We start from the raw sequence: 1120064 nt of genomic DNA on the forward strand, positions 1-1120064 counted from the left end.
AGTAGTATTCCATTGTGTATATATACCACATCTTCCAAATCCAATCATCTGTCGATGGACATTTGGGTTGTTTCCATGTCCTGGCTATTGTGAATAGTGCTGCAATGAACATGCGGGTGCATGTGTCTCTTTTAAGTAGAGTTTTGTCTGGATAGATGCCCAAGAGTGGGATTGCAGGGTCATATGGAAGTTCTATGTATAGATTTCTAAGGTATCTCCAAACTGTTCTCCATAGTGGCTGTACCAGTTTACATTCCCACCAACAGGGCAGGAGGGTTCCCTTTTCTCCACAGCCCCTCCAGCACTTGTTATTTGTGGATTTATTAATGATGGCCATTCTGACTGGTGTGAGGTGGTGTCTCATGGTAGTTTTGATGTGCATTTCTCTTATAATCAGCGATGTTGAGCATTTTTTCATGTTTGTTGGCCATCTGTATATCTTCTTTGGAGAAATGTCTATTCAGGTCTTTTGCCCATTTTTCCATTGATTGATTGGTTTTTTTGCTGTTGCGTTGTATAAGTTGTTTATATTTTCTAGAGATTAAGCCCTTGTCGGTTGCATCATTTGAAACTATTTTCTCCCATTCTGTAAGTTGTCTTTTTGTTTTCTTTTGGGTTTCCTTTGCTGTGCAAAAGCTTTTCAGTTTGATGAGGTCCCATGGGTTTATTTTTGCTCTAGTTTCTATTGCTTTGGGAGACTGACCTGAGAAAATATTCATGATGTTGATGTCAGAGAGTGTTTTGCCTATATTTTCTTCTAGGTGTTTGATGGTGTCCTGTTGTATATTTAAGTCTTTCAGCCATTTTGAGTTTATTTTTGTGCATGGTGTGTGGGTGTGTTCTAGTTTCATTGCTTTGCATGCAGCTGTCCAGGTTTCCCAGCAATGCTTGCTGAATAGACTTTCTTTGTCCCATTTTATGTTCTTGCCTCCCTTATCAAAGATTAATTGACCATAGGTGTCAGGGTTTATTTCCGGATTCTCTATTCTGTTCCATTGGTCTGTCTGTCTGTTTTGGTACCAGTACCACACTGTTTTGATGACTGTGGCTTTGTAGTATTTCTTGAAGTCTGGGAGAGCTATGCCTCCTGCTTGGTTTTTGTTTCTCAGGATTGCTTTGGCGATTCTGGGTCTTTTGTTGTTCCACATAAATGTTTGGATTGTTTGTTCTAGTTCTGTGAAAAATGTCATGGGTAATTTGATAGGGATTGCATTGAATCTGTAAATTGCTTTGGGTAGTATGGCCATTTTTACAATATTGATTTTCCCAATCCAGGAACATGGAATATCTTTCCATTTCTTTACATCTTCTTTGATTTCTTTGATTAAAGTTTTATAGTTCTCGGCATATAGGTCCTTTACCTCCTTGGTCAGGTGTATTCCGAGGTATTTGATTTTGTGAGGTACAATTTTAAAAGGTATCGTATTTTTGTATTCTTTTTCTAATGTTTCATTGCTGGTATACAGAAATGCAACTGACTTCTGAATGTTAATCTTATATCCTGCTACTTTGCTGAATTTCTTCATCAGTTCAAGTAGTTTTGGGGTTGAGTCCTTAGGGTTTTCTCATATATCTTTTCTCATTAATATTTATGTTATTGTTGGAAAAATTTCCAAAAGTGGAACTGCTGGATTGTATGGTAGTTCTGTCTAACCTGTGGGAACACAGGTCTTCTTTTTTTTTTTAGGTTTTTATTTTTTCTATTATAGTTGATTTACATTGTTCTGTCAATTTTATATACACACACACACACATTCTTTTTCTCGCATTATCCTCCATCATGTAGGAACACAGGTCTTAAGCACTCTGTCTGGAGTCTGTCAGCTCCCTCATCATGCTTGCAGATGCCTGGATAAGGTATTCCATGCACAGTGGAGAATTACAAGCAAATACCTAGATGCTCTTTAGGTTTGGACTCTGTCAGAAGAGTGATTATACTGGTATCTGTAAATATATCCTGCTACATCAACCTATCCATTGGCACCTGCTGAGGCTGTTTTATCTGGAATCATCCATCTGAGTACTTTGTACTTTTGTGCATCTGCATTTGTCTTGGAACCAAGTGTATAGAAGTCCTTTGATGACAGATTCCACAGTTCTCTGAGGAGTCTGAGGAGGGGCTCTGGGCCTGCTGCAAATGCAAGCTGTCCCCATCTCTGGTCTCTGGCTCTGTCACAAGAAGCAGATTGTTGACTCTCTCCCAGCTGCTTCTTGCCACTTGCAATTTGTGCTTTCTGCCGAAATCACTCTGTTCTGTACAAGCTAGTCACCTCACTGTGGTGAGGAGGTTGTGTGTCTCTTGAATATTTTATTTACCATCTGGCTGGCAATGAAGCACAGAACATACGTATGGGCCAGTAGTGCCCCAGACCATCATATACCAGTCCTGAAAAGGTCACTTGCTTCTCTTCATGCCTGGCTGGCACCAGCCATTCCTCACACAGGTCCTGTGCTATTCCTTTGAGGCTTTGGGAGGGAGCTCAAGGAGCTATGCTATGAAGCTGCTCAAGGAGCTTTCTGTTTTTTTACCCAGGTATGAGGGGAGCCTCCAGGCATTTTCTAAGAAGAAGGACAGTTTACCATCCCAGCTCTTCTTCCTGTGTTTTGGAAAGTGGGGATTTAGTAGCTCTTTTCTTGCTCAGGGGATAGCATCCAATTAGGGTTTGAAAGTGCCTCTGTTTTAGCAGCCCTCTTTGAAGATGCACATACTTTTAAAAGATCTCTCACGTTGGGTCTTTTTTTTTTTTCTTTCTTTCTTTCTTTTTATTGAGGCCTTAATCAGCCAATTATTCCTTCACTGAAGATAGATGTTCCTTAACAGATACCCAGGAGGTATGTGGAATACCAAAAGAGTACTGGACATGGAGTTAGAAACCCTCTACCATTTTTAATCATTAATGTTTGCCTTAGATATAGTTTCTTCACCTGGAAAATGGGTATGATAATAACCGACTTCATGGGATGGTGTTGTAAAGACCAAGATATGTATGAACAGTGCTCTGTGGATTGAACGGTACCAGTATACCCTACCCGCCTTGGAGGTCTAGGTGGTCAAACTAGACACATCACTCTTCAGCACAGTTTTACTTGATTACTTATATAAATTGTATAGAAAATGGATACTTTCCCCTTTAATTAATAAAACATTATAAATGTATGTTTAGTCCTTGGGCTGCGAAAGAGTTAGGTTCATCAACATAGACTATAAAATATGTATAATTATGGACTGGAAATGAAATGCCATGATTTATTATCTAAATAAAAATGTTAAGTACTATTAAAACTAACATTTGTTGAATGCTTTACCACAGACTCAATGCCAAGCTTTACAGATACTATTTTTCATTTAATCTTCACAACAACCCTATGAGGTAGATATTACATTTTAAAGATGAGGATATTGAAATCCAGAAACTTGAACAACTTGCCCAGATTCAGAGAACTGGTAAATGGCAGATCTAGAATTCAAACCCAAGTCTGCCTATGTGTAACCACCATGCTCTATTGCTTTTCTAAACATAATATCTCCTACTAACATCGTTTTAAAGAACAGGAAGCCAAACCCTTGACTGCATCTCCATTAGCAGACAACATAATATTATTTATATAAAATACGCAAAACTAAGCAATGGCTCTGAATGAGCAAAAGAAAGAGGTGGTGGTTGATAACATTCCTATTCTCACTACATGGTGAAAGTGCTCATGTATCTTGATGATTCCTTTTATTTATTTTTAAATAGGAAATGCCTACAACTAATATATATAGCTCAAGAATTGTGTGTGTGTGTGCGTGTGTGTGTGCGCGTGCGTGCTTGTTTTTATATTTGTTCTATGGGGTGAAAATTTTCCTCTTATGGTATTGTTCTCTTCCCTGTGGCCATAAACCGTAAAGGTTGGCCATTCCCCTGATGATGAGGAGTCATCATCATAAATGTCAAAGGCTGAGTTGTGTTTGGTGTGCTGTGCTCAAAGCCTACCAGTATGTAAGGCTGGGCTGAAATGTAATTACTAGTCCTCTTTACAGACTAGGAAACAGGCTTAGAGTGCCCACAAAACTAGCTCAGATCACTAATCATGTGAACAACCAGTGTGAAACAGATTTTAGCACAACAAAAGGAATCGTTTTTTAAATTAAAAATAATAATTCAAATTTGAGAAGTATAACTTTAAGAGGTATTCATTATAAAAGTTCAGATATTATGAGTGAACCTGGTAGGAAGTTCAGCCCTTGACTACTACCCTTAATTGTGGTTCTTTTTACCAAAGAGAGCCTATGGCTAACAGTTTCATGTGTATCATACCTCAGGTTTTATTGTCTATGTGAGCCATCTGAGGATTTTCTGAAAATGCAGATTCTTGTTCAGTAGATGTGGGATGGGTCTGATACTCTGCATTTCTAAAAAGCATCCAACTGGTGCATGGACCACAATTTGAGTACAAAGCATGTACATTTTAAATTTCATCATTACTGCCAAACTACATTCCAAAGTGATTGTACCAGTGATACTTTCACCAGCAGGATCTATGTGTACTTATTTTCCTTACATTCCCTCTAATACCTAAAGAGCACTGCCTTAAACTTGTCAGTTTGATAGGCGAGATTTGTTATCTGTATTTTAACAATGTCTTTCCTTATTTTTAATAAGTTTAAGCATCCTTTCACATGTGTGTTGGATATTTTTACTTTCTCTTTAGTTAATTCCTTGTTCATATTCTTGCCCTATTTTTTCCATTGGGATATTTTAGTCTATTTTGTTCATTTATATGAATTCTTTATATATCCTGGATATCAATCTGGTCTACTAACTATCTTGAAAATATTTCCCTCTAGATCTAAAGAACAAACTCCCAGCCAGCAGAGCTGCCCAGTAAATGAATGGAAGTGGAACTGTTCAGAAGTTGCATATTCACTTATTTGGGAGGAATTTGGTATGTCTATCAACTATTTGTCCCATTCTCTTTCATGTTAATATAGTATATCAGTTAATAGCTTATCAGAGTCCATTTCAGGTTATTTGTTTATTTTTTGGCCTCTTCCATTAAACAGTGATCTTGAGGGCAAGGATGCAGGTCTGTAGGTCATGTCTATGTTACCAGGAGCCAGCACTGGGTCTAGAATAGTCCAGGCACTCAGAAATATTTAGTGGATGAGTAAGAAGACAAATGGTTAGATGGCTCTAGTTGCAGGATTCCAGTCAGGGTCTACTCTGTGATTGAGCTAGGAGTTGCCTTGGGTCCTTCCAGAGGGGGAAGGAGGAGCCAAGAACCAGTTTCCTAGAACCTTTTGCTCCTAGTTAGAGGAAAATTCCCTCTGGGTGGCTTGTCTTTCTTTTTGCTGACCTTTCAAATAACAATAGCTAATGCTTATAAAGTGTCTTCAATGTGCTTTATATATAGGAATTCATCTAATGCTCACAATATCCCTCTGAGGTAGGTAATGATATTGTTATTATTATCCCCATTTAATAGATGAGAAACTGAGACACAAAAAGGTTACATAATTTGTCCAAGATCATTTTGAGTTATTTGCCTAAGATCATACTAGTAAATGTCAGACCTGGAATGTGACTCTAGCTCTCTAGATCTTTAGTTGGTGCTCAAGAGACAGCCTGTGAAAAATACTAGGCCTGAAACAATGCAAATACGGAACAAACATTCCTCACTTTGTTTACCACCTCCTACCCAGAATTATGCCTTTTCTGCCAATAATACATCTCAGTCCTGTGACTTGGGAGAATCCAATCTTGGACCTACAGCTCCTCCACAGCCTTTGTCTCTGAAACTTGCATCCCTCCCTGGTAATCCCTGTTCTTCTAGGGACCTGGAAAACCCATTTTCCATGCAGCCAGCCCAGGGATTGAGACTTTCCATTATCAAGGCTCATTTTTTTTCTTCCTGTAGGCCCCAAATCCCACTTGGCACCTCTGGCCCCAAGGCTTTGCATGGTGCTGCCATCTGGTGGGTACAGACGACCACTGACACCACTCTCTGATGACTGACTCTTGCCATTGGCCAAGATGGGTCCCCAGTTTCTCTTTAGCCCTCAGGCCAGGGTACCCACTCAGAATATAATCATCTGATAGTTAAATTCCGTTAATGATTGGCTTTTCCAACTCTGGTATTAAATATATTCTGAATGTCGACTTTAGTATTGGTGGAATGACAGAGTAGCTATACTTGTGGGTAAGAAGTCCAACTTAGTCCTCCCTCAAATCATATCAAGAGGGCAGCTGATAACCCAGTATAAGATATGGGTAAAATCAAAAGGTTGTAGTGGAAAGGCCCTATCAAGGATCTCTAGCCCTTTTGTAGTTTCTTCAAGGGACTCACTTTCCTCTTGAAGCAGGAGTAGGAGACCCTAGGTTCAAATTCTAGGCATAAGTTTAAAGAAATATATACTATACTAGAGTCTCTGGTAGGCCTGCTCACATCCATTATCTGATTAACTTCAAAGTGATTCCATAATGATTTTTAGCAGCTTTCCAGCCTTAGAAAATGGGCCCATATAGGGACTGTGAGACCTAAGTTATATCTGCATGTTTGCAGTAAACTGGGCAGGGCCCAGGTGAGCTAACTGGTCATTTAGACAAAAACCTCAGGGGCTCATTAATTACTTATGGGATTGAATGTCATTGATAGAGGGTCAAAGAAATGAATCTCTACCCAGGCATTGTTTATTAAAATAAGGACACAAAGTTACCTCCTGTTTTTTATAGAAGGGCTTCCGTAGAGGCTAACACATTTCTGTACTTGTGACTTTAAAATATTTCTGGGGAGTTCCCGTCGTGGCGCAGTGGTTAAGGAATCCGACTGGGAACCATGAGGTTGCGGGTTCGGTCCCTGCCCTTGCTCAGTGGGTTAACGATCCGGTGTTGCCGTGAGCTGTGGTGAAGGTTGCAGACACGGCTCGGATCCCGCATTGCTGTGGCTCTGGGGTAGGCCGGTGGCTGCAGTTCCGATTGGACCCCTAGCCTGGGAACCTCCATATGCCGTGGGAGCGGCCCAAGAAATAGCAAAAAGACAAAAAAAAAATATATATATATATATATATTTCTGGGTTAAGTCTTTGTGCTCCCTTCCAATTCACTTATTTAAAACCAAGGAATTAAGGGTCTAGAGTGGGAATTAGAGGGTCCTGGGGGGAACAGTCCTTGAAACCACCTGTTCATTTTGAACATCTTGTCAACCTATGCAGATCATGCCCTACTAATGGTGGAGACAGACATTATGAATAGAAAGCCAATGTGCTGGAGCTCATCTAGGCAAGACAAGCACATTGCCGCCTACAGTCTTAGTTCCTGTTAACTTCCATTAGGGGAGAGAACATATATAGGTTGGTAGAGAATCCAGGTATTGCTAAACAGAAAATGGAGTTTGTGGAACTCCAGAATTCATCCTGTCCTGGAAGGAAACTTCACAGGATCCTGAGTACCTACTATGCATCCTGCACTAACGAAAACCCTTTCTGGTACATTTCCTGATTTAATTCTTCACAGCCAATTCATTGGCAAGTATTGTTTACATTTGGCATAAGGGGAAATTGAGCCCCAATGCTGTTTCAAAACTCTTCCAAGCTCATGTAACTAATAAGTGGTGGATCTGGGATTAGGGTCGTGGAGTTTGGCTGCACCTCTAGTGAATATTCTTTGAACTGGACAACTTGACCCTGAGACCTTTCAGAGAAAAGAGACTGTGCCTCATTTTTCTTTTGTTGCATTCATCCACTTCACAATTACAAATACAGGACAGGATCCGCTGGACCAAAATATAAGGTCACACAATCTACTTTGTTTTCTCCTTGAACCTTATTTTTAAACTTAGGTGAAAAATGAGTATTGCTCCTCTCTGTTTAGCCCTGTGGTGGAAGATCCTGGAAAGAGCTGAACTTCCAGGCCTCCTCCTGGGAGAGAGTGTGGAACAGAAAGAATAGTTAGACCTTTGCCATTAGTTGTAATCAAACTCATGGCTTGTAAATTATGCAGTCAGAAGAAAGTCCAGACCCTCCATTTGTGATCTGATTATACTTCCAGAGAAGAAGGGAGAGACAAGTTTCAGTCCTGGATGAAAGATCCCTATTGGTGTCTGTATTCAGAGAATTTGAGCGGAGTTATTGTAAGCAAAGCACCATTTAAAGAGCCCCTGGCTGATGGCCATAAGGTGGCCCTTCATTGGTTATGTGTTCTCTTTTGCGAGGCCAGTTCTTTGAATCCAGAAGACATCACTTGAGGGAACCACCTTGAGTACCAGGGCCACAGCTGGTTGGGGTGCTGGCACATAAACTGACACTCTTAAGAACAGAAAAATGCACCCCACAGATGGAGAAGAGGATGGAAATCTGTGTTTTAAAAAGTCTTCCTTTGAAAGAATTTGACTCAGGTTCTGAGAAGAAGTGAGTGTTCAGCAGAAAGCGATAATATAAATAAGTATTTGCTCTAATAACAAATTAGTGTCAGTCACTGGAGTCCAGCTATGCCCCTCTGCTGTCAGGCACAGCTGCCTCCCCCATGACATCAATCACAGACAGCATGTAAGAATTTACAGTTCACAGAGAGCTTAATCCCACCAGGGATATTTCTGTGCAGGATCCCCTTATGCACTGGGATGAGCCTGGTCCCACATAAATGGCAACTGCAAGACACCGTTTGTCCTGAGAGCTAGACTTAAAAAAATCTAGCTAGGGGCAAAAATCTTCCAGGGGGTGGTGGTGGTGGTGGCCCAGAATCCCTTAGGAGATTCCTAAGAGGGTTGGCTCCTTTGACGGTTGCTGGGTCTGGAAACATCCAGGAAGACAGCTGACAGGGTGGAGGTCGAAGTGAGGCTAAGGAAGTAGTGGACGCCTGCGAGGCCCGACAAAGGGCAAGACAGGACAGGCAATCTGGCTCACGCTTCCCTGGCCTCTCTGCATCCCGGCAACCAGAAAAAGGATTGAGGAGCGGCTGGTGGAACCAACGCGGGAAGCCCGGTAGCGGAGTCGGGTGAAGGGAGCTGAGCCGAGCGGAGCCAAGCGACCTCCAGAAGACTGGAGGTTCTGCGCAAGAGCAAGAGGTGGAAACCCACCCCCACCCCAGAGGTGGAATCTGCCGACCTAGGGCTGGGACTGGTGGCGTGCGATCTCCGGGAGCCTCAGGTCTGGGGCTGCCAGCGCGCGCAAGGGTGGAGGCTTAGGAGCGTCCCTGGAGGGCGGGAGCCAGGGGCGGCCAGCAGGTGGGGCCCGGGGACCGGACTCCGCCCCCCGCGCCCTCCCCGTTGGTCCTCGACCGCCCAGCCCCGGCCCCTCTCCCGAACCGGAGCGCGATTGGTGGCGGCGCCTGTCGCTCGGCAGGGGCCGAGCCGCTGAGCTCCGCTGCTTTCCCCGCGGTAGCTGCTGCCACCGCCGTCCTTCTAGCAGCGCGGGCTGGTCGGACCGCCGAGGCAGTCCGCGCCCGGCTATGGGAAGCAGAGCGGCCACGGACATAGGCTGTGGCAAAGTTTCCCAGACGCGCGTATCAGGGCGCGCGGCTGCCGACTACCCGTGACCGCTGCTAGAAAGGCTCGGAGATTTTCAATTTGGAAGAAAAAAAAAAAAAGAACCCACCTCATTCCTTTGTCAAGCTCTGTCTCCCGGTGGCCAGCGGCGAGAGCTCCAAACTTGGGCACGGCGGCTCCACCGCCAGAGGTCCGGGCTTTGGAGAACGTCAGGCTTTGGAGACTCAGGTGCTGGGGCGCCCTGTGGCCCCGGACGTGCTAGGGGGTGTGAGCGCGGGGGAGCCCGGGGTGCGCGGAGAGGAGGAGTCCCCGGGAGCTCTATATGGAGGAGGGAGCCCAGAATGGTGTGCACCAGGAAGACCAAAACTTTGGTGTCCACTTGCGTGATCCTGAGCGGCATGACCAACATCATATGTCTGCTCTACGTGGGCTGGGTCACCAACTACATCGCCAGCGTGTATGTGCGGGGGCAGGAGCCGGCGCCCGATAAGAAGCTGGAGGAAGACAAAGGGGACACCCTGAAGATTATTGAACGCCTGGATCACCTGGAGAATGTCATCAAGCAGCATATCCAAGGTACGGGCGCCCCGGGAAACTTGGGCAGCCCAAGGGGCTAGGGAGTGCCCAGCAACGCACGGGGTGCGCTGGGGCTGGTGATCATCTATGGAGCGACTGCTGGCCTCTGAGGCCGCAGACGCCTGGGGGGCTACGTGTACTCTCTTGCCTGAGTGTGGGACCCTCAGTGACTGCGGCCGTGTGCGCTTCTCCAGGGCACACGTGTGTGCGCGGGGCTCCACGCGCGGGTGTGTGCAGCTCATTGGCGGTGTGGGGGCGCGCTGCGCACGTGTCCCAGTGTGCGTGTGACTGTCGGCTCGTTGCTCGAGGGCTCTTGGGATCACACACAGGTCCAGCTCGAGTGTGAGTACTTGTGAATGTTGGTGTGTATACAAGGGAGTGCCTGGGCAATTCAGCTCAGGCGCTGTAGGGCCCACAATGAGATGCCCCAGCGACCCTAACTGTTGGCATTTAGAAGGCACAGGCTGCGAGATGAGCTGGGCTAGGAAGACAGCACAGCCCCAGTCCCAGCCCCTCTATGAGCAGCACATAGGTGGTTGGAAGTGCTGCCTTGAACCTGAGCCGTGGTCTTCACCTCCACCATAGACCGTGGGTCCAAGACCTTCTTCAGAAGCAGGTGCTGGCAGCAGAAAGAAGCTTGGGAGCCTGGAGCTCTGTCCACTGAGGTGGCGCTTCTGCCCAGTACCAGGAAAACTGTCTGGGCTGTGGGTGAAAGCCAGTCCCCCTGGTAGCTCCACTCCCAGACCTGTGGGGAGTATGTCTGGTGCCTAAGACTGAGTTGGCTGATTGCTCCAGACCATGGCTGGAGCCAAGGGGAAAATGGGGTACAGAGGGCTCTCCTCAGAGACAGAGAGCTCTGGGCATTGCTGGCACTGGTGCTGGGTGTGCACAAACAAGTCCATCTCTCACATTCACATTTCTCTCTCTCTTTTTTTGCCACTGCTCTCACTGTTTTCTACCAGGCGTGTGAGCTTCTTAAGTGCAGGGCAGGGTCAGCTGAGCCTAGTTCACTTGTAAACCTGGCAGGCCCACCAGGCTCTGGTTCCAGCACCGGGCAGAACTTGGCATGTATCTAGTTGAATATTTCTTGCCCAGGAGCACTCTCTTTTGTTTACTTGTGGGTGTCGGGATCCAACCCTTGCAACTACTGTCCTTGCCAGGGTGGGGACAGCTGCTCTCTCCATATTTGCTGTGTTTCTCCAAGTGTGCAGAATAGTTCCTTCCAGGGGGAGGTTTGGGTCAGTGCCCGAGAGGTGTACATATTCATGGTGCTTCCTGACTGACTGATGACTTCAAGTTCATGGTTCTGACACTTCCCCAGAAGAGGGGACCATTTATCCACAGCTTCTCTTTCATACCTGCCACTGCCTCTCAAACCTGCCACTGGGCTTGCTTGGAAAACCAGTTTATCTACTGGTGCCTGTTACTATGTTTCTTAACTTGTCCTTTTCCATCCATAGGTCTGGACTGGCAATTATTCAGCAGTAGAAGTACAATGTGTGCTCCAGGGTGATTCAGAATATTCCCAGGGATACACAGGCCATACCTTACTTTGACGTTTCCAATTAGCTTTCAGGTTTTAAGAGATTTTCATTCACAAATCGTGTGAGTGTGTGTGTGTTTATGTTCCTGGAAAATAATTCTCTTGTGCTTTCTAGTCTGGTTGGGGAGGAGATGAGCAGGGTACTACTTTGGAAAGCAGTGAGGAGACATTATTAACCCGTGAGCTCATCCCAGGGTCCGCCTCTATCATGTTGAATGTAGACCATGTCACATGATTTATAAGGCTCTGCATGAAAATGAAGGCAATGTGGAAGTGGAAAGGGCCCTTTCTGCTTTTGCTCCCTGGAAACCTTATAGCTGTGCCTTGTTTGGAACTTTCAAATATATACCTGAAAAAAATTGAGAGAGGTGGGGAAAAAAAGAGGGAGCAATACCCTTAAGACATGTGTTGGTTCAGCTCTCTTGTGTATATGCAATGACTATATTACGAGTTTTGTGGGTATTCAGGAACGACCAGACTCTCAGGATGGAAAGATGGAAGCCATAATCCCCAGCAGGATGGGGAAGGGTAAATAACTTGGGAAAGACTAGACCTGAGGCAGGGGGAGGGCAAAGGGTACTTGGCTTGTTGTGCCATGTTGCTGTAGCCATGACCAGTGACAGCTCCTGCAGTGGTGCTAGAGCCATCCTGGAGCTAGTCTTTAGGGGCATTTAAAATAAAGTTAGAGGCGTTCCTGTTGTGGTGCAGCAGAAATGAATCTGACTGGGAACCATGAGGTTGTGGGTTCGATCCCTGGCCTCGCTCAGTGGGTTGGGGATCCAGCATTGACATGAGCTGTGGTGTAGGTCACAGATGCAGCTCGGATCTGGCCTTGCTGTGGTTGTGGTGTAGGCCGGCAAGCTATGGCTCCGATTAGACCCCCTAGCCTGGGAACCTCCATGTCCTAAGGGTGCAGCCCTAAAAAAGACAATAAATACATAAATAAATATATTTAGAGATTTACCTAATTTTGATAAGGGGCCTGCAATGTTTGGGACTGGCCAAGTGCAGCTCTCTGAAGGCAGAGGGTGAGAAAGAAAAAGATCAGAATCTCATCCTTGATGATATGGGCTGTTTATGTGCAGTCTACTGCCAACTTTCCTCTAGTTAGTAATGCCTTTTGAGCAATCCACTTTACTCCACTGAGCTGAAGGAGAATAAAAGATAGTAATAATAGTATCTAAAGATTGTATAGCACCTGCTACATGCCAGGCACTATTCATAGTGCTTTGTGTATATCGACTTATTTAATCTTCATCCCCAGTGAGGTCCAGTGAGGTTGGTCATACTAGCTCCATTTTACAGATGAAGAGGTTGTATGATTTGTCTAAGGTCACACCATTTGTAGGTGTGTAGGTGGTATTGCAGGAATTTAAATCTACCAAATGTGGCTTTATAATCTGTGGGTTTTTTTTTTTTGGCTTTTTTAGGGCCACACCCTTGGCATATGGAAGTTCCCTGGCTAGGGGTCTAATCAGAGCTACAGCTGCCAGGCTATACCAGAGGCACAGCAATGCCAGATCCGAGCTGCGTCTGCTACCTATACTGCAGCTCATGGCAACGCTGGATCCTTAACCCACTGTGCAGGGTCAGGGATTGAAACTGCATCCTCATGGATGCTAGTCAGGTTCATTAACCACTGAGCCATGGAGGGAACTCCCAGAATCTGTGTTCTTAACCACATACTATATTGTCCTTTAAGAGGGCCAGTGGGCCACTGGGGCAGCAGTTCTCTCCCAGCATCATTTGATGGTGGCAGTGGATGTCCGAATGAGAGACTCCAGAGGATGCCCAAGGGATGATGGATTCATGGTCTTTCCACTTGGAGACTCTTCCATAGTTAAACTCAAGAAGTTCCAGGATTTGTTTTGTCTCATGCTGAGAGACAGAGGTTACATTTAGTTAAGAAGTGTTTGTGGAACACCCAGGACAGTTCCTGTACATTCTTCAGAGAGTACGTGTTGGATGGTCAAGTGGATGAATGAATGAATACACAGTGTGGATGCCCAGAGTGCTGGTTAGTCATTAATAAAAGCATTTTCATTTTCAAGCAAATATGTTTCGCTTTGGAACCTTGCACAGGCTCCTCTTTGCTTTGGAAGGAAAGTTGTCCCAGAAGCTGCAAATGTCACAAAATGTTCTGCTGGATGTTCCATAGGACTTGCAATTAGAAGAGGCTTTGGAGCATCACCCTAGAGCTACGTTGTAGTCATGACTGAAAAGTTTATTTTCCTCTTGGGGGTTGCAGTGATATTTCATTTTAATTTGTTTTCTGATTGAATGATTTAATTAGATGCTGTTTGGGAATCTCTTGGGAATGTAAATTGCAGTTTTGATCATTTTTTTTTAACCAGATAAATGGTAAACGAGAGGGTGGATAATTCCAGATTTTAAAAATAGCATCCCTATGGATTGGAAACACAAAATAAATGGTAGTACAGGTTTGGTCTTAGGAGGAGAAAGACTGGAGGATTAAATAGAGAGTGCTGACAGGGGAGGCTGAAGTGTGTGAGCGCTTGGGAAATGGAAATGTAGATGTACTTCTTACTGTGAAAGCCAATAGAAACCAAAACAGCTTCTCTTTTCCTTGATTGCTATCTTTTTAATTTGTGAAAGAATGTGCCAGTATTAAAGAAAATATTTAAGTGTATAAAATTGCCTGTAATTCATTCTAATGTCACACAGCTATTTTACATCTGGGGCATTGCCTTCTAGCTTTGTCCATCTCACCCCATATTTAAAAATGAAGGCATCGTTGTAGTTTACGTGCAATTTTATATTCTGCTTTCCTCAGTTTGCTTTTTGTTAGAAGCATTTTTTTTTCATGCTTTCTACATAGGTTATTGCTTTATTCCTTGGTTATTGAAGACCTAATATGCTCCAGGTATCACCCTGGGGAGGTATCTTTGAATACAGTAGTGAATCAAGACACTCCTGGTCCAAGTCCTAGTGAACTTGTTTTTATTTTTTAGGGCCACAACCGCAGCATACAAAAGTTCCCAGACTAGGGGTTGAATTGGAGCTGCAGCTGCTACATGGGATCTGAGCCATGTTTGCAACCTACACTGAAGCTCACAGCAACACCAGATCCTTAACCCACTGAGAGAGAGCAGGGATCGAACCTGTGTCCTCATGGATCCTAGTCAGGTTCATTACCACTGAACCATGACAGGAACTCCCTAGTGAACTTGTTTTTAAATCTCTCTTATTCAATACAGTTGGGATTTAAGTTAGTTTATTGAAAACATTGGTTAAAGAAGAGAATAAAACAAAATATTACACATATGCATTAAATATTTTACTTTAATATTTATCAAAAGGTACATTTATTTGTCAGCTTTTTGATGTAGGTCCAAGGCTTTGTCTTTAGGCAGGGTCTGCTAATTGCCTTTCTGATCATCTTCCTTGCATGAACCACTCCCATAAGGTGCTGTTTATAAAGTCTGATTTCTAGTTCTGTTTTCTTTAACATTCATTGAGAACTCGAAGATGTTTATGAAGCGGTGTAGTAGCCTAAATTTTTGTGACTTTTTTTCTGGTCAGTGATTTTGTTCATGTATAAATTGACTGCTAATTATGTGGCTACCTTCATAAAATCTTTCCAAAGCTTTAAATTAATTTTCTTAGAAACAGAAACTCTTTTCCCTAGTGGCCTAGTGTTTAAGGATCCAGTGTTGTCACTGCTATGGCGAGGGTTTGATCCCTGGCCTGGGAACTTCTATATGCTGTGAGTACAGCCTAAGTAAATAAATAAATAAAATAAAAGAAAGGAAATGAGAGCTCTCATCTTTTTAGCAGTCATATGCCATTGGTGTATATAACATGTAATTAAATTATGCTGTTACAATGACAAATATCAAGAGTCTAAACACATTTGGAAACAAACACAATGGACTGTTGGTAGGCGTATAACTCAGTTGTTAGCATAAGATATGAATGGAGAGGGAGAAGCTGACACAGAGGGACAAAGGCATCCTAGGCTTTTTTTTTTTTTTTTTTCCTCACAGAATGAAAATGTGCATAATCTGGAGAGGTGATTAAGTGGAAGATTTTATTTTATTTATTTATTTTTTGTCTTTTTAGGGCTGCACCCCAGCATATGGAGTTTCCCAGTCTGGGGGTCGAATCAGAGTTGTAGCTGCTGGCCTATGCCACAGCCACAGTAATGTGAGATCTGAGCCTTGTCTGTGGCCTATACCACAACTCATGGCAATGCCGGATCCTTAACCCACTGAACGAGGCCAGGGATAAAACCTGTGTCTTCTTGGATGCTAGTTAGATTTGTTTCTGCCAAGCCACAACATGAACTCCGTAGAGGATTTTAAAAGAGAACTTTCCCTGTATTTTTCGTGACTGCATAATATTCCACCACCAATATACTATTATTCCTTTTTTTTTTTTTTTTCCGGCCGCTGTGTGCAGTGGCTTAATGTGGGATCTCAGTTCCCAGACCAGGGCCTGAACCTGGGCCACAGCAATAAAAGCACCAAATCCTAACCACTAGACCACCAGAGAACTCCCAATATACCGTTATTAATTTAACCACTTGCCTATAACTGAACATTTGTCTTTCTGTTATAATTAATGCAGAAATAAATATCTTCACCTCATCTTCTTTTGAATAATTTTAACAATGTATTTCCAGAAGCGGGGTTACTACTCATTCAAAGAATATGAGCATTTTTGTGAAAGTTTGTTTTTCAGAAAGAAAGTCTTTCTACACAGCCACCAACAATTGTTTTGTGCCTGTTTCACAAAACCTGACTAGCATTGGGTGTTATCCTTCTTCAACTCTTTTTGGGGAAATGTAACTACTGTCAAATATTCTAGTCTCTGCTTTGTACTCCTTTGATTATGTAGAACTTTGTATCTTCCTCCCAGCTTTATGTTTGTTTTAACCTCGTTTTGGTGTCCTTTACCCATTTTTCTCTTGGGATATCAGTTTTTGCAGTTTGTATATTTTAGATATGGGTCTTATTTCCATATAGCATTAATTAACTAATTACACATTATGCCTGTGTCCATATTCTATATGATAATTTTGCTTTACACAGATGCCTTAAAGGGACAGTGATTTTCCAACTTCGTCCCCAGCAGCCCAGGCTTCTGGAAGTTTTGATCTGGGACTTGGGCAATAAAAGGGTCAAGTGAGGTCTCCTGGACCCCTCCTGTATCTACTCTCTCCAACTCTGCAACCAATATGCCTCCTTTTTCATCTATCTTATATTTGGTATTATGTAAAACATTTTATTTTTAAAAGGGCTCTGCTTCCTTTTACAAAAACGTTTAAAATGGCTGTTTTGGGAGAAAAGGAAACAGACTGGTTAGGTTTTTGTGAGGGATGATGGTAGCATAAAGAATTCAAGAGAGTAAACAAATCTAAAAGGGAATTGAATTCCCAGGTGGTATTCTTGTAACATCTATTTACCCTTCTGAATACCATGATTAATAATGTATTACATTATGTGACTAATTTCTAAATCCATTGTCTTACTTCATTGAGTCACGATCATCCCAACAATGTGAGAGATGGATTATTAACTGCTTTTTGTTTTCTAAAAGTTTATTAGGCATATTATGTGCATATTAATGTATATCAGGTCAATAACAGTAGGCTGCTCACCACGATTGCAAATCATATATGATTCTAAAAATCAGAAAATAATCCTAGGCCTGGAAGTTGGGAGTTGTTTCTTTTTTTGTCCCCTATAGCTTTTGGTTGTCACTAAGAACTCACTGGCTCACTGGTATCCTTCTCATCTGATCCCTGACTTGGCAGGATTGTAAAGAAGACATGACGTTTGCTAAATGCCAGAGATTATTTGAGGAAAGGGTATCATTTAAACAGTAAAGCTGTTTGTCCTTTGGAATGAACTGTGGCACGTGAAATTATATTAGTAACAGTGAATGATATTTTGAGAGAGTTCAATAGCAGGATTTAGAGGTTGAGCCCAATTATCTTTATTAATAGCCCAGGACCACATCATCACGGAGTAAAAAACCCTTGCCAAAGGATACAACTTTTTTTCCCATGGCCAAAGAATTTTCATTTTTATCCAGAAGTGTGTAGGCTGTAAAATAAATGAATTCCACATTCTTTCCCACTCACTTGACATAAATTGTTATTTGCCCTTGATAAGTAGGTTGATGTAGAATCTCAAGGAGAATTCAGAATGAAATGTTGGAGAGCCACAGTCTGTTTTCTGGTTTGGGAGGGCCTTGAAGGTCAGTTACTTGGGTTTGGCTGGTCTGTGTTTTTCCAAAGGTGTTTATGGGATTCAGAGACACACACAAGATTACCGAAACATCTTAATTACCATCCTGTAGGATTTCCAGCTTCGCTGAACTTGGAAAGCTACATGGGTTATTGCCTTGATTTGGGGTTTGGGGGGGCTCTATAGGATCGTTGCCCTTTTTGTTGCTTGGGTTCTATTCTGGAGATGAGGACAGACACGCTGATCTGTGGCGAAGCATATAGGAAGGCAGTCCAGTTGGAGGTGATAACACACGGAAGTCCTTGGGGGAAACACAAAGCTGAACATGAGTGATATACATTCATCAGTGTAGCCAGAAGGCACCAAGATGGGATTTTGGGAGAAAGAGGATAAAGCATGAAACTGGAGTGGCAGAAGTCCATAAATGTGAGACAGGCACTGTGGTAGAGAACAAGGGGCGGAGGGGATTAGGTCTGCTGGTTGATGATCCAGAGTCTATGAATGCTGGGTTGTGCTTTTTATGCTGGCCCTAAAAGTCTCCCTAGGGCTGAAACAGCTTGAATTCTGCAGAGATTTGATCATTCCATTATGCCTACAGTTGTCATCTTATCCAATCTCATTTTGCCTTTGGGGTCAGAGTCAGCTCCATTGCACAGTGCAATGCTTGAGCACAGGAGTTCTCCATGTTCCCCCCCGCCCCCCTGCAACCCCGCCATTGCCTCTCCCCACATGCCTTCACATGCAGGGCACATACTCCAGGGCGGGCCAGGATAATGCATGTAACAACATGTTACATTCATTCTCTATCTCTTTTTCTCCCTACTCAAGAAAACATATTAGTATGCAAGAGAATGTGATAACCTTGAAACTCCTTCAACTGATAGTTAGACTCATTCGTATGCTTTGGGACTTAAAATTATTGTTAATAACAAACTACCACATAAATGTCCCAACATACAATATGTTGTGACAGTGACTCAGAACAGTTGATGTTCTGGAATCTTCTGTGTGGGTCTAGGTACTTTTTATGGACCCAGCTGAATGTAGCCAACTGGAGCTTTCAGCAAGAGGATTCCTGATTATATGAACACTAATGCGTCGGTAGTTTTTTTTCTGGCTACATGATTATGGATTAAAATATGATGCTAAGACAGATCATCCCAGTCAGTGGGAATGCATTTCTGAGATGTAGTTCTCTTTCACTGCCCAACATTCAATTTCAGTTGAAGGTTTGCTTTTAGGAAATGAGGCTGCCATTAATGATGCCAATGGACAGCCTTAAGTGTCCAGCCCCAATGAGACAGTGAAAGGTTTCCTGTATGATGGCATCAATAAATTGGTACTGAAGCAGGCAGACGTACTTTGTTGAGCTATGTTTGTTTTCATTGTTCTTCATGAGCTCACAAAAGTAAAGTGTTTGAGGAGGGATTCAGAAACGTGGCATCAGCACCCATCTCCCAGGACAGATAAGAACAATGGAAAAATGACGCCCAAAGAGGAAACTTAGGCCAACTCATTGGTGTGAATGGGTTCATTCCACCCATATTCAGAGTTGAAGACTCAGAGTGGAGCACTTGATTGAGATGGTTGGGTGCTGCATCTCAAGCTCTGGTGCTTTGGCTTTAGCAGTCTGACTTGCTCATTCATCTCTGCCCCCTGGGGACTTAGAGTTAAAGGCCACTGAGATCCCAGGGAAGAGAGAAGGCAATTCAGGGACCTGGGCAGGACAGGGTTTGACATGTGAGCTAATTGACATGCTAGTGACATCCGAGGGCTTAGGCACACAGTACCAAAACTGCTTGAGTCAATGAATATAGGAGTAAGAAAGCTAAGGAGACATTTGAAGCTATAAAAATGCCAAATGAGAATCGTAGCCAAACCCTTGATTTATTTTAAGAGCAACAGGCATGTAAAGAATTGAAGCTGTTTTGTATCAGAAAGAACAGAGGAAGAGAACTAGTCTTGTGTGTCAGGGACTGGGCTAGGTGCTGTCCATGCATGATTGCCTTTTATCTTTACCACACAGTGAGGGAGAAATTTAGAGGTGAGAACACTGAGACACAGCAACGTGGAGTGTTTGCCCAAGGTCACGGAGCCGATAGATGGTGGAGCCAAGAAGGGAAACTTTCTTTAGCATCTGTGCTCTCTCTAGAAGAGAAAAGATGACGATCTCACAGAGAGAGGACTAGGAGATCATTTCATCCAGGATTGTGTTCAGGTGTGAGCTCAGAGGCCTCAGGTCAAGTGGGAGACCGGTAGAAGAGGGAGTCAGAAAGGTGGCTTGGTCTATCCTTGTGTAAGAGAAACTTTGAGGTTGGGGCGCAGAGGGAGAAGGCCTTGCTTGAAAGGGGGAGTAAGGTGCCCGTGGAGGTGGGAGCTAGCCCTTTCTCTTGGATCACTGTGGGCTGCCTGGGAACTTGGCCTTGTAGGAAAAGCAGAGCATGCATTAGCTGCAGCCTAGAGCCCATTCAGATTTTCCTATGTGACTTTTGAGCACTGACAATGTGCCAGGCCCAGTGCTGAGTGCTCTTCTGTGCATTGGCAGTCATGTGGCTTCTGGGGTGACCAGTTTATCTCGTTTGCTTAAGACTTTCCCTCTTTTAAAACTGTCGATAAATTCTCTTTAATGATAACTCCTAGTAGCATCATGGCAAAAACAGCCCTTCTTGATTGCATCACATCTGTATCTTTTGCTCTCTGCTCTTGAGCATTGACTTTGTCCCAGAAATGTAAAGAGGACAGTGAGGGTCTCAGCGGCCCCTGCCTGTTTTCCCTATCCACATGGGCTGCCTTCTCTCTCCTTTTTCATTCGTTCTGCCTTGGTACTGTCTGGTTTTTTTTGGCTGTCTGGGCCTCTCAGGATTTGGAAAGGAAAAGACAATTGCTGTAAAGGAAAGCTCTAATAAAGTGGTTGGGGCACAAAACAGCAGCAGCTGTTTATTTGCCCAAAACAGTAGGAGTTTGTATTAATAACGCTATGAGTTATATGCTGCAAAGTTAAAAGTAAGCAAAAATCTTATTTGAGGCCCACAAATGTGGCTTTATTCCTTTATTGAACTAATCTCTCTTCCTGTTTATGTTGGTGACATTTTCTATAATCCATGTGGAAGATCCTTTTTGATCTTCTGTTTCAGATTTATTTAGCTTTGCCTGCCTAGGGTTCCGGAGCAGAGGGGTTTTTTGGTTTCTCTTTATTGCAGTTATGATGCTTGGTGTTTATGTGATTCCTGCCTCAAAGGGTTTTGATGAGTAGATCAGGCTTTGTCTAATTAATCATCATCATATTTCTCTGATGGGAGAAAAGGAGCCACAGAGGAATGGGAGGGGGTGTGGGTGAGGCTTTAAACCTGCCTCTAAGTTCACGGGGTTTGGAGAAGAGAGATTTTAATGTTGTGGTTTCTTCTGTTTATAAATCGTAGTTTAATGATAAACTGATCCTCTGATTTGCTTCATTTTCTGAAAGAGTATAAGGGGGGGATATAACATGGAAGGAATTATGCCATAGACCCTCCAAGTCTAAAAATTTATTAGAACCTGAGGATTTATATTAGAAGGAAATCCAGTGGAAAATGATAAAAGAGAGTTTTATCAGTGACTCCAAAATTAGACAAAAGAACCAGTGAGGAAGGGTTGTAGAAATAGGTCTGAATTTGTCTGGAGAACAAATCAGAAGGAGAAGAGAATGAATATTTGTTGAGCACCTATCATGTGATAGATGCTTTACATGTGTCACCTTATTTTAACTTTGTAGGCAATCCCATGGGATGGTGTCACCCCATTTTACAGATGTGGAAATCAAGCCTCAGTGACTGTAGTTAACTTGTCCAAGCTGATGCAGTTAGTAAGTTACCTCTCTTACGCCCCTTAGTAAGGGTCTAGGGACCTTCTTGTTTTCTGCTTCAGTGATGCGGGATCACCCCTTTCTCTTAGCAGAAAGGTTGCAGATGAGACTGGAAGAAGGATTCATAAGAGTAGCCAGGTCCTGGGGTGGGTTACCTAGTGACTGTGTTTTCAGGGTCCCTCCATGGAGATTCAGGAGGTTGCCTGGGCCAGGAGCTGATGGAGATGGACAGCTCTGGAAGTGTGAGAGAGGGTCCAGGCCTGTCTCTCCAACAGTCCTTTTCTTTGAAAAACAGCATCAGGCTGGGAAGGCAACATAAGAACCAGCTGAGGATCTTTTGCAGGCTAACTCATGACGTTTCATGAGGGTTAACACTGAATTCTGGAAGAATGCGCCATCAGAACAGATTTCGTGGAGGAACTGGGACTTAATGACACATCTTTGAAGAATGAGGAGGATTTAGAGGAGTGGACTAGAGAGGATTAGAAGAGAGCAAGTTCAGGTATTAAGTCAAACCAACAGTTACGCTGCAGAGGAAAACCCGAGTCTCACTGGGCGTGGTGAAAAGTTTGTGCAGGAAGACGGGGCTTTCAATCAGAGCTGCTGTTTAGAGACTGACTGACCTTGGGCAAGTCTCTTCACTTCCCCATGCCTCAGTTTCCCAAACCTGAGGACGACTGCTTCTTAAACCCTATAGGCTTGTTGTGCTGATTAAATGAGCTGAAATTAAATTAAATGAGGAGCTGTTTAAATGAGATACAGAACAGTGCCCCACCCTGTGTATCGCATGGGGACGGGGAAGGCATTCTTTCTTTCAATCTTCTTGCTCTCCCTCTTTCCTTTCTCCCTGTCTTTCCCTCTGGAAATAGAAAATACAGGCATAGAACATGTAGTCAGGAATATATTTTCTGGTTATAACACATAGATTATCAGCCTTGAACCCTGGTTCAGTGCAATTAGACATGATGTGTGTGTTAGAACTTCTTCAGTTAAGTCCAGCCCAAGATGGTCAGAAGTGAGGTTAGAAGGAAGCCCAACCTAATGCTGGTGACAGCTTTTCAGCTGAGACATCTGGAGTGTCTCAGTGTGATTTGATCATTGCTCTGAAATTCTAAGCCTGCTGGCTTGGGGACCTGCCTCCATTTGCAGAGCAGTTTTTGTTTTGTAAAACCCACTTGGCCTTGCAGTGGGTGGCAACCATGTCAGGAATGCACTGTTTGTAGAAACCTTGGCTGTGGGAGAGTTATGCAAGGTGTCCAGTTACCTGGTTAGAGAGGCTCACTTTCCCGCATCCCTGGTGGAGGGAGAGCCTCCTGGAGGAGAAACGTGTTTTCCTCCATCTCAACCCATCTCCCGGTGGAATTGGAGCCCTCTCAGTCTGTCTTCCTGTGGGGGTGAATTTGATTTAACACAAAGCAACGTGACTTATAATTTCAGTTGCAGGCAGGAAGGTGTGACTTAAGACAATTGTCAGGAAGATTCAATTTAATCTTTTCTTTCTTTCCCTTCTAAAAAAATGTGCATTTTGTTGCATGATATAATTTTAATATACATTTTTTACAACTCAGATATAGATGTAGTTTCATATTAGGAAGTTGCACTCTACATTTTTATTTAAAACTACTTATCTATTTACAGTGCTCTTTGAAAAAGATTCCTTACTAGCTATAGCAGAAAACTGAGGGATGATTTTCCTTTTTTACCAGAGAATTGTACTAAATCATTATGAAACTTGCTGGGCAATAAACCCTTTCTTGATGAGTGGGGGTTGTTTTGGTTACTTGTTGAGTAGGGAGATACTTACTTTAACAAAACAATAAAATAATTATTTTATTTACCAAAAACTATACCAGTGTGATTTTGAATGTGTTTTAACAAAAGCCGGTTGTTTTTAGCAAAATAAGCATAAGGTTTTTTGTTCGTTTGTTTGTTTAATGGCCACATCCACAGCATATGGAGGTTCCCAGACCAGGGATGGAACTTGTGCTTCTGCAGCAAACTGAGCTGCTGCAGTTGGATTCTTAACCCATTGCACCAAAACATAAGTATTTCTGAGTTTATAGTTACTTTAGAAGTACAGTACAGAGAGTATGCATTGATTTTTGTAAATCAAAAATTAAATGTCCGATTTCACCCCGGTCGGTATTAGAAATTAACAGTATTGTGTGGGGCAGCTCAATGCAGTCCTTCTCTCTTTCCTCATCTAATAGCAAAAAAGGTGAGCTTCCCAGTGTTGGCAGTTCTCAAGTCGTATGTCAGTTGCAAAGGCTCTCGTCTGAAGGATCTTTGCTTAGAATCAGAGTGTGCTAGAACCAGGAGGAGTAAGAACATTCTCACCTTCAAACTGTTTGCTGGGTATCCAAGGCCCAGGGCAACTTGGCGACAGCCCTGAGAGCCCTTCCCTGGGCACCGGAGATTCTGGGATGGGGGTCTAGGTATCCTGAATCAGGTATAGAAAGTCATCCAGTTACTCCCCTCAACCTGGGAAGGAACTTATGCAGTGAGAAGTAATCCTTAATTTTATACTCTCATATGAAGCCAGGTGCTTAGGAACAAATTATGGGTAGGTTTCTTTAGATGGGGGTGAGGCTGGAGGGACCCTGCTCCATCCCCTCCCCAGTTGTCTGGGTCCTTGGGGCCAGCACCTGCCTCCGGGGATCATCTTCAGGATTGGGGACATAGCACTGTTGAGGAGGACCTGACTGCATGTCCAACAGCACGTGGTAGCTCCTGGAGGTGCAGTCTCTGTAATGTCAGCAGACTTCTCAGCTTTTCAAACCCAAGTGGTGGCACAGATGGAGGAAGGGCAGAGATTTTATGTCAAGGAAAGGAAAAGAGAAAAAATGACATCTATCAGCCACTGGCTAGATATTTGGTACTGTTTAATCCACTTCATGTTATTTTATCCTTTAAATGAGCTTGTGGGGTCCTTATCACCATTTTATAGATGAGAAAGTTGTACTGTACTATTGATCTGCTTGCTTTTCTTTTTGTATCTCTTTAGGGATGCACCTGTGGCATATGGAAGTTCCCAGGCTGGGGATTGAATCAGAGCTCTCGCCACAGGCTTATGCCACAGCCACAGCAACACCAGATCTGAGCCACGACTGCGACCTACATCACAGCTCACAGCAATGACAGATCCTTAACCCACTGAGCGAGGCCTGGAATCAAACCCATAGCCTCATGGATACTAGTCAGATTCATTTCCCCTGAAGCTGTGATGGGAACTCCTGCTTTTCCATTATACTCTGAGTTCCTTGAGAGTGGAAACAGGGTCCTATTTTTTCCATTTTTGAATATTTCACACAGTGGCAGACATGTCATTGGGACTAAGCAGGAATTTGTTGAGTGACTAAGTGAATAAGCAGGCCTATCTAAATCTACTTTATAAGAGGATTCCCATCTAGGTCTCTAGCTTCAGAATTGCTTGGAAGGAAAGCCAGGGGCCCAAAGAGCTGGTTCTCATCTCTCTAGGTTTGGGGGTGCATCTCTGAGGCTCTTTCATGCTGTGTCCTTCTGGATCAGGGACAGGAGAGCACACACTCCTGGGGTCTGTCGCATGGCCCCTCATAGCTTATGTTGCTGTTTCAAGGTTTAATCAAAGGGAAGCCATGGCTCAGTGGGGTGTATACAAGTGTGTGTGTAAAATGTGCTTTCCTGCACTGAGATCCCACAGGAATTAGCTGGTGAGAAAAGCCTGGAGCCTTCAGAGGACCCTTGATGCCTTTATTTTAATAAAGCTGTCACTTGTGGTCACTTTCAAACGAAAGCAATCTTGTGGGTAAAGAAGGGGAAAATAAACCTGCACCACAAGCAGAGAATAATGCCAGAAAAGATGTAGCTGAACAGGGTGTCTGTGCTTCATGAGGAGGGACAGAGTTGATGTCATTTAAATGGATACCTGGTGAGTCAATTGGAAGCAGAAAGCATAGCTTAATTTCCAAGAAGGATAAGAACTCCTGTGGGCCCCAGAGCTAAGGGAAAGTTGGCCTTTAGCTTCTTGGCTGAAGTGGCAACAACTCAGCCTCCTGTCCATGCTGAGGCCTATGAAGCCTCAGAATGGATCCCACCATCTTGGGGTGTTTCTGGGGTAACAGTGATGAGTTGAGACTTGCTCTTTCACACTCAGGAAAGAGGTGGTAGGAACTATGTGCAGAGAGGAGGAAGGGCTCTCAGAGGGCAACTCAGGAGTGGGGGAGGGTTTGTCTTTCCTGCTCTGTCAGAATTTCTTGGGCATCACGTGCAGGGGATGGCACAAGAGCAGGGCTGGAAATTGGGCAGCTGGACCTCCTGGCTCCTTGGTGGTCACCTGTGGAATCAGCCACCCATGGGTGTAGGTCTTCACAGTGGCCCAGTACAACTTCTCCCACCCTCTCCAGTTGGCACACCCAGGATGTGGGCAGAGGAAGAAGGTTCTCCTCAGACCTCTGCCCACTGGGACAGAGCAGCCCATTGGCAGGAGCCCTGGATTACTACAATTTTCTTTTCCTATTATTCCCTGATATTTTCAATTTGAAGAGTCATTTAAGCAGTAGGGTGGAAGAGGGCATAGTAGACATAGGGGAAAAATTGAAAATGTCATTTAAAAATGTCTCTTCCATTCTTTTTTTCTACCTTAGCAGGCAGATGGCTGCCTCACCTTTTGCCCGTGGCCACAAGCAATAGCCCGATGGGTGAACCAAGGACAGTGGTGATTTTATTTTTCTTTTCTTTTCAAACAGATTGTGTAGCCCTTGGGGTGAGGGGGACCAGTGGAATGAAGCTCTGGGCTGGGAAACTAATTATGCCTCCTGCATGGCTGAGCTAGTTAATACCAAACTGTCATTGAGGCTGATTCTTCCCTGTGGCAGAAAAGCTTCCCAAATTCTTTATCTCTTTCTCTTTGCTCTGAGAGTGGGGGCCTTTTGGGTTTTGCCAGTTTGAGAAAACAGGAGCAAAATCCAAGAAGCGTCTCCAAGCTCTGAAATGTCAGTCTGGGTTCTGGTTCCAAAAGGGGCCTCCTAATATGCAGCAGCCCTGCCTCCTCCAGCTCAGACGAGGAGCTGAGTTTTGAAGTCAGACAGATTCAGCTCAGATCCTAGTATGACCACTCATTGCTGTGATGATGCCAGTGACTGTTCTGAGTGTCAAGGCCTTGAAACAGACTGCTTGTCCACTCTGTCCCCCCTGTCTACCTAGAAGCATGGGCTCAACAATTGTAAGTCTGCCTGAATTGTAGGCCTGCCTCACTTTGCTGGTCCTGAAACAGACCCAGCCAGGTTCATGACACGGTCACTAGCAGAGACCATATGTGATGAAGGATAATCAGAAATACATTAATGCTTTTCAGTGGGTTTTAACTTATTAATCAAACCCACACACATCATTGGTTATACATATATAAGACAATAAACTGGGCTATATGTTATAATAGCTCTGACTCCAGTACTTTTTGTCCCCCTTTCCCCTGATTTGGAGATCCATGCGGTCCCTAGCTAGCCAGATGTCTCATATAGCAGTGGATCCAAGTCATTCCATGGGTCTTTTTAAGGATGGAAAAGGGGGTTTTAAATAATAAGTGGAATTATTTAAACGCATAGCCTTTGTGGCAACATGAAGATCATGAATATTCAGTTTGTTCACAATCACAAGCAATTAGGCAGATGCATCTTTCCAGGGAGGGTGTGTTACCCTGATGGCAGAAGGGTTTGGGGATGTCTGTCATTTCAAAACCAGATCTCCCTGGTGATTTTCAGAAAATTGAGGAATGAAGTCTCAGAGACAATCCTATTTCTCCTTCCCCTCCTTTGCCAGGCCACATTCCTTTTTTTAAAAAATGGCTGCAGCCGTGGCATATGGAAATTCTGAAGCTAGGGGTTAAATCAAAGCTGCAGCTGCTGGCCTATGCCACAGCCACAGCAACGCCAGATCCGAGCTGCATCTGCAACCTACACCATAGTTCATGGCAATGCCAGGTCTTTTAACCCACTGAGTGAGGCCAAGGATTGAACCTGCATCCTCATGGATACTAATTGGGTTCTTAACCTGCTGTGCCACAACGGAAACTCTCATATTCCTTTTCCTATATCCATATTCTTAGGCTTCAGCTGAGAAATTCACAAGTCCTTGGAGACAAAAAAACTCTCTATATCTGCATACTGAGGTGGTGACTGATTCAAAGGTGAAATGAAGCAGCCTCTTTCCAGCTGAAGGATTGAAGGATGGGTGTTGTGTGACAGGACTTAGTCTTGGCTGTTGGGTGTTATTTGTTTAGAACCCAGTTCTCTTCATGTTGAATTCCCATTAGAATTAATTGGTTGTCTTTGGAGAAGTACCAAACACAAATTGAGATTGTTTATGGGAAGACACAACTCAGCGCTGTTCCCTTTCAAAGGAGACTTTGTATCAGCCAGGAATCCTGTCTAACTTTTCAGGAGAACCACAGTTTCAGCAACTGTGTATTCATGGGTTATCTGGGACAACTGAATTTCAAATAATCTGATATATTTGTCTGGAGAGACCATCTAAATGAATTATAAATTCTACTATTTCCAGAGTTTACCCATCCATAACTCTTCCTCTACCTGGAAGCAGTACAAAGCCCTTGCCAGGCCACATGCCCCTTATTTTTAATTTAGAAAATATGGTCACAATGAAGTAAACAGAAGACTGGTAAATGGAGCCAGCTGTTCCCTAAATGATGTTTTTAAACCATAAATCCATGGGGTTAGGAGAAGTACTTAAGGAATACCAGTGTGAGGATCTCTGTGGAGCCTCTCTCCAATGAAACAGACATAACTGGGGAAAATAATTTAAAAAATCCCAACCTTTTAAAGTCTATGGAAGTTTTTCTAAGGTCATATATCAAATGGAGAAACACTTATTCAAGAAAATCTACTAAATCTCAGTAAGAAGAGCAAGAACCTGTGGTATTTGAGCCATGACCTTCTCCCTCCTTGAACACCAGCTCACTGAGACAGAATCTCTTCTCTGGGCAAATATGGATAGAAGATGGGGCTCCCTCTATCCCAGCTTCTATTCTAAGGCTTCAGTTTCTCCCCAGGAGATTCAGGCCATTGTGTTTATTATCTCTCTAGCTTTCTGTTGCAGAAGGTTTATTCTATGCAAGCATGGCCAAGAGGTCTGGGACTTTCTGCCATCCAGTCCCCATTTGTAGGGGAAAAGTTCTACCCTTGGCCAAGAATACTGGGTCCTAATCATCCACACCCAAGCCCACACATAAGGTGAAGTTGCCATGACAGGAGAGGCTATCCAGAAAGACCAGTGGCTGCCATGCCCACCCAGTACTCTGCTTATAGAGCAAGGATATCACTGAGAGAAGCGGGCTGCCATTCCCACTCTTAGCTCCAGAGTAGTGGTGCAGAGATCCTGCCCAGCGGGAGAGGTGAGCTGTAAGAACATAGAGTTCTGTATCTCTCCACTTTATTTAGAACAAAGTATGAGGAATTTTAAGCCTAAAAGCAGTTGGTGAGCATTTAAGAGGATGGTAGTAGGTCTGTAATAGCAACAAGATAGATAGCAGGCCAGCTTGGTCAGCTAGGCATTTAACATAGAGAACCAGAAAAAGAGACATATGAGAACTCTCTTGGGGTCAGAGCAAGCCTCAAAGACAGGCCTCAAAGATAGCTTTAGCAAAGAGGCCTGAATTTAAGTGGATCAGACTGTGGAGCAATTTATGTCTCAAGGTACTGTTGAAAAGAGCAATCAGGTAGCAATTAGTGGAGGCTAATAGCTGATTGTGATAACAATAGGGAAGTCCATCTAGAAGCTTAATAGATAAGTGAAAGATATGATAAAAAAAGTCCTGCTGAAACCATTGTCATCCCAGGAGGTTAAATAGGGGGAATGCAAAGGGACAAAGCTGTACCCTCCAAGGAATTATATCAGAGACCACACACTGTGTGGAGTGGTGGTGGTGGGGTGGTGGTGGATATCAATGAACTAGTCCATTCATGTCACTAAACAAATAAACAAGCAAACAAATAAATAAAAACAAGTCCTGGAGAGATTCAGGGGCAGTGATCAATATCCAGAGTGACTGAAATATATTATCTAAAGTGTCTGGTTTTCAACAAAAATTTAAAAGACATCAAAGACAGAAGAACATGTAACCCATAAAGAGGAAAAAAGCGGACAACAGAATTATCTTTGAGGGGAACTGGATGTTGGATTTACTAGACACAAACTTCAAAGTAGCTATTATAAATTTGTGCAAAGAACTGAAGAAAATTTTGCTGAAAGAATTAAGGGAAAGTATGATGAAAATGTCTTATCAATAGGGAATATTGATAAAGAGAAGAATCGTTTAAAAAGAGGAAGGTGAAAACTCTGGACTTGAAAAATATAAAAAGTGAAATGAAAAGTTCACTAGAGGTATTTAAAATTACATTTAAGTTGATAAAAGAAAGTGTCAGCAAACTTGAAGACAGATCAATAGAGATTATGAAATCCTAAGGAGAAGAAAAGAATGAAGAAAAATGAGCAGAGCTTTAGAGAAATGTGGAGCACCAATTAAGTGCACCAATGACATATTTAATGACAATGAAAAAAATCTTAAAAGCAGCAGTAGAACAGAACCAAACTCCTCATCACCTATAAGAGAACCCCAATAAGATTAATAGTTGATTTCTCTTCAGAAACAATGGTGGCTAAGAGTATTTTTTTGCTAAATATATTTAGCAAAACTATCCTTCAAAAACTAAGGCAAAATAGTAAAGACATTCCCAGATTAACAAAACAGAAGTTGTTGCCATCAGATCCACCTTTTAAGAAATACTAAAGGATCTTCTTCAGGCTGAATACAAGAGATACCAGCCAGTAATCTGAATTCACATACAAAAAAAACCAAAAAGTAACACTTAGTGTAATTATATAGACAATTATAAAATACAGTATAATTCCATATTTCTTCTTTTTTCACTTAACTAATTTAAAAAGGAATTACATAAACAATATACATTGTATAATTGTATTGCTAGGCCTATAAAATATAGAAATGTGATATATTTGATAATAATAGCACAGAAGAGACACACCAATGGAAAGGAAGGCTTAGAGCTATATAGGAGTAAAGTTTCTATATCTCACCAGAATTAGATTAATGGACTGGGTAGAGTAATATGTATAATGTAAGCTCCAGATCAGCCACTAAGAAAATAGCTCAAGAAGTTTAGTTAAAAATTATTTAAGGGAATTCAAATTTTGTATAAGAAAATCTTCACTTAATGAATGAAAAATCAGTAGAAGAAGAATAGAGGAACATGGTTCCTCCACAGAACCATGGTAGAAGCTTTGGGGGAGGGAGCCCCCAGTATGACTGGAGCTCTGTTTTGGCCCTGGGGTGGACACAGTAGTGGGAAGGATGAATGGCTCAGGATTACCTAGAAAATTCATTAGATTTCCTTGCAGGAACAGCATGTCAATTTGTTTTTGTCTGCTGAACAATGTGTGGGAAACATCTTTGATTTTTTTTTCTGACTATGTATATAATTTCTTAGCATTTTACTTCTGAGAATTGATTAAAGCTTTTCTGTCTCTTTAGAGTCAGTAAATAGAAAATGTCTACTGGAGACCAATTGACAGTGTTTCTAGGTATTTGCTTGGAGAAATAGGAATCTCCTTAACTTATTGAAAAGTTTGTTCTGATGTATGCTGAACAGACATGAATAGCTAATGTTTATTGAGTATTTACTATGTGCCAGGTACCATGTCAAGGACTATCTATGAATTATATCACTTTATTTTCATAGCAACAGTCTGAGATAGCTACTTATATTATCCTCCTTTTCTGATAAAACTGAGACACACAAACTTTAAATAATGTGTCCAGAGTCACACTGTTAGCATGCTGTGAGAAAGGGATTGACTCCATGTGGTTTGACAACATATTCTGAACCCTGATGACTATGTTACATCAAAACCAGAACCCTTAAGTCCTGTAGCATCTAATCACATTTGGTTTGGCTTTCAGGATTATAAATGTGTTCTCAGGGCCTCAAACCTTGTAACTGGTATATTCTGTTCTCTTCAAAGTATATGGGGCCATCTATATGGCTAGGCTCATTGTCTTTCCATCTGACACCAAAAAAAAAAAAAAATGCATTTCCATCACTGTCTTGGCCTCTTCAGACCTCCACATTCACTCAGGAAGGATCATTTCCCTAAAGTCGCTTAAAAATGACATCTCTGCTCACTGGGGGGCTGCTTTCCTTGTGAAGAGAATGGCTGTGGTTGAAAATATAAGGGAGGAAGAGAAAATTCAGGTTGTCACTTGTTTATAAAATAGAAAGGGAGTGTTTGGAATAATTTTCAGTGTACCAATGAGGAATCTGCGGACATCAAGTGAGAAGGAACTCAATGAAGTCCATCCAGGTCAGTCAACCATGGGCCAGATACTGTGCTAGATGCTTTACATATGTCTTATAATAACCTTGTTGAGTGGATCGCGACATTCCTGTTTCACCAATGAGGAAATGGGTGTTTGAGAAGTAAGTTGGGCAGTGATATCTCTCTGCTATATATCAGGTGTGTTGGTGCAGCATAATAGTCAGAATCCTTCTGATTGGCTGGTGCCTATTTTATTTAGAGTAAGGAAAGTTAACTGCAGTACCAACTTCCGAACCACAGTGGCTTTAATCAATAAAAATGTATTCCTCACTTATCCAGTGCCCAATGTGAAAGTTCTTGGTGAGCTGGTAGTTTTCCTTCCACCCAAGGATATGGGCTCAGGTGTTACTGTCTTCTGTCGGACTGTCTGCTTGCAGCTGGCAGACATGGAAGGAGAGAATATATGGGGGATCTCAGGGGAAGTTTTCATGGACCTAAGTTAGAAATGCAGCACATAATTTCTGCCAAATTTCATTGGCAGGCACTCACTTGCTAGGCATTCTTAACAAGGGAAGCTGGGAAATGTAGTCTTACTGGTTGCCCAGGAGGAAAAGGAAATGGGTTTAGGGAACACATAGCAGACTCTGCCACATTACTTTACTGTCCTGGTTGTTATATATTTGAGTGTCACCCTAGATTAAGCCACAGAGGCAGCAAGTAACAGAGCTAGGAGAAGTATTCAGGTCTGGGGAACCTCAGATCCGAATTCTTTGCACGCTAATTCTCTTCCAATGGCTGGATCAAGTTCTGCAGCTCTGGGTGCAGTGGGTACTCCATGCGACCATGGTCTCTGCATTCCTGGGTCACATTAGTTCTGTGAAACATGTGGATGCCCTCCCTGTGCCCTACCATGGACTCTTTGAGCTGTGGATCTGAGAGTTGGTTGTTGGGAATCTTTGGGGGAAGCTGACTAAGGATCAAGGCTTTGAAAGTCCTGGCTTATGTGGTGCCCAGTGACTGTACTGGGAGTGATAGATGATGGACAAACCCTGTCACTCTCTCAGGCCGGGCTCCGCCTATCATTAGCATTCAGCAATGCTGTGAGTCTTATACAAATCAGCTGTTTAGGGCTTTTTTAAAAAACCTGCTGAATGCCTCTCTTGCTTGAAGCTCTTATAAGTGTGAGCAGTTTCCCACGCTTGTTGAACAGTAAAAGGGGAGCCATAGTATTGTGTTTTCCCTTTGGGGAGTATTTGGGTGTCGTTTTTTAGTAATGTGGCTAAATGTGAAGATGCTCTTGGAATGTGGGTATTTGCTATCCTTGGCAAAAGATATTGCTTGCTCTTTTTTAGAGCTCCTGATCTTTTTTATTCAGAGTGAGAAGTTTCATAAATATTCTTCTCTTCTGGAAAAGACACTAGATTTAACTACCTCTTGCCCCACTTCCTCACTGGTCGGTGGCAGGAGACTCAAGTTGCAAAGCAACTGTTCCTTCTCCCTCCAAGCCTCTTCCCCCTCAGAGGGGGACCCTCAGAAGAGGGACACATGGTTAATAAGCAAGGTCCAAACCCTTAATCCCTTAATTCAGGGCTTCAGAGTCTCTTCATTTCCTCCTGTCATTTGGGAAGGTGATTCTATGCATGAGGATTCCATCCATGCCGTTCTCCTCAAGATAAAGGGGACCATGCCAGGTTTGACTGCAGTCACTGTGCTCACTGGTATAACTGCTCCTGCTTCCTCAGGCTTGGGCATAAACATGCCTTGTAGGTAAAGAGTTCTAATGGGTATGGCTTGTTCAATGGTAATTATGTGGGTATTGGGAATTTCCCTAATTTCAGGTGTCTGGGAGTTAAAGATAAATAACATCTGTTCTCATCAAAAGGCAGAGTGGTGAAATACAAATCACAAGTCACTCTCAATAAATCCTGGAGCTGAGGTTTGAGTCTAGTGCCTGCTTACCTGTGTGGACAGGGTGCTTGTAGAATTCCCCTTTGGGTAGAGAAAACTATCTATCCAAAGTGTCCCCTAGCCCAGAAATGACTCATGATGCTCTACATGTTTTAAAGCATCCCTGAGTCTTCATCCACCAGATTTGGGGGAAGAAGATGGGCTAGATCAGGATACTAAACAATAAGGAAAGAGGGATATTGCCGAGCCTAGCACCTGTCTGATCTAGGGAGAGAATTCATAACCAGTAGGCAGACGTAAGAACTGACTCATTGGGCAGGAGTCCAGGCATAACATTACACCAGTCTTCCTCCCTTCCATCTATCCATCCATTCATTCATTGATTTAGTCAACAGACAATGCCAGATTCTATGCTAGGTGCCCACAGGGATGCAAAAGGGGAGATGCAGTCCCTGATTACAAGTCCGTATTCCATCCAGTATGGGGGTGAAGACATGGACAGAGGTAATCCATCCCCAAAGTAGAATGTGATAAGTACCAAAAGAAAGTACTGACAAGCATGTGTGATGGAAGGTCAGCAGAGGGTGGACTCACTTCCAGCCTAGCAGATGTGTGCATATGCTTGGGGAAGTTTTCATGGAGAAAGAGCTATCTGAACTGATCACTGAAAGATGGGTTGGATTTCAACTGCAAAAGGTTGGGGAAAGGGTTAGGAGCTTCAAGGCAGAAGGATGTGTGTATAAAGGTGTGAAAGCTAGAAAAGAAAATGTAGATTTGTGAAATGTTTGTACTGTAATTAATTAGTGGGGAGATACACCACTCAATGCATTAGAGGAAAGGCTAGGCTTTCTTTCTCCTTCTCTCCCTCTCACATTTCTTCATTTTTGGTTTATATGAATCTTTGAAGTCATGAAGAGGCCTTCTTGCTTCTTACGTCTTTAAAATGGGTGCTGGGGGCTAGAGTGAGGGTGACGCGCCATCTTTCCTTCACCAGCCATGGATTTTCCCTCTTTTGCTTTGAACGCCCCCTGGGGGAATCAAGGGGAAATTTTTGTTCCCATTAATTTTCCTTGTCTCAGATTACTTTGATGTTGATAACTGGTCTTACTCCATAGGAATGTCACTTTTGATACAGAATTCATGAGGACATTAGATTTTAAGCATCAGTCTCAGCTTTTCCCACTTTAGGATATTTTCCCTGCTTGACTCTGGGTGGTCCTGAAAAGCTGATTCTGGAGCTCCTATTCAAAGACTGGGCTGATCTATAAGCATGCCCTCCTAGATCTGGGCTTATATATGGCCTCTGCTCTTTCTTCTCTTATAGACAAGCTGGGAGTCCCATAGCCACCTCTGGAAGCTCTCATTGTTTTGGTGTGTAGCTTATTCTTCAGAGGCAAGCCTGCTTTGCTAACAGGGTCAGTCTATGACATAGTGATGGGCATCATGATGTTTCCAGCCAGTGTTCATTCCTCTGGAATGTTGTCCCCTTAAAATCTCAAGTTTCTTCCAAGTTTTCTCATCCTTGAGGGAGGAACCAAGGAAAGTTAATATTCAAAAATATGAAATGTGGAGTTCCCGTTGTGGCTCAGTGGTTAATGAATCTGACTAGGAACCATGAGGTTGCGGGTTCGATCCATGGCCTTGCTCAGTGGGTTAAGGATCCGGTGTTGCTGTGGGCTGTGGTGTAGGTCGCAGACGCAGCTCGGATCCTGAGTAGCTATGGCTCTGGCATAGGCTGGCAGCCACAGCTCTGATTGGACCCCTAGCCTGGGAACCTCCATATGCCTCGGGAGCGGCCCTAGAAAAGGCAAAAAGACAAAAAAAAAAAAATATATGAAATGTGATGTGGCACTGAGCAGTGTCCAGTCAGAACAGACCTTGGCCATAGTGCTAGAGCAGGGGGCTGGAGATCCCCTTCTGTGCCACGCAGTAATTATTTAGTTGTTGATTCTTGGGGGAAGTTGGAGTACTGGGGTAGGGGCCAGGATAGTGGGGGATGTGAGGACTGTGTCTCAAGTGCAGGAGACAGTGGCTTTTTACCAAATGATGAGAAGTTATTTCAGCATTTTAATAACCAGTATGGTGGGGCTAGTATGTACCAGTAAAATATTAACTCTGAAACAAATTATTAACCTCACCTATTTATAGCCCAAGCAAAAATGTCCCTGTTGGCATCTGCTTGTCAATAAGGAAGATCTCATCATTGGGATTTAGAGGAGTCTGGGCCTGGTCTTATGGATGCTGACACTGAGCAAGTAGGATTTCGTATTATCTAACAGTAGTTGAAATCTGTGTTTTCAGATGTTTTGATCATAGGACTGAGGACCCCAAAGAGCTTTTGTTGATGTAGGTTAGGTTACATCTATCAATATTTACCACATTAAGCAGTTTAAGTGAAGAAAATTTCAACATAGTTATTTATTAACTTATTTACCAATGACAATAATAAGTCCAATTAAATGTCAACATAAGTAACTTTTTTTTTTTGGCTATGCCCATGGCATGTGGAAGTTACTGGGCCAGGGATCAAACCCATAGCAGTGACCTGAGCTGCTGCAGGGACAACACCAGATACTTAACCACTGTGCCACAGGAGAACTCCATAATTAACACTTTTTTTTAAATGAAAAAGAACTGTAGTTTCCAAAACAAAGATACTTTTGGGGAAGCATGCCATTGTTTTATATTTTCACAGATCTCTTTAATATCTAGCTAGATAGAAGAAAGCTGGATTCTCATATCTGCTTTTGCATTCAGTCTGTTGTAAGATATTTTTTGGTTGATGATATGAAAAACATTCTTTTCACATGGATCTATAGAAGGAAAAGGGAGGTGTTTATTCATAACATTTTCAGATAATTGTAGATATTCTTCTTTGATGCTACACCAAAGCTGGACAAGTGGTAGGTTTTTAGAGGCTAGTTGCAGCAAGGAATCTGAAACCATATTAATAAACCTTTCGTACTCTGTTAATTAAAATCCACTGGTCTGTCTTGAACTTTTATGCTTGTATCTTTTACCCAAGCATGATTTTGTAAAACTTTGCACTGTTTGTTTGGAAAAAAAAAGGTGAAGTGTGTTATGCAGATCTTCCAAAGGGTTGAAATATTTTATTATGCAGGAACAAAAATTACTTCTATCGATATTACCATTGATATCATCAGAAGCTTTTAAGTATTGGGAAGCTGTCAAGATGAAGTGGATGAAGGTTTTCCAAAATTTTTTTTTTTTTTTTTGCTTAAGAGCTTAAATTTTGTCATTGGAAACAATACCATCAGTTATTTTCCATGAATTGACACTAGCTCACTTCTTTTATTTTTGAGAAGAATGCCAGATTCCCAGTTTTGAATAATTGTGGTCTATGAATTGTTCTTTCAAGTAAAAACAGTGTTCCATGAAAAACAAATGTGGCTAGTTTAGCTCGCAACTCAATTATACAAACACTTTTTCTGGAGACAGCCTTCATATTTCAGTCTTCAGTAGAAGTGCTTTATGTGTCTGTGCTTATGAATATTTCTGGATAATAGGAGTAATTTTCACTATGGCTTATTGGTTTTGATTGTTTGTACTCCATGCTTTCTGGGAGTGTCAAAGAGCAAACGGCTCTCTGGATGTTTTACTGAAGGCTTTCTCTTCTGTCCTTATATGTTTAGAAATGCTCCTTTGAGCTCTGCCCACCTCCTTCACTGGGGAGAATGTGGCCAGTTGGAATGTCCTGGAAGATAGGAACTGGTCTCTCTCATGGCATTTGCCATCAGCTTTCCATCCGTTGATGATCTGATGTCTCTCAGCTTCCTATTTACTTTGATTTTCTTTTTTAAGACTGTACAATGCAAGCTGTCTTGTGCTTGTGGGTTTTTTTTTTTTTCTTTCCTGGACATAACTTTCAGGCCTTTCCTGGCACAGCACTGTGTCTATCCTTGAACTTCCTGTCCCCAACTGTTGGCAGGACAATTTGCTTCAATTTTATTGCCTCTGGCCACTTGTCCTGCCTTTTGGAACCAAGTCCCTGGAATTCAGGGCTTACTTCTTCTCCTACTTTGCCTCTTTGTTTCTCTCTGTATGTCCTCTTTTCTTCTCTCTGCCTGGCCACATTCTTCAAAGCTTAAAGTGTCTCTAGCCAGCCAGCTCATGATGCCATTTGTTTCTGAATTCTTGTGCCCTTACAAGAACGTGGCTTATCTTCATTTCATTGACTGTGACCTTTTGCTTTCATTTGTGGAGAGTTGTTGACTTGCCCCAGACCAAAATTCACTTACTTGGGTCTTATATCCGTGTTGAGATCATATTCTCCTTGCAGATAGGACTGTGCCTTGGACAATGTCTCCCTTCTGGTCCAGCTAATGCCTGGCACATTGTGAGGACTCAACTACCACTAGCTGGTAGGGTGTAAATTGCCAATTTGTGTTTTGCTTTACTAAAGGAGTTGAGCAGAATATTTCAGCATTTTTCTCTGGCCATGTATGTGGTCAGGGCATTGGAAGTGTCTTGATATGTGCCCTTCTGAAGATCTGCATTTGAATGAGTGACATCTCATAAGACCTCTAGTCTTTTGATATTCTACCTTTGGGGAATGGGATGTAAATGTGTCCTTTGCTGGTGCCAGGTGAATAGGAATTTAGTAGCTACAACCTTTTTCATTTATTGATTAAACCCAGCTTTCATATACTGTTCAGCCAAAAGCAGAGCCAACAACCTTCTTACCTTCTTAATTTTATTCTCACCTATGGATTTTGATAACATGCATTTATTCATTTATTTAAAACATGCCAATTGAGCACCTACGATGTACCAGACACTGTGTGAGTTTCTCTGGAGGATATAGAGGATGATGAGTTGGTCACCGTCTGTTAGGAGATACGAGATATGCACACAGAATAAGCATCCAGGAGGACTAGGTGCCAGGAGAGAGAACCCAAGAAATGGTCCTGGGAAGAATGGAGGAATAGGGACAGAATTTGCTTTATCTTCCTTACCCAGAAGGCTGGTATCTCAAGCCTGGATCTGTGATACTTTGGAAAAATCCCCTAATAGTGACGGAATACAATTTCTTAGTAAAAAGCTGGAAAGTACCATGTGTTTGCTGGCCCTCATAGCTTCCCCTCTAGAGCATTTTTTGTTTGTTTGTTTTTTTCCAAAGTGTGTGTTAGCAGGACTTAAAGAGAGGCCAGTGCCTTTAGGTTTGGGATATAGACTAACACAGGGGATAGGATAGCTCAGGGGCATCTTGGATCCCACCCCCGACCACTACCCTACTCAGGCCTCTACCTCTAGTGGCAACATCCTCATGGAGGGTGTGGCACTGATGTGCTGTGTGACTTGGGTAAGAAGAGTGGCTGAGGAGAGGTCTTCTCACCATGAAGCAGCCAGGGTGGTCTTTTATTTATTTATTTATTTATTTATTTATTTATTTATTTATTTATTTCAGGGTGGTCTTTTAAAAGCGCAATCAGTTCATGACACTTTTCTGAAAGCCCTGTAATGGTTATTCATTAGATGAAGAATAAAATCCACTTCTTTTAATGGGGCCTGCAAGGCAGTATTAGTGAGTTTCTGCTAGGTTTTGCTGTAGTAACTCCAAGTACTTTCAACTCCCAAGGTGTATTTTTTCATTCACATTGAATGTCAGCCCTGCTTCATGGGACTTCTTCATTCCAGTATCCTGGCTAAGGGAGCAGCAGTGGCTGATCATAATGACTCTTAAAGCTTCGCCTCCAAGTGGTGTATGTCACTTTTGCTCATGTTCCACTGACCCAAGCAAGTGAGATAGCCACTCACTGTGGGGCTGGATGCATAGTTCCCCCACTGTCAATCACAGGGCAATGGGTGGGCATGTATAACCCTTTTACAGGAGGACAGCAAATAACTGGAAATGATAGCATAACCCACAAAGGCCATCTGGCCTTGCCTACCTCCCTGCTTTCCCCTCCCACCACTCTCTTGAGCCTCTCATTCTGCTCTGGCCCCACTGGCCTCGTGCTGTTTGTTCCTGCCTCAGGGACTTTGTTCCCAGAATGCCCCATTCCTTACACGGCCGCTCATCACTTTATTGGACCCTTTGCTCAAATATCACCTCTTCAGAGAGGCTTGCTTCTCTTTCCCATTGCCTTTGCTTTGTTTTCCTTTGTGCACCCACCCTCTCCTGAGATGATGTATCTGTACGTTTGTTGTCTTTCTCCTCCCGGAGACTATAACTGCCCTGATGGCAGGAACTTGGTCCTCTTCTCAGCATCTCACATACCGGATGCCTGACCCTTGGTAGGCTTTCAGTAAATGCTTGTTGGATGAATGGTGCTCACCTGTAGAATAATCAGTCCCAAAGCAGAGAGGCTTCCAGCATATGGAGGGTGGGAATAAGCACAAGCCTCTGACCAGCCTGGATGCTTCTGTCCTGCTGAGCATGAAGCAGACACATGCATTCTATATAGGCTCTCATATGGAGACATCCCCCTTCACCTGCAAGTCTAGCCAGGGTGGGCAGCTAGGGCCAGACATTACAGTGTACCCAGTAAGAAGCCGCTGTTGAGTTAATAAGGATCTGCACCCTTCTGCAGCCCTGCTTTGGGTGCTCCAGTAGCTTACCCAGGCTTGCAACAGGGTTAGGAGTGTGTACAGGGGGAGGGGACAGTTGGGTGGCTGGGAGGTCAGCTGGGGTCTTGACTACGTTAGGCCATCCTTCCATCCTGCTCTGCTTGGATTCATGTTCAGATTCAAAGTAGCAAGAAGGTCAGCAGTTATTACAGGTAGGCAAGAAAGCAGAGAATCCTGGCAGGCTTCCCCGGAAGGCTAGAATTACACACAACCAGCACCTGGCTCTGTTTAGAGCCCATTTGTAGCCGGGTGAAAAAATGAATTTGTCACATCAGTTGGAGCCAGTGGGACTTAGCGCTTCTCTGAATCCAGGAAACAGCTAAGAAGCGAGAACCACCTGGGTCCTGCTTTTGCCCTGGCCTCCCCCTTTGCCCTGTGCCACATCCACTCAGCACCAGTATGGACTATGCCACCTGTCTCCTACCCATCAGCTCTGCCCTACCTCTCAGGGCACTTCTATTGTGTCTTTGAACAATTTAGGAAAGATGACTCTTTTCCAGTTGCCATAGCTGGGGCTTAGCATGCCTCCTCTTGGGACATCAGCAGATAGACAAAACTACACAACACATAAATTTTTCTTGTCAAAGACACTGTCTCCCTCTCTCCAAAGGCCATAGGGAGCTACAAACCAGCCTTCAGGGTGGCACTGTGGAGGAGGACATAATTCTTGATGTCCTTTTACTAAGATGCCCTTGTGCTGGATGAGGGTCAAGGTCTCAGGAGCCCCAGTATAGTTGCCCTAGCTGGGCTAGGGTGGAAATAAGATTCTGTGGCTTAGATATGCTTATCAGCATCTCCCTGTGTCTTCAATCGCTGCTGAGCCCAGGAGTGAGTTAGGTCCACATTAGACTAGGGGGAGAAACACCCCTAATATAGGGTGATGGTAGGGTGGAGGCAGGGCAAATAGTCACTGGACATGCTCGTGTGGTTATCTGTGCTGTCTTGACAAGTATCTGTTTGGATTGGTTTGGTGTTTTGCTTGGGCAGTGCCCATCCTATTACAGTTAACAAATATTTCAAATATTACTCCTGTGTGGAAATCTCATTAATCTGTTACCTCCAGTGGTTGGACTGCCTGAGCATAGAACTGTAGGCATTTGAATTTGAAAAATGGGTAAGAGTTCAGTAGCAGGGAGTTCTTGTTGTGGCGCAGCGGAAATGAATCCAACTAGAAACCATGAGGTTGTGGGTTCTATCCCTGGCTTCACACAGTGGGTTAAGAATCTGGCATTGCTGTGAGCTGTGGTGTAGGTTGCAGACATGGCTCGGATCTGGAGTTGCTGTGGCTGTGGCATAGGCCTGCAGCAACAGCTCTGGTTGGACCCCTAGCCTGGGAACCTCCATATGCCACAGGTACAGCCCTAAAAAGACAAAAAAGACAGGGAAAAAAAAAAAAAGTTCAGTAGCAGAATGGTGGAGGGCGGGATTCCAAGTTGAGGGAACAGCCCAGGCCAAGGCCCAGAGGCAGGAGACAGCTAGGAATATTTAGGGGTACATTCTTGGGAATCGTTTTATGAAAGTCTTTGGGAAGGAGAACCCAGAGTTAGGCCTCAGCGTGGAAAAGGAATAGGATGGCACCCTTCTCATCAGTCTTTAAGATCAGTAACAGATGAGGTTTGCTCTGGGCCTGCCAGGGTGCTTTCACACCTTGTAAGAGTTCTGCATCTTGGCAACAGACTGGAAAACCTGGGCCCAAATACAGAATGTGATGTGCTGGAGGTCACAAGGTGAGTTAGTGGTGAAGCCAGAGTTTATGGTGAATGTTGGATACAGGCCTCTGTTTCACAGAGATTATCTGTCTGTCTGTCTGTCTTTCTATCTATCTATATCTATCTATCTATCTATCTATCTATCTATCTATCTATCTATCTATCTATCTATCTATCTGTCTATCTATCTATCCTTCCATCCTTCCTTCCTTCTATACATCCATCCATCCTCTATCTCACTAATCCACTTAATCTCCTTTTTGCTTTCTTGTCCAAAGTTGACTATGCAGAACTTTCCATCTCCCAAACTCCCTCTGTTCTGCCCCTCCTCTCATTGCTATAGGAAGTCCACCACTCTCAGGTTTGGGGAGCATCTTTTGTTGAGTTCTTAGGCCCTATGAAGCCAAGTACAGGTACAGTTACTGAGTCACAACTCAGCTGTGGTCTGGGTATAGACCCAGCATGTTCAAGCTGTGTCCTGAGAGCCTCCCTCCCCTGGGACTCTTTTCTAACTGAAACCAGGCTAAAATATGGAAATCAGCTCTTGAGCTTTTAGGACTTATCACATTGACTTATAAAATTGTCTATTGGCATGACCTCAGAGCATACAGGAATAGGTGTAATAGTTTATTGATAAAGGGACAGATTATCAATTAATCTTAATCATCCTTCTTTCAGCGTCCCTCCCCACATTGGAGTTCTGGGTATCAGCTCCAAGATGCTCATCTAGTCTTCCTGGTCTCCGATTATGCCCATTGGGGGGTGCCTTGGTGGTGATCCAGGGGCTTGGGCTGGAGGGGTAAAGGTAGGGATAGAGACCCTTCCAATCCTACCCCCATTTCCACCAGAGCAGCTCTGCTCTATCTGTATATATATATTGGGGTTCACATGGGAGTTTATTTAGCTACACATCACATGACTAATAAAACAAGTTTGGAAATCACTGTTTAGAGTGAGCAAGCCATATGGCCCAGCCAAATAGCCTGCTGTCTTTCACCTCTAAGCCTTGCTCAAGCCTGAAGAGCTGATGGCAGCTGGGCCTCACTTTGGCATTCACTAGAGCCAGCTATGTGCTGCCCAGGGTAGCCCCTTGCCATAGTCATGGGGCAGGTTGCTTCTCTGTCACCACTCCTTGGCCCAGCAAATGCCCAGACTCACGTTTTCCTCTCTGAGATCCTGTCTGTCCATAGCCCATTCCCAGCTGGCCTTGTGTGTCTGCTGGGGATGCTCTTGGCCAGGAAACTCAAGCTGGGTGTAGCTCCGGAGGTGGCCTGTCCTATTCTCAGCTGTCCAGCAGCGCTGCCCTCACCTCCTTCCTTCCTGAGGCTTGGTGCAAAGGGAGGCCACACCATCCCTTTTGGATCCCCATGGAGTCAGCTGATTCACCCCTGAAGATCTTTGCTGTTGATGTAACCCTTCCCGTTTCTCAGAAGGCACAAATCACCCAAGGCTGATTTGGGGAAGCAGCTGGTAGAGAAAGCTGGGTTGGGATTGTGCTTTCCTTGCTTCCTCTCATCACTGCCTTTGCCTGTGCAGTAAGCATCCCCAAGGGAGGTGGCAGCCAGCAAGGAGCCTGCAGTGCTCATTTGTCCTGCACACAGAGGCCCAGGCTTGCCTGCCACATGTGACCCTGCCTCCCCTCGCCTCTTGACTCTGGGAGGTGAAGTCTCTTCTTGAGATGCCTTGTTGCTTTTCCCCAAAAGCCAAGCAATCAATCCACCCTGGCGAAGGAATGGATAAAAGGGAAACCTCTTCTTAATTGGCTCAAGGCCATTGCACACACGTTACCAGGTACACTCAAGCTGCAATTAACTTTTTAATTAAAGTTCTTTCTACCTACAGGAAAGCTGAACATTGGGCCAACTGTTCTGTCCCTGGAAGAGGGTGTTGTGGGGAGCAGTTACAAGGAGAAAGCAAGGAGAGTGTTGGCTTACTGAGTGTACTGTTGTTCATTGTTATCCTTTTTGATTATTCCTTATGAGTGTCCAGTCAATGACCTGCAGGAGGGTCTGCCGGTTACAAAGCCGTGGGTTTTCTTGGCTCACCCAGTCCTGGTCCCTGATTCCATGGCCCAGGGATGTCACCAGCCTCCACAGGATTTCGGCACATTCCAGGACACATCTTGGAGTCTCCTCCATGTCCAGCTGTGGCCTGTGCACCTGTAGTCTCTGCTTCGCCTCAAGTCAGTGCCGGCCAGAAAATCCTTCCCGCAAGCAACCTCACACACGGTGTTCACAGCACCTTTGCTTTATGGAAGATTGAAAGGTCATGAGGAAGGTCACATCTTGAGGTCAAGGCCTTTTCGCTCCTTTCCCACATTGCTATAGTCTTTTCTCTCATTATTCAGGGTAGTTTCTCACTTCTTGAAAGCTTTGGCTGTGCCAACACCAGCCAGCCCTAGCTTCTTGCTTCTATTTAAGTACCTCCCAAACCAAGAATCTTTCTGATAAAGAGGGCCAGCCAAGTGCCCACTACCTCCCCCTTCCACTAAGATGAAAGTTTTTATCTTTCCTAGGGAGTGTCCCTGAATCATCCAGGGTTGCTGGCTTCTGGGCTTGGAGCTCAGGATTCTGGGGGCTTTACTGAGGCTCCCTGGATTGGAGTGGAGAAAGTGGACAGAGACCCCTAGCCAGTGACACTGTCTCTAATGAAACAGAAGCGGGAAAGGGCAGAGTCTTTGGTGGGGTGGGGGACAGTGTGGATGGCTTCTTTTTCGGTCATTCAGTGATCACTCAATTCCCAAATAAGCTAGGCAGTTTTCAGAGAGTGGGTAGGAAATGTTCAGAGGGTGCCTGCCCAGAGCAGGGCTGGATGAACAGGGCTGTTCCATCTGGGGCCCAGCTCCATTCCATGGCCTGGGGTCATGCATACTTCGGTAATCCCACAGTGGTTTTCTCTAGCCATGTTCTGAGTCCAGTAGGTGCTGGTGGGTGTGAACTTGAAAGGTGATGCTAATAATCAGAATAATGGCTACCATTACTGAGCCCTTGGTATGCCCAGCCCCTTGCTGAGTGCAGCATGTACATTTTTTCATTTAATCTTCATCACCAACTTGTAAGTATAACCATCCCCATTTTACATATGAAGAAACTGAGTTCAGGCTACATAGCTGGTCAGTGCTGCTGCTAAGTGGTCTCATATCAGGACCTGACAGTCGGAAAGGTAGCAAAGATGGCTTGACCATTGCTGAAGTCTGAGTTTTGGTTTCTCTCTACAGAAGGCACACCCGTGTCATCTAGCAGTGGTGGTCCAGGGCCAGGGGCTTTCCCTCGAGGAGTGGTGAAGGCCTTCCCCGAGCTAACACCCCGCCTTTTTCCATGTGATAACTGGGGCTCAGGTCACTGCCAAAGGAGAGAGATTTGCTCGGTGCAAAAGCAATTTAAAAAAAAAAAAAAGATTATTTGGGCTTCAGTTTACCAAGCACATTCTCATTCTCATAATGTGGGCCCCACACCCAGAGCCCTGACCTCATTAGTACCATGTGCTGACCCAGCTAAGGGAAGAGACCTGGACCCTAGCTTGAGCTTCATGGTTGTGGGGCACAGGGTTGAATCCTAGCTCCACCTCCTTCCATCTGTGTGATCCTAGGTGAAATATTCCTCTCTTTCAGAGCCCCAATTGCTTGATCTGTAGAAAATGGGATAATAATCTCTCCTGATATGGTCATTGTTAAATGAAGTTCATACCTGTAGATGCTTGGTGTGACAGAGCATGTGTATAGAACATGTCCATAAAAGTTAATACCTCCTCCTACCTCTGCTGTCCTCTTCTCTAACTATATGTGATTAAAGCAACATCTTATAGTTCATCTCTCTGGGGAAATTAGTTGGAATGCATGTTGCTCTATCATTTAGATTTTTCTCCTAGTTAATCCAAACGCAGGCCATGAAGCCAGGTTGAGGCTCTGCTTGGAACCACAGCCTGGTGAGCAGGGATGGGGGACCTGACCAAAGACCAGTGCGCTGCAACCTGGTCACATGCAGTCACAGCAGGAAGATCATGCTGGCTAGGGAAGGGCAGCACATACTCTCACCTGCCCAGGCTCTCACACATGCCAAGTGACCCGGCCTTCCAGAAACAAAGAGAAATAGATAGCCAGGTGAAACAGAGGAGCCTGAAACTCTGGCTTTGTCTCTTTCTGGGAGACACTGAGTTAGTTGCTGCACTGCTCTGAACCACAGTGTCCTTTTCTGTGAAATGGGGGTCAGGTCAACCCTCCCGGTGTTCTTCTCAATAAGTAGGGATATTGTCTTCAAATATTTAAGGCACATATGACATTTCCTTCTGAAAGGACTGACCATACTAATAGTTTTCTCTAGAATGGTTGATGACTTCACATGGACCCTAACTTCGCTGAGTAGCTCAGCTTCCCTTTCTCCCTTCTTCTCTTCTCTCCCCCCCCCCAATTTCATCTGTTTTTGGTGGGATACACCGAGGTGGGTGCTGGGGAGGACATGAAGAACCCATGACCTCATCTGGAAGATAACACAGGGCCCCAATTCCAAGGCATGAGAACTACATTCAATTTTTGCCCGAGAGGAACTTTGAAGTCATCTTATCAAATGAAGCTGAGGCTCTGGAAGGAGAAGGGACGGAGCCCAGGGTCTGCCTGCTTCATCGAGCTTTTTCGCCTCCCCCTGTTTAGGCTGCAGAGGTGAGAGGGAAGGTCTTACCTCAGAGGCTCAGGAAAAGCTTTAGTGCAGCAAGCCCTTGAACTTGGCCTTGAAGGTTGTTTAGAATTTTGGAAGGCAAAGGTGTGGGGTAGGGAGGAGGGCATGGCAGGAGGAAAGAACAGATAGAGTAGAGGTGTGACAGCCTAAAGGCAGAGGCTGATCCAGGGCAGGCAAGTGACTCTGGAGTGGGGGAAAGGTGCCTTAACCTCCACCTCACCCACCACCTGCACCTGAGGAGATGGAGTGACCTTTTAGTGGCTCACAGAGGCAGCAGATCGGCTTCTACCTTCCAATGTCCTGCCAGGAATTAATAGTATTCGTGATAATGAGCTTGGACCCTAGACATCAGGCTGGCTTAAATAAACCTCTGTTAAATGGTGGATTTATGATGCATTTTGTGTAATAGTAGCAGTAACTTGACTGGGCACATGCTAGATGGATGAACCCAAATACTTAAAGAAACCTAGTCCAAGAATGCTGGTGAAAAACATCCAAAGATAAATCATGGCTATTAATTTGCATGCTTTGGGTCTGCCAGGCTGGAGCAAAGAAATCTTTAGCCTCCCGGGAGTGTTGAGTGGCGAGCCTTTATGAACACTCAGAGTAATTTATACCAATGCTTCTGCTTGTCCTTGCTTCCCTGACATGACTCCTTTGCTGGGAGAGAGGGTGAATTAGCTCCAGTTGTTTCATGTGGCTCTCCTGGTCAGCATGTGGAAGGAATTCCCCTTTGACACCGGCCCTGCCTGCACCCAGAGTGTCTTTGGCTTCCTTTTAGCCATCTTGCAAAGTGGTCCGTGCTGTTTTATGAACTTTTCATGACATGAAACAGACTTTGGGAATTCCCATTGTGGCTCAGTCGAAACAAATCTGACTAGCATCCAAGAGGAAGAAGGTTTGATCCCTGGCCTTGTTCAGTGGCTTATGGATCCGGCATTGCTGTGAGCTGTGGTGTAGGTCACAGACTCGACTTGGATCTGGCATTGCTGTGACTGTGGCGTAGGCTGGCAGCTGTAGCTCGGATTCAGTCCCTAGCCTGGGAACCTCCATGTGCTGCAGGTGCAGTCCTAAAAAGATGAAAAAAGAAAAAAAAAAGAAAGAAAGAAACAGACTTCGATCCCCATGGCATCCTAGTGGCCATGATGCTGTGGGTTCCTTTAAGTGGGTGAAAGGCAGAGCCCAAAGCCAGGTCTGATGCCTCCTCTTGGAGGTTATGATATTTCCACCATGTAGTCAGAATTTGGGTATGGTTAGGAATTGAGGGAGGATCTTGTGTTTTGATAGTTTTAACGTGATGCGTGATTTTTCGAAAGTCCAGGACTGTCTCTCCTGGTCAGGCCTTTAAGTTATGACCAAAGGGAAGGCTCATCCCCTGTGTACCTAGACTGTAGACTCTCTACTCTCTCAGTACAAGGGAGCAGATTTAACCACTTTCTGGTTCTAGAGGGCCAGGGGTTCATTTGCAGCGCCAGGAGTTCACATTTGTCTTCTGCAAAATAGGGACCCAGTTTTTACAGTTTTGTTTGTGGTTTTTTTTGTTTTTGTTTTTCGTTTTTTTTGTTTGTTTGTTTTTTTACACACCCTGCACGTGTCCTACAGGGAGGCCATTTCCCCTGCTGATGCATGGGCAACCATTACCTCCCTGTCACTTGTGCTGGTGGAGCTTGTCATGTGATCAGTGAAATCCTTCTCCCCTGGGCAGTGGGGAGCCATACCCACAATAACTGATTTGCTTGGCTTCTCATCTGCTGTTGAAAGACCCTTTGCTGCCACATGGAGAGCTCAGGCTTGAGGGCCTGCATTTGAATTCCTATTGTACCTGGGACTAGCAGGGAGATTGGGGCGTCGGCCTAATTTCCCTGAGCCATTTTAATTCTTTCTAAAATGAGAATCTTGATAGAATGCACCAACCCTTCACGTTGCCATGAGCACCAGATGAAACATATAGAAAGCTCCAGAAGAGCACCTCAAACATGATGGGGTCAGCACACCAGCCCCTAGAGTGTGAAGATTTGAGGTCAGCCTCAGAAAGTCACTGTCCACACGCATGCCTGGGCATCCTCCAGATGTGTTTATTGGGACTGTGACAAGGATTCAAGATAGGAAATAGGACCTCTTCTTCAGCACACAGAGCCCTTGTTGGAGAGAAAATCTGTCTGTCCCCACAACATCCAATGCTTTCCCCTTGTAGGCTGAGGATTTTTCACAGCTGCTGCTTAGTCCCAGCAGCTTTTAGCTGACTCAGCACGTCTTCCAGTGCAGCCTTTGTTGCTGGGGTCAGGGTTGAATAGCACTACCACTTCTTTCCCTTTTCCTTCACTGACCTTCAGGTTCTGCATCTGTGAAATGGGTTACTAAAACCCAGTCTGGCATGATGGTGGTGAAACTTTAATCATATCCTCTGTAAGCAAGCTCTCTGTGCTAATTAGTGCTCAGTTAATTATGACCTTTCATCTTGGCCTGTTAATTGAGGTGGGCGCACCCCTTAGCATAAGGTTGAAACTCCTTCTAACAGTCTTGTCAGCCTTCCCACATGCCCCAGGATGTTCTGCGCCACCCCCCACCCTCTCAGACCACAGGATCTATAGGGTCTAAAGTTTCCGGGACAGGGTTGTGAGGTATGAGCCTTATCAAAACCGGCCACTGTGATGGTGGTCAAGTGCCCTGTGGGGGGTGCTGTGGCATAGGAAGAGCAGGGCTTTGGAGCTAGGCCCATCCGAATCGGACCTAGTGTCCACTGGTTGCTGGTGTAAGGACACCTTAACTAGCATTTCTGAGACCCAGGTTTTCTCACCTGTAGAACAGGCTCAGAAAAAGCCCTGCTTCACTGGGGTCCTGTGGAGGTTAAGAAAATGACAGCTTGAAAGGGTTTTGCATAGAATTGGTGCTCAGTAAATGGTAGCATCCTTTCATCCTTGTCAAATGTACAAGTATAAAGTGCTGTTGTTTTAAGAAGTCTTCTCAATATTTTTGGCTTCTGGTCTTGGCAATTCAAGATAGCAGCCTCTGCCCAGCTGGAGTCGTTACTGCCATTGTGTTTTCCTTCTTTCCTGTCAGCAGAAACTGGTGCCTGCTTCCACACCCCTGACAGCTGGCAGGGAGGAGAGGATCACCTGTTCTCCTGCAGAAGGGCACTGGCCTGCCATGTTTAATGTTCACGGCTCCTCCTGTTGGGTCCCTCACAGCATGATGTTGTCAGTGACGAACAGGGCAGGAAAGCTGGATCCAGTACCACTGCCTCACACGCGCCCAGCACATACCAGGTTTCATGGGTAGGACTGGAGAGAGGAGCCTGGGCCTTGTACACACGCCCAAGCGCACATCCCAAGCATGGTGACTTTGGGCAAGTTGCCTAAGCTCTCTGTGCCTCAGTTGACTCATCTTTAAAACAGAGGTGACAGAGATGAGAGTAACTCCCTCATGTAATTTTTTTTTTTTTTTATGAAATCCGAGTTTTACAGGCAAAGTGTTTCATCTGGTGCCTGGCATATGGTCAATAGTTAATCAATGTTAGCTGTTTTGTTACTTGACTCATATCATCTCCCTTGATCTCTATGAACTGCCCAAGAGGCAAGCAGGATGTGTATTGTGTATTCTTTCTCTAGATAAGGAAACTGAGGCTGAATGTTTCATGGTCAAGGTCCCCCAGGAAGGAGTGGCAGAGCCTGCATACCTGCAAGGCAAGACTGACAACACTGTCTAATCCACTACCTGATTGTGTCCAGACACTATTCCATAGGCCTGCCTACGTGGGAAAATACAGATTCCTGGGCCCAGCCCCAGGTCTACTGAATCAGAATCTTTCTCTCTCTGTTTTTTTTTTTTTTTTTTTTTTTTTTTTTTTTGCTTTTTAGAGCCGCACTGGTGGCATACGGAGCTTCCCAGGCTAGGGGTCTAATTTGAACAACAGCTGCTGGCCTACACCACAGCCACAGCAATGCCAGATCCAAGCCACGTCTGTGACCTACACCACAGCTCACAGCAATGCCGGATTCCCAACCCACTGAGTGAGGCCAGGGATCGAACCCACAACCTCATGGTTCCTAGTCAGATTCATTTCCACTGCACCATGACAGGAACTCCTGAATCAGAATCTCCAGAGGCAGAACCTGGAAATCGGTATTTGTGAAGGGCCTCTTAAAGAATTCTGATGCCCCGTGTTGGGGTCATCATCTGCATCTCCAGGCACTCAGCTCACTGTGTCATTCCAGGGCAGGGGGACAGGGCAGAAGCTCCAGAAGTTACCAACAACTTCACAGCCAGCAGCCCAGGCAGACAATACCGTCCACACGTTAAGTAGGAGCTCACTGAGATGTGGGTGGAGGAAATGGTTGCTTTAACGCACACCAAATTTTTTCCAGGTCATTGGATTTCTTTCTAGATTAAATAACCTCATTACATATTATGGGCTCTGTGGAGAAAATCTCTTTGCCCTTAATCGAAACATTCTTTGTCAAGATAGTATGTTTGGCCTGGACACAGCTAATTGACAGGAGGTTGCCAAAGCCAACATGGTCCCTTGCAAAGGGCCCTGGGAGCACAGTTGTTCCAAAAATTGCAGAGCACCCTGCCCTCTATAGCCCATTCTCCCTACACAGGGAGAGCTGCCTCTCCCAGAGGGACATACCATTCACCGCCTGATTCCTCTGACTCTGATCTGACCTAGTCATCGAGAGTACTGGAGCCTTGGGGGGCTCCTGGAAACACAGGGGCCCAGACTTGCAGAGCAGTACTAATTTTGAAGAGCTACGTTTATCATCATGTAACTTCATTTCCCAAGATGGTAAGAAAACACATCATGGCTCATTGGTTTCCTTCTTCCATCAGAGTTGGGAATTGATTCTCCAAAGACATGCCCTTGGGGACCTTTCCTCTGGTGTCCTGGAGTTTCCGTATTGGTGGTGGCTCAGCATGTGGGCCAGGGATCAATCTACCTGGGTTTGGGTCCAGACCCTGATACTCACAAGCCCTGTGTTCTTGGGCCAGCAATTCTAGTTGTTTTAAGCCTTGATTTTCTCATCTGTAAAACAGAAATAAGAAGACTTACCTCATTTGGTTGCCATGAGGGTTCAGTGAGGCGACTCAGGAGAGGCTGAGTCACAGGAAAAGCACTGAGTACATTTTTTTTGGTCTTACTTTTTAGGGCCATACCCATGGCATATGGAGGTTCCCAGGCTAGGGGTCTAATTGGAGCTGCAGCTGCTGGCCTACACCGCAGCCACAGCAACACAGGATCCAAGCTGCTGTGTCTGTGACCTGCACCACAGCTCACAGCAACACTAGATCCTTTACCCTCTAAGCGAGGCCAGGGATCGAACCTGCATCTTCTTGGATACTAGTTGGGTTCATTAACCACTGAGCCACGACGGGAACGCCACGACGGGAACTCCAAACTGAGTAAATGTTAACTGTCACAATGACCTCATGTCTTCAGTTCAGTGTGAGTTGAATATGGTTAAAGGGAAGATGTGGGGGACAGTTTGGAGACTAACTCTCTACAGGCAAGTACATGATGCATTATTCAATTTATTCAGTGACAATTTATCACGCCTCAGATGCATGAGGCACAGGGCTGGCCCCTGGGCTGTGCTGGAAAACTAGATGATCCCTTGCTCACTGCAGTCAGGAGTCTGATGTTAACGGCAGGTCAGCATAGATTGCAAGAAGTACCAGCAAGGTGGAAAATGGGAGATGGCAAGAGGAGCAAGGTGTTGGTGGGGAGATCCTCCTCAAGCCTGGCTGGCTGGGGAAGGCTTTGAGACTATTCATCTGAGACCTGAAGGAAAAGAAGTTTCTGGTGAAGTTGAAGCATAAGGAAACAAAGCTTTCTGAGCGGAGGGCAGAGTCCCCAAGGAGGAACAGTGCTTGGTGTGTTGGACAAAACTAGAGAGCGAGGGGAAGGAGGCCAGGTAGGGCTGGAGGTGTGGCAGGGACAGCTTGTGCAAGGCCGGCTGGGCTGAGCTGCCAGGAGAGGCAGTGGCAGGCCAGCCAAGGTGCCTGAGAAGGGAGGAGAGCTGCAGGTGGAAGGTGGTGGTAAAGGGCTGCTCTGACTGCCTTGTGGAGAGTAGGGGGCCGGGGCAAGAACACAGCAGGGAGGCTGAAGAAATGGTTCCTGGTAGACTCAGTGTAACACACCAAATCTCACCCCATGCGTTCAGCCCAGTGCTGAATTCTTTGGGGGCAAATCCTGATCCATGCGATGGGGTGCTCTCTTCCAGTCACAGTCCTGGCCGCACCCGTACTTTGACTCCCAGCCTGCCTGAGCTCTCTCACCACTCCTCTGCTCACAGAGGAATTGAGGCCCTTTCTATGTGTTTTTCCAGCCAGGAAAAGTCCAAGCTGCATTTCCCATCAAGCACCCCCTTACTTCCTGAGTGGCCTGCTCTGCTCATGTCCCTCTTATGTAAATCTCTCTGAAGCAGAGTTGCTCTCTTTCCTGAGCATTTCCTGTCTTCTGCTTCAGTTTTTCCTCTGGCTGCTCCAGCAACTTCATGTCCTGTTTTCTGTTTCCCACTCCTCATCTTTGCCCTGCTTGCCTGCTTATAAGCAACTTGAATGTTGGTCACAGTCACCCCTGATTCTGTCGTGTTATCTGGTCCACTTCTTGTCCCATTATCGGTGCTAGGTGGAAAAATGGATTCTCGTCACATGGGGTATTGTTCAGTCATTTCAAGAGGCACAGTTTGGCTGGGCACATAGGAAGTGGCCCTTGGTGTAAAGAAAGCCTGACTGTTAAGGCTCCCCTGGGTATAGAGGGGGTCCACCTATGGGCGCTTTGGGGGAACCAGGAGACTCTCCATCCCTTGGGAGACCCCATGGCCTATGAGCTCCCAGAGAGGAGAATTTCTTTAAGAAATTCAGAGAGAATGTGAGAAAGACAGAACAAGGGAAGGGAACACATATGGAATGAGTATCAGAATTTTGATCAACAAATCTCCGTACAAAGTTCCACACACTGAGATAGTTTCCAGGACATGTTGGCCGTATAATGTGATCTGAAAGTGTGACTCTCACTCCGAAGGACCCTTTTCCGGTTGAGATGTTGGTGTTGGGACAGGTGGTGGTCTTACCCAGACCCTTAAACAGAAGATAAACTTTGAGTAAAAATCTGAAGCTATGAGCTCACTTCCACAGTGTCATCTTGAACTGATATTTTTCTTTTTCCTTTAGCCTTCCAAAGTCCAATTGCCTTACACAACTTAGAGGTAGCCGTTTTATAACTCTTGGTTGAGCTGTTTTGAATCTACTTCTTTATATTCTTGCTTGTCAGTCAGTCATCACTGGCTACCCTCTGGGTGTTAATAAATCCTTGACTGCAATGACAAGGAAGCAGGGAGCTGCAGAATGCACAAGAAGTTGGGCGTCAGAGAGGCTCACAGTGTGTCAGAGCTGGAAAGGTGCTAGAGATCACCTGGCCAGTGGTTTTGAATGCATTTAATCATAGAATTCCTGGCCAAACAGAATCTTACTTAGAAACCCAATATGGGAGTTCCTGTCATGGCTTAGCAGTTAGTGAACCCAACTAGCATCCATGAGGATGTGGGTTTGATCCCTGGCCTCGCTCAGTGGGTTAAGGATCCGGTGTTGCCATGACTTGGATCTGGCGTTGCTGTGGCTGTGGTATAGGCCAGCAGCTACAGCTCTGATTGGACCCCTAGCCTGGGAACCTCCATATGCTGCAGGTGTGGCTCTAAAAAGACAAAAAGACAGAAAAAAAAAAGAGTCCAATATGTTCAAAAAATAAATCAGAGCTGATCTGGCTAAAACAGGGAGTGAGGGCCTATCGGCCATAGGCTTCTTACCTCAGCTGTTTGCTGAACATCTTCGGAATCCAGAGCTGGATTTGGAAACCACTGTCAATTCAAACAAGGGAGTGACTTTCCCAAGTCACTGAGGCCCTTAGAGACCCATGGCTTGAGGGGGTAGCATGGCCCAGTGACTTCCCCTGGACTGAGACCCAACACTCTGGACTCCTAGCTCAGTGCTGTCTCCTATACATCAAGCTCCCTGTCTCTAACAGTGAGTGTCCATTGGCCCTCAATGTGGAGTGTCTCCAGGAGAAGAAAGGGGGAATATTCACTCTGAGATCCCCAGTGGTGTTGCTGAACCCTTAGGCCTGCTTTTCCTTCCCCCCTCAGTGGAATCATTGGCAGGAATGAATTATGAGCTAAGGCTGCTGCAGGGAAGACTCACTCCCTCAGATAAAAATGAATGGAAAGTGGGTCTCAGTGAAGATGGAACCAGGCCCGAGCTTTATTAGGTGGTGAATAGGAGCCATAGGATAAGGATGTGTACGGCCAGCAGACTCCCCACATCCTACTTGCTGCTCCTGCATTTATGAGTCAGTTGTTGCTAAGTTTGGCTGCATAACAAACAGTCCCCAATCTCAGCAGCTTACAGAGCTTTTCCTGTGTTGCATGTGGGTTGTACATTGACCATAGTTCTGCTCCAATGCATTTCTCATTCTGTGACATGCATTTATTGTGGCTACGAGGGAGCAAGAGGCTCTTTAGTCACATTTACATAGTTACATTTAAAACTTCTGCTCAGACTGGTCATACCTCACATCTTCTCACATTGCATTGGCCAGAACGAGTCATGTGGCAGAGTAGGGCTGGGCCTTTGTAAGTCACAAGGCAAGAGGAGGGAGGATGTAGAATTCTCTTACAGACAAGGGTGAAGATAGTAATTGTAAATGAGTGTGGCCTACCACAAGGGGTGGTTGTGGAGGTGGTGGTGGAAGATGAGTAGGTTGCTTATCCCTGTAGGACATAATATTTGGAGCTAATAAGACCCTTTAAGATCTCTGGATCCCAGCTCCTGAACTCAAATAAGAAGTGTAAGCCAAGTCTCTCAGAGCCCCGGTTCCCAAGTGATGTCATTTATCATTTGGGGTGGGGGTGGGGGACTTCTGTTTTCCTTTTCCTTTCCCAGAAGAGGATGTGGGCCTGAACTGGCTTGCATAGGAAACGATGGGTGTCCTCTCTTGGGGATGGCCAGTTTTGGTACCTGGGAGTGGCCCAGAGAGCTCCACTGACTGGCATTGCTCCAAGGCCATGCTTGGCAGGAGAGTGGGAGGATGGGAGGGCTGAGTGGTTATTCTCACTACTCTCCCCTCACCTCCTTCCAGGAATTGTGTGTTTTGTTCTTTATGGTATTGCTTTGACAGACGGAAAATCAAACCTGAAGCTCTTTGAGATACTGGGCCTCCAAACAACAATTTCCCAATGGAAATCAATGAATTCCTACTTTAATGGAGGTGATAGTATTTTTCATGGTATTGATCACTAATAAGTTAAGAATTAGGAAGTCACTCTGCAGTGGGATCATTTGGAGACTCAGATTTGGGTTACCTGGGAAAATGCTGCTGCCAGCCTTTTTAATGGTGCCAGCAGCTCCTGGCTCAGCAGAAAGCATAACACCAAGCAACTTGAGGGGTCTGGGTGGCCTTTGATCAGACAGAGGACGCTAAAGACTTCCTTCCTGCAGCAGCTGCTCCTGAGTCTGCTGTCTGCAAAAAAATCCTACGGCCGGGAGCACTCATGGCTCTCAGAGCTGCTGCTTCTTTCGCAGCCTCTGAGGCCCAGTGTCAAAAGCAAACTGGTCTCCAGGCTGTTGGGTGAGGAAAACAAGAATGCAGACAAAAAAGGGCCTGAGAAGGAGCCAGGAACCTGTACTTATTTTTGCGTTCAAATGACCTTCTCTCATACTGCAGAACTAATCAAGAAAACTAAAATGTATGATCCAAAGTGTGTCACATCCACTCTGCAGCAGGACAAGCCTGTGCTAGGTCAGGACCTCAGAGAGCTCTGAAGGATGGGGGAATCCACAGTGGTCTGTTCATGAGGACCTTTGGTTCCTCTGAAGCTGCTCCAGTTTCTAGTTTTCCTGCAATCATTTTGTTTTGAAGAATGTCAAAACTATAAAGAAGTTGCAAGATGAGTACGAGGAACATCCATATACCCTTCACCATTCCTAATGTTTTGCCACGTTTGCCTTATCTCTCTTTCTGCATATACTTATTATCTCCCTGATCCACAGGAGAATTAGTTATAAGCTTTATGCCCTCTAAATACGTCAGTGCATAACCTCCTAAGAATGAAGACATTCCCCCGCAGAACCACAATATACTTACCACCCTCAGGAAAATGAACGTCAATACAGTACCATTGTGTACAATCCCTATTGACAGGTCCCTGCTGGGCACGAGGATGTTCTTTATAGCAGGGGTCAGCTATAGGGGCCAGTCCTGCCCGCTGCCTGTTTTCCTAAGTGAAGGTTTTCTTGGAACACAGACACACTCAGTCATTTACATATTATTTATGGCTGCTTTTGTGCTACAGCTGCAGAATTGAGTAGTTGCGACAGAGACTTTATGCCCCACCAAGCCTGAACTATTTTACAATCTGACCCTTTGAGAAAAAGGGTGGTAACCATGTATTATTAGCATTTGTGTCATCCATGATCCAATGAGCCTCATACTTTGCATATATTTTTTAATTTAAAAAAAGACGTATAAATGATTCATAACTTATGACCATTCTTTACATGTCATGACAACAGACTCCCTGTTGGAATGTAAGCAGACATGGAGTATGTTAACTTGAAACCGTTTTAAACGTGACTGTGCAATTTGGCTCGGACTCTTGCTCTTCTCAGCCACCATGAAACAGGCGCATTTTAGAATGAGGAAGTAAATGGGGCAGAACCATGGCCTGACACCCTAAGACTTCATGAGCTGCTTCCTGCATCATCATTTCCCATCATGTCTCCGTATAAGCCTCTAACTCCATGGGACTGCTTTATGTAGTAACATGAAGCATTCATGCCCCATATTATCTTTGTTCCTCTAGTTTCCTCTGCCTGGGATGTCTCTCCACACTTTGACTTTGAAAATTTAGTGCAAGTGCCACCTCTTGGAAGACTCCCAAGCTTTTCTCATTTCCCATTCCTAAAATCCCTGATCCACCCACCATCTGGTCGTCTAAACTCCAGAGACCCACTGGATTCTCCATGATCAAGCACTTACCACACTAGTGCATTGATTCACTTTCTATTGTTTTACCTGCTTGTTTGTGGAGGCCTTGAGAACAGAGACTATGGCTTATTCATCTATGTCTCTTGGGTAACTAATATAAAGACCTAACATGCTCAATAACCGCTGATTGAATGAATGAAAAGATCTTTCCATGGCTTAAGGGTTTCTGTCTTATTCCCAGGGCCACTTTGGGGGATTTCTGGGCCTTTCTTCCTCCTGCTCTTCCCCTCCCAGAGCCTGTGATTGGGGTCTTACCCTCATGGTTGTGGTTACAGATTTCCAAGTGGCCTTAGATCATTCCAAAGCAGGGACTGAAATGGCAAGAGATGGAAAGAGATCAGGGCAGACCACTGAGGCCACAGCCTCTGTAGCCAGGAGTTGCATTTCAGCCCTTTACCACCTCTGGCCGAGACTGTGGCAGTCACTGGTGATGGCTTAGAGTTGGGGTTCCCAGTCACTGCTGTGAGTGATAGAATGAACAGAGGGAGCTCTGAGTGTACTGAGCACCGTCTCACTTGATTCTCATAGACTGCTGTGCAAAGGGCATTGTCCTCATGTTCTAGGTAAGGAAACTGAAGCCCAGAGAAGCTAATGACATGGTTAGGAATTGTCAGAGCTGGGACAGACTGCTGTGTGATTCCAACCTCCCCCTCCTCATTCCCTGCCCTTTACTATGATTTCCCTTAGGAGGGGTGGCATGCTTCTGGGACCCCAAGTTTAAACTCTGAAGGAATTTATTGTCTTAGGCATTGTTGGAATTTGGAGCTGTAGTCTAGATCAAGTCGTCCAGTAGAACTTTCCATGATGATGAAATGTTTTCAATATGCTGTGTTCAAAGCAGTGTCCAGTAGCCACCTGCCGCTTTTGAAGACTTGAAATGTGGCTAGTGCAGCTTATTTAATTTTAATCAGCATATTTAAATTGTAATAGCCACATGTGGCTAGTGGCTGCCATATTAGATGGTAGAGAGTAGACAAGTGTTGGCCGAGTACATTGTGTGTAAATGTGCTGTGTGGGTTGGCTGGCAGTAGACTTCTCCTTGGGTTAGCATGCGTTTCATAGAAAAATTGGCATTAAATTTCAAACAACCCGATTAGGGACCAATTTGTTCTGGAATGGGGACTGCCTGCCCTGCCACCACTCTGATGAGCTGGGGCAGTTTTCAGGTTTGCATTTGAGACCAGTGAATCTTCCAACCCTGAAACAAGGCAGAGGATGTGCATGGGGCTGTGAGGAAGACAAAAAGGGAGCTGTGGAAGAGAGGACCCAAGGGACCAGAGTGGTGGAGCTGTTGTATATTTACTCTAGTTCCACTCCTCCTAGTGCTTGCCTGCTATCCTTCTGGGGGTTTGGAAATGTAAGACTGGATTTGGGTTCCCAGCAGGAGTTCACAGCAGAGTGTAGACTCCCAAGAGTATGCCTGTCCTGTTAGGACCTAGAATGGGACCCCAGCAGAGAGGTGTGCTACCTCTTAAGCTGGGCTGTTCAACTGGAGGCTACCTCGTGGTTATACACCTGGGCTTTGGGGCCACACACCGTGGTGTTAAAGCTTAACAAGCTCTGTGACCTGGAGCAAATCATTTCACCTCTTTGTGTCCAAGTTTCTCCAACTGTAATATGGAGTTGATGCTGGTACCTAACTGAGGGGGCTGTTGTAAGGGTTAAACAGGCGGACCCACCTTTAGCCTGTTCTTTGCTTAAAGTCAGCATCCAGCAGATTTTTGCCGGTTTTAGGGTGTTTGTTCAGCCACGATGTTTCCAGCGTCAGATCAGCATAGCCTTTTATGTTCTGCCCTCTACTCTTTCTTTCTTTTTTGTCTGCACTGGCAGTTTTTTGCTTTCAGAACTCAAAATACTTTTGGGAGCTTTGCAAGAATTTGCTCCCAAATCCTGGGAAAGGATGTCTGTTTTCTCATCTCGTCTCCCTGTCTCTGGATATTTATAGTTCTGGATAGAAAAGAGTTGCTTTGATTTCTCAGAATAGTTTCCACAAAAGTGTGGTGCTGGGGAGGCTGGGCTATAGGGAGATCAAGGGTTGGAACTGGCCTCAGAGCCTGCATTTGAATCTCACTTGCTAGCTGCATGACCCTTGCCCCCAACCACAAGCTATGTAAATTGTCTGAGCCTCAGTTTCCTCATGTGTGAATTGGGGATGGCGTGATAGTCAAATGAGATAATACACATGGTTGTGCTCAGCCCACTGCCCACACATACAAGGCACTGCGTTGGTTGAACTTGAGCCCTTAAATCCTTTGTCTGCTTAAATGTTCAAGCTCATAAATAGGAAGTTACTTGGGAGCTCTTCATGGTGGGGCTCTCAGCTGGAAGCTATCCAGTTATGCAATGAAAGGCAGCAGAGCTGTCTTCTCAGCTCTTGGCTGTTCCTCTACCATGGGGCCATATTTAGACTTTTTTTTTTTTGTCCTTTGTGTTTTTAGGGCTGCACCTGCCGCATGTGGAGGTTCCCAGGCTAGGGGTCCAATCAGAGCTATAGCTGCCTAGCCACAGCCACAGCAACGCCTGATCTGAGCCAAGTCTGCAAACTACACCACAGCTCACAGAAACACTGGATCCTTAACCCATCAAATGAGGCCAGGGATTGAACCTGCAACCTCATGGTTCCTAGTCAGATTTGTTTCTGCTGTGCCATGACGGGAACTCCCACATTTAGACTCTTGAAACCAAGCTTCTAGAAAGAATAGACTGCAGGCTGAGCTGAATTCACACTGTGGGGGCAGAGTCAGGAAGAGCCAAGTCCCCAGAACCCAAAGGTACAAGCCCACAGATACATGCTGACTCGAGGATGACAGATTTGGACATTCTTCTGTGAACCAAGGGGCTTCAGAAAGTACCCCTGCTGGGTGAGGTTGGGGTCCAGGATACAGCTGCTGGGCTGGGCAGGGGTTCTCATTTGCAGGGGGGAGACTGAACAGGAAACATCGGGAAAAGATGGCAAATTGTAGAAGGCAGGGAGAGCATAGCCTGCAGAGGAAACAGGGCAGTTCCTGCACCTCCATCTGTGACCCTGAGGACCTCAAGGGATTGATTAAAGCCTCAGGCAGAGGGTGTAGAGGGAGGGTCTGGGCCCCAGGCTAAGCAGATCCAAGTCCCAAGTGTGTTTGGTTGCTTTCCTTCATGTGACACAGGTTAAATAGCCAGCCCCAAGGTGGCCCATCATTAAAATTTTGATGAACTTTTGTGATTGATTCTTTTTTGATGAACTTATGTGATTGATTCTTTTTCCCCATGGATTTACATAATAAAAAACACATCATTTACTTATCTACCAACTTATTTTGCCATTTGCAGAAGCCCATGTGAAGCCTTACATGGTGCTTTGAAATCGAGCTGTGTGCCCTAGGGTTGATGGGGGATGGAGGCCAGCTTGGCAGTGATGGTGGTGGTGGTGGGAGTTTCCAGAATAACTCCTGAGGTCCCAATTCTGCCTTCTCTTTATTAAAGAGAAGAGGTTGAGAGTGGGGCATTGAGATGGCCTGTCCAGAACCCTGGCCACTGTGTGACTGTGGCAGGTCCCTTCACCCCTTGTGAGCCATGGCTTCCTTATCAGGACATGGAAATAATAACACTTGCCCTCTCTCAAGAGCTGTGGTGAGGTGAAATGTGGCAGTGAGTAGTGGCCATTGCTATTAGCCATCCCTCTTCCTTGTTCTGACGTCCCCCTTCTATATAGATGGCTCATCTTGCAGACCCTGCCTGGCAACCTCTCACCCCCTCAGTGCTTGGGAGCTCAAGATCCCTGGAGGTAGCACCTTGTTTCCCTAGAGAAACCATACCCATCATCTCTAGAAGGCTTTGGGGAAGATCTCTGGGCTCAGCTCTGCACTAAAATTTATCACACTCCCACTGCAACTCCCACTGCCAGGCTGGACCAGAAAGCATTCCTTCAGAAAACTATGTACTTGTAGAATCCGCTGTTGCCATGAGCTGTGGTGTAAGTCGCAGATGCAGCTCGGATCTGGCTTTGTTGTGGCTGTGGCGTAAGCTGGCAGCTGTACTTCCGATTAGACCCCTAGCCTGGGAACTTCCATATGCCATGGGGGTGGCCCTAAAAAGCAAAAAAAGAAAAAGAAAAGAAAACCGTGTACTTTTGAAATGAATTAAGGAAGGAAACAATCTTTACTGGTCGTCTGGCTTTTGCTAGATTCTGCCAGGGGTTTCACATCTGCTTTTTCACTTAATCTTTACCTCCGTCTTGAGGAGTAGATTTTGCTATAGCCATTTTGCCAACCAGGGACCTTTGTGTCAGGAAGCTTGTGTAACTTACCCCAGGTCAGCTTACTTATAAAAGGCAGTACAGGGCTTTGAATGGAGAACTGGACGCTTCCTCTGTCTATAGAACTTTGTTTGCAGGAGAACTGTTGCTTTTTGGTCCTAGATACAGAGTTGCAGGGTAGGGTTGTGGGTGGAGTGAAAAAGGGCTGCCCCGCAGAGAAGGTGGCTGTGCTCACAAGGAGTCCAGATCCCCCTTCTTTTTCCTTCTCTTCCCTCCTCACCTCCCAGAAAAAGGCACCCAGCAGTTTCAAGGCTACTGTTTCTTCATGGATTTTTAATAAAGATGATGAACGAACGAAGAATTGATAAGAAAAGGCAAATGGTCTTTGGAATATATATTGTTCTAATAAAATATATTTTTCACTGCAGGTCTTGAGTGACTTTTTTGTTCAAATGCCACAGCGGAAAGAAAGGTTAAATAAAATGAGTTTTCCATGGAAGAAGTGTCAACCAAGGAGCCTCTGAAAGACCAGGCCCTCAGGTAGCTGAGCTGTAAACTCTGTCAGCTCCCTGGTGTCAGAGTTATAGCATGTTAATCCAATAAAGGATACCCCAAGGAAGGCCTGGCAGGAATTTCAGTAGCTCTGCTTCCTGGAGACCTGATTGGGTCTGGTCGGCCAAGACGGTGGTTCCACATCAGCACTTGCCTGGGGGGTCAGCTGCTTGGCTGAGGTCAATGCCCCATGTGGTGAGCTGGCCTCCATCTCCTAAACCACCACACCTGACATGGATCCTGGAGCCTGAGGTTAGGAGCTGGGCCCTGGGGCAGAGCCCTCTCCAGCTGAACTCTTTGGCTCTAAAGGAGTTTTCTCCCATGGGAGGGACTCAGAGGGCTTGCCCTGATCTGAAGTCCCCAGGGATTCCTGCTTGTATCAGACCTTAAAGATGTTGCCATCACTTGGTGGGTTGCCTTCCAGATACAAAGTTATTTTTCTTTCTGAATCTACCTCCAGCAAGTCTCTCTGTTGTGATTTGAAAAGATCTTGTCACAGCTGTTCTGTTTCATTCCATTGTTCCATTGCATCCCATTCTCTCCCTCCCATCCCTCCCAACCCGACCTGTCCCATCCCATCCCATCCCATCCCAACCCAACCCATCCCATCCCAACCCGTCCCATCCCAACCCATCCCGTCCCACCCCGTCCCACCCCACCCCACCCCACCCCATCCCATTCCATCCCATCCTGTCCCTCTCCATGCTTTAAACAGTTATGAATTGTACTCAGTTCTATGTTCTGTTCAAAGTCTGGGAGTGCAGAGATGATCAAGACTAAGCCTCTGCCTTTATGAAGCTCTCCCTCTAACAAGGGAAATAAGTGGACATTTCTACGTGGTACAGATGATAAAGGGAGGGACAGATGGCCCCGTTTCCCCTGGACAAAGTCACCTCACCCATAAATATCCCAGGAACAGAGGCAGGGAAAAGAATGTGAGGGAGGGAGTAGTCAGGGAAGGCTCCTTGAAGGTGATTATTGGGTTGAATTTTCAAAGGGTGAATAGGATTTTAATAAGCAAACAGCAGATCTATAAACTAACACTTAAATAGAATTTGCTAGGTGCTGAGCTACGTTCCTAGCATTTTATATATTTTAATTCATTTATTCCTTGTAATAGCCTATGAGGGAGGTGCTCTTATTGCCTCCATTTTCCAAATGAGGAAGCAGAGGCACAAAATGATAGTTTAGTAAGTGCTGGAGCAGGGGTTCAAACTCAGGCAGGTTGTGGCTTTAATCACTATGCTTCATGGCCACTCTGCCAAGTCAGGGAGGACATTCCAAACACGGAAGTGAGAACTGGCCTTGTTCTTGATCTTGGGGACTATAAGTGGGGCTTCCAGGGACCCTTCCTCCTACAGTGTAGATACTGTTATTTTTTTCTCCACGGAGTCAATCTCCTCAAGGCAAACTGTCCATGTTCTTGGCCACGGAGGAGCGGCAGGAACCGTTGTCACCTTTCCTCCACCTCCGCTTGCTTTCCTGCCAGGGAAGCTGGGTAAATTCAGCAGCTTCTCAGCTGCTGGGGCTCCAGGCCAGGAAACTCTGAGCCTTTCATCTCCAACATTTGCAGAGAAAGTGGGGAATGCTGCACAGCTCTGGCTCCAGATGTCATGCACGGCCGTTCTTGCAGTTCCTTGCCTCACGCCTGGGGTACTCCCAGCCCCACCCACAGGGACAAGTGCTGCCTCTACCCAGTGCCCAGCCTCCCTGAAGCACACAGCTGGGACATTTGTAAGCACTCAACAGTTGGACTTAGACATTCTTTCCTCCCTTGTTTTCCTAAACAAAATCCAGTGTCCCATACATCTGTTAAAGGTACAGTCTTTTCTGTATTTTAGCATGCCATCAATTGAAAGACAGATCATTGATTTTTTTTTTTTTTTTTTTGCCATGCCATGGCATATGGAGATTCCCAGGCTAGGGGTTGAATCAAAGCTAGGGATTGAATTGGCGCTGTAGCTGCTGCCCTGCACCACAGCCTCAGCAACGCCAGATCCAAGCTGCATCTGTGACCTATACCACAGCTTATGGCAACACTGGATCCTTAACCCACTGAGCGAGGCCAGGGATCGAACTTGCGTCCTCATGTATCCTAGTCAGATTCGTTTCCCACTGAGCTATGAGGGGAACTCCAGATCATTGATTTAATAATGGCTTTTTTTCAGAGGAAAAAGAAGCACTATCGCATTAAAGTACACATTTATGGGAGGATTCGTCACCTTTTCAGAAACATTGAAATGAAAAGAAGAAATGGACACCTTAGAATCCAGGGAATGTGATGTTTTCTAAACATTTTGCAGTCAAGTGAAGGTACCTGCATTTAGGATGTCCGACAAGGGGGCAGGGCTGGCACTGGCTAGCACTGGCCAGGGCAGGGTAGTGGAGGTCAGCATCCATCCAGCCCTGCCTCTGCTGCCTACATCTTCAATCATCCAGGCCTACTTTGGGGACATTTCAAGTAGCTCAAAAACACTCACAGCTGAATTCATTCTTTAATTGAGTTTGGCAAATAGTCAGCTCCCACTTCAAGATGGGAACTGTTGAACTCAGTGCACGCGCCGGGAGCAGTGATGCTGATCACCAGGAACCTTGGCACATTTTCCTGGAAGTTGGCTGGTAACTGGAGCTGACCATGTGGCGTGAGATCAACTTGCCCTGGGAGTCAAGGGACTGGGGCTCTTAATCCTGGCAACTTCGGATACATTGCTTTGCCTCCCTGGGTCCAAGATTCCCTTCTGTATAGTGAGGATGCAAAATAATAATAATAGCAGCTAACAATTACTAAGTACTTACACTGTGCCATGCACAGTCTAATCCTCACACAAGTTACTAGCACATTTAATCCTCACAACAAGCCTACGAGATAGATAACTCTTATTATCTCCATGTTTCAGATGAGTAAATGGAGGCACAGGGCAGCTAAGTAGTGGTCCCAAGGTCACGTGGCTAGTTAAGTGGCAAGTAAAAGTTGAATCTAAGCTCTTTGGTACAAGGGTCCATGCTGTGAGCAATGAAGGTACTAGATTAGATCAACAGTTATTGCATTTCAAAAAGCAAACAGGGAGTTCCCATTGTGGCTCAGTGGAAATGAATCTCACTAGCACCCATGAGGTCACAGGTTCAATCCCTGGCCTTGCACAGTGGCTTAAGGATCTGGTGTTGCTGTGAGCTGTGATGTAGGTTTCAGATGCGGTTCAGATCTGCAGTGGGCTACAGCTACAGGTGTGATTTGACCCCTAGCCTGGGAACTTCCATATGGCGTGGGTATGGCCCTAAAGACAAAAAATATATAAAAAATAAGAAGTGAACATAACTTTAAAAAAATGGTGTCTAGCATAGAGCCCAAAAATATAACAGATAAATAATAGTCTTTCTGGTTAGACAACAGTGAGGGTCTCTTGTTTGCAGGGACCTAGGGACACTTCTGTGGCATCCTGAGTTCCTTGAAACAATGTGAAAACAGCTAGACTGGACAATCTCCAAGGGCCATCCAGTGGTAGTGTCCTGAGATTATCAGGGTCAGGCACAAGGTCAGGCACAGGGTCATGCACTAGGGCCTCTGCAATACCTGTTGGCCTCCTGGGGAGGTTGATAGTATGGCAAGTCTTCTAATATTCTTGCAATACTTGTTCAACATTTATGTGTTGGGACCAGGGAGAAATGGATTTCTAATAATAACATCTGTATACCCTTTTCTTTGTTCTTTAGGCTGTAGCATGCACTGAACATAACATCGAAGCTTATTTAGGACTATAGTTTACTGCACATTTTTCTGTCACTCGTAAATGAATAGTGTTAGTTACTAATATTCGCTAAATATAACAGTAGCTTACACTGACACATCATAGTGTTTGCTCCCTGCACACAGGCTTTACTCCTTTAGGAATGTTGGTTGACTATTCTGCCAAGTTCAAAGCTACTGGCTGCTGCCTTCATGCGAGTTGGTATGGTTTGCATATACATGGTCTAGCTAGCACATGCAAATTGCAAAAATAACCCCAGTAGGAAGGTGGAGCTAGTGAAAAGTCTTATTTTTGTATGAATTTCTTTTCCTCAAGGGCACTGTCTTGCACAGAAGTCTTAGACTAAATTTTTGCCAACTTCATCTCTTCCATAATTGCCCATGGAAGCCTCAGTTAACTGGTGCTGTATTGCTGATAACAGGCTATACTCCAGTGACATTTTTTGCAATCCCTGTAGGTGGCATTTTGGGCAACTGTCAGGGCTGCCCTGTATGAGGCATAAGGTATGCAGTGCACAATTCTATGGGCAGATGACAGTATGAATGGCATCCCCTACAGCTTTACCATCTCATGTACCCTGCTTGGCCCTGACAGTTGACTTCTTTTTAAAAAAATTTTTTTAGGAGTTCCTGTCGTGGCACAGTGGTTAACGAATCTGACTATTACCATGAGGTTGCTGTTTCGATCCCTGACCTCGCTCAGTGGGTTAAGGGTCCAGAGTTGCCGTGAGCTGTGGTGTAGGTCGCAGACGCGGCTCGGATCCCACCGCACCTGTGGCATATGGAGATTCCCAGGCTAGGGGTCGAATCGGAGCTATAGCCACCACCCTATGGCCACAGCCGCAGCAACGCAGGATCTGAGCCATGTCTGCGACCTACATCACAGCTCACGGCAACTCTGGACCCTTAACCCACTGAGCGAGGTCAGGGGATGAACCTGTGTCCTCTTGGATCCTAGTCAGGTTCCTTAACCACTGAGCCATGATGGGAATTTTTTTTTTCTTTTTTGGCGATTGATTTCTTAATCACGCAATGGAGTTTCACCTTTGCTCCTTCCATTTTACCCCAAATGCATGAGCACGGGAATCCTGACTTCATCTCTGCCTCCATCTTACTATGTGTCCTTGGGCAAATAATGCCATTCCCTTTTCTGGGTCCCAGTTTCCTTCCTTAAACCCTAAAGTCTTTACATAAGGTGACCTTTTAGGTCCTATTAACTCCATATGATTGACTTGCTTTATCTTTTTTTAGGGCCACACCTGTGGCATATGGAGGTTCCCAGGCTAGGGGTTCAATAGGATCTACAGCTGCCGGCCTACACCACAGCTATAGCAACGCCAGATCCGAGCCACATCTGCAACCTACACCACAGCTCATGGCAATGCTGGATCCTTAACCCACTGAGCGAGGCCAGGGATTGAACCTGTAACCTCATGATTCCTAGTCAGATTTGTTTCCACTGCACCACAACAAGAACTCTTGATTTGCTTTATCTTTGAACTTAGCACTGATGGTCTGCTGATTTTCTGGTGTCAGCTTTTATCTGATCTAGGTTATAGGCTTTAAGGAAATGAGAGAAAGCAAACCAGATTAATATCCAGGTGATCCTGCTTTACATTCTCCCAGATCTCAGCCTTTTCTGTTATGTGATGAATTCTTTGAAGAGGACATCATCTCTTTGAGAAAGAGTCCCCTTGGCCTAGGAGCGGTGCCTCCCTAACCAGGCTGTTCCGTCTGATCATAGGCTCTATTCCGTCAGTCTGAGGAGGCTCTAGCCAAGGAAGCCTTGCAGGAAGCCTTCACTATTGCCTTGCTGCTCTAGTGATTCTGTTAAGGAACGAGTTAAGTCTGACAGGAGATGCCCTTGGTGGCTATATTAGTTTCTTAGGGTGGTTGTAGCAGAGTATCAGAGTGGTGATTTAACTGAATAGAAATGTTTTTCTCTTATAGTTATGGAGGCTAGAAGTCCAAAATCAAGGTGTTCTGTAAGGCCATACTCTCTTTGAAAGTTCTAGGGAAGAATCCTTCCATCCTTCTTCCCAGCTTCGGGTGCTTGTCAGCAATCCTTGGTATTCCTTGGCTTGTAGATGCATCACTGCAATCTCTGCCTCCATCTTCACAGGACCTTCTTCCCCGTGTGTCTCTGCATCTCTTTTCTCTTCTTATAAAGACATTGGTCATTGAATTAAGGCCCACCCTGGTTTAGTATGACTTTGTCTTAACTAATTATATTTCTGAAGACCCTATTTCCAAATAAGGTCACATAGATGGACATTAATTGAGTGGGGGAGGAGGGGGCACTGTTCAACTGTATAGCAGGCTGTCTGGGCTCCTAGTGCTCAAATCAGCCCTGGTATCATTCTCCTAGAGTCTCTCCTGGGTGCCACCGCAGGTCTGTACTCTAGAATTAGCTTCCTTTCTCTCTTTAGAAACTGGAGCTATAGGATGCTTGATACTAATCTCTTGACTTCTCTCCTGCTCTATAGAAGTCATTAAAGACCATTAAAATGGGTCTGGTCGTTCAATGGCAAGTTCCCTTAGTGCCCCAAATTCATCCCAGGCAGGAAAGGTGCCTCGTTTAGGTAGCCAACTGCTGTCTTGCATCTTCTTGGCCCACCTTGGCTTTCTGTTTATCAACAGATAGTTATCGAGGGCTTTCTGTTTGCTGGGAATGTATTAGCCCTGTAGATAATGTGTGAACTGGAGTAACAATCAACTTGTTTCTGTGGAGGTCACAGACTCTAAAGAAGTAGACATATAGATACGTAATGAAGCAGTGATAAGCTGTGTGAAAGCAAAGAGTCCTAGGTGGGAGGAAGATGGTGTTTTAGATAGGGAAAGGAGGGATTCTTTCCCTTCCCTGTGATGGTCAATACTTAGCAGAAGATTGGAGTCTGGACCGTGGGATTCACAAGCCAGCGGCTCCAGCTCCAGGCTCGGCTGTAGGGCAGCTAAACCTATACCTCCTGACAGCCGGCTAGAGCCTCCACTCTTGTCCCAGATGCCACCAGCATTAACTGGTCCTGAGGCAGGACCTATTCTGAACATGACTCTGACCATGAGAATTATCCTAGATGAGGCTACCCGGTGCTTTTAAACCTTTTAAAGCATAGGAGGGCAGCATGGTGAGGAGGAAAGAGGTTGGCTTTGGGCAACAAGTTAACGTGGCTGTGTGACCTTTTACAAGTAATTTAACTTCCCTGAGCTTCCGTCTCCCCTCTAGAAAGTGGGGATACTGCCCCCACCATATAGCGCCATGGTGATGATTCGGTGAAGTAAAACTGTGTCATATAACTCATGTTTACAAAATACTAGCTCAAATTCCATGCACTTGTAAATAAAGACCCCATGAGACAGGCATAGCCTATTGACCAGAGAAGCTTCTGAAATCTTTCAATGGCACAGAAGGGGTGCTAAACAAAAGTTTGTGGACAGATGGGGCAAGGGAGGCAAAGGGCTGCTTGTTTGTGGAGTGTCCAGGGGAACTATGAGTCCTCTCCTCCCTCTGGCCTCCAAAGTATCGTGTCCCCTGCTCCTCCTCTTCCTTATAGAACTATAGGGATTCTGGGAGTCTGGAGAAGGTCTGCTTGAATGGGTTTGGTGGTGCAGAAGCTGCCCCTGAATATCTTTGCCATGCGTGGGACTCAATCTGTTGGAAATTACAGGGTGCAGAGAATGACTTCGCAGAGAATAATTGGATTTCCCCTAAACAAACAGGGCAGTTTTAAGTGAGAAACCAGGGCCCGGTTGAGTTTTGTCACAGGGGATGCTCTTGAGACCTGTGTTCCCACATGTTGACACATGCCCACTCCTGGGGCGTTGCTGTCATGGTCTGATTCTTCTGAGCACTGGAGCATGGATTAAGCTGGGGTTGCTGAAGATAAGAACCCTGTTCTTAGCAAATATTTACACCATGTCAGAAAATGCTCACAAGTTAGATCTGATAAAAGAGGCCCCTACAGCCTGCTAGCTGCCAGAAAGGGTAGGGTCCCTGGCATTGTCACTGGTGTGGAGAGCAGTGGTAGGCAGGGGATTGGACATGATGTATATAGACAGTCGGTGGGCTCTGCCCTTGCTCTTTGCCCTTCCCTGGGCATCCAGGGCCCCCCTTGGGGTCCTTAGCAGGACCCATCATTAGGAATCTTAGTTCAAATCCTACTGGCCTCTTAGCATCTTTGAGTCTCAGTTTCCGTATCTGTAAAATAGCAATAATGATATAAATGTCATGGGCTTTTGGTAGGATTTAATGGGACTGTGATTTCAAAGTGCTAACTATTGCCTTTGGAATGGATTAGCAATAAGATCCTGCTGTGTAGCGCTGGGAACTATGTCTGGCCACTTATGATGGAGCATGATAATGTGAGAAAATAGAATGTGTACTTGTATTTTTAACTGGGTCACCATGCTGTACAGTAGCAAAAAAATTGTATTGGGGCAGAGAGATGAGCCTGGGCTGAGAGCGACAGTATCAGTACCACCAGAGGGGTGGTGCCCAGGAGGCTCCATCCCCTGGCCCTTCACAGGTGGACTCATTCGCGGTTATGAATTGCTAAGTAGGGGCCAACAGTACAGAGGGAGAGAGGTAATCAATGTATAATTACTAAAGGCTCAGGCAGGACAGAGCCAGGAAGCTTCTGTGTCATGTGCTGCAAATTCAGTGCTCCCTTAGGGCTGTGCCCTTGCATTTTCTAGGAGTTAAGTGGATTTCTGGGCCACCTTGCAAACCTGCAATCCGGGGTGTGGCAGGCAACCTCGGCACCCAGCAGTGAGCGACTGACTGCAGCTCAGCACAAAGTGAAACTGAGAAGGAGGACTGCTTAATAGGGCTTAGGAGGGGGCAGCTAGGGATGGTGTGGGGGTGCTTGGTTCCCCTCAGTCCTTTCCATGTTTCTCCCTTCTGCTTAGGGCCTTCCATGGGTCTCTCTCAATTCTCCTTACAGTGAGTTTCAAAGGCATTTCCCATCCCTGAGCTTTCCTTCCTGTCCCCTCTGTGGATTTCCTCTGGCCTATGGGACTCTGGGAGAGTATGGTGGCAGCTCTGGCTCCATCCATGCCCTGGGGCTGTGGAGGTAGACTTTAGAGGGGCAGCCCTGCTGGCTGGAGACTGTCTTGATTCCAGTGGAGGTTGGCTTTGAGTGCTGATCAGGAAGGTGAATATACACAGATGGGGCCATGATGAGATTCAGGCAGCAGGAAAGTCTGCTCAGGGCCTCAGTGCCAGCCCTGGCTGGGGCATAGGAGGAGGACCCCAATATGGGGACGGGAAGAAGTGTGATAACGGGGAACCAGTCAGAACCTTAGGGTAGCAGCTGTCAAATTTAAGAATCTCTCAGAATCCCATGGAGGGCTTGTTAAAATGCAGATGTCTGCTCCCCAGTGCCTAGACTTTGTGATTCAGTAGGTGTGGAATGGGTGGGGCCACAGAATTTGCATATCTAGCAGGATCCCAGGGGATGCAGGGGTTAACAGCTTGAGAACCACTGGTCTAGACCAAAGTAGAAGTAGAAGTAGGTAAAGCATAGAGCTGTGACTGGGGGGTAAACCCAGGTACCTAGAGCTGTCCAGGGCTTTGGATTGGTAATGATGCCTGCTTCAGGGACCCTTTGGATGGGAAACTGTGGCTCCTGGAAAACCACTGATCTCAGTCTGGAGTGGCTCAGGAATGTGGGTGCAGCATCAGAGACTGGGCATGGGGGACAGAGGCGTGGAGATGAGGTGAGGCTGGTGCTTGGTTATTTAATTAAGAAGGCTTTTATCTTCCCTGAGAAAAGCCTGCAGCATCCTGTGGAAGCTAGAGTGTTGGGCCAGCCTCTGGCCAAAGACAGGTTCTTTAAGGCAGGGTGAGGGGTCTCTGGGAATTACTCTGTGCTTAGCAAGGTCTCATCTCCCTCCTGGTCTGTCCACAATAAGCCTCTCCCTATTCAGCCCCTACTGGGAGCCAGGCTTCAGGCTGGGCCTAAAATGCTTCCTCACATTTCATCCCAACTTTGAGGCTCTTTGAAGTTATGTAACTTGCCCCAGGCCTCACAGCCTCTAGGAAGCTAGCTGGGATTTGAACAACATGCATATGCTGTTTTTACGGATTCAGAAGTCATTTACTCATACCTGCTCTCCACCAGGCCCTGAACGGGGCCCAAGGATGCCGGGGTGGATGAACAGCCTGCCCTCTAGAAGCCTCTGGCCTCTCGGAGGTGATGGAAACATGAATATATGTGAATACAACATGGTGACTACTACTTTGAGAGTTTGTTTGGAGGTTCTAGCAGGAGAGTGCAGGTACTTGTATACCCTCGACCAAAGAACAGTCCTCCTCTATTGGGGGTGGTCGTCCTTTTCCACCGAGCACGCACTCTCGGGAGGGGCACACATGGGGCAGTGAGGGAGGAAGGGGACACCCGCTTAGCCAGCCAGATCTGCCGTATCAACCCTGGCGATCAATGGGGTAACAGATGTCACAGCCAAATCGCCCTCATATCCAGTGACTGAACCCAGAGTTATGGGGACCAGTGAGGGGAAGACTAACCTTCTTAGGGTCCTAGGCTCCTTGCCACAGTCTGGCCTGGCAGGCGAGTGAGGCAAGTGCCTACAACTCTCCCGTGACGCAGCTCACTGCCCGGAACCCCTCGGTCAGAGGATAAAGGCCTGGCTTCCTGCTTTCTGGGAGAAGAAAGGAGCCTACCAATGGCCCTGACTGCTTTCTCTTTTCCCTTCTTTTGGTGAGTGCATGTGTAATATGTCACTTCCCTTTAAAAATGTTCTTAATCCAGTCCAGGAAATGAGCAGTCATCTCATCTGGGCTGCTCTCCTGGTAATGATATGCACCAACTTTTCCAAAGCCTCAGCCTGCTCTTTTCTTCCCGGGAGTGGGGTGGGTGGGGGGATGAACTGTAGTGGTACAAGGCCACTGCACCCTTTTTCTAAGGAGGCCAAAGAGATCTAAGTCTTAGAAATTTCCAGGCTTGAGGAATCTTTGTGTGGCCAGACCTCAGTGATGATTGATCTCTGGCCCTGGTGAATCCAGCGGTGGAAGGCAAGGTGCATCGCCAAGGCAGTAATCCTGAAGCCATCTTGTCCCCTTTCCCCAGATTGGGCTGAAGGTACACTTGGTTCTCTGACAGACTCTGTTGCATAAGAAAAAAAAAAATCATCTTTGGCCCACATATAAATATACGGCAACTTTATTTAGTTTACTTTTCCTCAGAGAGAAATATATAGTGTTGAGCTGACCCATTTAAAAAAGTTTATTACTCTTTATATAAATAAAAATAATTTGTTGCAAAGCATTTGAAAAAGATTTTTGGTATCTTTCCTTTTAGGCTTAAAAAAAAATCCTGTATGGAGTTTTGTTTTTATGTCTGTAGCTGGATCACGCACTAAAATGTGACTGCTTCAGAGAAATGTTCCCTTATCCACCAGGAAAGGTTAAATTCAACCAACTTAGATCCTCACTATATACTATTCATTCTCTCCACGGCACTTATCACAATTAATAATAATGCTTTCTATCTTTAGCCAACTATTTGCTTATTTGTCTGACTTCTGCAGACCTTCAGTCTTCAAGATGGCAGCCACTAGCCACATGTGGCTATTTAAATTTAAGCAAAATTAGGGAGTTCTCGCCATGGCTCAGTGGTTAGCAAATCCGACTAGGAACCATGAGGTTGTGGGTTCGATCCCTGGCCTTGCTCAGTGAGTTAAGGATCCAGCGTTGCCGTGAGCTGTGGTGTAGGTTACAGACAAGGCTCGGATCCCATGTTGCTGTGGCTCTGGCGTAGGCTGGCAGCTACAGCTCTGATTTGACCCCTAGCCTGGGAACCTCCATATGCTGCAGGAATGGCCCAAGAAATGGCAAGAGGACAAAAAAAAAATAATAATTAAAAAAATAAATTTAAGTAAAATTAAGAATTTGTGTTCCCATTGTGGCTCAGCGGCACAAACCTGACTAGTATCTGTGAGGATGAGGTTTGATCCCTGCCCTTGCTCAGTGGGTTAAGGAGTTGGCATTGCCGTGAGCTATGGTGTAGGTCACAGACACAGCTCAGATATGGCATTGCTGTGGCTGAGGCATAAGCCTGCAGCTGAAGCTCTGATTCAACCCCTAGCCTAGAAACATCCATATGCCTCTGGTGTGGCCCTAAAAAGCAAAAACAAACAAAAAGAATTTGTGAATCACTGTGTTGTATACCTGTTACAGAATATTGAACATCCATCATATCTCAGTAAAAAAGTTAAAAAGGTCAAAGAAAGGAAGAAAAAATTCAGCTGCTTAGTTGCACTAGCTGCATTTTGAGTGCTCAAAAGCCCCATGTGGCTGGTGGCTATTGTCTTGCACAGTGTAGACATAGAGCATTTCTATCATAGCAAGTTCTTCTGGACAGCTTTGCTCTAGTCCATTCATTCCCACACAGTACATGGGACTGTCATGGTCCTTCTCTCTCGTGTCATGAAGTATCTTGTGCACCTGGAATCTGAGGATCTAGTGAAACTTGAGAAATGCTTTATTTCTAAATTATAGATGAATAGAGTGGTGTAGGGCAGGTGGCAGGGAGAGAAAAGTGAGGAGAGGGAAGGAGCAGGAGAGGACTTTCAGAAGAGCCGTGTAGGCGTGAGACAAGGGAGGGGCTTGGGGATTGCTCAGCTCTGGGCCCCACATAGCATGAGGGTTAGTCAAGGTCCCCCAAAGGCAGGTGCCAAAAATCAACAAGGCCCATTGGAAAGCCATAAGAATGGGATTGCCTTGAGTTCCCCTGTGTCTTCCTCTGAGAGGTGCCCAGCACTTTATTCAGGAGGCTGGAGCCCAAGGAGGTTTATACACTGCACTCTGTGTCCCACCTGGACCGATACCATCTGTGTCTACTCCCCTGAGGGGCTGAGAGCTCAGCACTCCCTGCTTCTAGGTCTTTCCTATGGGATGCTTCAGTTTGTAACTCTATGGCCAGCCGATTCCTTGCTCTCTGGGGCTGCCACCAGAGTCCCACCATGGAGGCCAAGGCTGCCTTTTCAGTGGCCTCTGCCCTTGCATCATATGATCCTTCCTTTTCCTGGCTGACTCCTGTGGCCAGATTAGACCTGACTGGCAGCTGGGCTTTTGGAGAAGGTAAAATCAGCCAGGACAGGCCCTTGGCTCTGTTGCCCCATCATGCTTCAGGGTAGACTGAAGGAGGTGAGTCTGTAAGGGTATGCTTGTGTGATCTAGGCTCTCCTATAGGCTGAGGGCAATGAAGGGGCAATGCTTAGAGTCCCAGCCCAACCTCTAGATTTATACTAAGAATAGTCCCAAGAAGCTAGTCACTTGGAAATCACCACCTGAAATAAACAATACCTGCACAACATAGATAAGAAACTGGGAATAACAGGAGTTATGAACCAGAAAAGCTGGCTCGTGGATATCAAATTAAAAGTTCAGGACAGATAGAAGAGTGTAAAAGAAACTTCAAGGGCCAAGGGAGACCTTGCTATTGCCAAGTTCTTGGAACACAGATTTCATTTAGATTGAAGTAGCCCCTTAGAGTAGCCCAAGCTTGTGGGACAGAGTGGTCCCACTTGTGGTGTTTGGTACTGATGCAGAGGAAAATGCCTAGAAAAGCAAACCAAGCCTTTTTTTTTTTTTTTTTTTTTTTTTGTCTTTCTAGGGCCGCACCCGTGGCACATGGAGGTTCCCAGGCTAGAGGTTGAATCAGAGCTGTAGTTGCCGGCCTACACCATAGCCACAGCAATGCAGGATCCAAGCCGAATCTGCAACCTACACTACAGCTCACGGCAACACCAGATCCTTAACCCACTGAGTGAGGCCAGGGATTAAACCCGAATCCTCATGGATGCTAGTTGGGTTCATTAACCCCTGAGCCACAGCAGGAACTCCCAAACCAAAGCTTTTTAAAGTTACTTGCCATATAAATTAGAACTAGGTTTAGCAGTGAGTTGACAGAAAAATCAATATAAGAGTGGATTAGGCCAGATAGAAGTGAGTTTCTCTCTTACATTCAAAAAGTCTGGAGTTAAGCAGTCTGGGAAGGTCTGGCTATACCAGCATCAGGGGCCTGGGCTCTTTTTAGCTTGCTGCTGTCATCCTCAAGATGAGCTTCCAATTTGTAATCCAAAATGGCTGCTCTAGCTCCAGCCATCATTTGTGCATTCCAGTCAGCAGGAAAAGGGAAGGAGGAGAAGTGCCCATCCTTTTCCTTTAAGGACAAATCCTGTGGCCATCATTAGTAAGTCTAAAAATAACAAATGCTGAAGAGCATGTGGAGAAAAGGGTATGGGAATGTAAATTGGTACAACCACTGTGGAAAACAGTATGGTGGTACCTCAGAAACTAAACATAGAACTGCCATATGATCTAGTGATTCCATTCTTGGGCACATATCCAGACAAAACTTTTGTTGAAAAAGATACATGCACCCCTATGTTCATTGCAGCACTATTCACAATAGTCAAGACATGGAAACAACCTAAATGTCCATCAACAGATGAATGGATTAAGAAGATGTGGTATATATACACAATGGAATACTACTTAGCCATACAAAAGAAAAATTCCATTTGCAGCAACACAGATGGAACTAGAGACTCTCATACTAAGTAAAGTAAGTCAGAAAGAGAAAGACACATGCCTTATCACTTATATCTGGAATTGAATATATGGCACGAATGAACCTATCTACAGAAAATCAATAAACTCATGGAAATGGAGAACAGACTTGCAGTTGCCAAAGGGTATGGGGAGGGAGTGGGATGGACTTAGAGTTTGGGATTAGTAGATGCAAACTATTGCATTTGGAGTGGATAAGCAATGAGATCCTGCTGTATAGCACAGGGAACTATATCTAGTTACTTGTGATGGAACATGATGCAGGATCATGTGAGAAGACTGTGTGTGTGTGTGTGTGTGTATATATATATATATATGACTGGGTCACTTTGCTGTGCAGCAGAAGTTGACAGAACATTGTACATCGACTGTAATAAAAAAATTCTTAAAAAGAGAAACAAAAAACAAAAGCAAAAACAAAACAAAACAAAAAGACAATTCCTGGAAGTTATAAGTACCATTTCCTCCTATATCCTTTTGTTAAGAATACAGTTTCATGGCCATAACAAGCTTTAAGGAAAGCTGGGAAATATGGCCTTTCTTCTGGGTGGTCCTGTGCCTGGACATAATTTGGGTGTTCTAACTAATGGTTTCTGCCACAGCAGCTACTATGAAGTGCATTCGTATAGCTGAGGGTATAGATGAAACAAATATCATTGTCTACCAGAAAAACATCTCTTTGATCAGCAAAAAAGGTTTTGTATTTGTATTGAATATTCTGCTCTTATCAGAGACATCTTATTGAATTTACAGGTAGTGCCTTGAATAGGAGATTTAGCATGCAAAAGTAGAGTTTGTTGGGCTGGGAAAAGAGATAAGCTGTGTACGTATTTACTCTTGTGTGCCTGACATGTATTGCAATTCAAAACCTGTTTGGATGTGTGGAGCTGTTATTGATGGAAGGGAGTGAGGATTTTGGCCACATGACCAGGAGGCCATCAGAGGCCCTGCTCCTGGCAAACAGAGAGGTCCCTAGCCCAAGTGCCCCAGAATATGTCAGAGGGAGCTGAGGCTGCAGAGAGGTTCCTGTGAGCAGAGTGGTAGGGACCAGAGGGCTAGCCGGGACTAGAATTTTTGTGTTGGGTGGAGCAGCTTTGTCTTAATTCTCAATGTCTTACCAAATGGGTGTTGGAGAGGGGCTTCCTTGCACTTGGGGTGCCATGGTCTGCCCTCACTCCTGGACCCCTGCCTCTGCAGTCCCATGAGGGTGTGTCAGGCAGTGCACAGTGACTCAGGGTAAGAACAAGGTTAATTGAAAATGTCAGCTTGTCTTCCTGCTTACAGCTGAGCCATTCAGACCCTTGGAGATGCAGATCGTAGCCTGTGCTGACTTTATTTGGGTAACTACCGACCAATGAGGTACTCACAATGTCACATGGTGATTTATAATGAGGGCAAATCCAGAGCATCTGGAGTGTGAGAACTGGAAACGGTCTTCCCTGACATTTTAGCACCATGGAACTGGGCTGTTCTGGAGTTCTCAAGCCCTTCCTATCCAAGGAGTGTGGAACTCAGAATCAAAAGGAGAGGCCTGGAGTCCTGGCTTCGCCATTTCATTGCTGAGTGATTGGGGTACTCCAGGCAGAGGGAAGAACATACACAGATGCCTATAAGTGTGAGCAAACTGGTGTATTCCAGAAATGGCAGGCAGAGTACATGGGCCAGGGTGAGAGGATGGAAAGGTTCTGAAGAGGGCCTTGAACACCATACCAAGGAATTTGGACTTTATCTGGAAGGCAATAGGGACCCTCCACTGAATGGACTGTAGGCTGGGGAGGAGAGACTCAATGCGTGTGCTGCTCACCCTCGGGGCTGTGTGGAAGATGGGCTAGAGGGGAGTGTATGGATGCAGGGAGACCTGTGAGGACCCTAAGAATCATGATAGCAGGAGCTAGAGGACTGGCTTGGACACATGGGCCCTTGAGTTATGTGAGTAAGCATTGTCTTAACTCTCTTTGACTTTCCAGTTGGGTATTGGAGAGGAGCTTCCCTCCAGCCTGGGAGGTCAGAGGTTGCCTTCCCTTTTTTCTTTTCTTCCTTCCTGCCTTCCTTCCTTTCTGTCTTTTTCTTTTGGAACAGGAAACATGCCTGGGAACTTTCAGAGGCCTGAGCCATGAGCACTGCCAGAGGCTGAGTGAAAGCCCTGGGCCTTTAGGTCGAGCAGTCCTTGCTGGAGAAAGCCACCCCAGGCAGCCTGTCCCCCGGGCCTCATTATCTGCAGCTGGCTTGGAGTGCTCTTTGTATCACTTACTGTCTGGGGCCTTGCCTGAGCCCAAAATTGCACAAAGTAGGCCAGGAATTCCTCTGTGGCTGCCCTCTACCTTCACTCCAGCCTTGGAGAAAGATTCGTCTCACCCAAACTAGGAGAGGCTGGAGCACCTGGGTCCTGTCCATTGGAAAGCAAAGGGGCTTATACTTAGGAGCTGATTCCATCCACAATGGCTACCCTTTATTGTGCACTGTATATTGAGGACCAAGCTAACTACTTTCTGTATGTTTTCTCATTTAATCCTCACAACTGCTCTACAATGTAGGTATTGTTATTTTCATCTTTCATATTCATCCGTTTATTTATTTATTTTTGTCTTCTTAGGGCTACACCTGCAGCATATGGAGGTTCCCAGGCAAGGGGTCCAGTTGGAGCTGTAGCCTCCGGCCTACGCCAGAGCGACAGCAATGCAGGGTCCAAGCTGTGTCTGTGACCTACACCAAGGTTCACGGCAATGCCAGATCTTTAACCCACTGAGCGAGGCCAGGGATGGAACCCTTGTCATCATGGATGCTAGTCGGGTTCATTAACTGCTGAGCCATGATGGGAACTCCATATTCATCAGTTTAAAAGTAGAGTCTGGAGTTCCTGTCGTGGCACAGTGGTTAACAAATCTGACTAGGAACCATGAGGTTGCAAGTTTGATCCCTGGCCTTGCCCAGTGGGTTGACGATCCGACGTTGCCATGGGCTGTGGTGTAGGTTGCAGACGTGGCTCTGATCCCACATTGCTGTGGCTCTGGCATAGGCCGGTGGCTGCAGCTCTGATTCAACCCCTAGCCTGGGAACCTCCATATGCTGTGAGAGCGGCCCAAGAAATGGCAAAAAGACCAAAGAAAATTTAAAAAATAAAATAAAATAAATAAAAATTAAAAAAATAAAAGTAGAGGCCAAGCAACCTTTGTGTTTGAAAATGTCCGATCAGGGTGCTTGTATTCCAGAGAGGCATCAGATGAAAATGACAATAGCTGGTAAAAGACTTCTCATCCATCCATAATCTACTCACCCACCTCTATGATCTAAAATTTCACTCAGTGCTTGTTCTATGCCAGTTCCTCCAGAAGTTTATAAGATGGAGGGATTAAAAACCTGGGAAGAAGTCAGTAATATTCAGGATATCTACTGCAGTGGATACCACGGGCTATTCTGGGAGATGGTGTGTTTATGTGGCTAGAGATCATAGTGTTTGAAGAGGTTGGGCAGGAGATACTGCCAGGTAAGTTGGCTTGTCCTGGGTTGTGAAGGACCTTGAAGCTCAAGTCAAGATTCTGGGTTTATCTAGTGGACAAAGGGGGTCATGTTACATCATAAAGCATCACAGTAGCAGGATTTGACTTGTACTGAACAACTATAGTGATTGTAGGTTCTGAGATAATGAATGCTGGGCGATCCTCATGGGGGGTACATGCAAGAGATGATGCTGCAGGGCCAAGGGCAGTAGGGGTATGTATGGTTCTGTAAAAACCAAATCAAACCAAACCAAAACAGAGCTGGGCAGTAGCTAAAGTAGAAAGAGCAGATTTTATTCAAGACTGTTGCAATAGGGGAAAAGAGACCTCTCTATAGAACTGGGCAGAATTCCAAATACAGCAAGACAAATGGAAATTTATAGCCAGGGAGCAAGGTGGGGATCAGTGGATGGAAAAATCACCAGGGGTAAGGGGGGATTCTGGCCAAATTGATCTAACAGGATTCTTGCTGAAGCATCATCAGACACTGAGAATTGGGGCTGGGGGATCAGGCTAAAATGTAGCAGAGTTCTTGCTAAAATAGGATGATGCAGAGATGAATGCAGGAACCCGCAAGTCATGGTGTAGTTGGAAAGTGGATTCTGAGGAGCCTGAGTAAAGTCTGGACAAGGACTCTATCAGTTGGGACAGAGAGAAAAGGACAGACCTGGGAGAGAATGAAAAGGCAGAAGCAGCAGGGCTGTGTGCCTGAGGGTGTGAGAGATGGGGAGGCTGGATGGTCCTAGGGTCCTGCCCTGGTTGACAGGGCCTTGTGGAACTGGAGTTCAACAAGCAGATGGGAGTGGCCGGGCCTCCTCTCTATGCACCCCATCTTGCAAATACACTGTGGTCCAGGAGTAGCTAGGCAACAAGGTTTCTTTGGGCTTGTAAGTATCCTCAGGGATGTCAGGGTTCAGTGTGAGTCAAAGATGCCTTGGAAGGGGTCCACACTGGTGGTTTGAGACCTTCTCCTGGATGTCCCAGCTCTTGGAAGAGTTCACTCTGTGCTTTCCTGGGGTGCTTTCCTTGGAGGAGTTTGTTCTGTGTTTTCCTTTCCTTGCAGGTTAGTTGATGCTTGCTTTGTGCAGAGGGGCTTATCATGTAAATGCAAAAAGACCAAGTCTCCTGGGATCCAGGCTTTCCCTTGAGCACAGCAGCTCTGCAGGCAGCTTAAAGAGATGCATGCTTTCAAATGTCATTCCCCTCCCGGCAGCCCCTCCCCAGACTTCTGTCCTTTCCCCTGGCTTGGCCATCCCTTGAGTGGGGAACTGACCTTTATACCTGCACTTTAGCTGCTAAAACCTCTTTTGACTAGAAAACACTTTTCAACAGAGGTTGTTTAATCCTGTGGTGACGGCCTTTTGGGGTAGTGGAGGACCACCTGCCACAAGGTGACTTTCGCAAGGTATTCCCGAGGGGCTGGGATTTCAAGGTATGTGGCATGGATATAGCACGTGCCTGTGAATATCCAAACATGGCTGCACAAGCCACATGTTACGGTGACAAGTGTGCATGCTTATGGCTGTGCTTGTGCATGCAGGTTGGAATTTCCTAGTCCATGGGTTGGGCTCCAAAGTGGACAGGCAATTCAGGGTTCTGTGCCATGAACACTCCCAGAGACCATGGGACAAAGAGCTCCTCTCTTCCAAGTCTAACCCTCTAGCAGAATATCTGCATTTTTGTCCTTCTCCTTTGTTCATTGTTACTTTTTCATCTGATTGCTCCTTATTTTTATAAAAGAATTTTCAGAAGAAGTAGTCTTAGAGCATAAGCCATGCAGTGGGGTGGACCTGATTTTGAAGCTTGGCTCTGGAACCTGCTAGTCATGTGACGTTGAGCAAGTTGCTTTACCCTCTGAGCCTCATTTTTGTATCTGTAAAATGGAACAATAGTAACACTTTCCACCTCATGTGGTTGGGTAGTCATAAGGATTATGCAACAATGAAATGATTTGGTATACTGTGAATACACATACAATTCTTCAAGTAAAGTTTGGGAAAGGAGGATAGAATAGCAATTAAGTACACTGGCTCTGGAGTTCCCATCATGGCTCAGGGGTTAATGAACTCCACTAGCATCCATGAGGATGCTGGTTCGATCTCTGGCTTTGCTCAGTGGGTTAAGGATCCAGCTTTGCCATGCACTGTGGTGTAGGTCACACACTCAGCTTGGATCCTGCGTTGCTGTGGCTCTGGCGTAGGCTGGCAGTTACAGCTCTGATTGGACTCCTAGCCAGGGAACCACCACATGCCACCGGTCTAGGTGTGGCCCTAAAAAGACAAAACAAAACAAAAAAACCACTGGCTCTGAAATCAGAGCAGTGTCCCTATTCAACTTTGCCCCTTATGAGCTATGTGATGTAGTCTAAGTTAACCTCCCTGAACCCCAATTTCTTCATTGAACACGAACATAAGAATAGTCTTCTCCCATTGCACCAGACCAGTAGCACCAGACCAGTGCTTGGGAGTGTGGCCCAGAGTTACACAACACACCAGGTGGTTCTCATTGGCTGCATACCTAGGTGTGAGAACCATAACCCTAGCCTGTTTGCTCACACTGCCTCAGTGCTTTGCCCAGCTTCGGGCACATGCTGAGTGCTCACTAAGTTTTTGGTTGGATAAACACATGCTTTTATGATTTAATGCAGCCAGAGCTCTTAGTGTAGAGCAAGACCTCCGTAGACATCCAGATGTTTCATTATTAATAACAGGGAAGATATGTTTCTGGAAATAAGCAGCAGGACCCAGTACTCTTAGCTCTCAGAGCACAGTCACCCCCTCCTCATATGTACCAAAGGTTGGGTTTCCTCCATTTCCATTACCCTGTGCCTAGTTTCTCTGAGGCTGACAATTGAGAGCCAGAGGGGAGTGGGCCACTCTCATCCAGGGGGTCCTGGTTGGGCCTGTGGGCCATCTGCTTCTTGCCTTTGGAGGGGATACCAAAGCCCACAGACCTTCTGAGGTGATGAGGAAGGATCTTGCTCACTGTTCCAGGCTCCAAGGCATCCATCTTTGTTTGGTTTGCAGACAATCATGACAGAAGACTGGGCTGGCTTTTTTTTTTTTTTTTTTTTTTAAAGGGCTGCACCTGTGACATATGGAGGTTCCCAGGCTAGGGGTCCAATCGGAGCTGTAGCTTCCAGCCTACATCACAGCCACAGCAACACCAGATCCATGCTGCATCTGCGACCTACACCCCAGCTCATGGCAACACTGGATCCTTAACCCACTGAGTGAGACCAGGGCTTGAACCTGCATCCTCAGAGATGCTAGTCAGATTCGTTTCTGTTGAGCCACGACAGGAGCTCTGGGCTGGTTTTTTATTGTTCCAGATTTCTTGGTTTGGACCTGGAGAGAGGAAAAATGATTTGAAAAGCCTTTCCCTGTCTGAAGAATGAAGATGCCCAGAAGCCACCAGAGGCCAAAGCACCAGCATTGGGGGATGGGAGGAAGGAAATGGGAACAATGCTGTGCCCCCCTCAGCCCTCACCCTGCCACACATTCCAAGCCTGCGTCATTTCTAGGAACCACAGGATGCAGGAGCTGATGATCCAACCCAGGGCCCCTCACTTTATAGGTGAACAAACCTGGGCCCTTTGGAAAGATGGAATTTGTGCAGGTCAACGGGTAGCTGAGGTGGAGCTGAGCCTTGGACCCCTGTGTGCTTGAATGCTAAAGCCAGGCCCTTCCCCATGCCATGCTTCCTTTCCCCTTCTCCACACCCCTGACCCCTGGCCTGTAGCATCCCTTTCCCCCAGGGTGGAAAAGCCTCCAGAAACACTTATGAGTGACCACCCTGTGCAGAGGTAGTGCCAACAATGGGGACAGGGTAGCTGCTACGGTCTGAACGTTTGAGTCCCCCCAGATTCATATGTTGAAATCCTAACCCCCCAGATGATGGTATTAGTAAGTGGGCCTTTAGGAAGAGATTAGGTCGTGGGGTGGAGCCCTCAGGAATGGGACGAGTGCCTTTATGTAAGCAGCGCCAGAGAGCTCCCTAGCCCCTTCCACCTTGCATGGACACAGAGAAGACACAGGCTAGGAACCAGGATGAGGGCCCTCACCCAAACAGAACCATCTTGATCTTGGACTTCTTACCTCTGTAACTGTCAGAAATAACTTTCTGGGGAGTTCCTGTTGTGGCTCAGTGGAAAAAAAATCTGACTAGTATCTATGAGGATGCAGGTTTGATCCCTGGCCTCGCTCAGTGGGTTAAGGATCTGGTATTGCCGTGAGTCGTGACATGGCTAGGATCCTCTGTTGCTGTGGCTCTGGTGTGGGCTGGCAGCTGCAGTTCTGATTTGACCCCTAGCCTGGGAACCTCCCTATGCCACAGGTGCGGCCCTAAAATGACAAAAAGACAAAAAGACAAAAAGACAAAAAAAAAAAAAAAAAAAAGAAAGAAAGAAAAAAGAAATAACTTTCTCTTGTTTCTAAGCCACCCAGTCTGTGGTATTTTGATATAGCAGCTTGAACAGACCAGGCAGTAGCAGAGAAAGGACATCCCTACTCTGAAACTGAGGGTGTGGCCAACTCTTGATGTCAGGGTCCTCAAGATCCCCACTGAGCCACTTTCACCCTGCACCATGCCCCTGTCATTTCACCCAGCCAGGGGCGTGGCCATGGGACTTGGGGCTGAGGTGGCCCAGTTAGATTTCTGCTGTGGGCTGAAGCTGCCCTGGTGGACACCTATGCTACAGATGAAGCTCCGCTGGTGGACACCTTCCCCGGGTTCTGCCCTGAGGACCCACACTTGTCACAGGTCAGCAAGGCTGGAATTAACTCAGCAGTCCTGCAATGGAAGCTCTAGAAACAACCAAGACACAGCAGTTATTTGGGCAGAGCTCATTGTTCTCTAAATGGCAGAGGCAGAAACACCTGGGAAGCCCTGCCTCCCTAACAATAGTAACTAACATTGACTGAGCACTTGCTGTGCACCAGACCCTTCTTAAGTACTTTATGTAACAATTTTTTTTTTTTTTTTTTTTTTTTTTTTGCTTTTTAGTGCGGTGCCTGAGGCACATGGAGGTTCCCAGGCAAGGGGTCGAATTGGAGCTGCAGCTGGCTGGTCACAGCCACAGCCATAGCAACACTGGATCCGAGCTGCATCTGCAACCTACATCACAGCTCATGGCAACGCTGGATCCTTAACCCACTGAGCGAGGCCAGAGATCAAACCCGCATCCTCATGAATACTCATCAGATTCATTTCTGCCGCGCCATGACGAGAACTCTCTACTTTATGTAACATTTAATGCTCACCCAAGAACCTATGAGGAAGGTTCGATTACTTACCCCCCCACCCCCTTCATGTTACAAGTAGGAAAGTGGAATCTCAGAGAGGTGAAGAAAGTTGACCAATGTCACACAGCTAAAAAATTATAGAGGTAGGATTTGAACCCAAGCAGTTTAACTCTTCACCTCGTCACCTTTTCTTCTTCATAACCCAGGCCCCTTCTCTTTGAGCTTGGCCTAATTGCTTTTTGTAACTAGAGTTATTCTTCATGTGAAAAGTTACACTTGCCTGTGAAAAGCATGTGGTAAGTTCTCCATTCATGTATTTATTTATTTATCATTGAGAAACTGTGCTCTTTGAGAGGGCAGAGGTCCTTGCTCACACAGAGCTCATAGTCTGGAGAAGAGACAGGTATCTAAAGAAGCACAGAGACATCATGAAAGAAGGAGAGCTAAGGGGAGGAAGCACAGGTTGCTATGGTAGCGCAGAGGCCACCATGGCTTGTTCTATCTGTTACAGTAGGAAGGGTGAGGGACGGCTTTCAAAAGAGGGGGATTGGAGTTCCCCTCGTGGCTTGGATCCTCTGTTGCTGTGGCTGTGGTGAAGGCTGGCAGCTGCAGGGGAAACGAATCCGACTAGGAACCACGAGGTTGTGGGTTCGATCCCTGCCCTCGCTCAGTGGGTTAAGGATCTGGCATTGCCATGCGCTGTGGTGTAGGTCGCAGACATGGCATGGATCTGGCATGGCTGTGGCTGTGGCTCTGATTCCACCCCTAGCCGGGGAACCTCCATATGCCATGGGTGCAGCCCTAAAAAAAAGAGAAAAAGACAAAAAATTTTAAAAAAGGAAGGGAGTTGGCCTAGATGAAGTATTGTTCCTACAGTGGTGACATGGGAGTGGGGGCCAGCACAGGAAGAGCTGTCTCTGTCAGGCTAGTGATTTAAGACTTGATCCTGCAAGTCTTGGAGAGCCACAGAAGAACTGTTTAGACTGACGTGATGAGGTCTGAGATTCAGAAAGTCTGCTCTGGTGGAGGATGGTTTGGAGAAGGTAAAGCTGAAGGCAAGGCGCCTTCAGAATGCAGGTGATAAAGGCTATGGGTGGGAACTAGGGCAGTAGTGGAAGCAGTGGAGTTGGAGGAAGACTTGTGACCAGTGAGGTACTGGAGAGTCAGAGAGATGGAGGAGCTGGGGAATCATCTGAGTCTGAAGCATGCATGGAAATGCAGGCAATTATTCAGACGGTGGCAGGCTGCCCTATTTGGGGAGGAAGGTGAAAGAGGTGTAGGTGCAGAGCATGATGGTGAGAAACAGCAGCAGCCACAGTGTCATCCCATTAATCACAGCCAGTGGGGACCACTGTGGTCTCAGGGCTGGATGTGGGGCAAGAGAGGAAGCCTGTTGCTTGCCCTGCCTCATCAGGAGCAAGCGAGCATGCCTCACGGATCACATTTCTGGTTTCCAAAGTCACTGCTATTGTTGAACAAAGAATTGTAACATCGCCCAAACCTTTGAGCAAATCGGGTGCATTTTTTTTATGATTTTTATTTTTTCCATTATAGCTGGTTTACAGTGTTCTGTCAATTTTCTACTGTACAGCAAGATGACCCAGTTACACATACATGTACACATTCTTTTTTCTCTCATTATCTTGCTCCATCATGAGTGACCAGACATAGTTTCCAGTGCTACACAGCAGGACCTCATTGCTAATCCACTCCAAAGGCAATAGTCTGCATCTATTAACCCCAAGCACCCCATGCCTGATTATTAGAGAAATGCAAATCAAAACTACCATGAGATACCACCTCACACCAGTCAGAATGGCCATCATTAATAAGTCCACAAATAACAAATGCTGGAGGGGCTGTGGAGAAAAGGGAGCCCTCCTGCACTATTGGGAATGTAAACTGGTACAGCCACTATGGAGAACAGTATGGAGGTACCTTAGAAAGCCATACATAGAACTACCATATGACCCAGTAATCCCACTGTTGGGCGTATATCCAGACAAAACTTTTCTTGGTGCATTTTATAGGGGAGTATTTTCTAGCTCGTTTTCCTTCTCTGAGAGCTCAGAGTTGGAGTAGACAGCAGTGCCACTGGTGACCTTTCTGCCAGTTACGTATTTCTGTTTGGGCCCTCAAAGACCTGCTTTCTGACATATGTGTCTGCTGAGTTGATATATTTTCATGATCAGAGATGCTGCCAGATCTTTCAGTGCTTGTCGAGGGCCCCTTTTTGAACTGTAAATCTCATTAGAGGTGGCAGGAAAGTCATAAGGCATCACCCTGAAGTTGTAGAGCAGGCCAGGGGAAGCCCACAGAAGGCAGATCAGGGGTCAGTTTTCGGGGTCAGTTTTCGGTGTCAGGGGGTGTGATTGTGAGAGCCCCTCAGTGTAGTATTAGGACTGCTAAAGCAACTGCCGCGATCCTAAGCTTTTTGCTGAAACTTGAGTTAAAGGGGGAGCAGCAGGGACTCACATCAGCAAGCTACCACCTTCAGCTCTGGGAATACGTCAGGGCTTCTACAATGCATATGGACAAAACAAATCCAAACCACCCAGGAGCTCCAGGCACACTATTGTCCTAGCGCCAGGATGCAGGAGTAGCAAGTTTCCATAGCCGTGAGGCAGAGAAACAATTATCATGCCCCTTCCAGGGCCCTTTGCCAAGGTTACAAGGATACTGTCTAAGCCCTGGAGAAGATGGCAGAACTCTCTCTGTCTTTACAATGTTGACATGGAAGAGAAAAAGAGTTTATGGCATCACAAAAATCTGTTTAGGATAATTTTGTCTAGCTCCTTCAGGTTTCAGAGGAGGAAACAGAGACCCAAAGAAGTTAAGCCCCTTGTCTACGGTTGCCCAGCTTGGGAAGGGCTGGGCTGCAGTGCATGGCTTTCTGGCCCTCCGCCCAGTGCCCTTTTCCACCCTCCCTGGAGCTGGTACTAGGATTAGAGGTGTCCCTTGTCTGTGCCAGTGCTATGTCTTGAAGCCATATGTCACATTTGTATAAAATAAATTCTGGTCCACCATCAACTTCCTCGATAGTCTGAGACTCTGTCTTTTTTATTTCTGATTCATCTTTTGAAAGTACCTTCCAATACTTGGTGCTAAGTTTTCTTTTCTTTCTTTCTTTTTTTTTTTTTTTTTTGACTTTTGTCTTTTTAGGGACGCAGCTGAGGCATATGGAGGTCCCCAGGCTAGGGGTCAAATTGGAGCCACAGCTGCCAGCCTACGCCACAGCCACAGCAACACCAGATCGAGCCGCGTTTGCGACCTACACCACAGCTCACGGCAATGCCTGATCCTTAACCCACTAAATGAGGCCAGGGATCAAACCCACAACTTGATGGTTCCTAGTGGATTCGTTTCTGCTGTGCCACGACGGGAACTCCCAGTGCTAAGGTTTTGTTTTGTTTTGTTTTGCTTCCTAAGACCCAGACGACTTAAGTAGCTTCTCTTCCAACTTTGGGGCAGAGCCTTTAATGATCAGTAAATAAGCTTAAGTAGTTGAGATGGATCCATTAATTCATCAGTGGGGGAGCCAGGGGCTTAGAATCTTCTACAGGCTCCCCTTGGACAGCTTCCCTGTCTCTTCCCAGCAATCCAACCTCATGTCTCCTTGGGGTTTCCACCGTTGAAGGGGTGAGTGTGAGGCTCAGTCCCGTGTCCGCATCTGTCTTGCAAGAGGATTTTCCTGTATGAGGTTGTGAGCAGTAAGAATATGTCAGGACAGCTTTCTGGGGGTGGGGGGTGGCCAGCCCAAGAGACAGGTCCTTGCTCCCTCCTCAAGAGAGGCCTCTGGGCTTGACTCCAGCTCTGGGCTTACATGGAAAGTTCCAGAAAGAGGCCTTGATCTGAGCTTCTTTTTCTGGAGGGCTTGTCCCCAGGACAAATGTGAAGGGAGGAGAAGAGCCTGGCTCCACTGCTGATAGCCCCATTTCTGGGTAAGAGGAGCACAGAGGGTAGGAAGGGGGCTTCAGTCAGTCCTGAGCCCTTGAGAAGGAGCCTGAGTGGCCGATGTGAAGGCAGAACCACATACTCCAGATGGGTGTATCCTTAGCACTGGGCTCTGCACAGAGCTAGTGTGCAGTTCCCACTGTCGGATGACTGAATTCATTCATTCAGCGTGAATTGAGTGCCTGTTCCCTGCCAGGTACACTGCTAGCCCAGAAAAAGAGCAGAGAACAAGACAGTGAAGACCCTTGGGAAGCCCTTGGAAAGACTACATCTTAGGCTGAGTGAACGGGGAGGCCCTGGGCCCCCAGAGCTCTGATGGTGGGAGGACGGGGGGATGTGGGGTACCCCTGCAAACAAAGGATCCCCCAAAGTTTCTTGAAATTTTTGACCTGAGACCTGGTGTAGGCGATCTGGAAGCTCTGTACAGATGGAGACAATACCAAGAAATTAAAGACGGCAACAGCAGGAAGATGGAAGGGAGGCCTGCTCACCCACAATGTGTGGGCCGAGGGCCAGGTGCTTTCCATGCGGTGTCAACTTGAATCCTCCAGAGACCTGGTGAGATCCTCATCATTATCGCCATTTATAGATTTGAGAGGGTGAGCAGCCTCCCTGAGGCACACATCTCGGAAGTGAGGATTCCAGTTCCTCAGGTCAGCGGACACCTTTGCAGCCACAAAAGCTCAGAGGAGCTGTATGAGGTCCCCAGAGGAGCCCCACAAGCTCGGGGGCCCTGGGATTATTTTTAACAGCAATCAAGGGTATGCTTCAGCTGCTAACACCAAGAGGTAATGATACCTGGCCTCTCTCATCCTGCAGATGAAGGCCTAATGGAGCTGGTGTCAGCCCTGCGTGTTGCTTATGTCAGAATAGTAGGGATGGGCACCCCTGGGGGATCGGCTGAAATGGTTGTGCAGCCAGAGAGCAGCTTCCTCACCTGGTGGCCTTCCTAGCCCCAGCTGAATGTGACCCTAGAGATGCTGGCAGAAGGTGGCCTGCTTACAGCACTGACCTTGTGCTCAGAGTCAGACCGTCAAAGTGACAAACGGATTTGAATTCCACCTTCACTGCTTGCTTTTTGTGTAGCCCTGAGCTTGTCACCAAGGCTCTCCAAAGCTTAATTCCATCATCTGCAAAACATGGCTGACCACAACTATAGCACAAGGCTGTGCCAAGAAAGAGCTGAAATAAGATTGGGAAAACATTCAGCAGTGCCTGCTGTGTAGTAAATGTTCAATAATCAGTAGCTCTCATGATTGATGTTAATATATTATGTTAGTATCAGATTAAACTCTACCGTGGGGCTCAGGCTGGGCTGTAAGTCATGGTTCATTCTGGTGGCCGAGTCATATTTCCCAAGGATGCGTGAAGCACAGAGACTTACGGTGAATAGAGCCATCGGGTTTTATGGCAGAGGGTTCCAGGCTTTCCCTGTCATCAGAACCCCTGGAGGGTCATGTGACAGATTCAGGTTTGGGATTTTTCCCCCTCCCCTCCATCCCTCCCTCCCCAGAGATTTCCATTCATAGGTCTGGGGTAAGGATTTGAATCTGCATTTTTATTTTTAAATTTTATGGCCCCACCCCTGGCATATGCAAGGTCCCAGCCTAGGGATTGAATCCGAGCCACGGCTGGGTTCTACACCACAACTGCGACAACGCCAGATCCTTTAACCCACTGTGCCCAGCTGGGGATAGAACCTGCACCTCTGCAGTGAACCAGCTGCAGTCAGATTCTTAACCCACTGTGCCACAGCGGGAACTCCTTGAATCTTCATTTTAAAAAAATCCTGAAGTGGTTCTGTTGCAGGAAGTCCAAGGTCTAGGATTTGGGCAGCATTGCTTTAAAAGATGTTTCCTCCAGCCCCGCCAGCCTAGTGGCTGGCTCTTCTCCACGGCTGGGCTATTTCAGTCTAATCACTAGGAACTGTCGCCTCTAGTCAGGCTCCTCTTCCCTGGGCAGCCCTGGAGACACACACGGACAAATCCTTTTGCCTCAGCTTTCTGTCTAGACACCATGCAGACCTACAAAATCTTTTCTCCTTAAAGACCTGATCACCTGTCTCCAGGCGACCACATTCTAAACTCTTTCTTAAGAAACATAGTTAGACATAGTTAGTCTGACTTGGGAATCCATTTAAAAAGTATTATAAAGGTATAATGACATATCTGCCTTTGTCTATTGGATGTTCTCTAGCAAATGCAGACTAGAGTATCACAGTGGTTGAAAATACAGACTGTGGCACTGCACTGCTGGGGTTTGAATCACCGCTTTGTCCCTTATTGGCTGTGTGACCTTGGGCAAGTTATGCAACCTTTCTGTGCCTCAGGTTTCTTATTTTTGGATGAAGGCTAACAATAGCACCTGTCACCCAGAGTTGTTAGAAGGATTGGCTAAGTTAATATTGATAAAGCACTTAGAACAATGCCTGACCCTTAATGAGCCTTCATTGTAAAGAGTGACATGTAACTGCATGAGATGGCCTGGACAGATCCAGGGAGCAAAGGCATCACATACATTTGAGGAAAGTAAATAAAAAGCTTAGGTAATGGGAGTTCCCATTGTGGCTCAGCTGTAACCAACCTGAGCAGGATCCATGAGGATGCCAGTTAGATCCCTGACCTTTCTCAGTGGGCTAAGGATCCAGAGTTGCTGTGGCTGTGGTGTAGGCCAACAGATACAGCTCTGATTTGACCCCCTAGCCTGGGAACCTACCTTGGGTACAGCCCTAAAAAGACAAAAAACAAACAAACAAACAAAAAAGCTTAGGTAATGATGCTGAATGGCTTTTGGCTAAGCCCTGTTTCTTCCTGACACACAATTCTGTCCTGAAGAATGAACAAGCCACCATGGTGGTGAAAGAAGCCCTACCTATGAGCGCCATGTATGAAACAAAACATTGTTTTGCTAAACCCCATTAGCCAACTTTGTAAGGCCCTTTTCGGGGAATCACTCTTGCTATCATCTATCTACGTGGCATGCAGGGATCAGGGGACTTTTCCCTTTGTCTCAATTTTCATTTCCAAGGTCTGGAGTTGCTGAAGATCTTGGCTAGGATCCTGGACTAAAGAGCAGTAGATGAAGAACCTTCTGTAGGGAAGGGAGGAATTAGCAGAGGCCAGATGGCAGTGTCCAGTCAGGTCTTCAGTGATGATAAAAGACAAAGACAGGGAACTCCCCGACTCCCTCCCCTCAGTCTGCCACCTTAGGCCTGCCTTGCCTCGGGCCTTAGAGCAGAGAGACTTGGCTGGACACCCTGGCCTGGTATCTATTAGTGGTGTGATCTTGGGAAATTTCCTTAGCCATCTATCCTCCTCTGTAAAATAAAGGTGATCACAGTACATGTGTCACTTTATTGTTGGGTCAAGTTCAGCAAGGCAATATACATAAAGTACCTGGAACACAATAGATGAAAGCTTTTATTATTCTTATTGCTGAGTGGTCTTTTCCATGGGCCCAGTATAAGCCCAAGTCATGAGAATTTGGATCTTTTCCTATACAGACACCTTCAAAATTAGTCCAGAATGGCTGGAGAGGGAACAGAGATTGAAATACCAGCTTGCTTGAACCAACCCATGAGTAACTGTATATGTATTTGGACAGGAAAGGGTAGGGACTTGGAGCTCCTTGGATAGGGACCGCCCTCCTGGTGATTTCATGTGACTCCTCTGGGTGCTCCAGAAGCAGTTGCAGGAAGTGAGGAAATGGGCAGAAACACATGTCTGGGCTGAGCAGGCTGAGGGAGGCCCAGGGAAGAGAGCAGAGCCCGTGTGACAGATGATTGCCAGGGTAGAAATAGAGTGAAGACGGCCTGGCAGGAAACCCACTTACTGGGTAGGCTGGATGGGCCTGGATCACTGTGGTGGTGGAGAAGTTCTGAAACACATCTCGCAGCAGGCAGCACCTGCACTTCCAAGGAAGAAGTCACTACAGTTGGGCAGGCAGACCCAACAGGGCAGGCTGAGGGAGCTCCGAAGGCCCAGCCAATGGCAGCTGGGCCTAGCCGTCTGCTGGGGCAGGGCAGGGCTCTGCTCTTTGAGGAGTGGTGCCAGCTCACAGCCCAGCCCTGGAAACCGGAGTCCATGGGAACAAGGGGTCATCCCCAGGACATTGGAAATTGGCCCTGAGGGACAACAGAGGCGGCGCAGGAAAAACAAACAAACAAACAAAAAACAAACAAAAAAAACCAGCAACAAAAAACAGACTGCACCCAGAGCTTTTGCTGTGTGCTAAACATCACATTATTGCAAACAAATTTTTGCAACAACCCAATGAAGAAAGTATTGTTGTCACCATATTACCGATGAGTTAACTGAGGCTCATTTAAGTTCACTGACTTGCTCAGTGTTCCCGAGCTGCTCAGTGGAAGAACCAGGAATCCCCAGGTCAGCTTGCTCAGATCTCATGCCCTCCTTCAAGTTCTAGAGTGCCCAGCTCTCCAGCTGGTGGGGCCAGGGTCTGCCTCACCAACAGCTGTTCACACGTTCTTTTGTGTTATACAAAAAGCACCATAGTGTGGGCTGAGAGCCCCAGAGACACTCGCTGGGACTTGGGAAGGGACCTGAAACCAGCCAGGACCCCAACCAGGCACAGTGACTCCCTGCCCTGTCGTTTCCGCTGCATTGAGATGCTTTCATCCTGTGCTGAAGAAGATGTGGGCAGACTCATTATGTGGCGCTGCTGCATAAGGAACATCGACAGAATCAAACATCTAAAGGCCACCAGCCTATCTACCAGGACAGGTGGCAGAAGCAATTTGTCTGCAGTTGTATTTGTAAACACAGCGTGGAAAACACATCAAGGAGCCAGCAAGGATCACATAGGTTCTTTTTGTCTGCTAATTAAAACAAGGGAAGTGCCAGTGGCAAAGAAGATGGATTGGGGAAAAGACAGAAGTTTTCAGGTCATGCTGAATGACAGTAGGATGGCAGTCTCATGTCTTGGACAGGAGTAGGCCTGCACCCTAGTAGACATGTGGGTGGCTTTGGCTTGGCCACCACATTCTCACCTATCTTCCTGACTGGCTAAGCATCTTGAGGACCACAGTGTGTCATATTTACCTTTGCATCAGCGGCACCCAGCACAGAGTCTGGCATGGAGTAGGTATTTAGCAAATATTTGTGGAATGACTGAATGATTGAAAAACCATTGCTCAAGGTGAGGGTGAGCTAAATGGCCAGTCAGAGCTCCCCGCTCCTTTCATATTATCCCTGTCATGGGCTCAGTGCCTCCAGTTTTGACTAGCAGAGGGCCCTGAGAGATCCCATGGCCAACCTCTGCCTCCTTGAATGTTGGCCTCTCTTGGGAGACATCACCTTGGTGTTAGGGATTGCCACCGGAGTTTGTTAGGGCTGACTAGCTGTGGTCCAGGGCCTGAACCAATTACCTGTGGTCAAAAGCCTGGATGCCCCAGTTCAAGTCTGACATCATCACTTCCCAGCTGTGTGACCTCAGGCAAGCTGCTTGACCTCTCTAAGCCTCTCTAAGGCTAAAATAGGGGTCATAGCATTGGGAATGATAAGGATAACGTACAGTGCTGGCACCTAGTAAGGGCTCAATCATGTTAGGTCTTTGTTCTGTTATTCCCTGAGAGGCCTGGGAGCATGGTCTCTTCCTGCTCCCTCTGCCAGGTAGGTGGTAAGCAAGCCCTGGCTGTGTGCCCACTTTGCCTTTGTTTAGAAGCACAAAGGAGAGCAGGAGATAATGAGGCAGAGAGGAGAGGAGTCTATTAGAAATGGCACCAGGAGAAGCTTTCTGATACACAGATATGCGCCAGGGCAAACCCATGATTGGATAACATTTCCATGCTGTTTCCTTCATCCATAACTTAGTTATTTAAAGTGCAGGAAAAAAGCCAGAATGCACTGTTTGGTTTTTACAAATGAGGTTTATAAAAAGCTGTTGTGGAGAGCTAGCATCATGGAGATATTAGGGTGTCCACAGTGAGCCCTGACTCAGTGCCGTGGGGGCCGGCTCTGCTAATCTGGAGATGTTCCATGTGTCTGCCTCTGAGCCACTGTCACCTCACTCCCAGTGGCTCCTTGCGGAGCTCTACATGCTTCAACTTTGGGGAGAAGGAGCATAGTGACATCTGAATGGGATTGGAGGCCATTGGCAATATTGGATGTGGCAAAGATGGCAGGATTTGGAACCAGGGCAGATCTGGGTTTGAATCCCACTCCATCACTTGCTAGCTGTGTGACTGCTGGCAAGTAGGTCAGGCCTCAGTTTTTCCTCCATACACTGTAAATCACTAACACAGGGTTGCTGGGAGGATGAAGCTTGTTCCCTGGGGCAGCTCAGCATCAGCTCTTGCTAGTTTTGGCAAGATAGGCAGATATCTCTGAGGCTAGACAGCAGCAATATATTTAGGGGCCTAGAGATTAACTAGTGGCTGAGGAGTAGCAGAGGTAGGCAAGGGACCAAGGAGACATGCTGGTTGTCATGATGGAGCAGGTGTGCCCAGGCCCTGATTTGGTCCCTGAACAGACCAAACTTTGAACCATCTGACCTTCAAAGAATGAATCTAATTATTATTATCCTTGCTGTCTACTTAGTTAGCTGGCATTTCAGTTTCTCTCAGTGACACAGACTATCTGCAAACTACCTCCCATTGGGTTCCTGCCTTGGCCTTGCTGAGAGGGTAGGCTAAGGAATGTGTCAGCCCTTCAGTTCTGATGCTCTGAATCTCTACCGTGGGCCTGACCCTCAGAAAGCCTTTGTCTGGCCACACCCTGGCTTTGACCAAGGGCCAGCCTCGAAGCGGCTCTGGGGGCCACCTCCAGGGTTTTCTGTAGGACTGAAGCCAGAGACACCATCTGTGTGTTGTCAAAGATAACCTGAGCATAGGCCTTGAGCAGTTTTACTCTCGCCGTGACTGTGAGCATTCTCTGTGGAGCTGAGTGCGTCATTGGATTTACTTCTCAATTTCAGTTGAGTTTTACAAGCATTGATTGAGCACCTACTATGTAGCTGTCCTTGTACTCCCAGTATGGGGGACAACAAAACAGCATGGTGGCCTGGAAAGGGCCAGGACCCTGACTCACACAAGGTTGAACACCTCTACACTGCTCATTAGCTGGATGGCTTTGGAATTATTACCCCAAACCCCGAAGCCCTGGCTTGCCACTTGTAAAATGAGACTGATTATCTACATGGTCATTAGAATAGAGAAATGCTCCATAGCAGGTGTTTGATGAATGACAGTCATCTGGTTCTTATTCGTTCCTCTCTTCTCTTCCCTCCCCTTCTCCTTTCTACTTTCTCCCACTCCCTCCCTTATTCCCTTGACCTCAAAGACTCTACCATCGTGTTGTGGGGTCAGGCAGAGACCTAGACTAAGTGTTTCAAATGGCAGCAGGATGGGAGTAGTGGGATAGAGGGGACTCTGGGATAGAGACTATAAGCAGGACTTATTCTATCAGTTCACATGACGAGGCCTTAATGAAGAGGTAAGAATAGAATTAAAGGTCAAGCATGGTGAGGTGCCCAGAGACTGAGAATGGGAAGAAGGTCTGCCACACCTTGTGGTGATGGAACAAGGGAAGAAGTTACCAAGATAGGAAAGAGCCGAGTCTTGAATGTGATGCATCCTAGTGGGAGTGATAGTTGCAGAAGAACTTGACTACTGCCCTAAAGAACTGTAGGAGGGGAGTACCTGTTGTGGCTCAGTGGTAACCATCCCAACTAGTATCCATGAGGATGCGGGTTTGATCCCTGGCTTAGTGGGTTAAGGGTCCAGCATTGCCATGAGCTGTGGTGTAGGTAGCAGATGTGGCTTGGATTCCGCATTGCAGTGGCTTAGGCCAGCAGCTGTAGCTCCAACTGGACCCCTAGCCTTGGAACGTCCATGTGCCACAGGTGTGGCCCTAAAAGGAAAAAAAATAAGAACTGCAGAAGGGGAAAACGTCTCCCTGCCACTTTCTTCTTACCCTCTGATGCTATGCTAACACTTCCCATTGGCTGAGCCCTACCAAGGGAGGCTGGGTGATGCCATAGGCAGCAGCCTCCTTCCTGGGCATGGAACCTGGCAGGAAAAGGTGGAGAGTGGAATCTTGGGGAGGGTGCAAATGGAGAGTAAGCAGCAGGGGTATGCATACAGGGATATATGCTCATGTATAGGCAAGCATAGTCTGGCCAGAGCTGCTTCCTGCAAGCCATGAAGGATGTGGGAGTGTGGGGGCAGGGATGATTCCCAAGCCCCTCCCACACGTGATAATGCTGAGGTGGGGTCTGAGAGGCCTCTGAATGGGGCTTCCTGCAGGATTTTCTCAAAGCCCATACACTGTGGTACCTCAGTTGTTTATGAGAAACCATGATTGGCTCCCAAGCCTCCCTAGTCTTTGCTGAAGGCAAATGTGGATTTGCACATGTTTGAGTTCAATCTCTGTGTCGTGTTTTCTCTTTCTGTCCCAGTGCCTGTGTTCAGGAGATGTGAGAAGTACGGCAGTGGCTCCAGGCAAAGGCCACATCTAGCTGGAGTCCTCAGAGCATGCCTAGCTCAGAGTGGACAGGGTATCACGTGCCAACCCCAGAGAGTGGCTTGGCCCTGCCTTCAGTCTTCAAGGCCCCAAAGGCATCTTAATCTCCTCCCCACCTTGGCACCACATCCCTGGCTCTGCCCCCTCCAACACCACGAATCTCACCAGGGCTTTCTTGAGAATTGGGAGCTGGTGGTGCCAGGCTGAGCTTCTAGCCAGCACCTGGCAGACAGGAAGTCTGTGATGCTGGTTGACAAGAGTGTGGCCTTGGGTTGTTAACTCTGAGGGTCCCCACAGGGGATTTATTTCAGGTGGTGGGCAGCAGAGGATGGTGGTTGGGAGCTCCATCTCTCTTCTCTCTTTCTTTTTTTTTTTGTCTTTTTAGAGCCGCACCCACAGCATATGGAGGTTCCCAGGCTAGGGGTCCAATCGGAGCTGTAGCCACTGGCCTATACCACAGCCAACAGCAATGAGGGATCTGAGCCGTGTCTGCACCCTACACCACAGCTCATGGCAATGCCGGCTCTTCAACCCATTGAGCGAGGCCAGGGATCGAACCTGCGTCCTCATGGATACTAGTCAGATTCATTTCTGCTGAAGCACAATGGGAACTCCTGGAGCTCTGTCTCAAATCTCCACTCTGTGTGGCTGGGAAGAGCTCCACGTGTTGTCAGTGGTCTGCCTCTCCTTTTCCTCAGTAGATACCTGTAGCACACATGTTTTCATCAGGTTGGCTTCCAGAAGGGTTAACTGCAAAAAGCACCCTGGATAGCAAAGCTGATGGGTCTGTATGGCCCATTTGCACAATGAGTATGTCTGCCCAGAGTGCCGTTTGGATTTTTCAGTTAACATTTCCTTGGTATGATGAGAGAGCCCATGACTTGAAGTTGGCTCTTGGCAGCAGAGGCCCGGTCAGCAGCCTGCAAAGGAAGGGCATTTGTCCACTTGACTTAAAATTGCCTTAAGCTATTGGGCAGATGTTAAGATGGCAGGGAGCTAGTTCCCCACCCTTCCCATTTTAGGGCTGGAATTTCTCTCTCCAGGCTTCTCCTCTTTGGTTGACCTGGCCTTGCTGTGAGGGGCTTTGGAAGCCTGTGCATGTGAACAAGTCTGTGCCCAGGAGAGGGGGTGGAGAGCCTGGCAGACAACAAAGGCCTGGGCCCCAGGAAAAGCTGCTCACGTGGGATTTAGGGAGATCTGTAGTACCCAAGCCATCTCCCAGCTGCCATGCCTGAGAAGCCTGAAGTGCCAGGGACTGAACTCAGAGGAACCCCTGAAAGTGCAGGAATATTTCTGTAGAAAAATCCATACTGAGGGTGAGAATCAAAGAGAGCTACGTGAGCAGACACAGGCATACATCTGCAAACAGTATCTCTCACATACACCCTCTTTCACACACACACACACACACACACACACACACACACACTCTCACACTTACAGACATGTGCAGTTTGTGTTTGGTAAGAACAGGTAAACCTGTTAGAGGAGATTGCCAACCACATCTGTAGCACACAGCTAATCCCCTTCTGGATGAATTAGACTGATTCACTCAGCATAGAGTTGGGACAAAGCTGGCAACTCTGTGCCCTGGATACCCAGCCAGTTCTGGGATAGGAGGCATCACATCCTGGTGCCAGGGCCCCCAGGATCACAGAGATACCAAGAGCGAGAGCAGGGTTGAACTCTCTGTAGAGCTGCCAATTCCCTGAGGAATCCCTGGCTGGTGTGGCTCACTAGTGCCTGGATGGGTTGCATGTTTTACAAGGCCGATCGCACCTTTCCATGATCCCACGACTGGCAGATCATGTCCCCTCAAGGGCCAGCGCCTGTGGACTTTGGGACTGGACTGCACCTGCTGGAGTCTGCATGATATGGTCAGACTCATCCTCTCTCCACTCGTGGCTGTTCTTCTATTGCTAGAGGAAGCGCTTAGCTAGGGTGGCAGTGTAAGGGTGCTGAGAACACAGCTCTTCAGTAAGATGGAATCATATTTGCATCTGGGCCAGCTGTATGACTGGTTGAAGCCCTGAACCTTGTTTTTCTGTCTATAAAGTGAGGATATTTGAGCCCATCTCTTAGGCCCACTGTGAGGCTAAAATACACTAGCTATGAAAATCTACCAGCAGTGTGACTAGCATAAGTGCTCAATAAATGGGGAGCTCCCATCTCCTGTCTTTGTTTTATAATCTCCTGGCCAAGGGGTACCCTCCACCAGCATGAGAGAACTAGGCCCATTCAGACACAGGTGACTCTCCATGCAGCTTGTGCTGGCCCAGTCAGCTCTGATGGCAAGAGGACAGGGTCTAGCCTGCTCTTTCTGATATGGTATTATCAGTCAGGCTTTCCAGAGATACAGGAATCACAGGGTGTGTGTGTGTGTGTGTGTGTGTGTGTGTGTGTGTGTGTGTGTGTGTGTGTAATATAAAGGTTTATTTATTATAAGGAACTGGCTCACATGATTATGGAGGCTAAGAAATCCCTAAATGTAGTCAGCAAGCTGGAGAGCCGATGGTGTAGTTCTAGTTCGAAGGCCAGCAGGCTCACATCCCAGGAAGAGTCAGTGTTTCAGCTCCAGTCTGAAGACAGGATAAGACTAATGTCCTATTGCAAACCATCAGGCAGGAGGAGTTTCCTATGCTTTGTGGAAAGTCAACCCTTTGGTCTATTCTGGCCTTCAACTGATTAGATAAGACCCACCCACATAGGAAAGGACAATATGCTTTACTTAGTCTGCTAAATTATATTAATATTAATATTAATTGTATTAATATTAATCTCATCCAGAAATATCCTCACAGACACACCTAGAATAATGTTTGATCACATATCTGCCTATTCCATGGCTCAGTCAAGTTGACACAAAATTTACTATCACACTTAGTATCTATGGCCTCATGCATCAGTGGGTATCCTGGTGTGCCAGGGGGATGGGCACCAATCTTAGGACCTCCTGGAGTTTTTGGTCACCCTGTAATAGAGAGGATATTGTCATTTGCAGTAGAAGGAGAGCACAGCTTGGGTGGGCCCATCTGTTCAGCCACGGAGATCACAAAGTATCTTGACCAACAACCACACCTGCCCCATGGACCTCTCTTGGTGGCAGAAACCTCAAAGCTTTGCCCATCAGCTTGTCGAACATGACTCTCACTTATCTTCTTCTTCCCTACCTCCTGGGTTTAACAACAATCTTCGCCCCGTGGTCTGTACCAGAAATCTGGGTATTATATTCTAAACCTCATACTATTCTTCTGCTATCACTCAAGTCTGCCAGTTTCTTTCTCCTTAATATTTCCTTCTCAGGTCCATTATTTTTTTCTACCCCCTGTCATCACTCAGGCCCTACCTGGCATAGTCTTTTGCTGCTTTCCTGCATCTTCCTCCCCAGTGATTTTCTTGTCCTCAGTTTTGTCCCACAGAGCCTGTCATCCACATTCTTGCCAGAGGGAGCTCTCTAAAATAAGAGATCCAGCCACATCATTTCCTGATTAATCATCTTATCAGCTTCTCATTGCCTAATAGAGTTTGTAAGCTGATGCCCTAAGGGTTGAATTCAGCTCACACTAAAAAAAAAAAGAACTTGACTATCTTTATATACTGAAGAGTTTGTACCTTCTAGTTTGCTGCTGTCCTCACCACTCCTTATTGTCTTCCACCTGTCCACTTGACAAATACACTGTATGTTTTATTTTTATTTTTATTATTTATTTATTTATTATTTTAGGAAATTCAGTCTGTCAACTCTTTATTCGGCATAGGAGAAATGGCTGTATTAACCACTGACAAATACACTATGTTTTTTAAACAAGGAATGATATGGCATTTATTCCTTCCATGAATAACTAAACATATTCTAATTTCAGTAGCAGAAGGACAGTAAGAGAAAGAAAACTCATAAATGCTGGAAATGGACCAACAGTTGAATTTTAAAAAGAAACATCAAAGACTCTAGGTGTCCGCTTTTTTTTTTTTTTTGTCTTTTTAGGGCTGCACCCAAGAGATATGGAGGTTCCAAGGCTAGGGGTTGAACCGGAGCTACAGCTGCCAGCCTACACCACAGCTCATGCAACACTGGATCCTTAAGCCACTCAGCAAGGCCAGGGATTGAACTTGCATCCTCATGGATGCTAGTCAGATTCATTTCCACTGAGACATGACAGGAACTCCTAGGTGTCCATTTTAAGAGTCTGCAAGATTTATTCATACTATATCATACTTCATCACTGTCATATCAACAGTCTCCCACCCACAGAAATTTGGGAGTTCCCATTGTGACTCAGCATGAATACCTGACTAGTATTCATGAAGACGCAGGTTCAATCCCTGGCCTCGCTCAGTGGGTTAAAGATCCAATGTTACCACAAGCTGTGCTGTAGGTCGCAGACGTGGCTTGGATCCCGCATTGCTGAGGCTGTGGTGTAGGTCGGCAGCTGAAGCTCCAATTTGACCTCTAACCTGGGAACCTCCATGTGCTGCACCTGCGGCCCTTAAAAGAAAAAAAAAAAAAAAGCAGCAGAAGAAATGATCATTCTATGACCAGTCCCATGGATTGTGGGAAAATGTCACATAGGGAAGCCACCACATTATCAGCTCCCCTTCCTTCAACCATATTTAATTGCTTGCTCCTTCCTGATTATATCCTGCTTTTGTGGCTTTGTAATTGTTTGATCCCCTACCAGAAATGCTATTGTTGTTTTCATCTCTTCCAACAATCAGTTTCTTTTGTGAACACCTAGTGACCGTAATGCCAACATCAACAGTATTTCTGGCACCTTTTCCAAACCCTTCTCTGACTTGAGGCAGATGGGAATTTCTCCCATCTCTTCTGTCTACCAACTGAACACCTCCATGGATTTGTCCCAGAGACAGCACAGGTGCTATGTTCATACCAGGTCATCAGCTTTTCCCACGCCTGTGGCCCTTTCTGCTTACCCTACATCTATGAATGACTCCACCATCCATTTGGTGATTAAGTCTATTCCATCGCATTCTGTGCCCTCTCTCAGTCTTCCCTGCCTCATCACTCATCCAACCAAGTCTTACCAATGAACTCTGAAATCCTTTGTGAGCTTTTTTATTCTCATTACCACTGCTCCAGTTCGGTAACTGGTTTTGATCCAGTTGTCTTGTTATTCGCTATGTTCTCTGCTTCTCACTCATTCTCCACTCTACTGCTTCTAGGATGATATTTCTAAAACAGAGATGTGCCGCAAACTTTTGATCATTCTCATTGTTTTGAGTATGAGGTTGAAATCTGTTGGCATGACATTTGGGGGCATTTGAAATCAGCATCTTCGTTTGGCTCTTTTCCCCACCATTTCTCCTCCTCCTCAATTGCCTATACTCCAGCAACACCAGAATTTATTCTTATATATATAGATATTTTTCTTGTACCTCTGAATTTCCCTATTGTTTCCTTCGCAGGCATTCTATTCTTTGTCCTGTTTAACCTTCTCTGACAACACTGGCCTTAACTTTCAAGATCCAGTTCAAGTTTCACATTCCCTAGGAAGCCTTCTTGGAAGTCCCAGGCAGAATCTCTGTCTCCTTTCATAGGGCTCCCTAGGGATTACATTTATGCTTCCTTTGAAACATTTCCATTCCCTGTGCCAATTATGCCTTGAACCTGTTACAGGTAAGTGCCCTAAAGGCAGGAACTGGGTCCTATTTCTTTGAATACTCTCTTTGTTTAGTAGGCAATGGTGTGGAACTATTCTCAGTATACTTGTATCAGACAGTTTTGTTATAACGAACAGCCCCCCCCCCCAAATCAATGACTTAGAACAGGTAACATTTATTTCTTGCTCTTGTTAATGTTGGAGTCTGTGTGAGTTGATTGTGTTTGCTACAGGGCTCTGCTAGGTTCTTGCCATTCTGAGGTATATGCTGAAAGAACAAATCCATTTGGAACATGCCATTTTCCTGGAAGAGAAAAAAAAAATCAAGAGTCTTCCATGCAGTGTCTCCCAAAGCTTCTGCTAGGGCATAGATTATATCATATCTCATTGGTCAAAGCCAGTTACTGCTCAAGCCCAATGTCAGTGGAGAAGTATTCTCCCATAGGAAGGGACACCGCAGGGCAAAGGCCATGAATAATAATGTTAAAATAAGTGGACTCAAGTTCTGAAAAGAACCTTACAGAACTCTTTGTCCAGTTTCCTCCTATGTCAGACATTTGCCATTTTGGACCACCCAGCATCTGAACTTACTTCCTATATTTGGCGAATTCCCCACTTTTAAATCTTGGTGGGAACAGAGATGGATCAGAATAACCTCTGACAAGAGGAGTGATTTTCTGGCCTCCCTTGATCCCATGGCTTGGCTTTCATTGATCAGATGTGCCTACCCAGGCTTTGTGGCTGCCTAGCAATGGCTGGAGTGCTGGGAGCTTAAAGGTCTCAGGACCCCGAAGGCCGTAGTGTGGGCAGCAGTGCCCAGTGTCAGCAGTGTAGGCAGTGCTGAAGCAAGACTTGCTGTTATTACCAAGAGCTTGGTTTTCTAGCTTTCCTGGAAATTTCATGAGCTGCCCAATGTCCTTTTATTAATTCCTTTTCTGCTTGAATCAGCCAATGCTGTTGCTTTTGCTTATAGCCTGGCTCACCCATCAACTTTCCCAGAGAGCCAGAAGTAGTTAACAGTGTCAACTTTGAAACTAGATTTCTTGGCTTTTTTTCTTTTTTTTTTTTTTTTTTTTTTTGGTCTTTTGTCTTTTTAGGGCTGTACCCATGGCATATGGAAGTTCCCAGGCTAGGGGGTCTAATCGGAGATATAGTTGTCTGCTTACACCACAGCCACAGCAATGCTAGAGATCCAAGCCACATCTGAGACCTACACCACAGCTCACGGCAATGCTGTATCCTTAACCCACCGAGCAAGGGCAGGGATCAAACCCACAACCTCATGGTTCCTAGTCAGATTCGTTTCCACTGCGCCACGATGGGAACTTGGACTTCTTGGCTTTAAGGATCTCCAAATTCCTGCTTCCTCTGAACTTGGGGCAAGCTACTTAACTTCCATTAGCCTCAGTTTCCTTACCTGTGAAATGGGTAATAATAAGCCCTGCCTTCCAGACTTATTGTATTAAAAGAGATACATGGAGAGATTCCAGGGTTTATTATGATGATTGTTATTCACAAGAAGGTGAAATGACTTTCTCAAGTTCACAAAACGGGCTGGTGGGAAAACCGAGTCCTGTGGGCAGAGCTCCTGGCTTCGGTGGTCTTGCTTGTGGACCTTCACTCAGACGGAACTTGCCTCACAGACATAATGAAAGAGCTCCTGTAAGACAGTGCACATCAGTTACTACCCTCTTGGCAAGGCTTCTCTCTGAACTCTTGCTGGATGGCACTGAGCTCCATTTCTTACTTTAATCCTGTCTGCCTCGTCTAGGATGAGGGAAGTTTAGGATTTGATGGTTCTGTTGGGATTTCAGCATGAGTGTGGGGAGGCTGCAGGACCTAGATTTGTGGAGGATTTGAGTCTAACCCATGCTGTCTGTGTGGCAGATGGGTGTTCCAGGATTCCCAGACGTAAGGGGCAGATGGTGCCCTGCTGGCTGCCAGCCGGTATCCCTGTGTCCTTGTCACCCTGAGACTGTTGGAGACCTGGGTGCAGTGGGTTATTTTTGCTTTTATTTTTCAACATCCAGAAAAGAACACAGTCCCACTGGCTTGTATCAGGATCTTAGCATGCTCTGAGCTTTCCTGCCACCATCCCGAAGACCTTAGCATGTGGCATGGACCAACCAGGAGGTCTGCTGTTTGCTTTTTGAGGCTGGCAGTAATGGGATGGCTGGGGCTGGGCTGAGTTTCCGTGGGCCTGCCTCTTGTCTGTGCCATGAGCCGGGGCTGTGGGTCAAAAGCAACTGCAAAAAAATCAGCAGACTCATTCCCTCTTCCTTGTGACTGGAAGACCCTCCAGTCTGGTTCCATCCCTCACCTCATCTATATGTCTTAACTGGCCATTGGAAGTTGTGTTGAGAGAGTGGTAGGGATGCAGGTCAGCTATGAGGCTTCAGGGATGGGCTGCCCTCTCTTAAGGGTACAGCAGTGGGCATAGAGTTTGCAGGGAAGGGATGATGTGTGTCTGATTTGCAAATTATCCTCTGGAGTGGAGAGAGGAGCATCTCAGAAGGAGGATTCTTGTAAGACAAGAGACCTGGAACCTCTTCTCAGGTCAAGGGGGTGAGCAGTCATCTCTCCCAGGGGTGGCTGATGTGGTTCTAGGATTTCCCCTGCCTTGGAACCACATGTGTCCCTGCTCTTCGGTTCTTGCCTTTTCTTGGTTCTTGATGGTGGACTCATGGGCCAGTTGGTCTTGGGCCTTCTATAGCAAGGGTTATGGTGAAGAAGTCCCTGTCATGGCAACAGTACTGTAGGACCAGACGCAGCTGCCTGGGTGGGTTGAGCTGCCCTGGGACCCCATGGAGAAGTGTCTGGGCTTCCCCAACCAAGGGGGTGCTGGTTGGTCCTCCCAGAGGACTTGTCTGAGACACTCATCAGTTCTCTTCATTTAAGCTGCTATCAGAAGCCACCATAATTGTTGTGTAAATTATGTTATGTAAAGGCGGCTTTCAATAATTTTTTGGATTCTCTTTCCAGGAACCTTCTCTGACACCTTTTGATTGTGAATGAGGCCTGAACAGTTCAGGGGTAAAGTAGGAGCTTGCAAAAGTGGCTGCCTGTCTTGCATTTCTTCTGAGATGCAGGCAGAACTCCTCTTGGCCTCTCAGAGTAGCCCTTTTGCCTTCCTGGCGAGGCTGCAGAGTCCATAAGAACTAGAGGACAGGAGGTTCTCTAGTGGCACAGTGGGTTAAGTATCTGCTGTTACTGCAACTGTGGTGCAGGTCGCAGCTGTAGCTTGGGTTTGAACCCTGGCCTCGGAACCTCCATAATGTTGTGGGTGAGGCCAGAAAAACAAAACAAAACAAAACACAGCTGGAGAACAGGTTAGCCTGAAGGGATCAAGGGAGCCCTGGCAATAGACCAAAGAGCCAGGGAATGAGGAGCAAGTCCAAGCTAGTTTCTGGAGGGTGGAGTTGGACCTGCAAGTCATCAAAGCTCTGGACAGAGTTTCCTTCTGTTTCCATGTTTCTGGTAATTTCTGATGTTTGCTAGTTGTTACCCCTGTGAGTATCAAGACAGTTGTGATCTTTCAAGACCCTCAGAGAACTTCTGCTTGGGTGTGGGGTTGTTAGCCCATGTGTGCCCCATTATGGGGCACAGAGACACCTGGGAGGTGGTAGGCCTTGTGCTTGGGTAAAGGAATCTGGGCTTCCCCGAAGCCTCCGGAGTTGCATTCTGATTGATACAGGCAGGTGGCTAGGACACAAGGACATATGGACATATGGAGAGACTTCCTTAGTAGCTGAGGACAGGCAACTGGATTCTGACTTACAGCCTTTGATGGACATGGCAATGTGCTTCCCAGATTCCTTCCAGAAACAGAGGACTGGTTTTCCCACGTGCTGGGAGCACTGCCAGCAGAAAGCCCTGCTGTCTAGGGCGTGCTTCGGCTAAGAGGCTGCCTTGCTCCAGGCCGTGGTACCTCCTTGGGCTGTGCTACATGAAATGACTGCTGATGCAGGGCACCTTCCCCTCAACTCATGACAGCTTTGTGAGGTCACCCCATCTTTAAAATTCCCCTTAGGGAAAGCTTCTGTTGAGACTTTCGCACAGCTTGGCTCCATGCTCTGCCCAATCCTGCCTCTCCCCTCCCTTCCAGAAGTATGGGTCCTAGGAGCGTTCCCTCCTCAACCCCTGAATGCTCATCTCCATCTCAGAGGCCGCCTCTCAGGAACTCAACCCTCAACTTCTCCTTTCAAGCCAGAGGGGCCTGGGTCATCTCTGAGACAGTTCACTTTTGCTCAGTGCATAGCAGAGGTCTTTTCAGGGATGGCTTAAATGCCCAGTCTGGGAGGAGTGGGAAGCAGGCCCTTGGCCTGGGTGGCCATGTGTGTCTTTGGTTGACAGAGGTGGGAGGGATGTGCTCCCACTAGCTCAACAGCTAAGAGAACACCCTGAGGTGCCAGATTGCCTGAATCTGAATCTCGTTCTACCATTTGCTCCCTGTGTGATCTGAGGCAGGTTAATTAACTTCTCTGTGCTTCACTTTTTACATCAGTAAAATGGAGAAGATAATCGTTCTTCCCTCACAGCTTCTTATAGGGAGTCAATGGGAAGATCTTTGTAAAGCTTTTCAAACAATTAGTGTCTGCAGGGCATGTAGTAAGCAACTTTGGAGAGTTTGTTTAAGCATCTCTCAAGAAACCGGCCCAGGGGCCCTCTCCTGGAGGCCCACCTTCTTGGGGAGGAAGGACTGGTCAGTGGCTTTTCTAAGTCCTTGCTGCCCCTTGGCCTTGGATGCCACATTTGGTAGCTCCTGTTAGGTGCTTGTCCGACAGCCTTGCTCCAGGTTCTCTCCTAGGATATAAAAGCCCATCCCTAGCAGGCCCTAGGGACTGTCGCTGGCCCATGTACAAGGTGCAGGACCTGTCCTTACCCACAACCTCTCTTTGCCACCAGGAGAGAGAGCAGAGCGGAGTGGGTTCCCAGGCTGCTGATGGTCCCAGGGAGAGCCAGCTTTCAGATTTTCCTGACTGCAGTTTGATGGATGGTTACCACCCATTCTTCTTATGGTTTATCCTGGACATAGGGACCAGGCTGAGACATATAAAACTGGGAAAGTGCATGGAATTTATTGGTGATGATGAAACAAACTGTGAGAGAGCCTACAAGGAGGAGAATGCCCTGGGCTGCAGGAGGCTGACCTCTGTGGATTGCATCAAACAGGCTTCTGTGCCCCTGGCTCCCAGGTGGGCACAGCCAGTGGGTAGCACCAGCAGGAGTGCTAGCTCAAGACTAGGTCATTTCCTCTCCAAGTTTCCTCCCACAGGGAGTGCAGTGGCTGTGTTCTTACACCCTCCCCACTGCTGCAGCTCCTGCTTCTTTTTGTGAGGATTCCCTCCCCTAACCCCCTTCTGCCTAAGTCTGTAATAGCCTCCTTCTTGCTAGCCTAGGCTGCCTCTAGTCCTTGTTGATGTCTCTCAACCCTGCCCACCTTTGTAAATGGTTCCTTATTAAACTCTCTTGGAAAGACCAAAAATAAAAATAAAAGTAAAAACTACTGGCATTCCCATTGTGGCTCAGTGGTTAGTGAACCCCACTAGCATCCATGAGGATCCGGTTTTGATCCCTGGCCTTGCTCGATGGATTAAGGATCTGGCATTGCCATGAGCTGTGGTGTAGGCCACAGATGAGGCTTGGATCCTTCATTGCTATGGCTGTGGCATAGGCTGGAGGCTGCAGCTCTGATTGGACCCCTAGCCTGGGAACCTCCATATGCCGCAGGTGCAGCTCTAAAAAGACAAAAAGACCAAAAATAAAAATAAACTCTCTTGACTTCTTTCCTGCAAGGCCCTGACTGATGCACACCCTTCTGGCTGGCAAGCAGATGTGGGCTGGATTGCAGCCTCCCTCCCATCCCCAGGGGCACATGTGCAGGGCACAGTCTTACAATTGCATGTGGTAGTGCCTGGAGGCTCCAGGGAACTTCTTTATTCCTTGTGTGGAGTGTCCCCTTCATTGCCAGTAGCAGAAGATCTGGATTAGTTTTCATCAAAGAAGCTGGTAGGATCTTTTAGCTGCTTTGGCAGGCGGTGTCCTTGGGGAGGAAATGGGACAGAAGTCTTGCAGTGCTGGTGTAGCCAAAGCCGGGAGAGCAGGTGCCAGGATGTTCCAAGGATCATGGGGCCTGGGTCCTCTACCAGTTTTTCCTGGTCTGCATTTAGAGGAGCTGATGGGTCCACGGCTCCCTCTCTATCTCAAATGACTAATGTTCAGCTCCCAGACAATTGATCTACTGGTTATGCTTATTTCTCAACTAGAATCCTTTCCTAATGAAAAGCCACACAGATCACAGTGCCCCTGAATCAGTCTTATTGTCTATCCCTGGGTTTTTAAGAAGTTGCTTATCTGTGTCCTTAACTTTCTGAGAAGACCAAGAACTACTCTGCTTGTTTCAGCTTGGATGTCTGAATCTGGCTTATTTGGGGCTTTAGCCTCAGGATTTTTAAGTGGAAAACCAACCTTTGTAATCAAGACACCCAAATCATCTCCACTGGGAAGAATTCAGAGCAATGGAAAAGCCCTGGAAATCCCAGATCCAATTAATAATTCCATAAGACAGTTCATTAGAATGCACAAGTACTTAACTAAACAAAACCATAATCGAAGCTGTCAGAAGTGATCCACGGTTGTGTTAGAATTTTCTCATTCACACATCATTTCCTCTACAATTTAGTTAGATAACAAACACCACTTATCCCGTCACTGGCTTTTTCAGCCATGAAATGCAGTTGGTGTCTGTATTGGGCTAATGGCAGAGAACAGGCTTTTGGCTGATTGGTAAGAGGGGTCCCAGCTTGGAGATAGGTGGCTTCTTGGGTAACCAAGTCCAAAGAACCTGGTGTCCCCCATCTCTTGAGAAGTTTTCTGGAGCCTGGCTTTGTGTCTGGGAATGACATCCTTCTACTGGTACCTTTAGGACTCTGCTGCCTTGGGGATTGCTGGAAGGAGACATCCCTTCAGAGCAGAGCCCTTTAACCAGGCCAGAGTAGGCAGTGGGCATGGGGAACCTGCTTCTCTGAGGATGTTTAACATCCCACCATTAAAGCCTCACCTCTTTCGCTGCAGCTGGTAAGATTGGGAAAGTACAGGTCCTTTTCCTAGGAGGCTCATTTGGGGGTTATCTGTGTTCTCACCTTGGTTAGAATCATTTGTTAAGCCTTCTTCTGAACAGGTTTTGAAGCTCAGGAACTAGGGGCCGGAATCAGAGGGGACGAGAAGAGGGGACCCTGATGGCTCATCGGGGCAGGCCACTGGAACTGAGAGTTGTGGCAGGAACTCTGTTGCTACCAACCTCATCCAGCTAGCTAGTCTCTCACAAGGGGATAGAGAAGGGAGGGACTGCTGGTTTTTTTCTTTTTCTTTCTTTTTTTTTTTTTTGTTGTTGTTGTTGTTTTTGCTTTTTTAGAGCTGCCCCCACAGCATATGGAAGTTCCCAGGCTAGGGGTTGAAAGGGAGCTATAGCTGCCGGCCTACACGACAGCCGCAGTAACTCGGGATCTGAGTTGCGTCTGTGACCTACACCACTGCTCACTGTACTGCTGGCTATCCGACCCACTGAGCAAGGCCAGGGATTGAACCTGTATCCTCATGGATACTAGTTGGATTCATTTCCGCTGTGCCATAAGGGGAACTCCCAACGACTTTTTTGGAAATGTTGTTTAGGGCAGGCCAGACCAGGGATGCCAGGGCTATGTATGAGGGTTGCCTTGGCCTTTGGTTATCTGAGGGTAGCTAGGACACCACAAGTATTCATTTTAATTGACAAAAATAAATCTGCATGTTTGTACATTTGGCTTTATGTATTTGCAGAGACCCTCTCTTTTCCATCTTTATTTCTTCCAGGGTGGGAAAGAGCATTCTCAGCACAGCAATGAAAAGATGGTAGTGCTGAGCAGGGTTGAGAATCCCGTAAAGTCTGGGTGGGTGGAGACTCGTCTTGGATCCCACTTGGGCTGCCTGGCTTCCCCTGGTCCCCAGTGATCGCCATGCAGCCTGTTTCATGAGCTGACCTTGTCTGGACACACTGTAGCTGGGTCAGCTGATATCTGTCAAGGCCTTGGCTTCTCTCTTAGCTTGAGCCCACCCACATGCTGCAGGGGTAGAAGGATAGCCACTGTTTACTGAAGGCCTGCTATGTGTCAGGATTCTCTTTAAGTGAGGGTGTTCTAGGAAACTTCCCTTCCTGTTCTGATCCCTCCTCTGTGATGACAAGGGGTCACACAGGGAGAGGGTCTCCTTCCCTCGCAGTGGCCCACACATTAGCCCATCGTGAGTCCAGTCCTCAGGGTCTGAGCTGCCTACTTGCTGTTTGCCAATTTCCATCTGGGACCCATTCAAGCTTGATGCTTTCTTTTTAGAAGTCCCATCAGAATCAGTCAAATGGGACTCTGTAACTGCCTAGAATCACATTTTCAATCCTACTTACAAGAGAAGAACAACAACCTTGAAAGCTCTACGAAAAATAAATTATATTCCCTGCGAGTAGTCCCAGAAGAAATGCTATTGGAGACGTAAACTGTTTTTTCGTGACCTCTGTGAACGTCCCAGGAAAACTGACTTCCCATTCCTTAAAGCCCTTTTGTCCCTTGTCTTGAGCAAAACAGATTAGATTGTTTGAAAAGCAGGAGCTTGAGGCCTGGCGGAGAAGACAGAAGGCAGTGGTAACGCAGAGGGGCTGGTGACTTTATTTGGGGAAACTCAGCATCATCAGTTTCATCACCCAGGTCCTGTCTGAGCTGCGCCAGTCACCAGCCTCTCGTAGGATGTGGGAACACAAAAGAGGTAGATTCCGCAGCCAGTGGAGGGTTTCAGTAGCCACAGTCAGATTTTTTTACTCAAATGATTCCATCTGGAGTTGCAGAGACTAGAGCCAGGGACAGAAAGAGCAACAGATGGGTATTGACAGTGCCAGGCATGGTGCTGGTTCCTTGCCTTCAAGCCTCGCTTTTCATTGCTCCCAAACCTCAGAGGGAGGTGCTGATTCCCATGTTGCAGAAGAGAAAACTGAGGCTCAGAGTCAGGAAGTGCCTTCCCTCAGGTCACATAGGAAGGAAGTTCTGGAGTCTGGACCCGAACCTGGGTGCAGGTGTCTGTGATTCAACAGTATATGCTCTCCCCCCTGCCCGCCGCCCCCATCAAGCCCCCTTTTTCTTTTTGACTGTGTTGTTATAGCCTGGAGGGGAGAGGTGCCAATTGTTCTGGGGTCTGTCTGCTGGGAAATGTATGTGAAGTCCCAAATATACTTAAGATCCTTTGCTTTTTCTGGGATGTGTAGACACACATGCACACATATACCCACACATAGAAACTCACACACAGGGGCCAACTGATTGATGAGAGGAGTCCCCTTCCTTCTGGGACTTTGAGGGGCATCCTTTTTCTAGCCAGCACACCTGTGTCCTGGTTGCTTTGATAGATGGGTTAAGAGAGTAGCCAGGCGTGGATAATACCACTGGCTTCAGGCACATAATGAACCCAGACCCCAGGAGCTGCCAAGCCTCTGCAGCACCTTCTAGACACACAGTCCCTGCACAAACTGCCAATCGCGATGAAGATTCTGTCACTTAAATTATGTTGCATAAGGTCTGAATAGGGCTGAGGCATCCTGAGGAAATGGCTAATTTGCTGTCACTGTACCGGGCTCAGAAAGCAGCCATGTATGCTTGTGTGTATTTCTATGCATGTCTCCTCACACAGACCACCCCCAGCCCCATACCTCTCAGCCCAAATTGCTGGTCCCACTCAGAATGAGGGATTTCCACAGCACTGGGATGCTTCGCTCCATCTCTAAGTGAAACCCAGAGAGAATGCCTGTGAGTGACAAAGCACCATAAGCTACTCCCACAGAGACAACAGTCTGTCCTGCTGGCAGATCTGGGTCAGGCAGAGTCTGATGGCTGTGACAGGGGTCACCTATGTCTGGCCATGAAACAGCAAGTCCTCCATGCTATGTGTGAGGTCACTTGCCCCTTGGCTCTAAGGCTGTATTAACCCTTTACTCCTGCTTAGGAGATAGAGATCAGCCCTGACCACACAGGGGCAGGAGGTTTCATATGAAAAAATTGGCTTCTACTTTGGTGACTTTAAGAAGGAAGTTTGCTAAGGACCAAGGGTTGCTAGGTTACTGGGAAGATTTAAAAACAAGCATTCTTGGAGTTCCCATCATGGCACAGTGGAAAGAAATCCGATTAGGAACCATGAGGTTGCAGGTTCAATCCCTGGCTTTGCTCAGTGGGTTAAGGATCTGGTGTTGCCATGAGCTATGATGTAAATCACAGACGTAGCTTGGATCTGGCATTGCTGTGGCTGTGGCCTACCCTGGCAGCTGTAGCTCTGATTAGACCCCCAGCCTGGGAACTTCCATATGCTGTGGGTGTGGCCCTAAAAAGCAAAAAACAAAACAAAAACAAACAAACAAAAACAAGGATTCTTAACCTGGACTTCATGCATGGGTTTTAGAAAATATGTAAACATGCAAACATTATGGGAATAATTTTGTGTATATGTGTGTCTGTATAGGTATTTATATGAATACATATATATTTATATGTGTGAGTGTGCGTGTGCATGTGTGTGTGTGTGTGTGTGCATGCGTGTGCATTTTGGGGCAAGATCATCTAAATTGTCCAAGGGGCATATGACCCAGAAGATTAGAATGATCATTGCATCACATAGCTGGAGGGTCTCCCAGCAGGATCTCCTCAGGGTGGCATGAGGCTGCCCTGGGGATCACACATGTGGGGTCTGTGTTGTCTGCTGCAGGGGCCTGGCTCAGCTGTGCCTCAGTTGTTGCTATGAAGGACAGAGCAACCTCAGGATGGAGTTTTGTGCAGACCAGTTTGTAAGGTTGAAGGCCAGGGCCTGGTGGCAGGGGTAGTAAGCTTTAAGGAGCTTTCCTGTGTGAAGCTGGACATCTGGTCCCTTCAGCCTGAAGCAGATTCCTTGGCTGGGACTTTGGGATTTGGCCCCTGAACATGGTCCTTGGACGCTACTGTGCTACATTTTCAGCGGGAAACCTCATTGAGTCCAAGGGGAGGGTAGCTTGTTTTCAGAATGTCCAGGAGAGAAGGTCCTCAGATGTAGCCTGTCCCTCCTCTGCAACACCTGGCAGACCCCCATGTCACTGGCAGCGTTCATGTGGAAACTGATACCAGCTGCACACTCCCCCAAGAGGAAGGGGTGCCAGTCGTGTCTGCAGGAACTGCACTGGGCTGCCTGGCACTGTCCACACAGATGGGGTGACAGAAGGGTATGTAGAGGCTGCAAACAGACACTGGGTGGTCACCTGCAGCCTCATGGATGACTCTTCCTCTATAGGCAGAGCTCAGTGGGCACCGTACCAGACAGGACCCCCAGACTGTCTATCATCACAGAGGCCTGTCTTTGAAATGATGTTGCAGCACACCCAACCCAGAGATCTTCCATGGAGCCTCAGAGATGCCTCTTTTCTGAAAAAGATCACAGCCTAGAAGAAGAGACAGATGAACAGGTCCCACTAGCTGGTGTGAAAAGTGTACAAAAGCTGGAGAAGTCCCCATCGATAGGCACTTTGATCTCTGTGTTTCTTGCACTGAGCCCCGAGTCAGATTCAGAAAATGTGTCACTAAATGGACAGATTCCTTGCATGTAGTTAGTGTTCAAAGGGTCTTTCTGTGTTACCAGTGCCTGGTATAAGGCCCAGTGATTAGTTATACTCGCAGAAGTTTTTCAAAATACTAGAATAGAGGTAGGAACCTGGAGAGACTTCACTGAAAAGGAGACACAGAGCAGGGAGCTTTCATTATGACCCCACTTCATATTTAATGCTTGTTACTAGCCCATCCCAGAGCCCTTCCTCTGGGAGAACATTCTAAGACAAGAGATGTTAAGATACTTTGTGCTGGGCAAAATGCAAGCTGCCCTTAAAGTGCTGGGCAAAAGGCTAGCTGACCTTAAAGGTGATTTTTTTACCAGTGTGGGAATTTCCAAAGTCCCTCATCCCACATTGCTTTGTTTATTCCTGGTGCTTCAGGTATTTTAGTGTGTTCTCTGTGACTTGGTTGTAATGCTCCTTTGGGACAAGATCTGGATCTTCCCTCCTGTTGAATTTCCCATATGGCTGGCAAAGGGTAGGCACTTGACTGGTATTCACAGGGCCAGAGGGAGGGGTCTGGAGGGTTTGGATGCTGTAACCAAAACCTGAGTGGTGTGCTAGTAGCCCCTGCCCCCAGGATGCTTCCCAGAGGACACGACCACCTGGGCTGGGTCGTATATGAATATACCTTCTGAGTGGTTCTAGGTGGCCCCAAGCATAGCCAAAGAAGTGAGCTTGCCGTCCAATTGTCATCATGAACAGGATGTTCCATTTTTCACTGAAGATGGAGCCACCCTTCTGTTGTCCACAGGCCAATGAAGGTCTTGAATTCAAATATGCAAGCCTGGAGTTCTTGTCATGGCTCAGAGGTTAACGAACCCAACTAGCATACATGAGGATACAGGTTCGATTTCTGGCCTCGTGCAGTAGGTTAAGGATCCAGCGTTGCTGTGAGCTGTGGTGTGGGTTGAAGATGTGGCTTGTACCCCATATTGCCGTGGCTCTGGTGTAGGCCGGTGGCTATGGTGCCGATTGGACCCCTAGCCTGGGAACCTCCATGTGCTGTGGGTGCAGCCATAAAAAGACAAAAAAACAAACAAACAAACAAAAAATGCAAGCCTGAGGCTGAAAGTCCAAGGCCATTGCCTGCTCTTTGACATGGGTAGCCACGGAGGGCCCCTTCAGGGGAGATGTGTCTAGGGTGAGGGCCATAGCAGAACAGGGGAAAGTCATTCCATCTTCACAGGAGCAAAACAACTGCAACTGCCAGTTTTCTCTCAGTCATTCCGTAGCTACTTACTGAGCAGTTACTATGCATAGCACATTGTGCTGGGCCTGGGGCTAGGGAAGAAATAATGGGAATTCTGTTCTTAGAGTTTTCAGCCAGGGCTAGATTAAGATATATGGGGTCCTTAGAATTATAGCATTCCCTTCCCTTTTCCCCCATATGTAATTCAGAATAAAAATATATTAAATTATAAATATTTATGAGGAATACCAGCCAATTCTAATTTTTCTCATGATAGCTACTTAAATGCTTAAAATTTTTTTTAGGTATCAAATTTTCTCAAAAATATTTTGGTACTTGAATATCTTTGATGTTCTGAGCACACGCTCAGGATACTGTTCAGAAACCACAGCCCTGATTTCAGCCTTATGGGGAGAGAAGACACACACAGAACAATAACATATACCAAGGGCCTTCACTTCTCAGACTAACTCAGACAAGGGGGAGGTTACTTCTTCTGCAAGAATGCTTGTAGAAGAGCAAACATTGGACCTTGACCTTCAAGGCTAAGTAAGGTTTGTGAGTTCTCTAATGGAGATCAGAACATTCAAGACAAAGGAATCCAAATGAGTAAAGGGAGAGCTTGGGGGAGATGTAAGAAGAAAAGGAAAGCTCCACTTGGTGGGGATGTGTAAGGGAGTCCCGGGAGGGAGGCTGAATTGTGTGGCCAGATCCTCGAGGGCCTTGAGTACCAGGATAAGGAGTTTGGGTTGTATTGGGTAGTTCTGGGGAGCCACTGAAGATTTCTGAACCTCTGCTGTTGACCAGTTTTCACCTTCAAGATACTCAAAACCACCATTGCATTGCATTTAAAAGTATCTACAGTGATGAAGTGATGCCAGAGTAATTGAGTATTGGTAATTGCTTTCACTGTGCTTTGGTGTAATGCATTTTTTAAATGGAGTTCTATCCTGTAAGTGCATCTATAGGAAAAAAGTGCCAGAGGCTTCATTATCATTAACCAGTGCCAAATGGAATTTACAGAGATAGTGAGTGAATGAAGACCATGCCTTTGTCCTCCCATTACTGCTCAAATCTGTTAGGGAGAGATCACGGTAATTACAGTGATTAAAAAACAACAACAATTTGGGGAAGCAGATATCTGCATGGCCTCAAAGTAACACCCTACACATTACTTATTAATTACAAAGGAACAAAGTAATTTTACTGTGGAGAAATATGGCAGACAGCACCTTCATCAAGTGATCACACTTAGCGCTACCAATAATAGGACAAATGTGGCTTTTGATGGAGTGCAATGGGAAGGACACAACATCACTTACATAGTATTCTTGCCAGAAATTGACCCGAGTGTAATAAAAAGAAATTAATCAGACACATTCACATTGTGAGATAGCCCTCAAATCAAATAGCATAAACTCTAAAACGATCAATGTTTTCAAAGAAGGAAAAAAAAGAGTATCTGTGTGTGTGTGTGTGTGTGTGTGTGTGTGTGTGCGCGTGCGCGCGCGCACAGAGGGACTGTGTTATACTGAAAGGAGACTAAAAAGAGATGATGGACAAATGCAATATTTGTTCTCTGACTGGATCATAAATTAGAAAAATGAGCAAGAGCTATAAAGGACATCATTGAATAATAGAGAAAATTTGAATATAGAATGTATATTTGATAATAGTTTGTTCTATCAATGTTAAATGTTTTGGGTATGACCATGGTATTATATTAATGTACAAGAATGCCTGGTACTTAGGTGATAATTGATGCTGTATTTAGAGGTGGAGTAACAGAGAGAGAGAGAGAGAGAGAGCAAGAGAAGGAGAGAGCATGAATAATGTGATAAGATGTTAACAATTGATAAATCTAGGTGATGGATATACAGATATTCATTGTGATACTTTTTCAACTTTTCTATGAGTTTGGAAATTTTCAAATTAAAACCTTAAAGCAAAGCAACAGCAATTCTTTGTATAGCAATATAGGACAAGTTCTGTTCTTAAAACTGCAATCTCAAATTGGCATAAAGTTAATTTCATGTGTTGTAAAGCTACTCCAGACCAAATGTACATATTATTCTGCTTAATAAGAGATGTATGCTATAAGCTGACTGCAGAATGAATTTTCATAGTTGATCCTATTTTCTCACTGATTTTCACTGCAAAAAATGGAGAATAATTGAGATGAAAATGTTTGCGAAGAGAAAGGTTTGCATGAGCTGCTATCCTGTGGCATCCCGGGGTGTTCAAGAGTTTTAAGGCTTTGTAGACATTTCTTGATATTACATGCTTTGCTTCCCTTATGTTTTTTGACTTTACTCTTGTTAAGATACTGTGTTCTTTCATGCCTGGAGGAATTTAATCTACACCCCCCCTCACCCCAGGTTTACTTACATCCTTTGGGAGATGATTCCTGGCCAGTTATCCCCTCTCTTAGTGTCCAGTAGAGCTAGGCTACCATGCTACACTTTGCCAGTAGGTGTCGCTGAGCAATAACTTTAAAATTTTCTGTCCGTGGCTTCAAAATCTAGACAATGTATCAGTAATTTACCTTATCAATTCTATGAACTAAAATCCAATTAAGATATTTATACTAAGTAAAATAGGTCAGAAAAAGAAAGATAAATAACCATATGATACCACTTATATCTGGAATCTAATATATGGCACAAATGAACCTTTTGACAGAAAAAAAAAATCATGGACTTGGGAACAGACTTGTGGTTGCCAAGGGGGGTTGGGGAGCAGGATGGATTGGCAGCTTGGGGTTAATAGATGCAGACTATTGCCTTTGAAACAGATAAGCAATGAGATCCTGCTGTGTAGCACTGGAAACTATATCTAGTCACTTGTGATGGAGCATGATAATGTGAGAAAAAAGAATGTGTACATGTATGTGTAACTGGGTCACCATGCTGTACAGTAGAAAATTGACAGAACACTGTAAACCAGCCATAATGAAAAAAAAAAAAATATATATATATATATAAAGAAAAAAAAACAAAGAATACTTTTAGAGAAATTATAGTTAATTCACATTGCACCTGTAGTTAGCACCAGGGGATGAGTGTAGCTACTGTGTAGGACATGCAGTTCTTTTACCCACAGTATCTTGGAGCAGATAAAGTCCACCACATAGAGAAACTAGTAGAATCAGGAAGGTGTTTTTTTTTATGGTTGTGTGTTTCAGCAACAGAAGCATTATTGCTTACTATTACTGCTAAGTGCTGCTACTTTTGCTGCTATTTACTATCCACTGCATGTCAGATACTGTATTAGGTACTTATAGTACCTAAAATGTATAATCTTCAGAAAAATCTTTAGTTGAGTGTGGTTCTTTACCTTTTACAAGTATAGAAAGTGAAGCTCAAAGAGGCTTAGTAACTTGCCATTGTTAAACAAGCAAATGAAGAACTAAAATTTAAAACGTGGTTATAAAGCCTGGGCTCTTTTCAAACTTCAGTGACCCAATGTGTTTATCCTCCCGGGGAAACTGGCATTTATACTGTTGAGCTCTGAGTCGGATGGGAAGGGCTTTTTCTCCTGTTAAGGAAGTTTGGGCAGTCATAGAAGATAGAAGATGCATTTGGGCACAGTTCTTGAAGTGGTTATCTCCTTTATACTTGCAAGTAATAAACAGGGATGAGGGTCAGGATGTGTAAATTAGAAGCACTAAGGAAAGGGAGACTGAAGGCTTGAAACTTGCTTGGAAAAGGATTGGGACTCTAGGCCCTGAGCACCAGCTGAATTTGCACTCTTTGTATTCAGTGCTGTTCTCCCTTTTAAAAAGCTCTGGCCATTCTTAGCCATCCTCAGAGGATTCTGTCTGCATGTGACCTGAGACTGAGGAAGGAGATAGCTCTCCTGGGGATTAGAGAGGCTGTGGTAACCTCGAAAAGTTCCTCTTTGGTTCCTCTTACTTGAACCTCTTCATCATTTGGTTCAGGTTCATATACAATATTTCCAAATCTGTTCTTTTGTTCCACAAATATTCTTGCCCTCTGAAGCTCTCACTAGGCCACAAACACTGAATGCCTCCTTTGAACCCGAAGTTCCTCAAAGACACCTCTGCTATTCTTTCATCCATCCATTCCATCATGATCTCATTCTTACCCCTTTCCCAAAAGACACTACTCTAGAAGTATCTTTGTAGTCTTTGTTTCCTCCACACATGCATTACTAGCAGCTACTGCTGAAAGTGGGAATATTAGGACTGGAAGCAGGAGGATTGGTTGAAAGTCCATTCGAGAAGTAGTTAGACCCTCCACTCTCCTCTTTTACTTTATGGAGCCAGGTAAATAAATGCTGCCCACCCCACACCAACTTTGACAAGAGACTGAAAACTTTCTCTTTCAGGAGAGCAAAACACAGTTTTGGGCTGAGGGATATCTGGCAGAGTGGGATGCCATACTGGAAACAGCAGGAATAAGTAAAGGCCTCTCTGGCACTGGATATGGAGACGTTCCTAGAACAGGGACAGCCAGATTTTTACACTCAAGTCATGTGATAAGAAGAGTCTTCTTGGAGTTCCCCTCGTGGCTCAGTGGTTAACGAATCCGACTAGGAACAATGAGGTTGCGGGTTCGATCCCTTGCCTTACTCAGTGGGTTAAGTATCCCCTGTTGCCGTGAGCTGTGGTGTAGGTTGCAGACACGGCTTGGATCCCACGTTGCTGTGGCTCTGGCGTAGGCTGGTGGCTATAGCTCCAATTAGACCCCTAGCCTGGAAACCTCCATATGCTGCAGAAGCGGCCCAAGAAATGGCAAAAAGACAAAAAAAGAAGAGTCTTCTCTGGGGAACCTGATCAGCCTTTCAAAAGAAACCTAATATATTAATAATATATGTTTTCCAAAAAATGGCCCTCCCAGATTACTTTACTGTAAATAGAGTAAAAAGTCTCCCACCTGAGTTTCCAATTCATCTTTTAGTGCCCCACCCTTAAATAAGAGAAGATGAGTGTTCCCATTGTGGCTCAGCAGTAACGAACCTGACTAGTATCCATGAAGATGTGGGTTCAATCCCTGGCCTCACTCAATGGGTTAAGGATCCAGCATTGCTGCAAGCTGCAGTGTAGGTCACAGACATGACTTGGATCTGGTGTTGCTGTGGCTGTGGTTGTAGGCCAGCAGCTATAGCTCTGATTTGACCCCTAGCCTGGGAGCCTCTATGTACCACAGGTGTGGCCCTAAAAAAATAAATAAATAAGAGATTGATAGTTGAGGATCATCAGACACCAAAAAAGAATGGCAAGCAACAATATGTAAGGGGCATAAAATGAGAAAAAGCAAATGAGAAAAAGCAACCTAAAAGAAACAGACATTCCAGGGAAATGAAGTTTTAAAAATCATCAAACATCTTCAGAGAGATACAAGTAGAAATTTTATTCAAGAAGATGATGCTTTTTAAAAAGAAAGATTACAATCAGAACTCTTCGGAATTACCAACATGCTAGCAAAAATGAAATACTTAGCAGATATGGTAGAAGCTAAAATTAAAATTATCTTTTAGAAAGCAGAAAGAAGATAAAAGACAAAAAGATGGAAAGAAGGAGAGAAAACATCAGTCTTGGAGGTCCAACAGCCAAATAATAGATATTCCAGATAGAAAGATGGCCAAACAATACAGGAAAAATCATCAAAGAAATAACTCAAGAAAAATTTTCATAATTGAGACACATGTCAGAATTGAAAGGACCCACTGACTGCTTCTCATAAGCAGTGACAATAGACTCATACAAAGACATATAAAAGTGACTTTCAGAACACTATGGACAAAGTAAAGCCCCTGTGAGCTTTCATACAGGAGCCTTAGATTACTCAAAAACCATGTTGGAAACTAGAAAAAGATAGAGCAATGCCTTTAACATTCTGAAGGGAAATAGGTTCCAACCTGAAATTCTATACCCACCTAAACTATTAAGTGTGGCTATGGAATAAAGTCATTTTCAGGAGCTTGAGATAGATGGGGGTGGGGCGGGGAGACAGAGTATGTTTGTGAGAGTTAAACCTTTATCTTCTACTAGGTAAAGTCAATAGACAATGCTTAAACCTGAAAAAAAATTAGGAAGAAGTAATATGAGCATGTTATGTAGAATTAAGGAGTAAATACCAAGAGAAAAAGTCAAAATAATTGAAAGTAGTTGCCTCAGGAGATTGGGAAATGTTGGGAGCCAGGGCTAGGGATAGAGCAGGAAACTTTTTGAGAAGGTTTGTAAAAGTGTTGACCCCCTAATCTTTATGCATGTAAATCTTGTATAAATACAAGAAATTTAAAAGTAGGGGGTAGTTAGAAAGAAGTTGAAGCAGTGGAAGAGAAGTTGAGGAAGAAGAAAAGGAAAAGAGAAAAAATGAAAAGGAAAGTGCATTGGAGCTGGTGGTTGGGAAGTGACTCGGATTGGGATTTTTCTCTGAGACTCAGTTTCCTCATAAGATGGGGAATGTGTCTTTCATGGGTTTTTATGAGACTTGAATGTTCCTGTTATAAGTCTCTAGTATATGTTTATTTAAATAATTTCTTCTTTTATTTTGAATGAATGAGTGACTTTAAAAAGAGGAAATTCTCAATAACGGAATTTCTTCATTCATTCATTTACTCCTCATCTGTCAGATACTAGTGTCCATGTGATGGTCATGACTAACAAAGCCAAGGCAGCCAGCCCTGAGTCACAGGGCACTTTTGCCTCTGTTTGGCCGTGTTCCAGGGTTCCCACTGTGTGGGGAACAGCCTCTGCAAGGGAGAAGCTCTCTCATAGATGCCTTTTCCATGAGAAGCATCCTTGGGGGCTTTGTCCTGCACTTTTCCTTATCTGGGGCACCTAGGGTGGAAGATATAAAAGCAAAAGTGTGGTCTGGGAAAGACTGCAGGATCTTCCGACTGCCTGAGAGGGGACCAGCAGCCATTTTACGTGACCAGCTCTCCACTGTTCACTGTAGTTAGATGTCGCCAAGGACACCAAGGCACACCTGCCGGCATACCAGCCTGGCTGGCCTCAGGTTTCCTGAGCATTTTCTTGCCCACTGACTAGAAGCTTTGTTCCCTTAGTATCTGAAAGCAGTGTGGCCTTGAGAATTTCTTCTTATTCCTTCACTTTTCCAACACTGGTTCTTTCTCCTAGTTCATTATTAATTCATTTAAGACAAATGCCCCACCTTCTACCAGAAAAAAACCAGGAATCCATAGTGTTCATTGATGCATTCTCAGCCCTCCTCCAGGAAGTCTGAGGCTGGGACAGGTATACCCTTCAATGTAAGAGCTCTGGAGAGTCAGTTACTCCCAATGCCTGGCTGACTGATACATATCATTGCTTTTCTTGGTTTTCCTTGTAGCTATTTGGGGACATAGTCATTGGTCAGAGTTTAGACAGAAGGTTTGACAGCATGCCTGACCATTCCAGCATTCTGAAATCATCTCATGGCAGGAACGAGCCCACATGTGTATTGAGCCCATATTAGATACCTTGTGGTGGCTTTTCTTTTGCAAAAGAGACAAATGGCTTAGATTCAGGAGTCTGTAGCAAATCTGTGTGGGACTTTATAGTGTGTGTGTGTATGTTGCTTGTACATTTTTTATATTTGCTTGCTAGGAATGCTGTGTGCTGGAGCTCTGGGGACATAGATCATTTGAAATCAATAGATAAGCCCTAAACTTATATTTCAACTGGTAGCTTCTACTCTTTTGCTCAGCTAGGTCTTTCATCGCAGAGGCTCCAAAGGACTAAATTGGCCAGATGGCATTACAAGTTGCGACAGGGTAGCTGGAGGAGGCCTAAATAATCCATAGTTTTGTCCCCCAAAGCTGAGCGAGGCTTTAAACACTACCAATCTGTACTGATACGGGAGTCATAGTGGGAGGGTGATTCCCATTCAGGGTGTGCGAGGATGGTTAGCCAACTTCTCTGACTCTGATGTTCCATCAGTAAGGTCTGGACTAGGGTACTTACTGTGGAGAAAGGCCAGATCTGAAACAATGGGAAGGAAGTGGAGACAGAACTTGAAGATATTGGGTGAAGGAGAGAGAGCAGTACACTAGAGTCACAGAGGAGGAAGCAAGGGTTTCCAGCAGGGAATGAGCATGGTATTAAATCAGGACTTCCGAATTTGGTGAGGAAGAAGTTAATGGAAATTTTTGATAGAACAGTTTCAGCAGAATGTTTGTGACTGAAGCCAAAAACTGTGACATTCATGAGGGAGGAGGTGGTGAGGCAATGGAAGCCATAATGCGCAACCCAGGGTGATGCCACCTCCTATTATTTGTACTGTTGCCTAAGGCTCTCTGTGGGACAGAATTGTGAGCGTGTATCTGGGTGGATCGAGAAGGAGATCTGTGATTGATTACTAATGTATGATGTGAATCTGTGTTGCCATGCATGACACCTCGGTACCATCCTTACAGTGATTAGATGTTCAGGGAGCTGGTAACTCACCAACATTCCTCCAGCATGACCTGCCCTTCCTAGTCTTCCTGTTTGTACTTAGTTGATATTCATGATATCTCACAACCAGCCCATGACTAACTCCAATAGACACTGGCTATAAACAACCGGTGTGCCCCTTGGGGTGCTCACCATCAAAGAGCCCTACTCTTACTCCTGTTTGCTCCTAACCCATAGTGTCCTTTCCTTGTGCCGATCTAGTAGACATCACTCATTCTTCAAACCCTCTTCAGATGTCCTCTCTTCAGTGTAACATTTCCTATAAACTTTGCTCCTTTTTCTGTGTGCTTTGACATTTGGGGCATGTGTGGATTATAGCGCTTGTAAGACTTTAATATTGCATTTGTTTATGTGCCTTTATCTTCCTTTAGCCTGGGAGCTACTTGTGGGCAGCCAGAGGTGCCTGATTCATCCCTGAGACTTCAAATGTGAGCCAATTACCTGGTACATAATTGGTGCTCAATAAATTGTCCTCCTTACCTAGTGTAGTGTAGGCATTCATTAAATGTTTGATAACCTGATTTATTTAGGATCAGCTTTCTTTATTTTTAATAGGAAAATGTGAATATGTTTAAAGGCAACACAAAAAATACTTGGTAATTAGCAGAACTTCAATGAATTAAGATTGGGCCCAGGACTATCCAGTCCAAACGGGCTGAATGACCTAGAAAAGAGGCCTCCGTTCTGCCGTACTTTCTAAGACCCTGTCATCATACTGCCTGCCCCGCACCTGTTGGGTTTGACCCTCCTTTTGCTCAGTCATGTTGACTGTTGAGGGATCTGATATTATCATCCATTTACTTAACACGTACTTACTGAGCACCTACTATGTGCAGGCACATATGCCATAGCCCTCAGCTGCTCATTGGAAAGGGTAACTTTGTAAAGGTAGAACTTCATGATATAAAAGGAAACCTTTTTATCTGTCTTTATTTGCCTAACCTATGTGAAAATAGTCCAGGAAAGAAAAGAACCCAGGATAAATACTTTTTTAAAGATAATGTCAATATAATAATGAATTTGTGCTGCAGAATTCAGCACTGTGATTATGCTGGGGTGTCTGAGGTGCTGGTGATCCTGCTTTGAGTCGTGGTCATGTGGAGGCACTTAGCTTCTGAAGGTTCGTCTGTTACTCGTGTTGGGTACACTTTTCTGCATGTACATTACACAGCAGCCACAACAGGCAAGAAGATGATGCCTGGAAATAAAGCTGGAACCACTGTAGATGGTAGTGCAGTTTCCCTATAATCCTCCCCACCTGCAGGGAATACTGTTGCATTGTAATAATTTCCACTCAAAATTAGGGAAGCTAAATCACCTTGCTGTGTACCCAAAACTAACACAATATGGTCAAGTCAACTGTACTTCAGTTTTAAACTTTTCAAAAAAAAATAGGGAATTCTTTCTGTCAAAATCACCCAAAGCTGATCTCGCTTTGGATTGGGAGGGGGCCATGAGCTTTATTTGATTGATCGTTGAAGCTGCACAAGGCCTGGTCTGAGCAGGTTGACATCACGTCCTTGTGAGATGATGGGATAGGTGATGCCTGCAGCCAGTAGCATCACTGCAAGGCTTCAAGCAGAGGTTTAAGTGGAAATTGCAGTGGAGGTGGTAACCCAATTGGATTCACTTCAGTAATAATGACAGCAATAGCTATTCTTTATTAGGAAACTATAGTATGCCGTGTTCTTCACGTGTGTCCTTCCTAGGCTTCCTAGCAGTTCCATTTAGCCTGAAAGAAACTGAGGCTCAGAGAGGTGAACTAATTTATCCAAGGCCACTCAACTCATGAGTGGGACAAAGCTAGCAGTGGAAATAAGGCTTCTTGGAATTCCCGCTATGGCTCAGTGGTAGTGAACCCAACTAGGATCCATGAGGATGCGGGTTTGATCCCTGGCCTCGCTCAGTGGGTTAAGGATACGGCATTGCTATGGGATGTGGTGTGGGTCACAGATGCAGCTTGGATCCTGTGTTGCTGAGGTGGTGGTATAGGCTGGCAGCTGTAGCTCCAATTTGACCCCTAGGCTGGCAACTTCCATATGTCTCAGGAACAGCCATTAAAAAAAAAAAAAAAAAGTAAAAAAAGAAATAAGCCTTCTCTTACCCCAAAGCCTCACTCTCTTCCTCCTACGGCATGTTACCTCCAGAATCATCAATATCTGATCCCAGTCTTGGCATTCTACAGTTCTAGAATCTCTCTACTTCCTTAGAAGTGGCTGTTGGGAAGAACAGCCTGTTTTCTTCCACTTAAGGACTGAGCTAAGGCTTCCACTGTGTGTGGGCAGGAGCCCTCTTTTCCCATAAGGTGTTTGCCTGGCATGTGTATTGCAAACATTTTAGTGGGGACAAATATGGGCCAGTGGGGGCTCATGGGCTAGAGCAAAGCCTCAAGGGTGAGCAATGGTGCTTCCATCTCAAATGTTTTCCTTCTTGGGATACAAAGAATACTTCCTCTCTCTTTCAGAGTTAAAACTTGGAGCTGGTGAGAAATTCAGCTGTGAATTTCTCTGAGGATACACTGCGCCCCTCATGACTGGCAACTTATTACAAATGTCACAACTTATCTGCAGCTGGAAGGATAATTTAGCAAGCTCTGCGTCTGCCAAATGAGGATGTTTGCGTTTCATACCAAGCATCCTGTTCATGTGCTAACAGAAGCGATCAGAGGAGGAGGCCTCCATGAAACCAACCAATGATTAACCTCAAAAACAGACACATAAACAGAACCACAATGGGCGAATTATGCAGCGGGCCATTCATGCTGCTGACAGCATCCCACATCTGGTTTCTCTGCTCAGGCCTTTCCTGTAAATGACATTCCTTTCTTGTTCGCTTTCTGGCTCTCTCTCTACCTGTTTTCCTTTACACAGAAGCCAGCAGAGCATGTCAGAGCCCTCCTGTCTCTGCTCCCGAGCCATCCTTTCCCAGAGGGCTCAAGGATCCAGGCCTTGCAAAGGCTACTCATGCTCCTGCCTGCCTGTCCAGTGGGATGGCTTGGGGATACCCCAGGCAAACACAGGGGCCTTTTATCCCAGCCTTTGACTTGGCAGTTCACAGAAGGGAGGAGAGTCAGGTCCTGTTGGTTTAAGCTTGTTTGCAAGGAGCCTCAGAGCATGTAAATCCTACAAGCCTTAGGGAGACATCGTATTTATGCAGTTTGAGCCTGGCTTTACGAGGTGCTGAGCTGAGCTCAGAGGAGGGCAGTTTTATCCACAGACAGGCTGTACACTCAGAACTGTGGGTGTGTTCTTTCAGACTTCCTGCTTTGGGTCAGACAGGCATTTGGCAACACAGAAGGTTCCTCTTGGCTCCTTCCAGCTGAGAGCCTCCTACTTGGAGGATCTTACAGAAGATCTGGCAAGGTCTAGAGTGAATGGGGAAAGTAAGGCCACGGGCATGGGAGTAAGATCTTGGAATGAGAGCTCAGGACTTCCTGGGCTGCATTTGCTTCTACCCTCCCCAGACTGGAGAAGCAGTAAGTGGAAAAAAGGACAAGCATCTTAGCAACTTGGAGTCAAGCATCCAGAAACACAAAGCAAAAACCTCACTTGTCCCGCCCCCTCGGAACCTGGAAATTATGATGGCTAGTACTGCTAATAGGGACCAACATTGGCACCAGTCTTTCTGGTTCTCAAGGCACTTTCTCTGTGTTCTTTCTCATACTCAGGCAATGTATTAATCAGGCCTTATCGAATTTAGGAATGAGGAATAAGTGGCTTCACTTCGGGCCTTCTCCGTGGAAGACACATTATTATGTAACACAGGCAGACTGCATCTTAAAATAGTTTGTTCATGAAAGAGTTACATTTTTTAAAAATAAAATACAGTTTTTGAGAGACTCAATGAATCAAGAGAGAGTGAATAATAGAGTAATACTAGTTTTTAGTACTTTATCAAGTGGGTATTTTCACCATTTCAAAATGAGTCCAGTCAAATCCAAGGCTCTGTGGGATTTAAACACCTCCTTCTCTCTGTTATTTATTCATTCCCATTGATGTCTTGGTTAAATAGTTACAGAGCTGGAAAAATAATAATGCTGAATTTTTTCAAACATAGACTGTTAGTGCTGTGCACACCAGTGTATAAGACTGATGCTTGTGGAAAAATTGAGTAAATGAATTCTGCCTTCTGCCTTCTGCCTTCTGCCTTCTGAATATGGGGCTGTTGTCAAGTCTGGGAGAAATCAGATGGTCATTGGTCTCTGTGAGAGGGTATGTGAGAAGGGTCCTTCCCAGAGGTACTGCCCAGGCCCAGCCCCTTTCTGTGAGCTCTGCCTCCTTGGAGCAGCTTTGTAGTCCAGTTTCCAGGCTAAGGATGGTGTGGCACAGAGTCAAGGACAGTGCCAGTCAGCTAGCAAATCTGTCTTGTGCATCCCAGCTATGTGCCTGGCCGCCAATTAGGCACAGCTCCTGGGAGGAACAGAGAGGAAAGAACTACCAGATATGAGGGAAGCCAGATGATGTGCTCAGCACTCTCCCTTCTCCGTTTGAACAGAAATTGTATGAAAAGGAGCTTGCTGGTCCTTACTGATGAAACACACCATCCAGAAAGCAGGGTGGGGATGGGGTGGCATGAGGATGGGGTTAAGGACTAATAGTTGCCAAATGCTGCTCTATGCTGGGCTTTGGAAAGCTTCTCAGCCTTGGCATTGTTGACTCTTCGGACTGGATCATTCTTTGTCGGGGGGCTGTCCTGTTCACTGTGGAATGATTACCAGTGTTTAACCAACATCCCTGGCTTCTGGCTCCTACCCACTGATGCCAGTAGTATGCTTCCCTCCACCCTCGCCATGTGTGACAAACAATGATGTCTCCAGCCATTGCCACTGGTCTAGGTACTTTGCCTCTTTTAAGCCTCAACAGTGTAGCACATGTTACTATCATTATTTTGCCAGGAATGAAATGAAGCCCTGGAGAGGTTAAGACATGGGCTTAAAGCCACACAAAGGGTGAGTGATGATGCTAGGATTTGAAACCCATGTCTGTCCACCAGTGTCAGGGACTCTTGGGGGCCAGCCTCACATAAGCTCTTTGTCATGAATGCCATCTGTCCAGATTTCTACTTCTCTCGAAACCTACGCTGTGACTTTTCTTCTTGTAGACCAGGAATATCATTTGCTTTGGGACTCCTTTTTTTTTTTTTTTTTTTAAAGGGCCACACCTGTGGCATATGGATGTTTCCAGGCTAGGGGTCAAATCAGAGCTACAGTTGCCGGCCTATACCGCAGCCACAGCAACACAGGATCTGAGCCACATCTATGACCTACACCACAGCTTACAGCAACGCGGGATCCTTAACCCACTGAATGAGGCCAGGGATCGAACCTGTGTCCTCATGGATATTAATCAGATTTGTTTCTGCTGAGCCATGATGGGAACTCCCCCACCCCTTTTTCAAATCTGCATGTTTCTGTCTCTCTAGGTCCGAGTCTTAATCTGTTTGATAATTGGCGCCCTTAAATCCTTGGGTTTAGGGTTGCTGGGAGCTAACTGCTGCCATCACCGGGAGGCTGCGTCTATCCGAAGCTGCCATCAGGATTCCCTGGTACTTGTTTTGAGCAGCCTCTTCCCGTACACATTATCCACTCCCTGTGAATCTGTCACTCCAATAAGGGCTGAACTGTGGCAGTACTAAATCAAGACAGCAGAAACCTCGGGCTTTCTAAACCTCACAATCAGGGCCCTGGCTCAGAACAGAGCTTGGGTCACCAAGACATAAGGCCTGGTTGTGGGAACCACACAGACCACAGGTGAGCATAGGACAGGCCAGGGGATAGGTTGTGCTTCTTGGAGGGCAAGACCGGAGTTCCTGGAGGTCAGGGTTGGACTGGTGCAGAAACCCAGGTGGGCTAAGGGGAGGCAGATGGAGCACAGGCAACAGAGGGTAGAAGAAAAAGTCCACAGTCTATGGAGGGAGCCTCTGGAAGGGAGGCCAGATAGAGTGATCTGGGCATAGCCTTAGGAGGGACATGCTGATGGAGCTCAGGATGGGGCGCCAGAGACCACAGGTGAGGAGGTAGGGAACAGGCTGTAGCCGCAGCTGAGAGGGCAGTAGTGGAGGCTAGAGCTGATGAGCAAAGGTTTTGTTTCTAATTAGCTTGCAAAGCAGAGGGCAGGATAGTGGCATAAGCGAGGATTTGTTTATGCTGATGGACTTGACCCCCTGGTGGTTCATAGAGAAGCTGACTGCATTTGGTGGCATTATGGGCCAGAGGTAAGAATGCAGTGTAGGGACAGAGACCGGGCCTTGCAAGGTAACATAGTCATATAGTCATAAAGCTGGGCATCACCCGCCCTGAGGCGTGACCATGAGGACAAGAAGTCACATGAAAATCTCTGGCATAGAGCAGGATCTCCTGAAATGGTAACTGTCAGCAGTATCCTTTGACTCCGCCAAGAACACAACTTACTCTTTATTTTTGTGAAATGTGGACATGTGAAATTTTTGAAAGATAAGGAAAGTTGTTCAGAGGAATATAACGATCCACCAGAGGAAACATGCTGGCAAATGTCCATTTAATCTTCTTTGGCTATGGCTATACTTACTGCGATAACAACTCTACGCTACAATAGAATCTCTCTTAAACCCACCTCTACTTAACCAATCATAAATGTCCCCATATTTTCCATTCTCTTCTTTCTATAGAACCTGCTGACTGAGGGCCGTGGCATGCTGAGCACTCACAGCTCACAGGGTACCCCTGTCCCCATCATTGGGGTAAATGCTTATGAGGGGTTAGAGAGTCGTGTTCATGCCCACTCCTTCTCATGCTGCCTGAAGTTATTATAATAACATAATTCAATTAAATATTAAGTGGCCCAGTGAAATATGAGTGAAAAGAGAGTTATTTCTTAGGAAAACCAAGTGGTGTGCATTGAACAACTTGCTGAAAATCAATCAAAAGCAATGAAGGCTGTCACATTAGTTGTGAGCAAGGGCACTGGCAAAATTAGAAGAAATTTAGAGTTCCTGCCATGGTGCAGTGGGTTAAGAATCCAACTTCAGAGGCTCTGGTTGCTGCCAAGTTTCCGGTTTGATCCCTGGCCTGGCACAGTGGGTTAAAGGATCTGGCATTGCTGTGGTTATGGTGTAGGTTGCAGCTGTGGCTTGAATTCGGTCTCTGGCCCAGGAGCATCCATAGGCTGCAGATGTGACCATAAAATTTAAACAAAAATTAGACGAAATTGTACACAATCACTAATATCTGGAATCTAATATACAGCACAAATGAACCTTTCCACAGAAAAGAAAATTATGGACTTGGAGAATAGACTTGTGGTTGCCAAGGGGGAGGGAGAGGGAGTGGGGTGGACTAGGAGCTTGGGGTTAATAGCTGCAGACTATTGCCTTTGAAATGGATTAGCAATGGGATCCTGCTGTGTAGCACTGGGAACTGTGTCTGGTCACTTGTGATGGAGCATGATAATGCGAGAAAAAAGAATGTGTACATGCGTGTATAACTAGATCACCATGCTGTACAGTAGGAAAAAAATAATCTATTGGTGAAGTAAAAAAAAAATGTATATTACTAAGTGAAAGAAAAAAGAAGAAATTGTACATAATCCTAGAAGAATGCCAACTCAGATCATTTCACATGCGAGCTTAAGTTTTTTCTCTATTTTAAAGCCAAATCTGGAAATTACAGATGATGTCTAAAGGGTATGAATTGTTAAAAAGAGGAAGAAATGTTAGGTATAGAACTCCTGCTTAGAGACCCAGCTCAAGTAGTGGCCTTTGCTCTACATTAAAAGATTAGCAAGAAGTGCTTCAAGTTGAAATAGTGTTTCAGGTTTGTATAACACATTAACATAATTTTAGTGATCCTTGATTTATGCAACTTTTTTGATTAACTAACTTGGTTCTAACCATGTCAGATAAAGAGCTTTGAATACTGTGTTTTGGATACATAAAATGTGCCAAGCCCTCTGCTGAAATCTTAATGTATAATTATTTTATTACATTCCTATTACAACTCTTTGGGGTATTCTTTCATCCATCGAACATTTATTAATCAGCTACTTGTGCTGAATATTGTTCCAGGTGTTGAGGGTCTGGATGGACAAAGGCCAGGTCCCTCTTCTCATGGTGCTTTATTCTAGTGTGTTTATATATGTTGGGGGAGAGGAGACAGAATATCAGTAATAAACAAGATAATTTTAAGTAAAAATAAATTTTAGAAAGAAAGCAAAACACAAAGATGTGATAGAGTGCCTGGTGAGGGAGTGGTGAGAGTGCTGATGTTGGGTAGGTCTGGGAAGGCCTGTCTGTGACAGGCAACAAATGAGCTGAGACCTGGATGAAAAGAAGGGTCTGTCCTGCAGTCACAGCGAGTGCAAAGGTCCTGAGGTCGGATGAGCCTGGAAGAGGGAAGGCCAGTGTGCCTGGGGCACAGAGAGCAAGAGAAAGAACAGAAAGGGTAGGATTGAGTGCAGTAGGGCTCCTGTAGGCCAGGATGAATAATTGACATTATATTAAGTGAGAAGAGAAGCTATTGTTGAGTTTTAAGTGAGGGGTGATGTGACCTGAATTATGTTTTTAAAAAGTTCACTCTGGCTGCTGCAGCTGATGGATTGCAGCAGGTGGGGCATTGGCATAGAAGTGGTTACACTAGTTAGGAGGCACGTCAGAGATCCAGGGCAGCAGTGGTGAGGGGGTAGACCACTGCAGTGGGAAAAGCAGAAGCAGAGAGTTTAGAAAAAAAATCAGAAGAGTGTGGGATCAGCACAAGGAAATTCAGCGTCTCCCCCAGGCCATTCAGCAGGGTTTGCCCTTCCCGCCTGGTGCAGTTTTTCCTTCTTCTCACCCCCTTGTAATAACCCTCCATCTGCTCCTCTGCAGTGTCTATCCGAACTCACTAAGAGATAGTGAGCTGCCTTTTGTTTTTTTAGAAAAGCATAACTGATGAAGAGGAAATCTCTTCCTGCGTAAGGACCAACTCTTGTTCTATTTTCCTGGCAAGCCATATTATTGAAGTGGATAGCAATCTACTGCTGGATAAGTTTAGGTTTGTGGTTAAACCCAGAAGCTTCTTGTTGGGCTCATCTGAATCAGTCAAGTGCTGACTCTCCCTGTAATTGGCCCCAGTTTGCAGTACGGTGTCCTCCGGAATATTCCTGACGGGTGGGATGATCCCAGGTTTGGTTATGGGTGACTCACAGGGTAGGGGCTGCCATTTTCAAAGTAGAGGGTAACTTTCCAGGAATGAGATGAGGTCAGCAGGTCATCAAAATTCTATTACTATATTGCAAACCAGCTCTTTAAAATGATGTGGAAAAATGCTTTGCCAAGATCCTTTCTCCATATTTGCCCATTCATTCAACAAACTTAGATGAACTCCTGGCTCTTATTCCTTGCTGTTTATCCTTAGACAAGTTGCTGGACTTTTCTAATCCTCAGCTGTGAAACAGGGAGACCAATAGCATACACCTCTTAGGATTATGAAGCTGTAATGAAAGCATGGATGTGACATACTTTGCAAAGTATCTGGCACATAGTCAAGTTGGGGTCTTAGTGAAGGTGCAGGAGGGCTGGTTTGGGAAGAGCACATGCCTGTTTCTTGGTTACAGCCTGTTGTGATGTCACATTTTCTGTCCTGGCATGTTCTTAGCAGAGGGTTCCTATACTAAGGGACCTCTGGGAGCCTCTACTACACCTTATATAACCACAGTGGCCCTGTCTCAGGGAGTCACAGGGACTTTAAGGCTCGTTACTAGTAGGTCTTCACATTTTTCTATTTAGTCCCTGCCTTGATGTCTTTGTGCTTTAGCCCTTTGTACCTAGGTGTCACTACTTGGTCCCTGTTGTTTTCTATGTGTGTCTACTTTGATGGAGGCTGTTGCACCTGACTTTCTGTCATAATTATAGTTCATCTTAGAGTCTGCTTATATACCTTTGTTTCTAATGAACAAGTGAATACGGCTACTGGAGTGGAGCCCTTTCTTTTCCTCTGAAGGGCCAACAACTCTGCTTTTGCAGGTTCCTTGGTTCCGTGACTTGATGGTTCCTGGTGTGTGGCCTGTGGAACCCTAGTGCCACAAGTCATCCCTCTCCAAATGTTAAATTCACTTGAGGGGAGTTCGCATACCAAATCCCCTTTGGAGATGTGCAGTCATCATGAGCATGGTCAAGGCTCTGAGAAGAACTGCAGTAATAAAAACACATTTAATTTTGTTTAACCTGCCATTCCTTCCCACACTTTGGAAAACACCCTTCTTCTTATTATTTTGGTGAGGTGATTTTAGGAATTAAAGTTGGAAATCTAAGTCTCCAAACCCCAAATCCAAGCCATCAGCTCCGAAATTCAAATTGCTAACAAAATTGCTGATCTGATTTCTAATTCATGTCTCTTGGGACAGATCCAATTTTTTATTTAAGAAGTAATTTCAGAGTTTATTCTGAGTTTATTCTGAGACACGCATCCTCTACCTTCCTGGTTAAAACCAAGGTGCTCTTGAAGATTCATGCTGGGCTTCTACATTTGTTTGCTCAAACCACAGGGTGCATGATTGGCTTATAACTCCATGTTATTGCATTTTCCTGTGGGGGAATCGGGCATCTGGTTTGTGACACTCCCAGATGATCACGGTTGGGGTTGTAAGATTAAAATACTTCCCTTTCAATGAGAACATTAGTCTTAGACCAACTTTGGATAATGGTGTCATGGGCTGGAATCATCTCTCGGATGTGACCACTGTGGGACGGCCCTAAGATGAGGCTTTTGGGTATCGACAGAACCCAAGAGAAATGACCATCAAATCTACTCTGATCCTCTGCAGAGATGAAAACAAAAAAGCTCATGGCTGTGTAGAAATACATGTATGGCAGAAGCCAGAGGGAGGAAGGGAGACTTACTCTGCATCCAGCTCCCCTGCTCAGTGCTTCCATGTGGCTGAGTGTCGACCTGGTGGTGGTTAGTGCTGTGGTAGAGATAGTGAGTTCAGGCTGAGCTTTGTGGAGAACAAAGATAGTTCCAATCATCTCGGACATGATGGCCCTGGGCATAGCCCTTTGGAGTCAGTCTTCTTCCTCAGATAATGTGGCCAGAGACCAATTCAGACTGGAGGAAACAGACTGTCTTGTCACATGGTTCTAGACTGGAGGTGCTGGGGAAGGGGCCCTGATTCCTGGGTTCAAGTGTCTGGCTTGTTTATGCTGCCCCTTAACATAGGATGTTTTCTATTGGGAATTTTAATATCATTTTCTTTCTTTCTTTCTCTCTTTCTTTCTTTCTTTCTTTCTTTCTTTTTCTTTTTTTTTTCTTTTTTTTTCTTTTTTGGTCTTCTCAGGGTTGCACCCACAGCATCTCAGCATGCGGAAGTTCCCAGGCTAAGGGTCAAATCAAAACTATAGCTGCCGGTCTACACAATCATAGCTACGCCAGATCTAAGCTGTGTCTGCGACCTACATCACAGCTCACACCAATGCCAGATCCTTAACCCACTGAGCAAGGCCAGGGATTGAACCCAAGTCCTCACGGATATTAGTCAAGTTTGTTACTGCTGAGCCACAACAGAAAGTCCTGATTATCATTTTCTTATGTTCAGTTTCTACTCTGGGGATTTTATACCTTTCTCCTCCTCTTATTTCTAATGATGATGATGGTGATAGTGATAATACTTAATGTTGTGATATTGTGATTTGTAGGAAGAAATATATATTTGATCTTTGTCCCTGTTCCTGCCTCAGAGCTTCTAAAACCTTTGGAATTTCCTAAGTGATGGGAGCTGTCAAAATGTCTTTTGTTATGTTAATGAAGTGACTTTTGGATGGCAGCTGGTCACCTCTGGAACCAGCCTTGTGATTAGAGGTTAGAACTTTCAGTCTCACCCTGACCTCTGGGGAAGGGAGGTGGACTGGAGGTTGAGCTAAACACCAGTGGCCAATGAATTTAGTCAATTATGCCTAGGTAATTAAGCCTCCATAAAAATCTTCAAGGACAAGGTTTAGAAGAGCTCCCAGCATGGTGAACATGTGAGATGCAGGGAAAGTGGTGTGCTCACAGAGCATGGGAAGCTCCATGCCCTTTACCCATACCTTGCCCTAAGCATCTCTTCCATCTGGCTGTTCCTGAGTTATATCCTTCTATGATAAACCTGAAACCTACTAAGTAAAATGTTTCTCTGAATTCTGTGAACCACCCTAGCAAATAATCAGACCCAAGGAGAGGGTCATTGGAACCTCCAATCTGTAGCTGCTTAGTCTGAATACCAGGTAACAATGTGAGCTTGAAATTGGCATCTGAAGTAGGGCGGTGGGCAGGGCAATCTCATAGGGCTGAGCCCTTAAGCTGTAGGATTGATCTGGGGTGGCTGTGAGGTAGCTGTGGCCTGTGGCAGCTTGAAGCAGGATCTCATTTCTCCAACCAGGGAATGAACCTAGGCCATGGCAGTGCGAGCACTGAATCCTAACCACTAGATCATGAGGGCCAGTGAATAGGAGCAGGGCCCTTGTTCTTTGCCTTCTTTGGTGAAAGAATTCAGCCAAGAGATGGAAAGTGATGAAACAAGTTAAGTGTTTATTGAGGAAGAAATGTACATGTAGATAGACAGACACACCGGCAAGTTCAGAGAAGGAGTCACAAACTTTGGGGGTGGTTTAAGTCTTCCAGGTTCCCTCTTGGCCAACTATCTTGCTTTGTCTGGCTTAGAGTCCATATCTTTTAGCCAAGAGGGATTCTAGTACAAGGATCTCTGGGAAGTTGAAAAAACCTGACGCCCCCCTCCTTTCTCTAACCCCTGAGGAACCTTTCTGCACGTGTTTTGTTTGGGAGGTTTCTTTGACCTCAACAATGAGAAATATGTGGTCTCCTTATCTTTTACCCAAACCGGACTCAGCCCCTCCTTGTTCCTGTCTTTATCTTGATCTTGAAGTATTTGTCCATAGGGGACAGATTCTAGCAGCTCAGCCTGGAGCCTGTCTATCTCCTGCTTCAGGGTCTGATGCTATCTCTAGGTAGATAGTGTCAGAATTGAGCTGACTCCTAGGACAGCCCGCTGGTGTAGGAGAATGGCTTATCCTAAACATTTATTAAGGATTTCCTGTGTGCCAAGTACTGTGCCCAGCTGTTATATGCATGGCCTCATTAAATCCTCATAGCAGCCCTCTGAGCCATTTTTAACCCCATTTTATAGATGAGAAACAGAGGCACAAGGAGAGTAAGCAACTTGTCTCCCATGGGATCTGAACTTCAGCAGTCCAAACAGTCATGATCTGGTCTCTGGTCTGCTGCTACATGCTGGGGTGTGAAGAAAAGGGAGGATTGCAGAAGAAAAGGGAGAAAAAACCAATTCACCTTGAGGTTACCAATTGGGATACCCAGGGGTAGGTATTCTTTGTGTATTTTCTTTCAAAAACCTCTTGGGATGTAGATGTCATCATTTCCACTCTGTAACCAGCAACCACTTGATGAGTGCCGCTGTGCACTCAGGAGTGCACTGGAAACTCCCAACCTTATCATTCACTCACCTAACAATTGTTCAAGGTGGCTAATGTTATCCCCTTATAGATGAGACAGCTGAGACTGCCCGAGGTTAAGCATCTTGTCAAGTTTATGCAGCAAGGTTGAGCTGATTACAAAACCATGGATGTTAATGAATGAGGGGTTATTGGTTCTTGAGTGGTCTTAGCCTTAGATTTAGAGAAGCTGAATAAAAAGATTCACCCAGTTGAGGGAAAGCTGCCCTGTTGAGGCCCAAGAGATTGAAAGTGAAAGGTCTGGAAGCTCCCATTGTGTTGCAGCGAAAATGAATCTGACTAGGAACCATGAGGTTGTGGGTTCCATCCCTGGCCTCACTCAGTGGGTTAAGGATCCGGCATTGCCGTGACCTGTGGTGTAGGTCACAGACATGGCCGGGATCTTGAGTTGCTATGGCTGTGGTGTAGGCCGGCAGCTGTAGTTCCAACTGGACCCCTAGCCTGGGAACCTCCATGTGCCACAGGTGCGGCCCTAAAAAGACCAAAAAAAAAAAAAAAAAAGAAAGAAAGAAAGAAAGAAAGAAAGAAAGTGATGGGTCTGGGAGTTCCCATCGTGGTGCAGTGGTTAACAAATCCAACTAGGAACCATGAGGTTGCAGGTTCAATCCCTGGCCTTGCTCAGTGGGTTGACGATCCGGCGTTGCCGTGAGCTGTGGTGTAGGTTGCAGACACGGCTCGAATCCCGTGTTGCTGTGACTCTGGCATAGGCCGGTGGCTACAGCTCCGATTCAACCCCTAGCTTGGGAACCTCCATATGCCGAGGGAGTGGCCCAAGAAATGGAAAAAAGACAAAAAAAAAAAAAAAAAAGAAAGTGATGGGTCTGGGCTTCACCTTGGGAGCTTCAGAACACAAACTCATTACCAGCTTTGTGCTTCTGTCTGTTGGTGGCGTGGCCAGTCTTCCTTCTGTTGGCAGCATTCTTGGCTTCTAGGGTGCAGTTGCCCTTGGTTCTAAACAGGCAGCTACCAGGTTCAAGGCTATGGGTAGGAAACTGAGCTGGTGCCCTCTCATTTCTTTGTGCCACCTGCTAGATACTAAGCTGGGAGGACATCAGTCAGATACACTGGATAAAATGCCTGGTCCTTGTCTGACACCAGGATGCCTGGTGTTACTTAAACGCCACGCTATAATTTGGAGTGATTTTCACCTGCCCTAAAGGAACTTTTTTTTTTCATTAATGCATTAATTCTGGTTGCGCCAATAAAACTCATCACACATTATTCATTTGAGAATTTAAAAATCAAATTTTGAGTCAATGCTAAATGAATCACAGGTACTCCCTCCTTCTAGGAGAGATGAGCTTTTCATTACTGATTCCATCAATTTGAATAGCCTGTAGTGGGCAGGCTTTGTTCCTCAGGCTCAGAGTGGCTGCAGATGCCATGTGAGATTGCCCTGCTTGTGCAGGGGAGCAAATGCCTCAGAGGGTCCCCTTCCACGCTTACTTCTGTGATGGGTGTAGACTGGTGCATGCAATCTGCCACCCAAGCACTCTGCTGTCAGTCTTCCCAGGGCTCAGATTCCAGGGTGAAAGGGTAAAATCAAATTATGTTGAATGATTAAATGAATATGCATCAGAAAATGCCCAGCAAGTGCTTTGAAACATAGAGATTATTAGCGGACTCTGTGCATGGCCGTAGGAAAACCAAGTCCATCGGGAGGTTTTAGATCTGCTTTGGGAAACACAGAGAAACGGCTCAGCAGGAAGAGCCCCTGCAGCCTGTACTTTGCTCCTTTGAGCGAATCAATCGGCTTTTTAAAACCTAGGCTTTAATTGGTTCTACCCTGAGAGAGAGTTTTTGATACATCCCCCATCTGGCAGGACTAATTGTTCTTTGCATTTGGTGAATAGATTGGTGCTCTGAGCCCAAGAAGGAGGCCTGGAAGGTGTTCATGCCTATAAATGTCACTGTTCATGGCTGTTTGATGATAGTGAGCCTTTTCTGCCATCTGACTCCTGCAAATGATTCCTAGGATATGTCTTATATCAGAGCAGCTTCCACAGAGCTCCTGGGATGACAGAGAGGCAAGGCACTCTCATATGGTCAGGACCTCTGATGGAGAGCCACCTGGCATCGAAAGCCTGGCTTCTGACCTCCGTGTTGATAGTGGCCCCAGGTGGGCCAAGGTGACAAGTGAGGTGGAACAGAGATGACCACTTCTCTCTGGACACTTGCTGGGGCCCCAGATCTGGCCTCTGTGGGTGCTCCTTCTTGCCCCAGTGGATATCACACCTCTGTCCCCTTACCACCCAGAGCCCACTTTCAGGGACTGGGCTGTCAGATTTGAAGACTGTAGCTATGCCAGAGTGGTAGGGCTGCTGGGTTCCTTATCCAGTTTTGGATACACCAGACAGATCTTTCAACAGTCTACACTGAGCTATCTCAGTTTTCTTGGGGAGAACCAGCCCCAAGACCACATGGTTTGGAGAGACTATGAGATCAAAGGCATTCTGAAAGTTCTTGACTGCATCTTCTGGGGAAACCTTCTGGTCAGGGCTATCCCTGACACATAAGTCAGAGACAGTTCTACATAAGGCTTGTATTTTCTTCTAACTCCTGGTACCTGGAGGCCCCAGGACTGTGGCTAAAATGCTCCGTCCCTGAGCCTCCATCCATTTGTTAAATTTGTTTATGACAATGACTGTTTACTATGTATTATATCAGGCATTTATATACTTTTATAATATATGACCACAATAAATACATGTTACGTAGATGTCTTATTTAATTCCTAAATGCCATGTTGTGAGGCAGTATAAAATAGTGGTCAGGACCTCTGAGGCTAGAGCCACACTCTGTGTGTTCAGTTCCCATCTCTGCCCACCATTGGCTCTGTGACCTTGAGTAGGTTGCTTAATATGAACTTTCTGTGCCTTAGTTTTCTGTTTGTAAAATAGGTTAACAATAGTATCTACCTCAATGGGTTATCACAAGCAGTAAGAGCTAACACATATAACACTTGTTGAGCAGAGCCCGGCACTTGGTAAACACCTCTTGCTGTTGTTCCTGTCATCGTCCAATGAGAAATCTGAAGCACAGAGAAATTAAGAACATTCTCTAAATCATCTGTGTTTACATGGCAGAGCTGGCATGAGGACCAGGCCTAAATCACAAGCTCTACCATGCAGACCTGGATGGACGAGATCACATCTTCCCTTTAGGGAAAGGCCTGCATGGGGATTCCGTATCCACACAGCTGGCCAGGACAGCAGGGGAGACAAATAGACATTTTATTCTGCCTCACGAAGGATTCTTGTCCCACATCTCTGGCTTACAGTTATCCCAGTGAGGTTCAGATGAAATGAATAAATTTTGACTTTCATGTGAATCCCCTTCCAGCAACACATCTTTGAGACTTCATCCAAGTCAAAGGGTGGAACTTTAGGAGTCCCATCTCCTGCTTCTCCGTTTGCTCACAGTAGGCTCTTTCCAGCCAGGTGTGAATTTCTGCTCATTTCACTCTCATAGGATGCTCCCAAGTTTATTTTGCTGTGGGAATTAAATAAGATAAACCTATAAAACTTTTATCTCAGGGCCTTACACAGAGTAAGTGCTCAGTAAACTTTAGTTATTGCTATTATTATTACCAAGTCACTTTCCTTCCAAACTTGGAGCACACTTATACTTCCCTTTGCTGAGATAATACCCTGCAGCAGTTGGTTCTTTTTTTTTTTGCTTTTTAGGGCAGCACCTGAGGCACATGGAGGTTCCCAGGCTAGAAGTTGAATTGGAGCTGTAGCCACCAGCCTATGCCACAGCCACAGCAACGTGGTATCTGAGCCACGTCTGCAACCTACACCACAGCTCATAGCCATGCCAGATCCCCAATCCACTAAGCGAAGGCAGGGATCGAGCCCCCATCCTCGTGGATACTAGTCGGATTCATTTCTGCTGAGCCATGATGGGAACTCCTGCAGTGGGTTCTTATTTTGCTTCTTGATTTCTTGGCAGACCAAGCCCCTTCTTGACCTCCATTACATCCCCAGAAGAAGGACAGATGTGGATTGAGGGTAAGGGTATGTTTGCATCTTGGGCCCTATGAAGGAGCTTTCTTTATGAACAGCAAAGAGGTTAAAGCTCTTGCCTCTTAGAGTGGGCTATCTTTTGTTCTTATCCTTGGACTTCTCTCTGGGAGCATGACTTTTTTGGAATCTATTTGGTGAGCTGCACCCAGAGTTCTCTCCTACTTGGAGTGATCTTCTTGCCCTTAGAAGGACCTCAGTTGGGTCCAAGAGAAAGGAAGCCTTGATTCAATGAACCAGACTAGCTCTACTTTGCTGCTTAAGGCCAGAAGCTCACACAAGGATTTAGGACCAACACAAGCATTTCTGGCAGTTATGGGTTATCTGAGAGGACCCAGTGTAAATACAGGGGTCATTATAAGTGAAAGAGAGAGGCAGTAGAGTCAGAATGATTTAAAGTGAGAAGGACTCAACTACCCTTGCTGACTCTGAGGATGGAGGAAGAGGACCATAAGTCAAGGAGCATGGACAACTGAGAAAGATAAGAAAACAAATTCTCTCCAGAGCCTCCAAGAGGAATGCAGCCCTGCTGACACCTTGATGATAGACCAGTGAGACCCACTTCAGATTTTTTTTTAATCTCCAGAGCCATAAGATAATAACTTGTCATTATTTTCCATCACTAAGTTAGTGATAATTAGTTACAGCATCAATAAGAAACTAATACACCCTAGAAGTAGGTATAGTTATTATCTCTGTTTTACAGATGAGGGTCCAGAAGTTTCGAGAGGATAAATAACTTGTGCATTGTCGCAGATAAGGGGGCTTGGAGCTAAAACCCAGCAGTTTGATTGGAGCCTGGGCTCATACCCACCATGTTATCTGACTCTCTGACCCCAGCTGTCATATAGACCATAATTATTTTCATCATCATCTTCTTCGCGCACTTTTCCTCAGGAGTTTGCACTGGGGGCAGGAGGTGTTCACTGAAGTTGAGATTCAGCTCTCGGCTACCTCTGTCTCTTTCCATCAGAAACATGAATCTGGTGTGTGGTAGAAAGGAGAACGGAGGCCCAGCTTGCAGAGGTGCTGGGTGGACTGGCCAGCTCTGGTCTTACTTGTAAGTCTTGTGTATCTTTATGTCAGATGCCGTGTGATAGGGTTTCTGGGCGATGATCTGGGTTCATCCTGCCTTTATTAGCAATCAGTGTGTAGAGACCTACAAGCTCAGGTCTAGAGAAAAAAACAATGCAGGGGCTCAGCTGTGGGGAGAGGAAAATGATTTTGATTTGTAGCCAAATGATTGAAAGGATGAATGGATGAATGGATGAATGAGTATTTTCAATGGATTTAAACAATTACTCACCAGATATAATTTGTATTAGCACTTCTGAAGCTAAATAATATTGATGCAATATAAAACTACAATAATATGAAGAGAAGCTTTCATGGAAAAAGGAGGGGGAATGGTTAAAAAAAGAGAGATGGAGGCGTTCCCATTGTGGCTCAGTGGTTGACGAATCCAACTAGGAACTATGAGGTTGCGGGTTCGATCCCTGGCCTCGTTCAGTGGGTTAAGGATCTGGCATTGCTGTAAGCTGTGGTGTAGGTCGCAGATGCAGCTCGGATATGGCGTTTCTGTGGCTGTGGCGTAGGCCAGTGACTACAGCTCCGATTGGACCCCTAGCCTGGGAACATCCATATGCCGTGAGTGCAGCCCTGGAAAAGACAAAAAGACAAAAAGACAAAAAAAAAAAAAAGAGAGAGAGAGATGAAGATTAAAAGCCTTGATATTTACTCAACAAATGAGTGTAAGTGTGAATACAATCATAACCTTAAAGCAGCTTAAGGAAGCCAAAGAAAAGAAGGTTGAAGAAAAATGAAAGAACTAGGGAATGCATGAGCTGGGGTGGGCAGGTGGGGGTGAGGGAGAATAGGAGTGCTGTTGGCACACTCTCTCAAGCCATGCCATCCAGTTCAGTGGCCAGTAGCCACATGTGGTTACTGCCACCTGAAATGTAGCAGGTGCAAATTGAGATCTGCTCTAAGCACGAACTAGACAACCACCTCAAAGACTCCAAATGAAAACAATAATGTAAAATATCTCATTAATCCTTTTTTGTTGATTACATTTTGGAATGATATTTTAGATGTGTTGGTGTAAATAAGTTACTAAAATTAATTTCACCTTTTTCTCTTTACTATGTTTAATGTGGCTACTAGAAAATTTAAAATGATTCATGTGGCTTACATTCTATTTCTATCATACCGTGCTGGTCTAGAGGGCAGAAGTGGGATCAATGGTATAATATTAAGCGGGAGGCAGTTTGACCTCCTGGTAAGGAATGAACTTCTAACAGTTGGCCATGTCCAAAGAAGAGAGGCAGGAGCTCCTTGTTAGTAGCAGAAATAGAGGCCAAGGCACTCTTCTCAGGGCCTTTGTAGAGCAGGCCTGGGCCAGGTCACTCCTCAGAGCCCTTCTGATGGCTCAAAGGACAGTGAGTGTATATGAATGGATTCGTGTCTATTAACTACATCTTTTTCTCATTTTATCATTGTGTATTTTCCTGGTTCCTCACTGCCCTTGGGAAAACATAGTGGTATTCTTTCAGAAGTTGAGGGGGCAAGTGTCTTGATTCAAGGAACACACAGCTTCTCCATGCTCCTGAGGCCTTCAGGGCCTCTTTGATGCCAAGGTCAGGCCCTGAGTCACTCAGTGCACAGGCAGAAACTGTGCATCCGAGAAGGGTGTCCTGCCCCAGGACCACTGTCCAGTCACCAGTCACTGATGAACTCCTGCAGCAGAGTTTGGAGGCTGCATCCTCCCAGAGTCTGGCCTGCCCACTGTTCTGCAACTCAGGAGACCTGCAGGCTCCTGGCAACTCTTCCCCACCTCCCCAACATGCAGAAGAATGGCTGGAGTGAGAGCCCCCAGGAGCTGGCTCTGTGTTGTCTCTGCACAGCACAGGTGGCCTCTGACATTAGCTGAGCCAGTGATCAACATAAGCTACTCCTAGCAGTAAGGAGAAACCTTGTAGAGGAGAAGACATGTTTGTAGGCTTTAGAACAGAACTCATCTGCATGATATTCATTACAAATTGGAGAGGAATACCCAGTTTCCACATTCATCCCATTTCACGTCCTCAGAAGGGATATTCTTGGATTCCCTATGAACAGGCTGCTGCATTGCCTCTCTACCAGTCCAGACTAGCTTTGCTCTGGTATACCTACACCCTAAGCCACTGGGGCCAGCCCACCTAGACCAATACTACCTAGCCAGGCAGGACTGGGGACTCTCCTGTCCTCCCAGGGCAGGGAATCATGAGCGAGAATGGCTCCTATATTCCCCAGGAGCACAGCCTATGCAAGCACTTTACATACACTGCCTCATTTGATCCTTCCAACTACCTAATGGTGTTATCCCCATTTTAGAGATAAGGAAGGTAAGGCTCAAAAGAGTTGGAAGATCACAAAATTGGCAAGCTTCAGGGCAGGACTGTAAAGATAGATTTGTCTGACTTCAGAGCCCAAAATATTAGCTACCATAATCTACCATTTCAGGTACTTAGCAAACCCAAAGAAGGCAGAGCCTGTGGAATTGCCAAATAGAGGTAGAGGAAATAAGGAGAGAATGGGAAGAGGGGGAGAGAGTAGGGAAGAAAGTGTCCTGCTCATTCATTCATTCATTCATTCATTTGACATGTTTCCCCAAAAGGAGAGTGTTCCTGTTAAATCTTTCATAAACCAAAATGGTGGAAAAAGAAGAAGCAGTTACCTTAAGTCACATCTTGCCAATGGATGCACAAAATAAATTGAGATTAAAGTGCAGATGTTCACAGACACAGCTCAAAGCTTTGGTTTGAGGCTGAGATGCTGAGAGTAGTTCCTAAGGAAAGAGCCTGGCAGTGCCACTCTCTCTGCTTGGGGTGTGCCCTGCCTCTTATAGAGGCCGAGCATTGTTTCGCTTGCTGCAAAACAAACTCTGAACACTATTTTTGCTTTTCATCTTTTTTTTTTTTAATGTAAAAAGCAAAAATCCTCTTTGGATTTCTTTTGGTTAGCAAAAACAGGTACTAATGTAGTTCTTTCATAAAAATGAAGTGGCATAAAGCAAACTTTCAAAAAGCAGGGAAATACCTCTGTATGGTTTGATTTGGGGCCTTTTTTAGGTCAGACACTGAGAAAAGAAAGACCAGCCCCTTCCCTGGAGACTCTCAGGAAGTGACAGATGGTTGTGCAATCTGTGCCTGGTTCTGCAGGGGCATAGGCTAGAGAACAGTGAGTTCTTTCGTGGGAAGCAGGTGGGAACAGAGGAGGAGGCCTTGGACATAGACTTGAGATTGGATCAGGCATTTGGGGCAGAGGGAGCCATATAAACAGAGATCCAGAGGTTGGGGGGCACACAGGCTTATTGGAAGATGATGGCTGGTCATTCCTGGAGTGGGGTGGAGGCAAGCAGTAGGGAATAAGGGCACGGAGGCAGGGGAACAGGGAGGGGCCTCAGCTGTCATAGCAAGTCATGTGGTGGGGCATGGCAGGAATGGTCCTTCCTCCCCTCACTCATTTACTCAGCCCTTATCCAACTCCCTTTACATTCGTGTATCAGCCACTGTTAGCAGACCCAGGGGGTTGGGGGAGGGGGCCATCAGCTTAGACAAAAGTTTCCCAGGACTGCTCTTCCCTACTCTGATGTGCCTTGTTTTTGAGGGACCTGGGAGCAGAGCACAGTCCCTGAAACCAAAAGCCCTGTGGAACACAGAGAAAAGGCAGAGACTCCTGTTGGCTGTCAGGCGCATCTCCATGGAGGGAGTAGAGATTTATTGAGTGTGAAATGTCAGTATCGATGTAATAAAGATGGTACACTGTAAGTAATAAGCCCTTTCCAGGTGAGGAACCATTTTCAATAAGTTGTCAACCTGTCTGGTATTATGAATTATTAAAAAAAAAAAAAGATGTTAAAGTAACCCCACTTGGAGTTACTTAACTTTCACATCTCCTTCTCAGCTTGGTCCCTTCTTGACAGGAGCATCAGTGGCCTGTGGTACCTGGAATTTGCACTCGCTTCCATCTTCTAAAAATCTTGATATTCTTTTTGTTGTCTTTCCTGTGATGAGGATAGGCTTGACAGAAAAGGGATTTCTGACCTTCGGAGGATCTTGTGACAGGCAGAGAATTTTCAGGAAATGAATGCAGGAGAAAAAGAAAGCAAGAAGGGCAAGAGTGGTAGTACAAGGCCCCTTGGATGGTCACGGCATCTGAGAAATAGGGCCACGTGTCAGCTGGGCTCACTCTCCCTTCAAAGATCTACACATCCGTTTGGGTCATGCCACAGCCCTGGGAGTACAGAGTCTTCTTTGTAGATTCCTGCTCACTCCCAGGACTTACAGCTGCCCCTGCTTCCCAGGTTCCTGTCTTCCCATGGACCATCTCCACGCGGTGCCCCCTGCACTCAGAGTCGCTGAGTTCACAGAGAGAATTCACAGAGGGTTCAGGTGCACAGTAGGCCTTCCCGAAGATGATTTCTGAGGGCAGTTGCTTCCTTCCTTCCTTCTTTCCTTCCTTCCTTCCTTTCTTTCTTTTAGGGCCACACCTGTGGCATATGGAAATTCCAGACTAGGGGTTGAATTGGAGCTACGGCTGCTGACCTGCGCCACAGTCACAGCAACGCTGGATCTGAACCGCATCTGTGACCTACACCACAGCTCATGGCAATGCCGGACCTTAAGGCCAGGGATCGAACCACATCCTCATGGATACTAGTCAGATTCATCTCCACTGTGCCACAACAGGAACTCCCAGTGGTTGCTTTCAATGTCCCTAGAAGCCTGGGAGTTCTTAAAAGGGGGTTTCACTGCTCAACTCTCATCCCAGGGCCACTGGGATGGCCAGCATGGCACTCACTGTCCCCTTCTCTTTCTCAGAAGCAAACTCCCAGCTCTTCACCCTCCCTGTGAAGGCCGCTTCCTCCCCTCCTCTGATTTCCTGGGCCACAGCTGATGCTCTGGTCCCCTTCTACCCAACACCCATCCGGTTGGTTTCCAAAGACTTCTCTCCCTAGGAGGAATTCACTGGTTATCCCTATGTTATCTTATGACAGTCTCACCTCAAGACTGGCATCATGGTCACATTTTACTGATGAGGAAACAAGCTTGGACATGTTGAGTGACTTGCCCACAGTCCCCTGTAGAGTGGCACTCCCAAGGGCCCTGCATAGCTGCTCGGCTTCTCCTCAGCCCTCCTGGACCTGGTCCCAGTGCCTTTCTCTCCACTTTACTAGAGCTGCTGAGGGTCAATCCTTCTAGTCTCTGCCACTCTCGTTCTTGTAAGCCATCTGACTCCACGCACGCTCCATCTTGTGCCCGTTCTGTCATTCAAAGGCAGCAGAGAGACCCTGGGGTGCTTTATTAATGTTTCGCTTGGCTTTTTGTTTTGTTTTATTTTGTTTTAGGACTGCACCCATGGCACATGGAGGTTCCCAGGCTAGGGGTCTAATCTGAGGTGCCAGCCTACACCACAACCGCAACAACATGGGATCTGAGCCGCTTCTGCGACCTATACCACAGCTCACGGCAACACCAGATCCCTAACCCACTGAGCGAGGCCAGGGATCAAACCTGCAACCTCATGGTTCCTGGTTGGATTTTTTTCCACTGTGCCACGATGGGAACTCCCTCACTTGGCTATTTTTGAAGTGAAGCAAATTTCTCAGAATGAGCCTGGCTTCCCAGAGGTCAGAAGGAGGCTCTCGTGTGCTGCAGGAGCTCTGTAAGTTGTTCTTGGAGATGGCCAGGCTCAGGCAGTCATCCTGCCTTTATCCACACCCCAGCACTCACTTGCTCTGGGACTTGAGATAACCCTTTAAACCACTCTGAGCTTCTGATTTCTGTTTTATCAAATGCAGATGATCATAGTTATCTCACTGAGCCCTTGGGAAGATTAAATGAGAATGTGTGTGGAGAGGACCTGGCATAGAGGAGATGCAGTTTCTTTGTGGGGGGAGGAAGGGTTATACATTGGGTCCAACCTGTCCAGTAGTGGGTGCTCTGCTCTGGCCCTTCATTTCAGCCTACATCTGCCCCCACACAGTTCACAGCTGCTCTTTTACAGCCACATTAATCATCCCTCCAAAAACTCACAAAAAGGAGCCTAAATACCAACTTCCTCACAGATATTAAGCTCATTATTTATCAAAGAAACTTTGGAGTTCTCATCATGGCTCAGCAGTTAATGAACCCGACTAAGCATCCATGAGGATGCAGGTTTGATTCCTGGCCTTGCTCAGTGGGTTAAGGATTTGGCATTGCTGTGAGCTGTGGCATGGGTTGCAGAGGTGGTTTGGATCATCCCCATGTTGCTATGGCTGTGGTGTAGGCCAGCGGCTGTAGCTCTGATTCAACCCCTAGCCTGGGAACCTCCATGTGCCGAGGGTGTGGCCCTAAAACAAACAAACAAACAAACAAACAAAAAAGGGAAACTTTGATGCACCTCGAAGGTGCAGCCCTCATCAACTAGCCTTCCTGCAGCTCACTAGTGTCACTCAGGGCTGTCTTTGGTGCCTTTTGCCTTTCAGAGTCATGCCTTGATTGAGAGCAACAGTGTTTGTGTTTCAGAATGGTTTCATGGGGGTGACACTCTGGACTTTCTTGAGCCTTCTGCATGTTTTGGTTCCCAGGTCCTCTGTGTGACAGGCCAGGAGTGGGCTGGGGGCACATTCTCAGATCTACTGTGCCATAGGCCTCTCCAGAATGGATGGGCAATTAAACCCTCAGGAAAACATCCAATGGACATTCTGTTCTCTTCCACCAAATTTTTTTTTTTTTTTTTGTCTTTTTGCTATTTCTTGGGCTGATCCCGTGGCATATGGAGATTCCTAGGCTAGGGGTCCAATTGAAGCTGTAGCCACCGACCTACACCAGAGCCACAGCAACACGGGATCCGAGCCGCGTCTGCAACCTACACCACAGCTCACGGCAACGCTGGATCGTCAACCCACTGAGCAAGGGCAGGGACCAAACCCGCAACTTCATGGTTCCTAGTCGGATTTGTTAACCACTGCGCCACGACAGGAACTCCCAAAATGTTTTTTTTTTTTTTTTTGTCTTTTGTCTTTTTTTTTTGTTGTTGCTATTTCTTGGGCCGCTCCTGCGGCATATGGAGGTTCCCAGGCTAGGGGTTGAATCGGAGCTGTAGCCACCAGCCTACGCCAGAGCCACAGCAACGCTGGATCCGAGCCGCGTCTGCAACCTACACCACAGCTCACGGCAACGCCGGATCGTTAACCCACTGAGCAAGGGCAGGGACCGAACCCGCAACCTCATGGTTCCTAGTCGGATTCGTCAACCACTGCGCCACGACGGGAACTCCCCAAAATGTTTTAAGTGTCTTTGCTGGCAGTTGGTTACATAAAGGTGACCACACAGCTCTCAGTGTGATGGGGGAGACAGAGAAGTCTACAGAACCAGCCTTAGGACCAGGTAGTGGTCAGAGACACCCAGAGCCTCTTTCTGCCAGAGACAAGAGGCAGAGCATACAGCAAATTCATAATGTGCTTCATAGTCATGGGCGGCTCAGAAGGCGGGCTGGGAGATGGGAGAGACCACTAACAACTAATTCAGACCATTAGGTCAATGAAAGATGGAAAACAACAAGAAGTGGACAGAGAATATCCCAGACCATTGTCAGAGTGGTAAACTAAACCTGGAATGAGAATGAGATGAGCAAATTGAACAAATGAGTGACTGGGGGCAAGTTACAGCATATGATTGAGAGAACGAGCTCTGTTCTTGACTCATTTTGTGGCCACCATCCCTGGCTTTTTCTGGAAGGTTATGCTTCAGACTGGAGGTCATTAAATAAAAGGAAGTCAAAGCCCAAGATAGGGAAGCTGACAAAGGGCAGTGTTTCCTCACCTGGATCTGAAAACTCGAGAGGTCACCTTTGCTGTCTCCCATCTCTCTTCTCCAGTCTCCCAGTGTGTGTGTGTGTGTGTGTGTGTGTGTGTCGGGGGTTCCCTAGGGGGTTGCAGCTTTGGTACCCGTTCCTCACCCTCTCTCTTCCTCTTCCTCACACCTGGATCAGGGAGGTGATCATCCAGGTAGCTCGCCCATCCATGGTGCCACTGGAGTTTAGAAACAGTGGTGTGAAACACAGCTGTTTTAAATGAGTTCACCTTTCTGACCTGAGCTTCACCAGATGAGGCTTCACAGAAGGTACATTTGCAGCAGGAAACATTGATCCAGCTTCCAGGAGCTTTAAGATGTCTTGGGGAGTGGGACTGGGGCCAAAATTCAAAATAAATACATGTCCTGACTTTTTTCACATGGGGGCAGAAGGTCAGCTTTGCAATCTAGGAGTTAGTGACTTTAATGTTATCTCTCAGCAAACCACTAGAATGAGTCATTGTTTTAAAAATCATTTTTGGATATTCCATCATGGCTCAGTGGAAAACGAATCTGACTAGCATCCCTGAGGACAAAGGTTCAATCCCTGGCATTGCTCATTGGCATTGCCGTGAGCTGTGGTGTAGGTTACGGACAAGGCTTGGATCTGGCATTGCTGTGGCTGTGGCATAGGCTGGCAGCTGCACCTCCGATTTGACCTCTAGCCTGGGAACTTCCATATGTTGCCAGTACAGCCCTAAAAAGACAATGAATAAATAAATAAATAAATATAGAATTATTTTTGAATTTTATCAAAGTTAATCTTTGTATACTTAAAAACTTCCAATAGTACCTATGACACAATACAGTAGTCCTCTGCTTCACCAGCCTGAAAGGAGCTCCGTTTAGCCCTTTAGCTGCTCTTCACATTTGCCACCATATTTCTAAATAATATGCTTATACTACTATTTCCTGACTCACTAGTATTAGGCATTATATATTGACTTCCTGGTATAGTGATGAGGTTTGGGTTCTTTTTTAAATACGTTTCACTTCCCCCAAACACATACCTCCTCTCCCCCTGTCCTCACATCTTACGTAAACACAACGGACAGTGTTTACATTATATACTGTGAAGGTATCTCCTGCTATTAAGTACAACTTACATCACATAAACTTCTGTTTTTCCTGGCTGAATCAGTGTCCAGCTAGGAAAAGGAAAACCACTAAGCATTTTAACCGAAGCGAATGATTTAAGGAATTGGCTGCACAGGTAATGAAAGAGCTGGGAAGCCAAACAGGGAAAGTCGAGGCAACCAGAAATTAGCAACAGCAGGAAGCTGCTTCCATGTCTAAGGCTGGAGAGCCAAGGGTGTGGGCCGTCTTTCTGAAGCCCAGGATGAAGGGCCACCTGGCAGAAGGTGGAACCAACATGGGCTTTTCCAAGAAGAGTCAAAGCCATAGTGGAGGTGCCACCTTTGTGGAAGATGCCACATGCAGTAGAGAATGAGGGGGAGAAATACCCCTCCATCTCCTTCAGTGCCTCCTATTGGACAAATGCAGGTGGAAGCCAATTGAGAAGTGGAGCCAGCAGGAGTCAGCCCTCTCCCCTCTCTAACTCCCATGGTACAATGGGTCAGAGAAGAGCAAGGAGTAGATATGAGGGCAAACAAGCCAATACCAGACATGCTAATATTAATATTTGCCCTTTTTATAAAAATAATTGCATTAGTATTTAGCATTGATTTTTTTCTATGCTCTCTATCATATCTGTTTTACACCTTTGACATTACTTTCCAAATATTTGAATATCTCATCTAATCCATTAGTTTCATTTTGTTTCTTGGAATGCTTGATCCTTCTGCTCCAGTCTGGATGGTTTTCTTCGGGTCTGCCTCGGTGCAGCCATCTGAGGCTTCAGGGTACCTTCATCTGGGGGAGTCCCTCATCTTTGTTCCTGGGATGAATCCCCTGGCTTCCTCTTTCTTGGTTTACTCTTTTTTAATAGAAGCTTGTCTTCCGGTAGCTTCCCAAGAAAGCAGTCATGGGAAATAAATATTATGCCCTTGCATGTCTGAAAAGGTCTTTATTCTACACTCACATTTGATTGACAGGTTAGCTGGCTTTAAACCTCTAGATTGAAAACAACTTTTCCTTTGAATTTTGAAGGTGCTGATTTTTTTGACTTCTAACTGCCAGTGTTGCTTTGGACAAGATCTGGTGCCGTTCAGTATTTTTTTCTCCTTTATCTATGACCTGTTTTGTCCTCTTTGGAAGCCTTATGACCTTCTGCACATCTTCAAATTACCTTTGCAAATTGAGACAAACAACCCTAAATATAAATTTGTTTTGCTGAGAGCATAAAGCCACCTCCTCCACAGTGAGGAACATATCTAGACCCCATGGGATTGAAGCTTTCATCTTAGATAGAGCATGATGTCCCAAAAGGATCAGCTCCTAATCATAGGGCTTTCTGGCAGAATTAGCCATCAACCACAGCTGGTGAAAGGAAGCCTTCCCTTTCTGCTCTGACTTGGTGAATCTAGTACTCTGAATAAACAGGACCCCATGGGGTATAATTATAGAAGCATCTTTGGTTTTGATATCACCGCCCTTTCAAACATCCTCAATAGGAGTAAGTCTTCTACGGTAGGCGGGTGAAAATTCAGACGGGACCAGGACTTTTTTTAAATTAATGGGTTAGAATGTCATAGGATTAATTTAAACCAAAACATAGTCTTGATTCCTTCATGAAGAGGGTCCAATGGTATATAATCATCAAAACTTCAAACTTGGTTTGATGTCGATTCTTCTCCAAAGGCTCTGCAGTCCAAGGAGGGGCAGTGTGGTCCTACTTATCTCTTTTCTCACGCCTCCCTCCTTCCTTGCTAGCCGTGCCCTCCCACCATTCTAAAAAGGAGAACATCTATCAGTTTTGTAGATGGTTCCATTACAGCTGCTCCTGTTAAGCTTGGGATGGCAGGTAGATCATCCAACCTTCCCCCTGAGGGAGAACCCAACTCAGAAGTCCTCTTCACCAGTTCTCTCTTTAATCATTAACAACCCAGCCTACTTTGAAGTTTCATACTGATTTGTCTAGGAACTCAACTTGGGCTGCTGATAGCCATTGCATCTTGGTGCTTTAGTGAAAAGTTCCAGCTTTACATTCCTGTTACACAGGCATCTTCAAGACTCTTCCTCCCCCTTGTACCCCTGTCATGCCATCTGAAAGTTGCTATGAAATAGCTATCTCAAATATCTCAGCACCTCTGAGTAATGGTTCCTGAAAGAGACATTGGGGGCTGGAAATGTGATGCCTTCAGATAGAGTTTCCTGAAAAAGTGACATTCCAATTAGTGAACTGATAGCTCAGCCTTGTCACTGGTGCTGTCAATAGCAGAGCAGGAGTTCTGGGTGATGCTTTATGAGCGAATAAAGGAGGATGCCACAGCACCTCCAGAGTTGTAGGAAGCACATTTTACTTGCTTATTTATTGCAGTTAATTTTATAGGCTATGGGAGAAATTTCTCCCTTCTGAATGTGTCCAGTCAACTCTCTTCACTCAAGAGGAATCACATTCCCTGGCTCTGAGTGTTCCTGAATAACCACAGGAGAGAACACAGAAGGAGAAAATATATATCTCTGATGTGAACAGTTCCAGGCCCCAGTAAGTCAGCCACTGCAAGGGCAAGAGCCTGGGATCCTTGGGGACCTGGCTCTGAATGGTCTCTTCTCTATGCTGTTATTGGTGTCTGGGTAATGCCCAGTTCCACTGCTATTCAAGAGAACCTTAACACTATGCTGAAGTTATCAACTGGTTTGAGGGAAGACTAAACTAATTGTCCTGGCTGGTAGATATGAAGGGGAAATATCTTTTTTTTTTTTTGCTTTTTAGGGCCACACCCACAGCATATGGAGATTCTCAGGTTAGGGGTCCAGTCAGAGCTACAGCTTTCAGCCTACGCCACAGCCACAGCAATGCCAGATCCAAGCATAATCTGTGACCTACACCACAGCTCATGGCAATGCCAGATCCTTAACCCACTGAGGGAGACCAGGGATCAAACCTGCAGCCTCATGGTTCCTAGTCATATTCATTTCCACTGTGCCGATGGGAACTCTGAATTCTTAAACTAATACACTGCCTCCAGGGCACAAGAAGGGAAGGCTGAGCAGAGAAGACACTTCCAGATTTTCCATGTCCATATTTCCATCATCATGAGCCATCTCCCATTCAGGAATGAAAGTCTTGAGTTTAAAGAATGAGGTGGATCCTGAAAACTGGGGCCCTTCAACTCTGTTCCCAGATTCAGGGTCTGAGTGGTTTGGATTCCCATGGAGTCAAAATGTGTGTGTGCCAGATGAGTACGGACCATGACAGTCTGTCTAGAGACTTGTTTCACTTGAGGCTTCCTGTAGGAGGGCTGGGAGATTTGGACTGGCTCTTTTTTAGTTTTCTAATGTCACTCTGCCTAAGGCTGAGTGTCTTCTGAAAATATAAGAAATAAATGTTGGGCAGGTACAACAGTTGTCCACATGGCTCCTTTCGGGACTGGCTAGCAGTATTAAGTCTCATGCTGAGCATAAGCAAGAGGATCCAGCAGCTTCTGGCCAAGTTTTAAAGACTTTTTTTTAAAAGTATCCTTTTGTATTTTAACATTCATTACACTAAAAGGAACAAAACTCAATTTGGTGTCTCAGGAGCTGCAACTCTAAACCCTTAGGATGTCAGCAGCCATGCTCTCAGCTTTTTACCCTGCTGTTTTAATGAGGTTAATGATTGTTTTTCCACTGAGCACCTACCTCTAATTTTCATAAAAAAATGAAATAAGTGACTCACCTGGATATTTAGAAGGATATCACTGCAGAAAGTAAATGTTAACAGGCTCTAGAAATATAATTATCAGCTATTTGAGATGCAGTGAGTGTAATATGATAACAAGATGTATTATGCAGGTAGAAAGCACCCAGAGAAATGACACAAAGTAGTTATAAGAAGAATAAGGAGACCTTGTTTGGTTATTCTCTTTGTTGTGATAAAATCTGAGTGGGAGAAAGTTGAAATCTACATGTTGAAATTTTCATGGTAATATTTATTAATCTTTTTCTGTTCTTTGAGTGAATGCAATACCTTTTCCCTGAAAGGTACGTCATTTTACACACACACATACACACATGCACATACACACATACATACATATATATACATATATGTGTGCCTATATATATATATAATCTATGATGAATTTAAGTCCTCTGAAGCCTTGCCTCTGCTATAGCAACTGTTCCCACGGTGGTCAGGAGCCTCTCATTTTTTTGATTTTCAGTGTTTGTCGAATGAATGAACGATTGAATCCACCTTTACTTAACTTTAAAGTCTGGTGTTTCTGGGAGTTCCCCTTGTGGCTCAGCAGTTAACGAACACTTCTAGGATCCACGAGGATGCGGGTTTGATCCCTGGCCTCGCTCAGTGGGTTAAGGATCAGGCGTTGCCGTGAGCTGTGGTGTAGGTCACAGACGCAGCTCGGATCTGGCATTGCTGTGGTTGTGGTGTAAGCCGGCAGCTGTAGCTCTGATTCGACCCCTGGCCTGGGAACCTCCATATGCCGTGGGTGTGTTCCTAAGAAGCAAAAAAATAAAAATAAAAATAAATAAATAAAGTCTGGTGTTTCTACTTCCAAAAGGTAGCTTAAATCTGGTTACTTCTCTGCACCTTCGTCTACTAGCTTCATCCAAGGCGCTTCTAGATTGATCAATAGCTCCTAACTCCCATCCATTCTCTGATCAGAATGAACTTTTTAATATGTTCATCAGATCATGTTTCTCCTTTGGTTAAACCCTTCAGAGTTTACCCTCCAGTGTTTTCCCCTTGCTGTTAGAACGAGACCTACACTCTTTACCAAGGCTTACAGAGTCCTGTGTGATCTTTCCCCAGCTTCCAGTCTTTTTGGTCTTATTTTAGTTCCTTGGACTGCCTGAGCCTCAAGACACTCGTGCTTGCTGCCACCTTCGTCCCGTGGCTCCTTTTTTCTCATCCTTCCGTTAGCAGCTCAAATGTGTCTTCAGTATCACCTGTTCTGACCACTTTATCTAAAGGAGCACCTCTCTGCCATCTTTCTCTTTAATATGCCACTAAGTCTATTTCTTTCATAACAATTGTCACAATCTGCAACAGCCTGCTTTTATTTTACTTAATGTCTGTCTCCGTCAATAGAATATAGGCTCCATGAGGCAGACTCGCCTGGCAAGTTCACTGTCACAGTCATAGTACCTGGTACTTGACAGGTAATCGGTGTTCAATTAGCATAACAAAGTTAATGGCCTGGAAGTGAACTAGCTCTCTCTTTCCCTACACACAGGCACACGTCAGCTCTGCAAAAGGATAACCCTGATGCTGCTGTCCCTGGAGACTTCCTTTAGAGATGGTACCCAGGATGCTGCAGATGACACTCATATATTCCACTAGGCACCATCTATGCACGCTGCCGCCTTCAGGCCTGAAATCCTTAGGCTTCCTAAATGCTGAATATATAGCATTAATTGGATCATGCATCTCTGGTGAATAACTAAGACACCATACATTGAAATGCAGATTCTCCATTCAAAGGCAGATCTTTTATTTCAAACCTTGGAATAAGGCTGGGTTTGTATTTATAAAGTTAAGTTATATATGAGAGCATATTCTGGGCCCAGAGCACTTTTGTTCGATTGCTCAATAAATACATTTTCACTCATGCAAGCTCTTGCCTCAGAGTAGTTTGCACTGATAGTCAAATAAATGATAGTAGCCCTATTGAGTTCTATTTACTTTTATTCAATAATGTTCTGTATGGTTCCTGGGATTTTCAAGGCCTATGTGTCTCAGAGATGGGTTGAAAGTGCCTTGTTTGAATGGCATGGGTTAGGGGGTCCAGAGAACTAAAATGAGACCACTGTGAGTGGAAGCTGCCTACCTCCTTTTCTTGCTGGGTATCCCCAGGCAAGTTACTGAATTTCTCTGAGCCTCAATTTTCTCCCTTAGTATGGTTCCACAAAGATTCAACTGTCAATGTGCCAAGCCCTGTGCTGTGGACATTATAAATATCCTCTTAGGTGAGCTCAGAATCTCATGGCAGAGCTGGTGTGCTCAACAAAGTGAAAGGAAAGGGGATTTCAAGAGAGCCAGGGAATCAGAGCTCCGAAAACCTCGCCTGCTGCTCTTGTCACTGGTGTAGGTGAAGGGGACCCAGGAAAGGTTTTATTTGATGAGGGGCGGGGTGGGGTGGAACTGGGGCACATGGATGGTATCAGGAAAATGATCCAGAGAAAAAGCAGGGAATGAAGACACAGACGAGAGAGTGACAACTGATGTGCCAGGGCTTCTGAGTGTGGATGGGGACAAATCAAGAAGTTATTTGGAGGGACATCTAATTCCTAGGCAGAGGTTTTTCAGACAGAGACATGGAGGGGGAAAGCATCCCTGGGGGTGTGTCCTGGGGCCCCAGGAGACTGGGGACCAAGAACACGAGACAGACACACCACAGCAGCTGCAGGTCCTGGCGGTCCTTCCTGGTCTTCATGTGTAGGGTCAGGCACCTTGGGAAGATGCTGCTATAGCCAAGCCTGGGGCTCACAATGGTAGGAAGAAACTCTCTGGAGGAAAGAGAGAGTCCGAGAATCTGCTACGGGACCCAGCTAGTGGGGTCTTAAGCAGGCTTTCAGTCAGTGCTCTGTCTCTGCCAATATCTCCACGAGCCTTGGAGTAGAAAAGAGTCATATAGAAATCAAAAGATCAAAATTTTACCGTTGAAAAATCATCCTATCACTGTCTTCCACGCTATACCTGAGGAATTTCGGAGGCTACTGGGTAGTCACTTACCCAGCCAACTGCATGGAAAATTGTGCCTTCCTCACCCCCTGATGATAGGGAGAAAGTGAGATGTATGGAAAAGTGTAGGAGGCTTCTTCCCATTTCCCATCTGTGGGCTAAGGACAGAAACATGGCACACGGCAAAGTATAATTTCCTCTGGGCCTGCAGTAGGCACATGCTCAGCCAGTTGGAACTGGGTTCAACTCTGGGGACCAGGAGTTGACTTGAAGACTTGGCCCTGCGCCTAGAGATCCAAGGTCTGTAGTGTCTGGGTCACAGCAGGAGTGGGAGCTGTGGCCAAGTGTGGAATAAGGGCAGGCTCTGAGCCCTCCCAAGGCAGGGAAATACCTTGGGCACAGCTTCAAAATCCTCCCCATCCAGGTGTCCCTTTCAATTGACCAAGGTAACCTGAGTGACAAAAGCAGATTAAAGTATTTCTGGTGGTTGTGGTTGTAGTTGTTGCTTGATCCAAGCTGAGGCTTAAAAGGTGCAGAGTGCAAGGTCATCCAGCAGCTGGTATAGGACAGAGACCTATGCTTGGGAATTTGGCTTCTCAGCCTAGGTTTTTTTCCATATCCTGGGCTGCCACCACACCACATGGCAACAGTGACCCTGGTAATCCTATTATGAGCCAGCTGGGGGCTTACCAGTGTTTTCTGTGCAATGTTTCATGTATTCTTCCTGACTTTGAGGAGGTAGGTTTTCCTTTTATCCCCTTTCCACAGCCACACAAACCAGGCTGCCCAGAGAGATTCAGGCACTTGCTGGAGATCACACAGGTTAGGAGTTGTGGGGCTGGAGTCTAATCTTGTCTGTTAGATTCCTCACCCAAGGTCTTGACCACTTTGCTGTGCTCACACAGGAAGTGGATGCCAGCATCAGTTGAGTAGAGTGCGGGACCCGGGCTCTGAGGATGCTGGCGGGAAGGGCTGCCCTTTCTCTGGTGCTCTTGCTGCCTCGCCTGCCTCTGAGAGCCTCCCTGAACCCTTGGGGAAAAGCCTGGACTGCCAGTGAAGGGGAAGCTGCAGATGGGAACAGTGAGGCCCTTGTTGGGCCGCGCGGCATCAGAACCACTTATAAGGAGAAGCAGGTTTGCAGAGCTGCCTAGATGCCTTTCATCTGCTCCCTCTGTGAAGTCCCCAGGAACAGTCCAGGACTGTGGTTTGGGGCCTTCGTTAGCGCTACACCATCTGAGACATTCTCAAAGGCAAGAAAACAGACCAGCTCTTTTGTGTTTATACAACTCAGACTGCCTTTCCTGGCTCCTGGGATCCAAACATCATCTCCTCACAGCTGGCTTGTTCACAGGGATGTTGAGTGCTGGGTTCCGCTGGCCCTGTTTCCAGAGGCAGCAGCTGTGCCCAACATACTCTCCTTACCAGACCCTGGCTGCAGGGGCATGCCACCTGTCTGCATGACCCTCTCTCTCTACCGACTGTCCATCTCGCCAGCCAGCCAGCCAGCCTAACGTGGAAGGGTGGTACCCTGGCAGCACACCTGCTTACCTGTCCATCGCATAGCTGAGTGTGAGGTTGCTTAAGTCCGGAAAGCTCTCGGCTTCATCTCTGCAGTGGTTCCCAACCTTTCCCCATCACCAGCACCTGCGGAATTTGCCCCTCAGCAGTGGCTGCTCCCTAAGCCAGGCATTCTCCAGGTGGAGGGAGGCACTCTGATTTCTGGGAGTGCTGTTTGAAAAAGCCCCCAGTCCCAAGAATCCCGCCAACAGGTGACAGAGGGATGTAGGTGTTCAATAAAGGGCCTGGGAGATCCTCTGACCCTTAACCTGACCTCTTTTACACTCAGAGACCCTCCCTGCAGCTCAGTACATCAGAAACACAAGAGTTTGAGGAGTTCCCGTTGTGGCTCAGTGGTTAACGAATCCAACTAGGAACCCTGGGGTTGTGGGTTTGATCCCTGGCCTCGCTCAGTGGGTTAAGGATCCAGCATTGCCGTGAGCTGTGGTGTAGGTCCCAGACATGGCTTGGATCCTGTGTTGCTGTGGCTGTGGTGTAGGCTGGCAGCTACAGCTCTGATCCGACCCATAGCCTGGGAACCTCCATGTGCTGCTAGTGTGGCCCTAAAAAGACAAAAAGGCAAAAAGACCAAAAAAAAGAAAAAAAAAAAAAAGAAACACAAGAGTTTGTAGTGTAGAGAAAAGACTTGGAATCTTAATTTTTTTTTTTTTTCTCTTTTTAGGGCCACACTATGGAGGTTCCCAGGCTACGGGTCGGATCAGAGCTGTAGCTGCCAGCCTATACCACTACCACAGTCACAGCAACAGTGGATCCTTAACCCACTGAGCAAGGACAAGGATCGAACCCATGTCTTCATGGATGCTAGTCAAGTTCATTAACCACTGAGCCACAATGGGAACTCCAAGACTCGGAATCTTAAAATAAGACTTAGCCGTTTATGAGTGCTGCCTGGCTGGTGGGAGATTGAGCTCACTATCATGAGACCACCAAGGCTTGGAGCTGCTTTCTTTTCTATACCTGAGTATATCCAAGTGTCTTCTACAATTTTTCCTGTGGAGGAAGGACCTTTTGATGCTCAGGTAGGGAAATGAGACATCATGATGCTCTGATGCAGAAAATAGACTTGGCATCATCAAAAGGCTGTTTGAAAGAGGGTAATGATACCTTATTGCTATATCTGAGAGATGGCATGATATTTGTCCACTAAAACAGTTATGGTATATGAAAGGATTACAGTATTTGCTCAGGAGATAAAACACCAAGTTTGCTTTGTTATTTGAAATGTGTGATGGTTTGAATTGCCATGAAGTTCTGTTGATTAGGGAGGAGCTCATTTCTCAGGACTTGTTAATAACTACCCTGTCCCAGACATTCTGCTCCAGAATCTTGGACCATTTAAGAGTGAATCTGTACTTTCCCCAGACTTACCAAGCAAATTTTCTCATATACATTGAAGTTTGGAAACCATTCCCCAACCCACTGGTTCTAAATCTTGGCTGCACATTGCAGTCACCTGGAAAGATTAAAAATGAAACAAAACAGAACAAAAAAGATGCCTAGACACCCCCTCCCCCCTGCCCCTCAGAGATTTTAAATCTGTCCCTCCTGAATTGGACTGGGCATTTGTAGTTTTCTCATTGTTTTGTTCCCAGTTGGCGTTGATGTACAGCCAGGGTTGGGAACTCAGAGTAAGCCATGGCCTCAGGGACAGTGCCAGTCTGTGCTCTTTGGATGCATGTGTGTGTGTCGGTATGTCTCCTGGAATGACTCCAACCCGCAGAGATGTTTATGAGCTCACTCCGGGAACTGAGTGGTTCCTTTTGAATGCCTCCAGCTGGCCATCAGATGGGCACAGTGGCCTCTGCTGTGTTCAGAGGATCTTGCTAAAGAAGTGTCCCTATCGAATTGCCTCTCCTGACTCTGGGTCAGAAAAGCCTCTTTGAAGGAGCAGAGGGCCACAGTTGTAGCTGGAACGAGGCAGTCCTGAGAGGGTTCTGATTATTAAGTGGTGAATGACTTAGCCTGGGGCAGCAGCGCCTGATGTAGCGGGTACCACAGAGCCATGAGCCTGACACTTGGCATCAGCTTCTGCATGTCAGTGGAAGAGCCAGAAGAGCCCTCCTCCCTTCCCCACCTGCCCTCTTGCTATGGGCACATGCACACACAGGGATGCCTGTCTTCTCTCCATCAGGGGCCTCCTTTCTCCTGGACCCCAGGTTAGGAAGATGCTCTCCTCCACACACACATCTCCTGTTCAGAGCCAATCAATTCATTTTCCATCTTTTATTAGTCAAAGCCACGTGTAGCTGGTAAGCAGAGCTTCTGACTCCCAATAGATAAGATATCTTTCCACCCTGAGTCTTCTAGAAATCTAACTCAAAGCCAAGGAATGGGGTCCCTTCATGGATCTGTGCATGTCCTTACTGCTGAGCCTTTGGGGAACAGTTTGAAGACCTAAGAATACCCTGCCCCAGGTCTCACCTCCCAGATCAGATAAGATGGGGCACATTACAGGTAGTGTGGCCATAGACTGAATCTCACCTTCTGTCCTGTCTTCTCCTCACTTCTGCCACAACCTTTGCCCCTCTGTCGTCTTCAACAAGTTCCTGCATTTTTCTGATGGAATGAATGACTTGGCCTCTTTCTCTCTGCAAGGAAGTGACACTGATGAACTCACTAGCCTGTGGGGTTCAAACCATTTTCTTTAGCCAATGACCCTTTCTTGAAAGGGTTTCTTATGCAAAATCCTAATATGTAAATAGAGTAAATTAAAGCAGCTGTGGTAAAGAAGGTTCCAGGGACTTGAGACCTCTGCTTCCCCCAACACAGGGTCCACTTTTCCCAAGGGGGCTCCACCACAACTCTTGAACTGCACCCTTAGCTATTTTCAACGGGGAGCATCTTCTCGCCTAGCAGGGAGTCCATATAAGAGTATTGAGAAAATGGGGTTAGATGATATGGACACTTTAAAAAAGTATATTCCACAATGGCCATTTTTGAATTTATTCATAGTTGTGATAGTTATATTTATCTTCAGATTTCAGGAATATGAAAAGAGTGTAGGGATTTTTAACATTTATGAAAAAGAGACATTGATTTTAAAAGGTTGCAATCTATTGATCTAGATCATTGTTTTACAAAATGCTGGTTGTAACCCATTAGTAGGTCATGGAATCAATTTCCTAACCAGCATTCATACTTGACAGAATATTGTAGCATAAATAGAATATACCAGCGTTAGTCACACACAGTCAGACTAAGGACTGTTTTGTAAGTTGTGGTTTCTGTTATGGATGTTTGCATGTGTGTACTAGACATAAATGTAGTTGTTCCCGTGGGTTATAATCAAGAGGCTGAGAGCACTCCTCTGGATGGAAGGAAATCCTGTCCCTTCGGGCTCTGATTGTGCCTTATGTCTACACTTGGGAACTTTGTGACCTGCAGTGCTCGGCAGTGCGGTAGTGCACTGGTGAGAAATGTAGGGAGGTAAGGGCTCAGGAGACAGCACCTCCAGGTGGGCTAAGCCCTGCCCCTCGAGAGATCCCAGCACCCCGTACCCTGTCCATCAATTCCATCCCTCCTCCTGGGGGCCTGGCAGAAAGAGAGGAGGTTAACATGGAGCTGACCTTGCCCAAGTCCATGTCCAGGATGCTAACTGTAGTGTGTCTTGTACAAGGCAAGGTGTAGGAGATCTGAGGGTCTCCCCTTCATGACCCCCAACAACAGAGAGGCTTGTCACCTCCCATCTTCTTGGTGTCATGGAGGCCACTTTCAGGACCCTGCCTTTGCTGCACCTCCCAGCCTGACACTCTGGGTTGCTTCAGTTTGTATGATTGCAGAGATGCCATGGCAACTGGGTCATGAGCCTCTGGAGCAGAGGATAGCCTAGAGGATCAGCACCCATGCTATGAGGAATCCTTAGGGTCCCTTGCAGAGTGATAGCCCCATGGAAATACTCATGTCCTAGCCCTGAACTGCATGGTGTGACAGGCTGGCCTGGCAGGAAAAGTTACCACCTCCCATGCAGCCCCTCATCCAAGTGGATCCATCGTGATGCAGAGGCCCTCACACCGTGACACTGGGCTTCTCCACACCCATGTGGCTTCCCTGACTTCTCTTCTTCCCCTGACCTTAGCAGGAATGGAGTGAGGAGTGGGAAGCAGAGGCTGACCTTTCTTGGGCATCCCAAACATCTTACCCCAGGGAACCAACGGGCTCTGGGTCCTCTTGTCCTGATAGGGAGGGTAGGAGAGCCTTATGTTCTAAGTTATTCTGTGTACCTGGCTATGGTGGGGAAGATGAGAAAGTGATAAGCAGTCAACTCATAAGCTCCCACTGTTTGCTCCTAATTATATCCCAGCACCCAGCACAGTACTTGACCCATAACTATAGCAACCATCACCAGTGATTTTTATTATTTTTTGTGGTTACAACCTCAGCATACGTAAGCTCCCAGGCCAGGGATTGAATCTGAGCCACAGCTGTGACCAGTGCTACAGCTCTGGCAATGGTGGAACCTTTAACCCACTGCACCAGGTTGGCGATTGAACCCACACCTCTGTAGAGACCCTGAATCACTGCAGTCAGATTCTTAAGCCACTGCATCACAGTGTGAATTCCATCATCACCAATGGTTATATAGTACATAGACTGTGAGAAGCTCAGTTAGTAATTTATTCAATCCCTACAAGGAAGCACGTATAATGATTATCCCTACTTTTCCATATTAGGAAACTGAGGCACAGAGAGGTGACTTAGCCCAGGTCACACAGCTAGTGAGGGGTAAAGCCAAGTTCCGAACTCTGGCAGTGTGGCTCAGAGGTTCTGCACTTCACTGCCAGGCTGGGCTACCTCTGCATCACTGCACCTTGATGCATATTGGTTAAATAAGCGAATTAACTTTCATTCATAATTGCAAATGCATGGCGTTTAATTTTCGCCTCTCTGTGGGTACCCAGAAAAGGAAGGATAAGCCCATGTGTCCTTTTTAGTGTGCTAGGGCCCACCAAGGAGCTTCTTTTTAAGCCACCCATCCAGAGGAAAGGACATTAGAACTGGGTGTGTCTCTTTCCTGAAGAGGAGGACATACTCATGGACCCATATTAGGCTGTGCATCCCAGTGCCCTCTCTGGTCACCCACCAACCTTGAAGCATGGAATAGAGGTAGAACCCTGGAGTTCTATGGTCTCTGAGCAGAGCTCTCTGAGCCTGACAAACTCGGGCCTCCCAGGAAAGTTGGTTGGTTCCCTTAGGATCCTTTCTGGGCATAGGAACAGACATTATCACGCACTTTGAAAATCCATTTGTACCGCAAATGCTCGTGATTATGAAGGTCTCTGAAGAAAATTCCGACCCTGTGGATAATCCTGACCCACTGACCTGGCCTTGTCTAACCTTGTGCACAAGGTCTGATGGTGGATCAAAGCCCCTGGCTGACAGAGATAGATAAGCCTGGGACCCCGATTCACTGTGTCCCGCACATGGAGACTTTCTTTGTCCAAAGCCCTTGCTCATTTTGTCTGGCTGAACACTGGCCCACCTCCCTCCTCTGCCTCAGGTGCCCATGCAGCACGACTAGGTTGGTAAATTAAGAATTTGCCAGATGGAAAGGACTAATTTTTTTCCTCCTTTCGAAATCACAGGCATGACGGGATTTTTTTTTTTTTTTTTTGCACACCTTCCGCTGGACACATGCTGCATTCATAATACAGAGTGTTGAGACATCATAAAGATTTCCACATCTTTCATGTGATAAATATTTTTACCGTCATGCTCGAGAAATGGATTTTGTTTGAAATGGCCTATTTCCTTTGATGGCTTCTTTGACGTGGATTCAAAGCCTTTCCTGGTCCTACAGGGGCTTGGGGTTGGGAGGGCCCATTTGTTAACTTTTTTTGAAGGACAAATCCACTTTTCTTCACTGAAATCCAGCTGTGGCTGCCTAGGCTGGGGATTTACCACTGAGGACAGCCATGAAAAGATGTCCAGGGAGCCAACAGCTGCTGGGAAGGGTGGCATTCAGCCCCGGGGCCCCCACAGTCTAGGCATCTGGGAGCCCTTGAGCAGATGGAAACCCACCCAGGCCCTGGCTCCTATTGATCCTCCTCCACTGTAAACGGCACTTAAAGATTCAGATGTGGCTGTTGAACCAGAGTGGACCCCCATACTATTTCTTCGTGCAAGTTTTGTTTTTATAAGTGTTCTTCTCTCGTCTTTGAAATGACACATTTTTAATGGTCTTTCCTCCATGCAGTGAGCAGCCCCTTGGGACTAGAGGAATCTATTTTCAAGAGAAGCCTTTGTGGGCTGCTGTGCCTCTGTGTGTGTTTGTGTGTGTGTGTGTGTGTGTGTGTGTGTGAGTGTGTGTGTGCCCATGTGTGAGGATACAGCTGGTGATAACTAAGCAAAAACAGGAACTCTGCTCTCCTCTAGGAGCTGGGTTAATAGTCTCAGGTTGTGGTGATTACCTGCCTCTCTCTCCCCATCTGCAGAGCTCCTCTCACCTCCCTGCCAGCCTGACATACAGGTTACAGGTGCATCAGCTGATCTAGACTCGGACACCAGCCTTGGTGAGGGTATCTGAGGGATGTGTGCTGAGCCTGGACTGCTCAGGCTTGGGCTCTGAGGTTTGGCTGCCTGAGTAGTACCTGAAAGACTTGATGGTCAAGTAGGTTGTCTGTTCCCACTTTGCCAGAATCCTTGTGGGTAGCGGAGGATCCTCTAAGCAGGGAATGAGAGCATTCAGGGTCTTGGTTGACTTTCCTGGTCCAAGAATCTTCTGCTACCAAGCTGTGTGACCTCAGGCAAGCATTTAACCTCTCTGGACCTTAGTTTAGAGGTTTTGGGTTCGATCCCTGGCCTCGCTCAGTGGCTTAAGGATCTGGCGTTGCCGTGAGCTATGGTGTAGGTTGCAGACGTGGCTCAGATCTGGCATGGCTGTGGCTGTGGCATAGGCCAGCAGCTGTAGCTCTGATTCGACCCCTAGCATGGGAACCTCCATATGCCTTAGGTGTGGCTCTAAAAAGAAAAAGAAAAAAATGAACTAAAGGGAACATTGAAAATTTTACTTCTCAGTGGAAACCACCAGTTCCTGTGTGAGCCGGAATCTATGATCTGAACTACCTCAGAACTACATAGAGAACATGAAAGGGTCTTAGAGATCATCTCATCTTACCCCCTTAGGTTTATCCAGGAGAAAACCGAGGCCTAAAGAGGGGGCAGGGCTTGCCTGGTCACAGAGGAGTGAATGAGCCTCAGAGCCGGGGCTAGAAGGAGGCCTGTGACTCCAGTCATTTCTATAGCCTGGTTGTCAGAGTGAGGCCCCTCCATCAGCCTCTGGGAATTTGTTAGAAATGCACATTCTCAGGCCCCACCCCAGACTTGAGGCTGAATCAGAAACTCCAAGGGTGGTTACCAGCACGATCCATGGTTGAACAAGCCCCCTGGATAAGTCTGATGCTCACTAATGCTTGGGAACCATTGCAAGATAGCATGCGGCTGCTCCTTTAAGACCAGAGGAAAGGACATTGGAAACTGATAGGCTTCCCAGGAGAGAGAAGGGTAGAGTGATGTTACAGAGGAAAGGAACCGGCTCTTCCCAGCTCACCTCAGGCTGCACGTTTCGGAATGCAAGGGCTCTGTATCCTCTTCCAGCACCTAGTAGCTGCAGATATTGCAAGCATCTCAAGGTGGTCCAGGTTGCAGGCTGTCCTGCTGCAAAGGACCACATATCTTTCTCTATGTCAAGGCCCGCTATTCCTATCTGTGCATCTGGGCCAGGAGAAGCATGCCACTTTAACATCAACAGGGTCACCAGCTAGTTCATTCCAAGAAATTGATGTGTGGCAACACTGTGTTTTATGTGTGAATGGTGAGGTGTATATTTAGAAGTCTGGGTGCTCAGCTCCGGGCTGTCAGCTCTCAGGGAAAAAAAAAAAAAAATGATGGCATGTGCTTCAGAGTTCATTATATCTCCTAGGCAGAATTCTGGGTTTAAAGGGTTGTTTTAAAGTAGCACATAATGGCACCTATAAATCCTGGTTCCTAAGGTACATACATTTGTCACTCCCTAAAATGAGTTTTTCACATGTTCTTTGTGTGGTTGGCTTGGAGCATAAAAACTCGGACCTTTAATAGCAGCTTTCATTCTGCATAATTTCTAATCAAGTCCATTTCCATTTCCGTGAGTGCGTGTGCACACACACTCACTGAGCTCTGGCTGCCCCTACCTGCCTGGCTGTCTCAGCTGTGAGCTCAGCCACACCCAGGCCCAGAACCCACCCTGTGCAGGGTGGGGAGAGGACATGGCAGTTGCAGCCTGGCAAAGGGGCAGGTGTGGGATTTGTCTGGCTGCAAGAGGCCATCGCATAGGTATCTGGAATGAGCTGGCAGAGTCAGACGAATTCCTGTTATTGCCTTCCATTTCAGCCCAGAATAAAATGACTGTGCTTCTCCCTGGGCCCCTGACTTTTTTACCAGTTTCTTGCTAGGGTCTGCCACCCTTCCTGAATCCTAGCCTTCTCTGATCCTTGCTAGCCGCTCCCAGGGTTTGGGGCCTAGGGCCTGATTCCTCTATCTTGGCCTTGCCCAGGGTCCTGTTCTCAGTGACTTGAACATCCAGGATCATAAATGCTTCTGTTCTTCCCGACTGGGGCTGAATTAGGTGAACTCAGATTGTGTCCTTTGAAGCCAGTACCACGGGAGTCAGTGGGCTCTCATGGAACAAGGCAGAGAGGTTTCAGAGCTAGCATCCTGGAGGCAGAGGCTCTTGGCCAGCAGGCAGATCCTAGCTAACACTTTCGCCAGGCTTACAAGGTGCCAGGCGCTGTTCTGAGTGCTGGAGTCAGATTCACTCCTCCATGACTCACTACTACCCCACCAGGTAGTTATTGTTGTCCTAGTTACAAGTGAGGCCAGCACAGAGAGGTTATGACTTAGCCTTCGAGTAGCCAGAGCAGCCAGGAGCCACAGTCTGTGCTCCCACTGCCCCAGGGCCAGGCAGTCAGCCGCTCAGGGGTCAAATCTGACATACTGCCTGCTTTAGAAATTGTCTGCTTGGAACAAAGCCACACTTACTCATTTATATAGTATCTGTGGCTGCTTTCAAGATTCAGGGGCAGACTATGTGGATCTGCAAACCTAAAATATTTATTACTGGTCCTTTATAGAAAACGCTTGCCAACCCCTGGTTTAAAGGGAATACAGATTTTGTTTTATGCATGTGCCTGTGTGGTTTCTCAGATTCTCAGATGAGAACCACCCCCCCCCACCAAATAAAAACAAAAAACCAATAGAACTACAGCCTTAGGGAGTTTAGAAAGCCAGAGTTTGTGGTAACCAAATGCAGGCATCAATTCAAAGCACAGGAGTGGAAGCAGGGCCAGCGGTGAAGAGCCAGGTGGAGACTAGGATAGAGCTGGTGGGGAAGAGGCAGAGAAGTAGGAGGGCGATTGCCACAGTACCCACCTTGTACCATCTGGGCTCTCCTTCATTTTTCATTAGCTGGTGTGTGAGGGAGGCAGGGCCAAGGAGGCCTCAAGGTCAGGGATGAGGCCCCTCCACTGCTCACAGCCACCGGCTGCTCTCACATGCACCTGCTCCTTCAGAGAACCTGGCTGGCAGCCCTGCCCTGATTTCCTGGGTGTTTCCCCTCCTGCAGCCCCGGTACAGTGTCAGAGAGGAGAGAGCCGCTGTGCTGAGGGCTGGTGCAGAGTCAGCTCTCAAAAAATGTGCCCTGTCATTCCTTTGCCTCTTGGGGTTCCTGGGACCCCGAGAGCAGAGTATTAGAATTGCCTCTTTAGAAAATAGCAAACCACACAATGATTGAACTCTTACTGGGATAGGCAGAATAATGCCTCTCACCAAGGATGGGTACATTGTAATCTCTGGAACCTATGAATTTGTTATCTGACGTGTCAATGGGAAGTTAAGGTTGCAGATGGAATTAAGAGTGTTAATCAATTGACCTTAAAACAGAGTTCTGGGATTATCCTGTTGGGTCCACTGTAACCCATGGTCCTTAGAAGTGGCAGAGGGGATCGGGAAAAGGGTGAAGTGAGAAGGACTCACTATCGTTGGCACTGATTATAAAGTAAGAGGGTCATGGACCAAGCAAGAGGCCTCTAGAAACTGGAAAGGAGGATTCAAAAATTCTCCTCTAGAACATCCAGAAAGGGACACATCCCTGCCAATACTTTGATTTTTATCCCAGAAAGACCCTCTTGACTTCTAGAGCTATAAGATTGTCTGAAGTCACTAAATTTGTGGTCATGTGTTACAGCAGCAACAGAAAACTAATCTACTTACCGGTAGTCTGATGGTTTGCAAAGCACTTTACTGATGCCACCACCTCATTTCATCTTTGCAGGGAGTGAGAGAGGTATTAGCATCCCCATTAACCAGATGAGCCAGCTGAGGTTCAGGTTGAAGTGTTCTGAGAGGTTGACGAAGGTCACACAGCCAGTCAAGGGCAGAGTTGACTCCAGAGCCCCTGCAAAAGGCTGCCCTTCCCCGTGAGGCCTGGCCCTGCTTGGTAGGAAGCAGTCTGATGAAGCCACCCTCTTTCCCCACAGAGCTCTTCAGGTGCCAGAGGAAGCTCTCCTGATTTGCCTTTGCCATAATGAAATCATCATGCAGAGGATTTTAATGGCCTGGGACCTGAGGCTGTCAGAGTTCCTTTCTTTCCATTATCTCCAAACCCTTTCCCGCCAGATTCCACTTCTTTCTCCGAGGATTCCTAGAAGAGAAAGCATAATTGTGGGGGCTGCTGGCAAAAGACCTTTAGCTTGTGCCCTAATGCACCTCTAAAAGCAGAGAGGAGGGGAGACCTTCAATTCAACAGAATACTTCTCTTATCACTTCAAAGGGTGTTTTTAAAAACCTGAGGAGTCCCTGTTGTGGCACAGCAGAAACGAATCCAACTAGGAACCATGAGGTTGCAGGTTCGATCCCTGGCCTCGCTCACTGGGTTAAGGATCTGGTATTGCAATGAACTGTTGTGTAGGTTGCAGACGTGGCTTGGATCCCGCGTTGCTATGGCTGTGGTGTAGGCCGGCAGCTGTAGCTCCAATTAGACCCCTAGCCTGGGAACCTCCATATGCTTCAGGCATGGCCCTAAAAAGAAAAAAAAATCTAAAAATTTCCCCTTGGGATCTCAAATACAAATGGAAGTTTCATGTCTGGCTTTCTGGGGTATAAGCAAAGCATCATGATGATGTGCTCAAGTCCTCCTTTTTCTTCCCAGTGGAACTCAAATACTTAGGTCCATCTCACAGTGGGGAATTGGGGCCCTGTGATTCGGCGGTTGGCCCAGTATTGGAGGTGAGGACCCGTTGAGGCCTCCTGCCTCCCAGGCCTACCTGTTTCCCAGGCCTACCTGCTTCCCACAGGCTCTCAGTGCCTCATTCTGGCTGGGACAGGCCCAGGGGCCCCACTTTGGACCTGGGGCTGGGTATTGGAAGAGGAGGGAAGGGGACACACAGTCCGGGCTGTGGAGGTGGCATGGCAGGATGGCAAGTTGAAGACAACCGGGTCTAACTGCTGCTGTTCTGGGGTGAACCACCCTCCATGTGGCAGTGTGAGCCCACCTCATCAGCACTGCCCAGATGAACTGGTTTAGATGCTCTGCAGATGCTCCCTGGGTTTCTCAGGCAAGGCCCAGGCATCGGGCTCTTCAGTGAGAATAATGGTCCCTTATCATCAGCAGGAAGCCAGCAGGCAGGTGATACCAAATGCCAACAGCATACATTTCTGGATATTCAATGTATGTTTCTGGGTGTTCAATTAGCCCTTTTCTGTATAACCCCAAATAAAGCATACAGCAAGACACCTCAAGAATGGAAGAAAAGTCTCCTAAAAATCATTGACTCATACTTTTGAAATGGGTGAATTTTATGGCATGTAAATTACACCCCAGAAAGCTGTTTAAAAAAAAATAAAAGGAGTGAAAGGAAAGGAAACATCCTTTAAGAATTCTTATCTAGGATATTCAGTACCGCTGGTCCATTATTTAATGCTTAGCCTTCATCTTTTCAAAAGCTGACTTCACAGTGGCTCTCCCCGGCAGTCTAGCAGTCTGTTCCCATCTCACAATAAAGGAAATAGAGACTTGAAGGGCTGGGCTGCAGATCTTGTCCAGAGAGAATGAAGAGCAGACACAGGCGTGGGGAGACAGGGAGTCCCCAGGACACTCTGGGAGGAGAACCCCAAGACAGGACTGTGTGTGTCTGTACCCCAGATGCGCTTATCTTTTTTTTTAATCTTTTTAGGGCTGCACCCACAGCATGTGGAGGTTCCCAGGCTAGGGGTCCAATAGGAGCTAGAGCTGCTGGAACCACAGCCAGAGCCACAGCAACATCAGATCCGAGCCGTGTCTGCGACCTACTCCACAGCTCATGGCAACGTTGGATCCTTAACCCACTGAGCGAGGCCAGGGGTTGAACCTGTGTCCTCATGGACACTAGTCAGATTCGTTTCCGCTGAGCCACAACGGGAGCTCCCCAGATGAACTTTAAACAGAGGGCCCCAGAATGAAGGACAGGCAGTTCCCTGGAACACTGGCCTTCCTATCCTGCTTCCTCCCTACCTCCTTGTCCCTGGGCTGTGGATCTCATCACCAAACACCCAGAGCTTCAGCTTTGGGCATGGCCTGAGGGCAGAAACCAAAACAGCAATGGCTATAGGACTGGCTGCAGGGCAGAAGCAAGGCCCCCTCCCCACCCACCCTGAAAGCCTACTTAGCTCTGCCTCAAGGGGGGCATGCAGGTAACTGAGAAAAAACATGTGAAACAAGAAGGTTCCACTGCTTTCCTAAGAAAATATTCCTAAAGGTACCCATACAGAGGGACCAGAAGCAGAGCTGCCACTTCCAGTGAGCACGCAGTCCAGCTTGGGCAATGGATTAAGGGTCCTTAGCCATGAGAGCCACATCTCAGGTGGCTCTGTCTGTCCTCTTGGCAGGACTTAACAAGTCCTGCTGTCCAGCCCCAAATCACTTTGACTTCCAGCAGCATTCGTGCCATGTGACCGTTTCCATTGCTATTTTAGGATTCATTCTAAAATTCAAGGAGCAGAGCTGGGGTGTGGGGTTTTTGCTTAGAGAAAGGCCTGGGCTACAGTCTCTCCTACTAAGGTGATGGCAGGAACTGACAAAACATCTCAGCTTACAAAGATGGGGCTGTCCAGCAACTTGGTCCTAGAGAGGACAGGCAGTCAGAAATGGACAGGGCTCAGCAGCATCACAAAGTCTGTTTCACTCCAAACCCCATTTTCTTTTCTTTTCTTTTTTTTCTTTTATCTTTTTAGGGCCGCACCCATGGCATGTGGAAGTTCTCAGGCTAGGGGTCAAATCAGAGCTGCAGCTGCCCGCCTACACCACAGCCACAGCAACGCTGGATCTGAGCCATGTCTGTGACCAATGCCTCAGCTCATGGCAATGCCGGATCCTTAATCCACTGAACGAAGCCAGGGATTGAACCCGCATCCTCATGGATACTAGTTGGGTTCATTACCGCTGAGCCGCGAGGGGAACTCCTCAAAACCCATTCTCTTTCCACCCCATCATGGTCTTGGCGCTACCCAGACTCTGGAGCAAAAACAGCTGGACAAATCTTAATTTGGGCTGTTCATTGAAGCAGGCCCCCTCACGTAGGTATTCCTCCTTCTCTCAGCATCAGCAGTTTCAGAAGTCTCACAGGCCTCAGCTGGGTCTCCAGATGTGCTCCTTGTGCCTGGCTGGTGAGCCTGGGCTCAGTACTCAGCGCTGCAGCCTTGGGTACATTAATTGCTCAGAGCTTCGGAAGCTTCTTCCCTGCCCCACTTCCTTCCTGTCTCCATGAATTAGCATGGAGGCTGTCAGGATGTGTATCTGTAATTCTCTACTCTCATTAGTGCGCTGCATGTCAGGCACTGTGGGCATATCTCTGAGACCATATTGTGGCATTTCCTGGATGCCCTCTGTGATCACTGGCAGAACTTTTTGGAAAACAGGTCATACACAATGAGGCCTGGACACTCACATGGGGAACAAATGAGCTGAGTGAAAGGTCTCTAAAAACTGATAATTATTTTTCACAGGGGCTGCCTAGGAAGGGCTTGAGCAAGTTATAGTCAAATTATACTTAACCAGCAAGGCACAGGCACTAACCAGTTTGCATGAATATTCGTTATAGCATGGAGCAGGAACGCCCGAGCTTCTGAGACAGGCAAGGCTGCCTGTAGCTGCTGGCTAGTGGAAATTTCTGGATCATTCCAAGCAAAGGGCCAGAGCAGCTGGTGGGGTAAGAAGACTACCTGGAGGAGTTCCCATCATGGCTCAAAGGAAACCAATCTGACCAGCATCCATGAGGAGGCAGGTTTGATCCCTGGCCTTACTCAGTGGATTAAGGATCCAGCATTGCTGTGAGCTGTGGTGTAGGTTGCAGACTCAGCTTGGATACCATGTTGCTGTGGCTGTGGCATAGGCTTGTGGCTATAGCTCTGATTCAACCCCTAGCCTGGGAATCTCCATACACTTTGGGTGTGGCTTAAAAAAAAAAAAAAAAAAAAAAAAACGAACACCTGGAGGGACTCTGGGAAGCCACTGTTTACCTGTGTTGTGAAGGTATTTCAGTAGTTTAACAACTACTGTGAACCACTGCAAACCAACTGAGCAGCTTCTGAGGGCCTGAGGTTTCTCTCATCCTCAAGCCAGAGAGCATATCTCGCACACAACATGGAGTTGGAGCTATGGTCGGGAGCATAGTTTCAGCAGCAAGTTCTTTCACATCTTTGAGCTGCAGTTTCCTCTCATCTGTCATGGGAATGATAGAACCTACATCATAGGGCCTCCGCAATGGCCTGGCCTCACCACCTGGCAGGGCCAGTGCAATGGTATTGGGATACAGTGTACGAGAGGACCAGCTCAGGGGCAAAGGTTTTGCAATAAACACCCAAGATTAGCTTGCAGTCACCTTCTCATTGGACCTCAAATAATTTTTTTTTTTTTTTGGTCTTTTTAGGGCTGCACCTGCGGCATAGGAAGGTTCCCAGGCTCAGGGGCAAATCGGAGCTATAGCTGCCGGCCTGCACCACAGCTAAAGCAACACCAGATCCAAGCTGCATCTGCAAACTACACCCCAGCTCATGGCAATGCCAGATCCTTAACCCTCTGAGTGAGGCCAGGGATCGAACCTGTATCCTCATGGATACTAGTAAGATTCATTTCCACTGAGCCGTGATGGGAACCCCTCAAATAATTTTGGAGTGGCCTGTTTCCACTTTGTTCAGTACCTTTGGTGATGGTTAGCAGGTGGGACTTGGGCATATGTGCTTGTAGGTTCATAAACTATGGCCAATCCAGAGCCTTTCAGACTCATAGCCTGCATTGTGGTTCTTCCTTCCCCATCCACTGGCCATCCCAGACCTGCCGAGGCCCTGGCAGCTCTGGTGCTTATGCTCCAGTTCCTTCTCTGTAGAGCCATCTGTCCAGAGGCTGAGGGAGGCAGGTGGCCATGGGAGGTCCAGAGCAGAGAAGGGCAGCTGTACCTCCTCAAGCCCCCCTGGGCTCCCCACCTGCCCACACCACGTGGTTGTTCATGACCAGTCAGCGAAGGTGGAGGATTGCCTCCCTCCACGCCTGAGGTTATGAAGGTGCCACTTGGGCCCTGCTCGTGGCTGTCTAGTCAAATGACACTTCAGTGTTCCCTCTCAGTCTGCTTCTCCCTGGGACACAGACAAGCACCAGGGCTGGGTGAAGAATGGGCTTGAACCCTCCAAACACTCTGGCTGTCAGGCTGAGTTCCCTATACTCTGCTCATCTGTGCTGTGAATGAGATCTCCCTTAGGGAGCTCAGCCCCCGAATATACACCTGTCTCCAGTCACCCCCTCAGTTGGTCAAATGTGACTGAATAGATTTGAACCCCGGCGGTGGCCACAGCCTGAGCCTGCTCCTGGGTTGTGCCTCGTCCCTGGGTGAGAGACATTTGTGAGCTCCTCACCAGATGTGTTCAGACTCCCTTGGACCTCTGCAGAGGACCCAGCCCAGGCACTTCCCTGAGGCCTCTTAGCCCATCACCCCAACTATGTCAGACATGACCTTGTAGGTCTGCTTTCTTATTTGAGAGTGAGGGGAGTTGGGTCTAAGACTAGTTAAGGGGAGGCTAATCTCTGTAGACATGGTCTCTTTGTCTTTTGTCTTTTTTTAAGGGCTGCACCCATGGAATATGGACATTTCCAGGCTAGGGGGTCACATCGGAGCTACAGCTGCCAGCCTACATCACAGTCACAGCAACGTGGGATCCAAGCCACATCTGTGACCTGCACCACAGCTCATGGCAACACCAGATCCTTAACCCACTGACTGAAGCCAGGGATCAAACCAGCATCCTCATGGAAACTAGTAGGGTTCACTACTGCTGGACCACAAGGGGAGCTCCAACATGGACTCTTTATCTGGGGAATAGACAGCAGCAGCATCTTCCAGAGCCGGGACCTCAGGACAGGGGCATTCATCTTCCCCTATCTGAACTCAAGAGGTGTCAGTGGAAGAGTACTCTGGTGGGCTGTGGGGCTACATGGGTCCTTAGAGCTGACACCCAAGCTAACATTTATTCTGTGCCAGCTCCTTACGCGGACCATCTCACTGAACAAACACAAATGGTTTATGAACAAGACACTAGTATTATCCGTTCCACTTTCCAGATAAGGAACAGAGGTGCAAATAAGCTAGACTCAATTGGTAAATGGTAGAGCTAGGGTATGGATTCTGTCTGTATAGCTGGTGATCTTAAGGGACGAAAACAAATGAATTAGCAGAGGCAAGGACTCATCACCTAAGAGATGACAGATGTAAGGTCTGCTGGGGTTCAGCCCACTTTTTCTTAAACACATATTTTTCACTTTGAAAGCTGTATGGTCTCTGTCGCACCCACCCTGCCTTTGTAGCTCTAAAGCACCTGTATAGATCATCTGTAACCAAGTGGATGTGATGTGTTCCAATAAAGCTTTATTTATATTATAAATGGTGGGCTAGATTTGGCCCTCAGACCGCAGTTTGCCTCTCGTTGGACAGAGGAAAGAATGCGGGGTTTGGAGGAAGCCAGACCTTTCCTTCACTCCCCCTCAGATTAGTGGCCTCAGATTAGTCATTTAACCTCATCATCTTCAGCTTCCTCATGTCTAATAACTAACCCCTCTGGGGTGCTTCTTAACTGATTTCTTTTAAACTGATGTACTGAGCCCCTCTCAAGAGCCACATACTGTGATGGGAGCTTGAGATACAGCAAGAAACAGATGCTGTCCTGCCCTCATGGAGTCCACAGCCATGAGCACAACAAGATAACCTTGGGAAAGACATCAGCCAGCACCATGCTTGGCTCTGGCAGAAAGTCAACAAATATATCTCTTCCCACTGTCTCACCCATGACTCATCATTCAGGATCCACTGCTTTCTTTTTTGTCTTTTGTACCCATACTGAGGAAAGAGGCAGGAGCATGGGGTGGAACCCAGGACTTTAATATGTTGATAACCCATTTTTATACAATGCTGGCCTAATTGTGAATCATAATTTTTTCATTAACTGATCTCATTTTACTTGGTAATATCCATTTATGTATGTGAGAGCACTAAAACTCCATTTCCGTTAAATATTATATGATTCAGTTGGTTCACTGATTTAGACTTTTACTACGCCCTATTCCAAATGAATGAGTCATCCATCTTTTTAGAGATAACAAGGACCTTCAAGATCAGGCCAGCCCTATGTTTCTGTTCAAACATGCCCAGTGTGGGGGACAAAGGGAAACCAGCATTTGGGGATGGAGCTTTGAACAGCACCATGGTCCTAAAAGCTCTTGCTTTGGCATAGAAATGTACACATGGTATGCCTTTTACTCCTTAATATGCCCTAATATGTTTCAGACATCTGTTTCCTTCCATCTCTTTAAAGAAAATTGATACCAAGATGATAGGCCATGTTTGTCTTTGAAATTCACTTCTCTCCAGCCCTTTGCTCCCTAGAGGCAGTATTTCTTAGTGGTTAGGACCACTGCCTCAGGGGACAGACTTCCTGAGATTGAATCTCAGCTACTTCCTTCTGAGTGACTGGGACAAGTTTCTTATTCTCTCTGTGTCTTCTTGCTCTCATCACCTATAAAATGGGCTAATAGTTCTCACCTCCTAGGATAAGATGAATTGGTATGTGAAAAAAAGCTTACTGGAGTTCCTGTCCTGGCGCAGCAGAAACAAATCTGACTAGGAACCATGAGGTTGTGGGTTCGATCTCCGGTCTCACTCAGTGGGTTAAGGATCTGGTATTGCCATGAGCTGTAGAGAAGGTCACAGACACGGCTCGGATCTGGTGTTCCTGTGGCTGTGGTGTAGGCTGGCAGCTCCAATTTGACCCCTAGCCTGGAAACCTCCATATGCCATGAGTGTGGCCCTAAAAAGCAAATAAATAAATACATACATAAAAATATAAGTTAATAATAAAATAAATAAATTAAAAAAAAAATGAAAAAAGCTTACAGCAGACTCGTGGTAAGTGACAGTTATCCAAGGAGTTACATGGTGGGTCCCCAGGACATGCATGTTCACCCAGCACGCATGAGTCTGATGTGCACGAGTTTTATCTCTCTGACTGAGGTCTCTGGCAATGGTGTGCTTGCTCTTCTTTCAGTATCATCAGCTCTCTAATTTGCAGGGAACTCTAACAGCCCCTTCTGTCCATGACATCCTTTGCGTGCCTCCAATGATAGGGGCTTCCTCCCCCCAGAGCACCCCTTCCATGATGGGAGGGTACTGGTAGTGGTCCCCCTATTATTCCCAGGTCTCCTTCCCTCTCCCAAACTGGCTCTTTTGAGAGTCTCTCAGGAGGAAGTCATCATAAGAGCTGTGGTCCATAGCTCTGAGCTCCCCAACATTGTAGACCCTAGAACCTTAGCACCTTGTCTATCTCCAATCTGTACTTTTAAGTTACCTAGCTAAGGTGTGCTGTGCACCTGCTCACTCCATCCAGACAGCTGAAGGGACCCTACCTAACCCTCTTCTGCTTCCTTCTGGCCCCTGTCTCATCTCTTTTTTTTTTTTTTGATACTTTATTTTTTTTATTACTCAAATGAATTTATCACCTCTCTAGTTGTATAATGATCATGAAAATCTAATTTCACAGGATTTCCATCCCACAGCCCAAGCACATCCCCCCACCCCCCAAACTGTCTCTTCAGGAGACCATATGTTTTTCAATGTCTGTGAGTCAGCATCTGTTCTGCAAAGAAGTTGTCTGTCCTTTTTTCAGATTCCACACATCAGTGAAAGCATTTGATGTTGGTGTCTCATTGTATGGCTGACCTCACTTAGCATGATAATTTCTAGGTCCATCCATGTTGCTAAAAATGCAGACATTTTGTTCTTTTTAATGGCTGAGTAATATTCCATTGTGTATATGTACCACATCTTCTTGATCAACTCCTCTGTCGATGGACATTTACATTGTTTCCATGTCTTGGCTATTGTAAATTGTGCTGCAGTGAACATCGGAGTGCATGTGTCTTTGCGAGTCATGGTTTTCTCTGGATAGATGCCCAGGGGTGGGATTGCTGGATCAAATGGTAGTTCTATGTTTAGTTTTCTGAGGAATCTCCATACTGCTTTCCACAGTGGCTGCACCAATCTACAATCCCACCAACAGTGTACTAAGGTTCCTTTTTCTCCACACCCTCTCCAGCACTTATTGTTTGTAGACTTTTGGATGATCGCCATTCTGGCTGGTGTAAGGTGGTACCTCATAAGAGGTTTTGATTTTCATTTCTCTAATAGTGAGTGATGTTGAACGTCTTTTCATGTGTTTTTTGGCCATCTGTATGTCTTCTTTGGAGAACTGTCTGTTTAGATCTTCTTCCCATTTTTAGATGGGTTTGTTTGTTTTTTTGGTATGGAGCTGCAGAAGGTGTTTATAAATTTTGGAGATTAATCCCTTGTCAGTTGTCTCATCTCTTTTTATATCACGTTTACAAGCGTGGAAGATGCCATCCAGTGGGCTTGGCATCTCTGTCCCATATCTCTGATTTCTGACCTTACATGGTGAGCCTGACTACCTCTGCTGGGAATGAATTCCATAGACCTGACCCATTAGCCTGTATTCTGGCAAGACCTGTAAAAGAGGCATTAAAATGACCCAATAGGCTCTCCTCGCTATAGCTGTGCACTTACCATTCGCTGTGCACTTATTCTGAGACATACACTAGTCTGAGTGCTTTATATACATTATTGTACATTATCCTCACAGATCTTGAGGGTGGTGGATGGGTGTTATTATTCTCCCATTATGGGTGGGGAAAGTGTCAAGAGATTGTTGGCTTGTGATCATGTAACCAGTGAATGGTGGACCAGGGATTTATTTGAATCCATGTCCTTATGAATCCAAGCCTCTGCTCTTATAGGTAATAATGCCCCCTCCATTTCCTTAGAAAGTTTCAGAAAAACCATGAGCTCTTTTTGATCTGGCATGAGAACTGGCCCCACAAATTCTAACAAGGGTACAATAAGCAGTGCCCGGAGTGAGGGAGGTTTGCGGATAGTATGGCCATCCTCTGTGCCAATGAAGCTCCATCCGGATGGGCAGAGTCTGAAGCATCAGAAGACAGTGCGACAGGGGGTCCTTGCAGCCAGGTGAATGTTGTGCTGTGGGGCTGGGCAACTCACAGCAGGACCAGACAGTGGAGGGGGAGGTGGGCTGGCAAAAACTGGGCAGGGGAGCAGATCCTTAGCTCGGGGACCTGGGTGTGGGGCAGGCTTGGAACTGACAGGGAAAGAGGGTGTGATCTGGGGAAAAGAGGAGTGGAAGCCCCATTCAAGAGCTGGGACCGGGAGGTCCCGTCTTGGCTCAGCGGAAACAAATCTGACTAGTAACCATGGGGATGCAGGTTCAATCCCTGGCCTTGTGGTGCAGATCATGGACACGGCTCAGATCTGGCATTGCTGTGGCTGTGGTGTAGGCCGGCAGCTATAGTTCTGATTCAACCCCTAGCCTGGAAACTTCCATAAGCCTTGGGTGCAGCCCTAAAAAAAAAAAAAAAGAAAAAGAGCTGGGGCTAGCATCTCTAATGAGAAGGCAAACTGGGCGTTCTGACTTAAAGCTGTGGGGCATCAGGATCACCACCATCAGCTTCCCAGCAGACCTTGTGGGGTATATTTCTATATCCTTTGTGCTAGTGGTTGTCGGGTGGATGATTGGATGAATGAATAGATAAATGAGTGTGGGAAAGTGTGAAGACTTCAATCTGCCTTCCCCCACCCCCAAAGATGGGGCTGAGGTCTCTTGATCCAAGGCAGTGGAGAGGAAGAGCAAGGGGTTGTCATGGCATATGCAGGGGTACACTCTGACCCACTTCTCCTATCCCTTCTTTCTCCAGAGGCCCCTGCCAAACCTGAGGAGGCAGAGGCTGAGCCCTTCACAGACTCCTCTCTGTTTGCACACTGGGGCCAGGACCTCAGCCCCGAAGGCCGGCGAGTGGCCCTGAAGCAGTTCCAGTACTACGGCTACAACGCCTACCTCAGTGACCGCCTGCCTCTCGACCGGCCTCTGCCTGACCTCAGACCCAGTGGGTGAGCAGAGTCAGTGGCTGGGCTCTTGTTGACCTGCCTGGGGGGAGGTGGAGTCTCTATGGTGCTGGGAACAGAGGCAGGACTCGGTGTCTAAACTCCTGGGTCTCTTTCCAGCTTCAGCCAGGGTCTGCCCCCTCAGTCCACACTGGGAAAGTCTACTTCCCCTTTCTCCCCCAGCCTCAGTTTCTCCATCTTCTAAGCAGGGGGAGGGCTTTCTTCCATTAGAAATTTTGAGGATCGGAGTTCCATCATGGCTCAGTAGTTAATGAATCCAACTAGGAACCACGAGGTTACAGGTTCGATCTCTGGCCTTGCTCAGTGGGTTAAGAATCTGCGGTTGCTGTGAGCTGTGGTGTAGGTTGCAAACATGGCTTGGATCCCACATTGCTGTGGCTCTGGTGTAGACTGGCGACTACAGCTCCAATTCGACCCCTAGCCTGGGAACCTCCATGTTTCTCAGGTGCAGCCCTAGAAAAGACAAAAAAAAAAAAAAAAAAAAAAAAAGAAAGAAAGAAAGAAAGAAATTTTGAGGATGAATAACCTCATTTAATCCTTAAGGGCACAGGAATCATCTTGCATTCCTGTTAATAAGTCATCTTAACCCAATTAGTTGCTTTTTTTTATGAACAATTATTTTTTCACGTAAATTAGTTTTTTAAAGTACATCCGTCTTCTGAAGCTAACAAGTCATTACACCCGACGGAGAAGTCTGTCTTGACTTCGTTCTTTGTTGCAGAAGATGTTCCTTTAAGGTTCAGTTAGAATTTTTATTACTCCTAATTATTAAAAATGTGGGCACGTACCACAGCTGAGAAAATCTCATTAATTTTTGTGAGATTTCCCCCCCGCCACACACACACACACACACACACACACACTTTCTTTTCCCCTCTTCATTTTAAAATTTTTCTTAAAGCTGCAAACTGCAGTAAGCTTATATCTGGAGTTTTCAGGAAAGAGCTTGCCGCTAGGTTTAGAGGCTATGTTCTTTAGGAAGAAGAGTTCATTTCAGGTTCAGAGACATTTATTGAGCACCTGCTGTATGTTGTATAATTGGGTGTGGTTTTTCTTGGCCCAAGGGAACCTGGCTGGGCTCTGGGATGAAAGAGCAGCTGAGGATTTATAAGGGGAGCGAAGAGTAGATGTTCATTTAAAGAATATTTATAAGTACTTAGGCACCAGCATAGTCTAGGCACAGGGATAGAGAAGTGAACAAAGCAGACAGGAATCCTTGCCTTCCTGGACCTTGTGTTCTAGGTGGGCGAGGACAGATGATAAAGTGAAGAAGTTACCTATGTAGCAGGTTAGATAGTAGTAAGTACTGTGGAGAAATATAAGGTGGAAGAGGGAAATAAGAACAGCCTGGAAGAGGAGGAAAAGTCGAATTTTTAATGCGATGGTTAGAGGAGGCCTCCCTAAGAAGGTGAATTTTGAACCAAGACCTAGAGGAGATGAGGAAGTGAGCCATGTGGATATATCCAGGGCAAAAACTTCCTGAGTAGAGGGACTGGCATGTGCAAAGGTCCTGAGGTCAACATATGCCTGGCATGTTTGAAGAAGAGGAAGGAGGCCCATGTGGCTAGAATAGAGAAAGCAAGAAGGCAAGAGTTGGAGATGAGGTCAGAGGGGCAACAGGGAACAGATCAAGTTGGTATTGGGTGGCGGGGCAGCTCTCAAACTTGGCTGCACATTCAATTCCCCTGGGAACTTTAAAATAATCCTGATGCTAGACTACACCCTAGACCATTTAGGTAAGAGTTCCCAGAGGTGGCACTCAGTGTCCATGTTGTTTAAAGTTCTCAGGTGAGGGAGTTCCCGTTGTGGCGCAGTGGAAACAAATCTGACTAGGAACCATGTGGTTGTGGGTTCAATCCCTGGCCTTGTTCAGTGGGTTAAGGATCTGACGTTGCCATGAGCTGTGGTGTAGGTTGCAGACACGGCTCAGATCTGATGTGGCTGTGGCTGTGGCTGTGATGCCGGCAGCTCTAGCTCCTATTGGATCTCTAGCCTGGGAACCTCCGTATGCCGTGAGCATGGCCCTAAAAGGCAAAAAAAAAAAAAAAAAAAAAAAAAAAGTTCTCAGGTGAGCAGGTGAATCCACAGTTCAGCCCAGGTTAAGAATTGCAAAGAAGGGCTCTGTCCACTGCTGCAAGGTATGTGGCTTTTATCTTATGAGGGGCTACATGGGAAGAGCTTGAGCAGATTAGGTAGGTACCCTGACTGTCATTTTGAAAGCCCTTTCTGGTTGCTGTGTTAAGAGCAGATTGAAAGGGCCAGAGTGGAATCAGTGAGACCAGTTAGGAAGCTTATGCATGTCTCAATGAATGTAGTGGTAGCCTGGACCATGATGGCAGTGGGGCAGATGCTGAGATGAGGTTTGGATTCTGGGAAAATCCTGTAGGTGACTTTGACTAGGTCTAAGCCCTCTGGGAGTGTTACAGAGACGGTGCTTGGGGCTGGAGGAGAAGCAGGTTTGATGTGAGGAGAACCTAGAGGCTCTGGCAAAAGGGTCCTCAGAAAAATGGGGTCCCCAGCACCTTGCAGGGGCCTTGGCTATGACCGTGGCTAGCACAGGAGCTGTGGACTCAGGCACACCTCAGTGCATGTTTGTTCCATATTAAATGGGAAATAAGAAGGAAGCCAGGGAAAGGCTTACTTACTTGCTTACTGCAGTGTGGCTGTGATGCTGGTGTTCACATGGGCCTTCCCACGTGGACCACGCCAACCTGCAGGGAGGGCGGCAAGGAACTGGCATGACTGCCCATTCAGAGCTGAGGACATTGAGAAGAAGGGAGGGTAAGGGTTCTGTCTAAGGTCACATAGTTGGTGAAGTGGACAAGCTGAGATGCCAAATCTCTGCCTTTGACAGAAGCTCACAGCTGCGTTGGCTTTGACCATGCACGAGGCTTGCTGAGAGCTGGTGGAAACTTCTTTGAGGGGGTGCCCTGGATGCTAGTCCTTCCTGCTTCCAAGGGGGAGAAGAGGGGAGTTGTAGGGTGGAGGGGATGAGGCCCTGTGGCTTTTCTCAAAAGGTCTGGGCTTCCCAGCCAGCCCGCTCTGAAGGAAGTGCATTTTGGGAGGCAGCCCAGCCTGAACTTCCGGAGTTTGCTAAGATATGGACTCCAGGTGGGCAGAATTCTGTGGTTTCCTCCAGAACCACTGCAGAGAAGCAGTAATCATCATGGAAAGACCTTTCCTCTGCACAGAGCTTTACAGTTTATGGAGCTTCCACACTTCCCATGTGAGACAGAGTGACTGCTGTCAACCCCTTTCATAGCCAGAAAAACAGAATCTCTGATAAAAGAGCTAAGCCTTTTTACTCTCCAGGGGAGCTCCTGCAGTGGCTTTACGGTTGGTGGTTTCTCTTTGCACATGAATTTGGAAGATCCTGTCTTGTTCTACTTCAGCCAGACACACACCCGAGATCGGAGAGCTGTTGGGGGACCTCTCCAAACAAGCATGTGCTTGGATAAAACAATGCCTGTCTTTGTCTGTTAATTTCCATGAAAACATTCTTGCCTTGTAACAAGGTCATCGCTTGCTTATCCCGTTTAACTCATTTCAGAAACATCCTTTCAGTATCTTCACTGTCATCCTATTTTAAATTACACTGACAAACATTTATATAGCATGAGCTGGGTTTTCAGGGACATGTTTGGCACTTTATTAATATTAGGTCTTTGATGTTTCACAGTAACTTTCTGGAGTTAAGTACTCGTCTAGAAATGCACAGTTTTTCTTTACACCTTACTCACAACACTTCTGACATCAGATGTGGGGTTCCCCCCCACACACACACTAATCAAATTCTGTGACAGCAGCTGGATATCCCTACAATTCAATTTGGTTTAGATAATATCTACCTGGAGTTAGTGTCAGATCCTGTCCATTAAGGCCTCAGTCCTATAGGACTGGCCCCACTTCAGATGCCAGTCACAAGTCCCAGGTTGTCACCTGTTCTTTTCACTGATGGGCTACAGATCAGGGTTCGACCCCTCCTTGGGTTCAGTAATTTGCTAGAATGGCTCATAGAAGTCAGAGACATACTTTCTTACATTTGCTAGTTGATTATAAAGGACATGGGAAAAGAACCAAATGAACAGGCAGGTGAAAGAGACATAGAATAAGGCCTGGGAGGGTTCTGAGCCCAGGGGCTTCTGTGCCCGTGGACTTGGGGTGCATCGTCCTCCCACTATGAGGATGTGTTCACATCCCAGAAGCTCTTGGAACCCCATACTTCAGGGATTTTTATGGGGGCATCATCACATAGGCATAAATGGTTGTTCCCTCATTTTCCAGCCTCTCTCATCTCTCCAGAGGATGAGGGGGGGCGGGGTAGGGCTGAAAGTTCCGAATTGCTAATCTTGGCTTGATCTTTCCAGTAACCAGCCCTCATTCAGGAGCATATCAAGAATCTCCTCATTAGATCCAAAGATACTCCTAGAAATCCCAAGGGACTTGGGAGCTCTGGGCCAGACACTCCTTTCACTCAGGAAATTATAAGGGATTTAGGAGCTCTGGGTCAAGAACGAGGTCAAAAATTAAATATTATCAGGACCTGGGGGAAGAACCCATTATAGGTATTTCTTACTATTTCACAGTATTATTATTATTATTAGTCTCCACTTTACAATTGAGGGAACTGAGGCACAGAGAGATTATATAATGTGCCCAAGGTCACTGGTGGTAGAGCTGGGATTTGAACTCAGGCAGTCTGGCAATAGAATTTGTGCCTGGAGCCATCAGTGTATTTTATAGTATCCATTTGTATCCCTCTAATGGAGATGAGGACATGCTTCCACAGGTGCAGCATGGAGCTGATCAGTTTGTTTGGGTCCGGAAGTGGAAAAATTGTTCTAGTGAACCCCAAACCTGCTAAGTAGGTGGAGGGGAGCCTCAGCTATGGCTGATGTTGGGATCTGGGGCAAAGGGCTGGGGGTGAAGGGAGCATCTGGAAGGGAAGCCCCAGGCTAAGGACAGTCTCCAGAAGAATCACACCAGGGGCACATTGCTCAGCCCCCAACCTCTGTGCCTTGTCTCCTGTTACCTCCTATTTGTCCTTGGGGATTTCTGCCCCAGCAGGCATCCTTGGATTCTGCACTTTGCTTTTTGAGTTCTTGACTTTGCTTTTCCAAGTTCTAACCCTGATGTCATGCTTGTTGGCTTCATTCCTAGACCAGAAAGTGTGTGTCCTGAATTCTGCCCCACCCCCACTTCCATCATCTTGGCTGGGCCCTTATTTGGTCTCCTTTCTTGATCATCTGACCCACCTTGTTATCTGGCTGAGAGAGGACCCAGCTATGCTCAGTGTTTTATGCACAGGACAAGATGTAACCAGGAGAAAAAGTCCGTCCATCTGGTTACTAGGCTTCATGAGTTTATCCATCCAAGAAATATTTATTGAGCACCACATGTGTGCCAGGGACCCAGTAAGGTACCAGACAAAGAAATTTACACAAGGAGTTTATACTGTAGTGGGATTCAAAGTGGAAGGTGGTGGGAGAGCAAGGCAGGTAATTAGAAAACTTGCAGATGATCTTCTGCTTCCTTTTTTTTTTTTAAGACTGCACCCAGAATATGGAAGTTCCCAGGCTAGGGATCAAATTGGAGCTGCAGCTGCCAGGGTACACCACAGCCACAGCAATGCCAGATCTTTAACCCACTGAGTGAGGCCAGGGATCCAACCCAAAATCTCATGGTTCCTAGTTGGATTTGTTTCTGCTATGCCATGATGGGAACTCCAAGCTCCTGCCTCCTTGGAGATGAATCATTCTTTCAGGTTTCTACTAAGTCAAAGGTTGCTCTTGATGCCCACAGAAACCCTCTCCTCCTGGAGCCTCTACCCAAGGAGGTGGAACCTGGAGAGTGGCATCTGCAAGGAGCCTCCCTTTACCAATTTTGACTGCCCTCCCCTGGGAAAGGAAGGACATGGGAACTGTAAATGCCACACTTTTGTTAGCCTTATCTGCACTCTTTGATCCATGCAGAGAGAGGACATATTTCCTCCAGGATGCTTGGCTTTCAGGGAAGTCGAAGTGCCATTCATTATTCCTGCATTATCGTAATAAGAGCAGACAGAGCAGGCCCCTTGACTATCCAAGTGGGAAAACCCAAGGGAGACAGGACAGTGGTGGCCTCCTCTGGTGAGCCTCCTGGATCTCATCCTGCTGAGGGGTTTGCCTCCTTGCTTCCAGGGAGAAAAGCTGCACCTCGGCTTGTCTGGACATTGCTTCATCCCTCACAGCTTCTGATGCAAGCTCCAAACAGCCACTTGGCTTTCTTTATGTCTCTCCTCCTGCTTATCCATAGACTCCAAAATAACCTCCTAGAGGCAAAAAGAGAAAAAGGGGGAAACAAGCCTTTTTTTTTTTTTTTTTTTTTTTTTTTTAAAGCAGTTCTATTTACCTTTTTCTTTTTAGGCCACACCTGCGGCATATGGAAGTTCCCAGACTAGGGGTCGAATCGGAGCTGTAGCCACTGGCCTACACCACAGTCACAGCAACACCAGATCCGAGCCAAGTCTGCGACCCACACCGCAATTCACAGCAACGCCGGATCCTTAACTCACTGAACGAGGCCGGGGATCAAACCCACAACCTCATAGTTCCTAGTTGTATTCATTTCTGCTACACCACATGGGAACTCCAAGGGAAAACAAATCTTGATTGGGGTGTGGACTATATACATTTGTCAAAATGCATCAAGCTATATGCTTAAGAGCTGTGTGTTTTACCACATGTAAATTAAACACCAATTGTTTGAAAAAATTAAGCTATGAGAAGGAGATCAGGAAAGTCATTTGCCCATGGGATGGAGAGGAAGGATGGAGGTGACATGTTTTGGGAGGTCACTGAGAAGATGGGTTGTGATTGTGGGGAAGGAGGATCATGGGGGTGAAAGTAAGCTCACCAGCTCAGGACAGGAAGGTGAGGGTGTGCCCCCCCAGTGGCAGTCAGTGGGGTAGGTAGCATATGGGTAATCACTAGTTCCATAGCAGCAGGTGCCTTCTTCATTCTTTTCTGCAGGGAGTGGGCGTTATTTCCATACAGGGCCCAGGGAGAAATGAAGGGATGAGCACCTGATCTAGTGGGATTTTGGGTGTGGGTAGGAAAAGGGGGGAACTCTAGGTCTCCAGTTTTAGGGCTATCATGTTGCCGTGGCAACTCTATGACTTACCTCTAAGGTGGCTCAGGGCAGAGCCTCTGGCAGATGCTGCTTCCTGCTTCTTGCTGGTAGATCTTCAGAGGCTTCTGATCCATCAGTAATGACACTGCCTTTGTCTCTTGCATCCCCTGAAGTCCACATCCCTCCCAGGGGTGAGGGTAGACTGGCTCTTGGGTTGACTGGTGGGTTAGGGCTGGGGGCTGAGGCTGGTAAAGGGGATTAGACTATTTTCTGCAGCCCCAGGTGGGAGTAGCTGGGACAGATCAACACCCACACCCACCAAGGAGTCCTGGGTCCTGAGCTGGAAAGATGCTGTGTGAACATCCAAGTGGAAAGAAGTAGGACTGGATTATAGCGGAGAAAGAATGCAGCCTGGAACCAGGGCTCTGGGTCCCCCTAGGAGCAGATTAGGGTGGCTGAGTATGGCCACCAAAGTTGTATGTATGGATTGGGAGGCCATGGGTTCTTCATGGTACAGCCTTTAGACAGACATCTGAAACTTCTGAACTTTGGATGTCAACAGGGCTGGATTCATGAGTGTGTATGGCCTTCCAAGGGTGCCCATGCCCTAATCCCTGGAACCTGTGAATATAGTGTGTCACATGGCAAAGGAGGATTGTGGTTACTAAGGAATTAAGATGGCTAATCAGCTGAGCTTAAAAGAAGGCGATAACCCTGAGTTATCTGGATGGGCCCAATGTATTCACAGGTCACTTAAAAAGTGGAAGAGAGGAGTTCCCCTTGTGGCACAACAGAAACAAATCTAACTAGGAACCATGAGGTTACAGGTTCGACTCCTGGCCTCACTCAGTGAGTTAAGTACCCAGTGTTGCTGTGAGCTGTGGTGTAGGTCGCAGAAGCAGCTCAGATCTGGCATTGCTGTGGCTGTGTTGTAGGCTGGCAGCTATAGCTCCGATTACACCCCTAGCCTGGGAACCTCCATATGCCATGAGTGTGGCCCTAAAAAAAAAAAACCTTAAAAAAAAGTGGGAGAGAGAGCCAGAGAGATGGCAGTGTGAGAAGGACTCAACCAGCCATTGCTGGCTTTGAAGATGGAAAAGAGCCATGAACGTGGGCAGCCTTTAGATATTGCAAAAGGCAAGAACAGTATCTAACAGATTGTCACCTAGACCCTCCAAGAAGGAAAGCAGTTCTGCTGATACTTTGATTTTAGTCCAGTGAGACCTTTGTTAGACTTCTGACCTCCACAACTGTAAGATGACAAGTCTGTGTTATTTGAAGCCACCAAGTTTGTCGGATTTCTTACAGCAGCAGTATTAGAATCAGAACACTATCCTATGTCCCCCTTGGCACAGGATCCCGGGAAGTCTAGAAAGGCTCTGTGCTTGGCTTAATGCTTTGCTGTTGCTGTGTTAAAATTACTAATAATTTCTGAACCAGGGCCACTGTGTTTTCTTTTCGCACCGGGCCTCGCCACTAATATATCTAGTCCTGCGAGGGGGAAGGAGGAGGGCTCCAGGTGAGGAGCTGGGAGCACAATTGCTGGACCATTGGAGAGTTGCAACCTGGGTGCTAAGGTGCTAAGGATTTACCACTTGCTCACTTACGGTGTGCCAGGTGCTGTGCAAACTACTTATTGTCTATTTTATCATTTTATTCCATCCCGTGTTTCTCCAGGGTAGTTTCATTTGTTTGTTTGTTTGTTTTCATTTTGGGGGCATAATGGAGTTCCTGGGCCAAGAATCAGATCCGAGCTGCAGTTGCGAACTAAGCTGCATGGATTTTTTTTTTTTTTTTTTTGGTCTTTTTTAGGGCTGCACCCACGCTAGGGGTCCAATCGGAGCTGTAGTGGCCAGCCTATCCTACAGCCACAGCAATGCCAGATCTGAGCCATGTCTGCGACCTACCCCGCAGCTCACGGCAGCACCAGATCCTTAACCTGCTGAGCCCAGTGAACAAGGCCAGGGATCAAACCCACATCCTCATGGATGCTAGGTGGGTTTGTTAACTGCTGAGCCATGGCAGGAACTCCAGCTGCATGGATCTTTAACCCACTGTGCTGGGCCAGGGATCAGGGATCAAACCTGCATCCCAGCACTCCCAAGACACTGCCAATCCCATTGCACCACAGTGGGAGCTCCTGGGATAGTTATTATTATTTCCATTTTATATAGGAGAATACCTACTATTTACAAGGTTAAGAAACTTGTTCAAGTTTCTACAGGTGCTAAGTAGCAAAGCCAGTGTTTTTTCCTGGGTCTGTGTCTCTAGGACACTACGCAGCCCCCTTGTGCTGCCCTGCCCAGGGGAGCTTTTCTAATTTGGGATCTTGGCTCTATGGAGATGAACCAGCGGTGTTTGGAAGATAGGACTTCTGTGAGGGCAGCCTTAGGACAAAGGGGCAAAATTAACACCCTAAATAATGATTCTGCTCTTGCATCAACAACACTAACTACACAAACACAGGGGGAAATACTTCTTAACTGGAGCAATCTGGGAAAATTCTTCCAGTTCCTAGTTAAGTTAACACACTATGGGCCAATAATATCACATGGTTGTTCTTAAAAATAATGTAACCTTGAGCTCTATTAATACATTAAAATGAGAAGGTGGTAGTTTTGTTCTACTCTGCTGCTCAGACCACAACTGCAGAATTGGATTCTGTGAAATATAGAGAAAGTGGGACCTGTTTAAAGAAAAACAACTCAGGAGTAACATAACAAACAAATGAAGTTTCTGCTGGATTATGGAGTAATATTTAAAACCCAGTTCCCTGGGTTCCAAAGCCAGGTCTCTCACTTATAAGCTGGTTGACCTCCAGCACATTACCTAGCCTCTCTGTGCCTTGGTTTTCCTAGCTGTAAATTAGAGGCGGTAGTACAAAGATTGAAGTGTAATACATGTTACACATTGCCTTAGAACATTACCTGATGCATAGTAACTGCTGTGTAACTTTTTGCTACTTTTTATCTGGGTCTCTGATTTATAAAAGGGATGGCTTGGGGAGACAGGTTCTGGATTTTCCCATAAGGACCACTATATGGACAAAGAGCCACGCCTGCACTGGATGAGAGGAGGGCCAGCAGGCTTCATAGGATAGAGTGATTTTTTCCTAGTCCCAGAGTTCCACGTATCAGAGGCTGGAGGCAGACTCTGCTAAAGAGCAACGATGCCCTCTCCTCCTTTCTCTGACCTGTAGGGCCGGCCTTCCCCTAATCCATACCCTCAGCTCTCTCCTTGCCACACTCCTGGCCTGCTCTCCAGGAACCCACCACAAGGAGACGCTCGGTTTCTTGTGGAATTTGTCCACCAGAGCCAGCTGACTTCTGTTCCCTGGGTGGCTGGTCCCATTTTCCCTGGATTTCTAATAAGATGTTTTAGGAACAAATGGTCACCCTGCTTCCTGTTGGCTGTTTACTTTTTAAATGATTCCTTTCCCTCGTGTTTACTTATAATCGACATTTGACATAGCAGATCCGTTCTCTAAAGTGATAGTCACGTGAAAGGATGTTTGTAGAACTTCTGCCTCTGGATGAAAGCTGGCCATTTTGATGATCACATCCACTTAGAAGTTTACCTGTGTCAGATTCTGTCCTTAGATCAGGCTGGTCCATTTCCCTTGCCTTGCAGTCTCTTAAAACTCCCTGTTCTCCGATGTCCTTGGTCTCCTCCACATCTGAGTCACATGTGGCATCTTGCCCAGTCCCTGAAGCCCTTGACTCCACTAAGTATCCCTGTGACCCCTCTGGCTTATTGGGGATCTGGGCTTATTGTTGCCCGCAGGCAGGGAGTAAGAAGTCTATGATTCCCATTCCGTCAGGCCGTGATAGAATTCCCATCCCCAGAGCTTTCATAGGTCTTCATTCATTCTGCTATCCACTCTTCAAGCATTTATTCATTTGTTCATTCAGCCAGGTATCCAGAGCTTTCTGCATTGTGTGCTGGACACTGTGAGGTGTGAGAGGTACCTGGTGAGCAAAGCAGATGTGATCTTGACCTCATGCAGCTTATAGTCTAGTGGAGACACTAATATCTGTTAAATAATTACACACAAAAAAAACATGTTGCAATAACATATACATGGCATGAAAGACAAGCAGAGGGGACAATGAGAGGCTAACAGGGGATCCTATCCCAGCCCAGGAAGTTCAGTGTGTCTTTCTTTACTGGGCTACGTGCATGCTCTCAGGGAGAAAGGAACTGAACTTCGGCAACTGCGAAGGACTGGGATTCTTTATAGTTCAGGGTCTACACACAATCACATAGTCACACCATCAGAAGCCACACATCGAGGCTCTGGAGGAGGGAAGCATGGCTCAGGATATCCTGAATGGGCTTGAGTCTGCATCCTGTCTGCTCATTAGAGTGTTGTGTCTCTAATGGTGACTGACCACATCTAAGCTCACTCAGGGACAATGCTCTGCTTCCTCCCCCATCATTTCTGCTTCCTGCCTCCTTAGGATAGCTCATGTTCCATTTCCTCACCAGAAGGGCTTGATAGGGCAGCTGGTCCTTTTTCAATATTGTGAGATCTGGCTACAAGAGCTCCCAGGCTGGGCTGCCCTGTTTACTGACGACCAGCTCATCAATAGCTGCCTGAGGCTCAGGAAGCAGTCTTTGGTGCCATGAGCTGTGGATGGAATGGACTCCTTCATACAAGGAGTTTACACTGGGGTTGTTTATCTCAATGGGAGCAATGGAACTGGAAGACAGTTTTAGGCTTCTGGTGCCCAGTAGTGTTTTATTGTATCAATCCAGGTCATCCTCCTAGACACACTGTATCCACCCCATCTTTATCAGAGTTGGCCTGGAGTGAGCTCCATTTTGCGCCCCCCTTCCCCCCACCCCAAGCCAGATCTCTGGGTTCTCACAACACCAGTGTCTCCAGATGCATCTCTGGGTGGGTGTGGGAAGGAAGGTGCAGGCCTAGTTTAGCAGGGACTACACATACAGGCTTTGGAGGCAGATGAGCCCAGTGGAAGATAACTCACTGTCACTGCCCTATTTCCCTCATCTATAAAATGGGCATGAAACATTTACCACGTAGACCCGTAGGAAGGAATAAAGCTCAGAAGGGGAAAAAAAAAAGAATAAAACTATCCAGTCATCTCTCAGCATGGTTTATGGCAAGTTATAAGCTTTCAGCAAATGGAATTATTTTTTTTTGTCCTTTGTCTTTTGAGGGCTGCACCTACAGCATATGGAGGTTCCTGGGCTAGGGGTCGAATCAGAGCTACAGCTGCCGGCCTACACCACAGCCACAGCAACGCAGGATCCAAGCCACATCTGCAACCTATACCACAACTCACGGCAATGCTGGATGCTTAACCCACTGAGCGAGGCCAGGGATTGAACCTGAAACCTCATGGTTCCTAGTTGGATTTGTTTCTGCTGAGCCACGATGGGAACTCCAGTAAATGGAAATTATTACTATTATTATTTCCACATACGCCATACGAAGTCCCTGGGCAGTAGGGGTAGGAAGCCCCTGTGAGCTCCAGAGGTTGCAGAGATGTAAACACCAGCCACAGGGAGTAAAAGTCTTGGCCTCGCTCATGCCCCTTAAGAGCCTCGCGTTTTCCTTCCTCCTCCAGTCTCAAGTCCAGCAGACCGGAGGCTGGCAGGCAGGGAGCCTCTTTAATCTGGAAAGGTCTGAAAGAAGCCAGATGTGTACCCAGGTGGGACAAGAGGAGGATCAAGCAAGTCCCGTGGATGCAGGTAGGAGGGGAGAGGCCAAGCGAAGGGACACAGATGGCTGCGAAGAGATGAGAAGGCACTGCTGACTCCAGGGTTCAGGTTCCAGGCAGCTAACAGTTCACCTGAACCCTTGTGTGCTGACCACGGCTGAAGGGAAAATCTTCTCTAGGAGACAAGTAGGAGGAGTAAAGGGTTGGGGGCACTCAGGGGTGTGGGTACCTGGTGCAGCCATCCTCTCTCTGCTTGTCTACATCAGCCCCTCCTCCATTCCCAGAACCCAGGCATCGTTGGACCCAGTTCTCCATGCATGTCAGCAGACACACCCCAGCTCATATTCTACTCTGACCTTCACTCTGGAAGAGGCCAAGCAGCCTCCATGAGTCATCGCTCTGATGGGCTGAGAGTTCATAGATTTGCCAAGGTCACAGGGAGGGGAGCATCCGTGAGTCCAATATGGGGATGTCTGGCTGCTGCCCTCGATGGTACCCAGTGGCTGGGAGCCTGCATTGGCCTTCCCTCATCAGCCATCGCTTCCCTGCCTCCTGCAGGTAATAGCAGCACTAAAGCTCTTGATATAAACTTGCCTCATAAACAGCTCAAAACAGTCTCGGGGAGCTCTGCTGGGAGGCTCCCTGCATAGCTGCTCCTGTGCCTGTACCGGGAGAGATCGATGAGGTGGACTTTATCGTGACCATCAATCCCAGCTTATTAGACAGCCATAGCACTCCCCTCCCAGAAATGCCTTGTTTTTATCTCTAGTGGAAAATGGCTCAACTTTGAACAAGAATAAAAGTAAAAAAGGAACTTTTATGGCTTAATTTTACAGGAGAATGTGCCTCTTCTCGAAGTGAGTAAGGGACTGGTCTGGTACAGCCAGCCTTTCTCAAGGAGCATAAATAGAAGGGCCAGTTACATCTGGTGGCTCCTCCGACTCTCACGTCTCCCAGCCCTTCTTTGGAGAGGTGAGTGGAGAAAGGGGAGTCCAGAGGCAGACACCAGAGCAGGCAGGGATGGCAGACTCCAGGAGCAGAGGCTGGGCTGGCTGGACCCTGGAGGATACAGGTGCTGGGAGAGAGCATCTCAGCCTGTGAACATGGGAGGCAAGGTCCTTGGACAGGGGCCACTGCTGGATGGTGGGTGACGTGGCGAGACTCTGGAGCAGAAGTGCTGGGCTTGGGTCTGGAACAATCTACTTTGACGGCAGCTCTTGGACGTGTGTTATCTTAGAAGGCCTGGGGCTGGCTTACAACAGGCACGCTTCCAGCAGTGCTGACAGCAGGGGTGGCTGGCAAGGATGCAGACATCTTGCCTGAGATGCTGCTCTTCCTCCCTCTTTCTGCCTCTCCCCTTAGCTCTGTGAGTTCTGCTTCAGTGCTGAAATGAAGATAGGAACTGAGACTGTCAGAATGTGTGTGTTGGCACTTTGAAAGGGTGGTATCAGTTTATTCAACAGATGTCAGCTGAATACCTGCTATTGGCCAGGCAGTGTGGCAGGTGGAGGACATGTGATTATGAGCAAGATTTATCCCTACCATCAAGAAGCAGGGGTCAGAGTTCCCCTTGTGGTTCAGTGGTTAACGAACCCAACTAGCATCCATGAGGACGTGGGTTCAATCCCTGGCCTCGCTCAGTGGGTTAAGCATCCAGCGTTGCTGTGAGCTGTGGTGTACGTCACAGATGCAGCTTGGATCCTGCATTGCTGTGGCTGTGGTGTAGGCCAGCAGCTGTAGCTCTGATACGACCCCTAGCCTAGGAACCTCCATATGCCACGAGTGCAGCCCTAAAAAAAGACAAAAGACAAAAGAAAAAAAAAAGAAGAAGAAGAAGAGGGAGTCTAGTAAAGGGGTGACCAACTATCCTGGTTTGCTTGGGATGCTCAGGGTTGAAACTGGGAGAGTCCTGGACAGAATAGGATGAGTTAGTTGGTCACCCTGCCTAGTCACAACAGTGGTAAGGGAGTGTGTCTTGTGGCATTTGGTGGTGACCAGGTGCTGGCTGGGAGGGAGAAAAAGTTGGCAAACTAAGTCTTTAATGAGTCTGCCATTCATCATGTGTGAGACAGAAGATAACTGAACTGTATGAGGAGGACATCTAAGTGATCATTTCTTCTGCCTCCTCACTCTGTGACAAGGCATGGAGAGAAGGGAGGCAGCATGCCTAGGGTCACAGAGCAGGTCAGGACACAGCTGGGTCCCCACCTGGGTCACTTCATCCCCTACTTACTGTTCTCACCCTAAACACTATCCTACCCCATCTTTCTCTCTCTCTTTCTTCCTTTCTCTTCCTTTCTTTCTTGCTTTCTTGCTTGCTTTCTTGCTTTCTGTCTTCTTTCTTTCCTTCCTCCCTCCCTCCCTCTCTCTCTCTCTCTTTTTTATTTTTATTTTTTCTCAGTCTTTTTAAGCCCATGCCTCTGGCATATGGCAGTTCCCAGGCTAGGGGTCCAATTGGAGCTGCAGCTGCCAGCCTACACCACAGCCACAGCAACACCAGATCCGAGCCATGTCTGTGACCTACACCACAGCTCATGGAAATGCTAGATCCTTAACCCACTGAGCGAGGCCAGGGATTGAACCCAAATCCTCATGGATACTAGTCATGGGGTTCGTTACCGCTGAGCCACGAAGGGAACTCCTACCCCATCTTTCTTATCCTGTCCGCCCTTCTCCTGTCTGCTCACCCAGACCCACATTTAGGTTAGGTGCTGCGCAGTGTGGAGAAAAAGCACTTCAGTAACTGGGAAGGCCCTGAGCAGTTCCCAGGAGAGAAGGAGAGGAAAGGAGGATTTAAGGAGGTCAGGGCACTTGGCCTGGAAGGATCCCTTAATTACAGTGCAAAGAGACTGAGAGCTGCTGGAGACTGGAAGTGTGAGCAATTGGGGCCATAAATCCAGGAGAGGGAGGGCAGAAGAGAAGGACCTGCTGGTGAGAGAGGACCTGACTCTCCTTCAGAGGGAGGAGGTTTGTACGAAAAGGAGCGGACAGAGATCAGTGGCCCACGTGTAAAATTCAGGCCTTGTGCAGACATACTTCATCATCTTATCACATTTTGCTTTATTGCACTTTGCAGATACTGCAGTTTTCATAGATTGAAAGTTTGTGGCAACCCTGTGTTGTCAGATGATAGCATTCTTTTTTAAGCAATAAAGTTTTTTTTTGTTTGTTTGTTTGTTTGTCTTTTGTCTTTTTAGGGCTCCACCCTCAGCATGTGGAGGTCCCCAGGCTAGGGGTCAAATCGGAGTTGTAGCTGCCGACCTACACCACAGCCACAGCCATGCAGGATCCGAGCCACCTCTGTGACCTACACCAGAGCTCACCGCAATGCTGAATCCTTAACCCACTGAGTGAGGCCAGGAATCGAAGCCGCATTCCCATGGATACTGGTTGGGTTCCTTAACCGCTGAGCCACAATAGGAACTCCAAGAAAGTGTTTTTTAATGAAGGCATATACATTGTTTTTTTAGACATAATGCTACTGCACACTTAATACACTATGGTGCAGTAGAAATAGAACTTCAGATGTCCTGGGAAACCAAGATGTTTGTGTGATTTGCTTTATTGCAATATTTGCTTTATTGCAGTGGCCTAGAACAGACCTGCAATACCTCTAAGGTGTGCTTATATCAAATAAATAAACCTGTTAGTTTTGTTTAATTCTAAAAGCCTACTATGTGCCAGACCCCAGTTTAACTTTGGGAGCTAGCACAGTAGCAGAATAAAGTCCCTGCTCTCAGGGAGGGTCATTGTAGTAGAAGGAGACAGACAATAAACACACACAAATGGGATGCACTGTACTAGGCATTCTGTTATGTTCAAAAGGGTTGTCATATAACAACATTGTTTCAAAGAGTCTTTCATGTGAAAACAGTGATCAGCAGAGTTCAGCTTGTAAAACAGATATAACATTTCCACTCTTCTTCGAGAAAGACCATCAGGAGACAGCATCTAGACACAGCTGCTCAAGCCATCAGAACAGCCACAGCCATTACTGGGAGAAATTAAAGTTCTTCTTGAAAAGAGGAGATGGAGGGTTATGTTGAGAATTAAGAAAGGAAGAGGGGAGTTCCTGTCGTGGCTCAGCAGTTAACGAACCCGACTAGGATCCATGAGGACGGAGGTCCAATTTCTGGCATCACTCAGTGGGTTAAGGATCTGCAGTTGCCATGAGCTGTGGTGTAGGTCTCAGACACGGCTCTGATCTCACATTTGCTGTGGCTGTGGTGTAGGCCAGCGGCTACAGCTCCAATTGTACCCCTTGCCTGGGAAACTCCATAACACTGAGTGTGGCCCTAAACACACACACACACACACACACAAAGGGAAGAGAGGAGGGGAAGGCAGTTAACCCATAACTCAGAACATGTTTGGGAACACCTGAAGCTCCAGAGACTAAGGCTCTGAGAACTCAGAGGAAACCCTTGGAGAAGTGGGAACAGACATAGGATCACAGTCTTTATGGCAGATGGAGGTAGTGGGGGGACAGTGAACTTGTACTGACATGTTGACCTTATTAGGAGCTGTTCATTTCACTTGCATAAAAGAAAAATAAAGGTCATGGGCTAGTAGTCTGTCCGTAAAAAGTATTATTTTTAAACTTCTGTTAGTCAGTAGTTTGCATGTTAATACTTTTGTCAGTTTCAGTGCCTAAGGAAAGGCCAGCTACTGGTTTTGATAATGTAAATAAGCACTAGCCGGAAGAATTAATTGAGCAACCTTTTAATTGTTATTTACAACAACACATTTTTGGAAAGGGTTTGATGACCTGAAGGAGTCATTCCAGTCTTTCTCCTTCATTTAAGTCCCCCCACCCCCACCCCCACCCCATCCCCTGGTCCCACCGCATCCTCATCTCCTTCGTCTGCAGTTACATGAGCTGGCTTCCTCCATCACCTCCTCTCCAGGCACAGCACTGTTCCTTCAGCCCCATTAAGCCTATGCACAGCTCACCATGGTATGCCATGTGACTCTTTCTTTCTTTCCTTCCTTTCTTTCTTTCTTTCTTTCTTTCTTTCTTTCTTTCTTTCTTTCTTTCTTTCTTTCTTTCTTTCTTTCTTTCTTCTTTTTCTGTCTTTTTCTGTCTTTTCTGCAGCATATGGAAGTTCCCAAGCTAGGGTTCAAATCCGAGCTAGAGCTGCCAGCCTACACCACAGCCACAGCAACTCAGGATCTGAGCCGCATCTGCAACCTATACCACAGCTCACGGTAATGCCAGATCGGATCCTTAACCCACTGAGCAGGGCCAGGGATCAAACTTGTGTCCTCCTGAGTACTAGTCAGGTTCATTACCAGTGAACCACGATGGGAATGTCCTCATGTGAGTTTCTGATCAGACCTCTCCTCATCACAGAGCCCTTCCCTAACCATTCCTTCTAGAACAGCTGCCAGGGCCCCATGCGATTCTCTAACCCCCATTAGTTTTCATCTCAGCACTTTCATAAATTATATCATTTGTTTGCTTCCATGTTTGCCTGTTTTCGCCCATCAAAGCATAGGCTCCATGAACATAGGCACCAGGCACTTTTTCTACGTTACCCCCAGTGAGTACCTACCTCGTGGAAGACACTCAATCAATATTTATTCCCTTAAATATGAGAATAAATGGATTCTTTACCAATCTATTAACCTGATGGCTTTACTCAAATTCTAACTATGAAGCAGATTTGGGTAAAGACTTGAAGCTTTCCCTTCTCCCATCCATCTTCGGTGAGAGAAAAGGAGAGCTGGAAATAGAATGAGAGAAGTTTCTGTAAATTCCTAGTAACCATAGAGACAGTGATTTTAGTTTATTAATCTCCCGCTCTTAAGCAGGCTGGGGCCCCACTGTGATTTCTCCAAATTGCTCAGCGCTGGTTATCCTGCAGCCTTCCTCATTAAGGAAGAGCAGGCCCGTCCCTCTCCTGCAGCACTTTAATTACTGACAAGCAGAAGCCCTGTGCTATTATGCTCATTATTTCATGTTCTCACCTGGCTGCACCTCCCACTTTGGAGCAGTGCAACATGGTCATCAGCCCTGAAACCCTGGAGCCTCCAGTGGCTGGTGGTGGGAGCAGGTGGCCTCCACTCTGAACCCAGGACCTGGGATAGGGCCATAATCGCTGCTCTGTCCTTTCATTCACCTACCCTGAAGATGCGAGCTCACTGCCTGCTGAAGTACCATTTAGTTTCAGCCAGCCAGTGGCACCAACAATGATTTCTTGCCCATGAAGGCAATGCTTACAGATGAAGAAATTGACATACCCTTGAGAACCATGCATTTCTTATTGTCTGGCCTCTTGATCAGGTCTGATTTTAGGGCTGCTTGTTTCTCTTCCTATGAAGAATGGCGTGCAGATTTTTTTTTTCCTTTTTGCCATTTCTTGGGCTGCTCCTGTGGCATATGGAAGTTCCCAGGCTAGGGGTCTAATCGGAGCTATAGCCGCCAGCCTACGCCAGAGCCACAGCAACGCGGGATCCAAGCCACGTCTGCAACCTACACCACAGCTCACGGCAACGCTGGATTCCTAACCCACTGAGCAAGGCCAGGGATTGAAGCCGCAACCTCCTGGTTCCTAGTCAGATTCGTTAACCACAGAGCCATGACGGGAACTCCTGGCATGCAGACTTTTATAATTTTTGCTTCGTGTCCTTCGGGTAAGAGACCCCCAGGTGGCTTTAGGGTTTCAGTAGAGCTAGGGAGGAAATGGGACGTTAGAGGCAGTCTCCCATGACCACTTTTCCTTCCTCTTGCAGAAGAGGAAGAGTTGAGATTCTGTCTTGGCAGCTGACACGTGGTGGGGACCTAGCCTCTCTGAGCCTTAGTGTCTTCATCTATGAAATGAAATTGGAATTGTGCTTCTAATCCTCTATTTTGTTGACACTCTGACTCTTACTTCAACTTATTTCTGGAGGCTGGACCCCTGAGATGAATGTAGTGTGCCTTCTGGAGTGAGGCAGAGTGGATTCTGATAGTAGGAGTCTCTGGAAGGAGACATATTTCTCTTCCGAGTTAAATCATCTAAGATCTGGCATCACCTAGGAATTGGCTGCCATTTTGGAAAAACTCAAACTTTCCTCTGGATGCATTTTCCTTCCTATTGGATTTAGAAATATCCTTTCATTCTTCTAGTGAACACTCAGTGACTGTCTGCTGGGTTCCAGGCCCTGCACTAGGTGCTAAGGGTACAACTATTCAGCTGGAAGAGTCATTGACAGACTCAGACTCTGTAGTGGAGCAAACTGGTTTCAATGGTTATGGGTCTGTGGACTGTACATTTGGGGGTTATCTTAAGTATATCAAAGAAGAGACCCTGGGAAGAATCTGGACCCTGAGTCCTCCAACGAAGTCGGAGCCAAGACATAGGCATGCCTGCACGTGGGGTGATCCCGGCTGAGTCAGGGACAGATCTAAGAGCCCGGCTGTTCTTCTTTGTAGGTGTCGCAACCTCTCGTTCCCCGACAGCCTCCCAGAGGTGAGCATCGTGTTTATCTTCGTCAATGAAGCACTCTCCGTGCTGCTGCGCTCCATCCACTCAGCCATGAAACGCACGCCTCCACACCTGCTCAAGGAGATCATCCTGGTGGATGACAACAGCAGCAATGGTGAGTGTGCAGACATCTGAGCAAAGGGGTCAGCCTCTGTGCAGGGTTCTCATTTTCTTAAGGCTGGAATGTTGCATCCTCTGGAATGTTGCCTTAGAGAGGAGCGATTCATGGTGGCCACCTCTCTGGAAGTTTCACTCCACAGCTGCACCCTCTCGGCATTCCAGAGAAGCCCGGTTCCCAAGCTTTCCCTTACTGGCTATCAACTCCATCTCCTAGTATCCTAGTGCAATATGATAAGATAAATATCTGTGACCTCTACCCTCTCCATGTACACAGTGAGCACTTCCAGTGTTTCTTTTCTTTTCTTTCTTTTTTTTTTTTTTTTTTGTCTTTTTGCCTTTTCTAGGGCCACTCCCATGGCATATGGAAGTTCCCAGGCTAGGGGTCTAATCAGAGCTATTGTCATTGACCTACACCACAACTACAGCAACGCTGGATCTTTAACCCACTGAGCAAGGCCAGGGATCGAACCCGCAACCTCATGGTTCCTAGTCAGATTTGTTAACCACTGAGCCACGACAGGAACTCCAGTGTCTTTTTTCTATGAAGCATCCTTTCATGTTGCTGTGTATCTTGGCCTCTGCTGGAAGATTGTTCATTGGTGTTGTCTTTAGCGGTGTTGGCAATGATAGCAGAGGTGTTGATGGTGCCAGGAGTGATGGTGGTCATAGTGGTGTTGATGGTGGGAGTGGCAGAGGACATGTAATGCAGTGGCAGCGATAGAGGTGTTGAAAGTCTAGTCTCTTTTCTGGACCCCTCCGTTCCCCATTCCACCTGGCTTTAGCAAAGCCCCCGGTGGCCTTCAGTGCCCTCCACCCCCCGAAGCCCTCACATCACCATTTCCCCTTCTCAAGCCCCTACCAGCTACCTCTTTCTCTTGGTGCATATTCCATGGCTTCTGGATTCCTCCCACATGCCCATAAAATTCTCCAAACTTAGAGACCTTGCATTGAGACAGTTTAAGAACCAGTGCTCTGATAGGACCATTAATATGGATGTGCTATGGATAATGCATGCCTTTAAAAAATAGACTGCTGGGTCACAAGATCACAGAATCATTGGGTTTGTGTTATCTTTAGCATTTTCTCTGATGTCAGGTAGTAAATTTCCCAGTGAATCAGCTGCTGTAATGAGAAGTTCAGATGAACAATTTGTGTCGTTATCAATTAAAGCTAAAACATATCAGATAATTAAAACCTATTTAATCTCAATAAGCAAATTTTGTTTTTTATCCTATAGTAAGTGTAGAAGCAGTGTGATGAAGGGGATTTTAGAGCTTTCTGAAGGGCAGTGCTTGTGAATCACTTGGTTTTTGTTGTTCCATGGATATGAAAGAAGGAAAAGGCAACTAAGGATGGCAGCAAATCAGCAGCATAGTTTTAAAGGTGATGATCTCTTGTGAGGGGAGACAGGCAGGGGCCCAGCTCCCAAATCTTGAGCAGCTATCTACCATCGCCTTGCTTGGGGTCCAGAGTGGATGCTGGGAAATCATCCATTCCCAGTGGTTACCATTACAACAGCGTGACTAGCCTGCCTGTACACCGTACCTTGCTCCACCCAGAATGGCTGGTCCTCTTGCCTCTGACATTGGAAGAGCCTCTGACGTTCATTCCTAGAGCGAGGATGTCCCCCAGGTAAGAGGCATCCCCAGGCTCCATTCGGATGCACTTTCTCATATCACAAAAGAGAGAATGATTTATTTATATATATATTTTTTTCTACTGTACAGCATGGTGACCCAGTTACACATACATGTATACATTCTTTTTCTCACATTATCATGCTCCATCATAAATGACTAGACAAGAGTTCTAAATAAATGATAAAAAAAGAATGAAAATTTTTAGATGAAAAAATAAATATACATTCATCCAATAAAGTAGGCAGTATTTTTCTGAAAACAAACAAACAAACAAACAAAAAAACAAAAGAGAGAATGAGAACAAAGCACCAGGAAGAAGGACGTCTTGGAGCCCTTCATTTCTTCCCATGGTGAGAACTTTATCATGGCTTGAAGGATGAAAGATGCCGTTTTGTCTTTACTCCATGTTGGAAGAGGGGGGAAAGCTCATATTGAGTTTGAGAAAGTTAGATGGGGAAAGTGAGTAAGATATAGAGGATTTCATATTTGAATTTGAAGACTTTGGACTTTATTTTATAACAAGTGATAACTGTGAAAGTTTTGGGGAAGTGCAGTGATGTAGTCAGGGTTGGGCAATGGAGAGCTTTGGCTGTGGTTTGTATTACTGGTTGGGGGAAAGGGACATATTGAAGAAGGGAACTGGATGAGAAGGCAGTTGCAAGGGCCCTGGAGTAGTGGTGGGTGTGGAGGTAGATGGCAAGATAAGGGACTGAGAGATATTTTGAAGGACGCATCTATTGGATCTCTTGACTGACAGGCTGTGGGCAAGTGGGCCAAAGAGGGGGTGGTGAATGATCACTCAGTCTCAAGCCAGAGTGGCTAAGAGGGTGGTGATCATTCCCAGGATGGAGGGCAAGAGGAACAGTGGGGAAGTGGGAGCTTTCTAACCCAAGGCTCTGAGGAGTATTGAGGGGATGGCACAAGTTATCCTGCCTGTGGTGGTGTTTACACAGGCTACACATGACAGAATTGCACAGAGCTACATACACACACCCAAATGAGTGCATTATTACTGAGGAGACCTGGAAAAGCTTAGCGATTGTGACAATGTCAGGATCCTCATTTTGATATCGTACTGCAGTTGTGTAAGATGTTAACGTTGGGGGAGGCTGAGTAAAGGGTCCAAGGGACCTCCTGGTATGTGTTTGTGTACTTTTCCTGTGAATCTGTAATTATTTCAAAATATAAAGCTAAAAAAAAAAACAAAATTCTTTCCAGAAGATTCTAACTCAAGGTAGACTCTGGCCAACTCTGTTAAGAGCATTCTTGATGATTCTGTGGCACAGCTCTGATTGAGAACCTCTGGTTTGATGAAGAGGATGCAGCTTTGCTTTTGCACATGTTGAGTTTCAGTGCATGGTGCCAAGGGAAAGAACTCTGGGCTGAAGTCTGAAGTTATGCTTCCTAGAATCCTCTCCACTGTGAATGAGTGACCACGGAAATATCCCTCAACCTCTTGGAGTCTTCCTCTGTAAAGGGAGACGGTGATCCTCCCTCACTTGCCTCACCTGCCTGACACGGTCAAGTGTGTGACTGTGAGTTGAGCACTGCCCAGCCCCCACCTCCATTCCCAGGAAACTGTCTCACAGCTGGCCAACTGCATGCATAGCTGGAGCTCAGAGAAAAACATGGGGACATGCATCAGGAGTCTTATGTACAGAACAACTGATGCCATTGGCTGGGAGGAGAGGGTGGCAAAGAGAAGAAGGGAGAACAGAAAAGTAGAAGCTTGAGAGGATATTGGATATAAGAGGTTTAGGAGTTAGGAGAACGAGGGTTGGGAGACAGAGAGGAAATGGCCAGGAGAATCTGGAGGACAATATAGACTTCACAGACAATGAGAATTTCAGGTACGAGAGTCATCTTTTTTTTTTTTTTTTTTTTTTTTTTTGGTCTTTTTATCTTTTCTAGGGCCGAACCTGCAGCACGTGGAGGTTCCCAGGCTAGGGATTCAATCGGAGCTTTAGCCGCTGGCCAACACCAAGCCATAGCAACTCAGGATCCGAGCTGCATCTGTGGCCTGCACCATAGCTCACGGCAACACTGGATCCTTAACCCACTGAGCAAGGCCAGGGATCGAACCCGCAACCCCATGGTTCCTAGTTGGATTCACTAACCACTGAGCCACGATGGGAACTCCCAGAGTCATCTGTTTGAATGAAGCCTCTCAGTGGGGAGATTTCCATGTAAAGAGTTGGGAATATAGCCAGACAAAACCTTCCTTGAAAGACATACATGCACCCATATGTTCATTATAGCACTATTCCCAATAGCCAAGACATGGAAATAACCTAAATGTCCATTGACAGATGAATAGATTAAGAAAAAGTGGTATATATACACAATGAAATACTACTCAGCCATAAAAAAGAACAAAATAATGCCATTTGCAGCAACACAGATGGAACTAGAGACTCTCATACTAAATGAAGTAAGTCAGAAAGAGAAACACAAATACCATATGATATCAGTTATATCTGGACTCTTAATATATGACACAAATGAACCTTCCCACAGAAAAGAAATGCATGGACTTGGAGAACAGACTTGTGGTTGCCAAGGGGGAGCGGGAGGGAGTGGGATAGACTGGGAGCTTGGGGTTAATAGATGCAAACTATTGCATTTGGAGTGGATAAGATCCTGCTGTATAGCACAGGGAATTGTATCTAGTCACTTGTGATGGAATTTGATGGAGGATAATGTGAGAAAAAGAATGTATGTGTGTGTGTGAGTGTGTGACTGGGTCACTTTGCTGTACAGTAGAAAATTGACAGAACACTATAAAACAACTATGATGGAAAAAAATAAAAATCATAATAAAAAAGAGTTGGGGGTAGGGCGGCAGAAGCCAGATAAAGATGAAGAGCAGCTGGAAGGTAGAAGTTTCTTTCCGGAATTTTCACTGAAGGAGAATCAGGAGCTAAGGCAGGGGCTGGATCAGTGTTTTCCATCACTTAACCACCACCTGCCGCGAGAAATCCATTTATGCTGTGACCCAGGATGACATGCCTACTCACGCCCATACACAAGCACAGGCCATTGAAATACAACTTTTAAGAAACAATAGTTATTCTTATAATGTGCAAAGCTCTCTGATAGTTTCTATTATAGTCTGGTCTATATTATTCAGTTCTATTGTGTTCTATTGTATTGTATTGTATTGTGCTGTGTTGTGTTGTTTTGTATCTCTCTCTTTTTTGAAAGACAGGTTGTTCTCCAGACCCTGACTGCACATTCCAATCATTTAGAGAGCTTTTAAGAAATCCGGGTAGCCAGGCTTTAGCTCTGGTGATTTGATTGGTCTGGGGAGGTGGCGGGGGCATTTAATTAGTCTGGAGGGGGGCTCTTGGTCTGGGGAGGAGGCACTTGAATTCTTTGAGGCCAAGGTTAGGACAGACAGGGCCTCTGAGGAGGGAGGAGAGGATGGGACCCAGGGCACAAAGCCAGGGTTGCCTCTGGGAAGAAGGGACCTATCTTTCTTCCAACCAGAGGAGCAGATGAGCAAATAGGGAGGCGATGAGGGGTTGGCCCCTGTGTAGAATGGGCCGGGGAGGTAACCAGTAATGGGGCTGCCGGGAGACCGGCTGCCCTGAGCTCTCAAAGGGCCAGCATAGACATTAAGACGGTGGCTCTTGGAGGAAGTGATCCAGTTCTAGCCTTGGTCAAGGGCTGCAGAGCCCTTCAGGGTGACAGGGAAGGCAGCTCTGGCTGTAACCTGGACAGGCTTCCTCTGGGGCATCACTCAGCATCAGATGTTTATTTATTTCATGTCAGGCCAACTCAGCTCAGCTAACAAATGTTCACGGGGTGCCCAGCTCTGGCCAAGGGCATGGAGGGAGTGACAGATCAGATCCAGTTCCTGCCATCAGGGAGTCATGCAAATAAAAGCTAAATGGGATGAAACATAATAGGACTCAGTTTCTGGTTTCAGTTCTTCCACTTCCTGGCCGTGGGTTTTCTTTCATGCCCTGTGCCTGTCTGTCCCAGTGTCACTAAGGATACATGAGGTAATGGGAGTGAAAATGCTATACACTGCAAGGTCTGAAGAGTGAGTTAACACATGAATTGTAAGGAGTTCCCTTCATGGCTCAGTGGTTAATGAGCCTGACGAGGATCCATGAGGATGCAGGTTTGATCCTTGGCCTCTCTCAGTGGGTTAAGGATCCGGCATTGCCATGAGCTGTGATATAGGTCACAGATGCGGCTGGGATCTGGCATTGCTATGGCTGTGGTGTAGGCCAGTAGCTGGAGCTCTAATTCAACCCCTAGGCTGGGAACTTCCGTATGCTGCGGGTGCGGGCCCCCTCCAAAAAAAAAAAAAAAACCATGAGAGTCATAAAAACAATAACGACAACAATAGTAATAGCTGACATGCAGCCCCCAGGTACCTGCAGAGCCCTGGCATTTTCCTTTCTTAAAACAGTGAGCTGTGGTAGGAAGAGCAAGAGTTGGCATCAGGCCAGGTGTTCAGGTCCAGCTCTTTCTGGCTTCTTCCTAGCTATGTGTTCTTAACCTCTGTGAACCCAATTTTCCTTATCTATGAAATTGGGATGTATAATTCCTACCACTGGGATTGTTTGGAGGCCTGAATGAGATAACACATGATGGAAGGGATGCTGGGATTTAAAACTCTAAATGATGCCAGAGAACAGAACTTTCAGACTGTCTTCCGAGCTGTTGTCTCAGGTTCTATATATGCTGGCGCCTCGTGTTCCTGCCCCTTGCTATGAGCATCTTTGCTTTGGGGTTAGGCCCATGTTTCCACAAACACAGGAAGGGGTCAGTCAATCACTACTTTCTTCATCCAAGCCACTGAAGACCTCTAGCTCCAACTCAGACGCCAGGGACTGAAGCCTCTGCAGATGGTCGTGTATAGGAGCCTGCATCCCTGTCCTTTGCCTCCTTAGCAATTTCCTGTACAAGCCCCACTCTTTTGGAGGCTGGCTCCTGGTAGGATAGCGTCACTCTGCTAAAGTGGTCTCAAACTTTCAGTGTTTGAGCTTGACTAAAAAGACAGAGGGTTGGAGTTCCCTTCGTGGCTCAGTGGTTAATGAACTCCACTAGGATCCATGAGGATGAGGGTTCGACGCCTGGCCCTGCTCAGTGGGGTAAGGATCTGGCATTGCCATGAGCTGCAGTGTAGGTCGCAGACACAGCTTGAATCCTGTGTGGCTGTGGCTATGGCATAATCCATCAGCTGCAGCTCCAATTGGACCCCCGGCCTGGGAACCTCCATATGCCAAGGGTGCGGCCCTAAAAAGCAAAAACAAAACAAAACAAAACAAAACAGAGTGTCATACCAGGCACATTCTTGCCCCAGGATATTTGCACCTGTTTCCCCCACCTCCTGGAAGGCTTTTACCCTCTAATATCTACACTCCGTGTTCCTTTGTCTCCTTAGGCCTTTGTTCAAATGCTGCACATTTGTTAAAATGGCAGCCTTACCCCATCACCCCTCACACCCTCCTTGCTTCTTTTCCTCCATAGCACCTATTGCCGTCTCATATACTGTACTTACCTGGTTACTCTGCTTTATTTATTTGTACATTTTCCCTCCACCAGTATGTAAGAACCATGATGATAGGAACGTTTGTTTTATTCATCACTGTATCCCCAGCACCCAGAATAGTGCCTAGTTCTTGCTGGTGTTCCAAAAGTGTTGATTCAATGAAAGAATGCATGTTGATTCTGTAGGGCTTGGACAAAGCTTGGACTCTTCACTTTAATAAACTTCCCCAAGCATTCTGATGCAGTGGGACACTCTCTGGGGATCACTGTTCTAATTGTTGTCCCCCATTGCCCAGTATGCTGTAGCTGAGTAGCCTGAGACAACAGACACTTAAACCCTCCTTCCTGAGGCTAGCCTCGGCAGCAGGCACCACTGGGTGGAGTGTTTCTTCCTGGGATGGGGTCCTTGGGACCGCTCTGCTGCACCCCAGGGAGATGATATGAATGGTAGGTGGAGTGCAGAGCAGAAGAGGAGCTTCTCTTGCTGTCACCCCAGAGTGGCCTGAACTCAGCTCCTATGTGTGAGGACAGATGGCCATCCCTGCGCTTGCTCCCTTCTCTGTTACCCAGCCTCTGCCTGCATTCCTGACAGGGGCGACCTGTCCTGCCATTCTGAGGCTGTCTCTCTCCTCCCTGCCTCCTCTTCCTTGTTATCTGAAGGAAATGGTGGGAATACAACTTGGAGCCTCTTGGTTTTAATTACCATGCTGGAGTCCCCATTGTGGCACAGCAGAAATGAATCTGACTAGGAACCATGAGGATGGGGGTTCAATCCCTGGCCTCGCTCAGTGGGGTAAGGATCTGGCTGTGAGCTGCAGCATAGGTCACAGACACGGCTCGGATCTGACGTTGCTGTGGCTGTGGTGCAGGCTGGTGGCTGCAGCTGCAATTGAACCCCCAGACTGTGAACCTCCTTATGCAGTGGGTGCAGCCCTAAAAAGCAAAAAAAAAAAAAAAATTACCTTGTTTTTCCGTGAATCTCAGTGGGCCAAGTCCTTTAGCTGGGACTGAGTGACTCAAACTCAGGATTTGTGGCTGATAGAGCCTGTGATTCTTGGCATTTAATTATTTATTCACCCATTCATTCATTCATTCATTCATTCATTCTTTCAACTGATTTTTGACGGCCATGGACCTTGTGCCCAGCTAAACACTGATCTCCTAACTCCACACATAATTTCAACATACTCATGTGATTCAGCTATTCCAGTACCTGGCCCAGAGCAGGTGCTCAATAAACACAAATCCTTTCAGGCTCCCTCACCAGCTGTCCCAGAGTCACCCCATCCCACAAGCCAGCCAACCTCACTTCCGTCACTCTACTCAGCTTCTCTGTTTCCTTTCTTAACTCATGTCCTCTTTGATAAACTTGAAATAATCATGCACTCTTCTTTCATGCTACTTGAAATTTCAAAATGAATCTAAATTTGGCAACTAAAAGCACATCAAAAAAATGGTGATATCAAATATTCTCTTAAGACTTTCATTCCCTAGAGATTTGAATCAGCTCTTGGTTGGCAATTACTTGCCCAGTCTACAACCTACCTAATGCTTACCTTCTTCCATGGCCTTTTGATAAGAAAATGGCCGAGGACCAGCACCTCACACACTTGAAGCTGGAATCCAGCCTTTTCTCTCCTGGGCAATGGATGTCCTTTGCTGGTGGACCCTGCCTTCTTTTCCCCTGGCCATATTTTCCCAAAGCCTTCCACACCTGCTAGCAGGAGGAGTCTTGGAACTAGGCAGACCTTGGGAGACCAGCCAAACAGAGCTGTCCCTCCCCCACCACAGTGTTGGAGAGGCAGACAGACCACCATTCAAGCCCCCACTGGCTCTTGGGAGGGAACTGAGGACCTGCATCCAGCAGAGACTTGCCAGGACCCTGTAGCATGTGAGTTGGTGGAGCCAAGATGGGACCTCAGGCCTCCTGTCTCCTACCAGGGCTCTCCACTCCACCCCATGCAGTATCTCTCCTAGGTCCAGTGGCCAGTGTTCCTGTTGTCTGCACTGTATATGGACGTGGTAGCTTATGACCAGCAGCTTCAGGTTTGGTTATGGTGGCTCTGGGACATTGCCCTGCTTAGCTGTCTTCTGCTCCATGGCAATGGTAGGAACCATGACCAATGTCATTTTCTACAGCAAGGAAACAGGCACAGAAGAGTTAAAGAACCTGTCCAAAGTCACACAGAGGTGTGATTTGAACCTAGATTGTCCCATTCTAGAGCCCATATCCTTGACTCTTAAACAAGGTGACTTTCTGGTGCACATGGGTCTCTGGCTTCAAAAGACTTCCTTGAATTTTGTCCTCATCGTCTTTCCTTCACCCACCCTACAGAGAGAGATATTGGGCAGCAGGCCCAGTGAAGAAGGAGGCAAAGAAGGCACTTAAGAGAAAGGTGTAGCTGTCTTCTCAGCTGGAGCTGTGCCTGGGGCTCGGCAAGAAGGAGGGACACATTGTGCAGAGGCTTCTAGCCTCAGGATTGAGAGAAAATCATAGAGTTAATGGCCATGGTTTAGGTCACCTTTAAAAGGGAGTCAGCTTCCTATTTTCCTTTGAAATGGGGAGATGTTGCTATGCTCATGTGTGTACACACATGTGTGTGCAAGTGAACACGTGTGGATGAGTGGATGTGAACTTGAGTGTGTGTATATGCATGTAAGCATGTGTAAGCACTGTGAACGTGTATACACCATTCAGGCTGCTACAACAACATGCCATTGACTGGGTGGCTTAAACAATGGGGGTTTACTTCTCATGTTCAGGAGGCTGGGAAGTCCAAGCTCAAGGTGCTAGCAGATTTGGTGTCTGATGAGAGCCTTCTTCCTGCCTTGTAGACGGCTGCCTTCTCTCTGTGTCCTCACACAACCTTTCCCTGGTGTGTGGGTGTGGAGAGAAAGGGGCTCTGATGTCTCCCCCTCTTCTTACAAGGGCACTAATCCCATCATTGGGGCTCTACCCCATGACCTCATCTAAACCTAATGACCTCTTAAAGGTCCCACCTTCAAATACCCTCACATTGGGGGTCAGGACTTAAATATATGAATTCGAGGGTGCACACATTCAGTCCATAACCCTGGGCTTGTGTGTGCTCGTGTGAGCCCACAAAGGGGCTGTGCAAGTCCCCACGAGCTCTGTGGCTCAGCCCCTTCTACCACTACCTGGAACACCTTCACAATCCCCCTGAATGACAAGTAATTGCACAACTGTGAATCATTGTTATTTTTAATTGCTGGTAAGAAAATCATAGTGTAGTGACGAAGTAGAATCAGAGCTCCCAGCTTGCTTGCCACCAGCTGCTGGGTCCCCCTCCTCTCCCTGCAAAGCCCCCATCGTCCCTTGGCTCAGAGCCTGCCTAATCATTGTTTAATGTTTCAAAGATGCTGTCCTACACAAGAGATACTCATTCCAGGCTGTAAAAATACCAACAGCTTTGCATGCAGCTGGAATAATTACAAAAATTAAAAAAAAAAAAAAAGCAGAGGAAAAGAATGGTCTGACAGTATCGTGCTTTATGGAGCTTAAAGAATCCCGTATAGCTAATCTAATTACAACCAAGGCTTAGGCAGCTTAAAGGTGTTTATGCATCCAGGCATGTGGGCTGATGCTCAGCATGAGGCTTCTTGTCACCGCCTACCCTTGTGCCTTGGACCAGTGTGACTAGGGGGCCTAGGATGCAGCAACTTGAAGATGGAGGCCAGCAGTACTGAATTCTGCAGGAGTTCTGAAGCCTCTCACCTTTGCTCCTCACTGCCTGGGGCTACCTCTCCCTGACAAATTCATCATCCAGCCTGAGAGTTACTCTTGGCCATGGCCACAGATTCATGTCCTCAGGTGCTGTCCAGCAGCATTCTCCTGAAGACAATGGCTTCTAGGACTTGAGCTCCTGGATGCTCTGGGCGATGACTGCCTGTCCCTCCCCACCCACTTAAGCCATGACTCTAGGACTGAGCCAGCTTCAGCCAGTGACTGTGGGGATGGAAGGGAATCAGATAAATATCTATGACTGTTCCTTTGTGTCATCTTCTTCTTCTTCTTTTTTTGGGGGGGCTGCCCTTGAGGCATATGGATATTCCCAGGCTAGGGGTCCCAATCAGAGCTGTAGCCGCCAGGCTACACCACAGCCACAGCAACATCAGACCCAAGCCGTGTCTGCGACCTACACCACAGCTCACGGCAACACCAGATCCTTAACCCACTGAGCGAGGCCAGGGATCAAACCTGCATCCTCATGGATGCTAGTTGGGTTCGTTAACCTCTGAGACATGATGGGAACTTCTGTGTCAGCTTCTGAACAAATCCCATGTGGTTCTTCAGGTTACACTCTTCAGCAGGGCACCCAGATGAGAGGCAGGCGAAGAGTGAAACCTAGCCCAAGGCTGTGTTCCCCATTTGCCAAGCCATGCATCCTGGGGTGAGTCTGTCTCAGAAGTGCCTTTTTCTTACTGGGGGTCCCAGAGACAGTGCCTTTCTGTAACACATATCAAGGTGCCATGTGCCAGTAGCCTAGCCCTGACCTCTGCAGCGAACAGCCATCCCTTCCTTGCTAGTGGGTGGCCTGGCCTTAACAGAGCTGCTGCAACCTTGACCATGTTCCCTGTACCTGCTGCTCTCCAAACCCCAGCTTCCCACAACCTCCTCTGAGTTAGTCCTACACATGGCCTTCCACCTCTATTCTCCACCCAATCCACAGTTCCCTGCCAGGATGGAGCCTTGCTCTGACACTCCCCTCACTCCCCAAGCTGGGCCCTGGCTCTGTATGCAAGCCTGGTTCACCCTCTTCCTTGAGAGGCTGGACCCTGCCCTCTGTACCACTAGGCTGTGGTCCTATTCCTGTGCCTAGCTCTGGGGGACACTGCCACTTGGTGGGCCTGCCTCAGAGCTCAGTCAGTTTCTCCAGCTCTAGCCTGTCTGGTGCCAGCCTCCTTTCTGTCCTCACCAGCAACTCCGTTGAGGTCCTAACATGGCACATGGCCGAGCCTGCCTGAATCTGGCAATGGTATGGGTGGTTCATCACCCTTTTGAGTTCCTTTACCAGTAAAGGAAACTGACTTGGGGAATCAGGAAGTCCCTAAGATACTTCCCTGCCAACCAAGAACAGCCCTAGGAGGGCCAAGGGCCTACCTTCTCTGTAGCATGAGCACCCCGTAAGCAGTCTGCAGCAAGGGAGCTTTGGACCATTTTGCTTTACAGATTAGCCAAGGTGACTAGTATCTGGTTAACAAAGTTGGTAGGAACCAAATACGAAAAGGCCCTCTTCCCCTGGTCAACTGTGTGACCATCTGTCAGGAGGGAAGTTCCAGGAGCTGGGGTGTTGAGCAGAGTGTGGGCGGACCAGGAGCAGTGTCTCCTGCCCTCAGGTCAGGGGCCCTGCTGCCAGCAGCTGGGAGTCAAACTGCCCGTGGCAAAGGCCAGGGACACTCTGGCCCAGCCTGCAGTGCAGCCAGCAGGAGAGGTCTCCTTGTCCACTCTTGGCCCTCGGCCCATCTTGCTCAGTGGCTTGAAAAGACAGAGTAGTACTGAGGATGGAAACAGAGCTGAATGCCAAAACTGCTCTAAGCCGACATCCTCCCTCTGCTTCACTAATACTATAAAGTGCTTGAAGCCCAGTAAATCAAATATTCCCTTCTGATACCAAATCTTTGGCATATAGAATGCTTTCTTGTGGCACTGATTCCCTGAAAAGCTACCCTACACCATGCAGCGACCCAGGTGTCCTCCTGCAGCTCCAGGGCCTGGGTGCTCAGCAACAAGTGGTGTGTGTGAACAACAGTTGGCACCTGCTGTCACCCCAGCTGCTGCCCAGATCTGTCCTGCAAATTAGCCTTCAGGGATCTTGGAAGACCTGTACCCACTGGTTGGATGTTGGGGTAGGAGGTTGTGCTGGGGGTGGTGGAAGCCAGTTCCAAGGACTGGGACCTCAGGCTCCAACAGGTGTGGACCCACTTGTGTTGCACATCCATAGACATCTGCTCTCTCTGTGGTGGGGGAAGCCTTTTCTGCTCCTAAAGTCATACACAGGCGTTCATTCAACAAAGTACCAGCCGGGTTCTAAGCTCAGCATGGGCAGCAGTGGTGAACCAGACATGGTTCCTGCCTCAGGTGAGCTTTAGTCTGGGGATGATGGCAGACTATGGCCCTCCTTTGGCACAAATACAGAAATGAGACGCTTCACCTCTAGTTTTTTGTTTATTTGTTTTTGTTTTGCTTTTTAGGGCTGCACCTGCAGCATATGGAGGTTCCCAGGCTAGGGGTCTAATCAGAGCTATAATTGCCAGACTATATATCACAGCCACAGCAATGCCAGATCCTTAACCCACTGAGCAAGGCCAGGGATCAGACCTGCAATCATGGTTCTTAGATTCATTTCCGCTGCACCATAATGGGAACTCCTCTACTTGTTTTTGAAAGTTCACATCTCAGGAGCTCAAGATATAAGTAGAATTTCAGGAAGAGATGCTCTTGAACAGGAAGAAACTGGGGGGATGTCAGATCAGTGAGCAAGAAGGCTGTGGTGAACAACCACTAGTGGAAGGCTGGTTTTACTAGACAGCCCTTGGTTGCCTCTTGACCCCTCCTGAAGCTGGAGTGAGGGCTTGATTTTAGTCTAACCAAGGAGGGCATGGCCTAGGTACCAAGATATGCATCTCCATTGGTTTGCTCCTCCCTGACCCCTGTGCTGTGATTTCCAGTGGCCTCCCCTAGTTTATGTGGTTTTCCACTAAACGCCTGATCTAGGATTGGGGTGAGTGACCTGGTTCACTTTGTGGGTTCCTTCCCCACATAGATGAGCTTCCCTTATGAAGCTTTTCCCCCTGAAGCAGGCAGCCCTGAAATCTAGTCCAAGTTCTTCATTTTATGGGTGGGAAAACTGAGATCCAGAGAGGTTAAGTGAGTTTCCCAACATCCCACATCTGATTAATGGCAGAGCCAGAGGGCCGCCCTGCTCGAGTGCTTTGTTAACTGTAATCTCTCACTCATTCAACAAATGTTCATGGAGTATGAGCCATCACACTTAGCCCCAACGATCCAAGGACAGATGAGAAACAGTTTCTACTCCCAGAGAGCTCATGGCCTAGTGCAGCTGATAAACTGTAAACACACAGCCATTACACATAATGTAAAATGAGAAGTGTCATCAGCCACAGGCGAAGGGGAGAGAGAATGCTGGCGGAGCCCAGGGAGAGGTCTGTCATTCTGGGAGGGCTTCCTGGAAGAGCTGGCATTTGAGCTTGGCTTTGGGGATTGAATGAGATTTGAATACAGATATGAGAGTAGAGAAAAGACAGAAGCTGCCTCCCTGTTCGTGTCTTTCTAATTAGGCTTTAGAGAATGCACCCGCATGTTCATGGTTTGGGCATCTATTGTGTTCCAGACACTACACTAAGCAATTGTATACACTGTCTTTAATTTTTCCAGTGTCTCTCCCCATTTTATAGATGAGGAAACTGAGACTCAGCAGTAACTTAGCCCTGAATAGAGGCTTCTTCTTTGATTCCTTCTTCTTTCTTCTTCTCAAGGCCTCACCCAGTGCCTTATACCCCATCAGGACTCTGATGCTTCATAAGTGAATCTGATGATTGAATGAAAATGGAGACAGAGAGATGGGGTTTGCAGAACCTTAGGAAAGGCAGCACCCCCCTTCCTTGGACAATATGAAGCTAAGCACAGAGCTATTTAGGATTTCTGTCAGAAATAAATATCAGAATAAATATCTGCCTTGTGTGTATATACAACCCCATCCCAGGCTGGTAGATTCTTAGCCTAAGCAAATACTAGCAATACACCTTTCTAGGCATCTTTGATGTGTGAATTTGTTTAACCCTAAGAACAACCCTATGAGGGAGATATCATTATCATGCTCATTTCACAGATGAGAGCACTGAGGCTTGGGAAAGCTGTAGGTCACATAGCTGGGAAAGACCAAGCCAATGTTTGAACCCAAGCTGGGTCTGGCTGTAGAGCTTAAGCGTGGAACCTTGTCACCACATTCAGGGGTCCTACACTCAGTTATCTACCAGGGCTAGCTAGATAACATAACGTGAATAGTAGAGGTGAAGCAATGAGGAATGGTGAGGACTGTGGCAAATAAGAAAATGAGTTCAAGTTCAGCCCAGAGGGCAGCCAATGCCGGGTCCAGTCTGTTGCTAGACCTGTTGACCTTTCTCAAGTTGGAAAACACACTTGTTGTGTTTGGTGGGCTGAACAAGCCGCCTGGGAAGAAGCCAGATATGCTCATGGTCTGCCTGTCTGCAGCCTCTCTCCTATTGACCCCTAGTTTGAGAAAATAGAAGCTTCTCTTTCACATCCTTGGTGAAAACGTCTCCGTCCCACTCTCTCCCTCTCCTACTTGCTGGTTCCCATGTCTCAGAAAGCAGCGAGTCCAGACAGACAGAATTAGCCACATCTCTGTGCAGCTTCCCTTCAGGGTGGGAACAATTTGAGAAATTCATGATGCACAGGACACACGATTGAGTTCCACCAATTTAGGGAGTTCCTTTCTGGGCTGATGGATCCTGGCAGAAAAGCACACAGTCATACAATCAAGGCGTAGATTTCGTTCCCAGGTTGTAGACTTGGATGCTATTCTTATTGACACCCTTGCGTCTTGTGACCTTGGAAGCAACTTGCATCAGGCACCTGGGGCCAGTCCACTAGTGGGAGAGGGGAGTGACCAGCACCTGGAAAGCTGGCCAGGCTTCAGAGGAGGCAGCTAGTGTGACTGTCACTTGGAGGGTATGTCAGTCTGATCAGGCTTATCTCAGCAGGACTCTCTCAGGGCAGGGAGTCGGGGAGGGGACAGGGAAGAGAGGCAGGAGTTCAGACCTTCCCCTGGGCCAACTCAGAGTGTGGGTGGCTATGATTTGGATATGCCATGGCTCACCAGTGCCCACCAGCTTACCTAATTCTCTTCTAACTCCATTTCTTACACAACCTGTGACATGCAACCCTGAGGGAAGCCCTTGGAATGTGTGCCTCTATGGTTGAGGCTGTGGTGGTTGGCATCTGGGAGTGAATATCCACAGCATTTCAAAGCCAAATCAGACCTAGAAAAAAAGTCCTAGGCCTCGTGTTTCTCTCAGCTGGGCAAAGGAGTGTGAATTAGAACTTTACAAACTCAAATCTTTAAACCCGTCCTCACTGAATTTGATGGGTAACAGAAATGAATTAGAAATGGAATCATGGCTCAGCATTTCCATGGATTCTGAGCCAAATGGAAATTACAAAGAGTATCTCCAGCAGGGTTAATGGGGAAGGCAGGCTTCCTGCCTTGGCAGAGTGTTCCGACCCGGGTCTCCAGGGGGGATTGATTGAAGGATCCTTTGGATGAGATCAGGAGGTTCAGAGAGCGTTCTTTACCCAGACAATGGGAAGGAATTAACTTGTCACCAACTGATGCTCACAGATGCAACAGAAACTTCCAGCAACGCAGGACAAATTTAATGCCAGGCCGCCCAGGGGCGCCATTGCCTCCCACATCTTCCCTAAGGTGCTTAGATGCTAAAGAAAAGAATATTTTTCCCATGTTGGAAGAGATGCTAGCTAAGTCTCATGGACTGAGTCTGTCTGAAAATTTCATTTGGCTTAAACATGAAAACTAATGCAGAGAATCAAAGAAAACAAGATTGTTTGCTGAGGGTTCCTGACCAGGGCTGCTCAGGCATGAGGCTGAGGCATTGCCTGAGGTGATTGTATTTTCTCTGAAAAGAACACTCAAGGCTGTTGTTTAATCTTTCTGGAGTGAGTTCCCATGGTCTTAGGTGCCCATCTGTCCTATGTATCTATGTGCTCCACATCCTACATATGATACAACAGTCCAGCAGGTAAGGTTGCTGCTCCCTGAATTCTGTGTGGAAGGAAAAACCAGTCCCATCCTTCCACTTCCCAGTTACTGGGCTCCTACATTAGTACAGGTGCATCCATGGGAGGTGAGGGGGGTGGAGAAACAAAGAGGTGGGGGGATGGGTAGATGGATTGATGGCTGGCTGGCTAGGTGGATGGATGGATGGATGGATGGATGGATGGATGGATGGATGGATGAATTTAATCTTTTCCATTTTATGATGTAGATATTTTATGCCCATTTTGGAGACAAAGGCATTGAGGGTCAGAAGAGATAGTGAATCACCGAAGTTCACAGATGATGATGGCAGGACTGGGGCTTGAGCCCACATTTCTCTGCTCCATGTTCAGTGTGTCCCTGTTCTCTTTTCCTATGTTGCCCACTAAGCTTTTTTTTTTAACTGCCCGTCTTGTACCTAGAGACAGACTCACATGGGCTTGGATGAACTGCTTATACAAACAGGTGGCCAGAAGGAGATTCATTTTTAATTCAGCAAATATTATTGATCACTGTGTAGGCAGAGTTTCAAGATGGAGCCCCAAGACTCCCGGCCCCTACATTAGGTTGTTCTAGTTATTCAATCAAACACTCATCTGAGTTCTGCCATGAAGGGCTTTTGCTGATGTAATTAAGGTCCCTGATCAGTTGGGTGGGCCTGACCTAATTACATGAGCCCTTTAAAAACAGAGTTTTCTCTGGCTGGTTTCAGAAAGGGAAGTCACAGAGAGGCCCTTTGGAGGCCTTAAAGAGAGCAAGCATCCATGCTGTTGACTGACTGCCCATGGGGGCCACGTGGGAGGGAACTGCAGGCAGCTTCTTATTGCTGGGAGCAGCCCTGGCTGGCAGCTAGTGGGGGACCAGGGACCTCAGTCGCACAACTGCAAGGACGTGAATTGTGCCAACACCCAGGAAGACTAGAGGAGACTCCTGAGGCCCAGATGAGAGCTGCAGTGCTGGCCAACACCTTGGTTTCAAACAAGTGAAACCCTGAGCAGAGACTCCACCCACACCATACATGAACTTATAACACATAGAAACTGTGAGATAATATATTTGTGTTGTGTTCACCTGCTAAGTTTGTAGTATTTGGGTGTGCAGCAACAGAATACTGATATAGTCACCTACAGTACCTGGCTGCTGTGCTAACTACTGAGAACCTGAGACTGGCATGGTCTCTGCCCTCATGGGGATTATAGCCTGGTGTGGGAGACAGACAAGAAGCAAATCAAGAGATTACAGAGTGTGTAAAGGCCATACAATACGGAAACTGGATGGTATGAAATAAATCAGGTGTCGGGAGGGAGCCTGTTTCAGGTTAGATGATTAGACATGGCCCCTCTAAAGCTGAGCACAAAAGGAGGAGGAGGAGTTAACCTCATGAAGAGCCATGGAAAAGTCTTCTAGGCAGACAGAGCAGCACATGCAAAGACCTTGAGCTAGGAGAGAGCCCAATGTGTTTGTAGAGATCCAAGGAGGCAAATGTGGCTCAAAGGTGGCAAGGAAGCAGGAGGCTGGCTTGAGATGATGTTGAAGAATTAGGCAGGATCCTGGTCATATCGGACCTCAGGGCAAGAGGCCATGCTGGTGAGTTTTAAATGGGGGAGAGGGGCAATCTGACTGACTTTTTGGAAGCTCTCTCTGGCTAGTTTATAGTGAAGAGTTTGGATATAGGTATGAATGGAAGCAGGGAAATCACTTGGGAGGCTATTGCAATACCTTAAACCAGAAATAATGGTGAGTTGGACTACAGACTAGAGAGAGAGGAAAGGATGGATTTGAGATGTATTTGCATTTGCTGGTGATTGGATGGTAGAGAGTGAAGGAGAGGGAAGATCTGAAAATGAAGTTCAGGTTTCTGGCTTGGGCAATGGAATGAATAATGGTGCCATTTATTGAGGTGGGAGGGTCAGGGGAGGGGAGAAGAACAGGTGTGGGGAGAAAGACCAAGCATGAAGGTTTGAATGCTGGATGTGAGATGCCTCTAAGACGTGTGAGGGAAGATCTTAAGTAGTCATTTGGCTAGAGAGGCAATGCCAAGAAGGACTGGTGTCTAGACTCCAAGAGGAGGTCAGGACTAGGACACCTGGCTTGGTGGTAGAGCTGGCTCTATGCTCACTCCGTTGGAAAGTAGCAGAATGCCCCAGTCTATACAGCAAGACCTAGGGCCTGGACCACTGGAGCAGTCATCCTTTCTGTACCCCCAGTTCCCATGCCGAGCCATGGGTGCAGCCACACATCCAGAGTTGGGCATTTTAGGAAGGGGTGGCTCTGGTGTGAAGCTGACATTTCAGCAAGTTACTTCAGTTGTTATGAGCTAGTACTAAGGTGCATTAAGCACCAAATTATATAAACCTAAAACTGAAGGCTAATGTTCTTAAGGGGCCTGAGGGAGCCTGCGAAGAATGAGTGTGAATAAGGAATCGTCTGTAGGATGATCAAATCCCTGATTAAAATCACCTCCCAGGATCAATGGCCTCTAGAGAAAGTAGGGAACGCCTCTGAATCCTGATGAGGTGTTCATAACTCTAGAAGGATGTTTGGCCGGGCTGCTGCTTCCTTCTCCAGGGCTGCTCAGTGCAGCAGAAGCTGGTATAGAAAGAGGTCCCACAGGGATCTGACCACTGGGCTCAGGGACAAGGTGGCAACCTACAGAGGGCCTAAGCCATGCGTGGCAGGTCTAGCTCTGGATTCTCTGGCTTTGCCTTGAAGAGGCTCTTCCTTTAGGAGCAGAACTCAAGACACAGATTCAACAGCAAGCAGTTTATTTAGCAAATTCAAGATATTCCAGTAGGATGGAGTTAAGAGAAGGAAAGGAACAGCTAATAAGAGTATGTTATCAGGGTTCAGTGGTTAACGAATCCAACTAGGAACCAGGAGGTTGCGGGTTCGGTCCCTGCCCTTGCTAGTGGGTTAAGGATCCGGCGATGCTGTGAGCTGTGGTGTAGGTTGCAGATGTGGCTCAGATCCTGCGTTGCTGTGGCTCTGGTGTAGGCCAGTGGCTGCAGCTCTGATTCGACCCCTAGCCTGGGAACCTCCATATGCTGTGGGAGCGGCCCCAGAAATGGCAAAAAGACAAAAAAAAAAAAAAAAAGAGTATGTTATCAGCTCAAGCACCACTGTGGGCAGGTTGACCACATTATTAACTCCCTGGAAACTCTGGGAAAATATTTAAAACAAATGCCTAAAGAGTTTCTGTCATGGCTCAGCAGAAACTAATCTGACTAATGTCCACGAGGACACAGGTTTGATCCCTGGCCTCATTCAGTGGGTTAAGGATCCAGCATTGCCATAAGCTGTGGTGTAGGTCACAGACTTGGCTCGGATCTGGCATTGCTGTGGCTGTGGTGTAGGCCAGAGGCTACAGCTCTGATTCAGCCCCTAGCCTGGGAACCTCCATAAGCTGCAGGGGCAGCCCTAAAAAATAAAATATAGAATAGAATAGAATAGAATACAGTACAGTACAGTACAATACAATACATGCCTGAGTATTGATAAACCCTGAGAGGTGAGGAAGCTGGGGTATTTATCTGCCAGCTCCTTGTAGTTGTTGGTTCAAGGCTACTCTTGTGGGCTTTTCATTTCTAGCACGTCAGCCCTCCATGTGCTGGGCAGAGTCCATGTGTCTGTGACTTTGAGTAAAGCCCTGGAGTAAACATTCTTGTACTAAGTGAGAGGAGCTCTTGAAAAGGATGAATCTCCAAGGACATGGGTGGGGCATCCATAGCATCTGCCATAAGAACCACGTTTTTTTTTTTGGTTTTTTTTTTTTTTTTGTCTTTTTGCTATTTCTTGGGCTGCCCCTGCTGCATATGGAGGTTCCCAGGCTAGGGGTCGAATCAGAGCTATAGCCACCAGCCTACGCCAGAACCACAACAACGCGGGATCCGAGCCTCAACCTACACCACAGCTCATGTCAACGCCGGATCGTTAAACCACTGAGCAAGGGCAGGGACCGAACCCGCAACCTCATGGTTCCTAGTCGGATTCGTCAACCACTGCGCCATGACGGGAACTCCAGAACCACGTTTTTGATACTTTTTTTTTTTTTTTTTTTTTTTTTTTGTCTTTTTGCCTTTTCTAGATCTGCACCCACGACATGTGGAGGTTCCCAGGCTAGGGGTCTAATCGGAGCTGTAGCTGCTGGTCTACACCAGAGCCATAGCAACGCGGGCTCCGAGCCACGTCTTCGACCTACACCACAGCTCACGGCAACACCAGATCCTCAACCCACTGAATGAGGCCAGGGATCAAACCTGCAACTTCAAGGTTCCCAGTCAGATTCGTCAACCACTGCGCCACGACAGGAACTCCTTGATACCTTTTAAAACTGCATTTCTGGAGTTCCTGTTGTGGCTCATTAGTTAACGAACCCCATAAGCATCCATGAGGTTCAATCCCTGGCCTCACTCAGTGGGTTAAGGATCTGGCGTTGCTGGGAGCTATGGTGTAGGTCGCAGACGTGGCTTGGATCTCATGTTGCTGTGGCTGTGGTGTAGGCTGGTGGCTACAGTTCTGATTGGACCCCTAGCCTGGGAACCTCCATCTGCTGTTGGTGCGGCCCTAAAAAGACCAAAAAAAAAAAGACCATACATACATACATAAAAGAAACTGTATTCCTAAAATCCTATGATATTGACTATGTCGAACTCTTTATGACCAAGCTGAAGGGCATGCTGGGACCTCTATAGCAGGTTGAAGCCATCACTCAGGTCAAGCAAGACCAGCGTTAGAGCATCTCCTGCCCCATGACATTGACCCATAGACAGAGCCCACAGTGCCTTGCGATCTGGGCTCCATTTCATTTTGTGTCTCTGTCCAGCAGGTCCGTGTAATGGACAGAGCATCTGCAGAAAAATGTGACTAGGCGTTATATAGACTAACTCGGGCTGGAGAAGGGATCAGAGGTCCCCAGCACTTTTGAAGCACACTCCTAGGTGTGGGAGAACGAGGGCATGTGCCGTCTCTGGGAAAAACTTTGGCAAATTCTAGTAGGGCTCAGACCCTAGCCAAAAATGTCTAAGGTCAGTTCCCAGAGTGCAAATCAGAAAACTGAGAACCACACTTCTAAGGTCTGGCTATATACTTGGGGGAAGTGGGAAGGAAGATGCAGCTTGCCTGGCGCCAGGTATTGAGGGCACTTCCTTGGGACCCCAGATACCAGGATGAAGCTTTGGTTGGTGTTGTGGATGCCATTGGTACCCCACCTAGATCCTCTTTACCAGCCAGTCCTCCTGTCCTCCTATGAGTGTTGGCAGCCAGCAGCTCAAAGCTGCACCCTTCTCCCAGAAATTGCCCCCTCTATTGAGAGCTGCTTCACCCAGCAATGCCTAGGAGATTATGCCCATCCTCTGGGGATGGCCCACAACTAGTGCCTGATGGGTACCAATGTCTACAAACCCCTTTTGCCTCAAAAGGGAATAACTTTGAGGCTCCATCACTCTCCAGGGCTCCCTGAGAAAGCGGACGGAGTCCAGTCTGCAGCCGAACTCAGATATTGGCCCAGCTTCTTCCTCTGCCCTAACCTGCTCCCCTCACTCCCTTACAGGATTACTCAAGAGCTGAGCTCAGTTTAAGCACTTACTCAGAGATCCTCATATCAGGCTCTGCTTTGGGGGAACCTCATCCAAGACTTCCAGACATGTGAGATGTGGCAGTAATACCCGGCCAGAGGGGCACAAGTTCTGCTAGAGAAGGGGGAACAACCCTCCCAAGATCCAGTGCTAAACTAGATCCTTCTGACCAACCAGGATGGTTTTCATCCTCTAGATCAGCATCTCCATTCATCTATAGATTGAAGTAAGTTCCCCTTAATTAAGTGATCACTGAGCCCAGAACTGTGTTAGATTCCATGGGGACTAAAAAGAAACACAGAAACATGTCTTCTGTGAAATCCAACTAAGCAAGGGTTTATTTCTACAAGCCTCTGCCTTGTGGATATTTCACTTCTTAAATATTCAGATAACTCCCTGTGGGTAGATATCAGAAAAAAAAAAAGGGAGGAAACTTGAAGCTGGGGCAAGGAAAAGGGAGATAAGGCAAAAGACAGAGAGGATGAAGAGGTTTTGGCCACGTGCCTTTGGGAGAAATGATGGAAACTAAGGCAAAAAACAAAAAACAAAGCCCAGTCACACTCAAGCTCTTCGTGGGAGGAGCAGCCATCCAGAGGGCTCTGCCATTCCCAACCCACCCTGCAGGAATCTGTCTTGGAAGGTGCCACCTGTGTGACTCCTATGTATATGGAGGAGGGCTTGGAGCATGAAATAGCGTCTCAGTGTGGCCAGTAGCCTGGGTTAAAGAGGGATCACGAGTCTACTTCATCTAAAACATCAAGTGCCGCTGCATTTCTGTGACAGTGATACGGGAGGCAGGAGCCACCATCTCTGAGCCATAAAATGAGACAGATAGTGATCATTTAACTGAAACTCCAGGCACTGGGGAAAATGCCACTCAGGGTGCATATTCTCTGCAACAAAGCAAAACGAACTTTCATGCGTGTCATTGAAAACTGCAGGGGAGAGAAATCTGGGAAGTTTTAGCAAGCAAAGGTTGATAAGTGGAAATTGATTATACAGGGCCAGTGATTACTCATTTATGATATGTAAAAATTCCATTGATGTTCTCTTTATTTCATTTTGAGATCCTTATTTTATTTTATTTTATTCTATTTTAGGGCCACACCTGTGGCACATGGAGGTTGCCAGGCTAGGGGTCCAGTCGGAGCTTCAGCTGCCAGTCTACACCACAGTCATAGCAACACAGGATCTGAACTGCATCTGAGATCTACGCCACAGCCCACAGCAATGCTGGGTCCTTAACCCACTGAGCAAGGCCAGGTATTGAACCTGCATCCTCATGGTTGCTAGTCAGATTCGTTTCCACTGTCCCATGACGGGAACTCCCATTCGCAATCTTTATTATTTGAGTAAAATGAAGGTAAAAATATGGCTTAGGACTTCCAAAGGTTTATTTCTGAACTCACTCTTCCTCCACCATCCTGTTTTCCATATGGCTCTGCTGTCCCCTGACTGCAGGATCAGATCTACAGTCCCCTCACTGCAGAGTCCTGGCAGGAAGCAGGTGGCACTCTCAAATTGGAGAATTTGAGGAGAGTTTGATAATAGAGATTATTTACAAAGGTGTGAGCAGGGCATAAGAAAGCTACAAGGAACAGTACAAGACCTTGGGGCTGGAAATAGCAGTGGTCCCTCCCATCTCAGGCCCAGAGGGGACCCCCACAGGGAGATGCTAGGGGAATAACTCCCTTCCTTCTGATCTCCCCACAGGTCAGCCCCTGGGGTATTGAGAGGACCCAGAGAGGGTGGGGAGTGGATGGAGGATGTGAGGCCCCTTGCATATTGTACCAGTGCACTGTGCCTCAGGACATAACCCTTATAGTGTAGGTTGGCTTAAAGTTTAGCTTCTAACAGTTTGGATGGAGTTTAAGAGTTAGTTGTGTAATTGTTATGTATTAGTTTCTTTTTGCAGGAGGGATGAAGAAGACCTCAGACAAAAAGAAACCAGAAGCTGATCAAGAGCCAGCCCCCAGAGACTAGCAACACGGTGACCTGCTTAGACCAGTGCCTTGATTTTTCAGTTGAGGAACTGAGGCCCAGACAGGGGAAGTGCCTTGTTCAGGGTCACACAGCAATTTAGGAACAAATCTGGAGTCCAAGTCAGGGTTGAGTAAAACACAGGATGTGATAGGGTGACTGTCTTTAGAAAAGGGTGAAATGTGAAATTCCAGAGAGGTGGAGCTGGGGTGGGCATGCAAAGAGAGAGACCTGGGTCCCCCAGAGCACCTTGTCAACACATAAAGGCCAGGCCAAAGTGGACAAGGCCCTAGATTGTGGCCAGGTGATGCCCTGATCTTTTTCCAGGCCTTACCCTTTAGCCAGACCGGACTATGAGGAAACAGGGGCTGCTCTGGCCCTGTAGCCTGCTCAGCCTGCCCTTGGAGAAGGCAGGCATTACAGACTCCCCTTGGGAAACCTGGGATCCAAGAATCTGGGGACTGACTAGGCTTCTTTTCTAGGAGATGAGGCTGATAGACCTGAGCTAGGAGCCTAGGAGAAGGGCATCCTGGCTCTCACCATGAGCTGACAGCTGGGGGTGGGTGGGCAGGAGCCAGAGAACTGTCACCTTGTTGCTTGTGCCTCAGCAAGGCAGTGAGAACTAGTAGTAGCATCTGGTAGAAAATGCTGGTTTCACCTTCAGCCTGTGGCATCAGGGCTGTTTTTAATTAAAAATGTCTTCCCCCTACTGAAGTATCAGTGCTTCACCACCAGGTCCAAAATGGCAGACTTGGTGAATACAGTGCAGGTATGTTTGAGGTATGCCGTTTTGCCCATTTGAAGCCCGACTGTCTAGGTTTGCGTGTCTGCCTTGGGAACAGTTAGGAAGTGAGCTTTTTGTTTTTGTTTTTTGTTTTTGTTTTTTTGTTTGTTTGTTTGTTTGTTTTTTTAAATGGTCTTTTTAGGGCTGCACCTGCAGCATATGGAAATTCCCAGGCTAGGGGTCAAATTGAAGCTGAAGCTGCTGGCCTGCACCACAGCCACAGCAATGCTGGATCTGAGCTGTTTTTGTGACATACACCACAGCTCATGGCAATGCCGGACTGTTAACCCAATGAGCAAGGCTAAAGATTGAACTTGCGTTCTCTTGGATGCTAGTCACATTAGTTTCCGCTGAGCCACAACAGGAAATCCAGGAAGCCAGCTTATAACTGACCAAAATCAGGAGGTTCTTTCATAGAGCACTGCTCTGAGCTGTACCACTTTCTTGGTTCCATGCACTCAGCCTTTGTCCTCAAGGACCTCATGGTCAGTGGGTAAGGATGTGGACTCAAGAAGCCATGGAAAACAATTTTGGCCCATTAGGGACTACTAGCACCTTAGGTCAGTGCTAGAACACAGTAAAGCTAGACCTTCTCCCTTGTGCCTAAGATGGGGGCATGGGTGCCTCACCAGCCCCCTACACAGAGTGTGGGTGGTAGGCTCTTTTCATTCATTCAAGAAACATTTTGTTAACTTGGAGAGTAGGAATCACAATGGGTGACCCCAAAGAGATGATGACTCTCAGGAGAGTCTGACTCATTGTACCTATGTTTCCTCCCGTCTGGAGCACCTCCTTCCACAGTCTTCTCCACACAGGTCTTGAGTGTTCCACGATCTGTCTACTGAGGGAAACATTCTTCTAGGCCACTTGGCACACATACATACTTTTTAGTTATTTGTGTGGTTCTCTCTGTACTTTTTTTTGAATTTTTTATCATTTATTTATATATTTTTTTTTCTACTGTACAGCATGGTGACCCAGTTACACATACATGTATACATTCTTTTTTTTTACATTACGTGTTCCATCATAATTGACTAGACAAAGTTCCCAGTGCTACACAGCAGGATCCCATTGCTAATCCATCCCAAAGGCAACATTCTGCATCTATTTACCCCAAGCTCCCTGTCCCTCCCACTCTCTCCCCTTCCCCCTTGGCAACTGCAAGTCTATTCTCCAAGTCCATAATTTTCTTTGTGGAAAGGTTCATTTGTGCTGTATATTAGTAAGTCAGAAGGAGAAAGACAAATACCATATAATATCACTTACATCTGGAATCTGTATTTTTTCATATATTTTTTTCTGGCCAGCTAGATTGTAAACTCCTTGGGAAGAGGATCATATCTGAGACACAGTGTCTCCCATGGGATGTCCAGGACACACTTTCAAGTTGTGACTGGCAGAGGTGGGGCTTCCACTCAATGCACTGAATGGGAATAATTGGATGTGTTTACCAGGCTTTGTTCTCTCACTTCTCTGGAGCCAACTGTGGCTTCCAACTTTACATTCATGCTGCTCACATTCCTGGGTGATTTGGTCCCCTTTCCTTTAGCCTAGAGGACCTTTGTTTGGACATGTTCCTTCTTCTACTTTGCCCTCCTCTTAGGTTTATTAAGTTCAGTGGCCAAATAAAGCTCTGTGCTTCTCTTGTCCTGCAGTGTTCTCTGACCGTGTCTGAATAATATCGGTTCCTGGGAGTATCTCCTCTCCTGTCTCATAAATCATCTTGCAGCATTGGCTGGCTACATCATGCAGCTGACTGTGAGAAAGCTCCGCAGTGCTATTTCTGAGTAATAACAAATGGAGCTGAAGCCCGGTGGCCTTTGCTCTTTTTCTCTGGTTCTGCCAAGCAGAGATGTGGGTGCTGAAGGGATGCAGGTTTTGTCTTGGGGGTGGCCATTTTCTCAAGGAGAAGGCAGCTTCCCTAACTGCCTCTTCTTCGTAGGCATTGCCTTGTCTGTCTCTTCAAGGAACAATTTGCTGATCTGAGTGGAGGATGCTTTCAGCTACTCAGTTCCAGCCCTTTTCCTGGAAAGGCATGTGATTACAAAGAGGGTGGCTGCTGGCTGGATGACAGCCCTTAAAGCCAACCCCTTTAGTTCCCCAGGCAGCCCCATCACTACCATCCTCCAGCCCTTCTTCTCTGCACAGCCTTGGCCTGAGCAGCTTTCCTTAGTCCACTGCATGTGAGAATCTCAATCTGTTCTCAGCTCCCAGATTTGTAAATCTGTTGACTCCCATCCATGTGGCTCAGCACCTTGACATTGAGCTTACTTCCCTCCTTGACTCTGATGAGGAGTCCTTCTCCAGTGATGCTGCTGGAGGCTGTTCACCTTCTGGTCCAACTTTGCCCCGGGACCCTCACCTCTGCATAAATCTCCCATGGATAATACTCATCTTGGGTCTGTTCTCTTGGGAAGGATGTAAAGTTTTGCACCCATGGGGACAAGGCTCTGGGCTTTCCAAAAGGAAATGAGAGGAGCATCCATTGGGCAAAGAGATGACCCTGGACTATATGTGAGAACTTGCAGGTCCTTTCTCTTCTGCTGCCTTTTATCTTGGGCATCCCCCAGTAATTCTGATTTTCATATTAGTTTTGATGGTCGTCACTCTAGAATATGGCTTTGGCCATGTTCTGAACCCCAATTTTATGACATTTTAATCATATGGCTGTCTCAGGTTTCAATTTTGCATTTATTGGACTACTGTGGCAACTAGAACCACACTCTCCTTGCAACATGGCTGAAATAGCTTGTAGATATTGGACCATTTCTGTAAATGACTTTGGAAATAGAACTGGAGATACCAGTGTTTTATGATGTTTACCAGCTCTTAGTGTACTTAGTATAAAATGTTAGCCCTGTGGAGATGACGTACTTGAACCTTTACCTGTAATTTGGTAGTCATCCCTAGATGCCAATGTGGTAAATCTGAAAAGGTACAATAAATCTCTGGGCCAAGTCATTATGAGAGACTCTTATGTCATAGAGCTGAAGACGTCATGAGGATTATCCTCTTACTTACTGAAGGAGGGTTTTTTGTTTTGTTTTGTTTATTTGTTTGTTTGTTTGTTTGATTTTACAATAAACCCAGAAGCTGCTAATGCAGCCTGAATGCTTGGCCTATAGTAGGTACTCAGTAAATACTGGCTATTATCCAGTGACCTCATAGATATTTCTCTCATAGATGTGATTTTTATAAAAATGAAAACGTAAGTTCCACAATAAGAATTTATGTTCCATAAATTCGCAGTAAGAACTTTAAGTTCCATAAATCACAGTAAGACGGTCACAACGGGAAGATATACTATGGGGAAATATTTATCCACTTGTGACTCATTGGGACTTTCAGATCTCTCTAATAGAAATATTTTGGGGATGAGATACTAGGCTACTGGTGTGGCAGAACTGCTGATGCTTTGCTAATTGTAAAGCACTACACTGGAGGAGCTAAAAAATTGGGTTAGGATGAGTGCATCAGTCAAGCTGCCTGCACAGAGAAAGACAGAAATGCGAGCATCCAAGCCATAAGATGAAAGAGATACACCCTCATTTAGGTGAAAGTCATATTTCTTCTTTGCCAAATAGAGCTCTTATCTATGACCACTATATTTTTTTATTTTTATTTTTATTTTTTTTTGTCTTTTTGTCTCTTTTAGGGCCACACCTGCGGCATATGGAGGTTCCCAGGCTAGGGGTCTAATCGGAGCTGTAGGTGCCGGCCTACACCACAGCCACAGCAACGCCAGATCCAAGCCATGTCCTCAACCTACACCACAGCTCACGGCAACACTGGATCATTTTAACCCACTGAGCAAGGCCAGGGACCAAGCCTGCATCCTCATGGATGCTAGTCGGGTTTGTTAATTGCTGAGCCATGATGGGAACTCCATGCCCCCTTTATTAATCTTGAGTTTTTTTACTCTCAGGAAATGTTCACATTTTCCCCCTGCTCTGATAGCTCCTGGGCACTGAAAAGACATTTAACAGCTCCTAGATTGGGTAAAAGAGGCCCCCAGAGGGCTTCTCCCTGTGGTCTGCAGTCATTGCTCTCTCTAATTTTTCTAAGGGGAAAATATTATCCTTTCCTATTCTGTAGACCATGGAGAGTACATCCCGCCCCCCCCAACCAAGATCCCTCTTGTTTCCATGTGGTTCTCTCTACTCTAAATCCTAACATGTCATGCTGTGTGGTTGGAGGAGGAGGAAACCCCAAACCAAGGTGTCATGCACCCAAGCCCTCCCGACTCTGTTTACCCCCACCCAACCCCTGACACCAGGCAATGAGACTTACCCTCTTCACCTTATTCCTTCCAAAGTCGAGCCATTTCAAATTCACTTTGAACAGGATTTATCTAACGGTCTCTGCTGCGGTAATAACGGTAATCATAGCTTTGTCTTAAGAACAATTTAAATACAATTGGAATAAAACCAATGATTTTTTTTTAAATGATGCAGTGATTTCCTCCCCTGTCTCCTTCATAAACTTGGAAAAGTACAATAAAAGAAGGGAAGGGAAGAGGAGATTGTCCCCTATATCCATCCTACCCAACCACCCAAACCCCACATACCCTACATTACCCAGCACAGAATAGATGGGGAATACGAGTGATGAACAGTACCTGCAGCCAAGTCACCCGACTCAGGGCACAGACGCAATAAGTAATCACAACAGGCTTTTTCTTGTTCACACTTCTCTGAAGAAGGTGCCTGGACCACAGTGAGGTGCACAGGTGTGAGAATGGTGGGGGTAGAAAAGAGAAACACAGCATGGCATAGCAGTTCTATGGCTAAGAGTCTATTCCCCAGTCAGGCAGAACCCCTTCCATCCTCTGCCTTTAAGATGGAAGTAGCGTCCAAAACTGGCCTCAGGCTGGGAGTGGAGTCAGGGTCCGATGAGAGCTGGGTTAGGTGTGGCTGGGCATGTTCAAGGGGAGGCCAGGGTTATGGTAAAGTCACGGCTGGTGGAGTCACAGGGCCGGGGTCAAGGTCTGGGTGGAGTTGAGAGTAAGGGGGAAGGTTGGAGTTAGGGAAGTTTAATGTCAAGGTTAGGTTCTGATTCAAGCTGCGATAAGGCAGAGTCACACTTGAATGAGAATATGATCATGAGCACAGGATTTGAGAACTGGGTTATGTTTGGATGGAGCAGTGGTTCCATAGTGTTTTTAAGTCTCTAGCACTGAAGGTTCAGCATTCAGTGGATGCTGTCTGCACCTTGACTCCTTCTGGGCCCAGGCTCATAGCAACCTTGGAGCGTTTTATTTCTTTTTCCTGTCCTCCCTGCCTTCCCATATTTCACGGTCATTGCTTCCCCCCCCCCCCCCCAGGGAGGGCACAGGAATAAAATCAGCTGCATTAAATCCAGCTGATCTAGCCCCTTGCCTGGCCCATCTGCAGATAGATGGTGCAGATGGAGGTGCAGGCACTGAAGCCCAGGGTTCCCTGGAGAATCCAGTGATCAATGCCGTCCCTACTTCCTGGAGCAAAGATAATTGGCTCTGAGTTGTGCATGCCTGCACACCTCTTGACACTCACTCTTCTTCAGAAGAAAAACCCCATCTCTCAAGGAGCCCATGAAAAATGGGAGCACTCTCCTCCTGCTACCAGGCAAGTGGCGTGGCATCAGCTCATCATCTCCTGGCATCTCTGGGCACAGGTCCCTTGCAATAGTCAGGCTGCCTGGAAGGACTCAGTGTCACTTCCTGGATCCTACTCACAGCATACCACTCCCTGGGGACAGGAGATGGGAGTCAGGGATAGAGTCCCCTGCCTGTCTGATGGGCAGGAGGTACAGCTACTTATGGCAGGTGGGGTTCTCTCTCCACTGCCCTCAGCAATTGGACGAAAGGATGAAGAAGAGCAGCCTTGCATTGTTCAGCAGTGTGAGAGCATCATGTCCTCCAGACCACAGACTGTCAGCACTCTCTCCCATACCTGACCAGGGTGAGGATGCACTCAGCAGTCAGCAGAGTCCATGATACAGCTGAGAAGTGACCCAAGGCCCTTCTAAGGGTGGGACAAGGCTGCTGTATGCTGGGCACTAGCCCAGGTCAAAGCCTTTCTGACCTTGGCAGAGGGCAGGGGAGGAGGAGATATGGCCCTGGATTAAGGTCTCAAGTGGGGACTTCTTCCAGAGGGAGGAAAATGTGCTCTGACCTCTCAGAGACAAGGGGTGACTCATGAGGGTCACTGAAAGACCTAGTATGTTTGGCTTTCAGAAGGGAAGAGCCCGGATGTCCAAAGGAGATTCAAAAGCCAAAAGGAAAGGTTCATTTGTGCTGTATATTAGATTCCATATGTAAGTGATATCATATGGTATTTATTTTTCTCTTTCTGACTTCCTTCACTTAGTATGAGAGTCTCTAGTTCCATCCATGTTGCTGCAAATGGCATTATTTTGTTCTTTTTTGTGGCTGAGTAGTATTCCATTGTGTATATATACCACACCTTCTTAATTCAATCATCTGTCAATGGACATGTGGGTTTTTTCCATGTCTTGGCTATTGTGAATAGTGCTACAATGAACATGCGGGTGCATGTGTCTTTTTCAAGGAAAGTTATGTCCGGATATATGCCCAAGAGTGAACATGGAGAATAGATGTAAACTATTGACTTTGGATGGATAAGCAATGAGATCCTGCTGTGTAGCCCTGGGGACTAAGTCTAGTCACTTATGATGGAGCATGATAATGTGAGAAAAAAGAATGTATGCGTGTATGTGTGACTGGGTCACCTTGCTGTACAGTACAAAATTGACAGAACATTGTAAACCAGCTATATTGGAAAAAATAAAAATCATTATAAATATAGAAAAAGAAGAAAAAAAAATAAGAAAAGAAAACCAAAAGGACTGGCTCATAATAGAACTCGCCAGGGAAGAACTTGGGACCAATGGGTCTTCTTATTTGAGGAAGCATTTTCTCTCAGCAAGAGCCAATGAACGGAAGAATTAGCTCCTTTGTGAGCTACTGAGTTCCCCAGGACAGGAGATAATCAAGCAGAGCAGGAATTCATCAGAAATGTGGTGTGGGTAATTCCCACAGCAGTGAAGGATTGGATAAGCTGACCATTGAAGGCCCTTCCTGTGAGACCCTCTAAAGAAGATGTCTCAAATTCAAGGTCAAGTACTTGATGACAGGTACCCCTTGGCTTTCTGCATCCCTCTCCACTGCCCAGGACCTTGTTTCTAGCCCTGTGTCCTGTCATGTCCTTCCCACCATGTTTGAGATTTATCATCCCTTCTGCCCTAAGGAGAGTGCGATTTGTTACCACAGTTCTTTCCCAATTTCAAGGCTCGCTTTGTTCAAGGGGAATGCCTTGGAGCAGGGGAAAAAGAGGCATCCACTTCCCAGAACTGTGCTCACTCCAAAGAAAAACAAGCATCGCGCCATCCCTGTGGCCCATGGGGACACCCAAGTCTCCTTTTCAGGTGCCGATGGCACCACAAGAGGCCTTCATATCTTCCCATTTATTTCCCTCCCTCGGTCTCTGTTCCCACCTGCTGCTGCATGACAGGTGCATCATGATACTGCACTCCAGGCTGGGAAAAGGATGGAGACTTAGAGTCCCCTAGGACTTTGGGGGATGCTGGCATTATCTGTGAAGAGGGGGACTTAGGTCCTGGGATAAGGCCATGCGAAGTCCTTCTGGGCAAGCACCGTGGCTGATGTCCTGCATCTCACATGACTCCACGCCCCACTCAGAAGCCCCTGAGTGTCTCCTTGACAAAAGGAGCTCGTTATCATGCTTTCCATAGCTTTGAAGTTATGCTCTGCATGGCGGCAGCTGCTCAGAGGAAGCGGCCCGCCATCAAAGCCTGGTTCCATAAGATACAAGCACTTTATGATTCAAGACAAACTGTCATCGCAGATTAAAACATGTCTACGCCCCCGATGACAATAGTTATTTTTCCTGAGAATATTGAATGCATTGCTTACATTTCAGAGACAAGGGGGAAAGAAATCTAATTCCACTGAGCTGGATCACTTAAAGGCAATCTATGTTCTATAAACATGCTGAAGAGTAGCGTTCCCAAGGTGATATAAAATAAATCATGCTTGTATGATTCTTCTATTGCCTTACTATTTGCTTTCTAGCTTTCCAGTCTAATTCTTCCTTACATGCAGAATTCTGTGCCAGGCACCTGTGATGACTTTTGATTTATTCAATATGTAAACCTGTGTCATACCTTCTGGCTTTGGTCCATGCTATTACTCTAACTAGAAGGACAGTCTCAGCCCCACATTTTGCATCCTCGGTTATTGGACTCTGACCATCCCTTCTGCCCATGACTGTTTTCTTACGTCCTGTATCCAAGAACCGTCTTTTTTCCTGACCCAGCCTACCTTCCGCCATTAAAGAGTGGGGCGCTTACCCCCGCTTCTGGCCCTGGAGCCAATTCTGTTCTGAGTTCAGAGAAGTTTATAGCTCTTTAGATCAGTATCTCAGTGGTATACACTCACAACATGATTCCAATAGATGGAGACTGGCAAGAAATAGAACAAGAGCTGGATATGACCTATTCCAAGTCCCTTTCATGGTCACCCAGCCAATTTGAGTCAAGGCATGATTAGCCTGGTGACAGCATGGATTTTCCTAGTGACATCAAAGCCAGGAGTGAGAAGCATATTTAAGAATGGAAATGGGAGGTTCTCACTGTGAAGCAATGGGATCAGCAGCATCTCTACAGTGCCAAGATGCAGGTTCAATCCCTGGCCCAGCACAGTGGGTTAAAGGATCCAGCATTGCTGCAGTTGTGGTGTAGGTCAAAACCATGGCTTGAATATGATCCCTGGGCCAGGAACTCCATATTCCACAGGGCAGCTGAAAAGGAAAAGAAAAGAAAAGAAAAGAAAAGAAAAGAAAAGAAAAGAAAAGAAAAGAAAAGAAAAGAAAAGAAAAGAAAAAAAAAGAACGGAAATGGGATCCAGGCTGAAGTCTGGGGATTCTGCCCAGGTACCAAATACAGTGAATCCCTAGGCACTCATCATCATGGGTCTCATCTGGACTCTTTCTCCCATTGCATCTGAATGAAGCAAGCCCCTGAAATAAACTGGATGTGAAAATAGGAAGTGATTCCAACTTGTTTATTGGATGCTGGCCTTTGTAACTGAGTTCTTGCTTTTCCTGTGTGACCGGGTCCCTGACTCCTGGCCCAGGTAGAGGAGCCATGTTCTCTGCTAGAGAGTCTTCTAGTTGAGTTTTCAATTGTTGTTGGCTCTCAGCCTCCTGGGATGGGATTCAGGCCATACCTACCCAGTACCACCTGCAGACCTCAGCTGTGCCCCCCCTGACACTGACCAACAACTGGGACCCCAGCACTTCACCTGCTGCTGGACTCCCCTGAGGCTACTTAAGCCTGGTCCACTCTCCTCCTCGTCTCTGCTTCTGGGACCTTCCCACCCATTCAAGGCCAATGGGCATTTCTCACTTCATCTTCTGAACCTTCCTATATGAGCTGTCTCAGGACCAACCCATACATTTTGGTTCCCACTTCCTGTCTTAACGCATTTGAGTTGAGAATACAAGTACACAGCTTCTAATTTTAGGTATGTAAAATATCCCCTTATTATATTTAATCCATTCCCTCTTGTTAAAGGTGGTTTGTTGTTTTTGTTTTTTTGTTTTTTTTTGAGCTATAGCAATTCTCCCCACCATCTTATCAGTCATGATTTTTGATGTGTACACCTTTTCTATCTTTATCTAACCCATCAAGAAAAAAAGATATCTGGAATGGAGCTAAGGAGAGAGTGTTTTGCCTGCTGCTAGAAACCCCTTTCGTGTTGATGTTGAGCCATAAATCAATCCCTATAGACACAGTTATTCAATTAGTGACTATTTCGCATGACTGTATAAGCATCCAGTCCAGATGTTTCAAAATGGTGACTTTCTGGTAGATATTTTGTTTGCTTTCTGGTAGATATTTTGCACAGCGTTTCACTAATGTGAACTCATTTTAAAAATCAGGTTTTGGAGTTCCCGTCGTGGCTCAGTGGTTAGCGAATCTGACTAGGAACCATGAGGTTGCGGGTTTGATCCCTGGCCTCGTTCAGTGGGTTAAAGATCCGGCGTTGCTGTGAGCTGTGGTGTAGGTCACAGATGCGGCTCGGATCCAGCATTGCTGTGGCTCTGGTGTAGGCCGGCAGCTACAGCTCCAATTAGACCCCTAGCCTGGGAATCTCCATATGCTGTGGGAGCGGCCCAAGAAATGACAAAAAAAGACAAAAAGAAAAAAAAAATCAGGTTTCTTAGTCACTTATGATGGAGCATGATAATGTGAGAAAAAAGAATATACATGTATGTGTGACTGGGTCCCCTTGCTGTACAGCAGAGAATTGACAGAACAACTGTAAACCAGCTATAAGGGAAAAAAATCGAATTTCTCATCAAGATATCCAGATTTCTAACTTCTGTTTAATAATACTTAGTCAGCTAGAATTGGGCAGCAGATGCCTTTGGTGTCAAAGCATGCAGTGTCTGGTTTGCCACCTTCCCTGACTGTTTTACTCATTTATGTTTTGAGTTTACAACCTTTCTGAAGGGTAGAAAGAGAGACTTTGTATTTAAGTTATCATTGTATTAGTTTTCTGTTTCTAGGTGACAGATTATGCCAATCTAAGCAGGTTTAAACAATCAACATTTCTTATGACACACAATCTTTGAGGGTCAAGAACCCAGGAGTTTCTTAGCCAGGTAGTTCTGGATCATGAGGTTGGAATCAAGGTGTTGGCTGGGGCTGCAGTCATCCGCAGGCTTGCTTGCAGCCAGAGGGCCCGCATGGGTCTTTCCCCATGACCTGCCAGCCGGCTTCCCTCAGAGTGAGTGATACGAGAGACAATGACCATGCTGTGATGTTTCTTATTACTTAGTCTCAGAAGTGACACACTTCTACTTCTGCCATATTCTATTCATTAGGAGCCAGTCACTGAGTCCAGCCCACACTCAGAGAAAGGAATCAATTTCCATTTCTCTAAAAGAGAAACATCAGAGACCTTGTGGACATATTTTAATACCACCACAATCCTTAAATTGGGTAATGCATGTAAAATCTTTCGTGCTATATAGTTAATGCATAGTAAGTGCTCAATAAGTGTTACTAACCATCGTAATAATAGATAACACTGAGTGTTGAATGCCTGCCAGGCACTCTTCTAAAAGCTTTACATGCATTAACTCTTTAACCTCACAACAGCTCTGTAAGGTAGTTTTTCTTATTATTCCCATTTTACAACTTAGACCATACGTCCAGTTAGGTAGAACAAAGGTAGCCCAAGTTCACACCCTAATGAATGGGAAGACAGCATGGATCCAAAAATCTGTCCATGTAACACTGACTTTCAGAGTTTTGTATTATTACTGTCTATAGTTGTTATTGTTATTATGTATTATTATCAAAAGGTTTCCCTGAATTTCCCTGACCTGAGGCATTAATAAGCCTTAATGGGAAGAACTGTGTTCCGTTTATTGTTTTGTCCTGATAAACCTGTGCTGGGTCCTAGGAATCACCGTTTATTAAGTGGGTTCTCAAAACCTACCATTTATTGGCGTTCCCGTCATGGCTCAGTGGTTAACAGATCTGACTAGGAACCATGAGGTTGCGGGTTTGATCCCTGGCCTCGCTCAGTGGGTTAAGGGTCGGGCGTTGCTGTGAGCTGTGGTGTAGGTCGCAGATGAGGCTCGGATCCCACGTTGCTGTGGCTGTGGTGTAGGCCAGAGGCTACAGCTCTGATTAGACCTCTAGCCTGGGAACTTCCTTATGCCACAGGTACTGCCCTGGAAAAGACAAAAAGACCAAACAACAACAACAACAAAACAAACAAAAAAAACCCTACCATTTCTTAAGTGGGTTCCAATGTTGCTACTCACTCTTTGGATAAAGACAAACCTCTTAAGCTTGATGTACTGGGCCCCTTCTTCAGGATTTGCCCCATCCTTCCCTCTCTTTCCTTCTCACTCCTTCCCCTCTGCGCCCTCTGCCCTGGCTGCGGGGACTTAGCCAGTCTTAAGCACTTACTTCTCCCATTTTCAGGACATTTGCACGTGCTGATTGTATGTGCCCAGGAAATTTTTGTTCTTCTCTTAAAAAACAGACTTGTGGTTGCCAAGCGGGAGGCAGAGGAAGTGGGATGGACTGTGAGTCTGGGGTTAATAGATGCAAACTATTACCTTTGGGGTGGATAAGCAATGAAATCCTGCTGTAGAGCACAGGGAACTATAGTCACTCAGGATGGAGCATGATGGTGGATAATGTGAGAAAAAGAATGTATATCTGTATGTGCGACTGGGTCACTTTGCTGTACAGTAGAAAATTGACAGAACACTGTAAACCAGCCATAATAGGAAAAAAACTCATTTAAAAAAAACCCACAAAAAACTAATCTTACCTGTGCTATGTATTAAATCTAGTTGCCTACACTGTAACTAACCCTTTCCCTTTTCTTGGGTTGAAATCCTAAGTTTCATCTGGTTTTTCTGGTTTTCCAGCCCTTTCTTCTGTATGTTAGTTCAGTGCTAATACCACCAATGGATCTCAGTACCCTGAGGCATGGGCTTCTCAGCTGAGAGGCTGGAGTTCCCTGGGAACAGTCAGACACTCTCTTCACATCCATTTTTCGTTAACTCCCAGAAAAGACTGAACTCCCACATTCAAAACCTGATCTTGCCACTTACAAGCTGGCGATCTTGTCTCATGCCTCTGCACTTCAGTGTTCTCATCTTTAAAATAGGGAAGATAATTTCAAGTAAGCATCCCTATAAGCTTGTTGTGAGGAATGAATGAGTTCATTGTGGAAAATGCTTAGAAAGTGCTTACTGGCCCACAGTCAGTGTTTCCTATGGTGACCGCATATTCCTTCCTCCACTTTATCTTATTTTATTTTATTTGTCTTTTTAGGGATGCACCAGCAGCATATGGAAGTTCCCAGGCTAGGGGTTGAATGGGAGCTATAGCTGCCGGCCATGCAGGATCCGAGCCAAGTCTGCTACCTACACCGCAGTTCACGGCAATGCTGGATCCTTAACCCACTGAGCGAGGCCAGGGATCAAACCTGCGTCTTCTTGGTTGCTAGTCAGATTCATTTCCACTGAGCCACGATGGGAACTCCCCCTTCCTCCACTTTATCCTGCAGCCCAGTGAGCTCGGGCATAGCTGGCACAAGGTGGTAATGCCCAAGGTAGGGGTCCTTGTGAGGACCTTGGAGATTTACAGAGAGAAGCAGTGGGCATGACAGGAGCTCACTTTGGAGAATGATGTATATACAGACTTGAATCCATTCTCTGTTGTTTATTAAGCATGCATTCTTGGACACGTGCTTAACACCTCAGTTTTCTCATCTATAAAATGCAAATATCAATAGCTCCTTCAGGATTGTTTTGAAGATTAAATAATGCCTATAATGTGTGGAACCGTTTAGTGCAGGAACATAGCAGTTATTTAATAAATGTTAATTTCCTTCCTCTTGCCTTCAAATCAAGCATTATTCTCTCGGGCTCAGAGGCAAGCTGCAGAATGGAAGCTGAGCAGCCGTGTTTTTCTCTTTCTCATTTCTCATAGAATATGCCATTGGCCCTCATCACAGGCCCCTTCTTACTCATCTTCTTAACTCTGTCCTTCCAGAACCCAATCAATTGCAATGTCGAATCTCTTTTCCATAGTCTCTACACAATCTTTGAAAAATAAGAATCCCCTTAGGAGTTTCCCAGGGTCTGATTTTTCTGGGTTTCCTGTGTTCGTTCTGATTTGGACCACCTCTGGTTCTATAAGCAGAATTTTGGTTCTGAGGGTTTTCTTCCAAAGTGTACTCCATGAAATCACAGCTCTTTTTCCTGTCTACTTTTGGAAGGCTGTCCACTAAACCCCAGGCTTCAGGTATACCAAGTCTGCCTCTCCTTTACCAGGCATTGGGAGAAGATATGGACGTTTCCCACAAGTTCCCAACACTCCACCAATTCCTCATGGTTGATAGGAACTGGTAAGTCCAGAATAGCAAAGTTTTTTTTAAAAAATTCTTCCCTACCATTGTATCAAATACTATCTCAGCACTAAAAATTAGTATTGAGAACAGGCCCATGCCTATACAGAGCCAACATTTTAGTTGCAGACACAGATAACAACATCAAAATAACCAAATAAGGGTTAATATAATTTTTACATTTATTTTTATTTTTTGTCTCTTTAGGGCAGCATCTGCGGCATATGGAAATTCTCAGGCTTGGGGTCGAATCAGAGCTACAGCTGCCAGCCTACACCATGGCCACAGCAATGCAGGATCCGAGCTGTGTCTGCCACCTATACCGCAGCTCACAGCAACGCTGGATCCTTAACCCACTGAGCAAGGCCAAGGATTGAACCCTCATCCTCATGGATCCTAGTCAGGTTCGTTAACTGCTAAGCCATGAAGGGAACTCCTTAGTTTTATTTATTTTTTTTAATTTTATGACCATTGATTACAATTAAAAAAAATAAAAAATAAAAATGTTTATAAACAGTTGTACTTAAATAGAGTTTCATGTGATTTTATTATATTTAAAAAGGTTCTTCTGGATAAGGTCTGTAAGCTTCACAAAATTCCCAGGCCTCCACAGCAGGGAAAAAAGGTCAAGAATGCCCTGATCCAGCATATTCCAGACTGGCTGCTCCCCCATCTGGGTCCCATGTGGATTCTTAAATGGCGGTCCAAATCCTTCATGCCATGAACAGTTTCAAGGTGGCAGCCTGAATTGCCACAGTTGAAGTCTTCTCCCCAGTGGTCACTGTTCATTTCTTTGGCTCCGAAGGAAGAGCCATGACAGGGGCTTTCTGGGTGTCACTGCTCTCAGTGGAGGGACAAGTTAGTTTTGGAACCTCATCACCTAGTTCTGAAGCTTGCTCCCCTACCACCACCACACCTGTGGCATGTGGATGTCCCTTGGCCAGGGATCAAACTTGCTCCACAGCCGCAACCCAAGCCATAGCAGTGACAACACCAGATCCTTAATCTACTGCACCACCAGGGAACTACCATAATTTTTAGATAGTTAAAAACACCTACAGAAAAACAAGACAAGGTATGTCATAGAACATTTAGGGATAGAGGGGAGTCATTTGGAGGAGCGGGATGATGAAGTGGCCAGGGAATGCTTTCTGAGGTTGTAATGGTCAGAGTGAACCCAGGGATTTAGCCCTGCAAAGACCAGGAGGAGACCTTTGAGGCCGGAAGTACAATTGCAGAGACCCAGGATTGAGGAAGGAAAGGGTTTTAATCAAAACTCCTGGAGTTCCCATCATGGCTCAGTGGTTAACGAATCCGATTAGGAACCATGAGGTTGCAGGTTCGATCCCTAGCCTCACTCAGTGGGTAAAGGATCCAGTGCTGCCATGAGCTGTGGTGTAGGTCAGACGCGACTCAGATCCTGCATTGTTGTGGCTCTGGCGTAGGCCGGCAGCAACAGCTCCGAGTGACCTCCAGCCTGGGAACCTCCATATGCTGCAGGTTTGGCCCTAAAAAGACAAAAAAACAAAAACAAAGACAAAAAAAACCCCCACAAAACTCCTAAGTCCTAGAGGAACCATGCATGATTACTTGGGACTTCCTGATTCCCTTGAAATAGGCCATGTCCATGTGTTTGGGTGTGTGCATGCAGGTATGTGTGCATGCAGGTATGTGTGTGTGTGTGTGCATGTGCATATTTTTTTTCCAGGGGAAAATACCTGTAGATGTCATCAGACTCTTTGATCTCTAAGATGTACAAAGGGTAAATCACCATGGCATCGTTCCCTGCAGCCATAGGGGCAGAGAGCTGTTAGCTATTTGTCCAGCGTCCTGCTTTGAATGGAATGGAGGCCTTCCCTTTGGCATCTGGGCAGCCAAGGCCCTCCCTCCCAATCCTGCGATCTGGGCCAGAAGCAGCCTCCCTCTGGCTCCTTCTGGTCAAAGTGCCAATGGCAGATTAGAGAGCTAGAGCGCTTGCCTCTGCCCTCCCCTTTTGGCCTCATCCTTGGGTTAGGTGGTGCCAGGCTGGAATTAATCCCTCCAGCCGCAGCAGTACCGTTCCCCAGCTTAAAGTCACGTGTACATGTCTGCACCACCTGGGGGATTGTCCCTACCCCTGGCTTCCAGCTTCAAGTTGTCTTCACTCATGAACCAGGCTGTCCATATTGCTGAGCAGGCTCCTGAGAGAGAAGGCTTGATAGTCTCCTCCTCTGACTCATGGTCACCTCCCACTCATGCATCCTTTCTCCGCCATCCCTCCTGCTCTCTCCATAGTAACCGGTCCACGCATTTCTCCTCTGGCATCACTTAATCTCCAAGCAAACCCCCTCTCCCTCTCCTCATACAGTGTTGTCCTGCTTGATCCAGCTTTTGTGGATTCTCCAGAGTCAAGAAAGCCAAACGATGCTTGTGAACACATCACATCAGCAGACCAGCTGACGGCCTCCCAGTTCTTTGCTCTTTCAGAGTCAGTGGGCAAAAAGCAATAAAAGCACCACTCAGCTATCCCAGTTCCTCGGTGTCCTGCCCAGACTTTAGAGATGTGCCTCTGTGTGGGGTTGTCCAGTCCCAGGTGGGTTAACAACAGAGGGGAGGCTCAGCCATATCCTGAGAAAGGGCATGTCTCCCACCTGGGAATGCCTGCCTCAGTTAGCAGCATTGCTGTCCATGTACCCTCAAGCGCTCAGAAGTCTCCTTGTAGTTAGATCAAGTTCACTGCAGGGTGGGGTCAACATGCTTTGCCTACAGAAGGTCACGCTTTCCCCGGACATTTTCTCAGTGTTCCAGCTCTCACCTCTGGCAGGAGGACCCCAAATTCTCTGAGGTTCCTATAGTTTTCCCTCTTACCTTCCTCCTAGTCCTGGGTCCCAGTTGGCCCATCTCATGGCATCATGGTGAAGATGAAATGAAATCATGTCGATGAAGCACCTAGCACACAAGAGGTACTCAGACAGGCTAAGTTCTCTTCTACTCCTTCCTGTCCCTCTGCTTCCCCTGGGACCATCTCCTCCTCTTCTGATCAGTCACTTTGCCATGACCAGGCTCCCATCTGTGACTCTCTGCACCAGTAGCAGTGTACACAGTCCTAGGGACGCGGCACCCATCCATTCTCAGACTTCTGATGGGGCCTCTTGCAGGGCCTGGGTTGCCAGAGACTGAATCTTATCTGAGGGTGAGAGTTTGGCACTGTGTCCTTCATATTTTCACAGAATGAGTGAATGCATGATTTTTGGAAAGATGACTAAAAGCCCAGATTCTGAAGCTGGAGACGAGCGTGGGCTGTTGCTTTGGGGCTTATTCTGTGTGCTGAGTTCTCTGCAGAAGACTGGGTACCAGGCCAGATCCTGCTCACAGACCAGGCTAGCCCTGCAGCTGGATGGTCCTTGGGTTGTTTCCATGGCAAGAGCATCAGGCGTGGCTGCTTTAACTCCAGATATTCTGGAGGAGTGAGGAACCCAGCATGTGCCAGGCCAAGTTAGCATGTGGTCAGGAAGGGCTTCAGTGACCCTGACAGAGGTCAGACCCAGCTTCAAGCCATCTCATCCATGTTCTGCTGACTTAAACAAAGGTCCCTGGCCCTTGTTAAGAGACCCAGGATAGGCCCAAGTGAACCTTGGAGCTGGATAAGGAACCCATAGTAATGAATAACATAATGACATAATTATTGAGGGGGACAAAATCAAAAACTTCCCTTGCTTGGCTTTCTGGAAGAGAGCAATTCCTTTTGCTGCTACAGTGCATTTGTATATTAGCAAATAGAGAAAAGGTCCGTCCTGACATCTTGGCTCATTTCTCAGAGACTTAAGGTGAGAGGATTCCAAATAAAGCTTCTTTATGACTTCGTAATATTTTTTGACCCAGCCTTCAAGGCCCCTGGCAACCTCCCCACCACATGCATATCCAGCGACTTCTCCAATGAACCACACCCCCCTCCCTGGCCATCACCCACATTCGGCAAACCTGTCACTCACCTCCTCTCAAACGCGCATCCATGCCTCTTGCCTTTGCACGTGCTGTTTTCTCTTCCTTGGACACTTTTTCCTGTCCCTTTTATTTTCCTATAGCAATGCCCCCTCATTCATTCATTTGAGACAAACTCAAATGTCATCCAGTGACGCTGGTCCCATCCTGCATCATATTGTCACAGCACCATGTGACAACTTTTAGAACGTATTTCGGTGTACAAAAAAGGATGTGTTCAGTTATTTCCTCCCACTCCACTGTGAGCTTCTGGAGGGTGGAACTCTGATGTGCTCCACATGCCCAGCCCTGAGCACCCGGTCTGCCACATGCCCGAGCACTCAAGAAGCAACTACCAGTTGAACACATGAGTGTAAAGAAGTGATGGGAATGTGAAGTGAGGAAGAACGATGTGGTCCATATTTGGAGCCTGTCTATCAGGGAAGTAATATTTTGTGGGTTTTCTGAAGCAGTCCCGCTAGAGGAATATGATGATATATGTTCCTGAAATACAGCGGTCAGAAAAAAAAATCAATAATTCCAAAAGACCAGCAGAAATACACCTGCAGCTGCTAGCTGTGAAGGGTGCAGACTTTATAGAGGGCAGCTCCTTGGTAGGGGTTATTCACTGCCCTGTCCTGTAGTCTCTTGTCGGTGGCCAGGGCCACTGTGCTTACCCAAGTCCTACATTCTGATCGCCTCTCTAGGCCCTGCTCATAAGCTATCTGACTCTAGGAAAGAATCTTCATGTTGCTAAGCCTCAGGTTCCTTCTGTGAATAATGGCCATGGTACTATTTGACTTGCACAGGATGATGTGTGTGAAACAAACCAGTGAGCCCGGGTGCCCACCATTGTTAGCAACTGTGCAGAAACTTCAGAAAGTAGTTTCCAGACAAAGAGTGAATTTTTTTGTTTGTTTTTGGTTTTTTTGGTTGTTTGTTTTTGTTTGTTTGTTTGTTTGTTTTAGTGTGACCGCATTTGGGTAAAAATTGGGGTGTATGGATAGAATTTTTTTTAATTGTTATTTCCCCTGTACAATTTTTTTTTCTACTAGTGACCCAGAAGAGTGACTTTTTAACTCGTCTGTAGTTGTGAGGCTTAACAGAAGCCTCACTGGCTTTTTCTGGATATTTTCCAGAGGGATCCTCAAACCTTAGTCCAGAGACTTCTGTTCCAGGTGCTATCCAGCCAGCCAGCAAACCTCCCTAAACACCAAGATCTGCTGGACTGTCTAGGGACAGGGGAGACAAAGTCCCCATCTCTCCCTTCCAGGAGCTCACAGTCCAGTGGGACATTTGATAAATCAGTGCCATGAGGGAGACAGGGCTGAAGGGCAGAGGAGAATGGAGAAAATGAGCCCCAAAGTCTTCCTGGAGGAGTTTAAATCTTGGTCACTAAAAGCATTAATCTGAGATTTCCTTCCTTCCTTCATTCATTCTTGTAAATGTATTTGTTAAAACAAAACAAACGCAAATGGCATCCCTGCCATGGCCCGGGCTTGGTGGGTGCCCTGAGCCAGGACTGTAGCAGAGCAAGCAAGGCTATATCACATCTCTGGCCTTACCTCGTAGGTGTACACGGCTGAATTCCCACTGTCCTCATCTGCACTGCTTTACTGGGGCCAGGGGGCAGGGGACTTTCTCCAGAGCAACCTGCGTGTGCTGAGAATTAGCACACCCCAGGAGCAGCCCCCAACAGTGACTGTTGGCAACTGGCCTAGGAAGACCCTGGCTCTCTCTTCTTTGCCTCATTTTGCTCATTTGGAAAATGGGCTCAAGAGCATAAAAGATCCCTGCCTCATGGGGACTCTGTGAATGAGAACAGAGATAGCATAGACGTCTTTTATTTTTCATCTGCTTTAAATCACAAAATGAGACAGATGAGACATTGCGGAGGGACCAGCGCAGAGCCTGGGCTAATTCTCGTTAAGTGCACCCTCCTGCTGCTAGTCCTAAAGGTAGGAAATGTGTTAAAACGGCATGGACTCTGGGGCCAAACTGCCAAACTTGAAATGTGAGCTTCACCACTTGCTCGTTATAGGCGTAGCTCGCTTCCCAGATGTCGTGTTTTTTACACATTGAAGGTTTGTGGCAACCCTGCATCAAGGAAGTCAATTAGGGCCATTTTCTCCGAAGCATTGGCTCACTTTGTATCATATTTTGGTAATTCTTGCAATATTTCAAACCGTCCAGCAGCAAAAAGATTAAGACCTGCCAAAGGCTTGGGTGACAGGTAACCTACTTTAGCAATAATGTGTTTTTTTTCATTAAGGTATGCACACTTTTTTTAAAGATGTAATGCTATTGCACACTAAATAGACTACAATAGAGTGTAAATATCACTTTTATTTGGATTGGGAAACCCCCCAAAAAAAGCCCAAAATATGACTTCCTTTCAGAGTTCCCGCTGTGACTCAGCAGGTTAAAAACCTGGCATTGTATCCATGAGGATGTGGGTCTGATTCCTGGCCTTGCTCAGTGGGTTAAGGATCCAGTGTTGCAGCAAGCTACAGCATAGGTCACAGACGAGGCTCAGATCCAGTATTGCTGTGGCTGTGGCATAGGCTGGCAGCTACAGCTCCAATTTGACCCCAGCCCGGGAACTTCCTTCTGCTGCAAGTGCAGCTATTAAAACAAACAAACAAACAAACAAAGATATTTGCTTCGTTGCATTGGCCTGGAACCACACCCACAGTATTTTTGACATATGCATGTATTTGAACTTGGACAAGTTACTTAACTTCTTTATGCCTCAGTTTCTTCCTCTGTAAAATGAGTTACTAGTAATCCTTACCTAATAGAGTTCTTATGAGGAGTCAATGATTTAATAAAAAACAAAGTCCTGCACATACAAATTGCCCCAAAAGGGGCCATCAAGTAAATGGCTAACAGGTCAAGGTAGGAAGGGGTTGGGGATTGAATATGGAGTGGCCGGATGATGAGTGGCCCCAAGGAGGGGTAGCAGTGTCCTCTTGTCCACAGAAGTCCCAGGGCAATTTGCTATAGGCCTGGCTTTCCCAAATATTGCAGGAGTTCCAGCTACCAGCCTAGGCTCCTTCCATTGAAAGAAAGGAAGGGAGAGTTCCCTGGTGGTCTAGTGGTTAGGATCTGGCTCTTTCACCCCTGTGACCCAGGTTTAATCCCTGGTCTGGGAACTGGGATCCCACATCAAACTGCTGCTGCACACTGTAGCAAAAAAAAAAAAAAAAAAAAAAGAGAGAGAGAGAGAGCATGAGAGAGAGAGAGGAATAGAACAAAGGAATTCAGACTAATGAACAAATAATAATACCACTTATTAAGTACTTACAACATGCCAGGCATCATCTCACAGAACCCTCCAGCTACCAAAGAGGTAGGTAACATGATCATCATCTCAAAGATGAGGAAACTGAGGCTCAGAGAGGTTAAGACATGTGCCCTAAGTCACAAAGCTAATAAATGGCCACTGAAGATTAAATTGAGGTCTGTCTCTCCCCTGAGTCCCTCCTCTTTCTATAAAGAAATAAAAACTCAAAGGTTAAGACCAGAGCACCTAGGTTCTGCCTTGTCACCCATCGTTTCGTGGGATCTTTCCCTTTGAAAATAGATTGCCTGAAGGTGTTCTGGAGCCAAAGGAAGGACCATCAAACCTCCTGATCTGACAGGCACTGACAGACAGCAGGCTGGGTGTAAATATGTGTGCGAAACCTGCTGGGTCCCCTGAGTCATGAATCAGCCACACTGAGGCTGCCGGTCACACAGCCTGAGCAGCAGTGATTTGCACATGTACGGAGCTGACTTACAGCCCGGGGAAGCCTTCACTTTTCCCCCAGAAGATGCTCAGGGCTGCACCTTAGAGTCTGATGTCAGTCCTTACTGGTTGCCTAAGCACATCAGTGTTTCCAGGGCTCCTTGTCTCTCTTCCACAGAGAGAAAGTCCCCTCCCTTCCTTTAGCCTTTCTTTTGGTTGGAGAGCTGCAGGGGAAGGAAGCCTTCCTAAAGAACCTGAGCTTGAGCTGGGTCAGATGAGATAGGAAAAATGTTCCAAGGAAAGGGAGCGATTAGTGCAAAGGCCCTGTGGCACCCCTGAGTTTGGTGTGTTTAGGAACATTGCCTGAACACAGTCGGCAGAGGAGGCTAAGAAGCAAGGAGGAATCATGGACCTGTGACCCTGTATGCCAAGGAGCAGTGAAAAGGGATGGGGAGTGGGGATGGATGAGTGCAGGGGAGCTGTTAGTCTGGCATTTACAGAAGCTTAGACTTCTAGGATCTCAGGATCATGGGAGTTAGTATCTGAGCATCACAGGCTCTAGAGATCCAAGAATCTTGAGATTTTGGACACATAATCATAAAGTCTTAGGCTCTCCTTCATAAAATTTTGATCATCAATTTTCTGAGCTAGGCAGCACTCTTAAACTCTCCAAATTTTGCACAAAATAAATCAGTGCCAAAATTCTGGTTGGCCTCTGACTTTACCAATGACAACTGTCCTTCCCTAGTGCCAGCATGTAGGGGTAGGCAGGCCGGGGCCTGGCCTTCCTAGGATCAACTCTACCAGATGAGATACCAAGAAGGCTTGGTCTCAGCTTGGATTCAACCTGCTGTTAAATGTTCAAGTCCAGCATTTCCCCAGGCTTTCAATTCTTGGTCATATCCTCCCTAGAAGCTCACAGGGAGTGTATCTGTCTAGCCCTCCTGAGCTGGAGCAGCTGGACCGGAGCAATGTCCATTATGTTTGGGCCCATGAATCACACCCCTCATGGCCCTTTTAGTAAGTCCTGGGATTCCTGCTGAGACCATCAGGGTAGCAGGAGAATTTTATGCCCTTCGTGCAATTTCATGGCATTTGAGCTACTTTCCTACCTTTACTATGTAGGGGTTTCCTCCTCCCATAGCCCCAGGGAGCAGAAAGGCAACCTAGCCCCTTTCCAAGGTTATTTAGTCCATGAAGACAACTGAGGTCTAGGAGTCTATTTTTCTCATTTTCATTTTCTGAATTACTCGTGGTGAATGAATAGAGAGCCTGGCACTCTGGCCCTGGAGAAAGAAGAGCTGAATTCTCTTCCTGGCTGTGCTGATTTGGGCAAGTCTTGATGTGTCAGTAATAAAGAGGGTGTGAGCATTCAGAAGCCCCTGACTGGAGCTGAAGGGCACAGGAGCATGGACCTGTACCCAAACTGGCCCATGGGGAACACCCAAAGTGGTTCAGGCAAACTTTTGCCTCTGGCGCCATGTTGGATTTCCTGGGAGTGATTGCATTGTCAAGCCAAAAGTGAGTAATAAATACTGTGGGAAAACTTCACCCAGACTTAGGCCCTCTGCCCTCATTTCTTGATCTTGTTCACTCAGGGATTTGTATCCCAGAGAAATTAGTTTGTGGCTGTATATACCATTGGCCCTCCTGTCAAAAGGAAGCTGTGTTTGGTGGTTTCATTCCTTCACTGGGTTCCAAGGATACATAGTGGTAAAAAGCGACCTTATCTTCCTGGAATGAATCCGTGATCATAGAATGATATCGAAGCTTGGGACATGTGACTCCTTTGGCAGGCCGAGGGGCAGCGTGACAAAGAGCAAAGTCTTCAGAGTCAGGCAGATGTGAATTTGAATCCCTGCTCATCCCTTACTGTCCGTGTCATTCGGGGTATGTCATTTCAAGTCTGATCCTTGAGTTCTCTCCTCTGTCATTTGGATATAATTATATGTGGGATTAAGAGCATGGTTTGCATCCCATCCTACCCCTTCTAGCTCTGTGACCCTGAGTAAATCCCTCCACCTCTCTGTGCTCCGATTTCCTAATCTATGGAATGGGGATAATAATACTGCCCACCTTGAGTAGTGTTATGGTTATTAAGAGGATCAAATGAGTCATGTATAAAGCCAGTTTATTCATTTATTTATTTATTTTTGTCTTTTTCTAGAGCTGTACCCACGGCATATGGAGGTTCCAGGCTAGGGGTCAAATTGGAGCTGTAGCCACTGGCCTACACCACAGCCATAGCAATATGGGATCTGAGCTGAGTCTGCGACCTACACCACAGCTCATGGCAACGCCAGATCCTTAACCCACTGAGTGAGGCCAGGGACCGAACCCACAACCTCATGGTTCCTAGTCAGATGCGTTAACCACTAAGCCACGACAGGAACTCCTAAACCCAGTTTAGAATAATACTTGCCACATGGTCAGCATTGAGAAAATTTGCATTATCTATAAATGTCATTGTTTGTAGGGTGGTAGGGAGATTTCAAGATGGTGAGAATCTAGAATAAGGTACAGTACTTCATATGTGCTTAATATGTAATTACTGAATGAATGAATACAGAACAGGGTGAGTTGCCCATTAGACAGTAAGTGAAGGGACGCACCCACAGAATTGCTGCCTTGGATGTTAGAACCAGTGTGCCGGGGCTGACCTGGACCATTGCCAGCTGATCATGCCGTCCTTTCCTAGCTTTGCACATTGCTTCCCAACTTGAAGTCAGTGGCATCAAGTTAGTAGCTGGAAATCAGGTATGGTGGGAGCGTATTTACACTGTAGATATCGGCAAATGTTATAAATCACTTTTGTGTCTGTTGTTGTTCTTGACAGAGGAAGGGAGGGAGAGAGAGGGAGGGGGAGAGAGAGAAAGAGTTAAACATTGACTGGCACCCGGTATATATCCCTGACTGTCCAAAGGACCATTTTTGCATTATCTACCACAGTCATCTTTAGAAACGAGTTCTGACCATTTCCTTGCAGGATACAGGTTCTCCAGGGGAAGTAAGTCATTTAGGAGTAGATAAGAAGGCATTAGTAAATGTTGGGAGCCTGGCTTTGGCAATTCCACTAAGTGAGGTGTGTGTATTTCGTGTGGGTTTTGGTGGTCACTGGTGCCTAGCTATGACATGGAAGAGTAGACCCAGAAACAATGGCTGGGTCTATTAAGTGGTAATTCTGGAACTTGGATTAGCTGAATTAATGCTTGGAACTTCCCAGGAAGATTATGACACTCTGCCTGTACCCTATAGCCGTATTTTATATGCTATCGGTTTGGCTCCTAGGTGAAGTCTTTCTCCAAGTCCTGAATAAGGAGAACCATTTCAGGTCATTCCAGATCTACTTGAGTGGCAATTGACTTTGAAGAAGTGCCGCTTTTAGAGGAGCTGGACAGGAGTGCAGCTGTTAAATATATGGGACAGAAGAAGGAATGGTGCGGAAGGCATCTGTAAACTGCCCATGGTTTATTTGAAAGCTTGTCTGGAGTGATCTTAAGGAGAGAGGAATGCATCCAACAAGGCTGCCTCTAGGCTGGGGTCTTAGGTTGGTCTATTCTGGGGTTTCAGCTCTCCAAGTCCAGCTCACCATCACTCATCAGCAGGACCATCTGAGTCCACAGTCCCCCTCCAGGTTTTTCAGAAGCGGGTGAGATCAATTGGATGTGGGCTGGCATCTTTATTTTATTTTTTAGCTCCCCAGGTGAGTGGATAATCAGCTATGTTTGACAACCATTGCATCCTAATGAATAATCTCTCCTTTAAAGTGTGTTGACACATCATTTGTGTTTCAATGGCTCTGAATGGCTTTAGAGGAAAGCCCTGTTAATCTTCTGATCTGAGAAGACCAGCTACTAGTCACTCTTGGAGGAATAAACAGAAATGTGCTGTGCTTTTAATCTTTAAATTAACACCATTGGCTTCTAGCAATTATTAGCACTTCCCAGTGGGCGGTGTGCACACTCCCCTCCCAGCACCTGAATGGAGGGTGTGGCAACTCTAATCCAGGCTGGGCTTTGAGGCACAGCATTGGGCTAGAGGCCTGGATGGATGGCCTGAGCCTGTGGTGGTGGACAGAGGGGACAAAAGGCAGTGCCTTTTCCTGAGGGCAACTGGGGACCTGTGGGGGACAGTCCAGAATATCAGATCCAAAGACCACCACATAGAGAAACCAAGTGCCAAGTGAAGGGCCTGCAATGGAGGGCAACAAGATAGAGCCCATGGGTTTGGGAGAATGAAGAGAAAAATTATCTGGCCAGGTAGTGGAAGAGTCTTTTTCAGGTGGAGTCTGAGGCCTCTGTTGCAAGCTGGAACCACACATATTCCAGAAGAGGCACCTTTTACACCTGTTACAAAACCCATCTTAGTTCATTTCAGTTGTTACCAAGCTTGACTGTCCATCAGAATCTCACAGGAAGCTGGTATGAAATTCAGAGTCTCGGGAATTCCCGTCGTGGCGCAGTGGTTAACGAATCCGACTAGGAACCATGAGGTTGCGGGTTCCATCCCTGGCCTTGCTCAGTGGGTTAACGATCCGGCGTTGCCGTGAGCTGTGGTGTAGGTTGCAGACGTGGCTCGGATCCTGCGTTGCTGTGGCTCTGGCGTAGGCCAGGGGCTACAGCTCCGATTCGACCCCTAGCCTGGGAACCTCCATATGCCACGGAGGCGGCCCAAAGAAATAGCAAAAAGACCAAAAAAAAAAAGAAATTCAGAGTCTCTGGTCCCACCTCAGCCTGTAGGAACCTATATTTTAGCAAGCTAATTGTTATGCAAGCCTGCTTTTTTTTTTCTTTCACTTTTTAGGGCTACACTTGCAGCATATGGAGTTTCCCAGGCCAGGGGTCCAATCAGAGCTGTAGCCACCGACCTAGACCACAGCCACAGCAGTGCCAGATCCAAGCCACGTCTGTGACCTACACCACAGTTCACAGCAACGCCAGATCCCTAACCCACTGAGCGAGGCCAGGGATCGAACCCACAACCTCATGGTTCCTAGTCGTATTCATTTCTGCTGTGCCACACCAGGAACTCCTACAAGCCCTCTTTTTATCCTAGGGAGGCAATGTATAGTGTAGAGGTAAAAAGGAGGGACTCTAGGGACAGCCCAGGTGGATTTAAATCCTGACTCCACCACATCCTGCCTGGGTCACATTGTCCCTTAATTTCCTCATCTTCAAAATAGAATAATTACAATCGCCACAGTATAGGGTGGTGAAAGGCTTAAATGAGATAATAGATGCAAAGTGCTTTGAATAATGCATGCTACATCATTTTTATTATTATTTCCTTTATTAAATGTTAACCAGTTAATGCAGAGACATAGAGCTCGAGGCGACATAAGTGATCAGGCACACATACATGCACATCATACGTAGGGCAAGGGGTGAACACTCACATGCTTTCGAGGACCAGGCAAGATCAAAGCAGCTGGTTGGGGAGAAGGCATGACTGTCTTAGTTTGGATTCTTACAGAAGCAGATCCTGGGACAGGAGGTGAACTTAAGTCATATGTCTGGCAGCTGACCCCAGGAAACCGTGGTGAGGGAGTGGGGACATGAGACAGGATGGAGAGGAAAGCCGATACTGTGAACATCGCGACATGGTACCTCAGTGGCCTTGCAGGGCCCAGTTCTCCTGGGAACCACCTGAGGATCATGTACCATCCCCCTCAGCATTGATCCACCTGAGAAGTAAGGAAGCTGGGATATATTCACTTCCTAAGGCTGCTATGACCAAAACAAAGGACCTCCCACTGGGTGGCTTGACCAACAAAAATTGTCTCAGTTCTGAAGGTGAAGATCAAGGTGTTTGTAGGGCTGTGATGACCAAGCTCTTCCACGCCTCTCCCCTAGCTTCCATTGGTTTGCCAGCAACCTTTGGCATTCCTTGGTTTGGAGATGCCTCACTCCAAGCTATGCTTTGGTTGTCGTATGGCATGCTCCCTGTATGCCTCTGCCTTCATATGGCCAGTGGGAGGTCCTTTGTTTTGGATTAGGGGCCACCTCTAATCCAGTGGACCTCATCTTACCAATTACTTCTGCAATCACCCTATTTCCAAATAAGGTTACATTCTAAGGTGCTGGGAATTAGGGCTGCAACATATGAATTTGAGGGGGGCACTCAATTCAACTTTTATCATGGCATATCCATTCTCCAACTTCTCGCCTTAATTGACTGAGAACTACTGAGAGCAATTCCCTAGCACTCCCAGCTTGCCCTCAGGGCAAGCCGAACACATTCCTGTGGTCAGAGAAAGCCCTCAGGCAGTGAGGAGGAAACCAGCAGCCTGTGTGGGAAGCTGAGTGCCGAGGGGCTATGAGCAGAGCACCCATCGACAGGGGCATTAAACTATGTGCAGGCCTTTCTGAGCACAGGCCCTGTGCTACTGCTCACAGGGTACACGCATGGAGCTAGCTAGCCTATAGTGCTTGTTTCCCAGCCCTTTATTTTTTTATTTTTAATTTTTTTTTGTCCATTGATCCCACAGCCACAGCAACGTGGGATCTGAGCTGCGTCTGCGACCTACACCACAGCTCACAGCAACGCTGGATCCTTAATCCACTGAGTAAGGCCAGGGATCGAACCTGTGTCCTCGTGGATACTAGTCGGGTTTGTTAACCACTGAGCCAGGATGGAAACTCCTCTGAGCTCTCTAGAAAGGGGCACATCCTTCTCCGCTCCAGCCAGTTATCACCAAGCAAGAATGCCTTGCAGGCTAAAGAAATATGTCTCTGAGCAGCTGCAGTCCTAGGGCTGCCAATTTGCAAACTCTACAAAAGTTCATGCTCAGATTTCCATAATGGGGTCTCCATTAATCAGGAACTATGCAAGGTTTCTCAAAATTCTTCACTGTTGAGGAGTTCTCATCGTGGCTCAGTGGTTAACGAACCCGACTAGCATCCATGATGATGCAGCTTTGATCCCTTGCCTCGCTCAGTTGGGTTAAGCATCCAGCATTGCCATGAGCTATGGTGTAGGTCACAGATGCAGCTTTGATCCCATGTTGCTGTGGCTCTGATGCTAGGCCAGCGGCTCCAGCTGTGATCAGACCCCTAGCTTGGGACACTTCCTATGCCATGGGTGTGGCCCTAAAAAAGACAAAAAAAAATTTTTTTTTTCACTGATATTTTGCCCTGGATGATTCTTGACTGTGGAGGGCTGTCTTCTGCACTGTAGGATGTTTACCAGCACCCATGCTAGATAGCACCCTCCCTACTTTTGACTGTGACAATCAATGCCAAATATCCCCTCGAGGGCTGGGAATGTGACAAAATCATCCCCAGTTGGGAACCACTGGGATAGGAGAGTAACAGAATATAGGTCTTCTAGCATCTGACCTAAACCCATCAAATGCACCAGGTACGGCTTCTCAGGACCAGGAGGCCCAATCATTTAAGGCCTCAGTGTCTGAGATTCTTTTTCAGAAATCTATTCCTCTCTCCGCTTTTGCTCCCAGCTCTCTCACTCCCTCTGCCCCCTTTTTTCCTCCTCCTTCCCTTTCCCTTCCCCTCTCTCTCTCTCTTCCCCCACCTCTCTCCAGTCCCCTGCCTGTGTGGAATATATCGCATGCCTTTTAAATATCCTGTAGAATTAAAGTTCCATAGGGACTGCCTTGTTCACAGCTACAGCCAAAGCCACTAGATCAATGCCTGGTACATAGTGACTACTCAATATTTGTTGGATGAATGAATGAGTGGCCTCTCCCTTCACTCCTCCTCCCCTCAAACCTAGGGTTGATGTGGGAAATGATCATCTGAGCACTGAGGGAAGGATGAGGAGCTTGGACCAGCAAGCCTGGACAGGCTGTGTTTTACAAGGGTGCCTGTGCGGCTGCCTTCCTAAGAGGGAAGTCTCCATCCATCCATCGGTTGCCTATTTCCTGATCCTTTATCTTCCTTTATGCAAGAGATAAAGAATATCAATTAGGAACAGACTTGTGGTTGCCAAGGGGGAGGGGGAGGGAGTGGGATAGACAGAGAGTCTGGGGTTAATAGATGCAAACTATTGCATTGGGAATGGATAAGCCATGATGTCCCGCTGTATAGCACAGGGAACTCTATCTAGTCACTTATGATGGAACATGATAGAGGATAATGTGAGAAAAAGAATGTCTATATATGTGTGACTGGGTCACTTTGCTGTACAGTAGAAATTGACAGAACACTGAAAACCAATTATAATGGAAAAAATAAAAATCATTTTAAAAATTAAAAAAAATATCCAATAAGGTATTTAAATCAGATTAACAGCCATTGGTATCAGACTTCTGCTCAGCCGGCACCATATTGCTTTTAGGGCAACCCCATGGAGTGAATTGCTTTTTATGGGAGCAGTACAAGGGGTAGATATAGGGAGGGAAGAAAGGGCTCTGTTTGACCAGGCCAGTGAATTTTGCATTTTGACTTGGCATCTAAGTCTAAAAGGAGAGAGTCAACAAGCAGCTTGCACTTAGCTGGCTCCAAGGGGAGGCACCATCTAGGGAAGGTGGAGAGTGGCCTGTGACCTCCTAAGAGAAGAATGGTGTTTCATCAGCAAGGCTTCCAGGAGCGCTGATTTGCAGAGATCATTCAGATGTCAGCAGAGCAGGGATTTGTGGCCGGCAGGAGAGGGCTGGAGGAGCAACACAAGCAGGATGACACCTGGCCCCATGCAGGGTGCAAATTGTATTTCTCTGTCAACATTGGCTTGCTACAACTCTGCCATTGATTCTAAATCTGACAAAGTCACAGAGAGAGGTCTCCCGACCTCCACTTTTCCCAACACATGAAAACAAACATGAAATACAGCGTTCCCTTTCTTTCCACAATTATCTTCCTGCCCTGCTCTTACCAAAACACTTTATTAAAAGGTATTTATAGAGATTTCAAAAAATAATTCAGAGTAGCTACCCAAGGAGAAAAAAGATAAAAAATGATGCAACTATTCCTTGAAAAATCAAAGCTTTAGCAAGAGTAGAGAAGCAAAAACACTGATAGAACAATGTGATTAGCCCTTATATTGGCCTCTGAGCTTCCTGGTAGCCTTGGAAAAAAGGTAAATATGACAGGTTATGTGTTTGTGTTTATATATAAAGAAAACCACAAGTTCTTTATATGTTTTTCAACTAAATTCTGAGAGGTATTTATCATATATATTATATATAATATATAATAGGCAATATCTTAGACAACAGTTTTCTAGCAAAGGTAGAAGTGCTTTTGATATAGTTCTTTCTCACTATGACACTTAACAAAGATTGAAGGACAATATGAAAAACTAATTAAGGGACTTTGCAAAAACTGAGCCTTTGTTATCCAGGATATTTCAAGCCTTAAAAAAAAAAAATAGTAGCAGTTGTTTGGTTAGAGCTGAAGGAATCCTCTCTTCTGGTCAGTAGCTAGTATTTGGAATGCAGCTGGTTGAGAACAATTTTTTTTTCCCAGCTGGTCTGCTAGAAACCTTTATTTTAGTTCGCTCTCAGTAGAGCTCAGAGGTATAAAGGGGCAAGCAACTCCTACAAGAAGCAAAGCCTTTTCATCTCGTGCTGCCCTCCTTCTAAGCTGGCCCTTCTGTGTCTGATTTCATTTCCTGTGCATCAGGAGTTCACAATCTTATTTTAACCCCAGTATCATATCAGAACCATAGATCCTGTTTGTTAGCCTTTGTATATAGCAAACCACCCCAGAAGTTCATGACTTAAAACAGCCACCATTCACTGGCTCACAATTCTACAGTGGGGCAGCTCGTCTCTGCTCTACGATATCAGCTAGGATCATTTGTGCGTTTGCCATCTCCTGGTGGTTGAAGGATCCAAGATGGCCTCACTCACACATCTAGGGCCTCAGTGGGGTGGCCTAAACGGGGACTCCCTGGGCCATTCATCTTCTAGGAGGCGGGCTCCAGCTCCCTGACTTAGGGCAGCAAGAGAGTGAAAACAGAAGCTGCAAGGCTTCCAAAGGCCCAGGCCTGGGATTTTCACAGGGTTCCTCCTGCTGCATCCTGTCCTCCCAGGGTCAGCTGAGATTCAGTGTGTAAAGCAGCCACCCAGGATGTGAATTCAGAGAGGTGGGATTCCGAGGAGATCATTTGGTAGCCATTATCCACAGCCCTATCCTATCAACACCTCACTAAGGGTGGTTCCCACAGGCAGTGATTCTCACCTGGGGGATGAGGGAGACCAAGGAATAGGAATGTTCTCCCTGGGGACAGGAAGTATGGTACCACTTCTCACTCCAAGTTTTGTGTACTCATCACTTAACAGCCACCATCAAAACACAAAATATTAGGCTTGATGGGCTCTATTTAAAATTTGAGCAAGTATATGTGAGGAGTGGACCTTGGAAGTGATGAAACAGTAAGTATTTTAAGAGGTCTCCTGGCAACTCTTTTTTTTTTTCTTTTTTCTAGGGCCTCACCTGCAGCATATGAAAGTTCCTAGGCTACAAGTCCAATCAGAGCTGCAGCTGCAAGCTTACACCACAGCCATAGCAATGCAGGATTCCCTAACCCACCAAGTAAGGCCAGGGATTGAACCCACATCCTCATGGATACTAGTCAGGTTCTTAATTCTCTAAGCCACAATAGGAACTCCCTGGCAATTTTTTTTTTTTTTTCTTTTTCAGGGCCATACCCATGGCATATGGAGGTTCCCAGGTTAGGGGTCGGATTGGAGCTACGGCTGCCTGCCTACACCACAGCTGCAGCAACATGGGTTCTATGACCTATACCACAGTTCTTGGCAATGCCAGATCTCCGACCCACTGAGCGAGGGATTGAACCTGCATCCTCATGGATACTAGTTGGATTCGTTTCTGCTGCATCACAATGGGAACTCCCTGGCAACTATTCCCGAAGACCCTGTAAGCATGGGGCACACCACAGACTTCTGCCATTTGTGAGACAGTGGCATCTCCAAGCCTCCCCAGTCAGAAGTGCCAATCAGGAGTTCCTGTCGTGGCTCAGTGGTTAACGAATCCGACTAGGAACCATGAGGTTTCAGGTTCGATCCCTGGCCTTGCTCAGTGGGTTAAGGATCCGGCATTGCCCTGAGCTGTGGTGTGGGTCACAGATATGGCTCAGATCCCACATTGCTGTGGCTCTGGTGTAGGCCAGCGGCTATAGCTCTGATTAAACCCCTAGCCTGGGAACCTCCATATGCCTCAGGAGCAGCCCTAGAAAAGGCAAAAAGACAAAAAAAAAAAAAAAAAAAAAAAAAAAAGTGCCACTCAGAGAGCATGAGATCTTTTTCTTTTGGGCTAGAGTGAGATGTGCAGCATGTTAGTGGCAGTCCAAAAGTCAGCTGAATTTTCTCCAGGCTGAATGAGAATCCCTGACAGCACTCACTGACCCTAGCTCTAGACAAGGGTCACACTATTTTAAAGGATGGGTTGGATGACAAAAGCTCCACGTTCCCAAATTCCATAGAAGCTGGAAAGCTGGAAGGTCTAGATACCAAAGACGTTGGATAACATAATCAGAGGAAAAAAATATTTTTACTTTAGAGAAACAGTGTAAATCTTTGAAAAGAATGAATTAAAGGGGAGTAAATGTAAGATCCTGTTTCGGCTCAGAGCATGGGCATGCATGCACCCCCTCACAGGTACTTCCATGAAGAGATGAAATGAACGAGGCCTGACTTAGAAGCACTATGTGAAAAGAACCAGTGGATGTGTGGTTCCAGGAAACTCAAATCAGAAGTAGGCAAATTTAATGTGACCTTAGGCGATATTAATAGGAGCATAGGTTCTGGATTAAGGGAGGGGATTAGTTCCCTCTATTCTATATAGCCTGGTTTACTCCAGAAAAAAACAGGCCAGTTTCTACTTTCATAATTTAAAAGTATAAGACAAAAATTAAAGGGAATTTCAACATGATAAAGGACTTGAACTTACAGGATATGAGGAAATACAAGGAGTAACTGAAGACCCTTGACCTAGAGAAATCCTTAGCAACGACTTAAGGATAGTGTTCCACTCTAAGTCCCATGTAGACAAGGGACTTTATCTACTCTCTATGGCCCCCAAATGAGCCTTGGACCAAGGCATGAAAGGTTGAGGGACTGTGGCATTTGGAGGACAAAAGAAAAAAAAATCTGATAGTCGGAATAAATTGCATTGAGTCCCCTGTCACTACAGGGACTGAATGATCACTCATCGGGATACACAGAGGGAATTCAAACTTTAGATGGGTAATTGGTTCAAAATTAACTTTCAAATCCTATCTAACTTCAAGGTCTGGGGATTCCTAGAGACTTGCCCAAGGTCACAGAGCAAGTTGGTAGCTTTTCAGCACCAGAGTCTCCTGAAATCAATGTCTGTAGGAGGCCACATCAATTCTGGCAGTAGCCACCATGCCTCATTGCCTTCCTTGGGCATGATGCCACTGCACACATTTATATCTCCTATTTGGCCCCCATGGCCTTGTCGCCTGCAGACTTTGGACCTAGGGCAGGATAGACAGTAAGAGGTGGCAGTGGACCAGTGCCTGTGAAGATGGCTTTGTCAGCCAAAGATAGATTCCCTCAATGTCTAGGGAAGGTCAATTCCCCCGTTTCTTACAACTCCCAGTATGATGGGGACTGTGAAAAGCAGAGAAACACTAGGTACTTTTCACACATGTCAATCCCATTTCATCCTCATAACAACCATATTAGTTTCCTAGGGCTGCCAAGTTAAAGTACCACAGACTGGGTGACTTAATATAAATTTATTGTCTCACAGTTCTGGAGGCTAGAAATCCAAAAGGAAGGCGTAGGCAGGGCTGTGCTTCTGGTACCCTCAGATGTTCCTTGCCTGCTAGATGGCCATCTTCTCTTCGTGTCTCCTCACATTGTCTTCCTTCTGTGTGTATCTGTCTCTGTGTCCAGATTTCCCCCTTTGATAAGAGCACCAGTCATATTGGATCTGGACCTCATGACCTAGCCTAATTTGCTTAAATCTATAAAGATTCTGTTTTCAAATAAGGTCATACTCCGAGGTCCGGTGGATAGATGCCTTGGGGGGAGCAGGGGAATTCAATCCATAACATTTCATCCTCTGATCTCCCAAGATTTATGTCCTTCTCACATGCAAACTACATTCACCCTGTCTGAACATTACCACGGACATCGAGGACTGGGTTAGTAACAGGTCACCATGCTAATGCATGGAATGCAGAATTAAAGTGCATTGCTGCTGGCTCCAAATGCTACCTTCTCTCTGTACTGTGCTCCTGCTCCGGGCTGCACCTACCCTGCGCTAGCTGCCTCGTGCCCTTTTCTCATACCTAGTGGGCTGTCTGTCTGGCGAAGCCCCAGACTGGGCAACAAGGGGCATGCAACTCCTTCCATCCTCCGATAAGGAGCTCAGCCCAGGTGGATCTGTCCTGGGGCCTGGGTATGGCAAGCTGGGAAGATGCGTGGAGGGATGACTAGAAGTCAAGTCCCAGGAAGGTGCTGTGGTTGGAGGTGGGAGAATGCAGCCCACTCCGGCCATCATTTGGGGAAAGGGCAGGTGTCAAAGGCTGTTGCCTGAGCTGCCATGAAAAACACAGTGAACGTGGCTGCTGAGGCCCTGTGCTGCTGCTGCAGGCCCCATTCACAGTTATGAAGATGCAGATGCTTAGCCAGGCCCAGCAACAGCCAGTAAGAAACCAATGCCAGACCCTTACATAGGCACAGCTCCTGCATCCACTTCCTGGAAAGATGGAGGTCCAGGCGAGAAGTGGTCCTTGGGCTCTGTCTTTGCTGATGGAGCTTTCTTTGGGGATCAGGGACTGGCTGGTGGAGAGCACTGGGGAAGAAGAATATCCCTGAATCAATGAGAAGAATGTGGCTTTTGAGGTCATCAGCCCTGGCTTGAATAGGACTCCCACTCACAAGCTGCATAGTGTTGGACAAATTGATCAACCCTCTGAGCCACATTTTCCCAGGGGCTTATTGTGAAGATTAAATGCACCACGTGTGTGAGGCACATGACCCTCTTCATGTCGCTGGGCTCAGTAAACACTTGTTTTTGTCCCTGTTTTCTCCTTCAAAGATGAGCTATCCTGGCCATCCGGGGGAATGCCGAGGGAGACCCAGGGAGGGGACTGGTCCCTCCTGCCTCTCTTTGGGGGTCTGCTCACCCTGAAAGCATGAATTTTGTTTGTTTGTTTGTTTTGTTTTGTTTTTTATAGCCCCATCTGCAGCATATGGAGATTCCCAAGCTAGGAGAGTCGAATCAGAGCTAGCTACACCCACAGTCACAGCAATGCTAGATCTGAGCTGCATCTGTGACCCACGCCACAGCTCATGGCAACACCAGATCCTTAACCCACTGAGCGAGGCCAGGGATCGAACCTGCAACCTCATGATTCCTAGTCGGATTCATTTCCACTGTGCCACGACGGGAACTCCAACATGAATGTCTTGATGGCCCATGCCCTAGGTGTGCTAACAGTGCATTTTCTCCCTCACAGAGGAGCTGAAGGAGAAGCTGACAGAGTATGTGGACAAAGTGAATGGCCAGAAGCCAGGCTTCATCAAGGTTGTGCGCCACAGCAAGCAGGAAGGCCTAATCCGCTCCAGGGTCAGCGGCTGGAGGGCTGCCACTGCCCCCGTAGTGGCACTCTTTGATGCCCACGTAGAGTTCAATGTGGGCTGGTAAGTGCCCATCGGGAGCTGAGGAGGATGAGTCCCAGTATGGTGAAGATGGGTGCAAAGGCTGCTGGGATCTCAATCGGGATGGGGGAAAGGAGAGATCTGAGTGTATGAGGGACCAGGCCACAGGGCTGGCCCTTCAGGATGAACGAGGGCCAGGGTCAACAGGTCAACACACAGTGTCTCAAGGGTTGGTGACATAAAGTGTGACTCCAGCTGGCATGGTTCTCTAGGAGACATGATGGGGAAAGGGCTAAATGCTCAGGGCAAAGCAAGAGTGCTGGCATGAGGCCAAAACCCAACCCTACAGACAAGACCAAGACCAAGGGGGCAGGGGAGGGCTAAAATGGCTTGATGTTATCACAGGTTCCCTGAGCTATCCCAGATGCCAGGCAGGAAGTTGCATAGAATCTCAGATTCCTTCTGCTGGTGAAACTAGGTCTTAGAAAAGCTTTCTCTCTCTCTGGCCAGTGCTGCTTAGGTGCTTGGTGGGTCAAGGCTTCAGTGGCTGCAGCCAAGCAGGGACAGGGCACATGATGCTGACATCCCTGCAGGCCACAGGGCATGTGGTGGCCCACTGTGTGTGCCTTCACAGAGAGCTTGGCCTTAGGGGTCCAGGTGCTGGGGATAGCTGAGTGTACTGCCCTCCTACCTATCCTACCTGACGGCCCTGGGGTCTGCTGTACCCCCTAGTCTCCAGATGCCACCCTCTGCCTCCATAGAGTGGGGTAAGGTGGGGCCCTTAGCAGGAAGAGCAATGGGCCTGCACATAGCATGACTGCACTGGAGCCTACTTTTACATAACAGGCCCAAATTCAGTCTGTAATGCAGCCATTTCTTATAGTTGAAGTCCCTGCTTGCCATTTGTGACTATTTAAAAAGCATTTTCACTGGATTTATGGCCAGAAGAGAAGAGAGACACTTACTATTTCAAGCTGATTTGAATAAACAATTATGCAACAAATGCATTATTAATGAGAACCTTATCATTCCTGTCTGCAAACATTTTACTCACCTAGTGCCTACAGGGGCTCCTGGCTCTATGGAAGCCGGAACCCCCACCTCTCCTTGGGCAGTGGGAACAGGTGGGGGTCTGGAAGGACCTAAGCAGCATCGCATGGTGGGTGGAAGCAGGTTTGTTCTCACCTCCTAGTCTCTGCCCTCCTCATCTGCCTTTTCCTCCTGGTTGATACGCTGAATTTTAGCAAAATCAAAGCCCAAGTTGAAAGCTTCCCATGGAACCTTAGATGTGGTCCTTTCTTCTTTCTTAGGTCTTGATTTTTTTTTTTCTCATGGAAAAAGGAAAGCAAGGAGACACCAGGATCTAAGGCATGAAGAACGTGTCAGCTCAGTCAGGGACGTGCTGAAGGAGGGGTCAGGCTTCTTGCCAGCCCAAAAGCATGGGGGTGGGAGGCTGAATGGGGACTCCTTCCCGGGAGGCAGAGCAGCTCTCCTCTCCTCTTTCTGCGGGGGAAGGAGCTTCAGAAGGTACCAATCCCCCCTTCTCCCTCTCCTCTGCCCAGGGCCGAACCCGTGCTCACCCGCATTAAGGAGAACCGGAAACGGATCATCTCGCCGTCGTTTGACAATATCAAATATGACAACTTTGAGATAGAAGAGTACCCGCTGGCCGCCCAGGGCTTTGACTGGGAGCTGTGGTGCCGCTACCTAAACCCCCCCAAGGCCTGGTGGAAGCTGGAGAACTCCACAGCCCCGATCAGGTAAAACATCCTTACCTGAGAGTCTCTCTGCCTTGTCTTCCAGGCAAGGGCTCCCCTCCCAGCCCAACCCTTGTTCCCCAAACTCCAGCCCCATTGTGGGAGGGAGGGGTGGGGCAAGGGCTGCGGTGGCAAGAAATGACTAATGACCTTCAGTCACAGCTTACAGCCTCTGATGATCCCCCCACCCTCTTTTTTTTTTTTTTTTTTTTTGGTCTTTTAGGGCTGCACCTACAGCATATGGAGGTTCCCAGGCTAGGGGTCAAATCGGTGCTACAGCTGCCGGCCTATACCACAGGCACAAGCAACGCAAGATCTGAGCCACATCTGTGACCTACACTGCAGCTTTCAGCCACATTGGATCCTTAACCCTCTGAGCAAGGCCAGAGATCGAACCTGCATCCTCATGGATATTAGTTGGGTTCTTAATCCACTAAGTCACAACAGTGACTCCAGAAGATCCCTTTTAAAGGAGTTCTGGCTCTTAGAATCCATTCAAAGGCTCAAAGTTACTCATTTCACCACATCACTGTGGGATATCTGCCGAGTGCCAACTCCTGTGCTGGGTGCTGGGGATCCAGAGTGATTAAGAATCAGTTCCTACCCCCGCAAGACTAGAGTCTAGTGAAGACAGACAAAATGATTGGAATAAATTAATTGAAATGCAAAGTATTCCCTAGGCTGGTAAAAAAAAATGCATGGAAAATGGGGAGACCCCTTTTCAGAGTGGGTAGCATTTCTACTTGTTTTTAAGAGCAAGAAGAGGGTGACAGGGTTGGGGCAGGGACATCTCTATTCATAGGAGCAGAATGAGTTCCTGGACACAGAGGAGGTTTAGGGGGGCTGGGAGGAAGAAGGACAGTGAGGGGCAACCCGAGGCAGTGAGGCTGGAGGGGCAGAGGGACAAGACCAGACCTCACAGCACCTTGTGAGCCTGGCTGATGTTTGAGCTTATCCTGCTAGACTCAGACAAAAGTGGCTTCCAACTGCCTTTCACAGATCCCACACTCAGAGTTCCCGTCTCTGCTCAGGGGTTAACCAACGCAACTAGTATCCATGAGGATGCGGGTTTGATCCCTGGCCTTGCTCAGTGGATTAAGGATCCGTCATTGCCATGAGCTATGGTGTAGGTCACAGATGTGGCTCCCATCTGGCATTGCTGTGGCTGTGGTGTAGGCCAGCAGCTACAACTCCGATTGGACCCCTAGCCTGAGAACCTCCATACTCTGTGGGTACAGCCCTAAAAAGACAAAAAGCAAACAAACAAACAAAAAAACCCCAAACTCTTTCTGCCTTTGTGTGGCCTTCAGAGACACCCAAGCAACTCCTCTGTGCAGCCTCTCTTTTATGTCAAGACTCCTGAAACAGCCGTCCCTACCAGCCCTTACTTCTCCCTGGTTAATCACAGATCAGGTGCCTTCAGGCTCTCTGCAAAGTTCTGCCCATTAAACATACAGATGGCATCAGAAGGTGGCCTAGGGGACAGTTCCAGGAATGAAAGAGGAGATTAGAAACTGATGTTGCTTTGAATTACGTGAGGGAGAAAGATTATGAAAAACTTAATTGAAAGTGGGTGGTTATTATCCAAGATCACATTTCTCCTTGCCAGAAGAAAAAAAATGGCATTCATATTTAAAACAGGGTGAAAGAGAACTCTACCTAGCTTTCCTGTGATTATCTCTGTTACCTATCTATTAGTCCTCTGCCACACTTCTGTGTTGTTAAATAATATTTGCTGGGTGATCACTGTGTGCAAGGGCCTCTCACATGGTCTCATTTGTTCTTCGTCATAACCTGGTGACAACTTACTGTGTCATTTCTGTTTTACAAGATGAGGAAAGCAAGACTGACAAAAGGGCATGGCCCTGCCGAAAGCTCTAGCCAGTACAGCCAGGATCCCCAGCATAGGTCAGCTCGATCCCATGCCTGGTGGTCATCCTCCTAGGTACCCACTGTTGAGCTCAGAACTGCTGTGGCTGAGTTCTGCCCCCAGGCTGTGGAATGCTTTTGGAGGAAACTATGCCATCACACAATGAGTGTTCTTGCCGAAGACCACTCTGGTTAGCAGCTCTGTTCCCCTTATCTCTAAGTGTATCTGCCTGGTCTTTTTTTTTTTTTAGGGATGCACCAGCAGCATATGGAGGTTCCCAGGCTAGGGGTCAAATCAGAGCTCTAGCTGCCAGCCTACAGCACAGCCACAACAACTCGGGATCTGAGCCACATCTGTGACCTACACCACAGCTCACAGCAATGCCGGATCCTTAACCCACTGAGCAAGGCCAGGGATTGAACCAGTGTCCTCATGGATGCTAGTCAGATTCATTTCTGCTGAGCCACAATGGGAACTCCTATACCCACCTGGTCTTAATCAGTAAACCCACATTCTAGGTCCTTGACAGAGAATATCATCTCAATCTCAAATTTTCTATCACCTATTTTTTTTAGGACAACTAAATTTATAGTGGTATTTATTTTCTAATTGAAATTTTAATTCTTTTTTATTTTATTTTATTTATTTCCCTGATACATTTTTTCTACTGTACAGCAAGGTGACCCAGTCACACATACATATATACATTTTTTTCTCACATCATACTCCATCATAAGTGACTAGACATAGTTCCCAGTGCTACACAGCAAGATCTCATTGCTAATCCGTTCCAAAGGCAATAGTCCTGTGTGGCTCACAACCATCACCTAATTTTTATCAAAAACTTAACTGTGAGAAATGATATTAGTGGGAGATTTTGGAAGAACGTCCCTGGTTTTATCCATAGATGAAGACAGCCTCACAGAAAGCTGTGGCTTATACAAATGTATTTTGCCCACTTGACTCCTATTTCCTTCGAGCTAAACTTTTGTGCTTTGCCCATACGTGATGTAAACTATAAAAAGAGCCCAGAGATATCTTCTATAGCATTCTGAAGTGATGGCTTTAAGATTGTTGTTCACTATGTCCCAAAGTGACCTCTTTAAGAAGATTGACATGAGAAATTTCTTTCAAACCGAAAGTCTTGCTATTCCTGAGGAATTATGTATTGCCGCTTGGGAACTGTAAATCTTATTTCTAAGGCCAGATAAGTTCATTTTCGCCTTGGCCACCAAGAAGCTCAGGGTCAACTTTGTGGGTCCACTTTAAGAACCATGAAGGAGGACACATACATTCTAGCTAGCCCCTAATTTTTGGAGAAATTTTAGTCTTTTCCAACATTTATCTAATTTTTCAATATATTTGATATTTTCTTATAAGCTATTTCTAATCCCTTTGGAAATGAGGTAGGATATAAATCAACAACACTTTCAGGCTGATTGGGTCCACTGAATACCCTCATCGGTTAATAAGTAATAGACTGAGGGGGTCCATGTTCTTCCCAGAGTAACTGTTTTAGATTCTGTTCTTCCTCTGACTGGGTCTGGCAGTTTGGGAAAGGCCCCCTCCTCCATATCCTGAAATGCCCTGCCCTGCTCAGCATTTCAATAACATTGGGGAAAAGGCTGAGAGCCCACTCTACAGGGCCAACATTTTAGAGTCAACCATGCATTTAAAGAGAGGATGCTCTGGTCTTCTTCAATGTGCAAGTGCATCTTTCAGAGCAATCTTTTGAGTGCCAGTTCCATCCCAGAGGTTTTCATGTACCTTTTATCATTTAATTTAAACCCTTGTGCGGTTATAGTTGATTCTCTTTTGTAGATATGGAATCAGAGGCTCTGAGAGGCTAGGGAACTTCTTTCAGGAGTGCACAGCCAGAATGGAAATATTTCCTTTAGCGCTTACCTCTAAGGCCAGGTCGTACATCCCGCATCAGAGTAGGAACTCAGCCTAAAGGAGCCATGGATTGAGATGAACTGTTGGCCCCGGATGCCCGTGGTCTGTGGAACTGAGGCCACTCAGAATAAAAGGCTGTAATTTGAAAGAGGAGGGCAGGGGCCCCAGGGTACCCAGTCTCTGCCTGAGCCACCTCCGGCATCAGCATTCTCCACAGAAATGGCCTGCAGAATGGCTGTTTCTCCACCTTGATGAGTTTCCAGTTTTAAAGATGGGTCCATTTGCATGTGAGTGACAGTTTTCTCATAGTTGAGGATTCTTGATTTCTCCTTTTCTTTCTCTTCCCCTCCCATTCTTCAGCCACCAGCTGATAAGATGCTATGCAGGGACTAGAAATGGTAGCAGTGTGCAGTGGAACAATTCAAAGTCATTTGTGTAAGATGATGCTCTCAGCAGAGAAGCAGCCCACATGCGCTCGTGCTGATTCACCTAATGTGAATCTCTCCTCATCGTGTCCTGTGCCATCTCTGTGCACACAGCTGTGAGCCCCAAGCTCATACTCGCTAAGGAAAGGCCACCCAGCTCCTGGTCCCACGGGGCTGATGTGTTGCTCCAGCCTAAGACCCCTGCTGAATTCCAACCACACTGGCTACCCAGGCCCTGCCTGCTTGATAACTCTTTCTAGTGACCCACAGGCTCCTTAAGATCAGTTTTCCCAGAATGGAATCCCTCTCCCTTCTGAACCAGCTTCTTCTCTTTCCCCCCTGTTGATGGGTAGCCTTCATCCCACCGTCACCCAAGCAGAAAGCCAGCTGGCATCCAGATTCCTCCCTGCCTCTCACCTTCGAAATTCCTCTGTTTCAAAGTTCTGCTGATTTTACACCCAAATATGTCTTTAAATAATCCCTATCTCTGATCCTGGATCTCTGGTCCAGGTCGTCATCATTTCTCACCTGGATATAGCAACAAGCTTCCCAACTGGATTCCTTGATTTCCACCCAATCTCCTCCAATAAGTCACCCCACAGCTGCCTGAGTATTCTTTTTACAAACACAGATCTGCATATACCACTGTCTGTTTAAAATTCTTCATTGTCACTCCTGTACTTGCAGAAAAAAATCCAAATGATCGCCCATGCTATCCAAAGTCCCAGCTCATCTCTCTAAAGGGACCAAGGTGAAGGATGGAATAGTTGTTGCAGGAGATCAGGTAGAAACAGAGACTCCCTATGCAGGGAGCTGGAGACAAAGCAGCTAGAGAGACAGACATGCAGTCTAGGCCGGCAGACCAAACACTGCTTCTCTGGGCTAACACACACCCATGCACCACCAGGAATGACAGCTGGGGCCAGGTCAGGAGTTATCTGCCGCTGCCCTGCTGAATCAGTCCCTCTGGAGTAACTGGTGAGGGTGGACCCTGGAGGGTCACCTGGAGAGCTAGACCCACAGCAGTCTGGCAGCATAGGAAGGGAGAGGACCAGGTCCTGCTGGCAGGAAGGCAGCACTGCACTTACTGCTCTGCTGGCACCCCCGAAACAGCCCCTCTGCTAACTGCTGGCCTTCTCCCCATGCCCTGTAGGAGCCCCGCCCTCATTGGCTGCTTCATTGTGGACCGGCAGTACTTCCAGGAGATCGGCTTACTGGATGAAGGCATGGAGGTGTATGGAGGCGAGAATGTCGAGCTTGGGATCAGGGTGAGCAGGGCTTTTCACCAGGTGGGGCTTGGCTTAGGTCTGCAGAGGGTGAATGCGTCTTGGGCGTGGAGAAATGGGGCTCTGGGTTGAGGGTGGCGGACTGATTCTGAACGTCCAGTCTTGAACTTTGGTCCACGTGTGTGTGATCAGGACCGTGAGGATGGGCTAGAGACACAGGTTGGGACCTATAGCATTTTCAGGAAGAAAAAAACATCAGAAACTGCTTTGGTTGGCATGGGGATATGAGATGGCTCCCACATCAAGGTGACAGCATCTTAGTTAAAACCAAACACAGAATCTTCAGGGTGAGCAAAGAGGTGAACCAGCCAAGAGATGAAGGGGGTGCTGAACAGGCCCTCAGAGTCACTTCCTCACACTGTCACCTCCCTTTGGAGTTTCTCACTCTGACATTCTTCGTCTCCCACAGTGGCCTGCAGAACCTTCCTAAAGACTTTGTCAAGGGAGGACTCCAGAGAATTAAACTCTTGGGGCATAAACAGCAAAACACAGCCAGGTTCAGTCCACGTGGGTTTCAGACCTACCACGTGACCCATGCATGCCACGCACCACTTTCCAGGGTAGCCAGCATCCTGCCCCCAAGTACAGGCCTCATTGCAGCTATCAGCATCTGATGTGAATTCTGCACTAGGCACCATTTAAGTTCTCATCCTACAGGAACATTTCCGAGGCTCTGGCCCCCTTTCCCGGGCCCATGAAAAGAGAACTCTAAGATGAACCCCTCCCTCGTGGCTGAAGGAGGTCCCTTAGCAGTTGATAGAAATCTGATCATGGATACAATGGAGGACCTCATCTTATACAAGGAAGCCGGCCCCTCTGTCCAGTTATGGTCCTGTCCTCATAAAAACAGCAACATGCAAGCTGTGCTTGTCCCCTCTATGGGGATCTCCATGCACTACAGGCTCGCCAGCCCCTGAGAGGACCTCGTACCCACTGGTGTACGTGGCAATCACCCGAGATGTTCCTCCTCATGCCAGCCTTCCATGTGGACCACCTAGCATCTGCCTGATCCCCACTAGTGACCCAACTCTTGCCCTTTTGGCCTTAGTGTCTGTATCTGGCATCTCCTGTTGCTAATCTTCGGTTTCCTCTAAGGATTCCTCTTAACCCTCCCATCCACTGGGCAGTCAGCTGGCCCTGGACAGCCCTCACCCTACCCTGAGGGGATCCTGGGCATCTCCAATGAGCATCTTACAATACCTACAATGGCCTGGCAGGTAGTGTAGGCCTGATTTGTCACCCAGACTTAATACTAGGGCTTTGAGGTCTGGCAGCAGGAGCAGCTTGTCTGAAGCTGAGCTTAGAAAACACTTCCAGACACCTGTATTCACTGAAACCCAGGGAAATTGCTTTGGAGGCAGGCAAAATGCATAGGCTCATTGAGGAGCTAATATATTCATAGAGGACAGAGCCTGCATAATCACCCTCATTTCTCCACTCTCCCTATACCGGTCATTTATTCACCATTTGCATCCTCGCCATCTCATTTCCGCATGCTCCTGGATAAATCCTCGCCCCCAAACATAATATTTTTCACTAGAAGCTGCTGCTGGGAATTGGCTGAGCAGGCAGAGCCGCCTCTAAGTCACTTATGCTCTCTGGGTAAAAGGGTCCGGGAAAGAGAAAGGAATTAGATTTGTGAACTCTGCTTCCAACATGTAGGTGAGTCAATCATGGAGTGGTGGGAGATTTCTGGCTCTGCCTTGCTTGGATTATAAAGCTGTTCTGGAGTGAGGGCCTGGGTGAGGCTTTCCAATATTTGTTTAATATTTGTGTTTGGGTGTAAAATACAATAGAAAATGTTGCCTGGCTTTTTTTTTTTTTTTTCTATCTCTTCTCTCCCATTTGACAGAGGTGAAGTGTCATGGAGTTGAAGGAAAAATGGCTTTTACTTATTTATTTATTTATTTATTTTTATTTTATTATTATTATTATTATTATTATTATTATTATTATTTGTCTTTTTGCTATTTCTTGGGCCGCTTCCACGGCATATGGAGGTTCCCAGGGTAGGGGTCTAATCGGAGCTGTAGCCACCGGCCTAACGCCAGAGCCACAGCAACGCAGGATCCGAGCCGTGTCTGCAATCTACACCACAGCTCATGGCAACACCAGATCATTAACCCACTGAGCAAGGGCAGGGACCGAACCCTCAACCTCATGATTCCTAGTCAGATTCGTTAACCACTGCGCCATGACGGGAACTCCTATCTATTTATTTTTTGCTTTGCTTTTCTTTTCTTTTCTTTTCTTTTCTTTTTTTTTTTTTTAGGGCTGCACTCATGGCATGTGGAGGTTCCCAAGCTAGGGGTTGAATCCGAGTGACAGCTGCCAGCCTAGCCACAGCCACAGCAACACAGGATCTGAGCTGTGTCTGCAACCTACATCACAGCTCACAGCAATGCCAGATCCTTAACCCACTGAGCGAGGCCAGGGATCAAACCCACACCCTCATGGATACTAGCCGGATTCGTTTCCACTGTGCCACAAGCAGAACTCCCAGAAAAGTGGCTTTTAAAGCAGGGAACCAACAATCTGTTGGCTGACAGAGCTGAGGACAGAAGAAGGGGCTAGTTAATTTGGATTTTAAGTCCAGGTCCCTGCTTAAGGGATACAGAACCTTCAGCCATCTTCAAAGTATATTTTTATAGTTTGTGTCATTATTAGTGTTTTTCTTTCATGGGTATGAGTTAACATCTCAGTGCCTCACTTTCCCCATCTGGGATCTCCCTTCAATTACTCCACAGGATTTTATGTAAAAATAAGAGACACTGCTTTCCTCTCCTCATTTATTCAGAGGCAGCTCATTCAAAGTCCTTACCCATTTGGCACACAGAAATAGGGTTGTTTGCACAATTACTCAGTACCTGCTCTGGCACTTTGCTTATATCATCCGTCTACAAAACAGCCTAAAAAGTAGCTGTAATATTCTAATACCTTTTTTGTCAAACAGAAAATTGTGAAATTAAGAGCTTTCATCATATGCTCTCAAGGTCATATGACTTATAAGAGGTAGAGAAAAGATTCAACTCCAGGTCTTTATGATTCAAAAGCCTGAATCGGTATACTGCAGTAATCTAGAGATAAAAGTCCTCTGAGCATTCCCAAAAGAGAATTACAACGTGCATGCAGTCATTTTCTTCTACTGTGTTCACAGTCATGTCTACCGAGTTCCCATTTAAAGTCTTATTCTTATGTTGCACTCAGTTCTAATAAGCCTTCCCCCCACCCCAAAGTATAAGCCCACAACTCAGTGGGGAAAAGATGGAGACATCTATGAGCAAGAAGAATGAAAAGAATGATAAATAAAAGCTAACACTGAATAGGAGACAGAAAGATTACCAATGATGACTATAAAATACTAGAATAAAAAAGAAAGTATTTGAGTGCCAGCAAGGAATTATGAAGTAGTTAGTAACTGTTGCGGATTGAATTGAGTCCCTTTTAGAATATGTTGGAATTCTGATCCCCTGGACCTGTGACTATGATCTTATCTGGAAATAGAATCTTTATAGGTGTTGTCAGGTTAAGATGAGGTCATACTGGTAACAGTCATGCTATATTACAGGTGTCCTTATAAAGGAAGGAAAATTTGGACACAGACAGACACAGAGGGAAGATGACTATGTGAAGGTGGAGGCAGAGGTTGGAATTGTGATGCCACAAGCTGCAGGGCTCCCAGAGCTAGAAGAGCAAGGAAGGATCCTCACTTAGAGGCTTTGGGGAAATTGTGACCTGCCAATACCTGACTTCAGACTTCCAGCCTTCATAACTGTTATAACAACCCAAGACAATTAATACAGACACCAAAACCTAAATGAAAGTAGGGACCAGAGAAAGCCTGAGTCTGTTATATCTGAGGAACCTAGTGACTTGAAGCTTATGATGTCCCAGTTTCATACAGTAAACAGAGGACATGATACAAAGCCTAAGGACATGATACAACACTAAGACATGATAAAGGGGTTCCCACTGTGACCCAATGGGTTAATGATCTGCCTGTCTCTATGGAGGCGCCAGTTTGATTCCCAGCCCAGCACAGTGGGTTAAGTCTCTGGTGTTTCTGCAGCTGCAGCTGTGGCATAGGTCGCAGCTCCAGCTCGGATTCCATCCCTAGCCCAGGAACTTCCATATTCTATGATGGTGGCCGGGGGAAAAAAAAAAAAGTCTAATAAATAACCCTCACCCTTTATCTCCCTTAAAGCTGGGACTGCAAAGGCCAATCATCTGAATATTAAGATGAGCTAGAAATTCTCCCACCCACATCTTCACCATTAGAGTAATAATTGCCTGTCTCAATCTTGGGCTAGGAAGAAAGTAAAATTCTCCTCTGTGACTCCCTCCCTTGGATCTATAATTTAAAATCAAAGTACTTCGTGATCCAGAAAATCTGGAGAGGAAAATTTAACTTAATGTTTTTGGAAGTTTTGAGGCATCTGCCAAAAGTGTATTTAGGGAGTTACCATTGTGACGCAGGGGAAACTAATCTGACTAGTATCCATGAGGATGTGGGTTTGATCCCTGGCCTCACTCAGTGGGTCGGGGATCTATCATCACTGAGAGCTGTGGTGTAGGGTGCAGATGCAGCTCAGTTCCTGCGTTGCTGTGGCTGTGGCCTGTGACATAGGCCGGCAGCTGTAGCTCCGATTTGACCCCTAGCCTGGGAACTTCCATATGCTGTGGGTGTGGCCCTAAAAAGCAAAAAAAAAAAAAAAAAAAAAGTATATAAGTCCTCTCTGGGTAAAAACCCCATTAACCAGGCCACAAAACTTCTCAGCTAGAGTTCCAAGGAATGTGAGGTCGATGTTTTTAAAACATCACAAAACGGACAAGAGAAAAAGAAAGACTAGAGCAAATACTAGCAAAAGCATTGGATAGCCAAATTTGATCTACAAAATCTTCACATGTTGAATCTAACAGACATAGGATATAAGACAAGTTGTATACTACATTTAAATAAGTAAAAGAAGAAATTAAAAATATGAATAAGAAACAAGAAAAATTTAAACGCCAGTTATATTTCAAGCATGAGACATATAAGATGGAAATTAAAAGCTTAATGAATGGATTAAGCAGCTCGATGGATATTGTTAAAGGAAAAAAATGAGTAAACCAGAAAGTAGAGCCGAAGAAAGCATTCAAAATCAGCCTAGGAAGACAAAGAAAAAAAAAAAACATGAAAGAAAGAGGTTGAGAGACATGTGGAAATGAGAGGGAGGGTTTAATATCTTAAAACTCCAAACAGAGATGATAGAAAGAGAAAATTAGGTAAAAGCAACACTTGAAGAGATAATGACTAAAAATGTTCCCAAACTGGCAAATGACACCACTACTCAGATTCAGAAAATCAACCTATCCAAAGGCAAGCTAAATACAAAAATACTCACACTTAGACTTATCCCAGTGGAACTGCAGAACACCAAACACAAGGAGATCTTATAGCAGTCAGAGAGAAAAGATAGACTAGCTAAAACTTAATGATAATTAGAATAACATGGACTTTCCAATGGAAATAATGGAATCCAGAACACCATGAAATAATATCTTCAATATGCTGAGAGAAAATATCCACTTACATATGTATACTCAATTTAAAAAATCCTTTAAAAACTGGGGTAAAAGAAAGCCATTTTTCATTTTCCAAACTGAGTTTGCTACTAACAGACCCTCACTAAAATAAATTTTAGAGGATATACTTCGGGTATAAGGAAAAGGAGCCTAGAAGGACATCCAAGATAAAAGAATAATTAACTCATGTATGAATAAATATAAATATATGAATAAATCTAAAGAAATACTGATGGTAAATTACACTACAGTAATGCATTATGGGGTTATAAAAGCAAATTAAAACTACAGTGCATGATGACAATTGCAAATAAGTTGGGAGGTGTGATTGTAATTAAAGTATTCTAAAATACCTATGTTGTTAATGATGATAGAAAAGATACTAGCTGCCTTTCAATTCTGATGAAATAACCATATTAAATTTTCTGGGGAGCCATGAAAATCATAGATATAGCAAGTATAACTTCCTAAGTAGTAGAAGGGAAAAATGAAATATGAAAATGGCAAGAAAAAGAAACAACAGGTGATACTAAAAAAAAAATATAAAATGGTAGATGTACATCCAACCATATCAGTAAAATATAACAAATTTACATGGACCAGTTTAAAAGACAAACATTTTAAGACTAGATTTTTAAAATTACCTGTAGACTATTTATAAGCCTGAAATATAGTAATACAGAAAAGTTAAAATTTAAATGGATAGAAAAAGTCGTAACAGGTAAATGCCAATCAAAAGAAAGTTACTCTAGTTATGTTAATATTGGAAAAATGATTACAACATGCTTCAGGATGAATAAAGATATGTACAAGATGATAATACGTGCAGTTCATCAAGAATATATAACAATTATGTGTTTATGCACCTAATTGTATAACTTTAATTATATTATATAAGGTAAAAATGGGTAGAATTTCAAGGAGACACCAACAGCATCCTAATGTAGTGGGGGATTTTAATATACTTTTCCCAATAATTGATAGACCAATATAATTAACAGTTTGAATTGCATGGACATATATACATCACTACATCTAACAACTACAAAATTCAACAATTTCAACAAAACATCATATAAAACATGTTTTCTAACCACAATAGAATTAAATTATAGATTATTATCCATAACTAAAAATTATAGACAGAAGCCATATTTTTGGAAATTGTGAAACATAGCTAAATAACTCATAGGTCAAAAAGAAATTATAGAAGTTAATTATTTCAAATTATAGAAATTTGAAAATATTTTGAACTGAATGATAACAAATATACAATATATTGGGTCATGTTAAATCCAACCAAAATAGCACTTAAGAAAAATTATAGAGCAAATCTGTGGTATTGGAACCGTAAATAAAATGAAAAGACAAGCTACTGTCTATGAGAAAATATTTGCAAATGATGCTACTGACAAGGGATTAATTTCTAAAATATACAAACAGCCATAGAGCTTAATATAAAACAAACAAACGATCCAATTTAAAAATGAGCAGACAGGGAGATCCCGTTGCTGGCAGTGGGTAAAGAAGCCAGAAATTTAGTATCCACGAGGATTAGTTCAATCCCTGGCCCCCTTCAGTGGTTAAGGATCTGGCATTACCACAAGCTGCAGTGCAGGTCGCTGATGTGGCTCGGATCTGGAGTTGCTGTGGCTGTGGCGTAGGCCAGCAGCTCCAGTTCTGATTTGACCCCTTGCCCAGGAATGTCCATATGCTGAAGGTGTGGCTATTAAAAAAAAAAAATAGAGCAGAAGACCTAAACACATTTTTCCAAAGAGGACATACAGATGGCCAACAAGCACATGAAAAGATGCTCAATATTACTAGTCATTAGAGAAATGCAAATCAAAACTACAGTGAGGTATCACCTCACACCAGTCAAAATGAACATCATTTAAAAAGTCAAATAATAAATGCTAGAGACGGTGTGGGGATAAAGAAGCCCTACGTATTGTTGGTAGGACTATAAATTGAAGCAGCCACTATGGAAAACAGTATGGAAATTCCTTTACAAACTAAAAATAGAGTTATCATATGATCTGTAATCCCATTCCTGGCCATATATCCAGAGAAATCTTCAATTCAAAAAGATAGGTGCACCTCAGTGTGCATAGCAGCACTGTTTATGATAGCCAAGACTTGGAAACAACCTAAATGTCCATAGACAGATGCAGTGATAAAAAAGATGTGGTATGCATATATATTCCACTATATATATAGTGGAATGTTACTCAGCCATAAAAAGAATGAAATAATACCATTTGCAACAATGTGGATGGACCTAGAGAGTATCGTACTAAGTGAAGTCAAACTGAGAAAGACACATATCATTTAATAGCACTTACATGTGGAATCTAAAAATGATACGAATGAACTTATTTACAAAACAGAAGTAGACTAACAGACATAAAAAACAAACTTATGGTTACCAAAGGTAACAGGCAAACCAAAGGCAGCAGGCAGGGGTGGGGGAGTGAAGATAAATTAGGAGTTTGGGATTAATATGTTAAATAAAATAGATAATCAACAAGGACCTACTAAAGATCACAGGGAACTATACTCAATATCTTATAATAACCTATAATGAAAAAGAATGTTTAAGAGAATATATAGAGTTATAACTGAATCACTTTGCTGTGCACTTGAAACTAATACACCATTGTAAATTAACTATAATTCAATTTTTAAAAAACAGTATGTTATTAGCATAAATCAGACACATGGATCAATGGAGCAGAATAGAGATGCCAGAAATAACCCATGCATATATGGTCAATTAAGTTATAAGAAATGAGCCAAGAATATACAATAGGTAAAAGATCAGCTCTTCAATAAATAGTATTGGGGGAGTTCCCGTCGTGGCTCAGCAGTTAACGAACCCTACTTGCAACCATGAGGATGCAGATTCGATCCCTGGCTTCACTCAGTGGGTTAAGGATCTGGTGTTGCTATGAGCTGCGGTGTAGGTCACAGACACGGCTTGGATCCCGCGTTGCTGTGGCTCTGGCGTAGGCCGGCAGCTACATCTCCGATTCGACCCCTAGCCTGGGAACCTCCATGTGCCGCAGGTGCGCCCTAAAAAATAGATAAATAAATAAATAAAATGGTATTGGGAAAACTGGACAGCCATGTGCAAAATAATGAAACTGGACCATTATCTAACACCATACCCCGAAATTAACTCAAAGTGGGTTTAAGACCATAAAACTCCTAGAAGAAAACATAGGTGGTAAGTTCTTTGACATCTGTATTATCAAAGCTCTTTCCCTACAGTTTTCCAGATTAATGACACACAATCAAGGGCCATAGGCAAGCCAGATATTATTTTAATAGCGTTATAAGATTAAAAATGTTTATGTTGGAGTTCCCATCATGGCTCGGTGGTTAACGAATCTGACTAGGAACCACGAGGTTGCAGGTTTGATCCCTGGCCTTGCTCAGTGGGTTAGGGATCCGGCGTTGCCATGAGCTGTGGTGTAGGTTGCAGACACGGCTTGGATCCTGCGTTGCTGTGGCTCTGGTGTAGGCCGGAGGCTACAGCTTGGATTAGACCCCTAGCTTGGGAATCTCCATATGCCGCGGGAGCAGCTCCAGAAAAGGCAAAAAAAAAAAAAAAAAAAAAAAAAAAGAAAAAACAAAAAAAAAAACACATTTATGTCGGCCAAAAAGTTAGTTCATTCTTATGGTTTATTATCTCATTATTATAATAATTATTTTAACCATAAAGATAAGAAGAAATCAATTTAAGTACTTTGTAAACTCTAAAGTGCTCTCTCTATACTAAACAGGACCATATTATTATTATACATGTGTATGTATATATATGTGTGTGTGTGTATATATATTTATAAAATGGTAAAATGGGCAGGTCATATATACCTCCTTTCAGGTTCCACGGGCCCAAGTATTACCCTGATGTAGTCCTTCATATAGGAAAGGAATTTAGAACCTAGGTTCAAATGTCCCCTAAAACAAGTAGTATAAGATCTAAGATATTGTACTCCATATTCCAAATACTTTGTCAAAAAAAGGGATTCAAGAAAACCTCTTTAGGAGTTCCCATTTGTGGCTCAGCAGTAACGAATCCAACTAGTATCCACGAGGATGCAGGTTCAATCGCTGGCCTCACTCAGTAGATTAAGGATATGGCATTGCCTTGAGCTGTAGCATAGGTCGCAGATGCAGCTTGGATCCAGTGTTGCTATGGCTCTGGCTGTGGCCAGCAGCTGCAGCTCCAATTGGACCCCTAGCCTGGGAACTTCCATTTGTTGTGAGTATCGGCCTAAAAAGAAAAAAATAAATAAAACTCTTCATTATGTACAATTTCAAACATATCCAAAACATAGAAAGAATAGTATAATACCCTTGCATCTTCATCAGGTATTAACACTGCTAACTCATGGAAAGGTTGGCTTTAATCTTTATCCCTACCACATTCTTCCCAACTCCAATTATTTTGAAGCAAATCACAGACATTATATCATCAAAAAATAGTTCAATATGCATCTGAAATAGATAAGAACTTTTTTAAAAAGAAACATGATCACAGTACTATTTCAGTCCTAAAGCTATTGAAAAGAATTTCCTAATATCATCAAATATTCAATTAGTATTGAAATTTTCCTCAGTTCTCTCATAACATTTTTTATTTTGTTTTTGTTTGTTTGCGTGAATCAAGATCCCATTGATTAATATGGCTTGAAAGTCTCTATTAATCTACTGGATTTCTTTCCCCATTTCTTTTTCCTCCATGTAATTTGTTTTTAAAGAGATCAGCTTATTTGTCCTGTGGAGACTCCCACAGTCTAGATTTTCCTGATTGCGTTCCCCTGATGTCATCTAACATGTCCTTCTGTTCCCTATATTTCTTCTAAATTGCTAGTTAGACCTAGAGATGTAGGTTCAATTTTGTAGCAAGGATATTTCATAGGCAGTGTGTGTGCACTTTCATCACGAGGTACTTAATGTCTTGTTGTCTCCCCTTTTGTGATGCTAGCAGTCATTGCTGATTATTGCCTAGATCCGGAAATTCATTAGGGTTGCAAAATGGTGATATTTTAATTTTATTTTTCCTTCTTCGTTTATTAGCTGAAATAACTTTTATAAAGAGACATTTACAATCATCCATTCTTTGTTTGCCTGAAAGTACAACAAAGTTCATTAGGAAAAGTCAGAATAAATAATTCTGTAATAGCTCACAAAATAATAGTCAATTCTCTGCCATCTTCCAAAGGTAGCCGATTAGGGTTTTCAGTACTATTGTGAATTTACATATTTAAATATATTTGATGTTTCAATTTCTTTTATTTAATATTCCTATTGATATGCAAATTTTCCACCACTGGCCTTTGGGAGCTTTTTGACATCTGTTCCTCAGGAAGAGTCCTTTGGCTCTTTAATGACTTCCCTGCTGTCAGGGATGTTCCATCTATACATTTCCTGCTCCATACCTGTAATCAGCTTCTAAGGAGCTAAGCTTCGAGTGAGAAATGGTGTTTAAAACCACAATCTGGGCACTAGGGGTGCTCAGTGCCACTGAGTTGGTCCATGTTGCTAGGTCTTTTCAGTAGTTAGGGCTGGAAATTATTATTATTTTTGTTGTAGAGATAAAATACTCTGGGCATTCATGATGATCTCTATGAATCAAATTTAGCACTATAGTGTTTTTACCTTATCAGTCTCACACCTATATTTCCTTTCTCCCATGCCAAAAATTCTGGTTTTTAATGACACTAACATAATTACTTATTTCTTTTATTCCCTAGTGTTCACACAACTATCTCAGAACACTATCACCAAAGAAATGTTTACTATAAATACTTTTTTTTTGCATTTCTTTTGGCTTTTAGGTTATATTCCACCAGAGATGTACAGTCTAATTACTGCTATTTAAAGTCACCGAGGATAGTTCCTTCTCTGTGCAATTATCCTTCCCTCCAATAAGCAGGTTTATTTATTTTATTTTCCTTTACTTTTTAGAAATTCCATTTTCATATTTAATTTTTGCAATTATGTAAAAATTTACATAATCCAAAGTCAAATCTACAACGAAAGTATATTCGGAAAAATATACTTGCTATTAATGTCCTCTTTAACATATTTCGTCACTACCTCTAACATAAACATTTTGTTTGTTTTACTTTACACTTTAAAAAAATAAAAGGAAATATGTCTATATTCACGTCTCCTTTCTTAGATAAATGGTATTATACTATGTACACTTTCCACCACTTTATTTTTCCACTATGTAAATTTTTTCTGAAGATTACCATGGAATAGTTTATAGAGGTATTCCTCATTGCTTTTTTATAGCTGCATAGTACTCCAAAGGGTGCAGGTTCCATGGTTTATTCTACCAGTCTCTTTGAGAACTTAGTGCTATAACAAATCATTTTTTTCCTATTTTTCTAGATTTTTGTTTGAGTAGCTTCCCAAAAGTGGAATTGTGAGATCATAGGGCAAATACACGTATAATTTTGCTAGACATCATCAAATATCACTCCAAAGAGGTAGTATTTTTCCCACCAGGAATAACAAAGATGTGTGTTTCCTCACAGTAAACCAACAAAGTATGTTGTGGAATATTTGGGGTTTTGCCAATCTAACAAATGAGAAGTGGCTTTCGGAGTAGTTTTAATTTGCATTTCTCTTATTAAGAGCTAGGTTGAACAGCTTTTCACATGATTAAAGACATTTGCATTTCTTTTTTCCATGAGGTTTTCATGTCTTTGGCCCTTTTTCCTGTAGGAGTGTTAATCTTTACTCTATTTTTAGGATCTTTTTACACATCAGGGATGGTAATGCTTTGCCTATCATATACATTATAAATATTTTCTCCAGTACGTTTCTTGACTTTTGTTACTTGTCTTTTGATTTTCCTTAGGATTTTTTTTTTGACATGCAAAAGGTTTTTTTTTGTTTGTTTGTTTGTTTTTTTGCTTTTGCTTTTTAGGCATATGGAGGTTCCCAGGCTTAGGGTCCGAATTGGAGCTACAGCTGCCTGCGTATACCACAGCCACAGCAACCTACACCACAGATCCGAGCCGTGTCTGCAACCTACACCACAGCTCACGGCAATGCCAGATCCTTAACACATTGAGTGAGGCCAGGGATCAAACCTGCAACTTCATGGTTCCTAGTCAGATTCGTTTCTGCTGCACCACGATGGGAACTCCAAGTTGTGGGTTTGTTGTTTTTTTTTTTTTTTTTAACATAAGCAAGTGTGTTAGTCTTTTTCCTTCTTGCTTCCAGAGTTTAGTCAGAGTAAAATTTACCCACTATAAGGATAGAGAGAAATTCACCTATGGTTTCTTCTAAACTTGCAATGATTGTATTGTTTACATTTCAATCTCTCATTCAGAATTAATCCTTATGTGTGGTGTGAGGAATGGACCCAATGCCTTATTTTTCTCTATGGCCATCCAGTTATCCTAACACCTTCTAATTAAAATAATATCTTTTTCTCACTGATTTGCAGTACTGCCTTTATCATAAACTAAATTGCCGTACATATTTGGGTCTGTTTATTTTCTATTCTAGTTTCATTAACCTGTTGGTGTATTCATGTACTAATATCACACAGTTTCAATTATGTAGCCTTTATATTATGTTTGTGAGTTCAAACTTACAAGTGTTTGTAAGTTAAATTACATTTGTAAGTTAGATTCTGGCTTGCCAACTGTGTATCATGGAGATGTTGGATTGAAAGGAGGAGGAATTCCCATAGTGGCTCAGCAGTTAATGAATCTGACTAGCATCCATGAGGGCGCAGGTTCTATCCCTGGCCTTGCTCAGTGGGTTAAGGATCTGGTGTTGCCGTGAGCTGTGGTGTAGGTTGCAGATGTGACTCAGATCCTGCATTGCTGTGGCTGTGGTATAGGCTAGCAGCTGCTGCTCTGATTCGACCCCTGGCCTGGGAACCTACCTTGGGTATGGCCCTAAAAAGCTAAAAAAAAAAAAAGAAAGAAAGAAAGAAAGAAAGAAAGAAAGAAAGAAAGAAAGAATCTGTGAGAGACACAAACATCACCTTTCCCACTTCTTTCCTGGCTAGACTTTAAATACTTTATGTCAGGATTTTTTGTGACTTTTCATGATGCTTGGACTTAGTATGTACCCAATGAACAGGTTTCGAATTTGAAGGCCAGTCAAATATAAGAGAATCTATTCTACATATCTCAGAAGGTTAGAGCCATGAACAGTGGGGTGGAAGCTGCAATGGATATAGTTATCGATTCAATATAAAAGCAAATATTAGAATTATAAAAAAGGAAGGGAAGTCTAGTGAAATCTGAGCTCCTTCTAACAGGACATGAGCATGACCACTGCTAGAAAGATAGATGAGATTTATGACCATGATACTAATAGTTAATCATTACATAGCAGAAATTGTATGTGAGCTACTGTCCTAAGTGCTTTACATGTATTAACTCCCCTAATCCTTGTAACAAGCTTGTGATACAGACATTTTCATTATCCCCACTTCCAGCAGGATCCATCAAAGCACAGAACGGTGACCTAACTTGCCCCATGTCACATGCCTAGAAAATGATAAAACTGAGATTTGAACCCAGGAAGACTGGCTTCAGAAACCACTATGCCTTAAATGGATAGGCATGGTATAGTGACCTTCAGTAAGAAATAAGATAAGATTTCTCATGACCTCCTTGTGGGTTCATTTGTATTCACATTCATTCATCCACTCTTCAGACACCCATTTGCCAGCTACTGAGAAACTAGAGGTGAATGATGTAGACCCTGTCTTTGGCTCTAAGTCTAGCTAGAGAGACAACCACCTCCCCATCTTCTAAGTACTAGGCCAACAGATTATAGACAATGTCACAAGCTTAAACAGGATGTTTTGACCCCTTCCTCCACTGTGCCTTTAAGGACTTCTGTGTTCTTCATGTTCACAGTGGCAACAGTAGTAAGTACAAGACCCAGAGAACCTGCTGACACTATTTCTTGTGATAGTCCTAAAAGACATTTTTAAACAAAAAAAAGCAAATTATTATTTTTCCAAATTATGAGTAGTAGTAAAAAATCATCAACATGAACTGAAGCAACAACCAAAAAATGAAAGCAGTAAAAATTTTAAAAACTCAAACATTGAAGAAATGAATAGTGAGATAGTTTACTCTGCAAAATTTGATTCAGGAAAACTAAACTTGATTGAAATCATGGCCACAGAAGATCTCCATGATGGAGGCCATAATTATAAAATATAATGCATATTTTTAACATATTGATAGATAAATCATATCTCAGTTGTAAAAATCCACACAAAAAAGTATTAACCCCTGTGAATATAAGCCCAATAAAATGAAATCAGAAAATTAACATAAAGGGAGATACATTTTAATTACATTGCATAAAAATTGACCAAGAGAATTAAAATGCCTAATGATATTTACTCCAGAAAATAATTCCTGGATGAAAATTCATTGTGAATATAATTTGGATTAAACCACTAAGTAAGGCATAACCTAATACTCAGGATCAGAATGGCGAGGATGAAAGATGCTATGTGCATTACAGCAGCACCCAAGAGGGAGTGAGTGCTCTGCCCCTGGGAGCTAAGTGAGGCTTCACAGAGTGAGTGGCATTTAGGTTAGGACCAAGGAACGAAGGCATGTTATTCAGGTGGGAAGGGGAAGACAGGCATTCCAGAGAGTAGAGGTGACATGAGTGGAGTGGCAACTGAGAAAGAAATGACCATGGCTGAACTCTAAGTCTAGGTACTAGGGATCTGCAATGGAGTCTGAGGCTAAAGCAGAGGGTCAGTGACGGACAAGGTAGAGCCATCAGGTGGAGGGGAAGAGTGGTCATTGGCAACCCAGAGGCAGCCTTCAGTGAGCTCTTTTCTCATCCTGGCTTGTTCAATACTTTCTTTTTCTTTTAGGGCCACACTTGCGGCATATGTAGGGTCCCAGGCTAGGGGTTGAGTCGGAGCTGTAGCCACTGGCCTACACCACAGCCATAGCAATGTGGGATCCGAGCCATGTCTGCGACCTACACCACCGCTCACAGCAATGCCGGATCCTTAACCCACTGAGCAAGGCCAGGGATTGAACCCACATCCTCAAGGATGCTAGTCAGATTCATTTCTGCTGAGTCACAATGGGAACTCCTTGTCCAACATGTTCATCAGTGACTTATATAAAAGGAAAAAGTGAACTTGTGGGGATGACCTATTGCTGAGTGAGTCAATAGGTCCTTGGTTACCAACACTGGCCTTTGTAGTCTGGAATGTCTCAGATTTGGTTTAGTGACATCAACTCTCGGACAACAAAAGAAAAAAGCAGACATGTTTCACAGTTGGTAGCAGTATTAGGTCATGAGCCTGGAAGATGATGAAAATGATAATAATAATAATGAGAAGGAGGAGAAGAAGAGGAGGTACTCCCATTTATTGAATGCTATTGACCCACACCTTGCATATATTGTCTCAATTTCTATGCAAGTCCTATGAGGTTGTTATCCTTATTTTGTAAGTTACAAGCCAGGAGTAACAGGACAAAATGCCTCCCCAAATCACTCAAGAATAGAACCCAGAGTTCCCATCATGGCTCAGTGGAGACAAATCTGACTAGTATCCACCAGGATACAGGTTCCATCCCTGGCCTCGCTCATTGGGTTTAGGATCCAGCGTTGCTGTGAGCTGTGTCGTAGGTCGCAGATGTGGCTCAGATCTGGCATTGCTGTGGCTGTGGCTGTGTCTGTAGCCAGCAGCTACAGCTCCAATTCAACCCCTAGCCTGGGAACCCCCATATGCTTCGGGTGAGGCCCTAAAAAGACCGGAAAAAAAAAAAAAGAAGAAGAAGAATAGAACCAGCCGGAGTGGTGTCAAGGCTCATGCTTTATCACCAGGTCTTGATGCTAATCCACCTCTGCCTTTAGCTTTTAAAATTGTCCATGGCATAAAGTTTAATTTCAGAGGCTAAACTGGCCAGCATCTCTTTAGAAAATGAACACAGTACCATTTCAGTTCTTGAGGATTCAGCCCAAATCCCTCATCAGAGATGGAGCCTGGATCAGAAAGTACCACACAATATCTTCACTGGAGGTTGAAGGAGACTTCAGAACTGGAGGGGGTGACAGAGACAAGAGCTGAGCTGAAAGTCAGAGACCAGAGAGTCAGAAAGGCAGCTGACTGCAGAGCTGCCAAGTGAGAAGAACCAGTAACGGAAGTGAGAAACCTGGATTTAGGGAGCCAGAGGCACAAAAGAGTCGGATTTGTAACAACTTCCCAGGACAGGCATCTATGGAGATATTCGAGACTGTTACAAACTGTTTCTAGGGTTAAAGAGCTAGAGACTTGGCTAAAATTACCATTGTGAGAGGTCCAGGCAGATGCATGTGTGCTTGTCAAGCCTGCTATGTACTGAAGCTCCCAGGGGACCACACAATTCTCCCCAGAGACCTTGGGCTTAAAGGACTGAGTTAGCTCAGCTCTCTGCTGGCATCATGGCTGTTCTCACCCAGCCACGAGGACAATAATTAAAAACACTGGATACCACGGTTTCAGATAAATCAACTGGTCTCTGCCAGCCCCATGAGAGGGACTGGAAAAGGAAGAGAAGGGGTGCGGGCACCAGAATTCTCGCTCAGCTGAAAGGTCTCAGGTAGTCACCAGAGACCTGCTTATAGAAAGACTGCAAGCAGATTATCTGACCTTCCATCCCTGTAGTTAGAGAAAATTAAACACCTTAAACTGGATTTTAGTCTCTGGTTGCTTCTAAATGTCATGGCTGGTCCAAACCAATCTGAGAGCTTGGAATAACGCATCCTTCTGTGTGTGTGTGTGTAAGTGTATGTTGTGGGTATATGGAACCTGCCACTGTTTTGCTTTTTCACGAATTGGAATCTGCTATACCATTGTCCTTCAATTGCTGTCCTGGGGTAAATAAGGCCTACAGAAGGCAGATAGCTGTACAATGGAATAATTCATCTATGCTGTCTTCTGAGGGCAAGGATTTCAAGACACCAAACATAGGTTTCAAGTTTGTCGGCTTCTGTTCTTCCTAAGGGGATTTTCCCAGTGACTTGAAGCTTTAACTAAGGCATTGTCCACATGTTCCCTTGGCACTGTGTGAGATTACTGATCGTGGTTTGAGTGATCACTGGAGTTCAAGACTTCCTTTCCTGATCCTTACAAATGAGTTATTAAAGCCTGACAAAGACGGCCTTGAGATTTCCAGCCCAGATGATGAGAGATCTGGGGGTGCTGTTGACTAAGAAAGGGGTGTTTGGTATAGAGAGCTAGTTTGTGGGGGAACATGGGGCAAGTTTGATATTAGAATTAACAGTGGAAATAACCAGAAAGCCTGCGTCACTCATCCATCTATTTATTTACACAGTGAACATTTATTATGCTGCTTGTGTTATGCACTTGGCATTAGGGGAGAAATGTAATACCTGGATGTTGACTTCAGCAAGGAGCCAGAACTACCTAAGGTAGAGAAAAGACTTGGAGGTGAGACAGGGGATAAGGTGCCTTCTGCTTGACCTTTAAAGGTGAGAGGATGGAGGGGTCCAGTGAGGATGAAAGTGTCAACTGAAAAGAGGTTTTAGAATTGAGCACAGGCACAGAAAGTGGGGCAGGTGGTAGGATGGTGCCTATAGTTACAGAGAAGAAGCAACTAGGAAGATAAGAGCTGTGTTGGTGGAAATCACAGATGTCAGGAGGAGGCAGCCTTTCAGGGGTGCATTAGTCGTGCTAAGCTGACCACTAATGATAGGAGCTACCATTTGTTGTTTATTTGCTTTGTGCCTAGTGATTTTATTTATTTAATACTAGACATTGTGCTAAGCACTGGTGGGCATACGGTGATGAACAAGACAGTATATGTTTTTCCCGCACAGAACTTAACTTCTGTTGAGTTTTATGCTGTCCTCCTGAGAACCAGAGACTAGAATTATTATCCTCATTTTACAGATGAGAAGACTGAGGCTCAGAGAGGTTGAGTCACTGGCCTGTGTCCCACAGAGGAAAATTTTGGTAGAGCTTGGATTTCAACACAGTTCTGTCTGATGCTAAAACCTCTAAATTCCCACCCTGCACTGTGAGAATGTGAGTGGAGAAAGGGCATCCAGATTCAAATAGAAGAAGCCTTTGAGAGGACAGTTGGGGTCCAGGGCTGGCGGTAGAAGACAGATTTCAGGGAGTTCCCATCGTGGCTCGGCAGAAACGAATCTGACTAGCATCCATGAGGATACAGGTTCAATCCCTGGCCTCACTCAGTGGGTTAAGGATCCGGCATTGCCGTGAGCTATGGTGTAGGTCACAGACATGGCTTGGATCTGGCATTGCTGTGGCTCTGGTGTAGGCCGGCAGCTACGGCTCCAATTCAACCTCCAATCTGGGAACCCGCATATGCTGCAAGTTTGGCCCTAAAAAACCCCAAATAAATGAAAAAGAAGACAGATTTCAAAGGGTTAAGGAGGGATTGAAGAGGCAGGGAATTTAGAGATGTTAGTTGACTATGAATGGAGGGAGAGAGATTCCTTGAAAACTGGTGTCCTATGCCTGCTTATAGGCAGAGGCCAAGGACAAGGGCCCTGGGAAACATCAACCTTGAGAGATGTTTTCCTTCTAGGTTGTCAGCTATAGCCAGCCCTGCTCTTTTGGAATGTGTGCCACTGGGCATGGCCTCCTGGGACTGTGGAGCCTGAAATCCCCAGGACCCTTGAGTTCTGAGCAGCCTGTGGCCTCTGAGGCCTAAACCTCTGTGATTAGGGCTCTTCCCCATTTTCAGTCTCCTTATGAGAGAGAAGCTTGGCCCCAGGAGCATCCCAGAGCCCATTATTCAGCCATGCTGGGTGGCCAGAAGGCATCTGGAAACATTGAAAGAGGGCTTCTTTGCCATAGCACCTTATCTTCAGCGCACCAGCCACGGAGTGACTCTGCACTTACGAACGAGCCACAGAACAGACGCAGCTTAACTGTATGTTGTAAAAGTTTTACGGTTAGTAAAGATAAGTGCAAAAATTAATCCCTAAAGAACAAAGCAATTAAAAAAGTACATAATGAAGCAATTAGCTAGAAATGGTGGGGAGCAGAAGAGGGAGAGGGCCCAAGGTCAATGTCAATCTGGAAGGATCTTCACACTTATGTTTGTTTAATTGTGTTCAGTGAAGGAGCCATAGAAGCGTATGATTAATAAAATGTGCAGAAGAGGTAACAATTGATAAAGGATTTTAAGAGCCAAGCTGGAGGAAATTTTTACCTTCTTAAAAAGTTAGGACCAAGAGGGAAAGTATCTATAAAGACCATTATTGGGACCATTAATGAAATTTGATTATAGGCTGTGGGATTAGATAATAGTAATGCATCAATGTTTAATTTCCTGATTTGGGGAGAGAAGCAAAAGCAGAAGAAACCTGGGAGCCAGCAATGCACGTTAAGGCTCCAGAGAGTCAGTCTCTCTCCTTGTCTTTTTCTTCCTCTTTCATTCTGTATTTTGTTGTTCTTTAGTTGAGTCTGGCTGCTGTTGTACTGTGCCCTTGGAAGGTAGCTTCTCGGCCACCGTTACATCATGTTTGCGATTTTCCAGGAAGGGACCACCAGGCAAGGCCAGAATCAGTTCCTCAGATTGACAGATAGAAACTGATCAGGGACTTCCCCCCTCTCTCCTCCCCTCCCTCCTCTTTCTCCCCCCCACCCCCGCCTTCCTCCTTCTCTCCCTCCTCCTCTTTAGCATCAGCATCAGTATCACATCATTGCTATCTAAATGCTGTTATGATTTTGGAGGAAAAATCCTGACACTCACAAATCTGAAACTGCAGAAGACGAATTCAGAAACATCCACTCCCTTTTTTGCAAATGCTCTTCACTTTGTAAAGCAATGCAAGGGGCAGGATCCCAATGAGTTAAGATTCCCCAGGGCTTCCAAGAGATAGTTTATAGAAATTATCCCTACGCATATGTTTTTCCATCAAATGGGCTTAACTGCCTATAACACCAGTCCTGAAGATAAAGAGTTACCCCCTGGCAACACCTCCAGGACGCATTTACTCCCCTAGATCCTATCTCTCTCTGTGTCTAGGCTGTCTGTCTAGAGTTTCAGAAAGTCTAAGGGACTTTGTTTGGTGCAGGCCACACTCAGTACAGTGTGCCTGGCTTTATTCATTATGCCTGCTTCAAATGCTGCTGATCAGTGCGTGAGGGTCCTGATGATGTGTGGAACTGTAGTCCTATAAAGGAATCGTGGAGTAGGGGAGAGAAAATATTACTGATGTTGAGATTTTAAGACAGATGCTTGTCTTGGATTTCAATGTTTCTAAAATCAGCCTGTGCCTGATAAATTTGACATATGTAAATAAATGAAAAATATGTAAATATGTTATAATTTATTATCCAAACCAGAACATTTTTGAGAGTGAAAGAGAGTACCATTAATTGTTAACACTGGAACAATAGGTATAAACCAATGTTGTCATGGGCAAACCAGGACATAGGATCGCTCAACTTAATGCAGTTCATTAATTTGACATTATTTGTTATGTGCCTGCCATATGTGACATTGGGCATACAATGTTTACAAAGTAAATCCAGCGCCTTCCCTCTTGGAGCTCATGGTGTAATTGGACAGACAACTAATAAAAGGGAACAAAGAATAGACTCGTAGTTACAATTGCAGTAAGTACAGTATTCGTCAACTCTGGCTGCCATAACAAAATACCATAGACTGGATGACTTAAACAACAGAAATTTAGAGTCTCACAGTTCTAAAGGCTGGCAGTCTGAGATCAGGGCACCAGCGTGGTCTGCTTCTGGTGAGAGTTGTCTTCCTGGCCTGCAGACAGCCACGCTCCTGCCATACCCTCACATGGGAGAGAGCGCACCACTCTTCCTTCCTCTTCGTTAGGACACCATTTCTGTCTGATCAGGAGTCTGCCCTTACAACTTCATTTAACCTCCATCACATCCTGAAAGGCTCTCTCTGCAAGACAGCCACATGAGGATTTAAGGTTTAAACATATGAATCAGGGCTTGGCAGGGGCTAGTGGGAGACACAATGAAAAACATAGAATGTAGGTTCTAAAAAGTCAGGGTTTTTGTATGTTTTCTTCAGTGACAATATTTCTACCTCATAATAATACTGTACCCATCACATACTCAGTAAATAATGATTGGATTGAAATAAAACAGATAGGGGACATGATCTGATTTATAACTTTATTATAATTTTTTTTTAGGACTGCACACAGGGCATATGAAAGTTCCCAGGCTTGGGATTGAATTGGAGCTGCAGCCGCACCTACACCACAGCTCACAGCAATGCCAGATCCTTAACCCACTGAGGCCAGGGATTGAACCCAAGCCCTCAGGGATGCTAGTTGGGCTCATTAACCACTGAGCCACGACATAACTCCAGTAGAATATTGATAGGGTTAACCACAAAAAGATAATGGTGGCTTGGCCCAGAATGTTAGCTGTGCAGATTGAGAGACTTGATTGAATTTAAGCTATATTTAGGGGGTAGAACTGACTGCATTTGCTGATGCCTTAATGGATGTGAAGTGGGAGGAAGAGGACATAATTATGGATGAGTTACATGATTATTTATTTAGGTTTCAGGCCTGGGCTATGGTATATGAGGGGAAAACTAAGGGACAGCTGGGTAGGCAAAGAAGGAAATCAAGACCTTGGCTTTAGGAGTTCCCTGTTGGCTTGGCAGGTTAAGGATCAGGCATGTCACTGCTGTGGCTTGGGTCACAGCTCTTATGTGGGTTTGATCCCAAGCCTGGTAACCTCTGCACGCCATTGGCACAGCCAAAAAAAAAAAAGTACTCAATTTTGGACAAGGTAAGCTTGCAAAGCTTGAGAGATATGCAAGTGGAGGTGATGTGTAGACAGCTGGATCTATAAATCTCAAGCTCAGCCCAATGTAGTGGTTCCCCTGCCTTGAAAAGCTTTTATTATAGCAATGATGAATCTTAGCATCAATGAATCTTAGTGATAATAGTTATACTTCATTCTTAGGCTCTAAACTTGGGCAAGATGTTGAAATAAACCCTCTATGTGCATCCCTCATTTAATTCTAACAACTCTTTTTTGCAATGTGTAATTTTTGTCTCCGTTTCAAAGACAAGGAAACTGGATGTTAGAAAGTGAAATGAAGTCACCAATCCAGCAAATAGGAAATGTAGGGTTTGATACCAAGATGGCTTAACCTGTGTTCTGACCACAATGACCTTCTGTCTCCCAAGAAGCAGAGGTCTTGGAAATGTTTCCTACTCTGCTTCTAAATTATCACATTACCTTGAACCTCAGGTGGGAAATGGAAAGTGATCTGTTAGGTCCCTTGCTGTTCTGCTATACTGCAATGCTGATCTCTTTTGTAAATCTGATTTTTAATGTGAGTTTGATGTAGGTACCGATCAGAGTTGAATCGCAAGCTGACGATTCATTTTGATGTATATGAAAGGGGCAAAGTGAAGACCCAGCACACTAGCTTTCTTAATCTGAATTCCAATGGAATAAAAGGAAAACTCTTTAGAACCGATATTTCTGAGTGAGAAAATATTCAGCATCTCAAATTCATTTTTTATCATCTGAATGATAATCGCAAGCATCCCTCTGAGCTGAATGTGGGTGTGATGCTTAAGCCAGTCACACAGCTTCCTCTAATATCTGAGCCCAGGGTTCTGACAAACTTCCCCACCTGTGCTGTCCCCATGACACATGAGTCACCTGTCGCCTGGCCCCCACTGTGCTGGGAAGTGACAGAGTGTATTATACTTTCCTTCAGTGATTCTGATTGCCCTGCATTTCAGAAGGGACCCTCTTGAATTATCCTCCTGGCTTATCCTTAGGGCCAGTGTCACCCTTTGGGGGGACATCTGGGATGGACATTTGATTCAAGTTTGATTGGAACATGCTAACAAGCCATTCATCTGGGTGGAATTTGTTTCTGATTAGATTAAGCATCTGAGAGAGGAGAGAAACAGCCACTGATTAAAGACATAAAAAAGGAAACACTTTAAATGAGTAAGTGGTTCATCTTCATATAGCAAAGTATAAATTAAACATAGTCCAAGGGATCAGCTCTGAATAGCAGCTGGATAGAGCAAGCTTTTCTGAATATATCCACAAGGAGAAGGTGCTCACAGCAATTCAGAGGGGCTTAACTCTCCAGAGAGGGCTCTGAGCACCACCGAGTAGAGGATGGACCGAGTTATCTGATAAAAATGACTCTCAGACTAGGGGTGGGAAGGGTTTTATTTGGATTTCAGAAAATTGTTCCCTGGGTCCCTGTGACACTCAAGCTCATTATTATTCTTTGACAGCATCCGTGATGGTAATGAGGCCAGAGATCTTAGTTCAAAACAAAGATGCGATTAGAGTAGACAGCACACATCAGTAGTACCCTGATTTGGAACTTGGCCAATACTTCTGCCTCAGAGCTTGTGGCTTCTGTAGTTTTGGTTCTATAGAAATGCCTGAGCTGGAGGAAGAAGCTGGGCGGGCCACCCTGTCTTAGACTGTGTCACCTCACTAGGACCGGAGGTGTAGCTGCAGCTCCGCCTCCCCTGGCTCTCAGTAGGATGAACGGAGCTGCCACGGGGCTGCTGTCTGTGGCTGTCTGAGGAACCCTGTGCCGTGTATGGTCTCCAAGCCCTTGGCTTTTCCTTTTCCAGGCTCCTGGCTTCTCCCTTGTTTTTCTGACCACTGTTTTTTTGGTTCTGAACTTGAATCAGACCCTCCTCTACAGTCGGTTTTTCAGGGGTCCTAACACCCTGCCTGCCCCTGGAAGCTCCCTCCTTCCCCCTGGGGAGTAAATCTAGTCTTTGTGTCCTCAGACCCTAATGGGACCTGCTCTAACTGGACTCATCACCTGGACTTGAACAATCTCTCTCAGTGCCTGGAGACCTCTGCAGCAAAGTCTCACCCAATAGACTGAACTCCTGGTTATCCATGCTGCAGGCACCAAGCCTCTCTGGTCATGTTGCCTTTCTACCTGCTGGCAGCTTATATGAATCAGTCTGCAACAGCAGCATCTCCCAAATCCCAAAGGCTAAAACCAGGACAAGTTTATTTCTCGATCACTTCACAGTCCCCTAGAGTGTGCGAGGCTCTCCTGGGCAGCTCTTCTCCAAGAAGAGACAGAGTGACTCAGGCTGCTTTTCTTGTGGGCTCCGCATCATTGAACGTCAAGGTCATCTTGGCTAAACATCCAGCAGATTTGGAGGAGAAGAGGTGGAAGTGTTCCTGGACTTCCCACGCTGGATATGTAAGCACCTTGGCCAGAGGATGACAACTGTGATTTCCGCTCTTGTTTCATTGGCCTGAACTGCTGACATAGTCCCTCCCAACTGCCAGCGAGGCTGGAAATACAGAGGAGCAGCAGATATTAGTGAGCACTGGGAGACACCTTTCTCCCAGCTCTACTTTCCCAACCCCGAGGAGACCAGACCTGACTTCTTCCTTTCTTCCATTTTGTCCTGAGTCCCAGCTTAGCCTGTGTTGGAGAGTATCAATCAGGCCTCTTGGTTGATATAAGATTTGAGGTAACCGGAGTTCCTGTCATGACTCAGTGGTTAATGAACCTGACTAGTATCCATGAGGACACAGGTTCAATCCCTAGCCTCGCTCAATGGGTTAAGGATCTGCTGGTTGCTGTGAGCTGTGGTGTAGGTCGGCAGCTACAGCTCCGATTGGACCTGTAGCCTGGGAACCTCCATATGCCACAGGTTGGCCCTAAAAAGACAAAAGACAAAAAAAAAATTTTTTTTTGAGGTAACCATGAACTTGCTCGCCTTGGATGGAACCCTTAAAAAAGTCTTCTAATCTCAGTGACCACGTGTCTGCAAAGCGATCCTCCTAGAATTTCCCACAAGGAAATGAACTCTCATGGCCCCAGTCTTTATAGTCAGAGCATTAAGGTCCAAGGAAAACCTGGGTTCTCTGTATATGATGGGCTATTTTGCTGAGCCTGGCGCCATAGCTGCCCCTGGGTTTCCTGTAGGTAAACAGCTATTTCAGCAAATCTCAAGTCCCTGCAAAACAACCTTTTAACTTTTTCTTGATGAAAAGCTTCCAGACATTCCAGCCCAGCTGGTCTCTTCTTGGAATCCTGCCAGATGAATCCTCCTGCTGCCTTCTGATAGTTATGAAGAATTTCTTTCAAACAGGGAAGGCACTTCAAGTGCTTCTTAGGGCTGACCCCAAATCAGAGCTCTTCGGCGACACCTTCCAAGAAAAAGCATCATTTTTTTCCCCCAAAACAGCAGTTCTGTCCAGAAGACTCTTTGGCAGTGTTTTATTGCAAGAAGAGGGCTTGGGAAAATAGATCTCCTGGGAGTGTTTTTCTGTGGGGTCTGATGGAAGAACAAGCGTTGTCGGACTTTAAAAATGTTTTTTTTTTATGCTTGAAAATAATGAAATATCTGCCCTTGGAAACCCAGGAGAGCACCAAGGAAAGTACATGGGGGATGGTTCAGAACTAAGGCCTGACTCTGGATCCTTTGTTCATGCAATAAGCATTCATCAAGCATCTGTCGTGTGCCAGGCCCTGTTTAGGCTCTAGAGACTCCTTAAGGAGAGCAGGGTGGCCATGGACCTTCTCTTACAGGCTGGGGTTGTGAGCCTATAAGCAGGAAAAAAAGCCCCATCTCACTGGTACTTGGGGAATTGCAAATTAAAACTATAGTGAGAGTGAATTTCACATCCATGGGATTGGCAGAATTAAAAAGTTGGACAGTGCCAAATGTTGGCGAGATTGTGAAGGAATGTGAGGGCTCATCTGTGTTGATCGGAGTGGAACTTGGGATCTTCACTTTGGAAGAGTTTCACTCTCCCTGGGATTGTTGGATGTGTGTTACATATAACCTATGCCCCAGAAATTCCACTGTGGTGTAGATACACCAAGAGGTGCCCTCTCTTGGGTGCCAAGAGACATATATAAGAGCTTTCCAAGACCAGAAAAAAAAAATTCCAAAAAAATCTTAGAGTTCCCATAGTGGTGCATGGAAAACAAATCCGACTAGGAACCATGGGGTTATGGGTTCAATATCTTGCCTTGCTCAGTGGGTTAAGGATCTGGCGTTGTTGTTAGCTATGATGTAGGTCGCAGACGTGGCTGGGATCTGGCATTGCTGTGGCTCTGGCGTAGGTTGGTGGTTATACCTCCAATTCGACCCCTAGCCTGGGACCCTCCATATGCCTTGGGTGTGGCCCTAAAAGGCAAGAAAAAAAATTCCAAGAACGTTCCAAGGGAGTTCCCTTCATGGCTCAGACAGAGGAAATGAATCTGACTAGCATCCTTAAGGATGCAGGTTCGATCCCTAGCCTCACTCAGTGGGTTAAGGATCCGGCATTGCCGTTAACTGTGGTATAGATCGAAGACATGGCTTGGATCCTGTGTTGCTGTGGCTGTGGTGTAGGACGGCAACTACAGCTCCAATTTGACCCCTAGCCTGGGAACCTCCATATGCCATGGGTGCAGCCCTAAAAAGACACACACACACACACAAAACAAGTGGTGAGGGGAGTTCCAAGGAGCACTATTCTTAATCCTGGAATCAACCAGACTGTCAACCACCAGGAGAATGCATAAATAAAACATCTATATACTTATACAATGGAACACTGAGGCGATGAAAATAAATGAAGCAAGAAGCAAGTTGCTAAATGCAACCATTACGCTTCCATTTATATAGCATTCAAAACCAGGTAAAACTTAAGCATGTCGTTGAGGTTGATGGCAAGGAAATTATGAACAAGATTCAGGATAATGGGTTGCCTTTAGGGGTAAGAAGGAACACAGAGATTTCTAAGTCACTGCCACTTTGTTTCTGAAGCAGGCTGCAGGTAAACAGTTGTCCCTTGTGTTAGGTGTCTTTAAACTGTGCATATGCACTGTACACACACACACACACACACACACACACACTCAGCTGTCACAGGTGCCATGCAAGATGACGTAGCAATTCAGACCAGAGGCATTTAACCCAATTTAGGGCAGCCAGGAAAAGTAGGTAGAAATTAGCCAGGCAGATAAATGTATATGACTGGGGAAGAGGTTGACAGCTTCTTGCTTTTGTCTCAGCTATGCCCAGGTTTGATCTCTTTTTCCTTCTCATTCCCATGCAGGATCAGGACTAGTGTGAGATGAGGGAGGTGTCCAGGGTTAAAAGTGAAGGATGCCCTAAGAATGAGAGGCTCTCATTGGTGTCTCTGTTTGCTTGCATTTCTGACCCTACAAGCACTATGCAAACACGTTTTTGGTCTTCTGACAGCCATTCGCAGGTCTCAGCCTCCATCCTCCTCATCTTCCTCCCCCCAGCCTGCCTGGTTTGGCTTTTGACTCTTTTCTCAGCATTTCACAGCCAAGTGAGGTGAGACAGCTACACATACATAGATAATTAACAACATGAGCCAAGAAATAAGGACCACATGAGTGGTACAAATTATGTGTTTTAGGAGTTTGGAGGAACAGGGCCAGGCTGGCTTTGAATGGATGGAGAGCCGGAAGGAGGATTTCTGGGCTAAGAAAACAGTGGGAACATTCTGCCAAGAGAGGAGAGCTCATTAAAAGTCATAAGGAGATAAAAGCTTGGGCAGGATTTGGGATCTTATCCTGTGGACTATGGCTGTGAAATGCAAGACAAAAGTACCACCACTCCCAGTCCCTTACCTACATTGTGTATTACTAATAAGTGGTATGCTTTTTACTGAGCCCAGACAGAGCTGCAGAATCCTTCTTAACCCAGTGCTTCACAAGGACATCCACAAGTGAATGGATTGAACATGGCACGTCATCTGCTATTCCTACCAAAGACCACAGAGCAATCACCAGTCACGGAGTCGGAGAAATGATCACACTGCATCCTGATGTCTTGCCTCCAGTGTCCTCCTACTTTCCAATTCCCAATCCACAGCTCTACCAGTTATGTCTCAAATTCTGGATGTCATTTGAGGAACTGGCAAGAAAACTTAGAACCACAGAATGCAAAAAAGTAGGAGGGATCTAAGATGTCACTGAGCCTGACTCCTCCATTTGGCAGCTGGAAGAGACTAAGGCTTGGGAAGGAAACAGGTCTATTTATGTAAGTGGCAAACATAGGACAGAAACTCAGTCTTCTGCCCCTGACCTTGTACCAGAAGCTCCCAGTCCTCGGAAAGGAAAGGAACACAGTCCTTCCTAAGAACCTACTAGATGCCTGTCTTTGTTAGTGAAAGCTTTTCATACAGCATCTCTTTGCAACCTGCCAGTTGCCCCAGTGAAAAGGCAACTGACATCCAAGGACAGGTTCACATCAAAGGCTCACGTGTGACAGGTAGGATTCACACCCTCTCCGCCAATTCCTGAGACCTGCGTGCTCTCTTATAGTTCCCAGGTGGATGCACCAAGTTTTTTTCAGAAACCGTTGCAGAAACCTCATGGCTCAGTGGTTAACGAATCTGACTAGTATCCATGAGGATGCAGGTTTGATACCTGGCTCGCTGGGAAGGGCTGGTGGTGAGTGGGACTCACTCCTCTGGGTGACTGTTGTTTACAGTCTGCTACAGTTTCTCAATCACATCTGGGGGCAGCCCAGCAGCTCCTCTGTGGGCATCTGCAAGCATTAACGAGGTCTGGGGCTTTATCTCCAGTGAGTTCATGGTTCCATAAGACGAAACTGCCTGCAATTGCCCAGGCTCATTTGATAACTTCCCGGGTTTTACGATGGTAATTTAAACTCTGCAGCCAAAGTAACTCTCCTTCGTTGCAGCAGCGTGCACTTAAATGTCAGAGCTTTGCTGAAAAACCACTTGGGTTTGAAGGAAGTCGTTGCTTTCAGTAAAATCTGGCACATTTTATGTTTATGGCCTTTATTAGAGGATCCAGCTGAGCCAGTTAAAACCACTTCTCTAGATGGTTAGTGAAAGCACAGGACTCTGGGATTGTTGGAATCGCTCATTCAAATCACAGTTATTGAACATGTGCTAGGTGCCCAGTGCTTGTGTATACAACACACTTCTTGTCTTCCAGGAGCTTATACTTCAGCAGGGCAGTGGAGGTGGAAGGCAGACATTGAAAGAATAAATGTATAAATAGAAGTATTGTGAATCACTGTTATTAAGAAAAAGGGTGAGATGCTAAAATTATTCAGAGGGGATCTAACTAAGACTCAGTGAGTGAAAGAAGGTAGTATTTGAGCTGGATAACAAGTGGGGGAAAGTTGGAGTTCCCCTCATGACTCAGTGGTTAACGAATCTGACTAGTATCCATGAGGATGCAGGTTTGATCCCTGGCCTTGCTCAGTGTGTTAGGGATCTGGTGTTACTGTGAGCTGTGCAGACATGGCTCAGATCCTGTGTTGCTGTGGCTCTGGCATAGGCCGGCAGCTGCAGCTCCGATTGGACCCCTAGCCTGGGAACCTCCATATGCCATGGGGGGCGGCCCTAAAAAGCCTGGGAACCTCCATATTCCATGGGGGGCAGCCCTAAAAAGACCAAAAAAAAGTGGGGGAAAGTTATGCCAGAAAGATGGAATAGCAGGTGCAAAGGCACAGAGGAAAGAACCTGATGCAATCAAGAAACATGCTGCCCATTGCCCATCCAGAAGCCAAGAGGTCCAGTCTCACAAGGCTGTCATCCCGCCAGGTGTCATCAGTGTGTGTTTCCCTTGTTATAACAAGCCTGAGTCCGATACATCTTAGGGAGAAATTAAGTTCTTGGTAGTGGCTTCCTCTATCCTGCAATCTAATGTACCATCTTGGTTACTGACCTTTGGTCTTCATTTCTCAGCATCCCCTTGGTATTCAACCCCCTTGCCTCCCTCCTCTTGGCATAGAACTTGCAATGCCAAGCTATCATCCCAATCCCAACCTACCTCTTTGCCCTCCCTCCAGTGGCCCTGCTTCTCTGGCACAGTTCTTCCTGTCTGTAGCCTCCATCTCCTTTGGGTCTTACTACATCATGCCAGCTTGACCTCTGACCTCTGACCTCTGCTCCTTTTCACCTCCTCATCCCCTGCCCCTCCCAAGCCTCCATGGACTTTTCATGATGTCATCTTTCATGAAGTCCAAATACCAGTGGTTTTCTTTCCTGTCCTTTGTCTGCCACCCATGAGAGGGTCTCTGAGATTCTCTCTGGGTCAAGCCATTTGATGGTAGAGCTGCTCATCACGTGGGGATCGAAGAGCACAGGCTTTCTCTTGTTTATGTCAGTGTCTTGGGCAGGGTCCAGAAGTGGAGGGGTAAACACACCAAATATACATCTTCTGCTCCAGCATCCAGATGCTGCCAGAACCCCAAAGGCTGTGTCCAAGGCAGATGCCATCACCCTCTCCTTTTCACAGAAGTAAAGAGAGCCGAGACCACCTCTAGGTGAGCAGGTGCTCCCAGTCTCTGGGGAGGAGCCTCGTGCACCCCTCCTTGCTGGGCTGAGCACTCTGAGGGCAGCACGTCTCTTGTCTGTTGGGCTTCAGGCAGACCTGTAAGTCCTCTGCAATCATTTGTCCCCTGAAGGCAACTGTATAGGAGAAGCCAGATAGCAGCAATCATAATGGTTATTACAAAATTCATAATAATAAGTGCAGATTAAGGGCTTACAATATTCTGGGTACTATGACAGAGGCTTTCAGAGCCCATAACCCAGTGTGGCAACCACTGCCACGTGCATTTCATGGAGGTTAAGCTGCCACTCAGCCAGCACACGGTGGGACCAGAACTGACCCAGATGTCCTGTCCCCACCTTGACTGCTGGGCATGCAGAGCTCATGCTGAGGCAAACTCAGGGCTAAACACACATCTGTACTCCATCTCCCTCTTCTCCTGGGCAAAATCGAGTCTCAGGAAGAGAAATAGCCTGCCAATGGTGACATAGCAGTGTGTGCAGAGTTAAAAAAATTTGAATCCAATTCTCTTTGGCTCTAAAGCTGTGCTTTTAAAAACTGCATGCTACTCCCACCTGGCCCAGACACCCCACCTCTGCTGGAAACCCATGGTCTGCTCCACGCATCATCCAGCACAGGTCTCAAGGAAAATCAGGTGAAGACCTTGGAGAACATTTTGAAAGAGGGAAGATAATTAAACAAGCACGTACAAGAGTGTCATGAAGAGGAAAGACAGAGCAGGGACCACAGAGTGTGACAGGCTAGCCTTGTTGAAGGAGATACAGTGCAGTGACACTGAACTGACACCCCAAGGATGTCAGGTGTAGTAGGGAAGGAGGTGAGTTTGTCATTGCATGTGCAGAAGTCCAGAAATGAGAGGAAACCAGTATGCTGGAGGGAAGTGAAAGAATGTCAGCGTGGCTACAGCATGAATGTGTCAGGAAGCAAGTTCATGGCTGAAGGGGTGGGCAGGGGCCAGACCTTGGAGCCTCAGAGGCTGTGCTGGGGAGGGCGTGGAACAGATGGGTATGATCCAATGCATATCTTCAAAAGATCCCTCTGGAGTTCTCTTGTGGTACAGTGGGTTAAGCATCCAGTGTTTCACTGCAGCAGCTTGGGTCACTGCAGTGGCACAGGTTCAGTCCCTGACCTGGCAACTTACACATGCCTTGGGCGCCATGACCAAAAAAAAAAAAAATTCCCCAGCTGCTGGGTGGAGAAAAGACTGGAGGAGGGAGGCAGTTGTTTGGAGGCTGTTGCAGAGTCCAAATGGGACCTGGCAGTGGTCTAGACAAAGAAGGTGGCTGCAGGCTAGGGAAAGGGGAGTGGCTTCAAGAACTCAGCAGTGAAGACACATGCACTTGTATGTTCATTGCAGCACTATTCACAATAGCCAAGACATGGAAACAACCTAAATGTCCACTGACAGATGAATGGATTATACACAATGGAATACTACTCAGCCATAAAAAAGAACAAAATAATGCCATTTGCAGCAACATGGATGGAACTAGAGACTCTCATACTAAATGAAATAAGTCAAAAAGAGAAAGACAAATACCATATGATTTCACTTATATCTTGAATCTAATACATGGCACAAATGAACCTTTCCACAGTAAAGAAAATCATGGACTTGAAGAACAGGCTTATGGTTGCCAAGGGGAAGGGGGAGGGAGTGGGAATTTGGGGTTCATAGATGCAAACTATTGCCTTTGGAATGGATAAGCAATGAAATCCTGCTGTATAGCACTGGGTATATATCTAGTCACTTATGATAGATCACGATAATGTGAGAAAAAAGAATGTATATATGTATGTGTGACTGGGTCACCTTACTGTACAGTAGAAAATCAACAGAACACTGTAAACCAGCTATAATGGGAAAAAAATTAAAATCATTAAAAAAAAGAACTCAGCAGTGAGTTCACACCACTCCTTTCACTGTGCAGCTAAAGGCATGATGGGAGGTGCTACTACCACCCTCCAAATTAAAACCATAGCAGGTGTACCTACTCTAAGGTGACATGGTGACCAACTCTTTGAGAAACAGGCCTTGTAATACAAGAGCTTTATTACAAAGCGTGTTCTGTGCTCTATGGCTGAAATACATCAATTAATAGCTTCTGTTCAGGTTGCACAAAGAATTGTTACTCTCTTTACGTTATTAGTTACATATTCACAGAATTCATAGGCTTTCCTTGAAAATCTGGTCAAAGTGAATTAGAAATCAGCACAATTCTCAGAATGCACAGGTCATGGACATAAAGGTGTACAGCCTGGGGCTTTCCATGGCTCCCTCTCCCCATCCTCAGAACTGCCCCTGGGTTGGGAACTTCCTTCAAAGCCTGGTCACCCTGGGGGGAGCACTAGCTCCACCTTGAACTTGGGCAAGGTTCAGACACATCCTTTTGCCTTCTGTATCAGCTGTGTGGTCTTGAGCAAGAGACAGCCTTGGTCTCAGTTTCCTTGTTTCTCAATGGCGACAATCACAGGGTTATTCTGAAGATTCTGCTGTATATCATTTTGTTCAGTAATAGCTGAGGCTGATAAGGGCTTGCTATGTTCCAGACATCTCTCTAAGCACTTTAATCTTCTCAGCATCATGAATAGGTACTATTAGGATACCCTTTGGACATGAACAAACTGAGGCACATTGAGAGAGAGTGAGTCACCCAAGGTCACATAGCTAGTATGAAATAGAGCCAGGATTTGAATGCAAGTTATCTGATTCCAAACCCTTTACTCATAATTGCCATACTATGCAGCCTGCCCGCACAGACAATCCAGTGCCTGGCACATAGGGTGTGCTTAGTGGGAATGCTTGTTTCCTTTCTACTGGCCCCAAATAATATACTCAATGCAAGACAAGCTTAGAAATTAGTAAGTCAGTCCATTGCCTTCCAACTCTAACAGCCTATGGGGACAAACTGGTGTGACATAGCCTGGTGGAAAAGAAGGCATTCTCTTCCTAACACAGAGAAGAATTAAACTAATTCCGAAGCTGACTTTACCTTGGATGAAGACCTATGGTTGTTGATGGGTAGAAGTTATAAGTGCAAATATCACTCAACAAATTGTCTGGTGATACCTGACAAGTGACCACTGCTGTCCACCAAGAGGTCTTGATTACTTTCCCCTAGAAGCCTCATTCATCAGCTCTAAGTAGGTGTTTCAAATTCATACCATTTTATTACGTATCAATCATTTATTGATTGATTGTCTGATTGAGCATCAATGATTTATGTATTTAATTCAACAAGTACTTACAGGGTATATCTATAGGCATTGACCTTGTGTTAGTGGCTAGAGATGAGTGAGATGTGGGTTCTGCCCTCTAGGAACACAGAGTGAGGGGGGATGCTGACCTATCAGCAGATAAGTTGTGGTATCAAGAGCTTTGGGGCCGGAGTTCCCATCGTGGATCAGCAGAAACGAATCTGACTAGCATCCATGAAGACACATACTTGGCCTGGCTTAGTGGGTTAAGGATCCAGCATTGCCATGAGCTGTGGGTGTAGGTCACAGACTTGGCTCAGATCTGGCATTGCTGTGGCTGTGGTGTAGGCCAGCAGGTACAGCTCCGATTCGACCCTTAGCCTGGGAACCTCCATGTGCCACGGGTGTGGCCCTAAAAAGACCAAAAAAAAAAAAAAAAGAGCTTTGAGGGTCAGAGGAGGGAGCAGATGGCTCTGCCCCAAGAGTTGAACAAAGACCCCCACAGCAGTAGGGCCATGTAGCCAAGATCTTAAGAGATGGTATTTTTTTCAGCTGGAGAAGGAATAAGGAAAGCATTCTAAAATTTAAAAGAGAATGGACGTAGGCCAAAAGGCACAAAAAGATGTTTATGTTCTGGAACATAGAACGTTCAGAATTTTTGGAATGATTGTGCCAAGAGCTCTAAGACACTGTCTCTCAATGCTCAGGTTCAAGGTCATTTTTCTGTATTTTTCAAAATCAAATTGCATCCAGTGTAAACTCCTACTCACCAAGGTCAGGGAGAAGTTTAATATCATCCTCTTCTTTGTAGCTCCCTCTCCCTGGGCTTCTGTCAGAACTCAGGGCACAGGAAAGATGGAGCAGGAACAGGGTTCTAGCTCTGTCCCAGTGGAGGTCACTCATCCATGTCCAGGCCCACATGCTCCATTTTAAGGTGACATTGCTGCTGGGAGGCTCCAGTGGTCCCTCCATGTCAGGCATTGCTGCAGAGACCATTATCAAGGATTTTGTTAACTTTTCCCCCAGGAGCATGGAGAAGCCAGATTGTTGATAACAAAATGTATAGTCTCTTCCTTAGGGGAAAGGATGGTGGAAGGAATGGCAAGAAAAGGTGCATTAATTCTTTGCTGGTAAGTTCACAGCAACAGGAAACAAGACATCAATCAATGACTCAATAACCTTCTTGCTATAGGACTAGAAATCAAGTGCAGCTCGCTCCCTTTGCAGACAGGAGAGACAAGGTAGAGAGAGCTGGATTTGTCTGTGCTCATGGTCATGGTCATGGTCAGCCATGGTCTGGCTTCAAGGCTCCAGGTCAGGTCTGGGCAATGATGAGTGGCTCTGTGTCCTCCCCAGGTGTGGCAGTGTGGCGGGAGCGTGGAGGTCCTGCCCTGCTCTCGGATTGCCCACATCGAGCGAGCCCACAAGCCCTACACCGAGGACCTCACCGCCCACGTCCGAAGGAATGCTCTCAGAGTGGCTGAAGTCTGGATGGACGAATTTAAAAGCCATGTTTACATGGCATGGAACATACCCCAAGAGGTAGGAAGCCAACAGGGAGATAGGTTTCTTGGGGGTTGGTGGGAAAAAAGCAAACGAAACAAACATGAGACTAAACCCTTCTTCCCATGGGACAGCCAGGGTCTTGTTTGCCATGCGGGAGTGAGCTCTCGACCCCCAAGGATCCTGGATGGTGAAAGGGCTGACTACGGGGCTAAGGCATGTCCTACGATCCCTGATCAGCATGCTTGGAGGAGGATTTCTTCCCTCCAGCCCCCAGTGTCCTCATTCTAAATGAGAGAGTCGGCCCAGGCAACTCCAAGGTTTCTCCAGGCTTCTAAGTCCTCAGCTTCTCTGACAATACGTATTTCATGGTCCTGGATTACAAATATCCCAGTAATTATCAAAATTCACAAAATGCACCTTAACCTCCCTGGAGACTGGAGGCAAGCTTTCCCAGCAAACCTTTAACCAAACCAATAAGGAATGTCCATATGCCTTGGGGAGTTCTTCAGCCATGTGGATGGGGCTGGGCTACACTCCCACAGGGACCCTCAGGAGGAGAAGAACCTGTTCTAGACATTTTTTAGGCTGCTTTTAATTTTCACAGAACTTCTTCATTGCCTGTCACTGCCCTCTAGCCCTCCAGTCACCTTATGTTTAAGAAGTGCAAGAGAAAGCAAACTCTTTGATAGTTTTGTTCAGCCTTGTAGTGTGTCATCTGCAAATGACTTTGGACCGCTGGGTTGGGAGAACCCAACAGATGCCAGCCACAGGATCTGCACCTGCTTGCCAGCCAGTCTGCCTAGAGATCATTGCTTATGTTGCATTTTATGTGAAACAGAATTGTTAACTGCATGACCTCCTGCTTTCCTCCCAAGGCCATGGGTTCCCCTCGGGAGTCCTTTAGAAAGCCCCTGTTCACTCTTCCTAATAGGGAAATGATTGATCTTTGCTTAACGTTTCCCTATGAAGGCCTTGTTCCCTGATCTCTCCCATAGGCTACTGTTGCTCAGATTGAGAAAAGAGGCTGGTCTCTGGGTGGGAGCCTTTGGGAAACCCCCTACCACCACCACCACCACCAGGGGGAGGGGGCTTGGGTTGGGTTGCCAACTCTTACAACCAGTGAGATTTCAGCAGTTGGAAGGAAGAATGAGGAGCCCAGGAGTACCCGCGAGAGTGCAGGCAACCCTAATGAACCAGCCCTGAAGGCAGCCCTGATGGTGGGAGTGTTTCTAGGGAAACGGTGGTGTCTTTTAGACCCATCTGTGGCTGTGGGCGTAGAATCGCAGCATTCTCGGCAGGATGCTGAGCCCTGCTGTGGGTATCCTCTGATAGCAAAATGTTAGGCACACTTGGGAGCTCCCCAGGAGCTCACCAGTGCAGCAGTGTGGATCCCGGTGTTCTACAAAGGACTGGGGTCATATTCATACTCCTACCCCCCTATTCCCTGCATCCCAAAGCTACAAACCTTCTGGCCCTCCCACCATGGCAGTGGCCAAATGTTGAAACAGACATCAAATCCAAAGAAGAGTAGAGAACTGTGTAAGCAAAGATAATTGGAAAATGATGAAACTCAGTGTCCATTGGTGACTCCTAGAGGGATAGTTCAAACCACGTCAAGTGGGCGAGGGTTGGGGGGTAACCCGAGAAAGAAAGATGAGAGGTGGAAATGTCCAGAATAAAGCCTTAGGAGGACATGGGAGGTGTCTGTATGTCTCCTCTTGACCTCCTTGTTCATGACTATGTCCAGACTCCCTCGTCTCCCTCCCTTTCCAGGCTTCTGGAAAGAATCAACATTTTTCCATCTTCCATTCACTCCTCAAGTCACATCCCAGTACGGCCTCGAAGCTGATTTTGACAAAGTCGTCATGGGCCTCCTTAACTGCTGAACTTAATGGACATTTTGACGTCATTAACCTACAGTTAGTTCACCTTGTCCTTGAAACACTTCACTCTCTTGGCTGATGAGTCCACACCCCAGAACAGCCTCATCTCCCTGATGGCTCCTAACTCCTTATGGGAAAATCTTACTTCCCCCTGTGGATGCTTATGTGCTCCCCAGGGATCCGTCCTTGACCGCCTGCTCTCAGGATACGCATCCCCAGGCTAATCCCACCTACTCTTGAGTTTTGCACTGCCTGTATTTTGAGGACTTCCTAATTATTGTCTCAAGCCTTTAGCTTCAGACTTTCAGCTGCACTCTTCTCCAGGTGTTCCCATGGGTACTTCAGACTGAATCTGATGGAAACGGAGTATATCTTCCCCCCACCTGAAATCTGCTTCTGTCTATTATTCTCAGTATAAATGCACTACTACCATCTGCCCAGATCTACAAGCTTAAACCCGAGCATCTTCCTTTAATCCTCCCCTCTCTCCGACCCCATTCCCAGTCCATCACCGAGCCCACCGTTCCATTTCTCGGACCTCTCAGTTCAGGGCTCTTCTCAGCAACAACCTCTGGCTGGTTTTCCTGGCTCAACTGTTCCCCCCTCAAGTCTATCCTTCACACCACCCAAAGTCATCTTTAAAAAAAAAAAAAAAAAACTCTAGTAACCATGTCATTGTCGTGCTTGAAATCTTTAAATGACTCTCCATGTGCACAAGATCAGGCATAGATCCAGTATTGGACATGGATCTAAGCTTTCTCTATGCCCACTCTCCTGCCCCACCTCCTATCATCCCTGCAGATGGCAGGGACCGGGGGAACTGCCTGAGCTCCCTGTCCACACCATGCTTTCTTGCCTATACATGTTGACCCACGTGGTCCTCTCTGCTTGGAATTGCTCCCCAAACTCCTTCCCCAGCCTCCACTCTTACCATATCTCCTCCATTCTTTTAGACTCCACTCCAGTGACCTCTAGAAGCCAGCCCCCCTCTGGGGAGAATGCCCCTTTTGACCTGCATGTCTCTGTCATTGCATCAGCGCCCTGTAAGAGAATGTTCTGTTGTCTGAAAGTCTCTCATTAGACCAGTGGCTCTCAAATCTGGCTGAACTTTCAAATCATGTGGGCTCCACCCCAGAGACTGTGATTTAATTGGAAGGGGACAGGGGATCCTTTTTTTTTTTTTTTTTTTTTTTTTTTTTAGAAAGCCCTTTGGGGATTTTAATGTCTATCCAGGGCTTAAAACCACTGCACTAGACCATGGGTTCCCTGAGGATGGATTGTGTTATTTACATTTGTGTCACCATGCCTAGCACAAAATGCGTCACACGGTGGGGCTCAGTAAAACTGTGCTAATGTTTATTAACGAATAAGTCTGATGGCCAAGCGGCTTGTTTGTGATCCCTTTCTCCCTTGGGCAATAGCTCCTAAAAGAAGATATGCAGACCAATGTCATCAGAATCACTTAAGATCTGTTTAAATTACTGATTCTGGGTCTCATCCTCAAAGATTTTGATAAGGATAGATGTAGTGGTGCCAGAATCTGTACAAAGTACTCCAGGTGCTGGTTTGGGGAAGCCAGGCTTGGGTAACACGAGTTTAGCTAATCCTGCTCATCTTTCCAAACTCACCTCTAGCATCACCTACTCCAGGAAGCCTTCCCTGATTGCTCTCCTCCCTTCCCCATCATTCTGGCTGCCTCACACCATGAGATGGCCTAAGAGCCCTCTTCCTTTGTTCCTTAGTGCCCTCTGCTTCCCTCCATGCTTCACACTGTATGTGGAGAGTCTGTTTACTTTTCTGGATCTTCCAGACTCTCCTTTCAGGCAGACTGTGACTTCTTATGCATGATGCTTAGGACAGGGCCTGACACATCTAGGCATTCAATAAAGATGAGTTGAAGAAAGGAGTTCCCATCCTGGCTCTGCAGAAACGAATCTGACTAGTATCCATGAGGATGCAGGTTCAATCCCTGGCCTCACTCAGTCAGTTAAAGATCCAGCATTGTCATGAACTGTAGTGTAGGTTGCAGACGTGGCTCAGATCTGGTGTTGCTGTGGCTGTGGTATGTATAGGCCAGCAGCTACAGCTCTGATTGGACCCCGAGCCTGAGAACCTCCATATGCCACAGGTGCGGCCCTAAAAAAAAAAAAAGGAAGAAGAAGAAAGAAGAGGGAGGAAATGTGGATGTGTGGGTGCTACACCCCTCCATGCTTTTCCCAGGAATTTTTGCAGCTGCCCTTGATGTGGCAGCATCTCTGTACCTTCTGCTTAACCACAGGCCCCTCTCCAATTTACCTAACCTTTCCTCTATAGCATCCCAGCTACAAATGGAGATGCAAACCCTTCAGCCCTGCCTAGTGGCTGCTTGGAGAATTAAATAAGTTAATATGTGGAAAGACTTTGAGGAGTACTGGTGGATAGAAAGCACCAGAGCAGCATTAACTCTTGTCGATGTGGTTGCTGGCACCCTCTGCATTTCTGCCCCAGCTTTAAAACACCCGTGCTGGGCAGTCGTCCTCCCTTGCTGCCTTCTATGCCAAGTCCTTCCTGGCCCATGCACTGAGCAGAACCGGCTCTCTCACCCGCTCCCTTGTCACTCTCAGTCCCAAGCTTTTGGAGGGCTGGAGGAGCCTCCAGCTCCTGCATCCTCTACTTTAATTTAAAATCAGTTTGCTTATCAATAAACAGAAAGTCAATTTGCCGCAAAGCATCCATATTTTCTTATACTGGTTTCGGGAACCCCAAGCTGGCCCCTGCTTCTCTTGCCCAAAGACAGGCTGAGTGCCAAGGATGACTCAGCACCATTCTTAGGCCACAGTCCTTCTGTAAGTTTGGCTACAAGGAATTTTGCATGTGGCTGCACACACAAGCAGGAATATGGGACAGCTTTTTGTGTGGCTGAGTGTATCAGTGCTTTAGGGCTGCCAAAACAAATGACCACAAACTGGGTGGCTTAAAACAACAGAAATGTGTTCTTTCACAGTTCTGGAGGCCAGAAGCCCAAAATCAGGGTGCTACCAGAGCCATGCCCCCTCCAAGGGCTCTGGGGAAGGGTCCTTCCTTGCCTTTTCCAGCTTGTGGCTCTTGGTGTTCCTTGGCTTAGAGATATATCACTTCATTCTCTGTGTGTCCAAGCCTCCCCTTCCTTTCTCTTATAAAATGTAGGCTCATCCTAAATCCAGGATGATTTCATCTTGAGATCTCTAATTAATTATATCCACAAGACCCTATTTCCAAATCAGGTCACATTTGGAGTTTCTGGGTGGACATGATTTTCAGAGAGACATTATTCAACCTTCTATATTAAGTGTTTGGCAAAGGAGGAAGATGCATTTATTGCTTTTTAATAATAAGGATCAAGGTGACCTTCTTCGAGAAAGTTTGTTCTTTTCTCTATTTCTGTCCTCCATACTGTGAAAGAGTTTGATGCAATTTACAGTAAACACACAGTACAGATGTGCTGAACTATTAAAACAGAAAGGCAAAAGTCAATTTATAAACAGGAAGAGGAAAGGGATTTGATATCCAAGCATATAGGCTGAGCCAAACACTGGTTCTTGAGTCTCCTAGATGTGAAAGATGGACCCCTGATGGATTCTCCCACTTTTGATTAAATGATAAGTAGCTCTCGGAGTTCCCAATGTGGCACAGTGGAAACGCATCTGACTAGGAACCACGAGGTTGCAGGTTCCATCCCTGGCCTTGCTCAGTGGGTTAAGGATCTGGCATTGCCATGAGCTGTGGTGTAGGTCACAGATGAGGCTCAGATCTGGCGTTGCTATGGCACTGGTGTTGGCCAGCAGCTACAGCTCCGATTAGACCCCTAGCCTGGGAATCTCAATATGCCACAGGTGTGACCCTAAAAAGACAAAAAAAAAAAAAAAAAAAGATAAAGAAATAAATTAAATAAATAAAAATTTAAAAAAAAAAAAAGATTATAAGTAGAGAGACAAACTCTCCCTTGATCCTGACCTTAGAAAGGAAGTTTTCCCACGGGAACCTAGTTTTTTAGGAAAACACAGAGGCCTTCCTCAGACAAGTTCTTCTCATGACTTTCCGTAAAAGCAAAGATGCACTGTTAATTTGTCATCACATAAAGGCAGCTATAGCATGAAGAGGCAAGGCCTGAGTCCAGGCAAATAGCTTTGTGATACAAGGATCAAGTGCAGAGAAGTTTGAAGTGTGACTACTTAGGAATTCCCTCTGTGGCTCAATGGTAAACAAACCCAACTAGGATCCACGAGGATGCAGGTTCAATCCCTGGCCTCGCTCAATGGGTTAAGGATCCGGCGTTGCTGTGACCTGTGGTGTAGGTTGTAGACACGGCTTAGATCCTGAATTGCTGTGCCTGTGGCGTGGGCTGGTGGCTATAGCTCTAATTCAACCCCTAGCCTTGGACCCTCCATATGCCACAGGTGTGACCCTAAAAAAAAAAAAAAAAAAAGCAAAAAAAGTGTGAATATTTAACAGATGTGAGCAGGTTGCATTTATGGCCAACTGCTGTGCTCAGCTATTTCAGAAATATTTACTCAACTTGGTCTCATCCATATAGTTCAGGTGCAGTGCTAGACTGCGGCACAGAGATAAGCAGAACATGTTTCCTCGTCATAAGGGAGCAGGGATCCAGCAGAGAAAGACCAAGAAGCAGTACTGGGAGGGCTCTGGGCAGGAGCCGGGGAGCAAACCAATCACAGATGAGATCATCAGGCAGTACTCACTGAAACTGCACCCTGGGAGACTAGAACTTAAATCTTCAGGCTGTGGCAGATTCAAATTTTTACATTACCTGAACTCAGGTGGGCAAAAATAAATGTATTTCTTCTATACCTACATTTAGTTTTGCCTCAAGCCCCCATTGTCTGATATCAAAATTGTGTTCTGATCATTTCCAGGTACATGCCGCAACCATCTTTGTGATTTTTCTCAGACATTTCATTCTTTTTTTTTTTTTTTTTTTTGTCTTTTTGCCATTTCTTGGGCTGCTCCTGCGGCATATGGAGGTTCCCAGGCTAGGGGTCGAATTGGAGCTGTAGCCATTGGCCTACGCCAGAGCCACAGCAATGCAGGATCCGAGCCACATCTGCAACCTACACCACAGCCCATGGCAATGCCAGATCGTTAACCCACTGAGCAAGGACAGGGATCGAACCCACAACCTCATTGTTCCTAGTCGGATTCGTTAACCACTGTGCCATGACGGGAACTCCAGACATTTCAGATTTAAATGTCAAGTTCACTATTTTCCCAGCCCTAGTAGCTTGATCCCAGACCTGATGTGAGAACCACGTGGGGTTCACACTGCCAGCACATGGACCATGGTGTCAGGGGGAGAGAGCTGTTTCTCTGTCTTCCTCTGTCTCTGCTCTGGGCTGGTATCTCATGAGGTACCACTTGCCCCATCTGGTGCCTGGCTCCATAGTATCATCCTCTGAGATGTCACAGGTCTCCTCTGATCCCCAGCTAGAGGGACCCCTCTCCAACCTTTGTGTTGGCATGAGTGATTTCTCAGCTGATTCCATGCCTTTTCCAACAGCTGGGGCACAGGCCCATGGCTTCCCCTCTGCTCTGGGACAAGAAGAAACATGGGGGTTTCTCTCTCACTCTCATTCAAGGACACATCCTTGTCTCCATGACTACCCCTTGCCTGCTGCACCTTGATGGCTCAGAGGCCGCCTCTCTGGTACACTTGGGAAGTGAGGGACACAGTACCATCTAGGCCAAGCTCCTCAGGCTTAAAGAGAGAGGCTGCTTCTCCACAAGGACTTGGTCTTCAGAGGCAGAAGGCCAGGCTTCTGCAAATGCACTGTAAACTTTAAAGCACAAGCTCCAGACCCAGGCTGATTGGGTTCAACTCTCAGCCCTACCATTTATTAGCTATGGGACTTTGAGCAAGTCACCCAGGAGGCCCTCAGACCTCCCTTTGTTTCAACTTCTCTTCTGCGAAATGAGGATTATTGTGCTCCCTCATAGATTTAAATGGGACAATGTACATAAATTTAAATACATATACATATTCATATTTAAATATATATATATGTGTATCTGTCTCATACAGAACAGAGCCTGGAATGCTGTGTTGTATAAGCCTCTGCTGTGTGATCATTAGGAACAGTATTAGAATTCACATTAATCCACATTCCACTCTTTTCCCTTCCCTCTCCCCACACAGTTGAGAATCTCTCATCTCCTGTCTTGAGGTAGGAAAAAAACCTTACTTAGCCTCTATTCTTTATACTTCTTTCTCTTACAAAAAGAGCACAGCCTTTTTTTTTTTTTTTTTTTTTTTTTTTGCTTTTAGTTAATTTTTAAAGACTTGGCATCTTTATTTTCAAAAGCCTTTGATGACAGTCCCCAGCAATGCTGACCTCATGTTTCACAAACCAAATGGAGACAGTTATGGGGCCAAGGTACACATGGGGAAATGCATGAGTTAAGTTCCCAGATCTTCCCTTCACCAGACAGTCTCCAGAACCACAACTGGAGCAGTTTGGGGTAAAGCTGTGCCCTGGTGGTGGCGGCATCTCTGTGTTTGCTTCCCGTGCAGGACTCAGGAATCGACATCGGGGACATCACTGCAAGGAAGGCTCTGAGAAAACAGCTGCAGTGCAAGACCTTCCGGTGGTACCTGGTCAGCGTGTACCCAGAGATGAGGATGTACTCGGACATCATTGCCTATGGGGTGGTAAGGAGCCTGACCCTCAGGGTTTCAGCCAAATGCAGAGCAGGACCAGAGAAAGATGTGTAGAGTCAGGGAGGGAAAGAGCCTCTTGGCCTCCAGCGTGAGACCTAGTGTAGACTCGTGGACAAGAGGCTAGGATATGGTGCCTATGCTTTCTTAGCCCAAACCTTTCTATTCCCTTGAGAGAGACACTTCGTCTTTCCTTTAAGGTCCTAAGCAATTCAGCTCTGGCCCCAAGCTTGCATATCCTACTTAATAAAACAAAAACCTGCAGTTAGGTTAAGATTGTAAGGCAATACCCACTGTTCCCCAAGCATGGGTGCCTGAGGTCTAGCAACCAGCCCACATGCCTCCCCACCCAAGGGGCTATGCTTTCCATTCACACAGAGCCTTCTGGAAAGGAGTTCTGGGAAATATAACCTTCTTGAGTTTGCTGTATTTTGAGGGATGTTTTAGTACTGCTTGTTGACTATCAGGGAGCCATACCCCCAGCAGTGTCTGCCAACAGAGGCGTCAAGACAGAGGGGCAGAGCAGAGGGTTTGAATCCAGTTGACCTGGTTCCAATATTAACCCAGCTGCTTCCTGGGCAAGCATCTTAATATCTGTGGGCCTTAGTTTCTTCATATGTTAAGTGGGGTAAAATAATACTGTCTTCACGGGGTAGAAGAAAGTCTAAGATGTATAAATGCATTTTGTGTCTAAGGTTAAAACACTTTGAACATGATAAACTCTCCCATTCCTCTAATATTCCCAGAACCATATAACTCTTAAACTATTTTGTTTTATTATTATTAATTAATTTATTTATTTATTTTGCTTTTTAAGGTCACACCTGCAGCATATGAAAGTTCCCAGGCTAGGGGTCGAATCAGAGCTACAACTGCCGGCCTATACCACAGTCACAGCAATGCGGGATCTAAACTGTGTCTGCGACCTACACCACAGCTCACAGCAACTCCGGATCCTTAACCCCCTGAGCAAGGCCAGGGATCGAACCCGCATCCTCATGGATCTTAGTCGGGTTTGTTAACTGCTGAACCACGAAGGGAACTCCCTAAACTATCTTAAATACCTGATCGATTTTGGGTTTTCTCACCTGGTTTTTGCTAACTGAACACACAAAGATTTTCTATGTTAAGTTAAGCCCTCAAAACTACTCCCTGGGGCTACATAGCTTACCCCCACTCTGCCCCACCATGTTGTGCTGCAGATGGGGAAACAGGCAGTGACTTGCCCATGTTCACACAGGTAATCAACAGTGAACCTGAGTCTTAAAACATCAGCTTCTGATAGCACTCCAATTTCTCCCTTTGGAGAGTGTCCCCTCAGACCTTTTGGATACCCAGGGTTAAAACTTGAAGTGGGAACTAAGACCTCTTCCTTTGATGACCTGTGGTAAGAACCGAGTTCAAGGCCTGCCTTGGCAGGAATGTAATGAGCACAGCACAACCTGGGAAGGGGAGAATCTTGCTGAAAGGTTGGCCTCAGTGTTGTCTGTGGGCCTCCCAACTCTCACATCCTAGGGTTCTTTTTTTTTTAGGGCCGCACATGAGGCATATGAAGGTTCCAGGCTAGGAGTCCAATTGGAGCTACAGCTGCCAGCCTATGCCACAGCTACAGCAATGCCAGATTCAAGCCTCATCTACAACCTACACCACAGCTCACAGCTCACAGCAATGCTGGATCCTTAACCCACTGAGCGAGGCCAGGGATCAAACCCTAATCCTCGTGGATCCTAGTTGGGTTCATTAACCGCTGAACCATGACAGGAACTCTCCAAGGATTCTAAAAGAGATGGAGCCAAGATCCCAGGAGCTCTCCCTTTCCTAACCTCCTGCAGGGCCTCTGTTGTCCCAGGGCCAGCCTATGGGAGGGGCCATATCTCTCAAAAGAGAGTCCCCATGGCATGGCTGACATGTCTTGAGAGAACCACCCAGTAGCCTCTTAACTTCTCGGGCTGGCATAATTCAGATGTCAGAAAACTCCTCAGCTGGCATTGCACTGCTATTACCCAAGACTCCAGATCCTGCCATCACCATGGAAACACATTGCCCTGTGAGGTTCCTGTCAGTCCCATCTACCTCCCCAGAGCCATCCATGGACACAGAGGCTGCTGGTGCCTCCACACTGTGCCCATCGCAAGTTGTACTGGGTCCACTGTTGGACCCAATCCAAAAAGAATACTAATGGCTCCAGAGACACTATTGGCCCCAGATCTCTGGGAGCCAGGGCAAGCTTTTGGATTCCTGTTCTCACCAAACTATCAACTGTGGCTAAAAACTATTAGCCAAACTCAGCCAGAGAGGCAGGGAAAGCAGCACCAGTGGAGATGTATGCATACAGACATTGCAATTCTGGGTCTTGGCCCAAGGCATTCTAATCTTCCAAGCAAAAGCGTCTCATCCTCTGAACACATACAGCAGGTTTACCACATAGACCCCTCACCGCCACACCCAGAAACCTTTGGTTGGTCAGCTAGTAAGGCACCTATACAGGGTTGTGACCTAAATCTGACTGAGTCCAGAGCTGGGGCTGTTTTTCACTCTGTCATGCTTGAAAAGCTATCCACTTGCCATCCCAGAGTGCTGAGCTGTGTCAGCCATTCCTGGGGCTGGCAGAGGTCCCCTGTTCATCTGCAAGCCACTGTTCAAGGCCCAGCCAGCCCCCCTCCCTCCTGTCTCCTCCACAGGCTGGGGATCTAACATGAGCAGAGGCACGCTTGCTTGTCAAGAAGCATAATGAACTCTTAATGGGGGCAAAAGGGTGATAAGCAAAGCAGGATGCAGAGAGAGAGAGAGAGCAAGAGGATTTCTGAGGCTGAATCTTTCTTCCTGAGGATTATTTTTACTCTGAAATGAAATGACCAGATGTCTTCTTAGGGTTGGATTTCTTTTTTCTTTTTCCCTTCCAACTCGTGCCTAGACAGCATCGCTCATGGCAGATTATCCCCCCTCCCGACTTAGGCCACTTTCAAGGCCGTATAACCCAGCCAATTAACTTTGTCATAGGTCCCATGAAAGCCTTCTGCAGGCAGAAGGGCCTGTGGCCCTGCTGGGTGGGCATGGGAAGCCCCCTGAATCACTGAGCTCCAGATCAAGGGATGCCGTGGCTTTGGATAACCCCAGCTTTGGAGCTGACGGTAGAGATGGGGTAGCATCCAGAAACAGACACACCTGATTCTTAAAGTCAGCTTTGCTATGTTGTCCCTGTGTGACCTTGACATTTTGAAAAACCCTAAAGGTTATAGTTGCATTGCTTCATAGGGCTTCTTTTGTAGTCTCAGGATTGTCCCCATTAGCATGATGGAAAGAGTTTGACTCCGTGATGGAAAGAGACAGACTCCAGCTCCACCATTTGTCCAATTATGATGCCATTCCTCCATTGTTCATTTTCTTCATTCGTTCTTCCCACAGATTCTTTTTTTTTTTTTTTTTTTGGTCTTTTTAGGGCCGCACCCACAGCATATGGAGGTTCCCAGGCTAGGGGTCCAATCGGAGCTGTCCCCACAGGCCTACACCACAATCACAGCAACACCAGATCTGAGCCTCGTCTGTGACCTACACCACAGCTCATGGCAACGCCGCATCCTTAACCCACTGAGCGGGGCCAGGGATCAAACCCACATCCTCATGGATCCTAGTTGGGTTTGTTAACCACTGAGCCACGATGGGAACTCCATTTCCCACATATTCTTACTGCTTAATATGTGCAAGGGCTGGCCCATGTCAGAGGCAGTGAGAAAGCCTGAGACCTAATCTAGTGGCTAATAGAGGGGACAGGCAAGTGAAGAAGCAACAAGGATACAGTGTGTAAGGGCTGGAATCAGAAATGGAGGTGCAGAAGCCTCACACCCAGATATGGGTCAGGAAGGGCTTCCAGCGTGACAGAGAAGCTGTGAACCACAGGAAGAGGGGCATTTAGCCAGGCAAAGAGAAGGCCAAGGCAGAAACAGCATCCATGCTCGGAGAATGCCTTACAGACTGAGAGCTGAGGCAGAGCTTCTTACTGTACCACACTTCCTGAACCCTTAAAAGAGATAATATTACCAATCTGGCTGAGTAGTTTTGAGGATTAGGTGGGATAACGCACGGAAAGCACTTCACCTGGTACCCAGCACATAGATGCAGTCATAAAAACTAGTTTCCGTGAATGGTTTTCAGGAAGATTATAGAAGTAATAATAGCAGCTAACAATGATTACATGTTTGCTATTTGCCAGGCCCTGGGCTAAGCACTGGTACATATTGTTTCAGTTAATCCACAAGCCTATGAGGTTGGCACTGTTATCCCTACTTGAGAGAAAAGGAAACAGACAAGGAGTTATGTTATTTTGTCGAAGATCACACAGCCGGAGCCAGGATTCCACCGCAGCCTGTCTCTCCCACCTTCCTCAACAGACCATCTGCTCAGTGAGGGGCGGATGACACAAAGCCAAGAGAGGACTTTATTTTTTTTTTTAATTTGTTGAAAAGATTTTTATTTTTCCCATTATATCTGTTTTACAGTGTTCTGTCAAGTTTCTGCCATATAACACATTGACCCAGTCATGTGTGTGTGTGTGTGTGTGTGTGTGTGTGTGTGTGTGTGTGTGTATTCTTTTTCTCACATTATCCCAAGGAGGACTTTATCAAAAGGCACCACCCACCCCTCACTCAGAGTTTGGCTTTGGGAACTCAGGGGAGTGGCCAGTCTGACATCAGGGCTGTCTGAAACCTTCTCTTTGCAGCAGCAGCTCTCAGGGCTCACTGATGGATTAAGGTGCTTAGCTTCACATGTGACAGCCACCCCTCCATGGGCTGCAGGAGAAGTTCAGAACATGTTTGCACATGCGCCTCCCACATGGGCCAGCTAAGTAGTTGGCGTATAATAGAGGATTTGCTGCATTGATGCTGCTGGGGCCCAAACTAGGCAATAATGCATGTTCATATTTCCTAGGAGCCTCTAAATTCCAAGTTTGAGATTGAGCTGCTATCGCCCAGTAAAGGAAAGGGAGCTCAAGAGAAAAGAATCTGACTCTGTTCTTTTTTCAAAAAGAAATTTTTTTTTTCACCCCAGGCTAGGGGTCAAATCAGAGCTACAGCTGCCAGCCTACACCACAGCCACAGCAACGCAGGATCCAAGCTGTGTCTACAGCCCACACCACAGCTCATGGGCAATGCCAGATCTTTAATCCACTGAGCGAGGCCAGGGATCAAGCCCGAAACCTCATGGTTCCCAGTCGGATTCATTTCCACTGCCCCACAATGGGAACTCCTTTCTATCTTTCTTTTTCTTTCTTTCTTTTTTTTTTTTTTTTTTTTGTCATTTTGCTATTTCTTTGGGCCGCTCCTCGGCATATGGAGGTTCCCAGGCTAGGGGTCGAATTGGAGCTGTAGCCACTGGCCTACGCCAGAGCCACAGCAACACAGGATGCGAGCCGCGTCTGCAACCTGCACCACAGCTCATGGCAACGCCGGATCGTTAACCCACTGAACAAGGGCAGGGACCAAACCCGCAACCTCATGGTTCCAAGTCGGATTCGTTAACCACTGCACCATGACGGGAACTCCAAAATGAATTTTTGAAATATAGTTGATTTACAATGTTGTGTTTATTTCTGTATTTCTGCTATATAGCCAAGTGGCCCAGTTATACATACATACATATGTACATTCTTTTTCATGTTCTTTTTCATTATGGTTTATCGGAGGATATTGAATAAAGTTCCCTGTGCTTTACAGGAGGACCTTGTTGTTTATTCATCCTATGTACAATAGTTTGCCTCTGCTAACCCCAAACTCCAAATTTCTCCCTCCTCAACTCCTTCGCTCTTGGCAACCTCAAGTCTTTTCTCTATAACCGTGACTCTATTTCTGTTTCATAGGTATGTTCATTTGTTTAACTCTGCTCTTTGTGCCCTGTCAAGAACAGGGTGTGCATAGAGCACGCATGGGCCTCCTGGTTATCTGTTCCCTCTCACACCCCTTAATTGGGTTCATGGCACTCTTGCCACATCTGTCATGACTATGATAGCTTAGCTGCTGTCTGGCTGTCCCTGGATGGATGACTCACCTGTGGCCCATTGCCCTGGTCTCCCCTGGATTTCGGTCTCTAGCCTCGGGTTGTAAACAGGATGCTTTGATTGCTAAGAAGAGCCATGTAAGCTGGTTCAAGTTTAGGTGGGTAAAGATACCACAGACTCTCTTATGGGCCCAGGAACTGCAGGACAGCTAGACATGGGCCTTAGTGCTGAGAAGCCACTAAAACCACAGGAGAAGGATGATCTCTCTTGTGTCGAATTCTGTCTGCCTCCGGCTTTATCTCCTTCCTCACAGCTGAATTTCTTTGCTTGAACATGGCCTAACAGATCCTCCACACCCAATCTAAACGCCCTCACAATCCTAGTGGCCAGGACCCACTGAACACAGACTCTGGTCTCTCATTTGAACTCCTAGGATAGACAAAGAGAATGATAAGATCTCACATTCTGGAAAGAGAAGGATGGAGAAGAGAGAATGAAAAGAGAATTGTTAATTCATTCTAAACTATGTGTGGCGCCTGCCACGGTCTGCTTATCTGTGGTGGGTGAGCAGGAACATGTGGCCTATGAGCTGCCCTTTCCAAGGGGTGGGCTTCAGCCAGAGAATGGGCTTCAGCCAAAAGGGGACATTGATATCGGCTTTTCTACCTAGACTTGGGAATTCATTGGTTCATGGCAGCCAGACATTTGTGCTATTGTTTACCATGTGCTGGTAGCTGGAGGATAAAAGATACCTCTCCTTTGTCCTACTCCCATCTTGGCCTCCTTCTCTCTTATTCACCTGCTAGACCTCACACTATAGATAGCCTTTATCAGCTGGGCCTCTGCTGGGGCCTGGTCAGCCACTGCTGGGTCTGCAGGAGGCAAAGGAGCCCTGGTCCCAGAGGATGTCCCAGGCCTCAAAACAGCTGACATGTTGCCCATTTACCCCAACCCTCAAGAACTAAGACTTCAGGAGTTCCCATTGTGGCTCAGAAGCTTATGAACCCAGCAAGTATCCATGAGATTGTGGGTTTGATTGCTGGCCCTCGCTCAGTGGGTTAAGGATCCCGTGTTGCTATGGCTATGGTGTAGGCCGGAAGCTGCAGCTCCGATTCAGCTGCTAGCTTGGGAACATCCATATGCCACAGGTGTGGCCCTATAAAGCAAAAAAAAAAAAAAAAAGACTTCTATCCAGGAACTTCTGAAGGCCATTGCACCACCCCTGTGCAAAAGGAATAGATGAAAAATCTAGCACTATCTTGTGTGCATGCATGATTATCTTATATTTTTACCTAGACTGTCTCAGCTCCCCAAACCCAGCACCTGCATACTTCTCCTTCAAAGGAGGCTGGTCTTCTCTCAGCACCTTGATGCAAGGCAAAAGCTGGCACTTATTGGTTTCCATGGTATTCAAGGGACCTTGGGTTGATTATGGAAGTGGAGCCTATCTCAGGGGACTGCTTGCTTCTCCTGATTTAATGCATTTGTTTCTCTGTTTCTTTCTCTTTGGTGTGGCTGCCTTTCCCCTGATATTCAGCTGCAGAACTCTCTGAAGACGGATTTGTGTCTTGATCAGGGTCCAGACACGGAGAATGTTCCTATCGTGTACATCTGCCACGGGATGACACCCCAGGTGAGTGCTGGGAGTGTCTGGGGTGAGGAAAGAAAAGTCAAAAGTGGTCACTCTGGGCCCAGGGGCCTTGGGGATTTTTCACTAGGAAACATCCTCATGAGCAAAAGAGAGTCATACCTGCCTTGACAGGAAAGTGTCTGAAGGAACAGAATCCTCTGGGATGGGGAGCAAGGAAGATGATACATTTTTAAAGAGAAACCCCTTGCACCTTCCAGGAGACCATGGGTAAATTACAGGCTTCACTCTGGCAGCCATTCCTTTCCTTAGCAGGAGAGAATCTGAAGATTCCCCCAGGCTTATTGATGTCTCAGAGTCCCTTCAGAGTGCCACTTCGCAGCCTTCAGGCTCTGCCCTGTTTAGTAGACCATAGCTGGGACCAAAATGTATAGCTATGAGATCCTTTCTAGCTCCTCTAACCTTCTGGTGGAGAAGGAAAGGCAGCCACCAGGAAAAAGCTTATCCTCCCAAATTCTCCATTCATAGCCTAGGCTGCTATGAACCCAAGGAGGATGTTAAGACACTGGCAGGGGAAATGCTTTGTTCAACTAAGTACAATGGACCGTCATTGACCAAGAATGCCATAGACTGACCTGTTAACAACTTAACATTTTCAGAATTTACCTATCTTACAAGAATGCCATAGACTGACCTGTTAACAACTTAACATTTTCAGAATTTACCTATCTTACCTCTGGAAGTGTACAATGGTTTTTTTTAAAAAGACATTTTGGTATAGAATATATGTATGTTTGTGCAATTGCTGTGTTTAAAAGAGTTGTTACCTGCCTAAACACACAACTGAAGGATACCATGATGTGAGTGTCACCCAGTGTACTATGCTGAGACTTCCCAGTGATTGTCCACTGTGATCTCTTACCACCTTGGGCTTTTTGTGGTCCAAGCTGCTGTGCCATTACTGGCGGGTCAGTCACAGGTCAACAGATCACACTATCTCCAACTCATTCCCCAGTTACCATGGTGTGACATTTTTAATGGGTGACTATATTTATGTAAACCTTTAACTGATACACTAAATATACAAATTACATTGTGTCTGGATTAATAAATTTTCAGAGCAGACACACCCATGGAACTAGTGCCCAGGTCAAGAAAAACATTACTGCTTGATTTTGAAGTTGATGTAAACAGGATTATAGGGTATAGGCTTTCTCATGTTGGTATCTTTCTTTCCTAAGTACATACATGCTGTTACATGTCATTGTAACTTATTCCTTTTTTTTTTTACTGTTTCTTATCCCATCTTATGAGTATGCCATATTCCCTATGTATTCTGCTGTGATGAACAGTACGCTATTGCCAGGTTGGGAGTATTACAAATACTGCTATCAGCGTCTTTGTTCATGTCTTTTGGTGCACATATGTACTCATTTCTTTTAGATTTATACCTAGGAGCTGTTGAATTACTGAGTCATAGGGTTGACATGTGTTCATTTTTAGTAGACACTGTGTATATTAGTCTTCTAGGGCTGCCATAACAAAACGCCAAAGGTTGGGGTCGCTTTAACAACAGAAGTTTACTTTCTACAGTTCTGAGGCCGATTAAAGTCCAAGATCAAACTGAGGCTCTCTGGTTTCAGTGGGCCAGCTGAGTTGGTTTCTGCTGAGAGCTCTTTTTTAGCTCACCTTCTCGCTGTGTCCTCAGTGGCAGGGAGAGAGAGAATGAGCAAGCTCTTTGGTGTCTCTTCTTAAAAGGACACCAACCCTATTGAATCATGGCTCTTCCTTTATGACCTCCTTTAACCTTAGCTTGAAGGTTTGGGATGTTCTCAGCTTATCCACATTGCAAAACAAAGTGAGAAAGCTTGTTCTGGAGTGAACACCAAGAGTGTAACTGATCAGACATTGGATTAAGAGATCATAAGTGAGATGCAAAGACTTAACCAACTATCTCACAGCAGAAGGCATCAGTACAGATGCGATTCTACCAGCAGAGACGCTGTTAGTTTGAACTAAAGAGAGAGGGGGCAGAATGAAGGAAGGCTGTTGGACTTCTTAGATTCTGTAAGATGGGACCATAAAGCTACTCAGTTGTGAACGTGCACTATTCCTTAAGAAAAGGGGAGAATGATACTGAAGGTGATTTAGAGATCAGCAGGGCTGCCACTCCCACCACAGGCCCAGAGGTAAGGCTGTTCTCTCAAAGGGCAGGGGGCTGCCTCTCTGGTTTCAGTGGGCCAGGATGACCCTGCCCTGGGCCAGAGGGGTGGGGCCAAAACAGCCAGCAGCCTGGGCAGGGCTCCTCCAGAGAGTCAAAGGGGCCAGCAGCCTGGCAGAGCCACAAGGGTGATGCTGCTACCCCAGTGGCCCTGGAGAGCAGAGTGTTGAGACAACAGTGATAATTCTTGAGCCTTAAGGTCGAATAGAATTTGCCTTGCCAAGTTTGTGGCTTGCTTGGGACCCATCAACCCTTTCTTCCTTCCAATTTCTCCCTTTCGGAATGCAATCATCCTCCCTATGGCTGTCCCACCATCATATTTTGAAAGCACATAACTTGTCTGATTTCTTAGGCTCTTAGCTAGAGGGAAATTTGGCTTCAGGATGAGTCATAACCTTGAGTCTCATACATGTCCAATTTAAATACTATTTAGATGATATTTGGACTTTAGTCTTTAGAGTTGATGCTTGAATGAGTTAAGACTTTTCAGGGCTATTGGGAGGAAATGAATGCATTTTACATAAGAGAAGAAAATGAATTTGGGGGGCTAAGAGGAGAATGCTATAGACTGAAATTGTATCACCCCAAAATTCATGTGTTGGAGTACTAGTCCTGACTGTGTTTGGAGGAAGGAAGTAATTAGGTTAAATAAGGTTATAAAGTGGAGCCCTGGTTTGACAGTTTTAGTCCTTCTGAGAAGGGCCATCAGGGTACTCTCTGCTATGTGAGGACACAGCAATAAGGTAGTCATTTACAAGCCAGGAAGAGAGCTCTCTCCAGAAACTGAATGGGCCAGCACCTTGATCTTGGACTTCCAGACTCCAGAAGTGTGAAATAAACCTCTGTTGTTTAAGCTGCCCAGCCTGGGGCATTTTGTCATGGCAGCCAGGGCCATCTAACATACTGTCAAATAGTTTTCCAAATTCATTGTATTAATTTTACTCCCGCCAGCCATAGATTAGGGTTCTAGTCATTCCCCATCCTTGCCAGTATCTGGCATTATCTGTCTTTTTAACTTTCTAGACATTGTGGCGGTTGCATAGTGGTATCACATTGTGGTTTTACTTTGCATTTCTCTGATTATTAATGCAGTCGGGCACCTGAGTTTTCAATCCATGACATCCCCATGTTGTTTTTGAGTCTTGGCCAAGGTGACCAGATCACAGGTAGTTTGGTCTTGGTGTAAATTCCCTTTCTATTTTTTAATACTTATGGTTCAGGACATGCAGGAGAACTTGCTCTATGTGGAAATCTGCAGGATCAGTGCTTATCTAGACCATTGGACCATGTCAGGTGTTCTTCTATGGGATGGTGGGTGTCTGTTCAAGCAGAGGCTGCCAGTCTGCCAGCTGCAGATGATTCAATAAGGGACAGTCTGTGTTGTTATCAGCATGGATCCTGGAGCCATTTTGCCTCAGTCCAAATGTCAGCTTTGACACTTTCTAGCTGTGAGCCCTTGGGCAGGATTCTAAATCTGGGCCTACTTTTTTTAACTGTAAAATATGGATTAGTAATGGTATATACCATAAAGGTTGTTGCAAGGATTTAATATGTGTATTTAAAATAGTGCCTGTGGAGTTCCTGTCATGGATCAGTGGTAGCAAACCTGACTAGTATCCATGAGGACATGGGTTCGATCCCTGGACTCACTCAGTGGGTTAAGGATCTGGCCTTGCTGTGAGCATGGACTGCCTCAGATCTGGTGTTGCTGGGGCTGTGGTGCAAACTGGCAGCTGCAGCTCCTATTCAACCCCTAGCTTGGGAACCTCCATATGCCATGGGTGCAGCTCTAAAAAGACAGAAAAAAAAATGGTGCCTGGCATATAAGCAAGTGCTCAATAAATGATAGCTATTAATATTGCTGTGGTGATATTATTATTACTGCTCATTGAAACTTGCTCAGTTTAAATACCCTCAAGTTTCCATTTAAAACCCACACTGAACTGACTTTCCTTGACCTCATGTGCCATGGATTCAAAGCCTACTCATAGACTATTAGATCATTTTGCTATAGCATCAAAAATTCAGTGAGGTAGGAGAGAGGGCAGTGAAAGGGGCATCAGGAAGCCTGAGTCCCAAGTTTGGTTTTGCCACACATTTGCAATGTCACCTTAACATCTCTAGGCCTTTATTTTATTTTACTTATTTATTTATTATTTATTTATTTATTTTGCTTTTTTAGGGCCACACCCACAGCATATGGAAGTTCCCAGGCTAGGGGTCAAATTGGAGCTACGGCTGCCGGCTTACACCACAACCACAACAAGCCTAGACCCGAGCCACGTGTGCAACCACACCACAGCTCACAGCAATGCCAGATCCTTAACCCACTGAACAAGACCAGGGATTGAACCCGCAACCTCATGGTTCCTAGTCAGATTCGTTTCTGCTGCGCCATGACGGGAACTTGTATTTTGTTTTATTCTTTTATTGAGGTTGTACTTCTACAATAAAGTACGCACATCTTAATATATAGTTCAATGAACTTCCACATTTGTAGACAATGTACAGGTACCACACAGATCAAACCCATCATCCCAGTGGGCTTCCTCATTCCTCCTCTTGGTCAGAACCTCTACCCAAAGGTAAGGACAATTTTGACCTCCAGCACCACTGATTAGTTTTGCCTGGGTCTGTGTTCTTATCTGCAAATGAGGAAATTGGACTGGCAGTCTCCAGGCCCAGCTCTGCCAGCTCTGGCAATATGCTTACCTTGAATTCTTTTGTTCTGAAATTCAGTTGGCCTGGGAATCTGTGAGCTGGTGCTGCACTTGCCAGGAATATAGGGAGCTGCCTTCCCTTGATGTTTATAAATCAGCTTATTTTTCTGTTTTTTCTTCTTTTTTATCTTTTTAGTGCCGCACCCGCAGCATATGGAGGTTCCCAGGCTAGGAGTGGCACTGGAGCTGTAGCCGCCAGCCTATGCTATAGCCACAGCAGCATAGGATTTAAACCTCATCTGCGACCTACACCACAGCTCACAGCAATGCTGGATCCTTAACCTGCTGAGCGAGGCCAGGGATCAAACCTGTGTCCTCATGGTTCCTAGTCATATTTGTTTGAGCCATGGCAGAAACTCCTAAATCAGCTTCTTGATGTGGAGTGCCACAGGTCCTAAAGACTTGGGTCTCCCACCCAATTCCCCACAGAGCCCTCGTGTAACTGGGCTGTGTATGGAACACTGGGCCTAGCTGCCCTCTCCTACTAGGCCTGCAGCCGAGATGCAATGACATTAGTAGAGGGAGGGAGGCTTGAAACCAGCCTCAAATAAGAGACATTTCTCAGAACAGGGAGGTGTAGGGACTGTGCTTTGGCAGGAATTTGTTGAGTCTGGCCTTCCCGGTGAGCTGGCAGAGCTGAAGAGGACTGGGTCATCCTGTGGGCGGGCTGCGTATCCTTGGCAGGAGTTCATCCATCCACTCGGGATAGAAACAGGTACAGGGGATAAGCAATAGGTGAGGAGGCAGAACTTCTAGCTGGCAAGGCTTCCCAAAACCTCTACTAGCTCTTCAGAAGGTCATTAGGAATTCCTGTCATGGAGCAGCAGAAACGAATCTGACTAGTAACCATGAGGTTTCAGGTTTTATCCCTGGCCTCACTCAGTGGGTAAAGGATCCGGTGTTGCCACGAGCTGTAGTATAGGTCTCAGACACAGCTTGGATCTGGCGTTGCTGTGGCTCTGGCATAGGCTGGTGGCAACAGCTCCGCTTAGACCCCTAGCCTGGGAACCTCCATATGCCACGGGTGAGGCCCTAAAAAGACAAAAAGACAAAAAAAAAAAAAAAGTCATTAGCTCATGGAAGAGACAAGAATAGGAGGAGCCCAAGGATATCACCTTAGTACAAAGTAGGGGACACCTCAGAAGGAGACTGTGGACAGATACAGGCCTCAGGGGTAGTCTCAATCTCCCAGATTCGGTCCAAATTAGATGCTCAAGAAGCACTTCTAGGAATACTTTCCCCTCCTACTATCAGCTCTCAGCAAATATCTTATTATCATGGCCACAGAGGCCAGGGAGAGCCCAGGGAAGTTCACATGTGCAGAGACACTGCACAACCCCTGAGGAGGGATATGGTACTTCACATTATTTGGGAAACAAAGACCTGCATGAGGTGACAGTCTTTCTGGGCTCTGTTATGAAACCTCACATGCTCCTCTCTGAGCATCACACTTGCTAGGAAGCCTGAAAATAGGCAAGCGATGTGGTGTATCATGGTCAAGAACCAGACTAAGTGGGTACAAATCCCAGCCATACCACCTACTAATCTGGTTCCCTGGGTAGGTGTCATAACTTCCTTGTGCCTCGATTTCATTATCGATCAGTAGAGATTATAGTAGTATCTACCTTTTAGGGTTGTTTTAAAAATTAAATTAATGCACATGAAACATTTAGACAACAAACCTGGTACACCATCATTTCTTACTAAATATTGGCTAATTATTATCAGATTGGTAAAGAGACTCACGATCATGTCCTTAAGAATGGGAATTATTTAGCCTGGAAAAGAAGCGATTTAAGAGAGACAAGAAACTTCCAAAATTATAAGGACACAGATTTTTCTTTGAGTATAAAAGAAACTCTTCCCACTATCATTCAGGTAAAGGTGACCTCTCCATCATCAGAAGTTTCCAAGCCAAGTTCACTGGGCCCCAGGGGCATTATGAAGGCTTCCTATATCATGTAGATGCTTAAACTGAGAAGTTCCTAAGGACACTCCCACCCTGGAATTCTATGACTTTTTAATTCATTACCTTTTAAATTTTTCTTTAATGAATGAGAGTCTATTGTGTGTCAGATACTGTTCTTGGCCCTGGAAACAGTGATTAACCATATGGAGGTCACAGCCCTCGGCCAGTGCTGGAGTCAGACTTTTCCATACTATTTAATCCTCACATCTCCAACACAGCCAGGGCTTGAACTCCTTTCTCTCTTGGGAATGACCTGGGTGGCCACAGTTGAGCTGTATATACGAAGCTGAGCCAAGAACAGTGAAGGAGGAAGAGGAAAGGAGGTAGGACTGAGAGCTGGCCAAGTTCATCCTGCTGATGTGATATTGAAAGTCACTTCCCTTTGTCATTTCCTTCTTCCAAATTTCTGAGTTTTTCCATTTGGGGTCTGAAAACCAGAAAAAACCTGGATCAACCAGGTGATAAGCAATCCCCAAACCTCGCTGGTATTAGTGAAACAAGTGAATTTTGTCAGTTCACACCAAAAAAAGTAAATCACGACTCTTCAAGTGAACATGCGATAAAATATATTTATCTTATTAATAAGGGAACAGTAAAGCATTTGAGGAACTCAATATCTGAGTATTCTCTAAAGAAGAATGTTAGGATTGTAGATTAGATATAAAAGTAATTAATGTCCTACAGGGAAATAAAATCATAGCCTTTAGTGTGATTTTTTTCTACCCAGACAGAAATCTAGAAGTTAGTATTTAACTTCATGCTGTCTGGGTCCTAATCAGAAGGTAAATAGCAAAGTCAAACATAGGTATAATCTCTTGAAAAATTATATACTCTTGGGTGGGCTTGTTAGACGATGCCCCAGCATGATATTGAAAGAATAGATCACCTCCTCTCTTTTTTGCCTCATTTCCAGGTTTTAGGTATTTCTCTTACTCTCTTCACAAAGTGGCTAAAGGTGGAGTGACTCTCTGGGCTGTTAGTGACTGGGGAACCCTTGTGGATTCACAGTCTACCCACATGGCCTTCCCTCCCCAGTTATTTCCTAGGGCAGCTGTAACAAAGGAGCACAGCCTGGGTGGCTTAAAGAATGGAAATTTATCAGAGTTCCCATTGTGGCTCAGCAGAAACAAATCTGACTAGGAACCATGAGGTTGCAGGTTCGATCCCTGCCCTCGTTTAGTGGGTCGAGGACCTGGTGTTGCTATGAGCTGTAGTGTAGGTCGCAGATGTGGCTCAGATCCTACATTGCTGTAGGCCAGCGGCTACAGCTCCAATTCGACCCCTAGCTTGGGAACCTCCATATGCCTTGGGTGTGGCCCTAAAAAGAAAAAAAAAAAAAAAAAGAAATTTATCATCTCACAATTCTAAAGAATAGAAGTCCAAGACTGAGGTGTTGGCAGGGCTATGCTCCCTCTAAAGGCAGGGACCTATTCCAAGTCTTTCTCCTTAGCTTCTGGGAGTTCCTTGGCTTGTGGCAGCATAACTCCAGCATCACACAGTGTTCTCCCTGTGTGCTTATCTCTGACTAAATTTCCCCCTTTTATAAGAATGCCAATCCTATTGGGGTAGGGCCCACCCACTTCTGTATGACCTTATCCTAATTTAAATAATTATATCTGCAGTGACGCTATTTCCAAATAATGTCATATTCTGAAGCACTAGAGGTTAGGGCTTCAACATATGAAATTGCCTTTTTTTTTTTTTTTTTTTTTTTTTTTTTTTTTGGTACACAGTTCAATCCACAACACCCTCAAAGGAGAAGAATGACTGGAAATCTGACTTTTGTGGCCCAGATGGAAAGTGCATGACATCACTTTGTATCCCATTCAGGTCACCAGGGCTATCACGTGGCCCTGCCTTACTACAGAGGGTGTGGAAAGTTAGGGTTTTCGGTGTGCCCAGGAAGCCTGGTCTCTACCACACAGACTTAGGTATTTTTTAAACTGGTTCCTCCTCTGACAAATAAGAAAACAAGAAAATGGCCACTGAGGATGGGAACTGCTTGCCAGGGATCACATCACAAATTACGGGCCAAGGCAGGGCCAGAAGAATGCCTGTATTTTCACTTCCATTTTCTCCTCTAGGTTCATTCATTCATTCATCAACCTCATGCTGGGTTGTCTTTCAGGAAGTTCTCACATTTTAGAAAAATCTCATTTCCCCTGAAGAACAAATCTGGTGTAGTGATGGGAGTGGTTTTGTCAAGCAGCTTATCATGGAACCCAGTGGGGCCCCAAAACACCAGGGACCCAAAGGAAGCTTGGGCAAGGAAGAGAGCAGGGTCTGCATCTGTGTTTAAACCCTTTGAGAGATTCTGCTTAAATGTGGTTTAAGAAGTTCACTCTCACATTATCATGCTCCATCATACGTGACTAGACATAGTTCCCAGTGCTACACAGCAGGATCTCATTGCTAATCCATTCCAAAGGCAATAGTCTGCATCTATTAACCCCAACTTCCCAGTCCATCGCCCTCTCTCCCCCTCCCCCTTGGCAACCACAAGTCTGTTCTCCAAGTCCTTATGATGGAGCATGATAATGTGAGAAAAAAGAATGTATACATGTATGTGTAACTGTGTCACCATGCTATACAGTAGAAAAAAAAAAGTATTAGGGTAATTAAAAAAAAAAAAAAGTTCACTCTCATAGCCTTGTGATCCTCCCAGCCCTCAGCAAAAGCCCTGGGTAGGAGAAAGCATAGTGTAACTAATCGAATTAGTGAGGTGCAGCTGCTGGGAAGCATGCTAATTGGTTAATGAGTAAACGTAACCATTTTATTTAAATTAGCAGCAAATTTCCAGCAATCCTCAAAATAACTAAGAATATTAGCCCTAATTAGTGTAACAGCCTGGAAAATTTCTTCTGCTGGGAAATATACAACAATGGAGTCTCCCCACAGGCGATATTTATTCAATCAATCACTCATTCACTCACTCATTCATTCATCTGCTCATTCAACAAATATGCATTGAGTATTATGTTAGGCCAACAACTGTGAGAGACAAAGACAGCTTTGCCCAGGTCCCCGACCTGGGAAGCTGCAGTCTGGAGAGGGAGTCGGGTACTTAGATAATTACAGTTCATATGATACAACCTATGACCTCAGACCACTTTCTCATTAGGCTCTTAGATGGGAAACAAGACAAGAGAGGGTCTGGGAGCCTCTCCCATTCTTTCTGTCTGAATCTTCTGGATTGTAAAAGACAGGGGAAAGATGCTTTCTCTATGGGAAGGTAAATTCTTGACTGTAAAAGAAGGAAAATGAAAGGGACCTTAATTCCTCCTCGAGTTTTTGAAATACTGAAACTGCTATATTTATGCTTCAGGAAATGCTTTTTGATTCCAAGAACAGAGATTAGAATTAAGCCGAAAAAAAATCTTCTCCAGAATTGAATGCCGTATTAGATCAGGTAATATGTTTAAGAAAAGTATGGAATTGGAGTTCCCCTGCTGTGGTGCAGCAGGTTAAGGTTCTGGCATTGCTGCACCTGTGGCTTGGATTCGATCCCTGGCCCAGAAATTTCCATATGTCATGGGTGTGGCCATAAATCTAAAAAAAAGAAAAGTATTGGAATTCTCATTGTGTCTCAGTGGTTAACAAATCTGACTAGGAACCATGAGGTTGCAGGTTCAATCCCTGGCCTCACTCAGTGGGTTGAGGATCCAGCATTGCCGTGAGTTGTGGTGTGGGTCACAGATGAAGCTGAGATCCTGCTTTGCTGTGGCTGTGGTGTAGGGCAGTGGCTACAGCTCCTATTAGACCCCTAGCCTTGGAACCTCCATATGCCAACTGTGCAACCCCAGAAAAGTTAAATAAATAAATAAATAAATTTTTAAAAATAAAAAAGGAAACTATGGAATGTGTTGCCTCTGCTTTTTTGGAATTTTTCACTTGGCTATCCATATACATATCCACTCCTATGCCGGGGCAGGGGGGAGAGGGAGAAAAAGAGAGAAATGAATGAAAAAAAACTAACTTCTCTTTTTGCTAATCACTGTCTAGAAACTGCCATTCCCTCACACGGTCATAATAAAGCCATCGCCCCTCCCCTGCTTGGCAGTGCTCCCAAGGTCAACGCATGGGGCATTCTCGGCCTCTCTGGATTGCACTTGCACCCCCAGAGCTTTCAAGTAAAATCTCAGAGACAGTTGAAAAGTTTTACTCCTGGGCCAAGAATTTAAATCACCAGCTACTCCTCTGAGACTTTTGGCAGACTTCGTCCCTTCTCTATGATTTTATCTATAAATAATTAGGAATTCCAAGCATCACGTGGTTGTAAGGTTTTGAAAAACTTCTGTGAGCCCTTCCCATTGTGGCTCAGTGGAAAAGATTCCAACTAGTATCCATGAGGACGCAGGTTCGATCCCTGGCCTCGCTCAGTGGGTTAAGGACCTGGCGTTGCTGGGAGCTGTGGTGTAGGTGGTAGGTGTGGCTTGGATCCCACATTGCTGGTGGCTGTGGTATAGGCCAGCAGCTTCAGCTCTGATTCAACCCCTAGCCTGGGAACCTCCATATGCCACAGGTGTGGCTCTAAAAAGACAAAAGACAAGATAAAAGAAAATAAAATACCTCTTCCACATTTAACATTTTATTTTATAATACATTTTTAAGAGCTTCCAAATTTAATTGTATTTTTAAAAATTCAGTAAACTGTTGTTAACTCTTCCATTAAAGTAGAAATTGACTGTGGTAAAATACGTGACTATACACATAGTCCTTTGTCTGTGACCCAGGAGTCTGGTGCTTTCTAACTGCATCTATTAGGTTAGCTTGTCGGAATTCTCCTGTGGCGCAGCAGGTTAAGGATCCAGCATTGTCACTGTAGCAGTTTGGATGGCTGCTAAGGGGCAAGTTTGACCCCTGGCCCCGGACACTTCCACAGGCCATAGGCGCAGCCAAAAGATAAATAAATAAAAAATAAATAATAGTTATTCCGTTAGCTTGTTAGTAGGGTAAATTCTCAGATCCTTCACAATTCTTTTGTTTTAATTAATATTGCTGTGCAATATTATATAAGTTAAGGGTGTACAATACAGTGATTCCCAATTTTTAAAGGTTAGCCACCATTTACAGTTATTATCAAATATTACGTTCCCTGGGCTGTACAATATATCCTTGTAGCTTATTTTAAGCCTCATAGTTTTTACCGCTTAATCCCTACCATTATCTTGCCCCTCCTTTGTCCCTTTCCTTACTGGTAATCACTAGTCTGTTCTCTCTGAGTCAGCTTCTTTTTTGTTATATTCACTAATTTGTTGTATTTTTTAATCCATACATAAGTGGTATCATATAGTATTTGTCTTTCTCTGTCTGACTAATTTCAGGCAGCATCATACCCTCCATGTCCACCCATGTTGCTGCAAATGACAACATTTCATTATTTTTCATGGCTGAGTAGTATTCCATTGCAAATGTATGTATGTGTGTGTGTGTATGAATGGGTAAAGAAAATGTGATATATACATCTTCAAATATATACATATATCACATCTTTTTTATCCATTCATCTGTTGATGGACACTTAAGTTGCTTCCATATCTTGGCTATTGTAAATAGTGCTGCTATGAACATTGGGGTGCATGTATCTTTTTGAATTAGTATTTTTGGGGTTTTTTGGTTTGTTTTATGGGGGGGATAAATATCCAGGAGTGGAATTGCTGGGTCATATGGTGGGTCTCTTTGTTGGCCTGTAAGTTATAGCCTGCATGATTCCAGGGGCCACTGTTCCTGTGCCACACAGTGTGGTGTCTCTGGGCCAATGTAGCAGCTGGCCCTGTGACGCCCCACTCTCTGCACACCCTCTAGGCAGCCAGCCCTCAGCAACTCCCTGTGGGACTCTCACATTCATGTACAGGCTGGTTGTTTGAAGAGCAGCTTTTGCTCCTGGGGACCCAGGGAACTAACTGATGCCCTGTCGAGCTTGGGGTCAGGCAAGGCTGGGATCTAGACCCAGTTCTGCCCGTGCCAATGTGTGGTTGTGCCAAATGGCTCCATCTTTATAACACCAGTTATGTTATAACCTGTAGATCAAGGCTTCGCTAAAGTGTTCCAAGGGCTCTGATGGCCCATCAACACCTCACACATTGCCTAGAACCGGATGTCGGTGCGATTATGCCACACTTGAGAACAGCCCCTCCAGGGGTGCAGAAGGGGAAGACCAAGCCTGCTTTCTCTCCCAGCACTGCCTCCCTTAGATTCTGGCTCCTCCACAGGGCACTGCCCAGGTGACCATCATAGGGCTTCATCTGCATCATAGACACCCATGAGACCCATCATGGTTATCTGCCTGGAGCTGGGTCCACTCTGCTTTAGGAAAACCACCCATTGCCATTTCTCTTTCAGCGATTGCACAAGAGTCATGGCCCTGACGAATGCGCTCAGCCCAGGATACAGACACACAGGGAGGCAGCAAATGGATGTGTTTGGTGCATGGGTACATAGATGTCAGTGCCACAGTGGTGACTTCCTCTTTCCCCAAGCAAGAATGAACCCTGGCCTGCTCCCATATTTTCAGCATTAAAAAAAATTTTTTTGAAAAAAGAGCTGCAGGAGTTCCCTGGTAGTCTAGTGGTTAGGATTCAGCACTTTCACTGCCGTGGCCTTGGTTCAATCCTTGGTCTAGGATCTGAGATCCCACATTAAGGTGCTACACATGCGCTTCCCCCACCCCACCCCCCAAAAAAGTACTTGATTTGTTATTCATTCCACACAATACTTTTTTTAATGTTTTTTTGGTTTTCGGTTTGTCTTTTCAATACCACACCTGCAGCACATGGAAGTTCCCAAGCTAGGGGTCAAATTGGATCTGCAGCTGCTGGCCTACACCACAGCCACAGCAACGTGGGATCCAAGTCACGTCTGCGACCTACACCACAGCTCACAGCAATGCCAGATCCTTAACCCACTGAGTGACGCCGGGGATTGAACCCACGTGCTTATGGATACTAGTTGGGTTTGTTATGGCTGAGCCACAAAGGGAACTCCCACACAATACGTTCTTCAGTTCACGTCCAAACTCCACAAGTAGAGTTGTCAACAGTGAGTTTGCATGACTTTTTTATTAAGCTGGGAAGGAGCAGTCCTTAGCTGTACCACGTGGACCAGCAATGAAGAAAGTGGTTCCGGCTTCCTATCCAGAAGGAGGCTGAGCCTCCCCTCCTCCCCCCACCATTCTTAGAGAGCTTTGCCTCTCGGGCCTCTGGCCTTGGGGATGGGTCACTGAACCAGCATCCAAGGAGCTGAATTTGGAACTCTGCTTGGCTCTGTGTTCTCTGACAAGTCACTTCACCTCCCTGAGCCTCAGCTTCCTGGTCAGGAAAATGGGGATGTGTGCTGATATTTAAATCAAGGAACAAACTTATGTGTACCTGGTGTCAAGCACAGAACTAGTCTCAGTGATGTTGGCTTCTTGTTCTAATTAGGGCAGTCTCTCAATAGTTTTTTCAAGCTTGCTAGTCTGCCTCAAGGTCATGCTAATAACAGCTTACATTTCTTCTTCACTGTTCCTAATCATCTTTCTAAATACTTTGTGTGTATAATCCCTGTTGAAACCCTCAAGAGGGAGTTCCCGTCATGGCTCAGCGGTTAGCGAAACTGATTAGCATCCATGAGGATGCGGGTTCGATCCCTGGCCTTGCTCAGTGGGTTAAAGATCTGGCATTACCATGAGCTGTGGTGTAGGTCGCAGATGCGGCTCAGATCCTGAGCTGCTGTGGCTTTGGCGCAGGCTGGCAGCTACAGCTCCAATTCAACCCTTAGCACAATTCAAACCCTGTCCTCAGAACCTCCATATGCCGCAGGTGTGGCCCTAAAAAAAAAATAAAATTAAAATTAAAATAATTTTTAAAAATAATAAAACCCTCAAGAACCCTGGGAAGTTGGTACTGCTATTATCCCATTTGTACAGAGATGAAAAGTGGGCTCAAGGCAATTAGGTAACAGGCTCAGGTCCCATAATTACCAAGTGGTAGCACTGGCCTGAAGCCCAGTTTGCTTAACTGCGAGCCCATGCTCAGAGCTGTGAATCAGAACTGCCTCCCTAGTTTCATTTGATACGTGGCCTCTGCTCTCAGGAAGCTCTCTCTGCACAGAGACAGGACAAGAAGCCATTGCTCTGTGGGGTAATGAAGACTTGGCTCCTAAGAGATGTTCAGAGCACACTTGCTAGATGAATAAAGGCTGCGGTGAGAGTACAGGGAGGGAGTAGCTGATTTAGCCAACCACCAGGCATGCGCTTCTTTTTGGCATCTAAAGGAAAGCTGAGTCTCATTGGCAGTTTTCTCCCTGAAAGGGCCTAGGGAAGAATCCAGAGCCTGGGCTGAAAGAGATTTGAAAATACTAGGCAATCAATACTGCCCTTCTCATCCATCCTGTGCCAGGACACAGAACCCAGACAAGTCAGCTCTCTTGACCCATGAGGGCTCTCTGCACACGGCCTTGCCTGAGGAGTTCCCACTTTCCCCTGAGGAACAGGGACAAGCGGCTCCCTGTACATTTGGACCCTGCAGATGCTCCAACTATATTCTGCTGTTTCATATAAAGGACTTGAGCATCATGGATGTTGGTATCCATGGGGGTCCTGGAACCAATCCCCACAGAGAACAAGGGATAACTGTCTGTATAAATGTAATTATAGTCACAGCTGGCAGATAGATACGTGAATTGATGGACCTGTTAATAGTCTCTCTCTCCACCACTGGATCGTAAGCTCTTTGAGGTGCTTTGCTTTGTTCTCCAGTGTATCCCTGGTGCCTAGCACACTGCCTGGCACAGAATAGGGTTCACTGCACCTCTCTTTGCAAATGGATCTGTTCTTAAAGTTGGTGGACTATTTACTAGCCTTAACCCAGAAACCTGACCCTTCATCTGTAAAATGGAGTTAAATCATCCATCTCCTAGAGGTTTTGTGAGGGTTACATGGAGAAATACATAGGGTGCTCAGCACGATGTGTGGCACAAGAGAGTCCTCAATCAATATATCGTAATTGGGGGAATTTCCTTCATGGCTCAGTGGAAACGAATCTGACTAGCATCTCTAAGGACGCAGGTTTGATCCCTGCCTCGCCTTGCTCAGTGGGTTAAGGATCCGGGGTTGCTGTGAGTTGTGGCGTAGGTTGCAAATGCAGCTCGGATACTGAGTTGCTGTAGCTGTGGCTTAGGCCTGAGGCTACAGCTCCAATTTTTCTCCTAGCCTGGGAACCTCCATATGCCAATATACTATATATATATATAGTAATTGTATTAGTTTTATCAGTAGTATCAGTTATTATTAATCAAGATTATTATTAATCTGGCAGGGTCTGTACCTCTTCTTTCAGACCTAGTATCCTTTCATGGAGACCCAGGGATGGGAGCTTGAGAGATGTGCCCTTCCCTGTGAGATGGAAACCAGATCCTGGCCCTTTTTCTTGATGAGGACCAGCTGATATGGGCCCAGATTGCCCCGGAGTGGGTGCTCCTCCTGCCACCACGTCTTGTTTGGCCCACAGAGCTGGCCTGCCTTTCCATTTGACCCAACATCCAGGCAAGGGAGACTCAGACCCTAGGGTTCTCCTACTGGCAAGGCCAAACTCCCACTCCCCCTGCCCCTGGAATTCCTCTGTAATTCACTTCCCTACTCAAGCTGGTCTTGCCCAGCTGCATCTAGGAGAGCCCAAGATGAGCACAACAAGCCAATGACAGAATATAAGTTGCAAGCATTCTGTCTCAGGAGAGACTGCTCCTGACTAGCACAGGTAGAGTTCCCCACTTGTTCAAAGACACATCCTCTTTCTTTCATCCATTTGGAGCCAGAAGTGGGGAGGTTTTCCCATAGTCCGAATGAGTGCTCTGCTGCCCTTTGCACAAAGCGCCAGTCATCAAAAAGGGGCTTCTCCCTGCTGCTGTTTCTTAGTAGGATGTTGGTATTTTGCGACGGAGCAGTTCTTCATTGTGTGGCACTCTCCTGCGGAAACTAGGATGTTTAGCATCCCTGGACTCTGACCATCATCCATGTAGGATGTGGGACCACGGCATCCCCCATGCATGTCCAAAGGTCCCCCGGAGGACCACAGCTAAGACTGTGACAAAGGAGTATAAGAAATAGGCTTGTGGATTTGGGATTGGCTGGTGGCATTGATGTGCGGGGGCGGGGTGGGGGTGTCTGAATTGTGTTTATATCAGGAAAGCTTAAGGATATGCTTGTTTACTTCAAGAAAGTTCCTAAATAGACGTGGTCAGAATATACTATGGGCATAAATGGATTCTTATATTTGATTTCCCAACTAACTCCATTGTCACTACCCTGCCTTTGTCCCAGCTGCTTTTTCTGAAATCTATTCATTGTTGCACATTAGTCCTGCCAGCGTCACGTTTTAGCGGAGTCCTCGAGGTTAGCACTGTGTTAATACACTAGAAATTTCAGCAGAGCTGGGCCCTCTAAATCAATCACCAAAACAGCTTTATTTTTTGTTCTTGCTCGAAAATACATTATGAAATGCAGGAACACGTGTGGGAGTGGAGGTCGACTTGGGTGAAGGACACGCTTAAAAGGAAAATTTCATTACGTTTTTTTCTGCAGAAAAAAGGACCTGCTGGTCTTAATTCTTGTAGAACTGGGCTAGAGAACACATTTATGTCTCTGCAGTATCTTTAGCTCCCAGAATATCCTGGGCTGCTTGAAAGTCACTCAGTTATAATGTCTGGGGCATTATAGGTGTTTAACAAATATGTGTTAGATACAGGAATAACTAAATTCATAGAGAATTTAAGCCTTTTAAGCGATGATCATGATTGGACTGATCAGTATTCACCTTGTCAATCCCTCTGGAGGTTTCTGGAGTGACCGGTTTCACTCTGACACCTACCCCCTGGAAAATGAGGACAGATGATGCCATGGGAACATTTTATCCCCTGTGATATTGGTGGTAGTTGTGGAACATCTGGGAGGACATGGTAGCCAGAGAGCCTCCACCCAGGGAAGCGAATGAGGAGGAGGAGCCAGAAAGTGTAGACGCCTCTTCCCCAGAGTTTGCTGTGAAGGGTGGAGAGAAAGGGGCTGGCTATTAGAAGAGGGGTAGGGTTGAGAGAAGACAGTGTGTATTAAGATTTGCTTTTTTGGAGTTCTCATCGTGGCTCAATGGTTAACAAATGGTCTTCCAGCCCTGCTTTATCTGGGGACAAATCCAGATAGGACTATTTGGATTTCTTCTTCTTTTTGTTGTTGTTGTTTGTGTGTTTATTTATTTATTTACTTTCCACTGTACAGCATGGGGACCAAGTTACACATACATGTATACATATGTTTTCCTCCCATTGTGTTGCGATGTAAGTATCTAGACATAGTTCTCAATGCTACACAGCAGGATCTCATTGTAAATCCATTCCAAGAGCAATAGTTTGCATCTGTTAACCCCAACCTCCCGATCCCTCCCACTCCCTCGAGCCTCTTCCAGAGTTCCTGTCGTGGCTCAGTGGTTAACAAACCCAACTAGTATCCATGAGGATGCAGGTTCAATACCTTGTCCCACTCAGTGGGTTAAGGATCCAATGTTGCCGCGAGTTGTGGTGTAGGTCAAAGATGTGGCTCAGATCCTGCGTTGCTGTGGCTGTGGCATCAGCCGCAACTGTAGCTCCAATTGGACCCCTCGTCTGGGAACCTCCATATGCCAAGGGTGCGGCCCTAAAAAGACAGAAGACAAAAAAAGATTTGCTTTTTAAGAAGAGCAACAAGGGAGCATGTTTTGAGATGGATAGAAAGAAGTCAGTAGAGAATGAGGTCATAGATGGGGAGAGAATGACGCAACACCCTTGGGGTGGGGACAAGGCAAAGACAGGAGAGGATGGGGTCCAAGGCCAGTGGGGCGGGGCCTGAACTGTGGGAGAGGAGCTTCTGCTTCTGAGGGTCAAGGGCAGGATGAAGAGAGGTTCAAGAAGGACGAGTTTGTGGCTGGCTTGCAAGTAAAGCAGGAGGGATCTGGATGTATTCGTGAGCAGAGATGATTTAGGAACCCTGCTCAGGGGAAATGGCTCAGAGGCTGGGCAGACACCCAACGAAGGAATACCAGGTCGTGCTGTGAGGCCCCTTGAAGTTGAAAACCAGGAGCTTGTGATGGGTCTAACTTGCCCAGTTCCATGATTTTCCTTGGCATTATAGAAAACTCCACATCCAGGAAACAGATGTGGAGAAGGCAAATGAGGCTGCTAAGGTGGGGTTGGCAGCGTATGAAAGACAGAAGGAGGGTGAATTAACGACTTGAAGGTGCTGGCAAGGGGGTTATCACAGGATGGGTTTGAGTACAGCCTTTCCTGGGACCTGGAGAAGAAGGGGGGGAAAAGGTTATTATTCTGAAGGTCTCAGGTTGATGAGCAAGCAGTCAGAAAATAAGGGGCAGGTCATCAAGATTAAGATTTCAGAACTATAGCAGTTTGAGCACTGAGGGCTGGGGGTTGGGTGTGGGCAGCCCTCCCTGGAACTGAGGCCCTGCTGCAGTTTGGGTTCATTCATTGACTGAGACTCTGAGGTCTTGATGGTGGGATGTAGAGGAAGCCATGAGCCTGATGCCTGAGACCTTGATGGATGGATCCCCGGGAAGCATCTGCTGAGAAGCAGGTGGGCAGAGCATGGTGGTGTCTGACGTCTGAGGCTTAAGGAGGAGATTTTTTTTTTGCCTTTTTGTCCTTTTAGGGTCATACCCGTGGCATATGGAGGTTCCCAGGCTAGGGTCTAATTGGAGCTGTAGCTGCCGGTCTATGGCAGAGCCACAGTAACGCCAGATCCCAGTCACGTCTGCAACCTACACCATAGCTCACGGCATTGCCAGATCCTTAACCCACTGAGTGAGGGCAGGGATTGAACCTGCAACCTCATGGTTCCTAGTCGGATTCATTTTCACTGCACCTCGACAGGAACTCCAGGAGGAGATGTTTTTACACCAGGAAGGAGGAGCTGAGGGGAGAGGAGAGTGTCAGCTCCACCTGGGGGCCCTGATGAGAGAATCAGTAGGTTCAAAAGCCTGCAAGAGTGGCAGTATCTTCCAGGAAGAGCCATTTTAGTAGGGACGGTTAAGGGCTACATCTTGCAAGCCTGCAAGCGTTGTAGTTGCCCAGCCTTAAGACCAAAGAAAAAGCCCAGAGACAGTGACAGAGACATCAGTGGCCTATTGGACAGGGGCTCTTACACAAAAGGTCCTGGATCTTAACTCAGGGATTTTATTACCGTGTTCTTTCCTCCATCTTCCTGATCACTGAGATGGCTGGTGAATCTGTATCACCATTGGCTGTATGTTAAAAACTGTGTTACACACAGAGACACACACACACACAGAGTCCCTAGGAACAGTCTAAGCTCATCTTAATTGATTATTCAGTGAAGGCTAACAGCTCTGGTGTGCCAGCAAGGGACTAAGCCCCTCATTGCTTATGGGGGCCAGGTATGAGTTAGGCTTGGCACAGACTGTATCCTGGGGGCAAATATTGACAGTCTTATCCCGGAGAGAGAATCCTATTCTATCCAAACTATTAATCCACAAGGCGATATGGAGGGTGTTGTCCAAGGCACTGATCCAAAACTAAGCAGAGAGAAGCTTAGAGGACTTTTAGAGGAAGGGATATGGAACAGGTACCAAGGAGGCAGCTTGGGTGGATGGCTGAGCTGGAGGTCAATGTCCCCGCAATAGCTTAATAACAAGCTATTTAATCAACTAATACGTTTTAAGTATATGTATCCAAGCACCAGGTTGGATGATAGAGACACAATAGCGAGCAAGACAAGTACAGTCCCTGCCCTCTGGTAACTTGGAATCTGATGGGGAGAGACTGAGGTTACAAGAGCATTGATAACAGCTCGCACCAACTGGCACAAAGTCCATAGAATCCCCCGTCAACCGTATGCACTAGATGCCATTACTATCTGATGCTCTTACAGATGAGTAAATTGAAAGAATGAATGGCCGAGTTAGGTGATGAACGATGACAGTGCAGACGGGAATCCAGAGTCAGTTTTTCTTGACTCAACCTCCTTCCCCCCTAGATCAAGTCCTCTTGGTATATATTTTGCAAGCCCCTCTTACTTGTTTGTAAGAGCACACATCACATTTTGTGCTTCTGTGTGTGTGGTTGTTTGGTGAGGGAGCATAGCAAAAAAGGTGTGTCAGGCAGCTCAGGTTTTGTTATGCTCCAGTAACAGATGACCTCAAAATCCAAGTGGCTTACAATAACAAACATTTCTTGGTCATGCGACACGTCCAAGATTTACTGACCTTATCTTCCTTTTGCAGTGCTTGTCAAAAGCAGCCGACAGGAACGAAGGCGTGCTCTTCATCAGAAGCACAAGCTTGCTTGCCATGTTTCCTATCTACCAAGTCATTGCAGGCAATGGTTTTGCCAAATATTTCACTGCTGCATAAGAGAGGTCACCATCTTTCCAGCCTCTGTGGATGGTTCCTCAGCACCCAGTCTCTGGCCCCAAAGTCAATGTCTCATATTTTAGGGTTCACCAGCACCCCTCCTCTAGAATCGATTTCTTGTTCATTCAGCTTAGGCTGATGATCCCGAAATCTCAGGGGCTTGCAACAAGAAACACTTATTTCTTGCGCATGCTACATGGTCATCACAGTTCAGCTGCCACTTTGTATCACTTCACCTTTTCCTGGGGCCAAAGGAGCAGCCCCTCCCTGGGACACCACCAGTCCAATGGCAGAGAGCAAAAGGAGACTGGCAGGTCACCCGATTGCTCTTAAACCTTCTGACTGGAAATGACACACGTCTCTCCCGCTCACATTCCATTGGCTAAAGACACGTGGCCAAGTCTGACAGTAATGATGCAAGAACGTGTCAGGGCTCAATCTGGAGGGAAGCCCAGGAGCGGCCTCCCAGGACAGGGCAGTGAATCAATCTGTTAGAGGCATTAAAGAGCGTGCATTGCCTGTCACAGGTGGATGCAGAATTGGCAGATGGTTGTGTTTTAAAAAGAGGAATATGTCAGAGCGTGTTTTCCTCAGTGCGTGTGATGTGCTCCATCTTAGCTGTTTGTCAGTGAGTCGATTGAGCTGGTGGCAGACATGGCTATGAAGGGTTTTGAGCAGCCCCTTGCAAAATAGGGCCCTGCATTGGACCAGCAGGCAGATAGGAAATTATGAGCTTTTTTTTTTTTTTTTTTTTTTGTCTTTCATCTTTTTAGGGCTGCACCTATGGCATATGGAGATTCCCAGGCTACAGGTCAAATTGGAGCTGTAGCCGCCAGCCTACACCAGAGCCATGGCAACGTGGGATCCGGGCCACATCTCAACCTACACCACAGTTCATGGCAATGCCGGATCCTTAACCCACTGAGTAAGGCCAGAGATCAAACCCGCAACTTCCTAGTTCCTAGTCAGATGTGTTTCCACTGTGCCAGAAGGGGAACTCCAGATTATGAGTTTTCTTGAAGATGGAGAATGTATTAATGAATAAGAGACCTGTATCTGTACTTGGACAGCTGGATTTGATGGGAAGGAATTACAGTCATCATCAATAACAACTACAACAAATACGAGTAGCCTATGCAAAAAACCAATGGGGGCTCTTAGGGAAACCCAGGAGTGATTCATTTATAGACTCAAAGGGAGGGTTGGTGGAGGAGGAAAGACAGGAACTGGGCAGCTCTCAGCAGTACAAGGTCATGGATCTTCTCTAGAGAGTTGCCCTGAATGTGTCTTGGCTAAAGGCTGCCACCTCTGTGTGTCTCTGCATGTCATGTTTTGGATGCCTGGGACGAGGGGGGCTTCTCAGCCCCTTAACAGATCTATTCTTGCCAATGGGCAGAATACAGACTGTTGGGGGCCCAGCCCTGGCTAGAGCCATTCTCAGAGGAGAAGGGTCATTGTTAGACATCCCAGGCTCAGCCCTGTTTCCTCACAGCTGCCACCCCTAGCCCCTGGCTCTGCACCCTTTTGCCTTGTTCTGACAGCAGCACACACAGCAAGCCCTTCCTCTCCATGACAAGTCCGGCTCTGCAGCCGCTGGGCCTAACCCATCATGCCAGCCATTGATTTTTTTTTCCTTTTTTTTTCTTTTTTTTTTTTTTTTTGGCTTTTTAGGGTCACACCTACATATGGAGGCATGTGGAGGTTCCCAGGCTAGGGGTCAAATCGGAGCTGCAGCCGCCGGCCTAAGCCAGAACCACAGCAACACCAGATCTGAGCTGCGTCTGCAACCTATACCACAGCTCACAGCAATGCCGGATCCTTATCACTCTGAGCAAGGCCAGGGATCGAACCTGCAACCTCATGGTTCCTAGTCGGATTCATTTCTGCTGCGCCACGACAGGAACTCCCAGCCATTGCTATTGATGGGGCCTCCTCTGTGGTCTGTCCTTTGGCAGTGTGTTTCTGCCTGAGGTGGTTTTCATTTCCAGCCCCAGTATCAGGGCTCTGCTGGGAAGAGCCACCCAGGCAGCCACCTATGTCAGGTTTGGGTGCAGACAGAGAGCAGGAGGAATGAGGGAAGGATGGTGGGAGCAGCAGAACCTGGATCCAGGGCCAAGGCCAAGGCCCAGGCCAGGACACTGCTCCCTTGAGACAGACAGCAGAGGCTGAAGAAAATGAGGGGCTCAGCCAACAGCCCCAGTCCAGGGCACCTGTTCCTTATCTTATCCTGGCCCAACATCAATCTTATTTCCCCATAACTTGGCCTCCTCTGCAGCCCTCAACTCCTCCACTTACACCCACACGATGGTTAATATTCAGATACTCATCCCGCTCCCAGGGGCTATGTGATCCCCCAAGCTTACTAGCTTCTCACCCCCTAAAGAAAGCATACTGGCATGCAAATGAGTGAGATATTTCCATACCTTGTAAAAAAAAAAAAAAGTCAGATGTTCACAAACTTCAGTACTTTATTAAAACAAGTGACTTGCTGGAGTTCCCATCATGGCGCAGTGGTTAACGAATCCGACTAGGAACCATGAGGTTGCAGGTTTGATCCCTGGTCTTGCTCAGTGGGTTAAGGATCCGGCATTGCCCTGAGCTGTGGTGTGGGTCGCAGACGCGGCTCAGATCCCTCACTGCTGTGGCTCTGGCATAGGCTGGTGGCTACAGCTCCGATTAGACCCCTAGCCTGGGAATCTCCATATGCCTCGGGAGCAGCCCTAGAAAAGACAAAAAAAAAAAAAAAAGAGTGACTTGCTTATGAATGAATAAACCTTATACACACATGATATTCACTCTGTGCTTAAGGACTACTAGGCTATATGACTCAATGATCCTTTTGCGTCATCATCATTGGCATTCTGGAATGTCTCCTCTATGTTCTGTATTAGTCAAGACTCTTGGAGAGTTCCCATTGTGGCTCAGCGGAAACGAATCAGACTAATATCCATGACGATGCGTGTTCAATCTCTGGCCTCAATCAGTGGGTTAAAGATCTGGCGTTGCTGTGAGCTGTGGTGTAGGTGAGCTTGGATCCTGCACTGCCGTGGCTGTGGCCTAGGCCAGCAGCTGCAGCTCTGATTCTATCCCAAGCCTGGGAACTTCCATATGCCATGGGTTCGATCGTAAAAAGCAAAAAAAGAAAACAAAAAAAAAAACCTCTTGGTTGCAAGAGACAGAAACTCACCTCAAGCTAACTTAAATGCAAAAGAAATTTTATCATCTCATGTAACTGACAAGTCCAGGTCTGTTCTGGCTTCAGGCAGGGCTGGATCCAGGGGCTTGAATGACACTTTCTTTCTCATCACCAAACTCTCTTTCTCTCTCTCCCTGTACCCCGCCCCCCATCACCATTTGACTCTGGTTCCCTTTATATGTAAACTTTAGTCTCTTCTATAGTAAAGGGGGAAGGGGCTTCCCTGATTTACCTGAGGGAAAAATGGCAGTAGGTAACTCTGGGCTTAGAGCCTTCCAGCTTGACCCCCACAAACAGAAAATCCAGGGCTTTTATTGGCCCAGACTGGGTCACATGACTATCTTGGAACCAACCCTGGGCCAAGTCAATGCGATACTCTGATTGGCCAGTCTGTAGAACAGGCCTACTCATATGGCTGGGGTTAAGGCAAGATGCCATTCCAAGAAAGCAAATAAAACTCTCAGCGTCAAAAATCCTGCAGCCATCTTTTCTGGTTTATCTCTGGTTTCTCACTGCTTTCCACATAGGAGGGCCAGGGTGACTCTCTCCTGAGGCCACAGGGCTCAGAGGGACACAAGGCCCAGGAGATAGCAGCAGACACAGAAAGAGCAGACAGCTCAAGGTGGGGGATTAGGGTTGCTGATAGGGCTGGCTGGGGCTACAGCCCCACAGGCAGTGGTGGAAAGATGACACCTGTGCTACAGGCACAAGGCCTGGAATGAAACAGGAAAACACACAGACAGCTGGGAATCTAAGGAAGACTTTTTGGAGCCCAGCAAAAGTGCCCACAGCTGCTCCCCTTTGCCACCCAGTTCAGGGGCGCAGTGAGAGGCAGAAATCAGGCATAGCTTAGCCTTTTCTATTTAGTCTTGTGTTCAGAGACCATGCCTAGTCCAAAGCTCTACTTTTTTCCTGGCTGCCCTGCAGGGCCCCAGTTGAACTCTTCCAGACAGGCCTGCCAAGCAGCTTGAGTCTCCTCTCACCCCAGCTCACTTCCAGGACCCTTGAATGTTTTTGACTCTGAAGACTCTGAGATGTGCCAACAAGCAAGGCTCATTAATCTGAAGTCACATCTCCCTGCAGCCAGCAGGTTGCTGTCCAAACCCTGTAGCACCCAAGCTGCTAGTCCAGCCTCACCTCCCCACCCCCATAGACACTTTCTTTTCTTCCCTCTGTGTGTGTGTGTCTTTTGTCTTTTGGGAGCCACACCTGTGGCATGTGGAGGTTCCCAGGCTAGGGGTCCAATCAGAGCTGTGGCCGCTGGCTTATTACACAGCCACAGCAACACCAGATCTGAGCCGTGTCTGCAACCTACACCACAGGTCACTGCAACTCTGGATCCTTAACCCACTGAGCAAGGCCAGGGACCGAACCTGCAGCCTCATGATTCCTAGTCAGATTCGTTTCCGCTGCGCCGAGATGGAAACTCCCCCATAGGCACTTTCTTTCCTCAAGTGGCAATGCAGTGCCAAGCCTCTGATTTTGCTTATCTCATTCCCTCTGCCAGAGGGCCCCTGTCCTTTTCAGTCATCTGGGCAAACGGCTCTCCTCGGCTGTTCTCGAAATTCATCACTCACTGACCAGCCCGGGTAGAGTTTGTCACTCCAGCTCCGGCACCCCCACTTTGGCCTGCTCCTAGTCTGCACTCAGCCTGGCCAGGTGGCTGTCTCCCCTTCCTGCTGAGAGCTTCTCTTTCGAGGGAGGCCCTGCCTGGCTCCTTTCTGCTCCCTGGCGCCTAGCTGAGGCCCACACCCTAGGAGACATGAGGAAGTGTTGGCTGAATTAAACTGGATGGACCGCTGCCTGGGGGCTGAGTGCCAGTTCCAGACCCAGGGGTTTCAAGTGTTTAGCCTTGCCTGCTCCTCCCCACCCCCCCGCCCCACCCAGGGAAATGGGCACACCAAGGGGAGTCCTGAGCTAGGGACCTTGCTGTCCACGTGTGTGCCCCTTCACAGTTCCCCAAAGAGAATATTTATAATGGTTCCATTCCCTATATGTACCTGGTCCTGTGGTTAGTGACCTTAAGACCATTTTGAAAATGACTCCTGTGCATTGCTGATTTAGCATCAGTGCCCTGGGGCCCTCAGCCTGGTAACTAACCTCTGTGACAAGGGGTTAATGACTAGTAACCAAAGCCTTAAATCAGGCTGCCCTGCCTGCCGCGGCGCCAACAGTTCATTCTTGGTAAAGAGGCCAATGGCCATTTCTGGTGCACGTTGCAGATGTCACAGTCACCATTCAGAAATTAACATTTATGAAAATGTAGCCCTGTTCCTTCTCTTCCTGCCCCCCACTGTGCCTGCACACTGCCTGCTGTTTCCATGAGTCCTTCCCCATAGGCCTACTGGCCGGGCAGACTCAGGAGGGGTTCCCAGGGGTAAAGGGCTTTAGGAAGGGCAGCTGGACCAGCAGCAGCACCACCATGGGGTTTCTCCTCACCCTCTGGCCCTGCCTGCCTTGTTCCTGCCCTGTAGTCCCTGCCACCAGACTAGGGGCTATCAGGATTTTAATTCGCACAACTGCATTTTACAGGTCAAGAAACCAATACTCAGAGTGGCCCCAGCCAGGCAGTGAGATTGGCAGCGGGGAGTGGGGGGGGGCGTGCCAAGTAGAGACCCAGGTTCAGCTGACCGGGAAGCCCCCCGAGACTACATTTCTCCTGGACCAATGATGCTCGAACCCTCACATACATCAGACTTACCTGGAGTGCTTGTGGAAACCCAGATTCCTGAATCCTACTCTCAGAGTTTCTGATTCAGCAGGTTGGGGGTCAGACTTAAAGATGTGCATTTCCAACACTTTCCAGATGATGCTGAGACCACACTTTGAGACCTGTGGTCCAAGAGAGTCGTGCATGCTAACCTCTCAGCCACCCTCATCAGAGTCCTACAAACAGTGCCTTTCGGAGAGATCCGTCTTGCGCCCCACGATGAGAGGGTGGCTTGGAATTCAGGTGCTACTCCTATATTCCCTCTCTAGGCTGCCAGAGTCCCCTTAATTCACCTGGTTTTCCACCCTGGCTGCACACTGGAATCACCTGTGCCTCGATGTCACCCCTAAGCCTGTGATTTCTAGAATTTAAAGCTCCCTGGATGATTCTAATATGCTGCCAGGGTGGCAAGCACTGCCTGAGCTCAACTGCCTTTAGGACCGTGTCCTTTGAATCCTCTGCCCTCTCCCATTTCATTTGCTCCCAGATCTTTCTCCTCTCCCAGTGCACACTGCCTCCTCCAGGAAGCTCTCCAGCCTGCAGGTCGATTCTCCCTTCAGTGATCTTTGCCAGAGTACCCCCAACCCCCTGCCCTCATCCTGACACTTTGCAGTCACCCCTCGTAATTATGTGTGATTTTCAACCCCTAGACGGTGTCATTCCCCTGGTATGATCCCCATTCCCACAGAGAGCTGGGCTCTTAATTCCTGGGCTGCAACAATCCTCCATGGTCCAGATCCCCTCCAAGTACCCAAAGAAATGATCACAAAGACCTCACCTCATCCTGGGTCACTTTTCCCCATGGAAGTGCACTGAGAAGAGAGTTGTTTTTCTGTTCCAGAACCTCTTGTAAAGAGTACCCTCTATAGCACTCTCTCTTCCACCCACTCATTCTCCAGACTGAAGAAGGTTTTAGCCAAATCCCACCACTGCCACCCCATCTCCCCTCGAAAGAGTGTCTCTGTCTCTAAGATACCTCCTTTTTCAAGGGCACTTACTCAATAGGCTGGCAGTGTTGCCAAGGAAACATCCCTTAATGGAGGAAATAAAGCTGCTCAAAATCCACATGCCATTGTTTGGAAGAGAGCCGGCCCTTCTGTTGTACCTTGAAAATGTATTATTAAGTAGTCCAACCAACCCCATTTTGCTCGGCGGTCCTGATTTGCTGGGAGGCCCTCTTCCCTTCTCCCCCTGCCCATCCCCCAATAACCTTATCTCAGCCTCTGCTCAGCGTGGGGAGGGCGCCAGACTTTCCCAAGAGGCTAAGGTATGGTGATGTAGGTGTGGGGGTCTGGATAGAACAGAGGATAGAATGACTAGAAAATATGTAAACTGGGAGTTTCTGTCGTGGCTCAGCGGAAATGAATCTGACTGGCATCCATAAGGATGCAAGTTCCATCCCTGGCCTCGCTCAGTGGGTTAAGGATCCGGTGTTACCATGGGCTGTGGTGTAGGTGGCAGATGCGGCTTGGATCTGGCATGACTGTGGTGTAGACTAGAGGCTATAGTTCCGATGGGACCCCTAGCCTGGGAACCTCCATATGCTGCGGGTGTAGCCCTAAAAAGACAAACAAACAAAAATATGTAAACTGACCATATTAAAGAAGACAAGGGTCTGGGGATCCAGAGGAGGTTGGAGAGGAAGTTAAAGCTATTCATCCAAATGGTTGAGTTTAAGCTGATGAAAGTTTTTTTTCTTTAATGTACCTGTATTTTTATTTATTTTTTTAATTGTTATTACCCCAATACAATTTTTTTTCCTACTGTACAGCATGGTGACTCAGTTACACTTACATGTATACATTTTTTTTCTCACATCATCATGCTCCATCATAAGTGACTAGACATAGTTCCTAGGGCTACACAGCAGGATCTCATTGCTTATCCATTCCAAAGGCAATAGTTTGCATCTATTAGCTCCAAACTCCCAATGCATCCTACTCCCTCCCCCTCTCCCTTGGCAACCATAAGTCTATTCTCCAAGTCCATGATTTTCTTTTCTGTGGAAAGGTTCATTCGTGCCGTATATTAAATTCCAGATATAAGTGATAGCATATGGTATTTGTCTTTCTCTTTCTGACTTACTTCACTCAGGATGAGAGTATGTAGTTCCATCCATGTTGCTGCAAATGGCATGATTCTGTTCTTTTTTATGGCTGAGTAGTATTCCATTGTGTATATATGCCACATCTTCCTAATCCAATCATCTGTCGATGGACATTTGGGTTGTTTTCATGTCTTGACTATTGTGAATAGTGCTGCAATGAACGTGTGGGTGCATGTGTCTTTTTTAAGGAAAGTTTTGTCTGATGAAAGTTTACTAGGCATTAATGTCTTCCTCCTGAAGGAAGGTCTTAGGGTTCAGAGCCGTCATTTTCAAACTTGTTTGTAAATACTTAGTAACATTTTGTTCAAGGAAAATGCAAGGTGAAAGCCAAATAAAAGGAAGATCTGCCCTGGCTGGGCTGGGAGAGGGGCCCTAGAACCCCACCTACCAGGCCGTCCTCCCAGACCTGTCTCTTCTCAGGGCTCTCTTCTTGAACCCCTGGGACTCAGTATGAACAACCTGATGGAAACGACCAGCAGTTCCCTTGCTGGCTCTGAAGGACAACTGAGCTGAGGGTTTGGGGCAGCATGAGAGGTGGGTCTCCAGCTACAGCCCAGGCTGTGGGGAGAACCATCTGGGCTGCTGGGCCCAAGGAGTGGGACGAAGGCCCTGAACTGCCAAGCCTTCCCTGAGGCTCCCCCCTAGTCAGGGAGGAGAGACAGAAGCAACCTGCCCATGCACCTGGCAAGGTTTTTAAATCATCTTAGCCTTAGTTTCCTCATCGTTACAGCTGAAGATACCTGTTGTGCAAGTGTACCAAAAATTATGTTTGTCTTCTTCTCACCCTCCCCTTCCTGAGGTGTTCCCACCCCCAACAGCTGGTTCTGTCGGTGAGGTGATGTTTGATCCAGGGACAGCTAGAGCCTGTGAAGGCTGAACCACAGTTTCTAACAGAGGCAGGTCCCCCTCCAAGCCTGCCAAGTAGAGACAGGGTGCTAGGCCCACCTGGCAGGGGGACCACCTGGGTCTTGTGGGGTGGGGGCCCTTGCTTGTCCAGGAGATGAGGTCAGAGAGCAAGGGGAACCTCCAAGCTGGGGGTCTTTGCCCGGCTTTGGCCCTGTGGCCCTGAAGGCAGGAGTGTAACCCAAGGGTACCATGGGGTCTCTGGCTGGCTGTCCAGCTTGGCTATGAAGCAGTCCAGCCAACTCCATTTTGCTCCACGTTCCTGATTTGCTGGGAGGCCCTCTTCCCTTCAGCTATGGGTCCTTGCCCTGACCCCAGCTGTGAGACCTGAGATACTGATGTCTTGTCCTTTTACCTCGCAGGGGATTTTTCTCTTTCTTTCCCAAGCATCAGAATGAAACACCAGGATTTGGGGTTTGTAACCCTGCTGAGCTGCATGGGCTGAGCGGAGAGTGAGCTGAAGCAATTATTTGCTGCTGAGGAAGAGCTGAGGGGTCAGGGATATCATTTCTCTGCCCTGGGAGTTTGTAAAACATCCACAGATAGGATAATGGCTCGCCCTCCTCCTCTGATGTGAGTTACAGGAAAGATGTTGCTATCTTAGCATTTTGTACCATCTGTATCATAGGCCTTGTAGTCAAGGCTCCTGCAGCCCTTGGCTGCTCCCCTTAGTCCAGGCGCCCTCTCAGCTGGAAGAGATCACAGTGGAAGTTTCCAAGCCAGCTCCCCTGACTCCAGTTTGTCTGGCTCCTGGAGCTGGAGTGACCAGATGCTGGTAGGCGAGTGGGGTGAAAGGTGACAGGTGCAGTTCTGATGTAAACTGCTTCAATTTATTTTTTTATTTATTATGGTTATCATTATTTATTATTATTATTATTTGCTTTTTAGGGCCGCACCCAGAGCATATGGAAGTTCCCAGGTTAGGGGTCGAATCAGAGCTACGGCTGCCGGCCTCTACACAACAGCCACAGCAACACCAGATCCAAGCCGTGTCTGTGACCTACACCACAGCCCACAGCAACGCCAGATCTTTAACCCGCTGAGTGAGGCCGGGGATTGAACCCGCATCCTCATGGATCCTGGTCAGGTTTGTTAACCACTGAGCCATGAAGGGAACTCCAAACTGCTTCAGTTTAAATCTCAACTACTGTTGTCCCACTGTGCAACTTTGGACAAGTTCATTTCTCTGTGCCTCAGTTTCCTCATTCATAAGACGGGGATAATAGTAGCACCTGCCTCATAGAGTTGCTATTAAGATTCCCTGGGATAAAGCATGCACAACACTTCATGTCCAGCCCATAGTAAGAGCTAAAAATGTTTCAGCAGCATTATTAGCCATCTAAGGCAGGGATTCTCAATGGCGGTACTCTTGACACTCGGGGCTGGATAATTCTTTGCTGCGGGGGGCTCTCCTGTACGTTATAGGATGTTGAGTGGCACCTGTGACCTCTCCCCACTAGACGCCAGAAGCAGCCTTCCTCCCAACCCCATCACCCACCAAAAATGTCTCCAGTCATTTCCAAATAGCCTCTGTGTGAACAGCAACTCTAAGTCATTTAAACCTTGTTAAACCTACAGGTTCCCCATTGCTCAGAAGGCATATCTGGGCCTGCAGGCGCTAGAAGTGGGGTATCTTGTACAAAACTGTTTCCCTCTTTTGTGCTCAGGCCATTTATTGATTCAAGCCACCACTGGCTGGGCTTCTGAGGTGTCAAGTGACAAGAGAATCCTCTTTGCTGAATCTACCTGCTGAATCTACCAAGTTTGTGGTTACCCCACTTAAAAATCCACTTTGTTGTTTGCTTTTTAAATAACACATAACTGTCTGTCCTGATTATGCTTCTCCCAGACTCTGGAGCAGTAAACCGCTCTGATGACAGCTGCACCAGATAGTAAGTCTCTCAGAACATCTCCTCCAAGCACTTCAGGACAGCTAAATGGATCAAGCTGATTGTAGCTATTACCTGGGCGGCAGCTTGTGTCTGCAGAGCCCACCCTGGAGATGGGAGCCAGGCCCTGATGACAGCGATGAAGGAAGGGGTGCCAGTGGCTGGCTTTCCTGTCACCCCACTCAGGAGCCTGCCAGGTGAGGAATTTCTCCACTGCCCTGAGGAGAGAGCTTCATGCCTTCAACCCAAGGGCATGTCAGTAGCCGGGCACCTTTGCTCAGGTGGCAGACCGAGGACCCACCCTTTGGCATATTCAGGGAAGGCTTTCTGGAAGTGGTGAATTTTTATTTCTGTTTTGAAGAGGCAGGGTCAGTTCCCATATCAGCATGATCAGGATCATTATTTTCTGATTTGTTTCCCCATATAGTCACGTTTCCCCAGCTTGACTATTGGATCATCTAGGACAAGAAACCATGGCTTTGTCATGTGTATCTTTAGGACCCAACTTAGAGATCACTTGTTGTTGGCTGGATGGGTAGATGGAGGGATGGATGGAAGGAATATTTAATCTCCTAAATCCTATCAGTCAGCAAATTCTCCCTCAGTGCCCATAAACTGGAAGCCACAGCAGGTCATCAGCTTTTCTTGGTGGTGAACCAGAAACCCAGGCCCCACAATGGATGGTCTCAGGATTCTGATGAGAAGCCCACCTCTTCCTCAATTTAGGTGTTGAAGTGGCTCCCCTTGCCTCTGTGTTCTGGTCCCCTTTCCACGTTGAAGCTAGACAGTCTACATTTGGTCTCTGCTCAGAACTTTGGTCCCTATGACCCTTCCTCTTTCCTAAGGGAAGAATCAGCCACCTTAAGAGTCTTGATGTCCATTTCTGTGGATTCACCAAACCTGCTAACTTGTAAGGTTACCTTGGAGAGTAGGTCCCCGCTGTAATGAGTGTCTTCCCTCTGTCTCTCCACAGCCACTCTCCATCCTTTGCCTTCTACTCTACCAGGTAGACTTTACAGAATATTTCCATGGGCTCCCGTGTTCCCTGGCTTCCAGCTGGGTTCTGCCGATGGGTTGACCCAGCAGAAGAATGGAGTAGGGAAGGGAAGGGGATGTTGGGGTGTTTATTAACTACTGCTCCCTATCACCCCCAAATCTCTCCCTCCCTGAACCCTTCTTGTAAGTCAACACACTGTGTACAACTTCTCTCTTACAGGTTCTGGTACCTGCTCTCTCCTCTCATCCTTTAGGTGGTAATAGCTCCGTGTTACCAGCCCAGGGAACTATATTGTCCCTGTGGCTCCCTTACTCTATAGCTGCACCATTGAGACCCATGCCTTTATCACGCCCTCCTTGGCTGCCTTTCCCTTGAGTGTGCCATCTGTCTGCTATTGAGGCCTTGGCTGATAGACTGGCCTAAAGTTCTTGTTATGTCTGCAGGGTGACCCTGTCTGCTTCTCCACCCCTTCCCTCCCTGGACTTCTGAAGTTCAGAGAGAACACGCCCCCAAAGGACCACCTTTCCGGACCCTCATCGCCAGCACTGCCCTTCTCACCATGCTATCCACTTTATACCTTGCACCCATGTTTTATTTTTTTTTTGTTTTTTTAAATTACTCAATGAATTTTATTACATTTATAGTTGTACAACCATCATCACAACCCAATTTTATAGCATTGCCCTCCATACCCCTACCCCCCAAACTGCCTCCTTTGGAAACCATAAGTTTTTCAAAGTCTGTGAGTCAGTGTCTGTTCTGCAAAGAAGTTCATTGTGTCCTTTTTTTAGATTCCACATGTAAGTGATAGCATATGATGTTGGTGTCTCACTGTCCACACCCATGTTTTAAAAGCCCTTGTCAATCACCAATCACCCTCTTTTACTGAAACAAGAAATACTTCCTTGGAGTACCCTAGTGGCTCAGTGGGTTAAGGATCCAGTGTTGTCACCACTGTGGCACGGGTTCAGTCCATAGCCCAGGAACTTTCATATGCACAGGTATGGCCAAAAAAAAATTTCCTTTTACCATTTGAAATTAATCAAAAATATTTGCAGCAACATGGAAGGAACTAGAAACTCTCATACTAAGTGAAGTAAGTCAGAAAAAGACAAATACCATATGATATCAGTTATATCTAGGATCTAATACATGGCACAAATGAACCTTTCCACAGAAAAGAAACTCTGTGGACTTGGAGAACAGACGTGTGGTTGCCAAGGGGGAGGGGGAGGGAGTGGGATGGACTGGGAATCTGTGGTTAGTAGATGCAAACTATTGCCTTTGGAGTGAAAACGCAATGAGATCCTGCTGTATACCACTGGGCACTATATCTAGTCACTTTTGATGGAACATGATGGAGGATAATGTGAGAAAAAGAATGTATGTGTGTATGCGTGACTGGGTCACTTTGCTGTACAGTAGAAAGTTGACAGAACCCTGTAAACCAACTCTAATGGAAAAAGTAAAAATCATTATAAAAAGGATTATAAAAAACTCCCATCGTGGCTCAGTTGTTAACAAATCCGACTAGGAACCATCAGGATGTGGGTTCGATCCCTGGCCTTGCTCAGTGGGTTAAGGATCCGGCATTGTTGTAAGCTGTGGTGTAGGTCGCAGACGTGGCTCGAATCCAGTGTTGCTGTGGCTCTGGTGTAGGCCGGAAGCTACAGCTCCAATTCAACCCCTAGCCTGGGAACCTCCATATGCCATAGGTGCGGCCCTAGAAAAGACAAAAGAAGAAATCATTATAAAAAAAGAACTTAATCAAAAATATTTACCATTGAGAAGCTTTGAATAGATCAGCATAACAAGAGGGCCGACCCTGAATTCAAACCTAAAGCAGAGAAGAGAAATGTGATATCTTGATTCATCCATGCAGCCTAATCATAGATGGGATGTTAATTTCATTAGTAATACAGAGCAGAGCTCACAGACCCTGTGGCTGGCCACTCAGAGCCCTTGTTGGGAACCACTGCCTGAGGTTGGGGGAGACTGAAAACTTTGAAGGCCAAGGGTCATATGGCTTTCCTATAGGAGCAGAGCCAGGCCTGATCCCTGAAAATAAAGTGTTACTGGAACATAGTCATGCATTTGTGTATTGTCTATGGCTGTTTTTGCGCTACAACTGCGGAGTTGTTTCCAGACACTCTGACCCTTTGCGCAAAAGAAAAAAAGAAGAAAAGTGTTACAAAGCAGCCTGGATGTTCCCATGGTGGCTCAGTGGTTAACAAACCTGACAAGTATCCATGAGGACTCGGGTTCAATTCCTGGCCATGCTTAGTGGGTTGGGGATTTGGCGTTGCTACGAGCTGTGGTATAGGTCACAGACTCAGCTCGGATCCTGAGTTGCCGTGGCTGTGGTGTAGACCGGCAGCTGTAGCTCTGATTCGACCCCTAGCCTGGGAACCTCCATATGCCATGGGTACAGCCCTAAAATGACAAAAAAAAAAAAAAAAAAAAAAAAGGCAGTCCGACTGCTCTCCTTTGAAAGTCTTGCTTACCTGCTTACAAGGTCAGCCCTTGGCTGGCAACTGGGAACTGGGATTTCAGGACAGTTCCCACCATTCCCACAGATGGTAAGAGTGGCTCACTGTACCCACACTGATTGTACAAATAAAACGGTTTGTACTGAACACCTGCTCTCCTGGAAGTCTGGGATTTGGTTATGTGCTAGGCAGAGGATGCCTAGGTGACCACACCCACCAAAGGAGCCTGGGCGCTGAGTCTCTAAGAACTTCCCTGATCAAGACACCTCAATGCGTGATCTCAGCTCCTTCCTGGGGAATCCTGAGGATTCTCTGTGACCGCTGCGAGAGGACCTTGGAAGCCTGTACCTAGTTTCCGCCAGACTTTGCCCCACATGCCGTTTCCCTTTGCTGATTGGATTTGTGTCCCTTCACTGTAATAAATCATAGTGCTGAGTGCAACTATACCCCAAGTCTCCTAAGTCCTGGCGAAACATCGAACCACGGGGCTGTCTTAGGGAACCTCCCAGCACCCTGCAAAGCTCCCGGTAGGTGCCGCCTGGCCCTAAGTAAAAGCTGGCCCACTCCCACTCTGCCCAGTCTTAGTGCGGATGGAAATTACCTGTTACACATCTCCCTTCCCACAAGACTCTGAGCTCCCTAAGGCGCGGCCAGTGTCTTTCGCTCTTTAACTCTCAGCCAAGTACTACAGCTTGTACAAAATATGGAGGAAGTCAGCAAGCCTGCAAAATTATGGATTCAAGCAGTATTCTTAAACTGTTGGTGATGAAATCAATTTAAAAGGTTATGACCAATGTTTTTCAACGAAAGAATAGAATAGAAAATTGAGAGCACTGCCTATAGTAAGGCTAAGTTGGAGTTCTGGAAAATTTTCTTCCCCTTGTACGCATGGACCAGACACTATACGGAATCGTAATGTAAAGGGGTCTCTTCTTGTCCATTGCAGCAGGAAATTATTTGAAGGCCACTGGATCGTGGTCTCTTCACCCGCTGCCCCAGGGAGATGCCCCTCTTACCCTCCCCATCTCTCTGGTCATTAGCGTTTGACCTGGTTCTCCCCCCCACCCACCCCCAGAACGTGTACTACACGAGCAGTCAGCAGATCCACGTGGGCATCCTGAGCCCCACCGTCGACGACGATGACAACCGGTGCCTGGTAGACGTCAACAGCCGGCCGAGGCTCATCGAGTGCAGCTACGCCAAAGCCAAGAGGATGAAACTCCACTGGCAGTTCTCTCAGGTACCAGCCCAAGCCCGGAGGAGCAGCAGCCAGGGAACTGGGGAGAGAGGCCAGGGCCAAGGAGGGAGGGGGAGCGGGTCCCTGTGACCCTGGGGAAGCTGCGACTCCAGCCCCTCTATGCACCAGGGGTGTCCTCTGCTTTGGCTCATTGACTCCTGATACTGGCGCCGAGGGAGGTTATCATTATGGTTGTCATTGTTGTTGTTTGAGGGTCATTTTATTGAACTTTTAGATATAAGGAGGCCGGCCCAGAGGTGGGAGTCCCCTTCCCTGGGGACACAGTGAGAGGGGCAGGGCTGGGATTTAAACTCAGGGCTCTGACCTCAAATCTCACATTTCTTCTGCGCAAGCGCCTTCAAGGAGCAAAGCCCGGTTCCCTCAGGTACACACAGTGCTGAGGGGTCTCTGGTCTGTGATCCCCTCTGCCTTCCTCCTTAGTCTGTAGGGAATGAGTTTTCCTCAAAGAGCAGTGTCTGGGGCCATTTCGTGAAGGGCAGTCTGCACGCTGGTGACCCTAGAACCTTCCTTCATTGTCTCCATCCATTTTGAGGACAATATTTATCTTCCTGCTCTGCACTTCCTGATCTGCACATAAAATGATGCCCCAGGATCAAGATGCCAGCTGGAGGAGTTCCCATTGTGGCTCAGTGGTTAATGAATCCAACGAGGAACCATGAGGTTGCGGGTTCGATCCCTGACCTTGCTCAGTGGGTTAAGGATCCGGTGTTGCTGTGAGCTGTGGTGTAGGTTGCAGACATGGCTCTGATCCTACGTTGCTGTGGCTCTGGTGTAGGCCAGCAGCTACAGCTCCGATTCAACTCCTAGCCTAGGAACCTCCATATGCTGCAGGAGCAGCCCCAGAAAGGGCAAAAAGACAAAAAAAAAAAAAAAAAAAAAAAAAAGATGCCAGCTGGAGATGGCCCGCAGTGACCCAGCTTTGAAGAGAATCAGTGCTGTGGCCAGAGGCCTCTGGCCCTTAAGGAATCGCTGGGTTAGGAAGAGTTCCCACCCACAGATAGAGATGCCCACCTCCCAGGGAAAGGGCCCGCAATAGGCAGGGAGCGACTCATAGGGTTTTAGGGCATCAGAGCTGCTGGGGGCTGCACATGGGGGATGCTTCCAGAGCAGTCAAGAACAGAATGTCTATATTCACAGGACAGACAGGCAGAGACCCTGACTCAAGCCTCCTAGCAGGCGGCTTCCGCCCTCGAGGAGGCTGATGGGCACAGAAGAGTGTGCAGTTGGCCCGACCCTGATTCGAATCCTCACGTCCAGTTCCTCACCCTGCAGGTGAGGGGAAGTGCGGCTGCACCTATGGGAGACCCTCAGTCGGCTCCTAGATGGATGGAGAAGATCATCCCTGAGCAGCAAGTTCAACACAAGTCAGAGATTTAGGGGCCACTGGGAGAGCCGGAGTGAGAGCCCAGACTAGGTCTTTGAGAGCCCAGAAAAGCAGATGTTGGGGGCAGTACAGGGAGCCAGATGGCAGCCCATCGGAGGGTGGGCACAGGATGCTCCAATCTGAGCCCCAAGTCTGGGCTGGGCCTGTAGAAGGTGTGGGGTTCATGCAAGGGAATGGTGCCCAGGCACTGGTGACCCCTGCCCTGCCCCTTCCTGCCCCATGACCTTTGACATGTGTCGTAAACTGTAAAGGGCTGTCCAGTAAGGAAATAGCTAACAGTCATGCACTTCCTAGGCACCTGATATATACCAATTTATTTGTCATGACAACTGGGTGTGATTAGATGGAGACCATCAACCCAAGTTCATAGATGAGGAAGCTGAGGCACAAAGATGATAAATGACATGCCCAAGGGGCTCACTGTTATTATTATTATTCCTAAACTACTTCAAAATCTCTTTTCCTTTTTTTTTTTTAGGGCCGCACCCACAGCATATGGGGGTTCCCAGGCTCAGGGTCGAATCAGAGTTGTAGCTGCGGGCCTACACTGCAGCCACAGCAACTCAGGATCTGAGCCAAATCTTCAACTAACACCAAAGCTCATGGCAACGCCAGATCCTTAACCTGCTGCGCGAGGCCAGGGATGGAACCTACACCCTCATGGATGCTAGTCAGATTCATTTCCACTGAGCCACAGTGGGAACTCCCTTAAACTCTCTTTTTAACTTCTAATCACTTCTAATCTAATGTTGGAAGAGCCCCTAGAAGAAGATCAGAGTCCGGGCTGAGGTTTAGAATACAGGGCACATCTTCCTCCCACCTCCCTCTCTACTGTTGGGGCCCCAGATGCCCCAGCTGCATCCTGTTCTGACCCCACATTGTGCCTGGCAGAAGCCTTTGTCACTTTCTCCCGCCAAGCTTCTGGCTCAGAGTGACACAGCACAGGGCTGAATTTCCCCTCCCCCTCCTCTAAATTGAAAGGCAGAGAGTTCCCATCATGGCTCAGCAGCTTAACCCAACCAGTATCCACAAGGATGTGGGTTCGATCCCTGGCCTCTCTCAGGGGGTTTAGGATCTGGCATTGCCATGAGCTGTGGTGTAGGTCACAGATGCATCTCGGATCCTGCATTGCTATGGCTGTGGTATAGGCTGGCAGCTGCAGCTCCAGTTCTCCCCTAGCCTGGGAACTTCCATATGTTGTGGGTTCGGCCCTAAAAAGACAATCAATCAATCAGTCAATAATTGCAAGGCAGAAGGAGGCCTGGAGGTGTGTGGTCAGGGAGGAAGGCTGAGCATGGGCTTGATGGTGAAGTAGCAGTTGTCTCCCAGCTTGAGTTAAATGCAAACTAGGCTTGTGGGCCAGAGGCAACAGAGAGAAATGGATCCGTCAGCCTGTGGAGCTGAGTGAGGCTGGCTTGGCCAGGCAAGAGGAGCATCATACCCTCTGGAGGGTCTTGCGAGGGCTCATATCAGGCCTCTCTCTACTGCCTTCAGCCAGGCCTGCAATGCCCCTGAGCTCAGCTTCCTCCTGGGAACTAAATGACACCATGCAGGAAGATGGGGGTGGTGGGTTGGGGCAGGGCTGGTGGATTTGCAGAAAAAACAGTACATAACTTGGCCTTTGAAGAAAGCATAGGGGTTTGCTTTATAGAGGAGGAGTGAAGGGCCTTCCAAGGAGGGAAATAGCAAAAGCTGCAGGGCATCAAATCCAGGCTGCATGCAGGGAGCTGCAGATGGTCCAGTGTGGCAGATGTCTGAGCGCATGGGCATAGCAGGAGAGAAGCCTGGGGCGCAGCTGGGTCTGGTTCTGTTCCTATAGGAGGTGAGCTGTGTGATGGCGGGCTAATGTGTTGAGGACTGGGTTTTGGAAAGCCCCTGGTGGCCGGGTTTATAGAGCTGACTGGGGAAGAGAGATTCGAGAAGGGGGAGAGAGGCAGGAAGAAGAGTTACTGAGAGGCTGAGATCCTATTCTCTACCTTCCTCCTTCTCCCCATGACTCTGGGGTCTTCAGGACCCTGCCTGGCCACTAAGGTCCCGCCCCAACCCCGCTGCTGGAGGGTCTGAGGCTGCCCTGAGGAGCCTAGCCTTTGGTGGGATGAGCCAGGCAGGTGGACAGGTGGACAGGTGCATATGAGGTCTTGGAATGGACGAGCACACTGCTTCAGCTCACTGGGAGAAGGACGGAGAGAGGACCCAGGCTACCCTGCAATAGCGCCCAGAGATCATAGCTCAGCTGACACTTGCCACTCTGGGGATGTTGTGTCACCAGCTATGCGTGTTCTTGAACAGAAGTGAGCTCCCTGGCCCCTTCACAGGCCTTGCTCCTCCCAGGAGCTCCAGAATCACCAGGGGAACAGAGATCCTTCTGTCATGCGGTCTGAATTCAAACACAGGCTGCTTTGACATCCCAGCCCTACCTACAAGCCCATCCGACCCTTGTCTAGCCCTTGAAGAGAGAGAGCCTTCCCACACAGGCCTGGGTCCAGATGACACCGTGCCCTGGCTTGTCCTCATCTCATCTGCCCTTTCCTGACTGGTAGAGAAAAAGGGAAGAGTCCTCCAAAATCCAGCTCCTTCCTTCACTCATCTCAGTCTTGAACAGGCAGCCACACATGTTCTTGCTTGAAGGGACACAGGGACCAACAAAGCAGGCCACGTTGGTGTGTGCAGCCCTGAGGACCAGGCAGTTTCCAGCTACTTACACATAAATCTAATTAAAACTCCCAGAGCACTCTGGCAATCACCTCTTTGATCCTTCTACCAAGGGGAACTGTTTGGAAATAATATTTTAAATCTCTAATTGGCAAACCCAGAGCAGCCACTCTCACTTGATATTTTAAAATGAATGTATATGAAATTTTCGTGTCATGCAAAATGATCAATATTTATCAAGCACCCAGGAATCGGTCCCCAAGCCCTCACTGGTTAGGAGCTACTGTTGATGAGGCTAAAGGAACCTGGGAGCCTTCTAAATGACTAAAGTCATTGCTTGTGCTAATTTTCTTGCAATAAATTTTAATATCTGCGAGTTACATGGGGATCCTACGAACTCAAATGTTCTGGTGCAGAAGATGGGCTGCAAGAAGATTTTACTGGTGCATTTCAAATCTCCTTTTCACTTTCACATTTTGCATTATTTACTCTCCTGAGGGCTGCTTTTAAACTCCACAGACACTTAGACTGAATTAATTTCAAAATAATCTAGTGTGATTCTCCCAGGTTCTCCTACAAAGAAGATAGGCATTTGCATATCTTAGTGTTCCATCTTATAGCCTGATTTTCTCTTTAACAAATAAAATGCCTTTCTTCCAACCCCTGCAAGCTCTTCTGAATTTCCAATGCTTCAGGATGAATCAGGACAGCATCAGATACTGACACTGAGAAACCTCATTTGATGAAAACATCTCTCGGCAACGCTGATGTACAAGACTCTGATGAGCAATTTTCCAATGATGAACATTCTTTCCTTCAGTCATTCATCAAACATTTACTGAGCATGGGGGTTGGGCAAGAGGGATGCAGATATGAATGAGACACGGTTTCTGCCTTGGAGGAGCTCATGGGCATATAAACCCATAACAAAACTGGCTGATGAGAGCAGAAATGAGGGGGCACAGTGCTCTGGGGTCCTGGGGTGATGGGCTCTGTCCACACAATTCAGGAGGATTTCAGATTCAAGGCATGTTTCACCTGGATCTTGAAAGTTGTAGGTCAGTTCCCAGGGGTAGAAAGGGAGAGCCCCCCAGGTAGAGACTCAACATCTGCAAAGGTAAGGAAAAGCAGAACACGCTTGAGGAATAGAAATTCATTGTTGGTGTGGGTGGAATTTAGAATTTTCAATGGTGTGTAAGAGAGATCAGACATTAAGAGTCAGTTTGGGGCAGATAATGACCATTGAAAACCATGCTGAGAAGTTTGAACTTCACCTTAAGAGCAAAGGGAGGAACTAGGAGAGGTTCTCAAACAGTAGAATGCCACGATGGGGTTTGAATCCTCTGGCAGCACAGGGCAAGGTGGATTGGGAGACAAGGAAGGAAGTAGGGGGATGTTCCATCGTCCCCGAGAGAAAGGGGATGGGCCTGGTTGCCATGGAGTAAGGGCCAGGCAGCTGTTGGAAGGACTCTCAGAGACATTTCTGTAGTCTCTCGGAAGCAGTGAAGGCTGAAGTGGAGGTAGTTGTGAGGAGAGATTATGAATCTAGGCTCTGGGTTTGAGGAAGCCAGTGGGCATCCAGCTCTAGACAGCCAACATTTCCCACATCCACATCTGAGGAAACTTTATTAACATTAGAAGAGGTAGCTCTTCCTTCATGTTTTTTTTTTTCTTTTCTTTTTTGGGGGCCACAGTGTGGCATATGGAAGTTCCTAGGCTAGGGGGTTGAATCGGAGCTGCAGCTGCTGGCCTACGCCACAGCCACAGCCATGCCAGATCTGAGCCTCGTCTGTGACCTACACCACAGCTCACGGCAATGCTAGATCCTTAACCCACTGAGCAGGGCCAGGGATTGAACCCGTGTCCTCATGGATACTAGTTGGGTTAAGCTGCTGAGCCATGATGGGAACTCTCTCCATGATTTTTCTAAATTCTGACTCCTCCGGGATTAAAGAATTTCCTCAACTGACTACGTACAGGGATCATAAAGTCATATGCATTAAGTATACAACTTTAAATCTTTCCAGAGTAGCCCACATACTGAGATTTGGGGGATTCTGGGATTTGATGATGCAGTTTTAGTGAAAGGCATTTAGTCAGGGACCCCTGGACTGATGGAGGAAGAGGGAGAAAGCAGCTACCCGGTCACTACAGAGGAGAACTTTGTGGCAGGACACCTGTCAGGCAAACCCCTCTCAGAGATAATAAGACACTTCCCTCCCCACCAGCCACCCCCCATCACCATTACTTTGAATAGTTAAGCAAATGCCGGAGTCCTCTCTTCAAGATGCTACTGAAGGGATTCATGCCCTAGGAAGGTTGTTATGATGTGTACCCTTTAACTTCCTTGAAGTCTGTCTCTTTGAGTTCACGGTTGAAGCCAGAAAAACTTCAGATGTGCCTGATTTCAGAGTTCCCGTCGTGGCTCAGCAGAAACGAATCTGACTAGCATCCATCAGGACGCGGGTTCGATCCCTGGCCTTGCGTGGGTTAAGGATCTGGCGTTGCTGTGAGCTGTGGTGTTAAGTTGTAGCATCGGCTTGGATCCTGCATTGCTGTGGCTGTGGTGGAGGCCAGCAGCTGCAGCTCTGATTAGACCCCTAGCCTGGGAACTTCTATACGCCTCAGGGGTGGCCCTAAAAAAAGAAGAAAAAAAGTGCTTAATCTCTGCCCTCAAATATCTGAAGGGCTTCTCTAGGCAGAAGAGAGCAGTCTGAGGGAGGACCAGCTGGGGCAAGATTCGAGAACAATTTACAGAGCAGCTTTCTCACAATCAGAGATGTCTGGGCATGAGGGTGGCCATTCAAGGAAGAAGTGGCCTCAAAGAACCATGCAACAGGCCATCAAAGGTGCTATCACTCTAAGTGGAGTCAGACCAGATGGTTTTAAGGGCTCATCTACCCTGAAATTCTATAATTCTAAGCTCCTGAAGTTAGACAGGATGCCCTGAGAGCTTTTTCCACCTAGAAGCCCCATTAGGCCTGCCTCACTAGAAAGCACCATGAACTTGAAAATGAGCTGCACTCCTGGTATGAGGATCATCTTTATCCCACTTAATGGAATTGTTCACCTGTTATTTCTCTCCATGCCCCTCTCTCCCATCAACCAATAGACTGGAGGGCAGAGGTGTCTTATACTTTCAGTGTCTCTAGGACCTAATGGAAAGCCTGAAATAGAAGAGGCATCTCGGGTGCTATGGATCAAATGAAGGAGTCCTTTCTAAAAAACTGACAAATATTCACACAAATATCTTGTGTGACAAATCTCAAGCTAGGTGTCATGGCTAAGCGCCTCACTGTTCCGAGCTGGGTGAGATTTTAAAATTTATCTGTCAAACTTTTATGCAGGGCTTACTATGCACCGGGTGCTGCTACTGTGGGAAACCCAAAGATGGACAAACCCAGCCCTCAATGATTGTCCTTTTACGTGTGGGCTGAAAAACTGAATTGCACTAGAGTATTTCAAGGACCTTTGAACGTAACAGTCGATGGGCCCTGCTTAGTTGCAAAATCCCTATAAGAACACTTTTAAGTGTTAATCAGCCCATGTTGCAATACACAGACACACGTGAAATGGGGTACTCCTTCTTATTCTTCCTCTAATTTCAGATTTGGGGGAGGGAGGTGGAGATAATTTTTACTAAAAAGCATGCATACTATATGAAGGGAAGTGGCAATTTGTATGAATATTTGTTAAAACAGGAGGCTTTGCTGAAATTCAGGGTGTTCGTGCTGCCCCAGACTCTGGGCTGCACCATCACTCCCATTGGCCATTGGGTTCTGTGGTTGGCAAGGCCTGTTTTGGGAGTCCAAGGGCATACAGGGCAGCATCTTGATGGGGGGGGGGGTGTCGTCATCCTCCTGCCCCATGCTTGCCTATTTATTTATTTATTTATTTATTTATTTATTTATTTATTTTTGCTTTTTAGGGCTGCCCTTGTTGCATATGGAGGTTCCCAGGCTAGGGTTCCAATTGGAGCTGCAGCTGCCGGCCAAAGCCACAACCACAGCAATGCCAGACCCGAGCTGCATCTGCAACCTACACCCCAGCTCACGGCAACCCCAGATCCTTAACTCATTGAGCAAGGCAAGGGATCGAACCTGCAACCTCATGGTTCCTAGTCGGATTCATTTCCGCTGTGCTGCGATGGAAATTCTGCTTGCCTCATTCTTAGCGCAGCCTTTATGCCTTTTCCAAACGGGGAACATGGAGCATAACAGCAGAGATGACCATTAAGGCCAGGAGAGAGGAAGAGATTTTCCAAAGCAAAGAGATTTTCCTGGAGACTGCCAGGAAGAGAGCTGAGCACAGAGCCGAGCCCCCCTGGCCAGGGACCACTGGCTCTGATTTGTGAGGTCTAATTTGATAATTTGATGCAAGATGAGTAACCCATTCGAAAAAGAACTTATTTACAGAGCTCATTTCCCAGGGAGCACCACTGATTCTGCCAAAGAATTTCCCAGCACGCAAAGAGGAGGAGTCCTTGACTTTCTCCTGCTCCAATCCCCAGGCACTGTCAGGAAGTCCTGCTTCGACAACCTTTTGTACTGAAAAGAAAAGACTATAATCGGGTGTTTCATTATGGGTCTGGAATAAAGCAGCTTTTCATTTCCATGTCACATGAAGGGGCAAGTGTGGAACTGTCCAGTTTGAGGGACTGACAAAGCTTTGTTTAGGCTCTGAATATTTTCTTAGTTATTTTTAGTTTATGGCAGTCAGCGCTTTCTTCTTTCCCCCGTTCATCCCGCAGAGATCAGGAACAGGGGCTAGGTGTCACGGCTAAGCACCTCACTGTTCCGAGCTGGGTGAGATTTTAAAATGTATCTGTCAAACGTTTATCCGGGGCTTACTATGCCCCAGGTACTACTGCACCTGCTTGTAAATATCACTTAATCCTCATGACTTTTCCGGCAGATAGTTTAGCATCCCTGTTCTGCAGAGGAGGAAACTGAGGTACGGAGAGATTACATAACTTGTCCAAGTCAAATCTGGGGATTCTGCCGCTAGGGCCCCTGCTTCAAACCACCATGCCATGGAGCCTTTGCCTTGCTTCTAGAAAACCCACGGATCGCTGCACTGGGAGTCTGGGGCTGGGGTCTCCCTGCCAAGCCAGCTGTGGGTATGTGTGAACTGGCTGGATTCTTGCTTCCTCAGCAAACTCCCTCCTGCCATCCTGCTATCTCCATACCCACCTTCACCTTTCTGTTTGCACTTGACATTGCCATTACCCCATTTTCAGTCCAACAGACCTCATAGCAAATCCCAGACAGAATCTCACTCAGGCACAGGTGCATCTTCTTTGCAAAAGACACGCACCAAAGCTCTTTTGGAATAAACCGCACGTTGAATATGCATAATACAGAAAGACCACTTTCCTTTACAAAAAGACATAATCCCAAGCTTTCTTTAACTAGCGCTAACATCCCACCCATGCTTTGAAGTATTTGATTACTAATCATTAACTACTTAACCTGGAAACTCCTGAGCCCACTGTGCTTAAAGCCAAAGACCCACCGGGCCACTTGCCTGTGGAAAATTAATTAGAATGGAAAGTGGAACGGGAGCTCCAATAAGCAGAGTCTTTGGAATACAGGATTCAGACTGCATACAACCTCCTGGTAAACACCTTGATTGCAAACCTGAGGCCAGCCCGAGCTCAGCCCAGCCCAGCTGCTCCAGACGGGCTGCCTCTGGGTAGTAAGTGCAAGTGGCAAGCCAGGCCCCATCCTTTCCTGAGAGAGGATGATGGTCTGCTTTTGGTCCCCAAAGGGTGGTCCCTGAACCAGCTCCACTAGCAGCTGCAATACTGGAGAGCTTAAAAAGGTACATTTGAGGAGTTCCCTTCCTGGTGCAGCAGAAACGAATCAGACTATGAACCATGAGGTTGCATGTTCGATCCCTGCCCTCGCTCAGTGGGTTAAGGATCCAGCATTGTCGTGAGCCATGGTGGAAGTTGCAGGCATGGCTCGATCCCGCGTTGCTGTGGCTCCAGCGTAGGCTGGTGGCAACAGCTCCAATTGGACACCAAGCCTGGGAACCTCCATGTGTCGCGGGTACAGCGCTAAAAAGACAAAAGCCACATTTGGGGTCCCATCTCAGACCCTCTGGCTCAGAAGTTAGGTCCCAGTAATCTATGGTATCACATGCGCCCCAGGGACTGTGTAAGCCATTTACCCAGCCTGCCCCCCCCCAAGGAAGAACTGCACAGGTTAGCCTGGTCCCACCTTTGGCTGCGTAGACACGCACTTGAGGAAACAGATGAGGTGCGTGGCTGGGTGATCTGGGGTCAGTTCCTCAGTGCCCCTCAGCCCCAGGGACCACAGCTCCACATGCCCCACCAGACATATGGTCATCACTCCATGGTCCTTTTGTTTGTTTGTTTGTTTTTAGGGCTGCACTCAAGGCATATGGAGGTTCCCAGGCTAGGGATCCAATCAGAGCTGTAGTTGCCGGCCTACACCACAGCCACCGCTACAGCCACACTGGATCTGAGCTGTGTCTATCACCTAGACCATAGCTCATGGCAGCACTGGATCCTTAACCCACTGAGCGAGGCCAGGGATTGAACCCACAACCTCATGGTTCCTAGTCGGATTCGTTTCCGCCATGCCACGACGGGAACCGCCCCCCCCCCCACATACACACAGAGCTTTTACAAGAGAAACTTGCTTTCACTCACCCTGCCTCTCACACCCTTCCTAGTCTCTACTCCAGAGAGGCTCGGAAGGAGAAGGAGTTAGGCTGGGGGCTGGGAAGCCAGCTCTAGGAATTATTATTAGCCCTCTTAATCTATACATTCAGCTTTCCCTTTTTTTAAAAAAAATGCCGTTTCCATACTTAACTTGGTTTCCATTCCAATAAGCTCTCTGTGTGCCATGGCATCTCTCCTGCCAGGTTTAATTGCCCTTATTTAAATTCTTTAATTAAAAGTATTGTATGATTCCAGATCCTGTCATTGTAAGTATTACACAAATAATTTAGATGAATGGACTGGTAAACCATGTGCTGTGCCCTCCACCGAGGGTGGGGCTGGCCGGGGACTCTGCATCCAGCCCCAGCCCTCTTGTGTGAGGACCAGAGCCTGCTAACAGGTGGCCCTACTTCCTTCCTTCTTCCCATGCCCTAATGCCACCCAGCATTCAGAGTGACTCTGTGAGAAGGTCCGTCGACCCTGCCGTGGCTGGCTTTGTCACTAGATGAACAGCCATGGTCGGTTCACACAACTCACCTCTCCCTCCTCCCTTGGGACTCACCTCCTGCTCTTCCTCCACACCTACCATGCTGTTCCCTGCACACATCAGGCTTCTGTCTGTGTGGGATCTTCACTCTAGGGCACAAGACTCCTCCAGATACATCCTGGGCTGCTCCTCTCCTCCCTCACATCTTCGCCCAGCTCTTACCTTCTCAGTGAGGATCACCCCAACCACCCCCAGCTATTGCAGCCTGCCTCCTGCTCACGCTACCCTCAACCCTCCTCCCCAGCTGGTCTTAGTCCATCCCAGATGCTATAACAAGAATCCCAGAGACTGAGCAGCTTGAACAACAAATATTTATTTCCACCGTCCTGGAGACTGGGAAGTCCAGTCGAGGTGCCAGCAGATCTGGCATGAGCCCTCTTTATGGTTTTCATATGGCCACCTTCTCACATATCCCCACGTGGCAGTGAGAATGAGGTCATCTCTCCTGTGTGTCTTCTTATAAGGGCACTAATCCCATGATGAGGGCCCCACCCCCGTGACCTGATTTCCTCCCAGAAATCCCACCTCCCATCACACTGGGGATTAGGACTTCAACATAGGAAATTTAGGGGGATACATTCAGCCCACAGCACTGCTGTACCCTGTTGTGCACAGTCTTAGCACCTTCTAACATGCTGTAGAACTTACTGTTTGCTCCTCCTTCTAGAATATAGTCTCCACAAAGACAAAGATTGTCTCTTTAGTCGGTGATGTATCTCAATGGCCGGGAACTGATCTCAGCATGCGGGAGGCACTCATTAAATATTGGATGGGTGGATAGATGGGTGCACTCCTCTCTGCAGAGAGCTCTCAAAACAACTAGACTAAACTGGCTCCCCAGAGTCCCTAAAGCTCATCAGATGAGCTTCCTCCACCCCAGGCAGGGGGACACCAGCAGTTCTGTGTCTAATTCACTACCTTGAGACAGGCATGGGGTGGGCCTGGCCCCTCATCCTAGTGAGGAACAGTGAAGGGGGCAGACTCCTGGGCTCCCAGCCTGGCTTTACCACCCACTGACCAAGTGACGCGACCTCTCTGAGCCTGTCTCCAGTTCTACAAGGTGGGGGTAATTATCGCCACCTCTCAGGGTTTAGGTGAGGAACACGTGGATTTAGTGTGCAAAGACACTTGGATTTAGTGTGTAAAGCATCTGACTCAGTGCTAGGGACGTGGTGAATAAGCCTTAACTGTTACTATTTTACCTCAAGGGCTCAGCCTGTGGGTAGAGACATAGATCGGAGCACCACCAGACTGCTCCCCAGGGTGCTGAGCCAGCGGGAAAGGACCGAATAGGGAAAAGGAAGCCTTCTTTGCAAGTTTGGTGAATGAAATTTGCCCAGAGAGACAGTGAGAGCGCAGAATTTGCTCAGTGAGAGAGGCTGAGGTCCAAAAAGATGGGCTCCAGCACCAAAGGGTGGCCTGGCTCCTTTCTCCTTACCCTAGACACCACCCAAGACTCATACCAGGCCTCCAAGGTGGTCCCTACTCTGTTCTAGAAGATTCTCCTCTCAGATCTTCCAGGGAGGGCACGCTCCTTGGCCTTAGACGCCGTCCTCCCCAGAGGCCCTCGCTGAGATGGTGTCTCCTCCACAGCCCTGCTCGTGGCCTCAGCCCACATCTTCCACAGCCTCCCCAGAGGCCACACAGGCTGTTTCTGCCTCAGGGTCACCACACTTCCTGTCTCCAGGGGGCTGAGGGCACAATTGGGCCAGGGTAGGGCCTGGGAAAGGTCCTACTTGGGTCTCTGAAGGAAGACTTTACTTCTCAGAGACCTCTGCCCCCGCCTCCCTCTCTTGGCCTTGGCACAGCACCCTTGCAGAAGCTTAGAATGTGCCAGAGAGGCTGGTGGGAAAGGAGGGGCTGTGGCCTCCTCTGTTTTGGCCATGTTTCTCCACGCTTCCGTGGCCCGGGGTCCACAAAGTGGCCTCACTGTGGGCACAGCCTGGCCTGGCCTTGAGGATGAGCTGTGCCGTCAGAATCCAGGTCCGGCCCTGCCTCCTGCCTGTTGTGCACTTTTGCAGGAGCCCAAATCCTGACCCTGTGACTAGCCTCACATCTATTGGTTGTTTTATAGCTGATAAAGCCCATCAGTCCTTCTGCTCTTCCGCCAGTAAGCAGGACAGAAATGATCCTCTGACCCTAAAGACAATGGAAGCAGACGGGCAGAGCAGCTTGCCCCAGGCACACAGCCGACAACCAGAAAAGCATCCTGGTCCAGCCCTCTCCTCTTTCTGTCTTACCACCTGAATCACCAACAGACCTTGGCTGGTTTCATTCCCCCTGTCCGAGCTCTACTCCAGCAACACAGGGTGGCACATGCCCCCAGAGCTGCCAGGGACACTGGAGAGTCAGGGGAGGCTGGCCCTGGGCCCACAAAGGAAGCACCAGGGACACAGCCCAGGCTGGGTTTGGGTGGCAGAGTGCTCAGGTCATAGAAACCAGGGCTCTTCTTGCTTAGTGCAAGGATCACAAAGAAGGCCTCTGGGTTCAGACATCCAGGCTTATGAGGGACAGCATGGGGACCCAGGCTGACCCATGGCCTCTGAGAGGACGGCTTGAGGCTGGCCTCCACTGTCATCACATCAGGCGGATGTGGTCAGTTCTGAGTAACACAAAACACCCCGGGTTTCTTCAGAGGAGGGCGACCAGGATGGAAAAATGAAACCAGATTGTCCCGCAAGGAACTAGGAAGGTTCCAGCTGAAAAAGCAAGGAACCCGGGAGCCAGGAGCCTGATCTTTCCCTAGAGGAAGGGGAGAGGTGGACATGCAGGAGCCGATTCACACGTGGAAGCAGAGCCAGAGCTCTCTGTCCAGGACCCCTTGCAAGACAAGGATTTTAGTTCAGTGGAGAAGAATGCGCCAGAGATGGAGCAGCCCAGGAAAGAGCGTGCAGCTGGGGAGGGGGCTGCAAGCCTGGTCCTGGAGGGGTCACACAGAGCTGAATCACAGAGCCGGTCAGCTTGTAGCAAGAACCAGAGGCTCTGCCTTCCAAGTATCTTCCCATGTGGAGACTCCAGGGTCTTTTCTGAGCCCCTGTCCAGCAATCAGTCATTCCTCTGCCCCCTCAGGGACTGAGCCTATGGGCTTCTCTCTGGCTGCAGATGAGCTGCCGATTCGGCTTTCTCTTTGTCCTGCTATCCTTTGCTTTGGGGAGCAGCGGTGGGTCCTTGCTCTCCTTGGGAGCTGCTGGGGTGGGGGCACAGGGATAGGCACTGTTTTCTCCTTCAGATGCTTCTGAGGAGGTCTGTGGTCCAGCAGCCCTTTCCTACACACGGGAAATTGGGAATCTCACACCCCTCCCCAACACATGCATAAATACACTCCTAACCCAGGCTGCCACCCTGCCTCCTTCACCCAAAGGCCCTTCAGAGGGAGCTGGATTTTGTTCTACATTTTGTTGTTGTTGTTTGTTTGGTCTTTTTGTCTTTTCTAAGGCCACACCCGCCTGCAAATGTAGGTTCCCAGGTTAGGGGTCTAATCGGACCTGTAGCTGCTGGCCTACACCACAACCACAGCAATGCCAGATCCAAGCCACATCTGTGACCTACACCACAGCTCACAGCAACACCAGATCCTTAACCCACTGAGTGAGGCCAGGGATCAAACCCGCAACCTTGTGGTTCCTAGTCGGATTTGTTAACCACTGTGCCACGACGGGAACTCCCTGTTCTACATTTTTTAAAATTACCCAATGAATTTTATTACATTTACAGTTGTACAACGATCATCACAACCTAATTTTATAGCATTTCCATCCCAAACCCCCAGACCATCCACCCACCCCCCTACCTGTCTCCTTTGGAAACCATAATGTTTTCAAAGTCTGTGAGTCAGTATCTGTTCTGCAAAGAAGTTCATTGTGTCCCTTTTTAAGATTCCACATGTAAGCGGTAGCATTTGATGTTGGTGTCTCATTGTCTGACTTCACTTAGCGTGATAATTTCTAGGTCCATCCATGTTGCTGCAAATGCCATTATTTCATTCCTTTTAATGGCTGAGTAATATTCCATTGTGTATATGTACCACATCTTCTTGATCCACTCCTCTGTCGATGGACATTTAGGTTGTTTCCATGTCTTGGCTATTGCAAATAGTGCTGCAATGAACATTGGAGTACTTGTGTCTTTTCGAGTCATGGTTTTCTCTGAATAGATGCCCAGGAGTGGGATTGCTGGATCAAATGGTGATTCTGCTTTTAGTTTTCCAAGTTGTTCTACATTTTTGAAGTTAAAGAATAACACATATACAGATTTTTAAAAACACATACATACAAAAATAAATGTTCAACTCAATCATTTAAAACAAAGCCAACACCTATGTAACCACCACCCAGATCAGCAAGTAGCACCCTCCCTACCCCCCCAAAAGCCCCTCGCTTGCCTCCAGTCAATCATTTTCCCCCACTCTCCACCCCAAGGTAACCCCTCTATGGACTCTAAGACGGTGATCTTTTTTTTTTTGCCTGTTTGGAAAGTGTATATAGGTAGAACTGTGAGTGTGTTTTCTGTCTTGCTTGTCCTGCTAACATTATATTTGTGAGATTTATCCTTATTGAGTGGAGTTCTGGTTTGCTCTTTTTTTTTTTTCTTTTTTGGGGCCACACCCGCAGCATATGGAGGTTCTCAGGCTAGGGGTCGAATCAGAGCTGCAGCCGCCGGCCTACACCACAGCCACAGCAACTTGGGATCCAAGCCTGTCCGTGACCTAGGCCACAGCTCATAGCAAGGCCAGATCCCTGACCTACTGAGCGAGGCCAGGGATCAAACCTGTATCTTCATGGGTACTAGTCAGATTCTTTTCTGCTTCACCACAACGGGAACTCCCTGGTCTGCTCATTTTTAATGCTGAGCAGTATCCCATTGTGTGAATAACCACAAGTCTCAATGTTCTCTTGAGGTGTCAGTGGTCACCGTGGGGATGGTGTTGGCGGACTGGGGATGGCTTCCTTGCAGATGAGGTGCACGCCGCCCTCTCACTGGGCACTGTTTACTGGGATGGGCACTGGGGAGGCAGCTGGGGGCGGGCTGCAGAATCCTGCTTCCAGAGGTGGGAAGGGGGTCAGTTAGGAGGTGGAGGCAGTGGTCCAGGTGGCAGAAGACAGTGGCCTAAAGCAGGGCAAGTATGATGGAATGCAGATAAGGGGAGAGTCACAAGTCATGAGGAAGGCGGAACTGGCAGGCCTCAGTGCCTAATCAGATGCTGGGGAGAAGGCAGGAGTGTCAGTGGAAATTCCTGGTTGTTGTTGAGATGGGAAACACAGGAGGAGTCATTTCTGGCGGGAAGGCAAGTCTGACATATACTCAAGTATCATGAAGCTACAGGGCCCACTTATGAGGACCTGCCTGCTTGGGAGGCCAAAGCCCAGTTGAGCATATCTTTGGTATAACTTGGAGACATTCACACAGTCCAGGCTGATGCCCAGGTGCCAACCAGCAGCCCCAGAGTGTCTAGGGCCTGCAAGAATTTCACTAAAAGCACAAACTGGGGGATTCATTGCTACTCTGGGGCTGCTGTGGGAAACAGAATATCCCTTCTTTCAAGGGGCTTTGGTATAAACTGAGCATGCATAGTGATAGAACATTCTGGGTCATCAGTAGCATGGAGCGAAGCTATGTATATCCAGGGCTGAGGCAGCCCGGGGCCCAGAGCCTGGGAGTGGTTGGAGCACTGACGACACCAGAGGTCCGGCTGGAGGCATCGATCCTAAAAGAAAATGGTCCCGGGCCTCTGGTGATGCTCAAATTCAGCCAATCATGGGGTGAAGGACTAGGATTTTCACAACAGGGCCCAACCCATGGTAATGGGGAGCAGGACTCAGCTCCCAGAGTAGGAGATGCAGGAACCAGCCAGCATGCCACACCCCAGCCAGGGAGAAGGGACCTGGGTGGGGCATCTCCGTCCTCTGTCCAGCAAGGAAGAGGAAGAAAACAGAGGCACAAGCTCAGTCTTAGGGCAAAGACTAGCACCTCGAGATGCTGGTGGCTTCAGGTTTCGTGGGAACGCTGACCCCAGACCTCCCGCTGCCTCGAAGCCTCCCAGGCACCTGCACACACCAATCTGCCCCACCAGCCACTAAGCCTGAGGCTCCCCCAGGCCCTCTGACCCCACTCTTCCTCCTGGCTCCTAGGGAGGCCCCATCCAGAACCGCAAGTCTAAGCGCTGTCTGGAGCTGCAGGAGAACAGCGATGCAGAGTTTGGCTTCCAGCTGGTGCTGCAGAGATGCTCAGGCCAACACTGGAGCATCACCAACGTCCTGAGGAGCCTGGCATCCTGACCCCACCAGGAGCCACCCGCCCGCCCCCTTTGCTACTGTGTAGCACCTGCTGCAATGCTGTCTGCTGTCCGTGGGGAGGGGGGTTGTTTGGAGTCTGGGGAACCAGGTCAGTAGGCCCCCCAAAGAGCTTTTTATTTCCTATTCAATTTTCATGGAGTTTATAGAAAGATGCTGAACGGTGGGTGAGGGGATACTATCATAAACTATTTTGCAACTGTAAATAGGGGACATGTGGAAAATATTTATAACTGACAATAAATACTATTGATTAAGAAAGGGTTTTGGCAGTCCTTCAGAGCTCGGTGGAGGCTCAGGCCTGGCTCCTCTGAACTTGGAATTCTTGTAGCCCAAGATGTGTCCCTGTTTGCCCTCACTGCTCCATATCCCTGAGAAAGGAGGCTCTAAGCCCAGGCGGACAGAGAGAGCTTGTTGTGCAAGCTGCCCGCTTTCCCTGTGAGGCTCCAGGGTAGCGGGAAGGGCACCCCGGCCTCAGAGCCACCCCCAGAGAGGAGGTTCCCTCTGCCTTTCCTGCCGCAGGTGGCTTCTCCAGGGAACAGCCTTTGTCCTTCATCCCGAGAAGTCAGGATTGCTCATCGGTCACTGGGGTGTCACCTGCTGGGTTTCAGACCACACTGCCCCCGCAAAGCCACCACCTTCACCTCCCAAAGCTGCCCACGGCTCAGGCTACGAGCCTACAGCAAGTATCCACACAGTTGCTAAGACGTTGCTCCTTCCAGGCATCACTATACATTCGTTTCTTGGGATAACAAAGCGCCACGAGCTGGGGGCTCTAGACGACATCAGCTCACAGTTCTGGAGGCTGGGAGTCCGAAATCAGGGTGTCAGCTGGGTTGGTCCCTTCCAAGAGCTGGGGAGGAGAATTGGATCGGGTCCCTCCCCGAGCTGAAGCTGGGTTCCTTTCCTTGGCTCGTGGATGGCCATCTTCTCCCATGTCCTTCCTCCCTCCCTGTGGGCTGGTCCCCATCCCTGCCCCCATCCCTGCCCCCCGCCCTCCGAACCCAAGTCTCAGCTCTGCTCCTGAGATAAGCAGCTCACACCCTCTCCTCCTGCACAATGCTCCCCGCCATGGACCCCTGGACACAGTGACATCAGAGCCACATGGATGCCTGGACCTCTCCTCTGTACCGCAGGCCCAGTGGCTCGCTGCTGATGGGCCCTGGGCAGCAGGGTGACTGTCCCTTGGACAACGCTGATCTGATGTACAGAAAAGAGACCAATCGCTTCTCCTCCCAGGCTCGCCTGGTGACCAGCACCACCCTCCTCGGGTGGGCCAGCCAGAGCCGTCCTCACCTCTAACACCCCTGCATCTTGGACCCCCACCCCCTGTCTTGTCAGTATATCAGGGGCTGTGATGCCCTCTTAACAGCTCTGGAACCCCCTCCCTCGGCCTCTTCATTGCTCCAGATGACCTGCCTCCCCCTCACCCCTTCCCCACTCCACGCGGCAGTTCTCAAGGGGTCTTTCTCAAATGCAAATATGATCAGACTTTTTTTCCTGGCCTAAAGCCTCCAGCGGGTCTCCCCAAAGATGGTAAATACCTTGCTCAGGCACCAGCCTCAGGCATGCTTCCTCCTGCAGTGAGTCTGAGGCTGAGTGTCCAAAGCACCCAGGTCAGGGGCCTTTGATACAGGGCTGAGTCAGGGTGTGAGGAGGCCTGGCTTCCTGGCTGGACCGCTATAGCCCCAGTCCCCCCTCTCTCTCTCCGGATGTCCTAGAGGTGAGATATATTAGTTTGGTGTCCTACAGGCGGGTATATTCTTTGTTGGAACATCTATAACAGCATTATAAGACGTTATAAGACGTGGCTTAAACCAGAGAAGTGTGTTGTCACACAGTCCTGGAGCCCAGAAGTCCCAGATCAAGGCATTGGCAGGGTTGGTCCCCTGAGAGCTGTGTGAGGGAAAGACGAGCACTGGCCCCTCTTCTTGGCTGGTAAATACCATCCTCTCTGTCTCTTGACAATGTCTTCCAACAACGTGTGTGTCTCGTTTCCAAATTTCTTTTTTTTTTCTTTCTTTCTTTCTTTTTTTTTTTTTTTTTTTTTTTTTTTTTTTGTCTTTTCAGGGCCACACCCACAGCATATGGAAGTTCCTAGGCTAGGGATCGAATCGGAGCTGTAGCCGCTGGCTCACACCACAGCAACAGCAACGTCAGATCCGAGCCTCATCTGCAACCTATACTGCAGCTCACGGCAATGCCGGATCTCCAACCACTGAGTGAGGCCAGGGATGGAACCTGCGTCCTCATGGATCCAGGTCAGATTCCTTTCCACCGAGCCACGAATGGGAACTCCCCACATTTCTTCTTATTAGGACGCCAGTCACATTGGATTCAGACCCATCCTAATGACCTTGTCTTAGCCTCAGTGCCTCTGCAAAGACCCCATTGCCAAATAAGGTCACATCCTGAGGTACTAGGACTTCAACATATGAATTGGGGGAAGAGGCGCAATTCAACCCATAAAGGGGGAGCAGAGGAAGATGGTGAAAAGCAGACCCCAGGCCCCAGAAGGCTGTCTCCACTGATGCCCACTTTGCCCAGCAAGTCCTGCCTACGAGGCAGCTCCACTGTCCTGGCTTCCACAGGCAGAGGTGTGGCCACGGAGCAGATGACAGGGACTTGGTGCATCCAGACCTGGGATGTTCATCATGGCCCTCTGTGTTCACACCCTTTTAAGGAAAACTGTCCCAAACATGGCCTCAGCAGTGGCCCTGCTCATACCATGACCATGCACTCTTCCTCCACAACTGATTCAACCTGACTCCAGTGCAGGTGTCCAGAGGCTGGCCAATGACGGATGACTTGACCCAAAAAGGTGAGCCCGGCCCATCAGATTCTGCCTGCAGACTGGCACTGTGACACACACGGAGAATCAGCCGGTTGGGGAATTCCTGCTATGGCTCATCAGAAATGAATCTGACTAGCATCCGTGACGATGCAGGTTTGATCCCTGGCCTTACTCGGTGGGTTAAGGATCCAGTGTTGCCATGAGCTATGGTGTAGGTCGCAAACACAGCTCAGATCTGGCATTGCTGTGGCTGAGGCATAGGCCAGCGGCTACAGCTCCCATTCAACCCCTAGCCTGAGAACCTCCATATGTCGTGGGTGCAGCCCTAAAAAAAAAAAAAAGAATCAGTTGGTAAGAAGGCCAGGAGCCACGGCCACACATAGAGACAAGCCCTGGGGAGCTGCGCAAGCCAGTGTCTGTGCCTGCTGAAGTTGGAAGGAGGAAATCACAGTGAGCAGAGGAAAGGTGCTGATGAATGAGGCAGCAGGCCCACCATGACGGTGACCTAATGTGGCCATGACACAGGCTAGGATGACAGACAGCCCCCCCCACCCCAGACCCAACCCACACACCTGCTGCTGGATCTCTTCCCTGCTCTTTAGAACAAACAAGACTGACTGCGGCAGGATGTAAAGACTGTAGACACCAGAATCCACTCGTCCACAGACCCTCACAAGTGTGTGGACACACACACAATCTCTATAACTGCTGTGCACACAAGCAGCTGGCAGGCATGCTTCTGCATCCAATTTTTTTTTTTTTTTAGGGCCACACCCACAGCAGATGGAGGTTCCCAGCGTAGGGATCGAATTGGAGCTGTCGCTGCTGGCCTACACTACAACCACAGCAAAGCCAGATCTGAGCCGTGTCTGTGATCTACACTACAGCTCTCGGCAACACTGGATCCTTAACCCACTGAGCGAGGCCAGGGATCAAACCTGCGTCCTCAGGGATGCTAGTCAGATTCATTTCCGCTGAGCCACAACAAAAACTCCTTGAAATTCTTAACAGTTTCTGAGCCAGGGGCTCTGTATATTTACTCTGCACTGGGCCCAGCAAATTATTTATCAGACTGCTTGTGACACAGCTCTTTTGTAGAAAACACCCAGAATCTAGCCCATGGCACAGAACCTTCTCCCAGGAGGAGCTGCTCTTGGTGAGGGAAGCAACTGAGCCCAGTAGTCGATTCTGTCCCCCCTCCGGGTCCCTCCCCACACCCTCTCCCACCCTCCCCCTTCCTCGTCTAGGGGATGTTCCAGTTCCTGCTGTTGCCTCCCTCCAACAGCCCCTAAGAGGCACTGTGCTCCCTTTGTGCTCCATCTGAAGCTTGCACTCAAATCTCACCCTGGGTTCCTCTGTGAGGTGCGTGTCAGGATTTCCAAAAGGGACTGCACTACTAAAGGGAGACCCCAAGGCAATGAATCCCAAAGCAAAGAGAAGCATGGAAGTTACTTTCTGCAATGCTTTCTGCTCCCCTAAGGTGTCCGACTTGCACCTGGTCCATCTTCAGGTCATAGCCATGGACAGGCCCCTGGTATGACCTGACCCCTTCCTGCAATAGGGCAGGTAAAACCCTCAGTGTATGAGGCAGGACCTGGGCGGGAAACAGATGGTGCCCTCCAGTGGAGGGGGTGTGTAATTGAAGAGCATTTCAGGAGGGCGACAGCAGCTCTCCAACGGTGTGGTCAGCGTAAGGCCATCACCCAAAGGAGAAGCAGGACCAGAAGCTGTCCCCTCTCCCATAACTAATGGGACAAAGAGGGAGGGTGCTTCCCAACCTCCCTGACAGCTGCGACCCTGGAAGTGGGCTGCCCAACGGGCTTCTGCACCAAAGGGAGGAACCCCTAACAGCACAGAGGGAGCCTTTCCTAGCAGGGCTGAGGCGAGGGAAAAACACCTCCACTTCCTCCTGCTGCCGTCAAATAATCTAAGAAAGTCTCCCTTTGGCCCAACCCAAGCGGAGGTGGGTTGCCGAGGAGCCCCTGACTCACAGAGCAGGCTGGAGGAGAGCAGAGAGCGGGAATAACCAGCACGCCTCAGCCTCGCCCAGGCTCCCCGCCACCCGACTGCCTCCCCCACCCGGCTGCCTCCCCCACCCGGCTCACCCTCTCCCCCAGTTTCCAAACGCCCCCTGCGTAAAAACTGACCATACCACGTGCTTTCCAGTTAAGGATTCCTTTCATTGACGTGAAAGAGAAGGGAGTGCGGCTGGAATGGATGGGCCATGGGCTCCTATTGTACAGCACAGGGAAATGTGTGTGATTGGGTCACTTTGTTGTGCGACAAAACTTGATGAAACATGGTTAATCAACTATACTTTAATAATAATAAATTAAATTAAATTAAATTAAATTAAATTAAATTAAAAGAAGGGAGGACCCCTGGAGGACCTCGGCAGCCTTTCCTCCAATTTCTCTAGCCTCCTCAAGATTCAGGCCTCCTTGAATAGTCTTAGCCCCTCCTGACCCCCCTGTGGGGGACGGGAGTAGGTCTCCATCAATGCCCTAGAAGAGCCTAGATGGGCCTTTGACCTTGTCGTGCTGGACCCGCAAACAGATCTGGTCCATTGGAATGTGTGTGGTTGGCCATGGCCGCCTGGAGGGATGTGTGGGTTGAGGCTCCAGCTTCCAGGGGCAAGAGCAATGAAGCAGAGGGCAGGAGGGAGGGGAGGCCTGCACACAGGTCACACATGTGGCCTTTCCATCCTGTGCTTCCACCCCACGCCCCTGGGCTGCTCCAGAAGTCTCCCAACTTAGGCTCCCTGAGTCTCTCCGTGAGCCCCAGCCCCCCAGGTTAGTGCTCTGGAGCCCCTCATTGTCTATGGAGCGACTGCCAAGAGGCCACCTACTCACATTGCCATGCCCTGCCCCCTAGACCCAAACCCCTGGTCATTGCTGTCACCTGCCCAAACAGCCTGGACCCTCCAGCCTCACTGTGACTGTAGCCTTTGCTGTGAGCACCCTTTCCTCTGCCCTTCCCTGGGGGTCTGGCCACCTCCCCATCCTGCCAGGGAAGGGACTGAAATTCAGCATGTTTGCTCTACCTGCTGAGCTCACCTTGGCCATGCTCAGCTTCTAGGGGAAAAATCACAGGTCAGGCAGTCTAAAAATGATAATAATAACAATTAACATTTGATTACTTCCACAGCCAGGCATAAGTACTTTCCTTTTATTTTCTCACTTCATATTCATTACAACCCAATCAGGTAGCACTATTATCACCCCCATTTTACAGTTAAGAAAACTGAGGCACAGAGCCATCAAATCCTTCTGTACGAACAGATAACTAGTAAAAGAGATTGGATTTGGACCCAGGGAGGCTGACTGCAGAGCCTGGCCTCAGCTTCTCCTACACGATTCTGCTTCTCTGGGAGTCATGGGACCCCCGCAGGAACCTTACGTTCCAAGCTTCCACTGACTCCAGAGCGCCCAACCTGGACCAAAGGAATAAATACAACTAACACCTACAGCAACACCAAACCTGACCCACTGAACTAGTGTGTTGCTAAAGCACTTGAACTCGTGGTACCCTACAAAGTAGGTACCATTCCTAGCATCATTTTATAGATGAAGAAACCAAGGCACAGAGGTTCAACAGCTTGCCCAAGGTCACAGAGCTAGCAAGTGATAGCAGCCAGAATTTGAACACACACCCCCCCACCCCTGGCTGCCAGTCTGTGGCCAGAATCACTATGCCACATGCCTCCTGCTGCCTGGCTGCCTTTGTGCAATACAGAATCTCCCCCGGACAGGCCCAGGCCCCCAGGAGCCAGCCTCATGGGGCTGCACGTGCTGCCAGGGCTGTAAACACAGCCCGTTTCAATTCCCTTGTGAGCCTGACCTTCCAAACGTGACTATGGTGAGAGTGTGATTAATGAGCCAATTACTTCTGTGGAAGACATCGTGCAAAATAAATAGCCCATTTCCCTTCAATTTACTGTTTTAATAAATAAATAGAGCTCCATGCTCTGGTTTTGTTTATGGCCGCTCATACCTGAAAGTTTGTGATGAATCTTTGTGTTGTTCATTTCCAAAATTAATCAGATCTGCCAGATGACTTTGAAATATAGAACCACATTTGTCCTTCGATGTTAACAGCAAGACAGGTAGGTGCACCCTGGGGAAAGGTGGGCCTGGGGGACGAGGGAGCAGAGGGCAGGATGCTTGGATACCTGGCCATGGAGACCCAAGTGCCTGCGCATGAGAACTGCAGTCAGGGAGGCTCTGAATGTAGCTTCGTGATTCATGGTTCAAGGAAAACCACCGAGAGGGACAAGGACAGAGGTGGGGCAGAAATTTATTTCTTCTGCTTCGAACTTGGGTAGATTGGCCAGACTGGGGCTAATGAACAAAAACAGTGTGTCCCAACTCCACTGAATGGGCTGAACTCAAAAAGGCCTCCACCTCCTCTCCAGGGGTCACAGGTGATTGCAGGGTCAAGTTCTCTCCTAGGTGTCCCCTACGGGGCGCTCACCCTCTGAAAGTTTGTCTTCGGTGGGATGGTAAATCATAGGGGTTCAATGTGATCAGAAGTAAGAGAAATTCAACAATCAGAGGTTCATGATGTCCATTTACATTCCACACACTTTATTTGTCTTTTTAGGGTCACATCTGTGGCATATGGAAGTTCCCAGGCTAGGGGTCGTATCGGAGCTACAGCTACTGGCCTACACCACAGCCACAGCAACGTGGGATCCCAGCCACATCTGCGACCTACACCACAGCTTGCAGCAACACTGGATGCCTTCACCAGTGAGCGAGACCAGGGATCAAACCTGCATCCTCATGGATACTAGTCAGGTTCTTAACCTGCTGAGCCACAACGGGAACTCCATATAATCCACACACCTTGACACACATCTTATTAAGTCTCATAGTGGTCCCTGCAGTCAATACGAAGCACCCATTTTACAGAAGATGAAAGAAAGAGGTTTAGATGGGATCAATGACTTGCACAAGGTCTCAAAGCTATTAAGTGAAAGAGAAAGAGTTCAGATTCATATCTAGGGCTTCAGATTCATATCTAGGGCTTCAGATTCCAAGAGCAGTGTTTTTCATATAATTTTTTTGTTTTTCATATAGATAGGCTGAGTGTGCATGTGTGTGTGTGTGTATGTGTTTGTGTGTGCAAGTTGGTGTTTTTTGACATTGGTGTGACAGGGCCTGTTTCCATTCCTGTCTTTATATATTTATCCCTATCAAACAGTTCCTTGGAGAGTCTCTGCAGATCCCTTGAGAGCATCCATCTACCTGGGTATCCGCTTATAGGCTATGAGAACCATAAGCGCAGCATCATCGTTGGATTTGTCTTTGTATCCCTTGCTCCTGGCACAGTGCCCGGCATGCATGTGTGTATTCATTCAATACTGTGTATCAGTCATCTGCTGGGTGCTGGGGACACAACAGTGAATGAAAAGAGACGCAGTCACTACCCTCATAGAGCCTACAGGCTCGTGGAAAAGACAGCTAGTAATCACGTAATTCAACAAATAAGGTAAAATTGAACTGGAGTAAGTACAAAGAAGGAGACACCCAGAATTCTGATGCTATAGAAGGCAGATGAAACGAGGCAGGGAAATGAGAGATGGATGCTGAGGACGTGACAGTGGAGCTGATGCATATTGAGAAGCATTAACTGGAAGATAGAGGCACGTCCTTCCATCCTGGGGACCAGCACATGGAGAGGCAGGCGATGGGCCCAGTAAGACAGCTCGTGGGGGAGGGGCTGAAAGAGCCAAGGGGCAAAAGATGAAGATGGAGAAAGTGGTACCCTTCCAGGGGGGCCTTTGTAAGCTTTGTTGAAGATGGGCCTTTATCCTCAGAGTGAGGGAAGCCTCTGAAAACTTTTAAGCAGGCAGGTTAAAACCAATTGGAGGCAGGTGACATGACCAGAGCTAGGTCCAATTGGAAGCAGGCGACATGACCAAAGTTGTGTCCAGCTGGAAGAAGGCAAACCTTTCCCCAGGAAGATCAAGGAGGAGGTAGGGATGATGATGGCTTGGACCAGGGTCATGGTGGCAAAGAAGGAGCATAGAATAAATTCCAGGCACATGGAGCAGGTGAAGCCGACAGATCACAGCAGTGGCTGAAATACAAGGCAAGAGGAAAAGAAGAGTCGAGGCTAATGGAGATGCCATGCCCTGAGATGAAGAATGGTTCAAGAGGACCCGTTAGGATGCACGATCCTGGACTCAGTCTTAAACCTATTGAGCCCGATGGTCCATCCAGCTCTCCAGAATGAGCTGTCAGGAGAGTGACAATCTGAGAGTAGGATATATGGGTGTGGGGTGTGTACACAGCAGGAGATTCATAACGTGTCCTAAACCGATGTTCTCACCTTCTCTCTCACCTCCACCATTTCTTTTCATCAAGAGATAATGATGGTTCCTAGAAAACGTGGGAAAAGAGACATGACTCACCTTGAATAGAGGCTTTGGGATGAGAAGGCTCCACAAACGCGAGCCGTTACCAACGGTCAGGTGTGCAGTGTTACAGCTCACACAGGGTTCTAACTCATTTGAGCTTCACAATAACCTGGATTATTACTTCCATTTAAGGTTACATGGTTTGTCCTGAGAAATCATGTATTGGATCAAGTGGAAACTGCTTTCTTATTATCGTCTGCCTTCTGGAAGGACTGAAACAGCAAAAAGCTTCCCTTTATGAGACACTTGAATTCAACCCACTTTACACATATCCTTGAGCACAAATTTAAAAAGCAAGGAAAAGGCTACAAAGACACGTAAGAAATAGTCTCTGCCTTTGGGGATACCATAGTCCAGAAAACAGAGTCCCAGTTGATTTTAAGATCAAATAACAATGTGGGAGAATGATCTACAAGAGCCTTTTCAGGAGTTCCCGTCATGGCACAGTGAAAACCATGAGGTTGTGGGTTCAATCCCTGGCCTTGCTCAGTGGGTTAAGGATCCGGCATTGCTGTGAGCTGTGGTGTAGGTTGCAGTCACAGCTCCGATCCTGCGTTGCTGTGGCTGTGGTGTAAGCTGGCAGCTGTAGCTCCGATTAGACCCCTAGCCTGGGGACCTCCATATGCCACGGGTGCAGCCCTAAAATGATAAAAGACAAAAAAAAAAAAAAAGATCCTTTTCAATAATGTTTCTCAGATTATAGAAATAGTTAATGTCTGGAGTAAACGAATACCTAATATAGAGCTGAAAAAAGAAAAGTCTCCAAGATCCACCCAGAAGTAACCATATCGCTATTTTGTTGTTTAATTTCACCATGTGCTTGCGGTTGGACTTTTCAGTTATGTAGGGAAGTCAATAAATTGCCTGTTCTGTTTCAGCTGGTTTTAGTTGGAGCTTCTGTAACTGGCAATTAAAAGAATCATGACCGACAAGGTTATCTTGAGAAATGAATCAAATGAAAGGTGCAAAATGCTCAACACAGCACCTGGAATATAGTAAGTGCTCAATAAACATAGCTGCCATTATCCATATGGGTCAATCTATTGAATCGGTGGGGCCAGGCACGCAAATGACTGTTTACATGAAGTACTCAGGAGCTCTCCAGGAGAAGGTGAATCCTAAGGGAAGTGGAATCCAAGCACCTGAGGTTCAGTAAGAAAGCTGTCATCAGCATGACACAGGCCACCTCGGGGCAGCCTGCTGGTTGCCAAGAAGTGTCTCCTGGTTCAGCTCCACCGTAAGCCCAGGAGCACACTCTGTGGAGGGCTGGCTTCGATGGAGCAGGGGAGCTTCAAAGCAAAGCCGTGGAGGGCTGGCTGCGATGGAGCTGGGGAGCCTCAAAGCAAAGCCGGAAGCCTCTGATGGCACCTCGTGCTCCCTTGAGGCTGGCTGCCATTGCCACTCGGCACAGGAAGGAGGGAGCTGCTGTGACCTGGGAAGCGCACAGACACCTTTGTCACTGTGGGTCCCCTCGTGCTGAAAGTCAATCAGGGCTAGGGTGCTCTGAGGGAAGCAGAACCTGGAATAAATCAACAAGCCTCGTCTCTTTGAGAGATTGTTTCTAAGCATTCAACGCAAGCAGGCTACCGGGGTAAAAGAAAATACAGGTTCTGCCTCAGGGGTTAATCATCTAAAGAAAAAAAGTGTGCATGTGTATATGTGTGTGTATAAATGGAGTATGTGTGTATATGTATGTGTGTGTGTCGGGGTGTGTGTGTCTGTATGCTTCTACGTATATGTGTGTGTATTATGTGTGTGTGTTTATGTATGTATGTATGTGTTGTGTATATATTATGTGTGTATGTGTATATGTGTGTGCATGTGTGTGACTGTATTATGTGTGTATATATGTATGTATGTGTTTGTGTGTGCGTATGTGTGTATATATGTATTGTGTATGTCTGTATGTGTATTACGTGTGTATGTGTGAATCAATGTATGTGTGTATACGTGTGTGTGTATGTCTGTATTACATGTGTATGTATGAATCAATGTATGCATGTGTGTATACGTGTGTATGTGTGTATGTATGTGTGTCTGTTTTACTCATCAAAATACACCAATAACATCTGTGGTTTGCTCATGCGAAGCCAATGGATCTTCATAAAATTTTAACCATAACTTTGAGCTCATATGCCCCATCTGTTACCCTACTGAATTAACCAGTGTGTCTGTGACAGGCTGAGAATTGTCATTTCAGGAAGAACTAAACACATGGGATGAGACAGCCGTCATCCTTTTCTGGGACCCCGCCATGGCCTTGGCATCCCATTCACTTAGCAGGTGCAGCATATAGACCCCCACACCGATCCCCACCCCAAGACAAGGGAAAGGGGAAGCTGCAGCACTCTGCCCTGGGTTGACCATTCACAGCCCCCGAGACCACTTACTCCTGCTTCTGCAGACCGGCTGTGTGTGAGTGCCACGTCGTGGGGATGCCCAAGATGGTCCCTCTTAGAAACCAGGGGATGTAGAGCACCTATTGATTTCAACTTTGGGTTTTTACTCCAATTCCAAGAAAAGAGATCAAGTCCATTCAACATCCTATTACCCAGCCCCAGATACTGAGCTCTTTCTCTAGGAACCTGGCATCTTGGTCCAGTTCCAGAAACTCCAGACCCAGAAGGAATGTGCGTGTCAGCTGAGGAGGTGTCTGAGCTGCTCCCCCACACCCTCCCCTGCACCTAGAATAACCCCCATTACTACAGCCTGTCTGTGCATGTCTCCTTTAGGGACCTCACGAAGCCTGACCCAACCAGCTCCCCATCCCTGTAGATGTCTTGCCTCCTACCAACACCCAGGGTCCCTGGTAGATCCGCCTGGGTTTCATGGCATCCCAATGTCTCTGCCCTTTGCTGGTCCTTGTGAACAATGGCTTGGGGAAACGTGGAGGCAGCTGTCCTTGGTACCACACATGACCCTTAATATCTGGACCCTCCATCTGCCCCCTCAGCACACCAGCAGCCTCAGGCACCCACCTGCCTCCAAAGCAGAAGGCCACACATGAGATGACATCATCACCAGGTGTGGATAGGACCTGCCGAGTGCAAAGTCAGCTCTGCTTGGGGCAGACCCTGCCAGACCTGGGGTTTCATGTCTGTCACCGTGGCTGTGCTGACGTGCATCTTAACATCACAGCTCCTCTAATGAAGAGATGGCTGTTTAGCTGCAATACGCAAACCCAATCTGGGAATCCAAATGACATGGCTCCAGACTCATTGGCAGGAATTATGGCTCTTGAATCAGGCACAATCTGCAGAATAAGTGAAATTGTCGACCAAGAGAAATGTGTTTGAAAACAGGATGTGATCTACGATTTAAGCCTGTGGATTCTGCATCCACCTCAGATATATTCCACTTCCAGAGCAATTTATTCACTAACTAGCTCTCTTTTGAATGGACCATACATCTTTTTCATTACTGTGTCAGCCCTGCCTCCATTGGCAGCCATTCCCAGCTGCTGGGCCCACTGACTCCCCATCCACAGGCCTAAAGCTACCCAGGTCCTAGGCCATGATTCCCTCAGACTCGTCGGACTCGCTCTCTGTTCATCTTTTTTTTTTTTTTTTTTTTTTTTTTTTTTTTTGTCTTTTTAGGGTGGTACCAGCAGCATATGGAAGTTCCCAGGCTGGAGTTCCCATCCCGGCACAGTGGAAATGAATCCGACCAGGAACCATGAGGTTGTGGGTTCGATCCTGGGCCTCGCTCAGTGGGTTAAAGACATGGTGTTGCCATGAGCTGTGGTGTAGGTCGCAGATGCAGCTCGAATCCTGCGTTGCTGTGTCTCTGGCGTAGGCCGGCGGCTACAGCTCTGATTAGTCCTCTAGCCTGGGAACCTCCATATGCCAGGAATGTGGCCCTGAAAAGACAAAAAAGACAAAAAAAAAAAAAAAAAAAGGAAGTTCCCAGGCTAGGGGTAGAATCAGGGCTGCAGCTTCTGGCCTACACCACAGCCACAGCAACACAGGATCTGAGCCATGTCTGCAACCTACACCAAACCTCACAGCAATGCCAGATCCTTAACCCATTGAGCAAGGCCATGGATCAAACTCGAATCCTCACGGATACTAGTCAGGTTCATTACTACTGAGTCACAATGGGAACTCCAAGGGTTCTGGTTTTTTGGGTGGTTTTTTTTTTTTTTTTTTTTTTTTTGCTTTCCCCCCATCTTGGTCCCTGATGCAAACTCCAGCCCAGAAATTCTGAGCACTGAAGCTTTGGCTTACCTTGTTTACAACACTGCCTGCTACCTGCCAGTTCCCTGTGGCATGTCTGGGTACCACCACCTACCTGGGTTCCCCATCATTGCACTTTGTTGGGATTCATCTATTAGCTCATGCATTCATCCACTTACTCAACAAATAATTACAAAGCACCTGCTAAGGCCATGTACCTCCCTGTGCCCTAGAGACACAGGGGTAAACAATGTGGCCAAATCTCTCCTCCCTGGGACAAAGACAGCCCCCCGAGGCCCAGCTCAGGACGAGCATGGTAACCTCCATTCCCTTGTGTGCAGGATGGGGTCATGAAACTAACGCTGGTGGCCCGACAGCCTTCAGTCACAATCAAGGGAAGTGGCTGCCCCGGGAGTCCCGCATGAAGCTGGGTCTCCTGGGACTTGTGCCCATAGTCACCTGTAGGTCACCCTACACGGCTACCCTTGTTAAATAGTTAGTCTGCTCCCACCCCTGGCCAATAGGTCCAGGAGGCTGAGGTGGTGTCTGGATCACTTCGTCCGTCTTGTCTACAGACACGGGTCCCTGGACCAGTCTCTCCAGATGGGGACAACTACTGTCCTACCTGCCTCGCTTTGGTTGTGGTCTCTCCCCGAGGTGGGCACCCTTGTTTGACCCACTTCAGGCTGTGGGCACATGTGGACACTTGCACCCCAGGCTCCCAGAACTAACTTCCAGAGTCCAGGTCTGAGAGATCTTTGTACATGGGATTGAACCAAATAGCTCGGTTATGCCAGCCCATGATCCTGGGCTCTCTGCACACAGGCCCTGCCAATGCTGGTCCCTCTATTCAGGATCCCACTACCCTCTTCCACAACCACTTCCACAGGCTGGCTGGCACCGTCTACAGGCACGCCTGGGCCTGCAGCAAGAAGAGTAGAAAACCAAGCCTTGGACCAGTAGACACATGATCCAGAGTCCCTCCTGGGGGCACAAAGCTGGGCCATAGAACTGCCTTAGGGGTTCCCAGTGTGGCAGGTGTAGTCACAGCCACCCCTGGAGCGCATACCACTATGGTACCAGACCCAGAAACCCAGTCCAGAAGCAGATGAGACTGGCTGGTGCCCAAGCAGGAAATTCTCTGCAAAGAACCCCAAATTTGGGATAATGCCATTCAGTCTCAAAGAGACATGGGAGGCTTCCTTTGTAATATCTTGGAGTGTGCCAGAGACACGGCAAAGCCAAAGGCCCTTGAAGATGCACGCAAGATCAAGGTGAAAGGGGTTTCCATTGGGGCTCACCAGAAACAAACCTGACTAGTATCCATGAGGACGCAGGTTCGATCCCTGGCCCCAGCGTTGCCTCAAGCTGCACCTTCAGCCTTAAAAAGAAAAAAAAAAAAAAAAGATCTAGGTGAAATATTATATAGGGGCTGATACCAATTACTCTAACAAGGGGCTTTGGAGAAGGCACTTGTTTTCTTTTTAAGGTCGCACCTGAGGCACATGGAAGTTCCCAGGCTAGGGGTTGACTCAGAGCTGCAGCGGCCAGCCTACACCGCAGCCACAGCAACACCACATCTGAGCCACATCTGCCACCAACAATGCAGTTTACGGCCACGCCAGACTCTTAACCCACTGATCAAGGCCACGGATTGAACCAGAATCCTCACAATGTCAGGTCCTTAATCCACTGAGTCACAACAGGACCTCAGGGAAGGCTTTTTTTGGTTTGTTTTTGGTCTTTTTAGGGCCACTCCCATGGCATATGGAAGGTCCCAGGCTAGGGATCTAATTGGAGCTGGAGCTGCCAGCCCACGCCACAGCCATAGCAATGCCAGCTCTGAGCTATGTCTGTGACCTACAGCACAGCTCACGGCAACACCGGATCCTTAACCCACTGAGCAAAGCCAGGGATTGAACCTGTGTCCTCATGGTTACTAGTCAGATTCATGTCTGCTGAGCCACGACGGGAACTCTGAGAAGGCATTTTTAAGTAAAATAATAACAACAGTAGCTAATCCATACACGCCTGCGTGCCAGACACTAAACTACTAATTTACATACATTAGCTCATTTAAGTCTCAGCAAACCCATAACATCAGTGCTATTACTGCTATACCTATTTTACTGATGAGAACACTGAGGCACATGCAGGCAGTGGAAGGACCAACCTCCTCTTCACCAAAGCTGTAGTAAGAAAGGCATAAAGAGAACAGAAACATCTGAATCCTGCAGTGAAACTGAGGAGAACAAGGTCTCCAGGTCCTCGTAGGATGTCAGATGAAGCAGTAAGGAGACTTGGAGAATGAGATGTGACTTTTTGGAAATGCCTCTGCTTTCGGTGGCATGGTATTCCCCACCTCTCCTCTCAGAAAGAGGCTCCATTGGAGTTCCCATCGTGGCGCAGCGGAAACAAATCCGACTAGTTTCCATGAGGATGCGGGTTTGATCCCTGGCCTCGTTTAGTGGGTTAAGGATTCGGCATTGCCGTGAGCTGTGGTGTAGGTCCCAGACGAGGCTCAAATCTGGCATGGCTGTGGCTGTGGCATAGGCCAGCAGCTGTAGCTCAGATTGGACCCCTGGCCTGGGAACCTCTATATGCCACAATGTGGCCCTAAAAAGCAAAAAGAAAAAAGAAAGAAAGAAAGAGGCTCCATAGCCAGTCTAAGCAACATCCCCTGCCTTGGCTGCACTTGTAGAATCACCCGGGGTGGGGATGGGGGCAGGGAGTGGGGGTTAAAAATCACAATGCCCAGACCAACTGCATCAGCGTCTCTGGGGGATGGATACAGGTATCAGCATTATTGAGAACCACTTCTAGATACTTACATCGCAACATGACAATGGGAGGAAAAGCTATGTATACATGTATGTGTAACTGGGTCCCCATGCTGTAACAGTGGAAAATCAATCAATAAATAAAATTTTAAAAATACATACATAAATAAATAAAGCCCCCAGTGATTTAAGGCAAGACTTGAATACTTCATGGAAAGGCTTCTGGCTCCAGGTAAGGTGAATGTAGCAGTTGCAGCCCTGATCAGCAAAACGTGAGCAGCTTATCATAAGCCACCTCCTCTGAGGGAGCCACCTGAGAAAGGAAGGCACAGAAAGTATGCCCATTAGAGGTGTGGTTGCCAACAGGGTCACAGAACACCTGACCCAGTCCCAGCAAGCATGAGAGTTCAGGAGTTCCTGCTGTGGTGCAATAGGATTGACGGCATTTTCGGAGCGCTGGAACTTGGGTTCGATCCCTGGCCTGGCGCAGGGGGTTAAGGATCTGGCATTGTCACAGCTGTGGCTTGGGTCGAGACTCTGGCTCAGAGCTGATCCCTGGGCCGGGAACTCCATATGCCACGGGGGGGCCAAAAAATGAAAAAGAAAAAGAAAAAAAGCATTAACGAGAGTTCAGCATGGCTTGAAAACCCCAAAGGCAAAATCTGAAAGTAGGGAGCTCAAAGGGTTTGATCCACAAAGACCACAGAAGCTGCAGAGGAGGTAAACAGCTCCACAGGTAGAACAGAAGCCCTGCAAACAACGCATGCACGGCCCCTGGAGCAGTCAGCTCCTTGCTGCACAGTGAGGAAGAGCAAACATTCTCTGTTGGCTCCATCGTCCCATAGAACTGTCCTGAGGCCACATCTCACGTGCCTGGAGTCTGATGTCAGAGCAGAAAATAAACGTGCTTTGAAGCAGAAATTCCTGGGTTTGACATCTTTCTTGACATGCTCTAGCTCTGTAGCTAATAACCCCCTCTGAGATATTTCTTCTCTACCTATAAAAGGAGATCATTAACTCATTCAACAAGTACCTTTTGAGCATCTGCTCTGTTCCAGGCATTGTTTTAGATGCGGGGGGCGGGGTGGGGGGGAGAAGGAAACAACACAGATGAAAACCTTGTTTTCTTGGAGCTTATATGTTGTTTAAGGAAAGCAGACAATAAACAAACAAACAAGTCCTGTGAAGTTCTATCAAGCAGGGAAAGGAGATACGGACGCTGGGAGTGGGGAATGCAATTTTTATACCATAGTCAAGGAATACCTCCCTGAGAAGATGACATCTGAGTGACAACCTGAAGGGAAAAAGGGGGCAAGCCAGGCAGAGATCTGGAGGAGAGTGTCTTAGGCAGAAGAAGCAGCAAATGCAAAAGGTGGGAATGCACCTGGTATGCTGTGCTTGGGAATTGTGTGTGTGTGTGTGTGTGTGTGTGTGTGTGTGTGTGTGTGTGTGTGTGTGTATACATGGGTACATGTAATTGGGAGAAGGGTGTGGAAATAATTTGGGGCTCCCCCCCCAAAAGAGTCAAATAACCTGTGAATCACCTTCCCAAAAAGAAGAAGTATCATGTCTTCGGAGTACCAAAAAGGGAGATTTATGAGCTAATCCAGGCCCAGACAAGAGCCAAGGGCCCCATACAATAGTGACAAGGGGTCACTGCTCAGTAAAACAATAAGGCCAAAACTTCCTATGAAGAAAAACATCCTTGGAGTTCCTGCAGTGGCTCAGGGGTAATGAACCCAACTAGTATCCATGAGGACCCAGGTTTGATCCCTGGCCACACTCAGTGGGTTAAGGATCTGGTGTTTCCATGAACTGTGGTATAGATGGCAGATGTGGCTCAGATCCTGTGTTGCTGTGGCTATGGTGTAGTCCAGCAGCTGCTGCTCTGATTTGCCCCCTAGCCTGGGAATTTCCATATGCCATGGGCATGACCCTAAAAAGACAAAAAAAAAATAGATAAATAAATAAAAACATGCTTTTCTCCAACAAGCCAGTGCAAGGTTGTCTCCGAGAGAAGGCAACACTCCCTGTAGAGCAGGGCCTCATAGAAAAGCCTGCGAGGAAGGCAGCCACAGTCATCTGTGGGAGATAGAAGGACATCCATAGGGACCCTGACCTCTCCCTCCCCAGGATAGCAGAATCCACACCCTGTCAGCCTAAAGAAAGCCTACAGCACTCCAGTTTACAAACTCTTAAGGGACTTGAAGGGTGGCACTTCATTTTTTTGTAGGGAACCAAGGATGAGGACAAAATTCAATGGACTTGATAATATAATCTCTAGCTGTATCCATGTTGCTGCAAATGGCATTATTTCATCCTTTTTCATGGATGAGTAGTATTCCATTGTGTTCGATATCTTAATCCATTCATTTGTCAGTGGACATTTAGGTTGTTTCCATGTTTTGGCTATTGTGCTGCAATGAACATCAGGGTGCATGTATCTTTTCAAATTATGGTTTATCACACTAAGTGAAGTTAGTGAAAGACAAACATCATATAATACAACACATATGTGGCATCTGAAAAAGGATAGAAATGAACTTGCAGAACAGAAACAGACTCACAGATTTCTGACAACTAACTCATGGTTACCAAAGGGGCCAGGTGGAGGGAGGGATGGACTGGGGGGTTGGGATTGGCACACTGAGGTGTATGGAATGATTGGCCAATGGGGACCTGCCATATAGCACAGAGAACTCTACCCAATATTCTGTGATAATCTATGTGGGGAAAAAAATCTGAAAGAGCATGAATGTGTGTACATGTATAACTAAATGACTCTGCTGTACAGCAGAAATTATCGCAACATTGCAAATCAACTATACTTCAATAAAACTTTTAAAAATGAAAAAAAAAATTCAGGCCTCCAAACCAAAACCAAACAAACTCAATGGACTTGAAAGGGCATTGGATGGAACAAAGAGAAAGGTCTGGAGTACTGCAGGCTGCTTCTCTGAGATCCCTCCCCCGTACACAAGGGGAAATAAATAATCACAGTTACATACAAACTCAGCTCATTCCACAGGATGCTGCTTTTATGTCACTAAAACCTTCCCCTGCATTGTGATCCAATGGGGCAAAGACTGGTGAGCCATGGGTACCAGCAGAAGAGACATGCCTGCTCACCGACCATCTAGCAGAGATTTGGGGGCAAGAGGGCTGGCAGGGAATTGCATCCCTGCTTTGGTAGCATTCGTGAGCTAAGCTCCAGGAATGAGCAACCAACCCCAGATCTCAGTGTCTTAATGCAGCCTGGCCTGGGGCAGGTGCCTCCCCTGGGGGCCTCCACCTCCACGCAATGTCAAGGGTCAAGCTCCTTTCTTCATGGGCTCCACCCGACTGGAGTCTTTTGCTTTCAGCTAAGTGGAAGAAAAAAGAGAGAAAGAGCAGGTGAATATACATAGACTTTTATGTGCAGGATTGAAAGCGGCATCTCTCCACCATGCTTGCATTCGCTGGAATCCAGTTTGAGGCCACATACGACTGAAAGGGAAATAGAGGAATATAATATTCCTATGTTTCCACGCTAGCATTGTCTCTAGCCAATGCTAGCCATTCCGTCTTTATGACCGCGGGGTAAAATCATTGCTAGTTAAAGCCAGAAGAAGAGGGACCTGCAGGTAGCCTAGGCAGGGAAAAAAAAAAAAAAAAAAGATTATTTCAACCTGTTTTCCCTCCATGTGTTAACATGTAGTGCTCCTCCCAACATGAATGACCAAGTAATAAATTCCAGGCTCAGGAATTCCCTTCATGGCTCAGCGGTTAATGAGCCCAACCAAGATCCATGAGGATGTGGGTTTGATCCCTGGCTTTGCTGGGTGGGTTAAGGATCCGGCATTGCCATGAGTTGTGGTGTAGATCGAAGACTCGGCTTGGATCCCATGTTGCTGTGGCTGTGGTGTAGACCTGCGGCTGTAGCTCTGATTCGACCCCTAGCCTGGGAACTTCCATATGCTGCAGATGCAGACTTTAAAAGCAAAAAAAAAAAAAAAAAAAAAAAAAAAAAAAAAAAAAAAAAAACATTTAAAAATAAAAAAAAATAAATAAATTCCAGGCTCAGCATCAAAGTCATGTTGGAGATGGATGTTATCACACCTGAGGTCTGCTCTGACTTTATTTTTCTGGGGTTTCAGAGGCTTTGTGGGAGCTTTGACTCAAATGCTGACATAAAATTCTCCAAAAATACTGCCCCCCTGAGACCTGATATTTCATTAGGCTTTGGTGCAGAAAGTTCTGGAGGAACTACACAGTCCAACCCCAAGATTAGCAAAAGGGTGTGCATACCAGAGCAAAAATGTACTGTTTGATCTACTCCACACTTAACAGCGGTAAATAGACAACATTCTCAGAAATTCAAGAATGCAGGTCTGAGCCTTTTTGGTAGTGAAGCAAATTACCTCTTTTTGATTCCAGCTAAACCAAATCCAGCCTTTTTTTTTTTTTTTTTTTTTTTTTTTTTTGTGCTGCACCCATGGCATATGGAAGTTCCCAGGCCAGGGGTCAAATCCGAACCACAACTCCTGTCCTAAGCCGCAGCCACAGCCACATGGGTTCCAAGCCGTGTCTGCAACCCATACCACAGCTCACAGGAATGCTGGATCACCGACCCACTAAACGAGGCCAGGGATCAAACCCGCATCCTCATGGAAACTAGTCGGATTTGTTTCCGCTGCGCCACGATGGGAACTCCAATGGAGCCTCTTTCTGAGAGGAGAGGTGGGGAATACCATGCCACCGAAAGCAGAGGCATTTCCAAAAAGTCACATCTCATTCTCCAAGTCTCCTTACTGCTTCATCTGACATCCTACGAGGACCTGGAGACCTTGTTCTCCTCAGTTTCACTGCAGGATTCAGATGTTTCTGTTCTCTTTATGCCTTTCTTACTACAGCTTTGGTGAAGAGGAGGTTGGTCCTTCCACTGCCTGCATGTGCCTCAGTGTTCTCATCAGTAAAATAGGTATAGCAGTAATAGCACTGATGTTATGGGTTTGCTGAGACTTAAATGAGCTAATGTATGTAAATTAGTAGTTTAGTGTCTGGCACGCAGGCGTGTATGGATTAGCTACTGTTGTTATTATTTTACTTAAAAATGCCTTCTCAGAGTTCCCGTCGTGGCTCAGCAGACATGAATCTGACTAGTAACCATGAGGACACAGGTTCAATCCCTGGCTTTGCTCAGTGGGTTAAGGATCCGGTGTTGCCGTGAGCTGTGCTGTAGGTCACAGACATAGCTCAGAGCTGGCATTGCTATGGCTGTGGCGTGGGCTGGCAGCTCCAGCTCCAATTAGATCCCTAGCCTGGGACCTTCCATATGCCATGGGAGTGGCCCTAAAAAGACCAAAAACAAACCAAAAAAAGCCTTCCCTGAGGTCCTGTTGTGACTCAGTGGATTAAGGACCTGATATTGTCTCTGTGAGGATTCTGGTTCAATCCGTGGCCTTGATCAGTGGGTTAAGAGTCTGGCGTGGCCGTAAACTGCATTGTTGGTGGCAGATGTGGCTCAGATGTGGTGTTGCTGTGGCTGCGGTGTAGGCTGGCCGCTGCAGCTCTGAGTCAACCCCTAGCCTGGGAACTTCCATTGCCTCAGGTGCGACCTTAAAAAGAAAGCAAGTGCCTTCTCCAAAGCCCATTGTTAGAGTAATTGGTATCAGCCCCTATATAATATTTCACCTAGATCTTTTTTTTTTTTCTTTTTAAGGCTGAAGGTGCAGCTTGAGGCAATGCTGGGGCCAGGGATCGAACCTGCATCCTCATGGATACTAGTCAGGTTTGTTTCTGCTGAGCCACAATGGAAACCCCACCCCCATCTTCACTATGGAAACTGATGCCTTCACCACTTTCTGGGAACCTCTTGTTCTAAAGAGACCCTGCTCTGGAGACTGGCTCCCCACCAGCCATGCTAAGAAATCCTCTAGCTGGAGCCACTGTAGCCACAGGAATCTGGCTATAATTTATAGAAGCAGCCCCATGGTTCTTAATCACAGTGGCATCACTGAGAGCCCTTGGGCCATGCAAGCTGTGTCTCAGGACCATCTAGCAGAAAAGAGACAGAAAGGATGTCTTCAGTGGCTTCAGTGGTCAACAGTCCATCTATGGGAGCCCAACTTGCTTGCACTTGGGTGGGTGCAGAACAAGGTTTTTAAGTGGCATCAACAGGGCAATCCCAGGAGAGGACGAAGGTGACCCATGCCCATATTTGAGGTGAGAAACTGTCAGGTTGTACCTTTGGGAAATGGATCAAATCCCATGCAGCACTGGCCATCACAGTAGCAGCTGCAAAAAAGAGAAAAGTGATGCTAAGAAATGCTGCCTAAGAGCTTTTTGATCCATAGGAGCTCAATCAGTGGTATCTAGTGTTGTTGTTGTTATTATTATTATTATTATCCCGCTTTCTAGGGCCGAACCTGCGGCATATGGAAGTTCCCAGGCTAGGGATCCAATGGGAGCTACAGCTGCTGGCCTATGTCACAGCCACAGCAATGCAGGATCCAAGCTTCATGTTCGACCTACACCACAGCTCACAGCAACACCAGATCCTTAACCCACTGAGCGAGGCCAGGGGTCGAACCTGCATCCTCGTGGATCCTGAGCCATGACGGGAATTCCTATTGTTGTTATTATTATCCTGATTGTAATTATGAGCTAGCCACAGACACCAATCCTTGAGCGTGGACTTCTTCCCTGGAGTCTGGTGCTCTGAATTTCAATCCTGGGGCAGATAAAACTGTTTTTTGTAGGTTTATTCCTGGGCCAACTCCCATCCCAACCTCAGGGGCCAACTCTGATTGGAAGCCTGGGGAACACTCAGGGGCCTGGGGCTTCTGACTGTTTGGTACTGAACGCCTTCCAAAGACCAAGGGAGATTTCCAGTAAGATGAGCTCTGCCCTGCTACTCTGATAAGCCATGTGACGCTTCCAGGAACTGTACTTTGTGTAACTTGGTCTGAAGCAGCAGAGTTAAGAAATGCAATCAGCTGTGAAGAGCGCAGCTTGCAAGTCAGACCGTCCCATCCCTGGGAGGCCATCAGTCAGAAGCAGACGAAGGCATCCTCAGCCCAGAATGCTTACAGCTCTGTTTCTTGACAGAGCTGGTCCATTTGCTCCATTGTGAGCACAGCATGAAACTTGAAATCTAAAGGGATGGCTCCAAATTAGGGAGTAAAAATATCATCTCCCACCCTTAGGGGCCTCCATATGTTTTTTCTTTGTTTTGGGGGGTAGGTAGCTGGTGATCAGAGATAAGGGGAGAAAGAACAGGGGAGAAGTGAAGCTTGATACAATGAGAAGCACACCTCATTGCAATGAGCAGTGTTGGAAGACACCACCCTCACATGAGCTCTTGAGTCCTTGAGGCAGACACAGTTGGATGACCTTGGGTGTCACCCTCACAGAATGTGGGCATCAATGACCTCCTGCCACACCCAGACACGGGTTCAGGCTCTGCTGCCAGAGGGTAAGCAGTGAAGCCCATGAATCGCCATCCACAGAAACAAGCCTCCTGACCAGCCACTGTCCTCTTGGGCTTGACTGGGGCCAAATACATAAAAATCAGTGGTAATTGTGGGTGTAATGGTTAGAGTTCTGGCTCTGGATTCTATTCTTGAATCCTGGCTCTGCCCTTCCTAGGCAAATTATTTAAGCTCTTCCTTTCTTAGTATTCTCATATGTAAAATGGAAGGAATGATTATAGATCTTTTAGAGTAGAGGTACGAGGTTTAAATGAGATAATACATGCAAAGAACATGGAAGTGTGGCTAGCACATAGAAAAGGCCTCAGAAACTCATTATTCCTGCTGACACTGACATCAGGTGGGCTTACAGACACCATTATAACATCACTATGACCCAGAAAGTAGGTCACATGCATAGTCCTATGCACTCCCAATGGAGAAACCAAGATGCAAAGAGTGACTTACTCAAAGGCACCCAGCTGATTTCTTCAGGAAGTGTTTTAAATAAGAAGTATTTTTCCCTTCATCAGAGGCCCTGCCATACCATGTAACATCTGCATGATGACACTGGCTTTAACAATCTATTTATTTCTTTGTCTTTCTCTGAGGGGTTAGCAAACAATAGTCCTTGGGCCAAACTGGGTTTTTTAGGGAAAGTTTTATCGGAATACTATCTTGCCTATCTGTTTCCATTTTGTCTGTAGCTGCTTTCACGCTACAATGGCAGAGTTGAGTAACTGCAACACAGACCATATGGTCCAAAAAGGTAAAAATATTTGCAGTCAGCCCACTGTATGTATAGGTTCCAAGTCCATGGATTCAAGGACCCGCAGATCAAAAATATTAAAAAAAAAAAATCCAGAAAGTTCCAAAAAGCAAAGCTTGAATTTGCTGCAACTATTTACATAGCATTTACATTGTATTTACAATTATTTACATATCATTTACATTGTATTAAGTGTTATAAGTAATCTAGAGATGATTTAATGTATGTGGGGGATGTGCTCAAGTTCTCTGCAAATACTCCATCATTTTATACATGGGACTTGAGCAACTGTGGATTTTGGTATCCGTGAGGCAGGGAGAAGGGTATTCTGGAACCAATCCCCTGCAAATATTAAGGGATGACTTATTAGCTGGCCCTTTACTAAAAAAAATTTTTTCAAGCCTCTACATTAGATTGAGAGCTCCTAAAAGCAGGACTCATTTTTTCCATCTCCCTACCCTTTTATCTTGGCACATGATGGGGGCTCCCTATGCTGAATGAGGGAATGAGTGACGGTGGGACAGACTTGAGGGGATGTCACATCTGAAAGAACAACCCCCTCTGGAACCCAAATGTCAGGATCTAAGCGCCACCCAGATGCTGGGAAGCCCCTCAGCTCCGATGCTGCCAGTTGTGCAGTGGTCCCCATGGGCCATCCTGAGACACAACGAGTAGCAGGTCACCACATCATCACCCCAACACCACTCACAGCCCCTCAAATGAGAGGACCAGCATCTTCCTGGAAGGAAATTCCTCTTCAGTCCTCACCTGTGAAATGGAAAAGATGCTGCTGGAGGTGACTTGGAGAGCTATAGCTCACTGCCTTTTTGCCCATTGCCTCCTGGCCGCAGCTTTGGTGCTGTGCCTTTCCTTGGAACTCTCACGAGCTGAAGCAGAATCTGCCTTCCTGCCTGAGGCAGGCTGAACCCCAGTGATTACTTCAGCCTCTTGTTGGAGAACAACAACTATAAAGAACAAACACACAACAGCAAAACAAACAAACAAACAAAAAATAGCTACTGGAGTTCCTGTCATGGAGCAGTGGAAACAAATCCAACTAGGAACCATGAGGTTGCAGGTTCGATCACTTGCCTCACTCAGTGGGTTAAGGATCTGGTGTTGCCATGAGCTGTGGTGTAGGTTGCAGACTCAGTTCGGATCTGATGTTGCTGTGGCTGTGGCATAGGCTGGCAGCTGTTACTCAGATTGGATCTCTAGCCTGGGAACCTCCCTATACCGTGGGTGTAGTCCTGAAAAACAAAAACAAAAACCAGCTACTATTCACTGAGCACCCCCCTGTAACAGGCACCATGCCAAAGTCAACACCAGTTCTTAGAACAGCCCTCAGGGTGAAGTGGGCTTTATCATCACCATTGAAAGAAGAGGAAACTTGAGTTCCTATCGTGGCTCAGGAGTAACCAACCCAACTAATATCCATGGGGATGTGGGTTCAATCCCTAGCCCCATTTAGCCCACCGGTTAAGGATCCAGTGTTGCCATCAACTGCAGTGTAGGTGGCAGATGCAGCTCGGATCTGGCGTTGCTGTGGCTGTGGCATAGGCTACGACCCCTAGCCTGGGAACTTCCACGAGGAAACTGAGACTCCAGAAGGGTGAAGCCACTTGTGTAAGGTCACATAATCAGTAAGTACTGAGGGTGAGATGGAAACCCACTGTCTTCTCTTATCTTGTGTACCTGACTGCTTTCCCAGAGACCTGTAACTCAGCAACTGGAACAGGGCTGGAACCTCATAGTATAATCTCTGAATCAAGTATTTTAGCTGCATTCCCTTGACTCAGCCTGCTTCAGGAGAGATAAGGGTGCTATTTATTAGAAATGCATTGGCTCTTCACTTGCCCTGCATGGGTTCCTAAGCTGGACACCCAGACCGCAGAAGTAGACGGAGCACAGCTTTACCTTTCAAGAACCTCACAGTGTAAGGAGGGAGAGGCAAAGGAGAAACCAGCAACTAGCACAACAGGTTAAGCCACTGGGTGGAGGGACGGATGAGAGAGGAGGGGCTCTGAGTGGGCGTGTCTCCGGGTGGGCGTGGCTATGGTGGGCGGGACTCTGAAACCCACCCCACCCCACCCCTTCCAGGTGAGGAATCCAGGATCTCTCCTACAGATCCAGGGTCCACGCAAGAGTCCCCTTGAACTGTTCCTTTGCTGTTTGAAAACTTCCGCTGTAGGGCATGAACAAAGCAGGAAGAACAAAGTGCTAATGCCATCACTATCTGAAAAACAGGCTTTTTCAAGAAAATCACGTTCTCACAGAAGTTCAGAGACCAACTCCTAAATACGTTCCTGGAGCGTTTTTCATCTCGGAGGACAATTAACCTTTGCAATTAGCTTCATCAACAGGAACATAATATCAAATATTTGGTCGCTTAGCAACAAGGAAGGCGCCGCCAGCAGGATTTCAGTATCTTTGTTCTTCAAGCCTCTTGAGGCTGCAGGCTGAGGAAATGCTGAGCTGGATTTCCAAACTCTGCAAGCTCTTTGCCCAAAAGTCCTGACTACCCAGGGCCCTGCTGTCAGGGACCTCTAGGCTGAGCCAAACGAGTGAGAACCCAGCCTCTCCACCCTGACTGAGGAAGGGACAGGCTCAGCCTCCGGTTTCCCCATATGCCTCAGAAGAGCCTGCAAGAGTGATACCCAGGCAAGGAAGTGTTGTCTTCTTCACCCTTTAGATCTGTGTAGCCTGGGAGAGCTGGGGCCTGTTGTATACCTACTGCCCCATCACTTTTGGTGTCGTCTTTCTAATTTACACCAGGTCTTCCTTAACTCCATTTTAAGTAGGAAGACCAAGGCTCCGATTAAATCACTTACCCAGGTGTGCCCAGCAGGAAGCGGTGGGGCACGATTTGGTCCCCAGTCTCATGCTCTATGTCCCTGCAGTGGCCCATCAGGCTGTGCTCCTCTTCTGGGCCTGAGCTTCGATACTGGACCAGCTGTGTCTGGTCCATCCCAAGATAGTGTGTCTCCATCTTCCTTCCCAAACTCACACCAACTCAGAAGTCAAGGTAGGCCTCTGAGGCATTTGTTCACTTCAGTCACCATGAATCCCAAAAAGAAAAAAAAAAATCCTAATTCTGAGTCTCATATTCCAACACAAAAAGTGATCAGATTATGTGGCGAAAATAGTAAGGACTTTCCAATCAGCAAACCTGGGTTCAGATCCTGGCTTTTTTTTTGTCTTTTCTAGGGCTGCACCTGCTACACATGGAGGTTTCCAGGCTAGGGGTCTAATTGGAGCTGTTGCTGCTGGCCTATGCCAGAGCCACAGCAATGCAGGATCCGAGCCTCGTCTGCAACCTACATCACAGATCCTGGCTTTAATATTAACCAGCTGTGTCACACTGGGGACAGCACCTCTCCACCTACCCTTTCCCATCTGTGATGGATGCTATGAGGACCAGGTGAGAAGTCTGGCTTGTAGAAAGTGCTCAAGAAACAAAAATACAAAACAGAACAAAAACCACTGCCAGACGGCTTAGTACCTCTGCCTGCCACACCTCTTATAGGGAGTAATAAGACTTTTGTCTCTATCTCATCTTCCTCAGAAGGCCTTCCTGCTATAGGGAGTCCCTGCTGTGGTGCAGCAGGTTAAGGATCCAGCGTTGTCTCTGTGGCAGCTTGGGTTCGATCCCCAGCATTGCCACTGCCACAGCTACAGTTCTGATTCAATCCCCAGCCAGGGAACTTTCATATACCACAGGAGCAGCCATTAAAAATGAAGAAGGAGTTGCTGTCGTGGCTCAGTGGTTAATGAACCCAAGTAGTATCCATGAGAACTCAGGTTCGATCCCTGGCCTTGCTCAGTGGGTTAAGAATCCGGCGTTGTCGTGAGTTGTGGTGTAGGTCACAGACACGGCTCAGATCTGACATTGCTGTGGCTGTGGTGTAGACTGGGGGCTACAGCTCTGATTTGACCCCTAGCCTGGGAACGTCTGTATGCCATGAGTGCAGCCATAAAAAGACAAAGAAGGGAGGAAGGAAGAAAGAAAGAAAGGAAGGAAGGAAAGGAGGGAGGGAGGGAGGGAGGGAGAGAGAGAGAGAGAGAGAGAGAAAGAAAGAAAGAGAAAGAATTGAAAGAACAGTGTAAACCAACTATAATGGAAAAGTAAAAGTAATTTAAGGAAGAAAGAAAGAAAGGAAGGAAGGAAAGGAGGGAGGGAGGGAGGGAGGGAGAGAGAGAGAGAGAGAAAGAAAGAAAGAAAGAGAAAGAATTGAAAGAACAGTGTAAACCAACTATAATGGAAAAGTAAAAGTAATTTAAAAATAATAAAAAAAAGTGTGGGGGCTTCAAAAACCAGACTCAGAAATTCCAGTATTCTCTGGAAAGAAGGTATAAACACATTGCCTTTCCCTGAGAGGAGAACTGGGGAGCAGAGAGGTGGAGGGGACAGAGTTTATATAAGCATAAGGTGCCTTTGGGGATGAGAGCCCAGTGCATTACTGTAACAATTATTCCTCCCGCCTGGGCTCTAACTATATTTTTATTAGGGTGCTTTACATATTCTTTAGCTTCTTTAAAATGCTAAACTGACTCTGAGTCCCCAAATGTGCCAAAAATCTAAGCAGTACGTCTATAAGACGTAAAGTAAAAGCCCCACCTCCGCCCCCACAATGAAATAACTCCCAGAGGCCTGAATGAGTGGTTTGTATTTTAAGGAGGCAAAAATCCACATCTCTCCCAGGGATACAACTAGCATAAAATTCAAACAAAACTTCAAGCTCAGGCTTGAAGCTTCACCCTGTGAATAGTTACATCACATCCTGCTCTAAGATCTGTGCCAGACTCTTCTGTGGTTGAAGTTAAAGCTGCCTGGGGTCCAAGCTCTGCAGAGTTTGGTGGCTCCATCGATGGCCAGTGTTAGAGGTCACTGTGTGCCTGGGGTCTGGGTCCATGTCTGGGATGTGAACTCAGTCAGCGACTGAATCTCTAGCCAAGGATAGAACCTATATATGAGATAAGATTTAATACATTAGCGTTCTCTCTCCAAACTCAGGGATTGGCCGGGTCACAAGGTCTCCCATTTGTGGTTTCTTGTCATGATGTCTGTAATTTCCTTTCAAATTCTTCAGCATAGAGAGGAACTCAATTTTCAGAGCTATACCTTTAACAGAGGCTCCACAGAGCAGGGAACAGCAGCTAATGCGCACAGCAAAGTGGAAGCCCGTGTGTCAGAAGTGACTGGGGCGAGCACTTCTGTGATGTGCATTTTGATGGACAGCTGAGACTCCAAAAGTGAATATGGCACACCAGAAATGGGTTTTACTGCTGAAAACGATACTCTGTTGGCCCGCAAGATGAATATCCGAAACGGGTTTGCGTTGAAGGAATGGAAGACGTTCAAATACGTGGACTGGCAGAAAAGGCTCTGGAGACAATACTCCCGTGTGCCTGAACAGGATGGGAGAATCCCAGGCCTGTGCCCTTTCTCACGAGGCATGGTGCTGGGTCTGGTGCTGGTTTAAGAGGCTTTCTGCAGAGTTCCCGTCGTGGCGCAGTAGTTAACGAATCCGCTCAGTGGGTTAGGGATCTCGCGTTGCCGTGAGCTGTGGTGTAGGGCACAGGCGCAGCTCAGATCCCATGTTGCTGTGGCTCTGGTGTAGGCCGGTGGCTACAGCTCCCATTGGACCCCTAGCCTGGGAACCTCCATGTGCCACGGGAGCAGCCCTAGAAAAGGCAAAAAGACAAAAAAAAAAAAAAAAAAAAAAGAGAGAGAGAGAGATTGGATTCCTAGCCTGGGAACCTCCATATGCCACAGGAGCAGCCCTAGAAAAGGCAAAAAGGCAAAACGACAAAAAAAAAAAAAAAAAAAAGAGGCTTTCTGCTTGTGCGATGTTGATAAGGAGCACAGAATCCCATCCCCAGAATTCTGCTGTGTATGTCTCATCCTTTCACTCAAGGTGTAAAAAGCATGGTGAGCTGGGACGTGGCCGAGCACAGAGCAGGCTGTGGGGACTGTTTTATTGCCTGCTTCTCGTGACAGGAAATGTTTGGGTGTTTTGTGAACCTGAACCCTGCTTTCGCGTAGGAGCGAGAGTGTGGGGGCACGTCTAGCTCTCACCTCCTTAGACTTCTTGGGCAACATCTTAAGAGGGCTGGTGACCCACTCCCCACTTCCTGAGTCTCTCTCTGGGAGGAAAAGCCTCGGGGAGGCTTTGCCCTTCATCAAATTCATCATCCTTGCATCTAATTTCTTTTTAATTTTTTTCCTTCTGAGGCAGAGCTGGATCAGCCACCAAAAGGAGTTCCGAACAGCTCCTGGCGAGGGGTAATCTGATGAGAAGTGATTCTGCTCTCAACAGCAGAACAGTTTATTGCCCACCAAATTCTTATTGTCAGATAAAGTCAATGTTCATGCTACCCACGCCAGGTCCTAAAGGACCTCCCAGAGCCACCTGTGAGACTCCAGCGACATTAAAGACAAGTTCTGGACACAGAGGTTGGTCCACGGAGAGCACAGTGGAGGTGGTGCAGCCTCTCAGACACAAAGGCTGACCTCTGCTTGCCCAGCGTTCCCACCCTGGGGCATTCTGTCCCTAGAACCACAGGGAGCTCAGGGCTGCAGGAACTCAAAATCATTCCCTCTAACTGTTTCCTCATCAGATGAGATGGGCCCAGAGAAATTTCGTGACTAACCTGTGGTCACACAGAGAGCCAGAGAGAGGGCTCTGGTCACTCCCAAAAGGCTCCTTGATTCGGTTCCACAAGCAGTTGTTCTCCGAGATTGGGGAGCTCACAGGATATAGGTACAAACAAGTCCAAGAAAAAGGAAGAAAGCCAAATGCACAGTGCTGTGAGGCATGCAGGAAGCTGGGCTCTCCTTAGCCTGGAAAAGAGCATGGAAGCTTCATGAGGGAGGCAGCCTTTGAGCTGAGCCTTGAGAGATGAGTAGGGTGGGCGGGCTGAATGGCAGCCCCAGGAACCTCTGGAGGGTGCAGAGCAGATCAGCAGCAGGAGCTCCTCTGCTGAGCTCCTGTGGGGGGTCCAGAGGCTCCAGGAGGGCTCCTGAAAGGGTCTTGAAGGGAGACAAGCACTCCGACTCCACCTCTGGGTCTGGATGGACACCCCCCCCCCCGCGCGCGCCGCCCGGGGAGGGGGGGCGGGGGTTGACTTCCAGCTTCACTTCCTTTTCTGATAGTCCTTCTCTCCTGCCTCCCTCATCTCCTCCCCAGCTTCAGTGGCTCTCTGAGAATCCCTGTCCGTGAGGCACAAGCTGGATTCTCCTTGGAAAAGCCAATTCTTCAGTATCTTCTCCCCTCACCCTAGGAGCAAACTATGCAACCTCCCTGGACGCACAAGCAGAGCCCTTTGACCTGCAGAGCTCCTTGCCCTGACTCTGTCTCTACCTTCGCCAGATCCATTATTATTCACCTTTCCCCCTTGCAGAGGTGGGAAAATGAGCGTCCCAATAACTCACCCTGGGTCCCTCTGCTGGTGCGGTGTGGGACCCACTCCCCAGACACACTCCCCTGACACAGCGGTTCTCCACACAGACCCTGGAGCTGATTTTCCAGCCCTGAATCCCGTTTTGCCAGGCGCCAGCTCTGTGATCTGGGCAAATTACTCAGCCTCTCTCTGCTTCAATTTCCTCATCTGGAAAATGCTAATAATAGTAATAATGGTGTTAATCTCATCATTCAGATGTGAGGATTAAATGCATTAATCAGGGCAAAGAACAGAATCGTGCCCAGCACATAGGAAGTGCAACGGAAGTAGTAGCTATTATTAGCTTTAACCCTGATCCAGGATGCCAGCAGATTTCTCGCTTAGGTGACTTGGCACCCCCGGGGGGCCCTCAGGGAAATTGCTCAACCTCTCTGTGCCCACAACAAGGCTGACCCTCAGGACAATCGGGATTCTTTCTGAGTTTGTCTCATCTTTCTCCAATCCTTGGACCCCTTCTATGTCCCCTCTACCCTCAACAGTTTTGTCCCATAAGCCCCCTTCCCCACACCCACACCTAGGCAGACAAGCTCTCCCTCCGAGGCGTCTCTGTGTGGAGATGATTCTGTCTTTGTTGGTTGAAAAGCCATCCTTTACAATGGTAGTTTTTGAATGTTCAGTGCAAAAAGAGTTAGTTGTCTCCTTTAAGAGGCTGATTTTGAATTAAAAAGAAAGCTCTCCAGTGAGAAACAGCTTTGAATCTGCTTCCTAGCAGCAGCAAAGGGATTATCAGCAGAGAAGCATATAGCATGCTTAATTGCAAAACCATCCCCAAGGCCAAAGTCTAGTCTGGACTGAGTGGCATATTTGGGTCCTTATAGCTACTCCATCCAAGTTCTGCAGAAGACGTCATATGCAATGTGTTTTGCAGGAGCGTTATTCCCCAGTGCTTGGGAATGGCAGAGGTGACCTACCGTACAGGTGCTTGCTTTGACCTGTGGCCTCTTAGAACCATAGTCTTTGGATGCCTAAGAGAAAAAGAGGAACCAAGAGGGGAGCAGTTCCTGGAGCTCTAGGTGAACTTGGCTACTGATGCTGCCCAGGTACAGAGTGGGATTTGCCGGATAGAGTGATAAAACACAGCTTTGGATTTGTCTTAGACCACTTCCATCTTTGGGCTGGTGAAGTGTTTTTTTGCTGTTTTGGTTTGGTTTTGTCTTTTTAGGGTGGCACCCGCAGCACATGGAGGTTCCCAGGCTAGGGGTCGAATCGGATCTGTAGCTGCCAGCCTATGCCACAGCCACAGCAACACGGGATCCGAGCCACATCTGCGACCTGCAGCAGAGCTCATGGCAATGCCGGATCTTAACCCACTGAGCAAGAACAGGGATCAAACCTGCATCCTCGTGGATGCTAGTCAGATTTGTTTCTCCTGAGCCATGACAGGAACTCGTGGTGAAGTGTTTTGTGATGCACTGGTATGAAAGGAACATTAGGACTCAGTGCATAGTAGGGACTCAGCAAATGTTCGAAGAGTGAATTTCCTAGAGTTTATTACCCCCTCATTTCCGGTCCTGAATATTCGGGGACTCTCTCAGCATAACCAGTGGAATGTGATTGGTTGAGGGCCTAAGCCATTTACTTGCCCACCCCTCCCACAGTGAAGGCAGAAGCATTGTTCAAAAAATGTTATCTTGAGCTTTTCAAGAAGAGATAGTCAAAGCTTAAAGCGTCCTCGCTGATGTATATCTGTGAATTGAAGCTTTTCAGAATCCCAGTGGAACATCCAAGTCAAGGAATGGAGAGTGATATCTTGCAAGGGCAGCTGTCTTGGGAGTGTTCAGAACTTCCTAAATACAAGAGGAAGTGAATGCAGGCAGTTCTTACCCACACTATCAGAATAGATGTCAAGTTTTACAGAGACTCGGCTAAACCCTACACACCATCACACAGCCCTATCCTTCCCAGCCACTTGATTCAGTAACCTCTTAAAGGGGAAAAGATTGTTCTAACATGGATCCCCATCTTTTGCCTGGACCACTGTCACCACCCTCCGGTCAAGGTTATGTATCTCTAGTCCTTTATCCAATCATCTTCTAGACCATCACTAAACATACTTCTACATCACAAATCTGGTCCTTCTCAGTGCCCTCAATGGCTCCCCATTGTCTTCAAGGTAGAGTGAAGATTTCTCAACTTGGTGTGCCAAAACTCTTCAAAATCTGGTTTCCATGAAGACCTGAAATGCAGCCAATGCTCACCAAAAAAGCCATACCAGCTGTTAAAATATTGAAATACTTCTGCACCTCCAATGGCTGTTCAGCATCGACCAGCTAACACCTCTCTTGGCCAGAGCCCTGGTGGGTATGACGGTGCCTCTAACAGCATTTGCCTGGTTCCCTGGCAGGCATATGCTGGGCTGAAACTCCTAATGTGACACAGCACTCACTACAGATGCCCTTGTATGAAAAATTTGGGAACCACAACTTTTACAGTATACCCCATTGGTTGTTAACTGCAATAGTTTGAATATTACTCTTGCCTCAGTCAACTTTACTAGACTTAATCACCATTGCATTTTGCATTCGTTTGTTGAATGAAGAACATCTCAATGAATTATGGAATGAATGATGTGAGACCTAGCACCTCTTATCTTCTTAGCCTCATCATGAAGGAAGGAGGTCCATGGTGGCATATTAGTAGACAAATAAGGTAACAGCCACAGGGACCACCAAGTTCTCATTCAGCGCCAGAGATGGTCATTTGAGTAGGGTCTTTCATTGGTGGGTTATACTTTGGTCAACTTCTCAGCCATCCAAGGTCAGAAGTTAGTCCTTTTCAGTACATCCCAAATCATCAGTCTTTCAGGGCAAACTCATGCAATTTAGGCTCAAAAGGCACTGCAAAGTGAGCCTGCCAACGTAACTATTTATAAAGGTGACTGCTGTACTGTGATCCCTGTCCAGGTGTATCAGTTAGTTTCAGTTAATGCCCTTTCAGTTGAAAGAGACAGAAATCCTCATTCAAAATGACATAAGCACACAAAGAATTCATTGGGCTTTTAAAACCGAAAGTCCCAGGGTAAGTTCAGCTTCAGGTACAGCTGGATTCAGGGTGCAAATAATATTGCTGGGACTCAATTTTTTTCATTTTCTGAGTTTTGTCTTCTACCAAGTTGACTTGCATCTTAGGCTCCACATGGAACCAAGATCACTTCCTGCCCTCCCCATGATCCCATCCTTTCAACTTCAAGTCTGTCTGGGAAGAGTGAGGAGTCTATTCTAGAAGCCCCAGTAAGCTCTTAAGACATCACTTGTGTCCTAATTAGGTCATGTAGCCATCCCTGAACTTATCTCTGTGTCCAGGAAAGGAATGTTATGTTCTGACCGCCTGAAGCCTCCATCACTTGGAGATCTTGGGATGTTTCATCCTTATACCAAGAGTTGGTGCCTCACCCAAAATACAAAGGCAATGAGGTACAGGTAGCACAATGCCAGGCAGCAAACACAATGGATGTCCACTATTCCATGACACTTCTTTTTTTTTTTTTTTTAATTTTCCCACTGTACAGCAAGGGGGTCAGGTTATCCTTACATGTATACATTACATTTTTTCCCCACCCTTTCTTCTGTTGCAACATGAGTATCTAGACAAAGTTCTCAATGCTATTCAGCACGATCTCCTTGTAAATCTATTCTAAGTTGTGTCTGATAAGCCCAAGCTCCCGATCCCTCCCACTCCCTCCCCCTCCCATCAGGCAGCCACAAGTCTCTTCTCGAAGTCCATGATTTTCTTTTCTAAGGAGATGTTCATTTGTGCTGGATATTAGATTCCAGTTATAAGTGATATCATATGGTATTTGTCTTTGTCTTTCTGGCTCATTTCACTCAGTATGAGATTCTCTAGCTCCATCCATGTTGCTGCAAATGGCATTATGTCATTCTTTTTTATGGCTGAGTAGTATTCCATTGTGTATATATACCACTTCTTCCGAATCCAATCATCTGTCGATGGACATTTGGGTTGTTTCCATGTCTTGGCTATTGTGAATAGTGCTGCAATGAACATGTGGGTGCACGTATGACACTTCTTGATAGCACTGCAGACACCAAACATTCTTCAGAGACTGGCTTGGTGTGTCTGAATAAGGCAAGAGGAATATTAGAAAGTAAGGAGAATTATTTTTACGAACATCTAGGAACTGTCCTCACCCCAAAGCAGAAGACCTGTCTCTAGGGCAAAGCTGGGACTAGATGAACAACCTACCTCTGTAGCCTGGTTTCTGTGCTGGCCCCTATCCCTTCAGCTGGCACATTCTGTTTTTGTTCAGAGGGTTCAACATCCCCAATTCTGTGTCAGAGCTGTAGGTGAGTCAGTCTTCCCAGCCTCGCCCAGCCTACCCAAGTTGTCTTGACTTTGACTCACCCACATGGATTTATAAAGTGCATCTCCTACTACATATCTTGGGGCCATCCTGTCTCAGCTCTGCTGAGGAGCCTAATGAAACAGGGCAGGGCAGACACTTCCATGCTTACATTTATGATGGTGCCATGAAAGAAAAGAGAACAAATGCCCAGGTTCATATCACTAAGTGGAGGCAAGCTCCAAGCATCCATGACGGACGATTGGCTCAGTGCTTTTTACATACATGAAGCTGCCTATTGAGGTCTGTATGTGGGTAACAGTCCAGTCTCTCTTCAGCCCAGAAATGAACCGAACGACTGCCCTTTATGGTGGGGATGAAAAGTCCTTTTTCTTAGCCCCTCCCAGGCATTTTCTTGCTACTTTCTCCTATGCATGGTCTCTGAGCCATCCGCAGAGGCACTGCCCTTGTTATTAACAGACTGGAAGGACAATTCCTCTTGGCTCTGGGGCAAAGAGGGACCTTCAACCAATCTGTCCCTGAAAACCGGCTTAGGTCTTATCTGATGCAGTTGGTGCTCAGATAAGACAAGATGAAAGGTAAACAACGTTTCAAACGACAGGTGTCATTTGTTAACATGCTCAAGATCAATGGCTTCCAAAATGAAAATATTCTGTACCTGTCATACGTGCTCACCAGGCCCTCTGGCAGGGTGGAGGTGTCAGCTACGGAGGGTGTGAGGGTGGGGGCCGTGGAGAAGCGGGCTGCTGTCAGTCCCAGGAGGATGACACCTCCTACCAGAGCCACAAGCAAGTCTCCCCTGATCTCAGAGGCTCCAGAGACTCCCCGAAAAAGTCAGAATGTGGAGAGCAGGAAGTTCAGACATTGACATTCTGTAGCTGGAGAGCAGCGGGGCAGATTCTCTGAGTTTCCCAGGAAATCCTAGGAACACACATAAGCCAGAAATATCCAGGCCTCTCTCCCTCTCATGGAGGAAACCAGCCCGAGGACAGGGAATGCTTGTATTCTGTTTCCCAGCATCTTTTGGGATCCATGGACATGGAAGATGCTTGGATGCCCTGGTCCGCATCCCTCCAGCCCACCTGAGTTCACCTGTAGTCTGAAGACAGTTTTCAGCATCCCCTCCTCCAAGCGCCCAGTCTCTGTCCTCTGCCTGCTGGTTTCTCTGAGTGGCCAAGAGCAAACAGTGAAGAGCAGGGACATTAGTGCCCAGGGCTGGGGGAGGCGATAAGCAGGGGAGTGCCCTTACCTCCCCGTTCCCCACTGGCACAATTCTGAGGCAAGGGCCCCGTGGGTTTCAGAAGGTCCCCAGGACTGAGGCCACCCACGGTGGTGACCCATTCTTTAGCATCCACATCAATGGCTCTTCACCTTCCAGAACCAACTTACTGCCCTTCCTCCTTTGCTTCTTGGGACCACCTTCCAGAACGAACACCATGTCCTTGTCTCTGCATTTACTCTGTACAAGCCTCCCTCCCTCTGAGCCTCCCATAGGATCATAAGGCTTTGGGAGCAGAAGACAAAAAAAGGCCCACACTTGGCTCTTGGCTACAGCCTGACTGACCACCAATCCCAGAGCATTGCAGCCCCCACTCCTGCTCTTACGGTAATGTCCCTCCCAGAACAAAAGGAAGGCAATGTGGCACAACCAGCATCTGTGTGTGCATGCCCAACACTACGGCAGCAAGACATGGGCAGTAGCCATGGGCAATTTTGTAACACAGACCATCCAGCCAGAATTTACAGAAAGTATGTTACCCCATAAGGGGGACAAAGGGCCCAAAATGTAAAAGAGAAGACAACAGAGGGTATATAAGACAGTGCCCTGCTGCATTTGGGGCTCAGCCTTTGGATGTGAATCCACTGAGCCAATGCCAGCACCAATAAACGCTGCTTCCCGGCAAATAGCCTCAGTGGCCTATCTCTCTGTACAAGCATCCTGCAACACTCTCACATCTCACCTTTGCCCTGGGCTTACTGGGTTGGCAGTCCAGCCAGAAACTCGGAGGTTTTCTCTTAATCTTTCCAGACCTGATAGAGCCCCAGCGTCTGCCTAGGCACAAGCCAGTGGTAGAAAGAACACGGAGGATGCTTGGCTTCCTGCTTTGGTGTTAGCTCTGTGGTCTTGGAGAAGACACATAACCTCTCTGAACCTCAGTTTCCCCACCTCTGTAATTAGGAAAGAATGTCAACCCAGCTCATGGGGTTGGGGCTATGATCGAATGGGGAAATGCATGGGAAACTCTTCGCAAACTGTAACATTTTCCATGGCTGATGTTCAGCTAGTACCCGCCAGAATGACTGTTATTTATGGCTGATGTTCGCTCTGACTGGTTGGACCTGTGCTCTCCCTGTTACTAAATATTTCAAATATCAATTCTAATGCTCCGGTTGCATGTACATCTCCTATCCCTTGCTCTGCAGCAGCTGGCCAAGCTCCCTGAAGAGCAGAGTCATGGCTCATCTATAAGGAGAGAGCTGGGGAGAGCTATGTTCCTCTGAGTCCTACACCCATCCGACTATGCCAAGAAGGAATGTGAATGCAAGACACCCAAGGCTTTCCCCAGACAGCTGGATCCCATTTCCAAAGGTGCAAACCCAGAGCACATCGTGCAAATACGCCACAAGCCCAGCTTTGAGGCCCAGCCCGTTGCCAAGGCGCCCCGTGCTTCATCCAGCTTAATGAAGCATGTTTAAAGGGCTACACACTCTCCTCTATCCATCCACAAAAAGGCCCTCAGCAGAACTCGGTTAATTAATCAGAGGCAACATGAGTGGGTTGTGCTCTTGCTGGTGGGGAAAGGCTGACCAGGGCTCAGGTCTATGTGATTCAAGCCTTGAATAATCTTGGTGGGGGGGGAGGTTGGGGAGGTGACCTGGGAACAGGGCAGTGGGTACCCAGGGGTGGGCATGGAGGAATACACTAATCCTCCCAAATATAGGTGAATACAGTGAATCCTGGAAATGAGGCAGGAAGATGAGCAAAGGCCTTAATTCACATCTGTTTGCACATTCATTGTCAAGTGTGTTGTTTAAACTCACCCATCACGGAAAACCTGTAGTGATGCTCAGGAAAGGATAAAACTCTTAGGCCTGAATTTCATTCTGGAGCAGAGAAGACTGGAGCTCTGCCCCGTGTGATACCCATAATCACAGCGAGACTCCACCCTAATTAAACTGGGCCATGATTATCCTTAAACACAAGCTCACCTCCATCCCCACTATAACCCGGGCTCCCAGGCAAGCATCAGCTCAGATCTGGATGGTGACTCCATCCTTGGAGGTTGGCACTCAGGACCCTGGATGATCCCACTCATGGGGAGAAGGTAAGAGTGGTAGGAGTGTGGGATGTGTGTGCCTTGATTTGGTGGTTTCTGTGCGAGGCAAGAAGGTAGGACTGAGTGTAGAGGTTTTAGGAAGAGAAAATAGGAGGAAAGGGAATTGACATTTATTGAGCACTTCCTATCTGCGAGTTATGACTTGAGTTATGCCTCTAAATTCTAGAAAGTTCTGTGGTGCAGCCAAGAGTGGACCCTTCATACGGAATGGGTCTCAGGTAGACATGGAGTATCACTTCTCTCTCTCTTCTCCCATGGTCCCCTTGGTCTTTGAACCCTGCTGCTGGGTCCCCTGGATCCTGGCTTAGGTCTATCTTATTTCCTATTGGAGGAGGGGGAGAAGAGGCAACTGTTCTTCTTGTCATAACTTTGCTCTGTCACAACAGGACAATATTGCCACATGGCAGCAGCGTGGCTGCCCCTTGTCTCCATAACAACAAAGGCCTTACTGCCAAAGGTGAGTTGAGCAGGAGGGAGTAGGTCCTGAACCATCACTGGTGCCCTGGCTCCTCACCCACAGGCTCTCATCTCTCACAACCTTTGCACTTGAGAAAAAAGGAGCTCAGAAATGTTGAGTGAACCCCTCACCCAGGGGTGAGTGTCGGAGCCAAGAACCGAGGTGGGTCTCTCACCAAAGCACCTGTCTTTTCCCCTGAGCTGCTGCCCTGCCCTGGGTTGGCCAGGATCTGGAATCTATTATTTTCTTTCTTGTGGGGCACAGTGAACTCTAGTTGATTTTTTTTTTTTGTCTTTTATCCATTTCTTGGGCCACTCCCATAGCATATGGAGGTTCCCAGGCTAGGGGTTGAATCGGAGCTGTAGCCACCGGCGGCCTATGCCAGAGCCACAGCAACGTGGGATCCGAGTCACGTCTGCGACCTACACCACAGTTCATGGCAATGCCGAATTCTTAACCCACTGAGCAAGGCCAGGGATTGAACCCGCAACCTCATGGTTCCTGGTCGGATTTGTTAACCACTGATCCACGATGGGAACTCTGATTTCTGACCTTCTGAATGGAAGAAAGAATTCAGTCCGCTAGCAGGGAGAAAGCATTGCTGGGGAGCTGAGATCTGAGTGATGCTTAGAGCTAAATGAGGTTACTGGGGTCAGAGGCTAGAACAAGGAGTCAGCAAGTGTCCTGGAGTCCTGGGCACAAGGCCCAGCTGGTGGGGAAGCTGGATGGAGATGAGAATCCAGCCATGTGGACTGGAGTTCAGGGAGGGCTCTGTGGTTGGTTGGACACCTTGATGGAGCTTAAATCCAATGGCTGGTATCCTTAGAAAAGAAGAGAAGGGAGATGAGACACACAGAGAAAGAGGTGTGACAATAGAGCCAAAGCAAGCTACAAGCTATGGACACCATGGATGACTGCAGCTACTAGAAGCTAGGAGCCAGACATCGCCTGGGAGCCTCCAGGAGGAACTAACTCTGCCCACATCTTGACTTAGGGCTTCTGGCCTCCAGAACTGTGAAACAATACATTTCTGTTGTTTTAAGTTAGCCAGGTTGTGGTAACTTGATACGGAAGCCCTAGCAAACTAACACAGGCTCCATTTCCAGTAAGACTTAGGACAGGAGTTCCCACTGTGGCTCAGCAGGTTAAGAACCCAATATAGTATTCATGAGGATGCCGATTCAATCCCTGGCCTTGCTCAGTGGGTTAAGGATCTGGCGTTGCCACGAGCTGTGGTGTAGGTTGCAGATGCAGCTCAGATCTGGCATTGTTGTGGCTGTGGTATAAGCTGGAAGCTGTAGCTCTGATTTGACCCCTAGCCTGGGAACTTCTGTATGCCACAGGTGTGGGAAAGAAAGAAAGGAAGAAAGGAAGGAAGGAAGGAAGAAGGAAGGAAGGAAAGAAAGAAAGAAAGAAAGAAAGAAAGGAAAGAGAAAAAGAAAAAAGCCTTAGGGACAGATGGGGAAATGCCAGCAGTCCAGGGTCTCTGGGCCCAGGCTGGTCCTGGGTCAGAGATGAGGAGTCACCGTCTTTCCCGAGGAACTGAATACTGATGATAGAAGCTCAGAAACTCCTCTGTTGCCTTCAACTTGTGGTTGAGGCTTTGGACAACCTCCTGGTCCCAGTCAGAGCGGGTTCAGGGTCTTGAGTGATGAAGCAGTTGGGGTTGTTGCTGAGTAGATTGGGGACAGGCAGAAGCAATCCCAAGAATCCTTCTAGTGGGGTGTGTGGTCTGACAGGTGTGGACACAGCAGGAGCGAGGTACTCATCTGACCCCATTTTCATGAACTGGCTGTACTTTTGCAAGCATGGCTGCAAGTGCCATCTAGTTATCACCTCTTGCACCCCCGTCTCCAGGCTGGGCTGTTTTGACACAAAGCTCCAAGGTTCCCTTCATTTTCTCCTGCCCACGCTGCTCTAAATACTCACATGCAGAGAAGGAGAGCCCAGTGCCAGCCCACAGGAGAGCCCTGGCCGAGGATCCTAGGTCAGAGGCCAGGACTAAACCTAGACAGGAATTCCGACTTGCAGCCTCTTGGAGCCTGAAAAGCAGGGAAGCCGAAGCATAGGAGAGTCCCAGAGAAAGCTGAAATCCAGGTGCCTGGAAGCCAAAGCACAGACTCCAAGTCCAAAGTCTCAAGATGCAAAAATCATAGCTGGGGAATGGACCCAAACATTCAGCAAGAGGCAAAAAATGGAGTTTGGAGAAACTGCAGGCTGGAGACAGAGCAAGGAGAGTTCAGGGTATCTGAACTGCTGTTGCCCTGGGCGGGGCTGTATCCGCCTTTGAAGGACGGTGGGACCTCAGTGCATGACTAGGGATGAAGGGAGGCTAGTTTAAAGGGTCTGAGTAAAGCTGACACCAACCCCTGTGCCCAGCTAGGAAAGTCAAGCCATCGCTCTGGGCTGCAGTTCACACATTACTGAATGCTCCGTCCCCTCCAGAACCTTCAAGCAAATTCTCAAGGTCCAAATGAGACATCCTCTTTTTTTTTTTTTTTTTTTTCAGTGCCTGGGATTAGTTTTGTTTTTAAAATTTTTTTAGTTTTAATTTTTTTTATTTCCCCAATACATTATTTTTTCCTACTGTACAGCATGGTGACCCAGTTACACATACATGTGTACATTCTTTTTTCTCACATTATCATGCTCCATCATAAGTGACTAGACATACTTCCCAGTGCTACACAGCAGGATGGATTGGGAGCTTGGGGTTAATAGATGCAGACTACTGCCAACTGGGACATCTTATCTTCAAGCTCAGGCCCGGGAGGAGAAGGAACAGAGGGTGACAGAATGGGTGGCATTACACACTCCAGAAAATTTCTCTGGAGTGCAAACCCCCTGGCCTCAGAGTAGAAAGCCTTGCCCAGGGAAGTGATGCTTAAAGACACCCATTTTGGGCTGGAACAATACAGCAAAGGTGTTTTCCCAAGGAACTTAGACTAGGTTTTGCTGTCTGGCTCTCCCTGTCCTGAGTTACACCTGCAGAAACTCCTAACTTAGTTCTGGGCCCTAGACCACTCCCACCTCCCCAAATGACAAACATCCTGGGCAAATTAAGGGACTAGATCCCTTTAATGCCAATTTATCGTCTTTTGTTTTGTTTTTTTGTTTGTTTGTTTGTTTGTCTTTTTAGGGCAGCACTCACGGCACATGGAGTTTCCCAGCCTAGGGGTCAAATCAGAGCTGTAGCTGCCAGCCTACACCACAGCCACAGCAACATCAGATCCAAGCCGAGTCTGGGACCTACACCATAACTCACAGCAACCCTGGATCCTTAACCCACTGAATGAGACCAAGGATCAAACCTGCATCCTCATAGATGCTAGTCAGGTTCGTTTCTTCTGAGCCACAATGGGAACTCCTCAATTTATCATCTTTGAATGAGAAAAAGCAAACAAACTGGAGCAGCCAAGAATTGGGTTGGAGCCAAAACTGAGCACCAAAACTGATGGAGATGGAGAGTGAGGGCTGCCTGCGTCATTTCTGACTTTTCTGTGACCCCTGGAGGACAGACATCTTCATGGACCACAAGCGGAAGCAACTGGGCTGTTTTTCCCCAGGCAGCTGGCTCACCCTGCAGCCTCATTAGAGTTGCAGATGCAAATTTAGGTAGCGTGGCAAAAATATATACATTAGTTATAGAATCACATTAATATGTAGAAAGGGTCTGATGCAAATTGGAAAGTGGCATTTGGAAACCCTTTGATAAATGGCTGTGCAGAATTTAAGATTCCATTTGGTGGCTGGATGTCAAAGAGGTGGCATGTAGAGTTTCCACTGGGGGCTCCTGTTTCCCAGGCTCTGCCCACACACGGCTCAGAAACTGTTAGAATTATATCAACATGCAGGTGTGACTCTGACCCATCCAAATGGCTCATTCTATTCCCCTCTAAATTATGTTATCCACACTTGGCCAGGGTGGTACAAATGGAGCCTCACATAGCAGTGCTGGAGGGAGTGTGGGATGGCACCTACCTTCCATGTGGCAACTTGGCAGGATATACCAGAAGCCTTGGAAGTGGTCATATTGCCTGAGTGAAACTTCCACTCCTGAGAACTGAGTCTACTCACAGACATATAGAATAAACTTGTGGTGCCAAGGGGGAGGGTAGGTGAGGGAGGGATGGATTGGGAGTTTGGAAGTAGCAGATGCAAACTATTATATACAGATGGACAAACAACAAGGACCTACTGTATAGCACAGGGAATTATAGTCAATATCCTGTGATAAGCCATAATGGGAAAGAATATGAAAAAAATATATATATATATTTATGAATCACTTTGCTATACATCAGAAACTAACAGATTATACATAGTCTGTTATAAATCAATAAATCAATAAAATAAATTTTTTTTCTTTTCTTTGTCCGTCCAGGGCCACACCTGTGGCATATGGAGGTTCCCAGGCTAGGGGTCAGATCAGAGCACCAGATGCCAGCCTACACCACAGCCACAGCAATGCCAGATCTAAGCTGCATCCGTGTCGTTAGACCTACCCTATTCCCCTAATTTAGTTAAAATAAGATTAAAGACCTTATTTCAAGGGAAAGATAAAATACAATAAAATACAATCAAACAAAACTAGTTCTGTCTTCTAGAGGGATGACAAATTCATCTCAGAAGTAACTGGCTATTTCATTTAGAACATTCCTAGCCTCTTGGCTAGGAAAGCAATGTCTTTGAGCTAGCCTGTGTATGAGAGAGGGGCAAAAGAAACGAAATTGCCTAGCATAACACAAGTACAAGAAACTCTACAATGGTCAAGAGAAAGGAGTCTGGGGGACCAGAGGACAATCAAGAAGAGGGGAAATGTGAGAAAAATTTGGGGAAAGAGAGCAGGGCCAAGTAATCTGGTGGGAGGACCTTGGACGAAGCAAGGAGGCAGTAAAAAGTCCTCAAGGAAAGAATAATGGTAAATAACATTCCCTTTTTCCATGTTGAAATCCCATTTTACTCAAATCTTTTTTTTTCTCCCTGCTTTTTAGGGCCACACCCATGGGACATAGAGGTTCCTAGACTAGGGGTTGAATGGGAGCTACAGCTGCCAGCCTACATCACAGCCACAGCAATGCGGAGTCTGAGCCACATCTATGACATAGACCACAGCTCATGGGCAATGCCGGATCCTTAACCCACTGAGCGAGGCCAGGGATCAAACCCACATCCTCATGGATACTAGGTGGATTCATTTCCACTGCACCATAACAGGGACTCCATACCCAAATCTTTTAATACAGTTCCTTATATAATAGATGGCATTAAGGGAGATGAGGGGGGAGCCAGCTCCTGGATGAAGTGAAGGGAACCCCAAATCTTGGAGCAGCTGGGAGGGGTGAAGGAAGATGTGAGAGGGAACTGCAAACGGAGATGGATCAAAAGTTTAGGACTTGGGAGTTCCCATCATGGCACAGTGGTTAATGACTCCGACTAGGAACCATGAGGTTTTGGGTTTGATCCCTGGCCTTGCTCAATGGGTTAAGGATCCGGGGTTGCCGTGAGCTGTGATGTAGGTCGCAGACGTGGCTCAGATCCCATGTTGCTGTGTCTCTGGCACAGGCTGGTGGCTACAGCTCTGATTTGACCCCTAGCCTGGGAACCTCCATATGCCATGGGAGTGGCCCTAGAAAAGGCAAAAAGACAAAAAAAAAAAAAAATTAAGACTAGCATATGCACACTGAGGTATATGGAAGTACCGGCCAGTGGGTACCTGCTGTATCACACAGCAGAACTGTACCCAATTTCTGTGATAATCTCTGTGGGAAAGGAATCTGAAGAGAACGGATATGTGTACATGTCTAACTGAATCACTTTGTTGTATAGCAGAAATTATCACAACATTGTAATTCAACTATACTTCAATAAAACTTTAAAAACTGGAAAAAAAAAAAAAGGAGTTCCCATCATGTCTCAGCAGGAACAGATCTGACTAGCATCCATGAGGACGCAGGTTTGATCCCTGGCCTTGCTCAGTGGGTTAAGGATCCAGTGTTGCTATGAGCTGTGGTGTAGGTCGCAGATGCAGCTCCAGTCCTGCATTGCTGTGGCTGTGGTGTAGGCCAGCAGCTACAGCTCTAATTGGACCCCTAACCTGGGAACCTCCATATGCTGTGGGGCAGCCCTAAAAAGACTAAATAAAAAAATAACGAAGAAAAACCGCAAAAATTAAAAAAAGAGTTTAGAACCAGAAGCAGCAGGAGAATGTGAATACTCGACTCTGCCCTGCCCTCTTTGCTGGGATCCTGGGAAAAATTAGCCAGGAGGATGTCAACAGGCCAAGCAAATCTAGAAGAAATCACACAAAGAGTTATCTGTGATTATATCTGTGTGATGGGATTACACTTTATGTTGCGAATTTCTTCTTTGCTTGAATATATTTTCAACTTTTAAAAAATAGGTGTGTGTTACTTACAACATTTTTTTACAAGTAAAACTGAAAAATAATAGTAATAATTTGTTGACAGGACTGCAGAGGCCCTGACACACTCAGCGGGAGCCAGCAAGCATGGCCCCAGACCACTTTCCTGTTTGGACAGAGGGAAAACACACAGCCAGGGGATCCAGCTCCTCTCTGAAACTGGCATAGGGACATTTATTGGAGGTGCCTGCTAGGCCAGCTCCAGGCAAAGCCCCTTTCATTTCAGGCTCTGCCAGCAAGGCTTCCAGAACTCCCAAGAACTGTCATCCAAGAAGACCACCAAGGCAGAGTCACTGTTCAAATGCTTCCTCATTAGTCTCATATTTTCTAGATGGAGGGCTCAAATGTCCTCAAGAAGATTGAGAGGTGGAAGGTGGACCCTTCTAGAAAAGGAAGTGGTCATGACCCCCAACTGCACACCAGGTTTCTGCTTTTATCCTTCCAGAATATTCAGAGGGTTCCAAGTTCCAGCTGTGGCCATGCTCATCCACGCCAGAAACCCCCTTTTGTTCCCTGCGCTCTCTCAGGCCTTGTGAATCTTGGCAGAGGGCTGCTCTCCTATCGTGATGACTCCCATATTAATTTAAGCCTTTCTAAGACGTACTTGCTAATTAAAATGTAAACCAGTTTTTATCCCTTTAATTAAGATACAAGATGGGAAGCATAATTTAATTCGGTCCATTGAAAATATCAGTATTATTAGCGCCATAACTTGCTTCCATTAAAGATGACTATGTTCAGCAATTATTTTTTTTTTTCACTTCCACACTCACTGGAGCTTTGGCGTTTGCCCTGCTGGGATCCTGGAACTAGTGCGGGGGTTTGGGGACTGTGACCCTGCTGAAAAGGAGCCACGTGGATGCCAGAGCCACTGAGGACATCTGCTTTAGGACCCTGCCTTGGGATGGCTTCTCCCAGAAGCAGACTCTAAGAAGGATCTGAGCACAAGCAATCCATGCAGGATGTACTTTTAGGGGAGTGAGAAGCAAGAGAAGAACAGGAAGAGATTCAACTCAGGGGAGCAAATGAGCAGGTCATGGCTACGGGGAACCCAAAGGAACTTCCCCGGGAACATCAGGTCACGTAGAATCACATAAGGCTGTCCCACCCGGGGGACAAGGAAGCTGCCTGGCTATCCCCTCATCCCCATCCATCACTGGCTGAGGGCTGCTCCCAGGGGTATCAGCTCCCCGGTCCTTCCAGCCTCCCCTGGGAGGAAGAGAGTTTCCAGTCCTGCAGAGGGAAGAATCCACGTTGAGTCATGCATGGCGAGAGGGGATGCGCCAGGCATCAGCAGCATCCACTATACACCCGCAGCCCTGCATTTGCGATTGCACCAGGCTGGGCAGAGAGAGCCATGAAGGTGCAAAGGGAGAGTCAGTCACTGGCTCCTCTGTGGATTCTTTCCACAGCCCCTGAGACACAATCCTGGACTGGCAGCCAGGGTCTTCACTTGGAAATCTCTAGAAAAGGCTCAAAGCAGAAGTGTCAAACTCTCTGACCCAGAGTCAGAGGTAAATGTGGAGAAACAGAAAACATGCACAGAAACAGATGTGGGGAAATAGGAGTAGCACAGCTGAGGGCCTAGAGATGGAAATGAGGGTACAGTTCCAAGGTCATTTCAGCTAGTTCAGCCCCCAAGGAACTTTTGCAGGTAGCGCTGGAGCCCTGACCAGTGGCCAGGCCACGGAGAGCAGGCTGTGAAATACCAGCTTCCTCCAGCTGAAAATAGAGAGGACAGCGATCAGTTTGATCCTGTACCAAGTGAGAGAACTGGTTGCTGGAAAATGAGAAGGGAACATATCATTCAAGACAGAGTTTGCGAAGCACCAGGCAGAAATGATCCTGGATATAGAGTCAGCTAAAGGGGGAGATTCTGAAGGTGAGACTTGACCTTGGGTTGCATTGAAAACTATGGGTGATGGGAATCCAAAAAAGTGGGCTTCAGGAAGGAGGACAGGGCATTAGAAACTTTGCCAAGGACCTATAAGCAAGTCAGCCGGGTAAGGATGAGCCGAATTGGATGGAGCCTAGAGTGGAGGATGTAGGACAAGGGACACAGTAGGGGATGTCCTTCATCAGAGGAAGCAGAGTGGGACAGGAAGAGGCTGGCTTGGGAGCTGGGCCTCCCAGGGCTTAGATCCTGGCTCTACCCCTTACAAGCCGAGCCGAGAGACCTTGGGCAAGTGGTTTAGCCTCCCTGAATCCCTTGCCTAGAATTCTGTGAGGGCTAAATAAGGAAACGTAGAGAAAATGCACAGCATGGTATCTGCCCCATAGTAGGAGCCTGTAAAAGTTACTTCCTGTCCCTCCCTTATCTTAGATTGCAAGCTGTATAACAGTCTTGGGACCCACACCTTCAGGGAGTCCAATAGTGGCAGCTTCAGACTGAGCATGCGTGCATTCGTGTGTGCATACGTGTGTGCGTGCATGCGTGTGTGTGGCAGAAGGGTATGCCTGGGCAAAAAATAGAGCCATCTGTTCTATCCCAGTTTCTCTCCCCATATTCTCTGAATATACATGACCTTAAAAACAATAACAATAACAACAACAACAGCAAACTAGCCATGCAGAGCAACTCCCTTGCCACTGGCATTTCCCAGGCAGCTAAGGACAGGAAGACAGAAGGAACTATAGGCCACGCCCCCGGGTCACCCTGCTGGTAATATACATGGAAGGGAATGTATCTCCACCACCCACCATGGAATCCTCTCCACCACACTCTCTCCTCCCCATCACATGGTCCAGCCCCTGGGGGCCCATCCTGCACATTGTCTCCTGTGGGGATGTGGGGTGTCTGGGTCCTTTTGGTTGCTGTGAAGGCTGGAGAAGGTGAATCTGTGAATCTCAGTACCTTCTGAGAAGCGACAGGTGACACATCTGAAATCCAGGGAAGACTTTGACTCAGTCTGAGTACCACAGGAAGTTCCATCAAGAATGCTTTACTCTGGGGGAGTTCCCATCATGGTGCAGCAGAAACGAATCCGACTAGGTACCCTGAGGTTGTGGATTCGATCCCTGGCCTCCATCAGTGGGCTAAGGATCAGCATTGCCACGAGCTGTGGTGTAGGTTGCACGCACGGCTCTGATCTGGTATTGCTGTGGCTCTGGCATAAGCCAGAGGCAACCACTCTGATTCGACCCCTAGCCTGGGAACCTCCATATGCCATTCTGCTGGTGGAGGGGCACGGGTTGGGTCAGGGCCTCAGGAAGGCTGGCTGAAGTTCTGCCCTATGTGAGCCTGAGGAAGGGTGAGGACTGAGGGCAGGGTTCCTCCCTTCCCTGTGTACTCAGGCCCTCTTCCTGCCCATCCTGGACACCTTCGTGGACTTGGAGAACAGACTTGTGGTTGCCAAGGGGAAGGTGGAGAGAGTGGGATGGACTGGGAATCTGAGGTTAATAGATGCAAACAATTGCATTTGGAGTGGATAAGCAATGACATCCTGCCGTAGAGCACAGGGAACTCTATCTAGTCACTTGCGATGGAACATGATGGAGGATCATGTGAGAAAAAGAATGTGTATATGTTATATACATGTATGTGTGTGTGTGACTGGGTCACTTGGCTATACAGCAGAAATTGACAGAACATGGTAAATCAACTATAATGGAAAAAATAAAAATCATAAGAAGAAAAAAAAGATCTTAAAACTTAAAGAGGTGGGGCCAATAGAATTCAGTGCTAATGCTGTCTGCCCAGCAGACCCCCTTCTCTGAGCCCACAGCTTCCCCCCACAGAAGCCCCCATCACTTGAGGCTGGTGGCTCTTCCTGCGGAAAGTGCAGTGAAAACCCCCAAAGCGCCGGCTTCTTTCTGGACACATGGTGGATTTTAAGACAATATTTGGGGAAAGTTCCCTATGAGTGTCAGACCACATTAGGAAAGGCTCACTTTTCTCCAATGTAGAAATCTCGCCATCTCGCCGAGCCGCCTCCCCTTCCCTGAGCACAGAAGAACCCCAGGGCTGTGCATTCATGGTTTTATTTTATTTTATTTTATTTGCTTTTTAGGGCTGAACCCAAAGCATATGGAAGTTCCCAGGCTAGGGGTAGAATCGGAACTACAGCTGGCCTATGCCATGGACACAGCAACTCCAGATCCAAGCTGAGTCTGCGACATACACCACAGCTCACAGCAACGCTGGATCCCCAACCCACTGGGTGAGGCCATGGATCGAACCCGCATCCTCATGGATACTAATCGGATTCATTTCCGCTGTGCCACAACAGGAACTCCCCACTTGACTTCGAAGTGCATCACCAGGGTCCCATGTATTTCCCTGAAGACTCTCAAACCGTATCTCTATTCTATTTTATCCTGAGCCCCAGATCCATCTATGCAACTATTTCCTCCTGCATGTCCTTCAAGACAGTGGAATTGCACCCTGAAATCTGTCCTTTCCGTGTTGCCCTCAAGTCTGATCCTCCAAATTTGTTTTTTGTCTCTGTGAAGTGTGTCACGCAAGCTGGAAATGTGTCATCCTTGCCGCCACTGTCTTGGTCCTTCAGCTCCAATCATTCGTTCAGCCCAGCCAGCTTCATCCCATCTATCAAATCTGTCTACCTTTTCCCATCCCTGCTGCAAACATTCAAGTTCAAACTTCCTTTCAGCATCTGACATCTGGATTATTTTCACACCTCCAACTGGGATTTTTGCACTGGTCTGACCCCAACCTTGAGTCCATCTGCCTGGAACCTGTTCTTTCTTACTGACAAACCCTCCCTCCTCCTTAGCCTTCCTCCTCTGGGAAAACCTTCATGATTTACTCATGTAATGTGAGGCACAACCCCTTCCCCTGTTGGCTCCCAGGCTCTGGTCTCCGTTGGAGCCCTCGTCACATGGCACTGCCTTGATTGTTGGCACATCTTTCTCCCTTGAGAGCAGGGACCACGTTTCCTCCATCTCTAGGCACCCGTGTCTAACTCCGTTCTTGGCAATGCCTCATAAGTGTTTTGCTGACCTAAAGAATCCTTCAATGAAGAGGGCAGGGGCCTTTCAAAGCCCCCTTTCTCCCACGTCTGAAGGATAAGGACATTGGATTTTGTGTTGGCATCTTTCTAATCACAGACCCCAAATCACCAAGTCAGATCGAGTCCCTTAGCAACTGAATCCATCCAATGGGAGAACATCCCTTTCTCAATAGCCAGGACACCTTTTGCAAGGACATGTCCTTGTCTCACAGCCCATCTTCTTTTAATTCCTCAGAATCAGAGCTGTGCCTCCATTTCTGTGCCTCCATTTAAGAGCCTCCATACTAATATTCTACATGGAGTGCTGAAACCCAGCTATGGTCCTGTGTCCATTCTTCTAGTCCTGCCATGAGGAGAAATAGATTCCTCCTCTTGGCTCAAGCCTCCAGCCTCAGGAGGGGAAGGCCTTCTACTCAATGGTCCAAAGCTACCCACCAGCAAACACTTAGTGTTTGAGAATGATGGTAACACACTCACACACACACACACACACACACACACACACGAAGAAGAAGAAGACGAAGAAGATGAAGATGAAGAAGATGAAGATGAAGACGAAGAAGAGGAAGAAGAAGGAAAAAATCTACCAATGTTATCTGAACCCTCAGGCATAACCTGGCATCCATGGAAATCATGGAATTCTCTGGCAACGATGCTCAGAAACAAAGAAATCTTCAGATCACTCATTGCTCCTGGGGGAGAATTTACCTGCTTTGGGTTCCATGTGTGCTTTGAACACGTGTTTCCTCATTCATTCAGTAAGCATTTATCAAACATCTCATGGGCCAGCCATGGTGCTGGGCTCAGCACTTCAGAGATGAGGAGAAAAATCCCTATCCATGGTTTAGATTTTACCCACCCTTTCTGCTACAATGGTCTTCTCCCCACCTTCCTTACTTTCTGTCCCCTGAGTCTTGGCAGGAGGAGCCTGACTTATTTTTCCCTAATTCCTCTGTGAGTCCTACAATTTCTCTAAAACCAAAACTTCTTTGGGGGAGAAAAACAATTTCTTTTTCTATTTTATATTCTAACTTCATTTTTTAAAATAGCTGTACCCATGGCATATGGAAGTTCCAAGGCCAGAGACTGAATCCGAGCCGCAGCTGCTACCTATGCCACAGCTGTAGCAATGCTGGATCCTTTAACCCACTGGGCCAGCCCAGGGATTGAACCTACGCCTCTGCAGTGACACGAGCTGCTGCAGCCAAATTCTTAATCCACCGTGCCACAGTGGGAACTCCTCTAATTTCCTTCTGTCTTATCACAACCTCCCCACCACAGGCAAATCAGCCATCCTTAACTGAACTTCATGCTTGTAAATTTATTGGGGGTACATTCTCCTTATCACGCCTACACAATCTCTCACTAATTCTTCTTTCTGTCCTCCCTCCCTTCCTTCTTTCCCTCCTACCCTCCTTTATTCCATGTACTCATCCATCTAGTCATCTTCCATCTAACCCTTCCATCCATCCATCCATCCAATCCTTCCATCCATGCATCCATTAACCCATCCATTTATTGAGTAGATTCTATATACCAGAAGCCAAACTGGGCACTGGGTGTGCTGGGCTGAATAAACACAGGCCCAGCACTAAAAGAGCTCCTATTCTGGTGGCAAAATGGAAATTTTTACCAATGTTTGCAAAGGATATGAAGAGAGCAGTGTGAGAAGCCAAGGGAGATGATTAATTCTAGGGAGTATGAGAAGATGACATCAAAAAGCTGACCTTTGAGCTGAATTTTGAAGGTGATGAAGAGGGGAAAAATGTCATCCAGAGGAAATAGCCTCTGCAATGACTTAGAGACTTAAAATAACAGGGTAGGAACAGGAGAGAAAAAAAAAAAAAAAAACACCCAAAGGTCAAGAAGCTCAATATGATTGGAGCAAAGGAAGCACCCATGAGAGGAATGTAAAATAAGGTTAAAGGTAAACTAGCCCGATTTGGAGAATCTTAAATGTCAGTCTTTGGTTTCTGGACTTTTTTTTCTGGAAATCACAGGAAGCCACTGGACTTTCCAAACTCAGAGGTTTGGACAAATGGTTCTGATTGCAGAAGGTCAATAGAAAGGTCACTAGTGAGGAGGCTGCAAGGCCAGTTAGGAGGCTGGTACCATGGACCAAATTCGAGGTAAGGTCTGGAGTAAAGGCATGAGAGGGCAGAATGAGAGGAGGTGATGGAGACAAGAGGATGTTTCTCTAGATGTTGAAAGCAAGACTTCAGTCTCAAGGAGTCTTGTGCTGCAGCCAGAGCTTGGTAAGGCTGCTCGAGGGGTGAGCTGTCTGCAAGATACTCCAAGTCCTGCTTGGCTATCAAAGGAAGCAAGTCCTCTGTCAGCCTAAAATGCAAGACTCTCCTAGGGAAACGCACTAGTGTTGGCACCAACTGCCTTAGGCTGACCTGTGACAGCATCAGGATCCATGTCAGTGAGGCTGTCCCCCTGGGCTAGAGCTAGTGACAAGGCAGTTGTCAGCACACTGTCCTCGGTTCCTCCACAGAAGGTGACCTGGTTTCCAAATCTGCAAACACTATTGGAAGACAGAACTCAGGGTGTGATAAATCACACACTCTCTTTTTCTCAATTTCACATCCTTAGAATTGAGCATTTTTTTTATCAACAGGCAATTTATTAAGTCCATTTTTCTTCTATTGATATTGAAAGGTTCTCGTTTCTCAAATATAAAAGGATCTCTCCAGAGTGACAAACGGCCACAGAGAAGAGAAAACCTGAACGCCTATCCCAAAGAGAAAAAATAATCAACAGCTCTTCAAATTGATAGTTAAGAAATAAGGGGATAAAATGTATCCCCTACCTACTGAATTCATGACAGTGGGGTTTTTTAAAAAAAATTTTATTATGCCATTTCATTTTTTCAATAGCTCTGTGAGATGCGTTTATGACTTAACAGAAAGGGAAACTGAGCCACACAGAGTTCAGGCTGCTTGCCCAATGTCACAAAGATTTGTAAAGCTAGGATTTAAATCCAAAGCTGCCTCATCTATAAGGCCCTGTTTGTTCCATCACATTATACCACCTCAGGGTGGCATCTCCGGGGGGAATAAGAGAAGGGATGAAGAGTCAGGGCCTGGGAAGCACCCAAGCTGTGGGGGTTAGGAGTCTTGAATTTAAGTCCAGGACCCCCTGATAGTTCTGTGACCTTGGACAAACCATGTGGCTTCATAAGCATTGGTTTTGCTCTAAAATGATGAGGTGCCCTTGGCTTATCCAGGCCCACAGTTCTGTTTCCAAGCCAAACAAGAGCATGACTCACTGTCAAATGAATAAAGTTTTACAGACAGCATTTCTACTTTATGTGATGTTGGACTGTGTCATAAAAATAAAACAGAGCCTTGACTGTAAGTTTGAGTTGAGCCCATCACTTCATTGGTCTGGGCTTCAGAGTTTCCTCCGATTCAAGCTTTTTGAATTTTTTGAGGGCCTATTCCATTCCAGGTATACTCTGTCAGCAACCCAGTGAGGTGTGGGTGACATAACTTGTCTGGCTGGTACAGTCCTAAATTCAATTGTTCTGCACTTTCACACTAAATGCACTCATGGCTTTTACCCAGATACTAATTTCAGAAACACTAAATTCAGGACCAAAAGCATTCTGTGCACAAAGAAGTATGGAAAATACCATATTAAACAAGGATGAACAGGCTTCTTTACCATGGACTCCTCCAAGACTGATAAACTAATGTCATTAGGAATCTCCAAGAGGGGAGGGCATAACGAGGGTTTCCCAAACTTCCTGGACCACAAGACCACTTTTTAAAGGAACACTAGCCAAATGAAAGTTCCCGTGACCATACTTTTAGGAGCATCAGTCATGGGCTTAAAAGTCTTTATTAAGCAGATGCTGAAGAGTAATTATAAATGTGCTGCAATATGAAAGGCGAGGGCCGCTGCTGACACAGAGTTGGTGTGCATTAAACGTTAACAGAAAGGAGATCCCATCTGCCTTCTTAACAAGCACTGTCAGAGTCCTATCCTGGCTCAGTGGTTAACAAACCCGACTAGTATCCATGAGGACTCGGGTTCGATCCCTGGCCTCGCTTAGTGGGTTAAGGATCTGGCGTTGCCGTGAGCTGTGTGGTGTAGGTTGCAGACAGGGCTTGGATCCCGAGTTGCTATGGCTGTGGTGTCGGCTGGCAGCTACAACTCTGATTTGACCCCTAGCCTGGGAGCCTCCATGTACCGCAGGTGCGGCTCTAAAAAGACAAAAAAAGGAGTTCCCGTTGTGGCGCAGTGGTTAACAAATCCGACTAGGAACCATGAGGTTTCGGGTTCGATCCCTGGCCTTGCTCAGTGGGTTAAGGATCCGGCGTTGCTGTGAGCTGTGGTGTAGGTTGCAGATGCGACTTGGATCCCCCATTGCTGTGGCTTTGGCGTAGGCCAGTGGCTACAGCTCCGATTCGACCCCTAGCCTGGGAACCTCCATATGCCGCAGGAGCGGCCCTAGAAAAGGCAAAAAGACAAAAAAAAAAAAAAAAAAAAAAAGCACTGGTCTTTGGCTAGTAGGTGAACCCCCATCCCACAGGTCACTGGGTCCTCAACCAGGAGGGAACAGTTGGGGTCAGACAAGCCCTCTGACATTCTGGTACTGCATTTTTTTGAAAAGACATCCACAGCTTTTTAGCCAAATGGCTCTTTGCTTCATTTGTGACATTTGGGGAAGATGCATCATTTGACAAGGATGGGTCCCCACCCGTCTTCTAAGTACACAGGCTTGTCAGCAAGGCATTTATTCATCCTTGTCCAGAAAAAACAGTTGCTGTGTTTTATTCTGAATTCGCAGGCACTTGCCATGTAGGAATGGGGCCAATAGCCTCTTCCAGTAGTTCCACAGGCTGATGTTTTTAAAAGCTGAAGGCGGCCACTTTCTTCCCCAGTCATAGAACCAGAGCAGGAATGTCCCAATGATGAGGATCACATTTGTGAACACGGCGAGTTTATTTTGTCATTTTCTCAGACGAAAATCAAAATAATCTTAAAATGCCAAGGAAGCAGCCCATGCAATTATTGCAGATAGGTCTGCTTTTTTTTTTTTTTTTAAAGTAATTTCCTTGAAAAAGGCAATATGTCTACCTTTTTCATCTTTTTTCTTCTACTTCCACCTTTTCAATAACCCTTACTTTTTTGGTATCAAAAGAGTAAGTTCTTCCTATAAAAGTTTTGAAAAATACTAAAAATCATAAAGAAAAAATAAAGAGTCAGTAATCCCATCACCCAGGGAAACTCACCAACAGTGACGTCTTTCTTTTCTATGTGCTCCGTATGTATTTCTTTCATTTTCATGTATTTTTTCACTGGAGAGAAATACATTTATTTATACTTGTATATATATATTCAAAAATGCATATATCACATAAATATATTATTTATACGTGTGTGTATATATACACATAAAGGGGAAATACATATACAAAGCATGTTTTTACCAAATTGAGAACACACCATATATATATCTTCAAGCCTAATTTTTTCGCTTAGCACTGTACCACAAGCAGTTTCCAAGAGCTGAAATTTCCTGTTCCAAATCGCCTGAGGTGCTGGCTCACAGACAAACGGATGAATTTACAAGCTGCTGTCAAACATGACTAGTGATGACCATGGCATTAATATCAGTGGTTCTTCTTGAAAGCAATTAAATTTGGCATTGCTATCGCTACCTAATATGTTTATATCAGCTCCTGTAATTGTTTTCTAAAGCCATAAATTTCTCAAGTTAATTATAAACAAATTGCTCTGCTTAATTAATGGGCATCACTAACGGGCATTATCTAATATGCATGTGAATGAACCCTGTGACAGCCTCACAGGGGCTGAATTAAGGATGTATGTCAGGTCCGTAGCCCTGGGAGGGAAGCCAAACACCCAGAACCAGGTTTTGACTGTGCCCAGGAAACCCTGGATCCAGACTCCGCTGGAGCAAGTGTATCCCAAGGCTGCTGTTGCCCATGCTGGGTCTTTGGGGTGTATGTCAACTTGGACTTGCCCAGGGATGCATCAAGGAACGTCGAGGAGCTAAGAGTGGGGTGACAGGACTCCACTCATTTTATGAATGAATCTCTCTCTCTTCAGCACTGATTTCTTGTCTATGTCACCCCATGGGGCCCCCCCCTCACATGCACCCTGCACTGTAGCTATTTTGGCATGGTGGTAATGAGACTGGACACTGGGGCCAAGCTCCCAGGGTTCAAATCTCAGCTTGGCCAGCTGCTAGATATGAGAACACAGGCAAGTTACAGCTTATTTGCACTGTGCCTCAGTGTGACCATTTGTAAAATGGGGATAATCATTGAACCCAGCTTGCAAGCTTGCTGTGAAGGCTAAATGCATTCATGGGTGAAGGGAACATAACAATGTTCAATAACATTAACTGTGATTATTAGGTATGGTCAACATCCCGCTTTATAAATGAGGTGACAAAGATCTTGTGAGGCAAGTGAGGTAGTCATCCAGGTGCAAAATTTAAGAAGGTGCCTCTTCTCAGGGTCATGGATCCAGACCCATGAGACCCCAAGGTCCCTCTGCTTTTACTGAAATCCTCTTTCTTTTTAGCTCTCCTTCCTGGCTTGGACAACCGTATTCTGAAAAAGGACCCTCCACAGGATTGAGTGGCTTCCCCAGCCCAACACTTGTTTGATGGCTGGGTTTTCTGTGCAGAAACTGCTGGCTCTCTCCTCTGCCTCTTTCTAAAGGACACAATACAGGACAGCCATGCTGAGGGCCCACCATTCTCATCTGGACCTTTGGTTGGCAAAGATGGCAGAATAAACTCTGTCCCAAAATAAGAACCAAGGTGTCCATACCTTTGTCTTTAGCCTTTTTGTAGACTACAAGACCCCAAACCTTTGGCTGGCAAAGATGGAAGAACAAAAGCTCTGTCCCAAAATAAGAGCCAAAGTGTCCATACCCTTGTCTTTAGTCTTGATCCACATAACACTCTCCAGTCACTCATTTAATTGTTCAGCAGAGCAGCTCCTGGGAGCCTCAGGCTGTCTTAGGAGAAAAGCTAGGAACCATGAAGGTAAAAGGATGGGGCTATTGGTAGATTCAATGAAATACATGTCCTTCTGGAGCCTCCCCTGGTCCGTGCCCAGAGCCTCATGTCCAGGAGTAACTTCTTCCTTCCGCTGCTACTGTTTTAAAGTTTTTTGTCAGGCAGGAACGAAACAGTTCTTTCTTCTGTGCTTATCAGGTGGGCCTTCCTCATAGATGTTGTTATCCCCACTCAACAACAGAGTAAACCGAGGCTCCCAGAGGGCACACGAATCATGCAGCAAGTGCGGGGCAGAGCGAGCATCTGGAGCAAGAGTTACTGTACCCGGGGTGCCCCGTGCACGTCCCTGGATCCCAATACTCTGGGTGTATGTTTGGGCCTCATTTCAGCTGAAGAGTCTGCAGACTTCAGGTCTAGACTCTTGCCCCATTCTCCGGGGAAGGAGAGCAGGTATCAGGGCCAGAGTGCAGGTTCTAATGGTCAGGCTCATGTTTCTGGATTCTTCCTGTTGAAATTCAGTGGTCATCCTGGGAGGCTGAAAGCCAATGAGCCAAGATGTTTGGGGGTCGAAAATGGGAAGTAGGACCATGAATGGGGAGAGTCCCAGTAATAAAATCATCATGGCCAATGCCCAGGAGGTAACGTCCCCCTGCAGCCTCCAACAGGGGACCAGGCTGTTCTGATTCCTGACTCTCCCCACAAGAACAATCTCAGACCCTACTGGTACCTTCTCAAGAATTTGGAATGAATAACACGTTTTGTGAAGTTTATGCAGGTGTATGTGCATAATATACCTGTACATGTATATCCATATGTAGATATGTAGATACAAATTTATACAGAGAATAGGCATTTGATTTATTCATTGGTCCATTCATTCATATTTATTTATTTTTCCATTTCTGAACTTATTTATTCACCTGTATTTTCATTTATTTAATCATTCATTTATTCATTTGCTCATTCAGGAATCTGTCGAATTGATCATTAATTTAACAGACCTTTCCTGAACACCTACTATGTGTCAAGTACTGTATCATGTTAGAAATACAGAATTCAATATGTCCGAGTTCCAGTCGTGGCTCAGCGGTAACGAACCTGACTAGTATCCATGAGGACGCGGGTTCAACCCTTGGCCTCACTCAGTGGACTAAGGAACTAGTGGTGCCATGAGCTGCGGTGTAGATCACAGATGAGGCTCAGATCTGATGTTGCAGTGGCTGCGGCGCTTAGGCCAGCAGCTGTAGCTCTGATTTGACCCCTAGCCTGAGAACCTCCATATGCTGTAGGCGCTGCCCTAAGACAAAAGAAAAAAAAAAAAAAAGAATTCAATAAGTCAAAATCTTTCTTCTTAAGGAACTTGCTGACTAAAGGATCAGATAGCCATTTATATACATAATTGCATTACGCTGTTTTAGGTTCACAGTAGATGTATGAACAGTGCATTTGGGGAGTTTAAAATTGTTTATTCCTGCTTAGAAGTGAGGGGGAATCCTGACAGGAGAAAGAGTTTATTGAGCAAAGAGGGTGGGAGCAAGCACCAAGTAGAACCATGTGAAACCCACGGCTCCCATAATTCCTAGTTCACATTTGTCTCAAAGAGTCATGAATCCTGTGCTCCAGGAGGGATTACATGGGCAGATAAGAAGACAAAACATTCTTCACTTAGCTGCCCACTTCTGCCTGCCACCAGAAGATGGAGGTGATGGTTTTCAATTTTTCAGGAACTGCTCTGAAGTGAGAAGGATGTGGTCCCCTAAGCATTGGAGAGTGGCCTCCTAGGTTAGAGCCCAGACCTCGTGACCTGTCACCCTGAAGTGTCTCTGACAATCCTCGGTCACCACAGACACAAACCACTGGAATGCAGACAGAGATTCACTCTAAACACTAAAAAGGGTATTATTTGCAGGGAGCCAATACTGCCTACCACTTCGATGTGGAAATTTCCCAGCCTCTCTCTAAGGGACCCATAAGGACTTATTCTCAATTTATGTAGTCTCTTTCCTCCAAATAGCTTTATAAATTTTTAATCAAAATTGTATTTTAGAAACTGAAAACTACTTGATTTCTACCAGACTGTCATATTTGAAAGGAATTTTATGAAACCCAAATGGGATTTTTTTAAAAATGCCTATATTTCTTCTTCTTCAAGTGGGTTTCCAACCAAGGCTTTCAGATCATCTTGCCTTTTTCAAAAAGGACCTTTTCTATACAATGTCAAATCCAGAAATGTGACATTCAGTAAGTGACATTCCATTTTAATTCACTTTGACAAAATAATGAACTCTATTTGTAGGAGCAATAGGAGCCTCATCTGACAAGGAAACGTCTCTGGAGTCTTGCTATAAATGAAAAAAAGCACTATTCTGTTTTTTTTTTTTTTTTTCCTGATAAAACGGCAAGTCTGAGATTTTGGAGAAACCTTTGCAGAAATGATGGAAGATGTCTAGGAATCGGTAGGAAGTCCTCTCCATAATTGCATGTCCTACCATTGTCAGTCACGTTTGGATTTCTGGTGTGAGCTGGCACACGTATCGTCCTTCAGATATGGATTGCCCACCCTGTGACCGATGTCCAGTGCCTGGGACAGCAAAGCCTCTTAACATCAGGGCAGCCTCAGTGTCCTGGTTTCTTTCCTCTCCTTGGGACACACATGGAACGGGCCAGATGAGGATCCACAAGAGGCTGGGATTAGCAACCCCAAGGCAGGACCCCTGGATTTATATCCAGCTCGTAACCCACATCAGGGCTTCCAGAGAGGAAGAAAAGCCCCTTCACAGCCTCTGGGTGTTTTGTTTTGTTTTGTTTTCCTGTCTTTTTGCCTTTACTAGAGCCGCTCCCGTGGCATATGGAGGTTTCCAGGCTAGGGGTTGAATTGGAGCTGTAGCCGCCGGCCTACACCACAGCCACAGCAACAGGGGATCCGAGCCGCGTCTGCGACCTACACCACAGCTCATGGCAACGCCGGATCGTTAACCCATTGAGCAAGGCCAGGGACCGAACCCACAACCTCATGGTTCCTAGTCAGATTCGTTAACCACTGGGCCACAGTGGGAACTCCAGCCTCTGGGTTTTGAACTGTTTATGTTTAATACATCTCATTGGTCATTTAAAAAAACCAAAATCCTGAAGTGGAGGGGGGAGGGGCTAACGTTCAAGATGAGCCTAGGAAACATATGTTTTTAGGGAAGGCCACCGAGAGGTCCTAGAGAAATGAGGTTGGGACTTTAGTCCTAATGGGACTCCTGCAAAAGAAGGGCACAAAGGCTGCTCAGCTTCTCAGGGGAGGGAGCAGGCAGCTCGCTTCAAAGCAGGAGCTGAAGGCAAGTGCCCTAGCTCTGGATGCTGACTATCACAAAAAGAGATGCACCTTATTTTTATTTTTTATTTGAAAAATACATTTAAAATAATAAAACCATGCACAAAAAGGTTTAAAAGTATAAAGTTTTAAAATTATTAAAGTTACCAACAACCCAATCAAAAAATGGGCAAAAGACCTGAATAGACATTTCCCTAAAGAACATATACAGACGGCCAACAGGCACATGAAAAAATGCTCAACATCACTGATTATTAGAGAAATGCAAATTAAACCTATGATGAGTTACCACCTCACACTGGTCAGAATGGCCATCATTAACAAGTCCACAAATAACAAATGCTGGAGAGGATGTGGAGAAAAGGGAACCCTCCTTCACTGTTGGTGGGAATGAAAATCTGGTACAACCACTATGGAGATCACTATGGAGGTATCTCAGAAAACTCAATATAAAATTACCATATGACCCAGCAATCCCACTCCTGGGCATATATCCAGACAAAACCTTCTTTGAAAAAAGACACATGCCTCCCTATGTTCATTGCAGCATTATTCACAGTAGCCAAGACATGGAAACACCCTAACTGTCTGTCGACAGATGAATGGATTAAGAAGATGTGGTATATATACACAATGGAATACTACTCAGCCATAAAAAAAACAAAATCATGCCATTTGCAGCAACACGGATGCAATGAGAGACTCTCATACTAGATGAAGTAAGTCAAAAAAAGAAAGATAAATATCATATGATATCACATATCTCAATCTAATATACAGCACAAAAGAACCTATCAACAAAAAGAAACAAACTCATGGACATGGAAAACAGACTTGTGGTTGCCAAGGGGGAAGGGAGGGAGAGGGAGTGGGATGGACTGGGAGTTTGGGGCTAATAGATGCAAACTATTGTATTTGGAGTGAAAAAGCAATCAAATCCTGCTGTATAGCACAAAGAGCTATATCCAGTCACTTGTGATAGAACATGATAGAAGATAATGTGAGAAAAAAATATATATATGTATATATGACTGGGTCACTTTGCTGTACAGCAGAAATTGAAAGAACATTGTAAATCAACTATAATAGAAAAAATAAAAATATTTTTAAAAATTACTTGACAAGATCATAGGTTTTAAAACATTGAATAGAATAATCTTATGCAAAAAATAAAATAAAATTATTAAAGTTGGAAATGAAATTCCTTTCCTCTCTCCTAACACCAATCTCCCCTTTGCCATGATAACCCTTGTCTATCCTTCCTAACATTTTCTGCCTACAGACGAAAGATACAGATGGAGATATCTTTTCATTTTACTCGCAAAATAGAACACATGCCATGTATATTGGTCCACATGACTTTTTTTCCCTTAGTAACATAACTTTACATGCCAGTATATACAAAATTAGAGTGTTTTTCATCATTATTATTACTATAACTGTCATGTGCATTCTGATTCTATCCCTGGGGAACCTGTTTTAAGTTCCTCGAGGAAGGCTTGTAAAGCAGAAGGGAGTCTTGAGTCCAGGTGGCTTATTAGACAAGACTGTGGGAACAAGGACCACGGTAATTATTAGGTAGATCTCTGATTACCACTCTAGGCTCTGGCCAAACAAGATTAATACAGAATGGGAATGTTATTGTCTGATATCCCTTTTATTTGAAAGTCCAATTAAAAGACCATAGCTGGAGTTCCCATCGTGGCTCAGTGGTAACGAACCCGACTAATATCCATGAGGATGAGGGTTCGATACCTGGCCTCACTCAGTGGGTTAAACAATCCAGCATTGCTGTGAGCTGTGGTGTAGGTAGATCTCAGAGATGGCTCGGATCTGGCATTGCTGTGGCTGTGGTGTAGGCCAGTGGCTACAGCTCCAATATGACCCCTAGCCTGGGAACTTCCATGTGCTGCAGGTGCAGCTCTAAAAACATACAAAAAGAAAGATACTATAGCAGATATTCTTTTAAGAAGACAAACACTGATGTGGAAGGAACCTAAGTGTCCATCACCAGACAATGGATAAAGAGATGTGCTATGTATATATATACACAATGGAAAATTAGCCATAGAAAAGAAAAATATTGACATTTGCAACAACATGGATGAACCTGGAGGGTGTTATACTTAGTGAAATAAGTTAGAGAAAGATTAATACTGTATTATCATTTATATGTGTAATCTAAAAAATAAAACGAACTAGTGAATATAACAAAAAAGAAACAGACACAGATACAGAGAAGAAACTCGTGGTTACCAGTGGGGAGAGGGAAGGGAGGAGGGGCAGGATAGGCATAGAGGATTAAGAGGTATGAACTACCGTGTATAAAATAAATAAGCCATAAGGATATATCGTACAACACAAGGGACATAGTCAATATTTTATAGTAACTATAAATGGAGTATAACCTCTAAAAATTGTGAGTCACTCCATTGCACACCTGAAACTTATGTAAGATTGTAAATCAACTGTACCTCAAAGAAAAAAAAAGTAAAAGGAAGAATGCCAGTGTCCTTTTTGGTGGATTATTTGAAGGTCCTTTCATCTGTCTGAGGATGAGGGAAGTAATATGACTGGCTCCTAGTTTCCCCGAATAGAATTACTTTTTTGTTGTCTTTAAATATAATCTATTCCAGTAGTATAATCAGCAATAGTCAAATTCATATAAATCATATTTCTTTTTTTTATATCTTTTTTTTTTTTGTCTTTTGTTGTTGTTGTTGTTATTTCTTGGGCCGCTCCCGCGGCATATGGAGGTTCCCAGGCTAGGGGTCGAATTGGAGCTGTAGCCACCAGCCTACGCCAGAGCCACAGCAACTCGGGATCCGAGCCGCATCTGCAACCTACACCACAGCTCACGGCAACGCCGGATCATTAACCCACTGAGCAAGGGCAGGGACCGAACCCGCAACCTCATGGTTCCTAATCGGATTCGTTAACCACTGCGCCACGACGGGAACTCCATATAAATCATATTTCAAGTCACTAAAATATAGTATTTTCCTTGAGTGTTTAAGGATTTTGTTTATTTTATCATGAAATATTTTTATCATCATCATAATATATGGCAAACAATAATGCAAATATTCTTGAACCTATTCTCTATTTAAGAAATAAAATATTACCTACACCGTTAAAGCTTTCTTTCCCAAGTTGCTTTTTCCTGCATCCCACATACTTCCTGTATCCAGAGAGAATCATTGCACTGAATTCTGTGATTATCATTCCCTTGTTTTTCTTTAGACCCATCATCCCCCCAACCCCCCAGACATCAAAATCACCGAGGAGAGTTTTTTTCAAACTACTGTGCAGTTTGATTCTGTTTTGGACTTTTTCTCTCTCCTTTTGGAAATCATATAGAGCAGCACAGAATGAATGCGGAGGGAGATGCAGAGAAAAAGAAAAATGCAAGCACCAAACAGAGAAAACCCACAAACTCCCAGTTATACTTAAATAACCCCCAAACCAGGTATGACCAGCTGATTCCTGTGGGAATTCTCATAAGAGAAAGAGATGGAAGAAGCCAGGAAAAACGAGAGCCTAATGAGCAGAACCCAGATCATCAACAAAGAAATGCATTCCCAGAAGGAGAGGATAATTACCCTGGGGGGACTTCTGTGAGCCGGGCTAAGAAGGAACAGAGAGAACATGTCCCAAGAGGACCCAGGAATGGCAGAGCTCAGAAAGCACAAACAAACATACTTTTGATGGCAGGGGCCAATAAAGAAACAGAGGAAAACAAGGTTGGCTCTAGAAGCCCTTCTGAGTCAGTTTAGGTGCAGAGGGACAGAACAAGTAAGCTTGCACAGTGGTGCCACATTTCAAGGAAGTGATCCAGCGCCTTAATAGCAGAAAAGAAAGTCCTTGCATTGCAAAGCCTGGAGGTTTTCCATATCTTCTCTCATCTCATCTTAGAACCCTCTCCCACATATGCACAGAGCAACTGTCTGCAGCTCGTTGGTCCAGAAATTCATGTAATTCAATGACTAACAAATACCAAGTAGGTACAGGACCCATCCAAATACTCACAAAGATGACACACATTCAAAGACTAGAAAAGCTTGCCTGCAGGTGAAGAAAACTCAGCGCATAAATATTATAAACAAATGTTCCATCATAATATTTTAAAACTTGATGCAGGCAGTGATGTTTTAAAAAGATAAAAACATCAGAAGGACAAGAATTCTGGATTGACATATGCACATTACTATATGCAAAATACATAGGTAACAGGATCTACTTATAGCACAGGGTAATTGACTTTATACTGTGTAATAACCTATATGCGGAAAGAATCTGGAAAGGAATGGACATATGTATATGTATAACTGATTTACTTTGCTGTACACCTGAACCTAATACAACTTTCTAAGTCAACTATACTCCAAAAAAATTTATTTTAAAAGATAATATATATAATTCAGAAACAAATAAAAAAGAATACAAGAATTCAGGGAAGAATTCATAAATCAAAATAGAAACACCCCCCCCGAAAGAAAAGACACTACAGATAACACAGAAGATGCCTGCAAATGACAAAAAAAAAAAAAAGACTAAAAATCCAACATATCTATAATTGGTATCTCGAAAGAAGAAGACCAAAACTATGAGACATGATAAATTATTAAAATATGATTCAAGAAGATTTTCCTAAAGCAAGATTGAATTTATTTATTTATTTATTTATTTATTTATTTATATTTTTTGTCTTTTTAGGGCCGTACCCACAGCATATGGAGGTTCCCAGGCTAGGGGTCCTATCAGAGCTGTAGCTGCCAGCCTACACCACAGCCACAGCAATGTGGGATCCGAGCCATGTCTGTGACTGCTGTAGCTGCCAGTCTACACCACAGCCACAGCAATGTGGGATCTGAGCCGTGTCCGTGGCCTACACCACAGCTCGCAGCAACACCGGATCCTTAAACCACTGAGCGAGGCCAGGGATCAAACCTGCGTCCTCATGGATGCTAGTCAGATTTGTGAACCACTGAGCCACGATGGAAACTCCTAAGATTGAATTTAAATATTGAAAGGTCAAAGGACAAATCACATACTAGGGAAAACTGATTCCAAATGATCATAACTGAGACATATCCTAATAAAATTGTTTATAATTTAAAGATAAAGGATTTTTTGAGTAGCCAAGCACAATGGTCAAATCACTTGTAAAGGAAATAAACCAGGCTGGCATCAAACTTCCCCACAGCATCTTTTTTTTTTTTTTTTTTTTTTTTTTTTTTTTTTTTTTTTTTTCATTTTTGGCCCCCCTGCGCCATATGGAGCTTCTGGGCCAGGGATCAGGTCCAAACCACCACAGTCGCAAAGTCACAGCTCCGCGAGGCCAGATCCCTAACCCACTGTGCTGGGCAAGGGATTGAACCTGTGTCCCAGTGTTCCCAAGGGGCTGTTGATCCCATTGCACCACAGCAGGAGCTCCCCCACAGCACCAGTTAACACCAGTATAGTGAAACAACTTCTCGAAGATAATCAGGGAAAAGAAATTAGCGACAAAGACTTTATATCCAGACAAACTGCCTTTCAAGCCTAAAAGCTAATGGTTTAAACATGAAAGAACTCTGGGAATATTGGTCTCATGAGACTTTCTTGAGGAAAATAGTACAATGTGGCTGAATTTCATGTGTCAACTGAGTCACAGGGTGCACCGATATAGGGTCAAAAATTATTCTAGGTGTGTCTGTAAGAGTGGTTTTGGATGGGATTAAAGTTTTAATCAGTAAGAGGGAAAAAAAATAGAGTTCCTATTGTGGCTCAGAGGGTTAAGAACCTGACGAGTACCCAGAGGATGTGAGTTCGATCCCTGGCCTCACTCAGTGGGTTAAGGATCTGGTGTTGCCACAAGCTGCAGTTTAGCTTGCAGATGCAGCTTGGATCCGGTGTTGCTATGGTTATGGGGGAGGCTGGCAATTGCAGCTCTGATTTGACCCCTAGCCTGGGAACTTCCATATGGTGCAGGTGCTGCTGTAAAAAGAAAAAAAATAAATAAATAAAGACAATGTTTGAATCAGTAGACTGAGTGAAGCAGACTGCCCTCCCCAGTGTGGGTGGACCACAGCCAATCAGTTGAAGACATGAAAAGAACAAAATGCCCTTCCCCCAGATAAGAGGGAACTCCTCCTGCCTGACTATGGAGATGGAACATTGCCTTTGGATCCCAAGTGAAACATTGTCTCTTCTTGGCTCTCAAGTCTGCCAGCTTTTGAGCTGGAACTATATACCATGCGCTCTACTGGGTTTCCAGCTTGTCAACTGCAGATGACAAGGAGGGACTTTCAGCCACCATAATTGTGTGAGCCAATTCCTTATACTAAATCTCTTTCTGTGCATGTGTGTGTGTGTGTGTGTGTGTGTGTGTGTGTGTGTGTGAGTGTGTGTATACATCCTGTTGGTTCTGTTCCTCTGGAGAACCCAGACCATTAGAGAATGCACTCTTGTCAAACAAGAGATGACTGGAAGAAACCAGGCAAAAAGAATACCAGTGAACATAAAATATATTTAACAGTAGACCCAAATACCAGCAAAGGTGGAAGTAAAGGTGACAAAATAGAACATAAATTGTATACACTCTGACGGACTTAGAGATGAAAGGAGAAAGGTGGAATGTGGTAGAATGAAAATAAGTGAATGTATTACTTCATTCCTAATAGCCAAGAGTCAATAGTTACCATTCACAACCAACAGAAAAGGGCAGTTCCCAAGTCAGGCAATAGACTTGGGAGGCTTTAGGATGAACAAAGCTGTAGAATGAAGACTGGACTTGAGTTAAAGTCTCAGCTCTGCTGTCTGATTTTTTTTTTTTTTTTTGGTCTTTTTGCCTTTTTCTGGGGCCACTCCCGCAGCATATGGAGGTTCTCAGGCTAGGGGTCGAATTGGAGCTGTAGCCACTGGCCTACGCCAGAGCCACAGCAACGTGGGATCCAAGCCGAGTCTGCAACCTACACCACAGCTCATGGCAACGCTGGATCCTTAACCTACTGAGCAAGGCCAGGGACCAAACCGCAATCTCATGGTTCCTAGTTGGATTCGTTAACCACCACGCCACGACAGGAACTCCTCTGCTGTCTGATTTTAAGCAATGATATTTATCTGGACCACGGAGAGGTGGATACCATCCTGAAATGATTATGCTTTGGAAACTTGCAAAAGGCAGCTTTGGGGCACCCTTGCTGTTTGTGTTGAGGAGTCATGCCTTCTCTCATTATAGGCAAGAGCTGAGGGCTTGACTGGTTTTCTATGGTGCTAAGCTCTGTGTAGAAGTTTATTCTGAGAATGTAAGAAACCACATTTCTCTCAGAGGGTTCCCTACTCAGAGGGTTTGATCCCCCGGCTAGAGAATCCCAAGGCTTTTTCTGATTTCTTCTAGCTGCTCCCTGCCTCATTGCTATTTTTTTTTTTCTTTTTATGGATGTATGGAAGTTCCCAGGCTAGGGGTTGCATCAGAGCTGCAGTTGCTGGCCGATGTCAGAGCCACAGCAACACAGGATCCCAGCTGCATCTGTGACCTATGCCCCAGCTTGCACACCAGATCCTTACCTACTGAGCAAAGCCAGAGATCAAACCCACATCCTCACAGAGACAACATCAGGTCCTTACCCACTGAGCCATGATGGGAACTCCCTCATTGCTATTTTTTAAATCTCTCATTATAAACATTTAAAAATTGTTTTTATGTAAAGGTATTTCTCTAATCTTATTGTTTTTATGATTTTACATATTTTTACCTTTACAGTTTTAATTTTTAATTTTCTTATTCCTTAAATCTCATCTACTTGCACTTTTTTTCACTTTTACCTGATGCTTTTGCCTTTTTATCTTAATCTTTCCTCTCATTTACTTTTATATTTTTAACCTTTTATTTTGTTGGTTTATAGCCTTTTACATTTTCTTTTCGCTCTCATACACTTTATTCTACTGTTATCCTGAAGTTTCTAACCTTTTGACTTTATTGTGATTTATATTCTATTAAAAATATATATTTTGGGGTTCCCATTGTGGGTCAGCAGAAACGAATCTGACTAGGAACCATGAGGATGCAGGTTCAATCCCTGGCCTCGCTCAGTGGGTTAACGATCCGATGTTGCTATAAGCTGTGGTGTAGGTTGCAAATGAGGCTCGGATCCCCCGTTGCTGTGGCTGTGGTGTAGGCTGGTGGCTATAGCTCCGATTCAACCCCTAGCCTGGGAACCTCCACATGCCCCAGGTGCAGCCCTAAAACAAACAAAAATGTATATTGCTTTTTGACTTGTTTTATTTATTTATTTATTTATTTTGCCTTTTTTTTTTTTTTTTAGGGCTGCACCTGCGTCATATGGAGGTTCCCAGGCTAGGGGTCTATCGAAGCTACAGCTGCTAGCCTACACCAGAGCCACAACAATGCCAGATCTGAGCCACGTCTGCGACCTACACCACAGCTCATGGCAACGCCGGATCCTTAACCCACTGAGTGAGGCCAGGGATCGAACCCGCAACCTCATGGTTTCTAGTCAGATTCGTTTCCGCTGCACCGCAATGGGAACTCCACTTTTTGACTTGTTTTAATCTTCTGTCTATACCCTCAGGATTGCAGTAATCTTGTTCACTTTTCCTTCTTCTTATTTATATCTGTTATAATTGTCGTTTCTTTTACAATCGCCAGTTTGAACTCATTGCTATAGCTGTGATAGCAAAAGAAAAGCTCACCGTAAGAGGTTGGGCCCCTTCTTCCTGGCATTTGCTTGAAAGCCTCACCCTTTTCCTCCCAGGGATACCCCTGCCTATTAGGGGTAAGAAGTAGGGTCTCTTTTCTACCCCATCCCCTGAAAACCCAGAAAGCTCCCCAGTTCCCTCTCCCCCAGAATGCTAATTCTCTCTGTACAACCTGATGCATATTTGATTGAGGAAACTTTGTTGCTGCCTACACCTCATACCCTCCCCAAAGGTTTTAAATCCTTCATCTTCAAGTCAGTGAGACCCTGCTAGGACCGGTTTCCATCCAGGGGGCTATTAAACTTTGCTTTTAAGCCTCAAGGGAGATGTTTTCTCTCTGGCTTCCTACCAAGCAGAATACTGATTACGTAAATACACTCCTCTCGTGTTGTATCCTAGGATATAAGGTGCTTAGTCACCTAGTTTGTGGTTAAACAATAACCCCAAGGAAGTCGGAAAACGCACCGATGACTCCTCATCTTATGCTAAGCCCCCCGCAGCTGTAACTGAGCCAGGCCAGGATAACTAGCAATGGGAACAGCCTAGAAAATAATTATAGGAGGTATGCATTTGGTGATTGAGGGCCCAGAAACTTAATTTCCACAACGCTACAAAGTTCAATTATTCAAGCCTTGTAGATCCCAGGCCACTTTCTGACTGAGGCCTGGTAATGATCTCTCATTTTATACAGTTGATTAAAACAAAGGCCTCCAAGCTAAATAAAACACCTGAACAAAATTTCCTGTGCCCCAGCTGCTCAAGGATGGTCTCAAGGGTCTGCTTTTGAATTTGAGCCTGTTATAAAAACTCAGGGCATGATGTTCACACATAGTATTTGATCAATAAGTATTTGCTGGAATAATTTAAAAAAATGACTCAGAAAGTGGTGTCTCCCATTTTAAAAGTATTCCCTTTACATTCACAATTATTAGATATTTCATCTAAATGTGTGTTGGTAGCCTTTTTGTTTTGCAATCAAAAGTTAAACCTGGAATTCCTGTTGTGGCTCAGTGGAAACACATCTGACTAGCATCCATGAGGATGTAGATTCAATCCCTGGCCTTGCTCAGTGGGTTAAGGATCCAGCATTCCTGTGAGCTGTGGTATGGGTCACAGATATGGCTCCGATCCTGTGTCGCTGTGGCTGTGGTGTAGGCCGGCAGCTGCAGCTCTGATTGGACCCCAAGCTTGGGAATCTGTTAAGAATCATAGAAGATAGTTGGTGGTATTTGACATTTCTTTGGCCTTTGTGGACAAGGGTTACATGGCCTCAATGTGGTCCTGCTCATGTTCCTCTGCAGTCCTTCCTGTAGAAGGTCAGATAGTAAATATTTTAGGCTGTGTGCGCCATACAGCCTGTATTGCAACTACTTGACTGTCACTGTAGCATAAAAGCAGCCATAGATAATACAGAAGCAAATAAGCATGATGGTGTTCCAGGAAAACCTTATCTATGGATGCTGCCATTTGAATTTCCTATCATTTTTGGTCACTCCCATGGCATGCAGAAGTTCCCAGGCCAGGGATCAAACTCGTACCACAGCAGTAACAAGAGTTACAGCAGTGACAACACCAGATCCTTAACCCACTGAGCCACCAGGGAACTCCTCATAACATTATGTATCACGAAATAGTTCTTCCAATTTTTTTCAACCAGTTAAAGTATGCAAAAGAACATTCTTACAAGGACAAATAAAAACAGGCTATGGACCAGATTTGGATTATGGATGGTGGATTGTGGTGATTTAGGAACTACCCAATAAAAATATTCTTTTGATAAATCAGATGGCATTTCCCAAAGAGATAAACAGGTATTTATCCTGGCCTGCCTTCTCTCTAATCAACACCTCAAAGTCTTACTACTCCTCTTCTGTGAACAGGCTATCAGGATATCACCCTTTGTTATACAAACTTGAAAGGGGGTATTTCTTTATTGGTAGATGCCATAGTCCAGTGTCATGAGCCAAGAATGACCTTGATAGATGACTTACCTACTATTTAATTAATGTCATAAAGAAGGACTACAGATCAAATGCTTCTGAAAACAAAGTCATCATTTTTTGGTAGCTAGCCTCCAACATTAAACTGACTTATGGTCAATAACCCTTAGGAACAAGTTAACTAATTCAGTCACATAGTCATATATTTTGCAAACAATTTAGCTTAGAGATGGTGCCGGGATATATTTCTCAAGGTTAAATGTTCCATGGGTGTTTACCGAGATGTTTTATGAACAAGATGGGTATTTGGCCCCACCTGTTTTAAATTTTTTCCAAGCAGAAATTATTGCTGTTTGTGCTCAGATGGAGAATTTTGGGGGCTTCATTGCCCTTTTGTCTGTGCACTGGAGTGCATCCTGAATGCTTTCTGAGGAGCGTCTTGGCCCCCTTTCAACCTTTCTCTTTGCTTTCTATTCATACATGTGTCCTTGCCAGGCTCCTCAGCCTTCCTCTGAGGACACCAATCCTGATCCTGGCAGCCAACTCTTATGGCAGATTCGCCTCATGCTCAAGTCGGCAACCTGGCAAGCTGTACCACCTGCCAGGTGCCCATAAAGGAGACTGACTACCTGTAAAGCCCAGTGGGGAGATTCCTTTATGATAGAGAATCATCAAAAAGATGGTCAGTCTGTGAATACGTCTCTTCCAGTGCCTCTGAAATTTTGGGGGGCTCAGAGCCACCACTGACCTGATGGAAATGAGTCCCTCTCCTGGGCAGGAAAAAAGTTGCTTTAAAATTCAGGAGTCTTAGCATAAACATCTGTTCTAAATATTCTCAAATCTATTCCAAGATGGAGCCAGGCAGCAAGATGCTTTGCATCATCCCATGGACGTGCTTTTCGGGATGGTACTTTGGGATCATTCATCAGCTCACATTCAGGGCCACCTCGGTATCTGCTATGAGGCTATCGCTGAGCACATATGTCCTGCAAAGGAGGATCTATGCAAGGGACTTCTCTCTGTGGCCTCAGTACCATTCCCATACGTCTCTTAACGACCTGTTTTTGTTTGGCTTATTCTTTATTTTTAGTTCTACCTACTATGACTAAGGTAACTGAGGGCTCTCAACCCTGGGCATACTTGAGAATCACAGGGGAGCATTTCCAACATCAAGATGCCAGCTCAGGGCAATTAAATCAAGTCTCTGGGGTGGGGCCTGGGAGTATATTTCAGAAGCTCCCCAGTGTCCGGAGCTTGTGTAGCCGGGGTTGAGAACACCTGATTCTTTTTTTTTTTTTTTTGTCTTTTGTCTTTTGAGGGCCGCACCCACAGCATATGGAGATTCCCAGGCTAGGGGTCTAATCCCAGCTGCTGGCCTAGACCAGAGCCACAGCAACATCAGATCTGAGCCTCATCTGTGGCTCACAGCAACATCTCACAGCAATGCCGGATCTTTAACCCACTGAGCGAGGCCAGGGAATCGAACCTACAACCTCATGGTTCTAGTCAGATTCATTTCCACTGAGCCACGATGGGATCTCCTTTTTTTTTTTTTTTTTTGGAGAACACCTGCTCTTGATGCTTCATCCTCCTTGGCATTTGCTGGCTGCTAGCAGAAAATGGACAGGGTCACATGGCTGTACTGGTACTTCCCCCTCTCTCCTGACATCATACCAGCCTTCACTACAATGACACATTTTCAATATGTCATTTGTTGACACACTGTCCATTTGTTGACACATTTTAATGGGCTGCTATCTCGTTGCAGTGTTGGAACTATAGATAACCTACTTGAGCTGATTTTAGTTGGAAACTATAGATAACCTACTTGAGCTAGCTTAAGCTACAAAGATTAGGAGGCAGGCATTGTAATAATACAGGATCATCTCATGGACATGGGGGAGGAAGTGCAGTGGGGCCAAGAACCAGGATTGAGAGAAATAGCAGAAACCAAGACATCCCCTCTCCCAATGTCTCTTCACCAAATGCCCTGTCATCTCCTTTCTTCTATGCCTCTATTTCTTTCTCCCTACCTCTGTAGACTCACTTTCTTTTCTTCTTTTGAAAGTGGGTCAGTTGACCTGGTCTTATTCAGCCAGTCAGTGGACAATGACTGCTGTCTCCAAGCCCCAAGTTCAAATTCTCAGGGGAAAGACTGCAAGTGGCCCCAGCTTGGGTCCGTCACTTCCACCAGGTCTGTCCACCCAGGGCCAATGGAGGAAGCCGAATGAAGTGCAAACGTGGCTTCCAAATCTGCCACTGCAACTGAGAGAGGCAGCTTTTAGAGGAAGGAAGTCATGGGTGAGGCAGATACTCCTAAAGATAACTCCAAAAGCAGTATTCCTGTAAGCTACTTTAAGCCCTTCTGGCAAAAGGACGGGTGCAAATGAACACATAGATGGGAAAGCTAAACGTGAATTACACTAGCATCTGAGAATTTGACCTCAGCATCTTTATAACAAAGGGAGACAGAAAAAACTTCCTTCAGAAGGCAAATAGGGCCAGTGTGCATTGAGGAAGCAGGAAATAATGAACATTTCCACATCTCCTGGAACACATTGGCCCCTGCAAAAGTCCCAAGTGAAGCCATTTCTAAACCTCACCCGAATAATGCACCTGTATGTGAAATCCATATCAGACATGATTCTGGAAAACCTTAGGCATTGCCCTTCATGGCTCTTGGCCTCACTTGCTAGCACTGCTTTGGAAAAATGTTGAAAGCAGAGAGAAGTAATTCCATGTGAACAGATATTGCTGTTCACCAGGCTTCTGTTCACACATCTGGTGATGCTCAGCATTGCTGCACCAATTTTGACAAATTTCAAAGTCACTGCAGCAGAATCAGAACTGGACAGGGCCTCATTTGTCAGGCTAACGTCAAGCAAGGCAAAATGAAGCTGGTAGTATTAGCTGTAGCAAACGTCCATCAGGAAATCATTTTTATTATGTAGCAATAATAAAACTAGCTGTCATTTTTTTTAACAGTTACTATGCCAGAACCTGTGCTACATCACTTTCCTTAATCCCAGCCATTTATACCATAGAATATAAGCTGAGATTTAATGAACTTTAAATTGAAGCGTAATGTACTTTTCTAGCTCACAGAGCGTTAATGTTGAGCTCAATGAATTTTCACAAACATACACATGTAACCAGCACCGAGGTCAAGAAACAGAACCTGACCAGTACCCCAAAGTCCCTTTTGTGGTCCCTTCCAGTTATTGTACCTTCCTGAGGATGACCAATGTCCAAGAGTATAGATTAGTTTTGTCTGTTTCTGTGCTCTATACAAATGGAATAATAAATAGATTTTCATTTGGGTCTGGCTTTTTTCACTCAAATTATTATGCTTTCTGAGTTTCATTATATTGTTGCATGGACTTATTCTCTACTTCTGTGCAATATTCCATTGTTTGAATGTCTCAATTTATTCTGACAGACACTTGAGTAACATCCATAGTGCTGCTTTGATCACTGTAGTACATATTGTTTGGTGAATGCATGAACACATGACTACCTGGTATGTAACTAGAAGTGAAGTAGCTGGGTCATAAGATATGCATATGCACAGGTTTATTAGACACTGACAGTTTATCAAAATAATTGTACCAATTTACACTCCTACCAACAGTGCAAGAGAATTCACTTTTGCTCACTAGCCTTGCTTTGGAATTTTCCATCTTCTTTTTAGTCATTTTGGTAGCTGTGTGATGGTACATTGTGGCTTTAATTTACATTTCCTTGATGATTCATGACGTTTAGTACATTTTCATGTGGTTGGTTTGGGGCTGTTTTTGTTTTTCTCTTTGTTGCTATTTGGATGTTCACTTGGTAAAGTGTCTATTAAAGCCTTTCTCATCAATTTTTCTATTGGGTTGTCCTTTTCTAACTGATTTGTAGGAGTTCTTTATATATTCTGGATACAAGTTCTTAATTAGATATATGTGTTGCAAATACCTTTTTACTCTGTGCATTCCCTTTTCCTCTGTTAATGATGTCTTTTGGAATACCAAAGTTCTTAAGTCTAATTTACTGATATATTCTTTTTTTTTGATTAGCAGTTTTTATGTCCTTTAAAAAAAAGTCACTTATTCAAGGATCATGAAGATATCATTCTATGCTTTCTCCTACAACTTTATTGTTTTATCTTTTATATTTAGAGACGCTAGCCATATATATTTGATTTTGTGCTTGGGGTAAAAAAAGAGGAGTAAATATACTATTTTTCCATATAATCAATTGAGAAATATTTACTTAACAAACAATCCTTCTTTTCCCATGCATTCCTTTAATAATAAATAATAATAATAAATCCTTTAATAATAAATATATGTGAGTCTGTTTCTGAGCTTTATTTTGCATGACTGGTAAGTGGTTCTATTCTTGTGATGGTGTCATGCTAAATTATAATAAATTAATAATGGATCTTATCTGGTAATGTAAGCGTTCCGATCTTCTTCTTCTTCGAGGTTGCCTAAGCTATTCTTTGCCTTTTGCATTCCCCTATGAATTTTGGAATCAGCTTATCAATTTTTACCAAAAATAACTTCCAGAATTTGACTGGCATTATACAATCTATAGTTGAATGGGGTGAGAACTGACATCTTGCAGTATTTTTTCCAATCCACGACCATGGTATATGCCTTCATTTATTTAGGTCTTCTTTAATTTCTCTCAATAATAGTTTGGGGCTGTACAACTTTCATTAGATTTAACCATAAAAATTGGTGTTTACTGACACTATTATAAATAGAATATTTTATTCTAATTTTTAATTTATTAGTTGCTGATAGAAATAAGGTGATGTTTGTATATTGACCTTATATCCAGCAACTTTGCTGATTATACTTATTAATTCTAGTAGTTTGTATATTCATTTTCTTAGTCTGCCATAAGAGATTACCACAAACTTGGTGGCTTAAAACAACAGAAATTGATTGTGTCATAGTTCTGGAGGCTAGAAATCCAAAATCAATTTTATTGGCTAAAACCAAGATGTTAGCAGGGCTATGATCCCACCAGAAGCTCTAGTGGAGAGTTTGTTCCTTGCTTCTTTCAACTTCTAGTGGCTCCTCTATTCCTTGTGCCCTTACCGCCCCCTCTGCCTCCATCTTTACACTGACTTCTCCTCCAGCCCTCACACTACAACCACTGCTGCTCCTACCCCAGGCAGGACACAGGGAGAATCAGGATACAGCCCACGCCCTACAGCACACACCCTACAGCATCTTGGGGTGGGGCTTGGCAGGTCCACATCTTGGCAGTGCATCTGTTGAATGGCCAGACAGAAGCCAAGCCTCTAGGGTACTGAGCCACTTCCTTAATCCAGGTACCAAGCTTGTCCTAACACATATGTTTAAAAATCTGCAGAGATCCATCTGCTGTGCTTTGGGGTGGTGAGCACATGGAAAGAGAAGATGCCTGGCTTGATGTCTCTAGCCTCCATCCCCAGCAGCTGCACAAGACCTCAGTACTAAGGATGGCAGGAGAGGTGGGTAGGAGGGCAAAGTGGGAAGTTCTCAGGCCAGAAAGAGCATGTATGTGACTTGTATCATGGGGAGGTGCCCCGGCCACCAATGAGGATGCGCATTCCATACCTGGAGGACCCATTAGCCAGTCTCTGCCTGGGGGATCCTTTCCTTCTTCTTCTACCTTCCTGAATCTGGCTCAGGCTTGTTTTTTCCAACAACTTAAGGCACTCGCTGGGGAGGAACTGTGAAATAATGATTGCATAATTTCAGCGATTCCACCTAGAAGTTATGTGCTCTTATATTTGCATTTAAAATTGCATTACACAACAAATAAATAGTAAAATGCATGCTGATAACTGAAAACTTTAATTTTTCTTAGAACAACATTAAATACCACCATGACAAGTGAGAGAAAGACCACAGAAGAAAGGGAAATGCTTTATCTCTAACAGGACTTTTTTTCTTGCTTTTTAATCTTGAGGTCCCACATTTTCATTTTGCCCTGAGCTTCACAAATTATGTAGTCAGCTCTGGTTACAACTTGCTCCTTGCATAAGCTTACGCTTGTGTAAGCCTGGCAGCTGACCCTGAAACCAATGGCTAGAACCCAGTCCCACAATAATGTTACTTTCTGTGAATGCCCCATGGTGACTCACAGCTCAAGACTGTATATTTCTCACTTGTCTGAATGCAAAATAAAAGTGGCTATTTTTATAGAACAAAAACTCATGGAAAATATGGAATTCAGCCCATCTCTATGCACTGCTGCACCTGAGACACTGAGCACACATAATAAATCTGTCTTTGGAAACTTGTTCCTTTGCAGTTTTGACACAGATAAATGACAAGTATTAAATCTTAAGGGAAAAGAACCAGCTGCCGTAGTTGTTGAATTACTGAGACATAAGCCTCCAGGCCTGCTGATTTGAAGTACCAGCCAGAGACCTCTTAGAAAAGGGTCCAGGTGAGCTGGGAGAATGTCAGAGGTGATCTCAGGATGCCCTGTCTTCTCCAACCCAGAGCAACTCAAGGTCACATCTAATATTCACTGGATCTGAACTTTGGAAGCCATTGGACTTTGACCGGTAAGAGGACTTTGTTGGGACAGATGCTACACTAAGCCAGAGGCTCAGAACTTAGATCACTGTCTAATAGAAATTGTCTTTAACCAGCATGGGTACCTGATGAAAGAGCAAAGACTGGCAACGGTCTTATGTGTTCACTGTTCTACACAATATTGTTGATAGGAGTCAAGGGTGAGAGTGGGCATAATTTTAGAATATTAGCACCAATCTTAGCTGGTAGATGATGCATTCCTCTATCATGGGGTTCCTCTGTCCCAGCATAGAGCTCCTTCAGGGGAGGGGCCTTGGCCTCTTTGGTTTTACATCCCTAGTGCTTCATACATTGCCCAGCTTGGAATGGAGGGTTCAGGGTACTTTTTTCTTAAATAAATTCAATCCAACTCCTCCATTCTTTTTTTTTTTTCTTTTTGTCATGGTGTGCAGCAGCTTCAGGTAGGATTTCAGTTCCCAGATCAGGGATTGAACTCGGACCACAGGGGTGAAAGTGCCAAATCCTAACAACTAGACCACCAGGGAACGTTCCAACCTCTCCATTCTTTTGATGAGGAAACCATGGACCATGCTTTGGGCGGTATTCCCCAAATAACACATCTACCTAAAGGCAAAGCCATGACTAGAACCAAAACCTTCTGATCCCCATGTGAGCTGTTTTTATTTCATCACACTTGGTGGGAAAAGTGGTACCATTTTATGGGAAGGTTACATATGCACCATATGGATGAGAAAGAATCTCCACAATGATGTGCTTCCCAGAATAGTAGCAGAAGTGATGTCAGGAGAAGGATGGAAATGCCAGAACTGGGCCCTGCCAACGGTGAAGGCTGCTGGTTGCTCTGAAATGGGAGTCCTGGGGTCCTGTTGTGGCTCAGTGGTGAATGAATCCGACGAGGAACCATGAGGTTGCGGATTTGATCCCTGGCCTTGCTCAGTGGGTTAAGGATCCGCCGTTGCCGTGAGCTGTGGTGTAGGTTGCAGACGTGGCTCAGATCCCAGGCTGCTGTGGCTCTGGCGTAGGCTGGCAGCTACAGCTCCAATTAGACCCCTAGCCTGGGAACCTCCATATGCTGCGGGAGTGGCCCTGGAAAAGGCAAAATGACAAAAAGAAAAAAGAAAAAAGAAAAGGGTGTCCCCAGGACCTCAGCTCAGGCGGACCTGCTCTTGGTCGCACCCAATCTTGGAGGCGAGAGCCCTTTGCAGAAAGATAACACCTACCGATAGGAAGAACCAGGCAACTTTCATCAGAGCTCTCTATGGATAAACTCATTTAGTCCTTCTAGCAAGCCAGGTGGGAGAGGGGCATTAGTCAATCCCATTGGATGGGAACTTTTTTTTTGTTGTTGTTGTTGTTGCTATTTCTTGGGCCGCTCAGCGGCATATGGAGGTTCCCAGGCTAGGGGTCGAATTGGAGCTGTAGCCACCAGCCTATGCCAGAGCCACAGCAACTTGGGATCCGAGCCGCGTCTGCAACCTACACCACAGCTCACGGCAACGGCGGATCCTTAACCCACTGAGCAAGGGCAGGGACCGAACCCGCAACCTCATGGTTCCTAGTCGGATTCGTTAACCACTGCGCCACGACGGGAACTCCCTGGATGGGAACTTTTGAGGACAATTTGCCCGAAAGAGGTAGAGTCAGTCCTCCAACCCAAGAGTCTGAGGCTTCCCTCTCAGCCTTTTTGCTCAGGTTAAGGGGAAGTCCTCCAGGAACAGAGCAAAGTCCTTGGGAAGGGTAAGTTCTGAGCCCCTCCTGTGGCAGCAGAAGCCCAGCACCAGCCTCTGGGAAGGTTCCTCCTAGGAGCACCTGGCAGCCCCAGTGCCATCCCTGGACTTCTTTCCCTGAAGTAATTGCCTGAACTCATAAGACTTGGAGCTTGGATCCCTGCCTCCATGAATACCTGTCATCTTATCATCCCTCCCATGGGATGGGCGCCCAGAGAGCCTGAGTTTCCTGGCATCCCATCTCCCACTTACGGGCTATGAACTTGGCAAGTCACATACAAGCTCCAGGCCTCAATATCCACAAACTGGATCCCAGCACTGCTTCTCAGGATGGCTGTAAAGAGAAAATGATAGACCCCTATAAGAGCACATTGTAAACTGTTTAGTGTTAGCTGATTCTCAACTCGTTCCTGTTTATTCAGGAACTTGAGGGTGTTTGAGAGCAGGATGTGGGAGTCAGGCAGATAAGGGAAGGGTACTGAATATTTCTCATTTTAGTTTCCACATCTGTAAAATGGGCACCATGGTAGTACCTACTCCAGGGACATTAGAAGGCATCTGCAAAATTATGCATAAAATTAATAGTAAAAAGTTGTGTGTCTTGGAGTTTCTGTTGTGACTCAGCAGGTTAGGAACCCAGCATAGTGTCCGTGCGGATGAGGCTTAGATCCCTGGCCTTGCTCAGTGGGTTAAGGATTCGGCATTGCCGAAAGTTGCAGCATAGATCACAGATGCAGCTCGGATCTAGCATAGCAATGACTGTGGCATAGGCCAGCAGCTGCAGCTTGTTTGATCCCTAGCTTAGGGAAATTCCATATGCCACAAGTACACTATAAAAAGAAGAAGAAAAAAACTTGTGTGTCTTTAAATAAATTAATATGTAATCGAATCACTGATTACAGACTTTTCAACTGGATACAGTTACAAACCACTGAAAAAGACAACATCCCCAGAGTTCTGTCGTGACATCCTGGCACAGCAGAAATGAATCCAACTAGCATCCATGAGGTTGCAGATTCAATCCGATCCCTGGCTTCAATGAGTGGGTCTGGGATCCGGCGCTGCGTGTAGGTCACAGATGCTGCTCGGATCTGGCACTGCTGTGGCTGTGGTGTAGGCCAGCAGCTGTGGCTCCGATTCGACCCTTAGCCTGGGAATGTCCATATGCTGTAGGTACAGCCCTAAAAAAAAAAAAAAAAAAAAAAAAGAGAGAGAGAGAATGTCCCTAAAGGGATTAGTTCTGTTTCTAGCACAGGGCTTATGCTCAATAAAAACAATTTGCTAAGGTATTGTTACTGTTACTGCCATTGGTAACTAGATTGCTATAGACCAGCCACTTGCAGCAGATCCAAACTTCTTATCTTTGACTAAGCCCAGCCTGACTCATAACATAACAGGGGAGCGGGACCTTCAGGTGTCTTCCTTTTGGTTCAGATGTGCCAGGTCCCTAAAGATAAGTTTGGTAGCCTGAGAAACTGGATGAAAAGCCCGAGGTGTCAAAAACCATGACCTGAGGTGTCTCTTGGGTCCTTGATGCTCAGAGTGTAGCCTGAGGACAGTCAGCCTCAGGTGTCTCCAAGAAGCGAGTGAGAAATGTAGGTCCTGCACCAGAACTTCTGAGTTGGAATCTTCACAAGCTCACAGTTGACTCCCAATCAGCAGCACGGCACTAGGACCCAGCGGAACTCTGCCAGGTTCAGCCAGGTCTGGTCCCGCTTATCAGAACGACTGGAATGACCGGGCTTTATCCCACTGCTCCAAAGCCAGCAGAGCTGATGACATGGGAATGCACAGATTCACCAGGGCCCTGCACTCAGACATGGCTCTGCCATTGCTGTCCTGAAATTCCTTTTTTTTTTTTTTTTTTTTTTTTTGCTTTTTAGGGCTGCACTGGTGGCATATGGAGGTTCACAGGCTAGAGGTCAAATCAGAGCAAAATGTGCCAGCCTACACTACAGCCCCAGCATCTCGGGATCTGAACCGGGTCTGCAACCTACACCACAGCTCATGGCAATGCCAGATACGTCACCCAATGAGCGAGGCCAGGAACTGAACCCCAATCCTCATGGTTACTAGTTGTGTTCGCTACCTCTGAGCCACAACTGGAACTTCCTAAAATTCTTTATTTCCCCAATACATTACTTTTTTTTCCTACTGTACAGCATGGTGACCTAGTTACACATACATGTATACATTCTTTTTTCTCACATTATCATGCTTCATCATAAGTAACTAAACATAGTTCCCACTGCTACACAGCAGGATCTCATTGCTAATCCATTCCAAAGGCTGTCCTCTGCATCTATTAACCCCAAGCACCCCATCCATCCCACTTCCTCCCCCTTCCTCTTGGCAACCACAAGTCTGTTCTCCAAGTCCATGATTTTCTTTTCTGTGGAAAGGTTCATTTGTGCTATATATTAGATTCCAGATATAAGTGATATCATATGGTATTTGTCTTTCTCCTTCTGACTCACTTCACTCAGTATGAGGGGCTCCAGTTCCATCCATGTTGCTGCAGGAACTCCCTAAAATTCTTAATAATTTAAGCAAGTGGCCTCAAGTTTTTATTTTGCACTGAGTCCCACAAATTAGGTAGTTGTGATGCTGGGGCCCCTGGGACCCTCTGGGACTAGAGCCTAGACTCTGCCTGGCTTTCCCTACCTTCCACCCCCCCACCTCAGACCCCACTTCCTGTGCCCCGGGTGCCACTTCTGCCAACACAGACACAGTCCTGACCCTGGCTGCAGCCCTGGCTAAGAGGAGAATTAAAGTGCGATTTAGTAGCACTTGCCATCCTGCCTGATCCAAAAAACCTGTCCTTCTGGAAGCAAGGATTTATTAGAACCATGCCTAAATCAACACACTTTAGTTATCACTTAGAGCTATCACTTCATTAGCCTTTAAATGCTTGATGCTGTGCCCTATTTTTACATAACACCTTATCTCATTAAATGTTCTCCATAGCCAATGAATTATAGATTACTTTCCCTGTTTAACAGAGGAGGAAAAAAAAAAACCCTCAAAAACATTAAATAATGTGCCCAAAGTCAAATAAAAGGTCAGAAATAAAATACGATATAGAAACATTAGTTTGTCTGAATCCACAGCACCTGGACTATGCTACCTCATTGTACCTGGTGGTCCTCCTCTATGTCTGAACCCAGTTCCCTCCCACCAGCACACCTGTCCAGAGGCTGAAACCCCTGACCACTTTGCACCCACTCCCTGGCCATCTTTCCCACCATTTTTCTTTCTTTCTTTCTTTCTTTCTTTCTTTCTTTCTTTCTTTCTTTCTTTCTTTCTTTCTTTCTTTCTTTCTTTCTTTCTTTCCTTTCTTCCTTCCTTCTCTCTCTTTCTTTCTTTCGTTTTTAGGGCCACATCTGCAAACTACACCACAGCTCATGGCGATGCCAGATCCTTAACCCACTGAGTGGGGCCAGGGATCAAACCCACAACGTCATGGTTTACTAGTCAGATGTGTTTCTGCCGCACCACAATGGGAACTCCTCATCCTTCCCACCATTTCTGCAGAGGCCCTGCTCTCCCAGTGTTGACCAGGGAAACATTTTACTGCAAACACATAAAGTGTCTGTGTAATAGTCTCTTGCAGCTGCTGTAACAAATTAGTCACAAACACGGTGTCTTCAAACAAGAGAAATTTATTCTCTCAGAGTTTTGAGTCTGCCAGTCCAAAATCCACATCATGGCACTGGAACTAAGGCACTGGCAGTGTCAGACTCTCCCACAGAGGCTTTCGGGAATATCTGCTCTGTGACTCGTCCAATTTCTGCTGGCTGCCAACTTTCCTTGGCTTGTAGCCATGTCACTCCAATCTTTAAGACCAACATTTTAAAGTTTCTCTTTGCTCAGACTTCACACTGCCTTCTCCTCTGTGTGTGTCAAAACTCCCTCTGCTTCCCTCTTTTTTGTGTTGTTTTTTGGTTTTTGGTTTTCTTTTTTCTTGCTTTTTAGGGCAGAGGGTGGGACATGTGGAAATTCCCAGGCTAGGGATTGAATTGGAGCCACAGCTATAGCCATGTGGGATTCGAGCCTCATCTGTGACCTGCACCACAGCTCACAGCAAGGCCTGATCCTTGACCTATGCAGCGAGGCCAGGGATTGAACACACATCCTCATGGATCCTAGTCGGATTCATTTCCACCACATCATAATGGGAACTCGCTCTGCTTCCCTCTTATAAAAATACCTATACTTGCACTTAAAGCTCACCTGGATAGTCTAGGATAATCTCCCATCTCAAGATCCCTTAACTTAATCTGCAAAGACCCTTTATTGCCATGTAAGATAATACCCACAGGTTCCAGCAACTAGGATGTAAGTATCTTTGGGAGGTCACTTTTCAGCTTGCCAGAATCTGCAGATATAACAATTGTTGAAGGAGGTGGATGGAAAAAGAAAATCTTCCCCCCATCCTCAAGAGGCTACTCTTCTGAGAGGCTTCTGAGCAGCACAGCCCCCCGCCCCTACCCTAAGAGAACCAGCTCCTGGCACTTAGCCACCACTGAGAGGAAAGAGAGATGTGGGGAGGAGGCAGCAGGGAACCCCTGGTTAAGGCCCTAGAGCTGAGGAGCCCAAGGATGGGTCTTCTAAGGACAGCAGAACTGGAAGTTAAGCTGTTCTCTAGAGCCTCTGCATTGCCCTCTTACCGAATTTTCCAGCTTTGCAGATAAAATATATGTGAAAACTTCTGCTCTGGGATCCTCATGTTTTCAAACACTGGCTAATAAACCTTCATATTCCCTTCTGTTGCTGTCACCCTTTTATCTCCTTTTATTTCTCAGTTGGAAATTCTGTCTCTGTTTCCCACTTCTTATGCCTACCTTCCTCTTCCTCCTTTCATGTTGGGAAAGCCATTTCCAACCTGGGAGACCCTGAGGGGTGACATCCAGGCACACTCGGAGGGAGGAAAGTGGATCACTGTTTCCTGGAAGAAGAGAGAAAGAGAATGACTTGAAAAATAGATGTCTTCCGATAGGCAAAACTCCTCAGGAGAAGCCTCAGCTCAGACCCAATCTATGCAGGATGGGGCTTGCCTACCTGATTAGCTGCCACTGTCAGCAGAAGCTTTAAGACTCAGGGCCTTTTATGGACCACAAAAGGAGGAGCTGGGAAGAATCAGGCCAGCTGTGGAATGACGTGCTCTTGTACATGCATGCACACATCCAGAAATAGTGACAGCATGATTGTGCAGGTGAGAGGTAAAGACATAACTACCAGCCCCTCCACATGGGACACTGGTGCAGCCTTAAACCAGGAGGCTGGGGCAAGTCTCTTCTGACTAACACTGTCCATGGATGTTGCTCTAGTCCTGCCCAGATGCTTCACATTCCTTTCTAAGCCAAAGTAGCCTGCTCGCCTACCTCCGGCACCAGGAGAGACACACTAACTGCTCACACTTCTGTCTTCAAAGAACAGACTTTGTCAGCTGTGCTTCTATTGTTTAGCTAGTTCTGAGCGTATTTGCTACTGCAATGGTCTGTGTAGCAGCTTCAGCTTTCCTCTAATTAGAATGTGTGTCTGTGAGTCAGGGTTGGACCAGAGAAGCAGAAACAATAGGAGAGACACAGATATAGCTAGAAGTAGACATCCAGATATATTAAGGGATTTGTTACAGGAAAGTGATCTATGCATTGTGGGCGCTGATTAAATGGTCCCTGTATGGTTGTCTCTGCATCTGATGCTGGAGCTTGAAGCCCAAGGGCAGACAATCAGGAAGAAAAGATCAGGAGCTGGAACCCCACAAGCACAATCTAGGACCCCATAAAGACAGCCTAGAACCCGTGTTCATTCTTGTTGCCTCTGACCTTGGTGGATAAGAAATCCTGCAGAGGTGGGGTCCGTCCTCACTGAGCTAAACTCACACACACACACACACCCAGCTATTATTTCACATAAAGAGCTGAGTCAGCACATTAGCCATAATACTGCAAGATGGCTGCTGCCTCCCTTGCACCTCCACAATCTTTAGAGAATCTCCCCTGCGACCCACTGTAAAACATACAAGAAAAGGAATTGCCCATAGACAAGCCAAGGCATTGCATCATGTCACAAAGCCATCCATGTGTTAGGTCAGACTCCCCAGGAAATAGATCCTGAGAGGGAAGAGGAAGTGCATGAGGTTTATCAGGCATGTTCTGGAGTAAAGGAAGCATATGGGGCCAAGAGAGAAGCTGAATGGAGAGATTCAAGAACCCAGGAATCATAGGAACCCATTTCTCATGGAGCTCTGGAGTCAGGGTGGCCTTCAGGGTTGTCTCACTTCAGGCAATGCTTCCCCAGGAAGAGCACCTGACCTTGGGCATGGCAGTGAGGAGACAGAGGGCAATTTACAGAGCAGACCATGAGCTGGCAGTTTACAGACCATCAACCATGAGCTGTCAGCAGCCTCCACTCATAGCAGCTGGAGGATGGAGCACCTGGGTCCCAAAGGGGGCATCTTGGGTGGGTACCACCATGTCCAATAGATCTGCTTCATTAAATGCCTTGCCTGTGAGTACTGTGATCAACACCTGCTGGAGGAGGGTTTTTTAGGTGGGACAACAAAACTTCATGTTCTGATAGGAGCTGGCTGATTCTCTCCATTACTTAGGGTCATGTATTTAGGCTGCTTCCTCTTCTGCATTTCAATGGCTAGGATGGAGGTGGAAATTTGCACAGCTTCCCTGGGATTTTCTGTTGAACTTCTTCACACCTACCACATCATGTGGTCACAGGGATGTTCCCTCACTCCCACCCCATACTCAGATCTCCCTGGGAGAACCTGATCCTAGGGAATATGAAATTCTAGGGAGAGTATGAATTTCCTGCAGAATAAGCTTGAGAAGCTGGGGCTGAAATAGATTTTTGCCTCCAGAAGGGTTGCTGAGATGCTCATTCCCTTCACTCTGCTGGGGGTGGGCTCTGGTGCCATCCCCTGAGTCACTCTCCTGGTGACAGAGCAGGGTTTGTAAGTAGCATAAAAGGTAGGGCTGCCATTTTGTCATTTCCCAGAGGTGTCACTCTACACACTTACTCACTATTCTTAAACATTGGCAAAGTAAAATTGACCTTAGAATTGGTCCACACATGCATAATTGCACATGCATGCAAATGCAGGAAATAAGTACATCCTTCCAGCATCTTCCCTCTCGGGGAATGGCCCATTCTCCATCTAGTTGCACAAGCCAGAATCTAAGGCATCTCCTTGAGACACCCTCTCCTGCAACCCCCATATCATCAAACACTATCAGTGTTGTCTCTTAGAGAACTCTCTACTCCTCCCTCCTACTGCCCTCTTCCTTTTTTTTATGGCTGCACCTGCAGGATATGAAATTCCCAGGCCAGGGATCAAATCCAAGCTGCAGCTGCAACCTACTCCACAGTTGTAGCAACACCACATCCTTAACCCACTGTGCCACAGTAAGAACTCCCACTGCCCTCTTTCCTCACTGCCCCCTCATTCAAGCTGCCATCATCCCTCCCCTAGGATCCTGAAGTGGCCTCTAAATTTGTCTCCTCATATCCACTCCTGCCGCCTTCCAATTTGCTTGCCATTCTGCAAACAATGATCATATAACTGAAATGTCCATCAAGAGATGAACAGTTTAAGAAGATGTAGTACAAATATACAATGGAATATTACTCAGCCATAAAAAGACAAATGCCATTTGCAGCAACATGAACAGAACTAGAGCATCTTATACTAAGCAAAGTAAGCCAAAAGGAAAAAGACAAATATGATATGATATCACTTATTTAGGAATCTAAAATATGGAACAGATGATCCTATCTAAAAAAACAACAGAAATAGATCATGGTCAAGGAGAGCAGACTTGGGGTGTCCAGGGAGAAAGGGGAGGGAGTGGGATGGATGGGCATTTTGGAGGTTTTTTGGATGTAAACTGTTATATTTGGAATGGATGGGCAACTGGGGCCGTACTGTACAGCACAGGGAACTGTGTGTGATTGGGTCACTTTGCTGTGTGTGTTGGGTCACAACAGAACTTGAAGAAACACTGTAAATCAACTATACTTGAAGGAGTTCCCTTTGTGGCTCAGCGGTTAACGTACCCGACTAGGATCCTGAGGATGTGGGTTTGATCCCTGGCCTCGCTCAGTGGGTTAAGGATCTGGCGTTGCCATGAGCTGTGATGTAGGTTGCAAATATGGCTCAGATCTCACACCACTGTGGCTGTGGCGTAGGTCAGCAGCTGCAGCTCTGACTCGATTCCTAGCCTGGGAACTTCCATATGCCGTGAGTGCAGCCCTAAAAAGCGAAAAATACATACATACATACTATGCTTTAATAACAATATAAAAATAATAAAAATAATAAAATAAATAAAATTACAATTCTGACCATGTTTTCTGTCCTTAAATTCCATCAGGGTCTTCTAACCTATTGTGCTCCAGATAAAGAATAAATTCTTAGGGTGACCTGCAAGGTCCTACAACCCCCTGAAGGCCCTACCAGGCTTCAGGTCTCAGCTGGCACCTGGCCATCCTCACTCGCTGTGCTCCCACCTGGCTGGCCTCGCTCAGGGTCTTTCCTGGGCCTCCCTGCTCTTCTCTCCCCACCTCTGCTTACTTAACATCTGCTGTGGTTACATGCACAGGACCTGTTGTCAGACATCAGGCTTCAAATCCCCAGCGCTAGTGGTTAAAATGAGACCCTGCTGTGTAGCGCTGAGAACTATGTCTAGTCACTTATGATGGAGCATGATAACGGGAAAAAAAAGAAGGTATACCTGTATGTGTGACTGGGTCACCATGCTGTATAGTAGAAAAAGAAAAAAATTGCATTGGGGAAATAACAATAAAAAAATTTTAAAGAAATCAAACCACTAAAAAAACAAATAGAAAACAAAACAACTGTGTGGCTTTGGGCCATTTACAAAAGCTGTTTGAGCTTCAGTCTCCTCATCTATAAAACAGAGGCAATCATGATACCGGTAGCTGTAGGAGTAAAGGAGAAAATGTATGCACAGGGTTTAGTGCCAGGCACACGGAGGGCTCAAAAGTGTTTGTTATCACCATGACCCAGCCATCAGGCCTCAGCCACAACACCTCCCTCGTCCCTGGCGGACCCGTCCCGCCTCCACCAGGTCAGGGGCTGTTGTGAGCCTTCACAGCTTCCAGTTCCTTTCTTCCACAGCACAGAGTGGATTTGTCTGCCTTCAGCTCTCGAGAAGCCCTCAGCCCCCTCAAGGCAGAAAGAGTTCTGTTTGTTCACCATCATCTCCCCAGAGCCTAGCACAGCTTTGCAAAATAAATGTTCCTTTTTCTGGTGCAGTCTGGAGGGTGGAGTATGGGCTTTCTATTACCGTATATGGAGCTGGAGAACTGGAAGGCGGGAGGCGTGTCCTGGGGCTGACACTGTGGGAGAGGTCTGCCCAGTCCTAGTGAGCCCTGCAGAGAGGCACTGAACTGGCCCCAGCGTCCCCTGGAACTGCCCCGTTCCACGCGGTGCCACCCCTGCCAGCCTGCAGGCTCCAGAGCACAGCCACAGCCTGGCTTCTGAGGCTCCACAGTGTGCGACAACCCTTCCCAGCACAGCCACTCCCCAGCCTCAGTTTTCACTCCCTGTGGGTCCAGCCTGGCCACACAGGCTCATGGCTTTGGTTTCCATCTCTCCCTTTCAGAGCACAGCCACCTGGGACACTTCGCTGAGTCTGAACCAGGGAAGGATGGAAGGGATGTAAAACAGTCCTAAAAAAAAAAAAAGGAAAGAAAAAAAAAGAATTCCCACCATGGCTCAGCAGTTAATGAACCCGACTAGTATCCATGAGGATGCGGGTTCGATCCCTGGCCTTGCTCAGTGGGTTAAGGATCTGGCATTGCCATGAGCTGTGGTGTAGGTCGCAGACACAGCTCGGATCCCGCATTTCTGTGGCTGTGGCGTAGGCCAGGAGCTACAGTTCCAACTCGATCCCTAGCCTGGAAACTTCCATATGCCACGGAAGCAGCCCTCAAAACCAATAATAATAATAATAATAAAGTTCTACTTGACCGGGGAGATGAGTGCTGCAGGAAAGGTTTTCATTGCACAAAGGAGGAAATGGAGACCCAGAGAGGGAAAGAGACATACCCAAGGTCACTCTGTGAATGAGTGAAATCAAGGTGGAAACAAAGCTCTCCCTGTTGGTGCCATGGAACATCTCCAGGAGTACCAGCGTGGGCCCTTTCCTTCCCCTGGCATCTCACCCCTCCACACCAAGGCTGCTAGGGAGTCATAGCAAAGTCTGCAAAACTTTGCTATGGAACAGTTTTTGCCCTGGCCTGCTATGTGGTCTACAAAGTATTGAAGGATAGATTTTTGGGATGCTAGACCTGGGGACAAGGACGCAGAGCACAGCACTCGAGGGACAGCTTTGCAGACACCGCTGCTGTGAAGAAAGACAATAGCCACAGGCCCAGAGGGCACAGCAGAGCTCCCAGTCGGAAACTGGGTAGACACTGGGGTCGAGGAATGGGGACCGGGGTAGCTGGGAGACATGTGTACGTGTTTGGCCTGGGGCTGTGACCCTGGACACAGCTGCCAGAGATCCCCTGGCCTATGAGCAGCACAGGCAAGAGCATCTCTGTAATAATCAAAGAGCTGGAGAGGATGGCGAGGAAATGTCCTGATAATTCTTCCAAGACCTTTTTGCTCAGTGAAATATGGCTTCTGGAGAAAAATGAAAGACAAAGCTTTTTAAAGAAGCCATTCCTATGAGCAAAAAGTGCATTTTGAACAGATACATGCACTACAGCAATATGTCATCTTGAGCCTTAGTTATCTCTGGAGTCCCACTCTCAGGCACAGGTGTGGCACTGAGCTGGCTCTTTTTTTCTTTTTTCTTTCTTTCTTTCTTTTCTTTCTTTCTTTCTTTCTTTTTTTTTTTTTTTTAGGGCCGCACCTCGGCACATGGAAGTTCCCAGCTAGTGGTCAAATTGGAGCTATAAGCTGCTGATCTACACCCCAGCCACAGGAATGTGGGATCCAAGCCACATCTGTGACCTACACCACAGGTCATGTCAACACCAGATCCTTAACCCACTGAGCAAGGCCAGGAATCAAACCTGTGTCCTCATGGATACTAGTCAGGTTCTTAACCCACTGAGCCAGGGATTGAACCCACGTCTTCATAGACACTAGTCAGGCTTGTTACTGCTGAGCCACCACAGAAAGTCTGCGAGCAGCTCTTTATAGAAATACCTGAAGGCTTGCTCTGAGCCCAGGGCAGGTTTAATTTTAGGTTCTCCCAATATCCCATATTCCAGATGAGAAACTATGGCTTCAGAATTCCAGGCCTCATGGCTACTCTGTGCTAGACACAGGGTTTAAATCCAGGGAACCTGGCTCCAAACCCTTGGCTCAACCTCTAGGCTATATCTGATGTTCCTCAGACTTTTCTTTGGACAGGACTTGTGAGGTGTGGGCAGGCTGGTAGCAGTCTGTATAACTTTCTAGGGCCTAGGGGTCCAGAGGGGGGTCTGTGGCCTAACTCTGCAGGACATCTGTACCAGCTGTGTGAAGAGTCTGAGTTGTCCGCCCTTGCTGAGGGGCCAAAAAAAATATTTTTAGCAGCGTCTGAACCTGTATTTTGCCCACACTATGAAGAAGAGTTTTTATTTTTTGCTTTTTTTTTTAGGACCACACCTGTGGCATATGGAGGTTCCCAGGCTAGGAGTCAAATTAGAGCTGTAGCTGCTGGCCTGCACCACAGCCACAGCAATGCTGGATCCAAGCCACATCTGCGACCTACACCACAGCTCACAGAAATGCCAGATCCTTAACCCACTGAGCACGGCCAGGGATTGAGCCTGCTACCTTATGGTTCCTAGTCAGATTCGTTTCCACTGAGCCACGATGGGAACTCCTGTAGAAGAGTTTTTGAAAGAAATGGCTCCTAAAGTCAGAGAAAGCTGGGTGTGTACCTTGGCAGGTGTCTTCCTTTCTGTGGGCCTTCGTTTTCCTACCACACAGGTAGATGAGACGGCCCTTTGTGTCCCCTCTCACATTCCCCATTTCCAGATGATTCTCACGAGCCATCTGAATTCTACTCACCGAGGAGAAGCTTATTTAAGCTTCAGGTTAAATAACAGCAGCTGGCACATGGTCAGCCCTCAGTAATTGTCCCAGAGTAATTTAAGGGTTGCCTCAGGCATCTGGACTTTTTCATCATATCTGTGTCCTTCCCCATAATTTCCTAACTCTTGATGAGCCACACGGGCTGTAGTAAAGCCTGTGGTTTATGAAAAAGATTTCAGGGCTCAAATCCCAACCAGGGGGGCATAAAACCTGAGAGGAAGAGTCCAGAATGTCATTGAAGCTGACAAAGAGATAGCATAAAATAAAAGGAAATGAGACCAAGCTACTGATGAATACGGAGGTGGAAAATCTAGATAAAACACTGGCAAACTGAATTAACAGTCTATTAAAAGAATAATTTACACCACCGAGTAGGATTTACCTAAAAAATGCAATGCAAAGCTGGTTTTTATTTATTTGTTTGTTTATAGCCGCACCCATAGCATATGAAAGTTTCCAGGCCAGGGGTTGAATCTAAGTGGCAACTGTGGCCTACGCCACAGCTGCAGAAATGCTGGATCTTTTAACCCACTGCTCTGGGCCAGAGATAAAACCCTCGTCTCCGCAGCAACACAAGCCACTGGAGTTAGACTCTTAACCCACTGCACCACCGCGCAACTCCAGCAAAGCTGTCTTCAAATGAGTAAATCTGTTTATAGAACACATCAACGGGTCAGGAAAATCATGTATGAAGATTCAGCATCAATCCCTAAAGGGGACATTCTCTGACATTCTAGGAATGGATGGTCCAAGAATTGGTGGGTTTTTTAGTGGGAGAGCGCCCCATATCTGATCCTGCTCCTTCTGCTTGAGAAATTCCCCACTTTCCGAGTTTGAGTAGGAAGCCAAGCTCCTCCCCCTCTAGAAAGGATGCTCACTGCCCTGGGTACCAGCCCCACACTTGGAGCAACAGTGAGGCATGTGGCCTAAACTCAAACGGCAGAGCAACGATGACAGGCAGCAGAAGATTTTTTTTTTTTTAATTTCGACTTTATTGAGTGAAGGAAAACTTTTATGGTGGTTCCATTAATAACAGAAACATCAGTTTTCAGGGACAGCAGTGACAGAAAGAGGCTCCAGGGCCAGCAGTACTGGCATTTCAAGCTGTGGATCCCACATTCCAAGATGGGAGCACAGGCTGTCCAGGCCCCTGTGGTTCCTGACTTTCTGGTGATTCTCTGAACTATCCAGGATCCGGCCAATAAATTCCTTTTCTGCTTAAATCATCCAGAATCTCTTACTAGCAGCTAAGAAACTTCACACTCCGGAAGGCTATTTCCTTATCACAGTAAAGACTATGCCTCTCTCTCTCCCTAAGCTATGGCCAAAATAATAACATAAATAATGGCACTGCTATTATATTAAAACAAAGAGCAACATAAGGATTACAGCTAATATCACTTATTTTTTGGCCTATATATCCTTGTCTTTTTTCTTTTCTTTTCTTTTCTTTTTTTTTTTTTTTTTTTTTTTTTTGATGGCTGCACCCATGGCATATGGGAGTTCCCAGACCATGAACTGAATCTGAGCCACAGCTGTGAGCTACATAGCAGCTACAGCAATGCTAGATCCTTTAACCCACTTCACCGGGCCAGGGATCAAACCTGCACCTCCACGGTGACCCAAGCCTCTGCAATTGGATTCTTAAAACCCACTGCGCCACAATGGGAATTCCGTATCCTTGTCTCTGAGAAAAGGGTTTGTTGAGGTCAAATTTGCATACACATACCCCTTTAATGTGTACAGTTTGATAAGGTCTAGCAAATATATACCATCATCTAAGCATCACAGTATCCAATATATAAACTAGGTCCATCACCCCAAAAAGTTCCCTCAAGTTCCCTGGGAGTCAACCCCCTCCCTCATCCCAGCCCTGCCAACCATTGATCTGATCTCTGTCCCTGAACTTGGGCCTCCTCCAGAGTTTCAGATAATGAAATCATAGAGCAGCCCTTGGTGTCCTGCTTCTTTCACCTGGAATACTGCTTTGGAGAGTCATCCAAGCTGTTGCATGAGTATGTTCTGTTGTATAAATGTTCCAAAGGTGTTTATCCATTCAGTGATGGATGGACATTGGGTTGTTTTAGTTACAGACTGTTATGAATAAAGCCTCTATAAACATTTGTGCAAAGGGTTTTGTATAAACACATATGTTTATTTTTACGGGGTAAATATCTAAAAGTAGACACATAAGTAAACATTTAACTTTATATGAAACTGCCAAGCTGTTCTCCAAAGAGATGGACCGTTTTGCATGTCCGCCAACACTACAGTGCTCTGCCTCCTCGTCAGCACTTGTTATTAAGAGTCTTTTGATTTTAGCTCTTTATGAAATGTACAGTAGCATCTTGCTTTGGTTTTCATTTTTATTTCTCTAATAACGGGTGATGCTGAACATTCTTCCGTGTGTCTATTTGCCACCAACATATCTTTTTGATGAAGTATCTGTTCAAATCGTTAACCTGTTTTTTTAAAAATAGTTGTTTATCTTATCATCGAGCTGTGAGAATTTATATGTTCTGAATACAAGTTCTTTATCAGATTTGTGTTTTGCAAATATTTTCTCCCTGTTTGCCTTGTCTTCTAATTTTTTTAAGAGCATATTTCAAAAAGCAGAAGTTTTTATTTTGATCAAGTCCAATTTATCATTTTTTTCTTTTATGACCCACACTTTGCGTGTCTTATCTAAAAAATCATTGCCTAACCCAAGGATCCAAAGATTTTTTTATCTCCCACGCTTTCTTCTAAAAGTTTTATAGTTTTAGCTCTTACATTTGAATATATGATTCATTTTGAGTTAATTTTTATACAGAGAATGAGAACAGGGTCAATATTCATTTTTTGGCAGATAAATGTAAACATCTTCCAGAATCCTATTATGATGTGTCATTGTTCTAGAAGTTCTGGTTGGCATAAGGAAATACAAAACATAAATAAAAAGTATAATTACTGGGGAGTTCCCATCATGGCTCAGTGGAAACAAATCTGACTAGCATCCATGAGGACACAAGTTTGATCCCTGGCCTCACTCAGTGGGTTAAGGATGTGGCATTGCTGTGGCTGTGGCATAGCATCTGATTCATCCCCTAGCCTAGAAACCTCCATATGCCATGGGTGCAGCTGTAAAAAACAAAAGACAAAAAAAAAAAAAAGTATAATTATTGGAAAGGAAGAGAAAGCCATCATTAGTCAGTCAATATGAATTTCATACACGCAAAACTCAAGAGAATCCATTGGAAACATATAGACTTGATAACGATAATTCAATAAAATGATTCACTATAGGCTAACCATGCAAAAATCAGCAACTTTTTAATATAACAACAGCAATCATTTAAAGGATGTAATAATAATAAAAAAAGAATCCAGTACAGAATAACAACAAAAGACATAAATACCTACAAAAATCTTAAGAAAGAAAGTGCAGGGCCTAGATAATGAAAACCAGAAGGCTTTATTGAGGATATAAAAGATAACTAAACACAGAAGTGTCAATCTCTTAGATGGAGAAACTCAGTGGTACAAAGATGTCAATTTTTCCAAAGAATTTTTAATATTGAGGGGTTTGTGGAACATGGGAAAATGATTCTAAAATTCACCTGGAAGAGTGAGCAGGAAAGACTAGCTGGGAAAGAAATAGACTCGCAGATGTAGAAAAGAAACTTATGTTACCAAAGGGGAAAGATGGTGGGCATCAATTAGGAGTTTTGGATTAAAATATATACACTACTACACATAAAATATATAACCAAAAAGAACCTACTGTATAGCACAGGAAACTATACTCAACATCTTATAATAACCTATAACGGAAGAGAAGCTAAAAAAGAAAATGTGCGCACGCGCGCGCACGCGTGTGTGTGTGTGTGTGTGTGTGTGTGTGTATATATATATATATCTGAATCACGTTGTTGTACACCAGAAACTAACACAAGGAGTTCCCGTTATGACGCAATGGTTAACAAATCCGACTAGGAACCATGAGGTTGCAGGTTCGATCCCCGGCCTTGCTCAGTGGGTTAAGGATCCGGCGTTGCCATGAGCTGTGGTGTAGGTCACAGACTTTGCTTGGATCCCGCGTTGGGTGGCTCTGGTATAGGCCCGTGGCAACAGCTCTGATTAGACCCCTACCCTGGGAACCTCCATATGCCGCTGGGAAGTGGCCCTAGAAAAGGCAGAAAGACAAAAAAGAAAAAAAAAGAAAAAAAAAGAAACTAACACAAGATTGTACATAAACTGTATTTCAATAAAAATTTAAAGATTTAGAGAGAAAAAGAATAGTTGGGGGGGGGATTATGTTGAAGAGCAACGAGGGGAGGACCTGCCCTACCAGATAGGATGTAAACGTGATAAGGGCCCCAAATCAAATAAAGAGATGGATCAATATGCAGGAATAGGATAAACTGGCCTGAAACAGAACCTGATGTATGTTAAAATTTCATGCAGGAGAGCAGAAGCATCATTAATAGGTTGTCATCAAGATATGTTGCAGAGTAGCAAGGATGGAAGAAAGGAGACCGCTTAAGAACCTACTGGAAGAGTCCAAGATAAATGTGACGGCAGAGAAGTTCGCTGGGTCCTAAGGTAGAGGGGCTCCACCATCACCTGGCAAGCAGGAACATCCCCTGGGGAGCAGGGCATTTGCCCGCTTGTGGGCAGGCACATCCAGCGCCCTCTACTGACAAACCTTAACATCATGCCAGATGACAAAAGAAAAAGATGCAAAGGGCCCTGATCCATTTCCATGGTGCAGGCAGCGAACTGTGAATTTGGAGCCGACAGGTAATACATTGATATCAACACAGGATGTAAGTTCCAAACCACACTTTTCTTATATCAGGATCTCAGCTCTGCTAACATCCCAATGGCCAAAGCAAGTCACTTGACCAAATTCAATAGCAACGTGGGGGCATAGGGGTAAGGCAGGGGAAGTTTGCTCTAGAGAGAGGTGGGGAGAGAGGAATGAGTATTTGCCAAACAATAATCTAAACAATCACAAAAGTGATCCTAGTAGGGTGTCCTGATGGATTGAAAGGAAAAAAATTTTTTTTTTTTTTGCTTTTTAGGACCGTACCTGTGGCATATGCAAGTTCCCAGGCTAGGGGTCGAATGAGAGATGTGACTGCTGGCCTACACCACAGCCACAGCAACTTAGGATCCGAGCCTCATCTGCAACCTACACCACAGCTCACAGCAACACTGGACCCTTAACCCACCGAGGGAGGCCAAGGATTGAATTCGCATCCTCATGGATCCTAGTCGGGTTTGTTACCACTGAGCCCGACAGGAACTCCTGGAAATTTTTTTTAAGCACGATGACTTTTAGAGTTTGGATGTGAACAGCTGGGTAGTTGATGATGCTAACATAGTAATATAGAAAGGCTGAAAGGTGAACAGGTTTGCTGGGTAAAAATCAGAAGTTTTGCTTTGGACTCATTATTTATTTATTTTTTAAAATCTTTTTAGGGCTGCACCCATGGCAAATGGAGGTTTCCAGGTTAGGGGTCAAATCAGAGCTGTAGCTGCCAGCCTACACCACAGCCACAGCAATGCCAGATCTGTAACCCGCTGACCGTGGCCAGGGATCAAACCTGCGTCCTCATGGATGCTAGTCAGATGTGTTTCCACTCAGCCATGACGGGAACTCCTGGACTCGTTAAATATTGACATCTAAGAAAAGATGTCAAATAAGCAGCCAGATATGTGTCCCAGGGCTCAAGACGCAGGCCGCATTTAGAGATATGAGCATGATAATCATCAGCTTATAGAAAGTGATTTATGCCATAGATCTGCCTGAGGTCACCTGGGGAAAGAGTGCAGCTGGAACAGAGCAACTGTCCAAGGATGGAGCCTTGGGCACTTCAATGTTTTGAAAATTGGGGGGGGGGATTCACAGGGGTTGCAAAGGAGCCACTGGTGTTGTACAAGAAATCCAGGAGGATGTGGTGAACCAGGAGCCAAGAGAAAAATTAAAAGGTGTTTGAAGAAGGAAGGAGTGCCATTTTACTGAGAAAAATGTACCTGGGCATTTGAATAAGATGAGAACAGAGATGGAGGTTGTCTGTGACCTTGGCAAGAGCTATGCAGGGGACCAACTCAGTGAAGAAGCCCTGTGCTAGGTGCTAGAGATAAAAAGATAAATAAGATACATTTCTTGCCCTTTAGGAAATCACAGCCTGGTGGGGAAGGCAGACATGCAAATAAATCATTGCAATACAGTGTGATAAATCTTATAATAGAATAACATTTTCCTAAATATGTTCCACTGAACACTCTTTGAGGGAGATGTTAATCAGTACTCTAAAACCAAAGTATTTCAAGACCAAATAAACTCGGGAAATGCTGCTGACTGAGCCCTGTCTCAGGCTGTAGTGCCCACGGCAGGGCTAGGAAACCAGCATATTGCACCTTGACCTGCCTACATACCCAGCTCTTGTCTGGCAATCCATGGAATAAGGAAAAACAATACTAGCTCCATAGGAGGAAAAACCACAGGGGAAGGAAACAGATGATGCTGAAGAGCAGCCTCTGGCAGGGTGGGAATACCAAAGCAAAATTGCCCTGCATGTGCCCAGGATCCTGCACTTGAGCACCAGAGGGATGGGAAGGACTGTCCTAGAGCCCCCTAGGACCCCGTGGCTGAGACCTCACAGCTGAGCCCATGGACCTGCACTCCTGGGGCAACCACTTATACTACAGCAGAGTTGAGAGGTCTGGCTTCAGATTAATTCATCAATTTCACTAGAGGTAGAAAAATTAGGGGGAAATTAAATCACCAGCTGGTGCCTCAGGAATTTTAGGTCTCCTTTAATTTTTCCCTGACAGGGAAGGTACTGGAGGCAGCAGAGACCCCCCCCCCACCCCATATTCATACTTTGATGCAGAAAATGCATACTGATACACAAAATGCATGCTGATAAACTAACTCGTTAGCCTATAGCTCTGGGATTTTCAGGTGCTTTCCTTTTTCTTTTCTTGCTCTCTCTCTCTTTTTTTTCCTTTTTGTCTTTTTAGTGCCACACCGGCATATGAAAGTTCCAAGGCTAGAGGCTGACTCAGAGCCATAGCCATCAGCCACAGCCACAGCCACAGCAATGTGGGATGCCATAGCTTGTGGCAATGTCGGATCCTTTACCCACTGAGCAAGGCCAGGGATCAAACCCACATCCTCATGGATACTAGCTGGGTTCTTAACCCACTGAGCCACAACAGAAACTCTCTCAGGTGGTTTCTGAAGTGTCCTACCTTGGGCAAGTAAGGAGCAGCAAGGGGAATGAGGCAGCAGGGTTCTTACTCATATTAACCAGTGAGGACCAAGAGGAAATCCTGCTCTGGTAGCACAGGGGGCATGTTGGGAGGAAGATTCAGGTCATGATGTCCAGAGGATGCAGCAAGCTCAGGCATGGAGGGAGCACGTGCCAGTACCTGGTGGGTGGGCCGGGGCAGCAGGAGTCCAGGCAGCAGAAGGCATTTCAGGACTATGGTTCTGAGTGATGGCTCAGTCACAAGCATGGCCACAACCAATGTCTAGCAAGTGGCAGCCAACTGTGGGAGAAGAAAGGGTGGGGAGAGTTGAGGGTGAGGAACCCAAGTTCAGCACTGAACCCAAGTTCAGCACTGAAGCAGAAGTCCAGACCTTTGGACGGAGATAACAGGGTTAGGATAAGAACATGAGGGTCTTTTTTTTTTCTCTCTCTCAGAGACTCAACCTTGAGAACATAGTCATATAACACCTCATTTTGATCAGAGTTGGAGAGCCTTGGTCTTCCCTTCAATAATTCTAGCTGCGGGATGGGAGGACCACCAGGCCACAAGGGCAACACCCTACCTCTTCATTGCTTTTCTTGAATTTTTCACTGGACCTTTGGTATAAAGGGTTGTATATGTCATCATTTTAAGAAGCCAAGCAAAAAACAGTCTTCTCTTTGGAGCTGTTTTGATTGCAAAGACTCAGATGGCATTCTGACTGGCTCCAGAACAGAGATATGAGGCTTTGCAGTAACCCAGAGAGAACATACATCAAAGTTCAGGAAAGGAAGCACAGCCAGACCTCACAAGGTCTAGACCTGGGAATATCTCAATTTTCTAAGCCAATATGGCCTTTCTGTTTCCATTTGATTCTTTTCTTGATCAACCACTTCCTCTGCTTACACATACTCTACACGACCCCCATGGCAGCCATCCATCCTGACTCCAGAGCACCTTTAAAGAGCCCATCACCAACTGGCTTCAGTTCCTGTGCCATTTCAACCCAATGGACCATTGGCGAGCCAATGAGTCACTGGCTGGTAATGGCAAGTCAGTATGTTGTTACTGCATAGGTCATTAACTAGGAAATAGGTCAGCTACTCACCAACTATTGCCAAGGAGAATGGAGTCATAAACTTGCATTGTTCCTTCAGGGGATGTAGGCAAGCCAGATACTGAAGGCTAGAAGTATAGACTTATATAGACAATTACCAGAAATGTAGACTTGTTGAAAGATTATATAACTAAGCAGGTGTGGTAGCCTGAATAATGCCCCCCAAAGCATCCACATTCTAATCCATGGAACCCATAAATATGTTACCTTATATGGCAAAAGGGACTTTGCAGGCATGATTAAGTTAAGAATCTTGAGATGGGAAGATAATGCTGGATTATCCAGGTGGGCTCAAGGTAATCACAAGTGTTCTTTAAGAGAAAGGCAGGACAATTGAAGACACCGTAGTAGGAGATGTGACAACAGAAACCAGAGATTCCAGTGATTCAAGGATGAGGCTACACGTTAAGAACACAGGGCTCCTCTAGAAACTAAAAGAGGCAGTGAAATGGATTCTCTACAGACGCCTCCAGAAGAAACACAGCCCCACCATTTGGATTTTAAACTTCTGAACTCCAGAACTGTAAGAGAACAAATGTGTGTTCTTTAAAGCCACTAAGTCTGTGGTAGTTTGTTACAGCAGCAATAAGGAACTAATACAGCCAGGAACCATGGGACATCATCATTCTAAGACGACTATTCTGGGGTCCAGGACTTCTCATAAAGAACCAGAAGTGCAGCTCATTACCATTCAGCATGCAATCTGAGTTCAAGCAACTCCTGTGTGACCAAAGCTAGGAGGAGCTGGTTCATCACTACCCAATAAGCAATATTCCTATTGAACAGAGGGCTGTGCTGATGGAGCCCCCTGAAGGGTTTCGTGCCAATACCCCTTAGAGGAGGGTGGCTTTCCTCTTGTCCAGTCAGCTATAGCCAGGGCAGCAACATCACTGTCCAACAGCACACATTCACAAAAAAAAAAAAAACAACAACAAAAAAACTATGGAGTAAAGACTGAGCTTGGGCTATTTGTGGGAATTGCCTCAGGACATCTCCTGTAGCTGATAGCTTTTAAACTGGAGAAGTTTAAGAAGCAATCTTGGGGTTTTGAGAGAAGGAAGACCCTTTCTGACCTCTTTATACCAACTTTAATGCTGCAGCTTGAATTTTCAGAAGCTTTAGAGTTATAGAGTTGGGTTCCTTTCTGTGGGATCTTTTCATCTCAGCCCCACTGTCTCCTAACGTCAGTGCTGAAGGCAGCCCTCCCGCTTGTCTCACCTTGACCTTGGCCTTGCAGACTGGTTTGAAGGAGGGCACAGGCTCGCTGCCTGCCCAGAAGCAGTATTTTTAAGGGTTTAAAGAAAAAAAAAGCAATCTGTTGGAGTCAAGTTCAAGTTTTGGGCATGAAAAGAGATGTGGTGCTCAAGCTTCTGGAAATTGGAATGGCATGAGAAGTCAAAGTGATGTTTACATTACTGCCTTTGGGACTGGAAGAAACCCAGACAATTAAAGGTGTAAAGGCACAGGATTCTCAGCTTGATAGGTGTTGAAATATCCCTAAAACCAGGTCTCCAGGCCCACTGGAGCTTCATTTAGAATTGCTGGGAAAACACGTGTAATAAGCTCAGTGTGAAAGTTCCTGGATGATTCAGTTTAAATCAGCCTTTTCCTTTAGGCTTGGTTTTATTTATTACCATTATTTTTCAGGTATTTATGTTAGATGCTACCTTTTTTTAAACAATTGGGCATCCCAGACCAGACTATCCAGAAGTAAACTGATGCTTTTCTGCAACATTTGTTAAAAGGCAAAGATTTTTTTACGGAATTTTTTTTTTTTTTTGGTCTTTTTAGGGCCACATATGGAGGTTCCCGCTAAGGGTCGAATCAGAGCTACAGCTGCCAGCCTATGCCACAGCCACAGCCACAGCCACGTAGGATCCGAGCCACATCTGTGACCTACACCACAACTCACAGCAATGCCAGATCCTTAACCTACTGAGCGAGGCCAGGGATTGAACCACAACCTTATGGTTCCTAGTCAGATTCATTTCCACAGCTCCACAATGGGAACTCCTTTTTAAGGATTTTTTTAAACTCATTATTTATCCTTTTATGTCCTTTCAGTGGCTTGTCTCATAACCATTTCTACAGCTTTCTTAACTTCAATCCTCATTTAGCTTTCCTGGTCCCTATTATTAAATTAAAACCTTTAACATGTTCTAATTTAAATTGTACTGAAAAGATTATATGTATCTCTTACAATTCCTTTAATAAAGATTAAATAATTAAAATGCATATGTATTTTTAAATATACATTTATATAGTAGATATATCTACCCAAGAAGGCAAAGTTTATGTCATGTCTTAACTTTTTTGTCATTAAAAAATTGATAATCTGGAGAGTTCTGTTGTGGCTCCATGGTAATAAGTCCAACTAGTATCCATGAGGATTCAGGTTTGAACCCTGGTCTCACTCAGTGAGTTAAGGATCCAGCATTGCCATGAGCTGCGGTGTAAGTCACAGATAGGGCTCAGATTATGTGTTGCTGTGGCTGTGGGGCAGGCTGGCAGCTGCAGCTCCAATTAGATCCTTAGCCTTAGAATGTTCACATGCCATAGGTGCGGCCTTAAAAAGCAAAAAAATATTTGGAATGGATGGGCAATGGGATCCTACCATACAGCACAGGAAAATGTGCATGATTGGGTCACTTTGTTGCACAACAGAACCTGACAAAACATTGTAATTCGACTATACTTTAGTAATTATAGCAATAAAGAAAACTTTTGAAATAAAAGCAAAAAAAAAAAAAAAAAAAAAAGCAAAATAGAAGTTCCCATCATGGCTCAGCAGAGACAGATCTGACTAGCATTCATGAGGATGTGGGTTCAATCCCTGGCCTTGTTCAGTGGGTTAAGGATCCGGTGTTGCTATGAGCTGTGGTGTAGGTAGCAGATGTGGCTTGGATCTGGTGCAGCTGTGGCTGTGGTGCAGGCCAGTGGCTACAGCTCTGATTAGACCCCTAGCCTGGGAACCTCCATGTACTGCGAGTGTGGCCCTAAAAAGACCAAAAAAAAAAAAAAAAAGCTAAGTAAATATATAAAATAAAATTGATAATCTGGTTTCTAGCAGAGGCATGCGCAGCCCCATTGAGGGTCCCTTGCGGCAAGTCATGATGACCAGTTCATCTCATTATCTCCTAGAGAACAAGACATCAGCTCTGGATCAAGGCTTCCCTTCTGCAACATATGATGTCCTCGTGTTGCCCAGGGTCCACTGTGAAGCTGCCAGGAGCACATGGGTGGCTCCAGGGAGAGCAGCAGAAAGTCTATAGAGGGCTGGGCAGGAAGAGGACCTCAGCACACGGACCGGGCTCCATCAGAGCTCAGGACAGAGCTGGGCTTTCTGGGTACCTCTATCTCCCTCATCCTTATTGAGATCACTTCTCTGCCCCTTAAGTGGGTACAGTCCCAGGCCTACACTTCTGCCAACAGCATCTGAGAAGCAAGCTGGATAAACCCCTAGGCTGCCATAAGACGTGGATGCTGCGTGCCTGGTGGTTGGCACATGAAGAATAAGCAGGTGCAGGGTGGAAATCCCTGTGTCTCCACCACACACCCAGGCCCTGACCCTCCAGCTGGGGATGGGGTACTGAGCAGAGGTGTTAGACATGGATACGTGTAGACACGGCTGGAGAATGAGAAACCATTCCCTGCCCACCCCAGGCCCTCAGCACTTCCCAAAGGATTTGCTCAGACCCTAAATCATCTAGTTCAAGGTGATTATCAGGAAACTCTGGAAAGGGCTTGGCTGATAACACAGAGTAAATTTTTTTTTTTTTTTTTTAGGGCCAAACCCATGGCATATCGAAGTTCCCAGACTAGGGGTCATATTGGAGCTACAGCTGCCAGCCTTCACCACAGCCACAGCAACGCAGGATCTGAGCCACATCTGTGGCCTACACCACAGTTCACGGCAATGCCAGATCCTTAACCCACTGAGCGAGGCCTGGGATCGAACTTGTGTCCTCGTGGATGCTAGTCAGATTTGTTTCCATTGAGCCATGATGGGAACTCCGGTCATAAAAAAAAAAAAAAAAAAAAAAAAAAAAAATTAGAAAAAAAAAAGAATTAAGAGAATGGAATGCTAATGGTGGAAAGGTGAGCAGTGGCAATGGGGTGATGGGGCAGAAAGCCCTGCCCACTTTCCCCTTAAATGAGAAGGCATCTGGTCCTGCACCAAGGCTCCCCTGGGCACCTGGAGCCCAGGAATGATGGGTTCGGTGCCCATGGGAGGAGGAAAGGTTGCTTAGGTCAGTCCTAGCAGAAGGCTCAGAGAGTTTTGTGCTGTGGGGTGGGGACTCAGAGCCCTGTTTTACCTCCACAGTTGGAGCAGTCATAGATATTTCTGTGTTTTTTTTTCAAAAATTTAAGGCTCCTCCTGGCAACTGTACACGTTTTCCTCAGGAAGCCCCCAAAACTAAATGAAGCTACAAGCTTCAATTTATACAACTCAATATTTATACCAACTGTGATGATCTCTTATGGATCAGAAGCTCTGATTGGCAGTTAAATATGGTTTTGATGAATAAAACCATAAAAGCAAATTTATTATTGTCTGCAAGGGAGAAGTATATGGTAGGGAGGATTTTCCAAAGCATGGAGTCTGAGTTGGAAAACAACACAAAGGGTATCCATGGTGATGAGAAGGCTGGCAGCGCTGAAATAAGAACACCAGGGGAGGGAACAAGAACTAAGAAAGGTTGTTGGATTGGATTCTGTATGTTAAAGGAAAAAGCCAGGCATCTTCCAGGCATATTCCTACACTTGGGAATAGTGCAAAATACGAATGGGGAGAACTTAGCTCTGTGACCTTGGACGAGGCCCTTTCCTTGCTGGCTCTGTTTTCACACCTTCAAGGAAAGGGTTGGACTTGCCTGACTCCCCCTCCTAAGGCCAAGGCCTTGGAAAAAAAAGGGGTTGGAGGATACGGTGTCACTTTAAGGCTGTGTGACCTTGAGCAAACTGCTATGCCTCTCTGAGCCTCAAGTTCCCATAATACTAGTGCCTCCCTCTCAGTGCTTTATTAAGTCTCCAGGATTAGTCTAGATGCTGCTTTTTACTGCTGCTTCTGACCTCTTTTGAACTCAGACCCCTTGCTGGGATTTAGAGTTGTGGCCCAGAGAGTTAGCTCTGGGATTCCTTGCTGAGCCCAAGACTAGCTGGGCACAGGCGTCCTACATCAGCCTCCATCTCACGGTTCTCTGCCTCCTCCCAAGCCTGGGCCCACTTTACTATTTGCTTTCCAATCTCAGCATTTCTTCACTCTTTCCTTTTCAGCTTGACTGCTACTGAAGCCAACCTGAGTCCTAGCGGAAGAAATCCGCAAACTCTAGGCAAATGTGTCTGAACTTTGGTGTGCACGGCAGGGCTAATCCACCTCCACAGAAGCAAACCCACTCTGCCATCTGAGCCACGCCAAAAGCAATTTTTAAACAATATGGAGTTAGAAGTTTTCTGAATATAAGATAAAGGAAGAATTTTTATCCTAGAGTAAAACACATGCTTAAGACAGAATTGGGCTACTACAATTCCTTGGGGATAAGTGGAAGGAAAAGTGGTACCTTCTCTGCTTAAAGAAATGGAAATATGAGAGGGCTATGGGGTGGGTTGGGGGGATCTTCAAGTGACAAATAGAAATTAAAACATTAAGAGCCTCTGTTATATTAAATCGCTTGTTCAAAGACTGAAAACTTCTGGGCATGTGGGAGTTTGGCTCTAGCTGAGGGTGGAAAGGGAATAAAGTGAAAAATGATTCAGAGGTTGTGACCCATGGTGCCTTTTCAGAGGAGGGATTTGGGGGGACACATGTGGGGAGAGGCAGTTTCAGAGTGTGGGGGGCAGCCTCCAAGATGGCGCCTGGTACCCCTCCACTTCCCCAATATTCATGCACCTGCATTAATCCCCCCTCTCTTGCTAATTAGTAGTATGGGGTGTCACTTCAAGATGAAGTTATAAGCATCTGTCTTTCATCTTGCTCCCCCTCTCATTTGCTTGCACTGGGGGAAGCCACCTGCCATGTTGTGAGCAGCCCCATGGAGAGGCCCACATAGCAAGAACTGAGGTGGCCTCCAGCCAGCAGCCTGCTGACAGCCCTCAGTCAACCAGCAAGTGTGGAACTGAATCCCACCAGCAGCCCAGGGAGTGGGCTTGGAAGGGTATCCCCTTCCTGTAGAGCCAGCAGAGGAGACTACAACCCCGGCCAGCACAGGGCTCTTTGGGGGAAAAGCGTGCGAGTCCCATGCTCTGCACACTTTGGGTTGAACTTTGAACTCATTCTGTGTGGTAGCTGTTGGCACCTCCATTGTGTCGATGAGGAAACCAAGACACAGAAAGGTCAAAAGTTGCAAAATGTCATGCAACAAGTGAATTGAAATACGGGGATTTGAATCCAGGGCTGACAGACGCCAAAGCCCACACTCTGATCCTTGCAGAAATATACTGTGTTTACTTTCCATGTTTCCAGTGGAATTTAGAAATAAAAATGGGCAGTTGTTCAATTTTCCCACCACCGAACCCACGGAAGCAGTAAGAACTGGACTCTCCCCTCCAATGCCAAACCTTTCCTATGCCACTACCACAGCAGCTGCAGAAGCTGCTCAGAGCCTTTAACAGACCCTGCGGGCAGGGGTGGAATTTTCCGTGTGCAAAGTTATCTAGTTCCTTTAATTTAATTTTTTTCTTTGTTGGCCACCCCACAACATATGGAGTTCTCTGGCCAGGGATCAGATACAAACCACAGTTGTCACCTATGCTGCAGCTGTGGCAATGCCAGATCCTTTAACCCACTGTGCCATTCAATGCACATAGTGGCATTGAATGCAGGATCAAACCTGCATCCTTGTGCTGAAAAGATGCCGCCAATCTCATCGTGCCACAGTGAGAACTCCTCTTTAATTTTTTTTTTTTTTTTTGGCTTTTTAGGGCCAGACCCTTGGCATTTGGAGGTTCCCAGGCTAGGGGTCCAATCAGAGCTATAGCTGCTGGCCTACACCACAGCCACAGCAACACCAGGTCTGAGCCACGTCTGCGACCTACACCACAGTTCACAGCAATGCTGGATCCTTAACCCACTGAGCAAGGCCAGGGATCGAACCTGCATCCTCATGGATGCTAGTCAGATTCATTAACCACTGAGCCATGACTGGAACTCCTAATTTTTTTTTTTTTACTATGAAGACAGTAGCTGCATTCAATGCCACTATGTGCAAAGTACCACTTCTAAGATCTTTACATGCTTTAGCTCAGTTAAACAACCCTATGAAAGAGATACTATGATAGTCATCCATTTATGAATGGGGAGACTAAGGCAAGAAGTAAATAAGTTGCTCAAGTCACTCAGCTATAAGGGGATAGCCAGAATTTAAACCCACACAGTCTGCCTCCAGAGTTTCATACAAGGTCCCCAGCAGAAGCCTCTCTGGGTTCTGGGCTGTCACATCTCCTGGGCTCCCAATGTAGTTTGGGGCTTAGCTGGCCTGGGTTCCAGGCCCCCAGCTTCTGGATTCAATCCAGCTACTAAGACACTCACCTCTGAATTTCCCCATTCAATTCCTGACTTCTAGTTCCCAGGAAGCCCCTCCCTCTTGACTCTATCCATCGTGGCTCCTGAGATACCCTTGCCTGCTCCCTGGCTCACACCTGCACTCTGGTCCATGCCTGCTCCCTGGATCATACCTGCACCCTCGCCTATGCTTCCTCCCTGGATCATACCTGCACCCTGGTCCATGTCTGCTCCCTGGCCCATCCATACTTGCGAACCTTGTCTACACCTGCACCCTGGCCCATGCTTGATCCTTGGTCCACACCCGCATCCTAGTCCACACATGTACTCTGGCCCATGTCTGCTCCTTGGCCCGGCTCCCAACTCATCATCCTGCTGACCAGAGGCTCTGTCCATGGCCAAACTGCCCCAAGGACAAGATCAGCCCCTGGGATAAGCCCTACACCTGGAAGGCCTGTCACTCAACAAGCCAGGGGAAAGCTTATTAGAGCTGAAAATGATCCCAATTCTGAGGATATTACCTGAAGACAGATTGTTTCCAGGGAAGGAAAATAGCAATAGGGAGGCAGGAAGAGCATTACCGTGTGGATAAAAAGATGACATACGCAAATGAACCCATAGAGCCAAGGACTTAGATTAAAGTTACAGACAGATATGGCAGAGAAGATAATGGAAGACATTATAGATCTCTAGGGCTCAATGAAAAGGCAAATCTGCCCATGTTTATGTGGGTAACAGCGGCTGTTAAAGAGGCCCTAACATTGATCATATGGGATCTCAATAGCCCTGCAATGAACTTGTTTGGTGGCCTAGGGGAGGGCCGAGGGGAGGGGCCAAGGGGTCGGCAGTGATCTGAGGCTTTTCTCCAGGAGCCTTTGGTGAGCAATCAGCAAGATCATGGGCTATTTGGGGCGGCCATCCAAAAAACTGAAAGCAATGAGGGATGAAGAGATGGGGCTTAAATGCTAAAAGCAGCATTTTCAAGCAAGTCTCATTTCAGTTTAGTCCTCCCATCTGTGGTGATTTTAAAAATATAGTTCCCAAATTGCCTGTAGCATCTGGGGAGCGGGGTCTGTGGGCAGACACCTGCTCACCAGTGATAATTTGGAATGGCATTTCTGAAAGGGGTTCTTGCGTTTTAGAGATTGATCAGTAAAGGACACAGATTTGCGGACTCCCAGAATAACAGAGGGCCTTAAAAATGACTTAATCTGCCCACAGAGGGTAAGTGACACACTCAAGGTCATACAACTGGTAAGTGACAGGGAGGGGCTAGGACTCCAAAGCCCTCAGTCCTGGTTTAGGACTGCAGTATCGCCTGGGGTGAGTGAAAGGACAGTCCTTGAAAGTGTCTCCTTGAAGGACCTGTGGAGTAAGAGACATATGGCTGCCAGAGAGATAAACAAGGGGGAAATGAACCGAGATGGATAAATAAATTCAGATCTGATTTCTTTTCAGAGAAAAAAAATGCTCATAATGATCAGCCCTCATTAGCTTAAAGAAAGCAAGAAGAGAAAAGATTATCCTACATAAGGTCGCAGTCACAGCTCTGATCTGGCATTGCTGTGGCTGTGGTGTTAAGCTGGCAGCTGCAAATCAGATTCTACCTCTAGCCTGGGAACCTCCATCTGCCTCAGGTGCGGCCTTAAAAAGCAAAAAAAAAAAAAAAAAGTAAAATAAAATAATAATAATAATACTAAAGGTAAGGATATGTTGGATGTGAAATCCTAGGCTACTTGGAGGAAAAAAAATAGGGGGTATAAAGTAGTTGTCAAAAAAAGATTATCCTACGTAAAGGCAAGAGCAAGAAAGAAGCAGTTGATTCTCACAGAAGTCAGCCATCCAGGAAGACTGTCTGTCCCAACCACTGATCACGGCTGAGGATCCATGGATGTCATCAGTAAATCCTGTCCCTGTTCCAGGTGACTATCTTAGAGCCTCTTCATTTTCTCTGTGTCCACTGTGCTGCTCTTGTGTCTCTGGTCCCCAGATTTCTGCATCTGCACCCCAGTTCTGACATTTCTTCTCTCTTTTTCAGATTAATCCCTTGACCCCTTCTCTTGGACCTAAGATTTCTGCATGGCTTAAAATGCCATCCTATCTAACATCTCCTACTGTCCTATTGAGAAACTACCAGCTCTAGTTACAGCCCCATGGAGGCCCATGTGCTGGGCTAGCCCCCAGACCTCTCAAAGAAACACTTGCATTTCCACCTGGGGGTGAGGGATGAGGTTATGATAACTCTCCACACCCCATCTCTTGGGAACCTGGAGTAGTGGGACCAAAAAGAAAAGCCATAGGGCTGGCTGCAGAAAAGACAGGGCAGCTGGTGCTAAAGATACAAAGTGCTACCAGCTAAAGTACCAGCCTCATCACGCCTGCTCCCTGCCAATGCGCAGGTGCATGTGGCAGAGGGCAGGGAGTGGGCAGAGTGGGGCTCCCGGGAGAGGCTTACACTACTCTTCCCAGTTTTCTCCTGCAGTTTCCTTGGCCAGGGCTCACGGCTCTGTGGTTTGCAGAGGAGAGGGAACTGACCTGTTTGTCAGGACATTTTGGTTGTAAGTGACAGAAATCTAGCTCAAAGGGGACTTATTGGCTGTTACCTAACCAACCCAAGGTGAGATGGACCCGGGCTTGGCCAGAACCAGGACTCCAATGGAGTCAGCAGACTGCCTCTCCCTCTTTCTTTCAACCTGGCTTCTATAGAGGTGATGACTTGATTCTGCAAGCTGATGTTCTCCATGTGGTGGGAAAATGCTTCCTGGCAGACTCAAGTCATCCTCAGAGCTGTCTCCAAAAATAGAGCAGCTTCTCAGGAAAGACTGGTTGGCCCTGCAGGATGTCAAGTCCAGCCCCAGACTAACTCCATGGCTGGGAGATGAGCTACTTTGAAGCCTGGTGTTGGGATGGGATGGGTGTGGTACCACGATAAACAGTGCCCACGGAGCCGCACTGAGTCCGGGAGGGGTGGTTCACAAAAGGAAAGGATGTTGGGCAAACAAACAAAACCATATTCTCTATGGGGTCTTCCTTTGCCATTTGCCTGGGCAGTGGAAGGCTACATTACTCACCACCTGCAGCTGCAGGCCCTTCCATGGGCCATACCATCCGTGGCCACCCTAGGAAGGGTTCGGTCACCCCACCTGCTTGTGCATTTGGGGGGTGGGGTGGACAGATGCAGGTGTGTATACAAAACTGGGTGTGGGGCAGAAAAAGATGTTTCTTTCTTTTGTGTGTGTGTGTTTGTGTGTGTTGTGTCTTTTTAGGGCTGCACCCAAGGCATATGGAAGTTCTCAGGCTAGGGGTCGAATTGGAGCTCTATCCACTGGCCTACACCACAGCCACAGCAACGCAAGATCCAAGCCGCGTCTGTGACCTACACCATAGCTCATGGCAACGCCTGATCCTTGACCCACTGAGCAAGGCCAGGGATTGAACCCGAAACCTCATGGTTCCTAGTCGGATTCGTTAACCACTGAGCCACAACAGGAACTCCTAAGAGGGGCTGTTTTAAAGCCAATGGTCAGGGAAGGATGCTACAGACAGATAACATTTGAGCAGAGACCTGCAAAGGGGGGTAGGGTGGGCTCACAGGTTGGTGGGAAGCATTCCAGGCAAAGCGAACTGCAAATTAAGGACCCGGAGGGTTGGCCATGCCCGGGTTTGGAAGAACAGTAAGGCGGTCAGTGTGCCTGGAGACCAGGGAGCCACACACAATGTAGGAGAGAAGCCCAGAGGCAGTGGAAGGCAGATGACTTAGGACCTTAGAAGTCACCACAAGAGCTTCACTCAAAGCTGATGGGAAGCCAGAGGCCCATGAGCATGTCTGAAAAGACCTTTGAGGCTCATCTGAATCCCCAGTTACAGAGGAAAATGCAGAGTATGGTGGGGCACAGAGCCCCCTGTGAAAGTTCACATTTGCCTGAGGGCTTCGAGGGATGAAGAGGAGTTTTCCGAGCAGAGGAAAAGGGGGAAAGCTCCCCAAAGAGAAGAGGGCCTTCACGGGGGAAAGATGGCAGAAGAGCAAAACTTGTTTCCAGGGTGGCTGGCCATTTGTCTGGCTGGAGCTTAGCTCAAGAGGATGTAGGAGCAGAAGACAAGGCTCAGAAGTAGCTGGGCCAGATGGGAAGGACCTCGCCAAAAAGCAGCATCTCCAGCTTCACTAGAAGCACACCATCTTCCTGGAGACCCACCCCAGTCCCTAATAAGCTGAAGTCACTTTGTCACTTACAGCAGAATAAACAAGACCTTCTGGGAGGCACATGGGCCATCTCTCTGCTGTTCTTTCCTGGCCCTTCTCTGCTCCCCAAATCCAGGCAGCTACCTGAGGCAACAGCAGAAGTGCCGAAGTGCTTGGGGCTTTTGGACAGTGTTACCCTCATCTGACAAGCTTTTTATTTTATCTGGGGAAATGAGGTGCTATTAAATTAATTTCTACACTGTCATTCCCAGAAAGCTAAGAACACTGGAGCAACAGGCACAAGACAGAGCTGGGGAGACAGACAGGGCAGCAGAGGTGGCAGATTTTGGAAGGTCCTGATTTTTTTTGGTCCTGAAGATGCCCAAAAGATTCATCCCAACATGTGAGCTTCCTTCTGCTGTACAGGCACCATGTTGAAGAGACTCAGTAATTAAAATAAGAAATGAGAGTCCCCTGATAGGTTATTATACCCAGAGCCTTACAAATGACGGAGAGGTGGCCGGCCTCTGTCGTGGAGTGAACCCAAAAGTAATTACCAGGATACTTTGCAGATTATTGAATAAGTCCCTGTAACTGGCACATTGATTTATATAAGACCCAGAGATTTGGAGAGATTTGAGAGAATATGAAAAATCAATCGATATTTTAATTTATTTCGGGGTCCAGGAGATTTCGGCTCTGCAGAAAACCGCTGGGAGGAAACTGGGACCTTTGAAATACAGCTGGCTGGCAGGCAGCAGGCAGGCGCCTTGGACAGAAGCCTGTTTGACGACAGCTGCCCAGGGAAGGACTTCTCTGCTCTGGAATGTTCTCTTTCTGGCAGCCAAGGGGTGGGGGGGGGTCTCATGGCGAATGTGCTCTGGGGCCTGGGGCAAAGGAGGCTTGCTCCCCCCAAGGACAAAGTCCACAGGGCCTGCAGACTTTGAGCCCCTTCCAAGGACACACTGTCATCATCTAGGGACACCTTCATAGAGCAGAACTGCCTGCTGAGGCCACATCTCTGGAGGGACACAGCATCTTCTCCCCGGGCCACAGGCTCTCCATGTCCTCCCACGGAGCGGGGAGGCTTTGTGACATGTCTCTCCAAGCACCCACCCTAACCACCCACACTTCTGCTTCCCTGTAAGACGCAAGGTCCCTCCGGGCAGGAGCCAGGTCTAGTCTATGTCTGTGTTCCCACACCTGGCATCATGCCTGGTTCAGAATAGGTAAATGTAAAAAAATAAATAAATAAATAAATAAACAATGCATGGAATCAATGAATGATCAAATGAACTAACACAGCAAAACTAAGTATTCATTCATGAAAATGTTTTATAAAGGTCACAAAATGTGTTTGCATCGGTCAAGTTTCAGCAGCAAACAGAGGGGGCATTCAAATTGAGTCAGGAGAGGAGTTTAGAAGGTAAAGCCAGAACTGGCCAAGGCAGGCAGCACCCCAGGATGGTCTCAGAATGGGGAGACTGGGTGGCCTGTCACCCAGGCCTGGTAGGGCTGAGGGAGGGCAGTGACCGATCCTGGAGAGGGCCACTGAGTGGCAGCTGTGGCCTTGTGCAAAGAAGGCAGCCAGCCCCTCACGAGGGGTAGAGAGAGATGGCAGAGTGGAAACCCTAACCTTCTTCCTCCCTCAGATCTCCCCCCTTATCCCCCTTCCCCGCCCCCCGCCCGGCAACGGCCAAAGCCAAGTCGAGGCCAGAGGGCAGAGGCACCCCTCCAGTCAGATGGAGATGGGCAGAGAGAGGAGCAAAGCAGGGGGAGCTGTGGCATAACCCCACCTGTGATGCTCTGACTTGCTCACCCCAGAGGAGGGCAAACCTGGGCTGAGCAACTGAGGGGCAGTGGTTCTCAGCAGGGGGAAATCAGCCCTGTCTGCAGACAGTTAGGATTTTTACAGCTTGGAGAAGGAGGGAAGATGCTACTGGCATCCACAGGGTTGAGGCCAGGGAGACTGCAAACATACAAAAATGTACATGATAGAAGTTCCCGTTGTGGCTCAGTGGTTAACGAAACTAACTAGCATCCAATCCATGAGGATGTGGAATTGATCCTTGACCTTGCTCAGTGGGTTAAGGATCTAGGGTTGCCATGAACTGTGGTGTAGGTCGCAGACTCAGATCCTGCATTGCTGTGGCTCTGGCATAAGCCAGGGGCTTCAGCTCTGATTTGACCCCTAGCCTGGGAACTTCCATATTCTGCAGGTGCAGCCCTAAAAAGACAAAAAACCAAAAAAAAAAGTACAACACAGCCCCTGCAAGGAGGAATTCTCCAGCCCAGGATGTTGATAGTGCTGAGGTTGAGAACCCCTGGCCTGATATGTTCCAGGTGAACCCTTGCTCGAGGCAGGTACTGCACAGCCCCTTGCAGAGGCCGGAGGATGTCGCCCTCCCTCTTCTGAGAAAGGCAGCATTACTTCATCTGACCCAGAGCCATCAGCCAGTCATGACCTGTGTCCAGCCTTCCCATGTGCTTGGGGAAGGTGGGGAAGGTGCCGCGTCAGGACAGAAGCCCCTCCTCTGCCACCGCAGAGTCCCCCGGCTGGCCTCCCTGGCCTGGCTCTGTCTTCTCCTAGAGACCAACACCCTTCTCGTTCTCCCAGTTTTCAGTTTTATATTCACACCCTAAAAACATTTGGTAAGAGTGAATCTAGTCTTACCATCTGTCTCTTTCACTTTTGTTATGTTTATAACAAAAAGAAGAGGCAGGAAGATTTGGAATCTAAACTGCAAACCCGGTGCTGCTCGCCTGGCAGCTGAAACCCTCCCAAGCAAGGCTGCTTCCCGAGGAAGGGGCCTGTTGGAGCCCAAGACAGACTGCCCCAAAATGGGCTTTAGTGGCACGTGGATTGTTTTGGATTCAAGTTACTTAAGAAACAGCTGATGTGAGAGGGACCCTCTGACCTCCCCTCTGTCTTCCTGAAAACAGGAAATAAATCTCTCACCTGAAAGTTACACTGCCTGTATCGGGAGGTAGAAGGAAACCCTTATCAACAGAGAGAAATGGGAGTTCCTGTCATGGCTCAGCAGAAATGAATCTGACTAGGATCCATGAGGACACAGGTTCAATCCCTGGCCTGGCTCAGTGAGTTAAGGATCCGGCTTTGCCGTAAGCTATGGTGTAGGTCTCAGATGTGGCTTGGATCTGGCATTGCTGTGGCTGTGGTGTGGGCCAGAGGCTACAGCTCCTATTTGACCCCTAGCCTGGGAACTTCCATATACTTCGGGTGTGGGCCTAAAACAAACAAACAAACAAACAAATAAAACAGAGAGAAATGGGGTGGAGAAGCTGATATAAACTGCTCCTTCTTTAATTTACTACCCCAAGCCCAAACTCTGTTTAGATTCTTCACTAACCGAGCACTTCAACTCTAAGTTCTTTGGCCGGTCAGTTCCTCAAAATTGTTTCTTTGTCTACAAAGCGTAAAAGCTGCTTGCTTTGGCCACCTTTTAGGTTCCATTGCTATGAGACCTCCTGTTAACCTGCCTTGTGTCAATGTTATCATTAGTGTGGCCACAAGAACTTAAGAGGGTCAGGGGGGTAACTGCCCACTCCCAACACCACCAAGGATACAGAAGTAGAGAGCCTGCAGACTGTGTGCTGTCCTGATCATATTCCCTCCTTATGGCAGCCCTGGGAAGTAGGCATTGTTGTCCCCATCAAGAGATGGGAAAACTGAGGCTGGTCAAGAGAAATCTCTACTCTGAGGTGTGTTCCCAACCAGTAGCAAAGCAGATCTTACACCATGCCCAGGGCCTGCTGACTCCACCATGGGGACAAGACTGCCTCCTGTTTTATTCTGATAGGAAAAGATAAACTTAGAGGGTTTAGGTACCATAAAGAAAACTGTTGGAGATTCACAGACCAGGATTCTCAACAAACCTCACAGGCATGTTCTGAGGATCAAGGGAGAACAGAGGTACCCATCCCATGACAGGCAATGATTCACTTGTGAGTGGGCTTGAAAAGGTTAAATAGAAAACTGCAGCTGGGAAGAGGCCCATCTCTGTCACTGAAGCAGGAGACAGATGGGTGCCAGGTTGAGCAACTGTAATCTGTTCCCAGTGGACAGATAACTTCAAGATAAAAGCTGCATCTTAGAGTTCTCGTTGTGGCACAAGCGGAAACAAATCCAACTAGGAACCATGAGGTTGTGGGTTCGATCCCAGGCTTCACTCAGTGGGTTAAGGATCTAGGGCATTGCTGTGAGCTATGGTGTAGGTCAGAGACGTGGCTCAGATCTGGCGTTGCTGGGGCTATGGCGTAGGCTGGCAGCTGGAGCTCCAATTCGACCTGTAGCCTTGGAACCTCCATATGTCACAGGCATAGCCCTAAAATTAGCAAAAAGAAAAAAAAAGATAAAAGCTGCATCCTGCTTGGATAAAATAGAGACCACCTATTTCTCATTCCTGAGCTCAGGGAGACTGCTGGAACCTCACACTTGAAGAAAGTTTCCTCAGGGGTCAGAGAAAGGAGGGCACCAGACCACAGCACATCCTTTCAACTTCCCAGAGACCCTTGTACTGGAGTCCATCCTGAGTAAAAGATACGCATGCACACACGGGATTGGAGGGGGCGGTGCTGAGTCAGGCCAGATGTGGGTTCAAGGCCAGATGAAGCAAGATGATTGGCCAGAAAAAGCCTGCAAGGACGGCCCCATACAAGTGATTTAAACCACCTCCAAGCACATGTTGCTCTCTTCCTCTCTTGCTCTTTCTGTCTGTCTGCCTACTTGTCTGTCTTTCTCCCTCCCTCTTCACTACACACAACCACCCCCCACACACAGCCTGTCTGTGCCTGTGCTTTCTCAGCAACACCGGTCTTTTCTCTCTTTTCTTTTTTTTTTTTTTTGCCTTTTCTAGGGCTGCACCCTCGGCATATGGAGGTTCCCAGGCTAGGAGTCCAGAGCTGTAGCCGCCCAGCCCACGCCAGAGCCACAGCAATGCGGGATCCCAGCCACCTGCGAGCTACACCACGGCTCACGGCAATGCTGGATCCTTAACCCACTGAGCAAGGCCAGGGATCGAACCGGCAACCGCATGGTCCCTAGTCAGATTCGTTAACCACTGAGCCACAACGGGAACTCCTCTCTTTTCTCTTAATAAACCCTACCTGTGCTTTCTCCACACCTATAATCTCTCTCTTCTCTCTTTAAATAAACGCATATTTGCCTCACTACCCTCAGTCTCTCTGCCAAATTCTTTCTCCAAAGGGACAAAGTTCTAGGGACCTACATCAAGTGGTTAGGCTTGAGCCTGCTCACCCCAGAGCCACCTGAGAACATCACCAGCAGAAAGGGACAGCGTGACTTCAGAAACACACAAGGACCAGGGTGGTGAGGAAAGGGAGACTGGCTATATCCTAATTAAATTACCATAGTCTATTTAAAAAACAAAACCACAGGTGCATACAAATTCTGCTGCTATGAAGCCCATGCCAGAAAAAAGCACAAAATGACATGAAGAGATTTGTGAATATTTCAGGGCCATGCCTAGCCCGGGCTGTGGAACTAAATGAGGTGTAGAAGGTCAAAGAGCAGACACCCCAGGCCAGGGAATGTGGGTGGCTGGTGGGAGCTGGGGGGGTGGGGTTGGGGCAGGAGGGGCAGATTTCCTGTTCTTAAGCATCTGCTAACCAGCTCAGGCCATCTGGACACCTTCTATTTCCAATAGGTTCCAAGAACCCTCCCCATTGCTCCCGGCCCCTCCCAGTCTGTCCAGCCTACAAATTAAAATTAGAGTTAAACAGCAATAATAATAGATACCAGGATTTTAAAAATATAATAATAACAAAACACATAATAAAAGATACTAAACAATGATTACTTCCTACAGGCCTGATACCACATTCAATATTTTGTTCTCATTGACTCTTAACAACCCCATGTGTTTTATATATAAAGAGCCTGAAGTTTTGGAGTTTCCGTCATGGCTCAGTGGTTAACGAACCCGACGAGTATCCATGAGGATTCGGGTTTGATCCATGGCCTCACTCAGTGGGTTAAGGATCCAGCATTGCCCTGAGCCATGGTGTAGGTCGCAGGCAGCTTGGATCCTGCGTTGCTGTGGTTCTGGTGTGGGCTCGGATCCCATGTTGCTGCGGCTGTGGTGTAGGCTGGCAGCTACAGCTCCGATTCAACCCCTAGCCTGGGAACCTCCATATGCCGCGGGGTGCGGCCCTAGAAAAGGCAAAAAGCCAAAAGCCAAAAAAAAGAACCTGAAGTTTTGAAAGGTTCAATAACTTGTCTAACGTCACCCCTGCTACCAGCAAGAGGAAGAGCTGGGATTTGAACCCAAGCCTGTCTGGTGCCAAAATTAAGCACATTGGTCCACAGTGCCCAATACCCTGAGGACTAGCAAGAATGCTGGACATAATCCTGCCTAGTATATAAATAATCTCAAGTATGATCCAAAAGGAAACATCACTAGGATGACCTGCACAATTTAAGCTCACCTAAAATTGAAGACCCCTGACTGAGTAACCTAAATCCACTGAGGATTTCATTGGGGAAAAGATGTAAATGAATTTAGGAACATCCACTGGGTGCTCAGCCAGCAGCTGTAAATAGAATTCCCCAAGGACTAATTTCCACGTAATGGCTCCTGGCATAAAGAGTTGCATGAACGATTGCAATAATAGGCAGGTTAATCTGTCCCATTATTTACACGTTGTGAACTGTTGAACAGAGGCAATAAAGGTTTGGCCAAAGCAGATCCCAAGAAGGCATCTCTGCCTTAATCACTGCTGGGAAAAAGCACTTGTTTCAACTATGACTCTGGGCTTCTTGCAGAGAAAACAGAGTATAAAATTCCCACTGGGAATGCATGGCTGGACCAGTCCATCATCTCATTTTCAAGGCTTGCAGAAAGGTTTGGAGGCATGGTGGCGATTAAAGCCATCAATCACCTGCCAGCCTCCATAAGCTTCAGAGTCAAGCTTGGGTTTGAAGGTGGCTTCCCCTGTGTAACCACAGGTAAATTCCTAAAACTAGAAGTTTCCAGAGTTCCATTCTGTTTCCCTTTCCCCTGCAAGGCTTTTGGTGAAGCAATTTTTTTCAGGAGACTAAAACTAAGATCCAGTTAAGCTTTCCTTTTTTGTGTGTTCTGTAGAAAAACACACTGGCTAAATTTAGAGCTGGCAATGAGCCCTTAAAATGCTTGATGATCAGGCAGTTTCACCTCCTTTCCCTATTTGTTTTATTTCTAACAATAACCAGGAAACAACATCCATGGTACAATGGAAAGAGAAGAGACATTACAGTGGGAGAGAATGGGTACAAATCCCATCTCCCCACTCAAGCTCTGAGATCCTGGCAAGACACGTAATCTCTCAGCATCCCTGAAAATCCATGAAGTGTAACTTTTCTGGGATATAAGAACCGATTGAATGGCAGGTGATTCTTTGGTGGTCTGTGCTTGAACTCAAGTACAGAGCTTAAGTATCATTTTATTGTGAAACATAACCTATATACGACAAATGCACAAGACAAAAACAAACCGTAAATAAAAAGAAAAATGTAGAGGGCAGTGCTTTGCCACAGAGGAATACCTATGAAATCAATTTCCAGGTGAAAGTTTAAGTCAGAGGTCAGCAAATGTTCTATTAATACTTAGCTGGAGTTCCCGTCGTGGCTCAGTTGTTAACGAATCCGACTAGGAACCATGAAGTTGGGGGTTCGATCCCTGGCCTCTCTCAGTGGGTCAAGGATCTGGTGTTTCCGTGAGCTGTGGTGTAGGTTACAGATGCAGCTCAGATCCTGAGTTGCTGTGGCTCTGGCGTAGGCTGGCGGCTACAGCTCCGATTCAACTCATAGCCTAGGAACCTCCATATGCCATGGGAGCGGCCCAAGAAATGGCAAAAAGACAAAAAAAAAAAAATGCTTAGCTGATTCTGTCCCTTTAACAACTACTTAACTCTGTCTTAGTGTTGTGAAAGCAGCCATGGACAATAGCACACAAGTGAGCCTGACTTTGTTCCAATAAAACATTTTTTTGTTGTTGTTGTCTTTTCTAGGGCCACGCCCATGGCATATGGAGGTTCCCAGGCTAGGGGTCCAATCAGAGCTGCATCCACTGGCCTACACCACAGCCACAGCAATTCGGGATCCAAGCTGCGTCTGCAACCTACACCACAGCTCACGGCAACGCCGGATCCTTAACCCACTGAGTGAGGCCAGGGATGGAAACGGCAACTTCATGGTCCTAGTCAGGTTCATTCACCACTGCACCACGACAGAACTCCTTCAATAAAACTTTTTATTTACAAAAATAAGCACCATACTAAGGTGTTGACCTCTGATTTAGACGATTATCAGCCCTCCAGAGGCCACATCAGTCTTCGCCTCAACAAGGGCAACGTTATCTTGATGTTTATGTCAATCACTTCCCGACTTTATAGGTTTACTACCCAAGCATACATCCCTAAACACTGAGCCTGGTTCTTGCACTTAATATAAATGGAATCATAAAGTAATTATTCCCTTGAGTCAAGCTTTTCCAGCAAACATCACGGGCACATAGCTCTAGATCATTCAACTTTGCTACTGATGCACATTTACGTTGTTCCCACTTGGTGAATAATGCAGCTATGAATATCGTCATACTAACCTCTTGGTCCACATGTGCATGAATTTCTATTGGGTATAAATCTAGAAATGAAGCTTTGGGGTCATGTGGCATGTACACATTCAACTTTCGAATATAATGATAACTCTTTTCCATGGAAGTTGTATGAATTTACACTCCCATCAGAAATGTAAGTTCAAGGTGGGATCAAGATAGCGGAGGAGTAAGACATGACACTCACCTGGCCCCAAAAACACATCACAAAACCATCCACATGTAATTCATACAGAACAGCTACTGAACACTGGAAGAAGACCTTAAACCTCCAAAGAGGGCAAGAAACACTCCACATAAAACTGGGTATAACAAAAGGAAAAGGAGAAGAGAGGAAGCAATCAGGACAGTACCAGCACTCCTGAGAGGGGGCTGTGAAGGAGGAAAGGAACCCATACCCTGAGAAGCCACGTAAGTGATGGGGAGATCAGCTGAGATGGAGGGACCTCAAAGCCTCAGAGAAAAGCACAGCAGCTGGACTGAGGAAGACAAAGCAGAGAGAGCTGTAAAGACCATTGATACCACCGCCTCCAGACACTACAACCTAAGATGCTCAGAAGGGGACTGGGCACTAAGACTCAGGCTCTGGAGGTGAGTTCTGGGAAAAGGACTAGGGGCTAGGGAGTGTTGCATAGCCCCACAGTGGAGGGAGCTCAGGAAGAGGTCTGGGCCTGCAGGAGAAGCAAGGTGCCATGGCTGAGGAGGGCAAGAGGAGGAGGGGCAGGCTGCCTTAGGAATATCTTTCTCTGCCCTCAGATGGTGGAGCTATAGGCAGTAAGGTGCCTCTTGTGCATGCTACAGGTGGTGGCACCTCCTGCACAGGCTAAGCATGATGGGGTGCCTCCTGCATGGTCTACAAGTGGCCCGTGGCAAACCGCCACAGTCATCTCAGACTCCAGAGGGGAGCATTGCCCACCACCACTAGGGGTGTGTGAACAGTCACCACCTGTGGCCCCAGTTACCTCAGAGGTTGACACAAAAGGGGGCACTGCAACTGAGCACCAACTGTTGTTGCTCTCACTCTCCTAGGAATACACAATCCCTGCCCCTGCCACTGTCAAACACTCCAGGGGCCACCTACCCCTGCCTGAGGGTCACTGCCACTTCCCAGGACCCTGTAACTAGAAGCAGGCTGCTCCACATTCCAGCAGGTCTTTGCCACCACCAAGGTCCCAGCAACCAGGAAGTATCTACTAGCCCTGCCCATTGCCTCCATCTCCCTGGAAGCACACACAGCACTCTAGCAAGGGGATAAGAGCCTGCACACACTGAGGAAAGAGAGAGCAAGCATCCACAGCAAAAGCAGCCCTCACACCAAAAATAAATAGTAACCCCTCAAAAAATACCCAGGGGTGCTCTCGCATATAAATAGCCCCCAAAGACTGTAATAATTGTTTTCCCTAAACTCACAGAATAAGAAAAATATAAGTAAAATGAAAATTTTCAGGAACAACTCCCAGTTAAAAGAACAGGAGAATTCCCCTGAAGCAGCACATAATGAAACAAGACTTCTGCAGTCTAACAGAGAATGAGTTCAAAAAGGAGACAGTGAAAATACTGAAGGAATTAAGAGCAAATATGAAGGAATTAAGAGCAAATATGGGAACAGTAATGCAAATTCCTTTAGAAAGGAAGAAGAAATTATAAGGAGAAGCCAAGAAAAATTAGAAAATTCATTTGCAGAGATGCAAGCTAAGTTAAAGCCACTAAAGACCAGAATGAATAATGCAGAGGAATGAATTAGTGACTTGGAAGATAGAATAATGGAAATCACCCAATCAGGACACCAGACAGAAAACTAGATGAAAACACATGAAAGCAATACAAGAGATCTATGGGATAATGTAAAGCAGGCCAATCTATGCATAATACGGATGCCAGAAGGAGAAGAAAAAGAAAAGGGTATTGAAAATATATTTGAAGAAAATATGTCTGAAAACCTTCCAAATCTAAAGGAAACAGATATCAAGATACAGGAAGCACAGAGGGCCCCAAACAAGTCAAACCCAAATAGGGCCACACCAAGGCATATTATAATAAAAATGGCAAAAGTTGAAGCTAAAGGCAGCAAGAGAAAAACAAAGTATTAATTATAAGAGAACCCCCTTAAGGCTATCAGCTATTATCTATACAGAAACACTACAGGCCAGAAGAGAGTGGCAAGATATATTCAAAGTTCTAAAAGGGAAAAACTTGCAACCTAGAATACTCTACTCAGCAAGAATATCATTTAAAATAGAAGGAGAAATAAGGAATTTTTCCAACAAACAAAAACCAAAAGAGAACAGCAATACAAAACCCATTCTGAAAGAAATACTGAAAGGGCTCCTCTAAATAAAAAAGAAATAAGAATAAATAGGATAGGGGAAATCACAATTGGAAAGCGATCACTTAAATAAGCCAGTACACAGATCAAAAAAAAAAAAAAACCTATTGCAAAACTGACGATAAACAGAACAGCAAAAGGACAAACATGAAGATGTTACAAAAGGACTTCTAAATCATAAAATGTGTGGAAGGAAAGTAAGAAAATCTAGACTCTTTTTTTTAATGTGGCCCTAAAAAGACAAAAAAAAAAAAAAGTTTTCTCAGATCAGTCTCCCAAGGCAACAGAAAAAAAATAAACAATGGGACCTAATCAAACTGACAAGTTTTTGCACAGCAAAGGAAACCAAAAAGAAAACAAAAACACAGCTTAAGGAATGGGAGAAAATAGTTTCAAATGATGCAACTGACAAGGGCCTAATCCCTAGAATACACAAACAACTTATACAACTCAACAGCAAAAAAGCCAACAACCCAATCAAAAGATGGGCAAAGGACCTGAATAGACACTTCTCCAAGGAAGATATACACATGGCCCACAAGCACATGAAAAGATGCTCAACATCACTGATTATTAGAGACATGCAAATCAAAACTACCATGAGATACCACCTCACACCAGTCAGAATGGCCATCATTAATAAGTCCACACATAACAAACGTGGGAGGGGGTGTGGAGAAAAGGGAACCCTCCTGCATTGTTGGTGGGAATGTAAGCTGGTACAACCACTAAGGAGATCAGTATTGAGATACCTTAGAAATCTATACATAGAACTACCATATGACCCAGCAATCCCACTCTTGGGCATATATCTAGACAAAACTCTACTTAAAAGACACATGCACTAGCATGTTCATTGCAGCACTATTCACAATAGCCAAGATATGTAAACAACCTAAATGTCCACCAACAAATGACTGGATTAGGAAGATATGGTATATATACACAATGGAATACTACTCAGCCATAAAAAAGAACAAAATCATGCCATTTGCAGCAACATGGATGGAACTAGAGACTCTCATCCTAAGTGAAGTCAGTCAGAAAGATAAAGACAAATACCATACGATATCACTTATATCTGGAATCTACTATAAGGCACAAAGGAACCTTTCCAACAGAGAAGAAAATCATGGACTTGGAGAATAGACTTGTGGTTGCCAAGGGGGAGGGGGACGGAGTTGGGTGGTTGGGGAACTTGGGGTTAACAGATACAAACTATTGCCTTTGGAATGGATTATCAATGAAATCCTCCTGTGTAGCACTGGGAACTATGTCTAGTCACTTATAATGGAGCATGATAATGTGCGAAAATAGAATGTGTACATGTATGTGTAACTGGGTCACCACACTAAATAGTAGAAAAAAATTGTATTGGGGAAATAACTATTAAAAATAATAATAATCTAAAAAAAGAAAATAGAAATAAACCAATGGGACCAAATCAAACTGACAGGCTTTTGCACAGCAAAGGAAACAATAAAAAAAAAAGACAACCTACAGAATGGGAGAAAATAGTTTCAAACAATGTAACTAACCAACAAGGGCTTAATCTCTAAAATATATAAACAACTTATGAAATTCAACAGCAAAAAAAAAAAAAATTGAAAAATGGGCAGAAGACCTGAATAGACATGTCCCTAAGGAAGATATACAGATGGCCAACAGGCACATGAAAAAATGCTCAACATCACTAAATATTAGAGAAATGCAAATCAAAACTATGATGAGGTACAACCTCACACTGGTCAGAAGTCTACAAAAAACAAATGCTGGAGAGAGTGTGGAGAAAAGGGAACCCTCTTTGACTGTTGGTGGGAATGTAAATTGGTATAACTATTATGGAGGTACCTCAGGAAACTAAATATAGACCTACCATATGATCCAGCAATATCACTCCTGGGCATATATCCCAGTTTGAAGAAAACTTTCATTGAAAAAGATGCATGCACTGCTATGTTCATTGTAGCACTCTTCACAATAGCTAAGATATGGAAACAACCTAAATGTCCATTGATAGATGATTGGATTAAGAAGATATGGTACATATATACAATGGAATACTACTCAACCATAAAAAAGAATAAAATTATGCCATTTGCACAACGTGGATGGAACCAGAGACTCTCATCCTAAGTGAAGTAAGTCAGAAGGATAAAGACAAATACCATATGATATCACTTATATCTGGACTCTAATATATGGCACAAATGAACCTATCCACAAAAAGAAACAAACTCATGGACATGGAAAACAGACTTGTAGTTGCCAAGGGGCAGGGATGGGAGTAGGAGTGGGTTGGACTGGAAGTTTGGGGTTAATAGATGCAAATTATTGAATATGGAATGAATAAGCAATCAGATCCTGCTGTATAGCACAGGGAACTATATTTAATAACTTGTGATGGAACATGATGGAGGATAATGTGAGAAAAAGAATATATATTTATAAAACTGGGTCACTTTGCTCTAAAGCAGGAATCAAAAAACACCGTAAATCAACTATAATTTAATAAAACTCTTTTAAAAAAAGAAATGTATGTGAAGAGGTCCACTTGTTCCACATTTACTCCAGCAACATTACCAGACTTTGACTAGGTATGATTATGATTGTTGGGGTATCTCATGGTTTTAATTTATATTCCTTGGTTAGTAATGGGATCCATGCATTTGCTGGTCATTTGGTATCTTCATTTGTGAAGTGCCTATTCAAGTCTTCTACCTATTTTTCTACTTTGCTGATTGTCTTTTCCTTATTGGTCACAGAAGTTCTTTTAATCTTCCTAGTACCAGCTCTATGTCTAGTATATGTATAACAAATATTTTCTCCCACTCTCAGCTGAATTTTCACCTTTTGGTGTTATGTGATGAACAGAAAAAGTTTTAATTTCAACATCATGGCAAGCCTCAGTAATGTTTTGTATATAGTTAGCACTTTTTAAATATCCTGTCTGAGAAATCTTTCTATACACCAAAGTTGTGAAGAGCTTCTTTTTGCTAAGTTGCATTTGTTTCGGAATCTTGCTCAACCTATTGAAACCTAGGCTTTCTTAATAACGATGTCATCTCAATATCATCCTATTATTATTATTATTTTCTTTTTAGGGCTACTCCTGTGGCATAGGAGTTCCCAGTCTAAGGGTCGAATCACAGCTGCAGCTGCCAGCCTATGCCACAGCCACATCAGATCTGAGCCGCAGCCTATACCACAGCTTGCAGCAATGCCAGATCCTTAACCCACTGAATGAGGCCAGGGATTGAACCCACATCCTTACAGACACTAGGTCAGGATCTTAACTCACTGAGCCACAATGGGAACTCATCTTATTATTTTTACCACCAGCAGAATTTCCAGTAGTGCTGTCTTTTTTATTTTTATTTTTTATTTTATTTTATCTATTTTTTTTTGTCTTTTTGCCATTTCTTGGGCCGCTCCCACGGCATAGGGAGGTTCGCAGGCTAGGGGTCGAATTGGAGCTGTCGCCACTGGCCTATACCAGAGCCACAGCAACGCGGGATCCGAGCTGCGTCTGCAACCTAGACCACAGCTCACGGCAACACTGGATCCCTAACCCACTGAGCAAGGCCAGGGATCGAACCCGCAACCTCATGGTTCCTAGTCGGATTCTTTAACCCCTGAGCCACGACGGGAACTCCTGCCTTTTTTATTTCTAACATCGGACAGGTACCTTCTCTCTTTTTTCTTGACGTGCTCAATACAGGTATAAGGACATTAGTCTTTTCAAAGGAACAACTTTGGGTTTTGTTGATCCTGTACATTGTTTTTTGTTTGTTTCTTTACTTTCTGCTTATATTTATTATATACTTACTTTGACTTTCTTTGCTATTAATGCATTACCCTTTTTCTTACATCTTGAGAAAGATAGTTAAATCAGTACTTTGTACTATCATAAAGATCCTTTCTTTACCTACCTACTCTCAAAAATTTTGATACCTTTATTATTATTCAGTTCAAAAATTTTTCTAATGTCCTTTGTGTCTTCTTTTTTGACCTATGGGCTATTTTAAAATGTATTTCTAAATTTCTAAACATATGCAAAATTTAACATTATGCCTTCAGTATTGATTTCACAGTTTAACTGCATCACGGCAAAAGAACATACTCTGTGTGATTTCAGTTCTTTGAAATTTGTTGAGACTTGTTCTATGACCTAGCATAAGGTCAATTAGAATAAAATGTCCCATGTGTACTTGAAATACGTGTCGTCTTAATTTGTTGGGTGGAGTAGTTTTTAAATGTTTATGAGGTTGTGTGCTAATCATGCTGTTCAAGTGTCTATATCCTTACCGTTTCTTCTTTTTCTTTTTTTGCCTGTCAGTTATTGAGCTCAATGGTTAAAAATCTTCCAAGTGTAGATTTGCCTCTTTCTCTTCATAGTTCTGTCAATCTTTATACATTTTATGAGTATGTTATTAAGAATAATTAACACTACAAATTGTAATATCTTAGAGTCGAATCAAATATTTTAGCATTCTGAAATGTCCCTCTTTATCTCTAGTAGACTTTTTGTCTTAAAAGTTTATTTTTGTCTGAGATTAATATAACTGTGAGCATTTGTGTTTTTTGGATTAATGTTTAGATTAACAAAGAAAAAACTTTTTCCATTCTTTTACTTCCAAACTTTCTGTTTGGAACTATAATATTTTTCTCTGTGCCAAGGTTAGAATATTATCTAATGACCAAGCTTTTGCTATGTCCAATCTACCATTAAACCCATGCACTGAGATCTAAATTTCAGATACTGCAATTTTTAGTTCAAAATGTTCTGTCTAGACTTTCTATCTAGATCCATGGGGAGACATTTTGAGACCATCAAAACATCCTCCTCAACATCAAAATTTTCCCTCTGTTTCAACATCTATTGATGACTCATGCCTGATCCCATCTTTACTCTGAGGGTTATAAAATGGTGATGTTCTACCTCCACTACTCCCTCACATTTACCAGTTAGTGTTTCACTGTGAGAAAGTTACAACATATATTGAGAGAGCCCTGTTTTTACCTGTCTGTCTACCTATCTACCATCTCTCTATCAACCTATTGTAATACATGACCTTATAATTCCCATTTAATTTAATGAGTTATAATCCATTAAAGTCCTTATTTCCCACTCCTGTGCATCTATCCAGAGAAAACCATGACTCGCAAAGACACATGTACTCCAGTGTTCATTGCAGCACTATTTACAACAGCCAAGACATGGAAACAACCTAAATGTCCATCGACAGAGGAGTGGATCCAGAAGATGTGGTTCATATACACAATGGAATATTACTTAGCCATTAAAATGAACGAAATACCAGCATTTTTTGCAACATGGATGGACCTAGAAACTATCATGCTAAGTGAAGTCAGCCATACAATGAGACACCAGCATCAAATGCTTTCACTGCCATGTGGAATCTGAAAAAAGGACAGACTGAACTTCTTTGCAGAACAGATGCTGACTTACAAACATTGAAAAACTTTTGGGCTCCAGAGGAGACAGTTTGCGGGGTGGGGGTATGTGCTTGGGTTGTGGAATGGAAATCCTGTGAAATTGGATTGTGATAATCATTATACAACTACAGATGTGATAAATTCATTGAATAATAAAAAAAAATTTTTTTTAAAGTCCTTATTTGTTTTGGACTCAACAAATTGTCCTATGAGGGATGTCCTTCTTTTCACAGTGGTTTCTATATCTTTTATGACAGACTCACTTCATTTCTTTTTCTTTCCTTTTTTTTTTTTATTAAGCACTTTTTAATTTTCTGGCACAAAAAGATGTTCCAGGTCTATATTGCACCTTCCCTGATGCTTCCCTGGATTTAGCTGATTCTCTAAAGATACTCGGTTTCCTCTTAGTGAGGAATGGTATTTAGAAACTAAGAATATGGCAGAAGTGTACTCACTGATACTGGGTTGTTTTTTTTTTCTAGTTCCTTTCAATGTACACAGCTAAGGAATATTTATATATAAGAAATCATGAGTTCATACTGGTACTTACAATTCCAATCCAGCCCTACAGTATTCTCCCTTACTTTCCCTTATTTAATATTGAGAGCTCACTCTTTCACACTGAGAATCCTAGCCTCCATGTACTCAGTCATTCAGTCCTACAATGTAATTTAAAAAACTGGTTTCAAAATAGCTTTAGCCATATCACCAAAAGCATTTATATTTCTTTTATTGCCCTAAATAGAGGATATATATTATAGTCAAAAAGTTGTACCCAAAAGTTATTTTGAATTACTTATTTTCCCCCCTCTGGTGTTATATTATACAGCTGAGTTCACTTATTTCTGTTTGCATTCAATTTTAGTTAACTGACCCATTACTGATTACTTAATTTTGTCTTTTTGACTTTATAAACATTAAAATACTTCCAGAAGTCAAAACTATGCAAAAAGATATTTGTTAAGAAGTGGCAATCTTTCTCTTTGCCCTCTTGATCCCATTCCTTCTCAGCTTTGTAAGTAATCAATTTTAGATTTTTTTTTTCATTTCTTTAGATAAAAGTAAGAAAATAACACATGCTTCATTATTTCCTTCGCTTTCTTACACAAAAGGTGGTATACTGTAATATTCTTTGTGGTTTGCTTTTTGTTACTTAATAATATATCCTGGGCATTACTCTGTATCAGTTCATAGGGATACTATTCATTCTTTTTTCTACAGTTGCATTATCTCCATTGTGTAGATGTGCTGTGGTTTTTTTTCAACCAAAATCCTATATCTGAGCATTTAAATATTTTCCAATTATACAAAAATGCAGCAATGAAAATCTCGTGCATATTATTGGCAAGGTATTTTCAGGGCAAATTCCTAGAAGTGAGATTACATGTTCCAAGGCTTAGTGAATATGTTGTATTAGGTATTTCCAAATTCTTCTCCATGGAAAGTGTACCATTTTTCATTCCAACAATGTATGAGACTCCCTCTTTTCCTGAAACCTCATCAACTAGATACATTATCAAATTTTGGAATTTTTCCAATCTGATGGATGAAATGCGACATCTCAGTTTAGTTTAAGTGTGCATTTCTCTTATTGTGAGTAAAGCTGAACACATTTTCATGTGTTTAAGGGCTATTTTTACGTACTTCTATAAATTTGTTGCTCATGGACTTTGTCATTTACTAACAGGTTTTTGGTCTTCTCACACAACTTAAAAAAATGCATTACATGTTAGAGATATCAACCCACATCTGTAATATATATATATTGCAAATATTTTCTCCCAATTTGTCATTTGTCTTTTCATTTACTCATGGTATTTTTTGCCATTAAATAGTGGGGTGGGGTTTAAGTGGGATTGTTTACAATCAAACTTTCTTTTTGTGCATTTTGTATTTTTTGTATTTTGAGACATAGCCTGCAAATATTTCAACACTCACATCACAGAGGAATTCACCAATGTTTTCTTCTAGTACTTATATGTTTTAATTTTGTATGTTTGGATAGTTGATTCATTTCTAGTTTATTCTTGAATGGGTGTAAAAGAAGAATATAATTTCATCTTTTTTAAAATGGCTATTTTTTCGTATATGTATTAAAAAGTAATTCCTTGCCCCATGTACTTGGATCTGTTTCTATAAATACACCTGTGAACTGAATTTGCTTTCCCAGTGCCACAAACTTGTGGTTCCTAAACTAAAGATCAATATACTCCTGCCCATCAGAAGTTTTATGGTAGTTGCATCCATTTACTCCTAGTAAGGGATAGAATCTGAAGAATTATGGTGGAGTCTTGAGAGTAATAATAGCTAGTGTTTATACAGTCCATATTATATGCCAAGAAGTCCTCTAAAATTTGTACATATATTAAGTTAATCCTTACAGCAACGTTGTGAACAAATCCCTCATCATCCTTATTTTATAGGTGAGAAAACTGAAGCACAGAGAGATTAAGAGACTTGACCAAAAGAACTGAGCTAGTAAGTAGCAGACTTAGGGTTCAGACCTAGCAGTCTGACCCTAGAGGCCACACACAGTCTTTATCACAACATAATTCTGTCTCTCAAGATAAGAGGAAGAAAAGAGTGTCAGTTCTGGCAGCTAAAATTCTGACTGGGTTTTGATTGGTTCAGTCACATGAAACCCACAAAGAAATAGAAAGAAATGTGCTGGGGTTTTTTGGTTTTTTTTTTTTTTTTTTTTTTTTTTTTTTTTTTTTTTTTTTGGTTTCTTGCTGAATTCCTTCTGTGCAGAGGCATGAAGAACCTGAATCTCAGTAAGTCTGGCACTGGGTGAGTGATTCTAATTTAAACCTGTGGGGTCAAGTCCCAATCTGGGTTTTGGCTGGGTTTGAGTCCTGGCACGTGGGTTCAAGTCCCAATCTGGGTTCTGGATAGCTTCAGGCCATGAGTGCTGTCAGTTTCAGTTTGGGACTTCAAAGAGGAGGAAGGCAATTCACACGGCAATGGAAAATCAGATGTTGGGTAAACAATTATTTGCTAAGCCCTGAGAAGACAACGGACATGGACTGCATCCCTATGCCCTGCCAAGTTTCCTGCACCAAACTTAGTCCATATTCTTTACAGACACCTCTCATTACAGCTCTATTCTGGGAAGAGGTTCTTGATCTAATTTCTTTAGGTTCCTAAGAGGGAATATAAAGAAAGACTTTCCAAGTTTTATTTCTGAAAAAATTATCAGCCTATATTAATCCTCATACTAAAGAGACACATTTTGGGGTGACAAATTTTGCTTCCCCATAGTATACTTTAAGAAAAATAGGAGTTCCCGTCGTGGCACAGTGGTTAACGAATCCGACTAGGAACCATGAGGTCCCTGCCCTTGCTCAGTGGGTTAACGATCCGGCGTTGCCGTGAGCTGTGGTGTAGGTTGCAGACGCGGCTCGGATCCTGCGTTGCTGTGGCTTTGGCGTAGGCCAGTGGCTACAGCTCCGATTGGACCCCTAGCCTGGGAACCTCCATATGCCGCGGGAGCGGCCCAAAGAAATAGCAAAAAAAGACAAAAAAAAAATAAAAATAAAAATAAAAGATTTGGAGTTCCCATTGTGACTCAGAAGAGATGAATCTGATTAGTATCCTTAAGGTTGCAGGTTTGCTCCCTGGCTGTGGTAAGGGCCCTCCCAGAACAAAGGGAAGGCAATGTGGCATAACCAGCATGTGTGTGTGCATGTGTAACTTTGCAGCAGCAAGATATAATCAGTATCAATGTGCAACTTTGTAACATAGACCATCCAACCAGAATTTACAGAATATATGTTACCTTATAAGGGGAACAAAGGGACCAAAATGTAAAAGAAAAAAATAACAGAGGGTATACAAGATAGCACCCCGAGGTGTTCTTGGTGTTTGGGGCTCAGCCTTTGTATATGCATCTGCTGAGCCAGGGCTGGCACCAATAAGCACTGGCAAAAAGCCTCAGTGTCCCATCTCTCTGTACAAGAATCCTACAACATGGCCTCACTCAGTGGGTTAAGAATCTGACCCCTAGCCTGGGAACTTCTGTATGCCATGGGTGCAGCCCTAAAAAGTCAAAAAAGAAAAAAGAAAAAGAAAAAATTCAAGGTACATGTAATTCTATAATAGTATACAAGTAAACATATACAAATACAATATACATAGTATAAATATATATGTGCACACACATATTATAATACTATAACTGAGCTAGTGCCCTATGGGGCTCCTAGGCACACCAGACTTTCTGTGTCCACCACTGCTTGCCTTTAGGGAATAAACTTCAGTCTCCGACTTCGGGGGGTTCCAAAGGGCAGGTTCAAACAGTTGCTAATCAGGGAAGGGTGGGGACGACGCAGAGACCGAGAGGAGAAATCAAGAAACAATAGTGCAGCTTTAGGGGCAGCGTTTGGTCCCTCCTTAAGGAATACGGATGACAGTATCTTTGAGTTTTTCTACAAAAGTAAACCCCCAGTGAATGGAAGACGTTAATGAAGCATTCTTTATTGCCGAAAGAAGACCACTAGACCACTGAACACACCTTTGAAAACAATGCAAGCTTTCCTTTACCCTAATCCTTATCTGCAGCCCTATTTTTCACTCCCCAAACTAAAACCATCTCCCAATCTCTCCTGTGAGGCACAATCTTTAAGGCATTAGCCTGCTGTGACCCTCCTTTGCCTGGCAAAGCAATAAAGCTATTTTTTTCTCCTTTACCTCCCACCTCCAAAAAAGAGAAATGTGCTGTTTTGTGAGCACTCTGTTCCTTAAGCTCACTACGTTGTCATTCTGTCTGTTACAAACTGGGATGCATTTGAATGTCAATTCAATTAGTAAATGCGTAATTGTTGTCTGCATAAACCATACTTTGACATTTAATATGCCAAACCTGATCATTTTATGAGCAAACCAAGTATTTCATAATACATTTTTATGTTCTGCAGCTATCAAGATACCTTCAGATTTACAGTGCTTAAAAAAAAAGCTATATCATAAATTTCAATTTTCCCTAAAATTGCCTATTTTAAATAAAATAAGAAAAATGATATTCCTGTCAATTTCTCCTCTCCAGCAGGTTCAGAATTTCTGAAAAGTTGAAACTGTTCAAAGATCGAGGGTCCTTGTGCAACTCTAAACAGTCACACATAGAAAAGAATGTCTTCCATTCTGTACTCTTCTGGGGGGCTTGTGGAGTTGTCCATGTATTCCTGAGATAGAGGAAGACAGACCCATTCCCAAATTTTACTTTATGTTATTTTATTTTTGTCTTTTTTTGCCTTTTTCTAGGGCCGCACCCACGGCATATGGAGGTTCCCAGGTTAGGGGTCGAAACAGAACTGTAGCTGCTGGCCTACACCACAGCCAGCAACTCGGGATCTGAGCCATGTCTTCGACCCACACCACGGCTCACGGCAATGCTGGATCCTTAACCCACTGAGCAAGGCCAGGGATCGAACCCGCAACCTCATGGTTCCTAGTCAGATTCGTTAACCACTGAGCCACGATGGGAACTCCCCCAAATTTTAAATAGATGCTCCATAGTACCTAGTCTCAGAGCCCTACAGATTTGTTGCTAGACAAAAGACCTTGATGGTGGGAAGATGAGATAGCCTTGAGGGTGAGGCAGAATATTAACTCCAGGTAGGCAGTGGAGGAGCATGGGCTTCGATGCATTCTTTGATATGGCCACTGATTAACATTTGTGGCTTAAGGGCTCCAAGGAGTAACATCTCCACAGGCCTTGTTTTATTATAAGAAAGCGCATTCCCCACAGACTTTGTTTGCTATAGAAAATGCGAATCTCTAGCCCACTCCTCGAGTGATAAAAGAGGAATGAGAGGAATGGTAGACAAAAAGAAAAAAAACCAACCAAACAAACAAACAAAAAAAAAACCCATAGAACTTTCAGGACATTTCCAACCCCAAAAGCCCTATTGGACAAGGACTGATACAGGTCATTGAATAGGACCAATGGGAGACAACCACATCTTTCTGAACCCCACTTTGGTGTCTCTCCCCACCTTTAAGAGAGAAAAACCTCTATAGGACAATAGACAAAGGGTGCTCCTCTCCCCTTTGCCAGCAGCCCTGGGAGCTATCTGCTTTCCTTTACTTTGCTTGCTTGCTGCCTGGGTGTTCATGGAGTTCATTCTTCCACCACCGTGAACTAGATCCCAGATTCTGGTACCATCTTTCTGGCATCAAGGGGGTAGAGGTTTTCCAGCAGCTATGATGAAGGTCTGTGGAAGGAGTGGGTGGGCCTGGGAGCTGGAGAGGGCTGAAAGGCTGCACCCTGCAAAGCTCTTCCACTCCTTTCTCAGGACTCTGATGGTTAACAGTCTTCTCAGAACCTAGAAGCCATCCCTGTCCACTGAGAAATACAAACTGGGTGAGAGGCTGGGAAGACACTTCATCAGAAACTCTGAAGACTCAGAAGAGTCTCTGAGGAAGGGGACACTGATGAGGCTGGACAGAAAAGGACAGCATGCACCATGCTTTCAAAGGGCTGGAAAAATAAACACTGAATTCAAGCATACTTATCAGCTCAGGTTGTCACACCCTAAACACGGTGAATGGGTTTGGGGTGAGAGGGGGATTAGGGAGGTAAAGCAATGACAAAAATCAATAAGGTCAGTGAGACAGAACAGAAAGCCAAAAATAGATCCAAATATCTATGAGAATTTAGTTCACAGTAGAGGTAGGGAAACCATGAGTATTCAATAAACCATTTGATACAAAACACTAACCATTGGGTCAAAATAGAGTCAGGTCTCCATAAAGAAAATACTGGAGTTCCCACTGTGGCTCAGTGGAAATGAATCTGACAAGCATCCATGAGGATACGGGTTGGGTCCTTGGCCTCACTCAGTGGGTTAAGGATCTGGCGTTGCCATGAGCTATGGTGTGGGTTGAAGATGCAGCTCAGATCCTACATTGCTATGGCTGTGGTAAAGGCTGGCAATTACAGCTCCGATTTGACCCCTAGCCTGGGAATCTCCATATGCCATTAGTGTGGCCCTAAAAAGGTAAAAAAAAAAAAAAAAAAAAAGAAAGAAAAAAGAAAAGAAAATGCCATCTAGAAGATAATTATCAAATTAATTACCATATAGAAAAATACTATATACAAAAAGAAGTATCAGACAAATTAAAGATTTAATTTTTTTTCTTTTTATAGCCACACGTGTGGCATATGGAAGTTCTTGGGCTAGAGACTGAATTGGAGCTGCAACTGTAGGTCTATGCCACAGTCATAGCAACACCAGATCCGAGCCACATCTGTGACTTACACCGGCAGCTGTAGGCCTATGCCACAGCCATGGCAATGCCGAATCCTTAACCCACTGAGTGGGGCCAGGAGTCAAACCCTCATCCTTGTGGACATGATGTTGGGTTCTTAACCCCACTGAGCCACAATGGGAACTCTTAAAGATCTGAATTTGAATATTTTTTATAAAAAGCATAGAAGAAAATATTCAGGAAAACGTGACAGCATATGAGCAGATGTGTGAAACTTTATTTTCCAAGACCTACATAACCAAACAAAAAGAAGAAGTAGCAACTATACCATTGCCATTTCAATAAATATGCCAGAATTAAAATTAAAAGTATTTGACTCTAGGAATTGACAGAAACATTACAAAACAGAGCCAAGGATACTAAAAGGAAAATGTAACTAATATCCAACTTTGATACTTAATTTGCAGTAATGGGGGAGAGGGGCTCAAGATGTCTAGAGGGAATATGTAGTACTCCGCCTGGAGTGCCCTTTCGCTAACAGACATAATTTCCTGAGCAGTATGGGGGAGAAGCAAGAGAAGACCCCTCAAGGATGACCAACAAAAGGCCCAGGTGGGCAAGAGAAAAACAACAACCCTACCTCAAACCAAAAGCCAGAGACCTCTAGGATTACATGTTAACAGAAACACCTCACCCCAAGGCAGAAAGAACAAACTAAAGATGAAGAACACAGCCACAGTATGGAATCTGGCCCCAAATCAGCACACTTCTCCAGAGCAATGAATCCATGTAAGCCGTTAAGTCTCAGTGTCTAATGCAAGCACAATTATAAAACAGAATGTGAAAATTATTTCTTGCAATTTAAAACCACATATGATAAACTGGAGTTCCTTTTGTGGCTCAGCAGTTAATGAACCTGACTAGGATCCATGAGGATGTGGGTTCAATACCTGGCCTCGCTCAGTGTGTTAAGGATCCGGCGTCACTGTGAGCTGTGGTGTAAGTTGCAGATGTGGCTCAGATCCCATGTTGCTGTGCCTGTGGCTATGGAGTTGACCAGAAGCTGTAGCTCTGATTTGACCCCTAAACTGGGAAACTCCATATGTTGTGGGTACAGTCTGAAAAGGAAAAAAAAAGTAATAATAAACAAAACTACATATTATAAACTAGAACAAATATCACAGACCATACCAACAAAATCTTAGAAGTGGGGAGATGTGAGGAAAGTGTATGCATTAATTTTCTTATCTTTCATGGCAAGTGGAGCTATCTGTAGATACTGCTTCATGAAATTGAGAATCTGAGACTAAAATTGTATTCAAGTGTTTCTTTAAATATGCATCTAGACTTACTAAGTGGTAGAGCTGAAAACCCATTTTATACTTTCCAAATCAACAAAGCAGAAAATAATAAAAAAATAGCAAATGATATAAAACTCAGAAATAGCAAGCTAGTATTAAAAAGCAGAAATTAAAAAGTAGATGAGAGAAATAAAGGTAAAAAACATCTAATATAACAATAAATGTTAATGTAAGACATTAACCTAACACATAAAAAAATTCTCAGATTGGGTTAAATAAACTAAATCTAGCTCTACATAAAAACAACACATCTACTAGACATCTTTTATTTGTCCTCCAGATCTATTCTCTGCCATTCTCCACTGCTTTGTAAACCAGGAGGCCAAGCCCACAGGAATGTACCACCATGCTGCCTTGCCCCTGTGGCTTCCAGTTGAGTTTGGTCATAGGATGTGCCAACTAGAGTTCTGAGGGAGGAAAGAGAGTGAAGTCAGGGCACTTATTTTCTTGGGTTCCTTCATTCAGAGTAATCGTGATGGCTGCCTCCTGCCACAAAGGCCACACCTCCCATCAGGCAGGCCCTTCCCTTCAAGCTCTAGTAACTGACTCAGGGTGGTACTAGTGCCCCATTGTTAAATCCAGGGGTACTGCATTGTTCCTAGTGGTCTCTGCACGTGTTCACATATCTGCAAATGGTTCCTTTGCTAAATTCTAATCAAATCAATCTTGAAAAAGAACGAAGTTGGAGAACTCACACTTCCTGTTTTCAAAACCTACCACACAATTACAGTTTGGTATTGGCATAAGGATAAACATATGGCTCAATGGAATAGAATTGAAAGTCCAGAAATAAACTCTCTGACATTTATGGTCAACAGATTTTTGACAAGGGTGCCAAAAATTCAATAGGGGAAAGACCAGTCTTTTTGTCAAATATTGTGTGTGTGTTTATATATGTTTTAAGCACTAATAATCTGTTTATTAGAATTTCTGCAGGATGGGTACAAGTAGAAATATTAGGCATTCTGGTTTGTAATACTGACTTTTAAGTTGTTGGTCTCTTAATTGCAAGTGCATCTCCAGTGTCCTGCATTCATACCCCCCTCTTCTCACGATTTCTGACTTTTGTGGCATGATTGTGCATGGATGATTTTGTACCTTTACTGTATATATGCTTTTACTGGTGAGCCATGTCATTTATGGTATTTTTGTTTTTGGTTGTGGCCTTTTCTTTTCTGCCTAGAGAAGTTCCTTTAGCATTTGTTGTAAAGCTGGTTTAGTGCTGCTGAATTCTCTTAGCTTTTGCTTATCTGTGAAGCTTTTGATTTCTCCTTAAAATCTGAATGAGAGCCTTGCTGGGCAAAGTAATCTTGGTTGGAGGTTTTTTCCTTTCATCATGTTAAGTATATCATGCCACTCCCTTCTGTCCTGCAGAGTTTCTCCTGAAAAATCTGCTGATTACCTTGTTGGGCTTCCCTTGAATGTTACTTGTTTCTTTTCCCTAGCTGCTTTCCATATTTTCTCTTTGTCTTTAATTTTGGTCAGCTTGATTAATATGTGTCTCAGGGTGTTTCTTCTTGGGTTTATTTTATATGGTACTCACTGTGCTTCCTGGATTTGAGTGAGTGGTTCCTTTCCCATGTTAGGGAAGTTTTTGGCTATTATCTCTTGGAATATTTTTTCTGTCCCCTTCTCTCTCTCTTCTCCTGGCACCCCTATAATACGAAAGTTGGTGCATTTAATGTTGTCCCAGAGTTCTCTGAGACTCTCCATTTCTTTCAATCTTTTTTCTCTTTTCTATTTCACATCTGTGATTTCCACTAGTCTGTTCCTCTACCTCGCTATTCATTCTTCTGCCTCCTGTATTTTGCTGTTGGCTGCTTCTAATGAATTTTTTATTTCAGTTATTGTATTTTGCATCTCTTCTTGCTTAAGTTTTATATCTTGTGTCTCTTTGCTCAGTGTTTCCTGTAAATTACCCATCTTTGCCTCCAGTTTATTTCCAATGTCTTGCATCATCTTCAGCATCAGCAGTCTAAAGTCTTTTTCCTGGAGGCTGAGAATCTCCTGACCACTTAGCTGTTTTTCTGGAGTTTTTTCTTTCTCCCTTATCTGAGTTATAGTTCTCTGTCTTTTCATTTTTATGGGTTTTTGCTGTGGTGACTTTTTTACCGATAATAGAGTTGTAGCCTCTCTTACTTCAGTTGTCTGCCCCCCTTATGGCTGAAGTCAGTATGGGGGCTTGCTATAGGCTTCCTGATGGGAGGGACTGATGCCTGCCCAATGGTTGGTAGAGCTGATTCCTATCCCTCTGGTGGGTGAGACTTTGTCTCTGGGTGAGATTAGAGGTGGATGCATGCCTGGGGGTTCTTTTGGCAGCCTGTTTACTGAGGGGCAGGTCTATGATCCCACCTGGATTGTTGTTTGGCCTGGGGCTTCTCAGTGCTGATGGATGGGGCCAGATTTTCCCAAAATGTCCACCTCCAGAGAAACACACAATGGTGAATATTCCCAAGAGCTTTGCTTCCAATGTCCTTCCCCCACAATAAGCCACATTCATGCCCTGTTTTCCTAGGAGGTCCTCCAAGAACTGCAGCAGGTCCGACCCAGATTCCTATGGAAACTTGGCTTTGCCCTGGGACCCAATGCCCGTGAAAGTCTGTGTGTGCCTTTTAAGAATGGGGTCTACATTTCCCCCAGTCCCATGGAGCTCCTGCACATAAGCCCCACTGGCCTTCAATGCCAGATGCTCCGGGGCTCTTTATCCTAATGCCAGAACCCCAGATGTGGGGACTTGACATGGGGCTCAGAACTCTCACTCCTTAGTTGAGTCTCTGTGATACAGTTACTTTCCAGTCTGTGGGGCTTCCCACCCTGGAGGTATGGGGTTGCTTATAGCACATAATCGCCCCTCCTACTCTTGATGTGGCCTCCTCTTTGTCTTCTGGAGTAGGATATCTTTTTGAAAGTTTCCAGTCCATTTGGTTGAAGATTGCTCAGCCTTTGTTTGTAATTTTGTTGTTTTTAGGAGAGAAGTTGAGCTCCAGTCTTTCTCTTCCACCATTTAATCCCATCTCAATACTGGCTTTTTAAGTCATTTACTGTGCACCTAATGTCTGCCAGGCATTTTATTAGGCATTAGTGTACAAGGCAAGTTAAACAGATATAGTCCATTAACCCCCTCTGTGGTCATAGGGCCTACTTTGCTTAATATGTTTGGTGGCTATGTTGTTTGATGCATATATATAGAGAGAAGTCTAGTAACTTCCTATTGGATAGACTCTTTTATTGTTATGAAATCTATGTTTACCTCTAATAATGCTTTTTGTTTTAATGTCCATTTATATATACCTGTCCCAGTCTTTCTTTGATTAGTGTTTTCTACAATCTTCTCCCATCCTTTTACTTTCATCAACTCTGTAGCCTTATATTTAGGGTACTAGCAAAACCCCTTTGGGGTTTACCAGGATTCTTCCCTCTTTGGAAGAAAATGTCAACCAGAAATAAATGAGACCTCACAATGCCTGACACTTGGCTTTGAATCATCTAATATCTGATTGTAATTAAGGTGACCTTCTAGAAGCAAAAGTAAATCCTCTTTGAAGTAAGATACCAAAGCCACAAACAATTTGTACATCTTGAGGCAAAAGTTATAATAAAATGGACAAATCTTAATTGGACCATTTGATGAATTTTCATAAATGCATAAACATAAATGCATAAATTTCATTTCATAAATGCATATACTTATATAAAGATACAGAATGCTACCTTCATTCCAGAAAGTTCCTTCACACCTCTTTCCAGTCATTCCTGACCTCAGTGGCAAACGGTATTAATTTTTTCCATCATTTACTTATAATGCTTCTAGGATTTCAGATAAATAGAATCATACAATGATAACTCTTTTGTATGAAGCTTCTTTCATTTAACATGTTTTCTGAGATTTATTCATGTTCCTTTTTATTGCTGAGCAGTATTCCATCAAAGCAATATCATAGCTCACTTACATACTTTCTTACCGATGGATACTTGGGCTGTTATTGGTTTGGGGCCTTTAAACAGAGTTGCTATTAATAAATATTCTTGTATAAGTCTTTTTTATTTTGGTCATACCTGTGGGCATGTGGAAGTTCCCAGGCCAGAGATCGAACCTCCACCACAGCAGTAAAAATACCAGATCCTTAACCTGCTGAGCCACCAGGGAACTCCTGTATTTCTTCAAATTTATTCTAAGTATTATATTTTGGTTGCTAAGTAAGCAGAATTCTAAAATTCCAATTTTCAGTGGACTGTTACTAATATATAAAAATACCATTAATCTTTTTATTATTTTTTTTAATGGCCACATCCAAAGCATATGGAAGCTCCAGGGCTAGGGGTTGAATAAGACCTATAGCTGAGGCTTATACCACAGCTTTCAGCAATGCCTTATCTTTAACCCACAGAGCGAGGCCAGGGATCCAACTTGCATCCTCACAGAGACTATGCTGGGTCCTTAACCCACTGAGCCACAATGGGAACTCCGCAATTGATCTTTGTATACTGACTTTGCATTTTGCAACCTTCCTAACTTCACTTATTAATTCAAATAACTTTGTATAGATTTCTTAGAATTTTCTACATACATGACATGTCATGGACAAATAAAGACACTTATTCTTCCTTAAGAAAAAGTCTCTACAATTTACTATACCTATTGTGAAGCATGCAGTTAAAAAAAAATCAAGCATGCAAAAAGATCAGATTTATGAAAAATACCAGGGGTGTGGGTAGCGGGAACAGACAAATAGACACGTTCACTATAGATCCTGACATTAAGAATTATCCCACGCAGATTTTAAAATAATTAAAATCTTAAAGAGTAAATATCAAGATGGGAAAAAAATTGTCAGAGAACTAGAAAGTATCAAAAAGAATTAAATGGAAGTTGTAGAACTAAAAATTCCTTCTCTCTTGGAAGATTATGATCTTCATTTTTGACCTCTCCAGCTCTTTGGTTTCTGAAAACTTTGCTCAGTTTCTCAGCCTCTCAGTCACCACTTTTGCTTTTGAATTTGTCCTTTGCTTCTAGGGAGACTCCAAATGTTAGGTTAAACTCTCTGGTTTCTGCACTTTATCCTTACCATGCCCTAAATTTCGAAATATATAATCATGATAGTTTTCCTATGCCTTCAAACAGATTTTAAAGATATTTTGTTTAGATTGTCTAATTGTTTCTCCAGAGAGACTTGGGCCAAAACAACCTAGTCAGCCATTGCCAGGAGCAGAACCCACCACAATTTTTCTAAGATACTCATCTGTGCTTAATTCATTATTCAAATTTAGACCATAGTCTTAGAATTTAAAATAAGACTTTTATGTTTCCTACAGAAGAAAGGAGGAACATGCTTACTAACCAGAAGCTAGATGACCCTAACCCTAACCCAATTCTTCATCTCCTAAAATTCACAGGCTTTCTTTTATATTCAACTATAGTAAGATCACCTCTGAGAATTGCCTGCCCTAAGGTCAGTAAGAGAGGAGCTGGTGTTTTGATTTTTGGGTATGGAAGATCTCATGATACTCAAGGGAAGGATGGGGAACCTCGTAGTCCATTCCTACTTTAGGGAATTTCAAAAAGTATTTGTAAAAGATGCTGATAGCTTGCATTCTAAAGATGTCTCTTACGGTGCTGATAGTTTAACTTTCTTTAATGAACACTTTACATGTTAAGCATCTCTCTCTGTTAGAGGATGCAGGGATGATTTCTTCATCACTTGGTTCTGATACTGGAGAGACAGCAGTGAGTGATGACTTGAAGTGAGATCTTAATTCTCTGCTCAGGAATTGAGCCTTGGCAGCCTGGATGAAAACCAGGAATCCCAGTCACTAGACAAGCTAGAGGCTAGAGACAGAATTGCCCTGATTCTTGCCCCCTGTTGATAGCAAGAATGCATCAAAGAGGCAAAGAATGTAAAAGCAGGTATAAAGTTTATTGTTAGAAACACAGTACAACATGTGGGAGAGCACACCGAGAAGTATTCTATTTATCTGAGGCAAAGCAAAGCAGTAATACACCCCCAAAGGAGCGTGGGTGTGGGTGTTCCCCTGAGTGAGGAGCATCCGGAAGAGGCAATTTAAGTCACTTATATAGGACAGTTCTTCTGGGTCTTTATCTTCTTTTGGCCATTTATCTTGTTTTATCTTTCACATCTTTTGGCCATTTATCTTGTTTTATCTTTCACATCTGCACGAGCATCTTTTGGCCAAGATGGAATCCGAAGCAAGGCATGGTGGGAAGCTCATCTACACTTGTTATGGCCTGGCACCCCCTCCCTTTCTGGCCCGGAGGGGTCTCTCTGTGCATGTGTAGTTGGGGTCTCCCTGACTCCTGAGGATGGGAAGTATGTGACTTCTTGGTCTTTTGCCCAAGCTGGGCTTAGCCCTAATTGTGATCCTGTCATTACCATTGTTTAACAAGTTCATAGAAGACAAGTACCAATTATTTGTCTTATGTCTGTTGTTATTTCTATCTTGAAGTATAGATAGGTGGCTCATTGTAAATGTCTCTCCTGGAGCCCACCTATCTCCTGCCTCAGGAAGTGTAAACAAGTGGCTAGTCCTGGAGCCTATTTATCTCCTGTCTTAATTCTGGTTAGTACTGTTTCAGTTAAGGAGAGAGACTGGGATAAGAGGATGCTTTCCAATATTTGATGGAAAGGAAGCATTTACTACTTTGCTCTGGTCGCCTTTCAAAAAAGACGGGAGAGCTTCCAGAAAAGAGCTGATCTCTTATCTGGGAAGCTCCCCTAACCAAACAATTGCTCTGGCTGAAATTTATACTTTCCTTGGGGCCTGCTAATAATTCCCTAAATTATGTGCTAATGTGTTCCAAAGTGGCTGTCACCTTGAGTGGCATAATTATAGGCTGTGTACAACTCTTGATAAGGAAATAGAGACGAAAAAAAAATCATGTAGACTGAAAAAAAAAAATGCTTGAAGATAATGAAGGTGGTAATGAGTCCTGAAGGGCACAGAACTTTTTTGTTTTCCAGGGGATGAGAAAAAGAAGACTAGAGAAAAAGTTTCCATGTGTAACCCAGGGACAATTCCTAGTTTTCCTTTGGCCCTGATAGGAGAGCAATGGTTAGGATGAAAAGAGGCTGCATGGGAAAGTCTAGGTTTGGAGAAGGAAGAAAGCTCAGATTCTTGCTGTACCACTTATTCAGTGCATGATCTGAGAGTATTACTCACCTTTCCAAGCCTCATCTCTAGGATGGCAATGATCACTCTTGTTTCATTGGGTAGCTGTGAGGATGAAATGTGGAAATCATTGTGAGAGAATATTTAGCACAATCAGGTAGAAAAAAGAAGAACCTCATGTGGTTAGTTTAGTGTTGTGGCTGTATGTGTAGGTTTGGGAGTCAAATAGGCCTGGGTTTGAATCCCACTTTTTATTTTCTCATCTGTTCAGATTAAAGGAAATGATGCATATAGAGTGCTTAGCATAGATACTGCTGATAGAATTTGTTCCAAAATGATAGAATTGCATTGTTTTCTCAGTCCCCACTGTGTCGTAGCAAAGCATTGAAATGGTGGGCATGTTACAGATGTATTAAAGTGAAAGTACATTTTCAGAGAGAGCGCGGGAGAGTGAGTGGCACAGGCCACCCCATGAGTAAAAGAGAGCCTGCTTTGCTTTGCAGTTGTTTCTATATCCCCATATGGCAGGCCTGAGTGGGGACCCAATTTCTCCTGCCCCAGGCCTATTAATTTCTCCTGCCCCAGCCCCCTACACCACGTGTAAGGGCTGAGTGTTGTTTGATCTCTGTATGGAGCATATTTGACCTTCTGATTGGTCTCAGGCAGGATACCTTATTTGCATAGAGAACAGGTTATATAGAGGCAGAACGAGGAATGGGCCATATTCCTTCCCTAGTAAGGAGTGAGCAGACCAGGTTGCTCAAGTTGGGGGCAGAGGCATTACAAAGAGACATGGCCAGAGGCTTTTGGGTTTAATTTCCTTGAAGGGGACTTGAAGCCTATAACACATGCCACGTGGCAAATTCTCAGTAAATGTTATCGTTTTCTGCTACTATTTTTGTTGTTTTTGTGATGATGATGATAATTATGACAATGTAGGGGACCTGCTTATTTGGTTTTGCACATTCTGAGATCAACATTGTATGTTATAGTCCATTTAGGGCTTCCAAATCCAAATCTATATCTTTAACTGGATGACATTCCAAGGTAGGATCTGAAGAGACTGACAAAAAGAACTCTGGAGAATTTCTGAACTCATGCTCTAGCATATATTATACCTTGACCTTGGCAATAAGTTATGCAGCCAATTATAAATAACCTGGAAAGTGTTCTGATGAAAATATCCCTGGATCCTCATGAGGAATTAATAGGCACCCTTATTAGAAAGGCTAGGGGGATATGTTTATTCTGGCTTGGTATGAATTCTTACTGGATTCTAAAGATTATCTTTTGTACTCTTTTTTTTTTTTAGATTAGGAATTTAATGTATTTTTTTTTTGTCTTTTTGTCCTTTTAGGGCTGCACCCATGGCATATGGAGGTTCCCAGGCTAGGGGTCTAATTGGAGCTGTAGCCACCGGCCTATACCACAGCCACAGCAATGCCAGATCCGAGCCACATCTGCAACCTACACCACAGCTCACGGCAATGCCAGATCCTTAACCTACTAATTGAGGCCAGGGATTGAACCAAAAACCTCATGGTTCCTAGTTGGATTCGTTTCTACTGTGCCATGATGGGAACTCCATCTTTTGTACATTTTAATACTCTTTATCCAGCAATATTTGAATTGGAATCTTTCTTTCTTACATATTAGGCACCTTTAAAATATACTCAGCTTCTGATTATCTGGGGATGAACAAACTGGTTTGATGAGCAAGGTGAAGCAGGGGCCTAGTAAATGCTTACCTTCCCAAAAAGGCTTGGGCAAGGCCTTGGGAGAAGAGAGACAAAACCTTCAGCTGAGGTCAAAGGATAAGAGGGAAGCTGAGGAGAAAACATTCTAGTTTAAAGGAAGCTGTAGGCCTTGATGCAACATTTGATTGGCAATAGATAAAACATTGAATTTCTTTTTTAATTAGTTATATTCTCCCAGATTCCTTGACATTATATTGCCTTTTTTTTCTGATTTCTTGATTTGAATGCTTAATCTGTTTGAGGCAGAGTATGTAGGCTGGAAATGAAAAAGATAAAAGGAAATGATTTTTCCTCTGAACAATGTTTTGGCTGCATCCTATGGATTTTACTATATAATATTTTCATTTTCATTATTTACTAGAGATTTTATATATTAGTTAGGGTTCTTTCAGCAGTTAATAACAAAAAAAAACCTATGACTCAAATGCCTTAAGGAGATATTTCTCATAACAAGCAATTTGAAATGGGAATATTTCAGGGCTAGTTTATTCAGCAGTTTAATGACATCTTCAAGGACCCCTGCTCTTGACTGTTCTGTTCTGCCATCATCAGCATATAGGGCTTGTCTTTAGACTAATTCCTTTCATGGGTAAGATGTAGCTTTGGCTGTCACATGTCCATGACAACTTCCAGATGCAGAAAAGGAACTCTTTCCTTTTAGTAATGAACTAAGCCTTTTCCCGAAGTCATTCAGACACTTTTTCTTTCTTTCTTTCTTTTTTTTTTTTTTTTTTTTTTGTCTTTTTGCCATTTCTTGGGCCGCTCTCACAGCATATGGAGGTTCCCAGGCTAGGGGTCCAATTGGAGCTGTAGCCACCGGCCTACTCCAGAGCCACAGCAATGCGGGGATCCGAGCCACGTCTGCAACCTACACCACAGCTCATGGCAACGCCGGATCCTTAACCCACTGAGCAAGGGCAGGGACCGAACCTTCAACCTCATGGTTCCTAGTCGGATTCGTTAACCACTGCGCCACGACGGGAACTCCCCAGACACTTTTTCAAAGTTCATTTGCCAAGATTATTTTCTTTGTCCATTCCTAAACTAATCATCAACATTGGGAGAGACCACCAATTTGATTTAAACCAGTCAAGATTCATTTCCTGGAAGTGGGGCTGGATTCCACCTCACCTGAAGCAGATGACTTCGTAAAGATGATTTGCCTGTCATGACCCCTTAAATTTCCAAATGATTTTAGGAGCAGCTTGCAATTTTCTTCAAGAAAGACAGCTGCGATTATAAGGATTGTATTGAATCTATAATCCAGTTTTCAAATGTTGCCGTCTTAACAATATTAAGTCTTCTGACCCATAAAACATGGGACATCTTTCCATTTATTTAATTTTTAGTTTTAACAAAGTTTTGTAGTTTTCACAAATAAATTTTTCAATCCCTTTAAAACTTTATTCCTAAACTTTTAAAATATTATTATAACTGGCATTGTTTTCTTAATTTCCTTTTTTTAGATTGGTCATTGTAAGTGTATAGAAATACCATGGATTTTTGTTTATTAATCTTGTATACCAAAACCTCACCAAACTTGTTTATTGTAGTTCTAACCATTTCTAGTCTTTAGTTTTTTAAATTTTTTGATCAATGTTTTGGGGGGCCACACCTATGGCATACAAGAATTCCAAGGCCAGGGATCAAATCTCAGCCATAGCTGCAGCCTATGCCACAGGTCCAGCAACACTGAGCCAGGCTGGGGATCGAACTCACACCTCAGCAGCAACCCAAGCCACTGCAGAGACAATGCCTGATCCTTAACCTGATGCACCACAGTGGGAACTCCAGTTCTAAACATTTTTATTTGGTTCCCTAGGATTTTCTATATGTAGCCCCATCATCTGTGAAATAGCCTTGCATCTTTCTTTCCAAACTGAATGACTTTTATTTCATTTTCTTACCTAATTGCCCCACCTAGACCCTCCAGCAGAACGTTGAATAGAAGTTGTGAAAAGGGATACTTTTGTCTTGTTTCTGATCTTTTTTGTTTGTTTGTTTGTTTGTTTTTTGTCTTTTTGCTATTTCTTTGGGCCGCTCCCACGTCATATGGAGGTTCCCAGGCTAGGGATCCAATCGGAGCTGTAGCCACTGGCCTACACCAGAGCCACAGCAACACAGGATCTGAGCCGCGTCTGGAACCTACACCACAGCTCACAGCAATGCCAGATCTTTAACCCACTGAGCAAGGGCAGGGACCGAACCCGCAACCTCATGGTTCCTAGTGGGATTCGTTAACTACTGCGCCACAACGGGAACTCTGTTGAGTGTTTTTATCATGAAGGAGTGTTGGACTGTGCCAAGCACTTTTTCTGTACCTACTGAGTTGATTATGTGGTTTTGTCCTTTATTTTTATTGATTTGGTATATTACATTAATTGACTTCCAAATGTTAAAATATATGTTGTTTTAAGCCACTAATTTTGTGATCATTTGTTATGCAGCACAGAAAACTAACACAGCTACTGAATAATAATAATAGTCAACATTTATTGAATGCTTATGAAATGTCAAGAACTGTTTAAGTGCTCACTCAGTTCTCAGAAACACATTAGATGAGACCACTATTATTCTCCCCATTTTACAGATGGGGGACAGGAGGCTAAGAAAAGTTAAGTGTCCTATCCATAGTCAGGTAACTATTCATACATAGTGGAAGAGAAATTTGAACGTAGTTTGGCTCAGAATTATGCTTCTAAGTTACAAGGACTTCTCTTCAAATCATCCAACCAATGGCTTAAGTAAGCACCACAGATCCAGTTCTCCCCCATTAACTGCAGCCCTGGTTGAGTGCTAAGGAGACTGACCTATCCCGCACCATCCCTCAGAGCCAAAGACACTGCCATCTGAGTCATTATGCCAGTGTCAATAGAGTCATTCCAAAAGTGAGGATAAAATTCTCTAGAAGTGTAACAAGATGTAAAAAAAACCTATTTGTTAAAAGATCTCTTAGAGACAGCCCTTCAGAGAACAGCCTGGGATGGAAGATAGGACCTCCCCATAATACATAGATTTATGGGGGCAGCAAACATGCAGCAAACATGCTTTCTAGGGAAGGTGGGCCTATAACTGCAGGGTCTTGTTTTACTGAGTATGTTAAGAAAGTGTGGGCCAGAGCTGAATGGCTTGAGACAACAGAGAAACTGCACCTGGTCCAACCCTTTCCGACTCTGCTCTTCCTCAAGGCTACACTCAGCTTCTTTCTTCTCTAACTCAATGCTAAACAAATATTTAAAGAATATTTTGTTGGAGAAGCATCAAATTTCAGCCTGCCTGGGGTTCCCACATGTCTCAGTCCAGCCATGCCTCCCCCTATTAGAACATGGCAAAGCCATGGGTTCTATACCCAATCTCAATAATTAGCCAGAGTTAGGCTTTACTCTGTGTCCACAAACGGTATGGATTGTGGTGTTTCTGCTTAGCTGATCAGAAAATTATAACACTTTGGCTTCAGTGTTTTCAGCAGCTTATAGCTGAGCATTCATTAATTATGCAAAGTAGGCTTCGGGGGACTGATTCTGTTGAGTCAATTAATATCAAGGGTTGCTAGCCAATTAGCAGCCTTCTCTCTTATTGTGAGAAGGTTGCTGTGGGACATGCGAGGCAGAGCTGGACCCCTCACACTTCTCCTCTGTCTTACTCTATCTCCCTTCCATGACAGCAGTCAGGAGCACCCTCGAGCAAGGACTTTCTCTCCACCCCTGGGTCTACCCTCATCCTGGACCATTTCAATGTCCGCTTAGGTCTTGCCTCTTAAAGTATGGTCTCTGGACCTGTAAAACCAGCATGACTGAAGATGGTTATTGAAATGCAGAAGACCACCCTAGACGTCATGAGTTATAATTTATACCTTAACAAAATCCTTTAGTAACCCACGTGCATATTATAATTTGAGAATCACTAGTGTAGAAGAACCATCTGGAGTTCCCGTCATGGCTCAGTGGTTAACAAATCCGACTAGGAACCATGAGGTTGAGGGTTTGATCCCTGGCCTTGCTCAGTGGGTTGAGGATTCGGTGTTGTCATGAGCTGTGGTGTAGGTCGCAGACGCGGGGCTTGGATCCCGCGTTGCTGTGGCTCTGGCGTAGGCTGGCAGCTACAGCTCCGATTCGATCCCTAGCCTGGGAACCTCCACATGCAGTGGGAGAGGCCCCAGATAAGGCAAAAAAGACAAAAAAAAAAAAAAAAAAAAAAAAAGACCCATCCCTGACCCTGGCCCTTTTTAATACAAAAGCTTCCTGCTCATTTACTTGAGCCACCACAGACAACCATCGACACATCTAGAAACTTACCTTTCTCCCACCTCTGTAATCTTACCATCTGGTCCTGCTCTCTGACTATTTTAAAATTCCAATATGCAAATCTCTGATTCTCTTACTCCCAATACATCATGAAGACCTCCAGTTAGAGACCTCCCATCTCCTGACCATGTTCTAATCTCCCAATCTGTCTGTCTCCTTGTAGCTCCTTTTTTTCCCATGATGAGCAGCACTTTAATTGTTCTCTCTTCAGGATGCTCAGTTATCTTGCCCCATAGATCCTATTGCAAATGCTAAGTTTTCTGGGCTGCTAGACATCTCCTGCTTGTCGCTAGCAGCTTTCTCCCAGATTCTGGTCACTATTCTAAATGGTTATCCCCCTTTTCAAGCTCCTCATCTCATCTCATCTCTTATCCCATGGAGAAATCCAAGCCACCCAGACAACTCCCTTCCTTGTCACCTTCAAACTCACCTTCATCTGCATGTATCTCTCTCCTTCCTCCCTTCCTCAATGAGAAGGGTGTTCCCTCCTCCCATCTAAAGTTAGACGTCAAGGAGTTCCCATCATGGCTTAGCAGAAATGAATCTGACTAGCATCCATGAGGATGCAGGTTCGATCCCTGGCCTCGCTCAGTGGGTTAAGGATCTGGTGTGGCTGTGGCTGTGGTGTAGGCCAGTGGCTACAGCTCCTATTTGACCCCTAGCCTGGGAACCTCCATATGCCATGGATGCAGCCCTAAAAGGACAAATAAATAAATAAGTAAGTAAGTTAGACTTCCAACTGTGCTCTCCAGACCCTTCCCAGGTAGGGAAGTTTCCTTTGGGAGCCTGGTCCCATCAACAATCATCTCCTGTAACTCCAACCTTATCCTTTCCCCTGGTTTCTTCCCCACAGATTATAAATGTGCACAAGACTCTCCTTTCTTTCAAAGGGGGGCCTCTTATGGCCCTCCTAAGGTAACCTCCTTTCTTTAGCCCTCACTTTAACAGTCAGGCTTTCTCAACTCCCACTCACTCCTCAGCTTTAAATGATTCCCCTGAGCCCACCGATGACTGACTGTCAGATCCAACATTGCTTACCTTGTCTGGCCTCTCTGTGGCACTAGCATTGCTGGTATGTCCTAAAGCATATTCCACCACTCCCTCCTCCTGAAACTTTGACCACTTGATCATCACTTTACCTGCTCTGATTGCTCCTCTTTCCCCAAAATGTCTATGTTCACTGCATTCTTTCCTTGCTTTACACGTCTCCCCTAAGTGACTTCCTCCAAATCTTGGCTTCAACTTCTAGCATGGAGATGAGCCCAAATCTGTGTCTCCTGCCCAGAGCTCTCTGCAGAGCTTGAGAATTCTACCTTCAGCTCTTACTGAAGCACATCTCTATGTGAAGGACCCACAGACACCAAAACCTTGTGTCCCACATGCATCTCTCCCACTCTACTTCCAAGCCTTTCTAATCTCAGAGAATCACAGAATTTCCAGTCTCAGACCACCATCTACCCTGAAGCCAAAACAGAACCTTGGGAGTCAATTCGGTCCATGTTCTCTATTTTTCTCTCTCTCCTTACTGCCTGCCCCTTTCTTATTCGCAACTGGTCTCCAAATCTCTTAGATCTGTCAACTTCTGTCTCCGTTGTTGTTGCCGTAATTGCCTTAAAGACTCTTGCCTTTTCTCCTTTAATCATTAAAACATCCACATAAGTCTGTCTCCTATCAACTCCTTCTCAACCAATCCGTCTTCCACATTATTGCCAGAGGCCCTTTAGAAAATGTAAATCTGATGATGACTCCAAGCCCTACTGTTTAACATTCTTCAGTGGTTCCCCAAGATCTTCAGAATAAAGTGCAAACTCTGCCTTCATAGCCCCTAACTACCTTTCTGCTTTCTTTCCCTTTTTTTTTTTTTTTTTTTTTGTCTTCTCTAGGGCCGCACCCTTGGCATATGGAGGTTCCCAGGCTAGGGGTCCAATCAGAGCTGTAGCCCCTGGCCTACGCCACAGCCACAGCAACGCAGGATCCGAGCCATGTCTGTGACCTACACCACAGCTCACGGCAACACCAGATCCTTAACCCACTGAGCAAGGCCAGGGATCGAACCTGCAACCCCATGGTTCCTAGTTGGACTTGCTAACCACTGAGCCTGGACAGGAACTCCTCTTTCTTTCTTTCTTTTATTTTTGTCACAACCATGGCATGTGGAAATTCCTGGGCCAGCAATCAAACCTGCACCACAGCAGCAACCCGAGCTGCTACAGGGACAATGCCAGAGTCTTAACCCACTATGCCACAAGGGAACTCCTAACTACCTTACTTGTTCTTCATCCACTGCCACACCCTGTGCCTTCCCACCACAGCCCCTGCACTCACTGAGAGTTAATCAGGTCATATTAATCTACTGGAAATCCCTCAAAAGTAGCATGCAATTTCCTGTCCCCAATAATTACAAATTCTGTTCCTTCTACCTCAAGTGTCTTTCAGGCCTTTCTTCTTCTGGATAATTCCTCCTCGTCCTATACAATTCAGCTCCATTTTGTCTCCTCTGAAAGATTTTTCTGACCATCCTTCCAGCAATACAGTGCCCTTTTCATGTGCTGTTAACAACAGCATTGTAGATAACTGTGAGTACTTTTCCACAGGTCTATTCTAAGTGCCTTACCAGCGTCACCTCACTTAATCCTCATAATAACCCTATGTAGAATTATTATTATTATTATTTTACGATGAGGGAACTGAGGTTCACAGAGGATAAGTAACTTGACTGAGGTTATATTGCAAATACAGGTTTCAAACCTTGTTCTATGTGACTCCAAAGCCCAATCACCATGTTATATTCCACCATGCCCCATGGCACACTGTGCAGGCTTTTACCAAAACCTTTATCATGGTGTCTCTTAGTCTCTAACCATACATTTGTCTCAACTTGCTCCCCTTAGGAAAGGCAGTAATATTTTTTTTGCGATTATTTATTTATTTATTTATTATTTTTGTCTTTTTAGGGCCACATACGAGCCATATGGAGATTCCCAGGCTAGGGGACCAATCGGAGCTGCAGCTGCTTACCTATACCACAGCTCACAGCAATGCTGGATCCTTAACTCACCGAGAGAGGCCAGGGATCAAACCCGCAACCTCATGGCTTCTAGTCGGATTCGTTTCTACTGTGCCACAACAAGAACTCCAAGGCAATAATATTTTTGAAGTCAGGGACTAGGGCTTTCTTATTGGTGTACCCCCAGTGCAGACCACATGTTAGCTAGGCAATGAGGGTATCAGTCAGCTCAGGCTGCCATACTGAATCACTCTAGACTGTGTGGCTTAAATAACAGAAATGTATTTTCATAGGCTGCAAAGTCCAACATCAAGGAGTTCCCGTTGTGGCTCAGTGGTTAACGAATCGACTAGGAACCATGAGGTTTCGGGTTCGATCCCTGGCCTTGCTCAGTGGGTTAAGGATCCAGCGTTGCCATGAGCTGTGGTATAGGTTGCAGACACGGCTCAGATCCCACATTGCTGTGGCTGTGGTATAGGCCAGCAGCTACAGCTCTGATTAGACCCCTAGCCTGGGAACCTCCATATGGCGGGAGTGGCTCAAGAAATGGCAAAAAGACAAAAAACAAAAAGCAAACAAAACAACAACAACAACAAAAAAAAGTCCAACATCAAGAATCTAGCAGGGCTAATTTTCTGGTGAGAATTATCTGCCTGGCTGGCAGATGGCAACCTTTTCACGTGTCCTCACATGATGGAGAGAGAGAGAGAGATCTCTGGTGTCTCCTGTCTCTTCCTCTTTTATAAGGACACTAATTCTACCATATCAGGGCTCCACTTTTAGGATCTCCTTTAATCTTAATCACCTCCTTAAAGGCAATACAATCAACATGGGGTTTAAGCTTCAACATATGAATTTGTCTGGGGCGGGGGGGAGAGGAGAGAGAGGCACCACTGAGCCCATAGCACTGAGCTATACTCTTCCACTGTTTCAGTGACTATATTGTTGTAGGATTCTCATACAGGGAGATAGGACACCGAGGCCTTTTTGCCAGGAAGCAGCGTTTATTCGTGCCAGCACTGGCTCAGAGGATTAACAGTCAAAGGCTGAGCCCCAAATATAGGGGAGCATCGCCTTATATACCCCCTTAGGTTTCCCGCTACATCTAGGTCCCTTTGTCTCCCTTATAAAGTATTCCATAATTTTTGAGTGGACAGTTATAGATACACCTGCGCTCATGGATACAGGTTATGTTACAATGTTGCAGAACTACACTGGCACGCACAGATGCTGGCATTGCAAGCTGCCTTCCCTCTGTTCTGGGAGGGCCCTTCCGCCTCCCCACTACAAAATGGTATCAGTCCTGCCAACAATGCAGAATGTGTGGCTTAGATCTTTCAGAGCTATTGAACGTACCTAGGATGTTCCCAGGAAAACATCACAGAGGATAGTGAAGGAAGTATAGAGGTTGAAAGGATACAAAGAGCATTTCTGCGTGGAGAGAGGAAAAACAGGGATGAAGTGGAACTCCCCAGTCAAAGTCACAAATGGGTGTTGACCTGAGCCCCTGAGCCCTTATTACAGGGGAAATAAGTTAAAAAACACATGGAACACCCTGCAAATTCCTCCCCTGACTCTAAGACCACTGGTGGCACTGGGACCATGGTCATAGACCAAATTTAATGAAACTTTACTATGCAAATGCATCATGCTAAGTACTGTGCATACACCATCTGATTTAATCCCCACATTAAGTCCAAAGAAGAGGGTAAATGTTGTGTTATGTGCTTTGGTTTGAGATGATGATACTCGTAGTCTTAAGGTCTATTCCTCAGTAGACTCTTGTTCTTCCTCAGTAGACTCTTTAAAACCAAAGATGGCGTTTAAATCTATTTCTGAGCCAAGCATTAAAAGGGAAATAACTTCCCCCAGCACCACTTCTGAATCCAAAACTAATAGAAAAGTGTTAGCAAGAATTAGAGTGAGGAACCCTCCCAATAATCATGATAATAGCTACAGTGTATTGCACCTTTTTCTGTGATTTAAGAGTTTTACATATATTTAATCTTCACTATAACCCATGAGGTAGATGCTATTAAGATTAGGGAACTAGGGCCAAGAGTGGTTAAATAACTCGCCCAAGGTCAAACAGCTGGTTAATGATGGAGCCAAAATTCAAATGCAGGCAGTCAAGCTCCAGCCCATACAATGCTAGGCGACTAGGCAATGCTGCCTCCTCCAAGAAGGTGAGGCTCAAGGTGAAACAGAGCAGGGCCCTGTGGTTGTGGGGCCTTCCCAGGGACAGACACCCCCCATCCCTGCCACTCATGTCTTCTGCCTCTTGTTTATAGAAAAGATTTAGCCTCCTAGACCTTCCCCAAGTTTCAAAGAGCATATTTAATCAAAGTGAGAAAATACAGAAACAAAGGAAAACAGTCAAGCAAGACAAAATAATAGTTTAGCTATAAAACAAAGTCAAGGACGTTTTGTTCCTCCTTGAGAGTTATAGATAAGATCCTGAACCATATTCTTGAGTTATTTTGCAGATACTGAAACTCCCACCAGTGGAAAACATTAACTGCATGCTGACCACAAGCACACAGACCCCAGATCAGTTCAAACCAGAGAACTGATGTTTGAGATTCCAGAAACTTCAACCATTACCTCAACATCGACTCATCCGAGAACTGAGCATGAGCTGATTACACACCCCCACCTCTCCCTCACCCTGCCTTTAAAAACCCTTCCTCGAAACCCATCAGGGAGTTCAGGTCTTTAGAGTATGAGCTGCCCATTCTCCTTGCTTGGCCCCATATTGGACATCTTGCAATAAATACTATACCTTCCTTCACCACAACCCAGTGTCAGCAGATTGGCTTTAATGCACACAGGCAAGTGGACTCAAGTTTGGATCAGTAACAAAGGAAGCCAGGTCACCTCTGGTCACTCAGGTACCCTCGCAAGTTAAATACTCTTCCTCAAAAGTAGAGACCAACTTCGGAGTTTTGTTCTAACCAGTACACCACTGACCCTCTGCACACAGATGGAGGCTATCACCATGCTGAGCTGAGTGCTTGCCAGGCTGCCTTTGACACATCCTAGAACACCTGCTGGTAATTAATACCATAAAAAAAAAAAAGCATTGAAATATAACTGCCCTGACACTGGTGGGGGATGGGTGGAGTCTGGCATTTTCATGGGAGAGCTGTCCTGTTGAATTTTTCATATTTTTTCTTGTGAAAGTGAGGTAAACAGAGCCTCTCTGGGAATGAAATAAAGGGGACCAAAGCAAAGACTCAGGTTCTGGTCAGAGCCCATTATGGTGGCCAATTTAGGCAGCAGGTGGTGGTATTAATACAATTTCCATGGTTCATTTGAAGATGCATCACTCTCTCTGGTGTGCATGTGTGCGTGTACACACACACACACACATACACACACAAACCTCACCAGGGGTTTGGCTGGCCTCCAAGTTCATTTCCTGGGGCAGCATTTCCCACAGGGTGTTCCGTCAACCCTTGCGTCGACGAAGGTTAATAGACTTGGAGCTGATGTAAAGTCCTACGCACTGATCATTTGGGAAATGATAGATTAAGCAAAGACGGTTGTTTCCCACAGGACTCCCCAGGGCTTTGAATATATTCATGTATTCTGAGTCTTCAAGAGCAGGACAGAGTGGGCACAACAAATTCATGTCCTTTGCCCACCAGTCTTTCAGAGAATGCAACATGGGAACTGCTTTCTACAGCAGAAGCCCTGATTTTCCTCTCTCTACAAAGCTCCAGATGCTGAGGCCACCCCCTGAAAATTCTGCCCAGCCCAGTTCTGCAGCCAGCCTGGCCAGAGCAAGAAGACATTCATGGCCTCAGCCTCATGCACAGGAAACCTTGAGATCAGGTGCTCACTGAGCATAATGTGTTCTTGCTTCTGACCCTCTCCTTCATTATGAGTGGGCTCATCCTTACATCTTAGCTCCTGTCCAGTTTCTCTTGCAGCACTGGTTTCTATGCTAGACTTGAACCCTGTCCTCAACCCCGCCCTATTTGGTGGGACCCTGACCTTTGCCTCTCTCTTGTAACTCGCTCCCCCGGGGCTGTGTTCTGCAACCAGATACTCTGCTTCCTCCTGGGAGCCTCTTGCAACCAGAGTATATTTGCTGAAAGAACCACTGCCCCTCTGTCCACACGACCTCATGTATCATCTACCACTTGGGTGTGATCTCTTTCCTCTCCAAGAAACACCCCTGTACCCCTTGTCTGAGGAGCATGGTCCGGGACATACCTGTGTGTGGGTCTCGTGTTAATGGCATTAGGTGGATGGGGAGGGCCAGGGCAGAGGAGCTGGTCCTACCCCCAAATGCTGTGAGTCAGGGAAGCTCAAAGCATGTAGGAAGACTGTGACCTCTGCAGGAACCTGAGGGAAATGCTGGTGATCTTTGTACGTCCCATTCATGAGCCTCGTGCTCATGCATCAATTGTTAAGCTTAAACTTCCTCAGTGGCTTCCCACTGTTCTTAAGATTAAAAACCCTATTTCTTAACTTAGGCTACCAGATACTGTGTAAGCCTCATCATGCATGCTCTGCCCAACTCACTAAGACAAGCCAACTGATTGTATTTCAGGTCCTTTCAACATGCCTGCCGCCAGAATGAGCCATTCCCTTCCCCTGGATGGCTCTCCCCATATGCTCTGCTTTACCTCCTCAATTCCTCCTCATCCTTCAGATCTCAGCTAAAAGGTCCCTTCTTAGGGAGGCTTTCCTTGACCTCCTGGTCTGGAGCTACACCAATACTGCAGCCACTAGTCACATATGGCCGCTAAGCACTGGCTAGTCCAACTTGGGATGCACCATACATGTAAAATACACACTAGATTTTTTAAAGCTTAGTACAAAAATAAGAACAAAAAAAATGCCTCATTGATAATTTTTAATACTGATTATGGGTTGAAATGATAGCATTTTACATATAGTGGGTTAAGGAAAATATTATACTAAAATTAATCTCACCTCTTTTATTATTTTTGCTAATGTGGCTAACAGAAATTTTTATACTATATATGTGACTCATATTTGTGCCTCACAGTATACTTCTGTTGGGCATTTCTGGTCCAGAGCATATGACCCTTGTATGTGCATGGATAGAATCTTTTATTTATTTTCTTCCTAACCTCAATTGCACTTTTTTTTTGTTTTGTTTTGCTTTTTAGGGCCACACCTGCAGCATATGGATATTTCCAGGCTAGGGGTGGAATTGGAGCTACAGCTGCCAACCTACACCACAGCCACAGCAAGGCAGGATCTGAGCCTCATCTGCGATCTACAGCACAGCACGAAGCAACACCGGATCCTTAATCCACTGAGCAAGGCCAGGGATCAAACCTGTGTCCTCATGGATACTAGTCAGGTTTGTTAACCACTGAGCCATGACAAGAACTCTTTGATTTCCCTTTATAATTATGCACCCCCTAGAATGTAAACACCATGAAGACAGAGACCATGTTTGTTTTGGTTCCCACTATGTCCTAAGCTGCTAACACAGTCCTTGACATGCAGTAGGAGTCCAGTAAGTATGTGTTAAATGTATCAATAAAATCCCTAATATGTGCCAGACACTTCACATGCAGCAGTTTCAAATTTATGTGTGTATATGCATATATATGTACACATGTACACAAACACATAAGGAAAATAAAAGCTTTTCTGCTGAAATATTATACAGAAGCTCATCATATCAAACCGAGAACAGCAGAACAGTCTGGGACAAAGCTGAGTAGGAGACTCTGCTTGGCAGCACTCTTCCCTCCGAGCAGCTCCTGAAGCCCCTGGTAGAGCACTAGCGCCCCCAATAGACCATATGAAGACTCCTGTGTTGCCTGATCCATGCTCCTCAAAAGCTTGGTGAAGAATTATGGTAGAGGATGGTAACGTGACCAGTAGCCAGTGTGTGGTTACTCATCAAACCTCAGTTGAGCCCTCTCTGGGCAATGAAAAAATTGACTGTGGAAAGCAGGGGCTCCCCTCAGGACTCTGCTTCTCCACCTCCAGAGCTGCAAGCCGGAGCCTCTGTGACCTTGAGTAACTCTGGCCACTGCTCTGAGATAGATGGAAATGAATACACTACTTTGAAAGGGTTGCTGGGGGGAATTAAAGGAGAAGATGTATTATAGCACCTTGCATCATACATGGCACTAAGTGGGTACTCAATAAATAGATATCATCGTCCTCATCATTATGATTAAAAATAAACAAGCCGTAAACCTTGGCAATGGCAGGCTAAGCAGTAACATACTTCATTCATTTGCTAAATGTATCTTCTTGCTGTGGTCATCTGTGATCTGTATGATCACTTATACTTTGTATAAATAAATATATGCATGTCCATGGATGTATCCACTAAATACACATCATTAAACTCTACCACCTATTTTTGTAATATGTGCAGGACAGGAACTAAGCTGAATGTGTCTCCATAAGTGGTCTTGCACAGAGATACATAACCCTCAAGAAGAAAACCACCAGTGTCACTTTGCAAACCCAGTTTCGGTACTGTCTCTACAAGCTGAACAAGGGACATGTGAACATTTGTTCTTAATTAACAAGAACAACAAAAAAAATCCATCTCACTATTCTGAGTAACCAATCCCAACTCCAGTTCCTAAGGTGCTACTTGTCATGTTTCATTTGGAAAAGGCATCGTCACTTCTCCATGGTGCCAAGGACCGACTCTGGGTCTCCACACTGCACACAGAATGGCAGCTGCCACTTGTCATGCATCAAGCAGACAGCAGGGCAGAGGGACCCGCTTCCCAAACACTTGGTAACAACCCAGCACCTGTCAAAGCATGGGCCAATGGAGCTGAAAAGTGTAGCATTTCCACTAAGAACTGTAGGGGCAGGAGAGTCCAAGACCTGCCAATCAGTAACTCACTAACAGACATTTCCTTGGGCCTCAGCTGCAAGATCTCAGCCTGAAAACCATGTGTGACCGGTTCCTTCCACCTTCCACCTGCCCCACAGCATTAATTCAGAAACTGCATTCTGTGGCCCTCACCCAAAGGTCCATGAACCCCAAACTAGGACTGCAGAAGCCAGGAGCACACACAAGGTCTCCAGGGTACAGACAGACCAGCAAAGGATGCCCAGAACCCCAGACTCTGCCCTGCTGTCTTGTGGCCAAAATCTCTGAAAGCACATGCTGCCTTGAGACCCAGAGGCCTTTCCTTCTGTATCTTCTCGCCTTTTCACCCCATCCTCCCACTGTAATCATAAAAAGAGGTTTTAAAAGATTCGGCCTGGCACAAAGTGAGGTGACTGCAGGGGTTTGCAAAATGTTTCTGTAAATGGCCAAATAGGAAGGATTTCAGGCTTTGTGGGACATGCCAACTCTGTTCCAACTATTCAACTCTGCTGCCATGGTGCAAAAGCAACCATAGATAATCTGTACATGACGGGTACAGCTCCATACTAATAAAACTTTATTTACGAAACGACATGTCAGGTGGGACTTAAGCTTTAGGTTGGGGATTACCAACCTCAGCTTTACAATGACCAAAATGAAAACAAATTCAAAAGTCAACCAGTAAAAGGAGAAATCGACAATAACACAATCATAGTGGGGGACTTTAACACCCCACTTACAGCAATGGACAGATCAACCAGACAGAAAATCAATAATGAAACACAGGCCCTGAATGAAGCATTAAACCAGATGGACTTAGTAGATATTTACAGGACATTTCATCCAAAAGCAACAGAATACACATTCTTCTCAAGTGCACATGGAACATTCTCTAAGATTGACTATATCCTGGGCTACAAATCCAACCTCAGTAACTTTAAGAAAATTGAAATTATATCAAGCATCTTTTCCGACCACAATGCTACACGACTGGAAATCAACAACAAGAAAAAAACTGCAAAAAACACAAACATGTGGAGACTCAACAACATGCTACTAAACAACCAATGGATCACTGAAGAAATCAAAGAGGAAATTAAAAAATACCTAGCAGCAAATGACAACGAAGGTATGACACTCCAAAACCTATGGGATGCAGCAAAAGCCATTCTAAGAGGAAAGTTTACAGCAATACAAGCCCACCTCAGGAAACAAGAAAAAGCCCAAATAAACAACCTAACTTTACATCTAAAGCAGCTTGAGAGAGAAGAACAGACAAGACCTAAAGTTAGTAGAAGGAAAGAGATCATAAAGATCAGAGCAGAAATCAATGAACTAGAAATGAAGAGAACCATAGAAAAGATCAATGAAACGAAAAGCTGGTTCTTTGAAAAGATCAACAAAATTGATAAACCCCTAGCCAGACTTATCAAGAAAAAACGAGAGAGGACTCAAATCAATAAAATTAGAAATGAAAAAGGAGAAGTAACAACGGACACCACAGAAATACAAAGGATCATAAGAGACTACTATATGCAACTATATGCCAATAAAATGGAAAACCTAGAAGAAATGGACAAATTCTTAGAAAAGTACAATCTTCCAAGACTAAACCAAGATGAATTAGAAAAGATGAATGGACCCATCACAAGAACTGAAATTGAAACTGTGATTAAAAAACTTCCGGAGTTCCCGTCGTGGCGCAGTGGTTAACGAATCCGGCTAGGAACCATGAGGTTGCGGGTTCGGTCCCTGCCCTTGCTCAGTGGGTTAACGATCCGGCGTTGCCGTGAGCTGTGGTGTAGGTTGCAGACGCGGCTCGGATCCCGCGTTGCTGTGGCTCTGGTGTAGGCCAGTGGCTACAGCTCCGATTCAACCCCTAGCCTGGGAACCTCCATATGCCGCGGGAGTGGCCCACGAAATAGCAACAACAACAACAACAACAACAACAAAAGACAAAAAGACAAAAAAAAAAAAAAAAAAAAAAACCAAAAAACAAACTTCCAACAAACAAAAGTCCAGGACCAGATGGCTTCACAGGCGAATTCTATCAAACATTTAGAGAAGAGCTAACACATCTCCTTCTGAAACTATTTCAAAAAATTGCAGAGGAAGGGATACTCCCAAACTCATTCTATGAGGCCACCATCACCCTGGTACCAAAACCAGACAAAGACTCCACAAAAAAAGAAAACTGCAGGCCAATTTCACTGATGAACATCGATGCAAAAATCCTCCACAAAATACTAGCAAACCGCATCCAACATTACATGAAAAGGACTGTACATCTTAATCAAGTGGGATTTATCCCAGGGATGCAAGGGTTCTTCAATATCCGCAAATCCATCAGTGTGATACACCACATTAACAAACTGAAGAATAAAAACCATATGATCTTCTCAATAGATGCGGAAAAAGCCTTTGACAAAATCCAACACCCATTTCTGATAAAAACCCTTCAGAAAGTGGGCATAATGGGAACCTACCTCAACATGATAAAGGCCATATATGACAAACCCACACTGAACATCATTCTCAATGGTGAAAAGCTGAAAGAATTCCCGCTGAGATCAGGAACAAGACAAGGATGTCCGCTCTCGCCACTACTCTTCAACATAGTTCTGGAAGTCCTAGCCACAGCAATCAGAGAAGTAAAAGAAATAAAATGAATCCAAATCGGAAAGGACGAAGTAAAACTATCGCTATTTGCAGATGACATGATACTATACCTAGAGAATCCTAAAGACTCTACCAGAAAACTGTTAGAGCTCATCCACGAATTTGGCAAAGTTGCAGGATACAAAATCAATACACAGAAATCGACAGCATTTCTATATACTAACAATGAAAAAGCAGAAAAGGAAATTAGGGAAGCAATCCCGTTTACCATCGCATCCAAAAGAATAAAATACCTAGGAGTAAACCTACCTAAAGAAACAAAAGACCTGTACTCTGAAAACTACAAGCCACTGATGAAAGAAATCAAAGATGACACAAATAGATGGAAAGATATACCATGCTCGTGGATTGGAAAAGTTAATATTATCAAAATGACTATACTACCCAAGGCAATCTATAGATTCAATGCAATCCCTATCAAATTACCAAGGACATTTTTCACAGAACTTGAACAAAATATTTTAAAGTTTGTTTGGAAGTACAAAAGACCCAGAATAGCCAAAGACATCCTGAAAAAGAAAAATGGAGCTGGAGGAATCAGGCTCCCGGACTTCAGACTATACTACAAAGCAACAGTCGTCAAAACTGCATGGTACTGGCACAAAGAGAAATATAGATCAGTGGAACAGGGTAGAAAGCCCAGAATTAAACCCATGCACTTACAGCCAACTAATCTATGACAAAGGAAGCAAGACTATACAATGGAGAAAGGACAGCTTGTTCAATAAGTGGTGCTGGGAAAACTGGACAGTCACATGGAAAAGAATGAAATTAGAACACTCACTAACACCATACACAAAAATAAACTCCAAACGGTTTAAAGACCTAGATATAAGATTAGACACTATCAAACTCCTAGAGGAAAACAGAGGCCAAACACTCTCTGACATAAACGACAGCAACATCTTCTCAGATCCACCTCTCAGAGTATTGACAATAACAAGAAAAATAAATAAATGGGATCTAATCAAACTTCAAAGTTTCTGCACAGCAAAAGAAACCCTAAACAACACAAAAAGACAACCCACAGAATGGGAGAAAATCTTTGCAAGTGAATCGACTGACAAGGGATTAATCTCCAAATTTTATAAACAACTTCTGCAGCTCCAGACCAAAAAAACAAACAACCCCATCAAAAAATGGGCAGAAGATCTAAACAGACAATTCTCCAAAGAAGACATACAGATGGCTGAGAAACACATGAAAAGATGTTCAACGTCACTCATTATTAGAGAGATGCAAATCAAAACCACTCTGAGGTGCCACCTTACACCAGCCAGAATGGCCATCATCCAAAAGTCTACAAACAATAAGTGCTGGAGAGGGTGTGGAGAAAAAGGAACCCTAGTACGCTGTTGGTGGGATTGTCAATTGGTGCAACCACTGTGGAAAGCAGTATGGAGATGCCTCAGAACACTAAACATAGAACTACCATTTCATCCAGCCATCCCACTCCTGGGCATCTATCCAGAGAAAACCACGGCTCGCAAAGACACATGTACTCCAATGTTCATTGCAGCACTATTTAGACATGGAAACAACCTAAATGTCCATCGACAGAGGAGTGGATCCAGAAGATGTGGTACATATACACAATGGAATATTACTCAGCCATTAAAAAGAACGAAATACCAGCATTTTTTGCAACATGGATGGACCTAGAAACTATCATGCTAAGTGAAGTCAGCCATACAATGAGACACCAGCATCAAATGCTTTCACTGCCATGTGGAATCTGAAAAAAGGACAGACGGAACTTCTTTGCAGAACAGATGCTGACTCACAGACATTGAAAAACTTATGGTCTCCGGAGGAGACAGTTTGGGAGGTGGGGGGATGTGCCTGGGCTGTGGGATGGAAATCCTGTGAAATCAGATTGTTATGATCATTATACAACTACAGATGTGATAAATTCATCTGAGTAATAAAAAAAATGGAAAATAAAAAAAATTTTAATTTTCAGTGGGTTAAAAAAAAAATCACTCTCACACCAATATAACATGAAAATGTAAAAAAAAATTTTATTCTATTTGTTAATCAATGAAGGAATGAGTAAGGTGTTAAAATTGGCTCAAAGAGCACTTAAACTAGGTTTTTATAGGCAATGCTAGGATAAGACTGCTAGGTTAGACTCAAAACTGATTAATGTCCAAGAGAACTATAGATGTAATCTTTGGAGGTTTCTTTTTCACAGGATAGAAATTATTTGCATCTGTAGGAGTTCCTGTGGTGGCTCAGTGGTAACGAACCTAACTAGTATCCATGAGGATGCGGGCTCAATCCCTGGCCTTGCTAAGTGGGTTAAGGATCCAGTGCTGCCATGAACTGTGGTGTAGGTCACAGATGTGGCTCAGGTCCTGCATTGCTGTGGCTGTGATATGAGCTGGGAGCTGTTGCTCCGATTTGACCCTTTAGCCTGGGGACATCCATATGCCCTAGGTTTGGCCCAAAAAAAAAAAAAAAAAAAAAAATGAGAGATAGAGAGAGAGAGAAAGAAAAAGAAATTATTTGTCTCTCTAGTGGTCAAAACTAACAAATGAGTATTAACTTTACTAAACCTGGGACTCTCAATCAATCACACACAGTGAGTTGAGTCAAATACAATTCTTTAGATATTCCTTGGGTGCCCTTCACTGCTCTATGGCTTTGGAGGGAGTTCCCGTCATGGCGCAGTGGTTAACGAATCTGACCAGGAACCATGAGGTTGTGGGTTCGGTCCCTGGCCTTTCTCAGTGGGTTAAGGATCCGGTGTTGCCGTGAGCTGTGGTGTAGGTCACATACACGGCTCAGATCCTGCATTGCTGTGGCTCTGGCATAGGCCGGTGGCTACAGCTCCGATTGCACCCCTAGCCTGGGAACCTCCATATGCTGCAGGAGCGGCCCAAGAAATAGCAAAAAGACAAAAATAAAAATAAAAATTAAAAAAAAAAAATGAGAGATAGAGAGAGAGAGAAAGAAAAAGAAATTATTTGCCTCTCTAGTGGTCAAAACTAACAAATGAGTATTAACTTTACTAAACCTGGGACTCTCAATCAATCACACACAGTGAGTTGAGTCAAATACAATTCTTTAGATATTCCTTGGATGCCCTTCACTGCTCTATGGCTTTGGAAAGGTGTGCCACCCACCCTATTGCCTCAGCTTTGGATAATTTTTCTGACAGCTCTGCTGTTTACCGCAACCCCAGGACTGCTTGCTTCAGGGTCTGGGGAGGCTCACTGTGAGCAGAGCATTCTGGGTCCTTTCTCATCATAAGGCAGGCATCTCTCCTCCTGACTCCATGGGGAACCAAAGAGAAGGAGCGTAGCCCACAGCCAGAAGGGCTGCATATGCAGCAGGCTGGGGTTCCAGCAATGAATCTAGTTAGTGTTGCCGAAACTTGGCCTCTGTCCACTGGTGCTGACTGAATACAAATGCAGAGACAGTTTTGGGTGAAGGAGAAAAAGACAGCTTTATTGCTTTGCCAGGCAAAGGTGGCCACAGCAGGTAAATGCCTTAAAGACCGTGCTCCCCTTAGGAGAGATTAGGAGGTAGGTTTTTTTTTTTTGTCTTTTTCTAGGGCCACATCTGTGGCATATGGAGGTTCCCAGGCTAGGGGTCTAATTGGAGCTGTAGTCGCTGGCCTTCGCCAGAGCCACAGCAACACCAGATTTGAGCCGTGTCTGCCACCTACACTACAGCTCACAGCAACACAGGATCCTTAACCCACTGAGCGAGGCCAGGGATCGAACCGGAAACCTCATGGTTGGATTCATTTCACTGAGCCACAACGGGAACTCCAGGAGGTGATTTTAATACCAGAATGATGATGCTGGAATCTGGGTTCTTCTTCATGGCAGTCCAAGAATGAACTTTGCGAACACACAGGCAGCAAGCAAGAAAAGTCTTTATTAAAGAAAATCAAGTAGCTCCCAGGCCTGGTGGGAAGGGGGAAGAATAGCCCCCTTTCTCTATTGTCCTATAGGGGTTTTTATTCCTTAAAGATGGGGGGTGTGTACCAAGGTGGAGTCCAGAGAGATGTGGCTTTCTCCCATTGGCCTTGCTCAATTACCTATGTCAGTCCTTGTCCAATAGGGTCTTAGGGGTGGAGATGTCCTTTAACTCATAGTTTCTTTGCACTTTTCTTCCCATAGACTGAGTCACAGGGGGTTAGAGATTAATGTCCATCTGGGCATAGGTACACTCCCTATAGTAAACAAGGCCTGTGGGGATGTCACTCCCTGGAGCCCTTAAGCCACAAATGTTAATCAATGGCCATATCAAAGAATGCATTGAAGCCCATGCTCCTACACTGACTACCTGAGTTAATATTCTGCTTCAGTTTTATATAGATGGGGAGTGGAAAATAAGGATCAGAGTAGAAGCAAGCTTGCATTGTTTCTCAAAGCTGGTGTTTAGTGGCTCCAGGACTGGTTCTGGTGGTCCTCCTTCTTCCCAGGATGAAGAATCCTTCTGCAAGTAATTCTTCCATTTGTTGGCGTTTTAGTTCTGCAGAAAAGCTCAAAGATATTGTTGAGTATATTCCTTGAGGAGGAACCAGGATCCTGCCCCAAGGCTGCACTCTTGTCTCTTGACTGCTTCTCCCTGGTCTCTGCATCCTCTCCCTTCCCTGATTAGCAACTGCCCTTTGGAATTCAGGGAAGTCATGGAGGCTGAAGCTTAACCCCTAAAAACAAGAAATGGGGGACACAGAAAGGCTTGTGTGCTCAGGAGCCTTACAGGGCCCTGCTTGGTTACATTAGGGCACCCCAGCTGGTGAGAAGCCCACAATTTTTAAAAAAGTTTTTATGATGAAAATGTCCAAACTCCCAGAGTTTGATCTAGCCCCCCCTTTTTTTCTTAGACTAGAACATATTAAAGCAAATCTCAGAAGTCATGTCATCTCATTCTTAAATTGCTTTAATTTTCACCTTCCCCAGTAAAAACAAACAAACAAAAAGAAATATTTTCTTATGCACCAATGCCATTAACACACTTTCCAAATTAACAATAATTTCTTAGAGGCAACTAATTCATAGTCAATATGTACATTTCTTTGATGATCTAAAAGTGATTTGTTTTTTTGTTTGTTCATTTGTTTGTTTTTGCTTTTTAGGGGCTCACCCATGGCATATGGAGGTTCCCAGGTTAGGGGCTGTATCTGAGCTGTAGTTGCCAACCTATGCCAAAGCCACAGCAATGCCAGATCTGAGCCGTATCTGCAACCTATATTATGGCTCATGGCAGTGCCAGATCCCCAATGCACTGAGCTAGGTGAGGGATTGAACCCGCATCCTCATGGATCCCAGTCAAGATTCGTTCTGCTGTGCCACAACGGGAACTCCTAAAAGTGTGTTTTTATAGCCCTGATCACTAATATTTACTGCACATCTAATCTGGGTCAGGCTTTGTGCTTGGTGTTGGTCCCACAGTGACGACTGTTCCTGGCAGTATCGCCAGCCTCGTGGGGCTTATTACCTTCTCATGGCCCAGAGGGTGTGAAGGCTGCGGGACAAGGCCAGGAACCTTTTTGGGTCTCGGTGACTCCCATGGTGTTTAGTACTCCAGATTTCACTAAAATAATCAGGGAATTCCTGTTGTAGCTCAGTGGGTTAAGAACCTAACATGGTATCTATGAGGATGTGGGTTGAGGATCCTGGCCTCGCTCAATGGGTTAAGGATCTGGTATTGGTGCAAGGTGTGGCATAGGTTGCAGATGCAGCTCAGATGCGTTGTTGCCATGGCTGTGGTGTAGGCTGGCAGCTGCAGCTCTGATTCAATCCCTAGCCTGGGAACGTCCATATTTCATGGGTGTGGCCACAAAAAGACAAACAAAAATAAGACCCGGTTCCTTGGTTCAGCTTGGGCTCCAGCCTGAAGGAGGTGGAGCAGGGGGTTGCAGAAGCCCCAGGCTGAGGACAATAGCATCCTCTGGGAGGGGAAGGGCCTTGGGCGTCCTGGGACAGCACCTCCCTCAGAAATGCCAGAGGAGAAGGGCCCATCAGAAAAGGAGCAGAACGCTTTCTGCTAAAGGGTTCACTAAGGGCACAGTAAGACATGAATAGGACCAACTATGGCCTAGCTTTCCTGACCTCTGGTTTATGTCCTTACATTTTTCTCTGATAAGTCTCCTCTTGACATGTTGGGTTTTGTGGTTCAGCCTGTGAAAATCGCTCTGAATTTTGATCCTGCCAGCCCACCTTCCCAGTTTCCTGACTTGTGTCCATGTGAACAATTTGCCTTCTGGGTTCTCATTTAAGTTTGCGATGAACATGGTGAACAGGGCAGGACAGAGAAGAGAGCCTGGTGTCATTACCCAGAGAAATTCCTCTGGTAAACGGACGGCAAACTTTTAATCCAGACATTAAAACTGGCATCCATGGCTTGTATTGGGCCTGCAGATATGCTTTTGTTGGTAATGCATGCAGTTTGTTCTTTAATTCAAATGTGCTTGCCACACAAATGGCAAATTCAGATCTCCACCTTCTTTGAAAAGTCAGGGGCTCTGGCTGTAACTTACCCGAGGTTCCTCGTAGCTACGGTGAGCTCCTGCAGGGTGATGGGGGCTGCTCCCTTAGGCTGTTAGTGCCCCTTTCTCTTTGTCCTCTCCACTCCCTCTACTCATTTATAGGCATCAAAGTCCCACTCTGGTGACCCTCTTTGCCCTACTAATGGGTGCTTTTTGGTGATGGCTGATCTATCAACCATGACCCTATTTCACTCCCTCACTCTCTGCCTAGATCCCACCAACTACTCTGCAGGGCCCCGCGAGACACCTGTCAGAACCTTCTAGAAGCTCAGACACATGCTCTCCTCTTGATTTCCCTGCTCTGCAGATCTAATAACTCATGAAAAAAGGAAAGGATATGAAGTGACATTACCTGTTTTTGGTAAACCCGCCCTGGCTCCTGGCAGTCATTGCTTCATTTTTAAGTGTTTAGGAATTGATCAGGAATGATTCCCAAGTATGAATAGAGGGTGAGCTGCAGCTTAGGGTTTGGGGGCTGCTGCAGACTGCTCTACAAGGAGGACCATGCTATGGAGAAATAGGCAAGGGCTTTAGTTTTGAAAATCAAACCAGTGGAATTCCCATCATGGCTCAGTGGTTAACAAACCCGACTAGGATCCATGAGGACACGGGTTTGATTCCTGGCCCTGCTCAGTGGATTAAGGATCTGGCATTACCCTGAGCTGTGGTGTAGATTGCAGACGCGGCTTGGATCCTTTGTTGCTGTGGCTGTGGTGTAGGCCAGTCACTACAGGTCCAATTCGACCCCTAGCCTGGAACTCCCATATGCTGCAGGTGCAGCCCTCAAAAGACAAGAAAAAAAGTTCTGGTAGACTTTTTTTTTATTTTTTATTTTTTCATTTTTTTTTATTACTCAAATGAATTTATCACATCTGTAGTTGTATAATGATCATAACAATCTGATTTCACAGGATTTCCATCCCACAGCCCAGGCACATCCCCCCACCTCCCAAACTGTCTCCTCCGGAGACCATAAGTTTTTCAATGTCTGTGAGTCAGCATCTGTTCTGCAAAGAAGTTCCGTCTGTCCTTTTTTCAGATTCCACATGGCAGTGAAAGCATTTGATGCTGGTGTCTCATTGTATGGCTGACTTCACTTAGCATGATAGTTTCTAGGTCCATCCATGTTGCAAAAAATGCTGGTATTTCGTTCTTTTTAATGGCTGAGTAATATTCCATTGTGTATATGTACCACATCTTCTGGATCCACTCCTCTGTCGATGGACATTTAGGTTGTTTCCATGTCTAAATAGTGCTGCAATGAACATTGGAGTACATGTGTCTTTGCGAGCCGTGGTTTTCTCTGGATAGATGCCCAGGAGTGGGATGGCTGGATGAAATGGTAGTTCTATGTTTAGTGTTCTGAGGCATCTCCATACTGCTTTCCACAGTGGTTGCACCAATTGACAATCCCACCAACAGCGTACTAGGGTTCCTTTTTCTCCACACCCTCTCCAGCACTTATTGTTTGTAGACTTTTGGATGATGGCCATTCTGGCTGGTGTAAGGTGGCACCTCAGAGTGGTTTTGATTTGCATCTCTCTAATAATGAGTGACGTTGAACATCTTTTCATGTGTTTCTCAGCCATCTGTATGTCTTCTTTGGAGAATTGTCTGTTTAGATCTTCTGCCCATTTTTTGATGGGGTTGTTTGTTTTTTTGGTCTGGAGCTGCAGAAGTTGTTTATAAAATTTGGAGATTAATCCCTTGTCAGTCGATTCACTTGCAAAGATTTTCTCCCATTCTGTGGGTTGTCTTTTTGTGTTGTTTAGGGTTTCTTTTGCTGTGCAGAAACTTTGAAGTTTGATTAGATCCCATTTATTTATTTTTCTTGTTATTGTCAATACTCTGAGAGGTGGATCTGAGAAGACGTTGCTGTCGTTTATGAAAATTAAAATTTATCAGCATCCTGGGGCCTACCCCTGTGAGTCAGCAGTTCCCATTTTGTTAACATGGTAACTCTGGAGAAAGCCCATTTGCACTTTGCATAGCTCCAATCTTTAAAACAACAACAACAACAACAAAACTTTCCTTTTTTTTTTTTTTTTTTTTAATCTTTTTAGGCCTGTACCCAAGGCATATGGAGGTTCCTAGGCTAGGGGTCTAATCGGAGCTGCAGCTGCCAACCTACACCACAGCCACAGCAAGGATCTGAGCCGCATCTGTGACCTACATCACAGCTCACGGCAACGCTGGATCCTTAACCCACTGATGGAGGCCAGGGATTGAACCTGCATCCTCATGAGTGCTAGTGAGATTTGTTTCCGCTGAGCCACAATCAGAACTCCAAAAAAATCTTCCGTTTATTCAGCTAGAATCTTCTAGACTCCATAGAACTTTCTTCCTCTGCTAATGTAGTGAAAACATTGAGGGCTTCGGAGTCAGACAAACCTGGGCTCAACTCCCAGTTCCCCAAGTTACTAGCTGCGTGACCTTTGAAGCCCTGAAGCCCTCCCTTTCCTTATCTTCCTGTTGTGAGAATTAAATGAGATAGTGCATGGAAAGCACTTAGCACAGTGTCATATAGTAGGTCAGTTTATCTTCTTCTCAATCATCTCCTCATTCGTTCATCTATTCAACAAACATTTATTGGAGCTGCAAATATGCATAACAAATAGCTCCCTTCTGAGGATGCATGCAAATTAGGAGGAGAGAAAGAAATGTTTAAAAAGAAATTCTAATACAGCATGATAAGTACAACAAAAGAATCATGTCCAATGCACAGAGGAGAAAGTGATTAGCTCTGTAGCAGAAGCAGAGGTGGTTGCCAAAGTCGACTTCACAGAGACAATGATGTCTACAGTGTTTGGAACATAAATAAGAGTTTTCCTGGCACTCAACATTACAAAAACTTGGAGAAATAAAGTAGCACAGTTTGCCTTAATGGCGTATGAACAGCAAACGAGGGGCAGGGAAATGAACTTGGAAAGGTTGTAAAAGGAGATGAAATCAAAGGAGGACTTTTTCCTTAAAAAAAATGATGGAGAACGTTTGAAAGATTTTAGACAGGGAAGTGATACTACCTTTTTTTTTTTTCTCGATTGGCATCTTTCACTTAGTAATAGTGACTTAAAGTTCTTCCGTGTCTTTTCATGGCTTGATAGGCCATTTCATTTCAGTGCTGCATAATATTACATTGTCTGGCTGTATCCGTTTATTAGTCCATTTGCCCACTGAATGACATCTCAGTGGCTTCCAAGTTTTGGCAATTATGAATAAAGCTGCGATACGCATTCATGTTCAGGTTTTTGTTTGGACCTATGATTCCCACTCCTTTGGAGACATACTAAGGAACGGGAAGTGAGACTACATTTTGTATAGATTTAGAAAGATTGTGGCGACAATAATATGAAAAATGAAGACTGGAAGACATTTTTGACAGTCCAGTCTAAACAATGGTGAAACAGAGGTGAAACCTGGAAACAGAAAATGGAGGGAGTTCCTGTTGTGGCACAGCGGAAACAAAGCCAACTAGGAACCGTGAGGTTGCAGGTTCAATCCCTGGCCTCAATCAGTGGGTTAAAGATCTGGCATTGCTGTGAGCTGTGGTGAAGGCTGGCAGCTGTAGCTCTGATTCAACCCTAGGAACCTCCATATGCCACAGGTGTGGCCCTACAAAGCCAAAATAGAAAAGACAAGAAAATGGAGGAGGGAAATGTTTGGGAAATAGAATCAGCCAGACATGGAAAACTATATGGCAATCATGGCGACCAGCACCCCCAACCTTCCTTTAGAAGGGAAACTGACTGACCCACAAGTCCCTGCTGAGAGAAGAGGCTCTGTGCTGATCCTTGAACAAGGACAGGCATAACTGGGCCAGATGAGCACCTGGGCTAAGAGCAGCCCATCTGCAGACTGGCCAATGACCAAAGAAGTAGCTGCATGTGACAAGGTCTGTCCAGGAGGATTGGTGGTAAATTATTAGGATAGTCAGATTCTTTCCCTCCAGAATGCGAATAGGAAAATTCAAAGATAATTAGTTGGTTGGGATAGGAAGAGAAAGGAGAATGACCTGCAAAGAGAAGCACAGATGCTATGGGGAAGAGATCAATGCCACGACACCACTAGAGAGCCAGGCACCCTGCAGCAACACTGTTGTTAAAGGCTTAAAGTCGTCGGGGTCTGGGGCATAAACTCATCCAAGTGCATCCAGGTTCCTTACAGCCAACAAAATTCTACTAGTTGGCTTTGTAACTGGTCAGAGGTTAGGGAAAGAAATGCATGTGCATAAATATTTGAATAGAGGTCTCAGCTCTTCCACGTTGTTCCTTCTTCCAGCTAAATAGCCCCCAATTCTTTCATTCTTCCTCATTGACCATGATTCTGTCGTGTCACCACTCTTATTTTCTCCATTGTACAAAGTCCTGGTTGGTCTTGCCTCCAGCCCCCTGGATCCAAAGCCAGCGTACTTTGGTTATTCTCAATCCCTGATTCCACTTGCCTGTGAAAAGCTCACCATCTTTCCTTCTCTTCCACCCAAACCCTAAGCTGCTCTGACTGTTAGCAGGTTGAAAGGTAAGAAAGGTAGAAAAATGAGACAGAAACCCCTAGGGAGGTATGCCTGGTCACTGAGACGACAAGAACAAGGAGAGCCTTCTTGCTTTTGCTGGAAGAACAGCCCTACATTCAATTCTCCATTCAGGAACAGTATTTCTCCAGGCCCCTGGATCCAGAGGTTTGGAACTAGCATTTGTGAAAAGATAAAGGATCTGCCGGAACCCAGATACCCACACATTCCACTAATGGAGAGGTAGATCCCCAAGGTTGACTAATGTGATCGTTTTAGTCCCATAAGGACTGAGATTTCTCTTACTCATCAACAAACCCTCGGTGCCTAGAATAATGTCTGGCATGTCCTAAGAGCTCAGTGAATATTTACTGAGTGTACGAACATATGGATTTACAGCAATTTACTGTAGAGAAGTCTCAGATGATATGCCACAGGTCTTTGTCCTCAGCCAACCATGGTTAAGAATTCAATGAAAACATAAAGGTGTTTCTGGAGGGAAGGAAATAGATAAAATAAGAATGAGCTGGGAAGAATTTTGAATGCCCTGGTGAATCAACTCAAGATTCAAAAAATCCAGAGTTCCCATTGTGGTGCAGTGGAAATGAATCCAACTAGGAACCATGAGGTTGAGGGTTCAATCCCTGGCCTCACTTAGTGGGTTAAAGATCGGTGTTGCTGTGAGCTGTGGTGTAAGTCAAAGACACGGCTCGGATCCTGTATTGCTGTGGCTGTAGCATAGGCTGGCAGCTACAGCTCCAATTCGACCCCTAGCCTGGGAACCTCCATAGGCCACAGGTGCAGCCCTAGAAAGACAAAAAAATAAAAATAAAAAAGATTCCAAATATCCAAGGAAGATAGAGCAATAATCAATATGATGATAAGAGAGTTTAATAGAAATCCCAGTTGAGAGACATGATTTAGCAGCAGTGCTCTTGGAAAAGAATCATGGGTCTTAATTGCCCATGAGCTCAGTCAGAATTTGAGGTACAAAAAAGCCACCAAGAAACCAACTATGCTATGAGGTACAGACAGAATCCAGGAATGAGGGAGCTGATGGTTCTAATATAAGGTGTGCTGCTCAGAGCACCACTAGAGTAACTGGCTTGGCACATGAAAGGTACTTAAAGGAAGGAAACTAAGGAAAAGATGGAGAGCCTATCATTTGTGAAACAACTGAAGAACCTGGGTATGTTCAGCCCAGAGAAGTCTCCAAGGGTGTATTAGCTTCCAGGAGCTGCTGTAACAAAAGACCCAAACTGGTGGCTTAAAACAATAGAAATTTATTCTCTTATAGTCTGGGAGGTCAGAGTTCAAAATCAAGATGTTCACAGGGCCACGCTCCCTCTGAAGTCTTTGAGGAAGGATCCTTCCTGGCCTCCTCCAGCATCTCATAGCCCCAAACACTCCTTGGCTTGTGGCAGCATCATTCCAATCCCCACCCCCACCCTGCCCTTAATTCTGCTTTCTCCTCCTGGGTGTCTATCTATGTCCTATAGACATTAGCAATATTTGCCTCACCCTACTCCAGTATGACCTCGTTTTAATGAATTACACCTACAACAACTCTATTCGCAAATAAGGTCATATTCCAAGGTACCAGGGTTAGGACTTCGACATATATCATTGGATGACACAATTCAACCCATAACAGAAAGCGAGAGAACTGTCTTCATAATTTAAAGCACTCTCTTGTAGAAAATTTGATTGATGCTGGAGTACCCATTGTGGCTCAGCAAAAATGAATCTGACTAGCATCCATAAGGATGCAGGTTCAATCCCTGGCCTTGTTCAGTGGGTTAAGGATCCAGCATTGCTGTGAGCTGTGGTGTAGGTCCAAGGCATGGCTCAGATCCTGCATTGCTGTGGCTGTGGCATACGCTAGCAGCTACAGCTCCGATTGGACCCCTAGCCTGGGAACCTCCATAAGCTGCAGATTTGGCCCTAAGAAGGAAGGAAGGAAGGAAGGAAATAAATTTGATCTATGAGGCACAAAGGGTAAAACTAAGAACAGTGGGTGGAAGTTACAGAGATGTAATTTGTGGCCACTTAGAAAGAACTTTCTAAGAGTTGAAGCAGCATCTCTTGTGTCTATCAACCCTGAAGCTGCTGAGGAAGAGGTGAGATGACCCCTGGGGGTGGCACTGGGGGGAATTCTTTCCTCAGAAGGGGATCATGCTACAGAGCCTCTTGTCACTCTTATTCAACCCGATTCCATGTGTCACTGCCCTGTGATACCTGGGCATGAGGGAGCCCTTTTTAACCAAGCAGAGATTGAAGTGGCTGTTTCTAAGCGGCAATATAAGCAAATGAGTCCCACAATAATGCAGGCTGCTCATGAGAAATGAAGCGTAAACTGCAAACTCGAGAAATGAATATAAATTCGACAGCTATTTTAATTTTTAATTGGGAAAAAAAAAAAGGCCCATCCCAGACAGAAAGAATAGGAGAAGAGTGTACTTTGCACAGCACTTGAGAAAGCATTTGTCAGCGCTGCCGAGACAAATAGTGTAGTCTTGTCGCCTTTGCTGTCCTCACGACAGGGACTGCTACTGCTGGCCACATCCATGGATAACAAAGGTCATGGTTTATGGACACAAAGTACTCTGCTCTGAAGCAGCTTCATGGGTACACAGGCCTGGAAACCCAGCAGCCGGCCCACCTCCCTCCCATTTTTCTGGGCAGTTTTGCACTCAAATGGAGTAGCTGGAAGAGAGAAGGGGGTCAAGGGAGGATTAAGTGACATTTTATTAGGCACCTACTATGTGCCAGGCATTGGCCTCATTGAATTATGGAGGCCTTGGACTCCATGATTGATGGGGTCAGTACATGGTGTGTGTATGTGTGTGTGTTCACACACAAGGTAGTACATTTGTGATCTAGATGGAGAACTGAAGGAAGAGGGGAGAAGTTCAGAGTACTTAGAAGATGGGAAGATTATGGATCAGAGGCGTATAATAAGAGTGGACGACCAAGACCAGCTTTATGAGATGATGAATTAGGAAGCTTCTTCGGGGGTTAGGTAGTAAGTTCCTCCCTCCAAGAGGAGTAACCAACCTGGACAGAACAGTGGAAGCTGCAACTGTGGGGACTGATGAAAGAGTATAGTGGGAACCAGTGATTCCCTGAGCCAGTTCTAGGAGCAGGCTAGAAATAGGCCTTCACCTCTCCTAGGAGTGTCTACCTGGCAGCACCCATGGCTGCAGATCATCTCTGCTGAATGCCCTGGGATTCCCTTACCCTCCACCTAGCGCAAGCCAAACCCACCTACCAGTCTCCAAAGCCAAGTTCTACTCTGACTTCACTAACATGCATACCTCCGAGATATTGTGGGTTCAGTTCCAACCACTTCAATACAGTGAGTATCTCCATAAAGTGAGTCACAAGAATTTTGGGGGTTCCCAGTGCATATGATAGTTATGTTTTACACTATACTGCAGTCTATTAAGGTGCAATAGCATTACGTCTAAAAAACAACATCTACACCTTAATTTAAAAATACCTCATTGCTAAGAAATGCTAACCATCATCAGAGCCTTCAACAAGTCATACTCTTTTTGCAGTCATATTGTCAAAGATCACTGATCACAGATCACCATAACAAACATAATAATAATGAAACTTTCGAAGCATTGCAAGAATTACTAAAAACGTGACACAGAGATGCAAAGTGAGCAGAAGCTGTCGGAAAAATAATGCCAATAGACTTGCCATTCTCAATGTTGCCAAAAACCTTCCTTTTTTAAAAAATGCAAAGCAAAGTGCAATAAAATGAGGCATGCCTGCACCGTCAGAAGCATCAACACACTTGGAGGGTCAAGAGCTGGAGAACCACTGTGGATTCCCTCGCCCCCACATCAGTCACTTATCAACTCCTGCTGATGGTTTCTGTCTAACACCTCCCCAAATTTGCATTCTTACTGCCATGTCCCTAGGCTAGGGTCCACTCCACATATGCCTCAGTTGGAGCAACTCAACGTTGGCTGTTCAAAGCCTTCTATGACCTAGCCCCGTCCTACCTCATAAACCAACCGCCCACCCTCCCATTGTTCATTCAAACGAGCCTCCTTCTTCTATCAATTTGTCCGCTTTGAGGCATCCTCCAGTCCTTTGTCCAGACATTTCATCCATCTGGATTTCCATTTTCCTTATGTAGGCGTTCAACCCCCTCGTACCTCCTGCCCAGCCATTCATTCAGTAAACATGAATGAATGCCGACTATGTGCTAACAACCTACCAGGTGCTGGAGACCCAGTGATGATCAGGACAAAGTCCCTCTGTTCTGGGAACTTATGTTCTAGTGGGAAAGCAGTAAATTAAAGTATGGTGAAGGAATAAAGGATGACCCAATGTGTGTGTCTGTATCAGACAGGGTGGTCAGGAAAGCCTTTGCTGGGGAAAAGATGGTGGATTTGAGACATGAATGAAATGAGAGGTAGGAATTCCCTTCATGGCTCAGTGGTTAAGGAACCCGACTAGGATCCATGCGGACACAGGTTCAATCCCTAAGCTCACTCAGTGGGTTAAGGATCTGGCATTGCCGTGAGCTGTGGTGTAGGTTGCAGACATGGCTTGGATCCTGCACTGCTGTGGCTGAGGTGTAGGCCAGTAGCTGTAGTTCCAAATGGACCCCAGCCTGAGAACTTCCATTTGCTGCGAGTGCAGCCCTAAAAAGCAAAAAAAACAAAAACAAAAAAAGAAAAAAAGAAAAAAGAAAAGAAAGAAAGAAAAAAAGAAATGAGAATTAATCCTGTGAAAATTAAGATAAGCGCTTCAAAGTCTCCTTAGAGATCACCTAAGTTCTTTAGAAATCGCTATTCCAACCTCCAAGGCCCACTGCTGAGATATTCATGCACCCCTAAGCATATCCTGCCTTGAGTTGCTTTTCATCTATTTGTGCCTAACCAGATGGTAAGTTCTTTAAGGGCAGGATCTAGACACCATGTCCTTAAAGTCACAGATAAATGGGGTGTGATTGCATGCAAGGATCACCCAGCTAAGGCAAAATAAAGGAGATATCATTTCACTTTAATTCTAAAATGTCAGAGTCCAAGAAAATTTTTCTTCCCTGTGATTTGAGGACGATGTTTTGCACGTGTCATTACCATAGCAGAGGTCTTCCTAGCTGGAGGCGAGGAAGCCAGCTAAGGCAGCTCTGTCTGATTTGAATCCATAAGCAGGCAATAAATTCCTCATGACTGAGGCAGAAAATGCCACCGATAGCTCCAAGATGGAAGGACATCTGCTGACAAACTATCATTGAGCTGAAGTCACAGTGAAAATGCTGTCCTGAAGATGTGTCTGACTTTAGCATAATGATACCAGGATAAATCCTAAGAAACATTTCATGATGAGCAGCCATGGAGGATCGATGAAAACGATACCGAAATGCATCTAGAGTTTATCACATTGAATCTTGCTTTGTAAATAATTCTAAAGGACAATACTGTTCGTATTTTTTTTTTTAATGTAAGGTGTTTTTCCGTTAATGCATTTAGCTGTTTTAATAAAAAAGCTATATTTTTCCCAATCAACTAACACATTTTAACTATGTCCAACCACTGAGGAGGATACTGTGAGGCAGATGCAGTAGTGAATGAACAGATATGGTCCCTATCCCCAAGGAACTTACAGTCCAGCAGAGAAGATGTGCTAAATAAAGTCATACTGTGAACTGGAGTTTGGCACTGGCCACCACTTGCCACCTGCCTCTACATGTGTGAAATCCATGAGCCACGGCAGCCGCCAACCTGCGGCACCCCTGGAGTGGATCTCAGGGTGGAAATTGGGAGTAAAGCACTCTGTGCTCTGGGAAAAATGGAAAAACACGTCTTCAGATAGTCAGATATTTTCAGAAGATTTTTATGTGCCCAATTCTTGCATCTCCTCATATCTAGAAAAACACTACACTCCTTCATGGTGATGTCTGCCCCTTGTGGCTGGTGATAACCTTCACGAGTCCAGCAAGAAAACTTTTGTAAAATGGTAAAATGTGTGCCTGCCTGCCTGCACCTCCCCCTCACCTTTATCATATATACACTGATATTATTTCCCCCTGCCTCTTTGGGGTGGTATTTCACAGTCATCTTTGAATGCAGCCACCTCCAAGGGTGAGCCAGTGAGCCCCCCACCCACCCACCCCAGGCTGTTAAAACTCAGGATACTGGCCCAGATTGCTGAGGTGCATATCAAAGAAATGATTTCAGTGAGCCCAGATCTCTTTTGTTCCAGCCACCTGCCCTTAGTTGCAAAAACTCCTACATATCCTAGCTCCCCCACCCACCCCACCCACCCATTGGGCAAGGCCAATGGAAGAAAACCACATCTTTCTGGACCCCACATTGGTACCCCCCCATCTTGAAGGGAGCAGTTTCCTAGGGATACCTGAGATGCTGTCTCCCAGGCTTAAGTCCCAGTTTCACCCCAAAGAAAACCTTCAACGTTCGGGTTGTGCATTTTTTTAAGTCAATGGTACCAATAACTAGAAAATGACAAGTATGCAAAACATTGCAATAGAGAAGCACAGGAGCTACTAAAGTGTTTGCAGAAAGGGGTGGGGGTGCGGAGTCAGAGGAAATTCCCTAAAGAAGGGACATTTCATCCGAGACAGAAGTTGACTAGTTGGTGTAGGAAATGAGGTAGTCAGTGTAGGAGCATGGGCTTCCATGCATTCTTTGGTATGACCACTGATTAACACTTGTGGCTTAAGGGCTCCAGGGAGTAATATCCCCACAAGCCTTGTTCACTGCAGGGAATGTACCTACTACGCCCAGATGGACCTTAATCTCTAACCCCCTGCAACTCAGTTTATGGGACAAAAAGGGCAAAGAAACTATGAGACTTAGGGGACATTTCCACCCCTAAGACCCCTCCTGGACTGATACAGGTAATTGGGCAAGGCCAATGGGAGAAAACTACAGCTTTCTGGACCCCACAATGGTACCCCCCCCCCATCTTTAAGGGATAAAAATCCCTATAAGACAACAGAGAAGGAGGGCTCTTCTCCCTGCTCCCAGCTCTCGTGGGAGCTATTTGCTTTCCTGTAACAAAGACTCTGCATGCTTGCTACCTGTGTGTTCACAAAGTTAATTCTTCGGCTGCATGAACAAGAACCTGGAATCTGGTAACATCTTTCCAGCATCAGAAGGTGGCACAGAATTATGTTCCAGGCAAAGGATACCTCATGTACCCAAGATCACCAGTAGGGAAGAACTTGGCAATTTGGAAGAATATCAAGTTCAGTGGGGCTGGGGTGAAAGAGGCACAGGATGGGGCCAGGAGGGCAGGAAGAGGCAAAACCAGCCTTTGTAATAGAATTCTGGCTTTACCCTGCAAGCTGTGAAAGCCCATTTCACTTTGGATGTTGGGGAAGCATACTCTGTAAAAACGGAATCATCTAAAGCCTTCTGCAAGAAAAATTTGAGCTGAGAAATGAATCACCTTTTAAGACGAGAATCAGCTTTAATTAAAGGGAAACTGAAGAAAATCCCTTGGACCTAAAAATACTTTTGTTTATCCAGGCATTATGTTGCAAATTGCTTTTCTTGGCGCAAAAAAAGAAGCTGGAGGATAAAGATTATTTACAACCCAGGTAGTTAAAGAACCTATTTGCTTACAAATCAGATTGAAATTGGTCCCCAACAAAAACCAAACTACATTATAGTCCACTTAAGGGACAAATTTCTTAGCTGCCATTCTGTGGAAAAGATAAGGACTGTCTTTCTGTCAAATTGTTTTGACAGGCCTGTTTTTTACCCATCTGAAATGAACCTTTAATGTTTGCTTGTGAACGTGAACTGTGAAACATGTTTGAGATAATCATGGGGAATCATAAACATAACTGGAGATTGTAATGGTTGGAAAATTTGTAATTATTACTAGTAATGTCAAATGTAAACATAAAAGAGATCAAATGCTTTTTTCCGTTTCTTTGCCTAAACCCTACTATTGACCAAAATTACAATATGGGGAGTTTGAAACAGCAGTTGCCAGTGTTTCTTTGGAAGCTGTTAAAATAAAAATGGGTCGTGGCTCAGCAGTTAAGGAACCCGACTAGCATCCGTGAGGATGTGGGAGCAAACTCTGGCCTGGCTCAGTGGGTTAAGGATCCGGCATTGCCATGAGCTGTGGTGTAGGTCGCAGGTGCAGCTCAGGTCCCATGTTGCTGTGGCTGTGGTGTAGGCCAGCGGCTACAGCTCCTATTGAACCTCCAATTGAACCTCCATATGACTTAGGGTGTGGCTCTAAGAGACTAAATAAATATACAAAATAAAATAAAATAAAAATGGGATCTTTGGGTAGAGTTCACTCCCTCCCATTAACCTCGACAATGGCTCTCACCACCATGGGTCCACGAACTTGCACACCTTTTGCTGTCATTGCCCCACCTGGAATTCCCTTCTCATTGCCAGATCCAGAGCCTAGGATGCCATACCAAATGATTAAGAAGCCATTGCTACTTACTGGTAAGGAACGCACACCATAAATTCAAGTCCTTGGAATGATGGATGAATAAACATCTTGAAAGTTGCGACTCTAAATCCAATTCGCTGCCTTTTGCTGAGTTCCTTCTTTAGGCAGGGAACAATATCCAAGGAAAGAACAGCTGTTGCCAGAATTCAGCCTCTGTCTGCTGGTGCCGAATTGAAATGCAGAGACGGTTTTGGGTAAAGGAGAAAAAAATAGCTTTACTGCTTTGCCAGGCAAAGGAGGGTCACAGCAGGCTAATGCCCTAAAGATGGTGCCCCCCTATTACAAAGAATTGCGAGGAGCTTTATAGTAGAAAGAAGAAAAACAGGTTTTCAGATAGGAATCCGGCTTGGGACAAACATGCATTCTTCTTTGGGGGAATCTTAGTCATCAAAGCTGGAGTCAGGAGATCTTGGTATGATTATGACGGTCTTCTGGGTTATTGCCTAGAATAACAGCACTTGCAAAAAGGGCATATTGATCAGAGATGAGAACAAACCAGGAAAGTTCCTGAAAAACATCATGTACTAATAGTCTTTAACCCACAGGCAATTATGCTCAGGGTTCCTAATCTTTAGCCTATGGGTGATTGTGTTTAGGGTGCAATTAAGCCAGGGAGAAGGACAAGGAAGGACTCTAAGCCATTCAGTTATAAAGTATTCTTTTCTAAAAGAAGCATAAGGAATATAACTTTTCTCTTAGGTGTATAAGATGCCTATGTCATTATATGTATCCCTTGAGAGGGAACCAGGATCCTGCCCCAAAGGCTGGACTATTGTCGCTTGACTGTTCCTCCCTTGTCTTCGCATCCCCTTCCTTCCCTGATCAGCAGCTGTCTGAACCTGTCCCTAGGAACTCAGGAAAGGTCATGGAAGCCAAATGAAGCCCATTTCCTGAGAACAAGAAGTGAGGGACACAGAAAGGCTTTTGTGCCAGGAGCCCCATAAGGCCATGCTCCGTTTCACAGCTGAGAACAAATCCATAGTCGAGCTGTTACCAGAATCTGGGTTCTTGTTCATGGGGCAGAGGAATAAACTTCGAGAACACACACTCACAGGCAGCAAGCCACAGACTTTATTACAGGAAAGCAAAGAGCTCCCAGCACAGACACTGGGAGGGGGAGGAAGAGTCCCCTCTTTCTATTGCTCTATGGAGGTTTTTATTTCTTAAGGACAGGGGTACCAATGTGGGGTCCAGATATCATTCCTGTTTCCCATTGGTCTTGTCCAGTCAGCAATATCAGGCCTTAGCCAATAGGGTCTTAGAGATGGATATGCCCCATAAGTTTTATGGCTACTTTGTTCTTCTTTCCCCTAGACTGGGCGTTGCCATTCTTCACTTTCTTTTGCTAACAGTCAAATGTATAGGTCAGGGGTTAATGTCCACCTTGATGTAAAACAAATGTACCTTCAATAGTTAATCTTCCAACAAGCAAGGCCTGTTTGTCTAGATTTACTTTTACAAATCTTAAACCATGGACATTAATCAGGGAATATATCGAAGCCCATGTTTCTACACTACCTACCTAAATGTTTATTCATGACTCTGCCTCAAAATGACATGCTCCATGAGTCAAAGTGGCAGTCACTCACCCACTGTTAAGAAAGCATGTGTTTTGTGCTCCCCCTTAGCCACTGAGGTGAGAGGGCCAATGAGCTACCCTCATCCTCTCCTCCTGCCCCTCAAAGGTCAAAGTACATGTAGCAGATGACCCAGTTTCTAGACCCATTTGTAGCCAGAGTGAGGCAGCCTGGCTCACATATAAGTTGAGCCTGTCCACACTGGCCTCACCAAATCCAAGCCAAATGGCAACAAAATAGGGTAGGAGTAATCCCGGATATATGGTGCTTGGTCAATCTGGTAGTATTATTGAGACAAATCCTCAGATCACTTAAGATAGTAACACCTTGGCGCCTTTTCAGAGTTTCTCGGAGAAGGGGAAAGATGGCAGGACCAAACTTATCAGAAGGCAGAGGTCAGGTGGAGAACAGTACTCCTCATGCTGCAGAGAAGAGACGAAGGCGAAGTACATGTGGCCTCAGGGTTACTTCTGAGTACACAAACTTTCAGGCATTGCACCCCAAGCTGTATCCACAAACCAACAATCAAAATGGCACCTTGGTGAGTTCCCATTGTGGCACAGCGGAAATGAATCCAACTAGGAACAATGAGGTTGCGGGTTTAATCCCTGACCTCGCTCAGTGGGTTAAGGATCAGGAGTTGCTGTGAGCTGTGGTATTGGTCACAAATAAAGCTTGGATATGATGTTGTTGTGGTGTAGGCCAGCAGCTGTAGCTCCGATTAGACCCCTAGCCTGGGAACCTCCATGTGCCCGTGTGTGGCCCTAAAAAAAAAAACAAGGCACCTTGGAAATCTTCTGGTGTTGGATCTGGGTGGACAATCACATCAGCTCATTCAAACCAAGAACTTCCATGTTTCATGCCCCACGAGTCTTTCTGGGTCCTCATGGTTCAGAATGTGCCCCACAGAGACGGTCCCCAGGACTCCAGCAGCTAGATGTTGCAGTCTTTGTCATTCCAAATCACCACAGCTGCTCCTCTCCAGGCTATCCTAATTAGCAGCATGGCACTCATTAACAGCTGGTGCCAGTTTAAACGTCCCCCGCCCATGTGGAGCAGGAACTATAAAACCTCCCCCAAATACATCCTCCTGCAAAAGTGATGCATTCCTGGAAACATGTTTGCTGATATGGGTCTGACAACTTGCTCTGCTAGGATACAAGATTCTGATCCCTACCCCCACCACACCCACACCCTGCCACCAGTCAGTCAGGTGGGACAAAGCATCTCAGAGGGATACTACCCCCACACAGATTCCCAGTGCTTAGCTGAGCACACAGTAGGTACACAATTACTGTTAGCTACCAGCAGCGCTGCTATTCAGCATACATGCACCAAGACAGCACAAAAGGTATCAAAATGTGGGGAAACTCTCCTACTGGATGTTAAACAGCCACTTCCCCAATGCCCCTATAGACCTTAGGTCCACTTTCACAGGATGCTGTGATGCCTTCCCTAAGGACCCCGGGAACATCCTCATAATCCGGCATCCATTCTGATTGGGCAGTGCCTTAGATGCCAGTCATTCAATTCAGTATCGTGCCTGGCTATCATCATCCTCATTGTTTCATCGCAGGTTAGTAGATGCAAACGATTGCTTTTGGAATGCATAAGCAATGAGAATCTGCTGTGTAGCCCAGGGAACTAATCTGATCGCTTGTGATGGAACATGATGGAGGATGATGTGAAAAATAAAAAGAATGTATACATTTGTATAACTGGGTCAATTTTGTTGCACAGCAGAAATTAACAGACCATTGTAAATCAAGCATAATAAAAAAACTAATTAACAAATGTAAAATACACACAAAAAATTCAGTATTGTGCCTGGCTATCACCTTCCTCATTGTTTCATCATTATTTATGGGCTCTCATTCTCACTTTCATACCCAGGAACTCAGCACTGCCTCCAGTTTCTCCCGGACCTCTCTGACTTCTCCTTCTCATGCTACACAGCAGAGAGACCCTCCTACCCTCTGCCCATCCCTTCAGTTATGCTATTATCTGGCTCTACACAATCCCTGAGTCATCTCACCCACAGCCATGATTTCACTTACGATGACTGAGGATTTGTCAATCCCTGTCTCGGGGGTTGTCAATTCAGCTGGGCTGGACTTCTGTTTCCCACCAGCCCTTCCCTGCATAGTTCTGGTTTAGTATGGCCACAAAAGACGTTTTACAGGAGACTTGGAAGGCAGAAGTGAAGGAGAGACAGTTTTTGTTTTAGTCTCAGAAAGCCCCAGATGGTCAGCGGGCACTGATGCCACTTCCCCGGTCCTCCTCACCCATGTGAGGCAACAGCCAGGCAGGTGGCTCCTCCTGCTCCTGCTGGATCTCTCCCATCAGCATCTCTCTTTGCTGGACCAGAGAGAAGCTCTGTGATGAAGGAAACCAGCATCTCCTGCATTGAAAACCTAAAGGCGATGAAAGAGCAACTCATCCAGCCCAGTCTCATGGGTCCTGGCTCATCTTTGCAGATTCCCTTTAGTTTTGCATCCCCACATTCCGTCTATCTTCCTTCCCTGCCGGCCCTGAAGACAAAAACTTACAGCCCTACATAAACTGTAGGGCTCTCACTGCATATTGCCAAACCCCTATAAATCTGTATCTGTCTATATCTCTATGCATATCCATAAATAAAGAGAACGAGCTCCTAATGGTTCTGCTTCTCTAACTGAACTCCAACCTATACAAAACATTCACCAGTCACCTAAGCCATAAATCAAGTGTCACCCCAATTCATCACTCCCAACATCTGAGAATCCACTGAGCAAGCCATTTCACCTCTCAACCTGTTTTGTTCTCCAAGTTCTTGGATCTTTTTGTTCTGTTCTGTTTTATGCTGGGATTTGACAATGGAACTTTTCTTTTCTTTTCTTTTTGTCTTTTTAGGGCCACATCCATGGCACATGGAGGTTCCCAGGCTAGGGATCCAATCAAAGCTGAAGCCGCTGGCCTATGCCACAACCACAGCAATGCGGGATCCGAGCCACGTCTGCGACCTATACCACAGCTCACAACAACACCAGATCCTCAACCCACTGAGCAAGGCCAGGGATCAAACCCACATCCTAATGGATGCTAGTCAGGTTCATTAACCACTGAATCACAGTGGGAACTCCGACAATGGAACTATTTTCGCTTTATAAACAGCAACTAGAAAAGCATGGTAGAAAAAGCATGGCAAAAGGGAATTCACCAGCAGCTGCTACTTAAGGGCTCAACAAAGAACTGTGAATAACCCAAGTGCAGGTCAGGTTGCCTTTTCATCGTCTCACAACGGGGCAAACATTAAACAACCAGACACGATCCCTGTCCTTCCAAGGACAAGGGAAAGGGTGCCCACACTTGTAAGTCAGAGCCTTTCACTGCAGAGGATTTGTTGCAACCAGTGACAAGCATTGCACTAACTGGGGGGCTTGGCAGCCGCCTGATTATTAAAAATGCCTAGAACAGAAATGCGTCTGTGTTTATTTATCACAAAGGCGACAGGAGTTGCTAAGCAAATTCATACTGCAAACAGCAGAAATGGTAGCCCACTTAAGAGGAAGAAGCTTAAGTACTGGCCTTTATGTGCACATAATAAATATGCTCTTTATCTATCTCCCTCCTTCTGTAATGATGCTCTGGCGTGGATCCTAACACGTCCTCCCTCTTCCCTTTCAGCATTTGTCTTGTGGGTACTTGATTATAATGGAACTACATTTCCTTACAAATCTTTTGTTTCTCCAGCCTACCATTCATCATCTGTTAACCCACGAAACATGTATTAAGTGCTTGTTGTTTGTCAGGTGCTGAAATATGACAGCTGATTAGTAGAGGGTTTGTATGGGTGGCATTTCCATTCTAATGGGGAAGATCATCTATCAAGAACTAATCAAATAAATGACATCATTTCGCTTAGTGATAGATGCCACAACATATACAAAGTTGGATAAGGGATAGTGAGTGTGAACGGGTAGTCAGAGAAGACCTCCTGGAGGAGGTGGCAACTCTGCAGGGATGCAAACATTTGGAAGGAAATGTGGCCGTTTGAGCAAAAGCTTCCAGGCAGCAAGAACCTTCCCTAAGTTCAGCATTCTTCCTGTGATATGTATACATAAATAAGGATTACTAACTGTTTCTCCCTTCAGTTCCTGGGACAATCCAAGCTCTCTTCTGCCTTTGTTCATTCTGCTCTCTTACTGGATCACTCTTGCTCCTGCTTTCATCTGAATGCCTCTTTGCTTTTTTTCAAGTTTCAATCCAAACACCCCTTCTTCAGGGAAGTCTTCCCTGACTCTCCAAGGCAGGTCATCTTTGTGATTTTCTCTGCTAACACCTGCCTTTACCTTCATAAAGTACAACTGTTTATATGTGGTATTAGGCTTCTCCAGAGAAACAGAACCAACAGGAAATATATATAGGTCTATCTATTTAGCAAATTCCAGAGCTATCTATAATACCATATAGATATTGATAGATATCAATATAGATAAGTAGTTCTAGATACAGACAGATGGAGATAGATTTATTACAGGATTTGGCTCAAATGGTTATGAAGGTTGAGAAGTCCCATGCTCTGCTGGCTGCAAGCTGGAGAACCAAGAAAGCTGATGATGTAATTCAGTCCAAGTTCAAAGGTCTGAGAATTGTGGGGCCAAGAGTGTAAGTCCCAATCCGAGACTGAAGGCCAGAGAACCAGAACCTATATCCTAGGGCAAAAGAAGGTAGGACCCAGCTCAAGCAGGGAGAAAATTTATCCTTCTTCTGCCCTTTTTTTCTTTTTCTTTTTAGGGCCAGACCCTTGGCATATGGAGGTTCCCAGGCTAGGGGTCCAATCAGAGCTACAGCTGCCAGCCTACGCCACAGCCACAGCAATGCAGGATCCAAGCTGCATCTGCAATCTACCCCACAGCTCATGGCAATGCCAGATCCTTAACCCACTGGGCGAGGCCAGGGATTGAACCCTTAACCTCATGGTTCCTTCCGTCTGCTGCACAATGACAGGAGCTCTTTTCCTCTCCATTTCTGTTCTACCCAGGCTCTCAGAGGACTGAGTGATGCCCACCCCATTGGTGAGGGTGATCTTCTTTGCTCAATCTGCTAATTCAAATGCTAACCTCTTTCAGAAACACCCTCACAGACACACCCAGCAGTAACGCTTTATCAGCTAATTTGGGCAACAACAAATAGCCCTGTCAAGTTGCCCCATAAAATTATTCATCACATACATGTACTTATTTAACACACAGAAAGCATTCAAATAACTGCCGAATGAATGAACCCATGGATGGATCATAAGACGGCATCCAAACCAGGCAGGTTGAGAATTGACAAAAGGGTGGAGGCGGAATACAAAGTGGAAAAGTTATTGCAAAAAAAACAAATATTTAGGGAAGAAAGAGAGACAGTGGAAGGGAAGCCTGCTGAGAAATCAAAAACAGAGGGGCTGGGTTAGAGGGGAAAGGGGCTGAGAGCACACCAGGCAGGACATGGGTCACAGTGGCAGAGAAAGTCTAATAGCAAAACAACAGCTGTACTGCAGGCCGTCCCAGCAAAAGCTTCAGCACTGTTCAGAAGGACAGCGTCATGTGTGCCTGAGATGCAAGGTCTGAGGGGCCCACCTGGATCACCGGCTACCTCCAGCATAATCCTCCTCTGCCTGGACACTTTCGGCACTGGGCAGGATGCTCATTCCTAGCATCCGTTTTGCATCGATCCACACACAGAGTGTCTTTTCTTCTCTACCGAATCCCTTAACCATTCATGAGACAGTGGCCAAACCATCCACAGTCTGATCACCCACCTCTGTGACAGGTTTCAGTTTAAGACCCCCTCTGCAGGGTACTGCCCGAAATAGCACCCAGAGCACGAGAGGTGGCTGAAGCCTGGTGCACTGGGACAGCTGTGACATTGGGAATTGTGATGGCATAACCTTCTCGAAAACTTTGAAACTGACAAACCCACCCGTTGGCTGGAGGCCTGGGATGGCTTTGAGCCCCACCTGCTTTCACAGGAGAGGTTACAGCAGATGCTCTTGTATTTCATTGCGTGGCAAATGAATGCAATGTGAGAGGAGAGGAAAATAGAACCTGGGAAAGGGTGCAAACCTTTCTGGGGCACCCTAACAGATGGGGCCAGACATAACGAGATAACACAGCTTCCAATCTCAGGACCAGCTGCTGAGGCGTGACTGCTTTCTTAATGCAAAAGGAAGAAATTCTCCTTGAAATGAAAAATACAAGGCAGACAACATATCCAAGGAGAGCTGGAGGATTGAATGACCCCTCAGCATTCTTTGGGGGAACCAGGAAGTTTTACTGAAAATGCCACTGCAGGTGGAGCCGATTCCTTGTTACCTGCTCAAACTGGATGAAAACAGACCCCGAGCATTCTGTGTGCACAGGGCACCCGCATCTCTGATTAACGTCATTTTGGACAGTTTTCTCCTTGGAGCTATCATTTCCCCAGATTTCTTTTGCCAGAAAAATAACTAAAGAGCTCCAGTCCCCTCCCTTCCTGGGATATTTTTTAAATGTATCTATAAAAGGATATCTTAAAAAGGAGTTCCTCAGATTTTGACATGTAGATAATTGACTTGTTACAACTCACAAAAGAGCATTTGTCATTTCGAAACGACCAAGAGCAAGACGTGCTTCTTCCTCCCCAGATGAACGTGGAGACACTTGACTTATTGCTGCCATTAAATTGAAGTGTTCCGCTGATTATTTGGTATTTCAGAATTCCTTATATATCATCGCCTTATTTTGGTGATTACAAGTTTAAGAAGAGGCACTTGATTTATAGGCGACATGAGGGAGGAGGAGGGAGGGGCCAGGAGGTGGAGCACAGGCAAGAGGCTCAAGGAAGACACAACTGGAAACATCTGTTTGATACATCACCCCCTTCTCTACAAATTGCCGCCCTGGGATATGCCTACATCTGGGAGATTTTCCTTACCCCAGCTTTGGCAGATAAATAAAACAAGGAGAAGGGGGCAGGGGCAGGAGCGAGGAGCAGGGTCCATCGCTCTTTCTACATTTGGATGTGCTAGTCCACTGAGGGTTCTGCAGCCCCTCCCCAACTGGGGGTAGAAGAGAGGAGTTCTAAAGTGAAATGCATCCTATCGTGCTGCCTGAGCAAGCCAGGAGATCTAGGTCCGTGTTCATAGTGACAACGAGAGCGCTGGCTCCAGCTGGACACAGCTGGATTCTGAGACGCATCAGAGCAGAAAATGACTTCTTAGGCTCCAGTGAGTCCATCAATCAACCATGTTTATTGGCAGCTGAAGGGAGGATGACCAGTGTAGCAGGCACTTCGGAGGGCCCCAGAAATGATTAGACGTGATACCGGCCCCGGATAAACTTACAGCCTAACTGGGAAGACCTGAGTGACATGCCGACTGTCCCCATCAGGTTAAAAACTCCTATCAAATGTATCATAGGACAGCTATGTATAAGTGGTACCTGGTTCCTAATGCCTCTCCCAGCTACAAGTTAGTGTCTGAAATTTCTTCCCAGGCACAAAGACCTTTCCTCTGGTGACAAGAGGCCAGGCTTGAGTTTCAACCCCCCTAAAAGGACCCTGACGGGTGAGATATGATCAGTGCTAGATTTTTTTTAATTGGAGCATGTACACACACACCGGGGTGGCCAGGATGGTGAGAGAGACTAAAACTAGTCTTATAGAGAATACATCAAGAAAATGGGGCATTCTGCCTGGAAAAGAGAGGGGATATGAGAGCTCATGTGTGTCTGAAAGGTTGTCATGGGAAGAAAGAAGCAGATTTATTTTGTAATCACTCCAGAGAGAAGAGTGAGTATTGCTGGTAGAAAGCTGCAGAGAAGCAGATTTTAGTTCAACATAATCCAGCAATGAGAGCTCTGTGGATTAGAGAGGTGGTAGATAGTGAGCTCACCACCATGGGGAGGGTGAAAGGACAGTCTAGGCAGCCACATCAGACTCACTGCTTAGAGAATTCTGCATTTTGGCAACAAGTAAAGCTAGATGCAATTTAAGGTCCCTTATCTCTGTAAGATTATATGATTCTGTCACTTGAAACTTGAATTCACACTAAAGTGAGAATGGTTTTTTTTGGGGAGGGGGGTTCTTTTGTTGTTGTTTTTTTAGGGCCGCATTCACAGCATATGTTAAGTTCCCAGGCTAGGAGTCAAATAGGAGCTGCAGCTGCCAGCCTATGCCACAGCCACAGCAATGCCATATCTGAGCTGCATCTGGGACCTACATCACAGCTCACAGCAACACTGGATCCCCAACCCACTGAGTGAGGCCAGGGATCAAACCCTCATCCTCATGGATACTAGTCAGATTTGTTTCTGCTGCACCACAATGGGAACTCCCAAGAAACGTCAATAGATTCTTTCCAGAAAGTATATGGTATTAAAACCAGAGGAGAATTTATAAAAAGTGATGAATATGTTGATGGAATTCTATGTGCCCCTAACAGGAGAAATGGACTTAGAAATGGATAACGACTGTGAATGCCCTTTGCAACAATGAACTTGGCATCCTAAATTGGAGAGGCAAGAAGAGATATGGAGTAAGAACAAATGCATTGGCCTTAGCAAGTGGTTTATAGGCTTTGGCTCTAGCACATAGTAGCTGTGTGGCTTCGGGAAAGTTACTTAACCTTTCTGAGCTTCATCATTTTCTCATTGGCCAAGTGAGGAACTAATGATGCTACTCCCATAAAGACACTGAAGATCTGACAAGATAATTTATGCAAAGAATTAGCACAGAGCCCGGCTCCTAGCAAGCTCTCAATCATTATAAGCTTTAAGAGCAGTACTACACTTCCTTAATTTAAGACGCACAATTTTATATATTCTAATGTTTTTGAAATCAGAACATGTCTTATAATAGATATTCACATTGAATGTATCATTTCTCTCCCAGTATACACAGGTTTGTATGCGCATGCACTCACGTGCATGCATGCGTGTGTGTGTGTGTGTGTGTGTGTTTCTTTGTTTGTTTTTGTTTTTTTAGTTTTTTAGATGACGCACAGGCAGCCATCTAAGGAAATGGCCGGGGGTAAGGGTGGGCCTCACAGGAACAAGGATGCTGCTTGTTTCCCAATAACCTCCCAGGACAGCATTTAGTTCTTCAGCCAACTTCCCAGTCCCGAGACTGGACCTCCAGCCTCAGGGGCCTGCAAGCAGGATCTTGTCAGTCCCCAGAGGACAAGGATTCAGGAAGGCAGACTCAGACCAACACTCACAGAGGACTGGTATTTAAATCAGGCATCAGTGTACTCATTTGAAGTGAGAGCTCTGAGTGCCAAGTGGTCTGCCTATGTGGGCCTGATGAGGTGGGCCCCGTGTCCCCAGAGACAGCCAGATTCCAGCAGGCAGCTCCAAGGGTGTGGAGTCAGGGCTAGGGGGATAGGAAGGCCTGATGCCTCATCCCCAAGAGGGACAGCCTGCCAGAGGAGCAGACAGACTCCCGGGCAGGCCTGGCCCTGCTCCCACTCCCTCTGCCCCTTCAGCCCCTTTGTGGGGGGCTCCAGAGGCCGACCAGTCCTCAGTCTCCTGAAGTCTATCTCTTTGCAGAAGTTACAGGCTCCATGTCTGGCTGTCTCTGTAAGATGCCCATGCCAAGCACTACCTGTTCACTTCCCCCCAACCCCTACCCCTGTGTACCTGGGAGGCCACCTTCATCTGGAAGAGCAGGCTGGGGGGAGCTCAACAACCAGACTCTGCAGTACAGAGAAAGAGATGCTCTGAGGGCCTTGGCCAGTTCCTTACTGCTGCTACACTGCTGGGTGAGCCCAACCTGCAAGGTCTCCTGCCCCATCCCACCAGTGCAGGTTTCAGGAATTTTAGTTCCACCACCCTCAGCCTGGAGTAAGTGCTCTTGCCCCAGAACTGAGGTGTACAGAGCAAATGAGCCCCGAGGAAGGACCTCTCCAAGCTCAGTTCACGGACCCCTGCATCCACTGTCTCAGAAGGGCCTCTCCATCCTTGCTGTCTGGCGAGCCTCCCAACCTCCCTCCAGACCTGAGCCCAGGAGTTCCCGTTGTGGCTCAATGGGTTACAAACCCAATAGTATCCATGAGGATGTGGATTTCAATCCTTGCCCCTGCTCAGTGGATTAAGGATCCTGCGTTGCTGTGGCTGTGGTGTAGGCCAGCAGCTGCAGCTCTGATTTGACCCCTAGCCTGGGAAACTTCCATATGCTGCAAGTACAACTGTAAAAAAAAAAAAAAAACTAAAAAAACAAAAACAAACAAATAAACAAAAACAGACCTGAGCCCAACCCTGAACCTCAACACCTAATAAGTTCCTATACCCACTAAACCACACAGGGGGTAATTCTGGACCCTGTGTCTCCCCCTGGCCTCCTGGTCCTACCTGAGATCTGTCTAAGAATGGAAGGTTCATCTGTATAATAATAACAAAACATTGAATAACAATAATAATAATTGCATCTATCATACACTTATCAAATATTTTCCATATGCCAGGTGCCCTGCTAAATGCTTTGCATACATTCGAATCTCATTTAATCTTTCAAACAAACCCAGGAAGGAAGTGATATCCACATTTCAAGGATGAGGAAACTGAGAGGCCAAAGATAGAATCCTCAGGGCCACACAGCAGGTATGTGGCCCAGACAGGCTTGAACTCAGGTCTATCTGACCCCAGACCCATGTTGATAAGCACTGCTCTATCTTGCCACCCTTCTAGCAGTGCCACCCATCTAGTGGCACTGCCAAGTATGTCATGATGGGAAGAGGAGTGGAAGACTTTATCTCTTCCATGATTTGTTCAGAAGGGCAAAGAAAACAAATGTAGTTCATAAGATAGAGGCGCTGAGGGTATTATTATTATTATTATTATTTTGTCTTTTTGTCTTTTGTTGTTGTTGTTGTTGTTGCTATTTCTTGGGCCGCTCCCGCAGCATATGGAGGTTCCCAGGCCAGGGGTTGAATCGGAGCTGTAGCCACCGGCCTACGCCAGAGCCACAGCAACGCGGGATCCGAGCCGCATCTGCAACCTACACCACAGCTCATGGCAACGCCGGATCGTTAACCCACTGAGCAAGGGCAGGGACAAAACCCGCAACCTCATGGTTCCTAGTCGGATTCGTTAACCACTGCGCCACGACGGGAACTCCTGAGGGTATTATTTAAATGAGGTGATCAGGGAGTTTCTGTTGTGGCTCAGCTGAAACGAACTCAACGAGTATCCATGAGGATGCAGGTTCGACCCTTAGCCTTGGGGATCCGGTGTTGCTGTGGAGCTACAGTGTAGGTCACAGATGCAGCTCGGATGCCGCATTGCTGTGGCTGTGGCATAGGCCGGCAGCTGTCACTCCAATTTGACCCTTAGCCTGGGAACCTCCATATGCCGTGAGTGTGGCCTTAAAAAACAAAAAAAAAAAGGGGGGGTGATTAGAGCCAAACTTCTCCAGCACCCCCCATACTTTAATACAGACTATAAATGCTTCTTAGTCTTATACATACTTCTGTGCAAGAGCAGTCTCAGTTCTGTTTCAGCCACACTGTCACCCCCTAAAGTCTTCCAACAAGAAAACTCTTGAGTCACCTCCATCTGATTCTGCCATCATTCCTCAGGGCTAGGACCATTCTCAGGTAAACTACCCACCCACAAGGTCGCCTGGTAACACACCTGTCCTCCCTAGCACCACCTTCTGCAGCCAGAACAGCTTTCACCAGGCTGTACCTCATGCCCAGGGGTCCCCTAGCTCCCCGACCCACCAACTTTGGGATCTGTCTGCACCCAGGCTGCCTCTTATAGACCATCCCCATTATGCATGCAAAAGACTCCTTCCTTCCCACGGTCCATTGGCATGGCATCCCAGAAAAGAAGAACTGCAAAAAGAAAAAAATAAAGCTAAGGTTTTAAGACTTCCTGGCATAATTCAAAGGAAGATTATGCTAAGTATGGAGAAAAAAAAATCTTTTCATCAAAGGAGCATCATTAGAATTTTCCACATCATTTAAACCCCTGTGAGGATTTAAACCAGTGGATTTGTATAAATAAAAATAAATAATAAATAAATAAATTAAATGATAATATGACCACCATTCTAAAAGTACACAAAACATATCTAAGCAAATGCAAAGCTGCTGAAGATGTCTTTTAATGGGTCCTTCCCTTGCAATGCCAACAGGAGCTAGTATCATGGTTTTCTGAATAATTAGTATCTTGTCCAAGGGCTGTAGCGTGAACACGAGGGAAATGCATAGGAGCCATCATAAGATGATTAGAGGGGAGTTCCCATTGCGGCATGGTGGAAATGAATCTGACTAGGAACTATGAGGTTGCGGGTTCGATCCCTGGCCTCGCCAGTGGGTTGGGGATCTGACGTTGCCGTGAGCTGTGGTGTAGGTCACAGACGGCAGGTGTAGCTCCGATTTGACCCCTAGCTGGGAACTTTCATATGCCTTGAGTGTGGCCCTAAAAAAGCAAAAAAAAAAAAAAAACCAGATGATTAGAGGATGGCAGGTTCTATTTAACAAATATATTTTAAGCCCCTGCTGTATGCCACGGCCTATGCCAAGCATTTATAATGCAGTGATAACAGAGACCTGGTCCCTGGCCTCAGGCAGTTCCTAGTCTAGCAGGGTGACAGCCTAGTATGCCAGCAACTGCGCCATGACAAAAGCATGGGCACCTTTGACACACAAAGGCAGGAACCCTGGAGTTCAACTTCCAACACTTTGACTCAGTTGGGAAAGTTACAGAACCTCTCCACACCTTCCATTTCTGATAACAGAAAATGAGAAGAATCATGATTTGAAGTGTGTAACGGGCCCAAAGAGTACCTGCTACATGCTGTGTGTGCTGCCTGTTATTGTTGCTATTATAATGGATGGGACACCCAGTCTATTCCTATCTCCTCACCTACCACCACCAAGGGCAAGGTTCAAAGATGGTGTGGTGAGCTGTGTTATCAAGGATCAAACAGCTGGCCAAGTGGAAATGTTGGAAGGAAGAGCGAATAGCATGGGACAAGCAGAGGCATTAAAGGAGCTCTATCCTGGGGTGATGGGTGAGGAGGTTTGGAATGGGGAGCAGTAGTAAATAAGGAAGAGAGGTACCAAGGAGTCAGCTCCTGGGGAACTTTCCTTGCCAAACTGAGGAGCTTGAGTGTTTTTGTTTGTGTATTGGAAGCTGTTGAAGGGTTTTAAGCAGAGGAACAACGTAAGCAGATCTGCAACCTACAACAGAGCTTTATGGGGGAAGAGGCTGGAAGTAGGGCCAGCTAATCGAAGTCTGGGATCTTTCTCCAAGAAATGATGCCACAAAGTAGGATGGATCAAGAGAGGACATCAGAAGATACTTAGGACTTCCAGTTCAAGAAGGAGGATTGGATACAGGCATTTTTGTCTCTGTTTCTTCCTAAAACCCCACTAAAACACTGGTGCATGAATTTTTTAGAGTATAAACCCCAAAGGTGTAGAACAGATAGTCAATAGCAATAAACTTTTAGATACCTGAACGCAGACAACTAGTTGGTAACCAACAAGCAAAACCCAAGGAAACTAGATTCCCACCTGACAATAAACAAAACCAAGGACCACCTGATCTGCACCAGGGGAGCCCCAAGGGCCCAGGGCCAGGCAGCACTGAGTCCTCTGCAAGTGACACGAAGCAGGGGTCACATGAGAAGACTGGGTGCATGTCTATTTACACTGCAGTTAGGGAGCCAATCTCAAGAAGATGACTGCCTCTCCCCACTGGAGCATCACCTCCAGCCTCTAGGACAACACTGCCCATAGAAACACAGTGTGAGCTACATACATAATTAAAAACTGTTTAAACATGTCAAATTACCTTTAATAATGTAGTTTATTTAACCCAATATATCCAAAATATTACATCATAAAAAATTACTGGTGAGGAGTTCCCATCGTGGCTCAGTGGTTCACGAACCTGACTAGCATCCATGAGGATGCAGGTTCGATCCCTGGCCTCGCTCAGTGAGTTTTAGGATCTGGCATCGCCCTGAGCTGTGGTGTAGGTCACAGACGAGGCTCAGATCCTAAAGTGCTGTGGTTGTGGTGCAGGCCGGCAGCTACAGCTCCAATTCGACCCCTAGCCTGGGAACTTCCATATGGCACGGGTGCAGCTTTAAAAAACAAACAAACAAACAAACAAAAAAACCCAAACAAACAAACAAACAAACAAAGGCAAAAAAAATTATTGGTGAGATCTTTTATACTCATTTTTAAAATATAATGTATTTTACATTCACACACATCAATCTGAATGCTAAGTTTTCGTCAGAAAACTCGATCTATGTATAGATTTCATACTGTCTACAGTTTGAAAAGTAGATCCACGTACCCAAGTTTTTCCAAAATATGTAAAACTTTCCCAATACCCAGTAGGGTGTGAATTTTTTTTTAAATAAATTAAAAAAAAATTTTTTTGAAGGTCAGGTCTCACAGTTTTATTGGCATTCCCAGTGTCAAGAGTTATGACACAGGGCCTTTTGCAGGCACAGTCCCTGCTTCTCTTTCCAATGTGCTGTAGTTCCAGGAATTAAGAAAAAGGAATTCAGAATTTCCTTTGTACAGATTTTTAGTTTTTCTTTAATTAAAATACTTAACAATATGAAGCTGGTGCAATAATTGGCAGGTACATTACACTGGCAAGTGTGGCAAAATGGTTGTGCAATGTTGTTTTTCTATGGTTCAAACATAACCTGACAAACGCAATAGAAAATAAATTGAAATTTAAAATTTAGTTCTTTGGTTACACTAGCCACATGTCAAGTGCTGAAAGCCCCATGTGACAAGAGGCTACATAATGGACAACAGAGGTCTAGGTTCTCTGGACTAAGGGACACCAAGCCCAGTTGAAACCAGGGCCACCACACAAAAATCAAAGGAACTAAAAGGTTGTTATTGAGACTTCTAGCCTTCTTCTCTGAATGGACTCAGTGATTGCCATTAAGCCACGCTGAAACCCTCCAGGCAGGAGACTGGAAAATTTTCCTCCAGGAAACCTGACAAGTCCAAGAGGAAGGTCCAAACCTCTGATATCAAGAGATAAAAAAAAAAAACAAAAACAAAAACAAAAAAAAAAACCAAATGGAGTTCCCATCATGGTGCAGTGGAAATGAATCTGACTGGGAACCATGAGGTTGAGGGTTCGATCCCTGGCCTCACTCAGTGGGTTAAGGATCTGGCATTGCCGTGAGCTGTGGTGTAGGGCACAGGCGCAGCTCAGATCCCGCGTTGCTGTGGCTGTGGTGTAGGTCAGCAGCTACAGCTCCGATTAGACCCCTAGCCTGGGAACCTCCATGTGCCACAGGTGCAGCCCTAAAAAGAAAAAAAAAAAAGAAAAAGAAAAAGCGATTCAACTAAACATTCTAGCAAAACTGTCCTATATTGAGGCCCAGGTTTGTGAGTCCCAAGCATGGACAGACAGACAAAGGTAGTCAAACAAGGATCCCCCAAAACATGTGAGGAATACCTTTACCCTGAGACAGACTGAAACACATGTGAGAAAGCAGCATGAAAGGAAGAGAATGCTCAGGAGAAAGAAGACATCCAGACATCTAATGATAATAACCACAGAGAAGCATGTGAAGGCTTTGAAGCCCCGAAATTAAAACAGAATGCTATTAAAAAGTAATTTTCAGAAAACAAACAACAACAAAAAAGAGCTCTTGTTAATTACCAGAAACCTGTGAGCAGAAATGAAAGCTTCAGTACAATGGCTGGGAGATAAAATTGAGTAAATCTCCCAGAAAGTACAGCATAAAGATAAGGAAACAGAAAACGAGAAAGAGAAGATTAAAAAATTAGAGGATTAACTCAGAAGATCCAGTAGCTGAAAAATAGAATTCTAGACCTAAAGCGGAGAAAATGGTGAGGAGAGAAACATTTTTTTTGTCTTTATTTTAGGGCCATACCCGAGCACATGGAGGTTCCCAGGCAAGGGGTCGAATCAGAGCTACAGCTGCCGGCCTACACCACAGCCACAGCAATGCAGAATCCAAGCCACGTCTGAGACCTACACCATAGCCCAAGGCAACACTGGATCCTTAACCCACTGAGCAAGGCCAGGGACCAAACCTGTGTCCTCATGGATTCTAGTTGGGTTCATTACTGCTAAGCCACAATGGGAACTCTGAGAAAGACATTTTTTTTTTTTTAAATTTTTCTTCAAGAAAATATCCTGGAGCTAAAGGACAGGATTTTCCGTAATAAAAGGGCCATCGAGTACCCAGCACAATGGATAAAAATAGTCACTCAAAGGTGAAAATTTCAGAACCCTGGGGCCGAATAAAATACCTTAAAAGTTTGCAGAGAGGGGTTTAAAAAAAACAAATAACAGTCAAAATATGATTAACATGAAACTTCCCAGTGGTAACTCTGAAATCTAGATAAAAGTTAAGCCATGCTCTCAAAATACCCTGGGGAAAATAATTTTCAACTCAGAATTGTATACTTATTCAAAATACCAAATAAATGTGAAAGTAGAATAAAAGCACTTTAAAACTTACCAAGTTAAAAAAAAAAAAATTGCCTCCCGTGAGCCATTTCTCAGAAAGTTACTAAAGGAGGGAGTAAATGAAGAAAGAAGATGGCATAAGATCCAACGAAGGACCTGATGCAAAGAAAAAGCCAAGGGACTTCAGGGATACAGTGAAAAGTGATGGAGTGTGGTCTCTGGGCAGCAGGCAGAGAGGGTAGCAGGCCAGTTTCATGTTAGTGGGAAGCTTCATAAGCAACTTCAAGAAGACATTGATAAGAGAGTTCCCATAACAACTCAGCCAGTTACAAAACCAACTATGAGGATGTGGGTTCGATCCCTGCCCTCGCTCAGTGGGTTAAGTATCTGGCATTGCTGTGAACTGTGGTATAGGTGGCAGATGTGGCTCAGATTAGACCCCTATGCTGGGAACTTCCATATGCTGCAGGTGCAGCCCTAAAAAGCAAAAAAAAAAAAAAAAAAAAAAAAAAAAAAGAGGGAGAGAGACAATGATGAGCTGAGGAAAAAAAAAAAAAAAAATCAGAACATGGCTATTTTGGGGAAAGACCCCAATAATAGTTTTAGGCAAAAGAGGCCTTGCAAGCTATAGAACAAAATGTCTTGGGGGCCTGACTCCCAGAGAAAAAAACCAGGCTTGGAGTTCCCATGGTGGCACAGCAGAAATGAGTCCGACTGGGAACCACGAAGTTGTGGGTTCGATCCCTGGCCTCGCTCAGTGGGTTTAGGATCCAGCATTTGCTGTGAGCTGTGGTGTAGACTTGGATCCTGCGTTGCTGTGGTTCTGGTGTAGGCCAGTAGCTGTAGCTCCGATTAGACCCCTAGCCTGGGAACCTCCATATGCTGTTGGTGCAGCCCTAAAAGGACAAAAGGAAAAAAAAAAAAGAAAAGAAAAGGAAAGGAAAAAACCCGGCTTGCAGGAATAAAAGATTAACTTTATCTGTTACATTAAGGAGTATAACTAGTTGCCACAAGGCAAGAAGCTCAACTATAAATTTTAACCTTATCTGTGCCTTCGCTTTTCTGCAGAAAATTCTCCTCTATTTTTTTCCCCTCTCAGAAGCACTCCCTAATCCTGACAGCCACCATGGAGCCACCTGCTGCCGATCAAAGACGTTTGATGATTTCTGGAAATTATCAGTAATCACAAACCCTCCCTTTTGTTATAAAAGCAACTGGCCCCTTCTACATGGGGAGTTGGCATTTTTTTTTTCTGCCTTCTCCCTTGTGCACAATTTATCTCTTTTAATAAAAAGCTTTGCTTGCCTAAGAGTCTTGTGGAAGCAATATTCATTTCTATGGCCTTGCTGTCCAAGAATCTGAAAAAGACTCAGTAACAGAACTAACTTCTATGTCTGAACATACTGAGAAGAGATTTAGAGATTTAGACATCTGGGAGAGCAGTGAATTAGTGATGAGTATAAAAAAAACAAAAGTATGGAAAAAAATTTAATGGAAGATAATTTAAAATTCCACAGAGATCAAAAAGTTGAGCAAGAAACGACAAGTAGTAACTAAGCTTCAAATAAAAATTACAGAGTCGTAATCTTGATCAAACCAAAATTACCATATGAATATAAAGAGAGGAGGGGGAAACTGCAGAATTGTGTGGTGTGGGTACATGAGGAGATAAGAGTGAAAAAACTAGATTCTCACCATATCGGAAAAGCTGCAGATGAGACAAAAACTGAACTACCAACAAGGAGCAATATGAATATAAAAATTCAGAGCTGGAGGTAAATACCAAAATCAACATGAAAGGAGAAGCGCCTTGATCCAATGAAGTGACCTGAGGTGGAAAGAGCAGTATTTTTTAAAAGGACTTGTACTACCATGAGATACCACCTCACACCAGTCAGAATGGCCATCATTAATAAATTCACAAATAACAAGTGCTGGAGGGGTTGTGAAGAAAAGGGAACCCTCCTGCACTGTTGGTGGGAATGTAAACTTGTACAGCCACTATGGAGAACAGTTTGGAGATACCTTAGAAATCTATACATAGAACTTCCACACGACCCCGCAATCCCACTCTTGGGCATATATCCGGACAAAACTCTACTTAAAAGAGACACATACACCCGCATGTTCATTGCAGCACTATTCACAATAGCCAGGACATGGAAACAACCCAAATATCCATCAACAAATGATTGGATTCAGACGATGTGGTGTATATACACAATGGAATACTACTCAGCCATAAAAAAAGAATGACATAATGCCATTTGCAGCAACATGGATGGAACTAGAGAATCTCATACTGAGTGAAATGAGTCAGAAAGACAAAGACAAATACCATATGATATCACTTATAACTGGAATCTAATATCCAGCACAAATGAAAAGAAAATCTCCACAGAAAAGAAAATCATGAACTTGGAAAATAGACTTGTGGCTGCTGGGATTGGAGAGGGAGGGAGTGGGAGGGATCAGGAGCTTGGGTTTATCAGACACAACTTAGAATAGATTTATAAGGAGATCCTACTGAGTAGCATTGAGAACTATGTTTAGATACTCATATTGCAACAGAACAAAGGGTGGGGGGAAAAATGTATACATGTAAGGATAACTTGATCCCCTTGCTGTACAGTGGGAAAAAAATAAATTAATTTAAAAAAAGAAAAAAAAGGACTTGTAGAATTACATGAGTCTTTATAGCCACATTGGAATTTGATAAAAAGGAAAGCTTTACACAAGTAAACTATTTAGACACTAAGATAGACAGAGTTTTCTCACTGCAAGGAGAAAAAGAAAGAGAAGAGTATTAGTCAGCTTGTGCTGCTATAACAAATACCATAGACTGGTATCCTAACCCATGGGGACTTAATCTTGGCAGTTCTGGAGACTGGAAGTCTAAGATCAAGGTCCCCTAGGGTCAGATGCTGGTGGGGCTTCTCTTCCTGACTTGCAGATGGCCACCTTCTCGCTGTGTCCTCACAACTCTTCTTATAAGGCCATAGTCCTATTTGATTATGGTCCCACTCTTATGCCTTCATTAGCCTTAGTTACTCCTAAAGACCCCATCTCCAGATAGAGTCATATCGAGGGGTTAGGGCTTCAACATCTGCGTTCGGGGGTGGGAGGCACAGTTCAGTCCATAGCAAGGAGGTAGGATTGATTGCATTCTTTTTTTTTTTTTTTTCATCTTTTCAGGGCCATACCCATGGCATATGGAGGTTCCCAGGCTAAAGGTTGAATCGGAGCTGCAGTCGCTGGCCAATGCCACAGCCACAGCCATGCCAGATCCGAGACGTGTCTGTGACCTACACCACAGCTTATGGCAATGCCGGATCCTCGACCCACCGAGCGAGGCCAGGGATCGAACCCACGTCCTCATGGATGCTAGTCGGGTTCATTAACCATCTAAGCCATGATGGGAATTCCGATTGACTGCATTCTAGTTTGAGTAACTAAATAGATGGAATGTCACCACAAAGATACAAAGCACAGGTAAGGGAAGGGAGCAAATGGCCAGTCAACTGTGCCAGCTTAGGCTAAGTCTGCAGTGCTGATGAGACATCTAAGAGAAGCCATCCAGTTGATGACTGTACATAAGAGTCCAGAACTCAAGGTCCAGATCAGAGCTGGAGATCACAGTTACAGATAGTAGTTACAAACCACAGATTTTCTGGGAATGGAGTGGGGTTAAGAGGAAAGAAAAGGCAAACTCAACACTGAGGGGTCAGTGGGACTACCAACACTGAGGGGTCAGTGGGACTCATGAAGAGGAAACCCTAAGGAAACTGAGGGTGTGACCAATAGTTAAATAGGCCAGACACACCCAAGAAAAAAAGGATTGAAAACTTTCCACTTGGTTCTATGGTGAGGACACTAGTAGGTCCACCCAGAGCAGGTGGAGTGGAGTGATGAGGACATAAGCCACCCAACCTTATATTAAGGAGCAAATGGGAAATGAGTGGACAGGGCATAAGAAGACAGTAGAGCACTCTTTCCAGATGCTTGGCTGTGAAGGAAAAGACAGAGTTAGGGCAAACGTATGGCTTCAAGCACAATGGTCATGAACTTAGGGGGAAAGCCAGGAGGGAGAGAAGCTATAAAAACAAATGGTAACTGAAAGAGTGGGATGATGGTAGCTATGAGAGGAGGAGGGGTACAAAGCCATGGTGATGGGATACGTCTTAGGAAGAGCACGTCTCTCTAGGAATGGGAGGGAGTAGGAGCAAAGAGGGAAAGAGCAGAAAATAGGAGAAAAGGATAAAATGTGGCAGCTGGATCATCCTCACAATCTAATCTTTGGAGTTCTTCTTCCAGGAGTTAGTGAGAACTCTTGGTCACTATGCTCTATGATGTATTTTTCGCTCCTGCCCCTTCCTTCCTTTCCTCATTGCCCCTTCTTTGTGCTCCGGGCTACCTGCCCATTTCCTTTTCACTGCCCCACTTGCCTGTCACTAAGATGGTCTTTGTTGAACTTCCACATCCACTATGACCAGCCTTGTAGCACAGGACAAGCACTGAGGCAACCAAGGGAGGCTGGGACCGAGGTGTCCAGGTCCCAAGCACCCTATACTCACCTAATGAGCCATCCAGGGGGTACAGGGAAACACAGCTGGAGGCATTATCAGGACCACAGTTATCCTTCGGAGGATATCCTTGATGGCAAGTGGAGATGATGCCACCACCTTCTTCAACATTGACCTCATAGATTGAGGAGATGGAAGAGTGCAGGGAAGGTCAGCCCACCGAGACATGAGTCTTTCATCAGATCCCTCGTCATTTCCAACCCTTTCAAATGAAATCCAAAATATTCTCAGATCCACAGGATTGTACTTTTATACTCATTGCCTGAGAAAATACAGCTCAAAAGGCTTCTCTTCATCTGCTACTGTCTTAAGTATTTTTTATACATATTTGCAATATATGTGAATATATAATTTCAAGACATATCTGTCTATAAGCAATGTTTGGTAAGTATATGGATCTGGGGACACACTGCAATAAATCTACTTTTTCCCAGTTGTCAGGCTCTAAGGTCCACCTGCTGGAAAAGGCAGATCCAGACTCTGTCCAGCATTTGGGTGAAAGATGGAGGGGGAAGAGAATGCTCTGCCATGGCAGAGAAGTACCTTCATGAGATCAAATCAGGTATCAGCAAGATCAGAGAATAGAAATCCTCCCAGAGCCAAGATTCTATGGAAAGATGAAGTTCGACATATCTTCATCTCCTCCTGCGTGGAATTGGCCAACCAGGCCCGAAGGCACCAAAGAGCAATATCTAAATGAGCGTGTGACTCTCCATAACTAAATGAATGTGTAGAGATCACCAGAGTGAAAAACTGCTTAAATGAGTAACTGTGTCAGTTATCATTTGCGTCAAAGCTCTCTCTTCATTCTTACCGACAATTATCTTGGTCCCTCCTTCTCCACCCACTCAATTTTGCAATCCCTTACGTGCAAGGCTAGATGCTATATATATCATGTACACCATCTCATTTAATCTTGACAACACTTTCATGGAGTAGGTATTATTATCCTTGTTTTTATAAATGGGGAAATGGAGGATCAGAGAGGTCAACTGTTTTCTCCAAGGTCGGAGAGGCAATAATTGATGGAGTTAGAATCCACATTCAGATTCCATATGGTACAAATTCTCTTTTCAATACAGTGAGCTTCCCTCTTTCCCTCTGAACTACAGCAATCGTGTGAAGAGATGGAGTAGAAGTAGGGGCGGTAGTCATTTTTTAAGTTTCCAGGCAGAAGGAACTCCTCCTAATGGCATTTCCATAATTAGAAGGCATTTTTTTCTGATAGTTATAATTCAGGCAATTGGAGTGACATTCAGCTGAAACCTGGCATGCAAGATGTTCGCTGCTCTTAAAAGTTCACTTTTAATTGGTCCCAGTTCTTTCCAAGTCTGGAAGACATACAGAATGTGTACTTCTGACGTTTCCAATGTTGACGTCTGTTTGACAGAAGGACTCAATCCCTGGAGTTTCCACTGAATACCCTTGTAAGAGAGGGAGGACGAGGTAAAAGCAGACAAAGAGGGAAGGAGGGAAAGAGAAAAGGAGGGGCCCTGTCAGAGCATAGTGTTCCCGAAGGGACTCTAGACTCCAGAGTACATTCTGTAAACAACACGGAATAGGAAAATATCCTGCAAAGAAAATCGCACACCCTCATGCTTCACAGATCTCTGGGGAATTGGGGGCTGCATCCATGATGCTCCAGTTTATCAGTTCGGACCGTCCTTACTGGGTCTCCAACCATTAGAAAAGTGGGCACCATCCAGAGAAGTTGGACTGCAGTCTGTAAAGTGAAAAATAACATAAGACTCCTCTAGAATTCTCACTGCATTTCTGGGCTCAAGGAACAGCCCACATCACAGAGAATTCTAGAATTTGTGCTAATTGAAGGGAGAAAACCAAGGAACTAGAGCGATGTGGTGGGGAGAACAAAGGATGGATGAAATGGAGCCAGAAGAAGTAGATTTAAGTCCCAGTCCAGCTCTAACACTCGATCTCTATGTAAACTCCTTAAGCCTCAACTTTCTGGGCCAAAAAAAAAAAAAAAAAAAAAAAAAAAAAAAAAAAATCGACTTAATAATCCTGCAATTATTGTGAGGACTAAATGTGGCCTTATATCTAGCCTTGTTCAAATTGTTTCTTACTATAGCAAATTTGAGATTCTGACAAACCCTCCCAGTAGACTACATAAAGTCTGGAAAGAAATGAGTTAGGAAGAAAGTAAATAGAGTTCCCGCTGTGGGTTAAGAATGCAACTGAAGTGACTTGGGTCACCGCAGCTGCCTGGGGGCAGTGGGTTAAAGGATCTGACATAGGCCTCAGCTGTGGCTCAGATTCAATCCCTGGCCTGGAAACTTCCATATGCTGCTGGTGCAGTCATTAAAATATATATATATATATATTTTAAAGTAAAAAATTCTCAGGAGTTCCCATCATGGCTCAGTGGTTAACAAATCCGACTAGGAACCATGAGGTTGCGGGTTCGATCCCTGACCTTGCTCAGTGGGTTAAGGATCCCACATTGCCATGAGCCGTGGTGTAGGTTGCAGACGTGGCTCAGATCCTGTGTTGCTATGGCTCTGGCGTAGGCCAGAGGCTACAGCTCTGATTCGAACTCCTAGCCTGGGAACCTCCATGTGCCACGGGATCGGCCCTAGAAAAGGCAAAAAGACAAAAAAAAAAATTATAAAGTAAAAAATTCTCAAGGGCCAAAAATAAAGGTAGAAACCAGAGGACAATGAAACCAACATTCCCTGGAGGACATTCAGCAAGCCCTGTTAACACTGAGCTTCAGTATTCATGGCCCAGTAGTTTACAGGAGACAAAGGCTGTGGCCTGTTCAAAGTAGGAAATCTAAAAGAACCACTGTCCCCTGCAGAAAGCTGGGAATTCAAAGGTCTGTGTCCTCAAATGGTGAAGTAGAAATAACCCCCAAACCCCCTTTTTGGAGAGGGGACAGTAGAGAAAACTGACTATCTCTGACCTTGGATTCTAGGTGGAGAAGATAAAAATTTCTGAGAACTCCAACTATAAACCCAGAACATAACCAGGACTTGAAGGTCAAGTTGTTATTACCTGGATTGTTCACAAAACCTGAAGCTGGCACTATCACTTAAAGAGGTCCCAGTTTAACTACATCCCCCAAAGCCTGTCAGAAACAAACCAGTGCTTTCTGGAGAGACTCATCTTCAATCCAGGCCTCAAATAATTCCTATAGATAAAGTTCCAAGGAAGGTGTAATTATACTCAAAACCTAACACACAAGGCACTATGACACCATGAGTGTCAGCAGCGACCCATAAAACAGCATTAAACCCATAAAAACATCAGATACTCAAATTAAAAGACACAATTTTACATGTTTGATATGTTTAGAAATAAGGGGGGAAGCAGAAGGGAATAGGATAGACAGGGAGTTTGGGGTTGGAAGATGCAAATTATTACATTTAGAAAGGATAAGCAATGAGGTCCTACTGTCCAGCACAGGGAACTATATTCAATCTCTTGGGATAGAACATGATGGAAGATATATAAGAAAAAAAATGTATACATATGTATGACTGGGTCACTATGCGGTACAGCAGAAATTGGCACAGCACTATAAATCAACTATATTTTAGTTTCTTAAAAAACCAAAATGGTGAGACAAGAAAAAAAAAAAAAAAAGAGGGAGTTCCCATTGTGGCTCAGCAGGTCACCAATCATGAAGATGTGGGTTCAATACCTGGCCTTGCTCAGTGGGTTAAGGATCCGGCATTGTCCTGAGCTGTGGGGTAGGCCAGCAGCTGCAGCTCTGATTCAACCCCTAGCCCGGGAACTTCCATATGCTGCAGGTGCAGCACTAAAGAGCAAAAAAAAAAAAAAAAAAAAAGAAAGAAAGGGAGGGAGGGAGGGAGGAAGAAAGAAAAAGACTCAAATTAAGAGTAGGGAGAATTATATAAATATAACCAAACAGATTTGAAAAAGAATCAAATATACCATCTACAGACAAAACAACTGTAATAACTGAAATCAAAAGTCCATCGATGGTGTATTAGATACACATAATGAGAGATTTCATCAACTTGTGGGCAAATCTGAAAAAAATTACCCCAAATGCAGCATAGAAGTAATAAAAAAAATTCTGAATATATGAAAGAGTGGTTAAGAGACATGGAGGCTAAAATAAGAAGGTCTAACTTTCATCTGATCAAAGCTTCAAAAGGAAAGGAGAGAGAGATAGGAGAGAAGCATTATTTGAAGATCTGATAGCTGAGATTTTTTCAAAACTAAATAGACATTAATCTCCAGATTCAGCAAATACCAAGCAGAATAACCAAAACAAAATCTACTTGTAGACATAGTGAATCTGCCAAACACCAAAAGCACAGAAATAAAATTTAAAATAACCAGGGGGAAAAAAAGACAAACAAAGAATAATCGAACTGGCAGATGACTTCTCAGTGAAAACCTAAAGACAGTGGAGTGATATCTTTAGGTGCTGAGTAAAAAATAAATTGTATACCCACCAATATTTTTATCAAGAATGGGGGCAAAACTTTCAGATGAAAATTGAGACAGGTATCATCAGAAGACCTTCACTGTGCCACCTGTCAATTTATGTCTCTCAGCTCCAAATTCACCCTTCTGCTCTGCAAAAGTAGAGGTGGGCTCTTTGTTTTATTTTAGTTTAGTTTAGGGTTTTTTTAGGGCCATACCCGAGGCACATGGAAATTCCCAGACTAAGGGTTGAATCAGAGCTACAGCTGCTGGCCTCACCACAGCAACAGCAATGCCAGGTCCAAGCCTCATCTGCAAGCCACACCACACCTCATGGCAATGCTGGATCCTTAACCCACTGAGCGAGGCCAGGGATCGAACCCACATCCTCATGGATGCTAGTCGGATTTGCTTGCACTGAGCTGAGATGGGCTTTTAGTTTTCTTTTGCCAGCTGGCATTATGTTAATAAGCTTTGTCAATAGAGGGCAGTAGAGAGATAATGCAGGGGTGTTTTTCTTCCTGGTTCCATTTCTTAGCCTCTCATATATATATAGCATATACGAGACATATAGAGAGAGTAGTAGTAAAGAATATAGGGATAGCGGACACAGGAAGCAGCCTATATTAATGTATTCTCTTTGCCACTTATTACCCAACCCCTTATTATGCCAGTCCCCATTTAATTAATAATTCTGTATATTAAACTTCCCCTGCTCAAATTACTGTGTGGTCTCTCCGATCGGACCCATATTGATATATTTACTAAAGGACATGCTTAATTCAGAAGAACAGTGATCATAGACAGAAAGTCTGAGATGCAATAAGGAATGATAACCAAAGCAAGTGGTAACTATGGATCAATCTGAAAAATATACATCCATTTCCGATTTCATCTTCTTAAGCCTGGTACCTCTAAAGCAAATCTTTTAAATTCTCTCTTTGAAACAGATTTGTGGTTGCCAGCGGGGAGAGGGGAGGAAGTGGGATGGATGGGGAGTTTGAGGTTGGTAGATGCAAACTGTTACATTTAAAATGGATAAGCAGGAGTCCCTGTCATGGCACAGCGGAAAGGAAGCCGACTAGGAACCATGAGGTTGCAGGTCCAATTCCTGGCCTCGCTCAGTGGGGTAAGGATCTGGTGTTGCCATGAGCTGTGATATAAGTCTCAGATGTGGCTTGGATCCAATGTTGCTGTGGCTGTGTGGTAGCCCATCAGCTGTAGCCCTGATTGGACCCATAGCCTGGGAACCTCCATATGCCACAGGTGCAACCCTAAAAAAAAAAAAAAATTAAAAAGCAAAAAAAAAAAAAAATATGGATAAGCAATGAGGTCCTACTGTACAGCACAGGGAACTATATCCAATCTCTTGGGATAGACTGTGATGGAAGACAGTATGACAAAAAGAATAGATGTATATATATGACTGGGTCACTTTGCTGTACAGCAGAAATTGACACAACACTGTAAATCAACTATACATCAATAAAAACAATTAATTAAAAATTCAAAAAAAAAAAAAAAGAAATTCTCCCTTTGGTGCTCCCCTTCTAGAAAAGCCAGAATGACGGCTTGATGAAAGCATGAGTTTGGAATCAGACCAGAGTATAAATCACAGCTCTGCCATTTGTCAGCTTTGTGACTGACCTCAGAGAAATGTCTTAACCTCTTTTCACCTGTTTCCTCAACTAAAAACTGAGACGATGACTAACTCACCCATGTGCCATGAGACTTAACCAAGATAACCCATATGACAGGGCCAAAACAAAGCAGCTTCTCTATTTCTTTTGAAGAAATCTTTTTTTTTTTTTTTTTTTTTTTGTTATTTTGTCTTTTTGCCATTTCTTGGGCCACTCCCGCGGCATATGGAGGTTCCCAGGCTAGGGGTCGAATCAGAGCTGTAGCCACCAGCCTACACCACAGCCACAACAACGTGAGATCCGAGCCATGTCTGCAACCTACACCACAGCTCACAGCAATGCCGGATCCTTAACCCACTGAGCAAGGCCAGGGATCGAACCCGCAACCTCATGGTTCCTAGTCAGATTCGTTAACCACTGAGCTACGACGGGAACTCCTTGAAGAAACCATTTTGAAAAGACATTTTCCCCCAGAGATCCCTGGATCTCTGTCCGAGTCAGAGAATGTTCTTTCCTCCAAAGGACCTCCATGCTCTTGAAAGGGATTCTCCAACATTCTTTTCCTAATGGGCTTATTTCATTAGCTGATGTCTGCACATGGCTCAGAAGAAAAGTGCTAAGCCAGCTCTTTCTGCCACCTGGTTCTCTTCCCTACCTAATGGACTTCTAAATCTTTAAATCTGAGCCCTGGGTATCTGGCCCTCGTGCGTAATCAGATCCGGGAAAGACCAACTGTCCTGAGCCAAGGATGAAGTGGCAAAGCAAGATAAATGCTTACGCATGTTCTAAGGATATCTGCTGCGCTGTGAGTTTTAAGTCAGCACATCCTTGCAGGAATTGACTGAGTCATAGCACTCTAATATATAGGGCTGGAGGGAAGGGGAAGGATTGACATCAAGACACTTCCCCAAGTCCACAGCATAATCTGGGTATTAGCCAGCTCTGCTCACCCCCACCATGTGTTTGAGGGTAGCGGGTCTGAGTGGATGCCAGCTGGAACCCACACTATTCAGTCATTCAGCCTCTAGCCACCACTCTGTCAATGACACAAACAGTATCCTGTGTGCAAAGCCCAGCATGAGGACCTATGTCAAACAAATGAAAAATTACACATGGACTCTGTCCCCTAGAGGTTCATACAAAAGAAAGAGAAGAATTAACTCACCATCTTAGTATCAGAAGGGCCTCAGAGGTTGCCTAGAGCCTCCTCCTTCCCAACCCAGGACTTTGAGCATCTGATGGATGTTTTCAAGGATGAAAATTCACATTCTCCATGGCAGGGTCTCCTGTGAGAGAAGAGCTGATCATTAGAAAGTCCTTCTCCACCTCACACAGGTCAGAATGGCCATCAGGAACATGTCAACAAATAAGAAATGCTAGAGAGGATGTGAAGAAAAGGGAACCTTCCTACTATCTTGGTGGGAATGTTAATTGGTACAACAACTATGGAAAAAAGTATGGAGGTACCTCAGAAAACTAAATATAGAACTACCATATGACACAGCAATCCCACTCCTGGGCATACTTTCATTAAAAAAGATACATGCACCCATATGTTCACTGCAGCATTATTCACAATAGCCAAGACATGGAAACAACCTCAATATCCACTGACAGATGAATGGATGAAGATGATGTGGTACATATACACAATGGAATACTACTCAGCCATAAAAAAGAAAAAAATAATGCCAATTGCAGCAACATGGATGGAACTAGGGGCTCTCATACTAAGTGAAGTAAGTCAGAAAGAAAGACAAATACCATATGATATCACTTATATGTGGAATCTAATATATGGCACAAATGAACCTATTTACAGAAAAGAAACAAACTCATGGACTAGGAAAACAGACTTGTGGTTGCCAAGAGGGAAGGGGAGGGGGAGGGAGTGGGATGAACTGGGAGCTTGGGGTTAGTAGATGCAAGCTATTGCATTTGGAGTGGATAAGCAATGAGAGCCTGCTGCATAGCACAGCGAACTTATCTAATAACTTGTGATGGAACATGACGGAGGGTAATGTGAGAAAAACAATGTATATATATGCATGAGTCACTTTGCTCTACTGCAGAAATTGACAGAACATTGTCAATCACCCATAATAAAAAAATTTTAAATAATGCAAAAAAAATTTTTTTAAAAAGAAAGTTCTTCTTTGCCTGCAGCTGAAAATTTCCTTCCATGAAGAAAAGAACATATGATGTTGAACCTCCAAACAGCAGGCCAGTGTCCAAACAATAGACACACGGGGTGATGGGAGTGTCCCAGGACTGGCTGTCAGAGGACAATCTTCAGTGATTATTTCATGGAGGAAGTGACCACTTACTTATTCTCTTGAGTTGGGACCTCATACTGACATCTTCTGAATCAAAAATTTTCTCCCCAGAGAGGGGAATGTCCACTTCTGAGAAGATGGACTAAACAAACTTTCCCCTATCCCTCCTGCTGAGTTTAACAAACACCCTTGGTCCTACATCCCAAAATGAACCTAAGAAGCATTTGAAAGATGGAGAAAAGTGGACAGATCAGCCAGAGACCAAGGAACCAAGGAATGAGATGGTGATGAGTTGCCTGGGTTTTATTTTTGCCTCAAATATCATAGATACTAAAGAAACCAGCAGCCTGAAAATGCCAGGAGATGCAGACCACAGAAGGAGCAGCCTAGTAAGACAGAAAAGTTTTAGACAACAAGCACTCTACTCCCACAAATACCACATAAAAAAATCTGCAGCCTCATCCCCATCTATGCCAGCTAAGGTTGAATGAGATCTCAGATTTCCATTCTTGTGAGGCAGTGAGGAAGCACCCTAACAACCCAATTAGGCTGGTGTCAGTGATGGACGAATAGGAAGCTGAGACTTATATCTCCACAGCATAGTGATGAGGCCAACCACTCCCCCCCCCTGCAGTGTTAGAGGGACCACATGGGGATCCTGGACCTTCATTCCCACCTGGCAGTAATGAAGCATCCTTCACTCCTCACTACAGTGGTGTCAGCAGATGTCAGTGGAGAGTCAGGACTTTGACCAGCTCCCAGCAGTAATGAGGCACCCCCAATGGTATTAACAGAGATACAGTGAGGAATCCTCACTGCTGCTTCTACCTGCCAGGAATGAGGCAGCAACCTCCCTCACCACCCCTTCTTGTCAAGAGTGTGTCAGAGAAGACCAGCTAAAACAGGAGGTTTGAATAAGATCCAGTGTCTACAACATAATACAAAAATGTCCAGTTTCAAGCAAACATTCCTTATCATACCCAAAGCCTGAAAAATCTCAAAATGGATGAAAATTCAATTAACAGATGCCAACCCCAGATCAAAGAAATATTAGAATCATTTGACAAAGATTAGAAGGAGCTGAACAAAATACTTCCACGAGCAATGACAAACAATGGGAAAGCCTAGAAAAGAGATCAGAAGGTTTTAGATATAGAAAATGTAAGAGAGAACCAACTTGAAATTTTAGAACTGAAAAACACAATAACCAAAATAAAAAGCTCTATGGATGGGCTCAACAGCAGAATGAAAGGGATGGAGGAAAAAAATTAAACAAAAAACAAAAAAAGGAGTTCCCCTCATGGCGCAGTGGTTAACGAATCTGACTAGGAACCATGAGGTTGAGGGTTCAATCCCTGGCCCTGCTCAGTGGGTTAAGGATCTGGCGTTGCCGTGAGCTGTGGTGTAGGTTGCAGGTGCAGCTCGGATCCCGTGTTGCTGTGGCTGTAGTGTAGGCCAGTGGCTACAGCTCCAATTAGACCCCTAGCCTGGGAACCTCCACATGTTGTGGGATCGGCCCTAGAAAAGACAAAAAAACAAAAACAAAAACAAAAAAACAGTGAGCTGAAACAAAAGAAATTAACCTGAGTAACAGAGAGAAAATGGACTGAAAAAAAAAAAAAGAAGAAGAACAAACCCTCAGGGGTCTGTGAGACTTGACAAAAGATCTAATAGTCAAGGCACTGGAGTCCCAGAAGGAAAAGAAAAAGAGAGAAGGTATGAAAAGGAATTCAGAGAAATAATAGCTGAAAACTTCCTAAATTTTGAAAAAAAGAGATAAACCTATAGATTCAAGAAACTAAGGGAATCCCAAGTAAAATAAACCTAAAGAAATCCCAAAACATTATAGTTAACATTACAAAAATGAAAGACAATTTTTTTGAAAGAAGCAAGAGAAGAACTCCTTATCTCTATGGAAGAAAAAATTTAAGTGGCTGTGGATTTCTCATTCAAACTATGAATGAACACTAGAGAACTCTACCAAACATGTAAAGAATAACATCAATTCTACACAGTCTCCTCCAAGAAATAGTAGAGGAAGAAATGCTTTCCAATTAATTTTATGAAGCTAAGATTACCCCTCATACCAAAGCCAGACAAACAACAGTACAAAAAAGAAAACTACAGAAATATCCTTCATGAATACAAACACAAAATCCTTAACAAAATATTAGCAAATAGATTTTGGCAATATATAAGAATCATACATTATGACCAAGTGGAACTTATTCTAGGGATGGAAGGCTCACTCAATATTCAAAAATTAATCGATATAACCTACTATATTAGCAGGCAAAAACAGAAAAATCACATAATCATATTAATCAATGCAGACAAAGCACTCAACAAAATTCAGCACTCATTCATAATTTAAAAAAAAACCAGGAAAACTGAAAAAGGGGGACTTCCTCAACTTCATAAAGAGCATCTGCAAAAAAACCTATAGCTAACATTGTTTAAGGGTGAAAAACTGAATGCTTTCCCCCTAAAATCAAGAATAAGTCGGAGTTCCCGTCATGGCTCAGTGGTTAACAAATCCGACTAGGAACCATGCATGAGGTTGCAGGTTCGATCCCTAGCCTTGTTCAGTGGGTTAAGGATCTGGCGTTGGTCCGTGAGCTATGGGTAGGTGGCAGATGTGGCTTGGATCCCGAATTGCTGTGGCTGTGGTGTAGGCCTGCAGCTACAGCTCCAATTGGACCCCTAGCCTGGGAAACTCCATATGCCATGGGTGAACCCCTAGACAAGACCAAAAAATAAAAAATAAATTAAAAAAAAAGAATATGTCAAGGATATTACTTCTCACTATCTTATTCAATTTAAGAAGAACATGAAAGGCAGTGCTGAAAGTTATTGCCAGTGCAATTAAGCAAGAAAAGCAATGATGATGCATAAAGATCAGAAAGTAAGAAATAAAACTGGGGGAGTTCCCGTCGTGGCGCAGTGGTTAACGAATCCGACTAGGAACCATGAGGTTGCGGGTTCGGTCCCTGCCCTTGCTCAGTGGGTTAACAATCCCGCGTTGCTGTGAGCTGTGGTGTAGGTTGCAGACATGGCTCGGATCCCGCATTGCTGTGGCTCTGGTATAGGCCAGTGGCTACAGCTCCGATTAGACCCCTAGCCTGGGAACCTCTATATGCTGCGGAAGCGGCCCAAGAAATAGCAAAAAGACATAAATAAACAAATAAATAAATAAATAAAACTGTCCCTACAAATGACATGATTGTCTATGTAGAAAATACCAAAGCATCTACAAAATAATTCCTAGAACTAATAAGTAAATTTAGCGAAGTCACAGATTAGAGATAAACATACAAAAAAAAAATCACTGTTTCTATATACTAGCAATGAACACAGAAATTTTAAATACAGTACCATTTAAACTCACTCAAAAAATGAAATACTCAGGTGTAAATCTAACAAAACTAGTAGTGAAAGATTTAGATGCCAAAAACTAAAAAATACTGATGAAAGAAACCAAAGAAGAATTAAATAAATAGAGAAACACTTCATATTCATAGATTGGAAGATTCAACATAGCAAAAATGCCAAATCTCTCCAACTTAATATACAGGTATAATGTAATTTTTACCAAAATCCAACAGAGATTTTTTTTTGTAGATATAGACAAGATTGTTCTAAAATGTATATGGAAAGCTAAAAGAAGAATTTTGAAAAAGAATAAAGCAAAATAAATCAGTACAACTTCAAGACTTAACTACCTAGCTATACTAATCAAGACTCTATGGTATTAACAGAAGAAGAGGCATAGTCATCAATGGAACAGACTAGAGAACCTAGAAATAGACCCACATAAATACGCCCAATGGACTTTTTCCAAAGGTGCCAAAGCAATCCAATAAAGGAAAGATTGTCTTTCTCAACAAATGGGGCTGGAGCAATTGGAAATCCACAGACCAAAAAAAAAAAGTGAACCTTGACTGAAGTTTCACATGTTACACAAAAATTAATTTAAAATGTATCATGCAGGAGTTCCTGCTGTGGCTCAGCAGGTTAAGAACCCAACCAGTATCCATGAGGATTCAGGTTTGATCCCTGGCCTCACTGAGTAGGTTAAGGATCTGGTGTTGCCATGAGCTGTGGTGTAGGTCCCAGATGCGGCTCAGATCTGGTGTTACTATGGCTGTGGCGTAGGCTGACAGATGCAGCTCTGATTTGAACGCTAGCCTGGGAACTTCCATGTGCCACAGGTGTGACCCTAAAAATAAAACAAAACAAAACAAAGTGAATCATGCACATGAATGTAAAACATAAAACTGGAAAACTTTGGGGGAAAAATCTTGTGGATCTAGGGCTAGACAACCAGTTCTTAAACTTGACAACAAAAACTTGATAAATTCACCCAAATTTAAAATTTTTGCCCTGTGAAAAGTCCTGATGAAAAAAAAAAAACTACAGATGGGGAGAAAATATTTGCCAACCACTTATTCAACAAAGGACGATATTCAGAATATACATAGAACTCTCAAAACTCAGAAGTATAAAAGCAACCCAATTAGAAAATGGGCAGAGGAAATGAAAAGTCATGTCACCAAAGAGAATATACAGATGGCCACTAAGCACATGAAAACATGTTCAATCAACATGACTGCTCACTAGGGAAATGCAAATTAAAACCACAGTAAGATATCACTGCACACCTATGAGAGTGGTTAAAATAAATAGTGACAATACCAAATGCTGGCGAGCACGCAGAGGAACCGCATGGCTCATATATTGCTGGTGGGGATATGAAATGGCACAGCCAACTCTGGAAAACAGTTTGGTAAGTTGCTTTAAAAAGCCAACATTCAGCTACAGTACAATCCAGCAGTGGCACAATTCTGCCCTTATCCCAGGAATATAAAGACTTGTATTCATATAAAACCTGTATGTGAGTGTCTATAGCAGTTTTATTTATAACTTCTAAGAAACAGAAACAACGTGGCCATCCTTGTATGAATGAATAAACAATCTGTGGTTCATCTACACCATGGCTTGCTACTCAGCAATACAAAGGAATAAACTATAGATAACCAATAGGGACCTACTGTACAGCACAGGGAATTGTACTCATACTCTGTAATAAGCTATATGAGAAAAGAATTAGAAAGAGAATGAATGTATGTATAATTGAATCACTTTGCCAAACATCTGAAACTAATACAAGATTGGAAAGCAACCATACTCCAATAAAACAATGACTAATTAGGACTATATCTAGTCACTTGTGATGGAGCATGATGGAGGATAATGTGAGAAAAAGAATGCATATTTGTATATGTTCCTGGATCACTTTACTGTGTAGTAGAAAATTGTCAGAACATTGTAAACCAACTAAAATGAAAAAAATAAAAGTCATTTAAAAAATGAATTAATTGATTTTTTAAAAGGAATAAACTATGGGAGTTCCCACTGTGGTATAGTGGATTAAGGATTTGACTGCAATAATAACTTGAGTCCCTGCAGAGGCACAGGTTTGATCTCTGGCCTGTCACAGTGAGTTAAGGATCCCACAGTCCTGCAGCTGTGTCATAGGTCATAGTTGTGACTCAGATTCCATCCCGGGCCTGGGAACTTCCATATGCCACAGATGCAAAAGAAAAAATGTGTGTGTGTGTGTGTGTGTGTGTAAAGAAAAAACTTTTTTTGGGGGGGTGCATCTGCGGCATATGGAAGTTCCCAGGCCAGGGGTCAAATTAGAGCTACAGCTGTGGGTCTACATCACCGCCACAGCAATGCAGGATCCGAGCCGTGTCTGCCACCTACACCACAGCTCACGGCAACACCAGATCCTTAACCCACTGAGAAAGGCCAGGGATCAAACCCACATCCTCATGGATACCAATCAGAGCCACAACAGAAACTCCAGAAATCTGATTTATACAACTCAGAAGGATCTTCACAGAATTATGCTGAGCAGGGAAAAAAAAAAAAAAAATCTGTCCTCAAAGTTTACATATATATGATTCTATTTATATAATATCCCTAAAATGACAAAATTCTAGAAATGGGGAACAGATGAGCATTTGCCACAGTTAAAGAGGGAAGCAAGTGTGGCTTTAAATGGGCAACAGGAGGGAGTCCACATCGTGGCCCAGAGGTTAACAAACCTAACTAGATCCACGAGGATGTGGATTCGATCCCTGGCTTTGCTCAGTGGGTTAAGGATCCAGCGTTGCCATGAGTTGTGCTGCAGGTCAGCAGCTGTAGCTCTGATTCGACCCCTGGCCTGGGAACCTCCATATGCCACAGGTGCAGCTCTAAAAACACAAAAAATAAAAATAAAATAAAAGGGAAACAGGAGGGATGTTGTGCTGATGGGTGGAAAACGTTCTTTATCTTGATTTGATCAGTAGTTAGATCCCAACTTTGATATTATACCATAGTTTTGCAAGACGTTACCATAGGGGGAAATGCAGAAAGGTAACAGGGGAATCTCTATTATTTCTCTGCATGTGAATCTGTAACTATCTCACAATAAAAGTTTAAATTTAAAAAAAAAAAAAGCTCCCTCTCCATTTCCAGTACTGCCTTGATTTAGTCCCTGCTTGGCCTTCTATACTAAGCTCAAAGCCAGACTGCTGGGAGCCAAAGCCAGGCCTGCCCTCTCAGCATTTCCTCTATGCTGACAAGGAGGTCAAGGGCAGCCTTCTGGCATCAAGCCTATCATGAAAGACTGACTCTGAAAAGACAGGACTCAGGCAAGGAAGTAAGCAAGCCTGGCATGGGAGCTTGAAGCAGCAGATCCCCCATCCCAGTCATTGTTCAGTGCCCATCAGAAGATTACTTGGTCCTTGGTCATATGAGACAGTGCACTTCCTGGTCACCTGACCTTGTCCCAACAGCCAAATATAAAGTGAGGCCTTCGTTCCCGGGGTCACATTTTTTAGGATGTGCAGAGTGGCAGAACGCCTCTGGATCAGCCATCTCTTTGTCATCTGGTTAAGCACAGCAAAGTCACTCCTCCAAAGAGTAAATTTGTGGAGGTGATCTGGTTATACACAGATATGGTCTCGTTATATTTCTTTCATTATTTTATTTTGCTTTTTAGGGCTGCACCGACAGCATATGGAGGTTCCCAGGCTAGGGGTCAATTTTGAGCCACAGATGCCAGCCTACACCACAGCCACAGCAACGCCGTATCCTCAACCCATTAAGCAAGGCTAGGGATCGAACCCACATTCTCAAGGATACTAGTCAATTCGTTTCCACTACACCACAATGGGAACTCGCTGATCTCATTCTCTCTCAGTCTTTTGCAGTTCTCAACACTCTTCCACCACCAGAGTCCCTGAAGCACCTTACACTTTTCCCAGCCATGCATCCTGCTGTTATGTTTCCTCAGAAGTGAGCCTAATATGGATCCTAACCTTAAGGCCAAAGGAGTCCATCTCTGCAGGTCATGGATGCTGGAAGCTGCTCCTCAGAGTCTATTCACATTTGGTGACATCTGGACTCAAGTCAGAACACCCCGGATTACTGTGTGAAGTGGGGGGTGTAATAGCTTGGGTGGAAGATTGGCAGGCAGCTGTGTGTGTCTGGAAAGAGTGAAAGAACAGCAGCTACCTCCAACCTGGAGAGGAGGAGGCTGGGGCTGTGGATGCTACATTTAGAAATTTGAGGGCAGTCATGCAGAAAGGGAGACATGCTCTGAGTGACAGCAGCTGGGATAGCAGGAAAGAAACTACAGACAGATCCATTTCTATAGGAGTTTCTCAGTGGTGGAATGAACTGCCAGGGGTCATAGCAAGCTTTTGAAGTCCATGGGGATGTTAGGGCTGATGGTCCTTTGAAAGGAACCTTGTGAGGCTGGAAACTTAGATAATTTAAAGATGTTCAGAGAGGGGCTGAACCAGAATAGATAACTCTACAGATCTTTGCAGCACTGATTCTGATTGCAAGGATCCAGGCCTGTTAGGAAGTCAGGTTCCATGCTGTGGTGGGTGTCTACATCCAGGGACCACAACAACGTTGAGCATCCAACCCCAGAGAACCCCTGGGGTCGGATCCTTGCTTTTTTGAGATCCAGATATCATGTTGAAAACTCCTGAAAGAGGAGGAAGCCTCACCTGGGGAAAGCCAAGGGCACTCTCCTACAAGGACACAGTTACCAGGGAAGCAATAAAGTGGCCCCAGTAAAAAAAGGCTTCCATCATCCAAGTGCCATCAGGGAACTCAGCTCCCCCCAGTATCCAAGGACCAGCTAAAGCCCAAGCCCAGTCTGAACCACACTGGCCCGAGCAGAGACCATCTTATAAACAGAACTGTGGGACTTGTGCTGACCTCATTGCTCAGCCTCCTACTCCTGCTGTTCAACTGGTCTTTGCTTTACACCTTTCCTTGTGCTTCAAACTTTCCTATGAAGGACCCAATAGTAACTGTTTTGGACCTCATAAGCCCTATAGTCTCTGTTGTTGCAAATACTCAACTCGGAGGTTGCAGCATGAAAGCAGCCAGAGACAGCCTGCAAATAAAAGGATATGACTGTGTTCCAATAAAAATAGATGTATAGGAGTTCCCGTCGTGGCGCAGCAGAAAAGAATCCAACTAGGATCCATGAGGATGCGGATTCAATCCCTGCCCAAGCTCAGTGGGTTAAGGATCTGGTGTTGCCATGAGCTGTGGTGTAGGTCGCAGATGCAGCTCAGATCTGGCATTGCTATGGCTGTGGCATAAGCTGGCAGCTATAGTTCTGACTGGACCCCTAGCCTGGGAACCTCCATGTGTCGCAGGTGCGGCCCTAAAAAGAAAAAAAAAAAACTGTATGTACAAAAACTGGTGATGGGCCAGATTTGGTCTGTGGGCCACAGTGTGTCCACTCCTGATGTCAACTCATGACCACCTTAGCCTGGCAGGCTGGATTCTCTCTGATCCTGAGTTGTATCCATCAAAGAGCCCTCCCCCTCTGTGCCTGGCCCATTCTCCCAGCCTCCTCCAGGACTTTTGGCTCCCTTGGGGCCGGCCAAGGCCAAAGAACTCCTCCTGGGGCATCTCCAGTCTCCTGATCTCTCCATGCCACTCCCTGCATCTTGCATATTCTCCAAGACACCAAATATCTTGCGTTGTCCAAAATTCCCCTCTATGCCCTTGCTCATGCCACCTCCTCAACCTGGACCATCCTACCTCCTCATCTTCACCATCTGCTTCTTCAACCTTTTTCAGAAGCAGCTCAGCCATGTGATCTTCCAGAAGGCCTTCTCTCTACCACCCTCCATCACTGTGCACCCCAGCCTGAGCCAGAGGCCCCTTCCCTATCCTCTCCTGTCATCCTGTTTGAAAATTGTCCGTTTGTTGGTCTGACTCTCTAATTAGGTTGAGGATTCCTGGAGGGCAAGAATAGTGTCTCATTTATGTGCTGCTAGCACCCAGCCCTGGCTCAGAGTAAGTGCCCGGTAATGGCAAAGGGAACAATCAGCTGGAAGAATGAATCACCAGTCCTGGCCTTTTTCACGGAGTTGCCGTGCTCTGCATACACATTTCCTCATCTCCTCACATAATGCCCTGGAGCTCTGAGCAATCATTTCCCCAAGCCTGACTCTCATCTCCATCCCCACCCCATCCGTGGGTCTAATGTTTCTACATGCAGTTCTCTCCTAGGAAGATGGAGTTTGCATGCCTCTTCCCCCTTCTTCTCAGGATTTGATGAGCCCCCCATCCCCGGCACCTCAGCCCCTCCTCGGGGGTGAGCATTTCTCTAGCAGAGATGATCAGGAGCTTGAGGCGTTTCATGTCTGGGAATAAATAAGAATCTTCCAACCCCGAGAGCATCATCGCCATTAGAAGACATTCTGCTGGTTGTTAACCAGAGGAGCCCATGGTTGCTAAGAGGTTGGCGATAAAAGAAGAGGAAAATCCAAGCCCAGATCCCAGCCAGAGAAGCACAGAGTTTGGATGGGGGTAGCGGTCAGTAGGGGTCGGCGGGCAGGGGGGGATAGATGTTGTGAGTTAGAGCTGGCAGAACAGCTGAAGACCTTACCTTCTCCAGCTCCTCTGGGCTGCACACTCAAGTCAACATCTGTACATTCAGCCTGGCCAGTCTTTAAGGTTTCTCTGTGCCAGGATGGTGAGAAGGTAGGGCGTCTCAGTTCCATTAGCAGGGTTGGGGCCGGGGTTGGGGGGACACCAAGAGAACTTTGGACCTTCATGTTTTCATAGACTTCTTGCCTCCCCCCACGCACCTATCATGTTGACCTGGACCACAAGACTGGGCTTCTGCCCCATTTCCCTCCTAGTGTGTGAGTTCTCTGCCAGGACTGCCTGTGCTCTGAGCCCTAAGTAGCCTCCATGGTCCTAGCATAGCTCCTGACCTAGTTCGCATCATCACTTCCTCTGGGTCCAGGATCCTCCTTCTGCACTCTCTGCCATGACCACCCACCCAACACCAGATGCTGTGCTGATCCTCTCTGAGTCTCTTCGGATCCGTTCCAAGTCTCGGCACTTCCATGAGATGCCTATTGCCCTTCCTCCTAGGTCTCCGGATGGTGATGCCAGTCGGTGCCAGGCTTAAGTGCTCTATCCTCTGCCCCGCCCCCGCCATGGACATTTTATGTGGATACCTGACAGCCACCACAGAGACTGACCCAACAGCCCTGCCAAGCTCCAGGCCTGATCAGCCCTGGTACCTCTCTTGCCCACAGGCCAGTCCTGCTATGCCTTCAAGGTCCTCCCACCGAGCTGTCACTCATGCCAGCCAGAAACCATGCAGAAGGGGAGGCAGAGAGGGGACCTTCCCTTTAAGGTATTGGAATGACTGACATGGGCCCCTCTGGGAGAAGTGTAGACTCTGAGCTCTGAGACTGCAGTCGTGCAGCCCAGCCCACCCGGTTCCAGGGCTTGAGGCCTCTCCTAGTCGAGTGGGTAGAAAGGTTTGACAATCCCTGGCTCCACTAATGGCTGAGGGGAGGAAGAAGTCTAGGTCTACAGGGTAACGACTCTGACAGGGGCTTAGATGCACAGGCCTGGGTGGCCTGAGGGCTCTGGCACTGGAAAAGGATCCTGCAAGGGACAGGTGACACACAGCGAGCTGCCTCCACCTCCTGCAACCTGGGAGCAGCAAGGAAAGGTATCAGGGGATAGGAGAGTGGGCAGGAGGTTAGCAAGACCAAGGAGAGCTTGTATAGGAAGCTGCCATCTCCCCTCCCACCTCCCCAGCTCCTCTTCCCAGCACAGGCCGAAAGATTGAGAGTCCAAGGTCAGAGCCAACCTGATCTGAAAGTCAAGGTTTGAATGGCGCCCCCTCTCCCTGAGCCTCGCACCGGGCTGGGAGGTTTCCAGACCTGACTCTCATGCTCAGCACAACTCCTCCCAGAGGGCATTGTAGAAGAGAGTGGGGGAGGTTCAGAGAGGGTGAGTGACCAACAGTGACACCGAAAGCGATAGGGTCTGCATTGCATGCCACCCTGACCCCTTTCCACAGTCTGACACAACCTCCCTCAGAAGCACATCCAAGAGGAAGGCAGGGAAAACAGGAGCAGAGTCAGCCCCTAGGCAGCAGGATCCACAGGAATGAGATGAGCAAGGACAGGAAAGGGGAGGCGTGGTACAAGCAGGCCTCCCGCAGAAAGAGCTGCCTGTGTGGGAGGCAGGGAGACCCCAGGGCTCCAAGACAACTCGGGCACAAGGGACCAGTAGGTGGCTGGCCTCTAAACAGGGGTATCCAGTGAGGGCTGCCACCCAACGGCACTGCCGGAGGCCCAGGTGATGGAGCCCCTGAGTGCTCAGAGGAACAGCCCCTATTTCTCTCCCATGAGCTTCCTCCTCTAGAAGAGTGTTCTCCCTCCTCCTGGTGCTCTGAGTTTCCTGGAATAGAACCCAGACTCTGCAGCATCCTCCTTTTGGCAGGGTTTCATCAATTAATCTTTCATCCACATTGATCCCCTGAAAAATGACTTCCTCACGATCCACCTTGCAGAGTTTCCACTTGGCAGTCTGCATGGCACTGCCTGCGTCAAACTCCCATGCTCCCTGGGCAGGGGGAGGGCCAGGGCTTTGAGGTCAAAATGACCCGAGGGAGGGACCCAGCTCTGCCACCTTCCAGCCACGTGACCTTGGTGAGTCACTTGGTCTCTCTGAACCTGTCTCCCCATTTGTAAAACAGGTTAAAAGAATGCCCTTCGTGGAGTCATTGAGAAGAAAGAACACAATTCATCTGAGATTTTTACAAACAACTATACAAGCGTAAAGTCTGTTTTCATTATTATTGTTGTTTCTTCACTGGTTCCCAGGCAGACTGAGGCTGACATCCAGTTTCTAGGTCTCAGAGAGGCGAAACTAAAGGCGCAGGCTTGATGTGTATCCCTAAAGGCTCCCCACCACTCCACCAGCCTGAGAAGCCACAGCTTACCCTGCCCCTCAGATGTAATGGAGCCTTAAAATGAAAGCCAAGGAGTTCCTGTCATGGCACAGAGGAAACGAATCCAACTAGGAACCATGAGGTTGCGGGTTTGAACCCCGGCCTCTCTCAGTGGGTTAAGGGTCCGGTGTTGTCGTGAGCTGTGGTGTAGGCAGATGCGGCTTGGATCCCATGTTGCTGTGGCTGTGGTGTAGTCTGGGAACCTCCATATGCCACAGTGCAGCCCTAAAAAAAAAAAAAAAAAAGAAAGAAAGAAAGAAAGACATTGGATGGTGTGCTCAAAACTGATGACCCCAATTCAGACCAGCCGAAGCCTGGGAGGGGTTGCTTGGTACCATTGCAGAAATTTCAGGCTGTGGTTTCCTCCAAAGAACATTGGCTTCCTTTGCCCTCTGTCCATGTACAAAGGAAAAGGGGTTGAAACTCCGTATCATTGGGAGTCCATCCTCTCTTTTCTGCTCCCTCTCCTCCTCATGCTGTGAGACCAGGAGGACAAGGGCTTTGATGTCAGATACTCGGTGTCAAGTCCTGGCTCCACCCACTGCCCATCTCTCTGGCTTCAGATTCTTCTTGTAAAAAGGAGATGATGAGACCCATCTTGTCAGGTTGCCGTGAAGATCAAATGGATATAAAAGTGCTTTGTTAAGCATGAAGTGCTATCTAAATATCGTTTCTTACATTCCTTCCTTTTTGGACCTCCCCCTATCAGGCCCAGGTTTTCCTGCTCCCTAACTAGTACGCACGTGCAAACACACACACGCACACACACACACACCACACACACACTTGAGATGGCGGAGTAGAATGATCCTCAGCTCACCTGCTCACAAGCACACCAAAATCACAACAATCTGCAGAACAACCATCCATGAAAAAAAAAAAAAAAGTAACCTACCAGAAAAGATCTTCTACAACTAAAGACATAAAGAAGGAAGCACAATAAGCAAGACCCTGTGAGGGGTTCCTGGGCATAAAAGCCTTTCCACATCCCCTGTTTCTTATTTGCAGGATAAAGGCTTCAGCATCCTAGACCTTCTGTGACTACTGAAGAGCAGGTTCAAGCAGTTGCTAATCAGGGAACTCAGGGAATGCAGGAACAAAGGAGGAAACATCCAGAAATAGTAGTGCAGGAGTTCCCGTTGGGCTCAGTGGTTAACAAACCTGACTAGTGTCCATGAGGACGTGGGTTCGATCCCTGGCCCCCCTCAGTGGGTTAGGTATCCAGGGTTGTCATGAGCTGTGGTGTAGGTTGCAGATGCGGCCCCGAGTTGTTGTGACTGTGGCGTAGGCCAGCAGCTGTACCTCCGATTGGACCCCTAGCCTGGGAACCTCCATATGCTACGGGTGTGGCCCTAAAAAGACAAAAGACAAAAAGAAATAGTAGTGCAGCTGCAGAGCATGGTCCTGATTCCTCCTGAAGGAATAAAAACATCTTTGAAGTTACCAGGTAACTTCAGGCTGAGCACAAGATTCCTGGAATACCTGTTTCTTCACCACCAACCAATCAGAACAAAGTCACACACACTGCCGCCTCACCACCAACCAATCAGAACAAAGTCTCACACCCTGCAGCCTTCACCCCAAATTTTGCCTGTTAAAAACTTCTCCCTGAGGAGTTCCCCTTGTGGCTCAGTGGTTTGAGAACCCGATATAGTGTCTGTGAAGATGCAGGTTCAATCCCTGGCCTCGCTCAGTGGATTAAGGATCCAGTGTCGCCACAAGCTGAGGCATAGGTCACAGGTGCAGCTCATTCCGCATTGCTGTGGCTGTGGTGTAGACCTCCAATTTGACTCCTAGCCAGGGAACTTCCATGGGCCACAGGTGCAGCTTTAAAAAGAAAAAAAAGAAAAACTCCCTGAAAACTGGAGTTCCTTGGTGGCACAGTGGGCTAAAGACCTGGCTTGTTACTGCTGTGGTTTGGGCCACGACTGTGGCATTTGTTTGACCCCTGGTCTAGGAACTTCCACATGCCTCAGGCATGGCCAAACAACAACAACAACAGCAAAAACCAAAAAACTGTAGGGGAGTTCTGGAGTTTTGAATATGAGCCACTCATTATCCTTGCTTGGCCTGCCATAAACCTTTCTCTGCTCCAAACTCTGATATTTTGGTCTGTTTGGCCTCCCTTTGTGGCAGGCACATGAACACGCATTTGGTAACAGTAGGAGGGGCGGACTCTCAATATGATTAAAACCCTTAACCCCTGGCTGGGTGACCCACAAGTGAGAACAATTAAATCTCAGAGCTTTGCCCAGAGGAGGCTCCCCGGCCTGGGGGTCTGGGCACGGGGAAGATGAGACCCCAGAGCATTTGGCTTCGAAGGCCCATAGGACTTGACAGCAGGAGCCCCACAGACCTGGGGTGGGGTGGGGGTAGACAAAGGCTCCGCTCTTAAAGGGGCCCACGAAATCCGGCGCACACGGTCAAAGCGGTAACTCGATAGAGCCTGGGCCAGACCTACCTGCTGCTCTTGGACAGTCTCCTGGAGAGGTAAAGAGCGGCTGCGGCTTTCTCTGCGGACCCCGACACTGGAAGTAGCCATTTCTGGGAGCTCATTCTACTGCGAGGAAGGCGGTGCTGGCGGGCGCCTTTATGGAGGCTCCTCCCTCTCGCTCTAAGCGCCAAGACCTGGCCCCGCCCACCCAGCAGCCTCCGCCACAGGCTAAGCAGCTAACTGGACAGGGGATGCAGCCCCAGCCATCTGCAAACCGGCTGTCTAAAGTCCTCATGCGCCCACAGCCACATCTTGACACTGCCCTAGGCACAGCCCTGCAGACCAGAGGGCCAGGACACAGCTCCATTCACCAGTGGGCAGGCGCCAGCACCTCCGGCCCGGAAGTCAGATTTCTAGATCAGCCTCAGCCACCAGGAGGCAGACACCAGGAGCAGAAAATGGGGACCTCACAGTCTGGGGTCCGAGACCACTAACAGCAAGCCAGACCCTACCCTGGGACAAGCTGGGCCCTGGCCCTGCCCGCTAGCAGGCCAACGCAACCTTCAAGATACCCTGGACCCCATACGCAACTCTGTCAGAAACCAGCACCACCTACCAATGATCTGAAATGAGCCCTGGGATCCCTGGGCCATGCAGCCAGACTTGAGAAAACAGTTCTGCCTGCCAGGAGTCCAGTATTGACCCCAGGATCTGGCTTCACCTGCCAGCAGCCCCAGAATCTTCGGGAGGTAAGTCCACCCACCACTGAGCCAGCACCAGGTCCCCAGCCCCCTAGGATTCCATAACCAGCTGCCTCATGACCAGGCCCAGCTAAATAGCAGCCAGCAGCATCCACACAAGCAAGGCCTGTCAATCAACCTGGACTAGGGGCCAGCAAAGCCTACCAGACCATCCACATGGTCAACATGCTGCAACAGGACCCACGAAGCCCTCTTAGGAGGAAACCCTAGAGCATATAGAATGGGTGTCAAGAGGGGAGTGCACTGCTGGAACGCACAAAGGCAGGAGTGGATGAGATCAGATGCACTGAGACCAAAAATCAACCACAGCAATGTGTTTCCCTCCCAGAGGACTATGCATTTATTGACCTGAAACAAATAGACTGCCAGTTATTTCTCCAGAAAAGATGGGTTTATATGGATCAGCAGAGAATTGCATTCCACAGTCTGCAACCATGGCGAGCCACAGGTACATCTCCATGCGCCAAGGAACAGGTAAGTCTCCGTGTGACAAGAAAAGGAGAATGTTTTTATAGAGGAGAAAGGAAGTTGGGAGGGCTAACAGCAAACAAGGAGCCCTTGGCTTTTGATTGGCTGAGCCCTTGCCAGCAAAGAAGAGGAATCTTCTTCCTCTTGGGCTCTACTGTGATGTCACGGGGTATGAGCTCTCCCCCTTCTGCTCTCCTAACTCTATTTCATTAAGATTTCTATTTATTAATTTTTTTGCAAATGAAAAGTTTTCTCTCTGTTGGAGGGAAAAGACCTATAGCTCTTCCATAACAAGATTTCAGGCAAAATAATAATCCTTTCAGGTAGAAGGATTATTTGGGAGGAGTGATTGGGTTCCTTCCTTCTGAGTTCTACTAAGACCAAGATTTATTCTTGGGGAAGATGGGTGCAGGGTACCTGGTTCAATCAGAAAATATTGCAGGATCTGGGAAGGCTTTTCCATTCTCCTTCCACCACCCTCTTCCTGCCCCAGATGCCTAGAGTTTATTCCCTCTTGTGGAACTCCCTGTTTGCTGTCCTACCCATTGCTTCCGAACTGATCTACCACAGCTCTACTACTGATGTGGAGGTTGAAGACAGCTCATCCACAGAACCTAGAAATAGCCCGGTCGTAGAGGGTTGTGTTTTTTGAATTTCATTTTATTGAAGTTTGTTGATTTATAATGTTGTGTTAATGTCTGCTATATAGCACAGTGATTCAGTTATACATATACATATATACACACATATATATTCTTCTTTTTCATATTCTTTTCCATTATGGTTTATTACAGGACATTGAATGTAGTTCCCTGTGCTATACAGTAGGATCTCATTTATCCACTCTATATATAATAGTTTGCATCTGCTAGTTCCAAACTGCCAATCCAACCCTCTCCCACCCCCTCAAAGATTTTTTTGTAATACCCATCTGTTTTGTTTTGGTTTGTTTTTGCTAAAAGGGCCATACCTGTGGCATATGGAGGTTCCCAGGCTAGAGGTTGAATCAGAGCTGCAGCTGCTGGCCTACACCTGAGCCACAGTAATGCAGGATCCAAGCCACATCTGCGACCTACACCACAGTTCATAGCAACACCCAATCCTTAACCCACTGAGTGAGGCCAGGAATTGAACCCACATCCTCATAGATACTAGTCGGTTTTGTAATCTACTGAGCCACAGCGGGAACTCCTTTAATGTCCGTCTGAATGACTCTGCTATGAATTTGCCATTTGGGCAAGAAACATTTATGATTAAAAGCCCAGACTGCCCAAGTTCAAATCCTTTGCTCTTCTTAGTAGCTTGAACTAGTTGCTTCTCTGGTGTGCTTGGTTACCTCATCTCAAAAATGGATTCTTAGAAGGATGAAATTAGTTAATATAACTAAACCCTTAGAATAGTGCCTAGTATGAAGTGCTGTATGTGTTTGTAGCAGATGTTGCGTTAGTGTTGCTGTTTTTGTGATGTTGTGTTATTGCTGTCATGTTATGGCTGATAAGGTGGCGGACTGAAACACAAATTGAACATTCCCAGAACCCCCAGCAGCTGGGTTTTAACAAGGCTTCCAGGTGATTCTCATGCACAGTAAAGTTTTAAACCTCTGGGCTAGAGGGGTGAATGCTAGCTCTGGTTTAAAAAAAAAAAATGCAGATACTCTTAACTGGATGAAAAAAATGTGCAACCCCACTTATAAGAAAAATGAATGTTAAAATTACGTTGAGATATCCTTTCTCATTATCCAGTTGGCAAAAATCTAAAAGTTGGATGACAAACTCTCTTGGTGACTCTATGGGGAAACAGCATTCCTTTTTTTTTTTTTTTTTTTTTGTCTTTTTAGAGCCATACCCGAGGCATATGGAAGTTCCCAGGCTAGGAGTCAAATCGGAGTTGCAGCTGCTAGCCTATGCAACAGCCACAGCAACGTGGGATCTGAGCCATGTCTTCCACCTACATCACAGCTCATGGCAACGCCAGATCCTTAACTCACTGAGCTAGGCCAGGGATTGAGCCTGCATCCTCATGGATACTAGTCAGTTTCATTAACCACTGAGCCACCATGGGAACTCCAGAAACAGCATTCTTATAAATCATTGGTGGGAATGAAAAAGGTTTCACTTGGCAATATACAGAAAAATTATATACATATTCACCTTTTAGTCCATAATCCCACATCTAGGAGTCTGTCCTAAGGGAACACTTGTAAAATATAAAGGGGAAAAAATAAATGAATGAGACTATTCATTGCAGCAGTATCTATAAAAGCAGAAGATTAGAGACCACTCAAACATCAAGAGGGGACTGGTTGAATAAACTGTGGTATGCCTGTACAGAGGAGTACCAGGCACCTATGAAAAGGAATGAAGAATATCTCTATCTTCTACTGTTGAGTGACCTCTAAGATACCAGGGTAAGTGAAGAAAGCATGTGGGAATAAAGTACATAAAGTGTTATTTTACCATTTCTCTAAAAGAGAGAAACAATAGGCCTATTGTTTAAAAAAAAAAAATACACAGCACAAGAGTGTGTTGGGCTCCATATTCCATTTGCACAGTCCGTGGATTAGCTCCATGCAGCCATTGCTTCAGCACCCAGATGTGCACAGCTGTATCCTGTCAAAAGCTGCATTTTCCTCTGAAATATGTGGGCCACTGCTTACAGCCACCCTGGTTCTTCAGCACACTTGGAAGTTCCGGGGAGTTAACACCCCAAGGACAGTCCTTGACTGATAGGAGAGCACAGAAGCTGCAGGTCAGTATTCCCGTGGTCTACATCTTGAGCGGACAATTCTGAGGCACATTCTGAACAGTTCCTCAGGTCCTCTGTGGTTTGAGCCCCAGTGGCCCACTATAGTTATCAGCTCAATAACACACTCTTAGATGGATCCCCTTCCCCTATCTCTCATTACTGTCCCCTAAGGTTACCTATAAAAATTAATTACCTGCACACAAGCATTGTCTCATAGTCTGCTGAGACCCCAACTAAGGCAAAGAATAAACTTTAAAAAAATTTAATGATTACTTATAGGAACAGGAGAGAATAATATGGAGAGAATAGGAATAGAAACTAGCTTTTATGAATATCCTTTACATTTTGGATTTGACCTTTGGTACATTTAAGTATTTTATGTAGTTATAAAACAAGCTAAACTTCAAAAAGTCATCCCCCAAACTGAAAGTAAAGTGAAACTCAAACCTAAATGTGGTATAATGTTGGAGAGATTATCACCCAGAGAACTACTCCAAGTGACTTTGAAATACACAATTTAACTAAATCCCTAGTGTAATCAACCTTAACCCCCCCCAAAAAAAGGGAAAATAATTTTAAATTGTTTTCAGTAGTCACATTGTTAGCAGTAGTCTTATTAGTGCTATTCTGATACTGCTGTATGTGTAATACAAGATAAAATCAATGAGAATTGTATTGATGTCATTGAGAGCCTGTATTTGCGACGAAAATGAAAGGAGATACAGATGTAATATTGATGAGATTGTTTTAAACCATAATTCTTCATTTGAGTTAGAAATATCAGTAAAAAAACAAAATAATAAACAGCCTCATAATATATATAATGTTTAAAAATACATTTTTTTCCAGCTCCATCCTTTTATAAGACCTAGAAATAGTGATTTAAATGATTAGAAACAGTATGAGTGAAAACCATAGCACCCAAATTGTGGCCAAGTAAAACCATTCCCCACATTAAAAAAAAGGGGGGGGGGGTCTTTTTGGAGGAATGGCTGATTCCAAGTTAGGGCAAGACACGTACAAGATGGACATGGAACATTGGGCCGTACTAGAAAGGAAAGAAGCTATCAAAGACCATTAGGCTGTGAGTTCCCATTGTGACTCCGTGGGTTAAGAACCCAACATAGTCTCCAGGAGGATGCAGTTTCAATCCCTGGGCTTGCTCAGTGGGTTAGGGATCTGGTGTTGCCACAGGTTGTGGAGAAAAGGCCACTGGGCTATGTCAACGGGTCTGAGAGGCTATTTGAATAAGTGCCTCCTAGTCAGCCAATAAAGGGCTGATATGAACACTGATAAGGAAGTGCTTCACACAGCAATTGATTGAAATGCAACACACATTCTTAAAAATCACAAATTGGTAAATAAAGGGAAAGAATCTAGTATTTTCCTGCCTTTTCTATACGACTGTGCATCATAATAATTAGACAATTCATGAGAGGAAATTTCTCTGTAGAAATATTCTAATTTAATAAATAAGAAATGATCAAATTAGACTATTTCCATTTTGCAACTTCTGACATTAATGAATCCAATCAATTCTATCAATAGTTGTATCATCACAAAGGAAGAGACAGTCAGTTATTATGTACCTCCTGATGGGCCACCTATGAATAGCCTTGGCAAAAATCAAACCTGAATCTAACCAAACTTCTAGATTTATCTACCAAGTTATGGACACCACAGGGAGACAAGCAGCAAAATTCAGACTATGGGAAACTCTACAAGACAAAAGGCTCAGCTTCTTTAACAAGTAAACTTTAAAGAAAAAAAAGAGATCCTATAGATGAAAAGATAGTTGAGACATGCAAGCAATTGCAATGTATGGACCTTACTTGGATCCCAATTAGGCTTGGCATGCACATCAAAGACATGTCTCTCTTTTGACCATGTTCCCTGCTCCAGCTGAGATCAAACTTCCCCATCCTAGGGGAATCAATGGATCCTATTGGAGGATCTATTTCCATTGAAATGAGGGCCATGGTCAGCATTCACATGCGCTGGTCCTTCAATCCCCATCCCTTCCCCCACCACGCCCTCGAGCCCCCTCCTACTGCTCAGGGCATCAGTGTTGAACTCTGTGTCTGCTCTTTGGCCTTTATTCCATCCAATTCTTCACTCCCCTGCTTCCAAACTTCATTGTCCATTGTCCTATTTTTGACCTCATCCATCCCTCCAGAGGTGACAATTAATGCCACCTACCCACTGAGTCCTGGGCTCCCCACCCCACCCCTCATCCAGGTTCTCCCTCCAGCCATGGTGCCTTCCATAAATGGCACTCCACTGGCCCCCCTGTCTCCAAACACCATATTTCACTCCTCAGCTCACCGGGCCTGTCAGCATCACCCAGTACATGTGCTTTCCTGACACCACCCACCCCCTCCCCGCCCAGCCATCTTTCAGGGGCTCACAGAATGTCTAAGTGAGAGCTGTCTGCTGCCAATAGGTGTTAAGGAAGCCTCCTTCCAAGAAGCCTAACAGATAAAACCTCCACACTCCGCCCATCAGTGTAGACATGAGGTCTGGCCGGTCAGAAGTCAGGAATAGGAGGAACGATGGCTGTCCACTCACATTTACAGAGGGCTGGACAGCATTCTAACAGCTCCCCCCAGTTATCTTCCAGTCTGGCTAGCTCTCTTGGTGGGGTCAGGGCAGCAATGTCGGCTTCTAACCCTTTGCTGGGCTCAGGACAGGGGTGGCAACTCCACCCAGAGGCATTAATATCAGGTGGTTCATTGGCCTCAGAATGGCGAGTCCACTTGAAGACTTACAGGGCCTCTTCGGGGCTAACCAAAGAGACAGCCAGCCCCTGGCTGAAAAGAAGCAATTGTGAGAGCCAGACGCCTTTTAGAGTAAAAGATGAAAAGTAGCGGAATAATTTGTATTAGGAAATATGATAAGGCAGGCCAAAATGAAAGGAAGTAAAAGCGAAGGCATTCTTCTGGGAGGAAAACACGAATACAAAGAAAGCAATAGGAAAAGCAAGTCAGCTTTCCAAGCCAGCTGTGGCTGTTAGAAATTTTGTTCTTGCCCTGGGTTCACACCCTTCCTCCTGCAATTATACTTCTCTGTGCAGCTTCTGTCTTTTGAATGGTGTATCATCCTGACGATGCCGAAAAAGAAGCATTTCTGTCCCCATTTTACAAAGTCCCGAAGTGCGAGGTCATGTGGCTTGCCTCTTGCCATCCAACCAAATAGGAAGGAACCAGCCTGTGAACCCGTCTGTCTGATTCTAAAGCTCATGCCCTTTACCGAACTCCTTGCCACCTTCGGTCCAACGCCTGCTTCTCTCTTCGCACGAGAGCCCTTCACAGTTTCTAAAACAACCTTGAACTCCCCACCTCTTCCCTGCTCCCAGATCCATGCATCTCCGCCTCAGTCCCTCTGTTGGTCAGCATGACATGGTTTCAAAGCTTTGCATCTTTCGTCCCTGAATATTTTCCAATTTTCCCAAATCCCCTTAAACATGTGAGGCTCAGAGGTGGACACAGATTTTCAGATCTGGAGTGATGGGTTGACCAAAGCAAAGCCTGCAGGGATTTATCTCCTGCTTTGATGAGGAATCAAAGCTGACGGGAGCACGGCTTAGGATGGATTCATTAGCTCTGCTGACAGCCCTGGCATAGAGCTGGCTCATAATGGGTGCTCACTCAGCTAAAGCTCCCCGGAGCTTTGGACCCTGGCCTCTGCTAAGCCAGCTCTCCTCTCCCTACACTTGAGCGATTTGTTGTTTTGAGCCTCAGTTCAGAACCTTCTCACTATTGATTTCAATGCCATTCAACACACACCCACTGAATTAGGCACAAGGGCCCGTTGCTGGGGAACCCAGATAACAAGGCACTATTGATTTCCACGCTGCTGTTTTTCCAGCCCCAGCGAGGCTTGGAGCACCCCCGGACCCCCCTCATTCACATCACCCCTCGGGGGGGCCTGGGACACCCTGCACTCTGTCCACCGCCCAGCCTTCCTCAAGAGCAGAGCCACACCTTGCAAATCGAGGGGCCTCTGGAGCGGTTTCTGAGTTGACCATCGCTATGCCAGGAGGGGTATTTTTGTTAGTGAGTGAACAGCTGCCAAGAACATTTCAAGAGATGATTTACTCCTTCTCCAAGGGCTGTTTACACCAGAGTGCTCTGTTCCCATCAGAGCCTGTGCCTCCCATGGAAAACCTGTCACAATTTGTGAACTGAGAGGAGCTGAATGCCTAAAGGAAGAAATTGCATGCATTTTTTTTCCAACGGGAAATAATACCATGTTTTCTCACTTGCCCAGGACATGTTCTTCCGGCCTGGAAGTAGGCATGGAAATACCAGGGGCATAAGCTGCCGCAGCCTAGACCCTGGCCCAGTGAGAGGTTCACCATAGTTTGAGGTACTAGTTCATGGTACCTTTACCCTTTGACAAGCTGATAGTGCCTGGGCAGAGGTATGAAATACTTAACTTGGAATTCCAATCGTGGCTCAGCAGTAATGAACCTGACTGGTATCCATGAGGAAACAGGTTCGATCCCTGGCCTCTCTCAGTGGGTTAAGGATCTGGCGTTGCTATGAGCTGTGGTGTATGTCCCAGATGCGGCTCAGATCCCACGTTGCTGTGGCTGTGATGTACGCTGGCAGCTGCAGCTCCAGTTTGACCCCTAGCCTGGGAACTTCCATATGCTACAGGTATGGCCCCTAAAAAGACCCCCTCCAAAAAAAAATACTTTTTTCTTTTCCATATGTTTTATTACAAGATATTTAGTATAATTCCCTGTGCTATGCAGTAGGACCTTGTTATTTACCCATTCTATATGTAATAGTTTGCATCTGCTGACTCCAGGCTCCTAATCTATCCCTCCCCCACCCCTTTCCCCATTGGTAACCATAAGTTTGTTTTCTATGTCTGTGAGTCTGTTTCTGTTTTGTAAATAAGGTCATTTGTGTCAAATTTTAGATTCTACGTATAAGTGATATCATATGACATCAGTGTTTGTCTGGCTTACTTAGTGTGATAATTGCTAGGTCCACCCATGTTGCTGCAAATGGCAATATTTCATCCTCTTTATGGCCAAATAATATTCCATTGTGTATATGTACCACATCTTCTTCATCCATTCATCTGTTGGTGGACACTTAAATTGCTTCCATGTCTTGACTATTGTAAATATTGCTGCTATGAACATTGGGGTGCATGTATCTTTTTGAATTAAAGATTTCAACTTTTCCAAATATATGCTCAGGAGCGAGACTGCAGGATCATATGGTAGCTCTATTTTTAGTTTTTTAGGGAACATCCATACCGTTTTCCTTAGCAGCTATGCCAATTTATATCCCCACCAGCAGTGTAGGAGGCCTCCCTTTTCTCTACACCCTCTCCAGCATTTATTATTTGTAGACTTTTTTTTGCATTTTTAAAAAATTTTACTGGAAATAGGTGACTTACAATGTTGTGTTTGTTTCAGGTGTACAGCTAATAAAAATGATATAAAGGAACTTATTCACAAAACAGAAAGAGACTCAAAGATTTTGAAACCTAACTTATGGTAACCAGTGGGGAAACACTGTGGGGACAGATGGATTGGGAGGTGCGACTGGCATATACACACTATATACAAAATCCATCAGTAACAAGGACCTACTATGTAGATTGGGGAAATCTATTCAACACTTCATGATTGCCTATATGGGGAAAGAATCTGAAAAAAAGATGGATATATATTTGTAGGCTTTCTGATAACAGCCATTCTGACTGGTGTGAGGTGTTAACGCACTGTAATATTTAACTTTTTTGTTATTGTTGCTTTTTAGGGCCATGCCCACGGCATATGGAAGTTCCCAGGCTAGGGGTCCAATGGGAGCTACAGCTGCTGGCCTACACCACAGCCACAACAATGCCAGATCTGAGCCACATCTGTGACCTACACCACAGCTCACGACAATGCTGGATCCTTAACCCACTGAGCAAGGCGTGGGATAGAACCTGCATCCTCATGAATCCTAGTCAGGTTCGTTAACCAATGAGCCAAGAAGGGAACTCCTGGAAATATTTAATTCTTCAAGGTCAGGAAAGCATAGTGTAATCCTAGTCCTTTCCAATTAGCCCATTAGTCATTTTGGCTAAAATGACATGAGATGGTTTAGTATACAGCATGGCTATGTGGTACTGTGACCAGAGCTCTAAACTGGGAGCCAGAAGACCTAGGTGTGGGTTCAAACTCTAGCACTAACTGCTGTGTGACCTTGGGCAAGTTGTTTACACTCTCTGGGCCCCAGTTTCCTCATCTGACCCAGTAAGATTAACATACAGGCTCTCCAAAGGCACTGCAGACTGTGACATTATATAGTATTGTGGGTTATGAGAGTGGCTACAGAGCCAGGGTGCCTGAGTTTATGCCCTAGTTCTGCCATTTACCAGCTATATGACCACAGGTAAGTTACTTCAGTTTTCTAAGCCTCCTTTCCTTTTCTGTAAAATGGATATAATACTAGTACTTATCCCATAGGATTCTTAGGGGGATTCAGTGAGAAACCTGGCACACAGTAAATTCCCAATAGTTGGGGTGTTGCTTTTGTTGTTGTTTTTATTACTGAGTACCAACCTGAATCTAGCCTCAACTATCAATAATAAAATTAGCTGCTTTTGAGACAATCAAGACATGGAGGCTTTCTGCCTCCAAATGTTCCTCTGGCAGAGGTTATCTGCAGTTTGAGGCCCCTCATAGCATGAATGGGGGATGTACCCATGTCCCCCAGAAGACCCAGAAGAGACAGGGACTTTGATTCAGAGGCAATTTGGTGCTGATAGTTTGCATGAACATCTGGAAGTGTTTCCTAGGCAGAACCCAGAAGAGCTCTCTTTCCAGAGGCACAGCCCACACTCTCACCAGCTCTGAATAATCCACGGGGTGGGGAGAGGCCAGGAGGCTCCAAGGCATTTCACAGGGTTCCTTCCAGGCTGTGCTAGAGGGGCAGCTCCTGGCTATGCGGCCCCTCCCTGCCCCACCAGGGTCTCCGCCAGAAGGTGAGCCATCTCCCTCTTCCGTGAAAGGCCTTTCTTCCTCTGGAAAAGGCCCATCGAGATGGCGGTGGGAAAAAGTGAAGAGCTGTCATGCTTCTGGCATTGCTGACCAACTGGCCTTTGAACACAAGGGAAGAAATTAAAATTCCTAATCGTCTTTTCCGGAGGCTTAGCACTGCCCATTGAGGTGGTTCCAGGACAAGGCTTAAATGGCTTTATGGGCACTGCTTCTTTGCTCTTGCTAATTTACCATGTGCCTAAAATAGCTGGAGGGAGGCCTATAAATGGCAATGCTATTTTCCTGGCCTGGGATCTCAGTTTATTGGATGGTGAGACAAAAGTTGGAACTGGATTACTGAAGAAGCTGGTACAGGAGGATATGGCTGAGATATATGGAAAAGAACTTGCTCATACTGAAGCCCAGAAGTCAATGGACTGGCCGCCCTAGTCACAGCAGCTCTGGACAGCCACAGACTCTCACACTGAGACCTGCCCAGCTCACCCCTAGGAGGAAAGGGGCCAAGCTGCACATGCCCAGCACCTCGTCCCAAACACACCAGTCAAGGCCGAAGCCAGGAAGGTTATACTAACTTGTCCTCCACATGGAAGGGAATGTCAGAAATGGTGAATAAGTATTCTTTCCAACAGCCTCCTGCCTACTTTGCCAAATCCTACCCACCTTCCACACTCAGCTCCTGGGCCTTCCTTTGGGACTCTGGTCCATGTCTGTGGCTGTGTTCCACTGAAGTGAAGGATTGTCGAGGGCCAAAACAGTCTTCATCCTTGCAGTGACTCAGAGTGTAGGCTGTGTGACTCTGCCATTTACTAGCTGTGTGGCTTTGTGCGAGTTACTTAACCTCTGTGGGCCTTAAGTTCCTTTTCTGTAAATGATGCAGTAATAGTGCCTACCTTCTGGGGTGATGTGAAGATTATTTGAGATAATTGTTAGAACAGTGCCTGAGCTACACTTCGTGATGCTGATGGCGAGGATGATGATTGTGGTGATGGTGGTGATGTTGGTGATGGTGAGATGAGGATGATGTGATGATAATGATGATGATCCGTGTGGCCAACATTTGGCAAAGGCCCACTTATGGGAGGAGATAAAATGGGGGACAAAAAGAGAGTGCCCTGCCTTGTGTCCCTTGCTTGAACAGCCTGGCTCCCACAGGTGTTCTGGTAGCTACCCACCTTTATCTATAGCCTTCTCCATGCCAGGGCCCTGGGCCTCACGAGGACTCATGTATCCCAAGGACCAGCAGCCATAGCAGGTAAAGATGAGGACATCGCAAAGGATATTGTCCCTGACCTGCTAGTCCATCTCCCCTGGACCAGAATATGTAGCTCCAACAAAAGAAATGAGAGAAGAGCCTTGAGATCCCCATTGCCTATGAATGATGACATTGCCCAAGACAGAGACCTGGAACACCTGTCCCCCAAGTCTCAAAGTCTGCTCCCTGCTGAGAAGTTCCAGGGGCCCAGAATGGGATAGCTGAAACCCAGTCCCCTCACTGAGCTGGAGGGCTGGGGGCCTTGGGGGCCCTCCTATAGAAAGAGCTGTCATGGCAGCATCACATTTTCCTGACAGAACCTCTGAAGTTGTTTTTGACAACAGGAAAGCCAATAACCTGGGGACCAAAGTTGAAATCTGGGCCAGCCTGGACCAGCTCCAGGCCAGCCCCAGCCCTAGTCCTAGACCAAAGGCATCCCTGGACCTAGCCCAGGCCTGAGGCTTCTCAACCAGGCCCGGCACCAAACTCCCTCCCAAGTTCTGACAGACTCCTGGGCCTGCTGGGTGGGTTCACACATCTGGGCCCCACCAGCCCAGAATCACCAGGCAATTAAACTTGCCTTTTATTGTGGCCTTGAGAGTGATAAACAAGCAGGCCTGACATATGGGTCATTCCTGAGATTCCTGCTTCATTGCTTTTAAGGGCCCCTTGGTGGTAAAGAATTTCAAAGCCGCTAACGCCACAGTATATTAAAGTGGAATAAATTCCTCTGAATGGTCCTCAGGTGAGAACCAGCGCTTAGCAATTGCCTCTCTGCTGCCTCTTGAAGGACCCAAGACTGACCTCTGGTGGTCTCTAAGACCAGCTAAAGTCCAGCCTTCCCCTTGTCCATCCTCTAGACTCTTCCCGGTCTGACTCTCTCCCTCCCCCCACCTTCTGTCTTGTCTCCTCTCTTCCTCCCCCGCCCCATCCTCTCCGCCCCCCACCCCCAGTTTTGGTCTTTCAGTCTTTCTGTGTATATCTGTATATATGTGTCTTTCCGTGTATTTCCCTCTCTCCTCCCCCGTGAGACTCCCAAACCCTCAGAAATGTAGGTGTGATGGGATTTTATTTTATTTTGTTGTCTTTTTGTCTTTTTAGGGCCACATCCACAGCATATGGAGGTTCCCAGGCTAGGGGTCTTATTGGAGCTACAGCTGCTGGCCTACACCACAGCCATAGCAACACCAGATCTGATCCGTGTCTGTGACCTACACCACAGTTCACGGCAACGCCAGATCCTTAACCCACTGAGCGAGGCCAGGGATCGAACCTGCAACCTCATGGTTCCTAGTCGGATTCATTTCCGCTGTGCCGCGACGGAAACTCCGAGTGATGGGATTTTAGAATGGGACTCTTGCCTTAGTTTCAACCAAGGCACCAATCTGTGAGAAAGCAAATACAGAGACACCAGATACCAAAATGAGTGTAAAAGCCGACCCCAAATATGCACATTTACTGAGGAAATAGTGTCCAGAACTTGTTTCAGGACCTTTTATTTTTTTATTTATTTTTTCAATTACTCAGTGAATTTTATTACATTTACAGTTGTACAACAATCATCACAACCAAATTTTCTCAGAACTTTTTAGAGCCACTCAGTCCATCAGTTTCAAAAGGAGATTGTCCTCACTAACCTTTCCAGCTTCCTTTGCATTACATGCCCATTCCCCCTGTGCCACACTGATGGTGAACTTCACACCTCTTCGCCCCAGCAAGCTGGAAGCTCTCAGCCTCTAGGCCTAGGTTTATCCTGCCCTTTCTCCTTAGAATACCTTGCCTTATCTTGCTTCTCAAAATCCGGTTTATCCTTCAAATCCAACCTGTTCTTCCTAAAGCCATCCCTTACCCCCCAGTGATGAACTGTATCCTTCTCTCAGCTCCCACTTGGTCCTCTCAATTCTTTGCATCTGGTATCAAAGAGTGGGGGATGAGAGTGGGGAGCGGGTAGGACGGGCTGGGAATTTGGCGTTAGTAGATACAAGCTATTACATTGAGAATGGATAAGCAATGAGGTCCTACTGTATAGCACAGGGAACTCTATTCAGTTTCTTGGAATAGACCAGGATGGAAGATAATATAAGAAAAGGAAGGCATGATGTATGATGGGGTCACTTTGCTGTACAGCAGAAATTGGCACAACCTTGTAAACCAATGCTAATAAAGTTTTTTTGTTGTTTGTTTGTTTGTCTTTTGAGGGCTGCACCCGAGGCATGTGGAGGTTCCCAGGCTAGGGGTCAAATCGGAGCTGTAGCCACTGGCCTATGCCACAACCACAGCAATGCCAGATCCAAGCCGTGTCTGTGACCTACACCACAGCTCACGGCAACGCCAGATCCTTAACCCACTGAGCGAGGCCAGGGATCAAACCCATGTCCATGGATGCTAGTCGGGTTCATTAACCACTGAGCCACAACGGGAACTCCTAATAAAGTTTCTTTAATTGTTAAAAATGAGTGTATGTGCACACCTGGCTCCCCTACCAGCCTCTCGGATCTTTAGGGCCTGGGTTTCATCTAGGTCTTGCCTGGTAGAACATGTACACATAATGCTTGGTCAGTGAGTCAATGAGTGGGTCCTATTGGCAGGGCTCTCCGTTTCCAAAGCAGAAGGATTGGTGGCTCTTTAAGATTCTCTCAAGGTTTTGGCTAGAAATCTGTAGTCTTTGGCTTTAATTTTTTAATTGAATTGTCCAAAATAATTGTAGAATTACATGCAATTGTAGAAATTCTACAGAGAGAGATGTTTGTACACTTTGCCCAGTTTCTCCCAGGGGTAACAGAATTTTTTGTTTTGTTTTGGGAAAGAATAAGGCAATAATATCACAACGAGCATATTGCTATTGATACAATTTACCCGTCTTATTCTGATTTCCTGTTATTTATTTATTTATTTATTTATTGGTGCCAAAACCTGGGAGCAATGGTTTCCCCTGTTTTAACTTGTACTCGTGTGTGTGTGTGTGTATGTGTGTGTGTTTGTAAGTTCCACACAATTTTGTCACCTGGGTAGGATCATCCATCCACAGTCTCAGACAAGACATTGATCAGTTCCAACAACATAAGGAACCTTTATTTGCCCTTTTATAACCACACCTCCTTCCCGTCCATACCTCCTTCTTTCCCCCAGTCCTTACCTCTGAAAACTGCAAATCTGTCCCCTCATTTCTAAATTTTTTTCATTTCAGGAGTGTTATATAAATGGAATCATACAATATGTAACGTTTTGGGATTTGCTTTTTTTTTTTTTTTTTGCTCAGCAAAATTCCTTTCAAATTTATCCAAGTTGTTGTGTGTATAAATAGTATGTTCCTTTTACCACTGCCGTAATTAGTATGTGATTAGTATGAACCAGTTTGCTTAACCATTCACCTGTGGAAGGACATCTGTGCTGATTCTAGTTTTTGACTTTTACAAATAAAGCACTTTTGTGTGAACTTAAGTCTTCATTTCTCTGGGATAAATGCCCAAAAGTGCAATTGCTGAGTGGTATGTTAGTTGCATTTTTTAAAAAGAAGCTGTCAAACTGTTTTCCAGAGTGGTTGTACCATTGTTTTGGCACTGTATATATTCTGTCCATTTTCTAATTGGATTGTTTTATTTTTTCATTTTTGAGTTTTGAAGAGTCCTTTATATACTTTAGATGCTATTCTTTTATCAGACATGTAGTTTGCACATATTTTCCCCCAATCCATAGCTTCTTTTTTCATCCTCTTCACATGGGCTTTCACAGAGAAAAAAATATATAATTTTGATTAGGTCTAACATCCATTTTTAAGTGTGCTTTTGGTGTCAACTCTAAGAACTCTTCGCCTGGCCCTAGATCCCCAAGACTGTCTCCTATTTTTTTTCTAAAAGTATTAATAGTTTTTTGTTCTACATTTAAGTTAGTTTTTTCCACTTTAAAAATATTTTTAATTAAAGTATAGTTGATTTATAATGCTTCTTCAATTTCTGTTGTATAGCAAAGTGACCTGGTCACACCCAGTTCCCTGTGCTGTACAGTAGGAGCCCATTGCCCAATCCATCCCAAATGTTATAGTTTGTATCCACCAACCCCAAACTCACCATCCATCCCACTCCCCCCCCCCCGCCCCCACACTGGCAACCACAGGTCTGCTCTCCATGTCCATGATCTGTTGTATTTTGAGGATAGGATCATCTTGCCATATTTTAGATTCCACATATAAGTGATATCATATGGCATTTGTCTTTCTCCTTTTGACTTACTTCACCTAGTATGAGAATCTCTAGCTCCATCCAAGTTGCTGCAAATGACATTATTTTGTTCTTTTTTATGGCTGAGTATTATTCCATTGTATATATGTACCGCATCTTCTTAATCCATTCCTCTGTTAATGGATATTTAGGTTGTTTCCATGTCTTGGCTATTGTGAATAATACTGTAATGAACAAAGGGGTGCATGTATCTTTTCCAATGAAAGTTGTGTCCAGATATATGCCCAGGAGTGGGATTGCTGGATCATGTGGTACTTCTCTATTTAGTTTTCTGAGGTACTCCATACTATTTTCCATAGTGGTTGTACCAATTTACATTCCCACCAACAGTAAAGGTAAGTATACTTTTCTCCACACCCTCTCCAGCATTTGTTATTTGTTGACTTGTTAATGATGGCCATTCTGACCAGTGTCAGGTGGTACATCTTTGTAGTTTTGATTTGCATTTCTCTAATAGTTAGTGATGTTGAGCATTTTTTCATATTGGCCATCTACATGTCTTCTTTGGAGAAATGTCTGTTTAGGTCTTCTGCCAATTTTTCAGTTGGGTTGTTTGGTTTTTTGTTGTTGGGGTGTATGAGTTGTTTATATATTTTGGAGATTAGGCCTTTACTGCTAGAAATCATCAATGAATGTGGCAAAGTTGCAGGATACAAAATTAATACACGAAATCAATTGCATTTCTGTATATTAACAGTGAAATATCTGAAAGAGAAATCAGAGAAACCATCCCATTTACCATTGCATCAAAAAGAATATAATACCTAGGAATAAACCTACCTAAAGAGCCAAGATACCTGTACTCTGAAAACTATAAGACATTGATGAAAGAAATCAAAGATGACACAAGCAAATGGAAAAATATACCATGCTCTTGGATTGGGAGAGCCAATATTGTCAAAATGACTATATTATGCAAGGTAATATACAGATGTAGTGCAATCCCAATCAAATTACCAAGGACATTCTTCACAGAACTAGAACAGAATATTTTAAAATTTATATAGAAACATAAAAGACCTCTAATAGCCAAAGCAATATTGAAAGAGAAAAATGGAAGTTGAGGAATCAAACTCCCTGACTTCAGACAATATTACAAAGCTACAGTTATCAAAACAATGTGGTAGTGGCACAAAAACAGAATACGATCAATGGAAAAGGATAGAAAGCCCAGATATAAAACCAAGCACCTATGGTCAACTAATCTATGACAAAGGGGGCAAGGACATACAGTGGAAGAAAGATAGTCTCTTCAATAAGTGGTGCTGGAAAAACTGGAAAGCTACATGCAAAAAAATGAAATTAGAACACTCTCTAACACCATACACAAAAATTAACTCAAAATGGATTAAAGACCTAAATATAAGAGCAGATACTAGAAAACTCCTAAAGGAAAGCATAGGCAGATCACTCTTTGACCTAAATCACAGCAACATCTTGTTTGATCCACCTCCTAGAATAATGACAAGAAAAACAAAAATAAACCTGTGGGACCTAATCAAACTCAAAATATTTGCACAGCCAAGGAAACCATTAAAAAAACAAAAAGACAACCCACAGAATGGGAGGTTTTTTCCAACTTGAATTTATTTTTGCATAAGGTGTGAGGCGTAGGTTGAGGTTTTCTGTGGGTTTTTTGCATGCGTATGGCAAATTGCTCCAATACCATCTGTTGAAAAGGCTATTTAATTTTATTTTTTACCTAGGCTAAACTGAAGGTATTTGAGGTTTAAAATCATTCCCCCCACTCCCTCCCCCAACACACAGGAGTAAACAGCATAGAGTTTGTAAACAATCAACAGAAGTATACATAGTTACAGCTAGTTACTAGCCATCTAAAATGGTGATATTAAAGCTTTTTTCCAAAAAAAAATTTTGCAACACATTATAGTTAAAGATCAACTATCAATAATACTTAAGGAACTCTTAAAAATTGAGGAAACAGGGACCAAACATCAGATACAAATGGGTAAAATTCATAAACCGATAATTTATCCCCCAAAACATATAAAATGGTCTTTAAACTTATGAGAAGTCATTCAACTCATAAAAAGAGAAATGCAAATTAAAGCTACAATAAAATACCATTTATCATCTATCCAATTAGCAAAAAATTTAAAACTTGGCACCACATTGTGTTGGCAAGGCTGAGGAGAAATAAACACTCTCATACGTTGCTGGTAGGAATGCAAAATGGTACCGCCTTTTAGGGGGAACTTGGCAGTATTTAACAAAACTATATGTGCATTTACCTTTTGTTCCAGAAATCCACTTCTAGGAACATACTCTGGAAATACACCTGCGACAATACAAAGTGATATATGTACAAGTTTATTCACTGCAGCATTATTTATAATTGCAAAATGTTGGAAACAAATGTTCATATGTAGGAGATGTGTTGAATAAACTAAATTGTATCCACGCAATAGATTACCAGGCATTGATAAAAGACAATAGGAATGGTTTCTATGAAGGGATATGGGGTAAGTTCCAGAACATATTTTGTAAGTAAAAAAGCAATCTGCAAAAGGAGGTACATACATTGTATCTATATAGATATAGATATATTCTGAATTTTGTGTGACAAGAGGAAATAAGAAAATTACATGTAATTACGTACTTAGATACAAAAGGAAATTGAAAAAAGAGAAACCAGAAACTACTGAGAATTGTTGCCTACAAGGGTGAGTGGGAACCAGATGGATAAGGGAGTAATTCTTCAGTGAGAGTAATTACTTATATAGTTTAGAGTCTGAAGTCACGTTACTATTTAAATACTTTTAAAAAAACAACAACAGGAGTTCCCGTCGTGGCACAGTGGTTAACGAATCTGACTAGGGACCATGAGGTTGTGGGTTCAATCCCTGCCATTGCTCAGTGGGTCAGGAATCCGGAATTGCCGTGAGCTGTGGTGTGAGTCGCGTTGCTGTGGCTCTGGCGTGGGCCGATTGGACCCCTAGCCTGGGAACCTCCATATGCCTTGGGAGAAGCTCAAGAAAAGGCAAAAAGACAAAAAATAAATACAAAACAAGTCCAATCAGTATGGATGTCAGTTTGAAAACTCTAAAGTGGAATACAAATAGAAAATGTAATGAACCTAACTATAATTTAAAGAATAATATAACCATAGTTGAGGGAAGAAACTAGATAAATCCAAGTCACTTTTTTTTTTTTTAAAGGGCTGCACCCACGGCATATGGAGGTTCCCAGGCTAGGGGGTCCATTCGGAGCTGCAGCTGCCAGCCTACACCACAGCCACAGCAACACCAGATCAGAGCCGCATCTGTGACCTACACCACAGCTCACGGCAATGCCAGATCCTTAACTCACTGAGCAAGGCCAGGGATCGAACCTGCCTCCTCATGGATGCTAGTCAGATTCATTTCTGCTGAGCCACAACAGGAACTCCCAAATCCAATTCACTTTGAAGCACAGTGTTTTGACTGTTGTACCTTCAATCTGAAGTCAAAAGGAAAAAAAAATGTAAATAAATCATTCTACTATAGGCTTTGTTCTTGCAGTGGTATGGATTAGCAATTCTGAAACCACTTTCTGTGAAAAGTCAGATTGAGCAAAGAAGCAAATAGATTGAAATGGTAGAAGCCAGGTTCCTCACTGTGAGAGATAGCTGTTAAAAAACATGGAAGGTAGACGTGAAGGATGGATCCCATCCCTTAGGATTAGAATTGGACAGGCTTCAATTCCCGGAGGTATGGAATAGGTAGAGATAGCCCTCTCTCTCTGTCTCACTCTCTCTCTCTGTTTGTCTCTCTCTCTCTTCTGTGTGTGTGTGTGTTCTAGACCTGTAAGCTGAAGGGGCCTAGAAGCAATGATATGCCAGTAGCAATGGACACACCTTCAGCTCCAATCTTCTAAATATTTCTTATAATAACACGAGGAACCAGGATTCCTTGGAGAAATAGCTGATTGCAAGGTTGAGCCAAGAAGGACTTAAAATATCTTGTCAGAGAAAGTAAAAGTTTCAAAAACTTGTAGAAACATATCCAAAAAATATAGGAACCAACTTCAGGGGGCGCCACTAGCCAAATCTGGGTCGGTGTGAACATCAAAATAGTGATACTAATGACTTATGACCCATTAAATAAAATAAGATCTATGAGTGTATACTAATACAATTAAATATGTGACTAGGTAAATGGGAGCTAAAACAAAGAGCTCTCTCATAGAATTATGCCCTCTAATTAGTGTGGAAGAAACGAAGTTAGAAAAATCACCATTTTAGGGAGTTCCTGTCATGGCTCAGCAGAAACGAACCTGACTATCATCCAAGAGGACGCAGGTTCAATCCCTGGCCTCGCTCAGTAGGTTAAGGAACTGGTGTTGCTGTGGCTGTGGTGTAAGCCAGCAGTTACAGCTCCTATTCAACCCCTAGCCTGGGAACCTCCATATGCCATGGGTGCGGGTTTAAAAAGACATTTAAAAAAAAAAAAGGAAAGAAAAAAAAATCACCATTTGTAATCATAATAATCATATTAGCATCAAGTAGAAATTATCAATGGAAGCTGAAACTGGTGGGTGATAGTTTGATAAAGAAGGGGATATTTACATGGTTTTAAAGTATCTTTCCACAAATGACTTAATAACAAATAGGAAACTGAGAACTTATAGTGGAGAAACCAGAAGACCCCACCTTAACCAAAGGATGACGGTTACCACCTCCAATAATAGGACAAAGCAACATCATGCCTTTCCAGTATAATGCTCCAAAAAGGACAGAGTCTTTTGGATTCACTTCTGTGGAATTCACACTAAAAATGCAAGATCTGAATTCTGTCATGAGGAAATATGATCCAAACCTCAACTAGGGGCTAATTTACAAAACAATTGACCTGTACTCTTCAAAAGTGTCAGAGCCATAAAAGACAAAAGCTGAGTAAATATCTCAAATTAAGGAAGGCTGGAGAGACATGGTACCTAAATGCAATGTGTGAACCTGGATCAGATCCTGAATCAGGAAATTTAAAAAAAAAAAAATCTATAAAGACAATTGGCCAAATTTGAATTTGGACTGTGGATTGGATGACAGCATTTTGTCCATGTTAAATTTCCCAATTTTGATAATTGTACTGTAGTGCAAATGACAAATTACAAAATGTCCTCATTCTTAAAAAATACACACTGTCGTATTTAGGGGTAAATAGATATAATTAATGCCTACTTACCCTCAAATGACTCAGATATATTTGCATTGAGAAAAAGAGAACAGTGATCATGCAAACGGGGCAAAATGCTGGAGTTCCCATTGTGGCACTCAGTGGATGGGGGATCTGGCGTTGCTGTGAGCTGTGGTGTAGGTCACGGATGCACCTCCAATCCCATGTTGCGGTGGTTGTGGTGTAGGCCGGCAGCTGCAGCTCAGATTTGACCCCTAGCCTGGGAATTTCCATATGCCGTGGGTGTGACCCTAAAAAGCAAAAAAAAAAAAAAAAAAAAAAAAAGGTAACTCTTGGTGAATCTGAATCAGGGATATACGGGAGTCCTTTTTCCCATTGCAACTTTCCACACATTTGAAATTACATCAAAATAAAAATGTCAGGAGTTCCTGTCGTGGCTCAGTGGCTAACAAATCCAACTAGGAACCATGAGGTTGAGAGTTCCATCCCTGGCCTCACTCAGTGGGTTAAGGATCTGGCATTGCCATGAGCTGTGATGTAGTTCACAGATGAGGCTCAGATCTAGCATTGCTGTGGCTGTGGTGTAAGCCGGCAGCTGTAGCTCCGATGAGACCCCTAGCCTGGGAACCTCCATATGCCTCAGGTGCAGCCCTAGAAAATACAAAAAGACAAAAAAAATTAAGAATGTCAAAAAAAATCTTTTTCCGAGTTCCCATCATGGCTCAGCAGTGCCAAACCTGACTAGTATCCATGAGGATGTGAGTTTGATCCCTGGCCTCACACAGTGGGATAAGGATCAGTTGTTGCCTTGAGCTATGGTGTAGGTCGGTCACAGCCATGGCTCTGATCCTGCGTTGCTGTGGCTGTGGTGTAGACTGGCAACTGTAGCTCCAATTGGACCCCTAGCCTGGGAACCATAGGCCATGGGTGTGGCCATAAAAAAGAAAAAAAAAATCCACCAGTGGAATATTTTCTTGAATGAAATCCAGTCTGGAAAATCAGTATGTTCAACATGTAAACTCAAAGTTAGTGACTGAAGCAGGGATGATGGATCCAGAAGCCTGCACTCAGAAGCCCTCCCACCCTCCATCAAGTTCCCACCTAAAGTGAAGACTGCAGAGGCTTGGCTATTAGCTGCTGGTCCCTCCACACTGGAGCCAAAAGTGGAATCTCTGGCCTCATCCCTGTCCATATCCTCTTCCATCTAAGCACCTCTGCTCTCTAACTTCCTCTAACCTACACCCTACACGCTTATCTGGCCTTTTCCTAATATTTATATAGGAAATGTGTCAACTGCCGAGAATTCTCAATCTCTGTATCTATTACTGCCTACTGTTCACAATGCTCAGAAATGTTCTTCCCCAAGTACACAAATCTTCACTGCTGCTATTTCTTTTTCATTATTACTATAGTTGACTTACATTGTTCTGTCAATTTCTGCTATACAGCAAAGTGGTCCAGTCATACATCTATACATACTCTCTTTCTCACGTTATTTTTCATCATGTTCCATCACAAGTGATTGGACATAGTTCCCTGTGCTGTATGTACAACAGGATCTCATTGCCCTGTGGCTATTTCCATTTCTGCTTCCCGCTGCAGTTGCCCATGCCTGTGCCAAGGAGGAGCTTCCTGAGGAAGGAAATACCCTATGCTGTTTCCCTCTGGCTCTCCTTGCCCCTGGAAAATACCTCTGACAATTGGAACTCTTTGGCTTCGAGGGAGGAAAAGATACTTGCTTTCATTTCCTATGGCTGCTATAACACATTACCACAAAGGTGGTGGCTTAAAAGAATACAAATTTAGTATATTACAGTTCTTGTATTAAGGAGTCCAAAAATCAGTGGCAGTGAGCTAAAGTCAAGGTGCTGGCAGTGCAGGTTCCTGCTGGGGGCTGTCAGAGGAGAATGCATTTCTTTGCCTTGTCAGTTGCAAGGTCCTGCCTGAATTCTTTGGCTTGTGGCTCCTTCCTCCATTCTCTTTTTTTTTTTTTCTTTTTTTTAATTTTAATGATTTTTATTTTTTCCATTATAGTTGGTTTACAGTGTTCTTCAATTTTCTGCTATACAGCAAAGTGACCCAGTCATACATATACAACCACTGTGGAAAAACAGTATGGAGGTAACTAAAGATAAATATAGAACTCTCTCTCCATTTTCAAGGGGCATCGCTCGAATCTGTTTCCATCGCTGCCTTCTCTTCTTCTTCTTCTTTTTTTTTTTTTTTTGGAAGAAAAAAACTCTTTTATTTTGAAAACACTCAAAAGAGGAGGCTGGGGCAGGAGGGAGGGGAAAAAAAAAACTCAGAACAAGGCACGTAAGGTGTGTAATACAACAATGCTCTCAGCTCCCAGACCATCCTGAAAGCCGATCCGCTAATGAAGTGAGTTCTCCTCCACACCTCTCATATGTGCCATCCTATCTTTACAGACACTCTTGCAAAGGCACTTCCTGGACAGTTGGATGTAACAGAGCCATCTCCGTGTAGTGGGAAACCCGAGAGACTGAACTATTAGCAGCCTTAATATTTGGATAATCCTGCATCATGATTTCAGGGTTGATTCCGGAAAGCTTTACCGGCTCCTCCACACGATAGGTACCTGGACCCTTGGGTGACCCCCTTTAGAATGGTGGGAGGAGCTGAAGGACGCTGGCTTGTAAACAAACAATTGATTGCTGCCTGGGAAAATGTAAACAAAAGCCAACCACCTTGCCCAGGAGATGGGGCCAGTAGTATCTCGTTTGACAGAACTTGCCATCTGGATTTGCATCCTCCTCCACATTCTGGAAATTCTGCAGGAGTGAGAGTTCTGAGCCCCACGTCAAGTCCCTATGCCTGGGGATCTGGCACTGGGAGAAAGAGCCCCCAGAGCATCTGGCATTGAAGGCCAGCGGGGCCCACGCAGGAGCTCCACAGGACCGGAGGAAATGGAGACCCCATTCCGGAAAGGGGCACACAGGCCCTCACGTGCACTGGGTCCCAGGGCAAAGCAGAGGCTCCACAGGAATCTGGGTCGAACCTGACTGCAGGCCCTGGAGGACCTCCTGGGAAAACAAGGGAGTGACCATGGCTTGTTGTGGGGGAAGGGCACCGGAGGCCAAGCTCTGGGGAACACTCATCAGCTGTCCCTTCTCTTCTTCTAACAGCACTCTGCATCCTCTCCTATAAGGACACCTGTGGTTACACCTAGGGCCCACCCGAAGAATCCAGGATAGACTCTCCATCCCAAAAACCTTAACTTCATCACGCTTGCAAGGTCTCTTTTGTTGCCTAAGGTAACATTCACAGGTTCTAAGGATTGGGGTGTGGATGGCTTCAAGAACCCTTATTCAGCCTACCAGAGATACCTAGATTGATCACTCATGTCCAAGAGCCTTTCCCTATTACTCCAGTACCCTCAGTTTTCTTTTTTTCTTCCAGTTGTATGGAGATATAATTGATATACAGCACTGTATAAGTTTAAGCTGTACCACATAATGATTTGACTCACATCATGGGATGATTAGAACAATAAGTAGAGTGGACATCCCTCATCTCATATAGATATAACATTAAATAAATAGAAAAATATACTTTTCCTAGGGATGAGAACTCAGGATTTACCCTCTTAACAACTCACATAACATACAGCCGTGTTAATTATATTTACCGTGTGTCCATTTCTCCCCTAGTCCTATCTCTATTATTATAACTGGAAGTTTGTGCCTTTTGACAAACTTCATCCAATTCCCCCTTCTCCCACCCCCCTCCCTCTTTAGGATTATTTACTGCCTTTCCCTGAGTCGTTTCCCCAAGTAAACTGCCTCAAGTTCCAAACTGCCCATTTGCAAGAGGTGGCCTTACTTTGACTGTTCTGCTCTGTTCCACCCCCTACCTGTAGGTGGAGTCACCCAGCTTGTTTCTGCCCAGCTCTTCCTACCCAACCCTTTATCACCTGAATTGATGGACTCTCCTTGGTCTTGTATAGCGCTAGTCTGGGATGGAAGCCCCTGAAAGCATTAGAAATGAAGGATAATGTGAGAAAAAGAGTGTATACAATTATGTGTGACTGGGTCGCTCTGCTGTGCAGTGGAAAATGGACAGAACACTGTAAACTAACTACAGTGGAAAAAATAAAAATCATGTAAAAAATAAATAAATAAATAAATAAATGGAAAACAAAAAAAAAAGCAAGAAAGAAAAAGAAATGGGGTTGAGCAAGAAGATTCTCTGCTAATTTTCCAAGGCTATGGCTGGGGAGGGGAGGGGGATGCTAAGGTCTCTCCAGGAGCCCCCATCAATGACAACCACACACCTAAATCAAAAAGGAACTGAGCTACAATGCTCCTTGAGCATGAGAGGGAAAAGAAGACCATTGGTTCATGTTTGGGCTGATTCTAAAATATATGGGAATGAAAGCCTTTGGGGTGATGGATTTCCCTTTAATGCTGTCACATCTGTAGTCCTAGAGGTTTAACCTCTGATTTTTGGCTGTAAAACCAACATTATTTCTGCAAACTTGACACCAGATGCTGCCAGGGAGATATAGCGGAAGTGATAAAAATCTCTTTAACAGATTTAGTGAAGCAAATACAAACTAATTAACAATTTTGGAATTGGGATTAAACACTAATTCTTTTAAACCATAAAAACCGAGAGGAACAAAAGGAAAAAATGTTCTCCCTCTGAATAACTCAAAGGAGCCATCTGTTTGTCATTGAGAAAATGGCCCAATTGATAGATTTTGAACAAATTCCGACACATTTTTATCTGGATTTGAACACATATGGACAGCCATCCCAGAATGAAGGCATATTACTTCCTGGCTCACATGTCAATCTGGGCTTCCCTGAAGCTCCAGAAAATAAGAAATTTGTGTACTGACTCCAAAATGAGGAGACAAAGAATAAAGCGATATCTTGATAAATTCTGCCTGAGACATATGTTTCTAGCCATTAGGAAGGAAAGACGATCTGAAGTTCCTTCTAATGTCATGGTACAGCAGCCAGCGTAGGACACTGTTCTTTGGCTGGGCCTTCAATGTCAGCTCTCAACCAGCGAGGGGAAGGCCTCATCTGCTGCTGTTCTGAGGCTTTCCAAATAAAGTGACGTCCGAGCTATGAGACAGTTGAAACTGAACTTGCTGTCCTCCCGTATCCCCACCTGGACACTCTTGGCTTCAATAAGCAGTCTCATTCTTGAACCTAGGCTCTGTCTTAATTCCACCCTCATCAGGTTGGGGGATAGGGGAGAATTCTGTTTGCTCTGGCCCCAAAAATCAGTGGATTGGGCATCACGAGTCTGACTGTGAACCCCACTCTGAGTGGATCCTGAGAAGACTTCAGATCTGTTATGAGGTCCTTGAGGATGGAGAATTTGGGATCCCTTGTAACTAGCCCCAAAGCTGGCATCTATAAATGCTCAATTAACAACAACGACAATAAATTACAACTTAACTGAGGTCCTCTTATGTGCTGACACCATGCTATGGCATTTAGTCAACCACATTGTGAAAGAGATACTATTATAATCCCTGTTTTACAGATAAGAAGATTAAGTCCTAGAAAGATCAAGAAATTTGTCTAAGGTCATACAGCTCCTAAATGTTAAAGCAAAATTAAAACTCAGACCACAAAAAAAGCAAACCAAACAAACAAAAAAACCTCACACTGTCTGATTCCAGAACTAACTACCACACAAACCATACTGTATGTGTATACAAGATAATCCACTCATTCAGATCCCAGTTCATTGTTTTTTGGGTTTTTTGTTTTGTTTTTTGTCTTTTTAGGGCCTTACCCTCGGCATATGGAGGTTCCCAGGCTAGGGGTCAAATTGGAGCTACAGCTGCCTGCCTACACCGTAGCCACAGCAATGCCAGATCCAAGCCTCATCTGTGACCTACACCACAGCTCATGGCAACGCTGGATCCTGAATCCACTGAGCGGGGCCAGGGATCAAACCCATCTCCTCATGGATACTAGTCATGTTTGTCACCACTGAGCTACAATGGGAACTCCCCAATTCATTCTAAAATATATTTGAGATTACTTTATGGAAATATAACCAGTACAGCTCAACTGGCACTACTGAGTTTTAGGGAAAATAAGGGTGGAAAAATCGAGTTGATAAGTGCATCGTGATTTCAAAGTAGGTTGGTAGCAGCACTCCACACTTGGGGAGGAATTGGACATATTCCTTGAGGTTTGGTGCTTGGACACTTGGAGCAGGCAGGGCTGTGGACAACCAGTTCTGAGAAGCAAGAGAAAGTCCATCCTGGGCTATGGTTATAGTGACCACTGATGAGCTGGCCAAAGATCATGGAGGGTGAGCTGCAGCCTGTCATGGAGGTGGATGAAGCCTGTCAATCAGACCTTGAGGGAGGCCCCATGGATCAGGTGTTACACTGCCTCAGTTTCCCCCAGGTGAGTCAGTGTTTGGAGGCTGAAAACAACCTGTTTCAGTAACAACTGAGAGTGCTTTCCTGGGTTTGGGCATTACAACTGCCAGTCACAGAGCAGTCCCTATTTTTTTCTGCCCTTCTTGTAGAAGGCAAACAAGTTCACGGGTTCCTGGTAGTTGTTTGAACACTTCCTTGGTCAGAGTTCCTTCCTCGCTCTGAAAGATCCTTTATAACCAGAAACTATGTCAGAAGGCAGTTATCTCGGGGCTTCCCAATGCCTGTTATCTAAAATTCTCCTGATGACAAACATACACGTTCAAACACACACATAGCCAAAATTTTATTCAGACTAGGGTTTCCTTTTTTTTTTTTTTTTTTGTCTTTTTAGGGTGGTACCCACAGCATATGGAGGTTCCCAGGCTAGGGGTCTAATCGGAGCTGTAGCCGCTGGCCTCCACCACAACCACAGCAATGCCAGGTCTGAGCTGCGTCTGCAACCAACACCGCAACTCACAGAAACGCCAGATTCCCAACCCACTGAGCAAGGCCAGGGATCAAAACTGCGTCCTCATGGCTACTAGTCAGATTTGTTTTTGATATTTTTAAAAATCTTGTGTTTTCAATTGGATGCAAATCTAAAAATAATCAATATGAGTATCTCGTGAATCAACTGGATAACCAGCTCAAACCACAGAATTTCCATGTCCGCATGTAGGTTTGTGTTTATGACAGCAGAGAGACCAAATAGAACCGCTTTCAGCATCTCAAGCCAGTGAAAAATGAGCAGAATGGACTTCCACACCAATGATGTGATCATTGTCAAATGAAGAACAAACACTCTCATCACATGCTGTAGAAACAAAAGGATCATGATATCTGTGATAGGGGCTATTTAGAACAGAGAGATGTTGTTAGCTTTGTGGGTTCGTTCATGCTTCATGAATGTGTAAAAGGTTAATGTCTGCACAGTGTTGTTTATATTTAAATGTATGTATCTATGTTGGCTTTTAAGGAGATTATACCCAGGTTAATGTCTGCACATAGTTAAGCGAATTATGATAATAGAATAACTGGTCAGCTTTTTTTTTTTTTTTCCTTTAAAAGAGGCTTAAACATCATTTAAGCTTGAAGCGCTATTATTTTCCGGACATTGCATCACCAATTTCTCTGATACAGTGGTGTTTTCCCTCTCTTGGCCAGTGGGTGTGGCAGATATTTTTGATTGGTCAGACTAACTGCTTTACTTTTTTTATAGCCTCCTTGCTCAGGATCCTTTCCCCTGAAGGATGCCGAAGGGGCCAGCAGGTTGAATGGAGAAATTGTTCATCTGACTGCTTTCACTCTTCTAAACAAGGACAGAAAGTTCTGGAAGGTCCTCGAGGCAGGTCCTCCAGGGCTAGCATTTGGTCAGAAGCCTCACACCAGGCGGGGTAAGAGCTGGATCCAGATAGGCAGCAGAGCCGTCTTTATGCTCATCCCCGTGGTTTCCTTCCTCCTCTCCCCTGCAGCACTGAAGACAGGACCGTCTCCAGAGCCTGGAGGAAGGGGGATGGGAGGACAGAGCCTGAAGCTGAGAATCCATTTACCCAGCTGTGGGCCAGACTAGCGATAGATCGATGGCTGGCTGCAGAGAAAACAAATTATTTGAGACATAGCTGACTATAGACAGTGAAACACCAAGGCCATCCCAATAAAACATCGCATTGCCTTTGACTTGGATTGAACTAAAGAAGAGAAGCAAAGATCCAAAGAAGTTGTTGAAATGTTGAGATTCCATTCATGACCCTTTAAATGTAGGCAGCCTGCTAGTGGACAGTGCAGGGACCTGGGAAAGAGGTGCCACCAGTGAGGGGTGACAAGCAAGGCCAACAGTGTCTGTTCAGGACACTGCTCAGGCTGCTCCTGATTAACTTGAAGCAAATACTCACAAAGCCCAGGAAAACACTGTGAATGAAGCTCTAAGATGCAGATATACTTGGTTTATATAAAAAACACATATTCCATTGTGGTGCAGAGAAAACGAATTTGACTAGCATCCATGAGGATGTGGGTTCAATCCCTGGCCTCGCTCAGTGGGTTGGGGATCTGGCATTGCTGTGAGCTGCAGTGTAGGTCACAGACGCAGCTTGGATCCCATGTTCCTGTGGTTATGGTGTAGTCTGACAGCTTCAGCTCCGATTAGATCCCTAGCCTGGGAACTTCCATATGCCGTGGGTGCAGCCCTAAAAAGCAAAAAAATAAAAATTAAAATTAAAAAATCATAAAATAAAATAAAACACATACGAATGTTTCTAATCCCACAAAGAAATATGCTTTCTGCCATATTGCATGAAATACACAATCCCCTTTTGGTCTGCCTTTCCTTAGTGTTACTAAAGATAGGAGTATAGGGAGATACTTCTCTGCTATAAGGAGAACAACAGTGCAAACGTGCTGCAAAAGATAACAGATGGACAGTTTAAAGTGAAGAGATGATTGGGAATGGTGGGGACTGTGCCGAGCTGGAGAGCACTTGCTCTGTCTGAAGATAGCAGACCTTGCTCACATCTGCTGAGGCTACTGTTTGCTATGGCAAATACTTTTGCTCAGCATCAATTCCAGGCACTTGCAAAGGAACGGAGGCTAATCGCTAAAGGGCCATCCATCCTTCAAATGTGAGACAAGCACTGGCCAATATAAACTGGTGCTGAGCATTTTTCTGTAATACAGTTATCAATTAACAACCGGTAACAGGCAATAGAGGTAGATTCTGATGTAATGAGGCCATTCTCGCATCTTGGCCAATGGCCCACACTAACACTGCTCTGCTGATGTGACGATAACAAATTCTATTAAATGAAGAACTCCACATAATGGCAGCTATTAATACCTTCTAATATGAATAGGTGGCATTCATCTTATGTAATAGAATCTGTCCAGTTAACAAGCACTTCATTACACAGCTCTTCCCCAGTTTCTTTAAGTGTCTTCTTACCCCACTGACCACTGTCCTCTGGACACCCTCCAATTCATCATCACTACTAAGGAGGGTACTGGAGGACACAGAACAGCACAGAAAACGTAGCCCCATTTAGGACTCAAAGCTTTCCTCTTCTCACCTAGAACCTCATCTTTCAAGATCTCAGCTTAGCTGCCACTTCTATCAGGAAGCCTGCCCTGCTTGTCTCCTGCACCTCAGTGACAGTAAGAACTAGATAAATTATCCTCCATAAAGGTTCCACAGAACTATTTGTTTGCCTGAATCTACCATCACCCTTTGTAGGCTTCTTCCAAGCAGGGTTCTGGCAGCCACCCCTGGACCAAAGCATAGAAAGTATTTAAACAAATGCCAAAACAATCAGATGAATTATCAGATGGTTGAATGGATAGATTTATGGGAAAATGGATGGATGGATGGATGGATGGATGGATGGATGGATGGATGGATGGATACTGTGTGCCTTTTTAGAGGTTCTGCATGGGGAAGTATTCTCTAACATGATGTTTTAATAGCGCTCTCTCCACAAGATGGCGCTCACAATTTTCTTAATTTATGTTTTCCATAGACAATTTTCAAATTTCAGATTTTAAGCTGTGTTAGAACCATCATTCAGTCAATTTAACTCGTCTACCAATTTAATTTGTTTTCTTGTTCCATCACATTTCACACCATTACAAACGTTCTTTCCCCTGGGACATCAAGACACAGCCCGGTGGCACTTGGACGTTGGGCTGCTTTGTGGCTTGTCTGATGGCTGCAGAGTGTGAGGAACAATGTCAGTCCCCAGATAGTACAGGAAATGAAGGCATAGTTCTTCCACGACTCCATCCCCAACAACCAAGAGTCAGCAGAAAAATGAAACCTTGGCTTGAAATAGCCATTAACCTTTGGATCCATGAATTCTGCCTTAATAAAATAAGAACCTCTTACATTGTAGAGTGCTTTATGCTGTACAAAGCAATTTCACATCACAATAACAATTTCTGAGCTCCTGAAAACTAGGCCAGGCACTTTAGATGTATTAACCCCTTTTAACCCTCAGTACAACCCTATGAGTTGTCTTAATGCCTCCCATTTTACAGATAATAAAACTGAGGTTCAGAGAAGGGATATGATTTGCCAGAATGATATAGGTGATAAGTGGCAGAGCTGTTGGGACCCTGGTTAGGCTTTACTCCACATTAATTTGCCTCTCATTATTCCCTGGATCATAAGCCATTTCACCTTATTAGTCAGTAAGGTAGAAGGGGAATTGCCGGGTATACGAGGCACTGTTACGCTCCTGTATTCATGTGTGCGCACACACCTCAGAGCAGCCCTATAGGAGAGTAATAATTCCTATTTTCACGCACCCACAACAGGCCAGGCACAATGCCAAATGCCTTTTTCGCATATACCATTTCATCTCTATCTACTTCTCTGAGGAAGATTTTATTACCTATTTTTACAGAGGAGGAAATTATAGCTCAGAGAGATTAAATGGTTTTATCCTAAGTCGCAAAAGACATAAGCCTGCTGCTGTAGTGTGGGTTGAAACCCTGGCCCTGGGAACTTCCGCATGCCATGGGCGTGGCCAAAAAAGAAAAAAAGAAAAAGAAAATATTCAAACGCATGGAAGCGGACAGTAGAATGATGGTTACCAGGGGCTGGGGGCAGGCAGAAACAGGGAGGTATTCGTCAGAGGACACAGTTTCAGTTATGCAAGATGGATAAATGCTAGGGAACTAGTGAATAGCATGAATCTATAGTTAACAGCACTGTACCATATTCTTAAAATGTTTTTCGGAAGGTAGATTTTATGTTATTTTTTTACCACATCATCATCATAAGAGTGGGAGGAAGTTTTGGAAGTAATATAATATTTATGCATAAATTGTGGTGATAGTTTCATGGGTATATACTTATTTCCAAGCTCATCAAGTTGTATGCATTAAATATTTACAGCTTTTGGTATGTCAATGATAATAATTTTTTTAAAAAAAGTAACAGTCATTTATTTCGCTTTGGAATCTGGGTGCATACAGGGTTCCAGGGGGCAGTCCTTTCTCTCACGGCTTGCTGTGGGGGCTGTGGTCACAGGGAATGATCCTCTCAGTCTGAGGTGGGGCTGGAGCTCTCAAGCAGCTGGATCTGAAACAATAGACTCCTCAGGCCTCTCTCCCTCTCTTTCTCTTTCTCTTTCCCTTGCTCTTTGTGCATGGTGGTGTCAGAGCCCTTGAACCTACTGCAAAAGGCTCCAAAACTTCCCAAGAGAAACTAACAAAGCTGCATGACCTTTTCTTACATGGCCTCTGAAGCCATCAAGGGTCACTCCTGCCACATTCAACTCAGTTCCCGGTGGCAGCCACACAGGCTATGAAAATGTACATAGTTAATGTGCAGAAAGCGCTTCAAGCCGGTGCTTGGCATAGGGTGAGTCCTAGGTGGGTTTAAAAACACACAGGGATTCCTGAGTTTTCTAGCTGGGGATTTAGTGCTTACAAATAGACGCATGACCCTCTCACTGGTCCCTGGATGGGAACCTTCTCATCTCCACAGCAGTGACAACGTGGGCTCCTTAACTCACTGAACCACCAGGAAACCCCACGTTTAACTCTTTTAGATTTGGGTGGTATGTAGCATTTGTCCTTCTGTGCCTTCCCTTCTTTCATTTAGCATCATGTCCTCCAGATCCATCCGTGTGGTCCCAAATGGCAATTCCACTCAGCATTATCTTTTTGAGATTTATGGAATTGATACCCATATCTTTAGGTCGCCCACTGTAATCGCAATATGGCATTTCATTTTATGAATAAACCACAGCTTATACAACACAGTTATGTAACAACCTAATGAGGGATAATTTGGTTGTTTCCACTGTTTCTCTATTCTTAGCAGTGCTGCAATAGCCTAGGTGCATACATCAACTTGTTTCTAAGTGTATGAACTTCTCTAGGGTCTGTTCCTAGGAGTGGAACACCAAAGGGCAAAAGTCAAAGGACCGAAGTGCGATTAATGATTTTCTCTTCTCCCTTCCGGATACCACCCTCCACCCTTCTCATTCCTTCTCTGAATCCCAGGAAGCTGAATTTTGTGAACTAATCAGCAGGCTCCTTGCTTCTGCCTCCCGTTGCATTTGGCTGATGAAGAGAACCAATAGGAAATTGGAGCAGGAAGGAAAGTGAGATCAGGGCATTTACTCCCCAGAGTCCTCCCTACAGGATTGCAGCCGCTGGCTAGGTCTCTCCACTCGAGGTCACAGGCTGCCTTCTCATCACGGCCATCTCTGACCCCAGATTCCAGTAACAGCTCCCTTTGTTTTCCCTTTCAGGACTAGGGGTGGTCAGGTCCCACTACCACTAGTTCCTGGGATTGCACTATTCTTTGTCCTTTACTTTGCACCTTGTCCCATCTTTTCTTTCTTTCTTTCTTCCTTCCTTCCTTCCTTCCTTCCTTCCTTCCTTCCTTCCTTTCTTTCTTTCTTTCTTTTTTTCTTTCTTTCTTTCTTTCTTTCTTTCTTTCTTTCTTTCTTTCTTTCTTTCTTTCCTTCTTTCTTTCTTCTTTCCTTCTTTCCTTCTTTCTTTCCTTCTTTCCTTCTTTCTTCCTTTCTTTCCTTGCACCTGTCTCTTTCTTTCTCTCTCTTTCTTTCTTTCTTTCTTTCTTTCTTTTCTTTCTCTCTCTCTTTATTTTCTTTCTCTCTCTTTCTTTTCTTTTCTCCTTCCTTTCTCTCTTTTCTTTTCCTTTTTTAAAAAATCTTTTTAGGGCCACACCCACAGCATATGGAGGTTCCCAGGCCAGGGGATGAATGGGAGCTGTAGCCGCCAGCCTATACCACAACCACAGCAATGCAGGATCCAAGCCGCATCTGTGACCTACACAAAGCTCATGGCAACATCGGATCTTTAACCCACTGAGCAAGACCAGGAATCAAACCTGCATCCTCATGGATGGTAGTCAGATTAATTTCTGCTGAGTCACAATGGGAACTAACTTTCTTTCTTTCTTTCTCACCTTTTTGAGGGACGCACTCACAACATACGGACGTTCCAGGCTGGGGGTTGAATATGGGAACTGTAGCTGCTGACCTACACCCAGCCACAGCAATGCCAGATCCAAACCATGTCTGTGAGCTACATCACAGCTCGAGGCAATGCCAGATCCTTAACCCACTGGGCAAGGTCAGGGATCGAACCCGCATCTTCATGGATACTAGTCATGTTCGTTATTGCTGAGCCACACACAATAGGAACTCCCGTCCCTAACTAAATAGCCCCATTATCAACCTCTCTTCAAATTATCACATTGGACTGTGCCACTTGTTTCCAGCCAGAGCATTGGCTGATCCAACATGCATCTTCAGCTTTACAGTCTGTAAGTTGCTCCCCAAAGTAGCTGCATTCATCTGCACCCTCACATGTATGGGTAAGTTCCCACTTCCCGCATTCTCTCCAAAACTTGATGCGATTTGCTTTATAACGTTTGCCAATGAGGATGGGCAGAAACATCTTTCTACAAGTTTCTTGGTCTATAAGTTTCTTCAAGTTGCCTGCTCCTATTCTTTTCCTGATTTTCTGGCTTCTCTTACTGATTTAAATGAGTCTTTTTGATAAAGTGAGTGTTAATTCAACTTGGACTGAAGAAACTCTTCTCCCAATCTAGGTCTTAGCATTTCCTTGGATTTATGCTATATCTTTCCATTTCAAGGTGGTCAACATTGTTGACCTTTTTCTGCTTTTGCTTGCTATAATTTACTTAGGATATTCCTTAAAATCAGAAAGACTTAAAGATATTCTCTTACAGCTTCTTCCAAAAGTTTTATAGTTGTGCTTTTCCATTTATATCTTTAGCCTATCTGGAATATATTTTAGCATTTGGTAAAAGGTGGGGGTAGAATTTTATTTTTCCATATTAATAATTTGTTTATTGATAGTCTCTCCTGTCTTCATGAATTTATAATGCCACATCTTCTTTGTTTAAGATGCCATGTGTACATGGGGCTGTTTCTGGGCTCTCCTATTAGTCTGTTTTTCTATCCCTCTCCCAGTAACACATGTTGTTACTAAAAGTCTGGATATCTAATGGAGAAATACCCTACAATCTCCTCCTTCAAAACTGCTTCTTCTCCAAAAATATCTTAGGCCTACTTTCCCAGGCATTTTTGGGGTTTTTGATACTCTATTTCAGATCATGAGAACTTTCTTCTATTCCTAATTTTCTGATAATTTTAATAATAAATGACAGCAATATATTCATTATATGTTATACATGATATGTACTATATTATATATAATAAAAATGTATAAACATAGAATTATTTTTATGCAGTAAGAAAATCATATGAATTTTCATTTGAATTGTTAATGAGGTGTATTACACCAGCATATTCTCACATACTGAACATTTGAATTTCAGAAATAAACCCTACCTGGGTCTATTATTTTTTCTTACTACAACTGGTTTACCTAGAATTTTTGCATCTATATTAATAAGAAGGATTACTCCATAATCTGCTTCTTGTACTATCCTTGTCCATTTTTTTGGAATAGTTCACATGTGGTAGTTTTCTGTCTTTTTGCATTATCTGAATAAGTTTACAAAGGACTGTCTGATTTTTTAAGATTTCCTAGAATTGTCCTATAAAAACATCTACGCCTGCTAGCTTTTGCATTTGATTATCATTATTATTATTATTATTCTAGTTCATGTCATAGTTACAGGTCTGGTTGATTGTCCTGATTCTTGCTGAGTCACTTTGAGTATGATACACTTTTCTAAGTATCTATTCCAGCAAAATTTTCAAAAGCATTTTCTCGGGGAGCAGCTCTGCCACGGCAGCACAATGACCTTGAACGTTTCCACATGGGTCACACAGGAAAGGCTTCTCCACGGTCTGACCCATATCTTTGTGGAACGTCCTGGCACCCCTACCCCAAGAACATGGCCAAGATGGGCAGCCTTGTGGGGAACCACACTCCTCTCTGTTTTGCAGATCTGTCCCTATTTTTCGAGAGGTTGCCATGAGACAACTGTTTTGCTAAATGAATAAAACGGACCTTTTGTATCTAAATCCAGTAGATTTCCCTCTGTCCCACATTACCTCCTGGTCGTCATAGGAAGGACCAAGCCCACCTGGAATAGCCTCACATCCTAGTGCTCCTGAATCCCTGTTCTTCCTCCAAGGTCAGGGTCCAGCTGGGGCTTTTCCCCAGAGGGGCAGGGGCTAAAGACATGTGCATGGCTGTGTCCCTCTCTAGGCTGGGCGCTGTATCTGGCTCAGGGCCAGGGACATCCCAGGTGCTCAGAAAGCCTGGGTGACTGAGATGGATTGGCTTTTTGATTCCAGGAGCCTCATACACAGAACAGTGCTGACTCCAGGAGTGACTCATACATCAGCGCCATTAATGGGGAATTATGGTAATGTGCTGCCTGGAGCCATCTTAATTAAGAACAACCTGATCTTGATTGCAGCCTCTGAGAGGACTTCTTCTCCCCATCCTCCCCTCTCCTTTTCTCCTTGACATCTCAAGGCAGAATCCGGCTGCCTTTGACAAGGCTTTCCTTCTCCCAATAACACTGCTGACAGGCTCAGTTTGGAAACAGTTGAGCTAGTTGGGAATGGCAGCCCTTCAGCCAGCATGAGGCAACCTAAATCAGTGGTTAATAGAGATCTCGCCACACCTGTGTTGCCCTAGCTCTCAGGAAGCACTGGGGCTGAGGGCGCAAATAGACTGAAGATACTCAGGTTGGAGATTCTTCCCAGCACCCCACTCTCCCCACCCCATCCAAAGCTAATTTATCCTAGAGATTATATTCCAACCAGAGAATAAAGATGGACTTCCTCTACCCCCACTATCTCGCAGCACCAGTCCCCAACATGAAGGCAGGTGGGCCTGAGCCCGCAAAAGGAGGAAGGGTCCCACCATTTTCTCTCCGTGTGCAAGGACATCTTATTAGGATGCTCGGTGGGGGGCGCACAACAGAGGACTGGGCTCCAGGAAGGTCTAGCTTCCTAAGCCAAGTCCCAAACCCTAGCCCAGAACCAGACACCACTTGACAGCTTCCAGTCAGCCCAGATTCCCTCAGCCAGCCTGTCCCAGGAGTCTCCATCACCAAGATCCATCACTTGTCACATCCTCATTCTGTGAACACTTACTAAGGTGTGTGAGGTCCTGAATCTGTGGTTCTGTGTCCTTCCGTTCTCCGTCTCCAAACACACACACACACACACACACACACACACACACACACACTCACACTCACACACATATTATAATTTTGAAGTCAGTAATTTTATTGAGCTAATAAGAGTTTTTTAAGAAGTTTTATCACCAGGTATGACTCATCTTTTAGTTGATGGCTTTAGGTTTCTCTGGTACCCAGCTTCTCCAGGGAGTAATTAATAAAGTATAAACAAATATTTCTATCATTAGGGAACTCACTATGTAAATACTCTAGGGGTAAGTTTCTTGGAATGATATGGCCACTCCTTAAATCATCTTGAGGAAGACCTTTTTAAACAGAGGGATCCTTGAAGAGAAGTCCCACTTGAATGAATAGAGCTGTTAAACTTCTGGCAGGACAAGATGGGAATACTGTATATCCACTGTCCTTGTTATATTCAGCTGTCCTAACTAGTTCTTGAGGAATATAGGAACCCCTAATCCCAGAAAACAGATCCCTCTTACCTGGTGCCCTGGCTTTGCTTTCCCTACCTGGCCCTTTCCTATATGGCTTTTGGTTAATAAACCCAAATCAGTAATTCTTAGGGTGTGATTCCTGGGCCAGCAGCATTAGCACCACTTAGAACATCTAAGTAATGCAAATTCACAGGCCTCACCTCAAGCCTACTAAATCAGAAACCCTAAGGATAGGGCCTTGCAATCTCTGGGGTTTTTTATTTTTATTTTATTTATTATTGTTTTGTTTTTTAGGGCTGCACCTGCATCATATGGAGGTTCCCAGGCTAGGGGTTGAATCAGAGCTGTAGCTGCCAGCCTACAACACAGCCAGAGCAACTCGGGATCTGAGCCACATCTGTGACCTACACCACAGCTCACAACAATGCCGTATCCTTAACCCACTGAGTGAGGCCAGGGATTGAACCTGCATCCTCATGGGTGCTAGTCAAATTCGTTTCCGCTGAGCAATGATGGGAAGTCCTTGGGGTTTTTTAAATAAATTCTTATTGGAGTATAGTTGACTTACAAAGTTGTGTTAGTTTCAGGTGTACAACAAAGTGAATCAGTTATATATATACATACACACATATCTATTCCTTTGCAGATTCTTTTCCTATTACCCAGTATAGGTTATCACACAGTCTTAAATAGATTGCCCTGTGCTATACAGCAGGTCCTTGTTACTTATCTGTTTTATACATTGTAGTGTGTATACATCAATTCCAACCTCCTATTTTATACCCTCCTAATGTTTCCCTTTGGTAAGCATAAATTTGGTTTCAAAATCGCTGAGTCTTTCTGTTTTGTAAGTTCTTTTGTATCATTTTTAAATTAGATTCCACCTATTAGTGATATCTCATCTGCTATTTCACAATCTCTTTTTTAGCAAGCCCTCCAGGTGATTGTGATGCTCAGAGTTTGAAAACCACAGCCCCAGACAAAGTACACTCTTGGCAAGATCTGCAAGGCCCTCCACAGAGACCCTGCTGGCTGTAGTAGCCTTTTTGTAAATTAGAAATAGTGCTTCCTGTGGGAGGATGTAGCTATAAGCACATGTTTATCAAATGGAGCCAGAGCTACATTTCGGCCCCCCAGCCCCCACCTTGGCAGGTGCCCTCATAAAGCAAACAGCCTGCAGTCCCACATAGAGACCCTGCCGCCAGGACCAGATCCTCCAGCTTCCTCCTCCCCATGCTCCAGCCACTCCAAATATTTTACAATTCCCTGAAAGCATCCTGGCACTTCATGCTTTCTTCTCAATTTGTTCCAAGCTGTTCTCTCTACCTGAAATGCCTTCCCTCATTTCCCCCCCTAAAAATCTACCACAACCTTTAAAACTCAACTTGGGTCATCTCCTCGTCCAGGAAATATTTGCTGACTGCAGGAGAGTCAGAGTTCCCTCCTCTACACTCCGTTATGGCATCGTGTTCACCTCTCACATTGCCCTCGCCTTGCTGTATTTTAATTATTGGTTTCCTTGTCTCCATCATCCCATAAAGCAGGACCTATATCGGATTCATGTTTGTATCCCAGTGTGAAATTAATAAACAGAAGCTTCAACTGAAATAGAGTCTGGAGACCAGAAGGGGGGGCTCTCAGGCTCTGTGATGACAGCAGAGCCCAATAGGAAGAAGGCTCTTCTATCCTAGCAACAACTCAGCCAGTGAAAAGCCAAGGGCTCTCTGTTTACTGTAGCCCTCCCAACTTCCTTTTTGCCTCTATAAAAGCGCTCTCCTCCTCTTGCTGTGTAGGGACTTGCAGGTGGCTCACCATGGTTGCAGACCCTGAATTAGAATTTTCCGCCCATCCCAAATAACCCATTTTTGCTGGCGAAATATCTGGAAGTCTACTTATTTCAGGTCAACAACAGTATCAGTGAGTACCTGGCATGTTCATACAATGACAAAATACTGAATGTCAACTCTGTGCCAGGCTCTTGGTGCCAGAGACACAGTGGAGATCATGTCAGGCAGCTCAACCTCATGGAGCTAATTCGTAATTAAGGGACTGGTACAAAGGGAGGAATGGAGGGGAGGAAGAACCAAGGCCCTTGCAAAACGGTGGGCGGCAGTTGCTTTTCTGAATGATTTAGAATGATTCAGAAGCTGCTTCAAAAGCAGGGTGACTTTCTACATCTCTAGGAGGATGAAATCCTGTCCTTTCCAGATCCCCTTGTGAAGTCCCAAAGGCCAAGACCAGTTTCAAGCAGAAAAGCATCTCTCATGAGGAGACTTGTCCTCCCACAGGGCTTGGTTGAGCTCCAGCCTCTGAAAAGCCATCTTATAGTCCAGAGTGTTCCATGCTTTGCCCACAGCAGTGGCAGCCAGGCATGTGAACAAGGATAAGACCAGATTAGGAGTCTCGATGCCTCTCCCCCTTGTAATTAAGGCTCTCCTCACTGTCTCAAGACTCAAATCAGGTTGGCAGGCCCCTCCTCAATTAGCAGTTTATCTAATTATAGGACATGAATTGCAAGGTTCTGCTCACTGCATAAGGCAATAGTGGGGGTCCCTTGTGGAAGCCATTCGGCTTCTGGGCTCATTTTGACACTGAGTGAGGAATAAAGTAGGAGGTCAGTTTACATGCAGGAAACATGAATTTTCTTAAGTAAAAGAATGAGTTTAAAGGTAGAAGGGAAGTGATACTGAAGAAGCTGTTGCCATCATCAGGAGGGAAAATGCTTAAGGGCAAAGCAGTGGGGATGAGGCGATCATTCTAGACAGAGAACAATTTGAGATAAAGAACTAGCCATGGGAGCGAGGATGAGAGGAAATAGGGAGGTGAAGGGGTCTAGTCTGGAATCTGAGGGCTCTGCAGGAATAGATAGAACAGATACTCTGACAGACTTAGTAGCATGGTCCCCAGCCTAAGCCCAGGTCTGTATGTCTGCAGACACACACAGACACACACACACACTCACACATGCATGCAGCTCCACCTCATTTATTGACATGACTGCTATGAAAGCCTCCCCCTTTGGAAAGCTCACCAAGCTCAGTCAAAGACCCTTTTTATAGTTCCAGCTTCTTCAGTTTCTCTCTGAAATGATAAATCATGACCCTTTGCTCTCTGGTGCCAAAGAGCTGCTCCCGGGGCAAGAAAGCAAATTGTGTGGCCAACATAAAGGTGAGAAAAGAAAATTACGGTTTTTATCCATGTGCTGAGAAAGGCCAATTCTCACATCCTGACTAAAAGTTGGATGGACTCAGACATGAGCAGAGATTCACAAATAAATGCATATACATTGTATGTACACACACACATATAGAGGCACTCCAACACACATCACACACATACACACACACACATTCACAAATGCATGCATATATACTGTATGTATATACGCATACACAGAGACACCCCAACATGCAACACACACAGAGGCTTCCTCACTCCTACGTTCATGCAAACACAGAGAAAACATAAAATTGAACACGCAAACCCATCACACAACAAACAGGCACTTTCTGACAAATGCACATAAATACATTCACTCACTTAAAACAAGAGTTTGGAAATAACTATTCATAAAATCAAAGCGAAAAATAATTTAGTGTCAGTTGTCTGGATTTATTTAAGTAAAAACTGAATTCTTTCCTTGAAAAGTCACACCTATGATTCTGAACCGTCTCCAGCTATAAAATACCTTATATCTGCATGGTACATTTTACTTGTCAAAGAAAATTCACAGATGTGTTCTCCTTCACATCTCACAGGGCTCTTGGGTTTGTATAGCTTTTGTAATTTCCAAGTTCATTTTTTATTGGACGCTAATTAGCCTTCCTGTATCTCCGGAAGCTGGAAACCTAGAGACTACATTTCCCAGAAGTCTGTGTGGGCAGGTGTCTAGTTTTGATTCTACCAATAAGAGACATTCTCGTGAGATTTGGAAGTGGAAGAGAAGCCATGATCTAGACACAGGCAGGAGGCTGAGCTTCTGCAGGTGCAGGCAGGAGGTGCTGCAGCCACTTCCATGTCAGGGCTCCAGCTGAGATCACTGGTGGTGGGGTTTGGGTAATTTATTTTATAGAGTTTTAAGCAAAAAATAAGGACACATTGGAGTTCCCATCATGGCTCAGTGGTTAACGAATCCAACTAGGAACCACAAGGTTGCGGGTTTGATCTCTGCCCTTGCTCAGTGGATTAAGGATCTGGCATTGCCGCGAGCTGTGGTGTAGGTTGCAGACGCGGCTCGGATCTAGCGTTGCTGTGGCTGTGGTGTAGGCCGGTGGCTACTCCGATTCGACCCCTAGCCTGGGAACCTCCATATGCCGTGGGAGCAGCCCAAGAAATGGCAAAAAGACCAAAAAAATAAATAAAATAAAATAAGGAGACATTGCTGGAGTAGCTCACAGAATTGAAGATAAAAAGGAAGCAGTTTCAGGAGCCCCAGGGGCCGAGGTGGGCTGGTTCCCCAGGGAGCATTCTTAGATGGATATTGGCGTGGAGGGAGTTTGCTTGGGAGAACGGTAGAGGGAAGGAAGCAGGACTGGGTGGAGGCAGAACCTGAGGTGAGAACCTGCCATACATAACAGAAGCCCTGGGCCACCCCAGGGAAAGTTCTGAAGCTGAGATGATCCTTTGTGCTGGGGAGAGGATGCCAAGCCTTTTTGCCTGAATGTTTATCACTGGTTCTGAGCTGAGTCAAGGAAGCAGAACATTGATAACCCGCAAGGTAGCTCTCCTCAGCTGAGGCAAACTCTGTGGAAGGTGGGACAGCTCAGGGCTTCCTGGCAGCAGCTCTCAGGCAGCTGGAGGTAAGCAGTCCTTCATTTCTGTTATGGACGGGAAGCGTGTGTTTTTAAAATTCATATATTAAAGCCCTGCTGCCTCATGTGACTATAATTGGAGATAGGGCCTGCGAGGAGGTAATTCATGTTAAATGAGATCATAAGAGTGGGGTCCTAATCCAGGAGGGCTGGTACCCTAATATGAATAAGAGACACCAGAGCTCGCTCTCCTCTGAGGACACAGTGGGAAGGTAGCCATCTGTAAGCCATGCAGTGAGCCCTCACCAGAGCCTGACCATGACAGCACCTTGCTCCTAGACTTTCCTGTCTCCAGAACTGTAAGAAAATTAATTTCTGTTGTTAAAGCCGCCCAGTCTATGGTATTTTGTTTGGACAGATCAAGATGATTAATACGATTCCTGAAGGAGAATGTGGGCAGCACATGACCTGAACGAGTGATCCAATCACCATCAGCTTTCTCCTCTCCCCACCTTCTCTCCTGCTCTCTCCTCTCCCAGTCTCTGCTCTTTTGCCTTAAGTTGTGAGAGAGATCTGGACCTCTTCCAGCCCCTCCCCCCTCTAAAACCATGATCCAAGAAAGAAGAGAGCTGCCTCAAAGGCTCTATTTTGGAAAATCCCAGGGATGGGCTAGGGTTCACCCAGCCCACACCCATAGGCACTCTCCTGGACCAATCCTGGGCCAGTAGCGTGAGGTACTATGACTGACTTGGTCTTTGGCAAATTATGCCCAATTTGTTATCAAAAGGCAAAGGACTAAGCAGAGATGCTGAGCAGGAAAATAAACTAGAAAGAACACCCTTTATTCTACCAATTCTTTGCTCAGTCAAATTTTGGTAACACACCACCCACGTCACATCCAGCAAGTGACATCACCTCTCTGAGCCTTGCTGTCCTTATCCATCCAGGGGAGGTGGCAGTGGTTGTAGTAAGAAGGAAGGTGGTAATATGTGTAACAGGCCTGCCTGGCACAAGTAAATGTCCAATAAAAAGTAGTTTCCATCACGGTCTAGATACTGCTCTAAGAAAATATCATTTTGCATCTCAAACTTCTGAGTCAATTTTCAAAACATGGAAGAAAAGCAAAATCCCCTGAGGTCAATTATATTTGCCCCAGGACCAAAAACTCTTAAAGTTACTTAGAAGATGCATTTTTCGGATAAGAAAACTAAAGACCTTAGAAGTTCATCACTAGCCCAAGAGCTCACAAAAAGAAGAGCTAGGGTGGGATAAAGAACCTTGAATTCTAATAATCTGCCCATGTCCCCCTTAACCAACTGTCATGCCACTCTGCCATTATCTCCATGTACAGTATCAACCAGGCCCCCGATGCATCAGCCCAGGGATGCAGCCTCTCTTTCTTTCTCCCAGGCACCCAACCTCTATGGTCAAGCCCAGGGCTGCTCAGCAAGCAGCGCTGAGATAGAATTGAAACCCAATGGGGAATCTGGAAAGCAAAGTGGGATATCTGGAAGCAATAAACTTCCGACTGCTTGTTCATTTGGCACCCAGTGGGGGTAGCAGAGATTCCTCTCGTCGCTCTTTCTTTAGAATCAATAAAAAGTTAGTGATGCGTTTAGCAGAGATCAAATACATGAAATTAGGTTTCTTTTTTAACCCTTAATGGAACTGAGACTCTGGTCTCATTCCTAAAAGTCATTCCAGGTCCATCTCACTCATCTTTTGATAATTGCATTGCAAATTTTTTTTTTTTTTTTTTTTTTTTTTTTTTTTAGGGCCATACCCGAGGCATATGGAGGTTCCCAGGCTAGGGGTCTAATCGGAGCTGTAGCTGCCGGGCTATGCCACAGCCACAGCAACACCAGGTCCAAGCCCTGTCTGCGACCTACACCACAGCTCATGGCAACGCCAGACCCTTAACCCACTGAGCAAGGCCAGGGATCAAACCCGCAACCTCATGGCTCCTAGTCGGATTCGTTAACCACTGCACCACGACAGGAACTCCTGCATTGCAGATTTTAAAGACTGAGTCTCGGTGTGTAGAGAAGAAGAAGTATTTGGCCAGGGGAGGTGCAAGCAATAAGGAGAAAGTGTCATCTTTGGCTGAGGCTTGAAGTATGGATGACCAAGTTGGGGGCAGGCATTGTAGGTAGAAGAACCAGCGTGAGCAAAGTTGTGAAAAGAAAGAAATGGGGATGTGTTTGGGACTGGCAGGACTGAATGGGAATTTGGGGATCCTTTTGGTGAGCCTCAGAGGCCAGGGTCAGGATGGGGCTGGTCACAATGGCCAATGGGCTAAGACAGAGGCAGCGAGGCTGCAGATAAGGGCATTTCAGAGTCAGAAACAATAGAAAAGGAGGATAAACTTGTCCTCTCTGATCCTTACAGGGAGTTCTGCAAAAAGACAGGCCCGAGTTCAAATCCTACCACTTCCATCAACTTGATATGAGATGTTAAACACTTTTTGGGTATTTTTTTTTATTAGGGCCAGACCCAAGGCATATTAAAGTTCCCAGGCTAGGGGTTGAATCAGAGCTATAGGCACTGGCCTACACCACAGCCATAGCAACGCCAGATCCAAGCTGCATCTGCAACCTACACCACAGCTCATGAAAACACCAGATCCTTAACCCACTGAGCGAGGCCAGGGATTGAACTCAAGTCCTTATGGATACTAGTCGATTTCATCACCACTGAGCCACAATGGGAATTCCTAAACACATTTTTTTAACCCTTTGGTGAACCTCTCTTTTCTCAGGGGCCAGAGGCAATAATAGTGTTCCCTTTAGAGTTTGCAAACTCAATGCCTACAGGTGCCAAGGCAAAGAAAATAAATGACCTCTCCTGGGTGTAAAATAGCAAGGGATTGCATTCAATTTCTGGTGCTAGAAGTAGACAAACTCAAAATAATTTTTTAAAACATCGTGACCTAGCAGTTAAGGATCCAGAGTCGTCATTGCTGTGGCTTGGGTCATTGCTACGGTGCAGGTTTGATCCCTGGCCCGAACACTTCTGCATGCCATGGGCACGGCTAAAAAAACAAAAACAAAAACAAAAAAACATTGGCTCAGTGGAAACGAATCTGACTAGCATCCATGAGGATACAGGTTCCTTCCCTGGCCTTGCTCAGTGGGTTAAGGATCCGGCATTGCCATGAGCTGTGATGTAGGTGGCAGACCATGGCTTGGATCCGGTGTTGCTGTGGCTGTGGTGTAGGCCAGCAGCTGTAGCTCTGATTTGACCCCTAGCCTGGGAACCACCATATGCTACAGGTGTGGCCCTAAAAAGATAAAAACAAAAACAAAAACAAACAAAAAAACCATTATGCAAGCTAAACAAAACACACTTGGCCAGCATATAACCAGCATGTAAATTCCAGATTATGTCATAAGATTGTTGTGAGAATTAAGTGAGATAATGCATATAAAGTGCTTTATAGTCAAAAAGCTAAACAGAAATAGATATTCATTTATACAAAGTTCAACAACAGGCTAAACTAATCTATGCTGATGGGAATCATAAGAGTGTTTACCTGAGAGGAGGGAGGCTGTTGACTCTGAAGGGTATACAGGAGCCTTTATGTTGTGTTGGAAATTTTCTATATCTAGTTCTAGGTTTGGGTACATGTCTGTAAACATGTGTAACAATTCATTGAGTGGTACGCTTAAACTCTGTGAACTAAGTTGCATAAAGTTAGACTTCAATAAGGAAGGAAAAAAAATTTTTTTAAGGGCCACACCCATGACATATGGAGGTTCCCAGGCTAGGGGTAGAATCTGGAGCTGTAGCCACCAGCCTGCACTACCACCACGGCAACGCCAGATCTGATCTGAGCCATGTCTGCAACCTACATTGCAGTTCAAGGCAATGTTGGATCCTTAGCCGACTGAGCAAGGCCAGGAATTGAACCTGCATCCTCATGGATGCTAGTCAGATTTGTTTCCACTGAGCCACGGTGGGAACTCCAGAAAGGAAATTTTAAAAGAGGTCTTTCCCAGAGTAACAGTACTTAATAAATGGTTCTTATAGTTGTTATTATCATTACTACTTTCACTCTTACCATTAATACAATGCTTGTGCCACAAGGTCAATAAACTAACTGAATGAGCAACAAACATTCACTATAGACCCACTGTGTGCCAGATGCTTATATCAGACTATATTCTCCAAAAACGACCGTGCCAATGCATATGCAAATATGTACCCCTCCCCCATGCTTTTGCTACAACCGAGGACTTGGGGTCTATGTCCCCTCTCACTGTACCTGATCTGGGCTTGTGACTGCGCTTCACCTGTGGAGTGCAACAGACCTGATGCTTTGTGACTTCTGAGGTTGGGTCAGAAAAAGCAAATGGCTTCCACCTGGCTCTCTCAGAACGTGTGCCGTGGGAGCCCTTCTTGTAAAAAGCCCTTCCTAGAAAAAGCCTGGCTACACTGGAGGCTGGAGAAGTTACACGGAGAAAATGCACAGAGAAAGACACAGGAGGGGCTCTGGCTCTTCCAGCCCCTTGCTGTTCGTCTTCTCAGCCCAGGCCCCAGATCAGGAGTCAGAAAGCCTTTAAAATGGCCCCCGACACTGTCTGATGGCAACCTCAGGAGAAACCCTGAGCTGCTCAGCCCAGCTGCTCCTGAATTCCTGACCCTCAGAAATTATGAGAGATATGAAGTGACTATGGGAGTTCCCATCGTAGCACAGCGGAAACGAATCTGACTAGGAACCATGAGGTTGTGGATTCGATCCTTGGCCTCACTCAGTGGGTTAAGGATCCAGCATTGCCGTGAGCTGTGGTGTAGGTCACAGTCGCAGCTCTGATCTAGTGTTGCTGTGACTGCGGTATAGGCTGGCAGCTACAGCTCCAATTGGACCCCTAGCCTGGGAACCTCCATATGTTGCAAGTGTGGCCCTAAAAAGCAAAAAAAAAAAAAAGAAGAAGAAGCAGTGGCTATGATTGCTTTCAGCCAATAAGTTTTGGGGTGATTGATCTATGTGAGCAGCAATAGATAACTAATGTAGATTTTGGTACCTGGAAGGGGTTTGATGCTATAACAAAAAAACAAAAACCTAAAACTGGAGCAGTGGCTTTGAGAGCAGAAGTTGGAAGTGTTTTGAAGAAAATGTGGAATCTGATAGCCTCCAAGGAGGCCATCTAGGAGGACTTAAAGGAAAGTAAGAAGATCTCTTTGCAAAGTTGGGGGAAGGGATCTTTATAGATAGTGTGTTAGTCTGCTCCAGTTGCCATAACAAAATACTACAAACTGAGTAGCTTAACCAACCAAAATTTATTTCTCCCAATTCTGGAGGCTGGGATGTTCAAGATCAAGGGTCAGTTTAGCTCGTGGCTTGCAGACGTCCACCTTCTCACTATGTCCTCACATGGCAGAGAGCTCTGGTGTCTCTTTCTCCTCATAGAAGGAAACCAGCCCTACAGATTAGGGCCCCACCCTTATGATCTCATTTTACCTTTATTTCCTCCAGACAAGCCTCATCTCCAAACACGGTCTCATTGAGGGTTAGGGCTCTAATACGTAAATTTGGAGGGACAAAAGCATTCAGCCCATAACATATATTCAGGAAACTTTAGCAACACTGTCTTGTAAAAAGGAAAAAAATGAAATACACCAAATGAATTGGATGATCTAGCAAAGGCATTTTCCAGGCAGAATGTCAAGGGTGTCACCCGGCTTCCTCTGGCTGCTTCTAATCAAATGTGAAAAGAGAGAAAACATGTTAAAGAAAGAACTAATGAGCACAAAGGAGTCAGGACTTGCTGGGTTTGAAAATTAAAATGTCTTATTCTTAGACTCTCCAAGCAGGAAATGAGGCTAAAAATTTTAAATGGCCTCTAGGCAAAGATCAAATCTAGGCTACTCTCAGGATGATATGGTCTGAAGATGCCCCTGAGAGGGTGAACATGAAACCCTTTTTTTTTTTTTTTTTTTTTTGGTCTTTTGTCTTTTTAGCAAAAGGTTCCCAGGCTAGGGGTCTAATCGGAGCTGTAGACGCTGGCCTACGCCACAGCCACAGCAACGCCGGATCCTCAACCCATTGAGCAAGGCCAGGGATCAAACCCACAACTTCATGGTTCCTAGTTGGGCTCGCCTCTGCTGTGCCATGACGGGAACTCCTGAAACCCTTTATTAAGATCTTAGAAATATGTAAGGAGATGATTCAAACAGAAAAAAGAAAAAAAAAAGTCCCTCATAGATCCCCACCAATAAACAGTAGGGCTTCTGATAATCTTTTTCTTTTTAAATTTATCTTTGTAATGGCTACATCTGTGGCATATGAAAGTTCCTGGGCCAGGGATTGAATCTGAGCCACAGCTACCACCTACACCGCAGCTGCAGCAATGCTGGATCCTTTATAACCCAATGTGCAGGGCTAGGGATTGAACCCACACCTCCACAGCAACCCAAGCTGCTGCAGTCAGATTCTTAACCCACAGCACCACAGTGAGAACAACTCTTTTTAAAAATTTTTATTGAAGTATAGTTGATTTACAATGTTGTGTTAATTTTGGCTGTACAGAAATATGATTCTGCTATACCTATAATATTTCTTTTTTTTTTTCAGGGCCACACCTGCAGCATATGGAGGTTCCCAGGGTAGGGGTCCAATCAGAGCTGTAGCCGCCAGCCTACACCAAAGCCACAGCAACGCGGGATCCAAGCCATGTCTGTAACCTATGCCACACCAATGCTGGATCCTTAACCCACTGAGCAATGCCAGGGATGGAACCTGCGTCCTCATAGATGCTAGTGGGGTTCATTAACCACTGAGCCACAACGGGAACTTGTCTTTTTCATGTTCTTTTCCATTTTGCTTTATCACAGGATATTGAATATAATTCCCTATGCTATCCAGTAGAACCTTGTCGTTTATCCATCCTATATATAATAGTTTGCATCTGTTAATCTCAGACTCCCATTCCTTCCCTCCCCCACCCCCAAAGGGCTTCTGATAGTATTTTTTTGTTTGTTTGTTTTTGTCTTTTCTAGGGCCGCACCTGCGGCATATGGAGGTTCCCAGGCTAGGGGTCTAATTGGACCTGTAGCCACTGGCCTACCCCAGAGCCACAGCAACGTGGGATCTGAGCCACATCTGTGACCTACACCACAGCTCATGGCAACACCGGATCCTCAACCCACTGAGCGAGGCCAGGGATCGAACCCACAACCTCAGGGTTCCTAGTTGGATTCGTTAACCACTGAGCCATGACAGGAACTCCACTTCTGATAGTCTTAAATGTGTTATACCCTAGCAGCCTTACAGGGAACTCAGGGTAGAAGAGGGCTTATGTCATTGACATTTGTGGTTGTGAGTTTTATCAAATGGAGTGAACAGTAAGATTCAAGAGAGCTCACAATGCTTTTAAGATGATTGCACTGTCTGAAACACTGCCTGTTTGGAGAAAGAAGTGCAGAGGCAATACAATATGAAATTAGGTCTTTGGCCCTCCAAACTGTGATATGAAAGCAGACTGAGAAAATACTTAGCTATAAACAATGGCCATTTCTTATGGAAAAGAAAAGATAACTCTGAGAACTTCTACCTCTGAGCCCAGAAATTGGACCAAGAGCTATGGAGAACCATTCCCAAGAAGAAGGTCTGAATTCTAATCCAAAAATGACCCATGTGCCCAGCAAAATTTCAGAATTGCTGAGGATCCCTCTGTACCTCTATTTTCCTTTTTCAGTTCCACTTTTGTGTTTTACAAGAGAATTTTTAATGGTTATCCCATACCTGTCTGGCCATTGTATTTTTTTATAATGATTTAAATTTTTTCCACATAGCTGGTTTACAGTATTCTGTCAATTTTCTACTGTACAGCAAGGTGACCCATTCACACATACATGTATACATTCTTTTTTTTCACATTATCATTCTCCATCAGAAGTGGCTAGATATAGTTCCCAGTGCTATACAGCAGGATCTCATTGCTTATCCATTCCAAAGGCAATAGTTTGCATCTATTAACCCCAAATTCCCAATCCATCCCACTCCTTCCCCCTCCCCCTTGGCAACCACAAGTCTGTTCTCCAAGTCCATGAATTTTTTTGTGAAAAGGTTCATTTGTGCCGTATATTAGATTCCAGATATAAGCAATATCATATGGTATTTGGCTTTCTCTTTCTGACTTACTTCACTTAGTATAAGAACCTCTAGTTCTATCCATGTTGCTGCAAATGGCATTATTTTGTTCTTTTTTATGGCTGAGTAGTATTCCATTGTGTATATATACCACATCTTCCTAATCCAATCATCTGTCAATGGACCTTTAGGTTGTTTCCATGTCTTGACTATTGTGAATAGTGCTGCAATGAACATGCAGGTACATATCTCTTTCAAGGAAAGTTTTGTCTGGATATATGCCCAAGAGTGGGATTGCTGGGTCACATGGTAATCCTATGTATAGTTTTCTAAAGTACCTCCATACTTTTTCCATAGGGGTTGTACCAAGTTACATTCCCACCAACAGGGCAGGACCACCATTGTATATTAGGTGGAGTGAAGGTAACGTGTTCCTTTAGTTCACAGGCCTATAGATCAAGAGGAAAGGCAGAGGAGCTATATTTGAGAATATCACCCAACTGCTTCATCTGAACCTGGACCTGATTAGATGTCAAGGCCCAGGACTTTATTGATGCTGTAATGGAATGAGACTCTAGGAGACCTTGGAAAGGGGTGAGTCTGTTTTCATGTAAGAAATGTATGCATCACCAGGAGCTAGAAGGTAGACTGAGGTAGCCAAACTCTAAGAATGCCTGCCTCCTCGTATTCTTGTCCTCATGTAATCCACTCTCACACTGCATCAGAGCTGACCCTTGTGTGACGAGCACAATACTGAGAAGATGAGGCTAGGTCTTCAAGAGTCTGCAGCTTCTTCCTTGAGCTCTGATCCTCCATTGGAGGGAAGCCTACGGACCATAATATGAGAACCCTCCCATTGCCCTGGGGAGAGGAATGGAGGCCCTTCCAATAACCAGCACCAACTTGCAGGCCATGCCAATGAACCAGCTTGAGAGTAGATCCTCCAGGGCCAGTCAAGCCTCCAGAGAAGGGCAGCCCCCACTGACATAGGCCTGCAGCCTCCTGAGTGGCCCTGAGCCAGAACCTTCCAGCCATGCTGCTCCAGGATTTCTGTCTCAAAGAAAGCATGAGAGTGAAAATGTGATGATTGTTGCTTTTTTTTTGGTATGTTTGTTTTTATTTTGTTTTGTTTTGTTTTTGCTTTTTAGGGCCGCACCCAGGCTAGGGGTCCAATCAGAGCTACAGCTGCCAGCCTAGGCCACAGCCACAGCAATGCAGGATCTGAGCCGAGTCTCTGAGCTACACCACAGCTCACAGCAATGCCAGATCCTTAACCCACTGAGTGAGGCCAGGGAGTAAACCTTCAACCTCATGGTTCCTAGTTGAATTCGTTTCCGCTGCACCACGATGGGAACTCCTGATGGTTGTTATAAGCCGCTAAGTTGTGGGCTGATTTGTTAAACACTTGTAGATGATGAAAGTAACTCTAGAGGATACAAAAACAGAATCCAGTGTAATCACTGGTGAGAGTCAAAAAGGAAAATGCATAGACAGAGAAGAACGCGCAGTGGCAACCAGCATGATACGTGGCAACGTCTCTCTTAGTGGGTGTTGGCATCAGGGAGGAGGAGGTGCGGTGCCTGGGGACGGTGAGACTTGGGGAGAGAGTTTCAAGAGAGGATGGGGCCATCTTAGGAGCTTTCGTTTTCTCACTACACCTTCTCAGGTCCTGGCTCTGTGGTTCCCAAGGAAGCCTTTCCATTTCCAGAGCTCCTTTGCATCCATCTGTCACCATCAGACAGAAGCAGGCCAGGGATTACAAGCCCCATGTCACAGAGGACAAAACTGAGGGTCCCACTGGGTAACTGGCTTGTGCAGGCCCTGGGTGCTTTCTGCTCCCAAAACAGTTCTCAACAGCTCAAAGCTGCCTTCAGCTGCCAAAGGAATCAAAGAACCAAAGAGCCTCAAGACTGAAGTGGAGACACACACTCAGGCACAGTGAGGAGGAAGAGCACCAGCCGTCTGCTCTGATAAAGACTCTCTGTAGGTAGTGACCAACTGTGGCTGCCTTAAAACAATCCTTCATGCCTGCTAGAATCTGGGCCTCGGGATGCTGAAGCTGAACAAGTATCACCACCCAGATGATGTCCTCGTCCCCATGTGGCTTCAGGCCTTTCTGGGGCCCTGAGGCTCTTCCACATTATGTAGGGTTTGACTGGCTGGTCTCAAGGCTCCAAATGGCTCTGACATCGTAGGATCTGTGAGCAATGGGTGAGACCTTCGACAGTGATGTTGGCAGGCTATTACCAAGCCATTCCCATGTCGAGTTGCCAGTCTACAACATCCATGCCAACCAGGAAATTGCAGGCAGTAATTTATTTTGAATTTTCACACCATGGGACTTGCTTTATATACAGGACTATGGGGATGCTAATAAAATATTAAACAGACAAAGAAGCTTTCTGCCAGCTTCCCCAGCCCCCTGACATATGCTCCCCTTTTCTGCCAGACACCTCTAGGGAGGGGACCTCCCTAGGACTGCAGCTGTGATCAACAATAACTGCAGAGAGCCAGGCAGGAGGTTGGTTGCGAAAACCACCAAGCTCATCAAATAAAATGGAATGGCATAAAATATGATGAGCCAAGATGAAATGAAATAATAAGATGACTAAACAAGATTAATGTCAGAGGACCCTCTGCCCAACACCCACCCTTGGGTCTTCGGGTCTCGGTGGTCTGTGTGTATAAGAGGAGGGAGGCAGAGTGGCATATTTTCCTGTCTAGCCCTACTGGGTTGACTTGTCCTACCCAGGCCCTGGGGCAATGGAGTCCTGCATTGGCAAAACAGGAAGATGAAATGGGGACTGCACAGCCAATGCTGGTGCCTGGTTTGCTGAGCTTGGCTCTGGGGGCCCAAGCATCACGGGACTGACAATCTGCAGCAGCCAGTATCTGTTCACATGCGAGAAGAGCAAATGTCCACTCTATAACAGCAATCTCTGCAATAGCGCACAGGACCAGGAATAGCTAGAAACCCAGAAACGCAGTCATGAAAACTCAGTTATTTGCAGGCTAAATGTTTGCTCCCCTGAAGCGGGGATGCCTGAGAGCGTTGGGTGAGCGAGGCGTCTGCTCCGTAATAAGGAAATGACCACTGTGCAGCTCTGCAGGTCGTGAACTGGCGTAGGAAGCATAAAATGGGCTAGCGGAACATGCAGAATCAGAACAAGGCTGGCGACAGGGGAACTGGATGGTGCTTATGTTGCTCGTGTCTAAAGAGGCCAATGTCCCCCCGGAAAGCCGGGTTGGAGTTAGCACACAGCCCTCTCTGAAGCGGAGTCTCACATTGTGTGTGGCTGATGTAAGTACAGTGGTGATTAGGTTAACTGAGTAAATGTAACGCAGGGGGCACACTTCTTAGCTAAGCTGTTTGTGGTCCTTATAAATTCCTCAATAATTCCTTATAAATTCCTAAATAAAGGGTGCCTTTGAGGCCACAGGCGTGGTGTACAGTTGCCCCCCTGATTCTCAGCAGGGACAGACTTAGGAAGTAGGGCTCCATCCCTCCCCCTCCCCCAGAGAGGAAAAAGAGCAAGCCTTGTCCTGCTCAAGCGCTGGAGCCTCTCCTTATGCGTTAAATCCCCTTCTCATGCATTGAAAGGCAGACCCAAGATGAAATCTTTTGTCTGGACTTCTAGTCCAGGGCTCTTTCCACTGGCTCATGAAGAAGCAGAACTCAGAGCCTGGGCTCAGAAACAAAGACCAAATCTCTACCACATGGAGGTGGACCTGCAAACAGCAAAAACCTCCTATTTCCGGTCTCAGATCCACGTGCCTCCCCATTCCTCCTGCTCCAGGGCATCCCACACAGTTGTGCGCACATGCAAGCCCTCCCGCTGTTAGGCATCAGCACCCAGTGTGGATTGTGAAGTGAAGATGTGAGCACAGAGCTATGGATTGGTCCAGTTGCCAGGAAACAGAGGCGGAGTGCAGAGGGTGTGCAGTCTGGGACTCAGCCTGGCTGCAGCATCACAGAGTAAGTAGGCATTGCTTTCTCCCAGTGATGCACATGACCAACCCATGCACACACCATTCCCCATCTGTCCATAATCGCTGTGTGGACGTAACTGCCTTTATGTACCCCTAAACTGCTTCCTCTCTGACTTCAACTCCATCACCACCCCCACCCCAATTCCAGCCCTGGAGATGTTGCTATTGTACAAGGACCATGACGTTAGAGCCTCACCTCTCCCTCATGAACCATGACGTATCTCTTCCTGAAGATCTCAAGGCACTTCGTAGTCCTGTCCAACTCCAGCTCTGCAGATACCAACTCCAAGTCCAGCCCCTTGGCTAGTGTCTGTCCTGGCCTAGCTGCCCCAGGCAGGGTGAAGACAGACAACAGGACCTGCCTTCGCTTCCCAACCCTGCACCCAGGGGACTAGGAGGCTGCAGTCTAAGTAGACCTTTCTCCAATAAAGACATTCCTGTGGCCAACGAGCACAATAAGATGCTCAACATTGTTAGTCACTAGGGAGGCACAAATCAGAATCACAAAGAGATACCAGTTTATGCCTGTTAGGATGGCTACCATCAATAAAACAGAAAACAAGTGCTGGGAAGTTTGTGGAAAAGTTAGAACCCTCATGTGCTATTGGTGGGAATATAAAATAGGGTAGCCGCTGTCGAAAACAGTGGCCATTCCTCAAAAAGTTAAACATAGGAGTTCCCGTCGTGGCTCAGTGGTTAACGAATCCGACTAGGAACCATGAGGTTGCGGGTTCGGTCCCTGCCCTTGCTAAGTGGGTTAACGATCCGGCGTTGCCGTGAGCTGTGGTGTAGGTTGCAGACGCGGCTCGGATCCCGCGTTGCTGTGGCTCTGGCGTAGGCCGGTGGCTATAGCTCCGATTCAAGCCCTAGCCTGGGAACCTCCATATGCCGTGGGAGCGGCCCAAGAAATAGCAGCAACAACAACAACAAAAAGACAAAAGACAAAAAAAAAAAAAAGTTAAACATAGAGTTACCATATGATCTAGCAATTCCACTCCTAGGTATGTACCAACATCCCCAAAACAATTAGCGTAGACTCCCTTGAGGAGGTGAATTTGAGTGCTGAAGACTTGAGAGAGGTATGATTTCAAGCCATAGAAATATCTGGATGATGAGCAGTCAGAGCAAAGGCTCTGAACAGAAGGAATGTTCCCTCCATGTTAAGGAAACAGCAAGGATGCTGGTGTGTGTCTGAGTGAGAAAGGGAGTCACAATAGAGAGAGGGAAAGGGGTGGCCATGCAGGTCACAAAGGAGGGGGTGGCAGGCCGCTATATACTTGCTTCAGGGCCCCAAGCCTCCCTCCTAGTCAACTTACTCGAGGTACCCCCCAGCCTGTTCTGCCAAATGGGGGCCATGATGCCATCTCAGGAATGGCTGCCATGTGTCTTGGCAGTGACCTTAGCGGGCCTAGACCCAGGTTGGCAGGGCGGCCCTCACACAGACAAGCCATGTGCCCAGGGCCTCTCTTGCTCAGTCCCATCTCTCAAGGGGGCTCAGTCTCCCTCTAGCTCAGCTTATCCTCCCATCGCTGGTTATAGAGGCGGTGGGAAGGCAGGCCCTAGCTGCGTTCTCGGTTATTAATGCTTTTTTGCCTGTGGATGCCATTACTGCTAATTGACCTTTATTGGCCCTCTATCACTTGGAAACCCATTTTCAGCCCCTCATCGTTCTCTATGCCTCTGCAAAGTAAAAAAATCACAGGCGTCTAACTGAATAATAATTTTCGGGGCATTGTAAGGCCCACCAGGCCCCTTGCCCCAGCCCATTACCTCTCTCCTCTTTCCAACTTGGAAAAAAAAATTATATGAATCAATATAAGAAAGTCATTTGTTTTCCACTTTCCAGGCTACACACCAAATCATTTGTCAAGGGCTTTTAAAAGCCACTCGCCTCACTCACAGTCTGCTCAGAAGGTTGCTTTGTCTTTTCCTTAGCCATTGATTTTTGCCTCTTGTTAGGATTGTTCTATGCTCCTAAGGAATTAATAACAAATTAGCTAAAGTCCATGATCTGTAGCTCAGCCAGCTGAGCTCACCTGGACAGCGAGTCTGGGCTCTCTGCCTTTCTACTTGGTGCCAGGAGAAGGGGGAGGGTGTCTTCAGAGATGGTACCTAAGCTGGAATATAGCCTTCGGGGGGGTGGGCCTGAATCTTCCTCTGCATTGCCCAGAAGGAGTGGGGGACTACTCTGGACTTGATCTTGGAGCTCTGAGGATATAGCATAGACAGCTGGAGATAATAGGGGAATCCACAGAGAAGAGGGAAAGGATGTGGTTTTGGAACCAAATAGGCTTGAGTTTGAATTCAAATTTATTATTTTTTTATTTTTTATTTTTTGTCTTTTTGTCTTTTCCAGGGCCACACCCGTGCATATGGAAGTTCCCAGGTTAGGGGGTCTAATCAGAGCTGTAGCCACCGGCCTACACCAGAGCCACAGCAACACAGGATCTGAGTCACATCTGTGACCTATACCACAGCTCATGGCCATGGCAAATCCTTAACCCACTGAGCAAGGCCAGGGATAGAACCTGCATCCTCATGGATGCTAGTCGGGTTTGTTAACCGCTGAGCCACGACGGGAATGCCTTGAATTCAAATTTAAGTACTGGCCATGTGTCCTGGGCATGTGTCCTGGTGTTTGGGGGTACAGGAGTCCCAAGGGTGTCATGACTGATGGGCATCTAGCTACTGCTGATGCTGGATCTCAGCAAAGGGAAGGGCTAAGAAGAGTCATAAAGGATGCTAAGGAAGAGCATATCTGCAGCCGGGGGCCAAGCCTGAGTACAGAAAAGAGCCCTGGATGGGAGACCCAGGAGTCCAAATCTCAGTATCCAGACTGGGGTCACTATATAGTCAGGTCCAGTCCACGCTGGCTTCAGCATCCAAGAAGTTCTATATGGGCCCTTGGGTTCAGAGAAGCACCTTCACTGGGACCTGTACTACATACAAAAAATAGCACAGTGACTAAGAGCATGGACTGGAACCAGACATCCTGGGTCCAAATCCCGACTTGACTGCTTTCCAGCTGTGTAAGCATAGGCAAGTCTCTTAACCTTTTGTGCCTCAGTTTCCTCATCTGTTAAATGGGTTTAATCATTGTAGACACCCCCATGGACTTACTATTAGGATTAATGAGTTAACACATGTGAAGGGCTGAGAAAAGTGTCTGGCACCCAGAGAGTTAACTTAAAAAGAAAATTTGGGAGTTCCTGTTGTGGCTCAGGGAAAACGAATCCGACTAGGAACCATGAACCAGGGTTTGACCCCTGGCCTCACTCAGTGGGTTAGGGATCTGGCGTTGCCATGAGCTGTGGTGTAGGTCACAGACGTGGCTCAGATCCTGTGTTGGTGGCTCTGGCATAGGCCGGCAGCTGTAGCTGCAAGTCGACCCTTAGCCTGGGAACCTCCATACGCCGAAGATGCAGCACCCCCCCACGCCAAAAAAAAAAGCAAAAAAGAAAAGAAAAGAAAATTTCATCCCAACTTCCCCTTCCTATCCATTTGTAATATGAGCAAAAATTATAGATGGCTCTACAAACCCAGGCTTCATGTCAGGTGCTTCCTTCTCCCCCACTGCCAGCCCAACCACTCAGCAAATCTTTCTGCTCCTTCCACACCAGCCCAGGCACGTGACCACCATCCTCATCTGGACCAGCCCCCTTTGTAGCTGCTCTCTGGTCTCCCTATCTCTGCTCTCACATTCCCCAATCCACTCATCACACTTCTAGCAAAGTGATCTTTATAAATCACAAATCTGGTTCTATGGCGTACCTTAAACCGTTCTATTATCTACAGGAGTCATTGAAACTCTTATGCCATCCTCAGCAAATTCCTGAAGCTTCATTTACTGCCCTCTACCCCGCTGTTTATAGTCCAGCAAGACCAAATGGCCTGTGAGTTCCCGTTGTGGTGAAGAGGAAACAAATCTGACTAGGACCCATAGGGTTGTGGTTCGATCCCTGGCCTTGGTCAGTGGGAGTGGGTTAAGGATCCGGCATTGCCGTGAGCTGTGGTGTAGGTTGAAGATGCAGCTTAGATCTGATATTGCTGTGGCTGTACCTGTAGCTCCAATTGGACCCCTAGCCTGGGAACCTCCATATGCCACAGGTGAGGCCCTAAAAAGCCAAAAAAAAAGAAAAAAAAAAGGCCAAATGGACTGTTACACACACACACTCCATGCTTCATCTGTTCTCTTCTCTCTGCCCAAAGAATCCTCCCAGCCTCCCCCACCTCCTTCCACTCACCCCTCATTTCAACACTGCCACTGTCCCCACAACTAAACCCAGCTGGTGCCGAGGACCCAGGTACCACTTCTCCTGGAATCCTGCCCTGAAGTCACCAGTTGGGTTAGACATCTGTATCCATTAGGATAACCCTGGATAACAAACAAATTCCTAAATGTAGGTGACCTTCCCCAATCAAAGTTTATTTTTCATTCCAAGTATAATGTAGGTGTCCCTGGTCAGCAAGCAGCTTTCCCTCACATGGGAATTTAGGGCAAATCTTCTGGCTTCATAACCCCTAAGGTCTCAGAGACTTCTGCCTCCAGCTGATGTCAGGGGTGAGAGGAACCAGAAGAGACCCACCTGCTTCTTCAACTCCCCAGCCACAAGAGGTACACTTCCCTCCACTCATCCCATCGTGAGAACCAGTCACAAGGTCACTACTGGGTGGAATATAGTCCTGTGCAACCCAGTGGACAGCTGGCAGTCACCTCCTCAGAGTCACTGCTGGGCTTTCCCCTGGCAATTCATCCTTATATCCACCTCACAGTTACCAAAATGTGGCTGAGATCTGCATCCAGGCCCATCTCCCCCAGCAGACGGTGAGCACCTGGGGGTAAGGGCCCTATTATTTTCCCCTCTGTGTCACCAGCACCAGGCACTGGTATTTCACACTGTCTTGGATGAATGGATGACCCAAGTTAGAACCAGCGCTGAGACCAGGTAGGTTTGACCTGTCAGCAGGAAGTCCTCCCTGCAAGCAGCTGAGCTAGACTGGGGGAGGCAGGGGATGCCAGAAGGGAGACTGAGCTTCCCAGGAAAAATACAAGACAGAGAGAATGATTTGGCCCTTTGGGAAGGTTTGCCTCTCTATCCCCACAGTAGTTCTTAGACCAGAAAAGGCTCAGACTCAGAAAGTTCTGAAATACATACTCTTTGTTGCTAACACTTACAGGTAGCCCACAGCATATGCCAAGGACTATTCTAAGTGCTATGGTGCATTAATTCATAAATCCTCACAATTACTCCATTCTGCAGATAAGGAAATGAACACTCAGCTTAGAAAGATTTAATGATGCATGATAAGAGTTCCCGTCATGGCTCAGTGGAAACGAAACTGACTAGCATCCATGAGGATGCAGGTTCAATCCCTGGCCTCGCTCACTGGGTTAAGGATCCGGCATTGCTGTGAACTGTGGTTAAGTCACAGATGCAGCTCGGATCCTGCATTGCTGTGGCTGTGGTGTAGGCCAGTGGCTACAGCTCCGATTCATCCCCTAGCCTGGGAACCTCCATATGCCACAGGTGCAGCCCTAAAAAGACAAAAAATAATAATAATAATGCATGATTCTCTCACTATCCATGACTGCCTTCTCCTCTTCCTCCTCCTCCCTCTCCTTCCCTTCCTCCTCCTTCTCTTCTCCAGGGCTCCTGGAAGCCTTAGGGCAAGGATGGTTTCAGCCTATTTCTCAGCATTTCTTTCAGTAGGAATTAGGTTTGGGGGTCAGCAGAGACTTGACTTCCTGGGGGCCAAACTAGATCTTTTGGAGCTTTCTTTCCCCAATCTGAACCTCAGGGTTAGAGTAACAGGCCAGTGGCCTGGGAAGAAGTTTCCATGATTATTCTTCAATTTGCATACTAAGCATTCGGTAAACTAAGACTGAACTTTCCATCGATAATTATGCTTACAATGTCCTTTGGTCAAATTAAAAAATAGTAGAGGAGTTTCCATCATGGCTCAGCAGTTAACAAAGCCGACTATGAGGCTTACGGGTTCGATGCCTGGCCTTGCTCAGTGGGTTAAGGATCTGCCATTGCCATGAGCTGTGGTGTAGGTCACAGACACAGCTCGGATCCCGCATTGCTGTGGCTCTGGCATAAGCCGGCAGCTACAGCTCTGAATGGACCCCTAGCCTGGGAACCTCCATTTTCCACGGGTGCGGCCCTAAATAGACAAAAAGACTAAATAAGTAAATAATAGTAGCGGTTGGAGCCAAATCAAAAATTGCAAGGCTCCAAGGCCATCTCAGCAGGACACTTCTGCAGAATTAGCAGTGATAATATTATGGCAGGAGGCTAATGCCTCTGCATACACCAGGGCTAAATACCCACAGGCCAGCAGTACTGAAACACAGCCCTACTCAGCCACGCTTCCCATCCCCAATCAGTTTCCATAGTCTTAGCTGGGTAATAACCACAGCCCCTCCTGGGAAATCACTGCTTCAGCAATGTTTTACACTGATGACAAGAGAAATGGCAGCAATTTGTCATTATAGAAATGTCCAATGATCAAGCCACTGAGTGATGGCTACAGCCTCCTGTCTTCACTGCCATCAGTCTGGGCTCTGAGCTACACACCTGTCATGGCTGGGGACTGCCAGGTGTCAGCCACCGAAGAGCCGTCTTCCCTCCCTACCACCTTGGGAAGGGCCAGCAGCCCCACTTCTGTCAGGAGCAACTGCCTCCAAGGCCCCCTCCTGATGTGAGTGCAAGGAGAATAGATTATGAGCAACCATAGCCGTTGACCCACCACCCCCTCCAAGGCAGCCACAGAAGTCACTCTTCCTCCTCACTTTTCCCACAAGTAGATGGAGTGGCCTGTAACAAGTTACAGCTCACACTTCGAAGCTAGGCAGGCCCAGGTTCGATCCATATCTCCAGGACATCCTAGCTACATGACCTGCTAGGCACATTAGGGACAGAGCCTCCCATGGGTGGAATGTCCCCGGGAAAAAGCAAATGAATGGAAAACAGCTGAATTCGTACAATAGTAATTAAGCCCACACTTATAGGTACTGTTTTACAGGCTTTAACTCATTTTTACAACAACCCTGTACATTGAGTGCTATTATTATGTCTACTTTGCAGGGGAGGAAACTGTAGCAAAGAAAGGTTAAGGGGCTTAATCAAGGGCACCTGCTATGACTAGCAAAAATAAGATTTTCCTCCAGCAGTCCGGTTTAGGGGTTGTGCTCTTAATGCTTTATACTTCTCTTAACAATATGATGGTTATCAGTGTCCCAGGCACTGCATCATGTTCTTTATACATATGACATCCTTTAAGCCCAAACAAGGCATTATCCCAGGGCGCAGATGAGGCACCAAGAAGTTAAATAACTTACCTACATAAATACAGGTTCTAGTGGCAGAGCCAGGACTCAAAGCCAGGGCTTATGGGTACCAAGCCACTATCTATACTTACCATGTCATGATGCCTTGATAACTTTATATGCACACTTGCATTTAATTAATCCTCCCAACAGATCCTGAGAAAGGTACTATTAACTCCATTTTATAATTTTGGAAAGTGAAAGTTATAGAATCCAAGCAAATTATAGTCAGTACTTGAGGATACAGTATTCAAATCCAGATGTCGTCTGGAACCCTCTGTTTAAACCCCTACCCTAACCCAGCACCTGCTCATGTATATAAAATGTGAATTTGAATTCACTTGACCTGAAATATGAATGATCTGCTCAACATCCAGTTGAAATGCCACCTCCTCCAAGAGGGCCTCCCTCCATCCCCTGGTAGAAGTCATCTCTTCTTCCTCTGTTTAATCTCTGGGTTTTTTCTGGCTTTTGCATCGGGAGTTCTTTATCACTTCTATGAACAATCCTGCTGTAATTGAGAGCAATTCTCTCTGCAGAGTTCAGTGTGCTCTGGCCTGGACCAGACCTCACTGTTGTGACCCTGCAGAGTAGGGTCAGTAAAAGGGTGAACACAGTGCAGGTGACCAAGTCTGCAGTCCAGGGCCAGAGGCCTTGTGAGAAATAAGAAGCACGAGGACAGGAAAACTAGACAAGAGACCACAACAGCAAGATGCGGAGAAATGATAGGCAAAACATCTTCTGACATCAACTGTACAAATGTTTTCTTACTCAGTCTCCCAAGGCAACAGAAATAAAAGCAAAAATAAACCAATGGGACCTAATCAAACCGACAAGCTTTTGCACAGCAAAGGAAACCATAAAAAAAAAAAGGACAACATATGGAATGGGAGAAAATAGTTTCAAAGGATACAACTGACAAAGGCTTAATCTCTAAAATATACAAACAACTTATACAACTCAACAACAAAAAAGCCAACAACCCAATTGAAAAATGGGCAGAAGACCTGAATAGACATTTCTCCAAAGAAGATATACAGATGGCCAGCAGGCACAGGAAAAAATGCTCAACATCACTAACTATTAGGGAAATGCAGATCAAAATTAAACTGAGGTACCACCCTCACACTAGTCAGAATGGCCATGATTAACAAGTCAACAAATAACAAATGCTGGAGAGGGTGTGGAGAAAACGAACCCTCCTACACTGTTGGTGGGAATGTCAATTAGTACAACCACTATGGAAAATAGTATGGAGGTACTTCAGAAAACAAAACATAGAACATTTGACCCAGCAATCCCACTCTTGAGCATATATCTGGACAAAACTTCCATTGGAAAAGATACATGCATCCCTATGTTCACTGCAGCACTATTCACAGTAGCCAAGACATGGAAACAACCTGAATGTCCATTGACAGATGAATGGATTAAGAAGATGTGGTATATATATACACAATGGAATACTACTCAGCCATAAAAAAGAGCAAAATAATGCCATTTGCAGCAACATGGATGGAACTAGAGACTCTCATAGTAGGTGAAGTAAGTCTGAAAGAGAAAGATAAATACCATATGATATCACTTATATGGAATCTAATATAGGGCACAAATGAAACTTTCCACGGAAAAAAAACTCATGGGCTTGAAGAACAGACTTGGGATTGCCGAGGGGGAGGGGGAGGGATTGGGATGGACTCGGAGTTTGGGGTTAATAGATGCAAACTACTGCATTTGGAGTGGGCAGGCAATGAGGTCCTGATGTATAGCACAGGGAACTATATCTAGTCACTTGTGATGGAACATGATGGAGGATAATGTGAGAAAAAGAATATATATTTGTGCGTATGACTGGGTCACTTTGCTGCACAGTAGAAATTGACAGAACACTATAAATCAACTATAATGGAAAAAAATAAAATCTTTTAAAAAAGATGTGGAGAAATGGTAAGCAATTAGATGAGTGGCCACTGACTTGGCAGCGCTGAGGTAACTAAATCCTAAATTGACAGTGGAGAAAGCTAAGAATTAGCACAATCATAACAGGCACAGAAATTGACACCTCTGGGATGTGGGAGGAGGGAGCAAAACAAGTTAGAGTGGCTGAGAATTATTTAAGAAGCAATTGGAACCCTAGATCCCTTCCTCAAATCTATGCCCCCAAGGTGGCTGCCCTGCTGAGAAGACTAGAGGCTTATTCTCTGAAGAGGATAAAACAGAGGATGTCTGGATGAAGGACCGCAGAACAATTTGAAAGCCAAGGCACCACAGTGAATGAAGTGTACACAACATAGAGGCTCCCATCGTGCTGGCTGCACTGGACTTCTGAGCATCAGCAACCAGGTCTTTGCCTTTCCAGGCAGGAAAGTGGATGAGTCTATAAGAGGAATCTGGCTGGTTCTGGAGGAAGGACCTTTAAAAACTGACATTGAGGAGTTCCTGTTGTGGCTCAGTGGTTAACGAACCCGACTAGTACCCATGAGGACCTGGGTTCAGTCCCTGGCCTCGTTCAGTGGGTTAAGGATCTGGCATTGCAACATGTTTCCAGTTCTATAGGCTGGGTTTCCAGATCAAAAGGGCCACTGAGTGCCCAGAGAAATGAATTCAAATGCCCAAACCAAGGCTCATCAATGTGAGATTTCAAAATGCAGGGAACAAAGAGGTTGTGTGTGGGGGGGAGCTAGGTTGTATACACAGAATTAGAAGTTAGAAATTTCAAACTTCTTGAAAATGACCCTAGCACCTAGAAGGCAGTTGAATAATACCTACAAAATTCTGAGGAGAATATAATACAGTTGGGCAAGGTCACCAAAAAACATGTATTCCATGCCCTGTTTCTCAGGAAGCTACTGACAATATGCTCTGCTCAAATTAGAATATAAGGACTTCCCGTTATGGCACAGTGGAAATGAATCCAACTGGGAACCATGAGGTTGCCTGTTTGATCCCTAGCCTAGCTCAGTGGGTTGAGAATCCAGCATTGCTGTGAGCTGTGGTGTAGGTCGAAGACTTGACTCAGATCTGGCATAGGCCGGCAGCCACAGCTCCGATTAGACCCCTAGCCTGGGAACTTCCATGTGCCACGGGTGTGGGCCTAAAAGAACAAAAGACAAAAAAATTTAGAGTATAAGCCCCTCAAAAAGGAAGAAAGGAATGCCACGAACAGATGGCACAATGCCAGAGAGACGTGAAAGGGATTTCTATATGGATGCTGAAGAGAGGTCTCAGGATGACAGCTATGCACCAACCAGGGAGGGCAACCTGCACAGCTGATCAGAGGCCATGAAAAAAACCTTCAAGAAGATGAATTGATGGACTCACTGATGTGAATAAAAGGAAATGTGTACAACCATTAGAGAGCTTGGGCAAATGGGAAAACAGAAGCATGCATGTGTTAGGCTAGACAAGAGAAAGGGAGCTAAATCTGCATTTTCCATAGTGGGAAGTCAACAGATGATGCTTAAAACAATCCCCCTCCCCAAATCAAGAAACAGCAATACAAGTATTTTTTGGCAAAAAGGTGATAAGGACCAAATAATATCTAGAAGAGATGAATGTGGTTGCCTCTGTGGAGAGGAAAATGGAGGAGATGACAGGAGACTGATTTTTGCCTTAAACGCTGTAGCACTAGTTGAGAACTGTGTGCATGTATAATCCCAACAAAAATGAAAACCAAAATAAAAATAAAGTTTTCCCTCCCTTTGGAGTGGAAACTGAAGAGAACATTGAAAGAACGCTCTCATGCCCTTCATAGTGAAATAAATAGCTGTAATCACACTGCTGCACTTTTGTACCACCTTAGAGTGTATTCATTCATTTATTCAGCAGGTATTGATCAAGGTCCCACTGGGTGAAAGCAATTTCACAACCATTACCTCTGATAATCGGGCTATAGAAATGAGAAGAAAGTAGTGTGGGCTCATGACTCCCTCTTCCGCCAAGTTTATAGAGGGGCCCCCGATTCCCCTGAGAGGGAGAGGGTGGGTTCTGGTCCTGTGGTGTTTGGGGGTAGAAGAAACAGAGGTAGGTCAGCCCCTTTGAGCTGCAGTGGATGTTCCTCTCGTATGTCTAAAATGAGACCTCTCACACCTAAGGGTTGGTTTCCTTCCAAACTAGTTCTCACCCACAAGATAAACCCCTATTTGCCCTATTCATGGGGTGCATGATAGAACAGGGTGGACTGCCTGTTCTCCCATTTGTGGAATAATTGTGACCTAGAAAAAGGACCTTGTTGAAGTTCCACGCCTTCCCTAAAGAATAGAGAGGAATCTATATAGCAGTTTGGTCCTATGAAATATGCCTTCCTTGAGCATGTTCTGCTCACTGTAAGTCACCAGAAATTCTGGACTGCTCTCCTGTCCCCTCCGCAGAGAGCCCACATCCCCTCCTCTACTTGGGAAGCAGTCCTGACTTTCTAAGTGATGTCGTCTTCAGGGGAGAGGTGTCTGAGCTATTTGCCAAGGCGTGACTGAGACTGCCTTGGGATCAAGGTACAGGAAGGCAACACCAAGGACCCCTCGTGGAAAGAAGAAAGGGTCACCAGACACCTACCTACTCATCAGGGTCAACTACTCCACCCTGGAGGAAGAGAGGAAAGGAAGAGGGAAGGGGAGGTTCACTGTGACAACAATCAGGCACTCTCCCTCTGCAGCCTGTTTAATACCACACTTGACTGTCAATCACTCCTCTTCATTATAGACACCCTGAATCACAGCCAAGATGAGGGGGGGGGCACTAGTCAACACTAAGATTGTTTGTTGCACTTGCCTGTTGTAAAAGCTATATTTCAGAGCCAAAAGATGAGCTAACACTCTGCTTCAATGTCAGTAGTAGAAAGCAAGTAATGTTGGGCACGAGAATCAAGAGCGAAGGGAGCTTTAGTGCTTCCATAGAGAAGCAAATATTTGCACTTATTAATATCCTGAAACCCATGTTGCCATGAATAGTTCCTTCTCCTTTTATCCCACGCCTTTTGTCTAACACAGTGATATATTGCCACCCTTTCAAAATCCTGACACAGATGACATTGCAGCAAATTATGTACCTCGGCCAGATTTCTCAGTAGAAATGGAGATAGCTGATGTGTACATTTTTCCATCTAATTAACATTCCAGAGTTTGAATAGCTGTTATCATGCCCTGGGTCCCCTATGAATGGGTGGATAGATAGAAAGATTCATAAACAGCTTGGCTTGCATAGAATGAGATTTCTCTTCAGACAAAGAGAAAATGGAATGAATTATTGTCATCTGGATGGTAGCAGTCCTCAGAGACTAGCACACAAGCCCTCTCTCCCCTGTGTGCAGACGCAAGTGTGTTGCCTAGCACCAGCAGCCATCTCTGGAGGCTCTTTGCCCACTCCTCATCTCTGCGTTTGGCTATGTAATTTTTTTTTTTTAATCCAGGTCTCTGTTTGCATTGTGTGGTGGTTTCCAAAATATGTCCCAGTTTGTCTGATACTCCTCCACTCAAGAGGTATAGCTTAATTTTCCTCCCTTTAGACTTAGTGATTCGCTTCCAACGTATAGAATAAGACTGAAGGTATGAAACTTTTGAGACTAGGTCAGAAAATGCATCTCTCTCTCTCTCTCTCTCTCTCTTCCTCTCTCTCTCTCTCTCTCCAGTCACTCTGGGGAAAACCAGTTGCCATTACACGTAGCCGTCCGATATAGGATTCATGCCATCCTACAGAGAGACACTGAGGCCTCTCGTCAATACCCATGTGAGTAAACTATCCTGGAAGTGCATCCCCAGCCACAGACAAAGCCTTCGGATGGGACCACAGCCCTAGCTGACAATGTGATTGCAACCTCGTAAGAGACTTTGAGCCAGAACCACCCAGCTAAGCCACTCTTGAGTTTCTGACTCACAGAAACTCTGTGCTACAGTAAACACTTCTTGCTTTAAGCTGCTAAATTTGGTGTGATCTTCCATGCATCAATATCAAACTAAGACACACTGTGACTTGTCTTGACTCTCATCACCATATTTATGGGAAAAAAAATTTCCTCCCAAATATTCAAGACACCAGAGCCACTGCAAAGTGAATGTAAAGGGCTCAGAAGCTCGCTCAGGCCTTCAACAAGCTGGGCAAATCTCTGAGACTACACAACTTGCTAGAGAAGGAAAAAGAGAAATGGAAGGAAAACGACAAGGGCCTCGGGCCACCCATTACTCACTCCCCACTTCCTCCATGCATCCTTCAGGCACTGTCTCACCTGTCACAAGACTCATCATGTCCTATAGTCCCTCTTACCAGCTGTATGCATGCTCTTGGTCCCCTGCCTAACTTGTACATTGACCTTCCCCCAGAAACCTGCAGCTGGCCACACTGGGGCTCACACCTACCCACTCCGGCCCATGCCAGGTCCTGAGCCAACCCCGGCCAGGACAGGCAGTATCCTAAGTCCCTCAGTGCTTTCGAAGCCAGCTGGACATGGAAATCCACATCAGTAGAGGAATGAGAGCTCTCTGTTTTGGAGCTGGGAAGGAATGGGTTTGTTTCCAGAATCCACTGTTGACTACCTGATTGATTTTGGACAAATCAAGTAATCCTTGGGCTCCTCCTCTGTAAAATGGGAGCATAATCCTACCTATCTTCAATGGGATTACGTGGAATCTACATACCCTCTTGCTATTAAGACCAGGAGTGAAAAGGTTGATATCACAGCTTAGAATCTCTTCCTAGCCCTGGGCAGCTACTTCAATCCATCTCATTGCAAATTCTGGTGATTCCTCATACCTGGTGTGGGTGGCCAGTTTGGGGGTTGGGGGTGGGGGTATCCCCCTGCTATTTTGCCCATTTTTTTCCTGGTTTCCCTCAATTCTGATCCTGGCTCCTGGCTTCTGCCCTGACTCCCAGCCCATTCCTAGGTCCCCATCAGGCTCCTTCCTTGCTGGTATCTACCCACAAGCACCCTTGAACACCTCCGTCTCTGCCTGGCCAGCCCCAGCTAGTCTGGGGGAGATAAAGAGGTGCTCACTGCCCTGAGCCCTACGTGTTCCTCTGCGTCATCAAAAGGTGTCCTATCTGATGGTCTTTAAGGGGAAATTGGGAACCGAGGCACTCCCTTCGTGTGGAGAACTGCCTATTCTCAGGAAAAGCAGTGGAGGTAACAAATACTCTGCTTAATCACTCCACCACCAGACTCCAAGCTAAACTGCCCTAGCAACACCTAGCAACCGGCCGCTGTCACCAGCTGCTTCTGTAAGAGAATTCTTCTCACTGGTTTGTTTATTTATTTGTCTTTTTAGGGCCTCACCCACAGCATATGGAGGTTCCCAGGTTAGGGGTCTAATCGGAGCTATAGCCACCGGCCTACACCACAGCCACAGCAATGCCAGATCCCAGCCGCGTCTGCCACCTACCCCACAGCTCATGGCAACATCGGATCCTTAACCCACCGAGCGAGGTCAGAGATCAAACCCGCAACCTCATGGTTCCTAGTCGAATTTGTTTCCGCTGCATCACGACGGGAACTCTCTGTTTATAAACAGTCTTTTGTGGTAGCCTTGGTGCAGAAACAAGTGAGTTAAATAGGACTTGGAATGATATGAAAGCCAGTTCCATGCCATCTACCTCATCTGGTTTTGCCTGAATTTTCCTGAGTAAGCCCAGTAGTGGTTATTCAGGGTCAAGCGCTCCCATTCAGAGGTGGGCAGAAGCAGTAAGGTAGTGTTTCAGAGTACATCTCTAGAGGCAGATGGACATTGTAGCTGTGTGACATTGGGAGTATTATTTAACTTTGCCATGCCTCCGTTTCTTCATCTGTAAAATGGGAGCTGTAGTGCACAGTGCCTGGAGATGGTACATAGTCAAACTGGCTGCTATGATTATGAATAATCTCAGATGAGAAAACAACACTCATCTTTCCAATTGACACTGCAGCAGAGTCAGCCGGACTGGTGATCACGTGACTGAGATGCGGAGAATCTGTCTCGGGGGTTATACAAACTGTGCCGTTCGCCCTCCTGCCTGGTCCCTTTGCTGCCCCCCACCTGTTACGTCCTATCCCTGCTCCCACCATGACATAAGCTCCACGAGAGCAAGAATTTTTGTCTATTTTGTTCACTACCGTACGCCAACACAGGGGTTGACACGTAACAGGTGTTCAATCAATATTTGATGAATGAATGTTTGCAGAGTAGTGACTTATGCATACAGGTTCCCTTAGGAATTTCAAGTGCTAGGATATAGGAATTCCTAGATCCCTAGCTTTATCCATCTTAATAACATACAACCCCTGGAGTTCCCATGGTAACAAACCCGACTAGTATCCATGAGGATTCGAATTCAATCCCTGGCCTCGATCAGTGGATTAAGGATCCGGTGTTGCCACAAGCTGTGGTATAGGTCGCAGATGCGGCTCGGATCCCACGTTACTGCGGCTGTTGTATAAGCCAGCAGCTGTAGCTCCAACTCGAGCCCTAGCCTGGGAACTTCCGTATGCCCCATGTGCGGCCCTAAAAAGAAAAAAAAGAGAAAAAAAGAAAAAAAAAAAAAAAAAAAACCCAAGCAGCTTCCACGCCTCCTCTTTGTTTATGGCCAGGTCTAACCAAAACCCCAAATGTAATATCTAAGACCATCATGGCGTTTCATTGCCAAGACTTGTTCCTAAACTTCCATTAAACTTACAACCACAAAGGGAAAACTAAAATGAAATCCAGATTCCCCAGACCCGGTGTGAACTAGAAGGCAGAGCGGAAAGCAGATATTCTCAGGATGCTGTTCTCAGTTTGTTTCTCTCTTTAACCTGGTGGATCTGTCCTAGGCAGAGTCTAGCAGGAGAGGGAGAAGGGCTGGCCAAACCAAGAGAAGAGAGCCTGTCCAGGGTGTGAAGAGGATGCAGGGCTGGAGCCAGAGCCTGCCAATACCTGGGGTCAGAAAACTAGATTTTTTTTTTTTTTTTTTTTTTTTTGCCATTCCTTGGGCCACTCCCGCGGCATATGGAGGTTCCCAGGCTAGAGGTTGAATCGGAGGTGTAGCCACCGGCCTACGCCAGAGCCACAGCAACATGGGATCCAAGCCACGTCTGCAACCTACACCACAGCTCACGGCAACGCTGGATCATTAACCCACTGAGCAAGGCCAGGGATCGAACCCGCAACCTCATGGTTCCTAGTCGAATTCGTTAACCACTGCGCCACGAACTCCAGGAAACTAGAATTTTAAAGGAGGCCAGAGAATCTAAGCTATGCGTTTAGAGGAAACAGAATAAAAATTGGAACTAATTTTCCAGAAAATTATTTGGCAACAGGCATCAAGCAGCTTACAAACAGTTTACATCTCTTGACCCAGTAAATCTACTTCTCAGAATCTGTGTAAAGAAAATTATTGGCTATGCAGTTAAAATAATTAATAAGGCAGTCTGTAGCAAATTTTTCTTAAATACACCAGAAAACTAGGAACAACCAAAATGTTACCAAGGAGAAATGATTAAATAACTTATGGTGCTCCTTACAATAAAATATCATGAAGCCCCTAAAAATCAAATTTTCAAAGGATATTTAATGAACCAGGCAAGAATTCATAATATATTATAAAGTAAATCAAATAGACTATTACACTGCCTATGAAATAAAATTCCATTTTTTAAGCACAGAGAGACACAGAGAAAGAAAAACTCACAAAAACATTAACATCGTTCCCTCTGGATGATGGGATATAAATACTCTTTATAATTTTTTCTGTATTTCAAAACTAATTACAATGATCTTGCTTTCTTTTACCACCTGAAAGTGCTGTTACAAATAGGTAAATAATTATTATTTAAAGTTGTAGGTTTTTGCATTCTATTTTGTCACCATGGTAGCAATTATTTACATGTATCTATATCAAGCCCTCTCTCATTTGTAGTTAGAAGTTTTTATTAACTCTGTGTTTCTTTAACTAGTCTTCGTGCTGGCTGCTGCTTCTTTCCAATCTCAAATTCTCCATCTTGCCTTTTCATTTGAATTCATTTTCATGTAATTGGAGAAACGTTTGGAGTCATTTTTATAGAAAAGGTACTAGGGCGGTACCTTTTCTCAGCCTTTGGAGACCAGACAGCTTTGCTGTGGATTGATAAGCAATATGGCTAGGGTCTTGGCTCATTCAGGCTGCTTTAAGAAAATACCATAGGCTTATAAACAACAGAAATTTATTTCCCATAGTTCTGAAGGTGGGAAGTCCAAGATCAGGGTGCTGGCAGATTCCATGTCTGGTGAGGGTCACTTCCTATTTCCCATCACCTTACATGGTGGGAGGTGGGAGGGAACTCTTGGGGGGGGGGTCTCCTTATAAGGGCACTAATCTCATTCCTGAGAGCTCCACTCTCATGATCTTATTACCTTCTAAAGGCCCCATTTCCAAATACCATCACGTTGGGCATTAGATTTCAATATACGAATGGAGGGTAGGAGACATACAAGTGTTTAATTTATTTCACGAGGTAAGAATTCTCTATTCCTACAGACCTTCTACCACTAATGTCTGGGATTTATTGTTTTAGAAAATGAATCTAAGTTTATTCTAAAACTATTCTCAATATTGGGTTATTCTAAAACGATCTTCAGTTTTTCAGCTTATTTGCTTCTGGGACTCCTATATCCTTGAAATTAAATTGTACTACGACTGTGATTGACCCTGCAACCCAAAGTGTCAGGAATGGAAGCAACAGTTAAAGCCTAGCTCAAATGAGTAAGCTCTCACGAAAGATTTCTCCATTGTGCAGTCATCCACATTCCATTCAGAGCTCAGACTCACCTCTTCTCACCAAAGCAACCTCCATCCCATCCTTGTATATAACCCCACCTCTCAGAAAAATCAAGGTTCAAAATCTAATGTGTATCTTCACACTTTACTATCGCACATTCATGTAATCACACACACACACACACACACACACAGAGAGAAATTTGGGGATTTAGGCATTATTTTGCACATGCAAAGAAAATGCGATTTTACTATACACACGTCTCTACAGACTGCTTTTCTCACCTGATTCTCTCCAGGTCAACTTGTACAGACAGAACTCATTTTTTCCTAGGCTAAATAATGATTCAATTAGGAAAGTATTACAACTTGGCCAATCATCCCTAATTTGATGGATACTGAGGTCACCTTTTATTGTTCGTTTTGTTGGTTTTGTTTTGGGGGGTGTTGGGGCTTTTTAGTTTTATTGAAGTATAGTTAACTTACAATGTTATGTTGCTTTCAGGTGTACAACAGAGTAAATCAGTTATATATATATATATATGTATACACACACACACACACCACATATATCAATTCCTTTTCGGATTATTTTCCCATATAGATTATTACATAGTATTGAATAGATTTCCCTGTATGATGCTGTAGGTCCTTGTTACTTATCTATTTTATATATAGTTGTGTGCATATGTTAATCCCGACCTCCTAATTACTCCCCCCCCCAACATTTCCCCTTTGGTAACCATAAGTTTGGTTTCAAAATCTTTGAGTCTGTTTCTGTTTGGTGAACAAGTTCTTTTGTATCATTTTTATTAGATTCTGCATGTGGTATTTGTCTTTATCTGACCTACTTCATTTTGTATGATACTTTCTAGGTCCATCCATGCTGCAGCAAATGGCATTATTCTGTTCTTTTTATGGTCATGTAATATTCTACTGTATATATGTACCACTTCTTCTTCATCCAGTTCTCTGTCTATGGATATTTAGGTTGCTTCCATGTCTCAGCTATTGTAAATAGTGCTGCAGTGAACAGTGGGATGCATGTAACTTTTCAAAATTATGATTTTCTCTGGATAGATACCCAGGAGTAGAATTGCTAGATCAAGTGGTAGTTTTGTATTTAGTTTTCTGAGGAATCTCTATAATGTTTTCCATAGGGGTTGCATCAAATTTGCATTCCCACCAATAGTGTAGGAGGGTTCCCTTTTTTCCACACCCTCTCTAGCATTTATTGTTTGTAGATATTTTTTTTTCTGGTCTTTTTAGGGCCACACCAATGTATATGGAAGTTCCTGGGCTAGGGATTGAATCAGAGCTGTAGCTGCAGGCCTAGCCACAGCCACAGCAAAGCCAGATCTGAGCCACATCTGTGACCCACACCTCAGCTTACTGCAACACCACATCCTTTATACCACTGAGTGAGGCCAGAGATTGAACCTGCATCCTCATGGATACTAGTCAGATTCATTACTGCTGAGCCACAATGGGAACTTCTGTTTGTAAACTTTTTAATGATGGCCATTCTGACTGGTATGTGATACCTCATTGTAGTTTCGATTTGCATTTCTCGAATAATTAGTGATGTTGAGCATCATTTCATGTGCTTTTTTTTTGCCACCTGTCTGTGTTCTTTGGAATATCTATTTAGATCTTCTGGCCATTTTTTGATTGGGTTGCTTTTTTTTTTTAACATAAAGCTGCATGAGATAATTTGTATATTTTGGAAATTAATCCTTTGTCAGTCACTTTGCTTGCAAAGATTTTTCTCCCATTCTGTGCATTGTCTTTTCCTTTTATTTATTCTTTCCTTGGCCATGCCAAGGCTTTTAAATTTAATTAGGTCCCATTTATTTATTTTTGTTTTCATTACTCCAGGAGATGGATCCAAAAAGATATTGCTGTGATTTATGTCAAAGTATGTTCGCATTAAGTTTTTCTCTAAGCGTTTTATGGTATCAGGCCTTACATTTAGATCTTTAATCCATCTTGAGTTTATTTTTGTATATAATGTTAGAGAATGTTCTGATTTCATTCTTTTACATGTAGCTGTCCAGTTTTCCAGCATCACTTATTGAAGAGGCTGCCTTTTCTCCATTGTATATTCTTCCCTCTTTTGTCATAGATTAGTTGACTGTAGGTGTGTGGGATTAATTCTGAGCTTTCTATCCTTTTCCACTGATCTGTATTTCTGTCTTTGTGCTAGTGACATACTGTTTTGTTGACTGTAGCTTTTTAGTATAGTCTGAAGTCAGGGAGCCTGTATTTGCATTTCATCTTGGATGAACTGGCTATTAATATCCTTTGCTTGTTTTCCAGCTAAGATGTCTTTCTTTATCAGTTTGTAGAGATATAGAAGTATTGAAATATTTTAAAGATTAGTCCTTTATCTGTTTTATATGCTGAAACTTTTTCCAGGTCTATCATTTGCCTTTTGGCTTCATATATGAAATTTTTCCATATAATTTACTAAAGTTTATGCAAGAAAATATGACTCTTTTCCATTATAGCATCTGCATTTATTGTCTTGGTTTAAAGATCTCCCAAGCCACCATGTTATAAATACATTCTCCTAAATTTTGCTGTTATATTATTTTGTCCATCTTTTATATTTAAATACTTAATGTGTCTAGAATTTATTTTATCATGTAAATGTAGTTAAAGTTCTCTTCATTTTCTTCTGGATTGATAGTGTCAGTTGGAGAACATGATATGATACAAGTCATTCTTTTTCCCCCCAGGGCTGGCTTCATTGGTGTGTTATATTTGCAGTCACACAGGGCCTCATACTCGTAGCCCTGTGTGGCTGGTTTAATGCTCTGCCCTTGCCACCTGGAAATTCTTAATAATTTGATCTTTCAGCTTGTTATTTATAAGTGATATCCAACAGGGCACTGAGCAGGGTTCTTGGTTCCTCAGCACATTTTCTTCTCTCACTGCCTCTCCACCTCCTTGAGATGGTTCTGGGGCCTCCAGCTTACCAGCTCCAGCAGGTGCACTGGCCCTGCTCAGGTTCCCTCTTGCCACCTTTGCTCCTTTGTAGACATTTCCAGACACACAATTTCTCAAGGAATTTAGCTACATGTACCCTTCTGAAAAAGAAACTGGAGGATATACTCTAGTAAAACAAGACAGTTAAACAAGACAGAAGAAAATATTGAGTTCTAGAAACAAAGATCCAACATGATAATGAGAAAAGTGGGCTCAATAAAGATTCCCTGATACTGAGGCTAGAGAACAACCAGTCCAAACCTCAGTGGGACAGAGGGCTGTGGGAGGGATGTACCCAGGGAAAGAGGTGGAACTGCTAGATTCCCTTATGTGCTTGCTTGACCTTATTTAGAACTTTACATCTCTGTAGAAGAGTTTTGGGGAGGTGGGAATATATTCACACACACACACACACACACACACACACACACACACACACACACCTGGAAACTGAGAAGGTAAAATAATCTTTAACTCCAAGGAAAATAAAATGTAATGAAGGAAAGGAACTATTCAAATAAGATAGCAAACTTATTGCCTATTTGATGTAAGTAAATGATCATAAGCAGGTAAATATGGAATCTTGATCTAACTAAAAATTATGGTGTAACTCTACTGGGAGGATGACAGGGAGAAGTTTGAGAAGGAAGGGAGAAAAGAAATAAAACCAGGAGATGTCTTCATCTCCCATCATGGGAAGCTAATAAGTAGGGAGTGTCTCAAATTGAAAGTGTAAGAAATAACAGTATAAGCCTGTTATTTAGAAATATGGAGATAAATACCAGTAGAAATTAGCCAGAGTTAAAAGGGTCTCTAGGAAGCAGAAATCAGGCATGGGTTTCTGAGGGCAGGCATAAAACTGCTGCTTTTTATTAAAAGTCTATATAGTATCCTTTGCCTTTTTAAACTATATGCTTATGGTACTATTTATTTATTTACTTTGCTTTTTAGGGCCACACTCATGGCATATGGAGGTTCCCAGGCTAGGGATTTAATTGGAGCTACAGCTTCTGGCCTATACCATAGCCACAGCAACTTAGGATCCGAGCCATGCCTGCGACCTACACCACAGTTTATAGCAATGCCAGATCCTTAACCCACTGAGTGAGGCCAGGGATCAAACCTGCAACCTCATGGTTCTTAGTCGGATTCATATCGACTGCACCACAATGGAGCTCCATGGTACTTTCTGAAAATAAAAATTTTAAAATGTAAAAGTAATACACAAGGAAATTCAGGATGTCCTTCCCTTCACATAGGTGAGACAGGTCTAATCATTCAAGGTGGGTCTCTCTCTCTCTCTTTTTGGTCGTTTTAGGGCCTCACCTGCAGCACATGGAAGTTCCCAGGCTAGGGGCTGAATCAGAGCTGCAGCTGCCAGCATACACCACAGCCACAGCCACAGCCACAGCCACAGCAATTCTGACCTGACTGTGTCTGAAACCTATGGAGCAGCTTGCAGCAACACTGGATTCTTTCTTTTTTTTAATGATTTTTTTTCCAATATAGCAAATTTACAGTGTTCTGTCAATTTCTACTTACAGCAATGTGACCCAGTCTCTCTCTCTCTCTCTCTCTCTCTCTCTCTCTCTCTCTCTCTCTCTCTCTCTCTCTCTCTCTCTCACACACACACACACACACACACACACACATTATTTTCTCACATTATCCTCCATGGTGTTCCATCATTAGTGACTAGATATAGTTCCCTGTGCTATACAGCAGGATCTCATTGATTATCAACTCCAAATGCAATAGTTTGCATCTACTAACCCCAGACTCCCAGTCTATCCCACTCCCTCCCCCTCTCCTTTGGCAACCACAACTCTGTTTTCCAAATCCATGAGTTTGTTTTCTGTGGAATGGTTCATTTGTGCCCTATATTAGATTCCAGACATAAGTGATATCATATGGTATTTGTCTTTCTCTTTCTGACTTACTTCACTTAGTATGAGAGTCTCTAGTTCCATCCATGTTGCTGCAAATGGCATTATTTTGTTCTTTTTATGACTGAGTAGTATTCCATTGTGTGTATATACCATATCTTCTTAATCCATTCATCTGTCAATGGACATTTAGGTTGTTTCTATGTCTTGGCTATTTTGAATAGCACACTGGATTCTTAACCTACTGAGTGAGGACAAGGATCAAACCCACATCTTCATGGATACTAGTCAGGTTCTTAACCCATGCAGCCATGATGGAAACTCCCGACATCTGTATTGATTGGACTTTTTTTTTTTAAGTTTTTAAAACAGTAACATGACTCCAAACTCCAAGAACTCCTCAAGGCAGGTCTTTAATGCTCAGACCAGTCTCCTTCTAGTTTGAATGCTAACACTTGGGTGTTGGTTCAAGCTGATCAGTTTACTTACTTCAACTCTATGAAACCATCTAAGAATTGAATGGTCCCCAAGTGGTTAATCTAATTTCAGCATTTTTTTAAATTAGTAGTTGTTTTTCATATAATTGTCATAATAGTTTCTTAGTCTTTGAGTTTTCATCTATGTTATAAGCTTTTCCATCTCTTTCAACTCAAAATATATTCTTTAAATTCTGGGAGTATTTCTCAAGTTTGACTTCTGCTCCAAAGGTAGAATTTGCCTCTCAGCTTTCAGCCCTTGGCCTGTTTCTCAGAAACAGCCTGAGACTTTTCAGAACTGAGAGTAAAGTGTGAGAAAAAGTTCAGAGTTTTTCCTTAAAGGGGAATAAAGAAAACCAAGATTATAGAGAGCAATAATTGATAGCAATTGAAACCTAGCATGAGAATCTCTATGTCGTAGTTATGTGTTATATTTATTTAAATATTAATTCTGACATCATTTTTGCATATTTAGTAACAATTCAATTATTTTAACATAGGATTTTGAGGGGGAAAAGTGTGAGTGACTAGACCATGGGCTTTCAACCACCCAGGAAGCTTTTAAAACTATTAAATGCCAGAGAGGGTTTCACCCTGAGAGATGCTGATTTAACTGGTCTGGGTGCAGCGTGGTCATAGGAATTTTTTTTTAACTCTCCTTGTTATTCTAACATACAAAATAATTGGGCTATCACTGCACTGGATCACAGCCCAAGTGTTCTCATAGTTAAAACATCCTAGGAAAATCTAACTCAGTAATCTTATTTCAGGCACTAAATTCACCTGGTAGCAAGTGCCCAAATACCATAAGAATTCCTGGAGGAAATAAGCAGTGGCTCTTGAAAAATTAAACTTTGAAGTGGCAGGAACTGTCACACAGCCATCCCTATACCTCCTCCTCTTTTGCCATAGGTTCCCAAGATGGCAGGCCAAGGGGGCCATGGATGGCTGGTAACGCCCCCTCATCACAGCTTCCCTCTGTAGAGACAATGCTCATGTCCTATAAAGCAGGTCATTTGAACTATAGCATTACCCATTTTAAAGCCACCCTGATCACCCAGACAACCAGCCCGTCTGCACTTTTTAATCAAAGAGTTGGATGTCCAATCATATTCATTCCAAGTCCTTTTGTTCTGGTCCCTGGTACAGTGGATGAACAAAGCTTTTATGATGCTCCACTTCCCATGTGGAATGGAGGACGTTTTGTGAACATTTGTGAAATGGCTCTTCAATAACTACAATGGCGTCTGCCCCCCTTGGATAAGCATGTGTTCCAAGGGGATGAATCGAGGCCCACAGCTGAGACCTGAGATGGGAGATTACAGTCAGCAGTTGGTGCCTATTAGTGAAGCAGACAAGGGGGCTATTGAGAAGGGAGCTGGCTGAGCCAAAAGCCACAGTTCAGACTAGGTCAGGGAAAGCATTTCTGAACTGCAGTAGGCAAGTTCAGAAGCTGGTATTGGACTGACCTGGAGCCCAGGTGAAAGGAGCCAGGCTGACATAGGGCCACAATGGCCTGACTCCAAGAAAGGGATCACTGCTGGACCTCCTAAGAATGCAAGGCTGGGCTCAGGGGACAGAAGAAGGGGCCAGAGAGGAAAGAATGCCATGATCATGATCATGATCATCTTCCTACAGATGATGAGCCCTCCTGTCTAATTGCTGGAGGAGCAAGAGAGGGAAGGAGGACCCAGGCAGCATCTCTGGAGCCATCACATCTCAGAGCCAGGGGGCCTCCATGAGCAGGAAGGGAGCCCTTGTGAACCCAGCCCTCAGCCAATGTCATCTACCCCAGCTGCAGCCTGCAGCCCTTGCTGCTGTACATACCAGGTTAGGTATGTCCACAGCTGCTCCATTTGAATGTAGACAGACCATTGTGCAGGAGCTCAGCTCAGACCTGAGTGAGGTGGAACACACTCAGAATAGCCCCCTGAGTCTGGGCTTGGCAGAGGCAGGAAACCACCACTGAGAAATGACTGCAACAGAACTTAAGTGGAAACAGAAGGGCATGCCCATTCAGCCTTTGGAAGGCTGGACCAGCTTCTAATTTTCCTTTTTACACTAAAGTACCAACATCTTTGAGCTAATGTATGAGATGGAACATGGATGCAAACTCCATCCCAGTTATTAGGGAAAAATGCAAATTGTTATCCTCCTCCATTCCTGTTAAAAATAATCCTGATCTCTATATACTAGAAAGTCAGAATAGCCCTCCTAAACCAGTCCCTTTAGTTCTGTAAATGCCTTTTTTTTTTTTTCTTTTCAGGAACACAATGGCAACATATGGAGGTTTCCAGGCTAGGGGTTGAATCAGAGCTACAGCTGCTGGCCTACACCACAGCCACAGCAATGCCAGATCCTTAACCCACTGAGTGAGGCCAGGGATCAAAACCGAATCCTCATGGTTCCCAGTTAGGCTCCTTAACCACTGAGCCACAAAGGGAACTCCGTAAACCCTTTGAAGGCCAAAATCTCCAGAAAAATACTGACCTTTCTTCCTAGGTTCCAAGTATTGAGAAATCTCTACAAATCTGCAACAGGCATTAAACAGAATCACAGAGCTCTGATCTGCTACATCTCGGTTCATCAAACATTTACCGAGCACCTATTTTATACAAGGAACTGAGGATACAGAAATAAATCAGGGCTAGTGCCTGCCTCCAGAGGCTCTCAGAGAGGGGAAGATGCAGAAAGAGATCATTTTAGTACAATATAATGCATTCAAACCACAGACATATGAATAAGCGATGGAGAATTTGGTCCTGCATGAAGAAAAGTTCATGGAAGAAGTAGCCATTGAGGCTAACAATGACGAAAGAGTAAAATACAAGTTGGAATGTTAGCTGTGTTATTTTATAAAAAGAAGAATAAGGTCCTTCTTGTTAAGGCATATTAGAAAAATAATAAATAATAGTTGGGGAAGGAAACTTCTTCCATCCTAGCTCAAAACTTATTTGAGCAGAGAAATAAGATGGCAGGAGGTTAAGAGGAAAAGCAGCAACATTAGAAACCAGGCAGAAATAATTATCTCACGACCAGTGATGGCAGGAAGGGTTAAGTCAGCATAGAGGAGAGATCTTTATGGGCCAAACAGGCCAGCTCATGTGTGAAGAACTATGGGAAAACAGCAGCTGTCAGGCTTGGAGATGGGGATAAATTGGAAGTAGGAAGATATGGGCTGCAGAGGAGCTCACAGGAGTCTCCAGGACCCACAGGCAGCCACTTGGGGAAGATGACCTAAGATCTAGTCATTACACTGTGCATATGTTGTGGGGCAGGGGAAGAAGAAATGTTCTAGCAATAAGCAAATTTTCTTACAAGTGTGGTGGCTATATACTGGGAACTATATCTAGTCACTTATGATGGAGGCTGATAATGTGAGAAAAAGGAATGTATATATGTATGTGTGACTGGGTCACCTTGTTGTACAGTAGAAAATTGACAGAATGCTGTAAACCAGTGATAAGGGAAAAAAATAAAAATCACTACATAAAAAATATATTAATTTTCTAAAAAGTGTGGTAGCTATGAATCTAAGGTCACAAACCAAATACTCCAGAAATATAACTTCAGGGAGTTCCCTGGTATTTCAGTGGGTTAAGGATCCAGGGTTGTCACTGCTGTGGCTTGGGTTCCATCCCTGGGCCAGGAACTTCCGCATGCTGCAGGTGTGGCAAAAAAAAAAAAGAAAAGAAAAGAAATATAACTTCACTTTTCCATAACTCATTTTCTTTTTCTTTTTTTCCTTTTTTGCTTTTTGGGGCTGCACCTGTGGCATATGGAAGTTCCCAGGCTAGAGGTCGAATCGGAGCTGCAGCTGCTGGCCTACACCACAGCCACAGCAATGCTAGATCTTAGCTGCATCTGGAACCTACACCACAGCTCATGGCAACACAAGATCCTTAACCCACTGAGTGGAGCCAGGGATCAAACCCATATCTCCATGGATACTAGTTGGGTTCATTACTGGCTGAGCCACAATAGGAATTCCCATTCATTTTCTTTTTAAGCCTTATTCCACTGAGATTCCTTTCTTTTTTTCCCAGAGTTATAGAGGCCAGGCCATTGGACTAGAAGGGTTGATCAGGTTTTCTGCTCTTATCTACTCACGCTGATATAAGCGCAGATGTTCTTTTGTCTCCTATTATTCCCAACTATATTTCCAACTCAGGTTTGAACTTGTCCAACCACTTCTGTATCCCCCCTCCAGTGCCTAGGAATTAATTCTGCTCTCTCCCATCCTGTTGGCCACATGCGCCTTCCACACCAAGCTGGACCTCACGGCTGCAGAGGTGGCAAAGACCCTGTGATATCCATGACAAGCTGGCCAAGGGAAATTTATGACCAAGACAAATGACCCAGTCATATATTCTCTGTGATTTATATCCTCTGGGACCCCAGAATGAAATGGATACAGAGGCCTCAGTGAAATAAACTGTTTTAGACTACTGGGTTTCAGTCATCAAAACAAGTACAGTGCATAAGTTAGCGTGCCTTCAGAAATAAGTGTAATAGTTATCTATTGCTGTGTAACAAATGATCCCAAACCTTATTGCCTTAAAACAATAAACATTTACTTTCCCACAGCTTCTGTGGGCCAGGAATTTAGGAGTGGCTTAGCTTGGTGGTTGTGGCTCAGATTCTTTCATGAGGTTGCAGTCAAGATGTCAGCTGGGTCCACAGTCATCTGGACTGTGAGCTGGAGAACTCACTTCCAAGATGGCTCCATCACATATCTTATGACTTAATGCTGGTTGATGGTAGAAGCCCTCGGTTTCTTAGCACATGCACCTGCTCAACACATAGAGCTGCTCCAGCATCCTCACAACATGGCAGCTAACTACCCCCAGGGTAACACAACAGAAAAATCAAGGAAAAAGTCACAGTGCCTTTTATTTCCTAATCTCAGAAGTCACTCAGTCACTTCTACCACATTCTTTATTCATTAGAAACAAGTTATGAAGTCAAGCCCACACTTGAGTAGGAGAATCAGGCTCCATCTTATGAAAGGAGGAATATGAAAAAAAAAATTGTGGTCATATTTTTAAAATCTCCACAATGAGTAACTAAAAAAATTCAAATTTGCTTGAAAAATAAGTGAGATGTATTGCTTTACTTAGCCAGAATCCAGAAATGGGGCAGATTAAGGATGGTGATTTATCCAGTGACTCATTGAAGTCATCAAGGACCCAGAATCTTTCTGCCTCTTCTGTTATCCACAGTATAATTCTCAAGCTGGCTCTCCTCAGGGTCACAGAATGGCTGCCAATACCACTAAGGAGTATGTGCTTCCTTCTTCATATCTAGCCAGAGAAAGAAGACCGAACTCCTTCAGTTATAAAACAAAAGTTCCCTCTGGTCAGGAGAGACTTGCGTGCTGATTGGCTTAGATCTGGCCTACATGAGCCAATCATTGTAGCTAAAGGGCAAGACTATCTGGCTGGTTAAATTCAGCTCTTATGATTGGTCATTCCCTCCCAAGTCACAAAGTTCAGCCAAGGAGTCAGGGTGGTTGTAGATGCTACAGAAGAACGTAGTGTTCCCCACAGAAGGACTATCAAATGGTAAGTTGACAGGCAAAGTGCTGGTTCCAGGAAGGCTAATATTAATAGCCATGGCTCAACTTCCTGAAGTTACAGAGAGACTGGAAGTCTCACTCAGCCTCCCCACCCACCCCACTCAAGAGTCAAACAGCCCACCACATGGAGATGCAACTGGGTCAACAGGCTTTCCCTCTGGGAGGCAAGTAGTCCATGAGTGTGGACATATCAGACACCTTGAGTTCTGTTCCTTCCATCCCAAGATTCCAAGAGCTGAGGCTCCGAGAGTTAGAGCTTAGATTGGGACAGAGATGGGATAAAGGAAGGGAAAGAGGAGAGGAGAAGAGGGGGACATCCACATGGGCCATTCTCAGCACCTCCTCCCCACCCCCCATATATAGCCTCCCTCTCTAATTGCACTGAAGCCATCATGGGCTGTCCCAGCTTACAAGGGCCATAAATCTCAGTGTTAGATACATGCAAGGTAGGGCCTCATTATTCTGGGCCCCATGTCGGTTCCCTAGGGCTGCTGTAATAAAGGATCATAAACTGAGTGGCCTAAAACAACAGAAATTTATTCTCTTACAGTTCTGGAGGCTAGAAGTCCAAAATCAAGGTGTTGGTCGGGCCACACTTCCTCTGAGACCTTTTCCTGCCTCTTCCAGCTTCTGGTGGTAGCCAGCAATCCCTGGCATGACTCAGCTTGCAAGGGTATCCCTGCAGTTGCTGCCTGGCATCACATGGTGTTCTCCCTGTGTCTCAGCTTCACACAGGGTTTTCTTTTTCTTATAAGGACACAAGTCACATTGGATGAGAGCCCACCCTAAGGATCTCACCTTCACTTGATTACATCTGCAAAGACTCTATTTCCAAATAAGGTCACATCCCCAAGTACCAGGGACTGTGGACTTCCATCTATCTTCTGGGGGAACACAATTCAACCCCTAGCAGGCCCCTTTATCAACCCCTCCTCCAGTGTTTGTGGCAAGAATTAAGGAGCAACTGCACTTCTTTCCCATAAAAGATAAGCATGCAGCTCCCTGTCTCATCACTCTTGGTGGACTTGGAAGGCAAAGCAAGGGGATATCCTATCAGCTGGTCCTTCAAAAATGTAACACGCTGGCTGCTTTGTGGCTATGGGGTTGGCAGCTTCTCTGTTAAATCATCCTGTGTGTTGACTGCTCCTCCTGCTTAACAGCTTCCTGACCCGGGGAGTCTTATGGATGCTGCAATCAGGCCCTGGTTATATAAACCTAACCTCCCTCTCCCTTCAGGGCCTTGGTTTCCTCATCTGTAAAGTCTAAAGAGACCTCTAGTATCTGACCGTGATTATAAAGAGTGAACATCTGGCCCACATCAGTTCCACATCCAAATTCCCAATTAATATATGGCCATTCAGTGGGTGTCCCTTGAGACCCACAGGAAGGCTCATTAGAGTGACAAAAGTACTCCCTGGAGACAGTGGGTATCTTAATATGCAGATTCTGAATTGAGATAATAAAGAAGCTGCTGCTCTTCTCTTCCCAGGAGCCAGCGCTTTGTATTCACACAGCATATCTGGACACCTACACAGAGAGCCAAATGCAGTGCAGAATATCTGGATTACAGAAAAGGTGGGTTAGTTCCTCTGCAGAACCACTCAGGAGCCAGGGTCCTCTTGGGTTTAGTTTGGCAACTGCATGAAAGCTAAACAGCTTCCATGGCCCGGCAGGACAGAGACTGGAATGACACACAGCTAGAGGCCCACAAAGGTTGGCAGGACCATCCCAGAACCACAGCCAAGGGCCACAGGTCCCTCTGGGCAGCATAGCAAATCCAGCAGTCAGCAGTGAGCTCATTCAAGGGCCCTGCTAAGGGCTGGGGATTGAGAGGATGGGTCTGAACTCTCCAAGAAGCCTCCCTTCCACCCCTGCCCAGGGCTAGGCAGAGGATCAGGACCCAACCACGAAGCTCGTTTGTGCCAGAGAAGGGCTTCTGATGGGGTGGATGTTGATTGAATGGGAGTGGGGGGAGGGGAGAGGAGAGACGCAGGAATTCAGTGATGGGAGGAGAGCCTTGGACTTGGTGGGCTTTGGAGACTCAGGGCTCCCCCAGGCATGTAAACTACCAGACTCACCCACAGCTATTCCTCACCCTGGAGCAGATGGGCTGGGCCAGGCAGGGCCAGGCAGGGCCAGGCAAGGCTAGAGGGTGGAGACAGACTCGACTGCGCGCACGTGACCTATTCCTCCGGGTCCCCAAGAGAGGGCGCTCCTGCTCCACCTCCACCAAGGATCTTCCTCACACCCCACCTGTAGGTAAAGGGCGTTGCCCTCAGAGAACAACATCTGGGCTCTGCATTCACCAGTAACGCTGGGTGAATGATATAACCAGACTAAGTCGCTACATCTTTATCTGTAAAACGGGAAAACAATAGTACCTGCTTCCCAGGGTGGTTGTGAGGACCAAGTGAGATAATGCATGTGAGTAGCATAAGGGGTGAGCATAGTGCCTGACATACAATAAGCCCTAAATATATATGTACCCCTCGCTCTTATGCAAAAATGAGCTTATCAGCGAAGTGAACATTGCCTGCAGGATGGAGCGCATAGTCTTAAAATCCCTCAATGTGGCAGATTCTATGCACCTAGGGCACTTGGAGCCCCTAAAGGTACTGTTTCAGGTCTAAGAAACAAGACAATCAGCAAGCAGGAGGCCCCTTTTTCTGGGTCAAAGGAACCCGTACTAGCAGTCTGGAGAAGGTGCCCTGCTGCCTCACTCACTTGTCCCCCGTGAAATAACAGTCTGGCTGCTAGGGGTGGGGTTGGGGCGGCACTGATTGCTGCCCCTCCTCCTTCCTGAGAGGTTGGGGGTGGGGCGTATCTCAGGGAGGACTCTGCTCACACCCCCTCCACCACTCACTCCTCTCACTGAAAACAGGAGAGGATGAAGGATGGGCATCCCCTTCCCTTTGCAGATAGACAGCTCAGGGGCATGGCCCCACCTCCCTGTAGAGGGAAGGAAGAGCATCTGTTGGTGCAAAGCAAACCCTCACGACTGCCCTGATGCACTCAGAGCCCCTCAATGGTTCCCCTTGGCTAATTTCTCTGGGTTAATAATACTGGGACCAGAGACAGAGCAGCAGGGAAAGGCAGCAGTCTTGTCCTTTTTTTAAAAAAAAAATTATTTAAAAGTATAGTTGATTTAGCCGAGTGCTCATCATGGCTCCGCAGAAACAAATCTGACTAGCATCCATGAAGACCCAGGTTCAATCCCTGGCCTCACTTAGTGGGTTGTGGATACGGTATTGCCATGAGCTGTGGTGTAGGTGGCAGATGCGGCTAGTCTGGGAAGCTCCATGTGCCTCAAGTGCAGCCCTAAAAAGACCAAAAAAAAAAAAAAAGTATGGTTGATTTACAATTTGTGTTAATTTCTGCTGTGCAGCAAAGTGATTCAATTATACATATATATACATTTTCATATCCTTTTCCATTATGGTTTATCATAGGATATTGAATATGGTTCATCTGGTTCCCTGCTATACAGTAGGACCTTGTTGTTTATCCATCCTACATATAATAGTTTCCATCTGCTGATCCCAAACTCCCAGTCCATCCATCCCACACTTCCCCTTCCCCCCTGTCAATCACAAGTCTGTTTTCTTTGTCTGTGAGCCTGTTTTTGTTTCATAGGTAAGTTCACTTGGGTCATATTTTGGATTCCACATGTATCATAGGGTATCTGTCCTTCCCTTTTTGACTTCAATTTGTGTGATAATCACCAGGTCCATCCATGTCACTGAAAATGGCATTATTTCGTTCTTTTTTATGGCTGAGTAGTATTCCATTGCATATGTGTACCACATCTTCTTTTATCCATCTAAATGTGGTTGGACATTTAGGTTGCTCCCATGTCTTGACAGCCTTGTCTCCTTAAATGAAGACATCACCTTTTCCATCAGCCCATCCAGCTTTCCACACCACCTGGGATCTTTTCCCAGGGAACCTGGTCTAGATGAGTGGTTTCCACTGTATCAGAATCACTTGGGGAGCTTTGGCAAAACAAGATGCTTGGGTTCCAACCAGACCAATGGAACCACCACCTCTGGGGGATGGCACTCAGGAAATTCATGCTTTTTCGAGGCTCATGAGGTGATTCTGATGCACATCAAGGGTTACAAAAGACCGTTCTACACATTTGTCCATAGGTTTGCTGGGTCTTTCTCGAGGAGAGGAGCTGCTGAATAGAAAACTGTGCCTGCTCTAGGCCCTATGTTCATGCAGGCACATATTAGCACACATGCAGTACAAGGCACCTAGGGTTGTACGGCTGAGCATGAGGTCAAGCCCTCTTCCCAACCCACCCACCCAGGTGAGTTGGGTCACAGAAGCGATAACTACCAGCTGTCCCACTCCTTACTGTTTACCAGGCTCTCTTCAGAGAGACTAGTGCTTTGATCTCAGCTGTCTGCGAAGTCTTGATTATTATTCCCATTTTGCAGAAAAGAAATGTGAAGCCTGTGGTTGGCACAATAATGACACCTCCACAAATGTCCTGATCTTAATCCCCAGTGTCTGGTGGTTTTGCAAATTCATATAAAGCTTCTAAGAAATGTTTGCTATAAAAAGACTTTGATAAAGTAATTCCATATCTGGAGCCTACTCCAGGGGGGAAAAATTATAAACACAAATATTAAAATCCTAATGAGCAAAAACAGTTTTGTCCCAGACTTATTTATATTAAACAATTAAATTCCCCAAAATAAGGAAAGGCTTAAGTAAACTATGGGTATATATCCACTCAATGGATTATGTAGTCAATAAAAATATTTGCTCCGACGAAGTTCTAATGTGGAAAAGAGGTTATAATGGCTGATGAAAAACCAGGATTTCAAATTGTAACTACAGTATGATCATAACTGTATAAAAACTTCAAGGATGGAAGCATGTTCCTTATTATGTTCATCTGTTGGTCGTTGAACCATGAGTTGTATTTTTCTTCTTTCTGTTTATCTGAACTATATTTTAGTAATTCTTTATTAATGAATATTATGGTTGGCTGAACGGCATAAATGAATATTAAGTTAGCCGCCCCCCCCCAAAGATATCCAGGCCCTAATCCTCAGAAGCTAGGCATATGTTCTTCCATGATAAAAGGGACTTGGCAGGTGTGACTAAGATCTAGGTGGGGGAGTTCCCATCATGGTGTGGTGGAAAGGAATCTGACTAGGAACCATGAGGTTGTAGGTTTAATCGCTGGCCTCACTCAGTGGGTTAAGGATCTGGGATTGCTGTGAGCTACGGTGTAGGTCACAGATGTGGCTTGGATCCTGCATTGCTGTGGCTGTGGGGTAGGCTGGCAGCTGTAGCTCCTATTGGACCCCTAGCCTGGGAACCTCCATGTGCCACAAGTGCAGCCCTAAAAAGCAAAAAAAAAAAAAAAAAAAAAAAAAAAGATCTGGGTGGGAAGTGTAGCATGGGTTATCCAGGTGGGCCCAGTGTAATCAGAAGGGTCAAAAGAGAGAGGTCCGAGAGTCAGAGTCAGAAAAGGAGACATGATGATGGAAGCAGAGACTGAAGTGATGTCTCTGGGAGTGAAAGCATGTGAGTCGCCAAAAGCTGAAAAAGGTAAGAAGTGGATTCTCCCCTGGAGCCTCCAAAAGGTACTTAGCCTTTGATTTTACCTTGTAAGACCCGTTTCAGACTTCTGACCTCCCAAACTGTAAGATAATAAGCTTGTGCTGTTTTAAGTCATGGGGGTTTGGGGAAATTAGTTACAGGAACGAATACAAGATGCAAAGGAGTGAAAGCCTGAAGTCACACAGCAAGTACCTGGAGGAGCTAAGACCAGACCTAGTTCTTTTCCTGCTCTAACCCTCCGAGGGTACCCAGAAGCCGAAAGCACAGTACAAGGGGGAAGGGAACAGGTCTGCTATGTGCGTGCCTGCACCCCTCCAAGGCTGTGAACTGGTTGGCTGTCCCTCTGTCAGCCCTTGCTGTCAAGCTGCTCCTCTACAGCCCCTTCCTGGGGATTGCGGGTTCTATACTCAGGAAAGGTAGAGGGACCAACCTGAATATAAGAGCATTTTCCTTTGCAAGTCTCTGCTCCCCTGCCACCAATATCTTAATGACTATCCATAGCAACAAGGTCTGAACGCCTAAAATAGATGAAAAGCTGACAATATCTAAGAGTGTGAGTTCTACCATTTTTAATACTGCCTGCAGTTGCTAAAAGGGCTGAATCTTGCTTTTTTTTTTTTTTAAGAGAAATATTAGTCATGGAATTGTAGCATTTTAGGACTGCAAACTTTGGTGCCTACTGCTTGGTTTTATTTATATATTTGGAGGTCCTATTTTTCAGAAAGTTTTGATACATGCAGATTGCAAACACCTTTCTAATCAGGGCTGTGTTGTGGATCAGAGGTGGTAGCTGTAGACGTGGAGGGAAGAGCCCTCGCCTTGGAGAGAAAAATTCAGGACTCGATTTTTTTAGCTCTGCTGCTAACTCGAGTGGGATCTTAGTTTGCTCAGCTCCCTTCATGCTACTGTAGTGGGAGGCAGTACCAAGGAGAGGTTGAGTCAGAGATTTTGGCTGCAAGCAACAGCAAGGACTCTGGCTAAGTTAAGCAGAGGGATTTTACTACTCCTAGTGAAAAATCAGAATCAATGGAGCTTGGAACACCTGAGTGGGACAAGACTTGCTAGAACCTAAAGTAGCCAAGCTGCCAAAACCTGGGAAACACAGGATACTAATAGCCCAATGGGCAGGAGGCGGCTGTTGCCCCTAACAACCTCCCACCAATCCAAGTGAGCCTTGCAATATTTCTTCCAGACTCTGAAAAAAATCAGCCCTACCGGCTGAGCAAAGGTCACAGCCACCCACCCCTACCACCCCACTAAGGCTGGTCACCCAGTGGAAGAATTTAAGCTCCTCAGTTTTTGGCTTGTAAAATGATAGAGTTCAGGAGTTCCCATAGTGGCCCAGCAGTTAAGGAAGCCCACTAGAATCCATGAGGTCGTGGGTTGGATCCCTGGCCTCGCTCAGTGGGTTAAGGATCTGGCCTTCCGTGAGCTGTGGTGTAGGATGCAGAGGCAGCTGGAATCCCAGTTGCTCTGACAGTGGTGTAGTCCAGCAGCTGAAGCTCCGATTGGACCCCTAGCCTGGGAACCTCCATATACTGCGGATATGGCCCTAAAAAGACAAAAAATGAAATAAAAATAAGATGATAGATTTCAATGGCAGAGCATGCGAGGAAAGTAATTCCTTTGGTAACTGTGGTCTCAGGACCAGAAGCATCTGAGAACTTTTTAGAAACACACATCCTTAGACCCCATCTCAGATCTACTGAATCAAACTCTAGGGGTGGGCCCCAGCAATTTGTTTCAACAAGCCCTCCAGGTGAGAGTCATGTACACCAGTTTGAGAACCGCTGCCTTATAAGAAATCTGAGCTGTGCTTAAAAGGTGGAAAGTCTGCCATTCATACCAAAAAAAAAAAATAATAACAATTGCTCAGAATATTGATTAAAAGTCTGTTTGGGAGTTTCCATTGTGGCTCAGTGGAAACGAATCTGACTAGCATCCATGAGGATGCAGGTTCATTCGATCCCTGGCCTCACTCAGTGGGTTAAGGATCCCTCTATGCCATGAGATGCCGTGAGCTGTGGTCGCAGGCATGGCTCGGATCCTGAGTTGCTGTGGCTGTGGTGTAGGCCAGCAGCTATAGCTCCGATTCCACCCCCTAGTCTGGGAACATCCATATGCCATGGTGCTGCCCTTAAAAAAGTCAATGTTTCAAACCAGACTGGCAACAAAACTAAAAATATTAGGGGAAAGGGTCACTTTAGGCAACTTTCTTTTTTTGTCTTTTTAGGGCCACACCTGCAGCATATGGAAGTTCCCAGGGTAGGGGTCGAACTGGAGCTGCAGCTGTCAGTCTACACCACAGCCACAGCCACATGGGATCCGAGCCACATCTGCAATCTACGCTGCAGCTTGCAGCAACATGGGATCCTTAACCCACTAAGCGGGGCCAAGGCTTGAAGACGCATCCTCCTGGATACTAGCCATGTTCTTAACCTGCTGACCCACAATGGGAACTCCAAGACAACTTTTGTTCTTACGATGATAACTGGGCTTGCTGCGCAAACACAGCTTCAAAACAAATCCCCAACCCTTCCTTCCAACCCCATTGCTGCTTCTTCGCCTTTCTACAAAAACCGTGGACCCTCCTGTTTCTCTGCCCCACTCCAGCCTCCTTCCTGCCCTCCCTCCAATTATTACACCCAGGCAGTAGCGCTCCTATTCTGCAGATATAAAACCATCCTGTTCCCTTCCTTCAGACGATCCTAATGAACTTCCAATGTCAGAACTGTACATTGGGACCCTCGGAAGCAAACAAACCGCCCTCTCCTGGCCTTCTGTCCCCTCTGCCCTTCATGCCATAGTTAGTGCCCCTCCTTCTCCAGTGCTAGATGCTGGCTGGACGGGCTAGCTTAAAAGCTCCCACTAGCCCTTAGCTTTTAGCCAAGGGGTGAGAAGTCAGTAGTCTGCGGAGTTTAGGGTTTAGGTTGAACTGGAGGGACACCATGTGGCCATACCTGGTATGACACATCAAGCCAGGAGGCTTCTGTTCTCTTTGTATTGTTTTCCTACGGATTATGAAACAATGCCAAAGGTTTTTTTTGTTTTGTTTTGTTTTTAAGAAAGGGAAAACGTTCGCCTGCAATCCTTTTAACAGTATTATTTGTATTTGCTCCTGCTCTTAAATATTTTCAGACATTTAACAACTACAACACCCACTCCATGAAGCATTCCTTTCTTTCCCTTTCTTTTTTCATCAGCATCTTTCCATGCTTGTTCGAGGTTTTTGCACTTGTTTTCATCAACCACAGTCAATTGCATGTTAGTGAAATGAAATGGAATGAAAAGGCATTAAATTTTTTGGCAAGTATGTGTTTAAATGCCCGATACCTGCACAGGAAAGGGTTCAAAACTCAGCTCTGCTACTTACCAGCTGTGTGATCTGGGGCATGTTTCTTAACTCCTCTGTATCTCAATTTCCTCATCTGTGAAATGGGGGAGAGGGAAGAATATTAACTACTGCACAGGGATGTTATGAGAACAAAATAATGTGTGAGGAGACACAAGCCAGAGCCTGGCCAGAACCCTGACGTCAGCATCATTATTATAATTTTTAAATGCATCCCTGTGGGAACCATCACAACTGATACAGCTGAAGACCTCGTGTGGATAGGAGCCCTGAAACTGAAAACCTGTGAGCTGACTCATAGCTAGAAAAAAATAAAATAAGGCAGCCTAGACTTTAGATACTAGCACCTTGGATCAGGCCAACAGGATCCTGAGCCACATCCCCCTGTCCCCACTCCTCAGCATCACTACCAAGTGGTTGGTCCCTGGTTCCAGATCCTCCCCATTGCCACAGGCCCCAGGTTCATCACCTACAAACAAAAAAAGAGGAGTTCCCATTGTGGCTCAGCAGTAACAAGCCCAACTAGTATCCATGAGGATGCAAGTTCGATCCCTGGCCTCACTCAATGGGTTAAGGATCCAGCGTTGCCATGAGCTGTGGTGTAGGTCACAGATGCAGCTTGGATCCTGCTTTGCTGTGGCTGTGGTGTAGGCTGGCAGCTGTAGCTCTGATTCAACCTCTAGCCTGGGAAGCTCCATATGCTACGTGTGCAGCCCTAAAAAGCAAAAAACAAATAAAAACAAAACAAAACCTGCCTAAAAATCTGCCAAGCATTCTGCCCAGAAACTTCTCTTCAGGAAATCATCTTGCTGCCAAGTGAGCCCCAATGAACAAAAGAAAACAAGAAAAACCCAGAAGCCCTTTAGAAGAGGATGTAAGGGGCTCACTGGCATCCTCCAGCGAGTCAGAAGCACATTTGGTGAGCAAGTCTTCCTGAGATCCCTACTGTGCATAAGACTGGGGGACAGAAGATAAAGGAGGCCCTGCTTCTGTCCTCAAGACCTCCTCTTTTGGTAAGAGAGAGGCATAGACATGGGCACATATAGCAACCATTCATAATTTCATAAGTTATAATTCAGGGCTTTTCAAGATGCAGTGGAGTTTTTTTTCTGTGGAAAGGTTCATTTGTGCCCTATGTTAGATTCCAGGTATAAGTGATATCATATGGTTTTTGTCTTTCTCTTTCTGACTTACTTCATTTAGTATGAGAGTCTCCAGTTCCATCTATGTTGCTGCAAATGGCATGATCTTGTTCTTTTTTATGGCTGAGTAGTATTCCATTGTGTATATGTACCAGTTCATCTTCATTCATTCATCTGTCAGTGGACATTGAGGTTGTTTCCATGTCTTGACTATTGTGAATAGTGCTGCAATGAACATACAGGTGCATGTGTCTTTTCTGAGGAAAGTTTTGTTGGGATATATGCCCAAGGGTGAGATTGCTGGGTAATATGGTAGTTCTATATTTAGTTTTCTGAGGTACCTCTATACTGTTTTCCATGCGGTTGTACCCATTTACAAGAAACTCATGGACTTAGAGAACAGACTTGTGGTTGCCAAGGGGGAGGAAAGGGAGTGGGATGGACTGGGAGTCTAGGGTTAATAGATGCAAACTATTGCATTTGGAGTGGATAAGCAATGAGATCCTGCTGTATAGCACAGGGAACTATATCCAGTCACTTGTGATGGAACATGATGGAGGATAATGCAAGAAAAAGTATATATATATATATATGACTGGGTCACTTTGCTGTACACTTTGTAATCTACTGTACACTTGCTGTACAGTAGATTACACTGTAATCAACTATAATGGAAAAAAATCATATAAACTTAAAAAAAAAAAAAAGAGGGATTCTCATCGTGGCACAGTGGAAATGAATCCAACTAGGAAGCAGGAGGTTGCGAGTTTGATTTCTGGCCTCACTCAGTGGGTTAAGGATCTGGCATTGCCGTGAGCTGTGGTGTAGGTCTCAGATGCGTCTCAGATCTGGCATTGCTGTGGTTCTGGCATAGGCCAGTAGCAACAGGTCCGATTAGACCCCTAGCCTGGGAACCTCCATATGCTGCAGGTGCGGCCCTAAAAAGGCAAAAAAAAAAATGCAGTGGAAACAGAAGTGAGGCACTAATTCTGCCCTGAGCAGTCAGGGAAGGCTTCACAGATCTTTTAAAGGAGGATCAGGTTACAGATGAGACTAAAGCAGAGCTGGATCCATTAGAAAACTGGTTATTATATTGCACAAGAAGGCCTGAACTAGGACAGGGCCTTGGACTAGCTGGGAAGGCATTAAGACGGCCTGGGGGCAGCAAGTTAAAATACAGATTTCCAAGTCCTGCCTCAAAGACCCAGATCCAGCAGCTTTGAGGAGGAGCCCAAGAATCTGAATATTCAGCCCTCCTCTCCTCCCGGGTGATGCTCCTATGATCCACATTCCGGCCACTCGCAGCCCCACAGTCATCCTAGTCACCCCTTCTTCTTTTGGCCTCTGTGGCCTCCACCTGGGAGGTCCCTCCAATTCAGCTCCCACTTGGCAAATGCCTTCTTCAAGACCCAGCAGCTCAAAAACATGGAGAGGTAAAGCTTTCAGGGGATTACTTTGTGCTGGGCACCCATGTAGCTCTTTATATGGATTATCGCATTTAATCCACACACAACCCTACAGAGGAGGTCTCCTAATAAGGCCCATTTTCCAGATGAGGAAACTGAGGCACAGCCATCAAGTAACTGACCCAGGCTGGTCCATCACACCGCCAGGGCGGCTGAGGCAATGCCGCTGTGGCCCTGGGGCAGTGCCCAGCACATTGTGGTTGCTTAGTAACTGTCTGTGGAATACAAAAAGAAATCAACACCACCTCCCTCCATCTGTGACCCTCAGCCAGCACCCAGGCATCGAACCCCGCCTCCCCGCTGCCACCTCCAGGAAGTACTCAGCAGGCCCTGCACAGCCTGCTCTGCTGTTGACCCAGGGACCAGCCTGCCAAGGAAGAAGGTGCTTTGCCTGTTTGTTCTGCCTTGTTCTTTGGAGATACCAGAGAGGGAGCTCACTCTCTCAGCTGCCAGACTGGCCTCCTCAAAGTTTCCTCCTCCTAGGACTGCAGCCAGGCCTCTCCCTTGCAGCTGCCTCCCCTCGAACACTCCCCACAGCTGGCCCAGGCTCTTCAACACCCCCCCTCTTCCCCACCCCACCCCTGTCTGCCTTTTTGCTCCCCTCCCTCCATCCTTCCACCTTCCTTTCCCCCCTTTGCTTCCCTCCCACTTCTCTGTAGGTTTTCCACCCACCCCCCCCCCGCCACCCCCCCGTTATCTCCCCAACCCTCGTTTCCTTCCTTCTCTCCCCACCCCATTCCCTCTCTGCCTGAGGCTCTCTTTCTCGTTCTGTTGATCCGTGTGTTGTCTGTGTGTCTCTGTACGTGCCTCTGTCTTTCTGCTGATGTGGGTGTGCATTTTACTACTAGTCTCTCTGCTTCTCTCTCTCTCTCTCTTTTTTTTTTTTTTTTTTTTTTTTTTTGTCTTTTTGCCTCTTCTAGGGCCACTCCTGAGGCATATGGAGGTTCCCAGGCTAGGGGGTCTAATCAGAGCTGTTGCTGCCAGCCTACGCCAGAGCCACAGCAGTGTGGGATTCTGCTTCTCTTAATGTCTCTTCCTGTTTCTCTCTCTCTCCTCCATCTTTCTCTCCTCTTCTCCCCTCCCTTCAGCCCCTGACTCCCCCGCTGCCCCTCCCCAAATGCAGCACCATTTCCTCCTTGGCCTCTCCCACACGCCCCGAAGGAGGTCCTTTGGCTTCACTGGCTCCCTCTCTCTGCGTCAGAGCCTCCAGGCCTGGGGCCCTCTGGGCCCTTCCCTCCAGCTTCCCCAGTTGACTCCCTCAGGCCCCTTTCTCCTCTGAGTCCTCATTAGGGCCTCTTTCCTCAAACGCTGCCCCATCTCTCTCCCGAGTTCCACCTCCTTGGCCTGCTGGGGACCGCTCTCCCCAAGCTGCCCCACAACTGGGCCTCCTCAGCTCCATGCAGTGGTGGGAGGGGTGTAGCATTCCCCAGGCTGGGCCTCTGGTCCTGCCAACCTAGGTTCCAGGCCCCAGGGGCCCCCCCAGCTCCCTCTGCTCCTCCAGACAAACTGCACAAATCCTGGAGTGGGAGCTGAAAGGGCTGGTCCTGCTTGGAAGCCACCCAAGTGAGAGGCAGAGGGGCCTCCACACAGCCCTGCACAACAGACTCAATACCAAGAGATAGCCTTAGGTCCTCCTGGGGCCTCTGGGGCCTAAATGGCTCTCAGAGGCCAGGGAATGTCCAGCCCCTTTGAGCAGGAGGGGTGGGGAGGAGCCCAGCATGCTCTGCTCTGCTTGTCCCAACTTGGGGAAGCAGAAGGCCAGCATCTGCAAGGAGTTCAGGGCTGCTCCTGCAGAGTGAGCTGCCTGCAGAAGCCTTTGTTCCTGGGGCAGGAGCTGTCAGGGAGACTAAAGGGGCTCAAGGGTGATGGAGGAACCCTAAGCAGTGAGCATAAAAAAAAATGCCTTTGAGGGAAGAGGAGAGCTTATAGAGTCAGAACCCCAAAACTTCAAGCAGCTCACTGTGTTGCCTTCTTCAACAAACACTTAACTGCGAGCCGCATGTGTGCCAGGTACTGGGTACCAGAGATAAACAGAACTTTGTGTCTGCCCTCCAGGGGCTGGTAGGAGAGAAAAACCATCAGTAGATACAATGGGATGAATGCAATCATAGAGGATTATGAAATTAGTCATCAACTGAGCACATATTAAATGCTGAGAACTGGCCTAAGCATTTCCCATGTGATTTTATTTCAATCTTCCTGTTTCAATGGTGTTATCTCCATTTTACAGATGAGGAACCTGAGGCTCACTTATATAACTTAATTGCACAGCTAACAGACAGTGGAACTAGAATTATCCCTAAACTACCTAATTGACCAAATTACTGCATCTACTGATATAAGTTACTATGAGTAAAACAGAGTTACCACCAAGGGTGGTTGGGGGTTGGAGTATAAGTAGGCAGAGTGGGTAGGTAGGCTTCAAAGAGAAGGAGAAACCTGCAGGGTTTCTGAAGGATGAATAGGAGCTCCCCTGGCAGCCAAAGAGCACAAAGGCAGTCCAGGCCAGCAAATGGTATGCACAATCTCCTTTGATTTCTTGCAAATTTTGTCCCTAATGAATTTTTCTCAAGCTGTTCAAACTCCAACAGACCTTTACAAAGCACCTACTATGTGGCAAGCACTTTTTTTAAGTACAGTTGATTTATAATATTATATTAGTTTTGGGCATACAACATAGTGATTCAATAGTTTGGTAAATTATACTCCATTTAAAGTTATAAGAGGAGTTCCCGTCATGGCTCAGTGATTAACGAATCCGACTAGGAACCATGAGATTGTGGGTTTGATCCCTGGCCTTGATGGGTTAAGGATCTGGCGTTGCCGCAGCTATGGTGTAGGTTGAAGACACGGCTCAGATCCCGCATTGCTGTGGCTCTGGCGTAGGCTGGGAGCTACAGCTCCAATTAGACCCCTAGCCTGGGAACCTCCATATGCCGCAGGAGCGTCCCTAGAAAAGGCAAAAAGACAAAAAAAAAAAAAAAAGTTATAAGATATTGATTATATTCCATGTTGTGCACTATTTTATTTTATATATATAATAGTGCACCTTTAATCCTCTACCCTTACATTATATCTCCCCACCGGTAAACACTTATTTGTTCTGTACAAATCTGTTTCTGTTTTGTTATAGTCATTCATTAGTTTTTTAGATTCCATGGTTAGGTGATAGCATACAGTATGTCTTTCTCTGACGTATTTCACTAAACATAATGCCCTCTAGGCAGAACTTTTGTTTTCATGGCTGAGTAATATTCCATTGTGTATATACACCACATCTATTTTTTTTTATCTTTTCATTATTAAAGTATAGTTGATTTACAATGTTATGCCAATTTCTGCTATATATCAAAGTCAGTCATACATATATACATACATTTTTTATATCATTTTCCATCATGGTCTATCCCAGGTTGGTTATAGTTCCCTGTGCTATGCAGTAGGACCTTATTATCCGTTCTTTCCAAATGTAATAGTTTGCATCTACTAACCACAAACTCCCCATCCATCCTACCTCCTCCCTCCTCCCCTTGGCCACCACAAGTTTGTTCTCCATGTCTGTGAGTCTACTGTTTTGTAGATAGGTTCATTTGTGCCATATTTTGGAGTCCACATATAAGTGATATCACATGGTATTTGTCCTTCTCTTTCTGACTTACTTCATTCAGTATGATAGAATCTCTTTGAGAGTTATACACCACTTCATCTTTATTCTTTCTTCTGTTGGTGGACACTGAGGTTGCTTTCATATCTTCAATACTATGAACATTGGTGTATGTGTATCTTTCCAAATTAGTGTTTTTGTTTTCTTCCAAAATTGTTAATGCCTGTAACAATTTTCCACTCCTGCCAACAGTGTACAGGGTTCTCTTTCCACCACATCCTCGTCAACACTTGCTACTTGTAGACTTTTTGATGGCAACCCATTCTGACCAGTGTGAAGTGATAGCTCATTATGGTTTTGATTTGCATTTCTCTGATGATTAGTGAAGTTGGGCATTTTTTCTCATGCCTATTGGCCATCTGCATATCTTCTTGGAAGAATATCTATTCAGGTCTTCTCATTTTTTAATCAGATTGTTTGGGTTTTTTATATTAAGTGATATGAGCTGTTTATATATTTTGGAAATTAGCTCCATATCAGTCATATTATTTGCAAATATTTTCTCCCTTTCAGTGGTTTGCCTTTTCATTTTGTCAATAATTTCCTCTGCCATGCAAAAGTTTTTAAGTTTAATCAAGTCCCATTTGTTTATTTTTTATTTTGTTTCCTTTGCCTTAGGAGACAGATCCAAAAAAATACATATTGCTACAATTTATGTCAGAGAGTGTTCTGCCTATGTTTTCTTATAGGAATTTCATGTTTCCAGTCTTACATTTGGGTCTTTAATTTATTTCATTCTTTTAGTTTTAGCTGTCTAGTTTTCCTGGTACCACTTCCAGAAGAGATTGTCTTTTCTACACTGTATATTCTTTTCTCCTTTGTCAAAGATTAATTGACCATAAGTGTGTGGTTTATTTCTGGGCTCTCTGTTCTGTTCCATTGATCTCTGTGTCTGTTTGTGTGCTGGTTACCATATTGTTTTGACGATTATAGCTTTGTAGCATAGTCTGAAGTCCAGCTTCGTTCTTTTTTCTCAAGATTGTTGTGGCTATTCAGGGTCTTCTCTGGTTCCATATAAATTTTAAGATTATTCATTCTGGTTCTGTGAAAATTGTCATGGGTATTTTGATAGGGATTTCATTAAATCCATAAATTGCTTTGGGTAGTATGGACATTTTAACAATATTAGTTCTTCCAATCCACCTAGTGTACTTTTAAAATCTGAATTTCTGGTCACTAAAAATTGCAAATAACGTAGTTCATATTCAGTTCAGAAATGTCCTTAGGATCTCCAACATGGTTGGATTCATTAAAAAAAAAAAAAAAAAGTCAATTAGTATATAACAGTAACATTAAAGTCAAGATTAAAGAGGAAAAAAACCCCACCCATAATGCTTTTTAGTCACTCTGCTCTCAATTCATGTCAATAAATGCATAAGCATTTAACATGAGCAGTATGGAAGACAGCTCCATTAATTTATGCTATTAGTGTGACCAAGCAAATATTAAGAGTCTTTGATGGATTTACAAATGCCCTGTAAGTCACTGTTCATCAGCAAAATTTCTCTATCTGAGTCACTATTTTTAGGTAGGAGAAATAATCGAAGATCTCTATAGAAGTCATTCATTTCTTGTTTTACAAAAGCATGCCAGTGTATGTGCACCTGCTTAGGGCAAGTGTCTTCACAGAGAAGACTGAGTCCTTAACCTGGTGGCCAAGGCCCAAGCCTCCTTCTTGCTTCTCAAATTTATGCTAGTGTCAAATAGCCTTCCCAATGTTCTTAGAATATACAAAATATACTTCCATCTCTAGGTCTTTGCTCTTACCTTCCCTCTGCTCCCAGTGTCTTTCCTCTCCTCTCTGCTTTCCTCAGATTTTTTTAGCCTCCATTCTTTAGGATCCAAATGAAGTCCCAATGTGTAATAAAGCTTCTGCAGAATCCTCAGGGATTTTTCCTGCCTCCGAGCCCTTCTCATTCAGTCAATACCACACATTGCTTTATGCTGTTGTGTTGTTTACAGACATGCTCCATCTCCTAGATTTGAAGATCTCAGAAGCAAGAATGAAATCTGATTCCTTCCTTCCCTGCCTCTGCCCACAGCTGACAGTTTGCAAATATGTGTTGATTATAATGATGGGGTTCATATGTGATACAAAACTCTAGCTCTTTAGCCATGAGGAAAGAGTGTAGGCTTGAAGTCAAAATGGGCAAGATTCAAATCCTAGTGCATCCATTTACTAATGATGGGACCTTGGAAAAGCTATGAACGTTTCTGAGCCTTAGTTTTCTTATCTATAAAATGGGGCAATAATAGAGTTATTGGGAAGGTCTAATGAGGTAATGCTTAGAGTGTTTCTACTTTTTAGGGCTTACTGAATCATAAGCACTGAATACATAGTTGATCCTATTCTTTTTTTCACTACTAATAATGAAACATAAGAGGAGATTAGAGTTTGCAAATAAATTTCAAAGAACATTAGTTTAATCAAAGTCATTATATTCCACCAACATCATGAAATTGTCCTTCAAAGAATATCACATTAAAAACTGGTGACAGAGTTACCGTTGTGGCTCAGCAGTAACAAACCCGATTAGTACCCATGCAGATGCGGGTTCGATCCCTGGCCTTGCTCAGTGGGTTAAAGGTCCAGCATTGCCTTGAGCTATGGTATAGGTCGCAGACGCAGCTTGGATCTGGCATGGCTTTAGCTGTGGCTGTGGCCAGAAGCTACAGCTCCAATTCGACCCCTGACCTGGGAGCTACCATATGCCTCAAGTGCAGCCTGAAAAAGACAAAATAATAATAATAATAAATAAAAACTGGTGACAATTAAGTAGTTCTAGAGACTTTGTGCTTGAGTTGAATTCCATAGCTCTGAGATTTCACTATCTAATGCCAAATATCCATGATCCCTGCTCAGAGTTACCAAGGATACCTAATTTGAACAGTCACTATGTTGTTGCCATATTTCTGAAAGACCCTCCAAGCTAATTCCATCCCTTAGAATGTTGGAGTAACTCTAGGGATTGCTTCTTGTTTTGCAGACAACTATGTTGTTGCCATATTTCTGAAAGACCCTCCAAGCTAATTCCATCCCTTAGAATGTTGGAGTAACTCTAGGGATTGCTTCTTGTTTTGCAGACAAGAAAGCAGCAGCCCTCATACATTCACCTAGCAGGTAAGTAACAGAGCCACAAGTTTGAACCCCAATATCCCAACCTCCAGCTCAGAGCTCAGCATCTACCATATCACATTGACTCCTTGGAGAAAGAGTGGCTCTAGGAGACTTGTGCCTGGGGGCCCTGGGGTTTGATATCCAAGTGTAATTATTTCCATGAGCTCCACTGAGTAGCCATAGCTACAGTGGCTGCTATTTAATTATTCCATTTTTCTAATAGTGAGAACAGTTCCTGCACAAAGGTGCTAAACCATAGGAACAAAATGCATCTTTTGGAGTTCCCGTCGTGGCGCAGTGGTTAACGAATCCAACTAGGAATCATGAGGTTGCGGGTTCGGTCCCTGCCCTTGCTTAGTGGGTTAACGATCCGGCATTGCCGTGAGCTGTGGTGTAGGTTGCAGACGCGGCTCGGATCCCGCGTTGCTGTGGCTCTGGCGTAGGCTGGTGGCTACAGCTCCAATTCAACCCCTAGCCTGGGAACCTCCATATGCCGCGGGAGCGGCCCAAGAAATAGCAACAACAACAACAACAGAAGACAAAAAAAAAAACAAAACAAAACAAAAAAAAATGCATCTTTTTGCAAGTGTTCATGCTCAGCATTTGAATCCAGCCTTTATGCTAGAACTCAAGTAACCTCACTGCTCTAAAAGGTAGGTCTGGGGAACATTAAAGAGTCACCATACCTCCTGGGATTCATTTGTAGAATCACTTTTGTGTATGGAAGCAAGCAGGAGGAAAAAGCCTGCGTAGCAGCATGCCATGCTCCTGGCACACTATGGGCCCAAGTAAGTGGGGTTTTTTGTTTCTGTTTTTTGTTTTGTTTCTGTCTTTTTATGGCTGCACCTACAGCATGTGGAGAGTCCCAGGCCAGCAGTCCAGTTGGAGCTGTAGCCGCTGGATTATGCCACAGCCACAGCAACATCAGACCTGAGCTCATCTGCGACCTACACCATAGCTCACGGCAACACTGGATCCTTGACCTGCAGAGGGAGGCCAGGGATCAAACCTGCGTCCTCATGGATGCTAGTCAGATTCGTTTCTGCTGAGCCACGATGGGAACACCAAGTGATCTTTCACTGTTACAGTTTCACCTAGGAGGAAAGCAAAGAAGAGATACAGTGTTTGTTGCGTGAATGACTGATTACCAAAGGTGTAATTCAGTAATGCTCACAGCATCATCTGTCACGCCTGAGCAATTAAAATTTCACAAACAGACTCATCACCCACTTACCTGACAGGGCAGAGCTTGGCTCCTGTCTCAGTGTTCTGGGCCTTTCTCAGATGACAGATTGTAGGAATTCCTGGCATGGAGGTCTCACAATAAAATTTACCCAGTGGTGCATCTTGCCCGAATCAAATTTAATAAGTTATGATGGCCCCATAAGGACGCTGGGTAGGGAGGGTCCATTCCTGCTAAGCAGAAACATGCTTTGATTGATGAGGAAACACATCAGATTTGAGGCCCAGGCTAAAGCCAACCGAAGCTCCCTTCCATCCTTCATCTTCAGTGAAATCAGCCATAACTCTTCTCTGGAGAATCCAGCAGATCTGCTTCTGGCTCACTGTGACTTGATCAAGTCTGGCCCTGCCTCATCCCCACACATGTGACCTCAGAGGCTTTCACTCATAATTCATGACTCACACACATATAACAATCCTGAGGGCCAGGGCACTACACCGGCCTACACTGCAGGGTCCAGAACCTGCCACCTTATCCAGAAACGGTGATGTGTGCCATTCCCCCAGGCTAACGCTCTAGGTCTGTAGCATTGCAGCGGCCAATGCAGAGAATCCCACATGGGCCCACTGAGAACTTCCTGTGTGCTAGGGACAGAACAAAAGTGTTGATAGGCATTATCTTAGCTTATTCTCCTGATGGCCAAATGAGGAAGGGTTTTTTTGTGCGTGTCTTTTTAGGACTGTACCCGCAGCATATGGAGGTTCCCAGGCTAGGGGTCCAATTGGAACTATAGCTGCCGGCCTACGCCACAGTCACAACACCACCACAGCTCACTGCAGCACTGGATCCTTAACCCACTGAGTGAGGCCCAGGGTCGAACCCACAACCTCATGGATACTAGTCAGGTTTGTTACCACAGAGCCACAATGGGAACTCCCGAAGATTTTGTTATATCCACTTTCTATGTGAGGAAATGGAAATCAAAGACCAGGTAGCTGGGAGTTCCTGATGTGGCTCAGCAGAAATGAATCTGACTAGGAACCATGAGGACGCAGGTTCAATCCCTGGCCTCACTCAGTGGGTTAAGGATCCAGCATTGCCGTGAACTGTGGTGTAGGTCAGACGTGGCCCAGACCTGGCGTTGCAGTGGGTGGCGTAGGCTGGTGGCTATGGACTTGATTCAATCTCTAGCCTGGGAACTTCTATATGCCGAGGGTGTGGCCCTAAAAGGACAAAAAAAAAGACCAAGTAACTGGTCTGAGGTCACACAGGTGGCAGAGCCAGGATTAGGGCCCAGATGTGTCTGACCCCAGATTCTAAGCTCAGAACCTCTGTGCTCTATAGCAGCCTCTGTCACATGGTCCCTCCGTGCTGAGTTACAGCACCGCATGGCCACTGGTGAAGACCAGGCAGCAGGACTCGAGGCAACTGGAACTTCCAGCCTCCTTGTCTAGCCTCACTCACCCATATGTTCAGCCAGCCAGCAGATGTCGGTCACTGCTGCGGGCCAGGTGCTGCGGCCAGAATAGACAGTACAGAGGTCCCCTCCTGGCACGAGGACTTTGAAGACAGACCAGGACATATTTTGGAGACTGCAGCACCTGTGTGTTCACTCTTCCCTCCAAGGATCATCTTTACCAGGAACTTTAGGGCTGGACATGGTGTTCGAGACCCCGGATCCTGCCAAGTCCAGAGCGTAAGACTGAGCTCCCAGGCTCAGTATTTATGCCAAGGGAACTTCCAACCGTGGCGTAATCCAACACCTTTCCTTCTCTCCTGTCTAGAATTGCTTTTTGACTACACCCTGGCATGACTCACTAGTAGCAGTATTTCTGGAGCACTTACAGTTCAAGGGGAAGTATTTGGTGTTTCTTCTTACTGGCATAACCTGATGCAAAAGGGCTGGACAGCCCCAAACAAGTTCTGCTTCATGGACCCAAACACCCCGCCTCCCCAACACACACACACACACACACACACACACTCCTCCAACAGTTAATGGTTTCTTCCTTCTCATGGGAAACCACTGGGATTTGACAGCTGTGAGTGACCCTGCATGAACCCTTCCGGAAGACTCTGCTTCTCGTAACCAGGGGACACGAAGTGGATGCAAGATTTCTATAATAATGGCTCTGTCTAAAAATTATCCTCACTTGTCCTTTAAATCTTCTTGTAGAGGAAGCCTCTCCACTGGGACTGCCTACGTCAAAAAGAGGAACACTCCACTTTGATCCCCAGGGGTAGTAGCCAAAGGAACTTGATAGTATTCAGAGGACTTGGCCAAGAGCTGCAGAGAAATGACTTCTGTCCTCACTCCCTAAGACCATGTAGGCCATTCCAGTCAGGGGTCCTAGAGCAACCCCATTTGGGGTAAAGAGCTGCAAAACAACACAGATCATATCTGAATGCTGCTCAGCAATGCTTTCCACAGAGAAGAAAAGTCAACAAAGAATATCCCTTTCACTAGTCTCTAGCTCTTGATGTCCTAAAATAATCAACACATTCCTTAATTAAAAGAACGTAGGTCTGGCGTTCCCGACGTGGCTCAATGGTTAACAAATCTGACTAGGAACCATGAGGTTGCCGGTTCGATCCCTGGCCTCGCTCAGTGGGCTAAGGATCCCGCGTTGCTCTGGCTGTGGTGTAGGCTGGCAGCTACAGCTCCGATCGGACCCTTAGCCTGGAAACCTCCATATGCCAAGGGAGTGGCCCTAGAAAATACAAAAAAAATTTAAAAAGAATGTAGGTCTGGGAGTTCCCATTGTAGCTCAGCAAAAATAAATCTGACTAGTATTCTGGGGATGCAGGTTTGATCCCTGGCTTTGCTCAGTGGGTTGAGGATCTGGTGTTGCTGTGAGCTGTGGTGTAGATCAAAGATGCGGCTTGGATCTGGCGTTGCTATGGCTGTGGTATTGCCTAGGGTCCAATTCGACCCTAGCCTGAGAACCTCCATATGCCATCGGTGTGGTCCTAAAAAGACAAAATAAATAAAATAAAATAAAATAAAAGGAGGAGAACATGGACCCAGTGTTCCCCTTGTGGCTCAGCAGGTTAAGAACCTGACTACTATTCATGAGGATGCATGTTTGATCCCTGGCCTTGCTGAGTGGGTTAAAGCCACCCAGTGTGGCTGTGGCTGTGGCTGGCAGCTGCAGCTCCAATTTGACCCCTAGCCTGGGAATTTCCATATTCTGAGGGTGCAGCCCTAAAAAAAAAAAAAAAAAAAAAAAAAAAAGAAAGAATGTAGGTCAGCCTAGCCCATAGAAGGAACATTGCTGATGCTGGCAACACTCTTAACAGAGGCCTCTCAGGAAGGTAAACTCTTGGTCAAAAAGGCATTATGTTCTCTGTTGGGAAAATGGCAATTATGAATGCTGGAGGATGATAAGTGTTCAGTTTTATTCCTTTTGGTTTTCTATTACACTTGTTTATGGCAGGGCACTCCAAATGGTCTTTGTCCCTTCGGAATAGATATAATCCGCTCATCTTCTGCCTACTAGATGCTACCCACATACAATTGCAAACTCAAGACTTGCTTCCTCTAGGAAGTCTGCTCTAACTTCTATCTCAAGAATTTTCCCAGCCTTTGTAGGGTGCTCCCTGTAAATGTTGGTCATAAAGCATTAATAGCCTGATATAACCCAAAACAGAATAGTAATAGTCATCCGGAGGAAAATGCCCTTTGCCCACTAAGTGAGAAAGCAGATAGAAAATCAAAACTGTCAAATGACTTATCAAGGACAGCTCAACTGTCAACCAGGTGACCTTTCCCAGGAAACTACTGAATGTACACAACTGTAGCTTAGCGTTCTAGTGCAAAGTAGCAATAAACTACTGGTATTTCTTCACTTCTTTACCAGCTATAAAAAAAAAAGTGGTTTTTTTTTTTTTTTTCAGGGCCACACCCATGGCATATGGAGGTTTCCAGGCTAGGGGTCAAATTGGAGCTGCAGTTGCCAGCCTAGGCCACAGCCACAACAATGTCAGATCCAAGCCATGTCTGAGACCTACACCACAGCTCACGGCAACGCCGGATCCCTAGCCCACTGAGTGAGACCAGAGATCAAACCTGTGTCCTCATGGATGCTAGTCAGATTCATTTCTGCTAAGCCCCAATGGGAACTCCAAGATTTTCTATGAAAACTGTATGTTGTGCTACAGCCTTTCTGGGGAACAAATCCAGTTCTGAAATTTCTCCTAAAGGATTAACTGCAGCTGTGTACAACCACAGATATCCATTGCTATATTATTTTTAGTTATTTATTAATTTTTGTCTTTTTAGGGCTGCATCTGCAGCATATGGAAGTTCCCAGGCTAAAGGTCGAATTGGAGCTGCAGCTGCTATCCTACACCACAGTCACAAAACACCAGATCTGAGCCACGTCTGTGACCTGCACTGCAGCTTGTGGCAACACCAGATCCTTTAACCCACTGAGTGAGGCCAGGGATCCATCCTCATGGATACTAGTCAGTTTCATTACTGCTGAGCCACAAAGGGAACTCCCCATTGCTATATTATTTTTATATAAAAGGGAAAAAAATGTTGGGACACATTTTTAAGTAAATTGTGGTACCTCTATTGGGGGAATACTAAGTGATCATTAAAAATTGTAGGTAATGATATATAAAAATATGACAAAATATTCATGATATACTTCTGAACAAAACAGCATTAAGCAGTATGCATGGTATTGTCCCAATTTTGCACATGAAAGAAATCGATGGCATAAACACAAGGAAAAAAAGATAGAAAAACGATTATCCCTGGTTTTTTTTTTTTTTCTGTATTCTCCAATTTCTCTGCAAGAATTTTTTTTTTATCTTTTTAAGTAAAAACAAAAAAGTTACTTTTTAAAAAGATTAATGTAGTCAGAATTTGGAAGGAGAAAGTCACTAATTGAACACTAATATAGCTTTAAGGTTTCTGACAGCTGAGGAAAAATAGAAAGTTTTCATGTTTCATAGTAATTCCTGGATAAATATTTACCTTCTAAAGAGCGCTTTTCTTACCCTCAAAGTAAACTTGGTGAGTTAAGTTTCTGCAACATGAAAACCTTTTTATACTGAGGGTTAGAAAAGGGGTTGGATGGTTTAAAAGCACTGTTTGTACTGGGTATCACTTTTCACTCTGCAGTGTGATATAACTTTCCTCTGGCAACTGCTCCCTGATTTTCCTCTTTGGAACCACCCCATCCTCACTCTCATGAAGTCCCTGTGCAAAGAGCAAGGTGACTAATCCCTAATTCCAGGGATGGGCATTAACTCAGGCCAGATCAATCACAGCAGCACAGTCCCCAGCCCAGAGTAATTGCTTAAGGGATAGACTTCGGCCTAATCATAACCAATGAAATGCAATAAAACTTTCGTGGGTCTCCTAAAAGAGAAACACATGATCTTTTCTATTGGACTTAAATCTGGGAGGACCAAAGGCTGCCAAAAACCTTTCCATCACTGAGAGTCTGAAGATGAAGCCAGTATAGGGAGAACCAGTACCAAGAAATAGAGTGAGATTGGGACCTAGTATTGAGTTTCTGGATCAAACCATACCTGAAGCTCTGTCTATCCCTGTACTTTACAGTTGCATAAGCCAATAAATACTGCCCCCCTCCTTTTTGCTTCAGCCAGGATGGGTTGAGTTCTCTGTTGTTTACAACCGCAAGAGTCCTAAATGATACATTTTCAGTAAAGTTCAATACCCATTTCCAATCTTACAGGGATGGACAAACACACCTTTTAGAAATTATAAATATTCTGCAGAGGGTGAAACAAGCAATACCCTTGAGAGTAATTAAGGGAAGCCACGATAAAGAAAGTGTTATTTTTCTCTATTCGGAAATCTGAGACCAAGTATCTTTTTTTAACTTTAATCATCCTCTTTGATTGGATAATTATACTCCTAAATTAACCCCTCCCTCAGAGTGTTGTTATGAAGAATAAATGAAGATAAAAATACATTAAAATGCTTAGAACAATACCTGACACCCAATGGCTTCCCTCCAAAATTTAATTTCCCTCCTCTAGGACATGAATGTCAAAAAACAAAATGCAAGAGTTCCCTGGTGGCTCAGTGGGTTAAGGATCCAGGGTTGTTACTGCAGTGTCATGAGTCGCTGCTATGGTTCAGGTTCAATCCCTGGCCCCAGAACTTCTACATGCCATGGGCACAGCCCAAAATACAAAAACAAAAAAACAAAAAAAACCCACAATGCACCCAGTCAAGACACTCGTAAATAAGATCTCCACAGTTGTCCAAAACAACATTCTTTGGGCCTCTTTTGATCTGAGACATGATCAGAGCATAGGATATTTGCAAGAAAACATCCCCAAAGCAATGATACTGCTATATTTACAAATGATGGTCCAAAGGGTGTGCCTTAAGACGAGGACATCACAGTGGACACTTTTGCAGAATTATGTCCACAACAGGAGAACTGACTCTGAGCAGAGGTTTTCAGATGGGAAGCAGGAAGATGGGAAGCACATTGACACATTTGATGTGCCGACTGAGAGAGCAACGAGCAGGAAAACAGCTGCAAGGAACCCAAGGGACACCCATGACTCCAAGGAGATGTGTGTCCCAAAGCCTGGACTTCTTTTTGGAAATGTTACAGATGCTCCCAAGAGGATAATGTGGTACAAAAAGCATGTGTTTTAAGTTCCAGGGACCTAACCTACAATGTCAGCAGTGCCATTTACTTGCTAAGTGAACTTGAGCTACTTCTCAAACCAAGTCTCGGGGTTTCTAACCTGTGACATTTGGATAACAATATGTGCTGGTAGTAGCTCCTTTCCTGGAGATGTGCCAGGCCTTAGGGAAGCACAGGGACCATCCTGTTCTCCTGCTGGGTGTGTGATGGGTTTGTACTTCCCCTTGGAACTTGGGTGTGTCCTTGACCTTTGCTTTGGGAAATGAGATGTAAGCAGAAGTGCTTGTATCTATTGAGGTGGAAGCTTCAAGAGCCAGAGTGTTTGGTAGGTCCCCTTCTATCTGACAAGATGCTTCTAGAAGCAAGCTTGGATATCTGTCAGCCTACATCACTAGTGTCTATAATGAACAAAACTCTGCTGAACCACATTGGATATGGATCATGAACAAGAAGTAGGTTTTGAGTTGTTCCTTGCTTTAGCTCAATCCAAACCCATCCTGTTTGATGCACCAGGTTGGACCCTCTCACATGCAGTCATTTTGAGATGGACAGCATGGGATTTAATTCATTCAAAATTTTGAATATCTCTACATATTACAGTCGACGGCAAGGTACTTCTAGAACTTTACAAACAAAATTAGGAAGATCCAAAATAAGATGTATATGATTAGAAAGGATTGATAATACCCAGTGCCAGTGAAGACATAGGATGACAAATATTCTCATACTCTGCTACAAAAAAATGTAAACTACAGCGTTCCCATCATGGCTCAGCCGTCAGTGAACCCAGCTGGCATCCATGAGGACGTGGGTTCGATCCCTGGTCCCGCTCATGTGTTAAGGATCTCGCATTGCTGTGAGCTGTGGTATAGTGCAGACAAGGCTCAGATCTGATGTTGCTGTGGCTGTGGCATAGGCCAGTGGCTACAGTTCCAATTGGACCCCTAGCCTGGGAACTTCCATATGCTGCTGGTGCAGCCCTAAAAAGACAAAACCAAAAACAAACAAACAAAAAAAATGTAACTTGCGTAAGTTTTCTGAAGGACAATCTAACCCTTTCCCTGGATGAGGAAGTGCAAACCTATCACATAACTAGCAGGAGAGCAGGACTGTCCTTTGGCCCATCTGGCAGGCAAGGAGCTACTACCGAGTGCATATTATTACTCAGATTATTGAAACTGAACCTAATTTCAAATGTCTTCTTAGAAAATTATGAGATATTTATGCAAAAAATATATGTAAGGGTATTCATTGACATATTGGTTGCAAGAGTGAAAAACTGGAAATGACCTAAATGTCTAACACTAGGAGGCCAGTTATATAAAGCATGGTAAATATGTTTATGGAATGCTGCTGTGTAGCCACAGAAAACAATAAGGTCAATCCATGTTTTTTAATGCAAATATGTCCATGATATATTATTTATAAAAAGCAAAGTAAAATAGAATATATTGTATGATTCTCTTTTCATAAAAGTATATACTATATATATAAAAGTATATACTTTATAAATTTTTTTTTGTCTTTTTAGGGCCACACCCACAACATATAGAGGTTCACAGGCTAGGGGTCCAATCAGAGCTGCAGCTGCCGGCCTGCACCACAGCTCGTAGCAATGCCAGATCCTTAACCCACTGATCAAAGCCAGGGATCGAACCCACATCCTCATGAATACTAGTCAGGTTGGTTACCACTGAGCCACAATGGGAACTCCCCATAAATGTATATTTGCAATACTGAAAAAAGAGCTACCCTCAATGCAACTAGTGGGTTATTGTTCCTTGATAAGCTAACATTTATTTCCACTTTCTTCTTTTATCCTTCTGGGTGCCTGATTCTTTTCTCCTTTTTTTACAATAAACATTATTACTTTTTTAATACTTTTTTAATCATAAAAAAAGTAATAAAGCTACTTTAATTTTGAAAATGGAAGGGGAAACGTGGGAGGTAAGAGGTCGAGGCAGAGTCAGAGAGAAAGGGAGAGTGACCAAGAGGTTGTCTGTAAGCCAGGGCTGCAGAGATTGGGAAATATCCAAGTTCCGTCCAGAAGAGTTGGGTTTTTTTTGTTTTTTGTTTTTTTCATTATTGTTTATTACAGGCTTTGTGTATATAGTAGGATCTTATTGTTTATCATTCTATATATAATAGCTTGCATCTGCTAATTCCAAACTCCGTGTCCATCCCTCCTGGCCACCCCCCACGCCTACCCTTGGCAACCATAGGTCTGTTCTCCATGTCTCTGAGTTTGTTTCTGTTTTATAGATAGGTTCATTTATGTGTAGATTCAACATATAAGTAATAGCATATGGTATTTGTTTTTCTCTTGACTTACTTTACTTACTATGATAATCTCTAGGTCCAGCTGTGTTGCTGCAAATGGCACTATTTCATTCTTTTTAATGGCTGAATAATACTCCATTGCATGTTTATATATATACACACACTACATCTGCTTTATCCATTCATCTGTCGATGGACATTTAGGGTGTTTCAACGTCTTGGCTATTGTAAATAGTGCTATTATGAAAATAGGAATGCATATGTCTTTTCAAATTATAATTTTTTTCTGGATATATGCACAGAAGCAGAATTGCTTGGTCATAGGCAGCTCTATTTTTAGTTTTTTGAGGAACCTCCATACTGTTTTCCATTGTGGCTGCACCACTTTACATCCCCACCAACAGTGTGGTAGTGTTCCCTTTCCTCCACACTGTCTCTAGCATTTATTGTTTGTAGACTTTTAATGATGGCCATTCTGACCTCATTGTAGTTTTGATTTGCATTTCTCTAATAATGAGCGATGATAGCATGTTTTCTTGTGCCTACTGGCCATCTGTATGTGAGAAAAGTCATGTTTTAAAAGATTATGGCGCAGTGGAGGCAAATCCGACTAGGAACCATGAGGTGTGGGTTCAATCCCTGGCCTTGCTCAGTGGGTTAAGTATCCGGCGTTGCCATGAGCTATGGTGTAGGTCACAGATGCGGCTTGGATCTGGCATTGCTGTGGCTGTGGTACAGGCCAGCAGCTGTAGCTCGGATTAGACCCTTAGCCTGGGAACCTCCATATCCCTCGAGTACGGCCCCAAAAAGACAAAAGGCAAAAAAAAAAAAAGAAAAGAAAAAAGTGATTATAACCAAAAGATAATCAGGAGTTCCCTTTGTGGCTCAGTGGTTGACAAACAAGTCTACTATCCATGAGGGTGCCGGTTTGATCCCTGGCCTCAGTAAGTGGGTTAAGGATCTGACATTGCCATGAGCTGTGGTGTGGGTCACAGACACAGCTTGGATCTGGCATTGCTGTGGCTCTGGCATAGGCCAGCAGCTATAGCTCTGATTCACCCCCTAGCCTGGGAACCACCATGTGCCACAGATGCGGTTCTAAAAAGACCAAAAAAAAAAAAAAAAAAAAAAAAAGAGGATTATCAATTATATTCAGCCCTGTGAAGACATTTTTGTAAAGGCTGTTCAGCATGGGGTGTAAGGAAAAAGTTAAGCGGCCAAAAATGTGTCATTGTGTCCAGAGCTGCTCTATCCAATAGAAGAGCAACTAGCCCCGCAGCTACTGAGCATCTGCAATGAGGTTAATTCAAATTGAGATGTGCTGTAAATGGAACATAAACACTGGACTTCAAAGACTTAGTAATAAAAAAAAAATGTAAACTAGCTCAAGAATTTTAACACAGATTATGTGTTGAAATAACATGTCAAATACATCGGGTTGGATAAGATACATTATTTGGGTTACCTTCACCTGCTACTTTTTATGTTTCTAATGTGACTACTGGAAAACTTAAAATTCCATGTGTGGCCCACATTTTATGTACCCTGGACAGTGCTGGTACATTGTTGTCCAGAGGAAAGATGGTCACCTTTTGCTTAACATACTGAAATCATTATCTAGAATTCATATTTATCAAATATACAATATTTTATGTCTGATGGAGTGGTTTCCAATGCTTTTTAAAGGTCTGTCTTTTTTTTCTACTTGCTCACTTTCGCATATATTCAGTATATTGAAGCTAGTCTATCTATCTAAAGCTACTTCTGTCTCAATTTTAAGCTAAAATGTTCATCAGAAGGTGAGAATGTTTGGAGAAAGTTACACATGTTCAGAAAAGGGGGAAATTATTCCCTATGCCTAGGAAAACAACACAGCATTTCACACCTTTCTGTCACCACTTTTCTTTCTTTTCAGTGAAGAAGGAAAAGACAGATGGTTCAGTGCAAAGAATTTAGGAGCGCAAATCAAGCCCTCCTCTGGGTAAAATTTTAGCAGGTAGTCAGATCCTCTCCATAGATTCCATACCAACATAAATTCCAGATGGTTTAAAGGGGCACTTTTAAACTATAAGAAAAACTAGAAGAATGTTAAATGTATTAGGTACTTAAATGTTGGGACAGGAAAATTTTTAAAGAAGCAAAGAAGGGGGAAAAGGCATGGATAGATCAGACTATGCACAAATTTAAAATTCTAGACATGAAAAATATAGAAACAAGAGGAAATAATTATAGCAAATACCACAAACATTAAATTAACTTTTAAAATGTATAGACATTAGACAGACTCATTTAAAAACAACTTTGATCTCCAAATGTAAAAGGTTTGAATCAATAATTCATCAAAGAAGAATTATGACTGGCAAATAACCCCAGGAAAAAATGTTCACTCTCCCTTGTAAACCAATGAATGCAAATTAAAACAAAAGTAAGTTATCTAGTCTGCTTACCTGATTGGCAAAGTTATTATTGTGATTGTTGTTTTGTTTGGTGCTGGTGAGAGTGTAGCAAAATGGGTATTAATATATAGCTGGATGGTTCTGAAAATTTGTATGAACTTATTGAAAAACATTTGCTGTAAAAAGATTTTGATAAAGTAATTCCATGTCTGGAATCTATCCTCAAGGAAAAACAAACAAAAATCCTTATGAGCAAAAAGACGTCACAGAGTTATTCATAATATTAAAATTTTAAAACAACTTAATTTCCAACCAATAAGGAAAGACTTAAGTAAAATATGGTAAATTCACTCAATGGAATATTATGCAGTCAATAAGGATGTTTGTTCAGGCTATATACTAACATGGAAAATGGACTGTAATATAATTTTTAATGAAAAACACCCAGGTTTCAAACTGTATATGTAGTATGATTACAACTATGTAAAACTCTTCTGTTAAAAAAAAAAAAGATGGACTATATGCAATTTTGTGGCCTATTCCTGATGAATATAGCAGAGTATAACTGTATCATGATAAAACTAGCACCTGCTGAGCCCAGCTAAGTAAAATGACTAACCCTTTGTCAGTTAAAAAAAAAAAAAAAAAAAAAGATGGAGGAGTTCCCATCATGGCTCAAACAAATCTGACTAGCAGCCATGAGGCCGCAGGTTTGATCCCTGGCCTCACTCAGTGCGTTAAGGATCTGGTGTTGCTGTGAGCTGTGGTATAAGTCACAGATGCGGCTTGGATCAGGTGTTGCTATAGCTGTGGCATAAGCCAGTGGCTACAGCTCCGATTTGACCCCTAGCCTGTAACCTCCATATGCCACCAGTGTGGCCCTAAAAAAGCAAACAAAAAAGATGGAAAGGATGTTCTCTTGTGGCTCAGTGGGTTAAGGATCTGGCACTACCACTGCTATGGCTCTGGTTTTTGCTATGGTACAGGTTCAATCCATGGCCTGGGAACTTCTGCATGCCACAGGTGTGGCCAAAAAAGTAAAATAAAATTTTAAAAAATGGAAGGAAATGTTCATTATGTGTACCTTTCAGTAGTCAAACCACGAATTATATTTTTCTATTTTTCTGAACTGTATTAATACTTATGAGTGAGTATTATGGTGGGCCAACTAGTATAAATGTATTATCGTGAACTCCCCCAGCCTGTCCATATCCTTATTCTCAGAACCAGTGAATATGTTACCTTACCCAGTAGAAGAGGCATTGTCAATATGATTGCATTAATGATCTCAAGACAGAGAGATTATCCTGGATTATCTGGCCCAACATAATCACCTGGTCTTATAGGAGGAAGGCACCAGTGTTGGAGAAAGAAGGCAATATGATAACAGAAGCAGAGGTTAGAATCCGAAAGCTATTTGAAGATGCTTCACTTCTGGCATGGAAGAGAAAGGAGGATTAAGAGCCAAAGAATGCCAGCTGCTTCTAAACACTGGACAAGACTAGGAAACAGACAAGATGTTTACCTAGGGCCTCCAGAAGAGACACAGCCCCGCAAACACCTTGATTTTTAAGACATCTTGTAGTGGGAGGGCCGTGCCCACTACATGTAAGAGTGTAATACCACCAACATCTGTACCCGCATGCATAATTCTGTAGTAATGTGGCATAACCTATACCCATGAGCGCAGGCGCATCTATAGTTGCCTGCCCAAAATTTACAGTATACCTGATGAAGGGGACAAAGTAATTTAGATGTAACGAGACAAACAAGCCAGGTATATAAAGCGGCACCCCACAGCATTCAGGGCTCAGCCTCTGGACACTAACCCACTGAGCCAGTGGCAGCACAAATAAACGCTGCTTCCTGGTAAAAAGTGTTGGTGTCTCGTTTCTCTGTCCTCAGGCCCTGATTACAATCTGATCTCTAGAACTGTAAGATAATAAATTTGTGTTATCTTAAGCCACTAAAGGTTGGTAATTAGTTACAGCAGCAACAGGAAACAGATACTCAGAGATACCATTTTTATGGTGGAAACAAATGTTTTTGGTTAAAACTGGCTCTCTTAGATTCAAAGATGCTTGAAAAAAACAATGTGTGAGTTAGTATCTGCAGTCTAGTGGTAGATTTCATCATTGAGATGTCACCAAATATAAAGTGCCATAGAGCTTAATCTGTTTCCGATGTGCTTGTCTCATCTTTCCACTCTCCTGTCGACACACAAATGCCTCACTACAGAGCAGTAAACACTGGTTTGGGGGTAATTTGCTTACGAATGAAATCTAGTACACAAGCGTCTGGGAAGCAGACAACAAGCAGCAGGAAGAAGTTTTTTTTTTAAAAAAAAAAAAAAAAAAGGCTAAAGTCGATGAATCATAAATAAAACACCCCCTGAGTTGAGCAACTCCAGATTTATGCAAATTCCACACTGCACAACATTTTCCAAAAGACACATAATATGATTTTAAAGAAACAGAAAAGTCTAAGATAGTTCATGGGCAATGGAAATACAGAACAACTGGTATTATTTCCTCACTTGCTTTCAGCCTGTTCTCCCTTCAATCCAGGGGCTTGTCCCATTCCAGAGGCCTGGTTTGATTTCACGTTGATGGGTCCTGCTCCTGCCATTTATCTTTTTTTTTTTTTTTTTTTTTTTTTTTTTGGTCTTTTTGTCTTGTAGGGCCACAGCCAAGCCATATGGAGGTTCCCAGGCTAGGGGTCCTTTGGAGCTATAGCTGCCGGCCTGCACCACAGCCACAGCAACTCAGGATCTGAGCCGTGTCTTCGACCTATGCCATAGCTCACGGCAGCACCAGTTCCTTAACCCACTGAATGAAGCCAGGAATCGAACCTACATCCTCATGGATGCTAGCTGGACTCACTAACTGCTGAGCCACGATGGTCTTGCACTTGACCTTTCAAGTCACCTGGAGTGTCTGGTTCCTGGTCTTCAGTTCCCCCTCCATCATCCCCAGCCCACTCTCTAGTTTAGATGCGCTCCATCCATTTCCTCTATTGGGCACTATTTCTGGTCTTAACTAGTTCACCTCCAAAGACCCAACCTCCAGTCTTAGGCTTTAGGAGGTGATGGGAGGTAGATGAAGGTGAGAAGGTAGACAACTTTAGACCAGTGGGCAAAATTATCTTTGAACCAGGTGTAGAGGAGAAAGGAAGGAGGGGAGGGTCGGGGGGAAGGAGGGAGGGAAGGAAAGCAGGAAGGAAGGCAGGAGAGACGGAAGAAAGGAGAGTGGAGAGGAGGGAGGGAAAGAGAAAAAAAGAACAGAAGTGTAGGGGAGTTCCTGCGATGGCACGGCAGAAGCAAATCTGACTAGGAACCATTAGGTTGCTGGTTCAATCCCTGGCCTCGCCCAATGGGTTGGGGATCTGGCATTGCCATGGACTGTGGTGTAGGTTGCAGACAAGGCTTTGATCTAACGTGGCTGTAGCTGTGGGGTTGGCCAGCAGCTGCAGCTCTTATTCAACCCCTAGCTCAGGAACCTCCATAGGCTGCGGGTACAGCCCTAAAAAGCAAACAAACCAACAAACCCCACAGAACTGTCTAACAAGGAACAGTTCCCAGTCCCCTTAGGGGGGAAAGTCCTCGGAAAGCTGTGGAAACCATTCCATCATACATGAAATGTTTTCACAAATATTCCTTTCACGTAAATGGCTCATTAGCTGACCTGGTTTGTGGATGAACTGGTTTTCAGGAGTTGGCCTATTTTCCAGGCAGGCCCTAGCCCACACACACATGTACACCATGTGACAGGTTCAGCACATCCTGGTTGTGGGGGAAGTGCCTTGGGCCATCCTGGTGAGAAGACACAGCTCAGATCTCCTAATGATCTGGTTCTGTCTGCACTCCTCACGCTGCCTTCTCATTAAAACGTGGCTTCCTGTGTAGATTTTCCCACTGGGAGAGAACAGGCTGACCTGTCAGTGGGAGGATCCTGGTCCCACTGGCAGTTAACTCTGCATGGAAATTAATAAATCAGCCTTCTCTTTGGAATTTGATTTGCATGTCCATTCTCCAGAGTCTAAAAAAAGTTTTTACTGCACTATGTTAGTGTCTTAGTTAAGACACTTCAATGAAACCCACTATAGGTAGTAATAAAACAAAGTGGGAATTTATCATAAGATGGTAGTGCTGGGAGTTCCCGTTGTGGCACAGTAGAAACGAATCCAACTAGGAGCCATGAGGTGGCAGGTTCAATCCCTGGCATCGCTCAGTGGGTTAAGGATCCGGCATTGCTGTGAGCTATGGTGTATGTCGCAGACGCCGCTCGGATCTGGCATTGCTATGGCTGTGGTGTAGGCTGGCAGCTACAGCTCTGATTCGACCCCTAGCCTGGGAACCTCCTTATGTCATGAGTGTGGCCCTAAAAAAGATGAAAGACAAAAAAATAAATAAAAATAAATAAATAAGATGGTAGTGCTTTGTCACAGAACCCAAGGGCAGAGAGGACTAAAACCAGAATCTGGAAGCTGTCAGGATTGAAGCCATTGTTCTTGCTCGAGGTCTGCCCCTCACATTCCTACAGAGGCCCCTCTTCTTTCTCACACGCTAAGGCAGCAAGGACCTCATTTCTGCTGCCCTCTTCACACCTGCTTCATTTTTTTCTCTCTACAGATCAGCTTTCTCTGCTTCTCAGACATGCAGCTGAAGGAGGCTAATTCTCACCTGCCTCAGCGCCAGAAATCAAAGGAGACGAGCATATGTGAGTCCAAACTGGCCCAGTTTGGGTCAGGTATCCAGCCTGATCAAATTCTCTATGACTGATGGGGGCGCTAAGAGCAGGACAGGGTCAGGCCCAGCTCCATGAAACTGAGAACAATTCCCAGAAGGAGAAAGAAGCTTATGGAACGGATGAGGCAAGCATCCCTCAGACTGAGTCAGAAAGAAGTTTTATCTGTTCAGCCAGTCTATGTCTTTTGGGTGGGACATTTAGTCCATTTACATTTAAGATAATTTTTTGTTTGTTTGTTTGTTTTAGGGCTGCACCCATGGCATATGGAACTTCCCAGGCTAGGGGTCAAATCAGAGCCACAGCTGCCGGCCTACATCACAGCCACAGCAATGCCAGATCCAAGCGGCATCTGCGCCACAATGGGAACTCTACATTTAAGGTAATTATTGATGTGTATGTTCTTATGGCTATTTTATTAACTGTTTTGGATTTGTTTTTACTGGTCATTTTTTCTTCCCTTCTCTTTTTCTCTTCTCTTGTGGTTTGATAACTATGTTTAGTGTTGTGTTTGGATTGCCTTTTATATGTGTGTGTATCTATTGCAGAATTTTGGTTTGCAGTTACCCTGAAGTTTTGATATAGGAGTCTCTCTATATATATAGATATATATATAGACACAAGATTGTCTTAAATTGTTGCTCTCTTAGTTGCAAGTACATCTCCAGTATCCTGCATTTGTGCCCTCCTCCTCTAATGATTTCCGGTTTTAATAGCATATTTGTGTGTGATTTCCTACCCTTACTATATGTATGCCTTTACCGGTGAGCCTTGTCATTTGTGATATTTTTGTTTCTAGTTGTGGTCTTTTTTTTTTTTTTTTTTTCCCCCACTTAGAGAAGTTCCTTTAGTACTTGTTGTAAAGCTAATTTAGTGGTGCTGAATTCTCTTAGCTTTTGCTTGTCTGTAAAGCTTTTGATTTCTCCTTCAAATTTGAACAGAGCCTTGCTGAGTAGAATTTTGGTTGGAGGTTTTTTTTTTCTTTCATCACTTTAAGTATATCATGCCACTCCCTTCTGGCCTGAAAAGTTTCTGCTGAAAAAATTAGCTGATAACCTTATCAGGATTCCCTCGTGTGTGTTGTTTGCTTCTTTTCCCTAGCAGCTTTCAGTATTTTCTCTTTGTCTTTAATTTTAGTCAGTTGGACTAATATGTGTCTCAGGGTATTGCTCATTGGGTTTATTTTATATGGTACTCATTGTGCTTCCTGCATTTGAGTACACGATTCCTTTCCCATGTTATGGAAGTTTTCAGTTATTATCTCATCAAATATTTTTTCTGGCACTTTTACTCTCTCTTCTCTTTCTGGCACCCCTGTAATACAAATGTTGGTGCCTTTAACATTGTCCCAGAGTTCTGTTAGACTGTCTTCATTTCAATATTTTTTCTTTTTTCTGTTCCACATCAGTGATTTCCACCAGTCTGTCATCCACCTCGATTATTCATTCTTTTGCCTCCTGTATTCTGCTGTTGGTTCCTTCTAGAGAATTTTTTATTTCTGTTATTGTATTTTGCATCTCTGCTTGCTTAATCTTTACAATCTTCTACTTTGCTCAATATTTCTTGTAATTTATCAACATTTGCTTCCAGTTTATTTCCAAGATATTGAAGCATCTTCATTATCATCATTCTAAAGTCTTTCAAGGAGGTTGGTAATCTCCAGATCACCTAGCTGTTTTTCTGGGTTTTTTTCTTGTTCTCTTATCTGAGTCATAATTCTATATCTTTTCATTTTGCTTAGATTTTTGGTATGATCTCCTTTTTGCAGGCAATAGACTTGTAGCCTCTCTTGCTTCTGATGTCCATCCCCCTTGAGGCTGAAGTTGGTATAGGGGTTTGCTGCAGGCTTCCTGATGGAACTAGTGTCTGCCCACTGGTAGGTGGAGCTGATTCTTATCCTGATGGGTGGAGCTTTGTCTCTGGGTGTGATTAGAGGTAGCTGTGTGCCTAGGGGGTCTTTAGGCAACCTGTTTGCTGATGGGTGGGGCTGTGTTCCCACCCAGTTTGTTGTTTGGCCTGGGGCTTATCAGCCCTGATGGGTGGGGCCAGATTTTTCCAAAATGGCCACCTCTAGAGGAGTTCACACTGATGATTATTTCCAAGACCTTTGCTCTTAATGTCCTTCACCCACAATGAGCCACAGTCACTGCCTGTTTACCCAGGAGATTCTCCAAGAGCCTCAGGCAGGTCTGACCCAGATTCCTATGGAGTCTCTGCCCTGGGACCCAGTGCACATGAAAGCTTGTGTGTGCCTTTCAAGAGCGGAGTCTCTGCTTCCCCCAGTCCTGTGGAGCTCCTGCACACAAACCCTGCTGGCCTTCTATGCAAATGCTCCGGAGGCTCCTCCTCCCATTGCAAGATCCCTGGGCATGGGAACCTGACATGGGGCTCAGAACTCTCACTCCCATGGGTGAGCCTCTGCAATATAGTTACTTTCCAGTCTGTAGGCAGCCCAGCCAGTGGGTATGGGGTTGCTTATTATAACGTAATTGCCCCTCCTACTGATAGGGATGGAGTAGGCACAGGTAGTTTTAGAAGTCCCAATAAAGGAACACAGATAACAAGGGAAACTTAAGGGACATTGGGAGATCACTGTAAGTAAATAAATTGCTCAAAAAGCCATCAGAACAAGGCAGGCTTGCTTGACTAGTGGAAGTGCGGGAGAATCGCCTCAAGTCCTTGAATGGAAGATGGGATTAGGTCTGCATTCAGATTCAGACCAAGGGTAGGAGTTTGAGGACCACCCTTCTGCTGATTTGAATACACACAGAATACCAAGCAGGAGCTACCATTCCCAGAAAGGAAGAGGCGGTCTTTTCCAACCCCCACTCCCCTTGGGTGATAAAACTGTAGCCCACCAGATCCTCGGGGAAGATCCTCCTTGCCTGCCCGCTTGCATCTCTCACAAGGTCCTATCCCAATAAATCTATTTCTTGCCCATTACTTTGTCTCTTGCTGAATTTCTTCTGCACGGAGACATGAAGAACCTGAACCTCAGTGAGTCCAGATACAGGGCAAGTGATTCTAATTTAAAACCTTGGGTTCAAGTCCCAATCTGGGTTTAGGCTGGGTTCGAGTCCCAGCACGTGGGTTCAAGTACCGATCTGTGTTCTGGCTACGTTCTGGCCGTTAATACTGTCAGTTTCACTACCATCTCCATGTGACCTCCGACCTCCGCTTTGTCTTCTGGATTAGGATATCTTTTTTGATAGTTTGCAGTCTATTTTGTTGAAAGTTGTTCAGCAGTTGGTTACAATTTTGTTGCTTTTATAAGAGAAGGTGAGCTCCAGTCCTTCTACTCCACTATCTTAATCCTGTTGGCCCAGAGATGTTTTAGAATTTGGAATTTTTGTTTCTTTTTGGAACTTCCTAGAATTTTTAAAATTCAAATATAGTTGATTTACAGCATTAGTTTCAGGTGTACAATAAAGTGATTTCATAAACACACACACACACACATATATTCCTTTTTATATTCTTTTCCATTATGGTTTATTACAGTATATTGCATATAATTCCCCGTGTTATATGGTAGGACCTTGTTATTTATCTCTTTTACATACAGAAGTTTGTATCTGTTAATCCCAAACTCCTAATTTATCCCTCCCCTACCCCTTTCCCCCTTTGGTAACCCTAAGTTTGTTTTCAAAGTCTGTGAGTCTGTTTCTGTTTTGTAAATAAGGTCGTTTGTGTCATATTTTAGATTCCACACATAAATGATATTTGTCTTTATCTGACTGACTTTACTTAGTACGACAATCTCTAGATTCATCTATATTACTGCCAATGGAACTGTTACATTCTTTTTTACGGCTGAGTAATATTCCACTGTACACATGTATGCCACATCTTCTTTATCCATTCATTTGCTCATGGACATTTAGGCTGCTTTCATGTCTTGGCTATTATAAATAGTGCTGTTATGAACATTAGGGTGTATGTATCTTTTCAAATTAGAATTTTCTGCAGCTATATGCCCAGGAGTGGAATTGCTGGATCATCTGGCAATTCTATTTTTAGTTTTTTAAGGAATCTGCATACTCTTTTCCATAGTGTCTGCATCAATTTACATTCCCAAGAATTTGGAATTATTTTATATTCTAGAATATGGTCATGTACCTCACATAACATCATACCTTCATCAGGGTCTGAAGCAGCATCCCATAATCAAATATATCAATATTTTTCTAATGAAAACCTGAGTATTCATGCAAAATAAGTAATAAGGATTGTAAATAGCCTCACATGAGTGAGTTCAGGTTCTGGCTCTGAAGAAATTATGAAAGTGCTTTTGGTTTTCAGAGTGTCTGGATTTCAAAATTGCAGATGAGAGATACAGACCACACTATTCTGGGCTTACAAAGCTGAGGACAGACCATAATGGTATCATGGCTCTTCCTCCTAGGGGCTCCCTAGAACCTTGCTCCTCCAAGCGTGGTCTCTGGACCAGCAGCATCACCTGGGAGCTTGTTAGATGTGCTGAATCTCAGGCTCCATCCAGATCTATTGAATGAGAATTTGCATTTTTATAAGATGCCTAGTGGAGTTCCCATCATAGTGTGGTGGAAACGAATCTAAGAACCATGAGGTCACAGGTTCAATCCCTGGCCTCACTCAGTGGGTTAAGCATCCAGCATCGCCATGAGCTGTGGTGTAGGTTACAGACACAGCTCAGATCTGGCACTGCTGTGGCTGTGGTGTAGGCCAGCAACTGTAGCTCCTTTTAGACCGCTAGCCTGGGAACCTCCATATGCTGTGGGTGCGGCCCTAAATAACAAAATAAATAAATAGATAGATGCCTAGTGTCCCAGTCCATTCAGGCTGCTGTTAACAAAGTACCATAGACTGGATGGCTTAGAAACAACAGAAATTCATCACTTATAGGAGACTGGGAAGTCCAAGATCAAGGCATCAGCAAGTTCACTGTCTGATGAGATCCCACTTCCTAGTTCATAGACAGCTGTCTTTTTACTATGTCCTGACATGCTGGAAGGGGTTAGGGAGCTCTTTGGGGTCTCTTTTCTAGAGGGCATTGATCCCATTCATGAGGGCATATTACAGTTTAGGAAGCACGCCTCCAAGTAGCCATCCGCCTCCCTAAGTCACCAATCTTTACATTTGTGCGCATGAACCGTGACTCAACATCTGTACAATCATTCCTTCTTATATGTTTTTTGAAAACAGCTCCATAAAAAACTATGTATCCATTTTCACAGCTAATAAACTACCGTTTGTACCATAACAAAGAAGAAACAACCTTAACTCCAAATCTGTGCCATACCACTCACACCTCTGCTCAAAAGATGCACGGTCTCTCTGGCTGCCAACCAACATCACTTGAATGCATACTTCTTCCTGTACTGGTATTGAAACACCTGGGGAGGGGCTTCTTTTTATGAAACCGTATCTATCAGTGAATACTTGTATAATCCTTTATGAAAATGGATTCAATATGATATAAAGCAGCTGGAGCCATAAGTAAGAAATTATTCAGTAAAGATTATAAGCAGGTGAGACACAGAGCAATGGCCAGGCATTAGTCCTTTTTTCTATGGTCCCGGAGAACAGAATTTTCTAGAAGGGGCATTTCCTCCAAGGCCCACACCCAGAATGTTTTTGCAATATAGCAACAGCTTTTTGACCTAACACCCTTTACCTTGCACCCTGTTGTTTTTGAAATCCCAAGGACAAAAAGAAAGGAGTACGTAGGTAGGGTTTTCTCAAAAATAACAAATCTATTCCATGAATTTCCTTTGGGAGTAGAGGGAACCTCCAAGAGTCCAAAGAAAATTTCAACGATTTAAAAGTTGTGAGCACGGAAGTGCCTCTCAGACTGTAACTGCTTCCTGCCTGTCAGAAGCAGCAAGAAGAAAATAATTACAGGAACAAAATAGTGATAGCAGCAGCTTTTAGGAAAACTCAACCATGGTGGAGAAAACCCTGAAAATCTGTTAAAGGCAAGTGACTCTTCAGCAAACAACTCTCAGTGAGTGGTAAGCGACCTGACAATGACAATCCGAAGTGTTTATTCCACTGGACCTTCTCCACCCAGAGTACCCTGCTGTAGAGCAAGCCAGTGGCTCATCACAAGGCCTAGCCCACTGTGGCTGCCCTCACACCAGAGCTTCACTGGGTTCCTCATGCTAAACCCGATGCCTCATATTTCCATCAGCCTTCTGGTCACCCAGGATGTCAGTTAGCTTTTCTTCTCACCTTCACTCTGACCACAGCCCCCTCACTCCTCCCAACTACTTCACTTGGGCCCTTGAAGGCCTGGAGCAAACACAATTCCCACTCCTCAAGTGCCAAAGAATGTCCCTCTGTTTACTTCTTGCATTAAGTGGAGCGTGAACTCTCAAAAAGATGTGTTAAAGGAGTTCCCACTGTGGCTCAGTGGTAACAAGCCCCAACTAATAACCATGAGGATGCGGGTTCAAGCCATGGCCTCACCCAGTAGTATCTGGCATTGCCGTGAGCTGTGGTGTAGGCCATAGATGTGGCTCGGATCCTGCGTTACTGTGCCTGTGACTTAGGCCGGCAGCTGCAGCTCCAATTTGACCCCTGGCCTGGGAACTTCCATATGCTGCACCTGCGGCTCTTAAAAAAAAAAAAAAAAAAAAAAAAAAAAGCATGTGAAGTCTTATCCCCAGTACTTTAGAGGGTGACCTTGTGGAAACAGGGTTGCCAATACAATTAGTTAAGAAGAGGTCCCCTGCTGTAGAGCGAGCCAGTGGCCCGTCACAAGAGTACATCAGGCCCCTGATGCAATGTGTCCTTCTAAGAAGACAAGCATGTGAAGACAGAGACCCTGGAGGAAACTTATGGGATGATGGAGAATTGGAGGGGACGCATCTGCAAGCCAAGGAACAGCAAAGATGCTGGCAAACCGGCAGAGGCCAGGAAGAGGCAGGGAAGTGTCCCCTACAGGATTCAAATGGAGCGATGGCCCTGTTGGCATCTTAATTTCAAACTTCTCGCCTCCAAAACTGTGAAAAACTGAACTGTTATTTGCAGCTACCGGACACACATACACCCCAAGAAGACACTGCCGTTCAGGCCACCCTCATTTGAGGGGCTGCCTCGTCACCCACTCCCCAGTTCCTCAGACTTGGGAGGAGGCATCAGCCCTCCTCACTGTCAAGTTCAACTTCTAATACACATAGGTACCTCTGTTGCACTCTCCTGCGATGCTTTGCTTCCTGAAGGTTGGCGACATCTCCCGTCACCCCTCCATTCCACTCTTGTCTGTTACCTGGTCACCTCAGGTGACCTCAGCATGACCAAACCTAAAGTCTTCATTCCTCCCACCTCAGACTCTCCATCACTCTATTCCTATCCCAAAGTTGTTTCCCTACATCTCCTCTCTCAGTTGATAGTACCACAGTCTCCCTTGTCATCCAAAAAAATTGAGTCATCTTTAACTTCATAGTTCTTACTCTCAAACCCAATCAGACACCAACAATCTGCCAGTTTTACCTTTTATTGTTTTTCTTTTTAGGGCCACACATGTGACATATGGAAGATGACAGGCTAGGGGTTGAATCAGAACTGTAGCTGCCGGCCTACACCAAAACCACAGCAACATGAGATCCAAGCCACATCTGTGACCTACCCCATAGCTCATGGCAACGCCGGATCCTCAGCCCACTGAGCGAGGCCAGGGATCGAACCCATATCTTCATGGATACTAGTTGGGTTTGTTAAGCGCTGAGCCACTACGGGAACTCCCAGTTTTACCTCTTAAAGCATTATTGACCCCACTGTTCTCCGTCCCTGTGACGTCGCCTGTAGTTCAGGATAAATCTTCTGTTACCCAGGTTATTTCAGCAACCTCATGTGTGAATGCCCTGCCTCCATACTATCTCCCTTAAACTCACCCTTTTTGATGCATCCAAGTAATCTTCAGCTAGGTCATTCCTTACTTTACAATAAAAATAAAACAAATCCATGCTTTTTGGTTTTTTTGTCTTTTTGCCATTTCTAGGGCCGCTCCCGCGGCATACAGAGGTTCCCAGGCTAGGGGTCGAATCGGAGCTGTAGCCGCCGGCCTACGCCAGAGCCACAGCAACACGGGATCCAAGCCGCATCTGCAACCTACACCACAGCTCACGGCAACACCAGATCCTTAACCCACTGAGCAAGGCCAGGGATTGAACCCGAAACCTCATGGTTTCTAGTCAGATTTGATAACCACTGAGCCACGACGGGAACTTCAACAAATCCATGTTTTTAAAAACTTTAATGCTCCCAATTCCCCGCACCATATTCTTTTTTGTCTGTTTCTTTTCTTTTGCTATAATAGATTCTTTGTGGGGTGTGGGGGGGAGCACCTGTGGCATGCAGAAGTTCCCTGGCCAGGGGTCAAACCCACACTGCAGCAGTAACCAGAGCCGCAGTAATGACAATGCCAGATCTTTACCCCACTGAGCCACCCGGGAACTCCTACAACAGAAATTCTTAATAGGGATGAGGTTAGGAAATATCTGTATCCTCTAAAATTATCTGTGAAATTTTTAGTGTATACTTATTTTACCAGGGAGTAGGTCCAAGGCTTCCATGAGTTTTTCAGTCTGTGACCCCATGGAAGTTAAGGATTAATCTTCTGGTGATTCTGATCTATGTATAGTTTCCATTGCTTTTCTGTGTGCGTGTGTGCTTATAACATTTTCTCTGCTGAGATTTCTTTTATGAAGGTCCACCATGTTCTAGATGCTGGTAATACCACAGGGAACATGCCAGGAGGGCTCTTCTCACCATTTGGCATCTGGCTTTTGTTCATCCTTCAAGGTTTAGCTCAGCCTCATCTCCTTCAGGAGGCCTGAGATATGCCCTTCATTTCTGACCCCTTGACACCATGCATTTAGCTATGACATTTTATAGGGAAAGGATCTGTTTATGTGTCTTCTTCTCTGCTATTAGCAGCACATGGGTTCAAACTAAGTTTGTTCAGCTCCTGTGTACAATAAGGGCTCAATAAACATTTGCTGTACTGAAAGAAAGAAAAAAAGAAAAGAAGGAAGAAAGAAAGATGAAAGGAAAGGAAGAAAGAAAGGAAAGGAAGGAAAGAGAAAAAAGAAAAAAGAAAGAAAAAGTTTAAGATTGATCATTTTTCCTCTGGAATGAAAACAGAAGGTCATTCTCTACCGCTTTCTCAAGACTATTAGAAAAGTCACAACAGGACAGCGACTGTTATAAGACGCTATGCAGAATCAAGATGAATTTCACAATTAATTTATCCTTCTATTAATCTCTGAGATCCCACAGAAAAAAAATGCTAAGGAGGATGATGATCTGTGAAGAAAGTGTGAGTGGCTACAGAATGAGCCTTTTCCTTGGGACCTGGGGTTGCAAAGAGACTGAAATCCCATATTTCCACATGATACAGATCCAAGAAAGGAGTCTGGGGTTCTGCAGAGTGTGCCCCTCCAGTTCGGTGGATTGAGATCTTTCTCTTACTTCTCACCTGCTCCAGAAACTTCATCCTCCACATAGGTGGAGGCCTGGCACAGTAATCCTTAAACTGAAGTCAGGGTGCTTTTCTCATTTGCATTTCCTTGTGCTCCATTTCTCCCCAAGAGACTTGTGCATTGCCGCAGGCAAGATTAGGATTGTCGTACAGGAATACAAAAAGACTTCAACAGGCGTTGATGATGTCATTCAGTAGTAATAGCTGTGGGGGCAAAAAAAAGAAGCACTTTGCCAAAGCTAAGTAAGCTATTTGAGAGGAAAATGACGAAAGCGGAGTTCCTGTCATGGCTCAGCCGTCAACGAACACGACTAGTATCCATGAGGATGTGGGTTCAATCCCTGGCCTCACTCAGTGGCTTAAGGATCCCGCATTGCTGTGACGTTGCTGTGGCTGTGACTGTGGCCAGTGGCTACAACTCCGATTTGAGCCCTAGCCTGGGAACCTCCATGTGCCACCAGTGCAGCCCTAAGAAGACAAAAAGAAAAAAAGAAAGAAAAGAAAATGATGCAAGAGAAATTTTAAGGACAAACTCTTAAGGGGATAAGGCATGATGTTTGTCCATTGCCAAAAAAAAAAAAAAAAAAAAAAAAAAAGCTGAGTGTTCTACCAAAATCGCTAACTAAACATAATCAAACATTTAAAATTAATTTCCAGCTTACAGGGAAAAAACAATGTTAAAAAAAAAAAAAGGAGTTCCCGTTGTGGCTCAGTGGTTAACGAATCTGACTAGGAACCATAAGGTTGAGGGTTCGATCCCTGGCCTTGCTCAGAGGGTTAAGGATCTGGCGGTTGCTGTGAGCTATGGTGTAGGTCGCAGACAAGGCTCAGATCCCACGTTGCTGTGGCTCTGCTGTAGGCCGGTGGCTACAGCTCCAATTCCACCCCTAGCCTGGGAACCTCCATATGCCGAGGGTGTGGCCCTAGAAAAGGCAAAAAAAAAAAAAGTTAGGAGCTCCCCTTGTGGTACACTGGAGACAAATCCAACTAGCACCTATGACAATGTAGGTTTGATCCCTGGCTTCGCTCAGTGGGTTAAGGATCCAGCATTGCCATGAACTGTGGTGTAGATTGCAGATGCGGCTCAGATCCCACATTGCTGTGGCTGTGGCATATGCCAGCAGCTGTAGCTCCGATTCAACCCTTAGCCTGGGAAATTCCATATGCTGCAGGCATGGCCCTAAGAAGCAAAAAGGAAAAAAAAAAAAATTAAATGACAGCACAAAGAAATGATCAGACAAATCAGAAGATGAGGCCCTCTACAAGACAACTAGCCTGGCTCCTCAGATGCCAATGTAATTAAAAAGGAAAAGTGAGGGGAACTGCTTTAGAATAAGAGGGAATAAAAGCCATAACAACAAAATGGAATGCCTTAACTCTGATTGGATCCTGGTTCTAAAATATCAATTAAAAAATTCAGGAGTTTCTGTTGTGGTGCAGTGGAAACAATCCAGCTAGCATCCATGAGGGTGTGGGTTGGATCCCTGGCCTTGATCAGTGGGTAGGGGATCCCATGTTGCGGTAAGCTGCTGTGTAGGTCACAGATGCAGCTCGAATCCCACATTGCTGTGGCTGTGGTGTAGGCTGGCAGCTGTAGCTCCTATTCGACCCCTAGCCTGGGAACTTCCAGATGCCACAGGCACAGCCTTACAAAAAAAAAAAAAAATTTGTTGGATGGAGATCCCCATGAGGAACAATGGAATCAATGGCATCTCTGCCGTGCCAGGATGCAGGTTCCATCCCCACCCAACACAGCTAAAGGATCTAACATTGCCTCAGCAGATCCCTGGCCCTGGCAACTCCATATGCCCAAGAGGTGACCAAAAAAAAAGGAAAAAAAAATTCATGTTGAGACAATTGGGGAAATTCCAATAGTAATTTGAATTAGATGCTATTAGTAAATTATTATTCATTTTCTTAGGTGTGATAGAGTTACTATTATGTAGAAGAATAACCTTATTCTTGGAAGACGCATACCGAACACTGAAGTATTTAGGTATGAAAAGTCTACAATTTGAAGTGGTTCATATATGAAACTTTCTATTAAAGTAAATACAGCAAAATATGAAAAGTCTACAATTTGAAGTGGTTCATATATGAAACTTTCTATTAAAGTAAATACGGCAAAATAAGAGAGTTTAATCAAGATAATGTACTGCAGGAGTTCCTGCTGTGGTGCAAAGGGATCAGCAGTATCGTGGGAGTGCTGGGACACAGGTTTGAGCCCTGGCCCAGCATAGGGGGTTAAGGATCTGGCATTGCAAGAGCTGCGGCTTCAGTCTCGACTGCAGTTCAGATCTGATCCCTGGCCCAGGAATTCCATATGCCATGGGTGGCCAAAAAAGAAAAAAAGAAAAGAAAGAAAGAGAGAACATACATGCAAACGTCATGGTTCCGTTCTCTCTCTTCAGTGTGCTTGAAGATTTTTGTAACAATTTTTTTTGGGGGGGGGTGGGTGGGGGGGATCTTTTTAGGACTGCACCCATGGCATATGGAGCTTCCCAGGCCTAGGAGTCTAATCCGAACTGTTGCTGCCTCTGGCCTACACCACAACCACAGCAACGCCAGATCCGAGCCTCATCTGTGACCTACACCACAGCTCACAGCAACACCAGATCCTTAACCCACTGAGCAAGGTCAGGGATTGAACCCACATCCTCATGGATACTAGTCATATTCGATTCCGCTGAGCCATGACGGGAACTCCTTCTGTAACAAACAGCTTTTAAAAATTGCTTGAAAAAAGAATGGATGAAAACCTAGAGGAGTTCCCATTGTGGCACAATGGAAATGAATCTGACTAGGAACCATGAGGTTTTGGGTTTGATCCCTGGCCTCGCTCAGTGGGTTAAGGATCCAGCATTGCTGTGAGCTGTGGTGTAGGTCACAGATTCGGCTTGGATCTGGCATTGCTGTGGCTCTAGTGTAGGCTGGCGGCTACAGCTCTGATTCGACCCCCAGCCTGGGAACCCCCGCATGCTGAGGGTGCGGCCCTAAAAAGACAAAAGATGAAAAAAGAAAAAAGAAAACCTAGACTATCCAACCCTAAGGGCTGGAGTTGGAGTTGCCAAGGGTGAGAGGACAGAGGCATGAGAAAGGAAGTCAGTGTAGCCTCCAGGACAGGAGGAACCATCCAAAGATGGGATGGTTCCTCCTGTCAGCCTCACCTGGGCCCAAGGGGGCAGTGGCAGTGGGCAGTGCGAGGTGCCACGTAGGGGTGCAGATAATACAACACCTGCCTGGGCTGATGAGCCCCTTTTGCGGCACTCGTCCCCAAGGGAGGGCATCCCACTGTTGCCTCCTTGCAACTATCCACATCCAATAGGAACAATGCCCACCCATGGCTTCATATTTTCTTAGCCCAAGGGACCTATTTATGAGAAAAATCCTATTTGCAATGGCTCAGGACACTTATAAGTCCTACCAAAGGGAGGATGGGGATTTGAATAGGTCCTACCCTCTAGCTCCTGTACTTGGATAGGATTGAACGGAACCATTTCAAGATGTCTTCTGGGATCAAGAATCATTGAAACCCACCCATGTGACATGTGCAATTCCCCAAACACATTCCTGAAGGAAACTAACACGGAATGGCTTAAAACGAAAAACAAAACAAAAAAAAACTTGTCACTTCTGAGCAAACTCCTTTCAGATCCCAGGGCTCTAGGACAACGATGAATGGAACATCAGAAGAAGCAGAAACCACTAATGGTGCTGTCACACAGAGGTGGGGATTGACTCAACAAACTTCCACACAGAAAAATTATATTCCATAAGGTTCAAGGCTCACTCAACTCCTATTTTCTCAGTGTCTTTTTGTTTTCTAAAAATGTGACTAAATCCAAAAAGCAGACTATAAGAATAATGATTTCATCTGTTCCCTGACTTTCATAAGCAAGCCAAAAGCTGAGGCGTAGTCTGTCCATATCAGCAATTTGTAGCTCTGCTGGAAACAAGCATTTTAAATTAAGTTAGATTAATAAATCAGCCATGCTGGAAGAAAACACATCATCACTGTGTTATTAACAAATCAAAACATATGCAACCTGGAGTTCCAATTGTGGCTCAGCAGAAATGAATCTGACTCATAACCATGAGGTTGCAGGTTCGATACCTGGCCTCGCTCAGTGGGTTAAGGATCCAGGATTGCCATGAGCTAGGATGTAGGTTGCAGATGCGGCTCAGATGTGGCCTTGCCATGGCTGTGGCATAGGCCAGCAGCTACAGCTCTGATTTGACCCCTAGCATGGGAACCTCCATAAGCCACAGATGCAGCCCTGAAAAAAGCAAAACAAAACAAAACAAAACAAAATCATGTGCAACCTGAAGGTTCTGGAGCCTCATCAGCCACCAGGTACCACCAGTGTTGCGTTAGCATTAATATCTGAATCGCATTGGCCTGGGTTCCCATCCAGTCAGTCAAGAATTGCAGTTTCTTACAAAGTTCTCCCTAGGACTTTCCAGAGTATCCAAGGGAGTTTGCATATGAACACCAACCAGCTCAGGCCTCCCTAGCCTGATGGCTTCTGTCCATGTAAAACACAGCTGCAGGAGTTCCCGTGGTGGTGCAGTAGAAACGAATCTGACTAGTATCCATGAGGATGTGGGTTTGATCCGTGGCCTTGTTCAGTGGGTCGGGGATCTGGCATTGCCGTTAGCTGTGGTGTAGGTTGCAGGTGTGGCTTGGATCCTGTGTTGCTGTGGCCATGGCATAGGCTGGCGGGCTGTAGCTACAATTCGACTCCTAGCCTGGGAATTTCCATATGCTGCAGAAAATAAATATGCAAAATAAGTAAATAATAGTAATAAATAAAATTTAAAAATAAAAAATAAAGCACAGCTGCTAACATGCCCTCCACCATGTTACATCTGGGTATCCCTGCCTGCATCACAGACTTAGCCCACCACTGTCACTGAGCTGACACTCTGAGCTGGATGGAGACCGCCTCTGACCCCAGATGGTTAAGCCACTGATGTTCCCAATATGCTACTCTGTTCCATATGGGGAAGAGGAGAATGGTCCCCTTCATCCTGCTATTAACTTCCCACAGCTGGTTTGCTTTGGGCCCCAAAGCATTACAGAGTTTAGTCTAACAGGTCTTCTAATTTTCTAATCTGTCTCTTCCTCCACCAGGATGCTCAGGGGTCTTAAAGCTGCTGCCCTCAGGTGCTCAGGCCCCACTGTTGGGTCTGGATCTCCAGGCCAGTCTATGTTTTTTCCTTTCAGTTCATCTTCCCTCAAAGTGTCGCTCACATAGCCTTCCTAAAACATGGCTCTAGTCAGAACCCCACAAACTATCAGCTGTGACACCATATGCCTGAAGCCCATTAGTGGACATGTTTTAAGCATTCTTTCTGTTCTTCCCTCCCCAGGTAAATCATCAGATGCAAATTAACCCTCAGGAGGAAGTGTTGCCTAGCAACCCATGCCAGATGTTGGCTTCTCCCTCAGCTCCTCCTGCTGAGACTCAGATACAGAAACAAAATGTATCTTATTTCTTTTGCAAGAAAGTAACTTTATAGCTACAAACAGCACAAATAAGCAGCTATGTCTATTCAGCTTTTCCCCACCCCCAATTTACAATCGCTTATGGGGAAAATATTGCTGTTGTTGTTTTTTATCTATTACTTAAAAGTTTCTGAACATTTTCTCTCTCTGAAAACAAGCAGACGTGGATGAACCAGAAGGTCATTATGCTAAATGAAAGAAGTCAAACACAAATGGATAAACATTGTATGAGTCCGGTTGTATGAAGTGCAGTCGGACTCCCAGGGATGGAAAGTAGAAGGGTGGTTGCCAGGGCGGGGGGAGGGGGAATGAGAGGATATTGTTTAATGACTACAGAGTTTCGGTTTAGCAAGACAAAAAAGTTCTGGGGGGCAGGTGGGGCAGGGGTGATGACCATGGGGTGATGACCATATTAACAATATACTGTTAATGCCACTGAACTATATACTTAAAAATGGTTAGAATGGTAAATTTGATGTTACGCATATTTCACAATAAAAATAAAGAACTTGTCCACCACTCTTAAAACAAAAATGATCCGAAAGTGCTATAAATAGAGTTGATGAGTTGGTCCAGCCTGGGGAGTTCAGAGTAAAGTAATTTGCCTGAGATTCTGAAGCCTGAAGAGAAGAGAAGCTTTTTTTTTGTTGTTTTTTAGGGGCACACCCACGACATATGGAGGTTCCCAGGCTAGGGGTCAAATCGGAGCAGCAGCTGCTGGCCTACGCCACAGCCACAGCAACGCGGGATCCGAGCCGCATCTGCAACCTACACCACAGCTCACAGCAACACCGGATCCTTAACCCACTGAGCAAGGCCAGGGATCGAACCCGCAACCTCATGGTTCCTAGTCAGACTCATTACCACTGTGCTACAATTTTTTTTAAACATGGTTCATAATTTTCACTCTCAAGAATGTAGCATTTTAGTTTTCCAAACACTTCCAGGAGTGATCTAACTTGCTGTCATAACAACCTGGGAGGTGAAGGCAACAAGGGTTCAAACTCCAGAGATGGGGAACCTGCCTTGCCCCAAGGGACACTCACAGCTTCCTGAGGGAACTGACACCCAGCGTTGCCCGCAAGGGAACTGAAGCTTAGGGAGGCGGGCTGACTTGCCCCCAACTCCCAGTGACTAACACACAAAGCAGAGACTTGACCAAAGTCTCTTGACTCGCTTCCTGGTGCTTTCTCCGCAACCAAGTACAAATGAAAACAGAACGCAAGTGTGAAAGTTAAAAATTATTCCGGACTGTGTCAAAGAATGAAAGAAATCCGATTCTACATTAAAACCCCAAAGACAAAAGGAGATAATTAGAGGATATATTTTCAGCTTTATCCAAGCCTCCCACCCTGCCTCTGGGTAGGAAAGTGGGTAAAAACAGAATCTGGGGTGAGAAGTTATCTGACTCACCCATGATGTGGTGGGAAAGAATCTGTAAGCAAACACCCTGCATTTATTTCCAGCTCTGCATCGCCTTCTGCCAGTCTTGGCAGCCAGCCGACAAGTTTGCTTGGGGCCCTCCTTGGGAGACATGGTCAGAGCCCTATTTTAAGATGACAGAAATAGCCTAAAACCTGTGGCCCTTCAGCAAAATGTAAAAGGATATGAAATATTGCCATTTGCAGCAACAGGGCTGGACCTAGATATTATCAGAGTGAAGTAAGTCAGATAGAAAAAGACGTATAAAATTACTTATATGTGGAATCTAAAAAAGGATACAAATGAATTTCTTTACAAAACAGAAACAGACTCAGAGACAAAGAAAACAAAATTTATGGTGACCAAAGGGGAAAGAGGAGAGGGATAAATTAGGAGTTTGGGGTTCGCATATTTGGGGTTTGCTACTATACGCAAAATAGATCAACAAGGACCTACTGCAGAAACAGGAAATTGTATTTAATATCTTGTAATAATCTGTAATGGAAAAGAATCTGAAAAATACGTGTGTGTGTGTGTGTGTGTATGTAACGGAATTTGTTTTGCTCTACACTTGAAACTAGCACCAAATTGTAGACCAACGAGACTTCAATTTTAAAAAGAAAGAACTAAAATAATAATAATAAACTAGCAAAAGGACAGACACAGGCAGAGGACAGACTAAGCCATCTGGCCACCCTGGGATGCTAGGGGTTAAGCATCCAGATGTGTGTTCTGGGCCTCGCCTGACACAGCACAGCTTATCCACAGAATCATTCCCTGTGTCCTGGCCTGTTCCAGGAAGCAAGCCTGCAAAGTTGCCTGCAAGAGAAGGCACGTGGTCTGAGAGGTGAACCGGGGACATCCTGCGAGGAGCCAAGGATTTATCTGAGCAGCCAAATGTACACTGACAGACAAGCCTGTGTGTGCTGGAGTGGCTCGTTCCCCAGCTCAGATGAACGACCGCTTGCGGAATTCACCCACAAGGGGAAGTGAGTTAACGACTGGGGCGTTTCGCCTTCTGCCTATGCGTCATAAAATCAACTTGTAAAAACCTGGCTCTGAGAAGACTCAGGCTCGCCCAAATGTGGTTCTGTGGGGCTCCCAAACATTTCAAAGAGGGAACACGCACAGAGGAGAAAGTTCTTCGGCTCTCTGTGCACTAGGAACGGGGCCAGTGGCCTGAGCCTGACAGCTGGTCCAGGCGTGGTCATATCTGCTGACAGCAGCCCAGAGCTCCCCGCAGCATCTGCTCCACATCTGGGGCTTGTGACTCATCAGCCCCTCTCTCCTACAGCCCTGCCTTCTCATGCAGGCCTCAGCATGCAGCCCCAGAGCACCGAGGGCCCAGCCCATCAGGATCAATCCTCATCTCCAGCCCTGCTTTCCTCTGCCCCATAGCCTCAGCCCGGTCCACCAGCTCCAGCTCCAGCTCCAGGGCAAACTGTGCCTAGACCGTCTCAGATCCAGCCTGAGCTACTTTATAGTAGCTCCCAGACTGAGCCATTCGGTCTCTTGGACACTGGTATCTGCTCTGGCCCTTTAAATTTAGCAGCCCACACTCCCACCGAGCCCAGCTGGCCCACCAGAATGAGCCACCAGCAGCACCTGTTCTAGGCCAATCCTGTTTACCCTGGACAACTATTTTTGCTCTCACCTCCCTGGGTCTCAGATTCCTGGCTCCATAGCTCAGCTCCCATAGCTGCTTCTGGCCCCTTCACCATAGTGACCCTTCGGGTTTCCCTTTTTAGACCACAGCCTCTCACATGTTTCTGACCCAACTTGCTTCTACAGTGCTGGCTTCTCTCTTGGGCTCAGGTGAGGACCCACGATTCAGCCCCAGCCTCTGCGTACTTCCTCAGCTGGGAGGGCTCCCAGGAAAAGCAGAGGGTGAGGACTCGTTCCTAAGGTCCCTGCCTGCTTCTGATGCTTCAGCCTTGCTTTGCCCTCCTCCGATTCCAGAACCTGGGATGGGGGGGGGTGGGGGGGCAGGGTGCTCCCTAATCATGCCTCTGGCTGCTGGCCCCAACTTTGGTCCTGATCCCCAGAGTCTCTCCCTCAGCTTGGGCATCTCTGGTCTGGCCCAGGTTATACCCGGCCCACCCACCCGCACCCACTCTTCACTATCTCACTGAGATCAGCGTGGGGGAGTAGGGGTCTGAGAGGAGAGGCAAATGCTGCCTCAAGCAGAGCCCAGCCCAGGCACAGAGACCAGGGAGAGCTTCACCTCTGGGATACTTTTCTGGCTATGGATTGGGGGTTATGTATAGGAGAAGTCTCACAGGACAGCAGAAGGCAAAGCCCGTGTCATCTCAGGCCCTTGTTTCCTGCTCTCTAAATTGCATGCATAGGGTAGGGAGGTGTAGTTTCAGATGACAGCCTCGACAACCTTCTAGTTGTAAGGCTCTGAAATTTGAGTGGCCCCGTATGGTTCAGACCCTTTTCCTCATCTGCTAGATCCCATGTCTGACTTTAGGGACCTGTCTGTCCTGCTAGCCCCTCCACAAAAGAACAAATGACTCCACCCAGGGTTTCCCCCACTCCCAACCTCTCCATTCCCTCCACTCCAAAAGGTACAGAAACCAGGGCTAGAATGCCCTCTCTCCTCTTTCTCCTCTCCAGCCCTCATCATCCTCTTCTCTGGCAGCCCAGGGACCTGAAGACTATTTTCCCCTAAAAGGTCTATGAGCCACTTGGTTTTCATTTCCATAAGCCCCAGAGGTGGGAACTTTGCTTAAAGACCAGGCACTGGGGAGGAGGGTTGTTGAGGAGTGAGACTCTGGTGCCTGGGCCACTTACTAGTGATGTGATCCTAGGCTAGTGATTTAACTTCTCTATGCCTGGTTCCCCATCTCCAAAACTGGGATACGATGTGGAGTTCCTGTCCTGGCACAGTCAAAACGAATCTGACTAGGAATGATGAGGTTGCAGGTTTGATCCCTGGCCTCGCTCAGTAGGTTAAGGATCCAGCATTGCTGTGAGCTGTGGTGTAGGTTGCAGAGAGGCTCGAATCCCGAATTGCTGTTGCTATGCTGTAGGCCAGTGGCTACGGCTCCAATTCAATCCCTAGCCTGGGAACCTCCATGTGCTGTGGGTGCAGCCCTAAAAAATAACAAAATAAAACAAAACAAAATGAAAAAACTGTGATGCTAATAGTCCCTCCCTCACTGCATTATTGGGAGGAGCCTATGAATTTATTCACACAGGAATGGTGCCTCTCATGTCGTAAATGTTGATGCCACAGGCTCTCATTTACTGATTATTCACACTACGTCAGCCTTTATTCTAAATACTTCACATTCAATACATTTTTCCTAACAAAGTAAAACAAGGACAGAAGGATCATTCCATAATTCCAATTTAAAATTTAAACTGTCATTAATGTTTATTATGCCCATCAACAGGAACTGAAGTTCATTATCAAAATTCATCATAATTCCTGTTACTCCAAAGGACCAGATTGTTTATTTTTTAGTGCTCTCCCTACTGGCCTTGATAAGGTTTATGTATAACAAATATTCACATGGTCAAAAAAATTTGCAAAAGGTTAGAGAATTTCTCCCATCTGCACAAAAACCCAGTGGGTGAAGGTGACAAAAATGAAGCACCTAGGGGACAGAGAATCCTGATGGTGCTCCTCATATGGATACAAGCCTGTGTCATTGTATGTCATAGTACAGACAAAATTCTCTGTGTGTCTTTTGGTTTAACATTAAATCATAAACAGTTTCCATGCTATTTCTCAGGGGGTGTGGCAGGAAGAAAAAGAAAGGAATTAACATTTGCTGTTGAGTGCTAGGCATCATGCGGCTTAAAAATGAATCTTTGGGAGTTCCTGTTGTGGCACAGCAGAAACAAATCTGACTAGGAATAATGAGGTTGTAGGTTTGATCCCTGGCCTCACTCAGTGGGTTAAGGATCTGGCATTGCTGTGAGCTGTGGTGTAGGTTGCAGATATGACTCAGATCTGGTGTTGCTGTGGCTGTGGTGTAGGCCGGCGGCTACAGCTCCAATTAGACCCCTAGCCTGGGAACCTCCATATGCCAAGGGTATGGCCCTAAAAAGACAAAAAAAAAAAAAAAAAAAAAAATTTTTGATGTGCCATGATCCTGGCTGTCCAAATTTGTTGCCATTGATGTTGTTTTGGCCATTTATGAAGACATGAATGAAGTAGTACATTAGAAGCTTTGGTCATTTGATTTCATAGCCACACTCCAAGGAAGATATTGGCATCTCCATCTTTCAAAGGAGGAAGCAAGAACTCAGAGAGATTAATCCAAGGTTGCACAGCTAATGAACAGAAGAAACTGTGTCCAACTTTATGCTCTGTCTGCTCTGCCACACTGTGCTCCAGCTCTCCCCCCACCAGCTCTGAAATTACAGATAGGATTTATTACCCTCTGCTCAATATGGATGGAGGAAATGCTGGAAATGAGGGCTGCTCTGAAGTGGACTGAATCCTCTTGGCCATCTGTCCACAGTTTTCCTTTTGTTTCTTGCAGTTGAAAAGGATAATATCATAGGTGACTTTGTTTTACACACACACACACACACACACACACACACACACACACACTCCAAGGTGAGGGCCCTGTAAATAGATCCACCACCTATCAAAGATGCCAACCAAAGGAGTTCCAGTTACAGCTCAGCAGGTTAAGGACCTGACATAGTATCTGTGAAGATGCAGTTTTGATCCCTGGCCTTGCCACAAGCTGCGGCATAGGTTGCACATGTGATCTCAGATCTGGTGTTGCTGTGGCTATGGTGTAGGCCAGTGGCTGCAGCTCTGATTTGATTCCTAGCCTGGGAACTTCCATATGCTGCAGGTGCAGCTATAAAAGAGGAGAAGGAAGAAAAAAAAAAAAGATGCTGACTAAGGACTTATCAAACGTCTTTTGAGTATCTCTCAGAGCAAATATTCTTGAACCTGAGCACATGTGTTGGGCCTATCCTTGTGTTAAAATAGCTCTCCCATGGAATTACTTGATCTGGCCCAACATTTACCAACTTTGCCTACATTTTCCTACCTCAATTATTTCATTTAACCTCAGAATGTATTCATTATAGCCTTTTTCCCCCTTCCCAGTGGGACCTGTATTACTTTCCCTTCATAATTTGAAACTGTCTATCCCAAGCACATTGAATTCATGAAATTCCAGATGTTGCCCAATGATGCCTCTGGGCCACAGATGTCCTGGCTCTCTTATTTAGAGATACCGAGGAACAGGCTGCAGCTGGATAGGGTTGTGGAAAGGCAGGGATTGGCACCTGCGCAGAACAAGGAGCCCATAGTTAGTGAAATGAATGGTTTAGGAGCCACTCCTTGGGGCAAGAGGAGGTCATCTTGATGGTTCCAGGAGCTGAGTTCTGCAGGACACTGGACTATGCACAACATGTGTTCCTCAGGCCCCTTTCAGATGCCAGTGACAGAAGCCTGACTGGCTGAGGCAGAGGGAATTTACTGTCCCCCAGCTAAAAACTCTAGGTGTTGGAGTTCCCATCATGCCTCAGTGGTCAATGAAACCAACTACTATCCGCAAGGACATGGGTTCCATCTCTGGCCTTGCTCACTGGGTTAAGGATCTGGCATTGCCATGAGCTGTGGTGTAGGTTGCAGACACGGCTCGGATCCCATGTTGCTGTGGCTCTGGCGTAGGCTGGCAGCTGCAGCTCCCATTCATCCCCTAGCCTGGGAACTTCCATATGCCGTGAGTGCAGCCCTAAAAGGACAAAAGACAAAAGACAAAAAAAAAAGAAAGAAAGAAAGAAAGAAAGAAAAAAGAAAACTCTGTGTCTAAGTCTTTAAGTGTAATTGGATCCAAGTGCTTAAATGCCCTCAGGAGTTTGTGCCCATCTCTTTGTTCTGCTTTCTCTGCTTTCCTTTCTTCAGAGGGATGACAAATGACCACCAGTAGCTTTAGGCTTTTTTTTTTTTTTTTTTTTCACAGAAATCCCAGTGGATAGAGAGTACAAATTTTCCAACTGTTCCATTAGACATCCCAGAACTGACTCTCAATTGGCCAGAATTGGCCCATGTCCTGAACACCTTCAGCTTGACCTTCAAATCTATTCTCCACCCTTTTTCCTGCTGTAGCTGGGAGGGTCCTGTGCAAAGGCTCCAATGGCTCCTTCCTTTGAATATTGTCAGTGGGAAGGCCAGCAGGAGACTGGAGGAAGAGAGAAGAGAGGTCAGGGTGTTCATTTTCGCCAGATCCCTTTGCCTGGGTCTGCATGGGGTGGCTGTGTCTCTTGGGCAATAGTCACAGGTCCTCACTCATCTCTCTCCACACAGCTTTCCTTTTTGGAGTTCCAATAATAGAGGCTCCCCAATCTTGCCTCTACCATCTGTGGGTGGTACCAATGACCCACTCTCAGTAACCCCAGGAACTGTGCAATTTCTTATGGCTCTTCTATACTCTGCCTCCACCTCTATGGGAAGGTTGAGAGTTTCATCTTTTCCCCGAATCTTGACTCATACAGCTACCACATCCATCTGTAAATCAAATCCACGTTTCTTGTTGGATCAGCCCAAGGGAAACAAAGGTCTGAAATCAGCTCTTTCCAAACCACAGATACTAAGAGTTGAGGAGGCAGTAGTCCCCCAAGGGACAAAAACAACCTATGATCACTATATTTGGCAAAGCAGATAAGAAGGAATTTTAATCATCAGTGTTAGACTACCATGTCGTCTCCAGAAGCAGAACTTACTATAAAGAAGGATGAGTTTCTTCATCCTTCACTGAAACAGCAATAAGAGTGCCTTTTATCCATGTACACTCAAACCAATGCCTCCAAAAGACCTGGCCACTCATCTTCTGAGCTCTGGGCCTGTTGACAACTTTCTTCTGAAACAAATTGAAATTTCTATCATCAATTCATTTTGAAATGTCATAAAGCAGCTTAGGCCTTGGCTGGCCGAGCAATAAAGCAGGCCATCTTGGCAGCTCAAATGAGCTGCCTCTGACAGCAAGACAGGGGACAAGGCATTAAACATTGCCAAGAATGGACCAGTTGGAAGCTGCCTACTGGCAGAAATGACAAGGCCAAAATCATAACCACTTTGAAAGAAATGACATCAATTGAAGGATAAACATAAAATGGGACAATAGCAACCCTCATTGAAGAGCTGTAAATGCTCAGAAGAACCTTTAGCTGATATCCTTATATCTTCGCAGGGAATTCTTCTATATTTGGTTAACCCTCATGATAACGACCAGCTCTGCCATGGAGGCAGGTAAAACCATGAGTGAATTTCAGCCCTTAACCATTACCCGGTAATCCAGTAGTGGAGATTTTAGCTACCTCACCCCCAACCCTGTGTTTTGATGAAGACTCCACTCTGCCACTTTAATGGACAAGTTGACATTCAATGGCATGCTAAGGATATTGGGCTTTTCTGGTGAGTTTTCTCAAGAAAGCCTCATATACTGCTTTGGGCGGAGTCCAGGAACATGCATTTGCAGGAGGACAGTGATCCTGAGGCAGTTGTGCGCTTCTCCTAGTCCCACTAATAACTGCTTGTTATACAATTCCATCACAGTTTTCTTCATTCACAAAGAAAACACTTGGATATCAGCTCACTGTGGGAGGGATCTAAAGGATCCATTTGCTTCAGTGCCTCTAGTATCTCAGAAATGGAAAGTCTGAGGCCCAGAGAGAAGAAATCCAAGGGATTTCTAGCCAGTGGAATCCCTCAGCCATACTTGGTGGCGGGGCCCTATATCTGGGCCCTTCTGCTATAATGGAAAGTTTATGGACAAGAGAGGCAAACAGACCAAGTTCAAGTCTCAGTGTGTGACCTTGAGCAAGTCACACTTTTATGAGTCTGTTTCCTTCTCATCTAGTAGTATTACTTCCAAGATATAATAATACGATAAGCATTAAAATTTTAAAAAATGAATTCTGAGTGCCCGGGCAGCTCCAATCAGTATTTCCAAGGACATTCCTACTTTGAAGGACCCATCTAAGCAAAAGTTATCAATAAATTTAGAGGACAGAATACAGTAGTGGAAGCATGCCAAAAAGGTTTCATTTCAACAGTCATCTCTGCTTGATTCATAGTAGCTCCCTGGAACACCATAGTCAAAAAGATTCTGAGGTCATCTCTGAACTCATATCTGGGTTTAATGGGAAAGAATGCCCTGATCAATGAGTACAAGAGTGGGGTCTGGCACTGTGCATGGACAGTGATAGTGATTGAGAGGCCTGAGCTTCGAAGTCAATTCTTGGTGTAGTGATTGAGAGGACTGTAAGTCAATTCTTGATGGAAGAAGTATGTGTTAGCTCAGGCTTCAGTGACAATCAACAAAAACCACAATTTCTGTAGCTCACAAGCATAAACACTTATTTCCCACTACACAGAGGGTCAGGCTGTGGGTTGGACTGGGTCTGCTCCACATTTCCTCTCATTCCAGGACTCAGGCAGAAAGAACAGCCCGTATTTGGAATCTGCTATGCTTATAGCAAAGAGCAGAAGCTCAAATGACCAAGCCAAATCAAACATTCATGTGTAAAACTTCTGCTCAGACACAGCATGTCATATCATTCACATTTCATTAGTTAATGGCAGCCATGTGGCAAAGCCCCAAGTCAATAAGAAAGGGATATACAATCTTCGTACTGGAAAGGAGGAAGTAAAATACTGCAATTGGAGTTCCCATCGTGGCTCAGTAGTTAACAAATCCAACTAGGAACGATGAGGTTGCGGATTCGATCCCTGGCCTCGCTCAGTGGGTTAAGAATCTGGCCTTGCCATGAGCTATGGCGTAGGTCGCAGACGCGGCTAGGATCCCACGTTGCTGTGGCTCTGGCGTAGGCTGGCAGCTACAGCTCCAATTAGACACAGCTGTGAATGTGCTGATGGTTGTCCACCTCTCTGATTCCACTTGATATTGATATGTTCAGCCACACTGGCTTAATTTCCATGCTTAAAATACCAGTCTCGTTCATACCTTTCTGTGCAGCAAGTGTTAAAGGATTTATTACATTAAAATTTTACTTAAATTATACATTATTGAGCAATGAGGCAGTTTACCACTCTAGGTTAGAAAAATCTTTTGGTCAGAAAGACAAAGAAGGATATTATGTATTGATAAAGGGGTCAATCCATCAAGAATATGATAGTTATAAATGCATATGTACCCAAAAACAGAATCCCCAAATATATGAAGCAAAACTGACAGAATTGAAGGGCACATTCTTGACAGATCTACAAGAATTGTTGGAGATTTCAATACTCCACTTTCAATAATGGGTAGAACAATTATAAGATTAACAAGGAAATAGAGGACATGAACAACACCATAAATCAACTAGACCTAAGAGACGTATATAGAACACTCCACCCAACAACAGCAGAATACACATTTTCTCAAATACACAAGGAACTGTCTCCAGGATAGACCATAGGCCAGGCCACAAAACGAGTTTCAATTAATATAAAAGGATTAAAATCATAAAATATTTTCTCCAACCGCAGTGGTATGAAACCAGAAATACATAACAGAAGGAAGCCTGCAAAAGTCACAAATACATAGAAATTAAGCACACTCTAACAGTCAGTGGGTGGAAGAAGTTCTTGGCAGAACTTTGAAAATCTGCCTCCTCTAGTGACCCAGTAATTATACTACCTACAACCTTAATATCCTAGAGGAAGCAGTTGTATGACGTCTAGGAAATGCTATGAATCCCTGTACAGATCAGCTTTTGCTGCATAATATACCACTATGAAACTGTTGTGCAATAGTAAGCATGTATTCTCATGCTCACAGGTCTTCAGATTGATTGAGACAGACTGCCTTAGGCTGCAGATCTGTGGGGAAGCTGGGATGTTCAGGTAAAAGGAACAACAGCTATCTGAGAGCATTTTCTTCTCCTGGTGGAAGACAAAATTTCCCAGAGCAATGAAGGGATGCAAACAGTTTGAGACCTACACTCACATGTTGTATGTTACCACTTTTGCCCACATACCATTAACCAAAGCAAATCGCATAGCCAAGTCCAACATCGGTGGGACAGGGAAGTATATTTAGCCCTACCATAAGGATTGGGGGGAGGGAATGAATATTTGCTGAACAATAATTTACTTTTCTCCTTGGAGAAGACCTTTGAAAAATGATGTATTGTTACTACTATGTATGCTGAACAATAATGTCTTCTTATTAACCATGTTGGTTGTCTCACTAATGGATAAAACTAATCTTCTCACTGTATTTTTAATTATTGCAAGCCACATAGAGATGTTAAATTCCTCAAAGATGTTTTGCTCAGATTCAGTCAACAAGTATTGACTTACTAACTTATTCTCAGCTGAGCAACATTATACTTCAAGGAGAACTATTGCTTCAACATAATTTCTATTCTAATGCTGAATAGGAACTTTTAAAAATATCTGTATGATATATCAAAGCACAAAAAGTGAATCTGATACCACTAATAGGAACTGAATTAATGTATACTTTTTATGAAAATCTTCCTAAAAGAAAAATCCCTCTGATGGACCTGAGTTTTTGACTTACCGTAGAAAACTTCAACCTCAGAAGGAAACTTAGTGAACTTTATCTCAGCAATGTAAAAGATATCCAACATGAAAACAATACAGACTCTGATCTTCTCTGGCCTACAAGACCTTGATGTGTTGCTAACATTTTCATAAGCAAGAACAGCTGATTATGAATGATGACATTATCCTGAGTTCTGTATTACTCAGTCAATTGATGATACATAGCCACCTCTCCTTTTACCCCCTGCCAATAAATATCTCTCCTACAAAGATTTCCATTTTATTTGTTTGATTTAGAACTTGGTGAAAAGAAAGAAATTTTTATCTTAATTTCATGCCAGAAAATCTGAAGTCATCAAAACTTACTGAAAAAGATAGGCATTTTTTAAACAGGACCTTAAGAGCCAGGCCCAATGCCTGCTGCCAAATTCAATGAAGAATTGTTTGGAGTAAGAACAGAACATTGCTCTGGGATTGAGCCAACTAGAAAAGCTGATACGCCATGACATCTCCAGCTTGTATAACCTCCCTGCCGTTGAAATGAACCCTAGAGGAAGGCAGTATGACCAAAAGTGACAATGAGGTGAAGAGTCCACCTTCAAGTCACAAAGTACCCAAAATTTCACTATTTAAACCTGCCTAGTTGGAGGAAGTATTCATCTAAATTAGTGGAAAATCCCAAATCCCCGTTATTTTTACATATAAGGGATACCTCTGGATTTAAGAAATTGACAAATGGAATCAAAAATTTTTCCATTTCTCCTTCCAAAAGTGCCATTGAAATAACAAAGATATAAAAAGAAAAAACAAAAACAGCATTACTAGGAAAATCAGGATGAATGCTATTACTACCAAAGAAATGTTGATGAGTTCGTGAAAGATATGAAGCAGGTAGGATAACTATAACTCAATTCACATTTTAAAATGTATGTCTAAATATAAATAGTTGACTTACTGATCAAACTGATGAAGCAGTTAATGACAAAGTTGAGCACCTAACACTGGCAGAAGAAAATGAAGTGGATAAGTTTTCCCATAAACAATTGTAGAAAAAAATCAGGTTTAGCACAGCAAGGACATCAAGAAGAATAGACTAGGGGAACTCAAGATAATCATATTGAAAGACTTAAATTTTAGAATTGTGTCACTGCCTCATATGCTGGCCTTAGCTTACAGCAGTTCTTATTGTGAGGCCTAGGAGATTAAAACTATTTTCAAAATAATACTGAGATGCTTTTTTCCCATTTTCGCTGTGTTGACATTTCCATTGATGGAATGAAAATAATTGTGGGTGACACTGCTGACGCCTTAGGCACCTAACTGGTACTAACATCCATTGTATTCTGCATCACCAGACACACATGGGGGTGGAGTGGGGAGCCAGTTTCACATAAGAACCCCTGTGATGAAGGATTAATGAATTATTAATGCTTTTATGAATTATTATAGCCTCAAGAATTATTAACATTATTAAAATATCAACCATTGGGTCTTTTTAATATTCCATGTGACAAATTGGGAAGTGTCTATAAAGCACTTCTGTTGAATGCCAAAATATGATGGTTGTCTCATGAAGAAGCACTTGAACAACTGAGTTGCAAGCTGATTTGGCTGCTTTTTTGTGGAAGATCATTATTTCTTCAAAGAGTAATAGGCAAACTATAGTAACACAGTCTTGGATAGCTGGCAGATATTATCTCAAAAATGAATGAAGTAAGCCCATCACTGCAAGGAAAACAACTGACAGTACTTGTTGCCAATGATAACATTCTAGCTTTCAAAAGAAAATTAGAATTTTGGAAAACTTTATTACACCACCATAAGCTTGACATCATCCCATTATAACTTAAGACTTTTTTGATGAGACCAGCTGTTTTTTAAAAATGACTTTTTGATGTTGTATAATTAAACATATCAACACTTGAAAGTGCTTTCTAACTCAGTGAGCCAATATTTTCCAAATGTACAAAGAGTGATGTTACAAAATCATGTTTATGGCAATCAAAATTTTCAAGGCGCAAAACAGATAACTTGATTTTAATGGAATAGAATACCAAACGGTCACTGCTAAGGTTTCAGATTCCACTTTCGAACCATCCTTAAGAAACTTGCACTCGTCAAGTTTCAGTGTAATATCAAAGATTATCCACATTTATCTGAAAAAGTTATTAAAATACTTTAACCTTTCCTATTATACATCTGGTAGTTATTAGGTAGTTATTAAGGAAATTTGTAAAATTTAAAACAATGCTATTTTTCTAATTTTTGTTTTAAAAAACAGTAATTTTTCATAAGATACTTTATTTATGTTAACTTGTAATGGGTTTCTATTGTTGTTTTGTTTTGTTTTGTTTGGGGGGGGTGGGGGGTTTTTTGGCCTGTGCCTAAGGTATGTAGAATCTTCCAGGCCAAGGATCAAACCCACACCACAGAAGTGACAATGCCAGAGGCTCAACCTCCTAGGGCACCAGGAAACTCCCTGTTATTTTTAAATAAATTTATCTTACTACTCCATTTTTTTTTTTTTTTGTCTTTTTTTTAGGGCCACACCCATGGCATATGGAAGTTCCCAGGTTGAATCGGAGCTATAGCTGCTGGCCTCCGCCACAGACACAGCAACACCAGATATATAAGATCTGCTACTAGATATACTATCCTTCAGACACTCCCAAATTTTCTTTTTCTTTTTAGAAGTGACCTGGTTTTTTTGTTTGTTTGTTTGTTTGTTGGGTTTTGGTGTCTTTTTAGGACTCCACCCAAGGCATATGGAGTTCCCAGGCTAGGGGTTGAATCAGAGTGGCAGCTGCTAGCCTACACCATATCATAGCGAGAGCAACGAGGGATAGCAGCCACATCAGCAACCTACACCACAGCTTGCTGCAACGCCAGGCCCCTAACCCACTGGTCAAGGCCAGGGATCAAACCTGCATCCTCATGGATAATAGTTGAGTTCATTACCATTAGCCACAACAGGTCCTCCTGATCTGCTGTTCTCAGTCTGGAAAACAATTTATTACTAGATCAGTGATAAGGTAAAGCATTTCAGTAAATCTATAATGTTTCAAAAATTCTGAAGACACAAACATCGCTCTACTGAAATAATCAGTGAAATGATTTCACTTTCCAAAAATATCCAATGTAGTTTCTTTGGAGAGTGATAAAATTAACCGCTTTTTGTATCTCAATTCTAGTGACTTAATTTGAAATTTTAAAAAACATGTCACGATGGAGGTATGAGTCTTGGGAGAACTGGAAAAGAGCTTACAACCCTAACTGATAACACACCACCTTAGTTTCCTATATAATTGCCCCCATTTCTCATTTTTATATTTGGTAACTAGGAGAGAAGTATTGAGAGCACCTGGGTCCTGGTCTGCTATTATCTTCAGCAGTCTTTGAAATTCCCTCTTCTACCTAAAGTGACTTGCCAGAGTTATATGGCAGTCAGTGATAAAAATAGTAGAGAGCTGGAATGCAAACACTTCTTACTTCCTTTAGCTTTTCCAGGAAATTAGGACTACGTATGTGTTCCAGGAAAGGAAGACTATTTGTGTGTGCTTATGAGAGGGGGGAAAAAAAAAGGTGGAGGGTGTTATTTTTTTCTTTTTTGGCCTCCCCATGGCAAATGGAGTTCTCAGATCAGTGATCACATCTGAGCCGTAGTTGGAACCCATACCACATCTTCAGCAATGCTGGATCCTTGAGCCCACTGTGCCGGGCCAGGCATAGAACCTGTGTCCTGGTGCTGCAGACACACCCCAATTCCATTGTGCTATAGTGGGAACTCCTGGAGATTATTAAAAGGTGATAAACAGTAGAGTTCTACTTATGACACCGAGAACTCTATTCAAAGTCCTGAAATAAACATAAGGGAAAAGAATATGAAAAAGAATGTATATAGGTATAACTGAATCACTTTGTTAGATAGCAGAAATTAATACTTTAGTCTTTTAAAAAGATGATTAGGAGTTCCCGTTGTGGCGCAGTGGTTAATGAATCCGACTAGGAACCATGAGGTAGGTTGTGGGTTCGATCCCTGGCCTCACTCAGTGGGTTAAGGATCTGGCGTTGCTTTGGCTCTGGTGTAGGCCGGCAGCTGTAGCTCTGATTTGACCCGTAGCCTGCAACCTCCATATGCTGCAGGTGTGGCCCTAAAAAGCTAAAAAAAAAAAAAAAAAGCATTGTATTAAAAAGATGATTAAAAGACAGTATTGTGTCCATCTCAATGCATATCTTCCACTCCCAGTCTTGGGCTACAGGGACACCTTAGAGCTTGTCACAGATCTTTGTATCTTCTTCACTAATCTATCTAGTCCTTTAGGGGAAAAGTCTCCTCTGAGACCTCTTGGGAGATGTAAGGAGATAATACCAACTGAGTAAGAAAAACTCCCTTCTGATTTCTCCTTTACTCTCACACTGCTACCACATTCACAACCTTTCTGACACCATGTGTGTGGACGTTTCCTATGCCAAGTAATTCTGTGACCTGGGTGTCCTAAATAAGAGTTCCCATTGTGGCTCAGCAGTTAATAAACCTAAATAGTATCCATGAGGACGTGGCTTCGATCCCTGACCTTGCTCAGTGGGTTAAGGATCTGGCTTTGCCATGAGCTGTGGCATAGGTTGCAGGTGCAGCTCAGATCCCCCATTGCTGTGGCTGTGGCGTAGGCCGGCAGCTATAGCTCTGATTCAACTCCTAGCCTGGGCACTTCCATATGCCGTGGGGGCGGCCTTTAAAAAAAAAAAGAAGAAGAAGTATAGTTGATTTACAGTGTTGTGTTAATTTGTGCTGTATAGCAAAGTGATTTGAGTGTCTTACAGTTTAACTCATTCCTGACACCGTCTACCTGGAGTGAGCATCAGATCCCACAGGTTAAGGGCTCAGTCCCATACAACTGCCTCCCACTGCAGATGCCAATTGCAAGTGGTAGGTCCCCAGGTAACCCACAATTTCTGTCCAGCTTCGCTATAAATCATAGTTTTCCATGACCTTTTGCCCTTGGTTTTGATTATTTGCTAGAACAGCTCACAGAGTTCAGGGAAACACTTATGTTTACCAGTTCATTATGCAATAAAGGCTATGACAAAGGATACAGAGGAACAGCCAGATGAAGAAATGTTTAGAGTGAAGTCTGAAAGTGTCCCAAGCACAGAACCTTCTGTCTTTGTGGACTTCAGGTGCATCACCCTCTCAGTTCTTGGATGTGTTTATCAACCAAGAAGTTCCCTGAACTCCATCCTTTGGGTTCTTCTGGAGGCTTCATTACATAGGCATGACTGTAAACATTTTAGAAAAAAAAAAATTGGAGAAAATCTTTGGCATCTAAGTCGAGGCAGAGTTCTTGAGGCCACACAGTCATAATCCATAAAATGAAAACTCGTTATACTGGATTTTTAAATTTAAAATTTTTGCTCTGTGAAAGCCCACATGAAGGATGAAAAGGTGAGCTACAGATTGGGAGAAAATATTGGCAAACAATATTCAACAAAGGACTAGTATGTAGAATATATGAAGAACAAACAAAACTCAGCAGTTTTAAAACACACACACATATACACAAAGACACATTACACTGATGTGGTCATACAAAGGGTAAATAAACACATGCAAAGATGTGCAACATCAGAGTTCCCGTAGTGGTGCAGGAACTGTGAGGTTTCGGGTTCGATCCTTGGCCTCAATCAGTGGGGTAAGGATCTGCCATTGCCATGAGCTGTGGTGTAGGTCGAAGATGCGGCTTGGATCCTGCGTTGCTGTGGCCGTGGTGTAAGCCGGCAGCCATAGCTGCTATTGGATCCCTAGCCTGGGAACCTCCGTATGCCACAGGTGTGGCCCTAAAAAGAAAAAAAAAAAAAAAATGTTCGACATCACTAGCTGCTGGGGAAATGCAAAATAAAACCAAAATGAAACATCACTATGCACCTCTCAGAAAGACTGAAATATAAATTAACACCACACCAAATGCTAGCAAGGATGCAAAGGAACTAGATCACTCATACATTACTGGTAGAAATGTAAACTGATGCAGGTAAACTGGAAAATAGTTTAGCAGTTTCATGAAAAATTAAATATGCACTGAATACTATGTATATAATTACACCCTTAGGCATTTAGCCTAGAGAAATAAAAACTCATGTTCACACAAAAACCTGTAATTTATATTTATAGCAGCTTTATTCATAATAGCCAAAAACTAGAAATTACCCAGATGTCCTTTAGCAGGTAAGTGGTTAAACAAATTGTGGTCCATCCATACCATGGAATACTGCTCAGCCATAAAAGGAACATAAAACGGATACACAACCTGGGTGACTCTCCAGAGAATTATGTTAAATGAAAAAAAAAATCTCATCCCAAAAGTTTACATCCTGTATGATCCCATTTATTGAACATTCTTGAAATGATATATAAAGTTATAGCGATGGAGGACAGATTAGTGGTTGCCAGGAGTAAATGAGGGGTGGGATGGGGAGAGAACTGACCATGGCTATAAAAGGGCAACATGAGGGATCCTTGTGGTAATGGAAATGGCGCTATCCTGACCACATCAAAGTTAATATCCTTGTTATGGTATTTCACTATAGTTTTGCAAGATGTTACCAGTGGGAAAAAGTGGGTAAAGGTTACGTGGGATTTCTCTGTGTTTTTTCTTACAACTTCGTGGGAATCTGCAATTATTACTCAAACCATTTTAATTTTTTAATCTAAAAAATAAAAAGAATTATAAAAAGTACCAGCAGTTAATTTGGGGAGTGGAAACTGGGTAAGTGGATGGTTATTATATAAAAGAAAGAAGAATGGCAGAAGGAGGAGTTCCCGTTGTAGCTCAGCAGGTTAAGAACCCAACTAATATCCATGAGGATTCGGGTTCAACCCCTGCCCTTGCTCAGTGGATTAAGGATCCAGCATTGCCCTGAACTGTGGTGTAGGTTGCAGATGTGGCTTGGCTCTTGTGTGGCTGTGTATGTGGCATAGGCTGGTGGCTGCAGATCTGCTTAAACCCCTAGCCTGGGAGCTTCCATATGCTGCGGTGTGGCCCTAAAAAAAGAAAAAAATAAATAAAAATGGCAGAATGGCAGAGTTCCCATTGCGACTTGGCAGGTTAAGGATCCAATGTTGTCCTTATGAGGAGATAGGTTCGATACCCAGCCTTACTCATTGGGTTAAGCATCCAGCTTTGCCCTAAGCTGTGGCATATGTCACAGCTGCAGCTCTGATTCAATACCTGGCCTGGAAACTTCCATATGCCACAGGTGTGGCCATAACAAGAAAAAAAAAAAAGAGAATTTCAGAATATAGGGAAACGTTAAAGCTTGGAAACAGACACCTGGAGGTTCATAATTATTCTGTTTACTTTTTATATGTTTGAAATCATCCATACTAAAGGAAAATAAAAGAAACCCTGAGAGAGGAGACTCTTAATAAACATGTCAACCAAATAAGTAAATAAGTAAACTCTCTTTCACCAATAATAAATGATTAGAAAATAGAATGAAAAAAATCCTATTAATAATAGCAAACATACCTATGAACAGCAAACATTCTAAGAAATGTTAAGATTTAGATAAAAAGGAGTTCCCATCATGGTGCAGCTGAAACGAATCTGACTAGGAACCATGAGGTTTCAGGTTCGATCCCTGGCCTTACTCAGTGGGTTAAGGATCCCGAGTTACTGTGAGCTGTGGTGTAGGTCACAGACATGGGTCGGATATGGTGTTGCTATGACTGTGGCGTAGGCCAGCTGCTGTAGCTCTGATTTAGACCCCTAGCCTGGGAACCTCCATATGCTGCGGGTGCAGCCCTAAAAAGACAAAAGACAAAAAAAAAAAAAAAAAAAAAAAAAAAAAGATTTAGATAAATACAACTACATAAATACACTGAAAAAGCTTAAAAGAGGCCTAAATAACAAGCCTAAACACTAAACAGAAAACTCACGATACTCCAGAAGAGAAAGACTCTATATTATAAAAATGCCAACTCTCCTACAGTAATCTGTAAATTAAGACAAGCCCAATCAAAATCCCAAGAGTCTCATTTATAAAATCTAAAAATTTTATTCTAATGTTATTATGGAAGAAAAAAATGCATAAGATATAGCCCTGTAATTTGGGGGGGGAACAATAATGAGAGGGAACTGTTTGTACCAGGTATCAATATAGACTATAAAGCTGTATAAATAGTAAAAATAACACAGTGTTAATGTAGAAGTAGGCAAATGGTTCTGTCTAGAAGGGGAATCAGGAATTATGAATTTGGGAGTTCCCTGGTGGCCTAGTGGTTAGGACATTGTGCTTTCACTTCTGTGGCCCAAGTTCATTCCCTGGTCTGGGAACTGAGATTCCACATCAAGCCTCTTACACACCTATAGCCCCCCCCAAAATTATGAATTTTGATAGTTTGAAAGATGACATCTCGAATCATTGGGATCAAAATGAACTAGCATACAATTTGAAAGAATTATTTAAACATATTAAAGTAGGTCCCTTTCTCACAGCTATTCAGAATAATACACACTCCACAAGGATTAAAAAGCTTTTGGTGCTTTTGAAAAGAATAGAAAAATTAAAGAATGCTTTTGTATAATCTTAGGATAGAAGTGGTAGAAGAATTTTCTTCTTAAACAAGACTCAAGTCCCAGAAGCCGTAAATGAAAGGATTGAGTTCATAAATATTAAAAACTTTTCCTGGGAGTTCCTGTCATGGTTCAGTGGTTAACGAATGTGACTAGGAACCATGAGGTTGAGGGTTCGATCCCTGGACTTGCTCAGTAGGTTAAGGATCCGGCCTTGCCATGAGCTGTGGTATAGGTCGCAGACTCAGCTCGGATCCCACATTGCTGTGGCTCTGGTGTAGGCCTGCAGCTACAGCTCAGATTAGACCCCTTGCCTGGGAACCTCCATATGCCGCAGGAGCAGCCCTAGAAAAGGCAAAAGGACAAAACAAAAACAAAAACTTTTCCTGAGGGAGAAAAGAAATTAACATGGTCTTGAAAGATACACCATAAGCTGAGAAATACGCCTAACACACTATTCATAACCATAACACTTTCAGAGACTTTACCAAACAGTAAGAAACAGGGAGGCGTTTCCGGTGTGGTGCAGCAGAAACAAATCAGCTAGGAACCATGAGGGTTCGGGTTTGATCCCTGGCCTCGCTCAGTGGGTTAAGGATCCAGCGTTGCCGTGAGCTGTGGTGTAGGTCACAGACACGGCTCAGATCCTGCATTGTTGTGGCTGTGGCACAGGTCAGCAGCTACAGCTCTGATTCGTCCACTAGCCTGGGAACTTCCATATGCTGCAGGTGCAGCCCTAAAAAAAAAAAGCAAAAAAAAAAAAAAATGCTTGCTACAAGGGAAGTGTTCACATCTCCTCAGAGCAATGCTATGCATAAATTTAAGACACTGATATCACCATTGGTATTATTACCAGTGTCCTTACCCTTCACAGCTATCAACACTGATCCTTTCATCAGAGAAATTTAAACCAGGTTTTACAATAGAGGTTCATTTATTCACAGAGCACACTTTAGAAGCAAGGCTATAATTCCAAAAAACAGACGTAATAAATGACTTGCCCAGATTCTCAAACAAGTCAGGAAATGATCCAGAGCCAGCATTCCACTCTAGTATGAATAAATATATATATATACTGGCTCCCAGCACAGCACCATAAATAACCCCATCCCCTGGCATTTTAGTCTCTCCCAAGTAATTGAGTGTTTAAATGACTCGCAAACCTTCACTTTGGCTTTAAAAATTGCCCACGTTTGACATTCTTTTTAAAGGGATGGCTTTTAAAAGTTTGACGTCCACCTTCCAAAGAAAGTAAGAGGGTAAGATTAGATTTCACCTTCTATGAGAAGACAACCCTAAAGAACTTAGTGCTTTTCCAAATGACAGCTCAGATCATATTATTGAGCTTAAAATCAATAACTTAGCAGACGTACTCTACAACTGCATTATCCTAATTCAGAAAACTTTCCAAAGAAAAAAGAGCATGGGAGTTCCCCTTGTGGCACAGCGGAAAGGAATCCAACTAGTATCCATGAGGATGCGGGTTCGATCCCCGGCCTCGCTCAGTGGGTTAAGGATATGCCCTTGCAGTGAGCTGTGGTGTAGGTCACAAGCACGGTTCAGATCCGGTGTTTCTGCTCCTGTGGTGTAAGCCAACAGCTGTAGCTCTGATTCAACCCCTAGCCTGGGAACTTCCATATGCCATGAGCGAGGTTCTAAAAAAGCAAAAAGAAAAGAAAAAGGAGCATGAAAAACACTGATCTGAATCAGGAAAAAAAGATCCAAGCACTCCGTCTGCCAATAACCATATGCATAACTCCATCAGCTTCTTGAAACCTCAGACTCCTCATAGGTAAACTAGGACTGAGAACGCCTTCCTGCTTAACTAAATGAATTGTCTCAAGGATGATTAAGAGTGTGAAGATGCTGTATGAAGCATGACATTCCAGTTAAATTACTTTTAAAGTATAAAACCTGAGTTTTTGATACAAATATAGTACCTGCCCCTGCCCCCAAATATGACAAAACATCTGATTCGCCACATTCAAGCCTCTCAATTGGGGGCCCAATAATTTGTTTTGTCTAGACCAGCAGGTCTCAACTGCAGTGTGTAGAAAAGGAGTGCATGGCATTTCTTTGTGAAATGTGTTATGATTTAAAGTGACAAAGTGACCTAAGCCTTTTCTAAATGAAAGAGGATTATGCTGGCGTTCCTGTCGTGGCACAGTGGAAACGAATCTGACTAGGAACCACAAGGCTGCGAGTTCGATCCCTGGCCTCGCTCAGTGGGTTGCAGATCCGGCGTTGCAATGAGCTGTGGTGTAGGTCACAGATGTGGCTTGGATCCCTCGTTGCTATGGCTGTGGTGTAGGCCGGCAGCTGTAGCTTCCATTCAACCCCTAGCCTAGGAACCTCCATATGCCTCGAGTGTGGCCCTAAAAAGCTAAAAAAAAAAAAAAAAAAAAAAAAAAAAAAAGGATTGTGCTGGAGATGTTTCTCACTGCCTTTTCTGCCATTGTCCTTTCCTGAGTGAATTGCCCTCTCCTACTGCCCACATGGTCCTTCCGTAACTGGAGCCAGAGATGGATTAAAAGTTGGATAATTGGGCAGTTGCCCAAATCATTCATCTATAAGGGGCACTAAAATATCATGAGAATAATTAGTAACTATAGACACTACTAAGGCTCCTACAGGCTAATTCTTATGAAGGTGGAGCAATATGAATTTGCTCCTGCTTTCAGTACAGTACAAGGAGGTTAAAACAAAAAGCAATAGTGTTCCTCTGACATTTACTGGATGTTATCCCATAGCAGGCCTGACACTAAGTGCTCTATATGCATGATTGCATTTCAACCCAGCAATTATTATATGTTGTCATTTTTAAACTTATTTTAATAAATTGAGATGTACCCAAGACGGAACAAGTAGCAGACACTGTACAATCTGAAACCCATCTTCCTCCAGGGCCTGTACTCACTATGCCTCCCAGCTCTTCCTGAGTCTGGTGAAGTCTGTCAAGTGTTTTTGTGTCTTGCATTTACGCAGGAACAATTAGGTGAAATTCACCAGGTCAACTAAATCTGAAACCAAAGAATTCATGCATAGCAAGTGCTGTTGGCTGAGAACCAGTGATCAGTTTTAAAATACAAATTTCAAACCTTTTTGATATGTCTTCAAAGAACATGTCTGGTTCAGAAAAATGAGAAAAGACAAGCAAAAAATAGTAAAAACTATTTTTTTTATTTTTTATTACTCAATGAATTTATCACATCTGTAGTTGTATAATGATCATAACAATCCAATTTCACAGGATTTCCATCCCATAACCCAAGCACATCCCCCTACTTCCCAAACTGTCTCCTCTGGAGACCATAAATTTTTCAAAGTCTGTGAGTCAGTATCTGTTCTGCAAAGAAGTTCATTCTGTCCTTTTCTCCAGATTCCACATATAAGTGATAGCATTTGATGTTGGTGTCTCATTGTATGGCTGACTTCACTTAGCATGATAATTTCTAGGTCCATCCATGTTGCTAAAAATGCTGATATTTCGTTCATTTTAATGGCTGAGTAATATTCCACTGTGTATATGTACCACACCTTCTTGATCCACTCCTCTGTCTTGGCTATTGAAAATAGTGCTGCAATGAACATCAGAATATATGTGTCCTTTCCAGTCATGTTTTTCTCTGGATAGATGCCCAGGAGTGGGATTGCTGGATCAAATGGTAGTTCTATGTTTAGTTTTCTGAGGAATCTCCATACTGTTTTCCACAGTGGTTGCACCAATTTACAATCCCACCAACAGTGTAATAGGGTTCCTTTTTCTCCACACCCTCTCCAGCACTTAGTGTTTGTAGACTTTTTGATGACGGCCATTCTGGCTGGTGTAAGGTGGTACCTCATATGGTTTTGATTTGCATTTCCCTAATAATGAGTGATGTTGAACATCTTTTCATGTGTTTTTTGGCCATCTGTATGTCTTCTTTGGAGAATTGTCTGTTTAGATCTTCTGCCCATTTTTTGATGGGGTTGTTTGTTTTTTTGGTCTGGAGCTGCAGAAGGTGTTTATAAATTTTGGAGATTAATACCTTGTCAGTTGATTCATTTACAAAGATTTTGTCCCATTCTGTTGGTTGTCTTTTTGTTTTGTTTAGGGTTTCCTTTGCTGTATAGAAACTATTTTTTAAAAGGTAAAATATATTGCCAAATTGTTTCAAAATACTGACACTGCTTAGGGACCTGTCTATAATTTTAATTGATTGAAAATTAAGTTTCTCATTGCTCTCATCAAATAATTGTTGAAAAAATGTTTAAAGAACACTTTTGAAAGGTGCATTAAAATTCAACGATAAATCACAGATTTCACTCTAGCTAATTTAAACAGAAAGGGATTTACTAGAAGAAACTAGGGATTTCTTATATCACGAAAAGGACTACTAAGAGAGTTGAGGCTACACTTTCAGGCACAACTTACGGAACTGGCCCAACACAGGCACAGTGCTTCTGTCACATTTATGAAGCTGGGGAATAAGAAAGCTATCTCCATAGCTGCCGACTGACACAATCTGAATCAGCTCTGTCTCTCATCACCCAAGAAATTTAGGGACAGCATGTTGGGACCTGGCTGAGCTAGAACTGTCCTGAGGGGGGAAAAAATGTGCCAATAGAAATAACAGAAGTGGCAAAAATACAGCCCCCACCTCAGAATGTTCACAATTAACTTCCATATTGTGTTAAGGACATCTGGGAAACCTAGTCTCTAGGTTTGCAGCCTCAAGCAATAAGGTTTGCTGAAAGAAAGTTGTAATTGAGCTGAGTGCATCAATCTGTGAGCTACTCTCTATCAGACACTGTTATTCGAGCCAGCCCAGAACACCTACACATCTTGTTCCACCCCTGACAACAATTCCAAGTAGGGACTCATTTTCAGAGCAGCGTACCCAAAGGTCGGCCAGTGGTGGGTGACCTGATGAAAACATAATTTAGGATTAGACTCCTCCCTCAGGATTTTAGGACCGGGACATTGAAGGGGTCAATGAATTGAGGGGCTTTATAGATTTTGAGTTAAGTAGATTTGAAGTCAGAATCGCTATGGCCCATGTGTGAGCAAATAGCATTTATACATATTCATTGAGAAATATGGAAGTAAATACCAAAAGGAATGGAATACAATGTTACAGGTGGTTGCAAGGAAAGGAGGGGCAAAGGAATTTCTTTGGTACTACTTGAATCTTTGAACTTCATGCTGTATTACTGGGATAAAAATTACAATTAAAACATCATAAATAGGAGTTCTTGTTGTGGCTCAGTGGTAACAAACCTATCATCCATGAGGACGTGCTACTGTGGCTGTGGTGTAGGCTGGCAGCTGTAGCTCCCATTAGACCCCTTGCCTGGGAACTTCCATATGCTGTGGGTGCAGCCCTAAAAAGCAAAAATCAAAACAAAAATAAACAAAAAATACCATAAGTAACCCCATGCCCTAGCATTCCATTCAACAACAAAATGAATATCCCAAACTTGAGCATTTAAGCCAGAACAACTAACCTATACATCACATGACCACTGAAAAGAGGAAGCTCCAGACAACAGGTCTTCCTTGCTCCACTTCCCACCTACCACCTCCGCTGCCATAAAATTTAAAGAGTTTGGGGTTTTTTTTGTTGTTTTTTTTTTTTTTTTTTTTTTTTTTTTTTTTGTCTTTTTAGAGTTGCACCACGGCATTTGGAGATTCCCAGGCTAGGGGTGGAATCAGAGCCACAGCCACAGCCACAGCCACGCCAGATCCAAGTGGTGTCTACGACCTACACCACAGCTCATAGCAACACCAGATCCTCAACCCCCTGAGCAAGGCCAGGGATCAAACCAGCATCCTCATGGATACTAGTCAGATGCGATTCTGCTGAGCCATGATGGGAACTCCAAAAAAGATTTAAAAATCAAAACCAGTTTAGTGAGAGCATTGAATGCCAAGCCAAGGAGTTAATCACCCCAACAAAGTAGATAGCTTTGAGTAAGGGGTTGACTTTAATGTGTGTAGAGTATTTATCTGTATGCAGGATAGATTTGATAGAGATTGGCAATAGTCAGGAGATTGATTAAGACAGTACTAACAGATCCTGGACAAAATCGATGGCAATGGAATTAGGTTGGACAAAGACATACAATAGTGGAGGACTTTGAGGTAGCTGATCAAATATGAGGGTCAAGGAAGCAAATTTAGTGTGTATATTCCAGTTTTCCAGAATTCATTCCTTTGGGAGATGGTCCCTCACCCATTGCATGAGATTCTTGTGGTGAATTAGAGTAAACTCATATTCTCCAAACTAAAGGATATATGTGTCCCAAGTTGACCACACTGAATACTCCTTCCCTTGACAATGTGTTTGGCTCAAGCATATCCCAGACTACATAAAAGACCTTTCTGGGAAGCTTTCTTCCAAGGCTATTGGGGAAGAGCCCCATGAGTTCTGGGGATGCCAGAAGCCATTATGTGCCATGTAGAGAGGGCCTATCAAGACAGAGAGTTAAACAGAGCCCTGACAACATCATTGGAGTCACTGAACCCATCCGTACTTCTTAGTAATATGAGTCAAGAAATTAACTTGGACTTCTATCACTTTCACTTATTCTCTGTGAGAGACTATATTCATTTATTTACATTATATATACATAGCACTTTATATATAAATATATATAACCACTTTCACTTATTCTCTGTGATTTAATTTGCAAGCTTAACAAACTAAATATTTCTTGATATTTAGCATCCCTTCCATACTCCATTAATTAAATTTTCTGAGATATTTCAAACTACAATTACAAATGTAATGTATCTAACATCTAGCCAGTGGAATTTCATAATCACTTACCTAACTCTTAGAAATCTAATACTGATAAATCAATCTCATACCTGTCACAAAATTCTCTTAAATGTTTCACACATCTTTTCTCCAGTTTTATTGAGATAAAATTGACATACAGCACTACATAAGTTTAAGGTGTATGGCATAATGATTTAATTTACATACATCACGAAGTGATTAGCACAAGTTTAGTCAACATCCATCATCTCATACAGATGCAAAATTAAATAGGAAAAAAACTATTTTATGATGAGAGCTCAGGATTTACTTTCTTAACTTTCATATATAATATACAGCAGTGTTAATTATATTTATTATACTATATACCACATTCCTAGTAATTACTTATCTTTTTTTTTTTTTTTTTTTTTTTGGTTGTGGCATGCAACACCTTGACGTGGGATCTCAGTTCCCAAACCAGAGATTGAACCAGGCCACTGCCATGAAAGTGCCAAATCCTATCCACTAGACCACCAGGGAGCTCCCAATTATTTATCTTTTAACTGGAAGTTTGTACCTTTTGACTGCCTTCATCCAATTCTCCCATGCCACCCACCCACTCACCCTCACCTATAGATCTTAAAAGTTCACAAAGCACACCTCACCATAGTGATTATTAACTTTTACAGAAATAATGAAGTGTATTAATTTACCATCTTCATATTAAAGGTGACACATTGTGGCAGGCATGGAGATAGGCCACTCAGATCCTTCTTCAAGAAAGGACTTGCTGCCCTGTTCAGGGGCAGATGGTGTGATCAGTAGATGGCCTCCAGCTGTCAGTTCATTCAGGGTCTGCCTTAGCTGCAATCCTGCCCTTTCTGGGCATTTACTATCTGAGGGAGGAAGGAGTATAGAGAGGGTGGGAGTGGGACACTGACTCCAGAGCTCCCTCTCTCACCATCTGCTTCTGGCAAGTTTAACTGCAATGCAAACTAACCCTCCCAACCAATGTGAACGGAATTGCCATCTCAGACCTCTTTCAGCAACTAAGGCTGCAAATTTGGGATATCAGTCAAAATACTTGTTACTACTTCCAGTGATGATTTTACTTGAGCTCCAGGTAACTAATTGAGTTTCTTTTTAATGGTGAAGCTCTACTTGCTTTTACCCAATATATTACCGTAATCTTATTTGAAATTGTTTTATGCACGTACACACTCTACCCAGACACACATGGCTTGTAGTTCCCACAACCACATTGCACCTAATCTTGGCTCTGCCGTTAATTAGCTGTGGGAACTTGGGCAATTTATTTACCAATCTGTGCTCAATTTCCTTACCTGTAAAACAGGCATAGTCATCTGATAGGTTTGTGAAGAGTAAAGGAGCTAGTACACTTAAACATGTGCAGCTAGAAACAGCTGCTGCCGATAACTGTGTATTCAATAAATTATTATCATTATTGGTCCAAATTCTACATTGTCTATATATTTTCTTGCCTGTTTCAGCAACAAACATTCTATAGTAATTTATTGACTAAGTAATTACATAAAAAGTTCTTTATGTTTCAACCCCTTAATTATCAGATTCTTCAAATTTTAGGACATAGGTTAAACCCTAGACTTGACTTCAGTTGAATTTGTTATCATCTGTTTTGGATGTTTCCAACTCATGAAGATGTAAACCAGATGTGTGAAGATTAAATTGGGAGCATACATGCAAAAGCTTTTCTGAAATATAAAACATGAAAAATGTGCAATATTATTCCACTACTACTGTGATTCTAGAAAACTCCTACAATTACAAAATTCTTTGCTCTTCAAATAAAATTGCACCCCCTCCCCAAAATGATTTCCCCCTTGGTGGTTAAAGCTCAAATGAAGCTGATTCAACAGGAATAATTTTAAAATAATAAGACACATGATAGCCTACCATGGGCAAAGATCTGAAGATGTTGAACTGACTTTAAAACATTTAGGGCTGAATGTTGGCATCATTTTCAGTCGTAGGAAATTGTCTATTTCAGTCCTCCAGACAAATTGTTATAAAAGGTTAGACTTCTTTCAAAACCTAAGAAATTTATTCGCATATCAAAGAAGCATATCTAAGAAAGCAAACGCTGCCCTTGCTTTTGACCACAGGTTGGGAATTTTCTGTCATTGGTACAGTGCCTGCAACGATGATCCAATTTTCATTTGGTTATTTCCACGGGCCCTCCAAAAGCTAAAATACTGCAAACAATGGGACCCACTGTTTAATGTACTTTAACAAAATCCTTCCAAGTAATGTGCATATTTTAAGATGCCAGTTTGGAAAAATAGACTATAGGTCGCCACGACGGATCTCACACAAAATGGAATAATGGACTACAGAGCCCGAGGCCTTCTGCTGCGTTGTTTTTAAATACAGAGGAGGGGCGTAGAAAACTAGGCTTAAAGCATCCGAACGCTGTAGCAAGCAGAGTATTCCAAAGCTCTATGCGTTCCTCCCGCGAGGGTGCCACTTGCGGGGGGCGCAAAGACACAGCAAGCGGACTCTTTCCCGCTGACACTGCGGAGATGCCGCTATCCCTACAAATTCCTACACCCGGCTCCCCGACCCCACCTATGGTCACCCAAGAGCTGCGCCCCGGCAACCTCTGGCTCAGCTCCCAGCTCGGCCCCCTAGGGGCCCCCGACACGCCAGCGTCGGGGAGGGGCGGGGAAGGGAGAGGGCGTTTTCTGCCTGGATTCCAGTGGGAAAACAAGAAAAAGAGGAGGCGGTTGCGCAACCTCGGCCCGGGGTGCGGCTCAGGGAACAAAGAGCGAAATCCCCAGCAGTTGAGGCTTTGCGAATCCACCCAAATCAACGCCGCCAGGGCAGAGCCCCAGTGCTTATGGGCACGCAGATTTCTCGAGGCCAGTCCAGCCCTACAGCATCACAAATGCTCTTTACTCTGCATTGTAACGAGCGCCCAGACTGCCTCGAGCCCGGGGAAGTTTGAAAACAATCGCTTCACGTCGGGTATTTGTTCAGCTACTGCAAGCGCACGAATCCAGCGCGGCGGCGACTGCTAGGCCGCGCCTCAACCGAGCTTGGTCCTTTCCTTTGGTCCCGCCCCTCTGCTCAGCGCGGATTGGTGGCGAGGAGCAATTCCGCTGCTGATTGGTCGGCTACGGAGTCGCTCGTGGAGACTGTAAGTTCGGGTGCCCGCGGAGTGCTAAATTTATCTTCAGACAAGCGACCGCGCCAGCCGCGAATCGGATCCCTATGGAGGTGGCATAGGCGATATCCCAGAGCTGAGAGCATCACCCGGCCCCCGAATCCTTCTTTCCTCTATTTTGTTTTTCATTTTCCCTCCTCCTCCCTCTCCCCTTACCCTTTCCCCTTCCAGTCCGCGACGACTGGCTCTTGACCCTGTTCAGGCCTCTGTGAAGGTGAGGACCAGGGCCGCCGCGGCGGCTGAGCGGTGCGCTCTGAAATGGCCGCTGCCATGAGCTTCGTAAAATGGCGGCCGCGGGCTCAGCTGGGGGCCGCGGCGCTGCGCTGCACTGCAGCCCAGCCGCAGCCGAGACCGTTCTTTCCATCACTGATGGAGATGAAGGAGAAAGATAGTGTCGGGTGCTGAGACGTTTTCCTGTGGGTGTTAGCTGAGGCGACCGCCCGGGGACGCGAGAGGAGTTCCGTGAGCGAGGGTGGACTAAGACAGGAAGCCAGCCCCCAGCTGTGGCGGGCAGCGCGCACCAGTGACAAGGAGCCGAGGGATAGCTGGTCCCGGGCTGCACATCGAGGTGACCGTTTAAAAAAATCATTGAGGTGCAGAGCGGGGTGTCCGTGCCCACCTCCCGCCTAGGCTTTATGAATGGACTACCCGCCCTCCGTCTCCCAAGGGTATTGTTCAAAGCCGAAACCGACTGAGGGTGGGGGTGAATACCTGTCACTTTAATCGGAAGAGACAAAAAACGAGCCCCCCCCCCATACTCCGCTTTTCAGGGAGTCAAGTAGAAACTTTGGGGAGACCAGTGTCTTTGTCCTCGAGAGATTCGGGGAAGCACCTCTAAAAAAGTGGGGATGAGGCCCCCCCTTCCTCAAAACAAAGCGTCCCACTGTGTCGTGTCCTCTGGCAGCAAGGAAGAGGGATCCTAACCTTTTAGGTCACCCATGAAGTTCTCTGTTGCTCAATCCCATTCAGAACTGTGGAGAGACAGTCTGCTCTTTTGCTCCCAATAATGGAAAAGTAGGGCTTTAGATCCTCGACCTTCTGACAGTTGTAATCCATTAATTTCATTTCTTTCTTCACCGTCCAACTCTTGGTACCAGATTTTTTAGTGCTTGGGAAATTAAGAGTATTCAAGGACACCCAAGCAGTGATTAGGCACGTGGGCTCTGCAGTCGAACTTTGGGGTTCAGGTCTTAGTTCTTCACAAATATATTAACTTAGCAACTGACTTAATGTCTCTGTGTCTATTTATTCTCCCTAAAGGGGGCTTTTAGTAATAGTTCTTGACTCTCAGGTTTGCTTTGAGAATTAAATGAGTTAATCTACAAAGGATTTAAGTTACTGGCACATAGTAAACTAATCACTCAATAAACATTAGTAATCTGTGAAGCTTAGTTTTTGAGACAAGAGTAGTTTAAACAAAAAGGCAGAGTTCATGTAACGCTTCCACACATAAATTCCATTTTAGATTACGTTCAGTGCTTAGTTTTAGAAACATGAATGTGTACTTTAAAAAGTTAGGTTTAGTTTGTGAAAGTTTTTAATGTCTTTCTATGAAGTTGATGGGGGAGCACTTCAAAACAAATTACCAGGGTTGTAAACAGTATGAAAATATTAGCATTTTTACTATGCTAGGCATCTAGCTCAGTGCAAGATCTGCATTGTGATGAAGAATCATTTGCACTGCATGGCTCTAAAATAAATCATAAAAGTTATCGTCTTAGAGGTTTGTAGTTCTGCTTTCGCAATATCTAATTTTAATTTTTCTCATTTTAGGCTCTTGGTTACTTCCCTTCTACCCAGTCCCTTAAATTTATTTTTTTGAAGAGTGCATTTCAAGCTGCCAAGGTGGAGAGAGTGATTGCAGAAGGGAGTGCTGCTCAATTCAGGTATCTTATCCTCTAGCCGTTACTAGGAAAACCGTTTTGATTCAGGATCTGCCATGTGATTCCAAAGCTTACCTTGTAGCCAAATTATAAAGTTTACCTAAAAAGTAGATTTATGTACATGGATAATAGATTTGTCTATTGCCTTAACTTATAAAGTTAGTATTCTTTAGAGGCCCTAAGATTTGCATTACCCTTCCATTTAATTATGTTTTTTAAAAACTACTCTGTGAGGAATAGACCTTTTAAAATGAGAGTTTATGTTTTCTTTTAAGTCCTTAAGCCTTCACCTAAAGAATAATGGATGCAGAGTAATCAGTAAAATATATATACATATTACTTTGAATGAGTCTTGTTTTGCATAATATAAATATTTGTGTAATTTTAAGTTTAGAGAAATAGTAACTAACTTTTAAGTTACAGTTTATTTTTCAGTGTTAGCATGTGATATTTGGGATAAAACCAAATTCTGTTTTGCAAAACTTTGATCTGTTTGTGTGTTTTTGACATAGGTCATCAGAATAGTTGCTAGCTCTGAAAGGAGACTTCAGATGTGTAATGGTATCAACAGTGAATGTCTCTAATGACAGTAGGCATCAGAAAGCTAAAAGAGATTCCAAGATACTGTGTACCATGAAAGGGGTTGGTAAATTATGGCTCCATGCTCCCTCTTTGTAAATTGAAATTTGTTGGAACAAATTGCTTCATTCTTTAACATATTGTCTATGGCTGCTGCCATGCTCTATGTACAAAGTTGAGTAGTTGCAATAGAGACCATATGGCCCATAAAGTAAAAAATATTTATCATATGGTCCTTTACAGGAAAAGTTAGCCAACCCCTGCCGTGGGACCTCAGATTTTCTTCCTTAAAAATACTCTTATCAACTCTTCATTATTTCTTAATCCAATTGTTCCTAAACTATTCTATAGAATATTATCTAAGTTAATAAGTGTTGTGAGAAACAGATCAATGCTAACAGTTTTTTCTTTATAACGTATTTTAAAATATATGTTTAAGACTACTAAACTCATTTCTATAGCTTTTATTTTTATGTGATAATCTACCTTTAAGAAAAGGTGTGCCTACCTGAAAGCACCAGGAAGTCGAATGAGAGATCACCTGATACACGAACGTGTGATGTTCCATCTGCGCATTGATGCATAGGCAACATTTACAGATTAACTAATGTGTTCTATATATCATCTCTTTGATGATCGCTCATCTTCTATGTATCCTGTCTTATAATTTCAACACATTTGTGATACTCAATGTTTATTCTAAATTAACCATGTTTTGTACCACAAATACATTGCCTATGGATCTGTTGCTGAAACAAGGAAGTCTTAAACAAGAAGTAGAATCTTTTTGTTATCAAATTGTGTCTGAATCAAATGATCAAAAGGTTGGAATATTACAGAGTGAAGATGAGCAGTTGCAGCCTTCAGTTTCTAAAAATTCAGAAGGTGAGCTTTCTAGGGTCAAATTTATGTCCAATTCCAACAAAATAACAACATTTAGTAAGAAACCAAAAAGAAGAAAATACGATGAAAGTTACTTGTCTTTTGGATTTACTTACTTTGGAAATAGAGATGCACCTCATGCTCAGTGTGTGTTATGTAAGAAAATTTTATCAAATAGCTCTTTGGCCCCTAGTAAGCTTCGAAGACATTTGGAAACCAAACATGCTGCATATAAAGACAAAGACATAAGTTTTTTCAAGCAACATCTTGATTCACCTGAAAATAATAAACCCCCAACACCTAAAATTGTCAACACAGACAATGAAAGTGCTACAGAAGCATCATACAATGTAAGTTACCATATAGCTCTGAGTGGAGAGGCTCATACTATTGGAGAGTTGCTTATCAAGCCTTGTGCAAAAGATGTTGTGATGCGGATGTTTGACGAACAGTATAGTAAAAAAATAGATGCAGTACAACTATCAAACAGTACCGTTGCACGTCGAATTAAAGATCTAGCTGCTGACATTGAAGAAGAGCTTGTTTGTAGACTGAAAATTTGTGATGGGTTTTCACTGCAACTAGATGAATCGGCTGATGTTTCAGGACTTGCTGTGCTGCTTGTGTTTGTTCGTTACAGGTTTAATAAGTCTATTGAGGAAGACCTACTCTTATGTGAATCTTTGCAGAGTAATGCCACTGGTGAAGAAATTTTCAACTGCATCAACAGTTTTATGCAGAAACATGAAATTGAATGGGAAAAATGTGTTGATGTTTGTAGTGATGCTTCTAGGGCAATGGACGGGAAAATTGCTGAGGCTGTCACCTTGATAAAATATGTGGCTCCCGAAAGCACCAGTAGTCACTGCCTATTATACAGACATGCACTAGCAGTTAAAATAATGCCTACATCTCTGAAAAATGTGCTAGATCAGGCAGTACAAATCATCAATTATATCAAAGCTCGACCGCATCAATCCAGACTATTAAAAATTTTATGTGAAGAGATGGGTGCCCAGCACACAGCACTTCTTCTAAATACAGAAGTGAGGTGGCTTTCCCGAGGTAAGGTTCTTGTAAGACTTTTTGAGCTTCGTCGTGAACTCTTGGTTTTCATGGATTCTGCGTTTCGACTGTCTGACTGTTTAACAAATTCATCTTGGCTGCTAAGACTTGCATATCTTGCAGATATTTTCACTAAATTAAATGAGGTTAATATGTCAATGCAGGGAAAAAATGTGACAGTTTTTACAGTATTTGATAAAATGTCCTCACTATTAAGAAAATTGGAATTTTGGGCCTCATCTGTAGAAGAAGAAAACTTTGATTGCTTTCCTACACTCAGTGACTTTTTGACTGAAATCAATTCCACAGTTGATAAAGATATTTGCAGTGCCATCGTGCAGCACCTAAGGGGTTTGCGCTCTACTCTGTTAAAATATTTTCCTGTAACAAATGACAGTAATGCTTGGGTTAGAAATCCATTTACAGTAACTGTTAAACCAACCTCATTGGTAGCACGGGACTATGAGAGCCTGATTGATTTAACATCTGATTCTCAAGTAAAACAAAATTTCAGTGAACTTTCACTAAATGACTTTTGGAGTAGCCTAATTCAAGAGTACCCAGGCATTGCCAGGCGTGCAGTTCGTGTACTTCTTCCTTTTGCTACAATGCACCTCTGTGAAACAGGGTTTTCATATTATGCTGCAACAAAAACGAAATACAGGAAAAGACTTGATGCTGCTCCTCATATGCGGATCCGACTTAGCAACATTACACCTAATATTAAGCGGATATGTGATAAAAAGACACAAAAACACTGTTCTCATTAAAATTGGAAGGTTTTGCATGTGTCTTGATAACCAAATATAAGATGAGAATAAAAATGATTTACTTCACCACTGGTATTTTGGGATTTTAAATAAAATGATTAAATTTTTCATACTTCCTTGACTCTAAGAAAGTTAAAGAATAGATTTTTTTTTTTTTTTTTTGTCTTTTCTAGGGCCACTCCCTCGGCATATGGAGGTTCCCAGGCTAGGGGTCGAATCGGAGCTGTAGCCACCAGCCTATACCACAGCCACAGCAAGCAACACGGGATCCAAGCCGTGTCTGCAACCTACACCTCTCAGCTCACGGCAACGCCAGATCCTTAACCCACTGAGCAAGGCCAGGGATCGAACCCACAACCTCATGTTCCTTGTCAGATTCATTAACCACTGAGCCACGACGGGAACTCCAGAATCGAAAATTTAAACGTGTACTAATGTTGGTATTTTTCTTCATGTTGTAATTTCAGAGTTCCCTGGTCATGACTGTGGGAAATACTGACTCACAAGATAAAGTCCCAATATCTTGGCATGACATCCGGAAAAGTTAGGATCTAATCATTCATTACCAATTCTTCTAGCTGTACCAACTATTAGCCCTGCAATCACAGAGAACTTCTTGCCCTAACACATCACACTGTTAGGTGCTTTCGGGTCTCAAAAAAACCATTCTTTCCCATTGCTTCCTGACAAACTCCTATTGGCTTTCAACCGTTTGGCTTATCTAAGATACTTAAATTCTCTGTGTCTTTATATTCAGCCTATTTTTTAATGTCTCAACTGTGAATTGCCTCGTGATCTCATAATTCCTAGGACTGGGCCCTCATATTGTCTTATCCAGCTATGTGTCTCCATTATCTGGCGGAAGATCTTACTGAAGTAGATGATAAATAAAGGAAAAAAATGTTGGTTAAGGCGAACCAATGAAAAACAGAATACGGCTTGATAGCTTATATTTATATGTTTGCGTGTGCATAGCATGCTAAGCTTTGTGATTTTGGCTCACTTATTCCATTACCTGGAATTTAGTGTGGCCCTTAGGCAGAATTCACTGCGGAATGTCAAAGCTTTGATTCAAGCTGAACTGCTGGGGGAGGTGAAGGGAGTATGAAGAACATTTTCAGACTTTGTTTCTCAGTTTCTATTATAGATTATTGCAAATCCCATATACTGTAGTCTAAGTGGGGTTTTACTGTATCTGAAGGTGTTTTGACTTGAAACTCATCAACTTAGAATGCTATGAAAAATTTCTGACTTTAGTGCCTCTAATCTCGTCTCGTGTCACGTCACCAAAACAGGTTTAAATATTTTTCATGTTATTCCTGTAGTCAAGAGCCACTATAGATAGCCATTATTTAAATAAAATTTAACCAAAAAATAAATAATTTCACTTATTCAAACCTGCCTCCCATTTGCAGAGGAGTACCTCAATCCTAATGGCAGAATGGAGTAGAATGACTAGGTTCTGGTACCTGCTCCACTACCTAACTGGCTACTCGACTTTGGGCAACTTTAGTCTTCCTTGAATGTCAGTTATCTCATTTGTAAAATTGTACTTACACCTTTTTTGAATGATTATTAAGGTGAAGTGAGTAAAGAAAATGAACAATGGGTGGTCAGGAATGGGTAAGTGGCTTGTATTAGCTCCTTGCTATATCCAGCCATGTTCTACCTAAACTTCACCCCACACTCACACTTCCAGTCTGAGGTGGGGTTTTTTTGGGGGTGCAGGGCGGTGGCGGGGGGTGGGGGGAGGTTTAGGGCCACACCCTCAGCATACAGAATTTCCCCGGGCTGGGGGTTGAATCACAGCTACAGCTACAGCAACACAGGATCTGAGCTGCATCTGTGACCTATGCCACAGCTCATACCAAGGCCAGATCCTTTAACTCACTGAGTGGGGCCAGGGATCAAACCCAAGTCCTCATGGATACTAGTTGGGTTCGTTTCTGCTGAACCACAAAGGGAACTCCCCAGTCTTGAATTTTTATTCTCTGTGGAGACTGAACAGCTCTCCATGCTAAAGGACTTGAGCTAATCCAAGGCAGCAAGATTAAATATCTTTAGCCCAGTTTTTCTTTGTCACATTATTAAGCACCTGTTTATCTGTCACTTAACCCTACTAGATGCTTATATGTTGTCAGTAATTCTTAGAACAATACTATGGGATTAGGCAATTCTTTAATTTGCCCAAGATCACACAATAAGTAGCAGAACTTAGTTTAAACGAGCCTTTTTTGGAGTTCCTCTTGTGGCCGAGCAGGTAAAGAACCTGACTAGTATTCATGAGGATGTGGGTTCCATTCCTGGCCTTTCTCAGTGGGTTAAGGATCCAGCGTTGCATGCAAGATGCAGCATAGATCGCAAATGCAGCGTGGCTGTGGAGAAGGCTAGCAGCTGCAGCTCTGATAGAACCCCTAGCCTGGGAACTTCCATATGCCACAGGTGGCCCTAAAAAAAAAAAAAAAAAAGCCTTTTATGACAGTAGTTTTTACCATCATTGCCTTTCAAACTTCTCAAGGCATCAGACAGTGACTTGGCAGTATAGCTAAACTCCCCACAAAAATGTAGACATTTCTTTGAAATCCACTGTGTTTTCTTCTCAGAATTCATCCACAATAGCCGTCAACATCAAAGTATGTCTGCTTGTTTTATTTATATATGTTTTTGGCTGAACCCTCGGCATGTAGAATTTCCTGGGCCAGGGATCAAACCTGTGCCATGGCAGCAACCCGGACTGCTTCATTGACTCCCAGATCCTTAATTGGCTGCACCCAAGGAAACCCAATGACTGCTTGTCTTAAAATAAAAATATGTAAAATAGGGATTAAATTGTTAATCGGTTAAAATTAATTCTCCAGAAAGATTCATCATAATTGCACATGCATACAGTACTTTTTGTCATCTAATCCCAGAATTAAATGTGCGCTATTTTGGAAAGTATGTTCAGTTCCTTAATGTTTACATCTGACCAATTCTTCAAGTTTGATAACCAGACTCCCTACGTGATTGTTGAGCCAGAGCCTCTGCTTAGGTCATCTGTCCGGAATGTCAGACTCTTGAGATATAAGACCTCTTTTGCTTTCTAATTCTTTACCCCTAACCACCTCTGAGAGTCTGCTTTTCTGCATTTAAACCCAAGTCTGTTGACTGGAACCCTGCTAACTGCCCTAAAATCTAACCCAAGTCTGTTGACTGGAACCCTGCTAACTGCCCTTACATCTCTTTAATGCCAGCACCACCCAGTTTTGTCCTTGGTGTCAGCTGTTTACTTGTTCTAAAACCTATCAGGACAAATGTAGAGGTAACATGGCTAGTGGGAATAGACTTTTGGCACCTAAAGGTGGGTCTCATACCTACTGGATGATGGGCAAGTGTAGTTCTAGACAGCAGCTTGTGTATTAATTACCCTAACCTATGGTAGTTATCATGACTAAATTCCCAAAGAGAAAATTCTTTATATTTAAACTCTACCTACCCTTCAGAATCAGCCTCCTTAAATAAAACCAAAGCAAACAAAGCAAGGCTCAGGCACTGTCAGAATATCTTTCTTTTATACCTCCTAAGCCCTTTGGTTACCCTTCTGCCAATACTCCCTAAGACTCCAGATACCAGAGGCTCTATCTGGAACCAGAGGAAAAGCCTGACAAAACCCCTTCACACGACAGAAAACAACTACAGGAAAAAAATTGGGGGCATTCTACTTAATAATGCAAGAGATATTTGGGGGCTAAATAATATGTCAACTTCCAATGACAGCTCTGCCTCCTGCCTATGCATGAAACACAGTTTCCATGATGTGTCCAACCCAAAAGCCTTTCCCACTTTTCTTCTTGGCCTCTTTCTGAAATTAATTTAATTGGATCCACATTCTCCTTAAATATCAACTGCATATGTTTCTTGTATTATTCAAGGCTCTCAGTCATAACTTAGAGGAACCTAAATCCAACTTATTCAAGTTAGAAAGCTTACTTACTGGTGAATGTAGTATGATTAGGATGATTGGATCTGTGGTTAGATGATATTGTTGGGAATCTTCATCACTTTGGATTTTTGGTTTTATTGAGGTACAGTTAATGGGCAGGGTCATATGGACTTTCCCACTGTTAATCCCTATATTTCAAGCACAGTTGACATTTAAGCAACAGAGGTTTGAACTGTATCGGTCCACTTATATCCAGCTTTTTTTCAGTGGTAAATTGTATGTTACTTACACGATCCGTGGTTGGTTAAATCTTCAGACAGGGAGAGCTGACTCTTAAGTTACATGCAGATTTTCAATTTTAGGGAGGGTTGGCACCCCAGATCCCCGTGTTCAAGGGTCAATTGTTATTGAAATGGCCTTGATTTCTTGATGAAGATTGTTTCCTATGTCAGTCTTGCCCACTTACCATCCATACATAAACACACAAATTGTAATCTTGCAACTAGGACTTTTTTTTTGGTCATTCATAGAATTTAGTGAATTTCTGATCATACTATAAGTGCTCACTGAATTGAATTCCCTAGCTTAAAAAATGAAGTATTGAGGTAAAATACAATTCATACTATAACATTATGAAAATTAGCTTTAAAATCCTTGACCTCACTTAAATAGATGAAGTAGTAACGATTCTTTTCCTTTCAAAGACTTCAAAAGCAGCATTTTTTTTTTCTGTACAAAGATTTTGGTTTTAATCATAGGAAAATATACGTAACACAACATTCACCATTGTAACCACTTTTTAAGTATACAGTTCATAAGCATCAAGGACGTTTACAATGTTGTGCGCCAGTCAGCATCATCCATTCATCCATCTCCGGAACGTTTTTGTCTTCTAATATGCTAAAACTGTCCCCATTATACACTAACCCACATTCCCCTCCCCTGGTCCCTGGTGCTCATCATTCTTATTGTATGAATTTGGCTACTTTAAGGACCTCATAGTGGAATTCATACAGTATAAGTCTGGCTTACTTCACTCAGCATATAATGTCTTCTGGGTTCATCCATGTTGTAGCATGTGTCAATTTCCTTTCTTTTTAAGGCTAAATAGCATTGTCTGTGTGTGTGTGTACATTTTATTTTCCCATACAGCTTATCAATGGACATTTGGGTTGTATCCATCTTTTGGCTACTGTGAATAATGCTCCTGTGAACATGAGAGTACAGATATCTTTTTGACTCCCCAGAGCAGCATTTCTTTAATAAGCTCCCTTTTTCCTTAAAAATGCAATTTTACTCTCCAAAATATAATTCACTTACAACTCTTAGAAGAATCCATCAGCTATGTAGGTCTAGGTGCCTCTGGAACTTATGCATGCTATTATTTACATTTTTTACATTTTTTACATTTTTGAAAGTTGGTATAACTACACTGTTAATTAGTACAATGGAAAGAATTCTGAAGTTGCCATCCAGAGACTTGTGTTCTGCAACTAATTAACTGCCTAAGATAAATTCATCCTCTTCTCATGGCCTTAGTTTCTTTACTTAACCAAATGAAAAAGTTTGAGCTGGAATGAGCTCTAATGTTCTTGTCAAAAAAGATAAAAATTTTAACCTAAATAAAGATCAGGGTAATGTTAAGATATGCTTAGTTATTTGAAATATGCTGTTTTTTTCCTTGGAAGCCAAACTTTTTAAAAATTAAGTCTTTTTTACTAATTCTCTCCAACAACCAAATGATAAAATTTATAAATTGCCCCATTGTGAATAGTTACTAGATGGAAGGAGTGAAGTGCTTTTTTGTAAGGGAGATGTACTTTGAAATTTAGAAAATATTGGAAAAATTAAAATATGTTTGGTTTTGACTATATTGGAATCTAGTACATATTAAAGAATAACTCAAGCATCAGACAAGTTGCAGTAGAAATTGTTTACTAAACTCCAGCATCTGTTTTCCTCTCCCAAATTGTGCCCTGATTTTCTTTCAAGTATCCACTTTTCCCCTGCATGATCCATATACTTGAGAAAAAGCTGACTCCACTTCAGCCTTGGGAGTGGACCTCTTTTGTCTAAGATAGTAGCTTTCAAATTTTTTTTTACCCCAATTTACTATAGGAAACAGATTTTACAATATAATATAGGTATAGATATGTATCAGCACCAGAGTTTAATTAAACAGTTCTAATCCTTCATATGTGCAGTGTAATCCGAAATAATTTTAATTTTGAAAAACACTAGTGAGTGTAATGCCATTGTCCTTGAAGGAACCTAGCTATAAGCTGATTAAGGCATAGCATTACTCTGGCCACAGGAATTGGCCCAGGAACAGCATGTGACCCAGTACAGGCAAGTGAAAAGCAAGGCTATAGGGCTTTGACAAAGACGTTTCCTCACTCTTGAGGAAGAGATAGATATCCTTGTACTTGGGAGGCCTAGAATTGCTCCAACTGTAGCTCCCAGCATGGGGATAAAACCAGCACATAGAGGAGTTCCCATTGTGGCGCAGTGGTTAACGAATCCGATTAGGAACCACAAAGTTGCGTGTTCGGTCCCTGCCCTTGCTCAGTGGGTTAACGATCTGGCGTTGCCGTGAGCTGTGGTGTAGGTTGAAGATGCAGCTTGGATCCAGCGTTGCTGTGGCTCTGGCGTAGGTCGGTGGCTGCAGCTCCGATTCAACCCCTAGCCTGGGAACCTCCATATGCTGCAGGAGCGGCCCAAGAAATAGCAAAAAAAAAAAAAAAAAAAAAAAAAACCCACACATAGAGAAGGGTACAGCCAAAAAATTAGCAATTAAACCAGAACCCTGACTGAACCACACTTGATCACTTTCCTGCCTTTTTACTTACTTACTTATTTATTTATTCTGGTTACCTAGGCCAATAAAACCATTTATTGTTGAAGACCATTTACATGGGGTTTTCTATTACCATAGGCAAAATCTTAATACAGTGGTCTAAAGGGAAAGCAATAAATAATAGAATGTATTGTAAACTTAGCTGCAATGACGAGTGCCATCCCCAACAAAACAGTCTGATCTCTGATTATTCTGACATCTACCATAGTGGTATCATTCAAAACTCTGCAACTGGTAATATTTTATAGACCAGAAACTTAAATCAGCACATATATTGACGTTATTAGATATTATCAAACATCATTTCTCTTCGTGGGACAACTTGGTAATAAATGGATTTTACTTAATAGCTTATGCTGGCCAAGTTATAAATTGGGTATAAAATTCCAATTAGAAATTAACCTTGAAAACAAATCATCAGTTTATTTGTCCCTTAATTTGTTGAAGGCCCTGATAAATGTGATGGGATTTTAAAAGTTTTTTAAGGTTTGATAAATCATATGATTTGTAGGGGAAATGATCAGCCAGAAATAATTTGAGTAGTCCTCTATCTTAAAAGTTGCTTTCTGTCAAAGTTGTAAACAAGTTCTCTATGGGATTGTTTTAACTTCTCAGAAGATTTGTGTGTTGATAAGGCAAAATTGTTACCTCACAGTTTTCAAGACTTTGTTGACAAGTACCTTGGAGCAAAATAAACTCTTCCCCAAACAAGCTGGGGCTGCAGATTTAAGGTGATGATCCAGATGCCTACATTTGACTCTTACCTTCCTAAACGTCCATAGACATGCTGAAAGAAATATCAAATTTAGACTAAATCCACAGCAACACTAAGAAACCAAAGGGAGTAAAAAGTGTCATTACTCTCAAAGGATTTACATTCTAGAGGGAAAGACATGCTCTTAAGTAAATGAAACAGGTTAATGAAGAAGAATATTTGCTGAGTTAATCTGAGATGACCTCTTCTAGAAAGTGACATTTGAGCCAGTACCTGACTGATAAGAAGGAGCCAGATGAAGATTGAGGAAGGAATAATCAAGATGGAGAGAAGGCAAGTGCAAACACTCTGATACAGAAAGAGTATGATATGTTTGAGGAATAGGAAGATTAGACATCTGGGGAGCTCCCCTTGTGGCTCAGCAGGTTAAGAGCCCGACTAGTATCCATGAGGATGCAGGTTCGACCTCTAGCCTTGCTCATTGGTTAAGGATCCAGTATTGCCACAGCTGCAGCTTGGATCTGGTGTTGCTGTGGCCCTGATTCGACCTCTAGCCTGGGAACTTCTATATGCCTTGAGTGCAGCCCTAAAATAACATAAAAAGAAAAAGATTAAACATCTAGAATAAAAAGCACCATGCGTGTGGTAAAAAGTGTCCAAAGATAGGAAGAAATCAATAACTATGTAGGGTATTAGAGGCCAATATGCCAATATAAGGAGTTTGGATTTTATTTCAAGTATAATGGGAAGGCATTGTGGTTCTCAAAGGGGAGAGAGGATGGGGGTTAGTTTATTGCCTTCATGTTTGTAAATGTGTAAGGGCATTGAGGGCTGTAATTGGGCCTGCTTTTTGTTTTGATTTGTTTTGTTTTTTTCTGGCTGTACCTGTGTCATATAAAAATTCCCAGGCCAGGAGTTCCCGTCATGGCTCAGTGGTTAACAAATCCAACTAGGAACCATGAGGTTGCGGGTTCGATCCCTTGCCTTGCTCAGTGGGTTAAGGATCCAGCGTTGCCATGAGCTGTGATGTAGGTCACAGATGAGGCTTGAATCTGGTGCTGCTGTGGCTCTGGCTTAGGCCAGTGGCTACAGCTCCGATTGGACCCCTAGCCTGGTAACTCCATATGCCACAGGAGTGGCCCTAGAAAAGGCAAAGACAAAAAAAAAAAAAAAAAAAAAAAAGAAATTTCCCAGGCCAGGGGTCAAACTGCACAACAGCAGCAACCCAAGCCACTGCAGTGACCATGCTGGATCCTTAACCTGCACCGCCACAAGGGAACTCCCTAACTAGGGTATTTTTTTTCATTTTTTAAAGTTTTATTACAGTTGAGTTACAACGTTGTGATATTTTCTGTTGTACAACAAAGTGGTTCAGCTATACATGTACACACATTTCAGGTTATTTTCCCACATTATCACAGAATATTGGGTACAGTTCTCTGTGCTATATAGCAGGTCCCTGTGTATCTCAGTGTGTGTGTACCAATCCCAAACAACTAGTCCATCCCTCCTGCCCCTCCACCTGTCCCTTAACGGTAACCAAGTTTTTCAAAGTCTTTCAGTTTGTTTCTATCCTGCAAATAAGTTCATTTGTATCCTTTTTTTTTTTTTTTTTTTTTTTTTTTTGTCTTTTTGTCTTTTCTAGGGCCGTACCCATGGCATATGGAGGTTCCCAGGCTAGGGGTCTAATCAGTGCTGTAGCTGCCAGTCTATGCCAGGGCCACAGCAGCTCGGGATCCAAGCCATGTCTGTGACCTACACCACAGCTCATGGCAACACCGGATCCTTAACCCCCTGAGCGAGCCAGGGATCAAACCTGCAACCTCCTTGTTCCTAGTCAGATTTGTTAACCACTGAGCCACGACAGGAACTCTATCCTTTTTTAGATTACACATATAAGTGATACCATATGTTTGTCTTTCACTGTCTCACTAACTTCACTTAGTATGACAAGATTCACCCATGTTGCTGGAAATGGCATATTTCATTCTTTTTATGGCTGAGTAATATTCCATTGTATATATGTACTACATCTTCTTTATCCATTTTTCTGTCGATGGACATTTAGGTTGCTTTCATGTCTTGGCTGTTGTAAGTAGCACTGCGTGAACATTGGAGTTGCATGTAACTTTTCAAATTATGGTTTTCTTTAGATAGATGCACAGGATCGGGATTGCTGAATCACATGGTAGTTCTATTTTTAGTTTTCTAAGGAAACTCCATACTGTTTTCCATAGTGATTGCACCAATTTACATTTCTAACTAGGGTATTGTAAACCCATTAGTACAGACATAATATCCAAGTTTGGATGATGAAAACCTCAAAGTTTGGATGATGCTGGGACCTTCATATTATTTCTGAGGAGGCCTCCAACCTTAGATACCTCACTTTGGAAAATGTACATGTTAATTGAAAGATTCTCCATTTCCATTCATAAAAGCAAGGAACATATGTTGAGCCTCTTTTCATATAGCACCATGCAAGTAGACATTTTATGGCACTGTTTTGTGGAGCAAACTTGACAATTATTTAAACTGGAGAGCATGTACAATTTAATGGTGATTATCTTTTGATTTTTTTTTCTCATAAAGAAATATAGTATACTAATGAAAGCCTTATGATACAAAGGTATGAAGGTGCCCAGATTTGGCTTTCTTTGTGTTTTTATTGAGTGAAGGGATACATGTTGAGTCTCCAAGCCTCATCTAATAACTCTTCAAGGTGGCTGCAACCATCATGTCCTTTTTGGTGCTATAACTCCTTCCACCCTTTCCCCTGTCCCTCAAGGAAGAGGATCCCAGAATTCTTGAAGGATAGAAAAGGGAAAAGCAAAAGGTCTCATCCTTAGAAATTTCACTGTTGGAAGTGTTTTTTAACTTAATTTTTAATTATTTTAAGACTTCATATAAAGAAGTAGCCCTTCCTCTTTGCCCAAAACATCTAAAGAGAACTCTGGTCTGAATTATACAACACCAGAAATTGGCTTGGAATTACAGAATAAGATTTTAGTCCAAGGCTTTTATCCATGCTACTAAAGCAGTATTTTAAAAATCACTCTGGATGTCCATTTCCAGAGCACTTCATAAGTCTTAGGCAATTAATTCTGAAGTAGATTATATAACCATGTTATGGTTATGGAAGAATTAAATGCCTAGCACTTATAAAGTACTTCGGGTTTAGAGAAGGGCCTTTAAAATGAAAATTGTTATTTTTACTGTCCTACATGTATAAATGAAAAGGTTAGATATCATCTCTTATTACTTCTTATAGATTAAAAAGTCATGGCATATTGTCAAGCCTAAAATGCTTCTGGAGTCCTTAAAAGGCTCCTAGAATCACTCAACAACATTCATACAGCATTTTTTTTTTCTCAACCAAGCACCTATTTCAAGAGGCAGCAATGAGAATCACTCTAGAAAACATCTGCCTTAACAGCAATTCACTTTTCACATACCTATCCCAGCTTTTAAATATACATATGGCCTATCAAAGCCACCATGAATCGACCAGACAGCTGTCATCAGGGATTAAGCCAACATCCTTTTTCAGGAAGGCTTTGGAAACAATTTTCTTTCTGACAGTCAAACTGCACTTGTTCTAGAAAAAAAGCTACTCTCAAGGCTTCAGTGTCCAGTCCGATATAATATACAGGTCTAGTCTGTTATGGGCTTGAAGTTCTGAGTCTTATTGATTTCACAGTATATTGACTACCATTTAGGAGAGCCTCACAGTGTTCCTGCAAGCATCAAATAAATCCAGCACCAATAGACTGCACCTATGTTATTTTTGCTTTGTTTTCTACTCAAGGGAAAAAGCAGACTTTCATCAATTAAACTTTATGGCATAACATGAAAAATGAATAGAACTTATGAAACAAAGCAAACTATATTATGAAAATCAAGGAATAATAGCTTGGCGTGTGTATGGAGTATTTTTCTAGTATTTAGCCAGTCAAATACTGAAACACCATCATACCTCTTGGAGTTCTTTTTTGTCTTTTGTCTTTTTTTTTGTTGTTGTTGTTGCTATTTCTTGGGCCGCTCCCGCGGCATATGGAGGTTCCCAGGCTAAGGGTTGAATCAGAGCTGTAGCCACCAGCCTATGCCAGAGCCACAGTAACGCGGGATCCGAGCCGCGTCTGCAACCTACACCACAGCTCACGGCAACGCCGGATCGTTAACCCACTGAGCAAGGGCAGGGACCGAACCCGCAACCTCATGGTTCCTAGTCGGATTCGTTAACCACTGCGCCACGACGGGAACTCCCCTCTTGGAGTTCTTATTGTGGCACAGCAGAAACAAATCCAACTAGGATCCTTGAGGATGCAGGTTCCATTCCTGACCTTCCTCAGTGGGACAGGGGTCCAATGTTACCATGAGCTGTGGTGTAGGTCGCAGACATAGCTTGGTTCCTATGTTGATGTGGCTGAGGCATAGGCTGGGAGCCGTGGCTCCAGTTTGACCCCTATCCTGGGAACTTCCATATGATGCTGGTGTGGCCCTAAAAAGCAAAAAACAACCAAAATACATGTCTCTGCTTTGTATTACATCACTGCTAGTGAAATTTACTCAAATCAGGACAGAGTTGATGATAAAGTAAGTGTTGCATTTCCAAGTCATAAAATACTAAAAACACTATGGAGTAAACATAGGAAATATTTAAATAATGAAATATTTAAATTTTCATTTCCAACATTTCCAATTGTATAAAAGGGAATGTAAGCTCCATAGGGGTAGAGACCTTGACTTTCTTATCCACCTCGGTATTCTCAGATCCTAGAATAATGTCCGACACCTAATAGTTCATTGAAGTGTTGAATGTCAACATTGTAATGATGGGGAGAGGCTTGGTTTGAATCTCAGCTCTGACACTTTCTAATTGTAGAATCTTGGACAAGTCACTTAAATTCTCTTGACCCTTAGTTTCTTTCTCCGAGAAAAAGGAATACTATTTTAGTCTCTGTTTTTCTAAATGTGTTTTTTACAACACTACCAAGCAGTTTTCCAATTCTCAGCAGACACTGACTGAGGTGTCCTACAACTTAATTCACTTTTGGAATTTCCTGAGTGATGAGTGTCTTCGTTTTCATTAGGCTGACACTCTACCTGGAGATAGTGTCAGATCCCACAGGGTAAGGGCTCAGTCAACAAGACCCCTCACCACCCCACCTTCAGACACCAATAGCAAGTAAAAGTTAAATCAAAAGTTCCCATGACCCCTTCTTCAGGTTTGATTAACTTGCTAGAGTGGCTGACAGAACTCAGAGAAACTTTTACTTGCATTTACTGATCTGTTATAGGTATGAAGGAGGGAGTGTGGAGTTTCCATGCTCTCTCCTGGACACACCATTCTTCCCACATATCCACACGCTCACCATCTCCAAAGCTCAACTCCTATGGTTCAAGAGTATAAAGCTTAATCTGTAGCCCTCCCCTTCCCAGAGGTCAGTGGGTGTGTTTGATAATTCCAACCCTCCAATCACTTTCTGGTACCCAGCCCCTCCCCTAGGTTTTCTAGGGGCCCCACCCTTAGTCACCTCATTAGCATAAACTCAGGTGTGCTCAAAAGGAGTGCCTAATGAAAAACCGAAGACACTCATCACTCAGGAAATTCCAAATGTATTCTTTAGATGGCTCTGTGCCAGAAATCCAGGACTAACCCACATATATTTCTTATTATACCACAGTTTTACTCACAGCACTACTCTGAAAGTCAAAGATATGTATGTAAAATCACTATACAATTCTATAGCATTGGTCTTGAGTTTATAATAGTTACCTTTAGATATATAGATGTATAGATATGTCATATATTGAATCCCAGATGTTTTATATTCATTTTTTAATTTAATTATGATAACTCTGTGAGGTATGCCATCATTATTCCTTGTTGAATAACAAATCAATTTAATGCCTTTTTTAAAAAATCCTCATTTCCTCAGTTTCTATAGGCCAGGAATCCAGTCACAGTTTAGCTTCTGACTCTGCTTCAGCTGCAGTGAAGTTATTGGCCAGGGCTACAGTTGTTTCAAGGCTCCACTGGGGAAAGAGCCACTTCCAAGCTCATTTCTGTTGGCAGGATTCAGTCTTCACTGGCTGTTGGACCGAGTGTGAGGCTGCCCTCAGCCCCTTGACACGTGGACTTCTCTATAGGGCTGCTTACAACATGCCAGCTGGCATCATCCAAGTGAGCAAGTGAGAGAGTGCCAGTAACACAGCAGTCACAAACTTTTTTTTCTTTGGTCTGTGCCCAAGATGTGCCAGAGTTGTGGGGCCAGGGATCAAACCCACATCACAACACCGACCCAAGCCACAGCAGTGACAACACTGGATCCTTCACCGTAGGCCATGAGGGAATTCTGTGTCACAAACTTTGATAACCTATTTTTGAAAGTGTTATTCCATCACTTTTCTTGCAGTCTTTTATTAAAAGCAAATCGTGGGAGTTCCCACTGTAGCTCAGTGGCAAGAACCGGACTAGCATCCATGAGGATTCAGGTTCAATCCCTGGCCTCATTTAATCTGGGTTAAAGATCTGTCTTTGCTGTGAGCTGTAGTGTAGGTCTCAGACTCAGATGGGACCTAGCATTGCTGTGGCAGTGGCATAGGCTGGTGGCTCAGCTGCTCTGATTCCACCCCTGGCCTGGGAACTTCTATAGGATGTGGGTGTGGCCCTCAAAAGACCAAAAAAAAAAGGCGGATTGCTAGTGAACCAGGATGCAGACTTTTACCAGCCACCAAATCTGTTGACCCCCTTGATCTTGATTTCCCATCCCCCAGTGCTGTGAGAAATAAATTTCTGTTGATTATTTTTTTTTAAAAAAAGAACAGATTACTAGATACAGCCCACATTTAAGAGGCGAGAGTATTGCACAAAGGCATGAATACCAAGAAGTGGAGATCACCTTGGGACATTTTTTTGTTTTTTATTAATTTTTATTATATATTGGAGTATATAGTTGGTTTACAATGTCATGTTAGTTTCACATGTATAGCAAAATAATTTAATTATACATATATCCCTTTTCAGCTTATTTTCCTATATAGGTTATTATAGAATACTGAGTAGAGTTTCCTGTACTATACAGTAGGTCCTTCCTTGTAGCTTAAGCCATTTTAAAAGGCTGCCTTCTGCAGGCTCAAAGTGTTCAATTTGCTCATCTAGCTTCACAAAGTAGCAAATCTGAGATTACAAATCCCATTGCTTGACCACAAAGCCAACAGCATTTCCAAATGTTACTCTCTCCCAATGAATAGATACAAATAATAAAGGGTTGGCACATAAACTTGTCTAGAAATGAATATTTCTAAAGTGTTAAAAATCTGTTGGCTCTCAAGAGTTCTGTGGTGGCTCAGCAGGTTAAGGATCTGGTGTTGCTGCTGTGGCTTGGGTTGCTGCTGTGGTATGGATTTGATCCCTGACCCAGGAACTTCTGCAAGCCACAGACATGGCCAAAAAAAAAAAAAAAATCTATTCTCTAGGATAGAAAAAATCATCTCCATCCTAATAGTTCTTCCTAGGATTGTTCATCCTAATCATTTTTGTCACAGCTAGGACAAGTTTAAATCTTTTTTCATTCTTGGTCTGTGGTACCATAAACTCCAAATTTGAGTGATATAAGAATTTTCATTATTTAAAAAACCTAGTTACCTCTCAGCAAAACCATCTTAAGGAAAATAATCTGGTGGACATATTAGGGTTACTAATAGACCTTTGGAGAGTGTATCTTTCGATTGTTAATTTATTCAGAGAGTTGTGGGAGAAGACATAGACATTTGCAAATAACAATAAAGGTATATACAAGGAGCTCTGTAAGTTCAGAGTAGAACTGTGGTTAAAGAAGTATGATTCAAAGAGAAAAAAAATTTTTGAATCTTAAAGCATGAAACTGAGCTTGCCAGGTGACCAAGGCACAGAGTTGTTAAAAAAACAAAAACAAAAACAAAAACATGGCCTGGGTTTATAAACAGACTTGGAATTTTGGTCTGTAATTTTTTCTTTGAATTTTGGTCTGACTCTTGCTCTGTAAATCTGATCCCATCTGCCCTCTGATTTTCCATATGCCTAAAAAGAGAGAGATTAAAAAAAAGATTGTTAAAAAATTAAAAGATGATCTAAATGGTAAATGGACTTTAATGAAGAGCAAAACTGAAAAAATAAGCTGAAGAATTATTAAAAAAAAAAAAGAGCCATGGGGGGGAGGTGATTTAAGAAACATGAAAGATAAATACAGAGATTTCAGTATCTCATAGTTCCAAAGAAGAGACAACAGAATTGTAGGGCAGCAAAACCTGAGAAAAATAATAAAGAAAAATTCCTGTTAAGACTAGTGTAGTTTAGAAGAAATGCTTTGTCATTCATCTTAAAAAAAAAAAATCGAACATGTAAATGCATCTTATTTTTTTATTGCCAAGTTGCATCTGAAATTTTATCACTTTTTATTGTATATATTTCTAAATTTTATATTCCATATTTTCATGATACTTATGCTTTATTTAACTTTTTTTTTTTTTTTACATTTTAGGGCCGCATCCAAGGCATATGGAGGCTCCCAGACTAGGGGTGGAATCAGAGCTACAGTTGCCAGCCTACACCACAGCCACAGCAGTGCCAGATCCGAGCCATGTCTTCAACCTACACTAGAGCTCACAGCGACACCAGATCATTAACCCACTGAGTAAGGCCAGGGATCGAACCCGCAACCTCATGGTTCTTAGTCAGATTCGTTTCCACTGTGCTATGACAGAAACTCCCTAACTTTTTTACTTTGAAATAAATTCAGGCTACAGAAAACTTGAAAAAAAATGGTACAAGTGCCCTTCACCTAGCTTTCTGTAATGTTACCATCTTATATAATCATTATATAATTATAAAAATTAATAAATTAATATTAGCACAATACCATTAAACTGTAAATAAATCTTATATAAACTAGGCAGGGAAGTAAATCAGTGGAAATGATTAACATGTAGATGTATACAAATGCTACTACATTCTCATTTCTACCACCAGTCTTGGGGTTCTATTTACCACATCCATCGCCATCTTTTCTATATTCATTTTGCCAGCATACACAGCTGGTTGAAATTCTCATATGATGTGGTGACCTTCATTCCTGAGAAATGAGTCCTTGGTGGTTCTGTTTGAATTGGATTGCTATAGTCTCCTATTGACTTTCACCACCATATATGGCAATACTAGGAAGTGACCCAAAGCATCCCTGGGTTCAAGACATTCTCATCCTTGCTCCCATTATATTGCAGCAATCAGCATAAATCATCCCAGCCTATGCTGTAAACTCCTATTATTCCAATGTCAAGAAGAGACCAAAATAATTAACTGCTAGTATAAACTTGCAATTAAATGGAAGCGTTATTGGGCTTTCTGGGGAGAACATTCTTCCCTTGGACTTTTAAATGGGCAAAGCGCAAAGTCCTGGGACTAGAAAGCAAGACATTTTATGAGCGGATCACTAAGTATTAATAGTAGGAGTTGTCTTATCTCAGTCTTGGGTTCACCAGGAATATTGTGTATTACAGACGAGAGCGAAATAGCACTCTCTTGGTTGCTAGTTCACAACATACAATGCTGTAGGACAAGAGTTGGCAAACTTCTTTCCATAAAGAACCAGGTTATAAATATTCCAGGCTTTAGCTTTAAGGGCCATATATGGGACCTGTCACATATTATTTGATTTTTGTTTACAACCCTTAAAAAGCATAAAAGCCATTCTTAAAGGCTGTGCAATAATGGGATGTATGCCACTTTTGGCCTTCAGACTATAATTTGCTAATCCCTGCTAGAGAACAACAACCTAACTTTGCAAGTTGTTCCTTTCCCTGCTGTCACTAGAACTGAGTCTGCAAAAGACCACTGAAGTGTTCTAAAGACCAGCTGCTACTGGATGATAGGGATGTATGGTAAAACCAGCTGAGTCCTGTGTTGCATTGTATTCTGGGTCATGAGGGATTGACACCACTGTTCGATAATCCCTTAAAGGTCAAGATGGCTCTCTCCCCTCCCCAACCCTTGTGCACAATTTTACCCCAAAAAATAGGTGTATGTGCCTTTGGGGAAAGACTGAGAGAAAGATTTACACATCATGCTTTTGATGTTATAACAAGGTCTTTTCTCAGAGGTAAATAGGTACTCTGCATTCAAGGGCCTCTGAGTCTGTGAATTTCCCAGGACTAGGAAGTAGGTGAGTGCTATTACTCTTAAAGCGTCTCTAGGAGTTCCCGTCGTGGCGCAGTGGTTAACGAATCCGACTAGGAACCATGAGGTTGCGGGTTCGGTCCCTGGCCTTGCTCAGTGGGTTAAGGATCTGGTGTTGCCGTGACCTGTGGTGTAGGTCGCAGACGTGGCTCGGATCCCAGATCCCGCGTTGCTATGGCTATGGCTCTGGTGTAGGCTGGCGGCTACAGCTCTGATTTGACCCCTACCCTGGGAGCCTCCATATGCCGAGGGAAGTGGCCCTAGAAAAGATATAAAGACTAACTAAATAAATAGATAAAGCGTCTCTAGTCAGGCCTCTGTTTTCCCAACCTAGAGTTTTGCAATTACATAAATATTTTTCTTGGAAATTCTATGATCAGTTCTTTACCACCAAGATCGCTGTAGGTCAAGCCTTTCAGTTATCACTCTGATACTACTTTGTATTGGTACGTGTACCCACCGTGTCTATGGTGGTTATGTTCTGCTACCTGATCTCTGCCATCTCAGGATCTCTCACCACCACTGAAATTAGAGAGCCCATTTCCATGGCAACAAATGAAATCTTTATCCTCAGAGGACAGCCATTAATTACAGCAGTGTTCAGGGATGCTAGTGCTGTTCTCACAAAAATATTTCTTCATGCTTTGGGTGAAGACAGTGTGTATGCTCTAAGCTCTTTTGGGGGTATAGGGAGATGATCCAATACAAAGAACAACCCTCTTCAATGTGACTTTCTTCACAAAACTTTAGAGCTTGCAAGAAATTTATGGCAACCCAATTTTCTTTAGTTTCAGTCACCAGGCAAGTCTAGTTTTTAATTAACCAACCTTGGCATAACTAGAGCCACTCCTGGATACCCAGACTGGTATTTTGACTCTAAAATACTTGATGAGTGTCCTCATATCAATAAACTCTGCCTTCTTTGGTTTTGAACCTTCAGGATCTATTCCTACACATATTTCCCAGCTTTTTGCTAATGCAGTTTAACAAAGTCTTGCCATTCTTTTTATAGGTAATCCTTCTCTTCCAAGATTTACTTTGTAATTGGTCCCCTAGTGCTTGCTAGAGTCTGACTCAGTTTATAGGTTTGGAATTAGTGAGAGGATATAGGGTAGAAAAGTGCTGCTTGAGTGCTTTCCCCAGATCTAAAAGAGAACAAAGTAGAAAATGCAATATCTTTTGTGACCTAGCATCAGAAGTCACACACTATCATGTATGCAGTATTCTATAGGTTACAAGGTCAGCCTTTTCATTGTAGGAGACTGGTTGTCGTAAAGTCTTTACAGCATTTTCAAGAAAGGTAGGATCAGCCTCATCAGTCTGCTTCTTCAGGCAAGGAACACTCAGTGGAGTTTAGCAACAGGATACTATTTTTGGAGTACCACACCTTTGTTTTCTTTGTCTTCTTAGGGCCATACCCATAGCATATGAAGTTCCCAGGCTAGGGGTCGAATTGGAACTGTAGCTGCTGGCCTACACCACAGCCACAGCAGCTCAGGATCTGAGCTGCATCTGCAAACTACACCACAGCTCATGCCAATGCCAGACCCTTAACCCACTGAGTGAGGTCAGAAATCGAACCCACATCTTCATGGATGCTAGTGGGGTTCATTACTGCTGAGCCACAATCCCTGCCCTTGTATTCCTTGTACTTTTCATAATGGTCTAACATGAAAGCCAGTTGGTCCACCAAAGCCTTACCTTTGGTATTCATTCTGGTAGACTCCAGCCGATAATATTTTTTAAAGCAAAAATGGAATATATTTTCTTATATAACTGAAAAGTCTATGGATAGACCTGGATCCAGGGACTCAAATCAATCTTATGTCAATAAGAATCCATCCCGGAGTTCCTGTTGTGGCCCAGTGGAAACAACCAGACTAGTATCCATTAGGATGTGGATTGGATCCCTGGCTTCGCTCAGTGGGTTAAGGATCTGGCATTGCCATGAGCTGTGGTGTAGGTTGCAGATGTGGCTCAGATCTGGTGTTGCTGTGGCTGTGGCATAGGCCGGCAGCTGCAGCTCTGATCCGACCCCTAGCCTGGGAACTTCCATATGCCACAGGTGCGGCCCTAAAAAGCCAAAAAAGAAGGGAAGAAGAATCCATCCTTCGCCATCTCTTGGCCTCTGCCGTCTATTGTCTTTATTCCCAGGGAGACTCTCCATGTGATGGCCGAGATGCTCAATCCTTGGCTTACATTTGAGTAACTTAGTGATCCACAGATGATAATTTAAATAGCTGTTTCTCCATTGTGTACTATGGACTAACAGTATCCACTGTTAGTAACCAGATCCTTGCTGCCTTCAGATACATCCAGGTCCGATAACTCTTCCCACATCCCCAATTTCCTGGAAAGTCAATTGTTTACAATTTTTCTTACTACCACATCAATCAGTGTTCAGTTGCATACTACAAAATCCAGTCTAATATAGGCAAAAAGAGATTTAAAAAAAAAGAAATTGAGTGCTTACAAAATCATTGAAAGGACTAGAGAGGAAGCTCTAGGTCCAACTCCTTGGAACAACTTTCAGCCCTCACAACCACTCTGTTTCTACCAGGATTAGAAGTATTCCCACTACCACTGCTGTAGGAAGCTGTTACCATTAATGATCACCACAAAACTGTGTTACCTTTGCTGCTGCTGCTGCTGCTATCGTTTTAGGAAACTGCTAGCTCCAAATTCACATACATCACCTCTGCCAAATCCACCCAAGCAAATTAGATCCCATGTACATTTCCTCTTTTCTCACATGGCTTAGTTCTGAATTCATTTCTTACAAGATTCATCAAACAGAATCACATCTAAAATCTTAACTGAAAGTGTCTGGAAAATGTCACTTATTAGCTTTACAGCTTTTTCCGATCAGAAAGGGATTGAGCATCAAGCTACAGCTCCCATAGCATTTTGTTTGCATCAAGTATTATTAAATTGGAGAATTGTTACTTGTATCTGCTATATTAGACTGAGAGTTCTTTAAGAACAGAGATAAAATTTCAGTCGTATTTAGGATGCTCAGCATTCATCAGTGCCTCCCTTAAACATAATCTCACAATTAAATGTAATACCATTTGACAAATTTTATGAAATATTTACAAAAAATCCCTTTGTATGTCTGTGTAAAGACTTGTCCTTACATACACAATCCCTCTTTCAGGCAGATTCTACTCATTTCCTCCACCTTTACCCCTTACTGAAACTGAAATTTCCTTCACATCATTTCCTCTCTTATCACACCTTAGAATATAGCATGGTAATTGGAAAGGTTTTTGGGGTCAGACAAATTTTGGTTTGTTCACTTAATAACGCCATTTAAACTTAGCTATTACAACGACAATAGAAATACCTCACAGAATTATTGTAAGGATTAAGTAAGATAATGTAAATCACCTGGCATGTATGTAGTAAGTAATGCTATTAAAATATTTTCTCTTACCTCATACATATAACTTTGGACTTGTAAGGAACATAGGAGTTATCTAGTTCCTTTCCCTAGTACTCCTTTTCCTAGTAACCCAAAGTTAAAGGAAGTGAAGTTTTACGTCTGTTTCTACCTATCTCTCTCTTCATGGCTCAAGTCACTCATCTCCTATATGTTGACCTAATTGTTTCTTAGATCCTTCATAGATACTTGTTTGAGTAGATTTTTATCTTCCCTTTGAGTGAGACTTAGTATGTAATTATGTTCCTCATTCACTTGGTCCACAAGTACCTATCTAGCCCTGATCATTAGACATTTATTCTCAAGGACAACTCACCCCATGTGTCTGATTCTGAAAGGGAGGTTTTTGCCTGGCATTCTGGAGTCCAAGACCCTTCTTCTACTAGATACCAGAATGTGCAGTTCTGATGGATGCCAACTATTTATCTCATCATAACTGTAGATTGATTTATTTTTGGATACTGAATATCCCGTTTTGCTGAAACTCCCTCTGCCATCGGCCAGACTCAACATAGCGGCAATGTCTAACGCAACAATTCTCAGCTGGAGTGTGATTTTGCCCCCCAAGGGACATTTGGTGATGCCCAGGAGACATTCTTGGTTGTCACAACTGCGGGGAATATTGCTGCTGGATCTAGTGGGTAGAGGCCAGGGATGCTACTGAACATCCTGTAACGCACAGGACAGCCTCCTACCACAAAGAATTATCTGATCAAAATGTCAATAGTGTTGAAGTTGATAAATCCTAGTGTGATTTTAGTTTCCAGTCTTATAACCTAAACCCTGTCATGCAGTGTCATAACTCACCAGTAACTTCTAAAATAGGACATCTTCATCTCTTCATCATGATGTTATCTCATCATTCCAGCCCCATAGCGCCTTTTGTAAGGCTTTTTTTTTTTTTTTTTCTTGTTTTTAGGGTTGCACCTACGGCATATGGAAGTTCCTGGGCTAGGGGGTCCAATCAGAGCTGCAGCTGCTGGCCTGTGCCACAGCCACAGAAACACTGGATCTGAGCCACGTCTGTGACCTGCGCTGCAGCTTGCAGCAGTGCCTGATCCATAATTTACTGAGCAAGGCCAGAGATTGAACCCACATCCTCATGGACACTGTCAGGATGTTAACCTGCTAAGCCACAACGGGAACTCCTGTAAGGCTTTGTTTATGCTCTCCTGACAGTCTTTTATTTCTTCTATGTTTATACATTATCTCTCCAAACAGGCTATAACTCTTCAGGACAATAGCCCCATTCTCTCAGTTTTAAATTAATCCATTAAAAATCAGTTTTAATAATCCTTAAAAATAGAGTTCCCCTGTGGTACAGTGGGTTGAGGATTCAGCTTTGTCACTGCAGTGGCTCGGGTTACTGCAGTGGTGCAGGTTCAGTCCCTGGCCCAGAAATTTCCACATGCCTCGGGTATGCTAAAAAATCCATAAAAAAACAATTTTAATTAATCCATTAAAAAATTAAAGAGTCTGGGTTCAGACCAGATCTTTCAGAGTGCTCCCACTCTCTGGGCAAGGTCCAGAAAGAAGAAGAGTGTCCTTACTTAACTGAAATATTTAATCCACTTGAGGTTAAGCAAATAAAATCTCCTTGGCTTCGTGGATCTCCATCTATTCTGACACATTCCTGAATTGCTTTTTATCTTGGCTTTTGATTTCTTTCTTCTGAGAATTTCTTTTCTGTTTATGTGTAATTGCTCCCTCCATTAATACCCATAGCAACATGTACTTTCTCTTTTATAACATATCACATTTGAATTTTTTAGTGTCTTTCTTCCCCAAAAGACTTTTAGCTGCATGAGACCATTTCTGCCTTCTTCATTACTATATCCATAGCACCTTAGCACAATGTCTGACACATAGCAGGTTATTTCTCTTATTGTTAGTGCATTTGAGAATTTTTTTCTCAAAGGTATTTTTATTAAAACATATTGGAAAATTCAAATTTAGAGAGTATAGCCTTCTATTCTAATACAGGTTGATTGATTCCTAGACTCATGAGATCTGTATCACAGCCTACCTGAGAATGCCACTCAGCTAGAGTGACTCGTAGGTACCATTGATATCCTTGATTTGTTATTGTTTTTTTCTTTTAGGGGCTCTCCTACGGCATATGGAAGTTCCCAGGCTGGGGATTGAATCAGAACTGCAGCTGCCATCCTACACTACAACCACAACAACACCAGATCTGAGCCATGTCTTCGACCTACACCACAGCTCACAGCAACGCCAGATACTTAACCCACTGAGCGAGGCCAGGGATCGAACCTGCATCCTCATGGATACTAGTCGGGTTCATTAACCGTTGAGCCACAACATGAATTCCACATTGATCACCTTGAGGTCTCAGACATGTAAGCCCCAGGGAAAACTGCATATGAATGGGATAATGGGCTTTTTTTTTTTTTTTTTTTTTTTTTTTTTTGGATAAACTGCTGCCCTTTCTTTTCACCTGGTGCCTATCAGCAGTTTATCTGTGCATCTACATGTAGAAATTGTTTCAGGGGTGATGGCAGGCCTCTTCAGTCAATGAGGAACAAAACTCATGTACTATTCGTATTTCCCCAAGACCATTTCTTCCTAACTGTCTCCCTTAGAAAGACTGTTATGCCGCGTAAATTAAAAACTCCAGTCAAGCTAAATTTCATATATCACTTCCCCTTCTAGTTTTTCCTATCATAAAGGATTGGTTTGAGAGAGATTTTTTTTTAAAATGTTCGTTATTACTCGTTAGTATTTATATTGTTCCTCTGATCAAAAGGAACAAGGCATGGAGTTCCCTGGTGACTCAGTTCTGGGATCCAGTGTTATCAGTGCTGTGGTTTGGGTTTGATCCCTGGCCTGGGAGCTTCCACATGCTGCAGACACAGGGAAAAAAAAAAAAAGGAACAAGGCTTTTGGGGAGAAGAATTTGAGAGATGGAGTTAAAGGGAAGCTCTAAAACTCCCTGGATTCAAGCATGCTGCCACTACAATGCATTCATCAATTTCTTTTTTCTTTCTTTTCTTTTCTTTTTTTTTTTTTTTTTAGTGCTACATCCGAGGGATATGGAGGTTCCCAGCCCCAGGGTCGAATTGGAGCTGAAGCTGCCGGCCTTCACCACAGCCATGGCAACACAGGTTCCGAGCCACATCTGTGACCTACACAAGGGATCCTTAACCCACTGAGTGAGGCCAGGGATCAAACCTGCATCCTCATGGACACTATGTTGGATTCTTAACCCAGGAACTCCTTGTCCTCTGCTTTTGATATCTCTCTTCCTCCTTTTGCAATTTCTGCATAATATAAAGTTGCTCAGACAAGGGTCAAGATCTTCTGATGCTCCATTATCCACTAACCAAGCTGTTGGTTTGAATGAATGTGTTTGCCCCACTTTGTAAGCTAGCAGAGGCCCCTTCTAATTCCCAGGACTTAACTATCAGCCAACTCCTGATATCTAGAGTAGTTCCCCAGTCTAGTAGCACACTTCCTCTTCTTGGTTCTGAGGTCAAGCAGATACTCAGCTCCAGTTTAATTTAGCAGGGGCTCTTTCCTGGGGCTCATTCCTCCTTGACCTGACCTTGACCTCCTTAGTGATATAGGCTCTAGAACCCATACAGCCTAGTCTCAAATCCCAGGTCTGCCACATACTCATTTCTCTGTGCTTCAGCTTCCTTGTCAGTTAAGAGAATAGTCTTAACTACTTTCTAGTTGGGTACACTTGTATCCCATTTTGCAACATGGTGAGCACTTAGTGTTTGTTAACTATAATTACCATGAGTTAGCCGCTCACCTTACTGAAGAGAGGGCCGTATTACTGCCACCAAACTAACAATTCAGCGAACGTTTATCGAATGACCACAATGTGCCAACCATTGTGCTAGGAAGAACATAGAGATGGAGAAGAAACTACTGCTGCATTTGTTTCTCATGAGCTTTATTTAGTCTGTAGATGATAGACTATAGCAAAGGATAGTCCTTCATGATTGTCGCCATTGGCTTTTTTTTTTTTTTTTGCCACACTTGTGACACGTGGAAGTTCCCAGGCCAGGGGTAGAACTCATGCCAAGTAGCAGCCCAGCCATTGCAGAGACAATGCCAGATCCTCAACCCACTGCACCAATTAGAACTACTCAACTCTTGAATCCAAGAAAAAAACGTTTACCTTTTAACTTCTAATAGTATCCTATAATCTGTTTTCTCTGAGATGATTTTATAATCCTAGATCATGATTCCTCTTTTCTCAAATTTACCAGCGATTGTCAAAATTTCATCTTTTCCTATTTTCCTATAACAAAAAATTAACGATACTTCGTCTCTTTCCCAAATTCTTGGTTCTCCAATTTCTCAAAAATCATAACTTTGGGTGTTGAAATGACTTTGGTACTTTTTCCCTCTCTGGCTTTGATTTGGTGGTTTTTAAGTTTGTGTTTGCCCTTTGGCTGTAGAGAGATTTGGAAAGGTGAGCTGTAATCAGAAGGGTGTGAGTGAATTTACCACTGAATATAAAATATATACTTATCTAGCCTTTTTCTTAGCAATTGTTTCCCAGATCCAGGTGAATTTTATCTCTGGCTTGCAATCATAGTGAAAGAATGCAGAAAGGAGACAAAGATTTGTTTTTTAGGGAGGCACCTATGGCATATGGAAGTTCCTAGGCTAGGGGTCAAATTGGAGCTGTAGCTGCCAGCCTACACCACAGCCACAGCAACAGAGGATCTGAGCTGTGTCTGTGACCCACACCATAGCTCAAGGCAATGCCGGAATCTTAATACACTGAGCAAGGCCAGGGATCAAATCCACATCCCCCTGGATACTAGTTGGGTTCGGTATTGCTGAGCCACAACAAGAAGTCTGAGAGTATTATGTCCAGAAGATAAGAAGAATCCTTTCTAAAATAAAATATGAAGTTTTAGTATAAATGATGCTTGAGATGGGAGTGGGGGGGGATTTTAAAAGATACACAGTTTTAACTAAAAGTAAAGGATAATGTTTTCTTTTGGTTTATATTCTTCACCCCAAACTAAGATATTTTGTTGATATGATTACTCTGATATATTCTCTTCTAAGGGAGGCGAAGAGTCATGGATGGGTTCTGAGCTCAGCCACAGGATGTGAAAATGGAGATGTGCAGTGCTCTGGGACAAAGATTAGAGTCTCTGAGACAGTGTTGGGTACCTGTGGATCAGCATTGGTGCACCAAGATACCTTTGATTTACATTTTGAGTTCTTTGGTGCTTCACAAATGTTCTCTCTCCCCCACTCTTTCTCTCCACCCTTGATCTAATCAGCCACAATAAATTTTAACTGTCAACCAGAGAAGAGTGTCATTTATAACCAAGGAAAGGTAAGTATTTGGTGCAATAGAAACCAAAATTCATTTGATTTAAGAATCATTCTATCAAAATTATTGATAGAATGGCAGCTACACTTTGGGCAATTTTTTGTGTAAACCAGAGCAGTCACATTTAACAAATTTATAATTTGGTGGGTAAAAGTGAGCACTGCTGTATTTCAATTCCAGGTCCAGGGAACATGGGAGGAAAACAAATTTAAAAGAAGGGAAAGTACTTCGCCAGGGAATTTGGTTTCCTGGTTTCTAGACCCTAAATATAGATTTCAGAGTACCTCAGTTGCATCATCTGTAGAACTGTGATACTACTACCTACCCCTTCCCATCCCCCTCAAAGAGATAATGATATGACAAGGAAAGATGCTTTGGACTCCTCAGAAAAGCGGTGCTGCAAAGTTTGAAACATTGTGATTATCATTATGTTTAAGTCATCATCCTCATAGTGGCACTTACCATTATTGACCCTTCTTTGGAGAAATTCAAAGAGGATTTATAGAGAAATATATGAATTTGTATGACACATCCCTAGGAAAATTCAGTAATTCCAATATGCCAAATAAGCAACTTCCTTAAGCTTTCAAACAAGTTAGTAGATAATCCAGAACCAGAATTTCACTACACTACATATAAATATGTACACTGGTTCTCAGAGCAACAACATAAACAAACTACCCCCTGGCATTTTAAACTCATCCCCTAGTAACTGAGTGTTTAAATGTCTGGCATACCTATACTTACACTTTAAAAATTTGACAAGCATTTTAAATCATCAACTTTGCAAAGGAAGAGAATGAGCTTCATTTCAGCTTCTCTTAAAAAGACAACTCTGGGACAGACCTAGAGATTATCATGCTAAGCAAAGCAGTCCAGAGAGAGAAAAATAAATACCATATGATATCACTTACAGGTGGAATCTAAAATATGGCACAAGTGAACCTATCTGTGAAACAGAAACAGACTCACAGATATAGAGAACAGACTTGTGGTTGCTAAGAAGGATGGGGGTGGGAGAGAGATGGATTGGGAATTTGGGATTAACAGATACAAACTATTATATATAGGATGGATAAACAACAAGATCCTACTGTAGAGCACAGGCAACTGTATTCAATATCCCATGATAAACCATAATGGAAAAGAAAAGTGGGTCACTTTGCTGTACAGCAGAAATTAATACAACATTGTAAATCAAATATACCTCAATACAATTAAAAAAAAATTTTTTTAAGAGTTCCCACTTTGGAGCAGTGGGTTAAGAATCCGATTCCAACACCTCGGGTTGCTGCAGAGGTTCAGGTTCAATCCCAAGCCTGGCGCAGTGGTTAAAGGATATGGTGTTGCCACCACAGCAGCATAGATCACAGCTGCGGCTCAGATTTAATCCCTGGCCTGGGAACTTCTGCTTGACCACAACAGTTTCCTAAATAGCTGCAGTATGGGTGTGTGTGTGTGTGTACAGAGAGGGAATTCACATCATTTTTTGAGGCTCGTGGAGTTAAGCTGGCAGGCTGAAGTCTCAAGGAATAGTTGCAGTTTGACTCCAAAGGTAGCCTGCTGGCAGAATTCCTTGTTTCAAGGAGATCAGACTTCATTATATTAAGACTTTTAACAGATTTGATGAGGCTTACCCACATTATGGAGAGTAACTTGATTTCAAAGTCCACCAATTTAAGTGTTAATTTCATTCAAAAACACCTTCACGGAAACATCCACAATCTTCAATCAGATATCTGGGCACTGTGGCCTTGGTAAGTTAAGGCAAAAAAATTATCACAGCTGCTTTGATTGTATTATTCAGACTCAGGTAAACGGTTTAGTGGCATTAAACAAATACTATACATTATCTTAATTCTGAGCACCATATTCCATTAAAAGAGGAAGTGTAAATTAAAGGAAAACCACTGGAATAAAAGTTTTAAAAAAATAGATATCCACAAGTCATCTTCTCCAAATCTCAGTTTCCTTATTTGTGAAATGGAAATAAGACTATTTCTCCTGCAATGAAAGCCTTGTTTAAATTGTAAACTTAAGCACTTTATAAATTATTATCAATATATATAATCTATGCTGTGGACATGTATACTTTCTGTCCTCCAAAATACAATTAAATACTTGGTTTATTGTACTGAAGTATCTATTTCTGTTCAATAATTTGCATTTTCAAGAACAGTGATTCTTGAAAAGGACTATTTTAACACACTTTTTGGTCACATTTAGTTGTAAGGTGTACTATAAGTATTGTTACTAATAAAAATTATAAAGTGCCGAAGTTTGCATATTATTTTCTTATTTAAGAAGTTAGAGTGGATGCACTATTATCCCTATAATAACATTCTTAGTAACTTGCATTGATATATGCTTTTTTACTTTGGAGATAAAGGAATACTAGGAATTGCACACAAAGACTATATCATCTAATAGTCTTGCTACTAGTAATCTTGATCACTTTTCAGTAGTGTTTCTTGTGGTAAACATTACCCATTCTCTAACTTTATTTTTTCTAAAATAAATTATAAAGTACAGTCTACTGAAAGCATCAGTTATCCTCCTCTACTTAAGGCTCAAGTGTGTCTCTGGCCTATCTAATATAGAAGAATTTTCCCTGAAATGGGCCTCCCACTTCCAGCCTATAAATCCAATATCCAAAGGTATAAGAGGTATCCGTATTGATGAAGTTCAGTGAGAGCATCTCAGTCATGCTATTATCTATCCATTTAAGAATTTAACTAAACACTGACCTAGAAAAGAAACTGGCTAAGGGAAAAATACTAACAGGGTCTTGGTTTATTTCATTCTGTGGGCCTAAAAATATGCATCATAAGTAAGACGATCACATGTCCTGGTTTACCTAGTTTTGTCCCAGTTTATGCCTGCTTTCTGATGTAATTGTTAATGTCTCCCTTTCTTATCCAAAGCATAAAGTGCTTACAATTGTTTATCAGTGTATATCCAACCTCTAGTACTACACACAGCATGCATTAGTTTGCTCACTAAATATTTACTAAATGAATGAATGATGATCCAAGTAAAGACTGACTTGTGAAATGGAGTTCCAAGAATTTAGTTCTGCACTAAAATGCTATGAGCACTGAAGTGTGCTGAATGATGCCTCCCAGAAGATATGTCCATGTCTAATCCCTGAAATTTGTGAGTATTACCTTATACGGCAAAAGATATAATTGTTAAGGATCTCAAGAGAAGGAGTTTATCCTGAATTATCTAAGTGCAATCACATGTATCCTCAAAAGAGAGAGTCTGGAGTTTGGTGACACACAAACACACAGAGGAGAAGGCAATGTGAAGACAAATTATTGATAATAATTTATACAGGGCTCAAGTTTGCACTTTAAACAATACTTTCATTGCAGAGAGATGTAGCCACAAGCCAACGAATGCCAACAGCCACTAGAAGCTGGAAGAGGCAAGAGATGAATTCTCTCGTAAAGCCTCCATAGGAAGAATAGCCCTCCTAACACCTTGATTTTGGACTTCAGATCTCCAGAACAATGAGAAAATTAATTTCTGTTTCTTTATGCCACCTACTTTGGGGCAATTTCTTATGATAGCCACAAGAAACTACTGCAAGCACCTTATACATTGCATGCAAAAGTGATTTTTTTTTTTAAAGGAACATCCTTATTATGGTTACTCATGTTGCTATAGGAGGGAGTTGATGCACTTGGAAAAGTATGAGATTCTGCCACAAACTAACAATTATATTGGAAAAGTTACCTCTTTCAGTTTCCCTATCTGTGAAATTGGGAAAATGACACTTCCCTACTTACCTCACATGACTTGAACTGAGACCCAAATGAGAGAATGTATAGTCTTGTATTCAATAAATACTTACTGATGCCAGGAACCATTCTAAGCACTGGATCTAAGAGACACGACAAATATATAATGCATATCCATGATGAAGAGTTTTAAGCATGAGAGTGCTGTTATCTAATTTGTATTTTTAAAAGATGACAGGCTTCTGGGTAGGAAATATATTGGAGAGCAAAAGATGAAGTTAAGAAACCAGTTAGGAGATTTTCCCAAGATGGCCACCTCCGGAGAGGGGCATGCTGATGAATATTCCCGAGAGCTTTGCTTTCAATGTCCCTCCCTCACAACAGGCCACGTTCACCCCTGTTTTCCCAGGATGTCCTCCAAGAACTGCAGTCAGGAGAGAAGTTGAGCTCCCGTCCTTCTATTCCGCCATCTTAATCCCCTCCTCGAGAAACGCTGAAGGCTGATGATCATCTTAAATACATGAAGATGCAAGGAGCCAAATCCATTGTAAACTTGATTTGAACAAACTGTAAAAATGCTTTTTTAAAAAAAACAGAGGAAAATAAACACTGACCTATGTAATAAGCGGAAAAAAAAAAAAAAAAAAAGAAAAAAAGAAACCAGGTAGGAGGCTACTGCAGTAAGGCAGATTAGAGATAATGGTGGTTAGATTCAAGCGACAGCAATGTAGATCAAGAGAAGTAGAACAATTTAAGATGCTTTTGGAGACAGAGCCAATGGCACTTCTAATGAATTGGATATGGGAGTTGAGTGATGGAGAGGAGTCAAGAACGATTCATAGGTTTTTGGTCTTAGCAACCGGCAGATAGTGAACGATGGAGGAAAAACTATTCTGAACATGTTAACTTCGAAATCCTATTGTATATCCAAGGGGGAATTTCATTAGGCAATTTGATATATATCCATAGTTTGCATGGGGGAAGGGATGAATCAGAGATGGAGATATAAATTTGGAAATCATCATCATTTAATGATACTTACAGTCATAGGATAGAATATTACCTAGGGAGAATATACTCAGAGGGAAGAGAATAAGGTCCAAAATAAATCCTTTGTTACTTCAATATTTAGAGGTCAAGCAGAAGAGGAGAAGCCATCAAAGAGAGCTGAACTGGTGGAGTTCCCTGGTGGCTCAGGATCTAGTGTTGTCACTGCTGTGATACAGGTTTGATCCCTGGCCCAGGAACTTCTGCATGCCTTGGGCGTGGCTCCCCCCAAAATACACCTGAATTGGTAAAGGAGCCAATGATGTAGGAGGAAATACTAGAAATTGTAAATTCATGGAAGCCAAGAGAAAAATGGATGAATAAGTATCAAAAATATAATATGCATAAATGTTTTCTCAGCTCCTGCTGTATGCAAAGAACTCTACTGGAAATGCAAGAGAAGTGTTCCCATCTCAAGGACCTTATGATTTTGAAAGAGAGATAAAAGTAAGTGCCATAAAAATAATACAGTACATAGCCTCTTAACTGATCTCCTTAAATAGCACCCTGATCAATGAAAACTGATTAGCTTTATTGCTATTATTTTATTATTAGCATCATTCTACCTTTTCCTGTTCTTGCATATAATTGGTGTACATATTTTTCTTTGTTTAGATCATGAGCTCTTTGAAAACAGAGATTAAGGGAGTTCCTACTGTGGCTCAGTGCTAATGAACCCAACTAGTATCTATGAGGCTGTGGGTTCAATCCCTGGTGTCACTCAGTGGGTTAAGGATCCTGCATTGCCGCAAGATGCAGCATAGATCACTGATGTGGCTCAGCTCCTGAGCTGCTGTGGATGTGGTACAGCCCTAAAAAGAGCAGCTCCCCCCCCCCAAAAAAAAAATCCAGAGATTAAGCCCAAGCTCCTTGCCCTTGGAGCTCTTAGCCTTATTAACTCTTTTTAGCCTTATTTTCTCTGCCAAGTAGAAAATGGCCATCAAATTTTGGTCATATAACATAGAGCATGGGTTTTATAATAAGCAAAATTTGAGTACCATAGAAGCACATTATGAATAACAAAATAGAGGCTGGGTTTGTTCAGGAACAGGGAAGTAGTCTGAAACCAGATTACAAGGGCTTTTTATGTCAAACTAAGGAGTTTGGATGTTATTCTGTTAGGGGAGACCTACTGAGTTTTTTGAGCAAGGTTGTTAAATACTCATAGCTATGCTTCAGGAATGAATCAGTAAAGGGGGAAAAAATGAGAATGGTCTCAAAATTGTAAGCAATGGCGCTTTAGTATGAATGAATTTTTTGAGGCAGCAATACCAGCCTAACTGGCTCTATGAGAGAAGACTAGGTGTCTGGGAGTGGTGAAAAACAAGGCCAATAGATGAGATAGGGTAGGGACAGAATATGAAGGGTCTGAAAGCCAGGCAAAGGCATAGGAAGTGGGATTCCTGGGTTCCAATGCCTGTTTTCCTACTTAGGGAAAGTCCTTCATTGTTTCTAGAGCCCAGTTTCCTTTTCCTAGGGTTTTCTTCAGCTATAAATGTTATCAATACTCTGACCTGCTACAGGGTTTCTCAAACCTTGACCGCACATTAGAGTCATTTAGAGCTTTAAAAGCTGTTGATGCCTGGGTCTGACTCTGAGAGATTTGGATTTATCTGGTCTTGGTTGAGGCCTGGACATTGAGAGTTTTAAAAGGTCTCCCAAGTGCTTCTACTGTGCAGCCAAGGTCGATATCAAACTGAAGTAGAAAATAGTGAAGCACTAAGATTCTTTGAAGCATGGTAGTAATACATTGGGGAAAAAAGTATTTCAAGGAAGACTAATACGAGTATACAGAGTAGAGGGGAAAAGACCAGAGAACAACTGGAATTGTATAAATACAATTCAAGAGGAACATTTACTAAGGCCCATGTTAGCATGTGTGCAATGATTCCTTAGGAAAGCTGATGAATGTAAGAAAAAGATGACTTAGAGGAAAGTAACACCAGGACTGATCAAAAGGAAAGAGAAAATACAGAGTCAGATTTCTAGTATGGAAGAATGCTGGCATCTTTAGCAAAACTACAGTTGTGAAACAGTTGACTGATCAATATTACTGATAATACCATAACTGACATTAAGAAATTACTACATCAGGGACTATAGCTATGTGCTTTACATACATCGTCTCATTTAATCTTTATAACAACTCTATAAATACAATTATTCACATTATATAGGTTCAGAAACTAAGACGAGAAAGCAGTTAAACTTGCCCAAAGTTACACAGTAAATGGAAGAGAAGATATTTGAACTAATTCGTCTGTCCCTTTTACTTATAATAGGAATACTTAGCTACATATTGAATCTATTGATTTTGAACAAATAACTCAAAAAAAAAAAAAAAAAAGGCTCTACAGGCCAGACAGGAACACGCATGAGTAAATTAAGTCAGATGTCACAGATGAGGCAGTCATTACTCAGCTATACTTAAATATTGCCCTCGTGGAATTTCAGGCTCAGTATTGCCATATTTTATGATTTTTCATGAACAGATGGAAATCTGGACCTGTATATAAAATCTCTTAAAGTGTCTATGTCAACTAATTAAAATGTTTAAAATTACTGTGCCGGCTAAACTAAACATGGCTACAAGTTTGCGTCTCTGATGAACAGGCTGTTAGAAACTCAGAAGTGAAGTCAGTAAGCGATCTGCTGGCGATGTATGATTAGGGGATCCTTAAGCACAGAGAGGACAGTAGATGCTTCAAGAGCTGTATGTGTTAGAATAATAATCAGCATTTGACAATATTAATTAAAATAATGCAAGTATCTATAAGTTAACAAGCCAGGACTCTAAGAACTTTATGATCTTTAGAAAACTGACACAAAATGGAAGTGTTAAAACTAGCCGATTGAAGTGAGTGTATTTTAAAATTCAATTTTCTATAAACTAAAAATTAAATTCCAGACGACTTGGATTTTCATACATTCATGATGTGATGGAAATATTTCAAAATGTGAATATCTATGTCTCCTACCGAATGAAAGGTAATGGAAAGATTGTTTTATCTATATTTCACTTTACAACTCCTATCCCATTTTCTCACTTACACTCATACCTGCAAAGCCCATAGCAGAGGGGTTCACAATTAGCAAAGATTAAATAAAAGAATACGTAAAACCTCTTATTTTTTAATTACTGAGTTTTAAGTCCCTCAATTAAAAGACCACCCAGGTTTTAGAGCTGGATATTCTCTTTGAAGTCGAAACTAGAATAGTGTTTTTTAAAACACTGAAATTACAAAGTAAAACTTCTTGTATTTGAAACACAATGTTCACCTTTCCCAAAAATATAGTTTCCCTTTTTTACCTCACAGGTAACTAACTCCAAGGATGGGAATAACTTTTCCAGCTGTTAAAGTTCAAATGAAATTGGCTTGATAACAATAATTGTAACAAAATATAATAATGAGGGGGAATGATCAACCTAATATATGGCAAAGATCTAAAGATGCTAGAACTGTGTTAGATACCTTCAGGGCCTCACCACACCCTTCCACGATCAGCTGCAAACGTCCTAGGAAAAACCGGCACCTCTCTTGAAAATTGTATTAAGGAGTAGGTGCTTTTAGCCTCAAGAGCTGTTTTGACATGTCAAATATAAGTTTGACTCTATAAAAATCCTGCCTCTTTATTGGACATTTTCTTTAAAAGTCGTTCAGGTAAAACGCGCGCGCGCGCACACACTTTCTTGCTTCTGATCACACATTGTATCAAGAACTTCGTTTTGTGTTCAAAACGAAGCTGGGGACAGAGCTGCTGTTTAAGTATATAGAGACATGACTCCATTTTTGTATAGCTAAAATGTCGCAAACGATGGAATACTTCATCTTACTGGACCTCTCCCTTAAAATACTACCTGAGAAGTATAAATAGTTCAACTTGACGGCTTTGAAAAGCCGAATCCTATTTGTAGGATAGACCTTATATAAAATGGAAATATAAAGCTGTCAGTCTTCAACGTGCTTAAAAAATAAACAAATCAGGAGCTAGCAATTAAAATCCTCCAGACGCCCGCGCTCCGCAAACACTTCTTCCAAAGAATTCTGGCATATTCTGGGTATTCCCGTACCACCGCTGGCCGGATATTCCCTTGGGGAAAGCTGCTTGTCTAGTGAGGTACAAAGACAATAAAACCCTTCCTTTCATCCCTTTCTCATTCACTCTGCAGGGGGTGGACTAAATAGGGAGCTGAAGGAAGCTTTCTTAACGCATTTGGGTGCACCGTCTGGTCTCCGGGCGTCCCCATCCAAAGGCTGCCGAAGATGAGCACCTGGAGACCAGTCATTCCGGGCGCTGCGCCCCGGGGGCGCAGAGCCTCAGCCCTACAGGCCGCTCCCAGGGAGGCCCAGCCTGCCAAGGGCAATCTCTGCTCCTCGGGGGCGCCAGGAAAATCAAGACTCGCACACGCAAGGGACAGGAATCGGGTCGGGTGGAAGGACAAATTTCCTTCCCACATTCTTGGTGAGAAAACCAGGTAGAGGGACTGTCCAACTCCAGCATGGGATACGGACTCCTGGAACAAAGAGACAGGAGGAAGACCAGGCGGCCACACCAACGCAGACTCAGAGGGCTCTACCACTTTACGCAAGTGGTCCGCAACTCGTCCGCGCTCAGTTCCCCTTACGCCACTGGCTTGGCCTCAGAGCCTTCGCGAATATGGCTTTGCGCACTGCGGCGGAGTCGAGCCGCAACCGAGCTTGGCTCTGTGACTCCTCCCCACGGCCGGGTGCCGATTGGTGGCGAACATCAGCCCGGCTGTTGATTGGGTGGCGAAGGAGCCATTCGGGGCGGCTCTGGTGGGTTCGGCTGCCCTAGAGTGATAAGTTCGGCTTCAGACACGCCTCAGCGCCAGCAGCGAGTCGGAGCTCTATGGAGGTGGCGGCGAGTATCGGGTGGTGGCTGCAGCAGCGACTCCTCTGAGCTGAGCGTTTCAAGCCGGTCCCGACTCCTTCCTCCCCCTTCCCTCCCCCTTTTTTGTTTTCCGTTCCCCTTTCCCCTCCCTTCCCCGTCCCGACGACCGGATCCCGAGGAGGCAGCTGCGGCGGCAGCTGCTGAGTTCTCGGTGAAGGTGAGTGGAGCCGCCGCTGGCGCTGCCGCCGCCGCCGCCGCCGAGTGGAGCGCTCTAAAATGGCCGCCGTCCCTGGCCGCTTCTTCTCGAGTGGTACAAAATGGCGGACGCAGGCGGAGCCGGGTGGGGCGACCCTTTTTTAGCGTTTCCTCCGCGCTCCGGGCACCTGGAACTTCCTCGCCTTTGTCTTCTCTTCCCCTTGTTGATGGAATAGAAGGAGCCGGCGGCCCCCGACAGTCTCGGTGGCTGTCGGCGGCCGTACCCGCGGGACCGGGGCGGGCCGAAGCGCGGCTGTGTTCGGCCAGGGAGAGAGCGTGGCAGGGCCGCGCGTGCTGTGGGGAGGGTCGCGGCCCGGCGGGGAGGGCTCGGCCGTTGGCGCGGGACCAGCCGAGGCGGAGGCGTCCCGGAGCCCAGCTCCCGGCGGGGAGGTGTGTGGGGCCCCGGGGCCGGCGGGGAGAGCGGCCGGGCTGCCCGCGGTGGGGGAGCGAAGGGCCTGCCCCGGCGGCCTCTCTTGTGACGGGAGAGGAGGGAAAGCGAGGCTTTCTGAGCTTTTGTCGGCTGGGGAGGCGGCGGTGAGGCGGCTGTCAGTTCCTCGGGGATTTATGGGTGGGAGGGGGCCGCTGGAGGGAAGGAGGCCGTCTTCCTGCCTGAGAACAAAGAGCCGGGCGCTGGGCCGCGGGGGCGGCCTCCGCTCCTCCCCGAGGCTTGCCCCCGGCAGCTTCGCCGGGAGGCTGTCGGAAGCACTTCCTAACTCGGCCCGGGTGGGAGGAATCCACTGCTCTTTTGTTCCCAGGAAGGGAAAAAATTGGGTGGAGGTTCTTGCTGCCATGTTGTGGCCCTGGTCTTCCGCCTGCCTAGTGCCAGGCGCTGTGCACCCGGTGCCTCGCGTCTTCCCGCGAGCCCTCTGCGCCTAGTTCAGAGCATGGGCAGCGGTGAGAACCCAAGACTTCAGTTAAGCCCTTCATGTAGTCTGTTGCTCGTCCCGGAGGCAGTAACAACTACGTTTTCCACATAACGTGCCTCTGTATCAGAGTTAGACTTTCTATTATTGATCTCGGTGTCTAGTTGTAAAGGAGGTAGTGTGTGGCTTTTTCAAAGACTAGTTCTTAGCCATTTAGCTCTTCGTTTATTGCTGTGTAGGTTCTTCCTTGCATCTTCAAACACCGAGAACTTCCAGGTAGTAAAACAATTTTCCTGTGTTTTGAGAACCTTCTTGAGTCTTAGGAGTTCTGCAATGCAGTGTAAGTTCAGTCAACTGCAGTGTCAGGCTCTGAAATAAATTATAATGGAAGACGATTTATAGATTTGTATGTTAGTGGTGTCTAATTTTGGTACTCTTTTCTCATTCCAGGTTTTTCGTTTCTCCCATCCCCTTCCCTCCCCACCCATCCATTAATATTATTCTTTTGAAGATTCTTCGTTGTCAAGCCGCCAAAGTGGAGAGTGCGATTGCAGAAGGGGGTGCTTCTCGTTTCAGGTATGTGTACATTTATTTTAGCAGTTACTGGGAAGAGACTAGTCACAAAACCAAAGGAGTAGCCACACCAAGTAATTCTGACTTGATTGTGCTGCAAGTTTAATTTATAATGTGCCATGTACATTTTTTTAGACCTTAAATTTTCCGTGTGTTTATTTGCTATTTGAAGGATAAATGTAATTACTTGGCTTAATGTTGGGCCCAAGTTAAGTCTTTATATGTGGTATACTTTCTAAAAGGCAAAATAAAGAGATCCTTTATCTATTTTGAGTGAAACATATTTGGTATGTATTTTCTCTTAAAATAAGTTTTTATTTTAAATAGTGCTTCTTCGGGCGGAGGAGGAAGTAGGGGTGCACCTCAGCACTATCCCAAGACTGCTGGCAACAGGTATAGTAAACATGTAACAGAAGTGGCTTTTGTAAATAACAGGTTTAGGTTAATATTTTTAATACATAACATTGTAGTTAATGCAAATAAGACATCAGGAATCCTAATCTTAATGGACGTGGTTTCTGCTACACATCCTAAACTTTTAAAGTATCAGTTCTTGGCTATTCCTTAGCCAAATCGTCTAATATCTAATGTGAGTTGAGGCTCTCAAACTGCTGTTTTATCCTCTTACTCCTTGGATTATTTTCACCGATGTTACTTCAGAAGCTATCCATTATTCACGCTAAAGTATAGTAGTAAATCTGTATGCACGTAGCATGGTGCTAAGACATGAGAAACTGTTGGTTCTCAAGATACCTGGACAGCAACATAGGCATCACCTGGGAGCTTACTAGAAATGCAAATTACCAAGACCTTACCCCAGACCCACTAAAGCAGAAACTGAGTGGGCCTGACAGTGTTTTAACAAGGCCTTCAGGTGATTTTGATGCCCATCAATATGTGAGTTACTCAGTTGTAAGGGAAAATGTAAAGGGGTGTTTTTCCATTTAGGATTTCTGATCTGTATGACATTTGATAGGTGAGTGGATGCTGTTTTTAAGTTGTCTTAACCTTAACTATAACTCTTAATTTTTAAAGCGAGTTCCTGGGGAAAACCCCAGGGCAAAACGCTCAGAAATGGATTCCTGCACGAAGCACTAGACGAGATGACAACTCCGCAGCAAACAACTCCGCAAATGAAAAAGAACGACATGATGCAATCTTCAGGAAAGTAAGAGGGTAAGTTTTTAAGGTCTCTTGTCTTTTACTAAAAAGAGGGATGAAGAATGAATTAGCTGTATTTCCCTTATGTGTGTGCTCCATTGATTAGGGCAGTGTTCATGCCCAAATGTGTGTTTCAAAATGTCAGTGTTTCCGGTTTTAAGTTGAAAAGCAGTGCATTGGTATTTTGGGGCTCAGTTGCTTTCAGTCATTGGGTTAAAATCCACAAGCCTTGCTGTGCTGACATTTCCTATGCCTGGTGTAACCCAGTGACACTCAGAACATAATGGTCTTAGCTCCTGGATTTAGCCTTGATAATGAGACTCTTGGTCTGGATTTTAAGGATGTCAGATTTTCTTGTCCAATAGCTGAGGACTCCTCCATTACTATTTATTTGGGGGTGGGGGCACACCTGTGACATATGGAAGTTCCTGGGCCAGGGATCAAACCCACACCGAAGCAGTGACCTGTGCCACAGCTGCAGCAACACTGGATTCTTAACATGCAGCTCCTCAAGGGAACTTTCTTGATACTTAATTCTTTTTTTGGACACACCATTGGGCCAGGGATTAAATCTGAGCCACAGCTGCAGCAATGAGGGATCCTTAACCCACTGTGCCAGGCTGGGGATCAAACTCTTACTGCTGTAGAGACAACTCCTTAACCTGTTTTGCCACAGTGGGAATGCCAAGATACTGTATTTTAAATAACAGGTTTATTTCAACATCCCTTTGGTTAGTTCGATGGTTAAGAAGGGGTATGTTCTCATATTCAAGGGAGAGATGACAAGAAAAATATGAACATGATTTAAAGGCTATTTTTTCAACTCTATAATTCTTCATGTGTTGGCTGATACTTAATCTGATTCTTTTTCCACCAGCATACTAAATAAGCTTACTCCTGAAAAGTTTGACAAGCTATGCCTTGAGCTCCTCAATGTGGGTGTAGAGTCTAAACTCATCCTTAAAGGGGTCATACTGCTGGTAAGTTAAATGTTGGCTTCACTGAAAGAGAGAGGAAAATATATAACCCAAATTAGGTGTGTTGCTGTTGTTGTTTCATTCCCAGTATTGCTTAAAACTGAGGTGTTGAGTTTATGTATGTTTGAGTACTGATGATTTTCTGAAAAACACTATTGTATCAGATTGGAGGTATTTTTTTGGTTTTTAGAGCCACGCCTGCAGCATGTGGAGGTTCCCAGGCTAGAGGTTGAATTGGAGCTGTAGCCACTGGCCTACACCACAGCAAAACCAGATCCAAGGCGCATCTGCAATCTACACCACAGCTCAGGCAATACTGGATCCTTAACCTACTGAGCAAGGCTAGGGATTGAACCCATATCCTCATGGGTACTAGATGGATTATTTCTGCTGAGCCACAACGGGAACTCCCTTGAGGTCAATTTTAATTGTGAATACTATGCTTGGAGGGTTGAGTGAGCTATGAATGGGCTATTGGAGGTTTATTTGGTTTGTTTTTCCTTCTTACATTTGGTTCTATGATCGTTGAGATGATTCCAGCATCTATTTATAGCTTTTTAGATATCCAAGGTAATTTTGACTTTCGAGGGAAGGGGGATATGGGGTATGAGGCATGTATAACTAGACTTTTTGGTATACTGTAATAGCTAACATTTAAGCACGTTGGTTTTTTTAAGGCTGTGTGTTAAAGCACTTTACATGCCTCATCTGATTTGGTTCACACAATAAGCCTTCGAAATTTATTCCCAAGTTATAGATGAGACAGAGAATGTGAGATTCATGATCCTTAAGACTGCAAGGAAGTATTGTTTTTAATAAAGAAATGTTTTTTCCAAAAGTTGTTATATTTAAACAGAGCAACATTTTCTGTAGATTGTGGACAAAGCCCTAGAAGAGCCAAAGTATAGCTCACTGTATGCTCAGCTATGTCTGCGATTGGCAGAAGATGCACCAAACTTTGATGGCCCAGCAGCAGAGGGTCAGCCAGGACAGAAGCAAAGCACAGTAAGTGGTAGTGTTTGCTTGCTTATTTAAAGTCAATTTGAAAGATTTCCTTAACAAGTTCTGACAGATGTCTTTTGTTTCCAATAGACATTCAGACGCCTCCTAATTTCCAAATTACAAGATGAATTTGAAAACCGAACCAGAAATGTTGATGGTGAGAATGTTTGATACTAAGTAGTGCTGTATATAACACATTCAACTTAGTTCTGAATGTTGACTTGATAACTTATTTTTTTCAGTCTATGATAAGCGTGAAAATCCCCTCCTCCCTGAGGAGGAGGAACAGAGAGCCATTGCTAAGATCAAGATGTTGGGGAACATCAAATTCATTGGAGAACTTGGAAAGCTTGATCTTATTCATGAATCTATCCTTCATAAGTGCATCAAAACAGTAAGTATGATTAGGAATTTAGGGTTAATCACTGTTTACATGATTATTGGGGGAAGTGAGTCAATTATAATTACGATCTGAGAGTTGGTAGGCTAGTTATTTTTAATTGCCAGCAAAACTGTTATTAAATGTTATAAATTTGAAAGTATGCATATGTTTTGCAAGGTAGGGGTAGAACTAATTGCCTATGTTGAAATTGCTCAATTTGGAGGGATTTTTTTCAACAGAAACCAGATAAAGAGTACCATGTTAGTTACTCTAGGAACTGTATGAGTCCGTGCAAACTTAAGGAAAAATGCTAATCTAAACCAAGCAGGGTTTGTAAACAAGTGGCATTTCTTTTGGTAGCTTTTGGAAAAAAAGAAGAGAGTCCAACTCAAAGATATGGGAGAGGATTTGGAGTGCCTCTGTCAGATAATGAGGACAGTGGGACCTAGGTTAGACCATGAACGAGCCAAGGTATGTGTGTTGCTGATAGAAACATTGCAGTTTGTCTTTCTTTTATTCAAATTAAACAATTTATATTTGTGATTTCCATTAGTCATTAACCCTGATAATATCTAGAAGTTTTAAAAACCTTAAATAGTATACATTTGTCGTTTAACACTTTCCTCTGGGTGTTGTTTTTCTCTTTCAGTCCTTAATGGATCAGTACTTTGCCAGAATGTGTTCCTTGATGTTAAGTAAGGAATTGCCAGCAAGGATTCGTTTCCTGCTGCAGGTAAAACTGGTTTCTTTAGATGTGTGGGTAAGCTGACTTTCTGTTTGGGAGTGTTTTTAAAATAATACTTATTAAAACTTTTTTTAAATTGTTTTACATTAAAGGATACCGTAGAGTTGCGAGAACATCATTGGGTTCCTCGCAAGGCTTTTCTTGACAATGGACCAAAGACGATCAATCAAATCCGTCAAGATGCAGTAAAAGTAAGTTTTGCTGTTTCCCAATCTGGTGGATTTTAAGTTTATGATAGTACAAAGAGCTTCTTAAACTTATGGAGACTATCTGAGAATACCAGTAGAGCTTCATGTTTTTGGTGTCTTATATGTGTTTTTGAGAAGTTGTTTACAGAAATTATGTAAATAGCAAGCACTCTAGTAGTCCAGAAGTATTTTTTTTTTTAATTTTCTCAATATAAGAGTTTTAGGGGTTTTTTTGTTTTGTTTTGTTTTGTTTTTAAGAGTTTTAGTTTTATGTAAAATAGTGTCTGGAAGCAAGTGTTTACTCACTTTATTTCTGAAGGATCTAGGAGTGTTTATTCCTGCTCCTATGGCTCAAGGGATGAGAAGTGACTTCTTTCTGGAGGGACCGTTCATGCCACCCAGGATGAAAATGGATAGGGACCCACTTGGAGGACTTGCTGATATGTTTGGACAAATGCCAGGTGATTTGGAGCAAAATAGTAAAGTTAAAAAGTCAGTTTAACATTTTAATAGTAGTAGAGTTGTAAAGAGCTGTCCATATCTGTATTTTAAGGTAGCGGAATTGGTACTGGTCCAGGAGTTATCCAGGATAGGTTTTCACCCACCATGGGGCGTCATCGTTCAAATCAACTCTTCAATGGCCATGGGGGACACATCATGCCTCCCACACAATCGCAGTTTGGGGAGATGGGAGGCAAGTTTATGAAAAGCCAGGTAAGAAAACGTTTAAGAACATTGAGGCAACAAGTATTAAGTCCTGCAATGAATATGATTATTTTTCTTTTTAAAAATGCAAATATTTGGAGTTCCCGTTGTGGCGCAGTGGTTATAACGAATCCGACTAGGAACCATGAGGTTGCGGGTTCGGTCCCTGGCCTTGCTCAGTGGGTTAACGATCCGGCATTTCCGTGAGCTGTGGTGTAGGTTGCAAACGCGGCTTGGATCTCGCGTTGCTGTGGCTCTGGCATAGGCCTGTGGCTACAGCTCTGATTCGACCCCTAGCCTGGGAACCTCCATATGCCGAGGGAGCGGCCCAAAGAAATAGCAAAAAGACCCAAAAAAAAAAAAAAATGCAAATATTTTTAAGTTTAGAAAACCTAAAAACATGTTTTTCTAAACCAAATGTACATCTGAGTTAATTTCAAACTGGATGAAATAATTTGTTAAGATTAGTAAAGTATTAGTAAAATTGCATCGCTTTATTTGACAGTTAGGTTAGATGTTTATTCTTCCTGTTTTCATCTTTTACTTTCTCTGGGCAAATTCAGATAAGCTTTCCTTATGGCTTGGTCTCATCCCTTTGGTACTTGATTACCATAATTTGTGGACCCCTTTATATCTAGACTTTCTCTCTTTTCTGAAATAGGGGCTAAGCCAGCTCTACCATAACCAGAGTCAGGGACTCTTATCCCAGCTGCAAGGACAGTCGAAGGATATGCCACCTCGGTTTTCTAAGAAAGGACAGCTTAATGCAGATGAGGTACATTTGCCTATGTTACTTGTATACCATAGTTTTGTCAATTCAGAAATCTATTGCCCGATGATTATAAAAAGACGCGTTAAGAGGACTAATGCTGGAATTCTTTACCTTCTTTCTCTCTTTTTCTGTACTGCTTTTTCTTTCTTTGAATGTCCAGCGTCCTATGAGCGGAAGATTATGAGATATGAGGGCAAAAACTTAAAAAGTTTATTTTAGATAGAGCAAGGAAACTGGTTGTCAAGATTTTGATTGACTTCCCTACAAATAGAATGACTTAACTAAAGAAAATGTTTTTTAAACTCTTAAGTAAACTTTCTGGGTTTTATTTCACTTTTTTGTTGATGCTAGTCCTTGGAGAATTCTGGTACAGATCTAAGATTTATAATGGTATCTTTATTTTGTGTGGATCACATCTTTTAGTGTTCTTGCCAGAAATTAAACCTATTAACATGGAGTAAACTTTTTAGTTAGAGATAATCTCTGCCATAGATTGTCATGTTTGTATGTACTGAACTAATTGATTGGAATGTTGCATTTACTGTGTTAACTGCTTGTTAACTTGTATATCTGTTTTGGTTTGTTCTCTAGATTAGCCTGAGGCCTGCTCAGTCTTTCCTAATGAATAAAAATCAAGTGCCAAAGCTTCAGCCCCAGATAACTATGATCCCTCCTAGTGCACAACCACCACGCACTCAAACACCACCTCTGGGACAGGTATGGACTATAGTATAAAGGACAACATTATCACTCCAGTACTTTCCGAAGATGTCTAAAGTCTGCTTCTTTAGACTTGTCTTTTGTCTGACTTCATAAGCTCCTTAAAAAAAAAAAATTTAATACCTATCATGTTGTGGTTTTTTTAGACACCTCAGCTTGGTCTCAAAACTAATCCACCACTAATCCAGGAAAAGCCTGCCAAAACCAGTAAAAAGCCACCACCATCAAAGGAAGAACTGCTTAAACTAACTGTAAGTCTTAAATAATTCCATAGTTTATTTGGGTTTGTGGGGTATATTTGAGATAGGAAAAGTCTAAAGATACTTGAACTTTGTTCTTTTCAGGAAACTGTTGTAACTGAATATCTGAATAGTGGAAATGCAAACGAAGCTGTCAATGGTGTAAGAGAGATGAGGGCTCCTAAACACTTTCTCCCTGAGATGTTAAGCAAAGTAATCATCCTGTCATTAGATAGAAGTGATGAAGATAAAGAAAAAGCCAGTTCTTTGATCAGTTTACTCAAACAGGAAGGGATAGCCACAAGTGACAACTTCATGCAGGTAAAACACTTTCCTAATCTGTAAGAACTTTTGGTCTTTCAAATTTGAAAACTAATAAACTATGTTATTTTGTTCCCTCGAAGGCTTTCCTGAATGTATTGGACCAGTGCCCCAAACTGGAGGTTGACATCCCTTTGGTGAAGTCATATTTAGCACAGTTTGCTGCTCGTGCTATTATTTCAGAGCTGGTGAGCATTTCAGAACTAGCGCAACCACTGGAAAGTGGCACCCACTTTCCTCTCTTCTTACTTTGTCTTCAGCAATTAGCTAAATTACAAGACCGAGAATGGTTAACAGAGCTTTTCCAACAAAGCAAGGTCAATATGCAGAAAATGCTTCCAGGTAAGAGAACACCGGGGATTTTTTTTAATTGTCTTAATACTAAATCTAGAGATTCCTTGGTACTTTGAATGTATATAGGCCAGTGTGATTATTCTATCCAGGTAACAATAAGCATTACCACAGATAATGATCTTTTTATAAAGGTTAATTTTGTTTCAAATGCTGAATCTTATGCATTTGGGAAATCATTTGTAAAGCCTTTTTTCTAAACCAGCTGAGTTAAATGAACTACCTGATGATGGGAATGGCTCTGTCTCTACAGAAATTGATCAGAATAAGGACCGCATGTTGGAGATCTTGGAAGGAAAGGGACTAAGCTTCTTGTTCCCACTCCTCAAATTGGAGAAGGAACTGTTAAAGCAAATAAAGTTGGATCCATCCCCTCAAACCATATATAAATGGATTAAAGATAACATCTCTCCCAAACTTCATGTAGATAAAGGATTTGTGAACATCTTAATGACTAGGTAAGACAACAAGAGTTGTGGTCTAGTGTACCTCGTACAGAGTTAATTTGTGTTTTATTTACTAGGAAAAAGGTCTACAAGGCAGAGGACCAAGAATTGTTTCTTTCTTGAGCTAGAAAATTTCACTTAGGGGTTCTAACAGGATCTTTCTGTGCAGCTTCTTACAGTACATTTCTAGTGAAGTAAACCCACCCAGCGATGAAACAGATTCTTCCTCTGCTCCTTCCAAAGAACAGTTAGAGCAGGAAAAACAACTGCTTCTTTCCTTCAAGCCAGTAATGCAGAAGTTCCTTCATGATCATGTTGATCTACAAGTCAGTGCTCTCTATGCTCTTCAGGTGCACTGCTACAACAGCAACTTCCCAAAAGGTGAGAGGACCCATGTCGGAAGAACAAGTGAGGGGTGGCTCCTAAACAGCACGCTAAATCCTGGGATTACATTTTGTCTTTTAGGCATGTTACTCCGCTTTTTTGTTCACTTCTATGACATGGAAATTATTGAGGAAGAAGCTTTCTTGGCTTGGAAAGAAGATATAACCCAAGAGTTTCCTGGGAAAGGCAAGGCTTTGTTCCAGGTAAATCTTTGTTAGAGAAATTTGGTCTGCTTTTTTAGTTTAACTTTACCGAGCCTTTTAAAGTTAAAATACAAGCAAAATAGCCCTGGTGATTTGAACATAGGAGTTTTCTGCTGCATTATTACAAGCTATGATAAAATAGGCAGTTAACAGCAAAATGAGGTAAAGCTATAAGATAAAAAGGTTTCAAGCCTATTTGTGTGTACGCTGATGAATTGGAGGTGGCTGACATTTTTTTAGAAGTAAAACTAAAGTTTGGGTGAGTGTACAAAATTTAAAATGTCCGTGAAGATGAAATTGTTTCTGACTTCTCAATACCGTGGTTTTTGTTTTTTTTTTTTTATCTTTATCAAGTGGAATTCTAGCCCGAGGGAAGAATTGATATGTCAGGGGATCCCACAGTGTGCACTGAATACCTGGAGAGTAATTTAAAAGGAGGCTCCAGGTCTGATGCTGAAACACTCTTAGTAGGTCTGTGTATGGTATTTAACCTAGGTGATTCTCATACTACTTTTCTAGGGGCCAGGCTTTGGGAAATGCTAATCTCATTCTTTGCTTTTCTCCTACTAGCTTCATGACCTGAGGATCATCCTCACAGCATTTATCCTTAGTCTTGTCCTTGATTCTCCATATCTGGGGTAGGGGCTAGAAATCTTAGGAATCTTTGTACCACCACCATGACCTCTACCATTGCTAATATGGTAAGGTTTGGGAGGAGCCACTGTCCTATATTAAAACAGTCCTGAAGTGTAACGGAAGTAGTGGGAATGAATGACACTTGAGCTGACTGGCCATAAATGGCTTGTATGTTATTCCCAATGCAAATAATAGGCTGCCATTCTTTTACTTACAATTAATTTACAAATACAGGTTCTGGAGGCTTTTTGCAATTATAAAAATACGTGGTACTATCTAAAAGTTTTGTCCTTGAGTAGGTTGCTAGTTTGATCCAGAATGAAAAATTGCGCACTGATTTTTTTGTTTTTAGAAGTCCTGCTTATTTTTTGTTAAATTACAAATTTACAGGTGAATCAGTGGCTAACCTGGCTAGAAACTGCTGAAGAAGAAGAATCCGAGGAAGAAGCTGACTAAAAGAACCAGCCAAAGCCTTAAATTGTGCAAAACATACTGTTGCTATGATGTAACTGCATTTGACCTAACCACTGCGAAAATTCATTCCGCTGTAATGTTTTCACAATATTTAAAGCAGAAGCACGTCAGTTAGGATTTCCTTCTGCATAAGGTTTTTTTGTAGTGTAATGTCTTAATCATAGTCTACCATCAAATATTTTAGGAGTATCTTTAATGTTTAGATAGTATATTAGCAGCATGCAATAATTACATCATAAGTTCTCAAGCAGAGGCAGTCTATTGCAAGGACCTTCTTTGCTGCCAGTTATCATAGGCTGTTTTAAGTTAGAAAACTGAATAGCAACACTGAATACTGTAGAAATGCACTTTGCTCAGTAATACTTGAGTTGTTGCAATATTTGATTATCCATTTGGTTGTTACAGAAAAATTCTTAACTGTAATTGATGGTTGTTGCCGTAATAGTATATTGCCTGTATTTCTACCTCTAGTAATGGGCTTTATGTACTAGATTTTAATATCCTTGAGCCTGGGCAAGTGCACAAGTCTTTTTAAAAGAAACATGGTTTACTTGCACAAAACTGATCAGTTTTGAAAGATCGTAAATGCCCTTGATATGGTTTTTGTGGGTGTGAAACAAATGGTGAGAATTTGAATTGGTCCCTCTTATTATAGTATTGAAATTAAGTCTACTTAATTTATCAAGTCATGTTCATGCCCTGATTTTATATACTTGTATCTATCAATAAACATTGTGATACTTGATATAATTGTATATAACTATATAGCTTTTAAGTAGCATCTACATATTTATGAAGAATTGATAGCTTTTGTTTTGAGGTGGCCTGTCTTAGAAATTTTATAATCAAGATCTTCATGATAAGACAGAAAATTCAAGTTGGTTATTGGATGTAACCAATACACAATTCCTGTAATCAAGGGTGGTGCTGAAAATCAGAAGTCTCAAATTTGGAAGGGCATAGCTAATGCATAGCAACAAACTTAGTGACATTTCTTTTTGTGCTCGTACTGAAATAATAAATGAACCAGGTTTGCAACCCTCCTGGTCAAGACAGGCCTAACTAATGATCATATCAGTCTCAGTAATTGTCCCTGCCCAGGAAGTTCCCCCTTGGAACCCCATAGTAGACCAGTAAAGCTGGTCCTTAATCTAACTGCAGCTCTGCATAGGCGTTTAAAATGTACTTTCAGGGAGTTCCTGTTGTGGCGCAGTGGAAATGAATCTGACTGGGAACCATGAGGTTGTGGGTTTGATGCCTGGCCTCGCTCAGTGGGTTAAGGATCTGGTGTTGCCGTGAGCTGTGGTGTAGGTCGCAGATGTGGCTCGGATCTGGCGTTAACTGTGGTGTAGGCCGGTGGCTACAGCTCTGATTAGACCCCTAGCCTGGGAACCTCAATATGCTGCAGTTGCAGCCCTAAAAAGACAATAAAAATGTACTTTGAGTAATCATTTGTGCAAACTCCCAACTCCCAGCTGACTAGCCCTAGGAATGTGACAATCCTAGGCAGGCTTTAAACTTGGATAGGGGCTCTTGAGGGAGTGGTGGGTGGTTGACCACTATTTGTGTCCAGTTGGAGCCAGAAGCTAGCTTTTCCTGTCTTCTAGCAGACCTCTTTGTTGAAGTCTCATTTATAGATTTGGTGGATATTGTTTAAGTACAGTTAAAGCTAAGCAGAGACTTGTGTAAATTGATGAGATAAAATAGAATTTCAGGAAGTTTACCAAGCTATAGAAATAATAAAGGAGCTGTGTCATTCCTGGCCCTCTGCCCAGCGCTCCCCAAGGGGGAAACATTTATAACCCAGCAAACATGGCCTGTTGTTGGGAGGTGGGTCTTGTTTTTAGTTTATAGCCAGAATTCTAACAATTTAGCTAGAGAAAGGGCCAAAAAAAGCCTCAGAGTCAGACCTGATGTGCAGTCGTTTTTTAGCAGAAGTTAGACTTTTATTCTCCCTCCACCCTTAAAAGAACAGTTCACGCCCAATCTTGTCCCAGAAACACTGAACAATTATTGTATAACCTACCATGCTGTGGATGACAATGCTTTTAATATCAGCATACAAAACCAGTGACTTGTCTAAAAAAAATAAGATTCTGCAACTTGCCCCAATTTTGGCTTTCCTTCGCATAGAGCAAAATAGGTGGTCTTCATTTTGCCAACTCCCCCATTCTCACACTTGAGTCCTACACCAGACCTCAAGATTATTGGTAACTAGTGCTATCTGTACCCATAGGCTTTCATCATCTTGGAGGCAGCATTTGAATAGTACATCATTCCTTGAGACTTCACTTTTCAGAACATCTCTTTTTTTCTTCACCCTGTTCCTTAGTCTTCAGTGGCAAACACCTGATGTTAAACCCTACGTCCAGTTCATCAAATCTTGATTTTTTTTTTCCCTTCAAAACATGAGAAATACGACAACCTGCTTCATCTAGGACTTTTCTTCCCTAGCTAGATACATGCCAGCCCTAGCTGGGTTCCCTTATTCTCCTGGCCTTTTCAATCCAGCAGCCAGAGGAATAGGAATCTTAAAACCAACTGCTTAGCATAAGATCCACCAGATGGCTTGCATCAAGATTTTTTAAGTCAAAATACTTAAGTTTGGTCCACAGAGCCCCATGTCTGATGTAGTCACCTCTCCCTGCCCTTACCTCATACCCTATTTCCTGCTGCCTGCCTTTGTTCATACTAATAGCTCCCTGGCTTGAGGCTCCTCAGAACCTACTATGCCTTGGTGGTTTTCTGTCCCTGCTTCCCTCTGGATGACTGGCTCTTCCCCTGTTACATCTGGGCCCAAACACCACCATTGGTAAGGTCCCCACTGTTGACCCTATTTTAAAATGTAATTTCTGAACACGTTCCTCTTCCTCTGGCCTGCTGCTGTAGCTATCACCATGTCCACCGTCACCTAGTAGTGACAGGCTGTGTGTTTGTATCCAATTCCCTTCAGAGTGTGAGGAGCATGACATTTGTGGCTGTTTTCTCTCACTGCTGTATCCACAGCACCTAGAACAGTGCCTAGAATGTGTAAGTGCTCAAGTATTGAACCACATCACAAATAAGTTTGTGGCAGGACCTGGACATAGAAGAAGGAAAGAGAAGTGGAAAGAACTCTGATCTAGAGTTCACTCCTCTCACTTGGCAAGGTCATCTTAGGCAAGATATTTCGTTTCTCCAAGTCTCAATTGGTTTTGGAAACGTGGCTGATGTATGAGGATTGCCACAAGAACTAAAGGTGGTACATGGGCAGTTACTAGCAGGGAGCTTCACAGCTAGTCCTTCAATGTGTGTGTGAATGTCTGACCTCAGTGGCTTTTCCAAGACTTGTCACCGTGAGAACTTCGAGCCTGCGCTTCCAATCACCAGCCAAGTCCATTGGGCATTTCTCAATGTTTTTTTTTCTTGTCAAAAGCTTTCAGCAGTTTACTGTTCTAATTTCCTCTCAGGCATCTCCTTGGTCTCCTAGTAAGGCTCTCTTGTAGCCTCGTTCATGAGCTGTTCTGCTTTCCTTCCTTGACACTGTCACCCCAGTTACCACCTGTGCTGCTGACATCTCTCTTTTCAGAACATCAAACTTTACATCCAACCAGCCCCTGGAATGAGTGTAATGTACCACAAGCACTTCAAACTCAACATGTCCATCACTAAACTCCCAAACCAACATTTCCTCTTCAGGGTTCCAAACCAAAAAGCCTGTGCACTTCTTTATCTTCCTCTTACTCTCCACCAATTCACCATGTGTTATCTTCCATCATGGCTCTTGAAGCCCTTCTCTCCATGTTTCATCACTGCACCACCCTGGTCCAAGCACCATCGTCTCATGCCTGAGTGACCACCATAGGTTTCCACATGGTCTCCCTGCCTTTCCTCTTGCTCTTAGCTCATTCTCCACATTGCCATCAGAGCAGTCTTCTATAAAAGTCTGATCCTTCCTCTGCCCTTCAGGAGCTCCCAGTTTTCTTCAGACTAAGATGCAATTCTTAATCTAACAGTCAAGGCCCCAAGTCATCTACTGTGTGCCCCCTTTTACATTCTTTTTATTTTCAGGCCTTTGCACAGGCTGTTCCTCTGCCTGGAATATTGCTGTTCTTAGTGTTAAACCCACCTCTCTGTGCCCTTCATCTAGCTTATTTATTCTTCCTCATCCTGTGCCTGAATGTCCCATGTTGGAAAACCTACATTTTTCTGCCAAGGCTGTGAGGGTTCTTCACTACAAAGAACAAATTAAGCCAAAAGGGAATTTTGGAGCTTGGGGGATCCACAGAAAGCACAGAGAACCATTTTTAAAAATGAATGAGGGAGTTCCCGTCGGGGCACAGAGGAAATGAATCCGACTAGGAACCATGAGGTTGCGGGTTCAATCCCGGACCTTGATCAGTGGGTTAAGGATCTGGCGTTGCCGTGAGCTGTGGTATAGGTCACAGATGCAGGTCAGATCCTTTGTGGCTGTGGCTGTAGTGTAGGCTAGCAGTTCAGCTCTGATGCGACCCTTAGCCTGGGAACTCCCATACACTGAGGTGTGGCCCTAAAAAGCAAAAAAATAAAAAATCCTTGACTTTTTCCTCAGTTGTGGCTGTCCCGGCCTTATCATTTCCCAGTGCCTCCAATTTAATTACAAAGCACCCAGTTCACCAGACATTAGTCATTCATTTGTACGTACACAAGTGAGCACCTCATCTGTGCCAGCGCCATCTCAACCCTCAGGGAGCCCACTGTCCAGCGGGGGAGCAGACAGGACCAGAACCCGTGGCCCTGGGGCAGGTGGACACACTGAGATGGGAGCAAGGAGCCACCTGAACTGAGAGGAGGAAACATCCTGGAAGAAGTTGAGACTTTTAAGAGTCACTTTCCTGGCAAACATTTGAGGGAGGGCTTTCCAGGCACAGGCAGGGAACCCAATTCCGCCTTCCTCTTGGCTCCACAGAGCTTATGTCTCCAACTCTACAGCAGGACGAAGTCCATGCGACCCTTCTGAATGAGGGTTCATCCTGCAGCTGCTGGAGGACAGCAGCTGTGCAGCGGGGCCAGGAGGATAGGGAGTCAGAAAGCTCTTTCCCACTGATCTCAATAGAATTTGAGACAGCCTTCCTAGTAGCAGCCTCCAGAGAGAGCCAGGGTTCTCCTGAAAGGGACTTCTGAGCACAGAGCAGAGAGGAGCAGCAAGAGGACACTGAAGTCACACACGCTGCCCAGACCGCAGGCTGTCCTCCCAGCCTCCCTACCTGGACTTAGTCCAGGAGGTTGGCCAAGGACAAGGCCACCCATTAGGCCTTGGATGGGATGCTGTCTCTCTAGCACCCTCTGCTGGCTCCCAGGAGAAGATCCCTTTGGCCCAAGGATACAAGTGTCCTTGTCCCATAGAAAGGCAGCAAGGACCTATTGAACATGCTGATCAATGGGAAAAGGGACAGTGAGAGTTTTGGCATCATCTGTGAATGATGCAATGATGTTGACTGATAAGCAGAGAATCCTTGGGCTGCTCAGGTCTGCATGGGACATGCTGAGTCACAGACCAGAGCCTGCAGAGCCAGCTCCCTCAGTAATTATTTCCATGAGCTTAGGCCAATCGCTTTACCTCTCTGGGTTTCATTTGCCTTATCTGTGAAATAACTTGGTTTGTCCATGTCCTAGAGTCGCTGCAAGGAGCCAGATCGACACATAATGAAAAACAGCGTTGGATAGGTGTGGGCTTGCTCTACAAGTCCATTCAGCTCATAAATATTTATTAAGTCCCAACTATGTGCCAGGCACTACTCCAGTGAATGAGACAAAGCCTCCTTTTGGAGCAAACAATCTGGGTGACAGAGAATAAGCATATATACAGTGTCAGTAGTAGAAAGTGCTCATAGAGAAATCAACAGAACAAGAGATGAGGAGTGCTGTGAATGCCACTTGAAATAGGGTATTCAGGGAAGGTCTTAAGAAGTGACCTTTGAGCAAAGATCTAAATAAAGCGAGGGAATGAACTAAGCAGATATGTGGAAGAAGACGGGAAGCAAAGCCAATGGCCAAGATGGGAACACACGTGGAGTGCCTGAGGGTCAACACAGGAGTCAGGGCGGCTGAACAAAGAGGCGCCTGAGGCTGGAGGGGCAGGCAGGGGAGACACGGAGTTGGACATAGTAATGACTTTGGTTTTTATTCTAAAGGTAATGGACGCCCTTTGGAGAATTACTATTATTATTAATGATATCAATAACTCATTAATACTCCAGTGCTATACTATGGCACAGCATATCATTATTCTAGCTAACATTTCTCAAGAAATTTAGTATATATTCTCAAGCATTTAGTATATGCCAGGCTGGACTAGGTACATCGATCATTCCAGTTTCCCAGGCGCCTTGAGGCAGGTACATTGCCATCTCTATTTTATCGATGAGGCTCAGTGAAATTGAGCATCTTGCCCAAGATCTTTCATTTGTTCATTGAGTGGTTGGGGCACCTTCTACATGCTCTTTGGAAGGGCTAGGACAGAGTTTTAAGTCACAAGGCTGTGATTCTTACCCGGCACTCAACCCAAGAGCCAGCCCTCATCACTAAGATATACCGCTGTGCATTAAGGGGTCAAAGAGGAGAAAAGGAAGGGAGAGACACGTCCCAGCAGCAATGACCCCCTCCATCCTGGGGGTGTGCAATCAAAGCCAGATGAGCCCATGAGGGCAGAGGCGTGCTTCTGAGCCTCGGACCTAGGACCTGAGGTGAGGAGCTGGAAGCCTCCAAGTCCCCCATGATGGGTCGACCTGTGTCTCCCTCAAAGATAGTTGGTGTCCAAAAAAAAAAAAAGGAGTTCCTATGTTCCTGTAGTGGCGCAGTGGAAACAGATCCGACTAGGAAACATGAGGTTGTGGGTTCAATCCCTAGCCTCGCTCAGTGGGTCAGGAATCCAGCATTGCCATCAACTGCTGGTGTACGTCGAAGACTTGGCTCAGATTTGGCATTGCTGTGGCTGTGGCTGGCAGCTATAGCTCTAATTGGACCCCTAGCCTGGGAACCTCTATGTGCCTCAGGTGTGGCCCTAAAAAGCAAAAAAAGAAAAAAGAAAAGAAAATAGGAGTTCCCGTCGTGGCGCAGTGGTTAACGAATCCGACTAGGAACCATGAGGTTGTGGGTTCGATCCCTGGCCTTGCTCAGTGGGTTAAGGATCCGGCGTTGCTGTGAGCTGTGGTGTAGGTTGCAGACGCGGTTCGGATCCTGCGTTGCTGTGGCTCTAGCGTAGGCCAATGGCTACAGCTCTGATTCGACCCCTAGCCTGGGAACCTCCATATGCCGAGGGAGCGGCACAAAGAAATAGCAAAAAGACAAAAAAAAAAAAAAAAAAAAAAAAAGAAAAAGAAAAAGAAAAAAAGAAAATAGTTGGTGTCCTGACTCTAGGTCCCTGCCCATGTGACCTTATCTGGAAATCAGGTCTTTGCAGGTGTCATCAAATTAATGAGGTCAATACAGGGTCCTACCACAGAGCACAGGGAACTAGACTCAACATCCTGTGATCAACCATAACTGAAGGGAATGTGAAAAAGAATGTGTGTAAGGGAGCTCCTGCTGTGGCACAAAGGGATAGGTGGTGGCATCTTGGGAGCCGCTGGGGCTTGGATTCAATCCCCAACCTGGCATGGTGGATTAGGGATCCGGCTCTGTTCTGATCCCTGGCCCGTGTACTCCATATGGTGGCAGGGTGGCCAAAAGTGACTAAAAAACAAAACAAAGCAAAGCACCCACAAAAAACAAAAACAATGAGTGTATAACTGAGTCACTTCAATGTACAGCAGAGATGAACACAACATTGTCAATCAACCCTACTTCAGGGACATATAAGAGATGAGGTCAGTAGGGTGGACCAATTCCAAAATGATGGTGTCTGTGCTTAAAAGAAGAGACAGAACGTGATGCATAACGAGAGAAAAATAATGTATACATATGTGTGTGACTGCAGAAAATTGACAGAACACTGTAAACCAACTCTAATGGAAAAAAATAAAAATCATTAATTAAAAAAAGATGTCAAAAAAAAAAAAGAAGAGACATATACAGATGCACAGGGAGAGCACCATGTGATGCCAGAGGCAGAGACTGGAGGGACAGTTCTGCAAAATGAGGAATGCCACTGATTGCCTGCAGCACCAGAGGCAGAGAGAGGCTCTCCCCTCAATATCAGACTTCTAGCCTCCGGAACTGGCAGAGGAGAAATTTCTATTAGGAAAACAGGCTACCCCACTTTTTTTGGCCACACCTATGGCACACAGCAACTCAAACCCAAGCCACAGCAACAACCCCAGCCACAGCAGTGACAACGCTGGATCCTTAACCCACTGAGCCACCAGGGAACTCCAGGCTACACTTTTTTATTTTTATTTTTATTTTTTTTTGCTTTTTAGGGCCACATCTGTGGCATATAGAAATCCAGAGGCTAGGGGTTGACTCGGAGCTACAGCTGTTGGCCCACACCACAGCCATAGCAATGGTAGATCCAAGCCGCATCTGTGACCTACACCACAGCTCACGGCAGTGCCAGATCCTTAACCTGCTGAGCAGCGAGGCCAGGGATTGAACCCGAATCCTCATGGATATGAGTCAGGTTCGTAACCCACTGAGCCACAACAGCAAGCCCCAGGCTACACTTTTTGAGCCCCGGTGATATGCGTGGCTCAGGGCTCATGGGGCACATTATTGTATTTGATTCTCAAATGAATCCCAGGCTGCAGACATCCTCTCAATCTAAATAGTAGGAAACTGGGGCCAAGGGAGATGAAGCCACCATTCAAAGGCACATAGTTTGTCAGTGGAACAGCTCAGATCTAGAGTTTGAATAATACTAAAGCTAAATACTAATACTAAAGGTATTCTATTAGACATAGTCAAACTTAGAGCTGATTTCCAAAGGTGGGGAAAATACAAGAACATTTCAATCCATATCATAGACACCCACGAAAGTTTGTTTGTTTTGTTTTTGTCTTTTTAGGGCCACACCCACGGCATACAGACGTTCCCAGGCTAGGGGTTGAATTGGAGCTGTAGCTCCTGGCCTGCACCACAACCATTGCAACGCAGAATCCAAGCCTTGTCTGTGACCTATACCGCAGTTCATGGCAATGCCAGATCCTTAACCCACTGAGCGAGACCAGGGATCAAACCCAAGTCCTCATGGCTACTAGTCAGATTTGTTAACCACTGAGCCACGATGGGAACTCCACCCACACAGTTTTCATCCTCAAATTAACCCCCAAAGAGAAAGTAGCCGGACATTATAACTCTAATGACTTGTTTCCAACTACATCCCCAAGGCTTTCAACTTCTATCTCTGCCCAGTGATATAGTATTTGAGGCTGACAGCCTAGCCAGAAATGGTCCAACCAAGGCTGGTTTTCCATGTTTATGGAGGATCTTTGATGGGCTTGTGGTAGAAAAACTGAACCAAACCAAAAAAACACAAAGAAATTTAACACAGATTTAGTCATTATTCCTGGGGGCCTGATCATACAATCTGAAGAGTTAGCAAAAGTTAAAAATAAGCCCTTTTAAGAATCACTTTAGGAGTTCCCATTATGGCTCAGTGGTTAACGAATCTGACTAGCATCCATGAGGACGTAGGTTTGATCCCTGGCCTCGCTCAGTGGGTTAAGGATCTGGCATTGCTGTGAGCTGTGTAGGTCACAGATGTGGCTCAGATCCTGTGTTGCTGTAGCCATGGCATAGGCTGGCAGCTACAGCTCCGATTTGTCCCCTAGCCTGGGAACCTCCATATGCTGCAGGTGCACCCTAAAAAGAAAAAAAAAAAAGAATCACTTTAAAAACTGGTATACTAGGAGTTCAAGCCCTGGCATAGTGGGCTAAGACTCGAACTGCAGCAGCTCAGGTTGCTGCAGAGGTACAGGTTCCATCTCCAGCCCTGGCCCTGGGAACTTCTATATGCTACGGGTGTGGCCCCAAAAAGAAAAAAAAAAATTGTCACATATTCTTCCCTAGGGATTGGAGAATCTCCAGATCTCTCCAGGGTAGCACATGATTCATTCTAGGGACAGAAGGACCCTGTCCCACATTGGGAATAGAATTTATGATGAAATCAATCAATCACACTCAATACACTAAATGGAGATGGAAAATCCACCACCTGCTGGTCAGGACACATGTGGGAAGGACACATGTCCTAATGTGACGCTTGTGGGCATCTGTAGCTTGGGTCACCTTTCCAGCCGCACATAGACACAGAGGCTCAGGCCCGGATCTTGTACAATATCGTGGAAGGGAAGGGAATGTCCTCTCAAAAACCTGTTTAAGATGATTCAGAAAGTGACTCAAGACCAAGCCCCTGGTCAAAGATTTTATGATGAATTTGAATAAAATAATTTTGGAGTTTCCATGATGGCGCAGTGGAAATGAATCTGACCAATATCTATGAGGCCTCGCTCAGTGGGTTGAAGATCTGGCGTTGTTGTGAGCTATGGGGTAGGTCACAGCTGCGGCTCAGATCTGGTGTTGCTGTGGCTGTGGTGTAGGTTGATGGCTACAGCTCCAATTTGCCCCCTAGCCTGGGAACCTCCATATATTGCGGGTGCAGTCCTAAAAAGCAAATAAATAAATACAAATACAAATAAATTAAAAGGAATAGAATAATTTTGTGAAGTATGAATGGAGACAAGCACTTGTTCTTAATGTTTTATAAAATATGTGATTTTAGGGATTTCCCTTCATGTCTCAGTGGTTAGCGAACCCTGATCCATGAGGATGTGGATTGGATCCCTGGCCTTGCCCAGCGGGTTAAGGAGCATTGCCATGAGCTGTGGTGTAGGTCCCAGACACGGCTCGGATCCCGCACTGTTGTAGCTGTGGTGTAAGACAGCAGCTGTAGCTTTGATTTGACCCATAGCCTGGGAACCTCCATGTGCCATGGGTGTGGCCCTAAGATATATATATGTGTGTGTGATTTTAAAATGTGTGCTTGTAATTAAATTAGTAAATATTAGCAGTAGACCCTGAACTATTTAACTTACATTGCAGGAGTTTCTATGCTTATATTAAAAACCTTTTGGGCAGTGAGATAACCTTTCCAACAGGAATGGGGTCACGTTATAATTTAGGCCACCTTATATTCGAGCGTATATGATATTTGGGGCTCAAAATCCAGTTACGGCTTTATCTTTGGGAATGCTGAGCAGTGAATACCAAGCCATCCGTGTAATGCGGACACTGCATTGTCTAACCCCATCGATTTAAAAAATCTGCATCAATAACAAAATGCCATGGAGAGACGAGGTCACATCTACATGCCTCTGCTTCAGTACAGCTGAGACGGGGCACCCCAGCACCCCATCCCAGCAGTGACCTTGCTCCTGCAGTTCATCTGCTCTACAAGAAAGAATGTGTGCATTCCCAGAGCTGGAGGAGACAGTAACCCCGCCACGCAGCCTGACCTGGTTCCCCAGCTTCCCAAGTTGCCTCCCTCCCTCCTCAGCCCAGGAGATGCCCAAGGACCCACCCCCCACTGAACCACTCTCTATTCCTTGTCTGTCCCAATTCCCCACCTCTGCTTTTTCAAAACCTTCCTCCTAACCCAAGGTATCCCTGGCCCCCACAGTCCACCCCCAGCAACTGTCCCTGTGTCCTTGGTCTCTCTCTGAACCCTCCTGCCACCTCGTTCGACCTCCTGAAGGAAACCCAGCTGTCCCCTGATGCCATGACTTCCCTCGTTGTCCTTTGTCTCATGCCAATGGCCTTGTGGGCTGTGTCCACAAGTGCTTGCAGCCGTCTCTGCCCTCCTTTCTTCCAAACACTCAGATCCTTGAAGTTTGTACCACCGGATGTTACTACCTCCCTGGGAGGCTTACTTCCCTGCTCTTCAAAATAACGACCTCAGGAGCCCTCCTTTCCTAAGCCTCCTCTGACTCTTCCTCCCCCTCTCCCCTTCCCCCGTCTTTCCATACTCCAGCCCTAGCTGGTGATGCAGCCTCGCCAGGCTTTTCAGCCCCAGTGGAAAAAAACTGTGGATATCCTCCCAGCAAGTGCACATTTGGGGGTGTGGGTTGGCTGTGCCCACAGCATGTAGAAGTTCCCAGGGCAGGGATCAAACTCAAGTCACAGTAGTGACAGCGCCAAATCCTTATCTGCTAGGCCACCAGGGAACTCCACACTTGTAATAATATACAACCTCACTACTCCAAGTATAATCTTTGGACGACTGTTACCTGGGAACTTGTTAGAACTGCAAAATATTTGGTCTCTCCAAAAAGGGAACCCTCCATACACTGTGCAGAATGTAAATTGGTACAACCACTATGGAAAACAGTACAGAGGCACCTCAGAAAACTCAATATAGAACTACTATATGACACAGCAATCCCATTTCCGAGCATATATCTGGACAAAACTATAATTCAAAAACATATCTGCACCCCTATGTTCATTACAGCACTATTCACAATAGCCAAGACATGGAAACAACTTAAATGTTCATCCACAGAGGAATGGATCAAGAAGATGTGGTACAGGAGTTCCTGTCGTGGCTCAGCAGGAACCCGACTAGTATCCATGAGAACACAGGTTCAATTTCTGGCCTCACTCAGTGGGTTAAAGATCCGGCATTGGCCTAAGCTGCTGCATAGTGCGTTGCTATAGGCAACTATTACATTTAGAGTGGATAGGAGATGAGGTCCTATTTTACAGCACATTGAACTGTATCCAATCTCCTGTGATAGAGCACGATGGAAAATAATATAAACAAACAATGCATACACACACACACACACATATGTATGACCGAGTTACTCTGCTATACCCAGAAATTGGCATAACATTGTAAATCAACTATAACACAAAATAATTTTTTTTTTAATTTGGTGTCTGCAGAACTCCTGGATCAGAATCCCATTAAAGTTTGACAAGCCTTGATACACAAACTAATATAGCCCTTCTTGCTGACTATCAAGGATTGTGCCTCATTCCCTGCCCTGATGGCCTGGAACTCTACTTCCACTTCATTAAGAAACAATTCTAGGAGTTCCCATTGTGGCTCAGCAGGTTAAGAACCTGACTAGTACCCATGAGGACTCGGTTTGATTCCTGGCCCCGCTCAGTGGATTGAGGACCTGGCATTGTGGTGAAGTCAGTGTAGGTCACAGATGCAGTTTGGATCCGGCATTGCTATGGCTGTGGGGTAGGTTGGAAGCTAAGCTCCGATTCGACGCCTAGCCTGGGAAATTCCATATGCTTTGGGTGTGGCCCTAAAAGACCAAAAATGAAGCAATTATTTTCCCTCCATCTCTTCCTATCATTGGATCTACTTGCCAGCAATTATCTCCACGTGACTCCCCTTTCTAACGTGGATCCAAGGTCCCAGCTCTTTCCAAAAGCCAAACCCTTTCCCCATTGTCAGACCCCCTTCCCTGAAGCCAAAGAACAGTAAGGCACTTGCTGTCCTCACCAGAAAGAACAGGGGGCCACTAGCCATAGCACAATGCCAGCGATGGGGAGTACACCGTCAGCTCATCTGACAACGGAGAGCTTCAAAGCTGCCTTGAATAGGGGTGTTAGACAAGATCAGCTGCGGGCAACATGAGATTCCAGAAGGAAGAGGCCCTAGTCTTCTGGGAGGATCAGAACAGTGGAAACCTGCCCCAGTAAACTTCTGTGAACCATGAGAAAGAAGGATACTCGGGGGCTCCCTGGTGGTCTAGGGGTTAGGATTTGGCGCTTTCGCTGCTGCACCCTGGGTTCAGTCCCTGGTCTGGGAACTGAGATTGCATCTCAAGCCACTGCATGCCACCACCCCCCACCCCCCCAAAAAAAACAAAGGACACTTGTGACTCTAATGCCAGAAAGTTTAGACTAGACCAATGAGAGAGTTGTAGGTGCCGAGGCAAGGTTTAAACATTCACTGAGTCAGCCCCAGCTTTGTGCCTCATCTCATTGCTCTTGGCTGAGGATCATGGGGATGCTCTCTCCTCCTACCTCCTTGGCCCAAGGGTGCCCCTTGGCGTTGCTTGGCTGCCACTGCAGGCTAGAAGCAGCAGGAGGAGAGGTAAGCAGGGAGCCTGATGCACACAGGTCATACACACAGCAGGGACAATGCTGCAGCGGCTGCAGCAGGAAATGAAGTTTCCACTTCTTTCCAGTCAAGGAAATTGGAGCACCAGGCCCACTGGAGAAATCAAAGCCGCATTCTTTCCAAGAACAAAACAGCCCAGGACAGAGCAAGGGTTTGGCACTGAGCCCTCTCAGGAGAAGATGGTATTGTAGACATTCCCTTGACTCAGAGGAATCCGGTCTGTCTGGCATTAAAAACCCACCTACACAGTGGTTTATTAGAGTCATGCTCTGAGTTGTCATCTTTCTGTAGCTTTAGTAATACTCGGTGCCTTCACCACAGTCAAAATGAGAACAAAATCTGACCAGCAAATAGTAATGATTTCTCTTTTTTCTTTTTTTGGCAGCACCCATGGGATGTGGAAGTTCCCAGTCCAGGTACTGAACCCATGCCAGAGCTGCATCAGTGACAGTGCCAGATCCTTAACCTGCTGAGCTGCATGGGAACTCTAGTAACAATTTCCTTTTTTTTTTTTTTTTAAGGGCTGTACATGCAGCACATGGAATGTCCCAGGCTAGGGGGTCAAATTGGAGCTGCAGCTGCTGGCCACAGCCACGCCAGATCTGATCCACGTCTGCAACCTACACCACAGCTCAATGCAACACCAGATCCTCAACCCACTGAGTGAGGCCAGGGATTGAACCCATGTCCTCATGGATACTGAGTGGGCTTGTTATCACCGAGCCACAGCGGGAACTCCTTCCTTTTTTTTTCAGTAACAATTTCTAAGAAACAGCAACCTTACAATTTACAATCACATGGAAAGTCTGGCAGTGCACCTGCGATGGCTGCCATGTCTGCAAAGTGGCATCTGGACTCAGATCTAAGGGCTGCCATTGATAATACAAGTGTAAGCACGGCTCCAACAAAATGAATTTGCCAACGTCCATTGTAGGAGAAAAGAATGGAACTATCAGAGACCTCAGAAACTCCAGTCTTTTTCTGCAGCCTCCTTTTCAGATAAGAAATTGAATTTTAGAACAAAATATAAATGAGCACCTGCTTCTTACCATCTTAAGCTTGGCTCTTGGAAAATAGATGAAAAAGATATAATCCTTGTCCTCAGGTGCATTGTCTGGTGGGGACATATGACCAGATCATTTCAATTAACAGTCTGGGTCATTCAGGGCAGAGCTGAGAAGCCTGACACACCTCACTTTCTTTGGGAACACTCGACAATAACCATTGTTCAAATTACGACCCTGAATCATCAAAAGTATTACATGTGGGAATGGTAAGGGGAGTAACTGAGACATGGGCACATGGGAGGCCTATGATAGGGATATAGGTCTTATATTGTTTTGTTTTGTTTTTTGCTTTTGAGGGCCATGCCCACGGCATATGGAGGTTCCCAGGCTAGGGGTTGAATCAGAGCTACAGCTGCCAGCCTACACCAAAGCCACAGCAATGCCAGATCTGAGCCCTGTCTGCAGTCTACACCACAGCTCACGGCAAAGCCAGATCCTTAACCCACTGAATGAGGGCCAGGGATCGAACCTGCAACCTCATGGTTCCTAGTTGGATTGTTTCTGCGTGCCATGATGGGAACTCTGGTCTTGTATTGTTTTCATATTTTGTTACATCACATGTCCTTCTGTGTTCATGATAAAAATAAGGAATGAAGCTGAGTCTTTGACAATATTGAATCTTCTGATTGAACTGTACCTTCCTTTCCCCAAATGCCAGATATACAGAACAGATTTCAATCATCTTTCCTTACTGTTAGGTCAATTTGAAACAGTGTTTTCTGTAATTTGTCACCAAAAGCATCCTAATTGCAATAGGATATGGCATTTTCCTAACTTACGTGGCTTTAGGATGCTTTTTAAGGACTATCCTTTGGGACTGGTGGGTTTTCTTTGATTATAGTTTATTTACAGTGTGGTGTCAATTTCTACTGTATAGCATAGTGACCCAATCATACATATACATATTCAGATTCTCGTATTATCATCCATCATGTTCTACCCCAAGAGACTGGATATAGTTCCTTGTGCTGCATCGTAGGACTTCATTGCTGGTGTTTCATGGAAATCATCCTGGGGAACACCTTGGATTAGAGTTCTACTTAGGAGATAGATTTGATTTTTTTAAAAAAAGGTGAATTTAGGAGTTCCCTTTGTGGCTCAGTGGAATCAAATTTGATTAGCATCCATGAGGACGCAGGTTCAAACTCTGGCCTCGCTCAGTGGGTTAAGGATCCGGCATTGCTGTGAGCTGTGATGTAGGTTGCAGGCACGGCTTGGACCCCGGCATTGCTGTGGCTGTGGTATAGACCGGTGGCTACAGCTTGGTTTCTACCCCTAGCTTGGGAACCTCCCTATGCCACAGGTATGGCTCTAAAAGGAGCAAACAGGAAAAAAAAAAAAAAAAGGCAAATTAACAAATTTAGCGACTTCTGGATAAGACCCTTGAAAATCCAGCCCCGATGTCTTTTACCTAGTAAGTGCCCTCTTCACTACTTAGCTGTGGACTGCAAGAACACATACTGATTTGCCCCTGGAGTGTTGCCCCTGGAGTGTTGCCATAGTTGCAAACAAGAATCAATCAACTATGTCAAGGAAGATGAATAAAAAGCATTCCCAATATTCATTTTTTTCAAAATGAAAAATTTTACAAAACCATTTTTTTTTGCTATAGTAAACAGAAACGCAAAAGGCAAGAGCAACTCCATGTATTTCATAAGCAAACCTGTACATTTATCTGCATGTATCGATGAAAAGAATTAGGTCTGAAATAGTAGATATGGTTTCTAATGACAATGAAAGACCTCAAGTTACTAATGACAGAGACTAGACAGTCTGTTTAAAGTTCTCTGCAATGACCCTGGAATGCATGGCTTAAAAGGATCTCAAACAACCATATTCTAAAAAGACTCTGATGACAGAGTCTGTTGAGTTGCTCCACCCAGATCAGTGGATGCGCTGGGGTCTAGATGAACTGGATTTGCCTGAAACGTACATCATTTTCTGTGTCCCTGATGCTCTATGGCGAGCATTACAACTGAGCTGTACTGCTGCAAACATACCCAAAAGAGCCAAGCATCAGAAACTACCTTTAGGAAAGGGTTGTGCTGCCCTACACTCCAGGTTCTAGTTTTGGGAGCGGATTTTAATCTCCTTTAAATGGTCTTTCTTGCCTCTATTAGCTACTTGCTCTCCAGAGAGAAGACATCGGTGGAATCAAACAAGGAATTCCATCAGTGGCATCAAAACAAGGGATACTTAAAAGCTCTAGGAAAGTTACATTTCCTGGAGATTAAAAATATTTTTCTCAGAGTTCCCGTCATGGCTCAGCAGTTACAAACCTGGCTAGTAGCCATGAGGATGCGGGTTCCATTCCTGGCCCTGCTCAGAGAGCTAAGGATCTGGTGTTGCAGTGAGCTGTGGTGTAGGTTGCAGATGTGGCTCAGATCTGGCATTGCTGTGGCTGTGGCATAGGTCAGCAGCTGCAGTTCTGATTCGACCCCTAGTCTGGGAACCTCCATGCGCTTCAGGTATAGCCCTAAAAAGACAAATTTTTTTTTTTTTCTTAAAGGGAACTAGAAAGAATCAAACATTTTAAAAAGGGTGACCTGTGAAAGAGTAACTGACCCAGTTCCCATTTGGTCAGAATAAGGGTCAATGAGCTTGATAAACACAGCCAGACATTCAGAACCACTTGATCATAGGGAGGATGTAACTTTGAGGTCATCACAGGCTCAGCACTGAATCTGCGTTCATAATCCTTGGAACAATCCTATGACTTAGGTAGAGTCTTCCCTGTATCGGAATAGTTGCTCAATTAGGAGACTTCATGTTATAAACACAGTAACTTCAGCAGAGGAAGTGATTTAGTTTCAGGGTCAGAATAACAAAGGGGTGTTTCTTGTCTCAATGTAAGCAAAATTTATATTTAAATTTAACAGCTTGGGAGTTCCTGTTGTGGTTCAGCGGTTAAGGAACCCGACTCGCATCCATGAGGACTCGGGTTCAATCCCTGGCCTCGTTCAGTGGGTTAAAGATCTGGCATTGCCATGAGCTGTGGCATAGGTCGCAGACAAAGCTCTGATCTGGTGTTTGCTGTGACTGTGGCTACAGCTCTGATTTGACCCCTAGCCTGGGAAGCTCCATATGCTGCAGGTTCAGCCCTAAAAAGACAAAAAAATAAAAAATAAATAAATAAATAGATTGAATTGTGGTTGTGTAACTTGGTCCAGTTCTGACTTAACATCAAAGCCAATGCAAACCATATTCTCTGAATGTGACAGATCCAGCTGAGGTTTCCCAAACGTAGAGTGTAGGAATAAATTAGGAGGCTGGGAGTAATATAGAGACACCACTATATAAGAAATAGATAACCAACAAGGACCTACTGTATAGCACAGGGGACTCTACCCAATATTTTGTAATAACCTATAAGGGAAAACAATCTGAACAAAATCATATAACTGAGTCACTTTGCTGTACACCTAAAACTAAGACAACACTGTAAATCAATAATACTTCAATTTTCAAAAAGCTGTATAGCACAGGGAAGTATATCTAGTCATTTGTGAGGGAACATGATGGAGGATAATGTGAGAAAAAGAATGTATATATACATATATATATACGTGTGTGTGTGACTGGGTCAATTTTGCTGTACAGCAGTAATTGATAGAACATTGTAAACCAACTTTACTAGAAAAAAAATGAGAAATGGCTTGTTTTAGATGGAAAGTGGCCTAATGAAGGACATAGTTTGCCCCAGGTCCCATGGCTTGTCAGGGCACAAACTCCAGGACTCCTGGAGTCTTAGTATCTGCTCTTTACCAGCTAGTCCCTGCTGCTTTCTGCTGACACCAAGTCCACTAAGAAAGGGAAGGTGGGAGTTCCCACTGTGGCCCAGCAAGTTTAGAACCTGGCAAGGTCTTGGAGGCGGCTCAGATTTGCTCCCCAGCCCGGTGCAGTGGGTTAAGGATCAGGTGTTGCTGCAGCTCAGATTCAATCCCTGGCCCAGGAATTTCCAAATGCCACATGGGCAGCCAAAAAAGAAAAAAGACAGAGGTTCCAGTTCAAGGAGGGGCCACGGAAGAATCCCAAACTCCCCTCCTCCCACAGACATGCCAAAGCTACAGCTACATATGGAATGATTTTCTCTGGAAAAAAAAAATCCTACAACTAGCAGAACAACTCCTTCATATTGAGCACCTGAGAAGAAACCCACATTAAAGTGGGTAGGAAAGGTTGAGACACAGTCTCGTCATAGGCCCCCTGACGCCAGCAGCCCAGCAACCCACAGTGAGGAGAGAACCCCCCAACCCAGAACTTCTGCCTGAGGAGCAGAGGGTTTGTACCTCACCTCAGACATCCCAACTTTTAAGACCAATACCTAAGATGAACCCCCAAACATCTAATTTTGAAACCCAGTGGCTTACCTTTGGGGCCGTGGCCAACAGAACAGGAACACACACGCACTCCCTCACCCGGGGCTCCACGCAGAGCTGTCTTGGAAGAGTGCCCAGACTTTATGTCAAAGAGGTTGGTTTGCTAATTTTAAAGCATGGGACTGAGGGACCCTGGCCTGTTGGGATACTCTGCAGGGATGGAGGCTGGTGGGTGCTATCTTCAAGCTCTCCGTTGCCTTGCTAAAACCAGAAGGCACCATCTTTCTCTTTTCTTTCTTTTTTTTTTTTTTTTTTTTTTTTTTTGGTCTTTTTGCCTTTTCTAGGGCCATTTCCCACGGCATATGGAGCTTCCCAGGCTAGGGGGTCGACTTGGAGCTGAGGCACCGGCCTACACCACAGCCATAGCAATGTGGGATGCGAGCCTCGTCTGCGACCTACACCACAGCTCACGGCAACGCCAGATCCTTAACCCACTGAGCAAGGCCAGGGATGGAACCCGCAAACTTATGGTTCCTAGTCGGATTCGTTAATCACTGTGCCATGACGGGAACTCCCTCAACTTTTTTCTATTTTTTTTTTTTTTATTTTTCAGTGGGCACAATCTTTGCCCGCCCCCCATTCCCACCCCATTGCTCTCCAGAGGGCCAGGATCTCCTGGAGGGGAGCTTCTACACTCACCTGGTGCGCTGGGTTTTATATCCGGTGACCCAGTTTTCACAGCTGTGGCCCAGGCTGCGCCCCTCCATTGCTTGGCTCTGGAGGCCGGGATTGTGGGGTGGTGGGGGCCTGAATTCCTGGGGACCCGCGGGACTGTAACACTTGGAAAGTTGTTGGCAGGCACCCACCCCCAGGGCACTGCACAGACGGCAGATTGTGAAAGAGGCCTGTTCAGGAGCTTTGGCCTGAGGGGTAGGCACACTTCAAGGGCCCATCTCAGGGAACAGAGGCTGGTGGACGCCATCTTTGCATTCCCTACCTGCCTCGCCTGCCCCAGCTCACCTGTATCTTTTTCTTCTTCTTTCTTTTTTTTTTTTAAAACAAGTGGCCGCACCTGCAGCATATGGAAGTTCCCAGGCTAGGGGTCGAGTCACAGCCACTGTAGAAGCAACGCCGAGTAGTTATGTTGTGAGCCACACAGGAAGTCCTCACCTGTATCTTAAATAGCTACCACCCTCATGGCACAGCAAGAGGCCATAGACCCAGGCATTTAGCATTTTTGTGAGAGAGGCCTATTAGCTTATCCTCACAGTTGCTGCCAGAGTCTGGCTTCCAATCAGCCTCAATCTAGGTGCTGACTGAGATCTTCTCCTTTGGGACACTGACAGGTGTCAGTGCACCCTTAACAATTGGGAGCTATTAAAAATAAAACAGGCTGCTTGGACAACCACGAAGGTTGTCCAAGAGAGACAACCAAGAGCTAGGGTGGGGTTGAACAATACAATTAATCTGTCACCATATATACGTAAAGAAATTTTTTTCCACCCAGAAGTGGAATTGCTGGATTTAGTGGAAATTCTGTTTTCAAATATTTGAGGTTGAGAACTTTTCAGATCTACCCTCTTTAGTAGTTTCCAAATATGCATTACATTAACTACAGTCACCATGCTGTTCATCCCAACCTATGACTTATCCGCCCTTTACATTTTCATCCACACTCCCCCACCCTCTGCCTCTGACAACCACCAATCTGTTCTCTGTGTCTATGAACTTAGGTTTGTTTTGCTTTGTTTTCTAGACTCCATATATAAATGATCATATAGTATTTTTCTCTCTACCCTATTTCACTTAGCATAATACTCTAAAGTTCCATTCAAGTTATTGCAAATGGCAAGATATTTTTTTCTGGCTGAGTAGTATTCCTCTGTGTGTGTGTGTGTGTGTGTGTGTGTGTGTGCGCGTGCGTGTATAAAACACATCTATTCATCTATTGATGAACACTTAGGTTGTTTTCCTATCTTAAATCATAAATAATGCTGCATCTTTACAACACAGGACATTTACAACATACAAAACAAGAGGACATGTATTTTTTCAAATTAGTGTTTTCATTATCTTATTAAATACCCAGAAGTGGAATTGCTGGATTTATTTATTTATTTATTTATTTTGCTATTTCTTGGGCTGCTCCTGCGGCATATGGAGGTTCCCAGGTTAGGGGTTGAATTAGAGCTGTAGCCGCCAGCCTACGCCAGAGCCACAGCAACTCGGGATCCGAGCTGCATCTGCAACCTACACCACAGCTCACAGCAACGCCGGATCGTTAACCCACTGAGCAAGGGCAGGGACCGAACCCGCAACCTCATGGTTCCTAGTCAGATTCGCTAACCACTGTGCCACGACGGGAACTCCCGGAATTGCTGGATTTAGTGGAAATTCTGTTTTCAAATATTTGAGGAACCTCCGTACTGTTTTCCATTTGTAACTATGTAACTAGACTAAATGTTAACTAGACTAAATGTGATCACTTTGTAATATATATAAATATCACATCATTATGGTGTACACCTGAAACTAATATCATGATACCATGTAATTTGTCAATTACACACAAAAAAAGAAAAAAAGGCGGCTGTTCGGCTGTTCCTGACCCAGGCTCCAAGGCTCCAGGGTGATGGAGCTACTCTGAGTCCCAGACAGCAGCAAAGCAAAGGTAAGAGGTCAAGTTTCCTTTGTCAGAAGGGCCTTCTCTGCCCTCAGGGGGATTCCCTGCTCCTTGGTCATTTCTGTCACCTCCAGGCTCCAAAATGTGGCTGGAGGGAACGGTACCTGAAAAAAGTGCACAGTGGCTTCTGATGTGGGCAAAGCGGCTGGGGAGAAAATTCTTGTTTTGTTGATCTGAGGGCTCACCTGGAAGAAATACCTGTATTCATAAGGGACTCCCAAAGTGCAAATAGCGTACCCCATGTTCACGCTATAAGGACAAAGAACTTATTTTCTCTATTAGATTTTTGAGGACAAGGAAGACTTTTTATCTGTGCTCTCAATGCCTCATATAATGTATTTCATACTTGTTGACTAAATTCATTACAGCTCTTTTACAAACTATACCTTTAAATGGTTAATCACCAAGTTATTGAAGATAAAAATGTATACTATTACCTTAGTTTTCTTGCATCTTTTAAAAAACTCCACCAACCTCTGGCTTAATTCAGGTTCTTCCAAATAGTTGCATAGTTTACTGATGCTAAATTTTCATAGACAAACATACCACGCCAAAAAAAAAAAAAAAAAAAAAAGACAAAGTTACACCTAAAGTTGGTAAAAGAATTTATTATGTGGCTTAGGTAGGTCTCGGCATTCTACTAACAGAAAAGCATTTTTCCACATTTTGTTCAACCTAACAAATTATATATTTGTGTCTTTATCTACATGGCTGCAGGATTACACTATCAAAGAAAACCTTCCTTTCATTTGTACTTTGGTGCAATTATACAGTAGATACCTCTTCCTCCGGAAAACAAAAATATTCTTGACCTAAACTTGAAATGGAACGAAGATATTAATACCAAGTTTCTCACACCACTTGGTAAAAGATTGCAATAAAAATCCAAACAGTATACAGCTTAACAAAGAAAGAAGATGAGATGCCTGCCACAGTCTCGGTCTAACCTCCCTACAGGAATGCTTTAGCGTGTGGGTTTATTTTACTGCAGTTTTCACATATGACAGGTGGAACTGTACCATAATGAAGAAGAGTCGCCTTCTTCATTTGCTCGAGAGACGTAAATATTGGGCTCCGGCACAGACAGGTCTCGAGGGGCGGCGTAACAAATGGCTAGAACCAAAAAAAAAAAAAAAAAAAAAAAAATGCCTTAGGAAAAAAAAAAAATCTCACCACGGTGGGACTAAACACCTGAAACGTTTTGATCACAGCTTTCATAGATTAAAAAAAGTCCCCTCCAGAGATGAAGCTTATTTAGGAAATGAGGCCTAGTCGCTGTCCTCGGACCCGCGCTCCGAGCCGCGCTCCGAGGCCTCGTTGTTGGAGGCCTCAGGTTCGGATTCGTTGCCGGAGCCGCGGCCGGAGCCCTCGTTGTCGGATGCTCGGTCGGAGTCGTGGTCGGACTCGGCGCTGGGGGACGCGGGCCGAGAGTCCACCTCGGAGCCTCCAGAGCGGCTCCGGCCGGACTGCAGGGACTCGTTGTCAGACTGTTCGGAGCCCGACGGCCGGCGTTTTCGGGCCGGCTGGTCGCTGTCGGAATCCTCGTCGGAGCGCGGCCTCCGGGGCCTGCGGGGGCTGCCGGCCTCGCTGCCCGACTTGTTCTGGTTCTCGTCCGACTCGCTCTCCGAGGAGGCGCCCTTCCTCCGCCGATCGCCCTCGTCCGAGTCGCTGTGGCCGTGGCGGGCATGCCTGGCAAAGACAAAACACCCGTTAGACCTCGGGGTCCTGGCCCAAGAGGCTGTGACAAGCAGGGGGTGACCTTAAAAAAGGGCGGAGCTGGCATTTAACCGTCTTCACCTAAAAGCCTTTGACACAGGTGTTCATTTTGCGGCATCTGTTGGGTGTACTTTTTTGTAAGTGTGATACCCGTTCATTATAAAAAGGATTAAACAGGAGAAATAAGGCGCTTTAAGACAGGATAGAAACAGTGAAGGGTGACTCTCACTGGTTATACCTGCACCTCCCATCAGAATGAGGCATTTCTCAATTTCATTTGTAAAGTTATGAAAAGGAGGAGATGTATTTATTTGAATAACGAATACAAAATACACGTGAGAACACTTTTCCCCATATAATGTGGTTTTGGTTTATCTGTCATTCTCCACTGTCTCCAAAGCACAGAGTCCTTAGGGGCAGGACCTTTTTCCTCTAACCCCCAGAACTTAGCTCATTATCTCATGGAATGGATGTTCAGATGTCTTCTTAATGAATGAATGAAACGATGGCTATGAAAACAACACAGCGTAGGATGGTATTAAAAAGTCCTAGTCTAGGAGTTCCCGTCATGGCTCAGCAGAAATGAATCTGACTAGCATCCACGAGGACGCAGGTTCGATCTCTGGCCTTGCTCAGTGGGTTGGGGATCCAGCGTTGCTGTGAGCTGTGGTGTAGGCCACAGACATAGCTTGGACCTGGCATTGCTGTGGCTGTGGTGCAGGTTGGCAGCTGTAGCTCCGATTTCACCCCTAGCCTGGGAACTTCTATATGCTGCATGTGCGGACCTAAAAAGACTAAAAAAAAAAAAAAAAAAAAAAAAAAAGAGTCCTAGTCTAGGAATCCAAATTTGGAGCTTGAGGGGCAAGTTCAGGATGAGAAGACTAGACTACTGTTTCACCAAGTGGGCGGTGAGCTAAAGGAGTCTAGGATAAGCCCTTCGTGGAGCAGGTAGCACTGAGTCATCATTACTGCCTAACTAGGAGGAAACGGAAACAGTCAAGAAAGTCTCTTTCTCCAAGTTCCCATCGTGGCGCAGCAGAAACGAATCCGACTAGGAACTATGAGGTTGTGGGTTCGATCCCTGGACTCGCTCAGTGGGTTAAGGATCCAGTGTTGCTGTGGTGTAGGCCAGCAGCAGTTGGACCCCTAGCCTGGAAACCTCCATATGCCGTAGATGCGCCCCTAAAAAGCAAAAAAGAAAAAAAAGAAAGTCTCTTTCTCTCTGTGACCAAGATCAGGCTACTCATAATACTTTAAAAGCCAGTCAATGGCAGTGCAGCAAAATGATACATTTTATTTAAGGGGATGTCATCTGAAAGGTTTCAGCTAATATCCCTGAAGAAATGAGATTTCAAAAATAGGTTTCCTTCTTTGAGGGACAAGCATGTGGTAGGACAAAATGACAAGATTAGAGTGAGATGTGTGCTAAGCTTTCTTCCAGTTCTAAGATTTTAAGAGGCTGCAGAGACAACAGACACTTTGGCACAGACACTCCCGGGCCTCTTTCATTAGAACATATCAAGTGAAAAATTCCTACCCTTCATCAGCGATTTTCAGCTTATCTTCATCAGACGAATCATCACTTGATGATATTATGGCTTTGGATTTTATTTTTCCCTTCATTGAAGGAGGCAGACGTTCTGGCTTGGGCTGAAGAAAGAAGATCAACATAACAGATTAGTCAAGACTCTTAGGTTAGACTGTCTTGTTAAACTGGGTTTGCACTGCAATGATACCAACCAATAAATGGCAACCAATAAAGTTCAAAAACAAGCATCTGTGCTTGAAGAAACGGCAGGGCAAGAATGTACTCCAGTGTACTGCAGTCCTTTACGCCCACCGGGGACAGAAAACCACAGTATCACAGATACTTACTGCCTTCTTCTTCTCTGCTCTTGGTGGACGGCGCTTTTTGGCTTTGGGGCCGTTTTCTGTTTCATCATCATCAGATCCTTCATCTCCCTTGGGAGGTCTACATAGTGAACACCAAGAGAAAAACTGTCAAGATTTGCTCAAGCCCATAAAGTCCATTGCCATTCAAATAGTAGTTTTTTTTTTTTTTTTTTTTTTTGCTTTTGCTTTTTAGGGCTGCCCTTGTGGCATATGGAGGTTCCCAGGCTAGGGGTCAAATCAGAGCTGTAGCTGCCGGCCTACGCCAGAGCTACAGCAACGCAGGACCTACACCACAGCTCACGGCAATGCCAGATCCTTAACCCACTGAGCGAAGCCAGGGATGGAACCCGCATCCTCAAGGATCCTAGTGGGATTCGTGAACCGCTAAGCCACGAAGGGAACTCTGCCATCCAAATAGTATCAATCACTCTGAATACCCTTCTCTATGAGGGTGGGCCTCCACCACAGGATACACTCAAGGACAGAGGTCACAAACTACTCTTGCCGCACATGGCTCAGGGGTCTGAAAAACTCTATTTTTGCCATATCTGCTGACTAATTTAGTCACTGTGAGGCCTCTTATTAGTCTAAGATGAGCTTGAATCTTTTTTCTGGAGGGACAGAGGATATGAGAAAAGACCCAGGCTCCAGACTTCACACCCTTTCCCTCATCTTCCTTCCTTCCCAGCTGCTCACTCCAGGCCTGCCACAGCTTTCATCAATCCCACAAGTTTGCACCTCAGTGAATTCAACAAGCAGTCAGCTGCGGGGTGGGAAGAACAGGCCTTGGTAAGACTGGAGGAGTCTGGACAGCGAGGCACCATGAGAGGATCGGGGCAGCTCCCGGGCACCTCCAGGTTAGGCAGGGGCACAGCACCACTTGCTGTAACAGCAGGAAGCACTGGGAGGATTGAAAGGCCCTTCTTTCACCTAAATTCACATTTTTTACATCCCCTCAGACCAGGAGCTGGGCCATCGCCATTACCACTTTACGGAGAGGAAACAGAAGCTCAGCGGCTCTTCTAAGACTGCATGTGGATACTGAGTGTGAACACACTAAGTTTTCTTATCCTAAATTGCATACATTTCCCAACAAGCATTGCAATTTTACTGTCATAAGAAAGGCAATTATGACTGACGCAGAGCTCTCAGAAGCAAAGCTGTGGGGATGTGTGGAGATTCCAAGCACTCAGGGCCTTTGGCCATGGGGTCCATGTTAGGATTAAAGCAGGAAGTAGGGTAACGAAAAGCTTTTCCTTGTCTGGGCGGATCAAGGGATTACTGGGTGTAAACTAAGACTCACAAGGTGAAAAGTCTTTTGCCACTTTTGTGAAGTTATTCAAAACCCAGGTGACATTTATTTTTTGTCCTTTTAGGGCTGCTCCCGCAGCATATGGAGGTCCCCAGGCTAGGGGTCTAATTGGAGCTGTTGCTACCAGCCTACACCACAGCCACACCAGATCCTTAACCCACTGAGTGAGGCCAGGGATCAAACCCGACACCTCCTGGTTCCTAGTCGGAGTCGTTTCCGCTGCGCCACAACGGGAACTCCAAACCCAGTGATTTAAAAGGCTACTCCATGATACCACCTTCTCCTCTTCTTCTTCTTCCTCTCGCCACCCTCCTCCTCTTCGCCTTCTGGCTCACTGCCACTGCCCTTCCTTCTCTTCTTCTTTTTGGATATTGGCAGGTCATCGTCGGTGTCATCGTTGACAAATTCATCAAACTCTCCTCCCTTCTTGGACCGCTGGAATCCAAATAAGACCACCGTCAGTGCCTTCCCGGATGGTGGAAGGTGGCTGGCACGAGTGTTGGGGTTTGAAGGAGGCTGCGTCCCATCCCTCCTCTAAGGCGTGTTGAAGAGGTGTCTGGTGAGGCCCATACTTTAAAGACGTCTAATTGGGATGAATACCCCCAAAGGCAAAAATCAACTACAAGGTCGAGACAAGGTCAACTAACTGTACTGAGATACACTCAAATTCACTTCTAAATACTAGACACCATTTAAAGTAGTCTCTGTGTTGGAAGACTGTCTCTCAGCAGAGGAGGCCAAAGCTCAGGACTAAGTACTGAATGAGTCTAACCAATTAACTTCATTTTTTTTTTTTTTTTTTTGTCTTTTTAGGGCCGCACCTGTGGCATATGGAGGGTCCCAGGCTAGGGGTCAAATTGGAGCTGCAGTTGCTGGCCTACACCACAGCCACAGCAACGCTGGATCCGAGCCGCGTCTGCAACCTACACCACAGCTCACGCCAACACCAGATCCTTAACCCACTCAGTGAGGTCAGGGATTGAACCTGTGTCCTCATGGATGCCAGTGAGATTTGTTTCCGTTGAGCCATGACGGGAACTCCCTAACTTCATTTCTAACTGGAGGCATATCTTACCCGGCCACCACCGCCACCTCGTTTCTTTTCTTTTGTTGCTTCAGTCTCTCCAGTAAACATAAGAATATTTTTGGTCTTCTCTACATACTGGGCTCGCTGTTCCAAAAGTTTCTTTTGCTCTTCTTTTTCTCTGAGACGTTTCTCTTCCTATGAGAAAAAAAAGGGTAGGAAAAAACTCATCAAAATGTTCTTATAACCAAAAAAATCATGACTACCATCAAAAGGACTTATTCTTTTTTTTTTTTTTTTTTGGTCTTTTTGCCTCTTCTAGGGCTGTTCCCGCGGCATACGGAGGTTCCCAGGCTAGGGGTCGAATCAGAGCTGTAGCTGCCAGCCTACACCACAGCCACAGCCACGCCAGATCCAAGTGGTGTCTGCGACCTACACCACAGCTCATGGCAACACCGGATCCTTAACCCACTGAGCAAGGCCAGGGATCGAACCCGCAGCCTCATGGTTCCTAGTTGGATTCGTTAACCACTGAGCCATGATGGGAACTCCAGGACTTCTTTTTTAACATACAAAGTGTACGTATGCACATCTTTAGTTCTAGTTTAACTGAAAATATAATAAATACCTGTTCTTTGAGAAGCTTTTGCCTTAACAGTTCTTTCTCTTGCTCTTGTTTGGCCCGCAACTCCCTTTCCTCTTCATCTTGTTTGCGTGCCCGGGCCACGTGGTACTGGGCCTGGCTCAGCAAGTCAGAGCATTGCCTAGAACATTCCAAATTTAGAGAAATATGAATGTAGCCACAATACTTTTAATTCAAAGACTCAGAACGTCACCTCTTCCTTATACACATTTGAAGCAAGATCATTAGGTGATACCTATGGGGAGTCTTAATTAGCAAAATTAACTTAGTTTTGGTCTTTTGTCTTTAAAAGGCCGCAAAGGAGGCATAATGGAGGTTCCCAAGCTAGGGGTTGAATCAGAGCTACAGTTGCCGGCTTATACCACAGCCACGGCAACGTGGGATCCAAGCTGCATCTGCGACCTACACCACAGCTCAGGGCAATGCAGGATCCTTAACTCACTGAACAAGGCCAGGGATTGAACCCGAGTCCTCATGGATACTAGTCAGGCTCATTAACCACTGAGCCACATTGGGAACTCCTAACTTAGTTTCCTATAAGCCCAAATTGTCAGCTATGTTACGTTTCCAAATTGTTACCGTCTTCCCAAAACACAGCTAAAAAGATTCCCAACATTAGTTTCACATGTGCCTCAGAATCAGGAATCTTGCTTCTGACTACCTAGCCGATGTGAGTGAAATAGAAAAGCATTTTCCCATACAACTTAAGTACTCAAACTAAATTAACTTTGCCACATTCCCTGAAAGGACCCTTAGGAAAAAGCCTTGGTGAGGTTGGAGAGCCCCAGAGAAGAATGTGAAAGACTTGCCTCTGGAAAGTCAGGAACCTGCTCCCAGCCCACATCGATATCACTGCCTCACTCAAAAGTCACCTTCCCTAAATAGTAACATTACCTGGCTTCTGTAGCAGCGAGGGCCAAATCGAATCTCATTTTATCTCCCACTTTACTCAAGTAGCTGAAGTATCTAAGTGGAATGAGAAAATAAAATACTTTGAAAAAATTAATGAAACAGACCCTTTAGATTTTTAATCTGTTCTACAAAAATAGTCTGACAGAAGGCTTACATACTGACTGAACTTAATGAATACTTAATACTTAAATGAATGTATGCAATACATGAAGGGCTGTCATCTCAATAGGAAAAATACATAAAGTAACTCACTTAAAAAGGATTCTCATCAATACACCACTTGATAGTAGCAAGTCCATGAAGAGAAGCAAAGTTATATTTAACAATTATCAGGAAATTCACAAACAACCAAAAATCAATCCAAGCAACAAATATTTACTAAACACTAAATTTACTAAATATATCAGCACAGAAGTTAGGAGGCTTAAGCCATGAAAGTATTTATAATCTACTGGGCAAGGCAAGAAATGCTGAAGCAAGAATTCAAATAAGGTTGGACAAAACCTGAAGAGATGTTAGGTTTTAATTTTACCATATACTGAAATACAAATAAATACTAAAAAACTACATAAATTTTGAGCTGAGTCAATTAAACTTATTCAGTATTGAAGAGGAAAGGCCTTAATCTTAGCTCAATGAAAATGAGTTATCTCATAAAAAGACACTGGTATAGTAAGTAAAACTAACATAAGCAGAGTCTAAAAATTTCTAGTGTGTAAAATGCTGGGTCATATTATTGTCAGATTAATGAAAAATCTAGGGCAAGCTTGCAAAGCTAGCTAGTCAGTTCTAGGGGCCAGGCTAGAAGATCCAAATCTAGCAGGACTTTGGCTATGGTTTGGCGCCACCTGATGGCAGCTGTCTGCTTTGGCTTAAAAATTGCGGGAATGATTCTAATAGCAAGCGATTCTCTTGAGGGTAGAGATTTTCTTCTTCTTCTTCTTCTTTTTTTTTTTTTTTTTCTTTTTGCCTTTCCTTGGGCCACTTCCCACGGCATATAGAGGTTCCCAGGCTAGGGGTCTTTTTTTTTTTTTTTTTTTTTTTTTGTCTTTTGTCTTTTTGTCTTTTGTTGTTGTTGCTATTTCTTGGGCCGCTCCTGCGGCATATGGAGGTTCCCAGGCTAGGGGTTGAATCGGAGCTGTAGCCACCGGCCTACGCCAGAGCCACAGCAACGCAGAATCCGAGCCGAGTCTGCAACATACACCACAGCTCACGGCAACGCCGGATCGTTAACCCACTGAGCAAGGGCAGGGACCGAACCCTCAATCTCATGGTTCCTAGTCGGATTCGTTAACCACTGCGCCACGACGGGAACTCCCTTTTTTTTTTTTTTTTTTCCGTTGCCAGGCTAGGGGTCTAATCGGAGCTAAGGAGCTGTAGCCGCCAGCCAACGCCAGAGCCACAGCAACTCGGGATCCGAGCCACGTCTGCAACCTATACCACAGCTCACGGCAACGCTGGATCCTTAAGCCACTGAGCAAGACCAGGGACCGAACCCTCAATCTCATGGTTCCTAGTCGGATTCGTTAACCACTGCGCCACGATGGGAACTGATTTTTCAGCACCTTTTGAGACAGAAGGATTTAAAGAAACAAAGAGTTTCAAAGTTTGTTCCTACAAAATCTTACCTGTGTGCCAGCTCCAGTTCTTTCACAGCATTAAGTACTTCCTTCAGATTACTCTTTTCATCTTTCAGGACAGAGGTAGCTAATCTTTGCAGGACCAAGGCCACATTAAACATAAGAACTGTATCACTGGGTGCCACATGTCTAGCCTATAAATAAAAAACAAAGCAGATCTTTTATATGATCTAATGGCATGAAAAGGATTTTAATCAAATAGAGTGTCAAGTATGTGAGCATGCATACAACAGAGTAAAAAATTCAATGCAGCATAGAACTGAGTTCTCCTTTTTACCTTCAGCAAAGTCTGTTTGCATTCCTGTAACTTGCCACACTTGAAGAGGGCCCGGGCCAAATAGAGTACAACTTCCGTGTTCTGGTGCTTATAGAACTTTCGGAGGCAGTTTTCATACTACAATAAAAGAAATATGCAACGAAGAGTACATGATAGTCATTTTGTATAAAAATGTCAAGAGATTTTAAAGCCATATGAGAAGGAGTTTTATTTTTTGAATGGTTCATTTCCCAGACTAATTTGAGAATGACTTTTTATTATTTTTAAAATTAAAAAAAAATTTTTTTTTTGTATGTCCTTTTAGGGCCGCACCCTCGGTATATGGAGGTTCCCAGGCTAGGGGTCAAATCGGAGCTACAGCTGCTGGCCTACACCATAGCCATAGCAACACGGGATCTGAGTTGTGTCTAAAACCTACACCACAGCTCACAGCAATGCCAGATCCTTAGCCCACTGAGCAAGGCCAGGGATCGAACCCACAACCTCAGGGTTCCTAGTGGGATTCACTTCTGCTGCACCACAACAGGAACTCCTAAGAATGACTTTTTACATTCACCAGGATACAGTTTCACAATGTAAAAATACAGCTGTTAAGAAAAACTATATACTCCAAACAGTTTTTCCACTTGAAATTTCGACCAACACTGAAAAGTTAAACAGGCTGGAAGATCTTTTTAAATTTGTTTTGTTTTTTTGGCCACCGTAGCAGTGCAAGTTCCTGGGCCAGGGACTGAACCCATACCATAGCAGTGACCCAAACAGCTGCAGTGACAATGCCTGGTTCTTAACTCACTGCACCACAAGGGAACTCCTGGAAGGACTTTATGTCTTTAGCAATACGAGTTAGAATAAGCTCATCGACAACTTATTACAAGTCCTACACATGGCTCCTTTGGCCCTCTTACCACCTTTTTTAGGATTGGTGGGACCTACTAGCAATAAGCATGAGAAGTCTCACAGTTCTGATTGTTAACTTCTTAGAAAAACCAATACAGTGATATTGGGGTTAATTCTGCCATGAAGATGTCACTTTCTTTTTAGGGCTACACCCACAGCATATGGAGGTTCCCAGGCTAGGGGTCAAATTGGAGCTACAGCTGCTTGCCTACACCACAGCCATAGCAACATCAGCTCGAACAGCATCTGCAACCTATACCACAGCTCATGGCAATGCTGTATCCTTGACTCACTGAACAAGGCCCAAAACCTCATGGTTCCTAGTTGGATTCATTTCTGCTGCACCACGACAGGAACTCCAAACCTTTGTATTTCTGACTATAATATTTCCCAGAGCACCTAAGAGCTTTTCACTTTTCACTATGCTAAAGATGCTGAGCATGACTCTTTTACTTCCAGTTCAAGTATGCAACAAATGTGTAAAGCATAACAAAATTCTACAGTCATGAAAACTTATCCCCGGGGACTGTTTTTCTTTTTTAAATGTCACTTAATCTTTCTGAACCTCTGTTCTCTCATCTGAGAAACAGCAGGGTAAAACAAGTAAACAAATATTATATCCCACTATCTTCTGGGTACTTACTGCTATACTAGGCAAGTTAGGGCCAAGAAGCTTTCATTCTGGAACCTCACAAAATTCTTCCATTTTATTGGAATCAATGCAATAACCTCACAATTATTTCCATTTTATAGATATGGAAACTGGCTCAGAGAGGATGTCTTTGTTCAAGACATGCAATTAATTAATGGCTGAGCCAGAACTCACATCTCTGTTATTAAAAGACCGGCCTTAGCCTTATATACTTAGGAGCCTCTGAATAGACACAGTGTCACAGGAGACAGCACGCAGCTCCAGGGCAGGGTCAGAATGGTTAAGAAAACAAGTGCTCAACAAGGAACACAATATAAAAGTATCTTGAAAAATAAGACATTACCATCTGAACGGCACTGATATATTGCTTCTGTTCCACGTAGATGTGTGCTAGATTCAACCACACATCACTGATATCTGCTGTTGCTTCTCTTACTTGGGCAAATACATCACGAGCTTCTCGGAAATAGCCTTTATGGGCTAAAACGGCTCCTAAAGTTATAAAAATGTTCACATTTAAGAATTTTCTCATTGTAGCCAGAAGAACAACTTAAAGTCCTATTTTATTTATTTATAGCCGAACCCTCAGAACATGGACGTTCCTGGGCCAAGGACTGAACCTGTGCCACAGTAACAACTCAGTTTTTCCATTTGAAATTTGGACCAACACTGAAAAGTTAAACAGACTGGAAGGTCTTTTTTAATTTGGTTTTTGGCCACTGTAGCATGTGCAAGTTCCTGGGCCAGGGATCGAACCCGTACCACAGCAGTGACCCAAACTGCTGCTGTGACAATGCCTGGTTCTTAACCTGCTGTACCACAAGGGAACTTCTAAAAGTCCTGTTTTAAAACAACTACCTTTATTATGTGTACAGAGAAAATGTGATCTACAAAAAGTCCCCCCCAAAGCCTTCATTTCACAAATTGTTATGGATATCCAAATCTTGTAATTACCTATGCCATTAGCAGCATATAGATTCTTTGCATCATTTCTGAGTACTTGCTTGTAGATGGCCAGAGCACGATCTTGATGACGCTTTTCCTATAAAAAAGGACATATAAAGAACAAACATTATTAAAAAAAAAAATCAAACAAGAATAAAACGAGGAGTTCCCGTCATGGCTCAGTGGTTAACGAATCCGACTAGGACCCATGACGTTGTGGGTTTGATCCCTGGCTTTGCTCAGTGGATTAAGGATCTGGTGTTGCCGTGAGCTGTGGTGTAGGCTTCAGACGTGGCTCGGATCCTGAATTGCTGTGGCTCTGGTGTAGGCCAGCAGCTGATTCGACCCCTAGCCTGCGAACCTCCATATGCCTAGGGAGTGGCCCTAGAAACGGCAAAAAGACAAAAAAAAAAAAAAAAAAGAATAAAACGAGTAGCAATTTTGTTTTTTTTTCAGTCTTTTTAGGAACATACTTGTGTGGCATACAGAGGTTCCCAGGCTAGGGCTCAAATTGGAGCTGTAGCCACTGGCCTATACCACAGCCATAGTAATGCCAGATCCAGGCCGAGTCTGCAACCTACACCACAGCTCACGGCAACACTGGATCCTTAACCCACTGAGCAAGGCCAGGGATCGAACCCGCGTTCTCATGGATACTAGTCAGATTCGTTAGCGCTGAGCCATGACGGGAACTCCTCAATTTTGTTTTAAAGATATGAAATTACCTTTTCTCTATCTCGGGTGGGCTGATGCAAAGTTTGGAGCCAGACATTGCCAAGGGCCAGCATAGAGTAAGTGTCACTCTGAGTAGATGGTTGTTTTAATATCCTCTCGAATTTTTTCTGGCCTGGGCCCCATTCTTGTTTTGCCAAATGAAGATTACCAATTAAAGACCAAGCATCTGGATGGTCCTGGAACACACATTAAAAAGGAAGCAAAATTTGTAATTTGAATTCAGACACATCAGTTATCTTTCCACAAGAGCTAAAAGACCACTGGTTACTGAAGAGGTTTACAGGCTACAGCGACAACTGTGTTCTTCCAACTGAGTGCTGAGATGAATTAGTGACTTGAAAAATTCCTTTTAGTAAAAATTCCATTTAGTGTGTAGTTATCAGCATCAGAAATGCAAAAGAATGGAATACAGTAAAAAAAATATCAATGTACTGCCTACGGCAAGGGCACACAATGATTTATAAAACTTTTGTTTCAGCTGTTTATATACACACACGTGTAGGTACAGGCTGCGATGCGAAATCTATTTCTTACTGTGGACCACGATCCAAACGTTTAGATGATTTCTAACCTCTTTACCATCTTTAACAAGTAAATGAAAAAAATGGAGAGATGCCAGTCCCAGAAACATATGATAGCCAATACAAGGAAAAGCTAATTTGCTGGGGGAAAATGGTGAAATAATTATTTTTCAAAGTCAAGAGTTAGTATTACCAACCTGATTAATCTGAAGAGCTTCCTTAAACCAATCTGAAGCCTCATAAAAGTTTCCTTTATCTCTAGCCATGGCTCCTAGGCGCAGATAGCCTGAAAATATGCAAGTTTTTATGTGAAAAAACATTAGCAATACAATAGGATCATAGTTTTAAAGTCATATGTTGTTTTTCACTAACGCAATCATACAATGAATAGAAAAATCCCACAGGTGAAAAAATATCAAACATCAATATAATTAATTAATAAACTGGTAAATTAAAGAGTAACTGTCACCATTGAGTCTTACTGTTTAAATCTTATATTTATCGCTTCCTCTCCATTCCCTAGGCTGGCACTCCAGACGGAGTCCTCATCTCGAGCTATTTTAAAAGCTTGGCATTGTTTTCTTTCCAGTTTCTCTCTGATGCCCAGTACTGTCAGTTACTTTTTCTTAAAAAGCTGCTTGGCACATGACACAATAGTGAAAGCACGGGCTACTAGGGATTACCAGTTAGATAACCTGGGCTCTAACTGTGGCTCATCCACTTAAATAATAATAAAAAAGTGCCACACAAATGTAAGTTGTTATTTTCTCCAGAAAATGTCCCTCCCCCCAAGAAAGCAACAATGACTTACTACTGCCCATCAACTCAATTCAACTTTAGCCTGGCATTCAACTAAAATCTTACTTTTTTCTTCCTTTTTTTTGGTCACCCCACAGCCTATGTTGCTCCTAGGCAAGGGGTGAGATCTGAGCTACAGTTTCAACCAACACTGAATCCTCAACCCACTGTGCCAGGCTGGGGATTGAACCTGTGTCCCAGTGCTCCAGAGACACCACCAATCCCATTGCACCATAGCGTGAACTCCTCTTACTTATTTTAAATCACTTTTGCAACCATAACAGTATGACAGGGCCAAGTTAATAGCTCTTGATGTGACCAGAGTTAAAACATCACAGCTTTAGGTTCTTTTAAGGAAAGTATAGCATATAAATTAATTAGAAACTTTCCAGGAGTTCCCATTGTGGCTCAGTGGTAACAAACCAGACTAGTATCCATGAGGATGCAGGTTCGATTCCTGGCATCCCTCAGTGGGTTAAGGATCCTATGCTGCCATGAGCTGTGGTGCAGGTCGCAGATGTGGCTTGGGTCTGGTGTTACTGTGGCTGTAGTGTAGGCCGGCAGCTGTAGCTCTGATTTGACCCCTAGCCTGGGAACCTCCATATGCTGCAGGTGCAGCCTTAAAAAACAACAACAACAAAACAAAACTTTCCCAGTTGTGCAATGTCTAGGAGTTTCTGATGTGGTGCACTGGGTTAAGAATCTGACTGTGGAGGCACAGGTTCATCCCCTGGTCCTGCACAGTGGGTTAAAGGATCCATAATTGCCACAGTTGCAATGTAAGTCACAGCTGCTGCCCAGATTCAATCCCTGGCTCAGGATGTTCCATATGCTGCAGATCCAGCCATTTAAAAAAGAAAAAAAAAAAAGCAATGTCTACGTTGTAACAGCTCAAAGTAGGACAATTTTAGTAATAATTATTTAAAGGACACTTTTTTCTCACTGTTAGAAACACTGCAAAATATTTATATGAAATCAAAGTAGGACTATCGCAAAGGCCCACCCATAACCGAATATGCCAAGGAGTTATTATAGGTTTAATAAAGGCAGCTGGCCCACTGAAGATACCTAGTCTATGAAATATGATTCAACTGGTTTTTAGCTATTTTTGTTTCTAACACAAATATAAGTGAAGCAGCATCTTTTCCTTTTTAAGGTCACAAATCTGCCTTGAAGAAGAGAGACCATTATCAGAATTTTTTGCTGTCGGTTCTAAAAAAGATTTTTCTTTTCCCCCCAGGCTACATTTTTTTGCTGCTGTTGTGGGCATTTAAATACATTAAAAGGAAGTTTAAAATCCTTACAGTCAACATAATTAGGATGTTCCCGTAAGATGTTTTTATATAGTTTCTCTGCTTCGTGGAATTCACACATGGCCTCATATAACCTGGCTAAATTGTACGACGTTGTAACAGAAATGGCATTGTAATAATGTTCATCATGCTCAGCTTCTGCCTTGGCACGATCCAAGGATGCCAAAAAGTATTTCTAGACGAACGGAAAATTACATTGTTAACAGATGTGGGTGGCACATCTCAAAATCTGTACATTGAACTTGATAGTCCAAAAGAAGGACCATCTCTATGTTCCTACCTTTGCCTCGCCTAGATTTCCAAGTCGGAAATGGAGGGCCCCCACATTATTCAGAATCTCGGGGGGGACATCAGCCTGCACCTTCTCCTGAAGGATCCGTGTTGCTGTTCCGTAGGCTGACAGGGCACCCTGGATTTTCAAGGTAGACAGAATGAGGTGTAAGTGAAAACGAGAGACCGAGAAACACTATAGCAGGCTTATCAAAAACATATTTAATTAGGAGGTAAAAAATGGCTAAGATACCTGTATATCCGTCTGTTCTAAGATTTGTGCCAATTCAATCCATGCTTCAACGTCATCAGGATACTGTTCTGTGACCTTCTTCAAATGGCCCTGGGACAAAAAGAGATCATTAAGCTAAAGCATTCCAACTACAGGCTATGACAGTAAAAACTGGTGGCTATTCTACCCTGTTTAATAAGGCAACTGTTTGTTATTTCGACTGGAACAAACTCAGCTAAGAAAAACCATGCCTATCACATTTTTACTATCAACAACAAGAAATGAGGAATGAGCTTCTAAGGATAGCGAACAGAGAATAATGAAGATTTTTTAAAACATACCTTAGCGATATCTCGTTTTTCTTGATCTTCCGAGGCAGCATATAGAGAGCCCAGAATTTTCATAGTTTCATAATTATTAGGATAAGCTTTCAAGACTTTCTCAAAGCACTGGGATGCATTTTCTTTGTCTCCTCGATAAATGTACATTTGTCCCAAACCAAAAAAAGGCAGCACAAAAGAGGACGAAGCAAACTGGGTGGCTTGATAGTAGTACTGGAAAGCTTGGTCATAATCTTCCTAAGAAAACAAAAACAAAACAAGACCAACAAAATGTACAAAAGTTTCAAAAAAAAAGATTCGGAAAGCCATTAAAGGATTAGATGTTGAGAGAGGGTATAAAATTAACTTACCTGGACGTGGAATGATCTAGCCAACTGGTAGCAACTTTCTGCTTGCATGGCCTCCACTTCTGTATTATGGAATGCATGGAGGGCTAAGTGCTGGACTTTACTGTAATCCTGAACAAGGAAGATGGCAAATTAATTGTGGGGACTCAAACAACTCCAAAAGTCTTAGAGTCATAAAGCTTCCTCAAATTTCACTTTATTTTCCCTTTTTTTTTTTTTTTTTTGGTCTTTTTGTCTTTTTAGGGCAGCATATAGAAGTTCCCAGGCTAAGGGAATCAGAGCTACAGCCACTGGCCTACACCACAGCCACATGGGATCTGAGCTGTGTCTGTGACCTACACCACAGCTCAGGGCAACATTGGATCTTTAACCCACTGAGCAAGGCCAGGGATCGAACACGTGTCCTCATGGATACTAGTCTGATTGGTTAACCACTGAGCCACGACAAGAACACCCCTCAAATTTCACTTTTAAGATTTGGTAGCTGAATGAACAATAATAGCACTGTATCATCTTCCTATTCCCCTTGCTGATAAATTCAGGGAAGGTGGGAACTAACATTTATACAGTACTTCAAATTCGCCTAGTATATCTATTACTTCATTTAACCCCGACAATAATTCCTTGAGGTATCAACCCTATCAACCCTATTTTTGTGATGAGGAAACACAAGAGAGGTTAAGTCCCTCATTAACAGTAATGGGAGGAATTATAATTTATTGAGAACTGTTCTGTGCAAAGCACTGTGCTAGGAATGACAAGTACACTAGTTCTCAATTTAAAACCCATGCAACGTGTGCTGTTATTGTCATTTCATTGATGGGAAAATAGAAACTTGAAGTTAAGTTTGTTATCTAACGTGAAAGCTACAATTTCGGGGTTTTTTCTGACTCCAAGGACATGTTCTATCCCACAAGGGTGGCAAGTGCCAGCGCCTGGACTTGCATTCAGCTCTATTTGAACTCGTGAAAGCTCTATTAGGCCTGACTTTCCTTTGGAGTGATCCCCTAAGAGTCTCAAAGCCAGAATTCATACATCTGGGGTAGAAACAACTTTCTGGTTTGTTTTTTGGCTGTGCCTGTAGCCTGTGGAAATTCCCAAGTCAGGGATCAAACCCGTGCCACAGCAGTGACCCAAGCTACTGCAGTAACAACTCCAGATCCTTAACCCACTGTGCCACAAGAGAACTCCTACTACTTTCCAATTTTAATAAGAATGTGTTATATTCACCTGACTAGAAATCTGGTCTGAAATAGAGTTTTTGTTTGGTCAATGGCCAGTTTTGACTTTTTCTTTTACAATAAAAATAATAATGGGATCACAATTTTTAATAGGAACTATATTTCCCATGAGACAGTATTTAATAAGCATATTGCATTTAATCTTAACTACCACCCCTCAAATCCTATAAAGTAGGTATTATTACTATTTTACAAGTGAGGCAATTAAAGTTTAGGGAAATTAGCTTATTTGCCCAAAGCCACAAAACTATACAGTGGTGATGCCTAGATCTGAACCAAGTAATTCAAACTCCACACTTTTAATTATGTCACACAGCATTTTAACTAAATTTATATATTGTTCACTGGGATGAGGGTATGGAAATCTCCCGTCTACCTTTTAGGGCTGTTGTAATGACAAACTGAGAAAACGTTCAGGAACATACTCTGAAAACCTTAAAGACATGTATTCAGTGCAAGATGACCTCATGACACCTGGCACAGTGCTGATCACAGATCAGGTGTTCAGGAACACTCAAAGAGATCAGCTGGATTGACATATTTCACTTATGTAATCTATAAGGTTCTGAATACAGTGATTATGCTCTGTAGAAGCAAGTTTTTATCTTCAGCAGTGGAAAGCGACTAGCGTTGAAAAAAATGGGAGGAGTTCCCACTGTGGCTCAGTGGGTTAAGGACCTGAGATAGGCTCCGATATAGGTTGCAGACTCGATCCCTGGCCTTGCCCAGTGAGTTAAGGATCCAGCATTGCCATAAGCTGCGGCACAGGTCACACATGGAACCTGGATCTGGTATTGCTGCTGATGACGGTATAGGCCTACAGCTGCAGCTCCGATTTGAGCCCTGGCCCTGTTACTTCCATATGCCGCAGGTGTGGACATAAAAAGAAAAACGAACAAACAAACAAAAAATTGAAGGAGTTCCCTGGGGGCCTAGCAGTTAAGGATTCAGTATGGTCACTATTGTGGCTTGGGTTCAATACCTGGCCCAGGAATTTCTGCATGCGGTGGGCATGGCCAAAAACAAAAGACTAAACAAAAAAACTGAATAATTCTCCTTTGGTTCAAAGGAAGCTGTCCTATCAGCTGAGAGCAATGACTATTAGATAGGCACTCAGATATTTAGAATCATCAGTCCTTTTTTTTTTTTTTTCAATAAAAACCAAACTAACTTGTGTAACTGTGTCATCTTAACGAGTAATACTTCATTTACTTATAAGATACATTTCCATCATCTCCCTAAACAGTTGCCTTTTAGTACTATAATAGCAGCAGCATAAAACTTAATTAATAATTCATTCTGAAAGGAGAGTATGTGTCTATAGCCCGAGAGTAAAGCATTGTGGTTAATAGCTGTGTGACCTCAGGCTATTAACCCTGCCTCCATCACTCATCCACAAAATGAGCAATGTATTACCCACCTCATAGGATTGTTGTGGATATTATATAAATTCACGGCAGGCTTTTTTTTTTGCTTTTTAGGGCCACATCCGTGGCATATGGAGGTTCCCAGGCTAGGGGTCAAATTGGAGCTACAGCTGCTGGCCTATGCCACAGTCACAGCAATGCAGGATCTGAGCTGCATCTGCAGCCTACACCACAGCTCATGGCAATGCCAGATCCTTAACCCACTGAGTGAGGCCAGGGATGGAACCTGAAACCTGATGGTTCCTAGTTGGCACTGCGCCACAATGGGAACTCCCATGGCACACATTTTTAACACGCATTAGTAAGCATAGAATACATATTAACAGCAACTATAACAGCAACACAGCATCTATTATTAATAAGGATTGATGTGGTTTTGTAAACTTTTACCTAAATCGCTATTTAATTAAAGTTCTTCGTACAATTTAGTAGCTGGTTTCAATATGACAGATAAAGCTCATGCTTACTATATAAAAACTCTGCCAGTAGAATCTTGGATTTAGTGTTTAAGAAATCTAGAATGCCATTACTTCTACAGAATTAGCAGTAGCTTTAATGACCAACATGCAAAAATAAACAAAAATTTCACCATATGTTAGGCTCTTACTAAACTACTAAGACCATGCCTCTCTCCTTTCAATTACCTAGTAACCATCTTCTAAAAACCTAGTTCAAGAGCTTTTCCTTCTTGGTGGTGGAAACTCTCCTTAACTACTGTGTTTCCTATGAAACTGAACAACTTCTTCTTTTTTTTTTTTTTGTCTCTTTAGGGCCACACCTGTGGCTTATGGAAGTTCCCAGGCTAAGGGTCCAATCGGAGCTGTAGCTGCTGGCCTATACCACAGCCACAGCAACACCAGATCCGAGCCACGTCTGCAACCTACACCATAGCTCACAGCAATGCTGGATCCTTAACCCACTGAGCAAGGCCAGGGATCGAACCCGCAACCTCATGGTTCCTAGTTGGCACTGAGCCACGACGGGAACTCCAAAACCGAACTTCTTGAGTGCAGAAATCATGTCTTACTAAATTCCACATTCCCTTCACAATGCTGGGTAGAGTATAAAGGGTCAATAATTATTAAATGAGTGAGTGAATGGACAAACTATCGTACCCATCCCCAGATACTAACACAAACTCTAATTTGAAAAAATTTGACTCAAATTTCCTTCTGAGTTAAAAAGAAAGTATCGACTGCATGACAGACAAAAAAAACCAGGACTTAAAATGAAACAACTTTAATAAATGACTTCTCCTACCTTTTTGAAGAAAAAGTGATTTGCCAAGTGGTTCAACACCATAGGGTTGCTAGGATCGATCGTATAGGCTCTGGAAAGAAGCTGGACACCATTTTTGATGGAATCAGCCTAAAAGAAAAAGCAATGATGGCAGGGCTGAGTGAAACATTACTTAAATAGCACTTTTTCAGTTTCCTTTATAGTCTGAAGAAAGAAGGTTATACCAATCTAAGTTTAGATACCAAAATCTAACTCTTGTTTTAGTTAACTTTCACCGGGGATAAAAAAAATTTCAAACAATACGGCGGGAATGCAAGTTGGCATAGCCTCTGTGAAAACAGTCTGGAGGTTTCTCAAAAAACTAAAAATAGAACTATCATATGACCCAGCAATTGCACTCCTGGGTATATATCTGAAAAAAATAAAAACACTAATTCAAAGGTACATGCACCCCAATGTTCATAACAGCATTATTTATAGTTGCCCAGATGTGGAAACAATCTAAGTGTCCAGCAACAGATGAAGGGACAGAGATGTGGTATATATATACCATGGCATACTACTCAGCCATAAAAAAGAAGGAAATAATGTCATGTGCAGCAACATGGATGGACTCAGAGGGCATTATGCCAAGTGAAATAAGTCAGAGAAAGACAAATACTATATGATATCGATTATATGTGGAATCTAAAAAATATAACAAACTAGTGAATATATCAAACAAGAAGCAGACTCACAGATACAGAGAACAAACCAGTGGTTACCAGTGGGGGGAGGGGAGAGAGAGCAATATAGCAGTGGGAGAGTGGGAGAGACAGATTATAGAGTGTAAGAGAGGCTCGAGGATGTATTATACAACATGGGGAACAGAGCCAATATTTTGTAGTAACTGTAAGTGGAAAGTAATCTTTAAAAGTGGTATAAAAATAAAAAATTAAGAAATAAAAATAGCAAACTTAACTGCAGAGGGATTGCCACTAGAAAGCAGTTCCTGCTCTTTGAAAACAGGGGCATATAATAAATATATTGGCTATCATTGCCCTAAATAATTTACTGTTAATCCCTAAGACAGATAATAGAAAAAACTCCCAAAAGATTACATCTTCTTTTTCTGTCTTTTCTAGGGCCGATCCCATGGCATATGGAGGTTCCCAGGCTAGGGGTCTAATCAGAGCTGTAGCCACTGGCCTACTCCAGAGCCACAGCAATGCAGGATCCGAGCCGTATCTGCAACCTACACCACAGCTCACGGCAACGCCGGATCCTTAACCCACTGAGCAAGGCCAGGGATCGAACCCACAATCTCATGGTTCCTAGTCGGATTTGTTAACCACTGTGCCATGACAGGAACTCCAAAAGATTACATCTTTTAACAGCTCTGTTGAGATACCAATTCACATTGCTATTCGCCGGACAAATCAGTCGGGAACTAGACAAGGCACACACCTCTTTATTGTTGAGTTCTAGAACAGCCAGTCCCACCAAGGCTCCCACACATTTGGAATTGAGTTCTAGGGCTCTGCTGAATGCCAGACGAGCCTTCTCTAATTTGTTAAGTTTCACGAAGCAGTGGCCCATTCCTAAACGCACTTCCGCTAAAAAATAAAATCAAGTCAGTCTGTCAAACTAGGGCAGATTTAGGATTCAAAAATTTTTAAATGCTTCAACACGATTTATGAGCTGCAAAAGCCCAGAATTAACCTTAGTATAACGACACTATAAAATCTTCAGGTGTATCACAAACTTGGTTTCACTAGGACAGCACTCTCCCCCATACGGGCCAATTTTCAACCCCCACCACACCCTCATCATGGTTACCTTTCTCATCAAAGAACAGAACACCTATAGGAGTGGTATTTTTCTTTTTCTTTTTTTTTTTTTTTTTTGTCTTTTTGTCTTTTGTTGTTGTTGTTGTTGCTATTTCTTGGGCCGCTCCCTCGGCATATGGAGGTTCCCAGGCTATGGGTTGAATCGGAGCTGTAGCCACCGGCCTACACCAGAGCCACAGCAACGCGGGATCCGAGCCGCGTCTGCAACCTACACCACAGCTCACGGCAACGCCAGATCGTTAACCCACTGAGCAAAGGCAGGGACCGAACCCACAACCTCATGGCTCCTAGTCGGATTCGTTAACCACTGCGCCACGACGGGAACTCCAGGAGTCGTATTTTTCTTGTCTTCCAACACTCCCGGCGACACTATACCTTTAATATCTAATTTTTGAACAGTGACTTTATTTATTTATTTATTTTTTTAAAGCCACACCTGTGGCATATGGAAGTTTCCAGACTAGGGATCAAATAGGAGCTACAGCTGTGGGCTTACGCCACAGCCACAGCCATGCAGCATTCAAGCTGCATCTTCGATCTATACCATAGCTTGTGGCAATGCTAGATCCTTAACCTACTGAGTGAGGCTAGAGACTGAACCTGCATCCTCAGGGATATTAGCTGGATTCATTACTGCTGAGCCATAACGGGAACTCCCGAATAGCAATTTTTTTTTTTGTCTTTTCTAGGGCCGATCCTGTGGCATATGGAGGTTCCCAAGCTAGGGGTCTAATCGGAGCTGTAGCCACTGGCCTACACCAGAGCCACAGCAATGCAGGATCCGAGCCGTATCTGCAACCTACATCACAGCTCATGGCAACACCGGAGCTTAACCCACTGAGCGAGGCCAGGGGTCGAACCCGCAAACTCATTGTTCCTAGTTGGATTCATTAACCACTGAGCCATGACAGGAACTCCCCAAACAGCAATTTTTAAACAAAGGACAAAAAGTTTCATTAAGGTCTTAAATACAGTTACTGACTACAGGCACAAATGCAGAGCTATGCTTATAAATGCTTCCCAATTTCAAAGCCATGCCAAAATACAACCACATTCCTATCTAAGACCAACCTCTCACTGCTCAGGAGACCTCAGCCCTTCTCATCTAAGGATACTGCTCCTGCAACCCTCCCCTAATTTTCCTGCATCATCACATTTTCCTTCTCTACTAGATTACTCTCATTCACATAACATTCTCCCATCTTTAAAAAACCTTCTCTCGATTCCATTTCCCTTTCCAGCTGCAAATTCATTCTTACTCTTCCCTAGATTGCAAACTCCTGGAGAGCTCTGTCTACACTTGCCTCCAATTCCTTTCCCTCCCTTTTCTCTTGACTCCACTCCAATGAGTATTTCACCTCTACCATTCCAGGGAAACTGCTTTTAGCAAGTACACTAATGATTTGTATGTTGCCAAATCCAACAATCATTTCTCATTCCCTATTTTACTTGGCCATTTGCTAAAAACAAATGAGATTTTGGAACGAAAAACAGTATAGGGCAAAAAGATTATATTAGGATCTACTACTTAGCTTTTGAATCAATCAATTGTACATAGCTTAGCCTTAAAATTTTCCCTTACCTGGACATCCCGGGTTAGTACGCAAGGCTTTCTTATAGTAAGCAAGAGCGCCTCTGTAATCTTTCTTGTTGAATGAAATGCATGCTTTACCTGTAATGATTTTTAAAAATAAATATGCACTTATTATAGAACATAAGTCTTAAATGCTCTATACTAACTCATCTAATTCAAATATATCTGTCAGTAAGAAATACTTGAAAATAGCAAAAATGATTTCATATTAAATTTTGTTTTCCATAAGGGTCCATTAATCTATGCCTATAAATAGAACAGTCCTATCTTTTTTTTGGTCTTTTTTTGTCTTTTCTAGAACCGCTCCTGCAGCACATAGAGGTTCCCAGGCTAGAGGTCGAATCGGAGCTGCAGCCGCTGGCCTATGCTAGAGCCACAGCAATTCGGGATCCGAGCCATGTGTGCAACCTACACCACAGCTCATGGCAACGCCAGATTGTTAACCCACTGAGCAAGGCCAGGGATCGAACCTGCAATCTCATGGTTCCTAGTCAGATTCACTAACCACTGTGCCATGACAGGAACTCCCAGAACAGTCCTATCTTTATGATAAATGTTATAAAACAATTAGCTTAGAGTTTTCCAAATAGATTGTTTATTGACTAGGAGTGGATAACAAATTATGCCTAACTAGTATATATCTTATTTCTTTAAAGAGAAATAATGATCTACTGCAATAGGCCCCCTGCCCTCCTCTTTGGCCACAACCCCAGCCCAGGGATAGAACCTGTGCCACAGCAGTGACTCATGCCACAGCAGTGGCAACGCCACCAGGGAAGTCCCTGCAATAGCCTTATTTTTAATAAGGTAAAGCTCTTCTACTTTGCTGCCCAACCTAGTTACTAAGGAGCTAGCAACAAAGAGATATATTCTAGGCACATGTTGAAAAACAGATTCCTAAGAGGTTGCCGAAAATGACTTACCAAGAAGGGCTGGGATATTATTTGGGGACTGGTTGAGCACAAAATGAAACTGTGCGTCAGCCTGATCCATTTTGTCACCCTCAAGGAGGCAGAAGCAGGCTCTTCCCAACAAATGGTTCTGAAAAAGTAATTCATCATCTTAGACCAGATCTTACCAAGGACTAACCTTAATCTAACACAAATGTGTAGCATGAAAATGAAAACTGTGCAGGAAGGAAATGGAGCATGGCATCATACAAATTCTTCTATCACTGTAGTGTGTTTAAACTACCAATAAGTAATTCTTAAGTACACATGGAGACATTACCCTGAAATGCAAGTCTTCTGTGCCTGGAACAATGACAAAAAGAAAAGTTCAAGTCTCTTAAAATATCCTTGAAATTCACCTGGGAATGTGGAATTACTAACTCCACATGCAAATAAGTTTTATATGCTAAATTTGCCATTTACTTCACCAGTACAAGGGCCAAAGAAGTTCCTATTTTAATAAGAAGCCCTGATTAAATCCTGCTTTTTGACTATTATCAACTGTGTTATTTTGAGATTTTTGTTTGCTTGCTTGTTTCTTAGGGCCCCACCTCTGGCATACTTGGAAGTCCCCAGGCGAGGGTTCAAATCAGAGCTGTAGTTGCTGGTAGGATCGGAGCCATGGCTGCGACCTACACCACAGCTCACGGCAATGCTGGATCCTTAACCCAACTGGGCGAGGCCAGGGATCGAACCTGCAACCTCATGGATACTAGTTGGGTTCGGAACCCGCTGAGCCACAACGGGAATGCCAAGAAAAATATTTAAAAATCTCTTGCCTACACGTTTTTCTTTCACATGGTATTTTTTGCCTTTTCATAAATGTAAAGAAATGTGACTTAACTTACCTGATCATACATAATAATTTTATCTGCCATTGTATACAACAGGGTTGCCTGCGTAATAAGGTCTTTCTTGTTGTCCTTATTCTTTTCCTTTCGAGCCTGTTGTACATAATAGGCCGCCAATGTATCCAAGCAAGTCATCTGGTCTTTCTCATGGTCTCTGTAGTCCAAATTGCCATCTATACGCGCTGCTTCCAACAGCTTTACAAACTCTTCTGTTTTTCCTTGCTTGTAGTATTCCAACTATAAGGTAAAGAATTAAATTAGAATTATTGAAGCATTATATCTATACAAAAGGTGCACACCAGTATTTATAGGAGCTCTATGTGTAACAGCCTAAAATGGGAAACAACTCAATTGTTGAGCAAAAGGTAAAGAGACAAACTGTGGTCCATCCGTACAATGCTTACTGGTTTGTAGTAAAAAAAGGAGTTACTGGATACATGCTACAACACAGATAAATCTCAAACGAATCTTTAGCAACTAAAAGCAGATACGGGGTTGCCTGGGCACTGTGCAGGGGAAGGCAGGGTGGGGAGGAAAGTTTTGGGGGGTGACGGATATAGCCGTTATCTTGATTGTGATGATTTCACAGGTGTGTGTTTATACATATATATACATGCTAAAACTTCTCAAATGGTACATGTCAAATACGCACAGTTTACTATTGGTGGATTAGACCCAATAAAGTTGGTTAAAAATTATAATCACTACAAATGCTTCCAACTTACTGCTTACCTAGCAAAAGTTAATTTCAAACTGAATCAGAGCCCAGGAGAGAAAGCAATAGAATATAAAGAATTCTAAACAGAAAACTGGGGTTCTAGTTCAAGATCCATCGAAAATTATCTATGACTTTGGGCCTATTGAGTAACTTCCACGGGCGTCTATTTCATTTATTAATAATAAAAGGAATATCCATCATTGATTAACCACTTACTGTGGGCCACAAACAATTCCAGGAGCTTCATATACATTAATCTCTAATCTGTTATAACCACACTTAAAGGGAATGCTAACAAATCCCTGTTTCAGGCGAGGCAACAGGCTCAGAAGGTCAGTCATTTGGCTAAGGTCACACAGCTAGCTAGCAGCTGAGTTGGAATTTGAACAAAGGCCTTTCTAATCCCAAAGCCTACATTCTTTCCTCTGCAACAACCTATAGCTCATAATGAAAGCTTCATTAGTTTATTTGACCACAGGTGCCATACTAATCCTTCAACACTCCAATCTTTATGTAAGTGCTATTAATGGAGGGATTTGTACTAAAAAAAAAAAAAGCTAAGTTCCCTTCTGGTTTTAAAAGATGTGTGACAAGCATGAAAGGCTTATTCTCCACAGATCAGGAAAACTTAGCACTTTGAGTCAGGAAGGCACTACTTGTCACTAAAGTACTTCTCTGTAAACCTACACCTAAGAAACTCTTGGGTTTTTTTTTGTTTGTTTGTTTTTTGGCTGGGCCTGCAGCATATGGAAGTTCCCAGGCCAGTGACTGAACCTGCACCAAAGCAGCGACCCAAGCCAAGACAGTGCCAATGCTGGATCTTCAACCTGCGGTGCCATGAGGGAACTCCCAACAAACTCTGAAGAGTTAAGCTGGAGCACCGGATGCAAGGCCCATTCCAGATCTACTTCTCTGACTTTCCAAGACAACATTAGGGGCCTCTCCTTTACATGGAAGTGATCTGTGGCAAACTTGCTTAGGAATAATGATTATAGTAGTTGCTATATTTTATTACTATAATCATTTACTATAATGGTCCCACAAAAAGGAAACATTACACAGCTGGTGGGGGCAGGGCAGAAGGTGACAGAAATTTAGGCTAAGATGATTTTCCTGAGAATCTCCAGTGGTACTTACGTTATGGAAGGGACCAAAGAGGATAAAAAAACTTAAGCTGGGAGATAAACTTCATCCAAAAAGGTTTTTGTGCGTTAGCATGAAACCTAATCACCTTCTACAGTATTTTCTGGGAAGTGTGATGTTGTCATAGGAAACAATGTTAAGTAGCAATATTTACATTGTGGCACTTCTTTTTTTCCCTCAGCTTATTTATAAACCATAAGCCAGTCTTCACTGAGGAATCACTAAATAATCAAATGTTCCATACAGAATACTATTTAACTTAAATGAATTTTGCTTTAATCAACCTATACTGGTTCACCAGAGGCCAGCAAGTTATTTAAGAAACTGGCCTTTTTGTTCCATAAAGGGTAATACAATTAACTTCCATACACACAGTATTTTTAATTGATCATGTGCCCAAGCATTTGTTTCATGAATACTCACCGCCAAAGCAATCCATATATGCAGTTGTGTGTGTTCCTGTTTCAGAATACTGATAACTTCATCTCCTTCAGGTAACTGATCGAAGTCAAGTTCGATGACCTAAAATACAAAATGTAGGTTTTTAACTCTTCTTTTTAAAGTCACATTTCTTCTTTGATGGCTGCTTTCTTGAGTATACATCAATATGGTTATACATAGGCTTTGTACTCCATTTCAATAGGGCTGAACAAGTGTATGTTAAGAAATGTTTAAGGAGCGTACAACAAATAGGTTATATAGTGATATTAGAAGCAAACAAATTTTTCTTGAATCCCTAGACCTATAAAACGCTGCAAAAGCTCTGCTTACTGAAAAATAAAATGATACTCTACTTAACGTTTAAATGCAAGTAAAGAGCAGATAAGCACCCCCAGAGACTCTGATGCCATTGGTTTGACAACCTGAGAAGCACAATTCTAGAAGCAATGCAAAGTTGAATACCACTGTAAACCTCAATCATGGAGGCAGCACTTGTGTCATACACTCCTGAATGTGGCACAAAAATAATAGTAGGAAAACGTTCTATAATTAGATAGTGGTGATGGTTAGACAACTTTGTAAATATTACTGAAAGCCATTGGATTTTATGGAAAGTGAAGTATATCTCAATATTGTATCTAAATAATCAAATAAAAAGAGTATGAGATCTCCAATAAGATAACATCGATGCTGGGAGCTTTACCCATACAAGTCATAGGCCACTCATGAAAGAGATGACGAGAAGGGAGAGTGGGTCAATTCTACTAGCACACAGCAGCGGCTATTATCTTGGGGTCCCTATTTCGCTGACAGAGCTTTGCTCGGCAGACCTGGGGCACCATGACACTCGAGTTTCTAAGGGAGAAAGGGCGACAACCTACATATTCCCAGGAGAGATACTTAGTTTGAGCAGCAGAGAGAACTCAGTGACATCAGCGCCCACCTCAGCGATCTGTGAGGTGCCTTACATTTTGCCAGGCACTCACACCTCTGCGCCCCTGAATTAGGAAAAGAGCAGAGCACTGCCAAATACGAACAGGTTGGAGGGGAACTTTCAAGAACTCCCTCTTGGGGTGGCCCGGAGGTTGCGGGGATCTGATGTTCCCAGCCTGGGAGGGCACAGGGGATGGGGAAGGAGGTGATCAGAGCTTCGGCCCCGGGAGTTCGATCTGCGGAGAGGGTGCTCTCGCCTCGGAAACGAAGTCGAGAGAAAGGGCGGGGGGGAAATCGTCCAAGTTCAGGGCCCCCACCCTCCCCCATACTCGGCACTTACCTCGTCAGTGTCCCGGAGGGGAATCTCGATGGAGCCCCGCGACATGGTGAGATCAGAAGGCGAGCGGGCGTCCGAACCCGTCGCTCCGCAGGCAGTACTCCTGGCTTCTGCCTTCTCCGGAGGCTAGCGGCAGCTCGGACTCTGGTCTTGACTGCCGCCCCGCGGCGCCGCCGGAGCTCGGGCTTCTCCTTCCCGTCAGCCGCTCAAACAACGAACAGCAGACGGCGTCCGGCGACTTCCGGCAGCCCCGCCTCCTGCCCCGGAACCTTTCCCCGCGGGAGGGGCTGTCGGAAGGGAAGCCTCCTCCGGTAGCTCAGGTTCCCCGACTTTAGGAGGAGGGCTCCGGGCTTCCGTTGGCGCGTTCACTTCCCCGAGGCCCTGAGGCTACTGAACCTAATGGCTCATTGACGCTGGAATAAATTCGCCGAGGGCGTATCCGCTCCGCCTACAGTAGGCGGGCGACGAATGAGGTGAAGACTAGGGGCCTGGCCGCTAACTGACATGGGAATTCTGGCCAATTATAGCCATCTGTTCCTGAGCTTGACTCCGCCCCCGAGCCTCGGACTTGGCCTCTGCCAAGGTGGGCCCGGCCAATCTCGTTTTCTTAATCTAGGTTGTCATAAAGAGTACAACCTTCTGTAACACAATCATTGGTTGCTCCTTTGGCTGCTCGCGGAGTCACCTGTGCTACCTCCGTGATCAGTTTAAATATACATTACAACGAATTCTGTCATCATTGTGATCATGTATTTGTGTGAATTTTGCTTTTGTTTTTTTCTTTTGGTTCTTTGAAGCAAAGAGAATCTCTGAGAATCTGCTAGATTTGTGGTTTTAATAAAGTTGTTAAATAATTGGATTACATTTGTGATCAACGTTTTAAGTTGTAGAATTTTTTTTTTTTTTCCTTTTAGAGTCTCACCTGCAGAATATGGAAGTTTCCAGGCTGGGGGTTAATTTGGAGCTACAGTTGCTGACCTATGCCACAGCCACAGCAATGCTCGATCCAAGTCACTCTGCCACCTACACTGCAGCTCATGGCAACGCTGGATCCTTAACCCACTGATCAAGGCCAGGGATCAAACCTGCATTCTCATGGGTAATAGTCGAGTTCTTAACCTGCTGAACTGCAACGGGAACTCCAAGTCATAGAATTTAATTAAATACATTTAAATTCGTGTTTTCATTAAATTATAATGTGATTAAATTAGCTGGTAATCAGTGTTTTGATTGAGCCAGAGAGGAATCTGATTAAATAAATTTGTAAACGCTGTCAGTTTTACCAGTATGTATCATCTTCATCTCCACCACCTCCATTCTAGCCCAAACCAATATCATCACTTTCCTGCAATACCCTTTGTCTCACCCAATACTTCATCCGCTTGAATCTGGCTAGTGTCCATGAGGATGCGTGTTGGATCCCTGGCCTTGTTCAGTGGGTGAGCATCCGGCATTGCCATGAGCTGTGAGGTAGCTCACAGACGTGGCTTGGATTCCTTGTTGCTGAGGCGTAGGCTGGCAGCTGTAGCTCTGATTTTACCCCAAGCCTGGGAACTTACATATGCTGCCAGTGCAGCCCTAAAAAGAAAAGAAAAGAAAACAAAACAAAAAAACAATTTGATGTTTGTGTTTCCTCCTACCTCCCCTGAAACCTTTAAGTGGAAAATTCGTTGAAATATATATCGATTAGTTGTCCAATACAGACATAATACTGGCTATGTAGGTAATTTAACATTTTCTAGTAGCCCCATTAAATAAGAAAAAGTAGATGAAATTAATTTTAGTAAAATATTTTGTTTTACTCAATATATCCAAAATATAATTTCATCATGTAAGCAATACAAAAACTGAGACAGTTTACTTCTTTTTATACTAAGTCTTGGAAATCCAGTATGTACTTTACACTTACATATTTAATTCAGTTGCTTAATTTTTTTTTCTTTTGTCTTTTGTTGTTGTTGTTGTTGCTATTTCTTGGGCCGCTCCTGCGGCATATGGAGGTTCCCAGGCTAGGGGTTGAATCGGAGCTGTAGCCACCGGCCTACGCCAGAGCCACAGCAAGCGGGGTCCGAACCGCGTCTGCAACCTACACCACAGCTCACGGCAACGCCGGATCGTTAACCCACTGAGCAAGGGCAGGGACAAAACCCGCAACCTCATGGTTCCTAGTCGGATTCATTAACCACTGCGCCACGACGGGAACTCCCAGTTGCTTAATTTTAATTGAAGCTGCTGGACCTGTATTTAGATTACATAAAATTTGCAGTTGAAAATGAGTAGATCCACTTACTTCTTTGGAAAACCTGTGTTTTCCCAAACATACTTAAAAGATTTCCAATAACTGAATCACTTATCAGTTTAAAAATTATCATTTTTAGTTAATTAAAAATAAACGGGTGTTCCGGTCGTGGCTCAGTGGTAACAAACCCAACTAGTATCCATGAGGACGTGGGTTTGATCCCTGGCCTTGTTCACTGGGTTAAGGACCAGTGGTTGCCATAAGCTGTAGTGTAGGTTGCAGAGAGGCTCAGATCCCGTGTTGCTATGTCTGTGGTGTAGACCAGCAGCTACAGCTCCAATTCGACTCCTAGCCTGGGAACTTTCATGAGCCATGGGTGCAGTCCTAAAAAGACAAAACAAAACAAAAAATAAACAAAATTTGGAGTTCCTCTATGGCTCAACAGATTAAGGATCTGGCATTGTCACTGCTGTGGCAGGTTGAAGTTGTGGAGTGGGTTCAATCCCTGGCCAAGAACTTCCACATGCCGTGGGTGTGGCCAAAAACCAAAACAAAAAAATCCCCAAATTTAAAGAGTTCAATAACCAAGTGGAGTTAGTGGACACTGTACTGGACAGCATAGCACAGTATTTCCAGGAAATACTTTTTAATAGATATTAAAGTTTACAAAGTGAGCATTTTTTTTTCTTCTGGCTTGCCAGAGGCACACAGAGGTTCCCAGGCCAGGGATCAAAGCCCACCACAGCAGTGACAATGTTGAATCCTTAACTGATAGGCCACCAGGGAACTGCCCTCCCTGGCGTTAAAGACCCTAGGAACACATTTGAATTGGTTTTTTTAGTTACTGGCAATCAAAGGCATCCTAACATGTATCATGAAGAACACTGCGATTGAACAGTACAAGTGCTCAATTTAGACTGGGATTTGGAGGAAGGGACATTTAAGTTACACCTGGGAAGACAAGTAAAATTGGCTAGGTAAAGGCTATTGGGGGTGTTTCCTGGTGGCCTAATAGTTAAGGACTGGGCATCATCACTGATGTGGCTCTGGTTACTGCTATCGTTCTGGTTGGGATTCCTGGCCTAGGGACTTCCATGTGCCATAGGCATGGTCAAAAAAAAAAAAAAAAAAAGTCTATAGGGGAATGTGTACCAGATAGAGGGGACAGTATGCTGGGGAAGAACTCTGAGAAACTGAGAGTAGGTCATGTGGCTGGAATATTCACATTGAGGGGGAGGGAAGCATGAATCAAGGCTGAAGATATACGAAGGAACCAGATCATGCCCAGGTTTATCCGTGTAATGCAAAACTGGTAACTTGCCCCGCTTCCAGTGGACGTGTAGATACCACAGTTAGAAAAAATATAACATTTGCACTCTGAAGGTAACCCCCCCAAAGTTAGTGTCACACTACCTAAAAGTCTCTGAAGTGGATGAAACCCTCAGTGTTACCCACATGTTTCTGATCACATAAAAACAATTCAATTCTTGGTTTTTGGAAGTCTGAAGATATGCGAGAATTTGGGGAAATATGGCCATCATATGAGAAAATCGCTCTTTTTCAGTCATGAACTAGGTAACTATAAAACTTATAACCTTGGGTGGGGGGGTGAAGTGTTTGATGAACCTGTCCTTCCAAAGCTTTAAGTCATTTGTAAACTTTCGCAAACATTTTTCTAAGAAAATTTTTTTCTAATGCTTTTGTCTCTGAACATTTTTTTTTTTTTTTGGCCACACTTGCAGCATGCAGAACTTCCCGGGTCAGGGTTCATATCTGCACCACAGCAGTAACCCAAGCCACAGCAATGACAATGCCAGGTCCTTCACTGATAGGCCACCAGGAACTCCCTCTGAGACTTCTTTCCACATAGAGTATGTTAAGAAATTTGGATTTTTATCTTGGGTGTGATGTAACTGAAAATTTGAAGTGATGTGTATGTATCAATGAATATGTTCTTATGAAAGAGAATTGGTTTTACGGTTTTAAAAGACTGTTCTGGCTACATTGTAGACAACAGATTGGAAAGTGTGAATGAAAAATGCTGCTTTCGGAGTTCCCCTTGTGGCTTAGCAGTAGCGAACCCTACTATTATCCATGGGGATGCCAGTTCAATTCCTGGCCTTGCTCAGGGGTGCTCAGTGGGTTAAGGATCCGACGTTGCTGGGAGCTGTGGTGTATGTAGGTCGCAGACATGTCTCGGATCTGGCATGGCTGTGGCTGTGGTGTTGGCCGGCAGCTGCAGCTCCAGTTCGACCCCTAGCCTAGGAATTTCCACATGCCACAAATGCAGCCCTAAAAAGTAAAATAAATAAATAAAAATTTTTAAAAAAAGAAAGAAAAAGAAAAATACTGCTTGCCATATCAGTAAACAAAGGATGTTGTAGGGAGTTCCTGATGTAGCTCACCAGTAATGAACTGGACTAGTATCCATGAAGACCTGGGAGTTCGATCCCTGGCCTTGCCCAATGCTTTAAGGATCCCATGTTGCCGTGAGCTGTCTTGTAGGTTGCAGACGAGGCTCAGATCCTGAGGTGCTGTGGCTGTGGTGTAGGCCAGCAGTTGCAGCTCTGATTCAACCCCTTGCCTGGAAACTTCCGTATGCCATATGGGTGCCGCCCTAAAAAGACAAAAATGAAATAATGGGGTGAGTTGAGATGAACTAGAGAGAGAATGTAGAATGACAAGGAAAGGATCAAGTTCTGAGGAATTCTAGCTTACAGCAGGCAGGTGGGAGAACTGATTCTGTAAGGAATCAGGAGTAGAAGGAGAGATCACTTGGCAGCAATTGGCACTTAAACTGTAACTTGATACAGATAGCTACAGGCTATCTAACTGTAGCAGACGCTGGTGAAATGAGATGCTTTTAAGCTGTGGATCTAGTTTTGGAGTGAGTACAGAGATGTGCCTTCAGCTGACTGGTTGTGCAATGTCTGTTCACAAATGCTGTGCTCCACGTTGAAGCTGAGTGCACCAGATCAAGGTAAAGCAACTCATGTGTTTGGTCAGTGCAAGTTTTGTTGAGTATACATTCCAAACAGATGGCTAAGATGCTTCAGTTTTCTGTTGTTGAACCTGTGATTGATTGTAGTGTTGGTAAATACCCCAGTCTGAGGTTTTTTTTTTTTTTTTTTGTCTTTTTGCCATTTCTTGGGCCATTCCTGCGGCATATGGAGGTTCCCAGGCTAGGGGTCCAATTGGAGCTGTAGCCACCAGCCTACACCAGAGCCACAGCAACACAGGATCTGAGATGCGTCTGCAACCTTCACCACAGCTCACGGCAACACTGGGTCCTTAACCCACTGAGCAAAGCCAGGGAGCGAACCTGCAACCTCATGGTTCCTAGTCAGATTCGTTAACCACTGCACCACAACGGGAACTCCTGGTCTGAGTTATTTTTATATGCTGCTCAAATATGCTAATTATTAAAATACTTGAACTTGGCAAAGAATATTTGTGATCTTAAATTAGATATCTTTTAAATGACCCAGGAGTTTCCCAGTGGCTTGGCAGGTTAAGGACCTGGCATCACTGCTGTGGCATAGGTTCAGTCCCTGGCCTGGGAATTTCCACATGCCTCAGGTGCAGGCCCCCACCACCACCAAAAAAAAAAAAAAAAAAAAAAAGACGCAAAAGGATATATTTTAAGTAGTTTGTATACATTGTTAAGAAAGAATAGGAATTATATTTGTTTGGTATGGCTGCCACAAGATAGTACCACAGACTGGGTGACTTAAACAACAGAAACTTATTTTCTCATAATTCTAGACGCCGAAAGTCCAAGATCAAGGTGTTAGCAGAGTTGGTTTCTTCTGAGAAGTCTGCTCTCCTTGGCTTGAGTATGATGCCTTCTCCCTCTGTGGTCACCTGGTCTTCCTTTGGGTGTATCTGTGTCCTAATTTCCTCTTTATAAGGATACCCATCATATTGGATTAGGACCCACCCCAATGACCTTGTTTTACCTTAATTACCTCTTTTAAGATCTTATCGCCACATAAGGTCAAAAGCTGGAGTACTGGGGGTTAGGATTACAACACCAGAATTTTGGGAGGATGAAATTCAGCCCCTCACAGAACCTAGCAATAGGATAAGTCTTTGAAGGTGGATATTTATTTACTTATTTATTTGGCCACACCCATGGCAAGTGGAAGATCTTTGGCCAGGGATCCCACTCACTCTGCAGTTTCAATCTGCACCACAGCTGTGGCAAAGCTGGATCCTTAACCCACTACACCACAGGGGAACTTCCATGAAGCTGAAATTTTTTTTTTTTGCTCAATGAATTTTATTACATTTATAGTTGTGCAACAATCATGACAACCCCATTTGAAGCTGAGTTTTTGTTTGTTTGTTTTTTGCTCTTTTGTTCTTTTTAGGGCTGTACCCGCAGCACATGGAGGTTCTCAGGCTCAGGGACTAATCGGTGCTATAGCCGCTGTCCTACACCACAGCAACGCAGGATCCGAGCAGCATCTGTGACCTACACCACAGCTCATGGCAACGCTGGATCCCTAACCCACTGAGTGAGGCCAGGGATTGAACCCACAACCTCATGGTTCCTAGTCGGATTCGTTTCCCCTACGCAATGACGGGAGCTCCTGAAGCTGAATTTTTAAATTATGCTTTCCCCTGTCGTTTGTTAAAATAAATCGTGTTACTGAAGCAGTAGGACATATGATGATTAGTAAAATATTCTAAAGTTGTAATTTGCCATTACATCTGTCTGGGCAGTTTTTCTATAATCTATGTCATAGTTTCCCTTTGTTTTTTTAATAATGATTTTTATTGTTTTTCCATTACAGCTGGTTTACAGTGTTCTGTCAATTTTCTACTGTACAGCAAGGTGACCCAGTCACACATACATGTATACATTTTTTTTGTTACATTATCATGCTCCATCATAAGTGACTAGATATAGTTCCCAGTGCTCTATAGCAGGGTCTCATTGCTTATCCATTCCAATAGTTTTTTTTTTTTTAATGTGAGTTTTTTTTCTTTTATCTTTTTTTTCCTGAGCTTATTTTTAGGAATGTGAATCTATATAAAATGCTCCCTTAGAAAAGGCATAAAGACAAAAAAAAAAAAAAAAAAAAAAAAAAAGCTCCCTTAGGTAAGAGTTGAGAATGTAAAGATTAACAGAACTAAGTTGATTGTCAGTAAAAAAATAAAAATAAAAAAGTGTTTACCTGGGTATGCTGAACTAAAAATCAAAAAGAACAGCATAGTGAATGTTCTTTTAAATGCACAGCTGAAAGGGTTCTCTTGCAGTGCAATGGTTAGGGATCTGGTGTAGTCACTGAGCTGCTGTTGTGGTTTGGGCTCGATCTCTGGCCTGGGAACTTCCACATGCTGTGGGCATGGCCAAAAAAAAAAAATTTTAACTTTATGGAATTCCCTGGTGGCTCAGCAGATTAAGGATCTGGTGTTCTCACTGCTGTGGCGTATGTTATATTCCTGGCTCTGGAACTTGTGCATATGGCAAGCATGGCCAAATCAATCAATCAATCAATCAATGAAGTTCTCTTGTGGTAGAGTGGGTTAAGGATCCGACATTGTCACTGCAGCAGCTTAGGTCACTGCTGTGGCTCAGGTTTTATCCCTGCCCTGGGAGCTTTCAAATGTCATTGGTGCGTCCAAATAAATAAATAAGTAAATGTCTGGCTGAGAGACCTATGAATTTGAATAAAAGAAATTGAAACTTGTGCTAACTACCCAGTTACTGATGAGGACAAGCTAGATTCTGTTTTCCATTACTTTGGGGAGGGGGGAAAGGGTTGATGTGTGTGTGGAGGTTTAGTGCTCACACAGGAGACAGAATTAGAGGCTTTGGTTATATGCTAGAATCCTTACATGGCTACTCCCTAAGTAAGAGGGGGAAGGGAAAAAATCCCTAAAGGGTATAAAAATCTCACCAATACAGATAATAATCTAGCCTCTGGGTATAAAAGTTTTGGAGTTCCCATATGTGGCTCAGGGGAAATGAATCTGACTGGTATCCATGAGGATGCAGGTTCGATCCCTGGCCTCACTCAGTGGGTTAAAGATCCGGCGTTGCTGTGAGCTGTGGTGTAAATCGCAGGCCGTAGCTGAGATCCTATGTTGCTGTGGCTGTGGCATAGGCTGGCGGCTACAGCTCTGGTTCGACCCCTAGCCTGGTAACCTCAATATGCCTCAGGTGTGGCCCTAAAAAGGCAAAAAAAAAAAAAGTTGCAACTGGTGGTAGAGACCAGTTGGGAGATGGGTAGGAGGGTCTCCCTGGAGAAGTTGCAACCACACATCTGTATTTCAGGTAGATTGGATATTTGACATTTCCCACTCAATCTGGGAATTCCCAAGGCAAGAAATTAGCATAAGAATTATTTCTAAGTTTGTGGTATCCCTGGCACGCCTGGGCAAGTGAAATTTTTTTTTTTTTTTTTTTGCTTTTTAGGGCCTCACCCATGACATATGAAAGTTCCCAGGCTAGGGGTCAAATTGGAGCTGTAGCTGCTGGCCTACACCACAGCCTCAACAACTAAGGATCCGAGCCATGGTCTGTGACCCACATCACAGCTCACAGCAATGCCGGATCCTTAACCCACTGAGCCAGGGCAGGGATTGAACCCGAATCCTGATGGATCCTAGTTAGGTTTGTTAATCACTGAGCCATGAAGGAAACTCCTGACTGAGTATTTCTGATTAATTGCTCCTTACTTAGCACTAGTGGGAATTCAATAATAGTAACTAATAGGTATTGTGTGCCAGCACTTTACCTGCTGAAACTTATTTAATCTTCAAAATAGCCCTATGACTCAGGTGCAGTGATCTGTCCTTGGTGTAAGGCCAATGGGTTGGTCATATCTGTCTCCTGGAATTGAAGTGTAAAGTGATCCTTAACCCACTGAGCAAGGCCAGGGACCAAACCTGTATCCTCACCGATTAGCAACCCCAGATCAGAACCCCAAGACCAGAGATTGAAGCCACATCCTCACAGAGTCTATGTTGGGTTCTTAACCTGCTGAGCCACGACAGGAACTTGGATAGCATATTTTAAATACCCTATTTTGAATGTAGTCTTTGCTCCCCTTTGACTCTTGACCTTCCTGAAGGTCAGAAGAATTTTTGAATACTCCCCTCTCCCAGTGTAAGGAAACCAGAAGTTCTCAATACATAGATTTTTGAATTGCTTGATAAAAACCATAGTTGGAAAGAGAGCAAAAGATATTGCTCCCAAAGACAAATGTATACAGGGAATTTGCAGATTATTGCTTGGGGTAGATGAATCTTTCTGTTTGAATATTTGAATAAGTATTTTGGAGACATTCTCAGAACCTTGAAAAGTGAAGCTCATTCATCCCCCAAATCATGAGAAGCATTTCAAATTCAAGAAAAAATGGGTTATTTTAACTGGATTATCTTAGATTTTTATATATTAGAATTTTTTTTGTTTATAAAATGACTTTAGAACTGTTTAAAATACTCTTACCTGATTCTCTGTCCATCTTTATGTATGAGATAAACATTTCACTGTATTCTGAGACTTGTTAAGGCAGAGATAAAAATTAATGGGGACTCCCATGAGAATTCTTTTTACTGATTTTCTCTTGGGGTGACTTTCTATCTAAAGAAGTATGTCATAATTCAAGAAATTCTTTTCCAGTTATCCTACTGACTCCCTCTATGAGTGCAGAGAATCAACTCAACCATGTAGTTTATGTATGTATGTATGTATGTATGTATGTATGTACTTTCTTTTTAGGGCCACACCCTTGGCATATGGAAGTTGCCCAGGCTAGGGATTGAATGGGAGCTGTAGCTGCCAGCCTACCCCACAGCCACAGAGACGCCAGATCCAAGCCGCATCTGTGACCTATACCACAGCTCAGGGCAACACCGGATCCGTCACCCACTGAGCGAGGCCAGGGATTGAACCTGTGTCTTCATGGATGCTAGTCAGATTTGTTTCTGCTGAGCCACGGCAGGAATGCCTGGAGAAATTTTCCATTCTTCTCTTTCAGAGATAGGACTGTTGCTTAGAGCAGTGCTTTTTTTTTTTTTTTTTTTTTTTTTTTTTTTTTTTTTTGCCATTTTTTGGGCCGCTCCCGTGGCATATGGAAGTTCCCAGGCTAGGGGTTGAATTGGAGCCATAGCTGCCGGCCTACGCCAGAGTCACAGCAACGCAGGATCTGAGCCGCGTCTGCAACCTATACCACGGCTCATGGCAACGCCAGATCTTTTAACTCACTGAGCAAGGCCAGGGATCAAACCTGCAACCTCATGGTTCCTAGTCGGATTGGCTAACCACTGAGCCACAATGGGAACTCAAGCAGTGCTTTTTTAAGCTCTTTAGTCTAACAAGTATCATCTGGAGAGCTAGTTAAAACTCGGATTTTCAGGTTCCACCCGTTTCTGACTCAGTAGGTGTAAGTGGGATGGAGAATTTTCATTTCTAATAAGTTCCTGGTGCTGCTGATGCTATTGGTCGAAGAGCCTCACTTTGAAAAACCACTGCTCAGAAACCAGAATTAGAGAATCCTAGAGTCGGACCTCTGAAAGAAAAGTTTTAGTTTCTTTTTTTCCCTTTTGCCATTTCTAGGGCCACTCCCGTGGTCTGTGGAGGTTCCCAGGCTAGGGGTCTAATTGGAGCTATAGTCTCAGGACTACTCCACAGCCACAGCAACTCAGGATCCAAGCCAAGTCTGCAACCTACACCACAGCTCACAGCAACGCCAGATCCTTAACCCACTGAGCGAGGCCAGGGATCGAACTCGCAAACTCATGGTTCCTAGTTGGATTCGTTAACCATTGAGCCACGATGGGAACTCCCGAAAAGTTTTAGTTTCTTGAACACCTATATTGTGCCAGACGCTGTGTGTGTCATTAGAGCCAATATGTCTACTCCAGATGACAACCTTACAAGTTGTGAAGGATTATTCCTATTTCATAGGTCAAGGAACTAAGACTCAGAAAGTTTATCAGTTATCCAAGATCACACAGCTAGTGAGTGGCAGAGCCAGAATTTGAACCAGGGATTTTTTTGTCTTCAGATGCATGCTGCTTCTGTTTAAATAGGCATTTTTAATCTAGGTTAAAGTCCTTCTAGCCCCAGTTTCTTTCTCATGCAGGAACAATTTCTCCAACATCCCTCGACTATGGTTCTTTGACTTCTGCTCAAGCCTGTTGGAGAGGGGTACTCGTTACTTCATGAAGGAGGTCTTGTTGGGGACAGCTAGAGGGATTAACCACTCATTTTGCTTTGGGCCAAGTGGTCTCCCAGGGTAGGGCTTTCAGGTTTTTTGTATTTGTTTTTTCTGAGGTATAGTTAATTTACAGTGTTGTGTTAGTTTCAAGTGTACAGCAAAGTGATTCAGATATATGTATACATATATATATTCTTTTTTTCAGAGTCTTTTCCATTATAAGTTATCACGATACTGAGTATAGTTCCCTGTGCTATACAATAGATCATTGTTGTTTACCTTTTTGATATAGTGTTTATTTTATTTTATTTTTTTTAGGGCCACACCTGAAGCATGTGGAAGTTCCCAGGCTAGGGATCAAATTGGAGTTACAGCTACCCGCCTACACCACAGCCACATCAACAAGGGATCCGAGCCACATCTGCAATGTACACCACAGCTCTCACAGCAATACCAGATTCCCAACCCACTGATCCTCATGGATCCTAGTCAGATTGGTTTCTGGTGCGCCACAACGGGAAATCTAGTATCGTGTTTATGTCAATCCCAGACTCCTATCCCCCACCGCATCTATCCCATTTGGTAACCATAACTTAGTTTTCTGTGTCTGTGAGTCTATTTCTGTTTTGTAAATAAATTCCTTCATGTCCTTTATTTTTATTTTTTATTTTTTGTCTTTTTAGGGCCACACCCATGGCATATGGAGGTTCCCAAGGTCGGGGGTCAAATCAGAGTTGTAGCTGCTGGCCTACACCACAGCCAGAGCAACGCAGGATCTGAACTGTGCCTGCGACCTACACCACAGCTCACGGGAAAGCCAGATTCTCAATCCACTGAGCAAGGCAAGGGATTGAACCCGCATCCTCATGGATGCTAGTCAGATTTGTTTCCACTGAGCCATGATGGGAACTCCCTTATCCTTTTCCTAAAAAGGACTTCACATATAAGTGAATCATATGATATTTGTTTCTCTGTCTGACATACTTCACTTAGTTTGATAATCTCTAGGTCCATCTGTGTTGCTGCAAATGGCATTATTTCATTCTTTTTTATGGCTGAGTTATATTCCATTGTATATGTACACACACACACACACACAGACACACACACACACACACACACACACACACACTACATTTTCTTTGTCCATTCATCTGTTGATGGACATTTAGGCTGCTTCCATGTCTTAACTATTGTAAATAGTACTACTAGGACTTTTTTCTTCCAGGGCTGCACCCACGGTATATGGAGGTTCCCAGGCTAGGGGTCTCATCGGAGCTACAGCTGCCGGCCTACATCACAGTCACAGCAGTGCCAGATCCGAGCCCACGTCTGTGACCTACACCACAGCTCATGGCAACACCGGATCCTTAGCCCACTGAGTGAGGCCAGGGATCAAACTCGCAACCTCACTATTCCTAGTCAGATTTGTTTCCACTGCGCCATGATGGGAACTCCAAGGACTTTCAATTTTAAAGCCTGGACAGTGCTGGGCTAATTGTAGTGAGCTGGAATGACTGGGCACTCGAGGATGGCTCAAGTCATTTCAAATGCTTTATAATGAGCCCACCTTCCTTCCTATACATTTCTATCTCTGTTGTAGTTTTGTAGGGTCGAGTATGTAATAGTCCTGCAGATATTTGAAGACAATGATCATTCCATCAATCTCCAGGCTGTCATCATTCCTTTTGACCTTTCTTCACATAATGTAGTGTATATAGTACTTATTATTGTGTCAGGAACTTTTCTAAGTGTTTTATGTATATTAATTAATATACATAATACTATATTAGTCCTACATAGGACTTTGTAAGAGTCCTATGAAGTGGGTATTATTATTATCTCCATATTATCTTCAGATGGGGAAACTGTGGCATAGTTAGGTATTCTGCTCAAGGTCACAGTTTTTAAGAGGCTGAGCCTGGATTTTAACCCACAGATTATGGCTCCAGAATCCACACTCTTTTTTTTTTTTTTTTTGAAGGCTGCACTTGCAGCCTATGGAAGTTCCCAGGCTAGGGGTCGAATGGGAGCTACAGCTGCCAGCCCACACCACAGCTCATAGCAACGCTGGATCCTTAACCCACTGAGCGAGGGCAGGGATTGAACTCATATCCTCATGGATACTAGACGGGTTCGTTACCACTGAGCCATAGTGGAAACTCCAGAATCCACACTCTTAATCCCTACACTTTACTGCTTTCCACTCAGTCAATGAGGCTCTACTAAGTATGTGCTATGCACTGAGTAAAAAGAGACACGGTCCTTCCCATCATGGAGTGTATGGTCTAGTGGGAGACACAGGAACAAGTAATTAAGTAAAAGAAAAAAAATTACGAATTAGGATAAATGCTATGAAATAAATAGGTGCTAAGGTAGAAAATATTGGTGAAGCACTTTGGGTTCAATCAAGAGACAGAAACCACACAGGTCAGAGTTCCTGACATGGCTCAGTGGTTAACGAACCAGATTAGCATCCATAAGGACTCAGGTTCGAACCCTGGCTTTGCTCAGTGGGTTAAGGATCCAGAGTTGCCTTGAACTGCAGTGTAGGTCGAAGATGAGGCTTGGATACCATGTTGCTGTGGCTGTGGTGTAGGCCAGTGTCTTCAGCTCCGATTGGACCCCTAGACTGGGAACCTCCATATGCCATGAGTACAAAAAGACAAAGGGACAAAAAAAAAAAAAAAAAAAAAAAAAAAAAGGAAAAAGAAACAAAAAAGAAACTACACAGTAGGTTACACAGAGGAAGTATAACAAAGAATTTTAAACTGTGATACATGAATAACTCTATGATGTAGGGAGACTCTATTTGATACCCTAGGGCTGAGGGAACGTACCCAAAGAATGTACCAATGAACCTGGGAGGGATTCAGCTTTCATTGGGGAAGTGGTGTGTGTCTATTATCAGCTTAGGATGCCATAACAAAATTCCAAGATGGGGGGCCTTAAACAACAGGAATTTATCTCACAGTTCTGGAGGCTGGAAGTCCAAGATTGAGGTGTCTACTGATTAGGTTACACGATGAGGGCTTTCTTTCTGGCTTGCAGATTGCCACCTTGTGGCTGTGTCCTCACATGACAGAGAAAGAAAGGAAAGCAAGCCTCTGGAGGACCCCACCCCCATGACCTCATGTAACCCTAATTACCGCCCAAAGGCTTCACCTCCACAGACCATCCCATTGAGGTTTAGGGCTTCATATATAAAACTGGGGGGAAGACAACTCAGTCCATAGCAGTGTGGCTCTGCCAGAGGGTAGCAGAGAAGTTGGCTGATTGGGGCAGACTAGAGCTGTTCTGGAGACGCTGGACAAGCATAGCCCACCTTCAGGGATGCAGAAGGGGACACAGAGTATCAGAGTGGATGATCTGGGACCCTGGCTTGGGCAGGAGGCCTTCCGAACATGTGGGCTGCACCAAGGCTCAAATTTCTGAGTTTTGCAGAAAGGTTATCTGTAAGGCCACGGCTGAAGGGTTTCAGATGACAGTACTCTGAGCCATGGCTCCAGCATACACCCTCACACTCACCCTTCCACCCACCCGAAAATGGCAAGGAAGCCTTTTTCTCCTGCAACATCCATCCAGGGCACTCAATTAAGAAAGTTTTCACATCTTGCTTACTTTATTTTTTAAAATTTTTTTAATTTTTATTTTTTTGTCTTTTTGCCAGTTCTTGGGCCATTCCTGCGGCATATGGAGGTTCCCAGGCTAGGGGTCCAATTGGAGCTGTAGGCACCGGCCTACACCAGAGCCACAACAATGCGGGGATCCGAGCCACGTCTGCAATCGACACCACAGCTCATGAAAACACCAGATCCTTAACCCACTGAGCGAGGCCAGGGATTGAACCCGAAACGTCATGGTTCCTAGTTGGGTTCGTTAATCACTGAGCCACGACGGGAACTCCACATCTTGCTTACTTTAAGGGAGACACACTTAGAGTAAATCTGTTCTGTGGCATAGAACACATATTAAAAGGTGCATTCAGAGCTGAGAGACCATAATTTGATTACAAACAGTTGAGTGCCAAGTTTTAAAAAAGAGTATTAAAAAATTTCCACATCCTTCAAATTTACTGCAGAGAAATACAAAACCAAAAAGGAGAATCATACTTCTTCTTCTCTCACCTTATTTTTTTTTTCTCTCTCTCTTTTTTTCTTTTAGGGCTAGACCTATGCCACATGGAAGTTCCCAGACCAGGGGTCGAATTGGAGCTGTAGTTGCTGGCTTATGCCACAGCCACAGTAACACAGGAACCAAGCTGCATCTGTGACCTACACCATGGCTCACAGCAACGCCAGATCCTTAACCCACTGAGCAAGGCCAGGGATCGAACCCATCCTCATGGATGCTAGTCGGGTCACTAACCGCTGAACCACGAGGGGAACTCCAGTTGTTCTATTTTTAATTTACATATATATTTTTATTCAAGTACAGTTGATTTACAATGTTGTGCCTATCTCTACTGTACAGCAAAGTGACCCAGCATCTTATTTATTCTTTTTTGAGATAGTTTCTTTTTAATTCCTTTTTGTATCCTTAGTGCCAACATGGAGTCTAGCAAACGGCATGCAATAAACATTTTATTTATTTATTGGCCGTGCCCATGGCATGGGGAAGTTCCCAGGTCAGGGGCTGAACCTGCATCACAGCAATGACAATGCTGGATCCCTAACCACTAGGCTACCAGGGAACTCTGCAATAAACATTTTCATCATGAATGAATGAATGAATAAGCCCTTTCAATTTTCATCCAGGTCCTGTAAAGTGAGAGTTTCAAATTCCTTGCAAGTTAAAAAATTGTTTAAACATCCGAGTACCCATGGTTGGGTTAAAATATAGGTAAGTTACGGCGGCGGCCCTATCAAAGCGGAACTGTGAAAAAGTTGGGGACCCCAGCTGCTGGTAAACACCAGGGCTGTGTAAGCAGGACCCCAGCAGATGGCAGTAGAGGGATGCACAGGACTGGTTCCTCTTGACTGGCCCTCGATTGGTTCCGGCCAGGGCGGGGGTACAAGGGGGAGGGGCTGGGCAGCAGGCCTGGCGACTAAAGCAGGCACTAGGCTAGGGCTTGGGGAGAAGGTGACCTTCTGGTCCTTCCTGGGAGTCTGAAATGCGCTGATGAAGAGCGCGAGACCACCTTTCTACCTGTTTAAATTGCTCTGCTTCCCACCACGCAGAGTTTAATGAAGCTGTTTTACTGAGGCCCTTGCTGTTGGGAAGGGCTGAGTCTCCTGGAACAGTGATGGGGGCAGGGGGAGAGGCAGGGGTGAGGAGGAAGGGCGTGGAGGTGAAATGGTGAGCACAGATGGGAATTTTGGCCGTGGCTTCAATGGAACAAGTTTCCTGGAGACTCTTCTGCAAAGCAGGGAATAAGGCGGTGTTCCTCAGTCACAGCCAGGCAGGAGCTGGGAAGGCTCAAAGGCAGGCAGCGCTTTGGGGAAAACAGGAGGTAATTATTCGATGTGCATTGTCAGAAGTAACTTTGAATGTTTCTTACGCTCTCTGAATTGATTTCTTTGCTGTCATTTTTGGTTAGTGTCGTTGTGTTTAAAATTCCCAACCTCTCAACTGTACTCAGAGGAGAGGATTTTGCACGAACATTGGTCAGTGTCAAAGGGGGAGCACAGTGCCCCCTAGTGGCCATGAAGGTGGTAGCATCAGAGATCCGAGGGAAAGGCCCCCAAATACAAATGATAATCTGGGCCCTAGGTCTTCTCAGCTCTACACACACACACACACATTTTACACACACATACATACACACAATCATACAGAATACATATGCTTTTTAATTTTTCCAGTTTTATTGAGATATGATTGACATACAGCATTGTATAAGTTTAAGGGGCACAGTAGGGTGATTTGACTTTATATTGCAAAGTGATTACCAAGAACTCATACGCTTATATACGCACATCTCACACACATGCTTACACAGACACATCACATACACATATCACACTCATACATATGCACATTTTACTCACACTGACATATCAACACACACACACACACATAACACCGCATACCTGCATCCACAATGATAAAGGGTTTTTTGTTTTTTTGGCTGCACCTGCAGCACACAGAAGTTCCCAGGTCCAGGGATCAAACCCGAGCACAGCAGTGACAACACCAGATCCTTAACCTGCTGAGCCACCAGGGAACTCAGATAAAGGGTTTTTGTAGCAGATAATTTTGTTGCCTCTCCAGTAGCCTTCCCACTGTGTATAAAACCAATGTGGATTTAAGCCAAGGATCAAATCAACTTTAGGTTTTAGGGGTAGCTTCCAACTGGCCTAAGTCATCAATATAATCCCAACCCCCTTGGCATTCGCTTGGCCAGAGTGATGGTTAGGAGTGGGCATTCAAGCATATCGGTCCACTAGCTGTGATTGAGGAAACATGTCACCCTGAAAGCTGCCAGCAGCTGTCTGGCTACCCCAAGAAAAGGCAAGTTTGGAAAGGGCTGACAGGGAGAGGGGGACGGGGAAGGGGAGGGGAGAGACTCACAGGCAAACAGAGGTGTAGCCCTTCAAACTTTGGGAGCCTCTGAACAACCCATACTGAAATACCACATTGCCTCTGAACTTCAGATTTTGTGAAGTGATAAGTTGTTGTCTTGGTGTTTAAAGGCCTGCAGGTTGGGTTTTCTGTTTCTTAGATAAGAAAACCTCAAACAGGAGATCCCATTGTGGCTCAGTTGTTAAGAATCTGACTAGTATCCATGAGGATGCAGGTTTGATTCCTGGCCTCGCTCAGTAGGTTAAGGATCCGGTGTTGCTGTGAGCTGTGGTGTAGGTCACAGATAAGGCTTGGATCTGGCATTGCTGTGGCTGTGGTGTAGGCTGGCAGCTACAGCTCTGATTCGACCCCTACTCTGGGAACCTCCATAGGCCCTAAAAACAAACAAACAAAAAAACACCTCAGAACAGCTCAACTCCTTCTGGAAGTCATCTGTGGGAGACCTGGGAGAGGTCTAGCCTCTGCTTTACTAAGGGAGACTGTTCCTTTCTGCCCCTCCAGTGGCCTTTGTCCTCAAAATGACCATGATAGACCACAATGGTTCTTAGAGATTTTCATGGATAACAGAGAAGACAACAGTAATTAAACCCAAGACCAATTGGAGCTTCTCTGCCTTTGAAGGAAAGTGACACAATCCTGATTTGTGCAGGAATAAATCTCTAAATGGACCTCATTCCTGGCAGAGGTTGAGATGAGATTCAAGCCAGTGTTTCTGAATATCAAAGGGCAGGCTACCTTGGCTGACAACAATTTTATATGCTCAGTTTGCCCTCTGAATCCACTGGATTTTGCATCTTCAGATAATCCTACATTAGATGAATCCATAGATGAGAAATCCATGGATATGAAGGACTGGCTGTATTCATGTACTGCACCATTTTTTTTTTTTTTTTGGCCAGAGATCAAACCTGCCCCACAGCATCAACCTGAGCCATAGCAGTGACAGCTCTGGATCCTTAATTGCTAGGCTTCCAGGGAACTCCAGTACTGCACCATTTTATATAAGCAACTGGAGCATCTGTGGGTCTTGGTGTCTGTGGAAGCTCCCGGAACTTCCTGTGGATGCTGAGGAAGCACTGTATACATACTCATGTCATCCCTTTGGCCCCTCAAAGAGGTGAGTATCCCTTACCCCATCTCGCAGATAATGCATGAGGCTCAGAGAGGGTGTCACCTGCTCGGTGTCAAAGAGCTACCTACGTAGGGAGGACGCTGGGCTTCCAACCCAGGGCCCTTTAGCTCTGAAGATCAGGGTCTCCCTTTTAGGGCAGCACACACCCACCACACTCCTGGCTACCTCATCTGTGTGGTTCAGTCTCAGTGGGCCTCTTGGGGAGGGTGTTGTAAGGGATGAGAGGGAAGATATCCTCATATTTTTATTTAACATTTCATAGGGCGGGCAGTGGGAAGGGGGAGGAGAGAGAACCTCTTACACCAGAGTTCTGATCATGCTGAGAAGGAGCGCCAAAATGGACCTTGAAAAGTCAATCTCAGGAGTTCCCCTCGTGGCTCAGGGTTTAATCAATCCGACTAGCATCCATGAGGACTTGGGTTCGATCCCTGGCCTCACTCAGTGGGTTAAGGATCCAGGGTTGCCGTAAGCTGTGGTGTAGGTGGAAGATGTGGCTCGGATCCCGTGTTGCTATGGCTGTGGTGTAGGCCAGTGGCTACAACTCTGATTGGACCCCTAGCCTGGGAACTTCCATGTGCTGCGGGTGTGGCCCTAAAAAGATAAAAAGACAAAAAAAAAAAAAAAAAAAAAAAGAAAGAAAGAAAAGTCAGCCTCTGCCAGGAGGCAGGGGTGGCTGGGCACACAGCCTTGGAGCACAGCTGGACCCAGGGTCAGGTCTCAGGGCCACTGATGTGCTTGCTCCATGAACTCTTGTTGAGTTTCCTAAGGCACTGAAGCTGAGTTTCATTCCTAATACTGAGACCTACTCCCAAGAGTGTTCATGTGAGTTAAATAAGAAACCACAAGAGGGTTCCCCTTGTGGCTCAGCAGGTTTAAGGACCCAACGTAGTCTCTGCGAGGATGTGGATTCAATCCCTGGCCTCACTTAGTGGGTTAAGGGTTAAGGATCTGGCATTGCTGTGGCTGTGGCATGGGCCTCATTGCAGCTCTGATTTAACCCCTAGCCGGGGAACTTCCATAAGCTGCAGGTGCAGCCTTAAAAAGAAAAAAAAAAAAAAAAAAGAAAGAAAGAAAACGCAAGAATAGCACTTAGCGCAGTGCTTGCTTTCCACCCCCCCCCCAATGGTAGCAGTTACCATTCTATATTAAAATACATAGTGCTCTGCAGACTTAGGCATATCTTCTAAAGGCCACTTCTCATCCAAGTTGTTGTGTTCAAACACTGTATAATATAGAGGAGAGGAAGGCAGCTCAGCCACAATGCTTTTCTTATTTGAAAATTAAAAAAGGAGTTCCTATCGTGGCTCAGTGGTTAATGAATCTGACTAGTAACCATGAGATTGTGGGTTTGATCCCTGACCTTGCTCAGTGGATTAAGGATCCAGCGTTGCCCTGAGCTGTGGTGTAGGTCGCAGAAGTGGCTCAGATTACGCATTACTGTGGCTGTGGTGTATGCCGGCGACTGCAGCTCTGATTAGACCTCTAGCCTGGAATCTCCACATGCCGAGGGGGTGGCCTAAAAAGACGAAAGACAAAAAAAATTTTTTTTTAAGTTTTAATTGTGGTAAGACGTACATGACATAAAATCTATTGTCTTCACAATTTTTAAGTGTATAGTTGAATAGTGTTAGGTATATTCATTATTTGTTGTGCAAAAAAAATCTTCAGGAGTTTCTGTCGTGGCGCAGCAGAAAAAAATCTGACTAGTATCCATGAGGATTTGGGTTTGATCCCTGGTTTTGCTCAGTGGATTGGGGATCTGGGGTTGCCGTGAGCTGTGGTCTAAGTCACAGAAGCAGCTCAGATCTGGCGTTGCTGTTGCTGTGGCTTAGGCTGGCAGCTATAGCTCTCTCTAATTTGACCCCTAGCCTGGGAACCTCCATATGCCTTGGGTTCGGCTCTAAGAAGCAAAACAAAACAAAAAAATCTCCAGAATTCTTTTCATCTCTTAAAACTGAAACTCTCTACCCATTAAACTCCTCATTCTCCACTACCCCCCTCACAAGCTCCTGAGCCACCCTTCTTTGAGTCTCTATGCATCCTGTCTCTATGAGTTTGATCACTCTAGGTAGGTAGAATCATACAGAATTTGTCTTTTTTTTTTTTTTTTTTTTTGTCTTTTTGCCTTTTCTAGGTCCGCTCCCTCGGCATATGGAGGTTCCCAGGCTAGGGGTCTAATCACAGCTGTAGCCACTGGCCTCTGCCAGAGTCATAGCAATGCGGGATCTGAGCCGCGTCTGCAACCTACACCACAGCTCACGGCAACGCCGGATCCTTTAACCCACTGAGCAAGGCCAGGAACCAAACCCGCAACCTCATGGTTCCTAGTCGGATTCGTTAACCACTGCGCCATGACGGGAACTCCCAGAATTTGTCTTTTTGTGACTGGCTTATTTCGCTTAGCATAACATCCTCAAGGTCCGTCCACGTTGTAGCCTGTTTCAGAATTTCATTCCTTTTAAAGGCTGAATAGGAGATCCCATAGTGGCTCGGCAGTTAAGGAATCTGACTAGCATCCGTGAGGACGCAGGTTCGATCTCTGGCCTTGCTCAGTGGGTTAAGGATCCAGCTGTTGCTGTGGCTATGGTGTAGGCCAGCAGCTAAAGCTCCCTAGCCTGGGAACCTCCATATGTTGCGAGTGCAGCCCTAACAAGAATTAGAAAAAAAAGACTAAATAATATTCTACTGTATGAATACACCACATTTTGTTTATCCGTTCATGCATCAGCGGAGACTTGGGTTGCTTCCACTTTTTGGCTATTGTGAGTAATGCCACTATGAACATGGGTGTGCAAATGCAAATGTCTCTTCAAGACCCTGCTTTTAATTCCTTTGTGTATATACCTGGAAGTGGAATTACTGGATCATATGGTAATTCTATTTGTAATTTTTTGAGGACCTGCCATACTGTTACTATAGTGGCTGTGCTCTTTTACCTTCCCATGAGCAGTGCACAAGGATTCTAATTTCTCTGCCCCTTTGCTAAACACTTATTTTTTGTGGCTTTTTTGTTGTTCGTTTTTTTAAAGTTAACTGTCTTTTTTTTAATCCTTTTTTTTGATAGGCAAGAAATAGATTTATTCAGATAGGACGCTTGTGAGAGATGCAAGCGGGCAGGCACAGAAGCTCTGCCTAAAGTTAATTATCTTAATGGATATGAGATGGTGTCTCATTGTGGTTTTGATTTGTATTTCCCTAAGGATTAGTGGTGTTGTGCATCCTTACATGTGACTATTGGCCAATTACGTATCTTTGCATAAATATCTATTCAAGTCCTTTGCCCACTTTTATTTTATTTATTTATTTGTTATTATTTTTTTAAGGTTACACCCATGGCATATGGAAGTCCCCAAGCTAGGGGTAGAATCAGAAATACAGCTATGGGCCTACACCACAGCCCAGCAATACTGGATCCTTAACACTCTGAGCAGGGCCAGGGATCAACTGGTATCCTCATGGATACCAGTCAGGTTCTTACCCCCCTGAGCCACAATGGGAACTCCCCTTTGCTGACTTTTAAATGAGGTTGTTTATCTTTGTTGTTGTCAGGCTGTATGAGTGCTTTATATATTCTGTTTATTAACTCTATCAGATAGTATGTGATTTACAAATAGTTTCTTCCATTCTGTGGGTTGCTTTTTCACTCTGTTAATTGTGTCCTTTGATGCACAGACATTTTAACTTTTGATGCCATCTAATCTATTTTTGCCACGTGCTTTTCTTCCTTTGCCCCCTTTGCGAGCAAGTTGGTGGAAAGTAGGTTGAGCTTAGCCCTGTCTCCCTCTTGCACTGCCTACTGGTGTGAAAACGAGGAGCTTCTAACTCCATAAGACCAAAGAGCAGCATCTCTGCCCGTGCTTGCATCTCTCACAAGCATCCTATCTTAATAAATCTATTTCTTGCCTATCAAAAAAAAGATTAAAAAAAAAACAGTTAACTTTAAACATCAGCACAGAGGGATTTTAATACAGCTGTTTATTTTTGATTTCATTTTTTAAAAATTGAGGTATAGTGAAATGTACAATATGATGTAAGTTTCAGATGTACAACATAGTGATGGACAACTTTTTAAAAATGATTCTTAGGAGTTCCTGTCGTGGCTCAGCGGTTAACCAACCTGACTAGCATCCATGAGGATGCAGGTTTGATCCCTGGCCTCACTCAGTGGGTTAAGGATCCGGTGCCACCGTGAGCTGTGGTGTAGGTTGCAGATGTGGCTCGGATCCCATGTTGCTGTGGCTGTGGTGTAGGCTGGCGGCTACAACTCCAATTAGACCCCTAGCCTGGGAACCTCCATGTGCCATGGGTGCGGCCCTAAAAACATTCACACACAAAAAAAGGATTTTTATTTTTTTCCATTATAGTTGGTTTACAGTGTTCTGTCAATTTTCTAGTGTACAGCAAAGTGACCCAGTCACACATGCGTATATACATTCTTTTTCTTACGTTATCCTCTACCATGCTCCATCATGACTGACTAGATATAGCTCCCAGTGCAGTGACTGACAATTTTTAAAGGTTAACAATTTATTTTAAAAAAGAACTACAACTTCCATTTTTTTAAAAAAAGTTATTATAAAATGTGGACTATATTTTCTGTGTTGCACAATATATCCTTATCGCTTCCCTGTTTTATACTTAAGAGGGGCAAGATAGGCTTAGGGGATTAAGAAGTACACAATACAAACTACTTCTGTTTATTTAAGACTATGGAATTAAGGAAGCAGGGCAGAGAAGGGTTGGCTTTCAGAGAGCCTGGTTCCCCCTCTGACATCTACCTGGGAATCAAGCTGGAGATGGTAGGACATTTTACCTTTGTGTCTGGTCAGGAGCTGTTTCCAGATTGCCAAGGGTGGGGAGGAGTGTAGACTGGTCTCCCTGGGAGCCGGCTGGAGCTAAGGTGAGGCAAGTAAGGCACTGACTGTTCAAATGTTTAGGGAGACACATGTGCTGGGTATTGACCTTGTCCTTGAATGAGTCATAGAGCGAGTGCCTCCTTCGACTTGTGCCCCCAGTGACCTCCAGGCCAAGGAGAAGGGCACACAGGGTGTGTGGCTCACATTGCAAGGATGAGAGTTCGAGTCAGAGTGCCCCCCTGCTCCAGAATTGACCTTGATGTTGGAAGAGGTAGTGAAAGATTTCTTCAAGAGAAAGGGAGCTTAAACATAGCCTATGTACTTCCAGAAGGGGGCAGCGGCTACATCAGTCCAGCAGAGCATTGCCTGGAATGACAGCCCCAGGCTAAAGCCAGCAGATGAGGGAGTTCCTGGGGTCATGGGTGGCAGTGAATGCTGATCAAGATAGGAGGAGCTTGTGCACAGAGGACATCAAGGGGAGACTGGGCAGGAGGACATGTGGGATTTCTGATGGATGAACCCTTCTGTTGACCTTTCCTTAACTTGTATGAGCTCTGAGAGTGGGGGTGTGATTTTTCCTACTATCCCAGGAGACATCTGTGCTGATGTGAACTGGGCAACTAAAGTATCCACTATTAACCTCAGTTCTCAGACCTTTAATGTGACGATAATACCTACTCGTAGTGTGGTGTAGGAATTAAATAAGCGATGGATATAAATTACCTAGTATATAATAGAGGCCTTCCTCTCTCCCCTCAATCAAAATAACCCGCCATGGTATATATACACACAGTCGATTGCCATTCAACCTTCATTCCATCTGCTTTCCAGTGGACTGTCCACTATTACAAAGGTTGGAATGCTAACAACTGCATTTCCCAGAGGCCCATGCAATCGGGAGGTAATTAAGGCTCAGCCCTCAGGTGCACTTGTGGGCAATCTGGGCAGAAGCCAGGCAGACGCTGTCTTTTTTTTTTTTTTTTTTTTTTTAATTGGGTAAGACAGTTTTTAATTATGATAGTTTATTATTATTATTATTTTATTTTTTGTCTTTTTAGGGCCCTTCATGAAGCATATGGATGGTCCCAGGCTAGTGGTCGAATCAGAGTGCAGCTGCTAGCCTATGCCTCAGCCACAGCAAAGCCAGATCTGAGCTGCAACACCTATGTCGCAGCTTGCAGCAATGCTGGATCCTTTTTTTTTGGCTTTTTAGGGCCGCACCCACGGCATATGGAGGTTCCCAGGCTAGGGGTTGAATGGGAGCTTTAGCTGCCAGTCTATGCCATAGCCACAGCAGCATGAGAGCTGAGCCATGTCTGTGACCTACACTATAGCTCATGGCAACACCGGATCCTTAACTCACTGAGCAAGGCCAGGGATCAAACCCTCATCCTCATGGATACTAGTTGGATTCTTAACCCACTGAGCCACCAGGAGATCTCCTAAATTTTTAAAACTATAGTTGACTTTTTTAAAATTTTGCTTTTTAGGGCCACACCTGCAGCATATGGAGGTTCCTAGTGTAGGGGTCGAATCAGAGATGCAGCTGCTGGCCTACACCACAGTCACAGCAATGCCAGATCTGAGCTGAGACTGCGACCTACACCACAGCTCACAGTAACACCAGATCCCCGACCCACTGAGCGAGGCCAGTGATTGAACCCGAATCCTCATGGATACTAGTCGGATTCATCTCCACTGCACCACAACAAGAGCTCCAAAGTATAGTTGACTTATAATATCTGTCAATTTCTGCTGTACAGCAAAGTGACCTTTCCGCTGCTCCTGCTCTTCGTGCTGGCATTTGAGGGACTGACTGACCTTCTCTGGTGGCACAAGCGGATATCTGCTGTCCCGTTACGAGCCTCATGGATATTGGGAGGCCAAGATCATGCATTTTGCTGGTGGCCCTGGTCGTAGGAACAGTGATGGTTTGTGTGTGAGCAGCTTCCTTGGTGGCCCAGATCTTCTTTGGAAAGCTTTTCTGAAAGCTCAACCTAAAGTCGTTTCTAAATTCCTCCTAGTAGCTTTGGATGACACTTAATATCCTGTCATAAATCCTTTCTTGCTTCATGGGCCTGGAGTGGATTTTCTGCTCTGCAACTCACCAATGCAAATGGGACAGAGAGACTTTTATTGCCGAATTGCTCTTGGAGAAGGCGCTGTGGGTGTGCTTTGGAAGACTGCCTTGGTCAGTCCTTGGAGCCGGGATAGTTCTCCTCCCTCACCAACCCTCGACCCACCCTAGGAGTCAGCTGACGCAAAGGCTCGGAACCTTCCAAGCTGCTTTTGAAAAAGAGTGGGAAAGAGACCAAAGTGTAGAGAGAAGGCCCAGGTACTCAGTGGATGGCAGAAGGCCAAGTGCTTTGTCACATGACCTTTTACCAGGACCAGTTCTCCCATATTTTGTAAAATCTCTGTGTATATGGAGTTCCCAGGTGGCTCTGTGGGTTAAGGATCCAATGTTATCATTGCCGTGGCTCATTTTTTTTTTTTTTTTTTTGGTCTTTTTACCTTTTTCTAGGGCTGCTCCCATGGCATATGGAGGTTCCCAGGCTAGGGGTCTAATCGGAGCTGTAGCCACTGGCCTACGCCAGAGCCACAGCAATGAGGGATCCAAGCCATGTCTGCGACCTATACCACAGCTCACGGCAACACCAGATCCTAAACCCCCTGAGCAAGGGCAGGGATCAAACCCCAAACCTCACGGTTCCTAGTCGGATTCGTTAACCACTGCGCCACGACGGGAACTCCTGCTGTGGCTCTTGTTACTGCTGTGGCGTGGGGTCCATCCCTGGGCTGAGGACCTCTGTATACCATGGGGAATAACCCACCCTCAAAGCAATACCTGTATGTATGTATGCTTGGTGAGATCAAATTTTTCTATTGTGAAAGCCAAAGGAGTGACGGAACTTCATGTTGGGGAGGATGTTGTACGGGAACAGAAGTGGCGCATGGGGAAGCGAGAATTGTGGGGTTTTTTGTTTGTTTTGTTTTGTTTTGTTTTGTCTTTTGAGGGCTGCACCCACAGCATATGGAAGTTCCAAGGCTAGAGGTCGAATTGGAGCTATAGCTGCCAGCCTACGCCACAGACGCAGCAATGCGGGAATCAAACTGCATCTGGCTCATGGCAATGCCAGATCCTTAACCCACTGAGTGAGACCAGGGCTGGAACCTGAGTTCTCATGGATGTTAGTTGGGTTTGTTAACCACTGAGCCATGATGGAAACTCTGGAAGCTAGAATTTTGAGGGCTGGGAGACCGAGGCCCCCACAGGGACCCAGCAGAAATCCTGGGGAAGGTGTGGGACTCCTTAGCCCAGGCCTCCTCACTTGGACATCAAGGTGCAGGGGCCCTCAGCAGAGTCTGGAGGATGCAGGAATTTATTTTGGACTGGTTCCTTCGTATCCGGCGTGGCTCTTTACCTTATAGCTCTCCCCATGAACTCTCAAAACACTTAAGTGCCACAATCCTTCAGAGCATCTGTCACTTGGTCATCTATATTTATATGCATTTTTATTTGTTTACTTTCTTTGTGAGACTCTTAGCTTCTGGAAGACCTGTCTTTGAAGTTACTACATGCACAGTGTTGTATGTATGGGCCAGTATGCATTTTTTTCTGGGGAGAGTAGCCAGAACTTTAATCACATTCTGAAAGGTGCCCAGGATCTAGAAAGTGTTTAGAAGCTGCATAAGGAGGTCTTTTGGGATCATCTGGACACTAACTCTTTTTTTTTTTTGTCTTTTAGGGCCTTACCCACAGCATATGGAACTTACCAGGCTGGGGGTCGAATCAGAGCTGCAGCTGCCAATCCAAGCTGCATCTGTGACCTACATTGCAGTTCATGACAGTGCTGGATCCTTAACTCACTGAGCAAGGCCAGGGATCAAACCCACATCTCATGGATACTAGTTGGGTTCGGTTACCACTGAGCCACAATGGGAAGTCCAGGACACAGACTCTTTACTGCAGTTCAAAAAAGAGTCTTTTTTAGGGCTCAGCAGGTTAGGAACCCAACTAGTATCCATGAGGATGCAGGTTCGATCCCTGGCCTTGCTCAGTGGGTTAAAGGATCTGGCATTGCTATGAGCTGCAGGGTAGGTCACAGACACGGCTCAGATCTGGTGTTGCTGTGACTGTGGCATAGGCCAGCAGCTGCAGCTCCAGTTCGACCCCTAGCTTGGGAACCTCCATATACCATGGGTATGGCCCTAAAAATTTTTTTTAAAAGGCACCATTTTTTTTGAAAGTGAAATCCCTGTTATCCTCATGCTTGTCTCCCACTGAGGCTGAGCACCCATGGAGATCTAAGGCTCACAGGCTACACAGGACACCTAGACTCAGTTTCTGGTTTCATGATTCTGTCAATTAAGGGCTTAGGCAAGCAGTGTGTGTTTATTGCCTCTTGCCCAGAATGCCTTGCCCTGCTGTCGGAGAGGTTCACCAGCCAAGCTGATATCAGGCGAGTCCCACTGTGGGTAGGATCCATGGCCACTGTGGGCTTTCCAGCCTATTGTCTCTTAAGCTATAAATATTTATCAAATGAGCGTGGGGATGTCAGTCTCTGAAGAGTATCTGGAGTGGTGTGTTTGTGTGTGTTTGTGGGTGTTTGTGGGTGTGTGCGCACGCACGCGTGAACAGTGGGAGAGACTGTGGGGATGCGAGAGCCCTGTGGAAACTGGAATGTGATGTTGGTGCATTAATGATAGAGGACAAGAGCAATAAAAACTCCATCACAAGTCAGTGTCTCTGCAGCCCAGGACTGGGGGAAGATCAGCTCTCTCCTAAACTGGCAGGTGATGTTGGTGCATTAATGAATGAAGACAAGATCAGTAAAAACTCTATCACACAGAATGGGAGAAAATAGTTTCAAGAGATGAAACTGACAAGGGTTTAATCTCCAAAATATACAAACAACTTATACAACTCAACAGCAAAAAACCAGCAACAGATGGACAACAAGCACATGAAAAGTGCTCAACATCACTGGTTATTAGAGAAATGCCAATCAAAACTACTATGAGATACCACCTTACACCAGTCAGAATGGCCATCATTAATGAGTCCACAAATAACAAGTGCTGGAGGGGTTGTGGAGAAAAGGGAACCCTCCTACTACACTGTTGGTGGGAATGTAAATTGGTACAGCCACTATGGAAAACAGTATGGAGGTACCTCAGAAAACTAAATATAGAACTACCATATGACCCAGCAATTCCACTCTTGGGCACATATCTGCACAAAACTTTCTGCAAAACTTTTTGCAAAAGACACGTGCGTATGTTCATTGCAGTGCTATTCACAATAGCCGAGACATAGAAACAACCTAAATGTCCATCAACAGATGAATGAATTAAGAAGATATGGTATATATACACAATGGAATAATATTAGGCCATAAAAAAGAACAAAATAATGCCATTTGCCCCAACATGGATGGAACTAGAGACTCTCATACTGAGTGAAGTAAGTCAGAGAGAGAAAGACAAATACTGTATGATATTACTTATATCTGGAAGCTAATATATGCCATAAATGAACAATTCAGCAGAAAAGAAACTCATGGACTTGGAGAACAGACTTGTGGTTGCCAAGGGGGTGGGGGAGGGAGTGGGATGGATCGGGAATCTGGGGTTAATAGATGCGAACTATTGCATTTGGAGTGGATAAGCAATGAAATCCTGCTGTCTAGCACTGGGAACTATAGTCACCTGTGATGGAGCATGATGGTGGATAATATGAGAAAAAGAATGTATGTATGTATGACTGGGTCACTTTTCTGTACAGTAGAAAATTGGCAGAACACTGTAAACCAACTATAGTAGAAAAAATATAAATCATTATAAAAAATAAAGATTAAAAAAAATTGCCTCACAGTAAGTGTCTCTGCAGCCCATGATAGGGGAAGATCAGCTCTTCTCTAACTGCACACCTAAGCCCAGACACCATGGGTAGGAGTTACCATCATGGCTCAGTGGTTAACGAACCCGACTAACATCCACGAGGACGTGGGTTTGATCCCTGGCTTCACTCAGTGGGTTAAGGATCTGGCATTGCTGTAGCTGTGGTGTAGGCCCCTAGCCTGGGAACCTCCATATGCCACAAATGAGGCCCTAAAAAGACAAAAGAAAAAAAAAAACCACAGATGAACATCAGTGAAGTAAAGCCGCTTCCTGAGAACTGTTGAGTTTATAGACTTTCTAAAGATCCCACATTTATCTTTTGAATGCATCCAGTGACACATCCATTTGGCTGACAACTTTGCATATAGGGATGGTTTCAGTGAGGGAGATGGGAAAAGACTGGAGAGGACCAGCTTAAGTTTTTCTTGCCATTTTATGGTTTTTAACTTGGAATGATTGGTTGTTAAAATGAAATGGCTTCACTCCCAGTTGTAGTTCAGGCTCCAAGATTCTGGCACTTTCCAAAGTAAGATCACCTCTGAGTCTTTGCAAAAGGGTGGACCCTTGCTCATTTAAGGATATGAAAGAGCTGAAGTTGAGGGAGCCCCCAGAGGAGCACGCATGGGAGGGTAAGTTTGAGAAAAGCTGTCCCTGTTCTGAGTCCTCTTGCTACAACTGGAGAAGAGGTTCTGGAAGGCCTGAGCATTTTCAGGAAGCACACAGCTGCCGCTCCAGAAGCATGCCACACTGACCACAGTCTCACTAGCAAAAGAATATCCCTTCCTCCTTTCTCTGGATACCAATGAGCAAAACCTGGGGCCACTGCTTTTTCATGGGGCGTAGAAAAAGCAAACCCCTCCATGGGGACTTGTCAGCAGAAATAGCAGAAAGGATGAGAACTTGGCTCATGCCTGACTCCTGCCCCCAAATCTTGCTCCTGTGCCTCTAACCTCAATCCTATCCGGAATGTAGCCAGCAAGGAAGTCTGGGAAATGTAGTTTTATCTTAGCTGCTGTAGTACAGGAAACACCCCAAGGAGGTTGGGATGGGCATTAAGCATAATTAATCTTTTTTTTTTTTTTTTTTTGGGCTGTGCCTTCCGCTTCCCAGAGTAGGGGTCAAATCAGAGCTACAGCTGCCAGCCTACACCACAGCCACAGAAGCATGGGATCCAAGCCACATCTTCGACCCACACCACAGCTCACGGCAACGCTGGATCTTTTAACCCACTGAGTGAGTTGGATTCATTTTTGCTGTGCCACAATGGGAACTTCGAGCATCAGTTCACCTTATGCAACTCCTTCCTACTCCTACTTGGAGGCCCACATCAGATGCTGCCTCCTCTTAGACTCCTCTCCCACCTCCTCCACCGCCCCCCTGACACAGGAGAAAACTTTCTCCTCTGTGCTCCCACAGCTTATGTGACATGTCAGTTTCCTTTGTTAAGCAGAAAGTTTTTTGAGGGCAAGGATTTTTTTTTTTTTTAAATGGTGATATGGTTGATTTGCAATTTTTTTTTTTGTTTTGTTTTTTGTTTTTTTGGTCTTTTTAGGGCTGCACCCATGGCTCATGGAAGTTCCTGGGCTAGGGGTAGAATCGGAGCTGCAGCCAGCTGCAGCCACAGACACAACAAAGCTGGATCTGAGCCACATCTATGACCTACACTGTAGCTTGTGGCAATGCCGAATTCTTAACCCACTGAGCAAGGCCAGGAATCAAACCTGTATTCTCATAGACACTATGCTGGGTTCTTAACCTACTGAGCCACAAGGGGAGCTCCCTATTTGTGGTCCTTTTCATGATAGCCTATTCTGATCAATGTGAAGTGATGTTATGGTTTTGATTAGCATTTCTCTTGACAACTGATGATGTTGACCATCTTTTCAGTGCCTATTGGCCATCTGTATCTCTTCTTTGAAGAAAACGTCCTTTCTGATCTTCTGCCCATTTTTAAAATCAGATTTTTTTAAATGCTGACTTTCATGAGCTATTTATATATTTTGGCTAATAACTCTTATCAGTCATATTATTTGCAAATATTTTCTCATTCAGTAGTTTTGTCTTTTTTATATATATATATATATTTTTTTCTAGGGCCACACCCGCTGCATAGGAGGTTCCCAAGCTAGGGGTCCAATCGGAGCTGTAGCCGTCGGCCTATGCCAGAGCCACAGTAACTCGGGATCTGAGCTGCATCTGAGCAAGGCCAGAGATCGAACCCACAACCTCATGGTTCCTAGTTGGATTTGTTAACCAGTGAGCCACAACGGGAATTCCTGCATGTGTCTTTTTTAAGGAAGGTTTTGTACAGATATATGCCCAGGAGTGGGATTGCTGGATCATATGGTAATTCTATGTATAGATTTCTAAAGTACCTCCATACTGTTCTCCATAGTGGCCGTACCAGCTTACATTCCCACAAACAGTGTAGGAGGGTTCCCTTTTCTCCATAACCCCTAGCACTTGTTATTTGTGGACTTATTAATTATGGCCATTCTGACTGGTGTGAGGTGGTATCTCATAGTAGTTTTGATTGGCATTTCTCTAATAATCAGGGATGTTGAGCATTGTTTCACGTGCTTGTTGGCCGTCTGTATATCTTTCTTGGAGAAAAGTCTATTCAGGTTTTTTGCCCATTTTTCCATTGGGTTGTTGGCTTTTTTGTTGTTGAGTTGTATAAGCCGCTTGTATATTCTAGAGATTAAGCCTTTGTCAGTTGCATCATTTGACTATTTTCTCCCATTCTGTAAGTTGTATTTTTGTTTTCTTTTTGGTTTCCTTTGCTGTGCAAATCTTGTCAGTTTGATTAGGTCCCATTGGTTTATTTTTGCTTTTATTTCTGTTGCTTTGGGAGACTGACCTGAGAAAATATTCATAAGGTTGATGTCAGAGAATGTTTTGCCTATATTCTCTTCCAGGAGTTTGATGGTGTCTTGTTTTATATTTAAGTCTTTAAGCCATTTTGAGTTTATTTTCATGCCTGGTGTGAGGGTGTTCTAGTTTCATTGATTTGCATGCAGCTGTCCAGGTTTCCCAGCAATTCTTGCTGAATAGACTTTCTTTTTCCCATTTTATGTTCTTGCCTCCTTTGTCAAAGATTAATTGACCATGGGTGTCAGGGTTTATTTCTGGGTTCTCTATTCTGTTCCATTGGTCTGTATGTCTGTTTTGGTACTGGTACCACACTGTCTTGATGACTGTGGCTTTGTAATATTGCTTAAAGTCTGGAAGAGTTATGACTCCTGCTTGGTTTTTGTTTCTCAGGATTGCTTTGGCAATTCTGGGTCTTTCGTGGTTCCATATAAATGTTTGGATTGTTTGTTCTAGCTCTGTGAAAAATGTCATGGGTAATTTGATAGGGATTGCATTGAATCTGTAGATTGCTTTGGATAGTATGGCCATTTTTACACTATTAATTTTTCAAATCCAGGAGCATGGAATATATTTCCATTTCTTTACATCTTCTTTGATTTCTTTGATTAATGTTTTGTAGTTCTTGGCATATAAATCCTTTACCTCCATGGTCAGGTGTATTTCCAGGTATTTGATTTTTTGTCATGTTGAGTTTATTTATTTTTTATTTTTATTTTTATTTTTAGTCTTTTTGCTATTTCTTGGGCCGCTCCCGCGGCATATGGAAGTTCCCAGGCTAGGGGTCGAATTGGAGCTGTAGCCACCAGCCTACGCCAGAGCCACAGCAACGTGGGATCCGAGCCACGTCTGCAACCTACACCACAGCTCACGGCAACACTGGATTGTTAACCCACCTAGCAAGGGCGGGGACCGAACCCGCAACCTCATGGTTCCTAGTCGGATTCGTTAACCACTGCGCCACGACGGGAACTCCTATTTTTATATATGATTGAGAAAATGTTCTAATTTCATTCTTTTACACGTAACTGTACAGTTTTCCCAGCACAACTTATTGAAGAAACTGTCTTTTCCTCATTGTATTTTCTTGCCTCCTTTGCCTTAGATTAACTGACAAGTGCATGAGTTTATTTTTGTGCTCTCTATCCTGTTCTATTAATCTATGTGCCTATTTTTGTGGCAATACCATACTGTTTTGATGACTGTAGCTTTGTTGTATGATTTAAAGGCAAAGAGTGTGTTACCTCCAGCTCTTTTCTTTCTTTTTTTCTTTTTGTCTTTTTGCCTTTTCTAGGGCCGCACGTGCGGCATATGGAGGTTCCTGGGCTAGGGGTCGAATCAGAGCTTTAGCTGCCAGCCTACACCAGAGCCACAGCAATGCCAGATCCGAGCCGCATCTGCGACCTACACCACAGCTCATAGCAATGCCGGGTTCTTAACCCACTGAACAAGGGCAGGGATCGAACCCGCAACCTCATGTTTCCTAGTCGGATTCATTAACCACTGTGCCACAATGGGAACTCCAAGCTCTTTTCTTTCTTAAAACTATTTTGGCTATTAAGCGACTTTTGTATTTTCTTGTAAATTTTATAATTATTTATTCTAGTTCTATGAAAAATGCCATTGGTGTTTTGACACGGATCTCATTGAAACTGTAGATTGCCTTGAGTGATCTTGTGATTATTTTAACAATATTAATTCTCTCAAAAATGAGTATATCTTTCCATCTGTGTTTAATTTCTTTCATCATTGTCTTATAGTTTTCCAAGTATAGGTCTTTTACCTACTTAGTTAGATTTATTCCTAGATATTTTATTCTTTTCGACATGATTGTAAATGGGGTTGTTTCCCATTTAATTTCTCTTTATATAGTTCATTGTTAGTGTATATAAGTGTGACAGATTTCTATATATTAATTTTGTATCCTGCAGCTCACTGAATTCATTGATGAACTCAAGTAATTTTCTGGAGTCATCTTTTCGATTTTCTATGTATCGTATCATGTCATCTTCAAACAGTGATACTTTTACCTCTTCCTTTCTAATTCAGATGTCTTTTATTTCTTTTTCTTGTCTGACTGCTATAGCTAGGACTTCCAATACTATGTTGGGAAAACTGAGAGTGTGTACCTTGTCTTGTTCTTGATCTTAGAGGAAATGCTCTCAGTTTTTCACCACTGAATATGAAGTTAGCTGTGGGTTTATCATATATAACCTTATGTTAAGATAGTTTTCCTCTATACTCACTTTGTGGAGAGTTTTATATATATATATATATATTTTTTTTTTTAAGGGCCACATCTGCAGCATATGGAAGTTCCTGGGCTAGGAGTCAAATTGGAGCTGTAGCTGCCAGCCTACACCACAGCCTCAACAACGTGGGATCCAAGCCACATCTGCGACCTACACCACAGCTCGCAGCAACGCCATGTCCTTAACCTACTGAGCAATGCCAGAGATTGAACCCATATCCTCAATGATACTAGTCAGTTTCTTAATCTGCTGAGCCACAACAGGAACTCTGTTTTATCATATTTCAATGTTGAATTTTGTCAAAAGCTTTTTCTGCATCTATTGAGATGATCGTATGATTTTTATTCTTCAATTTCTTACTGTGGTGTATCTCATTGACTGATTTGTGGTTGACCACAGGGATTTTATATGACTCATTTCTCTGTCTCTTGCAGCTATATGTGGCCTGGTAGGTAATAACCGTGATGATTTTAGAATATGCCCACACATCGTTTCTTCTTTCTTCAAAAAGTAGAGCCTCGTTCTCCTCCTTTTAAGTCTGGGTTAGGCTTACTGACTTGCTTCTAATGAATAGATTGTGGCAGAAGTGATGAATGACTTATAGCTTTGTGACATTGACAAATAATGTTTCCCTGTGTGGGGAGATTGAAAGGAATCCCAGTTTGGTGTGTTCATTTCTAGAATCTGACAGTTGAGATGATCTCCACAAGGTCTGCAGATGAACACATAAATATGGATGCCTGCTGTGTACCAGTCCCTGTGCTACATTCTGATGCCAGAGAGGCCAAGCTGGCTCAGTGTATCCAACTCAGCTCCGAGCCCCATGGAGCTGAAAAGCCTGGGGATCAGGGCATGTGCGCAGAGAGTAGCCAGAAGCACTAGTGAAGCCATAGGCCAGATGTAGCAGATATATGGCATATGCCCCACTACCCATGTCCACACTTTCATCCACTGATAGATTTTAGGATTTTTCCTTGCTGGGCCCAGATGTCACATCAGAATCTTTCTCAATACAGTGCTCCAGGCAGCCACTACCAGTAGATTGGAATTGAATTGAATGGGACATATTTACCTTCCCTTTTGTAGGCTCAACCTAAAGTGGGACTCTAAAATTTTGCCAGAATTCCCCTTGTGGTGCAGTGGAAATGCATCCAACTAGTAACCATAACTTTGAGGGTTCAATCCCTGGCCACAATCAGTGGGTTAAGGATCTGGCATTGTGAGCTACAGTGTAGGTCACAGACACAGCTCAGATCCCATGTTGCTGTGGTTGTGGAGTAGGCCAGAAGCTACAGCTCCAGTTCGACCCCTAGCCTGGGAACCTCCATATGCTGTGGGTGTGGCCCTAAAAAAAATAAAGCAAAAATAAATAAATAAAATTTTGCCCTTTCACAATATATGTGAGATTAGAATATACAACTAATGACATTTAAAATGCTAATCCATGTCTCTCAGAAGGTAGGTTGTGCACTTGAGGAGGTCCTGCCCTGGTGAGAAGATGGGTGAGCAGAGCTCAGAAGTGAAGCAAGTCCTCTGCCATCACTTTCTGGAAGGCTGGCCTTGGTCCCAATTGGTGGGTCCATAAGCTCATATCTGAGACCCCAGACCCTTGGAGAAGCAATGGTGGCCGGCTGATAGTGCCTGGGAAACACTTGGGAAGTGGCTGGGGCACATCTGCTGGCCTTTGTACCCTCTCTGATAGGAAGTCAGGGCTCAGAATCAGAAGAGCAATGTGGAAGGCATGTCCTGTCCAGAGCTGTTAAAGGCCTTTCATGACCCTTGGACTTGAACCAGATATAGTAGGGGCTGAGGAACCCCACATGTAAGCCTCTAAACTTCAACTAAACCCAACTCTAAACCTGCAGTTGGGTGAACTGCCTTACGTGGGATTTTCCCCGTTTGCCTCATGTGCCCAAGGGGCATTATTTCTTGGGCAGTTTGACAAGAAGTCTCTTCTCTTCTCTTCTCTTCCTTGTTCCCACCAATGTCAGGTCCAAGGGCATCAGCCTCAGAGACCAGTTGCTCCTGACCTTGGGCAGCATCTTCCCCAAGGGGATCCTGTGGCCTCTACCCACCTTCTGGCCTTGAATTTCAGCCACTTTGGTCTCTGTGGGTCCCAGAATCTACATTTCTACCCCTGTCTTGTCCTTATTCCAGCTCACAGCAAGGTTGGATCCTTAAGCCACTGAGTGAGGCCAGGGTTCAAACCCGCATCCTCATGGATACTAGTCAGATTCTTATTCCCACATTTCCTTTTTTTAAAAAGGCCCTAGTCATTGGATTAGTGCCCCTCCCCTCCACTGACCTCATCTTAACTAATTACACCTGCAATGGTCCTATTTCCATTAGGGTCACATTCTGAGGTACTAGGGGAGGAATTTTGGGATGATGCAATTCAACCCATTATAGCAAGTAAACTATCATTATTTGTCAGAAGCTCTTATAATCAATGAAAATCAATGAAATTTTAGTGAAATTAAATGATAACCATTCTAGGAGTTCCCATTGTGCCAGCGGTTATGAATCCGGCTAACATCCATGAGGACGTGGGTTCGATCCCTGGCCTTGCTCAGTGGGTTAAGGATCCTGCAGTTGCTATAGCTGTGGCATAGACCAGCAGCTGCAGCTCTGATTCAACCCCCTCACCTGGGAACTTCCATATGCCACAGGTGCAGCCCTAAAAAGATAAGGAAAAAAAATGGTAACCATTCTAAATGAATTACATTCTAGTGAGATACCTGTTGTATCCACCACACACTGGTAGTGGCAGGTCTATGGGACCCCACAAGCCTCTGAGTGCACATATAGGAGTTTATCTTACAGAGGTGGCAGTAGTGGTGGGGTGGTGATGTTGAGTGTGGACTTCCAAGGATCAGACAAGCTATACCTGAGCATGGTGTCCATGTCGGAGCCCTAGGACTGAGGGCTGAGCCCAAATCCTGACTCTGTTCACCTCTTTTTCCTTCTACCTCCAACCCAAGTGTTCTGTGTCCTTTGGGCATCTTTTCATGTGTCTGTTGGCCATTTGTATATCTTCTTTGGACAAATGACTCTTGGGGTCCTCAGTCCATTTGTTAATCAGATTGGTTGTTTGATGTTGAGTTGTATGAGTTCCCTTCTGTAAGTTGTTGGGATTTTCATGTGCCCGTGATAGGAGGTGGGCTCAGTATCTTCCTGTTCCACCACCTTGGCCACTTACTAGCAATCTTTTGCAAGTAATGACATGGATAATTAGAAGCATTTGGAGGATTCCAAAACTTCTATTTCACTTGAGTGCATTAGTCTCTCTTTTTGTTTTTTGTTTGTTTTTTTTGCCTTTCCTTAGGGCAATTGTTCTCAAATTTCAGTGGGAATTTCTGAGAAAGCTTGCATTAGAAATGACAGAGGAGTTCCCGTTGTGGCTCAGTGGTTAACGAATCCAACTAGGAACCATGAGGTTGCAGGTTCGATCCCTGACCTTGCTCAGTGGGATAAGGATCTGGCATTGCCATGAGCTGTAGTGTAGGTCACAGACATGCCTCAGATCCTGCATTGCTGTGGCTCTGCTGTAGGCCGGCGGCTATAACTCTGATTAGACCCCTAGCCTGGGAACCTCCATATGCCGCAGGAGCAGCCCCAGAAAAAAAGGCAAAAAGACCAAAAAAAAAAAATATATATATATAAAAAGAAATGACAGAATTCCCTGCTCTACCACCCCCAGTCTGGGGTAGAATCCAGGAACCTCAATTTAAAGCATGCATAGTAGGAGTTTTGGCTGTAGCTCAGTGGGTTAACCTGACACAGTGTCACTGAGGACATGGGTTCAATCCCTGGCCTCTCTCAGTGGGGTAAGAATCTGGTATTGCTGCAAGCTGCTGTGTATGTTGCAGATGTGGCCCAGATCCCATGTTGCTGTGACCTAGGGAACTTCCATATGCTGAAGGTGTGGCCCTAAAAAGAAAAGGAAAAAAAAAATAAAGTGTGCATAGTTGGTGATCACATGTTGAGAAGTACTATGTTAGGATAGGCTTCTAGATGTAAACTTGCCTTGACAGTAATGAGGGGAGGGTACACGATTCCAATTTCATACAATTTTATTTCTGTTTATACAAGGGATTTTGTTGAATGCAAAACCAAATCCAGGAGTTCCCTGCTGTGGTGCAATGGGTTAAGAATCCAGTAGCAACAGCTTGGGTCTCTGGCCCAGTGCAGTGGCTTAAAGGATCTGCATTGCTGCAGCTGTGGAGTAGGTTGCAGCTGTGACTTGGATTCACTTCCTGGCTCACGAAATTCCATGTGCTGGGGGTGTGGACATTAAATGAATAACAAAACAAACAAACAAAAAAATGAAACAAAACCCCTCAACAAAACAAAACACCAAAACCAAAAAACAAATACAATAGGCTATTTAGGTCACTTTCCCTTTAAGTACATTCACAAATCAGGAAAGAAATCTTTCTCACCAAAGTATTCTCCTAGGTTTTGGTTCAAAGCCTATGGTCACTCTTCTGAGGGTAAATTTTGCATGTCATTTGTTCAGATGAAATGGTAATTGCTGACCCTCCAAATGCCAAGTGTGGGGCTGCTTAAGGCCTTGAACAGTCTGGGCCTGCAAAAGAAAGACTCTGGCACTTGGAGTATTTTCAGTGCTTTCAAATTCCTGATTTGTTCTTTCCTGAATAGATTTGCTTCTTCTAGAAATTCACTCTCCCTGTGAATTAGGACAAATTAGCCTTGTGCTTGCTGAGTACTTGCTGCAGGGTCTGCTTTGGGACTCTGCCCCTCTTGCCGCTCTTCTAGCCAGAACTGGAAGCTCCCAGGGTGGGGTTGGTGGCAGAGAGTTGCAGCCAGAGATGGCCTTGAGGCAGGGAGGTGGCCATTCTTGACAGATGAGGAAGGGGCATGGAATTCAGGACCTTCTAGAACAACCTTGACCTTTAGGGCTATTCCTGGGCAGGTTTAAATTTTGACTTTCAGGATGTGGAGTTAGCGAGTGGGGGTCCTTCTTTAGAGAGGCTTCTGGCACTGCAGTAGCAGAGGGAGTGTCCCATAGGAAAACAGGGAAAGACATGAAAAAGGAAGTGAAATCACATTAGAAGAGAAAAAGGGACTACTGAGGCGAGTGTCAGAGCAAAGGCATTGGAGGGAGGCAAGCAGATGTGGTTTACAGAGACAATTCTTGAGTTAGGGAGGTTTGGGTTTGAATCAAAACTCTGCCCCTGCTAGCTGTATATCCTTGGAGGATACTTCACCTTTCTAAGTCTTAGTTTATGCAGAATAAGGGTGATAATATTACCTATAAATAAATTCTTGTGTGAATTCAAGTAGTTTGCACAAAGTGCTTAACACAGCTTATCTGGCATATGGTTACCATTGATTGGTGCTAACTCTAACAACCATAGGCCACCTTTTTAATTTTTCTTCTTTGTAGGGCTGCACCTGCAGCATATGGAAGTTCCCAGGCTAGGGGTCAAATCGGAGGTGCAGCTGAGGCCTACAGTCACAGAAACACTGAAATCTGAGCCGCATCCTATATACCACAGCTTATGTCAATGCTGGATCCCTTAACCCACCAAGTGAGGCCAGGGATTGAACCCACATCCTCAGGGACACTATGTCAGGTTCTGAATTTGCTGAGCCTCAGTGGGAACTCCCATTGGCCATCTTCTTGATTTTGCATTTAGTTGTTATGAATTGCCTTCCCATCTTGGAGTACAACCAAAATCATCTCCCTTAAAATTTCCAAGCTCCCACATGTTTGTCTTTTAGCAGAAAGTCCATCCTGAAGTATCTTCCACTTGAAGTATCCCGTCCCTTGAATTTTTTAATAACCTCAGAGGCTTACGCAGTCCAGAGGGACAATCCTGCTGTCAAATGCCAGGCAGAGAGGACTCTTGAGTCTCATTGGTCCAATGATGATGTTAGTGCCACTCTTTCTATTGCCATTGTATGGTGTCAGAGTTGAAAACAGGTCTCATGTAGTTGTGGAGTGTGGCTATGATAAGGCCCTCATTAGTCTACAACTCTCTGTGGTAGATTATCCTAACTAAGCCTGCCTTATGAAAGGACTGTCTTTCTCTCTCTGCTGTCTAACTTGACCCTATCATTTGCTTTTGGCCAATGAGATGGAAGTAACACATGCTGCTTCCAATGAGAACCTTCCAGAGCCATCACTATCTGTCTTTTCCCTCTGCCATAAAGGTTGTTCCTTCAGTTTGAGTCCTGGAGTGAAGAGTTCATGGAGCAGAACTGTAGCCAAATCACAGTCGGCATGTGACATGACTATGATGCAAACCTTTATTGTTGTAAGCCACTGAGGTTTGGGAGTTTTTGGTTACTGTGGCATAACCTTCTCTAGGTGACTGATATACTTCCTTGGGTCACTGGAGTGACTCTTATTTAGGTTCTAAAGTTACTGTTCCTTGGAGTTCCCAATGTGGTGCAGTAGAAATGACTCTGACTAGTATCCGTGAGGATGCAGGTTCGATCCCTGACCTCGCTGGTGGGTTCAGGATCCAGTATTGCCATGAGCTATGGTATAGGTTGCAGATGCTGCTTGGATCCCTCATTGCTGTGGCTGTGGTGTAGGCCAGAAGCTGCAGTTCTGATTCGACCCCTAGCCTGGGAATTTCATATGCCACAGGTATGGACCTAAAAAGCAAAAAATAAAATAAAAAATAAATGAAATTATCGCTCCTTTAGCTCATACATTGGATGTGGGGATTACACCCAAAGCACACCTCCATGTCAGGGCAGCTTGGTTGGGAGGGACCCGCAGTCATAGCTGTGCGCTAGAGCAACCCCTGCTCCTCTGTGAACATTTAGGATCTTAGCATCAGCTGGATTGCCAGCATAGACCCTAATGGTGTGTTGCCCTCTGGGGCCCTTGGTATGCCTTTCTGCTCACAGATTCCAACTGGGGCCCTTCCAATACATCAGTGAGGTTGTAATAATATTCTTGCAAAAGGAGAGAGGTAGGGACCTTGCCTCCTATGATGATTTACCATAGTAGGCATATCATAGATATTTGGGTAAAGTAGTCTTTGTCAGGCTACAGGAGTTTCTCTTATGTTTCTTTCCTGCATGCAAGCACTTATTTACCTTATAGTTGTTAGAGGAGGTCACTCCATTGATTTTTTTTCCCCCACAGTAGAATCTATTCCAATGTGGTTTGCCATCCCCATTTCTAACCATAGCAAAAATTACAGGGCATTTTCTGAAGTCTATATTAGCAGTCCCTCTGTTATATGGTGATGTTTTTATGGCGGTCTTAATGAGAGGGCCTGGGGAGTTCCCGTGGTGGTGCAGCGGTTAATGAATCTGACTAGGAACCATGAGGTTTGTGGTTCAATCCCTGGCCTTGCTCAGTGGGTTAAGGACCTGGTGTTGCAGTGAGCTGTGGTGTAGGTTGTAGATGCGGCTCCCATCCCTCATTGCTGTGGCTCTGTTGTAGGCTTCTGGCTACAGCTCTGGTTGGACCCCTAGCCTGGGAACCTCCATATGCCACGAGAGCAGCCCTAGGAAAGGCAAAAAGACCAAAAAAAAAAAAAAAAAAAAAAAGAGGGCCTGGGAGCAGAGGAGGTAAATGACTCCTAATGAGGCAGTATCATTTGTTCTACCCCATCCTCCTTTTTCTTTTAAACACTCCGAAAAATAACATTGAGCTCTGAGAGTTCAAAGAATTACTCTAATACAACATGAAAGGAGCCATTGCTCAGGCTTTCATATTAACACAACTGGAGGAGGTATATGAAGGGTCCAAGGTCAGCAGTGGGTCTTTTAAAGCAGGAAGGAGGAGGGCAGACTTAGCTGAGCTCAGGGAGAGGAGCTTTTGATACAGAGAGCAGACTCCTTTCAGTCTCTGGTGTCTGGTTTCCCTCTGCCAGAGGGTGTAAGCAACAGAGTAGCATTTTAGAAGGGTCTCTCTGGCTGCTCTAGAGGGACTGGATTGGGTTGGATAAAGGCAAGAGTAAAGACAAGGAGATTCATTTAGATGAAGTAGAAAAGATCCATATTTATTGAATGAATGAATGAATGAATGAATGAATGTTAAACTGTGGATTTTAAATTGTGGCTTTGAGTCCTGTGGCCAAAGGCCATTCTCTGTAGTGTGCATCATGTTCCCTAAGGATGATGTGAGCTTTCAGACTTCTGGAAGAGTAAAACCCTGCCCTTACTGCTTTCTTCCACTGACCCTATGGATCCTCACTCTCTCCCTTCCTGGCAGGTTCCTTTGGCTGTAGTCTCTGAGATCCTATCCTGTTTTCCTTTGAGAAATTGGGTGTTTTTGGAGCTTGATCACAAGCTGGTATTAAGTCTGGTTCTGGGCTTTGATGTACTTCCCTTCTTCACCTCTCATAGTTTTTAGCTATGTCTTGCTTTTTTTTTTCTTTTTTTCTTTTTAGGGCCACACCCATGGCATATTGAGTTTCCCAGGCAGGGGGTATCGGAGCTACAGCTGTTGGCCCATGCCACAGCCACAGCAACCTGGGATCCTAGCCACGTCTGTGACCTACACCACAGCTCATGGTGACACAGGATCCTTAACCCACTGAGCAAGGCCAGGGATCGAACCCACAACCTCATGGTTCCTAGTTGAATTCATTTCTGCTGTGCCACAATGGGAACTCCCAGCTGTATCTTGCTTAATAGCAGGCACTGCTTCTTCTGAGAGCCTTTCTGGTTCACATCACATTTTTAGCCCACCAGAATCCTCACCCACTCCCTGTATGCACATTTAAAACAAAAGCAGGTTCCTGTGGGCCATGGGGTGACAGCTTCCATGTAGAGCCAAGGTGGTGCCCAAAGCTATGCTTCTTCAGGAGATGCCTTCTCCAATCAGGCCCTTTTTGCTCTTGGGAACCCATCACCCAAGCGCCCTGTCCTCAGGGTCCTTCCTTGAATTTTTTCATTCCCAGAATGCTTTCAACATACGGGGAAAAAAAAAAAAAACAAAAAAGCAAAAACTGATCAGCATTCCCACCCAAGAAAGATAGCGGAGGTCCCTAGCACCCTCAAAACTAGTTTTCGGAGAATCCAAAACAGGCCGAGATGCTTTAAGAAGATGTCTTTTGCTTTTAATCCAGAAGAAGGAAGGATGGTCACAAAGGAAGGCTCAGATCCAAAGTGAATTCTTTTGTCTAGTACATGGTTTATTTTAAATGTGAAAGTTCAAGGTTACAAAAACAAATGGATTGGATGGGGGCATTTGTGAATTCTGAGGCATAGACATTTCACCATGTTTGGAGGATGTGCTCAGATATTTGTTTGTGCAAATTTTGTGATTGTTGAAATAAAAGAGGTACTGAGCCCAAGGAACATTGCCTCCAGAATGATGTGAAAAATAAATAAATGAGGGTACAGGGCCCCGAATCCCAAGGAAGGGAAGGAGAGTAAACTTGGCCTTGGTTGGTATTATCCTCACACAGCCTCTGGGTACCTGTTTGAAAAGCCTCTTTCTGATATAGCACATCATAGGTTGGATAGATTTATTGATTGAATGGAATAAACTGGGCAGGTAAACTGCAGTCAAGAAAATTGACCTACAGAAATGGTTTTCCTGCTTTTCTTCTATTTTTTACCTACCCGATTTTGTTAAAGTCTCTTTTTATGGACTTGACATTTTTTTTTCTTTTTTACAGCCACATCTGAGGCATATGGAAGTTCCCAGGGGGTCAAATTGGAGCTGCAGCTGCCGGCCTACACCATGACCCTTCAACACTGATCCCAGCTGCATCTGTGACTTACACCACAGCTTGCAGCAACGCCGGATCCTAAGCCACTGATCAAGGCCAGGGATTGAAACTGCATCTTCTCAGACCCTATGTCGGGTTTTTAATCTGCTAAGCCACAACAGGAACTTCTGAATTTGACTTTAGGGTGCATTGACTTCCTCAGGCAGCTTTGAGAAAGGGATTGCCTGGGGGTGAAAATTGAATTATGCTCCAGCGACTGGATTGAAGGAAAGAGCCTGGCTGGGCCTTGCGGTGTTCAGGTCCAGATCTTTCCAAGAACAGCTGTGTGATCTTGGATAAGGTATTTCATTTCACTGCCTTAACTGGAAAATGCAGACCGAACATTTGGGAGGAATACATTTTAAGAATAAGTGATGGATATAAATTGCCATGTATGGTACGTGGTACAGAGTAAGTCTTGTAAGACATGATATAACTCATGATGGAAAAGATTCACTCTGCTTGCCTTGTGCAGAGGAGCAGTTAGGAGGCAATTGTGTTGATGACATAGCAAGAAATTATGGAGGCCTAGGCAGGAGTAGTAGTGGTAAAAATAGCAAGAAACTGTCAGATTCTGGAGGTATTTTGAAGATAGAGCCAACAGGACTTTCTGATGGATTCCCTGTGGGGTGCGTGGGGACTTATGAATGAGTCATGTTTTGTGCTTGAGCAGCTTGAAGAATGGACTTGCTATTTACCGAGATGGAGAAAACTGAGGACAAAATAGGTCTTGGGGGTTGGATGAGTTAACTTGGCACTGTCTGTGCGACACTCAAGAAGAGGTATTGAGTGGGCAGTTGGACATATGTCTGTATGTCTTTGGATTTGGGGTGAGAGGTTGAGCTTGAGTTTGGACATGAATATTCTAGTCTTCAGAGATTTAAATAGATTTTTTAAAATTTTTATTTATTTATTTTTTTTACTTTTTAGGGCCACACTTACGGCATATGGAGGTTCCCAGGCTAGGGGTCCAATCGGAGCTACAGCTGCTGGCCTACACCACAGCCACAGCAACGCAGGATTTGAGCCGCATCTGTGACCTGAACCACAGCTCACCTTATCCCACTAAGCGAGGCCAGGAGTCGAGCTGGCAACCTCATGGTTACTAGTGGGATTTGTTTCTGCTGCACTACAATGGGAATTCCAATAGATGGTATTTAAAATCATGAGCTCTGGAGTTCCCGTTGTGGCTCAGTGGAAAAGAATCTGACTGGCATCCATGAGGATACGGGTTTGATCCCTGGCCTTGCTCAGTGGGTCAGGGATCCAGCGTTGCCATGAGCTGCGGTGTAGTTTGCAGACACAGCTCAGATCTGGCGTTGCTGTGGCTGTGGTTCAGGGCAGCAGCTGTAGCTCTGATTAGACCTCTAGCCTGGGAACCTCCATATGGCACAGGTGTGGCCCTAAAAAGACAACAAAATAAAATAAAGTAAAATAAAATAAAATAAAATAAAATAAAATAAAATCATGAGCTCCACCTTACCTGTTTACCTCATTCCCCCACAGTGGGTTCTTTCTAGTCTTGTTTACTCCTCGCTATAAAAGAAAAGCTTTATTCCTACCTAAACTTTGAGATGCATGGAGATATTATGGTCGAGGTGATGCCCCTATTGTAACAGGGGCTTTTTCCCTCCTGAAATCATTTTCTTCTCATTTTATTATCTATCTATCTATTTATTTTTTGTCTTTTTAGGGCTGCACCACGGCATATGGAGGTTCCCAGGCTAGGGGTCTAATCAGAGCTGTAGCCACCGGCCCCAGCCCCAGCCACAGCAATGCAGGATCTGAGCCACCTCTGCAACCTACATCACAGCTCACGGCAACGCCAGATCCTTAACCCAATGAGCAAGGCCAAGGATCGAACCCGCCACCTCATGGTTCCTAGTTGGATCCGTTAACCACTGAGCCACGATGGGAACGCTCTCTTCTCCTTATTTTAATGATACCTTTGAATAAGATCTCGCCTTACCCCACTCCCACCTCCAAATAAGTAAAATAATGAGCTCAAATAAGATCCTCTTGGAAGTGAGTGGTGGATAGAGAAGAATCTAGGTCTGAGAACCAAGCCCTGGAGCAGCCCAGTGTTCCATACTGGGGAGAGGAGGAGGAACAAATGCACCCCCCCTTCCTCTTCTCTTATTGTGATGAAAAGGGGACTGCTCTATTTAACTCAACCTCACTTGAGCAAAACTGTTTGCAAGATCTCTTTGGGGTTTGCTTTTTAAAAGCGATATGTACTTTTTGCAACTTCAAAGTCTTTTAAAAGGGAAAAACACCCAACTCTGGGCTGTGGAAGAGGCCTCATGGTGCAGGCATTGAACCAGCAAGTCAGTGTCTCTGGAGATCAAGTTCCTCTCAGGATTAGTGAAATCGAGCTTGTGTTAGCATTAAGTTAATGATGGAATGTCAACTTGCAAACCGCAAAAATCCTTTTATGCTTCACATCTCTTTCCCTTTTTCATAAAAAAAAAAAAGCCAACCTCCCGCCTCCCAGCAACATCCAAAAGCCTATGTGAAGCCAGGAGGGAGAATCTGAGAAAGGTTTGACTCTTCTTTTGGTGAGATGAACAATCTGTTGTGTCAAGGCGCCAGCACCGAAATCCTGTGTGTGAAGAACAGGTTGAGATTATAGTGTTACTCAGGAGAGTTTAGGGAAGGGAAAGGTAGGGATACCTCAATTTTTGTGATACAGATCTGGGGGTCTCAGTGGACCAAAGGTTTTCGATGAACCAGGAATGTCTTGGTTGTTATAAAAGCCGATGCAATTGTAGGTTGAATTCAAAGAGGTCCTGGCCATAGAAAATCAGAATCCACTGAATAAAGAGGCTGCTGGTTAGTGGACATACAGTTTCTGAGATTGCTGGCCTCTAAAAAAGGCCACTGTATTTAACACACGCCTTCTCCCCCCCCCCCCACCTCCCACCCCCACTGTGACCCCTAGAGAGAGATACCTGCTCCAAAGGTAGCAAATGACTTTGGAGACTTGGCTTTAACAGATAAGCTAGGCCATGGGAGCTCCTGTTGTGGCTCAGCGGGATAAGAACCTGCCTAGTATCCGTGAGGATGCGGATTCAAACCCTGGCCTCACTCAGAGGGTTAAGGATCTGGCACTGCCTCGAGCTGCTGCATAGGTTGCAGATGCGGCTCGGATCTGGCATTGCTGTGGCTGTGGCGTAGGCCAGCAGCTGCAGCTCAGGCAAGCAGCTGGAGCTCCAATTTAACCCCTAGTCTGGGAACTTCCATATGCCGCAGGCGCAGCCATAAAAAGACAAACGGTTAAGCTGGGCCAGTCAGATGCCTTTGAAAGTCTGAAACAAGACACTTGTCAGGTGGCTGGGGGAAGGAGACAGCTGGAGATGAGAGGCCATGTGAACCACAGCCAGGTGTCAGCAAAAGCAGGAGTGGAGAGAGGAGAAGGAGATGCACAGAGAGGAAGGAGAAGGAGAGAGGGGCGCGGGAGGGAGACAGAGACAGACAGACAGTCAGAGACAGGCAGACAGAGAGGATTATGTGGCCTGTGGGAGACAGACGGATAGAGACATAAGACAGAGCAGGGCCCTTGGGTCCTGACAGCTCTCTGCTCCTTTGAGGTCTGGGTATGCTTCCTTTCCTGTCCTTAGGTTCTGTGGGGGGGTTCAGTGATCACTGGCGCAGTCCCATTTACACTTGAGCCAGCCACATTGGGTGTCTGTTCTTTGAAACTTAAAAAGGTCTACACTTGCCACTTGCCCCATCCATTCTTTTTTTTTTTTTTTTTGCCATTTCTTGGGCTGCTCCCACAACATATGGAGGTTTCCCAGCTAGGGGTCAAATCGGAGCTGTAGCCACCAGCCTACACCACAGCCATAGCAATGCAGGATCCAAGCCGTGTCTACAACCTACACCACAGCTCACGGCAATGTGGGATCCTAAAACCACTGATCATGGCCAGGGATTGAACCTACAACCTCGTGGTTCCTAGTTGGATTCGTTAACTACTGAGCCACGACGGGAAGTCTTGGCCCATCCGTTCTGGCCTTTAGGCTCTGCTCCCTGTGCTCTGCTCCCCTCTTGGCCTAACCTGCAATTCTTTCCCCTGTTCTACTCAGCACTCGAGGCCCAGCTGAAGTTCTTACCTTTCTCATTGAGCTCTTGCCGACCAACCCAGGCCCCACAGGTTTCTTTTCCTCCCCTGAGCTTCTATGGGGCCACTAGACGTCCCAGCTCTGCCCTGTCTTCCTGTGAGTGGCCAGGTGGTGATCTGCTTAGGGGAAGAGCCCAAGTCTCATTTTATCCCCTACCTGCCTCTTCCCATCCCCTTTGTGGCTAAGGATTTACTCCTTTCTAAGGAGTACTTTGCTATTATTATTATTATTATTAATTTTTTTTTAGGACTGCACCTGCAGCATATGGAAGTTCCCAGGCTAGGGGTCAAATTGGAGCTGTAGCCGCTGGCCTATACCACAACCACAGAAATGCCAGATATGAGCCGCATTTGCGACTTATATCACAGTGCATGGCAATGCCGGTTCCTTAACCCACTGAGCAAGGCCAGGGATTGAACCTATGTCCTCATGGATGCTAGTGAGATTCATTTCAGCTGAGCCATCATGGGAACTCCCCTTTGCTATCATTTAAACTGGATCCTGGGAGGGAGAGGAAACACCTTATGTTAACCCGTCAGCTCTCTTGAATCACAAAGGGACTCTAGAATCACAAAGATCTGGGTTTGCAGATTGTGAGGCATTGGCAGGCTCCTTGACCTCTCTATGTCCCAGATTCCTCATCTAGGATGCAGTGGTGAGAAGCCCTACATCACATGGATTTGGTGAGGACTAACTAGACCTTCTATATAAAGTAGCTGACACAGTGCCTGGCACCATGTTCGGTAAGTGACACCTGCTGTATCACCTGCATTGACGCCTGGGTGCCATTCTGCTGGTTTGGCCACTTATCTGTTCATGTTCTCCTCTGGGGCCTCCTGAGTACCAGGCATGACACAGAGTCCCTAAGTATAAAAGGAACAGGGAGACTGATGCCCCCAGTGTGGTCATCCCGGCAGCCAGTCCCTGAGCTGGCAGTGTTCTTGGCAAGCTGCTGCTTCTCTTGGCTTGGCTTCCCTCGGCCCCAGGTCATGCTTTTGGCCTGAGATTTTTCAACTTCTTCCCCGGCCTTGAGTCTAAGGGCCTGTGGGGAGAGCTTCCCCCAAGCTGTGTGCCTGTGCGCCTCCACCAGCCCACTGCTTTGATGCCGAGGATACGGGATCATCTCTGATGGAAATGAGCTATGAGCTGGAGATTTGGGTAGAGTGAGGCCAAATCCCTGTGTGGCTCCAGGAACAGGGATAAATATAGCCCGAGTAATTGCTCATGCTCTTTTAAGGATTAAAAGTCAGCTTTCAGGCAAGCTGTGAAGCTCCATGACCAGGACAGCAAGGGACACAATGCCTTTTTTAGAGCTATGGTCAGCACTCCTTGTGCACTGCTGGATCCCGGGCCTCCAAATGCTATTCCCATTTACACAGGGGTCACCTTCACTAGTCTACACCCCATGAGGGCAGGGTTGGGTCTGAAGTGTCCCTACCACATCCCATCATACAGCCCTAGTCTGGCACACTCAATAAACATCTTAAATGAATAGCCTAGCTGTGAGAAGGCTATATATATATGTATATATGTGTACATATATACATGTATATATACACTTTGGACTTACGGCCCTTTTAAAAAAATTTGTTGGCGTATGGTTGACTTATAATCAATGTTGTTGTTATTGTTGTGTGTGTGTATGTGTGTATGTGTGTGTGTTTTCCAGTGGCTGCACCCATGGCATATGGAATCCCCAGGGCCAGGGATTGAAATCCAAGCCATAGCCGTGACCTATGCTGCAGGTGCAGCAACGCCAGACCCCTTAACCTGTTGTGCCAGGCCAGCAATCAAAGCCGCGCCTCTGCAGCCACCCGAGTGGCTGCAGTAGGATTCTTAACCTACTGGGCCACAGCAGGAATTCTCTACAATGTTGTGTTAATTTTGGGTACAACAGAGTGAATCATACTTCTACATATATCCATTCTTTTTCAGATTCTTTCCCCATGTAGGTGAGAAATACCTATATTGCTTTTTAGGGCCGCACCACGGCATATGGAGGTTCCCAGGCTAGGGGTCGAATCAGAACTGCAGCTGCTGGCCTACACCACAGCCACAGCAACACAGGATCTGAGCCGCATTTGCGACCTACACCACAGCTCACTGCAACGCTGGATGCTTGACCCACTGAGTGAGGCCAGGGATTGAACCCGAAACCCCATGGTTGGATTTGTTTCTGCTACACCACAATGGGAACTCCCATATATTTAAATTATAGTTGATTTACAGTGTTGTGCCAATTTCTGCTATACGGCAAAGTGACCCAGTCGTGTATGTGTATATATATATATACACATATATATATTCTTTTGTAAATATTATCTTCCTTCATGGTGTATCCCAGGAGATTGGATATAGTTCCCTGTGCTGTACAGTAGGATCTCATTGCTTATCTATTCTAAATGTAATAGTTTGCATCTACTAACCCCAAGCTCCCCATCCATCCCACTTCCTCCTCCCTCCCCTGAAGGCAATATTTTAAAAATAACCTTTAGGATAAGATCTGTAGTCCGGTTAACAATAACGTACCAATGTCCACTTCCTGGTTTTCACATCGTACAGCAGCCATATACGACATCACCACTGGGGGAAGCTGGGTGAAGTGTTCATGAGACCCTTTGGACTATTCCTGCCGCTTCCTGTGTGTCTGTAATTATTCCAAAATAAAAAATGAAAAGCCAAAAATAACCTTTAGTTGGGCCCATGCCAATACTCTGACACTTGGGGGAGGCAGTGCTGGAAGATGAATTGGTTAAATCCCTGTTCACAGCAATGCTTTTGTTTCATTATTATTTCTGAATGTAAACACATGACTTATTCATATGCTTCAACAATTTAATGGAGTTCCCAGTGCGGCTCAGTGGGTTAAGAACCCGACGGGTATCCATGAGGATGCAGGTTCCACCCCTGGCCTTGCTTAGTGGGTTAAGAATCTGGCGTTGCCACAAGCTGTGGTGTAGGTTGCAGATGCAGCTCAGATCCTGCATTGCTGTGTCTGTGGTGTAGGTGGGCAGCGGCAGCTCTGATTCAACCCCTCGTCTGGAAACTTCCATATGCTGCAAGTGTGGCCATAAAAAGTGAAACAACAACAACAACAAAACTTTACGTGTATAAATAGGCATACAGTGGATACTACCTGGCCTTAGCCACTTAGATTCTCTCCCCACAGGCAACTAATGTTGATGTTATTTGTGTCTTCTAATTTTACTGAGATTATGGGCACACACACGTGCATACTTGTGAATGTGTATGTGTCGATATAAATATATTCTTTTCTGTGTGTATCTATGTCTGTTCTGCTATCTTACCTCTTTCGCTTAACCATGTGATCTTGGAGGCTTTTCATATCGCTGCACAAAGGGCTTTCTCATCCTTCGCTGTGGCTATACCCATCATCTTTTATGGCCCCCAGTTGGTGGACGTTTATGTTGTTTCCAATCCTTTTGCCTTTGTAGACAAAGCTGCAATGAATAATCATGATCATCTGTCATTTCCCAAGTGTGGGAGTGTGTTTGTAGAATGAAATTCCTAGACGTGGAATTGGGTCAAAGGATACGAGCCTTATAATTTTGTTTGTGCTAAATTGTCTTCTCTAGAGTGTGTTCCATTTCACACACCTGTCAGTACTGTTCTTTAGGAAATGCTTGTATTCATGCAATGATTTTAAAAGTTATTAGGTGACACCGTCGCAAGTCTGGTAAAAGCTATGGGCCCAAGAAAAAAAACAGAAATCACACACAGTTTTGCATATAATTTTAGTTGGCTCAGAGATCCCCAAAGGCTCTCCATGAACCCTAATTTAAGAAACCCTGGCTGAAGGGAAGGAAGTATGGTAAGGGGGAAGAGCTTTAGGGCCAAACTACCTAAATTTGCCCCTTAATCCTACCACTTACCAGCTGTGGAACATCAGACAAGTCAGCCTCTTCAAGCCTCAGTTTCCTTTTTGTAAGAATGGTAAAATAATTCTTTTTTGAGGCATTGAAATTCTTTAAAAAATTTTTTATATTTTATTTATTTATTGTCTTTTGTCTTTTTAGGGTCACACCCACGGCATATGGAGGTCCCCAGGCTAGGGGTCGAATTGGAGCTGTTGCTGCCGGCCTACGCCACAGCCACAGCAACACCAGATCCAAGCTGTGTCCGAGGCCTACACCAGGGATCAAACCCACACCACAGCAGTGACCCAAACTGCTGCAGTGACAATGCTGGATCCTTAACCCACTGCTCCATAAGGGAACTCTTGAGATTCTTTTTTTTTAAATTGCTGAAGAGCTAATTTACAATGTTGTATTAATTGCAGGTGTACAGCAAAGTGATTCAGTTTGGATTCAATGTTTCAGAATGTATATATATATATATCCATTCTTTTTCAGATTCGTTTCCCTTATAGGTTGTTACAAAATATTTATCCCTCTGGTATACAGTAGGACCTTGTTGGTTATCTATTTTATGTTTAAAATAATTCTATTTCATAGGGTGCTTAGGATACATACACGTTTTTATGTAGAGCATCTGATACAGTGGTTGGAATACAGTAGGTGCTTAATGCAGGGTTAATACACAGACACACACCTTCTCTCACATGCACATGAAACCTTTGGTTTCATTTCACCCTGTGTTTCTAGTTGTCTCTGTAGTAATTGCTGCTGGATTCACAAAATTAACCTTCGGAGCATCATTGCCTAAAGTTGAGGTTCTTGGACCAACTACATAAGAATTGCCGGAGGGTCTTCATTAATGTAGATTCCTGGGTCCCATTTTAGATCCATGGAATTAGAATTTCTGGAAGAGGGGTCCAGAGAGCTTCGCACTTGGGGATTCTCATGCCCAATGAAGCTGAAGAAACAGTGCTAAAGAGTTTGTCAAATTCCTTTTAGTCCCTATACCTGCAGTTGTAATGTTACCACCTTGTGGTTTTGCCAGTGGGAGCCTGTTTCTAGCAGATGGAGAGGTGTCCACACCTGAGACAAAGCATGGCTCTTATCCAGGAGAGTTTCCTCTGGTTCCATTTGCAACAATACAGATATTTATGGGTGTAACAGACAGCATGGCCTGCAGTCTCATCTGGACTCTTCCTCAACTCAAACAGGGAGGATAGACAATCCAGGGCTGGATGCCAGCGGAAGGGGCTGGGATGGAGGCCCGGTGGGCCAGATTCAGTGGAGAAAGTCTGCTGTTGCTGGGTTGACTGACCCTTGGCCAGGAGTTGGGCATAAGGACTGTGCACAGCCAGGCAGCTGACATAAGGAGGCCTTGAGGCCACAAGCCTTGAAGCACCACTCTCTAGAGCTCTCAGCATGACTGACGAATACTTTCTGAGGTGGCAAATGATGGTCCAGGGCTAGAGTTGCCCGATTTAGCAAACAAAACTATAGGATAGGAGTTCCCATCATGGCTCAGGGGAAACAAACTCAACTAGTGTCTATGAGGATGCAGGTTCGATCCCTGGCCTCGCTCAGTGGGTTAGGGATCCGGCATTTCCATGAGCTGTGGTGTAGGTCACAGATGCAGCTTGGATCTGGTGTTGCTGTGGCTGTGGCGTAGGCTGGCAGCTGTAGCTTTGATCAGACCCCTAGCCTGGGAACCTCCATATACCGTGAGTGTGGCCCTAAAAAGCAAAAAAAAAAAAAAAAGCAGGATAAGCAGTTAAATTATTTCAGATTAAAAAAAAAATTTTTAATGCAAGTATATCCCATGCAATATTTGGGACATACTTATAGCAAAAAAAAAAAAAAAAGATATATGTTGTTACTCTGAAATTCAGATTTAAGTGAGTGGCCTGCATTTTACTGGCAATCCTACTCAGGGCCTCTCTGAGCTGCCTCTAACTGAAGAAGTGGGCCTGGAACCTCCATGTGACTGACTCGGAGCTTTCTCTTGGGGGCCCTGCACCCAAGGTGGGTGAGGAGAGAGTGGGGGCAGGGCAGGGTGTGGACCTCCAGGAGAGAGGCAGCCCTTCCTCACCTGTGTCTGGCAGGGGCAGGAAAGTAATCTGTGCTGATCAGCAGGTATGAGACGCTGGCACTGTGCGCAGCCCTTCCAAGTTATCTCATTGAATCATCCTGCGAGCCTAGGCATTAGGCAGGTGTGATCGCTATGCTTCCCACTTACTGGAGACTGAAGCTTCACAAAGAACCCAGGGCTATTGAGTGGAGGAGCAGGGATTGAAGTCCCTGGGGCTGGTGCCAGGTCTGGGATTAGCTGAATCTTCCAGGCCCTTCTCTCTGTTAATCCCAAGGGCTTAAGGTGGGAGCAGCCCCTGCCTCCGAATCCGCGGCACAGGAAATATTCCTGGTTTCTCTGGCGCTGGGCCAGCGTCTTGTCCAGGCTCCCATGCTTGCTGAAGTTTCCAGGCTGGGAGGCAGATCTGCCGAGTTCCCTCAGTCCCCAGCTGGCCAGGACTGCCCAGTGGCACGAGCTGCCAGTGCCCTTGCTCTGCGGGTGCCCGTGGGAGGGGCCCCGGGCGAGCTGCTGCCTCCCAGGCCCAGCCTGAGCTGAGCCCCTGGTGGCCTGGCCAGCTTCCCTGCCGTTGGCCCCCTGAGCAGGGCCAGAGGGGTCCCCGAGGAGCTCTGGGCTCTAAGTTCCAGCCCCTCTCTGAGGAGGCGGGCGGCTAGGCTCGGCAGCCAGAGGCTTCTCAGCCCTGAGCTCCGGAGCCAGATGTAACATTGACCTTAAATGGTAAAAGCTCCCCAGAGTGAAGAGAGGCTGGCCGGAGGAGGAAAGGGGAATAACTCAGTTTTAGGTAAGTCATCGCTGTCTCCAAGAATAACCTGCTTCTTCAGCCGGGAGCAAGGGAACCCTTCTTCTCCTTAAAGGTACAGGGTGCTGGGATGGGGGCGCCTGAATTTAACTTTCCAAGAGAGTTGGCTCTGTCGGGTGGCATTTCAGCTGAGTATTTTTATTGTTGCTGTCACAGTTTTAAAATAAGAAGTGAATCGTGCCCGTCCTGACTTAACTAAATTGTGTTCCTTTTGCTGGCTGTTGGAAAACACACACAGGTGAAGGTGACAGTGTGCGTTCTGCCTGGCGACCTCCACCGCCAGATTTCGTGTGGGCTCCTTTGGAGCTATAGAGGGTCCCCAGATTCCATAAGCCCGCCTGGCAGGGCTTCTTCCCCCTCCCCCGCCCACCGAGGCTTCCCCTTCCCCAGCCCTGCTGTGTGCTCACTTGTGCCTCACTCTGCTCCCCACTCCCACCCCATACTGCCCACCTTGTCCAGCTTGGACCTTGCGCTGGCCCAGCCCCGTCTCCGCTCTTGACCTGCCTCTCTTTCTGTGCCTGCACCCCCTATCCTATGCTCTGGCTGCAGCCCCTGCTGTTGATCCTGTCCCCATCTCTGTTGCCTCCAGCTTTGTTCCTCCGCTCCATGCCACCCTTTCGTTGCACCCTGGAGGGGTTGCATGTACCCTGTGTGAGCCCCAAGCCTGCTCACCTCCAGGAGCTCGGGGTCAGAGCTATTCTTAGAGTGAGCGGCACTCAGGCTGCCTATCTCCAGAGGAAAGGCCAGTGGAAGCCAGAGGCCAGAGAGGGGCCCAGCTGTCGCTCCCTCCTGCCTAGTAAATGGTTATAAAAGCCTGGAGATGCTCTGCAGACTGAGTAAACAGAGTTTAGGATCTGGGGCAACAGCTTTCGCGTCCCAGAGCGTGGCAGCAGCTGTGCTCTTAACATTCACTCTTCAGGCTGCTCTTTGGGGGCGGGGGGCGGTCTCAGGGGAAATAAAGCAGCCCATGGGCTTGTCTGAGTTGGGTCTCCTGCAGGAAAAAGGAGGCAGCTTCCAGGGGCTGTTAGGCTGGGAGCTCTGGGAAGCCAGAGCCTGTGGATGGTTCCACTGTCCCCACCAGGGGGCAGTGACATGCTGGTGAGACAGGTGGCGTTAACTACCCCCAACCTCACCTTCACATTTTTAGGGGGGAGGAAACTCAAGTTAAATGACTTGCTTAAGGTCAGACCACTAAGAATGGGCAGAGGAGCTCCCCTCGTGGCACAGTGGTTAACGAATCTGACTAGGAACCATGAGGTTGCGGGTTCAATCCCTGGCCTTGCTCAGCGGGTTAAGGATCCGGCATTGCCGTGAGCTGTGGCGTAGGTTGCAGACGCGGCTCGGATCCCATGTTGCTGTGGCTCTGGCATAGGCCGGTGGCTACAGCTCCGATTCGACCCCTAGCCTGGGAACCTCCCTATGCTGAGGGAGTGGCTCTAGAAAAGGCAAAAAGACAAAAAAAAAAAAAAAAAAAAAGAGAATGGGCAGAGCGAGGCATCAAATTCAAGTGTGCATGACTCCAGGGCCCCAGGACTCCTGGCCCTCAACAGAGCTGCGAGTGTGCTGGTACACTCCTGCCTTGGGTAGTGTCTTGTGATATATATATATATATATATATTTTTTTTGACTTGGTGGACAGTACAATTGTCATAGTTGCATTCGGTCCATGATTTGGTGTGTGTGTGTGTTGGGGGTGGTTGTTTGTATTCACAGATGATGTACCTTCCTCTGTGCTTGGTAGTAAGTGGGATGTTCCCGCATACCGTCCAAGACGGTCTGGGAGCTGTAATCATGTGCTAATTGCTACCACATGATCAATGATCCCCATAAACATGTTTTCTAGAAGAAAAAAAAAAAAAGCACACAAGCCATTCTTACTATGCATGGAATACTGTTCTAAGCACTTCCCACGTTGTCATTCAAACGTCTACAACTCTGCAAAGCTGGGGTTGTTACGATTCTACCCTTATCTTGTAGGTGGGACATTTTAGCACAGAGAGGTTACACAGCTGGTGCTGGCATTTGACCCCAGGAAGCCCACCTCTGAGGCTCTTCCCTTACCCATGATACACTGTTTGTCTCTGATTGGTGCTGTTTCTGAGAGGGCAGAGGAGGAAGCGGCCACTCTTCCAGGGCTGCGCCTAAGGCTTTGCACTTGTGATTTCATGCACTCTTTTCAGCAAGGCTACAAGGGATGTGTCTTTACTTCAGTTTCAGAGGAGGACACTAGGACCAGGGGATGTTACAGGACTTGTCCAAGGTCACCCAGCCACCAAGTGACAGAGCAGGGGACTCACTATCTTGGATGTGGATCGTTAGGGCCATGGAATGCCTTTTACTTGACACACTCACTCGGGGGGACCCGTGGGCACGTAATTTCAAGGTGAGGGGCTCTGTGAATCCCAGTGAGAGGATGCTAGATTCCCTGCTGGATGGGCTGAGCTACCCTTGCGGGTTCTCAGCTTCCCAAACAGTCTGAACCTCTTTCCTCTACATCCTGGGGGTAAAGGTGGGTGGGTGCACCCACGCCTCCAGCGGGAGTGGAGGCTGAGCCCTGTGAGGGCAGAGACCCCGTCTCCTTCTCCACTGTGTGTCTGGCACCCAGAATGATGCAGGGAGTGTATGAAGTGCTCAGCATCAATTTTCTTTTTCTTTTGAAGAAATGGATGTAATGCTCATAATGCATGTTCTGGTTAAACAGGATCCTGGGTTTACTAAGTATATGTGCCTGATGATCAGATTCTTCTAGTCTGGATTAAGAGGATGCGAGGTTGGCGGGGGTGGTTCTTAAGTCATCCACCTCTCCCCACCCCACCCCCGCCACCTATCCTGGGTACCCCCCATCCCCATCCCATGGAGCCTCTGGGCTGCCCCTCAGCCGTCCTCTCTGTGGTTGGGCAGTCAGCAGAGGGACTGTTTGGTCACCAAGGAGGGATGGGGTCTGGATGGATGGGGCGGAGAGATGTAGGCACCCTCAGACTCTGCCCTTTGAGTCAGGGGGTGGGAGACAGAGATCCGAGTTCTCTTACAGTAAATGTAAAAGGGAGGAGGGAAAATGGATATGAATTGCCTTTGTGCTGGGGTCTGTTCTAGAACTGTTATTTAATTTAATCATTGTGATAGACATGAGGACGTTATAGCTGGAAGAGGTGATGCAATATGCCCAAGGGCACACAGTTGGCTGTTGGTGAGTGGGGATTCCAGCTCAGCCCAGCCTGGTCCAACATGGGGACCTCTGGGGTTTGATGCCACCCTGCTTTGAGTTAGTAGCCTGGGTCTCAGGACAGTTATTGAGTGTTACCGTCCAAATGATGGGAAAATCGAGGGGATCGCATTTGCCCCATGGACCTTGGAGGGCAGACCCTGAGTTCAGGTGACATCCAGGGCAGCCTCAGTGGATGAAACAGAGGCAACATGAGTCCGTGACCTTGGACAAGCCCTCCCTTCTCTGCGAGGGCCTTTCCCCAGGGGAGAAGGAAAACAGATGACAGTCGGTCAAACAAACAGAAAACCTCTCTGCTAGCTGGCCACAGATGTAAAACAGAGTGAGGGAAGCTGGGCTTAATCAGCTCAGGTGAATTTCTTCCCAGTACCTTTTAAATTTATAATTCTTATCCACATTTTTTTTCTTTGTAATAAAAGTTATGTATAGTCTTTGCTAATCTTTCTTGGAAAATACAGAAATAAGTATAAATAAGAAATTCAGATATACATATAAAGAAATGAAAGATCCCTCTGGAATCCTATTACTCAGAGATAAATATTGTTAATATTATGGTGTGTTTATATTTTATAAAACTAGCACCTTACCATATGGTTTTGTAGTCTGCTTTAAAATTTTTTTTGATAAGCAAGAAATCAATTTATTAAAATAGGACCCTTGTGAAAAATGCAAGGTGGTAGGCAAGGAAGCTCTGCCTGCTTTACATTTTTTTAAAGACTTAATTTTACTGTGAACTTAAACTGCTCTAAAAAAATTAAGAGGAAGATACGCATAGCGATTTCCCATGTACTCTCTGCCCCCTATACGCAAAAGCCTCCCCCAGTATAACAGGTGGACTGGAGTGGAACATTTGTTACAATTGATGGACCTATGCTGACACATCATAATCACCCAGAGTCCGTGGTTTCCCTTAGGGTTCACTCTTGGTATCGTTCATTCTGTGGGTTTGGACAACTTGTATAATGACGTGTATTCACCATTATACCATACAGAGTAATTTCACTGCCTTAAAAATCCTCCGTGTTCCTCCTATTCATTTTTCCCCCCAACCCCTAACAGATCTTTTTACTGTCTCTATAATTTTCCCTTTTCCAGAATGACATACGGTTGCAGTCAAACACTAGGTAGCCTTTTTAGACTGGCCTCTTTCACTTAGTGATATGCATTTAAGATTTCTCCATGTCTTTTCATGGCTTGAGAGCTCATCTCTTCTTAGCCCTGAATCATATTCCAGTATCGAGCACCACAGCTTATTTATCCATTCACCCACTGAAGGACATCTTAGTCTGGTTTTTAATTTTTTTAATTTTTTTTGACTTTTTAGGGCCGCACCTGTGGCAATATGGAAGTTCACAGGCTAGGGGTTGAATCAGAGCTATAGCTGCTAGCCTACACCACAGCCACAGCAACACCAGATCCAAGCCGGATCCTTAACGCACTGAGTGAGGTCAGGGATCGAACCTGTGTCCTCATGGATGCTAGTCAGATTCATTTCCACTGAGCCATGATGGGAACTCCTGGGTTTTTTGTTTTGATATTTTAAAAATTGAAGTGTAGTTGATGTATACTTATAACTCATGTAATATTGTATGATGTAGTGATTCGTAATTTGTAAAGGTTATATTCCATTCATAGTTATTATAAACTATTGGCTTTATTCCCTGTGCTGTAAATTATATCCTCGTAACTTATTAATTTTACATGTAATAGTCTGTACCTCTTAACCCCCTACCCCTGTACGGCCTCTCTCCAGTTCTTTCTTCCCACTGGTAACCACTAGTTTGTTCTCTATATCTATGAGTCTATTTCTTTTTTTGTTATAGTCACTAGTTTGTTTTATTTTTCAGATTCCACATATACATGATGTGATACAGTCTTTGATTTATTTCACTTAGAATAACACCCTCCAAGTCCACCCAGGTTGTTGCAAGTGGTGAAATTTCATTTTTTTTTTATGACTGAATAGTAGCTTGCTTTTTTAAACTGAATATTCTATCATGATTGTTTTCTCATGCCATTAAAGATACTTTAAATCTTGGTTTTTCAGCGGTTGTATGCTACCGAATAATTTTAGCTATGCAACAGTTTAATCATCATTCCTCTCGTTGGGCATTTCCAAATGTGGTTTTTCTTGGGGGGGGGGCAATCTCAGGGGCACACACATGACAGTTTTTCCATCTGTTGTGGTGGTTGGAAGCTCACTGCTCCCAAGTGGGCTTGTGCCGGTGTGCCCTGGGGTGTGGGCTTGGTCTGTGAGAGGACAGTAAGGGGTATACTGACTCAGCCCTGGACACACAAACTCATGTCGGAATTGCCTTTTAAGTTCTTTTCTGTCCATCTGCAGTAGCCGAGGAGGGCGGGTGCTGAGGGACGTTCAGTACTAAAACCAGACATTCCAGGCAAATCAGGGAGAGTTGTTTTCCCAGGTTTGGACCTAGGGCACTTTCAATATTTTTCAGTTGCTTCCTTGTCTTTCTTCTTGACAAAATCAAAGCAAGTCTTGGGCTTGGAGCCTTGGTCAGGAATAGCTAGAATTTAATAACGGTTTCCACTAAATTTATTTTTATGACGGACTCCTCTCTATTTGTGGTATAAGTGGAACTGATGTTTCCATGGATGGTAGGGATCTAAAGATTCCTTTTTAAATAAATGTGATGACGGGGGTAGCTAACACTTACTGAGTGCTTATGGTGTGCTAGGCGCTGTTCTAATGCTTTTCCTGCAGTACTAACTTTAGCCCCCTGAAGAAGTTACTATTGTTATCTTTGTTGTACAGATGAAGGAACTGTGGCACAGAGAGGGTCAAGGACTTGCCCAGCAACACAAAGCTGGTAAATGGCCCAGACAGGATGGTAGTCCTGGCTTTCTGGCTCACTGCCGGTCAAATGAAAGAAGACTTAAGGAATGAATGTGCAGGTGGCATGCGTCTGAAAATATGAGGGTGGCGTGCAGATGACTCAGGTTTAGGAAATGTTAGCTTGGAGGGAACAAGTTCTGTGAGCAGGTGTATTAGTGAGTAGAGGATGGTGGGGGCAAGGAGGAAGCTGAGTCTCCTTAGCAAAACCAAGGGAGACTTAGGAACCTGTGGGCCAGCAGGAGGGGCTGAAAGGGATGGGGTCACCCAGTGATCTTAGTAGGGCTGCAAGGCTGCAGGGCTGGCATGCGGTGCAGAGGGCACGGTGGTCGTCTAGGGAAGGGATGCACAGAGGCTGCCGGCAGTCTGCCCCTGACAGGCTAACCCACAGGATGTTTCCAGAGAGCCCGAAGCTCCTGGCTCATCAGAGGAAGGCCTGAAGACACCCTTGACTTTGCTTTTACGGGTGTGGCCAAAAGAGCGCTGGCTCTGAGTCAGGAGGCGGGGCTTAGCCTGGACCAGCTCCTCCCTCTGATCATAGAGGGAGCTGGCGCCTGGGGCTTGAGGCAGCCTTTTGCCCTGGTGGGGAGCTCAGGCCCTGATGTAACCATGCAGCTCCACCACTGACCGGCTATACACCTTGAGCCACACCCAACTCCTCTGAGCCTCAGCTTCCTCGCCTGTAAAATAGAGATAATGATGGTGCCCACTTTGTATAATTAAATCCCTCAGCCTGGTGTCTGTCCTTTGCACCCAGCAGATATTAACTATTATTATTTCTAACCTCTTCCCCCCAGCTCAGAGATTCCACCAAGGACATTCCTGCACTGGGTGTGAGGCTCTGAGGGCCCATAATTCTGGGTCCCAGTCTTACTTCCATTAGTATATCAAGGAGAGTGGCAGACTAAGCTCTAGATGACTGGCCATTGGTCCCTGGTGGGGTCTTTAAGGAGGCTCAGTAAAAACACTTTCTTCCTTCACTTAAGTTCGGGAAATCAGTCTAATATCACCCTTATGACGGATAAAGCTAATAGTGGAGAATGTGGTTACGTTGGCAGGCGAGCAGACTTTCTAATATTGAATTAAGCAAACTTAATCCCCTCCCAGCCCTATGTCATGTCCTCTGGTAGAGGCAGACCCCTTTAAATCTTAGAGCCTGGAGGAGCAGAGCTGAAGGAACACAGAACCCAAGAGGAGGGGAGGAGGAAAGGGCTGATAATTATGTTAATGCTTCTTCTTCTTCTTCTTCTTCTTTTTTTTTTTTTTTTGTCTTTTTAGGGCCGCACCCACAGCATATGGAGGTTCCCAGGCTAGGAGTCGAATCAGAGCTATAGCCACAAGCCTATGCCAGAGCCATAGCAACGAGGGATCCAAGCCGCATCTGTGAACTACACCACAGTTCACAGCAACTCCAGATCCTTATCCCACTGAGTGAGGCCAGGGATCGAACCAGCATCCTCATGGATGCTAGTCGGGTTCATCAACCACCCAGCCACGATGGGAACTGCTACGTTAATGCTTCTTGAGCTCACCATCAGACAGCCATTCCCCTGGGGTGGAGCCAGGAGTCTTACACTCTTGGGGTTCCTTCCATACAGAGGGAAACAATCGCGTATAGAGAAGCAGTGTTGTGCTTCCAATGGAATTGAAGCAAAGGCCTGGCCCAAGTCCTATTGCCAAGCTGGTCTTGTGGCAGGTGGGGACCTGGGAGACATGGTGTCCTCGTGAGAGACAGCCAGCACTCAGGCTGAAGGCTGCCAAGTAGTCCCACAAGGCTGGCACCCAGCTCTCTTTTGTGCTTGATGGAACCTCAGCCTTTCTCCTCCTGAGATGCCTAAGGGGCATCTGTTCAAAGTCACATCCTTCCTTGAACAAGTTAAATTTCCAACTAGAAGTAACCGGTGTGATTTTTTTTTTTTTTAATGGAAGTTGCATTTAGGCAGCTCCAGCCAGGGAGCAAATGACCTTTCAACTCCCCCCTTCCCTGGGATATTTCATACAGAGAGACACGAGAAAAGAGGGAAGGGAACCACCTTGGTTTGACCATGATGCACTTGCCAGGCATTTTTCATGTAATATCTCATTAAATCCATCCTGCAGCTATCTAAGGGAGATATATATATATATATATATATATATTTTTTTTTTTTTTTTTGGCTGTACTCAATGGCAAAATTCCTGGGCCTGGCATTAAACCCATGCCATAGCAGTGACAATGCCAGATCCTTAACCCGCTGAGCCCCAAGAGAACTCCAAAGGGAGATACTTTTGAACAAATGATTCAGGGAGGTCAGGCCATTTACTCAAGACGACCAACACGTAACTAGTTGGTGAAGAATGAGGCATCAAATAAAAACCAACATACCCCAAACTGCAGTGATTCCCATCACTCTGTGGCTAATGTATCAGGCCACAGGGCAGAGTGAGAATGCCCAGTTCTTGTCCCTGCTTCTGTGGTTGGAGCCCAGGAGGCCCCAGCACTGCTGCACAGAGCAGAGGCCCTGAGATTTGGGGGCCGAGGTCTGGGGAAGCTGTTCTGCTTGGCCAGCTCTACTTTGCATCTATTTTGTCTCCTTTTGGTCTGTAACAATCTTTATTAGGTCTCATAATCTTGTCCATAAACATGTTCCTTTGTTTAGTAGGGAAATAAAGTCTAGAACCACAAGCTTTCTATTGGCAGGAAATACCATGTCCTACGTTGGGAATCTTGAGTCACTCTCTCTGACTCACCAAGGCTTGTGTCCCAAAAGTTCATCGACATTGCCATGGTCACCCAGTCTGTCTCAGAGGCTGCATGGAGTAGTGGTTGGGACCTCAGGTTCTCAAATCAAAATGACCTGAATTCAGGTCCTGGCTCTGCAGCTTACTGTGTGAGTTGGGGGAGATGATTGAACTTTCATCTGACTTTTCTTACCTAGAAAATGAAGCTGATGATGGAAACCATATAACTTGCTCAAGGAGTTGTTATAAAGATGAACTAGATTGCTGTAGTTAAAGTTCTTGTAAGTTCTTATACGTGCTCAATAAATAATAACTATGGTTTAAGCTCAGATTAACATCAAGCAATTGGAACACCTCTATTTTGTGGTTCCAAATGGTCAGATTTCCCTAAGGGCTGCCTTTGCCATGATATTTACCACTTGTTTGGGGATTGGTTCTCTGGTAGGAAGACTGTAATGTTCTCCTGGACTTCTTACCTAAGATATCTTTCCTGTTTCCCACCCAAGGTCCACCTGGTCCCTGATGGAAGGTGATGATGATGAGGCTAAGTATTGTCAGGAGGAATCTAGATGGCTGGATGCCAGGAGGACTCCCTAAAGAGCATTACTGGGGGGGGGGGGATATTCTGGGATCCTGCACCTATCTCTAAGTCTGGTCAGTGGCCTGGAGTTGATTATATACATGGAGACTGACTCATGATAAACAAACTCATAAGAGACTAATGTATATAATTCTGAATGTCTGTGTGCTCCTGTATGGTGAGGGATTACCCTTTCCAGTGACCAGAATGCCAGGGAAATGGGGATTTTTTTATTCAGAGGTAGAAACTTCTGAGGGGATATTTCACAGAGGCCATAAAGTGGCCTGATGGCCATCTTTGCCTGTAAAAGAGTCCCCCAGAGCCCAGGAGGGGTCTCTCCCCTGGAAAGTTTAGATAAGCTTTTCCCTTTGGAGTTCCCTTTGTCTTCTGTAGAAATATGGAATTTGTTGGAAGATAGTTCAGTGACTCAAAGGAAGAGGTAGACCGGCCCCAGGATGACAGGCAGTGCTAAGGACCTGGCAGCGGGAACTTGCCATTGCTTTCTTCAGAGCAGAGGTCTTTTCTAGGGCAAAGGGTTGTTATGTTTTTTTTTTTAATGGCTGCATCCATAGTGTTTGGAAGTGCCCAGGCCAGGGACTGAATCAGAGCTGCAGGGGTAGCAACACCAGATCATTTAGCCCACTGAGTCAGGGCTAGAGCTTGAACCTGTGCCTCTCCAGGGGCCCAAGTAACTGCAGTCAGATCCTTAGCCCACTGTGCCACAGCAGGAACTTGGCAAAAGGTTTTTGGTGGTTCACTGCATCAATTAGAAAAATTTCTTTTGAGTTCCCTTCGTGGAGCAGTAGAAATGAATCCAACTAGTATCCATGAAGATGCAGGTTCGATCCCTGGCCTTGTTCATGGGGTCAGGAGTCTGGTGTTGCTATGAGCTCTGGTGTAGGTCACAGATGCAGCTTGGATCCCATGTTGCTGTGGCTATGGTGTAGATCAGCAGCTGTGACTCTGATTCAACCCCTAGCCTGGGAATTTTCATATGCCTCAGGTAGGGCCCTAAGAAGCAAAAAAAAAAAAAAAAAAAAAAAAAAATTAGCACTCAACTCTAATTTATGTATATTTCCTTATTTTAAATTATATTCATGAGCTATTGTATTAATATGAGAGTTATTTTATAAAACACATAAAAATAGCTATGTTTTAAAGGCTGAGAAAGATAAAATGCCATTTGAAAATTGTTTTTAACAGCATTACCAGCTTTTTTTTTCTTTCCTTAAAAGAGTATTCTTTAGTGAGAGAAATGAGATTAATTATGCCTCATTATGTTTCAAGATCTCAGCACTTTGGATAATCCTTGGCTTTGACTATCATGGCTAAAGGAGACACTATACCAGTCAGTCTCCCAGCAAGGAACCAAATACAACTCAATCTGCTCAAGAGACTTATTATTATTTTTTTAAGGGCTGCACCTGTGGTATATGGAGGTTCCCAGGCTAGGGGTCTCATCGGAGCTATAGCTGCCAGGCTACACCACAGCCACAGCAATGCCAGATCCAAGCCATGTCTGCGACCTATACCACAGCTCAGGGCAATGCCAGATCCTTAACCCACCGAGCGAGGGCCAGGGGTCAAACCTGCAACCTTATGGTTCCTAGTTGGATTTGTTTCCACTGCGCCACAATGGGAACTCCCTGCTCAAGAGACTTTAACAGAAGGATTAGTCATGGAGTTGTGGGAACCACAAGAGATGGTGCCCAGGTAGACAGTCACCAGCCAGCAGCTGTTACCAGTCCTAGGCAGGAGGGGCGAGAGAAGGAAAGAGTGTGATTGGTGGCCAGTGACATCAGGAGCCAGGGAAGAGGCATCCCCCAGGATGAGCTGTATTTAGGGGAGGGATACAGCCACTGCCGGAGATGTAGCACTGAAGCAAGGAGAGGGCAGGGAAGGAAATGCCCAACCTGTCCTCCACCTCCTGCTGGTCCATTGGCCAAACTCAGCCAGCAAGTATGGAAGCCCAAATGATGTGCCCCAAAGGTGTCATCTGGGAGCACAGAGCAGAGAATGGATCCTGGGCCAGGACAGGGAGACAAGGAGAGGGAGGGCAGGCAAAGGATAACCAGCTCAGAGCTCACGCTGAAGAAAGGCATCCTTACTTACAGAATTGTAAGTGAAATTTTCAATTTGACCCAATTTCATTTTTCTTTCTTTCTCTTTCTTTCTCTCTTTTTCTTTCTTTCTCTCTCTCTTTCTTTATTTCTCCTTTTTTTGGTAAAACCATTTGAGAAGTGCTTGTGGTATTAGGAGTCATCGTATACTCACTCCCCACTTTTGCAAATGGACTTTTAAGCTGCTTGCCCATTTTATGATGGTTGGTTTGGTTAAAACTAGATAAATGTATTTCACAAATCCAACTGGGCACATACAAACTGTGTCATACTTCACAGGAAGCAAATGAGTCCTTGAGGGTGTGATGTCTGTCCCTGAGCTTTGGAGAATTTCCCTGTTCCCTCACCAACTGGATGTGACAGTGACTTTTCAACATATGACTGAATGAAGGCACCATTGCCAGTCTGCTTCTTTAATACAAGGAAGTGAAAATAAATAACACTTTCCAATTTCCTCCCTTATTCCCCTGGATCATCTCACACATTTCCTGGGCACACATACTCCACCCTGAAGACCAGTGTGCTAGGGCTCAGCTCCTAGCTCGGCCAGGCTCCAGTGTCTCCTAGACTCTGTCCAAGGTCTTGGGAGAGAGACCTCAATGGGCCCAGCTTGCATCAGTATCAATCAGCCATGGTTGGGTGACAGGATCATGGGGGTATAGATGTGGCCATGGGAACCATCCCTTGTATATAGGGCTTCCTCCTAGAGGTGGGGAAATTGTTGAAAGCATAAGTCTTTCCAAAGGATGTTGTTATCTGCTGACTTATCATGTCTTCCTGTCCTGCCTTCTGGAGATCCTGGTCAAGCTTTCCAACTCTTTAGCTGCATTTACAGACAATTTCTTGAGTTACTTTCATGGAGGACTCTTAGAATCATGTCCCTTGCATGTGGTTTTTCCCATGGTTGTACATCAGGGGGCAGCCATGTTTCCTTGCTCTTGTCCCCATGGCCAGCAAACATTCCCGACAATTCTAAGTTTCACAGGGCCTTATGCTGATAGAGCGGATTGTTTCTCTGTTCAGCTAGTTCAGCAGAGAAAGATGGATGTGGTGATGACCTCAAGGATATGGTGCATTAGATCCAGAAACACTTGCAAGTTGTCTCTCAATCATGAGCCCTACAGTCTATAAACCACAGAAGTTGCTTAGGCATGTGAACAAAGAAAGCCTGATTTTTCATAGGTTTCAGAGTTTCCACTTGCTATAATAGCTATTGTTTATTGAGCATCAGCTACATAGTGGTTTGTTTGTTTGTTTTGTTTTTGTCTTTTTAGGGCATGTGGGAGTTCCCAGGCCAGGGGTCCAATCGGAGCTGTAGCGCCTATACCAGGGCCACAGCAACACGGGATCTGAGCTACATCTGCTTCCTACACCACAGCTCACGGCAACGCCAGATCCTTAACCCACTGAGCGAGGCCAGGGATCAAATCCGCATCCTCATGGATGCTAGTTGGGTTCATTAACCACTGAGCCATGACAGGAACTCCTCGATTGCCCTTGATGTGAAGTACATGCAACCTGTCAACAGACAGAATCTCACACTTGGAGCTCTCAGTCCAGGAGGAGGTAGAGGCTGAGCCAGTAAGATTTTTTTTTTTTTTTAAGGTTAGATCATTATGGGTTTGTTGAGAGATATTAAGGGAGGCTAGAACCATGGCAAGTTCAAGGTGGTTCTTGGTAGATAGACATTCAGTGACTGAATGAATGAACAAAGCATCTCAGGTTTGAAAACGGTAAAGGACTTTCTATATCCATCCCTGGTGCTGACATGAAGACAGCATCTGAGCAATGGTCACAGGTCCTAGGCTTGGCTCTGCTTCCACCTTATTTTGTGCCCTTGAGTAGATCACGTCTCCCTTTCGAGACCTTGGTTTTCTCATCTGTGAACCGTTTATCCTCCCAGGTCCAATGGTTCACCCCAGTAGTTGCATGATTGAAATGAACCCAGAGCGATAATTGTGTCAGATACTGCATCTTTGACAGAGGAGGGTTGCAGGTGTGTTAGAAGAGTCAGCTATTCTTGTCCATTTTCTAAAAGCCCATGCAGTGATCTTGGAGGCAGTCAGAACTGGCATCAGGTCCAAGGTGAATGGCTGTCTGCGTTTTTAAGAAAACATTGATGCTGAAGAGAATGCTTATTCATTCTTTCTTGTTAACAAGGCATTTGACTCATGCTTTGGACGTTTGCTGCTGAGATCAGAGACGACAGTCTTGTGTTCATCACTAACAAAAGCAGCCTCTGCGTCCTGGTCCCTCTTTCCTTACACTGAAGGGCCAGTTGCTCTCCACTCTCCAGCTTTGGGAGAAGATGGGTGTGTCCTATGGGTGGGGAGCCAGGACAAAAAGCAGGGAAGTCTCTTGGAAGAGATTTGAGGCACCAGAATTTGGGGGCCTCCAAGAAGCATTGGGTACTCCTCAGAGCTCCTAGGTGGTGATCTGGGGATCTTGAAGAGACTCTGAAAAATGGTTTGAGCAGTAAACTACATCTTGGGGACTGAGTCTAATGCAAGTTGGGATGCCCACGTCCATCTGGTGTAAGACATTCTAGAAGAGACCATCCTATATGGAATATATAGCCAGCATTAAGTGGGTGTATGGATGCCAAGAATTCCTGGTTGACCTTGGCTGCCAAAGCCATTCTCTATTGCCCAGGAGGACATTCTCATACTGTGTCTTATGTGATCCTCTCAGAGGACTGTGGAGCCCTGCTGTCTGTGTCACCGTTCATGAATCTTCCAGATTTCACAGTCTCAAGCATGATAGATTGCATAGCCCCTTCCACTGCCCCCCTGCCCTACCCCCAGGGCCACATTAGGATTTTTTGTTTTGCTTTGCTTTGCTTTTTAGGGCCACACCCGCAGCATATGGAGGTTCCCAGGCTAGGGGTCCAGGCAGAGTTATAGCTGCCAGCCTATGCCATAGCCACAACAACACAGAATCTGAGCTGTGTCTGCAATCCACACCACAGCTCACGGCAACACTGGATCCTTAACCCACTGAGCAAGGTCAGGAATCGAACCTGTAACCTCATGGTTCCTAGTCGGATTCGTTTCCGCTGCAGCACAACAGGAATTCCAGGATTTTTTCTTTTTTTTTTGCCTTCAAGTGCCTTATTGCTTACAAAATTTATAACTCTGTTGGTACAAGGGTAAATATGTTAACTTTATCTCTTAAAATATTTTCTTTGACCTCAAAGTTCATTTTTTTCCTTCTGATTTTTAAAAGCAATTAAAACACTTTCATGGGCACTAGGCACTGTTCCTACCATAAAATGGACAAGGTAGCCCTGGCCCATCGCCTTACTGTTCAGGTCATGGTCTAGGGACCAGCCACGTCAACATCACCTGGGAACTTGTTAGAAATGCAGCCCCTCGAGTACTGCCTCAGAACTACTGAGTCAGAATCTTCAGCTTAATGAGACCCCCCCCTCCCCCTGGGTAATTTGTGTGTGTCCATTAAAGTCTGAGACATGCTGTCTGACACACTGTCCCATACTACCACTGGGTATATCGTTATCACAGTCACACTGTTACCCCAAATTACAGCAGGATGTTTGGTAACAGAAAATCCAAGAGCCTCCTTGCCTGCCCACTTGCATCTCTCACAGGTGTGCTATCTTAATAAATCCATTTCTTGCCTATCAAAAAAAAAAAAAAAAACCCCGTAGGGAAGACACATCTAGCATTAAATGGCTATGCAAATGCCAAGAATTCCTGGGCCACCCTGGGTGCCAATGCCATTCTCCTCTCTTAGCCAACTGATGTCCACCTTCTTTTCCCATCCCCTGCCCTCACTCCATTCACACACTCAGTGGAGAAGTCAGACCCAGGGGGAGGGGATGCATTTTTTTTTTTTTTTTTTTTTTTTTTTTTGCTTTTTAGGGCCACACCTGTGGCAATATGGAAGTTCCCAGGCCAGGGGTCGAATCAGAGCCACACACCTGCCAACCACAGCCAGAGCCACAGCCACGCAGGATCGGAGGCACATCTGTGACCTACACCATAGCTCATGGCAAACTCAGATCCTTAACCCACTGAGCAAGGCCAGGGATTGAACCCGCATCCTCATGGATCCTAATCGTTAACCACTGAGCCACAAAGGGAACTCCTGGGAGGGGATGCATTTGCTTCTGAGTTGGTTCTTCCAGTTTTTCTATGAAGCCTCTAGAGCCATCTTAACATGGACAGATGCTGGAAGGATGGCCCTTGGTGCCTCAACTCAGAAGTGACACAGAGTCTCTTGGGCAGAGCTGGTTATATGGCCCAGCCAGCTGCAAGGGAGGCTGGTAAATTCAGGGCAACACAGGATATTCAGGGAGGACCAGCCATTCCTGCCCCGGGGGAGAATCTATGAGATAAGCAACAGCTCCTGCAGATCCTGAGACCTCCCAGAGGCAAAAGATTAAGGAACTGGAATGTGGACAGCTGGAGACTCAGAGGTTACAGAGAGGTCCTTAAAAACTGAAAGAATTAACTCAGAGGCAAACACATGCCCTCCTCCAAGGTCTGCTCCAGGAAGGGGAAGGGGAGCGTCAACTGGGCAAGAGAGAAGGGCTTTTGCAGCCAAGGTCATCCAGGAATTCTTGGCATCCATATGCCCACTTAATGATGGTTGCATATTCCATATAAGATGGTCTCTTCTAGAACTTCCTTTTTTTTTTTTTTCTTTTTGGGGCACGGACTCCAGAGCAAAACATTGCTGGCTCCCTCCCACCATGTCCCTCTCCCTTACCTGCCCCTCACCTCCCCACTCTTCTGGAACTTCTTGCCAAAAGATTGAGATAGGCATCCCAATGTGCATTAGACTTAGCCCCTAAGATGTACCCGTAGAGCCATTGAGATTGTAGGTATGTTGCTGCAGCTGCTGTGAATTATCTTAATTTACTCCCCAAACGCCCTCATCATAGGTACCCTCTCCCATTTCCCCAATAGGGAATGGCACCTGTCACCTGTGCTGGCTTCCCCCTGTGGCTTGGCCATCCGGCCTCTGCCTGCTTAGTGGCCTCTGCCTCTATCCCCACCCCCTTTGTGCCATGCGCCTGGATACATAGCCTGATACATTCCACGTTATAGGGAGGGAAACTCGAGATCCTACTGGAAAATAAGTAGGGTGCAGAATCTTGGCCTTCTGACTAGTATGTGTCTGTGAAGGCGAAAAAATGAAGTGAAATAGAAGGAGGCGTTTACAGCCGTCAAGGACAGGAAGGGTTATTCCTAGGGAGTTGTGGCTGTCTTTTCATGGGCTTCCTCCCATCTTCACTGAGAGGTTTTACCAACGAAGAGGCTATAGGGAGTTCCCGTTGTGGCTCAGTAGATTACGAACCTGATGTAGTGTCTGTGAGGATGCGGGTTTGATCCCTGGCTTTGCTCAGTGGGTTAAGGATCTGGTATTGCTGCAAGCTGTGGTGTAGGTCACAGATGTGGCTCGGATCTGGTGTTGCTGTGGTTGTGTCATGTGAGCTCCAATGCGACCCCTAGCCTGGGAACTTCCATATGCCGTGGGTGTACTTCCCCCCTCCCCCCCAAAAAAAAGAAAAAAAAAAAGAGGCTGCTGTTGGCCTGGGGGTGGGGAGTGTGATGTATAGACTCCTGCTCCTACTTGCAAGGCTCAGGTAGGGTTGAAAATGCCATTGAACATCTAGTGAGCACTGACTATGTGCTGAACATTGCTCTAAGAAACTTATGGGTAGAATATAACCCACATTGTTATCATCATCCATGTTTTTCAAAGGAGGAAGCCGGGGCACAGATAGATGAAGGAACTTGGCTGAGGTCACACAGCTACTAGTCAGCAGGGAGGGGATGTTATCCCGGCAGCCTGGCTCCAGAGCCCCTGTGCCCAACTGCCATGCTCCCTTAGCTCTGGATACCCACTAATCAGAGGACATGGGGGCATCTCTGACCAGTGCTTCTTTTTTGCTTTTTAGTGTCGAACCTGCAGCAATATGGAAGTTCCCAGGCTAGGGATTGAATTGAAGCTACAGTTGCTGGCCTTCACCATAGCCACAGCAACATGGGATCTGAGCCAAGTCTGTGACCTACACCACAGCTCATGGCAATGTCGGATCTTTACCCCACTGAGTGAGGCCAGGGATCAAACTGCATCCTCATGGATCCTAGTTGGGTTCATTAACTGCTGAGCCATGAAGGGAACTCACTGATCAGTGCTTTGAAGAGGACACATTGAGATACTCCTTGAAGAAGCAGTCATTCCCTAGTCATTCCATTTGACATTCCATAGTTAAGTAAGTTTGGGAAATTATCTCTATTTTTTCTCCCTTTCAGGGATTTATATCTCATTTTGCTTTCTAAGGGCTGAGAAAATCTGGAGGACAGAACCCTGCCTCACACTGATATGCCCAAGTGTTTCAAAACAAGGACTTTTTTCAGAGCTCCTACCATCACCCAGGAGGAGGGTTGCCAAGGACATACACTGGGGAAAGCTGGCTAAGGACATTTGTGCTCGAGTGGGTGCAATGTAGATCATGTGGCATCTTGGATTCCCTTGCCACTGGCGGGACTGCTCCAGCAGGCTCTCAGTGGGCGGGGTCAGCCGAGGAAGCTTCTCCCTAGGAGGCAGGAGGTGGTCAGAGTGGGGACGGCCTGGGATCTGCTGGTTTCCAGTCCTGCCTGGCCACCCTCAGCTCTGTTACTCTGGAGAAGTCACGATCCTGCACAATATATCCTTTTCTGAAAAATAACATTCTCCTGCTAGCACAGTCAGGGGAATTGAGTGAGAAAGCGTCAGGGCCATGATGAATGGTGAATTCTGTCATTGTCATCCTCTGGCTGTTTTGCTTGTCTTATTCTTACAGTCTTCCATGTGGTTCCACGTGGAACTAGGGTATAAGGTTGGGAGCTTCCAAGGAGCAGGCTGGGCCTGATTCTACCCTGATAGGCTGGAGGTCGTTGTACCTCTTTTCTGCTCAGAAGAGATCAGGGGACTCCCCATTGCAAGAGATTGTTTCCTCCTGAGAAGTTAGAAGGGAGATGCTCTTGGGTTGAACTTGGGTTGGACCAAAGAATAGGGAGGTAAGATTGAGCTTGTAGGACACACTCAGATTTAGTTTCAGCTCAGCATCAAAGAGGAGCATTAACCCAGGATGCCAGAAGGTCCCAGAAGATCCAGAAAAGGAAAAAGTTGAGCTCCTTGCTACAGGCAGAATCTGCCCCAGGAAAAAAGTTTTGATTATAAATGAGGTGCCAGCTGGCAGATGTGTGCAGAAGTCTGCGCCAGCACTGACCAGTCACCTAGCAAGGGGCATTTCTAAACAATACTGGATCTGAGAATACATTTCAGTGAGTGATTATTTAAAAAAAAAAAAAAACCACCTTGGACAGAAAGGGCCACTTGGTTGTGTGGAAAGGGCACCAGACTGGGGATTGATCTCAGTAGGGCCCCTAATGGCTGTGACCTTGTCAAGTCATATCACACCACTGAAGCTCAGTCTCTTCATCTGAAAAACAGACAGAATAGTGTCTATCCTGTAGTATTTCTGTGAGGGACAAATTTGGTAGATGGATCTGAAATATCATAGACAATGGAAAGCTCTAAACAGCAAGAGGTTACTATTAAAAACTATGAACACCCCCTTAAGAATTGCCATCCAGGAGTTCCCGTTGTGGAGCAGCAGAAACAAATCCGACTTGGAGCCATGAAGTTGTGGGTTTGATCCCTGGTTTCACTCAGTGGGTTAAGGATCCAGTGTTGCCCTGAGCTGTGGTGTAGGTCGCAGATGTGGCTCGGATCTGGTGTTGCTGTGGCTCTGGTGTAGGCCAGCAGCTACAGCTCCAATTAGACCCCTAGTCTGGGAACCTCCATATGCTGCGGGTGTGGCCCTAAAAAGACAAAAATAAATAAATAAATAAAACAAAGAAAAAAGAATTGCCATCTGGAGACAACCATCAGGTTGAAATAGCATTCTTCTGTGGTGCAGTGTGTTAAGGTTGTCACTGCTGTGGCTCAGGTTGCTGCTGTGGTGCAGGCTCGATCCCTGGCTGGGCACTTCTGCATGCCATGGGCACAGCCAAAAAGGAAAAAAAGAAAACCTAATGGACTCTCCCAAGATGAAAGTAGACCCAGTAGCCAAGTAGACTGAGGATGTTGGTGAAGATTAAAGACAGCAAGGTAAGAGGCTTCCCAGTTGATACAGAATCACCATATGACCCATTTCTCTCTGAGGTACATACCCAAGAGAATTGAATACAAGTGTTCAAACAAAAACTTGTACAATAACATTTATACTGTTCGCAATAGCCTAAAGGTGGAAACAACTTAATAGTCATCAGCTGTTGAAGAGATGAACCAAATGTGATATATCCATGAAGTGGAATATCATCCAGGCATTAAAAGGAACAAAGCACTGACACATACTTCAACAGTGATGAATCTTGAAAACATGATGCTGAGTGAAAGAAGCTAGACACAAAGGCCACATATTGTGTGATTCCATTGATGTGAAATATCCAGACCAAGCAAATCCATAGAGAGAGCCGATGAGTGGCTGATGGGTCCTGGAAGGAATGGGAAATGACTCACAGGTGTCAGGTTTCCATTTGAGGTGATAAGAAAGTTCTAGAACTGGATCATGATGATCGATGCCCAATACTGTGAAGTCACTTTAGGCCATTGATCTGTACATTTTAACATGGTTTGAATTGGACATTTTATGTTATGTGTATTTTGCCACAATTTTTGAAAAAGTTTCCTGGTGAAGAGGAAACCTGACCCCAAGGTTAGGATCCCCTCTTCTCGAGAGTGGCTGAGGGGTGGGGTGGATGCTTCAGAGCTTGTCAGCTAGAAGCTGAGGTCTTGTGTCAACGGACTGACCAAGAGCCTATGGCAGTCAGTCCTCGTGCAGTGGCCCCAGGGGGATCCAAGATGGAGTGTGACATGCTTCCTGCTCTCAAAATGTGTATCTATTATTCTCACTTAAGGACAGACTGACAAGCACCATACAGAACAAGGGAGCCAGTGCAGGGGAGCAGACATTCATTTTGCCTTGGCCATCTGTGTAGGCTTCTGGGAAGAGAAGATGGTTGAAGAGGGGTATTTGGGCAGGCTGGTAAGAAGCGGGAGGCTTTCCAGGGAGAGACACGGGGTAGGGGAGTGGGGAACAGGTTCTTATGAATTGGGTGCTGTATCTATGGAGCTGGAGAGGAGAGTCCTGAGAGATAGGCTTCAAGGGGTTTGGGAGGAGATTGTGGAGGGCATGGAAGGTGGAGCTGGGGAACAGGGACTTGCTTTCCAGGTAGGGGGAGCCAAGGAGTCTTCTGAATGAGTTACATGACTGGGCCCATGTTTGAATGGTCAGTGTGGTGGAAGATGAATGGAAGAGATGGAGGCCAAGCACAGGGAGGTGAGCTGTGGCATCGTCTCTGCAGGAGTCAAGGACCCCCCACGCCACCCCCCGGCAATGGCAGCAGGAAGGGTAACCAAATCTGGTGAGCTTTGCATTAGCCAAGATTCTCTCTTGCATGGAACAGAAATTCATTCGAATTAGATTAGACAGTAACCAGAATTTTCTGGGTCACGTAATTGAGAAGTCTAGGGCCACTCCAGAAATGGCTGGCTCCGTGGGACTCGTTTGCTGCATCTCTCAACTTCCTTGGTGTCGGGTCTCTCCTTGGGCAGCCTCTGCCTCACAGTGGCACCCTGGTTCGCTCATAGTTCCCAGCTTACATCCTCCCCTCTCAGAACCCCTGGCAGCAAGAACTCCAATGAAATTTGCCAAGTTGAATTTATTAGCCAGCCCATTCTGAGTCCTGCTCATCCTTCAATTAATCACCAAGGCCAGGGGAGAGGGGTTGTTCTGATGGGCCAGGCCCGACCCCACAGTGGGGTCAAGCACCCCACCCCAAGCACTGGGATGATGAAGATGCTGTTGTTACCAGAAGAAAGGGGACCGGGTGCCAAAGGGGCACACATTGAAGATGTCTCTGGGTCATTGACACATGCCATTTCATCCTTTCAACCCCCTGAGGTAGAATCAGTTATTTCCCTTTTACTGAGGAGGAAACAGAGGCACAGGCTAACTTTTCCTCCCTCTCTGCCCTCCAGCACGTTCTCTGTGCTATGCTGCATGGGCATCTCCTCGGGAGGCAAAGTGGAGCCGCTAAAGAGGGTCATAGCCAAGAAAAGGAGAATGACAGTGCCTCATCTTTAAGCTGAGAGAGACACACTTCATTCAGTCAGACATTTCCTGCAGCGGCCGGAGATCCTGACCTCATAGTTGCTGAAGGACTGGAGGTCAGTCTCCATGAGGTAGGGGAGCTGCTGCTTCCCTGCATCACTGGTCCCATGGGCAAGGCCACTGGGAGTCCCCTGTTGATTGGTGCAGGGAGGTGAGAGCAGAGGGTGTGCCCTCTAGACACCAACTACAACCTGGTGGTGCTTGAAAAGCATTCATTGCAGACAAACTTCAAGACCACCACAGCTTCCCTGCCCCTAGCACCCCATGGCAGAAGAGGGTGATGGGGCATTTGTCAGGCAGGGAAGAGGGAGCAAAGAGCATCCACACAGGGTTCCCATCATGGCTCAGTGGTAATGAACCTGACTAGTATCCATGAGGACACAGGCCAGGGGGCCTCGCTCAGTGGGTTAAAAGTCAGTGTAGGTCACAGACACAGCTCAGATCCTGTGTTGTTGCGGCTGTGGTGTAGGCCGGCAGCTGCAGCTCTGATTCTACCCCTACCCTGGGAACCTCCATACACCATGGGTCCCACCCTAAAAAGCAAAAAAAAAAAAAAAAAAAAAAAAGAAAAGAAAGAGCACCCATGTATAGAGCCCAGGATGTGCAAAGGCACTGAGGCAGGTTTGGAGTGGCAAGTCTTTATGATGATAAATTCCCTGGGACTCTAGAATAATTTTATCAGAGAGGCCCAGGCTGCTGTGGAAACGGCTTCCTTTGGCATCAGCACCAGGCTAGAAGCTCAGGCCTCTCAGGTGATTCCACTTCCCCTGTCTTCAGTTTGAGGAATTAATTTATAACCGAGGTCACCCAGGTCATTCTCCGCCCTCCCAAGCCATGTGCCAGGTTAAAGGCCTTTGACATGGTTAAAGCAAGCGGCATAAATCTTGAGCATTTCCTGTTTGGGAAACTGGGTGAGTGGTGCAGTGTCCAGAGGGCCCCGGGCAAGAGCGAACACAGCCAGCGGGACTTAGCTGTTGCCCGGATCCCCACTGGGTCTGACACAAGGCACTCTGGGTGAATGGGGACATTTTAGAAATGTTGACACTCCCAGGGGATGGGCCCGGCCCAGGGTGGAAGGCAATTTTAGATGCTCTGACTACTATTTTTGGAGCCTGGATCACTTTAGTTCACTACTGCTCTAAATGGTGAGCAGCCGATGAAGCCTGCAGGGAGCCCAAACTCTGTTTCCCAGCATGGCTCTGGCTCAGCCTGCCCAGAGTCTGCAGACCAGAGCCCACCCCACCCGCCCCACTCAGGGGTTTGTGCATCTCCTAGTTATATGCTGGTACACAGCGCCCAAAGCACCTGATACCAACTTCTCCAAAGAGAATCCTTCCCACATTAACACAAAGGGGTAAACCACCATCTTAGGATGTGATTCGAGGCGATTTCAGGGCTCTTGTGCAGCTTGGATTCTGGCTGAGTTAGGAGAATAGGGATCAGAGCAAGAGACGTCCAGAAACTTCACTGGCCTTTCCCTCTAGAGTTGGCCGAATCGGGCAGGGAGTCAACACTGCAGGGAACAGAGTCACTTTTCCCGTTGAGTTGAGAGTGCCTCACGTGCTGGTCAGCAGTAGAGGGGCCACAGGACAGGGGAGTGGGCGACACAGGATGGCTTCATTGGGTCTAGATCTGGATGGATGAAAGGAGAGAGGAACAGAATGGGTTCTGGGAACTTCATAGCTGAAAGGCCAGAGGAGCAGCGCTGGTGTGCTTGCGGTAGCTCAAGTTCCTCTCTGTTTCCAAGGCTAGTCCTTACTGAGGAAGGGGAAAGGGCACAGGCTCTCCCGAGGAAGAATCCTGTCCTTGAGCCTCGTTTCGTAGCGACGTTGGGGGACCGTCATTCCCATTTGTGCCTGTACTTGTAAAATTACAAGGTATAATTGAACATCCTTGATAGCAGAATTCTAAATGCCTCAGGTGAGAAATGGTGCACCCTGCAGATATGATTTGACTTTGGGGAATGGTGCATGCATTGCGTGTGGTCTGGAGGAATATGTGTGTTTGCACGCAGGTATGTCTGTGGGTGGGCATGTGCCCTGTGTACTTCTGGGGCATCAACAGCTGCGGAACCCCAGCTGTCAACTGTCCATGCCTGCGAGGGCTCTGTGATGGCTGTTTCTTATCGTGGAGCTCAGGGCTTGCTCTACCGGGCTCACTGGTGCACACAGAGCAAGGTTCTGTAGATGCTCCATAAACATCTGCTAAATGGAAGAATGAATGAGTGATCCGCACATGCAGCTTGCTGAGTTTCTCTTTCTTTGGGGCATAGTCTTGTCTCCCTGTCTTTATGTGTCTGTCTCCCTGAGCTCATGTCTCTTGTCCCTTCATCTCTTCCTCTTTCTTTTCATCTTTTTGTGGTCTCTTCCTCCTACATTTCTCCCCACGTAACCCCATGTGTACATATATTCCACCTCCTTTCTTCAACCTGTTTTCTTAAGTTACCTACACTCTGGAATTTGAGAGATAGAAAGAAACTGAGAAATCATCTTTTTTTTTTTTCCCCCGCTTTTTAGGGCCACACTCAGCATGTGGAAGTTCCCAGGCTAGGGGGCAAATCAGAGCTACAGCTGCTGGCCTATACCACAGCCACAGCAATGCGGGATCCAAGCCACATCTGTAACCTACACCACAGCTCATGGCAATGCCAGATTCTCAACCCACTGAGTGAGCCCAGGGATTGAACCCACAACCTCATGGCTCCTAGTTGGATTTGTTTCTGCTGTGCCACGCTGGGAACTCCAGAAATCATCTAACTTAAATTTATGATCCGCACATGCTTCTTGCTGAGTTTCTCTTTCTTTGGGGCATAGTCTTGTCTCCATGTCTCTAAGTGTCTGTCTCCCTGAATTCATGTCCCTTGTCCCTTCATCTCTTCCTCTTTCTATTCATCTTTTGTTGTTTCTTCCTCCTGCTTTTCTCCCCACATAACCCCATATGTACATATATTCCACCTCCTTTCTTCAACCTGTTTTCTTAAGTTACCTACTCTCTGGAATTTGAGAGATAGAAGGAAACATAGAAATCATCTAAGAAATCATCTAACTTAATTTCTACCCCTGAAGTTTGAAGAAACTGTGTCCAGAGAGCTCACAATGTAGTAAGGACCAAAAGTAATTTCCTTGTTGTTGTTTTTTTCTAGGCAAAATTTTGTTTTTGTTTTTGTCTCTTTGCCATTTCTAGGGCCGCTCCCGTGGCATAGGGAGATTCCCAGACTAGGGGTCGAATCAGAGCTGTAGCCACCGGCCTACACCAGAGCCACAGGAACACAGGATTGGAGCCGTGTCTGCAACCTACACCACAGCTCATGGCAATGCCAGATCCTTAACCCACTGAGCAAGGCCAGGGATCGAACCAGCAACCTCATTAACCACTGAGCCATGACAGGAACTCCAAAAGTTTTGTTTTTTAAACAGTTTTAAGACAGAATTCATATATCATAGGGTAGAATTCATATATTTTACATTTCACCCAATTAAAATGTACAGTTCAAAAAATAAATAAGGAGTTCCCCTGTGGCTCTGCGGGTTAAGAACCAGGCTATCCACAAGCATGCAGGTTAAGGATCCGGTGTTGCTACAAGCGGTGGCATAGTTCACAGATGTGACTCGGATCTGATGATGCTGTGGCTGTGGTGTAGGCCAGCAGCTGCAGCTCTAATTTAATCCTAGCCTGGGAACTTCCATATGCTGCAGGTGCAGCTCTAAAACTAAACTAAACTAAATAAAATACACAATGCAGTGTTTTTTAGTACATTCAGAATATTGTGCATCCATCACCACTATTTAATTTCGACATTTTTATCACCCAAAAAGAAAACTGTACCTATTAATAGTTACTCCCATTCCTTAGTATCCCTCCAGCCCTAAGCAACCACTGCTTTCTGTCTCTAAAGATTTCTCTATTCTTGACATTTCATATGAATGCAGTCATGCAATATAGTAATATATGGTCTTTTGTGACTGGCTTCTTCTTCTTCTTCTTTTTTTTTTTTTCAGGGTTGCACCCACAATATATAGTAGTTCCCAGTCTAGGGGTCAATTTGGAGCTGCTGCTGCTGGCTTACACCAAAGCCACAGCAACTCAAGATCCAAGCTATGTCTGTGACCTACACCACAACTCACATCAATGCTGGATCCTCACCCACTGAGCAAGGCCAGGGATCGAACATACATCCTTGAGAACACTAGTCAGGTTTGTTACTGCTGAGCCACAGTGGGAACTCCTGTCACTGGCTTCTTTCACTTAGCCTAAAATTTTCAAGGTTCATCCATATTTTAGCATGTATCAGTACTTTATTCCTTTTTATGGCTGAATACTATTCCATTGTATGGATAGACCATATTTTATTAATCTGTTTATTAGTTGGACATATGGTTTGTCTCCACATTTTGGCTATTATGAATAGTGCTGCTGTGAACATTGTGTACATGTTTTTGTGTGGATGTATGTTTTCATTTCTTTTGGGTATATCTGTAGGAGGGGAGTTGGCAGATCATATGAGAAATCTATGTTTAACCTTTAGAGGAACTGCTAATGTGTTTTCCAAAGTGGCTGTATCATTTTACATTTCTGTCAGCATGCATAACCATTCCAATTTCTCCACATCTTTGCCAAAACTTGTCCTTATCTGTCTCTTGTATTTTAGCCATCTTAATGACTATGGAGTGGTATTTCATTGCTGTTTTGGTTTGTACTCCCTGATGGTTAATGATATTGAGTATCTTTTCACATGTTTTTTGGTCATTTGTCTATCTTCTTTGGAGAAATGTATTTTGTCCATTTAAAAATTGTGTTTTGGAGTTCCACTGTGGTGCAACAGGATCAGCAGTGTCTCTGCAGCACCAGGACACAAGTTTGATCCCCTTTAACCCACTGGGTTAAAGGACCCAGTGTGGCTGTTGTAGATCACAACTGTAGCTCGGATCCGATCCCTCACCCGGGAACTCCATATGTCATGGGGCAGCCAAAAAGGAAGAAAATAAATAAAAAATTTAAAAATGTTGTCTTTTTATTATTGATTTGTTAGAGTTCTTTATATATTCTCAATACAAGTCCCTTATTATCTGCAAATATTTTTCCTATTCTCTTGGTTATATTTTCACTTTCTAGTTGTATCATTTGCAGTGCAAAAGTTTTTAGTTTTGATGAAGTCCAATTTACTTATTTTTTCTTTTGTTGCCTATGCTTTTGGTGCTGTATCTAAAAAGGTATTGACTAGCCCAAGAACTACATTTTCATCTAAGAGTTTTATAGTTTTAGCTCTTCCATTTAGGAATTTTATCCATTTTGAGTTAACTTTTTTGTATATGGTAGAAGGAAGGGGTCCAACTTTATTCTTTTGGATGTGGATATCCAGTTGTCTCAGAGCTCTTTTTTGAAAAGACCATTCTTTCTCCCATTGAATTATCTTGGCACCCTTGTTGAAATCAATTGGCTATATATGTAAAGATTTATTTATGGCCTCTCAATTCCATTCCATTGATCTATATGTCTATCCTTGTACAGTGTCCAGATTCATGCTATCTTACTGTAGTTTTATATATTTAAGTTTTGAAACTGAGAGGTGTGAATCACCCATTTTCCCTCTTTTCAAGATCATTTTGGTTATTCTTGGTCTATTGCATTTCCGTATGAAATTTAAGATCTGCTTGTCAATTTTTGCCAAAAAAGACAAATAGGATTTTGATAGGGATTGTGTTCAACATGTAGATAAATTTGGGGAATATTCCATCTTAATATTAAGTTTTCTGATCTATGAACATGGGATGGCATTCCATCTACTTAATCTTCTTTGATTTTTTTCAACAGTTTCATTGTTTTCAGAGTGTAAGTTTTTCATTTGTTTTGTTGAGTGTATTCCTAATTATTTTGTGCTTTTTGATGCTATTTTAAGTGGAATTGTTTTCTTAATTTCATTTTTGGATTGGTAACCGCTAGTGCATAGAAATATAGTTGAATTTTGTATATCAACCTTGTATCCTGCAACCTTACTGAACTTGTTTATTAGTTCTAGTAGATTTTTAGTGGATTCCTCAGGATTTTCTATACACAAGATTATGTAAATCATGATGGTTTTACTTCTTCAAAACTAGAATTCTTCAGGCCTACTCCAGAGCATTTTTATTTCATTAGAAGGTCCTAAAAGGAGCTTTGTGGATGGCTTAGAAAAATACTAAAACAATTATTCCCCCAAATTCGTTGACTCCAATTCCAAAGATTAGCATTTGAAAAAGAATTGAATTTAAACCTAATATGGCTAAGAAATTCTATCAATAGCCGTATTAGTTTGCTAGGGTTGCCATAACAAAATACCATAGCCTGAGTGGCTTAAACAACAGAAATTTATTTTCTCATAGTTTTGGGAAAGTCCGAGATCAAGGTGTCAGAAGGTCTGGTTTCTTCTGAGGTCTCTCTCCTTGGCACGCAGATGGCCACCTTCTTGCTTTGTCCTTATATGGCCTTTCCTCTGTGCCTGCACATCCCTCGTCTCTCTCCATGTGTCCAAATTTCCTTTTGTAAGGACGTGAGGCAGGTTGAATTAAGGGCTAACAGCTTCATTTTAGCAAAATCACCTCTTTTAAGACCCTATCTCTGATTACACTCACATCCTAAGGTCCTGGGTGCTGGGGCTTCAGTATAAGAATTTTTGGAGGACATAGTTCAGCCCATAGCAATAGCCTTATTGGTTTTCCTCTGAGAGATCTGATTTCTGGTTGGTTGCAACTAGCAAAGCCAGAATTAATTAATTAATTAATTAATTAATTTTTGGTTTTTTGGGCTGCACCCGTGGCATATGGAGATTCTCAGGCTAGGGGTCCAATCAGAGCTACAGCTGCCACCCTATACCACAGTTCACGGCAATGCCAGATCCTTAACGCATTGAGCAAGGCCAGGGATCAAACCCACAACCTCATGGTTCCTAGTCAGATTCGTTTCCTCTGCGCCATGATGGGAACTCCCAGAATTTATTTAAATAACCCATTCACGAGACCAGCAAATGACAGTGACCTGCAGCCACTGTCTCTAGTTCCTGAACTAAGGGATCCTCACCTGTGGTTTCTATGTTCCTTGAGCTCATTTTAGCCAGTCTATGCTAGAGCCACATGGAGGAGGGTCAGTGACCAGCCATCAGACTCAGGCATGCATATAATACCTAGAACCTCTATGTATACGACCTGCTTAAAAATAAAAGTAATTCCAGACCTTGCATAAACAGTATGGTGACATACTTGCATGAAGGGACCTTCTATGAAGTAGGATTTGAAGTTCTTAAATGGAAAGATTCCTGTAAAATGAACGTTAAAGTTCTTAAATGCAAAAGCTGACTCTAATTTTGCACTTTTTAAAGCAAAGAGTCAGCTTCGGACGCTCAAGATGCTAGCTATTTTTTTTTTCTTTAATTCTTACAATAGCCAAAAGCAAAATTAGTTAGGTCAATAGAAACCGAAAATCAAGATTCTCTCCAAGTCATCCCGGCTGAGGACACATCCCACCTCGGCTGGTAAAATTATCTCCCTCTTTCCTCTGCATGCTCTCTGCTCCTTTTTTCAGTCTTTTATTTTTAACTTTCTTATCCTCTGAGTGTTTTTATTGACATCTGGCCACAAACCCTTTTAGGAAGCATGCAGTTCTAAATCACCCACAGGGAAATCAATAGAAGCCAGTTCAATCCACAGTAAGACTGATTTACTCCCAGATAACTGGGATCCTACAGCTCAGAAGTTATGCCCATAGGGCTATCTGCAAGGAGAGTGAAGGGTAAGGAGGCATCGTGTTTGGAAAGACGAGGTGGGCTGCCAGCTCCCAGAAGCTCAGGGAAGAGATGGGCTTTGGCCTCCGTTCATGCTCTTCTCCTCTGGCCTCTGGGGACAGCTCTGTGTTTCCATTTCATCCAGCTCAGATTTTTTCCAACTACATCAGTGGCATTTTCTTATCTTCTAAGGATCTGCTTCAGACCTAAAGTATCTTCTTTGAGTCTCAAGAAAAGGCTGGAGGGATGAATTGCCGGATTTGCTGGGGTGGGGTCGGGGGAAGATGCTGGCAGAGTGTGTTTCTATAGCACAGAGGCCTGGAAGAGAAAAGAGGCTCTATCAAGCTATCTACTGTCAGGCCACTGCTTTCACTCTGCTCCAGGGAGTCAAAAGTCTGAACTTTATTGTACAGAAGCTGAAAGCTAGGCCCAGAGAAAGGCAAGACTGGCCCAAGGTCACAGAGTGGTATCGTAACGAGGTCACAAAGAAATGGCCTCAGCTTTGAAATCCTAGTTTTTCTCCCCAAAGGAGCTTTGCTCAGGAAATGCAAATTCATGGGTAGTCAGAACTGAAAAAAAAAAAAAAAAAAAGGTAAAACTACAGGGAAAAAAATACCGATTAGCTAGTCCATTTATTTTTTTATTTAGTTATTTTTTTGTCTTTTTAAGGCCACACCCACAGCATATGGAGGTTCCCCAGGCTAGGGGTTGAATCAGAGCTGTAGCTGGCAGCCTACACCACAGCTGCAGCAATGCCAGATCCGAGCCGTGTCTGTGACCTACACCACAGCTCACAGCAATGCTGGAAACTTAACCCACTGAGTGAGGCCAGGGATTGAACTCGCATCCTCATGGATGCTAGTCAGATTCATTTCTGCCGAACCACGACAGGGACTCCAGCTAGTCCATTTATTTAAAAGGAATACATCAAATTGTCTATTGTAAGGAGCATTCAACCGTTCAGATCAACTCTTTATGTCCTGTTGGATAATGGGAGTATACTAACCACTGAAAAGAGAATTTCCTAGAAAGGGCTATCCCTTTCCCTGCCAATATTCTACTGCAAGGCCGAGGGTGTTGGAGTTGGGTGGTGGGAAGCAATGAGACCGTCCATGTTGCCCTTGAGAGCAGGAGGGAGAATCAGGCTCAGAAGCAGGACTCAGATCCCTTGGAGGCCTGATTTTACTTCCCAGGTAGTCCTGGTTTTGTCAAGTTGTGCATCTTTGGCCCTCCAAGAAATCTTGTCTGTTCTCCCCTTAGTGGCTTTCAGGAGACATTTGTATTGAATTTGAGTTATATAATTATTCGATTGAGTTCAGCATTTACCAAACCCTATTTATATATGTAGCACTAGGGATACAAAGATGAGAAAGACTGGGTTTTGAAGGATGAATAGGAGTCTGCTGTGAAGTCCACTGAGTTGCTATCAGCTGAGTAGGGGAGATCAGTCTCAACATAAATAACCTTTCTGTGTTAGGGTAGGGTTGGCTAGCTTTTATATAAAAAAGCTAGCTAGTAAATATTTTAGGCTTTGTGAGTCTAATAGTATCCACTCTTTTAGTGCAAAAATAGCTGTAGGCAATGTATAAATGAATGGCTATGTCTGTGTTTCAGTAAAACTTTATTTATAAGTAGAGTCAGTGGGTCAGATTTGGCCCATAGGCCAAATAGTTTGCTGAGCCCTGTGTTTGAGGAATGTCATAATATGGGATATTGATATTACTAAGGATAATAACGAAAGCTGCCATTCAGATAGCTTACTCTATGCCATCCCCTTACATGACACTGTATACACATTTTATGTATATATGCATCCTTATCTTTCACAACAACTTGTGGAGACTCTGAGATTCAAGAGTCAAAGTCGCAGAGCTAGGAAGTGCAGTTCAAGATAAAATCCAACCCTGTTTGGCTCTACAGTATATGTTGCCAACTAAACAATTAAAAATTCTGATGGGAAATGGGCAGAGGGGTTAATCTGGTGAAGGTTGTGTCAGGGCTCTTAAAACATGAGGAATATGGAGACAGATGCCAGATGTGGGCCTTCGAGGCAGAAGGAGTGGCACAGAGATTTGGAAGTTCAGGGAATATTCTGGAAACTGGGGCAATATGTGTGGATTGGGGGGGGTGGGGCAGGGGACATCTTGATGGTAGAGGCTGGGGAAGAAACGAGAGGTGGGTAAGCTCAGGGCAAAAAGTCTGGCCTGGGTGCCAAGGAACCTGGACTTTATTATGGATCAGGGTTTCTCCAGCTCTGGTTCTTAGATATGCTTCACCAGAATTGCCTGAGGGACTACTAACCGTGTAGATTCCCAGGGCCCCAACACCAGATATTTTTCATTTGGTAGATCTGGGATGGGTCTGAGAATATGCATCTTATCAAGCACTGCAGATGATTCTGGTAAACATTCCCAAGTCAAGGATTGGTGCATGGAAAGCCATTGAAGTGATTTTAATCAAGGGAGACATTTAACCAAGGCTAGGTTTTAGGAAGACCACTTCCACTTGGAAGATGGATTACTTCTTTAGTGAACCAACCCTCCTGGGGGTCCATTTCCTGGGGCATTTATTAGCTTCCCTCACCTGCAAGTGCAGATAAGAAGTTTCCAAAAGCTTCAGAATTTCTTGGGAGTTCCCATCATGGCTCAGTGGAAACAAATCTGACCGACCTTGCTCAGTGGGTTAGGGATCCAACATTGCCGTGAGCTCTGGTGTAGGCTGAAGATGTGGCTGGGATCTGGCATTGCTGTGGCTGTGGCGTAGGCTGGCAGCTACAAGTTCCGATTTGACCCCTAGCCTGGGAACCTCCATATGCTGTGGGTGTGGGGCCCCCCCAAAAAAAAGAATTTCCAGAAGCTTTTTTTTTTTTTTTTGCTGTTTAGAGTCACACTTGTGGACCCAGCCACATGTAACCCACGGCTTGAGTCAACACCAGATCCTGAACCCACTGAGTGAGGCCAGGGATCGAACCTGCATCCTCATGGATACTAGTCAGGTTCTTAACCTACTGAGCCACAACAGGAACTCCACCAGAAGTCTTAAGAACAACTCAACTTAAACCCTAGATTGAACTCTATGCTGTTTACCAAAGAGTTAACTTAAGGAGAAATATTATACATACAACAAACTGCAATTTAGCAGACAGAACATTTGTGAATCTGATGTTAAAGATATCTTCTCCAGAGTGAATCAGTGAATACTTAGCCAGAAAAATCTCTCCTGGTCCTGTGTTGGTGTTTCTTTTATGCCACCACTGCTCCTGGGTTCTCTTTGGCCCTAGAAGCCTCATTATGGTGTGTTGAACAGAATCCTGGGTTTGGAGCCAGACTACCCTGAACTCAACCTCTGTTTACAGTGCTTAGTCATTGTAGTGCCTGGAGCAAATTACTCAGCCTTTCTCAGCTTCTCATCTGTAGAATGGGAATCATAGTACCAGGCAGGGCTGTTGTAAGGACTGAATAAGATAAAAGCATGTAAGGAGCCGGACAGAGTACCTGGTCCAAGAAATATAGGTTCTGTTCTGCTGATGCCTCAGAATTGTTTCCACGCACTTGCCATCTTTCAACTGGGGGAAGATGACAACTGTCCCGGAGAGGGAGTCTCTATGGTTATTTCCAGTCTCAGACCATAAAGCAGCTGTGGTTGCTCATGCCTCTTCAAGTAGCAGCACACTGAAAGTCAAATGCCTCAGGCCACCAGAGTTTGCTGTTGGGACAGCCTTTTCCAAGTGCCTGCTTTTTTTTTTTTTGGTCTTTTGTCTTTTTAGGGCCGCACCCAAGGCATATGGAGGTTCCCAGGCAAGGGGTCTAATTGGAGCTACTGCCGCCGGTCTACGCCACATCCATAGCAAGGCAGGATCTGAACTGCATCTGTGACATACACCACAAGCTCAGGGCAACGCTGGATCCTTCACCCACTGAGCGAGGGCAGGGATGGAACCCATGTCCTCATGGATGCTCGTCCAGTTCGTTAACTGCTGAGCCATGACGGGAACTCCCCAAGCTCCTGCTTTTGCCCTCCCCATCCCCAGCCTCCCAGGCCTTTTTACATCACCGTTTACCTTGTTCCCAAGCTGCGCTTAAACACTCAAGTCCTGGAGCTATTTGCATAGATCTGAACACCAAGGGAATTGCTCCATTTTACTTTGGCATATGGCTTCCTGTGGCCACAGCCTCTGCCCAAGGAGCATCTTTTGAGTTGACCAAACTGCAAATGCAGTGCCTTTGCGTGGGGGGGGGGGCACACTTGCTGCATATGGAGATTCCCAAGCTAGGGGTCAAATTGGAGCTGTAGCCGCTGGCCTACACTACAGCCACAGCCATGCAGGATGCAAGCCACATCTGCTGCCTGCACCACAGCTCACAGCAATGCCAGATCCTCAACCCACTGAGCGAGGCCAGGGCTCAAACCTGCATCCTCATGGATGCTAGTCAGATTTGTTTCCCCTGAGCCACGACGGGAACTCTACAAGTGCAGTTCTATTCAGATTCCTGGGTGAAAAAAAGATCCCAGCCGAGATCCACGACTGCTCTTGTCCCTCTCCAGGCCTCGGCAGACAAGGTGTGAGCTTCCTCCTGGTCCTGTCAACTGGAGTCCTCACCCAAAACTCTGGGGCTGGGGTCCAGGACAGAGAGCGGCGATCATGTCCACACAGCCTCATGTCTGCTATCCTGGGGAGGGTGAACAGTCTGACTTTGAGCTGCAGAGTAGGTGGCATGAATGTGCTGGAGGCAACAACATTTGAAAATCATTTGAAGGTTGAAATTTGACTCAACAAACATGTTTCTGTGTTTCACCATGCTGTCTTTTAGGCAGGAACATGCAGGCTGCTCAAACCTAGTCTTGCTTCTGGAGCCTGAGTTTAAAAGAGTGTGTGGGGGGTATGGCAAAGGGTGGAGGATGGGCATTGTGGGGGTGGGGTTTGGGCTGGGGATTCTGGGAGGATGCTGAGCCCATCAATGGGAGCAGGGAAAGCAGAATGAGGAGCAGGTCCTGAGGAAACAGACATGGTGATGTTTAATGAGGGAAAAACTTAGGGCAAGTGCATTTGCTTCAGGTCTGTTTTCCAGATCAAGCTTTCATTTAGGCAGCAGACTGGTGAGGGGAGCGAAGTCTTTGGTGTTGAGAAAGACCCTGGACAGCCTGCTTTACAAAGACTCAGCTGTGTGTCCCAGTTGGAACTCTATACTGCAAGAGGCAAAAAAGCCAACATAAGCCAGTTTAAGCAGAAAGGGGTATCCATTGGTTCTCGAACCATAAAAGGCCAGGGATATCAGGCACAGCTTGATCAGGGCCTTAGATGATAGCCTCAGAACCTAGTTTCTTTCTGGCTCTTTGCTGTGTTCTCTTTCACATTGATTCCATTCTTAGACAAATTCTTTACCATCACAACGAGTGTTCTGTTTTCATCCTCTTACATTAGTAAAAGGTCAACCCTTAAGCATAAGACTCTTATTCCCAGGATGCCCAGCAAAAGTCTGATTGTATTTCATTGGCTCTGGTCGTTCACATGCTCACCCTTGAGCCAATCACTGTAGTGGGGAAAGTGATGCAAAGATGGCCACAGGCTGCCTCCAGCCCTGGGGTTGACAGACTACTGATTGTATGACTGCTCTCAATAGGCCATGTGGACCCTAGACTCATGGAACAGAAAGCAGGGCACAGGCTGGCAACTTAGCCCGACTCTGTACTGTAAAGATGGGGAGACTGAGGGCCGACTGGCGAAGGAACTCATCCCCCCTCAGGCTGCTAATGTCACAGTCTTCTCTCCACTCCTCGAAGAGTCCCCTGTCACCAACTCCTTGCAATCCTTCCTTTGGTCTCCTGAAGGACACATTGGGCCTTACACTTTCCCGCCACCCAGCCCAGGTTACTGGACCTATTTCCACAGCTTGAGAACCGGGATTCCCAGCACGCAGAGATAAACAGGGGGCGGAGCTTGAGCTGGGTGCTCCCACCCAGAGGGAAAAGCTATCTTCTCTGTTTGTCTTAAATGCTGCAGCTGCTTCCTATCTGCCCCAGGGGATGCTGTGGGAAGGACTTTCAGTTCTGCACCTCAGCTAGGACAGCCCTGGCTGGACCTGAGGTAGGGCTGTCATCTGGAACAATCCAGATCCCCCATCTGGAAACCTCTCCCGATAACTCTCGTTCTGGGTCCCCTGAGGTGAGAGAAGAACAGGAGTGACTCTGCTCCTGAGAAAGAACCAAGACCCCATTTGGGCACAGGAGACCCAAGTTTTGGTCCTGACTCTGTCCTTGACTGTGTAACCTTGAACAAGTCATTTTACCCATGTGAGACTTGCCTTTCTCATTGGTGCAATGGAAAGATAATACCTTCTTCACAGAGCTGAGAGGGTTCACATGCTGATCAATAACATCATATGTAGTGCACTGTGTTTGTAGCCGGCCAGATGAAAAGCAAGATTTGATTCCTAGAATCCTTTCTTTCAAAAGGAGGGGCTCGCAGGTACTAAGTTCTGGACCCATGATTTGTTCCCACAGCTGGGGCACTAGACAGAAGCTCTCTGCCTTCAGGCTTGGCAGATGTGGTTAGTGTCCAGGAAACTGCTACTTGGCAGATGGGGGCAGCTACAGGGTGCTATCATGGACCCGAGAGCACATAGCATCCGGAAGAGGTCAGGGAAGGTTTCCTGAGGAGGCAGCCTTGAAGGAGACACTCGGAACCCAGGCACCCTGCACACCACTGACACTGAGCAGACACAAGCATTTTTGGGACGAATGGGTGATTGAGTTGGGCACCCTGCAGGCCATCTTTTCTTTCCGACTTTCCCAAACCAGTTCCCACATGTAAACCCTGATGGTCACGCCCCAGAACAAAGCTGGGAAGGGAAGGGGAGAAGGAGGGGTCAAGAGGGAAGGAATGGCAAAGAGAGACACACTGAGAACTGGATTTCATTCATTTTATTTTTTTTCTTTGGGGGTAAGGGTGTCGCTGAGTCAAGGAAGAAATTTTGTTTTTGTTTGGAACAAAGTTCCCAAGGTGATAGGGTGCTGATCCTGGCTTTTCAGACAGCCTGCTCCTGATGGTTCCCTTTAATTTTTCAGGACACCAAGGAGACTTTTTCTCCCCTTTAACAACTCCATTATTTGTTATGCAAGTAAGTCAGGTGTATTGTTGGAAAAAAGGGAAAATATAGACATAAATATTTAAAAGATGCTAGATTGAATTTATTCCTAATTCCATTTGAAGATAACTTTTTTTTTTTTTTTTTGGGTCTTTTTTAGAGCCGCACTTGCGGCCTATGGAAGTTCCAAGGTTAGGGGTTCAATCAGAGCTGTAGCTGCTGGCCTGTGCCACAGCCACAGCCATGCCAGATCCGAGCCATGTCTGTGGCCTATACCACAGCTCACGGCAACACCAGATCCTTAACCCACTGAGCATGGCCAGGGATCGAACCCACGTCCTCATGGATACTAGTCAGATTCATTTCCAATGAGCCACGATAGGAACTCCACTTCTCACTGCTTTTAATCTGCTGTGGGCTGGAAAACCAGAAAACCAAAACCAGGAAACCAAGCCTGAAGGGGAGTACACCTCTGTCATATGAGGCCCAGGCGACTTGTGTTATCAATATTCTTTTTCTCAGATGTGAGTAAAATACTTCTTATGTATTTACTGTGTGCTGGATATTTTACAGGCCTGTTTTGTTTTATTTTATTTTATTTTATTTATGTATTTACTGTGTGCTGGATATTTTACAGGCCTGTTTTGTTTTATTTTATTTTATTTTATTTTATTTTATTTTATTTTATTTGTCTTTTTGGAGCCACACCTGCAGCATATGGAGATTCCCAAGTTAGGGGTCAAATCAGAGCTATAGCCACCGGCCAATGCCAGATCCGAGCTGTGTCTGCGATCTACACCACAACTCATGGCAATGCTGGATCCTTAACCCACTGAGCAAGGGCAGGGATTGAACCTTTGTCCTCCTGGATGCTAGTCAGATTTGTTTCCACTGAGCTATGATGGGAACTCCTACAGGCCTATTTTATTTGTATCTCACAACAGTGCTCTGAGAGAAGTATCTTAACCCTGGGTGACAAACAGCAGCCTGATCCCAGAGAAGTTCATGACTTTGTCAAGGGCCGCTGAGCTGTAAGTGCCAGCACTGTGATGGAACCTGGTTTGTTTCACTCCCAAATCCCCGCCCCTCTCACTACCATGTCTCATGCTGGCTGCCAAGCTTGGGCTGGAATTAGTTTGATGACGTGGCCAGAGGCAGGGCCACTGGGCTGGGGAGATGCTTCTGCATGGAGCAGGGCTCAGCCTCCCACGAAGCTGTGAGGCCAGGCAAAGGGCCTGGACTGCAAGGAGAGATTCATAGCATTGCAAATAACCCAGAGAACACGTGGGATGGGGCCTTATCAGTCTTGGGCATGGAGGTGTGGGGAGGGGAAGACTCTGCTTAGCCCACTGGCCTCAAATAGTGCTCGTAGTCGGCGCTGCTTATTGGACTTGATTTGGATTAGCGTAATTAGCACAAAAAGCCCAAGGGAACATTTTCTCATGGTTTAAATTAGAGGTGACAGTTGGTGACTGCAGACTAAATCTTGACCAGCAATGTGTTTGTTTGGCCAGCATGCTATTTCTCTAACTTTTTGAATTAGATTTAACATTTATCAGTTGGGGGATTTCATACTTAAGCATTTGGGATTTTGGCTTTTCTTGAAAAAATTGGGAGCTCTAGCCAACAAAGCTTGGTATACTTCTATGACCCCCAAATTGAATATAACCACTCCCGTTAGATGGTGCCTGTGCTCTGTGGTCAGCCATATTCCATAAAAGCTGTCATTCATCTCACCTGCCTGGACCCTGAAGGATTTGAACTTGCCACCTTTGCATGAATCCTGTTTTTATAGAAGCTGGTTGCCAGGTAAACCAAAGGCTTCTTAACTCTGTTTATTAGTGACATGGTTTTAGTCATCATTAATTCAACCAGCATTTATTGAGTGGGTCATTTTGCATTTCACCCTGTACTGGATGTGCATCATAAAAATATGAGTATTTCTCAGAGTTCCTGTTGTGGCTCAATGGGTTAAGAAGCCGACATAGTATCTGTGAGGATGCAGGTTCAATTTCTGGTCTCTCTCAGCGGGTTAACCATCCAGTGTTTCCACAAGCTGTGGCATAGGTCACAGATGCAGCTCAGATCTGGTGTTGCTGTGGATGTGGCATAGGCTGGCAGCTGTAGCTCTGATTTGACCCCTAGTCTGGGAACTTCCATATGTTGTAGGTGCATTCATAAAAAGAAAAAAAAAGGATACTTCTTAAAACAGTCATAAAAATATGAATCTTCCCTGCTGTTGAGGTGCTCAAATTCTAGCTGAGTTGAGGTCTGTGCAAATTGCTCCGGGAGAACAGAAACTGAATAATCCTCCCTTGCTCCCCGCCAAGATGCCTGTGTCCTAATCCCTGGACCTGTGAATATGTTACCTTAAATGGAAAAAGGACCTTTGCAAATATGATTAGGTTAAGGCTACTTAGATTTGGAGATCATCTTGCATTATCTGCGTGGGGCCGGTGAAATCCCACAGGTCCTTATAAGAAGGAGGCAGGACAAAGTCAGACAAGAAGGAAATACAAGGATGGAAGCAGAGGTGAGAGAAGAGAAAAGACACTACACTACAGGCTTAGAAGATGAAGAAAGGGCCACTAGCCAAGGAACGTGGGCAACCTCTTAGAGCTGGAAAAGCAGGGAGATGGATTCTCCCTTAGACTCTGCAGAAGGAACACAGCCTGCTGATGCTGATCTTAGCTCACCAAGACTGATTTTGGACTTCAGATCCCCAGAACAGTAAGATGATAAATCCGAATTGTTTTCAGAGACCAAGTTTGTGGTAATTTATCACAGCAGCTATATAGAACTAATATGGGAAGGGAGACATTTTTGCTTGGGCTGAAGAGAAGGAATGGGTTTATGAAGGAGGAAATATTTGAATGGGATGAATTGGAGTTCATCAGGTATAGAAAGGGGGTGGAAGGCAGCCCAGGCGTAAGGAAGAGGATTGTGCACAAGATGTAAGAAAGCAGGGCATATTTGGAGGTTGGCTGTTGGTCCATGGTGGTTGGACCATAAGGTGTATGAAGGCTGAAATAAGAGATGGGGCCAGGGAGAAGGGCTGGGATCATGACTTAGAACTGGTCCCATGGGAAAAGGGAGTCCTCAAAGATGATAAGAAAGGCAAGGATGATCCAATATATGTTTTGGATGCTCTGGCATCTTGTGGAAGGTGGTTGGAAGGGGCCAGACCAGAGATAAGGAGACCCATGAGACCGTTGCAGTGACTCAGATCAGAGCCATGGCAAGGATGGTCATGGGAAGGAGGAAAGTGACCAAAGACATCTGAACTAGGATTGACAGGATTCGGAGTCTAACTGAACATGGGGAGGGATGCTGACCACTGGGGTTTTAGCTTGAGTGTGTTCATTAAGGCATAGCAGTGGGCTTGCGGGAGAGCAGAGCTGGGGTTCAGGAAGAAATGGTGGGTTCTGTTTGGGACATGGTGAGTGTGAAGGGCTCATGATGCACCTGGGAAGAGTGGTCCAAAGGCAGTTGTCAATCCCATCTCCATAGCCCTGCCATCTGGGGTGACGTGCCAGCCACCTGCATTCCTTCTCTTCCCTGGCAGAGCTGAGGAGCAGGGTGCCTGGCCCTGAGAGGCAGTGGTGCACTAGTCAATGTTTAACAGCCAGCTCTCTGGGGGAAAAAAGATTTTTATATATATATTGCATTTACTGATTCCTGTGGTATAAATACTCCCATCATGACCAATTTTAAGCTACTGACTCAACATCACTGAACGTGGAATTGGGAAGAGCATCATAGATGGTGTTCCCTCCATATGATACACTAGAAATAAATCACCTCAAGAGCGAGGTAATAATAGAATGTAGTACAAAAAAGGGACATCGTTACTGTGGGTATTTATCTCCTTCGTTTCTAATGTAATTTTTAGTACTGTCTGTGTTTAATGACCAGCCCATGAAACAACTTGACAATTTTACATTGGGCTCTCATGAGCCTGTATGAGCAGGTGCCAGCACACCACTGGAGAAGTTCCCACAAAGTACAAGATGGAAGGGGCCAGAAAAATCCACCTCGTTCCCAGAGAGCTTCGTGACTCCCTGAGGTCACACACCTAGGAGGGCAGAGCCAGCCCTGGCATCTCTAGGAGGCAGTGTGCGGTCCTTCATTCTTTCCTGATGGTCCCTTGGTGCCCTGGCCATCCTCACAGACCCTGGGGGACACCGTGTGGTCCTTGACCCCAGGATGATGACTCATGTCACCCTGGAGTGAGTGACTCAGGGAAGAGGCTGCTGGGCGGCCTGGAACAAAGACCCGGGCGAGATTTCTTTCTCCTGGGAACTAAATGGGAGGCTCAGATCCTTTTCTGCTGTTCCCGGTGCCTTTGAACTGCTTCCGATTAAGCAATTGCACATATTTCCAAGAAGAAAAAAAGTTTTTCAAGTGGACTGATTTTTAAAAAAAGACTTGCTGAACTGAACAAGCTGGCAAGGAAAGCTGGGGAGATGTTGGCATCCTTCCTGTCCTGGCTGGGGCTGGCGCTGGGGTGGGTGGAGGTCTGGCTGGGGCTTGGCTGTTTTTCAGGGGGTATAGATCCTGGATCCCTGGCACTTCAGGGTCTCTCCAGTCCTCCCCTTCTTCCAGAGTGCCATCTAAGCCACAGGGCTTCCCAAAGGCCGGACAGTGGGGTGCGGAGTGTGCCCAGCAGGTGACAAGTCATCTTTCATGTTTCTATCAGTCCTTGCTTGGTAGGTAACCTCTGAATCCACCTTCTCAAGGCGCCTTAGGTCTGGCAGCTCTCTGCTCCCAGGCACACAGAAGTCACTCCCAGGCACACAGAAGTCACTGCGCTCTTGCCCTGTGCCCCCACTCGCCCCCAAGGATGTGAGAAACCCTAGATGGGTGTCTTAATGGGCCTCATCCATCAAGTTGTACCAAAGAGAGACATTTCTTCTCTTTGGGGTCTTCTCCTCTGGGTTCTACCTGGGAAATGGGGCCCAAGACCTCTCTGCTCTCAAACTGGGGGATCTTTTCCCACCTTCTCAGGGGACAGGGCACAGGCCCCTTTCTCAGGACTCAACTAGCATCTTCCTTCTCACTGCTTCCACTCCACCTCTCTCACTTCTCTTTTGCACCATAATCCTGGCTGGTCTTGGAAGGGGGGAGGGGAGACTGACCCACACTTAGGATGTCTTTGCCCAAATCTTTTTTTTTTTTTTTTTTGGTTTTTAGAACCATACCTGTGGCAGATGGAAGTTTTAGGAGGCTAGGAGTCGAATTGGAGTTGCAGCTGCCAGCCTACAGCAATGCCGTCTGAGACCTACACCACAGCCCATGGCAACGCCAGATCCTTAATCCACTGAGCGAGGCCAGGGATCGAACCCACATCCTCATGGATCCTAGTTGGGTTCATTACCTCTGAGCCATGACAGGAACTCCCCACACCTTTTTTTTTTTTTCTGTGCCAAGAACCCTTCCCATCTCCTTACAGGGCTAGCCCTTTGTGATACATAAGGCAGAGCTGGGCTCATTTTTCTCTACCTCCAGCTGCTACGAGTGCTCCTCTCACCCTCCCAGACAGTGAGATGGCTTTGCTGTTTGCCTGTGGGGGAAAGGAGATGTGACAGATAGGAGTCTCCTGCAGTTCCAGACATGCCGTCTATCTGGCGTAGCCTCCCCCCTCAACCCACAGCCAAGCCTCGTGCCCACTCTTGTACTCCTGCCCTGGGTCCTGGCCCTGCCTCCCCTCCTAGATGTTGTCCTGCCACTGGTCTCAGCAGACGCTGCCTCTTTCAGGGCTCAAAGGGGTTCTGAATCCGAGGAGGACACCACCCCCAGCCAACAGAGCCTGTAAGAGAGCCTCAGGGCTGAAGAGCATGGCCAGAGGGTCCAGACCCCAGAGAGTGTCAGGAGTGCTCAGGGCCAGCCCTGCTGACAGCCTCTGTGCTTCCAGGCAGGGGCCCAGAAGGCCTGATGAGGGTGAGAAGTCACTGAGGGAGTCTCTTCCAGTGCCTCCCCTCTTCATTGCCCCCAAGGCCTTTTCCTTTCATCCTTTTATAAACCCCCCTGGCTACTCACTTCCCCCTTTCAATCCAGATCTGCTTTCAGGATGGAAATGTGGGGCTCCCCCTGATATGCCGAGGGCTGTGCTCCCTTCTTCAGTCATTCATTCTCCCATTTATTGTGCAGCTATGGGCGTCAGGTTAGGGTTAGATGAAACCTCCCTCACAGAATGAAAACCTCTGTCCTTTGGGAGTCAGCACACTGTGGCAGAAAGGTCTGGGGCTTTGGAACTAGACAGATCTGGGACTGACCACAGCCCAGACCTAGGATGGCCACAGCCCGAACCTGGGGCTACCGCAGCACTGTACCCTCTCTCTCTAAACCCACTGCTGCAGCCTCTGGCTGCTCAGCAGCAGAATGAATACCAGCATCGCCAGAGCGCGTGACCCCTCATGGGTTTAATTCCAGGCTTGTTGGGTGCTCTTTTATCTGTTTGTCAGTACAGAGGAGAAGCCCCGGCCAGGCCAGGACTGTGTCTCCTTAACTTGCAAGAGACAAAGCCCAGAACTCTGCCACCCAGAATGAACACCAAACTCTGGGTTTTGGTGTTGCTGTGGCTCCAAGAACTCAGCTGCCTGATTCAGAGGATGGGAAAGGAGCTTGTTGAGTGTATACTCTGTGCAGGTGCCCTGTGTGTAGTTGCTAATTTAACCCTTATGGCAACTTGAAAAATTGGCGCTATTCCTTCCATTTTACAGATGAGAAAACTGAGGCCAGGAAGAGACTAATCCTGCAAGAAAGAGGCAAGGAAGAATTAGAACCCAGTCTGCCAAGGTCCACAGCCCTCTCGCAGCATCCCAAGGTTGGGAAGTAGGATGGGGCTATCCTGAGGGAGACTCCCATTGGGCTCACTTCTGGGGGTACAGAATCCAGCTCTTCAGCGGGCCAGGCCCAGGGTCCCACGAACATACCACTCAGCACTTGGAGCTGATCTCTGATGCCCAAGGAGATTTTCCAAGTGTGTCCCAAGGTGCCTGGAAGTTGGGAGCATCTTCACTTGCCCAAGATCAGGGGCACTGCCAATGGACGCCTGCTTTCACAGCAGGACACACCAGCTTATTATTTCCTAAAAGCAAACTTTTCAAAGTAAGATGCCAGAAGGCTGATGTGTGTAGTGGGGCTGGGAGGCAGGGGTTCTGGGACTTTGGCTGCTCCTCACTCACAGGTGTGGCCTTGGTGGAGTCCCTGTCCCTGTCCGGGCCTATAGGATGGGAGCCGGGGTCAGGACTGGCTCTTCTACACTGGCCTCCCTGTCATCCTCTGAGTTTGCAAAGGGGCTGAGAGGCCTATGTGTGCAGTCAGCCTAAACAATTCCCTCCATCAAATTCTTCATCTAGAGATAGAACAGTGGTATTAATAGCAAGCTAATCTCTTTCAAATTCTTTGTGCTGCTAAAATGAAAGCAAAAATTCAAAGCTGGGAGAACAAAAAAAAACCCAAAAAAGACAAAAAAAACCTCCCTTCTGAGAATTCTGAGTCACTCCAGAAAGGTCAGTGGAGTCTGGGTTAACCCGCTGTTTCCCAGAAGGGCCTCTGGCTCTTCCGACACCCAAAGATTAACAGAGGGAGCAGGAGAGCTGCTGAGTGGCTGTAGGCTGTGCTTCTGGGACTCTGGTTTCAGAGGGCTTTGGTCTTTTCTGAACTGGTTGCAAGGCTTTGAGAGAGGCATCCTTGGGACCCTACTAAGGGGCCATTGCTTGCCAAGAACACTACCCATGAGCTAGTGGACTTCACCCTGCAGGGAGCTGGGGAGTCAGACCTGTGGTTGACTTCCAGCCCTACTGCTCATGGGTGATGTGACTTTGGGCAAGCCTTTGAGCCTCTGTTTTCTCATCTGGAAAATGGGACTAATCATAACATTGTTAATAATAGTACTTTCGTTACCCACCTCAAGGGTTGCTGAGAGCACCGAAGGGAATGGTCTCTGTAAAGGCCCTTGTGAACTCCTGACTCTTGCATGATGGCCCCCATGCCTAAGGGATGTAGGCAGCCCCACAAGAAGCCACCCCCCTCCCGTGGCTGAGGTGTGCAGGCTGGAGGTGTCCTGCCAGTTGTGGATGGGCATGCCTATGTTTGTATAGCCCTCTGCCAGAGCAGCCCCCTCCTGCCCTCTCCCCACAGCCCACAGGGTCCTGCAGCAGCTATTCCCAGGGGCAGAGCCTGCGCTGCTCACCTAACAAGTGTGGGTCTTTCTGGGGTGAAAGGTCAGATGTATACACTTCCAACAGGCTGTTGTATGAGTGGAAGAGTCAGAAGGCATGGGGGCGAACGCATGGACCCACCGACCGATGGATGGATGAATGGGTACATTTGTCTTACACACAGCAGGGGCCATGCAGCCCCAAACAGGTGGCTCACTCTTTTCTTTTGTCCTGCTAAGACTCCTGGCCTGGCAACCTGTTGCTTCCTCTCCCTTGCCCACCACTATCCTTATCACCCTGGGAATGCATGTTCTGATGCTCCTGTGCAGGGCAGGATCCCCATGCTGGGTTCAGCTGCTACATTCCAGCAGAACTCCTGGTGGAGGAGGCCCAGTAGAGGAGGGGAGAGATGAGGGGCCTTGAATCAAACTAGCCTCAGTTATAATCCTTGGCCTGCTGCTTATTAGCTGTGTGATCCCGAGCAAGTTGCTATACCTCTCGGATCCTTAGTGCCTTAAGGTATAAAATGCAAATAACAAGATATCACCTGAAATGCACCTCGCATAGTGTCCGATACTCAGTAGGCAACCTAGAAATATCTAATGTAAACAACGAATGAGGAGTTCCCATCATGGCTCAGTGGTTAACGAACCCGACTAGGATCCGTGAGGATGTGGGTTCTATCCCTGGCTTCATTCATTGGGTTAAGCATCTGGAGTTGCCATAAGCTGTGGTGTAGGTTGCATACTTGGCTTAGATCTCGCATTGCTGTGGCTGTGGCGTGCGCCAGCAGCTTCAGCTCCGATTGGACCCCTAGCCTGGGAACCTCCACATGCTGCTGGTATGGCCCTAAAAAGACAAAAAAAAAAAAAAAAGAATAAAAGCATATGAGTTTGCTTTCCTAATTGCATAGCCAGGGGCAGATAAAAAAATATTTAAATGCGGTTTAGAGACTTTGGGACTTTTTGGTTACACAAATGATTGGACAGCTATTCCAGCAGAGGCTTAGGTAATTTGCACTAGGTACCAAGGTAACTGGACCAGTCAAGCTGCTTCTCATCTTTGCACCTCAGTTTTCCTTTCTGTAAAATGGGCCAAGCTGTATGCTTAAGCACTGGCTGGGGGCAGAGGACAGTTCAAAGTGCTGCTGGCTCTTGGAAGTGACCCACCTAACCCTTTACTGACCAGGTTGGAGAGGCAGTGAGAAGGGCCCTGAAAATGAGTTGAAGAAGGAGCAGCTCAGAGACCAAGCATTACTAAATATTTTTTCCTTTTTTGGATCGGTGCTCTAGATCACCACTTCCTGGAGATTGTGTTCTAAACTTTGCCATGATGGATGCGAGGTCCGCGTGCCCACGAGCTCCAGCGGAACTCAGATGTCACCCTGGGGGAGGGACTCGGCTTTTACCTTGCTATTTTAAGCAGTGAGTTTATAATAATGGAAGGGAGAGAAAGCGATGGGGCAGGAGCAGCGTGGGAATGGCCTGGACTGCTGGGGCTCCCCCTGAGGACCTCGGGGTTCTGTCCTGTTGAGGGTGGGTCCTCAGCCAGCCTCCACTCTGCTCTATCTTGCAACAGCTGACACCTCTTCGCGTGTGTCTGACTTAACTCATTTCTGTTTTACTTTGCTTTCTGACCCAGGGACTGACTAAAGGTCTTTTCCTGAGGAACAGGAGGTGGAGAAAATGAGGTGGAGATATTTCTGATGCCACTTTGGAAAACCGTGATCCCAGAATCCTATGGGATGGGGCCCTCACACCTGTGGCTTGTTACAACTAGAAGTTCAGGATCAGGGATGCCCAGGGTTGGCAAAGGCCCCTGAAGTGGGTTAGGAATCTTATGACCCTTGACCCTGCCTTTGATGAAACTATCCCAGGAATGGGGAACTCCCTACCTCACAGAGCAGCCCATTTCATTATCTGATGGTTCCAATCACTAGATCACTAGAAAGTTTTCCCTTGCCCTGATCTGACCTTTCAGTCACTGGCCATGCATCTGTCCTTGGGGACAATAGATATATATGCATGCCTTTCAAACATCTGCAAAGAGATTGTATTTCTTCCTGCACATTCTCGTTTCTAGCCTAAAGGGCTTTAATTCTTTAAGCACAAATTCTTGTCCCGCTCCCCCTTTTTTGAACATGCCCCAGTTTGTCTGAATCCCTCTTAGCATGCAGAGTACAATATACTTCATATAGATTAAGACACAAAAGAAAAAGTTCCCATGTTTGGAAACCATACTCTTTTTTTTTTTTTTTTTTTTTTTTTTTTTGGCTTTTAGGGTCCCACCCACAGCATATAGAGGTTCCCAGGCTAGGAGTTGAACTGGGGCTACAGCTACCAGTCTATACCTTAGCCACAGCAATGCCAGATCTGAGCTGCATCTGCGACCTACACCACAGCCCATGGCAATATCAAATCCTTAACCCACTGAGCAAGGCCAGGGATTGAACCTGCATCCTCATGGATTCTAGTCAGATTTGTTTCTGTTGAGCCACAGCAGGAACTCTGGAAACCTCACTCCATTTAAGACAGCCTGTACCTGCACACACATCCCACATCATTTTAAGAATTTTCTTGGGAGGCGTAGTCAACTTTGCTGGTAGAATTGGGATTTGTGGATGTTCTTTTGCTGCCCTCAAACCCTTCTATGACATACTTTGTCCTGCACCATGGTTGTCACTGCTGCTGAAATCCGAGTAAATGTGATAGAAATTAATCATAGAGCCCACCTTTGGGCAAACCTGTTGTTCAGTTTACTCATATAGAAACCATTTGGGGGAGTTCCCGTTGTGGCTCAGCGGTTAATAAACCTGATTAGCATCCATGAGGACACAGGTTCAATCCCTGGCCTCTCTCAGTGGGTTAAGGATCTGGTGTTGCCGTAAGCTGTGGTGTAGATCGCAGACATGGCTTGGATCCTGAGTTACTGTGGCTGTGGTGTAGGCCGGTGGCTACAGCTCCGATTGGACCGCTAGCCTGGGAATGTCCGTATGCCGTGGGTATAGCCCTAAGAAAGAAAGAAAAAGAAACCATTTGGACTGGGAGCCATACCCTCTCATTCCTAAGAGCCAGGTTAAATCTGTCTTCTTGGCAATGACCCAACTTCCTGTCTCACCTCCTTCATTAAGCCTCCAGCTCTTCTCTTCAAAGAAACTCATTCAGCATTTCAGGGTTCATGGCTCAGTCTAACCACAATTTCTAGTGCGGAATCGTTTCTAAAACCATCTTCCACTTGTTCTAATCTCCAGAGGTAGGGACTCTTTGCTGGGCTCCTGCAGCTTCTCACTTTCAAAGTCTTTATCCCCCATCTTGTTTTCCATCTGCCTCCTCTCACTGGACTCCACACTCCTCGAGAGCCAAGACCACATCTTCATCATTTTCATGGTAGAGTAGGTGTGAGCCTTTATGGTGAGGGAATGCAGGACTCTGTTCGTGATCATCTGCTTGAGATGAGATTTCCTGAGCTGACCAGCAGGGGTCACCCCAGCTGTTTCTGAGCTCGATGGGGCTGCCTTTCCACTGCAGACAATGACAAAAATGGTGGCCCCAGAAACTAACCTTGGGGCTAAGCTTCTCTAGTTCTTTACAAGTCAATAAGCACTTTTGGATGAACAGGCTGGGTATCCATGAGCAGTCGGACCCCTTGCCTCCTCAGGGAGCTCAGGCAGAGGAGTGTGTCTGGTGGAGCGTCTGTCAGAGATGTGGCTGACACCTCATCGAGCCTCCCCAGGGCACTCAGTCTCGGGGGCCCTCCTGAGCCCCTTCTGTGGGACCAACACTTGGTGTCGTGGGTGGTGGCAGGGATTTCTGGCTCCTCCTTCTGCAGCCTCCAACAGATAGCGCCTCGCCTAGGACCAGGACGTACTCAGTACAGAACAGTGTCCTCTGCTTGCTCTGTATGTGTGTCCCAGTAGTGCCCTGACCTTGGCAAAGCACAGGGTCTTAGCATGACATCTGCCTCTGGTGGCTTTCGTCTGCTGCCCCCCAGAGCAGCTTCTTCAGGAAACCTCTGAGGAGTCAGAACCAGGCTGGTGGTTGGTTCTTCGGGTCTCTGGAGGTGTCCCCCACCTCCCTAGGGCAGGGGGCCTGAGGGAGGTTAGGGGTGGGAAGAGCCGTCTGGACTCTGGCCAAGCATCTGGGCTGCAGACCAGCCTGTAGTTGTCTCTGGGAGCACCTACTCCACGCTGGGTGCTCCCTCTCTTTTTATCCTTAGGACAGTCCTGCATGGTAGACAGTCTTATCTCTGCTCCCTGATGAGGAAATCAAGGCTCAGAGGTGAAGCCAATGTTCAAGGCCCCACAGCCAGTGAATGGCAGAGTAGGGACTCAAATCCAGGTGTCTGTTTCCCAAACCTATGGTCTTCCTATCTTGCTATCCTGCCTTTCCAGATGGAGACCTGACAAGAATGGCCCCTTTTCTAAGAGGAAGCAGAGGAGCCAGACCCATTGGTAGAGGTTTATTGGAGAGATTTTGGTTCTATGCCTCTTGACTGACAAGAAACATGAAAGTGTAGTTGGTAGTTACAAGTAGTCAGTAGTTACAAGTTAGTACTAAACCCAATCCAAACTGACTTAAATGCTAAGAGATGTAGTTGTTTGTGTAACTGGCTAGTCCAGAAAGAGTTCTGGCTTCAGGTCAGCTTTGAGTAGGGCTCCAGCTCCATTTGTCTGCAGGTCTTCTGGCTATGCTCTCCTCTGGGTGTGCTTCTTTCCTCCTCAGTCTTGCCTTCCTCATGGCCACAAAGTGGTGTCCACAGCACCGGGTCTCACATCTGTATGTTCCATCACTCAGAGCAAGAGAGAGCATCAAGGTCCCAGATACTGCCATGCGCTGGTTGGCTTAGGCTGGATCTTCGTGAGATGGATGAGATTGTGCTGACTGGGGTCAACCCCAGCCAGGCCTCAAGGGTGCTATACCACGGGAAGGGGTTAAGTGTGGCTTTAGGGAAAGCAACCCAAGGTTGCTGGGGGCAATCAGTGCACGAGGCACACAAGACCCACATCCAGAATTGTCATGGTAGCAGGCCTGACAGGCCCAATGAGGGCTGTTGCCAAGACAGAGAGCCCCGCCTGACGGTCAGAAGAGCTGCTGAAAAGCATAGGATGAGCCATGGGGCAGGAAGTCAGGACCCACCATCCCTTTCTCCTCCACCACCTAGCCAAGGCCAAGCAAGGCTATGTTGTCCAGTGGCCTCCAAATCAGAAAGATCTGGATTAAAATGTTTGGTTCTTTGTATGATTTCGGCAAAGCGGCTTCTACACTCTGAAGCAGTTCTCTTCTCTAGAAAATATGAATATCAATGCCTGCTTCAGAGGTCATCGTGGGGATTAAATTAGTCCATGTCGGAAATGCTCCTAGGAGGGTCCCTGGCACCCAGTAGCTGCTCAATAAATGGTTGACAGATACAAGACTGGTTCCCAATGGAGTGTCCTCCATGGGCTATGGTTTTGAGGAGTTTGAAGTACTCATTTCCCTCCTGGGATGGCTGTGTTTACTGTACGGCCCAAATTAGAGGCAAAATCTCTAAGGTCACCTCTGACTTCATAAACAGAGCCAGAGAGCAGGAGGAAATGCAATTCCAAATGCCCTCAGTTCGCCTATTTTAGCCCTTGTTGATGCAAACTCGAGCAGGCTCTCTCTGCAGCATGTGGCTCCTGGAAACGGGACCCAGCATGAGTCAGGGATGGGAGTGGATTTGACTTGTCCTTTTGGCGTCTCCTCAGCCTGTGGAGCCCAGGCCTTTTGGAGCATCTTTGGGGCTGACGCAGCGGAGGTTCCGGGCACACGCAGCCACTCCCGCCAGGAGGCTGCCATGCCCCACATTCCCGAGGACGAGGAGCCCCCCGGAGAGCCACAGGCAGCCCAGAGCCCCGCCAGCCAAGTAAGTGCCCCCTCCCTGCCTGCAACCAGCCTGGCCCGGGCCATGCCAAGCACCCTGGGCTGAGGCCACGGGATTTGCCAACAGCCTGAATAGGCTACCGTGGGCCTGGGGAAGGTGTGTGGCTTCCACACCGAGGAATAAATACCCAAAGGGTGTTTGAATTGACCAAGATCCCCGCATGCCCTGAGAGTGGAACTTCCTAGGCTGTATGTCTGATTGAGGCCTCGTGGGAAGTCACACCGCCCCCCTAGGATGGAGAGAGACTTGGAGGAAAACTATCAGTACAGAGGGCTTCATCAGGTTGGGGTCAAGGGCATCAGCACAAGGTCACTTAAAGTGAATCCACTTAGAATGAAGATCAGGGAGTTCCCGTTGTGGTGCAGCAGAAACAAATCTGACTAGGAACCATGAGGTTGCGGGTTCGATCCCTGGCCTCGCTCAGTGGGTTAAGGATTTGGCATTGCTGTGATCTGTGGTGTAGGTTGCAGACTTGGCTTGGATCCCACGTTGCTGTGGCTGTGGTATAGGCTGGCAGCTATAGCTCTGATTGGATCCCTAGCCTGGGAACCTCCATATGCCACAGGGAGATTTTATTTTTCTAAAAAAGGAGGTGATGAAAGTAAATGAATTTAAAGGGTCTCATTGAGGATGTATTGTACAAATGAAATTGGGTAGACAAGTTATTTTTAGCCATTCATATCACAAAATATAGCTTATGTGCTTATTTTTAGAATGAACAAAGAATTCATCAAGTGGTTGATTTGGGTGTGGGTACTTTTTTTTATGCTAGCAAAAAGACCTGTTCACATGATATCATAACCTTCACATTTTGCCATATAGCACCTTCATTAAGAAATGTTTAATGTTTAAGGGTTTTGTTCATTTTCCAAAGGACCTCTTTCAGTCTCTCCATATTCAAATCATTCCCTCATGAAGAACCTGTCTTGCCCATCATCCTTGTAATTTTTTTTTTTTTTTGTCTTTTGTCTTTTTAGGGCCATACCCACGGCATATGGAGGTTCCCAGGCTAGGGGTTGAATTGGAGCTATAGCTGCCAGCCTATACCACAGCCACAGCCACTCAGGATCTGAGCCATGTCTGTGACCTACACCACAGCTCACGGCAACACAGGATCCTTAACCCACTGAGCAAGGCCAGGGATCAAACCCGCATCCTCATGGATACTAGTCAGGCTCGATAACCACTGAGCCATGATGGGAACTCCATCCTCGTAATTTTGTCTTCATTTATTAACTGATCAGCTCCATCTGCTCCTCATTGGTTAAAAACCTTGCCCATGAAAGTCTCAGACATGGTTTTCCAAACTTCATGACCTTTGCACTTATATCATCCTGTTGTGTCTGATAGTTCTCCCAACTGCTCTGAGCCAGAGGGACAGACACTTCTTAAGCGAAGGAAGGTTGTTTGAGTGAGCATAAATTTGACAAGTGGGCAGATTCCTAGTGAACAGTTTCAAGTTATGATGACATTTGTTTTCTTACACATCATAACCGTGGGAACGAAGATAATAAATACTTAGAAAAGAATGGCCTCTTGGATCTCCACATCCCAGGCTCGTGGGATTGAGATGTTGCAGAACTTGGCAGCCTTGAGAGCCCTTGAATTTCTAAATGACAAATTCAAGCCCCCAGACACCAGCTCAGGGATTTATTTATTGAGCCCCCCTCCCAGGAACATCCTGGGCCACTGTGGGTGCTGCTTGCCAGTTGCTTTCAGTGGCTCTGGGTTATTCCTCTGCTCCTCCATGGTGACATCTAGCCTTCCCCAAGCTGTGTGCTCTGCCGATGCCCCTTTCCTGCTGCTACTCCTTGCCACGTGTGGACAGTTCCCCAAAGAGTTGCCGACAGTTGACTGCAATGTTTAACCAACAAAAAATTTGCTACTCTACCGGAAGCTTGGAGATTGAAGAAGGGAAGGACTGGAGTTCCCGTCGTGGTGCAGCGGAAACAAATCTGACTAGGAACCATGAGGTTGCGGGTTCCATCCCTGGCCTCACTCATGAGTTAAGGATCTGGCATTGCCATGAACTGTGGTGTAGATTGCAGACGAAGCTTGGATCTGGCCTTGCTGTGGCTGTGGCGTAGGCCGGTGGCTACACCTCCAATTCGACCCCTAGCCTGAGAACCTCCATATGCCATGGATGCAGCCCTAAATAGACAAAAAGACAATGAATAAATAAATAAAATAAAGAAGGGGAGGAGAGCACAGAGCACAGCACTCCCGTCTGGATTCCAATGTCACGGCTCCCATCCTCAGGTCACAACATTCCCAGGTTCTGTCTCTATAGCATCTATACCCCCGAGCCCTGGACCACCTCTGGCTATGGCCAACCTTGATCCCCTCTGCTTTACTCACAGTGATAGAGCCTTTAAGCAAGATTCTGATGCAAAATCTGGCTCCTGAATCTTGGGCAATGACCCCAAACACCTGCCATGCCCCTGCTCAAGAAGAAGAATACAAGTGTTACTAAGAAATAAATAAGTGAAAGATGGGCAAAGATATAACTCACCCTCCGGAGTTCCCGTTGTGGTGCAGAGGAAACGAATCCAACTAGGAACCATGAGGTTGTGGGTTCAATCCCTGGCCTTGCTCAGTGGGTTAAGGATCCAGCATTGTTGTGAGCTGTGGTGTAGGTCGCAGACTTGGCTCAGATTTGGCATTGCTGTGGCTGTGGTGGAGGCCGGTGGCTACAGCTCTGATTTGACCCCTAGCCTGGAAACTTCCATATGCCACAGGGAGATTTTATTTCTAAAAAAGAAGATGATGAAAGTAAATTAATTTAGAGAGTGGCCCTTAAATAAAGGACAAAAAAAAAATAAAACTAAAAAGTGTAACTCGCCCTCTGTGAAGAGATCCTTTTACACTGGGTTCAGTTCTTGGTTCCAAACCTCTCCAGTTTCAAGACCCTTCAAACCTTCTCTTCAAGAGGCACAGAGCTAGACAGCACAAAAACCTGCTGGCCCTTTCAACCATCAGGGCTTGAAACTACACCTAGGTGTAACTTCACTGGGTCAGAGGTGAGGGTGAGTTTCCAGTGGCAGCTAAGCAGGGGGAGGACCCTAGAAGCTCACAGCCGAGGGTCAGAGAACCCGAGTTGAAGAGCAGAAACACTAGATTCCAGAGCCCTGCAAGCTTACTCTCCCTGTGTCCTTGAGCCAGAACCTGGCTTCTTTAACATGAGGGGATGGACCCCCATGGTCTCTAAAAGTCCTTCAAATGCTCATGAGAAGGCAAGACAATAAAGAGACTGTCTGCGGGCCCTGAGAGCCTTTGCATCACCAGAGTCCAGCAGGAGAAGGACCCAGGAGAAATTCAGGAGAGTGGAAGCCAGGATGCCCAGGTCCTATAAAGGGAAGCCCATTAGCACAGGATTTAAGAACGTGGACTCTAGGGTCAGACCAAGCTGAGCTCAAGGCACAGCTCCTCCACATCCTGGCCAAGAGACCTGAGGTTGAATCTCTTAACTTTCCTGTGCTTCTGATTCCTCCTCTCCTCCCAGAGCAAGTATGAGCCACTGCCTCCTGGACTTTTCTCAACCCAGTCCTTGAGGACCTCCCTTGGCCTGAGGGACCATGGAACTGGGGCAGGTTAGACCCTAGAGGGAAGGCCACATCAGACTCAGCATCCCTTTGTTCTCTGCCCTGACAGACAGGCACTGGGCCTCCCAGAGTTCCCCAGTTCTCCACTGTGCATCCATCAGCATCATCAGGGATAAGCCCCGCCCTCTATTGTACTCATCAGACATCCCACATTGGACTTCTCAGGCAGCCACGGCCTCAGGGGAGGGTCAGGCCTTGGGAGCTGGACTGGAGCCTCCAGGGGCTAAAGCTAGAGTCCCTGGGAGCCACAGAGGCCAGGGAAGCAGGGCTGGCCAGGAGGACGGGGCTGGAACTCTGGGTGCCGTGTGAAATCCCACTTTGTGAAGCAGGCAAAGAACAGAGCATCCTTCTGACTTTACAGCTCCCCCGGGCCCAGCTCTACTTCTTATTCCTCAGGCCCCAGCCCCCATTTCCCATCACTGACACAAGCACTCGCGGAGCCTTCTCACACAAAAACACAAAAGCTGCAGGCCTAGATCCTGTTTTTCTTTCTGCTCATGCATACACACACGCTCATACACTCAGACTCTATAAAGAGACTTTCATTTCATGCATACACACAGACCCACACAGACCCACTCACGCAGACAGACACGCACTTTAGGACCCTAATCAGAAACTGTAATCAAAACCCAGCAAGAAATAAGGCTTCCTGGCAATGCGCTCTAAGAGGCTGAGTCCTGAGCCGTGTTTGCTGGGTTGGCCCTTGAACAAGGAAGGGGCTCAAAGGAATGAGCGTCTCGCTGAGATTCTGGCAGGAAGAGAAGCAGTCAGGACACAAGCCTGGGACCTTAGGGAACCACAGAATGACAGACTGTCCGAGTTAGAAGGGATCTGAGGTCACATCGAAGCCCCTTCCTCCAAAGGGCAGGCAAAATTCTGCATAGTGTGAGCCCCCGGGCACCTGGGAACTCGTTAACCCCAGATTCCTCCAGCCTAAGGCCCTGGAACCAGATCCCCTGGGGTGGGTCTGGGAATGCGTGGGAGGAGTTCCATGCCCGGGACCTCCCCCCCTCCCCGCCCCCATCCCCGCCTATGATTGGCAGCTCTGCTTCCTGGCCAAGCGGGAGCCTGCCTCCCCCTGACTCTCCCTCCGTGCTGCCCTCCCAACAGCCTGTCCTGGGGGAAGACCCACCGATGCAGGAAGGCAGTTACTGCATCTTGCCAGAGCCTCTTTTCCTCCAGTTTTTCCAGGCTTTGCTGCCATGACAGTTTTCACAGCTTCCTCCAAACCCTGCCCTGGCCACATAGCAGCCTGTCTCTGCCTCGCTGTGGGGCACCAGACCCAGCCTTGGGGTCCCTGGAGGCAGTGTGACCAGGACACGAGCTCTTTACAGGCCTGTGGCCAGCAGCCATCTCAGAAACTCCACTCCCTGGGACAGCATGGCCTCCTCAGAGGGGCCGGATAAACCTGAAGGTGTGAAGACATTCATAGTAGCTCGAAGAGCCCAATTTTCACTGGTGTTCGCTTCTCCCTGGACAACCTCCTTCCTCCTCTGAGGGTTTCTGGAAGCCCTCAGAGGCAGGTCAGTGTGAGCTCATAAGTGGACCTCTATCTTTCAGATCATCTGCGCCAGCATCCTTCTGCTCCCTGGTCAGGGGTCCACTCCCTGACCACCCCCTCACCCCGATCTCCATTATCCACAAAGCCACTAATAACAGCCAACCTCGTGCTGCCAGGTACTATTCTATCAACACTTCCAAGCCACCTTATGAGGTAGGTATCCTCATCCCCATTTCACAGCTGAGCACACTGAGGCACAGAGAAGTTAAGCACCTTCCTCCAAGGCCACACAGCTTGTAAGTGACAGGCCCAAGATTTGAACTCAGGCAGCCCAGCCCCAGAGCCTGTAGTCTTAGTCTCTGCCCTGCACTGAGCACTATAGGCTTTGGCTCTGGGGCCCTCTGTGAGAAGGTGCCCGAACCAAAGGGACAAGAGGTCCCTGCTCCCAAAGCTACTGGTCTGAGAGGGCCGACTGGGACCCTGCAGAAATCACTGCCACGTAAACCCCGAAGCACCACAGCTTGCAGCCCTGGGTCTCACCAGATGCCTTATTCCTGCCGTTCTCTCAGGTGTGCAAGCCCATGGGGCCAGGGAATGAAGCTCCATGTCACAGATCCTCCCAAGGACCCAAGCTGTCTGTGCCCCATCCTGTGCAATCCCCCTCCTCATTCTCCTTCAGCTGATGATGAAATAGACTTGGAGGCACATTGACCCCTAGAAACCCAGGCCACCACGCTGTTCCTGCTTGAGGCTACACACACTCGTAACTCTCACCCCAGGCCTCCCAGACCACCTACGTAGTACCACGCTTTCCAATCCTCTAGACAGAAATTGATGCTTAACCCTCATATTTAGCAGCATCTGTGTGACAAGATCACATCAGTGCTCATCTCCCCCGTGGCATCCTGGCTCCCATCCCAACGCCTATCCCCAATGGCTAGTTAACTAAAAATGAGGTTGGAGTGTGCTCTGTTGAAGCAGCCCTCTGCAGGTAGCTCCAACAGCAAGTGATCTGCTTATGGAGCCTCTAGAAGCTCTGACCCTGGAGCTGTGGGTCTCCCCCCTCTTTAAGCCCAGAACTGGAGAGCACGGTAGCTGCCACTGTAAAACCAATCGGGAGCTCTCTCCCTGCTTGGGTCAGCGTAGGAAGAGACCCATCCAGGCTGTCCTCCTTGGTTGTCCTTTTAGATGAGAATATTTCTGGAGTTCCCATTGTGGCTCAGCAGGCTAAGGACCCAAGGTCGTCTTTGTGAGGATGTGGGTGTGTGCCTCACTCAGCGGGTTAAGGATCCGGTGTTGCTGCAAGTTGCAGCATAGGTGGCAGATGTGGTTTGGATCCAGCATTGCTGTGGCTGTGGTGTAGGCCAGCAGCTACAGCTCCAATTTGACCCCTAGCCTGGGAACTTCCAAATGTTGCAGGTGCAGGCGGCTCTTAAGAAAAAGAAAAAGAAAAAGAAAAGAAAAGAAGAGTTCCAAGCGGGGTTTCCCAAACAGCTAGAGAGTTTGGGAAGCTTCTGTTTCAAAGGAACAGGTGATGTAAGCTGTGTGGCAGAGAGGAAGGGGTCTGGGCTTCACACCCCTGAGTGCGACCCCAGGTAAGCTATTCACTGGGCCTTCGTTTCTTCATCTATAAGCCCAGTGTTACAGTAATGGCTGCTAACAAAACAGCTAACTTTTTTTTTTTTTTGTCTTTCGTCTTTTTAGGGTCACGCCTGTGGCATATGGAGGTTCCCAGGCTAGGGGTCCAATCAGAGCTGTAGCTGCCAGCCTATGCCACAGCCAGAGCAACACAGGATCCAAGCTGCATCTGTGATCTATACCACAGCTCATGGCAACGCTGGATCCTTAACCCACTGAGCAAGGCCAGGGATCAAACCCAAAACCTTGTGGTTCCTAGTCGGATTTGTTTCCTTTGTGCCACAACAGGAACTCCCAAACAGCTGACCTTTAAGGTACCTTTACCATGTTCCAGGCACCATGCTAGGTTTGGTGCCTATGTTTTCCCATTTGACCTACCCTGCAACGTAGGTCCTATTGGTCTTCCATTTACAGGTGGAGAATTTAAGCACAGAAAAGAAATGTGCACTAGGTAACACAGCAAAGTGGTTAGATTGAAAGAGCCTGGATTCAAACCCAGGCAGCTTGGCTTTATTATCAGGATCCTATGTATACACGGTCTAAGCCACATCCTCAGCTCACAGTAGGAGCTCAGTCCCCAATACAGCACACAAGGGTTTATAAAAAGCTTTCACAGGGATCTTTGCAATTGGTGCCCTAACACCCCTGTGAGGACAGAGATTATCATCCTCAGGGAACCAGGAGGTTCAAAGCCCACGAGGTACTGTATCCAGATGCAAGGAAAGAAACATATGGGGCTCCTTCTGTGTTCTAGGCTACATTGTCTCAGATGACCTTCCTAATGCCCTGTAGATTAGCAATGACTATACCCATTTTATATATTAAGAAACCAAAATCTGGGGAAGTTAAGCCAATTGTCCCAAGTCACAAAACAAGGAAGTAACAAGGCCTGGATTCCACTGCCTTATGACTCTAAGCTGAAGAAATAGGCCTAGAATTCTTGTTTTTCTTCTTTCTAGTTCAAAATTACCTCCATTGTACCGCAGTGGAGTTTGAACTCACAGGAAAAGGATGACCGTTCCCTTACATGTGGTCAGTAATACATAATAATCATAATATGGGGTTGAATTGAATTTGAATCAAATCAATAAATATGGGGTTGAATCGAGTTTACTCAATAAGCATCTATTGAATTCATTCAACAAGTGTTCATTGAGCACCAACCAAGGCCTCCCTCTCAGGGAGTTTACTTCCTTGTGGGTTTACAGTTGAATGACAGGTTCTTTCTCCTCTGATTGGCCTGCATGACCTTCTCTGATAAGGAACCAGAGTAGCTGTGTTCTGTTCTCTCCCCAGGAATATCTAGAGCCTTTTTTGGTTTGTTTGTTTATTTTTAAACTTTTAAAAAAAATTTTCCATTATAGCTGATTTACAGTGTGCAGCACAGCAAGGTGACCCAGTCACACATACATGTACACATTCTATTTTCCCCCATTATCATGCTCCATCACAAGTGACCAGACAGTTCCCAGTGCTATACAGCAGGATCCCACTGCTTATCCATTCCAAAGGCTATAATTTGCGTCTATTAACCCCAAATCCCCAGTCCTTCTCACTTCCTCCCCCTCCCCCTTGGCAACGACAAGTCTGTTCTCCATGTCCCTGATTTTCTTTTCTGTGGAAAGGTTCATTTATGTCCTATATTAGAATATGGATGGAACTAGAGACTCTCATACTAAGTGAAGTAAATCAGAAAGAGAAAGATAAATACCATATGATTTCACTTATATCCAGAATATCTAGAGCTTAACAACACGCTTTACTATATAAACTGGATCACCAGCTGTACTCTCTAGTTCACTTCCCCTTGGTTGGACAGGGCTTGTCTTCACTGGCCAGTGAACTGGGGTCCAGTCTACACCTCTGTGGAAGCCGTCTGGAGAAAAGTGTGCCCTTCAGTGGGGGAGGAGGGTTTAGGACTCAGTCAATCTTCTGTCAGGAATCAGATGAAGACAAACTAGATAATGCATGCAAAATACTTGGAACCTGGTGAGGACTTTGCAAAGAGGGGAGACCCCCTCCCTTCCCAGTGAGAGCCCTCAGACCATGCTTCCTATGTGGCAGGTGCCACTCTAAGCACTTTACACCTTGTAACCCCGCAACAACTCCAGGAAGACGGTATGATTGTTATCCTGTTTTACAGATGAGAAAACTGAGGCAAGGAAGTATACTCTAATCACTAGACTCCAGGCAGCACCTTGAATGCTCCCCTTGAGGATTTTGAATTCATCCTCACCTCACCCCATTCTTTGCAAGAATAGCCTCCATTCAGATATTCAGTGAACTATCTTCCCATAACTTATCAGGAAAGCCTTAGGATCTGAAGTACGAGATGCTGGAGACATCTCTTGGGCACCTGCTATGGGGTCTCATCCCCTCAAGGTAGATATTATCTCCATTTTATCGAAGAAGAAACAGAGTCTCTGGGAGGTTGGGTCATTGCTGAAGGCTACATGGTTGGGTCAGGGTTGAGTGGAGATTCTAAGCCATTTCTGCTGGGGTGTTCCTGCCACCTTTGCCGCCTTCCTATTGTGAGCAATGGAGTAGCTTGTAGCTTGTTTTTTGTTTCTTTTGAGTCCCCTGTCAGATTGCATGCCAGCTACTTAGGGTCAGGGGCTATGTCTTTCATGTGTGTATCTTCCAACCCATAGCATAGGCTCTAGCATGTGGTAGGAGCTTAGGGAGAGATGGATAGATGGATGGATGCATGGATGGTTGTGTGATAGGTTGGGTGGATAATTGGCTGTATGGATGCTTAAATGCCTGCGCTTAAGCGGGGAGGAGAGGATAGAAGATGATGATGGACAAATGGCCAGCTGGCTAAGTGTATCCTCCACCCACCCCAGATTGAGTCCAACAGACACAGTGTGTATTCTCACACTCCTGCAGTTGCTGTGTGATGAAGTGTGATGAAGTGTGATGAAGACGGCAGGATAATCTGGGGGTGGTTGGTCCCCAACTGCTGGCAGTAGAGTGGACAATGGCAGGAAAGAGAGTCCACCAGAGGCAGGGCAGGCCATGTGTGCCTAGGGAGAGCCACACAGCAGCACTGGGGAGCCAGGAACTGGTCCTCAGTGCCTGGCAGGAAGGAACCCCAGGTCCAGCCGAGCTCAGGGGAGTCACTTCCACTCTCTCCCATGCTCTTTGGACTCGCTGCTGGGATAGTCATTTTCTTGCCAGTCCCCAGAGAGTCCTTTAGTCTGTCCTGAGAGCGCTAAGTCCTCTTTGCAGCCAGACCGCCCCCCGCCCAACCCCCGCTACAAAGGCAGTCCCTGTTTGCCCTCCAGGCTGTGGGAGAGGGACCTGGGGATACAGCAACAGTGCCAACCCTCCAATACCACCCTCACCATCATCATTATTATTACTGTTATTATTATTATCATGATTGTGTTGTTTCATCTAACCCTTAAAGCAAGCCTGGAAAATGAGCATTATTAGCACTTCATGGTGTTTGAGAATATGAAACTCAGACATTTAGTAACTCGCCCAAGGTCACCCAGGTGAGATTCTAGTCTAGACCTCCCTGCTTGGCCGCCTGGCATGGCCTTCCTGCACAGCCCTCTCCCAGGCCATCTGCCAAGCCCCAAGGGCAGGAGCTAAACTCCCGTCTCCTGACTCCCGGCTGGACTGGAGCTGCGGCTGGGCTGTTGCTCAGCGCTTCCTGGCCAGACCCAGTCACGTGACATTGGGGAAAGGAAGCCCATATTCCCGTCTGTGACACTGGCCTATATTTATCCCTGCACCCAGGCAGCTAGGAAACTGTTGTGCATTCCTGGGAATTTATGAGCGAAATAAACATTTAAATGTTTCTATAAGGTTTATTTAAGGCGGACAAAATGTGACCCCTGGCTTATTATAGGGACAGTTTGCCGGGAGATGGCCTGCCCTCCCCTTACCACCACCCCCTGCCACTCCCAGTGCTTGGCTGACTCCAGGGAAGGAAAATGGATCCTTGGGGAGGCTGGGCCCCTGGCAGGGTCAGAGCGGTGCCCTTGCTGTCTTTCTTGCAGCTGTGTGTTCAGCCTGGAGGGCTTCCTGGAGGAAAGGGCTTGTGAAGGAGGGTGCAACTTGGAAGAATCAGAGAGGAATGTCAAGAGGCCTGCAGGGCACCAGGAACCAGGGGAGGTGAGACCCAAGACCTCGTGACAACTCTTACGGGCAGCGTGTGCAGTGGGTAGGCCAATGGGTCTGAGTTTTATTTATTTATTTATTTTTGGTCTTTTTAGGGCCACACCCATGGCACATGGAAGTTTCCAGGCTAGTGGTCGAATCAGAGCTGAAGCCTCTGGCCTACACCACAGCCACAGCAACGCCAGATCCGAGCCATGTCTGCGACCTACACCACAGCTCATGGCAACACTGGATTCTCAACCCACTGAGTGAGGCCTGGGATCGAACCTGCGTCCTCATGGATACTGGTCAGGTTCATTACCGCTGAACCACAATGGGAACTCCCAGGCCTGGTGTTTAAGCCCTTTTCCTATTTACCAGTTGTGCAGCCCTGGACAAGTCTGGGGTTTTTTTGTTGGTGGTGGTGGTAAAGTGGAGATTGAATGGGAAAAGACGGGAGAGAGAAGAAATGAGTTAAACTTCTACTCCATATGCAGGGCTTTTGCTCTCACCTTCTCGCTTCCTCTGCCGGGCTCTCTGAGGTCAGGAGGTACCATCTCTCCTTTATACATGGGTGGCCCGAGGTTCATTCGAGGAGTTGCTGGGAGGATTATGAGAAAAGACAGCAGAAGCACCTGGGCCAGGCCCCTCATGCAGTAGGTCCGAGCCAATGTCACTCCCCCTTCCCACATTCGTTTCTGGGCTTCTGTGTGTGAAAAGCATCTCTACCTGGTCTGAGAAGCAGATGGGGAGAGAGGGAGTGGATCCAGGGGAAATGAAGGTGGTCCCACAGGTAGGCTTCCTTGGGGCTCACTGATAACGTGGGCTTGTGTGGCTGGATGCCCCAGTGAACATCCGCTGTGGCTTCGTGACCAGAAGAGCGAGGGCCTCCCAGTTTAACTCCAAAGGTTGTTCAACTCAAAACTAAAAACAACCCCCTCAAAAGTAATTGCAAAGTCGTTAATTTAGCCCCAAAGTTGCCAATAACTGAATATAATATCTGACACTCACTGAGCATTTATTTACAAGCTGTCAAGGGCCCTTCCATGAGCTTTCCATCTAGAGCTGCCAGATTACAAATGAAAACACAGTTATATCTGGAGTTCCCATCATGCCTCAGCAGTAATGAATCTGACTAGTATCCATGAGGACGTGGGTTTGATTCCAGGCCTTGCTCAGTGGGTTGAGGATCAGATGTTGCTGTGAGCTGTGGTGTAGGTCACAGGAGTGGCTTGGATCTGGCATTGCTGTGGCTGTGGTGTAGGCCAGTGGTTATAGCTCTGATCCGACCCCTAGCCTGGGAATCTCCATGTGCGGTGGGTGCAGCTCTAAAAAAAAAGACAAAATACAGTTATATCTGCACAATGTTTGGGACATACTTATACTAAAAAATTATGTGTGGTTTATTTGAAGCTCAAATATACCTGGGTATCCTGTGTTTTATCTGGAAATCCTACTTCTATATCAATCTGTTGAATTCTTAGAACTACCCTGTGAGATGGTTATTTCACAGAGGAGGTAAGCAAGGCACAGAGAGGTAAGGTCACTTGCCCAAGGTCACACAGCTAGTAAGTGAAAAGCTATATTGTGAATTAATGTGGCTTTAGAGTCTGAGGCCCTTGAAGTCACAAAGTCAGTCACTTGCCTGGCAGACTCTGTTTGAATGCAGTGGCCGCCGGTGTTCTTAAGGCCCGGCCTTCTGTTTTTGCAGCTCAGAATGGGAGCAGAAGTATTTATACTGCTTTAAAACCTGGCTGAGGGGAGTTCCCATTGTGGCTCAGTGGTTAACACATCCAACTAGGAACCATGAGGTTGCGTGTTTGATCCCTGGCCTCGTCCAGTAGGTTAAGGATCTGGCATTGCCATGAGCGTGGTATAGGTCACAGATGTGGCTCAGATCCTGTGTTGCTATGGCTGTGGTGTAGGCCAGCAGCTACAGCTCCGATTCGAGCCCTAGCCTGGGAACCTCCGTATGCCATGGGTGCAGCCCTAAAAAGCAAAAAATAAATAAGTAATAAAATAAAACCTGGCCAAATTCAGCCCACAGGGCCCCTGGAATCTTCCCATATCCCAGTGCCTATTAAAGCGAAACAGGCAGTGCAAGACTGAATATTCCCCATGAAGACAGCTTTTCAGAAAATTAGATGTTTCCCAGAGCTTTCTGTGAGCTGATTAGGGAGAGGACAATTTGATTTTATTGCCGTATACTTTGTACACATTGGAAGGAGAGAGTGAGGACATGCCAGGATATTTCAACAGGGGATTAGAAGATTTCTCCCCACTTGCTCCAGGCCTCCTGTTTTTTCAAGCAGTTTTAAACTGTGTGTGTCCGTGGTTATATGCTTGGCACTATGCCATCCCCGGCTTGTTTCTGCCTGTCTGTGTGGGCACCTCTGCCCCAACCTTCCTGTGAGTGAGGGTGCCTGCGGCCCCATGCATGACAGTCATCTCGGGAGAGCTTTGCTGACAGTGGCCTTTTGCCAGGAGGCAGGGAAACGTCTACCAGAAAGCAGCTCCCCCAATGCTTTGCGGAGGGTTTACCCCACAGTGTCAACACTGAGTGTATCAGGCCCAGGAGCTACCTGGGATGGGAGGGGATGGGGAAGAGGGTACTTTCACTCCCTCCCCTATCCCATTGCGCTATATCACACAGAGCATATCCTAATGTGATCTGAAGCATTGCAGAGTCCCACCTAGTTCAATTTTGTCTGCCTGGGCACTAGAATAAACCATAGCAGGCAATAGGTATTCAATAAGAGTTTGCTGGGTGAATGGGTAAAATAAAGCCTAATAATGTGTGCATGTTTGTAGACTGGCCCTTCTCTTAGACTCTAGGACTTTTGAAAAGTTTGCTGTCAATCATAAAAAGAAAGGGTAGGACATTCTGCACAATAAAGAATTGGATGGAGCTGGAGGAGTCAGCTGAGGAGGGAGGGAAGGAGGGAGGGAGGGAGAGAGAGGAGATGAGGGGGATAAGCAAGAGAGGAGTCAAAGGGGAGAGGAGAGGTGAGGGTGGGAGTTAAGGCTGGTTGCCCTTTTGTGTCCTCTGAGGTAAGAGTGAAGCAGGGAGCTCTCTGTATGTTGGTTCTTCTTCTTCTGCCTCTTCTTCCTCTTCGTCGTCGTCATCGTCGTCTTCGTCATCGTCTTCTTCTTCTTCTTCTCCTCCTCCTCCTCCTCCTCCTTCTCCTCCTTCTCCTTCTCCTCTTTCTCCTTGTCCTTTTTCTCCTTCTCCTTCTCCTCCTTCTCCCCTCTTCCTTTTTCCTTCTTCCTTCTCCTTTCTTCTTCTTTCTCCTTCTCCTCCATCTTCTTCTTTTTTGTCTTTTTTGGGCCATACCTGCTGCATATGGATCCCAGACTAGGGGTCAAATGGGAGCTACAGCTGCTGGCCTACACCACAGCCACAGCAACGTGGGATCCAAGCCGTGTCTGTGACCTACACCTCAGCTTTCGGCAATACCAGATCCTTAACCCACTGAACAAGTCCGGGGATTGAACCCACATCCTCATGGATACTGGTTGAGTTCATTATCACTGAGCCACAAAGGGAGCTCTGAATACGTTGGTTTTTCTTCTGCTGAGTAATTCTTTAAGGCAGCCTTTCTCAGATCCTGGACCAGGAGGATCACAGCTTCATTAGCTTTCATATCAAAGAATTTAACTTCAGAGTCAAATCATATGTGGTTAGAAGGAGCATGTATTTCTCATTATCTGCTAGGGATGTTTAATTAAACAAACTGTTCCCCCATTTTTACACTATCGTGTTTTTATATCATATATTTTATTGTTGGTGACTTCAGATTGCTTTGGGAAATAAGTAGTGTGTCAACAAAAATCAATCCATAAATGGACTGTAGTCTATGTATGTGGCAGCCAGAATGTAGGGAACTCTTGGAAATGGGCATAGAGTATAACTCCAGCATCATCACCACAGTTGTATTTCTGGAACACATCATGGAGAAATTAATGTTTGGCCCCTCCTGCCTCCTTATGTAGACTGAGCTTATCTGCACCAGTGCATGCTGGGAATTTGTAAAGTGGCCCCCACTCAGGGAGGGCAGGAGCCATATGATATAACAAATATGAAAATGATATTGTAGCCAAAGTGCATTTCTTCTCGTTCACCAGAGGATTTACCCAAGAGAGAAATTCTCTAAATATGACAAACTTGGAAAAGGTAATTTTCGGAGCTTAAATTTTCACTGTTGAGGCAAACTCCAGCCAGGGAAGAAACTTCACACATACTGTAAGCACAGTTGGTGTTTTGATCGGCATTTCCATGGTAACAGTCACCCATGAGGCCGTATGGCAAGAAGCCCCATCCAGAGGTCATGGAAGTTACATGTTCACAAATTCTCAGAGATTTCTTGTACAGCAGAGGGCCCAGAGGAAACAAGACCATATTGGGTACCCCAAATTTGCTAAGCGGGTAGATCTTGCAAGTGTTCTTATCATCATCATCATCATCATAACAATGATAACATTAATACTAAGTAAGAAGGCAGGAGGAAACTTTTGGAAATGACAGATGGGTTTACAGAGTGTGGTGAGAGTTTCCCAGTACATATATATCTCTAAACTCATCAAGTTATTTCTGTGAAATATATTTTGGAGTTCCTCAGTGGAAAAGAATCTGACTAGGATCCATGGGGACACAGGTTTGATCCATGGCCTTGCTCAGTGGGTTAAGCATCTGGCATTGCTGTGAGCTGTGGTGTAGGTCACAGACTTGGCTTGGATCTAGCATTGCTGAGGCTGTGGTGTAGGCTAGCAGCTACAGCTCCGATTTGACTCCTGGCCTGGGAACCTCCATATGCCATGGGTGCAGCCTTAAAAAAGACAAACAATTTAAAAAAAATTTAAAAATTAAATAAATAAAAGATATATATATATATATATAGCTTTTCACATATCAAACATACCTTAATAAAGTGGTTTGAATAACAAAAATAACATGGGTGGAAGAGACTTTAGGCACAAACCTATGCTCCACAAAACCAAGGCAGGCTAAGAATCATGGGTCACAGGGCAGTAAATCAGATGTCTTTGGGGCCAGAGAGGAAGCTTAAATGAGTGAAGCAGGCCAGCAGAAGCTGACTCCCACCAAATGTTACTCTGCAGAACTATGGACCCAAGATTGCTTGACCTCTTGCTTTTTCAGGAAAAGCAGAAAATTCACGCTTTTATGGGAATTCTTCCACTTAAGAAATATTGGTAATTGGAGTTCCCATCATGGCGCAGTAGAAACAAATCCCGCTAGGAACCATGAGGTTGCGGGTTCTATCCCTGGCCTTGCTTAGTGGGTTAGGGATCTGGCATTGCCATGAACTGTGGTCTAAGTCTTAGACATGGCTCAGATCTGGCATTGCTGAAGCTGTGGTGTAGCCAGCAGCTACAGCTCCAATTCGACCCCTAGACTGGGAACCTCCATATGCCATGGGTGGGCCCTAAAAAGACAAAAGACAAAAAAAATTGGGAACTAACATGAAAACTTATAAACACGACTCACAGCAAACAAGCCCCACCCCCACCCCAATTTCTAATTTGCTCCTTTTAGCTCAGAGACTAGGCTTCAGAGGATGCTGTTTCTCTGAGATCCAAGAGGCCACATCAGCAAGAAACCCTTCTGGTGACGTGGAGGGAAGCCTTTGGAAAAACTTCAGCCCTTCCTGCTCCACACAATAGAACATCCCCCCACTCCTTCCTCCTCACTGACTCTCCCATTTAGCTTGACCTGACCCAGCTCCATTCCTTCATTTGCCACTTTGACACACTGCTTCCCTTTCTTGACCTCAGCATCTCCCCTGAGATGCTGTTCCACTGTGTGTCCTCAGGCCCCACCCCACAACCCAACTGACCCCTGATTCCTTCCTGGCCCCTAGGAAGTCCCCAGCCCCTGTACTGCCTGCTGGCCTCCCACCAGGGGAGCCTGGTGGACAAAAAGGTGGAGAGAATTACTGTTCATTTGAGTGGTAAACATGATGAATGGGTATTTATAGACCATGTGACACTTATCAAAGGGCATACGTGTTCCTTATTTCATTTTATTTGCACAAACTTCTTTTTTTTAAATGATTTTTTCCCCATTATATTTGGCTTACAGTGTTCTGTCAATTTCTACTGTACAGCAAAGTGACACAGTCACACATACATATATACATTCTTTTCCTCATGTTATCCTCCATCATATTCCATTATAAGTACTAAATATAGTTCCCTGTGCTATACAGCAGGATCTCATTACTTATCCACTTCAAATGCAATAGTTTGCATCTATTAACCCCAGACTTCCAGTCTGTCCCACTCCCTCCCCCTCCCCCTTGGCAACCACACATCTGTTCTCCAAGTCCATGAGTTTCTTTTCTGTGGAAAGGTTCATTTGTGCCATATGTTAGATCCCAGATACAAATGATATTATATGGTATTTGTCTTTCTGTTTCTGACTTACTTTACTTAGTATGAGGGTCTCTAGTTCCACCCATGTTGCTGCAAATGGCATTATTTTGTTCTTTTTTATGGCTGAGTAGTATTCCACTGTGTGTATATACATCTTCTTAATCCATTCATCTGTCAATGGACATTTAGGTGGTTTCCATGTCTTAGCTGTTGTGAATAGTATTTTATTTGAACTAACTTCTTCTGAGACAGCAGGCCTTTGACTATTTATTTTTGGAGTTGTGGGAACTGGGGCACAATGCAATAAGAGGACAGAGCAAGTAACTAGCTCACCATCAGCCCAGCAAAGCAGAACTATCCAGAGAAGGAGTGATTGCATTTTGGGAAAATCCCTGAGCAACTCTTAGGAGAGGAGTCCTTGACAGAAGGATGGATAGCCATGTTCTTGGAGGGAATGGAGCTCTGGGGTCATGAGGACAGGTTGGCCAGTTCTGGTTCCAGCCACAAGCATCATGCTAACTCCCTGTCAATCTATCTTGGCCAATTGTGGGTGTCCAACTGGAGAGTGACACAGATCCAGTTTACTAAGGAGCTCCTCAATACTCCTATGAGGTGGGGGGGTGCTTTAATAATAGGGCTGCTTCTAGCATCTCAACCAGTGGGAATTATGAGGATCCATGGATGGATCTGCTGTCAACGTTTCTATGTTTTCGCTTTGGGCAGTCAAGTTATTCCCAAGTCTAATCCTCAATGTCCCCCATCTCCCAAACCACTAAAACCAAAGTCACTGAAGTACCACCTAAGGTCCTTCAAAAGCTGGCTCAATCTCTTATTCTGGTTTCATATTTTGCCCCTAAACTAGGTTCCTGGACCCAGTTATAACATGTTTATGTGTGGAAGCTTCCCCACACCAACAAGCAATTCCATAAGGTTGTCTGAGAATTCAACTCAATTCTGACACTTTCTACCAGGGGTAGAATCAGATCCACAGGTAAAGAGCTCAGTCCCACAAGGCTGTCCTCTATTTCAGATGCCACTTGCAAGCCCAGGTTGTTACCTGTGCTTCTGATCAACTGGCTAAACGCAGAGTTTCCACATTCCTCTCTTTGAGTTTGTTTAGTTTGCTAGAATGGCTCACAGAACTCAAGGAAAACCCTCTTACTCACTAGATTACTGATTCTTTTTTTTTTTTTTTTGTCTTTTGTCTTTGTTGTTGTTGTTGTTGTTGTTGTTGCTATTTCTTGGGCTGCTCCTGTGGCATATGGAGGTTCCCAGGCTAGGGGTTGAATCGGAGCTATAGCCACCGGCCTACGCCAGAGCCACAGCAACACGGGATCTGAGCCGCGTCTGCAACCTACACCACAGCTCACGGCAACGCCGGATTGTTAACCCACTGAGCAAGGGCAGGGACCGAACCCGCAACCTCATGGTTCCTAGTCGGATTCGTTAACCACTGCGCCACGACAGGAACTCCAGATTACTGATTCTTTACAAAGAATATTAAAGGACGGATATGAATCAACAATTGGATGAAGAGATACCTGGGGCAACATCCCAAATAAAGAAGCGTCTGTCCTTGTGGAGCTTGAGACCTGATATGGTGGCACGTAGAAGTGTTCTGGTTCCCCAGTGCTCTCCCAGCCCCTTCCTTTCAGGTTTTTATGGAGTCTTCATTACATAGGCATGATTGATGAACTCACTAGCCATTGGTGATTCAACTCTTTCTCCAGCCCTTCTCCCCTCCTCTCAAGAGGTGGGACTAAAAGTTCCAACTGTCTGTTCAGGATTCGTTCCCCTGGCAGCCAGTGCCCATTCTTAGGTTTTTTTCCCAAAAGTCACCTTGTAGACATAAACCCAGTTATGGTGGAAAGGGGCTTGTTATGAACAACAAGACACTCATTTCACCTTGATGTCTCTGAAACATTTTCAGGAACCAAGGACAAATATTACAAAAAGTTGTTCTTAATGCTTTTATCGCTCAGGAAATTCCAAGAGCTTTGGGAGCCAGGAACTATGGATAAAGACCAAATATATATGAGGAATATATTTTGGTCATCTGAATGACCAAATATATACCCTTTGTTCTTTTTTTGCTTTTTAGGGCCGCAGCCATGGCATATGGAGGTTCCCAGGCTAGGGGTCCAATTGGAGCTACACCACAGCCCCAGCAACATCAGATCCAAGCTGCATCTGTGACCTACACCACAGCTCATGGCAAAGCCAGATCCTTAACCCACTAGCTAGGCCAGGGATCAAACCCACAATCTCATGGTTTCTAGTCAAATTCGTTTCTGCTGCACCACGACGGGAACTTATAAGTCATAATATCGCAGTCCCCTATCCCTGGGTCCTCCTATCTCACATACTCCATAGTCCATGCTCCAGCTGCACTGATGAATCCCTGATGGCCAGGTATGCCTTTTGTTATTACTCTTACCTCTGCCAAAACCTCTCCCTTAAATGCTCAAAAACTCCTATTTAAACAGCTCAAATGTCCCTTTCTTTGGAGGGTCTTCTCCAACTCTCCTCATGAAGGAGTTTCCTTTCCTTTAACCTTTCACAGGAGGTGGTCCATCCCTTATCACCTTACACTTATTATAAGTTTTAATTACTTCTCTGTATCCCTTGCTTGACTGTGAGCTCTTGAGGGTCTTTGTATCTCAAGCTGTTCCTGGCACATAATGGATAACTAAAATGTGCTTATTGAATGAGAGAGAAAAGTAATCTAACGGTACTTAAACCATTTCTTGAAAAAAGCTAGGTGCTTTCTCCACATTATTTGTAATCCTCACGTCAACCATGTTAAGTTAGATTTTATGATCATAAGACACAGAGGGGTTAAATAAATGGCCCGGGGACACACAACTGGTAGATGACGAGCAGAAATTTGAGTGCAGGTCTGTGATTCTTCCAATAGGCAATGCTGCTTCCTCCACCTCCTTCCCAGCCAAAGGCCCTTCCCAAACCTCCCTCCCCTGTACGCAGGGCTTCTGAGTGTCCCCCTCCTCCCATCACTATAGCTACCTCCAACAGAAAGGCCCAGAATACAGGGAAGTGGTGTTCCCTGGCTAGGTTCAGAGACCCTTCCCCAGCTCATCTGGCCTTATGTTTAAGGCCAAGGGAGGAAAGAAATGCAAATAAAAATGGGAAGATCTTGTTTCACTAGAAGGTGTGGGATTTATGAAGTCCAGGCAGCATCATATAGTACCCACTTAACAACAGGGAATGTTGTGAAAAGGAGAGAGGACCTCCTCCCTGTCTTGCAAGAAGCTGATACCTGCCTATCAAGGGCTCAAGAACATAGTTCAGCCTGGCTCTGTGAGGGCAACCCCCAGGCCATGGCTTCGGGGGCCCAGTACAGATAAAAGCATCTAATGCCCAGGGGCTTATGAGACTTCCAGGGAAAGTGGCCATGGGAACCCACTACTCTCAAGCATCAGGAGGCTGCCCCAATAGTGGGAGGTGGTGCAACAAGCTCAGGAACAAGGGGAGACAGACCTTTGTCAGGAAGGGTAGCATATTCACAGAGGGCCTGAAAAGCACACACCCATATGGAAGCTTAACTGCATCTATGTTTTTGTGCTAAACCACCAGGGCTCTCCCACCGCAGGAATATCTTGCAGTCCACCTACCATCATCCTGACTGGGGATGCCAGTTCACCAGAAGGAGAGACCGACAAAAACCTGGTCAACAGGTACATCCGACATCTCTGTGCTGTAAAGAGCAGTATTTCCTAGCATGTGGGGATTCGACAGCTCTTTGATACATCTTTTCTTCTTTCTGGATCATTTTGTTGATGAAATACAATCAAGCAGTTTTTCAAAATGGAAGAGAGAGCGCTTGGAATTTTCCACTATCTTTCCCTCTCCTACATTATTTTTTCGCTCCTGGATTTGGCTCTTTGCATTTTGCTGACCTTTAAGAAAAGCGCAAGTCATGGCAGCGGAGTTTCCTATAATAGCTGCCAAGATGTTTGCAAACCAACCTGAAAGATATGAGTCTTTGACTGTAGATTCCTGCCTCTGGCCACCATGGGTCCTGTGTGGAAGATGGTCTGTTGGAAGGACCCAGCTCACACACACGGAGATGTTGCTGCCTTGGTTTTTTGTTTTGTGTGTGTGTGTGTGTGTGTGTGTGTGTGTGTATGTGTGTGTTTGACATAAAAAGGAAGTAGTTTATGTAGAAAAATATATTTGATGACTAAAACTGCAAATAACAAAATGGAAAATAATTTATGACATTTGTGATAATAGTCAAATTCCCTTAGCATAGTAAGTACTCCTGAAAGTCAACTAGAAATAGATGAAAAAAAAAAAAAAAAAGAAAGAAAAACAGGTAAACAAGAAAAGACAATGAAATAAAAATCCCCAGTAAGTATAGGAAAACCTGCTTAACAGTTAAAGAGATATAAATTAGCCTTTCTTTTTTTTTTTTTTTTTGGAGTTCCTGTCGTGGCTCAGCAGAAACAAATCTGACTAGGAACAATGAGGTTGCGGGTTCGATCCCTGGCCTTGCTCAGTGGGTAAAGGATCTGGTGTTGCTGTGGCTGGGTGTAGGCCAGCAGCTACAGCTCTGGTTAGACCCCTAGCCTGGGAACCTGCGGGTGTGGCCCTAAAAAGACAAAAAAAAAAAAAATACATGGATAAATTAGCCTTTTCTCACCTACCAGTCTGATAAATGTCAAAAATTTTGAAAACACCCATTTTGGCCAGGTGTCCTTGTAAACTTCCATACATAATCAGTGGGATCACACATGATAACAGTCTCTCATTTTGCAATGTTACAGTATTTGGGGAACTTTTAATTTGTATACCATTGGTCTCAGCAATTCTCTAGAAGTTTGCCTTACAGACAATGTCTATACTGACATTCATGGTGCCCTTGTTTGGCTGTCTTGGTTTGACACACCACTAGCCTCTGCATTGGTCTAGCTGGAATGAGGTTGCCTGAGTGTAATTTCCAAAAGGTTATGAAGATAATTCTAACATAGATATAAAGTGAGCCTGTGTCAAGGCTTATTTCACTCATTAACGAGAGGACCATCAGGATAACAAAACCAGTTCAACAGAGGATTCAAGAAATGGATATAGAATCATTGAGGAGGAAAAGAATGCTGGAATGAGATTCAGTTAGATATAAAATAGTTTTATGTTTCATGGGGCAATGAAACCTTATATTTTATCTTTGCTCCCTAACAGAAATCATCTGCCTCTCTATCAGGCAATTATTCACATTTTATGAGTTTTCTGCATGTTAGATGGTCCCTCAGAGCCTGAGCCCTAATCCATAGTAAATAGTCAAAGTTACAAAGGGCAGTAGTTGGAAAACTTTAGCAAGCATCAGAATCACCTAGGGCCGGGGGCGGGGGGGCTTGTTCAGTCACAGCCAGTTGGGCCCCAGCCCCAGGGTTTCTGATCCTGTTGGTGGGTAGAGCCTGAGAATTTGCATTTCTAACAAATTCCCAAGCATAGACAAGCTTCTAAGATGATGCTCTAGAATGACTTTGAAAGGAAATAGAGTTCCCATTATGGCGCAGCGGAAATGAATCTGACTAGCATTCATGAGGACCCAGGTTCGATCCCTGGCCTTGCTCAGTGGGTTAAGGATCTGGCGTTGCCGTGAGCTATGGTGTAGGTTACAGATGTGGCTCAGATCTGGCATTGCTGTGGCTGAGGCATAGGCCTGAGGCTACAGCTCTGATTGGACCCCTAGACTGGGAATCTCTGTGTGGCCCTAAAGAAAAAAAAAAAAAAAGGATATAGAGACATCCTTTGCCTACTTGCAAGCTGTGGATAAATTTTCTTAACAAGATGACTCTGTTCTGTCTTTCAGAGCCCACAGTCCCCACAGGAGGCTTTCTCACCGACACTTGAAAGTTTCCACTGCTTCACTGACTTCTGTGGGTAAGGGCCAGGCTGATTTATCTTATTTCTCCAACCAAAGGTAGGGGTCCAGCTGAAGGTGTGTTTGAGTAGGAAGACTGGGGTCTGGCAGCTGGGCCAGGCTTGGCCCCTTTCCTTCTTCTTCTCAGATAAGGCCATCCCTACAAGGTCAATAGGGCAAAGTTGACCAGCCCTCTGTGTTTGAGCACAGAAGAGGTAAAATATCTGATTTAATTTGCTTTGGTAAAAAGACAGGTCCAGGGCATGAAGAGGAAAATGAGGCAGTCAAAGAGAGACAGAACAGCTGGATGAGGCTCAATTCCAGGGCTCAGGGGGCAGAACCTTCTGCCCCCTCTAGAGAGGCCCACATCCAGGTAGGCTTGGTGGGCTTGGCTGTAAGGCTGGCTACCCCAATACTCTACTCTTTTCCCAGGGGTATCTCAGCATCTGCTCTGGACCATTAGAATATGGATGTGGTACAGGCTTGGGCTCTGTCTTCATGTTGCATAGTCTATGAGGAGACTGAGAAGGGAACAGAATCAGGACACTGGATTGTAAGGCCCTTCACAAGAGTGTTAAGGAAACTGAGGCAAGAAGGGGACCAGTTCTGGCTAGAGATGGGGATTGTTGGGTAGGCCTTCCAGACAAGAGAATGTTTTGAGTTGTGCCTTAGAGAGCTAGACAGATAGACAAGAGCGAGGAAGGGCCATCTAGGTGGAAGAAGCAATATTGCTGGGGAGCAGGAACCATAACAAAGCAACTGAATGCTTTGCTGTGTGTATCAGTCAGGACTCTTTCAAATGATGGAAACACAGTTTAAACTAGCTTATGCCAAAATACATACATACATACTTGCATGCATGCCAAAGAGTTCCCATCATGGCTCAGTGGAAACGAATCTGACTAGTATCCATGAGGACATGAGTTTGATCCCTGGCCTTGCTCTGTGGGTTAAAGATCCGGCAGTGCCATGAGCTGTGGTGTATGTCATAGATGTGGCTCAGATCCTGTGCTGCTGTGGCTGCGGCATAGCCTGGCAGCTGCAGCTCCAATTCATCCCCTAGCCTGGGAATTTCCATATGCTGTGGGTGCAGCCCTAAAAACAAACAAACAAAAAAACCGCAAAAAACCCCCCACAAAAGCCAGGGTCTGTGTTTTCAGGGAGTGCTAAATCCAGGTACTCAGTTTGGGTTGTTACAATTATCCCACCCCATCTCCTGAATCTCTACTTCTGTGCCTGGCTTTCTTCCTGGCAAATGGCTACCGGCACCTTATATCCCTTCAGTGGGAAGAGAATTTCTCCTCCCCATCGACCCAGCATAATTCTCAGAACTGCCTCTCACTGGCCTCGCATGGCCATTGCTGAGCCAATTACCCAGAGGTATTGAACTCACTGACTGGCCAAGGATGGTACATGGTTCCGTTACTGGCACCAGAGAGGAGGTGGTGGTAGGGATAACCCTGTCCTCACTAACGTGATTGGGACTCAGATGAGTTTCACCCAGTGCAACTTGGGGAGCTAAGACCAGAAGCAGCAGGAAAGAAGGCTGCATAGTGGGGGCCATTCATCACCGGAGCTGTAAGGAGAAGAGCCTGTGGGATCAGCAAAAGTGGCTGAGCCTAGTTTGGCATCTGGACCTCACATTGGGGACCATGAGGCATCTTGGGGAGGTGAGGCAGGAGAACTGCATGGTCAGATATGGCTCCTAGGAGGGTCAATCTGATAGGCCATGGAAGATGGGATGGAGCTGATAGCCTGGAGGTGGAGGACCTACGAGGTGGTTGATGTAATTGTGCAGATGCGTTATAGCTGATGAGCAAGAATGGAGATGAGGCACAAGTGCCAGAGATATTTACAAGGTAAGTGATGATCAGGACTTGATGAGGCATTGGTTGGATGTGGGGGGCGGGGGTGAGGAAGAGGGAGAAGGGGGGAGTGCTCCCAGTTTTCTGAGCAGCTGGGTGAGAGGTGGTATCACTCATCCAGGTAAAGCTCCCTGGAGAAGGGGCAGTCTGGCGGGGAGGGGGGGGGTGAAGGCACACTGTGAGTAGAGGGGACCAGGAGGTAAAGTGGCCAGGGGATTCTGCCTTTGGCCCATGGTCTCTGGGCAACTCCCTTTATCCACACCTGTTAAGCTCACTAGCTCATTGAGGAAATAGAGACTTGAGAGAAGAACACTAGGGGAGCAGATAGCAAGGGTGGGGGGGTGCATGTTGGAGGGGGAAGGTGTGAGGGGGGCAGGAGTGGGGGAGCTCTGATGGCCCTCCCTAACAGCAGCATTTAGGACAGTACTGGGAACCTCGGTGACTTCATGACCATTTGTGACAGAGGACCTGCCATAGGCACCAGCTACAAGCTGGAGGTGCCAGCCCTGCTGAGGAAGCCTTGTCTCTCCCCAGGAAGCCCTCTCCAGGGACAAGGTTTAACTGGCTGAGTCCACTCTGGGCAGCATCCCTGGGCTGAGCTGTGGGGGTTGGGGACAGGGCTGAGGCGGGGGACCCTGAGCTCACCCTCCCTCTGCAGACCCTGCAGGGCACGTCATTGACCTAGTAAATGATCAGCTGCCAGACATCAGCATCTCAGAGGAGGACAAGAAGAAAAACCTGGCGCTGCTGGAGGAAGCCAAGTCGGTGAGTGAGCGGTTCCTGACCCGCCGTGGAAGGAAGTCCAGGAGCAGCCCTGGAGACTCCCCATCAGGTAGGACACAGGGGGGCCGCCCTGAGCCTCTCCAAGGGGGTGGGGAGGGCCCGGCCCCAGCTGCAGTGGGAACCCTGCTTCCAAGGGGTGACCCTCGATGCACCTGTCCCCAGGCCTCCAGGCCCCAGGAGGACAAAGCCTCTTGGAAAAGGATCCTGTGACAAGAGTACATCTCGCCCCATTTCAGAAGTTCTGAATTATGGACCCAAGTCTAGCCCAGAAAACTCTGCTTTTCATGTTTTGGGCCTGTGTATGTGACCATTGCGTCTTCCTGATTTGCCAAGAAGTGCCAGCCCATAAGGATACCCATGAACTTGACCTGGGCTCCCCTGGCCCTGAACCCTGCATGGAGAGGAACCCTGTGTGATGCTGTTGTGCACAGACTCCCAGGTCACCCTGCATGGTCGGGATGTGTGTGGCCTCCCACTGTCCCCAGGAGGCCCTGCTCAATGGGCACCTCCTCTGCAAAGGTCAGGAGAGGCCGGCCCTGGACTCCCCATCCCTGAGCTCCAGCTTTGGGCCCCGGGAAGGATCTAGGTATTACAGGGAAGGGAAGGTGGGTTTTGGTGTCTTTATGGAATTTCTGGATTGGCTAGGCATATGGAGGTTCCCAGGATAGGGGTCTAATCAGAGCTACAGCTGCCAGCCTACACCCCGGTCACAGCAATGCAGGATCTGAGTCATCTGGGACCTACACCATAGCTCACAGCAATGCTGGATCCTTAAGCCACTGAGCAAGGCAAGGGATCAAACCCACAGCCTCATGGTTCCTAGTTGGATTCGTTTCTGCTGTGCCACAACGGGAACTCCACTTTATTTTTTTGGCCATGCCTGTGGCATGTAGAAGTTCTCAGTTCTCAGGCCAGGGACTAAACCTGCACCACGGTAGCAACTAGAGCCACAGCAGTGCAACACCCGATCCTTAACCCACTGAGTCACCTGGGAACTCCAAAAGTCACTCTTTTTCCTGAGCGAAAAATTGGGGGTAGTTAGACATTAAGTCTAAATGTACTTAGGAGGCAAGGGGCGCATTTGAAATCAGGGCCATCCTGGCAAGTCCAGGAGGTACAGCATTGGAGCTGCACCTACCAAACAATACCAGGTCCTCTGTTTCTAGAAGATGCTTTGGGGTCAAGCCAGGCAGGTCTCTCCCAAATAACCCTGGTGCTCCTTCTGTTGCACTGGCAGCAGGGAGGGGTTGGCTTGTGGTAGGAACCTTATGTGGTGTCCAGAATCCACCCTTGACCCCAAGGAGGCGGTATCCAGGGCTCAGAGATACCTGAAAGGATGTCTATTAGGCTGAAGTCCCGAACCTTCCTGAAGGCTGGCCAATTTGTCTGTCTCCACAGCTGTTTCCTCCAACCTTGGCCCCGGAGTGTCTTCCGCCTCCTCTCAGAGCAACTCACTGACTGTCCCCACAACGCCTGGTGAGGTCCAGCCCCCCAGCATTTCCTGCCCTGTCTTCTCTGCTTGGGTGGTGGCTCAGCCCCTCCCCTGGTCCTGAGGACTCCCATCCGGCTGTCTTCCCCTTCAGGACCCCTGTTTGGTCCCCTCCCTGGGGGCCTGGCTGGGGTGCCTCAGAGGAGGAGGATGTGCTTTCTTTGGGGGTTTTGGGGTGTCCCTGGTGAGGACAGGGGCACAGTTGTGGGAAGCAGGCTATGCCTGGGGCCCTCTGCCCAGAGAGGACCTGGAAAGAGGACCCCTGGGAGCTTAGTTGCAAAGGCCTTTATTTGGCCACTCCTTGTGTTTTGATTGCTTCCCTTTCTTAGGCTGTATTGAGGGCCATACCCTCAGCTCAGTTGGGGAAGGGGCAGAGAGAGCCACCTGCTCTAGTCAGAGCTACAGGGCAGGCTCAGGCTTGGACCAAGCAGGCTGGGTTCAAATCTCACCATGGACACTCCTAGCTGCCTGGCCTCCTTATGTGGTTTCCTTTTTCGTTCATTTGTGTTTGTCTTTTTAGGGCCGCTCCTGCAGCATATGGAAATTCCCAGGCTAGGGGTCAATTGGACCTGCAGCTGCCGGCCTGTGCCACAGCCACAGCAATGCCAGATCTGAGCCACATCTGTGACCTACACCACAGCCCATGGCAACCCCGGATCCTTAACCCACTGAGTGAGGCCAGGGATCGAACCCGTGTCCTCATGGATACTAGTCAGATTTGTTACCACTAAGCCATGACGGGAACTCCCTCATATGGTTTCTGTGATGGTTAAATAACAGCTCACTCCAGAACCTGGCATGTGAGAGGTATTCAACAAACTCTGCCTTTATTGGCCCCCAGGCCCAAGAGAGCAGAGGAGAACATTCTGGGGAGGTAGATGTGTTTTTTCTAAAGGGACAGCTGTGCGTCTGGGGTCTGGGCATCGCTCACCAGTGTCCGGGCCATTTTAGGTTTGGATGCATGCGGTGGCCCACAGTCCCCTCTGCCCGGAGCATCACCACAGGTAACAGGGCCCTGCGTAGGGTTTCTATGCCAACCAGTCCCTCTTACCCCTCCACACCTAGAGGCCCCTCCATGATCCACAGGAGGTGAGGGGGTTGGGTGGGGGAGGCATTGACACCACTATAGGGGTATTTCAGTAAGAGATGGGGGCTCGTCATGTTACTGACTGACTCATATTTACTTTTTCCAACAGAAGGGGGATGAGGCCGAAGTCTCTTCACCTCACCTTGGCGAGCCTGTGAGTTTGAGCTCTTCCCAGGTTGAATGATTTGAGTGAAGGAGACACAGTGTCCCAGAAGCCTAGGCTGCCCTGCGCAGCCTGTGAGTGGGTGCACGTGAGTGGAGGATAGAGGCTGAGGAAGCTGGAAGCTTCCTCTGCCCTAAGGTGACTGGACATCTGAGGTGGGGGGGGGATGAGGAGGTGGGGTTCAGTGAGGATGACCACCAGGGTGGACCTGTCCATAGCTCTACACCCATAGTCAGGCTACTGCCAGAGACCAGGGGGACATCTGGGCCCAGCAAACACCAGGCAAGACTGCTGCTCTTGTGAAAACTGCAGGAAAGCTCCAGCCCCTAGGTGAGACTCTTCTTAGGGTCAGCCTGGAAAAGCCACGTCTTTGCTGAAAAGCAAAAGAAGGGCCCCATATCTGCTCAGAGCCAACAGCTCAAGGTGGTATCAAGGGCTGCATAGAAAACAGTGTCCTCTAGAACTGGGTCTAGAGTCCTCTGGGAGAGTTTCAGCTCATGCACAAGACAGCCACACAAACACCCAGAGAAGTCCACCTGTCCCTCACAAAGCAGATTTTCTCTGGAAAATGAAAGAAGAGTGCAGGATCTTAGCATTTCTGGATTGGTAAGATATTAGCTTTGCAAGAATCACCTTGTTCAGTGATCTGTTGTTGTTATTATTATTATTATTTTGGCTTTTTAGGGCCGCTCCTGTGGCACATGGAAGTTTCAGGCTAGGGGCCGAATCAAAGCTACAGCTGCTGGCCTATACCACAGCCATAGCAACCCGGATCTGAGCTGCATCTGTGACCTACACCATAGTTCACGGCACCGCCAGATCCTTAACCCATTGAGCGAGGCCAGGGATCAAACCCTCAACCTCATGGTTCCTAGTTGGATTCGTTTCCACTGCGCCATGACCGGAACTCCCATAGCCTCTTATGGATCAAGGAACTCTCTGAGAAATTGTTGAAAGGTATAAATTCTCTTCTCAGAAAAGTATATACAACATGAAACACACATGCACATTTGCATATAATTTCAGAGAGTTCACAAACCTGATGGGAGATCTGAGTCCCTAAGAGTTAAGGGCTGTGCCCGGAAGAGCCAGGATTAGACTCTGGGGCAACTGAGTCAAAGCCAAACTTGTGACTGCCCCCAAAGCTGCCCTCTATTCCTCTGTCCTCTGCAGCTCCAAGCCCATGGGAAGTTCTTGGCAGGTTTTTTTGTTTGTTTGTTTGTTTTCTTTTTGGTCTTTTTAGGGCCATATCCAAGGCATATGGAGATTCCCAGGCTAGGGGTTGCACTGGAGCTGTAGCCTTGGGCTTATGCCACAGCCACAACAACACCAGATCCGAGCCACATCTGCAACAGTACAGCTCACGGCAACGCCGGATCCTTAAACCATGGAGCGAGGCCAGGGAGTGAACCTGTATCCTCATGGATGCTAGTCAGATTCATTTCCACTGAGCCATGATGGGAACTCCTTTTAGCAGGTTTTGAATGGGAGGTCCTCTTGGCCTGTTTCACGATGCTCGGGCTTGTTTGTGGGCCCCCTTTCCTGGCTCAGGCTTAACTGAGAATAACTCCCCTTCCATCTAGTCCACACCCCTCCAAGCCTTCACCCCCCCCCCCACACACACAGTGTCCGTGGGGGCAGAGGCTTCCCACAGTGGAAGCAGCATCTCCTATCTTCTCCCCAGCCTGCTTCTGGGGTCCTAGCTCTACCTTATCTCTTTCAGAATGTCCTCAAAGGGCTAGCTGACTGGAAGCAGAATGACCAGAGGAAAGTGTCTCAAGGCAGGCTGACCCCTTGCTCTCCCACAGTTGAGAAGTCCAAAGAGCTTGCAATAGAACAAAAGGAAAACTTCGATCCCCTCCAGCGCCCTGAGGCCATACCCAAGGGCCCGACTTCTGGCACAGGCAGTGGTGGGAAAATGGCCCTGAACAGTCCCCAGCCTGGCCCTGCTGAGAGTGAGCTGGGGAAGCCGCTTCCGAAGACAGCCAAGGAAGGCAGCCCTCTGCCCAGAAGTCCAGCCCAGGGCTCTGGAGGGCCAGCTCCCCAGGCCCCCCAGGGAAAAAGTACAGTTGGAGAGCCCACAGGGTCCAAGGTTGGCTCCAAAGCTGAGCTGTGGCCCCCAGTGTCCCGGCCACCCCTGCTTCGGGGAGTCTCCTGGGACAGCGGCCCCGAAGAACCCGGCCCCCGGCTGCAGAAAGTGCTTGCCAAGCTGCCGCTGGCAGAGGAAGAGAAGCGTTTTTCAGGCAAAGCTGGCAGCAAGCTGGCCAAGGCGCCTGGACTCAAAGACTTTCAGATACAAGTGCAGCCTGTGAGGATGCAGAAGCTCACCAAACTCCGTGAGGTGGGTTCCTGGGGGCCTGCTGGGTGGGGCGTGCAATCGGGTCCCCAACCTGGACTGAGGATCTCTGGGTGAGGGCATCTCTGGCCCGAATGTGGGCCTTGAGGCACCCTGAAATTCCCCACCCTGATAAACCAGGCCCACTGGGCTGCATGTCCTTCGTAAACATCATCTTTGGATCCTTTTACTCTGCTAACTTGAGTGGGGCCACCTGGGATGTAGCTGCCATGCAAAGTCACATTTCAAGGGGAATGTGGGTATGTGGAGGGCATGTGGGCCTTCAGTCCTGGCTGTTTCCCCTCAACCCCCAGCCAGTGCTGGTGGGTTATGAACAAGAAGCCTTTTTTTTTTTTTTTTGCTTTTTTTCTTTTTTAGGGCCACACCCGCAGCATACGGAAGTTCCCAGGCTAGGGGTTGAATCAGAGCTGCAGCTGCTGGCCTACACCACAATGCCAGATTCAAGCCACATCTGTGACCTACCACAGCTCACAGCAACCCAAGATTCTTAACCCACTGAGCAAGGCCAGGGATCAAACCCTCGTCCTCATGGATACTAGTCGGGTTAGGTGTCGAATTGGAGCTGCAGCTGCCAGTGTACACCACAGCCACAGCAACGCTGGATCCTTAACCCACTGGGAAAGGCCAGGGATTGAACCCTCATCCTCATGGATACTAGTTGGGTTCGTTACCGCTGAGCCACCACGGGAACTCCCTAACAAGAAGCCTTTGATGGAGCACCTTGTTGTGTCAAGGATGGGGCAAGAATGGAATGGCTTTTCCTTCTGTCATGCCCTGAGCTTTCCTTCCTAATGCCTGTTAACAAAGAGCCTCAAGTCCATCCAAGTTTAAACATCCAAGTTTTAACCAGTCCATCCAAGCAGCCATGAGAGGCTGCTCCCCTTGGGGTAAATTTCTTCCAGCATTCATGATATTCCCAGCTTTCACTGGCCATCAAACCCAGCCCCGTGTTGTCTTATAGGGCTGCTCCCCTGCACAGGGCATGACTGGGGAGGGTTCAGGGATGTTGGAGAGAGAGCCCAGGGGGTGAGGAAACAAAGAGGTTAACAGGACAAAGAAATCTTTGTCTTTCCCCAGAGGGTGAACCCAGGCCGTGGGTCAAGGCAGCCGGGACACCGCAGGGTGCAGCCTGGTGCCCCCACAGCTGGAGCTGGACAAGGCTCTCCTCCAGAGGGGCGTGGGACAGGGAAGGAAAAGAGGCACTTGAGAGTGAAGAGCAAGTGCAGGGGGGTCTACACCAGCCGGAAATTCCAATGCTGGCCATTGTCCTGTTCAGAAACATTCTGAGTTAGAGGCTCTGGGAGAGCTGGGGCCTGGTGGCTGCTGAGCTTAACATCATTTTACATAAAAAGCCCACCCAGCCAGGAAGACCTCACTAACTAGGGAGCCAGGGCCACCCCTGCTGGGCCACAGCCCCAGACCCCTGGAGGAAGTGATGCCAAGGGGATCAGACATTTGCCTTCAAGGGCCTCTGGTGTAGGAGGTCCAGCCCGGGTGACAGGTCACACCCAGACCCCTGCAAGTTTCTTTCTGCAGCAAAAAAAAAAAAAAAAAAAAATGTCACAGAGAACCTAGAGGCCTGGAGGCTCCATCCCACTAGCCACTGCCCCGCATCTGACCGTAACCCTCCCTACCTCTCTCCCAAGTCAGGGTGCTGAGAGTTGCCTGGCTGTGGGCCTCTGGCTTGCTAAGGAAACAGGTAAAGGACTCTGGCTGTGACTTCCTTGTGAGCCAGAGCTCCCTCTGCTGGTCCCTTTCCACCATTACCCAGGTGGTAAAACACCCAAGTGGCCTCTGCTTACAGGGATACTGAAAATCCCCTTAGAAACGCAAGTCACAGGGACTGGGAGGTCTGTCAGGCATTTCCACTTGGGGGAGCTGGTCTGGTGCTGATGGGAGGCTTGGAGCAGGCGTGAGCCTCCCTGTGCCACAAGCCTGCGGTCCGTGTCCCCATCTCCCCGCAGCTCTGCCAGCTGAGGCCCCAGGCCACTGGCTGGCTGCCTTGGGGTAGCAATCTTCGGGTCTCATTTGTCTGGAGACTTTAATTACTCAAGAGGTTGCCATCACGGGTCACTGAGCAACTGGGGACAGGGGAGGTCACACATCCCGAAAGTGGGTGCTCACTGCCCAGAACTCCAAGGCAGGAAGCTCCAGCCAGCTCGGAGCACAGCCATGAGATCCCAAAGATTGTTTCCATCTTTGGCTGCTCCGTACACACCCAGGGGACCCTCCTGTCCTCAGAGCCCCGGGCTCTGCTTCTGTTTGTCCTCCAGTCCGCAGCCCTGAGGCCCGTTTAAAAAGCCAGTCATGCCCAGGGCCATTCCTGACCTGAGGAATGGGGCACGGTTCAGTCGTGGGGTTTATGCACCTTTACAGGCTGGGAGAGGAGTGGTCCTCCTCCTATGTCGGTGACTGTCCACGCCCCCCAGTGCCTCCCCCGGGACTGAGTGTTCACAGAGCCATAGACAGAAGCGAGAGAAGAGTCCAGCCGGAGGTCACCATCTAAAATTCTGTCTTTCTCTTGCAAAAAGGAACATATCCTGTTAAGAAACCAGAACTTAGTGGGGCTCAAGCTTCCAGACCTCAGTGAAGCGGCTGAGCAGGAAAAAGGTAGGTAGGAGCCAGGAGATGCTCTCCTCAGGCTCTGGCTGGATTCATTTTCTCCAGATCAAAGAAGATGAACGTGTAAACACTGGACTTCCTGGCAGGACTTTTGTCCGTCCAGTGGCGAGCGTGGGCCGGACGCAGAGCAGGCCCTAGGTAAATATTTGCAGATGGATGAATGAATGAATCAGATCGTGTTTCCTGCTCACTCAAAGAACCTCTAAATGTGTCTCCTTTCAACCAGCCCCTCTTCTGGACCCGGCCATCCCTCCGTCAGCCTTGTTAGCACCTAGAGGATCTGGAAGGGTAACCCGGGCCTGAACTTCTGCTGCTTCCTTTTCCTCTCACACCCAGGAAGTCACCCAAATAGAGCAGTTCCTCTTTCTGAGACATCCGAGTCATCTCTTGCTTTCTAATCTGCTGTCACCACAAAGTCCAGACCCCAGCCCTTCCCCTCTGGTGACCACAAGGCCCTACCCACCCACTTGCCAGATTCATCTTGAGAAAGTAGGATTTGGGGTAAGCAACAATGTCCTGCTGTAAGCACAGGGATCTATATCCCATCACTTGTGATAGAACATGAAAAAGAATGTATGTATATGTATAACTGGGTCCCTGTGCTGTACAGCAGAAATTGATAGAACCTTGTAAATCAACTATAATAAACTTTTTCTTTTCTTTCTTTTTTTTTTTTTTTTTTTTTTTTTGTCTTTTTGCCATTTCTAGGGCCACTCCTACAGCATATGGAGGTTCCCAGGCTAGGGGTCTAATTGGAGCTGTAGCCGCCGGCCTACTCCAGAGCCACAGCCACGCCAGATCCGAGCCGCATCTGCAGCCTACACCACAGCTCATGGCAACGCCGGATCCTTAACCCACTGAGCAAGGCCAAGGATCGAACCTGCAAACTCATGGTTCCTAGTCGGATGCATTAACCACTGTGCCACAACGGGAACTCCAAACATTTTTTAAAAATAAGAACAAAAACCATTCCTCTGAAAAAAAAAACAGGATTTGAGGTCTCTCCCCTCCCTTCCATCCTAACCCCCATCTCCTGACTCCCCTCTCCTGATGGCTTACACTACTTGTGGTCAGTCTTAAGCACAGAAGCCTTCTGCTTAAGGATTATTGGGTGGCTGTGTCTAGGGTACCACTAACCACATTCAAAGCCCCTGGTCTGAAATGAGGTAACTAACACCTACCTGTTCAACACTGACAAGAAGATTCCCAGAAGTAAAATTTCTAATAATTTTTAAAAGCCCTAATTAAAAAAAAAGTCATCTTTATATGAAATCTTTGGAAAAATATGATATACTTCTCTAATTTCTAATTTGTTTATTAAAGCCGATTTCGAACACTAGGAAAATATTTATCTCAAAATTTCACCCACAGCCTCATAAATTCTGAAAAAGCAACAATTTTTATTCTCTCCGGTATTTAGCCTTATTTACAATTTTTTCACAATGGATTTGGTGGTATAGATATAACTTCCTGTTTCCACTTTTAAAATACTTATTTCATGACTAATTCCATATACTTTGACTTGGCCTCAAATTCATCATTTAATGGGGGCATGGTTTCCTTTTGTATTGATGTATCTATTGTTGAGTATTTCAGGTGTTTACATTTCTTTTCACTATGATTAACAACCCTACTGTAAACAACTTTGTAGGCTTCTTTTTTTTTTCTTTCTTCCTTTAAGTTATTGCCTTGGGATAAATTTTCAGGCTTTTGAGGGTCACTGGGTCAAAGTGTAGGAGTATTTGCATTTACCAAATGGCCTCCAATGGGTCTTAACCCCCAGAAGACTGAGTGAGAGGTCTCCCCCCAAGCACTACTGCACTAGACATTGTGTTTTGTTTTGTTCTGTTTTCGTTTTTCTAGGGCTGCGCCCACGGCATATGGAGTTTCCCAGGCTAGGAGACAAATTGGAGCTGCAGCTGTCGGCCTACACCACAGCCACAGCAATGCCAGATCCAAGCCATTTCTGAGACCTACACCACAGTTCATGGCAATGCTGGATGCTTAACCCACTGAGCAAGGCCAGGGGTCGAACCTGCATCCTCATGGATCCTTGTCGCATTCGTTTCTGCTGCTCAGGCTCTTTGTATAAGCTTTCCATATCTCTTACTGGGGAAAATTCTACATGATTTATATCTTCAATTATTTATGAAGAAGATTCTTTTTTTTTTAGCTTTTCCTAACTGATAATAAGTGGCATAGATGCATGCTGTTTGTATGATACATGTTTCTTGTATAAATAAATATTACTATTAACAAATGGTAGAGTGATATAGCGATTAGCATGATTATTGTAACTGCACTGATTACTATGTACCAGGTACTATTCTAAGCATTTGACAATATTTCACTGAATGTTTATAACAACCCTGGGAGGTAGGCCTTATTATACCCATTTTGTGAATGAGGAAATTGAAGCTTGGGGGTGTTAAGTTAATATGATTATTAATTGTTGAAGCCAAGATTGGAACCCAGATGTGTCTAAATCCAAGCGTTCTTGACTGCTTTGCAGAATGCCTCTTGTTTTTCCAATTCACAATCTGCTATTTTATCAAACTCACTATTTGTCTTAGTGTACCTATGCATGTGTATGTGTGTTTCTCATATATCTGAGCATGTTTTATTACTTTGGCAATGTTCTCTAATAGGATGATAGCAGTAAGAACTCTTGGCTTTTTTTCTGTGTTTAATTGAATTGCTTTCTGTGTTTTTCTTTCAAGGACCATGTTGTACCTGATTATCAAATAGAAGCACTATTTTAAATTTTTATTATTATTTCATATGTATATTATTATTAAATATAAAAAGACATAATATGTGAAAAGATAAAAATATGTAAAATATAAAAATGTATTATTTCATATAATATTTTATATTTTTATTTTTTATTACTTTAAGGAAATATTCTTCTCATCCAAGTTTCAAGATTTGTGTTGAATTTTATCAATTTGCTTTGGATAGCTACTGAAAGAATCATATAAATTATATGACTTCATATATTAATTAATAATTTTCCATATATAGAAATAAACCCTTGTGGTCCTGCAATAAAACACATTTGGTCATGATGAACTTTCTCTTATATATGGTACCAAATTTTCCATGTAATTATCTTTTAAAAGTATTCCACAACCTTCCTGCTTTAATTAAGATAAAATCTAAGTTGCTGTGACATTAGGCCCCAATTATGATAGCCTATAGGAGAGAGATTTTTCATACTCAAGTAACAATCCTGAAAGTGAGCTTTCAGGTTAGCAGGTGGCTCCTTTCAGAGACCTGGTTTCTTCTATGTTGTCATTTTGCCATCACCTGAGGTATTTTACTTGTCTACATGCTTGAAGCTGAATCATGATCTGTGTTCCAGTTTGTAGGAAGAGGAAATAATGAAAGTCCAGAGCAGATTTTAAAAAAAATAAATACAGTGGGAGTTGCACACATCTTTTTAGGTCCAAATTCATTGGTGATGATGTGGTTGTGGCCATACCTAGCAGCAAGTGGTGTTTGTACTCGCTGGGTTGCTGGCCATAAGCCCAGATTAAACCCCATTCACATGAAAGCAGAGGAGGGGCAGATTTGGGTGGATGACCAGGGGCCTCTATCATATTGTCTTTTTTATATAACAATATACTTTGGACAGTTTCTCATTTAATACATATGGATCTTTTAGTTTTTAAATAAAATTTAATATTGCTTTGTAGTATTCTGTGGTAAGAGGAGCTATATTATTTGTTTGACTCATCTCTTATTGATTACCATTTAGGTTGTTTATACTCTTTCTCTACTATAAGCAGTGTTGTAATGAATATTCTCTATGATATATCTTTAGAAATGCATAAGATTTTCTATAGGATAGTATCTTAGAAGTGGAATTGCTTGTTTAAAAGGTGTATGTGTGTGTGTGTGTGTATATATATATATATACAACAAAATTAACTTACAAAAAATTATATCAACGTAGACATCCACTACACAGAGTGAACCCTACTATCTAATACGAACAGGGAACAAAATGGATCCTAGAAATAAAATTACCAAGTAAATGAATTTGACTCCTGAAAATACCAAATCGAAAAATGAAAAATTAAACATAGTGTACTCTTCTTCTGTCATTCATTTCCAGAATCTGAGTGGAAAAGATCTCAAGCTTCCCCACTTACCAGTTGCATAGCCTTGGGGAAGTTTCTTATTCTCTAGATGCCTCAATTTGCTCATCTCTAAGATGGGGTAATAACAGCTCCTACTTCACTGAGCTGATAGGATATTTTTACGTGATCCTGGTCTTTATTCTAGCAAGAACCTGGCATATGTTTTAATTCTTGTCATTGAGGTTGGGGAACTATTCCTTGCCAGCTAAATGGGGATGTTGTACTCTTGCTCCACAGTATATAGTGTAGGGCTGAGGATATGGTGGGCAACCGCATGTGTTTGACGGCAGAGTTGTGTCTGCCTTTTCCTACATTCTGAAAGCACCATCAAAGAGCTTCGTCCTCATGGACCAAAGGTGTTTTGAGCCCTCCCTGGGAGCTGGAGAGGCTGATCCCCTTAACAGTACATATGAGCTCACTGGGGAAAACTCAGCTCTCCTAATGATTTCTGGCTGTTCCTTTGGGAGATGGGGAAAATCTAGAACATTCTGAAATCTTAAGAACTTAGGCTGTTTTTCAGTTTCTGAGGACTGGGAGGCTCTCTTCCCTATTGCATCTGATCTTTCCAACAAGCCAATGAGTTCTCTTGACATCATTTGTAGGATGTTTGGGTCTTGGTCATTTGCAAATTATTTACAGCTAAAGACATGAGGCTGACTGTGGATCAGTTCCTGGGCTGCATGTTGGGGATGTAGAGGTGAAAAAATCTCAGGTCCTGCTGTCATTATCAGTCCCTTGTCTCCCTCAACAACCTTCTATCCTGTCCCTCTGCCTGCACTCCTGACCTCCTCCCCAGTTCAATCCACTGTTCACACAGAGCCAGAGGAATCTCTGACATGCAAATCTGGCTCAGCATCCCCAGAGGCTTCATTCTGCTTTTAGGATGAGTCCTTGAAATCCTTGGTAGATCTTACAAGGCCCTCAGAGGTTAACTATGCTCACTTCCCCAGGATCTTCTAAGACCACTGTCCTCTTCCCTCTCAACACCTTGGCATTCCTTCAACTTAGTCCTCCTCCTTCTTAGGCTTGGCACATACTGTGTCCTCTACCTAGAATGTCCCTCCTCTCTTCCTCTTTGCCTAATGAACTCCCATTCAGTCTCTAGATATCTGTCTCAGTGTGACTTTCCTAGGAAAGATTTTTCCAGCATCTCCACATTCTCCCTTATAAAATCTATCACAGGAGTTCCCGACATGGCACAGTGGAAACGAATCTGACTAAGATCTATGAGGATGCAGGTTCAATCCTTGGCATTGTTCAGCGGGTTAAGGATCTGGTGCTGCCGTGAGCTATGATGTAGGTCGCAGACATGGCTTGGATCTGGCATTGCTGTGACTGTGGTGTAGGCTGGTGGCTACAGCTCCAATTCAGCCCTTAGCCTAGGGACCTCCATATGTTGCAGGTGGGGTCCTAAAAAAGCAAAATATATTAAAAAAAATAAAATCTATTACCCAGCATGAAAAGTCATGTTTGGGTATTTCTCTAATTATTCTCTGTCCTGCTAGATAAACTCCAAGAGGACAGTGACACATTCATTTTGCACATTCATTTATTCAATACTTACTGAGTGCTTACTATGCTCCAGGCAATGAGCACCTTTTTGTCTCTAAAAAAAGACAAAAAAACCCCCCACCTATTTACACCAAATATCCCCTTCCCCACAAATTCAGAAGGAGGGAGATTGTAGATTGTTCAATATACTTTTTCTAAAAATAAAAAGTATTAAAATTTAATTTAACTTGAACTAAAGTGAAATGAAACCACAGGATTTGTTGAATTTTGGTAATTGCTTCCTCCAAAAAAGAGATCAGTCTTTTTAAAGTTTTTAAATATACATTATGAAATGTAGTAAGGGTTTGGAGTCATTGAGGTACTTTTTTATAATACGTGTTTGAGGTTTGGATTAACTTCCTGCAGGGAAAGATGAGAATGGCATTTCCACTGAGCCACGATGGGAACTCCTGTTCTTATTCTTGAAGGACATGTTGAATGGTTATAAATTCTGTATCACTCTTTTCCTTAGAACTTGTAGATGCTACACTATACAGTGTTGTGGAGAAGTCAGACACTGGCCAAATTTCAGCACCCCTCAACCCTCCCCTTCCCCTGTAGGTTACTTACTCTTCCTATCAGGTGGTTGGAGAAGCATTTCTATAACCATATATAGATCTCTATAAGATATATATACATACATAGAGATATATATATATCTTCTTATATATATTACATATCCATAATATATATCATAGATATATATCTCCTTTTATATATATGATATATACATATATGTATACTTACATATCATTTATCATATATGTGTGTGTGTGTGTATATAGATCATATATATATGTATTCTTAACATGGTATTCTTTTCCATTCTACAAGTTCAGTTCTTCCTTCAGTAGAGAAAAATTTTTCTTCTCATATCTTCGAATTGGTTCTTTGTTCCTTTGTTTTTTCACTACTTCAGAGACACCGTGATTGTAAATTTTTCATCAATCTCTCAACTACAGGTCCATTATTCTACCTCTAAATACTTCAATCTTTCTGTCCCTCTCTTAAAAAAAAATGTATTGAGGAGTTCCTGTTGTGACTTAGAAGTTAACAAAACCAACTAGTATCCATGAGGATGCAGATTCAATCCCTGGCCTTGCTCATTGGATTAAGGATCCAGGTTGCTGTGAGCTGTGATGTAGGTCACAGACATGGCCTGAATCCTTCATTGCTGTGGCTGTGGCATAGACCAACTTGTATAGCTCCCATTCAACCCCTAGCCTGGGAACTTCCATATGTCACAAGTGTGGACCTAAAAAGAACAAAAAAAACAAAAACAAAAACAACCCCAAAAAACCAAAAAAACCCCAAAAAAAACCAAACAAATAAAAAAAATTCATTGAAGTATGTACAGTTGACTTACTTGAGTGTTTGATTAATTAATGTGTTTAATTAGAAACATTAATGTGTTTAATGTTGTGTTAGTTTCAGATGCATAGCAAAGTGAATCAGTTATACATATACATATATCCATTCTTTTTCAGATTCTTTTGCCATATAGCTTATTATGGAATATTGTGTAAATTTTCCTGTGCTATCCGCTAAGTCCTTGCTACTTACTGATTTTGTATATAGCAGTATGTATATACCAGTCCCAACCTCCCAATTTATTGCTCTCTGCTGTGTTTCCCCTTTGCTAACCCTAAGTTTGGTTTTGAATTCTTTGAGTCTGTTTCTGTTTTGTAAATAAGTTTTTTTGTATAATTTTTATGAGTCCATGTATTAGTGATCTAATAAGATATTTGTCTTTCTCTGACTTATTTCACTTAGTATGAGAATCTCTAGGTCCATCCATGTTGCTGCAAATGGAATGGTCTCATTCTTTTTTTTACCGTTGAGTAAGAGTCCATTGTATATATGTATCACATCTTCTTTAATCCTTTTTGATGGACATTTAGGTTGCTTCCATGTCTTGGCTATTGTAAATAGTGCTGCAGTGAACATTGGGATGCATGTATCTTTTTGAATTATGGTTTTCTCTGGATATATGCCTAAGAGTGAGATTGCTGGATCATAAGGTAGTTCTACTATTTAGGTTTTTAAAGAACCTCCATACTGTTCTTCATAGTGGTTGCACCAGCTTACATTGCCACAACAGTGCGACCCATGACCAACATTCTCCACACTTCTCCAGCATTTATTGTTTGTAGACTTTTTGATGATGGCCATTCTGACTGCGGTAATGTGATAACTCATTGTAGTTTTGATTTGCATTTCTCTAATAATTAGTGAGGTTGAACATCTTTTCCTGTGTGTTTTGGTCATCAGTCTTCTTTGGAGAAATGTCTGTTCTGATCATTTTAAAACTGGGTTGTTTGTTTTTTTGATATAAAGCTGTATGAGATGTTTGTATATTTTGGAGATTAATCCTTTGTCAGTTGCTTTGTTTGCAAAGATTTTCTCCCATTCTGTGAGTTGTCTTTTCGTTTTGTTTAGGATTTCCTTTGCTATGCAAAAGTTTTTAGTTTAATTAGGTCCCATTTGTTTATTTTTGTTTTTATTTTCGTTACTCTAGGTGGATCCAACATGATATTGCTGTGATCTATGTCAAGAGTGTTTTGCCTGTTTTCCTCTAAGAGTTTTGTAGTATGCAGTCATATGTTTAGGGCTTTAATCCATTTTGAGTTTATTTTTATAGTGTTAGAGTGTTCTAATTTCATTCTTTTGCATGTAGCTGTCTGGTTTTCTTTCCTTCTTTTTACCTTCTTGTTCGCATCTCAGTCTATCCCCACTAAATCAATTTGAGGTTTTTTCTGTTTTTTTCTTCATATTTCCAACATATTTGTTCGTTCTATATTTTTTATAATTTTGTGCTTAATTCTATTATTTTGGTCTTCAATTTATTTCCTTAGATTGTAATCTTTCATTTTGTGCAATCCTCTCATCTCACCTCTGATTCCTATTTTCATTTTTTTTTTTTTTGGATTCTAATTTTTCCTTGAGTCAAAGCATTTGTGGTATACATTTTGCACAAAAATGCATTTTTGATGTGTTTCTTGCATCTATATTTCCATGCTAACATCTGTCTCCTGCATATTTCCTTTCTTCTTTCCTTTGTACCTTCCCTCCCCTCTTTCCTTCCTCTTTTGACTACACTATTTTTGTGTAGTTGCCATGCCCTTTGTTTTCATTTAGCTTCTTTTTGATACAGAAATTTCTACCAGGATTTTCTCTTTACCTAAATACATTGTGTAGGTCAGTGTTCATTGTTTTTCCTATCTTGTCCCAAGATCTCTGTCTTCTCTTCTGTGCTTAGTTGAGAACTGGATACTTTGTGTCTGCTTTGTTACTGCTTAGGTGGTAGGGAAAAGGGGAAGTTCAGCTGGAGCTGTGGGTAGTGGTGCTTGGGGGATTGGTTTCTGCTTTTTTTCTATAACTTTGCTCATAGTCCAACACTTGAGTTTATTATACCCAAGTAGGGGCATATTTTTATTCCCTTGGGCAGGTAGATGTAGGGCATAGAATCTTTCACCAGTTCTAGGTAGAATCACAGGGACAATCTGCCCAGGTGTTTATTTTCCGGCCTAACCCAACTATTCCCAGCACCTATTATCACTCCCCTGCCGAAAAGAGGAAGAAAGTATGGACAAAATCCAAGGAGTTGGGCCACTCTGCTGTTTCTCAGAAGTGCAGGGTAGAGGGAGTGACAGCTTGAGTTGGGGCTTTCCATATGTCTCCTGCCACTTAATCCATGAAAGGGGCTTGTTTTATTTGTTTTCTCTTTTATCTTCCTTCCTGGTAAATCCCTTTATATTACTGGAGATAATCAGCCCTGGTAGGACACTGTGCTATCATTCTGCCTTTCCTCTTCCTTCCTCTTCAGTACGAAAAGCAAATAGCAGCATAGGCAGTTTTTTGGTCTTGCTGGAGTATGGTTCTGGTGGACTGGAGAGCCTTCTACTCTAGAGAAACTTTCTGAACCACATCCACAGGCAGCTTTCTCACCCCTCTATCCAGTTTTCATCTGGTTCTGTAGCGACAAAAATGGCTACAAACATTTGCCACAACTTTCCTCTCACCTCTTCCTCTCAGTACTGATTCTCTGAAGGAAGAAGAGAAAGTTATGAAGGGTGGGAGCTCTACACTTATTCCTAGTAAGTTCTGTCTTTCTCTGGCCATTATTTTAACTGATTATTGCCTTTTCCTGTGTTTGGGAGTTGTCAATGTATTTTCGGATGGTTTAAAATGTTGTCGTTGTTATTGTTAATTTGGTTGCATTCAGGGGGAGGATGGCTGATTCTGGGATCTATTTGTTCTGGGATCACTCTTAAGACAGACATTTTAGCAGGACTAGAAGCCCTAACTAGTTCCCTTTTAGGGGGTAGGGGTCAACCTAGGATATTTTTCTAGGCAAAAGCCCCTCATATGACTTTCCCATGATTATTAGACTTGTATGTTTCAGTCAATCATATAGATTTCTCAGGAGCCCCCTGCTTCACAATCTCTCTTCTGGGTGCAGTGGGGTTATCTAAAGGTAGAGTGAGGCCAGAGGCGCCTTGGGGTTTGCCATCCATCACATGGAAGTGTCAGAGGGCAGTCAGTGCCAGGATAGAACCCGACAGGTGACAGGTAGCTAAGAGAACATCCAATCCAAACTCATTTCCAAAGAAGGATTGCTGACTGCACCATCTCTGACAGATGGCCCTCAGGACTTTTCTGGATGCCTTGAGTACCAGGAAACTCATGAACACCGTTTGGTTATTGGAAAGCTCAAAGTATTTAAACATTCTTTACCTTAGCCTGACTATACCTCCTCTTCTTTCTGCATGGTCTCCCTTGGGAGGCTTCTAATTCACATGACTTCCAATCTTAGCTCCATTTAGATGACCACCACAACTTGCCCATAGTTCTGATCTGTGGCTTGGACTACAGTTTTGGAAATCTGCTGGGTCAAAACCCATGAAAGATGGTAAGCCAGGGATAACGATAAAGTCCTGTGTGCAAATGGAAAGTAACCATTGTTTGGGATGAAGATGCCCAATTTGGCTCAAGTAAAAGAGATTTGAGACTTTTTTTTTTTTTTTTTTTTTTTTTTTTTTTTTTTTTTTGTCCGTTGTTGTTGTTGTTGCTGTTGTTGCTATTTCTTGGGCCGCTCCCGCGGCATATGGAGGTTCCCAGGCTAGGGGTTGAATCGGAGCTGTAGCCACCGGCCTACGCCAGAGCCACAGCAACGCGGGATCCGAGCCGCGTCTGCGACCTACACCACAGCTCACGGCAACGCCGGATCGTTAACCCACTGAGCAAGGGCAGGGATCAAACCCGCAACCTCATGGTTCCTAGTCGGATTCGTTAACCACTGTGCCACGACGGGAACTCCGAGATTTGAGACTTTTAATCCTAAATGTGCTATGGGCCCATGGTAAGGCACAGCAAGTCTATGCCAAATGAATAAGGTCAATGCCAAAGACATTTGCCAATGTTCTCCTGAGCTAGGAGTTTGATAGAACACATCTGGGCCTCTGGGAGAGCAACGACCAAAATGTGTGCAGGCAGGGGATGGTATCTAGAAGCCACATGAACAGGTGGGAAAATGGGGCTACAGCCTGAAGAAAGGAAGCTTTGGAGAGATACACAAATGGTCTTCAAACAGGAGAAAGATGGGTGGGAAAGAGAACCCTTAGTTTGTTCTTTCTGCCTTCAGAGCACAGACCCAGGGTAGTTTTAGGAGATTTTTTTTAAGGCTGCTCATTGGTTCTGTTGACTAGGAGGCATCTATTTCTGAAATCTGTACAAAGTATAGTGGCCTTAGCTTTACTCTGGAAAAACCCTGCTTGCACTCCTATCTATAGGGATCTGGAACCAGATGCTGATTTCCACACAGGACAGATGATGAAATTGTTGAATTCATTTGAGGAAGCATAGTTGGGCAGCAGGCCTCCCAAGAAGCCTACCAAAGAGAAGGGACTTTTCCAAACATTATAGCCAAAGAGCCAAGCAGCTTTCAGTTGGTAAAAAACCAATGTCAGATTCCAGACACAAGAGCTTGCTCGGTACTGTGGAGAGCAATGGGAAGAACATAGAATATGGAGCAGAAAGAATTTTTTTAAGTCTATACCATTTACTAGTTCTGTGACCTTAAGTGAGTTATTAGCCTTGCTTGGTTTACCAACCTGTAAAATGGGATGATTAAGATCTAGCCTTTGGGTCATTGCCAGGGTAAAAGAATAATTATAAAGCCCCTGCATGTAACTAGGTTCTAATCAATGTTAAAGCCCTTCCTTACCTCCCTGACGGAAGTTGCCAAGATTACTGCTGTGATTTCAAAGAGACATCTTATAAGCCAAACACTTTTTTCCAGGGCCCTCTTCTGTACTCTCCCCAGCTATTGAGGAAGAAGAGTCCAAGTGTGGTTTGGATGTCATGCCCAATATTTCTGATGTGCTGCTTCGCAAACTTCGGGTCCACAAGTCTCTCCCTGGAAGGTAAAATCGGGGCATGGGTTGCACAAGACCCACCTTGGGGAGGGCGTGTGGCCCTGTGTTTGATTCTTGGTAGGACACAGGAGCACCAGGCTCGATTTTTGACCCCAGAAGAATCAAAAATCTAATAGTGCAGCCAGGGCTAATGCACTGAAAACAAAAAGAATAATAAAGGGCCAGGTGAGGTGGTTTCCACTCAAAGAGCAGGTGGGGTTCATAGGTGGGTATGAGGGTCCCAGAGGCTCATAGCAGTGGGGAGGGGGCGTTGGGCCAGGGGAAATGGTTTCAATCTCAGATCTGCCATTTACCTCTAACTGGGAGGCTGTAGGTGAGATATCTGTATGGATAGAGATGTAGAATATTGGGAAGCAGATGAGGCGGGACTGCTTGGAAAACCTGCCAGGCTCTTTCACACATGGGGAGAAGGTGCTTTTGCTTCCTGAGCCTCAGCCTCCTTACCTGTGTAAGAGGGGCCTAAGTGCTCTGTCAGTGATAGGGAGCTGCTCTAGCTAGCGGAGATCACAAGTGAGCAGTAACTCAGGACCCTGTCAGCACATGGCGGCCCTTGATCATTGGATTGAACAGTGTTTGGTGTACAAAGGAAAGAAGAGAGGGTATCGCCAAGCAATAGGAATAGGCTGAGTGCCCACAAGTGACAGGGGTCCTCCCAGGCTCTGCAACTAGAGACTGAACCACTGGGGGAGGTAGGGGGAAGGGCCTTGAGGAGGAACAATCAGACATAACAGAGCTCCCCAACTTGGTGGTAAATATGAAAGGAAGATAAGTTTTGCCAGTGGGTGTGATGTATTCAAATTCCACACTGTAATCAGCTAAAACAGAGAGAGCCACACTCAGGGACCTAGCAACTAAACCAACATCAGGAAAAGTGCTGGAGACAAGTCAGAAGCCATCTGCATCCACTGCTGGAGGAGGACATGGGTAAATCACTTCACCTTCTGGAAGGCAGAGCAGGGTGTCCAGAGGCAGGAAACCAAAGGAGAAGCACCCCAAGTACACTGCAGGTTCCAGAGCAAATTGACATGCTGTGTGTCTTTTAGTGTTTGTAACAAGCCAGTGAGGCAGAAAAGGGAGATTTTATTTTGTTTATCTTTAGTGAGGGACCAGAGAAGCAAAGCAACGTGATTCCAGACCTAATGCCTCTCCATCTATACCAAAGGCCTATCATAAATACCCCAACAATCATGGGGCTGCTTCAGCCTGCAAGGAACAGGGCTGGTCAGGAATGTGATTGGCTTCTTTTTCCTCAAAGTGGAAGATAATTAGTGTGATTAGAGCCCCAGCTAATTAAATTCCCCCAGCTTCCCCAAGAGGGTGACTGGGCAGTTATATCTTCCTTGAGTAAGTTGAAAACTCCTAATTACCAACCATGAGGCTATATTGGACCTGCATGGTCAATGAATAGGATTCACCTCTGGAGCATGTGGTCTAGACTCTCGGATTGAGGTCCATGCTGCCATGCACTGTGTCAGTAGCTACAATGCCTGTTCCCAACCTCCCTGCTCTTGGCCTTAATAGAGGCTACTTCCAGCCTGGACCCGCCATTGGGCCCAGAACTTTCTAGCCCTAGTTTGGGGCTTGGGATAGATGTATCCTAAGATGCTCTCCAACAAGAGTAGGTCAGAGCTTCAGGATTCCTTCCCCCAGCAGAAATATGGGAAGACAACACTTGAATTTTAATATAAAGGAGGAGTTGGTTTCATGTTCTCTGGTGGTTTTTGTTTTTTGTTTTTTGGGGGTTTTGTTTTGTTTTTTGGGTTTTTGTTTGTTTGTTTTTTGCTTTTTAGGGCCACACCCATGGTATATGGAGGTTCCCAGGCTAGGGGTCAAATCAGAGCTGTAGCTGCCAGCCTCAGCCACAGCCACAGCAACAGGATCTGAGCCACTCCTGCCACCTACACCACAGCTCATGGCAATGCCAGATTCTTAACCCACTGAGCGAGGCCAGGAATCAAACCCACAACCTCGTGGTTTCTAGTTGGATTTGTTACCACTGTGCCACAATGGGAACTCCTCGTGTTCTCTGTTGAATATGTGAATCAGGATTAGACCATACCAAGATGAAGTTCATAGGGTCTGCAAGTTGAATGGGTTCAGTAGAAAAACCAGGTCTGGAATCAAAATAGGGACACGGAATAGACACCAACGGTCAGTGGTTGGTTAACAAGAGTGCAAAGAGTAGATGACCCTGAATGAGGTAGCCCAGGGTCAAACACCAATGGAAGCAACACATACGCATTTAATCAACAAATATTCATTGAGTATTATGTGCCAACATTAGGATGAAAAAGAAGACACACTATCTGTTCTCATGACAGATGGGGAGATAAATGACATTCAGGTAACAAATGAATGATTTCAGATGGCCAAGATGCCAGGAAAACCACAAAATGGGCACATGTAGAGAATTGACATGGGAATAGAACATTGGGTAGGGGTCAAGGAAGGCCTCCATGATAAAGTAGTAATTAATTTGAGACAAGCCAATGACCAAAAGAAGACATCCATGCAAAGATTTTGGTGCAGAGATTTCTAGACTAAAAGTGCAGTTATTGGGAGTTCTCTTCGTGGTGCAGTGGAAATAAATCCAACTAGAATCTGTGAGGATGTGATTTCTATCCCTGACCTCGCTCCGTGGGTCGGAGATCCGGTGTTGCCGTGAGCTGGGGTGTAGGTCATAGACACAGCTCGGATCCTGTGTGGCTGTGGCTGTGGCATAGGGCAGCAGCTACAGCTCTGATTCAACCCCTGGCCCAGGAACCTCCATATGCCGCAAGTACAGCCCTAAAAAGCAAAAATAAATAAATAAATAAATAAAATAAAGCAGTTATTTCAATAGATAGTGCTTGGATGATGGGATACATGCAAAATCACATGCAAAAGAGTAAAATTGGACTGCTACCTCCCACAACACACAAACATAAACTCAAAATGGATCATAGGTCTAAATGTAAAAGCTAATGCTATAAAATTGTCAGAGGAAAACATAGGAGCAAGTCCTGGTGACTTCCAGCTAGTCCATGTTTTCTTAAATATGACACCGAAAGCACAAGCAATAAGAGAGAAAAATAGATAAATAGCATGTCATCAAAATTAAAACCTTTCATGATATAAACCGTGCTATCAAGAAAGTAAAAAAGACAGCCCACAGAATGGAAGGAAATATTTGCAAATCATATATATAATAAGGGATGTGTTTCTAGAATATAATATATAATATATAAAGAACTCATAATTTGATAAAAAGACAACTAATTTTTAAATATTTTTATTGTAGTTGATGTACAATATTATATGTTACAGGTGTATAGTGAGCCACAATTTTTAAAGGTTATACTCCCTCCATTTTTAGTTGTTATAAAATATTGGCTATATTCCCTGTGTCGTCCTGTATATCCTTGTAGCTTATTTTTCACATAATTTTTTTGGTCATATTCACTAGTTTGCTGTCTTTTTAGATTCCACGTATAAATGACTTCAATACAGTATTTGTCTTTTTCTTTTTTTTTTGTCGTCTATTTTTTTGTCTTTTTCGCCATTTCTTGGGCCGCTCCCATGGCATATGGAGGTTCCTAGGCTAGGGGTTGAATCGGAGCTCTAGCCTCCAGCCTACGCCAGAGCCACAGCAACGCTGGATCGGAGCCGCGTCTGCAACCTACACCACAGCTCACGTCAACGCCGGATCGTTAACCCACTGAGCAAGGGCAGGGACCGAACCCACAACCTCATGGTTCCTAGTCGGATTCGTTAACCACTGCGCCACGACGGGAACGCCATCTTTCTCTTTCTGACTTACTTCACTTAGCATAATATCCTCCAGCTCCAGCTATATTCTTGAAAATGGCAAAATTTCATTCTTTTTTATGGCTGAGTAATATTAACTAATTTTTTTTAATTTTGCTTTCTTCTCTTTTTTTTTCCTTCTTTCTTTCTTCCTTTCTTTTTTTTTCTTTCTTTCTTTCTTTTTTTTTTTTTTTTTTTTTTTTTTTTTTTTTTTTTAGGGCCACATTCTCAGCATATGGAGGCCAAGTTAGAGCTATAGCCGCTGGCCTATGCCACAGCCACAGCAGTGCTGGATCCGAGCCACATCTGCGACCTACACTGACCGCAGCTCACGGCAATGCTGGATCCTTAACCCACTGAGTTAGGCCAGGGATCAAACCTGCGTCCGCATGGATGCTAGTCAGATTCATTTCTGCTGAGCCATGACAGGAACTCCAACTAATTTTTTTTAAATATGCAAAGGATTTAAAAGACATTTCTTCAAAGAATGTACATGAGGGATCAATAAGCACATGAAAGGATGCCCGCCATCATTGGTCACTAAGGAAATGCAAATTTAAATGATTTATCATGAATAATAAGTGATAAACTTATTAAATGAATGACTTCTCATTTATCATAAATGACTAAAATGAGATATCATTTTATATCCCTAAAGTGGTTACAATGAAAAAGAGGGACAGTAATTAATGTTGGTGAGGATGTGGAAGAATTGAAATTCTCAGTAAAATGGTGCACCCACTTTAGAACAACAGTTTGGCAGTTCATCAAAAATTCAAACATACAGGAGTTCCTGTTGTGGTGCAATGAGATCGGCAGCATCTTGGGAGCACTGAGATGAAGGTTGGATCCCCAGCCCAGCACAATGAGTTAACAATCCGGTGTTGCCACAGCTGTGGCTTAGTTTGCGGCTGTGGCTTGGATCTGATCCCTGGCCTGGGAGCTCCATGTGCCATGTGGCTGTGAAAAATGGAAAAAAACAAACAAACAATATAAACATACAGTTACCATATGGCCCAACTAGTCCACTCCTAGCTATGTAACAAAGAGAAATAAAAATATATGTCCACACACAGACTTATACATAAATGTTCAATAATAGCATTTTTCAAAATAGCTAAAAGTCAAATGTCCATCAACTGATAAATAGAGAAATAAAATGAGATATCCATAAATGGATTACTATTCAGCCATGAAAATTAAACACTTGTATACACTACTACATGGATGAACCTTGGAAACATTATGCTAAGTGAAAAAAGGCAGTCACAAAAGATCACATGTCGTACGATGTCATTTATATGAAATATCCAGAATTGGGAACTCCATAGAGATGAATTGGTGGCTGCCTAAGGCTGGGGCTGCTGATTGAACAAGTTACTACTAATTGGTACAGGGTTCCTTTTGGAGATGATTAAAAAGTTCTAAGGTTGACTGTAATGATGGTTGTACAGTTCTATGAATATACTAAAAACTACTGATTTGCAAATGTAAAAGGGTAAATTTTATGGTATGTGAATTATATTTCAATAAAATTGTTACAGAAGAGAAAGAGAAAAAGAACCTTTGTATATGCAAAGGTCCTGGGGCCACAGTGAGTTAAGAATGTTCGAAGAGCAAAATGGCCAAGTGGCTAAAGATTGGGAAGAGAGTCTGGTAGGGGCCACACAGAGGGCCTTGATTTTATTCTAAGGCCAATTAAGGCAGTTTGTATTCTGAGGCATGCAGTGACAGAGTGGTCCCTTTGTCAGTCACCTGCTAGGCCTCTGTCTTTCTGGAGGGCACTGGCTCTGCCCCCAAGCTGCCTGTGCCAGTTCAGGAGGCATAGCTCTCTGCTTTGGGAGCTGGTCCTGTCATGTGGCTTCTTTATCTAAACCACACCTCCTTGAGTCCTTGGGCCCTTGTGCATTTATAACACGTGTGTTCTATAGTAAAAAACAAACAAACAAACAAAACAAAAAAAGGAAGAAAGAGAGTAATCAAAATAGAAAACTGTGGTTAATAATTGATGAAAATATGCAGTTTTCACATAATAGCCAAACAAAGTCAGGAGTTAAAGGCAAGCTCAGCAAGTTTTGCTAAGTCGCCTAAGAAAAATGTACGTGTTCTTTATGATGTTTGAGATTGTGCTGGCTGAACCACAGAGGAAAGGGCCTGATGGGTGGGGTTGTGGCAAGAATTCTAAGCATCAAACATCTTTGCACTTGTTTATCCCGTGCTCTGTCCTCTGCTGACTTGATGGCCGTGGGGTCTTGTTGACTCATCCTGACAGGAAGCTTCTCATAGTCCCTTGTCAGGGGTGAGAACCAGCCCCTTGCAGAAAGAACTGACCCCTACCTTTGCTCTCAGGGTCCCTCCACACCCGTCAAAGGGAGGAAGCTGTGTTTCCTGAGAATCTTATTGATGGCACGCTCTGTTGCCAAGTCTTGTGATGCAGGTAGAACCCCTCCCCATTCTCCCACCCCAGCACAGGAAAGGGCCTGTGCATTATTTACGTTGTCGAGGTTTCAGAGCGTGTCTCGCTTTAGTCACCAACCAGAGAGGCAGGAGCAGCCGAGCAAGCATGGGGTGCAGAGGATGCTGGCTGTGGGAACCACACCCTCTGCACCAGCTGGGACTCTCTTGCCGGATCTCTGATTCCAGCTATGAGAGGAGGTCCTTGCGGCGGAGAGGAATGCTGGCCACTCTTTCCTACCATTTATCCTCTGGCTCACATGCCCTCTTGTCATAACCCTCAGAGGCAGGAGAAGGGATAGGCTTTGCCGACCTGGGCAACCTTGGAAAAATTAGAACAGTTGTTCAGATGTACACAGTTTATAAAGCCCACAGTTTATGTATTCTCTTAAGTCCTCACAACAAGCCTGTGTGTTGGTCCTAATAATGGCTAACATCTCCCGAGTGTGGATATCATATGTATATACACATCTGTACCACATGTATATACATGTATACATATGCACACATAAATACATAGGTGGGTGCCATATATATGAATATAGACATACATACATCTATTCCTTATAAGACTCCTTCAAGGTAGAGATACCACTCACATGTTACAGATGAACACACTTAGAAAGAAGTCATAGGTAGTAGAGGTTCTCGTGGAGTGCTGACCCTAGGATCTAATATTTTCTATCACATTTCCTCTGTCGGAGTCACTGTCTGGGCGAACATCTCATGGGTTACAGACTCACCAACCCCGCTGACTCTATGCCTGAAAACACCTGGTTGCTGGTTGTTCAAAGGCACCTTTCAGTTTAGCTTGTAGGTCGGATAAAGTTCATTTGCGTGTCTTTTCTCTTTTCACAGCGCCCCTCCACTCACTGAAAAGGAAGTTGAGGTAAGTACTTCCATTGCTTTAAGAAGTTGAACGTCTGGGTTTGAGTGGGTTTATTCACAGCATTCCCTTCTCCAGCCTCTGCTCCTGATGTTTTTACACAAGAAGGAGAATGAGTGACCATGGGGAGAATATGGGCCTTGCAATCAGCCCTATTGGACTGCTGAGGCCACCCCACCCCAATGAATGAAAGATTTTGACACATTTGGTCAGAGAGGAGAAGGTAGGTGGAAATTCCACATTTTTTTTTAAGGATTGTTTGTGTTCTTTAAAAGTATGATTTAGGTGAAGTTCTCATCATGGCTCAACAAAAATGAATCTGACTAGCATCCATGAGGACACAGGTTCGATCCCTGCCCTCACTCAGTGGGTTAAGGATTCTATGTTGCTGTGACTATGGTGTAGGCCAGTGGCTGCAGCTCCGATTGGACCCCTAGCCCGGGAACCTCCGTCTGCTGTAGGTGCAGCCCTAAAAATAAAAAAAAAAAATGTATATATATGACTTAGGTGATATGCAAAGTCAGTTGAGAGGCTATAGAACTGAATCAAGTTTTTTCAAAGTGACTGATAGGTGGTCAGATTTCACATTTCAAACTTTGGCCTGGAGGAAGAAGGTGCCTGCCTTCTGAGGGTTTCAGACATAAGAAAGTCAGCTCAGCCAAGGCAGGAGGTGATGCCGTCTGTTCTCCCACCTTCCTCAATCTCCCCCATTTGTCCCCTTATGGGGCCTCCTTGTCTCTGTAGAGATGTTGTCCTGATGAGGGTGGCGAGTGAACTGAGAGGGATTTGTTGGCACTTCATTCTGGTGAACGAGGAGATGGACAGAGAGAATGCTTCCAAAGTGAGACAGAAAGGACCTCCACCAGCAGCAGCAGTTTGTTTCCATGATAGTCATGTTGGTATTGACGGAAGGAAGCAAGAACATGGACAATTCCAGAATCTTTTCACTCCAAGTTGGCATGATGGAAGGATGGAAGGGGAGTTCCCATCGTGGCTCAGTGGAAATGGATCTGACTAGGACGCAGGTTCGATCCCTAGCCTTGCTCAGTGGGTTAAGGATCCAGCATTGCCGTGAGCTGTGGTGTAGGTCACAGATGTGGCTCGGATCCCACCAGCAGCTGCAGCTCTGATTTGACCCCTAGCCTGGGAACCTCCATATGCTGCAGGTGCAGCCCTTAAAAAAACAAACAAACAAACAAACAAAAAAAACTGCAAAGCTGAAGTTTTAATAGCATGGGTTTGCCATAGACATGGTACTTACTGGCCATTAGGGCACACGTATCCATCCTTTCATCTGACTCTCACATCAGCTCTGAGAAACAGGTAGAGCAGGAAGCAGAACAAAGGAAGAAACTGAGAGATGGAAATAACTTACCTGAGATCCTAGACCCAGTGCTTTGCAGAACCAACATTTGGATCCACGTGTTCTGACTGAATCCAGGGCTCTGCATTCAGCCTTTAAAGGGATAGCTCAGGTATAGAGAAATAAGCAGTGGGAATTATTAATAAACTGGACTGAGACTTGGGCAGGACAGAACATCCTCACCCATCAACACTGCTGAAGATGCCGTGGGCGGTGTGGATAATGGAGCACTTCCGTCCTCAGGTGTGTGCCCTGCAGTCCATGCTCACATTGTGAAAGGAATGCAGGCTTTGGAATGCGATAGTGTGAGACTGGATCCTGGCTCTCCTGCTCCCAGGGGTCAGCTTGAACCAGTCAGCGACCTCTCTGGTCTCTATCTCTTTCCCCATAATGTGGATATAATAGTTCCTAACACACAGGGTTGTTGAGGCATTAAATGAACTACGGTGCATGAAACTCCTGCCAGTGCTGGCATATAATAGATGCTCCATAAGGGGTTGCTTTTCACATTGCCGTCATCATTGTTATTGAGCAGTTCAGGGTCTTCGGTTCTCCATCTGGATATGTTGGCCCATTGTGGGCCATGTTACATAAACTTCAGGAGCTTGGCCAGAATCAGTTCTCACCAAAAGTGTAAATCTGCTACCGCTTGATGCAGGCAAGGTGAATGAGGGCTGTACAAATGAAGGCCATTGCTTCCTTCCTGTGTAAGAGCCCATCTATTTCTCCTCTCCAGGAGTTTCCTATTAGGCCAGGAATTCCGTGTCTGATCAACACCACCTTTCAAAGTTCATTCATGCAGACTGCATTTTTGGCATGGAATATTTGTTCCAGAAAGCTTCTCCTAACAGAATCATACCTGGCCTTATTTAATCTCCTGGCAGCTCCTTTATGGGATTTTTTTGAGCGTGTGTGTGTTGTTGTTGCTTGGGTTGTTGTTTGTCTTTTTTTTTTTTTTTTTTTTTTTTTTTTTTTTGGTGGTGGTAGGGGTATTTTGTGGCCATGCCCTTGACATGTGGAAGTTTCCAGACCAGGGATCAAACCCATGCCACAGCAGTGACCTGAGCTGCTATAGTGACAATGCTGGGTCCTTAACCTTCTCTGCCACAAGGGAAACCTCCCGGGAGCTTCTAAAAGCTGCTTTTTTTAATTGAATAAATTTATTTAATTTTTAAATTACATTCAATTTGTTTCAGAAAGCAATGCAATTGGATTGAACACATAATTTTACTTTTTTTTAGAATTATCTTTATCTATGAAATTGTGAATTGCTGGTGAGGACTCTTTTTCCCGATTTCTTCAGTTGTACAGTAGGGAAAAAATACATATATAAATAAACGATAAAAAAAATTTAGGTACATAAAAGCTGCTTTTAATGTAGGATTTGGAATACTCAGGTAAGCTGCTAGTTGAAATTTGCTTTGAGTCAACAGGCTTACATCTCAAGTGGGCTTTCTTTAAATACAGTGGTTTCATGTGAAACCTCCAAAACCCACATGCTGTAAATCCTAGCATGAATCCAAACTGCTTACATAATCAACTGTGTTGGCCTAAAGGTTATCTAAACCCAAATACAGGATGTTATTTTCTTGACATTCAGGGGTAAGCAAAGTGTTAGTCCCTCATTATTTTTTGGTAAAATGCATTTAGTCTTCTGGTCCTGAGAAGGACCTAGCACAAGACCTCAGGTTACTATTTCACCATCTTTTGTGCAGTTTTCTTCACAAAGAGAGAGTTTCGTCTATACATGGCTGCTTTGGGGACTGGTTCCAGGAGCTGATGTGAAATGCTCGTGCAAAAAACCCACCTGCAGCCTTGCTCCCTGCAGTGACTCCTCTTAGCAGCTCTCCCACACTCTTGTTCCCAACAGAACGTGTTTGTACAACTGTCCTTGGCCTTTAGAAATGACAGCTACACCCTGGAATCTAGAATTCACCAGGCAGAAAGGGAACGCAACCTGACAGAGGAGAACACAGAGAAGGAACTGGAAAACTTCAAAGCTTCCATTACGGTAATTGTGGAGCCTGCAGGATGGACTGTCCCCAAGGCCCATGCTAGGTGTCCCACATTTCTTAGTCACCACGTTGAGCCTGCTGAAATGAGATATGGGGCCAAGGCCTTGAGCCAGGCTGTCTTCCGCAGAGCTGGGAAGAGCTGAGGCAGAGATCCGAAGGCCTGGTTACATCAGGGCTATGTGGAGGCTTCTTGGGGTGGGGGTTGGGGGTTTCCCTGGAATGGCTAAGGAGCACCTTGGGGACCAGAGGCCCAGACATGATTCCCTTCCTTCGGGCCAGCCAGGTATAGAGCATCTGCATTGCGCTTATTTAATCCCAGAAGCATCAGAAGCCCGGGCCCTGCAAAGGCCCCTTCTCTCAGCCAGGATGGGACCAGTGCCCACCCTGTGACAGCCTGAGTCAAGTCCTGGTCCGAGAGGACCCCAGGTGATGCTCCCTCTCCCTCCTCAGTCCTCAGCTTCACTCTGGCACCACTGTGAGCACCGGGAGACCTACCAGAAGCTGCTGGAGGACATCGCAGTCCTGCACCGTCTGGCTGCCCGCCTCTCGAGCCGAGCTGAGATGGTAGGGGCTGTCCGCCAGGTGAGCTGTGCTCCGCCCGCAGTAACTAGAGCAGCAACGTAAGCAGTGACAGCTAAGATACCGCTTATTGATGGCTCCTCTGTGCCAGGCAGTCTACATTCCTAATTGTTCTTCAGAGTAGTTTTGGTGGACCATGAAATGTTTGAGTTGCTCCCTGGGAAAAACTTTTTGTGGACATTTCTATTTGGGAATCTTTCTGCTTTGGGAACCTCTCTTTCTTGGAAATTTCCAATGCATGTTGGCACAATCAAGGTTTTAAGAAATCCTATAATGAAAAAGCCTATTTAATGTTACCCACCCATGTATTTCTCATGTCTTTGAATAAAGACCCACCCCCTCTTTTATTTTTTCACAAAATACTTGTTCAACTCCCATGGAGCTGGTCTGTGGCAAAACATGCTTTAGGAAAAACCATTTTGTTTAATTAATCCTCCCAGCAGCACTATAAAGTAAATATCCTGATCTCCCAATGAAGACATGAAGTCTCAGAAAGGTAATAGCACTAGTGAGGGACAAAACTGGGATGAAGGTCCAAGTTTGGCTCCCTTGCAGCCACTTTGAAATCCTGAGGCACACAGGGTGCTTCTCTGATCCAGCATGGTGTTGCTGGATCAGACTGCCCTAGTTCTCATCCTGGCTCTATCAAGATTCACTGTCTGACCTTGGGCCAATTACCAAGCTGTCTGTGCTCCAGCTTTTCCAACCATAAAATGGGGATGCTGACAGTGTCTGCTGTACACAGCTGCTGTAATACTTGTAAAGCACCTAGATGTCATTATCACTGTTGCTGTTACCACGGGCCTGTGTTCTCCTGCACTGAGATCAAGGGTTGCATGACAGGGGTGTTCCTGGGGCCCAGCCTTGGGCATTTCTTATAGAACAAAAGAAGACAAGTGGCTGGTCTGTCTCACCCCTGCTTCTGGGAAAAGGGCACCTAAATCAGCAGCAGCACCTAGGAAGCCACTCCAGCTGGGAGCAGAACAAGGGGAGAGCTTTAGGGAAGTGTCTGGTCTCTGCTTATGGCTGTGAGAACTTTGTCCAGGGGACGGTCACTAAGTGTGTCCCTCTATGAACAGACGGACCCTGGGTAAGTCCCCCTGAGGGATCCTGGGGATGTCAGCAGAGAAGACTCCTCCTCACACAGTTCTCCGAAATGTGTTTCTCAGACCATGTGCGGCTCAGCCCAGCCTTCACCCTTCTCCCAAGGGCTTCTGTGTCTCGGTCCACATCATTCTCTCTGGTTCCACGGGGCTGGTTCAGGCACTCATCCTCTCTTCCCTTGTCGTTCTGGCTACCACCAGTCTTACTCCCTCAGTCCAGTCTCCACTGGCCACCTGATTATGTCATTCCCTTACTTTAAAACATTCAACAGCTGCTCTTTTTCTTTAGAATGAGTCCACATGCCTTAGTCTAGCATTGAAGGCTCTTCACACCCCAGCCCCGGCTCCCCTTTTCTTCCTGTAAACAAACCCAACCACATGCTGATTCCCACATATAAGATGACCTGTACTGTCCTGATTTTGCAGACAGTCCCGGTATATGCCTATTGTCTCAGCTTAATTCTTGGTGGCACCCCATTTCTCTCTCCATAGTATCCTGTCTGGAAGGAAATCCTCTCCTAGATACAAGCCTTGTGCTCTCCTGCCTGTGGACCTTGGCTCTTGGAGTTCCCTGGCCTGGATGCTCTTAGTCCCTCCTGCCCATATCCACATGCCCAGATGTTGCCCACACCCTACAGTACTTTGCTCCATCTCATGAAGCCTTGCCCGACCCATTCTCTGCACGCAGAGAGGACTCTGCCCTCTCTCATCTCCTGAGGCTTTGTGACTGGGCTTGTTCTTATTCTCCTTGAGGACAGGTGCCTGAGACCCTGTGTTGGCTCATGTCCCAGACAGCAGACTCTTAGAGGGCAGAGCTATGTCTGATGGGTCTCTATATCCTTTGGAATCCTCCAACCCAGAGCCTGGCTCGGAGCAAACAGCGCCAATAAGCCTCTCCTCCGAAGGCCCTGTGTGTTCACGCTCTTCATCCCTGCAGGAAAAGCGCATGTCCAAAGCAACAGAAGTGATGATGCAGTATGTGGAGAACCTAAAGAGGACGTATGAAAAGGACCACGCAGAGCTCATGGAGTTTAAAAAACTTGCCAATCAGAATTCAAGCCGCAGCTGTGGCCCCTCTGGTAAGAAACTGGGCTCCTGCCCCCTCCTTGGTCCCGGGATCTGGGTCCCTAATGGATCCAGGCTAGGATCTCACCTATGGGGCAGCCCCAGGTCCTGTATCAGGGCAACCAAGCTCACAGCCCCCTTCCCTCTGCTAACAATGCTGCCTACAGGGACATTGCAGCCAGGGGACCTGGAACCAGAAAACATGAATGGCTCTCAAGTGACCCCTGATACAGTTACCCAGAGTGGCTGATTACTGATGCAAAACCCTTAGGCTGCAAGAATTCAACCTCCTTTGTGAGAGTGACAGACCCCAGATTTTATGGTCTTTGTGTTTTGGGGTCTCCCTTTTGCATAGCACATGCTAAGAAATTTGCAATTTTTCTTGGAAAGCATTAGGAATCCAACTAATGATTCTAATCAGGGAAATGGCATGATCATATATAGTTTTGAAGGTTCCCTCTGACAGTGATGTGCCAGCTACATTACTGGGGCAAAGCCAGGGGCAGGAAAACCCACAAAGCTGCTACTACAATAATCCAGGTGAGAGATGGAGTCTGGGCAGTGGGAGTGGGGTGGGGTGGAGTGAAAGCCTGGCAAAGCAGAGACTGCTGAGATAGCTAGCAGACTCGTGAGAAAGACAAATGTTTTAAAGAAATATTCTTTTTTAAACAAGTTCTATACAAATTGCTATGGAGACAGAGAAAGAGCCCCCTGATTCTGCCTGATAATGAGTTGTGGGGTTTTAAAGTAAAAAATATGCATTCTTGGAGTTTCCCAGTGCTGCAGTGGATTGGGGATCCAGTGTTGTCACTGCTGTGGTATGGGTTCTATCCCTGGCCCAGGAACTTCCTCATACCGGGGCTGTGGCCAACATTTTTTTTTTTTTTAAATAGGAGTTCTCAGGAGTTCCTGTTGTGGCTCAGTGGTAATGATTCCGACTAGTATCCATGAGGATGTGGGTTCGATCCCTGGCCTTTCTCAGTGGATTAAGGATCTGGCATTGCTGTGAGCTGTGATGTAGGTCACACACATGGCTCAGATCCAGCACTGCCGTGGCTGTGGCGTTGGCCAGCAGCTGTAGCCTGGGAACTTCCATATGCCTCTGGTGTGTCCCTAAAAAGACCAAAAAAAAAGAAAAAAAATTAGCAGTTTTCTGGGCTAGAGGCAGAAATACATCCCAGGTAGAAGAAACAGCATATGCAAAGATGTGGAGCTTGGGCAGAGAAGACTAGGAAACAAACAGTCTCATGTGGCTATAGCATTGGAGCGTGACCATGACAGGTTGAAGGTGAGGCTTGTTAAACCAGGGCTACATGCCAGGCCATGCAAACAAACTGGGCTTTTGTCCTGCAGACAATGAAAAGGCACTGGTGAGTTTACAACGGCTGCCATGGTCTGATTTTATTTTTAGAAGAACTGCTCTGACTTCAGCGTGCATGATGCATTAGGAGAGTGTAGACACTGGGGGATGGAGACGGGAGTTAGGAGGCTGGCCACACGCCAGAGAAGGAGGACAGTGCTTTGGACCAGGAATGCTCCTTGGCAGCTGCCAGGGTCTGGGCTCTGGCTAGTGAGGGAGGTGTTAGCAGGAGAAACCAGGCCTTTTAGTGACAGGAATCCCTGTGGAATGCAAACATCCGTGTTACCAAGAGCAGGAGGAGGGAAAGTACAGAAAGTATAACAGATGGAGAAACCTTTATAAACAGGAGGTTTCACAAGTTTCCTGGGGAATATCAGTGACACGTCCCAGAGTCTGAAGGCAGCATACACACGCTCCAGACGGTCTGCTTTGGATCTTGGCAGCAAGGCTTCTGACCTACATGCATCTGGGCTGCGAACAAACCTCTCTCTGTCAGTTCTGGAAGCTGGAGAAGCTGCCATCAAAGTAATACTAACACACTGGCTCTTGAATCATTGTCCTGCAAGGTGCAGGGTCTTCTGCAAACCACCTTACCCACAATTTATGGGTGCCCATGAGTCTCTTTCATTCATTCCACAGACATGTATTGAGCACCTCTGGTGTGCCCCATGTGATAGTAGAATAGAGGGGGGAGGGGTACCCAGCCCCTGACCCAAGGGAGCACCCAACCTGTGGTGAGGACAAGGAGGTGTAACTGGCAGGACAGAAGTAAGCACACTTTGTAGGGTGCACACTGAAGGAGCCCATATTCAGTCTTGGGGCATGAGAAAGTGCTCACGGGAAGCCAGGAGATGGTAACTGCATGTTGGATGATGAATGAGTGGTTTTTACATACTGGTTCCCAATCTGCTTTCTTCTAAGCAACACCTCAGCTTGGGCTGGTGCAGTGGAACCTGACGTAGCCCTCGTATACTCTGTGACCACTCCCTGCTGGTGCTGCTTCTTTAAGGTTTTATGTGACTTCTTTGTCACATATGCAATCTTTGTTTATGCCTGAGACTCTGAAGACCACAGTGCAAGAAAAATGCCTCCAATTTCAAGAAAGGGATACACATTTAAAAGCAAAACAAAAACAAAAACAGCTTTTTTTTTTTTTTTAATATGAAACATGCCGATTGCCTGCATTTTGGATTATTTCCTTCAGGTAGATTTCTAGGAGGGTACATACTAGCTCAAGGGAAAGGAATATTTATAAGGCTCTTAAAGCACATTATTTCCAAATAACCCATTGATATGTCCACTTAATGGGTAACAATAATGCTCAATTCAGTGTGCAACGGACTTGTCTTTTCTTTTTAAAAATATTTTTGCCTTTGAGGAATGAAAATTGTATCTCTTCTCATAGTTTTAATTTATATTTCTTGACCTTTTCAAATGTTTCTTGGGCATTTGTATTTCCACTTGTATAAATTCTCTAACGATATCCTTTGCCAGCTTAGGAGATTGGTATTTTATGAATTGTCTGAACTTTTCCTATATAAAGAATATTTTCTGGTTCTCCTATTTTGGCTGACTGGAACACTTGAAAGTCCTTTGACTACAAATACTTAGAAATTTCTGCTGGATAAAGTGAAGCAAACATTAGTCTAAAAGAATAGCTGATTCCACAAGAAAAGAAATGGAAATACTCAGATCCAAGAAAAGAAAAGAGAACTGAAACCAAGCTGACCCTGCAGCTTCCTTAGGGATAAGAGTCAGCCTCAGCGATCTGGGCTCAGGGCTTTTGCACTCACATGCAATCTGAGATGAGGCCTCAAGTACCCAAGGCGGAGAGCTGACTCTGAGCCTCCTGTATAGAGTTAAGACTTTCCAAGAACTGCACCTTTGGAAGAATCACCAACCCCCTATGGAACAAATCAAGGAAGTTTGTTTGTTTCACCCTGGGCTCTAGTAGGAAAAACCACTTTCTCCTTCCTCATTGGAAAAGTGCATGCCCACAAAGCACATGCCACAACAGAAGGGCTGATGCAGTATGCAGACTCTGAAAAGAACATAACAGTGATGCTCCTAAGAATACTGTAGGAAACAAATACAAACCACTCCAGAGAGACACACCCTGTGCCCAGGATACACAGGATTCCTCTAAGTAATGCTTTACAGAAGATGAGTTTACAATATAGAATTTTAAAATAAACAAGAAAACAATCTATCATGAGCAAGAATCATTAGACACCCAAACAACAGGATTGTATCCTAAGGATAGCAAATAATAAACAATCTGATAATTTTTTGAAAATATAAATGTAAAATTATTAGAGGCATAGAAGAAGAAATTGGAAATATGAGACTAAAAGAATACAATAATTATCAAAAAGTAAAAGAGTCTTAAAAATGAAGAATAGAGGCATGGAAATTCAAAAAGGTGTTTGGGAATTGTTGTTACCATAGTTGAAGCTGTTCCTCAATATTCCATATCTCTTTCTTCTAGGCACACTTCTCCATCTCCTCAAAGTTAGGTGAGGCCATGTGATTTGGCATTAAATCTGAACCAAAGGATAGGTGTCACATTTGAGCTATGGTCCATAGAACCACTGTGCAATTTGCCTATGTTTCTTCCTCTGAACATGATAACAACTGCTCCAGAATAGTAGAAGCTCCATCAGCCTTAGTCCTGAATGATGAAATGCAGAGCAGAGCCTACTGCCAACTCATAAGCAAATGGACCTGTAGCAAAAGCAGGAAATATATTTTAGTTGTTATAAGCCACTACAACTTTGGGATTGTTTATTATTGTAGCATAACTAGCTTATCCTGATTGGTATAACATTTACTCGTATTAGGAACAGTTGAGGAAAAATTTGTTAACCCATAGATAGATTTGAGGAAGTTCCCTCTGCAGTTCAGAGGGGTACATTAATTTTAAATATGAAAGAAGTAAGATAAGTGATATGGAATACAGAATGAGAAACTTTGATGTACCTTTTTTAGGAGAGCGATAAAGAGAGAATGAGGGAGTGAAAATATTCAAAGGGATTTCCCAGGATCTGAGAATTTGCCAGCATTAAAGACATAAATCATTGCATTAAGAAAATGCAGTGAATCCCAAGCAGGAAAAATAAAAACACATCAAAGAGAAACTTTAGAACACCAAGGACAAGGTGAAGATCTTAAAAGTAACTAGAGAGAATGGATTAGCAATGAGATCCTGCCGTGTAGCACTGAAAACTATGTCTTGTCACTTATGATGGAACATGATAATGTGAGAAAAAAGAATGTATAGATGTATGTGTAACTGGGTCACCATGCTGTACAGTAGAAAATTGACAGAACACTGTAAACCAGCTATAATGGAAAAAAATCATTAAAAAAATAAATAAAAGTAACGAGAGAGAGAAGACAGATTCTTCAGAGAGGAATGGCAATTCTCAATACCAGTACCAGGAAGCAATGAAATATAGTGTTCAAAATACTGAGAGAAAAATAACTGTCAACCTGGAGATAATACTACCAGCTAAACTATCATGTGAGCTTGAAACCTAGGTAAAGGCATTTTATGACAACTGAGAAGGTTGGCCTCTCACAGACCCTTGCCAAAAGAGCAACTAAAGGATGTGCTTAGGGAAAAATAAAATTGAGATCAAAAGGAATTAGGATGCAAGAGGGATGATGATCAAAGACATTTATACATGCAGGTGAATCTAAACAAACATCCCCTGTGTAAAACAACAATTGTAATAATTTGGAATTACAAAAACAAGGTGAAATAAAAGTACTGAAAAGCAATATAATTTGAGATTCAATGGGATGATCATTATTTTAAGACTGATTCAGAAAAAGAACAGAGAGCTCGATTCACTTAAAATTTAAAATCATGTAACATGTTAAAAATTTAATGGGGGGGGGTTCCCGTCGTGGCGCAGTGATTAACGAATCCGACTAGGAACCAAGAGGTTGCGGGTTCAGTCCCTGCCCTTGCTCAGTGGGTTAAACGATCCAGCGTTGCCGTGAGCTGTGGTGTAGGTTGCAGACATGGCTCGGATCCCGCGTTGCTGTGGCTCTGGCGTAGGCCGGTGGCTACAGCTCCGATTGGACCCCTAGCCTGGGAACCTCCATATGCCGCGGGAGCAGCCCAAGAAATAGCAACAACAACAACAAAAAAAGACAAAAAGACAAAAAAAAAATTTAATGGGGAACACTGAAGATTAGAATTAAAATACATAAATTCCAAACCAATTTTGGGAGGGGGTTAAAAAAATCAATTGATGAAGCAAGATAAATAGAAAATACAAAATAAGATGATAGAAATATATGTCACAAGGAATATAAACAACTTAGACTTATTAATAAAAAACTTCAAATTAAATTAAGAAAAAATATTACGTGCTTTTCAAGAGACACACCTAAAATACATGAATATGAAGCATAGACAGCTATGTAGACTAGATGGTATTGGTCAAACGGAATCAATCTGAATTGAGGTTTCAAAAGACTTTCTCTGTACACATTGGTGTTTTCTGGTGGCAGTATTATCCAGGTGTGGTGCTAAATATTTTCCATGAATTTTTATCACTTAATATGTATCCTAAGGAGAAGAAAATCTAGGGCTGCTAGTTTCCTTTGTTCCAAATTATTTTGTAGATGACATATTGATATTACTGTTGTTAACAAGTTTCCTTTTTTTTTTTTTTTTTTTTTTTTTTTAGGGCCTCACCTTCAGCATATGGAGGTTCCCAGGTTAGGGGTCTAATTGGAGCTGTTGCTGCCAGCCTATGCCAGAGCCATAGCAATGCCAGATCTGAGCCGCATCTGCAACCTACACCAAAGCTCATGGCAACACCTGATTGTTAACCCACTGAGCAAGGCCAGGGATCAAACCCGCAAACTCATGGATCCTAGTCAGATTCATTTCCACTGCACCATGACGGGAACTCCAGTTTCCATTTTTTAATCGACACTACACTTCCTGGCTCATGATTTCCGTGACTGTAAATTCCTTGAATGAGCAGGAAATGACCCCATAAGCCTTGGTGTTGATATGAGGAATCTTTTTTTTTTTTTTTTGGCTTTTTAGGGCCACACCTGCGGCATATGGAAATTCCCAGGCTAGGGTTGAATTGGAGTTATAGCTGCTGGCCTACACCACAGCCACTGCAACACCAGATCCAAGTCACATCTGTGACCTACACCACAGCTCACGGCAACACTGGATACTTAACCCACTGAGCAAGGCCAGGAGTTGAACCCACATCCTCACGGATACTAGTTGGGCTCATTTCCATTGCACCACAACGGGAACTCCACTATGAGGAATCTTCACACACTCTCCAGGGCCTCACCCAGAGATTGTGTAGCAGCATCCTGTGGAGACCAGAGGTGCAAGACTGGGGCTTCTCAAAGTGCCCAGAGGAGTTAGGGTGAAGGTTCTGTCCAAGAAAGCCCCCACTCTGTGGATGATTGTCTCAAAAGGTGAAATGTCAAAATCAGTAACCTCAGTGCCTAGGCCCTTAGGGCACCCCTTGAGGGCTAGTTCTGGCCCATAGATACCATGACTTAGTTTCTGCTGTCTGCTTCCTGCTGGAGCCTACTCTGAAACTTACTTGACTTTTATTCTTTGTTCCCTCCTTCTACAGAAGATGGGGTCCCTCGCACATCAAGATCCATGTCCCTCACTCTGGGAAAGGTATGTGTGTTCAAGGATTACTGGGCAAGCAAGACAGAAGTTTCCACAGTCACCCAGGAAATCATTCATTCTTGGATCCACAGATTCCAGAAAACCTCTGGACAGTGTCTCATTTAGCTTCCCACCCATGCTATTTCATCCTCCAACCTTCCCTTGCTCACACCTTCTCAGACTGTACCATCTCTTTAATGAACATGAAAGGAAGCACAAACTTTGGTATCACCATAGGTAGTTTTCAAACACTATCCAATGACTGGGGTCCATTTCTGTTCCATCTCTTCAGGATCTGATCAATTAAAATCAGAACAGATTGAGAAATCACTCATCACTAATAAAAAAAATTGATGTTAATTTTGGCCACTCTCTCTGTACCAACTCCACTACCATCAGTACCCTACAGCCAGAATATTGAGTGAATACAGCATTAGGAATTAGTAGGTGTTTTTCAAGTCTTTCTGAACTGGAGTCCTGCTCCCTCCACGACAGTAAGCCTGGTTCCTTCTCTTCCCACAGAATATGCCTCGCCGAAGGGTCAGCGTTGCTGTGGTTCCCAAGTTTAATATCTTGAACCTGCCTGGCCAATCACCCAGCTCATCCCCCACCCCCTCCTTACCAACCCTGGTGAGTATAAGGGTGCCTGACTTTCCTCAGGCTCACAACTGGGGGGGTGACCTGGATGGTGCCGGGTCACTGAGGAGAGGAAGTTCCCAGCACAGATGTTGGGCTGCAGGCTCAGAAAGCTCAGTATAGACAAGGCCCCATGTCTTGCCCTGCTCTGAAAGGAAGACTCAGCATCCTTGAGCAAAAGGCTAGCAGCTCAGAGAGTGTTCCTTGCAAAGCATATCTCTTTTCATGCTTAAATAGAGCCTTCCAAGAGGGGGTGATTTTTTTTCACTCCGCAGCAGATTTAAGCATCTGAAGATTGTATTGTAGGATAAGTGGTAACCTGAGCTTTGAACCCTAGGCATTCTGATTCCTGGGCCTGAGTTCCTAAACCAAATGTTAAACTGTCTTGATCCATTACAGCCTTGTTTGCAACACTAAAAATTGGAAATAGCCAAAATTTCCATTAATAAGATATTGCTTTAATAAATAATGAATATCTCTATAAGGGGTTTCTATGCAGCTGCTAATTATAATTATTACAATATGAATCTTTATATATCGAGATGAAAAAATCTGTAATTTATTATTAACAAAAAGCAAAACCCTAGTATATACAATGTAACTCTGTTTTATATATTTTTTAAAAAGAGTATTTTTCTATGTGCAGACAAAAAATTCTAAAAGAATATGTGCAAAACTATTAATGACAGTGATCTCTGGGCAATGGTAAAATTTTAATTTCCTTGATGCCTTTTTGTATTTCTATAGTAAGAATGTATTATAATCAAGAATAAAACTCTATTTCAATTTTTTAAACAAAGACTGTTCCTATAAACCAAGTATGTTCTAGTTCCCAGAACTTTCTGAATCTGGTTAATTCTATCTAAAACTCTTTTAATTATTTCTCTAGTTACTTCTCTATGCCCCGTCTGTGACCAGCACTATTCTATAAGGATCTAATCTGTAAGCAATAGATAAAATGGCTTCAAATTCTATTGTAGTACCAATAGGTAGCAATAACTTTTAAACTTCTTTCGCCTCTTCCTTCCCTGAGCATTTCAATTATCTATGAAGTCCACAAAAAACAAATTACTCACTAAAATAAAGCAACTTGAAAAAAAATTTTTTTGAAAAGGAGCTAGGAGAGAGCTAATTATTATGTTTTACCAGGCCTATCTCCCATACTATTCTAAATATATAAAAGTGGTTTCAAAAATATATATTTCTTTAGACTAGGGTTTGGCGATCAGGGCTATCCATTAAAGTCACACGGGGCACTTCTTAAACATTCAATGCCTAGGACTCACCCCAAGATTCTGGATTGGATCAGTACTTTAAAAATAATCTCCCCCAGGCAATTCTAACATGCAGCCAGAGTTGAGACCCATGGTTTAAACCAAATCTATTGCACGAAACCACGTGGTAGTCCTGGGGAATTTATTATACAGAAATTTCTGAAGTTCCCATTGTGATTCAGTGGTGGCGAACCTGACTGGGATCCATAAGGACATGGGTTTGATCCCTGGCCTCTATAAGTGGGTTAAGGATCCGGCATTGCTGTAAGCTGCAGTGTAGGTTGCACACTGAGCTTGGATCCTGCATTGCTGTGGTTGTGGCGGAGGTTGGCTGCTATAGCTCTGATTCTACTCCTAGCCTGGGAACTTCCATATGCTGTGGGAGTAGCTCTGAGAAAAAAAGGAAGAGAAGAAAGAAGAGAAGAGAAGAAAAGAGAAGAGAAGAGAAGAGAAGAGAAGAAGGAAGGAAGGAAGGAAGGAAGGAAGGAAGGAAGGAAAGGAAGGAAGGAAGGAAGGAAGGAAGGAAGGAAGGAAGGAAGGAAGAAAAAGAAAGAGAGAGAGAGAAAGAAAGAAAGAAAGAAAGAAAGAAAGAAAGAAAGAAGGAAGGAAGGGGGGGGGAGAAAGGAAGGAAGGAAGAAAGAAAAATTTCTGATGCCCTGAGTTTTCAGTAATAGCAGGCATCTCCTGAGTGTTGTGCCTAGAACTGCATCTTTAAGATGGCCACGTGGCCTAATGGATAAGGCATCGGATTCTGGAACTGCATCTCTAGGGCATTGATGGGTTTGCATAGATCTATCCCAGGGGCCTCGGGGCCTGCATTTGGTAGGAGGCCCCCTGGAATTGAGTCCAAACCAGTGAATGGGTGACAGAGAGAAACCAATGGCTCCACTCCAGAACGGAGCCTCAAGATGTACACTCTTCACTCAAGGAAACGTGCAGGATGAGAAAGAAAATGTGCACACTGCCTGTGCCCCAGAAGGAAAAACACCTTGGAAAGGAGGACAGAGAAGGCCTGAGGAAGGGCCAGTGCCTGGGCTCAGAGGCAGATTAGAAAGCCTGGGGAGGGAGAAGGGGAAAGAGAAGCAGCAGCACCTCCTCAGCATCATCAGAGACCTGTTGGTCCTGGCTTCATCCTTCCTAGCTGACCCTCAATTCTCTGTCTCCTGTTCTCCATTCAGGCAGAATCGCCCAATGGGAAAGGCAACCCACCTGTCACCTCAGCACTGCCTGCACTTTTGGAAAAGTAAGTCTGTCCGTTTTCCTTTTAACTTTGAGGATCTCTGAGGAAGATTTCCCCAACTCACCTTTCCTCCCATCCTCACTCTCAAATGCCATGGAAAGCAAATTCAGTTCTGAGGAGAATGAATGGGACCCTATGATCCACAGAGATTTCAGACCCAGTTTGCAAAATTCTTGGACCACAGGAAATTCCTGGGGCTGAGTCCAAGCGTGCCTCAATCTCAGAAGAGCCCAGAAGAGATAAAAGCCTTCTTTGTTCATTGAGATTCTTTAGCCTACAGGTACAAGAAAGCCCCAACTCAAAGGGGTTTAAATAGTAAGACCACAGGTAAGGCTCTTCCAGGTGTGGTACAGCAGGGCCCCAGCTCGGCCTCTGCAATTTCCTGGTCTCTTCCCACTTTGTATATTGACTGCATCAGCTCATTTGTGGCACTTGGCTACTAGTTCCATGTATCTCATCCGGACAAGACAGTATCTAGAGGAAGAAAGGGACCATCTCTTCCCATGTTTCTTTCTTAGGAATAAACCTCAAAGCTTTTCTTCCATTTTCCTTCTTACTTAAACAAATTTGGAGGCTTAAGGCTTTGGGAATAATGGGTTTAACCTATGCCCTGGTGATGGGAAGAGTTGGCTTCCCATGGGGCAAAATGGCTCCACGAGGAAGTGTAAATTCCCAAACAAATTCATGCCTATTGGGAAGTAAGAAGGAGAGTGAGGATTGGATTGGCAACAGTGTCTCTTGCGCCTAACATTTCTAGGCATCTGTGCAATTTGCAGGTCTTTTCATCCTCAGCCAGAGCAAGACAGACTGTTTTTGTGCACTCATAGGAGTTTATTATTTGCTTTTCCAGTTCCTTCATTTGCTTGCCGAGAAACATCTGGATCACAGCTGCCACCTCTCAGGACTTTCCCCTTGTGTCTTTCCTCAATTGGTAGAACATACACCCTCTATTCTTTCTTCTTCTTTTTCTTGAGACAGCTTTGGTCCTTCATTTTTCATTGCTGTTAGAATAGTTTTGCTTGACCTGGCAAGGACTGTCTATGTTGGGCCCCCTTTTCAGTACAGACAAGCTCCAAGCTCCCCACCCCCAGACTCATCCTGTTTTCCTCGCCTCTCAGTATATGTAGCAACCAACATACTGCTCTGTGACTCTCTGCTCATTAATCTTTTTAAAAATTTATTTATTTATTTATTTATTTTTTATTATGGTTGATTTACAATGTTCTGTTAATTTCTGCTCTACAGCAGGTGACCCAGATATTCATATATACATATTCTTGTTCATGTTTTCCATCAAGTTCCATCACAAGTGATTAGATATAGTCCCTCGTGCTATGCATCAGGACCTCATTGTTTATCCATTCCAAATGCAACAGTTTTCATCTACTAACCCCAAACTTCCAGTCCATCCCACTCCCTTCCCCTCCCCGTTGGCAACCACAAGTCTGTTCTTCAAGTCCATGAGTTTCTTTCTGTTCTGTAGATAGGTTTATTTGTGCCATATTTTGGATTCCACGTACGAATTATATCACATGGTATTTGTCTTTCTCTTTCTGACTTACTTAGTATGGGAATCTCTAGTTCTATCCACGTTGCTGCAAATTGCATTATTTTATTCTTTTTTATGGCTGAGTAGTATTCCATTGTAAATATGCACATCTTCTTAATCCAATCATCTGTCAATTGACATTTAGGTTGTTTCCATGTCTTGGCTATTGTGAATAGTGTTGGAATGTACATAGGGGTGCATGTATCTTTTTCAATGAAAGTTTTGTCTGAATGTTTTCCAAGGAGTGACATTGCTGGATCATATGGTAGTTCTATACTGAGTTTTCTGAGGAACCCATCATACTATTTTCCACCGTGGTTGTACCAATTTACATTCCCATCAACAGTGTAGAAGGGTTTCCTTTTCTCCACACCCTCTCTAGCATTTGTTATTTGTAGACTTATTAATGATAGCCATTCTGATCGGAGTGTAATTTTGATTTGCATTTTTCTATTAGTGATGTTGAACATTTTTTCATGTGCCTGTTAGCCGTCCGTATGTCTTTGTTGGAGAAATGTCTATTTAGGTCTTTAGCCCATTTTTCAACTGGGTTGTTTGGTTTTTTGCTGTTGAGTTGTATGAGTTGTTTGTATATTTTGGAGATTAATCCCTTGTTGGTTGCATAGTTTGCAACCATTTTCTCCCATTCCATAGGTTGTCTTTTTGGATTTTTTTATTGTTTCCTTTACTGTGCAAAGCTTGTAAGTTTGAGTAGGTCCCATTGGTTTATTTCTGTTTTTATTTCTACTGCCTTGAGAGATTGACCTAAGGAAACATTTGTAAGGTTGATGTCAGAGAATGTTTTGCCTATGTTCTCTTCTAGGAGTTTTATGGTGTCTTGTCTTATGTTTAAGTCTTTAAGCCATTTTGAGTTTATTTTTGTGCATGGTGTGAGGGTGTGTTCCAGTTTCACTGATTTACATCAGCTGTCCATTTTTGCTAACACCACTTGCTGAAAAGGCTGTCTTTTTCCCATTTTATATTCTTGCCTCCTTTGTCAAAGATTAAATGACCATAGGTGTCTGAGTTTATTTCTGCATTCCCTATTCCATTCCATTGGGCCATATGTCTGTTTTTTTTTTAACCAGTACCACACTGTCTTGATGACTGTAGCTTTGTAGTATTGTCTTAAGTCTGGTAGAGTTGTACTTCCTACTTGATTTTTTTTTCCCTCAGGATTGCTTTGGCAATTCCGGGTCTTTTATGGTTCCATATATACTTCTGTATTATTCTAGTTCTGTGGAAAATGTCATGGGTAATTTGATAAGGATTGCATTGAATCTGTGGATTGCTTTGGGTAATATGGCCGTTTTAATGATATTCATTATTCTAATTCAGGAGCATGGAATATGTTTCCATTTATTTGAATCCTCTTTAATTTCCTTGATTAATGTTTCATAGTTCTCAGCATATAAGTCTTTCATTTCCTTGGTCAGGTTTATTCCTAGGTATTTTATGTTTGAGGATGTGATTTTAAAAGGCATTTTAAAAAATATTCCTTTTGTAATATTTCACTGTTAGTATACAGAAGTGCAGCCAATTTCTGAATGTTAATCTTGTATCCTGCTACTTTGCTGAATTTGCTGATCAGTTCAAGTAGATTTTGTGTGGTGTCCTTAGGGTTTTCTTTATACAGGATCATGTCATCTGCATATAGTGACAATTTTACCTCTTTTCTTCCAGTTTGGATAAATTTTATTTCTTTTGTTTGTCTGATTGCTGTGGCTATAATTTCCAATACTATGTTGAATAAAAGTGGTGAGAGTGGGCATCCTTGTCTTGTTCCAGTTTTAGCAGGAAGGCTATCAGCTTTTCTCCATTGACTATTATGTTGGCTATAGGTTTGTCATAAGTGGACTTTGTTATGTTGAAATATGTTCCCTCTTTACCCACTTTGGTAAGAGTTTTTATCATGAATGGATGTTGAATTTTGTCAAATGCTTTTTATACATCTATTGAGATGATCATGTGGTTTTTGAGTTTTCTTTTGTTAATGTGGTGCATTACATTGATTGATTTATACGTGTTGAACCATCCTTGTGAACTTGGGATGAATCCCACTTGGTTGTGGTGTATGATCTTTTTAAAGTATTGTTGGATTTGGTTGGTAAAGTTTTGTTTAGAATTTTTGCATCTATACTCATTAAATATATTGGCCTACAGTTTTCTCTTTTGGTAGTATCTTTGTATGATTTTGGTACTAGGGTGATGGTGGCTTCATAGAATGTCTTTGGCAGTGTTCCTTCCTCTTCAGTCTTTTGGAAGAGTTTAAGATGGATAAGTATTAAGTTCTTCATATGTTTGATAGAATTTACCTGTGAAACCACCTGGCCCTGAACTTTTGTTTGTAGGAAGTTTTTTTTAATGACATATTCAATTTCATTTCTAGTGATTAATCTGTTCAAATTATCTATTTTTTTTGGATTCAGTGTTGATGGGATGTATGTTTCTAGAAAGTTGTCCATTTCTTCTAGGTTGTCAAATTTATTGACATATGATTGTTCATAGTAGCCTCTTAGTTTTTTGTATCTGCCCATTAATGTTGTAGTTTTCCCTGAAATTACTCACTTTGCCACTTATCCCCAGAAGGCTTACAGGTCCTTTATGTTGTGTCTGGTGTTTTTGCCTGTTTCCTTGTTTTCTTTCTTTCTTTTGCTTTTTTTTTTTCCTAGGGCCACACCTGTGGCATATGGAAGTTCCCAGGCTAGAGGCTGAATCGGAGCTACAGTTGCTGGCCTATGCCACAGTGACATCAATGCAAGATCCGAGGTTTGTCTGTGACCTACAACACAGCTCACTGCAATACAAGATCCCTGACCCACAGATTGAACCCACATCTTGATGGATACTATTTGGGTTAATTTCCACTGTACCACAATGGGAACTCCTGTTTCCTTGTTTTCTTGATCACTACAGGGAAATTATAAAGTGGTGATAAACTAACAACTATGTGGATGTAACTGAGGCTACAGGATCTTACCAAGTCCCTAGAATCACAATATCTAGCCCCTGGTCTCTGAATCTCTCCAGAAATGGTGATGCCCTGAGTGAGAAGCTCACTAAAATGCTCCCTTCCAATCCTGCCTCTGAACACACTAACCCATTTTGCAGGAGGGCCCCAACAAGACTCCATTCCAACTCTCTACCTGCAGAGCCAGCCAAGGCAGAAGAGATACATACCTTTGTCCACAACAGACTCTCATGAAGGGGTGGGGCCTGGACTCTGTAGGACAAATGCTTAGGCCAACTGAGGGCTTCCATCTAAGGCAGTGGAAATCATCAAGAACCTGAACTATCCATCCTTGGTAGGATAAAGTGAGGTGCAAAATTTGGGATAGCAGGCAGCAACCCCAAATCTGGGTGACAATGAGTGAGGGTCAGTGGGGGTGTCACCATTCTGAGGGTTTAGAACCAGGAGAGATAGGGCGAGAGTGAGGATTTAGGTGAGTCAAGTAAGAAGCTCCCAAGAAGATGTCTGCTACTCATTCTCATGAGCTATTCCAAGAGACATCCATGATACATTATCCATGCTGTGGCTGACTTGCCTGTTGGGAATACACCCAACCTATAAAGGTAGTTGCAAAGGGAAGGGGATGTTCAAAGGACAAGGGATTCTGACTAACAACAGCTTCTCCTTCTGCATTTCTAAAATGTGCTGAGTAATTTTTATCTAAATTTGTGAAACTGGGAACATGTAATAGATTGCCACAAGGCTTACAATAAGACAATATGTGAGTGAAAATGAACTCATATCTTCCATTTCAACAGAAATACAGCTAGAAGCTACCTTTTCCCATACTATCAAAGAGAAACAATGCATTACGGGTTAATATGGATGGCTTTCAAGATTGTTGTATTTAGTTTGATGTTAAAATGAAACATTTCCATAAGCATGCAGTGACTAAGCAGGAAGAGAATTGGATAAGCATGTGAAAGATGAGAAGGTTATATTGCCTGTGGATAGTCCACAAGCAAATACCTGACCACAGACAGCACTCCCAGTATGACTTAAGAGAATTCTGAGCTTTGTTCTTGTAGGTCACTTCATAGTAACCTGCTCTTCACTCAATGAGGGTCTAGGAACCTATAGATTTAGAGAAAAAATAGAGTGTTATTAAAGTTAGTCTTAAAATAGTACAAAGCCCAATAAGAGTGCCACATGTAGGTAGAGCTGTTTATTCACAGTCTTTCATTCGATGATTAATTGCCACGGCCCGGGCACCTAGAATGCACTCAAGGAGCTGACAGTATAATGGGAAAGACAGATGGAAAACAGCCTATTCTAACACAATGTGGTGAGTGATATCAGAAGGAAGGGCAGATTGCTAAGGGTACAACACACAAGAAAATGGGAGAGGGTGAGGCTTAGAAAATGTTTCTTCTAAGAATTTACTTTGAAAGTGAAACCCAAAGGTTATATAGTTAACCAAGTGAATAGGAAGTTAAAACATTCCAGTCAAGGAATGATAATGATGATACTGAGAATTACTCATTATTTATTGCATACTTTATGCCAAGTGCTATTCTAATTGCACTTGGAATTTATTACATTAACACTCTCATTTAATCCTTACAACAATCCCAGGAGGAAAAAATTACAGAGGAAGAAACACTCCCAAACTCATTCTATGAGGCCACTACCCTGATACCAAAACCAGACAAAGATACCACAAAAAAAGAAAATTATAGGCCAATTTCACTGATGAACATAGATGCAAAAATCCTTAACAAAATACTAGCAAACTGAATCCAACAATACATTAAAAGGATTGTACATCATAATCAAGGGGGATTTACCCCAGGGATGCAAGGATTCTTCAACATCCGCAAATCAGTGTGATACACCACATTAAAAAACTGAAGACTAAAAACCGTATAATCCTCTCAATAGATGCATAAGAAGCCTTTGGCAAAATCCAACACCCCTTTCCAATTAAAAACCCTTCAGAAAGTGGGCATAGAGAGAACCTACCTCAACATAATAAGGGCCATATATGACAAACCCACAGCTAACATTATTCTAAATGATGAAAAGCTGAGCAAATTCCTGCTGAGATCGGGAACAAGACATGGGATTAATATCTTATAGAGGAAGAAACTGAAACTCAGAGAAATCATCAATTGCCTGAGGTTACACAGCTAGTAGATATCAGAACTCATGCTCTTAACCTATTAATAGACATTCCAACTGGAAGAACAGAAAGAAGTTCAGTATGACTGATAAGAAGAGTATGTATTTAAGACCTAGTTAAAAAAAAAAATCTCCTGTAAGCCATTATGAAATTACGTGGTAACTGCCTGGGCCTGGAGTAGAGGGTGGAATGGGGTGGGAGCAGAGGGTTGCACACAGAGCCATTCACTAAGGGATTAGCACAGCCATTCTGTGCTGTGGATGATACACAGGGCAGGTTTCATAAAAGGACCCATTATACTGGTCAACCACAGAGCACATTTACTTTTTCTTTTTCTTTTTTTTCCTTTGTCTTTTTAGGCCACACCTGCAGCATGTGGAGGTTCCCAGGCTAGGGGTCAAATCAGAGCCATAGCTGCTAGCCTATACCACAGTCACAGGAACGTGGGACCTGGGGTGCATCTGTGACCTACACCACAGCTCACAGCAACACCAGATCCTTAACCCACTGAGCAAGGCCAGGGATCAAACCTGGGTCCTCATGGATGCTAGTCAGATTCGTTTCTGCTGAGCCACGATGGAAACTCTGCACATTTTCACTATAATCTGTAAAATAACCATTGTCTACACTTTTGAAACAGGATACATTGTATAAAGGTTTTATATGACATTAAATATTTATAGTAAACCACTCCCCTTTGCAGATGGCATTCTGGGGTGCATTAGTCCTCCATCAACTACTAGTGGATCCCAGGAATCTGGGACCGAGTAACAGAGAGTAAGGAAGCTCTTGCAGCATGGGTCCCCTGGGCCAGGCTTGTCTGAGGGAGCCTTTGCAGTGGGGGTGGCTTAGGGACATAGCTAAGCCTGAGAAGGTAAGATCTGTCCATTGCAAAGAACTGGAATCACCTTCAAATATTGTTGACCATGTGGAAAAATAGACTTGAATAGATCTGCAAGTCAAAGAACACATTTTGACTAAATAGGCCCTCGTGTTACTGAGAACTGAGCCTAATGACAAACATTTTGACCCAGTGGACATCAGAGAACAATGAGCCTCATTCTAATCAATCATCCCAGGAAGAAAGCATGTGAGGTTTGGGACCCGGAACAGATGCCAAGCCCCAGGAGCATCTGGCCCAGAAATCCCTAGTATGGGCACAGGCTGTGCTCAACCCCAAGTTCACAGCCATGCATAGTGATTCCTTCAATTCAATCCAAACACTGAGTTCTCAGGAGATAGTTTTTTACATAGAGGACCTGCTCAGTTTGTAGGATTGACAGGCAGGGACTAGATGAGCCACAGGGAAGTCAGTACAACTCAGCAAATATTTAGAGCCCTTACTATGTGCCAAGCACCATTCGAACTGAAACCCAGTCTCTCTCCCGGCAATCACAGTCGTCATGGAGGGATGGATGTGTGTATAAAACATAAAAGTGCCCTAGCTCTGAGTTATGCTATAAAAGAAGGGTGATGAGGGTGTTTGGGGAGGGAGAGATCAATTTTAATCCGAGGGTGTGAAAGAGAGGAAAATATTGGCAGTGATTCCACAGAGGAAATGGTATTTGAACTGAGTCTTTAAAGTGCACAGGGAGGAACATCCAGATAGTTGGAGAAGATTTTTAAGGAACTATAAGCTCAGTCTAGAGGTCAGGAAATAACAGTAAACATTTTACACCCTACCCTATTTCATAAAAGAATGGCTTTCCCTGCTCTTGGCTGTAGCTCTGTTTTTCTGCTCTTGTTCCAGTTGTTCAGACAAATAGGAAACTGCACATTAGGCGAAGGTCACATGGATGGGAGTGTATAATGTAATTTTAAAAAGGAGAAATGTTATGAATAGCTGATATTTTTAGAATGTTATCGTCCTTGTTCACAATGGGTCTTGGTTTCCAACCCAATGAAATATAAATTTTACAAGGTCTGAGGAAAACCAAGAGATGGGAAACTGATGTCAAGATTGAGGAGAAGGAGTTCCCGGTGTGGCTCAGCAGTAACAAACCCTACTAGCATCCATGAGGACACAGGTTCGCTCCCTGGCCTCGCTCAGTGGGTTAAGGATCCGGCATTGCCGTGAGCTGTGATGCAGGTCGCAGATGTGGCTCGGATCCTGTGTTGCTGTGGCCTGAGAGGACGGGGAGTGTGGCAGCTGTGATCCTGCAGAGTCCTGGCTAAAAACTCTGCTTGCTGTTCTGCCTTGTTCAAAGACTCCTCCATGACAAGGTTCCCATTGGGATTCTGGACACCTAGGTGGGCTGTAGGATTTATAAAGAAGGCATGGCCATTAGGATACTTCCTTTTTTAAAATTGTTTTATTATAGTTGATTTACAATGTTGTCAATTTCTGCTGTACAGCAAAGTGATCTAGTTACACATATACATATATTCTTTTTTCACATTATCCTCCATCATGTTCCATCACAAGTGATCAGATATAGTTCCTTGTGCTATGTAGCAGAATTGCATTGCTTATCCAGGTTACTTCCTTTAAACTTGTGATTTCATCCCTCAAACAGGCTCCCAGCACTGTCAGCCATCATACCGTGATCTAGCAGGTTTGTTCCTTCACCCGCCCCCTCCCCCCATGATTCTTCTGCCTTCTTTTCCTTTCTCAAAAATGCCTAGGCTTCCCTACCTCTCACTCTGAACAGATGATCTTGTCTTCCATTTTATGGAGGAAAACTTAAGCTGTCACACAGGAGGATCCATCTCATCATCTTCCTTTGCCAGATTCCCAACCCACCATCTCCATCTCCTTCCTCCCTTTGTTATAACCATGGAGAAGTTTCTCCGCCTTTCTAAGGTCTGTCTCTTCTTTCCTTTTCAAAGAGTTGATTCCTTTGGTCAACCCCTTTCTCTCATTCCCTCTACTGGACCATTTCTATCTACATTCAAATGTGCTTTCATTCCTTAACCTACTTTTTCAGCCACCCATTCCCCCAACACAGTCTTCTCCTCCTGTCCTTGTCACATTCCCATGTCTATGTCTTCCTCTTTCTCTCTTCCCATTTCTGACTCAGCCCGTTCCAGTCTATCTTTGGTTCCTACCATGTCACCAAAGCTCCTCTTGACCTCCATGTTGTCAAATCTAATAGTGGCTTTTCTGTACTCATCCGACCTGGCGCTCAGAATTGTATGTGCGACACACGTAACGTTCCCTCTGAGACATTCTCTCCTCTCCAGGCTCCCAGGACTCCATGCTCTCCTGGTTCTCCTCTTATCTCTGGCTGCTACTTCTCAGCCTCCTCTTCAGGCTCCTCCTTTTCTACCTGAGCTAAAGGTGGTGATGCCCATGGTTTGGTCCTGGGTCCTCTTCTCATCTTTCCTCATACCATGTCTCTAGACAGTCTTCTCCATTACCCTGGCTTTAAATACCATCTCTATTCTGAATGTCTCCAGCCTAGAGCTCTTTCCTAACTCAGTTTAGTATGTCCAGCTACCGACTTGATATCTCCACCTGGACACTTCACAGCAGCAAAAATTTATCTTGTCTAGACGTTATCTCTTAGCTCGTTGCCTTTCTTCTGTTCCTCAAACATCTCCACATCTTTTGTGCCCCGGGGTCTTCACACATCCTGCTTCCTCTACTTGGGATGATCTTCCCTTTGCTATTGATGAGGCTGGCCTCATCTTTCAGGTCTCTGCTTCAGTTACTCCATCTCAGAGAGAGGTCTTTTCTGACTACTCAATCTAAGCAGATTCCCCCCCTTTCTCTATGGCTGTACCTGCAGCATATGGAAGTTCCCAGGCAAGGGATCAAATCAGAACCACAGCTGCTGGCCACAGCCACAGCCACAGCCACAGCAACACTGGATCTGCACCACATCCGAACCTATGCTGCAGCTTGCAGCAACACTGGATCCTTAACCCATTGAGCGAGGCCAGGGATTGAGCCCACATCCTCTCAGAGACTATGTTGGGTTCTTAGCCTACTGAGCTACAGTGGGAACTCCATCCCCTTGTTTTCTGTCATTGCACAGAATTTGTTTCTCTCACAAAAGTTATCACAATTTGTAATTAACCTTATTGTTTGTTTTGTTTGTTGGTTTGTCTTTTTTTTAGGGCTGCACCCATGGAATATGAAGTTCCCAGGCTAGGGTCGAATTGGAGCTGCAGCTGCCAGCCTACACCATGGCCACAGCAACACCAGATCTGAGCTGCATCTATGGTCTACATCACAGCTCACGGCAATGCCCAATCATTAACCCACTGAGTCAGGTCAGGGATCGAACCTGCGTCCTCATGGGTACTAGTTGGGTTCATCACCACTGAGCCATGACAGAAACTCCCTTGTTGGTTTTTTTTTGTGGGGGGTTGCTGGGCAATAAATAGATTAGGATAGGATGCTTGTGAAAGATGTGAGCAGGCAGGCAAGGAATCTCTGCCCCTCATTGGGGTTTTTTTTTTTTTTTTGCTTTCCTTTTGGGAGCATTCTCTCCTGCTGAGCTCCATGTTGGCAAAGACCATTTCTTTTGTTTATTAATGTACCCCCAGCCCAATAAAAGATGCTTGTGATGACTTAGCATTTGGTAGATATTTAAATGAATGAAGCAGAAGTTGGACTGAAGGAATGGAATGACTCTGAATGTTTGGTTCATCTCCATCTTCCTCTTCTTAATGCTCTGAATCTCCCAGTAGCTGTCTGTCCACTTACAGCATCTCCTGGAATAAGAATAAAAATGGATATGAGAGAATGATAGAAGGGAGAGCTGGTGCAGTACATGATGTTAAGGGGGTGATCGCAGAAGGATTCATGGACTAGGGCTTTATAATATCTCATCTCAAGGTAGAATGATTGAAATAAGTTCAATTTAGAACGAGTGTCCCCACTTCCGGCCAGGAACAGGCCAAAGGCATGGTTTGGTTTTCAGATGCCCCATCTGTCCCTGAAAGGACGTCCTGTACTTCCCCCTTCTCATAGTGGAAAGACGAACGGGGACCCAGATGGTGAAGTTTCTGCTCCCGTGCCGCCTCCAAGCTGCCTGGAGGGGATTAGCCAGGAGACCAAGGCCAGGATGGAGGAAGAAGCCTACAACAAGGGGTGAGTCAGACTTGAGGTGCCCTGAGGTCACCTGGCATGACTCAAAAGATACCTTCCCACAGGCCTTTCCTGTCTCTTAGAGGATTTAGGGAAGCACCTCGTGGCCCCGGGACCTCCTTGCCTCAGTAAGGAACTACATAGGAAAGAGCAGTACTGTTCCACAGGAAGGGCAGGGGGACACGGGACAAGAGGGTGTGGTTAGATAGTAACTAGACTGCCCTCTTTTTGGGCAAAAAGCCACGAGGACGCCACTGCCCAGAATGGTCTGGAAATCACCAGGCCCTGCATAGGTTCCTCTTGGTGGTGCCTGAGGCTTCCTGACACATGCCCAGAGCGCAGTCCTCTTGCTGCCAACAGTGCTCAGGGGTAGCTGTAACCCCACTTCCTGGAACTGCCTGGGCCATCCCTTCTTCCTGTAAAGGAGTTCCCTCAGCTTCCAGTATCCCCTTCTCTAATGGAGCTTCCATAGTACCTGTGGCCATGATTAGTCAGTCACTGATGAGACAGAATGCTGAGCAGGGCCCTAGCACAGCCAGGTAGGGAATTACCTTTGACCGGACACCACATCCTGAGCTTCCTCCCCTGAAGCTCCTGAGGGAGACACCGAGCCTGTGGACTGGGCTTTGGTGTGGTGGCCACCTGCACTGCAGTGGGCTTGCCCTAGCTGAACCGTGCTGGCCTTAAACATTCAGTTGTGGGATAAACAAAAATGTGTTCAGCATAATATTCATCCTGGGAGAAGGAAGTCAGAGGGTTTCTCTTGGAAAGCCTGCCTTTCCATCCACATCTGTCCTCAGTTCTTAGAATACAGGGGAGCGAATGCTTCCACTGGTTTTGTGAACATTTGTGAAGTACCTTACTGCGCCAAGTCGTGTGGCTTTCACTCCCGCAAAGCTTCCCCAAGTCTGTGTGATGAGTGTCACCTTCCCCAGGTCAAGTCATGTGCCTGGCACTTCCAACACCCATACAATGGGTGCCAGCCTCTCCATTTTACAGGGGAGGAGCTGCCATTCCAAGGACACACAGAGAGCAGGTGTAGTCCTTTGCCCTCCTGAATGGTTGGGAGAAGAATCCAGCCAGGAGACTGCACCCACATTTTCCCCCTGCCTGTTCTGTCCCACTTTCACATAAACAGGAAGAACGGCTGAGGGGTGAGGGGAAATTGTCCTGACATGAGCCACCGTGGGGTGCGGTGGAGCTTCCCAGCTTTTTCCTCTTGTGTGGAAGCACAGGAAGTGAGTGTGTGATCATCAGAGGTGCTCAGTGTCCTCCTCTAGCAGCTCAGGAAAGGATGCTCCATGCCTGCCCTTTCCAGCCTCACTTGCTTGTTTTTGCCTTCTAGGTACCAGGAAGTTCTAAAGAAGACCAAGGAGCTTCAAGACTTGACAGAGGAGGAAGAAGAACAGAAGAGTGAGAGTCCTGAGGAACCTGAAGAGGCAGAAGAGACTGGGGAAGAGGAAAAGGAGCAGAGAAGCAGGTTGGAACCCTCACCATTGCTGAATTTACTTCACTGCACGACATCCCTGGAGGTGTCAGTCCCGGGTGGTGGTGGGTCTGGGGCCCATGTGAGCAGCCAACAGAAACCAAGAGGGCACTTGTATAGGAGGAGGCAGAAGGAGACATCTCAAAGAGCCAAAAGAGTTAACAGAGGGATGTTTGCAAGAGCTGAGGGGTCAGGGGTGGTCAAGGGTGGGGCTGGCACCAACCAGAAGTTCTCAGGAGCTAAGAAAAAGCAAGGGACCCTGACTGGGGTCCCTCCCAGCCGAGACGCAGTTAGCTCATTTCCCAGCCATCCCCATGAAAGAGCCCAAGGTCATGGGAGCTGGCCTGAAGCCCTAGATGGGGGTGGCGGCAAAAAGAACACAGGGAGGTAAGGGACAAACTCAACTTGTGGCAAAGGTGAGTCAGAAACAATTTCCTTCCACGGTGACCAAACAAACTTGGTTGACTAGACATTGTTTTCACTTTGGATTGGAAGCACTTGGATTTTTCTTTTTAATATACATTGTATTTCAAGTGACTTTCCCACTAAATCATGAAAAAATATATATATTTAAATAACATGTAGATAAAGGTGATGTAGATCCTGCCTCTTGTCCTACTTGTGTGCTATGGATACGATGATGCATTTTTTATTCACTTTATTTATTTGACCTAATTGAAGTATGGTTGATTTTTTTTCTTTCAAATTCTTTTTTTTATTACTCAATGAGTTTTATTACATTTATAGTTGTACAATGATCATCACAGCCAATTTTTATAGCATTTCCACCCTAAAGCCTCAGTGCATCCCCCACCACCCCAACCTGTCTCCTTTGGAAACCATAAGTTTTTCAAAGTCTGTGAGTCAGCATCTGTTCTGCAAAGAAGTTCATTGTGTCCTTTTTTTAGATTTCCCAAGTAAGGGATAGCACGATGATACATTGATGTCCTAGCGTTTTACAAAGGGCCCCGATTTCATGTATTCAGCTCTACTGTCTCTATTAGCACATTCAAACAGGAAGACTTGAATTTTGATTTTTTTTTAAATGTGATGACGTCAAACTCGGATCACTTCACTGAAATCATTGGTTTTAGACTCCCAGGCTATCTTGGGGTACAGGTGGCTTCAGCCAAAAATGACCAGTTAATCAGCTGCTACCCTTGGGATAGGGTATGTGCCTGTGCCTTGTTGCTAGCAGGCTCTGAAAATCACAGGCATGGAGGGAATAAGGTAATAAAATGCAGCTTCAAAATGAGATGGCTATTTCAAAGTACATAGGAATAACCGGGAGAGCCTAGTTGGCAGAAGATTCAACCAGAGGGAGAGGTCTCAGCCTGCATGCGTCAACCCCAGCGCTCAAGGGAAGAGAACGTGCTTCACTGTTGGAAAAAAACTTGTGCAAAGAGGCAGCACCTCCCCTGGGAACACACAGTCCCTACTCTAAATGACCCGGTCTGTCCTCCTTGGAGTTCTGTCCCTCCCGGGCGTCCTTTGCCCTTGTTGTGCGGGCTGCCACATGGCCTCCTCCCCTTTAAGGCCGTCAAGCTCAGGCCTGGACAGCAGCCCTTCCTTTGTCTCCCTTCAAAACACAAAGACAGGCTGGGACCTCGTACCCTTCCAAACACAGAGAAAGAACAAAAGATAGCTAAACAGCGTGTACATGGAGTATAAACAATCTGGTTCACAAAGCACAGGACTGGAATCCATATCTAGCTAATTTGATCTCAGGCTATTGGCGGCTCCCTCTCAATCTGTGCAACCCCAGAGGACATAAGTGTGCCTGGCCCCCTCTCTGAACAGCTCCCAGTCAGCAGTGCATGGCAGTGGCCGCCCTTCCCATCCACTGTCCGAGAGGGTCCTCTTGGCCTGCCGATTCTGAGACACCTTGTTCTCTCTCTCTTGTGACCTCTGCTTCCTCTAGATTCACCTTTTGGTCTGGAGAACATGCCTGTACCTCAGGTAATAAATACCAGGCATCAGCTCAGCACTCAGAAGTGTCCTTGGCCTTCAGCACAGGGTACAGCTTTACCTCTTCAGGCCCAGCAGTGTGGCCTCTTCTCCGTGATGACTGATACTGATCACCTAGAAACTGCCTACTCAGTTACAGGGTCCCTGCCTCACTGTCACCCAAGCCAGACTAGCACTGAGAGCCATTGTCTTCAGTGCCAGGCAACCTTCATGGACACAGGTCCCTCATGGACACAGTTGCCTGCAGGCAGCTGCACTCAAGCAGGATCCCAGCCTCTGTGCCCCCATGAAATTTTGGCATCTCACTAACAAGCAACGTCTGAAATTATTAAAAGTTCCATGTTGGAGTTCCCATCATGGTGCAGCAGAAACAAATCTGACTAGGAACCATGAGGTTGTGGGTTCCACCCCTGGCCATCAGTTCCATCAGTGGTTTAAGGATCCAGCATTGCCATGAGCAGTGGTATGGGTTGAAGATGCAGCTCAGATCTGGCATTGCTGTGGCTCTTGCATAGGCTGATGGCAGCAGCTCCGATTAGACCCCTAGCCTGCAAACCTCCATATGCTGCAGGTACGGCCCTAAAAAGACAAAAAACAAACAAACAAACAAACAAAAAACCAGTTCCATGTCCTGCAGAGTTCCCGTCATGGCTCAGTGGTTAACAAACCTGCTAGTATCCATGAGGATGCGGATTCAATCCCCGGCCTTGATCAGTGGGTTAAGGATCCTAAAAAGACAAAAGACCAAAAAAAAAAAAAAAAAAAAAAAAAAAAAGACAAACAGTTCCATGTCTTGCTTAGTACATTTTAAAAACACTAAGGCTAAGCCCAGCGGCTGACCCCTTATTTAAGAGATTCAACTTCAGGAGTTCCCGTCGTGGCGCAGTGGTTAAGGAATCCGACTAGGAACCATGAGGTTGCAGGTTCAATCCCTGCCCTTGCTCAGTGGGTTAAGGACCCGGCGTTGCCGTGAGCTGTGGTGTAGGTCACAGACATGGCTTGGATCCTGCATTGCTGTGGCTCTGGTGTAGGCTGTCGGCTATAGCTCCGATTCGACCCCTAGCCTGGGAACCTCCATATGCTGCAAGAGTGGCCGTAGAAAAGACAAAAAAAAAAAAAAAGAGAGAGAGAGAGATTCAACTTCAAACACTAGAGTCCTTCTGTCTGAATCTTTCCTCTGTTATAATATATGTAAAAATGTTATAAATATTACTTTCTGGAGGATCAGCTTAAATGAACTTTGGGTAAATCAACCTAAATTAATTTAATCAACCCAATTTTATTTTTATTTCATATTTGAGTTTAGTTGATTTATAATGCTGTGTTAGTTTCAGGTATACAGCATAGTGATTCAGTTATACATATACATATATCCATTCTTTTTCAGATTATTTTTCCATATAGGTGTTACAGAATATTGAGTAGAGTTCTCTGTGTTATACAGTAGGTCCCTCTTGTTTATCTATTTTATATGTATCAGTATGTCTACCTTAATCTCAAACTCTTCTTTTATCCCTCCCACTCCCTTTCCCCTTTGGTAACCATAAGTTTGTTTTCAAAGTCCATGAGTCTGTTTCTGTTCTATAAATAAGTTCATTTTTGTCATTTTTTATATTCCACATGTAAGTGATATTATATGACATTTGTCTTTGACTTACTTCACTAGGTCCACCCACGTTGCTGCAAATGGCTTTATTTCATTCTTTTTTATGGCTAATATTCCATTGTATATGTGTACCACATCCTCTTTATCCATTCCTGTGTCGATGGGCATTTAGGTTGTTTTCAGGTCTTGGCTATTGTAAACAGTGCTTCAGTGAACCCTGGCGGGGGGAGGGAGGGGGAATGGATATATTTTTTAAAATTATGGTTTTCTCTGGGTGTATACCCAGGAATGGGATTGCTGGATCATATGGTAGTTCTATATATTTTTAAGAAATCTCCATACCGTTCTCCATAATAGTTGCACCAACTTGCCTCCCCACCAACAGTGCAGGAGGGTGCCTCTTTGTCCACACCCTCTCCAGCATTAATTATTTGTAGACTTTTTGATGGTGGCCATTCTGACTTGTGTGAGGTGGTATCTCATTGTAGTTCTGATTGGCATTTCCCTAATAATTAGCAATATTGAACATCTTTTCATGTACTTTTTAGCAATCTTTATGTCTTCAGAGAAATATTTATTTAGATCTTCTGGCCATTTTTTTTTTCTTTTGTCTTTTGTCTTTTGTTGTTGTTGTTGTTGCTATTTCTTGGGCCGCTCCCGCGGCATATGGAGGTTCCCAGGCTAGGGGTTGAATCGGAGCTGTAGCCGCCAGCCTACACCAGAGCCACAGCAATGCGGGATCCGAGCCACGTCTGCAACCTACACCACAGCTCACGGCAACGCCGGATCGTTAACCCACTGAGCAAGGGCAAGGACTGAACCCGCAACCTCATGGTTCCTAGTCGGATTCGTTAACCACTGCGCCACGACGGGAACTCCTCTGGCCATTTTTGATTGGGGTTTTTTTTTAATATTGAGCTTCATGTGTTGTTTGTATGTTTTGAAGATTAATCCCTTTCTGGTCACTTCATTTGCAAATGTTTTCTCCCATTCTGTGTCAACCCAGTATCTTAACCATGTTAAACAGAGGACACGGTCTTCTGACATTTATTTGATAGGTTGAACAAGTGAGATGCCTAAGATGTGACAAAAAACTGTTGTCTTTTCTCCAACTACCTGTTCAAACCTGCTCTTTGGGGTTAAAGTGTTATTAGGCGGAGTTCCTGTCGTGGCGCAGTGGTTAACTAATCCGACTAGGAACCATGAGGTTGCGGGTTCGATCCCTGGCCTTGCTTAGTGGGTTAAGGACCCGGCATTGCCATGAGCTGTGGTGTAGATTGCAGACGCGGCTTGAATCCCGAGTTGCTGTGGCTGTGGTGTAGGCTGGCTCCTAAGCTCTGATTCGACCCCTAGCCTGGGAACCTCCATATGCCACGGGAGCAGCCCCAGGAAAGGCAAAATGACCCCCCCCAAAAAATGATATTAGGCAGATTCCTTAACTTTTCTAATAACTCTCAGAAAATAGAAATACTCTGGTCAAGTTTAAGTCCCAAGAATAACCTCATTTCAGTAATTAAAATGGCCAGTTCCCTGAAAGACTCAAGAGCCTGAACTTCAGCCTTCTCCCCACTCCCACGCCTCTCCCCCAAGCTCTGCTCTGCTTCAGGGAGGAAGCCTGTAGCGGGGATGGAGCTGGCTTGTCACTCTTGCCCTGCACCCCAGCTTTTATTATTTATTTATTTATTTAGTCTTTTTGTCTTTTAGGGCCACATCTGGGGCATATGGAGTTTCCCAGGCTAGGGGTGGAATCGGAGCTGTAGCTGCTGGCCTACACCACAGCCACTGCAACACCAGATCTGAGCCGCATCTGCGACCTACACCACAGCTCACAGCAACGCCTGATCCTTAACCCACTGAACGAGGCCAAGGATTGAACCTGCCTCCTCATGGATGCTAGTCAGGTTTGCTAACTGCTGAGCTATGACGGGAACTCCCACACCAGCTTTTCTAATGCACTGCCTGAACTTTCCAGGGTTGACTCCTGGGAAAGGAATGGAGATTAAGGGTAGGAAAGGTATTGCTTGACAGGCCTTGTTGTGAGTGGTCTCCAGGCCTTGGCAGGGATTTAAGGCTGACTTTTGGATTTTGTTTGGTGTGGCACTTTATGGGACCTTCAGAGAAAACCACCCCTCCCATCCCCCCAGTGTGCACACATTCACACCATTACTGAGAATCTCACAACCGCAGGTCCCTCTATGAGATTGAATGCATGTCTCTCTTTTTTTTTTTTTTCTTTTTAGGGCAACACTTGCAGCCTATGGAAGTTCCCAGGTTAGGGGTCGAATCGAAGCTACAGCGGCTGGCCTATGCCACAGCCACAGCAATGCCACATCCGAGCCATGTCTGCAACCTACATCGTGACTTATGGCCATGCTGGATCCTTCATCCACTGAGCAAGGCCAGGGATCGAACTTGCATCCTCATGGATACTAGTCAGGTTTGTTACCACTGAGCCACAAAGGGAACTCCTTGAATGCATCTCTTCTGACTGGCTACTTAAAGCCCCCCTCCCAGTCCTTGGGCAGCTGGAAGTATACCTTCCTTGCTCAGCCACTACGTAGCTTTTCTGGGCAGGGCCTATGACATCCCATGCCAGCTCACCTCCTGATTATATCTCATTAAGGTGAATATGTACTTTTGGGCCAGTGGTTGTGGGATATGGTTTTCCTTACCATGGCCCCCTGCACTGATGCCACCAGCCAGTTCAATAAGAGTCTCACGGTTCAGACCTCTCAATTGGGAGTCACGTACCAATCTACTCACTGAGCCCCCAAACTGCCACATATCAAGCTCCAGAGCAGCATCCCTGAGCCCCTCTTTTCAGCCCAGCAACCCCACCCCTTGTGATTGGGGAAGTAGGCCATGGGAGAGAACGCAGAACAACCAAAAATCAACTCCCAACGGAATTCTTTTTTTTTTTTTTTTTTGTCTTTTTTTGTCTTTCTCTGGGGCCACTTCCCACAGCATATGGAGGTTCCCAGGCTAGGGGTCGAATCAGAGCTATAGCCGCTGGCCTACACCAGAGCCACAACAATGCGGGATCCGAGCCGCATCTGCAGCCTACACAACAGCTCACGGCAACGCTGGATCCTTAACCCACTGAGCAAGGGCAGGGATCGAACCCGAAACCTCATGGTTCCTAGTCGGATTTGTTAACTAGTGCACCACGACGGGAACTCCCGGAATTCTATTTCTCATCTAATCCCATTTCTAACCTCTTCTACAAACTGGAAATGGGTGACCAGCTAAGGGTCGTGAAGTCAGATTTGCCTTCTTATTTTGCAGACCAGTTTAAGTGTCCTCCTCGCTCTGGCAGCTTGTTTTGGAGCACAGAAATAAAGTCTATATTGGACATCCTTTGGTGACTCAGTGGTTAACAAACACAACTAGCATCCATGAGGATGTGGGTTCAATCCCTGGCCTCGCTCAGTGAGTTAAGGATCTGGCGTTGCTGTGAGCTGTGTTGTAAGTCGCCGCAGATGTGGCTCAGATCCCGCATTGCTGTGGCTGTGGTGTAGGCCGGCAGCTGTAGCTCCAATTTGACCCCTAGCCTGGGAACCTCCATGAGCCATGAGTGTGGCCCTTAAAAAAGGAAGGAAGGAAGGAAGGAAGGAAGGAAGGAAGGAAGGAAGGAAGGAAGAAAGAAGGAAAGAAGGAAAGAAAGAAAGAAAGAAAGAAAGAAAGAAAGAAAGAAAGAAAGAAAGAAAGAAAGAAAGAAAGAAAGAAAGAAAGGAAGGAAGGAAGAAAGGAAGGAAGGAAAAGGGAAGGAGGGAAGGAAGGAAGGAAGGACAGACAGACTATATCTTAGCATCTAATTGTATCTAAAGAGAATCTAAATAAGGCTGAAAGAAAATAAGCTTCAATTTCCAAATTCTCCCTTCCCAACCTTTATTTGTAAAAAGAGCCAGTGATTTTCCACTCAGCTCATGTGCTCATGGTTTAGTTTTGCTTAATTGTTCCCGAAGCAATCACCAGTGGGTTCCTACACGGAAAAGAAGGCAACCAGTGCTCTAGCATCCAAGGCAGGAGCTCCAAGCATCTGATGCCTTTCTATGGATGGTATTTGTTGAATCTTTCTACCCATCATAAGGCATCTAGCTCTGAATTCGAGTTCTCTACTTCTCAGCAAGTGGCTTGCATGTCTCAGTGTCTGTGGAGCCTCGAGATCTGCTGAAAGCCTTCCCCTCACTTTTCTTCCCACCTCCCTTTGGTGATCCCTGGTATTCTCATTTATTATTATTATTATTATTTTGTCTTTCTAGGGCTGCACTGTGGCTATGGAGGTTCCCAGGCTAGAGGTCAAACTGGAGCTGCAGCCTCTGGCCTCTGCCACATCGACATCAGTGCCAGATTAGAGCTGCATCCATGACCTACACCACAGCTCACAGCAACGCCAGATTCTTAGCCCACCAAGCAAGGCCGGGGATCGAACCTGTGTCCTCATGGATACTAGTCAAGTTCATTACTACTGAGCCACAATGGGAACTCCTCATTTTTATATTATTTTTAAAAAATAGATCTGGCATTAGAAAGAGGAAGAAATTCTAGATTAATGAATGTGTCCAGGGCTTCCCCCAGAGAGTGCTAAGAATGAACTCGTCAAAGCAGGCCATCTGACCAAATGTCTTTTCAATCGACCACAAAAAAGAGTGGAAAAGTTGAAAGGCAGTTGGGAAGAAGGAAAGAGGGAAAACAGGAGTACAGCAGGCAAAAAACAGAGGAGGAGGGATGAAAGGGAAGGAGGGAGGAAAGAAGAGAGAGAGTTAAGGGAGAGAAGACTGTGGACAGAGCAGAGAAGGAGGTGGAGGGGAAATTAGAGAATGAGGATGAATAGGACTGAGATAAATATCTGGCATAAGCCACCCAGAGGTTTCTGGAGGCTGCTGGTCCTCTGGAGGCCCCTGGGATGGTTTGAAGTGAAGGTCTTGTTCCTTGTCACTTATTACTTGACATCAAGAATCTTCTAGGAGTTTATCACAGCCCTTCCACTCTGGACACATCCAGATGTGCAACTGAAGACAGCATATTGTGCATCTGGGCATGGAGGCAGGGGTAGGTTGGAACTTGGAACTGATCACTAATATTGCCAAGTACAGAAAAGGTGCTGGTCCTGTCTGGATGCATGGCAGTGTGGGTCAAGCCAACCTGGACTTTGGGGCTTGGGAGGATTCAGGTATCAACAATCATCTCATGAATAGATGGAGACGTGTGAATAGATAAATGATCACCCACATGGAGTGTTCTAGCCCAGTAGCTCCCAGTGTAAGGGCTGCGGACTGGTGACATCAAAATCACCTGGGGAAAATTTTAAACTGCAGATTCTTAGACCATTCCTTTGGAGATGCTTTTTTTTTTTTTTTTTTTTTTTTTTTGCTTTTTAGGGCAGCAGGTGCAGCCTAAAGAAGTTTCCAGTCCAGGGGTCAAATCAGAGCTGCAGCTGCCAGCCACAGCCACAGCCACAGCAGTGCCAGATCCAAGCTGCATCTGCAACCTATACCACAGCTCACAGCAACACCGGATCCTTAACGAACTGAGCGAGGCCAGAGATCAAACCTGCATCCTCATGGATACTAGTCCGGTTTCCACTGAGCCACAACAGGAACTCCTTGGAGATTGTTCTTCAGTACGCCTGAAGTATTTTGAATAACTGCTGCCAACTAACTGTAGGCACAGCTGGGTTTGAGAACCATGGCTCACAACAGCATAAAAAGTATTCCAGACAGAAGTAGGTGTCTGGAAATCCTATATGTGTCCAATCTACTAAACCCTTCACCTGTATTTTTCACTTGACAGCAAACTTGAAGACTTGGTTCACTTCTTACAAGTCTTATATCCCAAGCTGTGTCAGCACTGGCAAGTCTTCTGGATGATGGCCGCAGCCATGCTGGTCCTGACTGTTGTGCTGGGGCTCTATGGTTCCTATAGCTCTTGTGTGGAGCAGGCCGATGGGCCCCTTGGAAAATCCACTTGCTCAGCAGACCAACGGGACTCCTGGTGGAGCTCAGGACTCCAGCATGAGCAGCCTATGGAGCAGTAGGAAATCGGACACCCAGCCAGCACCCTGCTCCAGCCCACAGCCTACCGCCCTTTCCCCAAGCATGACATGTCAGGCCCCAGGGTGGGTGCGCCACTGCTGCCATCAGGGAACAAGCAGGGGTTCTTTAACCCCCGGCACCCCTGCGAGCTCTTCACACACAGCAACTGATGTTCTTGGAGGATCAGCAAAAAGCATCAGTGGACAAAGAAGTGGCCTTCAGCAGTGAACTCCAGCAGAAGGAGAGGTTGCCTGCACCTGCCTAGTCCAGACAGCTGAGGAGAAACAAAACCCCTTCCTTATGGGGACAGTGCAAAGCCCACTCTCCCCCTTTCCACTCTCCCTGATTAGAAATGAGGAAGGATTGTGCCTAAAGGCTAACTCTGACCCCAAGGATCACACCTGGAATTTGGAGTCGAAGCATGAATATCTTCCCATTTCCCATCTCATTCTTCCTGACTCTCCTTCAGCCATTCCCTTCTCCGCTTTGGAATCAGAGCTTCTCTTCACAGAAGTTGAAAAGCTTTCTCGGAAAAACATTCCCTAGGCCGATTTTTGCTCAGTGCTTGAAGTGAAATGGGAAGGTGTAAATTACCGTATATATGCCTCTAGTTGCACACTACACACACAGCACCCACGTGCATGAAGCCGACTACCCTCCAAACGTGTGCTCTGGGTGTGTGTTCAAGATAAAGCCAACCCATAGATTGTCACTAGGCGTGGGTCACCAAACACCTCAATGAACTCTCACATGGTCTTAAGATATTTGAGAAACACTGAAAATTCATGGCTTCCACAGTAAACTTTTGCTGGTCTTCATTTCCAGTGCTAATTCTCAGCTGCTGTCTAGGCCCTCTTTGTGCTCTCCAGGGAAGGAGGAGACACAATGTGCTTTCAGCTTTGCCGTGCCTCCATGCAGGTGTGCAGCTGCTGTGCAGTGCTCCAGTTCCAATGGGACTCCTAGCATCCCATCGTTTAACAGAGAACTGAGAGCACATCCCACCTCTGATCAGACCCCTTGCTCCACCTTTACAGCTGCTGCCTTCCTTCTTGTCTCATCAGTTCTTGGGGGCTGGGGAGGGGGTGTTGGTTTCTGTGTGGGTGTTATGGTGGTGGCTTTGCCTCTGTTTTTGTTTGGCTGTTGGCATTTTGTCTCTGTTGCTGACACTCACAGGACTTAAACTATGAGCCCAACACAGTTCTGGGTCTTATATAGGAATTCATTCATTGAGTCCTCAAGAAACAAGAAAAAAAGATGCCTCCTCCCATTTGCAGATAAGGAAAACGAAGTGCCAAAAATGCAAGTGATTTGCCAAGGAACCCAGTTAGTAAATCATGGGACTGGATGTCCAGCCCAGCTAGGCTGACCAGGAGCTGGACTCTCAACCCCTGCCCTAAACTGCCACTTCAAAAAGCCTCCTAACTGGGACGTGTCATATTCCAGTCCCACTCCTCTGAGTGGCCCTTCAGCCACTCAGAGTCATTTCTGGTTCCCAGACTCAGTTGTTTTCTCTCACTAGTTTTTCTTCCGCCACTCTCTTTTCTTCTGATCACTCTTCAGGACCAAGTGCAAAAATCATCCCCTCCATACAGCTTTAGGGGCCTTCCTCAAACTCCCCCCATACCCTACACCCTGCTCTGTGCTTTCTGGCACTTTTTAGACATTTTTAAAAGTGTTTTCATTACTACTCTCAATGACAGTTACTACAGTGTATCATAATAACTTATTGATGTATCTGTCCGTCTCCCCTAGCATTTTTCCTCAAAGACAAGAACCATATCTTACCCATTCTCTGGGTAAGTGCCTAGCATGATGGCTGATGCTTGGGAGGGCATCATTAAATGTTGATCAAAAGAGCAAATGAGGAGTTCCTGTCGTGGCTCAGTGGTTAACGAACCCACTAGTATCCATGAGGACACAGGTTTGACCCCTGGCCTCGCTCAGTGGGTTAAGGGTCCAACGTTGCCGTGAGCTGTGGTGTAGGTCACAGACAAGGCTCAGATCCTGCATTGCGGTGGCTGTGGTGTAGGCTGGTGGCTACAGCTCTAATTAGACTTCTAGCCTGGTAACATCCATGTGCCACAGGTGTGGCCCTAAAAAGCCAAAAAAAAAAAAAAAAAAAAAAAAGAAAAGAAAAGAAAAAAGAGCAAGTGAACATTTAAGGTGGTGGAAAGCAGTCTGGAAACAGCTGACGAATTTGCATACGTCCCCATATCGGTACCACCACCACCATCTCAATGAGAAAAATAACATCTTTTTCAGCTTCAGCTTACTCTTAATATTTTTCAGTCTACTCTGTGACCCAACACTGCATCCAAGCTCAAGGGATGGGCTTGATGCAATCACTCCTTTCAGAAAGCCCCACCTAGATCAAGCCCCAATGTAAAAGAGCACGTTGTTTTAAGGGGAGCATCCTTCCCAGTGGCTAGAAAACCACTGTTGAGAGAAGTCCCAGTTAGGGTTGACCAAGGATGTGCCACTAAGGTAAAGAGGAGCAGATCAAGGCAGATGGACATTGGCTGCATGCATGGATGGTTTGCTCTGCCTCTTCCAGGAGGACCAGACACACTGAAGGAGCTTTAGGCTCTTGCAGCCAAAGACAGGATGCACCTGGAGGTCCAGAGAGGGAGGCTGTAGGAGACAACTCTAGGTTGGAAGTCTCCAACCTCAGCCTCCCTCGAAGAAGGGCGAGGCTGAGCTGACCCATTGCCCACTTGGCCATAGGGGTCCCATCTTTGTTTCCAGTTGAGACAAAGGCCAGGAGAGGGGCTGCAATGAGCTCTTGAAGCTCCAGTTTCTCCAGTGAGAAAGTCCTGCACGAAAGCTTCTAAGACCAGGCCCTTAGCCAAACTACTCTGTGAGTAAGGGAGGTTGAAGACCAGAAGGTGCCGAAGACCAACCACATTTCCAAGGGCATTCCTGAAAAAAGGGGATTTTTTTTTTTTTTTTTTTTGTATTTCTTTGCTGGAAGCAAAGATGGACCTGAAGCGATTGGTACTATTGCCAAAATGTCAGCGAAATGGAGAGAAACAGGCCCTGTATTCCCAACAGTGATATCGATCAGAAATAAAAGTTCCCTTCAAAAACGCCTCTGAAGTCTGACATTTCTCCTTGGCCCTAGGCCTCTGTCGTTGGTGTCATTGTTGATGTCACCTCCTAAAAGGACCTTTACTTTCTGGCTGCCACAGATGTGTTGAATGCCATAGATGTGTCACTCCCCACGTACAGTCTGGCCGAGTCAATGGAGAGGGAGATGCTGGATTTGTGTATCACTGGCTGTCAGTTCCTAATGGTGTTAAACCTCACACAGGTGTGCTAGCCTTGAACTATAGCGTGTCACATACCTGAGTTTGAAAATAAAAGCACGTTTCCAAACCTCTGGTGGTAGCCTAATGCCTCCTCATTTTCTGGAGCTCTGCCCCAACCTTGACCAACCCTGAATTTAGAATCCACCTTTGGATAACTGTGCCCCCCCCATCCCCACCAAAGTCCCCAGCCCCTGGGACCCTGGCCTATGGGCTCCCTCCCGGAGCTGAATCAGTTCTTCTCCTCTTCATCCTCATTCCTCAATCCTAGTTTCTTGTATCTTCCTTGCCTATGATTTTTAAAAACATAATAATGAATACATTTTGCTAGAGACTGCTATGTTTTCACCAATCTGATTTCCACAGCTAGACTATATTTTTCAGTCTTTTCTTGTGGCAGGTGAATGTGGATCCTCCAGATTCAGTTTCCTAAACACAGATTCTCCTGCCCAGACTTTACATCCTCTTTAGTCCCCTCTCTGCCAATCAGATTCAGAGGATTCAGTTGAGGACCTAAGGCCCAAGAAAACGGCAGGACCACTAGGTGGAAGCTATGTCTTTGAATGGGCCCTCACAGGATTCAAGCTGACATGAGCAAGAAATAAAATTTTTGTGTATTAAGCCACTGAAATTTGGGAATGTTTGTTATAGCAGTTAGCCTACCCTGACTAGTGCATAAGTTTGAATCAGAAATGGGGTACACCAATTACAAATTTTCAAATTATGAGACACGGGCTTAGAAGCCAAATGGCAGGAAATCAGAAAATGGATCTCAAGGGCTGGAAATACAGTGACCTGGGTTATGAAGAAAAGAAAAACATTTGGTAAAGTCTTATAGATAGATAATGTGAAAGACGGTGCATGGTCAGCCTAGAGCTCTAGGAGAAGTGGCTGGAAAGAATCAGCATGTTGAAGTATGTGAGCCTTTGTTGACTGTCTTTTGAAAGGTATTGCAAGAAAAGGAAATGCTCAGGAAAGAATTGGCTACTTGGAGTCAGAAAAGGAAAAGGGTACAGAATGCTTAGATTGAAGCATTAGAAAACCTGACTGCTTCTAAACCCCAGACTAAAAAGAGCTTTGAGTGAAAACCAATAAGACGTTTCAGTGGAATTCAGCTTCACTTCAGCTCTATGGTAAATGCCAGATTAAGGATACAGCCCTTTCATCTTCGGTTTCTAATGAACTCAGTGTGGTCACCACTAAATTGGGGGCATGGGGAGCATGGGGCTGAGAAAAAGAAATACATTTTGAGAATTGTGACTGGGAAAGGATGATTTAGGGTCTGATTATTGGCACATGGATTTCGATGGAAGCAAATAATTCAGAAACCTAAGTCTGCGAGGGAATTGTATTTACAAAGAAATACCAGCCAGGACTAAAACCTCCTTCAATTTTTAAGTTAGAAAATGATTTCTGGGGTTTTCCTGTTGTGGCACTGTGGAAACGGATCCGACTAGGATCCATGAGTTTGCAGATTCAATCCCTGGCCTTACTTAGTGGGTTAAGGATCTGGCATTGTCATGAGCTGTGGTGTAGTTTGCAGACATGCTCGGATCCTGTGTTGCTATGGCTGTGGTATTGGCCAGGGGCTGTAGCTCTGAATGGACCCCTAACCTGGGAACCTCCATGTGCCATGGGTGCAGCCTTAAATAGACAAAAGACCAAAAAAAGAAAAAAGAAAATAACTTTTGGGGTCCTAAGCTTACCTCAGTAGAAAGCAGAGTGCACAAGATGTGCTACCCCCAAGGAGGCAACTCCCTCATTCCTACTATAAATGTGGCCAAGAAAGATCACATGCAATAACAGGCTACAGAGGACATGGGACAAGGGAGTTTCTCCTAGAAAGCAGGATCAGGATGTAATCAAAGGTAGGTAACTGTGGTCGGCAGAATGCCTCTGCAAACCTCTCCCCTCAAGATGCGCCTCCATCCCTGAAACAGGTGCATATGCTGCTCATTCCTATTGTGTTACGTGCCTTAGGTGGCCTTGAATAGGGGTATCATCTGGTTGGACTCAACGCAATCACATGAGCCCTTAAAAGCAGAGAGATTTCTCTGGCTGATGGAGGAAGTGGAAGTCAGAGAGATGAGAGAGGTTTGAAGGGCTCCAAAATCACGGCTGCTTTGAAAATGGAGTGAACCCTGTGAGAAGATATGCAGACAGCGGTATAGGTACAGAGAATGGGCCCTGGTTGACAGCCAGAAAGGAAATGGGGACCTCCTTCCTGCAACCTTAAGGAAATGAATTCTGCCGCCGACCTGAACAAGCACAGAAATGAGGCCCCCAGAGCCTCCAGGTGAGTACCCCACCCACACAGCCCCTCTGACCCATACAACTATGAGATAAAAATAGTGTTGGTGGAAGCTAAAAAATCTGCAGTAATTTTTTTAATGCAATGATAGGAAATTGATAGAGTAACCTTTATAATATCTCCTTACTGGGTATTCTAGAACTTCTGTGGCTGGGTGGCTGCCGTATTTTGCACTCCTCTCCTTTATACATGGGAGTTTTTAATTGAGCTTATCCAGACCCTTCTTCTCCTTTACATTTAGAGGGCAGCATATAACTTGTTTAGTTCAGAGATTACCAGACCTGATGGGAAAGACTGAATGTAATTTAGAGATGGTGGATTTTGAGCTGGATGGACCTTGCATTCCTTCCACTGAGAACAGAGTGACTGTATTCTATGTTTGGAAACAGTGAACCCTATACTGGGTGATCAGAGGGTAAACTCTGGCAGAGACTGCTATGTGTTCACCAAATTATTATACCCTTTGCTCTTGGGCACATGGCTAAACTACATTTCCCAGACTCCTTTGCAGTTAGATGGGACCATGTGACAATATTCTGGCCAATGAGATATGGTAGAAGTGAAAGGCCACTTTTGGCCCCTAAAGCCACCTCCTCCACCACAAGCTTCCATGCTCGCCTCCCTTGGTTGCTGGCTCAATGGGGAGGACTCTGAGGTACTAGGTGATGGTTAAGCTACACGGTCTCTGAATCATTGTGTATGGCAAATCCCCCACCCTTTGCCACCACCATTGTCAGCCATTGGATTGTAACATGAGAAAAACAAACTGCAATTTTGTTAAGGCATTGGGATTTGGGATTATTATAGCAGCTAGACTACATTGACAAATACAACTGCCATTCTACACATTTTATTTTATTTTTGATTGCAAATTTTTTAAATTAAGTTATAGTTGAGTTACAGTGTTGGCACAACACTCTACACATTTTAGAAAACAACTAATTCCTGTAATATCAGGACCATAGAATTATACTGCTGTGTTACTTTTAAATTCACATAATTCAGTTCCTTTATTTGATAGATGATAAAACTGAGGCCCAGAGAAGGTACATGACTTGCTCAAGGTCACACAGATAATTAATATTTAAACTTAAATTTTAGCTATTCCCCTCAGTCCAGGACTCTGGGTTGGGCCACATTTCCTTCTTTCATGTCACATTTCAAATTTTCTATTTAAATTTTCATTTGCGGAGTTCCCATTGTGGTGCAGTGGAAATGAATTCGACGAGGAACCATAAGGTTGTGGATTTGATCCCTGGCCATGCTCAGTGGGTTAAGGATCCGGCATTGCTGTAAGCTGTGGTGTAGGTCGCAGATGCAGCTTGGATCCTGAGTTACAGCTGGTGCTATTATTTTAAAAATGGGCAGCGCTGCGGGTTCTCTTTCCATACCCCGAACACAGACTACCTGGCAATATTTTGTTCATATCTCCCCACTTTAGCTTTTAGCTTTTGTCAATGAACTCTTTAGGCACTTATCTTGGCGGAAAGGCCTAGAAGCTGGGACTGAGCATATTTGCACTTAACAAGAGAGGCAGCAAGTTCCCAGCAAGATTTTCAGGAACATTCCAGGGGTAGCTTGACTTCTCTCTATGGGGAGAGCCATTAAAATAAAATTGTGTCCTCTTCCAGAAATTCTTTATTAAACACCACTGCAGTCACGCAGACTCCTTTTATCTAATAATTTCTCTTCCAGGAATTTGTTTCCAAAATTTAGGTCAGTCTTCTCATTTCTCCTAAGCTTCTCATTTCTCCTAAGCTATTTCTCCAAGTGCTTGCATGGTTCATTTTTTTCCTTTCCTGTCTTCCTTCCTTCTTCCTTTTCAAACACACTTTAGCAAATGCTTGAAGGCTAACTCGCTTTCCAATGTGATGCTAGCTTTAAGGTTAATGATGAAGAGGACATGGTTCCTGCTTTCCTGTCCATCTGGCTCCCTGGTGATAGGTTCTCTATGCTACTGAGGTCCCTGTAGTCTAGGTCTTGTGCTTACCCAAGGAATGAGTTCTAAAGGGGTACTTAAGGGATATTCCCCTGGTTTCTTTCTTTTCTTTTCTTTTTTCTTTTTGTCTCTTTAGGGCCACACCCGTGGCATATGGAGGGGTTGAATTGGAGCCGTAGTCACCTGCCTATGCCACAGCTACAGCAATGCATGATCCGAACCACGTCTGTGACCTACACCACAGCTCACGGCAATGCCGGATCCTTAACCAAACCCCCATCCTCATGGATGCTAGTCGGGTTTGTTAATGGCTGAGCCACGATGGGAACTCCTCCCCTGGTTTCTTAGATGCTCTCCAAGTGCAGAGCAGATTCTCCTTTCATTATTGGTATTTTCCACCCCAATATCTAAATTTATGACCAATACTATTTGTATTGGAAAGAACTAGTTATCCATACACTGTACTTATAAATGATATTCCTTTCGGAAAAAAAACTAACACACCTTTGTGAAACGTATTACTCTCAAACCAGAATACCGTATTTACCATGGAACACAAACCACTGAAACTCCAGCAGGGAAAACAGAGAATGCAAACTGCTCATACACAGCGCAGATAAATCTTACTGTAATCAAACAAGAAAGGGGAAGTCTAGATGGAGTTTTGATCTATCAGAATACAAAAGAAGTTATTAAAGAGGGTGCTATTATATAAAGGACCCTTACAATTACTATTATAAAGTATAAATTGACTGATTTTATAAATTGTCCCCCTAGTTGTGTTTTGTAAGTATGAATTTTTTAATTTTCATTTATTGGAATACAATTGTTTACAATGTTGTGTTGGCTTCAGATGTACAGCAAAGTGATTCAGTTATGCATATACATATAACCATTCCTTTTCAAATTCTTTTCCCATATAGGTTGTTACAGAATATTTTGTAGTTCCCTGTGCTATACAGTAGATCCTTGTTGATTATTTATTTTAGATATAGTAGGTGTGTATATGTTAATCCCAAACTCCTAATTTATCCCTCCCCACCATATTTCCCCTTTGGTAACCATAAGTTTGTTTTTGAAGACTGTGACTCTGTTTCTATTTTGTAAATAAGTTCATTTCTTTCATTCTTTTTTTTTTTACTAGATTCCACATGTAAGTAATATATTTGTCTTTATCTGACTTTGTAAGCATGAATTTTTTTTTTTTCTTTTTAGGGCTGCGACTTCGGCATGTGGAAGTTTCCAGGCTAGGGGTCGAATCGGAGCTACAGCTGCCGGCCTATGCCACAGCCACAGCAATACAGGATCCGAGTCATCTGCGACCTACACCACAGCTCACGCCAATGCCGGATCCTTAACCCACTGAGTGAAGCTAGGGATCAAACCCGCATCCTCATGGATCCTAGTAGGGTCCATTAACCACTGAGCCATGAAGGGAATTCCTTAAGTATGAATTAAGTATGAATTTTTAAAGTGCCTGGTTTAAGAAGGAATCACCTGTAGTGGGATAGAAATTTTAAATGTACTAAGAAACCTCAAAGAGAAGAGTGAAGACTCTGTCCTTGGTATTTAAAAAATCATTTGTTCCATATTTTAGGTTCCACAAATAAGTGGCATCATATAGTATTTGTCTTTTTCTTTCTGGCTTACTATAAGCTTATACTAAGTCTTATGCTAAGACTCTATATACTAAGTATAAGAGCATATTTAGTGTAAGAATCTCTAGCTCCATCCATGTTGCTGCAAATGGCATTAGTTTCTCTTTTTTATGGATGAGTAACATTTGGGGGTTCTTTGGATGCAAACTGTTATATTTGGAATAGATGGGCAATGGATCCTACTGTACAACACAGGGAAATGAGTGTGATTGGGTCACTTCGTTGTACAACAAAACTCAATGAAACATTGTAAATCAACAACAACAACAACAATAATAATAGTAATAGTATCATTTGTTTTCATAAGTCTCAGCCTCATTCCCCACAGATCACAAGGATATGCATTTGGAGGGAATAAAAACCATCCTGATTGTAAGAAGAAAAAAATCGCAGCCTATGCTCAGTCTCCTTCAGACAGAGCCATTCCTAGGAGTATATTAATGAATGGGCTCCACAGTCAATAGCAATGAACTGGGTCAGGAGTGAGCTCGTGGTGGGAGGAGGTGGTGACAGGGAAGATGGGAATTGTGGAAACCTTCAGCAGTTCACCCTGTGCTATCTGCCTTCCTCATTTGTGTGTTTTCTGAGTCAGCATTAGCTAAATTTTCCAGAAAGCCATCCACAAAGCACAGCCTGGGCATTCAAGGGACGTCACTCATTTCCCCTAGTGACCTTGACAAGTCAGAAGTTTGAAAGCAGGGAAATCCGCCTGTCTCCGTTATGAAGTGGAGCAGTGGGGGGGGTGCCCAACATATTTTCAGAATTCTCCATCCAGACGGGTGACTGTCTGCCTCTGTTACAACCGGTGCCCCACTGAGGTGCTTCTCTGGCTCTAAAGGCATGATGGCCAAATACTTCAACTTGCTGTTACTTCTTGCTTCCCTCTGGACCACTCGGCTTCTGGTCCAAGGTGCTCTCCGCACTGAAGGTAGGTTTCTTACCAGATTGCCAACCTGAGGCAAGGCAAGATCTTGCAAGCTGTCCTAAGCCTGCTAAATCCGTGACTGAATTTCTGGGGTGGGGGTGGCCCTCAATATCAACAGAAGATCTCATTGGCAGTACTGCTCTGCCAGAAATGTTTTCACCAGATTGTCAACTTCACAAAAATGATTCTCCTTTACCTTTACATCATCTTGCTTTTTATCGTTTGGTTATGTGATATTTTTAATGGGAATATTTTGAAACAAAACGTTGAGGAGAGAGCACTTGTTCTAAAAAAATGTTTCATTGAATAAACAAAAATGTTTCAACATGATGAAAAATGTTGAACAATCACTAAGCCTGGAGGTAATGGCTAACTTTCACAGAATATTGGCCTGTTTTATATTTCTGAAAGTATCAGTATAATTATTTTAATTTCAGTTTTACTACCATGGAATGCATGTTTTTAATATGCAATAAATAGCAAATTAACTGAAAAAAAATCTGTGAAAATTTAGGTTTAAAAATTAGCCTTCAGCTCCCTACCAAAAAAAAAAAAAAAAAAGACTTGAAATGACTTCTGGGCTTTTGAAATGCCTAAATGGTAACCTCATTCTGCATTGTAGGCAGAAAAATTTGTAACCACCAAGTACTCATTACAGCTCTGAGCAAATGAAAATCTGAGCACTTTAAAAGGAAAATTATGTATTCCCATGCTGGACGATGCCCATACTGAGGTATAAAATATGTTGGGAACAGACATCCAGAGTTGATTGAAATATTGTTGTATTCACTTTTATAAGGGAAGTTAGAGTTATATGACTGATTTTTTTCAAATACCACAACTGTTACATTCAAATAAGATTAGCCCTCTTTGAATCCCCCTGGGAGGTCTGTTCACTTTTCCCCAAAATACTGCCATCACTCAAACTATTGTGACCCTCGATTTTGATATTGACTCCTCACACTCTTTGGACCATCCTCAATAATGGCCAACTTTTTCTGAGGGAAATAAAATTTGGGGAACAACTGACAGTTTTACAGAGCCATGATTGTGGAAAAGGTGGTTGATGAGGATGAGTTAAATGAGGATGGAGATTAGTATTTTTGAGGATGTGTGTGTGTGTGTATGTGTTGCAGATATATATATTATATACATATACACATATATTATATATATATACATATACACACACACACATATATATATATATTATATAACATCTTATGATCAGAAAGACAGGGAGTTCTCATCGTGGCTCAGTGGTTGATGAACCCGACTAGCATTCATGAGGATGTGGGTTCGATCCCTGGCCTCGCCCAGTGGGTTAAGGATCCAGTGTTGCCATGGGCTGTGGTGTAGGTTGCAGACGTGCCTTGGATCTGGCATTGCTGTGGCTGTGGCCTAGGCCGGCAGCTTCAGCTCTGATTCAACCCCTAGCCTGGAAACCTCCATATGCCACGGGTGCAGCCCTAAAAAGATAAAAGACCAAAAAAAAAAAATTAGAAAGATAGATAGATGATAGATATCATATGTAGATGCATAGATGAAGGAATAGGCTCAGTGAGGCCGAGTACCTTGCTGGATGTCATAAAGGTGGTAAATAATAAAGCTTGGGCTAGATTTCAGCACTGTCTGAATTCTAGGTATTATACTCTTTCTATTATGCTGGCTGTTTCCTAAGGAAACTTTAGGAAGGGGTTACTGGAATAGCCCTTGGATTCTAGCTCTCCGTTTTTGTCCCTAAATAGGAAAGCATAATATCTACTATTTTTTGACTGCCTACTGTGGACCCAGCCTCCTCTAGGTACAAGTTATGTAATTTTAAAACGCTGATAAAAATTCTGTAAAGGAGTTCCTGTTGTGGCTCAGTGGTTAACGAATCTGACTAGGAATCATGAGGTTGCAGGTTCAATCCCTGGTCTCGCTCAGAGGGTTAAGGATCCGGCATTGCCCTGAGCTGTGGTGTACGTCACAGATGTGGCTCAGATCCCGCATTGCTCTGGTTGTGGCACAGGCTGGCGGCTACAGCTCTGATTTGACCCCTAGCTTGGGAACCTCCATATGCTGCGGGAGCAGCCCAAGAAATGGCAATAAGACCAAAAAAAAAAAAAAAATTCTGTAAAGAAGATGAAGCCATCCCTCCTTTACAGGTGAGAACACTAACTTGCCCAAAGTCCCAGAGCCAGTTAAGAAAAGAAATATTTAAAGCTAGATCTGTTGCCTGGGATAGGACTGTCATTACTCATAACAATAATATTTACATTATTTACATGTAAATATATCAAAATGATATATGATGTATGATAAAAGAGTACCAAGACCACATCACAGTGTAATTAATATACCTTCTCTATAGGTTTTCCCAAAGAAGCAGCCATAGAGGTTTGAGCAATAGCAAGCTTCTGAGTTAAAGGAGCCAAATTTCAGGACAAAGGGTGTGTTCCAAGAGTCAGTTCTAGTTGTGTGTGTCTGTGTGTTCCTCTTCTCCCATTGCACAATGGGCAGCAGAACAGTATCCTAGATAAGAACTGGGATTTTAGCCTCAATCATAATTGGGTTCATGCCCCCAAACTGCCACCTCGTTGCTCTATATCCTTGGGCTCAGCAAAGTTACTTAATCTCCCCGAGCCTCAATTTTCCATTAAAAGAGACAGGCTTTGGCAAAGAGTAGCATCCACAGGTGATAGAAGTTTCAATTAACATTGGCATTGATATTAACATCAGTGTTGGTGTAGGTATAGTATTAGTGCACACAGTCGTAAGAGGCTGGTCTGTCACAAACACCCATATTGGGGTGTTGGCTCTCTGCCGCTGTGAGCAGAGTCTGGAAGCAAACAAAGCTATTCACAAATACCATACATCATATTCATTTCGCTTCTCTTACTCCCTGCTCCAGAGCACAGAGGACTTAGAAATGTTCCTTCCGTGTTTGTAAAAAGAAACTTCCTTTTTTTTCACTATAAATATTTTATTTATAGCAAAGCTTACCACTTATGTAAGTACATTTTACTTAATATTAGCTTTTTTTTTTTTAACGGCCCCACCTGCAGCATATGGAAGTTTCTGGGCTAGGGGTCAAATTGGAGCTGCAGCTGCAGGCCTGTGCCACAGCCACACCAAGGCCACATCTGCTTGTGGCTATGCTGGATCCCTAACCCACTGAACAAAGCCAGGGATTGAGCCCACATCCTCATGGACTCTAGGTCGGGTTCTTGACCTGCTGAGCCATAACAGGAACTCCAATATTAGATCCTTCTTAATGATTTTAATTTTTTTTCCATTATAGCTGGTTTACAGCGTTTTGTCAATTTTCTGCTGTACAGCGTGGCGACCCAGTTACACACACATAAACATTCTTTTTTCTCACATTATCAGGCTCCATCCCAAGTGACCAGACATGGTTTCCAGTGCTACATAGCAGGATCTCATTGCTAAACCATTCCAAAGGCAATAATCTGCATCTATTAACCCCAAGTAGATCTTAATGCTATAATCTACTTCAGTTATTTGAAAGTCATTTTAATAATGAGGTATAAGTTACTAGTTGAAAAATAATTGTGAAAAAGATGGACCATTATTCTAAATATATTAGATGTACATTAATACAGATATCTAGTATTGGTATTTCTCCTTTAAATGATAACTATATTTTATTATTTATTTATTTATTTTTGTCTTTTGTCTTTTTAGGGCCACACCCGCAGCATATCGAGGTTCCCAGGCTAGGGGTCTCATCAGGGCTGTTGCTGCTGGCCTACGCCAAAGCCACAGCAATGCCAGATCCGAGCCACGTCTGTGACCTACACCATAGCTCATGGCAACACTGGATCCTTAACCCACTGAGCAAGGCCAGGGATTGAACCCGCAACCTTATGGTTCCTAGTCGGATTCGTTTCCGCTGCGCCAAGATGGGAACTCCAAGGATAAGTATATTTTAGTACTGAATTGGTAAATAGTTTTTTTTAAAGTATCATTTTATTCTAGTAATTATAAGAAACTTCCTTCAAATACCAACTTGGACAATAGTCAAAACATTTTACTGGGCATCCAGTGCACAGATTTATGTTCAAGCAATTACTTGGGAGATTGAAATGCTCTTTTATGGGCTTTTGTGGATGAAGTCCAACAGAAATAAAGCAGCAGAATGCAAATGCAACTTTGCAACTTCATACAGATATATGAATCCCGGAACCCAGAGGGAAGAAATCAAAAGAATGCTCAGATTCATTAGTTTTTGAGTACGATATTATTCATATCTTAATTGTTCAACCAAAGTGCTTTGAAGATAACGTAATGCCACTATGTTGTGATTTATTGAGCATCTACTATGTGTCAGGCACTTTGATGAGCATTTTTATTCGAATTAACTCATTCAGCTTTCACTACCCTATACAATAGCTGCTGTTATCTTTCATTTTCTAAATTTGGAAACTGAGGCTCAAAGAGATGAAGTAACTAGCATCCCCTAGACTCTGCCCCAGGAACTAGTAGCCGAAGTTTCTGTGTAATGAACAAGGCACTTTAATGCAGTGAGAGATGATGGACTCAGGCCTGGTGAGAGGTAGAGCGTAGATCAGGGCAAGCACCCTCCTAACTCAGGAGGATGTCCTTGTGGGAAATGCCTGGTCTATGTCTTGTTGGTTCTTTTTGCTTTTTTTTTTTTTTTTTTTTTTTGCTTTTTGCTTTTTAGGCCCACACCTGTAGCCTATGAATGTTCCCAGGTTAGGGGTTGAATGAATCGGAGCTGCAGCTGTCACAGCAACGCCGATTCAAAGCCACATCTGCGATCTATACCACAGCCTACAGCAATGCCGGATCCTTAACCCACTAAGCAAGGCCAGGGCTGAAACCCAGGTTCTCATGGATACTAGTCGAGTTCCTGTTGCTGAGCCACAAGAGGAACTCCCTGTCTTGTTATTTCTAAACTTAATCCCAGCTGCTATGTCGAGACAATTATATTCCGCTAGGAAGGAGAGCCTGAGGGCTGGGGCTAGGACAGCGGCACACTGAGGGCCTCTGTGATTCCTTTGCAGAGCTTTCCATCTCAGGACCATGCAGAATCATGGGGGTCACCCTGGTGAACAAAAACACACAGTCACAGCTGAATTTCACAGAAGCCCAGGAGGCCTGTAGGCTGGTGGGACTAACTTTGGCCAGCAAAGACCAAGTTGAAGCAGCAAGGAAATCTGGCTTTGAGACCTGCAGGTGAGAAACAGCTGGATTCCCAAACCCAGCGGGAGCTCTTATGGCTCTGTGTTCTTGTTCAGCCATAGAGAGCAAACGCCTCCACTCAGTTCGTGTGTGCTCTGTTACAGCTATGGATGGGTGAAAGATCAGTTCTTGGTCATCCCTCGGATTTACCCGAACCCCAAGTGTGGGAAGAATGGGAAGGGCGTCCTGGTTTGGAGACATTCCCTCAGTCAGAAGTTCAAGGCCTATTGTCACAACTCATCTGGTAAGTCCGATCCACGTGTTTTCTCCCTTGTGGCATGTTTTCTCCAAGTTTCTCCAGCTCTGTGACCTGGCTAGGAGGAGTTGGCCTGAGCAGCAGCAGAAGTAATCACAGTGATGGCTGTTGAATCCTCCTAAGACTGCCTCTTTGACCAGGCTGGAGGTGGCAGTGTGCCCATCAGAGGAAACAGGGAAAATATGACAGATGGGCGACATAGGAAGAGGGCATGCCCAGAGGGTCCGGTACCCAGCCCCTGCCACCTTCTAAGAGAAACAAGAAGGGAAAAGAAACATCCACAATGGACAGTGCAATGCACAAAGTTATCTCGCCCAACCTTGACAGTCTCCCTAGGAGATGGGCATTATCATCCATGTATTTTGCAGATGAAAAAGCTCAGCTCAGAGGACATAACTATGTTTGTCTGAGGTCTCCTTGCTATGAAGATTCACACATAGATCTCTTCCCATTATCCCACATTCCACTAAGGAGTAGAAGTTCAGATGCTACATTTGATGTTTTTTAAGAATAAGACCCAATTTTCAGTTTGTGAAGGGAGGAATTAAAGCTAGAAAACAGAACAGATTTGCCAAAGGTCACATGGTCATCCCTTTAACTGTGTTTGGGACCTCAGCCACCTTCGCCCAAGTGCTCTACCTAGGTAACTTCTCAGAAAGTTTTCCTTTGCCTGAATGCTTGCCCTTACTTGATTGTAAAAATCTCTGTTTGAGTACTCTTCACACGTACTCATAAATCGGACCTTCTAAAGGTCAGATGGCTCAGGGCTCATTCTCTAAGATCCAGGGGATAAAAGTATACCAGCAATTTTTGTGGCCTAAAGGCAGCGTAAGGTCCAAGGAGTTCTCTGAATCAGGGGGCCTTGACCTACGAAGGTCCCTGAAAGAGGCTTTGTCCATTTCCCTCGCTTCACAGATGAAATGATTGTAGCTCAGAATGGAGGTTTGGCTTATTCAAAGTCCTGCAGTCAGTCAGTGGCAGAGTCAAGACTGGAATATAAAGCTTCTTCCCACATCCCCCCCCCACCCCCAGCATCCTTTTTCCCCTCCTCTGCCTCTTCTGCCTGTCACTTTTGGCTAGAGAATTGGTGGTCTGCCTGCCTGCTAATCTCATAGCCAGCCCATGCCTGTCAAGTGGCCTGGCCTTTTAGCAGTCTGACCTTCCTGCCTGCTATCTGTGCAAATGATAGGACCCCTAGCCCTCTGGGCTCAACAAAAAGGAGTTGGGGCATGTTAGTAGTAAGAGGAGAGGCATAAAATAAACTCTGTGTATAGGAATAAAAAGTGTGTGAAAATAAATTTTAAAAAAAGATAACCCTGTCCTATCTGCTGCCTGGTTGGTAGTGACTGTGAAGGACCACCCACCACTATTAAAAAAAAAAAAAAGGATTCAGGGAAGATGACCTGGATTTGCATGTTTTCTCATGGATTCATTTAACTTGTCCTGTCATTCCCTACTTCCCATATACTTAAAGTGAAGGGCAGAATCTTGATTAGACTCCTGTCCACTATGCTGGGCAAAAATACTTCATAGATGATATCATGTCCTTTAGATCATATCGTAAAGCATTTCATGTCAGTATATTCCACTATTAATATGCTAACTTTGATCATTTAAATAAGATGGCAGCTGCCAGACGTTCTAATTAACTCCGAAAGATATCTATTTCCCCTTTGTAATGAGTATCAAACCTAGAGTGTGATATTTTGGCACCATGCAAAGATTCTGACCCCTCAATCATTTTTTTACCTAGTAGTTCAAGCAAATATTGATGATTCCTGCTCGAATCAATTATTACATACAGGGCTGCAAAATGCTAATTTTCTTTTCTTTCTTTCTTCTTTGTCTTTTCAGGTCTGCACTTGCAGCACATGGAGTTTCCCAGGCTAGGGGTCAAATCGGAACCGCAGCCGCTGGCCTACACCACAGCCACAGCAACACCAGATCCAAGGCACATCAGTGACCTGTTCCACAACTCGTGGCAACGCTGGATACTCAACCCACTGAGCAGAGCCAGGGATCAAACCCATGTCCTCATGGATACTAGTCAGATTCACCACTACTGAGCCGCAATAGGAACTCCTAAAATGATACTTTTCTAAATCCATTCTTCATTCTACATTTATTAGCGGGCAATCTTGGATAAAGAAGAATCACTCTACCTCCCTCCCTTCCTCCCCCACTTCTCTCTCTCTCTCTCTCTCTCTCTCTCTCTCTCACACACACACACACACCCCTCCCCCTTCCCCCTTATACTATCATAGGCACATGGCATTTTACTTAGTCTGTGTGTTCAATGTTGTAATAAGCTTTACAGTTATTATTCTTGCATTCTTTTTGATGCTCAAATTGGCCCCAGTTCAACAAGTGGGAGTCCCTTCTAGTTTACTCTTGTGTCCTTCATCCCTTTAGTATTTGAGTAAGTCATAATAACACTTCTCAGGCTCACTTTGTTCTTTCTCTTTTCCAGACATGGCATCAGTCATTTATTTCTCCAAGGGGGGAATGGAGAATGGTCCTTAGTTCTTTTTAATGGTCCTTAGTTCTTTTTAATAACTATTCTCATTTTTATTGCTTCTTTTGAGTGGTAAGCTAGAAAATATATATATTCATTTTGCATTTATATTTCCAACTCAAATTTAATAATTCAAGTTTTTTCTTTGTTTATTTTGTTTTATACTTGCATCTTTTTTTCTCTAATATGGAAAATCTTTCTTCCCAATAAATAATATTAATGTATTTTCTTATCCTACAATATTTTCAAAATTATAAAGCCATTACTAGGAATAATAACCCTACTGAATGGAATTTGAGATTCCTTTGCATTTCTTTTCATACTCAGAAGATAGCCATCTAAGGATGTACTGTCGGAAAATTGTGTGCAAAAATGACTTGAGAAAATTTGCTACTCTGTGTGGTTATGTTATTGTTTTGAAATAAGTTAGATTCACCTGCTTCTGCCTGCCATCTTCGTGACGATCAGAGCGGCTCTAACCCTTATCCTAACACTAATCCTGAACTCACCCTATATGGTTTTTTGGTTTGTTTTCTTTACTTTCTTTTTTATTGCTATCTTGTGAGTTCTGGTGAACAGAGTAACCTTATATCTGACTTTAAACCTTATCCTAATTATCTTTCTATTGCTATCTTTGTGAGCTTTGGGGATCAGACCAAAGAGCCCTTAATGCTCTGTGTGTACCATCTGTTTCATGCTATTCTCTCTGCTACATGCCCCTCTTCCTCATCATCTGGCTAATTTGTCCTCTTTATTCACTTTCAAGTGCATCTTCTTCAGGAAGCCTTCCCTTACTCCCGATGCCTATATATCCTCTTGGATTCCAATCACACTGTGTTTCATGTTTATCAGCACACTTGGCACATTCCAAAGAAATTGTATTTATAGTCTGGAGGGACAGAGAGCCAGGTCCTAACACTTCCAGAAGAGACACCCTGTATTCTCAACCAGTTAGGGACTACAGGACCAGACTGCTGCTGATCTCTCACATGGTATCCTTCTTGGCTACACTTAAGGAACACAGATGCAAAGGAACTGATTCTTACAGATCTTACATATTATGTCATAGGTTCGGCTAGGCCCTACACATTTACTGCTGCATCAGTCCTTGGTAAAATGATACAAGTCAAGTGTATCACTTCTACTTTCCAGGAGAGGTAACTGATGCTTAGAATGTACCTTGCTGTGGTCGCAGTCAGTGAGGGACAGAGCCAGGATATAAATCTCGAGCCCTGCCACTTTCATGTTGCATCTTCCCTGGTAAGGACCACACATCAGCAATATACCAGGCCAAGGATGGGTTTTTGGCATGAGTTTTTTCTTTTATTAACTCAATGCATTTTATTATATTTATAGTTGTTTGGCATGAATATTTTTAAAAGCTCCCTGGATTATTCTAACCCACAGTCAGAGTTGAGAATCACTTTTCTCTAGAAGCTCTCTATGACATAAGTCTTAGAATTCCAGGTACTTCCAGGTTCCCCTATTTCTGTGCTATTACAATATTCTCCTTCTTGACTCCTGGTTGTGTTCTCCTCAGTGTTTCATACCTCCACTGATGATTCTATTGCTCCTCTGCTCCCCAGCCTTGTGGGGCTTCCTTTTTTCAGAATCTGATGGGAACTCTGAAGCCTTTTGCTCTTTTGCACATTAAACTAGGCATGTATGAGAACTTTTGTACATCAGTTGGGAGGTTTGCGGACACCAGCTGAAAATTCCTTCTCCTGCAGCGTAAATTCCAAATCCTTGACCATGGCAATTATGACTCTTTTACATTCCGGCTCCAATTCCTATCTTTCCAGACTCATCTCCTACTTGCAGTCTTTCTTGCTCCCTCCCATACACACACTCTACACTCTAGCCAGATTTTTCTTCTTATCATTTTCGAGCACACCTACACTTTCAACTTTTGGATTCTTGAGTCACACTAGGTTTTTTGTTTTTTTGGTTTTTTTTTTTTTGTTTTTTGGCCGCGTTTGTGGCATGTGGAAGTTCTCAGCTAGGGTTCATACCCAAGCCACAGTAGTGACAACACAGGATGCTTAACTGCTAGACCACGAGGGAATCCCTGGGTCGTGCTAGTCTTATTGACTGAGACATCCTATTCTCTTTTCTATACTATATGAGCTGGAGCTCTATTCCAGCCATTCTGGCCTTTTATTCATCTGACATGCTGAGATTATTCAACTGCAGGCTCTTGAACTTCCTGTTCTCTTTACCTGGAAGGTTTTTGCCCTAGATCTTCAATGATTGACTTCTTTTCATTATTCAGGTCTCCGCTTAAGTATCATCTCCCCAAAGAGACCTACTCTTACCACCTTATCCAAAGTATCTGATCCCATCCAACCCCTTCCAGTGTGATCCTTATCCTGTTTCATTATCTTCTCAGCATTTATCATCCTCAGAAATTTCTTGGCTTATTTTTTTTAATCATCCCTATTCTTCCTTTCAGTAGCATAGAAGACCCTTAGGACCAGGAACTTGGCCTTTTTTGCACCTAGCACAGTGCCTGGCACAGAGTGGAGCTCAACAAATATTTGTTGAAGGAGCGTGTTAGCCCTCCAGACCTGCTCAAATGCCATTTCCTCTGTGAATCCCCAGTGACTTTCCCCTACCCTCATCAAAGTCCTTCTGTCCTCCTGGAAACAGGAATCATGCCTTATTTGCCTCTGTCTTGTCAGTGCCCAGCACAGTATATTGTGTTCAGTATGTTTTTTCCCCAGATATAAAAAAAAAATGTTCACTTTTTGAAGCACATGCTTGAGAATGGGAAATGTAGCTAAAATTCAGGGCAGAGGTCAAGGATGATGTCTATTTGAGTGGAGGTCTGTTCAAAGTAAAGTGAATAGTATAAAATACTGACTGAATGTGTGTATATGGTCGAAATGTTTTATCATATTTACGACAGCCTTGAATGGTAATTTTTACTTAATATTCAAAAATAATAGAATAATCTTTTTTTCATAACTAACATTCCAGCTGAGGCTACCCGTTGCCACTCATAACTAGGGGTGTAAAATAGATGCAAATGCATATTGTATTATATTGCATGGCTCTGTCATTTACTGGCTATGTGACTTTGGGCAAGTTATTCAATTTCTCTGAATGTCACTTTCTTCCTCTATCAGTGAGGGTTGTATAAAATTGTTGAATGAAGTGTCATGGTTAACTCAGAGCAAGATGTTCAACCAATGTTAGTTTCCTTTCTACCACATTCAAAAGATTGGAGAACAAACCTACATCCCTCCTCTGCCCCCTCCCTCCTTTTTTAAAAGATTTTTTTGATGAGAACAGAGAAAATGTTTGATGAAAAAATTTGGTTTTCATAGATCTTTGTCCTGAAGTTGTAGATGTGTATATTTGGTCTCCCCATCTACCCCTTTCTTCATTTCATTTTTCCTTCCTTCCTTTATTCATCAAATTTATCGAGCATGTACTATGTGCCAGGCATATACCATAATGACCAAGACAGACAGGGGTCCTTCCCCCAGGGAGCTCACTGTCCAGAGGGGAGCAGTGTAATGAGAATCATGATGGGGGAAACACAAAGAGGTACAAGAACATATGTCTAGGGACCCAGTCTAGTCATCAAGTCTGCCTAAGGAAGAGATGTTCAATATGAGACCTGGAGGACAAGGGAGAGCTAAATAAACAGGGTGCCAAGAGTCTTACAGGTGAAGAAAGCATCCTGGTCAAAGGCTGGGATGTGACAGAAAGCATATCAAAGACCTGATGGAATTGCAGTCTGGTGGGGGAATGAGAGGAGGACTTATTAGGTGAGGCTGGCCATGTCAGCAGGGCCAGATCATGGAGAGACTTACAGGCCATGCTGTAGAGGCCATGCATAGACGGATTCTAAAGAAGGAAGCCATACGATTTGATTTGCATTTTTTAAAATTTTCTTGTTAAAATATAGTTGATTTACAATGTTCCTTCAATTCCTGCTGTACAGCAAAATGACCTAGTCACACATAAATATACATCCTTTTTTTTCATTCTAACCCAAGAGATTGGATATAATTCACTGTGCTGTACAATAGGAACCCATTATCCATTCTAAACATAATAGTTTGCATATACCACCTCAAAACTCTCTGTCCATCCCACTCTCTTCCCCCCTCCTCCCTGGTAACCACAAGTCTGCTCTCTATGTTTGTGATCTGTTTCTGTTTTGTAGATAGGATCATTTGTGCCATATTTTAGATTCCATGTATAAGCGATATTATATGATATTTGTCTTTCTCTTTCTGACTTTCTTCACTTAGTATTAGAATCTCTAGTTGCATCCATGTTGCTGCAAATGGCATTATTTTTATTACAACACTATTCACAATAGCCAAGACATGGAAACAACATAAATGTCCACTGACAGATGAATAGATTAAGAAGATGTGGCACATATATACGATGGAATACTACTCAGCCATAAAAAGGACAAAATAATGCCATTTGCAGCAATATCAATTTGCATTTTTATAAGACCATTTCAGCTGAAGTATAAGGGGGTTGGAGAGGAGTAAGACGAGAGGCTGAAAGATGAGTTAGGAGGCTGTTGCAATACTTACTTGTTATTTCACTCTTCCCTCCCTTGACAGATACTAGGACTAACTCATGCATTCCAGAAATTATCCCCACCAATGATCCCACATTCAACACCAACACTGCACCATACACAACGGAAATGACTGTCAATGACAGAACATCATCATCATCTACCAATGGGCCTTCTTCCTCTGTTATGTCCACTGTGGCAACCACTAGTCTTCCTCTGGCTACCACTTCTACTCCACGGAAAAGAAAATTAATTTGCATAACAGAAGCTTTTATGGAAACTAGCACCATATCTACAGAAACTGAACTGTATATTGAAAACAGGACAGCATTCAAGAATGAAGCCATTGGGTTTGGAGGTAAAAATTTTCTGTCTGCATTGTGTGTGTGTGTGTGTGTGTGTGTGTGTGTGTGTGTGTGTGTGTGTGTGTGCACATGTGTATAAAACAGAGAAGCTAATCTATATCCCGACTGGGTGCTCAGGGCCTGCCAAATACAAATAAAATCTTAATGCAATTTGAATTTTATAAAGTCATAGAACTTGAGGTGTCTAAAAAACCTTAATGATTAAACTAAAAATCATGAGTATAAAGTGGCTTCACTTTTTTCAAAATTTTATTTTATATTGGGGTATAGTTGATTTACAATGCTATGTTAGTTTCAAATGTACAGCTAAGTGATTCAGTTATACATACACATACATCTATTCCTTTTCATATTCTTTTCCCATATAGGTCATTACAGAATATTGAGTAGAGTTCCCTGTGCTGTACATTAGGTCCTTGTGGATTATCTAGTTTATATAGTAGTGTGTGTGTGTGTGTGTGTGTGTGTGTGTGTGTGTAAATCTTTTTTAGGGCTGCACCCATGGCATATGGAGGTTCCTAGGCTAGGGGTCGAATCAGAGCTGCATCCACTGGCCTATGCCACAGCCACAGCAACTAAGGGATCTGAGCTGTGTCTCCAGCCTATACCACTACACATGGTAACACCAGACCCTTACCCACTGATCAAGGCCAGGGATCAAAACTGCATCCTCCTGGATGCTAGTCATATTCATTTCTGCTGAGCCATGATGGGAACTCCTTAATCCCAAACTCCTAGTTTATCCCTCCCCACCCCTCACCTTTCACTTTTGATAACCACAAGTTTGTTTTCAAAGTCTGTGTGTCTATGTTTTATAAATAAGCTCATTTGTATCATTATTTTAGATTCCACATATAAATGATCTATGATGTTTGTCTTTCTCTGTCTGACTTCACTTACTGTGATAGTCTCTAGGTCCATCCATGTTGCTACAAATGATGTTATTTCATTTTTGGGGCTGAGTAATATTCCATTGTATATATGTACCACGTCTTCGATATCCATTTCTCTGTCAGTGGACATTTAGGTTGCTTCCATGTCTTGACTATTGTAAATAGTACCGCGGGTACATGTATCATTTTGAATTATGCTTTTGTCTGGATATATGCCCAGAAGTGGAATAGCTGGGTCATATTGTTACTCTATTTTTAGTTTTTTAAGGAACCTCCATGATGTTTTCCCTAGTGGATGTACCAGTTTACATTCCTACCAACAGTGTAGGCAGGTTGCCTTTTCTTTACACTCTTTCTAACTTTACTTTTAAAATGCGAAGACTTTTAAAAAGAAATTACTCTCTATTACTAGGTAGAAGTTTTAAGTCCATATATATACACACCTTAAATGCCTATGATTTGTTTTCCTATTTAAAAGGAAGGGTCTTACACTTAATTTGCTCCAAACCTGTCATCTCAAAGCCACAGAGGAAATGGACTCCGTCATATTGCAACAGATAGAATAGAGCAGGAGAGGCAAAGCCAAGGATTCTATGAGCAAGAAGCCAAGAAGCACATTTGGGCCCAACACCCTAATGACCCCTGTGTGGCCACAGAGGAGGCTCTTCTTCTGCTCTGTCCCTGTTTTCCATCATGTGTAGGGATGAATCACACCAACATCTACTTGAAGGACAAACAGGCCCTATGTCTGTCTCTTCCCCTAGGTATTCCCACAGCCCTGCTGGTGCTCGCGCTCCTCTTCTTTGCTGCTGCAGCTGGCCTCGCAGTTTGCTACGTCAAAAGGTGGGGTCGTTGGCACACGGTTGGTCTTGTCATCTTTTTCACATCCATATCTTGTGTTTATCCAGGGTCGTTAGTAGCATTTCCTTGGTCCAAATGGAGATGGTGGTCCTCTTATACTGTAGACTTTCTCCCCTACCTCACCGATCCACCCAGACTTTCCTACTATTTCAGCATGTGTATGTTATCCTGCCTTTAGATACAGATCAATGGCTGTTCCTTTGAATGTAAAAGAACAAAAATAAAACATTAACATCTAGGGGAAAATGTATTTGCTTTATTTGATTTTCAAGTCTTCGTTTTTGATGAGAGGGTTGTGAGTTTAGCCTGGGAACTTTCGGCCCCCCTAAAGGAACCCATTCAGGTGGGGATGGATTGAGGTATTTGAGTGTGCGTGTGTTAGCATCTCTCTGAAATAAACGTACCCTGTGTATTATACCAATACGGGCCATCACAACACGTTATCTGTTGTTCTATGTGATCCATAGAAGTCCCTCACTTTCAGTTTATGTCTGTGCCCGCAGGTATGTGAAGGCGTTCCCTTTTACAAACAAAAATCAGCAGAAGGAAATGATTGAAACTAAAGTGGTGAAGGAGGAGAAGGCCGATGATAACAACCTGAATGAGGAATCAAAGACACTGGATAAAAAGCCAGAGGAGCTCAAGAGTCCACCCAAAACCACAGTGAGGTGCCTGGAAGCTGAAGTTTAAATGAAAAAGAAATGAGAGGACACACTTGAGGCTGATTTCCTTCCTGATACACATCCTGGTCCCAGCCGGGGAAACTAAAAGGGTCAGGGACCCAAACAAGAAAGTCCACCCTTGGGTCCTAAATCACATCAGCTCAGGGCTACCGTTGGACTCTGGAATTCACCAAAGGGAATTCCCTTTTTCTCACTGCAGTCCTTTCTGGATCCTCTTTCTGCTACCTCCAAAGCTTCCCACTACCTTTCTAGCCCGGTCATGTCCTAAAAATAATCTCAGTGGGAGAGAGGTGCTTGTGCAAAGCACGGGGACCTATAACAGCTCAACAGAACGTGTCTGTCAAGAGGCCTTTAGGCTGCCTGAGAATAGGTGAGTCAAGAGCCAAGAAATCATTGAGATCAAGGCTTTGACTATTGACTGACTCCATGGCCCAGATCCTTTCTTCAGCTCTGGAAAGGAAACACTTACACCACCTGGCATGTCTTTCTGAGCCAGGCAAGAGCAAAAGAAGGAAGGAAAAATTTAGCACCTGAAGGCCATGGAGATTCCCGTGACTTGCAACCCAATAGCCAAAAGAAATAGAGAAAAAGGATGAGGCTGAGGATATTGATAGTGTTTATCAGTAAGGATTATAAATACAGACAGGGTCAAAGTCTTCATCTCTGAATAACTGAGTTGGAATCACTTTTTTAAAACCTATATACACTTACTGTGCTCTCTTTCTCCTGCTGCTATTTTCTTTAGAAGAATATACTTTCACATGAAACCCCCTCAAATCTTACAAATGTCTGTTTTTGCCAAGTTATAGAAATTATTACTGAAAAAAAAATTAGTGTTAAAAAGAAGTCAAATTTAATAAACGTTTGCTAAATGCCTACTCTATGTCAGGTGCTGTGCAAGTTACTACATTCTGCAATTGAATATTATTCATCAAAAATTGCATATAGTGGAATGAAGTATGAAGCTAATTTTTCTTCAATGTTGATATCCCCAGCTTATCCACTTCTAAAACCAATTTTTCTTTGGTGAGACTAACTTACTCATTATTTTCTCATTAATATGGCCACCATTATAACCTTAATTTATTATTAGCATATCTGAAAACTACTTTATTACCTCTATACACTGAAGCACATTTTTTAAAGTCATTACTAAATGTATCACTAGTTTTCCTATTTTCCAGCAAAAGGAGCCTGAGAGATGCAGAAACATTTGTGCTGAAAAAATAAAAGCATTTAGAAAATTTCGTTGCTTTCTTTTTTACATAGATGCATTATACCTTTCATGCAAAATTGAGGTAATCTGTTGTTTGCCAAAGTAAGAGAGACAACTTTGATCACTGAAATACATTTGTAAACCCAGTAGTACATTCATCACATCATCAAGTGGGGCTATTCTTGCTTCAGATAGGCTTATTTACGTAGGTCGAGTACACACACATAAATTAGTCCTTAACTTCAGGTTCAGGTCCTATATTGCAATCTGTTTCAGAGTTCACAGGGAGCTGGTGATTCAGGATAGCTCATTTGTTCTGGTTCTCTAGCTTTCTCTCTCTCTCTCTTGCCTTTCCCTCTTAGACTGCTAATTTCTTCTTCTCCACATCAGGCACCCCACAATTCCATAAGCCTTTCAGTTCAGAGGCCATAACCTGCTGACAGAGTCTTTCATGGCTGGCCTCGAGTATTATCTTAAAATCTGGTTTAGGGAGTTGCTGTTGTGGCTCAGCAGAAACAAATGTGCCTAGTATCCATGAAGATGTAGGTTCAATCCCTGGCCTCATCCAATGGGTTAAGGATTCGGCGTTGCCATGAGCTGTGGTGTAGGTTGCCGACACCTCGGATCTGGCATTGCTGTGGCTGTGGTATAGGCTGGCAGCTGCAGCTCCATTTTGACCCCTAGCCTGGGAACCTTCATATGCCACAGGTGCAGCCCAGAAAGAAAAAAAAAAGCAAATAATAATAATAATAATAAAATCTGGTTTAACTGCCAAGAATTTAACATCAAGAGATTTCACCTATTTATATTTCTGTTCCCCTGAAAACAACCAAGATATGGAACTGGAGGACCCGTATTCCCTCATAGCCATCATTGCTGATACAGAGCAGTGGCTGCCTCATTTAAATGGGCAATGCTCTTTCTATCTTACCGCAGCCCTCACTACTCTCTATCGCACCCTCACACCAAAGTAAAGGTGCCATTTCCTGTGGATTTTCTAACACTATCACTTTTTTTCCCCACACCCAGCCCATTTCACTATTTGCAACCTGCCTGGCCTTGAGGTCTAGAGTTCAGACTCTGGTTTGTCAGTCCTTAAATTTTTTCAGCCTCAACCAGTTCTCAGAGAGTGAAGAAGGAAAAAGGGGGAATGAGACTAACTAGTGGTCTTCCTTCTATGTGTGTTAGCTGGAAAATAATCAGATCTCCCACACAGGGTCTCCCATCTGTGAACATCTGCCATATATTACGATACTATCATCTTCTATCAATTTATACAGGAATAAATGTCAGCAGAACAAATTCAGGAGGAGGAAGGAGGAAAAAAATAAACCATACCACACCACATATAATTGCTAGACAGCCGAAATATCAATTGCAAAAATATGGATGAAAATGTGTAACTTTCATCATTACGGAAGAAAGAAAATAGGAAGGAAGAAAGGAAGGAAGAAAATTATCATTCTTGAGCATCTAATAAGTGACAGTCATTTTTCACATGTTCTGTTTAATCACTGTTTCTTCTCTGAGAAGGATTATTACTACCATCTTTTATTAATTAGAAAACTGGATTTTTTTTTTCTTTTTGGGGCCATACTTGCAGCATAAGGAAGTTCCCGGCCTAGGGGTAGAATTAGAGCTTCAGCTGCCAGCCTATGCCACAGCCACAGCCACAGCAATGCTGGATCTGAGCTGCATCTCTGCCCTACACTTCAGCTCATGGCAATGCTGGATCCTTAACTCCCTGTGCGAGGCCAGGGATTGGACCCACATCCTCATGGATACTAGTCAGGTTCTTAACCTGCTGAGCCATAATGAGAACTCCAGCCTATACTTGAATAGGGAAGTTATGCTCTGCCTCCTTGCAATTGGAATGATTACAGAAGATATTTGTAATTCTCTTGCATGGGATATTCATTTATCAACCTCTATCATTAATTTATTGAATCACTTATTTCTATCAGTATGAACCCAATGCTATTTTATTTATTTTTTGCTCAAACTGCTCCAGCTTTGACCAGTAGGAACTCTTTCCATTTGCTCCTATGTCCCTTTGACCTACCCCCATCATTGTGTTTTTGTGGAGCTCTTCCTTATTTTTGGTACTATACAATGATCCAGGTCCATATTACACATTTCCTGTCCCAGTGCTAGAACCAGCCATTTCTCCAGGGAGCCCTGGTCCTAGGTTTTTTGTTTTATTTTATTGTTTTATTTTATTTTGAGAATGGTATCAGTAACCACAACCTAGGTGTGTTCACTGCTTCTGGGATGTCATTGCCTCCAGGTCCTCTTCCAGGAACCTGGCCAAGAGCAGCCTCAATATTTTCCAATTTCATAGACCAATGATTCTTTTTTAAATATGGTGAACGGGTGTTCCCATAGTGGCTCAGTGGTTAACGAACCCGACTAGCATCCATGGGGATGCAAGTTCAATACCTGGCCTTGCTCAGTGGGCTAAGGATCCGGCATTGCCATGAGCTGTGGTGTAGGTTGCAGATGCGGCTCAGAACCCACATTGCTGCGGCTGTGGCGTACAGCTCCAATTGGACCCCCAGTCTGGGAATCTCCATATGCCGCAGGTGCGGCCCTAAAAAGACAAAATAATAATAATAATAAATTTGGTGAACAAAATAGGCTTTCCAACTTTTAAATTCTTCCAGACAAAGACATCTGAAAATTATACTACTCTCTAATAGCTCTACTACTTTTTGAAAAATAACCAAGAGGAAGGAGTATAATATAACTATAAATCCAGAACATTTTATATAAAGATATTTATATAAAATATAAATCCAGAATAAAGAGAAGCCTCTAAATAAGCTTAGTTTGATGAAAAATTCATTACACAGACCTTTTTTTTCCTCATTTTACTATTAACCTGTGATGACTCACTCATTGTTAAGAACCAGTCAAAGGCTGGTGTTTGCTAACCAACTGGAGGAAACAGACCTCTGAGCTATAATGAAGATGACCTTTTAGGATAATGTGGACATACTGAGAGCAAGGACACAAGTTCAATGATTGTGATCTAATTCCTTCTAGCCTCCCAGTTTTCTGTCTTTCCACATTCCTTCCCCAACCCGTCTTGCCTCCTATGTACACATACCACTACCATTAGGCAGCGCTCAGGATCTGGAAAGGGAGAGACAGTTTATAACTCACGGGACTTTGAACCCAAATAAATTAAGTGCTATTATTTATGCACAGCTTGGGAATTCAGAGGGGACACCGCCCCTGATTTATTTTATCTGGAAAGACTTCACACAAGTTGTGGTGTTTGAGCAACATCTTTAGGGATACGTGAGATTTTTGACAGGAAAAAATGAGAAAGAACAATCACATGAGCTTTTTGGTCTTGCCAAGGCACAGAGATGTCAAAGAGGCAGCAATGTTCCCTGGGAAGGAAGGATGTACCTTGCTGTTGAGAGTCTAAATGAGCCTACATATAAAGGAATAAGAAGATGCAGGAACGGCTCGGGAACAGGAAAGAAGCTTATGGAACTAGGTGTCGATTTGGGGAATTTGCGGAGGGTGCCCAGAGCAATTGAAGGCTGTGGCATGTGTATTTAAATTCCTCTCACGGTTTTTGAGAAATGCAAGAAAGTGATTATTTTGAAGTTAATTTTGCTTGCTGTGCTGTTTCTTTCACTTCGGCATCCCTCCAAACTTGAACCACAGAGATCTAAGCCTAATAAAAAACTAAAAATTTGGAGTTCCCATCGTGGCGCAGTGGAAACAAATCTGACTAGGAACCATGAGGTTGTGGGTTCAATCCCTGGCCTCGCTCAGTGGGTTAAGGATCCGGAGTTGCTGTGAGCTGCGGTGTTAAGTCACAAATGCAGCTCAGATCTGATGTTGCTGTGGCTGTGGTGTAGGACGGCAGCTGTAGCTCCAATTAGACCCCTAGCCTGGGAACCTCTCCATATGCCACAGGTGCGGCCCTAAAAAGCAAGAAATAAAATTTTTAAAAAGAAAAAAAGATTAAAAAATTAAAAATTTATTAGACTGGATAATACAATCAGAGTAAAAAAAAAAAAAGAAAATACAGTTCCTAGTGTAATATTGCTCAGGGTGCATGAATGATGCTTGAATGATGGCATTAAATATGAACTGAATTGGCATGAACTCAATTTAGGACTTTGCCTTTCATGTTCATGTTCTCTGACCTCATCCTGCTATTTCCTAGACCTAAGTTCATGCTGTCATCACTTTCTTTGTACAGTTGCCATTCCAGGTTGCAATCTTTTTTGTTTTGGGTCTTTTTAGGACTGAAACCTGCAGCATAGGGAGGTTCCTAGGCTAGGGGTCCAATCAGAGCAGTAGCCGCCAGCCTACACCACAGCCACAGCAACTTGGGATTCGAGCCGCATCTATATCCGACCTACACCACAGCTCATGGCAATGCCGTATCCTTAACCCACTGAGCAAGACCAGGAATCAAACCCGCATCCTCATGGATCCTAATCAGGTTCATTAACTCTTGAGCCACAACGGGAGCTCCCCAGTTTGCAGTCTTAGCGTCTCTCCACCACTCAGCAGCCTCTCCACCACACCTACAATTCATCCTTTCCTTTTACCAACATGAGTTTCCTCCAATACAGAGCTTATTATGTCATTCTTCAACCTTGGAGTGTTCTTCTTCCAGAAGTCCAAACACACTCCTATCCTGAGTAGATACAGTGTATGTAATTTGTATGTAATTTGGCAGTTATTTCAAAAGTGTGCCTTCATCAACTGAAGAATAGGGAAAACTAAAACTACTTTTCTCAGACTCCCTACAGCTAGGTTTCCAGATACAAATTAGGTTCTCCCAATGAACGCACACCCACAGGAGTTGCAAGGCAGAAGGAAGAAGAGACTGGCTTTATACTACTTTAGCTATTGCTATAGGCAAGCATGATCATGGAGATACTGGGTTTTCTGTAGTGAAGTTCCAGATGCTAGCCTAACTTCACGGGTGGTGAGAGACAATTACTACAAAGTGGATTTCAGACATAGGTTCTAGGCCCTCCCAACCATGTTGTAAACACCCATTCCTCATGTTAAGGTTTTTCTGCTTATAATAGTTGAAGAGGTTTCTGTTGGCTCTGAGAGAGTGCTGACTGATACAAATGATTCTTGATCATGTTTTACAATGTGGCCTTGAATCCTTCCTTCAAACCCTATCTCCTGTCATTCCCACAGGGTGCTTCATGATATAACTACACAAGGTCATATGGCTTTCCAGAATGTAATCAGTACTAAGCCCTCTCATCTTTGCCAATGCGGTTCCTCTGTTTCAATTACCTTTGCTTTTCTTTCCAGTTGTATTAGATATCTGTTGCTGTGTAACAAATTTCCCCCAAACTTAATGGTTTATAATAACACTTATTATCTGGAGTTGTTTTGGGTCAGGGATCTGGGTGTGGCCAACTGGGTGCTCCGCTGCAGGGCTCTTGCAAAGGTGCAATCAATGTCAGCCAGGGCTGTATTCTTCTCAAAGCTCTACTAGGAGAAGAATCACTTTCAATTTCATTCACATGGTTGTTGGCAGGATTTAGTTCGTTGTTTACTATTGGCCAAACATGGCTCTCAGGACTTTCCAATGTGAAATTCACTATTGGGGCTGCTCACAAAATGGCAACTTGTTTCATCAGTGCCAGCAAGGTTGAAGAGTCAAAGAGAGAGCATGCTGGTGAGTTGGAAATCAAGATCTTTTACACCTAATCTTGGAAATGACACCCCATTGCTTTTGCCATATTCTGTTCATTATAAGGAGATCACTATGTATAGCTCTCACTTAAGAGGAGGAGATTATATAAAGGCATGGATACCAGGAGGTAAGGGATCATTCGGAGCCATTTAACAATTCTTTTCACTCCCTCTCTTTGTAATTTATTTATACCTGTTAGTATATGCTACCATAGCATTATTGTTGCTTGTGTTAGAAAAACTCAGTCTTCCTCCTGTGTGTCTTTCCTTTACTTTCACATTATTGCCACACTCACAACGCTTCTGACATGAGATGTGTGTGGAATTTTCCCCACAACAAGCAATTCTCTGGGACATCAGCTGGGTATCCTACAAGTTAACTCTATTATGACACTATCAGCCTGGGGATAGGGTAAGGTCCCACAGGTTAAAGGTTTAGTCCTACAAGCCAGTCCCTCCTTCCCACTTCAGACACCAGTCAGTCCAGGTTGTTACCCTTGTTTCTGCACCATTGGCTATAAAGCAGAGGTTCCCACAATCCCTCCCCCTTGGGTTTGATGATCTACTATAATGGCTCACAGAACTCAGGAAAAGTTTACTGTTTACCAGTTTATCATAAATGAATATGATTAAGGATACAGATGCCCACCCAGATAGAAGAGATACACAGGACAAGGTATGTGGGAAGGGGTTTAGAGTTTCTGCACTTTCTGCAGGGTACCACTCTCCCAGCATCTACTGGTGTCACCAACCTGGAAGGTCTCAGAAACCTGTATTTTGGGGATTTTTATGGAGGCCTCATCACATAGGCATTAAATCCATTTCAAGTCCCTCTTTGGAGAATTGGGGCGAGGGTTGGGGGTAGGGGCTAAAAGTTCCAAGCTTCTGATCATGCCTTGGTCTTTCTAGTGACCAGCCATCATTTAGAAACCTACCAAGAGTTACCTCATTAGAACAAAATAACATTGCTATCACCCAGGAGAAAACTCCAACTGATTTGGGAACTCTGTATCAGGAACTAGGGTCAAAAACCAAATATTAGAACAAAAGATGTTCCTAGTGCTTTTATCACTGAGAAAATTGCAAGGGTTTTAGGAGTTCTGTGCCTGAACCTGACCCTGATGTTGCTCACTCTCTCGTGTGCACATGTGCGTTCTCTCTCTCTCTCTCACTTTCTCTCTTTATATATACATATATCCAAAGTTAGCACACACATAGCTGGTTCTCAGTAAATGCTGAAATGATGAATGAATTCACTTTTTCGGATTTCATGAGCTCCAACTCAATACCTTTATCCAACTATCTGTATTAAATGTTAAGGTCATTAATACAGGGCCAGTTGTTCCTGACCACCCAAATATTGTTCTTCCTGATGAATTTCTCTTGGTATAGAGTGCAGTTGTGAACAGGTCAGAAGAATACAGAAAGGCTATTGTACTTGAACTTTACTCAATTATTTGGCCATTGGTTCACCTCTATGAGTAATCTCGTATTAATATTTATTTAACAAGGAAACTGCAGTGTGTTTTGGACTATGGTCAAGTTAAAAAAAAAATTGAGCTCAAAAGCCACAAAACCAATAAATATCAGCAAAATTTGGCTCTTTGGTCTCCAGATTTTTACTTTACTCTTTGAAGTCGAGGATTTTTTTTTTTTTTTAGGGGCTGAACCTACAGCATATGTAAATTCTCAGGCCAGGGATTAAGTCTGAGCCACAGCTGAGCAACACTAGATCCTTTAACCCACTGCACCCAGGCCCAGGATCAGATCTGAGCCTCCACAGTGACCAAAGTTGCTGCAGTCAGATTCTTAATCCACCATGCCACAGTGGGAATGCCCAGACTCTTTTTTTAACTACTCTAATCATTACTGTTATTTTGTTTGGGTTTTATCTTCAGATAAATTGAAGACATTCTTTTGTGATTAAAAAAAAAGGAAAAAAACTGGAATTCTTGCTGTGGTACAGTGCACTAGAAATCCAACAGCAGCAGCTGAGCTGCTATAGAGGTGCCGGTTCAATTCCCGGCCCGACACAGTGAGTTAAAAGGGTCCAGCATTACTGCAGCTGTAGGTAGGTTGCAGGTGCAGCTTGGATTCAATCCCTGGCCCAGGAACTTCCATATGCCATGGGTGTGGCCATTAAATAGAACTAACTAACTAAATAAATAAATATTTTTTTAAAATTTAACAAGCCAAAATCAATTAAAAGTAAAATCTCTATGAATACAAAAATAATTAACAGAATACTCCATTGTGCATATTCTTCTACCAATGAAGATTATCATTTGATAAAAAGCTAAAATTGTCAATAGTAATAATAACAAAAACTTGGATGTTACAAACAGCATAAAGCTACAATATCTTACAATACAATATCTTAAAGTCATGTCCTGTTTTTTCCATTACTAGATTTCCTAAAGGATTCTATTAAAGGTATACCATCAGTTGGAACTTCTGGGTAGTAGAGGTATGGGGAGGAGACGTCTAAATCTGTAGATCCAGCATGGGAACATTTTTGGGTTATAAATCTGGCAAGGAGGTTGGGATGCGGCATATGCCACCAGATTACATCAGAGATGTTGTGAATTTACGGTGGGTTTTGACTAGTATCTGAGCAGAGGCAATCTGGACTGCCCTGCTGCCAATTTGGACTGAAATAGGGCTTTGTCTGTAGAAGATCTTGACTTCTCTGTGTGAAACCCCAGTGTAAGCCAATCAAAGCCCTAAGATGCTCAGTGAAAAATGATATAATAATACTTCAGTGAGTAAGCTTGGGGCAGTGAGCCTGCATCTGCATGGGGGAAAATGTCATGTGGTGGCAGCCAGGACTGGGGAACACATCAATTTTAATGGCAGCAAGAGGATATGCCTCTCCTTACTCCCATCTCTGCCGGTCCGCCATGGAATACCTCTCGTAGTTGCTTACATGATCGATGAAGATCAGGACCTCTCCTGGGCCTGATTTTGCTGGTGGGTGGAGTTATTCTGCTTTAAAGCTCAGTACTTAATCCTGGCACCCAACTCTCTGCTTCCTGCCTCAGGGGCTGGTCCCTGAAGTCAGGGTAGCCATCCTCATCCAGCACTTCTACTCTCTCTATGTGGGTAGATAAGTGGACTTGTAGCTTCCATTGTATCCTTCTCTTTCTGGATATTGTTTAGGCCTCCAGACTTAAGCCCTATGCTCAAAGCAGTTTCCCTAAAGAGCCCTGCATTGGGAGTTATTGGCTGACATCAGTAAAATATGGGTAGGGGCAGAGATTATTACTTTTGTTACACTCGCTATACTTCCATTATTCTCCTTTCCTAGAATAAGGGCTTGGGAAGCACCAATGTAATCTGCATTTCTCTGGCTCTCTTAAAGCAGAATTCTACTCCTGGAGAAAAAAGGCAACCCTTCTGTTTTACCCAGAAGCAGACAACACAAAAGTGCTGACAAGCAAGTGTGGTCACCTTCCACTTGGCATTGAGTTTTTCCTAACTAACTCCACTCCACTGAGTGCCATCATATCTTCCATCAGGCACACTGGCCACTTTTGCTTGTTTCTTCCTTTTCCCACCAAACACCATGATTATTTCCCCTAAGTATCAATAAGCCTATCAGGCACCATGGTCTCTACTAAGCACTGCTTCTGTTTCCTCAAGGAGCTGCCACATCCACAAAACATCACTGACTTTGATTTCAGAGACACAGTGAGGGATGGCTTGAAACAAGATCTTTTCTCTCTCTCTCTCTCTTTTTTTTTAGGGCCACACCCTCATCATATGGAAGATCCTAGGCTAGGGGTCGAATGAGAGCTGCAGCTGCAGGCCTACACCACAGCTTACAGCAATGCCAGATCCTTTACTTAGTGGGGCCAGGGATTGAACCCACGACCTCATGAATACTAGTTGTGTTCATAAGCTGCTGAGCCACAATGGGAACTCCCTTTAGACAAGATCTTAAGCCTCTGCTCTGGAATTGAACCTGGGAAGCCTGGTTGAAAACCAGGAATCCTAGCCCCTAGACTAGCTAGAAGCTAAAAGCAGAATCACCCTGATTCTTGCCCCCTGTTGATAGCAAGAATGCTTCAAGGAGGCAAAGACTTCAAAAGCAGGTATAAAATTTATTGTTAGAAACACATTACAACATGTGGGAGAGCACACAAAGAAGCAGGCTATTTATCTAAGGCAGAAGCAAAGCAGTAATACTCCCCCAAAAGGAGCGTGAGTGTAGGTGTGGGCCTCCACCTGAGTGAGAAGTGTGCCAGAGAGGTCATTTATGTTGTAATTTTTTAAATTAAAGTATAGTTGATTTACAATGTTGTGTCAATTTCTGCTGTATAGCATAGTGACCCAGTTTTATATATATATATAAAATATATATAAAATATCTCTCATACCATCTTCCATATGTTCTGCCTCAAGAGATTGGACATAATTCCCTATGCTATGCAGTAGGACCTCATTGCTCATCCATTCTAAATGTAATATTTTGCATCTACCAACCCTAAACTCTCCATCAATCCCACTTCTTCCCCCCCCACCCTGCCCGCACAAGTTTGCTCTCCATGTCTGTGATCTCTTTCTGTTTTGTAGGTAGGATCATTTTTGCCACATTTTGCTATAGTTTATTTACAATGTTGTGCCAATTTCTACTGTACAGCAAAACGACTCAGTTATACATACATATACATTCTTTTTTTAATATTATTTTCCATCATAGTTTATCCCAGGAGATTGTGTATATAGTAGGACCTTGTTTATCCATTCTAAATGTAATAGTTTGCATCTACTAACCCCAAACTCCCAGCCCATCCCACTAACCCCCTCCTTCTTGGCAACCACAAATCTGTCCTCTATGTCCATGAGTCTGTTTCTGTTTTGTAGATAGTTTCATTTGTGCCATATTTTACATTCTACATATAAATGATATCATAATGTATTTGGCTTTTTCTTTTTTTAACTAAATGAATTTTATTATAGTTGTACAACCATCATCACAACCTAATTTTACATTTCTGTTCCAAACCCCCAGCCCATCCCTCCCCACCCCCAACCTGTCTCCTTTGGTAATCATAAGTTTTTCAAAGACTGTGAGTCATTTTCTCTTCTGAAAATAAGTTCATTGCACCTTTTATTTAGATTACACCTATAAATGATAGCATATGACATTTGTGTCTTATTGTCTGACTAACTTTGCTTAGCATGATAATTTCTAGATCAATCCACGTTGCTACAAATACCATTATTTCATTCCTTTTTATGGCTGAGGAATATTCCATTGTGTATATGTACCACATCTTTATCCACTCCTCTGTCAATGGACATTTAGGTTGCTTTCAAACCTTGGCTATTGCATATAGTCCTGCAATGAACACTAGGGTACATATATCTTTTCGAGTCATGGTTTTCTCTGCATAGATTCCCAGGAGTGGGATTGCTGGATCAAATGGCAATCCTATTTTTAGTTTTTTGAAGACTCTCCACACTGTTTTCCATAGTGGTTGTACCAATTTACATTCCCACCAACAGTATAATAGGTTTCCCTTTTCACCACACCCTCTCCAGCATTTATTGTTTGTAGACTTTTTGGTGAAGGCCATTCTGGCTGGTGTAAATTGGTGCCCCATAGTACTTTTGATTTGCATTCCTGTAACAATTAGTGATGTTGAACATCTTTTCATGTGGTTTTTTGGCCATCTGTACGTCTTTTTGGAGAATTGTCTGTTTAGATCTTCTGCCCATTTTTCGATGGTGCTGTTTGTTTGTTTTTTTTTTTTTGGTACTGAGCTATGGGAGGTGTTTATATATTTCGGAGATTACTCCCTTATCAGTCATTTAATTTGCAAATATTTTCTCCATTCAGTGGGTTGTCTTTTTGTTTTGTTTAGGGTTTCCTTTGCTGTGCAAAAACTTTTAAGTTTAATTAGGTCCCACTTGTTTATTCTTGTTTTTATTTTAGGAGGTTTATTTGTTTTACTCTAGGAGGTGGATCTGAGAAGACATTGCTGTGGTTTATGTCAGAGAGTGTTTGGCCTGTGTTTTCCTCTAAGGGTTTTATAGTATCCAGTCATATATTTGGGTCTTAATTCATTTTGAGTTTATTTTTGTGTTTGATGCTAGAGAGTGTACTGATTTCATTCTTTTACATGTAGCTGTCCAGTTTTCCCAGCACCGCTTAGCAAAGGGATAGTTTCTTGCCTCCTTTGTCATAGATTAGTTGATCACAGTTGCGAGGGTTTAAATTTGGGCTTTCTATCCTGTTTCACTGATCTGTACTTCTGTTTTTGTGCCAGTATCATACTTTTTTGGTGATTGTAGCTCTATAGTATACTCTGAAGTCAGGGAACCTGATGCCTCCAGCTCCATTTTTCTTTCTCAGGATGGCTTTGGCTATTCTGGGTCTTTTATGCTTCCAAACAAATTTTAAAATATTGTATTCTAGTTCTGAGAAAAATGCCCATTGGTAATTTGACAGGGATTTCCCTCTTGACAGCCACTTATGATCCTTTGTATTTATGTGATGTGTGTTGTAATTTCTCCTTTTTCATTTCTAATTTTATTGATTTGAATTCTCTATTTTTTCTTGATGAATCTAAGGGTTTATCAATTTTATTGATCTTTTCAAAGAACCAGCTTTTACTTTCATTGAACTTTTCTATGGTTTTCTTCATTTCTATTGTATTCTTGTTCTGAGAAAAATGCCCATTGGTAATTTGAATCTGTAGATTGCCTTGTGTAGCATAGTCATTTGACAATGTTAATTCTTCCAATCCAAGAGCATGGCATATCTTTTCAACGGTTTGGGTCATCTTTTATTTCTTTAATCAGCATCTTATAGTTTTCAGAATACAGGTCTTTTGTCTCTTTGGGTAGGTTTATTCCTAGGTATTTTCTTATTTTTGATGTGATGGTAAATGGAATTGTTTCCCTAATTTCTCTTTCTGATCTTTTGTTGTTAGTATATAGAAATGCAGTTCATTTCTGTGTAATAATTTTGTAATCTGAAAATTTACCAAATTCATTGATGACCTCTAACAGTTTTCTGGTAGCATCTGTAGGATTTTCTAGGTATAGTATTATGTCATCTATAAAAAGTGATAGTTTTACTTCTTTTCCAATTTGGATTCCTTTTATTTTTTTCTTCTCTGATTGCTGCGGTTAGGACTTCCAACACTACGTTGAATAGCAGTGGTGAGACCAGACCTCCTTGTCTTGTTCCTGACCTTAGTGGGAATTCTTTCAGCTTTTCGCCATTGAGAATAACGTTAGCTGTGGTTTGTCATATATGGACTTAATTATGTTGAGGTTTTCCCTCTATGTCCACTTTCTGAAGAGTTTTTATCAGAAATCAGTGTTGGATTGTGTCAAAAGCTTTTTCTGCATCTATCAAGAGGATCATATGGTTTTTATTCTTCAGTTTGTTAATGTGGTGTGTCACACAGATTGATTTGTAGATATTGAAAAATCCTTGAGCCCAGGTATAAATTCCACTTGATCATGGCGTATGATCTTTTTATGTATTGCTAGATTCAGTTTGCTAGTATTTCGTTGAAGATTTTTACATCTATGTTCATCAGTAATATTGGTCTATAATTTTCTTTTCTGTGATATCTTTGTCTGGTTTTGGTATCTGAGTGATGGTGGCCTCATAGAATGAGTTTGGGAGTGCTCCTTCCTTTGCAATATTTTGGAATAGTTTCAGAAGGATAGACGTTAACTCTTCTCTAAATTTTTGATAGAATTTGCCTGTGAAGCCATCTGGCCCTGGACTTTTGTTCATTGCAAGTTTTTTTAATCACAGTTTCAATTTCAGTACTTCTGAGTGGTTTGTTCACTCTTTTCTCTTTTGTAGTGGTTTAGTCTTAGAAGATTGAGCTTTTCTAAGAATTTGTCCATTTCTTCCTGGTCGTCCATTTTATTGACATATAGTTGCTTGTGGTAGCCACTTATGATCCTTTGTATTTATGTGATGTGTGTTGTAATTTCTCCTTTTTCATTTCTAATTTTATTGATTTGAATTCTCTATTTTTTCTTGATGAATCTAAGGGTTTATCAATTTTATTGATCTTTTCAAAGAACCAGCTTTTACTTTCATTGAACTTTTCTATGGTTTTCTTCATTTCTATTTCATTTATTTTTGTTCTGATCTTTATGATTTCTTTCCTTCTAACTCTGGGTTTTGTCTGTTCTTCTTTCTCTAGTTGCTTTAGGTGTAAAGTTAGGTTGTTTATTTGAGATTTTTTTTTTTCCTGAGGTAGGCTTATACTGCTATAAGCTTCCCTCTTAGAACTGCTTTGCGCCATCTGATAGGTTTTGGATTGTTGTGTATTTGTTGTCATTTGCTTCTACGTATTTTTTAATCCTCTTTCATTTCTTCAGTGATCCATTGGTTGTTTAGCAGCATGTCATTTAGTCTCCACATGTTTGTGGTTTTTTGCAGCTTTTTTCTTGTTGTTGATTTCCAGTTTACCTTTGTGGTCAGAAAACATGCTTGATATGATTTCAGTTTTCTTAAATTTAACAAGGCTTGATTTGTGGCCTAGAATGTGATCTATCCTAGAGAATGTTCCATGTGCACTTGAGAAGAATGTGTATTCTGCTGTTTTGGGGTGGAATGTTCTGTAAATATCTATTAAGTACATCCGGTCTAATGCAACATTTAAGGCCTGTGTTTCCTTGTCGATCTTCTGTCTGAATGATCTCTCCATTACTGTAAGTGGGGTATTAAAATCCTCTGCTATTATTGTGTTTTTGTCAATTTCTCCTTTTAGGGTTGTCAGCAGTCGCCTCAAATATCGAAGTGATCCTATGTTGGGTGCATATATACTTTTAATTGTTATATATCTTCTTCTTGGACTGATCCTTTGATCATTATGTATTGTCCTTCTTTGTCTTTTATAATATTCTTTATTTTAAGGTCTATTTTGTCTGATGTGAGTATTGCTACTCCAGTTTTCTTTTGATTTCTTTTTTTTTTTTTTGTCTTTTTTGCTATTTCTTGGGCCACCCCTGCGGCATATGGAGGTTCCCAGGCTAGGGGTCGAATCGGAGCCATAGCCTCCGGCCTACGCCAGAGCCACAGCAACGCAGGATCCGAGCTACGTCTGCAACCAACACCACAGCTCACGGCAACGCCGGATCGTCAACCCACTGAGCAAGGGCAGGGACCAAACCCGCAACCTCATGGTTCCTAGTCGGATTCGTCAACCACTGTGCCATGACGGGAACTCCTTTTTTTTTTTTTTCTTTTGATTTCTATTTGCATGGAATAATTTTCTTCCATCCTCTCACTTTCAGCTTTTATGTGTCCCTAGAACTGAAGTGGGTCTCTTGAAGACAGCAGATATATGGGTCTTGTTTCTGTATCCATTCAGCCAATCTTGTGGTTGAATTTAGTCCATTTACATTTAATGTAATTATTGATATGTGTGTTTTTATTGACATTTTATTAACTATTTTGGATTTGTTTTGTTGGTCTTTTTTCTTCCCTTCTCTTGTCCTCTTTTCTTGTGGCTTGATGACTATCTTAATGTTGTGTTTAGATCACTTTTTCTTATTTGTGTGTGTATCTATTGTAGATTTTTTTGTTTGCAGTTAGCATGAAGTTTTGATAAAGTTATATACATATATATATATATATACATATATATATATATATATATATATATATATATAATATTGTTTTAAGTTGTTGCTCTCTTACTTGCAAGTGCATCTCCAGTATCCTGCATTTGTACCCTACTCTTCTCACAATTTCTGGTTTTGGTAGCATATTTGTGTGAATGATTTCCTACCTTTACTATATGTATGCCTTTACTGGTGAACCTTGTCATTCGTAATATTTTTGTTTCTAGTTGTGGCCTTTTCTTTTCCACCTAGAGAAGTTCCTTTAGTATTTGTTGTAAAGCTGGTTTAGTGGTGCTGAATTTTAATAGCTTATTCTTGTTTGTAAAACTTATTTTTTATTTTTAGGGCCACAATCATGGATTATGGAGATTCCCAGGCTTCTTATTTGGGATTCCCTTGTATATTATTTGTTTCTTCTCCCTTGCTGCTTTCAATACTTTCTCTTTGTCTTTAATTTTGGTCAGTTTGATTAATATGTGTCTTGGAATGTTCTTCCTTAGGTTTATTTTATATGGTACTCACTGTGCTTCCTGAATTTGAATAAGTGATTCCTTTCCCACATTAGGGAAGTTTTCAGCTATTATCTCTTCAAATATTTTCTCTGGCCCTTTCTCTCTCTCTTCTCCTTCTGGTACCCCTATAAGACAGATGTTGGTGTGGTTAACATTGTTCCAGATTCTCTTAGACTGTCTCCATTTCTTTTCAATCTTATTTCTTTTCTGTTCTGCATCAGTGATTTCCACCAGTCTGTCTTCTGCCTCACTTATTTGTTCTTCTGCCTCTTGTATTCTGCTGTTGTTTCCTTCTAGTGAATTTTTTATTTTAGTTATTATATTTTTCATTTCTTCTTGCTTAATCTTTAAGTCTTCTGTTTCTTTGTTCAATGTTTTTCGTACTTGATCAGTCTTTGCCTCCAGGTTATTTCCAAGATCTCGAATCATTTCTACTATCATTAATCTGAACACTTTTTCATGGTGTTTGGTAATCTCCAGATCACTTAGATGTTTTTCTGGGGTTTTTTCTTGTTACCTTATCTGAGTTATAATTCTCTGCCTTTTCATTTTTTGTAGATTTTCGGTGTGGTCTCCTTTCACAGACAAAGAGTTGTTGCCTCTCTTGGTTCTGATGTCTGCCTCCCACCCCTTGTGGTTGAAGTTAGTATGGGGGCTTACTTCAGGCTTCCTGATGGGAGGGACTGGTACCTGCTGATTTTTATCCCTCTGGTGGGTGGAGCTTTGTCTCTGGGTGTGATTAGAGGTGGCTCTGTGCCTGGCCGGGGTGGGGGGGTCTTTAAACAGCCTGTTAGCTGATGGCTGGGGCTGCTGTGGGGACAGAAGGGTTATTGGGACTTTCTAGTCATGGTTATTTCCCTCTGGGATTACTATATGACTAAAGGATTAGGCAAAAGAACAACTCTGGGGTGTGGGCAAGGAAGATCCCAGATAGAACAGCCACCAAGATGATGGCTCAGGTAGCCATCCCTCACTCAGACCAGTGCCCCTTTCTCTCTTCCTCCAGCCCAACCAGTCGCTACTGCCATACTCTGCCTGCCTACCTGGGTCATCTTGGCCTCCAGCTCTTTGCTGTGGTTTTTCCAGTCTGCAGTGCTTTCCTTTTCTCTCTGACCTTTCTCCATCTTCATGCTCTAAGGCCGAGATTAAGCTCTGCCTATTTCAGAAAGCCTTCCTAAACTCTCTCTGCCAAAACTCCCCCTCTCTTCTCCATATGCCTCCTGAGTGGAGAGCCAGCAGCCCCCAGTTCAGCATTAATGTTTTAAATAATGTATTTTGGGCACCTATCAGACACCAGGCAGCAGAGCAGAGACTAGGACTTTGGAGTCTGACTGTCCAGGGTGTGTGCTCTAGCTCTGATTCTTATGAGCTGTGTGATTTCAGGTAGGTGCTTTGATTTCTCTGAGTCTCAATTTCCTCATCTGAACTTGAGGATATAGTGCATATTTCACAGGGCAGCTGTAAGGGTCTGGTGAAATAATCCACACAATGAACTTAAAACACAATTCCTGGCTCACAGTAAATGGCTAACATGTGGCAGTCTCTGTTACTCTTTGACATGTATTATCTTATTTAATCTACACCCTTGCTTTATAACGTAGGTCTTATACCCCCAAGAACTCTTTGGTTTCAGAAACTTTGAGTCTGTTTCTGTTTTGTGAATCAGTTTCTTTTATATCATTTTAATTATATTCTGCATATTAGTGATCTCATATAATATTTGTCTTTCTCTGACTTCTGCACTTAGTATTAGAATCTCTTGGTCCATCCATGTTGCTGCAAATGGCATAATTTCACTCTTTTTATGTCTGAGTAATATTCCATTGTGTATATGTACCAAATCTTCTTTATCTAATCCTCTTTGATGGACATTTAGGTTGCTTCCATGTCATGGCTATTGTGAATAGTGCTTCAATGAACTTGGGGTGCATGTATCTTTTCAAATTAAGATTTTCTCTGCATATATGCCCAGGAGTGGAATTTCTTCCCTCTATATCCACTTTCTAGAGAGTTTTTATCAAAAATGGGTGTTGAATTTTGTTAAAAGCTTTTTCTGCAACAATTGAGATGACTATATAATTTTTATTCTTCAGTTTGCTAATGTGGTTTATTGCATGATTTATTGGCAAATACTGAAGAATCCTTGCATCTCTGGGATAAATCCCACTTGATTATGGTGTATCCTTTAATATATTGTTGGATTTGGTTTGCTGTTTTGTTGAGGGTTTTGTGTCTATATTCATCACTGATACTGCCCTAAAAACTTCTCTTTTTTGTGGTGTCTTTGGTTTTTGTATCAGGGTGATAATAGCCTCATATAATGAGCTTGGGACTATTCTTTCTCTGCAATTTTTTGGAAGAATTTTAGAAGGATAGGTGTTAACTCTTCTCTAAATGTAATTAAAGTCCATAATAAATTGACTTTTGGTAAGGGAGATGATTCTAGATAATCTGGGCTGGTCTGATTCAATCAGCTGAAAGAATTTAAGAGCAAAACTGAGCCTTTCCAAAAGGAGAAATTCTGCTTGTGAGCAGTAGTTTCAACTCACTACAGCTTCCTGATGGCTTGCTCTATGAATTTCCAGTTTGCCTTAACAGCCTCCACAACTGAGTAAGCCAATTCCTTGCAATAAAATTTCTTAGTATATATTTCCTATTCTACTTCTCTGGTTAAACTCTAACACACCCAGTTTTTGTAACAAGTTGATAGCATGAAAAAAGCAGGAGAGGCAGACTATGCTAAATTAAAAGACTTATGGAGTTCCCTGTGGCTCAGCGGGTTAAGGATGCAGCATTGTCACTGCTGTGGCTCAGTGGGTTAAGGATGCAGCATTGTCACTGCTGTGGTTTTGGTTGCTGTTGTGGCACTGGTTCAGTACCTAGCCTGGAAACTTCTGCTTGCTATAGGTGTGGCTAAAAACATAAATAAATAAAATACTTAAATTTTAACAACTGAATGCAATGAGAGGTCATAAAGACATCATAGGATCTCTGGGCTGAGATCAGTGATGATATAACATAGCAACCAAGGATTGTTTGGATCCTAATTCAAAACGAATTAGTACAAACTTACTACCTGTCAAAAGATATTTTTTACATAATCTGGGAAACATAATTATGGACCAGCTGCTTCTAGTCCTTATTTTCCATGTAGCAGAGTGATAAATTGACCTAGCTTTTGCTCTCTTGGAGTAGAGAGAGTAATAGAGTAGACGTCGTCATTTCCCATTATTCTGTCTATATAAAAACAAAGACCCCCCAAACCAGGGTGGATAGCTCCCAGGATTGGAGAGAGTAGTCTCTATGTCATTCTTGAACTTTCTCACTTTATTTCCCCTTGCCCTGTCTATATGCATTAGATTGATACTTCCTTGCATTAGACATGATAATGGTAAGGTTTGGCCCTTGCATTTGCATGAGGATAAACTTGACTTCTTTGATCCATAGTATTATTAGGCCCAGCTGGTTTAGAAAAAAAACAGACTTCCAGATGGAAGAGCTTGGAGGAGTAGAGATGGCTGGTTGATAGTAGCAAATCATCGATGTGACAGGATCTGACAGCTGGAGAAGAGAATATTACTTTGTTTCCTAGCCAAAATGGTTGTCAGGGAAGTGGATTCCTCTGGTTTCAATAAAGCAGAAAGTGTTCCAAAAAAAAAAAAAGTAAATAATGGCAGAGGAGCTGTTGGCAGGAAAATGGGAATTTCTGAGGTCAAACTGAGATGGCTGAGACAGAGAGGAAACTTGCCTAAGGTGAGAGAAGATGAGTTGTGACAAAGAAAAGTGGGCCATGAAGAAGTGTGTTAAGATCAGTGATCATAGAACATCATGATGAAAGATAATGGGGCAGGGTGCTGGAAGGTGGCTTGGATTGATGTGATAACGATGGGAATAGGGAATATACAGAGATG

The 1120064-nt window shown here is 44.9% G+C and overlaps 6 protein-coding genes, 1 long non-coding RNA gene and 1 other non-coding gene across 68 annotated transcripts; 6 read left to right on the top strand and 2 right to left on the bottom strand.

Annotated features, from left to right (window-relative positions):
- The first annotated feature begins 9369 nt into the window (after positions 1–9369).
- Positions 9370–498252, top strand: GALNT18 (polypeptide N-acetylgalactosaminyltransferase 18). 4 transcript variants are annotated; one of them, XR_014837270.1, is made up of 11 exons: positions 9370–10041; positions 182088–182280; positions 202510–202676; positions 264080–264263; positions 265784–265981; positions 271323–271437; positions 306924–307109; positions 315501–315638; positions 323174–323269; positions 359885–362087; positions 498072–498252. XR_014837270.1 is itself a non-coding variant. In XM_085012065.1 (11 exons), the coding sequence occupies exons 1-11, from the start codon at positions 9807–9809 to the stop codon at positions 377614–377616; spliced, it is 1845 nt and encodes a 614-aa protein (XP_084868191.1). In that variant the 5' UTR covers positions 9370–9806; the 3' UTR covers positions 377617–377892. The 4 variants fall into 4 exon arrangements, 2 of the variants coding, with proteins under 2 accessions (XP_084868191.1, XP_005661183.2); XM_085012065.1 differs by lacking the exon at positions 498072–498252 and adding an exon at positions 377470–377892 and having other exon boundaries at positions 271323–271458; positions 359885–360049; XM_005661126.4 differs by lacking the exon at positions 498072–498252 and adding an exon at positions 377470–377892 and having other exon boundaries at positions 359885–360049.
- Positions 412963–606399, bottom strand: LOC106509423 (uncharacterized). Of its 8 annotated transcripts, XR_014837280.1 has the most exons (9): positions 606297–606399; positions 590370–590490; positions 583137–583347; positions 560538–560703; positions 522526–522579; positions 463086–463189; positions 458494–458575; positions 455564–455679; positions 412963–413565 (listed from the first exon to the last, which is right to left on the bottom strand). It is a non-coding gene; the product is annotated as an uncharacterized LOC106509423 (long non-coding RNA). The 8 variants fall into 8 exon arrangements; XR_014837281.1 differs by lacking the exons at positions 412963–413565; positions 583137–583347 and having other exon boundaries at positions 454010–455679; XR_014837282.1 differs by lacking the exons at positions 412963–413565; positions 455564–455679; positions 458494–458575; ... (1 more) ...; positions 522526–522579; positions 583137–583347 and adding exons at positions 473611–474360; positions 475659–477862.
- Positions 606400–770998: 164599 nt separating this feature from the next.
- Positions 770999–776887, top strand: ZBED5 (zinc finger BED-type containing 5). Its single transcript, XM_085011679.1, has 4 exons — positions 770999–771222; positions 771456–771615; positions 773416–773528; positions 775627–776887. Exons 1-4 carry the CDS (start codon positions 770999–771001, stop codon positions 776819–776821), a joined length of 1692 nt encoding a protein of 563 aa, XP_084867805.1. The 3' UTR covers positions 776822–776887.
- A 36058-nt stretch (positions 776888–812945) lies between these two features.
- Positions 812946–825091, top strand: EIF4G2 (eukaryotic translation initiation factor 4 gamma 2). Its single transcript, NM_001436048.1, is given in 22 exon segments — positions 812946–813166; positions 814518–814643; positions 814968–815033; positions 815676–815816; positions 816679–816781; positions 817652–817783; positions 817871–817937; positions 818023–818174; positions 818523–818633; positions 818812–818895; positions 819000–819098; positions 819415–819556; positions 819649–819809; positions 820462–820575; positions 821164–821289; positions 821439–821543; positions 821637–821852; positions 821936–822194; positions 822457–822661; positions 822819–823030; positions 823115–823236; positions 824263–825091. Coding segments are annotated over 21 exon segments (2724 nt in total). The 5' UTR covers positions 812946–813166; positions 814518–814602; the 3' UTR covers positions 824329–825091.
- LOC146405381 (small nucleolar RNA SNORD97) lies at positions 820629–820769 on the top strand. The gene has a single exon (XR_014839260.1). It is a non-coding gene; the product is annotated as a small nucleolar RNA SNORD97 (small nucleolar RNA).
- Positions 825092–847048: 21957 nt separating the features above from the next.
- CTR9 (CTR9 homolog, Paf1/RNA polymerase II complex component) lies at positions 847049–875846 on the bottom strand. The gene is made up of 25 exons (XM_085012019.1): positions 875631–875846; positions 874340–874438; positions 872053–872292; positions 871178–871295; positions 870243–870332; positions 868278–868426; positions 866853–866960; positions 862928–863035; positions 862578–862814; positions 862258–862347; positions 862015–862143; positions 861726–861909; positions 859821–859909; positions 859093–859278; positions 858377–858464; positions 857766–857914; positions 855874–855990; positions 855585–855730; positions 853939–854010; positions 853030–853165; positions 852453–852599; positions 851655–851812; positions 850048–850144; positions 849710–849822; positions 847049–848145 (listed from the first exon to the last, which is right to left on the bottom strand). Exons 1-25 carry the CDS (start codon positions 875673–875675, stop codon positions 847725–847727), a joined length of 3516 nt encoding a protein of 1171 aa, XP_084868145.1. The 5' UTR covers positions 875676–875846; the 3' UTR covers positions 847049–847724.
- A 16198-nt stretch (positions 875847–892044) lies between these two features.
- Positions 892045–1077023, top strand: IRAG1 (inositol 1,4,5-triphosphate receptor associated 1). 50 transcript variants are annotated; one of them, XM_085012020.1, is made up of 24 exons: positions 892045–892494; positions 894467–894684; positions 981598–981755; positions 986939–987055; positions 992528–992642; positions 1002615–1002715; positions 1004854–1004924; positions 1007428–1007601; positions 1008951–1009028; positions 1009993–1010045; positions 1010238–1010282; positions 1012015–1012632; positions 1015179–1015257; positions 1027267–1027390; positions 1034501–1034531; positions 1037762–1037902; positions 1038357–1038488; positions 1040526–1040667; positions 1047644–1047693; positions 1048207–1048314; positions 1050773–1050837; positions 1062437–1062556; positions 1063899–1064033; positions 1073407–1077023. In XM_085012020.1, the coding sequence occupies exons 2-24, from the start codon at positions 894658–894660 to the stop codon at positions 1073648–1073650; spliced, it is 2928 nt and encodes a 975-aa protein (XP_084868146.1). In that variant the 5' UTR covers positions 892045–892494; positions 894467–894657; the 3' UTR covers positions 1073651–1077023. The 50 variants fall into 50 exon arrangements, with proteins under 50 accessions (XP_084868146.1, XP_013850012.1, XP_084868171.1 ...); XM_013994558.3 differs by lacking the exon at positions 992528–992642 and having other exon boundaries at positions 986939–987092; XM_085012045.1 differs by lacking the exon at positions 992528–992642.
- A 6589-nt stretch (positions 1077024–1083612) lies between these two features.
- LYVE1 (lymphatic vessel endothelial hyaluronan receptor 1) lies at positions 1083613–1100366 on the top strand. Of its 2 annotated transcripts, XM_003480736.5 has the most exons (6): positions 1083613–1083789; positions 1088820–1088991; positions 1089102–1089241; positions 1096364–1096678; positions 1098343–1098421; positions 1098943–1100366. In XM_003480736.5, the coding sequence occupies exons 1-6, from the start codon at positions 1083702–1083704 to the stop codon at positions 1099127–1099129; spliced, it is 981 nt and encodes a 326-aa protein (XP_003480784.2). In that variant the 5' UTR covers positions 1083613–1083701; the 3' UTR covers positions 1099130–1100366. The 2 variants fall into 2 exon arrangements, with proteins under 2 accessions (XP_003480784.2, XP_005661187.1); XM_005661130.4 differs by lacking the exon at positions 1098943–1100366 and having other exon boundaries at positions 1098343–1098685.
- The last annotated feature ends 19698 nt before the right edge of the window (positions 1100367–1120064 follow it).

The sequence above is a fragment of the Sus scrofa genome, chromosome 2 (assembly GCF_054392235.1).
Source record: "Sus scrofa isolate SSC_HxYL_T2T_F1_AM1 chromosome 2, Sscrofa_HxYL_maternal_Yorkshire_Landrace_v2.0, whole genome shotgun sequence".
Classification (NCBI taxonomy): Eukaryota; Metazoa; Chordata; class Mammalia; order Artiodactyla; family Suidae; genus Sus; species Sus scrofa.

Coding starts and splice junctions, on each gene's coding strand:
- IRAG1 (XM_085012020.1), top strand. CDS start 894,658: ATGTCATCCCTTTGGCCCCTCAAAGAG. Junction 1,034,532..1,037,761: donor TCACTGAAAAGGAAGTTGAG/GTAAGTACTTCC, acceptor TGTTCCCAACAG/AACGTGTTTGTACAACTGTC. Junction 1,037,903..1,038,356: donor ACTTCAAAGCTTCCATTACG/GTAATTGTGGAG, acceptor CTCCCTCCTCAG/TCCTCAGCTTCACTCTGGCA.
- GALNT18 (XM_085012065.1), top strand. CDS start 9,807: ATGGTGTGCACCAGGAAGACCAAAACTTTGGTGTCCACTTGCGTGATC. Junction 323,270..359,884: donor GCCACGGGATGACACCCCAG/GTGAGTGCTGGG, acceptor ACCCACCCCCAG/AACGTGTACTACACGAGCAG. Junction 360,050..377,469: donor TCCACTGGCAGTTCTCTCAG/GTACCAGCCCAA, acceptor CCTGGCTCCTAG/GGAGGCCCCATCCAGAACCG.
- LYVE1 (XM_005661130.4), top strand. CDS start 1,083,702: ATGATGGCCAAATACTTCAACTTGCTGTTACTTCTTGCTTCCCTCTGG. Junction 1,089,242..1,096,363: donor CTATTGTCACAACTCATCTG/GTAAGTCCGATC, acceptor CTCCCTTGACAG/ATACTAGGACTAACTCATGC. Junction 1,096,679..1,098,342: donor TGAAGCCATTGGGTTTGGAG/GTAAAAATTTTC, acceptor CTCTTCCCCTAG/GTATTCCCACAGCCCTGCTG.
- ZBED5 (XM_085011679.1), top strand. CDS start 770,999: ATGCCGCTATCCCTACAAATTCCTACACCCGGCTCCCCGACCCCACCT. Junction 771,223..771,455: donor TTGCGCAACCTCGGCCCGGG/GTGCGGCTCAGG, acceptor GTATTTGTTCAG/CTACTGCAAGCGCACGAATC. Junction 773,529..775,626: donor GGGAGTGCTGCTCAATTCAG/GTATCTTATCCT, acceptor TGTTCGTTACAG/GTTTAATAAGTCTATTGAGG.
- CTR9 (XM_085012019.1), bottom strand. CDS start 875,675: ATGTCGCGGGGCTCCATCGAGATTCCCCTCCGGGACACTGACGAG. Junction 858,465..859,092: donor CCACCCGAGATAGAGAAAAG/GTAATTTCATAT, acceptor CCTTTTTTATAG/GAAAAGCGTCATCAAGATCG. Junction 851,813..852,452: donor GAGGTGGCGGTGGTGGCCGG/GTAAGATATGCC, acceptor TTTGGATTCCAG/CGGTCCAAGAAGGGAGGAGA.